General features: G+C 39.9%; 5 protein-coding genes, 1 long non-coding RNA gene, 5 other non-coding genes and 5 pseudogenes across 38 annotated transcripts; 10 read left to right on the forward strand and 6 right to left on the reverse strand.

Moving 5' to 3' along the window:
- The first annotated feature begins 344 nt into the window (after positions 1-344).
- On the forward strand, positions 345-61,023 carry IPO7 (importin 7). 3 transcript variants are annotated; one of them, XM_054242049.2, is made up of 26 exons: positions 345-540; positions 8,640-8,757; positions 18,107-18,188; positions 22,378-22,531; positions 24,058-24,216; positions 27,848-28,004; positions 30,345-30,434; positions 35,559-35,653; positions 35,764-35,848; positions 38,051-38,185; positions 38,786-38,885; positions 40,374-40,450; positions 40,605-40,721; positions 43,757-43,846; positions 44,248-44,413; positions 45,162-45,322; positions 46,480-46,608; positions 48,835-48,901; positions 48,982-49,107; positions 49,888-49,985; positions 50,852-50,947; positions 51,719-51,939; positions 52,037-52,242; positions 54,386-54,592; positions 56,531-56,647; positions 58,881-61,023. In XM_054242049.2, exons 3-26 carry the CDS (start codon positions 18,152-18,154, stop codon positions 58,976-58,978), a joined length of 2,988 nt encoding a protein of 995 aa, XP_054098024.1. In that variant the 5' UTR covers positions 345-540; positions 8,640-8,757; positions 18,107-18,151; the 3' UTR covers positions 58,979-61,023. The 3 variants fall into 3 exon arrangements, with proteins under 3 accessions (XP_054098024.1, XP_002755075.1, XP_009005897.1); XM_002755029.7 differs by lacking the exon at positions 8,640-8,757; XM_009007649.5 differs by lacking the exons at positions 8,640-8,757; positions 18,107-18,188.
- On the forward strand, positions 43,990-44,171 carry LOC118145996 (small nucleolar RNA SNORA23). The gene has a single exon (XR_004731466.1). It is a non-coding gene; the product is annotated as a small nucleolar RNA SNORA23 (small nucleolar RNA).
- Positions 61,024-67,233: 6,210 nt separating the features above from the next.
- ZNF143 (zinc finger protein 143) lies at positions 67,234-144,625 on the forward strand. 19 transcript variants are annotated; one of them, XM_002755031.6, is made up of 16 exons: positions 67,234-67,298; positions 85,996-86,114; positions 86,740-86,832; positions 88,011-88,094; positions 88,921-89,004; positions 92,024-92,220; positions 93,545-93,619; positions 106,945-107,064; positions 109,221-109,296; positions 110,864-110,989; positions 114,260-114,439; positions 121,550-121,777; positions 125,028-125,176; positions 127,230-127,391; positions 141,480-141,626; positions 143,637-144,625. In XM_002755031.6, exons 2-16 carry the CDS (start codon positions 86,003-86,005, stop codon positions 143,718-143,720), a joined length of 1,917 nt encoding a protein of 638 aa, XP_002755077.2. In that variant the 5' UTR covers positions 67,234-67,298; positions 85,996-86,002; the 3' UTR covers positions 143,721-144,625. The 19 variants fall into 19 exon arrangements, with proteins under 19 accessions (XP_002755077.2, XP_078196599.1, XP_054098025.1 ...); XM_078340473.1 differs by having other exon boundaries at positions 88,924-89,004; XM_054242050.2 differs by having other exon boundaries at positions 86,000-86,114.
- Positions 70,235-70,613, reverse strand: LOC118145815 (M-phase phosphoprotein 6 pseudogene; annotated as a pseudogene).
- Positions 84,156-85,149, reverse strand: LOC103796213 (mortality factor 4-like protein 2; annotated as a pseudogene).
- On the reverse strand, positions 129,175-129,289 carry LOC118145903 (U6 spliceosomal RNA; annotated as a pseudogene).
- Positions 144,626-154,255: 9,630 nt separating the features above from the next.
- LOC118145909 (U6 spliceosomal RNA) lies at positions 154,256-154,364 on the forward strand. The gene has a single exon (XR_004731394.1). It is a non-coding gene; the product is annotated as a U6 spliceosomal RNA (small nuclear RNA).
- On the forward strand, positions 162,251-163,710 carry LOC100414195 (tyrosyl-DNA phosphodiesterase 2 pseudogene; annotated as a pseudogene).
- On the forward strand, positions 183,025-200,876 carry WEE1 (WEE1 G2 checkpoint kinase). 2 transcript variants are annotated; one of them, XM_035265746.3, is made up of 11 exons: positions 183,025-183,850; positions 185,709-185,914; positions 186,053-186,116; positions 186,308-186,480; positions 187,279-187,400; positions 191,888-192,034; positions 194,603-194,698; positions 194,785-194,870; positions 196,164-196,334; positions 196,426-196,571; positions 199,591-200,876. In XM_035265746.3, exons 1-11 carry the CDS (start codon positions 183,287-183,289, stop codon positions 199,742-199,744), a joined length of 1,929 nt encoding a protein of 642 aa, XP_035121637.1. In that variant the 5' UTR covers positions 183,025-183,286; the 3' UTR covers positions 199,745-200,876. The 2 variants fall into 2 exon arrangements, with proteins under 2 accessions (XP_035121637.1, XP_078196607.1); XM_078340481.1 differs by lacking the exon at positions 183,025-183,850 and adding an exon at positions 184,058-184,267.
- LOC118146032 (small nucleolar RNA U13) lies at positions 188,174-188,277 on the forward strand. Its single transcript, XR_004731501.1, has one exon. It is a non-coding gene; the product is annotated as a small nucleolar RNA U13 (small nucleolar RNA).
- Positions 200,877-262,288: 61,412 nt separating the features above from the next.
- On the forward strand, positions 262,289-262,437 carry LOC118145993 (small nucleolar RNA SNORA57). The gene has a single exon (XR_004731463.1). It is a non-coding gene; the product is annotated as a small nucleolar RNA SNORA57 (small nucleolar RNA).
- Positions 262,438-286,970: 24,533 nt separating this feature from the next.
- Positions 286,971-386,313, forward strand: SWAP70 (switching B cell complex subunit SWAP70). 2 transcript variants are annotated; one of them, XM_002755036.6, is made up of 12 exons: positions 286,971-287,152; positions 314,517-314,657; positions 345,868-346,041; positions 356,843-357,070; positions 359,852-359,998; positions 361,139-361,247; positions 364,976-365,157; positions 371,906-372,013; positions 374,143-374,309; positions 381,594-381,792; positions 382,780-382,876; positions 383,215-386,313. In XM_002755036.6, the coding sequence occupies exons 1-12, from the start codon at positions 287,054-287,056 to the stop codon at positions 383,319-383,321; spliced, it is 1,758 nt and encodes a 585-aa protein (XP_002755082.4). In that variant the 5' UTR covers positions 286,971-287,053; the 3' UTR covers positions 383,322-386,313. The 2 variants fall into 2 exon arrangements, with proteins under 2 accessions (XP_002755082.4, XP_035121638.3); XM_035265747.3 differs by lacking the exon at positions 314,517-314,657.
- A 5,692-nt stretch (positions 386,314-392,005) lies between these two features.
- On the forward strand, positions 392,006-559,328 carry LOC118145816 (uncharacterized). 2 transcript variants are annotated; one of them, XR_008475178.2, is made up of 4 exons: positions 392,006-392,209; positions 544,628-544,788; positions 558,354-558,389; positions 559,191-559,328. It is a non-coding gene; the product is annotated as an uncharacterized LOC118145816 (long non-coding RNA). The 2 variants fall into 2 exon arrangements; XR_013523296.1 differs by lacking the exons at positions 544,628-544,788; positions 558,354-558,389; positions 559,191-559,328 and adding an exon at positions 488,008-491,629.
- SBF2 (SET binding factor 2) lies at positions 414,605-910,295 on the reverse strand. Of its 4 annotated transcripts, XM_017977899.4 has the most exons (41): positions 910,103-910,295; positions 816,952-817,037; positions 687,684-687,821; positions 676,739-676,861; positions 675,473-675,583; positions 674,152-674,257; positions 650,321-650,453; positions 648,996-649,104; positions 646,403-646,516; positions 642,673-642,750; positions 641,692-641,805; positions 641,102-641,230; positions 637,236-637,334; positions 602,743-602,947; positions 598,120-598,229; positions 596,006-596,155; positions 542,296-542,364; positions 495,932-496,102; positions 494,434-494,696; positions 491,542-491,714; positions 490,666-490,739; positions 488,203-488,398; positions 486,461-486,588; positions 484,812-484,987; positions 481,569-481,714; positions 478,339-478,537; positions 472,045-472,241; positions 469,550-469,690; positions 468,410-468,505; positions 456,383-456,567; positions 453,185-453,361; positions 449,777-449,878; positions 448,872-449,057; positions 432,692-432,818; positions 427,182-427,309; positions 425,472-425,705; positions 424,289-424,393; positions 421,978-422,171; positions 421,257-421,344; positions 417,450-417,581; positions 414,605-416,496 (listed from the first exon to the last, which is right to left on the reverse strand). In XM_017977899.4, the coding sequence occupies exons 1-41, from the start codon at positions 910,155-910,157 to the stop codon at positions 416,398-416,400; spliced, it is 5,646 nt and encodes a 1,881-aa protein (XP_017833388.1). In that variant the 5' UTR covers positions 910,158-910,295; the 3' UTR covers positions 414,605-416,397. The 4 variants fall into 4 exon arrangements, with proteins under 4 accessions (XP_017833388.1, XP_054098034.1, XP_002755085.1 ...); XM_054242059.2 differs by lacking the exon at positions 687,684-687,821; XM_002755039.7 differs by lacking the exon at positions 468,410-468,505.
- Positions 483,067-483,128, reverse strand: LOC118145963 (U7 small nuclear RNA). The gene has a single exon (XR_004731437.1). It is a non-coding gene; the product is annotated as a U7 small nuclear RNA (small nuclear RNA).
- On the reverse strand, positions 517,076-520,706 carry LOC103796214 (replication protein A 32 kDa subunit pseudogene; annotated as a pseudogene). Its single transcript, XR_013523295.1, has one exon. The product of XR_013523295.1 is annotated as a replication protein A 32 kDa subunit pseudogene (transcript).
- Positions 910,296-915,102: the final 4,807 nt, after the last annotated feature.

Genomic DNA, 915,102 nt, shown 5'->3' on the forward strand with positions numbered 1-915,102 from the left:
AAATTGCTTTTCAATTTCCTTCAATTATGCACCATTAGCAATGGATTGCACCACACGCTGTATCTGATTCCATTTATGATAATTATGAATATATTATGTGAAACCTTTTTTAGCTGATTGTTTTACTTTTCTTTCTGTGGAATTTGAACATTTTTCGTTTTTGAGTAGAAAGACCTGTCTGTAGGAACGATAGACAGCTCAGACAGCCACGTGGGCTGCTGCTGTGTTTGTGGACTACATCTCCCAAAGTGCTCCGCGGGCGCGTCCACAGGAAGTCGCTGGAGCATCTCCCGCCTCCACGCCAAGGCGAAGAGGTTCTATCCGGGACCTTGGCGCTTCTCTTTCCTTTCGCGCCGGTTGCCGCTGCGGAGCGCGGCTTGTCCATGTGCGCAGTGAGTGGCGCTATTACTGGCCCAGTAGCACCCGAGCCCCGGGTTTGACCGAGTCTGCGCTGCGATGGACCCCAACACCATAATCGAGGCCCTGCGGGGCACCATGGATCCAGCCCTGCGTGAGGCCGCGGAGCGCCAGCTCAATGAAGTAAGGACGCCCGGCTAGCGGTGGCGGCGGGCAGGCGGGCAGACAGAGGTGGCAGGCCGAGCCCTCGGGGCCTGGCCGGAGGCGCAGACGGAGTCGTTGAGGGCCCCAGAAGGAGGGTGGGGCGGACATCTGACGGGGAGTTCCACGCTGGGGCGCCTCGGTGTGGTGTGGTGGTTGTGGCTGCCGCCAGGGCTGCCTTTGCTTCGGATCCTGAGCTGGGCCTCTGGCTGCGGTCTAGGCATGAGAAGCCGGCTGAGGCGAGGCGGGCGTGACGGGTTGGACACATGGCCGGCTCGGGTGGCCAGCCGCCCTCTGGCTCATTCCCAGCTCGTTCCTTAGATTCAGGAGGGGGCGAAACTTAATGGGAGGTTTTTCAGACGTTTCCGAGACCAGTCTTCGTCGTCGCCGGGTTTGGAGGGGCTCCTGGGATTGCCGACTGGCTCATTAGGGGCTGCGCCTGTCATCCTTGTCACTTCGCCGGGCTGATCAGTGGTCTGCCCCTCGGGCACAACTTCCTCCTCTCTGGCGGAGTTGCTAGGGAAGGCTTTCAAAGGCAAACCCGCGCCTCCTTGGCAGGACAGGGTAGTGCGGGATACTCACAGAATCTGATCCCTGCTCTTCTACTGTTATAATGCTTCAGTCGGGGAGCTGGCTTATGTAGTTGAAAGGATCAGGTGAAGTGCACCCTTCTAGGTATAGCTGCACCACTGATTTCTTGAGTGACCTTGAGCCAGTCACTTAACCTCTTGATCCTGAGTTTTTTCTCATTCATTAAATTACGCTGTAGAGTTGCTGTGACAGTCAGGTGAGATAATGTTAAGCGTGAGTGCCTTACCAGTTCAGACATTGCATTCTTTGAAGGTTGGTTTTTTTTTTAACCCCCATATTTGGGGGAGACCGCCCCTTGGAAAACAGCTTCATCGCATGGATATTTATTGTACTATCTCGTTCTTTGTTTGTAAACTTTTGCAATTTTATGTATTAATGGTCAGTATTTTAAAGCCTTCTTAAAAGGGCTGCTGTTAACTTTTCTGCCAGTTAGTAACTGTCTTTTTGGCATACCGCTGAATCTGTCAGCTTTTCTGAACTTTAGTATACTTTTTTTTTTTCTTTTAAGACGGAGTTCCGCTCTTGTTGCCCAGGCTGGAGTGCAATGGTGCGATCTCGGCTCACTGCAGCCTCTGCCTCCCGGGTTCAAGAGGTTCTCCTGCTTCGGTCTCCCGAGTAGCTGGGATTACAAGCATGCGCCACCACACCCGGCTAATTTCTGTATTTTTAGTAGAGACGGGGTTTTTACCATGTTGATCAGGCTGGATGGTCTTGAACTCCTGACCTCAGGTGATCCACCCACCTCAGCCTCCCAAAGTGCTGGGATTACAGGCGTAAGTCACTGCTCCATTAACTGAAAAAGAAATCACACTTTAAATTTGAAATTCAACTATTTTAGGGTTCTCTTAGCTGGTAAGTAAATAATTTAAAAAACATTGTTTATATTGAATGACCAGAAACAGCAGGAATATTACTAATATTACTAATTAAACTTTTTCAATGTAAAGGGCTACAGTAGAGATTCCTGTCCTCATAGAACTTACAGTTCAAGATTATCCACAGTTTAGACAAATAAAATGTAAATTTACATTAACATTTCAGAATGTTAAATCTATTGGCCGGCGGCAGTGACTCATGCCTGTAATCCTAGCACTTTGGGAGTCTGAGGTGGGGGGATCAAGAGGTGAGGAGTTCAAGACCAGCCTGGCCAACATAATGAAACCCCCTCTATACTAAAAATACAGGCACCTGTAATCCCACCTACTGGGGAGGCTGAGGCAGGAGAATGGCTTGAACCTGGAAGTCGGAGGTTGCAGTGAGCTGAGATCGTGCCACTGCACACCAGCCTGGGTGACAGAGTATTATTTACATATACATATAAATCTATTTTATATGTAAATGAGATCATTATTATACCATACTAAATGATGATTACATGTTCAAATTTTTAGACTCAGAGTCACCTTGGGAGGAGCTTAGATTTTTTTTTGGATATAAAATAGTGAGTTGAAACAAATTCCCATTTTGAACCATTACAAAACTATGGAAGGAGTAATGGATCACTTTTTGTTTTGATTTGCTTTGTGGTAGACATGGGTTAAGGTGAACATTATTTTGCTTATGAAATAGTAATGCATTTACAAGCCTAGAAAAGCTAAAGGTTTAGTCATGGTCATTTATATCATAACTTTGCTCTAATTAGGTATTATTTTGGCTAAATATACTTGTGTGTAATTATTAATTTTAAAAATTAGTACTTGAAAGAGTTGGTTCGCCTCTACAAAAATTGGAGAAATACTTCCTGAAAATCTAAAATTCATTTATTCCTCAAATAGACATTGCATGTCTAGTTATATACACTGACATCTTGTAATAGAGACCTGGGGTATTTCACAAGTTAGTTTTTGGAAGATAAATGATCAAAATAGTCTTCAAAGCCCCCCTTTTTTTTGAGACAGAGTCTAGCTCTGTTGCCCAGGCTGGAGTGCAGTGGCTTGATCTTGGCGCACTGCAACCTCATCCTCCCAGATACAAGTGATTCTCCTGCCTCAGCCTTCTGAGTAGGTGGAACTACAGATGTGTACCACCACACCCGGCTATAAAGCCTTTTTTTTTTTTTTTTGAGACGGAGTTTCGCTCTTGTTACCCAGGCTGAAGTGCCATGGCCCGATCTCGGCTCACCGCAACCTCCGCCGCCTGGATTCAAGCAATTCTCCTGCCTCAGCCTCCCGAGTAGCTGGGACTACAGGCGTGTGCCACCATGCCCAGCTAATTTTTGTATTTTTTGTAGAGACGGGGTTTCACCATGTTGACCAGGATGGTCTTGATCTCTTGACCTCGTGATCCACCCGCCTTGGCCTCCCAAAGTACTGGAATTATAGGCATGAGCCACTGCGCCCGGCGCCTTTTTTTACTTGACCATTAAACTGCTGTTTTGGAATTCTGTCAAACAGCAAACACTGCTAATCTGTCCAAGAAAATTTGTTACATGGCCTTTATTTCTGTAATCCTTAGCTGTTTATATTTCATACATTTCTTTAAATTGTAACACCTAGATTTTTAAATATTCTTCCTAAGGTAAATTTTCTATTAATATGTTTACTTTCATTCCATTTTAATACATTGCTTACCCCTCTCCCATTTAAATATTTTTTGCTTTGACTTTCTTGTGGCAGAATATTGATTTCAGAGACAGATCTCAGATAAGTCTTGAATATAGTAAGAATGAGGAGGTAACATTTCTGAAAGGCTCTTGCTTTGGAGAAGATAGAAGAAAGAATTATTCTCTGATGTTTCTCATTCCACTGAACCTGTGTTTTGGTTCATTTAGAACCAAAGAAAAGGTTTATTGACATTTGGGTGAATCTTTTCACTAAGTGAAATAATCACTGACTCAGTGTAAAATTTGTAAGTGTTATTAAAGTATTTATAGATAGTTTCAAAACAAAATAGCACTTCTGTCTCGAGTCTTTGCACTTAACTGTTACACTGCTTGGAACTCTTTTCAATAGTTATCCTTTCCTGCAACTTGTTCTCTCATTTCCTTCCATCTCAGTTCAAATGTCTCCTTATCACTGAGGAGTTTCTTGACCACCATACTCCCTATCTCCCTTCACTTGCTTTTCTCTATAGCACTGATTTGTCCTACATATTTTGCTCTTTTTTAAAATTAATTTTATTTGGCTGGGTTGCACCTATAATCCCAACACTTTGGGAGGCCGAAGCAGGCAGATCACCTAAGGTTTGGAGTTCGAGACCAGCCTGATCAACATGGAGAAACCTCATCTCTACTAAAAATACAAAATTAGCTGGGCATGGTGCCGCATGCCTGTAATCCCAGCTACTCAGGAGGCTGAGGCAGGAGGATTGCTTGAACTCAGGAGGCAGAGTATGCAGTGAGCCGAGATCATGGCACTGCAGTCCAGCCTGGGCAACAGAGCGAGACTCTGCCTTAAATAAATAAATAAATAAATAAATAAACAAACAAACAAACAATTTATTTATTTAATTATTCAAGCAGGTTCAAGTGATTCTTCTTTCTCAGCCTCCCGAGTAGCTGGGATTACAGGCGTCTGCCACCATGCCCGTGTAATTTTTTTATATTTTTAGTAGAGATGGGGTTTCACCATGTTGACCAGGTTGGTCTCAAACTCTTGACCTTGTGATCTGCCCTCCTCAGCCTCTCAAAGCGCTGGAATTTCAGGCGTGAGCCACTGCTCCTGGCCTGTTTATTTTTGAGACAGGGTCTTGCTCTGTCACCCAGGCTCGAATGCATTGGCGCCATCTTGGCTCACTGCAGCCTCTCCCTCCTGGGCTCAAGCAGTACTCTCACCACAGCCTCCCATTAGGATGTACCACCAGGCCCAACTAATATTTGTATTTTTTGTGGAGACAAGGTTTTATCATGTTGTCCAGGCTTATTTTTAATTTTTTTAGAGCCAAGGCCTTGCTACATTGCCCAGGCTGGAGTGAGTGCACTGGCAGGTCTTGAACTCCTGGGCTCAGGCAGCCCTCCTGCCTGACCTCCCACAGTCCTGCGATTACTGGTGTTAACCAGCACAACCAACCTAGATGTGGAATTTTTTTTTTTTTTTTTTTTTGAGATGGAGTCTCACTCTGTTGCCCAGGCTAGAGTGCAATGGTGCATTCTTGGCTCACTGCAACCTCCGCCTCCAGGATTCAAGCAGTTCTCCTGCCTCAGCCTCCTGAGTAGTTGGGATTACAGGTGCCCACCACCACGCATGGCTAATTTTTATATTTTTAGTAGAGACAGGATTTCACCATGTTTGCCCAGCTGGTCTCAAACACCTGACTGCAGGTGACCACCTGACTCAGCCTCCCAAAGTGCTGGGATTACAAGCATGAGCCACCATGCTCGGCCAGAGTGGAATTTTAATTTTTATTTTTATTTGGCGGAGCCTTACTTTGTCACCCAGCCTGGAGTACAGTGACGCAATCTCAGCTCACTGCAACCTTTGCCTCCCAGGTTCAAGAGATTTTCCTGCCTCAGCCTCCTGAGGCAGGAACAACAGGTGAGTGCTACCACACCCAGCTAATTTTTTGTATTTTTAGTTGAGATGGGGTTTCAGAGTGTCAGGATGGCCTCCGTCTCCTGACCTTATGATCCGCCAGCCTCAGCCTCCCAAAGTGCTGGTATTACAGGTGTGAGCCACCACACCCAAGCTAAGAAGTGGAATTTTTAAAGCATTTTTGTTTAAAAGATGTAACATTTGGTATTCATTCACACAATAAACAATTGAGTGTTTATTATGTTCCAGAGACTATTTGGTCTTGGGGATATAAAGACTGCCCTTTCCTACACATGTGTGAACACACACGCGCGCACGCACACTTCATTTCTAAAATAAAAACCACACATTAAAATTTGGAATAGATTATCATATTTGACAACAATCTCTTGGATTTCTTCCTGCTTTAGCTGCCAGTGTTCTGCTATGGAAACCTTTCTGTATGCAAACCTTTATTCATGCTGCTTAAACTCTGTTAAGCTCCTATTACCTGTAACTAAAATTTTCCTATCCTTAACTTTCATGAAGCTCATCTTAAATGCCATTTTAAATCAGGAAACATTTCTTTATACTCCTGCTTTACATTGACCTTTCCCTGCACTAACCTTCTGTGGTACTACTATGTCAAATTAAAACTCATCTTCTTAGCACCTAATCTTATATTTTTCCCTATATTTTAATTGTTTAATTTCATTTGAACTAAATGATTGCTTACTCTCCTTCCTACTCTAAAAGTTCACTAATCTTGAACTTGTTTAGCTCTAGTGGGACAGTGGAAATAAAATCTTTAAATCAGAATATAAATAAAAAAGCATATATATATATATATATATATACTTTTTTTAGTCTGGCTCTGTCACCCTGAGGGCAGTGGTACAGTCTCGGCTCACTGCAACCTCTGTCTGCCAGGCTCAAGTTATCCTCCCACCTCAGCATCCTGAGTAGCCGGGACTACCCAGGTACATGCCACCATATCTGGCTAAATTTTTTTTTTTTTTGAGACAGATTTTTGCTCTTTTTACACAAGCTGGAGTGCAATGACATCATCTCACTGCAGCCTCTGTCTCCTGGGTTCAAGTGATTCTCCTGCCTCAGTAGGAGTTTATAAGTAGCTGAGTTTACAGGTGCGCACCACCATGCTTGGCTAATATTTGTTATTCAGGCTGGTCTTGAACTTCTGACCTCAGGTGATCCATCTGCCTCAGCCTCCCAAAGTGCTGGGATTACAGGTGTGAGCCACCGCATCTGGTCAATTTTTGTATTTTTTGTGGAGATAGGGTCTTGCCATGTTTTCCAGACTGGAATCGGAATCAAACTCCTGAGCTCAAGCAATATTCCCGCCTTGGTCTCTCAAACTGCTGAGCTTACAGGCATAAGCCACTGTGCCCAGCCAAGATCCATCTTTTAAAAAAACCCTTGGAGTACTAGCTGTAAGTAGCAACTCAGCAATCATTTCTGTTACAAAAATATTTGAAAAAAATATTGTTTCTGTCAGGAGGCAGATAGCATCCCTGATGCTGGAGATCCAACACTGTACACGAGAGAAAGTCCTGGTTCTAGTGAAGTTTGCAATTGAATTGAAGTTTTTCTTTATTATTTTTAAAATTTATTTACTTTTTTTTTCTTGAGATGGAGTTTCACTCTTATTGCCCGGGCTGGAGTCAATGCATGATCTTGGCTCACCACAACCTCCACCTCCTAGGTTCAAGTGACTCTCCTGCCTCGGCCTCCCAAGTAGCTGGGATTACAGGCATGTGCCACCAGACCCAGCTAATTTTGTGTATTTTTTTTTCTTTTTTTTGAGATGGAGTCTCGCTCTGTCACCTAGGCTGTATTGCAGTGGCATGATTCTGGCTCACTGCAACCTCCACCTCCCAAGTTCAAGCAGTTCTCCTACCTCAGCCTCCTGAGTAGCTGGGGTTTTACCATGTTGGTCAGGCTGGTCTCAAACTCCTGACATTGCGATCCTCCTGCCTTGGCCTCCCAAAGTGCTGGGATTACAGGTGTGAGCCACCATGCCCTGCCATTTACTTTTCCTTTTAATTTTTTTTTTAGACAGAGCCTCACTTTGTTGCCCAGGCTGGAGTGCAGTGGCGTGGTCTTGGCTCGCTGCAACCTCTGCCTCCCGGGTTCAAGCAAAAAATCTCCTGCCTCAGCCACCTAGGGAGCTGGGACTCTAGGCCCCCCCGACCATGCCTGGCTAATTTTTTGTATTTTTAGTAGAGATGGGGTTTCACCATGTTAGCCAGGCTGATCTCAAACTCCTGACTTCAAGTGATTTGCCTGCCTCAGCCTCCCAAAGTGCTGGGGTTACAAGACGTGAGCCACTGCGCTCAGCCTATTTATTTATTTCTGAGATAGGGTCTCGCTTCAGTTGCCCAGGCTGGGGTACAGTGGTGCAATCACAGCTCAGTGCAGTATCGACTTCCCACATTAGCCTCCCAAGTAGCTGGCACTACCAGCACGTGCTACCAAATCTGGTGAAATTTTTGTATTTTTACTAGAGATGGGATTTCACCATGTTGCCCAGGCTGTTCTAGAACTTGTGGACTCAAGCAACTACCTGACTCGGTCTCCCAAAGTACTGGGATTACAGGTGTGAGCTACCACACTGGCTAGGATTTTTAAATGTATTGCCAGGAAGATTTTTATGAAATACTCATTCTGAAGGATAATTCCCAGTCTGGTTTATTTAACAGCAAATGTCCGTGTGCTAGGCACTGAGCCTAAGTAGTTAGGCAATTCGTGATCACTACTGGTTTTTACAATACATGTGGTCAGTATTATAATAAAGCTACATGTAAGTTTTGGATGAGGAAACCATTGAGTCTGGCTAAGGTAGATATGATCTGGGCATCAATAGTCTCCTCCTTGTTATATTTGCAGTCAAGAAAAATACGGTAAGTGGAATTAGGGGGTTTACTCAGGAGCCATTTAAACTCTTAGTTCCTAAGCTCAAAATAGTATATAATGGTCACATATATATATTTTTTTGAGTGGAGTTTCGCTCTTTTTGCCCAGGCTGGAGTGCAGCGGTGTGATCTCGGCTCACTGCAACCTCTGCCTCCCGGCTTCAAGTGATTCTCTTCCCTCAGCCTCCTGAGTAGCTGGGATTACAGATGTGCACCACCATGCCTGGGTAATTTTGTATTTTTAGTACAGATGGGGTTTCACCATGCTGGCCAGGCTGGTCTCTAACTCCTGATCTCAGGAGTTTGGCCCACCTCGGCCTCCCAAAGTGCTGGGATTATAGGCCTAAGCCACTGTGCCTGGTCTAATGGTTTTATATATATATAGGTAGCAGTGCTACTTTCTCATTGCATTTGATAAGTTTCTTGATATATTGTGGGTTTTTTTTTTTTTAAGCTCACACTATCCTGGATCACTTTTAGGATTGTCACAGATGGTTAACTATTACTGCTATATGTGCTGTACCTTACTGATAAATGGTTCATTTGATTTAATTTTATTAAACGTATTTCATTAATGAAAATATTAGGTCTGGAAAAGTGTAAAAGAATGGCATATTTGTAGGATAATTTGGAATGTCTACAAATTAAGCAAAATATTTTAGGAAGACCAGAGTAGCCTGTAGTTTAGATACAATTTCTTCACCAGGAGTATTTCGAAGTACTGTTCTGAATTTTGGAGGAAAGTCCCTTGGTACTTTGGTTCTTAGACAGGAAGTAGTGCAATGACATAGCTTGTTAAAGATCTGAAAGAGGCTTGGTGTGGTGGCTAACACTTGAATTCCCAGTACTTTGGGAGGTCAAAGCAGGAGGAGGATCACTTGAACCCAGGAGTTCAAGAACAGCCTGGGCAACATAGGGAGACTCTGTCATTACAAAAAAAAGTTCCCTCTTTTTTTTTTAGCTGGAGTCTCGCTCTGTTTCCAGGCTAGAGTGCAGTGGTGCGATCTCAGCTTACTGCAGCCTCCACCTTCCGGGTTCAAGCAGTTCTCCTGCTTCAGCCTCCGGGTAGCTGGGATTACAGGCATGCACCACCATGCCCAGCTAATTTTTGTATTTTTTGGTAGAGACAGGGTTTCACCGTATTGGACTAGCTGGTCTTGATCTCCTGACCTTGTGATCCACCTGCCTTGGCCTCCCAGAGTGCTGAGTGCTGGATTACAGGTGTGATCCACCATACCCGGCCTAGTGTACATTTTTCTTTTTCTTTTTTTTAAAGTTGAGCTTATTTTGGGGGACAGAAAAAAGCATTGGGGAAGCTGCCTGTGGTTTTTGAGGTCTATTGGTACAATGTATTGTACTAAAGTTTTTCATTTATGTTTTATAGTTAGTCATCAATTCCTGAATTACATTCTTCATAGTGCTTCAAGACCTCATCTTCTTATAGCATAGATCTGATCATGTAAAAACCTTAACAGAAAGTTCACACGCCTTAAATGTGTTGGACACAACCTACCAGTTCATTTTTGTCTTTCACTATTTTTAATTCTGTTAATAATCTCCTTAACATACTCCATACTACTTTTCCCATTTAAAGTCTTTTCTTCCATTTCTGGGTTTATGTCCCTTAGGTTCTAACTTGAAATTGTACTAATTAGTCCAACTGGAATTAAACTCTCAAAATAATTTCATACTGATCTTTTTACTCTATAGTGTCTGGCACATTGTCAGTAGTAGTAAGAAGAAGGGAGTTGGGTTTGTTGAAGAATTTTGATGAGATGAATTAAGGGTGACTATTGAAATTATCTGATGACAGATAAAGAGAAGGTTGAAAGATGTCTAGCAAGGTGGGTTTTTTTGTATTATGGTTACGAGCTTTTAAAACTAGAGTATTAGGAGTTTTAGCCTTAATTAATGATGTGTAATGACTCATTTGTTGATTCAGTTCCTTGCTAGAATCCAGGAGCTTGAGGAGGGAACTGGGCATATAATTAGGGCCAGCATCCAGAAGTTACATTTATATTTTGACTGATATAAAAGATCTATTTTAGCATATTCTGAGGCCTGTATTGATGTTTGCCAAACTGTTGACAATGATACCATAAAAATTTTCAAGGGTTTTTGTGATAAAGTTTGATGCTAGTTATATTTTTACTTAAGTTTAATTTATTTATTTATTGTTTTTTGAGATGGAGTTTTGTTCTTTCGCCCAGGCTGGAGTGCAGTGGCATGATCTTGGCTCACTGAAACCTCCACCTTCTGGTCTCAAGTGATGTTCCTGCCTTAGGCTCACAAGTAGCTGGGATTACAGGAGCCCGCCACCACGCCCTGCTAATTTTTGTAGTTTTAGTAGAGACTAAGTTTCACCACGTTGGCCAGGCTGGTTTCCAACTCCTGACCTCAAGTGATCTGCCAGCCTCTGCCTCCCAAAGTGCTGGGATTACAAGTGCAAGTCACCACTCCCAGCCCCTTTATTTTTTAAATTACCATAAAAATTTGACGCGTTCTTTTTAATGTGTGATAATGTGCTACAGGTATGCCAGAAAGTTGTTAAAGATCAGCCAGTGCCTAAACGAATTTTTTTTCCCTGATTTGAAGAGTTAACGCGTGTCTTTTATTTGTTTTATAATTATACAGCTGGATCTTTTTTCCTTCATCTTAAAATTTTCTTTTTTCTTTTTTTTGGAACCCAGACTGACCAATAAACTTTAAGTATAATTTACGTACCATAAAGTTCGTCTATTTTAAGTGACAATCAGTGGTTTTTAGTAGATTTATCTAGTTGTACAACTGTCTAGTTTTGGAACATTTCCATCACCACAGTGAAATCCCTCATACCAGTTTACAGTTTATCCCCCGCATTCAACCTCCAGCCTAATATACTCTCTGTCTCAGTTTTTTTCATGAGACTTTCCTGTCTGCTATCTATTAGGATTGCTCTAAATTCATTTGTTACCTTCTTTCTTTTTGTTTTTCTTCAGAGTCTCACTGTGTCCCCCAGGCTGGAGTGCAGTGGTGCAAACTCAGCTCACTGCAACCTCTCCCAGATTCAAGCAGTTATCCTGCCTCGCCTCCCGAGTAGTTGAGATTACAGGCATGTACCACCATGCCTGGCTAATTTTTGAATTCTTAGTAGAGATGGGGTTTTACTGTGTTGACCAGACTGGTCTCGAACTCGTAACCTCAAGTGATCCGCCCGTGTCGGCCTCCCAAAGTGCTGGGATTACCGGGATGAGCCACCACTCCCATCCCTCATTTGTTACCTTCTTTTGGAGAATACAAGACTTCTTGTCTTAGGGATTTCAGGTAGGTAGAAATTTGTATGGCGCAGTTAGATAGATGTCTCTGGTTGAGTTTTCCTGCTCTACTCCCGCAAACAGAAATATCCTCTCTTTCTTATTCTTATTCTAGCTCAGTTGTCTAAAAGTTATGCTTTTTTTTTTTGAGAGTCTTGCTCTGTCCCCCAGGCTGGAGTGCAATGGTGTGATCTTGGCTCACTGCAACCTCTGCCTCCCAGGTTTTGGTAGTGATTCTCCTGCTCCAGCCTCCCAAGTAGCTGGGATTATAGATGCCTGCCACCACGTCTGGCTGATTTTTGTATTATTATTATAATTTTTTTTAGTAGAGATGAGGTTTCACCAAGTTGGTCAAGCCAGTGTCGAACTCCTGACCTCAGGTGATCTGCCCACCTCAGCCTCCCAAAGTGCTGGGATTACAGGTGTGAGCCACCATGCCCGGCTGAAAGTTTTGCTTTTTTTCATTAATCACACTTTTAAAATCTATACTTACATGTTTTTGAAGATAATTAATAAGGTTAATAAAGTGGTGAGTGATGGCTGGGCATGGTGGCTGACCCCTGTAATCCAAGCACTTTGGGAGGTTGAGGTGGGCAGATCACTTGAGGTCAGGAGTTCAAGACCAGCCTGGCCAACATGGTGAAACCACATCTCTACTAAAAATACAAAAATTAGCTGGGTGTAGCAGCATATGCCCCTGTAATTCTAGCTACTCAGGAAGCTGAGGTAGGAGAATCACTTCAACCTGCGAGGCTGAGGTTGCAGTGAGCCGAGATGACGCCACTTTACTCCAGCCTTGGCGATAAAAGGAGATTCCATCTCAAAAAAAAAAAAAAGTGATGAGTGCTTATTTTCATAGTTCAGTGTTGTTGATTTAATTATTCACACATTTCAAGTATTATAATACAATGGCTTTTAGTATGTTCACAGTTGAGCATTCATCACCCAATCATCACCCCAGGAAGAAAATTCATATCTTAGCAATCACTCCCCATTTCACCCTAACCCCCATCCCAGACCCAGGCCACAATCCTATCTTTGTGTCTATATAGATTTGTCTATTCCAGATAGTTCATGTAATTGGAACCATACAATATGTATTCTTTTGTGACTGGCTTCTTTCATATAGCATAATGTTTTCAAAGTTTATGCATGTTGTAACAGGTATCAGTACTTTTCTTTTTTGAGGTGGAGTTTCACTCTTGCTGCCCAGACTGGAGTGCAATGGCATGATCTTGACTCACTGCAACTTCTACCTCCCAGGTTCAAGCAATTCTCCTGCCTCAGCCTCCTAAGTAGCTGGGATTATAGGCATGTGCCACCATGCCCGTATAATTTTGTATTTTTAGTAGAGATGGGGTTTCTCAGTGTTGGTCAGGCTGGTTTCAAACTCTCGACCTCAGGTGGTCCGCCAGCTTCGGCCTCCCAAAGTGTTGAGATTACAGGTGTGAGCCACCGCAACTGGCCTAGTACTTCAGTTTTTTAGTTGCTGCATAGCATTCTATTGTGTGCATCAATAAGATACATTTTACTTTCATTAGTTGAAGGGCATACAGGTTGTTTCCACTTTGAGACTATTAAGAGTAATGCTGCTGTGAAAGTTGGGGTAAAAATAGTCTCGATTTTGTTTTTTTATGTTAAATCCGGGTAACCAACACCCAGACCAAGACACATATAACGTTTTCATTGGCCTAGAAAGTTTCCTTGATACTCTTACTATTCAGTACTATTTCTCCTCCAAGTTACTGTTTTTCTGACTTCTTTTACTACAGATTAGATTTGCCTGCCCTAATTGGTATAATGTGGCTATACATCTGTGCAGCCAACAAAAACGGTGGTGGTTTTTGTTATTTAAAGTTGAGATTTTGCTTTGTTTCCCAGGCAGGAGTAGAGTGGTGTGATCAGAGCTCACTGCAGCCTCGAACTCCTGGGTCCAAGCAATCCTCTTGCCTCAGCCTCCTGGGTAGCTAAAACTACAAATGCATCCTTCCACTCCCAGCTATTATAATTTTTAAATTTTCTGTAGTGGTGGTATCTTGCTTGTTGTCCAGGCTGGTCTTGAACTTGTGACCTCGGGTGATCCTCCTGCATCAGCCTTCCAAAGCACTGGAATCACAGGTGTGAGCCACTTTGCTGCAGTTTTTGTTGTTCTAACATAATCCCAAACCTAAGGGCTCTAATCACTTAAAGTAGTCTGTTTTAAATTAAGGAAAAGTTTCAGTGTTGGGACGTCAGGAGAGATTGTATACACAAAACCATACATATGTGCTTTATGGGCGATTGAAGGAACTATAGGGTAACTTGGCTGTACATCTGTTTATACATTACTTATGTTAGAGCATACTCTGAGAAAGGGAGATTCTATTGAATATGGATATATAAAGGATATAAAGTTTTTATGTCTTGATATTTGTTAAGATATTTTCTGTGTTGTTTTATATACTCCTTATAGCCATCCTGTGAGGTAGATTTTATTATTCTTATTTTGTAATTGAGACTTAGATTTACTGAATCAACTTGTTGAAGGCTTAGCATTCCAGGAAGTGGCATCACCTAGACTTACAACCAAGACTATCCGATTGCAGCAGTTCATTCCAGGAATTTATGATTTGTTGCAGGAGATCAGATACATACTGTAATGTAAGGTCTGAAAAGTGCCCTAGTAGTATGGATGATAGTGTCTTTTGTGGGCTCATCTATCTGTCTTAAATATAAAAACCTTTCTCACTCTACTCTACCCCTAGGCAATCACATTGGCATTTATTTGTTGGCTCTTCCAATTCATTCAGTGGATTTTTTGAATAGCTTAAATGCCAAGTGTCATATGAAGAACTGGGTATATAAACAGTACAGTCCTTACTCGGTAGGGGCTTAGAGTCTAATTAATAGGAGAAACAGGCATAAGACCCATCTGCAAATATAGTAAACAAATATGTAATAAGTGTTATGAAGAAAAATAATGGTTATGAGAGTAGTAGGGAACCCTACTTTAGCTTGAGTGATCAGGCAGAAAAAGCTTCTCTAGGCTGGGCGTGGTGGCTCATGCTCAAAGTAATCTCAGCACTTTGGGAGGCTGAGGCAGGCGGATCACCTGAGGTCAGGAGTTCAAGACCAGCCTGGCCAACATGGTGAAAACCTGTCTTAAAAAAAAAAGCTTCTCTAAGGAAATACTGTTTAAACTGAGACCCAAAGAACGTGAAGGTGTGAACAGTTAACTGGTGGAGCATGCAAGAGAAGGATGATTGTCACAGAAAGACACAGCATGTACAAAGATTCTGAAATGAAGTAATGTGTTTCTTTTTGCTTTTATTATTATTTTTGATTGACACATGATAATTGTATAATACATATCTGTGGGGTACAGTGGTATTTCAGTACATGTATATAACAATGTAATGATCAAATTAGGGTAATGAGCATATTCATCATCTCATGTGTATCATTTCTTTGGGCTAGAACATCAAAATCTGCTCTGCTAGCTATTTGAAAATATACAATACATTGTTGTTCATTATAGTTATTCTACAGTGCTACAGAACACTAGAACTTACTCCTACTATCTAGCTGTAATTTTGTATCTGTTAAATATATTTCTTTCTTATCAAAACCTAAAGACTTGTAGCTAGGGAAGTCGGATTGTGTTGAGAGAAGTTTTAAAAATGAGGCAAGGACGGCCAGGTGTGGTGCCCTTTGCCTGTAATCCCAGTACTTTGGGAGGCCAAGGCAGGCCGATCACCTGAAGTCAGGAGTTTGAAACCAGCCTGGCCAACATGGTGAAAGCCCGACTCCACTAAAAATACAAAAAAAGTTAGCCCAGTGTGATGGCGGGTGCCTGTAATCCCAGCTACTTGGGAGCCTGAGGCAGGAGAATCTCTTGAACCCAGGAGGCGGAGTTTGCAGTGAGCCTAGATTGCACCATTGTACTCCAGCCTGGGGGACAAAAGTGAGACTCCTCCTGAAGAAAAAAAAATGGCAGGTATAAGATATCTTCATGTAGGGCCTTAGAAGGTGCAGTAGAAAGCTTGTTAAAAGGTTTGCTTAAATGAGATTGATTTATAATTTTAAAAGATCTTTGGCTGCTAAATGGAGAATGATTGGGGACACAAATAGTTACATTAAGAGGGATGATAGTCAATTGAACTAGGTTGGTGTTCATAGGAATGGAGAAAGTAGATGCATTTTTAAAAAGGATTCTGGATTTAGAATTGACAGGACTTGATATATAAAATTGGATTGATGAAAGTGAAGATAGTGATGAGAGGTTGCGAGAAGTGTACAGGGAAATAGAGTAATAACTTTGAGGGGAAAATGATGCTTTGTAAAGATAATAATTGGATGAGATCAGCTGGGGAGAAGAAGGATGGCCTGTGACCAAGTCCTGGTGAATTCTAGCATTTATAGATTAAACAGGATGAGAAATTAGTAATGGAGCCTGAGAAGGAGACAGACTAGAAAGAAATGGTATGCAGAATGGCATAGGTGGAAGGGTTTTTAAATAAAGTAATAGTGGTTTGCAGTGTTTACATCTAGAGTTGTGGAAAGGGGCATTACCTCCCTTTCATCCACCTAAATCCTTCTGATCAGGTCTTCTCTGTTAGGAAATCCTCCTTTTGATTCTTCCACACTGCTCTCTACTTCTTCCATTACACACTTGTCCCTTGGAATCTATGAGGGGTTGTTGGTTCTAGGACCCCCACGGATAGCAAAATTCATGGATGCTGAAGTTTCTTTTATAATAAGGTGTAATAATTGCTGTGCCCGTCCCCCTGAACACTTCAAATCATTTCTAGATTTTTAATACTCCGTACAATGTAAATGCTGTGTAAATAGTTGCTGTACTTGTATTTTTTAAGTATTTGTCTTGTATTTCTTGACAACACTATAAGTTGCCATGAGGTCATAGAGCCTGGTTGTCATATTCAACCGTGTAGTCTTAGCTCCTGCCATGATGTCTTGTACCCACAAACACGTAAATAAGTAATTTTTGGAGTGATTGAAAGAATAAAGTTTCACTCTAGATTCTAATGTGAATTTTTTTTTTCTTTCTTTTTTTTTGAGACAGAGTCTTGCTCTGTTGCCAGTCTGGAGTGCAGTGGTGGGATCTCAGCTCACTGCAACCTCTGCCTGCTGGGTTCAAGTGATCCTGCCTCAGCCTCCCAAGTAGCTGGGACTACAGGCGTGCACCACTACGCCCAGCTAATTTTTGTATTTTTAGTAGACGGAGTTTCACCATGTTGGGCAGGATGGTCTCGATTTCTTGATCTCTCGATCCACTCGCCTCAGCCTCCCAAAGTGCTGGGATTACAGGCACGAGCCTCTGTGCCCAGACTAATTTTTGTATTTTTAGTAGAGATGAGGTTTCACCATGTTAGCCAGGCTGGTCTCGAACTCCTGACTTCAAGTGATCCAGCCACCTCAGCCTTTCAAAGTGCTGTAATTTCAGACATGAGCCACTGCACCCAGCCTTTGTGTTTTCTTTTTTTTTTTTTTTTTTTTCCTTGAAACAGTCTTACTGTAGCACACAGGCTAGATAGAGTACAGTGGCCTGGTCTCGGCTCAGTGCAGCCTCTGGCTTCTGGGTTCAAGCCAGTCTCATACCTCAGCCTCCCATGTAGTTGCGATTACAGGCATGCGCCGCCACACCTGGCTAATTTTTGTCTTTTTAGTAGAGATGGGGTTTTACCATGTTGGCCAGGCTGGTTTCAAACTGCTAGACTCAAGTGATCTGCCCGCCTCAGGCTCCCAAAGTGCTGGAATTACAGGGGTGAGCCACTGCACCCAGCTGGAAAATTCTCTATAAGAATGTGTTTGCAGATTGGGGAAAAGTCTGTAAGAAGATACTAAAATAGCCAGGCAGGTGGCCTATAAAAACTAGCTGGGAGTGGTGGTGCGCGCCTGTAATCCCAGCTACTCGGGAGGCTGAGGCAGGAGAATCGCTTAAACCCTGGAGGTGGAGGTTGCAGTGAGCTGAGATTGGGCCACTACACTCCAGCCTGGGCGACAGAGCTAGACTCCATCCCAAAACAGGAGAAAAAGTGCTAGTTGGGATAAATGGGTAGTATAGTGGTATACAGGCAAATGCAAACATCCAAAAGTTTTAGAATTTAAGTCATCATATTCCTTAAACTTCAGTATAAGGGAGCAGTGAGAAAAACAGCTGGAACCAGTTATGAAGAGCCTTTTGTGTGAGCCAAGCAGTGGAAAGGTATTGAAGCCCCTTTGATCTGTTATCTTAAAGTATATTTATTTGCAGAAATTTAAAATATACTTTTTTTGTTTGTAGGCACACAAGTCTCTGAATTTTGTCTCAACACTGCTCCAGATTACTATGTCAGAACAGCTGGATTTACCTGTGAGACAGGCAGGCAAGTTTCCTAAATTATTTTGAGTGTATGTAATCTATTGTTTGAAAGGTTCATGATCAAATAGCATAATTGTCTTAGGATGGCCCTTTGATTCCCCCCACTCCCCAGGTAATTTGTTTACCTTCAGAGTTTATAGCTTACGTCAGGTACCTTGATATTTGGTGGCAGAATTTAAAAGAATAATTTGTTATTTAGTTGAATTAAAAGAGAAGCTTGTTCTATGTATTTTTAGAGTCCTTCCTTGATGGGTGATTATAAGACTCAAACATGTTTGTTTATGTTGTCATCTCTTACACCTTTTTGCTTTTATCATTGTTTTTTAACAGTTTTAAATTATTATACTGTTTTTAGTTCCTGTTCAACATATTGAGCCACTTTCCTCAGTATCAAATAGTCTGAAAATGTGGCATGCTACTTTTCTGGTTATTATGTTAGTCTGCAAAAAATAATAGTGTTTACATTTTTTAATTTCTTTTTTACATTTTTTTTTTTTTCTGAGACAGAGTCTTGCTTTGTTGTCCAGGCTGGAGTTCAGTGGTGTGATCTCAGCCCACTGCAACCTCTGCCTCCTGGGTTCAAGCAATTCTTCTGCTGTTGCCTCCCAAGTAGCTGGGATTATAGGTGTGAGCCACCGCACCCAGCCTCTTAATTTCTTCTTAATTTATTTGCAGATGTAATAATTTTGTTATGGGAAATATAAAGACCAGTAATTTCATCATTCTAGAATAACAGATTACATTTTTGTTTTATTTCTTGCTTTTCTTTTCCCCTGTACATATTTTGCTAAAAATTTTGTTTTTCTCACTTTACTTAATGTTATATAGTAAGCATTTCCCTTTTGTTTACATAGTTTTGGTCTTCAGATTCATATTTTAATGGCTAAATAATTTGTCATAATATGCCATATGCAGTAAACTGTTTCAATTTTTAGAAATAGAATTTAGTCTCTGGTCTGTTTAGTTAATAGTGTGTTTATTTTCAGTGCCTAAAATGTTGCCTAGTACACTATAGGTACTCAGGAATAAATGAATTTAAATTGTTTATCACTTTAAATAAATTAAATAACCTGGACTCTAGTAAGCAGATAGGGTTTTTGTTGTTGTTTTGTTTTGTTTTGTTTTTGAGACAAACTGTCTCTGTTGCCCAGGCGATAATGCAGTAGCACCTTCTCGACTCACTGCAACCTCTGCCTCCCTGGCTCAAGCCATCCTCCCACTTCAGCCTCCTGTATAGTTGGGACTATGGCACACACCACCATGCCCCACTAATGATTGTATTTTTTGTTTCTTCAGACGGAGTCTCGCTCCATTGCCCAGGCTGGAGTGCAATGGTGCGATCTCGACTCACTGCAGCTTCCACTTCCTGGATTCAAGCAATTCTCTTGTCTCAGCCTTTCAAGTAGCTGGGATTACAGGCATCCACCACCATGCCCAGCTAATTTTTTATATTTTTAGTAGAGCTGAGGTTTCACCATGTTGGTCAGATTGGTTTTGAACTGCTGACCTCAAGTGATCCACCTGCCTCTGCTTCCCAAAGTGCTAGGATTACAGGAGTTAGCTACCATGCCCAGCCTAATTGCTGTATTTTTTGTAGAGATGGGGCCTCGCCATATTGTCCAGGTTGGTGTCAAACTTGTGAGCTCAAGCAGTCTACCTGCCTGGGCCGTCCAGAGTGCTGGGATTACAGGCGTGAGCCACGGTGCCTGGCCATGAATTTTTTTGAAAGCAAACAATTTTATATAAATGACTGAACTCGATGGTCAGCAGTAAATCTTTTTGAAAAAATTTCTAATTTAATGGAAAATCGTAATTTTTATTGTCTCCTTTCCCTCCCTTTTCTGCCTTTCTTCCCTTCCTCTGTGCCTCCCTCCCTTTCCCTGTTCCTTCCTTCCCTTTTTCTTTTCCACGGGATCTTGATCCTTGCCCAGGCTAGGGTGCAGTGACACAGTTATAGCTTACTGAATCTTTAACTCCTGGGATCAAGTAATCTTTCTGCTTTAGCCTCCCAAGTATCTGGGGCTATAGGAATGTGTCACCACACCCACCTAATTATTTTGTTTAGTAGAGATGGAGTCTCACTGTGTTGCTGAGGCTAGTCTTTTTTTTTTTTTTTTGGTAGGGATGGGCTCTCACTGTCTTGCCCAGGTTGGTTTCAGCTTCCAAAGTATTGAGATTACAGGTTTAGCCACCACTCCTAGCCTCCAGGCTGGTCTTGAATTCTTGGCCTCAAGTGATCCTCTTGTCTCAGCCTCTCAAAGTGCAGGGATCAAAGACATCAGCCACTGTGCCTGTTCTTGTTTCTTTTTAATATATATTCAAGTCCCAGTTATCTTTTACTAGTGAAGTTTACATTTTCCCATTTTAGATAAGAATCTGCCTTTCAATCTAAATTTTTACCTAAGAAGTTAAGTGTTTGGCATTTAGGAGTGATAACTAACAAATTCTAGAGACTTGGTTATGTGTATTAGAAAAATTAATTACATTAGGAAATTGTTTTAGTATGCACGGAATTGGAAGCAGTTAAACTATGGAATTGGTCAAAAATTTAAAATATCATTAATTTAAAAATTATATCCTTGGGGCCGGACACGGTGACTCACACCTGTAATCCCAGCACTTTGGGAGGCTGAGGCTTATGGATCATTTGAAGTCAGGAGTTCAAGACCAGCCTGGCCAACATGGTGAAACCCTGTCTCTACTAAAAATACAAAAGAATTAGTCGGGTGTGGTGGCAGACACTTGTAATCCCATCTACTCAGGAGGCTGAGGCAGGAGAATCGCTTGAGCTTGGGAGGTGGAAGTTGTTGTGAACCAAGATTGTGCTGTTGTACTGCAGTATGGAATAGAGTGAGACCTAGTCTCCAAACAAAAAAAAAGAAAGAAAAAGAAAAATTATGTTTATGGAATAATTGAATGAGATTCTGTAGTGCATGGCATATGGTGGTTTCATCTGCTAGATTTTGAATGATTAGTTCATTCTATCTTTGTAGTAGAGCTCAAGCATTCTGGCTAGAGTAGACTGAATCATGAGATCCTTACAGTGCAGTTCCAAGGACTGTTTTGTTGGGGCAAAAAATGTTTAAAAGTACAGATCACATAAGCATATATCTTATTCCTTTACTTAGAATGGAAATACTCAGAGCCTGCATTCAGAGACATTGGGACTGTTATGTGGTCTTAATATTGGTCTCTGTTCTGTTTTGGAGATAAAGAACCAAATTCTGCAGAAGTATTAACCTGGATTTTGTTGGTCCTATATGCTGAGTCAATATTCTTTATTGTAGATGTAGTTTGTCTGAAAACCTTGTTGAGGGGTATTTTAGTAATACAGCCTTAATCCATTTGAAATACTGTAAGATGGAATATTTAATTCCTAAATTAAAGCAAACTAGAGTTAGTTATTCTTGTTCAAATAAGTACAGGACTCGAGATAAGAATTGCTAATTAGAGAAGATCCAGTGTTTTGCAGAATTTAGGAATTAATTTTGGACAGTTTCCCTTTACAGTAATCTTACATATTTGTGACTCTCTTCTCTCCCTCTCTGAAAATGCTGCCTAAAAAGCATTGCTAGCAACCTAGATTCTGCCACTTCATCAGTTTGTTAACTTTTGTCAAATAGCAATGTGCAAAGGTAGCAGTATGATAACTGACAGAAAAATAGTAATCTGTAATTTGCGAACATAGTAAATTCTTCCATAACATAATTTGAATTTGAAGTGGTATGGTATTGAAATACTTAAATTTATAGATTTAAGAACCTTTATATGCTATGATTTTCCTGTGATAAGAATTGGTGTTTTATGACTTCCATGTGATTAGTTGTAGAAGCTATGTTGGGATGTTTATGGTGGTTTTGTCTTTAGAGGCTTCATTTAGAAAACTGATTCGATTTAACTCTTCTATGGAGAAAACAGGGTAAAAAGTATTGTGAATAAACAGTTAAAAAAAAGAAACCGTTTTCTCTGGGGTTGTTTGCAGAGTTTTCTCATGATATGTGATTTGTAATAACTTTGTGTGTCGTTACTGTAACTGAGTGTTCAATCTGTGTGTTTTCAACTTTAAAAATAATTGTAACATTTTGTTTATAAAAGCATAGCTTACAAACTGGTCTGAAAGAAATGCTTGGGGTGTGGACACTTATGGGATTTTCACAGTAAACATTCTTTTGTCAAACTGATCTGTATTTTAGGTGTTATCTATTTGAAAAATATGATAACACAGTATTGGCCTGATCGAGAAACAGCACCAGGGGATATATCCCCTTATACTATTCCAGAAGAAGATCGCCACTGTATTCGAGAAAATATTGTAGAAGCCATCATCCATTCTCCTGAGCTCATCAGGTATGTGTTTTTAAAATTTACCCATTCTGCAGTTATGTATCTTTCCTGTGTTTTGTTTTCTTGCGGGGGTGGTTTGAGGATCTTTTTCAGAATATATTAGGCCTATTATTTTTGTAGCAGAAAACTTATCCAACAAATGCTATTATAGGAGAATGCCTTTGTAATCTTTTTTTTTTTTTTTTTGAGATTCAGTCTTGCTCTGTTGGCCAGACTGGAGTGCAGTGGCACAGTCTTGGTTCACTGCAACCTCCACCTCCCAAGTTCAAAAGATTCTCCTACCTCAGCCTCCTGAGTAGCTGGAATTACAGGCGTGCACTACCACGCCTAGCTAATTTTTGTATTTTTAGTGTTTTTGTTTTTGTTTTTTTCTAAGACAGAGTCTCACTCTGTTGCTCAGGCTAGAGTGTAATGGCAAGATCTCAGCTCACTGCAACCTCTGCCTCCCGGGATCAAGCAGTTCTCCTGCCTCAGCCTCCCAAGTAGCTGGGATTACAGGCATGTACCATCATACCTGCCTATTTATTTTCAGTAGAGACGAGGCATTACCATGTTGGCCACACTGTTCTGAAACTTCTAACCTCAAGTGATCCACCTGATTTGGCCTCCCAAATTATCTGGGATTACAGGCTTGAGCCCCAACGCCTGGAGTCTTACTCTGTCATCCAGGCTGGAGTACAGTGGCGCGATCTCGGCTCACTGCAACCTCTGCCTCCCACGTTCAAGAGATTTTCTTGCCTCAGCTTCCTGAGTAGCTGGGATTACAGGCACCTGCCACCATGCCTGGCTAATTTTTGTATTTTTAATAGAGATGGGGTTTCACCGTGTTGGCTAGGCTGTTCTTGAACCCCTGACCTCAGGTGATCTACCTGCCTTCGCCTCACAGAGTGCTGGGGTTACAGGCACCTGCCACTGTGCCCGACCAGGATTTTGCAGAATTTGAAATGAGTACAATGGATTTTTTTTTTTTTTTTGAGATGGAGTCTTGTTCTGTCACCAGGCTGGAGTGCAGTGGCACGATCTCAGCTCACTGCACCCTCCACCTCCCGGGTTCAGATGATTCTCCAGCCTCAGCTTCCTGAGTTGCTGCAACTATAAGCATGCACCACCACACCCAGCTAATTTTTGTATTTTTAGTAGAGATGGTGTTTCAACCCGTTGGCCAGGATGGTCTTGCTCTCTTGTCATCCTGATCTGCTCACCTTGGCGTCCCAAAGTGCTGGGATTACAGGCGTTAGCCACCGTGCCTGGCCTAATTGATATTCTTAAATGAAACTTGTTTGTTGATGATGGCAATAAAAGTAAAACCACTTACATTTGTAGCATTTGTTGGGTTTCTTTCAAATCAGTAGGCACACATTGCTTTTGCTCAGTGACTTATTCTGAATTATATGTTTTCTGCGTACATCTAAAATCACATGGGTTATTTGAAATTAGATTTTGTCTAAACAGCTATTTTCTTTCTGTGAGTCAGCAAAATCTTATCTAGGTTGGATTTTATCCTCAGTGTTTTTTTTTTTGGCTTTCAGGGTACAGCTTACTACATGCATTCATCACATCATCAAACATGATTATCCAAGCCGCTGGACTGCCATTGTGGACAAAATTGGCTTTTATCTTCAGTCCGATAACAGTGCTTGTTGGCTAGGAATTCTTCTTTGCCTTTATCAGCTTGTGAAAAATTATGAGTAAGTGTTTCTTTCAATTCCTATAGATCTTTGGAAGTAGGAAAAATTGGGAATATTTATGCTAATTTGAACATGTAAAAGTATATTGGGCATAGATACCAAAATTAGTGAATTATGGCAATTTCAATTTATTCTTTTATTTTTGAAGTAGGATTCTAACTGCAGTTTCTTTTCTTGATTCTAGAAAACTCCTTGTGTTCTGTTTTCTTAATCATTGCCTCTTTACCTCTTTAAAACCTAAGTTATATCTGAAGCTGGGCTCCTCAGTATGTGCTGATAAAAGTCCTTCAGAAAAGTTTTTCTAAAATGTGAATGTGGTCAGAATACATTGAGCATTAGAGCTCCTTATTACTTGTGGCTTTTCTTCTGTGAATTTTTATCTTAACTTGGGTTCTTGATTAACTTTCAGAACCTCACTCTGATTCTTTAAGAAGAATTCATTGGAATTTCATGTGATCTTTTTTAATGAGTGTGTTTTGGGAGATTTACACTCACCTATTTCATTGTTGGCATATTTAAGCAAATTATAGTTCATATAAGTGATTAGTATTAGGAAAAAAGATTTTAGGCCAAGTGATTATTTTAGATCTGGCTTTAGGGATCAGGAAAAAAAGATCTAACCTGGAAAGTTCAGGTACAGCACTGAGAGTAGTAAGCTACATGTTGAAGGAGTTTTTTAAGTCTGTGGTGAAAGTAACAAAATTGATAGGCACATGAAAAGTTTGATGTGGGGATATTATGAGGAAGGCATAAGGAAGATTTTTATAGCTTGATGGTGACTTTATAACCAGTCCTAACAGCTACACAGATGCCATTGTGAGCCCTCTAATTCTGGGACTTGTAGTTAGCCTCCGATACCCTCTTTGTGTCCCATCTCAAAGTGGCTGATGAACTGCTGCTTTTGTTCTCTGAGCCAGATAGAAACATACCATTTACAGCATTGGTACTGGTGTTTTCTTGTGTTCCCACCAGCTACCCATCTTCCTCCTAAGGAATGTTCCAGCTGTTGCTCCAACCTCTGTCAGAGTGCCAGTTTTTGTAGTTCTGGTAAGTGAGTGACTGAAATTAGAGAGAATAAAAACAATACGCTGTCAGTATCATTGAGGAGGTTCAAGTCCCTCCAGTCCCATAATCTTAGTAGGAGGGAATACGACAGGGATTTTTAAATGGGAGATACAGGAGGCTGCTACATCATTGGAATTCAGTTCATTTTCAGCCAGTGTTTTGTTGTGAAGCACAAGGTGTTCACAAGGGATCTGTGTGGACTGAAGCAGTTCTAAGAAAATTCATGGATAAATTGGAATTTGTGGTGGTCTTCAGGAGCATAGATCCTCAGGAAATGCTTATCAGTTGAAGAAACACAAAGAACATTTTAAGAGGAAGGCATGTCACACCATATGGAGTGGTATGAACAAATAATTTTATTAGTGTCATATTTTTATACTTTCAGGAACTTTCAGGTCTTACAGGGATTAAGTTTGGTACCATAATTACTTTTATACTCATTATCTTAGCTTAACAACTATATTACCACTCAACTCCCAGTCCACTGTTCAGTGTATTGAGGGAGGTAGGAGAGAATACTTGACACAGAACAAGTATTTAAACTCTCTTAGGGAGGATGATGGACCTATAATGCATAGAGAAAGCTGCATAATATTAGTTCTCACTTTCAGGGTTTAAAGGGAATTTTGTGTATAAATGTATAATCAGATTGGAGAGTGCAAATGGCTTTCTTTTGTGAATTCTTATCAACTCAAAGTTATAGATAACTTTTTAAAATGTATACTAAGTATAATTTCTTAGCACATTGAAGTAATATTTGAAATAATTTGTCAGTTGATTGTGTTAATAGCTTTAGCAGTCATTGTTAATGTGAAATTCCTTTTTGTGTTTTTCCTTGGTGATTTACTTTGTTACTCATTTCACCTGGTAGGAAACAAAGAAACAAAATCTAACTTATAAAAAGTCTCTTGTTATCATTTTTAAATGTACTCAGATACTCAATTCTCGAATATACTCTCAAGGAAGAGGGATACCAATAAATAAAACTGGGATGTGCTATGGAAAACCAATTTAAAGCTGTTTTTATAATCATCTATTCCAAAAAGATAAGCTGTGGCTCTTAGAATAATGATTTCTATAGTCAATAATCTGTATTTTGCAAATTTAGTCTGCCTATTGACTTTTTAATAATGGAAGTTGGGGCTGGGAGCAGTGGCTCAGCCTGTGATCCCAACACTTTGGGAAGCTGAGGCAGGCAAATCACTTGAGCCCAGGAGTTTGAGACCATCCTGGGCAACATAGTGGAACTGCATCTCTACCCCTCTCCCTGCAAAAAAAAAAAGAAAATAATTAGCCGGGCATGATGGTACATTCCTATAGTCACAGCTACTACTCAAGAGGCTGAGGTGCGAGGATAGTTTGAGCCTGGGAGGTTGAGGCTGAGGTGAGCCATGATCACCACTGCACTCCAACCTGGATGACAGAGTAAGGCACTTTCTCAAAAAAAAAAAAAAAGAAGAAGAAGAAACTGAAATTGTTTTTGTGTAGTTATAACTTATAAATTAGATTGTTTGATTTTTTTTTTTTTTGAGATGGAGTCTCTGTCACCCAGGCTGGAGTGTAGTGGCATGATCTTGGCTCATAGTTGATAGCTTGTTGGTCACATTTTGTTGCCCTATGGGTTAATAGAAGAACTTCTGGTTTATGATGCTTTTTGAAATAAAATATTTTCTGCTTTATACATGCCACTTCTGCCTTTATGCTCTTGGTATGTAAATTACTTAAGGATGGTAATATATAATCAGTTTTATTTCTTTATCATCTGCTACTGTTTATACAAATATAATCAAATACTTCCTAACCAGTTTAGAAAAAGAAAAATATTAGAACAAAACTGTAAAAAGAAAGCATCTTGGATAAAACCTTGAGTAAAGATTATCCAGTTTTTTCCTGAACATTTATTATGAGATCAGCAACCTTGGATTTCAGTTGCCCAGGTTCATGACTAACTATAATACTGAGAAAGATAGTTAATTTCTGTGCCTCAGTTTCCTCAACTATAAAAGTGAGGATACTCATGTGGGCCTTGAAGATTATTGACCTCATTATACATGTTCAGAAAATACTGGATAATCTTACTCAAGGTTTTATTCAAGATGCTTTCTTTTTCTTTTTCTTTTTTTTTTTTTTTTTGAGATGGAGTTTCAGGCTGGAGTGCAATGGTGTGGTCTCAGCTCACCGCAACCTCCACCTCCTGGGTTCAAGCAGTTCTCCTGCCTCAGCCTCCCAAGTAGCTGGGATTACAGGCATACACCACCACACCCGGCTAATTTTTATATTTTTAGTAGAGACGGGGTTTCTCTGTGTTGGTCAGTCTGGTCTCGAGCTCCTGACTTCAAGTGAACCACCAGCCTCAGCCTCCCACAGTGCTGGGATTACAGGCATGAGCCACTGCACCCGGCCAAGATGCTTTCTTTTTATGATTTTGTTCTAGATATTTTTCCTTTTTCTAAATTGGGTGGGAAGTATTTGATTATATTTGTGTAAATAAATGCATAGTTTAATATATATATATAAAGTTGTGGAAATAAATTCTTACAGAATTAGTTTGTATTCCTACTCAAAGGTATAAAAAGCCAGAGGAGCGGAGTCCATTGGTAGCAGCAATGCAGCATTTTCTGCCAGTTCTAAAGGATCGTTTTATCCAGCTTCTTTCTGACCAGTCTGATCAGTCTGTCCTCATCCAGAAACAAATATTCAAGATCTTCTATGCTCTTGTTCAGGTAATTTTATATAGAGCAGTTTTTATATATAAAAAGTTAGTCTGCTCTTTACCATATTAAACATTAACAAGAATTTCAGCATTTGAATAATAGTTACAGTTGAAAATCTACATTAAATGGATGATTTTCCAGCAAAATATAAATTGCCAAAATAGTAAGTCTAAACAAGCATACGTCCCCAAATACGTAGGTAACTGTAATACATTTTAAACTGCAAATGAGCAACGTCAGATTCTCTTAAGCTATTTACTACAACCAAATTAGTCATTTTAGGAAGTATCTTTCACCTTACAAGAATTAACGAATCTAGGCCAGGCAGAGTGGCTCACGCCTGTAATCCCAGTACTTTGGGAGACTGAGGCAGGCGGATCACCTGAAGTCAGGCGTTCAAGACTAACCTGACCAACATGGAGAAAACCCCATCTCTACTAAAAATTCAGAAAAATTAGCCAGGCAAGGTGGCACATGCCTATAACCCTGCCTGCTTGGGAGACAGAGGCAGGAGAATAGCTTGAACCCGGGAGGCGGAGGCTGCGGTGAGCCAAGATCGCACCATTGCACTCCAGCCTGGGCAAACAGAGCAAAACTCTGTCTCAAAAAAAAAGGAAAGAAAGAAAGGAAAAGAAAAGAATTTTTGAATTTGAAAACCCATTACTTGATTACAGTTGAAATCTAACACATGCTCTGATATGCAAGTTATACATAGATTGTCTCAATAAATACAAAACCTATTCCTAAACTTGTCACAAAAACACTATATCTGTGGGCTTTACTGGCACACAGTAATAGGTTTTATTATTTCTGTATGTTGCTCTGAATTTTTCTAGGATAAAAGATAGCCACTAAAGAAATGGTTGGGTTAGTATTTGCAGTGAAATGTAATTACTTGTAAGGGAGATTTTTAAAAATCAGGTAAATTCTGGTTCTTTTTGTACCATGTACCATAGAAGGGTTTATCTCATCTACCAAGACCTTTGGTCCAAGTCATACCATTACATTTAAAAATCTCATTTAAATGGATCAGAACCAGGCACAGTAGCTCACACCTGTAAGCCTGTAACCCAGTTACTCTGGAGGCTGAGGTGGGAGGATTGCTTGAAGCCAAGAGTTCAAGGCTATAGTCCATCCTGACAGAGCGAGACCTGGTCCCTAAAAAAAAATGAAAGAAAGAGATAGGATTTCACCTCCACTGAGATTATACTTGCCTATATTATTGTTGCTTGGTTGGATTTTTCATGTCTTTGCTAGATCTTTAAAGACATTCAAGTATCTCCTACTCTGAATCTAAGGGTACCTTAATGCCATTCTATTGGACTCTTACGTGATTCTTTCAAGTAATATGAATCAACACTAGTCTTTTCAATATTTTTTCTAACTGGTAGGATCATTACTTTTGGATTAAATAATAGGTCTTTTTGAAAACTATCATAGGGCATATGGAATAAGACAAAATAGTTTATCAACTCATTCTTTGAAACTAGCATGCCCTATTATAATAATATAGCCTTGTCTCTCTTGTGAAAATAGATGTCCTAAAATCCCAAATTGGATATCTATTTTATTGGCCTACTGAGAGAGGATTTATTCCAGGAATACAAGAATGGATTAATAGGGCCGGGCGCAGTGGCTCAAGCCTGTAATCCCAGCCCTTTGGGAGGCCGAGGCGGGTGGATGATGAGGTCAACAGATTGAGACAATCCTGGTCAACATGGTGAAACCCCGTCTCTACTAAAAATACAAAAAATTAACTGGGCATGGTGGCGCGTGCCTGTAATCCCAGCTACTCAGGAGGCTGAGGCAGGAGAATTGTCTGAATGCAGGAGGCAAAGGTTGCGGTGAGCCGAGATCACGCCATTGCACTCCAGCCTGGGTAACAAAAGCGAAATTCCATCACAAAAAAAAAAAAAATTAATAGTAAGAATTTAATTTTTGTAATTAATCCTTACATCACATTAAAATAGAGACCTGTAACCATCTTTATGGATGCCAGATAAAGCATTTTATAAAAGTAAATAACCATGTTTGCTTTGAAGAAAACAAACAACTGTTAGAATCCTAGATTAGAATCTTTTTTAACTTACTGAAATGTGTTCATTAGAAGTCTGCAATAGATATCATACCTCACAGTGAAAATAAGATACCCCAGTAAAATGGGTATATGGCAGGGATGCCCACATACCGTTTACCATTATAGATAACAAGCAAAGAAATGTGTCTATGTACTAAAAGCAGAAAATGTGGATTGAATGAAATACTTTTGGTAGGTATTGTGAAGAGTAAAAAGAAGTGGGATTTTCTTTAGCAAAGATTTTGAAATTTTAATTCTTGACTTTTATTTAGTATACACTACCACTGGAACTGATAAATCAACAGAACCTGACAGAATGGATAGAAATTTTAAAGACTGTTGTGAACAGGGATGTACCTAATGTAAGTTTCTGTATATTCTCTTTTATTACTAAATATATTTAATGGTCTTTTGAAGACTTTAACTGGTGTTTCCTGTAACATTCTCTATGAACTTTTATAATTAGTGATGTATTTTTTCCAATATTAGAGATAGCTTTTCATTTGTTTACATATGCATTACATATGTACATTTACTTAGTTTAAAAAGTTGTAAATGGTAATTTTTTTATATATTAGAGGTTAAGCACTTCTGTTATCCTTTTATTTCATCCTAAATCTGCTTTTTCTTCTCAGTTCTTTAATTAAGAGCTCATAGCTAGCTTTTAGCCTAGTTAATTTGTCAGGTGCCCACATACAGAGGAAGAACGTGATTTACAAGTTGGCCAAACTTTATAGTTATGTTATTTTTTCTGAGTAACTTTATTGAGAAATAACTCACCATAAAATTTACTCTTTTGAAGTATGACTTGGTAGTTTTTAATACATTTAGAATTGTCCAGTTGTGTTATTTTTATAATCAAATTTTAAAAAATTATTATTTTTCTTTATAATCTAGTTTTCTAGAGAAATAGGGGAATTTGCAGATTACTGAATACCTCGTGTTTTGTTTTTTTTTTTTTTTTTAAGATGTAGTCTCTCCCTGTGTCACCCAGGCTATAGTGCAGTGTTACAATCTTGGCTCACTGCAACCTCTGCCTCCTGGATTCAAGCAATTCTCTGCCTCAGCCTCTGAGTAGCTGGGATTACAGGCACCTGCCACAATGCCTGGCTAATTTTTGTATTTTTAGTAGAGACAGGATTTCACCATCTTGGCCAGGCTGGTCTTGAACTCCTGACCTCATGAGCCATTGCCTCTGGCTGACCCAGTGTATTTCAGTAACAATTAATATGTACTTATTTAATCCTCAAAATTCCTTCTGGGAAAGTTATGTAATTTGTTCAATATAATATTGTTAATTACATAAGCGAGACCAAAGTCCTATTTTGTAGTTTAATTTTTCTTTTAAATATTTGTTTCAAAAAGATTTATAAACAATGCAAAAGAAACATTTCTACACACTCCACAGCAAACTAGTTTGGTGTATATTTTTCTGTGTACTTTTTTTTTTTTTTTTGAGACGGAGTTTCGCTCTTCTTACCGAGGCTGGAGTGCAGTGGCGCGATCTCGGCTCACCGCAACCTCTGCCTCCTGAGTTCAGGCAATTCTCCTGCCTCAGCCTCCTGAGTAGCTGGGATTACAGGCACGCGCTACCATGCCCAGCTAATTTTTTGTATTTTTAGTAGAGACGGGGTTTCACCATGTTGACCAGGATGGTCTCGATCTCTTGACCTCATTATCTACCCACCTCGGCCTCCCAAAGTGCTGGGATTATAGGCTTGAGCCACCGTGCCCTGCTGTGTACATTTAATACATATAAAATACAACTTTTTTTTCTTTTATCCATAGCATGAAATAAAATACAACTTTTAAAAGTCTCACATACATATTCTGCACCTTTTTGTGGTATAATTTATAATCTGTGCACCAATTATAAATAAGCAATTCAGTGAGTTATCACAATTATATGTACCCATGTAACCATCACCTCAGAATGTTTGCTTCATGGCTGGTTCTAGTCATCTCTGCTATCATCTCATTTCCTGCACAATAGATTTCATCTATTTTAGAACTTAATAAGTAATCTTTTGTTTCTGGCTTCTTTCACTTAATATGTTTATAAGATTCTTTCATGTTGTATAGTAGTAGTTTATTCTTTTTTATTGCTAAGCCCATTGTATAGATATATCACAATATCTAGATGCTGATGCACATCCACATAGTTTTACTTTTTCGGTATTATAGATAAAGCTATGGACATTCTTATGTGTCTTTTTATGGTTACATGTTTTTTACACTCTTGTATAAATGTCAAAGAAAGGAATTGGGTCATAAAGAAGGTGTATGTTTAATTTTGCAAGTAACTTCCAAAGTAGCCCGTAGTATTGCTCTCACTAGAGATGTATGAGAGTATTCAATTGCTCTGTATATTCACTCCCTTATCCTACTTTAAAAATAGGTCATGGATGTCTTAGGTCAATATATAATGATCCAGTTCCTTCTTTCAGTGATTGTATAGTAGTCTTTTACGGATGTTACATAATTAAACATTTTTCTTTTCTTTTTTTTTTTTTTTTTTTTTTTTTTTGGCGGGGGGAGGAAGGCAGGAAGGGAGGGAAGAAGGACGGTAGGGAGGAAGGAAGGGATGAAGGAAGGAAGGGAGGAAGCGGGGAGGGAGGGAGGGAGGGAGGGAGGGAAGGAAGGAAGGAAGGAAGGAAGGAAGGAAGGAAGGAAGGAAATCAAGCAATGAGAGAGACATTGCCGACCTGGATCTAGAGGTTTACAAGTTGATTTCTTTTTTTTTTTGAGAGAAGAAAAGAAAAAAAAAATAAGTAAATGAGAGGAAGAAAGAGGGAGAGTAAATGGAAATATTGCTTTATTTTGAAAAAAATTGGGTATTAATAATGGCCAATCAATGTTTCATTTAAACTTATGGGTAGGTGTGATGTGGTGTTGACAAGATTGTATATTTTGTGTATTTGAAATGGAGAGCTCTATAAATATTTATTAAGTTTACTTGTTCCGGATCTGAGTTCGAGTCCTCGATATCCTTATTAATTTTCTGTCTCATTGAATCTAAGTCTCGTATCTGGGTGTTAGGATCGTTAGCTCTTGTTGTTGCATTGATCCTTTTACCACTATATCTTTGTTGCTTTAAAATCTATTTTGTCCGATACGAGAATTGCAACTCCTGCTTTTTATTTATTATTTATTTTTGCTGTCCATTTGGTTGGTAAATCTTTCTCCATCCCTTTGTTTTGAGTCTTTGTGTATCCTTGCATGTGAAACAGGTCTGGATGTAACATGCCATTGGGTTTTGGCTGTGTCTTTTGATTGGGGGATTTAGTCAATTTAAATTTAGGGTTACTGCCATTTGATGTTGACTGGCTGTTTTATCCATTCGTTGGTGTAAATTCTTCTTTATGTTGGTGCTCTTTACTTTTTGGTGTATTTTTAGAAAGGCTAATACTGGTTGTTTCTTTCTGTGTGTAATGCTTCTTTCAGAAGCTCTTGTAAAGCAGGCCTGGTGGTAATAAAATCTCTGAGTTCTTGCTTGTTCATAAAAGATTTTATTTTTCCTTCAGTTGTGAAGCTTAGTTTGGCTGGATATGAAATTCTGGGCTGAAGGTTCTGTTCTTTGAGGATGTTGAATATTGGCCCCCACTCTCTTCTGGCTTGTAGAGTTTCTGCTAAGAGATCTGCTCTAAGTCTGATAAGCTTGCCTTTATGGGTAACCTGACCTTTCTCTCTGGCTGCCCTTAGTATTTTCTCCTTCATTTCAACCCTGGTGAATCTAACGATTATGTGCCTTGGGGTTGCTCTTTTTGAGGAATATCTTTGTGGTGTTCTCCATATTACCTGGGGTTGAATGTTGACCTGCTTTGCTAGTTTAGGAAAATTTTCCTGAATAATATCCTGAAGGGTATTTTCCAGCTTGGATTCATTCTCTCTGTCGCATTCAGGTACACCTATCAAACGTAAATTTGGTCTTTTCACGTAGTCCCACATTTCTTGGAGACTTTGCTCATTCCTTTTTATCCTTTTTTCTCTAATCTTTTCTTCACGTTTTATTTCATTAAGTTGGACTTTGACCTCTGATATCCCTTCTTCTGCTTGAACAATTCGAGTGTTTAAACCTGTGCATACTTCTCGGAGTTCCTGTATTGTATTCTTCAGTTCCATTAATTCACTCATACTCCTCTCTAAGTTGTCTATTCTCAATAGGATTTCATCAAACCTTTTTTCAAAGTTCCTAGTTTCTTTACGTTGGGCTACATGATCTTTTAACTCACCGAAGTTTGTTATTACCCATTGCTTGAAGAGTGATTCTGTCATCAGGATGCGCTCGTTCTCCATCAAGCCTCGTTCCATTGTTGATGTGGAACTGTGATCATCTTTAGAGGGAGAGGCGTTCTGATTTTGAGTATTCTCAGCTTTTTTACGCTGGTTTCTTCCCGTCATTATAAATTTATCCTCCTGTCGTCTTTGAAATTACCAACTTTCAGATTAGGTCTCTTGAGTGGGCGTCCAGGTTGTTAGTTCCCAGGGCCAGAGCAGCGGCGTTAAAACTGATGGTGCTTTTCTGCCCAAGATTCTCCTGTCTGGCTTCCTTCTTGTGTCCGTAGTAGGCGACTCTGCCTTCCTGGGGCTCCAAACCTCGGTCAGAAGGGAAACCGGTCCTGTTTACTCTGCGCCGAGCGCTGCCACACCGAGGTGCCGTCACAGCCGCTGCGCGGGGCTCTGGTGTCGTGCTGAGGGCCCGTGTGGGTCCTCCGAACCTGTTTACTCTGCTCCAAGAGCTGCCGCGCCAAGGTGCCAGCGGAATCGCTGTGCCGGCCACGAGAGTCGCGCTGGCCACCCGTGTGTTTCCTCCACTGGGGGATCTTCTGCTCCGTGAGCGACCAGAATTTGTCTGAAAGTGTGGCGTCCTCTAGTTCTTTGCGCCTTCCCTGAGAGCTGCAGTCCTGGGATGTTAGCGATCGGCCATCTTGGATCGTTCCCTAAACATTTTCTTATTAATGAATGTTCAGGTTCTTGCCAGTTTTTTTACCATTACAGATAGTATTGTAATTAATATTCTCATACACACATTCTTGTGCATTTATACTTACATATCTGAAACTAGATTTCTGAAATGATGTTTCTCATGCTCTTTTTATTATAAAATATACTGACTTTGATTAAGCTATAATTGTCATGGCCTTGACTATACTATTTAGATCTTGACTAAAATGTTTGGTTTTAAGCTTGTAGAAGAATTTTAAGAAGCATGTCTTTTATAACCAACTAGTGAAGCAGTGAGGATGTCTCTTGGATTTAACTAGGGTTAACACTTTTAACACTTTTTGAAGGTTAACACAAGTCTACCCTTCTATTATGAAAGGCCAACATTAGAGAAGCATTCATATTTTTGTCAATCTGTTTTCTTCTCATGCTGTTCCTCCTATGTTGTATTATCTCTATCATTAAATAAGGATCTTTTTTTTTTTCTTTATTTGACATCCCTGAGACTGTGTAATTTACAATAAATAAGTATCTTTTCAAAGGAAACACTTCAAGTTGAAGAAGATGATCGGCCTGAGTTACCATGGTGGAAATGTAAGAAGTGGGCCTTACATATTTTAGCAAGGCTTTTTGAAAGGTAATCTTATCCATATATGGTGATTTAAATTAATTTTTTAAGGTTTTGCTTTTATAAGTGCTGGCATAAAACATTATAAAGAAACAATGGGCATTTTGATGTTCTTTTAGATATGGAAGCCCTGGCAATGTTTCCAAGGAGTATAATGAATTTGCTGAAGTATTTCTGAAGGCATTTGCTGTTGGTGTCCAGCAAGTAAGTCTGTTACTGGTTTTTCTAAGTAGAAACATGGCATCTTTAAGTTAATTTCTGTCTTGTTTATTTCTGGTTTCTTTGATATCTGAAGAGTTCACGTTTGGACCCTACAGCAGGTCTCAAACATTTTTGGTCTCGGGATCTCTTAATGTTTAAATTACTAAAGATACCATTGGGTTCTTATGTGAGTTATACTCAGTGATATTTATCACATTAGAAGTTAAAACAAAATTAAGCAGTTCATTAAAAAATAATAACAGGCTCGTTACATATTAACAGTTTTTTTTTTTTGAGACAGTTTTGCTCTTGTTGCCCAGGCTGGAGTGCAATGGTGCAATCTTGGGTCACCACAGCCTCTGCTCCTGGGTTTAAGTGATTCTCCTGCCTCAGCCTCCCGAGCAGCCGGGATTGCAGGCATGTGACACCATGCCTGGCTAATTTTGCATTGCATTTTTAGTAGAGATGGGGTTTCTCTATGTTGGTCAGGCTGGTATAGCCCGCCTTGGCCTCCCAAAGTGCTGGTATTACAGGCGTGAGTCACCACTGCCTTCAGTCTAGTTACAGAATTCTCATTTTTTTTTTTGAGATGGAGTCTTGCTCTGTTCTCTGGGCTGGAGTGCAGTGATGCTACCTTGGCTTACTGCAACCTCCGCCCACTGGGTTCAAGTAATTTTCATGTCTAAGCCGCCTGAGTAGTGGGATTACAGGTGCCCACCACCATACCCAGCTCATTTTGTATTTTTAGTAGAGATGGGATTTTATCATGTTGGCCAGGCTGGTTTCAAACTCCTAACCTCAAGTGATCTGTGCACTTTGGACTCCTAAAGTGCTGGAATTATAGCTGTGACCTGCCACGCTCAGCCCACAATTCAAATTTTTGCTAGAAACCTCAAATTTAACACTGGTAACATATTGTCAGCAATTTTCCTTAAAATGATGGATTCATTTTATTCATTTTTTTGAGAAAAAATCTGCCATATTCATAGTCTAAATTACTATTGTCTATCAGTTGTTCTTTCAAGCCTAAAATAGTGTTTTGTGGAATCAGTGACTATTTTAGCCTTCAACTCAATCTCTTACCAAGTGTTTAACCATTGTACTTTGATATGTAGTAGAATGGCTATCTGTATACTTCTTACTGAATAATCATAGTTTTTCTTCTCATCAAAGTTATTCTTAAGGAAAACTTATTCTGTAAGAATGTGGGTGTAAAGAGGCCAGTGGCTCACACCTGTAATTCCAGCACTTTGCAAGGCCAAGGCAGGTGGATTACCTGTGATCAGGAGTTCGAGACCAACCTGGCCAACATAGCAAAACTCTGTCTCTACTGAAAATACAAATATTAACTGGGCCTGGTGGTGCTCACCCGTAGTCCCAGCTACTAGGGAGGCTGAGGCAGGAGAATTGGTTTAACCCAGGAGGCAGAGGTTGCAGTGAGCTGAGATTGCACCACTGCACTCCAGCCTGGGCAGCAAGGCGAGGTGCTGTCTCAAAAAAAAAAAAAAAAAAAAGAAAGAATACAGAGACTTTAATATCATACTGTCATTATACAAATAAGGCACCACAACATTTAACACCGTGGTTTTGTGCCATTGATACAAATACTTACTTACTCAAAACCCAGCATTTTTAAAGAAAGCCAACAACATCATTATGAAAGTAGCTTTAACCTAGTAGATCCTCTGAAATAGTCTTGGGGACCACTAGAGGTTTGTGGACTATAAGTACCAGTGTTCTGAAACATGAATTAGAATTAGAACTATTGACAGATGCTGAATAGGCAGTTAACTGCTTTGAGTGAGGTGTTTTTTTTTACAAGATGGCTTTAACAAGATAGGGCTTTCTCTCAATACTTTAGTTTTTCAATAGGTAGCATATGGGCCAGGTGTGGTGGCTTAAACCTACCTGTAATCCCAGCACTTAGGGAGGCTGAGACAGGAGGATTACCTGAGGCTAGGTGTTCAAGACCAGCCTGGCAACATAGTGAGCCACTGTCTTTAGCAAAGAAAAAAAAAAAAAAAAAAAGATAGCATGTACTTTTCTTTTTATTCTTAATCAGAAATGGGTTGAATTATTTTTAACAGAATGCGGTTTTCTTGATGACCAGGGCATTAAGATATATGTTAACTGTTTTGACTGGTTTGTAAGTGATTGAAATTTCTCTTTGGACATTGATTTTTGATTGAAAATTTTTTTCCCAAGGTTTTATTGAAGGTGTTATATCAGTACAAGGAGAAGCAATATATGGCTCCTCGAGTTTTACAACAGACATTAAATTATATCAATCAAGGAGTTTCTCATGCTCTCACCTGGAAGAATCTGAAGCCCCATATACAAGTAATAATTTATCTGAAATGTTTTATTTGAAAACTTGCATGTTTGTTAAGTTGTGTTAGTTTACTTCTGGTGGTTGTTTTGAGAGTATAGCAGAAAAAGGAGACAGACACTCTGACATAAAGTTATGAGAGGTATTTTGTGACTATTCAACTTACCTTTTAATCCAAAACTGTTATCTTCAAACTTGATTTAAGTTCTTACTCTTGGTCTATGATTACATTTTATCATGTAATTTGGAGTAACCAAGGGACTTTATTTCACCAGATTAGTTTCTAGCATAAGTGGCTTATCTCCTGTTTCTATGAATAATTAATTTGGTTTATTTAGAGCTGTAGAATTTTGTAGACTTACATATGTGTATATTTTTAGGATACTTATTTGCAGCATACGTACACTTATATCTTATAATTACTTGTTACAGAGAGGGGAAGTACATGTAGTTAGATAGTTGATCTTAGAACACATTAAATGCATTACTAAAGTTTGATATTAAGCTTTAAAATATATCATAGTGTTACTTGAGTTTTAATACTTAGAGGAAATTTGAAGGTTTAAATTTGAAAACTGATGGCTACTGTTTTCTTAACTTTTAAATTGCAGGGCATTATCCAAGATGTTATTTTTCCATTGATGTGCTATACAGATGCTGATGAAGAACTTTGGCAAGAAGACCCTTATGAATATATACGCATGAAGTTTGGTAAGAAATATGCACCTTTGGGAGAAATGCCAAATGTGGGTGAAGGGGAGAAAGGAAGCAAAACACACTGCCATGTGTGTACCTATGCAACTGTCTTGCATGTTCTGCACATGTACCCCAAAACCTAAAATGCAATAAAAAATAAAAAATAAAAAAAAAAAAAAGAAATATATACCTTTTTAGAAACAAAAAAAGTCAGTAATTAAGATTAGAGTGATTGTGTGTAGCCAACCTATGGGGTATTGGTATCTTCTTTATTTTTTATTTTTTAAGACGAGTTTCACTCTTGTCACCCAGGCTTGAGTGCAGTGGCCCAATCTTGGCTCACTGCATCCTCTGCCTCCCAGGTTCAAGCGATTCTCCTGCCTCAGTCTCCCAAGTAACTGGGATTACAGGCGCCTGCCATCACGCGCAGCTGAGTTTTTGTGTTTTTAGTAGAGATGGGGTTTCATCATGTTGGCCAGGCTGGTATCAAATTCCTAACCTCAGGTGATCCACCTGTCTTGGCCTCCCAAAGTGCTGGGATTACAGGTGTGAGCCACCACACCACGCCTAGCCCTTCTTTGTTGTTTTAATATAATTGATCCCTTGTGGAGTCCTTTTTGGGGCTATTCATTTTAGGGACCATTCATTATTGATAATCATCTTATTTTTAGCAGACACAAATTCAATACTGTTAAGCTTTTATTACTGAATGCCAAAACGGTTAGATATTCAAGATTACACCTCAACACTAAATGTCTCAAGTATACTTTTGGATTTTATGTTGGTCGTCATATGTGTGGGAAATGAGAAAATACATTGGAAGCTGGAGTCACATGAAGTCCCTGCACAGAACTAAAGAATTGTAATTTGGCTAATAATGTGAAGGCCTTCTTACCAGATCATCTGTGCTTTTTGCAGCTTGTACTTTTGTGACGCTATTGTGAAAATTCTCATGTTGGTAGTGTTTCATACATATAATTGAAACTGCTAAGTTCTGGGTTAAAAAAGAAAAATGAAAAACTATTCAGAAGAATTCATGGATTAACATTTAATTTGTACAGGTCAGGTGTGGTGACTATTGCCTATAATCCCAACACATTGGGAGGCCAAGGTGGGCAGGTCAGGAGTTCGAGTCCAGTCTGACCAGTATGGTGAAACCCCATCTCTACTAAAAGTACCAAAATTAGCTGGGTGTGGTGGCAGACACCTGTAATCCAGCTACATGAGAGGCTGAGGCAAGAGAACCACTTGAATCTAGTAGTTGGAGGTTACAGTGAGCCGAGATTGTCCCACTGTACTCCAGCCTAGGTGACACAGTGAGATTTCATCTCCAAACAAACAAAAACACTTAATTTGTATGGAAAAGGCATGGAATTCTGCTTTTGCAAAATTATACGGGAATCTGGGATCATTTTCATACCTTAGGTAAAGATTAAGCATGGTTTTTAATGCTTTTGTGAAGAAATTAATGTTTATTGTCTTAATTTAAAACTTGTTCTCTAGATGTGTTTGAAGATTTCATTTCTCCTACCACTGCTGCCCAGACACTTTTGTTTACAGCCTGTAGTAAGAGGAAAGAGGTAGGCTTATTTAATATTGAGTTAACTTTTCCTATATTATTTAAAATTTATTCAACTATGCACTCAGTTTTAAATGTCATGTGAGTCATTTTGTTAGTGTTTTTTAAGTACTGTTGGCCTAATTCAATAATGGTGCTTTTCTCTTTTAATCTAGGTACTGCAAAAGACTATGGGATTTTGTTACCAGATTCTTACAGAACCAAATGCTGACCCACGGAAAAAAGATGGAGCCCTGCATATGATTGGCTCTTTAGCTGAAATACTTCTGAAGGTATTCTTTAGTGTATTTGTATGTGCATGAGTGTACAAGTAGTTTTTTTGTTTATTATTTATTTTTGTTTTTTAGTTTTTTTGTGTGTGCAAGTAGTTTTAAAAAATAAACAGCCAGCCAGGCACAGTGGCTCAATTCTGTAATCTGAGCACTTCGGGATGCTAAGGTGGGCAGATTGCTTACGCCTAGGAGTTTGAGACCAGCCTGGGCAACATACTGAGACCGCCCCCACCCCCATTCTTTATAAAAATAAAAAATACACTCGGTGTGTTGGCTCATGCCTGTAATCCCAGCACTTTGGGAGGCCGAAGAGGGCAGATTGCTTGAGGTCAGGAATTTGAGACCAGCCTGGCCAACATGGCAAAACCCCATCTATACTAAAAATACAAAAATTAGCTGGCCATGGTGGCACATGCCTGTAATCCCAGCTACTTGGGAGGCTGAGGCAGGAGAATCACTTGAACCTGGGAGGTGTAGGCTGCACTGAGCCAAGGTCATGCCACTGCACTCCACATTCCAGCCCAAGCTACGGAGACTTGGTCTCAATAAAAAAAATTAGCAGCCTTATGGGGTGTACAACTCAGTAGTTTTTATTATTCACAGTTGTATAACTATCACCCTCAGAAGAAATTCTGTATACATTGGCAGTCACTCTACATTTCACCCCATATCTCCCAGCGCTAGGCCACATTTGTTTATGGATTTGTTTATTCTGGACATGTTATATGAATAGAGTCATAATGTATAGTCCTTTGTGGGTCACTTCTTTCATTTAGCATAATGTTTCCAAGGATTACCCATGTTGTAGCATGTTTCAGTACTTTTTCTGTTTCGTTGCCAAATTATATTTCATTATATTAATAAACCAGATTTTATTCATTCATTAGTTGCTTCTATTTTCTGGCTACTACAAATGTTGCTGTGAATATTCATGTTTAAGTTTTTTTGTTTGTTTTTGAGACAGAGTCTTGCTCTGTTGCCCAGGCTGGAGTACAGTGGTGCAATGTCGACTCATGCAACTACGCCTCCTGGGTTCCCTGCCTTAGCCTCCGGAGTGGCTGGAATTAGAGGCACCTGCCACCACGCCTGGCTAATTTTTGTAATTTTGGTAGAGATGGGGTTTCACCATATTGGCCAGGTTGGTCTTGAACTCCTGACCTTGTGATCCGCCTGCCTTGGTCTTCCAAAGTGCTGAGATTACAGGTGTGAGCCAATAGGCCTGGCCCATGTTTAAGTTTTGTGTTTTTTTTGAGATGGAGTTTTGCTCTTGTTATCCAGGCTGGAGTGCAATGGCGCGATCTCGGCTCACCGCAACCTCTGCCTCCTGGGTTCAGGCAGTTCTCCTGCCTCCGTGTCCTGAGTATCTGGGATTACAGGCACGCACCGCCATGCCCAGCTAATTTTTTGTATTTTTAGTAGAGACAGTGTTTCACCATGTTGACCAGGATGGTCTCGATCTCTTGACCTTGTGATCCACCCGCCTTGGCCTCCCAAAGTGCTGGGATTACAGGCTTGAGCCACTGTGCCTGGCCTGTTTTTTGTTTTTTTAAAGACAGGGTTTCACCATGTTGGCCAGGCTGGTCTTGAACTCCTGACCTCAGGTGATTCACCTGCCTCAGCCTCCCAAAGTGCTGAGATTAAAGGTGTGAGCCACCGTGCCCAGCCCATGTTTAAGTTTTTATGTGGACTTAGTTTTCATTTTTCATGGGTATACACCTATGAGTATGAATTGCTGGTCATAATTTGAGAAACCACAGGACCATTTTCCAGTGTCACTGTACCATTTATATTTCTGCCAGCAGTATATTTTGATTATAGCCATCCTGGTAAACATGAATTAGTATCTCTTTGTGGCTTTGAAAGTTTTCATGTGTTTATTGTCCATTTGTATATTTTTAGAGAATATTGATTCAAACTGCTTATTCCCATCCCACCCTGCCACTTTTTTTGTTTTGAAATGGAGTCTTGCTCTGTTGCCCAGGCTGGAATGCAGTGGCGAGATCTCGGCTCAGTGCAGCTTCTGGTCTCCTGGGTTCAAGCAATTCTCCTACTTCGGCCTCCCAAGTAGCAGCATTTTTTTTTTTCCACCAAGGCTGGAGTGCAGTGGCGTGATCTCGGCTCACTGCAACCTCCGCCTCCCGGGTTCAAGTGATTCTTGTGCTTCAGGCGCCTGCCACTAAACTTGAATATTGAGAGTGCCTTTTTAGAGAAACACTTGAACCCAGGAGGCGGAGGTTGCAGTGAGCCGAGATTGTGCCACTTCATTCCAGCCTGGGTGAGAGTGAGAGACTGTCTCAAAAAAAAAAAAAAAAGTAGCACCTTTGAAGATAGCCAGTTTTTTTTTTTTTGTTTTTTTTTTGGGACGGAGTTTCGCTGTTGTTACCCAGACTGGAGTGCAATGGCATGATCTCGGCTCACTGCAACCTCCGTCTCCTGGGTTCAAGCAATTCTCCTGCCTCAGCCTCCTGAGTAGCTGGGACTACAGGGGCACACCACCAGGCCCAGCTAATTTTTGTATTTTTAGTAGAGACAGGGTTTCACTTTGTTGACCGGGATGGTCTTGATCTCTTGACCTTGTGATCCACCCGCCTCAGCCCCCCAAAGTGCTGGGATTATAGGCGTGAGCCACCGCACCCGGCAATAGCCAGTTTATTAGTTTCAAAGCAGGATTTTTTTTCACATCATGTTAGCTAGAAACTTTACCAGAGAGGTTTTTTTCCTTCTAAAAGTTTCATAAAAAATAAAATTCGTAAGGTGGCAAAATTAAGCAAACTTAAATCAGTCAGACACTATTATTGCTTTTAAGATTTGGCATTATGGCTTTCTAATCAAGGAATGTGAAAACATGTCGAAATGTATTCAGTGGTTTTTAGTGGTGAAGTTCTGGAATAAGAAAATTGGTTGTGGATCCTGGGATTCAAAAAATGAGAATACGATGTGGCGTTAATAGTCATTTTTAACAGTATTAATCTATTTGGAAATTGTGATGATTGTATTTGGAACTGTATCAAAATAATTCTTGTTTGTATTTACAGAAAAAGATCTATAAAGATCAGATGGAATACATGTTGCAGAATCATGTATTCCCTCTCTTCAGCAGTGAACTAGGCTACATGAGAGCAAGGGTATGTTTTAAAGCTGCATTATTTATATACTTCTGTCTTGTAATGAATGACTCTGTGGACTTTTATATTGAAACTTTTAAATGCTGACTTTGAAGGCTGTGTTTTATTTTAGGTTTCTGTTTAATGTACATGATTACATGGCTGCTGTAATGTGTGCATAGCTTTCATCTGTGTCTGGTAGCAGCGTCTGTCTGTGTTTTGCATTCGGATCTTGCTATCCACACAAATGTTATGCAGCCAAAGAGTAACTTGGGATCATAGTACTGGTCTAGTGTTGTCTCTGGACACATCTACCACTGGCCAGCCTCCAAAGTCCCATACACAGAACTCGGGGATTAGAGATTAGCTTGGGGGAATTTAAGGCAAGGTATTTACACTAACTCTCTGTATTTTTACAAAAGGCTTGCTGGGTGCTTCACTATTTTTGTGAAGTGAAGTTCAAAAGTGATCAGAACCTTCAAACAGCCTTAGAGCTAACAAGAAGATGTCTGATTGATGATAGAGAAATGCCTGTGAAAGTGGAAGCTGCCATTGCCCTTCAAGTATTGATCAGCAATCAAGAAAAAGGTAAAGGATTTGTATGTCAAGAAAAGTGAATGTTGGCCAGGTATGGTGGGTCACGCCTGTAATCTTACCATTTTGGTAGGCTGAGGCAGGAAGAATGCTTGAAGCCAGGTGTTCAAGACCAGCCTGGGCAACATTGCTACAAAAAATTTTTTCAAAATTAACTGGACATTGTGGCATGTACCTGTAGGCCCGGCTACTTGGGAGTCTGAGGCAGCAGGATCACTTGAGCCCAGCAGTTCAAGGCTGCAGTGTTCTGTGATTGCCACTGCCCTCCAGCCTGGGCAACAGAGCAAACCCCTGCCTCTTATTTAAAAAAAATAGTAATGAGTGTCTTTATGCCTGATTATAAAAAGGCATAATCCTAGAAACTTGGCATACTTCCTTTTTTATGTGAAAGTACCTTTTTTTTTTTTTTTTTGAGACCGAGTTTCGCTGTTGTTACCCAGACTGGAGTGCAATGGCACGATCTTGGCTCACCACAACCTCCGCCTCCTGGGTTCAAGCAGTTCTCCTGCCTCAGCCTCCTGAGTATCTGCGACTACAGGCACGCACCACCATGCCCAGCTAATTTTTGTATTTTTAGTAGAGACGGGGTTTCACTTTGTTGACCAGGATGGTCTCGATCTCTTGACCTCGTGATCCACCCGCCTCGGCCTCCCAAAGTGCTGGGATTATAGGCGTGAGCCACTGCGCCTGGCCGTGAAAGTACCTTTTAAAAAAGCTCATTAATATACTCTTTCTCTTACAGCTAAAGAATATATCACACCATTCATCAGACCTGTAATGCAGGCTCTTCTTCATATTATAAGAGAAACAGAAAATGATGACCTTACCAATGTAATTCAGAAAATGATCTGTGAATATAGTGAAGAAGTTACTCCTATTGCTGTGGAAATGACACAACATTTGGTATGTTGTTTGAACCTATCATTTTTGCAAGCATTTTAATTTAGCTCTCAGTATGTTCCAGATTGTGTCACAAGTGGCTTGCCTTACCTTATAGCAGCGGTCCCCAACCTTTTTGGCACCTGGGACCGGTTCTGTGGAAGATAATTTTTCCACAGATGGTCCGGGGAGATGTCTTTGGGATGAAACTGTTCCCCCTCTTATCAGGCAGTGGTTTCTCATGAGGAATGTGCAACCTAGATCCTCTAATGCACATTTCACAGTAGAGTTTGTGCTCCTATGAGAATCTCTGGCAATAATACTCACCTGCCATTTACCTACAGGTCCTAACAGGCCATGGACCGGTACCAGTCTGCGGCCTGGGGATTGGGGATCCTTGCCTTATAGCAGATACTTGATAGACATTACTGTATAGCACATAAAGCCCTTGACAGACACTTAACTTACTTAATTCTAACACAATTGTGTGTGAGAATTATTCTTGTTCTACAGAGAAAATGTGAGATACACAATGGTTAATTACCTAAGCTAGACAGGGTGGGGGTAGGATTCATACATGAACCTTCATAGTAGTTGTTTTTTTTTAAAAAATAAATAGAGATGGGGTGTCACCATGTTGGCCAGGCTGGTCTCGAACTCCTGCCCTCAGGTGATCCACCCAAAGTTCTGGGATTACAGGCGTGAGCCACCGTGCCCGGCTCATAGTAGTTAGATGGCTCAGGCATGACCATCTGTGAAGAGGCCTGGAATGCTCAAAATAATCAATTGAATATTACAGAAGATCAATCAGTAATCCCCTTGATGATTAAATATACTTTCATTTGGGCGTTGTCAAGTGCTAATGAGCAATATTAATGAAAACTATTCAAAATATTAAGTACTTTTTATACCTTGCCTCACTTAGTCCTCACGCGTTGTCTATGAAGTCCCTGAAGTAGCATGCAGAAAAGGTCAAGAGAGGTCAAGTAACTTGTTTAAGGTCACCCAATGAGTAGACCATTTGATTACAAAGCCTAAGCTCTTTATTATCATTAGTCAATTTGGAGACATTGATTTGTTGTGGTATCCCAGTGAGAACATTCTAAAAATTAAAAGTCTTAGACCAAAACATATTTATAATGTCTCAATGACAAACTTGAGTTATATTCTCTGTAATCTAGGCAATGACATTTAACCAAGTAATCCAGACCGGGCCAGATGAAGAAGGTAGTGATGACAAAGCAGTTACTGCTATGGGAATTCTGAATACAATTGACACACTTCTTAGTGTAGTTGAAGATCATAAAGAGGTAAGAAGATTATCCAATGTTGCAGTTTTTCAAGCCATTTTATGCTTTTTGGAGGGCTGTAATATCTCTCTGGCTGTCTCATGTACCTTGTTAACCATTTTCCCTTTTATAAAGATAAGATTGGTGCCTTATACTTTAAGTTCTAAAGCATTAATAGAAGGAATAGGAAGCAAGTGTTTGTTTTACTGTCTTAGGGCCCAGGATTTTGGCTCCTCATTATGTTTTCTCATATCCAGAAGGATGGTGGTTCCCAGGAAAAAAATATTTTTCTTAGTTTTCTTTTTATTTGTTTGAAAAATTTTGGTGAAATATACATAACATAATATTGACAATCCTAATCATTTCTAAGTATATACAGTTCACTGATATTAAGTATATTCACATTGTTATGCAGCCATCTCTACCATCTTCGTAGTTTTCTTCTCTTCCAGTTGTCTTTTGGAAAAGTAACTTGTAATAATGGAATTTGTGTGTGTGTGTGTGAGTCTCACTGTTTCGTAGGCTGGAGCACAGTGGCGCGATATCAGCCCACAACTTCTGCCTCCTGGGTTCAAGCAGTTTCTCCTGCCTCAGCCTCCTGAGCAGCTGGGATTACAGGCATCTGCCACCTGCCTGGCTGATTTTTGTATTTTTAGTAGAGATGGGGTTTCATCATGTTGGCCAGGCTGGTCTTGAACACCTGACCTCAGGTGATCCACCTGCTTTGTTGGCCTCCCAAAGTGCTGGGATTACAGGTATTAGGCCCAGCTGCCTAATAATGGATTTTTTAAAATGGAATTATTTAAAACATACAGAAAAGAGTAAAGAACAAGAAAACTATAACCAATACTTTACCTTTATTACATTTTTAACACTTAAAATGTTTCTTTTATGTTAAGAAAAACTATTTCGGGGTGGGCGCAGTGGCTCATGGCTGTAATCCCAGTACTTTGGGACGCCATGTTGGGTGGATCACTGGAAGCCAGGAGTTTGAGACCAGCCTGGCCAACATGGTGAAACCTCATTTCTACTAAAAATACAAAAATTAGCCAGGTGTGCTGACAGGCACCTGTAGTCCCAGCTACTGAGGAGGTTGAGGCAGAAGAATCGCCTTTATCTAGGAGGTGGAGGTTGCAGTGAGCCAAGATTGCATTACTGCACTCCAGCCTGGGTGAAAGAGCGAGAGAAAGAGAGACAAAAACAATTTCAGATACATTCTTCCCATAGAAGTAATACTGCCATGAACTTGGTGTTTATAATTCCAGTGCAGATGCTTGTAATGTAATATATGTGTTATGTATAAATTATGTTTTCAGCAAGTTGCCTTTTGCAGCATCAAGTTTTTTTACTTAACTTACTGTGTTTTGAGACAGACTCTTCCTTTGTCACCCAGATAGGAGGGCAGTGGCACCATTTCGGCTCACTGCAAATTTTGCCTCCCAGGCTCAAGCCTCAGGCTCCCAAATAGCTGGGAGTCCAGGCACCCACCACCAATACCCGGCAATTTTTTGTATTTTTAGTAGAGATGGGGTTTCACCATGTTGGCCAAGCTGGCTACAAAGTCCTGACCTCAGGTGATCCACCTGCCTTGGCCTCCCAAAGTGCTGGGATTATAGGCATGAGCCACTGCGTGTGACCGACTCCTGCATTTTCATAATTGTTTTCGTTTCTTGAGAATGTTGTTTTTTCCTATTTAGGTAAATTAAGGTGGCCATTCCTCGTGTTTTTCTCATTGTAATGGTATTTCATTACCTTTTTTTTTTTTTTTTGAGGTGGAATCTGGCCCAGGCCGGAGTACAATGACACGGTCTCTGCTTACTGCAACCTCCACCTCCCAGGTTCAAGCCATTCTCCTGCCTCAGCCTCCTGAGTAGCTGAGATTACAGGCACCCACCACTGTGCCTTGCTAATTTTTGTATTTTTAGTAGAGACGGGGTTTTACCTCGTTGGTCAGGTTCGTGTCAAACTCCTGACCTCAGGTGAGCTGCCCACTTCGGCCTCCCAAAGTGCTGGGATTACAGGAGTCAGCCACCACACCAGCCTTCATTACATTCTTATCTGAGATCACAGTTTCATAATGTCTAAGTCATTTTAAAACAATGAACTTTCACAATATTGTGTGAAAATTTCACAATATTTCTTCACAATATTGACTATATTTAAGTGTACTGAATTATAGTATGCATTATCTTACTAAGTCATTCAGTGGGCTGTAGTTGCATATGATTTTTTTTTCTTCTCTTTTAGATAACTCAACAGCTTGAGGGAATCTGCTTACAAGTCATTGGTACTGTTTTACAACAGCATGTCTTAGGTATTATATTTCTGATTGTGCTAAGAATCTAGTGCTATTTCACATAAGCGTTTTACTAATGGCTCAGTTTTCTCTTTTAGAATTCTATGAGGAGATCTTCTCTTTAGCGCATAGTTTGACATGTCAACAAGTATCTCCACAGATGTGGCAGCTACTACCCCTTGTATTTGAAGTCTTTCAGCAAGATGGCTTTGATTACTTTACAGGTGAGTCAAATCAGCATGGAAATACTGAGGGTTTTCCCTGCTTTATTTGTAGCTTATCATTTGAACGTCCACTTTTGAATGTTCGGGACTGCTTCATTGTTCAGAAAAGTTATCAGCAAAAGTTAATGCTCACTGGTGATGCATGGTATTGATTTCTCTTATAAAATTTAGTTATAATTTTAGGTTTATTATTTGTAAACACACATAGATACCCACACACCCCCTTGTAATCTTCATATAAATTTAAATAAATGTGTATAATTTTTATGTTTAAATACAAAGAAAATCACTTTAATAATAGGTTCATTTCTGCATTTAATTATAAATGAATATATTTTAATTAAAAGTGAATGTTAAGGTCAGGCATAGTGTGTCACGCCTGTAATGCCAGCACTTTGGGAAGGCGAGAGATCACTTCAGTCCAGTAATTCTCGACCAATCTGGGCTATTGGTCAGACCCTGTTTCTAAAAAAACTTATAAAAATTAATTGGGCGTGGTGGGGTGTGCCCATAGTCCCAGCTACCTGGGAGGCTGGGGTTGGAGGATCACCTGAGTCCAGGATTTTTGGGTTACAGTGAGCTTTAACCTCAACCACTGCACTCCATCCTGGGCAACAGAGTGAGAGTGTCCCCCCACCCCCAAAAAAATAAAAATAAAAAGTGAATGTCAGAGACAAAATGGTCTCATAGATTTGCCTTTTTCTAAGGAAATTTTTCAAAAACAAAGATAAAGCATTTGTATTAGTAAAGATGTGTAACTGATGTTTTTTATTAATATAGATATGATGCCCCTCCTTCATAATTATGTAACAGTTGATACAGACACACTTCTGTCTGATACCAAGTATCTTGAAATGATATACAGTATGTGCAAAAAGGTAGGTCATTTTTATATATCAGATTTCATGAGGCTTCTGCTATAAAATGTATGAAATTGTGAAGACTCATGTGCTACCACACTGTAGTAAACATGGATCTGACAGAATTAAGGGCTTTAAAAATTAAAAGTCATTGGTCCCTAGATGCCACAGTTTTGATAATTTTGTGTGCCCTCTGACACGGAATTCGTTTTTGAATTTTAGAGTGCCCGGAGTTTAACTAACAGTCTTTTGGAATCAAAAGCAGGAAAGAATCAAGAATTCAAGGGATTTTTGAACAGTTTAGGAATGGATAGAGATGTTTTATAAAGGAAAAGCTTAGTGACTATGGGTTTATAAGAAATAGGGGATGAATGTCCCCTTCAGTTTTGGTTGGGGAAACAGTTAAACTGGGTTCCATCAATATCAAAGTCAGTGTCATTGGTCGCATTTGAATTTCTAGCAATATATCTGTTTCAGGTCATTAGAAAATGATTTGCTCCATGAAGTTTTTAGATTTCTTTCACTCATTTCTTTCCCCTCTGAACAGGAAGTCACACATAATTATCTAGTTATATTAGTCATTGTTTACTGCCAATTATATTGTTTATATTAATATTCTGGGAATAGAGATATACTATTTACATTTCATTTCCTGAACACTTAATCATTTACACTCATCTAGAGTTCACTAGCCTTCAAGTCCACGTTTATTTCTGTCTGGAGTTTGTAGGGCAACATTTGCTCTCAACAGGCTGCCTCTTCCTCCCTCCATATTAATTAAGATACTTCAAGTGATATTTGGTGGGAAATTGTTTATTTGATTCAGATATCTGATTTAAAGATTTCATGAAGCCTTACTGCAATTTATATTCTATGTTGATCAGGTTCTTACAGGAGTTGCAGGAGAAGATGCAGAATGTCATGCAGCAAAATTGTTAGAGGTCATCATTCTGCAGTGCAAAGGTCGTGGCATTGACCAGGTCAGTGAGGCTAATAATGATTCATAGTTGAGGCTTCATAGGGTAATCTTTTCCTTCCACTCTCTTTCCTCCTTTTTTGGCATTTGTTGCATATTCTGTATGTTTTTGTTTATTATGCCATCTAGACAACTAATATTTTTAGTTAAAAATATTTTATGGCTTCTTTGTTATCATGAAAAGTAAACTTTGGCTTAAGATTTTTTTAAATAGCTTTAGTAATTTCCATGGTCAGTTTTTGTTTGTTTGTTTTTTGAGTCAGAGTCTTGCTCTATTGCCCAGGCTGGAGTACAGTGGCACAATCTCTGCTCACTGCAGCTAGGTTCCTGCCTCAGCCTCCCAAGTAGCTGGGATTACAGGCATGCACTACCACACCGGGCTAATTTTTTCATATTTTTAGTAGAGTAGTAAAATATAAAAAAAAATATATTTTTAATATTTTATATTTTTAGCTTCGCTATTTTGGCCATGCTGGTCTCGAACTCCTGACTTCAAGTGATCTGCCCGCTTTAGACTCCCAAAATGTTGGGAGTAGAGGTGTGAGCCACGACACCCGGCCAGTTTTAATAGGAACATTGTGAAGCCATGATTGATATCATCATGAGCTTTTAGTAGCTCTAAAATTAGATTTCCCCATGCAGTGCCTTAGCAATAAATATTGGCCATCTGATGCTACAATAGGGTTAATATTGGCAACAAAGAAGCTTTTATTTTTAGAATAGTTTGTATACTATTAACTACAGTCTTAGAATATTTTGCTGTCTTTTTTTGTAGTGCATTCCCTTATTCGTGGAAGCAGCCTTAGAAAGACTGACAAGAGAGGTTAAGACAAGTGAACTTCGAACTATGTGTCTGCAAGTTGCAATTGCAGCTTTGTATTATAATCCACACCTACTACTTAATACCTTAGAAAATCTTCGCTTCCCTAATAATGTTGAACCAGTTACAAATCATTTTATTACACAGTGGCTTAATGATGTTGACTGTTTCTTGGGGTAAGTGACACACATTGCAATTTTATTAAATTTGCTTTGGGACGAACTCTGCTTATTTAAGGAAAGAAAACGGACAATCTCTTTTTTTTTCCCTTAGGCTTCATGACAGAAAGATGTGTGTTCTTGGACTTTGTGCTCTGATTGATATGGAACAGATACCCCAAGTTTTAAATCAGGTTTCTGGACAGATTTTGCCAGCTTTTATCCTTTTATTTAATGGATTAAAAAGAGCATATGCCTGCCATGCAGAACACGAGAATGACAGTGATGATGATGATGAAGCTGAAGATGATGATGAAACTGGTAAGTGATTTTCAACTGAAGAGGACAAAACTTGTTCCCTAGCCCTTCTCCCAAATAAATGTGGGATCATACCCAAATGCTTTCACTCACAGAAAGACTTACTATCTTCTCACTACAGTGATGAAGGCAGGAACTTGAGCTGTATCACCAACATGTAGAGCAGTTCAGATCATTTTAGTATGCAATCAACAATGGTTTGTTCATTTTACACATTCTTAGCACTATAGATACAAAGATGAATGAGATGTCATGCATTTCTTCAAAAGTTTTTTCTCTACTGTGGGAAAGGATTACAAAGCCAAATAATTCTGTATATAATAATATATTTGATATAGAGTGCTGAGTCCATTTAAGAGCTAGAGATTATAGGTCCTTTTAAGAGTTGAGGAAGTTTGGCCCGGCACGGTGGCTCACGCCTATAATCCCAGCACTTTGGGAGGCCGAGGCGGGTGGATCACGAGGTCAAGAGATCGAGACCATCCTGGTCAACAAGGTGAAACCCCATCTCTACTAAAAATACAAAAATTAGCTGGGCATGGTGGGCGCGCCTGTAGTTGTAGCTACTCGGGAGGCTGAGGCAGGAGAATTGCTTGAACCCAGAAGGCGGGGGTTGCGGTGAGCCGAGATCGTGCCACTGCACTCCAGTCTGGGTAACAACAGCGAAACTTCATCTCAAAAAAAAAAAAAAAAAAAAAGAGTCGAGGAAGTTTGTAAGGTGGCATGCATGCACCTGTAGTTCCAGCTACTTTGGAGTCACTTGAGCCCAGGAGTTCAAGTCCAGCTTAGGCAACATAGTGAACCCCCTCTTTTTTTTTTTTTTTTTTTTAAGAGTTTTGCTCCCATTGCCAAGGCTGGAGTGCAGTGGCGCGATCTGGGCTCACTGCAACCTCTGCCTCCCTGGTTCAAGCAGTCCTGCCTCAGCCTCCCAAGTAGTTGGGGCAGCAGGAACATGCCACAACACCTAGCTAATTTTTGCATTTTTAGTAGAGATGGGTTCACCATGTTGGCCAGGCTGGTTTTGAACTCCTGACCTTGTGATCCTCTCGCCTCAGCTTCCCAAAGTGCTGGGATTACAGGCATAAGCCACAGCACCCAGCCTAAACCCCATTTCTTTAAAAAAAAAAAAAAAAAAATATTGTGGGAATTACATGAGGGAGTTTTTTTTTTTTTTTTTTTTTTTTTTTTTTTTTTGAGACGGAGTTTTGCTCTTGTTACCCAGGCTGGAGTGCAATGGCGCAATCTCGGCTCACCGCAACCTCCGCCCCCTGGGTTCAGGCAATTCTCCTGCCTCAGCCTCCTGAGTAGCTGGGATTACAGGCACGCGCCACCGTGCCCAGCTAATTTTTTGTAATTTTTTTAGTAGAGACGGGGTTTCACCATGTTGACCAGAATGGTCTCGATCTGTTGACCTCGTGATCCACCCGCCTCGGCCTCCCAAAGTGCTGGGATTACAGGCTTGAGCTACCGCGCCCGGCCTTGAGGGAGTTTTTAACACTTAACATAGTCTTTGGCAGATGGTACTCAGTTAATACATAATGGAATTAACAGCCTTAACAAAGGTACACATATCATTATAGTTACTATTACAAGATTTATGGGGTTTTTGTTTTTAAACTGCTAATGATTTATGGTATTAATGTTGACTAAATTTATTGCAGACATCCATCCTCTCTATTCCTAAACCTAAGCATTAACTGCACTATAAAATTAAGTTAATTAAATGTGGAGAAGTACATTTTATCTATAAGACACTATATACTATCAGTGTATAAATTCATAAAATATTAAGAGAAATTATTAGAAGGGTTTCAACATAGATAGCTATTGCCATTTTTGTCTTTTATCATCCAGCCTTTAAAAAAAAATCTTACAAAAAGTTTGGTGGGTTTAACAGTAGTATGTTCATAATATGCAGTCCTTTTACAGATGTCTAGTATTAAGAATATATTAAATCATGGTTGGTTTTCTTGGACTCCTACGGGAATTTTCGTTTCTATTTATTGTTGAACATGTATTTAAACACCAATTCTCGGAGCTCTCTTGTCAGTTGTGACTTGTAATCTACTGACAGTGATTGAGATGACTCACTTTGTTCAGTAAAATATCTCATTGTTATAAAAGTACTTATATTATGACTTGGCAGAGGAACTGGGAAGTGATGAAGATGATATTGATGAAGATGGGCAAGAATATTTGGAGATTCTGGCTAAGCAGGCAGGTGAAGATGGAGATGATGAAGATTGGGAAGAAGACGATGCTGAAGAGACTGCTCTGGAAGGCTATTCCACAATCATTGATGACGAAGATAACCCTGTTGATGAGTATCAGATATTTAAAGCTATCTTTCAAAGTAAGTTAACTTGTTACATGTGGATCCATTTCATTGAACAAATCTGTTCTAGTCTCTATCTGCCCTTTAAAGGAGGAGGAGTTTGGAGGATATCAAACCTAGACTAGAAAAGGCTTGTTAGGCAATGTAACCAAAATTATTTCTAAGGTTGCCATAGTTTCTGAGTATTCTTTCTTCATCCTGTTACTTTACATTTAGATTGTAATATTGAAAGATTATAGGAAAATAATGTAGTTCAAACAGGTATACAGTGACAGTGCCTCTTTACTACTTCTCGGCCTCCCAGCTTTCCTTACAAGCAACCACTCTTACATGATCTTATAATTATTTTTTTCCTATGTTGTATGGTATGTTAACTAGTTTAATCTGTTGTTACTAAATTAGTACCTTTTGGCATAATCAAATTTTTAGCCTTAAAGGACTAATTTAATCCTCAGATTTTAGGATTATATATGCCTAGTATTCTGGAGCCACATAACAATCATTTACTTGATTTTTTTTTTTAAGACGGAGTTTCACCATGTTGGTCAGGCTGGTCTTGAAAACCCGACCTCAGGTGATCCTCCCGCCTTGACCTCCAAAGTGCTTGGATTACAGGCATGAGCCACCACGCCTGGCCTTCATTTACTTGGATTTCAACAAGGTATAACATCTGTCCGTGTTTTACCATTCACATTAAGAAATTAAATTGCCACTGTATTTAAAAGATCCTTTCCTCTCAGAGTTAATTACTGTTATATATATATCATTTCCTATGCATCGGGAACTGATGAATACATTCTCTGATAACCAAGGGTTTGAATCTTTTTTTTTTTTTTTTTTTTTTTTGAGACAGAGTCTCACACTGTTGACAGGCTAGAGTACAGTGGTATGATCTCAGCTCACTGCAACCTCTGCCTCCTGGGTTCAAGCGATTCTTTCTGCCTCAGCCTCCCGAGTAGCTGGGACTACAGGCGTGTACCACCACACCCATCTATTTTTTGTATTTTTAGTAGAGATGGGGTTTCACCATGTTGGCCAGGATGGTCTTTATCTCTTGACCTCATGATCCACTTGCCTCGAACTCCCAAAGTGCTGGGATTATAGGCATGAGCCACCGCACCCGACTGGGTTTTGAGTCTTCTAAGCTCATGATGAGGCAGTTTTGATGCAAGGTTGCAGAAGCACAAAGTGTTTCTGAGCTACATGGCAGCAAGAACTGACTGATATGCCTAACTTGCTTTGTCTGTCCCTTGTACTTTGTAGACAAACACCACATGTCAGTTCCTAAAGGATGGAGTACAGTGGTACTATTTTGGCTCATTTCAACCTTCGTCTCCTTATGCCTCAGCCTTCTGAGTAGCTGGGATTATGGGTATTTGCCACCATGCCCGGCTAATTTTGGTATTTTTAGTAGAGATGGGGTTTCGCCATGTTGGCCAGGCTGGTCTTGAACTCTTGGCCTCAAGTGATCTGCTTGCCTCAGCCTCCCAAAGTGCTGGAATTACAGGGATGAGCCACCTTGTCTGGCCTACTTAATGCTTCCCATTTTTCTTTTTAAATTTAGTGATTTGAGAATTCTAACCAAAGTAGCCTTGATCATTTTCAAGTTGCTTTAGCTCTGAGTTTTTTAAGATTGTTGGGTTAGCTTTATTCCTGAAGTCTCCCTAGTTTGTTGCTTACTATGTAAGAACTAGTTAGGCTCTGAATCCTTATTTGCTAGAGAGATGGCTCATAAGAATGATTAGCATTTTTGGAGGTATAAAGATAAGCTGTAATTAATTTTTATTCCGGTATATGTTGTTTCATAAATAAGATAATTTTAACAATTATTGGAGAATATAAAATAGATCAGAATTTCAGTGTCGGGTTGGGATAGAGTAGTAGGAATGGAATAGAAAAGAGCTACCAAGCTTCTCTTATTCATATTGTTTTCCCCTTGTTTTTGTTTTTTGATAGCTATTCAAAATCGTAATCCTGTATGGTATCAGGCTCTGACTCATGGTCTTAATGAAGAACAAAGAAAACAGTTACAAGACATAGCAACTCTGGCCGATCAAAGAAGAGCAGCCCATGGTATGTTAGTTAAACATAACTTCTATTTAATTAGTGACTTTTATACCTTTTTAAATTTTATAGGTTTTAAATTTTATATGATTTAAGATTATATAAAAGGTATAGTTGTTGCAGGTGATAGGAATTAACTAATCTGAGAGATTTAATACAAGAGAACTTAATTTTGGCTTTGGCTATAGTTTGCTTACTTTTTTTTTTTTTTTTTTTTTTTTTTTTTTTTGAGACGGAGTTTCGCTCTTGTTACCCAGGCTGGAGTGCAATGGCGCGATCTCGGCTCACCGCAACCTCCGCCTCCTGGGCTCAGGCAATTCTCCTGCCTCAGCCTCCTGAGTAGCTGGGATTACAGGCATGCGCCACCATGCCCAGCTAATTTTTTGTATTTTTAGTAGAGACGGGGTTTCACCATGTTGACCAGGATGGTCTCGATCTCTTGACCTCGTGATCCACCCGCCTCGGCCTCCCAAAGTGCTGGGATTACAGGCGTGAGCCACTGCGCCCGACCAGTTTGCTTACTTTTAAGTATAGTTGGGCCAGGCATGATGGCTCATGCCTATAATCCCAGTACTTCAGAAGGCCAAGGTGGGCAGATTGCCTGAGCTCAGGAATTTGACACCAGCTTCAGCAACGTGGTGAAACCCCATCTCTACTAAAATACAAAAAATTAGCTAGGCATGGTGCACATGCCTTTAGTCCCAGCTACTCAGGAGGCTGAGGCTGCAGTGAGTTGAGATTGCACCATTGTACTACAGACTGGGCGACAGAACAAGACTCCATCTCCAAGAAAACTAAAACAAAAAAACTAAATTAACCAGCCAGTCATGGTAGTGGTGCTTATAATCCCAGCTACTTGAGAGGCCAGGACAAGCAAATCCTTGAACCTGGGAGGCAGAGATTGCAGTAAGCCGAGGTCGAGCCATTGTACTCCAGCCTGGGTGACAAGAGTAAAACTCCATCTCAAAAAAGAAAAAGTACAGTTGAAGACTACTTTCAGTATGTGATAACTTTAGCTCGTGAGGATGGTTAGAAATTGCTATTAAAAATGTAAAATCTTGGTCAGGCATGGTGGCTCATGCCTATAATCCCAGCATTTTGGGAGGCCAAGGCAGGAGGGTTGCTTGAGTTCAAAAGCTCAAGACCAGCCTCGGCAACATAGTGAGACCTCATCTCTACAAACAACCAAACAAAATTATCCAGGCAGGTGGTGCATGCCTGTAGTCCCAGCTACTTGGGAGGCTGAGGCTGGAGGATCGCTTGAACCTAGGAGGTATAGGTTGCAGTGAGCCATTATTGCACCAGGCTACTCTGGCCTGGATGCTAGACTGAGACCAGATCCTGTCTCAAAAAAAAAAAGGAAAAACTTACTTTATGATGTTAATTAGCTCCCAGATATGACTTTTCATCTTTAAATGTTTCAGTATGCATTTTTTAAAGTACATTTTAGGTTATACACCACTGTTAATGCACAACAGTTATCTATAGACCTTATTTTTTAATAAATTTTTAAAGATCATTTTATTTTTTGAGACAAACCCTTGCTTTTGTCACTCAGGCTGGAATGCAGTGGCGCAATCTCAGTTTACCTGCCACCTCCATCTCCTGGTTTCAAGTGATTCTCCTGCCTCAGCTTCCCAAGTAACTATGATTACACATGTGCACCACCACACCCAACTAGTTTTTATATTTTTAGTAGAGACAGGGTTTCACTGTGTTGGCCAGGATGCTCTCAAACTCCTGAGCTCAGGAGATCTGCCCGCTTCAGCCTCCCAAAGTGCTGGGATTATAGGTGTGAACCACTGTGTGCCTGGCCAATTGTCTATACCATTAGCCAAACTAGCTTTATAGTCATAGTCAAAGAAGAGTTACTTTTATAAACAAGGCATAGCATTCTGAAGTATTTCATATTTTGAATTTGCCTGCATTTGACTTATGTGATTTTCTTCCTTTTAGAGATGGCCCTTACTGGTGTTTTTGACTCAAAATGGGGTTTTTAAATATTTTCTTCTTAACATGGGGAAGTGAAAATTGGTTAAGAAGTCTACAGCATACAGTAAAAGGGATTATATTCTCTACATAATGCATGCTCCCTCGCCCCTATACATTGGAGAAAACATGGACTTTGGAACTTCCTGGCCACTGATGATGGTTAAGCTATTGGCTTGTTTAATGTTTTATCAATATCTCCCCAAGTTAGTAGATGATTGAATGCCCTACTAAAATTCTATTTGTTTTCTAGAATCCAAAATGATTGAGAAGCATGGAGGATACAAATTCAGTGCTCCAGTTGTGCCAAGTTCATTCAATTTTGGAGGCCCAGCACCAGGGATGAATTGAGTTATCTCTTTCTCTCCGGCTGTGTGATTGTAGTGAAGAGCTTGTGTTCCTCCTAGTAGTGGTTCCAGAACTGGTTCATGTTATCTATTCTAAACTAATGATCAATAGATGGACAGAAAAAGCCAACAACCCCAGGAGATGGGACCTGATCATGCAACCTGGCACTGGAAAAGAAACCAGTGGGATTTTGTGGGTGGGAGGGGATGGGAAGTACCTTAGGGGGCGTATTTTCTTTATTTTTTGAAGAAAGTAAGATCCTGACTCTGAAGCTTCAAAGTGACACTGTGGAAATCTGAAACGAGGGGAGGTCAAGAAGGCAGCTTTTCTTTTTCTGAGGAAAAAATAGGCATGGGCTACAGGACTATTTAAAATGTCTCATTTACAGTATAAAGCTCAAAGGTAGATGTAATTTTTACACCTATGAGTATTTGTCCAATTTCTGTCTCTTCCTCACCATTGGGTATCTATTCTTTATATGTAAATAAGATAAGGTAATCTGATAGCCTTATTCAATTCTTCACTTTTCATTCATCATTGTTCCTATGTAGATTATTGGACATTTATTGTAGCACTACATAACTGATTATAAAAATCTGTAAATGAATTAGCACTTTCATATTGAAACAAGCCTGCTAGCCTATGTATAAAATAGCAAAATGTTTGCTGTTTATAAAAAGATGTAATGGGGTGGGGGGCAAGGGTAATTTCAAGTTATTAATTTAAAAATGAATTAGCAATTTTGTACCTGGTGACTTTGTGGTGCACTCACCTCTGATAGTGACTTGAATTCGGTATGTAAAAAGGGGTTAGTGGTATTTCATTGCTGCTAAAAATGACAACTCCCTCTGTGTGTCCTGTTTTTCTTAAAGCTGTCAGTGTACCAGTGGGTATTTGAATACCAGACCTTAGTGTAAAAAATAAGAAAGGTGGAATCTAGAGCATGTAAATTGGATACAAAGTTCTACTCTTAAAGAGTTGATCTAAGAGTATGGCTAAACATCTATATATGCAGTCTATTAAAAGAGCTTAATTCGGCTATTATGTCTTGATTTGATTGCAGTTTTTTCCTAATTATAACTATTTTTTCCTCACTGGCCTATTTTTAATACTCTACCTAGAAAGAGTACAAAATCACACTTTAAAAAATTGATATTTAACACTTACCCACTCCCCCTTCCCCATCTCTTCTACCCCTCTTGTTGATTGTGGTATCTGATCTTAACTAGGTAGGCTGAAGGCACATGGTTCCCTCCAAAACCACTAATGATACCACTGGAAAAACAAGCCAGCAAAAAGACAGTGTAGAGAGAGGTTGGCTTGCTTCCCTCTCTTCCTAACTGCATGTTGAAAAATAAGCCTTTATTGATCTTAAACATTTGTCAGATGAGTCATATATTGGGTTATTTTTTTATATACATGTATACACAAAATGTTTCAAATTGAAAAGCAACATCCTAATGGATCCAAAACTATTACAAGCTGTTGTCTAAAACAGATGAGAAAATTTATAACTGTAAAAACAAATGCACATACTGTTATTTAAAATGCATAATTAAGAAAACCCATTGGTGTTATGTTTTTCTTGTATACCAATAATTAAGCCACTATTGTTGGCACTGTTTGGTTTTCTATTTTAACACTGAAGGAGTGAAAGTACTTCCTATATTTATGAATTTACTACTAAAATCTTGGCAAAAAAAGAAAAAAAATTATCTAAAATGTGTGGGTGAAAACTGTTAATCAAGTGTTTCTACTCCCCCCTCCCGCGAAAGTTGGACACCAACTGTATACCCTAGGTTGCTTAAGGGGATTTCACTATTATATAAAATCGATAAAAATGAAGTAGTTGTATATATGCAACATTGTGTACAGAGGGGAGATAATGAATATTAAAGAAACATTCTCGTCTTCCTTTACCTTTTGTCCCCTAATACCTAGTCTACTTTTTAAACTTTCAGACTTCACTGCTTTTTGAATTCATAATTCTAATTTTCACTTTATTGTTAATGAAAAATCATATCTAATAAAGGTTTTAGTTATTCCCATGCACAGTATGAAAATTTTTGTTTGCTAAGGTTTTGTTTCAAGAAAATGTATTGCAATGTCTTTGAGAACATTTTTTATTGTCTCCTGTGTCATATAATCCAAACTAATCTCCATTTACATACCTTAACTTGGAATTAGACCTATACTTAAACTATTTAAATAGTGTTCAAATGATATTTTCTAATGCATCAAATATGTACCTTAGCTTGCACGATTTCCTTAACACTATAGTTTGCTATAGATCATGAATCTTAACATGTATCAGTTTCTAGATGAAATTGCAGGATTTTTGAAAAACTTTTTGAATGTATTTACAATATTCTCTTGTAATTAGCTGCATAGGGACTTTTTTTTTTTTTTTTTTTTTTGAGATGGAGTTTCACTGTTTTTGCCCAGGCTCACCAAAACCTCCAGCTCCCAGGTTCCAGCGATTCTCCTGCCTCAGCTTCCTGAGTAGCTGGGATTACAGGCATGTGCCACTGCACCTGGCTAATTTTTTTTTAGAAGAGGTGGGGTTTCTACATGTACGTCAGGCTGGTCTCAAACCCCAACCTCAGGTTATCTGCCCGCCTTGAACTCCCAAAGTGCTGGGATTACAGGCATGAGCCACCGTATCCGGCCTATTTTACCACAGCTTTTCCCACAATTTTATTACCTTATAATTTTTTAAGATTTATAGTACTTCTGATTTTGTGTGGATTTCAGTATTTTCTTAGTTAATGGCAGATATTAGCATAATCACTTTTTCATAAATGTAAGATATCTTTTTTTTTTTTTTTTGCTTTTTCAAAAAGCCTTTCTATTTATCAGTATTAAATAAAGGAAGTTAATCTGTTTCTCTGCAGGAAATAAAATGGTGACACACTGTATTAAGATAGTGACTGCTATACTCAACTCTGGAAGAGCTTAGAATACAGAGCATGAGTAGCAAAACCACAGCCTTTGGGCCATATGCTGCTGTTCAGTCCCAGATTTAGCCCCTGAAGCAAGCATAAAGAAAAGTTAATTAAAAATTACATTAATATGGAAAGTTAAAGGAAAAAATGAATTACATTAATATGACTAAACCATGTCTTTGGCAAAGATCTAACAATGTCTTAGTAGTCTGTAAAATAAATGACAAATTTAAAACATCAGTTATAAAACTGTCAGTTTTGTTCTTTGTAATTTAAATTTTGGTAAAGATTTTCTATGACCATTTATCAGTGCCTACTGAATTCCAGCTTTTATCCTTGGTGAGTTGGCCATTTTTGTAATAGCCACTTCACACTTTGGCTTACGGTAAACAAAACTTTCATGGAAAGTGCTACTGGAGATAGTATGATCATGTCTCAATTGGGGAAGTTATCTAAATCAGACCTCCAAGTTAGAGAAGGCTAGGAGAATAGATTCTTTATAGCATAAATTTTCAAGTTGATCTAACAATCCAAAAACTAGCATTAGCAGAAGCAGTATGCTCCTCCAAAGTTCTAAACCCAGGCTGTAACTGAGCTAACTAAAATGATTCAGTACTGCTCTAGGACCTCATCCTTTGTATGTAGTCTACCACTTAATAAATTTTTATGTAGTATTACAACTGAATAAAACAGAAGAAATAAATTTGTAGTATTACGACTGAATAAAAGAAGCAATGAGGGCAGATACAACTCTTTAGGGACCAATAACAGCAAGCTGTACTCATTGTTGCCTCTTAAAGGGTCAAAATAAATTCTTATGACCATGCCTATCAAAAGAAGCTGGACAACGTGGATCTGAAAAGTGGGAGCTAGGCAAAATACTTGATTTTAGTACCTGGGAGGAATAAACATCTTAAGTATTTGCATGTGTGTGTGTGAGAGCAAGAGGTAGTCATCCTTGCTCCAGGGTTTTTTGTTTTTTTTTTTTTTTGGAGACGGAGTTTCGATGTTGTTACCCAGACAGGAGTGCAATGGCACGATCTCGGCTCACTGCAACCTCCGCCTTCTGGGTTCAAGCAATTCTTCTGCCTCAGCCTCCCGAGTAGCTGGGACTACAGGCGCGCACCACCATGCCCAGCTAATTTTTGTATTTTTAGTAGAGGCGGGGTTTCACCTTGTCGACCAGGATGGTCTTGATCTCTTGACCTCATGATCCACCCACCTCCCAAAGTGATGGGATTATAGGTGTGAGCCACCGCACCCGGCCGTGATACAATTTAAGAAGTTTTACTTAAAGTTATGCAGCTGTCCCCACCTTAGAGGAAAAAGAAGTCTTAAAGAACATATTCTATTTTGTTTTGCTATTAGTTGTTGTTTTTTTTTTTTTTTTGAGACGGGGTCTTGCTCTGTCTCCAAGCTGGAGCGCAGTGGCATGATCTCGGCTCACTGCAACCTCCGCCTCCCAGTTTCAAGCTATTCTCCTACCTCAGCCTCCTGAGTAGCTGGGACTACAGGCATGTACCGCCATGCATGGCTAATTTTTGTACTTCTTTAGTAGAGACAGAGTTTCACCATATTGGCCAGGCTGGTCTGGAACTCTGACCTCAGGTGATCCACCTGCCTTGGCCTCCCGAAGTACTGGCATTACAGGCATGCAAACCAGCCTGCGAACTTTTTTGGGGGGTAATGGAATCTCACTCTTTGACCCAACCTGGTATGAAATGGCAAGATCTCAGCTCACTGCAACCTCCGCCCCCCGAGGTTCAAGCAATTCTCCTGACTCAGCCTCCTGAGTAGCTGAGATTACAGGTGCCCACCACAAGGTGTGGCCAATTTTTGTATTTTTAGTAGTCAGGCTGGTCTTGAACTCCCGACCTTAGGTAATCCACTGGCATAAGCCACCCAAAGTGCTGGGGCATGAGCCACCAAGCCTCAGAAGATTTTTAACCAATCGAAATATTTGTATGCAGTTCCACTAAATCCCATCCCTGTGGGCTACTCTTTAAAGCACTGTAGGCAGTGGCTCACAGTGCTTTAAAGAGCCTGAGCTAGTACTGATTGACAGGGAAACATTTTTAAGCCATTATATATTTCCATACCATATATTTATATAAACATATTATAGAAATAAACGTATCTCATGCTGTGCGCGGTGGCTCAAGCCTGTAATCCCAGCACTTTGGGAGGCCGAGGTGGGTGGATCACAAGGTCAAGAGATCGAGACCATCCTGGTCAACATGGTGAAACACCGTCTCTACTAAAAATACAAAAAATTAGCTGGGCATGGTGGTCCGTGCCTATAATCCCAGCTACTCAGGAGGCTGAGGCAGGAGAATTGCCTGAACCCAGGAGTCGGAGGTTGCGGTGAGCCGAGATGGAGCCATTGCACTCCAGCCTGGGTAACAAGAGTGAAACTCTGTCTCAAAAAAAAAAAAAAAAAAAAAAAAAAAAAAAAAAACGGGATTAGATGCAGGCACCGTAGTAGTTTAGGCCTGTAATCCCAGCACTTTGGGAAACCGAGAGGGGTGTATCACCTGAGGTTAGAAGTTTGAGACCACTCTGACCTAACATGGAGAAACCTCATCTCTACTAAAAATACAAAATTAACCACGCCTGGTGGCACATGCCTATAATTCCAGCTACCGGGGAGGCTGAAGCAGGAGAATCGCCTGAACCCGGGAGGCAGAGGTTGCGATGCGCCAAGATTGCGCCATTGCAATCTCCAGCCTGGGCAACAAGAGTGAAAAGAAGTCTCAAAAAAAAGCCCTCTGATTACAAAATAGATACATGTGGAAGGAACAGAAAGTATACATTAAAACGGTTTGTTTTTTCAGCTGAGCTCTCTACTTCTCTGTAACCGAAAACGTATTCATTGGGTAGGAGACTGATTTAACTGAGCAAAATTCTACGGTTAAAAGTAACCTCCGCCGGGCGCAGTGGCTCACGCCTGTAATCCCAGCACTTTGGGAGGCCGAGGCGGGTGGATCACGAGGTCAAGAGATCAAGATCATCCTGGTCAACATGGTGAAACCCCGTCTCCACCAAAAATACAAAAAAATTAGCTGGGCATGGTGGCCTGTGCCTGTAATCCCAGCTACTCAGGAGGCTGAGGCAGGAGAATTGCCTGAACCCAGGAGGCGGAGGTTGCGGTGAGCCAAGATCGTGCCATTGCACTCCAGCCTGGGTAACGAGCGAAACTCCGTCTAAAAAAAAAAAAGTAACCTCCGTTAGGCGTGGTGGCTGACGCCTGTAATCCCAGCACTTTGGGAGGCTGAGGCGGGCGGAGCAGCTTGACCAATATGATGAAACCCACTCTCTACTAAAAATACAAAAATTAGCCGGGCGTGGTGGCGCGTGGCTGTAATCCCAGCTACTTGGGAAGGTGAGACAGGAGAATCGCTTGAACCGGGGCGGCGGAAGTGGCAGTGAGCCTAGATCAGGTAACTGCACTCCGGCGTGAGCAACAAAGAGCAAAACTCCATCTCAGAAAAAAAAAAAAAAAAAAAAAAATGGCTGGGCAGTGGTGGCTCACACCTGTAATCCCAGCACTTTGGGAGGCCGAAGCAGGCAGATCACCTGAGGTCAGGAGTTCAAGACCAGCCTGATCAACATGGAGAAACCCCGTCTCTACTAAGAATACAAAATTAGCCAAGCGTGATGGCATATGCCTGTAGTCCCAGCTACTCAAGAGGCTGAGGCAGTAGAATCGCTTGAACCCGGGAGGCAGAGGTTGCGATGAGTCCAGATCGGCCACTGCATTCCAGAATGGGCAACAAAAGCGAAACTCCGTCTCAAAAAACAAATAATAATAAAAGTAATTAATCCATTTTTTATGTGTGACATTTTTCTTTCCAGGCTTAAAAGTAATCTGGACTGATTTAAACTTCATTTCTTCATTAACATGTGTTCAAACAAAGCTTAAAGTCCTATTTTCTTTCGAATGGCGTCTAGGCACCTGTTATTCAACTATCTGTTGGTTAGGGTCCGTACCTCAAAGATTTAATTGTAAATCAAAACATTTAGTATCCACACTTAAAGGGCTATCTTTAACATGTTTTTTATTTATCCCCGTCCATTTGATAACTGTATGCAATGCAAGACATTAAGTTGAACATCATCCAGCTCTCTCCTCGTTTTTCTAAGCAGGATCCAAATCTGTCATAATAGGGTAGCCCCTCATTCTCTTGGTAACTCATTTCTACCCCTGGCCTGGCCGACTTAAGACCTAAGTCTAATACACCCTACGTCATCTTTACTAGGCCTAGCGGCAAAACAAATTTGTACTGAATACCTTCGGAACTGAATAGTATATAGAAAGGTTTAGAAAGGGATGGGTTGAGGGCAACAAGGATTACCACAACGGCCACTACTAATTTGTACCCATTCTTAACTTTAGGGAACCAGACCGAATGCTCTTCCCACCCTTTTGACCTTCCTTTAGTTAGCGACACAAGAACACACAAAAGACCATAGCGACACCATTTCTGACGGCTTCAAATTTTGAACCGAAACTACGTCAAAGCACAAAAGCATCCGCGGTGTCTCCCAGCGGAATCCAAGACCCCCGGCCGGATGCCAAGCCGCTGGAGTTTCAGCAGGAGAGAAAGGCTCACCCTGCCACCGCATGGCGACGCCCCGGCGACTGGAGAAGCTCAGGCAAGCTTGGAAGCCAATCACCAGCATACAGCGGCTCTCGGGAATGCAGAGCCCTAGCCCAAGACCAAGGGGCCTCGGCCGGCACTGAGAGCCTCCAGGGAGAGGTCAAGTCTCTCATCCTGTCCTATTCCTCCCTTCGACTTCCCTCCCAAAGGGCTGCTATTCAGCATTCAACAATCGCTACGCAAAGGCCTTCTGGTCTGCAGAACGCACTCCAGCAAGCCCATCAGGAGAATCAAGGGCGCCTCCTCGCCCCTGTGGGGAAGATGGCGCCTGTCACCCCTTCTCCCTCCCGGGTAATCACAAGGACCAGCCTCCCTCCCTCGCTACAAAATGGCGCCTCCCGCTGGAGCCCCAGAATCGGTATAACTCATTTGTCAGTGAGGCGGTGTCGGTCCGGGATGAGCAGTTTTGTCAACCAGTCAAACACAGGAGCTTTGATTCTGCCTTTCGCGCGAGCCACTCAGGGGCGGGCTGTATAGCCAGGCTTGGCAAACGTAAGATGAGGGGACGCCACTAGGGAGGTTTTCTTTCACGTTGACGAAACTTGGGCCAATGGAAAGCATGAAGCCTCCCTTGAGTGATGTAATTACAGCCCAATGGAAGCTGGGGGCGGGCCTCAGACAGACTATGCGGGTTGCGGGGCCTGGGGGCCGGACGGCTGTTTCCTGTCCTGGTGCATGGTGGTCGGACGAAGGAATTGTTGGAAAATTTTCTCGGAGGTTCGTATATAAATGTGTTTTTACCCAGTGTGCATTATTCTCCGCCAGGCCGCCGCCCTCAGCGCGGCGGCGCGGGCCCGCTTGGGCCCGGGCTCCTGCTCCCACTGCTTAGCGTTCGCTGCCGGTCTTGCCGATTTTGCGGGCCGGCCGCTGTAGCGGCGCCTGGGCAGAAGCGGAGTTTATTAATAACCCACGGCCGCCACTCTGGGCGGCGGAGCTTTTCTCGCTGAGGACTCAACCCCCCCCCCCACCAACTTGTCTCTGAGCGGGGCGCCCCGCCTTTTTCCCTCTGGGGACCGCCAAGGGGAGGGAGTGAAAAGGGAGGGTGGAGCCCCCGGGAACCTGGCCGTGTTTCTCGGCCTGATCTCCGCGCGAAGCGAGTCCCCAGGCGCCGCCGAGGCAGAGTTCCGCCGCCTGGGACGCCGGGCCCACGGGCCGCAGCGGGGGTGCCGGCGGCTGGGCTGGCCCAGGACCCCGCCTGCCGATCCCACCTAGGGCTACCCTCCCACCCGTATCGTGGGCAGATTTGTTCTTTCTTTCATTAAAAAAAGTTACTGAGGCCTAACATAGAATATTAGAAATTTACAATTTATCATCCTCCTTTTTCTCCAGTTTTGGCAAAAGAGTAAACAAATCCTTTTAAGTCACTTTGAAACATTGTGGAACGTGAACCAGTTTTTATTCCTTCCCCTTTTGCTTTTTGACATTTGTTTTTTCCACATAATAACGAAGTTAAACAGAAGAAAGAATACCATTGCCAGCCCATTATTTGTTTAAAATCAGCTCCAGCCTTTGATTTGGAAGTGTCTAAATCAGCTGGTGTAATCAAGGGGGAAGTGGGGGGAAATGTAGGTTCGAGGTTGTTGTGGTCAGTTTTGTCCTGAATCTTACTAGAAAATACTTTCGTTTTGCTGTAGTTGACTAAAAGGTATTGATTTTTCTTGCTGAGTTTGTAAAGCCAAGTTTGCGTTTAATAAGAAAATACGTGATAAGGAGATCATCCAAAAGCACCCATAAGATGCATAGCTGATTTTGACTGGCATATTTTGACTGTTTGGAAATCCTTTTTTTTTTTCCTTAATTACCAGTGTCCACTATTTGGAAATTCTGTGATCAGTCAGCTGTCTACAGATATTTGAGTGCTTTTTTTTCCTTCGCGGATACCCCCGTTTATTTTTTAAAATAGCTTTATTGATGTAATTCACATACCTTACAGTTCACCCATTTAAAATGTGTAATTTGGTTTGAGCAACCTACGGAGACAGCCCTCCCCAGTTTCTACAAAAAAAAAATTTTTTTTTTAATTGAAATCAGCATGTGCCTGTAGTTCAGGTACTTGGATGCAGAGGTGAGAGGATCACTTGAGCCCAGGAGTTCCAGGCTACAGTGAGCCATGATTGTACTACAGCACTCTGGTCTGGGTGACAGAGAGAGACCTGTCTAAAAAAAAAGTATAATTAGTTGAATTTTAGGCCGGATGTGGTGGCTCACTCCTGTAACCCCAGCACTTTGGGCTGCTGAGGTGGGTGGATCACATGAAGTCAGGAGTTTGAGACCAGCCTGGCCAACATAATGAAGCCTGGTATCTACTAAATATACAAAAATTAGCCGGGTGTGGTGGTGTGCCTCTGTAACCCCAGCTACTCGGGAAGCTGAGGCAGGAGAATTGCTTGAACCAGGGAGGTGGAGGTTGCAGAGAGCCAAGATTGTGCCATTGCACTCCAGCCTGGGCAACAAAAAGGAGACTCCATCTCAAAAAAAAAAAAAAAAAGAAAGAAAAACTGAATTTTAATGTCTTCAGAGCTGTGCAACCATCACTACAATCAATTATTTTACAACTTACTTATCACCTCAAAAATAAACTATTTCCATTAGCAATTACAATCGATTTCCTCGGTTCTCCCGTCCACCCCGGTACTAGTTTGCACATTTGTCTATTCTGGACGTTTCACATAAATGGAATCATATAGTATGTAGCCTTATCCAGGGTCATTTCGTTGTAACATATACCAATACTTTATTGCCCTATAATATTTAATTGTATGAACATAGCACATTTTACTTATCCATTCATCTGTTGATGGACATTTGGGTTGTTTCTGCCCTTTGCCTACTATGCATAATGCTGTGAACATTTTTTTTTTAAGGCTGGAGAGGCATGTTTATTGATAAATTTACATAGTAAATTCTTTTTGTTTTTGTTTTTTTTTTTGAGACAGAGATTCATTCTTGTTACCCAGGCTGGAGTGCAATGGCGTGATCTCAGCTCACTGAAACCTCCGCCTCTTGGGTTCAGGCAATTCTCCTGCCTCAGCCTCCTGAGTAGCTGGGATTACAGGCACACGCCACCATGCCCAGCTAAGTTTTTGTATTTTTAGTAGAGACGGGGTTTCATCATGTTGACCAGGATGGTCTTGATCTCTTGACCTTGTGATTCACCCGCTTTGGCCTCCCCAAGTTCTGGGATTACAGGCTTGAGCCACTGCGCCTGACCTACACAGTAAATTTTTACATTTGATTCCAAATTGTATGTATGAATTGGCTTGCCATATAATTTAAATATAAATATAAGGGCAGTTTAAACACTGGCATTAATTTACATGAGTCAATTCAAGGTCAGTGACTGGAGAACTGTATTAAGGGAAACCTGAGGTCAGAAAAGCTCTTCAGGAAGCAGTCCTGTAACAATGTATATTTGAAGATGGGGGTGTGTCGGGGCACTAAAAATCCACTATGAGTGAATACCATTAAGCAAAGGATGTATAACATCCATCAACATCTGTTTCAAAAACAACCCGTTTCTAAAATGATACATCTCTTTACAAAGTAAACATTACAGTATTAATAACTATAAAGACACACACCATCGGGATGAGCTCCAGATACACTGCTGACTTCCATGAAGCACCCCTGGGCCATGGCTTAAGTCATCCATCTTAATCCTGTGGCTTTAAGAACATCTTTGCTTTAATCAGTTGTGTCTCTCCATTTTCATCTTCTTCATAATTGGCATGGTCTCTCTTTCTGGCAAACTTTTTCCCAGTTGCCCCCACCAATGTCTCATATCTTCTAGCCTTCTCTTCATCTGACACATCGAGCTCCACTGTTTCATCTTCAGCTTCTACTGCTTTGTGCTTAGCATTCATCTGAAGCATTAATTTTCTTTCTCTGCTCTGGCAAATCCAAGTACCAGTGCTCTTCACTAATAATTTTCTTCCTCTTCTAGTTGTTTCTTGGTTTCTGAGTCCGGTCCCATTTGCATAAACTTCATCCGCAGTGATTCTTGGACAACTTTGTCTTGCGCTCGGCCACCATGGTGGCCCCTGCCCCTGCTGTGAACATTTGTACAAAAGTTTTTATAAGGACACAGGTTTTCATTTCTCTTAGGAGTAGAATACCTAGGAATAGAATGATGGGTCATGTGGTAACTATGTTCAACCTTTTGAGGTACTCTAAAACTTCTTGAGTGTGGCTGCACCATCTTTACATTCCTACCAGCAGGGTGTGAAGGGTTTTAGTTTCTCCACATTCTTGTCAACACTTGTTATCATGAGACTTTTTGATTATAGGTTTCCTAGTGTTGATAAAATGGTGTCTCTTATAGGTTTGATTTTCATTTCTCTGATGGTTAATAATGTTGAGCATTTTTTCTGTGCCTAGTTATCATTTATAATCTTTGGAGAAATGTCTATTTGGATCCTTTACCCATTTTAAAGTTGGATTATTTGTCTTATTATGATTAGGTTGTAAGAGTACATTATATGCTCTAGATAGAAGTCCGTTACCAGATGCATGGTTTGCAAAATATCCATAGTCCTTTGCTGTGTGTTGGGTTGTTGCTGTGAAGTAAGGGTTCATTGTGTTCTTAATAGAAAGATGGCATGGATGGATTGAACTGTCCCTCTACTACCTGGTTTCATTTTTGAAATAAATAAAGAACCACTCCACCCTCATAACATAGTTGCATTTCTGGAAGGTAAGCTTTGAATTTTTTAATGTTCATACAAGCATATACAGATATCTATATAAATTTTTTAAAACATGAATGCAATCATATGGTATCTTCTGCAACTTGCTTTTTCCCACTTACAATATATCTTGGACGTGTTTCCCACTGTTTCAAATAGATTGATCTAATTCTTTTAAATACCTACATGTTTCATTTAGGGATGTCCTATACAGATGTGTGTGTGTGTGTGTATATGTGTATATAGACACATTTTTAAAATCCTTTGGCTTTTTTTTTTCTTTTTTTGAGGTGGAGTTTCGCTCTTGTTACCCAGGCTGGAGTGCAATGGTGCAATCTCGGCTCACCGCAACCTCCGCCTCCTGGGTTCAGGCAATTCTCCTGCCTCAGCCTCCTGAGTAGCTGGGATTACAGGCACACGCCACCATGCCCAGCTAATTTTTTTAATTTTTATTTTTAGTAGAGACGGGGTTTCACCATGTTGACCAGGATGGTCTTCATCTCTTGACCTCGTGATCCACCTGCCTCGGCCTCCCAAAGTCCTGGGATTACAGGCTTGAGCCACCGCGCCCAGCCATCCTTTGGCTTTTTTTTTTTTGAGACCGAGTTTTGCTGCTGTTACCCAGACTGGAGTGCAATGGCACGATCTCAGCTCACCGCAACCTCTGCCTCCCGAGTAGCTGGGACTACAGGCGCGCACCACCATGCCCAGCTAATTTTTGTATTTTTAGTAGAGACGGGGTTTCACCTTGTTGACCAGGATGGTCTCGATCTCTTGACCTCGTGATCCACCCACCTCGGCCTCCCAAAGTGCTGGGATTATAGGCGTGAGCCACCGCGCCTGGCCCTCCTTTGCCTTTTTAACAAGACTGGGTTTCAATCTTGTCACCCAGGCTGGAGTGCAGTGGCATGATCTCAGCTCACTACAACCTCAACTTCCCAGGTGCAGGCGATCCTCCCACCTCAGCCTCCTGAGTAGCTAGGACTACAGGTGCACATCATCATGCCCAGCTAATTTTTAAAAAACAATCTTTGTAGGCCAGGCAGAGTGGCTCACGCCTGTAATCTGAGCACTTTTCAAGGCCAGGCCGGTGGATCACCTGAGGTCAGGAGTTTGAGAACAGCTTGGCCAACATGGCGAAACCCTGTCTCTACTGAAAATGCAAAAATTAGCCAGGAGTGGTGGTGCATGCCTGTAATCCCAGCTACTCTGGGGGCTGAGGCAGGAGAATTCCTTGAACCTGGGAGGCAGAGACTGCAGTGAGCTGAGATTGTTCTGTTGCACTCCAGCCTGGGCAACAAGAGAGAAACTCTGTCTCAAAAAAAAAAAAAAGTCCAGGTATGGTGGCTCACGCCTGTAATCCTAGCACTTTGGGAGGCCAAGGTGGGTGGATCCCCTGAGGTCAGGAGTTCAAACCCAGCCTGGCCATCATGGTGAAACCCCATCTTTTTTTTTGAAAAAAAAATTAGGGCCAGGCGCAGTGACTCACACCTATAATCCCAGCACTTTGGGTCAACAAGGTGAAACCCTGTCTCTACTAAAAATACAGAAATTAGCTGGGCACGGTGGTGTGCACCTGTAGTCCCAGCTACTCGGGAGGCTGAGGCAGGAGAATTGCTTGAACCCAGGAGGCGGAGGCTGCGGTGAGTTGAAGTTGTGCCATTGCACTCCAGTCTGAGTAACAACAGCAAAACTCCATCTCAAAAAAAAAAAAAAAAAAATGTTTGTAAAGGTAGTAGTATCACTATGTTGCCCAGGATGTGGATGTCCAATACTTAACTTGTCCTTATTGATGGACAAATAGGTTGTTGATTATTTTTCCTGTTATAAATAATACCTTAGCGAACCTTGCGCACTTTCATGAGTGATTGTTTAATAAATTCCAAGAATTATCTGATTGAAGATTTGCATTTAAAGTTTTGATTGGAGGGCTGGGCGTGGTGGCTCAAGCCTGTAATCCCAGCACTTTGGGAGGCCGAGGCAGGTGGATCACGAGGTCAACAGATCGAGACCATCCTGGTCAAAATGGTGAAACCCCGTCTCTACTAAAGATACAAAAAATTAGCTGGGCATGGTGGCGCGTGCCTGTAGTCCCAGCTACTCAGGAGGCTGAGGCAGGAGAATTGCCTGAACCCAGGAGGCGGAGGTTGCGGTGAGCCGAGATCACGCCATTGCACTCCAGCCTGGGTAACAAGAGCGAAACTCCATCTCAAAATAAATAAATAAATAAAGTTTTGATTGGTAGTGCCAATTTGTCCTGTTCAGAGCGTGAATTTTTATTTTCACAACACTGTTTTAATGACCTGTTTTCAGTTTCTAATCATGGAATGAGTTTCTTAAAAGGAAAGACAACTTCTTTTTTTACCTCTCAATATTCCTGAAAAGGAAAAAAAAAAGGAAATATTCCTGACAGCATGCACATTTGTGTGTGTGTGTGTGTATTTAGGAGTTTGACCATGGTGAAGGTAAGGACCTAAGGAAAATAGAAGATGAAATTAGAAAGGAGGGTAGGAGCCAGGCTGGTGAGTAGCCTTAATGTCAGATTAAAGAATTGAACTTGGCCAGCACGGTGGCTCACGCCCATAATCCCAGCAATTTGGGAGGCGGGAGCAGGTGGATAACTTGAGGTCACAAGTTCAAGACCAGCCTGGCCAACATGGTGAAACCCCTGTCTCTACTAAAAATACAAAAATTAGTCTGTCATGGTGGTGGGTGCCTGTAGTCCACGTTACTCGGGAGGCTGAGGCAGGAGGCAGAAGTTGCAGTGAGCGGAGATCACAGCATTGCACTCCAGCCTGGGCAGCAGAGCAAGACTCTGTCTTAAAAACAAAAGCAACCTCTCCGCCCCCCAAAAAATTGAAGTTAATGCTACAAGCAGTATGACTATAAAAGAAAGATTAAAGGCAGTGGCTCACGCCTATAATCCCAGCATTTTGGGAGGCTGAGGCGGGTGGATCATGAGGTCAAGAGATCGAGACCATCCTGGTCAACAAGGTGAAACCCCGTCTCTACTAAAAATACAAAAATTAGCTGGGCACGGTGCGCACCTGTAGTCCCAGCTGCTCGGAAGGCTGAGGCAGGAGAATTGCTTGAACCCAGGAGGCGGAGGTTGCGGTGAGCCGAGATTGTGCCATTGCATTCCAGTCTGGGTAACAACAGCAAAACTCCGTCTAAAAAAAAAAAAAAAAAAAAAGATTAAAGGGAAGGCCAGGCATGGTGTCTCATGCCTGTAATCCCAGAACTTTGGAAGGCCAAGGTGGGCAGATCACTTGAGGTCAAGAGTTCAAGACCAGCCTGAGGAACATGGTGAAACCTTATCTCTGCTAAAAATACAAAAATTAGCCAAGTGTAGCGGTGGGCACCTGTAATCACAGTTACTCAGAAGGCTAAGGCAAGAGAATCGCTTGAACCCAGGAGGGAGAGGTTGCAGTCAGCCGAGATTGTGCCATTGTGCTTCAGCCTGGGGGACAGAACAAGACCCTGTCTCAAAAAAAAAAAAAAGTACGTATTTATTACATAATAAGAATAATGCTTAATGGCCTAAAAGGAAAATTTGTTAAATGTGAATTAAAAATGATAATTGTGAAGAATTTTTGACAACTTTGGAAAAGTTATAAAAATGAAAAAAGCTGAATACAAAATGTCTGTGATCATACAATGCTATAAAAATTATGTATGTATATGGATAGCAAGGGTTAGAGAATAAAACCAGGAAAACTGAAAATATTTGATTTGTTAAGCTATTGGGACTTATTTTGTTTATTTATTTTCAAGACGGAGTCTTGCTTTGTTGCCCAGGCTGGAGTGTGGTGGCGCGATCTTGGCTCACTGCAACCTCCGCCTCCCAGGTCCCTATAGGAAGTCTCCTACCTCAGCCTCCCAAGTAGCTGGGATTACAGGCACAAGCCACCATGTCCAGCTAATTTTTGTAATTTGTTTAGTAGAGATGGGGTTTTGCCATTTTGGCCAGTCTAGTCTTGAACTCCTGACCTCGTGATCCACCTGCCTCAGCCTCCCAAAGTGCTGGGATTAGAGGTGTGAGCCACCGCACGCAGCGTTTTGTTTTGTTTTTTTTTTAAGATGCCTCGCTGTGTCGCCAGGCCAGAGTGCAGTGGCGTCATCTCGCCTCACTGCAACCTCTGTCTCCCAGGTTTAAGCAATTCTCCTGCCTCAGTCTCCCTAGTAGCAGGAATTACAGACATGTGCCACCATGCCCAGCTAATTTTTTTATATTTTTAGTAGAGACAGGATTTTACCATGTTGGCCAGGATAGTCTTGATCTCCTGATGCTGTGATCTGCTTGCCTCGGCCTCCAGAAGTACTGGGATTACAGGCGTGAGCCACCACGCCTGGGCTTGGTATGATATTTTTGAGAATCATAGTTACTGTGTGTATAGTAGTCCATTTCTCTTTTTTGCTACGTAATATTCTGTTGAATGGATTTGTTAAAACTTGTTTATTATTTATTTAATATTTTTGAGATGGAATTTTTCTCTGTTGCCCAGGGCTGGAGTGCAGTGGAACAATCTCGGCTCACTGCAGCCTTCATCTCCCGGGTTCAAGTGATTCTCCTCCCTCAGTCTCCTAAGTGGCTGGGATTATAGACGCATGGCACCACACCTGGCTAACTTTTTTTTTTGAGACTGAGTTTTGCTCTTGTTACCCAGGCTGGAGTGCAATGGCGCCATCTCGGCTCACTGCAACCTCTGCCTCCTGGGTTCAGGCAATTCTCCTGCCTCAGCCTCCCGAGTAGCTGGGATTACAGGCACACGCCACCATGCCCAGCTAATTTTTGATATTTTTAGTAGAGACGGGGTTTCACCATGTTGACCAGGATGGTCTCGATCTCTTGACCTCGTGATCCACCTGCCTCGGCCTCCCCAAGTTCTGGGATTACAGGCTTGAGCCACCGCACCCGGCAAACTTTTATATTTTTTAGTAGAGATGGGGATTTCACCATGTTGGCCAGGATGGTCTCAATCTCTTGACCTCGTGATCCACCTGCCTCGGCCTCCCAAAGTGCTGGGATTATAGACGTAAGCCACCTCACCCTGACAACTTGTTTATTCTTTTACCGATGGATTCTTTCCAGTGGGACCTATTAACATCTGTGAACATTGTTGTACAAATCTTTTTATGGAAGTATATTTTTATTTCTTTTAGGTACATAGCAAGAGGAGTAGCCATTAAATTTTATGTAAAAGTGGCAGTTTCTTTTTGTTTTTTTTTTTGAGATGGAGTTTCGCTGTTGTTACCCAGACTGGAGTGCAATGGCATGATCTCGGCTCACCGCAACCTCTGCCTTCTGAGTTCAAGCAATTCTCCTGCCTCAGCCTCCCGAGTAGCTGGGACTACAGGCGCACACCACCATGCCCAGCTAATTTTTGTATTTTTAGTGGAGATGGGGTTTCACCTTGTTGACCCAGGATGGTCTCGATCTCTTGACCTCGTGATCCACCCACCTCAGCCTCTCAAAGTGCTGGGATTATAGGCGTGAGCCACTGCGAAAAGTGGCAGTTTCAGTAGAGTTAAGGACAGAAACCAGATGGTAGTGGGAAATCATGAAGTATTCTTAGCAACAACTTTTAAAGAAATCTAGCTGTGATAAGGAGGAAAGAGAGACTAGTAGCTGAGTGAGAAGTGAGATTTTGCTTCCTTTTGGCTCCTTGTGCTGCCAGGCTGTAGTGCAATAGCATGATTTCAGCTCACTGCAACCTCCGCCTCCTGGGTTCAAGCGATTCTCCTGCCTCAGTCTGCCAAGTAGCTGGGATTACAGGTGCCTACCACCATGCCTGGCTAATTTTTGTATTTTTAGTAGAGAAGGGTTTTCACCATGTTGGCCAGGCTTATCTTGAACTGCTGACCTCAGATAATACCCCCATATTGGCCTTCCAAAATTCTAGGATTACAGGTGTGAGCCACTGTGCACTGCCAGAATTTTGCTTCTTTAACTTTACTTTTGTGTTTTGTTTTTTATTTTTAGATAGAGTTTGGCTTTTATTGCCCAGGCTGGAGTACAGTGGCGTGATCTCGGCTCACTACAACCTCTGCCTCCCAGGTTCAAGCGATTCTCCTGCCTCAGCCTCCAGAGTAGCTAGGATTACAGGCATGTACCACCACACCCTGCTAATTTTGTTAGAGATGGGATTTCTCCATGTTGGTCATGCCGGTCTCGAATTCCCAACTTCAGGTGATCTGCCCACCTCGGCCTCCCAAAGTGCTGGGATTACAGATGTGAGCCACCACACCTGGCCACTTTGTGCGTGTGTGTGTGTATGTGTTTGATTCGGTTCCAATGCAACACTTTTGTTTTTTAAGTTATTGATGAGAAGGAACTAGGAGAAATAGTGGGGAATCGTTTGCAGAAGATGTCTCTGGGAACCCTAAAGAGAAAAGACAAATGAAATGCAGAGAGCAGTTTGGAGGCATTAATCTTCCCTTGTAGGAAGGTAATATGGTAGGAGAAAAGGAAGAAATAATGTAAACAGATGATAGGTTTGTTTGCAGGGAATTCCTCTCTGATTTCTTCTATATTTGCTGTGAAGTTGAGATGGGGTACTGACTAATTGGCTGAAAGTGAGGTGGAGGTTGAGGCTTAAGGAGGAGTAGGATATGTGAGACAAGTATTTTTAACACTATCAAAGAAGTTGTTAAATCTAAAAAGTACTTTATACATATGAGACTTACACAGTTACTTCTGAGTAGTGGTATATGTTTTAACTATCCATGTTTCGTGCCCTATTTCAAGGTACTTTTAGGACAAGATCTACTTTATTAGAGGTGTTAAGAGTTGTGTGTTGGGGCCGAGTGCAATGGGGAGGCCGAGGCAGGCAGATCACAAGGTCAGGAGTTTGAGACTATCCTGGCTAGTGTGGTGAAACTCCCTCTCTACTAAAAATACAAAAAATAAGGTGGGCATGGTGGTGTATGCCTGTAATCCCAGCTGCTTGGGAGGCTGAGGAAGGAGAATTTCTTGAACCTGGGAGGTGGAAGTTGCAGTGAGCTGAGATCATGCCACTGCACTCTGGCCTGGGTGACAAGAGTAAACTCCATCTCAAAAAAAAAAAAAGACTTGTGGGCCCGGCGTGGTGGCTCACACCTGTAATTTCAACACTTTGGGAGGCCGAAGTGGGCGGATTGCCTAAGGTTGGGAGTTTGAGACCAGCCTGACCGACATGGAGGAACCCCTTCTCTACTAAAAATACAAAATTAGCTGGGCATGGTGGTTCATGCCTGTACTCCCAGCTACCTGGGAGGCTGAGGCGGGAGAATAGCTTGAACCTGGGAGGCAGAGGTTGCGGTGAGCTGAGATTATGTCATTGCACTCCAGCCTACATAACAGGAGCAAAACTTCAACTCAAAAAGAAAAGAAGAAAAGAGTTATGTGTCAGGAATTCCTTCTATAATTTTCATAATTGTCTATGCTTTACTTTCCTTACCTATGACAAGATGAGCAATTTGGGTGATAAAAGAGTAGCATATACAGTGTTCATCTTGGGGGTAGTAAAGTACAATCTAGCATCATAATTTTGAAACAACATGCTTTTTAATAGAGCAGCATCAGAAATGATGTTTGGAATATGTCAGAACCTCTTTCTTTTCACAGCTACATCTATTCCTCATATTCCCTAGTCTTGCTGAGAGCAAACCAGGACATGCTTACCAAACTACTCTGTGCATGGGGTTCCCTTATTAAGCCATGTTCATTAGTGCTGTTTTATTGAAGTTTAAGAGGGATGTTTTTAGTTTTTATTCACATGAATAGTTCAGTTGAGATCAAACTATCACCAAAATATACCTGATGGACCTAGATGTTCATTTCCAACATCTTGTCTCTGCTCTCAGCTCTTTTTTGACAAGTATTTTTAGCCTTAAGCCTGGTAGGTCCTATCTCACTTGTCACTTCGAAGGTATCAGGCTGTACCTGCCTGCCAGTCAGTTTCATATATTCAGTTTCTGAATAGTCCTGGAACTGCACAAAGCCTTCAGGTTTCAACATTTCACCCATCCAATAGGATATTCTACTGGGCCAATTAAAATTTGCAGTATAAATTCTTTCCTCATAGTTTAACTTTTAGCATCTTACGGAGTCTGTGAGAACTCTACCTCATTTGCCAACACATTCTAATTACTCTTTACTTCACTGAATTATTTTTTTTTTTAAAGAGAGGGGGTTTCACCATGTTGTTGAGACTGGTTGCAAACTCCTGACCTCATGATCCGCCCACCTTGGCCTCCCAAAGTGCTGGGATTACAGGTGTGAGCCACCGTGCCTGGCCACTGAATGATTTTTAATTAATGGAGCATGCTTAGATTCTGGTTATATTTAAATATAACTCAAGCCTGGCTGTGGCTTGTGCCTATAATCCCACCTACTCAGGAGGTGAAGGCAGGAGGATCACATGAGCCAAAGAGTTTGAGGTTGCAGGGTCTGGCCACTGTAGTCCAGCCTGGGTGACAGAGTGAGACTTGACTCTCAAATATATATTTGCTGGGTGCAGAGGCTCACACCTGTAATCCCGGCAGTTTGGGAGGCCGAGGTGGGTGTATTACCTGAGGTCAGGAGTTCAAGACCACCCTGGTCAACATGGTGAAACCCTGTCTCTACTAAAAATACAAAAATTAGCCAGGCATGGTGGCAGGGCACCTGTAATCCCAGTTACTGGGGGAACTGAGGCAGGAGAATTGCTTGAATGCAGGAGGCAGAGGTTGCAGTGAGCCTAGATCGCGCCATTATACTCCAGCCTGGGCCACAAGAGTGAGACTCTCTTTCAAAAAAAAGTATATATACATATGTACACACACACACACACACAAATACACAAATATACACACACATATATATATACATATATACACATACATATAACATGTTTATAATATAAAATGTTATAAAATATATTTATAGATATATTTTTGCATTAATAGTTCAGTTAATAGTTTTATAATGTAAAATACATTTATAAATATATACAGATAACATATACTTTAGAGTCGAGTCTCACTCTGTTTTATATACAGATATTGTTTTCTTCTTTTTTTTTTTTTTATAAAACAGGGTTTCATTGTGTTGGCCAGGCTGGTCTTGAACTCCTGACCTCAGGTGATCCGCCTGCCTCAGCCTCCCAAAGTGCTGAGATTACAGGCATGAGCCACCATGCCTGGCCTCATGTACGTATAAAACAAATTTTGAAAGGCGGTTTTGCGCCAAAACTAGTCAAAGCAGTGTGAGTGACCCAGCTAAAATCAAGAACTATTTATAGTACGTAGTAAATGTGTAATGAAAATTTAGAATAGAGAGAAGGTAATAGAAAGATACTGCTTCTCTATTAAATATTTAGGTGAAACCAACCTGAGGTTAGAATCTGACCCTGGCAGTTTCTGAAGACCTGATTCATGTGTCTCCGTGCAACAAGGCATCTAAGTTTTTTTTTTTTTTTTTCCTCCTTTTAAGACGCAGTCTTGCTCTTGTTGCCCAGGCTGGAGTGGAGTGGCGCAATCTCAACCCACTGCAACCTTCACCTCCCGGGTAGAAGTGATTCTTCTGCCTAGCTGGGACCACAGCTGCCTGCCACCACACCCAGCTAATTTTTTGTATTTTTATTAGAGAGAGTGTTTCATCGTGTTAGCCAGGATAGTCTCAATCTCTTGACCTTGTGATCTACCCACCTGAGCCTCCCAAAGTGCTGGGATTACAGGTGTGAGCCACTGCTCCTGGCCAGATTTTTTTTTTTTTTGAGACGGGGTTTTGCTGTTGTTACCCAGACTGGAGTGCAATGGCACGATCTCGGCTCACTGCAACCTCCGCCTTCTGGGTGCAAGCAATTCTCCTGCCTCAGCCTCCCGAGTAGCTGGGACTACAGGCACGCACCACCGTGCCCAGCTAATTTTTGTATTTTTAGTAGAGACGGGGTTTCACCTTGTTAACCAGGATGGTCTCGATCTCTTGACCTCGTGATCCACCTGCCTTGGCCTCCCAAAGTGCTGGGATTATAGGTGTGAGCCACCGTGCCTGGCTGGATTTTTTTTTTTTTAAGAGATAGGATCTTGCTCTATCACCCATGCTAGAATGCAGTGGCATGACACTGCTGCCTCCAACTCGCGGGCTCAAGTGATCCTCCTGCCTCAGTCTCCAAAGTAGCTGGGAGCACAGGTATATGCCACCATACCCTGCTAAATTTCTTTCTTTCTTTTTTTTTTGTTTTGTTTTGGTAATCTGGGTCTTGTTATGTTGCCCAAGTTTGTCTTGAACTCCTGGCCGTAAGCAGTACTTCTGCCTTGGCCTCCCAGAGTGCTGGGATTACAGGTGTTGAGCCACCATGCCTGGCTGATAGCTAAGATTTTTTAATCTAGATTTTTTTTTGTATCATTACTTATCACAGTAAAGATTATTTGTAGTAGGATTTCTTGCTTTTATACCTGGACCATGGGATTTATGTTGTCGTAATACGTTTTGTGGTAATTTATGCTAACAAGTTAGACCAAACTTGAAATGTCTAAGGGCTTCACATTTAAAAAATCTGAATTTTACTTAGAAACTATGGAGTATACCAGAAATGGTTTCTTTAAACCATGAAGAAACACTCTTTTTTTTTTTTTTATCTTTTATCTTTTTGTCTTTTAAGGGACAAAGAGATGAATTCTGTAGTATTTTGTTACTACTTTTAGCTGTCAATTTTCAGATGTACTTCTTTGGGTATTTTTCACTTTTTAAATTATGAAATCTGGGTCAGGCACGGGGCTCATGCCTGTAGTCCTAGCACTTTGGGAGGCTGAGGCAGGCCAATCACTTGAGGTCAGAAGTTTGAGACCAGTCTGGCCAACATGGTGAAACCCTGTCTCTACTAAAAAAAAGATAGAAAAAAAAATTAATCAGGTGTGTTGGTGGATGCCTGTAATCCCAGCTACTCAGGAGGCTGAGGCAGGAGAATCGTTTGAACCTGGGAGGCAGAGGTTGCAGTGAGCCAAGATCACACCACTGCACTCCAGCCTGGGTGACAGAGTAAGACTCCGTCTCAAATAGATAAATAATGAAATCTATCACACATACAGGGAAATATAAGTAATTGAATGAACACTCATGTAGCGTAGCAACTCAGCTTTAACAAATCTACATTTTGTCATGTGTTCAGAATTTTTTTTTTTTTTTTTTTTTTGAGACGGAGTCTTGCTCTGTTACGCAGGCTGGAGTGCAGTGGTGCAGTTTTGGCTAGCTGCAACCTTTGCCTCTCAGGTTCAAGCAGTTCTCCTGCCTCAGCCTCCTGAGTAGCTGGGATTACAGGCGTGTGCCACCATGCCCAGCTAATTTTTTGTGTTTGTAGTAGAGACTGGGTTTCACCATGTTGGTCAGGCTGGTCTTGAACTCCTGAACTTGTGATCTGCCCACCTTGGCCTCTCAGAGTTCTGGGATTACAGGCATGAGCACCCCATTTGTTTTTTTTGTTGTTGTTGTTGCTTTGTGTTTTTTTTGAGATGGAGTTTCGCTGTTGTTACCCAGACTGGAGTGCAATGGCACGATCTTGGCTCACCACAACCTCTGCCTTCTGAGTTCCTGCCTCAGCCTCCCGAGTAGCTGGGACTACAGGCGCGCACCACCATGCCCAGCTAATTTTTGTATTTTTAGTAGAGACGGGGTTTCACCATGTTGACCAGGATGGTCTCGATCTCTTGACCTCATGATTCACCCACCTTGGCCTCCCAAAGTGCTGGGATTACAGGCTTGAGCCACCGCGCCTGGCAATTACCTGTTTTTTCCTAACCTCTGGCAACCACCACTCTCCTTAGTTTCTAAGAGTTTGACTACTTTAGATGCCTCATAAAAGTTGAATCATGACTGAGTGTAGTGGATCACACCTGTAATCCCAGCACTTTGGGAGGCTAAGATGGGTGTCTCACTTGAAGTCAGGAGTTTCAGACCAGCCTGGCCAACATGGTGAAACCCCACCTCTACTAAAAATACAAAACAAGCCAGGTGTGGTGCTCATCAGAAGGTTTGAGCAGAAGAAATACATGAGCTAACTTTTCCCTTCAAAAGGCACTGACTGTTGTGTCAAAAGGAGAGTGTAGGGGGCTAATGAAGAAGCGGGGAAGTAAGTTAGGATGCTGTTACATTAATGCAGATGAGAGACTGGTTATGGCTTGGATCAGAGAAGTGATGGTGAAGGTTGTGAGAGAGCCAGATTCAGGATAGATTTCTGAAGATTAAGTCAACAAAATATGCTGACACATTGTAAGTGAAAGTCCTCAACAATGCCAAACCCAAAGGACTCTAATTATGAGAATTTTAGAGATCATATGAAACTTTTTTTTTTTTTGAAATTTGGAAACAAATTTTATTTAAGATCTGAAATACAATTCCTAAAATATCAACTTGTCCAGAAAACCGTGGCTATCATGTTAGAACATGCATTAGACTCAGCTACAAAAACCATGAAACAAATCACCCTCCTTCAACAATTTGAGCAAAGATAGAATGCCTAAGAACAACATAGATGGACTTGCAGAGGATGGGCTGTTTTACTTCAAGCACCATAAAAAAAAAAAAAAAAGAGCACAAATGCATGGGTTTTCAGGTATATACATTAAGTTGAACCTTTGGCACTAGGAATCAGGGCGTTTTTTCACGTAGCATTAACACATATTAGAAAATGGTGTAGTGTCAAAGGGATGGGAACCACCAGCATTCAAGCAATGTTGTCAACTAGGCAATAAAATGTTCTATTGAATGTTTCTTCTTTGTTCTAATTACTGCATACACTGGTTGCAACTTTGAAATGAGAAAAGGAGCTTACACTCCTTTTATTTTCTGTTTAAAACAGAACAGAAAACAAACAAACATAAGCCCTGTGAAACATTAACGATTTTAAAGAACATCAGTTTTACAAGAAAAAGACTAAGAACAGAAAGTGTTTACAGATACAGAACAAAAATGGTGAGCTGTCTGTAGACGCTCACAGGGCTTTGCGTTGGTACTTAGCAGAAGCCACTTTGTAATCACTGGCAGTAAAGAGAGATGCAGAAATCTTTGCCAGATGTTTTAGGAAAGCATGCAAATAGCCTAACAATAACGCAAGGCTTTTCTCATCAAGGGGTGTATAGGCCAACATTGCTCCAATTCTTACAAATAATCTCAGTAGGTGTGGTGCTCCATAAACCTGGGACATTGGAACATCAGGGTGAGCCAAAAGGATTTCAGCATACTGGGGCCTCTCAAATTTGTACAGCAGCTGAGTGCCCAACATCACATTGAAATATTCTTTTATTCCTGCTACAACTTCATTAACTGCATATTCCTTTATTATCAACATTTCCCTGCGATTTCTTGCAATTTGCATACTCCTCCAGAATTGCATCTACATTTTTCTTAGCAGGGTGTTAGAACAGCTGCTTCTGCCTGGTAACTAAGTCCCAATCCTCAACAAGCCATGGTTTTAATTCTTCAGGAATCTTCACTTTAACTTCCATTCTATTCTTAAATGCCTCCTTGCTTTCAACAGTGGGGTCAGCCCGGGCCCTTTTCTTCCAAGGGGGCTGAGGTGCTTCACTGGTACTGCCACCGTCTCTGTTTCCAGGAGTCTTCTGTTTGTTCTTTCTGGTCTTCCTCACGGATCCTAAAGGGGGGTTCTCTGCAGAGTGACACCCCCATCTTCCTGGGAGAGCTGGTTCTAGATTTTTCTGCTGGGGACCAGCTGTCTTTCCTGAAGAGGCCCCTCTCATCTTACTTCTCTGCATGTTTCTTCTAGTTGGTTTTTTAAAGTTGTCTTCTTCTGCAGATTGTTGTCCACGAGGTTGATAACCCTGCTTTTTGGAACTCATTCAACCCTGTTTTTATTCCAACCATCAATCTTCCTTCTTTCCCTTCCAAGAACTCCTAGTGATTTCCCAGATGAAATAAATCTTATAATCTTCTGGGATGGTCTAGAAGGGTGAAGTGGGAGATACAACATGTGCCATGCACTGGCCTGGTACTTTACATGTAATCCTCTCAACAATCCCAAGATTCTGTAATCAGGGAAGGTTCTGCAATCAGGATCAGATCTCCTGATCCTTACTATACAGCAAATTTAGCTTTTCGGATAGTGACCTGAAACGAGAATTCAGATCTTCCCAGCAGCTGATGTGTGATCACTGCCATTCCTCCAACCGCCATAGTCTCATATGAAACTTCTAAGTTGCTTCTAAGAAAGCTTCTAAGTTGCCAAGCACACTGATGAATTGTGCCCATGTGTTTGAATTGTTAAATTATGAGAAGCATGCCTTGGACTTTGGGCTAATATTCTTTTTTTTTTTGAGATGAAGTTTTGCTCTTGTTGCCCAGGCTGGTATGCAGTGGCACGATCTTGGCTCACTACAACCTTTGCCTCCCAGGTTCAAGTGATTCTCCTGCCTCAGCCTCCTGAGTAGCTGGGATTACAGGCATGTACCACCATGCTCAGCTAATTTTGTATTTTAAGTAAAGATGGGGTTTCTCCATGTTGGACAGGCTGGTTTCGAACTCCTGACCTCAAGTGATCCAACCACGTTGGCTTCCCAAAGTGTTGGGATTACAGGCGTGAGCCATTGTGCCTGGCCATGGGCAAATATTCTTACCCTACATATTGAGTGAAATTTCATCTTATTTCCAACACCATTACATCCTCAGCAGTTTTTTGTGGTTCATAAATATTCTTTGTAACTTTTATTTCATATGTATCATTCTCTATTCTCAAGTGTCTTTATTTTTCTTCAAGGTAGAAGATGTTGTTAGCCCAAATAAATCGAGATTCTCAGGGAATGACAGAGTTTCCTGGAGGAGGGATGGAGGCTCAACATGTTACCCTGTGCTTGACAGAGGCAGTTACTGTGGCAGGTGAGCAATTGTGTTTGAAGGGATGGGTTTGGAAAGATCATTTATCTTAAGGGAAAATGAAAATTTATAACTTCCTAGTTCCTGATATAGCAGAAAACTATAAATTTAGGCCTTTCTGTGAGTATTTTTACCTTGGTGTGGGTACAGTAGGGCAGGGAATTTTTGTTTTTCTTTCTTTCTTTTTTTTTTGAGGCAAGGTCTCTCTTTGTCACCCAGGCTGGAATGCAGTACTACTATGATCATGGTTATCATGGCTTACTGCAACCTCACCCTCCTGGGCTTAAGAGATCCTCTCACTTCAGCCTTCTGAGTAGCTGAGACTACAGACATGCACCAATGTGCTCAGCTAATGATTTTATTTTTAGTAGAGATGGGGTTTCACCATGTTGCCCAGGCTGGTCTTGAACTCCTGGGCTCAAGCCATACACCTACCTCAGCCTCCCAAAGTGCTGGGATTACAGGCATGACCCATTGTTCCCAGCCTATTTTTTTGGTAAATACTAAATCTCATTTTGATTCTAAGTTAAGCAATCTACCTTTTGTCTGATCCTTATTTTTTAAAAAATTAATCGTCATGTCCATATGCTAGCTGTCTAAAGAAAATATTGATTTTTTTTTGTAATAGATGGTGACAACTTAGAAAATATGGAAGGTGTAAGCTTGCAAGCAGTAACACTTGCAGATGGTTCTACTGCTTACATACAACACAATGCTAAAGGTATGTGCCTCCCATATGGCTGATTGGTTAATACCAGTGATTTACAACTTCTGAGTTGGAGCACCTAGAAGCTATACCACCTTTCCTATCTCTCCTAAAGATGCTGCATTGCATATGATAATTTTAAGTCATTTCTGTTTAACTCACCTTTTTTTTTTTTTTTTTTTTTTTAACAATTTGGGGTTGTCCTTTGAGATATTTGGAAGATACCCTGGAGTATCAAAATTAGTGGGAGAGAGGAGAGCAGGGAGTGTCTCTGACCTATTTTCTAGTAAGATCTTTCTTGCTTTTTTACTTCAGGTCATTATTTCATATTTTTACCAAATATGTATAAGAGTAAAGACATCTGGGGCTGGGCGTGGTGGCTCACGCCTGTAATGCCAACACTTTGGGAGGCTGAGGTGGGCGGATCACCTGAGGTCAGGAGTTCTAGACCAGCCTGACTAACATGGAGAAACCCCATCTCTACTGAAAATACAAAATTAGCTGGGCTTGGTAGTGCATGCCTGTAATCCCAGCTGCTTGGGAGGCTGAGACAGGGGAATCGCTTGAACCTGGGAGGCAGAGGTTGCGGTGAGCCCACATCGTGCAGTTGCACTCCAGTCTGGACAACAAGAATGAAACTCCATCTGAAAAGAAAAAAAAGGACATTTGGTTTTGCTTATATCCCATTGTCTCTGGTTAGTGTTTGCTTTGTTTCAGAAAACAGCCCAGTCCTCAAACTCTTTGTTTTTATGGAAACCTACTGAGCACATGTATACATAAACAAGGTTCTTAGAGCCCTCAGGGATGAGAATGACAACTGACCTCATGTACACTGAGGTACCTGTCTGTCTTCCCAGCTTCAGCTTCCCCCTTGTCAGGGTCACTGATCCCCTAAGTGACTCTGAAAGGTATATAGCAGTCCAACTCATGTAGCCCGCTGTGATGAGCCACTCTTCCTCTTGACCTCATCTAATTGAAAATTGCAGAGGAGGAAGGATGGCTGAGGGAGGATTTTCTGCTTTCTGTAGGATCACTGGATGTGTTATTGAATTGCCTCAGAACATTTGAGGGAAGAATCAAGATGAACACGAGCTTAAGTTGTGTATGTTTTTATAGTTGATATCATTTTGAAATTGTATCAAGTTTAAAATTTTTGTTTGTGCTAATTTATTGTCTTGAATCTTTTTTTCTAGATGGAAAACTCATAGATGGCCAGGTTATTCAGTTGGAAGATGGTTCTGCTGCCTATGTTCAACATGTACCCATACCTAAAAGTAGTAAGTATTTAAGACAACAGCACAGGAAACCCTTCTGATTCTCAGCATTTAGTAATTTGCTGCCTGCAGCTCCCTCTTACTACCTAAACTTGGTCTTGATCTCAAGTCATCCTTCTGTAAAGGGAGATTATAGATGCCACAAAGTGGATCTTAACCAAGACTTTCTCTTAAAGTTAATGGAAAAGAAGTTATTGGATGGACTGCATTGTGTAGATAAATAAGTAACAGTCCTAAGTGATTGCTTCTATTATTTGAGCTGAATCTTAGATATCTCTCATTTTCTTCATTTTTTCCCCTCTTTAAACTCTCTTTAACACTGGTATATATTCCTAAAACCAATATTTTAATGTCTTTTTACTTTTCAACACTGACTCAGAGAAGCTTTGCTGAATTTACTTAAATGTTCAAAGACTCATGAAGCAAGTATAGATTTTTTTTTGGAGACAGAGTTTCGCTCTTGTTACCCAGGCCGGAGTGCAATGGCGCAATCTTCACTCACCGCAACCTCTACCTTCTGGGTTCAGGCAATTCTCCTGCCTCAGCCTCCTGAGTAGCTGGGATTACAGGCACGTGCCACCATGCCCAGCTAATTTTTGTATTTTTAGTAGAGACGGGGTTTTACCATGTTGACCAGGATGGTTTGATCTCTTGACCTCCTGATCCACCTGCCTCAGCCTCCCAAAGTGCTGTGATTACAGGCTTGAGCCACCACGCCCAGCCGAGTATAGATTGTTATAATGTGGTTAATGGTTTATTGACTTGTTGTTGTGAGTTAATTGGAATGTGCTAGAAAACATGAGATCTAAATGTAAGCCTTGTTCTTGAGCAGGGGACAGTTTGCGTCTAGAGGATGGTCAAGCAGTGCAGTTAGAAGATGGTACCACAGCGTTTATTCATCATACCTCCAAAGGTAAAAGAACTTTGAAAGTATGAATAAAATAAGGGAGAAGTGGAACTCTGCGGGGAAAGAAGACCTACGTTTAGCTACTGAAGTGTTGTCATGGGAAAGAACTGTATTTGTTCATTGAAGTACAGATTTAAGCATGACAGATTTAAGCATTTTTTTTATTTTTATTTTTTGAGACGGAGTCTTGCTCTGTTGCCCAGGCTGGAATTCAGTGGCGCAATCTTGGCTCTCTGCAACCTCTGCCTCCTGGATTTAAACAGTTCTCTGTCTCAGCCTCCCGAGTAACTGGGATTACAAATGTGTGCCACCATGCCCGGCTAATTTTTTGTATTTTTAGAAGAGATTTAGTTTCACCATCTTGGCCAGGCTGGTCTTGAACTTCTGACCTCATGATCCACCCGTCTCGGCCTCCCACAGTGCTGGGATTACAGGCGTGAGCCACCGTGCCTGGCCCTCAAGCATGATTTAAGGAAAAATTTTCCTACAATTTGAGCTGTCCGGTGACAAGTTGTAACAACAAACCAAATGACTGGTCCCTGGAAGACTTAAAGTAGAGGCCACTTTTTTTTTTTTGGTTGGCTTTTGTTTTTTTTGAGACGGTGTTTTGCTGTTGTTACCCAGACTGGAGTGCAATGGCATGATCTCGGCTCACCGCAACCTCCGCCTTCTGGGTTCAAGCAATTCTCCTGCCTCAGCCTCCCGAGTAGCTGGGACTACAGGTGCACACCACCATGCCCAGCTAATTTTTGTATTTTTAGTAGAGACAGGATTTCACCTTGTTGACCAGGATGGTCTCGATCTCTTGACCTCGTGATCCACTCACCTTGGCCTCCCAAAGTGCTGGGATTACAGGCTTGAGCCATCGTGCCCGGCTGGTTGGTTTTTGTTTTAAGAGACAGGATCTCACTCTGTTGCCAGGCTGGAGTGCTGTGGCACAATCACACCTCACTGCAGCCTCAGACTTTTGGGCTTAGGGATCTTCCCACCTCAGCCTACAGAATAACTGGGACAACAGGTGCACACTGTCATTCCCAGCTAATTTTTTCATTTTTTTGTAGAGACAGGGTCTCACTGTGTTGCTTGTGTAATCTCTTTAACTCCTGTCCTTCAACCAGCCTCCCAAAGTGCTGGGATTATAGGCATTAGCTACCACACCCAACCTTAATTTCATATTTTAAAAACAGTCTTGCTACTTTTTAAAAAGACTAAGAAATAAAATCACAATGTAATATTGAAATGGTTAACTTCATATTTTACTTATTACTATATTTTAGAGATAGGATCTCACTCAGTCAGGCTACAGTGCAGTGGCACAATCATAGCTCACTGCAGCCTTGAATTTCTGGGCTCAAGAGACTCTCCTGCCTCAGCCGTCTGAGAAGCTAGGACTACATGTGTATGTCACCACAGCCAGCTAATTTTTTAATTTTTAAATTTCTGATTTTTTTTTTTTTTGTTAAATATAGGCTCTTGTTGTCCAGCCTTGTCTTGAACTCCCGGCCTCAAGCAATCCTCCTGCTCCGGCCTTCCAAAGCGCTGGGGTCACAGGCATTAGCTACTGTGCGTAACCTATTTCTTCCTTTTAAATACAATCTTCAGGCCAGGCACCATGGCTCATGCCTGCAATTCTAGCACTTTGGGAAGCTGACGCAGGCAGATCACCTGAGGGTCAGGGGTTTGAGATCAGCCTGGCTATCATGGCGAAACCCCGTCTCTACGTAAAAATACAAAAATTAGCTGGGTATGGTGGTGCATGCCTGTAATCCTGGCTATTCGGGAGGCTGAGGCAGGAGAATTGCTTGAACCCAGGAGGTGGAGGTTGCAGTGTAGCTGAGATCATGCCACTGCACTCAAGCCTGGGCAACAGAGTGAGACTCTATCTTAAAAATAAGAAAGGCTGGGCGTGGTATAATCCCAGCACTGTGGGAGGCTGAGGCGGGCAGATCACCTGAGGTCAGGAGTTCAAGACCAGCCTGACCAACATGGAGAAAACCTGTCTCTACTAAAAATACAAAAATTAGCTGGGTGTGGTGGCACATGCCTGTAATCCCAGCTACTTGTGAGGCTGAGGCAGGAGAATCACTTGAACCTGGGAGGCATAGGTTTCAGTGAGCTGAGATTACGCCATTGCACTCTAGCCTGGGCAACAAGAGTGAAATTCTGTCTCAAAAAAATATATATATGTATATATACACACACACACACACATATATGTTGTATATAATATATAATTTGTATATATTTATGTAATTTTATTTTACATATAATATGTATTTGTATATATAATTTATTATATATAATAGATAATTTATAAATTTGTGAATAAATTTGTTTACAGTTGAAAAAAATAAAGTCTGTACTTTTTTCTTTATCAGTAAGAGTCACAGGTTCATTGTAACTGGCTAGATTTATTATTTCACTATATATCTATATATTGATTTAAAATCACAGTTTTATATTGATACCAATATAGACACAGATATATCTTGGTGAGGATATTTAGAAGGAAAAAAACACTATAGAGGGAGTGTGGGGTCAAACTGACATGAGTTCAAATCCTGATTTATCTACATACTGATTTTGACTGTTAATTGTTAGTGTTTTTGTTTTGTTTTAAATTATATTTTCTTAAGTTTTTAAAGTAGGGATAGGGTCTTACCATGTTGCCCAGGCTGGTTTCAAACTCTTGTGCTCAAGTGATCCACCTGCCTCAGCCTCCCAAAGTGCTGGGATTACAGGCTTGAACCACTGCACCAGCCTTTTAGTGTTTTTTAAATTTTTTGATGCCTAAGGAAAGTGATGTTACTTCTCCAGACCTGAGTTCCCACTTATACAATGAGGGTGGTAAATATACCTGCCTTGCAGAATTGTTGAGAGGATTTAGTGAAATAACACATATAAAGTACATGGTCCAATGGTTACTCAAAGTAACCACTCAGTGAAAGCTTGTTTCTCTCTTCTTTAAATATGTAAATGTCAGATTTTACCTTTAATTTAATGCCATTCTCTTCCACTCTCTCAGATAGTTATGACCAGAGTGCATTACAGGCGGTTCAGCTGGAAGATGGCACCACAGCTTATATCCACCACGCAGTGCAAGTCCCACAGTCTGACACCATCTTGGCAATTCAGGCAGATGGGACAGTAGCAGGTCTGCACACTGGGGATGCTACAATTGACCCCGACACCATCAGTGCTTTGGAACAGTATGCAGCAAAGGTATAGCATTTCACAGTGTTAAGAATATCCCAGATATAGCTTCTTTATTTTTCATGAAAAGAAAACAAAAACACCTCATCAGAAAAAAACTGGTCAGTTTTAGCCAGGCATGGCACAGTGGCTCATGCCTATAATCCCAGCACTTTGGGAGGATTGTTTGAACACAGATCCCTGTCTCAATTTCAAAAATTAAAAAAAAACTAGCAATTCAAAGTCAAAATCAGTATCCAAAGAGATCATCATTTATCTTAAAATAAGTGAAGTATAGAAAGAAATATTGGAAAAAAAATAAGGGAATGGGTTGAGGTGAAGGCTTATGGAAGAGAGATGAGTGGCAGGTAATTCACCAAAAGATATGCAAGGATGAAGGGCTATAAAAGAAGTAATCAAATATAAATGGAACTGCTTATGAGTTAAAAAGTGGGAACTATAGGCCAGGCATGGTGGCTCATGCCTGTAATCCTAGCACTTTGGGAGGCTGAGGTGGGTGGATCAACTGAGTTCAAGACCAGCCTGGCCATCATGGTGAAACTCCATCTTTATATTAAAAAAATATATTTAAAAAAAAAAAGTGGGAACTGTAGGAAAAGTAAAGTCTCAATTAACTTTTATATCAAAAGGGTTAATTTTTTTCCCCCTGCACTGAACATGTATCTCTCATATAACTGAAAAGGTTTTTTGTTTCTTTTTTTGTTTGTTTTAAGGTTTTTTATTTCACTTTTATTATTTTCTTTTTTTTCTTTACAAACAAAATAAATAGAAATGGGTCTCGCTCTTTTGCCCAGGCTAGTCTTGAACTCCTGAGCTCAAATTATCCTCCTGCCTGAGCCTCCCAAAGTGCTAGGATTACTCGTGTGAGTCACCATGCCAAGCCTATTATGGAAATTTTCAAATATACACAAAAGTAGATGATAATGAAACCCCATGTACTTTTTTTCCTTTTATTCTTTTTGCAAGCTTCTCCCTGAACCATGTACTTTCCCAGCCTAAGCCGTTATCAAAACGTAAAACTTTTTTTTTCTTTTTGAGATGGAGCCTTGCTCTGTTGCCAGGCTGGAGTGCAGTGGCACAGTCTCGACTCACTGCAGCCTGTACTTCCTGGGTTCAAGCATTTCTTCTCCCTCAGCCTCCAGAGTAGCTGGTACTACAGGCACACACCACCGTGTCCAGCTAATTGTAGAGATGGGTTTCACTTTGTTGGCCAGGATGGTCTCAATCTCATGATCCTCCTGCCTCAGCCTCTCAAAGTGCTGGGATTACAGGCATGATCCACCGTGCCTGGCTAAAATGTAAAACTTTTTAAAGCTTTATTTTATTCCTTTAGGTGTCCATTGATGGAAGTGAAAGTGTAACAGGTACTGGAATGATTGGAGAAAATGAGCAAGAGAAAAAAATGCAGGTATGTAAAGCTACTTATTAATATAAAAATCTACCTTAGCATTTCTGTGCTCTTCTGTGGATGAATGCAAGAATAGGTAACTCACTACCTCTCTAGGAAAATCTCACCAATTCAGAAAAACAATGTATGTATTAGATAGCAGCTTTCTCAAACTGCCTGAGGTCCCAGTGTTCATTGGTGGATGCAGAATTACACTAAAGAAATGGAAATAATCACAGAAATCCAGGTGGAGCTTGTGTCCTGGATTCAAAGGCAGTTTTCTGGACAAGGTAGTTGTGGAGACCAGGTGATTTCCTGACTGCCCCCATCCATGGCAGTTTGTGGATACTTTTTCTGGGACTTCATCATGACTGTTTCTAAATAACCTTCACTGCTTTGCTTTATATTTTTAAATTTCTTCTCCTTCCAACTGATTTCCTCCATATTTTCCTTTTCAACTTCTGAAGGGGAAGTCCAGACTAGCTAATTATCATTATTCTTCCTGGACAAATTTGTTGATACTTTTTCTACCAGATGGTTTCCTGGTCAGCAGGTGGCCTATGGGCTGGCTTCTCATGGTTCAGATGTTTACCCTGGGTCCAGTCATTGGCCGCCTCTTACCTAAGTAACAGCCTAGACCACCAGTGCTTCTAAAAGTTTTGTAGTAAGTACGTAGTAGTCACAGGTGCATTCTTGAATATCTTCAAAACTTACATTATTCAAGAATTGTTGTTTTGTGTTTGGGGGAATGTTTGTGTGAAGGGTATTCTTGGAGCTTATATAGTCATTGTAGTACATTCCTGCTCTACTGCTGCTTTTTATTTTCTTAGCAGTTATCTCTATTTTTTTTTTTTTTTTGAGACGAAGTTTCACTGTTTTTATCCTGACTGGAGTGCAATGGCACGATCTCGGCTCACCGCAACCTCCACCTTCTGGGTTCAGGCAATTCTCCTGCCTCAGCCTTCCGATAGGCGCGCAGCACCATGCCCAGCTAATTTTTGTATTTTTAGTAGAGACGGGATTTCACCTTGTTGACCAGGATGTCTCGATCTCTTGACCTCGTGATCCACCTGCCTTTGCCTCCCAAAGTGCTGGGATTATAGGTATGAGCCACCGTGCCTGGCCTTATTAATGTTTTTTGAGACAGAGTTTCACTCTTATTGCCCAGGCTGAAGTGCAATGGCACCCGACCTTATCTCTAATATTTTGTTGTCTTCCTTTATGGTAATTTTTTCTTTAATTCTTCAGTTTTTTGTTTTGTTTTGTTTAAGAGATGGGGTTCCACCATGTTGGTCAGGCTAGTCTTGAACTCCAGACCTTGTGATCCACCCATCTCGGCCTCCCAAAGTGCTGGGATTACAGGCACATTCTTCAGAGTTTTATTATATTTAGCTCCTAAAGTTACTACTTCAGGGTCACATTTATTACCTCAAGCATTAACATGACCACTTAATGACATTGAGTGATATTTTTAGGGGTTATCAAGAAGATTTTACATTTATCCTAATAGTAAGTGAAAATAACAGGAATCAGTGAAATCACTTGTAGAAATATGATCCTCCTGGCTGGGCGTGGTTCCTCATACCTGTAATCCTAGCACTTTGGGAGGTCAAGGCAGGTGGCTCACCTGAGATCAGGAGTTCAAGACCAGCCTGGCCACATGGTAAAACCCTGCCACTAATAAAATACAAAAAAATTAGCCTGGCTTGATGGTGAGTGCCTATAATCCCAGCTACTCAGGAGGCTGAGGCAGGAGGATCACTTAAACCCAGGAGGCGGAGGTTGCAGGGAGCTGAGATTGTACCCTTGCACTACAGCCTGGGCAACAACAAGGAGACTTTCTCAAAAAAAAAAAAGAAAAGAAAAGAAAAAAGAAATAGAAATAATGCTTCTAAACATTGCTGAATAGCTAATATTTCTGTTTCCCAGCTGAAGTGATGCCACAAAATGGCAGTAAAACACAGTTTGCGGTTCACTAAGCCCATCAGTTTTGATGGTATGTGATTCTTAGCCAGATTTTCAGGTTTCAATTTATATTCATATTTGATGAATGAAATCAGACTTTAAGGCAGGTATGATGGCTCTGCCTGTAATCTCAGTACTTTGAAAGGCTGACGTAGGAGAATTGCTTGAACCCAGAAGTTTGAGACCAGTCAGAGGAACAAAGTGAGACCCTGTCTTTACAAAAAATTAAAAAATTAGCAAGACGTGGTGGCACACATTTGTTGTCCCAGCTATTTGGGAGGCTGGGCCAGTAGGATCCCTTGAGCCCGGAAGTTTGAAGTTACAGTGAGCTGATTGCATCACTTCACTCCAGCCTGGGCAATAGAGCAAGATTCTATTCCCCCTGACTTTAATATTTTTTATACAGTTCTATGTCAAATGTAGCTAAGTCAAATTCTACTAAGATGCAAACACAGGGTAAATATATGCAGGAGATATAGATCAGTGACTTGGAGTATTGAAGTGGTTCAGTAAGTTCTCTGTCTTATTGGTAACTGACAAACTACATTTTTAAATAATAGAATATTTTAAAGAAAAGCAGTTGTAGGCTGGGTGCAGTGACTCACACCTGTAATCCCAGCACTTTGGGAGGCTGAGGCAGGCAGATTATCTGAGGTTGGGAGTTCAAGACCAGCCTGGCCAACATGGCAAAACCCTGTCTCTACTAAAAATACAAAAATTAGCTGGGCATGGTGGCACACACCTGTAATCCCAGCTACTTGGGAGGCTGAGGCAGGAGGTTTGCTTGAGCTGGGAGGTGGGGGTTGCAGTGAGCCAAGATCGTGCCTCTGCACCCCAGCCTTGGCAACAGAGCAAGACTCCCGTCTCAGAAAAATATATATCATAACTAGGTATTCAGAACTGTTGAGGCAAATGTCATAAAAAGCCCCACTACTCTTTGTCTGTAGACATATTCCATTTGGTATTGGTACCAATAGACAAATAGAGACAGTTGAATAGGATTCATTTTTTTTTTTTTTTGACTGTAGCTTTTTCTTCTTTGTTTTTTGTGCCTATTCCTTACAGACTAGATCTGCAATGTCCAATGCAATTGCCACTAGCCACATGTGACTGTTGAGCACTTGAAATGTGGCTAGTCCAAATTGAGATGTGCTATAAGTGGATTTTGAAGACATAGTATGAAAAAAAGAATGTAAAATATCAATTATTTATATTGATAATACATTGAAATAATATTTTGGACATATGGTATTAAATAAAACAAATTACTAAAATTAATTTCACCTGTTTTTTTTTACATTGTCAATTGGTTACTAGAAAATTTTTGTGTTTTATTTATTTATGTGTTTTGAGATAGAATCTTGCTCTGTTGCCCAGGCTGGAGTGCTGTAGCATGATGCCAGCTCACTGCAACCTCCACCTCCTGGGATCAAACGATTCTCTTGCCTCAGCCTCCCAAGTATGCACCACCACACCTAGCTACTTTTTTTTTTTTTTTTTTTTTTTGGAGTGTATTTTCTCATACCCTCCTACTTTTTGTATTTTTAGTAGAGACAGGGTTTCGCCATGTTGGCCAGGCTGGTCTCAAACTCTTGACCTCCAGCAGTTCACCCACCTCGGCCTTCCAGAATGCTGGGATTACAGGTGTGAGCCACCACACCTGGCCTATTTTATTTATTTATTTATTTTTTGAGATAGGGTCTTGCTCTGTCGCTCGGGCTGGAGTGCATGGTGCGGTGGGTGTTGGCTCATTGCACCTATGATCTCCTACATTTTTTTTTTTTAAGGGATGGGGTCTCACTTTCTTGCCCAGGCTAGTCTCAAACTCATGGGTTCAAGAGATCCTTCTGGCTTGATCTCCCAAAGTCCTGGAGTTACAGATGTGAGCTACCTTGCCTGGCCAGATAATTTTTTTTTTGAGATGGAGTTTCACTCTTGTTGCCCAGGCTGGAGTGCAGTGGCATGATCTCTGTTCACCACAACCTCCGCCTCCTGGGTTCAAGCCTTTCTTCTGCCTCAGTCTCCTGAGTAGCTGGGATTACAGGCATGTGCCACAATACCCGGTTAATTTTGTATTTTTAGTAGAGATGGGGTTTCTCCATGTTGGTCAGCTGGTCTCAAACTCCTGACCTCAAGTGATCAGCCTCCCAAAGTGCTGGGATTACAGGCCTGAGCCATTGTGCCCAGCCAGAAAATTTGTAATTACGTATGTGGCCTGCATTTGTGACTCGTTATATTTCTCTTTATTAGTGCTTGATCAGTTATGACTTCACCATTCTCTAAAACAATTAAGTACCATATTTGAGGTTTAGAACCCAATACTTGGTTTTTTGTTGCTTTTGTTTTAGGAGACAGGGTCTTGCTTTGTTGTCCAGGCTGGAGTGCGATGGTGTGATCTCGGCTCACTGAAACCTCCACCTCCTAGGTTCAAGCGATTCTCCTGCCTCAGCCTCCTGAGTAGCTGGGATCACAGACGGGTGCCACTAATTGTTTATATTTTTGGTAGAGACAGGCCTTCACCATGTAGGCCAGGCTGATCTTGAACTTCTGACCTCAAGGGATCTGCCTGCCTTAGCCTCCCAAAGTGCTGGGATTACAGGTGTGAGCCACTGTTCCCAGCCTGAACCTTGCTTTTCTAAGTCTCCTTTTTCACCTCTAAAAGAAGGGTATTAACTAGATCCATGATTATTATCTTAGTGACAAAAGAGTTTTTTTTTTTTTTCTTTCTTTGAGATGGAGTCTTACTCTGCCACCCGGGCTGGAGTGCAGTAAACTGATCTCAGCTCACTGTAACCTCCACCTCCTGGGCTGAACTCCTGAACTCCAGTGATCCACCCACCTCAGCCCCCGAAGTGCTAGGATTGCAGGTGTGAGCCACTGTACCCAGCGAAAAGATTTTTTTAAATAAGATTTTTAGTAGGCTTTTGTATTTTGAGATGGAGTCTTGCTTTCTTGCCCAGGCTGGAGTGCAGTGGCACAATCTCGGCTCACCACAACCTCTGCCACCTGGGTTCAAGCGATTCTCTCCTGCCTTAGCCTCCTGAGTTGCTGGGACTACAGACTCAGCACATGCCACCATGCCTGGCTGATTTTTGTGTTTTTAGTAGAGACCTTGTTTCACTATGTTAGCCAGGCTTGTCTTGAACTCTTGACCTCGTGATTCACCCACCTTGACCTGCCAAAGTGCTGGGATTACAGGCTTGAGCCATCCTGCCTGGCCTAGTAGTTTCTTTAATTCAGAGAAAGTACAAAGAAGAAAACCCAAAATTACCCATAATCTTTACATATATCTATTTTATACATTTTTAAAGATAAAAGTAATCATGTTTATGTTTAGAAAATTCAAATAATATAGATTAGTAAAAATAAAAAATGAGGGATCTAGTGCTTGATAAAAATTATTGTTAGAAATCTGCTTTGTTTTTGTTTCCCTCTTTTTTTTTTTTTTTTTTTTTGAGATGGAGTCTTGCTCTGTCGCCAGGCTGGAGTGCAGTGGCGCAATTTCAGCTCACTGGAACCTCTGCCTCCTGGGTTCAAATGATTCTCATGCCTCAGCCTCCTGAGCAGCTGGGATTACAGGCACACCCTACCATGCCCAGTTAATTTTTGTATTTTTAGTAGAGATGGGGTTTTGCCATGTTGGCCAGGCTGGTCTGAATTCCTGGTCTTAAGTGATCTGCCTGGCTCGGCCTCCTAAAGATCATAGGCAGGAGGGCTACTGTGCCTGGGCTTGTTTTTGTTTTTTAATCTTCCTGGCAGTGCTGATGTGTCTTATGGTTCCTTAAAAGTCCCTCTGGTGCCACACTTCAAGGATTGTTTCCTTTCTTCAGAGAGAACACAGTTTTAAAAATTCAAGTTGTTTTTATTTCATCCTCCCCCAAGAGAGTATAGATTGTTTTTTTTTTTTTTTTTTGAGACGGAGTTTCACTCTTGTTACCGAGGCTGGTGTGCAATGGTACGATCTCCGCTCACTGCAACCTCCGCCTCCTGGGTTCAGGCAGTTCTCCTGCCTCAGCCTCCTGAGTAGCTGGGATTACAGGTACGCGCCACTGTGCCCAGCTTATTTTTTGTATTTTTAGTAAAGACGGGGTTTCACCATGTTGACCAGGATGGTCTCAATCTTTTGACCTCGTGATCCACCCGCCTCGGCCTCCCAAAGTGCTGGGATTACAGGCGTGAGGGACTGCATCCGGCTTGTTTTTTATTTTCTAGGAGTATAGATTATTTACATCATAGGTGTTAATAGGCACCAAATTATATAAATTATATCTGCCATGTGCATTAGGCCATTATAGTAAGTGGGATTATAAGTACCAAACCAGACAATACAATGCAATGTTTATCCTCAGCCCTACCAAGTCTTTCGCTTTATAACTACAGAAGCTCTGCCAGTTAAGTCCCACTGGACTACAGCGTCCTGAAACCCAGTGGGCTAATAGCTTGAGCTCTAGACCCAATTTCCTTCCAATCTCACTTCCCAGCTTTGACCATGGGCAAGTTACATTATATAATGTACTCTGAGTCTAATTTTTTCTATTTGTGAATCATATATAATATTGAGTTCATTGGGGGTAGCCATGGGAGCCAACTAGATAGCATAAGTAAAGCAGCCACCACAGTACATCACATAAATGCAACTGCTCTGTTATTGAGGTACCTGGGAATTTAATCTTAGATCCAGTCCTGTATCTACCTCTGGGATTTGTACCTCCTTTGAATATAATGGTCCTGTATTTACCAGTGGGGTTAGCCCCTCCTACAATATTTAAGCCTGAGAGGACTTAGGTTATCTGTCTAGTATGGGATTTTCAAACTGTGTTTTGAGGTATTAGGATTTTCGAGGTTTCAGGAGTCCTGTCCGGGACTAGCAGGGCTCTGGTCCACCCTCATCTGCCAAGGCCTGCAGCATTAGTTCCTTTGTCTGTTTTACACAGTAGAATGCTGTGTAAGATTTTATCTGCCAACTCAGAACATACATTAAGCTTAAATAGCTGTGAAGTCATTTTCTGTACATGGTTTTGGAAGCTGATTAGTATTTCTCTGGTGTTAGCTTCAAAATTGCCCTTGAGAGTTTTCCCTTGTGATGATATCAGGTTGCTGTTTCTTTGACAGAGATTGTACATATCTGATGCTGCATAACTCTGAAGTAGCTATTATAGTTTTGGCCTTTTAATTTAGGTTTTGAGTTTTGGATTCTGTCCATTTTTGCCTCTAAAACATCTGTAGAATCAGCTATTGCTTTCTATTCTACAGTGATTATCTTAGGCTTGTTTTCATCACTTCTTTCCTGAATATTTATCATTATACAGACTTGGGAATTCTACATTGTTTCATTCGCTTAACTAAATTAGACACCAAATTCCTGGTATATGTTTCATACCAGAATCAAAGCTCCTAATAAATTGGCCTAGGAGGACGTAATACAAGAACAGATTCAGGTATGGGTCTCTCTGGAATTATTTGCTACCACTGCCTAGTCTGAAGATGTGAGCAGCCAGGCTTAGTTTGGCAGATGTGGAAAGGTGGTAAGCACTTTGATTTCATAGTGCTTTTAGAGAGGAGGGGTAGAGAATAGCACGAAGAGTTCTTTTCTCTTAATTTGGAGTCTGTAGTCAATTGAGATCTACCTTTACAAATCATATAAAATCTGATGCCAATTCTACTAGCATAAAGCTCTACACTTACATGTATATTTAAAAAACACTGGGCTGGGCATGGTGGCTCACACCTGTAATCGCAGCACTTTGGGAGGCCAAGGTAGGAGGACTGCTTGAGGCCAGGAGTTCAAGAACAACCTAGACAACGCGACAAGACTCCATCTCTACAAATTTTTTGTTAAAAACTAGCTGAGTGTGGTGGTACTCCCACTTGTTTTAACTACTTGGGAGGCTGAGGCAAGAGGATCTCTTGAGCCCTGGAGTTGGAGGGTGCAGTGAGCTATGATGTTATGCTACTATACTCTAGCCTCAGTGACAAACTAAGACCTTGTCTCTAAAATAAATAAAAATAAAAAATACTGAATGGTAGTACACCAAGAAGTTAACTAGTTTTTCCTGGATGGTGGAATGATAGCACACTTGAACTTTTTTTTTTTCTTTTTGAGACAGGTCTCATTTGTTACCTAGGCTGGAGCGCAATGGCACAATCTTGGCTCACTGCAGCCTCAACCTCCTGAGTTCATGTAATCCTCCTGCCTCAGCCCCTCAAGTAGATGGGATTACAGGCATGTACCACCATGCCTAACTAACTTTTATATTTTTTGTAGAGATGGGGTTTTGCCATGTTGTCCAGGCCGGTCTCCAACTCCTGGGCTCAAGTGATCCACCTGCCTCAGACTCTCAAAGTGCTGGGATTATAGGTGTGAGCCACTATGCCTGGCTGAACTTTTTATTCTTCACTGTGGTATCCAGATTCCTTCAGTATGCATTTGTTGCTGTTATAATACATGAAAAAAAAATCAAGTTATTAAAATAATAGCTGATTTTTTTTTTTTGAGTCGGAGTTTTGCTCTTGTTACCCAGGCTGGAGTGCAATGGCACGATCTCGACTCACCGCAACCTCCGCCTCCTGGGTTCAGGCAATTCTCCTGCCTTAGCCTCCCGAGTTGCTGGGATTCCAGGCACGGGCCACCATGCCCAGCTAATTTTTTTTTTTTTGTATTTTTAGTAGAGACGGGGTTTCACCATGTGGACCAGGATGGTCTCGATCTCTTGACTTCGTGATCCACCCACCTTGGCCTCCCAAAGTGCTGGGATTACAGGTGTGAGCCACCGCGCCCAGCAATAGCTGATTTTTAAAGGGTTCATAGAGGCTTTTCTGTTTTCTTGAGAAATAATTAGAAACTGGTTTTTTTGAGACAGGGTCTCATTCTGACACCCAAGCTGGAGTGCAGTGGGGTGATCATAGCTTACTGCAGCCTTGACCTCCCAGGCTCAGGTGGTCCTCCTGACCTCAGCCTCCCAAGTAGCTGGGACCACAGGTACACACCACCACACCTAGCTAGGTTTTTAAAAATTTTTTATAGAAATAGGGGTCCCCCCCATGTTTCCCATGCTGGTCTCAAACTCCTGAGGCTCAAGTGATCCTCCCATTTTGCTGTCCCAAAGTGTTGGAATTATAGGTATGAACCACTGCATTTGGACTAAAGAAACTTTTTATTTCAATTATTTTTTTTTCCATTTCTTACAGTTTTATTAAGATATATTTCACATACTAGGTGGGCACAGTGGTGCATGCCTGTAGTCCCAGCTGTTCGAGAAGCTGAGGCAGGAGTAATCCTTGAGCCCAAGAACTTGAGTCTAGTGTGGACAACATAGCAAGGCGCCAGTCTCTTTAAAAAAAAAAAAGGCCAGGCACAGTGGCTCACGCCTATAATCCCAGCACTTTGGGAGGCTGAGGCGGGTGGATCACGAGGTCAAGAGATCGAGACCATCCTGGTCAATAAGGTGAAACCCCATCTCTACTAAAAAAATACAAAAATTAGCTGGGCGTGGTGGTGCGCGCCTGTAGTCCCAGCTACTCAGGAGGCTGAGGCAGGAGACTTGCTTGAACCCAGGAGGCGGAGGTTGCAGTGAGCCAAGATCATGCCATTGCACTCCAGTCTGGGTAACAATAGTGAAACTCCGCCTCAAAAAAAAAAAAAAAAAAAAAAAAAAAAGGCCAGCGTGGTGGCTCACGCCTGTAATCCCAGCATTTGGGAGGCTGAGGCAGGTGAATCATGAGGTCAGGAGATGGAGACCATCCTGGCCAACATGGTGAAATCCTGTCTCTACTAAAAATACAAAAATTAGCTATGCATGGTGGCACCTGCCTATAATCCCGGATACTCAGGAGGTTGAGGGAGGAGAATCATTTGAACCTGGGAGGCAGAGGTTGCAGTGAGCCAAGATTATGCCACTGCACTCCAGCCTAGGGGACAGAGCAAGACTCTCTTTCTAAAAAAAAAAAAAAAAAAAAAAAATTTTACATACTTTTTTTTTTTTGAGATAGGGTCTCACTTTGTCACCACAATTTTGTTTATTTTATTTCTGTAATGTTTATTTATTTATTTATTGAGACATGTGTTTCATTCTGACCCAGGCTGGAGTTCAGTGGCACAAACACAGCTTGCTGCAGCCTAACCTCCTGAACTCAAGCAATCCTCTCACCTCAGTCCCCCGAATAGATGGAACTATAGGCAGGTGCCACCATACACAGCTAACTTTTTTGCATTTTTTTTGTAGAGATGGGGTTTCACCATTTGCCCAGGTTAGTCTTGAACTCCTGAGCTGAAATGATCTGCCTTCCTCGGCCTCCAGAAGTGCTGGGATTATAAACTTGAGCCACTGTGTCCAGCCTACATGCTATTTATTTTTTTATTTATTCATTTTGAGATGGTATTTCACTCTTGTTGCCCAGGCTGCAGTGCAATGGTGTGATCTTGGCTCACTGCAACCTCCACCTTCTGGGTTCAAGCCATTCTCCTGGCTCAGCCTCCCAAGTAGTTGGGATTACAGGCATGAGCCACCATGACTGGCCAATTTTGTGTGGTTTTTTTTGTTTGCTTTGAGACAGAGTCTTGCTATGTTGCCCAGGTTAGAGGTGCAGTGGTGTGATCTCAGCTCACTGCAACCTCCATCTCCCGGGTTCAAGCGATTCTCCTGCCTCAGCGCCCCTAGTAGCTGGGATTACAAGCACACGCCACAACGCCTGGCTAATTTTTGTATTTTTAGTAGATGGAATTTTGCTATGTTGGCCAGGCTGGTTTCAAACTCCTGACCTCTGATGATCCACCCACCTCGGCCTCCCAAAGTGCTGGGATTACAGGCATGAACCACTGCTCCCAGCCCTAATTTTGTATTTTTAGTAGAGATGGGGTTTCACTATGTTTGTCAGGCTGGTCTCAAACTCTTGACCTTAGGTGATCCACCCACATCAGCCTCCCAAAGTACTGGGGTTACAGGCCCGAGTCACCACGCCTGGCACAACCTATGTAGTTTAAACATTTAGAGTGTACAGCTAAGTGGTTTTTAGTAAATTCAAAAAGTTGAACAATTATCACCATCTTAGTTTTAGAACTTTAAAAATACCCCTAAAAAGAAAAATTCCTTGTGATCCTGTTCATATATTTTAGTGGTATGAATTCTTTTATAAATCTTGTGACATTTTCAGGGTGAACCTAGCACTGTGAGTTATGAAGGCATATAAGACACAGTCCTTGATTTCCAGTAGCTGATAGACTAATAGTGAAGAGAAGGAAATATAAATATCTTTACGATAGTTGTTTCAAGTTTCACGCTAGTGATATAAGCTAAATATTACAGGTATGCTGAGGAATTGAAGAATCATCTGTGTTTTGAATGGTGAGAACAGGCCTTATGGAAGTAGGGAGATGGAATCTCCTAAGCAGAGAAGATGTGGAATTATATCATTCTTTGTATAGGCACTTTTCAGTTTATAATAAACATTTTCCTTTTGCCCACTGGGAATTATGCAGACTTTTATACAAATATTTTATCAACACAGATCTACCTCGATTAAGAAAATTATGGTCTGCAATATTTAATGGGCATACCACAGTATAAGCATGACAAAATAAATAGCTTGTGATTTAATGATTATATTGAGATCTCTACTGCTTGTTATTTAGTTGATTTATATTACAAGGGAAAGTCAAAGTTTTCTGTACTCTTGTCATCTAATGCAGGGTACTTTTTAATTCCCACACTGTTATTCTAGCCTCTGTAACTCCTCCTTTCTCCTCCCTTACCATTCTGGCATGTGTGTAATTGTAGTAGGCCATTACCCAGAATTATGTGCCATGTGTGACAATCTGAAGAGATAGGATATTACAACACTATCACCACATGGCCCACAGAATAGAAAGTCATTCTTCAATTTTTATGATATCTTGATTTCTATTTTAAAAAGCCTTTAAAAATCAGTGTTTGGCCAGGCGCGGTGGATCACGAGGTCAAGAGATCGAGGCTGTAATCCCAGCACTTTGGGAGGCCGAGGCGGGTGGATCACGAGGTCAAGAGATCGAGACCATCCTGGTCCACATGGTGAAACCCCGTCACTACTAAAAATACAAAAAATTAGCTGGGCATGGTGGCGCGTGCCTGTAATCCCAGCTACTTAGGAGGCTGAGGCAGGAGAATTGCCTGAACCCAGGAGGCAGAGGTTGCGGTGAGCTGAGATGGCGCCATTGCACTCCAGCCTGGGTGACGGGAGTGAAACTCCATCTCAAAAAAAATAAAAAAAATAAAAAAATAAAAATCAGTGTTTGGATTTTTATGATATTATATCCCAGAGAAATGGTCTTCTATTGAATATAAGTACAGACTAGTATCATATGGATTGTAATGTTTCCTATAGGTGACTCAAATGACCTAATCCCCTCTTTCTCATTGCTTTTGAAATTGAAAACGCTTTTAACAGTGTTTTTAGGAGATGGGTTCTAAAAAAAAGCAGGCAGATAGATTACTTGAGTATATCAAGGAAAACCTGCATACAATGGAGATGCTACTTAGGTTGATTTTCTAGAGTAGGAACAGATCTGTGAGCTCCAGCTGTGCATTTTTGTAACTCTCCTTTTGACTACTGTACTTTCAGAGCCACTAACTTCAACCATGCAGTGGAATTAACCTGACTGACTCAGGGTCAGAGAGTCCTAGTAAAGTAATGACCTGAGATTGGAAACCCACATAACAGTTTTATCTTTTTTATTCTGAAAATCATAATTTATCTATTTTATTTCTGTATTATTATTTTTTATTCTATTTAATTTTTTTGAGACTGAGTCTCGCTCTGTTGTCCAGGCTGCAGTGCAGTGGCATGATCTTGGCTCACTGCAACCTCTGTCTCCCAGGTTCAAGCAATTCTCTTGTCTCTGCCTCCCAAGTAGCTGGAATTATAGGCACACGCCACCATGCGCAGCTAGTTTTTATATTTTTAGTAGAGATGGGGTTTCGCTTGTTTCTTGACCTCAGGTGATCCACCCTCTTCAGCCTCACAAAGTGCTGGGATTACTGGTGTGAGTGACAGTGCCTAGCTTGTATTTTTTGTTTATTTATTGAGACAGGTCTTACTCTATCACCCAGGCTGGAATGCAGTGGTGCAATCACAGCTCACTGCAGCCTTGACCTCGACCTCCCCAGGCTCAGGTGATCCTCCCACCTCAGCTTCCCAAGTACCTGGGACCACAGATGCACCACCACACCCAGCTAAGTTTTTAATATTTTTTTGTATAGAGACAGGGTTTTGCCATGTTGCCCAGGCTAGTCTTGAACTCCTGGGCTCAAACAATCTGCCTACCTCTGCTTCCGAAACTGCTAGGATTACTGGCATGAGCCACTGTGCCTGGCTTAAGTAATTTAAATAATGCTATTTATTTTATTTAGATTGTTTTACAAGGACATGCAACAAGAGTAACTGCTAAATCTCAGCAGAGTGGAGAGAAGGCATTTCGATGTGAATATGATGGATGTGGAAAATTATATACAACAGCTCATCATCTTAAGGTATATATAAAAGAAATCTTCTATCTAGTTATGAGAATACCTAGGATATTAAATACTAAGATCATATTTTTGTGTAATTCAAATGCCACTGTTTTCTCCCACTTATCAAGATATTGACACTTGGTCACACTCATCACAGATAAGTAAAAACCTATGTAGACTTTAGAGACTGCCAGTTTTTGGAGGGTTTGGACTATGTTTTTTTCATCTCTGTATTCCTAATGTCCAGCATACTACCTGGTACATAGTAGGTACTCCACATATTTGAATATATGTTGTCAAGTGTGAAATTTATATAATTATATTGGAGATATGTGTGTAATCACACATCTCTGTTAATTCTCTGAAATCTAGCAAAAGTTGGTATTAATTTGTGTTTTAAATAATTGGGCTAAGGCTGGGCCTGGTGGCTCGGACCTGTAATATCAGCACTTTGGGAGGCCAAGATGGGTGGATCACCTGAGATCAAGAGTTCAAGACCAGCCTGGCCAACATGATGAAACCCCATCTCTACTAAAAATACAAAAATTAGCGGGGCGTGGTGACAGGTGCCTGTAATCCCAGCCACTCCAGAGGCTGAGACAGGAGAGGCAGAGGTTACAGTGAACCAAGATCGCGCCACTGTACTCCAGCCTGGGCAACAGAGGGAAACTCCATCTCAAAATAAAATAAATAAATAAATAGATAGATAGATAATTATTTAGGCTAAGTATTTTTATTTTACTTGCTGCTATACATAACAGAACATACCATGACTCAATAATAGCTAAGATTTGTTTTTTTTGGTGTTTTTTTTTTTTTTTTTTGAGAAGGAGTCCTGCTCTGTCACTCAGGCTGGAGATCAGTGCCATGATCTTGGCTCACTGCAACCTTTGCCTCCCAGGTTCAAGCAATTCTCCTGCCTCAGCCTCCTGAGCAGCTGGGATTACAGACATGCACCATCATGCCCAGCTAATTTTTGTATTTTTAGTAGAGACAGGGTTTCGTCATGTTGGCCAGGCTGGTCTTGAACTCCTGACCTTCGTGACCCACCCGCTTCAGCCTCCCAAAGTGCTGGTATTACAGGCGTGAGCCACTGCGCCTGGCAGAGTTGTTAAATAACTTTCAATGTGTCAGGAAGTGTGTGCTTAACATATTTGGAGTAGTGGCCCTAGGGCCTATCTTCACTATCAGTAACCTTGGCATGTTAGTTGACCTTAGTACCTCATTTTCCTCATCTATAAAATTAGATTCTAAGAGTTATCTCCCTCAGAGTGGTTGTAAAAATTAAATAAGTTTATACGGTACACATAAAGTACTAAAGAGAGTGGCCTGATATAGTAAATGTTTAGTAAATGTTAGCCATTGTCATTGTTACTCATTTGTCATGGCAACCCTCTATGGTTGATACTATTGTGTCCCCACTTTTTAGAGAGACCTTTCAGGCTTAGAGAAGGCAAGTGCCCATGACCACACCACTAGGCAGTTGGTGGATCCTTGCCTCAGATCCAGGCCCTTCTAGCAGCAGCCTCCACACTTTTAACCTTATATTGTGTAGCCTCTCCCAGCCTCCTGCTTCTGGTTTCTCATCATGTGCATGTTTCATGCAAATACCTTTGACCACTCTAGAAAGCTCAGACCTCGAACATTGCTATTCCCTACTTAAAATATTAGTAACTCTTAATATTTATTATTTAGGTCTGTATGGAGAACTATTGGGCTATCGTTTTTGTGAAGTTTTTTTTTTTTTTTGAAGGTTGTTATTTTTTTGAGATGAAGTCTCACGGTGTTGCCCAGGCTGGAGTACAAGGGCTTGATCTCAGCTCACTGCAACCTCCACCTCCCAGGTTCAAGCGATTCTCCTGCCTCAGCCTCCTGAGTAACTGGGATTACAGGTGCCTGCCACCACACCCGGCTAATTTTTTATATTTTTAGTAGAGACAGGGTTTCACTGTGTTGGCCAGGCTGGTCTTGAACTCCTGACCCCATGATCTGCATGCCTCGGCCTCCCAAAGTGCTGGGATTACAGGCGTGAGCCACCGCATCTGGCCTTTTTTTTTTAATAAAGCGTACAGCACAATCATTTAGCAGTGTGGGAAAAAAATAGGTCTATGTTGCAACCATCTTCCTGAGGAATACGTAAAGGAAATAGAATTATGCCTGCATTTTAATCACAGGTCCATGAGAGGTCACACACAGGAGATCGGCCTTATCAGTGTGAGCATGCAGGCTGTGGGAAGGCATTTGCAACAGGTAAAAATATGAATTTTGTTCTTTTCTTGGTTCTAATTAGGGGTCAAGTAGAGACAGCCTAGTGGAAGGAACTGACCCTTTGGCTGTGTCTGAATCTGTGGAAGCACATGATCAGTTTTTCAGTCTCTCTCATAACTGCCTTTTGTCCTGCTTGCTCTACACCCCTCTTTGTTCTTTTCTCCACTGACCTGTCTCTGCCTGCTGTATGTTTCTTTTTCTTTCTTTCTTTTTTTTTTTTGAGACATTTTCACTTTGTCACTCAGGTTGGAGTATAGTGGCAGGATCTTGGCTCAGTGTAAACACCGCCTCCCAGGTTCAAGCACTTCTAGTGCCACAGTCTCCTGAGTAGCTGGGCTAATATTTTTTATTTTTAGTCAAGGTGATGTTTTGCTATGTTGGCCAGGCTGGTCTCAAACTCCTGGCCTCAAGTGATCCATCCACCTCAGCCTACCAAAGTGCTGGGATTACAGGTGTGAGCTACCGCTCACCCGGCCTGTCTGCTGTGTTTGATACTTTTCATTCCACGTTCTGTTTATATTTAGCGGGAAAATAAAAGCCAAGCTTTTTTGTTCATTTGTTTTTTGTATTTTAGATGGAGTTTCACTCTTGTCGCCCAGTCCAGGGTGCAATGATGCAATCTTGACTCACTGCAATCTCTGCCTCCCAGACTCAGGCGATTCTCTGCTTCAACCTCCAGAGTAGCTGGGATTATAGGCATGTGCCACAACACCCAACTAATTTTTTTATTTTTGGTAGAGTTAGTTTTACTCCTTGGTCAGGCTCAGGTGATCCACCTGCCTCAGCCTCCCAAAGTGCTGGGATTACAAGCATGAGCCACTGTGCCTAGCCAAAAGCTAAGCTTTAAAGGCTGCCAGAGACTCTAACATTAGGACAGACCTAAGTAATGGGATGGGGCCTCTCCAGAGATGTATCCAGCAGGGCCGGGACTGGTACCAGGCCTCCTGATTTCCATTCTTCATTCCATGTCTTAATTCCACTTTGAGCTTTTGGGTATGAGAACATCTAATAAAATTGAGGCACTTTAAAGAAGAAACACACAACCTCTTCTAGACGGAGATGAAGCTATTCAATTTTCAGCATGGTAGTCCTGAGCTATGATACATTTTTACTGTTTTTTTTTTTTTGAGATGAAGTCTCACTTTGTTGCCCAGACTGGAGTGCAATTGTGTGATATCAGCTCACCGCAACCTCCACCTCCTGGGTTCAAGCAATTCTCCTGTCTCAGTCTCCCGAGTAGCCAGGACTACAGGCGCAGGCCACCATACCGGGATTATTTTTTGTATTTTTAGTAGAAATGGGTTTCACCATGTTGGCCAGGCTGGTCTTAAACTCCTGACTTCAGGTGATCCACCCGCCTCTGCCTCCCAAAGTGCTGGGGTTACAGGTATGAGCCACCACACCCAGCCCTTTTGTACATTTTAAGTATTCTGTGTATATGCCTAATATTTTATACTTGGTATTGACTGTATTTTTCAGTAGCTTAATCTCAATGTGCATATTTAGAGGAATATTGTGTAATTAAATTTCTTTTAATTTTTTCTTAAAGGTTATGGATTAAAAAGTCATGTCAGAACTCATACAGGAGAAAAGCCATATCGGTGTTCAGAAGATAATTGTACTAAATCTTTCAAAACTTCAGGAGATCTACAGAAACATATCAGAACTCATACAGGTACTAGTAGAAACCGAGTCATATTTAGGCCAGAAATTCTTAATCGGCAGGGAGGGGACTTGAGGAAGCAGTCTCTGGAAGAGTTTCAGGGAATCACTATCAATGTCTTCTCTTAAACCTCTGAAATTCCATATGACTTGCTGTTTGTGCATGTCTGCTGCTTTTCAGGATGAGGGCCCATAGCTGTGGTAGATTCTCAAAGGGTCCATGTCCCAGAAAAGATGAACAATGTCTCTAGACCACCAGCTCTCTCAGATTTTAGGAGTTGTCTGGGCAACAAGCTTATTTACTTAGGATTACACATCTAATTAGTAGCCAAGCTGAGACAGAACTTAAGGCATTCAATTGCTTCTCCTTTATTGAGCAGCTACTAAAGAAACTATGTGAACCCCAACAGCTCCACAGACAAAAAGACTCATTTCTTTTTGTGATAATTTCTTCTTCTCTTTAAATTTTATCTTCTTTTCCTAAATAATACTTTATTCTTATCTCCCTATCTCCTCTCCTCCTTATACTTGATTACTTGTGGAATTGGTATTAATAAGGTAAATATTTTCTTTGGATTGGAGCTAGAAAAAGTTCAGAAGCTGTTGATAAGAGATGCTCTTATAAACTGTTGACTAAATAATACAGTATAAGATAATTTAATTTGGGATTTTAGTATAGATGTTTTAAACATGGTATAATAACTGTATGCCCATGTGCAGAAATAGCTGAAATAGTTTAGCTAATTGCCATGTAGGATTCTCAAAGCTGTTAATGTTTAACCTGCAGCTCAAGTATGACCCCAAATTGACTTTACAACATTCAGGAACAGAGCTGTAGGTCTCTGCTTCCATCTAATTCATGCACTTTTTATTTATTGTTTCAGAGGCAAGTATTTCCAAGCCCCTGTAAATTCTATATGGATTTACAAATAAAACCAACTTGTCATATAAAAGTTATATAAAACCAAATAGTCTAATTTTATAAATATTGATTTTAAAATGTCAGGATTATATTTTCTTTCATAGTATTCATTTGTTGAACCACATATTCATATAACAGCTTTAAAATCATGATATTTTCATTGGTATAGTGTTGGATTGAGTAAGGAGCATAGGGACTTCTGTAACAAACACAGAAGATTTCAGTGCAAAAACAAAACACGATGTTACAGAATAAGAGTAGTAATACGGTGAAAATTATCCTAGAACAGTTGATTCCCTATCATAGCATGTCAGAGCTGGGAAGACTTTAGAGGTCATCCAGATCCAAGAGAAGAGACTTACCCAAGATAAACTCTTTGTTCTCCTTACGCTGACATAGTGAATAAAACTTACTAAAGATAGGATTAAAGATTCCTGCTCCTTTTAAAATGATTTCATACTTAACAGGAAGAAATCTTTTGGAATGGTTCCACCAATAGAGAAATCATAATTTCATTTGACAAAAATAAAAATAAACTAGTCAGGCATGGTGGCATACGCCTGTGGTCCCAGCTACCCAGGAGGCTGAGGTGGGAGGATTGCTTGAGAGCAGGAGTTTGAGGCAGCAGTGAGTAACCATCGTGCCTGTGAAGAGCCACTGCATTCCAGCCTGAGCAACATAGTGAGGCTCCGTGTCAAAAAGTTTAACAAACTTACTATATATGGATAAATACCTGTATCTGTCTACATAGAGAGAGTTTTTTTTTCTTCCTCAGAAGTTGTTTGTGTAATTTGAGCTCATCCTAGAAAAGGGTACATGGGAATTAAAAGCAAAGGCTACCTCTTACTTGACAGTTTAAAGACTTTTCCTGTTCCAAGATTGTATAAAGCAAATATGAAGGAAAGGGACATAATTGGTAAAGCAGTTTTTTTTTTTTTGAAACAGTGTCTTACTTCGATGCCCAGGCTGATGTACAATGGCACAATCATGGCTCACTACGGCCTCAACTTCTTGGGCTCAGGTGATCCCCCCCATCTCACCCTCTGGAGTAGCTGGGACTACCAGTGTGCACCACCATGCCTGGCTAATTTTTTGTAAAGCTGGGGTTTTGCCATGTTGCCCAGGCTGGTGTTGAACTCCTGGGCTCAAGTGATCCACTTGTCTTACCTCTCAAAGTGCTGGTAATACAGGCATGCACTGCTGTACCTGGCCAGACATTTTCATAAACTTAGATTATGAGAAGAGGAGGAGTATGTCCAGCAGGTATTTTTGACATATATTATATGCTAGACTCTAGATTTTCTTTTTTTTTTTTCTTTTGGTCCAGCAAGAAGTATTTGTTGAACCTACTATTTCCTAATATAGTTAATGTTAGGCATTATCTTGCTGAATATTCGTTAAAACACCATTTTTTTCCCTTAAGATGGAGTCTCATTCTGATGCGCACGTTGGAGTGCAGTGGCACGATCTTGGCTCGCTGCAAGCTCCGCCTCCCAGGTTCAAGCTGTTCTCCTGCCTCAACTTCCCAAGTAGCTGGGATTATAGATGTGTGCCACCATGCCTGGCTAATTTTTTGTATTTTTAGTAGAGACAGGGTTTCACCATGTTGGCCAGGCCGGTCAAAACACCTTTTTGTTGTTGTTGTTTTGGAGATGGAGTCTCACTCTGTCGCCCACGCTGGAGTGCCGTGGTGCAATATCAGCTCACTGCAACCTCCTTCTCCTGGGTTCAAGCGATTCTTCTGCCTCAGCCTCCTGAGGAGCTGGGATTACAGATGTGCACCACCATGCCCAGCTAATTTTTGTATTATTAGTAGAGATAATGTTTCACCATGTTGGTCAGGATGGTCTCAAATTCCTGACCTTGTGATCTGCCCGTCTTGGTCTCTCAAAGTGCTGGGATTACAGGCATGAGCCACTGTGCCTGGCTGCAAAACACCATATTTTTAAAGAGCAAAAATTATTTTTCTACAAGATATTATAGAATAAATCAAGTAGCAGATAAGCTTTTAGGGAACTCTGTGTTCTAATTTAATCCATGTTCTTGGCTGTTGTTTTTCTTGTGTATTTCCTATGTTTTCTTCTTGCTTTTTATAGCTCATTTTTTGCCTACCTGGATAATTCTGTCTTGGAGAGCCATGTAATCAGTGATTAGTTTTGAATACCATTCCTGGTTTCTTATGTAAATTTAAGTTTGGAGTGAAAGATGCAGTTTCCCCCCAAAAAAGAAATGCTCGAAAGGGAAGCTCAGCACAAGAAGGCTAGAGTCTTGAGCATGATCTTAGGGAGGATTGAAGGATAAGATGTTTCAATCTTCTATATATTTTTGCACTATTTAATGTATTACCCTTTATATTTTCAGGAGAAAGGCCCTTTAAGTGTCCCTTTGAAGGCTGCGGTCGGTCCTTTACAACATCAAATATCAGAAAAGTACACGTTAGGACACACACAGGAGAAAGACCTTACTACTGCACAGAGCCAGGATGTGGGAGGGCATTTGCCAGTGCAACCAATTATAAAAACCATGTGAGGATACACACAGGTAACAATCTCTGATCTTTTTTCTTTTTTTTTTTTAATCTTCCAAGGCTCAGTTTAACTCCTGAAACCATTTCCAACTAATCTCTTCCCTCCTTTCTATCACTTGGCATGGTGGAAAGATATTAAGCAACTTAAAAAAGTTTCACCTTAACATTCATACATTCATTTGTTCAAGAGACAGTTATTGAGTATCTCCTGCCAGGCATCGAATAGAGAGAGATAAGACATTATCAACGGCAACCTACTTGGGAAGAGAGAGTAGATTTACAGTTGCTGCAGAGTGTCTCCCATTATATGAACAAGATTCTATCGGAGCAGAGCAGGGAGCAGTCACTTCTGTGGAAATGAGAGAAGCATTCTGGGGATGCTTTTCAGGGAAATTTGACATACAGACTTAATCCTGAAGTTTGCCACATACGAGAGAAGGGTATTCCTGGCAGGGAAAATGTCGTGGGAAAGGCACAAAGGTATGAAAAAGCATGATACTCAGTGGTTCCATATGACAGAAACATCAGTGCATGTAGAAGATTTCTACAAAGTGAGTTCTGAGAGGTAGCCAGAGGCTTTGTGTGTTGTGTTGTCCTAGTTAAAGTGTTTCTTAGACTGGACTTTGAGAAGCTTGAGAGGTGGAAGGGTGGTTTATGGATATATTCTTTTTTTTTTTTTTTATAAACTGCTTTATTGAAATATAATTCATGTACTATGTAATTCATCCCTTTAAAGTATATGATTCAGTGTTTTTTAGTATATTCACAAGGTTGTGCAACCATCATCACAATTCAATTTTAGAATATTTTCATTTCCCCTCAAACTCCATACTTAGGAGGAATCCTTTCCCCACTCCACCTGCCAGCTGTAAGCAGTCATGAATCTACTTTCCCTCCTATGGGTTTTCCCATTCTGGACATGGTCATATAAATGGAATCATGCAATATGTGGGGTTTTTGTCCGACTTTGTTCTATTAGCATAATGTTTTTGAAGTTCAGCCATATTGTAGCATCTTTTAAATTCTTTCCTTTTTCCGTAATTTAATAGTATTTCATTAAATGGATATACCACATTTTGTTTATTCATTCATCAGCTGTTTTTACTTTCTGGCTATTATGAATAATATCAGATTACATATATCTTATGCATTCTTTATAGGCTATGAACATTCATGTACAAGTTTTTATGTGGACATGTTTTCATTTCTCTTGGGTGTGCTTAGGAGTGGACTTGCTGGGTCATATGCTAACTCAGTGCTTGACATTTTAGGAACTTCCAAACTGTTCTCTGAAGTGGCTGTACCATTTTACAATCTTACCAGCAACGTATACAGGTTCCAGTTTCCCCACATTCCAGCTAACAGTTGTTATTATCTGTCTTTTTCGATTATAGCCATCTTAGTAGTTATGAATTGGTATCTCATTCTGACTTTTTTTTTTTTTTTGGCATTTCTGGGTGGGCACAAACCATTCTGACTTTTGATTTGCATTTTCCTGATGCTGATGATGTGAAGCATTTTTTTTCCCCCAAGACGGAGTCTTGCTCTGTCACCCAGGCTGGAGTGCAGTGGTGTGATCTCGGCTTACTGCAAACTGTGCCTCCCGGGTTCAAGCAATTCTCCTGCCTCAGCCTCCTAAGTAGCTGGGTTTGCAGGCGCCTGCCACTGCCTGGATGAATTTTGCATTTTTAATAAAGACGGGGTTTCACCATGTTGGCCAGGCTGGTCTCAAACTCATGACTTTGTGATCCTCCCACCTTGGCCTCCCAAAGTGCTGGGATTATAGGAGTGAGCCACCACACCTGGCTGAAACATTTTTTAAATGTATTTATTAGCCATGTGTGTATCTTCTTTGGGGAAATGTCTGTTCAGATCCTTTGCCCATTTTTAAAATTGGGTTGTCTCTATTACTGAGTTGTATGACTTTCTAATTCTAGATCCAAGTCTCTTATCAGATGTATAATTTACAAATATTTTCTTCCATTAATTCTCTTGATACTGTTTGCAGTATAGAAACTTTTAACTTTGATGCTCCATTTTGTGGATGTATTTTTGGTGGATGGGAATGGAAAGGCGAATGTGAGAGTAGAACAGGATGTGCATTAGTTTTATTTTAAAAATTCTTTTTTTTTTTTTTTGAGACAGAGTCTCACTCTGCCACCCAGGCTGTAGGGCAGTGGCACAATCTTGGCTCACTGCAACCTCCGCCTCCTGGGTTCAAGCAGCTCTCCTGCCTCAGCCTCCTGAGTAGCTGGGACTACAGGCACCCAATACCATGGCCGGCTAATTTTTGCATTTTTAGTAGAGATGGGGTTTCACCATATTGGCCAGGCTGGTCTCAAACTCTTGACCTTGTGATCCGCCCACCTCAGCCTCCCAAAGTGCTGGGATTATAGGTGTGAGCCACTGTACCTGACCAGAAAAATTTTAATATAGTTTTATTACTGGTATTAAGGGTAATCTTATCTTGTGTTAATTCAAAATTAAAAGTTTTTTTTTTTTTTTGAGACAGAGTCTCCATCTGTTGTTCAGACTGGAGTACAGTGTTGTGATCTCGGCTCACTGCAACCTCCGCCTCCCGGGTTCAAGCGATTCTCCTGCCTCAGCCTCCTGAAGCTGGAATTACAGGTGTGTGCCATCACACCTGGCTGATTTTTTATTTTTAGTAGAGACAGGGTTTCACCATATTGGCCAGGCTGATCTCGAACTCCTAACCTCAGGTGATCCACCCGCCTCTACCTCCCAAACTGGGATTATAGGCATCAGCCATCACGTCCAGCCTTGATACTCAATTGTTGGATACTACACATAAACATGTACCTACAAATGAGTTCACTTACCATTAAATAATTATGGCCAGTCATGCTGGCTCACACCTGTAATTCCAGCACTTTGGTAGGCCAAGGCGGGCAGATCACCTGAGGTCAGGGGTTTATGAACAGCCTGGCCAATATGGTGAAACCCCATCTCTACTAAAAAATATAAAAATTAGGTGTGGTGGTGGGCACCTATAATCCCAGCTACTTGGGAAACTGAGGCAGGAGAATCGCTTGAACCCAGGAGGTAGAGTTTGCAATGATCTGAGATAACGCCACTGCACTCCAGCCTGGGAAACAAGAGCAAAACTCCATCTCAAAAAAATAAATTAGCTGGGCGCAATGGCTCGTCTGTAATCCCAGCACTTTTGGGGAGGCTGAGGCATGCGGATCACAAGGTCAAGAGATCGAGACCATCTTGGCCAACATGGTGAAACCCCGTCTCTACTAAAAAGACAAAAAAATTAGCTGGGTGTGGTGGCATGCACCCGTAGTCCTAGCTACTCAGGAGGCTGAGGCAGAAGAATTGCTTTAACCCAGGAGGGGGAGGTTGCAGTGAGCTGAGATTGCGCCACTGCAGTCCAGCCTGGCAACAGAGTGAGACTCTGTCCTAAATAAATAAATAATTGATGTTTTCAGTGCTTCTTATTATAATATAGGTGCTTAAGAGCCTTACTGTGATAATTGGATAAAATGGCAGGGGTTTTTGGATGGGCTGGGAAAACATTATTTTTCCCATTTAAAGTAATGGAATATAGAGCTGGGCTCAGTAGCTCATGCCTGCAATCCCAGCTCTTTGGGAGGCCGAGGCTGGTGAATTGCCAGAGCTCAGGAGTTCAAGACCAGCCTGGGCAACACTGTGTAACCCCGTCTCTAAAATACAAAAAATTAGCTGGACGTGGTAGTGTGTGCCTGGTTAGCCCAGCTACTCGGAGGGCTGAGGCAGAAGAATGGTTTCAACCTGGGAAGCAGAGGTTGCAGTGAGCTGACATCATGCCATTGCACTCCAGTCTGGGCGACAGAGCAAGATTCCATCTCAAAAAGAAATAAAAGTAATAGAATACAGACTAATTATCTCAAAGCCATTCAGCACATTTTATAGGCAAAATAAGAGAGATGCCTACATTAAATTTGGCCATATCGATATCCTTGGAACATTTAGATAGAGCAGTGCTCTCAAATGAGGCTGCATATTAGATATATCTCTTTATTTATTTTTTATTTTTTATTTTTTTTGAGACGAAGTTTCGCTCTTGTTACCCAGGCTGGAGTGCAATGGCACGATCTCGGCTCACCACAACCTCCGCCTCCTGGGTTCAGGCAGTTCTCCTGCCTCAGCCTCCGGAGTAGCTGAGATTACAGGCACGCGCCACCATGCCCACCTAATTTTTTGTATTTTCAGTAGAGACGGGGTTTCATCATGTTGACCAGGATGGTCTCCATCTTTTGACCTCGTGATCCACCCGCCTCAGCCTCCCAAAGTGCTGGGATTACAGGCTTGAGCCACCGCGCCTGACCTCTCTTTAAAATAGACTGATTTCCCAGATCCTGTCTGCAAAGATTCTGACATAATTGCACTGGGGTGAGTCCCAGGCATCGGGATACATTTAAAGCTCCCCAGGTCTTCGGAAGAAATGATTAGCTCATAATCAAGTAACTGCTACAATAAATGCCCACACTATCCAGCAGAGTGTAAAGATTCAGTTCTGTGAAATGCACTACTTTTTTTCTTTTCTTTTTTTTTGCAAGGCTAGTCAGATGAGGCTATGCAACTAGCCAGTAAGGGAGTGCAAAAGCACGATCCAAATCCATTCGTCTCTTGGCATTGATTTGGTGCCACCTAGTGGCAATTTCTGCTCTAGCCTAAATAGCAACTGGGCTGATTTTTCCTCAGGTGATCTGTCTGCCTAGGCCTCCCAAAGGCATTAATTAGCCTGCCTGTTTTGAGAATGGGAACTGGGCAGACGACAGGAAGCAATCACCAATTACTGTATGTATTAGACTTCTGTTATAGTACGTTACTGTGATATCTTGTTATTTTTAGATTCGTTTACTATGTTTAGAATCACTGGGAACAGTGCAGTTACTCAAGGAATGTGTTGAATGAGAATAAACCAGGACATGTATTATGTACACATACTTTGATAAGTTTGAGTTCATACCAATGCCTTCAATTCCATTTCACCACAGGGTTCTTTTTTTCCCTTGCCTTATTCCATATTTGTAGTCTCCTTTTTCCACAGCAGTGACCCTGACTTCCAGCAGCATTTGAAATATTTACTCATTTGCTCAGTCTTTTATTCCATCTAAAATAGTTTCAGAATCACTTAACCCTTACAGTACAGTGAACAGACCTACTAAAAAAGAGCTGAATATTTGTTTAAAATTCTTCCCCTCACCTTTGCCACTGAGCCCAAGACTGAGGGCATAAGTCAAATACTGTATAAATGAGTTACTTTAATTAATTTATTTGTTCCCCCACCTTCAGGGTAGTAGTCACTTAGACAATTAGGTTAATTTGTTCCAGTTTACTTTCAGTTCTAGGTCCCCACACCACTATATGTTAGCACTGTTTGGATAGTTTGTGATATTAAGTAATTATTACTAGTTTTGTTTACATATTTTTTTTAACTGGGACCCATCTTTTAGATATACAGTCTGAAAGAAAAGGCATGTTATCTGGAACTATTTCAGAATAGTCCTGGTGAGGAAGAATGGGGGAAATGGGTAGTAAATATAAGAAACAATATTAGTCATGAATTGATAGTTGAAGCTGGATGATTGGTATATGGGGGTTATTACACTGTTTCTCTATACTTTTTTGTATATTTCAAATTTCCTATAATAAAAAGTTCTAAAAATATATGTACTGCCTATAATGTTCTCAAGCTTTTTCATAGAACAAAAATGACTTACTTACCTGTGTATTGCCGGCTTGCTATTAGAATACTCAGTAGCTTTTGATTGGATGCAAGAAGTCAGGTTCAGTTAAATGAAACATGTTTGTCTTTGTAGGTGTGCTGATATATCTAACATTGTTTAATAGACTTTTTTTTTTTTTGAGTTGGAGTTTTGCTCTTGTTGCCCAGGCTGATGCAGTGATGCAATCTCGGCTCACTGCAACTTCCTACACCTCCTGGGTTCAAGCAGTTCCCCTGCCTCAGCCTCCCAAGTAGCTGGGATTACAGGCATGCACCACCATGTCTGCCTGATTTTGCATTTTTAGTAGAGACAGGGTTTCTTCATGTTGGTCAGGCTGGTCTCGAACTCTTGACCTCAGCTGATCTGCCCGCCTCAGCCTTCAAAATTGCTGGGAGTATAGGTGTGAGCCCCTGTGCCTGGCCAAATGTTTAATAGACTTTTTAAGAAAATCCTTTTTTATTATCTTTATAAAATTCTTAGGATAAGCTGTATAAGTTACAATAATATTTGCATTTATTATTGTCATTATTAGTAGAGTATCACTAACAGTATCTAGATTATCTAGTTATGGGAAACAAGAAATTACAATTTCATCACGGTTAGAGTTAAACTGGGTAACATCTCCGTCCTTTTCCCATTCCTTGAGATAAAGGGGAACGTGGTGTTGATACATGGGGACAACACTAAGGATGCATGCTACCTTTTGAGTCAAGCTAAAACCATAGTTAGGAAATCTTTTCTTGTGTGCTGCCTCATGGTGGGATGAGGAGGGATTTGGCAACTATTTATTTTTAGAGGTATTTTACCCCCTGCGGGGGAAGTGTGGAATAATCATGCCTACATATGTAAAAGTTGACCTTTTTATTTATTTATTTATTCATTTTTATTGAGACAGAGTCTCACTTTGTCACCCAGGCTGGAGTGCAATGGCTCTATCTCGGCTCACTGCAACCTCTGCCTCCTGAGTTCAAGTGATTCTCTGGCCTCAGCCTCCTGAGTAGCTGGGACTATAGGCGCGTGCCACCACGCCTGGCTAATTTCTTTTCTTTTCTTTTTTTTTTTTTTTTAAGACGGAGTTTCGCTCCTGTTACCCAGGCTGGAGTGCAATGGCACGATCTCGGCTCACCGCAACCTCCGCCTCCTGGGTTCAGGCAATTCCCTTGCCTCAGCCTCCTGAGTAGCTGGGATTACAGGCATGCGCCACCATGCCCAGCTAATGTTTTGTTTATTTTTTTTTAGTAGAGACAGGGATTCACCATGTTGACCAGGATGGTCTCGATCTCTTGACCTCGTGATCCACCCACCTCGGCCTCCCAAAGTGCTGGGATTACAGGCATGAGCCACCGCACCTGGCAAGTTGACCTCTTTTTTGGTTCTGTTCTTTAGGGGAAAAGCCTTATGTTTGTACAGTTCCTGGCTGTGACAAAAGGTTTACAGAATATTCCAGTTTGTACAAACATCATGTTGTCCACACTCATTCTAAACCTTACAACTGTAACCACTGTGGGAAGACATACAAGCAGATCTCCACGCTGGCCATGCACAAACGGACGGCCCACAATGACACTGAGCCCATCGAGGAGGAGCAGGAAGCCTTCTTTGAGCCGCCCCCAGGTGAGAGTTTTGTCTACTATATTTTGTGTCTGAGTTTGAAAATCAGCAGTTATGAACATAAATTATGATTCATAGCATTTTCTCAAATTATAAATGTTTCATTCGTATAATCACACAAACATAATTTACAACTGCAGTAAGTGTTATTGAGAAAAGTATGTGGTGCTCTCGGATATATAGAAGGGAATGTTAGTCTGGGAGGTCACGGAAGGGATTTTTGGAGCGATCTAGAGGTTGAATAGGGGTTAACTGGGTGAGGAAGCCGGGGTTGCGGGGAAGGGAAGCAGGGAGCAAAGGCAGGTGAATGTTCCAAACAGAGAGAATGGCACATGCAGAAAGCTGGGAGGTTGGAGAGATCAAAGTAAATTGTAGATGCTGAATGAATCCTGGCCAGTAGGGCACTTCTGCCTGGGAAGGTGGTGTGAAGCAAGGCTGGAGAGCAAGGCAGGGGTAGCCAGATGTTTGGGTCCATTAAGAATGTTGGTCTTAATCTTAATAGTAGAGAAGTACTCCCAAATAACTTCATTGATGCAGGTGCCATTAAGTATGTTATTGTAAGAGACAAAAATATTCATTTCAATAAACCCTTGGAAAAATATTTTGGAGAATTACACTGAATTATTTCAGGTAAATTATTAAGCATAGGTAAGTAGGTAAAAGAGGTAAAAGGAAGAAGGTTTTTCTTTCTTTCTTCCTTACTTTCTTTTTTTTTTTTCAGATGAAGTTTTGCTCTTGTTGCCCAGGCTGGAGTGCAGTGGTACCCTCTCGGCTCACCACAAGAGTCGAGATTCTCCACAACCTCCGCCTCCCAGTTTTAAGTGATTCTCCTGCGTTAGCTTCCCAAGTAGCTGGGATTACAGACATGCGCCACCATGCCCGGCTAATTTTGTATTTTTAGTAGAGACAGAGTTGGCCAGGCTGGTCTCAAACTCCTGACCTTAAATAATCTGCCTGCCTCAGCCTGCCAAAGTGCTGGGATTACAGGTATGAGCCACCACGCCCAGCTGGAGGTAGGTTTTTCTGAAACACAAAACATGGGTGGGCTTGGTGGCTCACTTCTGTAATCCCAGCACTTTGGGAGGCTGAGGCGGATGGATCACTTGAGGTCAGGAGTTCCAGACCAGCTTGGCCAACATGGTGAAACCCCATCTCTACTAAAAATACAAAAATTAGCTGGGCATGGTGTATACGCCTGTAATCTCAACTACTTGGGAGGCTGAGGCAGGAGAATCACTTGAACCCGGGACGTGGAGGTTGTGGTGAGCCAAGATCGCACCACTGCGCTCCAGCCTGTATGACAGGAGTGAGACTCCATCTCAAAAAAAAAAAAAAATCACAGAACAAAGCAGGTTTCTTACTGTTTCATTGAGTACCTCCTAAATGAAGTAAATTTGAAAATTAAGAGAAGACATCTTTTCTTCTTTTTAACAACTGATATTGAAGCACTGAAAAGCATTCAGGTGGAGACAGTTTGTTGGAGAATAAGGGGAAGAACAGGTCATCTGTTCAGATGATTCCTTGTAGTCCTGATTTGTCTTTTCAGGTATTTGTTAGGTGATAGTACGAGAATAGCAATTCCATCAGTCTTGATGGTGATTATTTTCTAGCCAAAACACTATTAAGTGTGCGTGGTTAGATATTACATCAACTGGGGAGATACTGGTCAAAGAGGAGAGTTTCAGTTAGGAGGAATAAGTTCTGAAGATTTGTACAGTTTATGATTACAGTTAATAATAATTTACCATATATTTGACAATTGCTGAGAGAAAGGAAGTAAATAAGATACTACAACTGTTGAATCTTTTCAGTTAGAAAGTGGGTTTTAATGACATCAAACTTAAGTTTGCAAGACACTTCTTTTTTTAAGCTTCCTCAAATCTATTCCTTAAATGTTGATATTTCAGATTATCAGAAGTTCTTATATTCTTGAAAATAGTCTATAATATAATAACACATATTTTATTTAAAAAAAATGAAACTAAGACTGTTTTTCCAAGAATAGGGATAGATTTTTGTTTTCTCTCATGATCCCCTGGGTTTTGTAACCTATTGAAATAATGGTATATAAATAGCTGTGGAACAGAACAAAAAGAAATGAAGTAATGGTCTGTCATGGAAATTACACCTTGATGACTGATGACTGTAGCCATATGAGTGCATGCATTAACCACTGACTTGAGAAGTACTCTTAATATGTCAAGTCCTTTGAGGTAGAAACTTTTTTTTCCCTCTTTCTGACTTCATGGGAGATGGAAAGTGATGAAAGAAAGGAGGATGAGGAATCTTCCCGGTTGACAATTATAGCAGTAATGGACTATTGAAATTGCTGTTTATTTGCTGGTTCTTTATGAAATAAAGATGGAGGTTCCTTTTATGTCACTAAATTACTAACCACACATAACTCAGATAACAGACCATACATTGTCTTTACACAGTGAGGTCATTGTGTACTTATGCCTTTCAATCAATCACTTGTGCTAAAGACCAAATTTAGTATCAGTAGGTGTGTTTACAAACCATTCTGGTTTTGTGGTTAATGTTTATGAAAATAGTCTTAAACCACTTTTAACAGCTTCTTTTTTTTTTTTGAGATGGAGTTTTGCTCTTGTTGCCCAGGCTGGAGTGCAATGGTGCGATCTCAGCTCACCACAACCTCTGCCTCCCAGGTTCAAGTGATTCTCATGCCTCAGCCTCCCAGGTAGCTGGGATTACAGGCATATATCACCATGCCTGTAATTTTGTATTTTTAGTAGGGACAGGGTTTCTCCATGTTGGTCAGGCTGGTCTCCAACTCCCGACCTCAGGTGATCCACCCACCTCCACCTCCCAGAGTGCTGGGATTACAGACGTGAACCACCGCACCCTGCCTTTAACAGCTTCTTAAGTGAATTCAAGAACTTCGTGCATACTTGAAGGGTTATTTGCTAGTTTTTCTGTGCAGTTCTTCACCTCCCTGCCACCAGTATCAAGTAATTACTCCATCTAAGAGGATAAAATAGGTCCCTTAAAATCAGAACACTTACTTTGATGCAGAAAGGTTTTTTGTTTGGTCTGCTTTGATGTGGTTTGCCTTTGCAAAAGTGGAGATGGAGGAATTGGAAGGAGGTCCTAGGAGGAAGCCATGTTTGTGACTTAGAATATAACGCATGTACGTTTTAATTTATGTAATTTTCTTTTTAATGTTTAAAATGTCCTGTTTCCTAATAAATTGATTAGTTGGCCAAATAAATGAATCATTTGTTTTAAACAGGTCAAGGTGAAGATGTTCTTAAAGGGTCCCAGATTACGTATGTTACGGGTGTAGAAGGGGATGACGTTGTTTCTACACAAGTAGCCACAGTAACTCAATCTGGGCTAAGTCAACAAGTTACACTCATATCCCAAGATGGGACTCAGCATGTAAGTATCCACCAAAAGCCAAACAAATGAAATCTTTCCATGAACCTGGACTTGAAAGGCAGGCTGGGTCCTCATTGAGGAAAGCTTTGAAATACCAGAGCGCAAAGTTTGGAAACCCTGAAGGTTTTTCAGTAGTCTGCTTAAAGAGACTCCGTGCAGCGAGATTAGGAGAGAGAGAATGTTTGTGACTGTAGAATCCAAATGGTGTTACTGGTGTAGCTTAAAAGTGAGATGATAAAAGTCAGCCACACAGAGATTGAGTGCTTGAAAGGTACTGGATCCGTGTGAAACACAGCTCAGAAAAGGGATAGGATTTGGTGGCTGATTAGATCCAGGAGGTGAGACTGAGAAAACAGAGATTTATTTGGCTGAGATGATCAGCATGTTATGGTACCATTAAGAGATGAGGAATCATGAGAGTTCATTCAGCTAGCTTCACAGAGTCTATAGAATAGGTATCTCCCAGGCAAAGCACAGTATAATGGTTGTTCTCTGTTAGCCAAACATTTTATTATTTTCTAGATGCCATTAGCCTAAAATAATTCCACCTTGATTCCATTTTTAAGCTCTAGCTAAGGCTGTTTTAATACCTGGTAGAAATATACACAATGTGGTTCTTTACCCTTCTGTGTCTGCCTCTTTCATGGAGAATGCTCTCCTTACCTATCTCTCTTAGAGCTTAATGATTCATTTGCCCTGTTTTGATACTCAGGATTAGAAAGTAGAAAGCTCTTCTGCCATCTCATTTTTCTCCCTCCTTACTTTGATGTTACTGATTTCACACTCTACTCTTTGTCCTCTGACTGGCATGCAAGATTATTAACCAAGTTTTAATTCTGCATCACCATTAACACTTTTTCTTGAATTAGATCATCATATACAGAGGTCCTCTGGAGGTTTGTTTCATATAACCTCCCACTTCCCTATACAGGAAAAATTCCCACTACAGTTCAAAATAGCTACTACTGAGAAACCCCCAGTGATTAGGCAGTTTCTGTCTTAGGCATTCTGGGGCTGGGCGTGGTGGCTCACACCTGTAATCCCAGCACTTTGGAAGGCTGAGGCAGGCAGATGACCTAAGGTCGGGAGTTCCAGACCAGCCTGACCAACATAGAGAAACCCCGTCTCTACTAAAAATATAAAATTACCTGGGCATGGTAGCACATGCCTGTAATCCCAGCTACTTGGGAGGCTGAGGCAGGAGAATCACTTGAACCCAGGAGGTTGAGGTTTTGGTGAGCCAAGATTGTGCCATTGCACTCCAGCCTGGGCAACAAGAGTGAAACTCCATCTGAAAAAAAAAAAAAAGTTGTCTGAACTGTAGGTGATGGGGAGTCACAGGGGATTTCAGCTAAGAGCATAAGATTTTGTTTTGTTTTGGAAAGATGTCAGCGTAGAGAATGGTTAGGGAAGGGTTAGACTGGGTACCTGGAGAGAGTTGGATTATTGTAGAAATTCAGATGGGAGAAAAATAAGGATCTTAGTTAGCAATAGGAATGGAGAGAAGGAACTGCAAATAAGAAATACTGTGTTGCCGGGCACAGTGGCTCACACCTGTAATTCCAGCACTTTGGGAGGCTGAGATGGGAGGATCACTTGAGGCCAGGAGTCTGACACCAGCCTGGGCAACATGGTGAGACCCCATCTCTGCAAAAAAAAAAATAATAAAAAATTAGCCTGGAGCAATGGCTTACGCCTGTAGTCCCAGCTACTCAGGAGGATGAGGCTGGAGAATCACTTGAACCCCAGGAGTTTTAGGCTCTGCACTCCAGCCTGGGCAACAGAGCAAGGCCTAATGATATTATTATTTTTATTATTCTTTTTAGAAGAATACAAATAATGTTATTCTTCTAAAAAGAATAACAATAAAATAAGAATTTTAAAAATAAATATTGTATTGCTTATTCTGATGACTGAATGTGTTTATTTCATTCCAAAAGGCTTATTTACATTCACAGGGCAAACTTATACAAAGATTAGTCCCAGTCCTTATGTAAGATTGTCAGCTATAAGAAGAAACATTGACAGCTTTGTAAAATTCACTGTATTGCAGGTCAACATATCTCAAGCTGACATGCAGGCCATTGGCAACACCATCACAATGGTAACGCAGGATGGCACGCCCATCACAGTCCCTGCCCATGATGCAGTCATTTCCTCAGCAGGAACACACTCTGTTGCTATGGTTACTGCTGAGGGTACAGAAGGGCAACAGGTAATTACTTTTTTCTGTTATATCAATCAGTACATACATCAGTACCAAAACTGTCACACGAATATACAATGTGGTACAGCAGTTAAACACAAACTTCGGAGTGAATAATATTTTGCAACTTCTTAGCTACTTAACTCTCAGAGCCTGTTTTTCCTCATTTGTAATATAGGGTGTTAGTTGCATCTGCCCCATAAGGTTGATACAAGGATTGAATGAGGTAAAGCATATAAGTTACTCAGCCCACATATATATTAAGTGTTCATTAGTGGTAGCTATTCCTGTTACCATCATTATCAGATACTTAGGAAATAATTGCAAAATTTACTATTTAATTTTTTGAATATGTTATATATGCACATGGTTCAGAACTCAAAAAAATATATATAGTTATGTAATGAAACGTATTCATCCCACCCCTGCCTTCATCGGTTCAGTTCTTGCCTCCACAGATAATCAACTTTTATCAGTTTTTTGTGTATTCTGCCAGTCATTAAGCATATACAAACAAATAAATAGTCTTCTCCCCCTACCTTTTTTGTTAACTAGCACACAGCTAACATAATGGCTCTCTTTTTGTTTTTGAGACAGGCTAGAGTGCAGTGGCACGATCACAGCTCACTGCAGCCTCAACCTCCAAGGCTCAAGTATCCTCCCACCTCAGCCTCTGAAGTAGCTGGGACTACAGGTGTGCACCACCATGCCTGGTTATTTATTTATTTATTTTTTTAGAGATAAGGTCTCACTATGTTGCCTAGGCCTTGGCCTCCCAAAGTGCTGGGATTACAGGCATGAGCCACCATGCCCACCCTCCTTTTTTTTAATGGTAGTAAACTAGTCTGTTCTATATCTTGTTGTCTTTTAAACTTAACAATACATTTTCAAAATCTTTCTATGTCATTATATAGAGAGCTTTCTCCTGCCTCTTTTTTAAAGCTGCGTTGTACTCCACTGTATGGCTATGCTGTAATTTATTTAAAGTCTTTTGCTCTTTCATACAGCACATTACCTGGTGCACATGTGGTTTTGCACATGTGTGAGTAGATATGCTAGATAAATTCCTAGAGCAGGATTGCTGGTGCAAAGATACATGCATTGTTAATTATTATCAATGTTGCCAAACTTCCCTTCTAAGGTTGTGCCAGTCTCCATTCCCACCTGCAGGGTTTGAGAGTGCCTGTTCTCCTTCAGCATGGTCACCATGGTAGGATCAAACTTTTGGATTTTTTCCAATCTGATGTATTTTTTGTAGTTTTAATTTTCATTTCCACCAATCTGATTTTTTTTGTGGTTTTAATTTTCGTATCAAATAAATAACGTAATATATTTAAAAACTGTTCTTGGCTGGGCATGGTGGCTCACGCCTATATTCCCAGCACTTTGGGAGGCCGACGTGGGTGGATCGCCTGAGGTCGGGAGTTCGAGACCAGCCTGATAACATGGAGAAACCCCGTCTCTACTAAAAATACAAAATTAGCTGGGCATGGTGACGCATGCCTGTAATCCCAGCTACTCAGGAGGATGAGGCAGGAGAATTGCTTGAACCCAGGAGGCGGAGGTTGGGGTGAGCCGAGATTGTGCCATTGCACTCCACCATGGGCAACAAGAGCGAATCTCTGTCTCAAAAAAAGAAAAAAAATGTTCTTGTACTGTGCTAAAGGCAACATTGAGTCTCACTCTTGAAAAATAAATGAAGTTGGTAGTCTTATACACCCTGAAATGTAGAACTCAGAATCATAAAGCTTCTAGAAGAAAAGAGAGGCAAATAGTTTTTCAGCCTTAGGGTAAAGATTTCTTGGACTGTGTTCTTCATGAATTTGCAAGTCATCCTTGTGCAGGGGCCATGCTAATCTTCTCTGTATCGTTCACAATTTTAGTATATGTGCTGCCGAAGCAAGCACTCTTGGACTGTATTCAAAATGTACTAACAATGAAAGAAAGAAAACTGATAAATTGGACTTCATCAAAATTAATTCTGCTCACCAAAAGGCACTGTTAAGAAAAACATCAGACAACCCCCAGACTGGGGAAAAGATATTCATACTATATACACACACTATATTGACACAGTACAAGTCTAAAAGTGGACTTGTATTATGAATATGTAACAGGCTGGGCACAGTGGCTCATGCCTGTAATCCCAGCACTTTGAGAGACCGAGCTGGGTGGATCACAAGGTCAGGAGTTCAAGACCAGCCTGGCCAAGATGGTGAAACCCCATCTCTACTAAAAATACAAAAACTAGCTGGTATGGTGGTGTATGCTTGTAATCCTAGCTACTCAGGAGGTTGAGGCAGAAGAATCTCTTGAACCCAGGAGGCAGAAGTTGCAATGAGCTGAGAGATCTGGCCACCACACTCCTGCCTGGGTGACAGAGGGAGACTCCGTCTCAAAAAAAAGAAAGTAAAGCATATGTAACAGGTTTCTACAAATCAACAATAAAGAGATGAACAGCTATTAAAAATGAGCCAAAAAAAGTGTTTTAAAATGTACAAATCATTTAGTTTCTCATTAAACAGACCTCCTACAAAAGATACATAACACAAAAAGTGCACATCTTTTATCATCGAAGAAATGCATGTTAACATCACAATGAGAGAACATTTCAGACGCAAGAAAATGACTAAAATCAAAGACTAACAAAACCAAATGTTGATTTCTCCTGAGAAACTAGTGAGGAAACAACCACTACCACCACCTCCAAATGCTGGCAAAGATGTGGAGCAACTGCAACATTCATATACTGCTAGTGGGAGTTTAAAATGATGTAAATGGCCAATAGGCACATGAAAAGATGTTCAACATCATTAGTCATTAAGAAAATGCAAACCGGCTGGGCGTGGTGGCTCACGCCTATAATTCCAGCACTTTGGGAGGCCGAGGCCACTTTGGGATCATGAGGTCAAGAGATCGAGACCATCCTGGTCAACAAGATGAGACCACTTCTCTACTAAAAATACAAAAATTAGCTGGGCATGGTGGTGTGCGCCTGTAGTCCCAAGCTATTTGGGAGGCTGAGGCAGGAGAATTGCTTGAACCCAGGAGGCGGAGGTTGCGGTGAGCCGAGATTGTGCCATTGCACTCCAGTCTGGGTAACAACAGCAAAACTCCACCTCAAAAAAAAAAAAAAATGCAAACCAAAACTATAATGAGATACCACTTTAAACCCACAAGGATGGCTATTATTAAAAATCAAGTATTGGTAAACGTGGAAAAATTATCTTGAACATTGCAGGTTAGAATGTCAAATGGTACAGCCAGTGTGGAAAGCAGTATGTTCCTCAAAAAATAGAACACAGAATTACATGTGATCCAGCAATTCTCCTCCTAGGTATACACCCAAAAGAATTGATAATATAGACTCAAACAGGTACTTGTACACCAATGTTTGTGGCAGCATTACTCACAATAGCTTAAATGTGTAAATAACCCAGGTGTCCATTAACAGATGAGTGGCTAGACAAAATGTAGTCTATCTATACAATGGAATATTGTTCAGCCATAAAAAAGAATAAAGTATTGATAATATGGTATAACATGGATGAACCTTGAAAACATGCTAATTCAAAGCAGCCTGACACAAAAGGACTGTCGTACATTGTAAAATTCTGCTTATATGAGTTACCTTGAGTAGGCAAATTCATAGAAACAGAAAATAGAATAGAGGTTACTAAAGGCTCTGGTGGCCAGGCATGGTGGCTCACACCTGTAATCCCAGCACTTTGGGAGTCTGAGGTGGGCGGATCATGAGGTCAAGCAATTGAGACTATCTGGCCAACATGGTGAAACCTCATCTCTACGAAAAATACAAAAATGAGGGGGGCGTGGTGGTGCACGCCTGTGGTCCCAGCTACTTGGGAGGCTGGGGCAGGAGCACTGCTTGAACCTTGGACGCAGAGGTTGCCGAGATCCGAGATCTCGCAACTGCACTCCAGCCTGGCGACAGAGCAAAACTCTTGTCTCAAAAAAAAAAAAAAAAAAGGCTGTGGTAAAGAAGTGATAGGGAGTTATTGTTTAATAGATAGTTTATTAATGAGATGATGCAAAAGTTCTAGAAAATATCTAGTGATGATGGTTACACAGCATCGTGAAGGTATTTAATACTACTGAATTGTACACTTAAAAATGATTAAATGAGGCCAGACATGGTGGTTCACGCCTGTAATACCAGCACTTTGGGAGGCCAAGGTGAGCGGATCAGTTGGGGCCAGGAGTTTCAGACAGGCCTGGCCAACATGGTGAAACCCCATCTCTACTAAAAATACAAAAATTAGCTAGGTGTGGTGGCACACGCCTGTAGTCCCAGCTACTCAGGCTGAAGTGGTACAATTACTTGAACCCGGGAGGTGGAGGTTGAAGTGAGCTGAGATCGTGCCACTGCACTCGAGCCTGGGCAACAGAGCGAGAATCTGTCTCAAAAAAAAAAAAGGTTAAACGGTATATTTATATTTTATATAAATAAATATATATGTAATATATATTTATATATTTTTTTACCACAATAAAAAATAAATAACTGGGCCAGGTGCAGTAGGTCACGCCTGTAATCCTAGCACTTTGGGAGGCAGTGGTGGGTAGATCATGAGGTCAAGAGATCGAGGCCATCTTGGCCAATATGCTGAAATCCTGTCCCTACTAAAAAAAAAAAAAATACAAAAATTAGCTAGGTGTGGTGGTGCACGCCTGTAATTCCGGCTACTCGGGAGGCTGAGGCAGGAGGATCACTTGAACCTGGGAGGCGGAGGTTTCAGTGAGCTGAGGTCGTATCACTGCATTCCAGCCTGACGACAGAGCAAGACTCTGTCTCAAAAATAAATAGCTAGGCATGGTGGCTTATACCTGCAAGACCAGGCCAACATGGTGAAACTCCATCTCTACTAAAAATACAAAAATTAGCTGTGCCTGGTGGCAGGCACCTGTAATCCCAGCTACTAGAGAGGCTGAGGCAGAATTGCATGAACCCAGGGGGCAGAGGTTACAGTCAGTCAACATTGTGCCTCTGCACTCCAACCTGGGTAACAGAGTGAGACTCTGTCTCAAATAAATAAATAACTTTTAAAAATTTAGCTACAAATGTTTTTTTCATCCAGCCCAAAATGTCATATATATGCTTCTTAATGGAAAATTTGGAAAATTTAAAAATTATAAATGAATGTATTAACATGCTATTACATAGATGACCTTTTTTTTTTTTTTTGAGATAAAATCTCGTTCTGTCACCCAGGCTGGAGTGCAGAGGTGAGATCTCGGCTCACTGCATCCTCTGCCTCCCAGGTTCAAGCAAATCTCCTGCTTCAGCCTCCTGAGTATCTGGGATTACAGGTGCCTGCCATCACACCTGGCTAATTTTTGTATTTTTAGTAGAGATGGGGTTTCACCCTGCTGGCCAGGCTGGTCTTGAACTCCGGACCTCAGGTGATCTGCACATCTCAGCCTCCCAGAGTGCTTGGATTACTGGTGTGAGCCACCATGCCCAGCCAAACTTTTAAAACTTTATGCTTATTTATATGAAATGTCCAGGAAAGGCAATTTTATGGAGACAGAAAAACAAATTAGTGGTTTCCTGGGATTAATTTCAGATGGACACAACGGATCTTTTTGGGGTGATGGAAATATTGTTCTAAATCTGGATTGTAGTAATGATTGAACAACTGTAAGTTTACTAAAAACTATATGCATAAAATAGGTTAATTTTATGGTACATAAATTATATACCTCAATAGTTTTTTTGAAGTATTTTTTTTAGAAGTAAAAACTATAATCCCTTGAAATTAAAATAACTAGTATCAAAATTTAGCACTACCTAATTTCATCTTTTTTGTATGTAAATGTATGCAAAATTAGGATTATAATACAGTTTTTTATGCTCAGCTTCCACCTAACACACTTTCTCATATCAAATATTCTTTTGAAACAGTTTTTTTCCCTTTCACTGCAAGGGTTTCGGGGAGGGAAGGGAAACAGATCTAAAATGATTTTTAATATTTATAAAATGGTCCACCAAGTAGATATACCAAAACTTACTAATTTGTTCCACCTATACAAATTATTGTAAAAGTTTCTGCTTATTTTGAAACAAATTCTTGTATTAATGGTTTAAGGTATTTTAAGCTGCTTGTTTACATATTGCCAAATTATTTTTCAGAAAGGTTTAATAATCATGGATCTAAAAGCTTTCTTTTTCACTGTACTCTTACTATCATTGAGGATTTTTATTTTGTATTTACAGAATTAACAGGCAAAAGTTAAATTCTATTTATTTTCATTTGACCAGTATTGAAGTTAAACCTGTTTTTCCATATTTGCCTGCAGTCTTTTTTTTTCTTAATTGAGGTCAAATTTACATGACAATGAAATGCACAGGCCTTAAATTTACAATTCAGTGAGTTATGTTAAATATCCACTTATATAGCTAACATCCTAAACAAATGTAGAACATTTTTATCACCCCAGAAAGTTCCCTTGTGACTCCTTTCTAGTCATTCCTCACCCCCCCTTAGGCAAAAACTGTTCTGATTGAATTAGTTTTGGGTATTCCTTTTTTTTTTTTTTTTTTTTAGGCAGAGTCTCATCTCACTCTGTCACCCTGGCTGGCGTGCAGTGGCACGTTCTCAGCTCACTGCAACCTCCCCCGCCTGGCTAATTTTTTTGTATTTTTAGTAGAGACGGGGTTCCACCATGTTGGCCAGGCTGATCTTGAACTCCGTACCTCAAGTGATCTGCCCAACTCGGCCTCCCAAATTGCTGGGATTACAGGTGTGAGTCACTGCTCCCAGCTGAATTTTGCCTTTTTTTTTTTTTTTTTGAGGCAGAGTTTCCCTCTGTCACCCAGGCTGGAGGGCAATGGCGAAATCTTGGCTCACTGCAACCTCCCCCTCCTGGGTTCAAGCGATTCTCCTGCCTCAGCCTCCCGAGTAGCTGGGATTACAGGCACCCACCACCACACCTGGCTAATTTTTGTATATTTAGTACAGACAGGGTTTCACCATGTTGACCAAGCTGGTCTTGAACTCCTGACCTCAGGTGGTCCACCCGTCTCAGCCTGCCAAAGTGTTGGGATTACAGGTGTGAGCCACTGCACTGGGTGCTTATTCTTGAACATTACATAAATGGAAGCACAGCATGAACTTTTTGTGTCTGGGTTTTTCTTTTATTGAGACGGAATTTTGCTATCGTTGCCCAGGCTAGAGTGCAATGGTGCTATGTCAGCTCACCACAACCTTCGCCTCCTGGGTTCAAGCAATTCTTCTGCCTCACCCTCCCAAGTAGCTGGAATTACAGGCATGTGCCAACCACCCGACTAATTTTGTATTTTTAGTAGAGACAGGTTTTCTCTATGTTGGTCAGGCTGGTCGAACTCCCCACCTCGGCCTTCCAAAGTGCTGGGATTACAGGTGTGAGCTACCTTGCCCGGCCTGTGTCTGGGTTTTTCTGCTTAACATTTTAGATATTTATTCATATTGTTGGCGTGTAATAACAGTTTATTCTTTTTTTTATTGCTGGGCAGTATTCTATTGTAAGAATATACCACAGTTTGTTGATCTATTCTCTCCTTGGTGAGCATTTGAAATGCTTCCAAATTTTTATTATTATTAATAGGATGGCAATAAAAATTCTATTAAAAATGTGCTTGTAGACATATACTGTCATGTCTTGGATAATTGCCTATTTGTGGAATTGCTGGGTCATAGAATAGAGGCATATTTACCTTTCTGTGATAGTACCAAACATTTTTCAAAAGTGGTTGGGCTGTCATACACTCAACTAGCAATGTATAAGAGTTCCATTTGTTCAGTGCTGCTTCTTGTGGTTAAAAAAATTTTTTTTAAATAGGCTGGGCACAGTGGCTCACACCTGTACTTTGGGAGGCCAACGTATTCTTGAAGCTGAGGTGGGAGGATCACTTGAGCCCAGGAGGTTGAGGCTTCAGTGAGCCATGTTCATTATACTATATCCTGGGTGACAGCAAAACCCTGTCTTCTAAAAAAATAAAGAAGAGTAGGCCGGGTGCGGTGGCGCACGCCTGTAATCCTAGCACTTTGTGAGGCCGAGGTGGGTTGATCACCTGAGGTCAGGAGTTCAAGACCAGCCTGGCCATCATGGTGAAACCCCATCTTTAAAGAAATAAATAAATAAAAGGAAAAAAAAATTTTTTTTTAATAAAAATGAAGAGTTCTGTTTGTTTCATTTTATCACCAACATTTGGAGTTCTTAAAGTTTTAGTCATTCTACTGGATGTGAAATGGTCTATCATTGTGGTTTTAATTTACATTTTAAAAGCTAACGTATCACTTGGTTATGATTTATTTACCTTTTTGTATTTTGCTGGATTCAGTTCACTAATACATTTTTTAAAGACAGGTTTTTTTAGAGCAGTTACAGGTTCACCACAAAATTGACAGGTAGGTACAGAATTCCCTTACACTCCCTGCATAGCCTCCTGGATAATCAACACTCCCACCGGAGGAGCACATTTGTTACAGCTGATGAGCCTGCACTGACACATCACAGTGTCATCAGGATTCACTGTTACTGTTGTACATTCTATAGGTTTGGACAAAAGTATGACATACATTTATCAATAGAGCATCATACTCTATCAGTATTTTTACTGCCTTTAAAATACTCTGTGATGGTTTGCTAATAGCTTGTTAAAGATTTTGGTGTCAGTGTTTATGAACCATATTGATCTATAATTTATTTCTTATGAAATTATAAGAAAAAGTTTCATCTCAAGTTTCAAATCAGCATTGGGCTTGCCCCATAAAACAAGTTGGGAAGTGTTCTTTCTTTTTTTTCTTTTTTTTGGATTTGAACACAGGATGAGAAGTGTTCTCTTCTGTACTATTTTCTGATAGTTGTGTAAGACTGGTATTATTTCTCCATAAAAGCTTGGTAGAATTAATCAGGTCACCATCATCTAGACCCAGAGTTTTCTTTTTGGGGAGGCTTTTTTTTGTTTTTTTGTTTTAAACTATGGATTCAAGTTTTTAAGTAGATCTATACTATTCAGGTTATCTATATTTTTTTGTATCCATTTTGCTAAGTTTTGTTTTTGGAAGTTTGTTTCATCCAAGTTTTTATATTTATTGATATAAAGTTGTTAATACAATTTTCTTATCCCTTTAATAAACATAGGATCACCTGAGGTCAGGAGTTCAAGACCAGGCTGGCCAACATGGTGAAATCCCATCTCTACTACAAATACAAAATTAGCCAGCCTGCTTGCCTTGGTCTCCCAAAGTACTCAGATTATAGGTGTGAGCCACTGTGCCTGGCCCTTATTTCCTTCCATTTACTTTTTGTTTAATTCTTCTTCTTAAGGTAGAAACTAAGATCATTGAATTTAAACCTTCTTTTCCGATATAAGCATTTTTTTTTGAAACGGAGTCTCACTCTGTCACCAGGCTGGAGTGCAGCTACTTGGGAGGCTGAGGCAGGAGAATCACTTGAACCCAAAAGGAAGAGGTTGCAATGAGCCAAGATCGCACCATTGCATTCCAGCATGGGCAACAAGAGCAAGACTCTGTCTAAAAAAAAAAAATCCATAGGATCTGAAGTAATGTCCCTTTTGTTCTTGATCTCTTTCTAGGGCTTTATGAATTGTATTAATTTTTCACAGGACAAGCTTTTACCCTTTTTTTGGCTAGTTTTCCTATTTTTTGGTAGAGATGGAGTTTTACTGGCCAGGTTGGTCTCCAGCTCCTGGCTTCAAGTGATCTGCTTGCCTTGGTCTCCCAAAGTACTCAGATTATAGGTGTGAGCCACTGTGCCTGGCCCTTATTTCCTTCCATTTACTTTTTGTTTAATTATTCTTCTTAAGGTAGAAACTAAGATCACTGAATTTAAACCTTCTTTTCCGATATAAGCATTTTTTTTTGAAACGGAGTCTCACTCTGTCACCAGGCTGGAGTGCAGTGGCACGATCTTGGCTGACTGCAACCTCCGCCTCCCAGGTGCAACGATTCTCCTGCCTCAGCCTCCTGAGCATACATATATATAAATAGGGACATCTCATCAGAAACAATGAAGGACATAGACAATTTAAAGTGCTGAAAGGAAAAATAATTGGCAACCAAAAATTCTATATCTAGGCCAGGTGTGGTGGCTTACGCCTGTAATCCTAGCACTTTGGGAGGCTAAGGCAGGTGGATCACCTGAGGTCAGGAGTTTGAGACCAGCCTGGGCAACATGGTGAAACCCCATCTCTACTGAAAATACAAATATATATATACACATAGATACATACATACACACACACACACACACAGAAGATATATATTTATATAAATATATATACACAGAAAAAATATATAGAGGGATACATTGTGAAACAATGTACACATATTTTGTTTGTTTTTTATTTTTCTTGTGTCCCTGTATACAGTACATCATTTTTTTTGTTTTTCTTCTTAAACAGGTTGAGCATTTTTCCTTACACAGGTTGAGCATTCCTAATCCGAAGTCTAAAATGGTCCAAAATTGGAAACTTTTTTTTTTTTTGAGACAGAGTCTTGCTCTTGTTGCCCAAGCCGGAGTGCAATGGCACGATCTTGGCTCACTGCAACCTCTGGCTTCTGGGTTCAAGCGATTCTCCTGCCTCAGCCTTCCGAGTAGCTGGGATTACAAGCACCCACCACCATACCCAGCTACTTTTTGAATTTTTAGTAGCAACAGGTTTTCTACATGTTGGTCAGGCTGGTCTCTAACTCCTGACTTCAGGTGATCCGCCCACCCCAGCCTCCCAAAGTGTTGGGATTACAGGCGTGAGCCACTACTCCCAGCCTATTTGGGGTTTCAGGGTTCTTCAGATGGAGAATGTATATTAATTTGTCTTTGAGTTAATTTACTCACTTTTTTTTTTTTTTTTGAGACAGAGTCTTGCTCTGTTGCCAGGTGCCAGGCTGGAGTGTAGTGGCTCAATCTCGACTCACTGCAACCTTTGCCTCCCAGGTTCAAGCAGTTCTCCCGCCTCAGCCTCCTGAGTAGCTGGGATTACAGGCGCGTGCCACCACACCCAGCTAATTTTTGTATTTTTAGTAGAGACGGGGTTTCACCGTGTTGGCCAGGATGGTCTCAATCTCTTGATCTTATGATCTGCCAACCTCTGCCTCCCGAAGTGCTGGGATTACAGGTGTGAGCCACCGCGCCCAGCCAATTTACCCATTCTTTTGCCATCATTGCCTTCTGTTTCGCCCATTCAGATAGTTGTTTGTTTTTTTAAGAGACAGGGGTCTCACTATGTTGCCCAAGCTGATCTCAAATTCCTGGGATCAAACAATCCTCCTACTTCAGCCCCCTAAGTAGCTGAAACTACAGGTGCAAGCCATTATGACTGGGTCAGATAATTTTTATTTTTGATACCGTAATTTTCTATTGTAGAATATCTTTTTCTTATAGTTTTCATTTGTCTGCAGACATCTCTCTTGTATTCATTCATTATGACCATCTCTTCCTTTTAGCCCTTCAACATATTTATAATAGCTTCTGTAAAGTCATTGTCCACTAATTCCAGCATATTGGTAATCTCAAGGTCTGTTTCTGCTGATGTCATTTTCTCTTGTCTCTGAGTCACATTTTTCTCTTCTTACATTTTGTAATTTTTAATTAAAATTTTTTTTCTTCAAATCTTCTCTTGTGAGAAGCAATTGTAATTTTTTTTTTCCAGATGGAATCTTGTTCTGTCGCTCAGGTTGGAGTGCCGTGGTGCAATCTCAACTCGCTGCAACCTCTGCTTCCCAGGTTCAAGAAATTTTCCTGTTTCAGCCTCTGGAGTAGCTGGGACTGCAGGTGCCAGCCACTATGCCCAGCTAATTTTTGTATTAGTTTTTAGTAAAGGTGGGGTTTCACCATGTTGGTCAGGCTGGTCTTGAACTCCTGACCTCAGGTGACCTGCCCAGCCCGATTTGGCCTCCCAAAGTGCTAGGATTACAGGCATGAGCCACTATGCCTGGCTAAGCAATTGTAATTTTAAAATTATATTCTGGACTTGTGAATGACACATTATGGAGATTCTGAATTTTGTTATCTTTCTCTGGAGAATATTGATTTTTTTTTTCCCTATTAGCTAGTTAAGTTACATGTTATAGCTGGGTTTTGAACTTTGTTAAGGCAGGTCTGTTTCAGTGTTGCCATTAGGTCTTAGGGTGAATCTTTAGCCCTGGGACATAATCTTACCTCCTAACTTGGTAAGATTGAAATTTCAAATTCCGTCTCTTTTTGGTGAGTTGCACTGAAGATTCTTAGCTTCTCAGCCTTCTAGATGTTGCTTGCTGCTAGTCTTATTGGAACATTATTGGACACTACAAATATTGTGTTTAGGCGTCTTAAGGACTTGAGGACAGTTTATATAATTGGGGGGCTCCCCACTCATATTTTGTGCTTTCTGGGCTATCCTTCTCAATGTACTGCTATTCTGTCAACCCTGGACTCCATAACTGTAAGTTGCCCCATGCTGCTCAAACTGGTTAGTACCCTCAATGGGAAATCTGTTTAAACACAGAAGTAACACAGTGTGACTCTCTTCTTTCAAGAATCCCCTCTAGTTTCTTCCTGCTTTTCATTGCTCTTCAAAACCTTCAAATAGTTGCTTTTTCATATTTTTGTCAAGGGTTTATAGTTGTTACCTGCAGGAAGGTTAGCACAATATAAGCTATTTAGACATTGCTGGACTGAAATCTGTTTTTCTTATAGAATTAGAGAACATTACTCGGAATGATTCAAGCTAAATATCTATTAGCTTAAAATGTAGCCTTTTTTTGGCCGGGCACAGTGGCTCACACCTATAATCCCAGCACTTTGGGAGGCTGAGGTGGGTGGATCACAAGGTCAAGAGATCGAAACCTTCCTGATCAACGTGGTGAAACCCCGTCTCTGCTAAAAATACAAAAATTAGCTGGGCATGGTGGCGCATGCCTGTAGTCCCAGCTACTCAGGAGGCTGAGGCAAGAGAATTGCTTGAACCCAGGAGGCGGAGGTTGCGATGAGCCAAGATCACGCCATTGCGCTCCAGCCTAGGTAACAAGAGCGAAACTCCGTCTCAAAAGAAAAAAAAATGTAGCATTTTTAGTGGATTAATAGCCAAGTAAAACAGCAGTTTTCATTTTTATTTTTCTCTGAATTTGGCTGAGTAAAATTTTAGAATATCATCTAACAGAAGTAGTTAATGGCCATTTTCCATGTTATCTGCATTTTTAAAAAGTTGTATTTATAATGTAAGAGCCACAAGAGCACTTTTTTTTTTTTTGAGATGGAGTTTTGCTGTTGTTACCCAGACTGGAGTGCAATGGCACAATCTCGGCTCACTGCAACCTCCGCCTTCTGGGTTCAAGCAATTCTCCTGCCTCAGCCTCCAGAGTAGCTGGGACTACAGGCGCACACCACCATGCCCAGCTAATTTTTGTATTTTTAGTAGAGACAGGGTTTCACCTTGTTAACCAGGATGGTCTTGATCTCTTGACCTTGTGATCACCCGCCTCGGCCTCCCAAAGTGCTGGGATTATAGGCATGAGCCACCACGCCCGGCCATCCACAAAAGCACTTTTAATCCCTTGGCTGGATGCTGCAGGAAGAATATGGAAAGATTCCATGGAGTCAAAATGGGAAATGAGAATGAGATGAGATGTTGTTGTTTGTCAGTAATACCACTGGTCCTTTCAATTTTCCTAGTTAAATGGAAATTAATTTTAAATGTGACAAGTAAACAGGAAAAATTATTTTCTCCTGTGATCCAATCTCAGGGAAAAAAAAGGACATTTGAGGTGCAAATTAGTCCACATGCATAGCTTCCCAGGCAGCCACTTAGGGGTAATAGAACCTAGGTACAGCCATATCTCCCTGGCTCATGGGGCCTGGCATAGCAGATCCATTTCTCCAGTGTCCTCTACCTTATTTTGCCATTGGCTCAGTTCATAACCTTAAATAATGAGCCTCAACGTCCTCAAACTTCCTTTCTGTGTTAGGCTTTGAAAGTCTATGGTCAGAAGAGTTTTTTGTTTTCAGTTTGAAGACAAATTGTATTAAGTAGACCTCAACCTATTTAAAACGCAGATTTAATTCTTCATGTGCATGGTTTGTTTTGTTTCACTTAAGGTTGCAATTGTAGCTCAAGACTTGGCAGCATTCCATACTGCCTCATCAGAAATGGGGCACCAGCAGCATAGCCATCACTTAGTAACCACAGAAACCAGACCTCTGACCTTAGTAGCAACATCCAATGGCACCCAGATTGCAGTTCAGGTGAGTACAAGGGCAGGCTGTCCTCAGTTGACAGCAATGCTGCTCATAGCTTTTAACTTTGTACCCTGTACTTTGTGTATAACCTTCACAGGAGGCGAGGTGCAGAATAATCTCTATCACCTAGCCTACTTTTAGAAAATTGCTGTTATTTGAGGTGGACTCAAAGAGACCAGCACTTTGTTCTCTATCTGTCTTTTGCATATTCTAGGGGAATTTATAGCAAGGAAAAAAACCTTCCAGGTATATATTCATGTCTGCCTTCAGCCAGACATCTTTACTTTCAAAATGAAAGTTTAATGAGGCAGGAGACTATAAAGCACTTAAGAGATATTCCTTAGAGAGAAACCTGGTGGAAACAAACCCTAAATAAGTCCTCTGAGAATCCCTGCACAACCCCCATTTTAAAGTGGGGAATGTCAGAAGATTTAGAAGGAATCATTCTCTGGGAAGCACAGAATTTAGAATCTTGGGTGCAGCCAGGCACGGTGGCTCATCCCTATAATCCCAGTATTTTGGGTGGCTAAAGTAGGGAGGTGGCTTAAGCTCAGGAGTTTGAGATGAGCCTGGACAACATGATGAAAACCCATCTCTATAAAAAGCACAAAAATTAGCCAGTTGTGGTGGTGGGTGTCTGTAGTGCCCAGCTACTTGGGGAGGCTGAGGCAGGAGGATTGCTTGTACCAGGAGGTTGAGGCTGCAGTGAGCCAAGATCATGCCACTGCACTCCAGCCTGGGTAATAAATGAGACCCCATCTCAAAAAATAAGAGAGACCAGTCTGGGCAGCATGATGAAATCCCATCTCTACATAAATACAAAAATTAGCCAGGTGTGGTGGTGTGCACCTGTAGTCCCAGCTACTCAGGTGGCTGAGGGAGGATTGCTTGAGCCAGGGAAGTTGAGACTACAGTGAGCCTAGGATCACACCACTGTACCCCAGCCTGGGCGACAGAGTGAGACCCTGTCTCAAAAGTGTAAGAATTTAAAATAAAATAGAATCCTAGGGGCTAGGTGCAGATTACCTGTCCTTAGGGAGAGTTTTTTTTTCCCCCATGTGTTTACTTGATGAGTTAGAACACACTCCAGAAAATTTTGGCTGTTGTTTTATATAATTTATGGATATAGAAGGAGCTAAAGGCTGAGGAAGCCCTCTGTCTTTCTTGACTGAGTTAAGCATCTTTTGTCTCTTGCATGTATGAAGATTTTTTTTTTTTTTTTTTTAGTTTTTATTTATTTAAAAAGAAATAGAGATAGGGTCTCACTGTGTTACTCAGACTGGTCTTGAACTCCTGGGCTCTAGTGATCCTCCCACCTCAGCCTCCCAAAGTGCTAAGATTACAGTCATGAGCCACCGTGACTGGACTGTATGAAGAGTTTATCAAAATCCAAAATAAATTTTAGGCTGGGCATGGCAGCCCGGGGGCTGAGGTGATTCTCCCACCTGAGCCTCCCCAAAAGCTGGGAATACAGGTTCATGCGGCCATGCCAATTTTTGTATTCTTTTTCTTAGTAGAGATGGGGTCTCACCATGTTGCTCAGGCTGGTCTCGAACTCCTGGGCTCAAGCAATCTGCCTGCCTCCACCTCCCAAAATGTTGGATTACAGGCATGGGCCACCATGCCCTGACAAGACTTCTTCATATCACCAGGCTCAGCTGCACCTAGGATTCTAAATTCAAAAAAGAAAAATAAATTGCATTGTATTATCATCCCCTTCAGGAAATTGTTTTGAGCTTTTAATGATTGGGTTAGCAGTAGTATCTTAATAATCCCAAGTGTCAGAATTACAAAGAGAAGTTTTACTGCTCTCATAACATTTCTTTTTTTTGTTGTTGTTGTTGTTAATCAATGAGAGCTTGTAACGTTGCTCAGGTTGGCTTTGAACTCATGGCCTCACCTCCTCAAGCGCCAGGACAAATGCCCACCTTGGCCCCCTCTCATAACATTTCTTTGGCATTTTCTTGAATGTGGCTTTTGAATTGTTAGCATTTGATGTTTGTGTTCCTGTTTTAGCTTGGAGAACAGCCATCTCTGGAAGAAGCCATCAGAATAGCATCTAGAATCCAACAAGGAGAAACACCAGGGTTGGATGATTAATCCCTAGAACAATGGAGCAATAAAGCAGGAGTCTCTCATTTTCTGGCAACAGAAATCCATGAAGCCCGGGCCAAGGAAAATTAGAAGTTTTCCATTCCTGATACACTGTACACATTTTTATGCAAAAGTGGAGAAGATTTTATTCTTGACACTTTTGTGTATATAACCCTTGGAATAGATTCTCAAAGTGATTCATTGTGTACAAGGAAGTATGAAATTAGGGCAATACAGTAAATTTTCATGTTACTCTCTTATCAGATCACAAACTCCTAGAGTCTACATGCAAGAGTAGTAAAGTCTTATGGGAGTCTTATGATGGATTTTTAACTTCCCATGAAAAAAATAAAGGCTGTATCTAAAATGTGAAAGGGTCTATATGTCACACAATCATAATTCCAAAAGCCATTATGGATAATAAAGGATGTAAAGCCTTCAGATATTTCCCCAGTTAGTAGAGTGTCTGCGGATTTTGTTCTATATATTTGTCCATTTTTATTTGTATCTTCTGGTTTGCAGACTTTGAATAATTTATAGCTTCCCATCCTTGTTAAAAACCAGCTCTTGAAGCTGAAATGCTAATTATATTGGCATTACATTGGATTATGTATAAAATCATAAAATTTGGTTATTTAAAATTAAGAAGTTAAATCCAGTGGTTTTATTAAAAGATTTTGCTTAGTATTAAGTTTTTGTAACTGTTTAAAAAAAAAAAAAAAGAATTCTCAAAGTTTAACCACATGCTGGTGCCCAGGATAACAGTGTTGTAATTGGAAATGGCTTTACTCTGAAAATTAGGTTAGCGGGTTGGTGTAAATTATTTATTTTTGCTTATGTACTTTTGTTTTAAAGCTTACTTACCCCAAAGTTTATTATTAATTTTCAATACAGTGATTTTTAAAATGTTACTTTTATATTTATTTGTTAAATAGGTGGGGGTTATGAGGGGAATGGTGCAGAAAATACCACAAGTGTAATGGGGTGTGACCTAATACACATATTGAGAGTATGTTGTATGTCAAGTACAGAATAAGTGCTTTTCCATATACTTTTATATATTCACAACAATTTTGTAAGACATGGATTTACTACTCTGTTTTATATATGAGGAAACTGAGAGTCCCGGAAGGCTGACAGTCAACCAGCCCTTGAGAGGCAGGACCTAAGCGAGAACCTAGACTTTCTGGCTCCGAATCCAATGTGTTTTCACTGCACTGCAGTTACCTCCTTAGATGCTCATTTGTGGCAGAGATTATTAAGATCTTTGGTGAACTTTGGTGATTTCTGATTGCCTAATGAACTGAGCAGTGGAAAAAACCAATGTTGGAAATTCACCATTCACAAAGGTCAAAAAAAAAAATGAAGGTCTGTTCTGCAGCAGCCCCTCCTGTACTGTCATTCACCTTGCTTTGTTTGCAGAGAGCTGAAATGTGGCCTTTTCTTTTCAAGCTTTACAGTAGAAAGGGGGAAACATTGTGCTGTTTTATTTACCATAAATGTTATCTTTGATCAGGTTCTTTGAACTCTTGCTAAAAAGGATCATGATTTAGTCATCTGAAATAGGAAACCCTTCAGGGCTGGACAGAGCTTTTCCTTCAAAACCCTTTATAGATATATAACATCAGCAAAAGCCCTAGTCACCCACAGATCCAGTCTTCATTCTTGACAGAGACACTTAGACACACACAGAACTTCCCCCTGAGGCCCACTGAGACTCAGAAAGGGGTTGGTGGGCTGGGATAAAAGACCAGAATCTTCTAAATCGCAGGGTGGTGTCCAGCTTCCCAGTATTGGTCCTGGCTAATGGCCAGGAGCTCCTACCCACTGGACACATCCAGGCTGCTGTCCCAGGACCAAAAACCAAGCTGTCCGCCTCCCATGGGCCCTTAGATCTGACTTTGCTCACATTCCAGGGTGTTTCTCTTTACTCCCAGCACTTTTGCCAGTTGGATTGGGCAGGGCTCAACCTGGACTGTGGTGAGCCTGATTATCCCTCAGCTCAAAAGGAAGTGACTTCCTACTGGTACCTAGAGAAAGGGCCCAGGGGCACTGCTGGTTTTCCCTGACCTGCCTTCTTGGGAATGGCCTCAGGAGCCTAGTGAGGTGGCCTGCCTCCTCTGGAGGAAGGCTGCAGTTCGTGTGCTGACAGTTGTTAGGAAAGCTGCTGTGGGGTCTCTCCAGAGTACAGGTCGCAGAAACATCCAAGGTTGAAAAATCCCAAAAAGGCACTTGAAATAAGAGTAAACACTGGCAAACAGAGCCAGGTGGGGCATAAATCTATGCAATTTGATCCAGACAGTGCTCAAGGAAAACCTCTCCAACCAAAAAAAACCCACCCTACTTTGCCCCAGACACAGCTACTACAAAGGTCACTACAAAGAAAATGTTCATTGCCTGCAGTCTGCACTCCTTGTAAGAACTTAACAATTAGAGTAAGGGAGGAACGTGGCTTTCTTAATTCTCTACAGGTGGCAGCTGCCCAGAGAGCCAGCTCTCTCCTTCCTCTCCTACCCACCCCCAGGCCTTCAGGGGCAAACTAACTTTGTACAGTGTCCTGTGCTTGCTGCCTGCCTTCCCACAGGACAGCCCTGAGACTAGGGAAGCAACTTGGGAAATGGTGGACTCAGTGCTGAAACTGACAGCTCCATTTATCAACCCGCAGCATTTACTATCTGGTACTTCTGGCTCAGGTAAGATTATAGACTAGTCAATTATTGGGAGATCTCAGCAGTGATCGGGAGTGGGATGTGAAAAGGAAGGGGGCAGAGCTGAAGTGTTGAAGAGGAAAAGGGAGCATGTGGGAAGTGGAGAAAAGCTGCCTCAGCCTCCTCCATGATAAGCACTTTCTATACCTAGGTTTCCTTTGGATGAGGACTTTTAAGGAATACTCCAGCCAAATAGTCTCTCTTCTTTTGCCTGAGGAATGGGACTGGCTTCATGGGCATGGGACTAGTACAGCTTGAACAAGAACCTCCACTCAGAATGGCTCTGCATTTGGGGTTCAGTGCAACATGATTGCAGTCTTGAAATTCTTTTTATTAGTTATTTTTGAGACAGGGTCTTGCTCTGTCACCTAGGCTGGAGTGCAGTGGTGCGATCAGGGATCACTGCAACCTCCTTCTGGGTTCCAGTGATCCTCCTACTTTAGCCTCCCAAGTAGCTGGGACCACAGGCGCTCTCCACCACACCCATCTAATTTTTGTATTTTTGGTAGAGCTGGTGTTTCACCATGTTAACCAGGCTGGTCTCAAATTCCTGACCCCAGGAGATCTTCCCGCCCCGGCTTCCCAAAGGGCTGGAATTACAGGCATGAGCCACTGTGCCCAGCTGCAGTCTTGATGTCTATCTTTGTGTGTGTTTTGTAAGTGAAGTCCCTTGTATCAATATGTGCTGGGGGCTTAGCACCTGAGCTTACACACAGCTCTACCTGCTCCTGCCTCCCTGGAAGTGCTCTCACCACCAGTTCCCCACCTGGCCTCTCCCTCCTCGCCCTCACCCTGCAACTGCTGCCACCCTCTACCCTTGGAGGGAGTCTGATCCCAATGCAGGGAGGGTTGGGGCATGGTGGTGGCCATCCCCACTCCAGGCTGGCAGCACCACAGTGCTCTCGGTGGACAGCCAGCCTTAGTTGAGCCTTGAAAGGGGCAAGCCTCTCGCCCAGCCCTTTACTGACAACGTCCCAGCTCTGAGTTTTAAAGACACTGGTAGCCCATTTGCTGTAGGCTGCGGTGGCAGGCCTATGGGAAGGGGAGACACCTGGAGGAAAGGGAACCTGGAAGCTGTCAGACTCAAGAGAGCACCTGCCCACAGGCATCTGTGAGGTCCCATGCCCTGGAGGGCTCTCTCTACCCGCTCTGGGACTGGAGGAATCTTCTCTTCCTCCTTCCAACTTTCCTGAGTCTGGCTTGTGTTTGTTGTGCCTTGGAGCCAGCAGGAGATAACCCTCCTGGGATGAGCCACAAAATTCGAATTGTGTAATTTTAGTGATTCCAAATATGAGATAAATATTCTGATATTTGCATTTAAAATTGGGATTGTATAATATAAAAGTGGAGAGTAAAATTCATGACAAAAATTTTAGTAGTTTTTCTTTTTTTGAGACAGAGTCTAACTCCGTTGCCCAGGCTTGAGTGCAATGGCACAATGGTGCAATCTCGGCTCACTGCAACCTTTACCTCCCGGGTTCAAGCGATTCTCCTGCCTCAGCCTCCCGCCATCATGCACGGTTAATTTTTTTAATTTTGTAGAAACAGGGTTTCACCATGTTGGCCAGGCTGGTCTCGAACTCCTGACTTCAGGTGATCCACCTGCCTCAGCCTCCCAAAGTGCTGGGATTACAGGCGTGAACCACTGTGCCCGGCCACCATTCTATTTTCTGTCTCTACAAATTTGACTATTGTAGGCACCTCATATTATATTTGTCTTTTTGTGTCTGGCTTTATATGTACCCTTAAAATATGTTTTTCCTGTGTTTTGACCAAGAGGTCACACATTTTCATTTTGCACAGAGCCCCACAGATGATGTAGCCTGTCCTGCTGAGGAATGCACTTCTATTAATCCTTCTATTTTTGCTGCAGATGTGTGACCTGTGTTTTGGGAATATATTATCTCTTGTTAGACGATGGGCCCATCCAGGAGTTAACACTTAAAGGAGCCCATCATCTAACAAGATGGGCTCCTTTAAGTGGTAACTCTTGTTAGATGATGGGCTCCTTTAAATGGTAACTCCTGGAGGCCTTGCAGAGAAGCAGGGTGCCTCTAGCTGTTCCCTCCAGCTCCAAACTCATGTGGCTTGAGATATACAGAGAGATTCCTCAGTTCTCCATCCAGGAGTTTCATTTTGCTCCTAGAGCATGGCTAAAATGGAAGGACAGAAAGTCTTGCTCAGAATGAAGAATGCTCAAAATTCAGGATAATTGCATGAATAGTTAAAATTGCCTGGCAAAAGCTTTTTCTGCTCAAGTTTCTGCATTCAGATTGTGAAAGAGAAACTGAATCTTGGGACTTAAATTTACTATGCCAAAGGGAAGATTAAGCTTGGGAACTGAGTCATGCAAGCAAACAAACAAACCCAAAACAAAACAAAAATGGTCTTTCTTTTCTTACCAAACAGCTGTAATTTCACATGCTTACCATATCGTACAAAAAGTGTAGATTGACTGAGCATGAGACTAATGCATAATTGACTTTTCCTCTACCCCCTTCTTTTCATATGTGAAAGGTAGACTCACTGAACTCTAGGCAGAGCCTCACAAGAATGTAACTATTTGCCTCACTGTTACCCACCCTCCTTTTTTTTTTCCTCCCCTCATGCTTGCCCTTTCCTCTGTGAAAGGAAAATAAAAACTTGGGACCCTAATTTCAATATGCCAAAAGAAAAATATTAAGCTGAAAGCTGAATTATCCAAGAGGCTGCTTTTCCTTTTGTTGCTAAGCCAGTGGCTACAGATAAAAAGTTAAATATCTCTTCAGGTAGCTACTCTATGTTCACCTTAGCTTCTGTAAAGATGAATATATGATTGACTCTTCCCCTACCTGCTCCTTTTCTCTTGCTGCATGTGGATTTGGTCATGTGACCATACCCTGTGTCTTTCCCCTCCAGCCTGCTTTTCCCTTTTAAATATCGAAGCTCTCAAAACCATCTTTGGAGAAAGGCACAAACCTGTCTTCTAAGTGCCCGTCCTTATTGTTGGCAACATAAGTTTCTAAATTAACTGTGACCTATCTCAGATACTTTTTGGTTTACAACTCTTGAAATATTGAAGTTCCCCAAATCCTCTTTGGAAAAAGCACAGGTCACAGATCCTACTGTGACTTGGGTTTCTTTTTCCTCAGCCTTGGCAAAATAAATCTCTAATCAATTGAGATCTGCCATGGTCACATTTTGGTTTCCAAGACGAAAGAAAATGGGATTTCAGCTCTAATGCCAATTCCAAATTTCTTCCTGCTTCATCTCACTGCTGCAGGGTCACTGGCACTGACAGGTCACAGCACACAAAAGCTCCCCGAAAGCCTAAGCACCTTCGCTAATCTGCCCCAAAGCCTCCCAGCCTAGGATAGTGATATGGGAAACAGCTGTAATCTGGACTGCAGACTTAGTACCAATGTCCTCCACACAAATTCTGCAAATTCTAAAGAAAACACAAAGGTAAAATCTCTGCTGCCCCAAGGGGCTTGGCTTATCTTTTTAAATAGGAAACCATTACTCCAAGTTAGTGACAGGGTTTTCATGCTGATGAGGGCCCTGGGAGGGCAGTAGGTCCCGCTTGAGGGCAGCTCCCGCACTCACCTGATGTTTTATCAGATAAAACTGATTAGGCAAGTTTCCCTAATGTCTTAGGGCTTTTCTAATATCCTGAAATCGCTTCATGTTCTTTTAACCGAAAAAGCCAAAGCGACAGAAAAATGGGAGCACTTTTTTTTTTCTACAAAGGTGGGCTTCACTATTGAGAAGCTGGTGGAAACTTGGGTATTTCAAAGCCAAAAAGAAAGGAGCTGGTTAATGAATGAAAGGCAGGATGATGGGCCCTGGGGTCGACCACCAGCAGGAGGCACTGTGGAGGTTCAGGGAGCAATCCATCTGCTTGCTTCACCATTTCTTTCTGGGACATATGAGACAGCCTTGAGAGGGGCTGTCAAAACAAGTCAAGTGATGAGAAGAACCCTGACTGCCTCAGGTTACTGGAATGTCACTCAGGAGGAAATGCCCTCACTAGACCTGGAAGACAAGTTTTGTCTCCTTGCACAATCTTGACAGTCACTTTTGGCTTTATAGCCAGTGCTGACCAAGATAATACTTCCAGGAGTAGCTCTGATTCGGCCTCCTGAGATGCCAGTTGCAATCCTGTGACAAGAAGGTGCTGAGAACTGAATATCATTCTTACACAGGCACTTCCAGGGCAAATCTATGCCAGGCCCAAGGAGTCTCTGGCCCCAGCCACTCATTCCTACCAACATCCCACACTCTTTTGTTTTTGAGACAGGGTCTCGCTGTGTTGCCCAGGACAGAGTGCAGTGGCACGATCTTGGCTCACTGTAACCTCCGCCTCCATTTCCAGCAATCTTCCTGCTTCAGCCTCCTGAGTAGCTGTGATTACAGGCAAGTGCCACCATGCCCGGCTAATTTTTGTATTATTCATAGAGATGGAGCTTCACTATGTTGGCCAGACTTGTCTTGAACTTTCCTGACCTCAGGTGATCCACCCACCTCAGCCAATCAAGGTGCTGGCATTACAGGCATGAGCCACTGTGCCTGAGTTTTTGTTTTTGTTTTTTTTTAGATGGAGTTTTGCTCTTGTTGACCAAGCTGGAGTGCAGTGGCACAATCTTGGCTCACTGCAACCTCCCCCTCCCAGGTTCAAGCCATTCTCCTGCCTCAGCCTTCTGAGTAGATGGTACTACAGGCTCAGGCCATCATGCCCAGATAATTTTTTTTTTTTTAGTAGAGACAGAGTTTCACCATGTTGGCCAGGCTGGTCTCAAACTCCTGACCTCAGGTGATCCACCCACCTTGGCCTCCCAAAATGCCTGGGATTACAGGCATGAGGCACTGTGCCTGGCCCATTCCACACTGTTAAACCCAGGCCTGAGGTGAGGCCAGGCTGCTGTAGTATTTGCCATTCTGCATGGCTTTCTACAGTCTCAAGAGAAGGTCCATCTGAATGCCCTTTCTGTGGAAAAAAGAGAGAGAGAGAGAGGTTTACAGGGTCCCAGGTTCTTGGACAGGAAGGTTTGGAATAAATGCCAAATTCCTGTTCAAGAACTTGGGATAGAAGTCCCATTGCTGCCCTGCCCTTGGACCCGAGTCTAGTAAGTAGGCTCTGACCTTGTTCTTGAGGATTGACTCTGCCTTGATCATCTTTCCTGGTCCGCAGACTTGCTAAACTGTAGCTATTTTTATTCCAGCAAAACTCCAAAGGACCCAGAGTTATTGAAATCCAGCCTGGTAGCTGGGGGTTTTATTACTAACCTGACTCCTCTCTTCTGCTTCTGAATTCTCTACCCTTCAGAGGAACTTTAAAAAAAAAAAATCCAATGACACTACTTTTTTGCCTAATTGCCACTGTTTATTTTTATTTGAAACAGGCTAGAGTGCAGTGGTACAATCTCTGCTCACTGCAACCTCTGCCTCCCAGGTTCAAGTGATTCTCATGCCTCAACCTCCCAAGTAGCTGGAACCATAGGTGTGTGGCACCATGATCAGTTAGTTTTTGTATATTTAGCAGAGATGGGGTTTTGCCACGTTGGCCAGGCTGGCCTCAAACTCCTGGCCTCAAGTGATCTGCCTGCTTCGGCCTCTCAAAGTGTTGGGATTACAAGCATGAGCCACCATGCCTGGCCTGCCACTGTTGACTGTACTTTCAGATACATGGTTTTGCATGAGGGACTAATAAATCACAGGAAAGAAATAGAAATGGCAGTTTTTAAACATATGAAAAAATGTATAACCTCACTTATAATAAGATAAATTAACATTAAAAATATACCAAAATTATTTCAATAAGTTTTTTAAAGCTTAAAAACCCTATACTGAAATCCCACTTTTCACTCATAAAATTGGTAAATATCAAAAAAGTTGATAGTGTTCTTGGCAAAGATGCAGGAAAATAGGTTTTGTTTTTGTTTTGTTTTGTTTGAGACAGTCTACTGTTCAGGTTGGAGTGCAGTGGTGCGATCACCGCTCCCTGCAGCCTCAACCTCCCAAGTTCAAATGATTTTCCCACCTTGTCCTCCTGAGTGGCTGGGACTATAGGCGCACACAACCACATCCAGCTAATTTTTAAATTTTCTTTTCTTTTTTTTTTGAGACTAAGTTTCTCTCTTGTTACCCAGGCTGGAGTGCAATGGTGCGATCTCGGTTCACCGCAACCTCCACCTCCTGGGTTCAAGCAATTCTCCTGCCTTAGCCTCCCGAGTAGCTGGGACTACAGGCGCACACCACCATGCCCAGCTAATTTTTGTATTTTTAGTAGAGACGGTGTTTCCCCTTGTTGACCAGGATGGTCTCGATCTCTTGACCTCGTACCTGTCTCGGCCTCCCAAAGTGCTGGGATTATAGGCGTGAACCACCGCGCCCAGCCTATTTTCTTGTCTTTTCTTTTTTTGAGACAGAATCTCACTTTGTTGCCCAGGAGTACAGTGACATGATCCCTACTCACTGCAACCTCCACCTCCCAGGTTCAAGCAATTCTGCCTCGGCCTCCCAGGTAGCTGGAATTACAGGCGTTTGCCATCATGCCTAGCTAATTTTGTATTTGTTTTTAGTAGAGATGGGGTTTCACCATGTTGACCAGGTTGGTCTTGAACTCCTGGGCTCAAGCCTTCCTCCTGCCTCAGCTTCCCAAAGTGCTAGGATCAAGGCTTGAGCCACTATGCCTGACCAGGAAAATGATTGTTTTGTTTTTTGTTTTTTTGAGGCAGGGTCAGGCTCTGTTGCCCAGGCTGCAGTGTAATGATGTGATCTGGGCTCACTGCAACCTCTGCCTCCTGGGCTCAAACCATCCAACCATCTCAGCCTCCTGAGTAGCTGGGACTATTGGCATATGCCACCATGCTCTGCTAATTTTGTTGTTGTTGTTTTAAGAGGTGGGCATGTCAGTATGTTGCCCAGGCTGGACTCCAACTCCTGGGCTCCAGTGAACCTCCTGCCTCAGCCTCCCAAGTAGCAAGGACTACAGGGGTATGCTCCTATGCCCAGCTAACACCTGACTTCAATCCAGTGCAACTAATTTCTGATTTCAGAGCTCCGGAACTGTAATAATTTTTTGTTTTAAACTGCAAATTTGTGGTAATTTTTTGCAACAGCAATAGGAAACTAAGGCACAGGTATCCTAGCCTTGAGAGCCCAGAGTCCCTGGCCCAGCCCAGGTTGGCACAGGGACAAGGAAGACCTCTGAAGGGGAAATCCAGTCTCTTTTCTGGCTCTCCACACCCCCATACATTCACTGGTGTTAGAGTTTGATCTCCTTCAAGGCAAAGGCAATCTTCAGAAAAGTCACACCATAGACATGCAGGCCCCTGGGAAACAGTGGTCAGGCTCTTCTCAGAGATGAGTTCATGGAAAGACACCCAGAGCCCTCCCTTCACATGGCACCTCTAGCAAGGGCATCTGTATCCAATGGCCCATTGCTGTTTCAAACTTCTACAGAGATTTCACCTGGCTCCTCTTCTTTCTGGCCCTTAAGTTTAAATTTCTGAGCAGATAGATGTGCTAGCTAGACAGTCATCTCCTCTCTGCAAGTTGAGTCACAGGAGTCCTTCCCGGCAGGAGGGGGGCAACCCCTCAGCGAGAACTTGGTATGACCAGGCAGTGACTTCCTTGTGCAGATACATTTTTCCCCTGAACAGACGGGTTGTGTCTGATACAACTGCTAGGAGCCAGGACCAGGGAAAGCAAGTGAGCCCTTCCTCCATCCTGCCCTAGAGCCCTGTTTTGATCATGCAATCTGCTCTCCTCTCTTTCCTCTTGAGATAGAAGGGAACAGCATTCATCTACTTAATCTTTGATTGGAGAATTACTCATTTGGAAGGTAAAACTGTGCTCACTTCAGCAGCACATATAGTAAAAAATTGAAATGATATAGAGAAGATTAGCATGGTCCCTGTGCAAGGATGACATGCAAATCTGTGAAGCCTTCCATATTAAAAAAAAAAAATGAAGAAAATAAACATAAATCAGGCGGTAGATTAATAGGGAATAACTGTAGGTGCGCACCACCATGCACCTATAGTTATGTCTCTAACAGGTAGGTATGTAACTCTGCTATTAGAACTGAGGAGAAAAAATGGACTGAGAAAAACAAAGTCCTAATTTTGGAAGAACAAGACCGGAGAAAATAATTTTTATTCACCCCGTATATTTATTTTAGTGTGATATTTCCTGTTCTGGAGTACTAACTGTGGACAACGTTATATCTGAGGCAAGAAAGTAGTGAGTAGAACTGAGAGCCCATTCAAAGAATTGCAAAAACCACAGCAATGGACAATATTAATGTATTTCACATTCTAGACCATGTGATGGCACTGCTACCACCTATTCCCCTGCGGGTATGTCTCCTGTGCCCCTATTCCATTGCAGGTCTGTACGCTGGCCATAGGCTAGGGAGTCACACGTACTCTATCATTAGCCTTGGGGTAATCTGCCAAAGGAAGGGTAAGCGCCTGTCCAAGATGGGGTACTAGAAAATTTGGGAAGGTCACTTGCCTCTGCTTCTCAAGGGAAGTCTGTAGCTATTGTAACTTAGCTAATGCTTATCACAATCAGCCATCTTCTGGAAGGAGCCTGAAAATAGACATTCGTCCATCTTCTCCAACCTGTCTCTCATTTAAAGACTCTCCTTACCTTGATTATCATAGTATGCAGAGCAAAAGAAGGAGGGAGAGCAAGCAGCTCCCTAGCAGAATGTTCAGGATCTGCTATACCTCAATCTGTAAATGTGTAGCAACTTTGAATGAAAAGAACAATAGTTACTGTTTAATAGAGAGGCTCAGCACTGTATGAGGTTTGAGGTGCTCTCCTGACACATCTCTACCACTCCAAAATCTACCTAATGTTACAAAACAAAGAATCTTGACCTTAGAAAATTTTTTTCTGGAAAGGAAAAACAGAGTTTGATTAAATGATTAAAAGATACATTATGGGAAGAAGAAAACTGGGGTGAGAGCAGTGTTCTAAAACTTGATTGTGGGCCAGGCGCGGTGGCTCACGCCTATAATCCCAGCACTTTGGGAGGCCAAGGCGGGTGGATCACGAGGTCAAGAGATCGAGACCATGCTGGTCAACAAGGTGAAACCCCGTCTCTACTAAAAATACAAAAATTAGCTGGGCATGGTGGTGCCTGCCTGCAGTCCCAGCTACTTGGGAGGCTGAGGCAGGAGAATTGCTTGAACCCAGAAGGCAGAGGTTGCGGTGAGCCGAGATTGTGCCATTGCACTCCAGTCTGGGTAACAACAGCGAAACTCTGTCTCAAAAAAAAAAAAAAAACTTGATTGTGGTGATGGCTGCATAATTATCAATTCACTAAAATTCAATGAACTGTATATTTTCAGTAGATGAATTTTATGGTATGTAAATTTACCTCTAAAAGGCTGTTAAAAGAAAAACCTTTTTTTAAAAAGTATGGTTCATCATCCAGACTATGAATATTATGCAGCCTTTCAAAAGAATGAGGCAGTTCTGGCTGGGCCCTGTGGCTTACACCTGTAATCCCAGAACTTTGGGAGGCGGAGGAGGGTGGATTATGAGGTCAAAAGTTCAAGACAAACCTAGCCAACATAGTGAAACCCTAGCTCTACTAAAAATACAAAAAATTAGCCAGGTATGGGGGTGGGCATCTGTAATCCCAGCTACTTGGGAGGCTGAGGCAAGAGAATTGCCTGAACCTGGGAGGCAGAGGTTGCAGTGAGCCAAAATCATGCCACTGCATTCCAGCTTGGTGACAGAGCGAGACTCAGTCTCAAAAAAAAGAATGAGGCAGTTCTATATGTATTAATATGAAACAGTCTCCAAGACATATTAAGTGGAAAAGAAGGGAGCAGAACAGTATGCATAATATGCTATAATTTCTGATAAAAGCATGTGAAAGATTACTCATATTTACACAGATTATTTCTGAAAGGATATACAAGAAGCCTGGGATTGTCTCTGGGGAATAGGGTAGGAGCTAGGAGTGAGAGGGAGATTTACTTTTTACCTCTATACTTTTTTATGCCATTTGGGTTCTGTGTTGTAAGCTTTTTATGATCTATTTTTACTTATTTTATTTTATTTATTTTTGAGACGGAGTTTCACTCTTGTTACCCAGGCTGGAGTGCAATGGCACGATCTCGGCTCACTGTAACCTCTGCTTCCTGGGTTCAGGCAATTCTCCTGCCTCAGCCTCCTGAGTAGCTGGGATTACAGGCACGTGCCACCATGCCCAGCTAAGTTTTTGTATTTTTAGTAGAGATGGGGTTTCACCATGTTGACCAGGATGGTCTCGATCTCTTGACCTCGTGATCCACCCATCCACCCGCCTTGGCCTCCCAAAGTGCTGGGATTACAGGCTTGAGCCACCGCACCTGGCTACTTATTTTATTTTTTGACACAGGGTCTCACTTTGTCACCCAGGCTGAAGTGCAGTGGCGAAAACATGGCTCACTGCAGCCTTAACCTCCTGGGCTCAAGTGATTCTTCCCCAGCCTCCCAAATAGCTGGGACCACAGGTACATGCCACCATGCCAGGTACGTTTTAAAATTTTTTGTGCTACAAGGTCTTACCATGTTGCTCAGACTGGTTTCGAACTCCTGGGTCCAAATGATCCTCCCATCTTAGCCTTCCAAATTGTTGGAACTACAGGTGTGAGCCACTGCATCTGGTCTGATCTATTTTTGAATAAACAAAACTATTATTTGGTTTAAAGAAACAAATAAAATGACAGGCCTTCCACCTCAAGCAAATAACACTTTGAAAAAGATTTTCTATCTTTTGGTCATCAAATTTGAACTACAGATCTTAAATAAGACTCACATAAGTTGATGATAATGAATTAGTTTGAATTTAGGCTCCAATCTTAGGTTTGAAGTGGAAAAGTATGATTGGTACACACACACACACACACACACACACACACATATGTATGAATATATATATATATATATTTTGAGTCAGAGTCTCACTCTGCAGCAATATATTATTTAAGGATGGATGGACTACTTGTTTGGGCTACTTATCGTCTTTATCCTCTGAATATCCAACTATTCTCAATGTCTGGACTCCACCCAGCTGCCCCCATAAACAGAAAGGACACACTGGCCACTTCTCCAGGACAGCGAGGTAATGGACATGCACAAGGACCTTGCCCCTGTACAGATCCATGACAGAAGTGCTGTGCATCCCTTGACTTGATAATGAAGGAGCCAATTTCTTCCCAGCTTCCTTGAGACCTCACAGGCTGACAAAACAGCTTCAGCCCCCATGTCCGCAGTCAGCATGTGCTATTACACTTTGCCTGGAGAGGAAAAACCTGTTACTCTTAACTACCCTCACTGGTTCTTTTCTTCCTCATTGAGTATCAGACGATCATGAGGAGAAAATAAAGCTTAGCTCGTTTCTTACTCATACTGTATATTCTATGAGTAAAGACCCACTCATTCAGAGAAAACCAATCTGTTTCTAGCTCCACCCCTGAAACTAGGAAGTTGGTCCTTAGCCTGATGAAGTCAACCTCTTGGAGAAAATTTTAAGTTCTTCTAAACAACTCTTTAATCAGTGACAAACTAAAACTGAATTACAGACTTTTTTTTTTTTTTTTTTTAAACAGAACAGAGTCTCACTCTGTGGCCTAGGCTGGAGTACAATGGTGTGATCTCAGCTCACTGCACCCTCCGCCTCCCAGGCTCTGTCTCAGCCTCACAACTAGCTGGGACTACAGAAGTATGCCACCATGGCCGGCGAATTTTGTATTTTTTTGTTTGTTTATTTCTTTTTATTTTTTTTGAGACGGAGTTTTTGCTCTTGTTACCCAGGCTGGAGTGCAATGGCACGATCTCAGCTCACCACAACCTCCGCCTCCTGGGTTCAAGCAATTCTCCCACCTCAGCCTCCTGAGTAGTTGGTATTACAGGCACGCGCCACCATGCCCAGCTAATTTTTTGTATTTTTAGTAGAGACAGGGTTTCACCATGTTGACCAGGATGGTCTCGATCTCTTGACCTCGTGATCCACCCACCTCGGCCTCCCAAAGTGCTGGGATTACAGGCTTGAGCCACCGTGCCCTGCCTTAATTTTGTATTTTTAGCAGAGACGGGGTTTCACCCTATTGGCCAGGCTGCTCTTGAACTCCTGACCTCAAGCAGTCTGCCCATCTCTTCCTCTCAAAGTGCTGGGATTACAGGCATGAGCGACTGCAACCGGCTGGACTATTTTAAACTATATAGCAATGAGAATGTTTGTTCTTCAACTCCACATAAAAGTATGAATGATCCTCACAAACATAATACTGAGCAAAGAAACTAGACACAAGGGTACAGACTAAACATCTCTGCCATTTGAAGTCAGGTAGTGGTTACACTTGGTAGGGAGGCCAAGTCAGGAATTAGGAGGAAGTCCAAGGGTAAATTGCCAGGGCCAGCCAGCTTCCTGAGCATGCGCAGAAGGCCCTGCATGTAGACTTGGAGCTTAGCTAATGCTCCGCTGTCACCATTTCAAAGTTCTTTTTTTTTTCTTTTGAGATAGGGTCTCACTCCGTTGCCCAAACTGGAGTGCAGTGGCACAATCTTGGCTCAGAAAAATCTGAAAACAGCAGAGGTTGGTTCATGAGGTTTAAGAAAAGAAGCTCTTTCTGTCACATAAAAGTGCAAGGTGATGCAATAAGGGCTGAAAGAGAAGCTAGAGCAAGTCATCCAGAAGACCCAGCTAAGATAACTAATGAAGGTGGCTACACTAAACAATGATTTTTCGATGTAGGCAGAACAGTCTTCTGTTGGAAAAAAAATGCTATGCAGGACTTTCATAGATGGGGGAGAAGTCAATGCTTGGCTTTAAACCTTCAAAGAACAGGCTGACTCTCATTAGGGGCTAACGCAGCTGGTGACTTTAAGTTGAAACCAATGTTCATTTACCATTTCAAAAAATCCCAGGACCCTTAAGAATTATGCTAAATTGGCTGGGCACCAGTTTAGCTCAATTGGCTCACGCCTGTAACCCCAGCACTTTAGGAAGCCGAGGCGGGTAGATCACGAGGTCAAGAGATCGAGACCATCCTGGTCAACATGGTGAAACCCCGTGTCTACTGAAAATACAAAAATTAGCCAGGCGTTTGGCACGCGCCTGTAATCCCAGCTACTCTGGAGGCTGAGGCAGGAGAATTGCCTGAACCCAGGAGGCGGAGGTTGCGGTGAGCCGAGATCACGTCATTGCACTCCAGCCTGGGTAACAACAGCGAAACTCCGTCTCAAAAAAAAAAAAAGAGCCACCATCTTCTTTGAGAGCTTTAGGCCGGCCGGCTGCGCTGGGGAGTCGAATCGTTGCTGTTGCTGTTTGTGAGCCTGTGGCGCGGCTCTGTGGGATCAGAACCTTAAAGATAGCCACAATGGCTGAAAATGGTGATAATGAAAAGACGGCTGCCCTGGGGGCCAAAATCTGTCATCAAATTGAGAACAAAAAGTTTTTTTGTTGTTTAACTTGTCTTTTTTTTTTGAGACGGAGTTTCGCTCGTTACCCAGGCTGGAGTGCAATGGCACAATCTCGGCTCACCACAACCTCCGCCTCCTGGGTTCAGGCAATTCTCCTGCCTCAGCCTCCTGAGTAGCTGGGATTACAGGCACGTGCCACCATGCCCAGCTAATTTTTTATATTTTTAGTAGAGACAGGTCACCATGTTGACCAGGATGGTCTTGATCTCTTGACCTCGTGATCCACCCGCCTCGGCCTACCAAAGTGCTGGGATTACAGGCGTGAGCCACAGTGCCCGGCCTTAACTTGTCTTTTTTTCTTAACCAAATGAAAAATTTTTTGAATGTATAGTTCTATTTGTGTTATTTCAGATGATTCAAATACCAGAAGGAAGGTTTTTCCACTAAATTGCCTTTGTAATAGGAGAATGTATTAGTACAAACTAATAAAATACATACTATAAAAGAAAAGAATTATGCTAAATCTACTCTGCCTGTGCTATACGAATGGAACAACAAAGCCTGGATGATATCACATCTGTTTACAACATGGTTTATTGAATATTTTAAGCCCACCGTTTGTGACCTACTGCTCAGGAAAAAAGAAATTTTTTTTTTCATAATATTACTGCTGATTGACAATGCACCTAGTCACTCAGGAGCTCTGATGGAGACGTACAAGGAGATTTCTGAGTTTTCATGCCTGCCAGCACAACGTCCATTCTGCAGCCCATGCATCAAAGAGATATTTTGACTTTCAAGTCTTCTTAATTATGAAATATGTTTCAGTAAGCTATAGCTGTTATAAAGAGTGATTCCTCTGATGGATCTGGACAAAGTAAACTAAAAATCTACTGAAAAGGATTCATCATTCTAGATGTCATTAAGAACACTTATGGGCCGGGTGCAGTGGCTCACCCCTGTAATCCCAACACTTTGGGAGGCTGAGGCGGGTAGATCATCTGAGGTCAGGAGTTTGGGACCAGCCTCCAACATGGTAAAACCCTGTCTCTACTAAAAACTACAAAAATTAGCCAGGTGTGGTGGGCACCTGTAATCCCAGCTACCCAGGAGACTGAGGCAGGAGAATCGCTTGAATCTGGGAAGTAGAGGTTGCAGTGAGCCAAGATCATGCCACTGCACTCCAGCCTGGGCAACACTGAGACTCTGTCTTGCTAAATAAAGAGTTGCCACAAAACAAAAACAAAAACAAACAAAAAAAACCCACAGTTCGTGGGAGGAGAAAAAAATATCGACATTAACAGAAGTAGGAGAGAAGTTGATTCAAATCCTCAAGGATGACTTTAAAGGGTTCAAAACTTCGGTGGGGAACATAATTACTGATGTAGAAATAGCAGGAGAACTAGAAGTGGAGCCTGAAGATGGGACTGACTTGCTACAATCTCATGATAAAACAGTAATGGATGTGGAGTTGCTTCTTATGGATGAGCAAAGAAAGCAGTTTTTTGAGATAAAATCCATTCCTGGTGAAGATGCTGTGAACATTGTTGAAATGATAACAAAGGATTCGAATAGTACATAAACTTAGTTCATAAAGCAGTAAAGAGTTTGAGAGGACTACTCCAGTTTTGAAAGAAGTTCTTTTTTTTTTTTTTTTTGAGATGGAGTTTCGCTTGTTACCCAGGCTGGAGTGCAATGGTGCGATCTCGGCTCACTGCAACCTCTGCCTCCTGGGTTTAGGCAATTCTCCTGCCTCAGCCTCCTGAGACGCTGGGATTACAGGCACACACCACCATGCCCAGCTGATTTTTTGTATTTTTAGTAGAGACGGGGTTTCACCATGTTGACCAGGATGGTCTCAATCTCTTGACCTTGTGATCCACCTGCCTCGGCCTCCCAAAGTGCTGGGATTACAGGCATGAGCCACCATGACCGGCCCAGGTTCTTTTTTTTTTTTTAAGACGGGATTTCACCATGTTGATCAGGCTGGTCTTGAACTCCCGACCTCAGGTGATCCACCTGCCTTGGTATCCTAAGTGCTTGGATTACAGGTGGAGCCATCACGCCTGGCCTCAGTTTTGAAAGAAGTTCTGAAGCAAGTTCTGAAGCAAGACCCTTCACCAGCAAAAAGATGACAACTCGCTGAAGGTTCAGATGATAGTTAGCATTTTTAGCAATAAAGTATTGTGTAATTGTAAGGTTTATTGCTGAGTTTAAAATGAGGAAACTGAGGCCAGTATAAGAAAATGAAAATCCAATTTATTCAGTTCCCGGGTGAAGTTCCATGGTCCTGGGGAAAGGGACCAGGGAAGTCGCGCCAACTTCCTGGGGCGTGGGGTTTTTATGGCTAGAAGGAACGAGCAACAGCTGGGTGCTCTGATTAACTTCAGGGGAGCGGGATTAAGATGGGGCAGGCTGGATGGAGCTCGGCGGCTGCCTGGAGAGCGGGACAGAGGCGGCGGGGGAAGAGGGCGAGCCCGCGGTGAAGAAGCGGCGACTTCTGTGTTTGGAGTTTGCCTCGGTCGCGAACTGCGATTCCGCTGTGGCTCAGTGCTACCTGGCCGAGAACGACTGGGAGATGGAAAGGGCACTGAACTCCTACTTCGAGCCTCCGGTGGAGGAGAGCGCCTTGGAACGCGGTCCTGAAACCACCGCCGAGCCCAGGATCTATGTTGACCTAACCAATGAAGACACAACGGATTCTACCAGTTCTAAAATCAGCCCATCTGAAGATACTCAGCAAGAAAATGGCAGCATGTTCTCTCTCATGACCTGGAATGTTGATGGATTAGATCTAAACAATCTGGCAGAGAAGGCTCGAGGGGTGTGTTCCTATTTAGTTTTGTACAGCCCAGATGTGGTCTTCCTACAGGAAGTTATTCCCCCATATTGTAGCTACCTAAAGAAGAGAGCAAAAAATTATGAGATTATTACAGGTCATGAAGAAGGATATTTCACAGCTATAATGTTGAAGAAATCAAGAGTGAAATTAAAAAGCCAAGAGATTATTCCTTTTCCAAGTACCAATATGATGAGAAACCTTTTGTGTGTGCATGTGAATGTGTCAGGAAATGAGCTTTGTCTTATGACATCCCATTTGGAGAGCACCAAAGGGCATGCTAAGGAACGAATGAATCAGTTAAAAATAGTTTTAAAGAAAATGCAAGAGGCTCCAGAGTCAGCAACAGTTATATTTGCAGGAGATACAAATCTAAGGGATCAAGAGATTACCAAATGTGGTGGTTTACCCAGCAACATCGTGGATGTCTGGGAGTTGTTGGGCAAACCTAAACATTGCCAGTATACATGGGATACACAGATGAACTCTAATCTTGGAATAACTGCTGCTTGTAAGCTTCGTTTTGATCGAATATTTTTCAGAGCAGCAGCAGAAGAGGGACACATTATTCCCCGAAGTTTGGACCTTCTTGGATTGGAAAAACTGGACTGTGGTAGATTTCCTAGTGATCACTGGGGTCTTCTGTGCAACTTAGATATAATACTGTAAAATGCTTTTCAAATGTGATTTTTGCAGATACAGTTCCACCTTCTGGAAAGGTAGGTTTACTGTGGAGGAAATAATGTACTAGATCATTGTTGTAGAACAACCAACTATGATTTGTGTTTGTGTTTTCAGAATTCAACGTTAAAGATTAATGTTTATTTAAATGAATGCATTCCTGTGTTCAGGATGTGAGGTCATTTAATAAATAAGAGCACAGAGCCTGTTAGAATTTTTAACAGTGCTTGTAGCTGCCAGCTAGATTCCAAACAAGGACCACATTGTCTCTGGGCTAATGTTGATATTTTTCCATCCAGGCACTGACATTGTTAATATTTAAAATACGTCTTCAAAAGAAAACATAAGGTATTATTGAGTTCTTGGGACTGGATCCTTTATTTCATAAGTTGGATCATCTTAAATGAAAAAGCTATGATAGTCTGCAGTTAAGTAGATGACAGCTATTCTACATCAGACCTGATTTTTTGTTAGCTAACTACATAATTGGCAAGCTATAATTGAAACGTATGGCTTAAAATCCCTTAATACTTCCTGATTCATGTTTCTAGTCATGTTGCCAGCGGAGGCAAAGTTAGGCTTGGTGATGGTTAAAATCAGTTCGATAGCACCACGGAACATTTTTCTAACAGAAAAATAAATGCATAAAGAGATATAGCCTTTTAGTGTGGCTAATTGTAAAATGGAAATGTTTTACAGGAAGTAAATGCAAATTACTTTTAAGTGTGCTTTCAAGAAAAGTATTTTCCCCACAAGAGAAATTTAAATAAAGAATTTTATTTGTTTATAAAAAAAAAAAAAAAAAAAAAAAAAGATGGGGCAGGCTGCTGTTGGTTAGCGGGTTGTTGGGCAGGTTTTCTGGTGGGAGAGCCAGTCAGGAGCCTTGCATCAGCTGGAGACTTCCAGGGGAGCCATGTGGGAGAGCTAGGTGCCAAGTGCATAGCCTGGTGCCAGGTGCAGAGGTGGGTGTGTCCAACCTCCCGGCGAGGCAACTGGCCTTACAGTAACTAAGGCATGTACACTGGATTTTTTAGACATAATGTTATTGTACACTTAATAGACCACAATATGGTATAAACATAACTTTTACATATTCTGGGAAACCAAAACATTCATGTGACTTGCTTTATTGTGATATTTGCTTTATTGTGATGGTCTTGAATTGAACCCACAATATCTCCAAGGTATGCTTGTATATGAACATAATTTTGCAATATAATATTTTGAAAGCAACGAGTAGATACCATTTACTTCAGGAAGGAATCAATGGCATAAGAAAATCCATCATTTGATTTCACCATATAAATAAGAAAAATGAGGAAAAAGCAGAATAATCAAGAGAAATGCTAAACAATTTGACACAATTTAATGTAAATTCCTCATAGATATTCTGAGGGATAAAGGAATAGAATACTCCTTTAACATAATACAGATGTAAATTCTGCTTATTTACAAATGCACACACACTCATATATGCAGCTCATCAATCAATATTATTATTATTTTATTTTTGAGATAACGTCTTGCTCTGTTCCCCAGGCTAGAGCGCAGTGGCACAATCTCAGCTCATTGCAATCTCTGCCTCATGGGTTCAAGTGATTCTCCTGCCTCAGGCTCCTGAGTAGCTGGGATTACAGGCGCCTGCCACTGCACCCGGCTACATTTTATATTTTTAGAAGAGAAGAGAGTTCACCATCTTGGCCAGGCTGGTCTCAAACTCTTGACCTCAGGTGATCCACCCACCTCGGCCTCCCAAAGTGCTGTGATCACAGGTGTGAGGCATTGTGCCAGGCCCAATCAATATTATTCTTAATATCCCCATTAAAGTCAGGAGTTAGACAAAGATGCTCACCATCTGTATTTTATGTTGTTCTGGAAGTGCTAGTTAATGCAATTAGAAATAGAATAAGAGTCAAAATACTAAGGTGGGTAAGATAATTATTATCAATTACCTGATTATCTGCCTAGAAATCCAAAATGATCAAATGAATAGTTGTTAGAAATAATATGAGAGCACAGAATATTCTTTCTGTATTTATTTTATATGTATTTATTTTATACTGGCTATGTTTCTGTGTTGTGTTGTTTCTAACAATTGGCTGACAAGCATACTGACAGAGCCAATTGTTTCTAACTGTTGGTTCAAGCACACAGGACCTTGAAAGTCAGCAGAGCTTGGTAGTGGAGGCTGAGAGTGGGGATGGGATGGGCAGAAACGGTTACAGCTTGGATCCCTCAAAAACTTGAAATGACGTTGGGTGTGGTGGCTCCTGCCTGTAATCCCAGAACTTTGGGTGGCCAAGGTGGGAGGATTACTTGAGGCCTAGAGTTTGAGATCAGTCTCTACTAAAAATACCAACATTAGTTGGGTGTGGTGGCTGTGCCTTCTGAGGCAGGAGGTGGAGGCACGAGAATCACTTGAACCTAGGAGGTAGTAGAGGCTGCAGTGAGCCAAGATCATGCCACTGCACTCCAACCTGGGTGACAGAGTAAGACCCTGTCTCAGAAAAAAAAAACAAAACAAAAACCTTAAAGGGAAGGTAGGCAATGCAGTCAACATCAGCCAGAGTGTGTGTGAACAATCCTAACGTTCTGAGGCTGGAACGGGGTTGGCCAGGAATACATGACAGAGCCTTTGACACTGCTCTTGATACTGCACTGCACCACATCGTAGTGAGGCTACAATGAACCAGAGGGATCCAGGAAGCCCTCTTCCTTATCAGCACCTCTCCACCGAATGCAGTCAGAGCACAAAGCTGTTTGTCTGAGGTTGGCGGGAAGGCCAGTCCAGATGAAGGAACCAGATTAAAAAACAGAAGCACAGTCCCCTTTCCCAAGAGCAAAGCTAGAGGAGGGACAAAGCCATGTGAGGAAATGAGGAAGGGTCAGGCATATGTAGCTTGAAAGAGAGGAGAGCGCTAAGTATGCCAGAAAAGGCAAGGGGATGGATCTTCAGGACTCGTCATAATTCTGTCTGCCCTATCCTGTTTTAGAGATGACAAGGCCTTCCTCCTGGCCCTGTCTTCAGTAGGCACCTGGCACTTGGACTTATTGTTCTCTCATTTAACCTATACAACAACTCTTAAAAGTCAGATTTTTTGACAATGTTTTCATTTACTTATAAAAATTTAATTTTTAATTTTTGAGGGCATATAGTAGGCATGTATGTTTATGGGGCATATGGGATATTTTGATACAGACATACAATGTGTAATAATCACATCAGGGGAAATGAGGCATCCATCCCCTCAAGCATTTATTCTTTGTGTTATAAATAATCCAATTATACTCTTTTAGTTTAGTTTTTTTTAGACAGAGTTTTGCTCTTGTTACCCAGGCTGGAGTGCAATGGCGTGATCTCGGCTCACTGCAACCTCCGCCTTCTGGGTCAGGCAATTCTCCTGCCTCAGCCTCCTGAGTAGCTGGGATTACAGGCACGCACCACCACGCCCAGCTAATTTTTTGTATTTTTAGTAGATACAGGGTTTCACCATGTTGACCAGGATGGTCTCGATCTCTTGACCTCGTGATCCACCCGCCTTGGCCTCCCAAAGTGCTGGGATTACAGGCGTGAGCCACCAAGCCCAGCCCTTTTTTTTTTTTTTTTTTTTAGGGACAGAGTCCTGCTCTGTTTCCCAGGCTGGAGTGCAGAGGCGCAATCTTGGCTTACTGAAAACTCCGCCTCCCAGGTTCAAGTGATTCTCCTGCCTTAGCTTCCCAAGTAGCTAGGACTACAGGCATGCACCACCATGCCCAGCTAATTTTTGTATTTTTTAACAGAGACAGGGTTTCACAATATGTTGGCCAGGCTGGTCTTGAACTCCTGACCTCAGGTGATCTGCCAGCCTTGGCCTCCCAAAGTGCTGGGGTTACAGACATAAGCCGCTGCACCTGGCCACTTTTAGGTATTTTTAAATGTACAATTAAGTTATTATTGACTGCAGTCACCCTATTGTGCTATCGAATACCAGATCTTATTTATTCTTTCTATTTTTTTGGACCTATTAACCATCCCCTCTTCCCCCTCCCCACCTCAATCATCCTTCCCAGCCTGTGGTAACCATTCTTCTACTCTCTATCTCCATGAATTCAATTGTTTTATTTATTTATTTATTTTTGAGACAGAGTCTTGCTCTGTTGCCAGGCGCCAGTCTGGAGTGCAGTGACGCCATCTCGGTTTACTGCAACCTCTGCCTCCCGGGTTCAAGCAATTCTTGAACCTCAGCCTCCCGAGTAGCTGGGACTACAGGTGTGCGCCACCACGACCAGCTAATTTTTGTATTTTTTTAGTAGAGACGGGAGTTTCACCATGTTGGCCAGGATGGTCTTGATTTCTTGACCTTGTCGTGATCTGCCCGCGTCGGCCTCCCACAGTGCTGGGATTATAGGAATGAGCCACCATGCCCAGCTGTTTTGGTTTTTTTTGAGATGGAGTCTTGCTGTGTTGCCCAGGCTGAAATGCAGTGTCATGATCTTGGCTCACTGCAACCTCCGCCTCCTAGTTCAAGTGATTCTCTTGCCTCAGCCTCCGAAGTAGCTGGGATTACAGGCATGTACCACCACGACCGGCTAATTTTTGTACTTTTAGTAGAGACGGGGTTTCACCATGTTGGCCAGATTTGTCTTGAACTCCTCAAGTGATCCACCTGCTTCAACCTCCCAAAGTGCTGGGATTACAGGCGTGAGCCACCGCACCCAGCAATTGTTTTAATTGTTAGCTCCCACAAATAAGTAAGAAGATGTGAAGTTTGTCTTTCTGTGCCTGGCTTAGTTTACCTAACATAATGACCTCCAGTTCCATCCAGATTGTTGCAAATGACAGGATCTCATTTTTTAAAAGGCTGAAAAGTACTCCACTGTGTATAAGTACCACATTTTCTTTATTCATTCATCTGTTGACAGACATTTGAGTTGCTTTTAAATCTTGGCTATTGTGGATAGTGCTGTGATAAACACTGGAGTACAGACATGTCTTTGATATATTGATTTCCATTCTTTAGGGTACATACTAGCATTGGGACTGCTGGATGGCATGGTAGCTCTATTTTTAGTTTTTTGAGGAACCTCCAAACTGTTCTTCATGGTGGCTGTACTATTTTACATTTCCACCAACAGCGGACGAGGGTTCCCTTTACTCCACATCCTCACCAGCCTTTGAATTATTGCCTTTTAGGTAAAGGCTTTTTTTTTTTAAGAGATAAGGTCTCACCGTGTTGCCCAGGCTGGTCTCTAACTCCTGTGCTCAAGTGATCCTTCCGCCTTGGCATCTCAAAGTGCTGGGATTACCGGAGTGAGCCACTACACCTGGCCTTTTTGTTTGTTTGTTTGAGACAAAGTCTCACTCCAGTCACCCAGGGTGGAGTGCAGTGGTGCAATCTTGACTCACTGCAACCTCTGCCTCCCGGGTTCAAGCAATTTCATGCCTTAGGCGCCTGAGTAGTTGGGATTATAGGCATGTGCCACCACACCCAGCTAATTTTTGTATTTTTAGCAGAGATGGGTTTTTGCTATGTTGCTCAGGCTAGATTTAAACTCCTGGCCTCAAGCGATTCACCTGCCTCAGCCTCCCAAAGTGCTGAGATTACAGGTATGAGCCACTGCACCTGGCCCCATACTTTCTCCCAAACAAACAGCATCCCTCTCTGTGCTGAGCTGCCTGGAGATGGGGGAGAGGTTAAACAAACACCCCTGTGGCTACCACCCCTCCGCCTGTGGTGGGTCAGACTGGAAGCCAGCACAGTACTGGGTTTTGCCCAAGGCCTGCTGTAACCACTACCTGGCTACTATCCATGTTCACTCAAGACCATAGGGTTCTACAATCAGCAGGTGGTGAAGCCAGCCAGGCTTGTATCCTTTTCTTAAGGGCAGTGAGTTCCCCTGGGCACTAAGTGGATCCAAAGATGCTGCCTGGGAGCCAGGGCCTGTAGTTGGAAAACTTAGAATTCTACCTAGTGCTCTATTCTACTGCAACTATGCTGGTACCAAAACCACCAAAGTCCTTATCCCCTTTTCCCAGGCAGAGGAGTCTCTCCCCAAGTCCACCATCACCACAGGCCCATGAACAGTACTTCTAGTGTACTGCTGATGTTCACTTAGGGGTCAAGGGCTCTTCAGTCAGCTTGTGGAGAATGCTGCCAGGCCTGAGACTCACCCCTTAGGGCAGTGGGCTCCCCTCTGGCCCAGGGTAGGTCCAGAGATGCTGCTCAAGAGCCAAGGCCTGGAACTGGGGACCCCAAGAGCCCACTTTGTGCTCTTACCCACTGTGGCTGAGCTGGTACCTAAGCTCAAGACAAAGCCCCCTCATTTTCCTTCTGCTTTTCTCAAGTAGAAGGGGTCTCACCTAGTAGCCTCCACAGCTGTGAATGTGATGGGTCACACCTGAAGTCAGCATATCTCAGTCTCACCTAAGGCCCACAGTGTGTACTATCTGGTCACCACTGCTGCTTATATAGGGCCCAAGGGTTCTTTAGTCAGCAGGTGATGAATCTTGCCAGGACTGGGTCCTTCCCTTCAAGGCAGCAGGTTCCCTTCTGGCCCAGGTTGTGTCTAGAAATGTCATCTAGAAGCTAGGTCCTAGAATGGGGGCTTCACAGCTCTTCCCAGCGCCCTCTCCTGCTATGGCTGAGTTGGTATCCAAGTTGCAAGAAAAAGTTCTCTTCACTCTTTTCTCTCCTCAAGTGGAAGGAAGGGGTCTCTTTTGGATTTGCAAACTGCGCTGCCTGAACTTGAAGGAGGGGTAGCACAAGCATGCCCTTGGCTGCCCCATCTGGTGGCTCACTGGGTTGTGTGGCTCCCAAGTCCACTGGCTCTGAGCCCAGCACAGCACTAAGCCTTGCCTAAAAGTTGCAGTCCCTGTGGCCTAGACAGGCTTCCAAGTTTATTTAGGATTCCAGAGAACGTTAGCCCATGGTGGTGAGGCTTGCCAAAACTCAAGTCCTGACCACTGGGATGAGTGATTTCCCTCTGGGTAAGGCTGGTCTAATGCTGCCTCTATGGGCACTGGCTGAGTTCCGCCCAGTGTTGGCAGCACTGCATTCCAATGAAAATCCCACAATGGCTGCACTCACCCTCCGTGAAGCACACAGATTCTCTCTGTGCCACGCAGCAGCTGCTGGGCATGGGGGAATACTGTCAAGACTACAATTTAAGACTGCATTTCTGCCAGGCATGGTGGCTCACGCCTGTAATTTCAGCACTTTGGGAGTCCAAGGCGGGCGGATCACCTGAGGTGAGGAGTTCAAGACCAGCCTGGCCAACGTGGTGAAACCCTGTCTTAAAAAAAAAAAAGGCCTGGCGCGGTGGCTCAAGCCTGTAATCCCAGCACTTTGGGAGGCCAAGGCGGGTGGATCACAAGGCAAGAGATCGAGACCATCCTGGTCAACATGGTGAAACCCCATCTCTATTAAAAATACAAAAAATTAGCTGGGCATGGTGGCACACGCCTGTAATCCCAGCTACTCAGGAGGCTGAGGCAGGAGAATTGCCTGAACCCAGGAGGCAGAGGTTGCGTTGAGCCGAGATTGTGCCATTGCACTCCAGCCTGGGTGACAACAGTGAAACTCTGTCTCCGGAAAAGAAAGAAAGAAAAAAAAGACTGCATTTCCTACCCTCTTCCATGGCTCCTTCAGTGATATGAAGTTAAAACCAGGTACTATGATCGCTTACCTGATTTTTGGTTCTTGTGAAGGTGTTTTTATTTTCTTCTTTTTTTTTTTTTTTTTTGAGATGAAGTTTTGCTCTTGTTGCCCAGGCTAGAGTGCAATGGCGCAATCTTGGCTCACCACAACCTCCGCCTCCCAGGTTCAAATGATTCTCCTGCCTCAGCCTCTCCCATTGCTGGGATTACAGGCATGCGCCACCATACTCAGCTAATTTTGTATTTTAGTAAAGACAGGTTTCTCCATGTGGGTCAGGCTAGTCTTGAACTCCTGACCTCTGGTGATCTGCCCACCTTGGCCTCCCAAAATGCTGGGATTACAGGCATCAGCCACCCCGCCAGGCCTGAAGGTGCTTTTTTGTATAGATAATTATTCAATCTGGTGTTCCTGCAGGGAAGATGATCGATGGAGGCTTCTATTTGGCCATCTTGCTTCCAACCATCTGATTTTCTTTTCTTTTCTTTTTTTTTTTTGAGACGGAGTCTTGCTCTGTTGCCCAGACTGGAGTACAGTGGCATAATCTTGGCTCACTACAACCTTTACCTCCCCAATTCAAGCAATTCTTGTGTCTCGGCCTCTTAAGTAGCTAGCTGGGATTACAGGTGTGCTCCACCACACCCAGCTAATTTTTGTATTTTTGGTAAAGGCAGGGTTTCACCATGTTGGTGAGGCTGGTCTCAAACTCCTGACCTCAAGTGATCCACCTGCCTTGGTTTCCCAAAGTACTGGCATTACAGATGTGAGCCACTGTGCCTGGCCCAATTTTCAACTTTTTGTATTTCTCCAGATGATTTCCCTGTGATAATTATGTTGGTGTTAGGTGAATTTTCTTGTTTGTTTTTAATTGAATTATTATCCAGTTTTGCAACTTTTCTCCATTATATGGTTTTGTTTGTTTGTTTTGAGACGGAGTTTCGCTCTTGTTACTCAGGCTGGAGTGCAATGGTGTGATCTCGGCTCACCTCAACCTCCGCCTCCTGGGTTCAAGCAATCCTCCTGCCTTAGCCTCCCAAGTAGCTGGGACTACAGGCACGTGCCACCATGCCCAGCTAATTTTTATATTTTTAGTAGAGACTGTGTTTCAGCTTGTTGACCAGGATGGTCTCGATCTCTTGACTTCGTGATCCACCTGCCTCGGCCTCCCAAAATGCTAGGATTATAGGTGTGAGCCACCGCGCCCGGCCTGTTTGTTTGTTTTTTGAGACACAGTCTCACTCTGTCACCCAGGCTGCAGTGCAGTGGTACAATCTCATCTCACTGCAACCTCCGCCTCCAGGGTTCAAGTGACTCTCTCACCTCAGCCTCCCGAGTAACTGGGATTACAGGCACACACACCACACCTAGCTAATTTTTGTATTTTTAGTACGGTCTGGGTTTCACCATGTTGATCGGACTGGTCTTGAACTCCTGACCTAAAGTGATCCACCTGCCTTGGTCTCCCAAAGTGCTGGGATGACAGGCATGAGCCACTGCACCTGGCCCTTTTCTCCATTATCTTGTAGACATCTTCTCATTTTGTACATATAGTTGTAGCTCATTATTTTGTAAACTATAGTTACTTAGTATTTAATGGAAATTTGGGTGGCTTCCAATATGGGGTATTATAAACAATGCCAATTTTGGTATTGTAAACTTTCCCCCAGATCTCCATGTGGCTGATTTTCTCACTCCATTCAGGTTCCTGCTCAAATGCCACCTCCTCAGAAAAGCATTCCTTGATTTCACTGTTTAAACTAGCACTTCCCTCCAACCCTCTACACTTTTTCATCCCTTACTCTACTTTTTTATATCAATCTTTGTAATCTTTCCTCTTGATTTTAGAGTTCAAAATACATTTGGGTTTTATGCTGAAACAAAAAAAAAAGTAAAGGTACAAGTCTGACTCCCTCTGGATCCCAAGGTCCACATTCACACCATCAAGTTATGAGCCGGGCTACCAGGAAGGATGACTCTAGACATCACACTGCCCAACTAGCCTGGCCTACCAGCTGGGTCCAGTGTGACCCTGCCTTCATCAGATCTCCCTGTTTCACCCTTCACCTTACCCGCTTCTTACTCGGGTAGGAAGAACCAGGCTTTAAGTCAGTAGTAATAAAGTCTCAGAAGGCTGGGCATGGTGGCTCACACCTGTAATTCCCACACTTTGAGAGGCTGAGGTGGGAGGATCCCTTGGAGTTTGAGACTGGTCTGGACAACATAGTGAGACCAAGTTTCTATACATTTTTTTTTTAATTAGCCAGGTATGGTGGCATGTGCCTCTAGTCCCAGCTACTCAGAAAGCCGAGGTGGGAGGATTGCTTGGTCCCAGGAGTTTCAGGCTGCACTGAGCCATGATTGTGCCACTGCACTCCAGCCTGGGTGATGAAGACCCTGTCTCAAAAAAAAAAACTGAAATAAAAAATATTGGTAGGTCATTGGATGGGTAAATAAAAAATGTTTTTTTAATTTTAAAATTAAAAATAAAGTCTCAGAAATATAGTCTCGGCTGGCGCAGTAGCTCATGCCTGTAATCCCAGCACTTTGGGAAGCCAAGGCGGGTGGATCACAAGGTCAGGAGTTTGAGACCAGCCTGGCCAATATTGTGAAACCTCATCTCTACTAAAAATCCAAAAAAATTAGCTGGGCGTGGTGGTGAACAACTGTAATCCCAGCTACTTGGGAGGCTGAGGCAGGAGAATCGCCTGAACCCGGGAGGTGGAGGTTGCAGTGAGCCGAGATCGCACCACTGCACTCCAGCCTGGGTGACAGAGTAAGACTCTGTCTCAAAAAAAAAAAAAAAAAAAAGCTGGGCACGGTGGCTCATGCCTGTAATCCTAGCACTTTGGGAGGCTGAGGTGGGTGGATCACCTGAGGTCAGGAGTTCAAAGCCAGCCTGGCCATCATGGTGAAACCCCATCTTTAAAAAATATATATATTAAAAAAAAAGAAAAAAGAAAAAAAAATTTTTAAAAGAAAAAATATAGTCTCAGTAATACTAGTTCTATGATTGTATGAGGAAGGCATTTTTTTTTTTTTTTGAGATGGAGTTTCACTCTGTCACCCAGGCTGGAGTGCGATGGTGTGATCTCAGCTCACTGCAACCTCTGCCTCCTGGGTTCAAGTGATTCTCCTGCCTCAGCCTCCTGAGCAGCTGGGATTACAGGCACCCACCATCATACCCGGCTACTTTTTGTATTATTAGTAGAGACAGGGTTTCACCATGTTGGTCAGGCTGGTCTTGAACTCCTGATCTTGTGATCCTCCTGCCTTGGCCTCCCAAAGTGCTGGGATTACAGGCGTGAGCCACCGTGCCCAGCCTGATGAAGGTATTTTTTAACCTGTATCTCATTTTCATCTGTAAAATGCAAATTAAAAAACTCTCTTATAGAGTTCCTGTAAAGATTAAATAAGTAAATAAGTATGTAAAGCATCTGACTCAGTGCCAATCATATAGTTGGCACCAAAATGTTCTTCCCTCTCCCAGCTCCTGCAAAGGCACCCTAGCACTTTGTAGCACTAGGACATTTCTCATATTCTGACCTGTATTAATTAAGCAATTAATTAATGTGCAGTTGGAAGGATAAGGTGGTTGAACATAGTAGACACACTAATAGAGGACTGCCAAGCAGAGTTGATTTCTGCAGTTAGAAACTAGTTCACCCTCACCAGTATTTTTTTTTCTTGTACATACTCCCAATCGGCTTATGTCACACACAACTGGTTACTCTCTACCCAACTAGATGCAGGATGAGGTCATCTCTCAATCCTGTCTGAGCTGAACAAGGCCTTTTACAGAACTTTAAAGTTGACTCACCAGTGAGTCATCAAAACATAGCAATACCTAAACACACTTCTGTTGCTAACAAAAGACCAGCATGGGATGTCTGTCTTACCTCCTTTCCCTCCCCTAATGAGACAGGGCCCCTTGACTCACTGGAGAAGAGTCATCACATCTTTTGTGCTGCAGTAATCTGAACAAAGCCAGTTTAAATAATCACAATGTGGCCAGCAAACAACTGACAGTCCTTGTGGTCATTCAGGTCATTTCCTGTGTATGTCACTAACCCAAAAGGATAGGCAATTAATCAATTACCTGAATATTTAATGAGTGCCTGCATTCTGTTGGGCACTCAAGGTTCTCTCTGTTTATGACACTTCTGTGAAGTGACCTTTTCAGTTATTGAAACTCATTAAAAATATAAAGAACAGCAACCCTTTGTGCCTCTGTAAAGGAAATAAAAAAAGGAATATTTGAGAAAATGGGGCCATACCATTTTCAGTTCCATTCCAATAGAAAGGAATTATAAAATAGCAATAGGAAGGGGTTATTTGCTAATGTTTTGGCTAAATGCTTCAGAGAACTCTGATTTTAAAATATCTTGGTTGAGAACTGTTCTCTTATCTAGGAATGGTCAGTGGTATTTTCCCTTGGGAAAAGTCTTGCATTAGTACCACTGTCTGACCTATTGCAGTGGACTATGAAGTGTTTCAAGATTAGGGGGCCTGTGTAAGGCTGAGAACTGCTGAGATAAGTAGGAGTAGGCCTAAGGGCTCTTTTCACTAACAAGGCTGGTTACAGCTGTTTCATACTTGCACGGACACAACCTTTAAGTAGGTCTCTCCTAGCTGAAGATCCCAAGCAAAACCTGAATGAGAATCTTAGATTTTCAGACATTTTGCATAGAATCTATACAACTGTTATACCCATATCCAAAGTATATAATGATCTGCCCTTGATCTATCTTAAATAAATATCAGAATGATGCATGGAAATTGTATGTTAGTAGTCCTTAAAGATTAATTCGACATGACAAGAAATGCTATTTTATTAAAATACAAGCTCTTAACTGGTTGTTTTTCCTGAGTTATGCTTCTCAAGTTCTTATTACATAGGTACTGTGTTCTGATTCGATCTTCCTAGCTATTGTACATAAACTCAAGCCCATCCATATTAAGTAAACTTATTTTGGGGACATCACGAGTAACATATTGCAATTACTGATTATAAAGCCATTAATAACTATGATTTTTTTTTCTCAAACAACATTGCTATAATTGAAAGAATACTTATAACCTCTTTCATCCCCACCCCACCCCCACAGGGTGTTGCTCTGATCGCATCACTGCAGTAATCAAGTCACTGCTCACTGCATCCTCTACCTCTTGGGCCTAAGCAATCCTCCCACCTCAGCCTCCAGAGTAGTTGAGACCACAAGCGCACACCACCATGCCTGGCTAAGTTTTAAAGTTTTCTGTAGGTGGTAGTGTCTCCCTATGTTGCCCAGGCTCGTCTCGAACACCTGGGCTCAAGGACCCCTCCTATCTCGTCCTCCCAAAGTGCTGAGATTACAGGTGTGAGCCACTATACTCAGCCAGAAAGCATGCTTATATTTATTGAACACTATTTGCAAGAGACAATGCTGGTCTCACATCTAATAAACTGAACTAGGGAAGAATTGACTTTGTACTGTACTCTCAGGGTGTGCTGATGAATATGCAGTGAAATGGTCAAATAATCATACCCATCAGAGACTATGAAGGCAAGTTACAAAGTAGAGACATCTAATCTGTACCTGGGAAGTCAAACAGGAGCAGTCTAGGAGTTACAACATTCTAGCCTGAGATCTGTATTCTGAGGCCAATAGGCAGTTGGATAACAAGGCAGAAAATTGAGCTCTGTAAGCATATCATTTGTCTCTTAAGTGAAAAACTGACATCTGACTAATGTGTCTTTTTTTAAAGTTAGAAATCTATCAGAACAGGATCTTTAGAGAAACTGATTATTTCTCCAGAATAAAGAGCATATTAATAGAAAGGATTCAGCTTTCAGTAACGGCTGACTGTTACAGAACGTCTTACGAAACATTCCTAAAGGCTTTACATCACTGAGAAAAGTTAGTTCCTAGTTCTGAAGGATTTCATTCAAAGTGCAAGGCTCATGTTAATAGGAATATGCTTGCATATTCATGTGTTATCTGTATTAAAAATACTTGAGAAGATGATTTGGAAATCTCAGTTTTAAATCTTCAAGGCAAGAATCTTGCTTGTTTTGTTGCTAAGGAAGATGAATGGGTTGAAAATAGTTTTAAAGTCCTTTACGGGCTGTCATGAGTCTAAAGAGGGTAAACAGGTTAGGTTTGTTATCCCAGAAGCTAGAGGCAAGATTTTTACTCAGTTCTTACAACATTGCCACAAACATGTGGATTCTGCAAAAGTTGCCTAGCAACATTAGTTAGAAACAAGGTTGGGTGGAGGAAGGAACTGGAAATTTGAATTAGATATGGCCTGGGGCAGGCGGGTGTGACCCATCTCTCCAGTACAGTATGTGCTGTACTCAGAGGAGTGTGAAATTTAAAAAATCAGAACAGTCACTAAAAGTTTCAGTTAGGATGTTGCTGCAGTTAAATCATAATATTGTGCCATGTTCTCAGCCTGAAGAGGCAGGGCCCGAGTTTCTCACACATTTTGGCACTTTCGTTTTAAAGATCACTGAATTTTCATTTAATTATTGCAGAAACATTTATTAAGCACTTTCTCAGGGGCCAAGGCACAGTGTTGGTTGCTGGAGCTCTGAAGACAAATATAATTTGGACCCAATCCTGGCAGTAGGAAAACCAGACAAATAAACAAAGTATGAGTGTTACAGAGTCCAGGCTGGGTGCGGTAGAAAGTCTGGAGTAGGGAATGGAGAGAGTCAGGAAAGACTTCACAGAGGAAACGGCTGTAGCACTGAGTCTTGTTTTCAACTTAAAAAAAAAAAATTCCGCCGGGCGCGGTGGCTCAAGCCTGTAATCCCAGCACTTTGGGAGGCCGAGGCGGGTGGATTACGAGGTCAACAGATCGAGACCATCCTGGTCAACATGGTGAAACCCCGTCTCTACTAAAAAATACCAAAAAAATGAGCTGGGCATGGTGGCGCATGCCTGTAATCCCAGCTACTCAGGAGGCTGAGGCAGGAGAACTGCCTGAACCCAGGGGGCGGAGGTTGCGGTGAGCCGAGATCGCGCCATTGCACTCCAGCCTGGGTAACAAGAGCGAAACTCCGTCTCAAAAAAAAAAAATTCCTTCAGCCAGGTGCAGTGGCTCATGCCTATCTCCCAACACTTTGGGAGGCTGAGGCAGGTGGATCACTTGAGTCTAGGAGTTCAAGACCAGCCTGAGCAACATGGTGAGATGTGGTCTCTACAAAAAATACAAAAATTCGCCAGGCATAATGGCACTCTCCTGTAGTCCTGGCTACTCAAGAGGCTGAGGTGGGAGAATCGCTGGAGCCCAGGAGGGGAGGTTGCCGTGAGCCATGATCACACCACTGCATTCCAGCCTATACAATAGGGCAAGAGCAAGACCGTTGTCTTAAAAAAAAAAAAAAAAAATCTTTCTTTCCCCCAGTCATTCTACACATTTGTCGTGAACTTACCTCTTCTATTCTGTGTGAGGACTTCAAAGTCCTGGGTCTGTGGACCAAGAACTCTTCCCTTGCTGGGCGCAGTGGCTCACACCTATAATCCCAGCACTTTGGGAGGCTGAGGCGGATGGATCACGAGGTCAAGAGATGGAGACCATTAGCTGGGCATGGTGACACGTGCCTGTAATCCCAGCTACTCAGGAGGCTGAGGCAGGAGAGTTGCCTGAACCCAGGAGGCGGAGGTTGTGGCGAGCTGAGATAGTGCCATTGCACTCCAGCCTGGGTAACAAGAGCTAAACTCCATCTCAAAAAAAAAAAAAAAAGAGATCGAGACCATCCTGGTCAACAAGGTGAAACCCTGTCTCTACTAAAATACAAAAATTAGCTGGGCATGGTGGTGCGTGCCTGTAGTCCCAGCTACTCGGGAGGCTGAGGCAGGAGAATTGCTTGAACCCAGGAGGCGGCGGTTGCGGTGAGCCGAGATCGTGCCATTGCACTCCAGTCTGGGTAACAGCAGCAAAACTCTGTCTGGGGGGGTGGGGGGGGGGAGGAAGAACTCTTCCCTTTCCATTGAAAACCCAAACCCTTCTGCCTTAGCCTGCTTCAAAGACCTCCCAGTTTAGGGAAGCAGGCAGTTGGCAAAGTAGGAGTTGACAAAACAAAACATTGTTAAGAGTGTTTACCTTCAGAAAGGGGAATTGGGCTGGGAATTGAAAGGATAGGTGGGAGAATTTTGTACCATTTAAATTTTTGTTATTACCTCTACAATCTTGCATTGAATAGAATAACAGAGTGGTAATCTCTGTTCAATTTATTTTTTTTCCTGAGATACTTCTCACTCTGCTGCCCAGGCTAGAGTAGTACAGTGGCACAATCATGGCTCACTGCAGCCTCCCTCTTCCAGGCCCAAATGATTCTTCCACTTCAGCCTCCTGAATAGCTGGGACTACAGGCATGTGCCACCACGCCCAGCTAATTTTTAAACTTTTAGTAGAGATGAGGTCTCACTATGTTGCTCAGGCTGGTCTTGAACTCCTGGCCTCAAGTGATCCTCCTATCGACCTGTTGGGATTATAGGTGTGAACTACCATGCCCAGCTCAAAATATTAAATAGGCAAACTTATCTACAAATATGCCAATTTAGGAAGCAAATAAACTAACAATTATTTAATTCAGGGCTCTTTTATGACTCACAAGGGAGTTAGCACCTAATCCAAATTAGAATACTGCAATGAACAAGGAACAGAAGGTCCCTACCCGCAGGTTCCTTCTTTTTCTAGAAGGAGATAGTAATAAATTAACAACATACTTTGAGATAGAAATAAGCCTGCTAAGGAAATAAAGCCAGGTGTTGTGAAAGGGCAAAGGGTGAGGGAAGGGTCGTGAAACAGATATATAGAATTCTTACATAGGAGGAGTTTAGGAGCATCAATCTAGTTGTGGAGAGGTGTCTAAGGGGCTTTAAAGTCCCATTTACTTGGAAAGCACACTATTTTCACATGCAGTTTATGTTACAGATAGATAAAAGTAGTAGTTTTCTAGTTTTTTAAATTTATGCTTCATATTGAGAAAATGTCAATTATATTAAATAATTATGTTTGTCATCAGGAGTGGCAGGAGGGGGCCCACAGCCTGGGCAGCATGGTGGCTCATGCCTGTAATCCCAGCATTTTGGGAGACCCACAGGCGGATTGCTTGAGTTCTAGACCAGCCTGGGCAACATGGTGACACAGTCTCTATTAAAAATACAAAAATTAGCTGGGCACTGTGGCACACCTGTAATTCCAGCTCTTAGGGAGGCAGAGGTGGGAGGCTAGCTTGAGCCCAGGAGTTTGAGATCTGCCTGGACAATATAGCGAGACCCTGTTCTCCACAAAAAAAAGGAAAAAATAAAATAAAAAATTAGCTGGGCATGATAGCACATGTCCTTAGTCTTAGCTATTCAGGAGGAATAGGAATAGCTATTCAGGAGGGATAGGAATAGCTATCCCTATTCCTGAGGTGGAAGGATCTCTTGAGCCTGGGGAGATCGAGGCAGTGAGTCATGACTGCACCACTGTACTCCACTTTGAGACAGGGTGGACAGAGTGAGACCCTGTCTCAAAACATAATGTTTTAGACTTTTTTTCTTTTCTATGTTTACAGAAAGATTTTTTTTTTTTTTTGAGACAGTCTTGCTTTGTCACCAGGCTGGAGTGCAGGAGTGCAGTGGTGGCATCTTGGCTCACTGCAACCTCCACCTCCCGGATTCAAGCGATTCTTCTGCCTCAGTGAGTAGCTGGGACTACAGGTCCGAGCCACCACACCCAGCTAATTTTTGTATTTTCAGTAGAGATGGGGTTTCACCATGTTGGCCAGGATGGTCTCGATCTCTTGACCTCATGATCTGCCCACCTTGGCCTCCCAAAGTGCTGGGGTTACAGGTGTGATCCACTGTGCCCGGCCAAAAAATTATTTTTTAAAAAGGAGTGGCAGGAGGGGAGGTGTTGTAGGGAGGGTTCTGAAAACCACTAGTTGGCTTTGGCCACTGTGGATCACAGAATAACTTTCTTTATACAAGTCTAGAGTTGTTGTTCTCCAAGAGCTTAAAATTAAGTTTGCATGAACATATAAAAAATACATTTATATGTGCCTACAGCCCAGAAAAAAAAAAATTACATTTATATACCAGTTAGCAAATGTTAGGAGAAAAGACAGCTGTTGATCCTCCTTCACTGTGTCTTCAGTTGTGTGATCTCAGAAAATTCCTGATTTGATGTGTTAAATACTACCGTGTGTTTTCATGAAAAAATCAGCTTGAGTTTATTTAGCCTTTGAAAAGCATTATAACAACATATATGACAGTGTTAACATCTATAAAGAGCTAACAATAAGAAAAATAGGCAGTAGAAATAAATGAAAATCATTATTAAACCCACGACAGCTGTCCAACAATATGAATCAAAACAACAAAAACACATTAACAAACATTAAATAACAATTGATATCCAGAATTCACAGCGTGTGCTCTAATCCACTGCTAGTGAGAATGTAAATTGTGTTTTTGGAAGGCAGTTTGCCAGTTTATATATATATCCTTTGACTCAGCAATTCTTACTCCAGGGATGTAGCCAAAAGAACATTTTTAAAAGGCCAGGCACAGTGGCTCACGCTTAGCGCTTTGTGAGGCCGAGGCAGGCAGATCACCTGAGGTCAGGAGTTCAAGACCAGCCTGGCCAACATGGTAAACCCCGACTCTACTAGAAATACAAAAATTAGCCAGATGTGGTGGCAGATGCCTGCAATCCCAGCTACACCCAGCTGAACCCTGAAGGAGGAGAGGTTGCAGGTTGCAGTGAGCCGAGATCATGCCACTGCACTGCAGCCTCGGTGACACACCGAGACCTTGTCTCAGAAAAAAAAAAAAAAAAGAAAACTGCAAGAAACTTGTATGTGCATTAAGGGACGGATTAAATCGGTTTAACGGAGCACTAGCGAAATTTTTTTTTTTTTTTTGAGACGGAGTTTCGCTCTTGTGACCCAGGCTGGAGTGCAATGGCACCATCTTGGCTCACCGCAACCTCCGCCTCCTGGGTTCAGGCAATTCTCCTGCCTCAACCTCCCGAGTAGCTAGGATTACAGGCACGCGCCACCATGTCCAGCTAATTTTTTATATTTTTAGTAGAGACGGGGTCTCATCATGTTGACCAAGATGGTCTCGAGCTCTTGACCTCGTGATCCACCCGCCTCGGCCTCCCAAAGTGAGCCACCGCGCCCGGCCGGGAATTTTTTTTTTTTTTAATTGCATTTAAGTTTGCAGCGAGCCGGGCCAATCGGTTTTGCCAACGCATGCCCACGTGCTGGCAAACAAATGTAAACACTGAGGTCCTGTGCTGGTTTCGTGATGGGCAACTGTGCTGCTGTTTCTTTCCGCCGCGGACAAGGTCGGCTGCAAAGGTGGCCCCCGGCTAGGGAGAGCTCTTCTGGCTGTGGAGACACCCGCCCACCCAGGGGAAATACTGGGGCTCAGAGGCCGCCCCCCAGCTAGTGTCCGGCCTAAACACATCGGCTCCCACAGTTGAGAAAGGTCCTGGGGCCTGAGTCGCCATTTCCGGCTCAGACCTCGACCCGGGAACGTGGGCTGCCCAATGCCACGCCCACTACGTCCCAGTGGTCCGCCCTGAGGGACAAGGGGCAAGAAGTGGTTTTCGGAGAAAGCGGCCGAAGGCTATTAGGTCCCTGGTTCTTCCCAGCTAGCAGAGATCCTGAGACGCTACCCGGCCGCCTGGCCCCCGGCTTCCAGGCCGACGTTCATGTTAGCTTCGGCGAGTCCACCTCTCTTTTGCTCCTCCCAGAAGACCGCCTCGGGTCCCGGGCACAGCCTTGTCCTGGGGGTGTTCAGGCGGCGCCTGGCCGGGTTCCCAGACGCCTGGGCTCGCTCATAGGCCCAGAGCGCCACGGCCCGCCCAGGTCAGGCCGGCGCGGAGCCGGAGGCGGAGCCAGCGGGTTCGCGCCAAAATAGCGTAGCTGGTCCTTCCCCCGCGGGCTACGTCGCGCCCTCTTTTTTTTTTCAAACCCGGAGCTGGACGGGGATTGGTGGACTAGGAACTCACGTGGTTAACGGTCGCGGGAAGCCGCGGAGCCCGAACCTGAGACTGGATCTGAGGAGCCCTCAGCTTCGGTGCTTCCACAGTTCGCTGCTCCCACTGGGCCCCTCTCAGCCGGACAGTCCGCGTCGCAGTCGCCGCCACCGCCCGCAGTCCGAGTGCCCGGGAGCCGCGGCTACCCGCCGCGAAGAGACGCCGCGACCGGGCGCGCCCAGCTGCACGTGGCGGACCCGCCCCCTGTCCCGCAGTATCCTGGACCCCGCGGGCCTCCGCTCTCCAGTCCTCGGCCCCGGCCCCAGGGCCACGATGAGCTTCCTGAGCCGGCAGCAGCCGCCGCCGCCCCGCCGCGCCGGGGCCGCCTGCACCTTGCGACAGAAGCTGATCTTCTCGCCTTGCAGCGACTTTGAGGAAGAAGAGGAAGAGGAGGAGGAGGGCAGCGGCCACAGCACCGGGGAGGACTCGGCCTTTCAGGAGCCCGACTCGCCGCTGCCGCCTGCGCGGAGCCCCATGGAGCCTGGGCCCGAGCGCCGCCGCTCGCCCGGGCCGGCCCCCGGGAGCCCTAGCGAGCTGGAGGAGGACCTGCTGCTGCCCGGCGCCTGCCGGGGCGCGAACGAGGCGGGCGGCGGGGCGGAGGGCGACTCGTGGGAGGAGGAGGGTTTCGGCTCCTCGTCGCCCGTCAAGTCGCCGGCAGCCCCCTACTTCCTGGGCAACTCGTTCTCGCCTGTGCTCTGCGGTGGCCCGGGGGATGGGTCGCCGCGGAGCTGCGGGGCGCGCCAGGGCCCCTGCTCGCCGCGGCCCGACCACCCGGGCACCCCGCCGCACAAGACCTTCCGCAAGCTGCGGCTCTTCGACACCCCGCACACGCCCAAGGTGAGCGCGGCGGGCGCGGGCACCCAGCGGCCGGGGCCGTCCCGGGCCCGCGCCGGCCCACCCTTTTAAAAAGGCCGCGGTGCCGGAGCCCAGCGCGCCGCTGCTCGGGTTCGGTTACATAAGCGGCGGACCGCACCCCCGCTCGCTTTCCTGCGCCGCCCCCCAAAGTTGGCAGCCCTTGTTTTTGGCCCTGCCCCGAGGTTGTCCGTTGAGATTATGTAACTGAACAATGGGCCTCGTCTGGAACTTCTTCGTCTTACAAAGGGGCCGATCGGCCCGTCCAGGTGGCCGAAAATTTGCAGCCTCTTGAGTCCCGGCCGCCCGGAGCATGTCAGTCCCGAGTGCGGCGCCAATAACGCGGTTTGCAAGGATGATGGAGGGTGCTGGCCCGGCCACCTGACACTCCTGAACCATATGGTGCCTTTTAAACGCGGTGATCAGGCCTGTAATTTGGGCGGCGCGGGCAGAAGGAGTTCGGTTTAAAAAAAAAAAAGTCCTGCACTGATGTGTATGGCGTTGATGGGGCGGGGGAAACCAGGGGCGTGCAGGGAGAAACTGCGCTTGTACTTGGGAGTAAAGGCTGGCTGGCCTTCCAAGCATTTACAGTCCCACCGAGGCATCCGTAAGTCAAGGTAACACTAAAGCCTCTTTCTGGACACGGTCTTGGCTTAGCGTTTGTTTATATCGTTGGGTTTGCCGTGCCCAAAGTTTGGTCCGCCTCATTGTGATTAGGGACGTCCCACTGTTGATAAGGTATCTTAAAGAAAGAGGTGTTTAGCGCCTGTGTTTTGAATGGCCTTCCAGTACTGTGCAGATTACTTCTTTTTATTATTTTATAAAGACGGGGCTTCATCATTTGGTCAGGTTGGTCTTGAACTCGTGACCTCAGGTGATCCTCCCGCCTTGGCCTCCAAAGAGCTTCGATCATAGACGTCAGCCAGATTACCACTTTTAAAACAGCAGGTTTTAAAGCTGGTATCCCCAGAGTAAGACAAGCCTCGCATTTGTAAGATTAATATGGCAAAATGTACCTTTTTTTTTTTTTTTTTGAGAGAGACTCGGTCTGTTGCCACGCGCCAGGCTGGAGTGCAGTGGCACAATCTCGTCTCACTGCAACTTCCACCTCCCGGGTTCAAGCAGTTCTCCTGCCTCAGCCTCCGGAGTAGCTGGGACTACAGGCGCACGCCACCACACCCAGCTAATTTTTGTATTTTTAGTAGAGACGGGGTTTCACCATGTTGGCCAGGATGGCCTCGATCTCTTGACCTGGTGATCCGCCCGCCTCGGTCTCCCAAAGTGCTGGGATTACAGGCTTGAACCACCTCCCCCGGCCGGAAAAATGTACCATTTAAAGTGAGTTTGTTTTGTTTTCAATGTACTGTTTTCAGCAGCCTCAAGAATATGTGCTTTTGAGCTTTTCTGTTTCTTGGCCAACTTGTTCAAGGCAAACTCCCTCTGGAAGTGAGGGGAGGAGTCCAGCGAAGTTGGTTATCAAAGCCCTATTTAGATGGGGGAGGGGAGCTTTTATGGGGCTCTCAGACTGCTTTCTATTTTTGGATGGGTTGAAAGAATTTGCTGACTTTTAGCCACTAGAATGAACTTAGTATTAGGTAGCATTCATATTGTTTTTAGGGTTAGAGACAGATTTTACTTGGCTATTTTTTTTTCCAGAAAATGTGATTAATATCCAGCTTCACACTTCCTAAATTAGCCACAATTTATTTTGCTTGAACTCTAACAAAGGCTTGTGTGTTGCTTTGACCTAGGCATTCAGCCTTGTGAAAGGCTCGTTGAAGGTTAGGTTGAGAAGGCTGACTATAGTACTTGGATCCTAAAAATTGTATTTTTTCTTCCCTAGAGTTTGCTCTCCAAAGCTCGAGGAATTGATTCTAGCTCTGTTAAACTCCGGGGTACTTCTCTCTTCACGGATCCAGAAAAATCAGGAAAAAGGGAATTTGATGTGCGACAGACTCCTCAAGTGAATATTAATCCTTTTACTCCAGATTCTGTGTTGCTTCATTCCTCAGGACAGTGTCGTCGTAGAAAGAGAACATACTGGAATGAGTAAGTCATTTATTTAACAGTGTGCTTCTCTAAATAACCTAAGATTGGCTTGGTATTCTTAACCAAAATTTAGTTTCTATTTAGTGGCATGGATGTATCTGTCAGATCTATTGATAGAAAAATACATATTTTTTTCAGTTCCTGTGGTGAAGACATGGAAGCCAGTGATTATGAGCTTGAAGATGAAACAAGACCTGCTAAGGTAAATAGCTTTTTAGTTTCTTTTTTTTTTTTTTAAATTTACTTTTCTACCACTTAAAGTATGCTATGAACATGTTAAGCATTAAAACATAAGGTAGAATGGTTTCTAAATTTCACATAGGCCTATCACCATAGCTAAAAATAATCGTTTTTGTATTATATATATATATATGGAAATGCTTTTCATTACAGAGAATTACAATTACTGAAAGCAATATGAAGTCCCGGTATACAACAGAATTTCATGAGCTAGAGAAAATTGGCTCTGGAGAATTTGGTTCTGTATTTAAGTGTGTGAAGAGGCTGGATGGATGCATTTATGCCATTAAGCGATCAAAAAAGCCACTGGCTGGCTCTGTTGATGAGTATGTATTAAACATTTGTCTTTTGCTCTTTTGTCCCCCATGGTGTTACTAACAAGGTTTTAGGTAATCAAACATTGAATTCTGTCTTTCACTTTTAAGAAGTTGTAATGATTTAATCAGGTCCTTTTCACTTTGTACTATCAGTTCTTAATGGACTTGTTGAATAATACCAGTAGTCTGATTTTGGAACCTAACTTAAATTTCTTATTTCTAGTCAGCATCCATTAATTCACAGTGAAATGGAGTTTATTCTTACCTGAGTCCTAGGGCAAATAACATTTCTTCTTTCTTCTTTTTTTTTTTTTTGAGACAGAGTCTCATTCTGTCACCAGGCACTAGGCTGAGTGCAGTGGCACAATGTCAGCTCACTGCAACCTCCACCTCCCAGGTTCAAGCAATTTTCCTGCCTCAGCCTCCTGAGTAGCTGGGACTACAGCCGCATGCCACCACACCCAGCTAATTTTTGTATTTTTGGTAGAGACGGGGTTTCACTATGTTGGCCAGTGTGGTCTCAATCTCTTGACCTCGTGATCCACCCACCTCGGCCTCCCAAAGTGCTGGGATTACAGGCTTGAGCCACTGCGCCCGGCCTCTTTCTGATAAATCTTTCATGGACTCCTCCTTTGGAAAAATCTCATACCAGTCCAAACCCCTTCTCTCTTAAGCAAGTTGCTTTTTAGCATAGCAGTAGTTACAAAAGTCAAGTTTATTGTATGAAGTTTCAGATAAATTAATTCAATTTAAGCTTGAATTTAAACTATTTACCATTCTATTTACCAAATCTCAATTTTCTCCTAGGCAGAACGCTTTGAGAGAAGTATATGCTCATGCAGTTCTTGGACAGCATTCTCACGTAGTTCGGTATTTCTCTGCATGGGCAGAAGATGATCATATGCTTATACAGAATGAATATTGTAATGGTGAGTGATACAATGGTTCTCTTGTGAGCTTGGGAAAATGAATATCGAGGAAATATCTAAAATCTTGCTCCATTTCTGTCACTTTAATCTTTTAAAAATTTAAATATCAGAGGCCTAACATAAATTTCAAGTACAAGATTAAAAACCTTGTCCCCTCTGAAGCAGCTTGTACATACCTCAGTAGTAGAAGTTTGCATACTATTATGTGCTTGTCACTCCAACAGAACTTTTTGAGAAGACCTTGCCACATATATTTTGGTGACTTTAGTACCTAGCATAGTGTGTGGGGCATATAGTAGTTATGAAATGTTACAGTTAACATTTCTCAAAAAAAAAAAAAAAAAGATGTTATGTTGAATGGATTCTTCCTGTTTCTACTCTTTTATTTCCATTTTATTTGGTGTGCTGCTAAAACTGATGTTTGTCGGTCAGTCTTCATTGATCTAAATTCAGCTGTTTAAGCATTCTGTAGTCCTGCCCTGCTTCCATCTATCCAACCTAGTCTACCACTAGGGTCCACTAAGTTTATTATGTTAAATTCTTTTAGTTCTCTGTTTTGTCTTCTCTCCCTCAAGAACGAAACAAAACAGGCATATATAGATTCAACTTTGGATGTCTTTATAGCTTTCAGTTTCTGTAAGTCCTTCAAGGGCTGATTTACGTCTCTCCTTTTTCCGTAAAAACCTTTACCAAAGTCCTGGTCAGAATTCTGATTCTTAAGGACGTCTATCATTATTATACCCAAATCTTTATATATAATAGATTATTTCTCAACATTTTTGTAGTTTATACGCATGATGATTGGGTTTTCATACTCAAGTGTGAAATGTGCCTCCCTCAAACCTTGTTATGACATTAGCACATTACCAGTCTGAAATGAAAAATATCTATAGATTGTTTTTATTTCCATATGTCTTCTGTGAATAAAGGGAATTTAGAGTTTAGTGAACACTTGAAAGGATATAACTAAGGTTTATTTTTGTTGATTCTCATTATTCCTTAAATAAGAGCAGTTAACTCATAACTTGTAAATAAATAAGTGGTTTGGGTATAGATTCAGATTCTCCATATTTAAAAACAGTGAACAAAACAGAAGTAAAAGATCCATTGTTCAAACCTGATTAAGTTATTTTATTAATTCTCCACACTTGAAAGAACTTGAGTGTCTAGTATACAGCATTGCTGCTAGTTTTTTTCACACAGCTCTTGAAATGTTTCTGTTCATACCATCAGAATACTTATGTATCTCCCATGACCTTATTTTTAGCCTTCATTTTTTAGGTATTGCATTTAACCTACAACAACTTGACCGTAATGTCATCTCCATTCCGTATTTGCTAGACACCGTCTCTTTTCAGTTTCCTTCTTTCTCTCTCACCTTATTGATGTGAATAGTTCTCTTAACAGAATAGTTCAGTAGTAGTCCAGGAATGACAAATAATGTAGCAACCTACCAGTCAACCTACCAGATGATTTTGAGAAAACTCAACTGGGTCTGAGAGATAGGAAAGAGTGAGTAGTCTTGCTACCCTCTCAGATTACAAAAACATTGTCCTGTAATAATGTTAGATTGTAAAATAATCTATTGAAAATAAGTTATTTTAAAACAATAAAAACACTTGAAGAAAATAAATAGTCCTGAGTGAAACAGGACTGCCTCTTTGTGTGGCTGTTTGTCCTACTTAGATAAAAGAAATTAAGACTGTCTGGATGCATTTGTGATCTCTTCTTTTTAATTCCTGTGTCCACCATTCCTCTTTCCACATAAAGCTTTGAATATACTAATAGGGCTCATCTTCACATCTTTTCCAGTTTCACAGGAAAAGGATTGTGTTATTTGTTTGTACTTGAGTAATCTATTGCCTTTATTGTGATTTAATTTCCTTATTATCTTACTTATTTGCATTATAAGACTTTTATCTTGGTTTGGTGATAGATGGGAATTAACCTGTGCAAACAAGTGTAGAAAAATGCTGATGGATAGGGTAAGAGAACCCGAAATGTCAGAACTTGTTTTGTTCTTCTCACCTTTCTTGCCCTTCTAGCAATAAGAGAAGAAATTGGTACATCTGTGGTTGCTGGACTTGCTAAAAAGAGAATTAGCCCTATTTTTTCTTAGCAAATTTGATCTAGGACTCAGCCTGTCTTGTCTGACAGTATTATTGGTCTGCTCCCTTCTAGAGCCCTCTTCCCCGCCCCCCCAGTTCAAGATTTGTACAAGTAAGGAGAATGTATACTCAAGAATAAGATACTGAGATATGTAATTTATTTTTATTTTTAAAAGCCATTTGACCTTGTGTTATTCAGTCTTAATTAAATTGTAGGACCTCCTTTTCTGACTAATACACCATTGACCTGCCTAATTATATTACCCAGCTCTGACTTTTTTATTCCTAAGCCTTGAACAGAAGTTTTTTCTTTCTTTTAGAGAGATGGAATCTTGCTCTGTCACTCAGGCTGGAGTGCAGTGGCAAGGTCTTGGCTCACTGCAACCTCTGTGTCCAGAGAGAGTTCAAGCAATTCTCCTGCCACAGCCTCCCAAGTAGATGGGACTATAGGTGCATGCTGCCACGCCTGGCTAATTTTTTTTGTATTTTAGTAGAGATGAGGTTTCACCATGTTGCTCGTCTTAAACTCCTGAGCTCAGGCAATCTGCCTGCCGCAGCCTCCCAAAGTGCTAGGATTACAGGCATGAGCTACCACGCCCGGCCAACAGAAGATTTTTAAAACAATTCTTCATTACCTTTGAGATAAAATACAGTCTTTTACAGATTTTTATTTTTTTGAGATGGGTTTCACTCTTGTTGCTGAGGCTAGAGTGTAATGGCACGATCTCGGCTCACCACAATCTCTGCCTCCCTGGTTCAAGTGATTCTCCTGCCTTAGCCTCCCGAGTAGCTGGGACTACAGGCATGTGCCACCATGACCGGCTAATTTTGTATTTTTAGTAGAGACAGAGTTTCTCCATGTTGCTCAGGCTGATCTCGAACTCCTGACCTCAGGTGATCCCCCGACCTTGGCCTCCCAAAGTGCTGGGATTACAGGTATGAGCCACTGTGCCCAAACTTTAAAAATTAAAAAAGATATAAACAAATTAACTGATTGGTTTAATTAATTCTATAAAAGCAGGTTATGGTATCAATCACAGAGTAGTATAAAATAAAACTATACTAAAATACTGACATTTATTTATTTTATTTTTTACTTTTTTAAGAGACAGGGTTTCAACATGTTGGCCAGGCTGGTCTTGAACTTCTGACCTTGTGATTCACCCACCTCGCCCTCCCAAAGTGCTGGGATTACAGGTGTGCGCCACTGCACCTGGCAATACTGACTTTTTAGTATTGTCAAGGGTATGGAGAAACAGGTATTCTCATACGTTGATAATGGGCATATAAATTGATACAGCCTTCTATGGAGAAGAGTGTCTGTGTAAAACACAATCTCCATATATTACAAATGTGCATATCCTTTAACCCAGCAATTTGACTTCTAGGTGATATACTAAATGTGTGTGAAATAACCAATGTACAAGGTTATTTATTAGGCCATAGTATACAATAGCAAAGGCTTGGAAATAATTTTAAAATGTCCAGCAATTGGGTGACTGATAAATGCATTACCATTCAATTATACAATGGAATTCTATAGAGAGAGGAAGAAATGGGTTGTCTTTGTATATTGGTATAGAATGATCATTAAGATAATGAACATGGCCGGGCCCGGTGGCTCACATCTGTAATTCTAGCACCTTGGGAGGCTGAGGTGAGCAGAATATCTGAGGTCAGGAGTTCAAGACCAGCCTGGCCCACATGGTGAAACCCTGTCTCTATTTAAAAAAACAAACAAAAGAGATAATGAACCATATGCTGTTACTTATGCAAAAAGTTGAAAAGATACATAGAACTGATATGGGCATGGTGGCAATGCCTGTAGTCCCAGCTGCTTGGGAGGCTGAAGCAGGAAGATCACTTGGGTTTGGGAATTCTAGGCTGTAGTGCGCTATGCCTATCTAAGTTCAGCATCAGTATGGTGACCTCTCTGGAGTGGAGCACCACCAGGTCGCCTAAAAAGAGGTAAAATGGCCTAGGTCAGAAACAGAACAGGTCAAAACTCCTGTGCTGATAAGTACTGGGATCAAGCCTGTGAATAGGCATCGCATTCCAGCTGGGCAACATAAATAGACCTTATCTCTTAAAAATTAAAAAAGAAGAAAAAAACCTGATAATGTTGGTTTACTCGGGGAATGAAAGAGGTGGGTTGTTGAGGTGTATGAGTGAGAGAGACTACATTTTATTTTGTACCCATGCATATGTATTACCTATTGAAAAAACAATAACATTTTGATTTCACAAGCAGGTTGAAGGGAGAATGTCATATAAAATTACACTTTCTTGGCTGAGGTTGGTTGGTTGAGAACTCGTTCAGTAAAGTTGGAAGAAAGAAGAAAGAAAGAAGAAAATGCTAATATTTTCTATCTTTGTTAGGTGGAAGTTTAGCCGATGCTATAAGTGAAAACTACAGAATCATGAGTTACTTTAAAGAAGCAGAGTTGAAGGATCTCCTTTTGCAAGTTGGCCGGGGTTTGAGGTATATTCATTCAATGTCTTTGGTTCACATGGATATAAAACCTAGTAAGTATTGCAGATCGTTTGACCTGTGTTCTTTGGGGTTATAGAGAATAAATTACTTTATTATGACAATATTGAAAACATATATCTTTTGTTTTTTTATTGTTAGTTTTAAAAGGCCTTGGATCCACTTACCAATATTGTTTTACGATTTCTGTTTACCTCTTCCCTTGTCAACCCCCAAAATTTGAGATGATAAACTTTTTTTTTGAGACTGCGTTTCACTCTGTTGCCCAGGTCGGAATGCAGTGGCGCCATCTCTGTTCACTGCAACCTACTCATTCCGTGCTCAAACAATCATCCCACCTCATTCTTCCCATTAGCTGGGACTACAGGCATGTGCCACCATGCCTAGTTAAATTCATTTTTATTAAAAGCCGAAAATTTTTGCTGCATCTTATAGGAACTGCTGTGGGATACTTACGAGGGCACTAAAAATGTGTTTAAAGCCCCACTCTCCACTAGGCCAGACCATATTAAAATTTTCCCCAGTTGACTCAAGTCCTTAATAGTTGATTTGTTCAAATTAGTATGTACTTAAGGATCATGCATTGCATATGGTTATATCAGTTTTTTTCAGAACCCATCCCCTACTTTGTAAAAATGATGCTTATCTTTCAAGCTATCCCTTTTTCTGGATTTGACTAGTTGCTTCTTGCATATCATTTAGCTTGTTCCTTTTTCTGTATTTCCTATAAATGGGAAGTTATAACTAAGGGATATGGATTCAAGTTAAGCATTTTAGGCTAGATGAATTTAATGAGGTTTTTATTAATCTTTGGAAATGTGTTGATTTGTGAGAAGTCATTTTGTACAACTTTGTGAGTTATATGCTAGAATTTCTTATGTGTATGTTAAGTCATTAACTTTTATTTTCAAAAGAAATATATTTGGACTTAAGGCAGTAAATGTGAATTTGTAAGGAATGACTGTACTCACTCATCTCTTATATAAAGTGTTAGACAAATATAATAGACCCTTATAAGGTATAAAAGTTGAAAATGTTAGGGATATGAAGTTTAAAAATCTTCAAGTTTACAAATACCACCACAAAATAAGTTGTCCTAAAAATAAAGTAAAACTGTATAGATTACTCCAGTAAATGCAACATAAATTCCATGCTGTATATTTGTGTGTGTGTGTGTGTGTGTGTGTGTGTGTATGTGTGTGTGTATGTATGTATTTGAGACAGAGTCTTGCTCTGTTGCCCAGGCTGAAGTGCTGCAGTGGTGTGATCTCAGCTCCCTACAACCTCTGCCCTCCTGGATTCAAGCCATTCTCCTGCCTCAGCTTCCTGAGTAGCTGGGATTACAGGTGCATGTATCCACACAGGCTAATTTTTGTGTTTTTAGTAGTGACAGGGTTTCACCATGTTGGTCAGGGTGGTCTCAAACTCCTGACCTTGTGATCCTTTTACCTAGGCCTCCCAAAGTCATGGAATTACAGGTGTGAGCCACTGTGTCAGGCCCACGCCTTATTTTTTACAGAGATAGTCTCTCTCAGTCGCCCAGGTTAGAATGCAGTGGTGCAATCATAGCTCACTGCAGCTTTGAATTCCTGGGCTCAAATGAACCTTCTGCCTCAGCCTCCCAAGTAGTTGGGACTACAGGCATGCACAACCATTCCCAGCTATTTTTATTTTTATTTTTTCTTTTTGTAGAGACAGGGTCTCACTGTCTTGCCCAGGCTTGTCTCAAATTCCAAATCTTAGGCAATCTTCCTACCTCAGCCTCTCAAAGCACTGGGATTACAGGCATGAGCCACCATACCTAGGCAGTACTATACTGATAAAACTATTAAAATCTGCCACTAACAGCTCATGGTAATCATGATCTCACCTGAATTTGAAGAAAAAGATATATAGTAGGAAATAGTGAATCGCAAAGCCATATTGCAAGCTAGATGCTGTATTGTTAGCCAGACTCACTGGCTAAATGACTCATTCTGCTCACGCCAGCCTCATAGCACTACATTAAAATTTGTGCTTTCACGGAGTTTCACAAACTACAGTTACTACCTTTTTTGCTGAAGAGTAATGTGTGGATGACAAGGGCCTCATGCAGTTTGAAGTGTTTAGGGATCAGTGCTAGGCTGGAAAATAAATACTCAGGCCCAGAGTGGTGGCTCATCCCTGTAATCTCAGCACTTTGGGAGGCTGAGGCGGGAGATCACTTGAGGCCAGGTGCTTGATCAGCCTGGCCAATGTAGCGAAACCCAATCTGTACCAAATAAAAGTTAGCTAGACATGGTGGCATGTGCCTCTCATCCCAGCTACTCAGGAGGCTGAGTAAGAATTGCTTAAACCTTGTTGCAGAGAGCCAAGATGATGCCACTGCACTGTAACTTAGGAGACAGAGCAAGACTGTCTCAAACAAAAAGCAAACAAACAAAAAAAATCCCAGAAAATATAACCCTAGTCTGTATCTCCTGAGATTCTTATTCTTCATGGGTTTGGGATAGAACTTGAGAATTGGCATTTTTGAAAGCATGCTGGATGATTTTGGTGTATGATTTTGTTTATAAACTCTGGTTTTATTATTAGTTTGGCTTACATACTTAACTGTTTGACAGGTAATATTTTCATATCTCGAACCTCAATCCCAAATGCTGCCTCTGAAGAAGGAGATGAAGATGACTGGGTATCCAACAAAGTTATATTTAAAATAGGTAAAAAAGATAACCAGATTATTACCTTAAAATAAAGAGAAGGCTGTTTTGTTTTTGCTCTTGACTATTTTTTTGAATACTTCTAGGTGATCTTGGGCATGTAACAAGGATCTCCAGTCCACAAGTTGAAGAGGGTGATAGTCGTTTTCTTGCAAATGAAGTTTTACAGGAGGTAATTTTCCTTCTCCCTTAATTATAGTTTGCTTTGTAACACTTAGCAGTTGATAGAAGAATATAAATTCAGATGTATTAAACTTTTACGTTAACTAATAGAACAGAAATAAAATCTAAACCATGAGCTGAGGGCATTTAATTTGCAAAAAGTCATGAAGACAAAGATTTATAATGGAATTGTGGTAAAAAAAAAAAAAAGATGTTCTCGTACACCAGTGGTGGAACATTAAAATGGCATATCCTTTTTGGAGATCAAAGTATTATTATTGCATTAATATTTAAAAATCATGTACCCCTTGACTCATAATTTTCACTTCTAGGAGTTTTTCCTATAGAAATATTTATATATAAACAGGTTGAAAACAATGTAAATAGTGTTTACTAATAAGATAATTATTATTATTATTATTATTATTTTTTTTTTTTTTGAGACGGAGTTTCACTCTTGTTACCCAGGCTGGAGTGCAATGGCGCGATCTCGGCTCACTGCAACCTCCGCCTCCTGGGTTCAGGCAATTCTCCTGCCTCAGCCTCCTGAGTAGCTGGGATTACAGGCACACGCCACCATGCCCAGCTAATTTTTTGTATTTTTAGTAGAGACGTGGCTTCACCATGTTGACCAGGATGTTCTCGATCTCTTGACCTCTTGATCCACCTGCCTTGGCCTCCCAAAATGCTGGGATTACAGGCTTGAGCCACGGTGCCCGGCCTAAGAGAATTATTAAGTAAATAATGGCACATAATTATTAGTGTGGCACATAGTTTCAAGAATGTGACAAAGTATTTCTTGATAAAAATTTTCAATGAAAATAGAATAAGAAAAATACAAAGTGTAATTATGATCCCATTGCTCTTTGTAAATATGTGTATATATATGTTTGGTTTATCACATATATGTGTATTTGTAACTTAACAAGTGTGTTTCTTTTTTTCCCCTCTTCTGATTAGAGAAGATGGAGTTGAATCAGTGTGTTTCTATGTGTTTTGAGTTTGCATATGAATCCCTAGAGGTAGAGGGGTTTCTTTTGAGAGTTAAATTTGATAAAGAAGAGGCATTTACTTTTATATATGTATGTGTTTGCATTTTTCCCCTTAGAGTGTATGTTACTTTGTAATTTAAAAAATAAACCTCCCCAAAATTAGCAGTTTATTCTCTAAATAGGTCCTAAACTTGAATGTGACATTAGACATTTTGATTTAGTCCTGTTTTTCACTTAATCATCTTCGAAGTGTAATCTTGTTTTATTTTGACCAGTTTTACATTACTTAAATATTTTTTTTAATTTTACAGAATTATACCCATCTACCAAAAGCAGATATTTTTGCGCTTGCCCTCACAGTGGTATGTGCTGCTGGTGCTGAACCTCTTCCCAGAAATGGAGATCAATGGCATGAAATCAGACAGGGTAGATTACCTCGGATACCACAAGTGCTTTCCCAAGAATTTACAGAGTTGCTGAAAGTGAGCATTTTATATATGAAGCTCTTTATTGACATGGTTCTATATTTTATTAAGAGCATGTCTTTACCTTAATTTTACTTTTCTTTTTAAGGTTATGATTCATCCAGATCCAGAGAGAAGACCTTCAGCAATGGCACTGGTAAAACATTCAGTGTTGCTATCTGCTTCTAGAAAGAGTGCAGAACAGTTACGCATAGAATTGAATGCCGAAAAGTTCAAAAATTCACTTTTACAAAAGTAAGTGAGGGTTTTTTGTTTTCTTTTTACTTTCTCATTCTCTTTAGTTTTCAAATTTTAATGAGAGATGATTTAAGCTTTGTGTCGACAAAGGATTTTAGAGGGGTGTGTGTGTGTGTATGTGTGTGTGTGTGTGTGTGTGTGTGTGTGTGTGTGTTTGATCATTATGCAAAACAAGTTTTTGTGTTTTGAGACACAAATGATCTGGTCTAATTGTGGCCAGGCTGAAGTACACTGGTACTATCATGGCTCATTGCAACCTCCACTTCCCAGGCTCAAGCTATTCTCTCACCTCAACCTTCTGAGTAGCTTACCCACAAAGCTTAGCTAATTTTTATATTTTTTGTAGAGATGGGGTTTTGCCATGTTGCCCAGGCTGGTCTTGAAGTCCTGGGCTCAAGCCATCCACCTACCTTGGCCTCCCAAAGTGCTGGGATTATAAACGTGAGCCACCTCACCCAGCTCCAGTAGTTCGATATGTTATACAGTGACAGCTTAGGGACTTCTGTCATAAATATTAAATTTGTGTTGTTTCTAAACTTTGATATTATAAACTTTAAAAATGTTGAGACTCTGTGTGGTGTCTAAAAAGAAAAAAAGAAAAAATTATTTAAAAAAAAAAATGTGAGACTAACATATTTGCAAGTGGTGATAGTCTCCAATCCATACATGATAATAAACGCTAAGTGAGCCTATACCGATTTTTTCTTCCCAGACTCACTAAGAATTAATATTTCCTTGAAACATTCTGTTCTTATTTTATGAAATTAATGTCAATTTGGTTAGTAGATGATTCCCATATATGTTTTTAATTTCTGTCTAAATCTTTATGTGCTGAATGAAGATTCTCATATTTGACTTAATGACTTGATATTTTTGAAAAGCTGGTTGCAGTGGTAAAGGTTATTAAGAGAATATTCAGCCGGGTGCTGTGGCTCACACCTGTATTCCCAGCACTTTGGGAGGCCGAGGCAGGCAGATCACCTGAGGTCAGGAGTTCAAGACCAGCCTGACCAACATGGAGAAACCTTGTCTTGACTAAAAATACAAAATTAGCAGGGTGTGTGGCACCCTCCTGTAATCCCAGCTACTTGGGTGGCTGAGGCAGGAGAATCGCTTGAACCTGAGAGGCGGAGGTTGCAGTGAGCCTAGATCGCACCATTGCACTCCAGCCTGGGCAACAAGAGCAAAACGCTGTTTCAAAAATTTAAAAAAGAGGCCAGGCACGGTGGTTCAGGCTTGTAATCCCAGCACTTTGGGAGGCCGAGGTGGGCGGATCATGAGGTCAAGAGATTGAGACCATCCTGGCCAACATAGTGAAACCCTGTCTCTACTAAAAAAATACAAAAATTAGTTGGGTGTGGTGGTGCACACCTGTAGTCCCAGCTACTCGAGAGGCTGAGGCAGGAGAATTGCTTGAACCTGGGAGGCAGTGGTTGCAGTGAGTGGAGATCACACCACTGCCCTCCAGCCTGGCGACAGAATGAGACTCTGTCTCAAAAAATAAAAAAATTACAGAGTATCAAGTTACCACAGATCACATTTTTAATTCCTCTTCTGATGTATTGCAACCATTTTGATTTTCATCTAATAAAACTGACTTGAAAGGTTACGTTAAGTATTAAAATTTAATATTTAAATTATAAAAATTGTATATTAAAGGCCGGATGCAGTGGCTCACGCCTGTAATCCAAGCACTTTGGAGGCCAAGGCGGGCAGATCACCTGAGGTTGGGAGTTGAAGACCAGCCTAACCAACATGGCGAAACCCCGTCTTTATTTAAAAAAAAATTGTGGGCCCTGCGTGGTGACTCAAGTCTGTAATCCCAGCACTTTGGGAGGTCAAGGTGGGTGGATCACGAGGTCAAGAGATCGAGACCATCCTGGTCAACATGGTGAAACCCCATCTCTACTAAAAATACAAAAAATTAGCTGGGCATGGTGGCATATGCCTATAATCCCAGCTACTCAGAAGGCTGAGGCATGAGGCAGGAGAATTGCCTGAACCCAGGAGGCGGAGGTTGCGGTGAGCTGCGATAGCACCATTGCACTCCAGCCTGGGTAACAAGAGGGAAACTCCATCTCAAAAAAAAAAATTGTATATTTAAATGTTTACTGGCCTAGTTTGATATCCATCATAGTTCATACAACTAGGAAATAAAGTTTTCTTTTTGTCTCTGTTATGTAAGGATAGATTCACAATATAAATTGGAATTTTATTTCAAATTATTTCTAATTTTTTTTACTGGGGATAGGTTTGTCTGGAAATTTTTTTTTTTTTTTTTTTTTTTTTGAGACGGAGTTTCGCCCTTGTTACCCAGGCTGGAGTGCAATGGCGCGATCCACCGCAACCTCCGCCACCTGGGTTTAGGCAATTCTCCTCCCTCAGCCTCCTGAGTAGCTGGGACTACAGGCATGTGCCACCATGCCCAGCTATTTTTTGTATTTTTAGTAGAGACGGGGTTTCACCATGTTGACCAGGATTGTCTCGATCTCTTGACCTCGTGATCCACCCGCCTCAGCTTCCCAAAGTGCTGGGATTACAGGCGTGAGCCACCGCTCCCGGCCTTGTCTGGAAATTCATTATTATTATTTATTTAAAAAGATGGAGTCTTGCTCTGTTACCTGGGCTGGAGTACAGTAGCACTATCATAGCTCACCATAGCCTTGAACTCTTGAGGCTCAAGTGATCCCCCAATCTCAGCTTCCAGAGTAGCTGAGACTACAGTTGTGAGTCACCACATCCAGCTCAAATTATTTTATAAGACCCAAAGTCATTACTAGTATCTTTTATTATTTGTTTCCAAGTGTGTGATATTTTAATTTAAAAAGCACAAAATCATTTCATAAATTTAAGTTGTTTTAATAGAAGATTCAGTTACATGTTAAATTCTTTTCTTCAGTTATATCTTGGAATAATGATGGCATGCAATTATCTCCCAGTCGATAATATAGTTTGTGTTTAGCTTCTTAGGATCTCTTCCTAGGATTATTTATCTTGTTTTCTATTTTTATGCCAGAGAACTCAAGAAAGCACAGATGGCAAAAGCTGCAGCTGAGGAAAGAGCGCTCTTCACTGACCGGATGGCCACTAGGTCCACCACCCAGAGTAATAGAACATCTCGACTTATTGGAAAGAAAATGAACCGCTCTGTCAGCCTTACTATATACTGAGCTACTCATTTCCCACCTCCCCCTATAAACTGTGATGAGAGGAAGCTAGGTTGGAATCAGTTTGCAATTACTTTTCTCAATTGGTGTCAGTAGTTTTACTGATTAGGCCTTTTATTGTGAATTACAGTTGAAAGCTGTATTTTGACCATTGCTGTGTCAGGCTTTCATCTAATCTTACCAGTGTGTCTTCTGTAGGATGTGTCACTGTTGGATGTTACACCAGCCTTTCCAGGGTTAACCACTGTGGTGGTGTGCTGCTTATAGTTTGCTGTTGCATTGTAATAAAAGGTGTCTTTCCCTGTAGTGACCTGTAAAAAGAACTCAAGGGCTTTATTACAGACATACTATCCCTTTGAAAAGGGACGTGCTAAAAGACTCATTACTACTCAGCCTTCAATGTACCTATGTGTCCCTCTTATATTTCTTTTTTTTTAAATTGTGAATTATACTTGTATATCCCACTGGGAGCACTTTGTAGGCATTGCATGAACCATGGGATGATAATTCTGTGGAAGTATTGCCTTGTGAATTTGCTGCTATTTTAGTTTTGTCTTTGCTGTAAACTTGTAGCATTAAACAATCATTGTTGTGAATAAGTTTTCGAAACAATTATGTGAAATGTATGGCTGGTTTTGATGAAAAGCAGCCATTTGCCTTTTTTTTTTTTCCTTTGAACTTTGAAGCTAGTGCATTGGAAAAATGCACCCCTACCCCCCTTTGGAATGCTGTATTAATATAGTATAATAATTACTGGTTTTGTAAGGTTTTCTGGTAATGTCCTTCCCTGACTCCTCTAAAATGTCTTCCCCCAAGTTTTGTACTTGATTGTATTGTTAGTCTGTTTTTAAATGTTTCGCCTGGTTTCTCTTCAATTATTTGTGTATATAAACTGATCTTGATGTTACTGTACATAGCTGTTTGAAATGCCAGAATGACTTCTGACATTCCAAGTTTTTCACAAAATATATTTTATCTGTGATTAGCCATTTGACTAATAATACTGGCTAACAGATGTTGAAAAAAAATTGTCTATTGTTTGTCTCATTAATTTTGGTCTAAAACATGTTTGCACTTGTCTTTGACTTGTGTTTTATTAACATGGATTGGCATATTAAAAGTCACTCTGAGCTTACCTTAATTGTCTAAATCCTTGTTATGCCTATTTTCTAATATTTTATCTACATTACCACTATGTTGTTAAATGTATAGTGTGTATAATATACTATCATAAAAGCAGAGGGCATTTTTGATTGAATATAAAATTTACTGACTTTCATGATGGGCTTTAGAACAAAGCTGCATTTTGCTATTTAAGAAAAATTTACCCATCAACTTTGAATATGTTTTTCATAAATGGTTAATATTTTCATATCACATTGCATGTTATGCATGTGACTTGCTAAGAATGTAGCATGATGTAATTTAAAATACCTTAAGATTATTAAGTAAATGTATGATTCATAACTGATTTGGACTGAGTCACAGAAGAAAACTAAAATGGGAAGGTTTTTTTGTTTGTTTTTTAAAAAGATGGGGTTTCACCATGTTGGTCAGGCTGGTCTTGAACTTCCGACCTCAGGTGATCCGCCTACCTTGGCCTCCAAAGTGCTTGGATTACAAGCGTGAGCTACCACGCCCGGCCTTTTTGTTTGTTTTTTTAAGATGGAGTCTCTGTTACTCAGGCTGGAGTGCAGTGGTGCAGTCTCGGCTCATTGCAACCTCTGCCTCCCAAATAGCTGGGACTACGGGCATGCACCACCACACCCAGCTAATTTTTTGTATTTTTAGTAGAGATGGGGTTTCATCATGTTGGCCAGGCTGGTCTCGAGCTCCTGACCTCAGGTGATCTGCCCTCCTCAGCCTCTCAAAGTCCTGGGATTACAGGTGCCCAGCCCTTAAAGTGGAGAGGGTTTTAATTCTTACTAAACTAGGCTGGGTTTTAAGATTTGAGGCCAGGTGTCTTGGCTCATGCCTATAATCCCCACCACTGTGGGAGGCCAAGGCAGGAGGATTGCTTGAGGCCAGGAATTCGAGACCAACCTGGGTAGCACAGTGAAACCCTACCCCTACAAAAAAAAGTTGAGTGCAAATTGAAGTGATAGTGTTACTTCTGTGGCATCTTTTTCTGATGTTGATTAGAACCAGAGCTGGTCTCACTGTTGCTTAGGCTGGTCTTAAATCCCTGAGCCCAAGGGATCCTCTTGCCTCTGGAGTAATTGGGACTTCGAGTGTGTGTAATCATGATCAACCTTTGATATAAATATTTCTAACAAGCTTGATTATATTAGCTTTCTAGTCTATGGAATCTTAAAATTTAGAAGTGAGATGAATTGGTGCAGGCAGAATTAGATATAAAAGCTGGTGGCTATGGGTGATAAAACCTAAAAAGCTACAGGAACTGGAGCAGGCAACTCACATCTTTTAGTAGCTACTAATGACAAAGCTATAAAAAGATTATGATAATTGGGCTGGGTGCTGTGGCTTGCACCTATAATCTCAGTGAGCTACGATACCACCATTGCATCCCAGCCTGGGTGCAGAGTGAGAGCCTGTCTCATATATATGATCACTTTAAGTCACTAAAGTGCATTTTTCCAGTGCACTAGCTTCAAAGAAAAATTCAGGTGTTTTTCATCAATATTTGCAGTAAAATTTTCACATAAGAATATTGGATTAAGAAGGAAAACTGCTATCTGGTGTTCAAAGAGGGAATTCTTAGGCCATCTAAAAGCTAATATGAGAGTTGGATTCATATTTAACTAAAGGTGCTTTTGTAGAGTGCTATGTGATGACTATGCAGTAGACCAAAGACCAGTAAGAATTAGTCTTTGCCCACTAGGAAATCAAGATAAAATAGAGGAGATTTCTGTAAATATATAATGACAACAAAATGTGATAAATGCTAATGCTGGAGGGATTGTGCAAGGTTGAATGAAGGTTCAAAAGACCATACATATCTTTTTTTTTTTTTAGAGACAGGGTTTCACCATAGTGGTCAGACCGGTCTCGAACTCCTGACCTCAGGTGATCCACCTGCCTTGGCCTCCCAAAGTGCTGGGATTGCAGGTGTGAGCCACCACACCTGCCTGACCATACATATCTTAAAAAGATACTAGTGGTACATTGGAGAAAAGATCTAGAGAATTATGTTAGACTGGTTTCAAGGTTATTGTATAATAATGACTGTAAAAGAAAGGAGGGCCTGAACTAGGACCCTGCTATGGATAGAAAATAAGAGGATAGGCATTTTCTTTGAACAGTTTGAAACTATGAGCAGTTTATGTTTGTTGCTAATATTGAAGCATTGAAGATTTTTGCAGAAAACTTAACTAAAATGCAGGGGTCTGCTACTGTTTGAGGCAGGTAGTTACCATTGATAAAACTTTTTTTTTTTTTTAAGAAAGCTGACTTTGGTAAGGAAGAAAATTTTTAAATATTGACTCTGTGATTGGGTAGGAGGTATTGCATATTGCAATTGAATGCAAATTGAAATTGTTGCCTTAACTTCATCCTGCCAGGCATACACGAGCAGTAGGCTTTAATTAATGAACTGAAGTATTTTGAAGAGTCCATTCTCAAGCTTTGATCTTCACTCCACTTTGTTCCAGAAGTCAAGAAACTATGGCATTTTTAAAAAATTTCATAACAACTAGGTTTAATGCTGGCTGTACTGGGTTGCTCCAGGCTGTCTCCCAATTCATGAGCAGCAGCATCCTGACACTAGTTTTCCTTCCTCCCCATATGATCTTCACAAAGCATCTCACTGACTTTAACCAATAGAGCAAATAAGTTGTTGCATTTTTTTTTCTGAGTTGGCTTGCTACAGAATTTGCTGCATTCTCTCTCTTTTTTTTTTTTTTTTTTTTTTTTTTTTGAGACAGAGCCTTGCTCTTTCGCCAGGCTGGAGTGCAGAGGCACGATCTCAGCTCAAACTTCTGTCTCCCAGATAATTCCCCTGCCTCAGCCTCCTGGGTAGCTGGGACTACAGGTGCGCACCACCACACCCGGCTAATTTTTTTTGCTTTAGTAGAGACGGGGTTTCACCATGGCCAGGATGGTCTCAATATCCTGACCTCATGATCCGCCCGCCTCGGCCTCCCTCCCAAAGTGCTGGTATTACAGGCGTGAGCCACTGTGCCCGGCCCACTCTTTTTTTTTTTTTTTTTTTTTTCTTTTCTCTTTTTTTGTTTTTACTCTGCTTTCGGCTTTGTTTTTACTGTAAGACCATTCTTTTTTTTTTTTTGAGACGGAGTTTCTCTCTTGTTACCCAGGCTGGAGTGCAATGGCCCGATCTCGGCTCACGCAACCTCCGCCTCCTGGGTTCAGGCAATTCTTCTGCCTCAGCCTCCTGAGTAGCTGGGATTACAGGCAGGCGCCACCATGCCCAGCTAATTTTTTTTTTGTATTTTTAGTAGAGACGGGGTTTCGCCGTGTTGACCAGGATGGTCTCGATCTCTTGACCTCGTGATCCACCCGCCTCGGCCTCCCAAAGTGCTGGGATTACAGGCTTGAGCCATCGCGCCCTGCCCCTCATTGAGTATTTTTTAAGGTATTCGTATAACTGTAAAAAATAACACTGAAACTGACAGGCACTGCAGAGTGAATCTAGAAATTTCTCTTGCAAACTGGTAGTATTGCTAGATATTTCTCAGACGCTCAGCAAAGTAGATTTTTATGAAAATGGAAGAATAAGACATCACTGAAACTGTCTCTCTTTCAACATTTAGCATTCAAAAACTTTTGGGAGGCATTCATCTGAACATTATTGAATTCTTTTTTTTCTTTGTGGCAGATGACCCTAATTTTCAATGCAATTCAATGGTCTCTGGAGTAAGGAAAAATATCTATGTATGCTCCAGGAAGATTCACCAAGAAAAGATGGCATGTTGTGTCCAAACTTCATTAAACTAAGAGTCAAAAAAACTTTGGCCAGTCCAGCCCATGAAGAAAAATACCTCAAAGGAACATTTACATCACAGTTCATATTGTTCAGTTTTACATGGCTAATAAACATTTGAAGAGCTTATATGTGTTCTGATTTTTGACATTGTTATGGTATGAAATAAGTTTCCAGGCCTGGAATTCCAATTTATGCTTACTAATTCATTATGCCAATGGGAAATACAGGTGTTTGTTTTGTTTTGTTTTGTTTTGTTTTTGAGATGGAGTCTCTCTCTGTTGCCTAGGCTGGAGTGCGGTGGTGCAATCTCGGCTCACCACAGCCTCTGCCTCCCAGGTTCAAGCGGTTCTCCTGCCTCAGTCTCCCAAGAAGCTGAGGCTACAGGCATGTGCCACCATGCCCGGCTAATTTTTGTATTTTTAGTAGAGATGGGGCTTTCACTATGTTGGCCAGGCTGGTCTCGAACTTCTGACCTCATGATCCACTAGCCTCGGCCTCCCAAAGTGCTGGGATTACAGGCATGAGCCACTGCCCCTGGCCTGGAAATACAGGTTTGGTATACAATTCAATTTAGGATGACTATCTAGGAGAGGAGGAACTTTTTTGCAAGTGAGAGTATGAAGTCTCAAGGGAGTAAAATAATTTAGGAAATCAATTTAGTAGGTAGCAGAGTCAGAATTTCAACTCAGATCTCATAGCAAAGAATCATGCTTTTTCTAGACATATGAAAGTTGAAAACAAATACTAATTAAAGTAGTGATTTCCAACCTTTTGGGCACCAGGAACTGGTTTTGTGGAAGACAATTTTTCCAGAACCATGTGGGGATGGGGAAGGTGGTTTTGGGATGATTCAAGCACATTACATTTATTATGCACTTTATTTCTATTATTATTACATTGTAATATATAATGAACTAATTATACAACTCACCGCAATGTAAATCAGTGGGAGCCCTGACCTTGTTTTACTACAAATAGATGGTCCCATTTTGGGGCAATGGGATACAGTGACAGATCACCAGGGATTAGGTTCTTATAAGAAGCATACAGCCAGGCCGGGTGCGGTTGCTCAAGCCTGTAATCCCAGCAGTTTGGGAGACCGAGGCAGGTGGATCACGAGGTCAAGAGATCGAGACCATCCTGGTCAACATGGTGAAACCCCGTCTCTACTAAAAATACAAAAAATTAGCTGGGCATGGTGGCATGTGCCTGTAATCCCAGCTACTGGGGGGGCTGAGGCAGGAGAATTGCCTGAACCCAGGAGGCGGAGGTTGCGGTGAGCCAAGATCGCGCCATTGCACTCCGGCCTGGGTAACAAGAGCGAAATTCCGTCTCAAAAAAAAAAAAAAAAAAAGCATACAGCCTAGATCCCTCACACATGCCATTCACAGTAGAGTTTGTGCTCCTGTGAAAATTTAATGCCTCAGCCAATCTGATGGGAGGTGGAGCTCAGGTGGTAATGCAAGCAATCAGGAACAGCTGTAAATATAGAGGAAGCTTCTCTGGCTTGCCCACCGCTCACCTCCTGTTGCACAGCTCTGTTCCTAACAGGCCACAAACTGGTACCATGGGGGGTTCACTATTAATTCAGGGGTTGAGGACCCCTGACTTAAAAGACAGAGTTCAGGCTAGGCATGGTGGCTCATGCCTATAATCCCAGCACTTTGAGAGGCCGAGGCAGGTGGATCACGAGGTCAAGAGTTTGAGACCGCCTGGCCAACATGGTGAAACCCCATCTCTACTAAAAATACAAAAATTAGCTGGGCTTGGTGGTACATGCCTGTAATCCCAGCTACTTGGGAGGCTGAGGCAGGAGAATCGCTTAACCTGGGAGATGGAGGTTGCACTGAGCCGAGATGGTGCCACTGCACTCTGGCCTGGCAACAGAGCGAGACTCTGTCTCAGAAAAAAAAAAAAAAAGAATTCAGGCAGCAAAGGAGAAAAAGAAGGTGCAGACTGAGAATTAGGAAAACCAGATGGAATCTGACAGAGAACAAGAGAACTTTGAAGGACAAATTGATTAAGTGTGACTAATACAGAAAAATTGAGCAGTGACTCAAAGCTCTGTGAAGGAATCTAGAGTTCATTAAGAGATACTTGGTGAGTAGTGTCAGTACAGGGGAAACAGCCAGATTACAATGAGTTCAGATATAAACAAGAGATGAGGAAATAGAGACAGCAAGCACAGATCATTTGCAAGAAGCATGACTGAAAGAGAAGGGGAAGGGAGGAGAGGGCTATAATTAGAGGGGAATCTTGTTTGGGTTTTGCTGGGGTGTTTTGTTTTGTTGAGATAGGGTCTCACTTTGTAGTCCAGGCTGGAGTGCAGTGGCCTGATATCAGCTCACCACAGGCTCGACCTCCTGGGCTCTGATGATCCTCCTACCTCAGTCTTTCAAGTAGCTGGGGACACAAGTGTACACCATCATGCCTGGCTAATGTGTGTATTTTTGGTAGAGACAGAGTTTTGCCATGTTGCCCAGGCTGGTCTCAAACTCCCGGGCTCAAGTGATCCGAATGCCTAGGCCTTCCAAAGTGCTGGGATTACAGGTGTGAGCTACCGCACCTGGCCTGGGTTTTGCTGGTTTTGCTATTATTTATCATCTATGTGCTAAGTGTTTCACATGCATAATGACATTTAATCCTCATGAGAACTCTGTGACAAAATCCCCATTTTACAAATGGTTTTTGGAGAGGTGAAATGTTTCCCCAATTACAAAGCTATAGCATCAGGATTCAAACCTAAAGAGTGTTTGGCTGAACCACTACCCAAATTTGTAGCAAGTTCTCTGAGTCTGTATAGGGGAAGAATGAGTGTAAATGAGACAAGTTTTGGGAAATGCAGGAAATGGGGAGGGGAGATTCCAGTGTAATGCCCTCTCCTCTGAAGTTGGAACTGTGTTCCAGGAACTGAAAGTGCCTCAGGGGACTGAGGACAGAGGCACGTATACAGAAGGAATGCCTCCTCACTCTGCTGCCACTGCCTGCTTTCCTTCTGAATGAAGTGGTTAAAAGTCTTCAGTGCACCAGCCATGATGGCTCATGCCTGTAATACCAGCACTTTGGGAGGCCGAGGTGGGGGGATCATTTGAGGTCAGGAGTTCAAGACCAGCCTGGTTAACATGGTGAAACCTTCCTCTACTAACAATACAAAAATTAGGCAGATGTTGTGGTGGGTGCTGTAATCCCGGCTACTTGGGAGGGTGAGGCAGGAGAATCATCTGAATCTGGGAGCTGGAGGTTCCGGTGAGCTGAGAACGTGCCACTGCACCCCAGCCTGGGTGAGTCTTCAGAGTATATTATATAGCTATTTAAAGCAGCATTTCAAGAAGTTTTTATGATTAGAGAAATGTATGTGTTATAATAAAGTAAAAAAAAATAAGCAAACCAAATTGTATACATAGAATTATTGTCAAAGCATTAAAAGAATAAAGGCCAACAATGGCGGTCATTTATGTGAGTGGTGCGATTACCAAAGCTTTCCCACTCCGTTTTCCTTTTAAAACATATTTGAGGCCAGGCATGGTGGCTCACACCTGTAATATTCCGAGAATTTTGGGAAGCTGAGGCAGGCAGATTGCTTCAGTCCAAGAGTTCGTCGGGACCAGCTTAGGTAACATAATGAAACCCTATCTCTACTAAAAACACAAAAATTAACCAGGCGTGATCAAGTGCACCTGTAGTCCCAGCTACTCGAGAGGCCGACGTGGGAGGATCACCTGAGCCCAGGAGGCAGAGATTGCAGTGAGCTGACATCTGCATTCCAGCCTGGGTGTCAGAGGGAGACTCTGTCTCAGAAAAAAAAAAAAAAAAAAAAAAAAAATGCAGTCAATAGAAATTGGGCAAGTCACCGGACTTGCAGAGATTTGTTCAATAATCATCCTCTACTCCCCCTGCAAATTTCTGATTTGCAGCACCACTCCCTTGAATACAGGGGCACCTATATGTGGGTTGGGCCAAATGGAATTTTTCCTGGAACCTTGCAGATGCTCGAGTTGTTGGCAGAGATAGCCAAGCTGCTTAGCAAAAGCCGATTTGCCGGAGAAGTGAATGAACCAACACAGAAGCAGAATTGAGACATAAGGAAGGCAAGATCTGAGAGCGTCTAAGTCCCTGATGCCAATCTTGGTTTGGTTCCATGAGACTATGCATATTCCTCTTTTGGTCTAAGCTATTTTAAGATGAGTCAGTTGCTTGAAATGAAAAGAGCTTGCCTAATTCAACATATTTCTCTAAACTCGTAGCCATGAGTTAAATCATTTAGATACTGTATTGTTGCCAGAAAAATAGGTCTTGATCCAGACCCCAAGAGGTTTCTTGGGTCTTGTGCAGAAAGGAATTCAAAGTGAGTCTCAGAGTGCAGTGAGAAGAGACAGTTTATTGAAAGCTACTGTTTCAGAGTATAACATCCTCAGAAGGCAAGAGGAGGAACACCTCATCTTTGTTTTAAGTTTTTCTTATGTAGGGGTCTTGTCTACATGAAAGCTAAGCTAAGATGTGTCTACATGAGAGTAGGCTGAAAGCAACACAAAATTTATTATTCTGTTAATTTAAAGAAAGTTAGCCGGGCTTGGTGGCTCACGGCTGTAATCCCAGCACTTTGCGAGGCCGAGGCAGGTGGATCACGAGGTTAAGAGATCGAGACCATCCTGGCCAACATAGTGAAACCCCGTCTTTAAAAAAAAATAATAATAAAATAAATAAATTGAAAGAAAGCTATCCTTTTTTTAAAAATCAAAAATCAAAAATCAGATGTCAAGTGGATATGTTTTTTAAAATAAAATAAAGAAAGCTATCCTTGACATTATACTGTGTAAGTACCTCAAAGTATAACTATAATTCTATATTTTTTGTTTTGTTTTGTTTTTGAGACAGGGTCTCACTCTCTTTCTTACTCAGGCTGGAACGTAGTGGTACAATCTCAGCTCACTGCAACCTTCACCTCCTGGGCACAAGTGATCCACACATTTCGGCCTCCTGGGTAGCTGGGACCACAGGTGCACACACCATGCCTGGCTAATTTGTTTTTACTTTTGTAGAGATGGTGTCTCGCTATGTTGCCCAGACTGGTCTCAAACTCCTGCATTCAAGGAATCCTCCTGGCTTGGCCTCCCAAAATGCTGGGATTACAGGCATGAGCCATTGCATCTGGCCATTGTAATTGTCTTGAAAGCATATATTACTACGGGTGTTGGGAAATCTGGACTTTCAGTTGTTGTAGGACTATGTCCTTGCAGGTATTTTTAAGCTGTTTCCTCAACTAAACATCATATGACCATGGGTCATGAGTGGCAAGGAATGTGCCTTGGGTAGTTTTAAAATGGAGTTGAGGTCAGGCGCTGTGACTCATGCCTGTAATCCCAGCACTTTGGGAGGCCGAGGGGAGTGGATCACCTGAGGTCGGGGGTTCAAGACCAGCCTGGCCAACATGGTGAAACCCCATTACTACTAAAAATACAAAAATTAGCCGGGTGTGGTGGCACACACCTGTAATCCCAGCTGCTTGGGAGGCTGAGACTGGAGAATCGCTTGAACCCGGGAGGTGGAGTTTGCAGTAAACCGAGATTGTGCCACTGTACTCCAGCCTGGGTGACAGAGCAAGACTCTGTCTCAAAAAAAAAAAAAAAAAAAAAAATGGAGGGCCGGGTGCTGTGGCTCACGCCTGTAATCCCAGCACTTTGGGAGGCCAAGGCGGGTGGATAACGAGGTCAGGAGTTCAAGATCAGCCTAGTCATCATAGTGAAACCCCGTCTCTACTAAAAATACAAAAATTAGCCGGGTGTGGTGGCACGTGCCTGTAATCTCAGCTTCTCAGGAGGCTGAGGCAGGAGAATCACTTCAACCCGGGAGGCAGAGGTTGCCGTGAGCAGAGACCGCCATTGCACTCAAGCCTGGGTAACAGAGTAAGACTCTGTCTCAAAAAAAAAAAATGGAGTTGATTTTAAAATGATGTCACTCTGACTCTCCCAGGCTGTGACTTCCTAACAGCCTGACTGAGAATTGCATGCCTAAGATCTGAGGGTCCTGGGTTCATCCCTTGGTTGAGGTTCCTGCTGCGTCAAGAATGGTGTGTGATAGCAGAGCCCACACCATCTCCTCCTGGCCTGCCTCACTTTCATGGCTACATGTAGTTATAGCATCAATTTTCTAGTGGCTACTTTGTGCAAAGCACCAGGCACAGCAGTTCCAGAAAGAATTTTACTGCTAGGCCCTGACTTGAACAGGACTAGACATCCTCTAGTTCCACTAACAGCTAAAGAGACCTATGCAGCCAGCTGATTTGGACAATAAAATGTGCAGTTTGTTTTTCTGTCTGTCACACACTATTGCTACTAGTATCGAAGAAGCTATTCTTGGAGAATGAAAATGGAGATAAAAGCCCATGAGGAGTCTTTTTTTTTTTTTGAGACGGAGTTTTGCTCTTGTTATCCAGGCTGGAGTGCAATGGCGCCATCTCGGCTCACCGCAACCTCCGCCTCCTGGGTTCAAGCAATTCTCCTGCCTCAGCCTCCTGAGTAGCTGGGATTACAGGCACGTGACACTATGCCCAGCTAATTTTTTGTATTTTTAGTAGAGACGGGGTTTCACCATGTTGACCAGGATGGTCTCAATCTCTTGACCTTGTGATCCACCCCCTCGGCCTCCCAAAGTGCTGGGATTACAGGCTTGAGCCACCACGCCCGGCCTAAAAGCCCATGAGGAGTCTTAAATTTGTATTTGAAATTGGGAAAAGGTTGTACTTCAAGCCTCCTCATTCTTTATTATTATTATTAATTTTTGGAGGTAGGGTCTCACTCTGTCATTCAGGCTGGAGTGCAGTGGCACAGTCATGGCTCACTGCAGCCTCAAATGCCTAGGCTCAAGTTATCCTCCTGCCTCAGCCTCCAGAGTAGTAGGACTACAGGCATGCACCACCATGCCTAGCTAATTTTTAAATTTTTTGTAGAGATGGGGTCTTGCTATATTGCCCAGGCTGGCCTCAAATTCCTAACCTCAAACAATCCTCCTGCCTCGCCCTCCCAAAGTGCTGGGATTACAGGCATGATCCTCCATGCCCGGCCTTAAGCCTCCTTGTTAAGAGATGGAGCAAAATACTGAAGCTGGGGAAGACAGAGGATCTGGCTCTATGACCTGCTTCCCAATTAGATTCCTGGCTCTGACATCGAATGGACCAAAGCATACAGTGAAATGGCTCTTATGTTTATTTTGTTGATTGAATTTTTTTTGGTTCATTTATTTCAATCATCATTTAAAAAAATTTATTTCTATATTTTGAGACAGCCTCACTCTGTTGCCCAGGCTAGAATGCAGTGCCGTGATCCTGGCTTACTGCTGTCTCAATCACTCAGGCTCAAGCCATCGTCACACCTCAGCCTCTTGAGTAGTTGGGACTACAGGCTCCTGCCACCATGCTTGGCTAATTTTTATTTGTTTTTTGAAATGGGATTTTGACATGCTGTCCAGGTTGGTCTCAAAGCTCTGTGCTTAAGCCATCAGCCCACCTTGGTCTCCCAAAGTGCTGGGATCGCAGGTGTGAGTGAGCCATCATGTGCAGCATTTATTTTAAGGATTTGCACTGTGCTAGTCCTTGCACCCTCATGTCTCCTGTGCCATCCTCCTTCTCCCAGTGTTCCTGGTGCTGTCTCCTCTATGCCCAGGCCTCTGTGGCTGAGACTTGAGCAATGTCAACCCCAGGTCTCTCTCTAACTCCTGGTACCTGAATGCTGAGCAGTTACTAGCAAGTGCTAGTACACAGATACAAATACAGACAAGATAATCCTTCCTCCTTCTCCATTGTACACAGTTTAGTGGCGGTATTAAGCAGAAACAACTAACCATGTAAAATAAAATAATATTTTGTGGCAAACACAGGTCCTTATGAGGGCCAAATGGTAAGCAATTAATCCATGGGATACAGAGGTGGGTGTTGCTGTTCCCAGGAGCGGTGACACCTGACTTAGGGCTTGAAAGATGGATAAGAGTTTGCCAAGTGGATGAGGCAGAAGGGTTTCCTAGGCAGTGGGATCCATCATCATGAACAAGACCCAGAGGAATCCAACTGTGCCGGGTACTAGGGTAGCAAGAGCATAGCGTGTTTCATTTCAGTGAAGCCGGTTTCACTGCCAGGTTCACGTTTTCCGTTTCTAGGTTTCAATTCTGCAATAAGCAAACTTCTGAGAAATACGAATTTCTGTTTATTCTTGTTCAGACAAAAGCTGAAAATATTGATGAATGAGCAGATGAAAGGAATGTATATAAGAGATCCTAGGCTTTGTCAATCAAGGAATGAGTCACAACAACGCTGGGAAGAAAAGAAGACAAGGACTTGTGACACTATGGCAACGTTGTCCTCTTTGGAGCCCTATCTTCTCCTGGCAAGGGCCTGGAGCAGCTGTTCTTGCTACAACACTAGCTCTGCTGTCTGCTCCTTTAGCAGGCCAGATCTAGGCACTGTCCCTCATGTCCCCTGCACCATCCTCCTGTCCCCAGTTTTCCTGGTGCTACCTTCTGTGTGTCCAGGCCCTTGTGCCTGAGACTTGAGCATTACTACCGGCAGGTGCCCTTAGGTCCCTTCCTATCTCCTAATCCCCAAATGCTGAGTGGCCCCCGCGGAGACAGAGCTGGAGGCTGGTGGTGGAGGGCAGAGCTACTTCGGAGCTGAGCATCTCTTCCTCTTTGGCAGGGAAGCTTCTTCTCTATCTTTCTCACTCCTTGGTGCCCAGACAGGACCAGGAAGAATCTAGCTCCCTTCCCAACAGAAGTAGTATGCATATTTGCGGCAGAGCCCCAAGGGTGTTGCTGGTGTGAGGTTGACTGGAGGACTTGCCAAGAAGGCTGAGTTTGGGGTTTAACGTGAAAGCTGAAACTGGAGAAGGAGATGCTAACCGAATTGTCCAGAGGGTAAACAAAAGCTCAAACCTTAAGGATTAGCAAGGGCCAGTGCAGACATCAAATTCAATTGCAAGTCGTAGGCAGAAGGCTTGGAATCTGGCTTGGACCTGCAGCGAGTGGGAAGGGCCCAGGGCAATCACTGCCCACTCTCAGCTGCTCACTTGTCAGTTGTATGCAACTGGTCTGTCACACAGTGTTAGAAACAAATGCTTGTTCCTTGGTGCTGCAAAGAAGAACTAGCAGTTAGACAAAGAGTTTTGTTAGAAAGGCAATTTTACTTTCTGCAGAAAGGGTGCTTCTCACAAGTCACAAGAGCACTTAGAACAAAGGAGAGTAGACGTTTTTATTTCTAATGTGACTCCTGCCCCTGTGTCCTTTCTTCATTGGCTGGGGTCAGACTGCACCAGACCTGATTGGTTTAAACTAGACCTGATTGGCTAAACATTTAAATTAGACCTGATTGGCTAAATATTTAAACTTTCTTAGATAAGGTGGACATCTAACAAAAGAGAGGAGAGAGGAGGAAGGGGTCGTCTGCAGCGAACTAGAGAGCCAGTCTTTTCTTAAATTAGGAAGGGAATGTGAGCTGGAGCTGACAGCACCGCTGGTGCTGTGGCATGCCCGGGCATGTAGCAAAGTCAGAAAGAAGAAAAGGAGAAGAAAGGGTGTGGGCACTGGGAATTAAAGAATAAAAGGTTGAGCAGGCTCTTTGAAGAGAAACTTTGCCATATCTCACAACTTCTTCCTTCAACTTTTTTTTAAATTAACTTTTTCTTTCCAAACTTTTTTTTAGCATATTCTGACTGTCCTGTTTTTTATTGTTTTTGCTGGCTTGATTTTCTAGAAATAAAAGTCTATTTGAATAGAGTGGGGGAGAGTTGAGGAAAGTTTTGGTGAGAGGTTTTCTTTTTTGAGACGGAGTTTCACTCTTGTTGCCCAGGCTGGAGTGCAATGGCCTAATCTCCGCTCACCGCAACCTCCACCTCCTGGGTTCAAGCGATTCTCCTGACTCAGCCTCCTGAGTAGCTGGGATTACAGGCATACACCATCACGGCCGGCTAATTTTTTTTTTTTTTTTTTTTTTAGTAGAGATGGGGTTTCTCCATGTTGGTCAGGCTGGTCTTGAACTCCCGATCTCAGGTGATCTGCCCGCCTTGGCCTCCTAAACTACTGCAATTACAGACGTGAGCCACTGCGCCCCGCCAAGGGTTGTTTTAATAAATTTTTATACTAACCCACAAGCACGGGGTATGCGGCAGCATTTAACAAGGATTAGTGCAGTACACCTGTGACAATTGTGAGAGGGGTGAGTATTGAAGTTATTAACTTTTTCCATCCACTGAACTACTTGTCTGTGAGGCCTGTTAAGGAATCAGATATCTCTGAGTTGTTAGCTAATTCCTCTGATAGAGAGGTAAGGCCTTGTAAGGCCTTTGTAATTGTTCTGTCAGGGGCTGTGTTATTAGGAATGAAAATGCAACATTGGGTTCTAATCATGACACAAACTCCACCTTTTTTTGCTGGCATCATGTTTAATGCTATTCTGTTTTCCTAGGCCATTTGACTGGTGGGCATTAATTGTTCAGCTATTCCTCTCATGGCATCTCTGGTATATATAACAAAACGTTGCTGGTTATAGAAAATGCAGTTTATTTAATCTACATTTTAATTGATAGTTACTTACTAGAACAATTCGGATTCAAACCTTGCAGCTATTTGGTTTCGGGCTTTGAATTCATTTGGCAAACCTGGTGGAACTTTTGATGGCATCTGTATAAGCTTGAGGATCAAAGGACTCATAAGGAGCTTCTCTTGGTTTGCAGCTTTTTGCTTTTACTTTCTCAGGTTGGTGAAATGCCAAGGTGAAAGGGATGGCCAGTTGGACTGGAGCACAAGTTCTGCTCCAGTTACTTGGCAGAGTGTCTAGTAAAAGTCTGCCACAATACTACTATACATCTGCTTGGGGATGGCTAAGGGCAGACTGCTAGCTAAGCTCTTGGAAGGGCTTAAGCTTTTTGCATCCTTTTAAGTTTCAGAGGAATGCTAAATTTTCCTCTTGTCATGAGAGACACTAGGTAAACTTGATATTGGGAGGCGGAGACTGTGGCCTTTGGGGGCTGACCACCGGGTGCTGAACTTCTGGGAACAGCAGAAAGAGAGCTTGCTACTATTTATTATTTTAGGCTGTGGGATTTCTGAAAAGAGCCACCATACAGCTCATGTCCGGTTGACAGAGAGACTAAGTGGAAAGGGGACAGTCTGTGCCTCTGGCCTACTGTGCGCACAAGAGTAACAGTTGCTTTTGTCTAGGGTGCAAACCTATTATTTAGTCTATTTCAACCAGGCATTTGAATGGTTGCTGTTCTGTCTTAATTGCTAAGGTTTGTTTTAGATCATTTACTTTTACAAAAGACACCTTGGTCCTATCATTAAGTAGAGGAATAACAGGTGTCTGCTCTAAAGCTGAAACTCTTGGGGTAGGGAAGGAGGAGGAGGAATGATGTGTATTTAAAAAAATACGTATAGAATCTTTCTTATTGACATTGGCCCCTACACTATAGAATTGACTGAGGGCAGGCCTAGGGTCAGTGGAGGGAGAGGTAGTAATAGAAATAAGGCTGGGTCCAGTGGAATGCCTGGAATCCCAGCACGTAGGGAGGCCGAGGCGGGTGGATCACGAGGTCAGGAGATCGAGACCATCCTGGCCAACATGGTGAAACTCTGTCTTTACTAAAATACAAAAAAAATCACCGGGCATGGTGGTGCATGCTTGTAGTCCCAACTACTCGGGAGGCTGAGGTAGGGGAATCCCTTGAACCTGGAAGGTGGAGGTTGCGGTAGCCGAGATTGAGCCACTGCACTCCAGTCTGGCAACAAAGCAAGATTCTGTTTTAAAAAGAAAAAAAATAAGGATAGGGTTGCATTGGTGAGATTGGCAATCAGGGAGAGTAGTTCCTTTGGTAAAATGGAGGAGGGGCTTTAGATTGATGCAACCCCCCCCCAGTAGAAGTGTAACCTTGGTACTGGGTGGTCTGCGGATGTAGTTCTGATTACTATAAGGTTGCTAGGCTGTGGGAGTAAAGGAATGGCATCTTGGTTGTAGTCACAACAGTGAGAACTTGGGGTAACTGTAGAGATTAGAGGGCCAGGGCAGAGATACTTATCTGAAGAAGCTAGTTGTCTTTGGTCCTTCAAATCCTTAGAAGGTATAACAAGACAAGCATTAAAAACAATGGTTTGGCCTGAGTCAGACTTAGTTACATTAATAACAAAGTAGCTAGCAACAGAGTGAGGAAAGAGGGAGAGACAATATATAAAAGGTATAGAAGAATTAAGCTTTTCTTAGCTTTAATTTGGTAGGGCTTGACCTTGGAACAATGGCGGGTGATTCTGAGGGTGGGGGAGCACCAGATAAGGTCCTTCTTAAGCTGGGTTGAGTTTTCTTTCCTTCTACCTTTTGATGAGGGTGCGATCGCTACGTTGATGTTGATGTGCTGGAAACTTTAGGGGAGGTACCTGTGCCAGGAGACCTTTTGTTTTAAGAGAAGAGAAAGTAGAAGATAGACCAAGTATATAGTTTCTGAAGAACTGATTTTTTGGTTTCAGATGTAGGGACATCAGTAGTCAAATGTAAATAAGGGGATAAACATCCTTTCAAGGGGCAGTTCTGATTCTTAACAAGACAATGGGGAGGCATTTAGTCCAGAGTAACTGGGTTTCTAGGACTAATTTGGTTAGGTGACTCCTTAGAGTTTGATTCATCCCCTCCTGAAGAGGATGGATGCTAAGGGATATGGTATTCTTTATGTCTGGCACCTGGGCTAATTCTCTAATAATGTTTTCCTTGAAATGTTTTCTACTAGTCTAAATCTGGGTATGATGTTTTCAGTGAATGCTTTAACTATATTACTAGCGATTGTGTTTGAGAAGGGGATAGCCTCTACTCAGTAAAGTGGTCTACTGTTACTAGCAAATACTTCAGGCAACCGATCGGCGGCACTTTAGTGTAATTGAACACTTTGGGATGGTCTTAGCCTTGGATCTCTTCCTTTGAGGAGTGATTTTCTTTCTTTTTCTTTCTTTCTCTTTTTTTTTTTTGAGACGGAGTCTCTGTCCCCAGGCTGGAGTGCTGTGGTGCAATCTAAGCTCACTGCAGCCTCCGCTGCCCGGGTTCAAGCAATTCTCCTGCCTTAGCTTCCTGAGTACCTAGGACTACAGACACACGCTGCCATGCCCGGCTAATTTTTGGTATATTTAGTAGAGAGGGAGTTTTACCACGTTGGCCAGGTTGGTCTTGATCTTCTGACCTTGTGATCTGCCCGCCTCGGCCTCCCAGAGTGCTGGGATTACAGGGATGAGCCACTGCACCTGGCAGGGGGGTGATTTTCTTAGGGCTTGTTTATTAGTTTTCCTGCATATTAGGCAACTATCTGTGACCTGTTTGGCTAGGGTATAAATTCTAATACACTTTTAAAAAATTTTTTATTTTTTTTACAACATGGGGTTTCACCATGATGGCCAAGCTGGACTTGAACTTTTGACCTCAGGTGATCCACCCACCTCGGCCTCCCAAAGTGCTAGGATTACAGGCGTGAGCCACCATGCCCTGCTCTAATACACTTCTAAACTCTCAGAACTGCATTACACATAGCTTGGGGTCCTCAATGGGTTTTTTGATGTAGTTGAGTCAAGACCTCCCTCATGAGAGGTTTGGGTAACATCTTTTCATCTGGTAATATTCATTTTCCTTCTGTGTTCTCTTCAGCACCTATTTTTATTAACTTTTCCTTTGCAGTGGAAGAGAAGATGGGGCCTGCAGTAGGGGAAGCAAGGCAAGGCGTTAAGTGAAAGACAGGCATTTCAGAAGGAAATAGCTCGTTTGGCTATCTGATCTGCAAGGTTATTTCCCTGACTTGTGAAAGAAAAGTCTTTTTGATGCTCTGGGACATGTGCAATAGCTATCTCTCTGGCACCTGGAGATTGTCTAGGGCACGAACAATTAGTTGTTTGTGGACTAGACCTTGGCCTTTATTGTTAGTAAGAACCCTCTCAGTCCAAATGTTTCCAAATGTATGAGCCCCTCCAAAGGCATACTTAGAATCAGTATAGATAGTTCCTTCTTGGCTCTGTAAAGGTTTCAAAGCTTGGATGAGTGCAAACAGTTCGCGGGTTTGGGCAGACTAATTATTGGGTAGTCTTCCTGATTTGACTTCTTCAAGAGTTTCTCCATTAATTACTAAATACTTAATATATCTGTTCCCTTCAATTACTTAAGTCTGGCCAGACCTTCATATGATAATTAATTAAATCTAAACATGTGTGCCTCCTTTATAGGTTTGGATTCCTTGTTAAGAAATCTGCCGGGTTGAGTGAATTATCAGTAGTTAATGTTAAATTATTTTTTTCTAGCAGAATAGCCTCACTCTTTAAAATGTTTCAGTCAGTGATCCACCTCCTTGCTTGTTGATTTAAGATAGTTCTAACTTGGTGGGGCTTGCTTACTATAATGTTCCTTCAAAGGTTAATTTTCTACTTTCTTTAATACTGCTGTAGCCACAATGGATTGAATGCGTTGAGGCCATCCACAGGTGACTGGCCTCGTGGTAAGCACTGTGCTCTTGGGTAAGCACTCTTAAAGCTACCCTGTCATTCACGTTAACGAAAAGGTGAAATGGCTTTTCTAGGAAGGGTAGGGCTAGAACAGGGGCAGTTGTGAGCATCTCTTTTAATTCCTCAGCTTGATGGATTTCCTCAGAAGTCTACAAGAGACAGTCAGGTTTCCACTGGGTAAGTTTTTCATATAAAAGTTTACTTTTTAGTGCACAGCTGCCTGAAGGGAGTGTCGGGGAAACTGAAGGGAAGAAGATGATCTAGAGGATCCCATGTGTTGGTGGGTGCAGGTTGTTTAGAAACAGGGACTTTTTCTCTTTCAGAGGAATTGGTTTCTGGCTTGTTCATTCTGGTTTTTAAGGGGTAAAGGAGGACAGGTCCTTGTCTCTAACAAAGAGCATAGTCTATCTCCTCCTGGGAGACAGGGCTTTTATCATTAACATGTTCCATTAAGAGCTGACAAATCCACTGCTCATCAGGCCTAAATTTTGGCCACAAGACTGAGGGTGTAAGGATGGGCCCTCCAAATAAAACAACAATATTTTATTATTTGCTGCTTTCTTTTATGTTTGGTTCTTTCATTATCTTTCTAATAGTTTAACATAAGCCTTAGGGGACTATCAGGAGGAATTTCATTATCTTGAAGGTTTGGGGTGATGCCTAAGTAGAACAGGCCTTTTCCTTGGAACTTTCAACACCCCCTTGCTGGAGGTTTCTAGCACTCCTAGGTGCAGGGCGTTGGGGGAGTGCAGGGGCAGTGTGGGGGCGCCTCAACCTGCGATGTTTCTTACCTTGGTCTGTGCAGTTACGGGGTTGCCATGGTGTTGTAAACTGCTTCTTCCTGTGTTGCTGAAAGCCTGGATTTATTCATCACAACAGGTAGGTCTTGATCTCCTGTCCCTGAGGCCACTGCAATGGGACAGTGGGACATGTCTCCCCTTGGGTGGGGTGACCGAAGACCCCCTCCTGAAGGAGAATGGGAACCTCAGATGAGCCCCCAAAATTGTTAGAAACAAATGCTTGTTCCTCAGTGCCGCAAAGAAGAACTAGCACTTAGACAAAGTTTTCCTAGCAAGGCAATTTTACTTTCTGCAGAAAGTGTGCTTCTCACAGGGCTGGCCATCATGAGAGCACCCAGAACAAAGGAGAGTTGAAGTTTTTATTTCTAATATGACTCCTGCCCCAATGTCCTTCCCCCTTGGCTGGGGTCAGACTACATAATTTAGACTAGACCTGACTGGCTAAACATTTAAACTTTCTTAGATAAGGTGGACACCTAACGAGAGAGAGGGGAGAGGAGGAAAGGGTCCTCTGCAGTGAACTAGAGAGCCAGTCTTCTTAAATTAGGAAAGGAATGTGAGCTGGAGCTGACAGCACCACTGGTGCTGTGGCATGCCCAGGCATGTAGCAAAGTCAGAAAGAAGAAAAGGAGAAGAAAGGGTGGGGGTACTCGGAATTAAAGAATGAAAGGTTGGGCAGGCTGTTTGATGAGAAACTTTGCCGTAACTCACACACTTGGTGGGGCTTGCTTACTATTAATTTTCCTTCAAAGGTTAACTTTCTACTTTCTTTAACTAATACTGCTGTAGCCACAATGGATTGAATGCATTGAGGCCATCCACAGATGACTGGGTTTAAAACCTTTGACAGGAAGGCTCATGCATGATCTCTCTCTCTCTCTCTCTCTCTCTCTCTCTCTCTCTCTCTCTCACACACACACACACACACACACACACACACACACACACACTGGCTCACACAGCTAGCAGAGCAAAAAATACCCTCACCTGTGGAGAGACCCAGACCCATTTGGGGAGTCTGCAACACAAACTCCCCTTCCCCTTACCTGTTCTTCTGCACCAGGTTTTTTGGTTTTTTTGTTTGTTTGTTTTTGAGATGGAGTCTCACTCTGTCACCAGGCTGGAGGGCAGGGGCATGATCTCAGCTCACTCTAACCTGTGCCTCTCAGGTTCAAGCGATTCTCCTGCCTCAGCCTCCTGAGTAGCTGGGACTGCAGGCATATGCCACCATGCCCAACTAATTTTTGTATTTTTAGTAGAGATGCGGTTTCACCATGTTGGCCAGGATGGTCTCCATCTCTTGACCTTGTGATCCACCCACCTAAGTCTCCTAAAATGCTGGTATTACAGGTGTGAGCCACTGTGCCTGCCCTGTTTTTTTTTTTTTGGGGGGCGGGGGGACAGGGTTTTACTCCAGTGGCCCAGGCTGGAGTGTAGTGGTGTGGTCTTGACCCACTGCAACCTCTGCCTCCTGGGTTTAAGCAATTCTCCTGCCTCAGCCTCCCAAGAAGCTGAGATTACTACTAGTGCTACTGTGCCCAGAAAATTTTTGTATTTTTGTAGAGATAAGGTTTCACCACATTGCCCAGGCTGGTCTTGAACTCCTGGGCTCAAGCAATCCACCTGCCTTGGCCTCCCAACATGCTGGGATTACAGGCATGAGCCACCCTGCCTGGCTGTACCAGGTCTTAAAAGGAAATCCTTCCTCAACCACCAGTCTTCCTATGGAGCTTAAGCAGATTTGCATCTGTAGATGTTTCCCTTCTGGGAGATTTCAAGGCTCTCCCTTTGGGCATAATAAGAAAAGAGAGCAACTCAGAGGAAGGGAACATAAAGGGCAGGGTTTGAGTAGACACTTTTGCAGACAGCTTGGGAGAGGGGCTGAGGCTTTGGAAGCCAGGAGAAGGAGGACAGCCAAGGGGCCCAAGGGACTGACAGAGCAAGGAGAAACGGCTCGGTCGTGTTCTTTGGTGCTTTGGCACATGACCTCATTATCGTGGGCAACAGGCTGAGGCTGTTTGATTGTGTTTGGGGGAAAGGATTGAAAAATAGTGCCAGGCATGGTGGCTCATGCCTGTAATCCCGGCACTTTGGGAGGCCAAGGCAGGCAGATGGCTTGAGCCCAGGGGTTTGAGACCAGTCTGGGCAACATGGTGAAACCCCGTTTCTACTAAAAATACAGAAATAAGCCAGATGTGGTGGCACATTCCTGTAATCCCAGCTACTTGGGAGGCTGAGGCAGGAGAATTGCTTGAACCCAGGAGGTAGAGGTTGCAGTGAGCCAAGATTGTGCTATTGTACTCCAGCCTGGGCAATAGACCGAGACTCTGTCTCAAGAAAAAAAGAAAATAATTCCTTAGCAATGATGTAGTAATCCCCACTAGGGGTGCTGCCCATATTCTAATTGCAATCTGAATTCTCATATTCTTGTACATCCTTCTACTCTGGAAATTGTCCTTGTTACACAGGCTGGGTGCCCAATGACCAGGTCCGTACTATGCAACCCTGTCCTCATGGCATATAGCTAATTGGTCCAGTGGTGGACTTGAATCAAGAGGTCTCATCAGATCTGTGCATAACTAAACCACCAATAGTTTGGGGGTCTGCCCCCGAGCCAAGCCAGGCCAGAGACCCTTCTCACAGCAGAGTGAGAATAGATTAGTCCCTCTCTGCCAGTGGCAGGTAGGATGTGAATAAGGCCAGGGAGCTAGTGGCACTCAGTCACACTGAGGAGTTAAGGCTGGAGTGGGGAAAGTTGAAGGCAGCATGCAGAGAAAACCAGAGAACTAGACATCGAATCCTTGGTTCCAGCCATATCTGACCAAGGCCCTAAATCAGAGTTTCCCTTTTATTCTTCTGGTTTAGTTGCTACTTGAAACACTTAATTATCCTTCCAACAAGTTTCAACCCCCACTTTTCCTTCTTAAAGTAGTTGGTTGGGTTTTTTGTTCCTTGCACCACACACCAAGAAAACAGATGACGAGCTGAGTAGGTTAAATTAATGTTCTCCAAAGCTTTGTTCATCCTGAGACCTCAGATTACTTCGCATCCCTCAATCACAATGGCACCCAGAAGGCACTGAATCAATAGGGACTGCTTTTTCCCTAGCCAGTTTTGGAAGTTCCATTACCAGAGCTGGTGTCTCCCTTTCTAGAAAATTCTCAGTCCATTTACATAAGACCTGGAACTGCCTGGGAAGAGCCCACAGTTCAAAAGGTGATATGAGACCCTCTGGGAGTGTCCTTAGAGGACATGCTGGGTCTCATACCTATTTTCAATTTTACATGTGACTCAGCCGTTGCTGCTGCCACTGCCTCTTTCTTTTTTCTTTTCTTTTCTTTCTTTCTTTTCTCTCCTTCCTTCCTTCCTTCTTCTTTTTTTTTTTTTTTTTGAGATGGAATCTGGCTTTGTTGCCCAGGCTAGAGTGTAGTGGCGTAATCTCAGCTCACTGCAACCTCCACCTCCTAGGTTCAAAGTGATTCTCCTGCCTCAGCTTCCCAAGTAGCTGGGATTACAGGCACCGGCCACCATGCCTGGCTAATTTTTATTTTTGTATTTATTTATTTATTTATTTTTGAGACAGAGTCTTGCTCTGTCACCCAGGCTGGAGTGTAGTGGTGTGATCTCAACTCACTGCAACCTCCATCTGCTGGGTTCAAGTGATTCTCCTGCCTCAGTTTCCTGAGTATCTGGGACTACAGGCACCCGTGACCATGCCTGGCATGTTTTTGTATTTTTAGTAGAGATGGGGTTTCACCATGTTGTCCAGGCTAGTCTGGAACTCCTGACTTCATGTGATCTGCTTGCCTTCACCTTCCAAAGTGCTGGGATTACAGGCATGAGCCACCATGCCCGGCCAGCTAATTTTTATGTTTTTAGTATAGATAGGGTTTCACTGTGTTGGCCAGGGCTCATCTTGAACTCCTGACCTCAAGTGATCCACCTGCCTTGGCCTTCCAAAGTGCTGGGATTATAGATGTGAGCCACGATGCCTGGCCAGTCTCTTCTTAAAGTATGCATAATCAAGGCAAAATACATTTCTAAGCATGCAAACAAATCCACTGCACCCACTTACCAGACAGTTGCTCTCTACTCTGTGATTTGTGTCTAAGGCCAATGCAAGATGGGCGGATGGCCAAGGCACAGCCTGTTTCCTGAAATCATCTGTGGGAAGATAATTCACTGTTGAGCAACTCAGGACTTGAAGGAGAAAATAGGATTATAAATATTTTTACATTCATCAACTCGCTGAATAAAAGGGATATTTGGGACATTTTAATACATCTTAAATTAGTAATAATGAGTACTATTCAAATTTCCTTTCTATCTAGAGGGTGGTGACATGTTGGCATGTTGGCTTTTTTTTTTGAGATTGAGTTTTGCTCTGTCACCCAGGCTGGAGTGCTGCAGTGGCCCAATCTCAGCTCACTGCAACCTCTGCCTACTGGGTTCAAGTGATTCTCCTGCCTCAGCCTCCCGAGTAGGTGGGATTACGCCTGGCTAATTTTTGTATTTGTACTAGAGACGGGGTTTTACCTTGTTGGCCAGGCTGGTCTTGAACTCCTGACCTCAGTTGATCCACCCACCTCAGCCTCCCAAAGTGCTGGGATTACAGGCATGAGCCACCGTAGCTGGCCTGCTGGTCTTTATTATATTCTGCCATGTCCCACAGAGTTTAAGGTAGAGAATAGAAAGTTCAATTTGGGACATGCTAAAGTTAAGGACCCTGCAGGGCATGCTGGTGGCAATACCCAATGGGCATTCAAGACCCAGAATTTAGGTTTGGACATCATTGGCTTTTGGGTGGTTGTTGAAACCTTGGGTATGAGTGAGATAATCCAAGAAGCATTTGAAAGAAGAAGTAAACCAAGGCAGAGCCCTGGGAACAGAAACATTTATGGGGCTGACGGGAAGGAAAGGAATTAGTCAAGAAAGAAAACGCATTCAAAGAGATGGAAGAAAATGAGGGGTGACGGGCAATTTAGTGACTGCAGGAGAAAAGGATTTCAAGAATGAAGAACTGGTCAACATAGAGAAGAGGCCTAAAAAGATAAGTACTGAGAGGACAAAGAAGACAAGGCGTCCCTCTAGCATAGCAACAAGGAAGTTCCTGGTGACATTAGTGGCTTCGGTGGTATAGTAGAGAGAGAATCCAGATGTCAGAGGGTTGAGGACTCTGGCGCCAGTCCACAGGGGAATGAAGCTTTCCTTGCACTGCTCAGCACTACGTGATGACAAGAAGGTGGAGGGTTAAGGGGACATAGATGTAATGAGATAAGGGAGGGGGAGCTGCAAGAACAGACACTTATGTTTGGATAATCGAATTTTGTCAGAGTATTGCTTTCAGGTGATGACAGGCCTCAGAGTGTGACCAAGGGGATGAGTGGCCTGAGCAGTAAGAAGGGCTAAGGTCATTGGAGACAAGGGGGCCAGAGATTTTAAGATTAAGATATAGAAGGTGCTATCCACAGGGATACTAAATCACCCAGGATGATGGCAGTATTTCTCCTGGAAAGCCTGTGAGTCAAGGGCCAAAGTCCTCAGTGAATGTAGGGTAAGTGAGTAGATGGCCGTGCTGAGGAAGGGAGTCCAAAGAACAGTGATGATCTGAAAGAGGCAGTGAGGGCGGGGGATGCTGACCACCTTCCTTGTCACCTGGTAGGTGGGCTAGGGCATTAGTAAGGCCTCTTGCTATCCTCAGCCAGGTTTCAGTTAAAGCAGAAGGTGGAGGGAGGTCCCTTCTATAATGAACCAAGGTTCCAGATGATACAGGCTCAGGATGCTGTGGTAGGAGCAGGAAGCACAGAGGGCAGCAGCATCCCGAGAGCACAGGAGAGGCCCCTATCTGGATAAACCTGCATTTTGGGAGTCAGTCTAGGATGACAGGAAGAATCGGGACATCATGGGGCTGATTGAAGAGGCACTAAGAGAGATCAGAATTGACGTGGCTTCCATGCTGTGCAGACCAAGGCCTTAGGTGATGCCTGCAGCCTGGTATGCACCAGATTCCCAACAGAAATTTGGTGAGCCTCTGCAGGGCCTGGCCCTGGTGAGGAGAGGGATAACTAGATCCAAGTCAGAATACAAGTAGACAGTGGTCTCCTGCACCCTCTGGGTGGATATGTCTTTGTCATGGATTCTGTAGTGGGTCTCCCATCCATTCACACACTGTTCTCTATGGAGGAGCTCTTTAAGTAAGATTGGTTTCACTTCCAGCCTCAGTGGTGTGTCCTAAATCAGAAAAATCCCATCCCCAGGCCCAGTCTTTGGGTCAGGGAATGGCCCAAGCCAGCTCTACCCTCCGCTGTGTGTGGACTTTTCTCTGGTCGCAGGAGTTGCTTTAGAGGGAGTCTCTAAGTCTAGAGCAAAGATGTAAAATCTGTAAAAACCGCTGCCATTTCTGCCGCTATAAGGAGAAACAGCCTTGTCTGAATCCATTCTATGCTGCTGTAACAGATTACCACAGACTAAGTGTCTTAGTCTATTTGTGTTGCTATAAAGCAATACCTGAGGCTGGGCAATTTATAAAAGAGAACCATTTGGCTCATGGTTCTGAAGGTTGTACAAGAAGCATGACACCAGCATCTTCATCCAGTGAGGATCTCGAGCTGCTTTCCACTCATGCCAGAAGGTGAAGGGGAACCACTGTGTGCAGATGTCACATGGCAAGAAAGAAGGCAAGAAAGAGAAGGAAGGTGTCAGGCTCTTTTTAACAGCCAGCTCTCAGGGGAACTCTCATGGAAACTAATAGAGCAAGAACTCATTCATTACCATGAGGACAGGACAAGGACTGCACCAAGTCATTCATGAGGGATTTGCTCCCATGACCCAAACACTTCTCATTAGGTCCCACCTACAACACTGGGGATCAAATTTCAACATGAGGTTTAAAGGGTTAAATATTCAAACTATAGCACTGGGTAATTGACAATAAACAGAAATTTATTTGGCTTACAATTCTGGAGGCTGAGAAGTTCAATATCAAGGTCCAGCATCTGGCAAGGACCTTATTGCTGTATCATCCCATGATGGAAGGCATCACATGAGTGAGAAAGCATGTTTGTACATGAGAAAGTGAGAGTGACATGGGAGCAAACTCATCCTTTTGTCTGGATCCCACCCCTGAGATAACCCATGGCCACGGTAGCAGCATTAATCCATGCATGAGGGTGGATACTTCAGGACCTGATCACCTCTTAAAGGTCCCACTTCTCAACACTGTTGCACTAGAGATTACGTTTGCAACACATGGACTTTGGAGGACACATTCAAATCACAAAAAGTCTATATTACTATTCTTCAGAGAAACAGAGCCAATAGGATATATATTTATGAGGGGATATTTTATGAGAATTGACTCACTTTATTATGGAAGCCAAGAAGTCCCGTGATATGCTGCCTGTAAGCTGAAGACCCAGGAATGCTGGTGGTACAATTCAGTCCAAGTTTTAAGGCCTGAGAACTAGGAGCTCCTCCTCTAAAGGCAGTAGAAAATGAATGTCTCAGCTCAGAGAGAGCAAATTTGCCCTTCTTCCATCTTTTTGTTCTATTCAGGTTCATAATGGACTGGATAATGCCTATCCAACATTGGTGAGGGCAATCTTCCTTTTCCAGTCTACTGATTTAAATGATTACTTCCAGAAACACCCTCACAGACACACCCAGAAATAATGTTTTACCAACTATCTGGGCATCCCTTAACCCAGTCAAGTTGACACAGAAAATTAACCACACAACCCAAGGATAAAGCCAACACACACAGAGGAGGGAAGAGCTGGGCCAGTGCGGAGAAACAAAGCCCCTGAAGACGTTGAGACCCTCTGGATCAAAGCATTCTTCAAGTCCTCATTGCTTCTGGCCTTTTTTTCTGGAACAATATATGTTCTTTATTTTTATTTATTTATTTTTGAGATAGGGCCTTACTCTGTTGCCCAGGCTGGAGTGCAGTGATCTGATCATAGCTCACTGCAGCCTTGAATTCCTGGGCTCAGGCAATCCTCCCACCTCAGCCTCCCAACTAGCTGGGATTATAAGTGCATGCCACCATGCCTGGCTAATATTTTATGTTTTATTTTTTGTAGACACAGGGTCTTGCTTGTTTTCTCAGGCTGATCTTGAACTCCTAGGCTTGAGTGATCCTTCCACCTCAGCCTCCCAAATGTTCTTTATTATTGACACCAGTTTGAACTGGGTTTTCTGTTACCTTGCCTTACCTGAGAGCATCCCAGCTGAGAGGAACATACCTTAGACATACTTTGTCCTGTTAGCTCCTTACCCACCTTCCCCGGGCCAAGGTATATATGGGGGCTGGGCATGTGTAGACTCTGGAGTTCTCAGCCTTCAGGGGACTGTGATTCTGAAGATGGAGCTGGATGTAAACTATCAGTCAGGGAGGGAGTCAGCTTTCTCTGTCAGAGACTATTTGGCCCCCAACTCCTATCTTGGTGATCCAGACATTTAGTTCTGTTTTGTAGAATCTTTTGCATGACCACACCTGACTTTCGTAGTAATCTCCCTAAATTAGTTTTCTGCTAGTAAGAGTGTTCACTGTTGTGAACAGCTACTTTTTGTATTTTTGTTAGAGACAGAGTTTCACCATGTTGGCCAGGCTGGTCTTGAACTTCTGACCTCAGGTGAACCACATGGTTATTATCTGCTTTTCCTTCCCACTCTTACTCATTCAGTGAATGTTTATCAAGTGTCTACCAGGGGGCAGGCACCATTCTGGACACTGGGGATAAATCAGTGAACAAAGTAGACAATAATCCCTGCCCTTGGGGCTTATAGGATTACATTCTAATAGGGAGATACAGACAGTAAACAAAATAAACAAGTAAAAAATATATAACTTTAAACAGTGATAAAATGGGCCAGACATGGTGGCTCACTCCTGTAACCCTAGTGCTTTAGGAGGCTGAGGTGTAGGATTGTTCAGGGCTCAGAGTTTCAGACCAGCTTTGGGAATACAGTGAGAGCCCTGTCTCTATAAATAATAAAAATAAAAAATTACCCAGGCATGGTGGCACATGCTGTGGACCTGAGAGGATGGGGCAGGAGGAGTGCTTGAGCCCAGGAGTTCAAGGCTGCAGTGAGCTATGATCACGCCACGGGACTCCAGCCTGGGTGACAGAGTGAGACCCCGTCTCGAAGAAGCAATAAAATGTTAAAGCGGAAAATTCAAATCAGGGAGTTTTTGTGTGTTTTACATAGATTGTATAGGGAAGGCCTCACTGAGAAAGTTGCTTTGGATTTTGTGTAAAGAACTCAACTCAAACTGAGATATGGACTATGGATGAGTATGGAGGGGAAGATCACTCTCAGTAAAGTCCAAAGGCCTTGAGGTGGGCATGTGTCTGGTGTGTTTGAGGAACGGCAAGGAGGCTAATTTGACCCAGAGGGGTGATGGAAGGGGAGAGTAGGAGGTCACAGAGGTGATGGAGCTGGTCACACGGAGCCTTTAGGGCATAGTGAGCACATCAGTTTTTACATCTGATCAATGGGGGAACGTGGGATGGTTTTAAGCCAAGTACTGACAAGACCTGACTTACCTTTTAAAAGAAAGATGAGTCAAGGATGATCCCAAGTTTTTATCTGAACAGATGAAAGAATTGACTTGCTACTAGCTGGCTGAGTGCAGTGGCTCAGACCTGTAATCCCAACACTTTGGGAGGCTGAGGCAGGTGGATCACTTGAGGCCAGGAGTTCAAGATCAGATGGGGAACATGGTGAAACCCCATCTCTACTAAAAATACAAAAATTAGCCAGGTGTGCTGGCGCATGCCTGTAATCCCAGCTACTCAGGAGGCTGAGGCATGAGAATTGCTTGAACCTGGGAGATGGAGGTTGCAGTGAGCCGAGATGGCACCACTACACTCCAGCCTGAGTAATAGAGTAAGACTCTGTCTCAAAAAAAAAAAAAAAAAATTGACTTGCTATTAGTTGTTAGAAAAACTACATTTTGTGTGTGTGTTGGGGAGGGCGGATGGAGAATAAATGGTCAGTTTTGGGTATTTAATTTTTCTTTTTAAGACAGGGTCTTGCTTTGTTGCCCAGGCTGGCATGCAGAGGTATACTCATGGCTCTCTGCAGCCTTGACCTCCCTGGCTGAAGTGATCCTTCCGCCTTATCCTCCTGAGTAGCTGGGACTTACAGGTATGTCCCAACATGCTTGGCTAATTTTTATTTTTTATTTTATTTTATTTTTAAAGACGGGGTTTGACCATGTTGGTCAGGCTGGTCTTGAACTCCCGACCTCAGGTGATCCGCCCACCTTGGCCTCCAAAGTGCTTGAGCCACCATGCCTGGCCCGCTTGGCTAATTAAAAAAAATTTTTTTAAGAGATATGTTGCCCAGACTGGTCTTGAACTCCTAAACTCAAGTGATCTGCTTGCCTCTGCCTTCCATAGTGCTGAGATTACAGGTGTGAACCATGGCACCTGCCTGGACATTTAAATTTGCAGTGCCTATCAGACATCTAAGTAGAGAGGTCAAGTAGACAGATGGCTGTCTGAGTCTGGAGTTCAGGACTGAGGTTCAGGTCAGGGATTTATTTGAGGTTCACTATAAAAGTGATGGTATTTAAACTCCAAAACTGGCCGGGCGCTGTGGCTCACACTTGTAATCCCAACACTTTGGGAGGCTGAGGTAGGCAGATCACTTGAGGTCAGGAGTTTGAGACTAGCCTTGCCAACATGACGAAATCCTGTCTTTACTAAAAATACAAAATTACCCCTGTAATCCCAGCTACTTGGGAGGCTGAATTGCTTGAACCTGGGAGGTGGAGGGTTCAGGGAGCTGAGACCAAGCCACTGTTTTCTAGTCTGGGTGACAGAGTGAGACTCTGTCGCAGAAAAAAACAAAAAAACAAAAACAAAACACTACAAAACTGGATAAACCCACTCAAGACCTTTTGCCTTTACTTTGATGACCCATTTTCTGAGCTGTGACAGTACTTTAATTCACATTTAGATACTTATTTAGAAACGGACTGAGCATACTGCAAATGAAGACATAATGTTTCATGTCTGGCAGACTCTAGCTTTTTTTTTTTGACAGAGTTTTGCTCTTGTTGCCCAGGCTGGAGTGCAGAGACAGGATCTCGGCTCACTGCAACCTCCGCCTCCCGGGTTCAAGCAATTCTCCTGCCTCAGCCTCCTGAATAGCTGGGATTATAGGTGCCTGCCACGATGCCCAGCTAATTTTTGTATTTTTAGTAGAGACAGGGTTTCACCATGTCGGCCAGGCTGGTCTTGAACTCCTAGGAGGCTGAGGCAGGAGAATTGCTTGAACCCAGGAGGCAAAGACTGCAGTGAGCTGAGATTGTGCCACTGCACTACAGCCTGGGCAATAAGAGCAAGACTTTGTGTCAAAAGAAAAATTCTGTCCAGTTTTTATATTTTTGAATATAAATCTTCTTTTGTTTCTTCTGTTGTTTCAAAGCCTAGAGAATGCTGACATTTGTCCATAAATATAACTGCCTCATCCTATTAAATATATAGTTCCTATGGCTGTTCTTTAAAATAATTAGCACTTTAATCCACTTGGTGTTTATTTTTATATACTATGTGAAACTTACATTTTTGTCCTCCGAAGTTTCATTCATTTATCTGCGCATTCTTCTCATAGTTCATCCTTTCTTACTGCCGTGTTTGGGAATGTTATTTTAGTATGCGTCCTGTCAGGATTAATATATATGTTTGTTCAGTCTCATTCCTTTCCGTTGATCTCAGCTTCTATTTTTGTTTCTGCTCATAGTCACAGCCCAGCAGCACCAAAGGAACATCTCGCCCCCTGCAGGCAGCCGGTGTCCCCACAACCTGGGTCTGTCCTCGGAGCCCAGGTGGACGTGTAGCTCTCTCCCTGCGGGAGGATTCAGGGCCCCTTTGACAGGTCTCCTGTGCCGGTTTCCTCCCTTCCTCCCCCCCAAAAAAAAGAAAAAGAAAAAGAAAAGAAAAGTATACAGTCATTAAAAACACTAATTACCAAGCTCGAGCTGAGGCCTCGAGCTTCCTGGGTTCCACGTTTCTAGTAACTAGTAGAGACTGACTTTTACCCTGTCATCAGGTGGGGACCGTCACCTCCTGGGCTCTTCCTTTCAGGCCTTTGCACCTCCCCGATACCAGGGCACCTGTCCCACCACGCTGCCCGTGTGGTGCTGCTTCAAGGCCCGCGGTTCTGGCCATCAGTGCTGAATGCCATGGCACTGAGTAAATTGTGTCCTGATGAGTTCTGGGAGTTGATTTTCCAGCTCACTTGCAAGCTGCTCCCTGGGCCCGCCTGTTTCCCTTCACTTTCCCTCCATGACTCCCTTCCCTCGCAGTATACCACTCAGCCTACCCTTTCTAACAAGCGCCAAAGCGTTGTTGAAGCAGACACTGTTCAAACGCAAAAATTAAACTCCTCTTTATTTAACAGATGTGCACGAATCTATTGTGTGTTAGATACTGATAAGTGTCTGATGAGTCGTACTGAGCTGGCCCGGGTTCCTAGAACTGGGTTGATGTGCCAAAGTCTCAATCAGGTTAGGAGCGTCTGGGGAGAGGGCTCGGCGTAATAGAAGGAGGCGTAGGGGCAAGGAGGAGGATAGTTCTGGAGGCTCGAGTAATGGGGGGTGGGCTGTGCTGAGCCCCCTTCTCCTCGCTGTCTCCCCATTCCTTCACTGAGCCGGGGCCGCATGCGCAGTTCCTCTAGTCTTAGTTGTGCACCCGGATGGCGCCGAGACGCGCCCAGGCGAGGGAGCTCGCGGGTAGGGCATTCCGCGGGTACCCGCAGAGCAGGACGGCCACCCACTCCGGGGCCCCGGGGGCTCCACCCAGGGCGCTCACCCGGAGCGACCCAAGGCTACGTTTCATGCCTGGACGCACGCTGGTAACTGGGCAGGCGCTGACAACCCACGTCTGGAAAACCCGGTCCTAATTGAAGAATAAAACTTAAATACACGTGAACCAACCAGCCTCTGAACATTTCCGTGAGAAAACCCCGAAAAGCCTGTGCCAGCTGCGGTGGGGCCTCAGATTTTCAGAGCTCATGATCTGGAGCCCGGCGCCCTCCAACGCCTGGGCCCTGCAGAGCAACTGTCCCAATAGGATCCCTTTCCCGGGCTTGGAAGAAGGCTTTGTTGCAGGGATAGGAGATTCTTTTCACGTGTTCCTTGGCTTGCACAGGCATTTACTGGTCTTCTGGAGATCATATGTAACAAGAAATTTCTAAATTCAGTATTCTTTTAAATGAATTTATTCATCACAGTTCTATCAACAGACTTGAAAAATAATAGCATACACGTTGTATACCTTATGTGTAGGACATTGTATTTATCAGGTCCATCAGAGGTTCTTCATCTGGGGTACAGGGACAACTAGGGGTGGATAGGATTCAGGGAGCCCATGAAGCTCCTGAGATTGTTTCACATTTTAGGGCAAATGTGCAGTTTTTCTGAGAAGAAGTTTTGTTGTTTTAAGGATGACCAGGGTTCATAACCTTAGTTTGGTTAAGGATGCTGCTCTGAAGTCAATGCTCAGCCGGTTTATGGATTCAGAACTCTTTGCACTAGCAGTGAGGCCCCAGTGAGGGCCCGAAGCCCCCAATCTGGACCCCTGCAGGAGAGTTTGGTTCTGCAGTGAAGGTCACTAGAGCCTGGACTTGATTTTCTTTCCTCACAGGAGAGCCCCCCCAAAACTCCAAGGGGCACAGTTGTTTTTGTTTTAAAGCCATATTAGGTTCAAGTAGATTTACTTCTGCATTTCTCTTTTCTTAAATAGAAATAAGTCTCTGGTGGGTATTTTCCCCTGGGTTAGTCATGCAAACATTCTATGCCTCACTTACCACTAGTTTCAGCCTCTGGGACAGCCCTTTTGCACAGACCTGGCCCAAGACCCTTCTGCCACCCACACCTGGGAGTCTCTGGGGAACTTGAGTGTTGACTTCATTGGACTGGGATTTTCCTCAACCGATGTGCCTAGGGAGGTAAAACGTGTTCCTTTTATGGAAAAAAAGAGTATAATTTTCATGTGTGTGTGAAGAATAGAAGATTACAAAACCACCCATAACCCCCTTAATAGGTCTAACACAATAACTAATTTTGTTTTAAATCTTAGCTTTCCTAAGTGTACCTATTTTGCATTGCTGTGATTATAGCAGTACTGTATGTAATTATATGTTAAGAGCCAGTCTGTTTTACAATTGACTGTACTACTGTTCTATAACACACTATAAGCATTTTACTGTCTTTGGTAATTAGTGTTTTTAATGACTGTATGCTTTTCTTTTTTTTTGGGGAGGAAGGGAGGAAGGCAGGAAGGGAGGGAAGGAGGAAGGGAGGGAGGAAGGAAGGGATGAAGGAAGGAAGGAAGGGAAGAAGGGGGGAGGGAGGGAAGGGAAGGGAAGGAAGGAAATCAAGCAATGAGAGAGACATTCCCTACCTGGATCTAGAGGTTTACAAGTTGATTTCTTTTTTTTTTTTTTTTCTTTTTTTTGAGAGAAGGAAAGAAAAAAAAAATGAGTAAAGGAGAGGAAGAAAGAGGAAGAGAAAGAGGGAGGGTGAAAGGAAATATTGCTTTATTCTGAAAAAAAAATGGGTATTAATAATGGCCAATCAATGTTTCATTTAAACCTATGAGCAGGTGTGATGTGGTATTGACAAGAATGTATATTTTGTGTATTTGAAGTGGAGAGCTCTATAAATATTTATTAAGTTTACTTGTTCCGGATCTGAGTTCAAGTCCTTGATATCCTTATTAATTTTCTGTCTAATTGAATCTAAGTCTCTATGTATCTGGGTGTTAGGATCGTTAGCTCTTGTTGTTGCATTGATCCTTTTACCACTATATCTTTGTTGGTTAAAATCTATTTTATCCGCTACGAGAATTGCAACTCCTGCTTTTTATTTATTTATTATTTATTTTTGCTGTCCATTTGGTTGGTAAATCTTTCTCCATCCCTTTGTTTTGAGTCTTTGTGTATCCTTGCATGTGAAACAGGTCTGGATGTAACATGCCGTTGGGTTTTGGCTGTGTCTTTTAATTGGGGGATTTGGTCGATTTAAATTTAGGGTTACTGCCATTTGATGTTAACTGGCTGTTTTATCCATTCGTTGATGTAAATTCTTCTTTATGTTGGTGCTCTTTACTTTTTGGTATATTTTTAGAAAGGCTAATACTGGTTGTTTCTTTCTGTGTGTAATGCTTCTTTCAGAAGCTCTTGTAAAGCAGGCCTGGTGGTAATAAAATCTCTGCGTACTTGCTTGTTCATAAAAGATTTTATTTTTCCTTCAGTTGTGAAGCTTAGTTTGGCTGGATATGAAATTCTGGGCTGAAAGTTCTGTTCTTTAAGGATGTTGAATATTGGCCCCCACTCTCTTCTGGCTTGTAGAGTTTCTGCTGAGAGATCTGCTGTAAGTCTGATAGGCTTCCCTTTGTGGGTAATCTGACCTTTTTCTCTGGCTTCCCTTAGTATTTTCTCCTTTGTTTCAACGCTGGTGAATCTAATGATTATGTGCCTTGGGGTTGCTCTTCTTGAGGAATATCTTTGTGGTGTTCTCTGTATTACCTGGGGTTGAATATTGACCTGCTTTGCTAGTTTAGGAAAATTTTCCTGAATAATATCCTGAAGGGTATTTTCCAGCTTGGATTCATTCTCTCTGTCGCATTCAGGTACACCTATCAAACATAAATTTGGTCTTTTCACATAGTCCCACATTTCTTGGAGACTTTGCTCATTCCTTTTTATCCTTTTATCTCTACTCTTCTTGTTTTCTTTCATTAAGTTGGACTTTGACCTCTGTTATCCTTTCTTCTGCTTGAACAATTCGAGTGTTTAAACCTGTGCATACTTCTCGGAGTTCCTGTATTGTATTCTTCAGTTCCATTAATTCACTTATATTCCTCTCTAAGTTGTCTATTCTCAATAGGATTTCGTCAAACCTTTTTTCAAAGTTCTTAGTTTCTTTACGTTGGGCTACAACATGTTCTTTTAACTCACAGAAGTTTCTTATTATCCATTCCCTGAAGCGTGATTCTATTATTGGGATGCGCTCATTCTCCATCAAGCCTTGTTCCATTGTTGATGTGGAACTGTGATCATCTTTAGAGGGAGAGGCGTTCTGATTTTGAGTATTCTCAGCATTTTTACGCTGGTTTCTTCCCATCATTGTAAATCTATCCTCCTGTCTTCTTTGAAATTACCAACTTTCAGATTAGGTCTCTTGATTGGACGGCCAAGTTGTTAGTTCCCAGGGCCAGAACAGCAGCGTTAAGACTGATGGTGCTTTTCTGCCCAGGATTCTCCTGTCTGGCTTCCTTTTTGTGTCTGTAATAGGCGACTCTGCCTTCCCGGGACTCCAAACCTCGGTCAGAAGGGGAACCAGTCTCGTTTACTCTGCGCCGAGAGCTGCCGCGCCGAGGTGCCATCACAGCCGCTGTGCCGGCCTCAGGAGTCGTGCTGGGGACCCATGTGGGTCCTCCAAACCTCGATCAGAAGGGGAGCCAGCCCTGTTTACTCTGCTCCGAGAGCTGCCTTGCTGAGGTGCCGGAGAAACCACTGCGCTGGCCACAAGAGTTGTGCTGGCAACCCGTGTGACTCCTCCACTGGGGTTCTTCTGCTCCGTGAGCAACCAGAATTTGTCTAAAAGTGTGGCGTCCTCTAGTTCTCTGCGCTTCCACTGAGAGCTGCAATCCCGAGATGTTAGCAATCGGCCATCTTGGATCGTTCTCTCTTTTTCTTGAGATGGAGTCTCGCCTATTTCCCAGGCTGGAGTGCAGTGGTGCAATCTTGGCTCACTGCAACCTCTGCTTCCCAGGTTCAGGCCATTCTTCTGCCTCAGCCCCTGGAGTAGCTGAGACTACAGGCACCCACCACCACACCCAGCTAATTTTTGTATTTTTAGTAGAGATGGGTTTCACTATGTAGGCCAGGTTGTTCTCGAAATCTTGACCTCAGGTGATCTGCCTTGGCCTCCCAAAGTGTTGGGATTATAGGCATGAGTCACCGCATGCATCTGATAACTGTATACTTTTCTACCCCACAAGCACACTTTATCATTTTTCTTTGTTGTACATTTGCATTGGTTCCAGGTTATTCAATGTGCATGTGTGTGTGTGTGTGTGTGTGTGTGTGTGTATGGATATGTGTGGTAGTGGTGCTGTTGTGTCATAAATGTTGTGCTTATGCTGAGGTCTATTCTTTTTCCCTGGCCAGTTACTAGTGTCATGAGCTCTCAAGTTCCAGAGAAGCCATGCTTTCAACCTTCCAACATTGATTAATTAATTCATATGTGTATGTACATTTATATGTGTCAGGTACTGACACATATAACAGTGTCACAGAAAGAGATGTAGCAAGGTAAGGAAGATCAGATATACATCTCTTAAGTGTAACAGAAAGAGATGAAGCAAGGTAAGGAAGATCAGATATACATTTTTTTTTTTTTTTTGAGATGGAGTTTCGCTCTTGTTACCCAGGCTGGAGTGCAATGGCGCCATCTTGGCTCACCGCAACCTCCGCCTCCTGGGTTCAGGCAATTCTCCTGCCTCAGCCTCCTGAGTAGCTGGGATTACAGGCACACACCACCATGCCCAGCTAATTTTTGTATTTTTAGTAGAGACGGGGTTTCACCATGTTGACCTGGATGGTCTCGATCTCTTGACCTTGTGATCCACCCGCTTCGGCCTCCCAATGTGCTGGGATTACAGGCTTGAGCCACCGCACCCAGCCAGATGTACATTTTTTGTAGAGTAGAACCAGAACTTGACTTTCTCTATTTACAGACTGTCCCTCCCCCTAGATCCCAGAAAAATTCCAAGGGCATAGTTGGTTTCATTTTGTAGCCAAATTAAGTTCAGGTAGATTTACTTGATAAGTAGAACTTTTTGATAAGGTGACATTTGAGCAGAGACATAAAGAAAATGAAGAAGTAACCTTTTTGCAAATCTGGGAAAAGGGCGTTCTCTCTCTCTCTCTGTCTCTCTGACAGGGTCTTGCTCTTGCTCTGTTTCCTAGGCTACAGTGCAGTGGTGCTATCATGGTTCATTGCAGCCTTGACCTCTCAGGCTCCAGCCATTCTCTGCCCTCTTGGTGGAGCACACCTGTAGCTACAGGTGTGCTCCACCAAACGTAGCTATTTTTTTTTCTTTCTTTGTAGAGATGGGCATCTCATTATGTTGCCCAGGCTGGTCTCCAACTCATGAGCTCAAGGGATCCTCCTGCCTCAGCCTCCCAAAATGTTGGGATTACAGGTGTGAACCACTGTGCCTGGCTGGGGAAATGGCTGTCTAGGCAAAGGAAACGTGACTGCAAAGGCCCTGAGGTAGGAGTGTGCTTGGCATGTTGAAGAGGCCACATGGCAGGAGTGGAGTGGGCCGGGAGGAGTGAAACTGCTGTGGGTGGAGAGGAGAATGGGAGGTGGTGGGCCCACACCCTGTGAGGCCTATAGGCTTGCACTCTGAGATGAAGAGCTGTTAAAGGGTTTTGAGCAGAGGATTGAGAGGCTCTGATTTTAAAAGAATCAATTCGTCAGTTATGGAGAACACTTTCAGAGTTTGGAGATTGTTACAATAATCCAGGCAACAGCTCCCTTCTTTGGAGCAGGGCATGGTGGTGTGAGTGGTAGGGATAGCCTGGGGACAGTTTTAACAAGATTTGTTGATGGTTTGAATGTGAAGTCCAAAAGGAAAGAGTCAAAGATAACTTCAAAGTTTAGGAAGAATGGAACTGCTGTTGTGTTTCCTGAATTTTATTGTTGTTTGTTTATTTGTTTGTGTTTTGTGTAGGGAGACAGGGAATTAGGAATTTAGTTTGGACGTATTAAATTTGAGATGCCTGTTAGAAAGCTAAGTGAAGAAGTCAAGTAGGCAGTCAAATATAAGAACTTGAAGTTTGCGGGAGACGTCGGAGGTGATTTGGGGACATGAGTGAGAATATATTTAAAGCATGAGATAGCATGAGATCCAGCCCAAAGGTTTCTCCCAATCATTTATTCAGCTGTCCACTTGATATCACCACTTGGACATCTAAAAGATAACTCAACCTCAAAACGTCCAAAACAACATCTGATCTTAACTTCCCTAAATAATTCCACCTATAGCCTCCCCCATCTGTTAATGATAGAACCATTTTTTCATTACTCAGACAGAAACCTAGAGTGACTTGACTTTCTCTCATCTCCCACATTTAATTGGTTCGGAGGTTCTGTTGGCTCTACCTTGAAAATATATCCAGAATCCAAACACTTCTCACCACCTTCATTGCTACTGTCCGGATCAGACCTGCCATTAGTTGTTTCTTGCCTGGCTGACTCCTAACAATTCCTCTGCTTCTGCCACTGACCTTCCCCATCCCCGACTACTCTGTTCTCAACAGAGGGATTCTTTAAAACCTGTAAGATCACATCCCTCCTCTGCTCAAAACCATCCAAACAGCTTGCTACTTCACTCAGGTAAAAGACAAAGTCCTTATTTGACCTACCCTATCTGACCCAGAGCCTCCACCTATAACCCTACATCCTATTGTTCTCTCCATCACTCACTTGGCCCCAGCAATATAGCTTTCCTTGTTGTTCCTCAATCATGCCAGATACACTCCTGCCTCAGTTTCCTCTGCTTACAATGCTCTTCTCTCCACTAGCCCACTTGTCTCATTCATTACCTTCCTAAGATTTTGCTGAGACTCCTTCTGGACTGGGGGAAGGGCATAGGCAAAAAGTTACAGGGGCCTGGACCAAGGCAGAGAATGAAAGCATATTTTAAAACATCCTACAATGACAGTCTTAAAAAACAGGAAGTTAGAGAAACCATGTAGTCATTTGTTCATTCATTCATGCAATCATTTATCAAATGCCTTCTCTGTACCTCCAGCCTGGAAGATACTGGGAGTATCAATGCTATGTCCAGACAGAGCCTTAACTCAAAAGGTGAAGCACCCAGCCAGGCACGGTGGTTCATGCCAGTAATCTCAGTACTTTGGGAGGCAGATATGGGCAAATCACCTGAGATCAAGAATTCGAGACCAGCCTGGCCAACATGCTGAAACCCCATCTCACTAAAATACAAAAATTAGCCAGGCATTGTGGTGGGCACCTGTAATTTCAGCTACTTGGGAGGCTGAGGCAGGAGAATTGCTTGAACTCAGGAGGTGGAGGTTGCAGTGAGTTGAGATTGTGCCACTGCACTCCGGCCTGGATAACAGAGCAAAACTCCATTTAAAAAAAAAAAAAAGTGAAGCACACAAGTGGATGAAAGAGGTGGTATAATCTTTGAGCAGGACATTTGTCTCACTCTCATGGGGATACCAATGTGTTGCAGGAGCAGCCAAATATCTCAGAAGTGAGACAAGTGAAGTGAATTGGCTGGTACTCCTCCAGTGAATACTGTCCTTTTATTGCCCAGGGGCTCTGGACCTGCCTTGGGTCAAGAACAACCCAAAAGCCAGATCAGAGCACCAAAGCTTCCCAAGCAGCTGTGTAGGGCAGCTGTGCAGCTGAGACCTTGCTCAACCTTCACTTCCCTTCCCCATTCCCTGTGAATTCTCTGAGGCCAGTCAGGTCCTGGGGTAGGACATGCTGGTGGGTGGAAGGAGTGTGGAGAAGAGCTACCAGTTAGACCAATTAGAGATTCATCCAGGTTAACCAGCAGGCTTTTCAAACATGCAAGTCCCTGAAAGGACTGAAATATATGGGTATCAGAGTCAGCAGAGCCCCAGAAGGGGAATCTGCCTATAGGCCTATGCACAGAAGTTCGCTGGGCCCTGGGTCTCAGAGGCATCTGGAAACACATAGAGTGTGGCAGTGTCATTCCTTAGTATGCTCAGTGTGTGAGTGTACCCACAGCTGAGCACATTGAGTTAGGCCTTCAGGGCAGGCACAGATCCAGATCTAGACCAGGGTGACCCAGGAGTCAGGCCTCCTCACCTTTTGACTCCACTCCTCTCTAGCTAGTCTATGTTTTTTCCCATCTGAGGTCTGGTATTATAGAAATCATCTCATTTTGTAACTGCGATTGTTTTAAGAAAATGAGATGCGTGGAACAAAGGTTCTCATTTTTCACTTTTTTACATTTTGATGTTATATGAGTTCTTAAAATGAGCAGGGGTTATTTTTGTTATTTTATTTTATTATTTGACATGGGGTCTTACTCTGTCACCCAGGCTAGAGTGCAGTGGTGCAATCATGGCTCCATGCAGCCTCGACTTCCCCTGGCTCAGGTGATCCTCCCACCTCAGCCTCCTGAGAAGCTGGGACTATAGTTGTGTGCCACCATGTCTAGCTAATTTTGGTATTTTTTGTAAAGATGGGGTTTTGCCATGTTGTCCCTTGAACTCCTCAGCTCAAACAATCCTCCTGCTTTGGCCTCCCAAAGTGCTGAGATTACAGGTATGAGCCAATGCTCCTGGCTCCAAGAAAATTATTACCAAAACTTAACAAATTAATATTACTTATATGCTGTATTCTTTCACCTTATGTAGCCCAATATACTCAGAAAGAATTGGAAACATAAAAATATTAATTTTAGTAGGCCTTGCCAGTATAATTTTTTGTTTGTTTATTTGTTTTAGAGACCAGGTTTCGCCATGTTGTCCAGGCTGGTCTTGAACTCCTGGACTCAAGCAATCCACTAGTCTCAGCTACCCAAAGTACTAGGATTGCAGGTGTGAGCCACCATGCTTGGCAAAAATATAATTATTTAAAAATAAAATGCTTTATCTTACTTACTATGGGCTTTAATTTGTCAGAAACTTGGAACTACAGAATCAACTCATTCAACTTAGGAAAATATCTGTCATATAACCAAATTGACAAAACCAGTCTTATTATCAAATTAATAGCCAATTAGGCTTCAGTTTTCAATTTCGATAAAATGTGCGTTTCCCTATCTGTCATCTGAATTCTAGTTCTAAATTGAATAACTATTCAAGTCAGAGAACAAGTCCCTGAGTTTGTGCTAGGATGACGTAAGGTGCTGCCAGGCCAATTATTTTTTTTTTTGTGAGACGGAGGTTCACTCTTGTTACCCAGGCTGGAGTGCAATGGCACAATCTCGGCTCACCGCAACCTCCACCTCCTGGGTTCAGGCAATTCTCCTGCCCCAGCCTCCTGAGTAGCTGGGATTACAGGCACACGCCACCATGCCCAGCTAATTTTTATATTTTTAGTAGAGACGGGGTTTCACCATGTTGAGCAGGATGGTCTCGATCTCTTGACCTCGTGATCCACCTGCCTTGGCCTCCCAAAGTGTTGGGATTACAGGCGTGAGCCACCGCGGCCAGTCTGCCAATTCTTTTGGTAAGAGTTTTCAGCAGGTATTTCCTACTGAACTTCCATTTGTTTTGCCCTCATAGGATTCTGTCTTGGAAACAAGGTATTCTTTCTCAGCAGTCTAGAGATAGGTAAGGGAATAAAGCTTGTTATCATTCTTTGGTCAGTAGCTCTAACATCTCAACATGTACCAAGTCACACTGTTTCTACCATGATGCTTCAAACTTAACAGAAATATGTGTAAGACAGGGACAGACGTGAAGCCTCCTTTAGGTGTCCTGGGTTTTTGTTGTTGTTATTGTTGTTTGTTTGTTTGTTTTGAGACGAGTCTTACTCCGTCGCCAACCTGGAGTACACTGGCGTGATCTTGGCTCACTGCAACCTCCACCTCCCAGGTTCAAGTGATTCTCTTGCCTCATCCTCCCAAGTAGCTGGGATTACAGGCATGTGCCACCATGCCTGGCTAAGTTTTTATATTTTAGTAGAGATGGAGTTTCACCATGTTGGCCAGGATGGTCTTCACCTCTTAACCTCATGATCCACCCGCCTTGGCCTTCCAAAGTGCTGGATTACAGGTGTGAGCCACTGCGCTCGGCCTAGGCGTCCTGTTTAAAGAGATGAATTTGTAATATCCTGGGCCAATTTACAATGTAGGATTCAGGATGGGTAAGAGATGTACATTTCTTTTGCAAAGAGAAAGGGGTATTGTGAAAAGGGAAATGGAAAAGGACAACAGGCATGGTGGTGAACACTGAAGGTGGTGCATCCTTAGGTCAATTTTATGCAAAAGTACCTATGGGCCGGTATGGTGGCTCATGCCTGTAATACTAATGCTTTGGGAGGCCAAGACAGGAGGATTGCTTGAGCCCAGGAGTTCAAGACCAGCCTCGGTAACATAGCAAGACCTGGTTTCTACTAAAAATAATTTTTATTAAAAATTTAAAACAATTTTTTAAAATTAAGAAAGGTGCCTATGGAAGTCAAAGATCTTCTCAAACTGTGATTCTTGTGTAACCCTTGATATCCTGGGTAACCCTTGATATCCTGGAGACCAATATCTCAAAACATAGTTATAATCACTAACTTCCCAACCAAAGGCTTCAGCAGCTTCTGCTTGCCTGCAGTTGTAGCTCCTAATCTGATGATCATCAGAAGCATGATGATTCAGGCTATGATTATGATTCAAGATTGCTGGAGTGGGCTCCAAAACATGCATGTTTATGAAGCTCCCAAGTAATTCTGATGGTCAGTGAGACTGAAGCCGTCTGATGAGAACTTGAGTTCCTGCTTCATATTACAGGTTCCTTTCCCTCCACCCCTGCTGCATAACTATTGTCAATGACTCCAACATCCAAGTGGGTCAACTCCCAACACCCAGGCCTCTCAATACTTTGCCCTTCTAGCCATCAGTGATACTCCCTCTTCTCCTCTCACTCCTATGGATACAACCTGATGCTTACCACCAGACTCTTCCCACCTCTGAGTTCTGCACCTTCTGTTTCTCTAGCTCACTTGTTCTAGTCACTTCATGTTGTGGGAGGCAGAATAAAGGTCTCCCACGATGCTTACATCCTAATCCCAGGAACCTGTGAACATGTAGCTGTGCTTGGCAAAATGAACTTTGTACATATAATTAAGGTTATAGAACTTAAAATAGATTAGCCTAGGTTATCCAAGTGTGCCCAGTCTAATCACATGAGTTCCTAAAAGCAGAGAACTTTCTCTGGCTGGAATCAGAGAGGTGAAACAAAAGAGAAAAGCAGAAGAGATGTGGCTGGAAGGGACATCAGAGAGACCTGAGATGAAACAAGCGCTCCAGGCTGGGTGCAATGGTTCATGCCTGGAATCCCAGCACTTTGGGAGGAGGATGGCTGGGGGCCAGGAGTTTGACCCCAGTCTGGACAATATAGCAAGGCCCCATCTCGCAAAAATAATAATAATAAAAAAATAAACGAAGGATTCCAGTGCTGTTGCTGGTTGAAAGATGGAGGAGGCAATCTGACAAGGGATGCAGATGGTTTTAAGAAGCTGATAGAAGCTCCTGGCTGACAGTCAGAAACAAAATGGGAACCTCATTTCTACAACCACAAGAATCTGAATTCAGCCAGTAACCAAAATGAGCTTGGAAGCAGATTTATCCCTAGAATTGCCAGAAGAATGCAGTCACACCAATACACTGATCTGAGCCTTTATGAATCTCTAAACGGAGGAGTCACCTGAGGCATGCTGTACCTGGACTTCTTACCTCCAGAACTATAGGATAATAAACGGGTATTGTTTTAAGCCACTAAGTCTGTGGTATTTTATTCTGGCAGCAATAGAAGATAAATACACCATGCTACAAGTGTTTGACCTTATCACATTCCAGAACGTTGACTCATGACTTTATCACTATTGAGCAGCTCCCTCATGTCTTTCCTATCCTTCTTTTCCAATTTGGATTCTGTAGCCTGCCATTATAATCATCCCACATAAGCATCCTCGGCTCTCCTGTTCTTCTCTCTCTTTATTACAGTACTGCTCAGACTTGACTGGGCACAGCATGAGAATTGCCTGGAGGGCTTGTGGAAGCACATTCTGCTGGGCCCTGCCTCCAGAGTGTCTGATGCAGGAGTTTTGGGTGGGGTCTGGGAATGTGCATTTTTCTCCACTTTTCAAAGATTCTGATACTTCTGGTCCAGGGACCACAAATTGAGAACCACTGCTTTGCTACAGTCAGCCTGATCGCACTTGGCTCTGCAACCTTTTTCACAACTGCAACCAAGGAGTCTTGTGTTGCTCATGAAAAAAAAATCACCAAATTGGGCCTACTTGTTTCATTTAAATTCATGGTACAGCCCCTGATAACCCTCAATAACTGCCAAGTTGCCTGTCCTTTACCATTTCCCTAATAAAGCCCCTTTGTCTTTCTCATACACCATCCTCTCTTCTCAAACCTCCCATGTGCTTCCACTCCTCAGTTTCAGCAGATAATCTCACCGCCCACGCATTGAGAAAACAGAGGCCAGAAGATGGGAACTCCCTCATCTTCCTTCCCATGAAGCTGCAGTCCTGCCTGAGACTCTCCTTCTTCCCTCTTGTTACAGTGGAAGGACAGATCTCTGCCACTATCGGCCACTCTCTCCTCCTGTTCCTGCATCCCATTGTTCTCACTTCTCCAAGAACTTTGCTTCTCAAATTGCCTCCTCTTTTCTATGGTATTAACATATGTGTCCATTGGAATTACTCACTGGATCCTCATCTTCAGCCCTCCCTTGGTCCCACATCCACTCCCAGCCAGCATCCAATTTCTTTGCCCCCATTCATAGCAAAAATTATTGAAAAAGTTGTTGACTCACTATGTCTATCTCCTCCCTTCCCATTCGCTCTTTTAAAAGATGTATGGAATACGTAGTCATTGAATAAATATTACATTGGATACTTGATATTTGTTGAGTGTCATCCTGTGGTCCCCCCTTTCATGAAGTGGCATTTACAGCTACTGACAAGTACTGTGTAGAAAACAGATGTGATGGTTTTCATGACCCATAAGGGCATTCAAGAAATACATATTGAGCAGTCACTATGCACCAGGAACAGTTTATATTCTACTGGGAAAATATAGGGAAAAAAATAGCAATAAAAAGTAAAACATGTATGTTAGTGATATGTGATATGAAACAAAACAGAGTGAGGAGAGTAGTCAGGGGGATAATGATCCTCAATAGCGTCATCAGGTAAGCCTTCCCTGAGAAAGTGTTTTTAAGTGAGGACCCGAGGGAGAAGAAGTTAGCTGTGCGGCTATCTGGGGGGAGAAAATTCCCGGCAGAGAAAATGGTGGAAGTAAAGACCTCAGGGTGGAAACATACCTGGCCGGTTGGAATAACTGCAAGAAACTGGCAGCAATAGAAAATGAATACGTGAGCCAGGTGCGGTAGCTCAAGCCTGTAATCCCAGCACTTTGGGAGGCCAAGGCGGGTGGATCACCTGAGGTCAGGAGTTCAAGACTGGCTTGGCCAACATGGCAAAACCCCGTCTCTACTAAAAAGTTCAAAAATTAGTTGGGTGTGGTGGCACATGCCTGTAATCCCAGCTACTCGGGAGGCTGAAGCAAGAGAATCGTTTGAACCTGGGAGGCGGAGGTTGCAGTGAGCCGAGATCATGCTATTGTACTCCAGCCTGGACAACAGAGTGAAACTCTGAATCAAAAAAAAAAAAAAAATACACCACGGTACAATTATTTGACCTTATTACATTCTGAGACATTGACCCACAACTTTATCACTATGGAACAGCCCCCTCATGTCTTTCCTGTCCTCCTGTCCCTCATGCTGTTCCTGTCCTCCATGCTTTCCAGGAGGAAGCATGCCCGGCTGATTGGAAAAACTGCAAGGAACTGCAAGGAATGACAAGAAGGCCAGTCTGCCTGGAGCTCTGTGAGCAGAAAGAATGAGTCAGGCTAGGGGATGAACCCTGCCTCACAAAGGGGCCAAACTGTGTGGGGCAGAGGCTAGCAAATGTTTTCTGTAAAGTGCTAGATAGTAAATGTTTTTAGCTTTGCAAGCCACATATGGTTTGTGTTGCATTTTCTTTCTCTTTTTGAAAAAAGTGTGAAAGCCCTCTCTTCCCTCTGGCGGTACAAGGGTTTTGCTGACTGGCCCTTAGTTTGTCACGCTGTGGGACCTTGTAGGCTGTTGTAAAGATTTTAGCTTTTACCCTGAATCAGATGAGAAGCACTAGAGGATTCTGAGAAAAGGAGTAATAGGATCTCTCTTACATTTTGAGAGGATCTTTCAGTTGTTTTGTTTTACCATAGGCACACACCACCATGGCTGGCTAATTTCGGTGCTTTTCTGTAGAGATGGGGAGTCTCATTATGTTGCCCAGCCTGATCTTGAACTCTTAGGCTCAAACAATCCTCCTGCCTTGGCCTCCAAAAGTGCTAGGATTACAGACATGAGCCACCTTTAAATATGTGTTGGGAAACCTGGCCAACATGACAAAAACCGTCTTTACTAAAAACACAAAAATCAGCCAGCGGCAGTGGCACCTGCCTATAACCCCAGCTACTTGGGAGGCTGAGGCACGAGATCCACTTGAGCCCAGGAGGCAGAGGTTGCAGGGAGCTGAGATCACACCATTGCACTACAGCCTGAGAGAGCAAGACCCTATCTCAAAAAAAAAAAGTATATATATGTGTCTGTGTGTGAAATATGCATATGAAGCTTATTTCATAAGGTGCTTATAGTGTTAAGGATCTTTTTGTTTTTATATGCTGAACTTTTTTTTCTTCCCCCCAACACTCTTGGATGATAATTTGGCTAAGCATAAATTTTTTTCATTTCTAGGGTATTTTCTTCAATTCTAGGGGAAAAAAACTCAGTAATTTTCTGATCAAATATTGCTTTTTCCCATCCAATTATCTTTCTCTGGAACTCTTATTATTTTTATCAGTATTTGAACCTTGTAATCTGTTCTCCATGTTTTTTTTTTTAAGTTCATGTCTTTTATTAACTCAGTTACTTGTCTTCTGGTTTGTTGAAGCAGTAAGTCAGACATTTTCCACAATAATGTCTGTCAAAGTGGCTGCCATAAACACTCCAGCACCATTCATCAGAAGGGCACTCTCCACGAAGGGCACTCCATTCATCAGAAGGGCACTCTCCACGAAGGCGACTGATTTTGCCATTCTCATCCACCTTATAATATTTCAGGACAGCCAGCTTAACCTTCTTTCTCTTGTGCTTATTCTTCTTGGGAGTGGTGTAAGACTTCTTCTTTTTCTTGGCACCACCACGGTCTCAACACAAGATGAAGAGTAGACTCCTTCTGAATACTGTAGTCAGACAAAGTACGTCTATCTTCCAGTTGCTTGCCAGCAAAGATCAGTCCTTGCTGATCAGGAGGAATTCCTTCCTTATCCTGGATCTTGGCCTTTACATATTCTATCGTATCGGAGGGTTCAACCTTGAGGGTGATGGTCTTCCCCGTAAGAGTTTTCACGAAAATATGAATTTTGGTGGCAGCCCCACCTGAGGCGCAGATGGAGGATTGAAAAAGCAGTTCTCCATGTTTTTAATTGCTGTTTTTTGTTTAACTTGTGCTATATTCTGAATGAGTCCTCAGTTTTGTCTTCCACTTCTCTAATTTACTGTTTGAGTGTGTTCGATCTTGACTTTCTTCCACTTATAACCTTTAAAATTTCAATTAGGGTATTTTTTTATTTCAAGGATTTCCAGTTGGTTCTCTCTCATATTGTTTCATTTCTGCCTATTTTTGCTGAATAATTTCATTTTGAAATGAAAGTTATACATTCATCTCTGAACATTCTTAAAATCCCAAGGAAATTTGAGAACATTTCTGGTCTGATTGTTAACTTCAAAGGCTGTCTTTCTGTTTTGTAATTATGATTGAAAGCTCTTTTGGTTTGAAAAAGTATTAGTTTTTATTTGGTTTCTCTCTCTCTTACTCTCCCCTCATTCCTTTCCAGGATGGCTCCCTCTGGCCCTCTGGCCCTCTGGGTCTCAAACTAGAGTCAAAGTTTAGGATTATGATTTCTCTAGTCTTAGATGGTATGGATGTGGTACGTCTAGCTGTGAGTCCAGCAGACAGCTTGACAATTTCTGGTAACTAGGTGTTCTCTTTGCTCCTCACCTCCCTCGGCTCTAATAAAGTCTCAGTCCATAGATTAACAGCTATTATCTTCATCTTCTTTTCACAGGCGGTGGAGCCCACTTCAGCCTCTGGTATATAGCTGTAAGCTTCGGGGTCCCACCTTGTGGGGAGTGCTTTAGCTTCCCCCTCCCCTGCTAAACCCTCATCCAGCTGCCAGTGTCCAACTTCCAGACTTCCCTACAAGCTTGAGACTTCAGCCCCACTTCATGTGTTTCCAATCTATTTCTGGTTCATGGAGATATAGAAGAGTGCAACTGTATCTTTTTCTAAAAAATAATTTATATATTTTAAATGTCAACTCTGGGTATCTGAAGAAAAGGAGTTTTGGAGTTGACTTCTACCTCCTCATACCTGGCTTCGGTCCTCTCCCCCTCTACTGAAACCACCACAGTCAAGGTCACTGGTGATCTTTAGGATGCCAGATCCAATGGATGTTGCTTTGTCTTAATCTTACTTGATGTATCGTCAGCGTTTGACATAACTGACCACACTGTTCTTAAAACATCCCTCTCTGCTTGGCCACACACTCTCCTGAAACTCATTCTCATTGTCCTTTACAGCTCCTCTTCCTCTCCTTGAACTCCAAATATAGAAGTTCTGGCCAGCACAGTGGTTCACACTTCTAATCCCAGCATCTCTAGAGGCCAAGGTGAGAGGATCACTTGAGGCCAGAAGTTTAAGACCAGACCAGAAAACATAGTGAGGCCCTGTCTCTACAGAAAGCATTTAAAACTAAAAAACTAAAAATTAATATGGGAATTCTTTTTTTTTTTGAGACAGAGTCTCTTCTCTGTCACCCAGGCTGGTGTGCAGTGGCAAGATCTCAGCTCACTGCAGCCTCTACCTCCTGGGTTCAAGCAATTCTCTTGCCTCAACCTCCTGAGTAGCTGGGATTACAGGCGCACGCCACCATGCCTGGCTAATTTTTGTATTTTTAGTAGAGACAGGGTTTCACCATGTTGATCAGGCTGGTCTTGAACCCCTGACCTCAGATAATGTCCCCCTCCCGGCCTCCCAAAGTGCTGGGATTACAGGTGTGAGCCACCTGGACCCATCCTAATACGGAAATGCTCTTTTCTCTATCTACACCCTTCCCTTGAAAATATCCTCAATCCCATAATTTTAAATACCATTTATAGTCTGATAACTCTCAAATTTTTATCTCCAGACTAAATGTCCTGAGTTCCAGACTCAGTCTGCATAGTTACTTCACAATTCCAGCTGCATGTTTAATAAATATGTTAAACTTAACATGTTCAAAATAAAACTCTTTATTTTTTCCTCCAAACTTTCTCCTCTTTCAGTCTTTCCCACACATGGCAATATCATTTACAAAGTGGGAGCCATTTTTACTTTTTTGTGTTTAAGTTTTTTACTCTTCAAATGTAATACAATTGTTCAGCTAAAATAGAAATAATGAGACAAAATGGTTCTGAAAAGTACATTAGGAAAATAGTGTTCACTGGTTTATTTTTCCAAATGAGCAGCAGGCTATTTACAAATAAGCAGATTTCCAATGATGTGTCTTAAAATGGCAAGTCTATCACTGTTTGAAATCTAAATGAAAAATAAATTATTGTGGGCCATTTGATCTGAGACAATGAACTAACTTCCTGTTATAATGACAGATTCATTTCACTTTTGTCCCCAAAAAATGTGAGCACCAAAATTGTCAAGGAACACTTAATATTTAGTAAAACAGTAAGGAATGTGAAAATTAAGGTGGGGAACAAGCATTTTCAAAAGGAGATCTTTGGAGATCAGTTTACTGCAAATAAAACATACTAAACACACTTCTGGTACACATAAATAATAATAACTAATAGGTACTCAAGAAATGGCAGAGCTCTGAACAATGGATATTAAATAAACTAAAGATACTTCAGAAACAAAGAATAAGACAAAACAGTCATGAAAGAAAGAAAACCATCTCCACCCAAATAACACAGAGAGGATGAAGGGAACAAAACCAAATACATTTTCCCCAATGTTTTTATTAGGGTTTTTTTTTTGCTTATATACATCAGATTTATTACAATAGTTTATCTTTGGCATTCTAAACATTAATATTTTACTCTTTAAAGGGAAGAGTCAGGAAGAGAAAATGTCAAATCCTCCTTGAAATTTAATGCCAGGTCCAATCTAGGCCAAATGAACTACCACAAGAACAGCCACGAATCTCGCTGTGCTTTCCTCATACCCCTCTCTTTAAAACCCTACGTGGCCTCCTGTGTTAGTTCCTGTGAAAATTTTAAAAAGAAAAATAAGAGAAAAAAACCTATGTGGCCACAATGATCGGAGTATAGCTGAGGGGAAATGATCAACTTCGAAAAGCTCTCCTGAAGACAATGAAGAGAGAGTTATTATCACATTTCCTTATCTTACAACTGAAATATGAAATGGCTTTAAAAAAAAAAAAAGAAATGACTTTTAAAAAATTGTTTTTGGCCAGTTGTGGTGGCTCATGCTTGTAATCCCAGCACTTTGGGAGGCCAAGGCAGGTGGATCATGAGGTCAGGAGTTCGAGACCATCCTGGCCAACATGGCAAAACCCCGTTTCTACTGAAAATACAAAAATTAGCTGGGCATGGTGGCGCATGCCTGTAATCCCAGCTACTCCAGAGGCTGAGGCAGGAGAATTGCTTGAACCCGGGAGGTAGAAGTTGCAGCGAGCCAAGATTGTGCCACTGCATTCTAGCCTGGGTGACAAGAGTGAGACTCTGTCTAAAAACAAAAACAAAATCAAATTTTTCCCCCCTGAGATGGAGTTTTGCTCTTGTCACCCAGGCTGGAGTGCAGTGGTGTGATCTCAGCTCACTGCAGCCTCTGCCTCCCAGGTTCAAGTGATTCTCCTGCCTCAGCCTCCCGAGTAGCTGGGATTACAGGTGCCCACACAATACCAAGTTAATTTTTGTATTTTTACTAGAGATGAGGTTTCGCTGTGTTAGCCAGGCTGGTCTTGAACTCCTGACCTTAGGTGATCTGCCGACCTTGGCCTCCCAAGGTGTTGGGATTATGGGCGTGAGCCACTGCACCAGGCCAAAAAAATTGTTTAAAAAAAAAAAAAAGGTAGAATCTGTGCAATGTTAATAGTCACAATAGAACATTTACCAGAGTTACAGTGTTTTGTTACAATAATACTTTGCAGGAATGTTCATGTTTTCTGTTATAGGACTGTAGCAAAGGGGTCTCAAAAGAAAACATTTAAAAAAAACTTTTATTCATCAGGTTCATTTCAAGTCAAAATTAGGCAGGTCTTCTACGTAATGTTTAGCAAGAAGATGTGTTCAAAGGCAAATGTTGATCACATTCTTCTTCAGAAAGCTCACCCTTAGGGAGTCCTATGTAAGAAAACTGCTTGTAAAATATACCTTTGTATAGACTTCAATAACTGATCATACAAAAAATTTTTGGAAAATAAATTAGATAATTAAAAACATCTTTTCCAGCAAAGCTGGACATTAGGCTGTCCTCGCAGAGCCATTTTTAAAAATTCATTTATTTTTTAGATGGAGTTTCACTCCTGTTGCCCAGGCTAGAGTACAACGGCGTGATCTTGGCCCACCGCAACCTCTGCCTCCCAGGTTCAAGTGATTCTTCTGCCTCAGCCCTCTGAGCAGCTGGGATTACAGGTGTACACCACCACACCCAGCTAATTTTTGTATTTTTAGTAGAGATGGGGTGTCACCAAGTTTGCCAGGCTGGTCTTGAACTCCTGACCTTGTGAGCCACATGCCTTGTGGCTCCCAAAATGCTGGGATTACAGGCGTGAGTCACCACACACAACCTGGATCATTTTTTTCTAGCCACATCTCATCTAGCTGCTGTGTGGACCCCTAGATTGATGCTTTGGACCCCAAGTACATTCTGTACTGTTTGGGGTCAAGACTGGGATCACAAAAGACAGGATGGTGAACATGGACTACTCCTACTTCTTGGCTCCTAAACATCTTCAAACCTGCCTGGACAACCTTGTTGAAAAGATCCACATCCTCCAGCCCTGACCGAGACTTGGATGTAAATATCAAAGCCACCCACTTGGACAAGAGGTCCCTTACAAATATGAGCAATGCCAAACCCATAGTTACTCCAGAGGCCAGTTCTCTGAGTAAAGGCAAATGGTTTTCACCGGGAACTTTCCCACTGTAAACAATCTTTGGGCCACACTGGCTGAAGATAATTGGAAAATATATTTGTTGGCCCAGAACTGTATTTGCTTGACATTGCTGAGGGAATTCTGTAGTAAACACAATGTCAACATCACAGAACAAGAGCCAAGATTCATTATTAAACTGGGAAGATCCTACTTCCAGGTTTGGAGCTCTTGAAAATTCTTCAGACACAGGCAAAATCTGCAGGTCCACTTTAGGATACTTAATGCAATAATCTCTCATCAGTTCAACTTGTTTGACCTTGTCAGGGTTGGAGTCAGAATTGAAAAGCAGAACCACGAGCTTGATGTTCTGACTGGGGATAAGACATGTCTTAGGGTAACTATATATTTTTGTCTTTAGGGTCCAATGTGCTTCCTTTTTTCTTTTTCTTTTTTTTGCAATAGAGTCTTGCTCTGTCACCCAGGCGAGAGTGCAGTGGTACAATCTCAGCTCACCGCAACCTTTGCCTCCCAGGTTCAAGCGATTCTCCTGCCTCAGCCTCCCAGATAGCTGGGATTGCAGGCACCTGCCACTGTGCCCAGCTAATTTTTGTATTTTTAGTAGAGATGGGTTTTCACCATTTTGGCCAGGCTAGTCTTGAACTCCTATCCTCATGATCCACTTGCCTCAGCCTCCCAAAGTGCTGGGATTACAGGCATGAGCCACTGCGTTCGGCCCCTTCTTATAAAAAGCAAAAAACCCGGCAACATTATGTGCACACTTTTTTTCTGTTCGCTGATACGTTTATTAATGCACCAGTGCCTATTTGCTGTTATTACTTTAGGTATTTGGGGTTCGATTTTCTTTGTGCTGAGAAATATTTTTAATCATTATTTCAGAAAGAAACTGGATGGTCATCTCTCTTACTCTTTCTATGTTGGAAATCATCTGTATTTCCCTCTCCTTTAATGCTGGTTTAGTTGGGTAGAATTCTAGTTTGACAATTATTTTCCATTAGTACTTTAAAAGCTATGCCTTTGTCTTTGGGCATCTATTGTTGAAGAGTAGCTTTCCATGGTTTGTTATTCTTTTGTAAGAAGTCTGTCTTTTTCTAATAGTTATTTTTAAGATTTTGAGTTCTTATATTTGATGTTCTCCAAAGCTACCACTGACTAGACATGAATTTATTTGTATTTTGCTCAGTATCTGTGGCCTGCACCTGATAGATTATGTGAGTTCATATCCCATTGGTATAGAAACAGACTTGAGGTTCTAATTTTTCATAGCTGATTCTTTTCCTCCCTGTGGTTCAGGCCAATGGCAAGCTTTCTTGTTCCTTCCCCAAACTGGTAAGTAGAGTTTTTCTTTTCTCCTGTGAGGAGCAAATAAAACCTTTATTCCAACTTCAGATCTTGTCAGGGCTCAAGGCCTCATTTCCTGTTGCCACGTCAACACTGAAATCTCATCCTTAAACCCCAAGACCTATTCTGTCTTAGCTTCAGATTCTCTTTACTGTCATAGCTTTGGGTTCCCTTTTGATTTATGGCACCTGGGAACGTCTGTTTCTTGCTTTCAATCTCAGATATATCTTTACGAACTTTATCATGAAGAAATGTTGAATTTTATCAAGCTTTTTCAGTATTGGTTGAAATGTTCATATGAATTCATATGAATGAATAATCCTTCTTTCTGTTGATATGATGTATCATATTGATTGATTTGCATATGTTGAACCATCTTTGCATTCCATGGATAAATCCTAGTTGGTCATGATAAATAATCTTTCTAATCTATTGCTGAATTTGGGTTGCCAGTATTTTGTCGACAATTTTCGCATCAATATTCATCAGAGATATTGGCTTGTAATTTTCTTTTCTTAAAAAAATCTGAGGCAGGCAGATTGCTTGAGCCCAGGAGTTCAAGACTAGCCTGGGCAACATGGCGAAACCCTGACTCTACCAAAAAAATACGAAACTTAGTCAGATGTGGTGGCATGCACCTGTGGTCCCAGCTACTCAAGAGGCTGATACAGGAAGATCGCTTGTGCCCTGGAGGTAGAGGCTGTAGTGAGCTCTGATCATGCTACTGTACTCCAGCCTGGGTGACAGAGCTGTGTTTAAAAAAAAAAAAAGAAAGAAAGAAAGAAAAGAAGGCCGGGCATGGTGGCTCACACCTATAATCCCAGCACTTTGGGAGGCTGAGGCGGGTGGATCATGAGGTCAAGAGATCGAGACCATCCTGATCAACATGGTGAAACCCTGTCTCTACTAAAAATACAAAAATTAGCTGGGCATGGTGGTGCATGCCTGTAATCCCAGCTACTCGGGAGGCTGAGGCAGGAGAATTGCTTGAACCCAGGAGGTGGAGGTTGCTGTGAGCCAATAGCACACCATTGCACTCCAGCCTGGGTAATAAGAGCGACACTCCATCTCAAAAACAGAAAAAAGAAGAAAAGAAAAGAAGACACTATTTTGGAACTCAAAGCCAAGAATTTGTCTTTTTCTCCTGACTGGGTTCTTTTGAGTTCTCTTTCCTGGGTCAGTGGCCTCATCCCCAAGATATAGGACAACTAAGCTAGCCAAAATGGAGTGACAGTCACTTGCGGCCAATCTTTAATATAGTAGGGTTTCAGAATTTCTGGCCTTCAGGATAAAGTTCAAGTCCTCCAAACTTTCTGCCCTAAGTATGTTTCTAACTCACTTTCCTACTTTTCTCTCTTATCTACCCAGTGCTTTAGAGAAACCAAAGGTGCTTGTTATTTCGCGTGTACCTCTGAGCTTTCTCATATCCATGTCCTTGCATGTGATCTGCTCTTTACCCAGGCACTTGTTCTCCCCCTGGAGTTTGGGTCTCGTTCTGTCACCCAGGCGGGAGTGCAGTGGTGTGATCCTAACTCACTGCAGCCTCAAACTCCTGGTCTCACACAATCTTCCTGCCTCAGCCTCCCAAGTAGCTAACCATACACTTTTGCCACTACTGCAGGCCAAATCTAACCCGGTCTTTCAAAGTCCAGCTCAGTGGGTGCTGCTATGAAGTCTGGCTAATCTTCTCAGCTTAAAGTTTTGTGTGCTTCCTCTGTATTTCTGCGACTGAAGAAGTCCACTGCAGTTTAAAGAACTGAACCTGTGAATTGATACCAGGACTCAGGGGCTCAGGACCCGGCTCTGCTACTCCTTAGCTGCCTCTTTTTACCTATCTCAACTTCAATTATTATCTAAAACAGAGATGGAAATATTTCCCTCACAGAATTAAAGTCAGTTTTATGACTGTTCTGGTTTTGAGTGAAGGAAAACCCAACCTGAAAAGGGCATAGATTAGTTTATATAGATGAAAAGTCCATGGGTAGAGATGGCTTCAGGCAAGGGTGACTCAAAGTTCAAGTGCTGTCAGCAGGAGTCTGACTCTGTCTTCTCTCAGAGCTGCCTTTTGCTCTGTCACCTTTATGACCAGTTTCAAAGAGTAGCCTGATGGCTGGCAGCACTCCCAGAACCCAATCTTTCTGTTTCAAGTCCAACTGACTACCTTGAGAACATCTTTCTCAAGTCACAGCAAAGTTCTCATGGGCTCTCATTGGTCTTGTGCCCATCCCTGAGGTGGTCACTGTAGCCAGGAGAATTTGATGCTTGGATTGCCTAGGGTGCAGGGGATGTGTTCTACCTCAGACTCTGGGGTGCATTCCTGACAGCAACACATGGGATGTGTGTGGGTGGGTGGAAGTTCTGCAGTGAGAAGTCAGGCTGATTTCCAGCATGGTGAAAGGATGCTGGATGAGAATGACGGCAGAGGTCCACCACAGATGTGCTGGGGATCAAATGAGACAATATGAGGAAACTGAGTTCGGAAAGTCTTGATCAGGTCGGGCTATCCTAGCACTTTGGGAGGTCAAGACAGGGAGATTGCTTGAGGCCAGGAGTTCGAGACCAGCAACATATCAAGACCCTGTCTCCACCAAAAAAAAAAAAAAAAAAAATAGCCAGGTGTGGTGGCATGTGCCTATAGCCCTAGCTACTCGGGAGGCTGAGGTGGGAAGATTGCCTGGACCCAGGAGTTTGAGGTTGCAGTGAGCTAGGTTTGTGCCATTGCACTCCAGCCTGGGTGACAGAGAGAGATCCTATCTCAAAAAAAAAAAGTACTGTTCAAACATAAATGATGATTATTATTTGGATGATTATTTTTGGCTTATTTTGCAATAGAGACATTAACTCCTTTCAGCCACAAGGATTAAGTAGGAAAGGCAATGTGGCTTAACGTATAATATACTGACCAACTAGTTTTCAACTGCCTCATCTTATGTTGCAGCAATGATGCTATTCTAGGAAACTGGGCCTTACCAGGGCAGAAACAACAGAGCCATGCTTTAGAGAAGGAAAGTTCCGTGATTGCAGGTATCCGAGGAAGTTCATAAGCACATAATTGAATCAGTCTTTGTTGGAAACAGGGTTTCAGCTCTCAAAGACCAAAAACAATTGCTGATGGGTGGGGAGTGGGAATGAGAACAGTCCAAGGACATTGTTGGCAGACCAGGGGTCACCAAAGGAAACTCTGAGCTGGGCGAGTCAGCAGCACTCAGCTAGTGCTTGGCAGGCTCTGCAGCATGAGCTGGGTGTTGCTTAAAAGAACTCCGTGTACCACATCTTCCCTTCCTGGACGGTCCAAGTCACTCTCACTCACTTCTGGAAGGATGTCCCTTGACTTCCAGTTTCTGACCTTGCTTCCCCTTGGTGCCTTTCTCTGCCCCAGCTGGCATCTTATCTTTCTTCCTGACCCTGGCTTCCTATCTGGGCCTCAACAGTGCTCTGACAACTTCTTTGGGTAATGCTCCCTTTGCCTAACTGCCTTTTGGTCTCTCCCCACATGTAATCACAGGTGCTCTTCCCAGGGACCTGAGGCAGCATGGTCTGATGGAAGGAGCCTGGATTTTTGCCAAACAGCTGTGTGTGTTTGTGTGGTTTGTTTTGTTTTGTTTTTTGAGACAGTCTTGCTCTGTCACCCAGGCTGGAGTACAGTGGCACAATCTCAGCTCACTACAATGTCTGCCTCCTGGGTTCAAGCGATTCTCATGCCTCAGCTTTCAGAGTAGCTGGGATTACAGACACGTGTCACCATGCCCTGCTGATTTTTCTATTTTTAGTAGATATGGGGTTTTGCCATGTTGGCCAGGCTGGTCTTGAACTCCTAGCCTCAAGTGATCCACCCACATTGCTCTTCCAAAGTGCTAGTATTATAGGCGTGAATCACCACGCCCGGCCTGAAGCCAGACAGATGTGTGTTCTAATCCTGGCTCTTCCATTTGTTAACAGGGTGAACTTGAGCAAATTATTCTATTTATTTAACTGTAAAATGGGGATAATTTATCTTACTTGGTTTCTGTGGCAGCTCGATGAGATAAGGGACCTAGGACACTGAGCAGGTTGACCTTTTGAAAATGGTGGTTCTTACTAAGAGTGATGACAGGCAGGAGCACACACATTGCATAAACACCACCTTTCCGCCTCACCAGTGATAATATCTGACCAAGATATCAGGCATTTACTTTATGCAGAAAAGTCCTGCATAGATGGAGCTGCCATTTCCTCATTTGTAGCCTGCTGTCTAATATTTCACAATCTGCGTAGTTAGGAAATAGTTCTTCATATCTAACCTAAGTTCCTCCTGCTATAGTGTGTTGTAGCACATGTGTTTTAAAAATAACACACAGGCCAGACACAGTGGCTCACACCTGTAATCCCAGCACTTTGGGAGACTGAGGTGGGCAGATTACTTGAGGTCAGGAGTTCAAGACCAGCCTGGCCAACACGGTGAAACCCCATCTCTACTAAAAATACAACAACAAAAAAAAAGCTGGGCGTGGTGGTGGGCACCTGTAATCCCAGCTACTTGGGTAGCTGAGGCAGGAATATCACTCTAACCTGGAAGGAAGAGGTTGCAGTGAGCCAAAATCTCACCGTTGCCTGGGCCGACAGAGTGAGACTCTGTCTCAAAACAAACAAACAAACAAAACATACACACACAAACAGGCCCATGAAAATAAGCAGATTTTTCTATGAGTCAGGCATTCACTTTGCCTTGGGTTTACTCTTATGTTCAAGAAACCAGTGAATATTTGTTGTGTGGCCACTGCAGACAGGGACTGTGCTAGGCTGTGCTGGGGAGCTCCAAAAAGGCGTGAAAAGACTCCAGCTCCCTTGAGGTTCATGTCCTGCTGGGACCAGGAATCTCAGTCCTTCTCTCTTTAGTTTTCAATTGCAGGCGAATGACTGTGTCAGTTTACAAATTCTAGGAACACAGCAAAGGAGTTTAGTGGGACTGATCACGTTGGTAGCTAATCAATGACCGGATGTACAACTTGGCTCTGGCAAGTTTAAAATGAAAGTTGTGGGTCAATCTTCAACATTTAAGCAATGACACTAAGTGGTCCCAGACAACAGGTTATTTCATTCAGCTACTCAGGTGCATTTTGCAGCTAATCCTTCCTGCTGGGCTGTTAGAATGAACCACATCTTTTCAGCTACGTGTCACAGAATCCAAGTGTCTAAGAAGCTCCTGTTGAGGAAAATGTTTGCCCTGTGTGAAAGCAAGGGCAGACCTCTCAACTTCACACATGCCCACTCTGACCCTGTAAGCCTACGGGCTGAGAGGGTACACTGAGGACCACAGACAGCCTATAGATGTGTTTTGTTTGGTCTGATGGTGTTTTACTTTTGTTTTTTAAGTTGAATTGTTTGCCGAAATCTAAAAACTGATAGACTCACATGATCCAGGTTTCTGGCTTTTATTGAAAAATGGGAGCTCTGGAGATACTGAAGCTGCATTTCCTAATAGTAACATCACCTGGATCTGAGTGAAGACGCTGCCTTTAGGTGGGGCCACCATTTCCTATGCCTCACTTTGGTCATTTCATTCATCTATGGAACTTGCCTGGGCTCTGAAGGCATTTGAATTTTGGACTCTTGGCCTGTGAAGACCCCTTTGGTCATTGACAGAGAGCACAGCTGCCAGTAATCTGTTTCTTTGGGTTCTCTGCTCTCTCCTCTTCTATAAGAAATGAAACTGCCAGGCGCGGTGGCTCAAGCCTGTAATCCCAGCACTTTGGGAGGCCGAGGCGGGTAGATCACGAGGTCAAGAGATCGAGACCATCTTGGTCAACATGGTGAAACCCCGTCTCTACTAAAAATATCAAAAATTAGCTGGGCATGGTGGCACGTGCCTGTAATCCCAGCTACTCAGGAGGCTGAGGCAGGAGAATTGACTGAACCCAGGAGGCGGAGGTTGCAGTGAGCCGAGATCGCGCCATTGCACTCCAGCCTGGGTAACAAGAGTGAAACTCCGTCTCAAAATAAAAGAAAAAAAGAAAAAGAAATGAAACCTGCAGATATGTCTTCCCTAAGTTTACATTTAATGCCCACCATTGAAGAGATTTCACTACAGTTGAAAACATTTCTCATGTTACCTCTTGGTCCTTATATGAGGAGTGAGGGGATGAGTCTCCCTGCTTTTTTTTCTTTTGAGCCAGAGTCTCTCTCTGTTGCCCAGACTAGAGTGCAATGGGGCGATCTCGGCTCACTGAAACCTCCGCCTCCTGGGTTCCAGCGATTCTCATACTTCAGCCTCATGAGTAACTGGGATTACAGGCATGTACCACCATGCCTGGTTAATTTTTATATTTTTAGTAGAGATGGGGTTCCACCATGTTGGCCAGACTGGTCTCGAACTCCTGACCTCAGGTGATCTGCCCTCATTGGCCTCCCAAAGTGCCGGGATTACAGGCATGAACTACGGCACCCAGCCTGATAAATCCCTTTTGCAATTTGTCACTTTGCACTGTTTCCAGGTTCTTTATAGTCCAAGGGGCTTCTATGTGGGCAAAAGAACACCCTCTACAACTTTCCAGTATAACTGATGCTCAATGTATCAAATATTTATGCCTAGTAAACAAAATTCGGAAATAAAAATTTCTTTCTTTTTTCTTTTGAGACAGAGTCTTGCTCTGTCACCCAGGCTGGAGTGTAGAGGTGTAATCTTGGCTCACTGCAACCTCTGCCTCCTGGGTTCAAGTGATTCTCCTGCCTCAGCCTTCTGAGTAGCTGAGATTACAGGCACACACTATCACGCCCGTCTAATTTTCATAATTTTAATAGAGACAGGGTTTCACCATGTTGGTCAGGCTGGTCTAAAACTCCTGACCTCAAGTGATCTGCCTGTCTTGGCCTCCCAAAGTGCTGGGATTACTGACCAGAAGTAAACTTTTTTTTTTTTTTTTTTTTTTGAGACAGAGTTTTGCTCTTGTTACCCAGGCTGGAGTGCAATGGCACCATCTCGGCTCACCGTAACCTCCGCCTCCTGGGTTCAGGCAATTCTCCTGCCTCAACCTCCCGAGTAGCTGGGACTACAGGCACACGCCACCATGCCCAGCTAATTTTTGTATTTTTAGTACAGATGGTGTTTCACCTTGTTGACCAGGATGGTCTCGATCTCTTGACCTCGTAATCCACCCGCCTTGGCCTCCCAAAGTGCTGGGATTATAGGCGTGAGCCAGTGCGCTTGGCCCAGAAGTAAACATTTCTAAGCTACATTTTTACATTTAAGTCCTGATTACAAATTACAAACTCTATTTCTTTTGGGTGAAAATAATAGCAAAACTTGACTCAAAATGGCTTGCGCAAAAGGATTTTTTTTTTTTTTTGAGATAGGTTCTGATTATGTCACTCAGGCTAGCATGCGGTGGTGTGATCATGGCCCACTCCAGCCTTAACCTCCTGGGCTTCAAGTGATCCTCCTGCCTCAGCCTTCCATGTAGCTGGGACTAAAGGCAGACACTACCATGCCTGGACAGTATTTTTATTTTTATTTTTTGTAGAGATGGAGGTCTTGCTTTGTTGCCCAGGTTGGAAGGAAATTTATAATCTCCCATAACATGAAGCTAGGAGGTAGGGTGGACCTTGGGCACAGTACGTCTGGGCTTGGGCTCCATTTCCTGTGATTCTGTCAGCGATGCCCTTCTCAGTGTATTGATATCATTCTCAGCTAGCAATGTGGCTGGTGCAGTGACAATGTCATATTCAGACACAGTTGAGGAATTGGGATTCTCGCTATTTCCTTTTGAGGGGGGACTGTGGAGACCTCTGCTAGAAGCCTCACAGTGTACTTTTCCTGAAATCTCTTTGGCCAGAACTGTGTAACACACCTGTTCCTAAATGAACCACTGGCAAGAATGGGATTGCTGGTTGGCTTTTACTAATCATCCCAGAGTGGAAGGAATGTTGGGAGTCTATCATAAGGATCACTACATAAACTTAATTAAATTCCCTTAAAGAATCTAAATTACAGTAACAAATTCAATAAGACTAATCTCACCCTCCTTTTCTTGGTGGGGACTGGGCTTGTGGTCTGGCTCTCTGTAATGTACGGAGGAAGAGGGAAAGGGCTCTGGCCCCCTTGGCGTCATGTCTTCTGTGCTGATGGCTTCCCATTCGCTGGTTCTATCCTCAAGCGCTGAGACACTGGGAAGGAAAAAAAAAAAAAGAAAGAAAAAGGAAAAGAAGAAGAAGAAGAAGAAAAGACTAATCTCAAACATTGCAAACATCCTAACACTTCAAATAGTAGACAGAAACATGAAAATAAAGGATCCTGGTCTAGTGCCGGTTTTCAAAGGAAATGCTTCCAGTTTTTGCTCATTCAGTATGATATTAGCTGTGGGTTTGTTGTAAATAGCTTTTATTATTTTGAGATACATTCCATCAATACCTAGTTCATTGAGACTTTTTAGCATAAAGGGCTGTTGGATTTTGTCGAAGGCCTTCTCTATCTGTTGAGATGATCATGTGGTTTTGCAGACAAGAAAAAGAAATAAAGGGTATTCAACTAGGAAAAGAGGAAGTCAAATTGTCTCTGTTTGCAGATGACATGATTGTGTATTTGGAAGACCCCATAGTATCAGCCCAAAATCTTCTTAAGATGATAGGCAACTACAGCAACAAAGTCTCAGGGTACAAAATCAATGTGCAAAAGTCACAAGCATTCCAAACACCAATAACAGACAAACAGCCAAATCATGAGCAAACTCCGATTCACAATTGCTACAAAGAGAATAAAATACCTAGGAATACAACTAACAAAGGACGTGAAGGACTGCTTCAAGGAGAACTACAAACCACTGTTAAAGGAAATAAGAGAGGACACAAAGAGAGGGAAAACATTCCATGCTCATGGTTAGGAAAATCAATATCGTCAAAATGACTATATTGCCCAAAGAAATTTATAGATTCAACACTATCCCCATCAAGCTACCATTGACCTTCTTCACAGAACTGAAAAAAAAACCACCTTAAACTTCAACATGGAACCAAAAAGGAGCCCACATAGCCAAGACAGTCCTAAGCAAAAAGAACAAAGCTGGTGGCATCATGCTACTTGACTTCAAACTATACTGCAAGGCTACAGTAATCAAAACAGCATGGTATGGTACCAAAACAGATATAGACAAATGGGTCAGAACAGAGGCCTCGGAAGTAATGCCACACATCTACAACCATCTGATCTTTGACAAACCTGACAGAAACAAGCAATGGGGAAAATATTTCCTGTTTAATAAATGATGTTGGGAAAACTGGCTAGCTATGTGCAGAAAGCTGAAACTGGACAACTTGTCTATGCCTTATAAAAAAATTAACTCCATATGGATTAAAGATTTAAACATAAGACCTAACACCATAAAAATCCTAGAGGAAAACCTAGGCAATACCATTCAGGACATAGGCATAGGCAAGGACTTCGTTACTAAAACACCAAAAGCAATGGCAACAAAAGTCAAAATAAACAAATGGGATCTAAATAAACTTAAGAACTTCTGCGCAGCAAAAGAAACAATCACTAGAGTGAACTGGCAACCAACAGAATGGGAAAATTTTTTTGCAAGCTACCCATCTGTCAAAGGGCTAATATCTAGAATCTACAAAGAATGAAAACAAATTTACAAGAAAAAAACAAACAACCCCATCAAAAAGTGGGCAAAGGATATGAACAGACACTTTTCAAAAGAAGACATTTATGCAGCCAACAAACATATGAAAAAATGCTCATCATCATTGGTCATTAGAGAAATGCAAATCAAAACCACACTGAGATACCATCTCACTCCAGTTACAATGGCAATCATTAAAAAATCTGGAGACAACAGATGCTGGAGAGTATGTGGAGAAATAGGAATGCTTTTACACTGTTGGTGGGAGTGTAAATTAGTTCAACCATTGTGGAAGACAGTGTGGTGATTCCTCAAGGATCTATAAGTAGAAATACCATTTGACCCAGCAATCCCATTACTGGGTATATACCCAAAGGATTATAAATCATTCTGTTATAAAGACACATGCAAACCTATGTTCACTGCGGCACTGTTTACAATAGCAAAGACTTGGAACCAACCCAAATGCCCATCAAGGATAGACTGGGTAAATAAAATGTGGCACATATACACCATGGAATACTACGCAGCAATAAAAAAGGATGAGTTCATGTCCTTTGCAGGGACAGGGATGAATCTGGAAACCATCATTCTCAGCAAGCTGACACAAGAACAGAAAACCAAACACCAAATGTTCTCACTCATAAGTGGGTGTTGAACAATGAGAACACATGGACACAAGGAGGGGAACATCACACACTGGGGTCTGTTGGGGGATGGGGACTAAGGGATGGATAGCAGGGAGTGTGGAGACTGGGGAGGGATAACATTAGTAGAAATACCTAATGTAGGTGATAGGGTGACGGAGGCAGCAAACCACCATGGCATTTGTATACCTATGTGACAATCCTGAAAGATCTGCACATGTACCCCAGAACTTAAAGTACAATTAAAAAAAAAAATCACGAAAGGATAAAACTACACTTAAATCTAATTTTAAAACATTAAAATCATGAATTTATTTTTGTTGCCTCTACACTTATTCTTATAAGTAATATTTATTTTGATATTTTTCTAGGGTTACAATAATATTACTAGGCCACAAATTCAAATAAGAGCATTTCATACTGGCCAAGGTTGTTAGGTTGTTTATATTATTTATTTGAGATTGATTCTTGGCTGGAGCAGGGGACTTCGTGGTACCTTCTAAACATTAGTTGGCATGCATTAGGGTACTTCTTACATCCTTTTAATAACAGAATTGTATAAATTAATTTATGTACCATACAGTTCACCTATTTAATGTTTAAAATTCAATGGTTTTTAATATACTCAGAGTTATGCAACCATCACCACAATCAGTTTTACAACATTTCCATCACACCAGTAAGAAACCCCTTGGCCAGGCACAAGTGGCTCATGCTTGCAATTCCAGCACTTTGGTGGATCATGAGGTCAGGAGATCAAGACCATCCTGGCCAACATGGTGAAACCCTGTCTCTACTAAAATACAAAAAACTAGCCAGGCATGGTGGTGTGCACCTGCAGTCCCAGCTACTTGAAAGGCTGAGGCAGGGGAATCACTTGAACCTGGGAGGCAGAGACTGCAGTGAACTGAGATCACACCATTCATTGCACTCCAGCCTGGCAACAGAGCAAGACTCTGTCTCAAAAAAAGAAAAGAAAAGAAAAGAAAAAACAAATGCCTTAACAGTCACTCTCCAATTCCCCTATTCTCCTGGCCCTGGGCAACCACCAGTCTACTTTCTGTCCCTTTGAATGTGCCTTTTCTGGACAGTTCATATGAATAGAATCATACACTATGTGGCGGCTGGGTGCCTTTTAATCATTAAACTTAACTGGCTCTATCAATGGCACTTGCCATGTCTATACTCTTCATAGGGGCTTTCCTGAAATTACATATTAAAAAATGTTTTTTAAGGGACAAGCTCTTGCTCTGTTGCCCAGGCTAGAGTGCAGTGGTGCGATCACAGCCCACTGTAGCCTGGAACTCCTGGGCTCAAGGAATCCTTCCACTTCAGCCTCCCCAATAGCTGGGACTGTAAGCAAACACCACCACACCTGGTTAATATTTTTATTTTAATTTTTGGTAGAGACAGGGGGTCTCTATGTTGTCCAAGCTGGTCTCAAACTCCTGGCCTCAAATGAGTGATCCTCCTGCCTAGGCCTCCCAAAGTGCTGGGCTTACAGGCATTAGCCACAGCACCTAGCCTCTGTATTTTTAAAGTTTTGCTTGGTTAGTATTATATAATCGATTGTAATGTCTTTGTTATATATTGATCCACATGTTTGGAATGATTGGAAATATTAACATTTATATATTAGACATTCACTCCTTTCCTTTCTTCACTCATGTTTTCCTTCCTTCCTTTCCTCTTTCCTTTCTTCCTTCCACACATATGTATCGAGCATCTTCTCTGTATCAGGTATTGTGCCAGGCACTGGAGATCCCACAGTGGACATGCATGTACGGTCCTTTCCCTCATGGACAGTCCTGTCCCTTCTGCTGATGAGTTGAGGAGCCCATGCCATGTGAATGCTGCTGAGTTACTGCTCCAGACGATACAGCAGGCCTCACAGCAGCTTCCTCCTCCTTCCCATGTTTCCAATCTTTCCACATCTCTTCTGCTCTCTAACCCTTGACATACTATCTTCAGGCATAATTACATAATGTATGCAAACCTTTCTGTACATACATAACAGCATAACAACTCATAAATATATATCATATTTGCTTTGTTATCCAATTTTATTTAATTAAAATACTAAACTGTTCATTTATCTCATACTTAGATTTTTCCATAAAAGGATGAAATTGAAGCATAACACAGGTTATTTATAAATAGCCAAAGTATAGATGTGCAGAGCTAACTGGGAAATCTTACAGTGAGCACTAAATTTATTTTAGACTAAAAATGAATGCAAACAAATTTGCATCAGTGAAGAGAGTTCTGAATGAGAACACATTATTCAAATAAAGATTATAAAAAAGAAGAGATTACAATAATAAATTTGGTGACAGGTTAAAAATTAAGGAAGTATGTGGTAGAGAACATTACTGAAATTTCTATTTTAGAATAATATAGAGTTGGATAAAAATCAAACATTTTAATAAAAACCGATGGTCTTTTTTTTTTTTTTTGAAACAGAGTCTCACTCTGTCACCTGGGCTGGAGTGCAGTGGTGTGATCTCAGCTCACTGCAACCTCCGCCTCCCAGGTTCAAGCAGTTCTCCTGTCTCAGCCTCCTGAGTAGCTGGGACTACAGACACCGGCCACTATGCCCAGCTAATTTTTTGTATTTTTAGTAGAGACGGGTTTTACCATGTTGGCCAGGCTGGTCTCGAACTCCTGGCCTCATGATCCCCCCATCTCAACCTCCTAAAGTGCTAGGATTACAGGTGTGATCCTGTACTGGCCTGTGCCTGGCCTAGAACCATTGTTTCCAGGGGGTAAAACTGAAGAATATTTTTAAGAAATTAAAAAATTTTCTCTTTAAAGAAAAATATTCTTCAGTTTTATCCCCTGGAAACAATGCCCTTCTACTTATTATCAAATTGATTTACACACCCAACATCCAGATTTTGGATTCTACTATGTCTTAAAAATAAACAAGGTTTTTGAAACATAGACAATGTCTGGAGTAGGGGAAGATCAGGAGGGGTTTGTAGTATTCAAGAAAAAGATACAGCTAGGCTCAGTGGCTCACTCCTATAATCCCAGCATTTTGGGAGGCCAAGGCTGGAGGATTGCATGAGGCCAGGAGTTCAAGACCAGCCTGGGCAACATGGTGAAACCTCGTCTTTACTAAAAATATAAAAATTAGCTGGGCATGGCGGTGAGGGCCTATAAACCCAGGTATTCAGGAGGCTGAGGCAGGAGAATCACTTGAATCCAGGAGGTGGAGGTTGCAGTGAGCTGATATTTCTTTTCTTTTTTTTTTTTTAGGAAGGGAGGAAGGGAGGAAGGCAGGAAGGGAGGAAAGGAGGAAGGGAGGGACGGAGGAAGGAAGCGAGGGAGGAAGAGAAGGGAAGGAAGGAAATCAGGCAATGAGAGAGACATTGCCAACCTGGATCTAGAGGTCTACAAGTTGATTTCTTTTTTCTTTTTTTGAGAGAAGGAAAGAAAAAAAGGAGTGAAGGAGAGAAAGAAAGAGGAAGAAGAAGAAGGAGAGAGAACGGAAATGTTGCTTTATTCTTAAAAAAAATGGGTATTAATAATGGCCAATCAATATTTCATTTAAACCTATGAGTAGGTGTGATGTGGCATTGACAAGAATGTATATTTTGTGTATTTAAAGTGGAGAGCTCTATAAATATTTATTAAGTTTACTTGTTCCGGATCTGAGTTCGAGTCCTTGATATCCTTATTAATTTTCTGTCTCATTGAGTCTAAGTCTGTATGTATCTGGGTGTTAGGATCATTAGCTCTTGTTGTTGCATTGATCCTTTTACCACTGTATCTTTGTTGCTTTAAAATCTATGTTATCAGCTACGAGAATTGCAACTCCTGCTTTTTATTTATTTATTTATTTATTTTTGCTCTCCATTTGGTTGGTAAATCTTTCTTCATCCCTTTGTTTTGAGTCTTTGTGTATCCTTGCATGTGAAGTGGGTCTGGATGTAGCATACCGTTGGGTTTTGGCTGTATCTTTTGATTGCGGGATTTAGTCGATTTAAATTTAGGATTACTGCCATTTGATGTTAACTGGCTGTTTTATGCATTCATTGATGTAAATTCTTCTTTATGTTGATGCTCTTTACTTTTTGGTATATTTTTAGAAAGGCTAATACTGGTTGTTTCTTTCTATGTGTAATGCTTCTTTCAGAAGCTCTTGTAAAGCAGGCCTGGTGGTAATAAAATCTCTGAGTACTTGCTTGTTCATAAAAGATTTTATTTTTCCTTCAGTTGTGAAGCTTAGTTTGGCTGGATATGAAATTCTGGGCTGAAAGTTCTGTTCTTTAAGGATGTTGAATATCGGACCCCACTCTCTTCTGGCTTGTAGTGTTTCTGCTGAGAGATCTGCTGTAAGTCTGATAGGCTTCCCTTTGTAATTAACCTGACCTTTCTCTCTGGCTGCCCTTAGTATATTCTCCTTTGTTTCAACCCTGGTGAATCTAACGATTATGTGCCTTGGGGTTGCTCTTCTTGAGGAATCTTTGCGGTGTTCTCTGTATTACCTGGGGTTGAATATTATCCTGCGTTGCTAGTTTAGGAAAATTTTCCTGAATAACATCCTGAAAAATATATTCCAGCTTGGATTCATTCTCTCCGTCACATTCAGGTAAACCTATCAAACGTAAATTTGGTCTTTTCACGTAGTCCCACATTTCTTGGAGACTTTGCTCATTCCTTTTTATCCTTTTTTCTCTAATCTTGTCTTCTCATTTTATTTCATTAAGTTGGACTTCGACCTCTGTTATTCTTTCTTCTGCTTGAACAATTCGAGTGTTTAAACCTGTGCATACTTCTCAGAGTTCCTGTATTGTATTCCTCATTTCCAATAATTCACTTATATTCCTTTCTAAGTTGTCTATTCTCATTAGGATTTCGTCAAACCTTTTTTCAAAGTTCTTAGTTTCTTTACATTGGGCTACAACATGTTCTTTTAACTCACAGAAGTTTCTTATTATTCATCTTCTGAAGCCTGATTCTGTTAATGGGATGCGCTCGTTCTCCATCAAGCCTTGTTCCCTTGTTAATGAGGAACTGTGTGATTCTCTGTAGAGGGAGAGGCATTCTGATTTTGAGTATTCTCAGCCTTTTTACGCTGGTTTCTTCCCATCATAGTAAATTTATCCACCTATGGTCTTTGTAATTACTAACTTTCAAATTAGGTCTCTGAGTGGACGTCCAAGTTGTTAATTCCCAGGGCTGAAATATGAGCAACCCATGCACCAGCCAAAACAGCGGCGTTAAGACTGATGGTGCTTTTCTGCCTGGGAATCTACAGTCTGGCTTCCTTCTTGAGTCCATAATAGGTGACTCTGCCTTCCCGGAGCTCCAAATGTCAGTCAGAAGGGGAACCAGTCCTGTTTATTCTGCACCAAGAGCTGCAGTGCCAAGGTGCCGGCAAAACTGCTGCGCTGGCCACAGGAGTCGCGCTGGAGACCCGTGCAGCTCCTCCAAACCTCAGTCAGAAGGGGAACCAGTCCCGTGTACTATGCACCAAGAACTGCAGTGCCGAGGTGCCGGCAAAACTGCTGCGCTGGCCACAAGAGCCACGCTGGCGACCCATGCACTCCTCCACTGGGAATCTTCTGCTCCGTGAGTGACCAAAATTTGTCTGAAAGTGTGGCGTCCTCTTGTTCTCTGCACTTTCACTGGGAGCTGCAATCCCAAGATGTTAGTGATCAGCCATCTTGGATCATTCCCCGTGAGCTGATATTTCACTGCTACACTCCAGTCTGGGTGACAGAGTAAGACTGTGTCTCAAAAAAAAAAAAAAGTATTTGAAATAATGCTGATGGAGCCAAACAAAGAAGGTTCCCAATGGTCACATGGTGATTCTTCTGAGCATCAAAAAGGAATAATAATTACAGTTAATTATATCAGTTGTAAAAGTCTATGAGTCAAAGTGAGAAGGTTGCAAGACGTATATAAAAAGGTAATCATGATACAAAAGGAGGATAAATATAGAATTTATTTGTGTTCCTAATAATTTTGGCTGTTTTATTTCTTTTTTTTTTTTGAGACAGAGTCTTACTCTGTTGCTCAAGCTGGAGTGCAGTGGCATGATCTCTGCTTACTGCCACCTCCACCTCTTGAGTTCAAGCAATTCTCATACTTCAGCCTCCTGAATTGCTGGGATTACAGGTGCGTGCCACCATGCCAGGCTGATTTTTCTTTTCTTCAACAGAGATGGGGTTTTACCATGTTGGCCAGGCTGGTCTCAAACTTCTGGCCTCAAGTGATCTTTCTACCTCAGCCTCCCAAAATGCTAGGATTACAGGTGTGAATCATTGTGCCCAGCCTGTTTTATTTCTTTCATTAAGTTTATTTTGTGTATAAAATATATTTCTCTCTGGTAATGAGGGAAGAGTGTATTCAGGGCACTTGTGAGTAAGCCAAAGAGTTACGTAAAAAAGCAGGAATTATACCAAGAACAGGAAAAACTGAACAGCTTTCATGGTCGCTTAATAACCAGGTAAAAAGAAGGTCTGATAATGTGTTACAAAATGGTGCGTAAATCAGATGTTGTTAAAAAAAAATCTGACTTTGCAGATTCAATCCTTCCTTTCCTGGCTGTTAAAACGTCTGAATCATGCTATTAATAAAGATTAGATAATGGGGGACTGGAAACATGGGAAGGAGGAGGAAGCTGCTGTGAGGCCTGCTGTATCGTCTGGAGTAGTGACTCAGCAGCACCCACATGGCATGGCCTCCTCAAGTCATCAGCAGAAGGGTCAGGACTGCACCAAACCATAAGTCCATGAGGGAAAGGGCCTTACATTCACGTCCACTGTGGGATCTCCAGTGCCTAGTACAATATCTGATACACAGAAGATGCTCAATACATATGTGTGGATGAAAGAGAGGAAAGAGAAAAGGAAGTCATGGAGAAAAAAAGGGAGTGAAGAATGGAGGAAAAGATCTTCGATGCTTTCCCAGAGGGAGAGGATGAATGGAGAGTGATGACCTCTTCTCTACTACTCTCTCCCATCCGTTTCTTGTGGAGTCAGTGATTTGAGTTGTTCTGTCCTTACTGAGTCAATAATGGGGCAGAGGACAGGTGGATATTCAGCCTGAGGCTGAACTAGACCTTGGAGACCAGTATTTGCCCTGTCCTACTTGGATGCCAATAGTTGCCCACAATCTCTATGGATATATAGCTGTCAGTTAGAGGTTTGCCTCAGATTCAAACCATAGATGTCTTCATTAGAAGATGTTGGGAAGAGGAAACACGTGAGTATCCCAGAATTAGGACTTCAGTGGGGCTTCCGAGCTGCTTCCAGCTGTCTCCTCTGCTTCTCTCCCGCAAGCTGAAGTCAATGGCTAGAGTAGCCATAATTGAAGCTTTCTTTGCCACTCCTAGGTCAAATAGGCTAAAATGTCATCCAGTGGAGATTAATTTACAATTGTAGGTTAATACCCTAGATGACTAAACATTGGTCATTCACACCTCCATCAAAATCTTCTCCTAAGTGTGAGGAAGCAATCTATATTAAAGCAATTTATATTGCTTCCTCACACTTAGGAGATGATTTTGATGGAGGGGAGATTTTGGACCCCTCTGGTGGCATTCCTTCCTTCCATTCTCCCTCCTTTTCTCTCTCCCTCCCTCCCTTCTTTCCTCCTCTTTCTCTCTTTCTCTTTTCTTTTGAGACAGAGTCTTGCCCTGTCACCTTGACTGGAGTGTGGTAGTACACTCATAGCTCACTACAACCTTGAACTCTTGGGCTCAAAAGATCCTTCCACCTTGACCTCTTGAGTAGCATGTGCCACCATACCTAGGTAATTTTTGAAGCAATTTCGTAGAGATGAAGTCTCATAATGTTGCACAGGCTGGTCTCAAGCTCCTGACCTCAAGTGATCCTCCTGCCTTGGCCTCCACAAGTGTTGGCATTACAAGCATGAGCCATTGCACATTGCTGTGGCTGCACTTTCTCAATCTTAGTCTCTTTCATGGGCTTCCCTTTAAGCTACTCCTTAATTTTAGCTGACCCCTATCCTCACCCCATGTAGTTGAAAATTCTTGTATAACTTTTCACTTCCCCAAAACTTGACTACTAATAGCCTCCTGTTGGCCAGAAAAGGAAGAATAAACCTGGAGGCCTCACACTTCCTTGTTTCAAAAAGTACAATGCTATAGTAATCAAAACAGTATGGCATTGGCATAAAGACAGACATATAGACTAATGGAATAGAATAACAGTTAATAAACATAAACAGTTAACACATATTTTATATGTTATATTTATTATATACTGTATTCTTACAATAACACTATAGAAATAAAATATTAAGAAAACTCTAAGGAAGAGAAAATATATTAACTATTAAGTGGAAGTGGATCATCATAAATGTCTTCATGACGAGCAGGCTGAGGAGGAGGAAAAGGAGGGATTAACCCTACTGTCTCAGAGTGACAGAGGCGGAAGAAAATCCGCATATAAGTGGACCGGCACAGTTTAAACCTGTATTGTTCAAGCATCAACTGTACATGTATGTTGCACCTGAGCTGGGCATTACCCACAAATCCTCAGGCTATACTCTTGCCTTTGACCCTAGGAACCATGAGAAAATCTCAGGCATTTCTTCAGGCTCTGCCTCTTGCCCTTGGGCTTGGATCCTTGACTTGGCCTGTTCTTCCTTATTTCTGCACCTCTGGTTTTATACCAGATTCCCCTCCTCTCTGTCTTGTCCTGAGATTTCACTAATGGGCTTGCCTTTTTTCCTAATTTTTTTTTTAATTGTGGGAAAATACATATAACATAAAATTTACCGTCTTAAGTATTTTAAATATATACTCAGTAGTATTAAATACATTTGTAACATTGTGCAACCATCATCACCATTCATAATTCTTTGCATCTTGTAAAACTAAATCTATACCCATTAAGCAACAGCTCCGCATTCTCCTCTTCCCACATTCCCTGGCAACCACCATTCTACTTCTGTGTCTATGATTTAGATTACTCTGTAAGTACCTCATATAAGTGGAATCATATAACGCGGGTCTTGTGGTGACTGGCTTATTTTACTTGGCATAATGTCCTTGGGGTTCATCCACACAGCATGTATCACTATTTCTTTCCTTTTTAAAGCTGAATAATATTCCATTGTATGCACATGCCTCATTTTACTTATTCATTCATCCATCCATGGACACTGGTTACTTTTCCTTTTTAGCTATTGTGAATAATGCTGTTATGAAATGGATACACAAATATCCCTTTGAGATCCTATTTTCTTTTCTTCTTCTTCTTTTTTTTTTTTTTTTTTGAGACAGAATCTTGCTCTGTCACCAGGCTGGAGTGCAGTGGCACTATCTTAGCTCACTGCAACTTCTGGCTCCTGGATTCAAGTGATTCTCCTGCCTCAGCCTCCCAAGTAGCTGGGACTACAGGCATGCACCACCATGCCTGGCTAATTTTTGTATTTTTAGTAGAGACGGTGTTTCACCATGTTGGCCAGGATGGTCTCAATCTCTTGAGCTCGTGATCTGCCCGCCTTGGCCTCCCAAAGTGCTGGGATTACAGGTGTGAGCCACTGTACCCAGCCGAGACCGCATTTTAAATTCTTTTGGGTAATACCCAGAAGTGGAATTGCAGGATCATGTGGTAATCCAATTTTTAACATTTTGAGGAATCATCATATTGTTTTCAACAATGGTCATATCATTTCTACTATCAGTGCACAACGTTTCCAATTTCTTCACATCCTTGGCAACACTCGTTCTTTTCTTTTTTTGATAATAGGTATCCGAATGGGTGTGAAGTGATAGCTCATTGCAGTTTGGTTTTCATTTCCCTAATGATTAGTAAGATTGAGCATCTAATCAACGTTAGTTATGCTGAGCACTGGTTTTTTGCATATCTTCTTTGAATATTCAAGTCTTTTGCCCACTTTGAATTTTGTTGTTGTTGAGATTGAGGAGTTCTTTATATATTCTAAATATTAAACTCTTATGAGATACATGCCTTGCAAATATATATATATATATGAGACAGTTTCACTCTTGTTGCCCAGACTGCAGTGCAATGGCATAATCTTGGCTCACCACAACCTCCACTTCTCAGGTTCAAGTAATTCTCCTGCCTCAGCTTCCCGAGTATCTGGGATTACAGGCATGCACCACCATGCCCAGCTAATTTTGTATTTTTTAAGTAGAGATGGGGTTTCTCCATGTTGGTCAGGCTGGTCTCGAACTCCTGACTTGAGGTGATCTGCCCACTTTGGCCTCCCAAAGTGCTGGGATTACAGGCCTAAGCCACCTTGCCCGGCTGCCTTGCAAATATTTTTGCCCATTCTGTGAATTGTCTTCTTACCCTGTTGAGGTTGTCTTTTGATACACAACATTTAAAAACTTTCATGAGTTTTTAAGACAATAGACAAATCCACTTTGTCTATTTTTTCTTTTGTTGTCTGTGTCTTTGGTGTCAAAGCCAAGAACCCATTGCCAAATCTAATGTGAACATTTGTCCTATGTTTTCTGCTAAGAGTTTTAGGTCTTACCTTTGGGTCTTTGATCTATTTCAAGTTAATTTTGGTATATTATGTTAGGCAAGAATTCAACTTCATTATTTTGCCTGTGGACATCCATTTTTTTTCAATATTATTTGTTGAAAAGATTGTCTTTTCCCTATTGAAGGGGCTTGGCACCCTTGTCAAACATCACTTGACCATATATGCAAAGGTTTCTTTCTTTGCTCTTTATTCTATTCCATTGGTGTATATGTCTGTCTTTATGCTAGTACCACACTGTTTTGATTACTGTAGTTTTGTAATAGTCTTGAAATCAGGAAGTGTGAGGCCTCTGGCTTTATTATTCTTTTTCGAGATTGTTTTGGCTATTTGGGGTCCCTTGAAATTCCATATGAATTTTAGGATTTTTTTCTTTCTTTTTTTTTTCTTGAGACAGAGTTTTGCTCTTGTCACCCAGGCTGGAGTGCAATGGTGTGATATTGATTGGCTCATTGCAACCTCCACCAAGTGATCCTCCCACCTGAGCCTCTATAGCTATCTGTGAACTTCAACTAATTCTCAAGCCTCAAATGCCACATGTAGTAAGCTTCTCCTGACTGTACTCCTGCCCCTGTCCTCAGTGGGTCAGGCCGATATGGATTTTCATGCATTCAATGTGGCAGTAGATCTAGCCTTGGTCCCAGTGGAATTATCACTAAATTGGGATTTTTGCATAGAATCCTGGGCTTAGCCAAAACTCCAGTTTGTAATGTCTGAGAGGTCTTTCAAAGTTAGCCCTGTCACACAGTTCTTAGCATTAATAGATCATGTTTTGCTGCTTTTGTACCTTGAGCAAACCACTGAACCCCAAGGCATCAGAGGCTTTTGTCCTCTTTGGCATCAGAACTCTGTTATTATTGTTCTCCTTCCTCATGTTTGTCACTCACCCCTCCTGTTTGGATAGGCTATCGTGATTATGCCATGCTTTCACAGCTGTTATTATTTTATTCATTCTTTAAAATAACCCTGTGAGGCAGAGAGGGTTGTTGTTTTTGCCAGTTAAGGAGCCTACAACCTCACCTGACTGTGAAGATATGACAGAGGCCTAACTTCCTAAGGCTCTGCTTAAATCCCGGGGCTAGCTTACAAAACTTACCATGGAATCAGAAGTGACTTTCTTCTTCAGGAAATGGGAGTAATGAAGATGCTATCAGCTACTGCTGAACCCAGTGGCCAGGGGAACCCAATGGGCAGGGGCTGGATACCACTATCACATCTGCCAACTTCAGTCACAGACAGTCAACATTTCTGCTTCCTGTTGCCAGATTGTGTCCACTGATTACAGGGTATTTGGGGGAAGATAAGGGCTCTACTGAGGTAACTGACAGGACTGGTGCTCCTGGATTAACAGACTCAGATGCCAACCAGTTCCCTTCTCTCATCTCAGCATTCTTCCCAGTGTTCATCACACTCTAGCCATGCTGGCCTTCACTTGGATTTCTTGACTAAATCATTCTCCTTCAGGCTGATCTGTCTAAAAGCCTCTTCCTCATTTTTGCCCAGTTAATTGCAACTTATCCTTCAGAATCCAGACTCATAGTTAATTTTTCATTTGAAGCCTTCTCTGATCCCAACAGACCAGCATGTTCATCAGTGTATACTCTCATACATCAACCCCTACTTTACCTTTGTAGTATTTAGCAGGATAACTCTTAGAAAGCAATGACTAAGTGTCAGCCATGACTAAGCTAACCCTAAATAAAAGAACACAGTCCGTGCAGCCAGAACAAATTAAAAAATATTCCCCATACTTATTTGTACATTTTTAACACTATAGAAGCATTTCATCTCCCTGAGACTTCTTAGAATTCCCCCTTCATCCCTTTCCCATCCACCCCAAAACTTAGTGGCATAAAACAATACTATTTTTTTTTTTTAGATGGAGTCTCACTCTGTCACCCAGGCTGGAGTGTAGTGGGGTGATCTTGGCTCACTGTAACCTCTGCCTCCTGGGTTCAAGCAATTCTCTGCCTTAGCCTCCCAAATAGCTGGGATGGCAGGTGCCTGCCACCATGCCTGGCTAATCTTTGTATTTTTAGTAGAGATGGGGTTTCACCATCTTGGCTAGGCTGGTCTTGAACTCCTGACCTTGTGATCCACTTGTCTCAGCCTCCCAAAGTGCTGGGATTACAGGCGTGAGCCACTGTGCCTGGCCCTACTATTTTATTATACTTATGATCCAGTGGGTCAGAGTTTGGGCAGGGCCGAGCAGGAATGGCTTGTCTTTGTTTCCTGATGTTGGAGGTCTCAGCTGGGTTGCCTCAAATGGCTGGAGATGGCAAGAAGAGCTTGACTGAAGTCATATGTCTGGGATTCAGTTCTGCTCCATGTAGTGTCTGCTGGGTACAGAATGTCCCAGGTGGTTCCTTTCTTCCTTTCCTAACATATCTGATTTGTGGGCTTGTGTGGCTGAAACAGCTGGGGGTTGGCCAGCATTATTCTCTCTCTCCATGCAGCCCTTCCATGTGGCTTAGCTTCTTACAGCATGGCAGGAATTTTCCAAGCGGGAGCGACCCAAGAATGAAAATGTCAAGAAATCCAGGTGAAAACTTATATGGCTTTTTACAACCTAGCTTCAGAAGTCCCAGTTCTGCCATATTCTATTGCTGAAACAAGTCACGAAGTCTAGCCCATATTCCAGAGGAGGGGAATTAGACTTCCTTGATGTGTGTCTATAGGAAGGAATAGAATTAACCGCACAGGCCACCACAATTCATGTCCCTTTCATGGCATTGGCTTGAAGTTCAGGATCGCATATAAATTAGGTTCAGGTGTGAATGAGGCTCCTTGATTGCAATCTCTTGATCAGAAGAGCTATGAACTAGAGACAAGTTATTTGTGTCTCTTGCCTGAGTTAGGCATCCCCTACCTAAGGTTCAATGATTTGCTACAGTGACTCACAGGACTCAGTGTATAGTCGTATTCATGGTTAAGACTTACTACCACAAGAAGATACAGAGCCAAGTGGCCAGGTGTGGTGGTTCTTGCCTGTAATCCCAGCACTTTGGGAGGTTGGCATGGGTGGATCACTTGAACTCAGGAGTTCAAGACCAGGTGGGCAATATGGCAAAACCCTGTCCCTACAAAAAATGTAAAAATTAGCTGGGTGTGGTGGTACGTGCCTGTAGTCCCAGCTACTTGGGAGGCTAGGTGGGAGAATCACATGAACCTGGGAGTGGAGCTTGCACCACTGCATTCCAGTGTGGGAGACGGAGCACTCCAGCCTGGGCAACAGAGTGAGACTCTGTCTCACAAAACGAGACAAAACAAACAAAGGCTAAGCTTAGAAGCAGAATTTTCTGTCTTTTTTCTTTTTTAGAGACTGGGTCTTGGTTTATTGCTCAGGCTGTAGTGCAGTAGTGCAATTATGGCTCACTGTAGCTTCAAATTTCTGGGCTCAAGTGGTCCCTCTGCCTCAGCCTCTTATGTAGCTAGGGCTCCAGGCATGCATCCCATGCCTGGCTAGTTTTTTGCTTTTTTTTTTTTTTGAGGTAGGATCTCATTCTGTCACCCAGGCTGGAGTGCAGTGGTGCAATCACAGCTTACGGCAGCCTCGACCTCTTGGGCTCAAGTGATGCTCCCATCTCAGCCTCTTGAGTACTGGGGACCATAGGCATGCACCACCATGCTCAGCTAATTTTTTTTTTTTGTAGAGATGAGGTCTCATTATGTCACCCAGGTGGTCTCAAACTCCTGGGCTCAGGTGATCTTCTGACTTGGCCTCCCAAAGTGCTGTGATTACAGTCATGAAACACTGTGCCTGGCTTAAGCTGACCTTTCCTGCTCTGGTTAACTCTATTTTGCACACTGGCCAACATGTAACGATGATGTAAGGACAGTAACATTTTAGCAAATACTCCAGTTGAAAAAGGTGGATGATGGGCTGAATGCAGGGTCTTATGCCTGTAATCCCAGCACTTTGGGAGGCCAAGGTGGGTGAATTGCCTGAGCTCAGGAGTTTGAGACCAGGCAACACAGTGAAACCCCATCTCTACTAAAATATAAAAAATTGGCCAGTGTGGCAGCGTGTGCCTGTGATCCCAGCTACTCAGGAGGCTGAGACAGGAAAACTGCTTGAACCTGGGAGGTGGAGGTTGCAGTGAGCCGAGATTGTGCCATTGCACTCCAGCCTGGGTGACAGAGTGAAAAAAGAAAAGGAAAGAAAAGAAAAAGGTGGAGGGGCCAGGCAAGATGGCTCAGGCCTGGTAATTCTAGTATTTTGGGAGGCTGAGGAGGGTGAGTTGACCGGAGTTCGAGACCAGCCTGGGTAACATGGTGAAACCCCGTCTCTACTAAAAATACAAAATTTAGCCAGTCATGGTGGCGTGTGCCTATACTTCCAGCTACTTGGGAAACTGATGCAGGAGAATTGTTTGAACCCAGGAGACAGAGGTTGCAGTCAGCCAAGATCATGCCATTGCACTCCAGCCTGGGGGCACAAAGTGAGATGAGACTTGGTGTCAAAAAAAAAGAAAGAAAACCATGGAGGGAGGAAGAATGAGAGGCACAGAGTAGTTACTGGCCCATAGCAATTCTGAAACCCACTCAGGCATATATTTCTAGTTCCTTGACTAAGGCCTAGAACTGCTCCATGGGAGTTTTTCTCTGTGACTCTCAGCTCTTCCCTTTAGACTCTTGGCTTTGCATTTAGCGTTGCTTCCTTTTCCATAAGAAATAACCAACGTTTGCAAATAAGTTGTCTTTTTGGCCTGCTTTATCTCCGTGTAAAGTTTGGTGCCCTAAGGTCTCTTTTCATTTTGAACTATCCGTTCTTTTCAGTTTGTTTATGGTGCTTCTACCAATATAATTATCTTAAAAACATTGTGAGTTTTCTATTAACAGTATTGAGGTTCACTCTATTAGACAAAAGCCACACTCTAAAGTCTTTTAAGAGACAGGGTCTTACTCTGTCACCCAGGCTGGAGTGCAGTGGCAAGATCTTGCTGACTGCAGTCTTGACCTCCCAGGCTCAAGCAATCTTCCCACCACAGCCGCCAGAGTAGCTGGGACTACAGGTGTACACCAGCCTCTCCAGCTATTAAAAAATATTTTTTTTGGTAGAAGTGGGGGGTGGGGTCTCATTATGTTGGCCAGGCTGGTCTTGAACTCCTGAACTCAAGTGATCCACCCACCTCGGCCTCCAAAAGTGTTGAGATTACAGGCATGAGCCACCATGTCTGGCCCCCTAAAGTATTTAAAGACTATTTTCTCTCTTCCTTGGACTTAGAATCAAGATACTCTGAGATAATGCTTTTAAAATTCCTGAAGCCTTTTTTTCTAATTGGGAATGTCTATGAAGCATGCTCTTCAATCTTATAGCTGTTCCCTGAGCTGAAAAAAGCCCTTGAGATTATTATTTTTTATTTTTATAGAGATCAGGTCCCACTATGTTGCCCAGGCTGGTCTTGAACTCCTGACCTCAAGTGATTCTCCTGGCTTGGCCTCCCAGAGTGTAGGATTACAGGTGTAAGCCACCATGCACAGCCCTCTGAGGTTATTTTTACCCAGAGGCCATACTTTATTTGAAGTGTATTCAATTTAATCTTTGCTATTAGGCCACCTCCCACTGTGAAAGTCTTTTTGTTGGGAGATACTAGAGATTAGAAATAGGTTTGTTTTTGAATCTAGCAAGTCTTGACTTCTTAATATTCTCTCTAAGTGCTGCTTGAAAATTGAACAATTTCTTAGTTCAACTTTTTGTATTTCGTCTTAGACAAATAGAATACACCACTTGGCATTTTCAACATTCTGACTGGAAACTCCCTAGCAAAACCCATGAGATACAAGATCATTAACTGCTTTCTAGTTTTCATTAGATACCCTTTCTTTCTTTTTTTTTTTGTTGAGTTATGTCTCAATATGTTGCACAGGCTGGCCTTGAATTCCTGACCTCAAGTGATTCTCCTGGCTCAGCCTCCTCAGTAGCTGGGTCTGTAGGTGCACACCACATACTGGGCTACTCTGTTTTTTACATTACCTCAGACAACAGTGCTGGCAAACTTTCTGCCACTATAGACAGGGGTCGCCTTTTATCCAACTGTATTAGTTTGCTAAGGTTGCCGTAACAAGATACAGGGTGGCTTAAACAATAGAACTGGTGGCTTAGACTACAGAAATCTATCATCTCATAGTTCTGGTTTTTTTGTTTGTTTGTTTGAGACAGTGTCTCGCTCTGTCACCCAGGCTGGGGTACAGTGGCTCAATCTCAGCTCACTGTAACCTCCGCCTACCAGGTTCAAATAATTCTCATTCCTCAGCCTCCCAAATAGCTGAGATTACAGGTATGTGCCACCATGCCCAGCTAATTTTTTGTATTTTAGTAGAAACAGGGTTTTGTCATGTTGGCCAGGCTGGTCTTGAACTCCTGGCCTCAAGTGACCCACCTTCCTCGGACTCTCAAAGTGCTGGGATTACAGGCATGAGCTACTGCCCTGGCAGTCTCACAGTTCTAGAGACGAGACGTCCAAGATCAAGGTGTTGGTAGAGTTGGTCCTTCCTAAGAACTGTGAGCAAGGATCTGTCCCATGTTTTTCTCCTAGATTCTCATGGTTTGCTTGCTGGCAGAAATGTTTGGCATTCTTTGGCTTGTAGATCCATCACTCTGATCTGTCTTCAGGCTGACATGGTGTTCTCTCTGTGTGCATATTTGTGTCCAAAATTTGGATGCCAGTCATACTGGATTAGGACCCATTCTAATGACATCATTTTAAGTGAATTACCTCTGTAAAGACCCTATCTTCAAATATAATCACATTCTGGATGGGTGCGGTGGCTCATGTGAGTAATCCCAGTGCTTTGGGGGACTGAAGTGGGAGGATCCTCTGAGGCCAGAAGTTTGAGACCAGTGTGGACAACATAGCAAGACCCTATCTCTACAAAAAAAGTAAAAAAAATTAGCTGGGCATGCTGGTATGCACCTATCTGCTTGGGAGGTGGAGGCAGGAGGATCACTTGAGCCCAAGAGCCCAAGGTTACATGAGCTTGCACCACTGTACCCCAGCCTGGGTGACAGAGTGAGACCCTGTCACTAAAAAACCCCAAAACAAGAGCAAATAAAATCACCTTCTGAGGTACTGGGAGTTACAATTTCAATATGAATTTTGGTGGGGACACAAGTCAACTCAAAGCACGAACCTTCAATAAAGTTCCCTCACTGTCCTTCATGACTTCATCTGAGGCCCTTTTGGTTTCTGCCCATCCCTGTCTAAAGCCGATGACACATGTTTTTCATTGTTGCAGTATCTAACTTCACCAATTTCATTATCAGTTATGGGCTGATCAGGGAAGTGGCCACCACTGTGGAACCAGGCTTTATTCTAAGAATTGGATACAACAAAATTGCAGGAGAAGCTAGGGAAGAAAAGGTCTGAAAGAAGATGGCTGGACAATCAGAAAAGTCACCAATGGGAGATCACAAAGGAAAGCTGATGAATGGCCATGGAAGGCTGTTCCCTTTGTATCCAGCAATGGGCCTGAAGTTTATGATAGGTCATCAGGGCTAGCAATCGGGAAGAAAAGTTGGAATGCACTGAGGGAGAGGGAGGACAAACTACAATCCACAGGACAAACTGGAACCCATGAGGACAAAATGGAACTCACAGCTATCTTTCACACCGATGAGCATGTGATATGCAGCATAAACTAATGCCCTTACCACAGAACTACACATGGTGCCTTGCCCCAGGGCTTGTAGAAGCTGAAATAGAAAATCTGCTGGGAGCTGAAAGCACTGTGGCCCAGTTAATGCTCTGTGCCAACAAAGTATATTAGCAGATCAGTAACAACTCTATGGTCTGTGGCAGCATGTGATATTAACATCAACCTTCAGAATACAAGGGCTGCTGCTTCCAAATCTTAAACAAATCTTACTTGCTCCTTCCAAACTTACACAAAATTCTCTTGTGGACAATCCTATCCTGGAACCATATTGGGAAGAGACATTTGAAGAGCTAGATTTCAACTTATCTAATTGACAAAGTACAAGCATGAATCACTGTCAGATACCATGATACTGATGCTGGGTCTCACACATACTAGCTTCTCATTTAAACTTCATATCAGTCTTTCAGAATAGACCTCTGTAAAGATCTCATGAAAAAATAAAAATTAAGAAAAGAAAAAAAAGGCTTGCAAAATAAATATTAGCATCCCCATTTTACATATGAGGAAATGTAGCCTTATTTACTCATAGATGAGTAAACGGGGAAGCCTGAATTCTGCTCGACATCTGTGGGATAGTCATCTTCTAAGATGACCCCCATGATTCTTGCCTATGGGTACTCATACACTTTGGAAGTTTCCCTCCCAAATAAAATAGATTTGACCAGGGCTGTGCGCAGTGGCTCAAGCCTGTAATCCCAGCACTTTGGGAGGCTGAGGCGGGTGGATCACGAGGTCAAGAGATCGAGACCATCCTGGTCAACGTGGTGAAACCCCGTCTCTACTAAAAATACAAAAAATTAGCTGGGCATGGTGGCGCGTGCCTGTAATCCCAGCTACTTAGGAGGCTGAGGCAGGAGAATTGCCTGAACCCAGGAGGCAGAGGTTGCGGTGAGCCAAGATTGTGCCATTGCACTCCAGCCTGGATAACAAGAGCGAAACTCCGTCTCAAAAAAAAAAAATAGATTTGACCTAAGCAATTAGTAGAGCACTGCAGAAATGATGGTGAATGACTTGTGATGGTGGATCATAAGAAACATTGCAGGGGGCCGGGCGCGGTGGCTCAAGCCTGTAATCCCAGCACTTTGGGAGGCTGAGGCGGGTGGATCACGAGGTCAAGAGATCGAGACCATCCTGATCAACGTGGTGAAACCCCGTCTCTACTAAAAATACAAAAAATTAGCTGGGCATGGTGGCGCGTGCCTGTAATCCCAGCTACTTAGGAGGCTGAGGCAGGAGAATTGCCTGAACCCAGGAGGCAGAGGTTGCGGTGAGCCAAGATTGTGCCATTGCACTCCAGCCTGGATAACAAGAGCGAAACTCCGTCTCAAAAAAAAAAAAAATAGATTTGACCTAAGCAATCAGTAGAGCACTGCAGAAATGATGGTGAATGACTTGTGATGGTGGATCATAAGAAACATTGCAGGGGGCCGGGTGCGGTGGCTCAAGCCTGTAATCCCAGCACTTTGGGAGGCCGAGGCGGGTGGATCACGAGGTCAAGAGATTGAGACCATCCTGGTCAACATGGTGAAACACCGTCTCTACTAAAAATACAAAAAAATTAGCTGGGCGTGGTGGCGCGCGCCTGTAATCCCAGCTACTCGGGAGGCTAAGGCAGGAGAATTGCCTGAACCCAGGAGGCGGAGGTAGTGGTGAGCCAAGATGGCGCCATTGCACTCCAGCCTGGGTAACAAGAGGGAAACTCCGTCTCAAAAAAAAAAAAAAAACATTGCAGCTTCCATCTTTCTCTTTTTTGAATCAATTGAAAACCAGCTGACATGTTGTAAGGATACTCAAGCAGCCTGAGGACAGGCCCAAATAGAGAGGAAGTGAGGGCTTCTGTGAATGACCGGTCCGTGTGAGTGAACCACCTTGGAAGTAGATTTTCCTTCACCAGCCTAGCCTTCAAATGATTATAGCCCCATATTTTACTGCAACTTCCCAAGAAACTTCAAGTCAGAACTATATAGCGAAGTGGCTTCTAAATTCCTGACTTACAGAAAATACAAGATAATGTTTATTATGGTTTTAAAGCTGCTAAATTGTGGGTTAATTGGTTATATATACAACATTAGATTAATATAATCTGTTAGATTCTGAAGCACAACTCTTTATTTTTCTTTATTTCTTATTTTTAATTTTCTGTGGAGATGGGGTTTTGCTACATTGCCCAGGCTGTTTTTGAACTCCTGGCCTCAAGCAATCCTCCCACCCCAGCCTCCGAAAGTATTGGGATTACAGGTATTCCATTGCACCCAGGAAAAGCACAGTGCTTTCTATGACATCATGCTACTTTAAAATTTGTTTGGATAGGAAGGGTGTGGAGGCTGACGCCTGTAATCTCAGCACTTTAGGAGGCTGAGACAAGCAGATCACTTGAGGCCAGGACTTTGAGACCAACCTGGCCAACATGGCAAAAACCCGTCTCTACTAAAAATACAAACATTAGGTGGGTGTGGCAGTGGGCACCTATGATCCCAGCTACTTGGGAGGCTGAAGCAGGAGAATTACTTGAACCCGGGAGGCAGAGGTTGCAGTGAGCCAAGATTGTGCCACTGCACTCCAGCCCGGGCAACAGAGACTCCATCTTAAAAAAAAAAAAAAATTGTTGGATTATGTGAATGAAGATTATGGGTGAAGTAGAAATTTGGAAGTCCACAATGTCCTGGTCTTGTCATAAAAAAAGGCTTTGAAATATGTTCGGTGCTTCCAGATACTGCAAAAGAAGGAGTGTCATATAGTGGTTAAACTGAACCTTGAGAATAAGGAGTTTTAAACATTTTCTTTCTTTTTTCTTCTTCTTCCTTTTTTTTTTTTTTTGCCACTATTCAGGGTAAGCTGAGTTGGCATGAATAAATTAGAGGTTAAACCATGTGTTTTTGCTGACTGGCAGACTTGGGCTGGAATTGGGGAAGATAAGTGATAGAAACTGGATTCTGGCAGGGCAAGAAAAGTCCTGACAAATAGTGATGAAATGGGGTGGGACCTTCAGGACCAGCACAGTGAGGGGCTGGCAACCTTTTGCTCCCGCCCCTTCTTTCTTCAGTGGGGCCATCCTCTCCTCTTCCCCACCAGTTCCCTTTTGATCTCAAACTTACTGAAAAAGCTCCTTTTGTTCTGCTCTTTCCAAATATCTCTTTCTTATGAAGATCTTTTCTTAATAAGGCAAAAATGTGCGTTAAGGAACTTTTAGCAAAACAAAACCAAACTTTAAGAACCAGGTCATTTAAAAAACTCTTGGTGTTTATTGTTTTCTCCTAACTGTTCAGATTTGGTCTAGGATTGGAGAGAAGAGGCACTGAGCTTGGTGACTTAATCAGACCGTAGTTAGTTAGCAACAGTTATTATCCTAGGATGCCATTGCTGGAAGAACCCTTCCAGAACATCTGGCGCAACCGTACTCTTTTTATACAGGATAATGTGAAGCCCAAAGAGATCAAATGACCATTGTGAACAGATATTAATTCAACAGCTGCAATCAAGGGAACACATTTCTAGGCTTGACGTTCTTTTAAACGGTCCATCTATTCTGATTTGTAAAATGGGTGGAGTGATTTGCTGGAGTCGGCCCAAACCTCCTATTTTGCAAGCACAGAAACACTACAGAGAGGCATTACCCAGGTCAAACCCTTCCTAAGATGTGAACTGAACAACAGCTAGGGGTTAGGAAGAAAAATGCTGCCTGATCCTGATTTCTAAACTGCCCTTAAACCTCGTCTCTGTGTCCCTAGAGCCCAAGATAGAGTATGCATGAAAAAACTTTTGCGAAATGAACAAACTTCCCTTGAGGTCCTTCCCTGCCCCTTCCCGCCGCCTTGCATCTCCCCGACTTGGGATTGCGCTAGCGTTTGAGCCCGTCCGGGGACTTTCCCGGGTCTTCTTCGGCCTCCTCAGTGACAACGTACCCAGGACAGGAACAGGGCTCCCTTTTTCACTGCGGGGCGCTGGGAGGGGTCGGGTAAGCTGCTCACCTACTCTCTCGGGTTTTTCCCCAAGATAGGGGATCATTTGCGTGGGGCGTTGTACTCGAACACCCACAATGGTCCAAGCTGGTCTGGGAAACATTTGGGGGGATGTGTTTATCGTCCTGGCTGACACAGAGGGCCAGGCATTCCTGCCACCAGGGGAGACTTAACCCGCAGAATCCAAGCTTCGGCTGCGGTGTGCGCCCTCCAGATCCGCGCCGGCAGCAGGGCGGGGCCTGGCGGGGCGGGGCCTGGCGGGGGCGGGACCTGGCGGGTCAGGTGACTGCGCGGCGGGCGGTGGCTGTGGAGGCTAAGGGGTGTCCGAGGCGCGGAGGGGCTGGCTGGGCTGGAGGGGCTGGCGGGGCAGCAGGGCAGCAGGGCAGCGACCATGGGGAGCCTGAAGGACGAGCTGCTCAAAGCCATCTGGCACGCCTTCACTGCACTCGACCACGACCACAGCGGCAAAGTCTCCAAGTCGCAGCTCAAGGTGGGCGCCTCCTGTCCCGACCCCTCGCCCGATCCTCCCTGGCGCGCTCTGCACTTCCCTGGTGGAAGCCGGACCTGGCGGGCCTTGACCGCAGGGAGGGGCGGGCCGGAATGCTCCCCGGAGGCCCACTTGGGGCGGAGTGGGCTGAGACTGGGATTTGGTGTTTAATGCCTCCGCCTTGCCTTCGGGTCATGCCCTCGGCTGGAGGCGTTAGTTCCTGCTGGGTTCCCGGGGACTGGGATGGGTGGAGGGCCTAAGGCTGGGATGAAGTCTGTGAGGCGAAAGTGTGGTTCCTTGGCGCTGGAGAAGCGGGGGTAGGGGGGCAGAAAGTGGATTCTGAGGCGGCGATGGGAAGCTCCCTTACACAGCCTTCCCAGAATTTTCTTCTTACTCGCGGAGAAGTAGGGACTTGCCCAAGGTCGCTGGGCTGAACCTTCTGCAGCCCACAGCCCATCACCGGCACAGTCCTCAAAATGGTCAGCTGCCCCGGAAGCGCCTAGGCAGTCCGGAGACGGCAGAAATGCCCCAAAGTCCGGCCTCCAGCGTCCTCCTACTTTGGGAGGCTTTCGGACTTGGGAAGACCTCCCGCCCACCATCTTTAGGTCTGGAACTAGTGAACAGGGTGTGCTGTGTCCAATAGGGACCTTAGTTTCGGGTGAGGAGCGCTGATCTTTCTGGCACCCTGCAAAAGCAGTCACTTTTGCAGAGTCGTTATTGTGACCGCTGAGAGAGACTCCAGAGTATAAGCTATAAATAAAAGGATGTTTGTAAATTGAGTAACCCCAAGCAGGGAAATTGGCACTCAGCCAGGAGAAATTGGCAGCTTCTTCAAAGTAGAAAATACAGAAACAGACAAGAAGAGCCATTCATAGACATTTAAAAATATACACATTTTAGATCTAAATGTCCAGTTTTCTTAGCCCCTTCTCGGAATGAATTCTTAAGATTGGATTTGTTTTGTATATTTTTGTAGAGTAATCAGATTCTTGTGAGTAGTGGCTTTTATGCCAACAGGACTTAGCATTCTCTTTGTGTTCCTTTTTCTTCTCCTCTCTTTTTCTCACTGATAGAATCATAGTCTGGAAGGGTCCATGGAGATCATCCACTTAATTTTTATTTTACTTTATGTTAAATTAACATACAGTAAAATTGACTTTTGGTGTACAATTCTATGTATTTCAACACATGTATAGATTTATATAACTATCACCACAACCATGGCTTTCTCAGTTCTGTCATCCTAAAAATATCCATGTTGCTTTATCTCCACCCCTAACTGTTGGCAACCATTGCTCTCTTCTAATTGCTATGGTTTTACCTTCTCCTTTTCTGTAAATGAGTCATATAGTTTGTAACTGTTTGAGACTGATTTCTTTTACTCAGCATAATGCTTTAGAGATTAATCCATTTTGTTGTGCATGCCAATAATTTTTTAAATTGCTAAGTTATATTCCATTGTATGTATGTATGGTAGTTTTTAGCTATTCATCCTTGAGAATTTGTGTTATTTCCAGTTTGGGGGAATTATGTGTAGAGCTACATTTTACTTTTATTTTTACTTTTAACTTACCTATGCCATTTTATTTAAAGTAAGATTTTTTATTTTTTTTGAGACGGAGTTTTGCTGTTGTTACCCAGACTGTAGTGCAATGGCACAATCTCGGCTCACCGCAACCTCCGCCTCCTGTGTTCAAGCAATTCTCTTGCCTCAGCCTCCCGAGTAGCTGGGACTACAGGCGCGCGCACCACCATGCCCAGCTAATTTTTGTATTTTTTTAGTAGAGAAGGGGTTTCACCTTGTTGACCAGGATGGTCTCGATCTCTTGACTTCCTGATCCACCCGCCTCGGCCTCCCAAAGTGCTGGGATTATAGGCGCGAGCCACTGCGCCCGGCCCTAAAGTAAGATTTTAATAAATAGCATGTAGTTGGGTCTTTTTTTTTTTAATTGATTCTGACAATCTCTATCTTTTAATTAGCATATTTTAGGCCATTTACATTTAATATAATTATTAATATGGTTTATTATAATTTGGTTTCTGTGGGGTTTTTTTGGTCCTCTCCTTTTCTTCCATGTTTAGTTTTTTTTTTTTTTTTTTTTTTTTTGATACACAGTCTTGCTCCATTGCCCAGGCTGGAGTGCAGTGGTGTGATTTGGGCTCACTGCAACCTCTGCCTCCTGGGTTCAAGCAATTCTCACGCCTCCCAAGTAGCTGCAATTGCAGGTTTGTGTCACCATGCCTGGCTTTTTTTTTTTTTTTTTTTAGTAAAAGTGGAGTTTCACCTTGTTGGTCTGGCTGGTCTTAAACTCCTGGGCTTGGATGATCTGCCTGCGTTGGCCTCACATAGTGCTAGGATTACAAGTGTGACCCACTGTGTCCAGCCAGTATTCCATTTTAATAGTGAGTTTTTTACTATATTTCTTTGTGTAGGTTTTTTTTTAGTACTTGCTGTAGGAGTTAAAATATCCATCCTTAACTTTTCATAGTGTACTTAGAGTTCATATTTTACTACTTTAAGAAGAATATATAAAACTTATCACCATATAGGTCCCTTTACCCTCACTGCTTTATGTTGTAATTCTCATATTTATTAATCTACACACTGAAATCCCCATCAGACAATATTACATTTTTTGCTTTCAACCATCATTTTTCTTTTAAAGATCTTAAGAGGAGAATAAAAGTTTATTCCTTTTTTCCAGGTATTCCCAGATTACCTCTTGATTTTTTTTTTTTTTTTTTGAGATGAAGTCTCACACTGTCACCCAGGCTGGAGTGCAGTGGTGCAATCTCAGTTCACTGCAACCTCTGCCTCCCGGGTTCAAGGGATTCTTTGCCTCAGCCTCCTGAGTAGTTGGGACTACAGGCGTGTGCCACCACTCCCAGCTAATTTTTGTATCTTTAGTAGAGACTAGGTTTCACCATATTGGCCAGGCTGGTCTCAAACTGACCTTGTGATCTGCCCGCCTTGGCCTCCCAGAAGTGCTGGGATTACAGGCATGAGCCACCGCACCTGGCCTACCTCTTAATTTTATAGATATGATAGATGAGATATGTAGTGATTTGCCCAAAGTCATAGTTTTAAGTAGTAGCCAAAACTTTTTAGCTACTGCCAAGTGTGAGCCAAGATTTTCACACTTTTGTGTGTGTGTATGTGTGTGTGTAAGACAGGGTCTCACTCTGTCACCCAGGCTGGAGTGCACTGGTGCTATCTCAGCTCTCTGTAGCCTCTGCTTTTCAGCTCACGTGATCTTCCAGCCTCAGTCTCTCAAGTAGCTAGGCTCACAGGCGTGAACCATCACGCTCAGTTCATTTTTGTATTTTTTTGTAGAGATAGGATTTTGTCATGTTGCCCAGGTTGATGTTGAACTCCTGAGCTCAAAGCCAGCTGCCCACCTCGGTCTCCTAAAGTGCTAGGATTCAGATATGAGCCACCTCATCCAACTGACTCTTTATAATTCTTTTTTTTTAAAGACAAGATCTTTTTCTGTCACCAAGGCTGGAGTGCGGTGGTGTGTTCTTGGCTCAGTGCAACCACCTCGCCTCCCAGGTTCAAGCAATTCTCCGGCCTCAGCCTCCCAAGTAGCTGGGATTATAGGTGCCCTCTACCATGCCTGGCTAATATTTGTATTTTTAGTAGAAATGGGGTTTCACCATGTTGGCTGGGGTGGTCTTGAACTTCTGACATCAGGTGATCCATCTGCCTCGGCTTCTCAAAGTTCTGGGATTACAGCCGTGAGCCATGCCTGGCCTGTTTCCACACTTTAAAGCCAGTGGCTTCTTTATTTTCTTCTTTTTCAGTTGATGGCATAAAGGAGATTTTTTTGGATTACTTTGATTATGCTTTATTCACAATTGTTTTTATGGCTGCTTGTAGGAAAAGCGTCAGAGCATTCTTGACAGCAGGCTTGGCAGGAAGTTTTAAATCCCAGTTCATAGATTTCACCCATAATATGTTGATAATGCAACTGTGCAATTGTATTTTGTCTCTCTTGTCTATATGAGACTTTGGGGTTGGTTCGGTTCTGTTCATCTTGCCCGTGTTTGTAGAATTGAAAATATTTAAACATTTTTATTTAGGTCTCTTTTTGTGTTTGACCCCAGTTCTGTGTTCTGTTAGCTAGGAGTAGAGTTTTTGCCTTAATTTGTTGATTGATTGATTCATATGTAACCTGTATGTCTACTATGTGTAAGGTCCCATACTGATTTAATAAGAAGGTTGGTATTTTTAGGCTTTTAAGAGCTAATATCTCCTTGGAGCACCTATCAAATAATTGATTTGTTAAACAGCAGACTAATAATTATATATCCAAAATGATTAAAATGTATTGCTTTGGAAAGCTATTTGGGTGTTCTGAAATATTTTTGATACTTGCCTTTTTGAGTTACCTTCACAACTTTGGACACAGAAAATGGTTACATTCACTGGATGAGGGATATGATAGTGAAAGGCAAGGGAAAAGGAAACAAATATGAATCTTTGCCTTCAAAGAGTTTAAATTTTGGTCGGCAAATTAAGAGACTAAACAACCATTAAGGAAGGGACTCTCTCTACAGATAGAGATTATATTACTCAGACGATTACTGTATCCTTACAAAACATAAAGTCTGGTGGTGAAGATAAGAAACACAGAAATACTGGGTAGAAGATACCGAGTGTGACAGAAGATATGGGGCCATGAGATTTTAGAAAAGGCAATTTCTTCTCACTGGTGTGATTGCTTCATGAAAAAAGCTTCTTTGAAATGAACTCTGAAGGAAGCTAGGTTGTGATTATGTAGGAATGGGGGAAGATTAAGCCCCTTCTATTAATTAATTACTTAATTTTTTGAGATGGAGACTTGCTCTGTTGCCCAGGGTGGAGTGCAGTGGTTCTGCCTCCCTGGTTCAAGCAGTTTTTCTGTTTCAGCCTCCCAAGTGGCTGGGACTACAGGTGCACGCCACCATGTCGAGCTAATTTTTGTATTTTTAGTGGAGACAGAGTTTTACCACGTTGGCCAGGCTGGTCTCGAACTCCTGACCTCAAGTGATCCACCTGCCTCGGCCTCCCAAAATGCTGGGATTATAGGTGTGAGCCACACCGTGCTTGGCCTAATTTATTTATTTGTTTGATAGATATTTATTGATTGCTGTTATCCCTAGGGAACACTGTGAACTGCAAGAGATAGGAATGAATCAGGTATTTATGGGGACTTCTTCATAACTTATTTTGATTGGAGTGTAGAACATACATGTGTGTGTTCCTGTGTGAGTATGAGAGGGTTATTGATGGTGATAAAGCTGTAGATACGGGTTGGGGTTAATGCATAGAAAGCTTTGATTGCCAGAAAAATTAGGTGAATGCCAGGGGCCCTCCAAGTTTTCAGAGGGTGAAGAGTTGTGATCAGAATTGCACTTGAGAAAGTTACTTGCCAGGCATGGTGGCTCACGCCTGTAATCCCAGCACTTTGGGGAGGCCAAGGTGAGTGGATCACCTGAGGTCAGGAGTTTGAGACCAGCCTGGTCAAGATGGCGAAAGCCCATCTCTATTAAAAATATAAGAATTAGCTGCGTGTGGTAGTGCGCACCTGGAATCCCGGCTACTTGGGAGTTGAGGCAGGAGAATCACTTGAACCTGGGAGGTGGAGGTTGCAGTAAGCTGATGTCATGCTATTGCACTCCAGCCTGGGTGACATAGCTGGCTAGAGTGAATTGGGCCGATAAAAGTTAGCAATAGCCCAGATAAGAGTTAATAGGGGCTAGAGACAGTGAAGATGGACAAGAGGGAAATGGTGGGTTAAGGTATGAGACTTGACTCATGGTGGGTGGGAGGAGGGAGGACAAGAAAGGACAGATTCAGAAATGTCTCAAATGTTAACTACAGTTGACCAAATATATAGTAGTGGTTTTTATTTTTTTATAATGATTTTTAGTAGAAGTGGTTTTTAATAGAAATGGAAAAGCCATGAGATGGAGCTATTTATGAAATGATACAGTTTTGAACATTAAAAGTTTTGTTTTATTTTTTTTTGAGGTTCTTGATAGGTGTATGTTCAGCTGGAGATGATATTACTGGGAAGTGTGGGGCTGTCAGTAAGGAATTTGGTAGTTGAAGCTTGGAAAAAGGGGAGCAAAGAGCCATTGACAGTCTTGGGGAATGGCTATAGTAGATGATGAGAGGAACAAGTGAAGCAGAGGACCAGAAATCAGAGATAAGAATCCCTTTGGGGCAACTTTGGAGCTGAGGGAGAAGAGTTTTAAGGAAAACATAGTCTTTTATCTTTGAGAGTTAATTTATTATTATTTTTGTTTTTTGCATATATAGGAGATTGTAAAGTAATCAGATTGGTTCTTTCAATATCTCATAAACTACATATTTCTTCTCTAAAGAGAAGTTATAAAAAGTTTGGAATATTGACATCATCTTTGGAATAAATATGTTTTTTGCTTATTTCTTAAAATTTAATTAATTAATTTTGAGGCAGGATCTCATTCTGTTGCTCAGTCTGGAGTGCAGTGGCACTATCATAGCTCACCATACCCATGACGTCCTTGCTGAAGTGATTCTTTCACCTCAGCCTCTGGAGTAGCTGGGACTACAGGTGTACGCCGCCACAACTGGCTAATTTTTTTTTTTTAGTTTTGTAGACACAGGGTCAGTCTCACTATTACTGCTTAGGCTGGTCTCAAACTCCTGGCTTAAGCAATCCTCCCACCTACAAGCATTAGGATTACAGATGTGAGCCACCACATCTGGTGCATATTTTTCATTTTTAAGAAGATTACTTTGTAGAATGGTATTCATTTAGATAAGTGTGCTTGAGTCATTGCTATAATTAGTAAATATTGGCCTTGAGGACCCCCAGTATAGTACAGACAAAACTTATTTATATATGTAAGTTTTAACAAATAGCATATTATTAAGCAAATGAAAAATTATCCAAAAAATTTTGAAGCAAAATCCAAAGAAAAAGTGACAACATAATTAGATTTTTTTTTTTTTTTTGAGATGGAGTCTCACACTATCGCCTGGGCTGGAGTGTAGTGGCACAATCTTGGCTCACTGCAACCTCTGCCTCCCAGGTTCAAGGGATTTTCCTGCCTTAGCCTCCGAAGTAGCTAGGATTACAGGCACCCGCCACCACGCCCAGCTAATTTTTTGTGTTTTTGGTAGAGATGGGATTTGACTATGTCGGCCAGGCTGGTCTCAAAACTCCACACCTTGTGATACACCTGCCTCAAGCTCCCAAAGTGCTGGGATTACAGGCATGCGCCACTGGGCCTGGCCTAGATATCATTTTAATATTATGTGAGTGGAAACAACAAACAGTTTTTCCTGTGCTCTCACACCACAATAACAATCAACACAGAAGGTTTCTGGTGACCAGCTGTGTGGAAGTTTCTCCCCACACTCCAACTAAGCAATCAGTTCTGCAGTGGACACCAGCTGGGTATCCGCCAGTTCAATTGCACCGTTCTCTACCTAGAGACAGTGTCAGATCCCACAAGTTGAGGGCTCAGTCTGACAAGACTTCCCCTATCCTTCCTACCAGTTGCAGATCTGGGCCTCTGGAACTTCTGATGGACCCGCTTTAAGTTGGGGTCTCCATGACCCCATAACTGGGTTCAATTACTTTGTTAGAGTGGCTCATGGAACTCAGGGCGATGTGTTTACTGATTTATTATAGAAGATTTGTGTTTGTTTCTTTTCAGAGATGGGGTTTCACCATGTTGGTCAGGCTGGTCTCGAACTCCTGACCTTGTGATCCACCCGCCTCAGCCTCCCAAAGTGCTGGGATTGCAGGCGTGAGCCACTGTGTCCAGCTGTAGAAGATGTTTTAAAGGATACAAATAAACAGCCAGATGAAGAGAGACACAGAGTGAGGAACTGCTGTCCTCATAGAGTTGGGGTACACGGCCCTCCTGGTACATTAATGAGTTCTCATTAACCTTCCTGTAAGCTTCCACATGTTCAGCTCTCTGGAAGCTCCTCAAACCCTGTCCTCTTGGGCCTTTTATGGAGACTTCATTGGACAGTTATGATTAATGTACGAACAACCATGATTAGACAAAAAGGGTATGATCTAATATTAATAGACTGAGCGGGAAAATCATCAAAGGATTGTCTGTTCAGATTCTTCTTGGTCCCTCTGTGCAGCCTTCATTCCACCAGGGTATGAGGCAGGACCTCTTCTGAAATGAAGGTCTTGTGGCCTGTAATTAGACAAGGAAGGTCAGAGATTGTCTTTATGGCCAGCCCCAAGATAGAAAGGTTGGGGGAGATGATATTGTATTTTTAGTTTTTAAGGCCTGCCTTGGGGAGAAAAAGGAGCAGGCGAAAAAAGGGCAGAAGGTCAGAGAGAGAGAGAGAGAGAGAGAGAAATCTGTTTTCTTTTTTCTTTTTCTTTTCCTTTTTTTTGAGACAGAGTCTCATCTGTTGCCAGGCGCCAGGCTGGAGTGCAGTGGTGAGATCTCGGCTCACTGCAATCTCCCCACTCCTGGGTTCAAGCAGTTCTCCTGCCTCAGCCTCCTGAGTAGCTGGGACTACAGGCACATGCCACCATGCCCAGCTAATTTTTGTATTTTTTAGTAGAGATGGGGTTTCACCATGTTGGCCAGGATGGTCTCAATCTCTTGACCTCAGGATCCTCCTACTTTGGCCTACCAAAGTGCTGGGATTATAGGCGTGAGCCACTGTACTTGGCCTCTTTTTTCTTTTCTTGTTTTTGAGATGGAATCTCACTCTGTCACCTAGGCTGGTGTGCAATGGCATGATCTTGGCTCCCTACAAGCTCTGCCTTCTGGGTTCAAGTGATTCTCCTACCACAGCCTCCCAAGTAGCTGGTATTACAGTTGTGCACCACCACACCTGGCTAATTTTTGTATTTTTTAGTGGAGACGGGGTTTCACCATGTTGGCCAGGCTGGTCTCAAACTCCTGACCTCAGGTGATCCACGTACCTTGGCCTCCCAAAGTGCTGAGATTACAAGCGTGAGCCACCGTGCCTGGCCGAGATTCTGTTTTCTGTGACCTGCTTCTGAGGCCTAAAGCACCCCAGCATTATAACAAGGGCTATGGCGTTATGAGCCAGGGACCATGGATGTAAACCTATATATCTCTCTCTGTCATAATATCACATGTTGCAAATGTAGATTTTTGTCAAACTTATCAATAAAGTAGAACTATAGAACACATATTAAAAAAAAAAAGAACACTTGGGAAGCTGGGTGCAATGAATGGCTCATGACTATAATTCCAGAATTTTGGGAAGCTGAGACAGGAGGATTGCTTGAAGCCAGGAGTTTGAAACCAGCCTGGAAAATATAGTGAGACTTTGTCTCTACAAAAAATTTAAAAATTAGCTGGACGTGATGGTGGGCACATGTGGTCCCAGCTACTTGGGAGGAGGTTTCAGTAAGCTGAGATAGTGCCACTGTACTGTAGCCTTGGTGACAGAGCAAGACTTGGTTTCAAAAATAAATAAGTAAATTTGAAATAAAAAAATAGAAGCCACTTCTAGGCTGGGTGCAGTGGCTCAAGCCTGTAATACTAGCCCTTTTGGAGGTTGAGGCAAGTGGATCACTTGAGCCCAGGAGTTTGAGACCAACCTGTGCAAAATAGTGAAACCCTGTCTCTACACGAAATTTAAAAAGTTAGACAGGTATGGTGGCACATGCCTGTAGTCCAAGCTTCTCATGTAGCTGAGACAGGATATGGCTTGAGCCCAGAAGATAGAGGTTGCAGTGAACTATGATCGCGCTACTGTACTCCAGCCTGGGCAACAGAGCGAGACCTTGTATCTAAATAAATAAAAACCTCTTATGACTTACATAAGCTGCAATAGAAACAGATGTTTGGTGGTTGTCTAGTCACAGTAATGTTTTCTTGTTAAAACAACTAGCCATAAATAAGGTCATTGCAGGTCAGTAGTCTTCTTGAATCTTAATGCCCTCCTCCGAACACCACCCCCCTCCCACAAAAGGGAACCACTCCTGTCTGTTTCCCTTTCCTTAACTTGATTTTTTTCTCCCTCCTTCTCCCACATTCCCCATGGTCTCCTTGGGCATTTTCCTGGCAATCTGTGCACCTTCTGCAGGGGGAGCTCTGTCTCTCTGGCTCCAGTTGTAACATTTCTGACTCCCCACCTGAGTTGAGGTTACACAGGCTTTCAACCCTACACCCAGCCTGTGCACCTTCATAGAGTCATCAGCTCTGCTAACTTAATTTGCAATTGGATCGTTAGAAGGCAATTGATTGTTCTGTTGATTTGGTGTTACTTTTTCAGACTGTTGTTCAGACTGAACTACCAAAGAACCCTGACTGTTTTAAGCTTTTTCTTTCTTTTTCTTTTTTCTTTTTTTTTTTTTTGAAACGGAGTCTTGCTCTGTTACCCAGACTGGAGCACAATGGCAGGATCTCGGTTCACTACAACCTCTGCCTCCCGGATTCAAGCAATTCTCCTGCCTCAGCCTCCGGAGTAGCTGGGATTACAGGCGCCTGCCACCATGCCTGGCTAATTTTTGTATTTTTTAGTAGAGACAGGGTTTCACCATGTTGGTCAGGTTGGTATCGAACTCCTGACCTCAGGTGATCCACCTGCCTCTGCCTCCCAAAGTGCTGGGATTGAAAAGTGCTTGGCCTCCCAAAGTGCCACCATGCCCACCTGTTTTAAGCTTTTTCTAATTGTGTGGAGGTTTACTTGCTTTTCAGCTGCTGAAGTAGATAGCAGTAAGCTAATGGTGGGGAAACAGACTTCCAGAAACACATTTTCTACTTACTTTTAAACTTGTATTCATGAACAGTCCTTTCTTAGAACAAACCATATAGTTTAAGACTATTATTTGTTTTGATTGCAATTTTAGTATATTCTGTGTTAACTGATGGTAGACTGAAAACTGTATTGAGAGAGATGGAAACTTTTCTTTATATCTATAGGAAGGTGCTATGTGCATATAGGTAGCTGAGTAAATGTAGTTGAATTGAATGTTAGACATTTTTTCCACCATTTTTTCCCCTTGGTTTGGTTTTGGTGCTTTTCTTTTGTTTGTACAGTTTGTCCCTTGGTATCCTTGGGGGAGTGGTTCCAGGAATGCCTACAGATACCAAAATCCTAGGATGCTCAAGATTCTTATATAAAATGGCATAGTATTTGCATTTAACCTATGTATATCTTCCTGTATACTTTAAATTATCTCTGGATTACTTATAGTACCTAATGTAATATAAATGCTTTGTAAATAGTTAAGTTGTATTGTTTAGGGAATAATGACAGAAAGAAAAATTTGCCCCTGTTAAGTACAGATGCAATTTTTAGGGGGAATGTTTTCAGTCCACAGTTGCTTGAATACAGATGCAGAACCCAGGAATGTGGAGGACTTTCCCTCTTTCTTTCTTTCTCTTTCTTTCTCTCTCTCTCTCTTTCTTTCTTTCTCTCTCTCTCTCTCTTTTTTTAATGAGAGCTATTTGTATGTGGATTCTATACTCTAATAATAATATACCTTATTAATATGCCAGCTGAAGCAGACATTGTTACTTTTAAGTTATGATATAAATTTGCAGAAGTCATAATGGAAATAGGAATAGGGCGTATTATTTGAAGTAGGGGCAATAATTGTTTCTCCTCTACCGGCTAAAAAAAATTATCTTTAAATTATTATTATTATTATTATTTTTTTAAGATGGGGTTTCACCATGTTGGTCAAGCTGGTCTTGAACTCCCAACCTCAGGTGATCATCCACCTGCCCTGGCCTCCAAAGTGCTTGGATTACAGGCATGAGCCACCACGCCCGGCAATCTTTAAATTATTTAGAATTTCAGTGGTCTTGTTGAAAGATGCTAATTCCAGTGTTACTTAGAAATATGGTACATGCAATTCTAAGAAAATAAAAAAGGTTATTATTTAAACATTTATATTAAAAAGAAACTTTCTGAATATCTCATATACACACATATAAAATTTATAAAATTCAAAAGGGTATTTACAAAAGTGAAAAGTAAACCTCCCTCAACCCTTGGCCCACATTAGTTCCCTGCCCTGGAGGTAATCATTATTTCTAGTTTCTTCTATTCCTTTGAGAGATCAAAATGAAGTTTAAAATAATACCCTTATTGTTACAGCAAATGTTTTCCTCTTAAATATAGCAAAATCTAGTGATATTTTTGCAACCTCTGTTATAGCTTTACTTTGCAATTATGGTTACAGTGTGAATTACATGTCAGTGCTAGAAATGTCTTGAACACATTGGCTGTGCATTTTTATCCTGTTGTTTTTAGAAACACAGCCTTTTTTCTTTTTCTCTCTCTTTTTTTTTTTTTAAGACAGAGTCTTGCTCTGTTGCCTGACTGGAGTGCAGTAGCATGATCTTGGCTCACTGTAACCTCTGCTGCCCGGGTTCAAGCGATTCTCCTGCCTCAGCCTCCTGAGTAGCTGGAACTACAGGTGCATGCCACCACACCCAGCTAATTTTTTTGTATTTAGTAGAGATGGGGTTTTGCTATGTTGGCCAAGATGTCTTGATCTCCTGACCTCATGATCCTCCCATCTAGGCTTCCCAAAGTGCTGGGATTACAGGCGTGAGCCACTGCATCCAGCCTAGAAACACAGCTTTAAAAAAAAGTTTATTGTACATTTTTGAAGTAAAAGAACTTAAAACTCTGGTGTAGATCTAAATGAAAAAAATTTTAACAACTAACATTGGTAGTTTAAATCTTTATTATTTTCTCAATGATAAATTTTCTTTTTTTTAATTCGTTTTCTTTTTTTGTGTGTGTTTCAATGATAGATTTTCAACTAAAATCTTTGTTTAGTTTTTTTTATTTTTTGCCTCACATTGATTTAGATATCTTATGAATATTATCAGGTTTTCTGTTCCCATATAGACATTTAACCTAAAAAAAATTTTTTTCTTTTTCTCCTTTTTTTTTCTTAATAGCAAAATGCCGCTACACACATAACCTAAAAAATTTTAACCTTGCTAGTTACAAAGGTAATTCAGCCAGGCCAGTGGTCAGCTAAAAATATAAAGGAAGCAAATTACTGGATAGAGTTTTTATTGTGTGGAATACAGTATACAAACGTGGTTAATTCTTTTGTGACCTTGGCATGTATAGTATTCCTGCCCTAATCTTTTGTGTTACGGTTCTGTTAACCTCTATGGTGAAAGGTTCTGTTGAGGAACAGAAACAATCTAATTTTTAAAATGGGGTTGGAGATCAGAGTCTTGAGTGAGCCTGTTAAAGTGCTGGGATTATAGGCCTGAGCCACTGCACCCAGCCTAAAGTCTTTGTAAATATTTTTTATGTAGTATATCACCAAAATAGTAAAGACAGCTTTCTAAATAAAGACAAAATTACACATTTAGAAATCTTAAAATAGGATATTGAATGTTGGATTATTTCTAGTTTCTATTTCTTATTTGCTAGAAACTTTTCAGTGAGATAACCTGGACATTTTTGTGTTTGTTTTTATTTTTGGAAATACATGTACTTTTATCGAAAATAACATGCAAACTATGAAGTGCTTTTTTTTTTTTTTTTTTTTTTTTGGTATTTGACCTTCCGTCTTAATAGTCAGTACATTTCTGATATGACTCGGAGTTCTTAACCTCTGTGATCTCCATTTTGTATTTCCTTTGGGGTCTCACCATAGTCTCAGAGGTACATAGTAACAAAGCCAGAGACAGAAGAGGCTTTGGGCGACCTTCTCCCATGTACTCAGCTTGCCATCACTCAATAGGTATTTTTCATTCCTTCCCACTGTGAGAGTTATTATAAAATCTTAGTCCCCTGGGTGGTGATTATTAGCACATTAGCCTCCTTTGTCCCTCTTAGGGACGTCCCTGTTCCCATCCCACAACACAAGCCCAAGGTAGATCCTTGACTCAGCTTCCTTTTTCCTCCCCATGGCTGCATTTCATAAAACTGTTTTTCCTGCTCTACCTTCTGCTTTATTTCCTTCTTCTCATTCCACCTTTGTGTTCTTTTTTATTTTTAAACTCAAAATCTGTGTCTACTGGAAGCTGCAGTTCTCAGCGGTTGAAGGAGAGATATTTAAAAGGAAATCTGTATGTATACTTGAATTTCATATAAGAAGATCTTGTGGTTAGGGAGAGATTCTGCAATATTAGAAAAACTAATTTTTTCATCTTAAGACTCTTCTGTTTTCTATACCATTTGCTTCTTTAGGAATAATTAGCTTTACAACGTTTGATTTGAAGGAGGAGAATGGTATTATGTGGGCATGGTATAGCAGCCAGAAGTAACACTAGTTAGGATGAAAGTTGTTCTGGTCATATGGACAGTGTTGGAAGGTATTACATTCCACTGGATAGGCAGCTGTGAGAGGATGGGGCACTGTCTGCCTTGGCAGGCAGCACATCTCCATCAATTCTTTCAGTTCCTAGGGTGATGGATACTCAGCCAGGTGGCTGTAACCCTGAATTTGAGAACAGGAGTTGGTGGGCAGCTGACTCCAGTCTCAGTGATCATCTTTAGTGATGATTTGACAAACAGGGTTAGGTGATAGGATACCAGATGGTTAGGTTAGTATATCAGACTAGATTGGAATTATGAGGTCCTTTACCTGGGTGACTTTGGGAAGCTTCCTTTGCTTTTTATATTTTAAGATTATAATAGAGCTTACAACCTTTATCTGTGACACCAGAAATTCTGTCTTATTTTCTACCAAACACTGATGTTGAAGAAAATTAATTTATAAAACATGATACAAACTTGAAGGTTTCAGTCTACTGAGCACTTTTTGTTAGGCACCCTGGGGAAGAAAAAAATATGCAGCATTGTCCCTTACTGTGAGGACTGTGTGATGTAGTCAAGAAGATAATACATGAAATGAAGACAGCAATACAATATATAAGCAAGTTCTAGAGAGTGTGGAAGATAGGCACTCTAAGCTATGCCATTTAGTGTTGTGTTAGCCAATAGCCACATTAGGTTGTTGAGTGCTTCAAAAGTTGTAAGCCTGAGTTGAAATGTACTTGAAGTATAAAATATGCTTGGATTTTAAAGACTTAGTACCAAAACAAGAGTAACATGTCTCGTTATTTATTTTGAGATGGTGTTTCTCTCTTGTCACCCAGGCTGGACTGCAATGGCATGATCTCGGCTCACTGTAACCTCCATCTCCTGGGTTCAAGTGATTCTTCTGCCTCAGCCTCCCAAGTAGCTGGGATTATAGGCACCCGCCACCACACACAACTAATTTTTGTATTTTTAGTAGAGACAGGATTTCACCATGTTGGCCAGGCTGGTCTCGAACTCCTGACCTCCTGGTCTTGAACTCCTGGTCTCCAACTCCTCATCCGCCCACCTTGGCCTCCCAAAGTGCTGGGATAACAGATGTAATTTTTAAAAATACTGATTACCTGAATTGAACCTTAGAAAGACTGAAAAAAAAAAGGAGAGAGAAATACTGATTATATGTTTACATTATAATATTTTGGATATAGTATTAAAGTTAATATTACCTATTCCTTTTTACTTTTTGGAAATGTGGCTTTAAAAATTTTTAATTTCATAATATGGTTTGCAGTACATTTCCACTGGCCAGAACTGCTGTAGAAGTTCAGGGTAAATAGAGAAAAGGATATAGACAGTTGCAGACAAAGTTTCATGAAGGAGATAGAACTTCAGCTGTTTTTTGAAGGAATGGTGAATGTGAGGGTGATCTGGCTGTGACATCTGTCACCCCATTGATCACCAGGGTTGATTTGGCTGATCTGGCTGGCTAGGTGGGTGTCCCTTCCTCCCCCACCTCTCTGTGTTCATCCCTCCCAATGTGACCATCCTTGATACAGGGCATATGAGTAGCTGTTATCCCCCTGCTAGAACTTCCAAACAAGCTCTCAAGGTCATGAGAGAATGGGGCAGATCTTGTCCAGTATAGTTGCCGAAAGGTGACAAATATGGTGGTAGCATTGTATATTAAGAACAAGAACCTCAACTTGGAGTATTTGAGCAGAAAGGAAATACTGTGAGTGGAGTAGAAGGTTTGTTTTGATGCAAGGTGGAGAATTAGGATTTTAAGAGAGATAGGGCAACATTTTAGATCTTTGAATGTTTTTGCACAGAATAGATGGCTAATATATGTTTATTGACTGACAGTCTGTGTTAGAATGGTTAGTTCAGAATTGGCCCTATAAAAAGGGTAAGTCGTTTAAAGTCTTTAGGTAGATACATGGCAGAGATATAGTTTTAAAATTATTCTGATGATGTGGGTATGATGACAAAGTGAAAGGCTGGAGATTGGGGGACTGGTAAGACGGATGCGGTGAAATCTGGGTAAGTTGGTGAGTATGAAGCAGGAGTGGTGGCCATGGAAATAAAAACAGTTATATACCCTCCCCTATAGAGCTTAAAATCTTGTGAATGATACAGATGAGCAAACTGGCAATTCAAGTACAGTGAGATACAAAAGGCAGAATGTAGAGGAAGGAAACCTGCCTAGCTTGGGGCGAGGATTGGAGGAGTTAGGTCAGAGAATGCTTCCTAGAGGGGGAGACATTTGCCAGTAAGTTGAAAAGGAGGTGTGAAATTCCTCTGTAAGAAAACTATGATGAAAGATTCAGAAAGTAAAACCTTTAGAGGAACATGAAGAGTGTTGAGAGAGAGGAGTTGGGGAGTAAGGAGTTACCTGTACTCCATTACTTGTGTGGTCATGGGACGTTACTTCTTTTTGCTGGGCTTCAGTTTCCTCATTTGTAAAATGTAGCGTAGCAGACACACTCTTTGAGGTTTAGCCTTCTAACTGAACCTTGTAGCTTGATGTGTTTACCATGGTTATATTCTGAGGAGTGGTTGTTGTGCAGCATCTCTTTGTTGGGGCCTGAGAGGGAAGAATGGGACCTGGTACTGTGGGTGAGGGGAGGAGTCCTTGTTTCTCTAGCTTCACACACTCTGCCTCATTAGACTAAAGGTGACAGAGTGGCTCATGCAGTAGAGAGATGAGTTGGCATTGGCTGGGGCTGAATTAGATGCAGAAAGTGGGCAAACTATATGAGAAAGGGATACAAGAAGAAACCATAGTTTTGTTAAGGCTATGATACCAAACTCAGAATCAGGATGGCAAACCTATTTTGGGGAGAAAGGTGACGAGATCTCATTTGGATCTTTTGGATGTGAGGCAGATTTAGAATAGAAATCTCTAGTATTGTTTAGTGATATAAACCAGAGCTCAATGGAGAGGTCAAGATCAGAGATCTATCTATGAATCATTTGAATAGAGATGACTTACGGTTGTCAGAATAAAAGCACTTTCTTTTGTTCTTTTTATAAATCTTTAAATTTGTGAGATAAAATTAAAAAAAATTTAATTAAGTCTTTTGATTCATAAACACAGAATGTCTTTATTTATTTATTTTTGAGACGGAGTTTTGCTCTTGTTACCCAGGTTGGAGTGCAATGGCATGATCTCGGCTCACCGCAACCTCCGCCACCTGGGTTCAGGCAATTCTCCTGCCTCAGCCTCCTGAGTAGCTGGGATTACAGGCACGTGCCACCTTGCCCAGATAATTTTTTGTATTTTTAGTAGAGATGGGGTTTCACCATTTGACCAGGATGGTCTTGATCTCTTGACCTTGTGATCCACCGCCTCGACCTCCCAAAGTGCTGGGATTACAGGCGTAAGCCACCGCGCCCGGCTCTTTTTCTCTTTTTTTTTTTTGTTTGAGACGAAGTCTAGCTCTGTCACCTAGGCTGGGGTGCAATGGCGTGATCTCAGCTCACTGCAACCTCCGCCTCCCAGGTTCAAGCGATTCTCCTGCCTCAGCCCCACAAGTAGCTGGGATTACAGGCATCTGCCACCATGCCCAGCTAATTTTTGTATTTTTAGTAGAGATGGGGTTTCACTGTTTTGACCAGGCTGAACTCCTGACTTCATGATCCATCTGCCTCCGCCTCCCAAAGTGCTGGGATTACAAGCGTGAGCCACTGCTCCTGGCCTGATCTTTTAATTTTCTAATTTTACTGGTGCTTTCTAGCAGGGACCCTATTTTTGCCTTTTCCTGATACTGCAGCAAAATACCACAGACTAGGTAATTTATAAATAATAGAAAATTATTTATTACAGTTCTGGATACTGGAAAGTCTAAGATCAAGATGCTGGCAGATTGAGTGTCTGGTGATGGCTTACTGTCTGCTTCCAAGATGGTAGCCTCATGTGGCAGAAGGGCAAAAGAGACTAGGGAACTCCCTTTGACCTCTTTTATAAGGTCCCTAATCGCATTCATGAGAGTTCCTCTCTCTTGACTTAATTACCGCTTAAAGGCCTCACCTCTTAATACTGACATATTGGCAATTAAGTTTCAATATATGAATTTTGGGGGAGCCGTTCAGACCATAGCAAGTCCTCAGCCCTACTTAATTTTTAAATTTTTTATTTAAAATATTAAAATACAAAATATTCATTTTTTTCTGATTAAAAGGTAATACATAGAATACTCAAACAATGTATTAAAGTACAGAGTCCAAAGTAAAACACTCAAATTCTACCATCAAAGGCAGATGCAGTTAACTTTTCAGTGATTATCTTTCTTAATGTACCTCTCTTTCTCCTCCCTCTGTCATATACACACATGCATATATACATGTGCAAATACACAGACATATATGTCCTTTTGTATAAATAGGGTCATATTTCATATGCTTTTGTATTTTCTTTTCTTTCTTTCTTTCTTTCTTTTTTTGTGAGACAAGTCTCGCACAGTTGCCCGGGCTGAAGTACAGTGGTGCCATCACGGCTCACTGCAGCCTCAACCTCCTGGGCTCATTTGATTCCCCTACCTCAGCCTCCTAAGTAGCTGGGACCACAGGCACACACTATCCCCCACTTCAGCTAACTTTTGTATTTTTTGTAGAGATAGGGTCTTACTTTGTTGCCTAGGCTGGTCTTGAACTCCTGGGCTCAAGTGATCCTCCTGCCTTGGCCTCCCTAAATGCTGGGATTACAGGTATGAGCCACTGTGCCTTGCCTGTAGTCTCTTTTCTTAACCATTATGTTAGGGTCATCTTTTCTGTATCAATGAATATAGAAACAGACACCATCCTTTATAATGACTGTGAGGTATTTTATTGTGTTGATACATCATGCTTTATTTAACCATTTCCTATTCACAGATATTTGAGATGTTTTAACCCAGGATACTAGTATACATCGTACAATGCGTAGGTTACCTGCCCTGTCCCCCAAACAAATAATTATTCAGCCCAGAATGTCAGTACTACTGAGGTTGAGAAAACCTGCTCTGTACCTTCTGCAGTGCTGGACGTTGGCAGTCTTTTTTGTTTTGAAATGGAATTTTGCTCTTGTTGCCCAGGCTGGAATGCAATGGCATGATCTCTGCTTGGCATGATCTCTGCTCGGCGTGATCTCTGCTCACCACAATCTCTGCCTCCTGGGCTCAAGCAGTTCTCCTGCCTCAGCCTCCCAGATAGCTGGGATTACAGGCATGTGCCACCATGCCCAGCTAATATTGTATTTTTAGTAAAGACGGGCTTCTCCATGTTGGTCAGGCTCATCTCAAACTCCCTACCTCAGGTGATCTGCCCGCCTCAGCCTCCCAAAATACTAGGATTACAGGCATGAGCCACCACACCCAGCCAAGGATATTGGCAGTCTTTACTCCCTTATATCTGCTGAAACACCAGATATTAATTGCTTAGTCAAAAAGTAATAGTCCTTTTAATGTGCATTCTTTTAATTGCTAGCAAGAGTAAGCATCTCTTCCTTTATTTTATTTTATTTATCTGTTTTTGAAGTAAAAGGTGGGGTTTAATTTTTAGTTACATGATACTGCAAGCTATCAAATTCCATGTAGAAATAAGGAACCCATTCAGAGGACAAGCTTTATATAGTATGTACAATTTGGAACAGTTCCAATATAGTTTCCTTGTAAAAAGTATCACAATAGCAAACCACATTTAAAGAGAGTTCTTAGTAGAGAAACAGTAAGAAAAGTTATACCAAATATAGTACACAACAAACAACATTATGTCTTAGTCATATAATCTAAAAGTTAAAGGTCCCAGGAGTCCCACCTAAACTTGGAAGGTGTCCTCTATTTATTAGTGATTAATGTCTTTTGTGAATTTTCTATTCATGCCTACAAGAATGATTTGAATATTGGAGCCATTTGCCTTTTTCGATTGTTTATGGCTTCTTTCTTTTTTAAAAAAAACATAAGCATTTTTATGTGATCAAATTTACTGGCATTTTCTGTTTAGTTTCTGAAGAGGGCTAAGTTGGTAAGTTATCCAAAATAACTTTAAAAAGGTGGTTCAGTTAGACTGTAATCCAGTGCCATCCATGATGTAGTTTAGTGGCATATATATTCTGTGGACAGCATTGCAACAGATGACTTTGAGTTACTCTTCCTTAATCAGTCTGTAAGTGTTCTGCTCTTACTGAATCTTCTCTTAGCCCTATGCTAGTCACTGAAGGATGCAGAAGGAAAATATTTGTTTTCTCCCTTATTGGTCTACAGTTAGATATTTGCGATATCATTAGCATCTGAAACAGAACATAGTTGTATGCTGAATAGGAGTTCATGGGGCAGGGTGGTAATCAGTGAAGATTTCCTAGAATTTATGAATGACCCAATCTTGAAGGATGTGACTAGGCAGAAGGGAAATGTTTCCAGCACAGGGCATCACTGTGGGGCAGACAGCTAAGAGATTTGAGTTCTAGTCCCTACTTTGTTGCTAATTATTGTGTAACTTAGGCCAAATCTCAGGCCCCGGTCTTTTTGTCTGTGAAGTAAGGAGATAGAAATAGTATATTTTCGAAGATTGTTGTTAATATTAAAGTATCATAGCTTTAGTGTTAAGAGAATTTTCAGAAATAATTCACTTAGCAGTTATTAAAGGATTCTGGATTCTGGGCAGCATGCTAGGTGCTGTGGGCATGCAATGATGGGTAAGATATGGGCCTTTTAGAAATGTACAGTTTTACAGGAGAGAAAAATCATGTGTGGTAGTTGGCACAAGAGGTACTGCTTGGGAAACAGAGTGAGGAAGGATAATCTTGGTTTGGGTGATGAAGGCTTCAGAAAGAGATGGCATTTATGTTAGGGAGGAAAGGAGTTGGGGGTAAATTGAGCAAGGGCCCAGGGGAGAAAGGGGTGTGGTACAGGATTTGCCTGGGATACAGTTTGTAAGCTTATTTGGCTGGATTTGTCTGGTTGGTGCAGAGGAGTAGGAAGAAATAAGGAAGGTGAAGTGGGCTGACCTGTGGAGTGACTTAAATATGGAACTCACATATTTCCTTAGTTTTTACTTCTGTAATCTTCTGGTGATTTTTAGACAGGGGGATAACATGATGTTAGCGGTACTTGAAGATTAATTTGGTGTAAATGTCTAGGGTGGTAATTGATTGCATTTAGGGATTGTGAGCAATGTCAACAGTTACTTTGAGATTTTTGAGGCTGGATAGATTAAAGATAATGTAAGAGAAAGCAAGCAAGGCTTAAGCAGTGACAAGCAGGATGAAAAGACGTTTGGAAGGGGAAAATGAGTCCATGCGGTAACGGGCAGGACTTAGAGTAGACAATGCTCCTAAGGCAGGGCATAGCTGTGGGAGGAAGTTGGTCATGCTGGTTCATTGTTAGCAAGAATTTTCTGGTAATTTGCCATTAGCTTGAAATTTTATAAGTCAGACAGGAATTTTTATGTTTTAAAAAAAGATTGCCCATTATGAGTTACAGGTCTATAATTGTGTTGGTTCAGATAAGTCTTTTGGAATAGAAATCCCTATCTCACTTTTTTTTTCAATGTTGAATCTTGCCCATTATGCACATCCTGTAAAGGGAAACTGTGTTACTTGGGGGCACATTTTAAAGAACTTTTAAGAATCTCTGCATCTTTGGAGAAAGGAAGGTAAACATTACTCATTACTTACTTGTGTGTTAAAACACTGTTCACCATCCTTGATTTCATTTTCATGATTGCTGGAGCAAAATACTTAAAAGGGATAAATGGCAAGCAAACCACTGAAAACAGGAACAGACCACACGAGCAGGGCTCATGCACTTCATTAGTCATCTCATCAGCAGAGGCCCTGCAAAGGTAACTGCAGACAGCCATGAGGGAACTGGAGAGATGGGTTTTTGGCATGGATATGGTTCTGTTATTGTGGTAACAATAGTTTATTCTTCAAATCAGGGGAATGAGAACAAAGTTGCTTAGCAATTATGTGGGTGCTGAAAGAATGGCCTTTGGAGGAGCAGGCATTGGAAGTGGGCTAAATTCAGCTTTTTCAAGAAACTTGCAAACACCCTGATTAGAGTGATTTGGGGCAGTCCTTTTACAAATAAAGAACTTGTAGTCCTCTTTCTGATTGCTTTTGTCTTAATCTGCTTTTCAGCTTCCTCATCTGGAGAAAGGGTTAGTGCCTCTTAGAGCAGACTTCCCCAGAGGGTTAGGGTGCTGGGAGATAAGGGCTCCCAGAGAGAGAATGGTCCCAGACATCTAGGTACAGGGACTTCGTTGCCACTAGCTTGGCTCTGCTGAATAGTGCCAGTCATCTCTGTTGGGCTCTGTGGGGCTGGTGGGGCAGCACCAGCACATCACTGCAATTTAGAAACAACTTGTAGAAAAAGAAGAGAAAAAAACAAGGGAAAAAAAAGAAAAAAGAGAAAACAAACAAACAAAACAGAAACTTGTGGACATGTCCATCTTTGTATAGGCAGGGCCATCTGTTTTTCCAGAAACAGAGGGAAGGTAGCAAAGCATGGAAAGGACACCAGAGTGGGAGACTTGGGTCTAATGCCAGTTTCACCACACATAAAACTCTGTGATTTGGGACATATCTCCTAGTCTCTGACTCAGCCTCTTCAACTGTAAAATAGCAATAATATCTACTCTCCCTGTGGAAAGGCTAAAACAAATTAATAGGTGGTATGAATCTACTTGAATAAGGATAAATTACTGTGTAAGTTTATGGGGGAGCTTTTACTTTTTTAACTAGTTAATATTCCAACCATCAAAAATTTGATTTCTTGTATATTTTGTTTCTATAAAAAGAAAACCTTGACCAAGTATGGTAGATGGCTCACTTGAGGTCATAAGTTTGAGACAGTCTGGCCAACATGGTGAAACTTCATCTCTACTAAAAATACAAAAGTTAGCTGGGTGTGGTGGCGGGTGCCTGTAATCTCAGCTACTTGGGAGGCTGAGGTGGGAAGATTGCTTGAACCTGGGAGGCGGAGGTTGCTGAGATCATACCATTGCACTCCAGTCTGGGTGGCAGAGTGAGACTCTGCCTCAAAAAACAAAAACAAACAAACAAAACCTTTGAAGCTGCGCATAGGGGCTCATGTGTATAATCCTGGCACTTTGGGAGGCTGGGGTGGGAGGATCACTTGAGCCCAGGAGTTTTGAGACCAGCCTGGGCACACATAGTGAGACTTCCATCTCTATTTTAAAAAATAAAAATGAATCTTAGAAAAAAATCGGGCCGGGCGCAGTGGCTCACACCTATAAGCCCAGCACTTTGGGAGGCTGAGGCGGGTAGATCACGAGGTCAAGAGATTGAGACCATCCTGGTCAACAAGGTGAAACCCCATCTCTACTAAAAATACAAAAATTAGCTGGGCATGGTGGTGCGCGCCTGTAGTCTCAGCTACTCAGGAGGCTGAGGCAGGAGAATTGCTTGAACCCGGAAGGTGGAGGTTGCGGTGAGCCGAGATCATGCCATTGCACTCCAGTCTGGGTAACAACAGTGAAACTCCGTCTCAAAAAAAAAAGAAAAAAATCCTTGAGATATGGTGTAAGCTTTAAAGAAAGGTTGCTGACAAAAAGTTTTAAAGATAGAACACAGGTTTTTTCCTCTTTTAGAAACACTTTTTCATTGATGGTTTATTCAGTTTTGTTTTGTATATACATATAATTAATCAATTATTATAATTAATCAGTTTTTGAGATGGGATCCCCTCTGTTGCCATGTTTGGAGTCCCGTGGTATGATCATGGCTCAATGCAGCCTGCACTTCCCCAGGCTCAGGTAAATCTCCCACCTCAGCTTCCCATCTCAGCCTCCCAGGTAGCTGGGACTACAGGCATGTGCCCCCACACCCAGCTAGCTTTTGTATTTTTTTACAGAGATGGGGTTTTGCCATGTCATCCAGGTTGGTATTGAACTTCTGGGGTCTAGCTATCTAGACCTCAGCCTCAGCCTCCTCAAGTGCTAGGATTATAGTCATGAGCCACCATGCCCGGCCTGTTATATTTTCTGAAGAAGATTTCCCTTTTATAGACCTCACTAACAGTGAAAAAGCTGTCACAAAGCTGGACTTCTTATCCAAATTATGAAATGACTCTGGGTTGACAGTTAAGGGTTTTACAAACAAGTCCAACTCCTCATTTGAGATGAGGATGCAGAGACATTGGAGCGCAGTTCTCCTCCAGGTGCCTTGTATAATGTGCTGCCTTCCTCACAGTTTGCTTAACGAAGTAAATATGCTTAAGAAAAATACCACTGAATTTAGCCATCCCTGTGTTTAACAAGAGTGCTGTTTAATTGTCCAAGGCTGAAGTCTCGAGTTCAAATCTAAATCTTCTTCAGTGGGATCACTGAATCAAACTAAGCATCTGTATGTACAAAGAGCATGGTTGACTTTAGAGAACTGAAGACATAATGTTTATTACTAGAGAGTACGGGACCAGAGATTATAAAACCTGAGTTCTAGTCTCAGTTCTTCTCAGTAACTTTAGTCAAGAAAAACAAATTTAATATCTGTGAGTCTGTATTCACCATTTATAAGATGAGGATGGCAATATGACATCCAAGGCCCCTGCCAGGACTTTGGTTGGAGAGTCTATGAAACAGAAAGGTAGAGAACAGGGTGGGTATGGAAGAGATGGTTTTTGTTTCCTGAGGGCCTTGCATTAATCAACTACTTTTATCATGTTATTCCCCTATCTGGAAATTTTCCTATTTGCCTCTATTCCTATCCTAATTTATTGTGTAAGCCATAAGTTACATTTTACTTCCTCTGTGAAGTCACTGTAACACTATTTTTCCTTTTATGAACTCATTTATTGCCCTTACAGTGCACTCATCCATTAGTCATGCTACATTGCTGTGAAATATATCTTCCTTTTATACCTCATCTTTGGTGAGCAGGTTAATGTAGAAGAAAAAGTACAGACTATGAAGATAAATAGATTGATCTATGTGATGTTAGGCTGGCCACTTAAAAAATATATATATATATATTTAATTTTTAAAATATGTATTACATTTTTGAATAGGTTTTTAAATTTAACTTTATTATTATTTTTTAAATTTTTATTTATTTATTTATTTTTGAGATGGAGTTTCGCTCTTGTTACCCAGGCTGGAGTGCAATAGCACGATCTGGGCTCACCGCAACCTCCGCCTCCTGGGTTCAGGCAATTCTCCCGCCTCAGCCTCCTGAGTAGCTGGGATTACAGGCATGCACCACCATGCCCAGCTAATTTTTTGTATTTTTAGTAGAGACGGGGTTTCACCATGTTGACCAGGATGGTCTTGATCTCTTGACCTTGTGATCCACCCGCCTCAGCCTCCCAAAGTGCTGGGATTATAGGCGTGAAGTCTTTTTCTAACCTTGGTCTCATCAAGCTTGTCTTCCCTTCACAGTTATTAGTTCTTATGTACCTCTCCAGGATTTCTTTTCTTCCCCCTTTTTCTTTTACCCAAAAGAGGGCATACATATTCTTAGGTACCTTGTTTTTTTTCCACTTAATTTATGTTGGAGATCTTTTAATATCAGTACGTAGCAAGCTGTCTTATGGTTTTTATGTTTTATGGGTATACCGTGATTTAACCAGTAATTGGTAATTGTTACTTGGGTAAAGTTCCAAATGATTTTAAAATCTGAATGACATTTGCACTTGATCTGAGAAACATGCATTTCATTTCTTTAATACTTGTATTTCCATAGCACTTTATATTCTTGAAATTGGTCTTTAGTATATAGGTTTTACTAGGCTAATAGAAATAAAATATCTATTTAAAATTTTGCTGACTGTGGTGCAAGATTTTCCAATAAAAGCTCCACCATACTCTTTTCATGTGCTTTACTGGCAAACACAGGGTTTGCCTGAGAAACACAGCCTGATTTGTAGAGGCTCATAAAAGTCTTCATTACTGCATTTATAACCATTTGTGAATATACTTCCTTAACTTACTTCCTTAAAACCAGTAGAGTGTGTAGAAAAGGATCTTCACATAAATGAAGCTTTGAGAAACAAAACAATTTTAGAAAGAAGATATGCAAATTTTTAATAGATTAAATATTTTTAATCTTAAAAAAACTCCTCACTGAAATATGTGTATGCAGAAAAAGGGACTTGCTTAATGCAAATGAAAGTATTTTTTGAGATGAATGTGACTCCTTGAGGTTCAATGTTTAGGACTGAGAAAAATAAGGAATATTTTTACTTGGGGTTCAACTAGGAAGATTCTCTGTTGCAGAAAGTACAGCCTTAGCCGTGTAATTTGACCTGTTCAGAAAGCACAAATGAAACGGAAGGGGCTTAAGTTCTATTTTTAAATTTTCATTCACTGTAAAATAAGATTGGTACTAAAGTAGCTCAGATGGCTAATTCAAGTACTGTACCTAGACACTGAGTGAGCACTTAGGTTATTGCAAGATCAGTAGCCCCTTATATGTATTTATGCTATGGAATGCACGTTTTCTATAAAATATTTTTAACCATATTGGTGACTCCTATTTTTGCTATTTAATTTTTCCCTATTTTTAATCCAGGCCCTTGATTTCTTTTTCTTTTTGTATTTATGTTCTTTTATACACATGCTGAAATTTAGCCTAGTCATAGAATTTTAGAGATATTTAGATACTTAGAGATTCCTAATTAATATTTGGTATATTTGTGTAATAATTGGCCCTTTCTATTGAATAAATGAGAAAACTAAAGCCTGAAGAGCTTATGACTTGCCCAGATCAGCCTTCTTGTTCAGAACCCCTGGCTGCAGCCGCCCAGTACCAGGTTCTTTCTCTAAACAGCTTTAATTGGCTGACCCTGCTCTACTTGGCAAAAAGTTTAATTTTGAACACATTCTCTTACTCTTTCACCTACTTTTGTTTCTGATGTGGGCAGATTAGTAAAAGACCACAGATCTTGCTTGGAGCCTGGCTCATAGTAGGCATGTAATAGGGACTAGTTCTAAGTGAACCAAATCTGGGAGGGAATGAGAAAGGATAACAGGTGACAAGTAGAGGGTGACAGCTGAGCAGCCCTCACCCTGTTTTTGCTAGTTTATTTTCCATCTTTCTCTACCCGGGACAGCGAGCAGCATGTTGTGTTCATGGTGAAGGTGTCATATGCTGGTTAGTGGGAGCCTTTAAACGATTTTCTTTTCCCCCCACAGGTCCTTTCCCATAACCTGTGCACAGTGCTGAAGGTTCCTCATGACCCGGTTGCCCTTGAAGAACACTTCAGGGATGATGATGAGGGGCCAGTGTCCAACCAGGGCTACATGCCTTATTTAAACAAGTTCATTTTGGAAAAGGTATGATTCTAACCTTTTTTAGGGTGCAGCATTGTTTGGTTTGCATGTTTCAAGTGGGCCCAAAAACCCTCTGTTGATGAGTTCACTAAGGACTTGAGGTAGAAAGAATCATTAGATAAATAGGAAAGGAAGAAAGAATGAGAGACTAACAGTGCTTCCTATTCTTCTCTCCTCCACTGTCTTCTAAAATTTGGTTTAATATTTTTCCAAATTGGTTCATTCTTTGAAATTAAGAACTGTGTTTTGTGTTAATCTGTACCTGTGCTCTCTCAGGATGCTTTAAAAAAAAATCGGGTCTAGCCAGGTACAGTGGCTCATGCCTGTAATCCTAGCACTTTGGGAAGCCGAGGCGGGCGGATCATGAGGTCAGGAGATCAAGACCATCCTGGCTAACATGCCAAAACCCTTTCTCTACTAACAATACAAAAAAGAAAAAATCAGCCATGCGTGGTGGTGCGGCCTTTAGCTACTTGGGAGGCTGAAGCAGGAGAATTGCTTGAACCCAGGAGATGGAGGTTGCAGTGAGCCGAGATTATCCCACTGCACTCCAGCAGCCTGGATGACAGAGAGAGACTCTATCTCAAAAAAAAAAAAAACAAAACAAAACAAAACAAAAATTGCCAGGCATGGTGGCAGGTGCCTGTAATCCAGCTACTCAGGAGGCTGAGACAGAGAATTGCTTGATCCTGGAAGCTGGAGGTTGCAGTGAGCTGAAATTGCACCACTGCACTCCAGCCTGGGCAACAGAGGGAAAAAAAAATCTGGTCTAATATCCAGAATTTACAAGGAACTTAAACAAATTTACAAGAAAAAAGCAACCCCATCAAAAAGTAGGCAAAGGATGTGAACAGACACTTCTCAAAAGAAGACATTTACATGGTCGACAAACATAAAAAAAATCTGAAGATAACATCACTTATCTTCAGAGAAATATAAATCAAAACCACAATGAGATACCATCTCGTGTCAGTCAGAATGGTGATTATTAGAAAGCCATGAAGCAACAGATGCTGGCGAGACTGTGGAGAAATAGAAAAGTTTTTATACTGTTGGTGGGAATGTAGATTAGTTCAACCATTGTGGAAGACAGTATGGTGATTCCCCAAGGATCCAGAAATACCATTTGACCCAGCAATCCCATCACTGGGCATATACCCAAAGGGATATAAATCATTCTGCTATAAAGATACATGCACTTGTATGTTTATTGCCACACTATTTACAATAGCAAAGATATGGAAACAACCCAAATGCCCATCCATGATAGACTTGATAAAGAAAATGTGGTACATATACACCATGGAATACTATGCTGTTATAAAAAAAAGAATGAGATCATGTCCTTTGTAGGGACATGGATGAAGCTGAAAGCCATCATCCTCAGCAAACTTAGGAACAGAAAACCAAACCACATGTTGTCACTCTTAAGTGAGGCTTGAACAATGAGAACACATGGACACAGAGAGGGGAACAACACACATCAGGGCCTGTTGGAGGTGGGAGTGAGGGGAGGCAATTTAGAGGATGGATCAATAGGTCCAGCAAACCATCATGGCACAAGTATACCTATATAACAAACCTGTACATTCTGCACATTTATCCCATTTTATTTTTAAAGAAGAAGAAAAAAGTCTGGTTCCACATGTACTGACAATGTTTTTTTTTTTTTTCTTTTTTGAGGGGTCTCACCCTGTCACCCAGGCTGGAGTACAGTGGTGTGATCTCAGCTCACTGTAGCCTCTGATCTCGTTGGGCTCAGGTGATCCTCCTACCTCAGACTCCTGAGTTGTTGGGACTACAGACATATACCACCACGCCTGGCTCACTTTTCTATTTTTTGTAGAGATGGGGCTTTGCCATATTGCCCAGGCTGGGGCAATGGTTGTTAAAGCGTGGGAGTGGTCGAGTAATATGTGAATACTAAAAGTGATGATTATCTTTACTATATAGATATTATACAGCCAACTCTCATCCCAGACTTTTCAGGGTACCACTTAGATGCTTCCTCTCGGATATATTCTGAGTAAAGATGCTTTAACAAAAACTATGAGGTGTTTGGAAGCCAAATATAACCTATTAGTGTTTGGGGCCATGTTTGGTTTTCCCCTTGGGTTGGATAATTACAAATTGGTACACTAAAGTGTTGAATTTCAATTCACTAAAGTGTTGAATTTAATGCAAGAAAAGATGGTACATTTAGATAATTTTTAAAATTGGTGATGAAAAAGTTACAAAAGGTAGTATGTAGGCAATTAATACAGAAATATGTGAAATAAAAAGTAAACATTGCTTTAATTTTTTGTAGTTTGATTCTCCTGGAGTAACCACTGTTAATAATTTAGAGACTTTGTAGATTCAAAAATTAGATGCAAATATACACATACACATACACACACCCTCAAATCAATATATGGTATTTTATTTCAACATGAATAGGATCATATTATACATACACTTCTGCAACTTAAAAAAAATTTTTTCTTATGTGATCAATAGGGCATAAGCAACCTATTTTTTAAATTGAACAATATATTAGTGTCATTGTTTCATATCATGTACATTTAGTTTAGATGAAAGTAATCATTTATTTATACCAAAAGTTTGTGACTTCCTCCTTATGCCTATTTATATCACCAAGCATGAGATTTCTTTGTATACTTCTAATTTTTAAATTTTTTTTAATTTTTAGCTCAGACCATTCTTCATAAGGAATATATTTCAATAATGCCTTTCAAAAAATGATAATGACAGTACTTTCTAATTAAAAGTAAAATATTTGAAGCTGGCTCATGTCTGTAATACCAGCATTTTGTGAGGCCGAGGTGGGGGGATTGTTTGAAGTCAGGAGTTCAAGGCTAGCCTGAGCAACATAGTGAGACCTTGTCTCAAAAAGACATATAAATTAAAAACTTTTTAAACTCAATTTTTGCATCAAACCTAAATACACAACTATATACATGGTTCTCTGTGGCTTCAGATTTTTATTACTATTTATGTGTATAATCTTAAAAATAGTTTAGTGCCTTTTTACAATAGTAAAGTATAGTAATTAACATTTATAATAATAATAGTTTGGAAAAGGCCAAAATGTTGATCAGGATTCTTCTTTTTTAAAGATGGGGTTTCACCATGTTGGTCAGGCTGGTCTTGAACTCCCGACCTCAGGTGATCCACCCGCCTTGGCCTCCAAAGTGCTTGGATTACAGGCGTGAGCCACTGCTCCCAGCCTTTTTTTTTTTTTTTTTTTGAGATGGAGTATCGCTCTTGGTGTCCAGGCTGGAGGGCAATAGTGCAATCGTGGCTCACTGCAACATCGACCTCCTGGGCTCAAGAAATTCTCCTACCTCAGCCTCCCAAGTAGCTGGGATTACAGATAGGCATGCACCATGACGCCCAGCTATTTTTTGTATTTTAGAGATGGGTGAAACCCCATCTCTACTAAAGAGTTGACCAGACTGGTCTCGAATGCCTGACCTCAGGTGATCCTCCCGTCTCAGTCTCCCAGAGTGCTAGGATTACAGGCGTGAACCACCAGCCTGGCCAGGATTCCTTATAGAAACCCGGAGAGACATTTTTCAAGAATTTTGCAGCAAAGATTCTAAAAATTACAATGTTCATTTGTGTGGTAATCTTTGTACCTGTATCTGTTATTCCATTTCAGCCTCACAATACAATTTCCTGATCTTTCTTTGTGTGTTTGTATGCGTATATATATATGTGTGTGTGTGTGTGTGTGTGTATGTATGTGTGTGTGTATTTGATGTGTCATATATGTTTTTTGAGACAGTGTCTTGCTCTGTCTCATAGGCTGGGGTGCAGTAATGACATCATAGCTCATTGCAGACTTGAACTTCTGTGCTAAAGTAGTCCTCTTGCCTCAGCCTCTTGAGTAGTAAGGACTACAGTTGTGTGCCACCACACCTGGATAAGTTTTAACATTTTTTATAGAGACGGGGTCTCACTACGTTGCCCAGAGTGGTTTTACACTCCTGCCCTCAAGCAATCCTCCCACCTGGGCTTACCACAGTACTGGGATTACAGATGTGAGCCCCCATCCCTGGCCAATGCATGGTTTTGTTTTTTGTTGTTGTTTTTGAGACTGGGTCTCGCTCTGTTATCCAGGCTGGAGTACAGTGGCATGATCTCTGCTCACTGCATTCTCTGCCTCCTGAGTTCAAGTGATTCTCTTGCCCCAGCCTCCTCAGTAGCTGGGATCATAGTTGTATGCCACCACTCCTGGCTAATTTTTGCATTTTTTGTAGAGATGGGTTTTACCTTGTTGGCCAGGCTGGTCTTAAACTCCTGACCTCAGGTGATCTGCCTGAGTTGGCCTCCCAAAGTTCTGGGATTATAGGCGTGAGCCATTGCACCCTGTTTTTTTTTTTTTGAAATGGAGTTTCTATGATCTTGGCTTATTGCAGTCTCTGCCTCCCAGGCGCAAACCATCCTCCTTCCTGAGCAGCTGGGACTACGGGCGTGTGCCACCACACCTGGCTAATTTTTGTATTTTTAGTAGAGATGGAGTCTCACTGTGTTGGCCAGGCTAGTCTCAAACTCCTGACCTCAGGTGATCTGCCTGCCCCAGCATCCCAAAGTGTTGGGATTATAGGCATGAACCGTTGTGCCCAACCTCAATGAATGTTTTTAAAGAATTTCCCTTGCAGAGATGATAACATTGTCCTGATCATGCTTTTTTCTCTTCTTTGTATTTGTTTCAATTCACAAAAAAATATATTTATGGCATACAACATGATGCTTTGAAATATGTGTATATTATGGAATGGTGAAGTGAAATTAGGTAATGTACATTACTACACATCCTTATCATTTATTTGTAGTGGGAATACTTAAGATCTCTCTTAACAATTTTTAGGTATTTAATACATTGTTATTAGCTATAGTTACCGTGTGGTACATGACCATGCTTTAATTAGGAAGAAAAGAAGGAAGAAAAGCCACATGATAATAAAAGATAAGATTTAGTTAAATTCACAAAATCCATATAGGGTATGATTCTATTTATATGAAATGTCTAAAATAGGCAAATAAATAGAGATACTAGGTAGATTAGTGGTTTCTTGGGGAGAGGGGTAGTTAGGAATGGTGAGTGACTACTAATGGTTTTGGGTTTCTTTTTGGGATGATGAAAATGTTCTAGAATTAACTAGTGAAAAAGTCTTATGAATATATTGAAAACCACTGAGTTGTATACTTTAAAAGGGTGAATTTTATGGTATGTGAATTATATCTCAATAACAAATAATTAAATTGTACAGAAATTGATGTGAAAAGTCTCAGCACTTTACAGTTTGATGCCTATTTTTTGCTGCCGTTCTGTTTATTGGTTGGGTATTTTATTTGTGTCCTACAGTTCTATTATATGTAAATATAAATGTGAAATATTTGCTGAATATATTTCATATATACTTATAATAAAACTATAGAACACAAATATTTGATGACCTGTTTGTATGTGCATAATGTTAAAAATTATAGACACTGGTTGGGCACAGTGGCTCATGCCTATAATCCCAGTGCTTTGGGAGGCTGAGGTAGGAGTATCATTTGAGCCCAGGAGTTCAAGACCAGCCTGGGTTACATAGTGAGATACTGTCTCTGTAAAACAATTTAAAAATTAGCCAGGTGTAGTGGCACATGCCTGTAGTCCCAACTACTCAAGAGACTGAAGTGGGAGGATCACTTGAGCCTAGGAGTTTGAGGTGATAGTGAGCTATGATTGTGCCACTGTAGTGCAGTCTGGGTGACACAGTGAGGCCATATATGTATGGTTTCTCTATAGACAGTAAACAGAATTATGTCTGTTATTAAAATAGTACAGAACATACTGGGAAGTTCTCAGAAATCCAGAATTTGTTTTTCTTATTTCAGTGCTAGAATTTGTGTGGGGCTGGGCCGGTGGATAGAGAAACATGGTTTAATATCTTGAAGTTCTGTACCCTACTACTGCGTTTTGTTCTCCTTGGTGTGACATTCTTTAAACTTCTTGAAATTTATTTAGTTTTAAAATGTTCTTTGTTTTAGTATTTCAGTGTTTTAAAAGTTTATAACTGAGGAAGGAAATATAGTAGTATTTAAAAAGTCCAAAATGAGCCACTAAATGGTAACTTATTCACGGAGGGAGTGAGGATGTGATGAAACAGTGAGCCCTTGTTTATTATTGCTTAGCCACCTGGAGTGGAATTTTGCCAGTCCTGAAATCCAAGTAAAGCAGCCAAGGTTTCCATGGTTTGAGTTTAAATTGAGCAAAGATTAGTGCCTTGTTTTGAAACTTCGTTGAAAAAAGACATGCCAACAGTGACTGAAGAATATTAATGTAAAACTTAGAGATTATAATCAGTTATGCAGAGAAAATATGAAACAGTTATTAAACAGTTGCAAGGTATGCTGTCATGTATACATACTGTCTCATTTGTTCTGCATGTTAATCCTGTGAGGTAGAACTGGAATTATCACCATTAACTAAAGAGGAAACAGCTTAAGGTAGCCTAGCTAATAAAGGGTAGGTAGATTTTTGAACCTAACCTGTTTAACTTCACCACCAACATTTCTTTAACTGTACTATTAGGGGATTAATTACTGTCTTTAGGAATTAAGTTTTTTCCAGTGTCTAATATTTGGATACATAGGGGAAATATTGGTTGAAGGCACGGAGGGGTATAGTTGCTTAAAAGCAATTCTGATTACCTTAAACTAGCTCAGCTTTCATCCAGTTTTCTTCTGTTCTGTCTCAAGTGTTTTAAGGTGATTCTCTTCTCTTAGTGTGTGGTGCTCCTTAATGTTCATTTTGGTCAGTTTTTTCAGTTTTTTTCCCAGGTCAATTTAGGGATTTTCTGCCTTTGCCTGGGAGAATTATTCTGAGGAGGTTGGGACCAAGAGCTAAATTATATTGAAACTTTCTGAAAAGTAATTTTTACAGTTGGTTTTTGTATTTGCTTTGTTCTTTTACATCGATAGAATTAATTTTCAGCTTTCCTAAGACTTCAAATGATTACCTGTCTGTTGTTCCTTTTCCAAGTATTTTTTCCTTCCGAGTGTTAACTTTTAAAATTCCTTCTTGGCTAGGTATCGTAGGTTATGCCCCTAATATCCTCACTTTGGGATGCTGAGGTAGGAGGATCACCTGAGCCCAGGAGTTCTAGAGCAGCCTGAACAATAAAATAAGACCTTGTGTGTAAGAAAAAAAAATTCCTTGTTTAGTAAAGGAATGGAATTATTTAAACATCTAGGAAAAAATTTTATTATCTATTGCTGGATTATTTGACAGTGAATAATTGAAGAAAGTGGTATATACTACCTTCTACTATTTAGTACCAATAAAGTATATCAAAAACTAGTTTTGCTTCAGCATATTTTTAAGGCAGTCTAATTCTTTCATGAGATTTAATGGCTGATTAGGCTGGCTAGTCCAAATCATTGTCATTTCTTTTCTCTGATTCTCCTATTAAGGCTAGGTCTGGGCTATATGATTAAAATTATTAATCCATTGGCAGTATGCCAGGTTCCAGTTGGGGAATCTGGTGCTTTCTAACAGAAGTCTTTTTGTTTCTGGTTTTTTTGGAAACATACACGGAAGAAAAACAGACTAACATTTCAGTTTGGTATATTTCTCTCCACTAGTGTCTGGCAGCTTGTGCATTCAGTTTTTCTAGTCTAACATTTATATGCTTTTTCCCTTTGGTGTACTTTCTTGTTGTTCATATGTCACTTATAATTCTTGTGTAAAGTGTAGTCTCAAGTTCCTTCTTTTAATTAAATGACTATCCTGTCAGTGTTCAAAGCACTTCAGATGTGTGCCAACATCATTTAATAGGAAGTGGTACTGCTTTTAAACACCCAAACCTGGGCTCTTATGTGGTCTTTTTTTATTGCCCTTTAGCCTGTGTTATTTTTTCTTTCATTGTTGTTTGAAAGTTATATAGTGTGGGTTTTGTTTTGTTTTTGTTTTCTGAGATAGGGTCTTGCTCTGTTGCCCAGGCTGGAGTGCAGTGACATGATCATGGTTCATTACAACCTTGCCCTGCTAGTCTCAAGAGATCCTCCCACCTTAGTTTCCCAAGTAGCTTGGGTAGTAGCTGGAATTACAGGTGTGTACCACCATGCCTGGCTAATTTTTAACTTTTTTTTGTAGAGGTCTCACCATATTGTCCAGGCTAGTCCTGATCTCCTGGGCTCAAGTGATCCTTTTGCCTTGTCCTTCCAAAGTGCTGGGATTGTAGGTGTAAGCCACTACACCTGAATGAAAGTAATGTAGTTTTAATTTGCTGCAATGGCCAAGTTGGACTCTATGTTTTCATTATATTTGTGAAGCTATAGAGGACTATAAACTTTTGAGTAAATAAAGGGGTATCATGCTGAGAAACATGAATGACTTTATACTGCTGAATACTTTGGCCAACAATATGAGTCATGTACTGTATAGATATATTGTTTTTTGAAATAGCAGTTTTATTGAGATATAAATTACATACCATACAATTAGTCTGTTTAACATGTACCATTTAGTGGTTTTTTTTTTTTTTGAGATGGAGTTTCGCTCTTGTTACCCAGGCTGGAGTGCAATGGCACGATCTCGGCTCACCACAACCTCCGCCTCCTGGGTTCAGGCAATTCTCCTGCCTCAGCCTCCTGAGTAGTTGGGATTACAGGCACGCACCACTATGCCCAGCTAATTTTTTGTATTTTTAGTAGAGACGGGGTTTCACCATGTTGACCAGGATGGTCTCGATCTCTTGACCTTGTGATCCACCCACCTCGGCCTCCCAAAGTGCTGGGATTACAGGTGTGAGCCACTGCGCCCGGCCCCCTAGTGGTTTGTTTATTCACAGTAACCATTACTGTAAGGGTTATTGTCTTGTGAGGTTTATTGCCGAGTTTAAAATGAGGAAACTGAGGCCAGCACAAGAAAATTAAATGCCAATTTATTTAACTCCTGGACGAGGTCCTGTGGTCCTGGGGAAAGGGGCCAGGGAAGTCTCGCGGGTTTTATAGGGCGGGAAGGCGTTCTGATCGGCTGTTGAGAAACAGGATGTGGATGGGGCGAGCTGCTATTGGTAGGTAGGTGGGATTTCCAGTGAGTGGGCTGTGCTATTGGGCAGGTTTTGGCGGGACTTCTTTTAAATTTTGGCAGGTTTTCCAACAGCTGGCTAGGTGCCGAGTGCAGAGTTTAGTGTTGAGTGCAGATCCTGGTGTGGAGTGCAGAGGTGGGCATTGGTGCCGAGTGCAGAGTTTAGTGCGGAGTGCAGAGGTGGGTGTGGCAGGGCTAGATGCTGAGTGCAGAGTTCAGTGAGGAGTGGAGAGGGATGGGCATGTCCAAGCTCCCGGTGAGGCAACCTGCCTTACATTCCGACCCTTTTGATGATATAGGATGCCGCTTCTTTCTGGCTACTTCCTGCTGAATAGGGACGGAGTGGGGGAAGGGGTCAGTTGGCTTGTGCCTTGGTTGGGAGTCAGACATAGGGGTGAAGTAGCATCTGGTTTACAGCCACCCTGGAAATTTCCCTCATGTGTGCCTGTAAAAATCTGAGGAAAAAAGGGGCTAGCATTAGTAGAAGACACACAACGATAATGGGGGTGATAATGGGAGCTAGCCCGGTAAGCATGGGGGAGTGCCACCAGTTGAGAGACGAGGCTGGTGCACTCCGCTTCTTGCGGAGGTTCTCTAGGAGGCGATAGAGAGTGTTGACATTTTCCTCCACAAGACCTGTTTCATTGATGTAATAGCGGCACTGCTCCTGGAGAAACAAACAGGTACCTCCTTTTTCTGCCGTTAGTTGGTCTAGGGCCCGTCGGTTTTGGAGTTACCTGAGCTAGCAACGTGATTTGTCGCTGGAGGGAGGCTAAAGAGGCGCTGACGCTTCAATAGCCACATGGAGCTTGTCTTCCAGTTGAGTGGCTGAAGTGATGCTATAGCCCATGGCGCCACTTCCTAATCCAGCTGCTGCTAGAGAAGATGCTAAAGAGAGGCCAGCTACTATTGGGAGGAAGACAGCTTGTTTGCTCTGGTGATTAGGGGACAGTGCGATGAGGGATAGGAACTCGGCTTGTCCGTACACTTCTAACTGTGGGCTAGTGTGACGGGCGCACAGGGGAAGGGGAGGGAGGCATCAATAACTTTGGCTAGGGTTCCATTACACCAAAAGTATCCTCCTGGAGGCATGTAAAGGGAGGTTTTTACTTCTATCATGCTGTTGCACCTGAGGCTGGGGCTGCTGGCTGTCCCATAGCAGAGAGAGAGATTTTGAGAACGTACTTTGAACAGCAGGATACCCGTTAAGGTGGTGTCAGGCCCCATGGGTGATTGTGACAGGTTGAACCCGGCCCAGAGGGGAATGGTTTGAGTTCTCGGAGGAGAACGCTGGTCGCCTGGTTGGAGAGGCGTTGCTGGGTGGGAGTCCTCTGGTCCTGGAACAACTGGGAGGGTGCAGTCTGTGTGCTTCTTGAGTAAGTGGTGGAGGAGAGAGAGATAGGGGAGGTAGGAGGCTAGGGGAGGTGGCCATACTGGGAGATTATGGGAGACTAGGAAGGGCCGGCCATACAGCAATTCAAAGGGGCTGAGGCCCGTAGGCCCCTGTGGGGTGGCCCGGACTCAGGCTAGAACAAGAGGCAGGAGTGTGGGCCAGGAGAGTTTTACCTTGATGGTAAGTTTGGCCAAATGGTCTTTGAGGATGCCGTGAGCCCGTTCAACTTTACCCAACAACTGAGGGTGTTAGGGGATGTGCAGTTTCCAGGAGATGTTGAGAAACTTGGTGACCAGCTGGACCACCTGAGCTGTAAACGCTGGACCGTTGTCTGACTGGATGTTTGCAGGTAAGCTGAAACGAGGGATGATTTCTTGAATTAAGAGGGAGGCCACCGTGTCTGTGGTTTCCCTGGAGATTGGAAAGGCTTCAATTCATCCAGAAAAGGTATCTACAAAGGTTAGAAGGTAGCAGAGTTTTTTGTGAGTGGGCATATGGGTAAAATCAATCTGCCAGTCGGGCTGGCAGGTGGCCACACATTTGGTGGGTAGGAAACTGTGGCCTTAAGCCTCCCTGAGAGGAGACCTTAGAGCAAGTAACGCATGCCCTGTGTACTTGCTCTATCGTCTGTCATAGGCCCGTTGAGAAAAAGAGGGGCTGCATGAAGCGGTGTAACGCTTTGGGCCATATGTGTAAGGATTGGTGGATTTCAGTAATAATTTCTGTGGCCTGTTCCCGGAAAAGGGGTTTTTTGTTGTCTAGGAAGATCCAGCCCTGATCAGACACGGTCCTCGCTTTTAATATGAGGGCCTGTTTCTCTGATGGCGAGTAAATCGGTGGCATGGCTGTGGTGAGGAAAAGGACTGGAGTGTGGGCTGGCCTGGTATTGGTTAAGGATTTTGTTGCTGCATCTGTCCTTGCATTGCCCCAGGAAACAGCATTCTGCTGGGCTTGGTGCCCTCAGCAGTGAATGACAGCAACTTCTTTGGGCAGTGACAGGGCCTATAGGAGATTAGAGATTTGGGTAGCATTGATCATGGGGGACCCCTTTGTGATGAGGAATCCTCACTCTTTCCAGAGGACAGAATGACAGTGGATAATAAGGAAAGCATATTTTGAATCAGTATAGATATTTGCTCGCTTTCCCTGTGCTAGTGTGAGAGCTCGGGTTATGGCAATGAGCTCTGCCTTTTGTGATGTGGTTCCATCAGGGAGGCGGCGTGCCTCGAGGGTGGCTCAATCTGTAACAACTGCATAGGCTGCTTTTCGCAGCCCCTTGGCTGTCACTATTGAACTGCCATCTACATAAAAGGTTAGGTCTGGGTTTGATAAGGGAAGGTCAGACAGGCCCTCCTGAGGTTTAGCAAATGCATCTATTAGCTCAGGGCAGGAATGGGCTGGGGAGGAGGAATGGGATGGAAGGGGAAGCAAAGTAGCTGGGTTGACTAGAGAAGTGGGATGAAGGCTGACTGACAGATTTTCAATAAAGAGTAGATGAAACTCCTGTAGGCGAGAGGGTCCTAGGTGAGCAAGAGATTTGTGAGAGAGAAGGTCGGTCAGTCGATGAGGAGAAAACACTGAAATGGGCTGGCCTAGGATAAGTTTTAGGGATTCCTTGGTAAGTTCTGTTGCCGCTCCCAGGGCCCATAGGCAAGGCTGCCATCCCCTGACTGTGGGATCAAGTTGTTTTGATAAGTATGCTACAGGACAATATATAGGACTTAGGGTTGGGTTAGGACTCCAACTGCAACACCTTGTTTCTCATCAGTAAACAAGTGGAAGGGATGGTTAAGGTCTGGCAGTTGAAGTGGAGATGCCATGGGCAGAGCAGTTTGTAGGGTTCTGAAAGCTTGTTTTACAACTCTGGGATGAGAGAGGGGTCCTGTGGGTGTGTCCTTAGCCACCACATACAGAGGTTTAGCTAGAGCGGCAAAGTTAGGTACCCAGTGATGGAAGAATCCTACACATCCTAAGAAGGAAAGAATCTGGTCTACAGTCTCCGGGGGTTGCAATGAAAGAAGTGTCTGCCGGTGGTCAGTTGTTAGGCTTTTAGTTTTGGGAGTGAGGCAAATCCCCAAGTAGACTACTGAGGTGACTGACAACTGTGCTTTAGAGGGAGATACCCAGTACCTCTGGGATCCAAGAAAGTTAAGGAGAGTGGCAGTATGCTGTTGAGACAGGGAGAGAGAGGGGCTACAAAGTAATAGGTCATCCACATACTGGAGAAGGAGACTGGGTTGGAGGGAGCAGGAGCTAAGGTCAGCTGCTAAGCCTTGTCCAAAAATGTGGGGGCTGTCTCTGAATCCCTGGGGCAGGACCGTCCAGGTAAGCTGCTCTGACAGGTTGGTGTCAGGATCGGTCCAGGTGAAGGCAAAGAGAAACTAAGACTCTGGGTGAAGGGGAATAATAAAGAAGGCATCCTTGAGGTCAAGAACAGTAAAATGAGAGGTAGTGGAGGGAATGTTGGATAATAGGGTGTATGGGTTGGGGACCACTGGGTGGAGGGGTACCACTGCCTCGTTGATGAGGTGCAGGTCCTGAGCTAGGCAGTAGTCACTGGTCGACTTTTGGGCCAGTAAGATAGGAGTATTACAAGGGGAACTGGTGGGGATAAGGAGTCCCTGGACCAGAAGTTGGGTGATGATAGGCTTTAGGCCCTGGCAGTGGGTTTTTGAGATGGGAAACTGAGGACGTGAGGGAAAGTGGGTAGGGTTTTTGAGAAGTATTTTAGCTGGCATGTGATGTCTGGCCACCACAGGCTTGGAGGTTAATTTCATACTGAGGGATTACCTACATCAGGAGGGATGGGGGTTGAGGTGAGGGGTCAAGACAGGGTGTGGTACCAGTTAGGAGTAGCAATAGGAGGTGGGCGGAGGATGGGCTTGAATGTGGGGGGCCAGTGAGTTGGAAGGTGGCCCCTACAGTCTGGAGAATATCTTGTCCTAAAAGGGGAACTGGGCATGAGGGTATGATTAAAAAGGAGTGGGAGAAGGAGTGTCCATCGAGGACACAGGCTAGGAGATAGGTTTGATTAGGACAGGAAGGCTTCCCGTCAATTCCCATGACTGAAACCCAGGAAGTTATACTAGGCCCTGAGTAGGAAGGCAGTACAGAATAGGTAGCCCCTGTATCCATTAAAAAGGAAATGGACTTAGCTGCTACCTGCAGCGTTACCCTGGGCTTGGCAAGGGTGATGGGGGTCCTCAAGTCCGGGCTGCGTCAGTCATCCAGAAGGCTGAGAAGTTCAAGTGAAGGGACTGCTTCCTGCAGACCGGCCTGCCCTCCACATAGAGGTGTGGGGGGTGAGCCTGCAGCCCGGTACGGGCAGGCAACCTTCCAATGTCCAGTCTGTTTGCAGCTTGGGCAGGGTCCAGGAGGTGGATGAGGACAGGGGCACTGCCGTGCCCAGTGTCCCTCCTGGCCACATTTGAAACAGGGCCCAGGCGGGGCTTTTGAGGGTTTTGATGGACCCCTCCACCAGATGTTTGGTGGGTTGCCGGCCATAGGGCTGCTACAAGAGCTCGGGTTTGGAGGCTTACGTTTTTCTGTAAACGGGCCTGGTGGGTGGTCTCAGCCTTTTCCTCTCAGCCATTGAAAACTTTAAATGCCCTGTTCACTGGGTCCTGTATGGGAGTTTAGGGGCCCTCTTCAGCTTTTTAAGTTTCCGCCTTATATCGGCTGCCGACTGGGAGATGAAGAGGGTAACTAGGACTGTAGCCCCTGCTAAGGAGGCTGGATCCAGCCGGGTATAGAGGATCATAGCATTAGTTAATTGGTCTAGGAAGGCAGCTGGGTTTTCATCAGGACCCTGAGTTATTTCCCTTAACTTGTCATAATTAACTACCTTTTGAGCTGTGCTTTGCATGCCCGCTAGGAGGCACTGTAGCATTTGGTCTCGGTGGTGGCGGCCATCTTGGCCAGTTTGATAGTCCCAATTAGGGTCTGCCTCAGGGACCGCCACTGCGCCTACTGGCATTTGATTGTTTGTGAGATGTACCTGATCAGCGTGCACTCGGGCCGCTGTAAGAATGCGGTCATGCTCATCGTAAGAGTGGAGGACAGGATCACATAGGTGTCATGCCAGGTTAGGTCGTATGCCTGGATAAGGTAATGAAATTCTTTGGTATAAGCAGTAGGATTGGTAGAGAATGACCCTAGGCATTTTTCAATGGCTGATAGATCAGAGAGAGAAGGGAAGGTGTACTCAGACAACACCTTCTGTCCCAGCTACCTCATGCAAAGGGCAGAGGAGTGGGGGGTTGTGAGAACGGGTACAAGCACTAACAGGAGAAGTCATATTTGGGCTTTGGGGAGGAGAAGGAGAAGAAGGAGGAGGGAGTTGAGGCCTCACATAAGGAGGGGGGTTGGTAAAGCAGGCAGGGCAGGACAGGTCTTCCGGGTTTTTGGAGAGTGTGGAGCTGGCAGGGCTGAGGGCAAAGGCGGGGTTTTGGCTAACAGGACCTGGATGGTAGTACAGGAGGAGCAGAGGGCGTGGCAGGAACGAAGGTACCAGAAAGCCTGTACTTAGGGGACCTCTGACCAATTACTGTTCTTTTGGCAAAAGCTGTCTAAATCTGTCAGGACATTGAAGTCAAGTGTGCCTTCTGGAGGCCACTTAGATTGGATGTCTAGAGGGTACTGTGGCCAGGCCACAGTAGAGAGGAAAAGCAGCCTTTTCTTTTTAATGGAAAGACACAGTTTGGGTAGATTTTGGACTAGGCATCCTAATGGTGATTTAGGGTCTGGGCGGGACCTCTGATTGCCCATGGTTCACTTTCTTGGGGGTAGTTAGGGGTAAGAAAGGAATATGGAAAGGTATTATACCCAACACAGGCAGAAGTACTCCTTTCCTGGAGGGGGTGGCTGAGAGAACTTACAGGCTGCAACAATTATAATGAGAAAGAAAATAAAAAGAGACAGGGCTAGGGCTATCTGCCACATGGCAGGATTGACGGACAAAGGGTGGGTGCCCCCCAGATGGGAGACCAGTCTGATGCCTTGTCTCAGAGGGATGTTTCAGGGTGTCTTGGCTAAGGTGTACCCATATAACCCCTGGACCTGGTCACCTCAGAACTTTCAGTCCTGAGGTGAATCACTGTTATGCTTTATGACATTCCTGCGGAACTTGAGGCCCACACAAGCCCGGTAGCTGTTAGGCCGTGGGACTACACATAAACTCACTCGCTCAGGATTAGGAAGAGAAACTGAAAGTACAGTTACTTAATTAACAGGAGTTTATATGCCAAAAGGGCTGATTTGAGATAGACGTTTTAGTACTGTAAGCCGGGGATTTGGTCCTGCTGTTAGGCAAGACCAAATGGGTAAACGGGGCTTCTGAATACCTAAACCTCAGCTGCCGCTGCAGAAATGTTTGGAAGGTGTCCTGGACTCCACTACCGAACACTGGAGAGGGTTCAGGAAGATGGGGATGTCTCCCTCAAATTCCTGACCCCCGGAAACCCCTCACGGGGAGAAGACAAGAGTGTAGGGACGTCTTCTCTATGCTCAGGTCCTCAAGATGAGGCTGGGGCCCTGGGCCCACAGCAAGAAATGAGAAGGAGTCCCTGACGCAGCCGCAATTATGAGCAGGGAGTCCACGAGAATACGAGAATATGAGAGGGTTCAGGAAGGTGGGGATGTCTCCCTCAGAATCCTGACCCTGAGAAACCCTTCATGGGGAGAAGACAAGAGCGTAGGGATGTCTCCTCTATGCTCAGGTCCTTGAGATGAAGCCAAGGCCCCAGGCCCACGGCGAGAAACAAGAAGGCATCCCTGACGCAGCTGCGGTTACGAGCAGGGAGTCCACGAGGCAGGCAGCGGGAGAGGCTGTGGATAACAGAAGTCTTACCTTGTGATGGATCTGTTCCCTGGTCCGTCTTCGGGTGGAGAAGTCAGTTTCCCCCAGGAGGGGTCCTACAACTCCTCCCGGGTTTCGGCACCACTTGTAAGGTTTATTGTCTTGTGAGGTTTATTGCCGAGTTTAAAATGAGGAAACTGAGACCAGCACAGGAAAATTAAATGCCAATTTATTTAACTCCTGGATGAGGTTCCGTGGTCCTGGGGAAAGGGGCCAGGGAAGTCATGCCCAACTCCTCTCAGGCATGGGGTTTTATGGGGAGGGTGGGCATTCTGATTGGCTGTGGAGACACAGGACGTGGATGGGGTGAGCTGCTATTGGTAGGTAGGCAGGATTTCTGGTGAGCGGGCTGTGCTATTGGGCAGGTTTTGGTGGGACTTCTTTTAAATTTTGGTGGATTTTCCAATGGCTGGCTAGGTGCCGAGTGCAGAGTTTACTGTTGAGTGCAGATCCTGGTGCAGAGTGCAGAGGTGGGTGGGCATTGGTGCCGAGTGCAGAGTTTAGTGCAGAATGCAGAGGTGGGCGTGGCGGGGCTAGATGCTGAGTGCAGAGTTTAGTGCGGAGTGCAGAGGTGGATGTGGAGAGGGATGGGTGTGTCGAAGCTCCCAGTGAGGCAACCGGCCTTACAATTACCACAATTGATTTTAGAATATTTTCATCTCACTGCCTCCCCCAAAATCTCATACCCATTTAGCAATCACCCCCTCTTTCCTATAGCTCTAGGCAAGTGAAAAATCTACTTTCTGTTTGTATGTATTTGTCTATTCTGGACATATAATATTAATGGAATCATACAATAGCCAGCCTTTTGTATCTGGCTTCTTTCACTTAGCATAATGTTTTCAAGGTTTATCCATGTTGTATCATATAACACTGCATCCCATTTATGGCTGAATAACATTCCATTATGGATGTACCATGTTTTGTTTACATAATCAGTTCATCAGTTGTTGGACATGTCAGTTGTTCACTTTAATGCAACCACGCCCTTGTCTCTGTTCCTCAGATTACCAAGACCCTTCCTGCCTCAGAGCCTTCAGACATGCTGCTTCCTGTGCTGTAAGGCCAACTCTGTCCATAAAATGCAGCAAATTTTTGTTCATCCTTTAGCTCTAAACTTGATTGTCACTTCCTCAGGGCAGTTTCACTGGTAGCACCCACTCTTCTCTGAGCTAACCAGCTCTCCTATAATGTGTTTTCCACAGCAGCCTTGCTTCTCCTTTATAGCACTTACTAGTGGTTGGGTTGTTGCTGAATTGTTTGGTATCTGATTCCCTCTCCAGAGTATAAGTTCTGTGATGACAAGGACTAGTTCACTGTTATTTGGCATAGTAATTAGCAATTGGCATAGTAACTCGTACCTGATAAACACTCAGTGATTTGAATGGATGAATGAGCAAATGAACACTGCAAACCAGACAGAGGGGATGCAAAGCTGAATAAGATATGGCCTTCGATTTTAAAGAATTCATGATTTCATGTGAGCTGTAATAAAATACAGAACTGGGACTCAGGAAAGAGTTTGCAGTTAGAAATGCATATGTGGTTATATGAGAAGAGCCTACCATTTTACTTTCTCCATTTTCTTGGCTCTTGGACTTTTGCTCTGGTTTAAATGGTTTTATGGAACTATAAAACCATTGAGATATAATTAACACAACATAAAACCTACCTTTTTTTTTTTTTTGAGACGGAGTTTCACGCTTGTTACCCAGGCTGGAGTGCAATGGCACGATCTCGGCTCACGGCAACCTCCGCCTCCTGGGTTCAGGCAATTCTCCTGCCTCAGCCTCCTGAGTAGCTGGGATTACAGGTATGCGCCACCATGCCCAGCTAATTTTTTGTATATTTTTTTGGTAGAGACAGGGTTTTACCATGTTGACCAGGATGGTCTCGATCTCTTGACCTTGTGATCCACCCATCTCGGCCTCCCAAAAACCTACCATTTTAAAGTGTACAGTAAGATGGTTATGAGTGTATTTGCTATGTTGTGTGGCCATCATCCCTATCCAATTTTATTATCCCCAAATGAAATTCCATACCTATTAGCAGTCAGTGTCAGTTTTCCCTCCCCATAATCCCCTGACAACCCCTAATCTACTTTCTGTCTTAACAGGTTTGCCTATTCCAATCCTATTAATGGAGTCCTACGATATGTGGCCTTTTATGTCTGGCTTCTTTCACTTAATGCAATGTTTTCAAGGTTCATCTGTGTTGTAGCATGTGTCAGTACTTCATTCTTTTTCTTATTGCTGCATAATTTTCCATTGTATTGATATACTACATTTTGTTTACCAATTCATTGGTTGATGGACATGTCTTCCTTTTTTTTTTTTTTAACTAATTCCAGTGGATGTGAAGCACTATTATTTTTAAGCCTTTTAAAAATTAGCAAACAGTAAATGATAGATTGGTGTAAGAAACAGTCCCGTGCACTTTGTTTTCTGTCTTCCTAAAACAACCCCTAATTAACCAGCCCTTTGACATCCCTATTCTGCACCTGGGTGTAGAGCACTGACAGAGCAAAATCCTAGATCCTGACTCTCTTCTATCTTTACCTCTGGATAATTTTTATTTTCTCTGTAGAATTAGGCATAATTTTTATCCAGCCTCCATCTGCACCATCTGAATTGGATCCTTTTTTTTTTTGCTATTAATCATGCCACATTATTTTTAATTACATACAAAGATCTAACATGTCACCCAGGAACCATTTCACCCGCTGCTCTGTTTGGCTGCCGGTCTTTTCTCTCTCTCTTCAGCAATGGTGAGGCAGGTACTCTTTCCTCAGGGAAGAGAAATCCATGGTTTGTTGCCCTTGAGCAAAAACAAAAATGTTGGAAAGTCGAGTGGGAAGCTGTTGCCATTGGTATCTTTCATGTGAGCTGCATCAAAAGATTAGGGAGCCTCTCTCTGTTGGTGATCACACCAATTCTTCCCAGGTTAGCACCTCCAGTCACCATATACAGGCTACCAGTGTTGAACTTGATGAAACCAATAATCTTGCCAGTCTCAAAATCAATCTGAATGGTATCATTCACCTTGATGAGGGGATCAGGGTAGTGGATGATGTGAGGATCATGAGTCACCAGATGAGGGATTCCTTTTGTGCCCACAAAGATTTTTCTCACTTTGCACTTTGCAACTTGTACTTGGCCTCTTCAGGTATAGTATAATGTACAGCAAAGCGACCCTTGGTGTCATAGATCAGATGGAAATTCTCTCCCATCCTGTCAATGCTGATGACATCCATGAATCCAGCAGGGTAGGTTATATCAGTTCAGACCTTGCTATCGATCTTAATTAACGGCTGCGTGCAAATCTTCTTTACTTCATTTCCTGTCAGGCCATACTGAAGTCTGTTCCTTAGGAAAACGATGAAGGGGAGACGCTCTCTCAACTTATGGGGACTAGTGGATGGACAACGAGCAAACACACCGGGCAATTTATCCAGCATCCAATGCTTTAGAGCTGCTACCCACTTCAGATGCTTCTTGGGACCATGAGCCATGGCTGCGTTAGGCAAGGAAAGAGGACCTCCATCTTCTCTCTCTCTCTCTCTCTCTGTCTTTTTTTTTTTTTTGAGATGGAGTTTTGCTCTTGATACCCAGGCCGGAGTGCAATGGCATGATCTCAGCTCACCACAACCTCAGCCTCCTGGGTTCAAGCAATTCTCTTGCCTCAGCCTCATGAGTAGCTGGGACTATAGGCGTAAGCCACCATGCCCAGCTAATTTTTATATTTTTAGTAGAGATGGGGTTTCACCATGTTGACCAGGATGGTCTTGATGTCTTGACCTCGTAATCCATCCACCTCGGCCTCCCAAAGTGCTGGATTATAGGCATGAGCCAACGTGCCCGGCCTTCTCTCTTTTTTTAACAAAATTTTTCTTCCTTCTTTTTTTTTGAGACAGTCTCTCTGTGTTACCCAGGCTAGAGTGCAATGGTGTGATCTCAGCTCTCTACAACCTCCACCTCCTGGGTTCAGGTGATTCTCATGCCTCAGCCTCCTGAATAGCTGAGATTACAGGTGCGAGATTATAGGTACAAGATTCCACACATGGCTAATTTTTGTGTTTTTAGTAGAGACAGGGTTTCACCATGTTGGCCAGGCTGGTCTCGAAGTCCTGGCCTCAAGTCATCTGCCTGCCTTAGCCTCCTAAAGTGCTAAGATTACAGATGTGAACCACTATGCCCTGCTGAATTAGATCCTAGAGTTCCCTGTACTTCCCTTTATTGGAGCATTTGTACATAACTGTTAGTCTGTCTTCCTCCTTGCACTAGAAGCTCCTTAGAGACTATGTATGTCTCATTTTATGTGGGACACCCCCTCTCCCATATCAGATGCTGAATTACCTGGATAGTAAAAGACAGGATCTAGAATAAGAGTCTTGAGCAGCAGTTCAGCTCAAAGACACATTAATGCGGACGTTGCTACACTTTATACAAACAGCAGAGATGATCTCTTCCTTCGATTTTGTACACAAATGGTTGCATTCTGTATACACTGATAAGCATTTGTTTTTCCCTTCAGTTTGTTTTTTTGTTTATTTTATAATATGATATATACAAAAGAATATATGTAGGATATTTGACAATCACAAAGCATAACAAAACGAACTTCCATGAACCTACCACTCATCCTGGGAAACACATCACTAATATTGTTGCCTCAACCTCTTTGCTCTTCTCTTTTTTCATTTCCCTGCCTTCTCCCAAGAGGAAGCCACTATCCTGAATTTTATGTGCATTTTCCTCTCACACTAGAACAAAGTTTTATGTATATCTAATGTATGATTAATTTTTGCTCTGGAGACATAAAAATAGGATCATGCTTTATATAGTCTTTTGTGACTTGTGTTTTTCACTGGTTATTGTATAATTCTTCCATGTTGTGTACCTTCATGTCATATCTTGGTGATTGTTTCACATTAGCATGTAAAGAACTCATGCTGTTTTTATTTTTTATTTTTACTCATGCTGTTTCTTTTTTTTCTTTTATTTTTACTCATGCTGGTTTTTTCTTGTTACAGCTGTGTATGGTCAGTGCATCATATAATTTAATAAATACTTTGCAGCATTTTTTCTTTTTTTTTTAGCTATCTCCTACAGGAAGGAAGGAGTTTTTTTTCTTTTTGTTTATTTTTTATTTTTCTATACACCAATTGATGCTAGAGCAAGGAAGTATTTTTTTCTTTAGCAAGATTCTTTCACATGTATTTCTTTATTCTTGTTCTTAGAACTTTGAAAACCATTTGGTATAGTATATGGTATATGAAATTCTAGAAACCCAAGATTGAATTTCCTTATTTTGTTTGACATTATACCTTGTGTGAAAGCACTTGAATACTAATGCTTTGTGCACTATTTTCTATGAAAACTATGAATTTTGTACTTAAAAAAACTGGTAAAATATTTAATGTACATTTATCCTCAACAGTTTTTAAGAGTATAGTACAGTATTTTTATTTATTTTTATTATTTTATTTTATTTTTTTTCTAGAATTATCACAGTTATCCAAGTAGTAGTACAGTATTTTTAATTGTATGCACATTGTTGTACAACATATCTTTAGAACTTTTTTTATTTTGCGTAACTAAAATTCTATCCCCTTTGAACAATACCTTTTTTCCTTCTCTCCTGGCCCTGGCAATCACCATTCTACTATTTTTTAAAAATGTGTTTGATTACCTTAGATACCTCATATTATATGTAGAATCATGCTGTATATGACTTTTTTTGACTGGTATATTTCACTTAACATAGTGTCCTCAAGGTTCTTCCCTATTGTAATGTATGACAGGATTTCCTTCTTTTTTTTAAAGGCTGAATAATACTCCATTGTATGTATATATCACATTTTCTTTTTTTTTCTTCTTTTTTTTTTTTTGAGACAGAGTCTAACTCTGTTGCCCAGGCTGGAGTACAGTGGCATGATCTTGGCTCACTGCAGCCTCCACCTTCTGGGTTCAAGCGACTCTCCTGCCTCAGCCTCCTGAGGAGCTGCGGATTACAGGTGCCTGCCACCATGCCAGGCTAGTTTTTATATTTTCTGTAGAGACAAGGTTTCACCATGTTGACCATGCTGGTCTCGAACTCCTGACCTCAAGTGATACAGCTGCCTTGGCCTCCCAAAGTTCTGGGATTACAGGTGTGAGCCACAGCGCCAAACCCTCATTTTCTTAAAAAAAAAAAAAAATTCTAATTTAAAAAATTTCAATAGTTTTGGGCAAACAGGTGGTTTTTTTGTTATATAGATAAGTTATTTAGTGGTAACTTCTGAGATTTTAGTGCACCTGTCATCCAAGAAGTGTACATTGCACCCAATGTATATTACATTTTCTTTGTCCATTCGTCCTTTGATGGAAATTTAGGTTGCTTCCACATCTTGGCTATTGTGAATAATTTTATAGCGGATGTAGGTGTGTGCAAATGTCTCATTAAGGTCCTGTTTTCAATTCTTTTGGATATATATCCAGAAGTGGGATTGCTAGATCATATGGTAGGTCTATTTTTAACTTTTTGAGGAACTGCCACACTGTTTTCCATAGCAGCTGCCTCATTTGACAATCCCACCAACAATGTACAAGGGTTCGGACTTCTCCACATCCTAACAATAACACTTGTTTTTTTGATAGTGACCATCATGCTAACAGGTGTGAGGTGATATCACATTGTGTTTTGATTTGTATTTCCCTGATCATAAGTGACGTTGAGCATCTTCTCATATGCTTGTTGGCCATTTGTATATCTTCTTTGGAGACATGTCGAATAATTCCTTTGCCCATTTTAAAATTCACTTATTTGTTTTTTTTGTTGTGGAACCGTAGGAGTTCTTTATGTATTCTGTTCTAAAATTCTTGAACTGTTTTCCTACAGGCTATTTCTTAAAATCATGAAGCCCTTTGTAATTTGGACTTTGTTTGCTTTTCCAGCTGTATATCTAGCCACTTCCCCTCAGGGACCCTATGATTCACCACACGATCTACATAGAATCACTTCTTGTTCTCAGAGCAAGGCTATCTGCTTTTGTGCACATGTCATTTCCCCTGTGTGGCATATCTTCCACTTAGTGTTTTGTGGGGTGTGGATAGCTAGAGTTGTTGGTGGTGGCCTTGGAAATGTTCTGCATAGATGGCATTCATCCCATTGATGGTCTCCACCTACTGAGTTCTACAAGCAGTTTAGCATGTAGTGGGAAGAGCTGGCATTTGAGCTTGCTTTGTTTGTTAATTAATTAATTTATTTATTTGAGACAGAGTTATGCTCTGTCACCCAGACTAGCATGTGGAGTGTAGATTGTACAGTGGCATGATCACAGCTCACGACAGCCTTGAATTTCTGGGCTCAAATCATCCTCCCACAGCCTCCTGACAAGCTAGGACTATAGGTGCAAACCACTATACTCCATTAATTATAAAAAGTTTTTCCTTAGAGACAGGGTCTCACTATGTTGCCCAGACTGGTCTTTTTTTTTTTTCCAGAGTCTCACTCTGTCCAGGCTGGAGTGCAGTGGCACGGTCTTGCCTTCATTGCAGCCTCCACCTCCCAGAATCAAGTGATCCTTTTGCCTCAGTCTTCCGAGTAGCTGGGGCTACAGGCACGTGCCAACATGCTCGGCAAATTAAAAAAAATTTTTTTTTTGTAGAAATAAGATGTCACTATAGGCCGGGCGCGGTGGCTCACACCTGTAATCCCAGCCCTTTGGGAGGCCGAGGCGAGTGGATCATTAGGTCAAGAGATCGAGACCATCCTGGTCAACATGGTGAAACCCCGTCTCCACTAAAAATACAAAAAATGAGCTGGGCATGGTGGCGTGTGCCTGTAATCCCAGCTACTCAGGAGGCTGAGGCAGGAGAATTGCCTGAACCCAGGAGGCGGAGGTTGCGGTGAGCCGAGATGGCGCCATTGCACTCCAGCCTGGGTAACAGGAGCGAAACTCCGTCTCAAAAAATAAATAAATAAATAAATAAATAAGATGTCACTATATTGCCCAGATTGGTCTTGAGCTCCTGGACTCAAGCAGTCCTCCCACCTTAACCTCCCAAAGCACTGGAATTATAGGTGTGAGCCACCGCACCCTGCTGAGCTTGAGTTACTTTGGTTTTGATATTTACTAGCAGTGTGAACTTTGTACATGTATAGTTCACCCTTGAACCCACACAGTCGAAAATCCAAGTATAACTTGGGTTTTTTTTTTGAGACAGAGTCTCTCACTTTGTCACCTAGGCTGGAGTGTAGTGATGTTATCTCCTCCCACCTCAGCCTCCTGGGTAGCTAGGACCACAAATGCATGCCACCATGCATGGCTGATTTTTTGAATTTTTGGTAGAGACTGGGTTTCACCATGTTGCTCAGGCTGATCTCGAACTCCTGAGTTCAAGTGATCCACCCGCCTTGGCCTCCCAAAATGCTGGGATTACAGGCGTGAGCCACCTTGCCTAGCCTCCAAGGATAGCTTTTGACTCCCCCAAAACTTAATTCCTAATAGCTCATTGTTGACTGAAAGGCTTACCAAAAACATAAACAGCTGATTAACACATTTTTTTTAAAGAGAGAAAAAAAGAAAAAGAAAGAAAAAAATAAGAGAGAAAGAAAGAAAAAAAGAATTAAAAAAACAGAATGAAAGAGAGAAAGAAAGACGAAGAGAAAGAGGGAGAGAGAATGGGAGTGTTGCTTTATTGCCCAGGCTAGAATGCAGTCTAAAAATGGGAATTGAAAACCTCTTTTATGCCAATAATTGTGCTTAACAATGGAGACAGGAAGGAATAAGAGAGGAAAATATGAAAGAAGAAGCCAACCAATATTTCATTTAAACCTGTGAAATGCTATGCAATTACTGAGGAGTGATTTACTTCCAATTATGTGGTCACTTTTAAAATAGGTGTGATGTGGTACTGATAAGAATGTATGTTTTGTGTATTTGGGGTGGAAAGTTCTATAAATGTTTATTAAGTTTACCTGTTCCGGGTCTGAGTTCAAGTCCTGGATATCCTTGTTAATTTTCTGTCTTGTTGATCTGTATGATATTGACAAGGTGATGTTAAAGTCTCCCACTGTTATTGTGTGGGAGTCTAAGTCTCTTTATGAGTCATTAAAAACTTGTCTTATGTATCTGGGTGCTCCTGTATTGGGTGCATATATATTTAGGATCATTAGCTCTTCTTGTTGCATTGATCCTTTTACCATTATGTAATGTCCTTCTTTGCCTCTTTTGATCTTTGTTGCTTTAAAGTCTATTTTATCAGAGGTGAGAATTGCAACTCCTGCTTTTTATTTATTTATTTTTGCTCTCCATTTGGTTGGTAAATCTTCTTCCATCCCTTTGTTTTGAGTCTTTGTGTATCCTTGCATGTGAGATGGGTCTGGATGCAGCATACCGATGGGTTTTGGCTTTCTATCCAATTTGCCTGTTTGCGTCTTTTGATTGGGGGATTTAGTCAGTTTAAATTTAGGATTAATAATAATATATGTGAGTTTAATACTGCCATTTGATGCTAGCTGGTTATCCTGCCCATTAGTTCATGTAAATTCTTCATTATGTTAATGCTCTTTACTTTTTGGTGTATTTTTGGAAAGGCTGATACTGGTTGTTCCTTTCTATATGTAGTGCTTCTTTCTGAAGCTCTTGTAAAGCAGGCCTGGTGGTGATGAAATCTCTAAGTACTTGCTTGTTCACAAAAGATTTTATTTTTCCTTCCTTTGTGAAGCTTAGTTTGGCTGGATATGAAATTCTGGGTTGAAAGTTATTTTCTTTAAGGATGTTGAATATTGGCCCCCACTCTCTTCTGGCTTGTAGGGTTTCTGCTGAGACATCTGCTGTGACTCTGATAGACTTCCCTTTGTGGGTAACCTGACCTTTCCCTCTGGCTGCCCTTAACATTTTTTCCTTCATTTGAACGCTGGTGAATCTGACGATTATGTGCCTTGGGGTTGCTCTTCTTGAGGAATATCTTTGTGGTGTTCTCTTTATTACCTGGAGTTGAATATTGTCCTGCCTTGCTAGGTTGGGAAAGTTTTCCTGAATAATATCCTGAAGAGTATTTTCCAGCTTGGATTCATTCTCTTTGCCACATTCAGGTACACCTATCAAATGTAGATTAGTTCTTTTCACATAGTCCTATATTTCTTGAAGACTTTGCTCATTCCTTTTTATCCTTTTTTCTCTAATCTTGTCTTCTTGTTTTATTTCATTGAGTTGGTCTTCAAACTCTGATATCCTTTTTTCTGCTTGATCAATTTGACTGTTAAAACTTGTGCATACTTCACGAAGTTCTCGTGTTATGTTTTTCAGCTCCGTTAATTCATTTATATTCCTCTCTAAATTGTCTATTCTTGTTAGCATTTCGTCAAACCTTTTTTCAAGGTTCTTAGTTTCTTTGCATTGGATTAGAACATGTTCTTTTAGCTCACAGAAGTTTCTTATTATCCACCTTCTGAAGCCTGATTCTGACAATTGATCACACTCATTCTCCATCAGGCCTTGTTCCCTTGCTGATGAGGAGCTATGATCCCCTGAAGGAGGAGTGGCATTCTGATTTTGGATCTTTTCAGCCTTTTTGTGCTGGTTTCTTCCCATCTTTGTGGATTTATCCACCTGTCGTCTTTGTAATTGCTGACTTTCAGATTGGGTCTCTGAGCGGACCTCCAGTTTGTTGGTGATGTTATTTCTGTTTCTTTGTTTTCCTTCGGCGGATGCCCCTCCCCTACAGAGCTGGACCTTCCCGGGTTCAGCTGTGCTTGCTGTGAAACTCTCAACTGTCAGCATTTCCAATTGCTGTTTCCTTGTGGGGGTTGGACCAGCCGACCCTGATCACCTGGCTCCCTGACTTGGAGCCCCCTTGCCCTCTTTTCCTAATTGAACAGTCGATTCTCTCCCAGGTGCCCCAGTTGCCTGCCAAAAAGGTGCCGGGATCTATGCAATTTTCCATGCGGCAACCACGCCGGCTGAAACAGCAGCACTGAGATTCGTGGCACTTTTCTGCCTGGGAATCTCCCGGTCTGGCTCCCAGCTTCAGTCCCCCTCCCAGTCAGCTGAATGGGTGACTTTGCCTTCTCAGAGCTCCAAACACCAACCAAAAGGGCACCCAGTCCAGCACACTCCTCACTGAGAACCGCTGCACTGGGACGCCGGCAAAACAGCTGCGCCAGCCAAAAGAGTCCCGCTGGTGACCGGTGGCGCTCCTCCGCTGGGAATCTCCTGGTCTGTAAGCAACAAAAATTCATCTGGAAGTCTGGCGTCCACCCACTCCCTGCACCTTCACTGGGAGCTGCAACCCTGAGCTGCTGCTAGACAGCCATCTTGTATCTCTCTCCAATTAACACATTTTTTTAATGTAATATGTATTATATACAGTTATTTTTATGATAAGGTAAGCTAGAGAAAAGAAAATGTTATTAAGAAGATCATAAGAGAAAATATAGTTACTATTCAGTGGAAGTGCATCATCATAAAGGTCGTTATCCTCATTGTCTTCATGTTGAGTAGGCTGAGGAAGAGGCAGAAGTTGTTGGTCTAGTGCTGTCTCAGTGGTGGTAAAGGCAGAAGAAAATCCAATCCACATTTAAATGTGTCCTCAAAGTTCAAACGTATGTTCAAGGGTGTTCAGTTTTTTGAAACTTGTATTTTCTGATCTGTAAAATAGGGACAATAATTAACCTTGTAGGGCTAATACAAAATTTAAATAAGAAATGACATATAAAATGCCTAGCATATAGTAAGCCTTCAAGGTGATAGTGATAAGGCAAAAAAGAAAAGCAGCAACAGCAATTGCTGCTGTTGCTGCTGCTGCTTTCTCTCCATGGGATCAATTGTGTTTGATGAGGAGATGTGAAATGGTGTTAGACTGAGGCAAGGTGCTGAAAGCAGAACACAAAGGAACTCTTTCTACTCCTGGAAGATCAGTTTGCCAACCAGAAATTATAGTTAGAGATCAGGTGAAACTTCTCCCTGCAGACAGCTGGTGATTTCTTTCATATAGTAAACAAAATGCTTTGTTTATATCTTTCTAAAGAGAAATGTTTTGCTCATATTTATTCTGCTGCCCATGCCTGCCTCCTCCTTCCAGTACATCTTCCATATTATTCCAGCATATGGCTTTCTTTTTTTTTAAATTTTTTTGGTGAGGGGGATGGAGGCTTGCTCTTGTTGCCCAGGCTGGAATACAATGGCATGTCTCAGCTCACGGCAACCTCCACTTCCCAGAGTCAAGTGATTCTCCTGCCTCAGCCTCCCAAGTAGCTGAGATTATAGGCATGTGCCAACATGCCTGGCTAATTTTTGTATTTTTAGTAGAAACGAGGTTTTACCATGTTGATCAGGCTGGTCTCTAACTCCTCACCTCAAGTTATCCTCCTGTTTCGGCCTCCCAAAGTGCTGGGATTACAGGCGTGAGCCACCGCACTCGGCCTTTTTTGTTGTTGTTGTTGGAGAAAGCATTGTGCCCTGTCTCCAAGGTTGGAGTGCAGTGGTGTGATCATGGTTCACTGCAGCCTTGACCTCATGGGCATAAGCAATCCCCCTGCCTCAGCTTCCTGGGTAGCTAGGATCACAGGCATGCACTACCATGCTCAGCTAATTTTTAAAGTTGCATTTGTAGAGATGGGGTCTCTCTATGTTGCCCAGGCTGGTCTCAAACTCTTGGGCTCAAGTAGTCTTTATGCTTTGGCCTCCCAAAGTCCTGAGATTACATAATCATGAGCTACTCTATCTGGCCTATTTTTTATTTTTTTTAAAAAAGTTTATATTTTCAAAAATAAATAGAGATGGGGTCTTGCTGTATTGTACAGGCTGGTCTCAAACTCCTAGCCTTAAGCAGTTGTCTTGCATCAGCCTCCCAAAGTGCTGGGACTACAGGAGTGAGGCACTGCACTGGTGTACAACATGGCTTTTAAAATTAGGAGTGTATCTGTTACTCCCTTTAACTCTTACAGTACAGGTAAAGCCCTAACTCCTTAACATTAATGATAACTCTCTTAATGATCCAGTCTTTACCTACTTCACTGGCTTCTCTTTCACTGTGTCCCATGCAGTGGAAATTTGCCGTGTGTGTGTGTGTGTGTGTGTGTATCTAGCATGTGTCTAGCATCTGAACTTTTTTTTTTTACATTTGGGAAAGTTCAGGTACTCATTTTCCCCTGCTCCTTGATAGCTAGAGCACAGGAATGTGACCCAGGCTCAGCCAACGGAACATCAAATCTGCAGTGAGTGATACAGAAGATTATGGACAGGGGCAGTGGTAGCAGTGGTAATAGTGAGGGAGCTCTCATGTTATACAGGCAGTGGTGTCTCCACCAGACTGTTCCTGTGAGTGGTTTGGCTGCAGTTCTGGCTGCCTACCCTATCTTGATACCAGCCGAATTTCAGATCCTAAGTTTTTCTAGCGCTTGCACTGGATCTGTGAGTTTACACATTGTTTTTCTAATAAATTCCTTTTCTGTTTAAAGGAACCCAAGGTGGTTTTTTTTACTTGCACTTATAAAGAGCCTTGATTATACCACCCTCCAGCACCAGGTGCCCCATTCACATTCAATACCCACAGTTCTTCCAAACTGACTATGCTTGTCTCCACTTTGGGGCTTTCTCACATTCTCTTCTACCTGGAATACTCTTTATCCCATTCTTGGTCTGTTTGACTCTTCATGTTCCTTGAGAACTCAGCTCTGTTGTCCCATCATTCTTTCTGTGAATATTTCCCCAGATCTCAAGATTGGGTTAGCTCCTCAGTGCTCCCAAAAATCCTCTGCTTATTTATATTACAGTACTTATCATACTCTGCTGTAATTGTCTTTATATTCCTTGGAAACATAGGCCAGTATTATGTTGAGTACGTTTGTACTGTCTCTGGCAAATAATAATTATGATCTAAATTTTATTTGTCAAATGAGTGAACAGTTCCCTTGAGTTATTATACACTGTTACATTAAATTGTACACAGTTATATTGAAATTTATTTGCATGTCTGTTTTCCCTAATAAACTATGAATATATATATATATATATATATATATATATTTTTTTTTTTTTTTTTTTTTGAGACGGAGTTTCGCTCTTGTTACCCAGGCTGGAGTGCAATGGCGCGATCTTGGCTCACTGCAACCTCCGCCTCCTGGGTTCAGGCAATTCTCCTGCCTCAGCCTCCTGAGTAGCTGGGATTATAGGCACACGCCACCATGCCCAGCTAATTTTTTGTATCTTTAGTAAAGACGGGGTTTCACCATTTTGACCAGGATGGTCTTGATCTCTTGACCTTATGATCCACCCACCTTGGCCTCCCAAAGTGCTGGGATTACAGGCTTGAGCCACTGCACCCAGCTCCTAAACTATGAATATTTTAAGAGCACAGACCAAGTTCTTCATCTTTATATTCTTAATTTATAGCATAGTACTTGTCTTATAGTAGATGCTGAGGAAACATTGAATTCATGAACAAATGAATGAATGGCAGGACTTTCCTTTTAGAATTTCAGTTAAATAGTTTTCCCCAAAAGAAGGCATCTTTTTTGACTATATAGGTAAAGATAAGATATTCGTACTTGGCTCATACTGAGTAACTGACATTCTCAGTTTCTTCTATGTACTAGGATTGGTAGTCTGTTTATTAATAGGAAGATAGTATATACACATGAAACAGTAACTGAGAGGACAGTATTTTATGTGCCAAGGGAGTGATACGGACAGATGTTGGTCCAGTCTCATGATAAATGTAACATCTTAATTGAGCCATTGAAAGTGTAATACCTAAAGCATATATGGCTGTTGGTTAATTGGATTGATTAAAATGGGAGCCCAAAGGAGGCTTTGTCTTTCTATTTTACTTGCCTTATATGTTGCTTATTTCGGACTGATTTAAAGTTTTTCCCTATTCCTTTTTAGGTCCAAGACAACTTTGACAAGATTGAATTCAATAGAATGTGTTGGACCCTCTGTGTCAAAAAAAACCTCACAAAGAATCCCCTGCTCATTACAGAAGAAGATGCATTTAAAGTATGGGTTATTTTCAACTTTTTATCTGAGGACAAGTATCCATTAATTATTGTGACAGAAGAGGTAAGGTGTGGCATGGGGAGTTTTTACTTGGCCATTTTAGCGTTTAATAGACCTGGCTTGGTATTTTTTTCTGTAAAGTTAGCATAGATATAGAAGGAGATGCATATCTCCTAGTGTTTTTGGATCAAAGGCAAAGAGCCTGAATTTAGAAAAGCTCCAAATACAGTAATTTGGGGCATGTAATACACCTGGAAATTTGCAGGGAAAATGGATCTCTTCTTCTCTAACTGACTATGATGATAAATGAATCTATCCTCGTGTCCAAAGACTATCCTGTACAAGTCGTAACAAAATTCTCATACTACTTGCATATTGACAAAACATAGGAACTGGCTGAGTGGTGGTACATGGGAAACACATAGGATCCAGAATGTAGTTTTCAGCGCTGTTTTATGTGAGTAAATACTATCCTTGTTTCATAGTCCAGGATGATGACTTTCCATACGTTTCAAAATAAAAGAAAAAGAATGCTTATTTTATTCTGGGTTCCCTAAACTTCCAAAGGAAAAAATAATAGGAATAAGGTTTCTGAAATATCTTAGTGCCCTAAAAAGTGACACATGTTAATACATGGTTTTTACAGTAGAAAATTTAGAAAAGATTAATATGCAAAATTAAAATCAGCTGTAGTCCTCACACTTAAAAAAAGGCATCTATAATCCCTTAACCTTGGACAAATGACTTAACCTGCAGAGGTTAAGAAAAGTTTTCATTTTCTTCTCTGTGAAATAAAGCTAATTACAACGTTTATTCTAAGGGTTGTGAAGTTCTGCATTTAAAGGATTTAATTTAATGCCTGGCACATAATATGTACTCTAACTCTGAGCGTTAACTCTTATGACTACTCTTATTACATGCATTGTTGCATACTAATCTGCTTATTTTCTTTGGATCATCTTCCAACAGTGAAATTCTGAGTCCCAAGAAATGCACACTTTCAGGGTATTAGATGAACAAGGGAAAGTTGCCCTTCAGAAAGGGTGTACCAAGGCATTAAAGGTTGGAAAGGATTTTGACCAATAATAAAGGCAGAGGAGAATTCTGGATGGAAGCAACAGTGAGCAGTGTTATATGTCTCAGGAAAGCAAAGGGCATGTTCTAAAAGGAGCGAAGTAGGTATCCAGCTTGATCGAGTTGCCAGTCAGGATGCTTACTTAGAAACAGCCGATTCAAGCCAAAAGGGAAATTTTTTTTTTTGAGATGGAGTTTCAGTCTTATTGCCCAGACTGGAGTGCAATGGAATCTCGGCTCACTGCAACCTCTGCCTCCCAGGTTCAAAAGATTCTCCTGCGTTACCCTCTTGAGTAGGTGTGATTGCAGTTGCCTGCCACCATGCCCGGCATTTTTTTTTTTTATAAGACAGCATTTTACTCTGTTGCCTTGGCTGGAGTGCAGTGGTTCAATCACAGCTCACAGTAGCCTCAACCTCCTGGGCTTAGGGTATCCTCCTGCCTCAGCCTACTGAGTAGCTGGGACTACAGGCATGCACCACCACACTCAACTAATTAAAAGAATTTTTTTTGTAGTGATAGGGTCTTGCCATGTTGCCCAGGCTAGTATCAGACTCCCTTTATCTCAGCCTCCCAAAGTGCTGGCCTCAAGTGATCCCTTTACCTCAGCCTCCCAAAGTACTGGGTTTACAGCCATGAGCTACTGTGTAGGGCCTGAGAAGGGACTTTTTTAGAAGGATGCTGGATAGCTTACAGAATCATTATGATGGCTTAAAAAGCAGGTATGGAGGCTATGCAGTTTTGTCTGTCCTGGCCACTTCAGTGAGGAACCACAAGGAAAATGCTGCTGCCATCAGATGATGGGTGTTGTACTTATACCATGGAACACATCTGGTCCTGGACACTGATTGCTACCTGAATTAATCCATTTTCATGCTACTAATAAAACATACCCAAGACTGGGCAATTTATAAAAGAAAGAGGTTTAAAGGACTTCCAGTTCCACATGACTGGGGAATGCCACAATCATGGCAGAAGGTGAAAAGCACGTCTCACATGGCAGCAGACAAGAGAAGAGAGCTTGTGCGGGAAACCCCTTTATAAAACCATCAGATCTCACGAGACTTATTAGTTATTATGAGAACAGCATAGGAAAGACCTGCCTCCATGTTTCAATTACTTCCCACTGGGTCCCTCTCACAACACGTGGGAATTCAAGATGAGATTTGGGTGGGGACACAGCCAAACCATATCACTGCCTCAGAACTCAAATCTTCCTGCAACTGTTCTTCCTATGAGGGAGAGTTCTCCATACTGCTCACTTCCCAATTCATCATCAAGGTGTGATTTATGTAATTGGCATGGCCTAGGTCAGGTACCATGCACTACTTGCAAAGGAGTTTGGAAAGGATACATTTGCATTTTCAGCTTCTACACTGGAAAGTAGGGATTTCCCCAGACATAAGAAAAGGGTTAGATGCTGAGCAGTCAAAAATGAATGATACATATCCTTTCTCACTGGAACATGATCATTGTGAAGAAGACGGGTGGTAGATGAAGCTGGAGCGTTTTGACTTTATCCTGTAGGCAGTGGGGAAGGATAAACCACTGGTGATTTTTGAGCAAGAGAATGATGGGTGAATAGATGAAATATGGAGACATGGGAGGTGAGAAGTTGAGAGAAGCCCAGTGGCATCGAGGACTAAAATACAGTGAGAATAGAAAAGAAGAACAGATGGGAAGAACCTAGAGGTCATGGGACTAAGCATATAGTGCCTCACTTTGGGGAAGTACAGGCAAGTTTCAAGCCTGGGCAACTGGGGAGTAATGTAGTGTATTTGTTTAAGGCATAGTACCTGAAATCAGACTTACCGGTTTGAAACCCAACTCTATCACTTATTAGCTGTGTGACAAATTACTCACTCTCTGTTTGGGGTTCCCCTTCTGTAAGATGGGGATAGCTACTTCCTTCACTGGTCTCTGTGAGGGCTGAAAAAGTTGATATATGTGGAACGTTTAATAAAGTGCCTGGACACATGGTAGTTGCTCACTAAAATGGGTGTGTGTGAATGAATGGTAGGATGATGAACAAATTTGGGAGGTATTGCATGATGGTGGGTTTGATATATTTGGGGTTTTAGGTGGAACATCCCTGTGGAACTGTGCACTGGAAGTGTTTATCTAGAGCTTGCCAGAGGCCAGGGCTGGAGACAGAGATGGGGAAACACTAGAAGTAGGTTAGATCAGGGAGGAAGACTGTAGTTGGAGGCATGAGTGCCAAGGATAGAACCTTGGGACTATTTCTGTAGCACAAAGAGGAAGTAGATTTGGTAAAGGAAGCTGAATTGAACAGGCTATGAGGTAGGAGAACTGGGGGAGTGTTGAGTCATAGATGTCTAAGAAATGAAAAGTTTTAAGAAGCACAAAAGTAGTTACTGGCATTAGATGCCTTGGAAAAATTGGATGATGATAAGTGAGTAGTTGCCCTTGGATTTAACAATTAGGTGCTCATTGGTAATCAAGGAGAAGGACATTTTACTGTAGTGGTGGGAACAGTTTCTTACTGCTTAATAACTATAATGATGTAATTGTGTATTTATGTTAAAAAGGAAATGAAAAATATGCTATGAAATTTTTGTCCAAGGAAATTGTCTAGCTTAATACAGAGATGTGCGGAAGAGAATGTCTGCAGACAAAGATATACCAGTGGTAGTTTTAAAATCTAGCTGCTGCTTGAAAGAATTGTGCAAATAAAATTTACAGTATTTTAGGCTAGGTGTGGTGGCTCAGGCCGATAATCCCAGCACTTTGGGAGGCTGAGGTGGGCATATTGCTTGAGCTTATAATTTCACAACTAGCCTGGGCAACATGGTGAAACCCCGTGTCTACAAAAAATACAAAAAATTAGCTGGGCTTGATAGTATGCACCTGTTGTCCCAGCTACTCAGGAGGCTGAAGTGGGAGGATGGCTTGAGCCTGCGAGGATGGTTTGAACCTGGGAGGCGGAGCTTGCAGTGAGCCTACATTGTGCCACTGCACTCTAGCTTGGGCAATAGAGCCAGATCTTGTCTTAAAAAAAAAATTACAGTATTTTAAAACATTTTGTAGTTATACTGTGTTACACATTTAATTGTGTTTTTGAAAAACTGGACGTGGGATGGGTCTCTTACCCTTGATGTTTTTTTTTTTTTCATCACTAAAGAATTTGAGGACTTGAAAGTGACCTTGTCTTGATTTCAGAATTAGAAATTAGTGAGTGTTTTTATTGCCTAGGCAGCACTTGCTTAATATGGATGACTTGTCAATGGCTTTAAATCATCATTGATCCACAGGCTGTGAAGGGAGCCAGTCAGCATCAGTTTTCTAACTACTTTGCCTAAGAAACTCAAAAGATTTTTGCTGCAGGCAGCTGGAAGAATTGGGACCCACATGGGCCTTGATGTGCCCAAGGCTCCTAGGCATGTTTATCTTCAAAACCTTTGCAGACTAACTGGAATGTCTTGATTCTCTTTCAAAACAAGTTAATGTCATTTGAGAAGGGAGCAACCTTTCTTTGATTTGTTAGAATAGCCAGGCAGCATACATTGTCATGTTATTGTTTGGACTTACTCTGTGATTTGACAGCTTTTCTTCTGGTTAGAAGTAGAATTAGTTTTAGAGATTTTCCTGTAGGGCCAGGAGTGCTTGTGTGGGGAAAGAAGGGATCACTGGAGCAGATTTATGTCAGATTGCTTTGTCTAGCTGCTGAACTAGCTGATTTGTGTTTATGGAGCTCTTAGCCTATCACCTGGCCTTTGACCAAGCACTGCAAACTCAAGGTCATGCTGTATTATGAAAAATACATTCTCTGTTAGCTTTTGCTTTCTTTCTGAATAATAACACTTAAAAAACTATATTTGGACTAATTTTAGATTCACAGATTTTAATGAAATTTAATATAAAAACATATTTAAAAATAAATTTTGAGATATAATGTTATCTTGTCAGTACTTTTTAGGCTTTATAAATTTAAAGTAATACTTGTTTCCGATAATCCACTCACCATAATGATCATTTGCATTTTAAGTCCAGAGTGCTTTTTAAGAAAGATTTTTTTAAGCCTTAATTAATACAACGTAAGATATAACCAGCCTGGCTCAGTGGCTCATGCCTGCAATCTCACCACTGAGGTGAGATGAGGAGGCTGAAGTGGGAGGGTTGTTTGAGCTCAGGAGTTTGAGACCAGCCTGGACAACATGGTGAAACCCTGTCTTTACAAAAAATACAAAAATTAGCTGGGCACAGTGGCACATGCCTGAAGTCTCAGTTACTCGGGAGGCAGACACCATAGTTAGTTGTGATTGTGGCACTGCACTCCAGCCTGGTTGTCAGAGCAAAACACTGACTCAAAAGAAAAAAAGAAAAGAAAAGAAAAAGATATAATTGTCGGTCGGGTGCAGTGGTGCACACCTATAATCCCAGCAGTTTGGGAGGCTGAGGCAGGCTGAGGCAGGCTGATCACTTGAGCTCAGGAATTTGAGACCAGCCTGGGTAACATGGTGAAACCCTGTCTCTACTAAAAACACAAAAATTAGCCAGGCCTAGTGGCATATGCCTGTAATCCCAGCTACTTGGGAGGCTGAGACAGGAGAATTGCTTGAACCCAGGAGGTGGAGGTTGCAGTGAGCCAAGATTGTACCACTGGGCAACAGAACAAGACTCCGTCTCAAAAAATAAATAAATAAATAATGTTTGCTTTTGATTCAATTTTCTGTTACCCAGAAAGTAGTTTCAAGAATGTTAAATCAATATTTAATTAACTTACACAGTGAAGTTAAGATGTTTCTGTCACATAGATGTAAGAAATAGTGTGTCCCTATTTGAGTTGGATTCCGTAATTTTTGTTAGAATATCTTCCTGGAAATATGTGCCTATAAAGTATAATTTTTGTTTAGTATTCATTTCTCACACAGGCAGGAACAAAACAGGATGTGTCTCTTATGTACTTATTTGGAAGAATTACCTTGATATAGTTAAAACTTGAACTGGACATAGTTTTAAGAGACTCTAAATAAAATAAAACCTGTTAAGCCAATAAAATGCCCCTTATTAATGATGATAAAGAATTTTTAATAAAATAAATTTTGAAACTGAAGGCATTGAAAATCACTTGCATCTGGAGAGTTTATTCTTTGTTATTTTTGGTGAAACTTGCTTGGAAGGAGGAAGTAAGCTGCTTCCTGAAACTGAATGAGCTCTTAGAATTGATGCAGACCACTCGAGACTAACACGGCAACACGTGATTTATTATTTAGTATAATTCAATAGTGGAGAATGGGAATGTTTGTTTCTCCTTGGCTCAATATAATGAATTAAAAGGCCCTTATGTTATTTGGTTATGGTAAGTATGTGATTGTGTTGAAAGTCAGCAGGAAATGAATCTAGATTAGTTGTCTGGCACAGTCACTGGGAATGCTGAGCAGATCGAAGCTGGGTGCTAATGACAACATCACAAGGCTTGGGAGGGCACCTTCAGAAAGGTTCATGATGAACCTGGCAAGCTACTTCTAAAGCCGAGTTTGCTACTAATAGGCGCTTTCTGAGTTACAAACATAAAAAGTCATCTGATATTGAAGAGGAAACTGAAGCTTGGAGTGTGAATGGCTTGGGTTCAGTAATAGGTAGGTGAGGAAGAGCTAAGGCTGATTCTTGACTTGTGTAAGGACATGGTCAGTTGGCTCCACTATCTTGTCTCACCCACGTGTAGTCATCCTCCACACATGTGCTCATACACAGGTGCTTCCTTTGCCTTGCTACTGAAACTTCTACTTGGACCTGTACTCCCTTTACCCCAAGTTGTAAGCTGCCAGCCTGGGCCCTTCTTTTTGCTGCTTTAGAGAGATTGAATTTCTGTACCTGTTAATGCCACTGATTATTTTACCTTGAGCAATTGTTTATCTTAATGTCCTTTTTGACTCTCTTTTTCTTGCTTTTATCTCTTTAATCTCTCTCTTTTTTTTTTTAAGATGGAGTCTTACTCTGTCACCCAGGCTAGAATGCAGTGGCATGATCTCTGCTCACTGCAACTTCTACCTCCCTGGTTCAAGCAATTCTCCTACCTCAGCCTCCCAAGTAGCTGGGATTACAGGTGCGTGCCACCACACAACCAGATAATTTTTGTGTTTTTAGTAGAAACCGGGTTTCACCATCTTGGTCAGGCTGGTCTGAAAGTCCTGGCCTCAGGTGATCTGACGGCATCAGCCTCCCAAAGTTCTGGGATTACAGGTGTGAACCACTGCACCCCGCCTTCAATCTCTTCTTTACTTTAATCTTTTTATACCTTTCTCTTTTCTGTCTCCTTTTCTCCTTCCCTCTTCCCTTTCCCTCTTTTTCTTAACATTTTCATTTTTTCTCTTTCTCTGTCTGTCTCTGTTACTTCTCTTTAAAGAGCCAAGGAACTACCTGATAATACCTGGTAAGTTTAATAGTAGATGACATCTCTCCAGCAGGAGAAAGGAAAGATCTAAGTGTGTTTTTCTCCAACAGGTAAATTTTGGTGAACACTTACCATGTGCTATTGTTAGGGTCTAAGATAAATCTTTGTCCTAGAAGAGCTTACAGCATCTCATCATATTAAATCAATATAACTTCTAATATATTTTTTCATTTTTCTCTCTTTTTGTTTTAAATGAGGTAGGGTCTTGCTCTATTGCCCAAGCTCAAGTGCAGTGTTGTGATCATAGCTCACTGTAACTGCAAACTTCTTGGCTCAAGTGATCTTCCCTCTTTAGCTTCCTGAGTAGCTGGGACTACAGGCATGTCCCACCACACCTGGCTAACTTTTTAATTTTTCTGTAAACGTGAGATCTTGCCGTGTTGCCCAGACTGATCTTGAATTCCTGACCTTAAGTGGTCCTCCTGTCTCAGTTTCCCAAAAAAACAGGCGTGAGCCACACACCTGGCTTCTCTTGATATTTTTTCAACTTGTGATATTTTGTGAATGTACATGCCTTTGCAAACATGCATGTCTATTTTTCTGTTAAATATATTATTTTACAAAAGGTATTATAACCAAATTATCGGAAATACAAAGAAGAGAAAGGAAAAAAAATTAACTCATGATCCTATTGTTTCAAATTAAACTTACTATTTCTGACAAATATTTGTCAAAATAATTACATAATCTTTGTGCAGTAGAATTCATAGGAAAGTTTAGTTTCATATTCTTCTTCACTTTCTCTTGTTTCATAAATGCCTTCTCAAATGAAATTTTGAATGGTTGAATAGTATTCCCCTCAGTGCAGAAGGGAAGCAACATTAGTAGGGTATCTACTATGTGATGGGCATTGTGCAAATTGCTCCATATTTGTCTCATTTTGCCCCACAGCATTTCTATAAGTATTGTTATGCCCATTTCATAGATTAGAAAATTGAGGCTTAGCTTAGTTAATTTCAGTTTAGCAAACATTTGTTGAGCTCTGAGGTACCATGATGAACTTTGGGGATTAAGGATGAGTGGGACATGGTTTCTTCTACAAGGAATGCAGAAAATGGTCGAAAAGCAAGTAAGTGAAAATACACTAAGTGCAGTGACATAGAAGAGGAACACATGACCTGGGTTCGGGTTGGTCAGAGCAGGTTTGCTAAAGCAGCAATGCTTTTCAAAACTTTAGGGGTTTTTGTTAAAATACAGACTCTGATTTTTGGGCTTTGGTTGGTCTGACAGTCTTCATTTCTAACAAGCTTCTAGGTGGTGCCAATGTTGCTGGTCTGCATATGTCATTTTGAGTAGGAATATTCTAGAGGATATAGGACTTGAATAAATACCAGTTAGCTTGGTTGAGAGATGGGAAAAGATATTCTAGACAGAGAAGACAGAATAGGGAATGACATAAAGCCTAAGGAAAGTATGGTAGGAGGGTAAACTACTTATAATCTATGGCAAGTGGTGGCAAACTACAGCCTGCTGGCTAAATCCAATCCGCAGCCTATATTTGCACGGCACATGTGCTAAGAATAGTTTTTATATTTCTAATGGGTTGTAAAAAAAACAAAATCAAGGAAGAACACATGATAGAGAGACACCAAGCTTAAATATTTACTGTTCAACCCCTTACAGTAAAAGTTAAACACCCCCTGATCTATGATATTAATGGTATTGGTGGAGTGTAAAGTCTGAGGTGGGTCATATTTGAGGAAGTAGGCTGGGAGATGATCACCAAGGGATGCAGAGGAGCTTGGCCTCTTTGAGGTGATAGGGAGCCAGGACAGGGCTTAAAGAGAGGAGTGTCAGGCTCTGGCTTTTGTTTTAGAAAAATCCCTTTTGGCAGAATATATATATAAAAGGGAGGGGGTCCCTGGAGGTAAGGATACCAACCAGGAGGCTTGACCAAAAGCAGATTAAGTAGGAGTGACAGAGTTCAGAGCTGTCTGGGACAAAGCTTTAACATTTCTTTTCTAAACCCTTAGAAAGTGGAAAGAAAAATAAAATAAAATAAAATTTCTTTTCACTGTAACCCATAGAAAGATAAATGTTTTTTTTATCATGACCCAGCACACATAGACACATGCATACACAAAGCAAAACTTGTCACAAAATACCATTTCTTTATTGTGGATGGATTCACATGTTTTTTTGTTCCATTCAAAAAAATGCTGGTTGCTATCCACTAAGTTGACTTTACAGTGGGCCATAACCCACAGTTTGAAAACACTCATTTAGGGAAATAAAACAGCAGGATTATGTCATTGGTTTGATGTGGAGTGTGGGGAACAAGAATCCTAAAAGGGATGTGTGAATGGTGTTATTCCTAATGGAAATCAATAGTAGAGGGGGAAGCCATTTGGAAGGTAGAGAAGATTCATTAGTTTTTGGACATAATGTTGAATTTGAGAGCACTGTAGGGTATTTGGGCTTTCCAGAAAATAAGAGGTATCAATTCTTACTCAGTTTTATTGCCTTATTGTTTGTTTAACTGCTGTTCTTTCTTTGTTTTTGAGACAGAGTCTCGCTCAGTTGCCCAGGTTGGAGTGCAGTGGCATGATCTCCACTCACTGCCTTCAAGGTTCAAGCAATTCTCATGCTTCAGCCCCCAGAGTAGCTGGGATTACAGGTGTGTAATCCCAGCATGAAGCATGAAAATTAGCCTGGCTAATTCTTTTCTATTTTTAGTAGAGACAGTGTTTTGCCATGTTGGCCAGGATGGTCTCGAACTCCTGGCCTCAAGTAGTCCTCCTGCTTTGGCCTCCCAAAGTGTTGGGATTATAGGCGTGAGCCACCACTCCCAGCTTAACTGCTGTTATTTCAATAACAGTATTTTCTACACAAAGTATGATGTTTTAGAATTTAGTAAGCTTTTCCTGCTCAGGCTAGGTATTCCACCATTATTTACAACATTGTAATGTTCCAGTAGGAAGAAGCAGCATGAATTTTAAATAGTTGGCTTATGTGGAAAATTTGTAAATTGGTCAATAACTTGTACATATTACTTTGAGATGTTTAATTTAGCGCTTGTGTATTTGGTAAGATTAATGTAGTGGTACATTAAAATATTTAACAGTGTAATCAGAGTACATTAATTAGTTTGTATATTGTTATACATGTGCTGTTTGTTTTAGTTCTGTATACAAATATACTACACTATTAGAGCGTTATCAGTTTTTTATTCCTTTACTTATTCTGCACTAATACAGACCAGTAGCATTTATTTATATTCCTCTCCCTATGTAGTAGGAGACTCTTTAAAGATAGGCATTTTTGAAACTATAAAGAGTATTTCCTAGGTTCAACAAATCAGTGTTTATAACATAAATACATAACTATGTTAAGTTTTTTTTAACTAGGAAATAATTGTTTCATATTCTTTATATAGATCGAATACCTGCTTAAGAAGCTTACAGAAGCTATGGGAGGAGGTTGGCAGCAAGAACAATTTGAACATTATAAAGTCAACTTTGATGACAGTAAAGATGGTCTTTCTGCATGGGAACTTATCGAGCTTATTGGAAATGGACAGTTTAGCAAAGGCATGGATCGGCAGACTGTGTCTATGGCAATTAATGAAGTCTTTAATGAACTTATATTAGATGTATTAAAACAGGTAAGAATTCTCTTACCGTATTTTTTCTCATCTTTAGAATTTGACATTTAAAATTAGTATTTTTATTACAAAGATGAGTGTAAGTCACTTATTTTCTTACACTGATTTTGTTTTTTTGTGTTTTGAGACAGTCTTGCTCTCTCGCCCAGGCTGGAATGTAGTGATATGATCTTAGTTCAGCAACTTCCGTCTCCTGGGTCCAAGGGATTCTCGTGTTTCAGCCACCCAAGTAGCTGGGATTACAGGCGTGTACCACCATGCACAGCTACATTTTGTATTTTTAGTAGACATGGGATTTTACCATGTTGGCCAAGCTGGTCTTGAATGTTTGACCTCAAGTGATCCACCCACCTCGGCCTCCCAAAGTGCTGGGATTACAGGTGTGAGCCACTGTGCCTGGCCTGATTTTGAATAGGAATAAAATTTCTTTTTTTTCCAGTCATAGGCTTTCACTTAAAAAAAATTACTGGTGCGATTTTAAAGTGTAGTTAAGGAAAGGTGCTATTTGAAATAACTGTTTAGATAATCACATTTCCAATTTTTTTTTTTTTTAATTGAGACAGAGTCTCACTCTGTCACCAGGCTGGAGTGCAGTGGTGCGATCTCGGCTCACTGCAACCTCTGTCTCTTAGGGTCAAGAGATTCTCCTGCTTCAGCCTCCCTAGTAGCTGGGACTACAAGCATGCACCATCATGCCCAGCTAAGTTTTATATTTTTAGTAGAGATGAGGTTTCACCATGTTGGCCAGGATGGTCTCGATCTCTTGACCTCGTGATCTACCCGCCTCAGCCTCCCAAAGTGATGGTATTACAGGTGTGAGCCACTGTGCCCAGCCCATTTCCAAAATATTTTTAAAGTATCTTCCTGTCATGTGCACATTCATAACTGTTGATCCAGAAATATCTCCATGGTATAATGTTGAGTGAAAAAAAACACATTGCTTAACAGGAGATATCTTGTAATCCCCTTTAGGTAATGTGATGTGTGTGTGTAGAGCTGTCAGGAAGGTGCTTGCCAAAATGTTTACAGTGATCAACTCTGGATTGTGGGATGTTGGTGAATTTTTTTCTTCTTTATCCTTTCTGTATTATTGGACTTTCTACATGATTTTATATTATTTTTATAAAATCAGAAAAACACCCCTACTTATGGGAAAAAAATGGCTATGTAGCAAAGTTGCTACATAAAGCCATTTTTTTGTTTTAGACTGTCATCTTTTTCCCAGCACCCAGCGTAGTATATGAAGCTCCATGCTTATTAAATAGAATTTATATTTTTTGGTGACTCTTTGGAACTTCTTATATTATTATATTGAATAATAACTCTGATTTAGGATTTCCTTACTTTGATTCTTTCTTTGTTTCATAGATAATAGTGTTGTCTTTGTTCTTTTTCTCCTAATGGAGCACATCATAAACATTGAGGCTGAATTTATATAGATTTTTGGTGCTACAAAGGGTTACGAGACGTGGTCTCTATCTGAAGCGGAATTCTCAGCCTCTTAGGATGGCAGGATATGACTATAGTAGAATTGCAGTATGAGATAGCTTTTGCTTGAATGTCCAAAGATTAGGAAACTGAATATGTAATATGATTAGAACTTAGTATAATAACCATATGAAACTTACAATCAAGTTAATATTATATATATTTAATGATATGTATAATCTATCATATGCTATCAGTACCTGTAGATTTAATACTAAAAATATCAGGTATTCTCAAACAAGCCTGAAGGACTTTGGCCTATAGTAATGTATAATTTTGCTTAAGTAAAAATTTGAGACACACCTTTGAGGCCGGTCTGTGGGAAGGAAGTACAGAGCTAGTGAGTGTGAGCTTAGAAGCCACATTTAGAAGCCAGTATTCCTAAAGAAAAAAAAAAGCAGAAGCCAGTATTTTAGTATTTTCCTGCTGGTCTGGAGCAGAGTTCCTTCTTCACAATACTGAGAGATCAGGCAGAAAGGTTGGTTGGTACCGGAGGTAGAAGTCCTTGAATATTTGCTTGAGAAGATATATGCGGCCAAGCTTTAGCGTTTTCATTGATTGAGTGAGGTTTAATTACCTCAGTCATTTAGCATTTTCATTGATTGAGATTTGCTTATTGTTTAAAATTTATTTTTGTAGAGATGAGGTCTCAGTATGTTGCCCAGGCTGATCTTGAACTCCTGGCCTCAAGTGATCCTCCTGCCTTGGCCTCTCAAAGTGCTGGGATTACAGGTGTGAGCCACTACATCTGGCCTGATTGAGGTTTTAATTTACAGAGAATCAGTTAGGGGTTTATTCTTCCTTTTTAAGTGAAATAGACCAGTATAATGAACTCCTACATACCCATCAACAGCTCCAGTAACCACCAACATGTGGAAAAAAATCCTACCCCACCTACTTTTACTTTTCCTGTGTTTTGAAGCAAATTTCAGGTATTTTATTTTGTTTATAAAAATTTCAATAGGTATCTCTAAAAGATAATGATTTTAAAAAAAATCTCAAATGCTATTTAACATGGGGAGGTTCTAAGTCTATTATCTGCATATCACTTTGGGGAGGGGTTGTCTCTGAAGTATCTGAAATTATATGCAAATTTTTGTCTGGATATGCTTGCATGAGTGGACGTAATTCCCCTGGCCTTCATAGGTTCTCAGAGGGTCCAAGAACAGTTGGTGTTTATGTATTCAGGATCATATTATCAAATAATGGAGTAGGCATACGTATATCAAGGAAGAGATGTCAGCTCTTACAAATAAAAGGACGAGAATTTATATCGCATTTAATCTTTCACAGGGTTACATGATGAAAAAGGGCCACAGACGGAAAAACTGGACTGAACGATGGTTTGTACTAAAACCCAACATAATTTCTTACTATGTGAGTGAGGATCTGAATGATAAGAAAGGAGACATTCTCTTGGATGAAAATTGCTGTGTAGAGGTGAGTCTATTGTTACTTCTTTGCATGATTACCCCATGCTGCCCCCTGCTGCTGAAGTAGCTTCTCACCTTCTTCCACCTAGACTCTAGAGCCTTAAAATAATCCCCAAATTTACATTTCCAAAATAATATAGACATATAGTTGCCATGGTTTCTGAACCAAAAATTAGAGATAGCCGACAAAATTTTTTTCTTATGTGAATTTATTTTCAATCTTATACTCATGAACAAAGTATAAGGATTAAATCATTTATTGGAACATTGAAGGAATCATCTATTGAATAAAAGGGAATAAAAAGAGATAATAAAGTAAAAAGAAAAGTTCAGTAAGACAATATTTAGAATCATGAATATGCCAGAAAATCTGGGACATTTTGAGTGCAAGAAATAAAGGAAGATGTAAGCATTGTCTTGGAATACTTTGGGTGACTTTCAGGACACTTTATTCACAGGTACTAATTCTTTAAAGAAGTGAAATTCTCAAGAACATAAATTTTTGAGTTTTATTTCTGTATGAATTGTCCCCATGTCTGTATGTGTTGAAGAATATCTGAATACCTGAAATCTCATGCATAAACTATAATGTATTTTAATGAATAATAATGTCTTGAGATGTCGAATGCTCGTGAAGGGGTCTTCTTATATTTAACTAAACATGGAGATCCACAAGGCCTCCAAAGGTCAGTTTACTCATAAAGATATAGGACAGTAACCACAGGTTGCCAGCCATTACATTCCAAGTGCAAGGAGAGAAAGCCACATTAGGCAGATGTAGGAATCACCCTGGCTTAGTGCTTCATATTCCTTAGGAGTTAATACCTTTTGTAACATCATCACAGATGTACTTTCCAGGATTCCTGCAAGGGAGGTGCTCAGGATAAGAGTTGCTATGCTCAGGAAATCCCAATGCATGGCACCCTATCAGGTGTTTATAGTTTTCACAGTCTAAATGTAGTATCCCAATCAGGGGTTATTGTTACCGTAAGTAAAGTGCTTAGGGAGCAGCATTAGTAAATCAGTAATATGCATTTATAGGTATTTTTCATTGACATTAAGTTTCAGCTGATTTTACAAATAATTAAGATTGAATTTCATTTAAATACTTAAAATTTTGGAGAACTAATTTTGCTTTCTGTTTTAGTCCTTGCCTGACAAAGATGGAAAGAAATGCCTTTTTCTCGTAAAATGTTTTGATAAGACTTTTGAAATCAGTGCTTCAGATAAGAAGAAGAAACAGGAGTGGATTCAAGGTAAGGTGATTTTGATTATTTGCCATGACATAACTTGAGAGCTCTGACTTTCTAGTTTTGAATCTCAGGAAGGATGCTAAGGCATTATTTCCTCATTGTTTGTAGTTATTTCTGCATGTGATATAGTAGCTGAGAGAAAAATTATGATGAGCTCTTAAAGTTTTCATTAGTTTTACTTGTGTGATGAACTGTGGGTAAATTACAAATGGGAGATTTACTTTTTAAATAGATTTTGGGGTTGCAAGTATAGTTTTGCTACAGTGATACATTGTGTAGTGGTGAAATCTGGGCTTTTAGCGTAACCATCACTCAAATAGTAGCTGGTATGTAATTTCTCATCTCTTGCCAGCCTCCTGCCTTCCCATATTTCTGAGTCTCCAATGTCTATTAGTCCATACTCTATGTTCATATGTATACATATTTTAGTTCACTTTATAAGTAAGAACATGTAGTATTTGATGTTCTGTTTATGGGTTATTTCAAGAAATACTTCAAGATAATAGCCTCCAGTTCTATCCATATTACTGCAAAAGACATTATTTCATTCTTTCTTTATGGCTGAGTAGTATTCCAAGGTATATGTGTGTATGCGCATATAAGTTGTTGGTGGACACTTAGGTTGATTTCATATCTTAGAGATTTTAGGTTTTACTTACTCTTATTATTTAAAGAGTATAGAATTTCTCCTTTTAAGGACTGTGAAGAATTTTACAGTGGCCATCTTGAGCTTGAGATAATATGTAAAAGAAACAAGGAATTATGCAATAGTTTTTGAATACTTCAAGTGATTTTCAAGATCCATTACTTTTACAAGCAATCACTAGTTTTGGGTAACTCAGGAACACAAACTTTTGAATTAATAACCTTTTAAACAATAATTTCAACTTTTATTTTAGATGTAGGGGTACATGTGCAGGTTTGTTACATGGGTATATTGTGTAATGCGGAAGTTTGGGGTACGATTGAATCTATCACCCAGGAAGTGAGCACTGTACCTAAAAGTTAAGAGTTTGTGAACCTCTTCCTCACTACCTCCCATCCCAGTCCTTAATGCTTGTTGTTGCCACTTTTATGTCCATGAGTACCCAGTGTTTAGCTCCCACTGATTAGTGAGAACATTTCATTGTTTGGTTTTGTGTTCTGCGTTAATTTTCTTAGGATAATGGCCTCTAGCTGCATCCATGTTGTTGCAAAAGATAAGATTTTGTTCTTTTTTTATGGCCCTATAGTGAATGGATAACTTCTAAGTGTTCTGTTGTTGGGTACCAGCCCCAACCTTGTATGTGGGTGCTCTTAGTCCTGGTGGTGACAAGAGATTGAGAAAAGGAAATAAAGACAGACACACAAGAGTAGAATTTACAGCATGGGTTCAGGGGACCAGCGCAAGTGAGGGAACGCAAGTGAGGGAACCGTTGGCCCCGAGCTCTGGGCTCCAAACACTTTGATTATGTGGATTATCTCTTTGATCTTATGGGTGTGGAAGGGGAGGGTGAAGGGGTAAGTAAGATGTTGAGGGGAGGGCACTTGAGATCCTTCTAAGACATGCTAAACTAGTGCTCTGAGCATTCAACAGCACTTGAGATCCTTCTAGGACATGCTAAACTAGTACTCTGACCACACCCAATGCATCAAGGGGCTTTTATCTCCCGAGCCTTGAGAACATAGAGCAATTAAAATCACTCCATGAACCTAGGCAGAGCCTGAGGTGTTCCATGATCTCTGCCCTGTAAGGCTTTTCTCTTCTTTGCCAGCTTCCATCTGCAAAGACCCTCCCAGATCTTGTGAGCAGAGGTCGACTTCCTTTCTCAGAGATCTTTGCATAAGCCCTCTTTATGAGACCCTCATGCAGTCTCCATCTTGAGAAGGCGTTCGTGGGACCAGAGCAATATAGCCTGCTCTGCAATCATCCTGAGGTGTTCCCCGGTGTTACTGCACTCTTTGATGGTCTTTACCTTAGGCATCCTGTTGCCACTTGGTTTCTAATTAACTGCACCAATAATATAGTTTAGTTTGGTGTATAAACTTCAATGTACTATGAGCCAAGCAAGCTTATAATTATTTAGCTAGAATTAACATAGGTATCCCCTGGCCATCTTGACCCACATTCCATTACTCCAAAATTAGTAAAGAATGAAACAATATAAGAACGCTTTTTTTTTTAATCCTGAAAGGAGATTCTGAATATTTTTAGACATAGATAAAATTGTTATGTTAGCGAATGTAGTCATTTTTGATGTTGTTTAAGAGTTGGAGGTGGCCGGGCAGGGTGGCTCATGTCTGTAATCCCAGCACTTTGGGAGGCCGAGGCTGGCAGATCACAAGGTCAGGAGATTGAGACCATCCTGCCCAACATGGTGAAATCCTGTCTCTCCTAAAAATACAAAAAATTAGCTGAGCATGGTGGCGTGTGCCTGTAGTCTCAGCTACTCAAGAGGCTGAGGCAGGAGAATCGCTTGAACTCAGGAGGCAGAGGTTGTTGTGAGTCGAGATTGCGCCACTGCACTGCAGCCTGGTGTCAGAACAAGACTGTCTTAAAAAAAAAGTAGTTCGAGGCAAATGCACCTTATTTGAATGCTCTTTCCTGTGTCTCTTGGATTGAGTTATAAATTCTGTTACTGCTTTTCTGTTATGTGGAGTGGGGATAATAATAGTACCTACTTCCCAGGGTTGTGGTGACTGTTAGAAAATAGATAATGACAGACATACTCACACGTTTTCAAAATGACATAGATTGCAAACAATCTAGCTGTCTCTTAGTTGGGAAATGGTTGAAGAAATTATGGTTTAGCTGCACAATGGTGTAACATGCAGTACTTTATGTATAGTACTTTATGTATTGATACTAAGAACTCTGAGACAGATTAAATGAAAAAAACCGAGGGTCAGAAGAGTGTGTTGTGCCATCATTTGTGTTAAAAGAAGGTGGAAGACATATGTGCATATTTATTTGCATAGGCTTATAATATCTCAGGAGAGATGCACAAGAAACTATTAGCATGAGTTGCTAGTGGGGAGGGGAATCCAGTACTTGAGGGATAGGAGTAGGAGGGAGACTTTTCCTGTGTGTCTTTTGAATTTGAACAATGTGAGTGAAAGCATTAGCTATTCAAGAAATTACATTTAGTAATTAAAAATGTCAAAAGAAAAACCAGATTTTGTATAAAAGTTAGATAATGCATGTAAAGGATATATTTATTTTATTTTTAAAAGAAAAGACAGCTGCTGTTACCTGTTATCATCTCAGGAAGGGGTTGCATAAGGCATAGATGATAGGCAACAAATCACAGTAGGTTGCAAATCAGATATCGGAAACTTGAATCTTTGCCCTTACTATGTCTTATTCTTGTTTGGCTTTTTGAGAAGTATAGAGAAAGGAGTTGAAAGTATTGTCATTAGTTCTTAAAAATGTGTGCAGTATTCCCAAATCAAGTGTTTCTGAGCACAGATCAGTTACATGATTCTGGTGCTGGAAAGGACTTTATAGATCATCTCTCTCATTTTAGAGATGGGCAAACTGATGCTGCACGAGGTTATTTCTTGAGGGGAGCTCTGAAAAAAAAAAAAAAAAAAGAGGTTAAATGACTGCTCAGGGTCATATAGTGGCAAAATCAGAATCTACACTGGGCTTTCTGGCTCCCTGTCTCGTTTTCTTCCCGCTGTGCCACTTGCATAGTAGGCGTACAAAGAATAAATAATATTTCCCATTTTTTCTCATATACCTTTTGCAGCCATTCATTCTACTATTCATCTGTTGAAGCTGAGCAGCCCTCCACCACACAAAGAAGCTCGACAGCGTCGGAAAGAACTCCGGAAGAAGCAACTGGCTGAACAAGAGGAACTGGAGCGACAAATGAAGGAGCTCCAGGCCGCCAACGAGAGCAAACAGCTGGAGTTGGAGGCCGTGAGGAAGGTGGGAATGGGCGCTGGGTTGGGAAAGGGCTCTTCATTCCCTTGCTTAGGGGCTTTGGTTCTATCAAGACGAATGTAGTGCAGTTTTAGGGAGATATTTATGGTGAACTGTTCTCAGAAGTGTTACCAGACCATCAAGTGAGACACACTGGTTTTCCTAGCCCTGGAACTATGCAAAAACATTTCATTGGCTAGGAAGGTATATTTATAGTAATAATGAGCGCAGTTGAATTTTTTCAGAAGAAGGTGGGAAATTTCTTTCCCTTGAGGATGTCAAGACTGTTTTTAGTGACCTGGGCAAGGGGTGTTGCTTTTTAGTTTTTCCTTAGCTCCCATCTTCACTCATGAGTAACTTGGAAGACCCTTACTTTAGAATTGTTAGTTTTACTTACTCTTTGGAGTTAAAGATACAGTCTGGGTCAGCTTTTCCTTCCATCTCAAGGCTAGGTGGTCAAGTACCATATGCTGTTTGAGATAGTTGATGTTCATTGGGAACAGTTCCTTGGTTATGTTATGATCCCAGGGGTGGTAGTGAGTCCCTGGTATGTGGGTCTGGTCTTTATTTGAGACACTTTTGGGCTGAGTCTGTCTGCCTTGAATCACTGAGCACCTGCTAACCACTAGCCCAAGGACTCTCGTGCACTTCTGTGCACAAACTTTGTTCTGGGAGAGGGGTGTGGCTCATAATCTATGACCCCACATTCCTAGTGGGCCTCTCCTTTGGTTACCCATAGAAAGGCCATATTGTGTGCTGGACTTCCTCTGAGTAGAGTAGACTCATGAAGATTTTTAAGAATACTTTGATAATCTTAGAAGCCACGTAAGCATATATATAATCTTAGAAGCAGTTACTACTATCACACACTTATTTTCTAAAAGCAGCTCCTTGGCTGGGCGCGGTAGCTCAAGCCTGTAATCCCAGCACTTTGGGAGGCCGAGGCGGGTGGATCATGAGTTCGGCAGATCGAGACCATCCTGGTCAACATGGTGAGACCCCGTCTCTACTAAAAATGACAAAAAATTAGCTGGGCACAGTGGCGTGTGCCTGTAATCCCAGCTACTCAGGAGGCTGAGGCAGGAGAATTGCCTGAACCCAGGGGGCGGAGGTTGCGGTGAGCCGAGATCGCGCCATTGCACTCCAGCCTGGGTAACAAGAGCGAAATTCCGTCTCAAAAAAAAAATAAAATAAAAAATAAATAAAAGCAGTTCCTCATTTCTTACTGCCCTCCTCCCACCCCCAAACACTCTTGCAGCTTACCTTTTTCTGCTGCAATATATTTTCTGTAAAAATTCTCTTTAAAGGTTATGCTGAGCACCTGTCATATATAATTACTCCTGCTTCCTTCCACTGTGCACACATCAAAAGTGGGTGTTGTGAGGTCATCGTGGGGAGCCAGGGCTTGGTGTCCTTTTTTATAATTTTAAAATTATAAAATAGCTCATATCTGCAGAGAAGAATATGAAATATATATATATACAAGCAATCATACAGTGAATAACCACGAAACTACTTCCTGGGTTAAGACAGATTATTGCCAATACAGGTTGAGTATCCCTTATCCGGAATGCTTAGGACCCGAAGTGTTTCAGATTTGGGATTTTTTTTTTATTTTGGAATGTCTACATTATATACTGTAATTACCAACTGAGATCCTCTTGCCTCAGCCTCCCAAATTCAAAAATCTGAAATTTGAAATGCTTCAATGAGCATTTCCTTTGAGCATTATGTCAGAGCTCAAAAAGTCTCAGATTTTGGAGCATTTCGTATTCATTTGTATTTTTTATTCAGATCATTCCCTCATCACTAACCTCTGGAAATCACTGATCAATTCTCTGTTCTTGTATTTTTGCCTTTTCCAAATTGTCATATAAATGGAATCATACAGAATGTACATTTTAAGAGTGGACTGGATTATTTGACTTAGCATTGTACATTTGAGATTCATCTATCAATGCCCTTTTGAACTTTTTTTTTGAGATGGAGTCTTGCTCTTGTTGCCCAGGCTGGAGTACAGTGGCACAATCTTGGCTCACCACAACTTCTACCTCCTGAGTTCAAGTGATTCTCCTGCCTCAGTCTCTCAAGTAGCTGGCATTACAGGCATGTGCCACCATGCCTGGCTAATTTTGTGTTTTTAGTAGAGATGGGGTTTCTCCATGTTGATAGGCTGGTCTCAAACTCCCAACCTCAGGTGATCCGCCTGCCTCGGCCTCCCAAAATGCTGGGGAAACAGATGTGAGCCACCGTGCCTGGCCGCCCTTTTAAACTTTAAACTCTGCCTCCCAGGAGCATGTAGTGTCTGCTCTGAGTAATGTGAAGAAGGCATGCCTGGTGTTAGCAAGCTGTAGACCTCTGTAGACAGCTTTCCCACTAACTAGGTTCATAGAGTTATTTAAATGACTGATTTAGGATTCTTGGATAAGTGCTGAAAATTCTTATAATTCTTAATAATCTTTGATTTTCTTGTCGGTAAACAAAATTCTCTGATATTTTCATGGAGGCAGTCTTAGGAAAACATAGCTTAGTTGAATATTTAATTAAATTTATTTATTTTGAGACAGGGTCTTGCTCTGTTGTTCAGGCTGAAGTGCAGTGGCTCAATGACTGCTCATTCTCTGGCTCGAGATCTTGCCTCAGCCTCCCAAGTAGCTGGGACTACAGGTGCACATCATCATACCTGGCTAATTTTTTGTATTTTTTATAGAGATGGGGTTTTGCCATGTTGCCCAGACTGGTCTCGAACTCCTGGGCTCAAGTGATCAACTCACCTCAGACTCCCAGCCATAAATTGCTGGGATTACAGGAATGAGGCACCATGCTCAGCTGAATCTTTTAATCATCTGGAATTAGGTTATGTATCTGTGGGTTTCTTAAAACTTTACAGGCCTCATTTTAATTAGAAGAAGGAATAAGAAATTATGGTAGTTTTTATGAATAGATTTATTTAAAGGGTTTCCTCAAATAATTTTTATTTCTACTTTTGTTTCTTAAAAAATATGATCATTTGGGTAGGTTCAAAAATATACAAATATAAAAAGGCATATGTGAAAGATTTACTCCCAGTCTTACACTTACGAATTTCTACCCCTTGCCAAGGTAAGGAAATACAAATATACATTCTTTTTTTTTCTATTTATTTATTTTTTTGAGACTGAGTCTCTCTGTGTCACCCAGGCTGGAGTGCAGTGGCTCAATCTCGGCTCACCGCAACCTTTGCCTCGCGGGTTCAAGTGATTCTCCTGCCTCAGCCTCCTGAGTAGCTGGGATTACAGGCGCGCACCACCACACCCAGCTAATTTTTGTATTATTATTATTTTTTTTAGTAGAGACAGTGTTTCACCATGTTGGTCAGACTGGTGTTGAGCTCCTGACCTCGTGATCCACCCACCTTGGCCTCCCAAAGTGTTGGGATTACAGGCGTGAGCCACCACACCTGGCCATTCTTTTCCCATTTTTTTAAACACAAAAAAGTATATACCAGTGTTACTGTTCTGCCTCTTGTTTATTTCACTTAATATATTTTTTAGATCTTTCTATATTAGTATAAAGAGAATTTCCTCATTCTTTTTTATGGCTGTAGGGTATTCTCTTATATAACTGTGTCATTATTTACTTAATCATACCTAGTTAGTGAGCATTTCGGTTGTTTTAATCGGTAATGCTGTAGGGAATTATCTTGTACCTGTGTCATCGTATATGTGTTCATATATGTTCTGATGTCTCTGAGGAATGAATTCTCAGAAGTGGTAATGCTGGGTCAAAGTGTGTACACCTGTAATTATGAAATCCAGGCTGATGGAACAGCCGCCATCTTGAGTGTTGCTGTTCATTGGCCAGAGGAAAAAGTGTTCTAGGGTTTAGCCATGTAGTGCTCCATCCCAGAACTGTCACACTATACTTCTATTTATAATATTTTGGTCAGAACTAGTCAGAACTTTCTGATGAGAAGTTAGCTGTCAAGCTTGCAGGAGTTCCTTTGTGTGTGGTAAATCATTTTTCTTTTTTTTTGTTTTGCTTTTAAGATTATTTTTTGGTCTTTGTCTTTCAACAGTTTTACTGTGGTGTATGTAGTTGTAGTTCTCTTTGTGTTTATCCTATTTAGAGTATATTGAACTTAAATATGTATAGTGTTTTCCCTAAAGCTGAGTAAGTTTTCAACCATTATTTCCTTAAATATTTTTTCTACTTTTTTTTTGGTATACATAATGGTGTCTCACATTTCTCTAAGGCTGTGTTCGTTTTTCTTCTTCTTTTTCTCTGTTTTCCAACTGCATAATTTCTGTAGATCTATCTTCAATTGATTTTTCTTGCAGATCATATATACTGTTGAGTCCCTGTAGTGAATTTTTCATTTCAGTTATGGCACTTTTTACTTTCAGAATTTCCATTTGGTTCTTTCTGTAACTTATTATCTCTTTATTATTCTCTATTTGATGGGATATCCTCTTACTTCTCTAAGTATGGTTCCTTTTAGTTATTGGAGCATACAGTATTTATAATAACTACTTTGAAGTCTTCACGTGCTAAATCCACCATCTGGGTGTCTTCAAAGACAGTTTCTATTGCCTGCTTTTTTACTGTATATGAGCCATACTTTCCTCTTTCTTTGCATGTCTCATAATTTTTTATAGAAAACTAGACATTTTAGGGCTGGTACAGTGGCTCACGCCTGTAATCCCAGCACTTTGGGAGGCCGAGGTGGGTGGATCATGAGGTCAGGAGTTTGAGACCAGCCTGGCCAATATGGTGAAACCCCATCTCTATTAAAAATACAAAAATTAGCCGGGCGTGGTGGTGTGCACCTGTAGTCCCAGCTACTCAGGAGGCTGAGGTGGGAGAATTGCTTGAACCTGGGAGGCGGAGGTTGCAGTGAGCCAAGATCATGCCACTAGACAACAGAGAAAAAAAACCGAGACATTTTATATAATGTGCGGTAGCAACTCTGGATACTGATCCTACCCCTCTCCCCAGGGGCCTTTTATTGTTTGATCCTTTATTTGTTTAGTGACCTAGCTGGACTATTTCAGTGAGGTTTCTTTTCCTCACAGTGTGAAGCTCCTGACTGTTGCTCCTCAGAGGCGCAGGCTTGGACAGGAACACAGTCACCCTGCAAAGACCCTGATTTTTGCAGGGTTCTCTTTGAGTGTCTTTCTCTGATCTCTCATTTAAACTTTCCACCTCTGTTGGTATCACACCAACAGCTATTAGAGTTCACTAATTTTGTTCTGTTGCTTTCCGCAATGCCCTGGAATCTAAATTGTCTCACAGTCTCAGACCATTTAAATTCAGACCTGCATTTGGTCTTCAAGGTCAGTCTTTTATACTTTTTCCTACTACATGAGACCCCTTCTTAGCTATATCTTTTCTCTGGTTCTCTCTGTCAGACATTTGACTGGTTTGGCAAGAGCAGTGGCTCACGGCTGTTAATCCCAGCCCTTTGAGGGGACAGGGTGGGAAGATCACTTGAGGCCAGGAATTTGAGACCAGCCTGGATAACATAGCAAGACCTCATATCAGTCAACCAACTAACCAACCAACCAACAGCACTTATAGTTGGTCTGTAGGTTAGTGTGTTGTTCTCATGAAGCTACTAGCCTCCTCTTAATTCCTTGCCATCAAAATTTCCATTGGTTTTGAGAGTGCCCTTAGGCTTATACTGCCTCCCACTTTCAAATAAAGTCAGTCCTTTTGGGGCGAACATCAGAGCTTGCTTTTATCCCTGGGCCAAACCTCTGTGCAGTGTTCTGGAGCTGGGGGTGGAGACAGTAGTTGGCTTCTCTTGGAGTGATAATCCTGCTTTATGAGAATATCACTAGATGGAGGTGGTAGCCCTTGCCACTTGCCTCTCCTTATGTGGAACTTCTGCCCCACAAGTGATTGGGACAAGAGTGCTCAGTCCCTGTATTCTCAGCCTGTCATACCTGGGGTCAAACTTCCTCCTTGTGAGTGGGGGCTGGTGGAGAAAGGGAGCCCCAAACCTCTCAGCCTCTCTTGGCTGGAATAGAGTTTCTGCAACATGCAGCTGGGGACAAAGAGAAATTCTGGCAGCTGTGCCCCTGCCAGTGAGATATCATAGCCCTTGACTGTGAGCAGAGGGGAGGGGAACCCTTGTTTCGGGTTCCATCTGCTGGGAGTAGTGCTTCCTTCTCACTGATACTGTGGGGGAGGGGGAGGAGTGCATCATATGCCACAGACCTTCACTGTTCTTACTGAGAGTTGGTAGATTTTCTTAGATAAATGTTCTCCATTTTAGAATGTTCTTAGAATAATTTCTAGAGACTTTTAAAGGTTTTGTTTTTTAACAATAATTTTCACCAGTTATGGATGTTTTGTTGGGGAAAGGGTCTGTAGATCTCTTCATGCCACCCTTCAGAAATTGAGTTCTGGTAAAAGTTATAAGGAATAATGTTTAAGATGACAAAGCTGTACAGAAAGAGCTCAAGAAATAGCTCTCAAATCTCATGAATGCAATTGCAAGTGAATTTAATTCAATGACTATACTAAAACTTTCTTTGCAAAATGTTGTTCAGGCTTATCAGTAGTCTTTCATTTACCTAACTTACTTTGTATGTTGACTCAGCTAATTGTTGGACTGGAATTCTAATGGAGCTACAAGTTTTTATTCTATTATCTTAATTGAAAATTATGAACATTTGGCTTTTCCCATGCTTAAGTGTGACTATCTTTCTCTTTAATGTACTTCTACTCTAACATCTGCTGTTCTGTGGATGGGATTTTGATTGGCTAGAAACTGGAGGAAGCAGCATCTCGTGCAGCAGAAGAGGAAAAGAAACGCCTTCAGACTCAAGTGGAACTTCAGGCCAGGTTCAGCACAGAGCTGGAAAGAGAGAAGCTTGTGAGTATCATGTGGCTGGAGGAAGCAGCTACAGTCGATCAGCCTGGGTCAGTGGGAAGGAGAAAGGGCTGGAGGCTAGAGTGAGGCCATGTCATTGGCTTGGCTCTGCTACTGACTTGGATTGAGCTGTAGGGGAAGTTGTGTGTTTGTTCATTCATTCGTTACTGTTTATTGAGCACCTTCTATGTGCCAGGCAGTGTGCAAAAGATGTACTGGTAAAAAATATAAACCTTATTTTCAAGACTCCTAAGTGGATATTTATGGAGCCAGGCATGGTGGCCCATTCCTGTAATCCCAGCACTTCGGAAGGCCAAGGCATGAGGATTGCTCAAGTCCAGGAGTTCAAGACTAGCCTGGGCAATATCTACAACAACAACAAAAAAAAGGAATTAGCCAGGCCTGTTGGTTCATGCCTGTAGTTCCAGCTACTCAGGAGGCTGAGGTAGAAGGATTGCTTGAGTCAGCCCAGGAGTTTGAGGCTACAGTGAGCTGTGATTGTGCTACTGCACTCCAGCCTGGGTGACAGAGCAAGGCCTTCTCTCCAAAAAAAAAGTGATGATGTGATAAATGCTTGTTTAGGGTGACTATATATTCTGGTTTGCCTGGGAGAGTCCCTGCCATTCTGATATAATTATTAATAACATTCCTTTTTATTCTCCAAAGAGTTATGATTTGGAAAATAAATAGTGATGGAAAAAGCATAGGTTCCATGGCATTCTCCTCTGTAATAAGCAAGGATGGCAGGGATGAGATCCTGAAATTGTGAGAACATCTAGATTCTGATTTGTTGCTCTTGGCAGCTCTTATTCATCTTAGAGGTTCCATGCCCAAGAGACCCAAGATACAGGTTGCTGGTAGTTCTGGTAAAAGTTACAAGGAATAATGTGTAAGATTACAAAGGTCAAGAAACAGAAAGAGCTCAAGAAATAGCTCTGGAATCTCATGAATGCAATTGCAAGTGAATTTAGTTCAATGACTATACTAAAGCTTTCTTTGCAAAATGTTGTTCAGGCTTATCGATAGTCTTTCATTTACCTAATTTATTTTGTATGTATGTGTTTCTTGGCAGCTCTGATTAATCATGTTGCTTGAGTTCCCCTAGGGCTGGAGGTGTCCCAGGGAGTGGAGGCAGCCAGGGAAGTATGGGAAGAATCCCTGGGAGTTAGCTGGTTAGCTGGAACACAGGTCTTCTCACAATGAGTGGTACTCTGTGGGAGAGTGCTGAGCCCACTGCCTAAATAGATGTATGTGACATTTCCTTTAGTCACTTTTTGTTACTTAGAGTTGAAAGAGTTGTGTTTGTGGTTTGAAAGAAAAGAGGAAGGTAGATGTCATGTAGAGAAACAGCCAGAAGTTTTGGTCTTGTTTCCTTTCTGGTCCTTCTTACTGAACACTGGCTTTCTCTTCTTTAAGTGCAGGATTATCACATGATCTCTCATGACTCTGAGGAGGACAAAGCGAGCTAATGCAAGTGAAAATATTTTATCAACTACAGAGACATAGGCTAATGTGTTTGTTATATTTAGGATGTTCTTGTTTTTTAATTTTTAAGGCAGGGATTCAAAACTCTGTAATCCAGAAGGGAAAAATCATCAACTTATAAAGACTAACTCAAATGCTTGAATTCCCCTCAGGCTGGAGGTGCCCCAGGGAGTGGAGGCAGCCGGGGTAGTGCGGGAGGAATCCCATGCTGGCTGACCTTTCCTTCCACTTTAGTGTAAGACTCCACTACTCTGACTGGGAAAAGGTTTGTTCCTTTTAGAGAAGACTCTATAGGTAAAAAAAAAATTGTGACTTTAAGACAGAAAGGAATTTAGAGATAAATTATACAGGGAAACATTTTTTCTTGACTTAAGTCTTAAAATGTGGAGTGGAAGGGATGGAAAATAGAGCAGAGCAGAACATAATTTGGGTTATAATTTGTTCTTCCCAGACTTTTTCACTATTGGGATTGGGTGTGGTAACCTCATTGCCTCCATCTTTAAGTTCAAGGATTGAAGGACACAGTCCTGCCACCCTGAAAGGCTGAAGCTGCAGCTGTGGGCAAATCCCTCAGGTGGAGGGGGAGGCTTTCCCTGAGAGAGAAGTCAACCTGCATTTAAACATGACTGACTGTTTTATACCATCAGATCAGACAGCAGATGGAAGAGCAGGTTGCCCAAAAGTCCTCTGAACTGGAACAGTATTTACTGCGAGTACGGGAGCTGGAAGACATGTACCTAAGGCTGCAAGAGGCTCTTGAGGATGAGAGACAGGCCCGGCAAGATGAAGAGACGGTGCGGAAGCTTCAGGCCAGGTGCCAGATTGGTTTGCAGACTTTGCCTTTATGTACTTTACCTGAGCTAATACAATTTCTTGGAATGGCTAACACTCTGTGGAGAGGGAGAAGTGTCTCAGCTCTGGCTGTGACTGAGCTCGAGTTTTCCAGATTAGAGAGACCATGGAGACTTTACTGGCTGGGGTGTTTCTTTTCATTCTGGAGTGCTAGGAAACCCTTGCTTCTAAGGCTAAAGAAGGGCCTATTTTAGAGCAGTCTGGTAGGTATGTTTGATGGGGTACCCTTAGTCATATTCAAGAATATCCACAAACCCAGAATTAGCTCTGATGACAGCTTGGGTTCTTTAATATGTTCCAGACCAGAGTCGGCTGTTGGTGTGCAGGCAGGGGCTTGTTCAGGCCTAATTTGCAGTCAGGTTTTGGGGAATAAGGAGGAAATATGCAGTGTCTACTTGGTCATTCACGATTGGTAACATTCCTTCAGTAATTGCTACTTGAAATCCTAATTTTAAAAGTATTTGAAATCTAGATTTTTTTTCCCCTCAGAGCTTTTAACGTCAGGTTTACTATTTATGATAGTCATGTTCTCAGATGAAAATTCTCAATTTTGGGCCTTCATAGCAGCAGGAAGGACAAAATAAAATGAAGACTCCCAAAGGGAAAAATTGAGCCTATTCTCTGTCCGTTTCTACATCTTAAGATGTCTGGGATGGGAGACAACACTAAAAGGTATTTACTACCCCTGTTTTGGGGAGCATTTATGAGATGAGCTGGGGTAGATTTTCCATGGCTGCCGTTGTACATGTGGAGCAGCAAAAGATTAAAAATGTTTCTTTAATCTTTAGATAGGAAGAGAAAGAAGTCTTCTTTAGTTGTGTATTTTGCCAAAAGTGGCTTCAAAAACAAATTGTTTTGGAAACTTAGATTTTAAATTTAACGTTTTTTAAGGAAAAATTATTTTCTAAACAGAAAATTAAGCATGTAGCATATTGCCTGGCATTTATAGGCCCCGCAGGTACATATTCACTGCATTGAGGGGTTGGCCAGGTTCTCAGAATTCCCTTCCAGTGCCATTGGGTGGTGATTTTAGCAGACGATTCACTTTATGGGAATGTTTGAGTGTCGCGTGACGTCCAGAGTGACATTTTACATGACATTCAACATTTTATGAGCCACATCATAATTTGAGCTGTGTTGAGAGTTTATAGATCTTTTTTGTTTAGATAATTCACAGTGAGATAAGCTGTATGTATTACGGCAGTGTTGTGGGAGGTTGATTATGACATAGCAGAGATTAGAATACAGAGGGAACCAGATAACTCTAGAAATACTAGTGTTAGTTATTGAGTGTTTATAGAATGAGTGATGATTTGAATAATGGATAATTTTGGATAACTGAAGCCAGTGGTTTTTTAACCAGTTATATATAAAAATCACCTTACGAAACTTCTGAAAAATACACATGTAGGCCTCACTCTAGATTTACTGAATCAAAAAATATATATGGATAGGAGCCAGACATGAGTGTTGTTATTTAAAAAGGTCTGCCTAGGCTGGGTGTGGTGGCTTATGCCTGTAATCCCAGCACTTCGGAAGGCCAAGGCAGGAGGATCACTTGAACCCAGCAGTTTATGTCTAGCCTGGGCAACATGATGAAACTTCATCTAAAAAAACAAAATGCTACTTGGGAGGCTGAGGCAGGAAGATCACTTGAGTCCAGGAGGTTGAGGCTTCATTGAGCTGTGTTCTCACTACAGCCTGGGGGACACAGAGAGACCCTATCTCAAAAACAACAACAACAACAAAAAACTCCCGCTAATTATTTTGCACACTGTGATTTAAGCAATAGCAGAATGACTTCAACCTTTTGAGTGCAGATATAACTTCTACATACAGCTCTGATCTAATATGCTGAAAGCACTGCACACAAATTTGACTTTTTCTTGATGTGCAAAGGCCATTTTAGGAATATCATTCTAAAATATTTTTGTTTCTTAGTTTTTGGAACTTGAAATGGACAAATTTGCTCCCTCTAGTGGTCTTTTATTTTTTTTTGAGATGGTGTCTTGCTCTGTCCCCAGGCTGGAGTACAGTGGCCCTATCTCGGCTCACTGCAACCTCCACCTCCCAGCTTCAAGTGATTCCCCTGCCTCAGCCTGCCGCGTAGATGAGACTACAGGCGAGTCGCATGCCACCACGCCCAACTAATTTTTTATATTTTGGTAGAGACGCGGTTTCACCATGTTGGCCAGGATGATCTCAATCTCCTGACGTCAAGATCCACCTGCCTTGGCTTCCCAAAGTGCTGAGATTATAGATGTAAGCCACTACACCCAGCCTAGTGGTCATTTTTAAGTGAAGTGTGTTTCTCTTTCCTGAAGTCACTGAACGCTCTGTCTGATTTAGAGGGAAATTCTGTCAGATTGGCAGAGAGGGTTTGTTCTTTGCTCCTCAGGATAAACCTTTCTGGATAGAAAAAACAAGGGAAGTCATCATGGAGTTGGGTTAGAAACATTGGCACTAATAAAATGAACATAATCTTACACCAAGGGCCTGTGTAAAAGGCTGCTTAGTTAACTCTTCTCACTCATTTCTTAAAGCAATAGCTAATCATTCATGGAATATTTGGAATCTCATTATTCTTCTAATGGATAGTTTTTTTTCTCTGTCAGTGTCTTAAGTTTACCCAGAGAAACTTTTTATAGTAAATTTTTTTTTTTTTTTTTTGAGACAGAGTCTCGCTCTGTCGCCAGGTGCCAGGCTGGAGTGCAGTGGCATGATCTCGGCTCACTGCAACCTCTGCCTCCTGGGTTCAAGCAATTCTCCTGCCTCAGCCTCCCGAGTAGCTGGGACTACAGACACATGCCACCACGCCCAGCAAATTTTTATATTTTAGTAGAGATGGGGTTTCACTATGTTGGCCAGGATGGTCTCAATCTCTTGACCTTGTGATCCGCCCGCCTTGGCCTCCCAAAGTATTGGGATTACAGGCGTGAGCCACCGCGCCCGGCCCTATAGTAAATTGTTTAAATAAAAGACAAGAACTTTAGCTTGAAACATCTAGATCTTGTAATTGTTAAAATTACAACTGATGTCATTTTTTTAAGTTAATTTTTGTGGGTACCTAGTAGGTGTTCATATTTGTGGGGTACATGATATATTATGATACAGTCATACAGTGTGTAATAATCACATTAGGGTAGATGGGGTATCCATCACCTCAAGCATTTATCCTTAGTCTTATAAACAGTCTACTGTACTCTTCGTTATTTTTAAATGTACAATCAAATTATGATCGACTATAGTCACCCTTTGTGCTATGAAGTTTATTTTTTTATCTGTAATCCTGAAGGTGATCTAGCCTCTTCTGAATGATAACTCAGAAGAAAACTGTTCATTTAATATTTAGGAAACTCAAGTTATTGGCCAGACATGATGGCTTAAACCTGTAATCCCAGTACTTTGGGAAGCTGAGGTGGACCAATCCCTTGAGGCTTAGAGTTTCAGACCAGACTGGCCAACATGGCAAAACCTTTCTTTACTAAAAATATAAAAATTAGCTGGGCGTGGTGGCACGCACCTATAATTTCAGCTACTCGGTAAGCTGAGATGCAAGAATCACTTGAACCCAAGAGTCGGAGGTTGCAGTGAGCTGAGATTGCAGCAGTACACTCCATCCTGGGCAACAGAGCAAGACCCATTTCAAAAAAGAAAAAGAAGAAAAATCAAGTTATTGGGAAGTTCTTGAGGCTGAGCCATAATCTGTCCTATTATACCTTTGGATCTGTAAGGCCCAGGAGTATACCTTAGTCATATCTGTATTCCCAGCAACTAGTACCTGGCACACAAGAATATTTTTTGAATGAATGAATGGATCCAAGTTCTACCCAATGGGGCCACATGAAACAACAGTCTCTCTTCCATGTGATATAGTATTTTTGATATATTTGAAGGTTAGGGACTGGGTTCTGGAATAAGGCCATGGTCTTATTCCCAGTTCTGGTACATTTAGCCATGTAGCTTTAGAGAATTGCCAGCTTTGTAGGGTTGCTGTGAAGTTGAAATGAGATGGTGCATGCACAGTGTTTTAGAGTAATGCCTAGCATGTGGGAGTCACTCAGAGTCTGTTGCTTTCTGCTCCTTTATCTCATTTGCAGATGGGGAAGATATAGAATGTATAGAATATAAAAATAAGCAATCAAAAAAAAGATGTTGACAGGCTAGAATGGTGATTTTAAACCAAGAAGATAATTTAACGTATCAAGAATAACTACAGGATCCAGGAGACTTTGCTTTATAGAAATTCATTTGAAAAGTTCTGCAGTTTATTTCCCTCAAATGTGTTTGCCAAAACCCTATACATTCTTAGGCAGCCTTAATGAGATGATGCATGCACAGTGTTTTAGAGTAATGCCTAGCATTTGGGAGTCACTCAGAGTCTGTTGCTTTCTGCTCCTTTATCTCATTTGCAGATGGACAAGATATAGAATGTGTAGAATGTAAAAATAAGCATTCAAAAAAAGATGTTGATGGGCTAGAATAGTGATTTTAGACCAAGAAGATAATTTAATGTATCAAAAGAACAACTACAGGATCCAGGAGACTTGACTTTGTAGAAATTCATTTGAAAAGTTCTACACTTTCATTTCCCTCAAATGTGTTTGCCAAAACCCTATACACTGTTAGGCAGCCTGAATGAATCTGAAGTGTCCAGAGCAAATGAGACAATTGTCCCTCTGTAATATGAGCTGTTATCTACTAGTACTTGCTGGGTAGTAGGATACCTGCTGTGCATTATCACATTTAATACACTGGTAAACCTTTGATGGTAGGTGTACTTTCTGTTCCTTGTTTGGTAAATGAGGAAGCTGATACACAGAAGAAGAGTGAGGCACTAAAGTCTTTGGTCAGGAGTCTTGTTTGCAAACCACAGAAACCAACTCGTATTTGCTAAAGCAATAAAGTAATATGTTGGAAGTTTCTTAAATGGTTTGCCATTTCCACAGAAAGGCAGGTGACCAGGCCTTGAACACAGGCAGGAACCACAGGGGGATAAGCAGCCCCAACCGCAGCCCAGGTCAGACCATGGGAAGAATCCAGTGAGGATACTGCTGGTGCCCATGTTGGTACCAGGTGTCAGCAGTGCCATCACTCCTGCTGTCACTCAACATTGGATGTTACTGCCACCAGCAAGATGAATTGTCTACTGGCTCTGCTGCTTTGTGCCAGTTGCTTCAAAGTTCCAGAAGGAACATCTGCTTAGCCAAGCCCAGCTTGTGCCTCCACCATACCCTGGCTGCCAAGAGGTGGGAGGGCAGGTGTCTGGCCTGTGGATTCTATCATGGGAGATGAGCCCTACCTTCCATCAAGACTCCTACTGTGACAGTTCCCCTAGATACATGAGGGACTTCAGAGGCTGGGCAGCCTAAGCACCTGCAAATGTCCATTCTCCCTCTATACTTTTACCACTAGAATAAAAAAACAGGCCCATTCAGTCTCATTCATTCTTATATCCCCAGTGCCTAGAAATGCATATAGAAGGCACATAATAAATATACATCAGCTGAGTGAATAAACTCTGCACTGGTCAGACCACATCTGTAGTGTTGTGTTCTGTTATGTACATCAAACTCCAAGAAACAGCTAAGGAGGCCAAGTATAGAGGCTCCCACCTGTATTCCCAGCACTTTGGGAGGCTGAGGCAGGTGGATCATGAGGTCAGGGGTTCAAGAACAGCCTGGCCAAGATGTTGAAACCCCATCTCTACTAAAAATGCAAAAAAATTAGCTGGGCCTGTTGGCGGCCACCTGTAATCCCAGCTACTTGGGAAGCTGAGGCAGAGAACTGCTTGAACCTGGGAGGTGGATGTTGCAGTGAGCTTATAACATGCCACTTTTACTCCAGCCTGGGCAACAGAGAAGACTCTGTCTCAAAAAAAAAAAAAAAAAAAAGAAAAGAAAAAAAAAGACATCTAAGGAGACCCCAGTGTCTCCAAAGAAGGATATTGAGTCTGGAAGCTAGGTACCAACAGTTAAGGCTGGAGGTGGTCTTCTTAGAGAAGGATGTTCTCAGCAGGCAGCAAAACTGCCTTCCAATTGCTGAAGGGCTATCACAGGGAAGAGGGAGCAGATACTTCCTTTGTGGAACTAGGGTAGTGGATGGGAGAGCTCATCTTAGTATAAGGAAGAACTTCGTAAGAATTGAGGCTGCCCATAAATAAACTGGCCCAATTTGTGAGGCAGTGAGTAGCCCATCACCTAGAGTATTGGAGCTGAGTTGAACAACCACTCTGCTGGAAGTTGGGAATTCAGAAATTGGTGTTGGTATAGTCTGTTACTTTATTTCCTTTTAGTTTTATAAGAGCAGATGCTGACAGATAGTAGTGACTGATGTATCCATCAACTCAGTTTATGTATATTTATTATGTGCCAGCCATGTAACTTTACTTTGTTACCATAATATTAGTGTTCAAGCCACTAGATATGTGTCCTGTCCTGGGCTGGCATCGAATGGCACTATATACACTTTAATGCAGGTTTTGGCTATAGTTTATTTAAACAACTACATAGCTGGGTATTCCCAGATACGTATTCTATTATTGAAAGATAACATTTTGGAGTCACGGATCTGGGTTAAAATCCATTATAACCTATGCAACAAACTTTTAAACCCTTTGGTTCTTCATTGCTTCATCTGTAATGCAGGGATAATACCTTTCAGGATTGTTAAGGGATTCAGAATAATGAAGGCAAAGGCCTGGCATGTAGTAATTGTTCAATAAATAGTATCTCTTTTATTCTGTGTTAACTCCTGCTTCCTTCATCTTCATTATCAGTTTTTTTCCATGATAATGGGTTTTTACTAGATGAAAATGTTTTCATGTTGTAGCAACTAGACAGATTTCAAAACTTGGCCCTGCCACCTGGCAGGTGGATGATCCTAGTACAGGCCACTGAACCTTTGTGCCTCACTTGCATCATCTCTAAAATATGAGTAACAGCACCTAAGTATACTATGAGGATTGATTGAGAAAATACACTTGACTATTAGGCCATTTCCTGGCACACATTAAGCTCTGCATCAGTGTTATTCTTTATTTTGCAAAAGGGTGAAACTAAGAGAGCTTAAAGCAGGACACATAGGCTTCTTTACCAAGTTCTCTGCCTTCTGCTTTCCTCCTGGTAAAATGAGAGGGGGATTAGACGAACTGAAATATTCTCTTGTCTAAAATGCCTCCCTCATCTGCTGGGTCAGGGTGGTGACCTGGGCAGGGTTTGATCTGGAGCTCTCCTCCACATTGTAGGTTGTTGGAGGAAGAGTCTTCCAAGAGGGCTGAACTAGAAAAGTGGCACTTGGAGCAGCAGCAGGCCATTCAGATGACTGAGGCAGAGAAGCAGGAGTTGGAGAATCAGCGTGTCCTGAAGGAACAGGCTCTGCAGGAGGCCATGGAACAGCTGGAGCAGCTGGAGTTGGAACGGAAACAAGCACTTGAGCAGTACGAGGTAATGAGACTCAGCCCTGCAAACTTGTGTGTTTGAATTTTTGAAAAACATTTCTCAATAATAGAATTATTTGCTTAGTCGCCAATATGAAGCTGTGGTAAGAATCTTGCTTAGCTATAAGAAAGAAGAAAGAGGGAGTTTTTATAGGATATGTCCACCAGAGACAGAAACTGCACAGTAATTTGAACAGGGAAGGCTTAATATAAAACAATATTAACTGTAACAGGGGATTACCGACTGTGTTGTAAAGAAGACTTTGAGGATGCAGGAATGGCAGACATAGCGAGCAGCCACTTTCTGGAAGACTGAGGCAGAGCACCAGGGAGGGAACAGTTCTGGAAGAGGATGCCTTGCTCCTTGCCCCTTAACCCCAGTACTGTGATCCAGACCTCTGTGGAGAGGGTGCATGGATGGCCAAAAAGCTTGCTGAGGTGCTGTGCCAGCAAAGCCCACAGGGAAGTGCTACAGAAACTCACTAGTGGTGAGCACTATGGGTCTTTTGAGTGCCACAGGAGCCGCTGAGTGGAATCTAGAAGAAAAGTCCCTCCCTCCTCGTGTCCCTTCAGCACCCTCTACTGACAAAGCTTTGTGCTGCCAGCTAGTGAGGGAGAATTATTTTAGTATCACCGGCAGGACAGTTCAGGGTGGGTTTGGAGTGAAAGGCAGTAAACTGTAACTGGCACACAGGGTCATACACCCATTGTAATTAGTGTGCATGTGGTAGAAGAATAGGTTTTGGAATCAGACAGCCTGGGTTCTATTTCTAGCTTCATTGTTTCCTCGTGGGTGACCCTAGGCAGGTTACTGACCTTCTCTGAACCCGTTTCACTCTGTACAATTGGGTAATAGTAGTTCCCACCTCTTAGAGTGGGCTATGAGAGGATTTAATGATACAATGTACAATTATGTAGTAAGGGCCCAATAGTTGTGATTTGATTCTTAAACTACCTGTGTGTCTGCATAGTCCACAATCCACTTTTGTTTCAGGAAGTTAAAAAGAAGCTGGAGATGGCTACTAATAAGACCAAGAGCTGGAAGGACAAAGTGGCCCATCATGAAGGATTAATTCGACTGATAGAACCAGGTAACAAACTCTTTGAAGTAATCATATATTAATTTTTAAATTTATTTTTCTGTTTGACTTGTGTATATGAATTGTACTAGACACTTTTTTAGCCCAAATGGAAAAGAAAAAAACCTGCTTAGGGTAAATTTCTCTCAAAAACCTTACCCTTAATAGGTAAGAGGGACCAGTTAATCCCCTTGGTATACATCTTCTAGTTGTTTTAGCTGGTAAGACATTTAAGGATGTTCCTCAGAGAAGAAATAAAGTAGAAAAGTTACTATTTTATCTGTAGAGAAATGATGGGGTACCCTGAAGAATATAATACTTCCTGTATTTAAAGCATGTTTGTCTCTTAGGTTCAAAGAACCCTCACCTGATCACTAACTGGGGACCTGCAGCTTTCACTGAGGCGGAACTTGAAGAGAGAGAGAAGAACTGGAAGGAGAAGAAGACCACAGAATGACTGAGCTTGCTGGCAATCACATCAGTTATGTAGCTATTACATGGCGGGAGAGCTTTATGCTAAAGACAAAAGAAACAGCTGTGGGGGCCGGGCGCGGTGGCTCATGCCTGTAATCCCAGCACTTTGGGAGGCCGAGGCGGGTGGATCACCTGAGGTCAGAAGTTCAAGACCAGCCTGGCCAACCTGGTGAAACCCTGTCTCTACTAAAAATCGAAAAAAAAAATTAGCTGGGCGTGGTGGCAGGCGCCTGTAATTCCAGCTACTTGGGAGGCTGAGGTGGGAGAATCACTTGAACCTGGGAGGTGGAGGTTGCAGTGAGCCCAGATCATGCCACTGCACTCCAGCCTGGGTGAGAGTGAGACTCCATCTCTAAATAAACAAACAAACAAACAAACAAATAAATAAATAAATAAAATGGCTTTGCAGCTTTTAACTCTTCTTCCTTCTGTGCCTCTCTAAGTGGGTCAATATCCTAAGGAAGCCTTCTTATTTATCTTTCTGCAAATAAGGGCTACCTGAAAAGGGGGAAAAAGTCAGTATTGTCAAGCTATTTATTTACTCTTTCTTTGAAAACTTCACCTTCTGAAAGTTACCTTTTAGCTCTCTCAGATTCTTCCCCAAATGAGGCAGGGTGCAGACAGCACAGTCAGCTCTACAGAGTTTGGAGGGGCTCACTGCCACGGGGTAGTCAGAACCTCTGTGGACTGTGTGTTAGCTTTTTCCTTTGGCAACATGTTTCCTTCTCTGAGTATGTGCTGTTAAACTAGATTGGGCAGTTTGCTTTCCATTCCCTGATACTTGACATGGAATGCCTTTGACAGTTGGTGCTCTGACAGAGAAGTCATGGAGTCACTGCCATTTCCTGGTTGCCCTTTTGGAATGTGATCCTGTTAGTAGGGGTTTTCTAGCTTCTACTAACCATCATACACTTGACATGTTTCATTCCTGTCTCCTTTTCCCTCACCTTAAAGGAGACTACCCCTTTGCTCCATATTCTCAACCTAATTTTCTCTTGTACTCACTCTCTCTAGTCAATGATGTGCTACTAAGTATATGCCAGGCTGTGAGAGGATTATGCTGAGTAGTAGAAAGAAGCTAATTTGAAATAAAAATTATTTGGATAATTAAGAAAGCAAATTATATGCACATGGCCAATAGGAAGTTGACTGTATGTCTGCTAGATTGAAAACATCATAAAGATTATAGCATGTCAGTATATTAGCCTAGTCATGATGTTAGCCTTTGTTCGATGGGCAGCTTTTCTGCTTTTTCCCTTCCTCTGTGATGACAGTGGAGGAAATATCCAATAGAAATAAGTTTAACAGGGAAATTAGGATCATAGTTTATATGTATCTGATTTCAAAGGAGTATTAAGGAAGGTTTTCATATATGACCTCTCTTTGGACTAAGAAGAACATTTATGAAATCAAGCCTTCCAACACTAGTTATAATTGAGAAGCAGCAGTAACTCCATGGACAGCAATCAAGCTTAAAATTGTACATAAATATGGGGATAATTCAGTTGTTGCAAAAAGGGGGGGCAGAATTCAGTAGAATAGTTAAAGTCCTTTTCTCTTTACAAGCATTAAATGAGGACAGAGAACCTCAGGTGTTCTTATGCTAGTGCTTGCTGAGTGCATATTAAGAAAGAAATTTCAAAGAGATATATACATCTAGAGAGAGTGTTATTAGAGGTTTCAGTGTATGTATTTGGAAACTGGAATATAATCCCATAAATTATCACCTTTTATGACTAGAAAATATTTGCCAATGAAGAAGTGGTCTTTAGGTCTTAAGACTTTTAGCTGTTTAATAAAAATGTAACTTTATTCAATGATTTCTTGTAGTTACCTTTATAAAGTTTTGCTATTGTCTAAAATATTTTTGTATCATGTGTCTTTGAAATTTGACAGCTGATTTGGGTGTTGAATTTCTGCCCAGCCATTTATCAGTATTATCATTTTATTCAGTAGTGGCAGGTGTATTAGACCAATGAGACCTAGGCAAGGCATGGAAACTTTCCTGTGGTTTGATTACACATTACACCAGAAAACTTCAGTATCTCATTCCAGAATGAGGAAAAAATATTTTACAAAGAAGCTAATTACCTATGTGAAATCTATGGGGTGGAAAAAGTGTGGCTCTGGGGAGTTTCTGCATGGTGGGGAGGGTGATGATAGAATATGTGAATTTCTACTTCTAGAAGTTGTGAAATAGCCCTGCACTTTTGCAGAATGTCCTTCCTTAAACCTGGCTTAATCCACAGCTGTAGCTGAAAACATGACCTGGGGCTTAGCTGCTCTATCCCTGGCTTCTTGAAGACCTCACTGTCTGGCTCCCAGACATCGGCCTAAGGACTGCCTGCTTTCTGGTCACAGGAGGACCTTGATATGACCAAGCAGTTTTATATGTGGTTGTGCAAAACGTTTCTGTTTAATGCACAGTGTTACCGATTTATATCTTGGTTTCAGTGGCACTATGTCTAGGGGAGGCAAAATCTTTTTAAACAGTGCTTTGGCTTAGATACTTGTGAATCAAAGATAGCACAGAAATGAACTAAGTAAATACCATTTGGAATTATATTTTGATACTAACTGAATTTTTCCTAGTATTTAAAATGGGTTTACTTGTCAAAGGGCCAACAGAACTCTTGGTTTTACTTTTGTAATTATTGTACAGAAAATTTCAGGAGTGTTTGAGTGCTTGTCATAATCAGGCGTTTTCCTTAATAAGTAGGGATATGATCATTTACAGGAATTAAGCATGAAAAAAGTTTTTAAAATGTATTTTTGTGATGTGCTATGTTGAGAGGAAACCAAATATTTATGATTTAAAAACATTCATATCAAAACATTGTACAATGTAATTAATATGCTCAACTTCCACAATTTTTTGCTAATTTTTATAAGATATATTAAAAATATTTTGTATGTCTTTTTAAGTAAAATGGACCCAATAAGAAAATTAAAAATACCAGAACATGCATTTTAAACTGTCTGATTTAATAAAACAGTGGGGGTAAAGTTGGGTATATCTATGTGTATTTTCATATAATGAGATGGACTTTGGTTTAGGGACACTTCCTGAAAACACTGGGTTTGGAGTTTAGACCCCAAGAAGTTAGCTATGGCCTCATGTTTGGTGTTTGAGTCACCAATGTGGGCAAGCCATGGCTGATGTGTCAGCTCACAAACGGGAACTTACAAAGATGATTTCTTACTCACTGTTGCTGTTACCTCCACATTTTCTTACCTTTGTTTTCCTTAGTTTTCTTTTTATGCCTTGCAGTTTTTCTTTCACCAGAGTAAACCATGTGGTTGCTGGTTTGTTTTGATTTACATTGTTGCCAAGATAAAATGCCTGTTGTGGACTGAAGCCACTCAGTCCAGCTTGATTGTGTATTGGAAAGCTGATCTTTCCCTCTTCGAGGGAAGGAGAGGACACTAGTTGGTGTGTTTAAGAACTGTTCTTTCTTTATTGCAGTGGTTCTCAACTGGTGGTGATTTTGCCCTCCAGGGGACATTTGACAATGTTTGGAGACATTTTTGGTTGTCACAACTGGAGGGAGTGTTGCTGGCATCAAGTGGGTAGAGGTTAGGGATGCTGCAAAACATCCTACAATGCCCAGGACAGCACCTAGTAACAGAATTATCTGGACTAAAATGTCAGTAGTGGTAAGGTTGAGAAAACCTGCTCTGCAGAAAGACAAGTTATATTATCCAGAACACAGTACAACCCTTGGGGTTCAGGTTTCCCATTCACATGTCCCAGGAGTTGACTGATCTCTTTGGTGTAAATGAGGAGCACCTGGAAGGGAGAATGCCTGTTTCTCTGTAAGCTGGCAGAGAGCAGAGGGCAGGGACCTCTGACACACCCAGAGCCTCTGGAGGAAGTTGCTTTACATATATTTTAAAGACTGTGGGGCCGGGTGTGGTGGCTCACGCCTATAATCCTAGCACTTTGGGAGGCCGAGGCGGGTGGATCACGAGGTCAAGAGATTGAGACCATCCTGGTCAACATGGTGAAACCCCGTCTCTACTAAAAATACAAAAAATTAGCTGGGCATGATGGCACGCGCCTGTAGTCCCAGCTACTAGGGAGGCTGAGGCGGGAGAGTTGCTTGAGCCTGGGAGGCGGAGGTTGTCGTGAGCCGAGATTGCGCCATTGCACTCCAGCTTGGGTAACAAAAGTGAAACTCCATCTCAAAAAACAAAAAAAGACTGTGATGATGCAGGTTGTCGAGGCATGAAGTATAAAAGCTGCCTTAACCCTGATTTCTTTCCAGGTGCTGAAACAGGGTGGGTCTGTCAGCACCATTTAGCAGTTTGTGAGGAATGCATTTTCAGATTTGCCAGTCAGGTAGTGATGTGTCCTGCACAGCACTTGTGTTTGTTCTAACTGGCCAAGCCTTAATTGCAACCTCCTGGGAAGTTCTAGCAAGGCACAGAGCAAGGCCCTCGTGGGGTGAGGATCAGGTGAGTAAAGTCAAGCCATATGAAAGCGTGGGAGGAGGCACGCCACAGCTTTTACAGTGCAGAGGAGGTGCTCCAGATTTGTTAAAGAATCAGACCTGGGAGTAGTTTATGGAAGCTTTCTTTCCTCTCTTTCCCCATCTACTCCTTTCTTTATATATTAGATACTGTAATAATCACCTCCCAACTTCCTAATTGGCAATATCCACTAATGCTAAATAAAACATCTACCCTCTGACCCAGCAGTTTCCACTCATTCCAGAGAAATGAGGCTGATTTCCACCAAGAGACTTGTATAAGAAGATGCACAACAGTTTTGCTTATAATGCTCCAAACCTGAGACACCCAACTATTCACCAGTAGAGAATAGACAAATGAATTGTATATTCAGACAAAGGATACTACACTTAACATATTACAGAGAGATGCAACAACGCCGCTGAATCTCATGGACATCATGTTGAGCAAAAAAGCCAAATGCAAAAGAGCATATACACCCATTCATATTAACTGCCAAGACACACTGTTAATCGGTGGATTTAGAAGTGAGGGGGCCGGGCGCGGTGGCTCAAGCCTGTAATCCCAGCACTTTGGGAGGCCGAGGTGGGCGGATCACGAGGTCAACAGGTCTAGACCATCCTGGCCAACATGGTGAAACCCCGTCTTTACTAAAAATGACAAAAAATTAGCTGGGCACGGTGGCGTGTGCCTGTAATCCCAGCTACTCAGGAGGCTGAGGCAGGAGAATTGCCTGAACCCAGGGGGCGGAGGTTGCGGTGAGCCAAGATCGCGCCATTGCACTCCAGCCTGGGTAACAAGAGCGAAACTCCATCTCAAAAAAAAAAAAAAAAGAAGTGAGGGTATCAGGCAGGTGGCTGTAGACTAGGAAGGGACGCAAGTGAACTTTCTGGGATGCTGTCAATGGGCAGTGGTTATGTAGGTAAAAGGCAATCAACTTTATACCCAGGATTTGTGCAGTTTACTGTCTATAAATGTATTGCTTCTAGAATGCCTGAACTGGCTCACCTTGCAATTTTGTTTTTTAGATGGGGTCTCAGTCTGATGCCAAGGCTAGAGTGCAGTGGCGTGATCTCAGCTCACTGCAGCCTCCACCTCCCAGGTTCAAGTGATTCTCCTGCCTCCGTCTTCCAAGTAGCTAGGACGTCAGGTGTGCACCACCACACCCAGCTAATTTTTATATTTTTAGTAGGCATGGAGTTTCACTAGGTTGGCCAGGCTGGTCTCGAACTCCTGACCTCAAGTGATCTGCCTACCTCAGCCTTCCAAAGTGCTGGGATTACAGGCATGAGCCACCTCCCCTGGCCTCACCTTTCAATTTGCAGAGAAGGAACTAGAAGGGGACACGCGAAATCTGAACTGGACTTCTAGGATGTTCATTATACCACCCACCTCCTCTCGGGTCCTCATTACATTTTTATGTCAAACATTTAATTTTTTTGTGCCCCATTACCCAGCTAGTTGCCATGTGTCATCCCTCCATGCAGAGAGATGACCCTTTCTAGTCCTGTGCTCAGCTTCCATGGAAACTTCCGAGGCTGCCGAGTCTTTGGCCCTGGGTAGTGGATATATCTGTGGTGGACACTAAATTCCAAGCAGGGCTACACTCAGCCTCCTTTTCCTGTTCCCACCACACAGACACAGTCCATGGTCTCTTAGGGTTGTGCACCCACAGGAATGCAGGCCTTCCTGTGTTTATATCCTCCTCAACAGCAGTTCAAAGGGGCCAGCTGAGGGCCAGCGGGACTTTTGGAGTGGGTAGAGGGAAGCTCTGTCTAGCAAACTCCATTCTGTTCGGTCCCCAAGACCCACAGCCCACTGCCCCCTCCTCCTCATCGGAAGTCCTCATTTCCTGTCCCATTTCACCCTACCTCTCCCCCTCCGGCAACACTTTCGGCTTGGACCAGCAGCCCACGGCTGTTTCAGGGAGCAGCCTCCCTGCCCCACTTTCTGCATTTTCCCTCTGCTCTTAGGTTTCCTTTTCTTCCTGATGCATTGGCCAGGACCATCCTGAGGAGGTTCCCTGGGAAGACTGTCCTCCCACAGTCTGGTTTCAGGGGATACCAGGACTGCTGCACCTCCACACTCATCGGTCTTCCACTCCCCTCAAAGTTCAGGCTGATAAGAGAGCAGCGTTACTGTCCAACTCTGCCAAATGTGGGTTTCTGTTCCCATTCGGAGGGTGGGTCTGGAATACTTGTTTACAAGGTGTAGAGGTGGAAGACTTCATCCAAGAGCCCCAAGGCCTTGTACACCTCAGTGCAGTTAGCTGGAAGATGGCTAAAGCTGTGAATGGCTTTTTTCTAGAGGTGTTGCCCTCCCAGCCTGGGCTACAAACGGTCAGCGCTTGAACCTTCCTCCCCACCCCCACCCCAATCAGGCCTCCTTCCCATTTAGGGCACTAAGTTGGAAAGGAGCCTGGACTTCAGAGTCAAACAGACCTGGGCTCTACTGTGGTTTCACCTTATGGTGTCATATTGGGTGGGTGATGTGTTCTCAGGATGTCACACCTGAGGCATACGGTGACCACCTGTCCCTCATCGGTGAGGCACATGCATATCCTGTTCAGGTTTCTCCACATTGCAGGGACTCACTTCCCTGCCCTGGTGTTTTGTCTTCATGAATGTTCTTTAGAAAGTCACATGGAGAGGGGTTTTCCATCTGGGCTTGGCCAGGCCACTTAATGGCCATGTTGCTGGTGGGCTGGCCTGTTCTGAGAAGATCTGGCAGGTGACTGCGGTAGGTCAGCCATTCAAGGCTACTACTGGAGAGTTTGCGAGATACCTCAGGTGCTCCTTGCATTTCCACAGGCAGGTCCATAACTTCTGAGGTATCCAGCAAAGGCAGGTAGCTGGCAAATCTGTAAATGGATGAGTGAACAGATGTGGTTCTGGGTGAGGGCAGCAGCCCAGCAACACGCTTCCCTAGTCACACCTTTTCTTTGAAAGGCCCAAGGCTGTGGAGAGGACCCAAGGGCCTGTGACTGCCACCTCCCAGTAGACCCCAAGGACCTCCAGCCTCTGCTCTCCCCTTAAGGGTCCTGTGGCTTCCTTGGTGGCCATTAGCGGTGGTGGCCAGAGCTGTTCTCCACTCTACCTCCCAGGGCCTTGCCCAGCAGCTGATGCTTCCTGCACTTGGGATACTCCTGCTGATCTGCCTCACTCACTCACTGCCCGTCACCCAGATGAACTTTCCCAAAAGCCAGCCCAGAGCTCCTTAAGGGCAGGGGCAGCCTTGTTGTGGTAGTTTCAGCACCCTGTACCAAGCAGGTGTTTAGTAAATGCTGGCTTTTGAGTGGTCCCTTTCTGAAATAAATTCCTCGTTCTAAAATATATCCTGCATCTGGTCCCCTTGGGCCCAAACAGAGCTTGAACTAGACAGCAGAGACTGACCACCTCAACTCTCAAGTTTCTGGTCTGTTTGGAGCCTCTACCCTACTCTACCCTAAGGCTGGGAACCCTTTTTCCTTCCTTTTTTTTCTTAAAGGAAGTTAATCCCAGCTTATGTGAAAGATAGGACAATCAACCTCAATGCCTCAAATCCTGGGCTTCATTTCTCCGTTTCTCCCAGGGAATCCTGGGAGTCCACATGCAAACAGATACTAGAAAGGCAAAAACTTCTGGAATCCCCTTGATAGGCCAATTCAGCCCCCTTTCTCTCTCCCAATGTGATTTTTTTTCAAAAAATAACTTTTGTAGTTTTTTTTTCTTGTCACCAATACATACCCAATGTGGAAGATTGAGAAAAAGCAGATATGTAAAGAGAGTAAAATGCTTCGACATAATCTCACTCTGCAGACAACCTATAGTGACAAAAACCGCAATTACTTTTGCACCAACTAGGATTTCAGTGCACAGCCTTCCAGGCCTACATTTAGGTTTGTCTGAAACAGGAACACTCGGTTCAGCCGCCAGCCTGCCCCGGTGCTCCATTAAGGACCAATCCCACCATCCTGAGCCTCCTTTGCAGGTCCTGAAATAACCCCAGCTCCTGGGGTGACAAAATGCACGCGCTTTCTCGGGGAAGGAGGGGAAGAAAAGACCTAGTGGCGCAGGTCTGCGTGGCCTAGGGGGTTCCCTGGGCTGGGGGAGGGGGATCCTTGGGCGGGGAAGGCGGGGCGCGGCAGGATCTTGGTGCAGGCCTGCGCATGCGCGCGGCCGTGGGCGGGACGCACTACCAGGTGGTTTGTCCGCCAGATGGCAGGCGTGCGCCGTGCCCGCAGGTCTCAGCCCCTACATGGGCGCGCGGGGCCGGGCCAGGGTATAGTCCGGTAAGCCATGACCGCTTCGCTCCCCCTGCCTCGGGGTTCGACCCACCGGGGAGGAAAGCCACAGGCACTGAGCGCCTCCTGAGAGCCAGCCCTGACGTGAACTCATTTTATCTGCAACGACCCGAAAGGTGGGCGCAATTTTCCTATGTTCCAGATGTGGAAAGTGAGGCTCAGGGAACTTGGTACTTGCCCAAGGGGACACAGCAGTGACGACTCTGGGACGAAGCCCAGGTGTCCTGACGCGAGGGCCTCTTCCCGCGTTCCCCCCGGGTATGGCGTGCCGCTTGCCTGCAGCCTGCGGGGAGGTGGTCGGTGGCCGCCCCGGCTCCTCCTCAGGCCCCTGAGGATTTACGCCCGGGTCCCTGAGGAGGGCCCCGTGGCCTTGTGGCATCAGTGGTCACGATGCCAGCCCCACACGGCCTCCCATCGGTTCCCGCGAGTGCTCAAAACAGGGCCGCTCCTCCCCTTCTCCTCCCCCTCCTCTCCCCTCCCCGGCGTCTCCCATGGAGGGCGCTGCGGGCGGCCTGATTGGGACGAGGGCGGGCTGGCAGCCCACTAGCAGGGGCCTGTTTCCTGACTCGTTTGACCCTGGCTGTCCCTGCAGAGGCCCCAGCAGACCCAGCAAGGTCATCTAGGGCGAAATTCCAGCCTGAGCCCTGAGCAGTGACTTCAGTTTTCCCGATAAGGCTCAAGAAGGGACACAGAGTGTCCTCCCCACACCCCCACTCTGTCAGCACCTCCACTCTGGTGAAGCCTCTGCTGCAGACAGCCCGGCTGGAGAAGAGACAAAGATAGACTCGGGACAGATAAGGACAGAGACAGCCAGGGAGAGAGGGGCAAGGAGCTCAGAGGTGAAGATGGGGCCGCACCGATGGGGAGGCAGCGGGTCTGCGGCCGCCGAGATGGGAAGTGGGCCCTGGAGCGCGCTTGCCGAGGCTACACCGGAGCGGGGCTGGGATGTTGGAGGAAGGCGCCGTTCTGAGGGCTGGAACAGAAGGGGATTGGGCTGGACACTTGAAGGCCACAGCCCTGTACCTCTGGGCCTAGTCTCGTGTGTGCACCTGAGATCGGTGGGTGAGGGATGACGGTGGAGTCTTTGAGGGATGCGCTTGCTGAGCCTCCAGGAGGCAGGAGTGGAGAGGGCAAGGGAGGGAGGGTAGGACCTGCGGTGGAGGAGGCCGGCAGGGGTGGGGGGGGGCGGTGGCACAGGAGGCAGATGCCTCCTGCCCTAGACTGTTGAGTCTCTCCTGCCTGCTGGAGGTGGAGGTCCCTGCCAGGCTTACGACTTACTCCATGCACACTCTGATAGAATATTTGCACCCAATACTGACTGTTTGGCTTGGCAAATAAGCAAAGCCATAAAGTTACAGCCGGCCTGTAGGCTCCTAGTCACCATGTGCAGCTGAGTCACAACCACTTACCCCACCCCCTGGAAAGCAAGCGCCTGTGCTCATGCCTGAACTCAGACACATATCCATACAGGTAGCCACAGATGCCGCATGCCACTGAGTCATAGCTGTCTCCTCAGAGAGCACGTGCCTGCATGCACTTGCACACAGGTCCCCACAGATGCCGTATACACCTGAGCGTGAGTCATCATCATCATTGAACCCTGAGGGAGGGCACCCAGAGTATGTTCTGCCATCCCTGCTTAGAGATATCCATATATATACATATACGATATGTGCCCACCACACATCCTGTTGTACCTGCTGTATCATAGTAGCAGATCAATAAATGTTTGTGGCATGAATAAGTAAATGAATGAACTACCAAGTGAAAAGTGAGTGACCCCCACACTGCGTGGATACTCAGTAAAATTGGTTGGGGCAACTCTGCAGGGTGGGTCCCAAGCTCTGTGTCTAAAGGGAGTTGTCTTGCTCCAAATATAGCCTCCGTGGGCGGGCAGGGAGCCAGGGCTGCCTCCCAGACCCTGACTTCACTGGGACAGAGGCCCAACCTCTGAAGAGTTGAAGAAAATTAACAGAGAACAGGCCCTGGCTTTCTGTGGCCAGGGCTGAGCTGTGAGACCAGTTGACAGAGGACTGTGTACTCTGGAAATATCACTTACTCAGAGACTTGAGCTGTAGGATAGAGCGCTCTGCTGAAGATCCCAGAGGACTGGTTCTGGATTGGTCTTTTGGGGAACTCTGCCCCAAATGTGCAGAATGTGCAGGAAGCCTGGTCCTACTTAAGATCTGGGACAAATACAGTGCCTGGGCTGGCCTGGTGATTTCAAAACTGAGGGCCCCTGTTAGACAGTTTTTCGTCTAGGCCTGCCCTTCTGGCTTGGGTTTGTTCCCAGAGCTGCTTCCCTGTCTCTCCCTTGAATCTTCTTTTCTGAAGCCCCTGTGCTTCTGCCCTAATTCATCATCTGGAATATTTTAATATTACCCCAACTGGTCTTCCTGCTTTTAGATGGGAAGAACTATCTATCTTGTTCATAGCTGTCAGAGTTATTTTTCTAAAATACAGATCTGACTATGTAACTTTTCTGTTCAAAATCCTTCCTTAGCTCCCCACTTTTCAGCATTAAAGTTGGATGGCCTTATCCCTGTGATGAGATCCTTCATGACCTGGCTCCACTCTTCCTGGAGGTTATGAAAGGGTAACATGTGGATGGACAGTTGTCGTTTATATGGATCGATGGGTGGTGGGTGGATTCTAGGATAATGGATGCTGATAGGGATTAATGGACTAGCAGACTGATTTGTAGACAGATGATTAGAAATATAAATGATTAGAAGGGCATGTGGGGATGGAGAGATGGGTAGATGGATGGTTGGAAGGATACTGCTCAAGTCAAGGTTGTTTTTGTTGCAAGGAACAGAAAAAAAAAACAAAATTTTCAAGAATGAGGGGAACAATTGTGAGAATACAGTGGACAACCTTGCAGAGAGCACTAACATTCAGGCCTCTGCCTCGTGAAGATTGGAACTGGAAAGTCACGAATAGTGGCTCTTCTTTCCATCTCCCAAGGACATCAAGGTTCCTCTCTTTCCTGCATTTCTCTGTGTACTCATTCCGTCTCAACAGGCTCCCTCTGCTTGATTTTCTTCCTCATGGTCTACTGTCAGCCACTCTTACTCATTCCTTCCACAAGTTTTTACAAAGTGCTTATTTATGTGATTGCTCGTACCTCAACAAAGCTCCTATGTGTTGAAAAATAGCAAGCAAAACAAAGTTGCTGCATTTATGAAGCATACTTTCTAATGAGGAGAGACAGTAGGCAGTTATATGTGTGCTGACAATAAGTGCTATGAAAAAATAAAGCAGGGTAAGAAGTGTGGGAGCAGTTTGGGGAGGGGTTGGGTTTCTGCGGCATATAGGACACTCAGAGAGGGTATCCCTGATATGGTCATATTTGAGCAGAGATCTGAAGAAAGTGAGGTGAGCTGTGAAGATATCTGGGAGAAGAATGCTCTAGGAAGAGGGCATGGCAAGTGCAGTGGTCCTGAGGTGGGAACTCTGTGGCACTGTGTGAGGAACATCAGTGAGGCCAATGTGGCTGACATTGTGTGAACACTGGGAGGATGGTGGAAGATGAGGTCAGAAGGGTAGCAGAGGATGGATCATGAAGTGTGTTACAAGCCATTGTGAGGACTTAGACTTTTACTCCAAAAAGGAGGGAAGGCAATAGAGGATATTCAACAGAGAAGTGATATGATCTTAGATTTTAAAAAGGACCTCTCGGGCTACTGTGATGAGAATAGACTGAAAGGGACAAGGCAGGAATGGGAAGCAAACAAGAAGACCACTTACAAGGCTACCATAGAAATCCAGGTAAGAGAGGTTGGTGGCTTGGACCAGGGTGGCAGTGGTGAGGGTAGTGATAAGTGGTCCAGTTTAGGATGTATTTTGAAGGTAATCAGGATTTGCTGATGGATGGGATATGGGTGCAACTTCCCTCCAGTGAGGTGGCAACTGCTCAAATCAGCTGTGAATAAGGAGGATATGAGATATAGTGTGGCCATCTAACTCCACTCTCCAGCAGAGGCAGCTTGACATTTGTCTTGGATAATGAGGACTAAATGCAGGGTTGCACAGTCACGCCCAGCAGCACAGTTGTCTCTGTCTGAGCTGTAGGTTCACTCTGAATCCCACTCTTTCAAGGCAGACATATTCAGCAGGCTTAATTGAAAACTGGAACATAGCTTACCATTGTTAGGATAGAACTAGAGCTTGAAGCGACCATGACTTCTCAATGATATTGAGCATACACACTCTCCAAGGGAGAGAATGAAGGAAGAGAATGTTTCATGATTGGCTAAGTCTATCACCATCCAGTACAGACAGCCTCGTTTGGGCAGAGTTTTATGGCAAGGTATTGAAGTTAAATATGTATGGATGTCTGTGACAGATCTATATAGAATATATTGTATCCATATGTAATACACACATAAGCTACTATATATAATCTTTATATATTTATGTATAATATATCACATATTCTACACATACAAACACAGTTGCCTTTAGTTGAGGAATTCCAAGACCCTTGTCCAGTCAGGGTTGCTGCCCAGAGAAGTAAAACTGATTTCACTTAATATGCATGATACAAGCCTGAAACTTTAAACAGAAGGAAATGTTTGTGTCCATTTTCCTTAGAAAGGGGAGGTGGGTGTGGTGGGTACCAGAGCTTAAATATTCTTTTGTATTATAAATGAATTGTGAGGATAGTGAATAGATGTATGTAACATAAATAAAGGACTATTTAGGATGCTGACTATTTAGGCTGATGATAGACTAGATTACATCAGATTAGATGGCACAGGAGGCTGGACAGAATGTGAACGTGGATTGTTGATAGCTAGTTTTCTGTGAGCCAGGAAGCAAGCCCTCCCCAGACACCGAATCTGCTAGTGCCTTGATCTTGGACTTTCCAACCTTCAGAACTGCAAGAAATACATTTTTGTTGTTTATAAGCCACCTAGTCTGTGGATGTCCTGTTACAGCAGTCCAGACTACCTAAGACAGTTGGTGGAATTGCACTGAGAATTGAACAGCTCGATGATGGCTGTTTAGATTGGTGGATGTGTGAATTTTAGGTTACTAGATAGACAGCAAATGGAGGGATGAATGGCTTGATACCCTTAAAAGTGGTGCCTCAAAGTCACTTGGAAACTTTGTTAAACATAGACTGTTGGACTCTAACTCCAGAGTTTTTGATTTGATAGATCTGTGGTGGGGCCTCAGAGTTTGCATTTCCAACAAGTTTCCAGGTAATGCTGATACTCCTAGTCTAGAGACCGTCCTCTGAGAACCACTGTTCTGTGGTATGCCTGGGATTGTCCCATGCCAGTAGAGCCAACATGGCATCGCCAAGCTGGAATGGAGGAATCTGGGGACTCTGGACTTAAGGATGTCATCCAGGAGGGCTCTAGGCATCCTGTCACTGGCAATGGGCTTTATGTCCACAATAGGCCTAGAGGCCCATGGCTCTTCTCCCAGGGATGTGGGGAATGTGGCACCTTTGTTTAGGACATCATGGCCCATCATGGTCTGTCTGGTCATCTCTAACCCCTGTCATCCTCAACTAGGGTTGAATAGGGTCCATAAGGTACAGGTACTTGGCCATCCAAGGGTGCTGGTCTTGGCTGTGGGGCATATAGAGCACTCAGAGGCAGTGCCACAGCCAGCCTAGTGCCCAGGAGCCAGCTTCAAAGGATTGTAGATGTTCACTCTGAACCCCACCCTGCTGAGGGGACCTGGCATGCCCTTTTGGTTTCTTAAAAACACTTTTCTGTTTGTTGTCCCTCTTTTCTCAGGCATTGTCAACCTCTCATCTGAACAAGATTCTGCTCATCAACATTTAAACACACTTGAGTCTCCCTTACCTTAAAAAACAAACAGAAGCTTCTTCCTTTGACTCCATGTCTTCCAGCAGCTACTGCCCCACTCTCCTCTCAAACCACAGTCAAGTGTCTCCAGAGCACTCTCTGTTTCCTCACACCTCACATGCCTCCTGTCCATGACAGCCTGGCTTCTACCTGCCTCACTTCACCGAAACAGCACTCCCTAAAATCACTGGTGAGGTGACCTTCAGGACACTAAATCCAAAGTGCATTTTTTTTTTTTTTTGGTAGTATCCTGGAATTCAAGCATTTTTCATTCTCCTTATTTTTTAGATTTTCCAGCAGCATCCAAACATTCTCTTGCTTCTTGAGTCTTCTCCATTCCTTGCAAGGCACAGCATTCTTCTGGCTCTTCCTTTATCTTTGTCTGCTCTTTCTCTGTTTACCCTCTATTCCAGGTTTATTCTCCTTTACCTGGCCGTTGAACATTAGTGTCCTTAAGGCACATGCTGGGTTCTTTTTTTACTTAATACTTTTCCTTCTTGGCAGTTTTATCCATGTCCTCAGGTACCATCTATTTTTCTCCCTCCCAAATAAGTATCTCCAGCTTATTCCCCTCTGGATATCCAAGCACTCAGCCTCTTCGTTGGGACATCTCAAAGGCACCTCAGCCTCTAACTATCTAAGGCCAAACATAGGATATTTTCGCCTCCTCAACCCAGTCCTGGTCATCCTTTGTGTTCCTCATCTCAGGGAAAGGTACCACCATCCATTCAGCTGAGCAACTCAGAAAGCTAGCAGGCCCTTTGACACCTGTGTCCCTCAGCCTTCATGAGCAAACCATTACCAGTATCTCTCCATCTTTCTTCTAAATATCTCTTGACTCTGCAGTTTTTGTCATCTTCACCATCCTATCCTAGTCAAAACCATCTCTTCCCTGAACCATTGCAGTTGCCTCTGAAGTGGTCTTTCCACTGGCTTTCTTGCGTCCCTCCAACCCATTCTCCACGTTGCAGACATTCTGCACGTAGGTTCTGTCTTGTAGCTCAGAGATGGGGAGATAAATTGCCTGGAGGGGTAGGCCCTGCTCCGGGTCACAGCAGGGGCTGGGCCTCAGGCTTCCCTGCCCTACTCTCAGCCATGGCCCTTTCCAGGACAGGAAGGCAGGCCCACACATAGGCTCGAGGCCCCACTAGACATGTGGCTCAGCCAGGCCTCCCTGGGAATAGAGAAGAGGCTTTGAAATTTGCAGTATCAAGTTTCGGAAAACACAGGGTCAGGGTCAGCAGAGCAGCTGGTAGTGGGGAAGGCCAGGCCCAGCTAATTTCCTGTCAGAAGGGCCCAGAGGCTCCAGCCCTCTCTGGGCTGGCCACAGGGGAGGAGATGCCGGGAATGGTTCACATTCTTCTGGCTGGGGCTGCCCTGAACCTCGGGGGACCTGTGGGGAGTGAGGAGGTGGATCTGCTGAGGCCAGAGTTAGGGGCTCTCCGTAGGGACCAGGCATCTGTTGTTCAACTCTTAGGCTTGGATGAGGCCAGGGACTGCAAAGGAGATGCAAAAAGACCATTGCAGCTGTGGGAGCTGTAGGATAAATAAGCCTAACTTCACATTTTACAGATGAGGAAATAGGCTCAGACAGGGCCAAATTCTTAGCAGGATTCTGCAGAGTGTCTCATATTAAGCCCAGAGCTCCCTGTTTCTAATTGCCCAGGTCTGGATTTCCTGGAAGGCCCAGCAATGGCTGAGCTGTGTGATGATGGGGGATACGGTGAGCTGGGCTGGGCCTGGGCTCCTCCTGCTCACCTCCAGACTAGGAGATGCACTTCTTAGGTGCTCTATCTGTGGGGTAGGTGGCCATGGTGTGGAGTGTGTATGAGAGGGCGAAGTTAGCTGTGGCCCCATCCCTCCTCTCCTTGGAGGGCCCAACCTCATCCTACCCACAAGGAGAACTTTATGTCCTGGTGCAATCTTCTAAGGGGTGAGGCAATCCTGGCTTTGAATGGCACCCTAAGTGGCCCAGCCAGGCTGAGTGTGATGTAGGGGTCAGAGGTCCTCTGTATTCCTAATTCTTTGGTGCCAAGACTGGCCTGGTTGACCTGTCAGAATTGGGGAGAAGAGCACAGGATGCAGTCAGACAAGCTTGGGTTCAAATCCCAGCTCCATCAAGCACTGCTGTGTGGCCTTGGACAAGGTCATTTAACCTCATGAAATCATGGACTCCTCAGCTGTTAAAATGGGGAGTGACTATTTAACTTCTTTCTCTAAGCCAAGATGTGTGATGGGGGTGGGTGTGTGACTTCAGGAACCCCTCCCAGATCCTGGAAGTGCTGCGCATACGCTCTCTACCAGCTGCCCCCTCCCCAAGGAAGCATATGCCTGCTCCTGATGTCAGTACCAGGGCCTGGCTGCCTCCCGCCTGGCCGTCCCTTCTCTACTCCTGGCACTTGACTCTGAGGCTTGGGCCATTCTTAGATGTCCCAGGCATCAACCTGACAGTCTTCAGCTGCCCCTCTCTCCCTTTATCCCCTCTGTCCCATCAGTGAGGCCATAAATCCTAGAGATGCCACCTCAGGCATGTCTCTGGAGCTCCCATGTCTATTCAGCCCAACTCCCTTCTTAGGTTGGGATAATTACAGCAGCTCCTCACTGGCCTGCCTTCCTCCCAGCCCTCTTTTGCCATCCTCACCAGGGAGATCTTCTAAAATACATGTCACAAACCTGACTTAACTTCTTTTCTTTGCTCCTCCTTGATTTCACCTTTGCCCAGCAGCGATCTTATCCTTTAATACTCCGCCTAAATGTTATTTACTCAGGAAGTCCTCTCTTACCCCAAGGCTGGGCTATGAACTCTTCCCATCTTTCTGCAGGCTCCTACCTGCTCTCACCCGATCATAGCTCTGGTTACACCAGAAATCATATCTTGGATAGTAGCTTATTTTATCTGGGGTCCAAAGTATCCAGGAGCAGGCATTAGCACAGAGGAAGGATCAATAACTGCATGTTGAATGAATGAAAATGGACAAACAAATGCATGTGAAGATGGACACATTGGTTTTGGGTGACCAGCTCATTCATTATAGGTTCATTCATACAGTTGTGGGAGGACATGTGCATGGTCAGGGTTTGCCCTGATACCGCATATACTAAAATGCTGGGCAGGTAAGTGATTTTCAGTTGCCCCCCAACTGGTAAGTCTCAGGCTCCCAGTGTATGTCCTGTTCAGGTAAAGGCCAGTGATGGAGCCGTGGTAGACAAGTCCTATCCTCATCTGCTAAATTCAGCTTCCCTCAGTAAATATGGTGTTAAGAGATTATATGGTTTGGCTGTGTCTCCACCCAAATCTCATCTTGAACTGTAGTTCCCATAATCCCCACATGTCGTGCGAGGGACCCAGTTGGAGGTAATTGAATCATAGGGGCAGTTAACTTCATGCTGTTCTTGTGATAGTGACTGAGATCTGATGGTTTTTGTTGTTGTTTTTGATGGAGTTACTCTTGTGCCTAGGCTGTAGTACAGTGGCGCAATCTTGACTCACTGCAACCTCTGCCTCCCAGGTTCAAGAGATTCTCCTGCCTCAGCCTCCCAAGTAGTTGGGACTACAGGCACGTGCCACCATGCTCAGCTAATTTTTTGTATTTTTAGTAGAGATGGGGTTTCACCATATTAGCCAGGATGGTCTCAATCTGCTGACCTCGTGATCTGCCTACCTTAGACTACTTGCAAACTGCTGGGATTACAGGCATGAGCCACTGTGCCCAGCTGATCTGATGGTTTTATAAGGGGCTTTCCCCTCTTTTGCTCAGCACTACTTCTTGCTGCCACCATGTGAAGAGGACATGTTTGCTTCCCCTTCTGCCATAATTGTAAGTTTCCTGAGGCCTCCCAAGCCATGCTGAACTGTGAGTCAATTAAACTTCTTTCCTTTATAAATTACCCAGTCTTGGCTATGTCTTAATTAGCAACGGACTAATACAAGAGAGGTCACCAAAAACAGGTGGAATCCAGGCAGTGGGTGGGCCTATGTCAGAAAGAGTCTGTATGCATAAGTGCCAGTATCACTAGGGTGTGGTATATGTGTGAACATGTATGCCTTTCTTTGTGTTGCATGTGTGAGTGTCCCCCTCGGCCTTGCAGCAGCTTCCTCTGCATATCACATTGCACCTCTGCCCCTCTGCCTCATTCTTACTTCTCCCTAGGCCATTCCCCATCCAATTTCCTTATTCTGAGCTCCTGCCCCCTGTACACAGATATTGCATGAGTACAATGTGATTGCACGAATCACTGTGGTTCATTATATAGCCCTATTAGTTTCCTATTGCTGTTGTAACACATTACTACAAATTTAGCAGCTTAAAACAATACAGATTTATTCTTACTCTTCTAGAGACCAGAAGTCCACAATGGGCGTTACTTGGCTAAAATCAAGGTGTTGGCAGGGCTATGTTCATTTCCGAGGCTCTGAGGAAGAATCCATTTTCTTGCTTTTACTAGCTTCTAGAGGTTGCCACATTCCTTGGCTTACATCCTCCTTCCATCTTCAAGGCCAGAAATGGCTCATTAAGTCCTTCTCCTATTGAGATTCCCATTGGGTCTTTCTCCGACATTTGCTTCTGCCTCCCACTTCCACTTATAAAGACTTGTGATGACATTGGACCCATCCAGGATAATGTCTTGAGGTCAGCTGATCAGCAACCTTAATTTCACCTGTAACCTTAATTCCTCTTTGCCATGTAACATGACATTTTCATAAGTTTCAGGGATTACAACATGGACATCTTCTGGAAGCAGGGGATTATTCTGCTTACAACAAATAGTCTGTGTCTACTTTAGGTTGTGAGTTCTTTGGGACCTGAACTGTACTGTACTTATCCAGAGATTCCTTAGTGTCCAGTATGCACTAGATGTTTCAACCAACAATTTATTGAGAGTACATTTTTTTGCTGGATACTTTCACATATATCATTTCTGTTTTTATCCTCATTTACAGATGAAGAAAATGAGATTCAGAGGAGTTAGGAACCACCCAAGGCCAGAAAGCTGGTGGCAGAACCAGAAATTTCAGTGTATACCGACTTCAAGTAGAAAATGCTGACACCTTTGTTCCCATAGATATAGAGCTCCAAAAGAGATAAATCCCTGGGCCCTTGATATTAATCATGAAAATCCACCTATTTCAGACTGTGGGGATCATTATAATCCAGTGATCCCAGCTTCTCTGATATCTATCGCTATTTGTATTGAGGCTAATGACTTCCAGCCCATGACTAAAGCAGGTCCATTCTTGGGATATGCAAAACTCCCTTGGCAGACTTTTTTTTTTGAGACGGAGTCTTGCTCTGTCGCCCAGCCTGGAGTGCAATGGTGTGATCTCTGCTCATCACAATCTCTGCCTCGTGGGTTCAAGCGGTTCTACTGCCTCAGCCTCCTGAATAGCTGGGATTACAGGCATGTGCCAACATGCCTGGCTAATTTTTTTGTATTTTTAGTAGAGACGGCTTTTCACCATGTTGGCCAGACTGGCCTCGAACTCCTGACCTTGTGATTTGCCCACCTCCGCCTCCCAAAGTGCTGGGATTACAGGCATGAGCCACTGCACCCAGCCTTTTGTTTGTTTTTTTTTGAGGTGGAGTCACTCTGTCGCCTAGGCTGGAGTGCAGTGGCACAATCTCAGCTCACTGCAACTGCTCTCTCCTTGGTTCATGGGATTCTCCTACCTCAGCCTCCTGAGTAGCTAGGATTACAGGCATGTGCCACCATACCCAGCTAATTTTTATATATTAGTAAAGATGAGTTTTCATCATGTTGACCACACTGGTCTCAAACTCCTGACCTCTGGTGATCCATCTGCCTCAGCCTCCCAACGTACTGGGATTACAAGTGAGAGCCACCATGCCTGGCCTGACAGCCAGTTTTAGCACCAGAACTCCCCAGTGACCTTGCCACTCTCTTAAATGTGTACTACAGCCTAAGACTTTGCCATCTAACCTTCCTTCCCTCTCTCTTTCCTAGTGGTCCACCCCCATCATGGTCTGATAGCCTTCCCAACCTCTCTGGCCTCCCTGCCCACTGTTCCTGACAGTGCTTCCCTTAGAAATGAATGATTCCATATCTGAAAATTAGCTTAGATTTGGGAACCATTTACTAAAGAGGTGGCCAGGTCTCTAAGAAGAAGGGCCTTGCAGAATTGCAGCAAGTATATATCATGATGATTCCTTCATTCCCACCCCCCCCCACCAAAGGGACCTATGGCCATTTAGGTGATGATTCACTAGAGAAATGGGGATAACAAGACGTTCTGAGGTGTAGTAGATGCAGAGTTTGAGTTGACACATTAATACTTGGAGCTCAAAGCATCATCATGGCCCCTCTTTAAGAGGCCTTTTGGAGATGACTGTGATGTGATATGGCAGAAGAGTCTAGGGGCCTTTGAATGTCCCCTAGACTCTTCTCAGAGACCAATGCTGAGCCCCTGAAATGGCACTATTCCTTGAGACCAACTCATCACTTGGGGCAAGTCAACTGCATCAGGCCCTTTCCATTCTGGAAGGGACAATGGTTCATTTTTACAGGGATAGAAACTTATTCTGGGCATGGGATTGCCTTTCCTCACCACAGAGCCTTACTTAGCATCACTTTCCAGAGACTTACAGAATGCCTGATCCAAAGGCATGGAATTCCACACAGCATAGCACTTAACTGGGGGACACTATAATAGGAAGGGTCCTATTGAACTATGGTTTGTGGTTGCCACAGACACTTGGGATTCTTTATGATCAGAAACCAGCAGACAAGAAGAATAGTCATCATACTGGCAGGGATAACTGACCCTGATCAACAGGAAGGGGCAAGGCTGCTTCTGCATAATGGGGGTAGGAGGAATGTGTGTGGAGCCCATGTGATCCACTGGGCACCTCCAGGTACCCCCACTGTAATTGTGAAAGGATGTGCAGCAACCCTGAGAAGGGTTTGATTATTTAGCATTTATCCCTTTCCCTTCTCTCCCCTCCCCTCACCCCTAGAATAAAGGTTTGGGTCACACCACCAGGTAAGCAACCAACATCTGAGGAGGTTGTTGAGGGTGAGGGGAATTCAGAATAGATAGTTGAAGAGGGAGAGGATGAATGCCAGTTATGGCTCCAAGATTAACTTCATTGATAGGGGCTGTAGTTAGTCCACAGACCTCCTGCTTTATTCTGAGTTCTCCTTGGGAATAGAAGCCCAAGGGAAATGGGGAGCAACTTTTCCTTGAACCTGGTGGAGAGTAAAGATCTGTGTGGCACAAGGGGGTAGACTGTGGTAACACTATAGTGTTAACATACAACTATACTATGTTAACATTATAGTTGTAGTGTATTTCAGAGAGTTCAAATCATGAATCTTATTTTTTTATTTTTTATTTTTATTTTTTTGAGACAGAATCTCAGTCTGTTACCCAGGCTGGGGGTACAGTGTCATGAACGCAGCTCACTGCAAACTCCACCTCCTAGGTTCAAGTGATTCTTGTGCCTTGCCCTCCCAAGTAGTTGGGATTACAGGCATGCACCGCTACGCCCAGCTAATTTTGGCAGAGATCGGATTTTACCATGTTGGCCAGGCTGTTCTAGAACTCCTGGCCTCAAGCAATCCAACTACCTTGGTCTCCCAAAGTGCTGGGATTACAGGTGTGAGCCCCCACGCTCAGCCCTCTTTTTTAGAGAGTTCAAATAATGACCAGTTAAGCTCTGAATTTTCCTTGATATGATCTTTCCATTAGTATTTGTTGTTATTTTTGAGACAGGGTCTTGCTCTGTTGCCCGGGCCAGAGTATAGTGGTGTGATCATGGCTCACTGCAACTCCAACCTCCTGGGCTCAATTGATCTTCCTGCCTCAGCCTCCCAAGTAGCTGGGATGACAGGTGCATGCCATCATGCCTACCTAATTTTTATATTTTTTGTAGAGATGGGGCTTTGCCATGTTGCCCAGGCTGGTCTCAAACCCCTGGGCTCAAGTGATCCATCTGTTTTCGCCTCTCAAAGTGCTGGGATTACAGGCTTTAGCCACAGCACCTGGCCCGTTAGTTTAAATATATTCATGACAATAGGCCATAATATGTAGCTGGCTGGAGTCTCACAAAACCTTGGTATTCCATTGAGAGCAAACAAAATCCTATAAATCCTGTCAGAGAATGTCAAGAGTTTGGACCCATGTTTTAGATAGTGGTGACTGTCCTAGTGGCTTTTAAATAGCCTTCCTGAATCTGCCATTTAGAATATTTATTTTTGCTCTCAGAATATTTTTAGAAAAAAGCAAGGGAAAGGAGCCAAATCTTTTACAGATTCATGTAACCAAACCAAAATGAAACCAAAAAGAAGAGCATTCACAAAAATTTTAACCCAGGAATGTAGAAAAAAAATTACACATACATGTATTAGTCAGGGTTTTCTAGGGGAACAGAACTAATAGGATAGACAGATATATATATAAAGGGGAGTTTATTAAGTACTAACTCACATGATCACAAGGTCCCACAATAGGCCATCTGCAAGCTGATGAGCAAGGAAAGCCAGTCTGAGTCCCAAAACTGAAGAACTTGGAGTCTGATGTTCGAGGGCAGGAAGTGTCCAGCACAGGAGAAAGATGTAGCTGGGAGGCCAGGCCAGTCTCTGCACATTTTACTGCCTGCTTTTTATCTATCTAGCTGCGCTGGCAGCTGATTCGATGGTGCCCACCCAGATTAAGGGTGGGTCTGCCTTCCCCAGCCCATTGACTCAAATGCTAATCTCCTTTGGCAACACCCTCACAGACACATCCAGGATCAATACTTTGATTCTTCAATACAGTCAAGTTGACATTCAGTATTATCACAATGCAGAAAGAAACAAAAGTAAATTTACCAGAGAAGACATGTCTTGCAGACAACATAGATTCTGGAGAAACCAGAGTAGTCAATCCAGAAAAGACACTTGTCTTTAAACCAAAAAAGATAAAAAACCTTTTTATCATTCCAGGAGGATGTACAGTCCTTTATTAAAGGTGGCTTTATAACTAAACCACATCCTGAATAAAGCTGATATAAGAGTTAAGAAGACATTATTGGCCGGGCGCAGTGGCTCAAGCCTGTAATCCCAGCACTTTGGGAGGCCGAGACGGGTGGATCACGAGGTCAAGAGATCGAGACCATCTTGGTCAACATGGTGAAACCCCATCTCTACTAAAATTACAAAAAATTAGCTGGGCACGGTGGTGCGTGCCTGTAATCCCAGCTGCTCGGGAGCCTGAGGCAGGAGAATTGCCTGAACCCAGGAGGCGGAGATTGCGGTGAGCCGAGATCGTGCCATTGCACTCCAGCCTGGGTAGCAAGAGCGAAACTCCGTCTCAAAAAAAAAAAAAAAAAAAAAAGAAGACATTATTTAGGCAGATAGTGAGAGTAAGAAAGTCTTCGGTAAAGTTTTTCTTTTCTTTTTCTTTTTTTTTTTTTTTAGACGGAGTTTCGCTCTTGTCCCCTAGGCTGGAGTGCAATGGCGTGTTCTCCGCTCACTGCAACCTCCACCTCCTGGCTTCAAGCGATTCTCTTACCTCAGCCTCCCGAGTAGCTAGGATTACTGGAGCCTGCCACCACACCTGGCTCATTTTTGTATTTTTAGTAGAGACAGCATTTCACCATGTTGGCCAGAATGGTCTCCATCTCATGACCTCATGATCTGCTCACCTTGGCTTCCCAATGTGCTGGGATTACAGGTGTGAGCTACCGTGCCCAGCCTCCTACCTTTCATTACAAGGAAAACCTGGCCGGGTGCGGTGGCTCATGCCTGTAATCTTAGCACTTTGGAAGGCCAAGACGGGGGATCACGAGGTCAGGAGTTCAAGACCAGCCTGGCTAAGATGGTGAAACCCTGTCTCTACTAAAAATACAAAAATTAGCTGGGTATGGTGGTGCATACCTGTCATTCCAGCTACTTAGGAGGCTGAGGCAGGAGAATCACTTGAACCCGGGAAGCGGAGGTTGCAGTGAGCTGAGATGGCACCACTGCACTCCTAGCCTGGGTGACAGAGCAAGACTTCATCTAAAAAAAAAAGTAGCCCCCAAATCATTTTCTTTTCTAAGAAAAAGCATCCTGCAAAATTGAGCTGCACACACACACAAGCAAGGTAGAAGCTTGGATGGGTGAATGCCAGCAGCTGTGTCAATAGGAAAAGGCTACCTGGGGCTAGGCATGTCCAACATGGCAGTTCCATCATTCCTTCTCTTTGCCAGCCACATGTACAGTAAGGAGCAGACAAGATGGAGCCAGCCACGAGAAGACCTCATTTGTGTAGTAAGATTAGAGTGGGGTGGCCAGATTCCCTGGACACTATGTAATATCACACGTGGGCCAACCAATCTTTGGGCCCTGTGTAATGAGACACCACCTCCTCAAGCCTGTCTATAAAATCTGGTGCAGCATGGGCTGGCAGTCCCATTTGGGTGCCCCTCTCTCTCAAAGGACAGAGCTGTTTTTCTCTTTCTTTTACCGGGTAAACCTCTGCTCTTAAACTCACTCCTTGTGTGTGTCCCTGTCCTTAATTTTTCTGGCATGAGGCAACGAACCTCAGATATCACCCCAGACAACAACTCTGCTTCAAAGTCAAGAGTTTCTACCGAAAAGTGGGAGGGTTGGCTTGAGAGAAAATGTACCGGGGCAGAAAATAGGTTTTCTTTTTAGAAATGCATGAGGGCAGAAAAAGTGAGCCATAGAAACAGAGTGCTCAGAGGGCTCAGGTGAGTATTGCACGCTGGTTCCAAGAATCAGTAATTCCTTCTGATATTCTTTTTTAGGTCCTGCTTCTGGACACCATTTATGTCACCCTAAATAATAGAAAGGCTCTCTGAAAGAAAATGACGTTTATTTAATAGGGCTGTATTCATCTGTTCTTGTATTGCTATAAAGAAACACCTGAGACCAGGTGCGGTGGCTCATGCCTGGAATCCTAGCACTTTGGGAGGCCAAGTTGAGAGGAGTGTTCGAACCCATGAGTTTAAGGCCATCTTGGGCAATATAGTGAGACCTTGTCTCTATAAAAGAATCAAAATAGGCCGGGTGTGGTGGCTCACACCTGTAATCCCAGCACTTTGGGAGGCTGAGGCAGGTGGATCACGAAGTCAGGAGTTCAAGACCAGCCTAACCAACATGGTGAAACTTCGTCTCTCTCTCTCTCTCTCTTTTTTTTTTTTTTTTTTTGAGATGGAGTTTTGCTCTTGTTACCCAGGCTGGAGTGCAATGGCGTGATCTCGGCTTACCGCAACCTCCGCCTCCTGGGTTCAGGCAATTCTCCTGCCTCAGCCTCCTGAGTAGCTGGGATTACAGGCACGCGCCACCATGCCCAGCCAATTTTTTGTATTTTTAGTAGAGACGGGGTTTCGCCATGTTGACCAGGCTGGTCTCAATCTCTTGACCTCGTGATCCACCAGCCTCGGCCTCCCAAAGTGCTGGGATTACAGGCTTGAGTCACCGCGCCTGGTGAAACCTCGTCTCTAATAAAAAAAAAATACAAAAATTAGCTGGGCATGGTGGCACATGCCTGTAATCTCAACTACTCAGGAGGCTGAGACAGGAGAATTGCCTGAACCCAGGAGGCGGAGGTTGCCGTGAGCCAAGATCGTGCCACTGCACTCCAGCCTAGGCGACAGAGTGAGACTTTGTCTAAAAAAAAAAAAAAAAAAATCAAAATATTAGCTGGGCATGGTAGTGCACACCTGTAGTCCCAGCTACTCAGGAGGCTGAGCTGGGAGGATTGCTTAAGCCCAGGAGGTCAAGGCTGCAGTGAGCTGTCATTGTGCCACTGCAGTACACCCTGGGTGTCATAGCAAGACCTTGTCTCAAAACAACAACAACAACAACAAACACCTTTAAGAGGCTGAATTGGTTCATGGTTTGCAGGCTGTATGGGAAGCACAGTGGCATCTACTTCTGGAGAGGCCTCTGGAAGCTTACAATCATGGTAGAAGGCCAAGCAGGAGCTTGCATGTCACATGGCCAGAGCAGGAGCAAGAGAGTGAGGGGGAACATGCCACACACTTTTAAACCTCATGAGAACTGACTCACTGTCATGAGAATAGTACCAAGTTGATGGTACTAAACCATTCATGAGAAAGCCAACCCCATGATCCAATCAGTTCCCACCAGGCCCCACCTCCAGTTGGGGATTACGTTTCAACGTGAGATTTGGGTGAGGACACACATCCAAACTATATCAAGGGCATTGCAATGGGAATACATATATAACACGGTAGTAAACTATGTGTATATTTAGGGAGGTAAAGGAACACAAAGGTTTTTAAAGGAAAAATGATGATCATTACATAATTGTTTTGAGATAATTATCCTGGCTACAAGGATCAGTACAAGGGTGACACTAATCCAAGACTGGACAGGCAGTTGCTGGACAGATGCCTTCACAGGAGTATTTTTGTGTAAGGTTGCAATTTTTTGCAGCTTTTTTTGTGATAGTTTTTGTTATCAGGCATTTATGCATGAGAACTTTCTCTTCATAGCTTTCCCTGGCTCAATTTTTCAGTTTTTTTTTTTTTTTTTGCCAATCAGTTTGAGTTTATGAGGTTGCTCAGGTTAGCCTTGAACTCATGACCTCGCCTTCACAAGTGCCACGACCTCCGGCAGGAGCCACTTTGGCCCCCAGTTTTTTTTTTTTTTAAGTGAATCCATTTTTGATTCTGATAACTTTAACATTGACAACCATGAAAAGAATTCTCAGATCTCTGACTGCAGGGACTGTCATTGACTATTGGCCTCAGCTGGTATATTCTGAAATCTATTACATGTTTGCAAGACCATGCTTCCCATGGACTGCTCCTAGCTAATGACTGAGCATGGCAGGGATCCTAGGAAGGCCCATTCTTGGAAACTGTGGGATTCTCCTGATGGCTTAAGGATGAACTTCCTCAGAACTGCACTGAAACCAAGTCTCCTCCACTCAGCTTTCCTTTCTTCCCTTTCTTTTCACAAGGATCACACCTGCATCATGGTCTCTTGGCTCTTCCAGCCTCCCTGTTTCTGCCTATCTGACATCTGCTTCTCAGAGGACTGAGACACGTATCTGTTACTCCAAGTAACTGGCCTCATTAGAAATGCAGATTGTCAAGCCCCACTTCAAACCTACTGAATCAGAATCACATTTTAACAAGATGATTCACATATGCATTATAATTTGAGAAGCTCGGATTTAGATGATTTGGATTTTTCAGCAAATCCTTTAAATCTCAGTTTGGAAATTGAGTCCTTGCCAAGATAAATATTTGGAATCACAAAGTAACAGATCATCTGGGTCCTGCATGAGTCAAAGCCCAGCAGTTAAGGGACTAGTTCAAGGTCATAGATTAGCTTAGAAGAGAACAGCACTAGAACCCAGGTCTCTTGTCACCCAGCTCTTTCCACCCCAGGCTGTACTGTGAGCAGGCTATTTGCTGTAAATATGCATTGTTTAGTGTGGTAGCAGTGGAAATAAGGCTAGTTATGGTCTAGTACAAAATATATTTATTTGTTCTTTGTTCTGTGTTCCAGGCACACAGTTTTCTAAAACCCTAGAAATTTCCTAAGTGATATTTTGTTATTCCTAACATACCCCACCCTTTGGGAGTATCTTTTGTTATTCATCACTGCCCTTCAACACCTGACTTTATGCTAACAAGGTGATCCAGAGTGGGGTCCCTAGATAGGTTAAGGATGTGGGCTGATCATCTGAAAGACTAAACAAGTGAACTTTCCAGGCCATCGCCAACCTCAGGGGAGGGAGGGTAACTGGAGACTGGGTTGTAAAAACTCTTGAATAATGAGATAAGGCGTGCCTCTAGGTTGAGATCACATCAGGTGCTGGGAAGGTGGTGTGCTGCCTCCCTCCATACTGAGCATCTCTTCCCTTTGGCTGGTCCTGAGGTGTACCCCTTAGAAGTAAGCTGTAAATCTAAGTAAAGTGTTTTTCTAAGTTCTGTGATTTGTTCTGGCAAATTACTGAATCTGAGGATGGGGGTGGAAACCTTCATATTTATAGCTGGTTGGTCAGAAGTTCTGGTGGCTCTTGGAACTTGCAGCTAGTGTTTGAAGTGGGGGCAGTCTTGAGGACAGACCTGAACTTGTGGAGTCTATGCTAAATCTGGGCAGTTAGTGTCAAACTTGAACTGAATTGTTGGATGTCCAGTTGATGTTGGAGAACTGGTATAAACCATGACATGCATTTATTTTATCACAAGTGGCTTGTGAAAAAAACATATTAGTCCAAACTCAGATGTGCTGTAAGTATAAAATACACACTGGATTTTGAGGACTTAGTAGGAACAAGGAATATATTTCATTGTAGTTTTGGTATTGTTTACTCATTAAAATGACATTTTTGACATATTGGATTAAATATATGATGAAGAAGAAATATATTAAAATTAATGTCATTTTTTTTTCCTTAGAGGATACCTATGCGGCCTGCATTCTACATGTTTGATTGTGCTGTCTCTCTGTCAATACTGCTTTATTCATTGCTTAATTAATAGCTTTGGCTGGCATTGCTGAGGACACTTCCCTGTTATCAGCTTGGGATCTTTCAGAAATTCTTCATGGGATGATAGGATTACTTAACTCTTATAAAAACCCTGATTAAACACCCAAAAATGTCAATTTCCCTTGAGAAGCAGATCTGCCATGTTATTTGCAGTTTAAGCTCTGGCTCTGGGGTGGAGATAGTAGAGTGAAGGGGTTTGTGAGGTGGGAATAAAGGATTTGGGTCAAAGGGGTTGGGAAGTGACCCATGCTAATACGTTCCTTTGAGTTTCCATCTTTCTTTCTTTTTTTCAGAGACAGGGTTTCACCATGTTGGCCAGGATGGACTTGATCTCTTGACCTCATGATCTGCCTGCCTCAGCCTCCTAAAGTGCTGGGATTATGGGTGTGAGCCACCACGCCCGGCTGAGTTTCCACCTTTCAAGAGCCCAGATTAGAAGGGTTTTGTCACTGGGACCACAGAAGGAAGGGCCCTGTTAAGGCTCTTGCAGGTTGCCAGGCCCTGATCGTTCTCCCTTGGAACTGTAAACCAAAAAAGTATATGAGAGAGGTCTCAATCAATTAAGAGATTTATTTTTCCAAGGTTAAGGATCATGACCCAGGACACAGTCTCAGGAGGTCCTGAGAATACAAGCCCAAGGTAGTTGGGTTTTTATGTTTTAGGGAGACATAAGACATCAATCGACCAATATGTGAAGTACCAATATGTACTTCACAATCAATATGTGAAGTACACATTGGTTTGGCCTGGAAAGGACGAAGCTTATAGGTCATAGGTGGATTCAAAAATTTTCTGATTGGCAATTAGTTGAAAGAGTTATTATCTAAAAGCCTGAAATCAATTGAAAGGAGTGTCTGGGTTAAGATAAGGGGTTGATGAAGTCTCAAGGTGGCTGCCCTTAGAGGCAAAAAGGTACTAGACTCTTAGCTAATCTCTTCAGGATCAGAATAAGACTTGGGAAGGGAAAGGGATTCTCTACAGAATATAAACCACCCCCAGGATATAGCTCGGTGGGTCCATTTCAAAATATGTAAAAGAAATGTATTTTGTGTATTTTGGGATGAAAAAAACTTTGGTTTCTTTTAGTGCTTGCTATCTGTTATGTGATGCTATATTATAGTCAGGTTGGAATTTGGTATCTTACAGTGACAGTCTATTTCTTTAGTCTTCAGATCCGTTTTAATATTAATGCTCATCAGTTGTGTCTAAACCCCAAAAGGGAGTGGGTATAATGAGGCCTGTCCACCTGCTTGCCCCAGCATCATGGCTGGAACTGGTTTTTCAGGTTTCTTTGGAATCCTGTTGGCTGATAGGGTCCATTTAGTCATCTGGGGGGCTTAGAATTTTATTTTTGGCTTACAGAACACAGTATCCTTCTCCCTGTTCACAGATAAGACCTGAGGAATGAAGGGCAGGCATCCAGACACTGACACTGTGAACACAGCTTCTACTCAACCCCTAATCCCAGTTGTTTCCCTCCTCACTGAATCTCAGGGACATAGCAAAGCATAATGGTAGCTGTTGAGAGGCCTAGGACCAAGGAAAGGCTTGAGGGCCCTTGGCTAGATCAGCATGCTTTTGAGACTGAGGAGAACCGAAAGCTCAAGAAGGATATGTCACTGTCTCACCTTGAGCCTCAGTGGCTCTTTGGGGCCCTCTTGCTTACATCAGAGGCCTCTGGATGTCAAAGGACTTAAAGGCTCAGCCTTGAGATGAAAACTTGCATTCTCTGTTGGCTACATGAGGTAAACTCATGGGCTTAACAAAGAAAGTATTGTCTAGAATGAAATCATTGATCATTTGAAACTTCAGTGTCTCATGCCTAAAATTTTCACAGATTATTAGCATATACTGTAGGTGGTGGAATGTACCCAGAATAGGTAAGGGACTTAACCAATTTCAAACAGCTTATTAGAGGCAGTGGTAGTAGTGGCAGCATATGTGAGAATCTTGGCCTCAAGTCTCTTACCTAAACTCTGCAGAAGTGTGTCTGGGACCCAGAAGCTCATGCTAGCATGTCTAATAAATATCCTGGTTACTTCTTGAGCAAAGGGCAGTGATAGCATTAGGAGAATTAAGGTACAAAGTGGGTCATGCTTTGTTTTATTCTTGAACCTTTAGTCCCATGTATGAATCCTGAGTGTTACTCTCTTGAGTGCTGTGCATTGCAGAATGAACTTTATTTCACAGTAAAGCAGGGATGCTTTTTCTTAAGAAATAAATTTAATTCAAGGTGGTTAGTGAATGTAAGGCAATGTAATGCCTTCATGAAAGTTAAAATCATCCAGTTAAAAAAGCAGCGCTGTGTATAGTCTCAAATAGCTTGAAGGTACAATGGGCTCCATATTTTACAAAGTACAAAAAATTTTTTCATATACAAAGAAAAATACAAATAATGTGCAAAAACCATTTTCACTGGTGGCAATTTATAAAATGGAAATGATAGAAAAGTCCTTCATTCTTATCTCCAAATTTCTTATATATTAACACAGTTCTATTTCCTAGTGTGTAGACAATTTTAAATTTGAAAATCCGATTTTTTAAATTATTTTTTTTTAATATAAAGACGGGGTTTCACCATGTTGGTCAGGCTGGTCTTGAACTCCCAACCTCAGGTGATCTGCCGCCCTTCTTGGCCTCCAAAGTGCTTGGATTACAGGTGTGAGCCACCACACCCAGCCTCTGATTTATTTTTAACCTACAAAGAAAGTATTTTTTATTTTTTAAAAAGGGAACCATTTCATTATTAAAATCTTATGAATGAATCAGTTAATTTATATTAAATTATAAGCAGGCTATCTGAAAAACAAGGATATAGAAATCATATATACACGTTTTTGAAATATTAGTTTAGTATTTAACATATTAACATTTCAAAACAAATGCAATGATGTAGCTACCTATGACGCCAGCTGGTGCCAGTGGTTGTAGCAAAGACGCTGTTTCTGTTTACCATGAGCAAACAGCATTTCTTGGGTCTTAAGCTAAACAAACACAAGATCTCAAAGTAAAGAAAATCTAAAAACAGTTCTTACTTTCATGTGTAGAAGTGTAGTTTGGGTATCCAGTCATGCCACAGTGTGACTGTGATCTACACAAGCCCTTGTCACAGGTGTGTGTGGTCCTACATAGCTGGTCTCTGTCTTTCCAACATCTTCACTTCATTAGGAGTTCAGTGCCAGTGTCTGTTTTGTAAGTTAGTGCATTCAGTTTTTTTGCATGTTATTTTGGAAAAAAAAAAAAAAAAAAAAACTGTCAGGAAGAAGAAAATACATAAGAACACAAGGCCCTGGATCCTCAGAGCATCTCTGGTCTAGAGAATTCAGTGTTTTGGAAGTAGTGTTTTCCTCTATTGGGCTGGTCATTGTTGCACTATTCCCTGGATAATCATTTTCCATGAGAATAATGATGTGTGCTCCCTCTTTGCCTGGTACTGAACAATGATGTCTCTTGTTGTGAACCCCAGTGGCAAAGCAGGGACCACAGAAGCACCTCTTGGGAGCACCAGAGAACTGAGCATCTCAAAGGTCAGGCAGTACAAGTAGATTCCTCTGATAGGAAACCTAAGTCTATGTAGAATATGAGACAATCTTGGAGTGTTTTGATTTTTGCTTGTTAGACAGCTCTCCAAGGAAATTATAACCTTGGAGAACAAAAAAGGATCTATAGCTTTCATGAAGAAGGACCCAAGTAGGTAGAAGCCATTTTGTCTGGGTGAGGTTCACAGTTGGCTCAGGAGACATCTGATCACTAACCACTAGACCCTGTTAGAAAAATTTAGTGCAAGATACAGGGAGTGCATGGGGCTCTTGACCAGACCTGTGTGAAACAACTATCCAGGTTAAGTAGAGATTGCAACTGCTGCAAGAGGGGACTGGGCAGAAGAACCTCAGGCCTTGGAATAACTTGTCAGCTCCTCAAGGAACATGCTTGTTTTCTAACTGGCAGCATACGTTCCTCTATTTCTTCTGTGTGGGTTGACCATGGGCATCAGGCATCAGGCATCAGAGATACAGCTCTGGATCCTGTCCATCCATTGCTGGGCACTCTGTCCATCCTGGGCACAGAAGTTATACACACGTTTGCTGGTCTTGAGCTACAAAACCAAATGACAGAGAACCAGCGATGAAGGGCAGGGCCGTTTTATGGCTTTGGGTAAGTGGTAAATCGATCCCTGTGACCTTCCCTTTTCCATACTGTCCCAGAACCTCTATGAATTCTTCTTCCTCAACTACCATACTGTCATTGCCTTTACTTTTCTGGTCTCTAGAGTCATAGGGGTTGCTGACAGAAGGGTATTGGCAGAAAAAGAAGGCACACTGGGAGTGCCTTACTTTGCATTTTCTTGGTGTCTTCTTTGACTAAGGAGGAAGAGTCAGCAATGAATGGTGCCTTTAACCTCTCCCATGCACTGCACCAATGCATTAAAGGTGAGGGAGCTCCTTGTGCTCCAGGGGGATGCCTGAGATTCATCCACACCATAAAGTTGGCCTTTGTGTCCCCTTTCTTCAGTTGGAGCCATATTGGAAGCCCACTGTCAGGGTCCCTGAGCAAGGCCCTAGAGGATGACCTATCCTCTTTATGAAACCCAGCTTGACTCCCAGGACTACATAAGTCTCCTATTATGTGGCCTATAAATGCCCCATGGCCCCCTAAGGGCTGCTGAAGATGTTAGGGTAGATAGTTATCATATGTGACTAAGGACAGTCTTTTATGGATGGTCAAGCATGAAGACCACTGAATACATTTGCTCTTGAAAGTAGGTGGTGACCGAAATAACGAACAACATTTAACGAGTTCATCTGTTTCCATGTGCGGCTGGACTCCTTTTGCACAAAGCAGTATGCGGCTTTTCTGAGACACACAGACAGCAAGAGAGGATAGCCTTGGGGTCAGTAGTGCTGAGTTCAAGCTCTGGAATAATTCCCATAGCCAAGGGGGTCTGTCATCCATTTGTAGTCACCATCAATTCCTCTGAGGGCCCCATAATTCTTGGAGACAGAAAGATGTGCAGGCAGAGCCAGGAAAAGTGAAGTAAGATCAACTTACATCAAAGAAAGCCTTGTCACTTGTGTGCTTTGGGGCTCCCATGCTGGGGCCAGCAGGGATGACCATTTCTACTTCAGCCAGATCAATGTGGCCTTTACAGCTCGTGTCCTCACCTGAGTCATAGTATCTCAGCTGGAACCAAAAGGATACAAAAATGAGATATAAGAGATACAGAAACAGAAAATGACATGGCTTTTCAAACTGTATTTGAAAACCTTCTACCTTGGTTACATATGTGCTCAACTATGCCCGGAAGAATATGCAAAAAATTAATAATACTTATTGCTTCTAGGAAGAACTAGGTGGCTTGGAGAAAGCATTTGGGGAAAAGACTTATGTACTGTTTGAAAATCAAACAAATAAATGCATTATATCTTAAAAAATAGAATTAAGACTGGGTGCGGTGGTTTATCCCTGTGATCCCAGCACTTTGGGAGGCCAAGGTGGGCAGATCACTTAAGAGTTCGAGACCAGCCTGGGCAACATGGTGAAACCCTGTCTCTACAAAAAATACAAATATTAGCCAATCATGGTGGTGTACACCTGTAGTTCCAGCTACTCAGGAGGCTGAGGTGGGAGGATTGTTTGAGCCTGGGAGGTCAAGTGCTGAGATCGTGCACTCCAGCCTGAGTAAGACCCTGTCTCAAAAAATAGTAAGGTCAACTAGCAACTGTAAAAAGTAAATGTAACATATAAATAGGGGGCTAATGTTTAGTAATATACAGAACTCCAGAAATTGATAAGAAAAAAGACAATCTAGTAGAAAAATGATCAAAATATCTCAACAGGCAAGTCACAGAGAAATACAAATGACCTATAAACATCTGAAAAGATGATCAACCTCATTAATCAAAGACAAGTAAAGGACAATAAATGAGATTTTACTTTTGGAATAAGAAATATTAAAAATGGCTGATATTATCTGGTAAGTTACTAGATAATCTCAAATACTACCAGTGTGAATATAATTGGTTAGAAATTTTTTGGGGAACACTTTGGCAATGTCAACTAAAATTTAGAAGGTTTATGCCTATGCCTATTGAAATACCTTTCTCACCTTTAAAAAGTAGTCTTACAGAAATTCTTTCCCACAAGCATGCAAAGAAACATGTATGGAGAGGTTTCCTCTAGCTTTATCAGCTAAACATTGGAAAAGACATATTTATCTTTCATGCTGCAGTGAATACATTAAATGAAAATTCATCAATAAAATGGAATACTATACAGCTTTTCAAAAAGAATACAGAGGATCTTTATGAGTTTATATAGAACTCATAGAGGAAAACTGTTCAAGACATTTAAAAAAATCAAGTTCCAAACAGCATATAGATATAAAATGATTTTTAAAGAACACAATAAATAGCCTGACTACACAGGGGACTTGTAGATCTGTATGAAATGTTTGAATGTGGCATAATAAGCATGTATTGGCTTTTGGAATAAGAAAAAAGAAAAAAGTCAAACTGCTAAGGAATAAGCCTTATTGGGCTATAATCTGTGGATTTTAATCCCTAGCATACATGGCAGGAAGATGTCTGGTGCTTCTGACACTGTGGTTCTGGCCTGAGACTTTTCTCTGTTTCTCTTCATGGTATGAGCAGGGCTAAGTGGAAAAACTGTATCTTTCATGTTAAAGAAGTCCAGAAGAGGGCCGGGCACAGTGGCTCACGCCTGTAATCCCAGCACATTGGGAGGAAGAGGTGGGTAGATCACGAGGTCAAGGGATCGAGACCATCCTGGGCAACATGGTGAAACCCCATCTCTATTAAAAATACAAAAATTAGCTAGGCATGGTGGTGGGTGCCTGTAGTCCCAGCTACTCAGGAAGCTGAGGCAGGAGAATTGCTTTAACCCAGAAGGCAAGAGATTGCAGTGAGCTGAGACTGCACCACTGAACTCCAGCCTGGCGACAGAGTGAGACTCCATGTCAAAAAAAAAAAAAAAAAGTCCAGAAGACTGGTAAGAATACAGGTATAATTTGATGTAATTGTAAATTATAGAAAAATTATGACATTCTCCTATGTTATATTTAGAAGTTCAATGGAACTTTTTTTTTACATAGTATAGGCTCTATGATTTCAGAGTGTGGCTCCCTAAAAGGATTTCCATTTGTATATTTGAACATAAATTCTCTATATTGTCTCACAAAGACTCTGTAATTTTTTTTTTTTTGAGACAAGGTTTTGCTTTTGTTGCCCAGGCTGGAGTGCAATGGCACTATTTCAGCTCACTGCAATCTCTGTCTCCCAGATTCAAGTGATTCTCCTGCCTCAGCCTCCCCAGTATCTGGGATTACAAGCATGTGCCACCACACCTGGCTAATTTTTTGTATTTTTAGTACAGATGGGGTTTCACTATGTTGGCCAGGCTGGTCTCGAACTCCTGACCTCAGGTGATCTGCCCTCCTTGGCCTGCCAAAGTGCTGGAATTACAGGCATGAGCTACCACACCCAGCCTTACTCTGTAATCTTTATGAAACTCCCTGAACAGAGGAAAAGCTAGTCCCCAAATACAGTCTTCATTTGGAAGGAATCTTCTAGATGCAGGTCTGACCAAAGCACTGTATAGGAGTAACAGTTCGGGTCTTTCCTAACAGACTCCATTTTATAGATAAACGCATTAAGAATCAAAATGTGTAAGCCTCAGCCTCAAGGCTAACTGGTCAGTTCCAAGGCAGAGTAAGGCCTGTGGTCAGAAAACAGGAGACAATGTAGCTTTCAGTAATGCAGGGTGCAGAGTTGCTGGAGGTGTGGGTAGGAATCCTATCCCTTGAAATCACTGGAGTAAAGACTATGATGCTAAGGACTGCAGAGACTGCTACAGGAATAGCCAAGAACCTAACAATAGGCAAAAGATTTCTTGAGGTAGTCAGCAAGGTCCAATCTAATATTTGCCCACAGTGACTTCCAAGTTTGGGTGGGCACATCCCCTTCTGCCTCTTTTGGGGCCCTGTTACTTCTCTGTTGCCGCAATCTTTGAAGGGTAACAGTGCCTTCTTTAGTAACCAGTACAGAAATGGGCACAGAGGTGGTGTTCAATGTTTGTAGAATAAATTAATGCCCTCTGTTTTGAATGGATGCTTTCTGCTTCAAGGATGAAAGTAACCTGTGTTCTGGGGATTATTCATAGGCACAGGCTTATATGTGCATATGGTATGCATGCAACAGGCTGAAAACCTCAGGAATCCCCTCCCCTGGGTTTTAAGAGCAGGCAACAAGAGATATTTGAGCATTAAAAAAAAAAAAAGTTGCCGGGCGTGGTGGCTCACGCTTGTAATCCCAGCACTTTGGGAGGCCGAGGTGGGTGGATTACCTGAGGTCAGCAGTTCAAGACCAACCTGGCCAACATGGTGAAACCCCATCTCATTAAAAAAAAAAAAGTTATTGCTGTATGCTCTGGGCTCAACTGTTGCTGCCTCTGCCTGCATGTACCAGGCCAAGCTACTTGGGACACTTCCTCAGAAAGCTATTGTCCTTACTCAGGGACATCTACTAAAAATACAAAAAATTAGCTGGGTGCCGTGGTGCATGCCTATAATCCCAGCTACTTGGGAGGCTGAGGCAGGAGATTCACTTGAAACTGGGAGGCAGAGATTGCAGTGAGCCGAGATTGTGCCATTGCACTACAGCCTGGGCAACAAAAGTGAAACTCTGTCTCCAGACAAAAAACGCCTCCAGACTGCATATGAGAGGCACTAAGAGAGCAGTGTGTACATGAGGAATATCTCTCTCTGCTAGAGCCTCATAATAGCCAGGGACTGGGACTAGCCTAGACAGAAGTAATTTCTTTTGGCTTTAAGAGTATTACCTGATGTTTTGTTACATCCAAAACAAACCAACGGGGCTTCCAACCTTTCAGCAAAGCCCCTCTTTTATAAAGCGTTCCCTCAAAGGACCTAGAAGAAATGACGACAGGAGAGTTAATTTTGATTTACACTTAAAAAATGCCGTTAAGGGGAGGGGATGTCGTTTTTGTCAGTCTCTATTTCCCCTAGATGATCCAAAAAAGGCCAATAAGAGTTCTGCTGCTTTCTGCTGGGATTACCACATTTGTGAGGCTTGGAATGATTAGTAGCCATCTTTCATGCCATGTTGGGACTGATGTAACAGAGAGAGAGGGAAAAGCAGAGCCAGGAAATGGACAGAAGATACTGTGTGAGAAGCTAGCATACTCTTGGCTGTCCTAGTTTATGTGGGTAAATTCCTTTTTGCTTCGGCTAGCATAAGCTGGATTTCTGATGTCTGCCACTGACAAAGTGCTGGCTAACACATATTCCCTCAAATACTCTGGCAGACATGAGATAAGAGCCATCAGGACTCAACTACAAATAACTACAACCTCTTGGCATTATTTTAAGTTGTAATTTTTTTTTTTCTTTTCAAAGAAACCTCTAAAACATTTAAAGCAAATCCACTTAAAGTTTATAAAAGGCTGTACTGCACAGGCCTAGCTTATTGAGGGACCTGTGGTTTAGCCTCAAGTGGTGTGGGGAAGTCTTCAGCACACCAAGCAGTGTTCAGCATGTCACCTGTTTTCGTCATTCTTGGATGTATACTGGCTATAGAGTGTGGCTGCTCTTCGCTCAACTCCATTGGATGGGGAGATGCTGGAATTCTGTTCCTCCCCCATGCTGCTATCTGGGAGATGTAGCAGAGACCTCTTCTGATAGGAAGGCAGGTTGGTAGACACAATTCCTGGGGACCTCCACAGGTATCTTTGGGACTGAAAAAGACAGGACAGGAACTTGGAAAGCTTTACAGATACTTAAGCCATCCACTAGAAAATTTCACTTACAAATATTTATCTCAAGGAAAAAAATTGGACCAATGAGCAAAGATAATGTACAAAGATATCAATCCTAGAGTTAGTCATTTATCATTTATCATGGTAAAAAAACTGGAAACAATCTACACATCCATTATTCGGGACATTAAACAAATTATGGCATTTCCATACAATGGAATTCTAGACAGCCATTAAAAAATGATGCTGCTATGGCCGGTGGTGGCTCACAGCTGTAATCTCAGCACTTTGGGAGGCAGAGATGAGTAGATCACTTGAGTCCAGGAGCATGAGACCAGCCTGGGCAACATGGCAAAACCCTGTCTCTACAAAAACTACAAAAAAGTGAGCAGGTATGATATGTGCCTGTAGTCCCAGCTACTCGGGAGGATCACGAGAACCTGGGAGGTTGAGGCTGTAGTGAGCTGTGATCATGCTACTGGACTCCAGCCTGGGCAACAAAGTGAGACTATCTCAAAAAAAATAAAGATGATGCTGGTTTAGGCCGGGCATGGTGGCTCACGCCTGTATTCCAAGCACTTTGGAGGGCAAGGTGGGCAGATCACCTGAGGTCGGGAGTTCATGACCAGCCCGACCAACATGGTGAAACCCCATCTATTAAAAAAAAAAAAAAAAGACACTGGTTTATACACAGTAACAGATGGAAGGACATGTATGCCAACGTGGAGTGAAAAAGCAGGTTTAAAATAGTATGTCTAGTACATCTCTTTTATTTGTGGGTTTATAAGAATAAAATAAGTTTGACAGCATAGTGGTTTACTTCTAAGTTATAAATTGTGAGTAATTCTCATCTTCTGTAACTTTGTGTTCTTTCAAAAAAAATGAACATACCTTTCATTATCAGAAAAAAATAAGCTATTATTATTTTTCTCAAAAGCATTAAAACATCACCTACCTGTTGTCCGTCTGATAACAGCTCCTGAATTGCTATTTGAGGGTAAGAGACAGAGCCCCAGGTGGTCTCTTTTTACCACAAAGGTTTTCTTCCACCTTCCATTCTTCCTGACCTTTCTATAACAACATCTAGCCTACTGACCTCTTCTTCCCGAACTGTTCTTCAGAACACTCATCTGTCCTAATTTTCCTTTTGTTGCATTTGGAGGCAGTCTGATGTGCGTTTGGTCGTTGCAGCTGTATGATCTCTGTGCCTGTTCCTCATGTAGGAGAGGGAACATCCCTCACAGTGGATAAATAAGATGGGAATGTGTGTATGGTACTAAGCACAGACCCTTCCACATATATTATGTACTTGGTAAGTTTCTTAAATCAGAAGTAGGAAATGGAGTGTAAGAAGCAGAAAACAAGAATATTTGGTTTTAAAATATTTTTATGATAAAAGTTTTTTTGTTTGAGACAGAGTCTTGCTCTGTTGCCCAGGCTGGAGTGCAGTGGTGAGGTCTCTGCTTACTGCAACCTCCACCTCCCAGGTTCAAGTGATTCTCTTGCCTTAGCCTCCCAAGTAGCTGGGATTACAGGCATGTGCCACCACACTTAGCTAATTTTTGTGTTTTTAGTAGAGATGGGGTTTCACCATCTTGGCCAGGCTGATCTTGAACTCCTGACCTCATGATCCACTCGCCTCAGCCTCCCAAAGTGCTGGGGTTACAGGTGTGAGCCACTGCACCCGACAATAAATGTTTAAGTGAGAAACAGAAAAGGGATTGTGAACAATAGAAGGTAGCATATTTTGTTGTTTTAAAATACTTTCTCTGCAGCAAACATGGTCTTGGCATTCCCTCCTCCCTCATGTGGAGGAAGATCAGCTGAAACCACAGAGGCACTGAGATAGAAAAGAATCCACTAATTTCCCTTGGATTCAGGGTGCTGAGGCATAAGTATTATGTCACTGTGGTGAAGTGAGACACTCAGAAAGTATTCAGTCATTTGGAACTTTCTGCCTTGGACCCCCAGGGCATGACCCTTCCCCTTCTGGACATAAACCTAGCTGGGTCTTGTCACCTGTGGCAGTGGGCTCCACCTGATTTAACACCCTCAGAAAGCTCAGAAGTAGCTCTCAAGGGGCACTGCCAACTCACGTGATCTGTTCTTGGTTCTTCTTTAAGGTCCACGGTTACCCTTTCCCACAGCTGCTGCCACTTCTCAGGGACTTGATTTAATTTGTGTTCCAGTTTTTCAATTTCCTGCCAAGAAATTAAAAGTTTTTTGATAGATCAGTATCTCATGGAAATCAGGATGTGCCCCAAAGCCACACTGCTTCTGTACTAGGCCCAGATGAGCAGCATGGTCAGAGGGCAGTTGAGGAAAGTGGTGGACCTGGGCCTCAGAGGTCTCCCAGCCAGGAATAGTGGTGACAGCTCTAGCTGGTATGCCACACTGTGGCAAAGATAGTTTATTAGGACCTACAACTAGGCCTTTTGGTACAGGATAGCTTACATACTAGGATGTGAAATATATATCTCAGACATCTGCACTGTTGGGCAGCCCATGGGAAATCTGATAGCCAAAGCAAGAGGTCAAGCACTGGGCCTGTGGCCCAGCCCTAAAAGCTGAGGTAGATGAGAAGTCTGTCCTTGACAGGAGGAACCCCTCAACTCTGATGATTCAAACCAGATGTGGAAAGAATGAACCAAGAAATGCCCAAGGAAACAGATATCCCTTCTGACAGGGATGCTGGAGATCAGAGCAGCTGCCTCTGTGACAGTATGACACTGAAGTATACTCTTCCTGGTCAGGAAACCAGAGGGGAAAGACTCTTCAGGAACTGTCTGGCCCCTATCAAGGCTCAAAGCTACTCCTCAGGCTGGCTACTGCCAAGATGGGTTTGTTCTGGAACACTCCTTGCAGAAGATGGTTGGTAGCACTCCCATCAGGCCACTGAAACTACCCACACTTTTGACTAGAGGAAGTAAAGCACCCACAAAAGCCACAGCCAAGGCCTGACTAAGGCTCTTCGGGCAACTAAAACAGCTGGGAAGCTGCCGGAAAGAGTAAATTGCTCCATTTGCTTGATTGCTTCCTTGTAATGCTGGAAAATCACTTTTATTGAGACTCTTTTCCAGTAGTGAAGCCTGGTCCCCCACAATGACGGGGAGCAAATCTGTTTTCTTCATACCGGGAGGGTGCTACCATAACCTTAGCCCAAAGTAAGGAAAGCCATGTTCTGAAGTTTATAAACCATTCTTAGCTTAGCCTGGTTTCTTTGGCCTTATGCCTCTGGTGCCCATGGTGCCCCTAGGTGTGTATCTACAGTTGACTTACACTGAAAAGGCTGGTGAAAGCATCGGGCTGAGTACAGCTCACATTATCGTAGCATGGCCACACTGTTCTCCTCTGGCTCCGGGGCCCAGCTTCTCCAGCCAGGTCAGTGTCTTCGGAGGGGAAGTGCTTGGGGGTTAGCATCATCCAGTCATAGGAAGGGCCTGTGGACAGGGTCTCTTCTATGTAGTAATCCCACTTCTTAAGGCTGGAGACATTTACACTGGGCTTCAGGGCCTGTTAAAGAAAACAGAAATACAGTTTCATCTTGAACCCAAAGCTCACTGTCAGGCGAGCCCCTAACATCTGTAGAGTCCAGGGGAGGAAGAGTGTGAATGGAGGTTCAAATCCATATGTCTAACTATTTAAAAGTCATACATCAAAATAAATTATTAAAACAATTTTCAATCCATTAGGAAATATAACTTCCTAATGACCCAGAAGGTCAAGTTCAATAGAGGATTCTTGGATTCCTTAGAACTTTATATTAGCAAGTGGTGGCACTAGGTTAGCTGGCCCCAGGTCCCAGTCCTTGGCCTAACTCTTCTTCTCCCACCCGTAACTTATATTCTAAGAGTCTTACATGAATGTTTATGTATACCCCAGCCCATAAAGTCAAACTCTGTCCACTATCAAACCTGCCACTTTTTACCATTCTTTGGGCCTTGAGGTCCATGCACTGACTTAGTAGACCGACTTGGAGAAGTAGTCTGGTGGGCAGCCTGAATTTGGGCAAAAATTCTGAAGTACCCAGAACATGGTTTAGATGAAAGAGGGGCATCTAGGCATGTACCATTGGTTTCTTGTACTCCTCACTTCATGAGGATGCAGCTAGAAGAAGGCCAGACTAGGGTTCTATGATTGGGGCCTGGGAGAGGGGACTCTCTTGGCCCTAAGTAATGGTGGAACTGCTTATCGGACCAGTCTGTTCCATTCCGGAGCATGTGTTATGTAGATGTGCATGGTGGGGAGATATGTTATCCTTCTTGGGCTCGGCTCCAAACATTTCTGCTTCCTACAGGGGTCCTTCCACGGCGGCTTTGGTACTGATGGACTTAAACAAACTTTTTCTAAGGTATTTTAAGGTTTTTCAGCTTAGAACACCTGTTGATATTTCAAATTTTGTTAGTTCCTTTTTTTTTTTTTTTTTTTTTTTGAGGTGGAGTTTTCACTCTTGTCGCCCAGGCTGGAGTGCAATGGCATGATACTGGCTTACTGCAACCTCCACCTCCTGGGTTCAAGCAATTCTCTGACCTCAGCCTCCCTAGTAGCTGGGATTACAAGCATTTGCCACCACACCCAACTAATTTTTATATTTTTAGTAGAGACAGGGTTTCACCACATTAGCCAGGCTAATCTTGAGCTCCTGACCTTGTGATCTACCTGCCTCAGCCTCCCAAAGTGCTGGGATTACAGGTGTGAGTCACCACGCTCAGCCAAATTTTGTTAGTTCTTTCTTCCTGGGGAAAGTTGCCTTGCTTTGATTCTCTAGAAGTTTTCCCTTCTAGGTTTTGGGGGCCAGTTCCTCATTTTTGTGGCATTATCACAACCCAAACGTATAGTGTCTCAAACTTTGAAATAGCTTTTTCAAAGGTATTAAACAGCTTATATATACTAAGCTAAGAAAGGTATTAAACAGCTTATATATACTAAGCTAAGAAAAACTCAACACAAAATTTCAGAAAATGAAACATAAATGATTTCTTACTCTACCTCTATTTCCAGTGGTGAATATAAATAATTAAAGAAAATGGGACTCCTCTTGTGCATCCTGTCAATGCACTCCCAAATACAGATTCCTTTTTTGGCATGCTTTTCTCCTTTATCATCAAATAAAGTTCCTGTAAATTAAAAAAAATCCAACAAAACAAAATTAAATAAATTAACACTTTGCCTAAACAAGTATGATGCATGTAGCAGATAAAAAATTGGAAATTGTTTTCATGGCTCTAAAAATAGCAACATTTGTGTGAAAACCTTAGAAAATAACTGCAAAGCTAAAGACGTAATGAATTTCATAGCTATATAGGGAAACAAATCCAGATGGAGGAAGCATCTGATAAAGTTTGCCTCAGCAGCGAGCAGTCCATCATGACTCTTCCAACCCTCATCCTGCATCTCTATCTAGATTCAAAGGAGTCCATGCAGGAGGCATTCTACAGCTGTCAAGAGAAAATGGAAGGACTTCAGAGTTGATTTGATGAAACTCAGTAAAAAACATAATTTTATGTTTCTGTTTTAAGTTGTTGGCCATTTATCAGGAAGCCATTTAGAGTGTTCTCTTGTTTAGCAGTTTATATATACCACAGATCATGGTCACTGACACTCTAGATGACAGAGGGGCGTAGTCTGTGTCCTTGGTTGACTTAAAAATAAAAGCAGAACTTTTATACCTTTTTCAAATAGTCAATCTATTACTGACATGAGCCCACTTTGTTTTTAATAGGGAGGAAAATGTGTCGGGGTGAGACAAAAAATATTTCTTTAAAGACCAGGAATGGTGTCTCAGCAGTGCTGTCTTGTTTGGAATGAAGTGACTCAGTCAAAATCAACATGCATTTTACCAGTTTATCAGAAAAAAATGTCTCAAGCCCAAGATGGCATAAAATTCTATAATATATGGGGCCCCTAAGACTAATGAACAGTTTCTTCTCTACCTTTTAACTGCAGAGTCCAGTGCAGTAGTTCTCAACCTTGGTCATACATTCAAAAAACCAAGGGCTTTAAAAAAATCCCAATGCCCAGGTCTCATCTCAGACCAATTAAATCAGAATATCTGGGGATGGCCCCAGATATTAGTTATTTTAAAAGCTCAAGTGACTCCAGGCTCGGCACAGTGGCTGACGCCTGTAATTCCAGCACTTTGGGAGGCTGAGGTGGGTGGATCACAAGGTCAGGAGTTCAAGACCAGCCTGACCAACATGGTGAAATCCCGTTTCCACTAAAAATACAAAAATCAGCCAGGTGTAGTGGCACATGCCTGTAATCCCAGCTACTCAGGAGGCTGAGGCAGGAGAATTGCTTGAATGCAGGAGGCAGAGGTTGCAGTGAGCGAAGATCGTGCCACTTCACTGTAGCCTGGGTGACAGAGTGAGAATCTGTCTCAAAAAATAAAAAAAAAGTTCAAGTGACTCCAATGTCCAAAGTTGCAACTACTCTAGGGGTTGCAGTAAGATTTTGAAAGCCGCCTTGTGTATTGTTCCATTTGGTGCCTTGAGGCATGGATTAGACTGAAGGGCTGTGTGGTAGTCAGCTCCAGTTGAAATAGGCTTTAGGCACCTTTGTAGACAGTAAGCTGAAACCAGAAGAGGAGATGCAATACCTGGCCCTCTGTTCCTTATAGCTATTGTAACAACTTGTAACTGGAAGAAAGTCCAATGGACTTTTTTTTACAATATCCATATGGCTGTCTTAGGGCAACATGTATATATACAAGGAATACCTTAAAAACAGTACAAATCATCAGACAGCTAGTGCCAAATCCTATCAAATTATAACCCTATAATCCAGTATGTAATAATCAACATATTAAACTTTTAGGGCACAGGAGAATTCATTGTGTTTAAGCTTTTCTGATAAAATCTTAAAAACTATGACTCAGCAGGGTGTGGTGGCTCACGCCTGAAATCCCAGCACTTTAGGAGGCCGAGGCAGGAGGATCACTTGAGATCAGGAGTTTGAGACCAACCTGGCTTACATGGTTAAAACCAGTCTCTACTAAAAATACAAAAATCCGCCAGGCCTGGTGGTGGGCACCTGTAATCCCAGCTACTTGGGGGGCTGGGACAGGAGAATCACTTGAACCCAGGAGGTGGAGATTGCAGTGAGCTGAGATCGAGCCATTGCACTCCAGCCTGGGTGACAGTGTGAGACTCCATCTCAAAAAAAAAAAAAAAAAAAAAAATTACTGATGAATTCTAACAGCAGTTATTGAGATTACTTACTCTCCATTTCATCGTCTTGGCAGATAAAGGGTAGTTACCACAGCTGTTCCTAAACAAGGTTTCACCGTAGGCTTGATAACTAGTGCATCCACCAGAACACAAAAAGGAACAGACCTTAAATAGGCAACCTAGTCTGGACTAGGGACACAAAACTAGGCTTCTTTGATGTTAATTAGGTAGGTGGCCTAACATCCAGAGAGGGGGCAGGGTAGATGATTTCTACTAAGGCTTCAGCATTGACATTCCAGCATTTGAAATCCATGTTTATGTGTTGTTGTTTTTGAGACAGGGTCTCACCCTGTCACCCTGGCTGGAATGCAGTGGCATGATCTCAGCTCACTGTAGCCATGATCTCCTGGACTCAAGTGATCTTCCACCGCAGCCTCCTGAATAGCTGGGACTACAGGAGTGTGCCACCACACCCAGTTAATTTTTGTTTTTTGTAGAGATGGGGTTTCGCCACGTTGCCCAGGCTAGTCTTGAACTCCTGGGGCTCAAGCAATCTGCCCACCTCAGCCTCTCAAAGTGCTAGGATTATACGTGTGAGCCACTGCACCAGCCTGTGTTCATGAGATTTAAGAGGAAACATGTTTCATAGGATGTAAATGCTTACGTTTTCAAATAATCATGATAATCTTTCAATATATACCAAATCCCTGTATTCACATCATTTTATTTAATCCTTTCAACAGCCCTGTGTGATAGGCACGGCCACTATCTTTGTTTAGTTTTTCAGATGAGGAAACAGACTCAGAGATGAAGTAATTTACCCAAAGTTACTGACATTTTCTGACCCTTGATCCATGGCTCTATATGTGGAACCAGTGGTGGGTCCCAGACTTGGCAGCATAATGGCCTTACCTGGGGAGTTTTTATCTTTTATTCTTTATTTTTGAGTCAGGGTCTCACTCTATCGCCCAGGCTGGAGTACAGTGGTGCAATCTGAGCTCACTACAACCTCTGCCTCCTGGTGTCAAGAAATTCTTGTGCTTCAGCCTCCCGAATAGCTAGGATTATAGATGTGCACCACCATGCCTGGCTAATTTTTGTATTTTTAGTTGATATGGGGTTTCGCCATATTGGCCAGACTGGTCTCGAATTCCTGGCCTCAAACAATTCACCCACCTTGGCTTTCCAAAGTGCTGGGATTACAGGTGTGAGCTATCATGCCTGGCCTCACCAGGGGAGTTTTAAAAGCTGCTGATGCCTGGGCCTTACTATCACAGATTCTGATTTAAGTGGCTGGGGATGTTGCCTGGACCTTGGAAGTTTTAAAAGCTCCTCAGGTGACTCTAATGTTCAGTCAGGTCTGAGAACCACTGCACTAGACCTTATTGTTTCTCTAATGAAGAGAACCATCATCTGCTATGGGAGAAGCCTTGATCTTTGGCCACATATGCACACTGCTAAGGTAATCTGCTGATCAGCTTAATTTAGCAAAACAAACTGCTTTATTGAAAAACCAAAAACCTAGCCTGGGCAACATGGCAGAACCCTATCTCTACAAAAAATATAAAAATTAGGTGGGCGTGGGAGCATATGCCTGTGGTTCCAGCTACTCAGGAGGCTGTGATGGGAGGATCACTTGAGTCCCAGAGATGGAGGTTGCAGTAAGCCAATATCCTGCCACTGCATTCCAGGCTGGGAGATAGAGCGAGATGCTGCCTCAAAAAAACAAAACAAAACCACAAACCACTGCCCCCCCCAACAAAAAAACCACACAACTACTCCAAAAAGGCAAAAACCTGCATTTTACTCCCACCAGTGTTTGCACATGTTGTTCCTTTCAGTGATAAAGTTGAGTGACATGGTGACCCCCACAGGTCAGGTCAGTCCACTTAAGACCAGGCCTGGCCAGGTATGGTGGCTTATACCTGTAACCCCAGCACTTTGGGAGGCTGAGGCAGGCTGACTGCTTGAGACCAGGAGTTCAAGACCAGCCTGGCCAACATGGTGAAACCCTCTCTACTAAAAATACAAAAATTCCCCAGGGATGATGGCATGGGCCTGTAATCCCAGCTACTTGGGAGGCTGTGGCAAGAGAATCACTCGAACCTGGGAGACAGAGGCTGCAGTGAACCAAGATCACGCCACTGCACTCCAGCCTCAGAGACAGAGTGAGTGAGACTCTGTCAAAAGAAAAAAAGACCAGGCCTGGGGCAGCTGTGACCAGCTATACTTGATATCTTCCCAATACATGGTATAAAGATGCTTAAGAAATTAAAGTTTCTGATTGTGATGTGAAGAATAAAAATTCCATGAGTCAACAAAAGTCTGGAAGTATAAACAGGATGGGAAATTGTCTCACCAGTACTGTTTCCCTTATCAAAAGTAGGAACTATCATACTAGACAATTTCAGCGGCATGCCCTGAAAAGCAGTATTTCCTGATTTCAGATTGTAAACTGAGAACATCAGTAAATATTTTCTCGGAATTAAGAGTCCTCTTTATGATACCGAATACATATAATGTATTGAACAGAGCTGATTTTTGTTTGCTTAACAAAAATAGTCATGCATATCCTCTCTTCCTCTCCCCCGTAACAGTAACAAAAGAAAGAATATAAAATCCCCTTGGGAAATGTTTTTACAGGGGCTGACTTTCAGAATCTACTAATTATAATTATCATTGCTATTAAAAATAATAGTTCATCACTATCATTAGTAATGATAGTGATGTCTAAAATTTATTGAGTGCTTACTATGTGCTAGTGACTATACTAAGAGGCTAAGTGACTATGTGAAGAGTTTACAACTATTTCCTCATGTGATCATCATGGCCCTGACACGTTGGGTACTATTACTGTCCTCATTTTAAAGATGAAACTGATGCTCAGAGAGGTACTTAACCCCTCTCCAAAATATTCAGTTGGTAACTGCCAATGCTGGGATTTTACGCTTGTCTATTTGCTCCTGAGCACAGGGCCTTAACTGCTATTCAAGCTGCCTCCGACGGCCAGGCACCCTTCCTACTAGAGTGCATCAGGGTTGGAAAAACTATGAGTCAAATGTTTCTTCTCAAACAGTGTGATCACTTTGAGGTATTAAAATAGTAAATGTATTTAATCGTACCAAGGTGCTATAGGAATGATCACCTGCCAAGAGCTAACATGGTACATAATTTCAGAATTTGGCCACTTATTCACTCCCCTACATTCATAGGTCATAGTTAAGCCCTAACTCAGCTTGTCACTCTTTAGGGTAGTTACATTATTAGAATTTTCATTAAAAACATGCAGAGCTAACAAAAAAGATAAAACAAGGGCATACAAACACATACCGTGCTCTAATCTTTCATAGTCTGAATCCAGGAGAAATGTTTTAAAGCGATTAGATACATAGTGGAAAGCCAAGAACTTTAAGTAATAGAGATTGAATTCAAACTCAGTTGGATACTGGTTGTGAACCTGAAACACACAAGGCAAAGAAAAGAGTAAGAATTAAATAGAACACAAAGTGGAGGCTTAACTGAAACATGCAGGAAACCATTCAGTCATTCACTCCACAAATATCTGAATCCCTACCATGAGTAGAGATGGGAAGGGAACCAGCTTTTCCGAGCACCTACTGTGTGCCAGACACCAGATGAGGGTTTTTAAAGAAACATAATCTCATTTAATCTCTACGACATAGCAAGAGAGGCATTATTATTATCTCCACTTTACAATTGAGAAAGCGTAGGATCAGCAAGATTAAGACATTTACCCAATGACATTAAACCATAATTAGTGAGTCCCAATTTTTTTTTAACCTTAAAAAACATTAAATTTACATAAGCATAGTGAGCCCAAATTTAACCCTGGCTTATTAGGCTCCAAAGTCTCTACCCCACTCACTACATTATACTGTGTTTGACATGTGATATAAATATAAGTATGGTTCTTGATTTCCAGGCACCTGTGGTGTAACAGTGTGACATATAACAAGAAGAATTGTTCTTACAGAAGTTTGGCAATGAAAAGGACTGAGAAGAGAAGGTGGTGGCTTAAGGGGACAGCAAGAGATGTTTTCTGGTCAAAAGAAATGTGTGCATGTCTGAAGGCAATCCAGACAGTTGGTACCTGGCAATGCTGGGATTTTGCCCTGGTCTGTTTGCTCCAGAGCACAGGGTCTTAACTGTTATTCAGGCAATCCAGAAGGAGCCAATAGAGAGAACAAACTTTAGAAAAATTTGTTAGCTAATAACTAAGAGAGTAAGATCCTGGAAAAGCAAGAATCAATGAGGCTCAGGGCTAGATTTAGGGAACAGCTTTGGAAACAAGGATGGATGAAAGGTAGGCAAGAGAATGGTAGTTCAAGTGCCAAGGGAAAGGGCAGGAGCTAATGTCTTTTAACCCTAATCATCAGTAAATTAGGCAGTGAGGTCACTGGGCACAGGAATAGGAATGAGGGAATGACATGGGAGGCAGAAGGCTGGGCAAAGGTTGGAATGGTCGTTGAGCTATAGCATGCTTTAGGCAAACTGTATACAGACTGGAGCCATCTCACATTGGCAGAGGGTAGGCTGATGACCCTGTGACACTCCCCACTCCACCTTGCAATCTCACCTCTATATTTCTTAAACAATCTCTCATGACCAGCTAGAAAATTGTTTGGTTGAAATAAGTTCCAGTCATAATTATACTTGCTTAAAAGCTGGTTCAAATTAACACTACAGGCAAGCTGTCTAAAAGTCAGCATTCCCCTCCATGTTTAATTTGGCAATATGGATCTGTACTTAGTCAGCTGGCTCGGCCAAAGTGAGCAGGCATGTGTGTAGTATCTTGACTGTCCAGTGGACAAATAGGAATTAGGTCATGATCTGGATATCACTGATTTATCAAAATTTATCATCTGGTTTAAGAACCTGGTTTTCTGTGATGATTAAAGGGCTTTTTTCTACATTTTCTTACTGGCTTTTTAATTGAACTCAAATTTTAGCTTATAAGTAATGCAAAATAAAATGGATTTTAGGAAGATGCATTAAAAGAGAGTTTGGGCCGGGTGCGGTGGCTCAAGCCTGTAATCCCAGCACTTTGGGAGGCCAAGGCGGGTGGATCACGAAGTCAAGAGATTGAGACCATCCTGGTCAACATGATGAAACCCCTTCTCTACTAAAATACAGGAAATTAGCTGGGCATGGTGGTGCGTGTCTGTAATCCCAACTACTCAGGAGGCTGAGGCAGAAGAATTGCCTGAACCCAGGAGGCGGAGGTTGCGGTGAGCCGAGATCACACCATTGCACTCCAGCCTGGATACAGAGCGAAACTCCATCTCAAAAAAAAAAAAAGAGTGTTTGACTCCTGTGCAGTGAGCCTGCAAACCATGGAACTGCTTCCTTGATGTGAGCCAATGCCTTCCTGTTGCATCATATCTCCGAAGGACAGCAGAGCTTTCCATGGGACCTGGCTCTGAATAGCTAGGTAGTGTGCCATACTCCAGGTTTTTAGAACTATAAGCATTTGTACTAAGTATGAGTTTTCTCATCAGTGAAAATGAAGGGATAAGATATCATGGGTTTCCTATGATCATGCAGTGTGAGCAACTAATTACAAAGGCTGGCTGGGTGCAGTGGCTCACGACTGTAATCTCAGCACCTTTGGGAGGCCAAAGTAGACGGACTGCTTGAGGCCAGGAGTTTGAGACCAACCTGGGCAACATAGTGAGACCTTCCTCTACAAAAATTAAAACAATTAGCCAGGTGTGGTGGCATGAGCCTGTAGCTCCAGCTACTCAGGAGGCTGAGGAGGATGATCACTTGAGTCCAGGAGTTCACAGCTGCAGTGGAGCCATAATTGTGCCAATGTACCCCCGCCTGGGTGACAGAGTGAGACCCTATCTCTGAATGAATGATAAAGGCTAACCTTGAAGAGTTTATAGTTATAATAAAACAAGCATATCTGACATAATTAAGGATCAACATTTAAAAATACCTTTTATTTCCTTGTTTTGTTAGCCCTCTATGTGTATCTCAGTAGTTAACCATATCCCTTAATAAGACAATTCTCATTCAAATGCTTGCCCCTACTGATACTTACGCACAGCAAAGGTGGCCCTGGGTTTGACTCTCCAGTAGGCCTGGTTCTCTGGCCTTCCTGCCTCTTTTCTTAAGCCTAGCTCAGACCTTAAGTTTCCCCCTCAACCTGTCCTTGTAATGCCATACAGAGCTCTCCAGTCTAAGCTGTTGCTTTGGAATCAATAGTCCCACCCCAAAGGAGCCAGTAATGGAGAGAGGGGTGACTCAGACTGTGGGTGGTGGAACATAAGAAGGGGACAGGGAAACTAAGGATGGAACTTGGTTCCCTACCATCTGAGTCTTGGGGAGAAATCCGCAGTGTGCTCAGGCAGGGTGAGCTCCAAGGACAACTGCTCCAGCAGCCCTTGGAATGAACTTTCAGGAGTCACAGGCCTGCCCCTCACTCACTGTTTCCAGGGGAGGAAGAGTTCTACTGATCTAGTTCACAGTATGTTCTAAAATCGCTTTTAAAAATCTTTGTTAAAGAAAGCCTCAAAATAAAAATTCTCTCAATGACTATTCTCCATAGAAACGACATGCCTCACACATACTTGTATCTTTTCTTGATTATTCTGATATTTAATCTATCAGGAATACAATTTTGAAGACCCACTTCTGAGGTAAAAGTAGAATGGAAATAATAAATATGATCTTAAGTTGAACTTACATGCATTTCAAGGAGTTCATGTGCTCAGATTAAAAGTGAAACTTCTTTACAAGTGAAAAAATGTTTTCATAGCCCAGTATACTGGCCTCACCACAAGCCTTCTACAATTATGCTAGAAAGGTTAGACAATTTTCCAAGGCATCTTTCACTCACTCCACTGGAATTGGTGCCTGGAGACAGCATCATGGTGTACATGCTTGGGGCACAGTAACACCTGCACTTGTTGTTTGGGGTTGAAAAATAATCTGCCTCCAAACTGGGGTCAATGATCAGGTCTACTGGAAGCAGAAGAGAATATGCAGAGCAATTTGTTTTTTACTGTTCAGCAACACTTAAAGTAACAAGCATGTAAACATTTCTTTGGTGGAAAAAGAAAAGTCAGATAGACCTTAAGGCTGGGTTGATTAGTACCTAGATACCAATTTTGGAATCTGACATTAAGAAACAAAAGGAATTTTCTGAGATGTCTTTCTTCCATAATGTATGAAGAAATTATGACATGGCTGAATTCTTACTGGTGCCTAGATTTCCGGAAGAAAAATCATACTTTCTCCATTGAGTCCTGCACCTCAGTGACTCAATTTGTCCAGTTCATTGGCTTCTTTTCCTTTGTCAATGGAACTCACCTAGACTCTTGTGATTTTAATTTGCATTTTTAAATGAAGAATGACATCAAATATCTTTTCATGTGCTTATTTGTATATCTTTGGTGAAGTCAGTACAAATGTTTTGCCCCCTAAAAAAATAAGTTGTTGGCTGGGCACAGTGGCTCATGCCTGTAATTCCAGCACTTTGGGAGGCTGAGGCAGGTGGATCACTTGAGGTCAGGCGTTTGAGATCACCCTGATCAATATGGTGAAACACCATCTCTAATAAAAATACAAAAATTAGTCAGGTGTAGTGGTGCACACTTGTAATCCGAGCTATTTGGGAGGCTTAGGTGAAAGGATTGCTTGAACCTGGGAGGCGGGGTTGCAGTGAGCTGAGATTTTGCCACTGCACTCCAGCCTGGGTGAAAGAGCAAGACTTCATCTCAAAAATAAAAAAATTAAAAAATGGTTTCTTATTGTTGAATTTTAAGGTTTCTTTATGTATTCCAGATGAGTCCTTCCGCAAATATATGGTTTATACATATTTTCTCCCACTGTGTGATTTGTCTTTTCATTTGCTTAACAGGGATTTAAAAAAATTATTTATTATGTTTTTTAGAGGTGGGATCTTGCTATTTGCCCAGGCTGGTCTTGAAATCTGGGCTAAAGTGATCCCACCTTGGCCTCCCAAAATGCTGGGATTATAGGCGTGAGCCACCATGCCCAGTATTAGCCTTATAATATTTGTAGAAGCTGTAGTGATATCATCTTTCTCATTTCTAATAGTGGTAATTTATGTCTTTTTTTCCTCAAGCAGTCTTGCTAGAGGGTTATCAACTTTATTGATATTCTCAAAGAACAGCTTTTGGTTTCAATAGTTTTCTTTATTGGCCACAAGATTTTGGGGGCCTAAAGGCAAGTGTGCTTCAAATAAATTTAGCCTTACTATATTATGTAGAATTGGGAATGATAGGTATTTCAGCTAATAAATTAATTCTATGTCAGCATTTCCCTAAGTATGCTGACGAACAGAGTTTTAGACTTCTCTCAGGCATCATCTGGATTTTGTTGTTCAGTAATTTTGTATTTATTTAGCTGCAGGTTAAAAAGCATACACACTTAAAAGACTAAACTGCATGAAACATTTTAGTTTTGTTTTTCCATTATGGGGTGAAACCTGCCAACTTCACTTATTTATAAGAAGAGAATCTGAAATGGAATTTGTAGAAACATGAATTTATAGGGTCTTATTTTTTGCCCATGTGCCATTAAGTACTTTGTAAAATTTAAAGGCCCATAAAAATAAGCTATGACTCAAATCCCTGGAAAGGTCAACATTTTGGAAGTAAAGTTCAATACATTAAAACTGGATTCTGCTTTCAGAATTATAAATATTGAGCTACAAGAGACACTATATATCAACATGTGAAAAACTGTGGATATGGTTAAACAGATCCTAGAAGAGTATGTAGCTAACAGTAATTTTTGTTGTTTCACAAATTAAGATTTAACAAACATTAATTGTATACTTTATGTTACATCCTTCCATATTATATGGCCTCAAATATTAAAAGCTTTGATGCAAAACTGCCTTGTTATAAAACAGATTGGATTATGTTCAGTCTTGCAGTTTGCAACTGAATAGGAAGCAGATATCAGAAACTCTTGACTATACCAAGAATCCATCAACTACTGCTGTTTTGCCAACATTATTGGATAAATTTTAGAATAACCAACCTGTGTGGGGGCAGCTTAGCTGCTCACATATGTGGTCACAAGGAAGGCTCATATCTTCAAAAGGCAAATAGCTTTTCTCTTTGGGGTAGGACCTAGCATAGTGCTGGCTTAAGGTAACCATGAGGAGAATCACATCATAAAGCCAGACCAGAATGAATCAATTTACAATTTGAATAAACTTTGAAATCCAAGTCAGTTGTTTTTCTCAAAGTAGTAAATAGTGAAAATGTTCTAAGATGCCCTCAAAGATTTACTCTAATGCTGAAATAAACGAGATGCTTTCTTTATGTTTTCATTAATACTATTCATATGTTTTTCTCCTGGTATTATTTAATCTTTTTTTTTTTTAATTTGGCTCAGCTATTTTAAGAAAAGGAAGTCCTGTAATGATATCATTTGAGCTAAGCCAATTTCTTTTAGAAGCAAAAAATCTGCCAGATGTTGCTATTATGAAACAGTGAGCTAGCATTTATAATTCATTTGACACCTGGATATACTGGCGTAAACAATGGCTTTTTATATGATGAGGGAGTTCTAATTTAAGATCAGTGCTTCATCTGTTTTTTTGTAACTTTATTAGTACTAATGGACAAATCTAGGCATATGTCCATGGACTGCCTTTTGGAATTCAGCATGTTAGAAATGGTTAATAAGAAGGGAACACATTCCATCTGGGAAAGCTTCACTTGCTGCTGTGTAATTTTGAACTTATTTTTTTAATGTTCTTGGGTCTACCTCTGTTGTGTGTCCCTGAGAGACAGAGGGCGGCACTAATTCGAGTTATCTGGTAAAAGCCAGCGTCATTTAAAGCACTAGTGTTCACTTGAAAGGCATTCAAAGAAAGCATTTTTCTAATGCCTAAAACCAGTATGTCAAGGATGATGAAACACTACCTTATAATTAAGTCAGCAAGAGTTAGAAAAACTATTTGCTAACTATATAGTCTTCTTAGATTCCTCTGTTTTTGAGTTAATAAACAATCCCCTTTCAGCACAAAATAATTTGCATCACCAAAGCTGATACCTATGGGAGCCAACATCTTTTATTCACTGCAATTAATGTCATATGCTTGCTTTGCTATGACTTGTCTGCATTTAGGTTATTATGTATGTGGTATTAAGTCAAAGGAGGAATCAGGTAAATTCTTATAAATTTATGTTTTAAGGGGCTGGGCACAGTGGCTCAGGCCTGTAATACTAGCATTTTGGAAGGCCAGGGCAGGTTGATCATGAGGTCAGGAGTTCGAGACCAGCGTGGCCAACATAGTGAAACCCTATCTCTACCAAAAAAAATATGAAAATTAGCCAGGCATGGTGGCATGCGCCTGTAGTTCCAGCTACTCAGGAGGCTGAGGCAGGAGAATCGCTTGAACTCAGGAGGAGGAGGTTGCAGTGAGCCAAGATCACGCCACTGCACTCCAGCTTGGGTGACAGAGTGAGGCTTCGTTTAAAAAAAAAAATGGCAAGCCGATTGCAACAGCACATCAAAAAGCTTATCCATCATGATCAAGTAGGATTCATCCCAGGGATGCAAGGCTGGTTCAACATACGCAAGTCTATAAACGTAATTCACCACATAAACAGAACCAAAGACAAAAATCACATGATTATCTCAACTGATGCAGAGAAGGCTTTTGACAAAATTCAACAGACCTTTACGGTAAAAAGCCTCAATAAACTAGGTATTGATGGAACGTATCTCAAAATAATAAAAGCTATTTATGACAAACCAACAGCCAATATCATACTGAATGGGCAAAAACTGGAAGCATTCCCTTTGAAATCTGGCACTAGACAAGGATGCCCCCTCTCACCACTCCTATTCAATATAGTACTGGAAATTCTAGCCAGAGCAATCAGGCAAAAAAAAGAAATAAAGGGTTTCAAATAGGAAAGGAGGAAGTCGAATTGTCTCTATTTGCAGACAACGTGACTGTATATCTAGAAGACCCCATCATCTCAGCCCCAAATCTCCTGAATCTGATAAGCAACTTCAGCAGTCTCAGGATACAAAAATCAATGTGCAAAAATCACAAGCATTCCTATACACCAATAACAGACTTAAATCAAGAGAGCCAAATCAAGAACAAACTGCCATTCACAATTGCTACAAAGGGAATAAAATACCTAGGAATACAACTTACAAGGAACATAAAGGACCTCTTCAAGGAGAACTACAAACCACTGCTCAACGAAAAAAGAGAGGACAAAAACAGATGGAGAAACATTCCATGTTTGTGGTTAGGAAGAATCAATATCGTGAAAATGGCCATACTGCCCAAAGTAATTTACAGATTCAACGCTATCCTAATCAAGCTACCAATGACCTTCTTCACAGAACTGGAAAAAACCACCTTAAACTGCATATGGAACCAAAAGAGAGCCCGCATAGCCAAGTCAATTCTAAGCAAAAAGAACACAGTGGGAGGCATCACACTACCGGACTTCAACCTATACTACAAGGCTACAGTAATCAAAACAGCATGGTACTGGTACCAAAACAGAGATATAGACCAATGGAACAGAATAGAGGCCTCAGAGGCAACACAACATATCTACAACCAGATGATCTTTGATAAACCAGACAAAAACAATGGGGAAAGGATTCCTTGTTTAATAAATGGTGTTGGGAAAACTGGCTAGCCATGTGCAGAAAGCAGAAACTGGACCCCTTCCTGACCTTACACTAAAATTAACTCCATATGGAAAGACTTAAACATAAGACAAAACACCATAAAAACCCTAGAAGAAAATCTAGGCAAAGCTATTCAGGACATAGGTGTAGGCAAGGATTTTATGACCAAAACACCAAAAGCATTGGCAACAAAACCCAAAATAGACAAATGGGACCTAATCAAACTCCACAGCTTCTGCATGGCAAAAGAAACAGTCATTAGGGTGAATTGGCAACCAACAGAATGGGAAAAAATTTTTGCAGTTTACCCATCTGACAAAGGGCTGATATCCAGAATTTACAAAGAACTAAAATAGATTTACAAGAAAAAACCAAACAAGCCCATTCAAAAGTGGGCGAAGGATATGAACAGACACTTTACAAAAGAAGACATACATGAGGCCAACAAACGTATGAAAAAATGCTCATCATCACTGGTCATTAGAGAAATGCAAATCAAAACTACACTGAGATACCATCTCACGCCAGATGCTGGAGAGGATGTAAAGAAATAGGAACACTTTTACATTGTTGGTGGGAGTGTAAATTAGTTCAACCATTGTGGAAGACAGTGTGGCGATTCCTCAAGGACCTAGAAATAGAAATTCCATTTGACCCAGCAATCCCATTACTGGGTATACATCCAAAGGATTATAAATTGTTCTACTATAAGGACACATGCACATGAATGTTCATTGCAGCACAGTTTACAATAGCAAAGACCTGGATCCAACCCAAATGCCCATCGATGATAGACTGGACTGGGAAAATGTGGCACATATACACCATGGAATATTATGCAGCCATGAAAAACAAGGAGTTCGTGTCCTTTGTAGGGACATGGATGAACCTGGAAACCATCATTCTCAGCAAACTGACACAAGAACAGAAAATCAAACACCTCATGTTCTCGCTCATAGGCGGGTGTTGAACAATGAGAACACATGGACACAGGGAGGGGAGCACTACACACTGGGGAGTGTTGGGGGGAAATAGGGGAGGGACAGCAGGGGGTGGGGAGTTGGGGAGAGATAGCATGGGGAGAAATGCCAGATATAGGTGAAGGGGAGGAAGGCAGCAAATCACATTGCCACATGTGTATCTATGCAACAATCTTGCATGTTCTTCACATGTACCCCAAAACCTAAAATACAATAAAAAAATTATGTTTTCATTAAAAAAAATGTAATATAGCACAGCCAGATTGGAAATCATACTAATGAGGTCTTTAGACCCTGAACAATATTACTTTTTATGTTTGTGAAGCATTTACCTACAAATAATCAAACTTTAATTAAAAGTGAACTTTGGTTTTTGATTTCAGAACCAACCAGTTTATATAGAACATTTGAATTTTAACTCTCTATTCTAAAAAAAATAAGATGAATCTTAAATTTAGCTGATTAGTAAAGAAATCAGCATAAATTAAACATATACCCCAAATTGTTTTAATTAAGTTAGCATTTTGGAGTTTTAGCATCTATTGTACTGTATTCTAAATATAATAGGAATGTAATTTATGCTACATCTTTGCATATGTTAAATTGCTTTAATCATACCACTGAAGAGGAACTAACAAAATATAGGTTACCTTCCAACATCTAGAGCTCTCCTGCTCCCACCTACGCAGCCCCACCCCCAACAGTAAAATATAAGAATTTCATTCCAAGTAAGGATTATTATACTTGGGAGACAATGATGTTCCCATCTTTGAGGACAGTATGTCTTACATGAGAACCTCCTATCTCTTACTGATTGTGAGTGGATTATTTTGCTGACTCTAATGTTTAGGTGTGCAGAATTCTGCGAGGTGAACGTAGAGATTTAACACATTAAGTAGTACTTTTAACTTAAGCCAAATTCAACTGCACAAGCTCATTCCCCTGGAATCCTCTCCCATTAAAGGAATTCTTAAGAGGTAAAAAACCCAAAAGGGAGTGGGGAGAATGGGAGGAAACACAGTATCAGGCCAAAGCAATTCAGCAATTTTTGAAAGATGGAAAATAGAAGGAAAAATAGCAGTAAATGATAGAAGAGGAGAAGCTACATTGGGATTCCTGCCAGGTGGAAAATGATTTCAGAAGGTAACAATTTGCTGTGTAAACCCAGAAAGGCTCAGGGCACAGAGGCCCAAGTACTGAGTAATGCAGAGGTGAAAAGGAGGCTATAATGGGACTAGTTGGAAGTCTATGGAGGTAGTTGTTAGACCCCAAGTTCTTCCCTATCCATGCAGTCATATGATTACCCTTTTCAGAGCAACAGATCAGAGGTTTATTTTCTGAAAAACAAAAAACAAAAAAACAAAACAAACCTGATAAGCTCTAGACTTAGGAACACCAGGCACAACTGGGTTAGTGATGGGACTTGAGAGACACTGAAAACAGCATGAAGAAAACAAAGTCTGCATACTGACCTGGGATTTCCCTGGACCTACTTCCTGCCCTGCTTCCAGAAAGCAGGAAGCCAGACCTACAAGCACCTTCTGGGCCCCAGACAGACAAATTCTTCTCCATGGAAACCAGATGGCTGCTGTTTTCTTTTTCTGGAACTCTAGTTTACTGAGATGTTGGTCTTACTAATTAAAGACTGTTATTTTTTTCCTTCAGATTTATTGAAGTATAATTTAAATATAATAAAATTTCCCTTCTTTAAGTATACAGTTTTATAGTTTTAGTCACTGTACACAGTTGTGTAACCATCACCACAATCAGGATACAGAACAGTTTCCTGATGCTGAAAAGTTTGCTTATGCCCTTTGCATGATGATTGCTCCCCTCCCTTGGTCACTGGTCCCAGGCAATCACTGATTTGCTTTCAGTTACTGTGGTTTTGCCCTTTTTAGAATGTCATATAAATAAACTTATGTGGTAGATAAGTCTTTTCTGCTTGGCTTCTTTCACTGAACATAATGATCAAAAGATGGGTCATGTTGTTATAATATTAATATTTCATTCCCTTTGTGTGCTGGGTGGTATTCCACTGAATTCATACACCAGAATTTGTTAATCTCTTTTTTCTCTGATCTTGCCTTCTCATTTTATTTCATTGAGTTGATCTTCAACCTCTGATATCCTTTCTTCTGCTTGGTCAATTCGGCTGTTGAAACTTGTGCATGCTTTGCGAAGTTCTCGTGTTGTGTTTTTCAGCTCCATCAATTCACTTATATTCCTCTCTAAGTTGTCCATTCTTGTTAGCATTTCGTCAAATCTTTTTTCAAGGTTCTTAGTTTCTTTGCATTGGGTTACAACATGTTCTTTTAGCTCACAGAAGTTTCTCATTACCCAGCTTCTGAAGCCTGATTCTGTCATTTCATCACACTCATTCTCCATCCAGCCTTGTTCCCTTGCTGGTGAGGAGTTGTGATCCCTTGTAGGAGGAGAGGTGTTCTGGTTTCAGGTGTTTTCATCCTTTTTGCGCTGGTTTCTTCCCATCTTTGTGGATTTATCCACCGGTTGTCTTTGTAGTTGTTGACTTTCAGATTGGGTCTCTGAGTGGACATCTAGTTTGTTGATGATGAAGTTATTTCTGTTTCTTAGTTTTCCTTCTAACAGTCTGGCCCCTCTGCTGTAGGACTGCTGAGGTCCACTCCAGGCCCTGCTTGCCTGGGGATCACCTGCAGCAGCTGTAGAACAGTAAGGGTTGCTGCCAGTTTCTTCTTCTGCTATCTTTGTCCCAGAAGAATACCCGCCAAATGTCAGTCTGATCTCTCCTTTATGAGGTGGCCTCTTTGGATATATGAGGGTCAGGGAGCTGCTTGAGGAGACAGTCTGTCCTTTATAGGAGTTCAGGTGCTGAGCTGTGAGCTCTGTTGTTCATTCAGGGCTGCTGGGCAGGTACGTTTAAGTCTGCTGCGGCAGAACTCATAAACCCCTTTTTTTCCCCAGGTGCTCTATCTGGGGGATTTATGGCTTTATTTATGAGTTTCTGCTGTGCTGCTTTTTTTGTTCAGGGCTGCCCTGCCTAGCAAGGAGACAGCCTAATCACTGTCTGCCTACAGAGGCTTTGCTGAGCTGCTGTGGGCTCCGCTCAGCTGCTGTGTGAACTTCCCTGCAGTCCTGTTTATATGGGTATAGTTGGAACTGCCTTGGCAATGGTGGCCCACCTCTGTAATGGCGGACTCTTTCTGTAATGGTGGGTTGCCTTGGCAATGGCGGGCTGCCTCAGCAATGGCGGACTACCTCCATAGTGGTAGAGTGCCCCGGTAATGGTGGATGCCCCTCCCCGACAGAGCTGGACCATCTCGGGTTCAGCTGTGCTTGCTGTGAGACTCTCAACTCAGAGCGTTTCCAATTGCTGTTTTTTTGTGTGTGGGGGTGGGACCAGCTGAGCCTGATCACCTGGCTCCCTGCCTCACAGCCTTTTTTTTTTTTAGTTGAACGGTCAACTCTCTCTCAGGTGTTCCAGTCGCCTGTTGAAAAGGTGCTGGGATCTGTGTGATTTCCCGTGTGGTGACCCACTATGCCAGTTGAAATAGTGGCACTGAGATTTGTGGTGCTTTTTTGCCTGGGAATCTCCTGGCCTGGCTCCCTGTTTCAGTCCCCCTTTTAATCAGATGAATGGGTGACTCTGCCTTCCCGGAGCTCCAATTGCCAGCTAAAAGGGCACCCAGACCAGTGTATTTTGTATGGAGAACCGCTGTGCCGGCCAAAACAGCCCCGCTGGTGACCCATGGGGCTCCTCCGCCTGGGAATCTCCTGGTCTGTGGGCAATAAAAATCCGTCTGGAAATGCGGTGTCCACTCACCCTCTGCACTTTCACTGGGAGCTGCAATCCTGAGCTGCTCCTAATCGGCCATCTTAGATCGTCCTTCGAATTTGTTAATCTCTTCATTGGTTGATGGACATCTGTTTTTCATGCTACCCCTTTACAGTTGCACTTATTTTCTTCTTCCCTCCCATCTTGAATCTGCAACCAGTAATTTATGATCTTGTCATTTTGAAAATATTAGCTGGGCACAGTGGCTCATGCCTATAATCCCAGCACTTTGGGAGGCTGAGGCATATGGATTGCCTGAGCTCAGGAGTTTGACACTGTCCTGGACAACATGGTGAAACCCTGTCTCTACCAGAAATACAAAAAATTAACCAGGTGTAGTAGTGTGTACCTGTGGTCCCAGCCACTTGGGAGGCCAAGGTGACAGGATCGTGTGAGCCTGGGAGGTGGAGGTGAGCTGAGATCATACCAGCTATACTCCAACTGAGGGGAGAGAGTGAGACTCTGTCTCAAAAAAAAATTATATACATGGAATCATACCCAACTGGATCCTTTGAGATTGCTTTTTTTTCTCATTCAATATAATGTCCTTGAGATCCCTTTAAGTTGTTGCATGTGTCAGTAATTAATTCCTTTTTATTGTTGAGTAGTAGTCCACAGTATGGATGTATCCCAGTTTGTATAGCCATTCACCTGTTGTAGGACCTTTTAGTTTCCCCCACTTACATTCAAATTGGATATGTGGAAGGGTAATTCTTTATGAGATGTGGAGCCATTGAAGGTTTTTGTTTGTTTGCCTTGAAGACTTCTGTGGAGGGGAATAACAGCATCGCATCTGAGCTTTTGGAAGATTATGCCAGCAGTTCTACATAGGATATTCTAGATGGTCTTGATGAAGGATGAGCATGAACAAGACCTGTGGTCTTTCAAATTCTTATTCATTGATATTATCTATATATTGTCTATTATATTCCAGGGATTGAATCTGTAATTGTGTTAGATACTAGGGATATGAAGACTAGTATGACATAGTCCCTGTTCCCAGGAATTCTCAGACTAAGTACAGGGCAATAGTTACATACAAATCAATATACCTTAGTGTTATAGATGCTATCAAAAAAGTCTATACATGACACATTAGAAATATAAATGAAGTAGGAGGGTGAGGGTTAGCAAAAGATTCAAATAATTATGAACTAAAATAACATGTATAGTGCTCAGAACAGTGCCTAGCACATAGTAAGCAGTCAACACATATTAGTCATCATTGTTAATAATGGTGGTTGGTATATGGAGGCAGGAAACAGCCCCGTCCATTTGGTAAGCATAATAAAAGGATAAGCACAATAAGAAGTGCTTTCATGAGGAACTCATATGCTTTCACCTGCCTAGAAGTGAGAAGAGATGCTTGCTCCTCTCCTTTCGACTCAGGTAAGCTTTCTGTTTCAGAGACAATGGTCTCCAAACTTCTCCCTCATCTATTTGCCAAAAGGAGTATGAATAAAAGGGCCAATATTCAAACAGAAAACAAATATAGTATACTTGCTGCAAAGAGTTTAAAGGTACACACGTAACCTTGTGACCAGCAGCTCCAGTCACTGCTGGGACAGATCAATTAAAATTCTTCAATAGGTTTCATAAATAAGTAAATTAGAGCAGTAAAAAACATAGCCTCAGGCTGGGCGCGGTGGCTCACGCCTGTAATCCTAGCATTTGGGAGGCCAAGGTGGGTGGATCACCTGAGGTCAGGAGTTCGAGACCAGCCTGGCCATCATGGTAAAGCCCCATCTCTTTAAAAAAAAACAAAAAAACAAAAAAACCATAGCCTCCTGTGTGTGGGGTGGAATGTTGGGAAGTCACTGCTCATGAGTATGGAGTTTCTTTCTGGAGTGATAAGATGCTCTAAAATTGACTGTGGTAATTGTTACACAACTTTGTGAATAGATTCAAAACTACTGAACACTTTAAATAGGAGAAGAGTATGATACATAGTTCAACAAAGCTGTTATTTACAAAAATTATGTAGTGATTTAGAAAGTTAATGAAGTGATTACTAGAATAAAAACAAAACATAACTACATACTAACTCGGTGTCATCAGAAGACTTAGTTGCATCTCTGGTTCCTGAAAACATAGTTCTACCTTACTTTCCAATCGGTATTAGAGGCCACTGTGTTTTAACGAGGCTCACCATTCCCACAAATATGTTTGACATGCCAGAACCCATTCATCCAACCCTGGGATTGTGGTCAAATGAAACAAAGCTGGAAATAGGCCTGCTTTTCCTAGGCCAATTCAGTCTTCAACTTGCAAGCTCAGTGCCATCAAATTCTCAAACCAAATCCTGACCAAGGCCCCATCCAGAGGTCTGCATCTGATGTGCCTGGGATGAAGGCAGGAGGGAGCCTGGAATACTCCCATCTCCCCTACTTTCACTGCATTTGAATGGATATACTTGAGCTCCCACTTATAAGTGAGAATATGAAATATTTGATTTTCTGCTTCTTCATTAATTTGCTTAGGATAATTGCCTCCAGCTACATACATGTCATTGCAAAAGACATGATTTCATTCTTTTTTATGGTTGCGTAGTATTCCATGGTGTTATGTAACACATTTTCTCAATGTGGTAGAAATGACCAGTGTTCTCAAACCTGTATGCTTGTCTGACTGGACCCTGATTATTTCTCCAGGGGTTAGACTTTACCTCTTATGTTCCCAGGCACAAACTAGGGTCCTCCCAAACTGGGCAGACCATGTGCTGGATTTCAGGACCCCCATTACCTAGAGATTTTGTTCTTAGGTAATAAGCCCAAGTTTGCTCATCTTCTTTGAAGACGGTAATTTAGAGTGCTGGCTACTTCACTTGGGGCAAGCCCAATAGCCAGCTTATCTGTTCCAGTTTCAGAAACCAACCAGTTTTTTTTCTTTTCCATTCCTAGGACAAGATTTCAGCATGTCCTATGGCTGAGTTAATTAGAATTCTGACAGGAAGGTATCTGGCATACCATCACAATGCTCCATCAATGCCAATATGTTGTATTCTTTCCTTCACATCAAGTCAACTCAGTCTCTCTCTACTTACCTGGTGTACACAGTCTAAGAACTGTAAGAATACTGGAGCAAAACCACTCCCCTGACAGTTGAGGGTCAAGCTGCTCCGCTGACTGAATTTGTGACCAAAAGAGAGCCACTCTTTTTCAACCAACATCCGGAAGCCTTCAAGTGTCCTATAAAAGGGATCACTGAGTAACTGAACCAGGGATGTCACCTAGGGCACAAGCAGGATGGATTTGTCATTAATTTTAGTTCTGAAAAAGTCCTATTACTAAGATAAAAGCACTTCCGTCTGATGCTAGCTAAATCACAGTTACCTGGACAGCAAATTTGTTCACTAACCATTCCAGGATGGCCAATAAAATGAATTCTGTAAACTTTCCAGTAAAAACTAAAACTCAAATTTATTATGGCTACAAGTTTACGTTCAGGGAATTAAGACTTTAATCCTTAACTGGCCAGTTTGCTGATGGCAACCTTTTCCTAAGTTAATCAGAGGTCAGGGGATCAGTTCAAATTGATTCTACTTTTTGGCAGATTAATGTCTTAATGTAGCCTGAACTCACACTTTTTCTTTTCACTCTGGAGTGACTTAAGGGGGGGCTTATAGAGAGCCAGGGGACGGACTGACAAAACCCAGAAAGGTTGGTCCACCCCTTATACTGCTGGTCTAGGGCTCCATCTGCAAGCCTGCAGGGTACATCTGTGGGTGGAAGAGCTTGATGCCTGGAGTCAGAGCTCCAGGCTGTGCAGGGGCTGAGAGCTCATGGTACAGAGTTTTCTGATGAATACCAGGTGATGTTAAATACAGGACTTTCTCTGTCCATAAACATATTAGTCATTATACAAAAGATTCATCTGAAGAATTTAGAAACAACCAAATGGAAATATAAATATAAAATGAACTACCCAAAAATATGTCTAATAATTTACTTGTGCAGTGATGTCCCAGCCTTCCTCCAAACAGACCAAAACTGAGGAACCATTCTCAAGTACTTCTGATACAACCACAGCCAGCTGCATTATCCTGTGAAGCTAAGAGATAGTAAAGAACACAATTAGACCAAGTACTTTCTGAGTACACAAGTCAGAGTTGCTTTCAACCCTGGATAATCAAACAAGTTAGGGATAAAACGCTTGGACAAAAGAACCAGTTCCTTCCATGGGTACTGCAAAACCAAATACTTGAAAGTTCTTTTAAAGCCACTTCATGGAAAAAAAAAAAAATTAAAGGAAAAAACATACATACTTAAAAGTTCTTCCATATCGAGATTAAACAATGACACTTTTGTCTGTGTGTAGTGACTCATGCCCATAATCACAGCACTTGGGGAGGCCAAGGCGGGCAGGTCATTTGAGGTTAGGAGTTCAAAACCAGCCTGGGCAACATAGTGAGACCCCATCTCAATAAAACAACAAAATGATACTTTAAAAAAGTAGACACATTTTAAAACAATACATTCTAGTAATACATAATGAAATAAAATGACCTTACATGATTTCCTTAAAAGTAGGTGAGCTATAATTCCATAGAGTACAAAAGATAGAGCTTCTATGTGGATTTCCCAACAAAGAAAGAAAATTCAGATGAATTTTATTGGATTTAAAATTTGTTTTTCCATGATGCAAAAAGTTCTATTTCAGATACTCCTAATTTTTTGGGAATTAGATAGTGGTGATAGTTACACAACGTTGTGGTTATACCAGAAAGCACTGGGTTGTATGCTTTTATCATAAGGGTAAATTTCATGGTAAGTGAATTACATGTTAAAAAAAGATACTCCTGGTGGGCATGGTGGCTCAACACCTGTAATCCTGGCACTTTGAGTTGGGAGGCTGAGGCAGGAGGACTGCTTGAACTCAGGAGTTCGAGACCACCTGGGCAACATGGTGAAACGACATTTCTACAAAACATAAAAAAATCAGCCAGGCATGGCAGCACGTGCCTGTAGTCCCAGCTACTCAGGAGGCTGAGGTGGGAGGATTGAACCTGGGAGATCAAGGCTACGGTAAGCCATGATCATGCTACTGCACTCTAGCCTGGGTAAAAGAGCAAGACCCTGTCTCAAAAAAAAAAGTAAAAATAAAAATAAATAAGATAGTCTTATTTGTCTGTACTGTGTACTAAATGAGAAGAAAACTTTTATATTTGTGCTAAGTTTTTAAAGCTGTACCAATTGGCTCAAAGTCCTTAATAAATAAGGTATGAGAATAGCATATAGATTTTATTATTTATTTATTTTTTACTTCCTCTAACATGGATCTGTAAAGCATGTATATTTTAAAACCAAATGTACAACATTCTAGTTTTAAAAATATTTTAATTATCATCAGATATAATTTGCAATTTGAATCCAACTCAGAACAAAAACAAAAATGAAAAAAACCATATCTTAAACAAAGCGAGGCTACTAAAACACAGGAATAAGGCAAATGTCCTACTCAGTAAAGAGGAGCTGCTCACACAACTGTTTCTACAGCATAGCTATCACCCGGCTGGAATTCTGGGCTCAGAATTTATTCTAAGAAATGTTATTAAAAAGCCAAAACATAATAGATGCCAGCGAGCCTGTGGAGAAAAGGGAACACTTATAACAAGGCCAATGGGAATGTAAATTAGTTCAGCCACTGTGGAAACTAGTTGGCCCATTTGATCTAGCAATCCCATTGCTAAGTATATACCCAAAGGAATATAAATTGTTCTACCATAAAGACACATGCACACATATGTTCAGTGTAGCACTATTCACAATAGCAAAGACATGGAGTCACCTATATGCCCGTCAATGGTAGACTGGATAAAGAAAATATGGTATATATACCCCATGGGATACTACATAGCCATAAAAAGAATAAGCTCATGTCCTCTGCAGTAACACAGCTGAAGTGAACTAACATAGGAACAGAAAACCAAATACTGCATGTTCTCACTTATAAGTGGGAGCTAAACATTGAGTACACATGGACACAAAGAAGGGAAGAGACATGTGGAGTGTACTTAAGGTTGGAGGTGAGAGGAGGGTGAGGATAAAAAAACTACCTATCAGGTACTATGCTTATTACCTCGGTGATGAAACAATCTGTACACCAAACTCCGAAGACATGCAATTTACCTATATAACAAACCTATATATGTACCCCTGAACCCAAAATAAAACTTGAAAAAAGAATTTGCTCTAAGAGTTAACTTTTAAAATGTCAATATCCTAAGTGGGCAATTATTTTCCACTGTCTTTAGTCCCTAACTTTTGGTACAGGTCCACTTTCTAGCAAAAAGCAGAGCACAGAATGTATCAGAAACATGGATGGGTAAGTTCGGTGGTGGGGTCCGTTTGGAGTTGGGGCTCACAGCCTAGGGACAGAAAGGAGTATGATCAGTTCCTTCCATGGGTATGCAAAGCACCCTATATTGCCTTAATAATAATGAGCACGGCATGATACATTTATAGCCAATTGTGTGTGTGGCAGCATTTCTCTTTGGTTTAAGCATCTTGAGAACAGTCACTGACCTGGGTACTGACATAATTTCCTTTTTTTTTTTTTTTTTTGCCTTTTAGTCCAGTGTGCTGTGGGAAACAACCTCTTTTCCTCTTCCAGAGAGGCAGGATGCTTAGAAGTAGATGGAGGCAGGGGACTGGGAATTTCTGCAAGGTGGTAAGAAATAATGGGGGCCAGGCGTGGCAGCTCATGCCTGTAATTATAGCACTTTGGGAGGTCAAGATGGGAGGATCACTTGAGGCCAGGAGTTCAAGACCAGCCTGGGTAACATAAGAAATAAAGGGGCCTACAGACAAGGCCCTCTAATTTCTCAATAAAAGTTCAATTAAGAATATCCTAAGGTTGAATGAACTGAAAGACAGACATTTTTCTCAAGCCTTAGGTAGGTTTGGGGGCATCCAGTGTGCCTTTGGTGGCTGGTTTGGGGGTGAATCTAAAATCTAGAGACCTTGAACAGGCAGACAAATGAAAGGTGAGAGCTCTTTAAGTCATGCAGAAATTGCCATCTGCCCTGGATCCTTACTGTATTGACAACTAGGCAAGAGCCCTGTAAATACACGCTGACTAAATCTACTGAACATAAAAAATTTCCATTGAAAATAGTGTCCTACAGACACGAAACTTTGACTTACACAGAGATAAAAACCCAGTGATCAAGATTACTGCTCCCTCACCTCCTATACCAGATGACTTCCTGAAACTGAAAGGCCTTTACAGATGGTACACAATAAAGGAGGAGAATGTTGGGTAGTGGGGGAACAAAGTATTTTTTTCTCAAATACAGTTCTGTATATATGCTTGGCCTCTGTTTCTTTGAGATAAAGAAGCAGTTGCAGGCATTACCTGTGGGAACCACTCAGAATCTCCCAGCGCTTTCAAGAAGGTCACTTCTGAGTCAGTCGGGATGGTGCTTGGGATACAGGCCCTCATCAGCTTCTTAAAACTGGCTTTCACTTGTCGGATTTCATGAAATTCAACAGGAACAAACTCACAATTTAAAGCAAATTCTACCTTGAAGTTCTGTGGATGAAGATTCAGAGAATTAGGAGATGAAGTACTATAGGTAAGACAGTGATGTTTTCAATGGAGCAGTGCATTGAAATAGTTAGGTGGGGCCAAACAGCTGCAGAGGCTGCCAATGAGTTTGTAAAAAAAAAAAAACAAAAAAAACCCATGAAAGGTTTTATTCATTTCTATCTTTGGGATAGTATTTTTTCACTTAATATGACATGTGTATCAACCTATATGTATTTGAGTACTTTTTCATTTACATCTTTAATCCATATTTAATTCATTTTGTGTGGGTGTGAGTGTTGTATTATAATCAAAGAATGCTATATGATGGCCTACTGGTATACTTCATTTTAATAATCTGGTTGGCTAGCTCTGAAGAAGATTTAAAAGTCCTCTAACTTTTCATGCCAAAGAATGAATTAATATTCTCAAAATCTTTCCCCTTTCTTTTCATTTTGCCCAAATTACTCTTGCTGGACCATCTGCTTTTCTAAGAGCAAAACTGCTTTCTGGAGATTGGTTGCACAGCAACGCGAATGTACTTAATAATACTGAGTCCTACACTTACAAATGGTTAAGATGATAAATCTTGTTATGTGGATTTTACAATTTTTCCTTTGTCTTAATAATTCCATTTTAAGGAAGCTACTCTAAGGAAATAATGTAATAGGAAAAAAAAACCCCAGGGAATGGTATCTCAATTAAAAAAAACAAAACAAAATGTATATGCTTAGAATTGTGACTATAATTTTATATACAGAAGACAAAGAAACCTAAACAACCAACAATATGGGATGAATAGTGACTAACGTAGTTATGAAGACTACTATCTGACATGACATGCAAACATGATGTTAAGGCTTAAGATAAAGAACCTAGCAATATACATGAGTGCCTCTCTATTATTTTTAAAAACTTGTAATAGACAAAAAACAGTTTACTTCTCTGGAAAATAGATTCCTATTTCCCAGCTATACATGAGCTAGGTATGCCTATCCTACAAACCAGGAGTTACCCATCAAAGTATTGAGACCCTCCATTAGGCTGTAAGGAATTTGTTCCTACTAATAAAGTATTCAAGTATGTGAATTTACCTAGGTAAAGAAGGCCAAATTCAAAAATATTTTCAGAATAAGTCACTGGAATTTATTGGCTTTCCTTTATGCTTCTTTGTTGGGAGAAAAAGGTGTGGAATTATAAATGGACAGCACTGTGTTAGCTAGAATGTGGCACATATCAGATAGATAGAGAGCCATATTCTACACACAAAACTGAATGAAAGATAAAACCTGAATGGAATATGTAAAATTGCTAACAACTATTGTGCCAGAATGGCGGGATTACATTTTTAAAAATAGTCATACTTGGCCAGGCATTGTGGCTCACCCCTGTAATCCCAGCTCTTTGGGAGGCTGAGGCAGGCAGATCATGAGGTCAACAGATCAAGACCATCCTGGCCAATGTGGTGAAACTCCTTCTTCACTAAAAATACAAAAAAAAAAAAAAATTAGCTGGGTGTGGTGGCACGTGCCTGTAGTCCCAACTACTTGGAAGGCTGAGGCAGGAGAATCGCTTGAACCCGGGAGGTGGAGGTTGTAGTGAGCTGAGATAGCGCCACCGCGCTCCAGCCTGGTGACAGAGCGAGAACCTGCCTCAACAACAAAATACACACACACACACACACACACACTCTTTATTGAGGAAGGACAGAAAGAAAAAGAAAAGAGGGCTGGAGGAAGAGAGGGAAGGAAAAAATCTGCATCTCAAGTCTTTCTTACTCCAATATGTATGGTCACACAGTGAATCTGAGAAATGATGTGCAAAGAGAATGGCAGAGGTGAGTATTCAGGAGCTAAACTTTGGAGAGTGATTCGTATCATGAGTAAGTGGTGTGTGGAACATGGAAAGTCTATGCTCTGGAAAAGACACTAGTACCAGCAACCCTGGATTGCTGTTGAAAAGTGTATTTTCTGGATATAAAATTATCTACTATATCAGAAGATACATATGCAGATTTAAAAATTAAGCATTACCCAGCAACCTAAAGATTGCAGACTAAGTGGTTGCAGCAGTCCAGGCAGTGGGAGAAGAGCTAGCAAAGCCAGCCTGCTACAGAAGAGATGACTAAGTCACTGGTGTCTTAAGGGCCAAGCATGTGGTATCTTGCTAAGGGCACCCTGCTCACAGTTTCTGTTCCACGGTTCAGCCAGAGGTCTAGGTTGTCCAATGCCAACTGGAGCACTGAACTGAATGTTGAGGAGATTTCTTTCATGTCCTATACACCTATTGATAGTAATGAAATTTATTTTGTAATGTGTGACTTGCAAAACATTAAACTCAAGGAATTATCGTTTTTGGAGGAAAAGACCATCTTTACAATGTATGGGCCCTCATCATAGTGAAGCTCTTCAGCACAACAATTTAACAGTAAGAATAAAGGTCATTAGCATCTAGTATTTTGAATTGTCTAACATGTCTTAGGACATGTGTCTCTACCTTCATAGCCTTGCAAAGTTTTAACAAGTGTTACCTATAAAACCTACCCTTGGCCTTGCCTTGCCTCCATACATGGTATCACAGTCTTCCTCTCCCCGTTCCTCTATCTTTCTATAGACTTTTTTTATCAATAGGTTTACAACAACAGAACTATCTGTTTTGCCTTGGGCAGACTCCTGTGGAAACTGAGTCAAAGCTGTGGAAACAGCCTGATTGAGCCTTATTTCTTTTCTGTATGTATACTTCCTAATATTCCTGATGTTTACATTGATTTTTTATGATTATGAATAAATATTTATTTTCATGGCTAATAAATATGCATATGTATTTATGTGTATGCATCTATATTAATATTAGTATGTGTATAAATAAATATAAAAGGAGAGCTCATTCTTTTGAGACTGATTATTAACTTCAGGTTAAGAATCATGCTGTAAGAAAAAATTCTAGGAAAGCTGGTTTGTGACACAGGTTTTATAAACAGATTGAGTGTATCCATAAAGTTTCTAAGTGAGAAAAAAGAAATCTTACCCTTAGTTGTGACTTTTCACCAAATATGTAAAGGGCTGCTTGCCGTTTCAAGAGCTGGTTTTGTAGGTAGGTGCTGTTACTGAAGGAGGCCGAGTGATCCTTGCCTGCCAGCCGGGCGCCAACATCAATGAAGGATGTTGGAGAGCTGATCAAGCGAGTGCTAGAGCGGAGACTTGCCCACACACCTTCACAAAAGTCAAAATAATGGAGTGAGACCATCGAATGTGGGACTGCTACTGACTAAGGAAAAAGCTGTCTGCTCTGGAGCTACCGTTTTAGAGGCCATCGCAAGTTAATTAATCTAAAAATCATAAGTCACATGGTCATTTGCTACTTACTTTTGTAACATAAACATTATTCAATATAGCATTTCAAAATCATTCAATCTTAGCCTCAGAAGGACCCACATAATCACCCAAATCAATCCTATTTTATATTTGGATGTAAATTCAGGATTTAAAAGTAAATACTAAGATCATAAGTAGAAGCAGTGCATTGATACTGGAAACAAAAATTGTTGGCAAGAGATACAAATAAAGTCTAGGAAGGCGAATGCTGAGTTACTCAATTTCTCAGGGCTTCATGAAAAAAGTAAGGAATATTCTTTTGCTTAGTTGATCAATTTGACAAGACATTTAAAGATATAAAATAGAAACTTAGTAAGTCTACTCAAATCTGAAGCTGGATTTGGAATTAATGTTTGTATATCATGCCAAAACACTGTAACTCTAAACAAGATTATATTATACATTTTTTTCCAGTATCCATGAAGAATCAGAAATTATAGATTTAGTAATGGGCACGGTGGCTCACACCTGTGATACCAGCACTCTGGGAGGCCAAGGTGGGCAGATCACTTGAGCCCAGGAGTTTGAGGCTAGCCTGGGCAACATGATGAAACCCCATCTCTACCATAAAAAAATACAAAAATTAGCCGGGTATTGCATGCCTGTAGTCCCACTTACTTGCGAGGCTGAGATGGGCGGATCACTTGACCCCAGGAGGTGGAGGGTACAGTGAATTGAGATAGCACCATTGCACTACAGACCGGGCAACAAAACGAGACACCGTCTCAAAAATAAATCATAAATAAAATAAAATGTACAGTAAGAAAGAGATACCTTTTTTTTTTTTGAGATGGAGTTTCACTCCTGTTGCCCAGGCTGGAGTGCAATGGTGCGATCTGGGCTTCCTACTACCTCTGCCTCCCAGGTTTAAGCAATTCTCCTGCCTCAGCCTCCCGAGTAGCTGGGATTACAGGCATGCGCCACCATGCCTGGCTAACTTTATATTTTTAGTAGAGCTGGGTTTCCCCATGTTGGTCAGGCAGGTTTCAAACTCGGCCTCAGGTGATCGTCCCACCGCGGCATCCCAAAGTGCTGGGATTATAGGCATGAGCCACTGTGCCCGGCCAGAAGCAGATATCTTCTAAGAGAAAGGGCAAGCTAACATGCTAGAAGAGTCTCAATGAGATAACCTGATCTTGGTTATATTAATTAGAAAAATCAAGATCTCTACATGCAAGTGAGACTATTATATATCAAACATCCAGACACAAAGGCATGTACTAATTCTCAAATTTGACTAGCACTGTATCACCTTAAAAGCAAGAAGCCCTCATAAATCCCTGTAGAACTGTGGTGTTCATCTCATTGATGGCATCACAGGGATACAGGACTTTCCTACTGCCTCCCTAAAGTGGGTTTCTTCTTCAGATCTAGAAAGGCTGATTGAGAAGCTTGTCTTCTCCCAGTATTAAATCAAAGTCATGTTTCTAGGTGACCAGAAGTCACCATGACAATGTCACATCTGCTTATCTTTCTAAGAATTTGTGGGGTCAGGAGACCAGTTCCCAAGAAAAGTTTTCACTGGTGATTTCAGCTTGACATGCATGATTTTTTTTTTTTTTGACAGAGTCTCGCTTTTGTGCCCAGGCTGGAGCACAGTGGCGTGATCTCGGCTCACTGCAACCTCTGCCTCCCAGGTTCAAGCGATTCTCCTGCCTCAGCCTCCCGAGTAGCTGGGATTACAGACGTGCACCACCACGCCTGGCTCATTTTTGTACTTTTATTTAGAGGCAGGGTTTCACCACGTTGGTCAGGATGGTCTCAAACTTCCGACCTCAGATGATCCACCTGCCTTGACCTCCCAAAGTGCTGGGATTACAGGCGTGAGCCACCATGCCCAGCCACATGAATCTTTCTGTGTAGTCTATGAGTTTTTCTTAGACATTATGGCAAGTATCACTTTTTCTGTAAATGGAATCACAGGAAATTCAGAATGCAGATGAGAAGAAAGGATACAATTTTACAAACGCAAAAAAATTTACATATGCAGTTGCATATGAAGATGGTTTAAACGAGTGATATATCAGGACACATAATACAGTACCTTGATTATGAACTCTTCCCTTAGCTGAAGATTTGGAATTTGACTGAGTAAAACATTTATCTCTGTACCCATGCACTGGTAGGTAAGATTAAAGACAGAAAGAGAAATAAAATGTATATAGCAGCAAATGTCAGAGCAGACTGAGTAAGAGAAGAATAGGCTATTTAATTTTTTAAATTAACAGGGGAAAAATATAAATATAATAAAAGTAGAAGATTTAATTAACAAACAAAAAGCTGCACAGTCACAAAAAAAGATGCACGGAGTACCTGTTAAATGAAATTTCAGCACCTGTGTATAAACACTATAAGCACAATGAAATGGACAGCACACAGCAGAAGGTGCCACCAAAAAATTATACCAAATGGAATAAGCTTTTGAAGACTGTCATTCAGTCAGAAACAAATTTATACAATAAAATTAAGGAATTTGGGGAGTTTATGTGTAAATGGTAGAAATCCATTGGTCCTAATATTGAAGGAGACTGATTGGCGAATGCTCCGTGTTGTACAACACATTTGTTCTTTGAGCAAGGTCATCACACCAGGAAAAAATGAAGCTCTAGCAACCATTTGGAATAACTAAGGGCATGTTTTTGCAGTAGAGCATTAAGCATTGCCACGCTATCTTCCTTCTTCTCTTTTCATTTGGAAATTACATTATTTTCCATAGTTATGAGCAGCAAAAAGTCATAATCCTGTGACAATACCCAATACCACTAATAATATAGCTTGTGATGATTGAAGTAATAACTTCTCTTAAAATCCCTACTTGCACAAAAATAACAGGCAGTATTAGAGATAATAGTTTTGTAATTTGAGTAATTTTTTTTTCCATCAGAAAGAAAGAGGTTTATGATAATGGCAAACTTTACCTGGTAATAACAAGAATTGTGAGCAGTTTTAGCACTTTCCAAGCAAACAACTTGCTCAAGTCAATTAGAGGAAATGATTTTGTATTTATTCAGGATCGCAATCTTGAATAGTAGTAGTACTGTTATACAATGCAAAATCATATAAAATATAACATAATAAAAATAACTAGGGCCGGGCACGGTGGCTCATGCCTATAATCCCAGCACTTTGGGAGGCCGAGGCGGGCGGATCATGAGGTCAAGAGATCAAGACCATCCTGGCCAACATGGTGAAACCTCATCTCTACTAAAAATACAAAAATTAGCTGGGTGTGGTGGTGTGCGCCTGTGGTCCCAGCTACCCGGGAGGCTGAGGTAGGAGAATTGCTTGAACCTGGGAGGCAGAGGTTGCAGTGAGCTGAAATTGTGCACTTCAGCCTGGCGCCTGGCGACAGAGTGAGACTCTGTCTCAAAAAAAAAAAATCATTAGAAGTGATTTTTCATTCCCACTTCACTCCTTTGCAAGTAGAAAATGAAGGGCACTGATGGCTTTGGTAGCCAAAGGAAGTCAGAAAGTAAGGGCTGCAGAAGTGCTGGCTGACGGCATACAGAGAATGTGACTGCAAGACAGAACGAAGACTTGGGAGGACATGGCCCAGGCACACTGTGTGGCTGGCTCTGTGTTGGCTGACTGCTCTCCTTCCTGCTAAAATTTTGAAATTTTCTATTGAATATGGGACACTAAGATGATTATAGTGACGTTGTAGTAGTTCCTGATTCTGAGATACTGTTCCCCTAAACATCACGCTTTCTTATGCTAGTCTCATTGCCTGGAATGGTTTCTCCCATTTCCCTACCTGATACGTTCCTACTTAACCCCTAAGATCTAGGTGCAATGTTAGCACGTCTAAAAGGCATTCTGACTGCTCCCAAGCTGAGGAGCAATATTTGAACTTTGATCATTGCATCATTATTATTTGCATATTCTTTTACTCTACAAGGTTGTGTATGTGAAAGAAAAACAAAATCTCAAGACTCCAGTTCACTATGCCAAAAGGAAAAAATTAAGCTGAAAGCTGAGACATACAGGAAGCTGCCTTTCCTTTTATTTTTAAGCAAACAGCTCTAGTTAAAAAGTTAAATTTCTCAGCAGGTAGCTACTCTATGTTCACTTTATCTTATAAACGAACACGTAACTGACTCTTCCCCTACCTGCTCCTTGTCTCTTGCAACATGTGGATTACCATACCCTCCCTCTTTCCCATTTAAATATTAAAGCCCTCAAAATCATTGCTGGAGAAAGGCACAGACCTGTCTCCAGGGTGTGTCCTTAACCTTGGCAAAATAAACTTCTAAATTTATTGAGAGCTGCCTCAGATACTTTTTGGTTTACATGTGCTTGCAAGGGCAGGAACCTAATCATGTCTGTTCTTGTATCTATGCTGAAAGCCTGAAATATAGGCACTCAAAGAATTTGTATGATTATTTACTTTTTGCAGACCAATCCATTGTGAGCTGTTGTGACTCATTATTATATCTTGAATCCTATTATTTGCAAGAGCGAAAACAGGGATATTAAATGAAAAACATTAAGGACTTCCCCCAGATAGAGGCTCATCAATGAAAAACTGCTGAGTTTTGGCCAATTAGTAGAAAATCAGCAGTGATAAAATGGCCAGTACTGATATGGGGCCAGAAGGGGGCTTTGAGAATTATAATCCCATCTGGAAGTCATTTTAACCAAAGGAATTAGACTACTGCATTGGTTGTTGGTGGTGAGGTCTACTTAGATTTCCTGAATGATCTGTAGATGTTCTGGGCACTTAACACCAGCAAAGCGTCTCAAGCAGTGTTTTTCCAAACTGCAGTATCCTCCTTGTGGCTTGGGAAATCACTTTAGTAGGTCAAATCAGTATCTTTTTAAAAAGTGAAACATTACAGTTGAAAATACTAATGAGCACTGCATGTGGTACAGATGAATACTGTTTCACAAAACTTTGGTTTCAGTATATACATGATACATTTTGCATGTGCCTTAGTACTACCTGAATTGTGATATAAAATGAATAGGCATATATACAAACAGGTATAAAATGCATTTCTTACTGAAAGTCATGATAAAAAAAGTTTGAAAGTCACTGGCTAGACCTAGGGCATAGCCTTCCATCTCCTGCCTTAGGTCAGTAAGGCTCAGAGCAATTCAAATGCGAATACCGACTTTCTGCAGAGTATTAGGCAATGGCAATGACAACAGTAACTATAATAATGACAACTAACATTTATTAAAATGCTACTAGGGGCTAGTTACTAAGTTAAATGTTTTACATATATTATTGTTCATTCCTCATAACTACTTGAAAGATCTATATTATTTATTCCTTAATTTTAAAGATGAAGACAGAGAATTAAGAGTTTCCCTAATTTGCACATTGCAAGTAGTGGGACTTTGGTTTGAATCAGAATGTAACTAAACTCTTAATGTACTGCTACCTGAGGAACCATGTGACCTTGGGCCCAATCAGTAGGAACTGGCTAAGGGGACTGACTGCTTCACGGATGATACAGCGCCATTCATTTTCCCCATAGGAATGCATTATTATTTAGAGAACCAGTGTTTCCTTTGCACTGGTATAATTTCCCCTCCACTATGTTCAGACCAAAGAGGAGAAGGAAAAGAGATGCTTAGGTCACATGTGGGTCCTTATTCATCACTGTGATCTTATACCTGGCCCAGTGCATGGAGACCCAGATATATTCACTAAATATATCTGCACTGATAAGATGCAACACTCAACTAATTCTAGTCCCAATTATATTAATATTTGCTGTGTGGCCTTAGCCAGGTCACTTAATCTCCCTGGACCTCTTTATATACCTATCTTGGAGGTTATTTCAATGATAAAATTATACATGTAGAGAAACTTAAAATGTAAGGGATGAAAAATTAAAAAGCTGCCTCCATGTGGTTACTTCTCAAATATACCTGACTATTATATTTTGGTATTTGAGAGGCAGTACTGATTTTTCTCAAGGCATTTCTCTACTAAATAAAGACATTTATCTAAGTTGTAAGTATATGTGCTTCACCCATTGGGCTTAAATGTTGTTTTAATTTTAAATGAAAAACAATGTGATCTATTCACTTCTTACTTTTAAAGTGGTTCTTGTGTGAAAAAGGATGCATCCCCTGCATTAGGAACTCACCAACATGCATGCTGAATGCAAAGTGATTGTCCTGACTGAAGAAAGGGTGAAGGTCAATTTTAACCCTGGCTCGTCAGACCAGGAGAGGCACACGGTGAAAATAACGTAAGAAAACTAGGAACTAAGACTGTATGACAATGAAAGGACTGAAAAGTATTGTGAAAACAGAGAAGAAAAAACAAAAAGGTTAGGGAGAAGAACTGGGGGTAGGGTAAAAATAAATAAAAAGAAGAAGAAAAAGAATTAAATGATAGGAGGCTCCTCCCACAGCGGTACGTAACTCTGGAAGAATGAAGAGACTGTACTGTGAGTAGGTACAAGGAAATGCATTGCTTGCAGGGCATGGGTGTGTTTATACCTAGTCTTGCCCTGGCCAATCTGAATGTGTGTCTGCCTGGCATGTTCATGTTAACAGAGAATCTTTTGAGACTTCCTTAACTTGCTTGTCCCAGTCCATTCCTCCTACTTTGAGGAGGAATGACACTATCAGAAGAAACACAGAAAGCAGGTCTACAGATCACAGAGAACGTTGAAGGTGTCAGGAGACAGCAGTATCTCTTTGTCCAATTCATCACTGGGACTTCAGAAGGTTTCGGAGGCTTTGGGAGTGAAAAGTTAAGAGATGGAGTAAAAGAGTGAGATTTGCATTTCTGGATTTTAGCTTAAGATGCCAAAATGACAAGTACCTGGTTAGGAGTAAAAACTGTCATAAGGAAACAAGCCAAATGCACAGTAATTTTCAGCAGAAAGTACTTGAGAAGGGTGTCAGAAATAATAATTATAGCCTCGGATATGCATATAGTGGTCATAAGTTAAATAGGAGATTTTAAACTGAAAAGTTAAATACAGCCTTCTGGTGACTTTAGGCATCTTCAGGATTAGCAAAGAATGGAGTCATGATAAGAATATAACCACTACGGGGAATACCCTTGTATAAAAGAAGCCAAGAGTTGGAGGCCGACATTAAAAAAAGAGATGGTAATGTAATTGAAAAAGATTGTTGAGGCTGGGTGCAGTGGCTCACACCTGTAATAACAGCACTTTGGGAGGCTGGGGTGAGGGGATCATGAGGTCAGGAGATCGAGACGATCCTGACCAACATGGTGAAACCCGTCTCTATTAAAAATGCAAAAATTAGCTGGGTATGGTGGTGCGTGCCTGTACTCCCAGCTACTTGGGAGGCTGAGGCAGGAGAATCACTTGAACCTGGGAGTTGGAGGTTGCCGCAAGCTAAGATCGTGTCACTGCACTCCAGCCTGGCGACAGAGCAAGTCTCTGTCTAAAAAAAAAAAAAAAAAAAAGAAAAAGACTGTTGAAAATCCATGAGCCTTAGGTGCCAACAGAAAAGGAGAGACAATTTTGCAGCTACAATTTATACTACAGGCCACTCGGCCAAATGCTGGCATAGATAACATGGTGATGTGTACAATGGCAAAATACAAGATCGGGTTGCAGGGTGGGAGGGCTTCATTTAACTAGACATCTGCTGAAAGTTGCATTCTCTACAAGTTGAGTGGAAAAATTACTGACTTGCCTTGCTGACAGTACAAACTTTCACATAAATAAAGCAGTAAGGGCAAAGGCATCTCAAACCAAATTCTGACAAGCAAGAGTGCTTAGCAACTGAAATACCAGGAACCTTAGAGAAAGTCACTGTTCTATATTTTAGTTCGAATCCACCGAGAAAGAAATGATGAGAAGAATGAAGTCTGTATCTTAAACTTTAAAATTATAGTACTCTAAAAATTCATAAAAATGATACATATGACTGTAATGGGTTGAACTGTGTCCCCCTCCCAAAATTTATAGTAGGTCCTAACCCCCAGTACCTCAGAATATATATAATTAGTTAAGATGAGGTCATACTGGAGTAGAATGAGCCCCTAATTCAGTATGACTGGTGTGCTTATAAAAGGAGAAATTGGAGCGAGACACAGAGGGAGAATGCCATGTGAAGATAAAGGCGGAGATTTAGGTGTGATGCTTCCAGAAGCCAAGCAATGCCAAAGATGGCCAGCAAACCTTCAGAAGCTAGGAGGAAGGCATGGAACAGATTCCTCCTCACAGCCCTCAGAGGGAACCAACCCTCCGGACACCTTGATCTTGGACTTTCAGCTTCCAGAACCGTGAGACTATAGTTGTTTAAGCCACCAGTTTGTGGCACTTTGTTATGGTAGCCCTAGGAAACCAATACAACTTCAAGGACTGACACATTAATGGGAGTGATGACTGAAGAAGGTGGAAAGCTCTTAGGAAATCCTGCAGTTACAGAAAGTTCTGATGAGGCAGGAAAAGAAAGTATCCAAGAAACCAATATGACTACTAGGAGATGTGTATGGTTTTCAAAACGGAAAAAAGTCGATTTTGTAAAGTAGAACCTTTATGTTGATGCTGACCCAAATTCTAGGAATGGATTATCAATGGACTATTTATAATTACTTAAGAAAAAGTGGCCGGGGTGGTGGCTCACGTCTGTAATCCCAGCACTTTGGGAGGCCGAGGCAGGTGGATCAGGAGATCAGGAGTGCAAGACCAGCCTGGCCAAGATGGTGAAATCCCATCTCTACTAAAAATACAGAAATTAGCTGGGTGTGGTGGCGGGTGCCTGTAATCCCAGCTACTTGGGAGGCTGAGGCAGGAGGAGAATCCCTTGACCCCAGGAGGCAGAGCTTACAGTGAGCTGAGATCGCACCACGGCACTCTAGCCTGGGTGACAGACCAAGACTCCATCTCAAAAAGAAAAAGCACTGACTCCTATAATAAGTCATGGCAAAATAACCGTAAAAACCCTTTGTGATGCAGTTAATTGTTTGAAAGACTGGCAAATATTGGATTAAAAGGATTGACAAAGATTTAGAAATATGGGCCTGGTGAGTTTTAGGGAGAAGACCCATAACTAGTACAGATGAACAGATTGATCTTTTTCTTCAGAGAGGTATATATTATTTTGCTGTAGGTCTTTGCCCTTAGCTCTGGCTTGTTCAACATATTTTTAAACAAAGAATCACATGACAACAATGATCAAATCTATGGATGATAAAAAGCCTGCAAAAACAGCAAATGCACTGGTACACAGAATCAGGATCGAAAGGTCTAAAATATCCACATCCAAAACCATGACATTTTCTACTTATAGCACTGCTAGTAGGTCCAAAAAGCAAACATCAAGACCAGTATATTTTTAAGAACAGCACATGTGAAGCAGACAGTGATTTAAAATGATACTAATCTCCACATGGGTTAACCTAGTGATGGGGCTCTGCCCATTGCCAATGCAGTTTTAGGCTCTGTGAGCACCTAGAGTTCTGGGTTCAATTCTGTGGAGTGTTCAGGGTGATAAGGTTGGTGAGTGGACTACAACCATTTGAACTGGGGATATTTAGAGTTAACTAAAGGCAGGAAAAGAAAGCATCCAATGGACCAATATGACTACTAGGAGATATGTATGGTTTTCAAAAGGGGAAAAAGTGAATTTTGTAGAAAGCCTGGTACGAGTTTTTTTTTTTTTTTTTTTTTTTGAGACAGAGTTTTGCTCTGTTACCCAGGCTGGAGTGCAATGGCGTGATCTCGGCTCACTGCAACCTCCGCCTCCTGGGTTCAGGCAATTCTCCTGTCTCAGCCTCCTGAGTAGCTGGGATTACAGGCACGCGCCACCGTGCCCAGCTAATTTTTTGTATTTTTAGTAGCGACGGGGTTTCACCATGTTGACCAGGACGGTCTTGATCTCTTAACCTCGTGATCCACCCGCCTCGGCTTCCCAAAGTGCTGGGATTACAGGCTTCAGCCACCGTGCCCAGCCAAGAGGTTTTTGTGAAGATATTCGTGTAGGAGATTAGACTTACTTTCTAACCTCAGAGGACAGAACTAGGGCCAATATGTAAAAGTGGTAGTCAATATGAGAAAGCAACACGTAGAGTTGCTCACAAATGCAAGGGATTCTTTTGGGGGAAGAAATGAGTTTCCCATTACTGATGACATTCAAGAGAAACAAGATTACCTACTTAGTGTGTGTGATTGATTGATAGACAGTTCTGCTCTTGTTGCCCAGGGTGAAATGCAATGGTGTGATCTTGGCTCACTACAACATCCGCCTCCAGGGTTCAAGCGATTCTCCTGCCTCAGTCTCCTGAGTAGCTGGGACAACAGGTGCACACCACCACACCTGGCTAATTTTAGTACTTTTAGTAGAGACGAGGTTTTACCACATTGGCCAGGCTGGTCTCGAACTCCTGACCTCAGATGATCCACTCGCCTCAGCCTCCCAAATTGCTGGGATTACAGGCATGTACCACCGCACCCAGTCTACTTACTACGTTTTTAAGGGAGTTCAGCATTATATAGGGGTGAGAGGAAGAGTCTAAGATTCTGTGACTCCATTGTGAGACAGTGGGACTTTACAGTTGAGATATCTGGGGCCAGGTGCTTTCTCACACCTATAATCCCAACACTCTGGGAAGCCCAGGTGGGAGGACTGCTTCAGGCCAGGAGTTTAAGACCAGCTTGGGCAACATAGTGAGCATCATACTGTCTCAAAAAGTATTTTAAAAATTTAGCTGGGTGTGGTGGCATACACCTGTAGTCATAGCTCTTTGGGAACTTGAGGCAGGAGGATTGCTCAAGCCCAGGAGTTTGAGGCTGCAGTTAGCTATGATACTTCCACTGCACTCCACCCTGGGCAACAAAGTGAGACCCTGTCTTAAAAAAAAAAAATCTTGCCAGGTGCAGTGGCTCACGCCTGTAATCCCAGCACTTTGGGAGGCTGAGGCAGGCAGCTCACAAGGTTAGGAATTTGAGTCCAGCCTGACCAACATGGTGAAACCCCGTCTCTACTAAAAATACAAAAATTATCTGGGCATAGTGGCATGTGCCTGTAATGCCAGCTACTCAGGAGGCTGAGGCAGGAGAATTGCTTGAACCCAGGATGCAGAGTTTGGGGTGAGCTGAGATCGTGCCACTGCGCTCCAGCCTGGGTGACAGAGCAAGACTCCACCTCAAAAAAAAAAAAAAAATCTGGTCTGTAATTTCCTCTGCAAAGTGAAACAATTTCACAAAAACTTCCAGAGAACTAAGTGGATGACCTTTGGAGCTTAAAAGAACAAAAACTCAGCCTTTCTCTATTTCTTCATGCCAGCAGCTACCTGGATATCATGATGTCTTATCCTCCAAGCCAGTGTTTCAGAGGACAGTAGCAAAATAAAAGGCCCTGGAATTCCTTGGGTCTGGAATCCCTTTCCTTAACTATCTATACTTCTGTGATTGATTGATCTTTCTGACCTGCAAATCTGGAGTATCATGGAATACTATCAGGGCTGACTCATCATTTAGACATGCTTTCCTTACCTCCTAATGGTCCCAAACTTATCAACGTATATGACATCAGCAATTATTATACTTCTTGTCCCAGGAGACTAAGCTCATCTGTTATCATGCTAGTAGCAAGTTTGACCATTCATTCAGAAGAGGGTAATCGACAACAATTCAAACCATAATTAGTTGATTTAAAATATCAGCTATCTAGAAAAATGTTTTCTGCTTTTAAGCTTGCATCAGTGCTCAGTTATAAAATCAATCTTACTGACCTCCTCGAGCAAAGCTATTGGATGGGTTTACATCCAAATGTCCTGGCACTACCTGCTTAAGCACAGTGGACATTCTTGCAGTCCTCCTTTCAGTCCCTAAAGTCAGCCAAAAAGAAGAACAAAAACCATGTTGTTTGGGTTAACATTACTCAAATGACAAAAAGTTATCTTCATGTGTAGCACGTTTAATTGCTGCCAAACACTGTACTTTTAAGTACCAAAAGCTTTATTAGAGATAACAAGGCAATGTTGTTATTAATCAGAGATAACATAACACACATTTGCAAGATTATAGAGTTAGGTTTGGCAAGTGCAATCAGAATTTAATGATAAATGGAGCAAGGCATGCATGGTGTTACTTTACAAGAAAAGCCACTTTCTGCTTATGTTGAGCTAATTCAAATAGCTGATTAAGCCAAAGAGTCCAACTTCTCAAGTCACATGCTCCTGTGTCTAACACATTAGGGTTACCTCTACATGAACCCTTTGGGGTTCCATCACATGATAACTGAAACAGAATATTAGTACAAGTCTTAATGGCTTCATCCAAATCCAGTGAAAACAAATTGTACTGAAAATTTTAATAGGCTGCAGAAATTTTGCGAATTTCAAGCTTATCCATGATGATTTTAATAAATACACATTTAACAAACATGTTCAACTTACATATTTCACATCATAATATTTTAAAGTCTATGAAAGACAAATATGGGGAAAAAAGGGTGACTTTATTTAAATTCCCCACATCCTCTCTTATTACACTTTTAAAAAGGAAATAACTGGGCTGGGTGTGGTGGCTCACACCTGTAATCCCAATACTTTGGGAGGCTGGGTGGGAAGACTGCTTGAGCCCAGGAGTTTGAGACCAGACTGGGCAACATAGTGAGATCCCATCTCTAAAAATACAAAAAAAGAAATAACCGCGTCTCTAAACTTAGTTACTATTTACTAGACATTAATAGTGGCATATTTCTAAGTAAAAGGAGCTAAACTTAAAACCCTTTAGGGTAAAACTTTTAAGTCTCAAGTCTTGGTGAAGATAGAGTATAACAAATAACAAATAATGGGACAAATAACCCTAGGAACAGAACTGACCTTTCATTAGTAGCTGTCAAGAAGGGAAGCATTATCAAATCTTACCTGGAGACAGAACAAGGGCTGGCCTGACAGTAAGAGTGTTGTTGCCTCTGAGTTTCTGATGGACAGAAACAGCATTCAGTAAGGCCTGCAAGTATTTCTCTTGTTCTATGCTACTGGAAGATTCTAAAGAGGAGGTAGGAGCTATAAAAGGAAAATATATTGAATAAAATAAATTGTCTCTGTGTTAAAAAAAAAAAAAGTATCTATCCTATCTATCTATCTATGCTTATTTTTCTCTATACAGTCTTCAAGTTACCACACCCAAATATAGAAACCAGCCCCACTTAAATTGCCAGTCTATTAAATGGCTAATCCTTCACTGTAATGCTGATTTTACCATACCAACTTCTTGATTGCCATTATCCTTCCAGAAAGAGCCCAGGTCTGGAAAACAGCACAGGGCTATCCTTCCAAGCATAGGTTAGGCTTGGAAGCACAGGGCATAGCTTCTCATTGTCCAAGCAACTCAAAATGAAGATTCACAAACAACAACATCTCCTCGATGACATCCCCCAACCATCCTGACCAGGTTATTGTTTGAGAGTAGGTTCCCTTGACATCCTAGAATGGGTAGAGGTCAGAACTTTCCAATACCACTAACTTTATTTCAATTCTGCCACACAGACCCACAGGGGACATGAGCCTATAAGGATTTGTAGAGGGAAGAGTGGAAGAAGATGGGGAGAAGACAGGAGTAACTACTGCCAGATTCCCTGGGCCTTCTAAAAAAGGAGCAAAAAGTATACACAGATGGAAACAACTGTGAGAGCAATTCTGGGTTGATGGGCATATGAGCCTGGTTTGCCTCAAACAAAACAGAATCACTGAAATCAGCCCAGATGCTTTAAAGAGGCATAGGGATGGACTCACTACAAGGACAATAGATATTTATACAATTTCTTACAAACTGAATAGAAAATAATTAGCATTATTGTATTTTATCAACTCTAATATGTCATCAATTCTAAGATTCACTGTTATTTTATTGCCTAACAATAAAAATTGCCTATCAATACAAAATGTTGCCATTTAAACTATGACACTATTCTTTCTGATCACATGAATTTTAAGATGCACTGCAATTTCAAAGATATTAGTTGTGAGCAAATGTGTGAATTGAATATGAAATATAATAAATTTAGATTTTAAAAATCAGCAACCAGTGGAATAAGTATCAATTTTTTTGCAACTAAAAGCTCAGCGATATGCTTATTGATGTTCCTAAAAGGATTCACTAATTTTACATAACTTACATATTTTATTATTATTTCACTTATTTGAGACAAGGTCTCATTCTTTCACTCAGGCTGGAGTGCAGTGGCGTGATCATGACTCAATACAGCCTTTACCTCATGGGCTCAGGCAATCCTCCCACCTCAGCTTCCTGAATAGCTAGGACTACAGGAGTGTGCTACCATGCCCAGTTAAGTTTTGTATTTTTCTGTAGAGGTGGGGTTTTGCCACGTTGCCGAGGCTGGTCTTGAACTCCTGGGCTTAAGCAATCCTCCCACCTTGGCCTTACAAGTAGCTGGGACTACAGGCATTAGCCATTGCACCTGGCCTCTTCTTAAGTTCCAATATACCCACCAAGTGGCTTGGGAGCACACAGGGTTTCAGAGGAGAAACAGTTAAAAGCCAATTGCCTTCAATTACACCAATAGTGAGACTCCAAGGCAGGTGGAACACTACAGCATTATATATGTGCTGTCCTGAGTCAACCTAATGATCAAAGACATTGGCTGACTTTCAAAAAGGACATGGTTCTACCTGCTAAACCACAGATTCTGAGTTTACCACATTTCCAAAGGTGAAAGAATGCAGCCATCCCTAAACTAGATCTGACATCTTAGTGGCCCACTGTTTAATTTTTTTTTTGAGCATCTATTATGAGGCAGAAGTGATGAGAGAGGTCAGCAAAAATAGCTCCTGAGTTCAAGACCTCAAACATGGTATTCGCAAGTATCCTCAGAAAATGGGACAGCTGTACTTATTATTTCACCAGCCTCCTAAAAACCTCTTTGCTTGAAAGTTCCTGAAGCGGCATTTGGGGTCATTAGTTTGCTGCCTTATGTGTGCGTATGACTTGTAAGAATGAGGATGTATATTTTAGATTACATGGCACAGAATCTCTTCTTGCCTCTGAAGCTGTTAAATGTATTTGGATGCTTCCCAAGAGAAAGAAAAAAGATTTGTATAATCTAGTTTCCATCTGTGGATACTCTGGTTTGCTGGAACGAAAATCGCCTAGAACCAAACTTTATTAATTTCTGTTAAAATCCAAGTACAGACCAGACATATTAAGATGTCAAATTCAATGTGGAGCCTCACACTACCAAATATAGTTCTTGTTTAAGCTGTACATGTTGTATGTAGCAAAGTGGAAAAGTTTGTGTGTGAGACAAGACTTGATGAAAAGGCACCATTCCCAGATGTTACTTCATTTTTAGTAATACCCTTAAGTGAACGGGTGGTAACTGCTGTAGAGAGATGCTTACCGGCCTGAGGAGAGTTCTGAGATTTGAAAAGACCAACGACTCCCTTCCCATGGAATCCTCCAGATCGGAGGAGCAGAGTACCACTTCTTGAGTTCTTCCAACATACAACAGGCAGGCGATTGTGTCGATAGCAGCGGGCTACTCTCGGTAAACTACTGTCCTGTACAGCTTGAGGTACGACTAAAAGGCCAGGATAGCTTCAGAGACACAGAAGGGAGAAGGGAATGATTGGGGGAAGGAACAGAGGGGAAGAGAAGGAGAAAGAAATGAGAGAAGAGGGAGAGAGAATATAAGAATATGAATATTAATATCATAATTTTCTAAGATTCAGAAACATATTAGTTAAAGGATAAGATATATTTATTTATTTTTAAATTTTATTTTCATTTTTGTAGTGACAGGGTCTCATTTTGTTGCCCAGGCTGGTCTCAAACTCCTGGGCTCAAGTGGGAAGCGTCCCAACGTGCTGGGATTCCAGGCATGAGCCATTGTGCCTGGCCAACATATTTCAAATACGGAACTTAGTTTCAGCTCCTGAATTCTTCAGGGATTGAGAAGAAAATCCCTAGATGGTGAAAATAGCTAACTCATCCACTGATCTGTAGTCTTTTTTGAAGAGTCCCTTTCAGTGATATTGCAGACTTCTGCTGAATAAGCTTAGAAAATAAAAGTACTATGTAGAATTATTTAAAAGTCCTCTGTTGAACTATTTCCCTTGCCTTACAATAAGATTAGCAGATTAATATCAACTTTATGAGAATGACAATCAAACTGGCAACAAATCATAGATCACTGAGATGACAGCAGAGGATAGAGCATGCCAATATTAGACTACCTGAGGTGGTGAAAGGCCTAAAAAACCAAACCAAATTATTTTTGGCATAAGAACATATGTTCAAATATCAAATGAGTTTAATTAGTTAATAACACTACATGTTGATACTTATTTTAAAAGATTAGCTTATAAAGATACGGGATATGATGTTAGGAAAACAACATATAAAAGTACATATAGATTAATAAATGCAAGAAGATAGGTGGGTTTCAGAGTCACTTGTTTTTTTTTTGTTTACTTAGAAATATTACACTAAACAGATTTTAAATTTATAACCTCCTAACCACTAATCCTGTATCTTGTTTTTGGTGATTTTTAAATTTTGGTAAAATATGCATAATATAAAATTTACCATGCTATCCTTTTTTAAGTATACGAACCAGTGGCAATTAGTACTTTCACAGTGATGTGCAACTACCACCACTATCCAATTCCAGAACTTCTTTTCCCTTTTCTTGATAAGAACCAGAGCTGAGAAGAGGGAGAGGAAATCCAGTTTATGGTCACATAAATCATAACCTTCAGCTGCCTTACTGAATGCCAAATTAACTTTCCATATTGGAAGCATTCTGAAAGTCTAAGGCTATGGTGTGCTAGGAAGCTGTGGCCTGAATTTTTCTAATACCACAAACTGATGAAAAGACAAAGCTACGGACATAATTAATCACTCATGAAGACTGACAAGGCAGTTCCATAATTAGGACCCTCTATCTGCACTTGAATAAGGGTTTTTCCCAACTTGCTTCCAGATACAATGTGTATTAGATAAGGGAGTCATGTTTAATGTCTCCAGGAGCTGCTTCAATGACTCCTTCCCTCCCTGCCCCCTGTAGTGGCCCATCTCCTCCTCCCACTGTGAATGAGCACCACACACAGACTATGCTCTGTTACATACAAGATCTATGGCTCTCTCCTGCTACCAGACACTGGCTTTCCTAACAACTGGATAGCCCTAGTGCTGGGGCAAATAGTGTTGAGCCTAAAGACCAATAGAAGCGACTCTCAGTACCAGTCTCATTTTGTAATGAAAGATATCAATTTCCCTGCCACCCATTCTAACCCACTACTCAGAGCCTTCAGTTCTGGGCTCCACAGTTAACTCTCAAGAGTTAGACTAGGCTTCAGAAGCTTCTGTGGAAACTTTAATTCAAGCATAATTCACATACAAATGCTCAAAACCTAGGTGATGTCACTACCACCTAGGTCAAGAAATGGACCACTACAAGCATCCAAGAACTTGTATTTCCTCCCAGTCACTATTATCCCCTCTTCCTTAAGGATTACCACTATCCTGCCTGGCACAGTGGCTTACACCTGCAATCCCAGCATGCCGGGAGGCCAAGCTGGGAGGACTGCTAGAGTCTAGGAGTTCGAGACCAGCCTGGGCAACATAGTGAGACCTCTTCTCTACATACATACATACATACATACATAAAAGAAGAAGAAAACCAGCCAGGTTTGGCGGCATGTGCCTAGTCCAAGCTACTTGGGAAGCTGAGGTGGAAGGATCTCCTGAGCCAGGGAGGTTGAGGCTGCAGTAATTTGAAATTGCATCACTGCACTCTGGCCTGGGAGACAGACCAACACCTTGTCTCAAAAAAAAAAAAAAAAAAAAAAAAAAAAATTACTACTATCCTGACTGCTAACAATGTGGGCGAGTTTTGCTTCTTTTTGAATTCTAGATAAAGGGAATCAACAGAATTTATTATTTCATGTTTGGCCTCTTTTGCTCAATATTCTGTTTATGAGATCCATCGTGTTACTGTACTGACCTGTAGTTTGTTTGTTTTCATTACTGTACAGTATTTCATTGTGTGAGTATAATGCCATTTATTTATCTATTCTCTTGTTGATTTTGAGTAGTTTCTAGTTTTTTAATGTTAATAATGTTGCCATGAATATTTTTGTAGATGTCTTTTGGAGCACATATGTATTTCTGTTAGAAATTCTACTCCACATAAGAGGAGAATTTCTAGGTAATAGGTTAAGAATATGTTTAGCAGAAGTTTAAATGTTCAGACACCAATAGACAACTTTCCAAAGTCATTTAACCAATTTACAGTCCTACTAGGGGCGAATAAGAATCCACTTGCTCAGCGTCCTTCCTAGCACTTTGTACTGCTGGTCTATTTTAAACAGTAATCATTTTGGAAGGTATATAGTAGTTTCATTGAAACTTAAATTTTTATTTATGTGAAAACTAATAAGTTGAGCATCTTTTTTCCTCCCATGATATCCTCTTTTGTGAGGTGCCTGTTCAAGTCTCCAGCCATTTTTTATTGCCTTTTTACTCTCTTGATGGTATCTCCTCATGTACCGAAGTTCTACATTTATCAATTAACAACCAACCTATTGTTTTATTGTTCTAACCTTTCACATATAGATCTATAGGCCAATGGAAATTAACTTTTGTAAATGGTATAAGGTAGGGGTCAAGATTAATTTTTCCCAGCATCCTTTATTGAAAAAAATCTATGCACTGCTCTTAAGTGTTACTTTTATCTTAAATCAACTGTCCACATATGTTGGGCTCTTTCTGTTTAATATATTTCCTATTTTGCTCCATTGGTCTGTTTGTCCATCCTTGTGTCAATCCTATACTGTCTTAATTACTGTAGCTTTACAAAAAGCCTTGACATCCTATAGTATTGTTCTGTAAGACTATCTTGACTACTCTTTGCCGTCTGCATTTTTAGGTAACTTTTGGAATTATCCTTTCAATTTCCATTAATATTCTGCTGAGATTGGAACTTTGTTGATTCTATAGAACAAATACAGGAAAATTCAGTTTTAGAATATTCAATATTCTAAGAACTTGAAATATGTACTTATTTAGCTCATTGATGATCTTCAATACTGTTTTAAGTATTCCATGTAGAGGTCTTGCACAGGTTGTTAGATTCATTCCTAAGTAATGTTTTTTAGTGCTACTGTAAATAGTAGAAATAGTACCAAAACAGCATCAGTTTTTGAAAATTTCATTTTGTAACAATTTGTTTTTAGCATATATGACAAATTATTGTAAATGACCTTGTACTAGTGACCTTATAAAATCCACTTAATAATTTTAAAAGTTTATCTGTAGATTCCTTCAGATTTTCTAATGTGCATTTCGGTCATCTGTGAGTAATGGCAGTTTTCTTTCTTTCTTTTCAATCTTTATACCTTTGTTTACTTTTTTAGCCTCTTTGCACTGCCTAACACCTATAGTACAACACTGAATAGAAATGGTGATAATGGGCATCTGGATTTCAGAGAAAAAACTTTTAATATTTTATTTATTTTTAAAGTAAGTAATTTCTTATGTAGAATTTTTAAGACAGAAGATTAAGGAGCTACTAACTGTTCCACTGTGGACTTCTCTGAGGCGTCTGGGGTGCTACTTGTGGGGAACTCATTCTTATTCTATTTTGCTGAGAGCTTTTTTCTAAAAATCATAAATGTGACAAAGAATAAAGAATTTACAGAAATACAAATTTAAAAATAATACTCAAAAGTGTATTTTGCATTTGCAAAACTGCTTTTCTTTATATAATGAAGTTCTTTTTAATTCTGTTAATGTGGTAAATTACACTGACTGATTTTCAGATATCAGGCCAGTACTCTATTCCTGTAATAAGCTCCACTTGGTCTTAATAAACTGCTGTGTGAAAAATAAACCTTTTGTCATTATGAACCATCCTTCCTTATTGCTTTTACTTTAAAGTCTACTTTGATATTCATATAGTGACAACAACTTTTTTTTAAAGGTAGTTCTGCATGGTATATTTTATTTTTTCTAAACTTTCACTTTCTATCTTTTTGTATACTTGTATATTAGATATGTCCCTTAAATGCAGTAGAAAGCTTTTCTCCCTTTTTTTCTCCTTTTTTTGGGACGAAGTTTTGCTCTGTTGCCAGGCTGGACTGCAGTGGCATGACCTCTGCTCACTGCAACCTCTGCCTCCTGGGTTCAGGCAATTCTCCTGCCTCAGCCTCCCGAGTAGTTGGGACTACAGGTGCCTGCCACCATGCTCGGCGAAAGCAAACGCTATTCTCTTTCTTTGGAGCATTCAGTCACAAATTAATGCAATTATGGATATATTTGAACTTAAATCTACCATCTTACTACTTGTTATTTATTCCATTTGTTCTATGTCCCCTTTTCTCCTTTCTTGCCTTCCTTTGGATTATTTTTTATTATTCCATTTCTTTCCTTCCAATAACTTAATAGATATGTATTTTTAACCACCATAAATGCTTTATAACAAGTGTTCTATTAAGTCACCTATTAAAATTTGATTTTACTTCTGACAGATTGGAATGATAAATGAGTTTGTTTTCTCAATGGCTGGCATAATTTTGATAGCAAACTTCCCAAACAGCAGGACATCACACCCCAACAACATGACTTATCTTCAGAGAAAATCTAGTTAGAATGACAGAATTCCAGAGAAATTACTGCATACTCAGAGTCCCAGTTTTTCAGCACTTCATGCAAAATGTTTATCTGGCCACAGTCTCTAACTATATTCCCAACTTGTTTCTCAAGTTTCACATTAGTATTTGTAAACTTAAATTGTCATTTAAAATGTCATATCTATCTTTAATGGCAACAGCGTTGAAAACAACAGTAACATGAAGAGAACTTTCTAAAATATGTACAAAGCTTACATTTACAAAGTGCTTTCAGAGCTGTTTAATTAAAACAGGAATTTATAAATGCAAAGAAAACAACTTACCTGGAGATGAAAATGACTAAATTTACAGATGGTGAAAATGTAGTTTTAGAAAATATATATTTACATATAGTAAAGCATGGAATAGGGCTTCACGTATTTGAAAAACAGTGAGAGATGACAAGAACAGAAAAAAAAGTCTCTTCATTTACATCCTTTAAGTAATATTTCCTTGGAAATAATCTAATTAGACCACATAAGAAAGCCTTGTCTACACCTGGGTCAGCAAATTATAGCCTGTGGGCCAAAACTGGCCATCCCCACTCATTTCCTTACTGTCTGTGGTTGCTTTTGTGGCACAGCTGAATAGCAGCAACAAGAGACTATGGCTCACAAAATGAAAATATTTACCAAATGACCCTTTATAGAAAGAGTTTGTTGCTCCCCAGCCTACAAAAGACTTTCCCGCCCTCTATCGGCCTGGGTAAATCCTATTCTTACTTCAAATTACCTTTAGTCATGCTAAAAGATGCAAACTGGGAAGAGAAAGACAAGAGAAATTCATAAAGGGAGCAAGTATTTTACCTTTTACCTTTCACCTTTTCACCTACTAGAGGTACTTCTCAGTAAGGTAATTGTTCTGAGAATGCCAGTGAGATGCTTGCTCATATCCTGGAGACACTGTTCTTATTTTCAGGCATTTTTATCTATCTCTGGGCTATGGATGCAAATGGCCTATTAAAGATTCAAATGAGAAGAAAGAAAAGAAGACCTCTCTTTGGAGCCCACAGACACACTTACCTTCGGCAGAGTGAATACATTCTGTTAGAGGCAGTAATTCGAAAATACTCTGGTCTTGAACGGGAAGAGCTGCCACTAATGGTTCCTAAACCTAAACGCTGATAGTCTCTGAAACAAGCTTTTTCTACCAACTGTTCCATTGTAGACTTCTCTGAGGCCTTCAGGGTGGTACTTGTGGGGAGCTCACTCTCATCTGAAACTGGGATGATAGAGACAGATATTGAAGAAATGATTAGCTCAAAGCAAAGGATTAAAAACTTCCTTTTGGGCCAGGTGCGGTGACTCAGGCCTATAATCCCAGAGCTATGGGAGGCTGAGGCGGTTGGATCACGAGATTAGGAGTTCGAGATCAGCCTGGCCAACATGGTAAAATGCCATCTACTAAAAATTCAAAAGATTAGCTGGGTGTGGTAGCAAGCCCCTATAATTCCAGCTACTCGGGAGGCTGAGGCAGGAGAACTGCTTGAACCCGGGAGGTGGAGGTTGCAATAAGCCAAGACCACAACACTGCACTCCAGCCTGGACAACAGAGCGAGACTCCGTCTCAAAACAACAACAACAACAAACTTCCTTTTGGAGAAGACCCACCAAGACAGGTTTATATTAGGATGACAAGTATTATGTATATCACAAATTAAATCACGTAACTTCTGTGAGGAATCACACTTAAATAAACATAAATGAAACTATAATGAATAGTCAAGAAATAAAATAACACTAATTCAACTAAAAATGTCAGGAAAATAATACCATTTAAATAATTTCTAAAAACAATATAATTTTGAATTCATTACCTACACTTTCTGTTTCATTCAGGCTAACTTGTCAGTAAAGTTTATCTTTTACATAATCACTATACAAACTCATCACCCAGATTTCAGTTTACCTTTCAGACCATAAACTTTTATTAGAAATTTCTGGATTAATCAGAAGTTAACTAGAGGGAAAAAGAATCTATTTCCTCAGAGAGGGATAAATAAGTTATACTTTTTTCCTGGAAATATTTTTGTTAGAGGATGTGGTATACATGGGAAACCCCCTTACAGTTTTGCAATCACAGGTTACAAATGAGAAGAAAGGAAAGAAGACATCTCTTTGGAGCCCTTTATGATTTTAAGTGGGAAGAATTTACTCGATAATCAAGTATTTTAGGGAGACTTTTTTTTTAGGGAGGTTTTTTTTTTTTTTTAAAGGACATTCCTAATTGGTACTGCATGTTCTAACTGAAAAAAAAATTTCATGTTAAAAACTGTCCTAATTTACTTCCCTATTTATTCTGAAAGTAAGAGACATCAAATCACGTTTTCAAAGTTTTTGAAAATTACTCATATACTCTTATGCCCTAAGTGCATGCAAAAAAATAAATAAATAAATAAAAAGAAAAAAAAGAAAATTACTCAAAGTACTAATGTGCAGGCAAAGATATGGCCTTCTTTCATTAAAAATATATTTTTAAAAAGCAAAAAATCAACAATTTTTTTGAAGTTCAATTTGTGAACTTCAATTTGTGTTTCAATTTGTGAATTTCACAATACAGTATAATCAGGTATCAATTATATGTGTTGGCCTTTTATTTTCAGAGGAGCAAAGAACATTGTATAATTTGGTCTTTTAGTAGAATAATCGTCATAGAATAATAGGTTTTGTTCCATGAAATAATAAAAAAATTGAGTTAGAGGAGTCAATAGTGATGGGTAGCAATAATATTTTTATGGTTTGACATGACTGTGAAAAGACCAGTGTTTCAATAAATGCTTATTTCAGTAATGCAATGGTGGGTATTTTCTTTGCCCCAAGCTTTTGTATATATATTCTCACCCAGGGCATGCATACACATATACAAAATCACATAGGTTCTTTTCTTTCTTTTTTTGAGACAGTCTCGCTCTGTCACCCAGGCTGGAGTGCAGTGGTATGATCTTGGCTCACTGCAACCTTCTTTTCCCAGGTTCAAGCAATTCTCATGCCTCAGTCTCCTCAGCAGCTGGGACTACAGGCGCTCACCATCACGTCTGGCTAATTTTTTGTATTTTTAGTAGAGAAAGGGTTTTGCCATGTTGGCCAGGTTAGCCCTGAACTCCTGGCCTCAAGTGATCTGCTTGCCTCAGCCTCCCAAAGTGCTGGGCTTATAGGCATGAATCACTGTGCCCAGCCCACATAGGTTCTTTATCCCAGCAACTGAAATGGAGACCTGTTAGCTAGTGCTCTCTCTAAAGATGAGGTTTCTTTCTTTCTTTCTTTTTTTGGAGACTGAGTTTTGCTCTTGTTGCCCAGGCTGGAGTGCAATGGCATGATCTTGGCTAACATAACCTCCGCCTCCCATGTTCAAATGATTCTCCTGCCTCAGCCTCCCAAGTAGCTGGGATTACAGGCATGCACCACTATACCCGGCTCATTTTTTGTATTTTCAGTAGAGATGGGGTTTTTCCATGTTGGTCAGTCTGGTCTCAAACTCCCAACCTCAGGTGATCTGCCAGCCTCAGTCTCCCAAAGTGCTGAGATTACAGGCATGAGCCACCAGGCCCAGAGAGGTTTCTTTCTTAACATGTTGTTGTTGTCAGCAGTAGTTCTTGAATAACTACTGGTGACTGATTCTAAGATCATGAGGCGGGGAAAAAGGGTGTCATGGCATTTTGCCTCCCATTATATTAGCTTCTCCATAGTGCTGATTTGATACTGAGTTAAGAATGGGAAACAGTTTGCACTAATTTTCTGCCTCTGTTTTCCCCACTGAGAGGTATTGTAGCTGTTCTTTCAAATATTTAGCAAGTATTTTTTCTTATGACCGAAGTATTCCTTCATCTTGGGTCCTCCATTTTGATGAAGAGAACCAACAGTGTTCTTACCAAAAACTGAAATCTTCAGCTTGAAATGTTCAACGCCCTTATGTTAAATTCTTGTTCTAGAAGAATAAGACAGAGGGGACTACCCTACATGGAAATTTCCTAGGCAGTGAGGTTTCCTTCTTTCTTCTTTTAATGAGACCCACTTAAAACTGGCTGATTAGCTATACGGATTTAGTGAAGAAGTACAATTTAACAAAATGTTACCTGAACAATGGGATACTGGGAAAATAATTTTTCCCCAGTTCTAAGAAGCTGGTAAGTGCTTCTGTCTTCTCATGAGATCTAGGCTTTTGTGAATCAAGATTTAAGTGCAACTACATCTTACTGTCTTATTCATATAAGAAATAAAATTGAATAATGAAGGAAATTCGAGTTCTCACATACCAGATACATCATCATCTTCATTCCATCCGGGACGATTTACTCTTTCTTCCACAATTGTCCCTGTCTTCTTCTTCAGTAAATATTGTCGCCCAATTGTCATTTTCCCTGCCCTTTTGGCACCTTTCACAATTGTTTTTGAGAAGGTGCTACAAGTCATAAAACCAAAAAGAATGTCAACTTAATATAAAAACACTACTTGTATTGTTGACACCTACATAGCTCAAATTGTTTTTTCTCCTTTCTCACAGCCACTACTGGTCTAGACTTTTGTTAAGCCTCTCCTTCTTTAGGTTACTTTTAATATGGCAGTAGACGAATTTCCTAAAAGGTACCATTGTCATCAGGATACTGTTTTAGGCAAAACGTGCAGGAAAACATAAAGTGACACACAAACTATTTATCACCCCAAATCTAAACTCCTTGGTTTGGCTTTTTGATCAAGCTTCCCCTGAACGCAGTCTGGTTATCCCCATGCCACTGTCCCCACCACAGTTCCCGCAAAGCATGCTTGCTGGAGTCCTCCTACATGGAAAGCCAGTCCGCGCCCTTCTCTACTCACTCAAACTCTCTTTCTACCAACTCACAGGACTTTCTCTGAGATTATATGACCTTTATAGTTGGCAACACATTTGCTTATTTCTTTACTGTTTTAAGTGTGTATATGTGATTTCCTGCCTCTAATTAGTTGTAAACCTTCTGAAGCATAAAAAATATATAATTCCCCTTTTTTAAGAGGAGAAAAGTAAGAAATCAGAAATTTGAGTGCCCTTTTGAGAATCAACTTTAATGAAAGGGAAACTAGGATGTAAATCACTTGGACCTAAAAGTACGTTATTTATTCAATTTACAACCTTCTTGCTGATGGAAAAATATAGGCAATCCAGAGAATTAAACAGAGAACCTATCTCCTGACTAATCAGATGAAGGTGAAGATTCTGAAGACTGTCCTTGATTATATTCTTCTCTATGACAAAGAACTCTGTTGGTGTTTTCTTGCGATTCAGTAAAAAGTGATAAGGCCTCTTTCATTGTCAAATAGTTTCACCAGACTCTGTCTTTAGTTGTCGGCAATGTAAAGCTGAAGGTTATAAAACAAGTTTGAGATAACTGCTAGGAATCATAAGATACTGATATTTCCTTTTTTTTTTTTTTTGAGATGGAGTTTCACTCTTGTTACCCAGGCTGGAGTGCAATGGCGTAATCTCGGCTCACCACAACCTCTGCCTCCTGAGTTCAAGCAATTCTCCTGCCCCAGCCTCCCGAGTAGCTGGGACTACAGGCGCGTGCCACCATGCCCAGCTAATTTTTGTACTTTTAGTAGAGACGGGGTTTCACCATGTTGACCAGGATGGTTTTGATCTCTTGACCTCGTGATCCACCCGCCTCAGCCTCCCAAAGTGCTGGGATTATAGGCGTGAGCCACTGCGCCCGGCCACGATACTGATATTTCCTAAATTAAACCTACTGTAAATCACTTGTGTAACTTTTATTTTTATTAGTAGGCTTTCTGGCAAAAACTGGAAAGCCTGCTAGACAAATTCTAAAAGAGCTGTAACACTAGGTGTAACTTAAGCTCAATGGGATTTTTGAAATTTTTTTCCCAGAAGCTATATCTTTTGTTTCATATACCCAGGCAACTCTTAAACTTTTTAAATTGCTGTATCTCTGTTGCAACTGATAAAACAGGCTTGATACAGATATATATTTCTAAAATGAATATAAATATACGTGTTTCTGATAGTTTCTAAATGTAATATACCACACGAAGCTTTGTTTCTTCCATTGAAGGCTGGGGCTGGGATAACAAACATCAGAGGCTACTCTGTGACCCTATGGTGCTAAGACAAGATGCTTGGCCCACTGCTATAAATCCCTAGGAATCTGCTCATACTTCGGCACCCCATATCTCGATATTCCTGGTCTCCCTTGCTTACCAAGTAATATAGGTAGCTAGCTGTTAACTGAGGAATGATATACTGTCTGGAACCTCAATTCTGCTATAATCCCCAATCTACCCTACTTTCAGGCAAAGGAAAGGCCTCTTCTCCAAAGTCTGCAAAGTTCGCAGATGTCCAAATTCTACATGGTTAACAGTGAATGAATGAACTGAAATTTTATCCCTTATATTTTATCACTAATGGAAGATAATTTAAAACGATTGTTATTTGTAATAACTGAAGTTTAAAATTTTCAACATAAATTTCTAAAAACTTTAATCAGAAAATAAGGGTTCATACTAAAGAAATATGACAACTAAATGCAATGCGTGATCCTGGATTAGATCCTGGACCAGGAATAAAAAAGTACCTAAAAAGGATCATTAACACAAAGTGAATACAGACTCCGGTTAGGTAAGAGTTTTATATTAATTAAATTTTCTGGTTTTGATTACTGTACTGTGCTTATATAAGATAATGTCGGGCAAAGGGAGGGAGTGCCTTAGGATATAGCTAACGCATGCAGGGCTTAAAACCTCGATGACAGGTTGACGGGTGCAGCAAACTACCATGGCACTTGTATACCTATGTAACCAACCTGCACGTTCTGCACATGTATCCCAGAACTTATAGTATAATAAATAAATTTTTAAAATAAAATTTAAAAGTAAAAAAAAAAAAGATAATGTCTTTGTTCTTAGGAAATGTATCATGATGTACTTAAGGATAAAGGGACATCTTATATACAAAACTCAAATGGCTCAAAAAAATATGTGTATATACGAGAGAGATAATGATAAACAAATGGACCCAATTAGAAACTATTGGTGAATCTGGGAAAAGTATATACAGGAATTCTTTGTACTACTGCTTTAAATTTTCTGTAAGTTTGAAATGTTCTAAATAAATAGTTACTAAAAAAAGAAAAAGAAAATAAAGCCTCCTATCTCTAGATCAAAGCAAATCTGTCCACTGGGCCTGGATATTAATAAAAGCTGAAGGGACTGGTCAAAAGCATTTAGAAAATGATCAATATGGAAAAAAGAGAAAATAGAATTTCACATTATAATAATGCAATGTGAGCAATGGACATGACAGTCAAAGCCTCTGGTGGCTTTCGTTTTTGAAACTTGCTACATTTATCAATGCTGCTCCATAACTTTATGATCTTGGCCCAATGGGCTTGACAGAAACAGAACAGTGAATGAAAACAGCGAGCGCTTACACCTGGACATAAAGGATAGGTCATTTCTTTTGCAATCATTTATGGGAGGGCTGAAATTAAGAGACTTGTCTTTCTTCTTACCGAAAAGAAGTGTTCTTTTCCTTCTGTTTTGGTAAAATTATTTGTGGGGTGGTTTGTCCAGCAGCAAAAGCAAAGGTATTGAAAATGGACTGAGGATAACGAAACTTCATCAGCTGTTTCTTAAAGATCTCTACTACTTCTGGACTGACTTCTTCATCAAATGCTACCTTAATCAACTAGAAGCAAAAGAGATTAAACATAAGAAGCATTAAGGATTTCTAGGCAACTTTCCCCCAAATAACAGAATGTAATAATACACAATGGCAAGACATTGGAGGCTGAAGGGACTTTGGATAACATACAATTTTTAAATTAAAATAATAATAATAATAAAAACCTTAAAAAGGTTTACTTGCCATACATGTCTAGTTAGTAAGGAAAATCATGTATCTTCAAGCTGGTTTCTTTAAGACTATTTCATCTACAATGGGATAGGGAACTGTACTAGCAAACATGCTCTTCTCATTTTTCAACTGGTTGGTTCCAGATAGGGAATTTGGCCTAATAAAGTCTCTTCCTACCCAGATACAACAGATGTAGGAAGAAAAAAAATCCATTTGACTAGAATTGTAATCGGTACAGCTAGGGAATATTCGAGTGTGGAGTTCTTTGGTAGTTGGAACAGTGAGGAAATCGCTAGGCAGCCAATGGTTTCAGGTGATGGGAGGCCTGGGGTCTAAAGGTCAGCAGCCTTACATTTCACACAATTAGCGCAGGAGCCAGTAGGGGAGATCCTTGACTAGAAGGAATGAGGCAGGAAGTGGCATTCTTAAAAATCTGAGAAGTCATCAAGAATAGGAAAAGCAAAATATTACAAACTGAGAGTTTAAAAAAATGAAAAACTAAGAAAAGGCCACTTCTTCCAGGGTCTGGTTTGCGTCAGTAACTCTACAGGTCCTGATATAGGCAGAAACCCCTTGCTTCATCAGGGGTATGCAACTAGTACCAACAGAACTTTAGCCCTAGCTGGCCAGGCACGGCGGCTCACGCCTGTAATCCCAGCACTTTGGGAGGCCGAGGCGGAGAGATCACAAGGCCAAGAGATTAAGACCATCCTGGGCAACATGGTGAAACCCTGTCTCTAATAAAAAATACAAAAATTAGCTGGGCGTGGTGGTGCGTACCCGTAGTCCCAACTACTCAGGAAGCTGAGGCAGGAGAATTGCATGTACCCCACAAGGCGGAGGTTGCAGTGAGCCAGGATCAAGCCACTGCACTCCAGCCTGCCAACAGAGTGAGACTCCGTCTCAAAACAAAAAAACAAAAACAAAAAAGAAGTTTAGCTCTAGCTATACTTTATATTTTCCACAGAACAGCCATAAAGAGATTCCTTCTGAAATAGATGCTAAGACAAATGCTTTTTATCTGAAGGCTACATCAAACAGGTATTGAGCCATAACTTGGCAGAGAATGAGAACCACCTGTATGTATCTACGTTTCTAAGATCACTTAGAAATGGCAGAGGGGCTCCAGGGATTAAATCCAAGACTATTCACGAGTTTACTTAGTTAATGATTGCCCTCTCAGATCCTCTGAGCTTCCCCATCCTCATTCTCTTAACTTCTGAGCACACGATCACAGAAAATGGCCATATCATTCGATTTTTGAAAATGTTTGAATAGTAAAAGAATGGCTTCCTTTTTTAATACCTGAAAAGATGCTGATGTGATCTGCAGTCCTTCTTGCATGTTCTGCTGCACCTGGTTCTGCATGGTAATCTTCTTCTCCTTGGTGATGGAGGCAATGGGAAAGCTCCGCACAACTGTCTGCTCACCCACTGGAAACAGGACACAGTTTCAGCAACAACACTTCATAGCTCAATTCTAGAGTGTCTACTGCTCACTTAATCAGTCTCTGCTGGAGAAATGTATTTGAAGAGGACACTACACAGGGATGCAGTGAAGGAAAGTGCCCTTCACTCCAGAAAAGAATCGTGTCTCAAGAGTGGCAAGTGACTTACATTTCACACAATTAGCATAGGAGGCAATAGAAGGGATCCTTGACTAGAAGGAATGAGGCAAGAACTGGAATTCTTGGAAATTTGAGAAGTTAGAGACAAGTGACTTGCCATTCCTGAGACATAATCCTTTCCTGGAGTGAAGGAACTGTCACAGCCTGCCTTCATTCTTTCTGGCTCCCCAACCTATTGTGTGCCACACAAGATTTAAGTGCCACACTGGTTTAAGGGAATTTTATAGGAAGAGAGGTCTTATACAAAAGAAAAAAAAAGAAAGAAGTACCCCTCAAGTTCTGAAAACACATCCATTATATTTAATGTAAGGATAAAGCAACAGAGAACAAGTTTTTAAAGTTTGTTTCCGTCTATGGTAAGAGGTGTTATACTTATGTATACAAGCCTTACCTATACAAGCCTGGACCTAGGTCCAAGATTTTTAGGAGTTTAACTATTAAAGCAAATGTGGGAAAATATAAATAATTATTTATCAGGTACCTGAGGTTATGAAGATGAGAGTCTAGAAAAAAAGTGGCACACTCAAAACCTCCCTTGAACAGCTTCCAGTTTCCCGTGGGAGGAAAGTCACATGCAGAATATAATAATATGTGGTTAGCTCCTATGTTTGAGGGAACAGACTACAGGGATTTAAATATTGCAGAGAAGGATTTCTGCATGCTAGATGGATAGAAAATGATTTCTGAAAGAAGTGAGGGGGAAGGTAGGCTTTAAAAGAAGTGTAGAATCTGGATTTGCAGAAGGGAAAGGAAGAGCATTTTAGGCAGTGGTAGAGGAACATAACAGGAGTGGCAAAAAACAAGGCCTCTCAGCTAGTAAGCCAGGGTGGGGAGAGGGTGGGAAGATGTGAACTAGGTTCATCTTATTTAACAGTCCATACATTTCTTCATTTATTATAATCAGAATCCTAATTCCCTGGATCTGTCCATCTGTAATCTAGAATAATTCTGACTATTTTTTTACATCAAGCTCATATCCAGAGGCTAAGCAAAGTCAGGATGTACATAGGATTTAAGTTTTAGGATTAAATTAAACACCTACGTTTCTATAACATATAAAATTATAAGATGTCTATGTGTCATTAAAGGAGATATTTTAAATTTGAAAAGGAAATAAGCAAATAAGATTTTCTTTGATAAAAATAATTTTCCTAATAAGTGAAATTAACCCAAAATTTGAAAGGAAAAAGTGAGATATGATATTTCTTTTTTTTTTTTGAGATAGAGTCTCACTCTGTCTCCCAGACTGGAGTGCACTGGTGTGACGTCAGCTCATTGCAAACTCTGCCTCCTGGATTCAAGTGACTCTCCTGCCTGAGCCTCCCAAGTAGCTGGGATTACAAGTGCATGGCAAATCACTGTGCACAGATGGAATCGAAACCTCATGTACCACGCAGATATCCATGTTCTGATGGCATACCTAACTGATCATGGGGAGTTCCTCTGAAGAGAATTCTGTATGTGGTGAGGAACAAGGCTCCTTCTGCTGGCAAGAGTTGAGGGCCTCCAAGAAGACCTCCAGTAGCTTCTTCTCTTCCATCAGGATCCAGCAAGACTCGAAGACCCTCACAGATAATTTCTTCTCCTGGCAGCAGAGCAGGTCTAAGAATCTTGGGCTTACAACAGAAAAAGGTTGACTGATTGATTGACTGACTGATTTTTGGAGACAGGGTCTTGTTCTGTTGCCCAGCCTAGAATACAGTAGTGCAATCATAGCTCACTGCAGCCTCAAACTTCTGGGCTCAAAAGATCCTCTGACCTCAGTCTTCTAAGAAGCTGGGACTACAGGCATGCACCAATATGCCTGGCTGATTTTTAAATTTTTTTGTACACACGGGGTCCTGCTACACTGCCCAGCCTGGTCTCAAACTCCTGGCCTCAAGCAATCCTCCTGCCCTGGACTCCCAATGTGTTAGGATTACAGGCATGAGCCACCATACCTGACTAGAGAAAGTATTTTAAACACAACTTTTGTGGAGTTTCTAATACTTAGACCACAGTTATCTTTTCAGATATAGACCTAAAAAACTTGAGCCAGACTTCCCAGATAGTCACATGAGAAAGCTGATTTGGTAAGAGGCAGAAATGAAGTTTATACATCCAAATGTGGAAGGGTTCTTTGCAGAACTGTGTAGAAGTAAAATCATTGGGAAATAGGTTAAATATCTGAAATATCCATTCAATGAAACCTTTTGTAACCTTTAAAAAATGACATAAATCTATATGTGTTAACATAGAAAAGCATCTGGAATACATTGGTAAGTGAAAAAAGTTAGAAACCAGTATGTACATGATAATCTCATTTTTGGAGAAAGAAAAGGAATTTTAAGACTATGAACCAAACTGTTAAAGGCCATGGTATCATGGTAAACGGTGGAGGCTGGAATAGTATAGGGAGGACTGCGGGGACTTTCATTTTGTACAACGTGTATTTCTTTTATGCTCAAACTTATACAAAGAACATTATTACTTTTGTTTTTGAAAAAACAAAAAATATGGATGGGCTTTTAACAAGACCTGTCATTCTTGGCCACATAATGAACATTTACACAACTTAGGAAATCTTGACTCAGTAACCACATAATACATTCCTCTGAAGAGTTTAGGGCTGGAGGAAAAAAAAAAAAAAACCTCTCCTGAAAGTTTAATATGCTTATTTTTTACTAAGCAATAAAAACTATATAAATCCTGTATATCCTTTTTGCTGGCTCTAGGCAGTTTAGAGCTAAATGTAAAGCCAAAGTATAATGATCACTGTATCAGGTTTCTGACAGAATTATATTTCCTACCTATCTAGCTTCTTCTTACTCCTTTTAATGAATTAACTAATTAATTTATTTATTTACAAGACTGGGTCTTGTTCTGTCACGCAGGCTGGAGTGCAATGACCACCTCAACCTGCAGCCTCAACCTCTGATCCTCCCACCTCAGCCTCGTGAGTATCTAGGACACAGCACCACAGTTGGCTAACTTTTAAATTATTTTTTATAGAGATGGGGTTTCACCTTGTTGCCCAGGCTGGTCTCAAACTCCTGGCTCAAGTCATCTGCCTGCCTCCGACTCCCAGAATGGGATTATAGGCATGAGCCTTGGCTAAGATTCCCAGGCCATGTCCTGGGGTACTCCAATTCAGGAGGCTGGGGTTGTGTCCAGTACTCTGAATTGTTAATAGATTTTCCAGCTGCTTGGGATGTATAGTTGGATTCAGGAACTTGGGGTTTTTATGATAATTGCCTTAAATCCTTTTTTGGGGGGGGTGAAAGGTGGGGGAAGTAGGCACAGTATAAAATCTTGGGTTGGGCTTAGAGGTTAGAAATGTTCCTAATTTATGCCCTGCCTATAAAAGTAGACTCAACGAGAGGTTATCATTGCTCCTTTGTTGAATCCAAGGAAAGATTCTGTTCCTATTTCAGTATCCTTTTTATAAGGTTCTATGTGACAAACTCCTCTGAAACTTTCATGTATCATTAAAACTGGAGCTGATGCCTGTAAAACTTTAGGTGAACATACTTTCCTGGAACACGGCAGTCTATTTTTTTTTTAGATAGAGTCTCACTCTTGTTGCCCAGGCTAGAGTGCAATGGCACAATCTTGGCTCACCACAACCTCCGCCTCTCAGGTTCAAGCGATTCTCCTGCCTCAGCCTCCCGAGTAGCTGAGATTACAGGCATACACTACGACACCCAGCTAATTTTGTATTTTTAGTGGCGATGGGATTTCTCCATGTTGGTTAGGCTGGTGTCGAACTCCCGATCTCAGGTGATCCACCCACTTTGGCCTCCCAAAGTGCTGGGATTACAGGCATGAGCCACTGTGCCCACTCTATTGTTTGTTTTTAAGAAGAGATGCTATACCCTGAAAGCATGGAGTTTGAAATTATTACCTTCTGTATAGGTGGAAGTCTTCTGCTTTCTCGATGTACTGCTTCTAGGGTCTCAATGTGCATAGCTACAATTCCTAGGATGAGTCAGAGTATTCATAATGAAAGAACACAGACAAGCAGAATAAAAACAAATTCTAGGTATTTTAGAATTAAAAATTAATTAAAGTTTAGTGGTTCCTCAGAGAAGTTATACAGAATTACCATTATGATCCATCAACTCCACTTCTACGTATGTGCCCAAAAGAAATGAAAATAAGGACTCAAACAGATATTTATATGTGAATATTTATGTATTATTACTTATTATAGCCAAAAGGGAGGGAGAAACAACTCAAATGTCCATTAACAGATGAATGGATAAAATGTGAGATAGCTATACTATGGAAAATTATTCAGCCATAAAAAGGAATTTAATTCTGATACATGCCACAACATGTATGAACCCTGAAAACATTATGCTATGTGAAATAAGCCAAACACAAAAGTACAAATATTATCTAAATTAACTCATACGAAATATCTAGAAAAGGCAATTTTATAGAGACAGAAAATTAGAAGTTACCAGGGGCTGGAGGGTGGGGAAACAGGAGTTACTGCTTAATGGGCAGAGTGTTTGGGATGATAAAAAAGTTTTAGAAATAGATAATAGTGATGGCTGCACAACACTGAATGTAATTAATGCCACTGAATTGTACACTTAGATTATTTTATGTTATATATATAAATTTTACTACAGTTTAAAAACATTTTAAAAATAAATCAGAAAATAAGTAAATAGCATGGCTGAACTATATAGAAGACATGTATTGCCAGGTTTTATGCTGAAACTAAATAATCTCCAACATTCTGATTCTCTAATATCTGCAAATTGATTACCTGGTATCATACAATGAAGGCTCTTGATGTGATCCTGAGTAACTCCACTCTCTGTACAAACTTTGTCAATAAATCGGGTAATGAACCGCACAACGGAATTGGCAATGTCATTGTTCTCTGAATCTTCAAACCCACTCTCTGTATCATAGCTCTCAGCTACACTTCCTGCAATACTAATTCAAGGAAAGAAATCATGGTCAGTACTCAAATGCAACAAATGACTACTATCTAGTAATCAATTTACATAGTGATAGAAACATGCTCAAAGAGGTACATACTCAAGTAGAAGGCTCACTTAACTCCATGATTCCTTGGTAAGTGACAGTGATAAAACACAATGTTCTACTTGTCTACATTTGGAAACTACTGTCAGACATTACCCTTTGGATCCAGAGTTCCTTCTGTAAGGAATACCTTTTGTCATTCTCCCAAAAGGAACTCAGGAACCACAGAAAATAAAGCAAAAGAAGACTCATTTATTATCGACTATCTGGGCCTTCTAAAGCAACCTGTCCTCACTAGTTAATTACTACATGGAGACAAAGTAATATGGCCATCTTTGGCAACTTGGCAACTGAGGAACATGTTCCCTGGAAGGCAAAGTAAGAGAATTTTTCTCAGCAACAAGCATATTCTTCCATATGTAAGGACCAAATTGTCCTATGAACCCTTCTCTTGCCAGGATTTATCACTCCCTGAGTAAACTGCAACCCATTTGGCCACTTTGAAGCCAGCATTCTTCTGTAGGTGATAAAATCATGCAAGAGAAGGGAACGTATTTGAAATGGAACAGATGTAAAAAGTCATTCTCTTCCCTTGTTGCTTATTCAGCTCTTACTATTCAACACATCAGATTGCTAATCAGGGTAAAGATGCATTTGTCTGTTCCGACTCACTTCTCTTTCCTGCAAAGCCAACCACTTTAGCTGAATCAACGTTAGAGACTGTTAAAGCAAAGCTAAGCAAAGAATATGGCCACCAATATGCAGACTTTGAAATAGCATCGTCATCTATATTGATTATTATTTGTTTTTATTTATTTATTTTAGAGTCAGGGTTTCACTCGGTCACCCAGGGTAGGGTGCAGTGACACTACCTGTAACCTCAAACTCCTGGGCTCAAGAAATCCTCTTGCAGCAGTGATTCTCCAGCCTCAGCCTCCCAAGTGGCTCAGGTGTGTGACTACAGGTGTGTGCCACCACACCTGGCTAATTTTTTTTTTGGAGAGATGGGGTGTCACTATGTTGCCCAGGTTGGTCTTGAATTTCTGGCCTCAAGCAATCCTCCCACTTTGGCCTCTTAAAGTGCTGGGATTATAAGACAATCAGCCCCATGCCTAGCCTGATGACAACTTTAAAAGAAATATAAAATACAGTTATTGCTTGTTATAATGGAGATGAACTTCACTGGTAATAGAGATAAAGCTGGGACAGCTAAGGAACATCTTACAAATCAAGCAGTAAGTCTTGTATTGATTAAGCAAAGTGTTGTGGAATTATGAGTAGAGAAAGAATGGGAAAGCACCATTACAGGAAGATTCTTTTGGCAGTAGAAAAAGGGATAAAAATGAAACAACAAAGAGACTGTTAAAATTAGGGCTTGAAGTGATAAGGGCCAGACTATGTTGTTCCCATTAAGTAACCAGAGGATGAACTAGAAACTCTACATGGGCAGAGGTAAGAGATCTGTGCAGTTGACTGTATGGTATGAAATGCTGATTCCAAGTTGTCCAGCCTGGAAGACCAGAAACTCTGAGGTGTTCCTGACAAAAATGAAGTGCCTAGGATAACAAGATTAAAAGGTTGGGGCTAGAAATTTAGGCTTGCAGATGAGTTTTCCATAGAGTAAGAAGAGCTTGGCAGAGGAATTGAGAAGGAAAAGAGGAGCTGCCTGAAGGAGTACGAGAAGAAGAATTTACGGGAGCTAGAAGAACTCCCAGGATGTTGCAGCACCCATCACTGAAGTCCTAAAAAGGATAGAATTTTCACAATTTACTGTTGATCAGTTCATTTATTCACTCATTTCATCATTTGTTCAATCAAATATTTATTATCTACAACATGCAAAGACACTAGTAATACAGCAAAACTGACAAAAGGAGACATAACAAGCAAGCACATGAAAACAAATCAGGTTGTAAAAAATGACATGAAAGAAAAATAATGCAAAGTAAGACAGGGAGAGGTATTATTAAGATGCAGAAGTCAGGAGGGCTTCTCGAGGCAAGTTGCATTTGAGCAGAAACCTAAATAAAGTGAGGTAGTGATTCTTGGACTGTTTGGGTAAGAATATTCCGGAATGAAAATATAAGTACAAAGTATCTGAGGCAGGAATATGCTTGGAGTGTCTGAGGATTAGCATGAGCAGGGAGACCAGTTTGGTTGATAGAAAAGTGACAGGAAATAGGAGTGTCAGAGCAGTAGCCACAGGACAGACCCTGTTAGGCCTTGTAGGCCATGGTAATCACTGGGTTTTAGTTTCAGTGGTATGAGAACTGGAGGGTAGAGAGGAAAGCATAGTTGAGGATATGACTATAAGATTGAGGAAAAGAAGGGCTGAGAAACAAACTGCCACTTTGGCAAGAAGGTGCTCACTCATTTTTTTGGAGTGATTTCTGTAAATTGTTTTGGCAGATAGTAACTGAAGGGCTGAATTAGTAATGGGTGAGACATTTGGAGAATTAGGTCATAAAAAAGAAGAGACTGGGAAGTGGTAAAGAATGTTATGATGAAGTAAATCTTTTATAGAGAAGAGCTGAGCAAGTCCAAAGGCGAGGAAAAATGGTTAACTTTTGAAATATGTATAGCAGTATTGTCCAAAATGCTTAATATTATCTGTCAAGCCAAGACTGGCTCCAAGAAGAGACAGAGGAGGGTCTGTGCATTTTGATACCTGTTTGTGACAATGCTGTTGCTTCCACTTTCCCAGTCACCTGGTGCTGATGTTCTTAGGAGCTTGTTTTTACTTGTGTCAAGTGGAACTAGCAGATTCACCATGAGGTTTGCAAAGTGAATGGCCTGACTGAAGACAGTGCTTTCCTCATGTTGCACTAGCTCTTGCTGAGTTGACTTGCTCAGGGTAGGCCAAAGGCGTAGTTGCTCAGCTGCCAGGTCCATCGCTGTCTTCTCTTGATATTGGTCATCGGGAAGCTTATCCTAAAAAATAAAGCAACACAATCCAAAAGAAAACCATCACTTCAGATAAGCTTAACAAACATAGATGTTTTAAATAATTATTCTGTTAAATACTTGTATCAGCAAAAAGGAAAACATTAAAAAACATAACAATTACAAACAAAATCTAGTCTTTTTTCCCTGATCCAACAGGCCTTGAGTGGAACTATATGACAAACCTCAGGAAGCAGCAGCAAAGCACCTTGTAGCCTGTGAAGAGCTGGTATGTCTTATGATCTCACTTATATCTAACCTAGGGCTGGCTCAGGGATAGACTTCTTTAGAATGGCTGCTGAAGAAGCAGTGACATGTGTTTGCTCTGTGAATGCTTCTGACATCTATTAATATTAACATTACAGCTGCTTAAAAAACTATCAAAAGCACCCCGAAAGCCCAACAATTTCTGGAGTGCAATGAGAATTAGCCTTTAAGCCTGCTTTAAGTTCAATTCATGAGGATGATAATTTCTAACACGTATTACTACATGCCAGGTACTCTTCAATGTACTTTATATTAGACACTAAAATCTCATAATAATCATATCCATTTTACCATTAAGGAAATAAGGCACAATGAAGTAACATGACTTGCTTCAAACCAGAGAGCTGGTAAATGATGTTTCAAAATTTCAGAGTATTTAAAACTACTCTTTTTTTTTTCTTGCCAAAAATAGAAATCTGAATACTCTTTCAAATTAAAATACTTTTTCTTGATTTTTAAATTTTTTTGAAATTTTTCATAAAAATATTTTATGCTGATAAAACATAAAAAAACATATAGAATATTCCTAGAAGACCTAGCTTCATTACTGGCATATTTTTGAATAGAACTACTAAGTTTTACATTTATAATTTATTTTGGAGTCAATTAACTTTAATTTGACATTCCTCCAGGGAAGTTAGTTGCATAGAGAAATATGCCTGGTATTTTAGGCTTGTTCTTTCTATTCAACTTCCTATAATCATTTCCAGGAAATTCTTATTTATTAAACTAGATTAAAACAATCCTAGTGCTGAAGAACTGTGTTAAGATTGTTATTATGGAAAAACATAATGTCTGAAATCATCAGAAGAAAGATATCACAGGGCTCTCTCTAAATAAAACCCAAATACACTGGTAGGAAGTAGTCAGATTTTTTTTTTTCCTTGGGAACATCTGTTTTCCTTAAAGTCAGAATCCTAACCCCACACAATTAGCGTTCTTTTCTTCTCGCTTACCTTTTGCTTCAGGTGCGGGGCATGATTGTCTTCCTTGGCTGAAAGATAAAGGGAGCGAACCTGTTCTTGCACTGCATTGTAAAAGGTTGTCTCCCAAAACTGCTGATTTGTCCAAATGGGGTGGTCTTGCACACATGTGTAAGCAAATTGGCTGACTCCAGGGGCAAGTTTCTGTGAGAACACACAAAATACATCACCACAGGGCTGGCAGAATTATAACAGTTCATAAGGTCATAGTGGCCACAGTTAATCATAGATGTGATCAAAGGATTTCTCTAAAGAATATCTTTTGGTAGTACAGGCTTAGCAATCAGCAACTTACTCCTGTTAACTGTGGGCAACTGTGGGCTTGCTATTGAATCCCTGAAAGTCTCAGTCACTTAATCAAAATGGGTATTTTAATAACAGCTAAAAATCAAAGCTGTTATTATATCAGAGAATATAGGAAAAGAAGGCACTGTAGATTTAGTTAATACTATTACAATTAGGGCATAGAATAAAATCCATCACAATGTAAACATAAAACTCCACATAATTTAAAAGTTCTTCTACTTGGGTTTAGGGTACTCTTTTTAAAGAGATAGCAATTGAAATATGAGTGAACCTACAGCTTGGCCTTATACATAGAATGACGATATATCAAGAATTAGGGACTCAGGAGAACTGCACTCTTCCTGCTGCTCATTCCAGCTCATTACCTCCCCACCAAAGCTGCTGCCTGGCCCACACACTCTCTAGAAGACTGCCTTGGGCTTCAAGGGCATTTTCTGGTAACCAAATTTGTGCAGGGGAAGATAAACACAAACCAAACCTTCTTCCTTCCTAGACTTCCTGCTGGGCCTCAGAGTAAGAGTAAACTTAAGAGATGACTAACAACAGGGGGAAGGAAAATGAACTCTTCAGGCATTCAGAAGACCCTTCATACATATTTAAGTTTGTTAAGTTCCAAAGTCCCTGCACTTTTTACAACACCAAATTGTCTTCCAAAAGAACTGAAAGTAAATCAAAATAAATTAAATGCCACATTAACTGCCAAAGGGCACTTCTGTTTTCCCCTCACTTTATGGTTTTGTTTCCCAAAGTAATATTCTGCCTTGAAACCTCTGAAAAAAGCCTATATAATATTGCATTTTAAATTCTAAAGATAATTTACATTGCCAAATTTCAGCTGATGACTTGAGTTATCTTTCCATAACCACTGCTCACCTCTAAGGTTAAGAACGTTTCAAATTTTTAAAAATTCCTTATTTTTGAAGAGTAAGTACCATTTTCAATAAACATTTTTGGCCCATTTTATTCTTTGGAATTGAGTTCATCTATTTTCTGTGAGTAGAACTAAAGTTTCTGATAAGTTTTCTTTTGAAGCAATTTAATAAGGTGAGTCTCTTCTCCTGAAATGTTGGACACTGAAGATGATTACTAAGGTTATATATGTAACAATTACACAACAAAAATTGGTTCATTTCTTAGTGACACATACCATCTGATAAAAACTATATGCTTAATACATGCTAATCTCCTTTTTGGTTTAGAGCCGGAATAGGTACCATGCATATCATGAAATGTAGTACTTGTGTAGTTAGAAGCCAAATGGTTGTGATTTTTGCCTTGAAGAGTCTCTGTGTACCACATGCCACGTGTAAGACCCTTTCAAGACAGGACTGTGTTACTGCTGCTGAGGTAATTGGCTATAACCTCAATTCTCCCTATTAAGTGGCTGTAAGTTGTGGCTGACTGTGAAGCAAAAATCAAGAGTTCTCTGAGGGAAAGGTGCACAGGGATCATTGTTGGATTTCATGATGCCTATCTGGTTATTTAAGAAACAATTACTGTCCACCTATGGGAAATCATGAACAAAATGTGTGTGGTTTTGAGAATGCGTAAGCAGAAGCCACACACACTGAATCACAAGATCCTTCTATACTCTGCAGGAAGACACTTGGGACATGGATTGCACACTTTTTCCTCCTGTAAGGACTAACAATTATTTTAGTAGCAGTGCACAAACCTATTTTGAGTTTTTGTTTTTTTTTTTTTTTGAGACAGGGTCTGGCTTTGTCACCCAGGCTGGAGTGCAGTGGCACGATCATGGCTCACTGCAGCCTCAACCTCCCAGGCTCAAGTAATCCTCCCACCTCAGCCTTCCTAGTAGCTGGGACCACAGGTGTATGCCACCATACCCAGCTAACTTTTGTACTTCTTTGTAGAGATGGGGTTTCATCATATTTCCAGGCTGGCCTTAAACTCCTGGGCTCAAGCGATCTACCTGCCTCAGCCTCCCAAAGTGCTAGGATTATAGGTGTGAGCCACCATGATCAGCCTGAAAGAGATTTTAAAGGCACTAAATTCAAATGAGATAAAACTATAATTCTCAACTGCCTTTACCATGAGTACAGTCAGGACAGTACCATTTCTTACAAATGAAGCATAACATAATTAATAGCAGCTCTAAAAATTTTGGAGTCTTGAAATTATATTAATATAGATAAGCTCCAAAAAACTGAACTCTTAACAAATCCTTATCAGATTCTCACAAACTACTTTTAGGATAATCAACACACCAAAAAATTTATTAATTATAAATCTTTTATTAAAATTAACAGAAAAAAAAACTTAACAGAGATATACAGTAATCTGAGGGTGTAATGAAACCCCACCTTTCTCCTTCAGCATTTTTCTCACTAATAGGGTATATATTTGCTTCCCTTGGCACATCTGAGTTGACATTACAGGCTGAGCGCCCATTCCGATACCCGAAATACTTGGGACCAGAAGTGTTTCAGATTTTGGAATATATGCATTGTATTTACTGGTTGAGCATGCTAAATCCAAAAGTCTGACATCTGAAATGCTCCAGTGAACATTTCTTCTGAGTATCATGCCAGCCTGCTAGAAGTTAAGAATTTCAGAGCATTTGAATTTTCTTTTTTCTTTTCTTTTTCTTTTTATTTTTTTGAGACAGAGTCTTGCTCTGTCACCAGGCTCCAGGCTGGAGTACAGTGGCGCGATCTCGGCTCACTGCAACCTCCGCCTCCCGGGTTCAAGCAATTCTCCTGCCTCAGCCTCCTGGGTAGCTGGGATTACAGGAGCGCACCACCAGGCCCAGCTAATTTTTTTTTTGTATTTTTAGTAGAGACAGGATTTCACCATGTTGGCCAGGATAGTCTTGATCTCTTGACCTCGTGATCCGCCCGCCTCGGCCTCCCAAAGTTCTGGGATTACAGGCTTGAGCCACTGCGCCTGGCCTTGAATTTTCTTTTTTCTTTTTGAAGACACAGTCTCACTCTGTCACCCAGGCTAATGACAATCATGGATCACTGCAGCCTAGAACTCCTGGGCTCAAGTGATCCTCCCACCTTAACCTCCTGAGTAGCTGGTACTATAGGCATGTACTGCCACGCCTGGCTGATTTTTAAAAATGTTTTTTGAGGCCAGGCGCAGTGGTGCACGCCTATGATCTCTGCACTTTGGGAGGCTGAGATGGCCAGATCATGAAAGCAAGGAGCTCGAGATCAGCCTGGCCAACATAGTGAAACCCTGTCTCTACTAAAAATACAAAAATTAGCTGGGTGTGGTGGCAGGTGCCTGTAATCCCAGCTACTTGGGAGGCTGAGGCAGGAGAGTTGCTTGAACCAAGGAGGCAGAGGTTGTGGTGAGCTGAGATCGTGCCACTGCACTCCAGCCTGGGTGACAGAGTGAGACTCAAAAAAAAAAAAAATGCCTTTTGAGATAGAGGTTCACTCTGTTGTCCAGGCTGGTCTTAAACTCCTGACCTCAAGCTATTCTCCCACCTTGGTCTTCCAAAACACTGGGATATTATAGGAGTAAGTCACCAAGTGTGGGCCAAATTTTTGACTTAGAGATACTCAGCCTGTATCTTCCTGTTTATTCACAAACTAAAAGTTGAATATGCAAAATCTAATCTAAATATTTTGAACAAAAGTGGGACTGTTGATGTTCCAAGTAAGAAAAATGGTGCAAGACAGAGTGATAGTGGCCCAAAGGGTCAGCACAGCCTCTTTACTAGGTAAGAATTACGGCAGGGTGAAGTGACTAAAGTACAAACATTTGGTGGCAAGACAGACACAAACGGCTATGGTATCTGTGATAGTGGCAGTGGTCTTACTAAACAGAAAAAATAAGTGCCTGTAGATAAAACGATCTCCTAATATGTGCATTGGAAATAATTAATCCCAAAATACTTAAAACATTGTTATTTTTCTAGACATGCAATTTGTCTTTTTTCTTTGTGGTTTCTTGCTTTTTTGGTAAATCACAAGCAAGACCCACTGTGTCCCCTCAGTGAGGATGGGCAGTGCCACTCCACTGATAGGCGCTCTCAGGACCAGCAGAGGGCAGTATCACTTTTTTCTGCCTAGACTGCATCATGTCTCATTGTCTAAACTGCTAGAGATTTCCTCTCTAGTTCTGGTCCCCGGAGTATAAGTGTACCTAACTAACTGCACAATTCAGGGATGGTGCTAGCAAGTCCTTCTGTGATGCTGCTCCAGTCTGACCAAGTCCAAATATTAAATCACTTTCATAATTAATTTTAGAGCATTTTCTGATGAAATTTGGAGTCTTTGTTTTGTTTAATCTTAGAGACAAATAAAAAGGAAGACAGGAACAGGAAAAATGTATATTGAAACCCTGGCTTTATCAAATCTTAAACATATGTGCTTTGTCCCTCCCTCTCTCTTTTTTTAAACAAAGGACATACAATACAGATTTGAAGTCCACTGTATACCTCTCCTGATTCTATTTCTTTCCTATCCTAGAGGTGATTGCTATCATGAATTAGGTATTATCATTCTCATTTTGTTTTTACCTGTATATGTCCATGAAAAATGTGTAAGTTACACTGCAGGTTTTACTCTATCCTTTATTGATGCTTTTCATGTATATAACTATTTATGTGATATCTAACAAAACTATAGAACTAATCAGGACAAAACACAACTGGCTTTTGTAAACATACAACTCTGTTAGCAAGAGCAGAAAGAAAGGCCTATAAGCAATGAGTATTTAGGATATTATGTTCATTAGGCAGTGGGATTTACAGAATAGTGAGTAATCCATTTAGTTAAAAGGGGTGACTATTAGCATCTTGTACAGTTTTTCCTCTTTTACTACCTGATACTCAGAGATTGAACAGTGCTAGTATCCTTAAACTCAGAAAGGTCTATACGTCTTCTGGATTGCTCAGAAAACTGAGGCATACAATTTTTGCATAAGAGGTATATTCATCTTCCATCACTGCTCAGTGTTCACTTGATGTGCCAGGTTCTATAAATGTCAGTAGTTGAGATAACAGGACTGAAGTTATCTGAAGTTATCTGTATCTTGCCTCATTTCCCAGGATGGAGTGCAGTGGCACAAACAAGGCTCAGTGTAGTCTCGACTTCATTGGCTCAGGCAATCCTTTTGCTTCAGCCTCCTGTGTAACTGGGACCACAGGCACATGCCACCATGCCTGGCTAATTTTCTGTATTTTTTGCAGAGATGGGGCCTCACTTTATTGCCTAGGCTGGTATCAAACTCCTGGGCTCAAGTGATCCTCCAGTTTTAGCCACCCAAAGTTCTGGGATTAAAGCCATGAGCCACCAGGCCCGGCTGAACTCTGTTTTGAGATGCAGTCTGGCTCTGTCACCCAGGCTGGAGTGCAGTGGCATGATCTTAGCTCACTGCAACCTCTGCCTTCCAGGTTCAAGCGATTCTCCTGCCTCAGCCTTCTGAGCAGCTGGGATTACAGGTGTGGACAATCATGCCCAGCTAATTTTTGTATTTTTAGTAGAGATGGGGTTTTACCATGTTGGCCAGGCTGGTCTCGAACTCCTGATCTCGTGATCTCCCTGCCTCGGCCACCCAAAGTGCTGGGATTACAAGCTTAACTCTGTTTTTAAACCACTTAGCCTTCTAATGATTCTCTGTCTTAAGTAGTTCAGTAAATATTAAGAATTCAGAGGATAAGTCAATTTTTTTCCTTTGTGGTCCAGAAATTCGTAGGCATCAAATGCAAGACTGTTGTCAAGTCCTTTGCCTGGGTTTAGTAGTCTCAAAAATATAAGATCTGATTTAAATTCTCCCATTTTTGGCAGGTTTTAATTTTTTTTCTTACTTTTTTTTTTTTTTAAGGCAGGGTCTCATTCTGTTGCCCAGGTTACAGTGCAGTTGGCATGATCATGGTTCACTGCAGTCTCATCCTCTGGGGCTCAAGTGATCCCCCCCACCTGAGCCTCCTGAGTGGCTGAGACTACAGGCATGCACTAACATGCCTGGCTAATTATTAAACAAAGTTTTTGCAGAGATGGGGGTCTCACTATGATGTCTAAGCTGGACAACTTTATACAAGTAGTAAATGTGGTCTTTTGTTCTGCAACTTAGTTTTTCATGCATTCTGTTGTTATATTTATTCAGGTAATGAGAATTATCTGACAACTAGAAATATCTCTGCAAAAAAATCTTTAAAAAAAGAAAAAATTATAATAACCAACCTGTACTGAGTATAATACATTCTCAGTATAAATATTTATTTATGCTGAACATGGTGGCTCACTCCTGTAATCCCAGCACTTTGGAAGGCCGAGATGGAGGGATCATAAGGTCAGGAGTTCAAGACCAGCCTGGCCAAGATGGTGAAACCCTGTCCCTACTAAAAATATAAAAATTAGCCAGGCATGGTGGTGAGCGTCTGTAATACCAGCTACTTGGGAGGCTGAGGCAGAGAACTGCTTAAACCCAAGAGGTGGAGGGTGCAGTGAGCTGAGATCATGCCACTGCATTCCAGCCTGGGCGACAGAGCAAGCCTCCATCTCTAAATAAATAAATATTGACTCAGTTAATCCTCACAATCTTATGACTCACCGAGATAAGTTCTATTATTTCCCCTGTTTAAAAATGAGAAAATTGAGGCAAAAAGAAGTTAAATAGCTTGCTTGAGGGAACACTGACAGGAAGTGATAGAGCCAGAGATGGGATTTGAACCCAGCCAGTTTGGCTTATAGAGTTTAGTTTTTCAACTATTGCACAATTTAACTATTGTATAAAATTCCACAGAACAAATATACAGCATTTTATTCTTCCTGTTAATAGACATTTGTATTATTTCCAACTATTTGCTATTATAAGTAATGGTGTGTAAACGTTATCATATATATCAACTGCCAACTATTGGTTATTGGTTTCAGTACTATTTAGTATGGCCTGGAAGTACCTAACACGGGTCCCAATAAATGTGGTAATTCTCATTGTTATCTGTACCAATAAGCATTTTGGGATTATTGCATACTGGTTATTTTTCTAATAAGAAATTATTTCATGTAGGTATTTTGTATTCTACTATTTTAAAAAAAACAATAATTCTTTAATATCAGGAAGTCCTATCCTAAACAATCTTAAAATTCATATGGAATCACATAAGACCCTGAGTAGCCAAAGCAATACTAAACAAAACAAAAAACAAAAAAGAACAACAACCAAAAAACCAAAAAAACAAACAAAAAAACAAAGCTGGAAGCATCACACTATCTGATTTCAAAATATACTATAAGGCCAAAACAGCATGGCACTGGCATAAAAACAGACTCATTAATTAAGAAAACAGAATTGAGAACCCAGAAATAAATCATGTATGCACAGCCAACTGATTTTCCATAAAGGTGCCAAGAACAGATACTAGGGAAATAACAGTCTCTTCAATAAATGGTGTTGGGAAAACTGGATCTCCCTATGTAGGAAAATGAGAGTAGATCCCCATCTTTCACCATATATAAAAATCAACAAAAACGAATTAAAGACTTCCATGTAAGACCTGAAACTATGAAACTACTAGAAGAAAATATTGGACAAATGCTGCAGGACATTGGTTTGGGCAAACATTTCTTGGGCAAGACTTCAAAAGCACAGGCAACAAAAGCAAAAATAGACATATGAGATTACATCAAGCTAAAAAGTTTCTGCATAGCAAAAGAAACAATCAGCAAACTAAAGAAACAACCTACAAAACGGGAGAAAATATTTACAAACTATCCATCCAACAAGGGATTAATAACCAGAGTATACAAGGAATGCAAGCAACTCAACAGAAAAAAAAAAATTGACTAAAAAATAGGGGCAAATGATTGAACAGACATTTCTTAAAAGAAGACATAAAAACAGGTCAACAGGCATATTAAAAAATGCTCAGCATCACTAAACATCAGGGAAATGTAAATCAAAACCACAATGAGATAGGTACAAAAAATAGAGTAAGACTAGTATTTGAAAGCACAACAGGGTGGCTGTAGTAAATAATGGTTTAATAGTATATTGTAAAAATAACTAAAAGAGTGTAATTGGAAGGCTGGGCGTGGTGGCTCAGCCTGTGATCCCAGTGCTTTGGGAGGCCGAGGCGGGCAGATCACCTGAGGGCGGGAGTTCTAGACCAGCCTGACCAACATGGAGAAACCCTGTCTCTACTAAAAATACAAAATTAGCTGGGCGTGGTGGCTCATGCCTGTAATTCTAGCTACCTGAACCTGGGAGGCAGAGGCTGTGGTGAGCCGAGATTGCCCCACTGCACTACAGCCTGGGCAACAAGAGTGAAACTCCATCTCAAAAAGAATAAAAAAAAGAATGTAACTGGATTGTTTGCAACACAAAGGATAAATGCTTGCAGGGATGGATACCCCATTTTCCATAAAGTGATTATTACACAGTACATGCTTGTATTAAAACATTTCATGTACCCCATAAATATATGTACCTACTATGTACCCCCAAAAATTAAAAAACAGAAAGAGATATCACTTTGTCCCAGTTAAAGTGGCTTTTATCAAAAAAAAAAAAAGAAAAAGTAACAGATGTCAGTAAGGACACAGAAAGTAGAGAATGCTTGTCCACTGTTGATGGGAATGTAAATGAGTATAGCCATTACACAAAAACAGTAGTGAGATTCCTCAAAAAACTAACAATAGATCTACCATACCACTGCTGGATATATATTCAAAAGGAAGAAACCTATTATACTGAAGAGATTACATTTATTATAGCGCTATCCACAATAGCCACAAGAAGGAATAAACCTAAATGCCCATCAACAGATGAGTGGATTAAAAAAAAACCACGGTATATATACGTAGTGAAATAATATTCAGCCATAAAAAAGAATGAAATCCTGTCATTTGCAGCAACATGGATGGAACTGACGGTCATTATGTTAAGTGAAATAAGTCAGGCACAGAATAATAAATATCACATTTTCACGCATATGTGGAAGGAAAAAAAGTTCATCTAGTGGAAGAATAGAATGATGGTTCCAAGGAGCTGGAAAGGGTAACTGGAGAGGGGGAATAAAGAGAGGTTGGTTAATGGGTACAGAAATACAGTTAGAAGGAATAAGTTCTAGTGTTTGATAGCACAGTAGGTGGTTACAATTAACAATAATTTTTTGCATATTTCAGAATACCTAGATTTCAAATGTTCCCAACGCAAAAAAAATGACAAATGTTTGAGGTGATGGATATTCCAATTACCCTGATTTGATCATTACACACTGTATACATGTATCAAAACATCACATGTACCCAATAAAATGTATAGTTATGTATCAATAAAAATGATTATTTAATATCAAATATCTAGTCATTGCTCAAATTTATGACAGTTTTTTAAATGTAAAAAATTTTTGTTTTTCTGGTTATTTTTAGAATCAGTCTGCTTAACTCAAGTAGGAGTCAAATAAGGTCTATATGTTACCATTAGTTTGTATATTGCTAGCATCAATTTTATTCTAGTTTCTTTTTCCACTTGCAATTTGTTTGTTGAAGAAACTGGATCATTTGTTCTATAAAGTTTCCATCAGTCTGACTGCACTCCAGTGGTGTCATCTGACACATTTCTTTTGTCCTCTGTGTTTTCCTACGTATTAGTAGTTGAATCTAGACATTTGATCAGATTCAGGCTCCTTTGGCAAGAATACTTCAGACACTACTAGGAGGGGTAGGACTCACAGGCACATCTGTTTATCTTTCCTTTTGTTATGTTAGAGGATGCTGATTGCCAAAGCCCAGATTTGTTAATACTTAGAAGTTGTAAAATTGAGATATTCTAATTCTAGCATTACTTCCTCACTTATTAGAGTATTTCTATAAAGAGAAACCTTATCAACTGTTGGTGAACCACATCCATGGTCTGTATTAGAAAAGCAGGATAAATACTTGAGTCTATCCCTTCACTTAACTCTATTAAAAACAATGAGTTGTTTTTCTAGTGTCTACCACAGGTAACCAATTAGTTTGGTTTTTAAAAATTAGTAGCTTCAGCTGGGCGCGGTGGCTCACGCCTATAATCCCAGGACTTTGGGAGGCTGAGGCAGGTGTATCACGAGGTCAAGAGATCGAGACCATCCTGGTCAACATGGTGAAACCTCATCTCTACTAAAAATACAAAAATTAGCTGGACATGGTGGCGTGTGCCTGTAGTCCCAGCCACTCGGGAGGCTGAGGCAGGAGAATTGCTTGAACCTAGGAGGCGAAGGCTGCAGTGAGCAGAGATCGTGTCATTGCACTCCAGCCTGGGTAACAAGAGTGAAACTCCGTCTCAAAAAAAAAAAAATTAGTATCTTTATAAATTTTAAAACATAATTCATTCACTATTAAATTATTCTTAAATCTAAGTTTAGAAACAAACAAACAAAATTTATCCATAGAGTTTACTGAAAATTTACCTGAAAAATTTACTAAAAAATTACCTCCACCTCCTGGGTTCAAGTGGTTCTTGCTCAGCCTCCCAAGTAGCTGGGATTACAGGTGCATCCCACCATGCTTGACTAATTTTTGTATTTTTAGTAGAGACAGGGTTTTGCCATGTTGGCCAAGCCAGTCTTGGTTCAGCATATGCAGATCAATAAATGCAATTTATCACATAAACAGAACTAAAGACAAAAACCATATGATTATCTCAATAGATGCAGAAAAGGTCTTTGATAAAATTCAACATCACTTCATGTTAAAAACTGTCAAAAAAAAACTAGGTATTGAAGGAACATACCTCATAATAATGAGAGCCATATATGACAATCCCACAGCCAATATTATACTGAATAGGCAAAAGCTGGAAGCATCCCCCTTGAATACCAGAACAAGACAACGGTGGCCTTGTCTTGTAAGAAAGAGCTCACTGCTCCTGCTCAACATAGTATTGGACATTCTGGCCCAGGGCAACGAGGCAAGAGAAAGAAATAAAGGATATTCAAACAGAAAGAGAGGAAGTCAAATTATCTTTGTTTGCTGATGGCATGGTCCTATATCTAGAAAACCCCACTGTCTTGGCCTAAAAGCTTTTTAGGCTGATAAGCAACTTCAGCAAAGTCTCAGGATACAAAATTAGCATGCAAAAATCACTAGCATTCCTATATACCAACAATGGGCAAGCAGAGAGCCAAATCATAAATGAACTCCCATTCACAATTGCTACAAAACAATAAAATACCTAAGAATAAAGCTAACAAGGTAAGTGAAAGACCTCTCCAAGAAGAACTACAAACCACTGCTCAAAGAAATCAGAGAGAACCACAAATGGAAAAACATTCCGTGCTCATGTATTGGAAGAATCAATACTGTGAAAATGGCCATACTGCCCGAAGTAATTTACAGATTAAATGCTATTCCCATTAAACTACAATTGACATTCTTCACAGAATTAGAAAACAACTATTTTAAAATTCACATGGGACCAAAAAAGAGCCTGAATAGCCAAGACAATCCTAAGCAAAAACAACAAAGCTGGATAGGCATCATGCTACCTGACTTCAAACTATACTACAAGGCTACAGAAACCAAAACAGCATGGGATTGGTACAAAAACAAATACATAGACCAATGGAACAGAATATAGAACTCAGAAATAAGACTGCACACCTACAACCATCTGATCATTGACAAACCTTGCAGAACAAGCAATGGTGAAAGGATTCCCTATTAATAAATGGTGCTAGGAGAACTGGCTAGCCATATGCAAAAAACTGAAATTGGATCTCTTCCTTATACCTTATACAAAAATTAACTTGAGATGAATTAAAAACTTAAATGTAAAATGCAAAACTATAAAAAAACCCTAGAAGAAAATCTATCTAGGCAATACTTATCGGGATATAGGCATGGGCAAAGATTTCATAATCAAAACACCAAAAGCAATTGCAACAAAAGCAAAAACTGACAAATGGGATCTAATTAAACTATAGAGCTTCTGTCCAGTAAAAGCAACTATCATCAGAGTGAACAGACAACCTACAGAATGGGAGAAAATTTTTGCAATCTATCCATCTGATGAAGGTCTAATATCCGAGTTTACAAGGAACTTAAATATTAATTTACAAGAAAACAATCCCAATAAAAAGTAGGCAAAGGACATGAACAGACATTTCTCAAAAGAAGACATACCTGTGGCCAACAAGCATATGAAAAAAAAGCTCAACATCACTCATCATTAGAGAAATGCAAATCAAAACCACAATGAGGTGCACATCACGCGAATCAGGATGGCAATTATTAAAGTCAAAACACAACAGATACTGGTGAGGTTGCACAGTAAAGGAACACTTTTACACTGTCAGTGGGAGTGTAAATGAGTTCAACCCTTGTGGAAAACAGTATGGTGACTCCTCAAAGTTCCAGAGGCAGAAATACCATTTGACCCAGCAATTCCTTACTGAGTATATACCAAAAGGAATGTAAATCATTCTATTATAAAGATACATGCATGTATATGTTCATCACAGCACTATTAACCATGGAATCAACCCAAATACTCATCAATGGGAGACTGGATAAAGAACGTGTGGAATATATACACCATGGAAACTATGTAGCCATGAAAAGGAATGAGATCATGATCTTCAGAGGGCATGGATGAAGCTGGAAGCTATTATCCTCAGCAAACTAACACAGAAACAGTAAACCAAACACTGCATGTTCTTACTTACAGGTCGGAGCTGAATGATGAGGACACATGGACATATAGGAGAGAATAACACACCTTGGGGCCTGTCAGAGGTGGGTGGGAGGAGGGAGAGCATCAGGAAGAATAGAATGCTAATGGATGCTGGGCTTAATACCTAAGTGATGGCATAATCTGTGCAGTAAACTACCATGGCATATATTTACCTATGTAACAAACCTGTGTACATCCTGCATGCAATCCTGAACTTAAAATAAAGGTTAAAGAAAAAAATTTTAAAATAAATAAAAAATCTAAATATGTGAATAGGCATTTCATCAGAGATTATATATTGATAGCAAATATGAACATGCAGAGATACTCAATATTATTAGTCATTAGAGAAATGAAAATGAAAATCACAATAATGTACTATGTCATATCTATTAGAATAGTTAAAATGAAAAACGCTGACATGAGGATATGGAGGAACTGGAACTCTCATGCACTGCTGGAAAGAATATAAAATGACAGGTTAGGTGCGGTGGCTCCTGCGTGTAATCCTAGCACTCTGGGAGGCCAGGGCGGGCAGATTACCTGAGTTTGGGAGTTCGAGACTAGCCTGACCAACATGAAGAAACCCCATCTCTATTAAAAAATACAAAATTAGTTGGGTGTGGTGGTGCATGCCTATAATCCCAGCTACTCAGGAAGCTGTGGCAGGAGAATCACTTGAACCTAGGAGGCAGAGGTTGCACTGAATTGAGATCGCACCATTGCACTCCAGTGTGGGCAACAAGAGTGAAACTCCATCTCAAAAAAACAAAAAACAAAAGAAAAAACACAAAATGGCAGCACTATGGGAAAAAGGTATTTTTGGCTGGGTGTGATGGCTTATGCCTATAATCCCAGCACTTTGGGAGGCTGAGGCGGGTGGATCACTTGAGGTCAGGAGTTCAAGACCAGCCTGGCCACATAGTGAAACCTTGTCTCTACTTAAAATATAAAAGTTGGCCAGCTGTGGTGGCACATGCCTGTAGTCTCAGCTACTTGGAAGGCTGAGGCAGGACAATGGCTTGAATCCAGGAGGCAGAAGTTGCTGTGAGACAAGATCATGCCATGGCACTCCAGCCTGGGTGACAGATTGAGACCCCGTCTCAAAAAAAAAAAAGTGTTTTTTAAGCTTTCTTTACTTCTTAAAGAGTTAAACATATACTTACTATATGATCTAGCCATTTCATTCCCGGGTATTTGCCCAAGAAAAAATGAAATATATATCCATATAAAGCTTGCATACAACTATTCATACTAGCTTTATCTGTATAGTCAAAATCTGGAAACAACCAAAATTTTTGCCAACAGGTTAGTGGATTAACAAATTGTGGTATATTTATATCACAGAATACTACTTAGCAATAAAAAGAAATTAACGTTTTTTTTGAGACAGAGTCTTGGCTCACTGCAACCTCTGCCTCCTGGGTTCAAGTGATTCTCCTGCCTCAGACTCCCAAGCAGCTGGGACTACAGGTGCATGGCACCACACCAAGCTAATATTAGTATTCTTAGTAGAGATGGGGTTTCACCATATTGGCCAGGCTGGTCTTGAACTCCTAACCTCATAATCCACCCACCTCGGCCTCCCAAAGTGCTGGGATTACAAGTGTGAGCCACCGCACCTGGCAAGAAATGAACTATTGATATGTTCAACATAAATGAATCAGAAAATTATTATGCTGAGTGAAAAACTACAACAAAAAGATCACGATAATGTATAATTACATCTATATATAACTCTAGTAAATGCTAACTAATCTGTAGTGACAGCAGATCAATGGGGCTAGGGTGAGGTGCAAACTGGAGATGGGTAGAATAGAAGAATACAACAGGACATGAGGGAATTTTGGGGGTGACAGATACATTTACTATATTGATTGTGGTAATGGCTCCCTGGTTGTACACATACGTCAAAACTCATCAGACTGTCAAGTTAAACATGTATAGTTTACTGTATGTCAATTATACCTTAAAAAAGCTACTAAAAAACTTAATAAAATGCACACATAAGATTTATACATTTCACTGCATGTAAATTTCATCTCAAAAGAAGAAAATGTAAAATCTAGCTACAATTCTAGGTACAAACTCTAGTAAATTATATGGACACTGGAATAATGAAATTACATAATGACTATAATTTACTTGAAATATATAAAAATTAAAATGGATTAAGAAACGAATAGGTATATATAAAGAAAAGACAGAAAAAAATGTTAATGCTAGACTCCAGATAGCAGGTTGATGAATGTTCACTGTGAAATTTTTTTCAATTTTTCTGTATGCTTGAAAAGTTTTACAACAAAATGTTTGGAAAAAATTGGAGTATTAGTTCTATTAGTATCCAGCTAGTAGGAGTTCAAGAAAGATAAACAAAAAATAAATTGAGAAGAAAAAATAATCAAATACATAAGAATATTTTAATATTTTCCAGAACCAGAGTGCACAGATTTTCAAAATGAAAGAGCCATCTAATGCCTAGCACAATGCATGAAAAAGACCTACATCAAGGCACATCATTAAAAATACTTAATCCATAAAGGGAAATCATATAAGGATGCACAGACATAAAGATGGCAACATACAAAGGATTATAAATCAGAATGGCATTGGACTTCTCAATATGTGGGGCATGTGTGTGCATGGAAAGGAATAAAGGAGAAATTTATAAGAGGGTGGGTAGTGGTAAGAGACCTAAATCTTCATATTCCAAGTCAATTCATAATGTCTAACATTGTAAAATTAAGAAACAGCAGTAAAAGTATATTACTTAGAAATGCTAAGCCAAATACCAAAAGAAACCTCTAAAGAGTTCAACATAATTATCTGAAAAGTACATCATAAAAGAACAGAAAGCTGTTTTTGTAATAAACTGTAATCTTTACATTTCTGAAATGTATATCTATATTATCTAAAAAGGCTTAAATTAGAAAACATTTTAAAATGTGGTTATTACATATCAAATAAAAATTAAATAGAAAATAACTTCTTTATTTACCTTTCAAAGAAGCATATTCTTTCAAAATTTGTTTTACAAGTGAAGTGAGATGAAAAAAATAAATTTAGATTAAGTTGGTGGATAGGTTAATAACTATTACAATGACCTGGAAGCCGGTGTTAAAAGTTCCTTCACCATCTTAGAATTCTATTCTTACACAGTATGCGAGCTCTTGAGTGACTTAGAAACATCTCTGTTAAGTCATGCAGAGCTCTTCACTGCCTAGCAGCCATAGCTATAGTATTTACTCCCAAGGAGAGCAGGAGGAGGCAGCCAAATGCTGAGGCAGACATGGGCAGGTTCCTGGTGAAACCCCACCTTCAAGCCAAAGTAGCCTGAAACCTGCAGCCCAAAGTGAAAACTTCTATTCCTGTTTGCCTGCTCTCTCCTGATCAGTTCTTTGAGTAATTTCTTTTTTTTTTTTTGGGGGGGGAGGGGAGGAAGGCAGGAAGGGAGGGAAGAAGGATGGTAGGGAGGAAGGAAGGGATGAAGGAAGGAAGGAAAGAAGGGAGGAAGCGGGGAGGGAGGGAGGGAGGGAGGGAGGGAGGGAGGGAAGGGAAGGAAGGAAATCAAGCAATGAGAGAGACATTGCCGACCTGGATCTAGAGGTTTACAAGTTGATTTCTTTTTTTTTTGAGAGAAGGAAAGAAAAAAAAAATAAGTAAAGGAGAGGAAGAAAGAGGAAGAGAAAGAGGGAGAGTAAATGGAAATATTGCTTAATTTTGAAAAAGATTGAGTATTAATAATGGCCAATCAATGTTTCATTTAAACTTATGGGTAGGTGTGATGTGGTATTGACAAGAATATATATTTTGTGTATTTGAAGTGGAGAGCTCTATGAATATTTATTAAGTTTACTTGTTCCGGATCTGAGTTCGAGTCCTTGATATCCTTATTAATTTTCTGTCTCATTGAATCTAAGTCTTTATGTATCTGGGTGTTAGGATCTTTAGCTCTTGTTGCTGCATTGATCCTTTTACCACTATATCTTTGTTGCTTTAAAATCTATTTTCTCCGATACGAGAATTGCAACTCCTGCTTTTTATTTATTTATTATTTATTTTTGCTCTCCATTTGGTTGGTAAATCTTTCTCCATCCCTTTGTTTTGAGTCTTTGTGTATCCTTGCATGTGAAACAGGTCTGGATGTAACATGCCATTGGGTTTTGGCTGTGTCTTTTGATTGGGGGATTTAGTCAATTTAAATTTAGGGTTACTGCCATTTGATGTTGACTGGCTGTTTTATCCATTCGTTGGTGTAAATTCTTCTTTATGTTGGTGCTCTTTACTTTTTAGTGTATTTTTAGAAAGGCTAATACTGGTTGTTTCTTTCTGTGTGTAATGCTTCTTTCAGAAGCTCTTGTAAAGCAGGCCTGGTGGTAATAAAATCTCTGAGTTCTTGCTCGTTCATAAAAGATTTTATTTTTCCTTCAGTTGTGAAGCTTAGTTTGGCTGGATATGAAATTCTGGGCTGAAGGTTCTGTTCTTTGAAAATGTTGAATATTGGCCCCCACTCTCTTCTGGCTTGTAGAGTTTCTGCTGAGAGATCTGCTGTAAGTCTGATAAGCTTGCCTTTGTGGGTAACATGACCTTTCTCTCTGGCTGCCCTTAGTATTTTCTCCTTCGTTTCAACCCTGGTGAATCTAACGATTATGTGCCTTGGGGTTGCTCTTCTTGAGGAATATCTTTGTGGTGTTCTCTGTATTACCTGGGGTTGAATGTTGACCTGCTTTGCTAGTTTAGGAAAATTTTCCTGAATAATATCCTGAAGGGTATTTTCCAGCTTGGATTCATTCTCTCCGTCAGTCGCATTCAGGTACACCTATCAAACGTAAATTTGGTCTTTTCACATAGTCCCACATTTCTTGGAGACTTTGCTCATTCCTTTTTATCCTTTTTTCTCTAATCTTTTCTTCACGTTTTATTTCATTAAGTTGGACTTTGACCTCTGATATCCCTTCTTCTGCTTGAACAATTCGAGTGTTTAAACCTGTGCATACTTCTCGGAGTTCCTGTATTGTATTCTTTAGTTCCATTAATTCACTCATACTCTGCTCTAAGTTGTCTATTCTCAATAGGATTTCATCAAACCTTTTTTCAAAGTTCCTAGTTTCTTTACGTTGGGCTACAACATGTTCTTTTAACTCACCGAAGTTTCTTATTATCCATTCCTTGAAGAGTGATTCTGTCATCAGGATGCGCTCGTTCTCCATCAAGCCTTGTTCCATTGTTGATGTGGAACTGTGATCATCTTTAGAGGGAGAGGCGTTCTGACTTTGAGTATTCTCAGCTTTTTTACGCTGGTTTCTTCCCGTCATTGTAAATTTATCCTCCTGTCTCTTTGAAATTACCAACTTTCAGATTAGGTCTCTTGAGTGGGCATCCAGGTTGTTAGTTCCCAGGGCCAGAGCAGCCGCGTTAAAACTGATGGTGCTTTTCTGCCCAGGATTCTCCTGTCGGGCTTCCTTCTTGTGTCGGCGACTCTGCCTTCCCGGGGCTCCAAACCTCGGTCAGAAGGGAAACTGGTCCTGTTTACTCTGCGCCGAGCGCTCTCGTGCCGAGGTGCCATCTCAGCAGTGGCGCCGGGCTCTGGTGTCCTGCTGCAGACCCGTGCAAGTCCTCCGAACCTGTTTACTTTGCTCCGAGAGCTGCGCGCAGAGGTGCTGGAGGAACCGCTGCACCGGCCACGAGAGTCGCGCTGGCCACCCGTGTGTTTCCTCCACTGGGGGATCTCCTGCTCCGTGAGCGACCAGAATTTGTCTGAAAGTGTGGCGTCCGCGCCTTCCCTGAGAGCTGCAATCCCGGGATGTTTGCGATCGGCCATCTTGGATCCGTCTTCTCGAGTAATTTCTTTTTACCAATCTAATGTTGCCTTTTTCAAAATGAACTTCAGGGCACCCCGCCCCATGCTGTGCCTATAAAGACCCCAGACTCAGTTGGTAGAGAGGAGAGATGGCCAGACTCAGGGGAAGAGATAGCTTGACTTTGGGGAATAGATGGCTGGATTTCAGGGAGAAGACAATCTGACTTTGGAGAAGGCTACCTGCCCTTCCCATCCCCTCTCCAGCTCCCCTCTCTGCTGACAGCCATTTCCACCACTCAATAAAATTCTCTGCTTCACCATCCTTCAAATGACTGTATGACCTCTTTCTTCTTGCATGCTGGACGAGAGCGCTCAGGACCCACCGAATACGGGTACCCAAAAAGGCTGTTGCACCCTTTGCCCTTGCCTGCAGAGGGCAGCTGCCCCATGTAATTAGGCAAGAGACCAACTGAGCTGTTAACACCCATCCGGCAGAACTAAAGGAACATTGTAACATCCCCTCTGGGGCTTCAAGGTCACAAGGACCCACCACCTGGGTGCTGCTGCATGTAGCTTGCTCCTGATGATGCCTGGAGCAGCCAGCCAGATCCTGCACTTGCTTGCTCACACCTGATCTGGCTGTGCTCCTGCCCACACCCGGAGCAGCCAGGTGGAGCCTACTACACTTGTTTGCTCACGTGCTGCCACCTGCAAGGGGCTGAGCACGGAAGGCAGAATAAATGTTTGCCCTTGTCATGAGTCTGAAAAAGGGGCCGAGAAAACTCCTACATCACCAATACTTTGGAGATTTCAGAAAACTAACAAATTTAAACTCCAAATCTTCCAGAATATGTAGGTTGAAGTAAGATTCAACACAGTCTATTGAATCTTTACTGCTTGAATCTTTGTTCCTAGGTGAGAACTTATGAATCCAAAGTCCTACAAAACCCTCAAATAAAAGCTGATTGTGTTTATTTTTACTATATTTACCATGGCAGGGAAATGACAAAAATAAGATTTGCAACTTGAAATGTCTAGGTTTTAACCCTAGATGAAATTGAAAATTAACAGTGATACTGTAAAGTTTTGCTGATATTGAAAGTCTTCGATTTGGCCTCAATCTCTTATGCTTTTACCTCTGCCATTAGGATATTTTTCTGTAAATATAGCCATTAACTGAAATCTAACTCAAAAGAGGCTGTTCCCTGCGCTTTTACCACGCAAAGTAGATGATCTACACTATCTCTTTCTGCTAGTTCATTAGTACTGGCACAATTTCTCCTGAAGCAAAGGCATTATTCTAAGCAAATTGTTTTAAAATTAGACATAGAGTGAGTGAATTGCAAATTTATAACAAGGTATAACAAGTGAGGATGGAAGAGGAACCGACAATTACTGGTGCCAAGTCCAAGCCCCAATGGCTTGGGAGATTTCAGAGATGGAGGAACAAACACAAAGAGGCTATATGTTTGCTCAAAACAGCATATGTCCTCTGCTGATGGAACAGAATAAAAATAACAGATTAGGCACTCTAAAAATGTGTTTTTATGATGTTAAGGAGTCTTGGATTCCATTATATCAGAGGTGCCTTTCTAGGACTTGGTGAGTTTTCTCAGGGAGTTCAAAACAATTACTAAAAAATGCTCTATGTAGTTCGTTACAAAGGTTTAAAGTGAAATGGATTAGTACAGTATAAAAGTATTGGTTCACAACCGCAAATGGTGGTTACAGTCATTCACCACAGTCTGACAATTCAGAAGATATATTATGGAAACGAAGCTAAGAAGATTATGATGTATGGTCCTAACTTCATTTCAGGGTAGCTCTACCATGTGAAGGTGAGAAGATCCACTTAATATGTATTTAGTAAACAAAAGCGGCAGCCAGGGAGGGGCTCAAGGGATAGCGGGGGCAGCAGCACAGCTGCACAAGGTCATGGTACAACAGTAGAAAGCCCAGGTAGGCAGTCATAGATAACTCTCCAAAATAGAAGCACCGACCTGGGTAGAGGAACAGTGAGCAGTTTTAGGGATCTGCATGGGCAGTGAGGTCGCATATACCTAGAAAGCTGGCTATCATTTAGCTCCAAAGGTCTTTCATTAAGTAGGTCAGCACTATATTAGGATTTAAAGAAAAGACAAAGGCAAGCCCCTCGAAAGAGCATATTTCTTTCCTTGTGTGACTGAACTTTAGAGTTTAAATCCTCCAATTAAATCTAGATAATGTTATCACTATCTTAGAGACTACTCTAATGACAAAGAGAATCTAGAGGAAAAACACAATTAGGAAGCTCTAATTCTAAGTGATTTTTAATTTGAATTTTTATTGCCAAGTACATAATAGTGACTCTAAGTAAAAACTTATTCCTTATACTATTTTCTTTTTTTTTTTACAAGTTACTACAATAGAACTTGTTTATTAAACATGTGAATGTATTTATTTTGTACAAAACACAGTAACACGTCCTTTCCTCTGCCCCTGGAGGCACCACCACAGAACTTCAGGTTCACAGAAACATATCGTCATGACAAGCAGCAGTCATGACAAGCAGGAAAGTGCAATTCAGAAAGCAATGTCACATAACCAAACTGGGAAACAAAAACAGGCAGAGGCCAGCAGGTTACTTGGTTAGGGCTTTGCCTACAAGGCCCTGGTTCTGCTCATCTTCTTTCAGCAGGAAATATTTTAAAAACAGAAACTCCTGAGCACTATGTAAGTACTCTCTTGGTAGCATCCTTCCAATTCCATCTATCTCGATGTTGTAACAAGCTTATTTGTAACTTCCTCAAGAAATCCCACCCTGGATTGCATTCCCGTCAACTGTCCATCTCCCTTTGAACTTCAAACAAAACAAAATAAAACAGAAGAGCAGTATGTTTCAAAAGGACGTCAGTAGAGACCTTTTATACATGAAACCTACTTCCTAGAAGCCACCTGACCAAACATACGCAGAGCTGCAGACAAGAGACTGTGAAACTACGTCCAGCTGTAAAATATCTCAGGCATCCCGTTAGATCCAGTTATTCTGCATCTGTGGATTTAAAATGATCATCATCCACAGTAGAATAGATAGGCCCCTCTATGCTCAGAAAAGCCACAGCTTGCTTGATTGAGGATACAGATATGTGTTTCAGCTGGTTCTTGAGATCTTGAAAGTTCAACCCTTCAAGTCCTGAATAAGCCTTAATCAAATTCAACACCTGGTTCTGGGCCACAGTGAGGCCATTTGCTGACATAAAGCTATTCCCACCAAAGTTCCCTGCTTCACTCATTCCTAGATTGCTGATAGGTGCTCTCCCTACTGAGGGCTGGCTATTAGCTTTGCTTACTATCATGTGTGCATTAGTCACTTCTAGAATACGTGTGGTGAACTCATTCATATCCACTGGGGGCATGATCTTAAAGGCTACCGGGCTCTTTTTATTCTGAAAAGATCTCAGGTGGCCTGCCACTTTCGCATATGTTTCTGGAGGAACCACAGTGTTTTCACCGCTGGTGTGTTCTGTGTCAACCCACTGGCAAACGTCCATGGGTGGAGCTATCATGTCATCTATTTTGTAAACAATGCTGGTTGGAGCCTTCTCTGCCTGTCTGATGATCCCCACAATAGTGATGTGTGAAATCTCAACATTCCCAATTCTGAACACTTCATCAACCAAAGTGGCAGAAAGTGCTGGGCACAATGTGCTGGGCTGAGGCTCTTGGTTTCTTTTTGGCCTGAGAAGGTCTGGATGATCCAAACTCCCATGGGAACTGTGTGTAGCCACTGGCTCCCCCATAGTTGGAGCTGCCATAGCTTTCAAATCCACTGTTTCACGTCTTAGTCTTGATTCTCTGCAAAGAGGCCAAGAAGGTTCGGATCTCCTTATACTACTTTCCACTTCTTACTACATGAAGGCAGAAACCACAGTACAGTTTTACAATACATCTCTTCCTTCCTTAGTTTCTACCTACTCAACTCTTCCAGAGTTATCAAAGATAACTTACTGAATATTATCAGATGAGTCAGCTAAGCTCCTAGTCTAAGTTTATTATTAAAATAACAACTCTTGACTTGCATATGCATTTGATAAAAGTAGACTAACCTATCAAGCTTGATGAGCCAATGGTACAAAAAGTAAAAATACTGTATGAAAAAAAGGAGACCAATCTATTATTGGAAGAAAAACTAAGTATTGTAAGGTGATCATAAGAACATTTATTTATTGAGGAGAAATATGCCTCTGTTTCTGAGGAAAACAGCTCTTCCACTTTAATTCTAGAGCTTATTTATTTTGGAAAGATTCATTAAGACTGAACCTCAAGAATGAGAGACAAGCTGTTTACCTAGTGACCATTTCCAAGGAGGAAGAATTATCTATCAAATTATATGGACTGGGTCAAAGTTCTCCAAGTATTTGTAGTGGTAAATCAATAATTATGCCTAGAATTCTAGAAAATGAGTAAAGAGCAGTAACTGTCTGGCTAAAAATAACCAAGACAGGTCCAGTGCTAAGAATAAATAGATATGAAGTTACATTAAACGGTTCTGGGACTGGAGATGGTTTTTAAGCTCCACTTCTAAGGCTTTTAGGAACATCATAAAATCCCCCTTCTCCTACCTACTAGCTTCTCTATTTATTAATGTCTAGAAGTTTGCTATTTATGTTTCATTTGTATAGTTTAAGGCCTACTTCGTAATAAAAAGCAAATGTTACTGCAGGCTTAAGGAGACCTTTACCCAACTGTCTATAACTGAATATGAAAGAAGGCTTCGGGATTAAGTTCCCATAACAGGGTAGAAAGACCAGGTATGAGGGAAATGAAGTCAAAAGCAGGAGAAAGTAACAGGGCCAGTGAAGTCAAAAAAGGGTGTGGAACAAGGCAGGGGAAGCCATGTATCTTCTGTATTTGCCTAATCTATCCTCCCTGCAAGGTCCAGTTTGGGTGCTTGAAATACGCTGAATAAGGTTCCCAATTCATGGAGGGGTGGGAGAAATTGAAATTCAACTTAGAAAGCCAAAATAGATTTTTCTACCTATTATCAAACATTTGCAGAAACTACACATCTGCTGGTATGAGACACAAATGTGAAAGTATGCAGGCACACACAAACACGTAACACTCATTAAACTTAAATCACTTACTTGTTATTAAGTGTAGACTCACTGAGTTAGAACAAACCTCAGAGATTTTTTTCTACTAATACATGGGGACACTGAGATAAACAGAAGTAAAGAAACACAAGGGTCATACGGCTAGATAGATGAGTGCTGAAGCCAGCAACGGATGTTTTACAAGGTATTCAACAATCTAGTTACAGCTTCCCTTTCTCAACTTCCTGAATACTATTCACTCCTAGAGGTGTATCCCGCAGGTGAGTTAGCTGAGTGCTCTGTGTACTGAACATACTCTTTCCTTTCTCCCTGCTATGACATTGGTCAAGCTGTTTCATCTATTTGGAATCCCTCCTTATAATCTCTAATGGTTAAAATCCATTCTCCTAAGAGCCTAGTCAGATCCTACCTCTTTCAAATGCCCTCCCTGGTTGCTCCCTCTTTATTTACCATCTGTTATAAACTGAATGTTTATGTCCCCCTCAAACTCATATGTTGAAACCCTAATCTTCAGTGTAGTCATATTTGCAGTAAAGAAGTAATTAAGATTGTATGAGATCATAAGGGTGAGGCCCTGATCCAACAGGATTAGTATCCTGAGATAGAGAGCTTGTTCTTGCTCACTTGCTTGCTCTCTCCTATCTCCCCCTCTCCCCACATACTGAAGAAAGACTGCATGACATAGTGATAAGGCAGCCATCTGCAACCGAGAAAGAGAGCCTTCCCCAGAAAGTGAGCTGGCTGGAATCTAGATCTTGAGAAAATAAATTTCTGCTGTTAAATCACCCATTCTGTGCAGCCTGGGCAGACTACAACACTATCTTTTTTTTTTTTTTTTTTTTTTCCAAGACAGAGTCTTGATCTGTTACCCAGGCTGGAGTGCAGTGATGTACTCTCAGCTTACTGCAACCTCTGCCTCCCAGGTTCCAGCAATTCTCCTGCCTTGGCCTCCCCAGTAGCTGGGATTACAGGCACGCACCATCACACCCGGCTAATTTTTGTATTCTTAGTAGGGACGGGGTTTCACCATGTTGGCCAGGCTAGTCTTGAACTCTTGATTTAGTGATCTGTCCACCTTGGCCTCCCAAAGTGTTGGGATTACAGGTGTGAGCCACCGTGCCCTGCCCTATGATGCTATCTTATGTAGAACTTTGTTGTTGATACTGTTGACACCGTGCCCTGCCCTATGATGCTATCTTATGTAGAACTTTGTTGTTGATACTGTTGAGGCTGAGTCTTGCTCTGTCACCCAGGCTGGCGTGCAGTGGGGCGACCTGGGCTCCTTGCAACCTCTGCCTCCTTGGTTCAAGCAATTCTCCTGTCTCAGCCTCCTGAGTGGCTGAGAATAAAGGTGCCCACCACCATGCCTGGCTAATTTTTGTATTTTTAATAGAGACAGCGTTTCACCATGTTGGCCAGGCTGGTTTCAAACTACTGACCTCAAGCAATCCACCCACCCACCTAGGCCTTCCAAAGTGCTGCAATTACAGATGTGAGCCACTGTCCTCGCCTAGAACATTGTTTATACTTCTTTAACATTTATTTCATTCTACTTTGTATTATACTTAGGACTATTTTTTTGCTCTAGAATGTGCTGAAATGCTATACTAGAACCTTTCTTAGGCTTATACAAGATAAAATAGCAGCCACAATAACAATATAAAGTGTTAGTATTTCTATGACAACAAAGATGATCAAGGTATTTATTTATTTATGAGACAGAGTCTTGCTCTGTCACCTAGGCTGGAGTGCAATAGTGCAATCTCAGCTCAATGCAACCTCTGCCTCCTGGGTTCAAGTGATTCTCCTGCTTTTACAGGCTCCTGCCACCACGCCTGGCTAATTTTTTGTATTTTTAGTAGAGAAGGGGTTTCACTATGTTGGCCAGGCTGGTCTTAAACTCCTGACCTTGTGATCAGCCCGCTTCAGCCTCCCAAAGTGCTGGGATTACAGGCATGAGCCACTGTGCCCAGCCTAAGGTAGATTAAAAAAAAAAAAAACAAAAAACTCTACTATTTTATAAGGGAAAGTATTAGGTTAAATAAGTTCCTATGTTGTTATTATTTTTGTATGCTCATTAAGAGATAATAAATATTTTTAAAATGCCAAAAATTAGGTTTTAAAAACCAAACAATAAACTATTAATTAAACCTAAATAATTTTTTAAAATCTGTGTACATATAGTTTCTCTCTTAATAGCCTTTAAGGGCAGAGACCATGTCTTGCACATCTTGGCATCAATTCAAATGCCAGGTTAAAGCACCTTAAATATAGGTATTGGAGTTACATACAATGCTTGTAAAATTCCAAAAGGTTAACTACATATTTCTCAGAGGCTCTCTTCTGAGATTATAATTTTATTTCTAATTTTATTAGCTGGAAATGTCACTCAAGAGTATAATAAAACCAGCTATCTCCACAGTCATTCCAGATTTTTCTCTGTTCTTCCAGGTAATCTCCTGCTATCAACACTGAAACATGACATGCCTATCACTGAGGGTCATCCCCATGCTTTCATCTCCCCAACACTTAAAACTCCCTCTGAAAGTGACCTCTCTTTATGTCTCTCTTATCATGTAAAACTCTATCAGTGGCAAAGTGGAACAACGGCAAAGCTGAAGAAATTAAAAACAGACCTTTTGAGTTAAGTACAAAATGTTTGCACTCTGGACATAAAGGGAATTTGCTGAGTTACCAAATCAAGTATTTATAGCACCACATAATTGATTTTCTGCCATAATAATTTCTTCTGTAATTCAGCAGCTCCTCCACAAATCCTCATCAAATCTATGACTTCTCAAAAATGCTAACAATGCTGGCTAATACAAAGGAAACAGTACCATCTAAGCAAAATTAAACTAGAATAATAATCTATTTATAAAGGTCTTTTTAGGGACACATAGTTAATAACGTCTTTGCTTTTGTTATTCACAATGAGTCATGAGTTTTGTATTTTCCATTCTTTTCTCAATTACGTTATTAGGCTGTATCTTACCAAAAGTATTCTAATTCCTATCTTCAGGCTACAAAGCACTTGCCCTAAATGAAAATATTAGGGTCCACTGAAAAACAACATAATCAAGTATGCCCTGTGACTTCCAACCCCGAAGGTGGAGGATGCTGACATGCATTACTATGGGTTTTGCCATATACCAGCTGGAGGACCTGGACTAAGCTTGGTGAGCACAGGGATTCTGTCTGTTTTATCTGTCAATGTACATCCAGTGACTGATGAAGCAGACATTCAATTTATAGTTGAATTCATGTCCTGTCTTTCATTCAACAAATATTCGCTGTGCACTTACTATATGCCAGGCACTATGTTAGGTGCTTTATATGAATACTTTCATCTTTAGTTATCACCAGTTTAGCATAGAAAAATAAAAATCCAGACAGTTAAACATTCATTTAAGATCTCAGGATGAGGCCGGGCTTGGTGGTTAGCAGCCGTAATACTAGTACTTTGGGAGGCCGAGGAGGGTGGATCATTTAAGGTCAGGAGTTTGAGACTGACCTGGCCAACATGGCGAAACCCTGTCTCTACTAAAACTACAAAAATTAGCCAGCTGTAGTGGTGCATGCCTGTATTCCCAGATACTGGGGAGGCTGAGGCAGAAGAATCTCTGGAACCTGGGAGGCAGAGGTTGCAGTGAGCTGAGATCATGCCATTGCTCTCCAGCCTGGGCAATAAGAGTGCAAAACTCCATCACCCCCAAAAAAAAAAAAAAAAAAAAAAAAGAAATCTCAGGATGAGCCAAGATTCAAATCCAGATATTTCAAGCCTCAGAGTTCAGGCATTTTCCTTACTATACCATAGAACTAGAATTCACAACCAGAAGCTAAAAGCTAGAGGTTGTAAAGCTCGGCATCTTATTAACTACATCTGGCTGCATATGTGTTTTATTTTGGCTGTCTAGGATTTTTGAAAAATGAAGCCAACATTTTAAAATAAAGAAGTTTTACATATAATCTAAATTTCTTGCTTATTTTGAAAAGCCTAAAGATGGGATAGCAATGTTCCTACATCCCTGTATGGCAACAGCTGCTGAAGCTGAGCAGTGGCTGCCCCTTAGACGGGACATGTGCTCTTCATGTGGCCTGCTAACTTATTTGCATTATTTCTTTGGCCCTGTAGATTGGGTTTGTAACTTTTTCTGCCTCTATGTGGATCTCTTTCTAAGTACCCTGATCAGTACTTCTCTGTTATATAGCCTACTAAGTGGCCTCTGTTGCTGTAACCTCTCATCTTGCTATCTTCTTCAGTGCTCTAGTTTGTTTCTGAAACAATCATGTCATTACCCTACTCAAGAGTATGGTATTATGTACTCCTCAGTGACCAGAGAATAATATTAGTCTAAACTCCTTAACATGACATTCTAGACATTCTGTGATTTGATTCCAAATTACTTTTCCTGTCATATTTTCCATGTCTAATTATTGCATGGGTTGCAGCAATCCTAGAAGGAGGTGTCAAGCAGCCTGCTATAAAATTCTGCTCCATCAGCATTTTAATCAATGGCTTGGATCACAAGAAGTATGCTTTTCAAATTTAAGAAGAAGGAAAAGGAAATCTATACCTTATTTATATTCAGCCTCAGAGATGTATGCCTTAATCTTTTTACTGCCTATAGAAGACTTTGGCAAGTGCTTAACAAAAAGATCTGGAGTCAATGGTGGTTTTAAGATTACATGCAAGCCAATCACAGAGATACCAGTGCTCCTTTGCCTTTTTTTTTCCTTTGCCTTTTTATAGCATAGTTTGCACTCCTAAGGCATTTTTGGTTACAGAATCTCATTTTTTCAAGTCCAACAAAACAAACAGGGTGACAGATAAAATATTTAAATGAACTGAATGAATGATTAAATAAGGTAAGATTTGTATTTGGACAGAATGCTCTTGGCACGACGCTGGTACCTAAAGATAAATTATAACTACGAACATTTTTCAGAGTTCCAAAGATGTGTTTAGTACTCTGCTGGGGGATGGGCTAGTGATTCTAAAATTTAATATCACATACAAGGTGTAAAACACTAGGAAGACAATGAAACTGATAATACAGTTGTTTTAGGAAGAATGAGTAACTGTTAATTGTTACACAGCATCTCATCTCTCATAACTACAGAGAGTTATGCTGTAAAAACTTAGTTTATTAATTCCAAATAAGGGGATACTGTCTGGATACTTTTCCCCTGCCTTAATCCTTCTAGAGGATTCAAATCCCACTCCTGTTGGACTGATTTCTCATGATAACACTTTGGCATGAAGCATGCCCAGAGGATCAACTGCAAGGCACTTCCCAGAAGTCAGGTCAGCTTCAGTTAGCATTCTTGGATGGAAAAGAGAACAGATTTTAGCTTTGGTCAAGTGGAGCCTCTACAAGTCTCCCCATCTCTCCCAGTTACACAAATAAACTTGATTTTATAAACAATAAAAGCCTGGGCAACTTAGTAAGACCCCATTTCTAAAAATAAATAAACACATAAATAAATAAACAGGTTTGGTGTGGTAGTGCACACCTGTGATCCCAGCTACTCAAGAGGCTGAGGTGGGAGGATCCCTTGAGCCCAGGAGTTTGAGGCTGCAGTGAGCCATGATGATGCCACTGCACTTCAGTCTGGGTGACAGAGTGAGACCGTTTGTTTAAAAACAGTAAAGCACAAATGTGCTGTTTTTCCATAGCTCTCCTTGTTATACCACAGATCTTTACACAACATAATGAGTCGGGTTATCAAATATGCAATTCAAAAATCAGTTACTTAGTAAAGAGACAAAAATTCCAGACAAATACAAGTATCACCTTAACTTGGAAGACAGCAAAAATGCAAGTGGTAGTCAGATAACATTTCAGAAAAAGTATTCTAGGGCTTGCTTGAGTGAAAACAGACCTCTTCATAATTTTTTAACCTTGAGAACTTTGAATTTGTACTTTTGTTATTTTTAGAAAATTTCCTACGAAATTCACAAGATCAGGATGAAGCCAGTAAAATTTTGATTGTTACCACAAGGAAGATGAATTGTGAGGAAGATGAATTGTTAATGGTAACACAATATCCTAAATCACAGAAGTTATACAATTATATAACTTCAGCAGATATCTATATGTAGATTAGTGTTGAACCCCTGGCTTGTACTTCCATACAGTTCTGTTTCTGTGAAACTTCTAATACAGTGCTTAAACATATCTTCTCTTGCACTAATCAATATTTCTTTTAAGCTTCATTACAAAGTTAATAAGAGATTGTTTAATTCACATTGCTACCCTTGCCCAAGCACCTAAAATTAGCTCCCTATTAGCCTGGGCAACATGGTGAAACTCGTCTCTACAAAAAATACAAAAATTAGCTGGGTGTGGTGGCATACTCCTGTAGTTACAGCTACTAGGGAAGCTGAGGTAGGAGGATCGCTTGAACTTAGGAGGCAGAGGTTGCAGTGAGCCTCTGCACTCCAGCCTGGGCAACAGAGCATGACTACATCATAAAAAAATGAACAAAACAAACAAACAAAAAAACCCCCCAAAGCTCCCTATTGATCATATCTGGACTTCACAACCTGGCATCAAATATCTACATAGTAATGGCGATATTAGCTCAGATCCATAGTACTTACTATGTACCAGTATTTCTACCATCTACTGCTGTGTGGAAAAAAACCTCACAAACCTGAAAAAAAAAAAAGGGCCCCAAGTTATTTTTTTGGGAGGCTAGAACCCCCAAGTATTCCCCTGTGCCAGCCTGGAGAGTACTATCTTTACAACCAGTGTCTACTGGTGAAGTATGTCATTAAGCTATACTAGACATCCTCAGCATTTACACAAAAGTGAATGACAGACACTAAGGGTTTCTGAGACCCTTGAATACTTTTGGAATTTTTAAGACACTGATGGCTTCAGCCCCAGGGATTCTGTTTTCAACTACTCTTTGATGGGGGCTTTGCATCTGTTGGCTTTAAAAGCACTCTAGGTGATTCTAATGTGCAGCAGAGTTAAGAGGCACGGGTCCAGGCCAAAGGATTAGAGCCCATATTGAGCAATAAATGATCTGAAACCAGGAGACCTAGGCTATTGTACTGAATAATTCTATCACCAATTCAATTGGACAAACTTTTTTGTGAAATGCTCTATGCTAGATACCATAACATGAAGAATGAAGAGTCAATAATTCGGACGTTAGTTTTTGAGTCTGATCATTTAAAGATGGAAGTGGGTTTCGTACTTTAAAAAAAAATGTGGTTTTAGCTTTTAAAAATAAAATCTTTTATGTATGTTCAATATATATAAAAGAAACAAAAGGAAAGTAGACAGGCATTTGGAACTCCTACCATACTCCAATTAGCCTTCCCACTGCTTTTCTCAGTTGGAAGTTGACTCTTAACTGCATTTTCCTCCAACAGTTTTGACGGCTTACTTGTTCCCTATCCTACAGTTGCAAATTTCACTGTTCTTGGAGCACAAAAGAAGAGAAGTCAAGCATTTGCCACAGAGCTGTAGGTGCACAAAATACTCATGCTAACTAGAACCCCGGCTCAGAAGAGTCCCTATCTGTTCAAGTCCTATGGGAAGCACCGTAGTTTGTGCCATTTCTGACTTTCTGCTTAGACTCTTCCATGTGTTTTCTGGGCTAAATAAAAAAGTAGCCACTCTTCTCCAATTGCTCAAAGTAATATTCTGGGAAAGGAAAACCTAACAAAACAACTTAAATATTCAATCATGAAAGATATTCTCAACATTTCAGGAAACAATCAAAGGCAGTAAATCCATAAACCAAAGCTTTTTGGGACCTAGACATTCAAATAGTCTAATTATGGCCAGGTGGCTCATGCCTGTAATCCCAGCACTTTGGGAGGCTGAGGAAGGCAGATCACTTGAGGTTAGGAGTTCAAGTCCAGCATGGCCAACATGGTGAAACCCCCATCTCTACTAAAAATATAAAAATTAACTGGGCATGATGGTAGGCGCCTGTAATCCCAGCTACTCAGGAGGCTGAGGCAGGAGAATCGCTTGAACGCAGGAGGCGGAGGTGCAGTGAGCTGAGGTCACACCACCGTAGTCCAGTCTGGGGGAAAGAGCAGGACTTTGCCTCCAAAAAAAAATTGTAATTACTTCCCATCATTGAACATGATGCCAATTCTCTTAAGTGGCTCACGAACTTTTAAATGTATTATTTGAAAATTTTAAAATATTAGTAAAATTTAAACCTATATTGTCTAATATTTTCTTGCAACTCTCATGTTGCCCATGAATAAAATCCTTTCAAGTCTAGGTCTGTGTACTTCACAACTTTTTTCTTCTAGTTTTACAGTATATAAGACAGTATGTAGAAAAATCACAGTAGACATTAAAGCTTGCTAGTTCCTTTTTCAATTTAGTGGGAACAAACATTTTATACTATATTCTATACATGGTGATAGCAAAGTAAGAATAGGTATATAAATCCATTTATTTTGTAAGATAAAAAATTTCAATAAAATTTTCATGTTTTTATTTTAAGTTATTCTGTTGTGAAAATTTTATTTTTAAATGTGTATGTCAGGAATTATTTGACAGTCCTGAAATCCTCTTGTAATAAGATCCAAGATGATTGGGGAACTAAGGCTGAGGCAGAATCAGAAATGAAACAGACTCTCAACACAGGACGACCTCTGTAGCCTTGCCCCCAGTCTTCCGACATGACTTTGTAGGAGATGAGATGCCTCCTTCTTCAGTCCTACTTTTGCCTTCACCTACTGACTCAGAATTAGAGGAGAGGGCATTGTTCCTTGTCCCTTTATCTGTCTGTTGGAGGTTCACAATCTTCTAAAAAAGAAAATTTACTTGGTGGGGCCAATAGAAATAATCAAATTCCATGCTCCTTTAGAATAAATTAGAGCTTGACTCAATCATAATTATGTTCCCTTTCTCACTGTTTTCTTGTAAAATAAATAATCAGTTGATTTTTTTTTTTTTTGGAGATGGAGTCTCACTGTGTCGCCCAGGCTGGAGTGCAGTGGCGAGATCTTGGCTCACTGCAACCTCCACCTCCTGGGTTCAAGCGATTCTCCTGCCTCTGCCTCCCGAGTAGCTGGGATTACAGGCGCACACTACCACACCCAGCTATTTTTTTTATCTTTAGTAGAGACACTGTTTCACCATGGTCAGGCTGGTCTCAAACTCCTGACCTCGTGATCCATCAGCCTTGGCCTCCCAAAGGGCTGGGATCATAGGCGTGAGCCACTGCATCGGCTGATCAGTTGATTTTTTTTTTTTTTTTTTAATTTTTTATTTGATTATAGGTTTTGGGGTACATGAGCAGAGCATGCGAGACAATTGCGTAGGTACACACATGGCAGTGTGCTTTGCTTTTCTTCTCCCCTTCACCCACATTTGGCATTTCTCCCCAGGCTATCCCTCCCCACCTCCCCCTCCCACTGGCCCTCCCCTTTTCCCCCCAATAGACCCCAATGTTTAGTACTCCCCTTTCTGTGTCCATATTCTCACTCATAGGTGGGTGATGAAAAATGATCAGTTGATTTTTAATGGCACTACATAATCTACTAAAGATTGCTCAAATTAGCAACTTTAACTTCTATTACAAAATAGGTTCTGCAACTTCACCTAATCTAATCTTCATGTGATTGTCTTGTGCTGTGTTTCATTCTTCAGCTTTTCTTCCTTTTGTTATTCCCTAGATTTATTCCCATGTTTCTGACCTCGATTCTTTTTTCTTCTCTCTTCTTACAACAGACCTCTGTAATCATCTCTCTGTAGAAACCTCTTGAATTTATATATATATATATATATATATATTTTTTTTTTTTTTTTTTTTTTTTTTTTGAGATGGAGTTTCGCTCTTGTTACCCGGGCTGGAGTGCAATGGCGCGATCTCGGCTCACCGCAACCTCTGCCTCCTGGGTTCGGGCAATTCTCCTGCCTCAGCCTCCTGAGTAGCTGGGATTACAGGCAGCGCCACCATGCCCAGCTGATTTTTTGTATGTTTAGTAGAGACGGGGTTTCACCATGTTGACCAGGATGGTCTCAATCTCTTGACCTCATGATCCACCCGCCTCGGCCTCCCAAAGTGCTGGGATTACAGGCTTGAGCCACCGCGCCCGGCCAGATGTGTTCTTTAAACATGGAACAGGCATTTTCTAGTTCTGTACAATTTCCACTTTAGCCATTTACATTACTTTTCTGGCTTCTTTAAGCATTTGAAGTTGCAATTCTGTTGAAGAGAACAGGAAGGATAGATAACAGGCTTGACTACACCTTTCAGATTCCTTTTGCCCCAAAGTGTCAAATGTTTAGTGATGGCTCACTTCTAAACAGTATATTGGCCATGATACCTTTTGGGAGTTAAATATTTTGTTTTCAGTTCAAGTAATCAGAATATGGTCTTTCAGTGGAGAGTCAGAGCCTGGAAAGTAGAGTGGTATGTGTGCCTGTGAGTGTCTGTGTGGGGGGGATGCACAGGGAGGATGGGGAGGGGTAGGTAGGGTTGTTCTTACAGAGCCACTGGAGAGTTATCCCAAAGTTCTCTTGACCTAAGAGCAATACACAAATCGCATTCATTCTTACACAACTGAACCTCTCCCATTATTGATCTGTCATTACTATAAAAACTCAGCACACAGTGGATAAGAATTAACTGGACAGTTGGTTTGAGTACTGATTCTTGTGCCAGACAACAAGTACGTCCACCTATAGGGCTTCTGATTAGTTTTTACCATATTCATAGCACTTTGTGGGGAACTGTGGTAAGCTTCACAAGAGTAAGAGGAAGAGGACAAATTACCATAACAACAAAAAAGCAGGAGTCATGAGCATTTAATGAAGGCTGCTTATATGCTGGGCAGTAACTCTTACACAGCGGAACCTCTCCCATTATTGATCTGTCATTACTATAAAAAAAAGTAAGCACTTTACATGTTCTATCACATTTAATCCTCAAAACAATTCTATAGGTAGATACTATTATGGTACTTTTTTATGGTTAAAGACACTGTGGCAGAGAGAAGTAAAACAATATGCTCAAAGTCACAGAGCTATTAAGTCCCAGGCAGTGTGACTCTACTGTCCACTCAATAGGACTTGTGAAGGCAGAAGGAAGCTGTGCACTATATGGTGGTAAAAGGGATGGGTCCTGGAATTAGAAAACACTGGAGAGTGAAGTCTAGTTATTATTGTCTTCAAAAAAGAACTTTTGGCTTTGTTAATCTTCTGTACTAGATTTTTGTTATATTTCATTAATTTCTTCCATTCATTATTAAGCACTGATTATGTACCAGGCACAATCTAGGAGAATGGAATATATCAGTGAACAAATGAAAACTTTTTGCCTTCATGTTGCCACTAGTCGCGAGACACAGAAAATAAGTTGTCTCTCTCTCACACACACACACACACATATGCATGCACACACACACGTATGCATGCACACACACATGCACACACATGCATGCAGGGAAAAGGAAGTAGGAGTGCTAGAGAGTAGTGATAAATACAGTTATCAGGATAGCCCTCACTGAGAAAGTGACATTTATGTAAAGACATTAGGGAACTGAGGTATACAATTATGGAGTTAATTTAGGAAAGTGCCTCTGAGTAAAATGAGAAGGAATTGGAGGGTTTGGAGCAGAGGCATGATGTGATTTAGGTTGTTTCTTTTTTTTTTTTTTGAGACAGAGTTTCACTCTTGTTACCCAGGCTGGAGTGCAATGGCACGATCTCAGCTCACCGCAACCTCCACCTCCTGGGTTCAGGCAATTCTCCTGCCTCAGCCTCCCGAGTAGCAGGGATTACAGGCACCCACACCATGCCCAGCTAATTTTTTGTATTTTTAGTAGAGACAGGGTTTCACCATGTTGACCAGGATGGTCTTGATCTCTTGACCTCATGATCCACCCGCCTCGGCCTCCCAAAGTGCTGGGATTACAGGCGTGAGCCACCGCGCCTGGCCTGATTTAGGTTGTTTCTAAAGGGTTACTCTGGCAGCTGTGTTGATAACAGAATGTAAAGAAGCAAAGGTGAAAGCAGAGAGACCATTAAGCTAATAATCCAGGCAAGAAAGTTACTGTGAGTTAGAAATTGTTTCTTTTTTCTTTTCAGAGGGAGTTTCACTCTTGTTGCCCAGGCTGGTGTGCAATGGCGTGATCTCGGATCACTTCAACCTCTGCCTCCCATGTTCAAGTGACTCTTCTGTCTCAGTCTCCCAAGTAGCTGAGATTACAGGCATGTATCACCATGCATGGCTAATTTTGTATTGTTAGTACAGATGGGGTTTCTCCATGTTGGTCAGGCTGGTCTCAAACTCCTGACCTCAGGTGATCTGCCCACCTCGGCCTCTCAAAGTGCTAGGATTACAGGTGTGAGCCACTGTGCCCAGCCAGAAATTGTTTCTTGAATTTATGAATATAGTATATTTATAAATTTCCATCTCCTCACCCAGTATCCAATAGATTCTTGGTTCCAGGTATTGCTAGATGTTTTCAGGTTAGCTGCAACTTTTTACAGCACCAGAATACCACCTTAGGATCTTGCCTCTTCTCATTTTTTTCACCCTTAAAATTTTACCTTATTTTCTTGGGCTTAACTATGCATTTAATAAAATATTATATTTTATCCTACCTTTTTAGTGTTTTGGTGATGGTAGGGGTGACTGCGGGAGTGGTGTTCCAGAATATCCAGTATGCTATATTGACAAAGTAGAAGTCCTTAGGTTTGAATTCTTCCTTTTCCTATTTACTATTGTATAATCTTGGCAGATTACTTAAGTTTATCTATACTGTTTCCTCAAATGTGAATGGAGATAATGATAATCTAGATTATAGGGTTGTGAGGATTACAATCTAATGCATACAAAGTGCTTAGACACAATGACTGGCACATAGGAAATGCTGAATATATGTTAACTATCGCCACCATCATGATCATTTCTATCCTTGCTGCATCATACATAGCAGGTACTCAACAGATGATTGAAGTGATCTGTTGAAAATGAGTTGCAAATAGCAGTATGCTCATATACTGAGAACTGCCTGAACCCAGGAGGCTGAGGTTGCAGTGAGCCAAGATCGTGCCGTTGCACTCCAGCCTGGGAAAGATACATAGCTAGTTCATCTCTAAGTGTATCTCATGACCAGAACCAACACAAAAATGTTACAAGGAGAAGTCTTGCCATTTAAAAAAAAAAATCAATAGATTAATCTCCTTAATCACGGGCATACTCCTACTGAGTACAACATTTCACTTTGTTTCCTCCTATTTTGCTTACTGTTAGTTATTTTCATGCCTGTCTATTCCACTAATCAACTAATGAATATCAGAAACCATGTCTCAACACTCCTGTGACCCACACAATGCCTACCAAGTACAGAGTTTTACAGAAGGGAGACACTCAGAGACTGCTGATACATTTTTCTACCAAGGTGGTTAAAGTAAATTTATAAATAATCTATAAGTAACCATGTTCCTTCAAATCTTGTGTTGATTTATTTAAACCTTTTAAAAAAAGTCATGGGAGCACAGAAGTAAGATATTTGTTTTACTTCTTTGTTTAATGTTTATACAACATTAAAATTCCTTAACATGGTCCTTCATAGTCTGGCCACAGACTACCTGTTCCTTCTGCCTCCATTTCCAGTCACTGCTCCCAGTAAGTGATTCACGTGTTTTCTTTGCCTGTAATATTTATATCTTGTCATATTTCACCCACTCTTTCTCATTCCCACCTATAAGAATAATAATTACCCTGGTTTCCTTCTATCGCTAGCTTAAATAGTACATATAAACTCATCTTAATAAAGAACATTAGTTCTAAACTAATTATAATAATTCACAGTTTCTCAGAAGCAGAGGTTTTCCAGGAACAGCAGGATAAAGGAGCAGTCTTTCAAAACTAGAAAGAAAAAGTGGGAGAAGCAAGGAGAGGTTGTGCTGAAAGAGAAGAGGAGGAGGAAGGAATGTTAAAGTGTCTTAAAGAACAAGTAGAAAATGAAGGGAGGAAATAAAAGCAAGATACTAATTCTCTGGCCATTCAAAAATTCTGCTGTGCTGGAAGGATGTGCTGTAATAAACACATTCATATCTTTTCCAGGCCAAATTTGGATTCAGCCAGCACTAATGCTTGTCTTCACTCTCAAACATTTTTCTACTAATTTATTTTTAAGATTAATATTTGGTTTACAGCAGGAAAAAAAGATGAAAAAAGACTCTTCATCACCCATTCCCTCCCTGCTTTTTTTTTTGGCAAAAATATATAATACTTTGAGACCTATTGTAGGAAATGCAATGTATCCAGATCATAAAGTCTGAGAAAAAAATTCTTTTCCTATTTTGTAGATTTTAAGAACCTCTTATCATTTACCATTAAAAGTGATGACATGAAATATCTATTTTTTTATATTTCTTTTTTTTTTTTTTTTTTTGAGATGGAGTTCCGCCGTTGTTACCCAGACTGGAGTGCAATGGCGTGATCTCTCAGCTCACCACAACCTCTGCCTTCTGGGTTCAAGCAATTCTCCTGCCTCAGCCTCCCGAATAGCTGGGACTACAGGCATGCACCACCATGCCCAGCTAATTTTTGTATTTTTATTAGAGACAGGGTTTCACCTTGTTGATCAGGATGGTCTCGATCTCTTGACCTTGTGATCCACCCGCCTCAGCCTCCCAAAGTGCTGGGATTATAGGCGTTAGCCACCGTGCCCGGCCTATTTTTTATATTTCTATAAGATTTTTCTTGTAGTCATAATCTTAATACTATGAAAGTGGGTTTATTTGGATTTCATCAGAATTACCTACAAACCCTCATATCTATAGTAGAACAATCAGGATCCATATTAACTACGAAGGCAAAGCCAGTATTCAAGAACTTCTGAATTATCAGTGAAATATAAAAGTATATTTAGTGTAATTCTGAGAACTGGGTTTTCTATTAGAAATATGTGGAAATGTCCAGGCATGGTGGCTCATTCCTATAATCCCAACACTTTGGGAGGGCAAGGGGGAGGATCACTTGAGCCCAGGAGTTTGAGACCAGCCCCGGCAATATAGTGAAGCGTCATTTCTACAAAAGAAAAATACTTTTTAAAATTAGCTGAGTGTGGTGGTGGATACTTGCAGTCCTACTACTTAGGAGGCTGAGGTGGGAGAACTGCTTGAGGCAGAGGTTGCAGTGCGCCTAGATGGCGCACTCCAGCTCGGACAACAGAGCTAAAAACCCACCCCCCCAAAAAAGAGAAAAGAAAAAGAAATACATGAATATTTGAAACTTATAAATAATACTATGTAATAATTAATTAAACCGTAACATATTGACTTTGCCCTTTCAAGCCAAAACTTAATAAAGTATCTTTCCTGGATATATGTGTAAAAATGGCTGAAGAAATTAGAGGTTAGGAGTAGTGCCAATTCAGTTTCTCTAAGCAAAAATATTTTTAAAAGTTCCTAGAGATATGCTTTATAAATTGGGACTCCTTTTGAAGAACTCTATTATAGTTAAAGAATGTGAGCTTTGAAATCAGACACAATTGAGAGAGTCCTATCCTGACATTTACCAGCTAGGTAGCATAGATTCTTTCCAAGTCATATTTCCTTCACCTTAAAATGGAATAAAATTCCACAGGGTTAGATTAGGTACTGCAAGTCAAATGTAGCATCTTGTATTGTATATAGTAAAAGTCCAATAAACATTAGCTCTCTTTATTATTTCTATCACCTTCCTCTGGACTCCGTTCTTTATTGTGTTCTGTTAGGCAACTGGACTTACACGAGAAATACCAGGCTTTGACATGAAAAACACAGATTTTACTTTATTCAAGTTAGGGGGTAACAGCTGGGGAAAGAACTAGTGCTAGAGTCTGAGGGTGGCAGGAAGGTCACCACTTAGGAGCTAGCTCAGGAAATGCTGTTGACTATGCTTTAACGTCACTAACTAATTAGGTCAGTTTACACAAGTGACACATGTGACTTTTCTTTTTTTGAGACAGAGTTTCGCTGTTGTTACCCAGGCTGGAGTGCAATGGCATGATCTCGGCTCACCGCAACCTCCGCCTCCTGGGTTCAAGCAACTCTCCTGCCTCAGCCTCCCGAGTAGCTGGGACTACAGGCGCGCACCACCATGCCCGGCTGATTTTTTATTTTTAGTAGAGACGGGGTTTCCCCTTGTTGACCAGGATGGTCTCGATCTTTTGACCTCATGATCAACCTGCCTTGGCCTCCCAAAGTGCTGGGATTATAGGCGTGAGCCACCGTACCCGGCCACATGTGACTTTTCTAACTGCTTCTCTGATGAGGTAGTTAGATTTATACAAATGATACAGATTACTTTTTTCAGGCAGACTTTCCTGTTACCCTATCCTGAATTTACTTGCCATGGGTTTTTATATTTTGAAATGGAAATAATAACTAGGTCCAAGATTTTTATTCACAACCAGATAAACTAGTGGGTCTTTATGTAGAATGTATAAGCCGAAGTTAAAATTCAGCAATAAAGAAATTAAATAAGTATAAAATCAGGTAGAAATGTAAATGTATATTTCTTTAGACTGAGAAATCGTGTTATACATCTCACATTTTTTTCTAATATATTAATAAGAAAATTAGTTTAATTATATACTATATACTGAATTAGACATATTTTGAAATAATACAGGTCACCTAAACACTCCAGGTATGGAAAATTCTTAATAATTAGCAGTCTTAAATTTTCTAACAACAAGGATGAACCCCAGAACCATTATATTCAGTGAGAGAAGCAACACACAAAAGAACATATATTATATGATTCCCTTTAAATGAAATGTCTGGAAAAGACAAATTTATAGAGACTGAAGGGAGATTAGTGGTTGCCTGGCAATGGGGAATGACTGTGAATGGGCATAAGGCTTCTTTTTGGGGTGACAAAAATGTTCTATCTATCTATTTATTTCTATTTTTATTTTTGAGACAGAGTCTCACTCTGTTGCCCACACTGGAGTGCAATGGTGCCATCTTGGCTCAACGCAACCTCTACCTCCCAAGTTCAAGCGATTCTCCTACCTTGGCCTCCCAAGTAGCTGGGACTCCAGGAGCATGACACCATGCCCAGCTAATTTTTGTATTTTTAATAGAGATAGGGGTTTTGTCATGTTGGCCAGGCTGGACTTAAACTCCTGACCTCAGCTGATCCACCACCTCGGCCTCCCAAAGTGCCTGGATTACAGGCATAAGCCATCACTCCGGCCTATTTATGTATTTACTTACTTATTTTTGTTTTTGAGAAATGTTCTATAATTAGACTATGGTGATGGTTCTACCACTCTGTAAAACACTAAAACTACTAAAATAGGTGAATTTTATGATAAACTATACTTCAATAAGTTTCTTCAAACAAATAAATATTTTGAATGGTTAGATACTAGAAAATAAACTTTTACATGTTGAATAAAGAATTGTCAAGAAAAAACACGTTTCTACTGAGAATGGGTGTCTAAATAATACTCTTATTCTGAAGTGAGACCTAACTCAATCAATAAAACTTCCTGAAATGCCATGTACATGTGGGAGATCTTTAGACTCTGGAAAGGCTTCACTTCAGGGTGATGGCATTTAAAGTGAATAGAGTATTTATTTTTCCGCCCAGGGTAAACATAGGCTATAATGGGTACCAAAATGAGAAAGTGTTAGCTCTCCTGGGAGTCATTTTGAGTCTCAATAACCAACAGATATGCCTCAAAGAAGTAATGGGAGGGATATGCCATATTTTGACAGATTCCAGAAACCCCCCCCAGAATACCTGGGTTATTAAGAACTACAACAGGGTGACCTTGAGGTGCATGGGTCACTGGAGATAAGGCATTAAATTAAATGGTGGCAGCCAGGCATGGTGGCTCATGCCTGTAATCCCAGTACTTTGGGAGGTGAAGAGGGGTGGCTCACCTGAGTTCAGGAGTTCGAGACCAGCCTGGTCAACGTGGTGAAACCCCATCTCTACTAAAAATATAAAAATTAGCCAGGCATGGTGGTGGGCGCCTGTAATCCCAGTTACTCAGGAGGCTGAGGCAGGACAACAGCTTGAACCTGGGAGGCAGAGGTTGCAGTGAGCCAATATTGCACCACTGCACTCCAGCTGGGCGAAAAGAGTGAAATGCTATCTCAAAAAAAAGTTAAACAGTGGCTTGTGGTGAAGGGGCCATGACTTTCATTGTTACTCACTGCTATTGTTGGGAAAAAATAATACCAAAGTATCCCATTGTGGTTCTATTTCTGCTCTATTGGGTTTTACTTTCTTCTTATTTTCCTTCTAAAAAAGTAACCTTTAGACAGGAACCCCTGCTTTACATATTCTCAGCATATACTCTGGCTCTTAATTTAACAAACATAATCTTTAAATAAAAAGAGCATAAGCAAACCAATGAAGAACCCAATGTTATTATTCATTAACTTTGAAATGATTCCTCTACTGTCAACAGCTGATCAATGGATATGAAAGGCCATTAGACAGTAAGTGTCTTGAGGGTAAGGATTATGTGTTAGTAATCTGTGATTACTCTACAACAGACATAAACACAGGGCTTGGCATATGTAATAAACTGAAAGAGAAAATGAAAGTACCATATAAACAATAAACATAAGTATAAAAGATTACATTATTTTCACAGTAAAAGTAATCCTAAGAATTTAAACCTGGCTGTTAAGGTACCACCTTCAAAGAAGGCTTCCATAAGAGTTAATTTAGTAAATTAACTTTAAATTAACTTTAAACTAAATTACTAAAATTAAATTTAGTAATTTAGTAAATTACTACATGTAATTTAGTAAAAGTGGAAAGAAGTAAGAAGGAACCATAGGCTTACAATCTAGGGGAAAAAATAATTTGTGGTGGCTGTTGGGGATGACAAATCCCGAAGGTTAGAAGATAGGTGATGTTAGAAGATAGGTGATGTTACAAGTGGGAAATCTTGATCACTTTGACACTAAGTAAAACTCTAAAAGATAAACATAACTTTTTTTTTTTTTTTGAGACGGAGTTTCGCTCTTGTTACCCAGGCTGGAGTGCAATGGTGCAATCTCTGCTCACCGCAATCTCCGCCTCCTGGGTTCAGGCAATTCTCCTGCCTCAGCCTCCTGAGTAGCTGGGACTACAGGCGCACACCACCATGCCCAGCTAATTTTTTGTATTTTTAGTAGAGATGGGGTTTCACCATGTTGACCAGGATGGTCTCGATCTCTTGACCTCATGATCCACCCGCCTTGGCCTCCCAAAGTGCTGGGATTACAGGCTTGAGCCACCGCACCTGGCCGCCAAACATAACCTTTCATCTGGGCTAACGAAATATCCTGCTTATATGAGAATAGAAGGGACATATACACCATCTTTTCATTAGAATTATAAATTAAATAATTAAAAATATTAGGTATATATGCTATTATGAGAGGATAATTAAGATGTACTACTAAGGGAAAAAATCAAGGTGTGTAACAGTGTAAATGGTTTGATGCTTTTTGTTAAAAAAAGATAATTTTTAAAAAAATTATTTTTATTTTTATTTTGAGACATAGTCTCATTTGGTCAACTAGGCTGGAGTGCAGTAGTACAATCTTGGCTCACTGCAAACTCTGCTTCCTTGGTTCAAGTGATTCTCCTGTCTCAGCCTCCTGAGTATTTGGGACTACAGGCACACTCCACCATGCCTGGCTAATTTTTGCATTTTTAGTAAAGATGGGGTTTCACCATGTTGGCCAGGCTGGTCTCAAACTCCTGACCTCAAGTGATCTGCCCCCCCAAAAAGATAATTTTTATCTGAATATTCTGGCAATAATGCATGGCTCTTCCTTGGCCCCTCACCCTCACTCCCACCCCTTTCTCCAGGAAGGAAACCAATGGTTCAGAAGAAATGGGGTGAAGGTGGGAAAGGGAACTTTTACTTTGCATTTTGTTCCTTTCTGTACTATCTGGATTTTCTACCTATATACACATATCTCTTTTACTTAAGATAATGTCCAACTGGTTGGTGGCATTGTGGACCAGTTTAATTTTTAAAAATTATCTGCAGTATTAGAAAGACTATTAATATAAATTCCTAAGGACCATGTCAATGTTTTATTAATGTTGCTGCCCATGATGTTGCCTGTTATAGCAGGTTTTTATATTGAGATACTCAATAAACTTTTGTTCCACTGAAAAAAATTAATATATGTTATTTAAAATATTTTAAAAGTAAATTTAAACAAGACAAGGAGCTGAGTCAATTCTCTGAAGCAATGCTGGCAAGACCCAGGAGTTTATACTGGCTGAACAGTATGAAGATGGCTAATCTGCGATTTGTGCCAAGGATAATGCAATTTACATCTACTATCTGAATTAACAAATCCAGTACACACTAGAAATAATTTTCTAAAAGATACAGATTTAGAAATATCTAAGAATCAGTGTGATCTACCTTACCTAATCACTCTGTTATCAATGCAGTACTTCTTCCAAATCTATCTTTCTTTATCTTGCTTTGTGATACTGGAACTGGCCCTTATAAACATTTCCCCTTTGCCAAAATGCAGAATATTAAGGTTTGCCAGTAAAGGTGCTGAAGGAACACTGCAGTAGGAAGTGGATTCTCTTCCTGGTTCTGGTGTACTTTCTCCTTGCTTCCTGTGGTAGGTAGCTGCTGATGGTGTCTGGGAATACAGTGGCAGTGCTCACTATCTATAAAGTTTCAGTGGTACCCCAGCTGGTAGCTTCCCATCAAGTTTCACTGGCACCCTAGAAGTTTCAAGGCCATTCTAGTGGGTGGCTTCCTAGCACGTCTTGCCAGCACTCCAGCAGGCAGTTTACTGCTTGACAGTCCTGGTCTGGTGAAATTCTGTGCCATCCATTGGCCATAATAACACCTCTCTCACATGATCTGAATCAGCCTAGATCTGGGGAGGGGCTCTCTTCCAAGTTTGCTACTTCGTTAGGTACTACACCTGAGCCCTAGAGGTAGTAGCTACTCCCTATATTGTATTCCTGTATTCTTTAGAATTCCCTCTACCTCTTAGTAGTTAATCCCCTGTTACTACTTAATAACTCCTTATATTAAAGTTTCTGGTCAGGCGTGGTAGTACACTTCTGTAATCCCAGCACTTTGGGAGGCCGAGATGGACACATAGCATGAGTCTAGGAATTTAAGACCAGCCTGGGTGACATGAAAAACTCTGTCTCTACAAAAAAATACAAAACTTGTCTGGGCATGGTGGCTCATGCCTATAATCCCAGCACTTTGGAAGGCCAAGACAAGCAGATCACAAGCAGATCTCCTGACGGAAATCGAGACCATCCTGGCCAACATGGTGAAACTCCTGTGATCCCAGCACTTTGGAAGGCCAAGGAGGGTGGATCACGAGGTCAGAAGATCGAGACCATCCTGGCTAACACAGTGAAACTCCACCTCTACTAAAAATACAAAAAAAAAGAAAAATTAGCTAGGTGTGGTGGCACACACCTGTAGTCCCAGCTACTCGAAAGGCTGAGGCAGGAGAATTGCTTTGCAACAAGAGCAAAAATTCTGTCTCAAAAAAATAAATAAAAATAAAATAAAATTTATCTGCTCAAATTACTGGTATAATTTTGGGCTCCTGATTGGACCTTGACTAATTCACCCCTAAATCAAAACAATCCAAAACAAACTCATCCAACAACAAACCATGCCAACCACAAAACATCAAATCCAAGCCTACCACTAAAATATAAGTATGTACGATTAACACTGGAAACAGCACGGCAGATACCAAACTTACTAACTTATTGTCTCCTGAAGCTGACTGTGCATGTGGCTGAATAGTAAGCTGGCTGCCATCACAGATTTATTGTTTATTATTGCATATTTCAGAAGGATGTATTAAATGCATTATTCCAAGTATGGCTGGTTATCTAATTCTTGTTTTTTCTTTTTTTAAAAAAATTTTTGGTTATATAATTCTTTACAAGTCCTTCATGGGAAAAGAAATTTGCTGATTTTGTCTGCCATAAGAACGAATCTATTTATGAAAAAGCATAGATAGGAGAACTGTAATAAGTGACAGAATTTTAAAAAATAACTTTGAACATTCCAGAAAATTCTCAGAACGTTCACAGAAATTACCAGTGAAGTTAAATTTTAATTTCTGGCTTCAATTATGTCATTCATTCATTCAATAAATATTTACTAAGTGGCACTGGGATACAGCAGAAAAGAGGACAGATCATATCCCAGCCTCACGAATCTACTTTCTGTGATGGAGAAAAAACATGTAAACAAACCAATACATAACATAAATTCAGGTATTATAAAGTGCTGTAAAAAAAATTAAGGCAGGCATGTAATGGGTGTGGGTGTTAGTTTAGGAGATGATTTAGTGTTCTATATTAAATTTTCTATACATAGCATGCAATAAATGTTACAACAAATAAAACCACAAATACATCTTAGGCATACTACTAAGAGGATAGGATTCATGTAGCTCCATAATAAACCAGACTGAATACATTTATGTAAATCACAACGAGGTTATATATGGACCAATGAAACTTACCCTATAGAACGCACTGGTCAAAGGGAGTAATGCTGCGGCAATGTTATATTCTTCTAAACTTGAACAATCCTTTAAGCAAAACAAAGACAAATGAGCATTAGGATATTTACCAGAAATCACAAATATATGGGAACCAACATCTGGGATACATTGTTTACTGTCCTATGGGGTTTTACCTTTTACCTTTTTATTTTTATTTTGCAGAGGATTCAACGGGAGGGGTTTTTACTTTTATTCTAGATTGCCCAGCTAGGTAAGGCACAGCTAGGTAAGTTTTCGGGGAAAAAACGGTCCGTGAAGCCCTTGTTTTATAAATAAGGTAAAAGGGCCGGGTGCGGTGGCTCACGCCTGTAATCCCAGTGCTTTGGGAGGCCGAGGCGGGCGGATCACGAGGTCAAGAGATTGAGACCATCCTGGTCAATATGGTGAAACCCCGTCTCTACTAAAAACACAAAAATTAGCTGGGCGTGGTGGCGTGTGCCTGTAGTCCCAGATACTCAGGAGGCTGAGGCAGGAGAATTGCTTGAACCTGGGAGGCAGAGGTTGCAGTGAGCGGAGATCTTGCCATTGCACTCCAGCCTGGGCAACAAGAACAAACTCAATCTCAAAAATAAATCAAATAAATGAATAAATAAGGTAAAAGTACATTTGAGACAGTATTTGCATACACTATTGCTGAGTAGCTACCTTTACTTTCCTGCTCTACAAAGATTGTGTTAAGTTGTATAACTTACACAAAATATTTTTTGGAGGGGGTTTTAGTATATTTACCAACTGTATTCCACTGAGTCTAAGATACATTTTTTGCTTATTTTAACATTTCTGAGATTGGGATCATCTTATAATTGACTGGAGGTATTTTTTCTTTCATATTGTTATATAGAAAGGGTATCCTGCAGGCCAGGCATGGTGGCTCATGCCTGTAATCCCAGCACTTTGGGAGGCCAAGGCAGGCAGATTGTCCGAGGTCAGGAGTTCGAGACCAGCCTGGCCAACATGGTGAAACCCTGTTTCTACTAATTAGCTGGGCATGGTGGTGGACACCTGTAATCCCAGCTACTTGGGAGGCTCAGGCAGGAAAATTTTTTGAACCTGGGAGGTGGAGGTTGCAGTGAGCCGAGATCATGCCACCACACTCCAGCCTGGGCGACAGAGCGAGACTCCATCTCAAAAAAAAAAAAAAAAAATCAGATAAGATATATCACTGATTCTGATTCTAAAACCCACTGAGTGAAATGCTGATGAATAAGAAGGGTCAAGAAATCTCAGTGGGAATGTAAAATGGCACAGTGACTGTGGAAAACAGTATAGCAATTCCCCACATGCAAAAAAAGAAAGAAATATAGAATTACTGTATATTACTATTCTTTTTCTGGGCATATATCCAAAAGAATGGAAAGCAAGAACTCAAACAGGTTTTTGTATATTCATGTTCACAGAAGCATTCTTCACAATAGGCAAAAGGTAAAAGCAACCCAAGTGTCTTGTCGACAGATAAGTGAATAAACAAAACATGGAATACAAGCACACACACATAGATGCAAGGAATAGTCAGCCTTAAAAAGAAATTCTGACACATGCTACAACATAGATCAACCGCGAGGACATTATGCTAGATAATTTTTTTTTTTGAGATGGAGTCTTGCTCTGCCACCCAGGCTGGAGTGTAGTGGCATGAACTTGGCACACTGCAACCTCCACCTCCTGGGTTCAAACAATTCTCATGCATCAGCCTCCCAAGTAGCTGGTAGGACAGGCATCTGCCACTATACTCGGCCAATTTCTGTACTTTTAGTATAGACAGAGTTTCACAATGTTGGCCTGGCTGGTCTTGAACTCTTGACCTCAAGTGATCCACCTGCCTCAGCCTCCCAAAGTGCTGGGATTACAGGTGTGAGCCACTGTGCCAGGTGGATAGATACTTTCATATAGTTATATTAACCAGGCTTTCCTCTATCTGGCAGTGGGGTCCAATGTAGCTAGAATCCAGAACAGGGTTCACAATGGTTCAAAAGCTGAAATTGATTTCCTTAAAGGGCCAAGAATAGTGATTAAAGCCCTAACCTTAGACAATGTAGCTATCTCTATCAAAACTCCTCATCCATCAGTTATGTTACATGTTTGCATGAATTGATTTTAAACTTATAGAGCTTGGACCTTAGACATCAATTATTCCAGTGTAATTCCTCCACTTTCCAGATAAAAGAGGCATAGATGTCAGGCATATAGCCACAACTGGAATCTAGATTTATCTACCTATCATCATCAGTGTAGTGTTTTTTCCTTTAGACACTGCCTTTTTGTACTTGATTGCTTTCCTTTTATTCTCTAGGTAGAAAATATGGATTATCTGAACTTCCAGCACCAATTTGGAGTGTGAGAGTGGTGAGAAGAGACCTGACCAGGAGAGCAGCAGAAGGTTTAGAGCTGCCAAAGTACACTAGTGCCAGAGACAAGCACTCTAGAAAACAGGAGGAAGAGTCAGAAGAGAAAGTGAGAATACACCACAGATAATCTTTGCCTATTTCAAAATATTGCTGTGGATGGGGAGGGTGTAGTATTGACCTGAGGAAAAAGGAAAAAACTTTCTTGCACTAGTACTTTTGGTACTAGGATCAACTAAAAGACTTTTCAATTGAATTTCATGTGCTGTCAATTCTGAAAAACAGTTTGGAATTTACTGCGTGTTCTATTGCAATGACTACTGAAACAATAATGGATTATAAGGCTGGGCACAGTAGTTCATGCCTGTAATCCCAGCACTTTGGGAGGCCAAGGCAGGTGATCACCTGAGCTCAGGAGTTCGAGACTGGCCTGGGCAACATGGTGAAGCCCTGTCTTTACAAAAAATACAAAAATTAGCCAGGCATGGTGGCCTGCACCTGTAGTCCCAGCTACTCAGGAGGCTGAGGCAGCAGAATCACTCGAACCTGGGAGACAGAGGTTGCAGTGAACCAAGATGGCACCATTGCACTCCAGCCTGGGCAACAGAGCGAGACCTGTCTTTAAAAAAAAAAAAAAAAAAGGATTATAAGGTAAATCCTTGCAGTAAAAAGTCATTCTCAAATGGATCATATTCTGGGACCCAATTAAAAATAAAAAAGTAAAAGAATGGCCAGGTGCGGTGGCTCACGCCTATAATCCCAGCCCTTTGGGTGGATCACAAGGTCAAGAGATCGAGACCATCCTGGTCAACATGGTGAAACCCCGTCTCTCCTAAAAATACAAAAATTAGCTGGGCATGGTGGTGTGTGCCTGTAGTCCCAGCTATTCGGGAGGCTGAGGCAGGAGAATTGCTTGAACCCAGGAGGCGGAGGTTGCGGTGAGCCGAGATCGTGCCATTGCACTCCAGTCTGGGTAACAACAGTGAAACTCCATCTCAAAAAAAAAAAAGTAAAAGATAGGTTCAAGCTTCCTATATTATGCTAAAAATAATACTTTTTACTAACTCATCATTTTGACTAAATGTTTATTGAAGAAATGTGTAAGTGAATAAATAAAGGAATAAACCTAAGGAGAATAATGAGAAAAAGGAGCTAAGGCAGAAATCTGGGAAAGATATATATTTATGTAAAGGGAGTGAGGGAAAATCAAGATGTGGAAAAAGAACTGGAGAAAATGGTATCATTGATGTTAAGAGGTAATGACCAATAGTGTTACATGCTTTAGAGGAAGTTTAGTAAAATGAATATTGGAAAACAAAGACAAAAACACACACAAAAAAAACCATGAGAAACTGGTGAATATAAGAGGTCACTGACAACTTCTGACATTATTAGGGACAAGGTGAGTAGAACAAAAGTCCCTGACTATAAATCTTCAAGGTTGGAAAGGAGAGCAATAAAATATCCACTTGGGCTGGGTGTGCAGGCTCATGCTTATAATCTCAGTACTTTGGGAGTCCAACGCAGGAGGAATGCTTAAGCCCAGGAGTTTAAGATCAGCCTGGGCAATATAGAGAGACTCTGCTTCTACAAAAAATAAAAAAAATGAAAAGCCAGGCATGACAGTACATGCCTGTAGTCCCAGCTACTTGGAAGGCTGAGATGGGAGGATCGCTTGAGCTTGGGAGTTTGAGGTTGCAGTGAACTATGATCACACCATGACACTCCAGCCTGGGTGATACAGAAAGAAGAGACACTGTCTCAAAAAAAAAAAAAAAAAAAAAAAAGCCACTTAAAGAGTTATTGTCTAAATGTATTGTTTAATTAATCTCAATAGGGCTTGACTAGATGAATGGTGAGATTTTACCCAATACTTTGATTCTTGAGAATTAGAAGGGTCCGGAGTACACTGAAAGGGAAAATCAGTGGAGGAGAGAGAGGAAAAAGAAAGATCACTAGTAGACTGAGGACTTTGAGATACATCTGGTAGTCAATATGGTCCCCATTTCTAAGGCAGAGTTAGACCCTGAAAACATCATAAAAAGCAAATATCTAAAAGGTATATTAAACAGCAAGATCCCTGATGATATCATCAGATAAAACATATGAGGAAAAAGAAGCTTGGTTCTGCAAGGAAGACTCAGGACTTCCTGAGTATTTTTATGATGTCGGGGGAGGGTGAGTGGAGAGAGCTCTTTAAACTATTCTGCAAAATACTAGCTCTGTAGAGTACTGATAGCTGTTGCTTGGGGGGAATTGGGGAAATGCTGGGTAAACAAAATTAAACAAAGTTTTCCTTTCTTTTTTTAAAAAAAACAAAAACAAAATGCAGGATCTTGCAGGGTTTTAAACTGTGACTCTACGAAGATAATTTGGTATGTAGCATGTTATAGTGAACCCCAAGTTTCTCTTCAAAGAATCAGTATGTCAGTATGTTTGGCTCTCTTATTTTTTAATTCTCTGTTTTAAAGTTTAACTTCCTTGTGATTCCAGTAAACAACCTTCACCACCAGTTCTAATCAGTAGTTTCCATCTGTTCCCTCAGCCCCCTGGCTCCATCCTGAATCATCCCAGTCACCTGTTGCAGTCACCTTCTCTGACCTAGGTCATCCCTGGCTACTTGCTCTGACCTGCCAGTAACCGTAACTTTCCTGCCAAAATACCCACCCTGCCACTACAGCTGGACCCCTGCTGTCTTTAAAATAGCCAATTGGGATTAGTCTAGCTTGTCCTGTCTAACCCTAGCCAACAGGGGAATAACACAGCAGTAGGGACGACCTCCATCAGGCATAAGTACCCCTTCCCTCCTTGTGCAAGCTTGCAGCCACCATTGCTTCATCCATGAGCTGCACCTTTCTATAGAAGTAAACTGCCTTGCTGAGAGGATTTATCTTCAAGTGCTATTTCCTTTGCGGCATTAAACTTTTACTTATAACATGCCTTTGTAAACTCAATTTCACTAAGTATTTTTTTAAAAAGCAGTTGTAGAATATATTTTGGAAAATGATGATTCAAGGTTGCCAAAAATCCCATGAGAGAATTCCAACCAAAAGATCATTAAACAAAATTAAAAAAAAAATTACTTAGAGACAGGATCCTGCTCTGTCACCTAGGCTGGAGTGCAGTGGCACAATCATAGTTTACTGCAGCCCTGAACTCCTGGGCTCAAGCAATCCTCCCACCTCAGCCTTCTGAGTAGCTGGGACTACAGGCACATACCACCACACCCAACTAATTTTTAATTTTTTTTGTAGAGACAGGGTCTCACTATGTTGTCCAAGCTGGTCTTGAACTCCTGCTTCAAGGATCCTTCTGCCTCTGCCTGCCTAAATGCTGGGATTACAGGCATGAGCCACATCACCCAGCCCTAAAGATCACTTTAAAATTTAGTTATGGATTTTTACTTCTTGACTTATGGTTGTTTTCATATTCTAATAGGCAATTTCTCTAAAAATAATTTTGAATGATAAAGTATTTTAAAATCTTTAATACAAAGCAATGAATTGGCAAGAAAGCAAAGAACATGCAGATCAAAATGTAAGCAAAAACTTGGAAAGATAGAGCACTGAAGCTAAATTTTAACTTTGGAACTGCTGGTGAGCAAATTTTAGTATTAGTTTTGAACTCAAGAGACTCAAGGGATAGGACATAAAGACTAGCACTTGCTGAAGGTAGGAAGTCCATTAGGAGAATATAAACCAAAAATGAAATCCTGAGCCCCACAACCAGTTGAATAGACCGCTGGCCAAAGGGATCCCAGGGACACCTACAGAACTGAATTCCTGGCCATAAGAGGAAGGGAGGTCAGACATGCCTCATTATGCCCCTCCCTTTTGGTGTTTAGGTAAAAATACAGATCTGACAAAACAGACTCTTTATTGCAATAAAATAACAGATTATAAACACAAGGTCATGCGAGCCAGGGGTTAAGTCACACCCCACAAACCATAAAATCTCATTAAATGGGGTATTATTTATTTTTTATTTTTATTTTTTGAGACCAGGTCTCACTCTGGAGGCTGAAGTGTTGTGGTGCAATGTGGGCTCACTGCAACCATGACCTCCTGGGCTCAGGTGATCTCCCACCTCAGCCTCCTGAGTAGCTGGGAAGACAGGCATGAGCCATCATGCCAGGCTAATTTTGGTATTTTTGTAGAGATGGGGTTTCACCATGTTGGCCAGGCTGGTCTCAAACTCCTGAACTCAAGTGATTCTCCCACCCTTAGACTCCCAAAGTGATGGGATCATAGGCATAAAAACAGGTTTTTAAAATTATCCCAGCATAAAGCGGCTTCCTTTCCAACCTGACTTTGATACAGCATCACATGACAGATAGGAGACCCTGAAGGAAATCAGAATATTTTTCTTTGACATGTTTTGAAATGGCCCTGCAAAGTAATCTGTTGAGGGGGAAATTTGCATCTGTACAGAATCTCCATTAATGCAGCCAGGCCTTCCCTTTCTAGGACTTTCTCACTGGGTTGGAGAGATTAGCTGGGAGTCTGACACTTTTATGGTCTCAAAAGAGACATTTACCACATATTCTCTCTGAGGGATAAGACCTCTGAGGCTTCATCTACATAATAAGCGCTTTGACCTCCACAAACCCCTTATCTTGACTCAAGCATTCCTTTCTACTGACATCAAGTCTTTTTACAAAACTTAACTCTTTCAATCAGTAGCTCATCAGAAAATCTTTGAATCCACCTATGACCTGTAAGCCACACCCCCCCAAGATATCCCACCTCTTTAGGATGAATCAAGGTACACCTTCCATGTATTGATTTATGATTTTACCTACAATTTCTGTCTTCCTAAAATATATAAAACTAAACTGCGACCCAACTGCTGGGCTGTGGTCACTCCTGTTGGGTCAGAGTAAGCCTCTTTAAAATATTTTATAGATTTGGTTTTCTATTAACAAGAATGACAATAATCCTGTGATCTCTAAAGCCACCTGTGATACCAGATAGAAAGTCTGAGATGTAGGAAAATAACTGAGCCAAAAGAGAGATAAATATGTAGGTAAATCTAAACACACACTGACTATATAAAACCATGACAATACTGTCTTTTGATAGCAAAGAAAATTAACATAAACTAACCTATACAACCATGGTAGCACAGATTTTATAAGAGAGTGGACTGGAGTTAGATTTCAATAAATTAAGTAAGCATTTAAAAATTTCTATATTATCACCAAAGAAATAGAAATAGGGTGGGTTGCAACTTCCAAAGTAGGAGGAAAAAATGGAATAGTAGGAAAAAAAAAAACCCAACAAACCTGAACCCAAGGGAAAACAGAGAAGAAGAAGAAAAAGAAACTCAGAAAAGAGAAACAATCAGAAAAGTAAAAAATAAGATGGGACCAAGTGCGGTGGCTCACACTTTGGGAGGCTGAGGCGGGCAAATCACGAGGTCAAGAGATCCAGACCATCCTGGCCAATATGGTGAAACCCTCTCTGCCAAAAATACAAAAATTAGCTGGGTGCGGTGGCGCACACTTGTAATCCCAGCTACTTGGGAGGCTAAGGCAGGAGAATCACTTGAACCTAGGAGGCAGAAGTTGTGGTAAACTGAGATCACACCACTGCACTCAAGGCTGGCGAAAGAGTGAGACTCCATCTCAAAAAAAAAAAAAAAAAAAGATGATAGGAATAAATAGGTTAGTGGTGGCAAATATCTGAGTCTCACAGCACCAAGTATTATGTTACCAGTCAAGGCATCCAAGTTCCCGATGGTGAATCCATATGGGTCTGCAGCAACCTTAGTTCTTGCCTCCTCAGAAGAAACAACTGGACTGAGGGGCGTAAGGCAGAAAAAGAATCTGAGGCAAGTTTCAGAGCAGGAGTGGAAGTTTATTTTAAAAGCCTTTAGAGTAGGAAAGAAATGAAATATTGCTAGGAAGAGACCCAAGCAGGCACGTGAAGGTCAAGTGCCAGGTTTAACCTTGATCCTAGGACTTGATACACTGGCCCCTTTCCCATGATTCTTCCCTTGGCTAAGCTCCTCATACGTGCAGTGCCTTCCTTATACATGGGAGGTAAGGAAGTCAAATGCATGCCCATATGTTGCTTTCTTCCCTTTTTGTGTGGTGTGCCCCTGGAAGGTCATACTCTGCCACTTTGTCTCTTAATGCACATGCCCAGGAAGTTGCCTCTCCCTGATGCCTGCATTCAATTAACACTTTAGTGCACCAAGTGTGAACAATCAGGAAATGGCCTCTCCCTAGTGCCAGCTGACAATTTATCACTTTGAGAGAGGCAATGTGATAACTGCCCAACAATCAACTGACATTCCCAGTGGGTGGGGGACAGCCCTCTCCTGCCCCATTCATGCCTGTGTAACTACTTGAAACAAATACAAAAGCACAAATGGACCAAATGTTCTGGGTAAAAAACAAAGATTGACACTGAATCTAAAAACCAGAATCTAAAGGATGAAAAAATATGAACCAGGCAAATACCATAAGAAGTTGGGGTAGCTATATTAACAATCAGACTATAGGCCAGGTGTGGTGGCTCACGCCTGCAATCCCAGCACTTTGGGAGGCCCAGGTGGGTGGATCACCAGGTCAGGAGATCCAGACCATTTTGGCCAACACTGTGAAGCCCTGCCTCTATTAAAAATACAAAAATAAGCTGAGTGTGGTGGCACGCGCCTATAAATCCAGCTACTCAGGAGGCTGAGGCAGGAGAATCTTTTGAACCAGGGAGGCAGAGGTTGCAGTGAGCTGAGATTGTGCCTCTGCACTCCTTAAAAAAAAAAAAAAAAAAAAAAAAAAAAAAAAAAAGACTCAAGTCAAAATAAATAAATAAATACATAAATGAATAAATAAATTCAGACTATAAAATACTCTTCAAGGCAAAATGCGTTACTAGGGATAAAATGAAGCATTACATAATAATAAATAGCTCAATCTACCAGAAAGCTATAATAATTTAAATGTGTATAAACCTAGTAACTTAGCCTTAAAACAGACAAAGCAAAAACTGACAGATGTAAAATGAAAAACAGATAAATTTACAATCACTTTAAAATATTTTAATATACCTCTCTCAGTAATTGATAGGTCAGGCAGGTAGAAAAATCAGTCATCATACAGTAGATTGAAAGAAATACTTCAAAAGTTAGGGCTAATCGATATGTATAGAATACTGTATATAAAAACTTGCTTGCTGTAATAGACACTGTACTCCAAAATTGCACCCAGAACTGTTCACATGGATTTTTAAAAAATTACCTCATACTGGTCTATAAAATAAGTATCATGGCTGAGTGCAATGGTGCACACCTGTAATCACAGAACTGTGGAAGGCTGAGGTGAGAGGATTGCTTGAGCTCAGGAGTTCAAGACCAGCCTGAGTGATAGTAAGACCTCATCTCTACAAATAATTAAAAATTAGTTGGGTGTGGTGGCATGTGCTTGTACTCTCAGATACTTGGGAGGCTAAGGTGGGAGAATCACTTGAGCCCAGCAGGTGGAGGAAAGTGAGCCATGACTGCATCACTGCACTCTGGCCTGGGTGACAAAACAAGACTCCATCTCAAGAACAAAACAAAACAAAAACTATCAGTAAATTTCAAAATGTTTTGAATCATATAGATACAACTGTCAGATCACAATGCAATTAAGTTAAAAATCATTAATACATGTAAAATACTTAAAATTGTACCTAGTACATAGTAAGTACTCAATAAATGTTATTATCACTGAGGCTAGGAAATGCTTAGCATATCGCACTCTACTGTGATTACCTATTTACTTGTCTGTCTTTTTACTAGACTATAGCAATTTAACGGCATTTTTATAGCAGCGAATACGAGGCAGTTATCAATATTTATGGCAAGTTGTTGAATGAGTGATAAGCCTTTCTGAATGTCATATAAAGCTGAAAGAAGAGTAGTACAAATGATCTTACTAGGTCTCGGACTTCCAGAACAAGCATTGAGAGTAATTAGGATTTTCCTTTGAATAACAATTTTCATTTATTCAACGAATATTTATTGAGTATCTACTGTGTGCTAGGCATGCTGTAGCTCCTGAACTCAAGAATCTCTTTATCCAAAGAGGGAATAGGGATGACAAATATGAATGCATTTTAAAGGGATGAGATCAATTCATGACTGAGTAAGATACATCCTTAAATTAGAGGGACAATGCTGTTCTTTCATGACGTCTCTGTGGGGACCTTTGTTGGAGCCCAGTTACTGGTTAGAGAGATTTTAAGTTAGACCAAGTAATCTTTTGTTTTAAATTCAAGAGCATAGTTTTAGATATAAAAAAGAGTGACTGTTAAAACTGAGTAACATCTCTCCATCATCAAACCTCTGGAAATGAATGTCTCTGAGAAAGGAGAGAGAGAAAAGAAATATGAATCAATGAGAACCTCCATCAAAGAGAATATTAAAATCAACTGAAATATTACTCTGAAGGCAGTCATTACCTTGGAGTCATGTTTAGGTTTTTATTTTAAAATACAGTCAGACCTGTGTCCTGGTTGAGGGTCTTCAGGGTTCTTTGGGGCCTGAGGATTCCTGAAATCATGAAGCATCCACATATGCTTTGAGACATACTTTATTATTATTATTTTTTTCTGGAGGCCCTGCGACTTCCCTAAAAATTGAACAAATTATAGAACAGATCTACAGAGCCAATGGGTGATGTTTCGTTAGAAGGTGATAATCTATAGAATTCTACAGATTCTAGGTGCTACAGACCTATTCCATATGGATTAATAAGAGGACAAATCTTTAAGATTTGGTCTCTGAGTGATTTTGGATTTTTATGTGCCAGTCCTAATGGCCACAGATTTTCTGATGATTAGTAAGCATTTATTCTTTTGAATTAATTATTGTCTCCTGGTCATGTGAATTTATTATTCATGTTGAAACCATGTGCACACCAATAAACTATTTGCTATTCAAAAATAAAATAAAATAAAATATAGTCAGGCCATGCAGGAAAACACCACACCTTTTTCCTCTGTGGTATCACTGCAAGGTCTCCATCTTCTTCGTGGATTTTATATATAATTCCAGAATGCAGCAAAAAGTGTGAATGATCTTTTTCTTCCTGACTTATTCCTCACCCCCTTAGGACACCGTTATGCACAAGAATGTCATCTGTGTCCTAGCACATCTGAATTTCTTTAACAGAAATGCCTTGCATGTTTCTGATGACTGTCATGAGGCCCAAGGCAATAAAGTTCAACAGACTTGAGCTGTAATCTTCTCCCAAGGAAATGGTTGGGATGCCAAGATGCCTTTTGACTTTAATTTCACAGCAGGGTTTCATTTGTAATGACATTGTCCAAACTTTAAATGACAACAGCTGTGATATGAAGCCCTACACACTCATTTATAATAATTTCCGACAAATTAAAAAAATTAAACAATGGGGAATTTCAATCCATTACCAATTAGCAGGGAGTAGGCAGTCATAAAACATTTAGACTAGTAGGCGCTATTTATTATCTTGCAAAATGTTTACACATTGTAGCGCATGTCTCAAACCTGTGCGCCAGTCAAATGCTAATTGCAAAATATAAATATAAAATTCTTTGGAAATCACATTAGAGACATTTTAAGTTAATTAGGTTGGAAGGGAAAAGTTTTAGAACATAAGTCTACAATTATTGACACAGCAACAGCATTCCAGAATTGTGCAGTTATCTGTTGGGGAATCAGTCCATAAATATACATCCTGAAGACCCCTGTGCTTTGGCCAAATATTAGCACTGTAGCAATAAACATACCAGGCATTTTATAAACTTGCAAGGTCATGAATACTTAAACATGTTGTATTCTGAACTTTGCTTTGTAATTTACCTTTAATTTTCCTGCTATGATTGAAGAGTGAACCCAGCAATCTTAATTTCCCATTATCCTCAATTACTTCATATTTTAACCTATATATCTTTGAACTGTTGTGGTCAACATTCTGGTTTGATAACACTCTGGAATCTCTAAAAAATGCTATATTTAAATATTAAAGAAAAAATTAGGCCGGGCGCGGTGGCTCAAGCCTGTAATCCCAGCACTTTGGGAGGCCGAGGCGGGTGGATCACGAGGTCAAGAGATCAAGACCATCCTGGTCAACATGGTGAAACCCCGTCTCTACTAAAAATACAAAAAATTAGCTGGGCATGGTGGCGCGTGCCTGTAATCCCAGCTACTCTGGAGGCTGAGGCAGGAGAATTGCTTGAACCCAGGAGGCAGAGGTTGTGGTGAGCCGAGATTGCACCATTGCACTCCAGCCTGGGTAACAAGAGAGAAACTCCATCTCAAAAAAAAAAAAAAGAAAAAAAGGAAAGGAAAAAATTAGATGGAAAGGAACAATGTGTTACAGAACTGACTTTCCTTTAGAGTTTAGTTTAGACACAGCTCAGAAAAAAAGATATTTTCAGTTGCCCAAAACATTGAAAACATTTGCATCTTCTACATAAGGACAAAAATTAAAAGCACGAATTCCTCTTTATATCGTATTATTCTCCTGTTCAAAAATACAGCTATTTTCTAACCATTACAGAATAATGACCAAACTCTTCTGTCAGGCTTACTAGGCCTCCATGGTACGGATACACCTCTATACACACCCAATCATATGGGCCCCTACTACAAGCTGCAGGTCTAGTCGACCTATTTAGTTTATCATCTTCTAATCTGCACCATACTTCTTATTCTACATCATACGTCTATTCTACACCAACCATATCTAATATGGCTGAATAAGCCCTTCCATGCTTTGTTTTGTCATTTACATGCTTTCTCCTTGGTACCTTCATATGCCTGCCCCCATATTTCTCCATTCTTTCCAAGTACAATGTTAAGCAAAAAATAGGCAAAAGGATTTTATTACAGCTTCAGCCTCAGGTTATATTTTATCACTAAATAAACCTATAAAACCATAAAGGAGGACAGGCACAGTGGCTCACATCTTGTAATCCTAGCACTTTGGGAGGCGGAGGCGGGCAGATCAACTAGGTTGGGAGTTCAAGACCAGCCTGACCAACATGGAGAAACCCTGTCTGTAGTAAAAAGAAATTACAAAATTAGCCAGGCTTGGTGGTGCATGCCTGTAATCCTAGCTACTCAGGTGGCTAGGACAGGAGAATTGCTTGAACCCGGGAGGCAGAGGTTGTGGTAAGCCAAGATTGTGCCATTACATTCCAGGCCAGGCAACGAGACCGAAACTCCATCTCAAAAAGCAAAAAGACTAGGCAAGGTGGCTCACACCTGTAATCCCAGCACTTTGGGAAGCCAAGGTGGGCAGATCACCTGAAGTTGGGAGTTTGAGATCAGCCTGACCAACATAAAGAAATTCCACCTCTACTAAAAAAAAAAAAAGAACAAAATTAGCCAGATGTGGTAACGGTGCATGCCTGTAATCCCAGCTACTAGGGAGGCTGAGGCCGGAGAATCGCTTGAACCGGGAGGTGGAGGTTGTGGTGAGCTGAGATTGTGCCATTATACTCCAGCCTGGGACACAAAAGCAAAACTCTGTCTCAAAAAAATACAAAAACCAAAACAAACAAAAAAACAAAACAGGCTGGGTGGTGGCTCACACCTGTAATCCCAGCATTTTGGGAGGTCAAGACGGACAGATCATGAGGTCAGGAGTTCTAGACCAGCCTGGCCAACATGGTGAAACCCCGTCTCTACTAAAAATACAAAAATTAGCTGAGTGTGGTGCTGCATGCCTGTAATCCCAACTACCCAGGAAGCTGAGGCAGGAGAATTGCTTGAACCCAGGAGGCAGAGGTTGCAGTGAGCCGAGATCATGCCACTGCATTCCAGCCTGGGAGACTCCATCTCAAAAAACAAAACAAAACAAAAAAAACCATAAAGGATGTATCACAGTTTTGAATATCACTGTTATTTATATGTATAATGACTCCCATTGAGATAGAAGGTGAATGCTAGGCTTGACAAACAATAGCAAGCTTTATTTTAAGTTCTTTGAATGGACCAAGTCAGTTTCAACTTTATTTGCCTGGAAACTAGAACACTGCATCTGGCTTATGGTAATAATAGCTAACATTTATTAAGTGTTTATTAAGTATCACACATATTCTAAGTATGAATTTACAGATAATATTTCATTTAATCTTTACAATGTCTCAATTAGATAAGATACTGAAATTATGTCCTTTTTGTTGATGAAGAAACTAAGCCTCTCAGAGGTTTAATTATTTGCCTGAAATTACATGATCACAAATGGCAGAGCCAGAATTTGAATCTGGGTAGTCTTACTCCAGTATTTGTGCTTGAAATCCCAATGTTCTCTCACCTCGTAAGTGCAATAAGATATTGCACTGAATATAAAAATGGTGTCTGTGGAAACATAATTCAGGAAAAAGAAACTCTCTAATAAGTTATAAATAATATCCTCAAGAGAGTTTAAAACAGCTATGAAAAACCAATTAAAAACATAATTGTTACAATTAAAATGCACTGGAAGGGCTTGAAGAAAATTTTCTGTGTTCTTTTATTTTACTTCTATATTTAGGAATTTTAAAAAATTATGAAATATAGAGGATGAAGTTAAAGCTTCTAAAATATACCTAACAGGAGTACTGGAAACAGTGAATAGATAAGGCACATGGGACAAAGTAAAAGAAATAATTAAAAAAATTTAATCTTCAGAGGCAGACAGTCTACATAAAACAAATGAAAGAGAACTAAACTGAGACATATTGTGGTGCAATTTCATTACACCAGTGACAAAGAAAAGATTCTAAAAGCTGTGTGTGTGTGTGTGTGTGTGTGTGAGAGAGAGAGAGAGAGAGAGAGAGAGAGACGGAGAGAGAGAGAGAGAGACAGAGAGAGAGAGAGAGAAAGCAGTTCATCTACAAAGAAACAAGAATTGGGGGAGAAAAACAGCTCAACAAGGTTAGATGATAGAAAATCACACCGCGCATTACCGAGGTGGTGGGAAAGGAAGGGGGCAAGAGTTGAAAAACTGTTGGGTACTATGCTAACTACCTGGGTGATGGGATCAATTTGTACCCAAACCTCAGCATCATGCAATATACTTGTGTAACAAACCTGCACATGTACCCCCGAATCCAAAAGCTGAAATTACTTAGAAAAAGAAAATCACAAACAGCAATGTTTTCAGAGTACTGAGAAAAAATACTTAACATTTTCTTTTATTTTTTTAAAAAATAATATATACTAAAGTGGACTTATTTTCTGGCTACATAGTTCTATGGATTCTAGCATATAACCACATTAGATCATATAATCACAGCCAAGATTCAGAATATAGAACAGTCTTATCACTCCCCACATTTCTCACTGCTATCTGTTTATGGTCATGTTGTCCTGCTACCCCTAGTCCCTGGTAACTACTGGTCTCTTCCCTGACATTATGGTTTTGTCTTTTTGAGAATGTTATGTAAATGAAATTGCACTATTTATAACCTTTTGAGAGTGGCTTTTTTCACTCATGACAACATCTTTGAGATTCATCCACATTATATTATATAACAGTTCATTTTTATTGCTGAGTAGTACTCCATTGTATACATGTGCCTGTTTGTCTATCCATGCATCTGTTGAAGGACATATGGGTTGTTTCCAGATTTTGGGAATTACAAATAGAGCTGCTATTAATATTCACATACAGGTTTTTGTGTTAATGTAAGTCTTCATTTTTTTTCCTTCCAGGGTAAATCCCTAGGAATGAGATGGCTGGGTCACATGGTAAGAATATGTTTTAACTTTATGATAAACTGCCACTGTTTTCCAGATAGGTTGTACTATTTTATTTGACAGTTCTGGCATCTCTGCTTCCTTGTCAGCACTTGGTATTTTCAGTGTTTTTATTTTAGCCATTCTAGTATGTGTAGTGGCATCTTTAAGGTTTAATTTGCATTCCCCTAATGGCTAAGATATTGAACCAATTTTTATGTGCTTATATACATCTATATATCCTCTATGATAAACTGTCTGCTCAACTTTTATCTTTAATAAAAATCCAGTGGCTTGTTTTAATATTTTGTAAGAATTCTTTAGATATTTAAAAATATAAGACCTTTGACAGATATGTTTTGCCAATATTTCCTCCTAGTGTGTGGTTTGCATTTTCATTTTCAACAGTATATTTTGTAAAAAAGGTTTAAATTCTGATAAAATACAATTTATCATTTTTTTTCTTTTATGGTTTGGGCTTTTTGTGTTTTAAGAAATCCCTGCTTTACCCCAAGGTCAAAATTAGTTCCCCTATGTTTTCTTCTGAAGTTGTATAGCATAAGCGCTTATATTTAGGTCTACAACTTAATTTTTATAAATGATATTAGCTAAGAGTTGAATTTCACTTCTCCCACGTGGATGTCCTGTTCCAGTACCATCTGTTGAAAAGACTATGCTTTCCCCTTGAATTATCATGCCTTTGTTAAAAATAAATTATCTATATATATGTAGGTCTATTTCTGGCCTCCCATTTTGTTCTATGTATCTATTTAGCTATTCTTTAGTTTTATTTTGTTTTTGTTTGTTTTTCAGATGTTGTTTACTCTGTCACCCAGGCTGAAGTGCAGTGGCTTTATCTTGGCTCACTGCAACTTCTGTCTCCCGGGTTCAAGCAATTCTCCTGCTTCAGCCTCCTGAGTAGCTGAGATTACAGGTGCCTGCCACAATGTCTAGCGAATTTTTGTATTTTTAGTAGAAACAGGGTTTCATCATGTTGGCCAGGCTGGTCTTGAACTCATAACCTCAAGCGATCCACCTGCCTCAGCCTCCCTAAGTGCTGGGGTTACAAGTGTGAGCCACTGTGCCCAGCCTCTTTAGCTATTCTTAGTTTAATCTATGACTATAACTTATATATAGCTTTTACACATATATCTGCATTAAAAATGAGGTCTACTGATTTTCACTTTAAGCATTATGTTTTGTCTCAATAGAATTTTACCAAATTAAACTAGTTTATCATTATTTATATGAATACAAAATTTTTTTTTCTTTCAAACAAATTTAAAGAAATGTTATATGGTTATAGGCCAAACACCATTATAATTTAAAGACCATCTGTAGTATAGTGAAAAAACTAAAGGACTTGCTTTGAAACATATCCTTGTAACTGAGCACCCCCATTTTTCTGAGAGAGAATGAGCTATTTTTTTCTTTTCTCCATTTCTCCCTCTTTTCCTCTTCCTACTTAGCCCTTTAGAAATGCAATTATAACCTTTTACCTCCCCTTCACCAGACACTCCCTACAGAGTAAGTTCATTTAACTACGTGCTTAGAAGCTCCAGAATGGAGCTCTCACCAACCAGGAGGCTGCCTCGAGAGACAACAGTCAGTCTGAAACCCAAACTATGCCCACTAGGAAACTTTCTCCTACCTGGAGAGTTTCTGCTACCTTTACAACCTAGTTCTGCCTACAAAGACACCAGTGGTCACCAGCTCAAATGCCGGGTAGATAGGATACTGAAGCAAGTCATGTGGATCCCCTCCTCTTGCTTTCTCCCCTGCATGCCATTCATGCCAAACCCCCTTTTAAAAGCACCTGCTTTCTGCTCCAAAAGTGAAGCAGTACCCTTAAGGCAGGAAGCCTGTACTTCTTCCTCTAAGCTAGCTTTGGAATAAAAAGTCATTTTCTTTATGCTATATCTCTCTCATTAGTTGGACTCTGCACCTGGCAAGCAACTAAACCTACATTTTGGTTACATCCTATTTAAAAACAACAACAAAACAGGCAAGGTATGCTGAGCTCTACAATGGAGGGACTAAGCAATTTAAATCCAGTGGCAGGATTTTACCTACAGTGAGACAGACTTTAGTGATGGATGAGACTCTCAAAAAATGTGGCTATAATGGTTTCAGTCTAAATGTAGTTCTTAGAAACATAATGGCCACAGTTTACTATCGTTGTGAAATTTTGAATTTGTCAAAAGTTGTTTGAGTAAGTAACCTTAAAGAATGAAAAGCTATTTACAATGGGACATATTTTCTTGCCTCTAAAGCAATACTCGGTTCTAAGTCACCATTTCCTAGCCAGGCTCCTCCTGGCACATGGAGATCATGCTGTGAATTGCAGGAGAAAGGGTTTAGCAGTACACTTTGGAATGTAACCCCTTACTAGCAAAGTATCTGTACCAAACTGATTTTCTTTACCCTTTAAAAAAAGAATCTCTAGTTCCTGGCTCCAAACAGCCACCTAAATTTCAATCAAATATTGCAATAAAATCCAAACTAAGTGTATTTCACTGAAGTATAAAGTGTGAGGCAGAGAATTAGAGACCAGATTTGTTAGCTTAGGTCGAATTTCATGCTAGTTCCATTAATTAAAAAGCAATTTTTCCTAAATCTCTGTAATGGCTTTGATGCTCTCAATTGTTCTTACTTACATCCACCACCATTCCAGGAGCTTCTATCATCAGGATCAAAGGAAAATGAATGATAGTAAAGTAAAGCAAGACTAGTGTCTTAAGCTAAAGTTTGAGCATGGGTTTCTACAGCAATGATGTCTGACTGAAATACAGATGGTCCCAGACTTACGATGGTTTGACTTAACAATTTTTTGAGTTTAAGATGATGTGAAAGTGATATGCATTCAGTACAGAGTATACTTGGAGTTCCACACAATATTCTATTTTCTACTTTTAGTATAGTATTCAATAAATTACAGGAGATATTTGACACTTTATTATAAAACAGGCTTTGTATTAGATGATTCTGCCCAACTGTAGGCTAATGTGTTTTGAGCATGTTTAAAGTAGGCTAGGCGAAGCTATGATGTTCAGTAGCCTAGGTGTATTAAATGCATTTTCTTATTTTTATTGATTGACTGATTGAGACAGGCTCTTGTTCTGTCACTCAGGCTGGAATGCAGTGGCATGATCACAGCTCACTGCAGCCTCCACCTTCCAGGCTCAGGCAATCCTCTCGCCTCAGTCTCCCAAGTAGCTGGGACACAGGTACACATCATCATTTCCAGCTATTTTTTGAATGTTTCATAGAGATGAGGTCTCACTATGTTGTTCAGGTTGGTCTTAAACTCCTGGGCTCAAGCAGTCCTCCCTCCTCAGTCTCCCAAAGTGTTGGAATTATAGGCATGAGTTACAGCACCCGGCCTAAGTGCACTTTCAACTTATGATATTTTCAACTTACGAAGAGTTTATCAGGATGTAACCCTACTCTAAGTCAAGCAGGATCTGTATGATGTGAGCCATATGTGTAATTTAATATTTTCTAGTATCCTCATTCAAAATAGTAAAAGGAAACAGTAATTAAATGTCTTTTATCTAACCCAACACATCTAAAATATGATAATTCAACTTAAAACTAATATAAAAATCACTAATCAGATATTTTACACTCCTTTTTTGGACTAAGTCCTCAACATCCAGTGTGTATTTCATACTAACAGCACACGTCAGTTTGGACTAGACATATTTCCCCTCGTCGTATCTAGTTCCACATGTGTCACACATTACACTGTAATACCGTTAATATATAGATCTTGGAATCCTAAAGTTATAGAAAGTATGATCTTCTATCTCTTTTCTTCCCACAACTGCCCTTTCCTTAGGCTTTTGGCTGCTATTTTTGGAATACTGGTTAGAAAATTATGGCAGGGGACATCAAATCAGGGTTCTGAACTTGTTATAGGGCTACTAAAAGATGTCAGTTTCTGCAGGCTAAAAAATAAGGAGGTTTGGAATCACGTAGTAACATGTTTTCCATGAAATTAGTTACAGATAAAAGAGAGAATAGTTTGAACTTCAAAGGCTATCAAAGTCAGATAGCCTCAAAGACTGATATGTGGATCTTTCCCCCTTTGACCTTGTTATGAAACTAGGCTGTTTCCATTGCAGACTATCTATAATCTGGCTTAAGCTGTACTTATAAAAATATTTTAGTCTCCTTGTTTAATTTTTTATTTTCACACTGAGTTTTGGTGATTTCTGCATGAATAAGTAGAAAAATATTTGGGGTAGACTGTATTTGATTTTCCTGTAGCTATTAGCAACTTGCAAACCTTTTTATCACTGGTGACAATTCAAAATTGAAGTTTAGCCTTAAGAATTAAAAAAAAAACTGTCTTTTTTTTTTTTTTTTAACAAACTATCATTGGAAAGACTGAAAATCTTAAGCAGGGAAAAAAACCCAAAAGGATGGCCCCTACCTTAAATTTCATAATGCTATATCTATCAAAATTCTTATATTAGGACACACATTCTTTTCAAGTGCACAAGAAATAGCTGCCAGTATAGACCATATACTGGACCATAAAACATCTTACAATAAATTTAGAAGCATGTTACCTGAACAAGATAGAAGTTACAAAGTATTAAGAGAAAAACCTTTGAAAGATCCACACAAAGATTATAATATAAACTATATAACGTAATTCTAAATAACCTAAGGGTTCAAAGAAAATCAAAAGGGAAATGAGAAAGTATTTAAAAATGAGTAAAAATGAGCCGGGTGTGGTGGCTCACGCTTGTAATCCCAGCACTTTGGGAGGCTGAGGCAGGCAGATCATCTGAGGGCGGGAGTTCAAGACCAGCTTGACCAACATGGAGAAACCCCATCTCTACTAAAAATACAAAATTAGCTGGGTGTGGTGGCACATGCCTGTAATCCCAACTAATTGGGAGGCTGAGGTAGGAAAATCACTGGAACCCAGGAGGTGGAGGTTGCAATGAGCCGAGATTGCACCACTGCACCCCAAACTGGGCAACAAGAGTGAAACTCCGTCTTAAAAAAAAAAAAAGAATAAAAATGAAAACATATTATATAAAAATTGGTTGGCTGCTGGTAAGGCAGTACTTAGTGAGAAATTTATAGCACTACATACCTCTGTTAGAAAAGAAGAAAGGTTTTGAATCAATTATTTTAGCATCTACCTTAAGAAAACAGACAAATAACCAGTTAAATATAAAGTAAGTAGAAGAAAGGAAATAAAACTTCATGTAGAAATCAGTAACAGAAAACACAAAAAAACAATAGTGAGAGAATCAATAAAACCCAAAACTGATTCTCTGAGAAGTTTAATATATCACTCCCTAGCTTGACTGAACACAATAAAAAGGGGAGACAACAAATTATAGCCATGAGAAATGACAGAGATAACATTACTGTAGATTCTATAGATATTAAAAAGATAATGAACTAGGATTAACATGTTATGTCTATACATTGGACGACTTAGACAAAATGAATAAATTCCTTTTAAGATATCAATTGGTAAAGACCTCTTACAAAATAAATAACCCTAATATACCATGTCTATAAAATAATTAAACTTGAAGTAAAACCTTCTCATAAAGAAAAATCCAGGCCTGGATGGCTTTATTTGTGAATTCCACCAAATATGTAAGGAAGCAATAATACCAATTCTAGACAAACTCTACTGGAAAATCGAGCTGGAGTATACACTTACCAACTCATTTTATGAGGTCATATTTAAAAAGTTAAACTAGATACAGTAATATGTGCCTATAGTTCCAGCTATTTGAGAGGCTGACGCAAGACGATCACTGGAGCCAGTCTGGGCAAGATAGCAAGTCCTCTGTCTCTAATAAAATAAAAAAGTTAAATAATAAAATAAAAAGTACATCATGATCTAGTGGAATGGAAAGCTGGTTTCACATTAGAAAATCAACCAATGTAATTCACCCTGTTAAAAAACTAAAGAGAAAAACCATCTGATCACCTTAAAAGATACAGAAAAAAACAGCTGACGAAAAACCACATCAATTTTTTGATTCCTCAATATTCTAGGAATCAAAGGACACTTCCATAAACAAATAAGAAAGCATCTACAAAAAACCCCTATAGCCAATGTCTGCACTTAAATCTGTACTTTTTTTTTTTGAGATGAAGTTTTGTTCTTGCTGCCCAGGATGGAGTGCAATGGCACTATCTCGGCTCACTGCAACCTCGCCTCCCGGGTTCAAGCGATTCTCCTGTCTCAGCCTCCCCAGTAGCTGGGATTACAGGGAAGTACCAACACACCAGGCTAATTTTTGTATATTTAGTAGAGACAGGGTTTCTCCATGTTGGCCAGGTCTTGAACTCCTGACCTCAGGTGATCCATCCGTCTCAGCTTCCCAAATAAATATATACTATTTTTCACAAAAGGGCAAAGCCAATTCTTTTAGGAAATGAATGATGCCACAACAACTGTATACCTGTTTGTAAAAGAAATGAACTTGGTCCCATACCTTGTACCAACTTCAAAAAAACTCAAAACAGCTGAGACCTAAATATGAAACCTAAATGTTTGGCATTTTTAGAAGAAAACAGGAGACAATTTTTGTCACTTGGGTTTAGAAAAGACTTCTTAGATATGATACCAAGTGCATATCTATCCATAAAGAACAAATTGATAAACTGGACTTCATCAAAATAAAAAGCTTCTGATCTTTGAAAGACACTGCTCAGAGAATAAAAATATAAGACAATAATTGAAAATCATATATTTGAGAAAGGACTTGTATTCAGAATAAAGATTTTTCCAAACTTAGTAATAGGGAAACAACCCAATTTAAAAAGGGCAAAATATTTGAATAGATATATCAACAAAGATATACAGATGATAAATAAGTATATTTTTCTTTGTTTTTTTTTTCTTTGATAAATAAGTATAAATCAAGATGTCCTATATCATTAGTCATCAGGAAAGGGCATATTAAAATTACATGAGATACCACTACACACCTCTTAGGATGGCTTCAAATGGAAAGACTGACCACAAGAAGTGTTAAGAGGGTGTGGAAATACTGGAATTCTCATATACTCATGGTGGGAATGTAAAATGATACAGCTGCTTGAAATACAGCTTAGACATTTCTTAAAAAGTTAAAACTACACTTACTATAGGCTCCAGCCAATCTACTCCTGTGATTTTAAACAAGATAAATAAATGCGTATGTCCATCAAAGACTTAGGCATGAATGTTCGGAGCAGGTTTACTTTTACCAGCCCCTAGCTGAAAATGAATCAAGTATTCATTAACATGTGAATGGATAAGTAAAAGTAATTGAGGTTTTTGCATTGCTGGAATTTGCTGTTTGATACAAGAATATGTTCTTAAATAAATGTGGTGATATTATACATCATTTTAATGGGCATTTCTCGCTTTTTCTTTTGTTAATGGCTTATTTCTTGATTTTTTTAATGTTTATTTTAGACTATGAAAATGATGTTAGACAAAAAGCAAATTCGAGCAATTTTCTTATTCAAGTTCAAAATGGGTTGTAAAGCAGCAGAGACAACTTGGAATATCAACAACACATTTGGCCCAGGAACTGCTAACAAATGTTCAGTGCAGTAGTGTTCAAGAAGTTTTGCAAACGAGGATGATGAGGAGTGTAGTAGCCAGTCATCCGAAGTTGGCAATGACCAACTGAGAGCAATCATCAAAGCTCATCCTTTTTTTTTTTTCTTTTACTGTATTTTAGGTTTTGGGGTACATGTGAAGAACATGCAAGATAGTTGCATAGGTACACACGTGGCAGTGTGATTTGCTGCCTTCCTGCCCTTCACCTATATCTGGCATTTCTCCCCATGCTATCTCTCCCCAACTCCCCACTCCTCGCTGTCCCTCCCCTATTTCCCCCCAACAGACCCCAGTGTGTAGTTCTCCCCTCCCTGTGTCCATGTGTTCTCATCGTTCAACACCCACCTATGAGTGAGAACATGCGAAGCTCATCCTTTTACAAATACACGAGAAGTTGCTGAAGAACTCAGTAACAACCATTCTATGGTCATTCAACATTTGAAGCAAATTGGAACGGTGAAAAAGCTTAAGTGGGTGCCTCATGAGCTGAGCCAAAAAAAGAAGAAAAAAAACCACATCATTTTGAAGTGTCATCTTTTCTTATTCTATGCAACAAGAAAACATATCTCAATCGGATGGTGATGTGCCACAAATGTGTATTATATATGACAACCAGTGATGACTCAGTGGTTGGACTGAGAAGAAGCTCCAAAGTGCTTCCCAAAGCCAAATTTGCACCTAAAATAGGTCATGGTCACTGTTTGGTGGTTTGCTGCCAGTTTGATCCATGACAGCTTTCTGAATCCTGGTGAAATCATTATATCTGAGAACGATAGTCAGCAAAGCAATGAGATGCACTGAAAATGGCAAGGCCTGCAGCTGGCACTGGTTAATGGAAAGGGCCCAATTATTCTCCATGACAATGCTTGACCACATGTCACACAACCAACACTTCAAAAGTTAAACAAATTGGGCTACAAAGTGTTGCCTCACCATATGCACCCAACCCTCTTGTCAACTGACTACCACTTCTTCAAGCATCTCAACAACTTGTTGCAGGGAAAACATTTCCACAACCAGCAGGATGCAGCAGATGCTTTCTAGGAGTTTGTCAAATCCTGAAGCACAGATACTTATGCTACAGGAATAAAGGAACTTATTTCTCATTGGCAAAATGTGTTGACTGTAATGGTTCCTACTTTGGTAAATAAAGATGTTTTCATTATTCAACTCCCATGGACAGAGGGAGGGAAACAACACTTACTAGGGCCTGTTGGGAGATGGTGGTGGTGGGAGAGCATCAGGGAAAAGAGCTGATGCACGCTGGGCTTAATACTAGGGTGATGGGTTGATAGGTGCAGTAAACCACCAAGGCACAAGTTTACCTATGTAACAAACCTGAACATCCTGCACATGTATCCCAAAACTTAATAAAAAAAATTTTTAAAAAGCAAAAACAGGTGGGAAAAAAAGATGTGTTTGAGCCTAGTTATAATGATTTAAAATCCACTGTCCAAAACCGCATTGACTTTTGCACCAATCTACTATTTGTACAATGTATGACACTACTATTCACCATTAAAAAGAAACGAACTATCGATGCATGCTACATACATCAAAATGGTGACGGCGAATAAAAGAATCCAGACCAAAAAAGTTACATATTTGATTCCACTTACATAAAATTTAGAAAATGCAAACTAATCTACAGTTTCAGAGAAAAGATCAGCAGTTGCCTAGGAATGGGTATAGAGGCAGGGTGTTGAGAAGAGGGGATAGTATCCTTTGTATCCCCTTTTCTTTCTTGCACAAAAGGGTAAAATAAACTTTTGGGGATAATGAATTTGTTCATTATTTTGTGGTGATAGTTTCATAGATGTCTATACATGTTAAAAAGTTATTAACTTGTACACTTAAAATATACTGTTTACATGTCAAGATTTCTGTTTATTATGTTAAAAATGTTGCAGGTATCAGTGCTATGGTAAGAGTGCAGGAGAGATGACAATAGTGGCTATTTCAATCTGGTTATGACGTGAAAGATGAAACCTGAGCCGAGGCTTAGATCAAATATTCACCAGATTTGGAGGGATGTGTAAGGGTACAAAGGTAAAACACAGTTTGGTCACTATACTGTAAAAAAGGTGGATGAATGAAATTGAAAGTAGTAGGAAAAGATGCAGTGATAAACATAAGGCTAAAGAAGAAGGCATGGATTTATACGACATTTATGGATATTTTACCTTTACTTTCTAGGTTAGTAAAGATGGCAGATTAACAACAAACATTCCCATTGACTTTCTTCCCCAACCCCACTTAAATTACAATATACCATTTTCATTAAAAAAGGCATATGGTATAAATACATACTTATAAGGATGGGAAGAAATAGCTGAAATGTACAGGAACAAATGGCAGAAATGAGAGTGTTAAATGCAAAACTAGCAATGAGGAAAATTAAGAACAATCCAATTTACACATAAGAATCTTCAAAGACTCAAGAACTGGCAGCATCATATGCTTCTCAAATTGAGTAAAGGCAGTATTACAGAAGGAGAACTATTTCAAATCTGGTTTTTAAAAAAGTTGGACCACCCAACTATCTTATCCACTCCACATAATTGGAATACTGTCCCTTGCCTAACCTAGCTAATGACTAGGGACAGCACAACAGAGGATCGCTGGGTTTCAGGACATCAGATACAGCTAGAGGTAGGTATATCATGCTGAAAATAAGAGAAATTCAGTAAAATATTACAGACTGAGTGTTAGGATATCCAGCCCTCTTATTCTACTGGGCTCCTAGAACTCTGGAAGCCAATTCTTCACACTCAGGCAGAACACTAGAAGATTACTTTCTGGGACCACATGAAGAACACCTAACTCGCACCCAAAAGAAAAGAACAAAGAACTAAAGATAACGTATTGAGGGCTCCCTTAGACACAAACAACCAAAGATCACTAGACACCTGAGCAAAAGTTCTATACAAAAACCAAAAACAAAAAGAAAAAAATTTAAAAAGACACTTTGGGAAAACAGAAACCATGCAGATAGAAAACTTCTCTGTCTCTCTATCTCAAACATACACAAAGAGAGAGACATACATATACCAACACACACACACACACACACACACACACACACTATCCTAAGAGATATATGTGCAATTATTACACTCATGAAACAAAATCAGAATACTAATAAAAAGGGGAATATATGGAAAATAAAAAGAGTTCCCACATATTAAAAATATAATAACTGAAATGTAAAACTCAATGGAAGGTGTGGAAGAAAACATGGAGATAATCTTTTAGAAGGTAAAGCAAATAGTAGAATAAAGAAAAGAAAATTAGAGGTCTGGTCTGGGAGGGCTATCTTTGTTTGTTTTCTGTTGCTACAACAGAATGCCATGGACTGGGTAATTTATAAAGAACGGAGGTTTATTTAGTTCACAGCTCTGAAACTGGGAAGTCCAAGAGCATGGCAACAGCATATGGTGAGAGCCTCACTGTGTCATAACATGGCAGAGAGGGGAAGGGGAAGCAGGCAGTGCAAAAGGGGCACTAGGGACAGCTTCATTTTATTACAACCTGCTCTTGTGGGAACTAATGCAATCCCATGAGAGCGAGAACGCTTTCACTCCCTTGAGGATTAACTCAGTTATGAAAGAGGGCATTAAATCCCTTTAAATGACCTCATCATCTCTTAAAGGTCTTATATCAAGGGCCAAATTCCTACACATTAATTCTGAGGAATGCACTCAAACTATAGCAAGGGCCAACATATTAATAGTATAAATCCCAGAAGAGCAAAATAAGAAAAAGAAAAAAGGAAGATCAAAGATAATTGCCCAAAATTTAAGGACAGAAGCTTCCAGATTTAAAGGGCTTGTCATGTATTCAACACAATATATGCAAATACCCCAATGATAACAGGGGATATCACTATAACATTTCAGAAGACGGGGTCAAAGAGAAGATTCTACAAGCTTCCACAGAGAAAAGACAAATTTCTGTGGGAAGTGTAAACGAATGCAATCATGGGTCAATGAAGAAAATTTATCAATTTCATCTATTAAATCAGGACATTAAGGAAGAGAAAAACATATTATCATAATAAGTGCTGAAAAGCAACTGAAAAACATCAGCCACTATAAATAATAAAATGGGAACAAAAGAAAGCTAGTTCAATATAATAAAAATTATTCACTAAAGGCAAATAAAAAATAATTATCCTAGGCCAGGCATAGTGGCTCACAACTGTAATCCCAGCACTTTGGGAGGCTGAGGGGGATCATCAGGTCAGGAGTTTGAGACCAGCCTGGACAACATGGTGAAACCCTGTCTCTACTAAAAATACAAAAATTAGCTGGGCATGGTGTCCCGTGCCTGTAATTCCAGCTACTCAGGAGGCTGAGGCAGGAGAGTTGCTTGAACCTGAGGGGTAGAGGTTTGGTGAGCTAAGATGGCGCCACTGCACTCCAGCCTGGGCAACAGAGCAAAACACCATCTCAAAAAAAAAAAAAATCCTAAATTACAAAACACTAACCATTTTGATTAGGATTAAGACAGTGATAACTTTATCAGACTTTTATTTAACGTTGTCTTGGAGGTTCTGGCAAATACAATACAACAAGAAAACGAACTGCATAAAAATGGACAAAAAAGAGATAAAACTTCTTTTGATTTGGTATTATTGCATGCCTGGAAAGCCCAAGACACTCTAATAGAAAACTGAAATTAATAAGAGAATTTGGTAAAATTGATAGATATTACATAAATATGTAAAAGCAATAGTTTTGATTTATTATAGCAAAATAGCTACTGAAAATGGAAACAGAAAAAATGCTTCACTCACAATATCAGTATAAACTGTAACAAGATAAAGAATACATCTAACAGAGCAAAAACCTTATATGAAAACTTTAAAATCTTACTGAAAGGCACAAAGAAAAATTGGAAAATGGATGTTATTAGATAGGAAGACAAGTATAAGAAAATATTAATTTTTCAAAATTAACATACAAATTGAATGCAATTCCTAATTCTACTCTCAATTCCAATGAATTTTTTTGGGGGGCACTGAACAGTATTGTCTTAATGTTTATATAAAACAATCAATGCCTAGGAATGATTTAAAAAGTAAACACATACAAAATCAATGTAGAATGATTTGTTTTTGGAACATAATGTCCTTTTATCAAATAAATATGGTATTAGTTTAGAAATAGAGAAATATCCATGGATTAGAACAACAATCCAGAAATAAATCCCAATATGTATAAAAATACAATATATGACAAATATAATAGCTCAATTCAGTAGGAAAATGACAAATTATTTAATAAATTGTGCCAGAATAACTAGCTGTTCTTTCTGAGGAAAATAAAACTAGATATTTGTAATACACTATATGGTCATAGATTCCAGCTGTAATAAGAATTTTGCAAGAAAATTTAGATAACATATATATCTTGATGAAGAAAATGTTCTAAACAGACTGAAAATATAGAGGCTATTTAAAAAAAAGCTAGCCAAAATGAGCAAATATAATTAAAAGTTTTTCTATGGCAAAAGATAAAATAATACAAAGTCAACAGATAAATAATGTATTTGGGAAAAAACTGAAAAGGGTAATATCTAAACTAAAGAAAGTGCCCTTACAAAATGGCAATACAAAGTTAAACAACCCAAAAGAAAAAAAGGCAAAAGGTATTCATAAGCAAGGGAAAGAAAAACCATTACAAATGGCCAAACAAGTATCTATCTATCTATCTATCTATCTATCTATCTATCTATCTATCTATCTATCTATCTTGAGACGGAGTCTCGCACTGTCACCTGGGCTGGAGTGCAGTGGTGCAATCTCACTGTAATCTCGGGTTCAAGCAATTCTCCTGCCTCAGCCTCTCAAGTAGCCGGGATTATGGGCACCCACCACCACGCCTGGCTAATTTTTTTTGTAGTTTTAGTAGAGTTGGTATTTTACCATGTTGGCCAAATCAGTCTTGAACTCCTGACCTCGTGATCCTCCTGCCTTGGCCTCCCAAAATGCTGTGATTACAGGCGTGAGCCACTGCACCAGTCTAAACAAGCATTTAAAATGATGCTCAAATTCAATTAATACTCCAGGGACTACAAATTGAAGTAACAATAACCTAAGTTAGTTGACTGATTCCTGCATCCATTCACTGAACAAATATTTACTGAAACTTCATGGGTTATGCACTATTTTAGGTGCTAGGTATCAGAAGCAAACCCAACAAGTTCTTTATAAGTACTTTTACATATCTTTTTTGCCCATACAGCAAACAACATTTACAAGAGCAATTGAACCTATTGTTGGTAAAGATGTGGGAAAGACTATACTCTGAAAAAGAGCTGGTGGAGACATGAAACATAGCCTTTTGGACAGAAACCTGTCAATACTTATTAATTACAGGTATCAGTAAGTAAAGACATATGTATAAGGATGTTTGTTGAAATTTTGTTCAAAGAGAGAAAAATCTGGCCCACACAATGAAATATTATGCAATAATTAAAAAGAATGTCTGAAAGCTTAGCTCCTAAACTGTGGAGTGAGTCATCCAAGTTGCTACATGGAAAAGTCAAGAGTGATGTGACAGAGTTTTAATTTTCAGGGGAATCACAGCATTTCTGAATGTGTATTGACACAGAATCTCTTGAAATTATATGCTTGAGGTAATTCAGTTTCAACATTAGATCATGCCACCTTACTATTATCATTAATATATATTATTATCACTAATAATTATATCATTTCTACATAAATATGTTAATAATATTAATATAATAATAATGATATAATTATAATTATACAATCAATTATCAATAATTAATATGGCATTAATTACTATTAATAGTAATGTAGCATGATCTAATATTGAAACTGAATTACTTCAAGCATATAATGTTAAGAGATTCTGTGTCAAAATACACGTCAATATACAGTGTCACTATCACTGTCACTAATTGTGCCTTTGTAAAGCTGGGTATTGAGTGGTTGCTGTGATTAAAAAGTATATAGCATGCTAAAAGGTAGACATTTTCGAGGTACAGCCAGTCTAATACCAAAGTCTGAGCAGCTGCACAGTACCCAACAGGAACACATATACCATTAGTAAGCAAATGTAGTTATTTTTAAACGAAATAAAAATTTCATTTTCAAAAAATTTAAGTGTATAATTTTTCCTAAATGGCTTTTAAATTATAGGAATATAAAACATATTACTTGGCCTGAAAGATTTACTAAATGAAGCTGTTAGGTATTTGGTTTGGCCCAGGGGACACCATGAAAATATTGCTGAGATATTAAGGACTCACTGTGAACTCAGAAAATTTGGGACTTTCTTAAACCTGCAGCCCAAGAAGTAAAAAATAACAGAACGAGTAAAAAACTTAGATGAATGGAAATACTATAGAAAAGAAATTAATCAGACAGAAAGCAAAGATAGAAAGGCAAAGTGTTTATAGACTAAATGGACAAAACTAATTCTAAAAAAGAAAAAAGACACTAATCAATAGATATATTCATAGGAAATAATTACCAAAATGAACGCAAGAAAAATGAAAATCTGAATAGACTATAATTATAAATTTAAAATATTCTCCCAAAGGTTGGATGTGGTGGCTCATACCTACAATATCAAAACTTTGGGAGGCTGAGGTGGGAGGGTTGCTTGAGAATTCAAAACCAGCCTGGGCAACAAAGCGAGACCCTGTCTCTTCAAAAAAAAAAAATTAAAAATATATTAGCTGTGCATGGTGGCACATGCCTGTGGTCCCAGCTACTCAGGAGACTGAGGTGGGAGGATCACTTGAGCCCATTAGTTTGAGACTGCAGTGAGTTACGATTCCCACCACTGCATTCCAACCCCAGCCTGGGCAATGGAGCAAGACCCTGTCTCTTTAATAAAAACACAGTTTAAAAAATTCTCCCAAAGAAAATATTAGGTTAAGGTGGCTTTACTGGTGAGTTTTAACAAATTTTCAAGGAAGACACTATTTCACTCTAACATAAAAGTGTTTTAGAGAAGAGATACAGAGGACCACTCCCTATTTCATTTCTTGATGTTAATATAACTTAGCTCCAATACCAGTCAAGGAGAGTATGAGAAATTATAAACTGATTTTAATCATGAAAATAATTGTACACTAAGACTGAGATAGAGCTGTAGAAAAAGCATTTTATAAAATTGACATCTATTATGACAAAAACAAACTAGGAATAGAAATGGACTTAATAACCTGATAGTGAATATCTACCAAAACTTTTAGCACAGTTAAAGCCTAATCATTAAAGTTTAAAAGAAAGGCACTTATTATCACTTCCACTTAATGTTACACTACAGGTACTTGCCAGATAATAGAAAAAATAAAATAAAATATATAATGTTTAGAAAGTGAAGTAAAAACCATTCCTATCACTAGATATGACTGCCAAACACAGAAAACAGAAAAGAATACATGGCAAATTGCTAGGATTAAGCAACTTTGCATATTAATAGATAAGATTACCTATATATCAAAAAAGCAGTTAGAAAATGCAATGTTAAAAGACAGCATTAACAATAACAAAATAGGGCAGCTAGCAATTAATTTAACAAAATATGTATAAGACCTTCACCAAGAAAAATCATATATATATTTTTTTGAGACAGGGTCTCACACTGTCACTTGAGCTGGAGTGTGGTGGCACAATCACGGCTCACTGCAGCCTCCAGTGGGCTCCAGTGATTCTCCCACCTCAGCCTCTGATGTAGCTGGGACTACAGGTATGTACTACCATGGCTGGCTAATTTTTGTATTTTTTGTAGAGACAAAGTTTCACCATGTTGTCCAAGCTGTTCTTAAACTCCTGGGCTCAAGCAATCCATCCGCCCAGGCCTCCCAAAGTGCTAGGACTTAGGCATGAGCCACTGTGCCCAGCTCATACAATGTTATAAAAGACAATAAAGATCTAGATGTACAATACTGTGTTTACACATAGGAAGACTTGCAAAAATGTCAGTTCTTCCTACATTAATCTATGGATTCAAAGTAATTTTAATTCAAGTTCCAACAGAGGTTCTCATGGGAGTGAATAAGGTTATTCTAAAATTATATGGAAGAGCAAAGGGGAAAGAATAGACAAGACATTTCTTAGGAAAATACAGCATGGGGGCTTGCCCTGACAGATTCTGCTATTAAGATTTATTATCAAACTTTAATTAAGATTATGTGATGAGCAACACAGTGAAATCCTGTCTCTACTAAAAATACAAAAAACTAGCCAGGGTTGATGGTGTGCACCCGTAGACCCAGCTACCATGGAGGTTGAGATAGGAGTATCTCCAGGAGGCAGAGGCTGCAGTGAGCCATAATCACATCATTGTACTCCAGTCTGGGTGACAGAGTAAGACTCAAAAAAATTACATATTTATAGAAATCTGATGTATAAAAAAAGGGTCACTGCAAATTTGTGGTAAAAAGACACAGTATGAAATAAATTGTTCTGGGGCAATTGGTTATTCATTTGCAAAATATTAACTGGATCTCTACCTCGCACAATGCATAAAAATCAATTTCAGATAAAGGCCTTAAATAGGAAAGGCAAAATAACTAAACATTTTAAGAGTATGAGAATATTTTTATGGCTTCATGATAGCGAAGGGTTTCTTACACAAGACACACAAAGTATCAAAACATTGAGGAAATGATTAATGAAGTTCATGACATTAAAATTACAAACATACTCACCAAAAGACACCAGGAAGACAGAGAAAAGACAACCACAAACTAGGAAGAGATACCAGCTACATGTATTAGTATCAAAGGACTGGTATTCAGAACATACTAAAAACTCCCATAAATCAATGAGAAAAAAAAAGAAACATTGCAAAAAATAAAAGGGCAAAAGAAGCAAAAGGCATTTCCTCATATAGAAAACATGTAAAGCCAATGAATACAAAAAATTGTTCCATTTATTAGTCATCAGGAAAATGCAAATGATAATTACAATGACATGTCCTTTTATTATCACTGGACTGGTAGAATTTAAGAATTCAGAATTTTTAATACTAAAAGTTGGCAAAGATGTGAGGCAACAGAAACTCTCATATATTGCTATCAGAGTATAAATTTGTAATGCCATTTTGCAAACTAATTTGTTATAATCTAATATAGCTGAAGTTGCACATACTCTTGACTCTGATTTCATTCCTATGTATTTATCCAAGAGAAACTCTTGCACAAGTGCATCAGAAGATTTCTATTAGGAATGGTCATTACAACACTGTGTTTAGTTACAACACTGTTTTCATTGCCAGGGCAATGAAATATCCTTCAATAGCAGAATGGACTCAAACATCAGTGCAAATAAATAAGCCATAACTACATGAACCAACTTGTATGAATATCATAAGCAGTTGCTCAATGAATATTTATTGTAGCAGTGAATAAAGAGGATGATTCCAATCATAAGAAGGTCAAAATCAGGTAAAACTGAACTAAATTATATTTTAAGAGTACATCCTTATTGGGTAAAACTGTGGGAAAAAGCAAAGAAATGATTAAACCAAATTCAGGACAGTAGGGGAAGGAGAGAAGAGGTGAAAGCAGTTGTAGTATAGCTCTGAAGGACTACAAAGTTAATGTTCTGTTTCTTAAACTGGGTTTTGGGTACACAGATATATTTTATTATTATCGTTTAAACAAAACATATATCAATAAATACTAGATACTTCATTTCATAGGTCACGCGATGACTACCAGAAAACAATGTCAACTTGAGATGCGGAATGGGTAGTGATTAGCAAGGTTTACATGCTAGTTTCACTAGCAGATACTGGCATTACATGTATAACCCACATTTCTGCCTCAGCAAAAACACAAATCACTACATGTTATGGATATTCTCAAATAGTAAAATACACAGAATATAAAATTTTCACAAACTAGTGAAATACCTAGGAATACAGATAACCAGGGAGGTGAAAGATCTCTGCAATGAGAATTATACAACACTGTTCAAAGAAATCAGAGATAGCACAAATAAATGGAAAAATGGAAATGTTCAAGGATTTGAAGAATATCATTAAAATAGCAATACTACCCAAAGCATTTATGGATTCAATGTTATTCCTATCAAACTACCAATGTTCTTTTTCTTTTTCTTTTTTTTTTCTGAGATGGAGTCTCACTCTGTTGCCCCAGCTGGAGTGCAGTGGTGTGATCTCAGCTCACTGCCAACTCTGCCTCCCAGGTTCAAGTGATTCTTCTACCTCAGCCCCCTGAGAAGCTGGGATTAAAGGCAGGTGCCACCACATCTGGCTAAGTTTTGTATTTTTAGTAGAGATGGGGTTTTACCATGTTGGTCAGGCTGGTCTTGAATTCCTGACCTCGTGATTTGCCCACCTCAGCCTCCCCAAGTGCTAGGATTACAGGCATGAGCCACACGCCCAGCCTCCAATGTTATTTTTCATAGAATTAGAAAAAAGATCCTAAAATTCATATGGGGCCAGGCACAGGAGCTCATGCCTATAATTCTACCACTTTAGGAAGAATGCTTGAGGCCGGGAGTTTGAGACCAACCTGCGAAACAAAGTGAGACCCGTCTCTACAAAAAATAAAAAATTAGCCAAGTGTGGTGGCACATGCTTGTGGTTCCAGCTACATGGGAGGCTGAAGCAGGAGGATCACACTTGAACCCACAAGGCAGAGGATGCAGTGAGCCATGTTCACACCACTGTACTCCAGCCAGCCTGAGTGACAGAGCCAAGATTCTATCTCAAAAGAAAAAAACAAAAACAAAAACAAAAAAAGTATACGGAACCAAGAAAAAGCCCGAAAAGCCAAAGCAAGCATAGCCGGAGGCACTGTACACTACTGAACTTCAAACTATACTACAAAGTTACAGTAACCAAAACCAGGATGGTACTGGTACAAAAACAAACACAAAGGCCAATGGGACAGGTTAGAGAACCCAAAAATAAAGCCACACATCTACCACCATCTGATCTTCAATAAAGTAGGCAATATCAAACAATGGAGAAAGGACTTCCTATTCAATAAACAGTGCTAGGACAACTGGCTAGCCATTTGCAGAAGACTGAAATTGGACTTTTTTCTTTCACTATATACAAAAATAAACTCAAAATGCATTAATAACTTAAATATAAGACTTAAAACTATAAAAACTCTAGAAGAAAATCTAGGAAATACTATTCTGGACACAAGCTTTGGCAGAAGTCTGAAAAGCAATTGCAACAAAATAAAAAACAGATGAGTGGGATCTAATTAAAGAGCTTTGACACAGCAAAAGAAGCTATCAACAGAGGAAACAGACAACCTAAAGAATGGGAAAAAATATTTAAAAACTATGCATCTGACAAAGGCCTAACATCCAGAATCTAAAAAAGACTTAAACCAATAAGCAAACCCAAATAACTCCATTAAAAAATGGGCAAAAGACATGAAAAGACACTCCTCAAATGAAGACATATATGTGGCCAACAAGTATTTAAAAACAAGCATATAAAAAATGTTCAACATCACTAATCATTAGAGAAATGCAAATCAAAACCACAATGAGATACCATCTCGTGCAAGTCAGAATGGCTATTATGAAAAAGTAAAAAACAAAACAAAACAAACAAAAAACATGTTGTGAGGTTGTGAAGAAAAGGAAATACTTATACATTGCTAGTAGGAATATAAATCAGCTCAGCCACTGTGGAAAGCAGTATGGAGATTTCTCAAAAAACTTAGAACCATCATTCAAACCAGTAATTCCATTACTGGGTACAGACCCAAAGGAATATAAACGTTCTACCAAAAAGACAAGTGTACTTGTATGTTCACTGAAGTACTATTTACAATAGTAAAGACATGGAATCAACCTAGATGCCCACCAATGGTTGACTGGATAAAGAAACTGTGTTACACACACACCATGGAACACTAAGCAGCCATACAAAAATTAAATCACATCCGTTGCAGCAACATGGATGGAACTGGAGGCTATTATCCTAAGCAAATTAATGCAGGATCAGAAAGCCAAATACTACACATTTTCACTTATAAGTGGTGGTTAAACGTTGAGTACACATGGACAGAAAGATGCAAACAGTAGACACTTGGGCCTACTTTAGAGGAGAGGGTAAGGATTGAAAAACTACCTATCAGGTCCTATCCTCACTACCTGGGTAACAAAATCATTTTTATACAAAATCTAGCAACACACAATTTACCCACATAACAAGACTGCACATGCACCCCTCAAACCTGAAATAAAAGTTGAGGAAAAAAAGCCAAATCTACAACTGCTGAGAGGCTGTTAGATTTCTTTTCTATTCTTTTTTTTGAGGAGGAGTTTCACTCTTGTTGTCCAGGCTGGACTGCAATGGCATGATCTCCACTCACCACAACCTCTGCCTCCCAGGTTCAAGTGATTCTCCTGCCTCAGCCTCCCAAGTAGCTGGGATTACAGGCATGTGCCACCATGCCTGGCTAATTTTGTATTTTTAGTAGAGATGGGGTTTTTCCATGTTGGTCAGGCTTGTCTTGAATTCCCAACCTCAGGTGATCCACTTGCTTTGGCTTCCCAAAGTGCTGGGTTTACAGGCGTGAGCCACCACGCCCAGCCTATATTTCTATTAAATGATATATGTATAACAAACACTTCATATAATTTGATATACCTAGGTAAGATACTATTTTAAATTCTATTTTTAAAAGCAATTATCAATATTTGGAAATTACTGTGGGTCTTTTCTATACACTTAGACAGATATAACCAAGATAAGTATGATATGATATAGACTTGCAGAAAATAGTGTTACTTAAGCAATTTCCTAACCTGTAAGAAAAATTATTTTAGGAGAAATGAAACTTAAGGATATGAATCTAGAATTGGTTCTTTGATCTAATTCAATTCAAAAGCATTAATAAGTCTTCTGCCAGTAGTTAATGAGAAACTGCTAGTCCATGGCATGCAATGGCAAAACTTAGATTTTTTTTTTTTGAGATAGAGTCTCACAGTGTCACCCAGGCTGGAGTGCAATGGCACAATCTTGGCTCACCACAACCTCTGCCTCCCAGGTTCAATTGATTCTCTTGTCTCAGCCTCCCAAGTAGCTGGGATTACAGGCACCTGCCACCACCACAACTGGCTAATTTTTTATATTTTTAGTAGAGACAGGGTTTCACTATGTTGGCCAAGCTGGTCTCAAACTCCTGACCTCCTGATCCACCCGCCTCAGTGTTCCAAAGTGCTGGGATTACAGGCATGAGCTACTTTGCCTGGCCAAAAAAATTAATTAAAGCAAATTATCACGTATGGACAACTATAATCAAGTGCCTATGGATAACCAAATAGCTACTGCCATAAAATGTTTTAGTTCAAATAAGAACAATGGGGTTAGTCCATTGTTTTAAAGTATGCTAGAGAATTTGGAGAAAGATTACAATGAGTTCAGGCTTTAAATTCCTATCACAAGTTTCAGGTAAGGGAACAGAAAAATGTCTATGACTGCTCTAAAACATAAATCAAGCTGCAGTGTTAAGATGTCTAAATGTAATAAACGAAGTCTAATATTTTAGCTGACTCAGCTAACAAGATACACTGAGTTCACAACCTCACAGGTCTTTTAGGTTAAATTAGATACTGATGGAGAAGAAGAGTGTGGTAACTATGTACTGTAAATTTAGGTAAGCTGGTACTACATTACCTTAAATTCCTTTCTGCGTATGGTGCTGTTAGTGTCACTGTGATTGGAAGATGGAAGTGATGCAGCATCTATGCTTATGCTCAGAGGTCAATGTAGGGTCAGGTGCCCTTGCAGCTTGTTCACACTGTCACTAATCAAAAAGATGCTCAACACTTCCATTAGGGAGATGCAAATCAAAACCACAACGCAATACCGACTTCACATACATTAGGATGGCTACTATTAAAAATATATATATCAAACATTGGTGAGGATGCGGAGAAACTGAAACACTTGTGCTGCTGGGAATGTAAAATGATGCAGCTACTATGCAGAACAGTATGACAGTTCCTCAAAAAATTAAAAGGAGAGGCCAGGCACGGTGGCTCACACCTGTAGACCCAGCACTTTGGGAGGCCAAGGTGGGCGGATCACGAGGTCAAGAGACTGAGACCATCCTGGCCAACATGATGAAATCCCATCTCTACTAAAATACAAAAATTAGCTGGGCGTGGTGGCACACACCTGTAGTCCCAGCTGCTCGGGAAGGCTGAGGTAGGAGAACTGCTTGAACCCGGGAGGCGGAGGTTGCAGTGAGCCGAGATTGCATCACTGCACTCCAGCCTGGTGCCTGGTGACAGAGCAAGATTCTGTCTCCAAAAACAACATTAAAAGGAGAATTACCATATGATCTAGCAATTCTACCTTTGGTTATATACTCAGAATAATTGAAAGGAGGAGCTTGAAGAGATGTTTGTATATTCATGTTCATAACAGCATTATTTACAATAAACAAAAGGTGATATCAACCTAAAGTATCCACTGACAGATGAATAGGTAAACAAAACATGATATATACATAAAATGGAATATTATTTAGCCTTAAAAAGGAAGGAAATTCTGACACATGCTACAATATTATGCTAAATCAGCCAGTCACAAAAGAACAAATGCATGATTTCATTTATATAAAGTACTTAGTGTACCCAAATTCATAGATACAAAAAGTAGCATGGTGGCTGCCACGAGCTGGGGGCAGGGGAAATGGGAGTTATTGCTTCATAGATAGGAAGTTTCAGTTTGGGAAGATGGAAAAAGTTCTGGAGATGTATGGTGGTGACATTTGCACAACAATATAAATATACTTAATGCCACCAAGCTGTACATTTAAGGATGGTTAAAATAGTAAGTTTTTTTTTTTCTTTTTTCTGAGACGGAGTTTCGCTCTTGTTACCCAGGCTGGAGTGTAATAGCGCGATCTTGGCTCACCGCAACCTCCGCCTCCTGGGTTCATGCAATTCTCCTGCCTCAGCCTCCTGAGTAGCTGGGATTACAGGCATGCGCCACCATGCCCAGCTATAAAATAGTAAGTTTAACGTTACATATATTTAACCACAGTTTTAAAAAATCCAACTAGAGTTCACTGAGTCCTTAAGCACTTTCATACTTTTTGGAATAAAAACATGTTCAAGTCCTTCTTATATTTTCCTTGTCCTATCCTACTGCTAGCCCTTTCTTCAAGGAGCTCTAATTCCTTTTAGTAGACTTATATTTAGAAACCAAGATCTGGACACTAGACATGCTCACTGCTATAGGGTGGCTCTACTGCCAGACTCTCTCAGTGAACAGAGCCAGGAAATATATACATGCATTCCTAACTCTTCCCCTCATATACACACACAGACATATACCCACATTTCCACCTGTATTTATTTATATGTAGATAAGCATCATTTAGCTTGAATTCATCTAAAACCATATGATTTATTCTAGCTCTCTCCTTTTCCATGTTTGTACTCACTTCTCTAGCTGTGAAAAACTTCACTACCATTACCCTCAATAGATTTACTTATTTGCTCAGTCTTCTGGCTATAAACCATATCCTGATTTCACTAGGCCACCTATACTACCTCATTTAAACTCAATGTTTCTAAGCATAAGGTCCAGATTCTATTTGGCTGTCATTACTTCTATCCCTGAGCCTGTTTAATGGTGCTTGGACAAGAAAAGAAAGAAGGGAGGGAAGGAGAAAGGCAAGGAGGGAGAGAAGAAGATGGAATGGGAGGGGGAGAGGAAAGGTAGAAAGTATAATTTCTAAAAAATTTTAATTCTTAGTTGGTTTTTGCTGATGTAAAGAAATGCTATTGATTTTTATAGACCAATCTTACATTTGAAAACTGAATCATCTTATTAGTAAAAATAGTTTGTTCTATCTGATACATTTTCTAGGTAGAGGATCAGAAATCTGATTTTCTACCTAAAAATAATGACAGCTACCGACACACTAATAACATTGTGAATAGTATGATAATAGTAAGCATCTTTGTCTTGCTCCAATTTTAAAGGAATGCATATAAAGTTTCTTCATTAACTACAAGGCTTGCTGTAGGTTTTACCAAACATGGAAGCTCTTTTCTATTAACATCTTCTAAGAACTTTAAACAAATAGGATTGAACTTTATTAAATGCCTTTTCTTAACTGACTGAGAAAACCATAATTCTTTTCTTTTAATCTGTTAATGGGTGCATTACACTGAAGGAATCCTAGGTTTAACTCCACTATACTATGACTTTTTACTTTTTTAAAGTACTGCTGGATTCAATTAGCCAGTATTTTACTTAAAAGTTCTGCATTTACATTCATAAGAAAAAAGGGGCTTTTTTTAACCATTATTTTTATTGTATTATCTGATTTTGGAAACAGATTTACTTGAGCTTTACATTTTATTAAAAACATAATGCTGCCTGACAAAAGACATAAATAGAATGAAATATATAACACACCATTTACATAATTTAAAATACACATGTACTAAACAATATACATTTTTCAAGGACAACTGCATAGAAAATAATATATTCAAAACATTAAAATATCCACAGTATATACATACTTTGAAACATCATGTTGCATATGATAAATATACAACTTTATCTGTCAATTAAAATAACATTTAAATGCTTGAGGGAGACTGGGAGCATAATGCTGATAAAAATAAACAAATAAATAAACGAAGGGAACTGGCAGGGACCAAAGATTATAATGTGTTATGAACTGGAGAGTGCCAAGATTGCTTCTCATAAGCAGGGATTTAAAAAAAAAGTGTCCCGAGATCATGAAATTCAGAGGAGGAGACACATTAGAGGGCAATTAGTCCAATCTCCCTGAAAATGTAGAAATCCTTTTCAGCTTTCCTGACAAATGACTGTAAGAGTGTTTGATGGCACAGTTTATGAGATGGGAATGCATTTCTACAAAGCTGCCCATTTCACTGTTGAAAAGTTTCAAATGTTAGCTCTGATCTACCCCTTCCCAAACTTACCAATCAGAACATCTGATGATAGGGCTCAGGAATTGAACATGAAAAGTTTTAAAAATGACTACTCCAGGTAATAGGATACTGATATTTCAACTCTAGGTATATATCAAATTTACTTGTGGAACATTAAAAAAATACAGATGTGTAAGCTTCTTCTATGGTGATTGTGAATTGGCAGGTATGAACATTTGCCCTTTAAATATATCAATGACACAACTGTCCACTGGCCAGCTGTATGTAAACTTTAAGTTTTACTTTCAAGCTAGGCCACAAATTATCAACATGTCTATCAACATTCTCTAATCTAGAGATAGCTGTGCACAGAGATACAAAGGTGAACAGAGCCTGGCTTGGGTTGATAATTAGATTATAGTCAAGAAAGGGGCAAAAGCTACTGGCCTGTGAAGGGACAGAAATTCAGTATAGGGACTAAAATTCTAACCAGCTGAGGTAAGCAGCTACTTACAACGAATTCATTTACTCGTTTACTAATTATTCAAATGTTTAGTGAGAGACTACTTCATGACAGACAAAATGGGAAATACAGAGGTCAACAGGCAATATCATTATATGTGGTAAGTGCCACTGCAGGATCATGGTGGATAGTGTGGGGGAAGTGCAAGATGAAATAGAAGCAGCCCCCAATCCATGCTTCATGGGCTGAGGAAGGCTTCTAGGAAGAAAGGACATCTAAGCTGAAATTAAATGATGAGCAGCAGTTGGCCACGGGAAAGGAAAGACTGAGGGAGCAGGAAGGAGAAAGGAGAGAGGGAAGAAACAGTGTTCCAAATGAAGGCAACAAATGTGTAAGGCCTGGGGACCGACAGCAGTGAATGATTAGACTCTAGGTATAGGCAGGGGCCAAGATCAGATCAGAATTTACTCTGAAGGCAGAGGATTTTAAATTGTGAAGTGACAAGATACAACTTGAAATATACAAATATCACTTTGGTGAAATGGAGAACAGTTATAGGAATGGGTCAGGGTGGAGGTAGGGTGACCAGTTAAGAAGTTGGTGCAGGCTGGGCAAGGTGACTCACACCTGTAATCCCAGCACTTGGGGAGGCCAAGGCCGACAGATCATGAGGTCAGGAGTTAGGGACCTGCCTGATCAACATGGTGAAATCCGTCTCTACTAAAAATGTAAAAATTAGTGAGGTGTGGTGGCACACGCCTATAATCCAGTCAGAGGCTGAGGCAAGAGAATCGCTTGAACCCAGGAGGTGGAGGTTATAGTGAGCCAAGATTGTGCCACTGCACTCCAGCCTGGGTGACAGAGTGAGACTCCAACGAAAAAAAAAAAAAGAAGTTGATGCAGTAACACAGTAATTTAGGAGATTAATTTAGGCTTGAGATTTGAAAGGCAGAAGCAAGAGATGGTAATACAAATGAGTAAGATTGCCTAGAGAGAATTTTAGACTGAGAGAAGTGTAAGGCCTGACCACGCCATGGACGGCATGGAAACCTCTGTGACCTGCACGTACACCTCTGGATGGCCTTCCGGAATTAGAAAACCTGAAGTAGCTGAAAAATCATGAAAAGCAGACCAATCAAACCCTTGTGGTGCCTAACTAACTTGAGACATTCTTCTATTGTTTCTTATTCCAGCCTCAATTGACAAGGCCACTGGACTTTGTAACTGACCTTGGCCAACCTAGTGACTCCATACCCTACAACCCCTTTCCAACTTGCTGCGACCCCCTCCCAGGTTGCAAAAAACTGCCTTAAACTGCAACTTCTGTAACTTTCCACTGTTTATCAAAAACCTATAAAATCAACTCCTATTCTCCACCTTCTGCTGACTCTTTTTTTCAGACTCAGCCCGCCATGTTGCTCACACAAAGCCTGTTCGAGGAGTCTCTTCATTCAGAGTGCGTGTTTTAGCAAGAAGATCTAAAGATGGATCTACAGAGCCAAACACAATTACAAGACTTTCATTTGGAATGCATTGCTTTAATTTACCAGTTATGAGATTTTGAAAAAGCACTTAATTTCTTTCAGTCTATTTCCAGAGGGCAATGTGATTGTGGCTTACCCAGTTTTGTGGACAAATGAAAGCTGAGATTATCTGAGGGAGTCCAGAGTGATATAGGCACCCAAGAAGGAAGAGGATAGGACAATTATAGATGCTGACTGGATGATTTTTTTACAAAGAAAAGTGGAAAATGAAAGCAGACTTGGGGAACAATGGTGGGGGCAGGAACTGACATCGTTTGATGGTCCCTTCTGTTTAGGTCATTCCCTGAAAGGAGAAGTAAACCAAAGAATGACAAAAGAAAATAATGTCCACATGGATGAAGCTTGTTGAGTGACAACTTCATTATAGCATGGCCTGGGAGAGCTGTTCTATGAAAAACATCAATCTCTGCATCTTTAATAAAGTGTTTTTCTTTTTGTCTGATTACATTTCTCAGAGAACAGTTTTACAATCTCTTACCTTGAGGGTAGCCTGCCAGGATTCTGGAGGCTAAAGGGAGAAAACCCACTGGCATTCTCAATATTTGGCATTCACGTAACCTCCTTGTTTGGAGGAAAACAGAACTTCCCTCAACCAGACCCAGTATTTCCCAGGCCAATGACAGCCTCTCTCTCATAAAAATAAACAAATAAACAAACAAACATCTAATCTTCTGCCACAGTAAAGGAGAGGCAGCTGGCTGTTTATACCAAATTAGGAAAGGATCTGGGAGGGGGATCCAACAGAATCTTAAATCGCTTTCAACCAATCCTCTATTTTTATGTTTTAGCCTCACCTTGTCATACTGCTTGAAGAGATACATGATATTACTAATTCCTGAGCCTTTTGGGGTTTTGTAAACTGGGCTGCTTCAAGGCTTTTCCTGCCGCTACTTGGGAAAAGGTTTTCTTGGGTCTGCTAAGTAAAGATGACTCATCTATCAGCTTTCTAGTTTCTAAGATATTGCTGTTGTCTTCTCTCCTGCTTTGCCTGTGGGTTTACGCATTTTTTTAAGTGGTTTACTTTTGCTTTAATGGGGGTTTTGGTGGTGGCAGAGGTTAATGTGCATATGCAATCTACTTACTTTAACCAGAGGTTACTCTATCTACTGTTCTCTTCTCCAACCACATTTCTATACTATACTCACTAATATGGAAATATTCTTCAGTTTTTAAAAACACAGGCTGTTTCCTGCATATCAAAACCATAATGTGATACCACCTTATTCCTGCAAGAATGGCCATAATCAAAAAATGAAAAAAAAAAATAGATGTTGGTGTGGATGCAGTGAAAAGAGAACACGTCTACACTGCCGGTGGGAATGTATACTAGACAACCACTACAGAAAACAGTCCGAAGATTCCTTAAAGAACTAAAACTAGAACTACCATTTGATCCAGCAATGTCACTACTGTGTATTTACCCAGAGGAAAAGAAGTCATACAAAAAAGATTCTTGCACACTCATGTTTATAGCAGCATAATTCACAATTGTAAAAATGTAGAGCCAACCCAAATGCCCATCAATCAATGAGTGGATAAAGAAACGGTGGCACATATATATATGATGGAATACTACTCAGCCATAAAAAGGAATGAATTAACAGCATTCACAGCAACCTGGATGAGATTGGAGACTATTATTCTAAGTGAAGTAACTCAGGGATGGAAAACCAAACATCGTATGTTTTCACTCATAACTGGGAGCTAAGCTATGAAGTTGCAAAGGCATAAGAATGACACAATGAACTTTGGGGACTCAGAGGGAAAGGGTGGGAAAAGGGTGAGGGATAAAAGACTACAAATTGGGTATAGTGTATACTGCTTGGGTGATGAATGTGCCAAAATCTAACAAATCACTGCTAAATAAATTACTGATGTAACAAACACCACCTGTTCCCCAATAACTTATGGAAATAAAAACAAAACAAACAAACAAACAAACAAACAAACAAAAAACACAGGCCCTTTCCTAATTCTTTTTCTTTTCTAGCAATTTCTCCTAGAAGATCCCTCCAGATCTCTGATAAATGCCTTCTGTAACCACCTCCTTCCCACTCCAAATCCAGTAACCCTGTAAGAGTTTTCATAGTACTTTTCCACACATTTCTTATCAGTGCTTATCTTACTCAGCCTGTGAGTCTTTCCTTTTAGACTGTGCACTCTTTGAGAACCAAGATTATATCTTAATCATCTTAGTATGTCCAGTAACTAGTACCCAGACTAATATATGATAGAAATCAGTAAATGTTCAGAAGAAGAAAAAATGAGTAAATAACACCCTGATTAAGCAGGATGTATTCTACTGATTTATACATTCTTAATAATACCCCCAAATCTCCTACCTCATACGTACAGACTAGTTATCAACACTGCTTGAGTAAGCAAAGCTCTTGTGGGGTTACTTAAAAACTTTGAAATTGTGAAGTCAATCTGATATGAAAAGTTTGGCCTTCCAGAAGCCTTTTTTCTCATACTTTTAAACCTCTATATGGTTTCCTATACTATTCAGAGCCCTTGTCCTATGAAGCCCAACGTAAGAAATTATAAGCAACCAATTAAATTTTATAAAAATTTTGTAAGCAATTGGAATTTTCAGCCTTGACAATATCTGATACTTGACTTTGAAGCCTCTCCTCTTTAATAAGGTAGGATACTAGGTTACTTTTAGAGATATTAGCCTTTGGCCACTGTCAGCTGAAGTCACGCTAAACCCAGTGTTTAGTGTAGCTTACCTTTTTTAAAAAAAGTCTATAGTAATACTTTCTCCATGGAGAAAATAGTACATCGACTTTCATTCTGGCAAAATCCCCAGACTAGCGCTTTGAATAGTACTGTGTTAAATCATTTCACTATTTCAATCATTTCATTCATTATGTCCTTATATCTTAACTTCTGTTCCACATTTTCCGTTTTTTATCTCTCTCTGCTCCACTAATTTTTGTGTTTGATATAGTCACAGGACTATGTTTTATGGATATCCAGTTCTCTGAGTACTATTTTCAGAAAAAACTTTCCTTTCCCTATTGCATTGCTTTGGTGCCTCTCTTGAAAATACCAGATATGTGGGTCCATTTCTAATGCTCTTTTTCTTTGGTCTGTTTGTTGATGCTATGTCAGTACCACGGTTTTATTGTAGATTGATATAAAGTCTTGAAATCAAGTAGTGTAAGTCCTCCCATTTTGTTCCTTTCAAAGAGTGTTTTGCCAATTCAAAGTTCTCTGCATTTCCACATAAATTTGAGAACCAACTTGTCAATTTCTAGAAAAAAAATCTGCTGCAATTTTAATTTGGATTCTATTCCATCTATAGATCAATCAACAGAGAATTCTTAACAATATTGTATCATCCACATCTTTTAAGTTTCTTTTTTTTTAAAGACAGAGTCTTGTTCTATCTCCCAAGATGGAGTGCAGTGGTGCAATATTGACTCACTGAAACCTCTGTGTCCTGGGTTCAAATGATTCTCATGCCTCAGCCTCCTGAGTAGCTGGGATTACAGATTGAGTTTTTTACTTTTAATAATTATGTAACTTATCTGGCCATTTTTGTTAGTCTCTTGTTATTTGCTTATTTCGTATTCGATCTTTAACTTTTAAAATATTTAAATTATTATATATTTGAATTGGATGATTTCAATATATATAATAATTTTGGGGCTTGGTCTAAATCTGGGGGTTATTGGTTGTTTCTGTTGGCAGTAATTCATACTGGCTCATTTCTTTGATTTAGAATCCATTTCAAATTGTGAGGTCATGTTTTATCGGATTTTCTCTGTAGGAATCCTGACTGGGAATGCATTATTCCAACAAAGGATTTACAATAGTTTGTTATGGAGGCAAAGGTAGAGAGCATGCTACCTGAATAAGGATTACTTTCTTTTTATTCCAGTGTTCCAGCCTGACACAAAACTTTCAGGTTCAACCAGATGGCAACACTCAGAGAGGCCAAGGATGTACTCACAAATCTGACTGTCCCAACTGCTAATTGCTCAGGGTTTGGCTTTCTCTATTTGCCCTTTTTTTCAGAGTATAAGGTATACATTAGAGATTTTCTTTTATTCTTGGGAGAAGCAATGTATCAAAATCATAGTTTATATTTGTAATTTTCTGAGATCTATTTCTATGTTAGTGAGAGGGTTCCTCATAGTATGCAATTTAACGTGATGCTGGAAATAGAAGACTTCACTGGGTTTTCAAACTAAAATTTATTCTTAAAAGATCTTAGCTAGGATCTAGACACATATTTAACTGTATATTTGATAAAATAGAAAGTTAAGGCCATGATATTTTTGGAGAGATTTTTAGTAATCTCAGTTTCAAAAAATACTAAAATATGATCAGTTCTTTGAAATGAAATGATAAACAGGAATAGTCTATAACCTCTATGAAACAGTGCTGTAAAAAATTACATTAGCATTGAAATAAGCTCATAAACAGTCTTCTGGCAGTAATCATGTTCCACTTAATTTTCCCTTGTGGACAGGAAAGACAGAAGAGTAACTTCTAGGTCATGAAAAGCAAAAATTACCAAAGTTTTTGAATCACTACCTAAAAATTAGTTCATTTAGTTAATATTTCTTTCTTAAAACATCAACACAGATGTTTGGCCACTCTGCCTTGAAACTCTAGGCTTTTGTTAAAAAATGTTCAGAATGTCATGTTAAATCCCTGTTGATAAATACGTTGTTGCATGAAGAATATAAATACTAACAAATCCCAAGTGGGTAACACATTAAAGCAGTAACACATTAAACTAAGAACATCACACATAAGCCCATTCATAACTGAGAAGGGCCTCTATATAACGTTCAACAATAGCATGTGCTTGATGAAGCACAGGATCTATTTTTATGTATACATAAAATAGTGGATTATAAAATATTAAGTGCTCCTCAATCCATTTTTTTTTTTTTTTGAGACGGAGTTTCACTGTTGTTACCCAGACTGGAGTGTAATGGCGCGATCTCGGCTCACCGCAACCTCCGCCTCCTGGGTTCAAGCAATTCTCCTGCCTCAGCCTCCCGAGTAGCTGGGACTACAGGCACACACCACCATGCCCAGCTAATTTCTGTATTTTTAGTAGAGACGGGGTTTCACCTTGTTGACCAGGATGGTCTCAATCTCTTGACCTCGTGATCCACCCGCCTCAGCCTCCCAAAGTGCTGGGATTATATAGGCGTGAGCCCCCACGCCCGGCGCAATCCAATTTTTTTTTCTTCAAACAACTCCTGAGTGAATCAATTGTATTAGAAAGCTGCAAAAAACTTCAGGTCTTTTTGTTTCTAGAAATATAATTATTCAAATGAAAAATATTTGTAGCCTAAGTGTATCTGCTATTCTACAAGTGTCATAATTGTACATGCTAAAATTAAGTTCAGAGAAAGCCTTAAAAGTTCATTCTTCAGTTAATAATCAGCACAGAAAGTACTAATAGCAAAAAGTTCCAAAATGGTTTTTGTAATTTTAATACCAATTATTGGAGAATCAGAAAATTACTTGACTTTAAGACTTCTAGAGACCTTAATCTGTTAATTCTGTTCCTTTATTCTCTATCATAATGGTAACAAACTAACTGTAATAAAGTAACAAAAGATGTGGCCTCTTAAGGGCAAGTTCTTCTCACAGGATACTAAAATTTCCTTTCTAAAAAACTGAGGACTTTTTCAAATTATAAAAGTAATATATGCTTGTTTTATATCTTATATAATGCAGTTATGTGTGTATGTTTCAAGCAGAGAAGGGTTTAAAATGGAAATCAAACTCTTCTAATCTATATCCCACAAATAAACATTGGTATCTGTCTCATCAGAATAATCTTAACAGGGTTGTGTAAATATTCTTCCAGATTTTTACTATCATATACATATATACACACATACAATTTTAGATTAAAGATAGATTCATATCTACTTTATGTAACTTCCTTTTCACCTACCTAGCAATATATAATAGAAGTTTTTGCATATCAGTACATATATAGATCTACTTGTTTGTATTTAGTAGCTGAACAGTATTCTAAAGAAGAGTTGTACCATATTTAATCAATATCCAAAGGGTAAGCATTTAGGTTGTTTTTGATTTTTGCTATTATAGTCTTACATCTACTCTCTCATACACTAAAGAATGTATAGCCAGTAAAAGTGAATAATCTCCTAAATTGTCAATTAACTTAAACAAACTACAAAGCATTTGAAATGAGTTTGAGAAGATAAATATTCCTTGAGAAAAATCTAACTGCAGTACTCTAAGACATAAAATATGCCTAAGCTATAGGCATATACAAGCTAAAGTTATGAAGAATGATAAAATGAACACCCATGTACCTAAATAGAAAATTACCATTACACTGGAAGATCCCCATGTTCACTGCCCTTCCTCTCTGTCCCCAAGAGGTAATTTTCTTAAATATTTTGTTTCTTAATGACTTAGTTTTAAAGCATATTTTTACCAAGTATGTTTCTATCACTAGATTAAATATCCTTAAATAATATATAACGTGTGTTTGAATTTTATATAAGTAGAACCATATTATAGTTGAATTGTTCTTTTTTCATTTTTATGTAACTCAGGACAGTGCTGACGAATTTTCTTTTTGTATATAATAATCTCCTTTAAGATTCATCTACATTATACCTTGTGACTGCAGTTTATTTCTTTTCCTGTTTTCTTTGAGACAGAGTCTTGCTCTGTTGCCCAGGCTGGAGTGCATTGGCGCAATCTCAGCTCACTGTAGTCTCTGCTTCCTGGGTTCAAGGGATTCTCTTGCTTCAGCCTCCTGAGTAGCTGGGACTACATGTGTGTGCCACCACATCCAGCTAATTTTTGTATTTTTTTTTTACTAGAGATGGGATTTCACCATGTTGGCCAGGATGGTCTCCTGACCACATGACCTGCCAGCCTCAGTCTCCAAAAGTGCTGGGATTACAGGTGTGAGCCACTGTACCTGGCCCAGTTTATTTATTTCCTCTGATAAAAATATTCTAGTGTAAGAAGATATTATAAATTATCCATTCTAATGCTGGTTGGCACATGAGTCATTTCAAGTTTTCTGCTATTTTGAACAATGTTGCCATTAACTTTTTGTAGGTATCTCTTGATGTATGTGAGCCAGAGCTCCTCTAGGAATGAAAATAGAATATGCTTCACATGCAGCTTTATAAGATAATGACAAATAATCTTATTTCTTCTTTTCTATCTTATTAAATTTTCTAAAGTAGCTATACCAACTTACACGTTCACTGGCAGAGTTTATATGTTCTATTTGTTACATAAATTTGTTTGATATTATCAGATTTTTTAATTCTTGCCAAATAGAGTGTAAAAGGCTCCCCTTGTAGTTTCAATTTGCATTTCTTCAATTATTGACACAGATCATCTTGTTACACACTCATCATCCAAGTGGGTTTCCTGATATCCTTTTTTGTTTGTTGGTTTTGAGATCTTATGTTAGGCTGATTTATAAGTGCTGCTCTGGACAGTTATACAGTTTATTTACATTGAGGAGTTGTCTGACTTGAACATACTGTACATGGCAATTAGAAGTCATCATGGCAAGAGAAAAACCACAGCTGGCCCCTGCAGCCAACACAAAAACCAGAGAATGGTAGGGGAAATGTAGAGATAAAGGTGGGGTTTGTTTCTTATTACAAAAGAAAATAAATAACTTCTCAGTAGTAACAAAGGAATGGAATATTTCACACTGGGAGAAAAAGACATCGGGATACAAAATTACAAGTGTTTTGACTCTAGCCCTCTCCCCCTATCCTTCAAGAGCAGAGGTAGGAGAGAGTTAAAGCAAACAAGTAATTCTGTAAAAATTACTTAGAAACCCTACAGATTTGATTAAAATCTAAACTTCTATTTTGTTTTTTAAAAATTTAATATACCAAACGGCCTGCTTTAGAGACGTGTTATTCCCACCAGAAGATAACCCCAATATCCCCTCTGTCAAATAACATGTTCAAGTTGACTAGCCAACTCTTGACCTCTCAGCTAACTGAGTAGCTGGGATTATAGGCACACACCACCATGCCTGGCTTATACTTCTTATAATCTGAGCACTAACCTCTCACTCTGGGGTTTATGTTTTCACTCTCTTTATGGTGTCTTTTAATGAATGGAAGTTCTTAATTTTAATTTTGTCAAATTTATCTATCTTTCCTTTTAAGATTGGCACTAGTGACTTAACAGATCTTTCCCTACCCCAATGTCGTAAGGATATTTCCTATATTACATTTGAAAAATTTTAGGCTTTATAAATTGGCTTTTTTTGGCTCTTCATATTTAAGTCTTTAATACATGTGGAATTGATTCTTGTGTACTATGGGAAGTACATGTGGATTTTTTGTATCAGTGGTATATTATGTATACATGTCCCAGCACTATTAATTTAACTGCTCATCTTTTCTTTCTTTTTTTTTTTTTTGAGACTGAGTTTCACTCTTGTTACCCAGGCTGGAGTGCAATGGCGTGATCTTGGCTCACCGCAACCTCTGCCTCCTGGGTTCAGGCAATTCTCCTGCCTCAGCCTCCTGAGTAGCTTGGACTACAGGCACGCACCACCATGCCCAGCTAATTTTTTGTATTTTTAGTAGAGATGGGGTTTCACCATATTGACCAGGATGGTCTCAATCTCTGGACCTCGTGATCCACCTGCCTCGGCCTCCTAAAGTGCTGAGATTAGGAGGCTTGAGCCACCGCGCCCGGCCAACTGCTCATCTTTTCACTGCTGGTGCCAATTTTGTCATAAATCATGTTTCCATATATGTGTGCATCTGTTTCTGGGCTTTCTATTTTATTCTATTGGTCAATTTGTTTATGAATGGGCCAATTCTACATTGTTTTAAATAATATAATCTTTTTTTTTGAGATGGAGTTTCACTCTTTTGCCCAGGCTGGTGTGCAATGGTGCGATCTCAGCTCATTGCAACCTCTGCTTTCTGATTTCAAGTGATTCTCCTGTCTCAGCCTCCCAAAAGTAGCTGAAATGACAGGCACCTGCCACCACACACAGCTAATTTTGTATTTTTAATAGAGACTAGGTTTCACCATGTTGGCCAGGTTCAAAGTCCTGACTTCATGATCCTCCCCACTCGGCCTCCCAAAGTGCTCGTACAGGCATTAGCCACCGTACCAGGCCAAATAATATAACATTAAACTAAATTTTTTATATCTGACAAGGTAAATTGTTATGCTTTGTTATTTTTCTTTAGGAGTATATTGGTAATTTTAAGGCTTTCATTATTCTATTTAAGGTTCTCATAGGAATTGCACTACCTCTGTAAATTGTTTTGGGGAGAACTGGTATCTTTAACATACTGAATCTTCTAATCCATGTACATGGCGTATTTTCTCATTTATTTAGGTGTTGTTTCATTCATAAATTTGATTAATTTTATTCTATAATTATTGCTTTCCAATATACCAATATTTAACATGCATTTATTACTCTGGAGTCCCACAGAGGATCTTTGAAATCTTAATATTTAATTACATTTCCACCTTGTGCAAAATGTTTGAGAAAGGAACTCTGTATTACATTGGAACAGAATGCCAATGTCATAGGCTATCTAACGAGGGACATAGAATGAGGAAACAAGATGCTTAACTTCTCCTAAATTGTCTTCACTGCTTTGTGGAAAGTTTATTTCTGAAAGATCATACATGTATTTTGAAGCCAAGTGGAAATTTTGTTGTTGGGCTTTACAAACACTAAGTACTTAAATACTTGATTGAGTAATTCATTTATCATTTGGATTACCCACCATTCATTGTCCTCTGCCTGAAGAGTACAACTGAAAATTGACTGAAAAAGGCTGATATAACTATAAACATTAAGTAGTATATAACAGAATGCTTTAAAGATTACTTTTCATTTTCAAAGAACTAGTAAAATAATCTAGCATTTTTGAAGAGAAAAGAACAAAAAACATTCAATATTTATGCCAAGTAATAAATAAGTATTTCTGACAGAAATGATACAGATACTGACTCTTCATCATATTAGTTGTGGTAGGCTCAAGAACTGATACATTGGTAATTACTAAATACTATGGAAAAATGAAAAGTATTCTCAAATTTGTAGAAAAAGCTACAAATTACCTGTAGAGTACAATTCATCATCCTTATTATGTAGTCAAACTGTTGATGGTCTAATATTGCCCGGTTTTGCTGGACATGCAAACCCAATTCATCAGTAAGACATTGTCTTGCTGCCTTTCCTTTAAGGGCTCTGAGTGCAGCAGGAAGGGTCTGCGGACAAGAGAGGTACAAATGACCAAATGGTACTACTGGAGAAAGTAACTTTCTTTTGGCATATCTTTTTTTTTTTTGAGACAGAGTTTCACTCTTGTTACCCAGGCTGGAGTGCAATGGCGTGATCTCAGCTCACCGCAACCTCTGCCTCCTGGGTTCAGGCAATTCTCCTGCCTCAGCCTCCTGAGTAGCTGGGAGTACAGGCATGCACCACCATGCCCAGCTAATTTTTTGTATTTTTAGTAGAGTCGGGGTTTCACCATGTTGACCAGGATGGTCTCGATCTCTTAACCTCGTGATCCACCCGCCTCCGCCTCCCAAAGTGCTGTGATTACAGGCATGAGCCACCGCGCCTGGCAGCGGAAACAGTAACTTTCAAACAATCATCCTGAAAATTCAAACACAACCCGTAATTTATTTCACACAGTTATTAGTAAAATTAAACTCCTGGGGAAGAGGTGAGTACTAAGACCAATGATAAAATAGATTTGTAGTTATTTTATTTATAAACCAGCAAGAAATATAAGATAATTGCATGATAAATTGAAAAACATTTAATTTCACTTTTTTTCTGCCACTTAAAACTGGTTACCAAATTGTTGCTTCAGATCATGAGTGAAGGCATAGATATGTAAGACATCTTCTTTCTATAACTAGTCAATTTTCCATGGCAAGAACAGAAAGAAAAATTAAAACAATAAGAAATACAAGTGATTTTATATTTTTAAACTGGTTGGCTGGCTGCTTAATTACTATTCAGCTTTAATTTCCAACTGGAAAGTTCTATAATCTCTTCTTATTTAAATATCATAAAAAGGAAAGAAAAAGGACTCGGAGTTGCAAAAATAGGTATCTCTAGGTGTGTGCATTAAAATTCTTTTCACTTTACTATAAGAATATCCATAAAGATGTCTCCTTCAGTCCACAATGTAGGACCTAATTTACTTCACACACAATAATAATAAGCTTAAAAACCTAAAAAGTCAGAACAAAGTAGAAAGTAAGAAGGAAGTAGGAGGGCATAGTATCACTATAGGCAGGTGTAAGAAATAGGATGTGAAAGTTGAAAGCAAGAGAAGTGAAGGACTCCAACTATAAGAAAAAACAGAAACCAAAAAGCACAAAATATAAAGAATACTGGGTCAGTTAGTGTAAAGGCGAACATTTTTATATACTTTACCAGTCCCCGAAAAGAGATATTCAGAACTATGACAATGAATCAGTAAGAAAAGGTTATACTATATCCAGCATGTTTTCACTGAAGAAGGCAAGAAAACATGCTCTAAGGAGGCACATTTAAGTTGAATACCATAATTCCTGTAATTCATTACATATTCTAAAGAGTCTTTGCAATAAATAAAATTATATTTAAAATGTTAAGTTTTGGTCAAGGGTATTGGCTCATACCTATAATCTCAGCATTTTGGGAGGCTGAGGCAGCTGAATCACTTGAGGCCAAGAGTTTGAGACCAGTCTGGCCAACATGGTGAAACCCAGCTCTACTAAAAATACAAAAATGAGGTGAGCATGGTGGAGCGGGCCTGTAGTCCCAGCTACTCAAGAGGCTGAGGCAGGAGAATCACTTCAACCTGGGAGGTTGGAGTGAGCCAAAATCACGCCACTGTACTCCAGCCTGGGAGACAGAGCGAGACTCTGTCTCCAAAAATAAAAAATAAAATAAATAAAATGTTAAGTTCCTAAGTAACATGCCAAAATAGGGTTTTATGAACAATGTTTCAAAGTCGGAGAGAAAAAATTACTACAGATATTTTCCTGGTGGTCAAGCTTGGCCTAACAGCTTTAAATCTTACACATTATTCATTTAAAATGATCCAAACAATGAGAGGATACTTTATTAGGAAAAGGGATAGAATTAAAGAAGAGATCAGCTGGTAACCTCGGCATGTAAATCTGAAAGGGAAATGGTAAATGCTTATTTGGGAAAGATGGTATTTTATTACCTTTTCAGTCTCCAAAATTTTATTTTCAAATATGAATGAGATGCAGTTTCGGACAACTTCTAGTCTCTGTGCACTGTTGAAAACTGTCGTCACCTTGTCCATTATCGAAACTAGTAAAAGAATATAAAGAAAGCACAAACAAATTAAACTCCTTTGGTTGTTACAAAAGCAAAGAGACTATCACCTTGTCCATTAGCAAAACTAGTAAAAGAATATACTTTGGGAGGCCGAGACGGGTGGATCACGAGGTCAAGAGATCAAGACCATCCTGGTCAACATGGTGAAACTCCGTCTCTACTAAAAACACAAAAAATTAGCTGGGCATGGTGGCGTGTGCCTGTAATTCCAGCTACTCAGGAGGCTGAGGCAGGAGAATTGCCTGAACCCAGGAGGCGGAGGTTGCGGTGAGCCGAGATCGCGCCATTGCACTCCAGCCTGGGTAATGCGAGCGAAACTCTGTCTCAAAAAAAAAGAATATAAAGAAAGCACAAATAAATTAAACTCCTTTGGTAATTACAAAAGCACAAAGACCGTTACTTTAAGATTGTAGGGTGGGTGTGGAGGCTCGCGCTGGTAATCCCAGCACTTTGGGAGGCTGAGGTGGGATGATCCCTTGAGTCCAGCTGTTTGAGACAAGCCTTGGCAACATAGCAAGACCCTTCTCTACAAAAAATACAAAATTAGCCATTATGGTGGCTTGGCTTGCACTGTAATCCCAGGGACTTGGGAGGCTGAGGTGGGAGGATCACTTGAGCCCAGGAGTCCAAGGTTGCAGTGAGCTAGTATAGTACTACCAAACTACAGCTCAGTGACAGAGTGAGACTGCATTTCTTATTAGGAAACAAATAGCTGGGCATGGTGGCGTGTGTCTGTAGTCCCAGCTACTTGGGAGGCTGAGGCCAGAGGATCTCTTGAGTCCAGGAGTTCTGGGCTGTAGTGTGCTATGCCGATCGGGTGTCCACACTAAGTTCGGCATCAATATGGTGACCTCCTGGGAGTGGGGGACCACCAGGTTGCCTAAGGAGGGGTGAACCGGCCCAGGTCGGAAACAGACCAGGTCAAAACTCCTGTGCCTATTAGTAGAGGGATCACGCCTGTGAATAGCCACTGTACTCCAGCCTGGGCAACATAGCAAGAACCCATCTCTTAAAAAACAAACAAACAAAAAGAAACAAACAAATAAAAACTGTTTATATGACCTATACTTTATTTTTTCCCTTATTACAGAGCACTGAAGGTATTCCATATCATTATTTTGATTACATGTTGAAGTGTCAGGCTAGTTAATTAATAATTTCACAGGACAGATTCTAATGAGACACTTAACTCTTTTGCAAATTAATTCACACTGCAAAGCAAAATTATATTAAAAAAGTAAACATCTATTTTAAACTTTGTTTATAACTAGTAATATTGTTAATATTTCTAAGATATTACCAAAGAAAAACTACATTCCAAAAATTATTACATGTTGCAAATTTGAATAGAGAGAACTTGAAGGAAACAAGTAGTGTAAAAAAAGATAAATGATCATGATCAATTATCTGCTATACTGTCTTAGGAAAGTCACTTTTTAGTCATGCAAACTTATCACCTTTCACATTTTACCATAGGGTTAGAAAATTCTAGTGTATTACTGAGACTACTAAGCTAGTTACCTAAATAAATTTAACTTATTAATATTAGAAGGATATAAATGAAAGTAGTATTTATACAAAATTTATACTTTCACAAAGAACTATACTATGCCATTTGTTTAAATGGTAGTAACAATAATTCTTTTTTTATATAAATTTAAGGAGTACAAGTACAGTCTTGTCACATGGACAAAATGCACAGCAGTAAAGTTTGGGCTTTTAGTGCATCCATCACCCAGAATAGTGTATATTGTAGCCGTTAAGTAATTTCTCATCCCGCACCCCTTTCCCACCCTCCTAGCCTTCTAAGTTTCCAATATCTTATTATTCCACACTTGATGTCCATGTGTACACATTATTTTAGCTCCCATTTATAAGTGAGAACAGTATTCATAATTCTCAAGCCAAAAAGACTGCTTGTATTTTAAGGCTACTCTTTGGAATCTAGAGGCACAATCCCTTCACCTTCTTCCATACCTAAGAAGAAAGACTATCATATTTTACTCGTTAGTATTCCTTTCATCTCATCTATAAAAACTTGTATTCTTCAAATAATGTTCTAAACTTTTTTTTTTTTTGAGACAGAGTTTCGCTCTTGTTGCCCAGGCTGGAGTGCAACGGCACAATCTCAGCTCACTGCAACTTCTGCCTCCCAGGTTCAAGCGATTCTCCTGTCTCAGCTTCCTGAGTAGCTGGGACTACAGGCATGTGCCACCACACCCGGCTAATTTTGTATTTTTAGTAGAGACGGGATTTCTCCATGTTAGTCAGGCTGGTCTTGAACTCTCGACGTCAGGCGATCCAACCGATGTGGCCTCCCAAAGTTCTAGGATTACAGGCATGAGCCATCACACTCAGCCTTAAATTTTTGTTTTTTTAAATCAAAATGACTATAGGTTCATAATAAGCTGCAAAAGTAATACAAAGAAGATCCTTTTACTCATCACCCAGCTTCCTCCCATGGTGACATCTTTCATAACTATGTTTTATCGGAATAAGGAAAACACCTGGCACAATACAACGAACTAGACTATAGACCTTACTTGAATTTTACCAGTTTTCTTCAAATCATTTTTAATCATGTAACATTAATTTTCTGGTTAAACTGATTATTTCACACAACTTTTCTCTTTGGAATGCTCATTAATAATTGTGGGCTCTGGTGCTTCCCACATAGGTTGGTGGCATAAACTGAATATCTATATTAGAACAGAAAACTTACAATCTCCAATTAATATAACATACTTCATTGAAAGAGCATACTTAAACATCTTTAAGTTATGTTTATAAACTTTTAATTCTAAAATATCTTTAGCAGTATTTTAAATTTTCTTTAGGCTGAGTTATTAGAAAACATATTTTCTTTTTTTTTTTTTTTGAGGTGGAGTCTTGCTCTGTCACTGAGGCTGGAGTGCATGGTGCAATCTTGTCTCATTGCAATCTCTGCCTCCTGGGTTCAAGTGATTCTCCAGGAGGAGAATCACTTAACCTGCCAAGTAGCTGGGACCACAGGCACATGTCACCATGCCTGGCTAATTTTTTGTATTTTTAGTTAGAGGTGGAGTGTCACCATGTTGGCCAGGCTGGTTTTGAACTCCTGATCTCAAGTGATCAGCCCAAGTCGGCTTCCCAAAGTGTGGGGATTACAGGCGCGAGCTGCTGTGCCCAGTCAGAAAACATTTTCTTATAATAAATATGTTTATATCTGGAAATTTTCCCTTTGGAGAATCCAACCTAATTCACATTTCATAATGTGAAGAGATCAGTCACCAGATGCTATACACTTGTAAATATACATGCATCTAATTAACCAACTTCAAAATATATCAAGAAAAACAGGAAAAACTGAGAAATGGGCAGTTCTACTACTATAATGGGAGACTTTAATATATCTTCTTCAATAGCTGGAAAAAAGAGATAAAAGTCAGTAAAGAAAGACAACTCACAAAATGGGGAAAAATTTGCAAATCATGTATCTGGTAGAGGACTTACATATAGGATATACAGAGTATGCTTACAACTCAATTCTAAAAAGACAGCCCAATTTCAAAATGGGCAAAGAGACACTGAAATGGCCAATAGCACATGAAAAGATGCTCAGTATCAGTGGCTGAAATTAGAACTTTTATACACTGCCAGCAGAAATGTAAAATGGCACAACTGCTTTGGGAAATGGTTTGGCAGCTCCTCAAAACATTAAACATAGAATTACCATATGACCCAACAATTCCAATCCTAAGTACACACCCAAGAGAACTGAAAACATGTCTATACAAATCTTGCACATAAATGTTCATAGCAGCATTATTCATAACAGCCAAAATGTAGAACCAACTCAAATATCCATCAACTGATAGATAAATAACCAATGTGATACATTTCCAAACAATGGAGTATTATTCAGACATTTAAAAAGAAATGAAATACTGATACATGCGACAACACAGATGTACCTTGGAAATATTATGCTAAATGAAAGAAGCTAGTCACAAAGGATTGCATATTGTATAATTGTATTTACATAAAATGCCTGGAATAGGCAAAGCTATGAAGACAGAAAGATTACTGTATAAAGCTGGGAAGGAGGTGTTTGGGGAGGAAATGGGGAGTGACTGCTAATAGGTATAGGTTTCTATTTAGGTTATAAAAATAGTCTCAAATTAAATAGTGCTAATGGCTGAAAGAGTCTGTGAATATACTAAAAATTATGGAATTGCACATTTTACACTGGTGAATCACGGTATGTAACTTATACCTCAATAAAGCTGTTATTTAAAAAAAAAGATTCTATAGTGGCAACGTTGGGGTTATGATTACCTTTGTGGGAGGTAGTAAATAAAACAGGGTTTCTGAGTATTGATAATGCTCTGATTCTAGCTATAGGAGTTTGTTCACTTTGTGAAACTTCATCAAACTGCACACTTTTTCTTTTTGTCTTATATCTTTAAAAAAGGTTTACTTTTAAAACAGACAGACAAATACATACCAACAGGTGGACCTGCTGGCACAACACATTTCTTTTCTACTCGTGTAGCAGGAGGTGCATTCTGGTTCTTAGCAAGATTTTCCTGTATTAATTCCTGAACCCGGGCTTCATTAATCTTTGGGAAAGGAAGAATATGAACTCGCAAATGGGATCCTTCTGTTGGGCGTGGAACTTTCTGGAATGCCATATGAGGGTTTGGATTCTCCTGTAATATCAGACATAGGTAAAATTATTCAAAAGTTAAAGTAACAATGGTAGGTCACCAGGAAGGGAGTGGGAGCTTACAGGGACACGAGCTGAGTGGTTATACATACATTCATATATATGCCATAAAATATGAAGTACCAAAATCTTACTACTTCTTACATGATCTGTCAGCAGTAGCTGATACAGCTGGCATCTGTCTTCCTCTTCCATGAACACTTTCTTTACTTGGTTTCTAGGTCTTCTTGCTATATCTTTGTCTATTTCTCAACTATTTCTCGTCTCTCTAATCTCTTAACAATGTGAATACCTCAGGGCTCAGTCCTTGGGTCTTTTTTCTAGTAACACTTATTCCTTGGTGATCACTTCCAGTCTCCTATCTTTAAACCATAAAAACACCAATAAGTCACACATTTTTTTCTTCAAGCAAGCTTTCTCCTAAACTCCATACCCACGTTTAACTTTCTATACAGTATTTTCACTTGGATTTTAAAAAAAAATTCTAAACTTATATCCAGAATGGAGCCCTTAATCTTCACCAACCTCTAACCCTGCTTTTTTCAGTCTTCCTCACATCAGTATATGGCACGTTTATTTTTTCCAATCACTTAGGCAAAAATCTTAGCGTTATCTTTAATGCCATTCTCTAATACCCAATTCTCCATTTCTCTGCAGATCTTGTGGACTTTACCTTTAAAATGTTTACAACCTGGCCAGTTTCACAACACTTTGGTTCAAGCCAATACCGCACATTACAGCTACAGCTGTACAACAGTCTCCCAGTCTCCCTGCTTCTGCCTGTACTCCTTCATTCAACACTGCAGACCACGTGATCTAGTTAAGAGAATGTCAATTCATTACATAACCATTCTGTTCATTCCAATAGCTCTTCATCTTACAGTAAAACCCGAAGTTCTTAAAACAACTTACAAGGCCCTACAAGATCTGGCCTTTCTATCTGATCTGTCCTACCATGGTTTCTATCATTTCGTCTAATCTAGACACACAAAACTTCATGTTCCTAACTCAAAGCCTTTGCACTTTACTGTTCTCTCTGCCTGGAATGCCTGTGCTCCATGAATCTGTACAGCATCCTCCTTCCTCTCTTGCATTCTTACCTCAAAAGCCACCTTTCCCAATCACCTTATCTAAAATTATACTCTCTCCCCCAAAACGCTCCTTATCCCCATTATATTTTTCTCTATATCACTTACCACTCTCTCATATATTTCACATTTTATTTAACTTGTTTATTGTCTATCCTTCTCTCTATAAAACAAAGCTCCATGATGGTAGATGTACACCTACTACATCTAGAAACTGCCTAGCACACAGCAGTCACTCTAAATCTCTTCCTACGGCATCTTAATGAGGGGGACACAATGTTGAACACACATCAGGATTACAAGAATTGAATTAAAAGTGTCAGCTAATATTTTTAAAGACTATTGGGGTTGGCATAAACTTTTTTTTTTGAGACGAAGTTTCACTCGTTACCCAGGCTGGAGTGGCGCGATCTTGGCTCACCGCAACCTCCGCCTCCTGGGTTCAGGCAATTCTCCTGCCTCAGCCTCCTGAGTAGCTGGGATTACAGGCACACGCCACCATGCCCAGTTAATTTTTTGTATTTTGAGTAGAGACGGGGTTTCACCATGTTGACCAGGATGGTCTTGATCTCTTGACCTCGTGATCCACCTGCCTCGGCCTCCCAAATGCTGGGATTACAGGCATGAGTCACCGTGCCTGGCCGGCATGAACTTTTATCTAGTCGTCTAGTTAAGCAGGATTAGATCTCAAAGACTGCAGGTAGAATGGAATCCATTCTTTTATAAACATCTCTAGGGAAGGCTGCTTTACAATTATTCTTGACTAATTCTAGCACTTATCCTTTGCAACCAGAAAATTCCTTATTCCCACTGAACTTATGTTATTGATGCTGTAGATTAAATTCAATACTTTCCCATACATCCTCTTGACAGTTAAAAATGTCCAACTGCCATCACGTTTTAGGGTTGCTTCCCACAATTCTTTTTGGTTATATGGCCCAAAAGAAAAGGTTGGGCTAAGCCAAATGATATAATTAGCATGTCTCAGCAATATAATAGAAATAATACTGTTTTAAGTGTCAAAATGCATGAGTTTCCATCCTTGCTCTACTCCTTCTTATCTGATGCAGGACAAACAACTTTGCCTTAAGTTATATATTTAAGCTTATCTTACATAAGGCTCCTTAGGAGGTGAAATCAGATTTAAAATCTGTTCTTGTCAAAGCAGCCCTCATACATGCTCTGTATTTCCCATCTAGCAAAGACAGGGAAAAATAAGTAAGTAAATCCTTACTCCAACTCTTAGTAATCACTCTTTCTAAACCAAATGTTGAAAAACTGTGCTATAATTTTGTCTGAAATTAACACCAATGACACTGGCCTGTAGTGTCTAAAACTGCCCTTTTCAAAAAGTAGTATTTCTGTTCTTTAGGATTGACTTTTACACTTATCTTGTCTTCTCAAAAATAATAAATATCAATTCTCTAAAACATATTGGGTAGATGTCTTTTTTCAGGCTGGTCAGGTAATTCATGTAGATCTTGAGATCTGAATTTTTTAAAGTATATTCATTACTTTGGTTTCTATTTATACTTTCTTTATAATAAGAATTAAAACTTTAAATACATTTCCAATGAAGTAAATATTTCTTATAATAAAATTTAAAACATGGAAATATAAAAGTAGAAATAATTTTAGTAATCCCAGTATTTTTTTCTAGTCATATATATATGTTTTTCTCTATCACTATATATCAGCCTTCTGTCTTGTTCCAAAAATGACTTAGGGTGGTTTAGAAAGAGCAGGATGCATTGGAAAGGCACAGTGTCTTATGCTTATGTAATCTTAGCACTTTGGAAGGTCAAAGTAGGTGAATCACTTCAGACCAGGAGTTCAAGACCAGCTTGCACAACACAGTGAGACCTCATTTCTACAAAAAAATTAAAAATTAGCCAGGTATGGTGGTGCCTGCCTGTAGTCCCAGCTACTCAGGGGACTGAGGGAGGAAGAGAGTTTAAGCCTGGGAGATGGAGGCTGCGACAAGCCGTGATTGCACCACCACACTCCAGCCTGGGTTACAGAGTGAGACCTTGTCTCAAGAAAAGAAAAAGAAGAATGCACATATCACTTCTAGTCAAAATTTCTAAAAAGTCTGTCCTGTAATTTGGCAAGTTCACCCTAAACTTTATACGGACAAAGACCAAAAAACAGTCAAGGAAATTCTGAAAAACAGTTAAGTGAGAGAGTTAAAATTTCCAGATATCAAAACTTACATAAACATTTAATAATATAGTACAACAACCGTTATTAGTGAAGAGTTAAAAGGACAAATGGAATAGAATAGAGAGCCCCAAAACAGGATTATATGAGAAAATATGATAGAGACAGGTGGCATGACAATTCAGGGAGAAAGGTAAGACAACTCAATGAGAAAGGTAGTATAACAATGTATTTTTGGAGGGAGGACTCAAGATGGCGCTGTGAGAACAACCCAGGATTGGAGCTCTCGTTGAATCCGCGAAGAGGTGAGTCGGAGCTGCATTTCCAGACTGATCTTCGTTGCCCACAGAACGGGGAAACTCCCAAGTATAAAAAAGACACGGGACGCCAGGCAGTAGGTCTGCCTGGCGAAGCCGGCAGCCGGGGTGGCGGCGGCCGGCCCTACCCAGCAATCCCCACAGGGCGCACTTGTCAGGGTGCCCTGTTGAACCGGCAACCTGAGACGGAGAGGGCTAGACTTGAGACTGAACGAGACTTGGACAGTAGGCCAGCCCAGGGGATTGCAGGGACAGAGCGTTCGGGGTACCCAGTGGGACGAACAAAACCGCGATTTCAAACTATCCCGGGCAGACGGTCCGAGACGCTCGGTGGGGGAGGGGCGTCCACCACTACCGAGGCAACCCGCCCCAACTGAGATACACGCCCACTGCAGACGCAGCCAGCCGTTGCCGAGGCAACCCGTCCCTACTGAGATACATGCCCACTGCTGACGCAGCCTCCCATTGCCGAGGCAACCCGTCCCTACTGAGATACACGCCCACTGCTGACGCAGCCTGCCGTTGCCGAGGCAACACGCTACAACGAAGAGACTCCACTGCAGGGCGTGGCAGAGACCACAGCAGAGCCTGCAGGAACAGGGCGAATCACACAACGGCAGGGCGGAGACTCAGCAGGCAAACAGAGGCTAGTCTGCCTCCTAGCTGGGCAGGACACCTCAATGGACATCGAAAAATAAAGCCCGAACCCCCCAACACAGAGCATTTGAGAAAAAAGCTCTGTTGCAGCAGAATCAAACATAGCAGCCTAACAGCCCTGAATGAACAACAGAGCTCACAGCTCAGAAATTGAGCTCCTTAAAAGTACAGACTGTCTCCTCAAGCAGCTCCCTGACCCCTCTATATCCAAAAGACTGACATTTGGCAGGCATCATCCTGGGACAAAGATAGCAGAAAAAGAAACGGGTAGCATCCCTCACTGTGCCACAGCTGCTAGAGGTGCACCCCAGACAAGCAGGGCCTGGAGTGGACCTCAGCAGTCGTACAGCGAAGGGGCTAGGCTGGTAGAAGGAAAACCAAGTAACAGAAATACTTCATCATCAACAATCTGGGTGTCCACTCAGAGACCCAATCGAAAAGTCAGCAACTACGCTGACGACAAGCGGATAAACCCACAAAGATGGGAAGAAACCAGCGAAAAAAGGAGGAAAACACCCGAAACCAGAACACCTCGCCTCCTAGAAAGGACCAAAACTCCTCACCAGCAAAGGAGCAAAGCTGGACAGAGAATGACTGTGACGAAATGATGGAATTAGACGTCAGAAGGTGGATAATGAGAAACTTTTGTGAGCTAAAAGAACATGTATTAAATCAATGCAAAGAAACTAAGGAACTTAAAAAAAGATATGAGGAAATGATAACAAGAATGGATAACTTAGAGAAGAATATGAATGAATTAAAGGAGCTGAAAAACACAATACGAGAACTTCGTGAAGCATGCACAAGTTTCAATAGCCGAATTGACCAAGCAGAAGAAAGAATATCTGAAGTCGAAGACCAACTCAATGAAATTAAACGAGAAACCAAGATCAGAGAAAAAAGCGCAAAAAGGAATGAACAAAGTCTCCAAGAAATGTGGGACTATGTGAAAAGACCTAACCTACGTTTGATAGGTGTACCAGAAGGGGGCGAAGAGAATGAATCCAAGCTGGAAAATACTCTTCAGGACATCATCCAGGAAAATTTCCCCCACCTAGCAAGACAGGCCAACACTCAAATGCAGGAAATACAGAGAACACCACAAAGATATTCCGCAAGAAGAGCAACCCCAAGGCACATAATCGTCAGATTCAACAAGGTTGAAATAAAGGAGAAAATACTAAGGGCAGCCAGAGAGAAAGGTCAAGTTACCCACAAAGGGAAGCCCATCAGACTCACAGCAGATCTCTCGGCAGAAACACTACAAGCCAGAAGAGAGTGGGGGCCAATATTCAACATTCTTAAAGAAAAGAACTTTCAACCCAGAATTTCATATCCAGCCAAACTGAGCTTCAGAAGTGAAGGAAAAATAAAATCCTTTGCGAACAAGCAAGTACTCAGAGATTTTGTCACCACCAGGTCTGCTTTACAAGAGCTCCTAAAAGAGGCACTACACATAGAAAGGAACAACCAATACCAGCCATTCCAAAATCACACTAAATGCTAAAGAGCATCAACATAATGAAGAATCTACAACAACTAACAGGCAAAACAGCCACTTAGCATCAAAATGGCAGTATCAAATTCACACATAACAATATTAACCCTAAATGTAAATGGACTAAATGCACCAGTCAAAAGACACAGACTGGCAAATTGGATAAAAAACCACAACCCATCAGTGTGCTGTATCCAGGAAACCCATCTCACATGCAAGGATACACAAAGGCTCAAAATAAAGGGATGGAGGAAGATTTACCAAGCAAATGGAGAGCAAAAAAAAGCAGGAGTTGCAATTCTCATCTCTGATAAAATAGACTTTAAAGCAACAAAGATCAAAAGAGACAAAGAAGGCCATTACATAATGGTAAAAGGATCGATAAAACAAGAAGAGCTAACGATCCTAAACATATATGGACCCAATACAGGAGCACCCAGATACATAAGGCAAGTTCTTAACAACTTACAAAGAGACTTAGACTCCCACACAATAATAGTGGGAGACTTTAACACTCCACTGTCAATATTAGACAGATCAACCAGACAGAAAATCAACAAGGATATCCAGGGCTTGAACTCAGACCTGGAGCAAGCAAACCTGATAGACATTTACAGAACTCTCCACCCCAAATCCACAGAATACACATTCTTCTCAGCACCACATCACACCTACTCTAAAATTGACCACATAATTGGAAGTAAAGCACTGCTCACCAAATGCAAAACAACTGAAATCATAACAAACAGCCTCTCAGACCATAGTGCAATCAAGTTAGAACTCAGAATACAGAAACCAACCCAGAACCGCACAGCTTCATGGAAACTGAACAACTGGCTCTTGAATGTTTACTGGGTAAACAATGAAATGAAGTCAGAAACAAAGAAGTTCTTCGAAACCAATGAGAACAAAGACACAACATGCCAGAACCTCTGGGACACATTTAAAGCAGTCTCTAGAGGAAAGTATATAGCAATAAGTGCCCATATGAGGAGAATGGAGAGATCCAAAATTGACACCCTATCGTCAAAATGGAAAGAGCTAGAGGAGCAAGATCAAAAAAACTCAAAACCCAGCAGAAGACAAGAAATAACTAAGATCAGAGCTGAACTGAAGGAGATTGAGACACGAAAACCCCTTCAAAAAATCAATAAATCCAAGAGCTGGTTTTTTGAAAAGATCAACAAAATAGACAGACCACTAGCCAGATTGATTAAAAAGAAAAGAGAGAACAACCAAATAGATGCAATAAAAAATGATAAAGGGGAAATCACCACAGATTCCACAGAAATTCAAACCATCATCAGAGAATATTACAAACAACTCTATGCACATAAACTAGTAAACCTGGAAGAAATGGATAAATTCCTGGACTCCTGCATCCTCCCAAGCCTAAACCAGGAGGAAGCTGAAACTATGAATAGACCAATAACAAGGTCAGAAGTTGAGGCAGCAATTAAGAGCCTACCACACAAAAAAAGCCCAGATCCAGACGGGTTCACAGCCGAATTCTACCAGACACACAAAGATGAGCTGGTACCATTCCTTCTAAAACTATTTCAAACAATCCAAAAAGAGGGAATCCTTCCCAAATCATTTTACGAGACCAACATCATTCTGATACCAAAACCCGGCAGAGACCCAACTAGAAAAGAAAACTTCAGGCCAATATCCATGATGAACATAGATGCAAAAATCTTCAATAAAATAATGGCAAGCCGAATGCAACAGCAAATCAAAAAACTTATTCACCATGATCAAGTAGGATTCATCCCGGGGATGCAAGGCTGGTTCAACATACGCAAGTCTATAAACGTAATTCACCACATAAACAGAACCAAAAACAAAAACCACATGATTATCTCAATTGACGCAGAGAAGGCATTTGACAAAATTCAACAGCCCTTTATGCTAAAAACCCTCAATAAACTCGGTATCGATGGAACGTATCTCAAAGTAATAAAAGCTATTTATGGCAAACCAACAGCCAATATCATACTGAATGGGCAAAAACTGGAAGTATTCCCTTTGAAATCTGGCACTAGACAAGGATGCCCTCTTTCACCACTCCTATTCAATATAGTTCTGGAAGTTCTAGCCAGAGCAATCAGGCAAGAAAAAGAAATAAAGGGTATTCAAATAGGAAAGGTGGAAGCCAAATTGTCTCTATTTGCAGACGACATGATAGTATACCTAGAAGACCCCATCACCTCAGCCCAAAAACTCCTGAAACTGATAAGCAACTTCAGCAAAGTTTCAGGATATAAAATCAATGTGCAAAAATCACAAGCATTCGTCTACACCAATAACAGACTTAAAGAAAGCCAAATCAAGAACGAACTGCCATTCACAATTGCTACAAAAAGAATAAAATACCTTGGAATACAACTCACAAGGAACGTAAGGGACCTCTTCAAGGAGAACTACAAACCACTGCTCAACGAAATCAGAGAGGACACAAACAGATGGAGAAACATTCCATGTTCATGGTTAGGAAGAATTAACATCTTGAAAATGGCTATACTGCCCAAAGTAATTTACAGAATCAACGCTATCCCCATCAAGCTACCATTGACTTTCTTCACAGAACTGGAAAAAACCACCATGAACTTCATATGGAACCAAAAGAGAGCCCGCATAGCCAAGTCAATTCTAAGCAAAAAGAGCACAGTGGGGAGCATCACACTACCGGATTTCAAACTATACTACAAGGCTACAGTAATCAAAACAGCATGGTACTGGTACCAAAACAGAGATATAGACCAATGGAACAAAACAGAGGCACCGGAGGCAACACAACATACATACAACTATACAATCTTTGATAAACCTGACAAAAACAAGCAAGGGGGAAAGGATTCCATGTTTAACAAATGGTGTTGGGAAAACTGGCTAGCCATGTGCAGAAAGCAGAAACTGGACCCCTTCCTGACACCTTACACTAAAATTAACTCCAGATGGATTAAAGACTTAAACATAAGACCTGGCACCATAAAAACCCTAGAAGGAAATCTAGGCAAAACTATCCAGGACATAGGAGTAGGCAAGGACTTCATGAACAAAACACCAAAAGCATTGGCAACAAAAGCCAAAATAGACAAATGGGACCTAATCAAACTCCACAGCTTCTGCATGGCAAAAGAAACAGTCACTAGAGTGGATCGGCAACCAACAGAATGGGAAAAAATTTTTGCAGTTTACCCATCTGACAAAGGGCTGATATCCAGAATTTACAAAGAACTCAAACGAATTTACAGGAAAAAAACAAACAAGCCCATTCAAAAGTGGGCAAAGGATATGAACAGACACTTTACGAAAGAAGACATATATGAGGCCAACAATCATATGAAAAAATGCTCATCGTCACTGGTCATCAGAGAGATGCAAATCAAAACCACATTGAGATACCATCTCACGCCAGTTAGAATGGCGATCATTAAAAAATCTGGAGACAACAGATGCTGGAGAGGATGTGGAGAAATAGGAACACTTTTACACTGTTGGTGGGAGTGTAAATTAGTTCAACCATTGTGGAAGACAGTGTGGCGATTCCTCAAGGCCTTAGAAATAGAAATTCCATTTGACCCAGCAATCCCATTACTGGGTATATATCCAAAAGACTATAAATCGTTCTACTATAAGGACACATGTACAGGAATGTTCATTGCAGCACTGTTTACAATAGCAAAGACCTGGAATCAACCCAAATGCCCATTGTTAATAGACTGGATTGGAAAAATGTGGCACATATACACCATGGAATATTATGCAGCAATCAGAAATGATGAGTTCGTGTCGTTTGTAGGGACATGGATGAATCTGGAGAACATCATCCTCAGCAAACTGACACAAGAACAGAAAATGAAACACCGCATATTCTCACTCATAGGTGGGTGATGAAAAATGAGAACACATGGACACAGAAAGGGGAGTACTAAACACTGGGGTCTATTGGGGGGAAAAGGGGAGGCCCAGAGGGAGGGGGAGGTGGGGAGGGATAGCCTGGGGAGAAATGCCAAATGTGGGTGAAGGGGAGAAGGAAAGAAAAGCACACTGCCATGTGTGTTCCTACGCAACTGTCTTGCATGCTGTGCTCATGTACCCCAAGACCTAAAATCCAATAAAAAATTAAAAACAAAAACAAAAACAAAAAACAATGTATTTTTACTTTATGATCTCTGATTTTAGAACGCCTAGTTTCAAACCCTAGCTTGGCCACTTACTAGAGTGTGATCTGGTGCAGTGTCAGTTCACTTACCCCTGTGTTTTAGTGTCAACATCTGTAAGGAAGATAATACAGCACCTACTTCATAAGGTTCTTATGAGTATTGAATGAGCTATAACAGTAAAGCTTTTAGAACACACACACACACACACACACACACACACACACACACACTCCCCACCCCATAATGAATCTAAAGTCTGTTTTCTAAAAGTTTAGGCTACATTCATTTAAAAAATATTTATTCTCTTTTTTTTTTTTTTTTTGAGACAGTGTTTCGCTCTTGTTGCCCAGGCTAGAGTGCAATGGCGCAATCTTGGCTCATTGTAACCTCTGCCTCCTGGGTTCAAGAGATTCTCCTGCCTCAGGCCCCCAAGTAGCTGGGATGACAGGCATGCATCACCACACCCACTTAATTTTGTATTTTTAGTAGAGATGGGGTTTCACCATGTTGGCCAGGTTGGTCTCGAACTCCTGACCTCAGGTGATCTGCCCACCTTAGCTTCCCAAAGTGCTGGGATTACAGGTGTAAGCCACCGTGCCTGGCCAAAAAATATTTATTCTCTTATTCTCTGCATATTCTATGGCATGGTACCACACTTGTATAACTAAAACCATCTCTTTATCCCAAGATTTCCATCACATTACCAATTATTTATATTTTAATAATTACAGTAGTATCCGATAGGTTTTAAATAGATACCATTTATGTAAAAAAGATGTTGCTATTAGTTATTAACAGTCTTCCCAGAAGCAATTAGAAATATTGTAAACCAAATCCATACTCAATTTAGAATTACAAGCATTTAAAAAACCATGTTAAAACAAAGTTCAAAGTTGAATATCTGTAGTTGTATAGATATTCTACACCAAAAGGCAGATTAGGGGTTAATTTTGTTAAATTATGATATATTTATCTGTGTTTAGAAGATTCGAAAAAGACTCATGCCCCAGAATGTAGTGGTATTTGGTTTTCTGGCTCCCGAGTCTGTGTACTGCTGCCCTCTAATGGGCAGCATGATAAATGTGAAGGACCTCATTTGATACCTTGAACTAACTTGGTCACATAATGACTTTTGAGAAGACAGCAGCAATGAGAGGAGGTTAAGGGTAGGGCTCCCTGTACTCTGCATATTCTTAAAAACATCTGCTCTTACTCAAAATATGTTTGGACTGGTCCCTTGAAGGTCACCAACCTCATTAAAAGCTACAGCCCTGTTTGTGTTGAATCTCCTTGTTGAAATAAGGAAATCCGTTATTTTCTGACAGTACAAAGCAGCAGCCAAATTTTCATCTTTGATTCCAGAGAAATGCAAATATAAAGTAGTAAAGGTTTAGACAACTAAACGCAGCAAATCTGGCAACAATTTTTCCCAAAGTAATAAAAAAAACTACTGAAGAAAGTTTGGCAGAATGTACTGTCTTAAAATTTTGAACTTAGATAATGATTTTCAAGGAATAGTCGCTATAATCCTGCTTTAAGAGTATACTTTAGTAATTCGAGGTACAATGATTTTTCTCAGGTGTGAAAAAATGACATATTCACACATCATCTGGTCTGGAACACCCTCCCAACCTCCCCCCCCCCCCCACCCAGTTTGGTAGGCAAAGTAAGAATACGCCTAGGGGTTACAGAATACAAGGCTTAGAACTAATTTCAAATAAAAGCAAAGCAAAGCAAAACAAAAGCCCCAAACCCCACTGGAAATTCAAAGTAGGCAACAGCCACCTTGGGAAAAAGAAAATTTTTCCTACACATTGGTGAATGACAAATCAATATGATATTGTTAGAGCTTACCAAGTTTCCCAGATTAATTCAAGTATCTGAAATTATTAAATGTGCACCAATTACACTTAGAGCTATATGGGACAGCAAACTATACAAATTTTTTTTTCAAATACAGTTGATGAGAATATTGTCACTGGAGTAAATTGTTAAACATTGTCAAAATGTAACTGGACTCTTTAGAGTTGCCTGGCAGTGCACATGACATTGATGGAGCCACTCATCCTCAATTTTCCAACTTCATAGGATCACATCCTTGTGAGATGATTGAGACATTCAATTGAATGTCTTATCCTTAATACAAATAAATTTGGTGGATGACTTTAATATCTGATATGCTGGTTGCCGTAATCCAGGGTTTCTCAATCTAAGCAGCACATTTGGATTTGATAATTATTTGGGGTGAAGAGTGGGTGTCTTGTGTATTGTAAGGCATTTAGAAGCATCCTTGGCCTTTATCCTCTAGAAGACAGCAGCACAGTACCTCCAACTGTGATAACCAAATATGTCTTCAGACCAATTTAACGCAGTAGGGTGGGAGGGCTGCTCCTGTTGAGAACCACTGCTCTAATTCATGACTCCAGATGGAGATTTAGCATTCTAAGACAAGTACTCTTGTTACAAGTATGAACACAACATACAGTGACCAGTTAAGAGTTCTATACTCTCACTCACCTGCTGAAATACGAATTAGAATCACAATGAGATACTGCCACATACCTGTTGGAAAGGCTAAAACAAAACAAAAACAAAAAACCAACTGACAATACCAAGTTCTAGTAAGGATGTGGCACAAATGGAACTCTAATATACTGCTGGTAAGAATGCAAAGTAATATAGACACTTGGAAAAACAGCTTGGCAGTTTCCTATACAGATAAATACTGTATTTCCACATATTCTGGTATCCCAACTCCTAGGTATTCATACAAGAGAAATGAAAACTTATATTCACACAAAAACCTATTCAAATGTTTGGGGTGGTTTTATTCATTATTGCTAAAATCACCTTTCAGCTGGTCAACAGATAAATAAAACTTTAGTCCATCCATAAAATGGATTGCCACTCAGAAAAAGGAATAAACAATTGTATGAAGCAACATGATTGAATCTGAAATGCACTGTGCTAAGTGAATGGAGCCAAACTCAAAGAACTATATGATGACATTATGAAAAAAGCAAAACTACAGAGACAAAAAAAACAGATCAGTAGTTGCCAAGTATTTGAGGTGGTGGGAAGATGTGTCTATAAAGGAGCATTAGAAAACCCTGGGAGTGATAGAAATACTCTATATCCTTATTGTGGTGCTGGTGGTTGTATGACTTCATGCATTTGTCCAAACTCATAACTGTAGATTAAATATACATTTTGCTGTATATAACAATTATACCATGATAAACCTGTCTTATAAGTGAAATAACAAAGAAGTAGGATAGAATGGGAGAGGGGGTTCAATTGGAATGAAGCCCTACCCCTATGCTTTGGGGTAAGGCTTCATTTCATCATCATAATCTATATAAGTTATGTCTATATCTTGACTCTCTAAGACTAAAGATAATCACAAAATCTTAATTTCTTCCTATAATTAAAAATTCCTTTATTCAGAGTTGGTAAACAATATAAATATTATCAGTGTAGATTACAATTGTGTGGTAGTGAAATTAATTTTCTGCAGAAATGTAAAGGGTGTAGATTTTATTTGATTTGGACTAATTATTTCTTGTATTTGAGTTTCATTCTCCCATTAGGATTCTAACACCTATTTGGTTCAATGCTAGTCAATGAAATATCTCTAACACATGATTAGAAATCTCATATTATTTTACAAGGAAATTTAGGTTTTTTAATACTTTTGAACTTTTACTAAAACTGTCAGACAAAGCCAGGTATAGTAATGTGTGTCTGTAGTCCCAGCTACTTGGGAGCATGAGGTGGGAGGATCGCTTGAGCCCAGAAGTTTGAGGCTGTAGTGCACTATGTTTGTGCCTGTGAACAGCCACTGCACTTCAGCCTGGGCAACAAAGTGAGATGCTATCTCTAAAATAAAAAACAAAAAACAACAAAACAAAAATTGTCAGACAAATTACACAGTCTAGTAAATATTTTTAAACTATTGCAGATGCAAAACAAATTAGAAAAACTATACTATGTAAAACAGTAAAACATGTCCAACTGATTTCTTAATGCCCTGAAGTGGAGGTTTTATGAAGTTCTTGTCTTGGCCTATCTTTCTGTCTTGGCCTATCTCAATATTCTCACTTTGTAAAAACATTTGTTAGTGGTCCTTTATATATGCATATCAAGAATCACAGAGGTCGGGGGCACTGGCTCACCCCTGTAATTCCAACACTTTAGGAAGCTGAGGTGGGAAGACTGTTTGAGGCTAGGAGTTCAAGACCATCCAGGGCAACATAATGAGACTCTATTTCTACAAAAAAATTACAAAATATTAGCTAGGCATGGTGGTGTGTGCCTATAGTCTCAGCTACTAGGGAGGCTGTAGCAGGAGGACTGCTTGAATCTAGGGGGTCAAGGTTGCAATGTGCTATGATCAAGCCACCGCACTCCTGCCTGGGTGACCGGGCATGACTTTGTCTCTTTAAGGAAAAAAAAATGTGTTCTCACGCAGACACTGAAGATTCTGAAAGCCAAAAAAGTAGGCCAACCCCTACATTATCAATCGGGAATAGAAAGAAAAGCTGCATAGATGCGTTGCCAATAATCTTCACGGTATAAACTCTGCCAATGCTTACAGTTTGTCTCTAATGTATTTAGTTGTTTCCTTCTCCTTCCTTCCACCTAACCCACCAAAGTCACCAAATGCTTTTTCTTAATTATTTGGGAAGCTCCATAAAGCTAAAAGAGCAGCTAAGCTCAGTGACATTCTACTCACACACATCCTTTCACATTCCTCACACCTCACTAAAAATCAATATAAAGGAGTGGTGAAAAGAGACTGGAAAATTACGGTATATTTTTGAGGTGCTTCAAAGGGAAATGAAAAGAGGGCCTAGATATACATATCAGACTTCAGTGCAATAAAGTATTTACAAACATCTGAATGGAATTACCAGGTCTCAATTCCAACCCAATAATAAGGAAAGAGTCAAATTATATGGTTGGTTCTTCCTTACCAAAAGGGAATTTTAGAAATGTGATTAAAAAAAAAAACTGGTTAAAAATAGAACCATGTGGATTACTTTCTTTGCATTGACACCATCCTGCCTCCCTCCCCACAATTTCCTGCATAACCCAAGAAAGCAACGTTACTGTCATGTTCTGCTTTTTAACTTTGTAAAGTGTTTGCTTCATGAATGATTTTATCATCATGGACTTCACAATCTTAGCACTAGAAGGAATCTCAGACAATCTAATGACAATCCACTGGGATAGTCACAAATTCTTACTTGTCATGACTGTGTATCCTTTTCTGAAGGATATTAGGAGAATTATGTATCTAGAAAATGCTTGGCACTAAGTACTTAAAGAATATAATTTATTACATTAAATGAAATATAATTAGATTGTGAAAAAAATTCGACTGTGAAAAAAATTTCCAATAAGACCATGAAATGTAGAAGACATTTGAAGGACGCTTACCTAGTAGTACAGTCTCTCAATAATATCTCATGATGATCACTTTTAAAGGATAGGGATTGTGTGTGTGTGTGTGTGTGTGTGTGTGTGTGTGTGTGTGTGTTTGAGACAGGGTCTCACTTTATTGCCCAGGCTGGAGTGTGGTAGCAGGACCTTGGCTCACTGCAGCCTCAACCTCATGGGCCAAGGTGGGTAGATCCCTTGAGCCCAGGAGTTCCAGATCAGTCTGGGCAACATGGTGAAACTCCATCTCTACCAAAAATACAAAACAAAAAAATTAGCTGAGTGTGTTGGCATATGCCTATAGTTCCAGCTACTTCAGAGGCTGAGGCTGGAGGATTGCTTGAGCCCAGGAGTTCGAGGCTGCAGTGAGCTACAACTGTGCCACTGTACACAACAGAGCAAGACCTTGTCTAAAAAAAAGAACATGTAAAGTCAACGACTGGAAACATCACTGTTTTTTCCAATTGGAAATGATTCAGCCTTATAGTGAAAGAACATAGACTAAGGAAATGAATAGATAAAAATTCCCAATTTAAAATCTGGATTTTATCACTTAAGAGCCATATAATTCTAAGTCAATTATCCCCACTAAAATGGGGATAATGACACCTGCCTTACACTGTTGTTATGAGGATGAGAGCTAATGTATGTAAAGTGCTTAATCCCATGCCTGGCACATTGTAGCTAAATGTGCTCTCATGCAGACACTGAAGATTCTGAAAGCCAAAGTGGGCCAATTCCTGCATTATCAACAGGGCATGAGAAGAAAAGCTGTATATTTATATATGAACTCAATATTTACTATCATTATAATAGGTCAACAGAAATTTCTCATATGATCATGCCGTAACTACTTCTACGCAGCCATAATAAGTGACAAAGACTATCACACAACACAAGCTTTCCTTCTGACAGAATTCTAACAGATTTAAAAGTTTCAGTATACTAATCAAGAAACACATTTATTGGCTGGGTGCCGTGGCTCAAGCCTGTAATCCCAGCACTTTGGGAGGCCGAGGCTGGTGGATCATGAGGTCAAGAGATCGAGACCATCCTGGTCAACATGGTAAAACCCCACCTCTATTAAAAATACAAAAAATTAGCTGGGCATGGTGGCGCGTGCCTGTAATCCCAGCTACTCAGGAGGCTGAGGCAGGAGAATTGCCTGAACCCAGGAGGCGGAGGTTGCAGTGAGCCGAGATTGCGTCACTGCACTCCAGCCTGGGTAACAAGAGTGAAACTGCGTCTCAAAAAAAAAAAAAAGAAACACATTTATTATATTGGGCATAGTTATAAACAACTAAATTCAAGTAACAGATCCTGGCATGCCAGTTGCTAGGAAAATAATTTATTTATACTTTTACTAAACCAATGTTATGACATAAAGTGTGATGTTTAGAAATCTGAAAGTATTACTTCTTATAAAGAAGCTAATAATCTACAAGTAACAGTCAATTAAAGTACTTCTGTGTTAAGTAATTTAAAATAGAAATTAAATTCATATTTTTTGTTTTAGAGACAGGGTCTTGCTCTGTTGCCCAGGCTGGAGTACAGGGGCTCAATCATAGCTTACTGCAGCTGCAAACTCCTGTGCTGAACTCCTGGGCTCAAGCAAGCCTCCCACCTCAGTTTCCTGAACAGGCGGACTCTACAGGTGTCCATCATCACACCTAATTTTTTTTTTTTTTTGAGATTGAGTCTTGCTCTGTTTGCCTATGCTGGATGCAGTGGTGTGATTTTGGTTCACTGCAATCTTGCCTCCCAGGTTCAAGCAATTCTCCTGCCTCAACCTCCTAAGTAGCTGGGATTGCAAGCATGCGTCACCATGCTCGGCTAATTTTTGCATTTTTTAGTAGAGATGGGGTTTTATCATGTTGAACAGGCTGGTCTCAAACTCCTGACCCCCAGTGATCTGCCTGCCTTAGCCTCTGAAAGTGCTGGGATTACAGGTGTAAGCCACCATGCCTGATCTCTTGTAATTTTTTTTTTTTTTAATTTTGTTAAGATGGAGTCTAACTATGTTCCCCAGGCTGGTCGTGAACTCCTAGCCTCAAGGGAGGAGTTGGCCTCCCAAAGTGCTGAGATCACAGACATGAGCCACCACACTCAGCCTAAATTCATCTTTTAACAGGCACAAGAATGTTATCTCTGCATGTGTTAGTAATATTACTGTTCCCTTAATATTACAGGCAGATCATACATATTTCCAGAATTTATAATGAACCACTAGCAATTGATAAAACCGAATTTAATAATTTTCTAACTATTTACCAAAACTTAGATAAGTGTAATTCATAAAAGATGAATTTTTTGTTTTAATATGAAACCTCTGAACTTTACTTTGTTCTCTTTCAAAAAAGTGTTTACTCCCTGAAAGAAAGGTCACATACTAAATGGAGAACTTAAAACTCCGAAACAACGGAATAACTTTACTTTGTTCTCTTTCAAAAAAAGTCTTTATTCCCTGAAAGAAAGGTCACATTCTAAATGGAGAACTTGAAACTCTGAAATAATGGAATAACATAAAGAAATACATTTTTTAGTATCCCTGCTTTTATCCAATTGGTTCTCACATTTCAAATGAATGTGATAAAGCACTGACTAATAATCCAATGTCCAAAAAGGTCCATCTAATCAAATCACTAAATTAAACAATACCTGTTGTGGGTCAGGATACTGACCCTGAATTCTTCTTAATGATTTCCTTAAAAATACATCTTCCCCAGAAGGTAAGTAAGTGGTACTCATTAAAGCTGGCAACAGTAGACACTGAGGACTACTAGACAGGGGAAGAAGGAGCGGGGAAAGAGGGGAAAAGTAGTGACTACTGGGTACTATGCTCAGTACCTGGGTTATGGCAACAATCACACCCTAAACCTCAGGATCACATACTAAACCCAGCTAACAAATCTGCCCATGTGCTCCCTAAATCTAAAATAAAAGTTGAAATTATTTAAAAAACGTTTAAAATAGGCAAAAACAAAAGTTGACTTGATTTATAATTTAATTTCTCTTGTTTTTTCAAGAGATATACAACCAATAACCACTACCTTATTGGTAAAATTTTAATGTTCATTTTTCCCTTATGAAAAGACTAATGAGAAAATGTATAACCATTATATTTTAATCTTTGGATACCAATATTCTATTTAAATCAATGATATGGCTCTAATTTTAGGTCTACTGAGTTGTCTTTGCAGAAGTTATTTGCTATGCAGATAAAGTATATGTTAGAACCACAAATTAAAAGAAAATTTCTGCTTTGACAATGTTTAGATTAGAAACAGTATAGAATGTTACATTTCTGTCTTCTAGAATTTTTTTTTGTTTATTAAAGTCAGGATTTAATCACAATGAAAAAAATTACATCTTCCCTCAACTTCTCCCTGGAGGATTATAGTTCCCACTTACTTTACTTTTTTAAGTAAAAGGACTCAAAGCATCACAGCAGGAGAAATAAACAACACTCATTAGCTCAAATCCATTTTTCCATATGCATATAATCTCTGTCATTTTAGGCTCTTTTCTTTCCTGGTATTCAAACAGTTATTTCACACTTTACCACATCTGAATCATTTTAACTTATTGTATGTCCTCCATCCATGGAATATTTTCATCCCTGTGTTTCTGTGGTCACTTGTCAATTTGCTTTTTTTCTTTCAAGTTTTTGCTCGCTCTCTGTTCAAAACAATGTAACTCCTGATCCAACTGACAACCACTGTACCAAGCCAAAGCAGAGTACATTGGTCAATTCTGTCTGAGGTGGTTCTGGTCTCCAGTGAGTCTAATCTTTATGTCTTACAAGAGACCAAATGAAAACCACAATGAGAGCAAATGACAAACTGAAATAACTGTGACTAAGATGTTTTCATAACACACTGATTGACAGGAAAATTACTTTGAAAAATGTGGTCTATTTTGATATACAGTACCAACTGTAGTATCTTGTAATTTACAATCCAAGGCAAAAAAACTATCACAGAACGAGGAAGCTTTCTAGTTCTGTGAACAAAATATTTAATAGCATATTTTTAAAATTAATGAATTCTCTGGTTGAACTTTGTAACAATTTGAACAGGGCAAGAAGGCTCCTGGCCAGAATTCGGGGGAGGGCACAAATCCAGCTTTCAGACTTCACAGGCGCCTCAACCTGATGGTCTTTCCCTATCAACTCTGGTAGCGTAGCAGAAGACAAAGGGCATATAATATTGGGAGTTCTAGGGCCCTGCCCACCACTGGTCTCTTTCTACACTACCTACAGCTGATGCTTTCTGGAAAGCGCCACCTCCTGGCAGGAGGCCAACCAGCACAAAAATAGAGTATTAAGCCACCAAAGCCAAGGGCCCTCATGGAGTCCACCGCATGCTCCACCACCTCCACCGGAATATGTGCTGGTATTCACAGCTGAAAAACCCATAGATTGTTCACATCATAGAACTCTATGCAGATAATACCCAGTACCAGCCTGGAGCCGGGTAGACTTCCTGGGTGGCTAGACCCAGAAGAAAGGCAACAATTACTGCAATTTAGTTCATAGGAAGCCAAATCCATAGCAAAAGAGGGAGAGTACTACATTAGGAGAACACCCCATGTGGCAAAAGAATCTGAACAACAGCTTTCAGCACTAGACCTTCCCTCTGATGAAGCCTACCGAAATGAGAAGGAATCAGAAAATCAACCCTGGTAATATGACAAAACAAGGCTCTTCAACAACCCCTCAACCCCCCAAAAAATCACACTAGTTCACTAGCAATGGATACAAACCAAGAAGAAATCCTTGATTACCTGAAAAAAAATTTAGGTTAGTTATTAAGCTAATCAGGGAGTGAGCAGAGAAAGGCAATGCCCGATGCAAGGCAATCCAAAAAATGATACAAAAAGTGAAGGGAGAAATATTCGTAGAAATAGATCGCTTAAAGAAAACACAATAAAAAATTCAGGAAACTTTGGACACACTTTTAGAAATGGGCAATGCTCTGGAAAGTCTCAGCAATAAAGAAATTAAGAAGCAAGTAGAAGAAAGAAATTCAGAACTGGAAGATAAGCTCTTCGAAGTAACCCAAACCAACAAACACAAAGAAAAAATAATAAGAAAATATGAGCAAAGCCTCCAAGAAGTCTGGGATTATGTTAGATGACCAAACCTAAGAATAATCGGTGTACTTGAGCAAGAAGAGAATTCTAAAAGCTTAGAAAACATATTTGGGAGAATAATTGAGGAAAACTTCCCACCCTTGCAAGAAACCTAGACATCCAAATACAAGAAGCACAAAGAACACCTGGAAAATTCATTGCAAGATCTTCACCTAGGTACACTGTCATCCGGTTATTCAAAGTTAAGATGAAGGAAGAATCTTAAAAGCTATGAGACAGAAGCAACAGGAAACCTATAAAGAAAACCTATCAGATTAACAGCAGATTTCTCAGCAGAAACCCTACAAGCTAGAAGGGATTGGGGCCCTATCTTCAGCCTCCTCACCTCAAACAAAACAATTATCAGCCAACAATTTCATATCCAGCGAAACTAAGCATCATATACGAAGGAAAGATGCAGTCATTTCTCAGACAAACAAATGCTGAGAGCATTCACCATTACCAAACCACCACCACAAGAACTGCTAAAAGGAGCTCTAAATCTTGAAACAAATCCTGGAAACACATCAAAACAGAACTTCTTTAAAGCATAAATCACACAGGACCTATAAAACAAAAATAGAAGTTAAAAAGCAAAAATAGGGCCGGGCGCGGTGGCTCATGCCTGTAATCCCAGCACTTTGGGAGGCCGAGACGGGTGGATCACAAGGTCAAGAGATTGAGACCATCCAGGTCAACATGGTGAAACCCCGTCTCTACTAAAAATACAAAAAATTAGCTGGGCATGGTGGTGTGTGCCTGTAATCCCAGCTACTCCGGAGGCTGAGGCAGGAGAATTGCCTGAGCCCAGGAGGCGGAGGTTGCGGTGAGCCGAGATTGCGCCATTGCACTCCAGCCTGGGTAACAAGAACGAAACTCCGTCTCAAAAAAAAAAAAAAAAGCAAAAACAAAAAACAAAACCAAAGAACACAGTCAATGAAGAGCATGATGAAAGCAATGGTACCTCACATTTCAATACTAACATTGAATGTAAATGGCCTGAACGCTACACTTAAAAGATACAGAATTGGATCAGTTATAACGCTGTTGTTCTGGCCCTGGGAACTAACAACCTGGACGTCCACTCAAGAGACCTAATCTGAAAGTTGATAAATTCAAAGACAACAGGAGGATAAATTTACAATGACGGGAAGAAACCAGCGTAAAAAAGCTGAGAATACTCAAAGTCAGAACGCCTCTCCCTCTAAAGATGATCACAGTTCCACATCGACAATGAAACAAGGCTTGATGGAGAACGAGTGCATCCCGATGACAGAATCACTCTTCAAGGAATGGATAATAAGAAACTTCGGTGAGTTAAAAGAACATGTTGTAGCCCAATGTAAAGAAACTAGGAACTTTGAAAAAAGGTTTGATGAAATCCTATTGAGAATAGACAACTTAGAGAGGAGTATGAGTGAATTAATGGAACTGAAGAATACAATACAGGAACTCCGAGAAGTATGCACAGGTTTAAACACTCGAATTGTTCAAGCAGAAGAAGGGATATCAGAGGTCAAAGTCCAACTTAATGAAATAAAACGTGAAGAAAAGATTAGAGAAAAAAGGATAAAAAGGAATAAGCAAAGTCTCCAAGAAATGTGGGACTATGTGAAAAGACCAAATTTACGTTTGATAGGTGTACCTGAATGCGACCGACGGAGGGAGAATGAATCCAAGCTGGAAAATACCCTTCAGGATATTATTCAGGAAAATTTTCCTAAACTAGCAAAGCAGGTCAACATTCAAGCCCAGGTAATACACCACAAAGATATTCCTCAAGAAGAGCAACCCCAAGCACATAATCGTTAGATTCACCAGGGTTGAAACAAAGGAGAAAATACTAAGGGCAGCCAGAGAGAAAGGTCAGATTACCCACAAAGGCAAGCCTATCAGACTTAACAGCAGATCTCTCAGCAGAAACTCTACAAGCCAGAAGAGAGTGGGGGCCAATATTCAACATCCTCAAAGAACAGAACCTTTAGCCCAGAATTTCATATCCAGTCAAACTAAGCTTCGCAACTGAAGGAAAAATAAAATCTTTTATGAACAAGCAAGAACTTAGAGATTTTATTACCACCAGGCCTGCTTTACAAGAGCTTCTGAAAGAAGCATTACACACAGAAAGAAACAACCAGTATTAGCCTTTCTAAAAATACACCAAAAAGTAAAGAGCACCAACATAAAGAAGAATTTACATCAACAAATGGATAAGCCAGTCAACATCAAATGGCAGTAACCCTAAATTTAAATCGACTAAATCCCCCAATCAAAAGACACAGCCAAAACCCAACGGCATGTTACATCCAGACCTGTTTCACATGCAAGGATACACAAAGACTCAAAACAAAGGGATGGAGAAAGATTTACCAACCAAATGGAGAGCAAAAATAAATAATAAATAAATAAAAAGCAGGAGTTGCAATTCTCGTATTGGATAAAATAGATTTTAAAGCAACAAAGATATAGTGGTAAAAGGATCAATGCAACAAGAGCTAACGATCCTAACACCCAGATACATAAAGACTTAGACTCAATGAGACAGAAAATTAATAAGCATATCAAGGACTCGAACTCAGATCCGGAACAAGTAAACTTAATAAATATTTATAGAGCTCTGCACTTCAAATACACAAAATATACATTCTTGTCAATACCACATCACACCTACCCATAAGTTTAAATGAAACATTGATTGGCCATTATTAATACCCAATTTTTTTTCAGAATAAAGCAATATTTCCATTTACTCTCCCTCTTTCTCTTCCTCTTTCTTCCTCTCCTTTACTTATTATTTTTTTTTCTTTCCTTCTCTCAAAAAAAAAAAAAGATACAGAACTGAAGAATGGATAAGAACTCACCAACCATCTGCTGCCTTCAGGATACTCACCTAATACATAAGGACTCACATAAACTTAAGGTAAAGGGGTGGAAAAAGGCATTTCATGCAAATAGACACCAAAAGTGAGCAGGGGTAGCTATTCTTTTTTTTTTTTTTTTTAATTTTTTATTGAATTATAGGTTTTGGGGTACATGAGCAGAGCATGCAAGACAGTTGCGTAGGTACACACATGGCAGTGTGCTTTGCTTTTCTTCTCCCCTTCACCCACATTTGGCATTTCTCCCCAGGCTATCCCTCCCCACCTCCCCCTCCCACTGGCCCTCCCCTTTTCCCCCCAATAGACCCCAGTGTTTAGTACTCCCCTCCCTGTGTCCATGTGTTCTCATTTTTCATCACCCACCTATGAGTGAGAATATGCGGTGTTTCATTTTCTGTTCTTGTGTCAGTTTGCTGAGGATGATGTTTTCCAGATTCATCCATGTCCCTACAAACGACACGAACTCATCATTTCTGATTGCTGCATAATATTCCATGGTGTATATGTGCCACATTTTTCCAATCCAGTCTATTATCAATGGGCATTTGGGTTGATTCCAGGTCTTTGCTATTGTAAACAGTGCTGCAATGAACATTCGTGTACATGTGTCCTTATAGTAGAACGATTTATAGTCTTTTGGATATATACCCAGTAATGGGATTGCTGGGTCAAATGGAATTTCTATTTCTAAGGCCTTGAGGAATCGCCACACTGTCTTCCACAATGGTTGAACTAATTTACACTCCCACCAACAGTGTAAAAGTGTTCCTTTTTCTCCACATCCTCTCCAGCATCTGTTGTCTCCAGATTTTTTAATGATCGCCATTCTAACTGGCGTGAGATGGTATCTCAATGTGGTTTTGATTTGCATCTCTCTGATGACCAGTGACGATGAGCATTTTTTCATATGATTGTTGGCTTCATATACGTCTTCTTTCGTAAATTATCTGTTCATATCCTTTGCCCACTTTTGAATGGGCTTGTTTGTTTTTTTCCTGTAAATCTGCTTGAGTTGTTTGTAAATTCTGGATATCAGCCCTTTGTCAGATGGGTAGACTGCGAAAATTTTTTCCCATTCTGTTGGTTGCCGATCCACTCTAGTGACTGTTTCTTTTGCCGTGCAGAAGCTGTGGAGTTTCATTAGGTCCCATTTTTCTATTTTGGCTTTTGTTGCCAATGCTCTTGGTGTTTTGTTCATGAAGTCCTTGCCTACTCCTATGTCCTGGATAGTTTTGCCTAGATTTCCTTCTAGGGTTTTTATGGTGCCAGGTCTTATGTTTAAGTCTTTAATCCATCTGGAGTTAATTTTAGTGTAAGGTGTCAGGAAGGGGTCCAGTTTCTGCTTTCTGCACATGGCTAGCCAGTTTTCCCAACACCATTTGTTAAACATGGAATCCTTGCCCCATTGCTTGTTTTTGTCAGGTTTATCAAAGATTGTATAGTTGTATGTATGTTGTGTTGCCTCCGGTGCCTCTGTTTTGTTCCATTGGTCTATATCTCTGTTTTGGTACCAGTACCATGCTGTTTTGATTACTGTAGCCTTGTAGTATAGTTTGAAATCCGGTAGTGTGATGCCCCCCGCTGTGTTCTTTTTGCTTAGAATTGACTTGGCTATGGGGGCTCTCTTTTGGTTCCATATGAAGTTCATGGTGGTTTTTTCCAGTTCTGTGAAGAAAGTCAATGGTAGCTTGATGGGGATAGCGTTGATTCTGTAAATTACTTTGGGCAGTATAGCCATTTTCACAATATTAATTCTTCCTAACCATGAACATGGAATGTTTCTCCATCTGTTTGTGTCCTCTCTGATTTCGTTGAGCAGTGGTTTGTAGTTCTCCTTGAAGAGGTCCCTTACGTTCCTTGTGAGTTGTATTCCAAGGTATTTTATTCTTTTTGTAGCAATTGCGAATGGCAGTTCGCTCTTGATTTGGCTTTCTTTAAGTCTGTTATTGGTGTAGACGAATGCTTGTGATTTTTGCACATTGATTTTATATCCTGAGACTTTGCTGAAGTTGTTTATCAGTTTCAGGAGCTTTTGGGCTGAGGCGATGGGGTCTTCTAGGTATACTATCATGTCGTCTGCAAATAGAGACAATTTGGCTTCCACCTTTCCTATTTGAATACCCTTTATTTCTTTTTCTTGCCTGATTGCTCTGGCTAGAACTTCCAGTACTATATTGAATAGGAGTGGTGAGAGAGGGCATCCTTGTCTAGTACCAGATTTCAAAGGGAATGCTTCCAGTTTTTGCCCATTCAGTATGATATTGGCTGTTGGTTTGTCATAAATAGCTTTTATTACTTTGAGATACGTTCCATCGATACCGAGTTTATTGAGGGTTTTTAGCATAAAGGGCTGTTGAATTTTGTCAAATGCCTTCTCTGCGTCAATTGAGAGAATCATGTGGTTTTTGTTTTTGGTTCTGTTTATGTGGTGAATTACGTTTATAGACTTGCGTATGTTGAACCAGCCTTGCATCCCTGGGATGAATCCTACTTGATCATGATGAATAAGTTTTTTGATTTGCTGTTGCATTCGGCTTGCCAGTATTTTATTGAAGATTTTTGCATCTATGTTCATCATGGATATTGGCCTGAAGTTTTCTTTTCTCGTTGGGTCTCTGCTGGGTTTTGGTATCAGGATGATGTTGGTCTCATAAAATGATTTGGGAAGGATTCCCTCTTTTTGGATTGTTTGAAATAGTTTTAGAAGGAATGGTACCAGCTCCTCCTTGTGTGTCTGGTAGAATTCGGCTGTGAACCCATCTGGACCTGGGCTTTTTTTGTGAGGTAGGCTCTTAATTGCTGCCTCAACTTCAGACCTTGTTATTGGTCTATTCATAGTTTCAGCTTCCTCCTGGTTTAGGCTTGGGAGGATGCAGGAGTCCAGGAATTTATCCATTTCTTCCAGGTTTACTAGTTTATGTGCATAGAGTTGTTTGTAATATTCTCTGATGATGGTTTGAATTTCTGTGGAATCTGTGGTGATTTCCCCTTTATCATTTTTTATTGCATCTATTTGGTTGTTCTCTCTTTTCTTTTTAATCAATCTGGCTAGTGGTCTGTCTATTTTGTTGATCTTTTCAAAAAACCAGCTCTTGGATTTATTGATTTTTTGAAGGGTTTTTCGTGTCTCAATCTCCTTCAGCTCAGCTCTGATCTTAGTAATTTCTTGTCTTCTGCTGGGTTTTGAGTTTTTTTGATCTTGCTCCTCTAGCTCTTTCCATTTTGACGATAGGGTGTCAATTTTGGATCTCTCCATTCTCCTCATATGGGCACTTATTGCTATATACTTTCCTCTAGAGACTGCTTTAAATGTGTCCCAGAGGTTCTGGCACGTTGTGTCTTCATTCTCATTGGTTTTGAAGAACTTCTTTATTTCTGCCTTCATTTCGTTGTTTACCCAGTCAACATTCAAGAGCCAGTTGTTCAGTTTCCATGAAGCTGTGCGGTTCTGGGTCGGTTTCTGAATTCTGAGTTCTAACTTGATTGCACTATGGTCTGAGAGGCTGTTTGTTATGATTTCAGTTGTTTTGCATTTGTTGAGCAGTGCTTTACTTCCAATTATGTGGTCAATTTTAGAGTAGGTGTGATGTGGTGCTGAGAAGAATGTGTATTCTGTGGATTTGGGGTGGAGAGTTCTGTAAATGTCCACCAGGTTTGCTTGCTCCAGGTCTGAGTTCAAGCCCTGGGTATCCTTGTTGATTTTCTGTCTGGTTGATCTGTCTAGTATTGACAGTGGAGTCTTAAAGTCTCCCACTATTATTGTGTGGGAGTCTAAGTCCTTCTGTAAGTCATTAAGAACTTGCCTTATGTATCTGGGTGCTCCTGTGTTGGGTCCATATATGTTTAGGATCGTTAGCTCTTCTTGTTATATCGATCCTTTTACCATTATGTAATGGCCTTCTTTGTCTCTTTTGATCTTTGTTGCTTTAAAGTCTATTTTATCAGAGATGAGAATTGCAACTCCTGCTTTTTTTTGCTTTCCATTAGCTTGGTAAATCTTCCTCCATCCCTTTATTTTGAGCCTTTGTGTATCCTTGCATGTGAGATGGGTTTCCTGGATACAGCACACTGATGGGTTGTGGTTTTTTATCCAATTTGCCAGTCTGTGTCTTTTGATTGGTGCATTTAGTCCATTTACATTTAGGGTTAATATTGTTATGTGTGAATTTGATACTGCCATTTTGATTCTAAGTGGCTGTTTTGCCTGTTAGTTGTTGTAGATTCTTCATTATGTTGAAGCTCTTTAGCATTCAGTGTGATTTTGGAATGGCTGGTACTGATTGATCCTTTCTATGTGTAGTGCCTCTTTTAGGAGCTCTTGTAAAGCAGGCCTGGTGGTGACAAAATCTCTGAGTACTTGCTTGTTCGCAAAGGATTTTATTCTTCCTTCACTTCTGAAGCTCAGTTTGGCTGGATATGAAATTCTGGGTTGAAAGTTCTTTTCTTTAAGAATGTTGAATATTGGCCCCCACTCTCTTCTGGCTTGTAGTGTTTCTGCCGAGAGATCTGCTGTGAGTCTGATGGGCTTCCCTTTGTGGGTGACCCGACCTTTCTCTCTGGCTGCCCTTAGTATTCTCTCCTTTATTTCAACCCTGTTGAATCTGACGATTATGTGCCTTGGGGTTGCTCTTCTTGCGGAATATCTTTGTGGTGTTCTCTGTATTTCCTGCAATTGAGTGTTGGCTTGTCTTGCTAGGTGGGGGAAATTTTCCTGGATGATGTCCTGAAGAGTATTTTCCAGCTTGGATTCATTCTCTTCGTCCCCTTCTGGTACACCTATCAAACGTAGGTTAGGTCTTTTCACATAGTCCCACATTTCTTGGAGACTTTGTTCATTCCTTTTTGCGCTTTTTTCTCTGATCTTGGTTTCTCGTTTTATTTCATTGAGTTGGTCTTCGACTTCAGATATTCTTTCTTCTGCTTGGTCAATTCGGCTATTGAAACTTGCGTTTGCTTCGCGAAGTTCTCGTATTGTGTTTTTCAGCTCCTTTAATTCATTCATATTCCTCTCTAAGGTATCCATTCTTGCTATCATTTCCTCGAATCTTTTTTCAAATCTTTTTTCAAGGTTCTTAGTTTCTTTGCATTGATTTAATACATGATCTTTTAGCTCACAAAAGTTTCTCATTATCCATCTTCTGAAGTCTAATTCCGTCATTTCGTCACAGTCATTCTCCGTCCAGCTTTGTTCCCTTGCTGGTGAGGATTTTTGGTCCTTTCTAGGAGGCGATGTGTTCTGGTTTCAGGTGTTTTCCTCCTTTTTGCGCTGGTTTCTTCCCATCTTTGTGGATTTGTCCGCTGGTCGTCTGCGTAGTTGCTGACTTTTCGTTTGGGTCTCTGAGTGGACACCCAGAATGTTGATGATGAAGTATTTTTGTTGCTTGGTTTTCCTTCTACCAGTCTAGCCCCTTCGCTGTACGACTGTTGAGGTCCGCTCCAGACCCTGCTTGTCTGGGGTGCACCTCTAGTAGCCGTGGCACAGCGAGGGATGCTACCAGTTTCTTTTTCTGCTCTCTTTGTCCCAGGATGATGCCTGCCTAATGACAGTCTTTTGGATATAGAGGGGTCAGGGAGCTGCTTGAGGAGACAGTTTGTACTTTATAGGGGTTTAATTGCTGAGCTGTGCACTCTGTTGTTCATTCAGGGCTGTTAGGCTGCTATGTTTGATTCTGCTGCAACACAGCTCATTAAACAACCCTTTTTTTCTTCTCAAATGCTCTGTGTTGAGGGGTTTGGGCTTTATTTTTGGATGTCCGATCAGGTGTCCTGCCCAGCTCAAAGGCAGACTAGCCACTGTTTGGCTGCCGAGGCTCCGCCCTGCTGTTGTGTGATTCGTGCTGTTCCTGCCGGCTCTGCTGTGGTCTCCGCCACGCCCTGCGGCGGAGTCTCTTTTGTTGTAGCGTGTTGCCTCGGCAACGGCAGGCTGCGTCAGCAGTGGGCGTGTATCTCAGTAGGGACGGGTTGCCTCAGCAACGGCTGGCTGCGTCAGCAGTGGGTGTGTATCTCAGTTGGGGCGGGTTGCCTCGGCAACGGCTGGCTGCCTCAGCAGTGGGCGTGTATATCAGTTGGGGCAGGTTGCCTCCGTATTGGTGGACGCCCCTCCCCCACAGAGCATCTGGGACCGTCTGCCCGGGATAGTTTGAAATCGCGGTTTTGTTCGTCCCACTGGGTATCCCAAGCGATCTGTCCCTGCAATCCCCTGGGCTGGGCTACTGTGCAAGTCTCGTTCAGTCTCAAGTCCAGCCCTCTCAAGTCTCAGGTTGCCGGTTCAACAGGGCACCCGGACAAGCGCGCCCTGTGGGGATTGCTGGGTAGGGCCGGCCACCGCCGCCCCGGCTGCCGGCTTCGCCAGGCAGACCTACTGCCTGGCGTCCCGTGTCTTTTTATACTTGGGTGTTTCCCCGTTCTGTGGGCAACAAAGATCAGTCTGGAAATGCAGCACTGACTCACCGTTTGCGAATTCAACGCGGGCTCCAATCCTGGGTTGTTCTCACAGCGCCATCTTGAGTCCCCTCCCTCTCGGAAGAAGACTTTCATACTTTTTTTTTTTTTTTATATAGAGTCTCGCTCTGTCACCCAGGCTGGAGTGTAGTGGTGTGATCTTGGCTCACTGCAACCTCTGCCTCTCAGGTTCAAGCAATTTTCCTGCCTCAGCCTCCTGAGAAGCTGGGATTACATGCACCTGCCACCACATGTGGCTAATTTTTACATCTTTAATAGAGACAGGGTTTCATCATGTTGGCAAGGCTGGCCTCAAACTCCTGACCTCAGGTGATCTTCCTGCCTTGGCCTCCTAAAGTGCTGAGATTACAGGCATGAACCATCACGGCCAGTTGGGTAGTTAGTCTTAGATCAGACAAAACAAACTTTAAGGCAACAGTGGTTTAAAAAGACAAAGAGGGACAGTATATAATGGTAAAAGGCCTTGTCTAACAGGAAAATATCACAGTCCTCAACATATATGCACCTAACACTGGATATCCTAAATTTATAAAACAATTACTAATAGACCTAAGAAATGAGATAGACAGCAACACAGTAATAGTGGAAGACTTCAGTACTCCACTGACAGCATTAGACAGGTCATCGAGACAGAAAGTCAACAAAGAAATGATGGATTTAAACCATATCTTGGAACAAATGGACTTATGGATACATACAGAACATTTCCTCTAACCACCACAGAGTACACACTCTATTTGACAATGCATGGAACTTTCTCCAAGGTAGACCATGATAGGCCATAAAATGAGCCTCAATAAATTTAAGAAAATTGAAATTATATCAAGCAGTCTCTCAGACCACAGTGGAATAAAACTGGAAATCAACTCCAAAAGGAACATTCAAAACCATGCAAATAACCTGCTCCTGAATGAGAATTAGGTCAAAAAGGAAATCAAGATGGAAATTAAAAAATTCTTCGAACTGAATGACAATAATGACACAACCTATCAAAACCTCTGGGATGCAAAGGCAGTGGTAAGAAGAAAGTTCCTAGTCCTAAATGCCTACATCAAAAAGTGTGAAAGAGCATGAACAGAAAATCTAAGGTCATACCTCAAAGAAATAGAGAAAAAAGAACAATCCAAATGTAAATCCAGCAGAAGAAAGAAAATAACCTAGATCAGAGAAAACTAAATGAAACTGAAACAAAAAAATTACAAAAATAAATGAAACAAAAACTGGTTCTTTGAAAAGATAAATAAAATTGACAGACCATTAGCAAGATTAACCAAGAAAAGAAGAGAGAAAATCCAAATAACCTCACTAAGAAATGAAATAGGAGACATTACAACTGACACCACTGAAACACAAAAGATCACTCAAGGCTACTATGAACACCTTTATAAACATGAACTAGAAAACCTAGAAGAGAATGGCAAATTCCTGGAAAAACACAACCCTCATAGCTTAAATCAGGAAGAATTAGATACCCTGAACAGACAGTAACAAGCAACGAGATTGAAATGGTAATTTAAAAATTACCAACAAAGAAAGGTCCAGGATCGTATGAATTCACAGCAGAATTCTACAAGACATTCAGTGAAAAATTGGTACCAATCTTTTTGACACTATTCCACGAGACAGAGAAAGAAGGAACCCTCTCTAATTTATTCTATGAAGCCAGCATCACTCTAATACCCAAACCAGGAAAGGACATAACCAAAAAAGAAAACTACGACTGATACCCTCGATCAACACAGATGCTAAAATTCTTAACAAAATACTAGCTAACCAAATCCAACAACATATCCAAAGACAATCCACCATGATCAAGTGGTTTCATACCAGGGATGCAGGGATTGTTTAATATACATAAGTCAATATATGTGATATACCATATAAACAGAATTAAAAAACCACAAATCACAGATCATCTCAATAGATGCAGGCAAAGCACTGGATAAAATCTAGAACCCATTTATAATTAAAACTCTCAGCCAGGCTGGGCACAGTAGCTCACGCCTGGAATCCCAGCACTTTGAGAGGCTAAGGCAAGCGGATCATGAGGTTGAGAGTTCGAGACTAGCCTGACCCACATGTTGAAACCCTGTCTCTACAAAAAAATACAAAAATTAGCCAGGCATGGTGGCATGTGCCTGTAATCCCAGCTACTTTGCAGGATGAGGCAGGAGAATTGCTTGAACCCAGGAAGCAGTGAAGGTTGTGGTGAACCAAGATCATGCCACTGCACTCTAGCCTGGGCAACAAGAGCAAAAGTGTCTCAAAACAACAACGACAACAAAAACTTTCGGCTAAATTAACATGCAAACATAATACTGAATGGGAAAAGATGAAAGCATTCCCTCTGAGAACTGCAACAAGGATGCCCACTCTTACCACTCCTCTTCAATATAGCACTGGAAGTCCTAGCCACAACAATCAGACAAGAGAAAGAAATAAAGGGCATCCAAATAGTAAAGAAGAAGTCAAACTGTCACTGTTTGCTGATGATATGATTGTTTACCTTGAAAATCCTAAGGACTCCTCTGGAAAGCTCCTAAAACTTATAAAAGAATTCAGCAAATTTCCAGATATGAAATTAATGTACACAAATCAGAAGCTTTTCTATACACCAATAGCAACCAAGCGGAGAATCAAATCAAGGACTCAACCCTTTTACAATAGCTGCTAAAAATTAAAATACCTAGTAATATACCTAACAAAGGAGTTTAAAGATCTCTACAAGGAAAACCTCAAAATACTGCTGAAAGAAATCATAAATGATGCAAACAAATGGAAACACATCCCATGCTGATGGATGGATAGAATCAATATTGTGAAAATAATCATACCACTAAAAGCAATGTACAAATTCAATGTAATTCCCATCAGAATACCATCATTATTCTTCACAGAATTAGAAAAAACAATTCTAAAATTCATATGGCAGCAAAAAAGAGCCTGCATAACCAAAGCAAGACTAAGCAAAAAGAACAAATCTGGAGGCATCACACTACCTGATTTCAAACTACACTATAAGGCCATAGTCACCAAAACAGCATGGTACTGGTATAAAAATAGGCACAGAGACCAATGGAACAGAACAGAAAATGCAGAAATAAATCCAAATACTTATAGCTAACTGGTCTTCGATAAAGCAAACAAAAACATAAAGTGGGGAAAGGACATACTTTTCAACAAATGGTGCTGGGATAATTGGCTAGCCACATGGAGGAGAATAAAACTGGATCCTCATCTCTCACCTTATATAAAAACTCAAGATGGATTAAGGACTTAAACCCAAGACCTGAAACTATAAAAATTCTAGAACAATGGAAAATCCCTTCTAGATACTGGCTTAGGCAAGGATTTCATGACCAAGAACCCAAAAGCAAGTGCAATAAAAACAAAGATAAATAACTGGGACCTAATTAAACTAAAGAGCTTTTACACAGCAAAAGGAACAGTCAGCAGAGTAAACAGACAACTCACAGGGCAGGAGAAAATCTTCACAATCTACATCTGACAAAGGACTAATACGCAGAATCTATAAAAAACTCAAACAAATCAGTAAGGAAAAATCCCATTTAGAAGCAGGCTAAGGACATGAATAGAAAATTCTCAAAAGAAGATATACAAATGGCCAACAAATATATGAAAAAATGCTCAACATCACTAATGATCAGGGAAATGCAAATCAAAACCACAATGCAATACCACCTAACTCCTAGAAGAATAGCCATAATCAAAAAATCAAAAAACAGGAGACACCAGCGTGGATGCAGTGAACAGGGTACACTGATGGGAATGTAAACTAGTAAAGCTACTATGGAAGACAATATGGAGATTCCTTAAAGAACTAAAAGTAGAACTACTGTTTGATCCAGCAATCACACTACTGGGTATTTATCCAGAGAAAAAGAAGTCATTATTCAAAACAGATACTTGCACATGTATGTTTACAGCAGCACAATTCACAATTGCAAAATCATGGAACTAACCCAAATGCCCATCAACTGTTTGTTTATCCACTCATTGATTGAGATATATATATATATATATATATATATATATATATATATGATGGAATACTATGCAGCCAGGAAAAGGAATGAATTAATAGCATTTGTAGTGACTTGGATGAGATTGGAGACTATTACTCTAAGTGACGTAACTCAGGAATGGAAAATCAAACATGTATGTTCTCACTGATATGTGGGAACTAAACTATGAGGATGCAAAGACGTAAGAATGATACAGTGGACTCTGGGGACTTGGGGGAAAGAGTGGGAAGGAGGCAAGGGATAAAAGACTACAAATATGGTGCAATACATACTTCTCGGGTATTGGGTACACCAAAATGTCACAAATCACCACGAAAGAACTTACTCATGTAACCATGTACCACCTGTATCCCAATAATTTATGGCAAAATAAATAAATAAATAAAATTAATGACTGTCTAAATAAATATACTTACTTACATTTTTGAATAGTTGCTCAGCAAGTTCTCTGACATGCTTTATCATCTTCATTGGGTTATTTTCTTCAACTTTAATTCTCTCTACTTCAAAGGCTACCAACTAGGAAAAAGAATCAAATGGCAAAACATCAATTCTAAAATATGCCAAATTCAAAAACTGTGATAATTTCATATAATTTGCAAACCAAAAAAATCCAACATATACATTATTTTAAAAACTAAATATTTTAGGTTTTGGGGTTTCACCTCTATTCTGGGGTTAGTCAATCAAACCCTTGAATTGTCTAGTGGTCTCTCCCTGAGGATTTGGGGCCCTATTTCTTCTAGGGAAAAGTCATTTCTGGAACTCAGAAAGACCCTGTCATTCCTCAGGCCTCAGTCTGAGAAATTCAGACAGTCATAAAGTGTCTAAACACTTCCTTAACTCACAAAACATGAACCAAATGTTCAAGTCAGGATGCTCAGACTGTAGTCCTAGCTGTTAGGTGCTAACGATGTGATCTGGGACTAGTCACTTAAACTCCTGAGCTTCAGTTTTCTCATCTCTAAACTAAAAAGAACAAATGACCTTTAGATACCTTCTAGTTCTCAAATTATATACATTCTAGCACATCTCTCTATTAACTAATTTATTGGGAGAACTGTGTGAGTCTGTATACTTAGGGTAAAGAAAAGAAGGCTGACAGGAAAAAATATCATGGGAGGATAAATAAATGGATGATAAAAATAAAAAGGTACAATACAGAATTCTTTTAGGAACTAACAGATTCACTGCATAGGCATATAAAACTACGACTTACCTATTCTAGGCTAGGATTCAGAAAGATTGTCAAAGGCAAACATTCTTTTCATTCTAAGACGTCTAGTTGATAGGAGTGTGAGGACAAGGCCATGCACAATGCAAATTGCCTCTCAAAGCCCCCGTAACACCCCATTGTGGTAGGCTGCCCTAGGCTAAGTGAAAACAAGAATCAATTTCCCTGGAGCAAATGTTATTTTCCTACCAAAGCATTCCCATGCAAATGACCAAAGTAGGTAGGATGAGAAATTATTTAGTTCTGATGCCTCATTTTTCTTAGGCTCTTGACCGATATATACATATGATTAACTTGCTGTCAAGTAACATCAGTGAGGTCACTGTAGGCTCAACAGAGAACTGGATGAACACTAAGGGGTGACCCAGTAGGAACTTTAGACAGAGTTCTTGCCTTATCATCGTTTCCAATCTAGAGTATATATATATATATATATATATATATATATATATATATATAAAATAAATTAAAAATAAGTAACCATATAGAGACATAAAATGAAGCCTAATGCAGTTGAGTGACTCTCAGAGTCAACTACTTTGGGAGAGTCTGGAAGAGGTGTAAGATAAGAGCAGAGTATGAAGAACAGAGGGGGCACCCCAAGCAAGGGAAAGACCTACAAAAATAGAGGCTGTGGCAAGCAAGTTTTCTGCAAGTAATTAATCTCACTTTTTAGTTGCGATGAAGATGCCAGGGGGAGTAAGAGAAATTTGAATAGAAAAGAAAGGGTATATAAACCAATGTTACTATTCATAAAGCTTCAAAGACTAATAAAATGTAGGAGCTAGAAAAGACCTCGGAGAGTATCTATTTAATCCCATAAAATATTATGCTATGAATTAGTACAGAATCTAAAGGCCAATATATGTTAGTAGAATCAATAATCAATCATATTATATGGTTGTATTAGAGAATCAATGACCAATAATTTTTTTTTTTTTTTTTTTTTTTTTTGAGACAGAGTTTCACTCCTTACCCAGGCTGGAGTGCAATGGCGCGATCTCGGCTCACCGCAACCTCCGCCTCCTGGGTTCAGGCAATTCTCCTGCCTCAGCTTCCTGAGTAGCTGGGATTACAGGCACACGCCACCATGCCCAGCTAATTTTTTGTATTTTTTTTTAGTAGAGACGGGGTTTCACCATGTTGACTAGGATGGTCTCGATCTCTTGACCTCGTGATCCGCCTGTCTCTGCCTCCCAAAGTGCTGGGATTACAGGCTTGAGCCACCGCGCCCGGCCTAATGACCAATAAGGTCATTAGAAAAAATTGTCCACCTCTATCGGGCACGGTGGCTCATGCCTGTAATCCCAGCACTTTGGGAGGCAGAGACAGGCGGATCACGAGGTCAGGAGATCGAGACCATCCTGATCAACATGGTGAAACCCCATCACTACTAAAACAATAAAAAAAAATTAGCTGGGCGTGCTGGTGCATGCCTGTAGTCCCAGCTACTCAGGAGGCTGAAGCAGGAAAATTGCTTGAACCTGGGAGGGGGAGGCTGCAGCGAGTCAAGATTGTCCCACTGTACTCCAACCTGGTGACAGAGTAAGACACCATCTCAAAAAAAAAAAGGAAAAATTGTCCACCTCAGAATGTCTCCTAAATCCTCATATGCGTTGTGTTATCAATGAAAGCATCTGATGCAGTGAACATATTCTACACAGAACTAAAACATGTGCCTCTTCTTTAATTCTTATCTGTGAATACTTTACTATCTTTACAAAAAATAAAAGATCTTTCTCCTCTGAACCAAAGATATTTAAGATAAAAAGAAAAGCACCAGAAGCAAAACACGACCACTATTACTGTTCTCCATTATCTTGGGTTCTAGGAGTGTTTGTTCTTTTATAGACTTCAAGGAACTTTTTAGATTTTTGGTTCCATACAGTACTCTTTAAAAAATTGAAATGAGCATAATATTCTTGTTCTATCCACCAGAATGGGCTGCTGTGAATATTGAGTTAAATGATAAAGGAAAAGATGCCTAAAAAAAAAAGAATAATAAATGCAAAACAGCATCCTTATTTTGAGTCATATCTGCCCTATTTCTCCCTCTCTATGGCTAATTAATTCCTTGAAGATAGAGACAAAATCTGTTTTCCATATATTTGATGTCTCCTAAGAGAGGTAGAGAAATGCTGACAATTGCTTAGTAAGAATGCCAAGAGGCTGGGGGCAGTGGCTCATGCCTGTAATCCCAGGACTTTGGGAGGCCAAGGCGGGCGGATCACAAGGTCAAGTGATTGACACCCATCCTGGTCAACATGGTGAAAACCCCGTCTTTACTAAAAATACAAAAAAAAAAAATTAGCTGGGTGTGGTGGTGTACGCCTGTAGTCCCAGCTACTTGGGAGTCTGAAGTAGGAGAACTGCTTGAACCCGGGAGACAGAGGTTATAGTGAGCCAAGATCATACCACTGCACTGCAGCCTGGTGCCTGGTGACAGAGTAAGACTGTCTCAAAAAAAAAAAAAAAAAAAAAAAAAAGCCAAGAAGTTAAACTATGGCTCTATGACTCTGACAGACCAAATATAACTCCAATTTAAGTAATTTCAGCTATCTTAGCTTCAAATTAGACCTTTCTCCCTCTAAGACTAACAAAAGAACTACTGCATTAGTGCCTTTAAAAACGAGAATTCTGTTTACACAATCACTGTGAAATAAAAAAGATTTTAATCGATTCTTTAAAAAAATTTAATATTTTTTAATATGAATACCATTTGGAGTATGAGTGGTTTTCAGTTACATGGATGAATTATATAGTGGTGAATTCTGAGATCTTGGTGTACCCATCACCTGAGTGGTATACATTGTTCAATTATTTAAAATTTAGTCGTTCAAAAATTATATGTATTTCCAAGGCATCTTATAATTATTTTTTCTAATTTTTATAATCCACATTAAAATATTGAGATTTGATAAGCATAATATTGGGATTATTTAATACTTAATTTATATTTGACTATGTAAATATGAAAAATATTACTTTTTTACTTTTAACTACTAGTCTAACTATGGATATAAATAATGCCTTCATTTAATAAGAACTATACCTCATCAAAGAGATCACAAGATCTATAAGGAGGACCTCTTTCTGAAACAAAACCTGCAAATGCCATTCCATTGAGTACTTTAGTGAGGAAATCATTCTCGATCAAACCACGCTGCCCCAAGAATGCTGTCTGTAAAGAAAAAAAAAAAAAGAAAATGTGAAATAATAATTTATCACTTGGCAATGGACAAATGGTCAAAACAAAAATATAATAAAAACATCAAAGCCTATATAAATTCCTTCATGTATAAATATGTATTGTCATAAACATATTTCTCTCAAAGAGATTTATTCTGAAATATTACATGTACTGAAAAGAATAAAAATAAATCTGTCTACAAGGAAGAAAAATCAGAAATTGACATTTAATTTTAAAAGAAAAACTGATTTAAAGTTAACATATTCTAAAGGAAGACATTATGTGAGTTCCATATTATTATTAAGAACTGATATCTAACCACACAAAGCAGAAATTTTAAATAATCACATTTGATAAATCAAGGTCAATTAAATGGCCAGGAAGAAAAACAAGTAGTTTTATTAAATTAGAATATATTTTTTGGACAGATACAATACAGCACTCTATCTTACTTTGTGGAAATGTATTACTGGCTCTGCATGAATTCTTATAAGTTGCAGGCAGGATCTATATCCTTGGAAGAGTTGTGCAAATAATCTAAGGAAAACTGCTCGCACTTCTTTATCCTAAAAATGTAAGAAGAAATGTTAGGTAATTTAACTTTTTAAAAACAAATGAAATATCATTGAGTCAAAAAGGTGAAAGGGCATATATCCTCTGATTCTTATATCCACCAAAACAATTACAGTCACAACCAAATAAAAGACAAAGAAGAAAAAACTCTCATGATTGTATTTTGAAAGCTTATGAAATTTTTTCAAAGTTTATCAAACTTATAAATATCTATTCTTATATGAATAAGGTATGACTTTGAAGTAATTTCAGCTTGAACTATCTGTTTTGATAATCCAGCTTTTACTGGAATCACAGTCTAGAACTATAAGGAAACTCGTTAGTCAATTCCTTACTTAGAAATGAAGGTAAATAATTAAGTATTTGTGTTTAGCACCCTGAGGTCCTTAAAAGCACACTGCTAAGAAATGTTCTAAGCAAAATAAACAGGGGGCCTCTGTTACAGCTTCTAATTTGAACTATTTTCATCCACACACTCCTCAAACTTGATTTTCTCCTATTACCAGCATTCTTTGTATCCATTTTTGTAAGCATCTCCTATGTATTTAATCCTTGTCTGATCTTTTCAATTTGATGCTTGGCACAGTTTTCCAGGCTATAATCTAGGTTCTGATTTTCTGTCCTACAGTTATTCATCCCCCCGCAGGGCAGCAGTTTAATCCCTAGAGGCCACTTGCCCAGTGCTCTTCCCTGTGGCTCCTCTTGAACAGGACATAAGGACAATCTCCTAATTTCTAATTTGGGGCACTTTTTACTCTGCTGTTCATCTAACTCTAACTTCACTTAGCTTCTTTAATAACCCTACAAATAAAAGTACAGCTTTCTTAAACAGCATTGAATTTAAATATTTAACTTCTTACCAGCATTTTTGAATGGGATAAAGCTGTTCGTGGAGGAGGAAAAGCATGATCTGCTACTTCCAAATCTGGGTGTAAAATCTAAAGCAAAGAAGTTTCGTTACGTAAAATGTCATAATATTAATGAAATCTATTATTGGGGCATTAAGATGAAAATGTCAGCATATGAAGTATAATATATTCCTTCCATGAATACAATTCAATTAGCTTGGATAGCTCTATATGTACTATTGTAGAAACATACTTAGTTGAAAAGACGACATATTCAGTTGAAAACATGTTCTAGAAAAACATACGTAGTATGGCCTAATTTATTTGAAAATAAAATAAACCCTAAATCTATATATGTACATACACTGATGTATATATATAAATGAGAATGAAAAGTTTTGAAAAAAAATACACTGAACTATAAAATAGTAGTCATCTCTGGGAAGGGAATAATCTAGGTCAGAGCTATTTGTTTATACAGTTGAATTTTTAAAAAACAGCTATTTGTTTTTATGTTTCTAAGTGTAATTTAAAATTACTGAGCAGAGGCAAGGTGTGGTGGCTTAGGCCTGTAATCCCAGCACTTTGGAAGGCTGAGGTGGGTGGATCACAAGGTCAGGAGTTTGAGTCCAGCCTGGCCAATACGATGAAACCCCAACTCTACTAAAACTACAAAAATTAGCTGGGCGTGGTGGCGGGTGCTTGTAGTCTCAGCTACTCAGGAGGCTGAATCAGGAGATTCACTTGAACCTGGGAGGCAGAGGTTGCAGTGAGCCAATATCATGCCACTGCACTCCAGGCTGGGCAACAGAGCAAGACTCCACCTCAAAAAAAAAAAAATTAGCGAGGAGAAAGAAAATACAAAATAATATTTTGAACTTTGCATTCAGACAGAAAAAAGTATAAAACTATGTCACAAAACTGCTATAAATATATGAAGTATAATATATGAAATATAAAGTATAATTAATCCAATTTAGGGAAAACTAAAAAATAAAATAACATTTGAGTTAGGGTTTGAAGGAAATTAGGTTGGGGAGCAGCTGGGAAAGAAGGGCCTGTATAGGACTTGCACAGAGAAAATGAAATTGTATACATATGTAGCCAATTTTTGTCTTTGCAGAATCATTTTCAAATACTAAGGTTTTTGATGGTAAGCTGAGAATAGACCAAAAGACTCAAAACAACACTTAAAAACAACACTAAAATATTGGCAGTCCAAGTCACTGAATCACTACCACAGTATAAAATATCTTGGTGTCTATAAAGTAATCCATAGTTATTACACAGTTTAAGTACTGTGTTGCCATTTGATTATAATTATTTACTAGTGAAACAAAGCTTATATACTTGTGTGTCAATGCTTCCCATCATCCATAAAATCTAGTCTCTTTTTGGTCCTTGTTTGACAGTACATTATGCTATTTCTTATCCACAGAGCTATAAATAGTACCTAATCCACCACTGTGCTTAATAAATATAACAATATGTATACTTAGGTTTAGCAAAAAAGGAATTTTACACATTGATCAAATTTGTTGGCACAGGTGTTGCAGGTTTAGGTACACAAGTATGGAGGAGAACCCTTACCAGGAGCCACTGGCTTAAGAACTAAAATCTTAACCTTTGTTAATTTTGGTACTTAACCCCTAAATAACTATTCATATCAGTAGTAAGTAACCACACATAAGATTTAATCACTATATGAATTCTAGAAACATTAAACTTTCTTCAGTCATTCAAATACTACCTTCACAGCTTTTGCTATATCTATATACCATCTATTCAATTATAGAGTTAATATTTTTCTTTAAATTGTCTTTAAATCAATTCACCTTTTTTTTTTTTTTTTTTTTTTTTTTTGAGAGGGAGTCTTTTTCGCCCAGGCTGGAGTGCAGTGGCATGATCTCGGCTCATTGCAACCTCCACCTCCTGGGTTCAAGCAGTTCTTCTGCCTCAGCCTCCTGAGTAGCTGGGATTACAAGCATGTACCACCACACCTAGCTAATTTTTTTTTGTATTTTTAGAAGAGATGGAGTTTTACCATATTGGTCAGGCTAGTCTTGAACTCCTGACCTTGTGACCTGCCCACTGTGGCCTCCCAAAGCAATGGGATTACAGGTGTGAACCACTGCACCCAGCCCAATCAACTCACCTTTTTAAACCTAGTATTTTCTTAAATGATATCTGAGAAATCACAGGTTCTATATGCCATTTTAAGTACATTATATAAAAACACAATCATTACAATAAAAAAAGTTGACCACATATTATCCCAAATCATGCTTCACTTTGGCAAACAATCACTTAGTCATCACTGTAAAAACATTCATACTATAGGTAATGACCAGGAAACAGCCTAGAGACAAAATGTGATTCTCAATAATACCAGTGGCAGAACACAGACTGGAGTTCAAGTATCCTGTATCCTACTCTAGTGTCTTTTCCACTCTATCACATCTTGTATTTCAGATTACAAATTATATCAGGAAAAGTCTGTCTTCTCTAACCGTTCCCATTTCATAGATACCACTATGACAGTAAAAGGACTAACAGAAATCTGAAAGTTTTCTGAGAATAAAATCCCTCCTGGTAATCCTAGGCTTCTAAGTTTCTATTTAAGAGGGAAAAAATGGGCCGGGCGCGGTGGCTCAAGCCTGTAATCCCAGCACTTTGGGAGGCCGAGGCGGGTGGATCACGAGGTCGGCAGATCGAGACCAACCTGGTCAACATGGTGAAACCCCGTCTCTACTTAAAATTACAAAAAAAATTAGCTGGGCACAGTAGCGCGTGCCTGTAATCCCAGCTACTCAGGAGGCTGAGGCAGGAGAATTGCCTGAACCCAGGGGGCGGAGGTTGCGGTGAGCCGAGATCGTGCCATTGCACTCCAGCCTGGGTAACAAGAGCGAAACTCCGTCTCAAAAAAAAAAAAAAAAAAAAAAAAAAAAGAGGGAAAAAATGTTTTAAACAGCCCAGAATAAAATATTCTTAAAGTAGAATATGAAGGCCTTAGTTCTAGTAAAGTCTTCAAAAGGAATGCAGAATTTCTATAGTTCAACTTTCTGATGATAAGCACCTAAAGGGCTTTCAGTAAAACAAAATACTCTGTTTTCAAAAATAAGCTAAAGTAAAATAACTACAAAAAAATTAAATTTGTTTCAGTGAGAAAAACCCAAACCACAAGATTTTTAAAAAACTTCACTTGGCTTGAATGTAGAGTATACTTTTCCTTCTTTGATATTTCTATTCATATAGCATTAATAATGGAATGTTGGACATTTAATGCATCAATAAGACACATCTTTCTGTAATAACCTGAAAGTATCAGCAAGACAATATAGTAGTGTTTTGTAGGTACCAAAGAGGAATGAGACGCCAATAGGGAGGTTAGAGAAAGAAGCCAACATCTAATAGGGGTTCTTACAGGAATCAGGGGTTTCAAGGCAGAGTCTTGTTTTCAAAGGTGCATTTCCCATACCTAGAACAGTACTAAACAAATAAGCTGAATGAAGAAATAAATGTGGAACAAATATTCAGTTAGGATCCAAAATATATTCTTTAGATGACTAAATAGTAAATGAAGAATTCTATTCTAAATACTATGTGAGAATATGTTCATGTTTTAAACATAGCTCTTTTTAAACTAAATTAACAAACTGCATTGACAAATATTTTAAATTTCGGCTACCTTAGCTTCAGATTTAAATCATGAGAAAGCTACTATTACAAAAACATGTCATACCAAAGAAAGAGCTGATTGAGTCTGATGTAGAAGTGGTTCTGGGAGGGAAGAGAGGTGAATACATTCAGGAATTTTAATAGTGCCTCCATCCAAATCTGCTATGATTACATCTAACTGAAAGAGATAAAAAAAATTAACCTATAATGACCAAAATACATTTGTTGTTAAGCAAATTATTTTTCCCTTGACTAATTCAGAATGAGAAGATTCAGGTGTGGAAGAGACTCTTGTTTGTCCACAGTAGCAGAATTCTGGGCTAACAAATTCCCAGCTGCCCATATTTCCAGCTTGCTGTAAAATTACGTGTGGCATGTGGCTAAGATTCTGCCAATAAAACATGAGAAGTGACACGTGTCTTTCTGTCCTTCAAGACAGGGGATATGTAAAGCTCTCCTATGCAGTCTTTTCTTTTCCCTTAGACTGAAATTATAAACTGGCATCAAACCAGCCTTCAGCATACATATCATGACAATGCCTGGGAGGATTCTGTTGGAGAAACAAGGATGGAAGCTTGGATCTTGAATAACTTCATGGAGCAAACTGTTCTGGCATAATGGAACATCTCTCTGGACTGCTGCATGAGTGTTCAGTAACACTTTATTTTGTTTGAGTCATTGCATTTTGTTCTGAATTTTACTATATGTGCTGCTGCAGCAAGTATAGAGTCACTACATTTTTGACACTTTATTCAAGTAGTTTAGTAGTACCCTAAACAAATTAGTATTTATTACAAGAATTAACAAACAAAACAGTTAGTATACATAAAAAGGGTGTTTTTTTAGCGGCTTAGAAAAATCTGATCTTTAGCATTTTACGAAAGTCTATTTAAAAATAACTCACACAAAAATTTAAGAGAAAACAGCCAAGATGAGTGAAGTTGTTATACTGACAATTTCATAATTCATTCTAATTTATTCACTACAATTTTAAGAAATTTACATTTGGCAACACTTGGTTTGTCCTAACTCCAGTGACTGTTTATTTTTATTTATTTATTTATTTTTGAGAGGGAGTCTCATTCTTGCTCAGGCTGGAGTGTAGTGGCGCAGTCTTGGCTCACTGCAACCTCCGCCTCCCAGGTTCAAGCGATTCTCCTGCTTCAGCCTCTGAGTAGCTGGGATTACAGGCGTGCACCACCATGCCCAGCTAATTTTTTGTATTTTTAGTAGAGACAGGGCTTCTCCATGTTGGCCAGGATGGTCTCGAACTCCTGACCTCAGGTGATCTACTTGCCTTGGCCTCCCAAAGTGCTGGGATTACAGGTGTGAGCCACACCACTGTGCCCGGCCTCTAGTGACTGTTTATATTTAGCAGAAAAAAAATTATCTACAAACCAGATGGGTATGCTTCTAATAAGTACTAATTAGGTTTTACTGCATGTTTATTAATTTACACATAGTTTTATATGGTGATACCAAAATTAAATAGAAACTAAGTATCAGTGTATAAAGTTAGAAAGAATGATGACTATCTGAATAAAAGTCCTGCTTATAATTATAATGTTGAATAATATTTTGTTAGTTTAAATGATACCTCTGATTTGGTTATAACTGTAATTACTTCTTTGCTGGCATTTAAAACTAAAACAGAAGTACAATTACAATATTGGGGATCTGTGGATCACAGATGTTATGTAGCCTAACTTTACAGTAGAGTTTTTCTCATACTACCTGAAAGATGTCATGCTATCTGTCCTTACATTCTACTTACAGTGCTTGAGGGTAGACTCTTCATCTCAAATAGGGAAATCCATTCTATAACTGGGTAGTTCTAATTGTTGGAAACACTTTTATTGGGCAGAAATCTTTTACTATGGCCACTGTACCCACTGATTCTATTTTAGCTTTTTAGAGTTACAAAAAATGAATCTTAACCCTTCTTCTATGACAGTAACTTAAATATTTATCTTTACCCATCACACAGTATTAAATTATTTCCTGAGAAAATTTCCTTAGGCCCTTACAGAATATAGTTCTAAATTCTTGATAATCCTGGATGTCCTTTTCTGATGTGTTTTATTTTGTTATATCCCTCATAAAGTGTGATACACAGAACTAAATGAATTATTCCAGAACTGGCTTGAATGTAGAGTATACTTTTCCTTATTTGGTATTTCTATTCAATGGCATTAAGAATACAAATATTTGGTGGACACTTATACCAAATTTGTGTTCCACTAAAACTCTTCACTCTTTTTCATATACTTTCTGCTTTGTTAATTTTAAGCAATTTGGTATCAAGATAGGTCTCACTTCAAAATATAAATCAATTATGCAGTGATATCAAAAGTCTAAATAGAATATTAATAGATTAATTTATCTTTTGTCATATATAAGATGAATAATAAAGATAAACAATGCATCAAAAGAGGGATATTTAAATCATTAATGAATTCCTTTTTAAAACCGCCTATACTTACTATATGGCAAAAGTATTATACAGACTTTTCAATGATATTTTTCTTCTATCCAATCTTTTCTATTGGAAATGCTACAGATCTGAAAACAGTGATTAATTGAAATGTTATAGGACCCAAAGAAATATGATAAACTTCTAGACTCAATAACTGGAAACTTTAAAGATGAATACTTACAAGTTCATGGATATCAGTTTTAAAGACAGAATGTACTCCAATAATGAAAGGTGTTGGGGAACTTAGAACTTCCAGTAGCTGAGCCGGGAGAATAGGAATATAAGGATAACTGGAAATAATAAAAATATGTGTCAAATATATTTTTCTTTAACATAAACATATTTCCTTCCATTTTTATGCTGTATAAGTTTTATATTACCTATGTTTAGAAACTGCCAATAATGTTTTCATGATTTTTAATACTAAAATTTTGGAAAAAATTATTTAAAAATCTTCATGTGAAAGATACGATCAGATATAGTAAGATATAAAGTAAATAGAATCCAAGGCTACTTCCTTAACCTTTGTTTCTTCTAGGCAAGCAGTCTCTTTAGGTCCTCTAATACTGTTTGAAAGCATTTTTCCTGACATAGAAACCCAACATTAGACAGCAACATTGACTCTCTGATAGGGCCTCCTCTCTCAATATGAGGCAATGATTTGTCTATACAAAACAAGCATTCAAATTCCACTTTCTATGCTTGATTTTTGCATTCAGTAAGAATGGCCAAAAAAAAAAAGGCCAAGAATTCTCTATCTTATCTAAAAAGTTAAGAAAAGCACCTAGATTTAAAAAAAAAATTTTTAAAGAAATTCTAGGGTCTAAAATTTTATATAGTTTTATGAACTAATTTACTAGATGTTAGGATTATCAATTGACGAAACAGTATATTAGAGGTATAATATTCTACTTACGGCACTATTAGGCATCACTGTTTAGATTTGTTTTGTTTTTTATTTTTTTTAGGAAAAAATGTTTAATATATCCCCTAAAAAATCACAGGGAAAAATAATAATGAAGCCCCACTAATTGTCAACTTTGACAACTACCAATGCATGGCTAATATATGTACTTCTACCCACTTTTTTTTCTCTTCTCTACTGTATCACTTTGAAGCAAATCCCAGATGTCATATTGTTTACATATAAATACTTCAGTGGGTATTTAAGAAAGATAAGAGCTTTTTATTAATAGAATCTCTACCATTATAACTTTAAAAAATTAATAATCCTTTAATATCAAATAGCACTGACAAAATATTTATGCCAATTGTATTAAAATTGCTGAAAATGCTATTCAAATTAAATATTTTTATACTAATCAACATTCAGCAATGGAAAACTTGGAAAGTCTCTAATTATAGACTACTATGACTCATTTAACAGCATGACTTTGTAAAATATCCCCACATGGTTCAAAACCATTGTACCGTAACATTTTGATTCATCAACAATAAGTGATACGTACTTTAAGAATAAATAAAATTAACAAATGAAAACCTCACCTATATTTAAGAGGAAACATTAAAGATTCCAGCGCTCTACAAGCATCGCTAAGTCTCTGGAAACTTGCTGAATGGAAGAGAACCTTATTTTCTGTGAGGACTGCACAAAAGAGGCTGAGGACATTTTGAATTCCTGAAAAGAGCAAGAGGTTATCAAATGCATTTAATTTTATATGTGTTGTCAACAATTATAGACAGTATACACACACACAAAAAAGCCAGTATTTTTGGACTCTCTGAAGGAAAATACTTGGTTAAACTGTAAATTCCATATAACCTATGAGTACTTGTTTTCCCAAACTTTCAGTTTTGTCTTTATTCTTCAAATCAGGTAATACGCATTGAACATATTAGTTGTTTGGAAATAGACTATTACCTTCTTTTCAACTTCATCTTAAGGCCTGTATTTAGGTTCCTGTTTTAGAATGCTAGCATTGTTCTAAACACCAACCCCTGCAGAGTCTATTTGTCTGATGTTAATACTGCACCAGCTTTGTTGTTGTTGAAATTTGCCTATATCTTTTCTCATCTTTTAATTTCAACCTTTCTCTACTTCTTGTAAACAGCATAACAAATGCTCCGCAATTTAATGATGGGGATACATCCTAATAAACCCATTGTAAAGTTGAAAAACCTTAAATTGAACATAAATCAGAGACTGTCTGTAAGTGAAGTCTTTTAATCCAGTCTGACAACTTTTGTGTTTTAGCTAGTTCACTTAATCCACCTATACTTATTGTAATTATTGAGCTAGACACTATACATACATACATATATATATGGTGTCTTATTTTACACCTTTAATTTTTCTATCTCTTTTTTCTTTCTTTTTGATTTCTCCTGTCTCTTCTTTCATTCCCTCTGTTACTATGGTATTTATAAACTTTTTCTATTTTTTTAGTGACAACTCTAAAAAATACATCATACTTATCAAATTGAAGTTAAATAAACATATCATTTCTTATTTTCTCCTATTACTAAACCAAATCAACTTTCTTTATATCACTTCAACTTTAATTATATGGACCCCATAAAGCAAGAGTCCCCATTTGCTTTCTCAAGGTAAAATACTTACTATATTTTCCCTTTACCGTAGCTTATTTCTTAATGTAACATGCAAATTTCCTTAGTCTATTAATTGCTATTCCCTTATCATTTCCAACTTTTCCCAAGTGATACATCAGAACCTTTAGTTCAGATTTTAATCTTCTCTCATGTTGACTAATGTAATAGTTTCATAACTGAGTTTCCTAATCCAGTCCCTATTCCCTGCAAATTTACCCTCCAGATAGTTGTTAGAATAATGGACATAAAATAAAAATCTGATGATGTCACTGTTGTTTCTCAAACCATTTGATATTATCCTTCTGGGCATGATTTTCTTTTCTTTTCTTTTTTTTTTGAGATGGAGTCTCACTCTGTTGCCCAGGTTGGAATGCAATGGCGCAGTCTCGGCTCACTGCAACCTCTGCCCCCCAGGTTCAAGAGAGTCTCCTGCCTCAGCCTCTCGAGTAGCTAGGATTATAGGCGCCTGCCACCATGCCTGGTTAATTTTTGTATTTTTAGTAGAGACGGGGTTTTACCATGTTGGCCAGGCTGGTCTCAAACTCCTGACCTCGTGATCTATCCACCTCAGACTCCCAAAAGTGCTGGGATTCCAGGCGTGAGCCACCACGCCCAGCTTCTGGGCATGATTTTCAAATATATTTTGTTCCACAAAAGCAATTTAGCTAGAGAAGCCTTTTTATATATTCATAATTGTTTTTATATTAATCTCTCTGAGTTTCAATGAAAAAACAACACCTATTTAGGATTGTTAAGAAGAAGAAATGAGATAATAAGGAGTTCTCAGCACAGTACCATGGTAAATAATGATATTATTTACCATATTAGTGGATAGATACTATGATTATTATTGTAATTGTTGTGGTTGTTAGCATTAATTTTCCCTGAACTTAGGGTTCTGATGCTATAAAAGGTTTGAAAATATGTAACCTACAAAATTAAGTCTGAACTCCAAACCAAAATGCCTCCATGGACTTATGCTCATCTTTAAAATCCTGTTGCCACCTTCTACCATATGTGATCACAATCTATATTGAACTTATCTAGCTCTCAGGACACTTCTTTGACATTTTAGTTTCTATTTGTTTTGCTCATGTTCTCTCTGCCTGATGTGTAAGTCATTAGAATGATAATTCCTCAAAGATGACACTGAGCCTTGTACACTACCATATCATCCCTCCTAGCATGGTACCTAGTTTATGGCCGGCACTCAAGAATGTTTCATATAACTGACATATAACTAATGAAGCTGTCTGAATGGTGACACAAGTCACTATGAAAAGACTTTAAAAATTTCAGTGAGGCTAGGAGTGGTGGCTCATGCCTGTAATCCCAGCACTTTGGGATCATATCAGTCAGGAGTTCAAGACCAGCCTGGCTAACGTAGTGAAACCCACATCTCTACTAAAAATACAAAAATTAGCTGGGTGTGGACTGAGTTCCTGTAGTCCCAGCTACTCAGGAGGCTGAGGCAGGAGAATCACTTGAACGTGGGAGGTGGAGGGTGCAGTGAGACAAGATTGCACCATTATACTCCAGTCTGGGTGACAGAGCAAGACTCCATCTCCAAAAAAAAAAAGTTCAATGAAAGGTGTCAAATTCCACACATAAGTGAGGTTGTGTAATATTTGTCTTTTTGTGCCTGACTCTTTCATTCATCAAAATATCCTTCAGGTTCAACTGAATCATAGGAAATGGCATAATTTCCTTCTTTTTAATGGCTAGGATGGAAAGAGGGAATGGGGAATTGTTGATCAAAGGGTGAAAAGTTTTAATTAAACAGGAGGAATAAGTTTTTGAGATCTATTGCATAGGAGGGTGAGTACAGTCAATAAAAATGTATTATATATTTCAAAATAGCTAACAGAATTAATTTCAAAGGTCTCAACACACAAAATGGTGAGGTGGTGAATATGTTAATTAGCTTGATTTAACCATGCCACATTGTATTTATAAATCAAAACATTACATTGTACTCCATAGATGTACACAATTATAACCTGTCAATTAAAAATATTAATGAAAGAAGATGTCAAGTATCTCTATAAATTAAAATACAGAAAGTGTAAAATGTATAAGTCATTAACAAAAAGATCAATATATTCAATTATTTTAAATTAAAAATTTATGTGTCAGAAAATAATATTAGGCTGGGCACAGTGGCTTACACCTGGAACCTCAGCACCTTGGGAGGCCAACACAGGAGGATTGCTTGAGCTCAGGAGTTCAAAACCAGCCTGGGCAACAGAGCAAGATACTGCTTCTCTAAACAAAGAAAGACAAAGAAGGGAAGGAGGGAAGGAGGGAGGGAGAAAGGCAGAAAGGAAGGAAGGAACATTAAAAATGTAAAGACAAGTCTCAGACTGAGAAATCACCTACAAAGTATATAAATGAAAAAAAGATGTGTCCAAAATATGTTTTTTAAAAAACTCTACTAAAATCAACAAGAAAAAGCATCATATTATGAACTCACAATTCACAAAGGAGAAATCCAAAATGGTTGATAATATATGAAAAGATGCTCGATTATCTCTAGTAATCAGAAAAATTCACCAGGCATGGTGGCTCATGCCTGTAATCCCAGCACTTTGGGAGGTAGAGGTGGGAGGATTCCTTGAGCCCAGGAGTTCAAGATCAGAATGGGCAACATAGTGAGATCTTACCTCTACAAATAATAAAAAAAATTAGCTGGTGTGGTGGCACATATCTGCGGTGCCAGTTATTTGGGAGACTGAAGTGGGGAATCACTTGAGCCCAGGGAGTGGGGGCTAAGCCATGATTGCACTACTGCACTCCAGCCTGGGATAAAGAATAACACCCTGTCTCAAAAAAAACAAAAAACAAAACACCTATCACAATAGCCAAAATTTAAGCCTAGTAATTCTAAATTTTTATGAGGATGGGGAGGAAAAGGAACTACCACATATACTGCTGTGAGAAGTATGCATAAAGCAAAGTTAAGATGCACATACCTTACGACCTATTACAGCAATTTTAGTAATTCCATTCTTATTTACCATAGAAACTCTCTCACAAGCACCCAAGAAGACAAGCAGAAAGTGGTACATTGTAGTAGTATTTGAAATAATGAAAAATGTGGACACATGCTAAATGTGAGAATGAATGAACTGTGGTAAAATCCTACTATGAAATTGTTTACTCCAACTGAAAATGGCAGATGTTGACTGAAACAAAAAATTAAACTATAAATGTATTATTCAAAATTCACAAAACTAAATAAAGAAATTTAAATTAAAAAAATCTTTTTTTTTTTGTAAAACTTGTGGATTTAATATGAACTTTAAAAACCCACTAAGGTTTTGGTATACTTGAACAGTGGAAATGAATGAGATAGCATAATATGTATCATTATGAATAACTCTCCCAAATATAATACTGAGTGAGGGTAGTAGGTACACAATGATTATACAGTTGTGAAAAGAAAATAAATCTCAGGGGGAGAAATGCCAAATGATGGTGAAGGGGAGAAGGAAAGAAAAGCACACTGCCATGTGTGTTCCTACGCAACTGTCTTGCATGCTCTGCTCATGTACCCTAAAACCTAAAATCCAATAAAAAATTAAAATAAATAAATAAATAAATAAATCTCAGAACCCCAAAACCACCAAGCCAAAGGGAAGTCTGGCTAGGAACTGCATCAGGAAAACCTATATCCCATTTTATTCCTAAATAAGATGGCTACAAAGACTTAAAAAAAAACAAACAAAAAAAAAAAAACAAAAAAAGCTACATATCTCCCTCACAATTTGCTCACAAGGAAATTCCATGTGGACAAAGGACAGAAAAACTCAGTCATCCCTGTACTAATGTGAGACAAATGCATATCTGATTGCTTCCTCCGCCCTATTGTTTCATTAAGCTAGACTAAGTCACTATTCCTCTTTCTCGCACATGTAAATTGTGTATTCAGTAAAAGGCTGATCAGAGACTCGGAAGAGTACAACCTTTTGTCTCCTATATACCTCCCCTGCTTCGAGTTGTCCTGAATTTCCAGACCAAACCAATACACATCTTATGCATATTGACTGGCATCTCATTGTTATAGTAGGTAGCTAGTTAGATATGGGCAGGGAAGGAGAGGACCCTCCTCTCCACTCACCACCAGGAATGTCAGGCAACCATCAGGTGATAGTCAGGTGGTTATTAAAATGTCTCTCGAAAATAATAATTGGTTACAGCTGATGCCAGGGAAAGGCAGTCTTCAATAGATAGAAACATCTGAAACTGGTGATTAACAGCTTCCTGATAAAATCTCAAGAGCTGGGTAAGTGGGCTCATGCCTGTGCACTAAGAGGCAAAATGGCAGAGTTTTACTGGCATATGACCCTCTAGGAATACTTGGATTGGTAAGGGAAGAACGCCTCAAGTGAGCATGCATACTCCTGTAAACACACTGCACATGTGACCCCTACCAAGTGCTGACAGGTCTTTGTGCATGTGGAGTGCCCACCTCAAGGGAAGGATCAGGTGAGGAGAGATGCAAGACCCTGGACACATGACAACATATAAAACCTGAGTCACAGAAGACCCCATCGCCTCAGCCCAAAAACTCCTGAAACTGATAAGCAACTTCAGCAAAGTGTCAGGATATAAAATCAATGTGCAAAAATCACAAGCATTCCTATACACCAATAACAGACTTAAAGAGAGCCAAATCAAGAACGAACTGCCATTCACAATTGCTACAAAAAGAATAAAATACCTAGGAATACAACTAACAAGGAACGTAAGGGACCTCTTCAAGGAAAACTACAAACAACTGCTCAACGAAATAAGAGAGGACACAAACAGATGGAGAAACATTCCATGTTCATAGTTAGGAAGAATTAATATCGTGAAAATGGCTATACTGCCCAAAGTAATTTACAGAATCAACACTATCCCCATCAAGCTACCATCGACTTTCTTCACAGAACTGGAAAAAACCACCATGAACTTCATATGGAACCAAAAGAGAGCCCGCATAGCCAAGACAATTCTAAGCAAAAAGAACACAGCGGGAGGCATCACACTAACTGACAAGGCTACAGTAATCAAAAACAGCATGGTACTGGTACCAAAACAGAGATATAGACTAATGGAACAGAACAGAGGCATCAGAGGCAACACAACATATCTACAACCATACAATCTTTGATAAACCTGACAAAAACAAGCAAGGGGGAAAGGATTCCATGTTTAACAAATGGTGTTGGGAAAACTGGCTAGCCATGTGCAGAAAGCAGAAACTGGACCCCTTCCTGACACCTTACACCAAAATTAACTCCAGATGGATTAAAGACTTAAACATAAGACCTGGCACCATAAAAACCCTAGAAGAAAATCTAGGCAAAACTATTCAGGACATAGGCATAGGCAAGGACTTCATGACCAAAACACCAAAAGCATTGGCAACAAAAGCCAAAATAGACAAATGGGACCTAATCAAACTCCACAGCTTCTGCACGGCAAAGGAAACAGTCACTAGAGTGACTCGGCAACCAACAGAATGGGAAAAAATTTTTGCAGTTTACCCATCTGACAAAGGGTTGATATCCAGAATTTACAAAGAACTCAGACAGATTTACAGGAAAAAAACAAACAAGGCCATTCAAAAATGGGCAAAGGATATGAACAGACACTTTACAAAAGAAGACATACATGAGGCCAACAAACGTGAAAAAATGCTCATCATCACTGGTCATTACAGAGATGCAAATCAAAACCACACTGAGATACCATCTCACGCCAGTTAGAATGGCGATCATTAAAAAATCTGGAGACAACAGATGCTGGAGAGGATGTGGAGAAATAGGAACACTTTTACACTGTTGGTGGGAGTGTAAATTAGTTCAACCATTGTGGAAGACAGTGTGGCGATTCCTCAAGGCCTTAGGAATAGAAATTCCATTTGACCCAGCAATCCCATTACTGGGTATATATCCAAAGGAGTATAAATCGTTCTACTATAAGGACACATGCACAGGAATGTTCATTGCAGCACTGTTTACAATAGCAAAGACCTGGAACCAACCCAAATGTCCATTGATGATAGACTGGGAAAATGTGGCACATATACACCATGGAATATTATGCAGCAATCAAAAATGATCAGTTTGTGTCCTTTGTAGGGTCATGGATGAATCTGGAGAACATCATTCTCAGCAAACTGACACATGAACAGAAAATGAAATACCACATATTCTCACTCATAGGCGGGTGAGGAAAAATGAGAACACATGGACACGGGGAAGGCGGTACTACACACTGGGGTCTATTGCGGGGAATAGGGGAGAGACAGCAGCGGGGGAGATGGGGAGGGATAGCCTGGGGAGAAATGCCAAATGTGGGTGAAGGGGAGGAAGGCAGCAAAACACACTGCCGTGTGTGTACCTATGCAACTATCTTGCATGTTCTGCACATGTACCCCAAAACCTAAAATGTAATAAAAAAACAAAACAAAACAAAAAACAAACCTGAGTCAAAGGTCAAACAGTGTACTTGGTCTCTCAAGTCACCTGCTTGGCCTTCTTCCAAGTGTACTTTACTGCCTTTTGTTCCTGCTCTAATGCTTTTAAATAAACTTTCACTCCTGCTCTAAAACTTGCCTTGGTCTCTCTGCCTTATGCTCCTTGGTCGAATTTTTTCTTCTGAGGAAGCAGGAATTGAGGTTACTGCAGACCCGTATGGATTTGCTGCCAGTAAAATGCTTTGGTGCTGTGACGTGGATACGTTCCCTAATGTTAACATACTTTGGTGCCACGTGACTCAAATATGCTTCCTCAGTGGTAAGACATCTCTATGCCTCACCTTCTTTGGCTGGAGGTGTTTAACCCCTGTACACAGTTTCGTTTGTTCTTTTCATTCTCCGAATTACTAACCAAACCCCGGAACAATTCTTCTCAGCCACAGTGGCTCTGTTCCCCAAGTTGATCTCTCAGCTCCTGCTGACGGGTAGCTCACAAGGATAGGAAGTCCTTCCCAGGTCAGATCCTTGACCTGAGACACAATGGCTCTCCTAGACAAAAGGCCCAGACATTGCATGGACCTCCTAGACAAGAGGCCCATGCAATGTCTGGGGTTTCCTCTGCTTTTTCAACTAAAATTGGTTCTTTCCCAAAAACCCACACCACTTATTCTCCTGTTTTCTCTGTGTGACTTCTGAAATGGCCTTGTGCACCCTCGGGACTCCACCTTGAGGCAAGTCTGCCTCTTTTGCTTTCACACTCTGCATGCCATGTAACTGTTATTCATACACCCACAACTCTTACTGAATTTGTGCAGCAGCAGTTGTGCACCCACAACTCTTACTGAATTTGTGCAAGCAGACACAGGCTTCCTTGTGGATATCTTGAGACTTATACTAGTTTCACCCTACCAACTCAGATGACCCCTGACCCCGCCTCTGTCTGTTGGCACACTGCCAGGACAGACACTAATTGGAACCCCAGTCAGCTCCTGATGACTTACCATATGTATTTTGTTCCTATCACGCTCCAGGGCTGTTTTTCCGGAGGCTTTTGAAGTAGTTTTTCCACTCACATAGGGCCTCCTGGCCCTTTAAGGACCCCACCTACTTGCAGTTTTTTGAGTTAGCACCCCTTTGGGAGAAGGGGAAATTCTTCCTTTGCCATTTGTGAGTTTTCATACCAAGCCGTAAGTCCTCCAGAAATTACTACTTTATGTTAAGAAGGCAAATAAACATTGACCTCTCAAATCCAAGGGCTGCTGTTTTTGCAAGCACATGGAGGCTTTCCATGACTATTCTTCTGGCTTCTTCCCACTTTCTCCTGTAGCTTCCATTTTTCGAATCACTTCCATGCCCTTCTCAATATTCATCAAAACCTTCAAGGCCATAGTTGAAGGGAGGGAAGTTGGGCCCCCCTGCAGCAGTTAGCTGAAAAATAGGCTTCGTGACTACTTAAAGAACAGGGGAAATGGGAATCTAAGAAAAAGGCTAATCATTTTGGTCACGGAGGCAAGAATACAGGTTGGCCCAAAGCTGTTAGGGCAAGAGACCCATAGGACAGAGTCAAAGGCTGGTCCATGCTAACAAATTACCATTAGAACAGAGATGAAGGCAAGGTTAGGAGTATATGCTAAGACCAGTTCATTCTGGAACCCCAAGGATGAACAGGAGAGGGCTCTCTGTTCACTCTGGTATCTCCTCTGTGAAAACAGGATACTGAAGCTAAGGGTACATAGTAAGATTGGTTCATTCAAGAGCCCTAAGGACGAATGTGGGATGTCCTATTCAACATAGTAGGAAGAGGAGATGCCTTGTTTTTTCTTCTCGTCTGTTCTCTCTTCACAGATGGGGAATTGAATATTCATACCATGACCCTCAAATGCATTCTCAAGAACTGGAAAAAGTTTGATCCCAAAACTCCAAAAAGGAAAAGGCTAGTATTTTTCTATAACACAGCCTGAGTTGAATACAAGCTCTGGGATCAGGAATCTTAGTTGGAAAACCTAAATTTTAATATGATCTATTAGCCAGATTTACTCTGCTGCCAGCAGGGAATATGGATAGAAATCCCCTATGTACAGGCCTTCACGCCCCTATGAAACAACCCTGACCTTTGCTGGGCTTGTAAAATGAATCTAGTGATGATAGCTGCCATAGTCAGGCAGCCCCCTCTGGTTGGTTTGGGACACCCCTTATTTGGTTTACCCTGATCTCAAGCACCAGAGGTACCAAAGATGGAGCTTAGCTCAAACCCCACTGCCCTTTCTACCTCATTATATTCAAGTCTCCCGGGCCTAGAGCCCCACCTTATCCAGGGCTACACTCTGGACACCACCACCCCTAGGTTATACCCCCTTCGAGAGGTCAGTAGCTCCAGTGAACCCACCAGAGTCCAGACGCCATTCACTATGTAAGGCCTGAGCCAAGTTAAAACAGAACTAGGGGAGTCTGTGGAGGACCCTGACAAATACATCAAAGGGTTCTGTAAACTTGGCTTAACATCTGAACTCATTTGGGGGAATTTCTCAGTCATACTAGGGCAGATTCTGTCTAAGAGAGAAAGTAATTCCATTATGGAGGTGGCCCAACAATTTGCAAATGCAATGCATATGACTGACCCTGGTGGCTACCCTGTAGGAGCCATCACAGTTCCCCAGGCTGACTCCAACTGGGATTACCATACCCCAGGGGATAAATGAGGAAGAAACCACATGTTCCTCTGTCTGTCATGAGGGATAAAAGCTAGCAGAACAAAGGCTGCTAACTATAATAAACTGGCCTTAATAGATCAAGGCCCTCTTGAAAACCCCATCACTTTCCTAGAGAGGCTATATGAGGTCCCAGTGAAACATACTAACCTAGACTCAGAGACACTAAAGGACTGTTTCCTAACTTAGGCAGCCCGAGATATTCAGAAGAAACTCCAAAAGCTAGCACTGGGCCCCAATACCCCTATATACGACATTCTCGAAACAAGTTTCCTTGGTCTTTTACAACTGGGACAAGGAGGAAGAAGAAATGGCTGAGGAAAAGAAGAGGCAAAAGGAAAACTGGTAGCTCCAACTACTGGCTGCCTTACAAATCCACCAGCTCCCTCCAATTTGCCCTAGGAGTATCTTCCCAGATAATTGTCATTGGTGTGAGAAGCCAGGCTACTGGAAGGTCAACTGCATCAATGGGACAGATGGGAAAAATCCTTGCATGGCTTGCCCCCTCTACCACAAGCCTGGCCACTGGAAATAGGACTGCGCTGAGGACTGGAGGGCTCCTGGGAGAGAATCCCAGTCCTTGATGGCCTTGAGCTGAAGGGGGGCCTACACTCCAGCTGGCTCCTAGATCGAACATCACTATTTCAAGGACAGAGCCAAGGAATGCTTTGGATGTGGCAGGTAGAACTATAAGTTTTCTTTTGGACGCTAGAGCAGACTACTCAATGCTTACCTCTTTTTCTTGGGCAATTATCTTCCAAATCCTGCCAAATAATGGGGATAAACATGGTGCCCATAACCAGGAGGTTTACTCCTCCTTTGTGCTCCCTTATCCGGGGTAACTGTCTTTTCTCACTTATTTTTAGTGATGCTAGATTGTCCTACACCCTTTTGGGCAGAGATATTTTATTCAGACTAGGGGTTCAGCTAACCTTTCCTCTAGGGTAGACATCCCCTTTTCAAAATGCAATCTTATGCCTCAAGGAAACCACATACAAGGATAAACTGTCCATGGACTGTCCCATTACTTTAGAGGTCTGGATATGTTCCTATAGTCTTATATAACATTTAAATATGTTACAATTGCAGAAACGGTTCTAATTATTGCTTTCTATATTTTTATGCTTCTTTAAAAACTTAAAGAATAAAAAAATACACATATAGTCTTTTATACTTACCCTCAGATTTGCCATTTCTAGTGTTACTTGTCTGTATGAAATTGAGTTATTAACTGATCTCTTTTTCCTTCAATCTGAATTATTTCCTTTTGTATTTATTTTTTATTTTTGTTGTTGTTTTTCTCACTCTATCACCAGGCTGGAGTATAGTGGTGCAATCTTGGCTCACTGCAACCTCTGTCCCCCAGGTTTAAATGATCCTTCCACCTTAGCCTCTCAAGTAGCTGGGACCATAGGTGTATGCCACCATATCTGGATAATTTTTGTATTTTTTTGTTAGGATAGAGTTTCACCATGTTTCTCAAATGTGCTGTTAAAAGCTCAGCTAATTAATTTTTTGTTTCAGTTATTTATTTTGAGAAATGGTCTAACTCTGTTGCTCAAGCTGGAGTGCAATGGTATAATCACAGCTCACTGCAGCCCTGGCTTTCTGGGCTCAAGCGATCCTCCTATCTCAGCTTCCTGCATAGCTGAGACTGCAGGGGTGCACCACCACACCCAGCTAATTTTTTATTTTGTAGAGATGGGGTCTTACTATGCTTCTCAGGATGGTCCTGAGCTCCTGGGCTTAAGATATCCTCCTGTCTCAGCCTCCCAAAGTGCTGGGATTACAGGTATGAGCTACAATGCCTGGCTTGTTTCAGTTACTGTACTTTTCAATCTATAATGTCTATTTGGATCCTTTTCAGTTTTTACTTCACTACTGAGATTGCCTCGGTGTTTAGTCACTCTTACTATATTTTGTCTGAATTCTTTCAATATGGCTACTGTTAATTCTTTTAGCATATTTGTAATAGCTGATTTAAGGTCCTTATCTGCTAAATCCAGCATCTGGGCTCACTCAAAGTCAGTCTATACTATTATTTTTCCCCCTGACTATGGGTTACACATTACTTTTTCTTTGAATGCCTCTCACTTTTGGTAAAAATTGGACATTATAAATAATATACTGCATTAAATTTGAATTTTTTTTTTTTCCTGAAAGCTTTTTTTGGGGGCGGGGTGGGAGGGTGGTCACTGCTTTAAGCTGTAAAATCTGCTTAACTTGTGACGTTGGGCTGCTGATGTCTGGTTTGTTTAAAAATTTTTATTTTTATTGTTTAGCTTGGCTTTCTAGGTGTAGCCCAAGTGTTTGCTTGGTTCACTTGGTCAGTCCATATTTTGGGCAGAGGTTGTGCTCAAATACCTTGAGCCAGTAAAGCTTCTATGTATTGCTGATCTGTTTTGCTGAGTTTTCTTGGGTCTTCCTACATATGTGCATAGGTTCCCGGGTAGCCAGGGATGTATAGAGACATTGTCTAGTCCTTCTAAGACCTTCTCCTTTCCACAATTTCTCTGTTAAATTTCTGGCTAATGTTCCACTAGCCCCAACTATGACTGTAATTTAGACAGGCATTTAATGTTTTTCTCTTTTCATCTCCTACTGGGTTCAATACTTTTACTGATAATGATGCCATGTTTAGCTCTCCACCCCAAATAAATTCCACTCCATCTAGCTGCAAAGCTGGCTTTCTACCCAGCCCTACTCTACCATTACCACTCTCACAGACAAAGCTGGGATGTAGGGGCAACGCAGGAACCACCAGGTAAGAATGCTGCAGACTCCGGCTGTTTTTACACAAGGTTCTAGCATAAATATATGTTTCTAAATTTGTCATTTGCTTTTGGTCAGTTTCCAGACCCCTGAAACAGTTCTATTCAACAATTTTGTCTAGTTTTATACTGGTTCTTTGGAGGAAAGGATTTGTTAAACTTTTCATATTGTCTTTGGTGATGTTAATTTTGTTCTCCAAAATTTTGTCCAACGCTGTCCAATTCATCCAATGAATACTTACTATTTTTCCTGCAACTAAAAAGCAACCTGTAGCAAGACACATAAGACCATGTAAATATCTCATCCCTCACCAAAATGCCTGGCTAGATTTAGCATCTATTGATGATTTCTGCCTGAATACCATTCTAGTTAGAATCGTGATCACTGGAAAAATCAGGAAACCAGAAGCTGGAGAGGATGTGGAGAAATAAGAACACATTTCCACTGTTGGTGAGAGCATAAATTAATTCAACCATTGTGGAAGACAGTGTGGCGATTCCTCAAGGATCTAGAAATAGAAATAGCATTTGACCCAGCCATCCCATTACTGGGTATATACCCAAAGGATTATAAATCAGTATATTATAAATCATATATTATAAAGATACATGCACACATGTTTATTGTGGCACTGTTCGCAATAGCAAAGACTTGGAACCAACCCACATGTCCATCAATGATAGAGTGGATAAAGAAAATGTGGCACATATATACCATGGAATACTATGCAGCCATAAAAAAGGATACATTTATGTCCTTTGCAGGGACATGGATGAAGCTGGAAACCATCATTCTCAGCAAACTGACACAAGAACAGAAAACCAAACACTGCATGTTTTCACTCATAAATAGGTGTTTAATAATGAGAACACATGGACACAGGGAGGGGAACATCACATACCGGGCCCTGTCAAGGCCCCTTCATTTTTTTCCCCTATAAGTGAGAATAAGACTAAAACAAGTAATAATGCTATATGAATAAGCTGAGAAAACTAAGTGAAGACAGAAACATGAGCCAAGGTCCTAGGTGTCAAGGGTTGGGGGACTAGGGGAGGGATAGCTGGGGGTGGAGAGATAGGGGAGGGATAGCATTAGGAGAAATATCAAATGTGGATGACGGGGGTGATGGATGCAGCAAACCACCATGGCACGTGTATACCTATGTAACAAACCTGCATGTTCTGCACATGTACCCCAGAACTTAAAGTATAATAAATAAATAAATGAAAGAAAGAAAGAAAGGAAAGAAAGAAAGAAAGAAAGAAAGAAAGAAAGAAAGAAAGAAAGAAAGAAAGAAAGAAAGAGATCCTTAGGCCTCTGAAGGTAAGCACATGGTAAACGGGGTAAGCAGTTTCCTCAGAAAAGTGCTCCAGAATGAACTAGCAAGGAGATTTAATTTGCTTCAAAACTCCAAAGAACATAGCTCATATTCACCTATCAAAAAAATAATTAATCATAGATATATATAGTAAAATAGGGCATAAGATGCCATTATTAGTAATAGTTTAAACTCTTATGTACTCAAATTTGCACACTATCGTTTTAAGATAGTAGGAGAGAAAATATATTTTCTTTAAATATTTTTTAACCCTTGTAAGTTTGTTGTTGGGACAGACCCTTATAACAAAAGACAGATTAACATGAGAAAAATAAGCAAGCTTCCTTCAAAGTCATACACTGAAAAAAAAAAAAGACTTCATTTTTTCCCCTATAAGTGAGAATAAGACTAAAACAAGTAATAATGCTGTATGAATAAGCTGAGAAAACTAAGTGAAGACAGAAACATGAGCCAAGGCCCTAGGTGTTGATCATTTAAGGAAAAAGGACAAAAAATCATTCTATAATTGATGCATTAATTGGGTGGTTCATCAATTTATCAATCAGTATCTTCTTTTTTAAGAAAGTATTTCTACTCATCCTAAGCCTTCATTTTTACCTCTGGCATCTTTTCATCTTTATGTTTTAGGAATGTAAGTTATTTTTAAGGCTCCTACAAATGTTCTTATTGTTATAGCAAGTATTCAGGCAGACATGAGCAGAGCAGGAGAACCCCTTCTCCTGCCCAACCCCAACCAGGAATGTCAGGCAACCATCAGGTGATGGTCAGGCAGTAGTTAAACTGTCTTTCTAAAATAATAATTATTCACAGTGGTGCCAGGGAAGGGCAGTTTCCCAGTAGACAGAAACACCTAAAATTGGTGATCAGCAGCTTCCTGATAGGAGCTCAGGAATTTGGTGAGTGGGCTCACACAAGCACAGTAAGAGGCAAAATGGCAGCGTTTAACTGCTATATGACCTTCCTCTAGGAACACTGGACTGGTAAAGGAAAAATGCCTCAAGTGAGCATGTGTACAACTCCAGTAAACACACTGCACGTGAAGCCCCTCCCAGATGCCAGCAGGCTACTGTGTATCTGCAGAGCTCACCTCAAGGGAAGAATCAGGGGAGGAGAAATGCAACTGCCTGGAAGCATGCCGACCTATAAAACCCCAAGTCAAAAGGTCAAACTCTGCACTTGCTCTCTCAAGTTGCCTGCTTAGCCCAATTCCAAGTGTACTTTGCTTCCTTTTGTTCTAGCTCTAAAGCTATTTAATAAACTTTCACTCCTGCTCTAAAACTTGCCTCTCTCTCACTCTGCCTTATGCCCCTTGGCTGATTTTTTTCTTCTGAGGAGGCAAGAATTGTTGCTGCAGATCTCTATGGGTTTGCTGCCAGTAACATTATCACTTCAAAAATAATCACATAGTATTATAGACAGAAGTTTTCCAGGGAAAGACAAAAGTGAGACTACCAAAGGTTTTCCATTAAAACATTTTAAAACTAAAATAACTTTCTGAATAGCAAGGAATGGCAAGAGTCAACATTTTAATAACTTTTATGTACAGAGTAAAAACAATATTTGTTAAGATAAGCAGAACAAAAATTTTAAGAATTTTTTAAAAATCCATATTTAGTATCAGAGAGAATCAATGGAAACATACTGACCCACTAATAGCTAACAAAAACTGGCCAAAGTTAAATATGGACAGGCAAAAAGAAAGTATGCATATAAAAAGGAACAAACATATGTGATATGCAAGATTAATGTGGTTAAACTATGGAAACAGAGTGTTGATAACTGATGACTCAGGATCATTTTAGTCGGTTTTCAGAAATGTCCATTTAACTGTGAAAACTAGAGGATACACATCCTAAAGCTAGTACATGTGCTAGTAAAATCCAAATTACAGATGAACAGACACAACAAAAGATGTCAAGAGCATTTACAAGACTATTTGGGGCAGGGAGGGAAATCCAAATTTAAACAGGTATGGATTGGATTAAAATATCAGAGGGTCTATAAAAACCAGTTCCTATAAAATCCCAGCATTGCTAATGCTCTTAAGACGTGAATCTTCAGGTAAACAAAAACAGTTCACATAGACTGCAAAAAGAAAAAAACAAACAAAAAAGACAGTAAGCAACAGATGAAGGCAATTAACAGGAAATTGTAGGGAGTGCTTAGAATAGCAGAGTCCATATAATTATTTCAGAAAAACACAGACCTTTTAAACTGTGAAAAACAAATTCATTATCATAACAATTCTTAGAGAGAAGAACAAAGGAAATGCTATCATTACATTTAGACCTTTCACAGGAAAACTAGTCAAGGCTACAAAAGGATCTTATAGTCTTATCTGCTTCCTGTCTGTGCTTTGTAAAATCCGCTACCACCACTACCCCCAATCCAGCTTGTGAACTCTGATAATGGCCTAATATTGGTCTTTGACAAAGTCCAAACAAAATGACTTGTGATAAGAGAATGCCTTTACACAGAATTATCACCACCATACGCTTTGGAAATGACAACTCTGCACACTGCACTGCATCCTTCTTTCTGCTTTCCTTCCTTATCTTTTCCCTATTCTTTCCCGGAAAAAAGTGAACTTACAACATGCAAGCGAAAGATAATGAAGCTGAAAATACTAGAGAGTAAAATCAAATAACAAAATTTGATCTTCAAATGACCATTTATTATATATTCTGGCATACTTCATCAGTACACAGAAAAACCTTCTACAATATGATTACCACTTCTTCATAGCTAGTTCATTCTTTCATTTATTCGATAAACATTGATGCCCTGTGTACCTGAGGCACTTTGCCAGATATAGAGTACAGAGGAATAATAAGACATGTAAGTTTTAGGAAAAACTTCTTATAAACAAACAGGGAAAAAAGCATAGGATAGAATTTCTGTAACATCCCTGAAGATATTCCAGAACTAATACACATCAGCCCTGGACTGCCTACCTGTATGTGGACTTTTTATTAAGTGAGAAGAATAAAATCTGTACTTTGCTTAAATATATATTTTTAAGGTTTTTTTTTTTTTAAATATTAGGTATGCACATAAAGGACATAAATAATTTTACAAGTTTAAAAAATCTTTTTATCATAAAACACTGATATAGAAAACCACACAAATCAAATGTATGACTTAATATAGTATCTTAAAAATACCACTCACATCAAGAAGGAGAACTGTGCCAGCAACCTTAAAAGCCCCCAGAAGCCTCTTTTCTGTGCCCCCCAATCATAATCTCCTCTCTACTACCAAGAGTAACCATGCTGACTTTTATTTAATGTTATCCACTTTCCTGATTTTTTCTATAGGCAGTTTTTATCAGCCAAAAGTACATCCCTAGACACTATAGTTTAGTCTCACTCTATTAAAAAGTTGGATGCCTTTTATTTATTTTTTATTATACTTTAAGTTCTGAGATACATGCGCAGAACGTGCAGATTTGTTACATAGTCATGCCATGCTGGTTTGCTGCACCCACCAAATGGTCATCTACATTAGGTATTTCTGCTAATGCTATCTATCCCTCCCATAGCTCCTCACCCCTCAATAGGCCCCAGTGTGTGATGTTCCTCTCCCTGTGTCCATGTATTCTCATTGTTCAACTCCCACTTATGAGTGAGAACATATAGTGTTTGGTTTCCTGTTCCTGTGTTTGTCTGCTGAGAAGGATAGTTTCTTGCCTCATCCATGTCCCTGCAATAACATAAACTCATCCTTTTTATGGCTGCATAGTATTCCATGGTGTATACGTGCCACATTTTCTTTAAAAAGCTGGGTGTCTTTTAAATCTCTTTCAGTCTAGAGGTTCCTCTTTCATTCTTCTCCTTTCCTTATAATTTATTTGTTAAAGAATATGGGACATTTGAGTAAGAGAATTTCCAACAGCCTGGATTTTGGTAATTACAATCTCCTGGTACAGTTTAATGTGTTCCTCTATTTTCTACATTTTCGAGGTTCAGACTCAGGTTTAATCCCTCTGGCAAAACAGTAAGTAGCGTCCGGTAAGGATAGGCACATAGTAGTTGCTTGTTTTTCTTTTTGTGCTAACAGCTGTTGATACTTAGATCTTGGCTTCTTGAGGATTGCAAAATGATATATTTCTATAATTTCTTTTACATGTATTAATTAGAAGACTTTTTTTTTTAAAAAAAGAAAATTGCCCTCAACTACTATTGGTTATCATGATTTTTTTTCTTTTTTAATAAGTTTTCAAGATAAATTGTTCTTTATCATATTCTGAGGTAGGGTACAATTCCTTTTTAATATTATGAATTCATGAATCTTAAAATATTTGCTGGGTTTCAACCAACTGCAATTATTGTAATTTTTGAAGCTCATATTCTCTCATCTTAGATCAGTTGTACGCCTCTTCAAGATGGCTCCTGAGTTCTTTTAAGAAAGCTCTACCAGTAATGTTTTTTCTTTAGTGAGAAATAATTCTCATACCATAAATTCACCATTGTAAAGTACACAACTCAGTGGTTTTTAGTGTAGTCACGAGGTTGTAAACACATCATTACTATCCAATTGTAGAACAATTTTGTTCCTCAATAGAAACTCCACACCCATTGGCAGTTACTTCTCATGGTCCCATCCCTCAAGCCCTCATAATCTCTAATCTGCAGTGTCTCTATGTGTTTGCCTATTCTGGACATTCCACATAAACAGAATCAGAGAATATATGGTTTTTGTGTCTGGTTTCTTTCACTTTACATGTTTTCAAGATTCACCCAGGTTGTAGCATGTATCGATATGTCATTCCATTTTATGGCTGAGTAATTTTCCATTGTGTAGATATATCACAATTTGCTTATCCATTCATCAGCTCTGACAGACATTTGGATTGCTTCCACTTTTTGCCTTTCATAATGCTGAACATTTGTGTACAAGTTTTGGTGTGAGTATGTTTTTCATTTCTTTAAGAATCTGATACATGTTGACATATGTACATACTTATAAAACCATTACCACAATCAAGACTGTATATACAAGTATCACCCAGAAAGTTTCCTTATGTCCCTTTGTAATCTTGCTCTTCCTGTCCACAAAGCAACCAGTGACCTGTTTCCATCACCACAGATTAGACTACATTTTTTAGAACTTTAGAGAAACCGAATCATACCATACATAATTTTTCTGACATTTTTCATTCAAAATAATTATTTTCAGGTTAATCTATGCTGTGTGTATCAGCCACTCCATTCATTTTTCATATAGCTCAGTAGCACTGCATTGTTTGAATATACCACAGATGCTTTATCTACTTCCATAATCAATTATCCCTTACCACTGATGGACACTGGATTTGTCTCTAGTTTTTCACTACCACAAATAAAATGGCTATGATATTCACATACAAATATTTTTATGAACATTTTTAAGCTTTTTAAAAATAGTCAAACCATGTTCCAAGATAGTGGTACCATTTCATATTCCTATTAGCCATGAATAAGAGGTCTAATTCATTCACATCTTCACCAGCACTCAGGGAAGCACTCTGAAGTCTCAACACAAAATGCTCGTCCCTATTCTTGCCAAGAGATAAGCCTCAAGTTGTGTGACGTTTTTCAGTCACACCAAGCTGTGCAGGTCAGAGCAAGCATCTCCCCAAACTTTTTTGTTCTCCACCACCCCAGACATCCAAACTATGTAAGCTCTTGCTTGTGTTTCCAATGAGGCAACACAGAAACAAGTCCCTTAAGCAGCTTGGTTCAACAGCCAGAATTTGGGATCCAACCTCCACTATTCCCTCCTCCCTGTATCCCCAAGCCTGAGAGAGTCGAGGAAGGGGCTGATACAGGTAACATAATGTTTACTCATTTCAATGCTGCTGTTCTCTGCTTTGTGCAAGTCTGAGGTACTATAATTTCTTAACTAGATTTTGGAATTGTCATGTAAGGATTTTTGTCAGTATATCTTTGTTAAATCAGTGTTTCTGTCAGGAAGGGAGGGCTGGAATTTCCAATTCCTCTGTCTGGTTAATGTCACTCCCAAAATTCTTAGCCTTGACTATTTATTTCCTTCACTATTTTAAACAGTTGTTTTAATAACTGCATCTGATAACTCTATTTGCTAGAGCCCCTGTGGGTCTTTTATATTGTCTATGCTTCTTTTGCATTCCTCTCATATAGTTTTGGTCCTCACATTCCAGGTTATTTTTTATTGAGTACAGGGCAGGTATATAAAAATTTATAGACAACTTGGAGGTCTAGAATGTAGTTATCTTGTTTCAGAGAGGATATACTTTTACTTCTCTGAGATGGATAGAGACAGTAGCATCAAGGATTACCTTAATCCAACTCAAGAAACTGAAGTGATTTCAAGCTGTATTGTAGTTCCCAAGGGAGGCAATCTAATTCTGATTTACCCACTCCTATGCTGTGAGCTTTTATGGTCTCAACCCAAATTATGACAGCTTCATAAAGGAATCTACCTTGGTAAAACCTGAATTCCAATTTTCCCTCTTCCCTGTAAAATGTCGATAGTACTGATCAGCTTCTCAGTCATTTCCTCCAAAATCAACAAGTGCCCTTAGTAAAAAAAACAGACCTAGATGTCTGGCTCACTTCATTTTCTCCTGGATCATAGCTTGACTATTATTTACTGCCTCTGATGCCTTCAAGCAGATGCTATTTTTATTTTATTTATTTTTAGACAGGGTTTCACTCTGCCACCCAAGCTGGAGTACGGTGGCATGATCTCAGCTCACTACAACCTCTGCTCCTGGGTTAAAGCGATTCTCATGCTTCAGCTTCCTGAGTAGTTGGGACTACACATACCCACCACCATGCCTGGCTAATTTTTTCTATTTTTAGTAGAGACGGGGTTTCAGCACATTGGCCTGGCTGGTCTTGAACACTGGATTCAAGTGATCCCCCTGTCTTAACCTCCCAAAGTACAGGAATTGCAGGCGTGAGCCGCTGTGCCTGGTCTAGCAGATGTTGTTTACATTTGTGTATCTTTTCAAGTTGTCATTGTTAAGAGGGTTAATCTGAATTACACAAGCCCCCATTACTGGAAGAGAGGTTCAGTCTTTATAAATGTATACTTTATCTACAATAGTTTCCCTACCCCCCAGTGGGAATGCTAATGGCATTGAGGGTAAAAATTCTTCTAAACATCGCACAAATTACAGGATGTTTAATATCCCTGGTCCTTGACACTAAATGCCGGTTACAACCTCCTCCTCTCCTCCCCCCTCAAAACTCATTGTAAAACTAAGACCATAAGAGTTTTATTAGGTTCAAGAAAAATGGTAGCATTTGGAAATGTGAAATAATTTCATTTGTCATATTCTGTCATTCCTCTTCTTAGTAAACCTCTGCTTTCATTGAGGTTTAGAGGTACACAGCCCTTTTTAAAGTAAAAACATAAGGTGAATGGTGCTTGGCTAAAAACAAGCCAATGGTTAGTAGGGACCACGGACAAGCTGCAGGTAGTCATGAATCTACTAAACTTACTTCCTGGCTGGGCGCAGTGGCTCATGCCTATAATCCCAGAACTTTGAGAGGCCAAAGTAGGAGTACTGCTTGAACCCAGGAGTTTGAGAACAGCCTGGACAACATGAAAAGACCCTGTCTCTATAAAATTAAAAAAAATTAGCTGGGCATGGTTCCACGTGCCATGATCCTGGCTACTTGAGAGGCTAAGGAGGGAAGATTGCTTGAGCCCAGGGGTTTGGGGGCTGTAGTGAGCTGTGTTCAATGCCACTGCCTTCCAGCCTGGGTGACAACTAAGACCCGTCTCCAAAAAAATTTCTTTTTTGATTTCCAAAACTTTGTGGAGGGAGAATGTAATCAACATTCTTTGGAGAAGTGCCACCAGAAAGGCATTATGTAGTTCACATTAAACAGATATAAGTTAAATATCTATTTAATATGGAATTGATTAATTTAAAAAATAGCTTTAAATATATTAAGGCTTAACTATGATGACTCCAGGAGTAAAAACTTGCACTAGTAGAGAAGGGAGATGTAATTTTTTTAATTGACAAAAACTATATATTTACAGTGTACAACGTGATGTTTTGAAATATGTATACACTCTAGATAGGCTAAATTGAACTAATTAACATATGCATTACTTCACATACTTTTTTGTGGTAAGAACACTTAAAATATACTCAGAATGATTTTCAAGTACACAATACATTGTTATTAACTGTAGTCATTGGTTGCATAGTAGATATCTTGAACTTATTTCTAATTGAAATTTTGTATCCTTTGACCAAAGGGAGATATTATTTTAGAGTTGGACCTCCTGAGAGGAGGCAAATGTAACTGGAAAGAATTGCTTTGAAACTGATATCACCATTCATTTTAATTCAGATACTAGAAGACTCTATTTATATTTATACTTCCTCTAAGGCTTTCTAACTTTCACTGATTGAAGTTAAAGCAGAAGACTACGGATGGGGACAATGATGAAAAGAGTTGTAAGTTACAGAGCTGAGCTAAGAGCAAAATTCAACAAGAGACAGGAGGGAAGAAAGAGGGCAGAATTTTTGTGCAAGGAATTAAGAATTCCATGAAGAGGCAGAGTATGGACCTTAGGGAAGGGAGGATTTCAGCAAAACTAGAAAAAGACAAACGCAGATGGAGAACAATGACAAAGACTGAATCAGAGTGGGACACTTGTAGGCAGGTGTATATAAAGGACAAGTCAGAGGTAATGTAAATGGGGATCTTTGGGCAGCCCTGGTCTGAAACATCCTCATTTTTAAGTTATATTTTTCTTAATGTAAAAGCTGTCCAATGTACAGTGGACAATTTCTAGAATCCTCCCAATCTTTCATCCTAGTCACTGCTGAATAATTGGTGATAAAGTCCTCATACAGATGGTGGGATGAGAAGGGTGAGACTCATAGTCCCATCTGACAAGGTTTCTACAAAAGAAGTTCATCTAAGGAAAAGCAAAATATACCATCTATTCATCTTTTAGCACAAAGAAAATATGTCCACTTTCCTTTTTTCTATGTTAGAGTACAATGGCACCATTATAGCTCACTGCAGTCTTTAATTCTTGGGCTCAAGTGATACTGTTGCCTCAGCCTCCCTGGTTGTTGAGACTACAGGTGTGCATCAACATGCCTAGCTAATGTTTAAAAATTTTTTTGTAGATATGAGGTCTCACTATGTTGTCCAGGTTGGTCTCAAACTCCTGGGCTCAAACAATCCTCCTGCCTAGGCCTCCCCAAGTACTGGGATTACAGGCGTGAGCTACCACACCCATCCCATCCACTTTCTAAAAGTCTAACTGACCTAAGAAAAAAAGGAGCCTGGGTTAACATTTTTTAAAAGAATAAACACTAGGTAAGATTAGGACACAGAAAATTATGTATCCTATATGTAAAATATTTAATGATTTAAAAAATATTTTCTTGATTCATGTCAGGTGATGTCAACTTAAAATAAATCCTTTAATCATAGGCTTCTACAAGATGACATTGAAAATGGGAAAAAAGACATACCCAATTGCTGGAACAGGAGAGCCACACTAGTGCCTGTGACAGGAAGACTATCATGTAAAGGAGTCTGGATCAGCTGTCTATCTCCTGCACCCAAAGAAAACAGCTTCTGCAGAATGGGAGAAACACACACACACACACACACACACACACAAATTTCAGACATTTTTTAAAAAAATAAAAATACCTTTGACGTTCAATTTTAAAGCAAATGACCATATAAGATACAATTAATAGATACTAAGGGCAACAATGGATACCCCAAAACATTTAAGTTATTTGTATACTTAAGTAGCTCAAGAAAATTCAGTGGTCAAAAACTGAAACTCTAATAGAGATAAGACACAAATATCACTGATAATCATAACTGGCTAAAAATAATAAAATATTAAAGTCAACAACTTTATTAAAGGCTCATAAAGTAATTCAAGTTTAGACCCATCTGTGACCAAACTCACAATTAATTTTCTGCCCTTTGAGCAGAGGTGGAATGAAGGAGGAGAGAGAGAGAGAGAGAGAGAGAGAGAGAGAGAAGAAAAAAAAGATAAAATTTCAAGACAAAGGACACTGAGAAAGATAGAAGTAAAAAGGTAAAGGGCAAGAAAAAGGAATGCCAATCTCACTATAAGCAGGATCTTTGCCAGACTGATGACAATGTGATTTTTGGAAGGCTGTCCTCTTCCACAATATTAAATAAGAATAAGTGAAATAAATTATCAACTATTCATTTTTGGGGTTTAAGGACAAAATCTATTCTTTTTAAAATGGTTGACCATGAAACAACACATAAATCATAGCAGCTGAGATTCTTATTTTTCTACTTTAGAGACAAATACAAAAATCTCAAGACATACAGAGTAAATGAATCTATTAACAAGTAGTTACAATGTAACGAAGAACTGTGTTGAGAGTTTTCCTAATGCTATCTTCTAATTTTTATCACTCAAACATTTTTCAATTTAGGTTAATAAAAATGAGGCATAACTATATACAGGAGTAAGAAAGGTAAAAGAGCACATTTAAAAGTTCAACTTAATGTATTTCCAAGAAAATATAAACTATAGTTCAAGTTACACAAAATATGACTTCTAATTATGCTATGTGAAAGATGAACCCTGTGATAAAATTAACCTCATGACCTAAGAAAAGAATGGAATCTTGGGTGTCTAGAAGGCAGACCATGGGGACAATGCTGAACTAAACTAGGATTTTCCTTAAAACAAAAATATTTTTAAAATGCTTTCTTTTTCTCCATAAATTAAATTAACTGGAGGAGAGGGGAAGAGGAACCATTCTTCTCCATCTCTCTTTCTATTCTATTTACCTGAGACCCTCCAGCCGCTGGGACAAGGCAGGCACAAAGGTTTGCAATTAGACTTTCCAAGGAGACATTCAGGCTGTCCACATATACGGTATAAATCAAACCCAGGCAAGCCTGCAAAGAAATAGATGCATATAATTATTTCATGGAAAAAGCATTAAAAATAAATTGTTATGACATCTGCTCTAGGACAATTTCTCTTTGAACCTAGTAAAGTATATTATACAGTGAACATGGAATATATTTTAAGCAGCAAAAATTAGGTTGATTAAATTTTCATTAGAAACAGAACCTCCAAATGAGCTTCTGAGATGAGTTTATAGAAAGCAGAAATCCATAATTCATAAAACAGGTGTTTGTGCTCTGATAACTACTCTAGCAAATCTGTAGGGCTAAAATTGTTTTTGCCTCAACTTAGTTTGTTCAACTCTAACTCTCAAGATAAAAACTTAGAAATTTTATCTTGTTTTGTGGTTCTTACAAATCTGGAATGCTTATTCTACAGAAAAATATAACATGTGAATTATAAGAAAGGAATGCAAAACAGAGACAAGATTATAAGATTAACACTGAGTTCGGAAGAAGGTCGGTGGTTAAACAGACATAATGCAATCTTTATGAATCTTTCAGTATAGCAAAATTTTTGACTCTGAAAATTTAGTATTTGCTTGGAGTTACCCATTGTCATTGAAATACTGACACTAAATTAATTATTTTAGCAATCTCAATTTCTAGAAAAGTTTTACAGAAATTATATGTTAGTACAAATATTTACAAATGAATAAAAATTTCCTCTTGTGTTTGAAAACGCTGTGTTTGTAAAACAAGGAAATATCTGGAAGCAATATTTTAAGACTATTTTGACAGAAGTATGATCAGAATTATTTGAAATCTCAAACACCTATCCTATTTACTTGAACCTGATTCCTCATAAGGGGAATAAACACACAAAGTTGTTAAATCACTCATGCATTTTACATTTACTACAGGTAATCAAATTCTTTATTCAAGATTTATATATTCTGGATTCAACAAATGTGGGACCTATTTTAAAACAAACACTATATCCTTAGAAGTTTGAGTAGTCACGTTAACTTATTCAAGTATTTATTTCATCCAACATGAAAATATTTCTTCTGTTCATGCTAACTGTATTCCATGGATGAATTCCTAAATCAATCAAACAATATTTTCAACCTAAACAACCTGCACCATTGTTCACTCCAGAGACTTATACAATATCACAAATTAATAACTATGTGTTCTTACCCTAAAAATTTCTGGATAATCTAATCTGGATACCAACACTAGGCTTTTGGGAGCAAACACTTCTGCAGGCTGAATTAAACCAGACACTTCTGCTTCTCCTTCAATCTCTTCCTTCTTTGTTCCCTAGAAAAAGAGACACTGAAATCAACAAACAGAAGGAATTTCCTAGGTTCATAATTCACAAAAGATGAATATCACCTTAAATATAACTTATAAAAATTCAAAAAATATATATAATGAAAAAATCAAACTACAAATTAGACTTTAAGAGCCATCTAAAAGGAAAGTAAACAATTATGAAGCAGGGAATACTTATTTCATTTTTGAAAAGCTACTTAAGCTCCAGATATATAGCACACCTATATTTTGTTATATATTAAGCTCCAGATATGTAAACTCCAGATATATAGCACAACTATATTTTGTTAAATATTAAGTTCCAGATATATAGCAGAACTATATATTTCATTTTGGTTTTTCTACTTGTCTCAATCTTTCAAACAAGGATTCTAAGGCTTACAGAATGCTCAGGCTCAATGCTCTTGGCAGTAAAGCACAAACAGCTCTAAATTGCTTTTGTTCATAAGCGACAATGCTGGTATTTTGAGAAAAGAGAACTTTGGTTGTGTTTTTGAAACAAGGTCTTCTCTGTTGCCCAGGCTGGAGGGCAGTGGCACAATCACAGTTCAGTGCAGCCTCAACCTTCTGGGCTTAAGGGATCCTCCCCCCTCAGCCTCCCAAGTGGCTGGAACCAAAGGCCAACACGACAATGCTAGGTTATTTTATTTTAATTTTTTGTAGAGACAGGGTCTCCCTATGTTACCCAGCTGGTTTCAAACTCCTTAGCTCAAGTGATGTTCCTGCCTTCCCCTTCCCAAGTGCTGGATTACAGGGGTGAGCCATCATGCTTGACTGAGAGAACATTTTTTAATACAAAACTAAATTTCAGAATGTACTTAATGTCACTAAACTGAATACTTAAAAAGGGCTAAAATGGCACATCTTATATATTTTTTGCCACAATAAAAAAGGCTTAAAACAATATACTAGTTTCAATGACTAAACACTGGTTAATAAACTTGAAAAAATATGATTCTCCCACTTAACAAACCACAAATCCTGATTCCCCTCTTTTTAATAACCTATATCCCACTGTCAACAAATTCTGATTTCTCACCACCTCTACTGCTACCATAACACTGTGAGCTGCTATAATCTCTTGTACGGATTGTTCTAACAGCCTCCCTTCATCTCCTTTATTCTTCTTCAGCCCCACTTTGCTTCCTTGCTGCTCGTTAAACAAGAGCTACTATAATCTCTTGTATGGATTATTCTACAGCCTCCCTTCATCTCCTTTATTCTTCTTCAGCCCCACTTTGCTTCCTTGCTGCTCGTTAAACACACAAGGCATGGCCCTATCTACTGCTCTATGCACTTCGTGCTATTCCTTTGCCTAAATACTCTTTCCACAGATAGATACCCTAATGACTCAGTTCCTCATCTCTTTTAGGTTTTCATTTAAGCAGCTTCTGCTCTAATAAGGCTTTGCTGACAACGTTATTTAAAACTGCAATGCCCTAACATTCTCTACCTGCTTTCTCTGCTTTAGTTTTCTCCATGGCACTTGTCACTCTGTCCAACATGTTGGATATCCATTGTACATAACTTGTTTTTCAGTTTGTCTGTCAACCCCACTAGCACATGCTCCATAAGAGGCCAAGATTTCCATTTTGTTCAATGGTAATTTCCCAGTTCCTAAAATAAGGGCTGGGCCCATAGTTGATACTTACTATTTATTCATTGTATACATGCATAAATATATTTTCTTGGCATAGTTTTTTGAGCACTTTATCAAGGAAGTCTTTTCCCCACTATTCATAGAGGTCAAGAATTATATTTTCTATTTCCTTTAGAGCTCATTTAGTTTCTAGGACAATGCAATATAATCAAGTATTAGATGTCTGTGGACTGCACCCATCCAAAGGGAACTATCTGTTTACTTTTTGTATGTATGATAAAGTCCATATGCTCTTGAAAGAGTTTCATTTATTACAAAGCAAAAACTAAAATTAGGTTGGTTGGTTTCTGGAATCCTTAGAAATAATAAAAATGTGATGAATATAAATTTACCAAAGATTTCCACACTTAATGAATCATATTCTTCATGGATTACTAACAGATTCAAAATGACAAAAGAATGATTAAAAATCCTGGAAAAGATAAAGCTATCCACATTTTTATGAGATTGTGATAAATGCCCTAGAGTACCATTAGAAGTCAGCAAGAATAAATAGATAACATTTCAAATACATGACCATTAACTTACTTTGACCAAAACACAAAATAGAATGCATTGGTAATTTCTTAAAGCTGCTCTTCAATTAAACACTCACCACAAGGAACAGTTGTTAACAAGAAAGAAAAAGGTCCAATAGAGTGAAAATCAGTATTAAGTAAAAATAATTTCATTTTTATTTATATCACTTTTTATTATAGATGCTGATTTTACTCTGTAAATGTGCTGCAAATCCAAAAATATTATTGTTCTTAATTCCAATAACTCTCCTGTAAGAATGCACTATCCCAAGTTTAGAGAAAAATTCATGTGAATGTTTTCAAAGCAAAATGTACTGCCGTGATTTTAAAAAACCACACACCCAAGAAATAAACCCAAAATTTGTTAGGTAAAATAAGGTTTGCTCTAGAATGGTAATGTGATTATTTTTGATAAAATTTTTCTAGAAATAATTTATCATGTAAGAGGAATACTCCCTCTTCTATACAACCGCTAGATATACTCTGTGTGATAATTATACAATGACACCAGTTTTATTTGGTATGTGTTTTACAATAACAGATTTTTACCCATTGAAAAGATGTGACAAACTTAAAAATAAGCAGGAAATTCAAAACATAGTCTATGAGTGTGAGATATTCTAATAATGCTTCTAAATTTAATGTTTTACAGTATAAAAGTTACACATATTTTATCCAGCTGAACAATATTTTAAAGGGTTCACTAATTTAAGATTATTTCTTCTCATTAAATTGGCCTTTTAAAGATTATTCCTTATTTTTAGTAAGTCTCATTAAAGATACAAATTTATCTTAAATCTAAATTATCTCACACTGACTTACAAGGTCAACACATTTCATAACCACATGCTACAACTTGCCCATTTGTAGGTATCTCTGCCTGCCAATTACTGCTATGAATTATTTCTGCTAGTGAGATTTCCAGCTTCTGTGTAGCTTATATTATATGTAGTTCATAGTCTCTATGCTACAATAATATGGAATAAATTTGTACTCACCATTATCAATCTGGCCCCAAAGTGCTACTGCTCTTAAAACATATCCTGAGACAAAACGTATTAGATTGCTGATTGTATGCAATAACTTCATGTAGCAGATCAGCAAAAGCTTTAGGAATTTTATCCTATCATTCAGGTCGAACACCTCAGCCTCATGTTTGTTGTATCTTGATGCTTGATTTTAATATCAAAATAACTGTCAAGTCCTGACCCTTCTATGCTTAAAGGAACCGTTGCATCCAACATCTCTGTGATATGTTCATTTTTAACAATACCGTATCACACTAAAAACGTTCCCATGGCATTTCTTTAAATAATCAGTTTTAAAAGGAGGATACGAGGAATTCCACAAGTAAAACGTTTTCAGTCCTAAATTTTCTTTCTGAAATGTAATATATAGCAAGTGTACCATTATACAGAGTTGTCTCAGTAAAGCAATATAAGGACTTTAAAAATTTCCAGAATTGAAATAGTGGAGCCTAAGTAGTTGCAAAATTCTGTAAGTTCTAAAACTGCCCCCAAAACCCTTCATTCCTTGCCAAATAATCTTTTACTTATGTAATCATGTTGACATGTCCACATAATCAAACCTGGTTTACCCTTTCATTGGTCTGGAAAGTAATGAATACATAAGAAATATATATTTTAGGATAATACGCCTTCAAATAAACCAGGCTACTAGTCTTTAGTTCAGAATCAGGTTTACCTCTAGCAAAGAAAATAACCTGCAGATTTTCCCCTTCAATAGCAGAGCTCTGAAGCTGTATGGTATTCGGAAGGCAGAACAAATTCAAGTAATGGCCACAATATATTCACTCACAATGAATTCCGGTTTTAGTGGCACTAAAATAGGAAATGCTTCTCCTGGAACCTAACAGACATTATGTAGCCAAAGGGTCTTCTAATCAAAGAATGTTGAAATCAATACAGTGAAGGGTTTCTTCACTGCAGGATTTCTCAAACTTCGATATGCAAATATTGTTTGTTCAATTCCAAGCAAAGGAAATATAATATACAGTATTCATCAAAATTATCGGACCTCTTCTTTATAGTACATCTAGAAGACCTAGTACCCTATGGAACACATATTGGGAAATGTTGTCATAAAGTATTCTAGAATACAAAATGTTAAAACTTTGTTTAATGACTATTAACATGGCATATTCAAACACTGCATAAAGAAATTGAACGTGGTTATAAACAAGTATCATGCAATAAATTCTACAACACGCATTCATCTAAAAAGTACACTTTATTCAAAAGATGACTTGCAATAGTACTCTGCAAGTATATCTGCTATGAACAACATTAAAATATATCTTTAAAATCAGATACAGTTAACATGACAAAATAAGAAAAATAATATAGTAGTGGAAGATAGTTTAAATCTACACTACCTACTTCATTTTATAAATCAGTAATTACATGCCAAGAGAGATGAAATAACTTGCCACGGTTATGTAGATCATTAGAGGCATAATTGCGATCAACAAGCCAAGTCTTCTAACTCTTAAGCTACTTCTCTTTCCACTATCCTATACTCTTATATGTAACCTTTATAAGAAATAACGTATTAGTTCAAAAAAGCTGTTTAAGAAAGATAACATCTGAGAAGCCAAACTGTCAATCTGAAAAATTGTTCAGATTTGTTTTCCTTTAATTATATTTAAATGTAATAGTCTTTGTTTTAAAAAAAAAAAATAGTAACAATACATAGTTCTCACTGCAGCCCTTCCTAGCCTGAAATTGTTGTCAAAATTTAAGAAAAAATAATTGATGTTGAAGGATTCTGGAAACTTATTATCAAAAGTTTCTCCTGTTGTTTTAATGTCTTATATCCTTTTAAGCATGCAGCATTAATTAATTGTATTTAATTCCATGATAGTTTTTCCCTATAAAATACATCTGTGAGGGGCATAAAGAGAATTGTTAAGATTCAGCATTCTGTTCATCTGCCAATTCTCATTTCAAAATGGAGGAGAAGACAGACACTTCGGTAAAAAGCATAATCTTACTATCTATCCTCTAAGGAGAATCCCATGTAGATACTTGCAAATGTTGTAAATTATCAAACTATAGAATGAACTCAGAATATACAAGTCTCCCAGTTTTTTCTGTATGTGGATTATGTTACACATGCTAGTTTTCAATAGACTCTAACAAAGTCTAGTCCTGTTAAATAAAATCTAAGAATTGGTCTCTAGAATGCTATCAAGTGTGAAGTTCATTAAAATATCAGCAAGCCCAATTCCCAAACGCTGCTATTTCTAATGTTTAGTTCAATGAGGTGGATTACCATGGACTAAACACTTCTTGAAGAAACCAAGATATTTCCAAAGAAAATAACTTCATTGAAGTTATTCATAATATTGACAAAACAGGAAATACCCGTCCATCAGGATATTAATTAAACCCACCCATGGTCAATTAGATTATTGGAAGAAAATATGTCAAAAATTTTTTTTCTGTTCTCTCAAATTTTTTCCTGTATATTCTATGTTTTCTACAATGAGCATAGTTTACTATGTTAAAGAGCAGGGGGGGAAGTACCAAAAATTATTGGGTTGGAGTACTTCAGGTAAACCTATCCAAGGTTTTGTATGTGATTTTCTCCACTGTTTTACCACCTAGAGATGAATTTATAAATCCCTTTTTATTACTCCATTTTTCAGGTAATTCCTTAGTTGCTTGGAATTAACTGTATGATATTACATTTAAATTTTTTTGTTTTCTCAAATAGCTCATCAACTGTTTAAATAATATTTGTTGAAATACACACATTCCATTGATTTATAAAGCTTCTATTGTCAGACACTGATTTCCTATACCCAATAGGGTTTGCTTCTGGACTGTCGTTTCTGTTCCCATAACTGTTTTTATCCTTGACCTTAATTCTTGAACCAATAACACACTGATATAGTTTTTGCAGCTTTGTAGTATATGTTTTATTATTTGGTCCTTGGAGACAGAATCAAGCACTTCAACTTGGCATTGTATGTCCCTAGGTAAGCCTCATCTGTAAAATGGAAATGCTAAAATCTACCAAATGGTGTTGTGTGAAAGTAAACTATGTGTGAGTTAAATAAAATAGAATAAAATAAAGTGTAAAACTTTTAGCACAGTACCCAGAACATATGACAACTTCAATTTATCATAAGCACTAAATCTTGTTTCCTTTTCACAAGCTTTTTGTTTGAATTGTCCTTTTTTCTTTCCCGTATTCTAGGTGTTAGCTGTTATTAAAAAGTCCACTGAGTCTTTTAAACTCTGCATAATTTATTCCAGTTGCCCAGTCTGCAATTATTATCTGTTTCACTGAGTGGTACTTAGCATAGGGTACTTTGGAATGTTTTTGTACTTAACTCTTGGTTTTGCTTCTTAGGCTAGATTTGAAGCCCTCTGAGATGTGAGAAAGATTATTTTATGCCTTCTATGTCTCTCCCACTTTATTCCTTATTTCTCGAAATTACAAAATTAATTCCCTCTCTTTCTTTGATGACAATTTGCTGACAAACCAAATATCCTCACTGAGAACTGCATAATTATCACTGATTCAGAGACAAGTATATAAACATATGCAATATTTTAAAAAGATACAGAATTTTAAATTTTAGATATTTAAAATTTTATATTTTTAAAATCATATTTTAAAATAAAGTATGATTACTCTTTAGATATGTCATAAAAGCCAATGTAAATCTATCAGACTTTACTGATTACTTAAAAAAATTTAGGATCACGTTACCTAGTTGAGTAATATTGGGAACATATTATCAAAAGTTTAATGCCAAAGTTTTGCTTATGATTACTGACAGTGTTACTGTATCTTGGAAAGATAACAGAGCCAACATTTTTTAAGTTGCACAATCATATTTTGGATGGTGTATGTCCCTAAGTTCCCCGTCTTTAGGCTTCCAAATAATGTGTCATAGTATATTTAGTATGAAGTAATTCATACCAAACAAGAATTAAAAGATCTATTTTGAACTGATGATATGATCCAAAAAGAGAATAAAAACACATTTGTAAAAGGACGTAAACAGTTCATGCCAAAAAAGAGAACAACCTTACCGATGACTGGAAAAGAAACATCTTCTGGGTTCTATTTTTGTTTTTTAATTCTGCTTCATTGTTTGTCCCTCTTTTGAACCAAGCCCAAAAGACATTAACTTGTGTTTCCAGAAAAGTGGTCTTACAATTCTGACTAGTACTTAAGTAAAAGTATATAGAATCTAGCATTCTTGCAACCTATCTACATTTTCAGAATCTTGGAAAAAACTCATATGAAACAGACTGTAATCTTTTATAAGGTGATCATAAAAAATAAATGATGACTTCTGGGTCCACTTAAAATGACAAGTGAGAAAATATCCGACTTAAAGAGAGAAATAACTTCTTGAAATACAAATTCAAACTAGACAAGAACCCAGATCTCAGTTTCTAATATTATTCCCTACTCAAAGGAGCCAAGGCTCCTTGAAGAAATGGCTGATTTCAAGGCAGAGGTCAGGAAGGACTAAAATGATCCTGGATCAACTTATTAGGATGGAAAGTTAAAAAGTACTTTTTAAAAAAGAAAATCCGAAAAGAATACAGGAATCTAATCTGTCTGAGTGGTGCACACTGGTCAAATATGGGATAATTTGTGCATTAAAATGATAAAAAAGCATTAATGATTTATATATTATTGAAAAAAAATCCTGAATCTATGAGTCTGTAGTTAAAAAAGATAGGAAGGAAGAATTCTCACTTATAGTAAAAGGTCGACTGCTGACTGCTAAAAATAGAGGGAGAGTGGGGTTGACATGTTTTGTTATCAGAATCAAAATTGGTATAGGAAAAATCATTAATAAATGCTGACATCTGGGGAACAGGACTGATGGACAGTAGGATTTTGCACAGTCTTAGAGTGTCTTCCAGTAGACTGATTATTAGTTGCAAACACAAAAATAATGACTATAAAGTAGAGAAATCCGACAATCATCTGACCATGTTATCAAAATTAACACAATCAGTGAGGAACAGATAGACATTGTATACTTCCAGATGTGTACTCTTAGAAGGACATCCTTAGAAGGAACACAGTTAATATTCGAACTGTTGATGCAGAGCCTGAAACTAACAACGAGAGACACTGCAAAACAGAAAATAAGAAACATTCTATTAAAAATGGGGTGAGAAGTTAAAATGTCAACCTTATAGACAAAGAAAGGCTGAACAACTATTGCAGATGAAAAGAGACAAAAGAGAAATGACAATTAAATACAATGTATGTTAGTATGTACTGGATCCTGTACTGGAAGAAAAAAGGGAGGGGTGTACTATAAAGTACATTATTAGGTCAAATGATAAAACTGGAATGTAGATAGAAGGTTTTATTATATTGACATTAAATTTCCTGAGGTTGACAAGTGTACTGTTTTATGTACTGTTCATATACCTCTGAAACATATACTAGAGAATTTAGGGTAAGGGGAAATGATACATGCAACTTTCTTTCATATGGTTCAGAAAAATAAACCCTGTGTGTGTGTATGGGGGAGAGGGGAGCGGGAGGAAAAAAGGGAGAAAGGAAGGGAAGGAAAGAAAGACCTCAAAATAAATCAATAGGGCAAAATATTAACAATAGGTGAATATTAGTAAAGGCTATATACATGTTTGCACTACTGCAACTTTTCTATAAGCTTAAAATTATTTCTAAATTAAAAGTTTGAAAAATACCCAAGAATTTCTAGAACCTCTTTATAAACACCTGCTATTAATATAACGTCAATATATTGCCTTTCTGTCAGTTTGTCTAGAAGAAGAGGGGTGGGTAGTGAAGAAAAGAGGGAGAATTTAAATAATTATAGTTTCATCAGATAATTCAAGGGAGTTATGAAGCAATACCCATAAGAATGTGTAAATAACAGAAAATGCTGAATTCTCAGCATTAACTTAAATGCTAAAGACCAACAGAAAAATGAAAAGCTAAGTAAAAGATAGTGGTGCTTAGACTAGAGAACCTCTCTACCTGATTCAGATTGAATTGACCAAAATGAGAATCTGATTAGCTATTTGGTGGCAACATACATATAAACAGAGGAGAGGAGACTAAGTCAGAGACTTAAAGATTTCTGTCTTCATTGATAACATACAGCAATCTCGAATTTCAAATACAAGCAGTAGGCTATGTTAGTCTGATAGTCTTTTTTTCATTTTGTTTTAATCATATACTTGATGTTTGGGAATAGATCAAGATAGTCTTTAAGCATTTCACATCAAATATTCCTTAGCCTGATTCCATAATCAAAATTCCAGGCTTTGATATGGCTTTCTACTAAGATCCAATGACAGGAAGACAATGTGCTGATAATGCATATTTTGTTCTACATGCATTATCAGCACTTTTAACATTTCCTGTAAATTAGTAACCTAGCATGTTGGTTTTAATACACCAGTCTAACAAACTTGAATAATGAGTCTTCATCGTGAAAGGTAATTTGTCTCCTCTTGTACTGAAAAAAAATTTCTGCATCCAGAAAATTCAGATCTTAGAGTTTAATAAAAATAATCAAAACTAACAAATGCTCCTTTGTTAGGTCATTTCAGAAAACAAGCCAATCTTTTCCCCCCAGTAGTGAAACTGTATACGTAGCAGAAACTACAGCAGATTATGCAAACTGGCTTACTTAATATCCTCCAAACCCCTTTATAGTTTCCTTCTTATATTATAGAGCCTGGGAAGAAAAATCACCAACACAAACACCAACACCAACAACAAAAAACTACACTTTTTGGGGCAAGATGGGCTCTGTATGTAATCTTACTTCTACCAAATAAACAACTCATGTGAAACTTAAAAGCAGAAGTCAGCAGTGTGAATATCTGCAGAATGGATAGTCTAGCACAACTGTGGTGAAGGTTATAATGTCTGATATATATCCAGCACCATAAGTGCTATTTGTAAAAGGTGGAAGGAATATGTTTTCTATGTGAATAGCGCCAACCTGGGCTGTTCCTAGAACCCAGAATTGGTTCCCTGATTGTGTACCTCACCCCTAAAATTTCATAAATTGCCCAATACTCTGTTATGACTCCTTTTCTGCTTAGAGAAATACATCCAGTAGTGTGACACTAAGAACTTCAACCAATAGCCTGAAAGAGCAATTATTTTATATGTCTTCATAGTTCTAGCTTATAAATTTCTGCCTGATCATGTTGATAATACTACCACTAAGAAGAATGAGTTAACATTTGGGGGCTTAAACAGTAATGTCAAGCATTGTAATAATGACTTGCAAACACTGTGAGTAAATGTTCCACATTCTATGAAAGACCTCCCAGGAGAAGGGCTGGCAAGGAAAATCACAGGTTCACCAAGAGAAAAAATTAATATTCTTAATAAACCAATTCAAGAATACCCTTTTTTAGAAATACTCAGATTATGATCAATGTCTTGAAAAAGGACAATTAAACCTGGAAAGTAATTTAAACATGCTGCTCTCCTCTCCAACCTTAAACATAAAAATTTCCTCATGCTTCTTAAGCCAGTGCATAAAACTGAAACTTGCAGTTTTAACAAAAATATGGCATATGAAAACATTCCTAAATGTTGTACCTTTGTACTTTAGCTAGAAAGGTTTTCATACCTGAAGATTGATCTCTGCCTCATAGAAGGTTAGGCATGAGCAGTAATGTCGATCTGAGTCAATATCTGTCAGGACAACCACAAAGAATGTTGGCTGCTTCCTCTCTCTGGACAGCTGCCACCCACCAGGCTGACAAAACTAAATGAAACAGAAAAAAAACAAAACTGTAACATTTAAAAATAATAAAAATTCATTATTAATCTCTGAGAAATGTTAAATGTTTGCCCATTTAAAAAAATTTCTACCTGATGTATGTCTCTAAAGCCAACATTTAAAAAAAGTTAATATACAGATTCATAATGTTGAAAACTTTCACCAATGTGCATATATATTTTATTAAGACAGCCTAGATTTCCCACAGATGCCACTGTGGGGTACCATTTTCGAGATCTAGTTTGGCATATGTAGGAACACCGTATCAAAATGAAGACTTACCCCTAACTATGAGAACAAATCATGGAATAAATTAGAAATCAAGTGTAAAATATGTATCACTGAGGGAAAACAGAATTATTTTAAAATTTCAATATGAATCTAAGGGTCTTCAATTCATTACAAAAAAAGAGAGATATCTTGTTCAGCAAGACAGACCACATTCCTATCCATAAAACATAGTTTAACAAATTTAAAGAAGAAAAATCATACAACGTCTGCTGTTAGAGCACAATAGAAAAACTAAAAATCAATAACAGAAAGATAGCTGCAAATCCAACAATACCAATACTTTTTTTTTTTTTTTTTTTTTTTTTTTGAGATAGGGTCTTGTTCTGTCACCCAGGCTGGAGGGCAGTGGCATGATCACAGCTTACCTTAACCTCAACCTCCTGGGCTCAAGGGATTCTCTCATCTTAGCCTTCTGAGTAGCTGGACTACAGGCACCTCCTAGCATATCTGCCTAATATTTTTTAAATTTTTTGTAGAGAAAGGGTCTTTCCATGATGTTCAGGCTGGTCTCGAACTCCTGGGCTCAAGCAATTCTCTTGCCTCAGCCTCCCACAGTGCCAAGATTATGGGCATGAGCTACTGCACCCAGCCAAACAACACTTTTTAAATAACACGAGTCAAAAGATGAAAACGCAATAGAAATTTAAAAGATATTTTGAGCTAACTGAAAATGAAAATCCAATATCAGAATTTGTGGGATGTGGTGGGAAAGCAGTGCTTATAGAAAAATTTGCATCGTTTAATGCACATATTACAAGAGAATAAAGATCTAAAGTCAGTAATCTAGGCTTTGACCTTTGGAAACCAGAAAAGAGCAAATTACATCTAGAGTAAGCAGATAAAGAAAATAAGTTAGAATTGAAATCAGTGATACTGAAAACAGAAAATTGGAAGAGAAAAATCAATAAAATAAAAAGCTGCTTCTTTGAAAAGCTCAGTAAGCCTCTAGCCAGTTTAATTAAGAAAAAGAAAGGTACAAATTACTAACATATAAAATGAGAGGGGACATCAGTACAGATTGTTCTGAGGGGGAGACGTGCAAAGGGAGAAGAAAAGGCACACACACAATAGATACCTTTAAGGGTAAACAAGCTTTATTCCATGTAAATGGCAATGTAGATATAATAAGCAAATTGATAAAACAAGCAAATGATATAATAAGCAAACTGCAATGGGAAGGGGAGAAGGGAAAATAGATACATATATATTTACACTCACCAGACTAAGGAGGATTCACCACCAAACTGGCAAGCAAGAGCTTGGGCTCCAAAGTTGGATACTGCACTCACCAGACTATAGAGGATTCACCACCAGACTGTGAAGCAACAGCCTGGGCTCCAGAGTCAGCCACTCATCCGTGCACAGACAAGGAGAGGTCTCATGAAGCTTTGGTGTAGTCTGGGACCCTAGTTCTTTTTGTAACGACTTGTTTGGTATGAGGTCCAGTCACGAGGGCCCTTTGTGACTGAGCTCAAGAAACACAAAAAGGTCAACTTGTTTTTGCAATTGTTCATTGCTTTTATTTTTTATTTTTTTATTCCTTTTTTGAGACAAGTCTTGCTCTGTTGCCCTGGCTGGAGTACAGTAGCGCGATCTTGGCTCACTGCAAACCCTTACCTCCTGGGTTCAAGTGATTCTCCTGCCTCAGCCTCCTGAGTAGCTGGGATTACTGGTGTCCATCACCACACCCAGCTAATTTTTGTATTTTTAGTAGAGATGGAGTTTCACAATGTTGATCAGGCTGCTCTTGAACTCCTAACCTCTCAAGTGATCTGCCTGCCTGGGCCTCCCAAAGTGTTTGTATTACAGGCTCAAGCCACCAGGCCCGGCCTATTGTTTTTCAATAACTAAGGAATAGGAATAGATTGAAATAAAGATTTCTCCGAAACTGTACTGGATGATGCCTCAAAGGGCTCACATAACCTGTTCCAAGATTTGGTGACCATTGTTTGTGCCCATGTTCAATTGAGTTCAAATTTAATATTTAACATTTCCTCCACACAGATCCCATGAACTTTTAAAAGGTAATCAATGTATTTTATGGACAACTTTATACCTACAGCTTTGATAATGTAGATGAAATGTACCAATTTCTTGAAAGACATAATCTGCAAAAACTCACATAAATGAACAATCCGAATAGTTCCATGTTGTTACAGAAACTGAACCAATAATTAATGACTTTCCAAAACAGAAAGCACCAAGCCCAGATGGATTCACTGGTGAATTCTTTTAAACGTTTGAGGAAGAAGTCACAGTTAGCCCTCTGTATCTGTGGGTTCTACATCTGTGGATTCAACCAACCATGAATCAAAAATATATATTAAAAGAAAGAAAAATAACAATACAACAATCAAAACGGTATATATAAAAATCCAGTATAGTAGCTATTTACATAACATTGTCTTAGGTATAAGTAATCTAGAGATGATTTAAAATATACAGGAGGATAAGCATGAGTTATATGCATATACCATACTATTTAATATAAGACATTTGAGCATCCTCAGATTTTGGTATGTGTCAGGGGATCCTGGAATCAATCCCCTGCAGATACCAAAGGACAACTGTATACCAATTATCTGCAACCTCTTTCAAAAAACAGAAGCAAAGGGAATACTTTCTCATTCTATGATGCCATCACTACACTAATACCAAAACCAGACAAACACATTAACAGAAATAAAAAACTGACCAATATTCACTCATAAGCATACAAGCAAAAATATTCCACAAAATATCATTGAGTTGAATTCAACAATGTATAAAAAGAACATCATGACCAAGTGGAATTCATCCAAGGCAGGCAAGGCTGGTTAACCATTCAAAAACCAATTAAAGCCTGTATCAATAGGCTAAAGAAGAATACTCATTTGGTCATACCAATAGATGTAGAGAATGCATTTGACACAATCCAACACCTACTGATGACAAGCAGTCTCAGTAAACTAGAAGTAGAGAGAAACTTCCTCAACTTCAAAAAGAATGTCTTTAAAAAAGAAAAAAATCTCCCATGGCTTATATCATACTTAAAGATGAAAAACTCAGAGCTTTCCAAGTATGATCAGGGGAATAAAGTAAGGATGCCCCTCTCACTACTGCTTCTCAGTATTATCCTAGAAGTCCTAGTTAATGCAATAAAATGAAAAGGAAATAAAAGTATTCATATCGGGAGGAAAGAAACAAAATTGTTTTTGTTCACAGACACATGATTATGTACACAGAAAATCTGAAAGAAAGGACAAAAAAAGGCCAGGTATGGTGGCTCATGCCTGTAATCCCAGTACTTTGGGAGGTCGAGGTGGGTGGATCATGAGGTCAAGAGAGCCAGACCATCCTGGCCACCATGGTAAAACCCCATCTCTACTAAAAATACAAAAATTAGCTGGGCACGGTGGCATGCGCCTGTAGTTCCAGCTACTCCAGAGGCTGAGGCAGGAGAATTGCTTGAATCCAGGAGGTGGAGGTTGCAGTGAGCCAAGATCGTGCCACTGCACTCCAGCCTGGCACCTGGTAACAGAGCAAGACTCTGTCTCAAAAAAAAAAAAAAAAAAAAAAAAAAGAAAGGCCAAAACAAAAAAAACCCAACACTCCTGGAACTAATAAGAAATTAAAGGAAAGCTCCAGGATACAAAGTTAATATACAAAACTCAATCACTTCTCCTATATGCCAGCAATAAACAAGTGGAATCTGAGGCAAAAACATAAAACCATTTACATCAGCACGCCACTAAATGAATTAATTAGGTATACATTGAATAAAATATGCAAAAGATCTTTATGAGGAAAACTATAAAACTCTGATGAAAGAAATCAAAGAACTAAATAAATGAAGAGAGATTCCATGTTCATAGATAGGAAGACTCAATACTGACAGATTGTCAGTTTGTCCCACTTTGACCCACAGATTCAATGTAATTCCAATCAAAATCCCAGCAAGTTATTTTATGGATATTAACCAGATGATCCTAAAGTTTATAAAGAGAGGCAAAAGATCCAAGATTACCAACACAATATTGAAGGAGAAAAATAGTTGGAGGACTGAAACTAACAAACTTTGAGACTTACCAGGAAGCTATAGTAAACAGGACAGTGTGATACTGGCAAAAGAATAGTCAAAGAGATCAATGAAACAGAATAAAGAGCCCAGAAGTAGACTCACATAAATACATTCAACTGACCTTACATACACATGCAAAGTGCTCAGAGGAGCCCCTGGCATATAATCCAAATGATGTAAATGTTAGTTCTTATGATCATTACCTGCTTTGATTCAACCCATATTAATATCACCATCTCTTTGACATTTTCCTCTTTTGTACAGCCTTTTTCCAAAACTGGCTTCTCCTTTCACTGTCTCACTGCCCACCTTGTATGAGTCTAGAGACATCAGAAAAGATCTACCTGATTTCCTACATTTGCAGAGGGATGTTAATCATGTTCAGTTTCTCTAGAGAAAGGCTTAACCATACCTTAATTAGCAAATCAGTAAAAATATTTCTAACACATATTTAATTTAAAATAGCACTTTATTCAAAATATTATTGATCACTTAAGAATCATTTATTCTATGAGGTCTTCTTTGAAATTTCCTAGCTTCTCTAGTCCTCTCAAACCAAAGAATCAGGCCAGGTTTTCCTCTATTATAATCCTAAACCATCTTTATTATGAATAACAACAGTAATAATAACTTATCCTTCTCTATATTCCCCTAGAACTTATCTATTAATACTAATCTGGTAGAGAAAAGTCTACATTATTGTCTTTAATTTTATATGTCCCTTGGTATCTGTGGGGGATTGACTCTAGGTCCCCTCACTAATATCAAAACGTACAGATGATAATCAAGTCCCACAGTCAGCCCTTAGGAACCTGTGGATATGAAAAGTTGGCCCTTGATATCCATATATTTTTCTCTCAATAACCCATCTATACTAAATTCCTTCTTGTAATGATGTGAGATGATTAATGCCTTCATGATGAGATGAAAGGTGAATGACATAAACACTGTGATGTAGCTATAGGCTACTATTGACCTTCTGATGGTAAATCAAGTAAGGTGGCTACTAAGTAACTAATGGGTGCATAGTGTATACAGTGTACATATGCTGGACAAAGGGATGATGCACACCCCAGGTGGGATGGTGTGAAATTTCATAATACTACTCAGATGGTGCACAATTTAAAACCAATGAGTTGTTTCTGGAATTTTCCATTTAATATTTTTAGACCTCAGTTTACCATGGGTAAATAACCACAGAAAGCAAAACTATGGATAAGCGGGGAACTACAGTAGATCTATTACTTAAATGAGCAGTCAGATATTTTGCTGCCTAAAGCTAAAAAAAAAATAACTATTAATGTGCCCACTTTCCTCAAATGCTTTACACATACAGGCAATATAAGAAAAATATAACAGAATCACAAAACATGTACATAGCATTATTTGACTAAATTTAATGATCTATTGAAGGTGAAATATTATAGAAGATTCTCAATATTTCCCAAGACCTTCATCTGCATCCATATTATAGATTACTGAGCCATGTTTTATTGTATATCCCTTAAATTAAAAAATGTGTCTCTTTTTTAAAAGCCTATAAGAAAATTCCCTCTTCTAACAGAAAATAATAAACACATGACATCCAGAAAAATAACATGAGAGTTTAGGTAGTAAGACCGCTTTGGTTACTTAAATAGCCTCATAAATATGTTAGTTTACACTATAAGGGGAATTCTGTGATTTAAAAAAGTATTAACCTTAAAAGTTTTGGGAAATTCCAAGGAACAATTTTCAGATCCAATAGACTTCTTCAAAACTCAGCTTAATGTAACCACAACTCAAATAATATAGTGATTAATGATTGACCTGGTCAGATTTTCTAAATTTTACTATATTTTTGACAAAGATAGTTAACTAGACACTAGTTACATATGAGATCCTCTATTTCACACACACATGACATTCAATACACTGTGCATTTAAAATACTATTAAAATCATACTTTATAGAAAGTTTTGAATTCTATATTCCCAAATAAAATACACTAACATAGAAATAGAAAAAAAGCAATAATTCACACAATTGAGCTTACAAAAATGTCTTCTCAAAGGATGAAAAGAAATGACCCTAACCTGCAGTTAAATGTCTCTTTTTCAAATTCACTGTATCATAAGATTATGAAATAATAGATTTTGGAGCATCAGAATACGAGCCCACATTTTAACGAGAAGTACTCCTCACAGAATTTGGATTTGAAATGTCATAATGCTAGATGGTTTAGTCATTTCCATTCGTAACTAAAAATGTGTTGAAGAAATAAACAATGAGGATGTGGACATTACAATTCTTGAACCTGGGTTTAAGTCACACTTCTGACAGGAATGTGAGAAAATGTTTAGACAGCTGGAAATAGAGTAGTCACTAAAAGATAGTAAGCAGAATGATAAGCATTAAACAAACAGGATAAAAATCAGAATTTTTCACTCCCCAGTGTCTTTATAGGCAAACAGGAAAAATAAAAAAAGCTATCACAGGTGCAAAACCCAAAATGTTTAGAATTGACTGTCATAACAGACTGACCCAACACTGTGCCCTCCTTTTTTCAAGTTACTGAGAAAACACATATATTTGTAGTAACAAAACATATCACATAGGCTGACAAATACTATTTTCACACATGCATGAGCGTATGAGCAATGATGTATGTTTTCGACAACTCCCTTCTACCTTGACCTCATCATTTCACACATGCCATGCCCATCAAAATTTTATAACATATCTGGGAACAGGCAATGGGGAAATCCTTTTCAGGATGTTATTCTGTCTTGGTTCCTCTCTAGTTTTCTTTAGGAACTTGGTATACTTCAAGGTTGCAAAGTTGGAATTGTCAGACGTTGCTAAATTCCATATGCTAATGCATTACAAACACCCACTTTGTTTACTTGCTTGTTTGTTCAATTGCTCACATGTATGAAGTAGATAATTTGCAAATAGGCCACCCATCTGAAGATAGAAGGTACATGCTAATGTAATAATCCCAACAGTTTGCAAGATACTTTATATATAACTATATCTCACAGGAGTTATTTTACAAACAATAAAACCAAGACTATTGGACATTAAGGTCATAAAGAGTTTGTGACACTGGCAGGATGTGAATTCAAGTCTCTCCATCTCTACAAACCATGTTCTTTTACTTCTAAATTATCTTCATAAATCACCTTATGCATATTATTTTATGCTAATATAAATACATGGCAGAAAAACTTAAGAAGTAAAATGAAAGTGAAATAAATTTTGTAACATGTAACATTTCCTAGCAACCAGAAGGGGGTGTGTGTGTGTGTGTGTGTGTGTGTGTGTGTGTATGCAAAAGGGGACATATCGTATATATAGTTATGAATCCTGTTTTTCTCCACTTCCTACAACATGTATTTTTCCTAGGTATTTATATATTTTTAACATATTTATTTTTAATAACTGAATATTATACTGTCATGTAGATATACATAAAATACCATAACTTAACCGATTCCCTATTGTTGGTTAAGATGTTTTTATATTTTATAATTAATGCTGAAATAAGCATAGTATTATATAAATATTTCCAGACATGTTTTTTTTATTTTCTCAGGGAAATAGAACTAGTTTTGTACAGCATGTACAAGTTGAGCACAAAAATGTTTAATTACCCTTGAATTCCTTTTTAAAGGCTAAGCAACCCCAAAGTTGTTTTGTTTTTGCTGATACATTTCTAAAGAGGATAGAAAAGAAGTGATAACAAAGAACTGGTTTTATAAACTATATTCTCACTAAAGAAGGACTCATTTGTGAATAAAGAGAAGCCTTAGGCGACTGAAGCCTGTGCCAAGCCAGGCCAGGGCTTTGTGTGCCCTGTACATTATACAGATATTATTCAAAAGTTTGAAAAAAATCCAGCGTGGTGGCTCATGCCTGTAATCCTGGATCACTTGAGCCCATGAGTAAGAGGCTCCAATGAACGGAGATCGCACCACTACACTTTGGCCTTGGTGATGGAGTGAGACCTTGTCTTGAAAAAAAAAAAATTAGCCAAACCTAGTGGCATGCACCTGTAGTCCCAACTACTCAGGATGCTGAGGTAGGAGGATTAATTGAGCCCACGGGGTTGAGGCTACAGAGAGCTGTGATCATGCCACTACACAAGCCTGAGTGACAGAGCAAGATTCTGTCTTTCTACCAAAAAAAAAGTTCAGAGAAAACATAGTGGGCATAAGACTTTGGTAGAGAAGTCAATGTTAGAGTTTGTGAAATGTCAAACATAACGTTTTACAGAATAATGCATGTCACATATGCGCCCAATTTTAATAAGTAGCTTTTGATAGAGTATATATTTAAAAGGGACTATTGAACATTATTTGCTTAAAACGGAAACTTAACTGAAATGGGTCACCTATATTGCTTTTGGTAAAAATATATCCAGATAGTTGATCTGCACATGTACCCCAGAACCTAAAGTACAATTTAAAAAAAAAATATATATATATATCCAGATAATTTATTACTACTATGCAACATTTGCATTGTCCTCATCACTATAATAAATTTTTCACTGTGTGTAAGATAATATGATTGTCTGCCTAAAGAATACCTACAAACTGACTAAACACTGTTTGAATTAGTAAGAGTTTAATTTGGAAGGCAGAAATACAAACATACACAAATCAAAAGTTTTCTTTGACATCAGCAATAAGCAATTAGGAAAAAGATCCTGTTCATAATTTTAATATGTTCTCAAAGACACAGGATAAGCTAACCTAACTTCTAAGTTTTGAATATTCTGGTATTATCAGTCTCACAAACAGATTAAGGCTTTAAATATAAAAGTTTCATAACTAAGACCCCAAAAATAAATGCAACAAAAACAAAAATAAATGAAGGGGGCCTAATTGAACTAAAAAAGCTTCTGCATTAGCAAAAGAGTGAGCAGAAAACTTACAAAATGGGAGAAAAATATTTTTAAACTATGGATATGACAAAGACTAATATCCACAATCTATAAGAAACTTAACACAAATCAACAAGAAGAAAACAAATAATCATATTAAAAAGTGGGCAAATGACATGAACAGATATTTTTTGAAAGAAGATATACAAATGGCCATCTAACATAAAAAATGCTCAACATTACTAATCATCAGGGAAATGCAAACTAAAACCACAATGAGATACCACCTTATCCCAATCAGAATGCCCATTATTTTTGTTTGTTTGTTTGTTTTTGAGATGGAGTCTTGCTCTGTCACCCAGGCTGGAGTGTAGTGGCAAGATCTCAGCTCACTCCAAGCTCTACCTGCCAGTTTCAAGAGATTCTCCTGCCTCAGCCTCCTGGGTAGCTGGGACTACAGGCATGCACCACATGCCTGGCTAATTTTTGTATTTTTAGTAGAGACATGGTTTTGCCATGTTGGCAAGGCTGGTCTCAAACTCCTGACCTCAGTTGATCCACCCAACCTGGGCCTCCCCAAGTGCTGGGATTACAGGCAATGAGCCACCACACCTGGCCAGAATGGCTATAATTAAAAAATCAAAAAACAAAATATGTTCACACGAATGTGGTGAAAAGGGAACACGTACATGCTGCTGCTGCTGGGAATGTAAATTAGAATAGCCTCTACAGAAAACAGTGAAGAGATTTCTCTAAGAACTAAAAGTAGATCTACCATTTGATCCAGCAATCCCAAGATTGGGTATCTTACCAAAAGGAAAATAGTTCATTATATGAAAAAGACACCTGCATGAATTATGTTTATCACAGCCCAATTCACATTAGCAAAGATAAAGAATCAACCTAAGATCCCACCAATAGATGAGTGAATAAAGAACATGTGATACACACACATACACATAAATACACATACCATGGAATACTACTAACTCATAAAAAAAGAAAAAAATAATGTCTTCTGCAGCAACTTGGATGAAACTGGAGATTATTACCATAAGGGAAACGACTCAGGAATGGAAGAGCAAATACTGCATTTTTTACTTTTAACTTAGAGCTAAACTATGAGTATGCAAGGGCATACAGTGGTATAAATGGACAATTGAGTCCCAGAAGTGGGGATCTGGGGAAAATAGGTGGGATAAGAAATGAAAAATCACCTATTGGGTAAATATTACACTATTTGCATAATGGGTATACTAAAATCCCAGACTCCACCATGATACAATCTATCCATGTAACCAAAAACCACTTATATCCCACTAAGGCTATTGAAATAAATAAAATAAAAAAATAAAAAATGAAGTAAATACAAAAATTTCAAGAAGGAAATTAAAGAGAAAAATAAACATTTAAAATAGTTTTGAACATTTAGGTTCTGAAAAAACAGAACTAAAAAAAAAAAAAACCTGTAAACTAATTATAAGTTTAAAATAATTCTAAGATGAAGACCACAAAAGAAAAGTTTTTGTGCCAATACCATGCTGTTTTGGTCGCTGTAGGCGTATAGTATAGTCTGAAGTCAGGTAATGTGATTTCTCCAGCTTTGCTCTTTCTGCTGAGGTCTGCCTTGGCTCTTCAGGCTCTTTTTTCATTCTATATACATTTAAAAATAATTTTTTCTAACCTTGTGAAGAATGTTGTTGGTAGTTTGATAGGAACAGCATTGAATCTATAAATTGCTTTGGGCAGTGTAGCCATTTTAATGATATTGATTCTTCCTATACATAAGCATGGGATGTTTTTTTCCACTTGTTTGTGTCTTCTCTGATTTCTTTGAGCAGTGTTTTGTAATTCTTATTGTAGAGATTTTTCACCTAACTGGTTACCTGTATTCCTAGGTATATTATTTTTGTGTGTGGCAGTTGTGAATCAGCTTGCCTTTCTAATTGGACTTTCAGTTTGGTGAGTTTTGTATAAGAATACTAGAAACTTTTGTACATTGATTTTGTATCCTGTACCTTTGCTCAAGTTGTTTATTAGCTGAAGTAGCAGTTCTAACAATACATGGCCACACTGCTGCTTTATGTGGGTGGCTGATCCTGTTTCTCATCACTGGTCAGGACCACCCAACCAGGGCTCTCAGCCCCCTTCCTGAGCTCTCCAGTCAACAGAGATCTGAATTTCCCCTCGGATGGTGCTCCAGAGGGAGGGGTGGGCCACCATCTTTGCTGTTTGGGTGACTTAACTGTTCCAGCCTTTGGCTTTGGAGTGTCTGAGGCAATCAGGGCTGAAGTGGACCCCAGCACAGCACAACTGCTCTACTAAAATGTGGCCAGAGTATTTTTTTAAGCAGTCCTAATCCCGTTTTTCCTTACTAGGTGGGACCTCCCAAAAATGGTCTCCAGTCAATTTTCTACAGGTGCTTTTGGGCTGACAACCGGTCTGTACATCCCTGGGACAAAGCTCCCAGAGGAAGAAACAGGCTGTCATCTTCACTGTTTTGCAGCCTTTGCTGGTGACACTTCCAGGTTCTGGAAAATCTGAGGTGACTGGAAACTGGAGCAGGCCCCAAGCATACTGTAGCAGCCCTACAGAAAAGTCACCAGACTGTTACATGGGTACCTGTTCCTATATCTCCTTACCAGGCAGGTCCTCTAGGCCTGGGCCTCCAGCAACCCCCTGCCAGAACTATCGAGCCAGTACCAACTCAGCAACTTCCTGGACACAGCCTCTCTGGCACTGCCTCTGCAATGTAACTGCCCTTGCCGCCCTTGGACTAATGAAGGAGCAAAGACCCTAAGTACCTTATCCACACCTCCAATAAATGGACAGGAGGCCAGTCTATCTCCCATGGGTCCCACAAACCCCCATATCTTGTCATCAGACAGGGAACGCCTGGCTTAGGTCCACAGAACAAACTCTCCATCCTGGGATGATTGTAATGAATGATTGCTGACCTGTATCTCTCTTTACTCCTGGAGCCTCCAGGAAGTAAAGCAAATGACCCTTGGCCTCAACCACTACTAGTATCTCTTCCTCTGCTGCCTCTAAGCTGTAGAAGAAACATAAACACAGAGATCACCCCAGAGTTCCAGTGGGCAGCCCAGGAGTACCAAGTCATAAACTATAGCCAGCATTCAAGTGGGAGAAGAACCCATATTTTCAAAGCACTGAGAGGGAACATGGCTACAACTGTGAGGAAACATGGGAAGCCACACAACAGAGCAAGAATCAACCAACTGACCAATAAGTGTAAGTGTCACTTGCTGGATCATACCCCAAAGCTTCAATACCAAAAATACCTGACTAACAGACCCCACTCTGAAACCAGAGACAAGAAGTCAGCTTCAAATAAAAAGCCTACACACAGCCTTGGCCCAGTGAAAACATCCAGAAAAGAAGTCTATTGAGTATACTCAATCTGCACTGCAATTAAAGGAACACCCACACACACCAGTGAGAAAGAACCAATGTGAGAAATTTGGTAACTCCAATGGTCAGAGTGTCATATGTCCTCAAAATGACTGCACCAGTTCTCCAACAAGAGTTCTTAACCAGGCCAAACTGGATCAAATGACAGGAACAGAATTCAGAATACTGACAGGAACAAAGATCATCAAGATTCAGAATGGAAAAACCCAATCCAAGGAAAATAAGAATCACAATAAAGTGATACAGGAGCTGAAGGACAAAATAGCTGGTATGAAAAAGAACCTAACAGGTCTGATAGAGCTGAATAACACAATACAAGAATTTGACAATGCAATCACAAGTATTAAGAGCAGATTAAATCAAACTGAGGAAAAAAAATCTCAGAACTTGAAGACTGGTTCTCTGAAATAAGACAGTCAGACAAAAATAAAGAAAAAAGAATAAAAAGGAACAAAACCTCCAAGAAGCATGAGATTATGTAAAGAGGCCAAATCTAAGAATCAGTGGCATCTCTGAAAGGGAAAGGGAGAAAGCAAACAACTTGGAAAACGTATTTCAGGATATTGTCCATGAAAACTTTTCCAACCTTGTTAGAGAAGCCAACCAATCAAATTAAGGAAATACAAAGAACTGCTGCAAGATTCTACATAAGATCATCCCCAAGACATATAATCATCAGATTTTTGAAATGATAGAAAGAATCTTAAGGCAGCTAGAGAGAAAGAGCAGGTCACCTATAAAGGGAACTCCATCAGGCTGACAGTAGACCACTCAGCTGAAACCCTACAAGCCAGAAGAGATTGGGGGCTAATATTCAACATTAATAAAGAAAAAAATCTTCAACTAAGAATTTCATATCCAGTCAAACTAAGCTTCCTATGTGATGGAGAAATAAGATCCTTTTCAGATAAGCAAATATTGAGGGACTCCATTACCATCAGACCCTGCCTTACAAGAGACCTTGAAAGGAACACTAAATATAGAAAGACTTCTGCTAGTTAATGCAAAAACACACTTAAACACACAGACCAGTGTCACTGTAAAGCAACCACACAAAAATGCCAACATAATAACCAGTTAACAGTACAATGACAGGATCAAATCCACACATACCAATATTAACCTTGAATGTAAACAGGCTAAATGACCTACTTAAAAAGCACAAAGTAGCAAGGTTCAGATAAAAAACAAGACTCAATGATATTCTGTCCTCAAAAGAACCATTTCACACATAATGATACTCATAAGCTAAAAATAAAAGGATAAAGAAAGATCTCCCAAACAAATAAAAAAAAGAAAAAAGCAGGGGTTGCAATACTAATTTGGGATATAACAGATTTCAAACAAAGATCAAAAAACACAGGAAATGGCAAGACATAATGATAAAGGGTTCAATTCAACAAGAAGACCTAACTATCCTACATTAAACAAGAAAATTAACCAAAATATTCAGGACCTAAACTCAGCATTGGCTCAAATAGACCTCATAGAGCTTTACAGAAGTTTCTACCACAAAACAACAGAATATACATTCTTCTCATCAGCACATGGCACATACTCTAAAATTGACCACATAATTGGACATAAAACAATCCTCAACAAATGTAAAAGAACCAACATACAGCAAACACACTAATGGACCACAGTGCAATAAAAATAGAAGTCAACATAATGAAAATCGCTCAAAACAAGACAATTATTTGGAAAATAAACAAGATGCTCCTGAATTATTTTGGGATAAATAATGAAATTAAGGCAGAAATGAAGTTCTTTTAAAAAAAAAAGCCAACAATGATAAACCATACCAGAATCTCTGGGACACAGCTAAGGCAGTGTTAAGAGAAGAATACATGGTATTAAAGCCCACATCAAAAAGTTAGAAATATCTCAAATTAGCAACCTAACTCACAAAATAAAAGAATCAGAGAAGCAAGAGCAAATCAACCCCAAAGCCAGAAGAAGACAAGAAATAACAGAAATCAGAGCTAAATGGAAGGAAATTGAGACACAAAAAGCCATTCAGATAAATAATCCAGGAATTGGCTTTTTGAAAAAACTAATAGACCACCAGCTAGACTAATTAAAAAGAAAGAGAGAAAACCCAAATAAACGTAATTAGAAATGGCAAAGGGAAGGTTACTACTGAAGCCACAGAAACAAAAATAACCATCAGAAAGCAATATGAACACCTCTATGCACACAAACTTGAAAACCTTGAAGAGATAAATAAATTTCTGGACACATATGCCCTCCCAAGACTAAGCCAGGAAGAAACTGAATCTCTAAACAGACCACTAACAAGCTCTGAAATTGAATCAGTAATAAATAGCCTACCAACCAAAGAAAAGCCCAGGAAGTGATGGATTCACAGTCGAATTCTACCAGTGTACAAAGAAGAGCTGATAATACTCTATAGAAACTATTCCCAAAAACTGAGGAGGAAGGACTTCTTCCTAACTCATTCTATGAGGCCAGCATCATCCTGATACTTAAACTTGGCAGGGACACACAGAAAAGGAAAACCTCAAGCCTATACCCTTGATGAACATCAGTACAAAAATCCTCAACAAAATACTTGCAAACTGAACCCAGCAGTACATCAAAAAGCTAATACACCATGACCAAGTAGGCTTCATCCTTGGGATGCAAAGCTGGTTCAACATATAAAAATCTCCAAATGTGATTCATCACATAAACAGTACTAAAGACAAAAACCACATAATTATAACATTAGATGCAGAAAGGGCTTCTGATAAAATTAAACATCCTTTCATGTTAAGAAATCTTAACAAATATGTATTGAAGGAACATACTTCAAAATGGTAAGAGCCATCTAAGACAAACCCACAGCCAACATTATACTGAATGGGCAAAACCTGGAAGCATTCTCCTTGAAAACTGGCAAAGACAAGGAAGCCCTCTCTCGCCACTTCTATTCAACACAGTATTGGAACTCTAGCAAGAGCAATCAGGCAAGAGAAAGAAAGAAAGGGCATCCAAAGAGGATGAGCGGAAGTCAAACTATCTCTGTTTGCAGATGACATGATTCTGTATCTAGAAAACCCCATAATCTCAGCCCCAAAAATCCTTCAGCTGATAAACAGCTTCAGTGATGTTGCAGGATACAAAATCAGTGTATAAAAACCACTAGCAGTCCTATACACCAACAACAATCAAACTGAGAGCCAAATCAGAAAGGCAACTCATTCACAATTCCGACACACAGAATAATAAAATATGTAGGAATACAACTAACCAGGAAGGTGAAAGATTTCTACAATGACAATTACAAAATACTGCTCAAAGAAATCAGAGAAGACCCAAACAAGTTGAAAAACATCCCAAGCTCATGTATAGAAGAATCACTATCATTAAAATGGCTACACTGCAGAAAGCAATTTACAGATTCAATGCTATTCCTATCAAACCACCAATAACATTCTTCACAGGACTAGAAAAAATTATTTTAAAATGTATATGGAACCAAAAAAGAGCCTGAATAGCCAAAGCAAATCTCAGCAAAAAGAGCCAAGCTGGAGGAATCATGTTTCCCAATTTCAAACTATACTACAAGACCACAGTCATCAAAAATAGCATGGTACTGGTACAAACACAGGCATAGAGACCAACAGAAGAGAACAGAAACAAGGCTACACATTCATGACCATTTGATCTTTGACAAAGCTGACAAAAACAAGCAATGGAGAAAATACTCCCTAACTGGTACTGGGATAACTGGCTAGCCATATGCAGAATACTGAAGCTGGACCCCTTCCTTACACCATATACAAAAATCAACTCAAGATAGATTAAAAACTTAAATGCAAAACCCAAAACTAAAAATCCTGGAAGACAATGTAGGTAATACCCTCCTGGATCTAGAAACACACACAGATTTCATAAGAAAGACATGAGAATCAAAAACTGACAAATGGTATCTAATTAAACTTAAGAGCTTCTGCACAGCAAAAGAAACTATCAACAGAGTAAACAGAAATCTACAGATTGGGAGAAAAATTTTTTCAAACTATGCATCTGACAAAGGTCTAATATCTAGAATGTATAAGGAACTTAAACAATTTATAAGGGAAAAACAAACACCTCATTAAAAAGTGGGCAAAGGACATGAATAGACCACTTTTTAAAAAAAGAAAAAGATGTAGCCAATAAGCATATGGGGAAAATCTCAATATCACTGATCATTGGAGAAATGCAAATCAAAACCACAATGAGATACCATTACACACCAGTCAGAACAGCTATATTAAAAATTCAAAAAATAACAGTGGTGAGGTTGCATAGAAAAGAGAACCCTTATACACTGTTGGTGGGAGTGCAAATTAGTTCAATCATTGTGGAAAGCAGTATGATGAGTCCTCAGAGAGCTAACAGGAGAACTACCATTCGAATCAGCAATCCCATTACTGGGTATATACTCAAAGGAATATAAAGCATTCTACCATAAAGGTAGAGACATGCATGTGAATGTTCACTGCAGCACTGTTCACAACAGCAAAGACATGGAATCAACCTAAATGCCCATCAATGACAGACTGGATAAAGAAAATGTGGTACATATACACATGGAATATTGTGCAGTCATAAAAGAGAATGAGATCATGTCTTTTGCAGGAACATGGATGGAACTGCAGGCTATCATTCTTAGCAAACTAATGCAGGAACAGAAAGGCAAATATTGCATGTTCTCACTTATAAGAATCTATGAACAAAAAGAAGGAAACAATAGACAGTGGAGTCTACTTGATGGGGGAGGGTAGAAGGAGGGAGAAGAACAGAAAAGATAACTATTGGGTACTGAGCTTAATACCTGGGTGATATAATAATATGCATGACAAACCCATGACACGTTTATCAATGTAACAAACCCTCACATGTACCCTCTAATCTAAAATAATTTTTTTAAAAGTTAGAAACAATATAAAAAGACTCAAACTTCTAAAGACAAAAACTATGTCTGAGATAAAAGACAAATCAAATGGTATTCACAACAGATTAGATGCTATGGAAGAAAAGATTAGTAAACTTTAGTTTACACCAATAAAAATAATCTAAAATGAAGCAGAGAGAGAGGAAAAAAAAAAAAAAAGAGCATAGGTGGGCTGTGAGAAAACTTCAAGTGGCCTAAAATATAATAGGAATTAAGGTGTCTTAATTTTTAATATTTGAAGAAATAATGGCAAAAACTAATACCAGATGAAAATATGACTCTACACAAAACAAGAATACCAGAAGGGGTAACTACATGGGTAAATGCATAAGATTTGTTTCTTATTATTAAATCCTTTAAAGATGATTGACCATATGAATAAAAGTAACATTGCAGTATGGGGTTTATAGCATATATAAAACTAAAATATATCAACAATAGCACAAAATTTGGGGAGGGAGAAATAAAAGAGTATTCCTGCTGTATGGTTCTTACACTACAGGAAAAGTGATACACTATCATGTGAAAATAGAATATAAAAGTTAAAGACTACATAAGTTAAACATGTATTGTGTAAGTCCAAAAGTAACCACTAAAATGAAAAAAACAGTAAGTTGCAACAGCAACTTACTGTTTAGATTAGTTGCAAAAAAGAACTAATCTAAAAGAAGGCTGAAAAATAAAGGGTAGAAAGGACCAACAGAATGAACAAGAAACAATAACATAATAGATTCAATACTTAACCTTAAGAATCATCATATTAAATAGTAGAGATTTTAAGACTGCACAAAAAAGCAAGATCCAACTACATGCTATGTACAAGAAACACTTTAAATACAAAAACTCAAAGAGGTTAAAAGAAAAAGGAGGGGAAACAGATAAACTATGCTAGCATTAAATAAATGAAAGCTAGAGTGGCTATATTAATATCAATGTAGATTTCAGAAAAAATTTTTTTAACAGGAATAAAGAAGACATTTTATGATATATGGGCCAGGTAATCAAGGGAATATAAAACCCTAAATATTTTTGTACATAATAAAGATCTTATAACTATATGAAACAAATGTGATAGAACAGCAAGAGGAAAGAGGCAAATATCCTCTATTTTAGTCAAAAATACTATCAATCGACTTGACCTATTTGATGCTTATAGAGTACTCCACATAGGAGCAGCAATATATATATATTGTGTATATATATATATGTATAAATTTTATTGCACTTTAGGTTCTGGGGTACATGTGCAGAACATGCAGGATGGTTGCATAGATACACACATGGCAATGTGGTTTGCTGCCTCCATTCCCCTGTCACCTATACCTGGCATTTCTCTGGATGTTATCCCTCCCCAACCTCCCTAACCCCTGCTGTCCCTCCCCTATCCCCTAACAACAGACCCCAGGGTGAGATGCTCCCCTTCCTCTGCCCATGTGTTCTCACTGTTCAACACCCACCTATGAGTGAGAATATGTGGTGTCTGATTTTCTGTTCTTGTGTCAGTTTGCTGAGAATGATGGTTTCCAGATTCATCCATGTCCCTACATAGAGCATGAACTCACCATTTTTCACGGCTGCATAGTATACCATGGTGTATATGTGCCACATTTTCCTTGTCCAGTCTATCATCGATGGGCATTTGGGTTGGTTCCAGGTCTTTGCTATTATAAACAGTGCCGCAGTGAACACACATGTGCATGTGACCTTATAATAGAACGAATTATAATCCTTTGTATACATACCCAGTAATGGGATTGCTGGGTCAAATGGAATTTCTATTTCTAGGTCCTTGAGGAATTGCCACACTGTCTTCCACAATGGTTGAACTAATTTACACTCTCACCAACAGTGTAAAACCTTTCCTATTTTTCCACATCCTCTCCAGCATCTATTATCTCCAGAAATTTTAATGATCATCATTCTAACTGGTGTGAGATGGTATCTCAATGTGGTTTTGATGTGCATTTCTCTAATGGCCAATGATGATGAGCATTTTTTCATATGCTTGTTGGCCTCATATATGTTTTCTTTTGAAAAGTGTCTGTTCATGTCCTTCACCCACTTTTGAATGGGTATGTTTGTTTTCTTGTAAATCTGCTTTAGTTCTTTGTCAGATGGGTAGATTGCAAAATTTTTTTTTCCCATTCTGTTGATTGCTGGTTCACATTAATGATTGTTTGTTTTGTTGTACAGAAGCTCTGGAGTTTAATTAGATCCCATTTGGCTATTTTGGCTTTTGTTGCCAATGCTTTTGGTGTTTTAGTCATGAAGTCCTATGTCCTGAACGGTTTTTGCCTAGGCTTTCTTCTAGGGTTTTTATGCTGTTAGGTCTTATGTTTAAGTCTTTAATCCATCTGGAGTTCATTTTAGTGTAAGGTGTCAGGAAGGGGTCCAATTTCTGCTTTCTGCACATGGCTACCTAGTTCTCCCAACACCATCTATTAAATAGGAAATCCTTTTCCCATTGCTTGTTTTTGTTAGGTTTGTCAAAGATCAAATGGTTGTAGATGTGTGGCATTGCCTCCGAGGCCTCTGTTCTGTTCCATTGGTCTATAGCTCTGTTTTTGTATCAGTACCATGCTGTTTTGATTACTGTAGCCTTGTAGCATAGTTTGAGGTCAGGTAGCTGATGCCTCCAGCTTTGTTCTTTTTGCTTAGGATTGTATTGGCTATGTGAGCTCTCTTTTGGTTCCATATGAAGTTAAAGGCGGTTTTTTCCAGTTCTGTGAAGAGGGGCATAGGTAGCTTGATGGGGACAGTGCTGAATCTATAAATTACTTTGGGCAGTATGGCCATTTTCACATTGATTCTTCCTAACCATGAGCATGGAATGCTTTTCTATCTGTTTGTGTCCTCTCTTATTTTGTTGAGCAGTGGTTTGTAGTTCTCCTTGAAGAGGTCCTTTACATTCCTTGTTAGTTGTATTCCTAGGTATTTTGTTCTCTTTGTAGCAATTGTGAATGGCAGTTCACTCTTGATTTGGCTCCCTTTTCGTCTGTTATTGGTGTATAGGAATGTTTGTGATTTCTGCACATTCATTTTTGTATCCTGAGACTTTGCTGAAGTTGCTTATCAGTTTCAAGAGATTTTGGGCTGAGACGATGGGGTCTTGTAGATATACAATCATGTCGTCTGCAAATAGAGACAATTTGACTTCCTCCTTTCCTATTTGAATACCCTTTATTTCTTTTTCTTGCCTGATTGCTCTGGCTAGAATTTCCAATACTGTAGGAGTGGTGAGAGAGGGCATCCTTGTCTAGTGCCAGATTTCAAAAAGAATGCTTCCAGTTTTTGCCCATTCAGTATGATATTGGCTGTTGGTTTGTCATAAATAGGTTTTATTATTTTGAGATATGTTCTGTCAATACCTAGTTTATTGAGAGTTTTTAACATAAAGGGCTGTTGAATTTTGTCAAAGGCCTTCTCTGCATCAATTGAGATAATCATGTAGTTTTTGTCTTTGGTTCTGTTTATGTGGTGAATTATGTTTATAGACTTGCATATGTTGAACCAGCCTTACATCCCCAGGATGAATCTTACTTGATCATGTGGATAAGCTTTTTGATGTGCTGTTGCAATCTGTTTGCCATTATTTTATTGAAGATTTTTGCACCTATGTTTATCATGGATATTGGCCTGAAGTTTTCTTTTCTTGCTGAGTCTCTGCTGGGTTTTGGTATCAGGATGATGCAGGTCTCATAAAATGATTCGGGAAGGATTCCCTCTTTTTGGATTATTTGGAATAGTTTCAGAAGGAATGGTACCAGCTCCTCTTTGTATGTCTGGTAGAATTCGGCTGTGAACCCATCTGGACCTGGGCTATTTTTGGGTGGTAGGCTCTTACTTGCTGCATCAACTTCAGACCTTGTTATTGGTGTATTCAGGGTTCAACTATTACCTGGTTTAGGCTTGGGAGTATGCAAGTGTCCAGGAATTTATCCATTTTTTCCAAGTTTACTAGTTTATGTGCATAGAGTTGTTTGTAATAATCTGTGATAATGGTTTGAATTTCTGTGGAATCTGTGGTGATATCCCCTTTATTGTTTTTTATTGCATCTATTTGATTATTCTCTCTTTTCTTTTTTATTAATCTGGCCAGTGGTCTATTTTGTTGATCTTTTCGAAAAAACAGCTCCTGGATTTACTGATTTTTTGAAGGGTTTTTTGTGTCTCTATCTCCTTCAGTTCTGCTCTGATCTTAGTTATTTCTTCTGCTAGGTTTTGAGTTATTTTGATCTTGCTCCTCTTGCTCTTTCAATTTTGATAATAGGGTGTCAATTTTAGATCTTTTTCTTGCTTCTCATGTGGGCATTTATTGCATAAATTTCCCTCTCGACATTGCTTTAAATGCGTCCCAGAGATTCTGGTATGTTGTGCCTTCAGTCTCATTGGTTTCAAAGAACATCTTTATTTCTGCCTTCATTTCTTGTTTATCCAGTCAACATTCAAAAGCCAGTTGTACAGTTTCCATGAAGTTGTGCAGTTCTGAGTTTGTATTTAATCCTGAGTTCTAATTTGATTGCACTGTGGTCTGAGAGACTGTTATGATTTCTGTTCTTTTGCATTTGCTGAGGAGTGACTTACTTCCAACTATGTGGTCAATTTTAGAGTACGTGTGATGTGGTGCTGAGAAAAATGTATATTCTGTGGATTTGGGGTATAGAGTTCTGTAGATGTCTATTAGGTCCACTTGGTCCAGATCTGAGTTCAAGTCCTGGATATCCTTGTTAATTTTCTGTCTCATTAATCTGTCTAATATTGACAGTGGAGTGTTAAAGTCTCCCACTATTATTATGTGGGAGTCTAAGTCTCTTTGTAGGTCGTTAAGAACTTGCTTTATGTATCTGGGTGCTCCTGTACTGGGTGGGTATATATTTAGGATTGTTAGCTCTTCTTGTTGCATTGATCCTTTTACCATTATGTAATGCCCATCTTTGTCTCTTTTGATCTTTGTTTGTTTAAAGTCTATTTTATCAGAGACTAGGATTGCAACTCCTGCTTTTTTTTTTTCTCTCCATTTGCTTGGTAAATCTTCCTCCATCCCTTTATTTTGAGCCTATGTGTGTCCTTGCAGATTACATGGGTTTCCTGGATACAGCACACTGAAGGCATTTTACTTTTTATCCAATTTGCCAGTCTGTGTCTTTTGATTGGAGCATTTAGCCTATTTACATTTAAGGTTAATATTATGTGTGAATTTGATCCTGCCATTTTGATGCCAGCTGGTTGTTTTGTCTGTTAGTTGATGCAGTTTCTTGTGTCGATGCTCTTTACCATTTGGTACATTTTTGGAGTAGCTGATACTGGTCCTTTCTATGTTTAGTGCTTCTTTCAGGAGCTCTTGTAAGGCAGGCCTGGTGGTGACAAAATCTCTCAGCAACTGATTGTTCATAAAGGAGTTTATTTCTCCTTCATTTATGAAGCTTAGTTTGGCTGGATATGAAATTCTAGGTTGAAAGTTGTTTTCTTTAAGGATGTTGACTATTGGCCCCACTCTCTTCTGGCTTATAGGGTTTCTGCCAAGAGATCTGCTGTGAGTCTGATGGGCTTCCTTTTGTGGGTAACCTGACCTTTCTCTCTGGCTGCCCTTAGCATTTTTCCTTCATTTCAAACCTGGTGAATTTGACGATTATGTGCCTTGGGGTTGCTCTTCTTGAGGAATATCTTTGTGGTATTCTCTGCATTTCCTTGCCTTGAATGTTGACTGGCCTTACTAGGTTGGGGAAGTTCTCCTGGATAATATCCTGAAGAGTGTTTTCCAGCTTGGATTCATTCTCTCCATCACATTCAGGTATACCTATCAAACATAGGTCTTTTCACATAATCCCTATTTCTTGGAGGCTTTGTTCATTTCTTTTCACTCTTTTTTTCTCTAATCTTGCCTTCTCATTTTATTTCATTGAGTTGCTCTTTAATCTCTGATATCCAATCTTCTGCTTGGTCCATACAGCTATTGAAACTTGTGTATGCTTCACGAAGTTCTCGTGTTGTGTTTTTGAGCTCCATCAAGTCATTTATATTCTTCTCTAAGCTGTTTATTCTTGTTGGCATTTCATCAAACCTTTTCTCAGGGTTCTTAGTTTCTTTGCATTGGGTTAGAACAGGTTCTTTTAGCTCAGAGAAGTTTGTTATTACTCACCTTCTGAAGACTGTTTCTGTCAATTCATCAGACTCATTCTCCATTCAGTCCTGTTCCCTTGCTTGTGAGGAGTTGTGATCCCCCTTGGAGGAGGAGAGGTGTTCTGGTTTGGGTGTTTTTATCCTTTTTGCACTGGTTTCTTCCCATCTTTGTGGATTTATCTACCTGTGGTCTTTGTAGTTGGTGACTTTTGGATGGGTTCTCTGAGTGGATGTCCTTTTTGTTGATGTTAAAGTTATTTCTTTCTGTTTTTTAGTTTTCCTTCTAACAGTCAGGCCCCTCTGCTGTAGGACTGCTGGAGGTCTACTCCAGACCCTACTTGCCTGGGGATCACCTGCGGTGGCTGCAAAACAATAAGCATTGCTGCCAGTTTCTTCTGTTATCTTTGTCCCAGAAGGATACCTGCCAGATGTCAGGCTGAGCTCTCCTTTATGAGGTGTCTCTTTGGATATACAGCAGTCAGGGAGCTGCTTGAGGAGACAGTATTTCCCTTAGAGGAGCTCAAGTGCTGTGCTGGGAGCTCCATTGTTCCACTCAGAGCTGCTGGGCAGGTATGTTTAAGTGTGCTTCAGCGGAAATCATAACTGCCTTTTTTCCCCAGTGCTTTGTCCTGGGAAGGTGGGGCTTCATTTATAAGTTTCTGACGTGCTGCTGCCTTTTTTCGGAGATGCCCTGCCCAGCAAGGAGGCAGCCTAGTCACAGTCTGCCAGCAGAGGTGTTGCTGAGCTGCTGTGGGCTCTGCCCAGCTGCTGTGTGAACATCCTTGTGATTTTGTTTACAGGGGTATAGTTATATCTGCCTTGGTAATGGCGGTCTGCCTTAGTAATGGCAGACTGCCTTGGCAGTAGTGGCGGACACCCTTGCCAACACAGAGCTGAACCATCACAGGTCCAGCAAAACTCTTAATGCAGAACGTTTCAGATTGCTGGTCTTTGTGGGGGTGGGGCCCACAAAGCCAGATCACCTGGCTCCCTGTTTCAGCCAGCTTTTATTCAGTTGAATGGGTGGCTCTATCTCCCAGGCGTTCCAGGTGCCAGTTGAAATGGCTGCCCAGATTGGTGGGAGTTTTTGTGTGGAGACTTGCTGTGCTGGCTGAAACAGCCATGCTGGAAACTCATGGCACTTTTCAGCCTGAGAATCTTCTGGTCTGTGGGAAGTAAAAACTCGTTTGGAAATTCGGTGATCACCCACCCTCTGTGTTGTTCCTCTCTGGGAACTGCACTCCAGAGCTGTTCCTATTTGGCCATCTTGGATCCCTTGGATTCCTCTTTTGTTTTTTTGAGATGGAGTCTCATTCTGTCACCCAGGCTGGAGCGCAGTGGTGTGATCTTGGCTTAGTGTAATTTCTGCCTCCTGGGTTCAAGCGATTGTCCTGCCTCAGCCTCCCGAGTAGCTGGGACTACAGGCACATGCCACCATGCCCGGCTAATTTTTTGTATTTTTAGTAGAGACGGGGTTTCACCATGTTAGCCAGGATGGTCTCGATCTCCTCATCTTGTGATCTGCCTAGCTTGGCCTCCCAAAGTGCTGGGATTACAGGCGTGAGCCACCACGCCTGGTCAGAATTTCTGTTACTATTAAAAGGATCATAAGGGAATATTATGAAATACTTCCTATAAATAAACTTGACAACTTAGATGAAATAAAGAAATTCTCTAAAAGACAAAAACTACTGGCTGGGCATGGTGGCTCAAGCCTATAATCCCAGCACTCTGGGAGGTCGAGGCTGCTGGATCACTTGAGGTCCAGAGTTTGAGACCAGCCTGGCTAACATGGTGAAACCCTGTCTCTACTAAAAAAAAAAAAAACCAACTCTACAAAAATGCTAAAAATACAAAAATTAGTTGGGTATGGTGGCACATGCCTGTAATCCCAGCTACTCGGGAGGCTGAGGCAGAAGAATCCTTGAACCCAGGAGGCAGAGGATGCAGTGAGTGAGAGGCGCCACTGCACTCCAACCTGGGCAAAGAGCAAAATTCCATCTCAAAAAACTTAAAAAAAAGACACAAGCTACCAAAACTCACTCGTGAAGACATAATCTAAATAACCTTCTATCAACTGAAGAAACAAAAAAATATAGTTAAAAAGGTTTCCACAAAAACAAACAAAAATCCCTACAGTTCCAGATGGCTTCACTGGTAAATTCTAGTAAACATTTAAGGAAAAAATAATAGCAATTCTACACAAACTCTTCTAAAAAAACCAGAAAACTATCGAATACTTTCCAACTCATTCTATAAGGCCAGCATTACCCTGATACCAAAATGTGATAAAGACATTATAAGAAAACTTCAGTCCAACATCCCTCAGAAACACAGTTGTAAAAATACTTTTAAAAAAAAAAGCCATGCTTTTTTTCTTTTTTTTTTTTGGAAATTGAATCCAATCGTGTAATAAAAGCCTAAGATAGACTACATCATAACCAAGTGGGGTTAACACAGGAATACAGGGTTGATTTATATTTGAAAAGCAATCAACAGGATTCATTTTAACATGTTTACATAAAAAAGTAACAAACTAAGAAAAATGACATGATCATTTCAATACAAACAGAAAAAGCATTTGACAAAAATGAGCATACACTTCTGTTAAAAACTCTGAGTACACTAAAAGAAAAAACAGATTTCCTTAATCTGATAAAGAGCACTGATGTGAAACCTACAGTTAACATCATACTGAATCTTGAAAAACCGAATGCTTTTGTACTAAGATCAGAAATAAGACAGATAGGCACGCCCTCTATCACCACTTGTATTCAACTTTGTGTTCCAGGTTTTAGCCTGTGCAATCAAGAAAAAAAAAAAAAAAAAGTAACCTGATTGCTGAAAATCTACAGAGAAAATCTACAAAGAGTAGAATCTCCAAAGAGTGTCTAGAACAAATAAGTTTAGCAAGGTAGTAGAACACAGTGTCAATATGCAAAAATCAACTACATTGCTTCCTACTAGCAATGAGCAAACCAGAAACTTAGATAAAAAATGTCATTTATAATAGTATCAGGAATATGAACTAGGTTAGGTATGGTGGCTCACACCTGTAATCCCAGCATTTTGGGAGTCTGAGATGGGAGGACTGCTTGAGGCCAGGAGTTTGACATCAGCCTAGGCAACAGAATGGGACCATGTCTCTATTTTTAAAAAAACAAATTACTTAGGAATACATATGTCAAAAGATGTGAAACACCTGGACAATAAAAATTACAAAACATTGCTGAGGAAAACTAAATAAACTTCCTCCTAAACAAATAGGGAGATGTATGTTGTTCAAAGGTTAGCCAACTTGATATTGTCAAGATGTCAATTCTCCTACAAGTTAATCTATGTTTGAATAAATCTACAGATGTGCTACAATCCCAATCTAAATGTCACCAGGTTTTTTTGTTTGTATGTTCATTTTTTTTGGCAGGGAGGGGGAAAGTGAGGATAGTAGAAGTTGTAAAACTGAGTTTAAAATTCCAGTGAAAATGTAAAGAAGCTAAAATGCCAAAACAACTCTGAAAAAGACTAAATTGGAGAAGCAACACTAATTGATTCCAATAATTGTGGTAAAGCAACAGTAACAAACAAAAAAACAAAACAAAAACAAAAAACAACAACAAAAAAGAACCTGGCACAGTACTAGAGTAAAGAAATGCAAGGCCGGGCATGGTGGCTCATGCCTGTAATCCAAGCACTTTGGAGGCCAAGGTGGGAGGATCACCTGAGGTCGGGAGTTCAAGACCAGCCTGACCAACATGGTGAAACCCTGTCTTAAAAAAAAAAAAAGAAATGCAAATAAGGTCTGGTGTAGTGGCTCACACCTGTAATCTCAGCAGTTTGGGAGGCCAAGGCAGAAGGATTGCTTGAGTCCAGTAGTTTGAGACCAGTCTGGGCAACGTAGGGAGACCCTATATTTATTTAAACACACACACACACACACACACACACACACCAAAAACAAACAAAAACTTAGCAGCCTGTACATCCAGCTTGAGAGGTTGAGGTGGGAGGATCAACCAAAAGGTTGAGGCTGCGGTAGACTATTATCATGCAAGTGCACTCCAGCCTGGGCAACAGCATAATACCCCTCCCTACAGTAAAAAAAAAAAAAAAGAAATGCAAACAAATAAAACAAACACAGAAAGAAATTAACAGATATAAGGACAACTGATCCCTTTTCATTAATGAGAAACTTTAACACTTGCTCAAGAAAAGTATAACTATTGTTAGATGTTTTTAAAGCAGAGTGCAATGAATTGATTAATTGAAGCAAGATATTAATAGAGAAGGTCCCTTAGCAGCAGAAATTCTCCCTGCAAATTGGATTACCTGATCTATTGCTGCTTGCAAACTGTCAACTGCAACCCCAGCATAGCATCCACATGGTTAAATTTTACTTTACATGTATCTATACAGTATTAAGGGCTTCCTTAAGTGACATTTCAGGATAAACCCTAGGCAATTGAGTTCTGATTACAACTCACCCTTTCCTGAATCCTCATTTTGGTCAGTTTGAGAAACAAGGTCCTTTTCTGTTTGAATCTAAGGTCCAACCCTCTGGCTAAGGCCCTACATACCACCGACCCAACCAACCTGACCATTTTAACCCCTTTCAGAGCTATGACTTTAGAAAAACTGTTTTCCTATTTCTTTCCCATTCTCATTATTCACATTCTAGCCCTGTGGTTTAAGACTTGGGATTCTATAATAAAACAGACATATTCAAATTTTAGCACTTCTATTTATTTAGCTGTGTAGGCTCCCCACAACCCTTTAATTAATAAAATCTAAGATATTCCTCAAGAAGAGCAACCCCAAGGCACATAATCATCAAATTCACCAGAGTCAAAATGAAGGAAAAAATGGTAAGGGCAGCCAGAGAGAAAAGTCAGGTCACCCACAGAGGGAAGCCAATCAAACTCACAGCAGATCTCTCAGCAGAAACTCTATAAGCCAGAAGAGAGTGAGGGCCAATATGCAACATCCTTAAAGAAAAGAACTTTCAACCGAGAATCTCATATCCAGCCAAACTAAGCTTCATAAGTGAAGGAGAAATAAAATCCTTTACGGACAAGCAATTATTGAGAGATCTTGTCACCACCAGACCTGCCCTACAAGAGCTCCTGAAAGAAACACTAAGCATGGAAAGGAACAAGTACCAGTCACTGCAAAGGCAAACCAGATGGAAAAGACCAAAAGTGCAATGAAGAAAATGAGCCAACTAATGAGAAAGAAAACCAGCCAGTAACAAAATGGAAGGATCAAATTTACACATAACAATATTAACATTGAATGTAAATGGCCTAAACGCCCCAATGAAAAGACACAGACTGGCAAACTGGATAAAAAGTCAGAACCCATTGGTGTGCTGTATTCAAGAAAGCCATCTCACATACAAAAACACATATAGATTCAAAATAAAGGGATGTAAGAAGATTTACCAAGCAAATGGAGAACAAAAAAAAGCAGGGGTTGCAATCCTAGTCTCTGATAAAATGGACTTCAAACCAACAAAGATCAAAGGAGACAAAGAAGGACATTACATAATGGTAAAAGGATCAATCCAACAGGAAGAACTAACTATCCTAAATATATACACCCCCAACACAGGAGCACCCAGATACATAAAGCAAATTCTTAACGACCTAAAACGTGATTTAGACTCCCACACAATAATATTGAGAGACTTCAATACTCCACTGTCAATATTACACAGATCAATAAGACAGAAAATTAACAAGGATATCCAGGACTTGAATGCAGAGCTGGACCAAGCGGATCTAATAGACATACAGAACGCTCCACCCCAAATCTACAGAATGTACATTTTTCTCAGCACCACATTGCACTTTTTCTAAAATTGACCATATCAATGGAAGTAAATTACTCCTCAGCAAATGCAAAAGAACAGAAATCATAACAAACAGTCTATCAGATTACAGTGCAATCAGACTAGAACTCAGGATCAAGAAACACACTCAAACTCGCACAACCACTTGGAAACTAAACAACTTGCTTCTGAATGTTGACTGGATAAACAATGAAATGAAGGCAGAAATAAAGATGTTCTGTGAAACCAACCAGAATGAAGACACAACTTACCAGAATCGCTGGGATACCTTTAAAGCAGTATCGAGAGGGAAATTTATAGCAATAAATGCCCACCAGAGAAGAGAAGAAAGATCTAAAATTGACACCCTATTATCAAAATTGAAAGAACTAGAGGAGCAAGATAAAAAAAAAAAAAAAACCCAAAAGCTGGCAGAAGACAAGAGATAACTAAGATCAGAGCAGAACTGAAGGAGATAGAGACACAAAAAACCCTTCAAAAAATCAATAAAGCCAAGAGCTGGTTTTTTAAAAAGATCAACAAAATAGACAGACCGCCAGCCAGATTAATAAAAAAGAAAAGGGTGAAGAATCAAATAGATGCAATAAACAACGATAAAGGGGATATCACCACTGATCCCACAGAAATACAAACTACCATCAGAGATTGCTACAAACAGTTCTAGTCACATAAACCAGTAAACCAGGAAGAAATGGATAAATTCCTAGATACTTGTACTCTAACAAAACTAAACCAGGAGGAAGCTGAAACCCTGAATAGACCAATAACAAGGGCTGAAGTAGAGACAGCAAACAATAGCCTACCAACCAAAAAAGGTTCAGACAGGTTCACAGCTGAATTCTACCAGATGTACAACGAGGAGCTGGTTTCATTCCTTATGAAACTGTATCAAACAATATAAAAGGAGAGAATCCTCCCAAACTCATTTTATGAGACCAACATCATCCTGACAGCAAAACCAGGCAGAGACTCAACTAAAAAACAAACCTTCAGGCCAATATCCATGATGAATATTGGTGCAAAATCTTCAGTAAAATGCTGGCAAACAGATTGCAGCAACATCACATCAAGAAGCTTATCCATCACAACCAAGTAGGCTTCATCTCAAGGATGCAAGTCTGGTCCAACATATGCAAATCCATAAATGTAATCCATCACATAAATGGAAACAAAGACAAAAACCACATGATTATCTCAATACATGCAGAGAAGGCCTTTGATAAAATTCAACAGTGCTTCATGCTAAAAACTCTCAATAACCTAGGTATTGATGGAACGTATCATAAAATGATAAAAGCTATATATGACAAACCTACAGCCAACATCATACTGAATGGGCAAAAGCTGAGAGAATTCCCTTTGAAATCAGGCACTAGACAAGGATGCCCTCTCCCACCACTCCTATTCAATATAGTATTAGAAGTTCTAGCCAGAGGAATCAGGCAAGAAAAAGAAATAAAGGGTATTCAATTAGGAAAGGAGGAAGTCAAACTGTCTCTATTTGCAGATGACGTGACTGTATATCTAGAAGACCCCATCCTCTCAGCCCAAAATCCTCTCAAACTGATAAGCAAATTCAGCAAAGTCTCAGGATACAAAATCAATGTGAAAAAATCACAAGCACTCCTATATATCAATAACAGAAAAACAGAGAGCCAACACCCATTCACAAGTGCTACAAAGATAATAAAATACCTAGGAATACAACTAACAAAGGATGTAAAGGACCTCTTCAAGGAGAACTACAAACCACTGCTCAATAAAATAAGAGAGGACACAAACAGATGGAGAAACATTCCATGCTCATGGTTAGGAAGAATCAGTATCGTGAAAATGGCCATACTGCCCAAAGTGATCTATAGATTCAATGCTATCCCTATCAAGCTACCAATGATCTTCTTCACAGAACTGGAAAAAACCACTTTAAACTTCATATGGAATTACAAGAGACCCTGCATAGCCAAGACAATCCTAAGCAAAAAGAACAAAGCCAGAGGCATCACACTGCCAGACTTCAAAGTATACTACACGGCTACAGTAATCAAAACAGTATGGTACTGGTACCAAAACAGAGACATAGACCGATTGAACAGAACAGAGACTCCAGAAGAAACACCACACGTCTACAACCATCTGATCTTTGACAAACCCAGAAAAAAACAAGGAATAAGGAAAGGATTCCATGTTTAATAAATTGTGTTGGAAAAACCGGCTAGCAACGTGCAGAAAGCAGAAACTGGACTCCTTCCTGTCACCGAACACTAAAATTAACTCCAGATGGATCAAAGATTTAAACATAAAACCTAACACCATAAAAACACTAGAAGAAAATGTAGGCAAAACCATCCAGGACATAGGCATAGGCAAGGACTTCATGACTAAAACAGCAAAAGCAATGGCAGTAAAAGCCAGGATAGACAAATGAGATCTAATTAAAATTCAGAGCTTCTGTACAGCAAAAGAAACCATCACTCAAGTGAATCGGCAACCAACAGAATGGGAAAAAAATTTTGCAATCTACCCATCTGACAAAGGGCTAATATCCAGAACCAACAAAGAACTAAAACAGATTTACAAGAAAAAAACAAACATCCCCATTCAAAAGTGGGCAAAGGATATGAACTGACATTTGACAAAAGAAGACATCCATGAGGCCAACAAACATATGAAAAAATGCTCATCATCACTGGTCATTAGAGAGATGCAAATCAAAACCACACTGAGATATTATCACACGCCAGTTAGAATGGTGATCATTAAAAATCTGGGAGACAACAGATGCTGGCGAGGATGTGGAGAAACAGGAATACTCTTACACAGTTGGTAGTGTAAATCAGTTTAACCACTGTGGAAGACAATGTGGTGATTTATCAAGGATCTAGAAATAGAAATTCCATTTGATCCAGCAATCCCACTATTGGGTATATACCCAAAGAACTATAAATCGTTCTACTATAAAGATACATGCACACGTATGTTCACTGCAGCCCTGTGTACAATAGCAAAGACCTGGAATCAACCCAAATGCCCATCAATAATAGACTGGACAAAGAAAATGTGGTACATGTACACCATGGAATACTACGCAGCCATAAAAAACGATGAGTTTGTGTCCTTTGTAGGGACTTGGATGACTCTGAAAACCATCATTCTCAGCAAACTGACCAAAGAACAGAAAGCCAAGCACCATATGTTCTCACTCATAGGTGGGTGTTGAACAATGAGAACATGTGAACTCAGGGAGAGGAGCATCACACACAGGGGACAGTTGGGGGGTGGGGTAGGGGAGAGACAATGAGGGGTGGGGAGGGAGGGATAACATGGGGAGAAATGCCAGATATAGTATGCACCTAAAGTAAAATAAATAAATTAAAAAATAAAATAAAATCTTTAGAATGAAAATACTGTGATATACCTTATGTGGTTTTTTTATAAAAACAATTTTATGCACCTAAAATGTTTAATATAGTACCTAGCAAAGAGTAAATATTTAATAGTAGCTGTTATATTATCATTATTACTAATATTATTACTGACTCACCCCCAGTCACTCCCTTCAAAATAATTTCAACTAGATTCTTCTGTACCTTAAAACTTGAATCATTTCACAGCATTGTTGCCTTCAAGGAGCTGATGAATGTAAATACATATTGGTTATTTTGAATCTTTTAAACAACTAAATATAAAAACCCAAACAGGGCAGGCGCAGTGGCTGATGCCTGTACTGCCAGCACTTTGGGAGGCCAAGGCAGGTGGATCATGAGGTCAAGAGATCGAGATTATCCTGGCCAACATGGTGAAACCGAATCTCTACTAAAAATACAAAAATTAGCTGGGTGTGGTGGCACCTGCCTGTAGTCCCAGCTACTCAGGAGGCTGAAAAAGGAGAATTGCTTGAACCTGGGAGGGGGAGGCTGCAGTGAGTTGAGATTGCGCCACTGTGCTCCAGCCTGGCACCTGGTGACTCTGTCTAAAAAGAAAAACAAAAAACAAAACAAAACAAAAACCCCAAACAATACAGAAATTGGTAGGGAAAACATTCAAGTTCTTGCCGCCCAATCCAATTATGAGGCACTCTACCCTCCACTTCCAGCCATATTAATCACTTTATGTTTTCTTCCAAATATTTTGTATGCATTTACATACACATGTATGTGTGCATGTAAATATTCAGGTATAATCTGAATAGTACAATGAAACCCATTTACCCTTACTGAGATTCACTAATTGTCAATAATTCACCATACAAAAATATCTAATTTTGATTTTTAACCAAAATATCTTTTATATCTTATATAGCCTTTAATGTCTATATTAAGACTATAGTTCCTAAAGCCAAATCTTTTCTAAGAAAAGATGAATCATATCATCGTGGATTTGTATATTTTAAAGGAAATTTGAGATTCTCGTCACTACAAAGTGTTGACATTCCAAACTCTCTCAGGCCTAACAACCTACTCACTTTTTGAAGCTCACTGCCTTTTAAGAGTCAGAAATCTATACATAATGACTCAGCAAACAGTTGAAGATATACTTTTAATTTAAAAAAAATCAAAACTGATAGCAATAAGAATTGTTTGATTTTTAAGAATAAATTTAAAATGCAGTACTTAAATAGAGGAAATAAGGTGAGTTCCATTTCAATTCCTTTTCCTTTCTCATAAATTATAAACGTTGGAATTTTACTAATTTCCTGGACAACAAATAGAAGAAATGCTATCATTTGGGGCTTTTCCACTAATTGCTACATTACTGTGTTCTCAAAAAAACAAAACACCCCAGTGGAATCTTTTTCTTCTTTTGGAGACAGGGTCTCCTTCTGTTGCCCAGGCTGGAGTGCAGTGGCATGATCTCAGCTCACTGCAGCCTCGTCCTCCCGGGGTCAAGCAATCCAGCCAAGTAGTTGTTACTACAAATATGCGCCACCACATATGGCTTTTTTGGGGGGGAGGGTAGAGACGGGTTTCACCATTTTGCCCAGTCTGGTCTTGAATTCCTGGGCTCAATCGATCTGCTTGCCTTGGCCTCCCAAAGTGCTGAGATTACAGGTGTGAGTCACTGCACCCAGTGGGAACCTTGCTTTCAACTGACTCCTTCAAAAGGCCAATACGTTATGTGATCTGTGTAATGTGGTGTTTTGCAATATGGGGTCTACAGAGTTGCTATGAATATGAAAGTACTTAGAATGGTGCCTAGCAGGTAAGTAATCAACAAAGGTTATCTTAAGAGAAATAAAGTGAGCTTTTACTTAAGATGAGTTATATTTGTGTTTCCTATACCCTTTGTAAAGCTGAAATGAAAATTATTAAAATTATTTTCACTTTAAAATCATTAGAATTTTCAAATTCCTTGAAAATTCTAAATTGAAATTAAGGAAGAGCAATTTCCTTAACAAATTACATGGAAGAAAATCCAAGAAATAAGAAGCTATAGATTAAGAAAAATTTAAGTGGTCAGGAGTGGTGGCTTTCACCTGTGATCTCAGCACTTTGGAAGGCCCAGGCAGGGGGATCACTTGAGTTCAGGAGTTTGAGGCCAGCCTGGCCTACATGGTGAAACCCCTGTCTACTAAAAATACAAAAATTGGCTGGTGTGGTGGCGTGTGCCTGTAGTCCCAGCTACCTGGGAGGCTGAGGCATGAGAATTGCTTGAAACTGGAAGGCAAAGGTTGCAGTGAGCCGAGATCACACCACTTAGCCTGGGTGACAGAGTGTGACTCCATCTCAAAAAAAAAAAAGAGACCTATCAACCAAATGCATACCTAGACCTTGTCTGGGTGTGAATTCAAACAAACTAACTGTGAAAAGATAGTAAATGAGCAATACACACACACACATACTTCAAGTGGGGAAATATAAAGACTGCAGATGGTGATATTATTAGTTACCATTTTTTAGGTATGATAAATGACACTGTGGTTAAGAAAAAAACAGCTCTTATCTTTTAGAAATACTCTAATATTTATGAACAAAATGATATGAAGTTGAATCTTATGTAATTATCATTTTGTCGGTCAAATGAATGGATACAGACAATTTCATAGGATTCAATTAATATATCTCTAGTTTGCTACAGAATAATCAAATTAGAAGGGTTGGATGCCAGTGTATAATAGAGGGGGAAAGAAAGAGTGACCCAGAGTTAATGATTGTTGTAGTTGTATGATGAGTACAAGGGAGTTCATTGTTCTCTATTTTGATAGTTTAATTTTTCTATGTTTTTAACAAGAAAACGAAGAGAACCTTACCTTATACAATTGTGCCTTGCCTAATGCTTCCTGGCCCTATATTTGATAAATAATAAATACCAAAAACATAGATGTTGAACATGTTTAAATCAATATTCTTACAAAGGTCCATCTATAAGAAATGATGAATTCACAAAAACACAGACTGGCACAGGAAGATTAAATGGAAAGACAAAAATTAGAAACAAAAAGTTCTTCAAATTTTATAGAACTCTCACATGTGACTAACTTTTAATTCTGCAGATTTTATTATATCTCAAAGTTATCTCTCCAAATTTGTGATCGCTATATATTCCTCATGCTACTATCCCTTTTACTTAAGTATTTTATATTATTTTACTTAGGCTGATTAAGGAACATTTGTACTTAACTCCATTACCTATCTCTATTTATTGAGTTCAGATATAGGTACAGACTAGAGAGAATAAAGAAAATTGAAAATGTCAATATTAAGCAACTCAGAGTCATTTTGCTTTTGGTTTTTACATGAGACACATATAATTTTAAATATACATTTATCCAGCTGAAAAGTGACTTCTTGTTTATAGCCAGGCCAATTTTGTTTATATATATATTTTAAATGCAATTTGATAATATAGCCAACATTAATAAGAATAGAGTCATTCTACCCTGTGTATACCTGAAAGGGTTTATTAAGATATAATAGTTTAAAAGTTACAGAAAAATATATTAATGCTTCCTTAATATTAGGGAGAATCTGTTAACGTTTAAAGCTGTCAAACAAAGAAAGAAACTATGTCCTGGAGAATGAGAACCCCTTACTTGACATATTAAACCAGAAGTCGGATGAAAATTTATCAGATATACTGAAGAAAGATTCACAAAGAAGGCTAAAACTTGATAATCTCATGGCCTGTGCCACCAGACAGATAAGAATCTCGATCTGACCCTTAACTTAGGTTATGATTTTGGCAAGTTACCTAATTTCTCTAAACTTTAGCTTTTATTCAACACAAAATATATCATTATTGTCAAGATTAAATGATATCATGCATGTAAACTGGTTAGCATACTGCCTCAAACATTATAAGTAATTAATAAACACTGTTACAGAATTCTCACCAGTCACACAATCAGTACTCAAGTAATCAGTAACATCTTCACTATTACTGCTAGTGCTATATCAGAGAATAGTAGGTAGTTGACATGTTTTGGTTCTGTGTCCCCACCCAAATCATATGTTGAATTGTGATCCCAAGAGTTGGAGGTGGGGCTTGGTGAAAGGTGATTGGATCATGGGGGAAGATTTTCCCCTTGCTGTTTTTATGATAGTGAATGAGTTATCACAAGATCTGGTAGTTTAAAAGCGTGTAGCATTTTCCCCTTAATTTGCTGTCTCTCCTGCTGCCATGTAAAAACATACTTGCTTCCCCTTCACCCTTCTGCCATGATTGTAGTTTCCTGAGGTCTCTCCACCATGCCTCCTGTACAGCCAGCCTGTGGAAATGTGAGTCAATCAAACCTCTTTTCTTTATAAATTACCAGTCTCAGGTAGTTCTTTATAGCAGTGTGAGAAACAGTAATTGATGAATGGAACAGAGGAAACCTCTAGCCTGAGACAGAAAGGATGGGATAGTAGAAGACACAGAAGACCATTTCTAGCAGGTTTTTTTTTTCTGTGAAATGGCAAGCTAGAAGCTTTGTTACCATAACTTACCCACTTAGAAATAGCAAAACAGTGTGTATAGATTCACATGGTGAACTTTTATCCAAGGAGGAACATGGGAGCTCAACATAAAAGCAAAAAAACTTTGAATAGTTTGAAAAATAGAGTGGGTAGTAACCTGCACTGTGGATATGGTGAACAACTATGAGTGAATCTCCCATATATGATGGGGGAGAGAGTATCTCACAATACATATTTCCACTGAGGAACCAGGCAATCTAGGCCATCGGGGAGCTCTGTGACCCTACCAAGAGCTGGATTTGACTTGAAAAACAATAGAGAGACTGTGAGAAGGAACAGCAGTGGGAAGTGCTCCATATGCATTCCCATCTCCTGGCACTGATAGAAGGCCATTCTTGATCCTAAGGGGGCTGCATAAAAACCAGCCAGCCAGCACAGGTGGCAGACACTGGTTTGGACAATCTCCAGACCAGAATTTGTGAACCAGTCTCTAGCAGGACAGGAGCCCCATGGCCAGAACTGAGAGGTGAGCATATCCACATATGCTCCAGCTATGGGTACAGGAGTTGGGCACCACCCCTCTGCAGGATGAGAACAGGAAGGGTATATGGCCTGGGGGCCATGTTTTTGTCTCAGGCAGGGAGCTTTGAGACCTAGTCATCAAAACGTCTACGGTTAACATTAAGGAGGAAAAAATCCTAAAACCAGCAAGAGAAAAGCATCTAGTCACCTATAAAGGAAACCTCAACACACTAACAGCAGTATTCTCAGCAGAAACCTTACAAGCCAGGAGATTGAGATTCTATTTTCAAAGTGTTTAAAGAAAAAAAAATGTCAACCCAAAATTTTATATCCTGCTAGAATAAGCCAAGGAGTAATAAAGTCTTTCCCAGATAAGGAAATGCTGATGGAATTCATTACCACTACACCAGTCCTATAAGAAACACTCAAAGAAGTTTTTATTTTTATTTATTTATTTATTTTTTTTCATGTATAGGGCATGATGTCACAGGAAGGCCAAAGTATCATGCCATCTGTGAGGAGTACGCCCAGATTCCTGTTGGGTGTGTTGTCAAAGAAGTTTTTAACATGGAAACAAAAGGTTGACACTCTCTATCCTAATAACACACAAAAGTATAAATCTCACAGGTCATATAAAACAAATACACGGAGGACCCAAGATGGCGCTGTGAGAACAACACAGGATTGGAGCTCTCGTTGTGTCTGTGGAAAGGTGAGTCTGAGCTGCACTTCCAGACTAATCTTTGTTGCCCACGGAACGGGGAAATTCCCAAGTGAAGAGGAGACGCGGGACGCCAGGCAGAACCTCCACCTGGCGAAGCTGGCAGCCGGGGTGGCGGCGGCCGGCCCTACCCAGCGCTCCCCACAGGGCACGCTTGTCCGGGTGCCCCGTTGAACTGGCAACCGGAGACGTGAGAGGGCTGGACTTGAGACTGAGCTAGACTTGGACAGTGGGCCAGCCAGGGGATCGCAGGGACAGGCGTTAGGGTTGGCCCAGTGGGACGAACAAAACCGCGATTTCAAACAAGCCCCCGGCAGACGGCCCTAGACGCTCTGAGGGGGAGGGGCGTCCACCATCACCGAGGCAACCCGCCCCAACTGAGATACACGCCCATTGCTGACGCAGCCAGCCGTTGCCGAGGCAACCCGTCCCTACTGAGATACACGCCCACTGCTGACGAGGCAACCCGCTACAACAGAGAGACTCCGCCGCAGGGTGTGGCGGAGACCACAGCAGAGCCTGCAGGAACAGGGCGAATCACACAACAGCAGGGCGGAGCCTCGGCAGCCAAACAGTGGCTAGTCTGTGTCCTAGCTGGGCAGGACCTCAATGGACATCCAAAAATAAAGCCCAAACCCTTCAACACAGAGCATTTGAGAAAAAAAAAGGGTTTTTTAATGAGCTCTGTTGCTGCAGAATCAGACATAGCAGCCTAACAGCCCTGAATGAACAACAGAGCTCACAGCTCAGAAATTAAGCCCTTATAAAGTACAAACTGTCTCCTCAAGCAGCTCCCTGACCCCTCTATATCCAAAAGACTGACATTAGGCAGGCATCATCCTGGGACAAAGATAGCAGAAAAAGAAACTGGTAGCATCCCTCGCTGTGCCACAGCTGCTAGAGGTGCACCCCAGACAAGCAGGGTCTGGAGCGGACCTCAACAGTCGTACAGTGAAGGGGCTAGACTGGTAGAAGGAAAACCAAGCAACAGAAATACTTCATCATCAACATTCTGGGTGTCCACTCAGAGACCCAATCGAAAAGTCAGCAACTACGCAGACGACCAGCGGACAAATCCACAAAGATGGGAAGAAACCAGCGCAAAAAGGAGGAAAACACCCGAAACCAGAACACCTCGCCTCCTAGAAAGGACCAAAACTCCTCACCAGCAAGGGAGCAAAGCTGGATGGAGAATGACTGTGAGGAAATGACGGAATTAGACTTCAGAAGATGGATAATGAGAAACTTTTGTGAGCTAAAAGATCATGTATTAAATCAATGCAAAGAAACTAAGAACCTTGAAAAAAGATTTGAAAAAAGATTCAAGGAAATGATAACAAGAATGGATAATTTAGAGAGGAATATAAATGAATTAAAGGAGCTGAAAAACACAATACGAGAACTTTGCGAAGCAAACACAAGTTTCAATAGCCGAATTGACCAAGCAGAAGAAAGAATATCTGAAGTCGAAGACCAACTCAATGAAATAAAACGAGAAACCAAGATTAGAGAAAAAAGCGCAAAAAGGAATGAACAAAGTCTCCAAGAAATGTGGGACTATGTGAAAAGACCTAACCTACGTTTGATAGGTGTACCAGAAGGGGACGAAGAGAATGAATCCAAGCTGGAAAATACTCTTCAGGACATCATCCAGGAAAATTTCCCCCACCTAGCAAGACAGGCCAACACTCAATTGCAGGAAATACAGAGAACACCACAAAGATATTCCGCAAGAAGAGCAACCCCAAGGCACATAATCGTCAGATTCAACAGGGTTGAAATAAAGGAGAGAATACTAAGGGCAGCCAGAGAGAAAGGTCGGGTCACCCACAAAGGGAAGCCCATCAGACTCACAGCAGATCTCTCAGCAGAAACACTACAAGCCAGAAGAGAGTGGGGGCCAATATTCAACATTCTTAGAAAAGAACTTTCAACCCAGAATTTCATATCCAGCCAAACTGAGCTTCAGAAGTGAAGGAAAAATAAAATCCTTTGCGAACAAGCAAGTACTCAGAGATTTTGTCACCACCAGGTCTGCTTTACAAGAGCTCCTAAAAGAGGCACTACACATAGAAAGGATCAACCAGTACCAGCCATTCCAAAATCACACTGAATGCTAAAGAGCATCAACAGAATGAAGAATCTACAACAACTAACAGGCAAAATAGCCACTTAGAATCAAAATGGCAGTATCAAATTCACACATAACAATATTAACCCTAAATGTAAATGGACTAAATGCACCAATCAAAAGACACAGACTGGCAAATTGGATAAAAATCCAAAACCCATCAGTGTGCTGTATCCAGGAAACCCATCTCACATGCAAGGATACACAAAGGCTCAAAATAAAGGGATGGAGGAAGATTTACCAAGCTAATGGACAGCAAAAAAAAGGAGGAGTTGCAATTCTCATCTCTGATAAAATAGACTTTAAAGCAACAAAGATCAAAAGAGACAAAGAAGGCCATTACATAATGGTAAAAGGATCGATACAACAAGAAGAGCTAACGATCCTAAACATATATGGACCCAATGCAGGAGCACCCAGATACATAAGGCAAGTTCTTAATGACTTACAGAAGGACTTAGACTCCCACACAATAATAGTGGGAGACTTTAAGACTCCACTGTCAATACTAGACAGATCAACCAGACAGAAAATCAACAAGGATATCCAGGGCTTGAACTCAGACCTGGAGCAAGCAAACCTGATAGACATTTACAGAACTCTCCACCCCAAATCCACAGAATACACACTCTTCTCAGCACCACATCACACCTACTCTAAAATTGACCACATAATTGGAAGTAAAGCACTGCTCAACAAATGCAAAACAACTGAAATCATAACAAACAGCCTCTCAGACCATAGTGCAATCAAGTTAGAACTCAGAATTCAGAAACCGACCCAGAACCGCACAGCTTCATGGAAACTGAACAACTAGCTCTTGAATGTTGACTGGGTAAACAATGAAACGAAGGCAGAAATAAAGAAGTTCTTCAAAACCAATGAGAACGAAGACACAACGTGCCAGAACCTCTGGGACACATTTAAAGCAGTCTCTAGAGGAAAGTATATAGCAATAAGTGCCCATATGAGGAGAATGGAGAGATCCAAAATTGACACCCTATCGTCAAAATTGAAAGAGCTAGAGGAGCAAGATCAAAAAAACTCAAAACTCAGCAGAAGAGAAGAAATAACTAAGATCAGAGCTGAGCTGAAGGAGATTGAGACACGAAAAACCCTTCAAAAAATCAATAAATCCAAGAGCTGGTTTTTTGAAAAGATCAACAAAATAGACAGACCACTAGCCAGATTGATTAAAAAGAAAAGAGAGAACAACCAAATAGATGCAATAAAAAATGATAAAGGGGAAATCACCACAGATTCCACAGAAATTCAAACCATCATCAGAGAATATTACAAACAACTCTATGCGCATAAACTAGTAAACCTGGAAGAAATGGATAAATTCCTGGACTCCTGTGTCCTCCCAAGCCTAAACCAGGAGGAAGCTGAAACTATGAATAGACCAATAACAAGGTCTGAAGTTTAGGCAGCAATTAAGAGCCTACCACACAAAAGAAGCCCAGGTCCAGACGGGTTCACAGCCGAATTCTACCAGACACACAAGGAGGAGCTGGTACCATTCCTTCTAAAACTATTTCAAACAATCCAAAAAGAGGGAATCCTTCCCAAATCATTTTATGAGACCAACATCATCCTGATACCAAAACCCGGCAGAGACCCAACTAGAAAAGAAAACTTCAGGCCAATATCCATGATGAACATAAATGCAAAAATCTTAAATAAAATATTGGCAAACCGATTGCAACAGCAAATCAAAAAACTTATTCATCATGATCAAGTAGGATTCATCCCGGGGATGCAAGGCTGGTTCAACATACGCAAGTCTATAAACGTAATTCACCACATAAACAGAACCAAAAACAAAACCACATGATTGTCTCAATTGATGCAGAGAAGGCATTTGACAAAATTCAACAGCCCTTTATGCTAAAAACCCTCAATAAACTCGGTATCGATGGAACGTATCTCAAAGTAATAAAAGCTATTTACGACAAACCAACAGCCAATATCATACTGAATGGGCAAAAACTGGAAGCATTCCCTTTGAAATCTGGCACTAGACAAGGATGCCCTCTCTCACCACTCCTATTCAATATAGTACTGGAAGTTCTAGCCAGAGCAATCAGGCAAGAAAAAGAAATAAAGGGTATTCAAATAGGAAAGGTGGAAGCCAAATTGTCTCTATTTGCAGACGATATGATAGTATACCTAGAAGACCCCATTGCCTCAGCCCCAAAACTCCTGAAACTGATAAGCAACTTCAGCAAAGTCTCAGGATATAAAATCAATGTGCAAAAATCACAAGCATTCGTCTACACCAATAACAGACTTAAAGAAAGCCAAATCAAGAACGAACTGCCATTCACAATTGCTACAAAAAGAATAAAATACCTTGGAATACAACTCACAAGGAACGTAAGAGACCTCTTCAAGGAGAACTACAAACCACTGCTCAACGAAATCAGAGAGGACACAAACAGATGGAGAAACATTCCATGTTCATGGTTAGGAAGAATTAATATCGTGAAAATGGCTATACTGCCCAAAGTAATTTACAGAATCAACGCTATCCCCATCAAGCTACCATCGACTTTCTTCACAGAACTGGAAAAAACCACCATGAACTTCATATGGAACCAAAAGAGAGCCCGCATAGCCAAGTCAATTCTAAGCAAAAAGAACACAGCGGGGGGCATCACACTACCGGATTTCAAATTATACTACAAGGCTACAGTAATCAAAACAGCATGGTACTGGTACCAAAACAGAGATATAGACCAATGGAACAGAACAGAGGCACCGGAGGCAACACAACATACATACAACTATACAATCTTTGATAAACCTGACAAAAACAAGCAATGGGGCAAGGATTCCATGTTTAACAAATGGTGTTGGGAAAACTGGCTAGCCATGTGCAGAAAGCAGAAACTGGACCCCTTCCTGACACCTTACACTAAAATTAACTCCAGATGGATTAAAGACTTAAACATAAGACCTGGCACCATAAAAACTCTAGAAGGAAATCTAGGCAAAACTATCCAGGACATAGGAGTAGGCAAGGACTTCATGAACAAAACACCAAAAGCATTGGCAACAAAAGCCAAAATAGACAAATGGGACCTAATGAAACTCCACAGCTTCTGCACGGCAAAAGAAACAGTCACTAGAGTGGATCGGCAACCAACAGAATGGGAAAAAATTTTCGCAGTCTACCCATCTGAGAAAGGGCTGATATCCAGAATTTACAAAGAACTCAAACAGATTTACAGGAAAAAAACAAACAAGCCCATTCAAAAGTGGGCAAAGGATATGAACAGACACTTTACGAAAGAAGACATATATGAGGCCAACAATCATATGAAAAAATGCTCATCGTCACTGGTCATCAGAGAGATGCAAATCAAAACCACATTGAGATACCATCTCACGCCAGTTAGAATGGCGATCATTAAAAAATCTGGAGACAACAGATGCTGGAGAGGATGTGGAGAAAAAGGAACACTTTTACACTGTTGGTGGGAGTGTGTATTAGTTCAACCATTGTGGAAGACAGTGTGGCGATTCCTCAAGGCCTTAGAAATAGAAATTCCATTTGACCCAGCAATCCCATTACTGGGCATATATTCAAAAGTCTGTAAATCGTTCTACTATAAGGACACATGTACACGAATGTTCATTGCAGCACTGTTTACAATAGCAAAGACCTGGAATCAACCCAAATGCCCATTGATAATAGACTGGATTGGAAAAATGTGGCACATATACACCATGGAATATTATGCAGCAATCAGAAATGATGAGTTTGTGTCGTTTGTAGGGACATGGATGAATCTGGAGAACATCATCCTCAGCAAACTGACACAAGAACAGAAAATGAAACACCGCATATTCTCACTCATAGGTGGGTGATGAAAAATGAGAACACATGGACACAGAAAGGGGAGTACTAAACACTGGGGTCTATTGGGGGGAAAAGGGGAGGGCCAGTGGGAGGGGGAAGTGGGGAGGGATAGCCTGGGGAGAAATGCCAAATGTGGGTGAAGGGGAGAAGAAAAGCAAAGCACACTGCCATGTGTGTACCTACGCAACTGTCTTGCATGCTCTGCTCATGTACCCCAAAACCTAAAATCCAATAAAAATTAAAAAAAAAAAACAAAAAAAAAACAAATACACATATGAGAAAGACAAATAAAGCATATGGCAATGTGCCAAAACCCTACTAAACCTAAAAAGAGAAAACAAGAATCCTAAAGGCAGGTAGAGAATAATTAACATTATGACAGAAACAAAACCTTACATATCAGTATGACTCTTTCACATAAATTGATTAAATGCTCCACTTAAAAAATAAAGATTGGTGGAATGAATTTAAAAACAGATCCAACTATATTCCAACTATAAGAAACTTGCCTTACTCATAAAGACACATATAGGCTGAAAGTAAAGGATTAAAAAACCATATTTTATGCAAATAAAAATCAAAAGCAAGCAGAAATAACTATACTCATATCAGATAAAACAGACATCAGTAACAGTCAAAAAAAGGTCTTTATATAATAAAACAATCAATTCACCAAGAAAATGTAACAATCCTAAATATGTATGTACCTAACACAGGAGCACCCAGATTCATAAAACAAATATTACTAAGCCTAAGAAGAAAATATAGATAGAAATACAATACTAGTGAGGGACTTCAGTACCCCACTGACAGCATTAGACAGATCATGACAGAAAATTAAAGTGGATTTTAGACCAAACGGACCTAATAGACATTTATAGAACATTCTATACAAGGAATATATCATTACATGGAGCATTGTCCAAGACAGTACACGTGTTACGTCATAAAAGAAGTCTCAGTAAATTAAAAAAAAAAAGCACCTCAAAATTATACCAAGTAGCTTCTTGTAATCAGACTAGAAATAAATTCTGAGAGGAACTTTCAAAACTATACAAACATATGGAAATTAAGGAACATGCTCCTGAATAATCTTATGGAGTCAACAATGAAATTAAGGCAGAAATTAAAAACAAAAATTGAAAAGAATGAAAACAGACACAACATATCAAAAACCTCTGGGATACAGCAAAAGCAGTGCCAGGAGAGAATTTTATAACATTAAATACCTCCACTAAAAGATAGAAATATTGCAAATTAACAACCTAATGCTGTATCTCAAGGAACTAGAAAATCGAGAACAAATCAAACTCAAAGCTAGAAGAAGAAAAGAAATAACAAAGATTCAAGCAAATACAAACAAATTGAGACCAAAAAATACAACACAAAGGATCAACCAAAAATAAAATAGTTGATACTTGGAAAATATAAACAAAATTGATAGAACACTAGACTAACCAAGAAAAGAGGAGAGAAGATTCAAATAAACACAATCGGAAAAGAAAAAGGAGACAGTACAATGGATACCACAGAAACACAAAAGAATATATCAGATACTACTATGAGCAGCTCTACACTCACAAACTAGAAAACCAAGAGGAAATGGCTAAGTTCCTGGAAACATACAAATTCCCAAGACTGAACCAGAAAGAAATAGAAATTATGAAAAGACTAATAATGAGTAGTGAGACTGAACTAGTAATAAAAAAATCAACCATCAACCAAAAAGTTCAGGACCAGATGAATTCACAGCCAAATTCTACCAGTTGTACAAAGAATAGCTGGTACCAGTCCTACTAAAACTGTTCCAAAAATTAATGCGGAGAGAAACTTCCCTAACTCATTCTATGATGCCACTATTACCTGTTATTAAAGCACAGCAAATACACAACAACGACAAAAAAGAAAATCCTTGATAGAATACCAGAAAACTGAATTCAACAGCATGTCAAAAACATAATGCATCATGATCCAAGTAGGTTTTTTCAGGGATGCAAGAATGGCTCAACATATGCAAATCAATAAATATGATTCAATAAACATAATTAAAAACAAAAATCATATGATCATCTCAATAGATGTAAAAAAGTCATTTGATAAAATTCAGCATCGCTTTATATTAAAAATCTTCAACAAAATAGGTACAGAAGGAACATATTTCAACATAATGAAAGGCATATAAAACAAATCTGTGGTCAACATAACACTGAAGGGGAAAAAAGATAAAAATATTTCCTCTAAGAGCTGGGACAATACAAGGATGCCCACTATCACTACTCCTATTCCACACAGTACTAGAAGTCCTAGCCAGAGTAACCAGGCAAGAGAAATATATAAAAGGCATCCAAATTGGAAAATAATAATTCAAATGATCTCTGCTGACAATATGATCTTATACCTAGAAAATCCTAAAGACTCCTCCAAAAGACTCCTGTATTTGATAAATGAATTCATTAAAGTTTCAGCATACAAATCAACATACAAAAATCAGCACCATTTCTATACACCAATAACTACCAAACTGAGAGCCAAATCAAGAAGTCAATCACATTTACAACAGCTATTTAAACCAAAACAACAACAAAATCCTAGGAATAAAGTTGACCAAAGAGGTGAAAGATCTCTACAAGGACAACTATAAAACACTAATTTAAAAAAAATGCAGATGACACAAACAAATGTCAAAACATCCCACATCATGGATTGGAAGAATCAATATCATTAAAACAATGATGCTGATGAAAGCAGTCTATAGATTCAGTGCAATTCCTATCTAAATACCAACATCATTTTTTCACAGAATTAGAAAAAAATAATCCTAAAATTCATATGGAATGAAGGGAGAGCCAAAACAGCCAAAGCAATCCTGATAAAAAGAAAAAAGTTGGAGGCCCCATAGTAGGTGACTTCAAATTACAGAAGGCTATAATAATCAAAACAGCACAGTACTAATGTAAAAATAGACACGCAGATAAATGGAACATAACAAGAACAAAATAAAGCCACATGCCTACAGACAACTTATTTCTGACAAAGTCAACAAATACATACAATGGGAAAAGGACACCTTAATCAGTAAATGGTGCTAGGAAAATTGGAGTGCCATATGCAAAACAAAATTGAACCTATATCTCTCACTATATACAAAAATTAACTCAAGATGGATTAAAGATTTAAATGTAAGACCTGATACTAGAAAAAATATCAGAAGAAAACCTAGGAAAAACTCTTCTGGACATGCACCCAGGCAAAGAATTCATGACTAAACCCTCAAAAGCAAATGCAACAAAGGCAAAAATGGCTGGCCATGGTGGCTCACACCTGGAATCCCAGCATCTCTGGAAGTCAATGCTGTAGGACTCCTTGAGGCCACGAGTTCAAGACTAGCCCAGGCAACATAGTGAAACCATATCTCTATAAAACACATACAGACAAATAATTGTGAGTTAATTTAACTAAAAAGCTTATGCACAGCAAAAGAAGCCATCAACAAAGTGATCAATCTGTAAAATGGCAGAAAATATTTGCAAAGTGTGCATCCAACAAGGGACTAATATACAGAATCTATAGGGAATTCAAACTAAGAACAAAACAAAAAATTAATCCTATTAAAAAGTATGCAAAGATGTTTCTTTGCCTATGTAATAAACCTGCACATCCTGCACATGTACCCTGGAACTTTTGAAAAAAAAATGGTGCAAAGGACATGAATAGACATTATTCAGAAGAAGACATACAAATGACCAACAAGCATAGGAAAAATGCTCAAGATTAGTAAAAATCAGAAACTCAAGCTAAAACCACAATTAGGTATCATCATATACCAGTCTGAATGGCTACTATTAAAAAGTCAAAAAATTACAGATGTTGGTGAGGATGCAAAGAAAAGAGAATGCTTATACACTATTCATGGGAATGTAAATTGGCACAACCTCTATGGAAAACAGTATGAAGATATCTCAAAGAACTAAAAATGGAACTACCATTAGATCCAGCAGTCGTACTACTGGGTATCTACCAAAAGGAAAATAAGTTATGACATCAAAAAGACACCTGCACTTGTGTATGTTTATTGTAGCACTATTCACAATAGTAAAGATATGAAACCAAACTAAGTGCCCATCAACATATGACTGGATAAAGAAAATGTGGTAGGTATATACAATGGAATGCTATTCAGCAATAAAAAAGAATGAAATGTATTTTGCAGCAACATGGATGGAACTGGAGGCTGTTATGTTAAGTGAAATAACTCAGAAACAGAATCAAATGACATACGTACTCACTTACAAGTGGGTGCTAAAAATGTGTTCACATGAATGAGAGAGTGGAATGATATACGTAGTGGAGACTCAGACAGGTGACATGGTATGGTCGGGATAGCATGGTAAAAATTTGGTTAATGGGTACAATATATATTAGTTGGATGATGGGTACCCTAAAAGCCCTGACATGACTTCATAATCTATGCATATAAAATAAAATCATACATGTATTCCACAAATCTGTAAAAAACAAAACAGAAAAGACTAGTAGGATGATGAGGTAGAGACAAATATCTATAGGAAATTCCCAGATTAAGAAACAATTTGAAAATACTGTCTCTTCATGCTGACTTCAAATGTCCAGTTTCTTGATTCATTTTTCTTTTGTTCTCAAAAACTTTTAGCAATTATTGTTTCTTCACTGTTTCTTTTAGTTCCTTTCTCTCAAACTCATATTGCATGAATATTAGAGCTTTTCAATCTACCTTATATGTCTTTTAGCTGTGGTAAATTACATTTTTTTTTCTAACTCTGTACTGAGTTTCTGGTAAATGTATCACAACCATCTGGAATTCTCTCTTCAACTCTATCTAGAGAAGAGTTTATTTCAATGTACTAATTTATATTTACTTCGATGACTATATTTTTTAAGTTTTTTGATTGGGTTCTCTTCATACATACATTTATCTCCTGCTTTTGTTTTTATAGTTCATTTTTATTTGATGTTTTGTCTGCATTTGTCTTTTTGAACATTTGGTATGAACATATTTTAAGGTTTTTGTTATTTCTATAAATTAATTTCATATTCAGTAAATTTACATTCTGACTTTTCTTCTTCTGGCTGTAATTTTTAGCAGGTTCCTCCATATGATTTTGAATATTGTTTTACTGGCTCATTTTGAGTGGAAGATGTTTTTCTGCTGTTATTTTCTCTCACTTCCGTCTCCCTGCTCATACCTGTCTGTCCTTATCTTATATCTTGACCTTTCCATCCCCAGCCAAAAATAATTCTTCTAGAATTCAGTAATTCTATCACAAGTTATATTGTACATATGGAATACTCTTTCATAGACACATTTGATACTTTGGTTGCATTTCTAACAGATTAATAGGTATGTCAGCTGTCCTCCCCTCACACACCCTCTCCCTGTATCCTCAGGCAAGCAGTTAAAAGATGTAAGCAGAGGTTGGCACATATGTGCACATGTGCATGCATGTGTGTGTGCATTCTAACCTGCCTTCTTAGAGACAAGTGCTGGTGTGCCACCCAGGCTGGAGTGCAATGGCGCAATCTCGGCTCACCGCAACCTCCGCCTCCTGGGTTCAGACAATTCTCCTGCCTCAGCCTCCTGAGTAGCTGGGATTACAGGCACGCGCCACCATGCCCAGCTAATTTTTTATATTTTTAGTAGAGACGGGGTTTCACTGTGTTGACCAGGATGGTCTCGATCTCTTGACCTTGTGATCCATCTGCCTCGGCCTCCCAAAGTGCTGGGATTACAGGCTTGAGCCACCGCTGGGTAACAAGAGCAAAACTCCATCTCAAAAAAAACAAAAAACCAACAAACAAAAAAACACTGTCATTTCTGTTTAAGATCTATCATCAACAGGCCTGGGTATTTAACTAAGTTCCTTTTTCTTCTTCAAACCATTTACATTTAATTATTGGCAATTAAGCTGTTTATCTTGCTTTTGAACTTGGTTCTGCCTTTTTTTTTTAATCTTTTCATATGTTTTATATGTCCTGGCCATGTTTTTGGTGTACAATCAGTGATTGATGGTTCACTATCATGCCATCCTGATTTGAAGACAGGTTCCTACGTCAGTAGATTTTAGAATAAATATACCTGGCATAACTCTTACTGATTCTAAGTGGACAAGGAAAGGCAAGGAAAAGTCAGGATTATAAGTCTAATGTAATTCACTTACTGGTCCCCTGAAGTAAATAATATATAAGTGATTGATAGAATTTGCTTGGCTTCATTCTGACTATTGTAAGTTCTCCATGAATTTCTGCCCCCAAGTTTTCTAAGCACTACAGTACAATCAGAGGAGCACTATTAGCCCAGAAGTCTAAAGTCCTGGGGCCTAGGTGGGTGAATCTGAGCACTTCGTATTTCAATTTCCTCCTTTATAAAAGAGGTATAATGTCTACGTTCACCTTATCATGGAGTTGTTGTGGACACTGCAGAGACAACAGAGTGAAATTCAACAGTTTTACTTAGCTTCTGTTTGGAGAGAGATATATTGCTAGGTCTAGGGAAATAAAAATTGAAGCATAGCCCTTTGGTTATTTATAATACTGTGTTCCAGATCACCTGTTTTATTCTCAGTTGTAACAATGCGATGTGGACTGTGATAAACACTAAACTCTAGGTATAAAGAATGAATTAAGACCACCCTCCAAAAAGAGCAATTTACACTGAGGAAATGAGAAAACCTCCCTTAATAACCAATCTTTAATCTAAAGCCCTGTGAAAATGCCAAGATGCTATGTAAATCTAAGATGTGCTATTATTTTATTTTATATATCAGAGTTTTCTTTTTTTTTTTTTGAGACGGAGTTTTGCTCTTGTTACCCAGGCTGGAGTGCAATGGCACGATCTCGGCTCACCGCAACCACCGCCTCCTGGGTTCAGGCAATTCTCTGCCTCAGCCTCCTAAGTAGCTGGGATTACAGGCACGCGCCACCATGCCCAGCTAATTTTTTGTATTTTTAGTAGAGACGAGGTTTCACCACGTTGACCAGGATGGTCTCGATCTCTCACCTTGTGTTCCACCCATCTCGGCCTCCCAAAGTGCTGGGATTACAGATATCCAAGTTTTCTCGTGAGTGAATCTGACTGGAGACATTTGGTCATTGTGTCTTGCCTTTTTTGTTCGCTGTGTAGGTTGGACCTTGTACTTAAATCTTCCTTCTTCTGGGTCCTGATGCTTGGCACACTCTTGCAGTATGGCAGACAATCATTCTTTCATCTGTGATGGCTAATTTTGATGTGGATTTTCAAAAGAAAAGTTTGTCATTGTATGTTTTACTTTTTACAATGTAATTATTGAAAATTTTCTCCTCCAGGCTACTTTTCAATCTGAAGTTCCAAGGAAACACCCATTTTGCTATTATCCAGATACATTTAAGACAGAGCCACTGCAGTAGAACATTGTGTTCTATTTGCTTTAATTTTTTTTCAAGAGACAAAGATAAACAGCTTAAACAGATAACTATCTCTAGTTGCTGATTCTAACAATAATATTTAGCAGCCAGTGAATATTCTGCAAGTGCCTTTCTCAGAAAGGCTGCATTAAGTAAACAAGCAGTAAATATTCCAAATGACTGATAGATAATAGAAGTTAAATTTAGTGAGCTAACTGCCCATATCAGACTAAAACATTGTTTTTCTGTTATGGTAAATAATACTCATCTTGTTTAGACAGGTCTTATCAAAAACTGTGTTAGTATTTCATACCAAACATATTTTTTATAAAGCTCATGAGGACTAAAACGAACAAATTTTGAGCTGCTTGAGTCATATTTCGTTAGTTTTCTTTAGATGTATTTTTTGATTTATTTCCAAATCACAAGTTACACTGTGTCCTGTGTTTTAAAGAACAATAGTGAGTGTGGCATATTCCACAGTTGGCATTTTCGGTAAAATCTGGGTTGTTTTTGCCATTGAAATCTCAGCCATGAATTGAATTGGTATTTTGAAACTTATTTTCATTTGATTCCTGGCTGCCAAAGAATGATTTTGTTACAGGTGTTTTTGAGATTTATGTACTTAACGTGGTAGGTTGTGTATCAGATATGACTATAATTTGAAGCATCAAAGTGTCATTTCCTTTGCAAACTTTAAAAAAATTTTTTTTGGGTTTTTCTCCAGTCTCACTCCATTGCCCAGGCTGGAGTGCAGTGGCGTGATCTTGGCTCACTGCAGCCTTGACCTCCTGTGCTCAGGTGATCCTCCCACCTCTGCCTCCTGAGTAGCTGGGACTACAGGCGCTCACCAACATTCCCAGCTAACGTTTTTGTATTTTTAGTAACGATGAGATTTTGCCATGTTGCCGGGGCTGGTCTCGAACTCCTGGACTCAAGGATCCACCCACCTCAGCCTCCCAAAGTGTTTGGATTACAGGCAAGTGCCACTGTGCCCAGCCCTTTGCAAACTTTATAGCATGAGTAGTTTAAGAGATGTAGCCATTTCACAAAAAAGACAGTTACTATACACTCTATCCACAGCATCTTCAACTGTTTATTATTGCTATAAAGGAACATCTGATGCTAAGATATTTATAAAGAAAAGAGATTTATTTAGCTCATGGTTCTGCAGGCTGGAATGTTCAAGAGCAGCCATCTGGCAAGGGCTTCACACTGCTTCTACTCAAGGTAGGGGAAGGGAAGCCAACATGTACAGAGTCTACATCGTGAGAGGGAAAGCAGAAAAGTGAAGGGGTGGTGCCTGACTCTTTGTAACAACCAGCTCTCGCTGGAACTTACAGAGTGAAAACTCACTCACCTCCCCACCCCCCACAGAAAGGCATTCATCTATTTTTGAGGAGGTGTGCCCCATGATCCAAACATTTTCCATTAGGCCCTCACCTTCGACATTGGGATCAAATTTCAGCATGAGGCTTGGGTGGGCAAAACATCCAAACTATGGCAGTCAGAATAATAACAAACACCAAAAAGTAAACTTCCACAGTGCAAGGATTTTATCTGTCTCACTGTATTTTCAGATCCTTAAACAGGGCTTAGCACATAGTGGTTGTTCAATAAACTAACTGAAATAATTATTATCAGCCCCTAGATCATAATCAGTATTCCCATTGCTTATATAAATACTGGCACATAGAAGCTGGGTCCTGCTCTCCTTCAAAAGAGTTGACAGGTCACACCCAAACAATGACCCAGGTACAGATGACCCATGTCCACTTAATAGATATAACTTTACTGTGAAAAATGAGCACATAAAACTGTTAGAACCTGGTACAACTAAACAATAAAAAAAAATGCCCTTCCTAAGTTCCAGGTGTTAGGCCAGTATGCTCAATAAAATGCAATTCCTTTTTTATTCTTCAATTTCCAGCTGCAGAGGCTATGAACAAGGAGCTTCTACCATAAAACCTAACTTGTAATATTGCAATTCTCACACATCAAAATCCGAGAAAATGGTATATGAGAAAGAATTATTGAAAACTCATCAGCACAGCTTCTTAGGTATTGATATAGCTATGAAGTATCACAGAATACCTGCTATACTCAAGATTCTATGTTAACAAATTAAGTACAATGAAATAGAATGCTATCCTTGCTGTCTGGGAATACAATGCAGTTTGGGACTAGATAGGTAAGCATTAAAAGGTATATACAATACAAAGCAATATATACAAGGTTCAAAATGAGTGGCACAAACAACAGATCTTAAAAGACCTAAGACAAGAAAGAAACCTCCAGAACAGACATGATACAAACTTTCCTATAAACTTGCCTATAGATTTCAAGAAATATCAGTTCTCTACTTGGTTACTGTCCTTCTCCACAGGATGTCTTCCCTAATTATTCTAGCCTCTATATGTAATTTGCTGTACTCTATCCAGTAATCTGTATTCAATTTCTTATAAGTCGGCTTGTCACCATAACAACTGAGCTAACAGAAAGTATCTACATTAGTAAGTATAATTCTGTACATAAAGAATGTGCTACATAAAGACTCAATGAACTGAAATGAATGCTTCTGTTATAAGATCTCAGGAGTGTTGCCCCATGTACATAATAAAGCAAACAATTACTAGTTAATGTTTGCAATACAGATAATTTTGGGGATGAAGAGGTTACACAGAGTAGGAACTATATATCTCATGATTTATCCCACTCCAAAAAGTATTAGCATTATGGATATGGCAGGCATTCAACAATTACTAGCTGCCTTGATTTTGGGACAATTCTATACTTTCTAGGTAACCCAGTACATACTTTTGTGGTTTTCTGCACAAGGAGATATATTAAAAAAGCATGAAATGATCTAAAACCAAGATAATTGTCAGTTACAATGAAATGTTAGTTCTTGGTAGACTTCTAGGGAGTTTTTGGGTTTTGCTTCCCTGATTTCTCTTACTTGGAAGAGGTCCAGGAGATATCAGTACAATATGGATTATCAAGTAAAAGTTTAGCTGAATTTATTTGTACCATAAAATGTAATAACTGTAATCGGATTTTTAAGAAATTTAAAATAATTAAACACTTCGACTACCAAAGATAATCAAACTCACCTACAAAGGAAAAATAATGCAAAATATGATCTGAAGACAATATTTAGAGAAAATAACACCTCCAATTACTTATAAAGGCAGAGCAAAAGGAAAGTCAGTAATTTTGAGAAACAGAAATTAAAGAAAGTCCCAAAAAAAGAGTAAGGGTTTAAGGACCTAGAAGGATCCCTCATTTGGCAATCAAAATGATTACTAATACCCTCATTTTTTTCTCTTTTTTGCCCTAATTTTTTCTTGGAGATAATGTACACATGATTTTAATTTTTCCTAGAAAATGGGTAATTTTTATTGCTATTGTTTTAAAACATTTTACTCTAAAAAAGAGGACTGTAATCTAAGGCCTAAGTTGTTATTTTTGCAGTTTATATATGGCTGTGTTTAGCTGAAGAATGAAATGACAAGTGAAAAACTTTGACTACCTAAGACAGAATCTGATTTTCCCATGCAATTATCAGAAAGGAGTATATCATTAATCATTTCTGCTACCACGTAATCGTATAACTCCACTAAACCATTTATCACAGATCTGTTTTCTCTAATACTCTAGAACTAGAAATTAATTCTGGCAGATCTGAGTCAACTTGCTATCTGCACAGAAGCCATAATTTCTATTAGTGATAGGAATAAAGGAGGGTACAATTTAGGGGAAAAGAACATCCATTAATGTTTAAAATAAAGGGATGACACATACAAATGCATTTAAAAACTAACAGAGCTTGACCAATACCAACGTGAGAGAGACAGAGAACATCATGAATGTAGTATAAGCAATTTTACTTGATATTCCTCTAAGATTATATCCGAGAATGAGCATTAAGATTCAAAATAAAAGCATACTATCCACACTGTATCTCAATTTAGGAATGCCTTTTAGGAAAGAAAAAAGAATACATTTACACTGTGTATGATTCAAGTATCGAAGATACAATTCCTAATTTTCTTTTTCTTTCTTTCTTTCTCTTTCTTTGTTTTTTTGAGACAGGGTCTTGCTCTGTTACCCAGGCTGGAGTGCAGCGGTATGATCCCTGCTTACTGCAACCTCCTCTTCCTGGGTTCAAGCAATTCTCCTGCCTCAGCCTCCTGAGCAGCTGAGACTGCAAGTGAATGCCACCATGTCTGGCTAATTTTTGTATTTCAGTAGAGATGCTTTTGCCATGTTGGCCCGGCTGGTCTCGAACTCCTGGCCTCAAGTGATCTGCCCACCTAGTCCTCCCAAAGTGCTGGGATTACAGGTATGAGCCAGTGTGCCTGGCCTACAATTCATAATTTTTAATAAACATAAACTCCAAATATACTAATAGCTTCACCCGTCAGCTGGAAAAAAACCTATTTCTTCCAGCATTGAAACAGTAAGCTGCTTTAGATATAAGATTTAATTTCATATAACCTCTGTAATTATGCCGATAATTGACCAATTTCTTAAGACAACCTTAGTACAAGATTTTTTTCCTTATGTATTAACTTTAGAACCCAGTTACATATATGATGCTCACATATGTACTAAAAACTATCCCTGATACTTGACATATGCTAAATACTTATCTAGTTTTATTTCTCAAAGCAATAAATCATAGATATGTCACTTTTACTCTCCCACTAAGTTGTGACTGTTTGTTTGAAAAATAGTAACTTTTAAAGTATGCTCTCTTTTCCTAAATAGAGAAAGGTTATCCCCAAATAGTTTTGTGTACAGTAAATACCAACTTGGGATATTTTGTAGTAGAGTGAAATCTTGAAAAACTGTAGGAAGATAAGCAAATAATACCAATAGCCTTGTCACAAATAAATCACAAACTACAAAGAGCAGTTAAATAGACACAATAAAGTTTAGACAGTGCTATTCAGTAATGGTCAGATGGCATAAATATTAAAAAGCATTAAAAGATACAAACAAGGACATTTGGTCAAGAATAAAATCTGGAAGGTACGTCTCAGAATTTCCTAAAAGTTCCTATATTAACTTTTTATTCAAAATAAGGCCTAGAATTTCCCACTTTCATTTGTAATCATTTTCAACATAAAGGCATTTATTTTTAACAATTAAACTCAACTGCCTAAAAAGGTTGTGTATGAGTCTATGTGTGTAACTACACACATTAAAAATTTTTTTTTTCCATACTACGAATACATACAGTTTTTTCTTTTTCTTTTCTTTTTTTTTAGAGACGGAGTTTCACTCTTGTAGCCCAGGTTGGAGTGCAATGGTGTGATCTCAGCTCACTGCAACCTCCGCCTCCCTGGTTCAAGTTATTATCCTGCCTCAGCCTCTCAAGTAGTTGGGTTTACAGGCACCTGCCATGACACCTGGCTAATTTTGTATTTTTTTTTTTAGTAGAGATGGGGTTTCACCATGTTGGCCAGGTCTTGAATTCCCGACCTCAGGTGATCTGCCCGCGTTGGCCTCCCCAAAGTGCTGGGATTACAGGCGTAAGCCACCGCGCCCGGCCCAAATACATACGGATCGTATCTGTATGAATACCATATGATTTTTGGATTGTACTAACGGGGAGTGGGTATCATTGACAAGCCTTCTTAGACTCATGGACCATTAAAAAAAAAAAAGGAATCCTGCACAATCACATTTTTAAACAACATAGCTTATGGCCAGCTGAGAAAAAAAGAGAAAAAGAACCATCAAAACCATTAAGTATATATAAATACACACACACACACACACACATTTTAAGAGACAGGGACTTGCTGTATGCCTCCTGGGCTGGAGTGCAGTGATATAATCAATCACAGCTAACTATAACCTCAAACTCCTACCTTGGCTCTCTGAGTAGCTGAGACTATACAGGCATGCACCACCATACCCAGCTAATTTTTTTTTTTTGTACAGACGGGGTCTTGCTATGTTACCCAGGCTGGTCTCTAGCTGCTGGCCTCAAACAATCCTCACACTTCGGCCTCCCAAAGTGCTGGGTCTTTTAGAGACATAAGCCACAGTGTCCAGCCTATGTTTGGTTTTTAAGTAGTACAATAATATCACCCTCAAGTTACTGTAAGCATTTAAATGGTAAGAAAGTATTATTAACAATGAAGTAACAGGATTTAGTCTGACTCAGCAATAAAATGACAATTCCTGACTTAAGACTGGAGGGCTAAACATCTGCAGAGAATGTAAGATATCACCTGCACACAAACTTAAGATACACAACATAGAAACAGTTTAATGAGAACAGATTTAAACACACAATTCAGCACTTTCAACAGCCAACTATGATAGTATTATACATTTCTTCCCCAAATAAAAAGAAATATCATTGAATTCCACAAGCTTATTGTTTTAAAAAATCAGCTGCTGCTAGATGTAATATGGCACAGAATCAGAAAATCAAAGCATGGGATATGTTTGATGAGTTGTGTTCCAAAGAAAACAGTCAATTTTTTAAAGGTTTAAAAGAAAGTTGCATGAAGATAAGAAGAGGATTCAAGTTCTTGTCTCAGAAAACAAACTAATGACCACACATGTTGATTTTACTCACACATTATCTGATTCTAGACTTAAGGAACCCTGTATTACACAGTTCAGCGAAATGTCCCAAATAAAACAGCCATATAGAGTCTCAGAGCGGGGTGGGGGAGGAAGTATGCTAACATCAGAAGCACATACCTAAACAAATAAACGTTATATTTAACCTGCCATTGCCATTGCTTAGTTACTTTAACTAAGTGATTATTCAAAAGTAAACTGAACCAGGAGTCATAAAATGTCCTAACAGCTAGTAAATACAAATAAACCATGCCACACTGACTCAACACAAAGGAGACCTTCATAAACAAATCTCTCCATATTTTAAAAATATTTGGCTAAATAGATGTTGGCAGTTTTCTAAAACAAGATAATTGTATTTTTCTGCATGTCAGCTAGTTTATCATCAAGTTTTAGGTATAGTTTACAAAGATTTAAAACAAAAACCACTTACATATTAATATACAATAAAGGCAATTCAAGATTTTGCTCTGATTGATATATAAGATTCTGTATATTACAAAATAAAATATTTTCCCTAGAAATACATATTTTTAACTATCTGATTAGCCTTGTAAGTCAACGTTCTGAAAAAAAAAACAAAAAATGCAATGAAAGAGCCAAAAGGTCTTTTTTACCTCTATTACTTTATCAGGAACCAGTTATTTAAATCTAAATTCCTTGCTCTTTGTTACACAAGGCATTAAACAATATTGTTATCATAACAGTACTTTTAAAAAGCCTTATGAAACGGAGAACAAAGTAATTATGCAAGTAAAGATAACAGAACTGCTCAAGATCTGGAACAAAGCATTCACAAAATTTCAAACAAGGGATAAGTCTTTTAAAAGTATTACTTTTCTGCTAATGTCAAAAAGCATGTCAATAGTACATTTGTGACAATAATAATGAACTTTTTTTATCACCTTGCAATGAATCATTACTTTTTCTCATAAAAAGGGAAAAAATTATTTTATAAAGTACAAAATAATTTGCTTTCCAAAATATAGTGTTAATGATTCATTTTTTTTCTGACACCACTATGGGCAGTAACAACAGAAAATAAGAGAAAGCTGGACATGTATATAAAGGATCAATAAAGAAGAAATAAACCAACACATTTACCGTATTCAGTCACTATGGCTGTCTCTAGAACCTACTATTTTGATTGCTATACTCTAAGTGTCCCCTAAAATTCATATGTTAAAATCCGGTGGCTCAAGCCTGTAATCCCAGCACTTTGGGAGGCCGAGGCGGGTGGATCACGAGGTCAAGAGATCGAGACCATCTTGGTCAACATGGTGAAACCCCGTCTCTACTAAAAATACAAAAAATTAACTGAGCATGGTGGCGCGTGCCTGTAATCCCAGCTACTCAGGAGGCTGAGGCAGGAGAATTGCCTGAACCCAGGAGGCGAAGGTTGCGGTGAGCCGAGATCGTGCCATTGCACTCCAGCCTGGGTAACAAGAGCGAAACTCCGTCTCAAAAAAAAAAAAAAAAAAAAAAATTATCAACAGTGTAATAGTATTAAGACGTAGGGCCTTTAGTATATGATTAAGTCATGAGAACAGAACCCTGATGAATGGAATTAGCAACCTTAAAAAGGGGCTTGAGGAAATGAGTTCACCCCATCCGTCGCTTTCGCCATTTGAGAACACAGCATTCTCTCCTCCAGAGGATGCAGCAACAAGGAACTATCTTGAAAACAGAGAATAAGCCATCACCAGACAACAAACTTTCTGGAACCTTTAAGCGTGGACTTGCCAGCTTTGAGAACTGTGAAGAAATAAATATCCATTCTTTATAAATTATTGTCGGTAGTATTTTGTTATAAAAGCACAAAAGGGCCGACACATTGACCCAATTTGGTTCTAGATTAAACAGGTAAAAACGAGGCAGTAAAACAGTATCACTTTCCAGGCAAGTGCCTGTTTATTCAGGCAGAGACCACAAAACAAAATAAACAAACAAAAAAATTTAAAATGTTCCAAAACACATTTTTTTAAGAAAAAGTTATTAGAAAGGAAATCCTCAAAAATCTGGCATCAAGATGTAGAAATAGAAAATTTCAGCCATCATCCTCCTACAGAAACAATTTTGTCAACCACCCACGGGTGGGAGTAGCTTTATGGGAGCCCAAAAGTCCAGCAGATATGGTCAGCACCCCATTAGGAAAAAAACTTAAACAGATGCATTAAAAAGGGTAAGAACAATTTGACTGTACCTATTTCTTCATCCCTCCCCTAAAGCAGTACAGCCCAGTGCCAAGAGAGATCCAGTCAGCCTTGGATCTGTCTCACAAAGGAAACTTTGACGATTGTGACATTAGAACAAAGGGAAATAACTTTCAGGACTCTCACGGACAGCTGAAATGATCATGAATGTCAAGCAGAATAGGGGCTAACTGAATGGACTGAACTAACAGAAAATGGAAGTAATCTTTTTTTTTACTTTTTGTTTAAAACATTTGTGATCCTTTTTGTTTTCCAGAGCCAAGAAAACTTTTCTTTTGAGCTATTTAAAACTTTTAACCATTGAGTAAAACATACTCCAGTGAACAAAATTTGGAGCACATTTGCTTCTCTCTACCTGATTTCTCCAGAATATGGAAACTATCTGAGTATTCTCAACTTATGGCAGCATAGTTACTTGCATAGTACAACAAGAATGTGTTTTCTTTTGTAACAGGATGCCACTAGAGAAATTAGTTGTTTTACCAAGGCTTTGACTGGAATAGAGTGCTTTCGTTTAAGGAATCAAACTTGACTTACAGCACCAATCAAAGCCCCTTGGAAAAACTGGTCTCATACCTTGTCTACACAGTCCCTGTGCAGCGTTCCTGACCTGTGGTAAAGAATGTCACTTTCTGACAGGCCCAGGAGCCCGAAGTTACCTGGGAACCTCAAGAGGAGAGGAATTTATCCAGCTCACAGGTATTTGAGGGTACAAATCCATGGTTGGGCATGGCTTTTAAAAAGTCTTGTCTGAGATTCCCTAGGGAACAGGGTTCCATCAAAATCTATGCGTTTTATGCAAAGAATAAGGCCAAGTATAACAAGACTCGTTTGTTTTGCAAACAATTCAGTCCTATCATGATTTATGTTTAATAAAAATGGGTACTAGAAAGAGAACAATTATGCTTAAAAAAGTAGTATACCTGTTTTTAGCTGTTCTTGAGTTCCTTGAGTGTTCCTGCAGTTTGGACTAAATCCTAAATTCTTGGCAGGTTACCAATCCCCAAACTAATTCTTTCAAATCTACTTTTAAAACTGAGAATTGCATCTCTTATCCTAGCACTCATTATTTACCTTATAGTACACTGTTCCCTTAAATGCAGTACTAAAACTATAGATAACAATACTAACTCCTTTGTCATGCAAGCCTTGGAACCCCAGCCAGGCCTGTGTGAATACACTCAGACAGTGGCAAAGCAGCTCCATTCCTCTGGCCTTGGGTTAACACCTACCCCCATTATGCCCCTGGTCAGCAGGAAGAAGTTAGAGCAGTATTCACCCTTTTGCCATTTTCATTAACCAACACCTTAGGTTAAGGTGATACAAACCCCAGAGGTAGGAATTGAAACCACCACTGCAAAATAATATAACAGACAGTGAAAGAGATCTGACTTAACCAACTCCGTCTTGTTTCTAACCTCTAAGCTGTCCTTGTTTATTCCTGAGCATAGGCTGAACTAACTTTGGGAGGAACTTAGTTTATAGTTTAAAACAAAGGCGAGAAACAGCCCTTTCCTAAAACAAACCCTTTCTGCTGGGGGACTAGACTGCTTTTGTAGAAGTAACAAATCAGTCAAAATATTACAAATTATGGTTTAGGATTCATGCAGCTGGAGGCTACAAGATTCTGACCTTCTACAAATTTCTCTTGGGGATAAAACCACTATTGTAAAACCTATCAGTGCTTGAGATATTTTGTAGACCCTACACTCAATGGATCCACTGGCACCACCCAAATAGATAAACTGGGTCATCTGATCTTGTGGTCCCCACCCAGGAACTGACTCAGTGCAAGAAGACAGCTTCTATTTCCTATAACTTCATCTCTGACCTGACCAATCAGCACTCCTGGCTCACTGGCTTCCCCCTACCCACCAAGCTGTCCTTTAAAACTCTGATCCCTGAATGTCTGGGGGACTGATTTGAGAAACAATAAAACTTCAGACTCCTGGAGAAAAAAAAAAAAAGGAAACTGAAAGAGTAGACACTGCAATACTTACAACTGACAAAATAGACATTAAGTCAAAAACTTTAACAATAAAAAAAGAAATTCACTACCTAATAATAAAGGTCAATTCATCAAGAGAATATAACAATTTAAAAGATATATGCGGCCAGGTGCAGTGGCTCACACCTCTAATCCCAGCACTTTGGGGAGGTAAGGTGGGCAAATCACTTGAGGTCAGCAGTTCAGAACCAGCTTGGCCAACATGAGAAACCCTGTCTCTACTAAAACTACAAAAATCGGCCAGGTGTGGTAGCTGGCACTAGTAATCCCAGCTACTCCAGAGCCTGAGGCAGGAGAATCACCTGAACCCAGGAGGCGGAGGTTGTGATGAGCTGAGATTGTGCCACTGCACTCCAGCCTAGGCGACAGAGTAAGACTCCATCTCAAAAAAAAAAAAATTTATATATATATATATATATATATATGCACCTAACACCAAAGCACCTAAATATAAAGCAAATATTAACAAATTTGAAGAAAGAAATAGAAAGCAACACTATAATATCAGGAGACTTCAATAGCCCTTTTTTCAATAATGAATATATCATTCAGACAAAATGTCAACAGGCAAATAATGATCTTGAACTACACTTTCGACCAAACAGACCCAAAGATACATATAGAACATTCTATCCAATAGCACCAGAATATACATTCTCCTCAAGAATACATGGAACTTTCTCTGGGATATATCATATGTTGGCTCATAAAAATAAGTCTTAACAAATTCCAAAGACTGAAATCATATCAAGTGTCTTTTATAACCACAATGGTTTGTTAAGTGTGTGTGTGTTTTTTTTTTTTTGAGATGCAGTCTCGATTTGTCTCCTAGAGTGCAGTTACATGATGTCAGCTCACTGCAACCTCTGCCTCCTGTTCAAGCAATTCTCCGCCTCAGTCTCCCTAGTAGCTGGAATTACAGGTGTGCACCACCACACCTGGCTAGTTTTTGTATTTTCAGTAGAGATGGGGGCTTCACTATGTTGGCCAGGAGGTTGGTCTCAAAATCCTGACCTCAATTGATCCACCTGCCTCAGCCTCCCAAAGTGCAGAGATTACAGGCGTGAGCCATCGCACCTGGCTTGTTGAGTGTTTTTATCATGAAAGGGTGTGGGGTTTTGTGAAAAGCTTTTTCTGTATTACTTGGGATGAGCATGTATTTTTTTCCTTTATTCATTCAATATGGTGTATTACATGATCAATTTTTTCTAATGTTGAACCATCCTTATATTATAGGACTAAATACCACTTGGTTGTGGCATACAATCTTTTAACATACATCTAAATTTGATTTGCTAGTATTTTCTTGGATATTTTTACATCCATGTTCATAAAGGATATTGGTATATAGTTTTCTTATCCTATAGTGTCTTTGTCTGGCGTTGGTATCACAGTAATGTCAGCATCATAGAAAGAGTTAGGAAATGTTCCTTTTTCTTCAATATAGGCATGATTCACTTAACAAAGGGGATACATTCTGAAAAATGCATTGTGCAAACATCACAGGGTGTACTTATACAAACCTAGTGGAGAAAGCCCACCATACAATCCTAGGCTATGATATAGCCTATTGCTCCGAGACTATAAATCTCTACAGCATGTTATTGTACTGAATACTATATGCAACTGAATAAAATAAGTATTTGTGTATCTAAGCATACTTAAACATATTAAAGGTAATGTATTATGCTATAACATTATGACAGCCATGACATCACTAGGCAATAGGAATTTTTCAGCTCCAGTATTACCTTATGAAACTACCATCATATAAATGGTCCATCATTGACTGAAAAGCATTATGTAGTGTATGACTGCATTCTGAAAAAGTCTGACAAGGATTGTGATATGGTTTGGCTGTGTCCCCACCCAAATCCCATCTTGAATTGTAGCTCCCATAATTCCCAGGTGTTGTGAGTGGGACCTGGTGGGAGATACTTGAATCATGGGGGCCGTTTTCCCCATACTGTTCTTGTGTTACTGAATAAGTCTCATGAGATCTGATGGTTTTATAAGAGAAAACTCCTTTCACTTGGCTCTCATTCACTCTTTGCCTGCCACCACAAAAGATGTGCCTTTCACCTTCCACTATGATTGTGAGGCCTTGCCAGCCATGCGGAAATGTGAGACCACTGAAACTCTTTTTCTTTGTAAATTACCCAGTGTCACATATGTCTTTATCAGCAGCATAAAAACAGTCTGGTGTACAGATTGGTATTAATTCTTCTTCAAATGTTTGGTAGATTTTACCAGTTAAGTCTTTTAACTTCAGGGCTTTTTGTTGTCACAAGATTTTTTTAATTATAATCCCTTACTACTTATAAATGTTTTCAAATTTTCTATTTCTTCATGATTTAGTCTTGGTAGGTTGTCTTTCTAGAACTTTGTATATTTCATCTAAGTTACCCAATTTGTTGGTGTATAATCGTCCATAGTATTCTCTTATGATCTTTTTTATTTCTGCCGAATTCAGAAGTAATGTTCCCACTTCCATTTCAGATTTTAGTAATTTGAGTCTTGTCTCTTTTTTTCTTAATCGATCTAACTAAAACTTGGTCAATTTTTAAGAAACTTAAAGAAACTTCTGGTTTCTTAGATTTTGTTGATTTTTTTTTTTTAGATTGAGTCTTGCTCTATCTCTAGGCTGGAGTTCAGTGGTGTGATCTCAACTCACTGCAACCTCCGCCTCCCGGTTCAAGTGATTCTCCTGCCTCAGCCTCCTGAGTAGCTGGGACTACAGGCGGATGCCACCACACCCAGCTAATTTTTGTATTTTTAGTAGAGATGAGGTTTCACCATGTTGGCCAGGATGGTCTCAATCTCTTGACCTCGTGATCCACCTGCCTTGGCCTCCCAAAATCCTGGAATTACAGGCATGAGCCACCATACCTGGTCAAGAGCTTTCTTGTTGTTTTTTAAGATAAGTGTCTAAAGCTATTAATTTTCACCTCAGCATTGCTTTTACTGCATCCTGTAAATTTTGGTAAAACATATCTACCCCGGGAAATGTTCCATGTGAATCTGAGAAGAATTTGAAAATAAAAAAAGAAAAAGGAAACAGTACCAGTCCTTTAAATCCTGTGGAAGTCACTTGTCAAAAGAAGAGCAGTTTGAAACAATGGTGGAAGGTACAACAACAATGGCTGCCCACTTCTTTGTCTGAAAATCTGTGATTAGAAGCAGCAATCAGCAATCAGAGCATAGATCCCCAATATTTGAAGAATAGGTTCCTTTTTGATCATTCTATCTTCTGCAACCTGGGTGCAAACTGCTCCAGGAATACGTACATGGCTGCCTCTCATGGGGTTCAATGTGAGAGAGAGAGAGCAGCTACTGCGCTAAGAGCGGAAACTGACCAAGTTAACTACAACTTATTGCCTAAGCCTTTTCCTGGAAATTGTAAGCATTAAACAGTCCCCAGCATTCCAAAATAGTCACATCAGATTCTGCCATTGCAATTGTTGTCTAGGTGAGGAGACAGATTCTTATTGCTTCCTACTCAGACTCTTCCCACAATCCTCTCTTCTAAGGATATTTGACATTGGATTTAGGGCCCACCCTAATACCTCAATTACATTTACCAAGATGTTTTTTCCAAATAAGGTAACATTCACAGGTTATAGGTAGACATATCTTTTTCTGGGGTGGGGCATCATTCAACCCACTATAAAGCTCTAGTGACAGAAAGCAAATCAGTGGTTATCTGGAGATGGGGTGGGATTAGAGGAAAGAACTACAGAGACATGAGAAAACTTCTAAGATGATGGATATATCCATTACCATAATTGTGGTAGTGACTTCATGGACATAAATGTGTATTAAAAGTTATCAAAGCATACACTTTGTGACAAGAACCTCATAATTTCATGTCTGAGTCTCCAAATACAACCATCAAATATAACCTACGTAAGTAACCATAAATTCAAAACACAATAGAATAAATAGAGTTTTAAAAAGATGTGAAATTGAGAAAGCATAGTAGGACACTGAGCTGTAAATTAACAAATGACAGAAGCTAAGGAAGAATGAGTTCTGCTACCCCAAAAGGGAAGACAGGTAAATCAGACAGTTTAAAATTAGTTCCCTGACCATTATCTTCTACACAGACCCTAAACAAACACTGGCAGAGTGAGTCAATGGATCAATGAAGCACTAATTCAGAGTTCCCTGTGTTAACTATGAAGTGGTATTTGTAGATCCAGGGCAGTGTGGTTGCTTATTGGAACAAAGTTAGGCACACAGAACCTCAAAGGCGGCTGCAAAAACAAACAGTACTAGGTAACTTTTTAAGGGGGCTGTATGTACCAATACAGCAAACCAGATTTTCTGTAGTAACCTTAATATAACATAAAATCAAATAAATTAAAGTTTCCACATAACTCTCATTTGCCAAGAACAAAATTTTACATGGTGCAGACTAAAGGAGGAGGAAGCTAGAAGAAAGAATAAGAGGAAAAAAGTAGGAACCTCTGAAGGCTGGCTCCTTCCAAGCCTCTTATAACACCTACAATTTGGTGATGCATTGGAAAATACACTGAACATAAAAATTCCTGCCATATTGTTTAGAAACCACCAAATTAGATACATACGCAAAATACATTTTTTTCTACTCCACAGAAAGTTCAAAGTTATATATATATATATACACAAATAGCTGTAGATTTATCTACGAATAAACTTTATGATGTTATTATATAGAAAATACATTACATGTTAAAGGACCAAAAAATAATCCTTCAGAAACATCAAACAACCTCTTTAATGTGGGAGATTTACTAAGCAACAACCATTTGTTCTAGTGTATCGAGTTTAATTCACATGACTAGCCGCTTGACTTGGCAGTCTCAATGCATAAGACCAATAATTCATAAAAGTTTGACAATACTGTTTTTAGCTCACATGCTTCTTAGATTCAGCCCACAAATGCTTCTGCTTTATGCTACTCTAGGGACTCCATTCAGATACAAATACATTTGTTAGAGACTGGGAGACTGAGGGAGGCACTGTATGCACACATGATATTATAAAAATCCAAATTTATCATCTCATTGGGCAGATACTAAGAATAATTAAAAACTGACTGTTGTTGCTTCTACATGGACTTAACAAATATGATATAATTCAGACCACACATTATATACTAGAAGTATGTTTCTAGTAAGGGTTATGGTTACCAGTGATCATTACCTAATAAGTTTAACAATTTAATTGATCTCTTTCATAAAACAATGTTCGAGAATGGTCACCTAAAACATCTTGTTAAATGTAAACACTGTTTTCACATACCTTGATTATATTATGAAGCACAAAACATTTTCATTTTTCATGAGGGAGAAATATATCTAAAATTAGAACTTAACACAAACATGTGAATCAATAGTTTCCCAAACTACTTCCAAACAAAATATTTCAAATTCCACACAAGATTTTGCAAACCCATGAGTACAAGCTCTAATCTTGACACTGAATTTGGATCATCTCCATGGAGGAAATCCATGAACCAGATGTGATTTTATTCTTCCAGATGTATTTCACATGTATGAGGAAAAATAAAACATTTCTTCACTGCCTTTATTTGAGGCCACTTAAAAATACATTGGATAAAAATAGCAAAAATGAAATTCTGCCAATCTTGAATCTTCCACTATTCTAAAAAAATTATTTATTGAATTATTACTAAATTAACCAAACTACATATAAAGTAGTTGCCATATTATCAATGAACATTAAAGTTACTAGTAAATCAGAATCAACTTAACATTTATAATCTACCATTTTTCTCGGTATTCAGTAGTGATACTAATTAAAACAGAAATTTTTAAAACAATTTTTGTTTTCACATTATATGCAAATTAAAGAGAGGTATTCCTTCAGTTTTAACTAAAATGTCATGACTTCAAGATCTAGGATAAACTTCTATACACAAAGAAAACATGGATCTACAATGGCAAATTAAAGATAACAGCAAAATTTAATAAAATTAGTAATACACCTGGATCTAACTGCATGCTCTCAAAATTTCAAATTAATCTATAACCCCGATAGCATGAGTTTTAAAAAGTATAAATTTAATATCATAAAACCAACCCCCATCATGTTTAGAGTTCAACTAGTTAGAAACAAACAAAAATGGTTCTTGTGGCACATATATTTCCTTTGCCCTCTTCCAGAGATCCTTCAAATGCTTAACAACTCTGTTTAAATGTTAAAGAAAGTCAAATCAAGAAAACGGGTGATTTTGTTGAGATGCTTAATTTTACCCAGGAAAAAAATGTAAACATATACTATGTAGTTTTAATAGTTGTAAACAGGCATAACTATACTTATTTTATATGAAAATTGCTTAATTTACCAAGAAACAGTAGCTAGTCATATCAATGCAAATTACAGTAGTACAAATATAGACAAACAACCACATTAAACTGAATTAACTTTTGTGCAGCTTAGGCTGTCAAGGATTTAATAAGAATATTATCATTATATGCTGGCATAAAAATATTTTAAATTTAGTAACCCATTTTAATAAAAATATGATTTTAAATGACTTCACAGAAACAGTTTATGCTTACTCCAAAAATTAAAATTCTAAACTAAAAGAAGAAACTTTTCCAGTTAAGAAATATTTTATAAAAAATTACTTTTAAGTTTATGGAAGGGGGATGGCTTCCTATATGCATCAGAAATAAACGTGAAGTAGTCAGCAAGATTATATGTTTTAGGCTTCAGTAAATTATAGCAAACCAAATCATAGCAGCAGTATTTCATTTCCAATACTATAAAGAACCAGAAGTAGATCATTTTCATAAACACATACTTATTTAATGCATAATTTTGGTGTGTGTCAATAACTCTAGAGCTAATTTTCCTCTAGAAATAAGAAACTGTAGTTGGATTTTAAATACAAATAAATTAGGAACAAAAATTTTACTTGGCTGGGTGCAGTGCTTCATGCCTGTAATCCCAGCACTTTGGGAGGCCAAGGTGGGCAGATCACTTAAGGTCAGGAGTTTAAAACTAGCCTGGTCAACATGATAAAACCCCATCCCCACTAAAAATATGAAAAATCAGCTGGGCATGGTGGCGCACGTCTGTAATCCCAGTTTGTAATCCCAGCTTGAACCCAGGAGACGGAGGTTGCAGTGAGCCGAGATCACACCACTGCACTCCAGCCTAGGCGACAACATGAGAGTCCATCTTAAAAAAAAAAAAAAAAAAAAAATTACCTTAGAGTTCTGTTAGAGTTGTTTTGTTTTACTATTTAAAAAATTCTATCAAGGGTAAAATCTTCTATTTCAAAGAATACCAGTTATAAACTGTTTTTAGACACCAAATTTGTATGACATAAGTTAATCTGAATCACAGACAGATGTAGTCTCTAATTCAAAGAATCAAAGTAAGAATAAGACCAGCCATGAACTAAACTTCACATTCTACACATGATAAAGTCTGAACACCTGATTTCTAAAACACACCTCACCTTTCTTTTAGATTCTTGAAAGCAAAAGAAAAAAACCTGAGTAAAGAGGGCATTTACCACCTGATATGGTTCGGCTATGTCCCTACTGAAATCTCATCCTGAATTGTAACTCCCACAATTTCCATGTGTCATGGGAGGAACCCAGGTGATTGAGTTATGGGGGCAGGTCTTTCCTGCACCGTTCTCCTGATAGTGAATGAGTCTCATGAGATCTGATGGTTTTAAAAGTGGGAGTTTCCTTGCACAAGCTCTCTTTGCCTGCCTCCATCCACGTAAGATGTGACTTGCTTATCCTTGCCTTCTGGCATGAGGCCTCCCCAGCCATGTAGAACTGTAAGTCCATTAAACTTCTTTCCTGTATAAATTACCCAGGATCTTTATCAGCATCGTGAAAATGGACTAATACACCACCAGATAAGGATAATGCAAACGTTAATAAGTCAGTTAGCAAACACATTTTTGGGAAAAATAAAATTTGTAAGCCTCAAGAAACAGAACACATAAGCAAAATGAATAAACAGAAGAGGTAAGATCAGGGAAAGCAAAATCATGTAAATCTGACTCTGACATAGCTCTTTAAATAGAAGGTGCATTAAAGAAAATAATATGAAAATGCCCCTTATTTAAAGAAAAACCTGCTGAAGTATGTTGAAAACAATAAAAAATAAATAGGAAAGAACTGCATTACACGTGTACTTATGATGAAGAACAGAATATAATTTTTCTATCTTCTCTCCCGAATTTTCTAAAAAGTAACAAAACACAAAAGATTTTTTGTATCTCATAGAGATTATTCTCTTTTTTTTGTTTGCTTATTTGTTGTTGCTGTTTTTGAGACAGGTTCTCAGTCTGTTGCCCAGGCTGTAGTGCAATGGCTCAATCTTGGCTCACTGCAACCTCTACCTACTAGGCTTAAGCGATCCTCCCACCTCAGCCTCCCGAGTAGCTGGAACCAGAGGTGCACACCACCACATCTGGCTGATTTTTAAAATTTTTTTGCAGAGACAGGCTCTCACTATGTTGCCCATGCTTATCTCAACCCACTCTGGGCTCAAGCAATCTTCCCAGTTCAGCCTCCTTAAGTGCTGGGATTACAGGTGTGAGACACCACAACTGGCTGAGACCATTTTCTAATAACAACATACATGTTTTAAAATGGCACACATTAAAAATTTTAAGTATTTAAACCTGAAATATCTGCAGAGAATAAATAATAAAATATAAAAATATAAACAAACTTATTTCATCTGATATTTTTCTATAGGAATTATGTTAGTTCAAATAATGAGAGCAAATATAATTATCAAAGACTTCTAAACACTTTTTAAACATTAAGATATTGCTACATTTATTTTTCAGTCAAATATTTATTGAGAGCCTAACACATGCCAGCTATTTCACTATAAAGACTAAAGATGTAGCTGGCAAATAAATAAAACGTGATCCTTGCCACTATAAAGGTAACTTTTTAGTGTGGCAGTGAAACATAAATTAAGTAGAGATATGTGGTAAATGCTACTCAGAAAAATTATTCCATTTTTCATTTTCTGGAAATACCAATAGAAGTATCAGGAAAATTCACAAATAAAATGTATGAGACTGGTGTTTGTCTTACCTGCAATTGAAAAAAAAAATGAGTCAATTTCTTTAATGGTTAGAGTTCTTAAAGATTTTCTATTTCCTTTTACATTTTTCCAGAAAATTAAAAATTCTTAAATTTGTTCAAAATTTTCATAATTTTAGAATAAATTTGCTGAAAGCTGCTATTATAATTTTTTAAATCTCAACATGTGCCTTTTACATTCCTAATACTGTTAGTGTGTACTTCTTTGTTGATCAATGGCAGGAAGACTGCCCAGTTTCAAATGCTCCACCATTTACCATTTGTATGGCCTTAGGTAGGTTACTTCTCTGGGCCTCAGTCTCCTCAATTTTAAAAAAGGACTAAAAGCAGTACTTTCTCCCAAAGCATTACTGAAGGAATTAAATAAGATAACACATGTATTTAGAACATGCCTGGGATGTAACATAATAAGTGCTCAATAAATGTTAACTGTTATTTTTAAGTGTAGATTTATTTGTATATACTTTATTTGGAACTCAGTATCCATCTTAAATCCGACATCTCGTGTTTTTCTTTAATTTTGGAAAATATATATGCTTTATTTTCCTTTCAGATGGCATCTCTTATTCTTCATATTCTCTGGTTCTAAAACTCCTATCAGGCATAAGCTGAATCTTCTCATTCTGTCTTCTGTGTTCTTAACATTTTTCTTTCTTTCCTCTTTCTTTATATCTACATGCTGTTTTCTAGGTGACATCCTCAAATCTTTATTCAAATTATATAAGTCTGTCTTTGCATGATTATAAAATACTATAGAAAGAACTACACAATAGCACATAGAAAGAACTCAAAAGTTTGTTGAATGAAAATCAATGACATTTTAATTTCTATTACTGCATGCTTTCATTTCCAAGTACTGTTTAACCTCTTTCACATCCTCCCATTCCTTTTATATTGCACAGGTTTTCCATTATGATCCTATTGCCCCCTCTTTTGTGTATAATAATTTCAAACAAATTGGTTTCACAGTCTCTTTGAGGTTCTTCTATTATCTCCAGTTCTTGTTTGTTTGTTATCTTACTTATGTTTGCACATTCTTCTACATTACGGTTTGTTTTCTCCTGTGGATTACAATGTCTATAACGGTCAGCAAAGGTCACTTTATTCTGTGTGCCTAGAGCTATGAAAACCCATCTACAGGGCAGTTGCATTTGCACATTTGCTCTGCCAGGCTCCAGGAGCTCTCACTAGTTCCAGACCAGGGATATAAGAAAGAGGTTCACATGCAACTCAAGTTTGTATGAATTGTTTACTTATGTGTATTTTTTTGCTTATTTTACAGTATTTTGATTTTGATATGAATGACTTCATCATTGTTAATGAAATTCCTGGCCTCAGTGAACAACTTAACCTTCCTTTAGATGTTTTTCTCTGAACAATATATTCAAATCATACCAGATACGTATACTACTATCCCAAGTACTGACAATTCTAACCTTTTCTATAAATCATCTTTTTAGCAAAGGACTACAATATATTGCTGTGTGTTTTTAGAAGTGATAGTGATAAAAATGATATTAAATACATTCAAGTTGTATGTTAAGAGTTTACATAATCCTTTAAGTAAATTAAAAAAATAATGTCTTCTACTTATTCCTTACAACCACCCTGGGAAGAAAGGTTAGAGCAGTTTAGTGTTCCCATTTGAGACATGAAGAACTGAGATTCAAACCGATTGGCTCATGTGCATACATAGAAATACACTACATTCTCACTTACTGTTCATTTGGAGTACACACATTTGATATTCTCATACTGGTAACTATTCTTTCTTTTTTTCTGCTAAATTCTAGATATCACATCCTGCAACTTTTCCTACCTATTTTACTTCTTCAATTGCTAACATATAACACTAATAGGCACTCCTAATTTACAAGACTCATAATGCTATAGGCATTATGAAAACACTATATAACCTCAAACCTAAAACGTATCTTTCACACTTTAATATTTCCACAATCAGGATGTATCTTTCAATTAATGTCAAAAGAAACTTTCTGGTGATCACGTAGAAAAGTAATACTTTTTTTATGATACTACTATAAACACAATTGTGCACATAAAGTATTTGTTCAGCTGAATATTACTTTGGTTGATGCATTTGCATTTGTACGTCATTTTTATAATACTACTACAAACACAATTGTGCACATAAAATATTTGTTCAGCTGAATATTACTTGGTTGATGTATTTGCATTTGTACGTCACTGTGACTGAATTTTAATTCATTAATCCCTGGTTGTCTAATTTTCTAAAAAGATTATACTGTGATACTGTTCTGAAACAGAAAGTAAGACTATCCATATAAAGTTGACTGTCACATACCAGGTAAGGCATTTCATTAAATACAGTGAAAAACGTGAAATCTTTAGGAACTGGTTGCTCAATTACAATGCCAGGAGAGGGTTTATGTATCAGAAAAAACTCAAGATATGCTCTTCTAAATTTTTCAAAAATAACGAATATATTATTTTACTAAGACATAGCTTTTGTCACATTATTTCCCTGTTCAAGAATCTATAATGGTTTCTCCTTGCTTCCTAATTCAAATATAAACTTCTACACAACTTTCAAGGCCCTCTATTATCTGGCTTCATTAGTTTATTCAACTGTAATTGCCTTTTTTTCCTCCACAATTCCCCATGAGTTCTCTGCTTTGGTCAGATCAGTCTCTTTATATAAGTCCCCATGTTTCTTACAGCTCTGTGGTGGTCCTCACTTCCTGTGTCATCCTCTTACTAGGAGGAAAAACCCTGCCCAGCCTTCAGGCCCAATTCAAGTCTTAATCTACTTCATTTTGAGCTCCTATTTACAACTAAAGACCCTACTGTGTAAGTTACCAATGGCATTTGTCTATTCTTTGTTTCAAAAGTATTACTTTTTCCAAATTATGTTGAATATCAAAAACAATATTTATCATTTCTCTTTTTCATTAGAGGAAATTCTATTGAAAAGAGATTTAAATACAGAAAACTAAACCTCAGAGAAATTAAGTGAAGTGCCCAGATCAAAGAGTTAAATATTTCAAGTTAGAAAAAACCCAAGTTAGTGATTTTTTCCTTTCAAAGTACTGATATATGAAGTAAGGAGCAAAACAAAAGATATGTATCAAACCTCGTATCCTATTTTGCTTTTCAGCTAGCTTAATATAAAAATTAAAATCACAAACGGGGCCCATTATACATTTCTATTTATTGCATGTTAATCCACTGACATTCCTCTTTCCTGATCAAAATGAAAGTTTATGAACTTTCAAGTTAAAACTCACATCAATACAAATTAGGTGTGATTATTGGGAGCAGGGGAGATGGGGAGGATTGGTTATAGATTTGCTTAGAGACACAAAGACATATTTGAACTTGGTAAAGCAGCCTTAAGAGTCTCTCTTGGGTGCTATTTCTATGTTGTTGGGTTGTTTTTTTTCTGATTATACCCATGCAATATGACTCCATTCGGGATTTCAAGTAAAGCTGGAATGCGGTATTCCCTAAAGAATTAATACTGTTTAGTTTTTTGTTAAAACAAAGAATGTGATACTTCTGGTCAAAAGTTCTTTTTCTGGAATTTATGATAAATGAAAAGAATTTTGGCAGTTTCTATAATGTCATTCTGCATCTCACAAGCAACGTGCAATTCTTCATGTCACTACAACTTGGTTATTCACTGTAACAACTGATCTTATTACAAAACAAGTTAAAGAAACAAACAAAGCCTCCTTCAGTTCCTGCCTTGATTCATTATTAGAATTCACCTTTCCTTTCACCTCACCCACAATCTCAGACATTGAAGGCCAAATGTTGTTCTCTCTGAATGACAGGACATTAGACAATTTAAACATCAGCAAATTGAGTTCAGCTATCCTTAGTCACTGACTGATGACTCTATTCCTATTTGTACATTTTTGAAGTAATAGTATGTCCTTCCCGGAAGTTCCTTTTGCATTCCAGATTACGACAGGGAGTAAAGTACAACAAAGAAAACATGCAAAAAGTCAAGTGTCAGGCAGAGTAAGACCCATAAGCATACATATATGTAGGTAAGTCTGGGTCAAATTCAACAGGGTATTAATCTTTATTTTAAAATTATAAAGAAATATTATCAAATTAGCCCAAAGAAATTTAATTCTGGCTTAGTATCAAATCTTAAAATATGACCAGAAGGTATATATTTCTAACATATATAAACAGAAAACATTTTAAAAGAATTTAAATTCTATAATAAATAATATTTGGTTGTACCATATATCATCTTTCTAATGTCATGTGATAATCAGATATAAAAATTGTTACCATCAATTTTCCATCTCTAATTTTATAAGATGGATTAAATGTACCTGCTCCCCCACCAAATCAGGGATGACATAATTGAACAAGTAAAAATTTATTTCTAAAATTTCCCTAGAGGAATTTCAAAGAAAATAAGCAATTTAAAAAGAACACTAGACAATCACAAATATTTTAAAATGTTATCCACCTTCTATCTCTAAATTAACTAGGGTTCATTCAGCAAATAACTACTGTCTTTACTTCTGATTACCTGCTAAAGCACCAAAAAAAAAAAAACAACAAAACTAAACAAACAAACAAACAAAAAATCACTCAGCATCTTCCTCTGTTAAAGTCACATCTGCAGGAAAAAGGCTATTAAAAAAAGAACAATCTGCTGTTCCAAGTTCATATCCTGCCAGTAGATATTTTGCAATGCTCAGGGTAGAACAGTGTTTGAAAAAAATATTTTATAGGATCACATATTTAAGACAGAAACTCCAGATTGAAAATACTTAAATGGTAGTTGTATTATTAATTAATATATTTTACTAAGTCTGCCACTTTATCTAAGTCTCCAATTTGTACCGTGTAATCTAAAACTTTACATTAAAAGAATTGTCTCAGTACTCCCTGTTCTGCTTGTTTTTTCCATTGACTATATTCACCATTTATGATTCTCATATGTAAATAAATACTAACTAGTATGAATAACAAAGTAGAGACAAATTTCATTTAGAAAAATCCAGAAAAAATTTAAAGATATATACAGCTAAAAACAATAAAGGCATAAGCAACAAATACTATTCTAGTTGAACTGTACTTACTCTCTCAACTAAAGCAAAAGTTTATGTTAAACATTCATTTAACTGTACATAGGCCACTGCAAGGCCAAAATAGGTTCAAAAGTTCTTTACCAAGTGATATGGTGTTTTCCTGTATACACTGGTCAAAATCATTGATAAGAGAACCTGACATGTCTGTTTTCATATATTTCTTCATTTTTATTAAAAGGATTCTCTGATTTAAACTCTGATGGCTAAAATAAATAATTGCTTAGCAAATTGAAGTCTGACAGTATGTGAGCCAAATAATAATCTCCTAGAATAAAATTATTTATAGGGTCATATAAAAATCACCTATGTAGTACCTTGTGGTTACAATTACTTATGTTTTTGTGTTTATTTTAGTGTTTCTCAACTCTGGGCTGTAGAATCATCAGGGAGAGTTATTAAATTTTGCAATACCAGGACTCCATCTCAAATTGTATAAATCTTGGCAGTTGGGCCTTAGAATCGGTATTTAAAATTTTTTAATTGTGGTAAGAACATAAAATTTACCATCTTATCTATTTGTAAATGGACAGTTCAGTAGTGCTCACTATATGCACATTGTTGTGCAACAGATCTCTAGAGCTTTTTCATCCTGCAAAACTGCAACTCTATACGCACTGAACACCTCTCCATTTTCCTTTCCCCAACCCCTGGCAATCCCATTCTACTTCCTGATTCTTTGAGTTTGACTACTTTAGATACCTATTATAAATGAAATTAAGTATTTGTTTTTTCATGACTAGCTTGTTTCACACAGCATAATGTTCTCAAGGTTTATCCACGTTATAGCATGTAACAGGATTTTCTTCTTTTTTTAAGGCTGGATAATATCCTATTGAATGTATATACCACATTTTCTTTATCATTAATCTACTGATAGACAACTGAGTTGCTTCTACTTCTTGGCTACAGTGAAAAACGCTGCAATGAATATGGATGTGCAAATATCTTTGCAATCCTGCTTTAAGTTCTTCTGGAAGTACACCCAAAAGTGAAATTTTTGGATCATATGATAAATATAATTTTTTTAATTCTATTTTTAATTTTTTAAGGACCCTTCATACTGTTTCCCACATAGCTGTACCATTTTACATTCCCACTAATAGGACAAATGGGGTCTAACTTAATCCACATCCTCACTAATACTTGCTATTTTCTGTTTTTTTTTGTTTTTTTTTTTTGTTGTTGTTGTTTGTTTTTCCTGTTTTTGTGAGACAGAGTCTTGCTCTGTCACCCAGGCTAGAGTGCATGATCTCAGCTCACTGCAACCTCCACCTCCCTGGTTCAAGTGATTCTCCTGTGTCAGCCTCTCAAGTAGCTGGGACTACAAGGCATGCACCACCATGCCCAACTAATTTTTTATATTTTTGGTAGAGATGGAGTTTCACCATGCTGGCCAGGTTGGTCTTGAACTCCTGACCTCAAGTAATCCACCTGCCTCAGCCTCAAAAAGTGCTGGGATTACAGGCATGAGCCACCATGCCCAGCCTTTTTTTTTTTTAATAGTATCCAAACTAATGGTGTGGGGTGGCATTTAACTGTGGTTTTAATTTGCATTTCTCTAATGATTAGTGATGTTAAGCAATATCCACATAACATCCAGTCAGAAATATGAAATCAGCACTTAGAAGATAATGCATAGAGAAACAATGGTTGAAATACAATTAGATAGCCAAAACTTTCAAGTAAGACTGGTTTGCTTCTTCCATCTAAGACTCAGCCTGCTTCCCTCTTTGAAATCTCTCCAATCTCTCCTTCCTATATTCTGTCAATCCAATTCTATTCTTAAGAAAGGATTTAATATGACTTGAGGAACATTTTTTATTTCTCCTAGGGACATTTATGTATGAAGGCTTAACACTGTTAAAGAAAAGATACATCCCCCTCTCACCACCACATGGTAAGGAGGAGGAGATAAAGCCTTAAGACTTAGCTACAAGGCAGAGGTACACAGGGCTGGTATTCTCACAGCCAATTCCACATGTGACTATCAGCTGATCCCCTATTTCACCTAAGCTTTTTAGAAACAAAAACAACCGACGTTGATATAAAAATATACTTTTGTACAAGCTAAGCATTTACTTGGGAACCTGTAGAATAAATTACTGTTATCCTCTTTTAGCCACAGTTTCACTTTTTCTGGCTTCAGATCTGAAAATATTAAATAGAAAATTCTAGAAATAAATAATTCATAAGTTTTAAATTTCATGCCATCCTGCATAGCGTGATGAAATCTATCACCACTCTATCCAGCTTGGGGCATAAACCACCCTTTGTCCAGTAAATCTACAATGTGTATGCTATCTGCCCACCTGTTAGTCAGTTAGTACTCTCTTGGTTATAAAGACTGCTATAGTTTCACACAGGGTTTGTGTTCAAGTAACCCCTATTTCACTTAATGATGGCCCCAAAGTACAAGAGTAGTGATGCTGGCAATTCAGATATGCCAAAGAGAAGCCAATATGCCAAAGAGAAGCCATAAAGTGCTTCCTTTAAGTGTAAAAGTGAAAATTCTCAAGTGAATAAGGGAAGAAAAAAATTCTATGCTTAGGTTGCTATGACCTATGGTAAGAATAAATCTTCTACCCTGAAATTGTGAAGAGGAAAAAGAAATTCATGCTAGTTTTGCTGTCACACCTCAGCCAAAGCATATGGCAAGTGTTTAGTTAAGATGAAAAAAGGCATTAAATTTGTGGGTGGAAGACAGGAACAAAAATGTATTCCAACCAATAGTGATCGATTGGGTACTGTCCACATTTTCAGACTGGGAGTCTTGGAATATACATCCCTCAGATAAGGGGGGACTACTGTATATTTATTTATTTTAGAGTGTAGAGCTAGAACTCAGAACAGGCCCTAAAAACTTGGTTAATATTTGAATTATGAGACTTTTCCAACATCTCACTTGTTCAACACCCTCAATTATGTGGCATACAGCCAAGGTGCTAAAAGTTGGCCAAACAAGCAAACTGTAAAAAAGTAAAATTAGATATCACAAATCTTCACTAAAAGGCACTTGATTTTCCTCATGGAATCCTTTGACACTCACTGACTTATTAGATACTATTAGCTTACATATAATTCTAGCAAATTCAACTAAGTGGTTTTCCAATTTATAACAAATGCATTTATATTGGAGGTGAAGATGGAGACATGGGAGTCTCAGCATGCACAGTAGGCTAGGTCAGCTCTTCATACCTACACTCTTACATATTACTTGTATGAATCATTTATTATAGTAGATTACAAGAATTGAAACTCTACAGAATAGCCTTAGTCATCAAAGGTTAAATTATATTAGTATCTGCTCTCAGAAATATGCATAGCTGTACAGCATCCAGTTATACACACACACACACACACACACACACACACACACACACACACCATACCTTGGCTTCATTTTTCTTATGCTTTCTGCCAAAAGCTATTCCAACCTCAACCATTTCATGAGTCACCACATAGGCAGCTCTTACTTTGGCTTTACCTCTCCCTGCTTGGTTTCACCACTCCAATCACCTGGCTCAACTATAGAAAACCCTTCTGATAAAACCCTTCTGTTTTTCCCTACTGAAGGAAACATCACAGTTAGTGTGTCGCCAAACACCACAAAACCAAATGAATATATGAATGCTTACCTCTGAAAGAGAAAGTCAGGAAAAGTGCAACAAACAGAAACCAGAATAAGAAGGGAAACATAAGGCTCAGCTCACGAATACTTGCAATTTATTTGAGTACAAAATATTCAATCCTTCTCTCTAAGTAGTTTATTTATGACAGACACTTTGTACTGTATACTCTAATTACTTGTTCTACTTTATCTGTCTTTAACATTATTAGGAAAAACTGAAGGATTTCCCTGTTATCTGGATAGTTTTATAAATCCCCACAAAAAGAAATCTACCAAGAGAATGTGATATTTAAGTTTTTGTATTCACATGTTTAAAATTATGTTTTAAAACACAAAAATTAAAATCACTTATCCCTATTTGGAAAAAGAGAGAAGAGTCTACTTCCTAACAGTGCCTAACGGTTATAGATCTCCAGTAGTTCCCATTGTATTCAGAGTCGAGTTTAATCTCTCTACTCGAGTCTTGACTATAAAGTCTTCCTTACAAAAAAAAAAAAAAACAAGGGAAAGAAAAATATTTTCCTTACCTCCACTAACATAAATAAGCTTATGTATTATCTACACTACTCAGACCTAGGTATAAATATACACATGTAATAGCTTTTTAAAATAAAAATGTATATTTGTCCACATCTTGTTTTACTCACTTAACAATCTCATTCTTCTCTACACTAAAACACAGTGTGTATTTACCTAACACCAAGACTACTGAGAAGGTTTTCAGTATTTTGCTACTGCAAGAAATACCACTGAATATACTTATAACAAGTAAGTATAACACTACTGAAGTGTGCATATGACCAGCCTAACACTGCTACTAATAGTTAGTTATATAAGCATTCTTTAGTTTGACCAATCTGATAGCCAAAAATCTTCATTCACTTTTATTTTCGATTGTCTTTTAAAAATTATGACTAAGGTTGGAGGCAGCTTCTCATGGTTTTTGGCAATATGTATTTCTTCAGAGAACTGAGAGTTTGTAATTTTTTTTTGTTTTTGTTTTACTATTAAGTTGTAGGGTGCTTTTTGACCAAGGTAATCAACCTTTTTATCTTTTAACTTGGTTGACGATATCTACCACAGTACACTCATATTAAGAAAATTTATCCTTTCAGTGGCATACTATGAAACTGTTTTAAGAAGCCCACCAAAGGATTATTTATTCCTAAAGAAAATATACCTGTATTTAACCTTCCTACTTACTATCTGATTAGAATCTAAACGCTAAGAAGTTCCACATAACTTGTACATTTCTGTCCTAGAGAAAGCTTAAACCCAAAGGTTACAAGTTTCATAACTTTTTAGAAAATCAACCAAATTTGTATCTAATCAATATTATTCTCAAGCATCATTTTTCAATTGTACTGGAAAGGTGGACTATATAAGAGAGACTATGTAAGAGAGATTAATAATACAGACTGTGTAAGTCTCTATTATTCAAATTCTCTAACGTCAAGTTTTATTATCTTGCTGGTCCTAGTTCAGTTAAAATGTTGAATGAGTTTTTGACACATGTTCATTCTATATTTTTATGAGAGTCATTTTTCTAATGTGTGAAAATTACCTGACAGTTAATTTATTTGTAGATAGATCCATCAATGTTATTCCTTTAAAGCACCTGGGCTTTCTCATTAACTGAGGAAGGTCACCTCCATCTCTGCATTGTAAAAACAAAAAAGTACATACTCATCTATTTTCCATAGATTAAAAAAAATTCTACTTAAAATTTTACCATGAATAGTATGATTATGCAGTTTTACTCTTTCAATATGCAATGAGTTATATTGATTCATTTCATTATAATGAAACACATCTCGAATAAAAACTACATAGCATATTACTCTCTCAACAGACTATGAGATTCAATTTTCTAATACTTCACTTAGAATTTTTGCATCCATATTTTCTCTTTCTTTAGTATCTTCATTAAGTTTTTTTGTACTAAAGTAATGCTGCCTTCATATAACACAGTGAGATGCTTTCTATATTTTTAATATTTTGAAATAGTTTTCATAGTAATTTAAGAATTTTCAGTTACTTGTTAAAAAAACTACATGAGAAGGGCAGTAAGTCTATAAAACGACATGACCTGCTGCCTTTTTGTGTGTGGCAGATCTTTAACAACTCTAGATTTAAAGAAAAGTGGTAAATAGAGTATAGAGTTCCCATATATCCTTCATCCAGCTTCCTCTTATGTTAACATCTTAGAGACACGGTACAGTTGTCTGAACTAAGAAGTTAGCATTAGTATAATACTATTAACTAAGCTATGGATTCTATCCAGATTTCCCCAGTCCACTAATGTCCTTTTCTGTTCCAGGACACCATACTGCATTTAGTGCTATGACTCTTGAGTTGTACTCCTCTGGTCTGTGAAAATTTCTCAATCTTTTTTTTCTTTTTTTCCCATAAACTTGACAATTTTGAAAAATATGAGTCAGAAATTTTGTAGAATGTTCCAAAAGTTGGGTTTATTTTCTGTGTTCTCATGCCTAGACTGTGTTAAGGATTTAGGGGAAGTGTACTACAGAGGTGAAGTGACCTTCCCACTGTATCATATTAGAAGGTACATTCTATCCACATGACTTATTACTGGTGATGTTAATCTTGGTCACTTGATTATCAATAGTCTTTTTCACTTCATCAATTGTTATCAGTTTGTTTAGTTTTCTCTCTCAAGTTTCATTCTGATACTTTATATTTTATTTTAAAATGTATTTGTCTCACCTAGATTTAATAACTGTGTATGTTTAAAACTGCACAAAATGTTTTCTTTATTATTTTTGGTGTTGTCTAAATCTGTGGTTATACTGCTTTGCTTAACCCCAGTGCTATATATTATTGTTTTCTCTTTTTTCTTAGTCTTTGTTAGGGTATACCTAATTTGTTAATCTTTTGTTTTGAGTTTCATGTTCAATTATATTTTGATTTTCTAATTTGCTGTCACTGTTTAACTCCATTATGTACCAAAGGAACAGTATTTAGATTCTGATAAATGGTCCATGTGCTGACAGATCAAGGAGCAAAGGGGAAGGCAAAGGGAACAAGCCAGATGACTATATCAACAGAAGGCTGGAAAATATGGGGCATATGATCTGTAATCTGGTCTACCTATAATATATAATGAATGCAGGAATGAAAAAGAATAGATGGAAGCAACATTAAACAGGTGGGAATAAAATATTATATTTAGTAAATACTGAAAAATTAAACACAAAATTTCATACAATCCAACAATTTTACTTCTGGGTATATACCCAAAAGAACTGATGTCAGAAATTCAGACAGATATTTGTACATACATGCTTATGGCAGTACTATTGACAACAGCCAAAAAGTGAAAGTAATTCACTGTCTATCAACAGATGAACAGATTAAACAAAATGTACTACAATCATACACTGGGATATTATTCATCTTTAAAAAGGAAAGAAATTCTGTTACTTGCTATATCATGGATGACCCTTGAAATTAATACACTTAAGTGAAATAAGTTAGACACAAGCGGTCAAATCATGATTTCACTTATAAGGGGTACCTAAAATAGGTAAATTTATAGAGACACACAAAGGAACAGAGATTACCAGGAATTGGGGGCAAATGAAATGGGGAGTTTTTTTTTTTTTTTTTTTTTTTTAATAAATACAGTGGTTTAGTTTCAGATGATGAAAAAGTTCTGGAGATGAATAGCAATAATGGTTGCACGAGAATGTGAATGTACTTAATGCCTCTGAATGATATATTTAAAACAGTTAAAATGGTAACTTTTATGTGAATGTATATTTTATTTTACCATAATTTAAAAATTAAATATAGAGTCCTTACTAGCTGGAATTGAAGATTCTACATAATTAGTTTGAAGTGTTTTTCACATATTATGCTTTACTATTTACTGACAAAGTATCTGGCTCTCAAAAGAAAGTTCAAATAATGAATGGGCAAAACTATTTCCTCTGTTAGGCTGGTCTTATCTCCACAATCTTCTAAAGGAGCCATGCTAATTCCTACAGCGTATCCTTTTCTACTGTTGTTATCTCATCAACATCCCTCCATTGCCTCCAAAGTCCACGTCCCATCTATATCTTAACCATCTTCTTAAGGGTCAGTTCTCCTCCATGAAGTCTTTCCCAATAGTTCTACCTGACAGTTTCTCTATTTTCTATCCAAAAAATCCTTTTGTGCCAAAGTATGTCATTTGACTACACTTTTAGAATTTTATCTATTAACATCATCTACTAGCTAAATATATACTCTTTATCTACTGGAATAAGACTGAAAGCACCTTAGGAGATAGGGATTTTTGGTCATGTTTCTTTTATATCCCTACATGGCCCAACACAGTGCTAAATAATACAGAACAGAATATGAAAGTGGTTAAGGGCTCAAGATCTGCTGTTACTAACTCAATACAAAAACCGGTTCTACCACTAGATAGGTCATACAAATTATGAGGCTAAGCAAGTTACAAGGTTAGGCAAGTTACTTAAGCTCTGAGCCTCTTTTTTCTCACTTGCAAAATGGCAAGAATAAAAGTATACTTTATAACATTATATTTACATTAAATAAAATAATGTTAAAAGAACATAAGCACTCAATAAAGGTTAGCATTCAGTATTACTATTAGAAGTGTCTGATACTATTTGGTATAAATGGTGTTTAGCAAATTTCTAAGAAGTTGAATTCTAAATGAGACTCAATTTTGGTGACTCTACAGCACACTGGTGACAAACTTTAGAAAATAATCTGATTAAACACACACTTGTTTGTTTGCCAGTTCTTTAGCTATCTTCCTAACTCGACTACCGTCATGAAAGTCAGGCATTATATCAATTTTACTTACTACCATGTAGAGAGCACCCAATACAGAAGTTGGGAGAAATACACTGCACACAAATTTGGCATTCGAATAACTGCTAGATAAATTAATCAAAAAGCTAACATTTCGTAAAATTCAAACACAGATGCTAACATCACTAACAACAACCCCTCTTCCTCTCTTCCCTACAAGAGAAGATGATTCTGCCTTCTTGAACAGCAAAAGCAGACATCACATTTTTTACAAAAGTCACCACAGAATATCAATCCGTTTCAGTCCCTGCCTGTTTTACAACACGTTCTAATCCCAAGAACACGTGCTAAAGAAAAATAATCTGTAGTGGTACATCACACACTGGTTAAAAACTCTGATGACCCTGGAGTTAGATGAAACTACAGGACTAACCTCCAAATTCCTAAAGAAAATACTGTTGTTTAGACTGAAAATGAGAAACAGTACATTTTGGCAGTTTTATTAATTTATAAACTTGATTTGTAGAAAAAGGAATGCTCAACAAAATAAAAGATAGTAAATTTAGAGTTACAAACATTTCATCTATTTAAAACATGTAGGGGAAATAACTTAGTTTCAAACTATATTTGCTAATAATTTTATATGAATACATGTTTATTTTCCTGCTTGTTTTCTTACCTAGTTTAATTCAGCTATCCAAACAGGAATTCCTTTCCACCTGCACAATGCAGATAGTATCCAAACAAGTTGCCCATGGGCTGAAAGAGTTATGTTTCCCATGGAATACTGTTTCTTGCTCCTTTGTTGTTACTACTTTCTTGGTGGTAAGAAGCATTCAGAAAAATGGTTTTGTTGTTAACTGCATGCAATTTTCTCTCCCTTCTTCAAAGGAATCAACAGCTATATTTCAAACACATAGCCATGAGCTGTGCTTAGGAAGTGAGAAAACAAAAAAATAAATTGAGTAAGGCAGGTGCTCTTTTATATCAGCTCACACCTAATTAGATCTTCCTTTAATTTTGTTGAAAGCAATTAATCGGGAATCATCTAACTTCTAATATGAATTGTACACAGACATAAGAATTATTTAGTTTCTAATCTTCTGGGAAGGAAACCAAAATGGTTTGTCCAAAAATTATCTTATGAATATTAATTATACCTCTAACACTAATTACTATTATATCTATATTGAAACAGTAAATGGAGACAAATTCTGGCTTCACAGACCGGTAGATCAGTATCATTAAGATGTCATGTCTCCCTAAATTGATCGACAGGTTCAGTGCAATCTTAATCAAATTTGTGGCAGACATTTTTGTAGATATTAACAAATGAGGTTTGACAAATGCATAGAGATATATATCCTCACTAAATAAAATTTCCTGATATTGATTTCACCTTCAAGCCTTTTCTACTGCATTTATGCTCTGCACATTCAATACAATTACTTAGTATTTGCACACAGCCAAAATAATTTTTAGTGCCCTATTTAGAAATAAAAATAACATAATAGATCAGGTATGGTGGCTCATTCCTGTAATCCCAGCACTTTGGGAGGCACAAGGGGGCATATAGATTGAGCCCAGGAATTTGAGACCAGCCTGGGCAACATGGTAAAACCTTGTCTCTACAAAAAAAAAAAACAAAAATGCAAAAACTAGCCAAGCTGGTGGTGTGCACCTGTGGTCCCTGGTACCTGCAAGGCTAAGGTGGGAGGATTGCTTGAGCCGGAAAAGTGGAGGTTACAGTGAACCGAGGCTGTACAACTGTACTCCAGCCTGGGTGACAAAGTGAGACACTATCTCAAAATAAAATAAAATGGAAAAGAAAGAAAATTAACAAGATGGCTGGCTTCCTTATTAGAAATAATTTCATGAAGAAAACAATAAATATTTTCACTTTACAAGAACTATGCTTCTGACAGAATGTATGTGTCTGACAAATGTTTGCTGAGTGAACATATATAAGTATAAATAAACTTTAAACATATTCCAGGAGGTTGAGATGATGTAAAAGAAAGCAAGAACATTCCATAGTCATTTTCTACATGTTCTTCTGTGCTCAAAAAATCTTTATGGCCCATCGCACAAAGGAAGATGTTTAGACCTATTAATGAAATATTAGTAGCCATAAACAATTGGCCCCAATGCCTTTCCAGAATTCTCTTCTCTTACAACCTAACATCCTTCCAAATCCAAAATAAATACTAAGTGTCAAGCAACTAAACACACTACTTCAGGACTTTTGCTGAAGCAGTGCAAACGCCTTTTCTCTTTAGCACGGGTTCAAGCTCCACTTGTGTTCCAGTTACTGTTGCTACATAATAAATTAACCCCAAACACAGCCTAAATTAAGGACCATCTTACCACGGTCATGGAGTCTGGGGATTAGGAATTCAGACAGCACAAAGAAGGAATGGCTTGTCTTTGCTCTACAATGTCTGGGGCCTTAGGACAACCTGGAGACTGAAGATAATACAACAGTTGGAGGCTGGAATCATCTGAAGTCTTGTCTACTCATACGCCTGGCACCTGGGCTAGGAGACTCAAAAGGATATGTCTGCCAAACAGTACCAACCTTTAGCCTTTTCAAATTGCTTGATTTCTTCAAAGAATGAAGACCTCAGAATAGTCAGACTTCTTATATTGCAGACTCAGAGATCTAAGTGCAAGTATTCCAAGAAAAAGAAATACACCTGGATCACCAGTTATGACCCAGCCTCAGAAGTATGTATTCTTTTGTTCCAAACAGTTACGAGACCACCCAGATTTAAGGAAAGAAGAAAAGGGTATACATCTTGATAGGAGGGGTATAAAATAACTTTAGGGCTGTGTTTAAAAACTAGCACAGCTGTTATAATCATGCAAAATTTTTACCTCCAAGAAAATCTTTACAAACTCTTCCTAGGCAAACTTAAATTCTCCCAATATATTCTTAGTATTTTATAGTTATTATAATCATAGGACTTAATATAACCTTCCATTTAATTGGGGGTTCCTCGAGAGATGAGCTTCATAATTTGTATATCCCATTATAGCACCTGGTATAGTACTCTATACTAATGTCACAAACACATTTATTCAATATTTATTCTATAGTCAAACTATCCCTGTTTGCAGATAACACGACTCTACATCTAGAAAATGCCATGCTTTTGGCCCAAAAGTTTCTTCAGCTGATAAACAACTTCAGCTAAGTTTCAGGATACAATATCAATGTACAGAACCACCAGCACTCCTATACACCAGCAACAGCCAAGCTGTGCGCCAAATCAGGAATGCAATTCCTTTCACAATTCCCCCCCCAGAGCATAAAATACCCAGGAATACAGCTAACCAGGGAGGTTAAAGAACTGTACAATGACAATTACAAAACACTGCTCAAAGAAATCAGAGATGACACAAACAAATGGAAACACATTCCATGCTCATCAGAGGAAGAATCAATATTGTTAAAATAGTCATACTGCCCAAAGCAATTTATAGATTCTATGCTATTCCTATCAGACTATCAATGACATTCTTCAAAAACCAGAAAAAATAATTTTGTAATTGTATAATTCATACAGAACAAAAAAGAGCTAAAATAACCCAGGCAAATCTAAGCAAAAAGAACAAAGCTAGAAGCATCATGGTACCCAATTTTAAACTATATTATAGGGCCATAGTAAGCAAAACAGCATGGGGCTGCCACAAAATCAGACACATAGACCAAATGAACAGAATAAATAACCCAGAAGTAAGGCTGCATAACTACAATTATCTGATCTTGCACAAAGCCGACAAAAACAAGCACTGGGGAAAGGATTCCCTATTTAACAAATAGGGTTGCAATAACTGCCTAGCCATATGCAGAAAACTGAAACTGGACCCATTTCTTACACCATATACAAAAATTTACTCAAGATAGAATAAAAACTTAAATGTAAAACCCAAAATGATAAAAACCTGGAAGACAACCTAGGCAATGCCATTCTAAATATAGGAACTGGCAAAGAATCCATGACCAAGATGTCAAAAGCAATTGCAACAAAAGAAAAATTGACAAATGGGATCTAATTAAACTAAAGAGCTTCTGCACAGCAAAAGAAACTATCAGTGGGAGAAAATTTTTGCAAACTATTCATTGATGGTCTAATATCCAGCATCTATAGAGAACTTAAACAAATTTGCACCCAATTTAAAAGTAGGCAAAGGACATGAACAGACATCTTTCAAAAGAAGACATACATGTAGCCAACAAGCATATGAAAAAGCTCAGTTTCACTTATCATTAGGGAAATGCGAACCAAAATCACAATGAGATACCATCTCACACCAGTCAGAATGGCTAATATTGAAAAGTCAAAAAATAACAGATGCTGGCAAGGTTGTGGAGAAAAGGGAACACTTACATACTCTTGGTGGAAGTGTAAATTAGTTCAGCCATTGTGGAAAGCAGTGTGGCAATTCCTCAAAGAGCTAAAAACAGAACCACCATTTAACCCAGAGACCCCATTACTGGGTATATACCCAAAGGAATATAATTCATGCTATCATAAAGACACATCACCCATATGTTTACTGCAGCACTATCCACAATAGCAAAGAGATGGAGTTAACCTAAATGTCCATCAGTGATAGACTGGATAAAGAAAATATGGTACAGATACACCATGGAATACTATGCAGCCATAAAAAAGAATGTTCCTTTGCAGGAACATGGATGGAGCTGGAGGCCATTATCCTTAGGCAAACTAACAAAGAAACTGAAAACCAGATACTGGATGTTCTTACTTTAAGAGGGAGCTAAATGAGGAGAACCTATGGACACAAAGAGGGCAACAACAGACAGTGGGGCCTACTTGAGGGTAGAGGATGGAAGAAGAGAGAGAATCAGAAAAAATAACTACTAGGTACTAGGCTTAGTACCTGGGTGATGAAATAATGTGTATTTAATTTATTATTTACATTAATCTACCTATTAAATAACCTGCACGTTCCCCTGAACTATAACGAAAGTTTAAAATATATGTATTTCACAACTACTACAAATTCTATAACCTACCAGTGATAAATGGCAGTGAATAAAGCAGACTTTGTGTCTGGTTCTTAAAACACTGTCTATCAGAATGAAATTAAATAAGTAATTATGGTAAAATACAAATCCAATAAGTAGCAGCTACTAGAACAAGTTACCTATAAATGTTCTCAACTTCAGACTCCTAAATCTCTAAAATAGGAATAACATTTACCACCCATAAGTAACTGTAAAGAGCAAATAAGATGACAATATGCTAAATGCTTACCATGGTGCCTAAAACATTGTAAATAATCAAGAAATGTTATCTTCTAAAAGTAGCCAAAACATTATAAATGTAAAATATTGATTTTTATATTTGTGCTTTACTGTATAAAACAGAGTAAGTTTACTGCTATAACAAATAACCCAAATCTCAATGCGTTAATACAATGAAAGCCTAATATTCATTAAATAATAATTTAGGGGTGGAGTTGAGGAGAAATATCACAGTAGAGAAGGAACACTGGTACATGGTCATTTAGGAAACTACGTTCCAAAAATCTTGTGAGATCTATTTTTGAGGACATAATTGAAAGGGAAAAGAAAGTAAACTCTACCTTTACCTCAAAACGACTTCTGCTCATATTCCATTGACAAGGAATAATCACATAGCCTCCATACATGGGGTCTACCTGAGTCTATCTATGTCCCAGAAGGGCAAAGAGAGAATCTAATTAGTTTCTGCCATAATCCCTTATTTAAGTCATTAAATACTTATTTTTTAAATTCTTCCTCCCAGATACAGAATGCACTCAAGCTCTCCACTAGAAAGGTTACCAAAGGTCCCAGCCAGGACAAAATCCAGGATCTCCAGTTCATACATAATCTTCATCAGATGCAGATGTGGCTCTCCATGTTCCCACAACATGTGCCTTAAAGATAAGATATCTGTCCCCTCTCCCCCTGGACAAAACACTTACCATGGGAAAACAGAAAGATAACCACGTTTAGAAAGGAAAAAAATGAAAAATATTCAGTGGTTGCTAATCTGTAGCATTCTGAAATCCCACTGGATGTATGGACATTGTGAAAGAAGAAATTCCTTGTTAAGGCCCTAATTTTGTTCTCTGGGAGTAACTCCCTAATCCTTTGTTGTTCTCCATGACTCCTGGCTTCATCCTCTATAGGTCTTCCTTGCCTATTATCTCCCTTGGCCACATATGAAGTGGTGTTGAGAAGTATGCCACTTGAGGATAGCTTTTAGGGCTCAATAGTCACATGCCTTCTAAGGCCAAGTTCACAGTTTCTCTAGCAACAAAATTCCATCAGAATCATAGCAGCTTCCAGTTAGATCAATACGCCAATAATCAAACACAAAATTCTCTTTTCTCATTCTCAAATCTACTTTATTTGCTTCTTTTCCCAATGCCTTGTCTCTCCCTTAATTTCCCGGTGGCTACTTTGACTTTTCAGGCTCAAGAAGAAAGCCACATATCTTAATCTGACCATTACATCAATGTATAGCCACTTGGCTCAACTAGAAGTCTTATGGGGTCTTTTTTGCTCAAGGCCTTCTTAAAACTCATCTTTTATTTTGGGGAGTTCAAAAACAGTCATTTTTTTTCCAGTTCAGAATTTCTGGTTCTTATATTCTTTCACTCCTGGAAACCAAACAATACTTTTCTAAACTCATGTCTTCTTTGACTACATTTGGCAAGGTAATACAATTACAATGACCACACACTACAACAACTTTTCTTTTCTTTTTTTTTTTTTTTTTTTTTGAGATGGAGTCTTACTCTGTTGCCAGGCTGGAGTGCAGTGGTGTGATCTTGGCTCACTGCAACCTCTGACTCCCTGGTTCAAGTGATTCTCCTGTCAGCCTCTGGAGTAACTGTGATTACAGGCACACATCACCACACCCAGCTAATTTTTGTTTTTTTGTTTTTTTAGTAGAGATAGGGTTTCACCATGTTGGTCAAGATGGTCTCAATCTCCTGACCTTGTGATCCGCCCCGCCTTGGCCTCCCAAAGTGCTGGAATTACAGGCATGAGCCACTGCACCCGGCCTAACAACTTGTTTTCTTAAACCTTAAATCTTGGTAGAAACATGGAATGGCCTCCAAGTTGCCAAAGGTAAGAGTCTTACAAATATTCATCACATGACATAGATTTCCAGCCATCTCAATATGATACATGTGTTCCTCACTGCCTAACCCTTAGGCCAATGTCTTATACCTTGGAATCTTGTTACAGTAGCAACCCAATTCAAAATGTCAATTTATATGTTGATCAAGGTAACTCACTCTACTATAACAACCAACTCCAAAGTTTTAGTGGCTTACACGACAAAGTTCTCTCTCACGTCAAAATTGATTTGGGACAGGGAAAGATGGTCTTCGACCATATGATTCAATGACATTTTGTCTACTAGCATCTATCGTAGGGCTTGGAAACTCCCACTAAATATTCTTCAATAAAGAATATAAAAATTTTTGCAGGAAATTTTAGGGTTAGGTCTAAATGTCATGTTCATTGTTTTCATTTACATTCCACTTTCAAGAGCTAGTACCATGGCCCCACCTAATACAAGAGAAAGTACAGTCTAATAGCATGCCACAGAAAAGAGAAAATGGTTATAATAGAATAACTATCCAGTATCTGCCATATCTCTATCCTTGAACAAAAATTGCATACTCTTATCTATGCCAAAATCTAAAACTATCATTTCAAGCAGACCCTTCTCAGCCCACAGATGGGGAATACTAAATAAATGTATTCAATAGATTCATTTAGTTACTCTAGTATATATTTAAAGTATAGTTCTGACATAACCATATGAACTTAATCATACTCCAAATCAAATATTTTATCATCATTCTTTTTAAGATAGATTATCTCAATCATGACTGGATAAAATTTATGACAGAAAACTCATCACTTTTTCAGGGGTGAAACACCATTTTCATTCCTGACCAAATATCAACATAAAGGATTAAGATGAACAAATCAAGATCAATTATTTCTGGAGAATGGGATTACTGATGGAAGAGGGGGTACTTAAATGGAAATATATATAAATATAATTATATATATAATTGAAAACATTCTGTAAGTTGACTGGAGTGTTTTCAAGTCTACTTCAAAGAAAAAATTTAAGTTTTGTTACACTAATCTGTCTTGTTTAAATAATTACAAATATTTTATTGAATGGAAATCAACCCCAAAAGCTAGTTTTTAAGCTGTTCAGATGAAAACTCTTTATCCAGAAATAGTTGATCATCTGTTGTAGTTCTACCTTAATACAAATGTCCCACATGTTGCACTTGGATAAAACACTTAAACACTTGAAGACTTAAATACTTCAAAGGAAAACATTCTTTAAGCATGAATGGAGGCATTTAGTTATTGTTTTTTTCCCCTCATGTCTGTATAAAAAGATCAACTGCTAAGTAAAAACAAGAATAGGCATGAAATGGGAGGATAAATGACCAAATAAGGACAAAGGTAGAACTGGAGCAATTACCTAATACATTAAATTATTAATCACATATGATTTAAACCTTCTGGAATTGGAGTGAAACCATTATAGAAACACCAGTCAGCATTTCTCGTAAGACTCCTAGATCAGTAAAGGGTTCTTCCCAACTTTCTATGCTAAAGGTTGACATATATTTCCCTTGGAGAACATGTCTATATGTTATCAAATCTTATATTCCAAAATACATGGTCTCTAGCCTTCAGGGACTCAATAACATCTGAAAACATCTATGCATACATACATAATACTTTATATCTCTAAAGACATCCAGTCATCCAGTTCTAAAGAAGTTCTATATTGCTGATCAGAAAATCCCTTGCCATCTCTTTGCTCACTTAGCCATCTGGATCCCTCTTCTTTCACTGATTAGGGAGGAAGAGAACAAGATTCCATACATCCATTGATATCTTTAAATAGGATTCCTTTTCTCCCAAAGTTGTTGAAAGTCAAAGAAACAGCACACCTAAAATATCTTTGAAAACGGTAGAGCAGTATTCAAATTTACTACACAGAGCTTATTTGCTTGGATATAAGAATAACTCCCATTCACACAATTCTTTCTTTTTTTTCCTTTGGAGGCAGTTTCACTCTATCCTCCAGGCTGGAGTGCAGTGGCGCAATCTCAGCTCACTGCAACCTCCGCCTCCTGGGTTCAAGTGATTCTTCTGCCTCAGCCTCCTGAGTACCTGGGATTACAGGTGCCTGCCAACATGCCTGGCTGTATTTTTAGTAGAGACAGGATTTCACATGTCGGCTAGGCTGGTCTCAAACTCCTGACCTCGAGTGATCCGCACACCTCAGCCTCCCAAACGCTGGGATTACAGGCATGAGCCACCACACACAGCCCACACAATTCTCTATAGATCACAAAGTATACAGCAGGTTAATCTGATTACTCAACCTAGTTGACAAAAGCAGGAAATCATAAAAAATGATAAACATCTCTTCATTTTAACTTAAAACATAAATGTACAACTTTTACTACAATAAGACACTTTTAGGTTTAGAAGAAATGTGATGATTTACTAAATAACCTTCCTATAGTTTCATCATAACTTAAACTAATTTATTGAGTATAACATAAAACTATGGACTGGGCAACTTTAGCTACCAAAGAAAGAAATTTCTAGCTTTGCAGGTAATTTCTACCCCTCTTCCACTTTATATTTAAATAGGTCTATTGCTGTCACTATCCGTATGATTTCTACATCACCCATAATTTCATTTTCCAGTGAATAATCAACATTAATCAACTATTACTGTCATCTTCAGTAAACTTACAGGAACACATAGTTTTATAGCTATCAGTCTATAAACTAGATTTTTGGTTCTTTTTTAATTCATTATTTTCTGTAGCATTGTCAATAAAAGTTATTTCTTGTTTTTCTCTAAGATTTACTAAAAATTAGGCTGGGAACTCTGCTGTACCTGTGGAACTAAACTGGGAATTCTGTTCTATTTGTAAAAACTATCCATAATGCTGATAATTTGCAAAAGATGTATAGAATCTATGATTCTGAATCCAATTTATCTTAAAACGTAGCTTAAAAATTTTCATCATGCCAGAACCCCTTGAACCATGTGCTGAATTAAGGACGGCATATTTATTCATTAGAAAATATCCCATATATTGTCCTAATTTCCTCACAACTGAGATACAGTGAATGCCTACTGTATTTCGTTATTAAAATACTAGCAGAAAAATGACATCTACTCAAAGGTGAGAACAATGACACAAAAAGTGTCACCCAAAGTCAAAATATACCATAAGAAACATATAAATGATAACCAAAGGTAAAGCAGATTCTGACTGAGGGAATCGAAAATGTTCCACATGTGCTGCACAATCAGCCATGGGTATTAAATGAAAAGCAAGAAGGCAAGAGAAGGGGAATTCCAGGAGAAAGGAATAGCTTGATCAAAGGCACAGAAGTCTGAAAATTCGTAATACATTTTTTTGGGGGGGAAAAAGCAGTTAAAGATGGCTAAAATACAGAATGTTTGGGAAGAAGCAGAAAAGGATGATAGTACTAGATGAGGCTTTCACAGAAAAATCACTTATAAGGTAAATAATGAAAGACATTGCTACAATGGTAAACAGGATGAATTTTATTCCATAGACAATGGGATGTTCCTGGCACTTTTGGAGAAAGGTAAAAGTGACAAAATCAAATTGGAGTTTAGGAATAATAGCTCTGGCAACAGTGAAATGTAAACTAGAGGAAGACTGGATAAGAAATTTTTTTTTTTTTTTTGAGACAGAGTTTCACGCTTGTTACCCAGGCTGGAGTGCAATGGCGCAATCTCGGCTCACCGCAACCGCTACCTCCTGGGTTCAGGCAATTCTCTGTCTCAGCCTCCTGAGTAGCTGGGATTACAGGCACGCGCCACCATGCCCAGCTAATTTTTTGTATTTTTAGTAGAGACGGGGTTTCACCATGTTGACCAGGATAGTCTCGATCTCTTGGCCTTGTGATCCACCCACCTCGGACTCCCAAAGTGCTGGGATTACAGGCTTGAGCCACCACGCCCGGCCAAGAAATTTTTATAATTACCAAGAAGAAAAATAATGAGAGCCTTAAACATAAGTAGTCAAGGCCAAGATGAACCATATTTGAGGCCACAAAAATAGCATTCATAAAATTTAAAATAATTTGAATCATACAAATCTGTATCTTTTGACCACCAGGATATTAAAGTCAAAACCAATTTATTTTATATACAAAATATCACAATATTAGGAAATACAATTCTAACACAGTGCTAAATAACCCATGGGTCAAGAATAACTCCAAAGAAAAATTTTAAAATATTTTAACTGAATAAAATAAAAGACAATTTAATAAAGTTTGTAAGATGCAGTTAAAGCAGTAAAGATTAATTTATAGCACTGAACACCTTTACTAGAAAGGAATAAAGGTCTCAATCAATGACTTCAGCTTCCACCCTAAAAACCTGAAAATGTAATGCAAATTAACCCAAAAGTAAGCAGAAGGAGGAGAATAATAAAAGGAGAATGAAAATCAATGAAAATGGTAACAAAAGTAACAGAAAAAAAATAAATGAAAGCTGGTTTTGAAAAGATCAATAAAATTTATAGATTGGTTAGAGAAAAAAGAGAGAAAAGTTTTATAATTTTAGAGTTTATATTTAGGTCTATGACTTACTTGGATAATTTTTATAATACTGTGAGATATGGATTAAAGATCATTTGTTAATATGGTTATTCAGTTATTTCAACACATTTGTTGAAAAGAATATCCTTTCTCCACAGAATAATCTTTATACATCTTTCAAAAAAATCAGTTGTCCATATACATGTGGGTCTATGTTTGTATTCTCTTTTAAGTTCTACTGCTTAAATTGGTATTGTTCGTTGTCTATCTTGTCTACAGTATTAAACTATTTTAATCATTATAATGTGCCTTCAAGTTAATTAGTGTAAGCCCTCAAACTTTGTTCTTACTTTTCAAAGTTGTTTTGCCTAGTCTAGGTCTTTTGCATTTACATATGAATTTGAATTCCAATAGATTACTGCTATCCTATACAAAAATAATTTTTATAAATTGATCTTGTATCTTGCAACTTCTCAGAACTCATTAATTAGTTTTAGTAGTGTTTGGAGATTCTGCAAAGTATTCTACATACAGGATGATTTTATCAACTCTTTTCTGTATTTTCTATATTTTTAAGAAAATCACCATGAAATACTTTTGTTATTTTCTTCTGACCTATATTTCAGTTAATTAATTTTCTTCAACAATGCTCCATGTGCTGCTAAATCAATCCTGAGATACAATTTCAGTTATCATACTTTTTCAGTTCTCATATTTGATGTAATTCTTTTATTAGTTTCTAGTTCTCTGCCAAAATACTTTTTTCCCTCTTAAACATATTAAGCACAGCCATGTCTGATAGTGCCATTAGCTAAATCCCGTGTGTCTGTTTCTACTAATATTTCTCTTAGTTTTTTAATCACATTGTCTTACCTCCTTGAATGTCTGATTACCTTTGATTGAATGCTAAATGCTGTACATTTTGTTTTAATGTGGCTATAACTTGGGACTCTCGATGGTGCTACCTTCATCCAAATTAAACTTACGTGTTCTTTTAGCAGGTAGCTAGCCTAAAGGCCCTAGAAATAACAAATCACCTTAATCCAATCAGAGGATAAAATTATTCAAGGCTAGGATTCAGTCCCAGTGAGAGCTGATCTATTTCTAGTTCACCAATACATATACAATATAGTTTATTTTGACAAGCTAAATCCAGAAACTGATTTAAGTTAAAAGAATGAAAGTTACCCAGTTTCTGACTCCATTAAAGTCAGAAAATTCTGACTACCTATTTTAGTACTGAAAGCTCTCCCAAAAATTAAATGCTCTCTCTCATCTGTTTTTGTGTTAAACTGTATCCAGACTTATTTCTTAATTGTAATAGACAAACCAATTGCAGTGAGCTATAATGTTAGTCACATGGAAAACATGTTAGGCAACAATACTTTCTGCATATAGTTGTAATTCAGTAATTGTGTCACTACTACTCAGAAGAGAATTGTTTTATGTACTGGTTGCATTTAATCCAAAATTTAAATTATTTCCCCTCATTAGAGAACATTCAAATGTAAGAGAAATATGAAAGTCATTTCGCAAAACATTAAATTTTGTAGCACTGTTGCCATGTTCTGTTGACAGATATATTAGAAGAAGGTGAAACATACTCATACAGTATGAGGCCTCCTTAGTTCAAGGAAAGCAAAACCAGAACACTCAAATATATATTATCTCCATTTATTTGTTTTTTAAAGGAGGATTCTGGGGTAATGCCAAAAGATAATATTTCTATTTATAGCCTAGAACTTTATGTATTCTTTTGTTGAAATTTCCCACCAATTTTATTCTCATTTCAGAGGGGAAAGTCATACATATTTTAAAACTTCACATATATAAAGGATTAAATAGCTAAATAATGTTTGTATTTCTGACAGTTTTCAAGTCTACCTTATTCTAAAATAGAGTAACATTTTAAATGTCTTCATAATTTTATTTTTCCATGCCTACTGGTGTTTTCACATTATTGAAACAGTTACAAAAGGGGAAAATTACTGTGCACTTTAAACTGTTTGTATGTTTTGAAGGACACAACTTATCAAGCTATCAGATCATTTACTTTACTGAAAGAATGAGTACACATTGATGGTGGCAGTGACCAGTCTGGAGCAGCTACTGCAGGGACGCCAGTGGCAGTGGGGGAGATATGGCTGGGGCTGTGCACTCCATGGAGCCCACAGGGCTACCAAGTCCCATGCTCCCAGGCACAGCTGCAGCCACCCAGCTGCAGCTCTGGAACTGGGCATCCCCTGTGCTCTCAGAAGCCCAGAAATCCTCCCTGCCACTGATCACCAAAGGCTTGGAAGTGCCTGCTCCTGTTCCCTGGCCTCTCCTCCCTCCCAGTGCCCACTCCAATTTTGGAGTTGTGGCCAAGCCCAGGTGCTATAGTAACCTGGCCAGGCATGTACACGTGGGCTGGTGCTGACATGTCAGCCCCCTGCTGCTCCCCCACTTCCAGACTTTGGGAACCAGTGAGCATGGGAGGGAGGCTGGGGGAGGTGCTGATGACATCTGGGTGCAGGCCTGCAGCTGTCCCTTGGCATGAACAGCCTGGGCACCATGGACAACATGTTGATGGCAGTAGGAGGTTGGCAGGTCCCTGGTGAAACCCCACCTTCAGGCCAGAGATGGCCTGAAGTCTGGGGTCTGGGCTGCCAGTTCTGGATGAAGTCTGGGTGCCAATTCTGGTGAAGTCCCAGGCTGAGTGTGAGAAAGTCACTGATGACTGTTCAGCCAATCCTTGGATGGCGCTTTTTCCAGGCCCGCCCATGGCCACACGTGGACCAATCAGCATGCAATTCCTCCATTCAGAGCACATAAAAACCCCAGATTCAATGACATTTAGATACTTGTTGGAAGGATCTGCCTGTGGAAAGGAGCTACCAACTATGGGTCTCCTCTTGTGGTGAGCTGGATACTCGTCATTTGACCTGCCTGTGGAAATGAGCTACCCAATATAGATCTCCTCTTTGCTGAGAGCTGGACACTCGTTGGGATGACCTGCTTATGGAATCAAGCTACCAACTTTGGGTCTCCTGAGAGGTGTTCTTTCACTCAAGGAAGCTCCTCTCCTCCTTGCTCACCCTCCCATTGTCTGCCTCCTCATTCTTCCTGGATGTGGGACAAAGACTCAGGACCCACCGAATGGCAGGATGGAAAGAGGTATAACACCAACAGGGCTGAAACACACCCTCTGCTCATGACATTGCAGGCAACAAGAAGGAAAGAAGAGCTGCAGCCCTTCTGGGAGCCTAGACCTCGGACTCCCTGAGCCAGGGCTGTGACATGCTACTACACTCTCTTTGGGGCTTTGCAGTTTTGCAACAGAAGCCACTTGCAGTATGTCTGGTCCAGCCACAGCCTCGCATGAAGCCAGTGCCTATGCTGGTGTCTGGAGCTGCCCATTCCACTGCAGCCAGCACATGTGGCTGTGCGCAGTGCCCAGATCCCACAACTGCTCACTGACATACCCCCATCACTCCACAACAGGCTCACTCTTGGTAGGTATGGGATCCAGGCTGATAGCAGAAGCCAAGCAAAGCCTGTTGGGCTGAATGGGCAGAATGGGCCCACCAGGCACAAGTAAAACCTAAGCAGAGACACCACTGGCCACAGAGGTTTCCAGCTGGTGAAACAACACCCTAAGGATCCCATGACAATATTTGGTTAGATAAAAACCATTTCTATAAAGCGTTCACCCTTCCAAGTTCCCAAACTAAAGAAAAAAATGCTTAATTATGATAATTGGAAGGCAGGCTTTCCTAATGTTAAAAAAAATTACTTCTTACAAAAAATGGTATTTTCTCATTATCCATACAAATATTTTTAGATATAATATACCATACTTAGATTTTATCATGGATAAATCCAAGTTCTTGAAGTATAACTGCAAGTCACTACCCATCCACAATTATACCCATACTCCTTGTATAAAGATAAACAATAATTTTTAAAAAGCAATATACCCATAAATTCTTCTATCTTATTTCTTTGGCTTTCCTTGCAAGTAAAACTCATTTAAATGATCTTCTCATGTTTCATATTTTGGCTTTCTTCTTCATTTAGCCATTCTTTGAAGTTGTATTCATCTGTTTTCTCCTGCTATAGTAGAATGCCACAGACTGGGTAATTTTAAAAAAAGGAGGCTGGGTGTGATGGCTCACACTTGTAATCCCGGCACTTTGGGAGGTGGAGGTGGGCAGATCACATGTGGTCAGGAATTCAAGACCAGCCTGGCCAACATGGTAAAACCCCATCTCTACTAAAAATACAAAAATCAGCCAGGTGTAGTGGTGGTTTCCTATAATCCCAGCTCTTCAGGAGGGTGAGGCAGGAGAATCCCCTGAACCTGAGTCAGAGGTTGCAGTTATCCAAGACTGCACCACTGCACTCCAGTCTGGGCGAAAGAGGGAGAATCCATCTCAAAACAAAAATAAAAACAAACAGAAAAAAGATTTATTTGACTCATGGTTCTGGAGGCTGGGAAGTCCTTCATCTGGGAAAAACCTTTGTGCTGTGCCACAACATGGTGGAAAGCATCATATGGCAAGAGACTGTATTAATCCATTCTTGTATTGCTATAAAAAATACTTGAGACTGGGTAATTTATAAAGTAGGTTTAATTGGCTCACAGTTCCACAGGCTGTACAGAAAAATGCTGGCATCTGCTCAGCTTGTAGGGAGGTCTCAGGAAACTTGCAATCATGGCAGAAAGCAAAGGAAAAGCAGGCCAAACTTACATGGCCAGAGTGGTAGAGAGAGAGAGAGAGAGGAGGGAAGGTGGTACACGTTGTTAAAACATCCAGATCTCATTCATGGGATACAAAGTTGGTTCAACATACACAAATCAATAAATGTGATTCATCACAGAAACAGAACTAAAGACAAAATCTACATAACCATCTCAATAGATGCAGAAAGGCTTTTGATAAGATTCAATGTCCATTCATGTTAAAAACTCTCAATAAACTAGATACTGAATGAACATACCGCAAAACAAGAGCCATATATGACAACCCCACAGACAATATCATACTGAATGAACAAAAGCCAGAAGCATTCCCTTTGAAAACTGGTTATAAGACAAGGATTTCCTCTCTCAGCACTTCTATTCGACATAGTATTGGAAATTCCAGCCAGGGCAATCAGGCAAGAGAAAGAAAGAAAGGGCATTCAAGTAGGAAAAGAGTAAGTCAAACTATACTTGTTTGCAGATGACATGATCCTGTATCTAGAAAACCCCCAGTCTCAGCCAAAAGCTCCTTAAGCTGATAAGCAACTTTCGCAAAGTCTCCGAATACAAAATCAATGTGCAAAAATCACTAGCATTCCTATACGCCAACAACAGCCAAGCCAAGAGCCAAATCAGGAATGAACTCCCATTCACAATGCCACAAAAAGAATAAAACACCTAGGAATACCATTAACCAGAGAGGTAAAGGAGCTCTACAAAGAGAACTACAAACCATGGTTCAAAGAAATCAGAGATGATACAAACAAATGGAAACACATTTCACACTCATCAGAGGAAGAATCAACATTGTTAAAATGGCCATACTGCCCAAAGTAATTTATAGATTCAACGCTATGTGTATTAAACTACCATTGATATTCTTCACAGAACTATAAAAAACTATTTTGAAATTCATATGGAACCAAAACAGAGCCCAAATAGCTAAGGCAATCCTAAGCAAAAAGAACAAAGCTGAGGCATCATGCTACTCAACTTCAAACTATAATACAGGGCTACAGTAACCAAAACAGCATGGGACTGCCACAAAATCAGACACATAGATCAATGGAACAGAATAGGGAACCCAGAAATAAGACTGCACACCTACAACTAACTGATCTTCAACAAATGTGACAAAACAAGCACTGGGGAAAGGATTCCCTATTCAATAAATGGTGCTGGGATAACTGGCTAGCCTTATGCAGATGGCTGAAACTGAACCCCTTCATTTTACCATATGCAAAAATTAACTCAAGATGGATTGAAGAGTTAAATGCAAAACCCAAAACCATAAAAACCCTGGAAGACAACCTAGGCAATACCATTCTGAACACAGGAACTGGCAAAGAGTTCATAATGAAGATGCCAAAAGGAATTGCAACGAAAGCACAAGTTGACAAATGGACTCTAATTAAACTAAAGAGCTTCTGCACAGGAAAAGAAACTATCAACAGAGTAAACAGACAACCTACCGAATGGGAGAGAATTTTTGCAAACTATGCATTCGACAAGGTCTAATATTCAGCATTTATAAGGAACTTAAATGTACAAGAACAAAACAAACAACCCTGTAACAAGATGGGATCTTCTAGTTGCAAGAAAACAAGCTCAGGGCTCCCACTGATTCTACATTATGGTGAGGTTTATAATTATTTCATTACATATTACAATGTAATAATAATAGAAATAAAGTGCACAATAAATGTAATGCACTTAAATCATCCTGAAAGCATACCCCTGCCCACAGTCCGTGAAAAAACTGTCTTCCATGAAATTGGTCCCTGATGCCAAAAAGGTTGAGACCACTGCTCTGGAACAATACAGAACATTCTGGACATATACAGAACATTCCACCCAACAGCAGAAGGATAAACATTTTCCTAAGTACACATTAAACATTCTCCAGGATAGATCAAGTTAGGTCACAAAACAAGTCCTAACGAATTTAAGAAAACTGAAATCATACTGAGAATATTTTCTAAACAAATTGATATGAAATTAGAAATCAGTAACAGGAGGAAAACTGGAAAATTCAAAAATCAGTGGAAATTAACACACTCTTAAGCAACCAATGGATCAAAGAATAAACTAAAAGAGAAGTCAAAAAATATCTTGAGAAAAGGAAAAATGAAAAAATAATATATCAAAACTTATGAGATGCAGCAAAAGCAGTTCTGAGAGGGAAGTAGGCATTTAGTAATAAACGCCTACATAAGAAAAAAAACAAAGATCTCAAACAACTTCACTTTATACCTCAAGGAACTAGAAACAAAAAAGAGCAAACTAAGCCCAAGCCAGCAGAAGAAAAGAAACTAATAAAGATTAGAGTAGAAATAAATGAAATATAAACAGGGAAAGCAAAAGCAAAAAAAAAAAAAAAAAAAAAAATCAACAAAACTAAGAGGGTTTTTTTTTAAAAAAAGATAAACAGAACTGAAAAGCCTTTAGCCAGACTAGGAAAAGAGAAGACTTAAATAAATAAAATAAAAAATAAAACAGCAGACTCTACAACTGTTATCACATAAACAGAATCATAAGAGACTACTATGAACAATCATATGCAAACAAATTAAATAACCTAGAAGAAATGTATAAATGTCCAGAAACATACAGCCTACTAACACTGATCATGAAGAAATAGGAAATCTGAGCAGATGAATAAAAATCGAGGAGACTAAATGATGCAAATCACAAAAAGCCATATAAAGACAACAGAAAAAGAAAATTACAAGCTAACATCCCTGATGAATACAAACTCAAAAATATTCAACACACAGAATTCAGCAGCACACTACAAACATCCTATATCATGATCCAGCAGGACTTATTCCTGGAATGCAAGAATGGTTCAATATATGCAAATCCAAAAATTCAGCATACCACATTAACAAAATTATAAATACCACATGATCATCTCATTAGATCACAAACAGCTTTTGATAAAATCCAATATATTTCAATGATTAAAAACTCTCAACAAATTAGGTAAGAAGGATGTACTCCCAAAATAATAATGTCTATGTATGTCAAGTCCACCACTAACATCATATTCAACGACAGCTTTTCCTCTGAAAAGTTTTCCTCTAACATAAGAGACAAGCAATAATGAAACCACCTTTGCAAAATTATGACTGAGACAGTGAGAGAGATCTAACTTAACCAACTTCATCTTGCTTCTAACTTCCAAACTGTCTTTGTTTGTTCCTGGGCATAGGCTGAACTAGCTTTGGGAGAAATGTAGTTTATAGTTTAAACAAAGATGCTAACAGCCCTTTCCCAAAGCAGATCTCCTGGCCTGGGGACTAGATTGCCTTTGTAAGACTAACATTAGCCACAAGATTAGAAGTTATGGTTTAGGAGTCATACAGCTGGAAGCTACAAGATTCTGATACTCCTTAAATTGCTCCTAAGATCAGTGCTTGAGATATTTTGCAGATCCTGCACTTGATGGATCAGTTGGCACCACCCAGATCAATAAACTGGCTCATCTGATCTTGTGCCCCCCACCCAGGAACTGACTCAACACAAGAAGGTAGCTTTGACTGCCTATGATTTCATCCCTGACCAATCCCCACTCCTGGCTTACTGGCTTCCCCCCACCCACAAGTTATCCTTAAAAACTCTGCCCCCCAAATGCTGGAGGGCAGGGGAGAGACTGATTTGAGTAAAAATAAAACTCTGGTCTCCCACACAGCGGGCTCTGTGTGAATTACTCTTTATTACAATTCTCCTGTCTTGAATTGCCTCTGGGTACACAGCGGGCAAGGTGAATCCCTTGCGCAGTTACAATAAAAGACATCCAAAATGTAGAAGAATTAAAAGCGTCTTTGCACATGACATGATCTTATGTATACATAGAGAGAAAACCCTGAATACTCTACCAAATATCTGTTAGAACTAATAAACAAGTTCAGTAAAGTTGTTGGATACAAAATCCACATGTAAAAATCAGTTGTGGGCCAGATGTAGTGGCTCATGCCTGTAATCCCAGCATGTTGGGAGGCTGAGGCAGGTGGATCACCTGATGTCAGGAGTTCGAGACCAGTCTGACCAACACGGTGAAACCCCATCTCTACTAAAAATACAAAAACTAATCAGGCGTGGTGGCATAAGCCTGTAATCTCAGCTACTCAGGAGGCTGAGGCAGGAGAATTGCTTGAACCTAGGAGGCGAAGTCTGCCGTAAGCTGAGATCATGCCACTGCACTCCAGCCTGGGCACCAAGAGTGAAACTCCATCTCAAAAAAAAAAAAAAAATCAGTTGTATTTCTACATATTAATGAGGAACTATTCAAAAAGTAAATTAAGCAAAAAGTAAATTAAGAAAACAATCCCATGTATGATAGCATCAAAAAAAATAAAATACTTAGAAACTGAATTTACCCAAGGAGGTGAAAGATCTATACCTAGAAATCTATAAAACATTGATGAAAGAAACTGAAGTAGACACAAATAAATGGAAGATTTCTCATGCTCATAGACTAGATACATTAATATCATTGAAATGTCCATACCACCCAAAATGTACAGATATACTGCAATCCCTATGAAAGTTTCAATGGCAGTTTTCACAGAAGTAGAAAAAACAATTCTAACATTCATATGAAACCTTAAAGACACTGAATAGCTAAACCAATCTTGAGAAAGAAGAACAAGGCTGGAGGTATCACACTTTCTGATTTCAAATTGTATTACAAAGCTACAGTAATCAAAACAGCACAGTACTGCAGTAAAAACGAACACATATGCAAAAAGAACAGAATAGAGAGCCCAGAAATAAACTCACACATACAGTTAACTAACTTTTGACAAAGGTACCAAGAATATACAATGGGCAAAGGATAGTCTCTTCCATTAATGGTGGTGGGAAAACTGAATATCCACATGCAAAAGAATAAAATTTGACCCTTTTCTTACATCATACACAAAAACCAAATCAAATTATCTTAAATATAAGACCTGAAACTGCAAAACTCCTAGATAAAAACAGAGGGCAAAAGCTCCTTGACGTTGGTCTTGGCAACAATTTTTTAGGTACGATAACAAAAGCATAAGCAATAAAAGCAAAAATAAACAAGTAGAATTAAAAATTAGACAAATTCAATTTTTTCTGCACAGCAAAGAAAACAATCAACAAAATGAAATAGCAATCTACAGAAGGGAGAAAATACTTGCAAACCATACAGTGATAAGGGGTTAAGATCCAAAATGCATAATGCAAGTAACTCAAACAACTCAATAGCAAAAAGAAAAAAAAAAAAGAAAAAAGAAAAAAGAAAACAAAGAAAGAAAACAAAAACCTGAATAGACATCTTTCTAAAGAAGAACTATAAATTGCTTCCAAATCTGTATCCCTAGACCTAACCTGTCCCTGGATTTCAAATGGATAATTTGCATGCCTGTTGAATAACTTTCCTTGACTATTTCACATATATTTTGGCCTCATTCTAAGAGGTAGCATAGTATAGTTATAAAGAGCTATAACTATACTATGGAGCCAGAATTGCCCTGGTTTAAATCTAGAGCATGGTTTTCAGTCTCTGCGGTTACTAGCCTTGTTAACTTTAAACAAATTACTAGACCTATTTGTATCTCGATTTCCTCACCTATAAAATGGGAATAATAATACAGTTTAAACATCCCTAATATGAAAATCCAAAATCCCAAATCTGTAATGCTCCAAGATCTGAAACTTTTTGAGCACTGAGATAACACTTATTGCAGCCTTGCAGACTTTGGATATTTGGATGGTCAACTGGTTAGTATCTGCAAATATTCCAAAATCTGAAAAAACCCAAATTCTAAAACACTTCTGCTCCCAAGCATCTCAGATAAGGGCTAGTCAACCTGTTCTTATCTTGCTAGTCATCATAAGGTTTAAATATGTAATTTTTAAAACCCTTAAAATAGAAGTGGACACATATTACATGTTACATAAGTGTTGGTGAAATAAAAACATGTCTAATGACCAATTCTAACTCTCCATTCCCAAAACTATACATTTTTCTATAATATTTATTTCAGAAAATGACTCTAAGGCAAAAACCTTGCCTCTTTCCATCTCTAATCTCTATTTTCAGGGAATGCTTCAAATTTTTGCCATAAGGTTCAAAAATATCTGGCCAGAGAAGATGGAAAGAGATGAGAAAAGGAAGAAGGAAAAAAGGAAAGGCAGAAGGAAAAAGAGAGGGAAAAAAGTAAAGAATTTATGGCAGAACAAACACCAAAACATTAACAGTGGTTATCTCTGGTTGAATAGATTACAGGTCATCTTCATATTTTTCTTTACATACCTTTCTGTATTTCTGAGATTGTCCTTAAAAACTGTGCTTCCTTTTTTCATCAGAGAGAGGGGGAAAAAGCTGTTTTGAAAATGTCTTTAATGATATTGTGAAAGAACTCTAAGCCCCTCATTATCTGGTTCATATACCTTCTGCCACTCCTCGTATCCTTGCATCTTTCCATATCTGTACCTCTGCATAAGCAGCTATCTCTTCCTAGAACATTATCCCCATTTACCTGCACCTGGCTAATTCCTATTCATCCTTCAAAACTACACATATGTACAACTTCCTCCATAAAATCTTGTACTACAACCCTGCTATTTCCATACTCACTGTTCCAAAGCCTTGTTTAAATAGCCCTTTTAGGTGCATCTTTAGGACCCACTGTACACAGGTAGCATTTATTACAGTAATTTCATGAAAGTCCTCTTCTTACCTTGATAAAAGGAAACACATTTTGTTTTCCTATCTCCAGCACCTAACACAGTACCTGACACATCATAGGGGGATCAAAAAAACATTTGTTATGCAAATGACTCCAAAGTAATATTATTTGAACCATACTGTTTTGCCTTTCTGGAGTTGCATAAGAGTTAAAAGACAATTTCCTAAAATAACAGATTCCCAATTAGTAAGGAGTGTTCAAAGTGAAACAGAACACTACCATTTTTTTTTAAGAGATGACATCTCACTCTGTCACCAGGCTGGAGTGCAGTGGTGCAATCATAACTCACTGTAGCCTTAAACTCCTAGGCTAATGCAATTCTCAGCCTTCCGAGTAGCTGGGAATACTGGGGGTGGCGGGCTGGGGGCTGGTATGCTACAATGTCCAGCTAACTTTTTTAACTTTTTAGAGATAAGATCTCACTAGGTTGCTCAAGTTTGTTTCCAACTTCCGACCTCAAGCGATCCTTCCATCTCAGCCTCCTTGAGTAGCTGGGATGACATGTGCATGCCATTGCAGCTGACAGAATGCTACCATTCTTGTTCCTTTGGTCAATTATTAACTCATCAAACATGTATTTACTACACATCATAGATTCCTGGCATTAGGATACAAGGATGAGTAACAAAATACAGGATTCTTCTCTCATTATACTTTGAGGTAGGCAGAGGAGAGGAGAGATATTGATTAAATTCTCAAAGCTACTAAACAAACACTAGTGAATTGCTTTTAAAGTTAAAAAGTACATTTCTATTAAAACATAGAACAAAATACATCATCACGCCTGGAAAGATCAGAGATTCTAAATTAGAAATAAGATTCGGCCACATGAGGCCAGGCTCAGTGGCTCATGCCTATAATCCCAGCACTTTGGTAGACCAAGGCAAGCAGATAACTTGAGGTCAGAAGTTTGAGACCAGCATAGCCAACATGGCAAAACACCATCTCTACTAAAAATACAAAAATTAGCTGGGCATGGTGGTATATACCTGTAATCCAAGCTACTAAGGAGGCTAAGGCAGGAGAATTGCTTGAGCCTGGAAGATTTTGATCACATGAAAATAGCAGTTTTCAATCACTTTTTTTTCTGGATGCACATCCAAAGTTACACATTCTTCCCACAAGAAGCTAAATAACTGACTCTACTTCTAATGAATAGGGTATGACACCTCATAGTTTTTGCCAGTTATTCCACCTCTTCGTTAAAAACAGTTTGTCATAATTTATGAAGCCAAAGCCATTTGTAAATTATAACAAATTAAAATGGCCAAAGCAGTTTATTATAACTTACAAAGCCAAGAATGACAAGATAAACCAATCTTAATTTCCCAACCACAACTGATTAGCATAGGAATGACTAGCTGAAATATGAAGCCTGCACTGTAAGAACTCTCCATATTGGATAATGTGGGAGAGACTGCTGGCTGTCCACCAATATCCATTTTTCCATACTGTAGATGGCAATATGCCTAACTCAAATACACACTAAATTTATCTTTCTCCTTTGTAGTCAGATATGGTTACAAATCAGTTCTGGCCAAAGAGATACCAGTGGAAGTCACCTGGTACACTTTCGGGAAAATTCTTTTTAAAAGGAGGAAGAGGGTGAATGTGGTGGCTCATGCCAGTAATCCTAACACTCTGAAACACCCACGCAGGAGGACTGCTTGAGGCTAGGAGTTCAACACCAGCCTGGGCAACATAGCAAGACCCCCATCTCTACAAAACAATAAAAAAATAAGGATTAGCCAGGCCTGGTGGCACACATCTCTCTAGTCCTAGCTACTCTGGAGACTGAAGCAGGAAGATTTTTTGAGCCCGGAAGTTCAAGCCTGTGGTGACCTGTGACTGTGCCACTACACTTCTGGCTGGGCAATAGAGTGAGACCCTGCCTCAAAAATAAATAAATAAATAAAAATAGGAAGAAGACTCAGTTGAACTGTCCCTTTCCTCTTCCTTCTATGTAGGATGAGAACATGAAGATAAGGGTGATATCCTATATAGGAGGGAACAGAAAGCTGGACAGAGCATGAGTCTTTGACAACATCACAAAGTTACAACAGCCCCAGTCACCTACTTTGTCTTTTTTTGTTCCAAACATGGAAGAAAAGTCCATCCCTACCTCATTTATACCACTATAGTTTGAGTATTCTGTTGCAGACACTTAAGCCTAGTGAAGGATGAAGATAACTAGTGGATCTAATTGACATCTCCATCCTTGGGGCAAAGGAGTAATATAATTAAACATGATAAATACAGCCAAGAGTGAAAAGTCAACCTCTAATGCTGAGCACCCAAAGAAGAGTTTCTGTTATGGCTTTGAAATAAGAACTCAAGGTTTCATGTTGTCTGAGCTTCGTTGCAACTGGCCAGAGAAGTAACTAAAATAGCATTGCTTTCTCTTCCATTCAAAAAGATATCAGAATGCAGATTAAGTGAGAAAATCCTTATTTTATAAATACCCTTAAATGCACTTTTTTTTTTTTTTTTTTTACTTTTAATAAAACAGTCACAAGTTTTGGCAATCAAATTATCAGAACCAAATTACCAGTACTCTACCCACTCCATATTCTAACATCCTTATCTGGCATGCAGTTAAATAGACAGCCTCTATTTAAAACAGTAAATGAATAGAAATAGATATGTGTAATTTATTTAAATAGTGATAGAAAAAGGGAAATCAGAGAGAAGAAACATCCAAAACTATACAACCAATATAGATCCAAGAGTAACTACAACAGTCCTACTTATATGTGGGGCTTCCTCCAGTTTGATAGCTTTCCTCAGACTGTCCATTTCATCTGGAAACTTCAAAACACACACACACACACACACACACACACACACACACACACACACACACAAAACCACCCCAGCTTTTTCAGCTGAGTCTTTAAGACTAGTTTTAGTTCCTCTAAGAAAGCAAATTGCTTCCTATTTGTTTCATGAAAATATCAGGGAATGTATGAGGATCAAAGAGAGCATAAAACAGGAAGGACAGTCCAAAGGACTAGATAAATTCATTCAAGAACAAAACTAATGTTATTAAGTGAGGTCTAGTAGAAAAAAATAAAACCTAAAATCAGAATTCTGAGCTTAAGCTAAACACAGTGTCCAGATGAGAATGACAAAAAGTGGCAAATAAACATTTTCAATATGGTGCTTTAAAATTCAAAAAGAGAGAATGATCCAAGATGGCTGATTGCTAACATCTCGGGATTGCAGCTCCCAGTGAAAGCGCAGAGAACGAGAGGACACCACACTTTCAGACAAATTTTTGTTGCTCATGGAGCAGAAGATTTCCAGTGGAGGAGCCCCATGAGTGGCCAGCACGACTCTTGTGGCCGGCGCGGTGGTTTTGCCAGCACCTCGGCGCAGCAGCTCTTGGTGCAGAGTAAACGGGACTGGTTCCCTTTCTGACCGACGTTTGGAGCTCCGGGAAGGCAGAGTCACCTATTATGGACTCAAGAAGGAAGCCAGACTGGAGATTCCTGGGCAGAAAAGCACCATCAGTCTTAACACTGCTGTTTTGGCCAGTGCAGTGGGTTGCTCATATTTCGGCCCTGGGAATTAACAACTTGGACATCCACTCAGAGACCTAATTTGAAAGTTGGTAATTACAAAGATGACAGGTGGATAAATTTACAATGATGGGAAGAAACCAGCGTAAAAAGGCTGAGAACACTCAAAATCAGAACGCCTCTCCCTCTAAAGAGGATCGCAGTTCCTCATCAACAAGGGAACAAGGCTTGATGGAGAATGAGTGCATCCTATTAACAGAATCAGGCTTCAGAAGATGGATAATAAGAAATTTCTGTGAGTTAAAAGAACATGTAGTCCAATGTAAAGAAACTAAGAACTTTGAAAAAAGGTTTGAGGAAATCCTAATGAGAATAGACAATTTAGAGAGGAATATAAGTGAATTAATAAAATTGAAGAATACAATATGGGAACTCCAAGAAGTATGTATAGGTTTAAACACTCGAATTGATTGAGCAGAAGAAAGGATATCAGAGGTCGAAGACCAACTTAATGAAATAAAACCAGAAGACAAGATTAGAGAAAAAAGGATAAAAAGGAATGAGCAGGCCGGGCGCGGTGGCTCAAGCCTGTAATCCCAGCACTTTGGGAGGCCGAGGTGGGTAGATCATGAGGTCCAGAGATCGAGACCATCCTGGTCAACATGGTGAAACCCCGTCTCTACTAAAAATTAAAAAAAAAATTAGCTGGGCACGATGGCGTGTGCCTGTAATCCCAGCTGCTCAGGAGGCTGAGGCAGGAGAATTGCCTGAACCCAGGAGGTGGAGGTTGCGGTGAGCCGAGGTCACGCCATTGCACTCCAGCCTGGGTAACAAGAGTGAAACTCCGTCTCAAAAAAAAAAAAAAAAGGAATGAGCAAATTCTCCAGGAAATGTGAGACTATGTGAAAAGACCTAATTTACGTTTGATAGGTGTACCTGAATACGACAGAGAGAATGAATCCAAGCTGGAAAATATTCTTCAGGATATTATTCAGGAAAATTTTCCTAAAGTAGCAAAGCAGGACAATATTCAACCCTAGGTAATACAGAGAACACCACAAAGATATTCCTCAAGAAGAGCAACCCCAAGGCACATAATCATTAGATTCACCAGGGTTGAAACAAAGGAGAAAATACTAAGGGCAACCAGAGAGAAAGGTCAGGTTACCCACAAAGGGAAGCCTATCAGACTTACAGCAGATCTCTCAGCAGAAACTCTACAAGCCAGAAGAGAGTGGGGGCCAATATTCAACATCCTTAAAGAACAGAACTTTCAGCCCAGAATTTCATATCCAGCCAAACTAAGCTTCACAACTGAAGGAAAAATAAAATCTTTTATGAACAAGCAAGTACTCAGAGATTTTATTACCACCAGGCCTGCTTTACGAGAGCTTCTGAAAGAAGCATTACACACAGAAAGAAACAACCAGTATTAGCCTTTCTAAAAATATACCAAAAAGTAAAGAGCACCAACATAAAGAAGAATTTACATCAACAAATGGATAAAACAGCCAGTTAACATCAAATGGCAGTAATCCTAAATTTAAATCGACCAAATCCCCCAATCAAAAGACGCAGCCAAAACCCAACGGTATGCTACATCCAGACCCATTTCACATGCAAGGATACACAAAGACTGAAAACAAAGGGATGGAGAAAGATTTACCAACCAAATGGAAAGCAAAAATAAATAAATAAATAAAAAGCAGGAGTTGCAATTCTCGCATCTGATAAAATAGATTTTAAAGCAACAAAGATATAGTGGTAAAAGGATCAATGCAACAGTAAGAGCTAACGATCCTAACACCCAGATACATAGAGACTTAGACTCCATGAGACAGAAAATTAATAAGGATATCCAGGACTCGAACTCAGATCCAGAACAAGTAAGCTTAATAAATATCTATAGAGCTCTCCACTTTAAATACACAAAATATACATTCTTGTCAATACCACATCACACCTACTCAGAGGTTTAAATGAAATATTGATTGGCCATTATTAATACCCATTTTTTAGAATAAAGCAACATTTCTGTTCTCTCTCCCTCTTTTTCTTCCTCTTTCTTCCTCTCCTTCACCCCTTTTTTTCTTTCCCTCTCTAAAAAAAATAAAATAAAATAAAATTCAAAAAAAATTGTAATTACAGCAAAAAAAATTCAAAGACTCTCTCACTTCCCTAAAATACAAAATAAAAACAAGATTTAATAATTAAAATTGCACAACTAATTTTCCACACCTTGGATCTACAAATTTGAGAAGGCAGAGGTGGCAAGTAAGGAAACAAAATGGTTTCCTAGAACTGATCCTAATGAAAGAAATCCTTTTGATAGTATTAGGTTTTACACTGAAACCACAGCATTATTTTGGAAAATGTAACCTAATAATGACAGTAAGAGTGGCAACAGCTTATACTTTTATGCTTACTATATACCAGGAAGCATTTTAAGCACTTTATGGGTATTAAGTCATTTGATCCATATATCTTTCCTTTCTATATATGTACCAAACAGAAATGGGATAAGCAACACTTCAAAGTAAACTAAAATAAATCAATCACATTTCCGATTCAAATGAAACACAAAGCCTGCCTTTAAGATTTTAGCACTGGAAATATTTAATAGATATATAAAGATCAAATGACTTAATATACACAGAGTGCTTAAAATGGTTCCTGGTACATAGTATATGAAGTTTATCCCCATTAGACTGACAAAAACAGGCACACAGCCTTTAAATAATTTGCCCAAGGTTACAGTATTACCAACTGGAGAACAAAAACTCAAGAAGACTGGTCTAGAGTTCATGATATTGACCACTTTACCAAATTACTTTTTAAGTGTTATATCTTAAGTTCAAGTTATATCTTAAGGGTCAAGCTGGACAAAGCTGAAATTACTTCTACCTTCTTACTACTCTTTCAAGGTACTGCTTCTCTCCCAGTTATCCAAATTTAAATCAGTGAGATAACTTATGGTCCCTCAGTGCATTCCATATTCGATTAGTCATCCAACCAAACCCTGTCAATTAAATACTCCATTGCCATGCCTATTGTCACTATGTTGGATATTCCACAGCCAAAACTGCATCAGCTTTTCTAGAAGCTAATTGCTCATGCCAACCTTATTAGTAAAACATCTAGGTTTTTTTCACATGAACTTCAGGTCTTACATCACAGTTTTACAAGACATAATTGTAAAAAAATACTTTACATTTCCTCATATTCACTTTTATTAACTTCAGTCCATTATTCCAGCCTATATACTAACTCTCTCTTCCAAATATATACCAAACACAAATTGGATAAGCAAAACTTTAAAGTAAACTAAAAGAAATCAATCACATTTCCTATTCAAATGAAGCACACAGCCTTTAAGACTCTAGCACTGGAAATATTTAATAGAATCTATAGAAAAGGAGAATAGCTGAATCAAGTGACCTTTAACATGTAAGTTACACTTTGGAGTGGGGTGCTCTTAGTTCAATTACCAAAATCCTAATTTATATAACTTTCACGAGAGCACAGTGCTTCCTTTAATCTATCTTGGTTCCACTGAGTATAACTGAGACAGTCTGAAGAGTAAAAACACTACCAAACGGAAACAACCGATCAGGTAAAAACAGCCCATAACAAACAATAACTCACAGTGCTCTCCCACCTTTTTTCACTTCATGCAACATAGAAGGTGTTATCTACACAGAATATTACGTCTACTCACAAGACTGCTCACAGTCAGAGATCTTAGTATCTCAACACACTTAGGACTGAGCCAAGTGCCTCAGGGCATCTCTTAGCAAGTCTCACACTAAACTACCACAGTTTATTTGCTCACACATTAATAAATCCTCATCTATTCCAAACAAGATAGTCATCCAAAACCTTGGAACAACTTTGAATGTCCCCCATATAGATTCCTTGCTTCCCAGCTCCCTTTACACCAGGATGTGGAAAGTGCTATTTTTCTGCACTTTCTCTTGAGAGGCAGAAAGAAAGAAACAATGGCTAATTCTGACCTATACCTTGGGCCCTCCTATTTTCTATTTTTAATCTGGAGAAAATACCTCTTCTAGTAGCTTGAGTTACTTACTATATAAATGATTTTGGTCTTTAACTGAGCTCTTGCCTCCACAGACAAGGGGCAGCTACATAATCCAAAGGCTAAGGTGATGTGAGATTATAAGATATAATACATTGCTATTGGTATTTGAAGCTTGCCACAGATATTAATCCAGTGTGAGATGTATTAAATCAACTTTACATTATCCAATGCCTTGCCATGTTTTCATGCCCTTACAGCACTACAGTTAACATCCCTAAAAATGACTGCCAGAATAATAGCAAGAGCTCATGCCTCCATTAGCAATAGTTGGCACTAGTTTCCAGGTTCCAATATGATCTGTTGCAAAATTAGCTAAAAATAATGTCCAAATATTTGCCAGAGTAGAATTTCTTTTTTGAAATGCAGAGGACAACTTCATTAAGATTCGACCAGTACACAGTTATAGTATAACATCCTGCACTAAACAGAACCAAATCTCCATCTCAGTCACTTCAACTAGATAGTATCTAAAATCTATAAATGAGATGGAAAGACTCTACTTTCTGCCCTAAATTCTAGAAATTTTTATTAGGTTAAGAGTTCTATATTTATAACTTAATGATACATCCAAACATATTGGGACCTTCAACTCCTGCAAAAGGAATTTGGATATGTATTTTAATACAAATTTGGCAAATTGGCTTTAGAGAAGAAAAAGATCCAGACAAGAGAGAGAGACTCCGTCTCAAAAAAAAAAAAAAAAAAATTATACCTTAACTTTGTTCCCCCACTTTTTATTGTTTCTGTTTGTATCATATTGTTCTGTATGTTTTGAAAAGTCCTTGTTATTATTTTTTATTGGTTCATATTTTAGTCTTTCTATTTAAGAGAAGTTTACACATGACAGCTGCAGTATTATAATATTATGTTTTTTCAGGGGTACTTAGTATTTTGGTGTACTTAGTGAGTTTTGTTGCTTATTAATTTTTGTTCTTTCTGATGGAGCTATTCCCTTTAACATTTCTTGTAAGACGGGTCTGGTGTTGATGAAATCCCTAAACTTTTGTTTGTCTGGGAAAGTAGTCCTCCCTCATGTTTGAAGAATATTTTTCGTAGATATACTGTTCTAGGATAAAAGCTTCTTTCCTTCAGCACTTTAAGTATCTCAGGCCACTCACTACTGGCCTGTACAGTTTCCATGGAATAATCAGCTGTCAGACATACTGAAGCTCCAGTGTATGTTATTTGTTTCTTTTCTCTTGTTGCTTTCAAGATCCTTTCTTTATCCTTGACCTTTGGAAGTCTGATATTACATGCCTTATGCTTCTCTGGATTAAATCTGCTAGCTGTTCTATAATCTTGTATGTCATTAATATCTTTCTCTAGTTTGGGGAAATTTTCTGTTATTATCACTTTGAGTAAACTTTCTACCCTTATCTTCTCTACCTCCTCTTTAAGGCCAATAACGCTTAGATTTGCCCCACTGAGGCTATTTTCTAGATCTTGTAGGTGTGCTTCATTCTTTTTTCTTTTTCTTTGGTGTCCTCTGACTTTGTATTTTTAAATAGCATCTCTTCAAGCTCACAAATTCTTTCTTCTGCTTGATCAGTTCTGCTGCTGTTAAGAGACTCTGATGTGTTCCTCAGCTTTAATGAATCTTTCACTTGGTTTTGAATCCAATAGTAAAATCTAACTTTTTCATTAGAACACTGTGGCTGTCACAACCAAAGCTATTCCTTATTCCTAAGTTCACAGATACTAGAGGTATTTCTTGTAAATATGGTCTATCTATCTTTGGAAAAAATAAGAGCTGACAACTCTTTAAGCATCAAGGATTCATGTCATTACACTCTTCTGATTTTAATGTTAAAATGCTTTTTCTCTAAGTGTCTTTCTAATGCCACTTAAATCATCCTAATTAGAATCTAAGGTTTAGTCTATTAATTTTTTAAGTATCAGAAATAAACTTTTAAAAAATCAGCTTACCCATATGATAAAACTAGAAGAGTAGTTTTAAAAATGCTTTAAAAGAGAATCAAAAGATGAGGGTTTTATTATCATCTCAGCAATTAGTAAGTAGCTATATAACACTGAGCAAGCTACAAAATCTCCTGAGATTTCAATTTCTCCTTTTTTTTTAAATGAATGAATTTTAGCACTTAAATAAATTCAACTTACCTAAAACTGTCACTTTTCTCTTTGGTTTTCTAAAGCTTCACTTTATACAGATTTTCCCAATTTTTGAAATGATCTTTCTAAATTTCCACATGCAGTTCAGATTCTGGATAATTTTTGGCCTGACTTCAAGTATCTTTAAGAGTTAGCCAGAATTAACTATTTTAAAAAGTACATTTTACTAAGGACTTTTATCTTCATAATTAATCTATGAAATGGTCACTCCTTTTTTAGTTTGCCTTATATTTCAAAAGAGGTCAGAAATATTCCTACCATCCTCCTTCATGGACACATCTCAATACAATGCAACAGTAAACTATTTCTGAATGTCAAGTACAAGTTACATAGAAATTCTTCTAATTAAGATATATGTGTATAATTCCAAGGCATTTCTTGAAAGCAAGTCTAGAGGTAATAATTTGATATAAGAATAGATACAGCCAAATCATTAAATTTATATTTCATTAATGAGCTTTTAGTTCTCAAAGACTAAAAAACTTTTCTCCAATAAATATATATATTTGTTTATTTTGTCATCTTAGTAACTCTCTCACCCTAAAATTTTGTACATTGGTGACTTTTTATAGACCTGTAAGTACCACTAGAGGCCACCAAATACTTCTTTTTATTAAACTGACATATTTGCAAGTTATTCTGGCTAGCTTAAAGGTACTTTAAGTTAAGCTAATTACAAGGAGATGACCATGCATGATAATATCCGTAATGGGGAAAGTTCCACCTGACCTTTCAAAGAATTATACAAGCTCAAGCAAAAAGATGTAAACATATTTCATACAGTAAATAGGATGTACAATTTGACAAAAAGCTTTATGAGATCAAAATGGGGGGGTAGGTAGTATAAAAATTCATTCCCTATATACCTTTGAAAATAGATTATATGACTTAGAGATATGGTGTCCTCTCAAATTGCTGTTGTCCTTCACAAGCAAATTATTTATATAAAAACATACACCTCTCTATATATAAATAAACATAAACATACAGATACATAACATCCTAGAGTTCAGTATTCTTTCCCACATATCACAGTCTTTCACACATAATGTTTTCAATATCTAAAGTTGGCTACCATATACAGCAATCAAAATGTTAAGAAAGAAGTCTTATTGTCAAAGTCACCTGACCTTTTTTTTTTTTTAAAGACAGTCTTCCTCGGTCACCCAGGCTGAAGTGCAGTCGTGTAATCTCGGCTCACTGCAATCTGCATCCTGGGCTCAAGTTGACCCTCCCACCTCAGCTTCCCAAGTAGCTGAAACTACAAGCATGCATGCGCCACCATGTCCAGCTAATTTTTCCTTTTTTTCTGAGACAGAGTCTTACTCTGTAACCAGGCTGGAGTGCAATGCACGATCTCAGCTCACTGCAACCTCCGTGTCCCAGGTTTAAGTGATTCTCCTGCCTCAGCCTCCCGAATAGCTGAGACTATAGGTGTGTGCCAATTTTTGTATTTTTAGTAGAGACAGGGTTTCACTATGCTGGCCAGGATGGTCTCAATCTCTTGACCTCATGATCTGCCTGCCTCAGCCTCCCAAAATGTTGGGATTATAGGCATGAGCCACCGTGCCCAGCCAATTTTTCTATGTTTTGTAGAAAAGGGTTTCGCCATGTTGCCCAGGCTGGTCATCACCCCACATTTTTTAATATAGTCAAAATTCTGGCTTGAAGAAGCAAACCTGGCATCTGGCAAAATAAACTGGCACCTGAGTAAATAAACCCTTCTGTGCCTTTCTAGGTGAAAGTGCTGCTTAGGGTATCCCACATCCCCTCACTTCTTCCAGTATCTTCCTCCTTTCCAATGGTAAATAGCAAAAACTAGAAGGCCCAAGTAGCATTCGAAGATTCTGTAGATCCAAGGGAAACTTCCAAAACAAAATGGGGCTTATTGCTATCGTACTATCTACCTTCTCTGCATATATACTATTTTTCAAGGGTTTCAAGGGTTTTCAGAAAATCCAGAAAAACTAATTAGTCATGGTTTTGATGTTCTGTCTAAAAAATCTTGGCTTAACTAAAGGTCTCGAAGTCCTAAGTTTTCTTTAAAAAACTTTATAGTGTTAGCTTTTACATTTAGTCTATGATTCATTTCAAGTTACTTTTTGTGTATGGTTTAAGGTCAAGGCTCATTTTTTTTCCAAATGGGTATCTTCTTGTTCTGGCACCATTTGGGCTATCTTTTCTGCAACTGAATTACATTAGCAACTCTGTCAAAAAATCAGTTTATGAAGTCAGGCACAGAAAGATAACTACTGTTTTTTCTCACTCATATGTAGAAGCTAAACACACACAAAAAATTTTGAGCTCATAGGAGCAGAGAGTAGAAATGTGGTTATTAGAGGCTGGGAAGGATATGGGGAGGGGAAGAAAGGAAGAGATTGGTTAACAGATACAGAGTAACAGCTAGATGGGAAAAATAAGTTCTAGGGTTCTGTAGCATCATAAGGTGAACAGAGCTAACAATAATTTAGTGTATATTTTCAAAAAGTTAGAAGATTTTGAATGTTCACAACAATAAGAAATGATAAGTATTTGAGGTGATAGTTACACTAATTACTCTGATTTGATACATATATCGAAATATCACTCTGTTTCCCATAAATATGTAGAATTATTACATATCAACTAAAAATAAAAGGAAAAAACAAAAAAGATAACACACGATTTTCTTACAATATAGTGGAACATTTCAGAAAAATTAATTTATGATATATATCTTAGTTTGCTTCTAGACTGTACCATGGATCTACATGTCTATTCCTTAAACCAATACCATACTGTCTTGATTACTGAGCCTTGTGATATGTCTTTAAACCAGGTAGTGTAAGTCTTCCAACTTTGTACTTTTCTTTCCCAGATAGCTTTTGGCTACTTGATATAAAATAGGCCTTAGAGATTTATTCATTTCAGTTCCTAAAGCTTTGTTTCATACTGTTTTAAAAGTTAACTATAGTAAAATACATGTAACATAAAATTTATCGTCTTAACAATTTTAAGTGGACAGTTCAGATAGTGTTAAATACACTCACAGTGTTGCGCAACTAAACTCTTTACATCTTGCAAAATTCACAATCTATGCCCATTAAACAACTTGCCATTCCTCCTTTTCCCCAGCCCCTGGCAACCACAATTCTCCTTCCTGTCTACATGAATTTGACAACTCTAGGTAACTCATATTAGTGAAATCACATAGTATTTTTGTGTGTGTGTGACTGGCTTATTTCCCTTAACATAATGTCCTCAAGGTTCATCCTCCAGGTTGAACCTTGCACAACACAGTAAATGTTGGCACATGTTGTGACGTGTCAGAATTTTCTTCCTTTTTAAGGCTTAATAATATTCTGGGGTGGGTGGGTGCATGCATGCGTGCACGTGTGTATCACATCTCACTTGTCTATTCATCTATGGACACTTAGGTTGCTTCCACCATTTGACTATTGTGAACAATGCTACTATAAACATGTATGAATATTTGTTTGAATCCCAGCTTTCAGTTCTTTTAGGTATATACTCAGAAGTGAAATTGCTAGATCATACAATAATTTTATTTTCCATTTTTTTTTAAGACTCTCAATATCATTTTCCGCAGTGGCTGCACCATTTTGCTTTCCCACCAACTGTGCAGAAGGATTCTAGTTTCTCCCTAATCTTGCCAACATTTGTTATTTTCTGGGATTTTTGTTTTGATGTTTTTTTTTTTTGTTTTTTTTTTTAAAGTTGGAATCTCACTCTATCACCCAAGCTGGAGTTGCAATGGTGCAATCATAGTTCACTGCTGCCTCCAACTTCTGGGCTCAGGTAATCCTTCCACCTCAGCTTTCCTAGTTGCTGGGATTGCAAATGTGAGCCACTGTGCTTGGCTTTTTTTTTCCTCCATAGCAATAATAATGGGCATGCAATGGTATCTTATGGTGGTTTTAATATGCATTTCCTTAATAATTGGTGATGTTAGCATCTTTTCACATGCTTGTATATCTCTTTATCTCATATTTTTAACAATTGTACTGTGTTCTAATGAGTGGGTGTGGTACCATAAATCCAACCAGTTCCCTACTAATGGTCACTTAGATAGTTTCAATCTTTTGCATATAGGTAATTCATACAAACATATGTATATGAATAACCATACAAATCAGTTGGTTATAGATAGCCCTAGTTTATGCATGTTTTTCATTCACTCCTTTTCACTCTCAAAAGCATTCTGGTTTGAATAAGATACAGTTACCCTAGTTTCAGATTAAGGATAAGACAAATTGCTATAAGTGAAACTGGGCAAGAACTAGCTTTGATTTAATCTTCCAGGCTATTTGTTACCCAAAACTCACCCTATATTAAAAATCTAGTAATAGAAAATGATATTTATATTTACCACTTTATTATAAAGGATAAGACTAACAAACAGAGAAGTGGAAGAGACATACAGGGTACGGTATGGCAGGGAGGAGGTGACAGAGCCTCCGTACCCTCTCTCAGGTGTACCACTTTCATAGGCCATTAGTGTGTTCACTGGCCAGGCACAGTGGCTCATGCCTGTAATCCCAGTGCTTTGGGAGGCCAGGGTAAGAGGATTACTTGAGGCCAGGAGTTTGAGACAAGCCTCCAGAAGACAGACTCTGTATCTATGAAAAATAAAAAAAATAGCTAGGCATGGTGGCACACATCTGTAGTCCTAGCTATTCTGAAAACTGTGGCAGGAGACTGCTTGAGTCCAGGAGTTTGTGGTTACAATGAACTATGATCACACCACTACACTCCAGCCTGGGTGACAGAGTAAGATCCTGTCTCTTTAAAAAAAAAAATCTGTTCATCAACCCAGAAGCTATCAGAATCCTGTCATCTACAGGTTTTAATGGAGGTTTTATTAAGTAGGTATGACTGGTGAAATCACTGCCATTGGTGACTGAACTCTATCTCTAGTCCTTCTTTCTTCCTACTGGGGCTGAAAGTTCTAACCCACTAAATGCATAGTTGTTTCCTCTGGTGACCAGCCCCCATCCTGCAACTATTTAGGGCCCCTTAACCCAAGAGCCATCTCACTGGCATACAAAACACAGTAAATCATAAAGGTTTCAGGAGCTCTGTGCCAGAAACTGCAGACGAAGACCAAACATTTATTTTTTCATTATACCACAAAGACCGAATTAATGATGTCAAAAAATAAAATGGTCAAGGAATATTAAGATAAGGGAAACATTCTCTGGATTAAGCATGAACAGTGTGGCAGCGGAGAGCTATTTGTTCACTAAATCTTTTTCCTTCTTGTCTTAAGCACACATCTAGGCTTGCCAACCTCCTATTACAGCTAACTGGCTTTGTGACTGACTTCTGATCAACAGAATATAGATAAGATATATTGCCTCCAGACAAATCCCATAAAACTAACTTTTACTATCCTCCATGTTTTCTCTTACTACTCTGCCCACGGACTACTGATGCCCAAAAAGATCCTGAGTAGTATAACCAAGCAACCCCATTTTTCTGGAGGTGATTTAATTATTCTTTTTTTCACTCTCTCTTCTCTCTCTCTCTCCCGAGTCTCCCCTCTCCACCTCCCTCAGAATTTACACCTACTAGGAGGGCTTGCTGAAAGCATGCCCACTTGGCCACTTTTATAACTTACTTTTGCAAGGGAGGTGCCAACCGAAATGCCTAGCAGATAACTGCCTGGTAGCAGGAGGGCCCCTGCCTTTGCTCATCTCCTCCCTGCCTTATAAAAATGCCTGCTTTCTGCTCCAAAGGTGGAGTGGCACATTTAAAGGAAGAATGCTTTGTGCCTCTTCCCCGAAGCTAGCTTTGAAAAAAATTCACATTTTTGTATCAGACATCACTCTTGTTAATTGAACTCTACATGCAGTGAGCATCTAACTTGCTTTTTGGTTACAGGACCACATTTTGAAAACGGCAAACACCACTCCCATCTACCCTACTGCCACTAATGAGCCTTTATGTAAGTAGGGGGAAAAAAAACCCAAAAACTTCTATTATGTTAAGCCACTAAGATTTCCAAGTTTATCTATTACAAAAGCTAGCATTAGCTTAACCAATTCAGAAAAAATTAACTTCAACTTTGTGATTTCAGGACAGAGAGGACATAAACTATACTTTAGAATAAATCCCCAAAATGTGAGTGAGACAGATGTATGAAATGAGGTAAATAATAAGAAATTATAACATTACAATTATTAAAATATTAATAGATGATCACCTAATAACAGCCCTGTAGGAAAAGTATTATTATCACAGAGAGTAAATTAACTTTGCTCAAGGCTTTAAAATTTCAGATCCCATATTATTTCTACTGAACCACATTAGTCTCTTAGAGAAATTGGGATAGTAAATAAAGAACCATTAAAAGCATTTTATGATGAAGGAGAAACAGGATAGTAGCTAAAAGATGAAGTCAAGAAAAGTTTTTTTGGTAAAATTATAGATACAATGGAAATGGATGAATGGAAATAGAAGAGTAGCAAAAAGGAACTGGAATTTAAGAAGTACACAACAAGCCATAAGGTGATATGACCGACAAGCACATGAGAGACGAGTTGCAGTAGGGTACCATGGAATGAAGGCAGGGCTGCCTGCAACAACACAAAGATGTAGTGGGTCAGGCCTACGTAGTTCTACATCTTCCTCAGGAAGTTCTCTTTGGTCTTACAACATCAGTTAGAACAGAACTCCAGCATGACAAGCAAACTTTGTCTAAAGTGGTTTTGAGAGAAGTAGTGAAGTACGTGCCTGTAGGGGAAAGATTTTCTAGCATAACTGAGGGTAGTAATGCACTAGAAAAATAAACAAAATTGAGAGGCATGAGAATTCTAGCACAGGATAAACAAAGCATTGTAGTGAGTATGGAGGAGTATATTAGAACCATAACACCAGGATTAACTAATCTCTTCCTCAGAGATGATAAAAGGACCTACTACCTCAACATGCACCTTCCAGACTTCATCAGGTTACCTACCATGTGGTTCCAAACAGTCTGGAAGTGAGTACCAAAAATATGAGCTCAAACCACCATTTTCCAGCTTAAACCCCATTTATATCCACTTGCTTTGTTGTGAACATAACTTTTAAAATCCTTTTTTTAGTTCTTAGTATGTTTTAAAAGCCATGTCTTCATACTTCATAGCAGTATTCTTAAGTTTTCAGCTTCAACTCTATGCTAAATCAAGAGTCCTTCCACACACCCTTTATACCAAGCTCTGGAACACGTTTAAAACTGAATATTTTTCCTTGCACCCTACCTCAGCACTGAGGCTTTAGATGCTATCTATAGAGTCTACCACACATGGCTTTTACAAACTTTTTAAAAGCTGTCTTCTTGTACTTCCGAAACCTCTCTAGCTGGATAGTATCTGCCTATCTTTATTCTAAGTAATTATGTATACATCCAGCTTTATATATTCACATGAAAGAACTTAAATTTTTACTTATTATATTTCGTTTTCTTAAACATCCCGTAACTCCTTCCTTTTAAAATGTTTGTAACGCTGATTCTGTCATCTCATTCTCTTTTCAAGCATATTCTTCTATAAAAAGGAGAAAAAGGTTTCTTCCATCCTTTTTACATTCAGTTTCCTAACCAAACAGTATTTACATCTATGTTAGATGGTATGTACATCTATGCCATTTATTGTGTTTACTGCGTTCTAAACAGCTTAAAGAATTAAAGCATTACATGGTACTTATACTTACCACTCTGCTCTCAAATAACATCCAATGTTAAAGTTACTCTCCCCATGTTACACCTGTACAATGTGGAATACAAGCTCTTTTTCCTCTCTTCTCCTCAATCTACATTTACAGAAGACTGAATTGATATGGCAGGTAGACAAATCACTAGTGTATAATTTAAATAACAGAACTAATTTCTTAAGAACATTAAAGTTAGAAATTCTAACTGAATTCTTCTCTTTTTCAAGCCACATAATTTACTTATCACAGTACTTTGGTCTCCTAAGAAAATCAGGTACTTCTAACAAAAGCCTTAGTAAAGGCATGTACTACTAAGATTGTGGCATATTTTCTGAATCATGATATAAAAAGATTCACTCCCGAGACAGGGGATCTTAAAAATGAGCTAAGGGCGCTCGGGCATAGTGGCTCACACCCGTACTCCCAGCATTTTGGGTGGCCAAGGCAGGCAGATCACCTGAGGTCAGGAGTTTGAGACCAGCCTGAGAAACATGGTGAAACCCTGTCTCTACTAAAAATACAAAACTAGCCAGGTGTGGTGGTATGAATCTGTAGCCCCAGCTACTTGGAGGCTGAGGCAGGAGAAACTGCTTGAACCCAGAAGACTGAGGCTACAGTGAGCCAAGATGCCACCATTGTACTCCAGCCTGGGCAACAAGAGTGAACTCTGTCTCGAAAAAAAAAACCTAAACAAACAAACAAACAAACAAAAAAAAAAAGAAACTAAGGTCAAAAATACTATTTGGCTTTAATTCTTTAAGCTGTTTAGATGTCCATGACATAGCCAATAAAAATATTGTTCCTATAATCAGGAATAGATTGTTAACCATAGAATGCCTCTAAAAAAACAATTTAATTTTCTTTGAAATGCTGTCACTAAAATTAACTGCAACTTTATTTATATGACCGTCTGTGGTTTTCATGTATGCCTAAAAAGCACAAGAGAAAGATAAAAATATCCGAGAATTGGAAAAGTAGTCATTTTGTTTGGTTTAGCTTACTTTCATATTTTTATTTTTAAAATCCATCTGAATTAAAGTTCACCATTTTTCAAAAAAAAAAAGAAGGCAATTTCTTTATGTAATAATGCAAAGAATAAATTCAGCATCCTCTAAATTAATTTTGGAATTTAATTAATTAGTGAATGAATGACTAAAATCCTTTTCCACCAGTTGTAAGGCTGAACGTGTCTGTTTTTCATTTAGAACTCCAATACATCAAGTATGTGTTCCCTGGGAAGGATAAGTGGCAATAGAAAATAATTTGAATATAATATTATGTTCTGAACCCATATGTGTTCTCAGATAAAATAATAAAGTTGGTCCCTATTCAATAACACTTCTCAACCTTCTCTTAACATTTCTCAACCTTAGTTCTTTCAAATCATAGAATTGTTTTCAGATTCTGCATTTACACTAAAATACTAACTATAGCTAATACCAATCTGCATTTACACTAAAATACTAAACATTTACACTCAATCACACTAAAAGGGACACTGAAACAGGTTTTCAAAACTTTTATAAACAAATGCCTGGTTCTTCACACTGTAAGGCCAATTACTGGTATTTACAGGCATATAGGGAAAAAGAGAAAGGAATGCAAAGGGTTCTCCAAAAAGCCATTTTCCTTGGATCCTCACATTCCTTCCCCATTTTTAAATGCCAAAATTCAGGATTTACCCTCTCTACGGGGCTACAGAACTCTCAGCTTTCTTTACATGGCTCAGTTTTAACAATCAAAACTAAGCACTTAGCAACGTATCTCTAATTTTCAGTGAAACAAAACTGGACAGTCATTAGCTAGAATGAGAAAATTTACAATTTTCAATACAAAATATCTAATAGATATTTCTGATCCATGCTAACAAGAGAATGAACAATCGTTCCTGTGGGTGAGGTGCTGAGCCATGTTGAACAAACAGTAACAATACTAATTAAACAACCAGACAACTCATTTATGAGAGACATTGTTCTAAGCATTTTATGAGTATTTTTTCCACTTTATCTTTACAACAACCTATGAGCTTAATATAACCATTATCCTCATTTTATAGGTAAGTATCTGCTGCTCAAAGTAGTTGAGTGACTTGTCAAAAGTCATACTATGCAGCTGAGATTTCAACCTAGGCACTCTGTTACAGAGCCTACACTCTTAACTATCATATTATTTCAAATGTCTTCTCAACAGGACTGCTTTGAAGAACACTGCTTCTATGTCTGTATGTATGTGTGAATCCATAAACACAACGTAAATAGGAACACACACACCCCCAAGTAAATTTGAAGATCCAGACTTCATAGACATATTACAAAGTACTTTAGTACTCACCTTTCCAGTCCCTCATTTTACCAGCATGGATCCACCACCAGATAGAATATCTTGGGCAGCATAAATTATGTTCAACCAATAAATTCCTCTAAAATGACTAACAACAACAACAAAAGGAGCTGACCTGCACTATTATAAGATAACTTTCAGACCCTGTAGCTAAAAAAAAAAATCTACTTTATGATTTCAAGACCAAGTTCAAACCATGACAGGTCATCATTAAACAAACTTTTGGTTTTTTATTTATCTGTGTTTTTTGTTTGTTTGTTTGTTTGTTTTTACTAAGACAATACCCTGGTCATTTTCAGGAAAAAAAAATATATAATGTATATCCCTGAAGCTACTAGGCTAAGAATTTTACTAAAGAATCAGAGGAATTTTTCTGCTTCTGAATATATGGAAATCATCAATTTCATCTTTAATATTAGAAGTTTAAATGAGAAAAAGAAGAACAAAATACAAATTCTAGAATCAATATATTCAAAGATAACTGTACTTGGGGGACTAGGAAGGAAGATAATTATTTCTGGTACTGTAATATGTTACAATTAAATTATCAAATTATGTAATACCAAATGTAACATAAATTTAAAAATCAATGTGACAAAAAAGAAAAATAACATTATAAACATGCAATAATACAACAACCACTTACCAACTCAATTCCCTGTGGAAAAGGTGTATCATCCCAGTCCTTCTGTGGAAATCTCTGGATGATTTTCCCCAGACCTTCTCCTGACCCTGTTAATAAAATCAAAGTAAATCAGTTATAGGATACTAAAAAATACAAATATTCATTCTACTCTTATTTCTAAATGAATATTTGATAAATACGTTAATAAACTGATTAAACATTTTCAAGTTTTAAAAAACATGTAAGTATTCACCATCTAAACATTATACAGTTGGACCTCCGTATCCATGGGTTTTGCATCTGCAGGAGTCACCCAACCATGAATTGAAAATATTTGGGAGGAAAAAAACAATCAAATTAACAACACAACAATTCAACAATACAAATCTTAAAAATACAGTATAACAAATATTTCCATGCCATTTTCACTGTATTAGGCATCATAAGTAATCAAGAAATTATTTAGAGTATATAGGAAAATATGCATAGATTATATGCAAATATAAGGAATTTGAGGATCCATGGATTTTGGTATCTGTGACAGTTCTGGAACAAATCCCCTGCAAACACCCAGGGATGACTGTACTGAAATAACGGGCAATCTCTACCCTATAAACTCTTTCTTCTTCTTCTTCTTCTTTTTTTTTTTTTTTTTTTGAGATAGAGTCTTGCTCTGGTGCCTGGCCTGGAGTACAGTTGTATGATCTTGGCTCACTGCAACCTCTGCCTCCTGGGTTAAGCGATTCTCCTGCCTCAGCCTCCCAAATAGTTAGGATTACAGGCACCCACCACCAGGTCTGGCTAATTTTTGTATTTTTAGTAGAGACAGGGTTTCTCCATGTTGGCCAGGCTGGTCTTAAACTCCTGACCTCAAGTGATCCGCCTGCCTTGGCCTCCCAAAGTGCTGAGATTACACGCTCCAGCTCCCAGCCCAGCCACTACTCTTACAAACTCTTAAAAGACTGACTGATATATGTGAAAATCTAAATAACACTAGTCAGAGGCATTGAAATCTAGAGTCTCTACCACATTATGGGAGTAACTGCCCTTTGTGCCCCAATAAGGAATTCATCCCAAGTTGAAATTTAAGAACTTTGCTATGGAGATGAAGTAATTTTAAGTGACAAAGGAAATGGCACCATTAGCGTACAGTTATGGATTGTAAGTACTGTTACTGGTTAAAGATTTTTAGGCTGCCCTGGGAAACTGACCATTGTTTAGGCAGGATTTCCCAACATCAGCACTACTGACGTTTGGGGATGGATGCTTCTTTGGGGTAATGGAGGTTGTCCTGTGGACTGGAGAATGTTTAGCAGTATCCCTAGCCTCAACTGCAAGATTCCAGTAGCATTCCCTACCACCAGCAAGTTGTTTCAACCAAATATGTTTCCAGACATTGACAAATGTCCCCTGGGTTGAAAACCACGGATCTCTATCACTGTTGTTATAAAATTATCCTGTGACACCAAAGAATGAATCAACTTATAGTTGAACTTTAGGGATGTAATCTGTGAGTAAATTAGGGATGGAAGGTACATGTTAAATCTAAACTACTTGTTGCTATACTTTTTAAAGATCTTCATGTTGCTTGCATATTCTGCATGTTGTCCTACTTCATATGAAATGAAGGCAACAGTATTCTGATTATTTGTTTTGTATACTTAACTTGAGGAAGTCTTTATGACAGTTTGATTTTGTTAATATACTTTAAAAAAATCATCCACTATGACTTCTCAACCTCATCCCTATGAATTCAAGTTCTCCCTTGCCCCTAACCTAAAATGCAAACAATTTATGGCCAAATTTTTATGTTTAAAATATAAATGGAGGCTGGGCGCAGTGGCTCACGCCTATAATCCCAGCACTTTGGGAGGCTGAGGCGGGTGGATCACGAGGTCAAGAGATTGAGACCATCCTGGTCAACATGGTGAAACCCCGTCTCTACTAAAAATACAAAAAATTAGCTGGGCATGGTGGCGTGTGCCTGTAATCCCGGCTACTCAGGAGGCTGAGGCAGGAGAAGTGCCTGAACCCAGGAGGCGGAGATTGCGGTGAGCCGAGATCGCGCCATTGCACTCCAGCCCGGGTAACAAGAGTGAAACTCCGTCTCAAAAAATATATATATATGGAAAGTTACATTCACTTTACTGACCAACTCAAAACTATTCTGAAACAAGGGCAACCAAAATCCATTTGAAAAAGACAAAAATATTCTCAATTAAAATTAACAATTGCTGCAGTACAGTAACTTATCTCATGTTTCAGAGGAATGAAGACTTTCGTTCAAAGTAAATTAACTTTTCATCACAGGCACTCTTTCTTCAAAATCCACCTCAAGCATCACCACTTATGACATACCAAGCAGGGCTAATGAAACAAATTGCTAGGTGCTGGAGGTACACAAATGAAAAAGACACAGTCCCTGTCCTAAATGAACTCATAATCCATTTGGGGAAACAAACAAATAAACTGATAATTTCAGTTATGTTATGGTAAGCTCAATGATAGAAGGGAAGACAATACAAAACTTTCAGGAAGAAATGACAGCAAGCTTGCTTTCTTTCAGTAACCAACTTATAACCCCAAGCACCTGACATACTGAATTCCTGGCATACAGTCTACACCAAGTAAAATGTTTACTTTAATAAATTCTTTGGTACTGGCTGAAATTGTTTTAAGTTTATTCCTTCCTTCTTTTTTTTTTTTTTTTTTTTGAGACGGAGTTTCGCTCTTTTCACCCAGGCTAGAGTGCAATGGCACGATCTCGGCTCACCGCAACCTCCTCCTCCTGGGTTCAGGCAATTCTCCTGCCTCAGCCTCCTGAGTAGCTGGGATTACAGGCACGCGCCACCATGTCCAGCTAATTTTTTGTATTTTTAATAGAGACGGGGTTTCACCATGTTGACCAGAATGGTCTCGATCTCTTGACCTCGTGATCCACCTGCCTCGGCCTCCCAAAGTCCTCCCTTCTTTTTAAAGAGATAATGTACTTATTGTATCATGTTTAACCAGGTGTCCCTACATTGTTTATTCAGTTCTGAAAGCCATATCTAATATATTTTAGGTTCAAGAAATATTTATCATATTAATTTTCTTTTAGACAGAGTCTCACTCTGTTGCCCAGGCTGGAGTACAGTGGCACAATCATGGCTCACTGCAGCCTTGACCTCCCAGAGTCAGTGATCCTCCTACCTCAGTCTCCAAGTATCTGGGATTACAGGTGCAGACCACCCCAGCTAATTTTCCTATTTTTTTTTAGAGATGGGGTTTCCTCACATTGTCCACATTGGTCTTGAACTTCTAGACTCAAGCAATCCACCCACCTTGGCCTCCCAAAGTGCTAGGATTATAGCGTAAGCCACCACACTGCGCCCAGCCCAATCATATTAATTTTTACTAATTATAAAAGTAATGGTAATTATAAAAGTAACTGCAGAAGAATTTTAAATACATAAAAACATAAAGAAATCACCCATAATCCCACACCTGGAGACAATTATTATTAATATTTGGACTATCCATTTATTCCTAGGTTTTATTTCATAAATGTCATTTTTTTCTATAGAATGAATACCACACTGAACCTAACTTTACACACTGGTTTATTACTTAATAAATTTAAAAGGGGCTTTGATGTTGTTGAACAGAATTTTTCTAGTTTCTCACTATTATAAATAATACAACAAACATCTTTATTTACACTACTTTGTAAATAAAGATTTACAAATCTTTATCCTCATCTCACTTTATCCTCCTCCCACTTTTCCTCAAAAAAATACTCTTTTCCAGATTCTACCTCTAGTAAGCTGCGGCAGCACTGTAGCATCTGTTAGCAAATGTCTGACGCATTCTGACAATATTTCTTCCTTTTACTGAAGCTAGAATTGGTGTGTATATCCTTATAAGAACCTAAACGAGACCACACTACTGTAAGAGGCACTTTGATAGATCAAGTTCTTTCAAACTAGAAGAGGATCTGGAAACAATTACAGTCATACTTGGGAGATATTGCAGGTTTAGTTCCAGTCCACAGCAATAAAGTGAATATTGCAGTAATGTGAGTCACACAAATTTTTTGGTTTCTCAGTGCATTTAAAAGTTATGTTTATACTATACTGTAGTCTGCTAAGTGTGCAACAGCATTATGTCTAAAACACGTACATGTTTTAATTTAAAAATGCTTTATTGCTAAAAAAAAAATGCTAACACTCATCTGAGGCTTTAGCAAGTTGTAATCGTTTTGCTGGTAGAATGTCTTGCTTCGATGTTCATGGCTGCTAACTAATCAGAGTGGTGGCTCTGGCAATTACTGTAAGTAAGACAAAAGTGAAGTTTGCCGTATTGATTGACTCTTCCTTTCATAAAAAATTTATCCATAGCAGGCAATGCTGTTTGATGGCATTTTACCCATGGCACAACTTCTCTCAAAAATTTAAATTATTCTTCTTGAACCCTGCTGCTGCTTTATCAACTAAATTGATGTAATATCCTAAATCCTTTGCTGTCATTTCAAAAAATTCACAGCATCTTCTCCAAAAAAGATTCCATTTCAAGAAACCACTTTCTTTACTCATCCATAAAAAGCAAATCCTCATCTGTTAAAAGTTTTATCATGAGATTTCAGTAATTCAGTCACATCTTCAGCCTCCACTTCTAATGCTAGTTCTCTTGCTATTTTTACCACAACTGCAGTTCCTTTCCCTACTGAAGTCTTGAACTCCTCAAGGTCATCCATAAGGATTGGAATCAACTTTTTCTAAGTTAACAGGTTCATATTTTTGCCTCCTCCCATGAATTATGAATGTTATAATGGCATCTATAATGGCAAATCATTTCCACAAGGCTTTCAATTTACTTTGCCCATATTCAAACAGAGGATTCACTATCTATGGCAGCTATAGGTTTATGAAATATATTTCTTAAATAGTAAAACTTGGGAGTCAAAATGACTCTTGATCCATGGGCTGCAGAATGGATAGTGTGTTAGGAGGCATGAAAACAACATTAATCTCCTTTCACATGTCCATCAGAGTTTTCATGTTACCAGGTGCACTGTCAATGAGCAGTAATATTTTGAGAAGAATCCTTTTATGAGAAGTAGGTCTCAACAGTGGGCTTAAAATATTCAGTAAACCATGCTATAAACAGATGTGCTGTCATCAAAGCATTGTTCCATTTACAGAGCAGACAGTGTAGATTTAGCATAATTCTTAAAGGCACTAGAATTTTCAGAATAGTAAATGAGAAATAATTTCAATTTGAAATCACCAGCAGCATTAGCTGCTAAAAAGACATATAAGCCTGTTCTTTGAAGCTTTGAAGCCAAGCATTTACTTCTGCTCTCTACCTCTGAAACTCCTAGATGGCATCTTCTTCCAGTAGAGCCTGTTTAATCTACAATGAAAATCGGCTGTTTAAGGTGCCTGCCCTCACCATAATCTTAGCTAGATCTTGCATAACTTGCAGCAGCTTCTACATAAGCACCTGCTGCTTTACCTTGCACTTTCATATTACAGAGACAGCTTCTTTCCTTAAATCTCATGAACCAATCTCCAGCTTCAAATTTTCTTGTTCAGCTTCCTAAATTTTCTCAGTCTACATAGAATTGAAGAGAGTTAGGGCATTGTGCTCAGGATTAGGCTTTGTCTTAAGAAAATGTTGTGGCTAATTTCATCTATCCAAACCACTCAGGCTCCATATCAGTAATAAGGCTGTCTCATTTTCTTATCATTTGGATTCACAACGTCGCTGATGGTACAAGAGGCCTAGTGTTTGGCTTATCTTGGCTTTTGACAGGTCTTTTGGCTTATCTTGGCTTTTGACACATCTTCCTCACTAAACTTAATCATTTCTAGCTTTTGATTTGAAGTGAGAGCCAGGCAACTCTTCCTTTCACTTGAACTCTTAAAGGTCACTGTAGAGTCATCAACTAACCTAGTTTCAAGATTGGCATGCCTCAGGGAATAGATAGGATTTAGGAGAGGGATAAAGATGATGAAATGGCTGGTCAATAGTGCAGTCAGAACACATAAAACATGTATGTATTGAATTTGCCACCTTTCATGGGTGTAGTTTGTGCTATGCCAAAACAAAACAGTAATATCAAAGATCACTGACTGCATATTACCAAAACACATATAATGAAAAATCTTGAGACACTGCGAGAATTACCAAAATGCAACAAAGACACACAAAGTAAGCCCAAGCTGTTGGCAAAATGGAGCTGATAGACTTGTTCAATACAGGGTTGCCACAAATTTTTTATTTAAAAAAAAAAAATCCACTAGATCTATAAAGCACAATAAGCAAATCTTAATAAATAAAAAGCAAAGAACAATAAAACAAAGTATGTTTATATATAAAAAGAAGATTTAGTCAGAACATTTTAGGAAAATAGTAAGGCCAGGCATACTGGTTGCCACGTGTAATCCCAGGAATTTAGGAGGCCCAGGAGGGAGGAGGCCAGAAGCTTGAGACCAGCCTGGGCAACATATTAAGACCCCATCTCTACAAAAATTAGCCAGTAATGGTGGTGCAAACCTGTAATCCCAGCTACTCGAGACTCAATTGGAACCCTTTTGCATTGTTGGTGGGAATGTCAAATGGTATGCCTATGGAAAATATGAAATATGGAGGTATGGAGTATGAAGGCTTCTCAAAAAATTAAAAATAGAACTACCATATGTTCAACAATTCCACTTCCGGGTATATTTCCAAAGGAATTAAAAGTAGGATGTTAGTCAGGCATAGAGGCATGCTATTGTAATCCCAGTAATTTGGATGACTTAGGCAGGAGGACTGCCTGAGGGCAGGAGTTGTCAAAATTGAGTCGGCATTTTGATTGTGACCTGTCACTTAAGGTTATATATATACATGAAACAGGGTTAAGAACATGGACTCAGGATCCAGGTTACCTATACTCTATTCCAGTTCTACCATTTCTTGACCCTGAGAAAATTACATTACTTCTCTGTGCTTAATTTCCTCCATACAAAAAAGGAAGACACCATTACCTCTTAGAGTTCTTGTGAAGAAGAATTTAAGTTAATGCACATATAAAAATATATAACAGTATGAGTATGCACATGTTTGTCAGAATAGTCCTCCAACCTAAACATAATAGTTGATATTACTGAGCCATTGAATATAGTTGAGATTACTGAGCCGTTGTAGATAATATAGAGAAGAAAACTATTATTGTTCTAGACAACTATGCTATTAACAATGAAGACTGGTGTTATATGAGGTCTTCTGGTAGCCATAAGACTCCTGATTTACTGGAGTTACTTTTGACTGAAATATGTAAATCTCTTTTTAAAACATGTTTAATGCTGTTCTGTACCTGTACAAAAGATGTTTCAGACTTAAGTTTTATCTTTGTTAAATTTTTTTAGTCAGCTTAGTACAGGCATTTTTTAGATCCTATGTCTGTTACCTAGTGTATTTATATCATCTTTTATTTAACTTACTTTAGTTACAGACACATACTATCAAATGCAACCATTTTAAATTAACAGTCTGATATATACCGACAAACTCTCAACAAAAACAATTGCAGGCCAGACGCTGTGGCTCACACCTGTAATCCCAGCACTTTGGGAGGCCAAGGTGGGCAGATCATGGGGTCAAGAGATCAAGACCATCCTGGCCAACATAATGAAACCTCGTCTCTACTAAAAAATACAAAAATTAGTTGGGCACGGTGACACATGGTTGTAGTCCCAGCTACTCGGAAGGCTGAGGCGGGAGAATTGCTTGAACCCGGGAGGTGAAGGTTGCAGTGAGCCGAGATGGTGTCACCTCACTCCAGTCTGGCGCCTGGCAACAGGGCGAGACTCCCTCTCAAAAAAAAAAAAAATTACAGTACAATAAAAACAAAATTGAGGATGTTACATTAAAATACTGCTCAAGGAATTCCTCCAGAAAATATTTTCCCCAAAAAATTCATCAATATTGGCCTAAGTCTCATTATAATTTCCCAACTATAATCAAAATTTCCTCAGGATAAAAGTCTTGGTAAAAACATGCTACATACACATTACTGACATTGGCACCAGTCCTTCTATTCCATTCTATCTCAAAACAATCTGCTTGGAACTTTAGCACTGTACCAGCTCCTGTTCTTCTCTCCTTCATTGAAAATATCACCTCAGAAGAAATGGCTAAAGCAAAGCGTAACACTAGAAAATCTGACATTTGGGTACATGTATTGATTTACTCATTTTAATAGACTAGAAGCTGATTTAAAGAAATTGGTGCAAAGACAGAACTAAGATGAAGGCCATATTCAACTTGCAAGCCCCAAGTTTCCCATTTGTGACTTGGAAAACCTGCTTGTGAGCATATTTTTTTTTAATGTTATTTTCTTGTTCACTAAAAGACCTGTGTTACAATACCAAGACAGCCAGAAAATCAAAGTTCACCAAAATAAGTAGATCTAATTGTGCCAGTATAGACCAACTTTTAAAAGATAAGGAAAATAAAAACTGTTTGTTCACTGAAAAGAAAGCATGCAGGAAATCATTCTACAAAAGGCTTTCATATTTAATCCATTTACCATTTAATGAGAGAAGTCTGTTTATTTCAACTGAAATAAGCCTTTCTGCGGTTATTTAAAAAATTTAGGTAATGTGATTTTCTGATTTCCCAGTACAATCTTCTATTATTCAAAAGGTTTATTTGGAACACACAAGCTATTTTTCCGAGACTTACACTTAGTAAAGAGCCCATAGGCTTTTACAGAAGTGAAAAAAAATGCATTTTTACTGGCTCACGCCTGTAATCCCAACACTCTGGGAGGTCAAGGTGGGGATATCACTTGAGGTCAGGAGTTCGAGAACAGCCTGGACAACATGGTGAAACTCTGTCTCTACTAAAAATACAATCACTGAGCAACAGAACGAGACTTCTTCTCAAAAAAAAATGCATTTTTAAAGTTGATGAGAATACATAAAGAACAAGGTATATCATTAAAAATAATAAACAGCAGCTACACTTTAATCCTTATAAACTTACAATTCATTGAGAATTTATAAATCCAGCAATTCAGAGAATGTCAAGATTAAGAAAAAGAAATGAATACAGACTGAAATTAAAACTAAACATGATCTAACATTTTGATGAAATTTTTCAGATTGCATCATTTTACTCAATTAAAATGTCTTCTTTAACAGCAATGAAGAAAGAATGGCTGGCAGTCTGGAATGCTGTGAAAACTATATGGTTGTATATCAACATTTAAGAAACAAAGTCTCATCAAGTCCCTTCTCCAAATATTCACTGAATGTATTTCCACCCCCAGCATCATTCACAATCACTCTAGTAGTTCAAACTCTCTTCATCTTCACCTGGATAACAGCAGCAGCCTCATCATCTCCCTGCTTCCTGTTTCACTTCACATCCGAGTCTCAAGTTTCTGGCAGTCTAGAAATAAGCCCTGCAAAATCAAGTTCTTTACACTAACTTCTATGATCAAAATAATTCAGTAATTCTCCCACTCGCTACATAATAAAATAGTCCAAAATCACTACCATGGGGACTTCTACCTCACCCAAGATGGAGTAACGAGGTCTGAATTTACCCTCCAACCTGCGACAAATTAAAAAACCACAAAATCTACAAAACAATGGTTTTCAGATACCTGAAGTCAGGCGTTAGAGGACAGTGAACCCAGAGAGAAAGAAAACAAATTATGTGAGCCCTATAATTTCCCCAGCTTATTTTTTGGTAAGAGTTTCTATACAAGATCTAGATTCTTGGGGTGGTGGGGAGGCGGGGATAGTGGGGGACGGTTTCCAGACTGCAGTCCAATCAAGGAAAATCCAGGTGGAATACTGGTGAAACTGAAGCAATTGAGTTGGGAGCCCAGGGAATCCAAAGAAGTTAGAGTTCACAGAGTACCGAAGAGAAGAGAGATTAACAGAGAGAAAGAAATTCTCAGAGACCTGCAGAAGGCTGAATGAATCACTTGAAAGGGACAGAAAGAAAAATCTCTAGAAGTTACACAAGGCCAGGGACTGTTATTTTTCCCAACAGCCAAAAAGAAAAAACAAAAAAACTTGCATAATTCGCTAGGCATCAGTCAGAGAACCCAGAGGGTATATTGCCTCAGTGTGAAAAATTAACCCGAGATAAAATCCTCTGTAGACCTAACAAAGGTGGAAAATGAGCCTCAAGGTTCAAATTATTTCCAAGTGACTTAATTATATCTCAGAACAAAGTTCATAAATATTTATAGGAACACACAATTATCCAGCAATCAAGAGAGTACAATTCAAAACATCTAACATACAAACAAAAATCACTAGGCATGAAAAGCAGAAAAGTATGGGCCATAAGGAGGACAAAAATCAATCAACTGAAATAGAATCCAAATTGATCCAGGTATTAATTAGTAGATAAATGCATACTAAATTATCATTATCATTATATTGCATATTTTCAAGAATATAAAAGTAGAAAATATATTGGATATAGCTTATGAATTAGATACTACCAGGAAAAAAAGGTTAATGAAGTCATAGAAACTTCCAAAATGAAGCAGAGACAAACAGACTGGGAAAAAGGAAAAAAAAAAAAAAAAAAACAGAGCTGTGGAACAACTTCTAATGGCCTAATATGCATGCTTGTAATAGGAGTCAGCAGTCCCAGGATGGAGGGGAGGGGATGGAGATATCTGAAGCAATAATGGCCAAATTTGATGAAATCTTACTTCCAAATATGATGAAAACTATAAATACACTGATCAAAGAAGCTAATCAAATTCCAAAGAACACACAGAACTCAAAAAGGTATATCATAATAAATTACTTAGATATGAAGATGAATATCTAAAAACAGCTGGAGAAAATTTTTGTTACTCTGCATACATTATGCAGAGAAACAAAGATAAGAAGGACAGCAGACTTCTCACTATAAACAGTGTAAGTTAGAAGACAGTGGAGCCACATCTTTAAATACTGAAAGGAAAAATGTCAACCCAATATTTTATACCCAGAGAAAATACCTTTCAAGAAAAAAGCTGAGTATATCTATACAATCAAATATTATTTGAACATAAAAAGGAATGAATGCCGGGCATGGTGGCTCACATCTATAATCCCAGCACTTTGGGAGGCCAAGGCAGGTGGATCATAAGGTCAATAGATAGAGACCATCCTGGCCAACAGAGTGAAACCCCGTCTCTACTAAAAATACAAAAATTAGCTGGGCATGGTGGCTTGCGCCTGTAGTACCAGCTACTCAGGAGGCTGAGGCAGGAGAATCACCTGAACCCAGGACATGGAGTTTGTAGTGAGCAGAGATCACACCACTGCATTCCAGCCTAGGCAACAGAGCAAGATTCCATCTCAAAAAAAGAGGAATGAAGTACTGATACATGCTACATATCATGGATAATCCTTGAAAACCATATGCTAAGTAAAAGAAACCAAACACAAAAGGCCACATATTGTATGAGTCCATTTATAGGAAATGCCCAGAAAAGTCAAATTCAAAGAGACAGAAAGTAAATTCAGGTTGACAAGGGCTTAAGGGGGTAAGGGAAGTGACTGCTAATGGATATAGGGTTTCATTGGGGAGATGAAATCTTTTAAGTAAATAGTGGTGATGGCACTTGTTCTCACTTGCATGTGGAAGCCTAACAATGAGAACACATGGACACAGGGAAGGGAATAACACATAACACACACTGGGGCCTGTTGTGGGGAGGGGGTCAGGGGAAGGGAGAACATTAGGATAAATAGCTAATGCATGTGGGGTTTAATATGTAGGTGATGGGATGACAGGTGCAGCAAACCACCACAGCACATGTTTACCTATGTAATAAACCTACATGTCCTGCATATGTATCCCAGAACTTAAAGTTTAAAATTAATAGTGGTAATGGCTACACAACTCTTTGAATATACTAAAACCATTGCATTTTACATTTTAAAAGGATGAACTTCATGGTATGTAAATTATATCTTGATAAAGGATTTTTTTAATGAATCTCTGATCAGACACAGGGGTATAGACTCATTTCTTCTTGCTCTTCCCCACTAAGTATAAGCCTATAAATCACACATGAGGCAACCAAAGGAGAACTATGAAAGGTGGTAAGAGGAAAGTAAACTGGTTTATAACCCTAAGGATGGAGGAACAACACAATGGCAGGACATCTTATGTATCTCTACCAAACGGAAGAAGGCAACCCGGGCCTAGCATGTCCCAATCCCCAAGCTAACAACAGAAGGCAGCCAAGGTAGGCTCACTCAACTCTCAGATCAAACAGAAGTTCCACTAACAACACAGGGAAAGCCCAGAACCATGAGCAAGGAAGAGATGGCCACAATGATAATCAGCAGCCAGAGAAAGCACTTTCCTTCACTCCTGGCCCTGACTTCCTTCCCCTAAAAAGAAATACCAGTGTAAGTAGGCATCACCAGCAAGAGATCCCATCACAATAAAGCAGGCTGGCCTGGGAAGCCTTTGTCCCCACAAGCCTGAGGCTCTCCTACACAACCAAGATATATTGAGGTGTCCAGCTAGCACCAGCAAGAGGTATCTCACTGGATCAAGTTACCTCAGCAGACATTTTGTTTCTATGAGCTTGAGAATTCCCTCCCCAATCCAGAAACACTAGGGTAGTCAGAGGACACCAGTAAGAGGAACGAGGAACTCCACTGTAACAAGCAGTCTGGCCCAGGGAGCCTCTTTGTCCTCATGGGTCAGAATCTCTCATGTACTCCCCAGTGACATCAGGGCAGTGAAATGGCACCAGTAATGAACATCGTGCCACAAAAAGTAGCCTGGTCCAGCAAAACCTCTTTGTCCCTGTAACCTGAAAGTCCCCTCCCCCCACCAAGAGACAATAACCTCAGGCAGCACCAATGGGAGTTCTAGTGCTGCCTCAGGTGACAGAAAGGGCCATATTCAATGGCCCTGGCAATAAAGAAAACCAAACAACCAAGAAAATCAAAATAACACTGCAAAGGCTCTGAAAATTAAACTGTCATTGGAACAACAGCCTACAAAATTAGACTATGGTCTACACGCTAACTCTAAACACAAAAACTAACATGAAAAGCCAAAATGTCCAGAATAAAGTAAAAAAGCACCCATCATACCAAGAACCAGAAAAGATCACAACTTGAATGACAAAAAGACAATAACTGATGCCAACAAAGACATAAATCAGATGTCAGAATGATGTGCAAAGATTCTAAAGCAGCTACCTTAAAGTACAGCAAATCATAAATTCTCTTAAAACAAATGAAAAATAGAAATATCAGCAAAGAAATGTATTATAAATCAAACAGAAATTACAAAACTAAAAAATAAAATATTCAAAATTAAAATCTGCATGGATGGTTTCAATAGTAGAGTGAAAATGGCATAGCACAGAATCAGTGAACTTGAGGTGAAATCAGTAGAATTTACACAATCTGAACAACAGAGAGAAAGTAAATTAAAATATAAAGAACAGAACACTGGAGACCCATGGGAGATCCAAGAAAACAAAAGATCTACTATTCATATCACTGGAGTCCCAGAAAAGAGAAGAGAAAGAGGGAACTGAAAGAATATTCAAAGAAATAATGGGTAAAACACTCCCAAATTTGGTGAAACACCAAACTACATATTCAAAAAGTTGAGTGAATCTCAAATAAATCTACACTAAGACACATCATTATTAAACTTGTGAAATTAAAAACAAAGAAGTCTTAAAAGAAGGCAGAGAGAAACATTTTACCTACAGGATAACATCAATTCAAACAACAGCAAATTTCTCATTAGAAACCATGAAGGACAGAAGAAAATGGCACACATTTCAAGTGCTGAAAGTAAGAACTAACAACTATGAATTCTATTTCCAGCAAAACGACCCTTAAGGAATGAAAGGAAAATCCAGACATTCTTGGACAACAAACAAACAATCCTAAATTAACATTGAAGATTGGCTGAAGGAAGTTGTTTATACAGAATTGAAATAACAAAAGAAGCAATACTGGAGCATCAGTGGTAGACCAGAAACACAAAACCAAGTCATGCTAAATCTAGTTCTCAAATACTTCTCCAGTCCAATAGCTGATGTCAACTGACTCTAAACTTCTTCCCAGGGCAATATTCTTCATCCTTATTCCAAAAACCTTTAAGATTGCTTAAAACTTCTCTGTCCTTGAAATTTACTGCTTGCCTGACTTGCAACCTTTAGCTCCTATACTATCGCAGCGGTGGGGAAAGGAGGGACCAGAGGGCACTGTCAGAATTAAATATTTTTTCAACACAAAACTTCGTCGCAGTATGACCATAACAGATAAGTTTAGCCCTAGGGCCCTCTCCTAATATTTCCTTTTCTATGGAAAAAAAAAAACTAGACCACAAAATAACAAGCCCAAAGACATAATAATTCATATTTGTTCTCACTATAACAAATGGAAAACAAGCTCAACCCTCTCTCACACGCAGTTATTTACTTAAAGACAACGACTGTGTCTTATCAAAGGTAAATATAATATCTATTTCCCTTATATTCTGAGCACAAGGGCCTATTAAAACACCACTATATTAAAGCTATCAATGGTAAGTATGAATAAACAGAAATAACCTAAAATATAAATATCTTCCCATGGTTGATATCCTCAAACTAATCTAAGAAAGTCCTCAAGAAAAACAGTGTAATGTTTTGAAAAGAATACTACATTGGTAATCAGGAGATTTGAGGCTTATCTTAGCTCTGTCACTAACTGGTGACCTTAAGCAAATCCTCTAACTTCTCGGAGTCTTGGTCTCCCATCTGTAAAGTGATCTTAGGTCCCTCCTGGCTCAAAACTTCTAGGCATGGTCAACCAACAGAAAATGTGAAATAAACACATCTACCACTAGATGGCATAAAACTATGATTGTTGATTCAAAGCAGACCAAAATCTCCTCCAGATAGATTACCTTGTTAGGAAAACTACCAGTTTAAGTTATGCCAATTTAAACTAAGTCTCAATAACTTGTCTGCTGGCAAAGAACTCCTAGCTACTTCATAAACACTTTCATTTTGTATGATGTACAATAAGAAACCTCTTTCTCAACTGGTTGCAGTTATCATGAACCAAATGGAAAATTTACAAACACATGCTTATTATGTAATTCTGAGAAAATAACTTTACAACAAAGGAGAAGGTAAAGGAGGTGGTGAAGACGTGGGGCAGGAAAGAATATAGGTAGAGAAACAGACGGGAGAATAAAAAAGGGTTTTTTTGGCAATTTCTGCAGTATTATCATAGATCTATGCCTATCAAGGTATAAAAATGTAATACCATTGTACCACAGAATATTTAGCCTCCCTTGATAATTCAGCAAAGAAAACATTCCCACATTTAAATTTCAGACACAATTCTCTGTTGTGACTTAACTGTATCACTTTCACTATGTTTAAGTTAAATTTAAGCTTTCCTCAAGCTGAAGATAAGACTAGTACAAAGCAAGTACTTACTTTTAGCACAGATTTTTAAAATACAACATTTTTTACCTAGGGAGAAAAGTTATTGATTGAAAAAAGGCAAAGGCCATCATATTAATCTTCCTTAAACAAGAAATTCATATCTGTGGCATAATGCAGCTGGACACAATACACATAAATTTCACATTGAAATTCATTCTACACGTCCCTATCAAAGTATTCCCGAACCCTAAGTCAATAAAGGAGAAGATACAAAAATCCTTAGTTCTCCAGCAACCTGTGCCTTCCAAATCAATTAGGCCTTTCCGATTACAGAAATACAGGAAGCAAATTTCTTCTTTTCAAATACAGTTTAAACATGTCCCCTGCCTACAATGCTCTCCTCTCCACAAATTTTTTTTTTTTCCATCTCTAACTTCCTATCTGCAACTCAAGGTTCACCCTGGAGCAACTACAGCACAGATAATCCAAGCCTTATGTTTTCTGCTCAGCTCTTCTCAAACTCAAACTTCCTATCCTGCAAAAAGAATTACAGATCGTTTATGTGTTCAAACAAGTTATGAGGCTGGTTATAATATACTTTACTACCAGATGTTTTCCTTAATGTTTCACTCTTCTGAAGACAATCATTTCCTTCTCCTAAAACATAAAACAGATTATTTCTCAAGCTCCCAATGATATTTGTACCCCCCATTAAGCATTTCCATAAACACAACAAATTAATCATGACCAAAGTTAGATTTTCGATCATTTCTACAAAACCTGCATCTTCTCCCCCTCCATTCTCTATCTCAGAGAATGGCATCTTATTCATCTAAGCATTCAGTGTCCCCATTAGGATTATGTTTAGCTGCATATGACGGAAAAACTAATATATTAACAGCTTAAGCAAGATAAAAGTTTATTTCCTCACATAAAAAAGGTGTCTCAAAGACAACATTCAGGATCAATGTCAGATCTATGGTCTCAAAGATCCAGCTTCTTCAGGTTCATCACTCCACTATCTACAGGTTTAGACCCTCATTCTAATTGTTTCATATGTATACTAGAGCTCCAAACATCACATCCATGTTTCATGTAGAAATCAAGAAGGAAGGAAGGAAGCTGGATATAGTGGCTCATGCCTGTAATCCCAACCACTTTGGGAGGCAGAGGTGGGAGAATCACTTTAGCCCAGGAGTTCTAGTCCAGCCCAGGCAACATGGTGAAAGCCGATCTCTACAAAAAGAACACAAAAATTAGCCAGGTGTGGTGGCGCACACCTGTGGTCCCAGCTACTTGGGAGGCTGAGGTGGGAGAATTGCTTGAGTCTATGAAATCAAGGCTGCAATAAGCCAAGATTGCTCCACTGCACTCCAGCTTGGGCAACAGAACAATACCCTATCCTGCCTCCCCCTACCACCGCCACACACTCACAAAGAAGAAGAAAAGAAAGAAGAGAAGAGGAAGAAAGGAGGATGAGGGAGACAAGAAGGAGAAAGGGGGAAGGAATAGAATATTTTAAAGAGAATTTCTGGAAGAACAATTTCACTTACATATCACTTGCCAAAGCCTTGTCACATGGTTACACCCAATAGCAAGGGAGTCTCTTAGTTAAGTGACAATTGCCCTGCTAAAAAACAAGAGTTTTATTTCTAAAGAAGGAGGAAAAAAATAGGTATTAGGGGGCAATGGCGGTTTCTACAAGAGTCTGCTCTTAGTCTGACAGGTGCCAAAACATCATGTAGAACCATCCGCTAACCAGGAACAGAGCAAACTCCCCAGGAATAAAGCCATGGGGTTGTGAGAGGAATCTCAATATAGAAAAAACCTCTTGTGGCCAGGTAGGGTGGCTCACACGTGTAATCCCAGACCCTCAGGAGCCTGAGGCAGGTGGATAACCTGAGGTCAGGAGTTCGAGGCCAGTCTGGCCAACATGGTGAAACCCCATCTCTGAGAAAAGCATAAAAATTAGCTGGATATAGTGGCATGTGCCTGTAATCCCAGCTACCTGGGAGGCTGAAGCAGGAGAATCATTTGAACCCAGGAGGCAGAGGTGGCAGTGAGCCAAGATCACACCACTGCACTCCAGCCTAGGCAATAAGAGCGAGACTCCATCTCAAAAAAAAAAAGAACCTCCTCCTTGCTCAATGTACATGTACTTTCAGCACTTGCATTTTGCCCAATCCCAGGTATAATACTTCTATTTGATGATGTAACACTGCTATGCATCCTCATGTCACTCAGATCCAGTGTTCAGGAATTTGTTCTCTGTGACATATTACAAGTCAGTAGCTTTTTTAGAGAAGATATAGTTAGCTCTAAAATGAAGGAGCCTTCACTGTGATTCTCCTGTTAGAGCCTGCCACAAATTCCACATAGCAACCAAATTGCAGTTTTATGGATTGTTGAGTAAAGAGGCTGGAGCAGTACACTTAAAATTTAGTATATCCTGACTTCAAACCCAGAGAGACCCACCAGTTACTGTGCTTCTTTGAGGTGGCAGTGAATACAAGATGCAGTTGCTTATCTTCTACTTCAGAAAGGACATTCCAATATATCCCAAAACACCTCAGAAATTTCACTAAGGTGTCATATCCTCAAATTTTTTATGGACTTCATGTCCTATCATCAGCTGTGTCTTTACAAAGGATCTAAGATGCCTGTTAGTTCTCTATCACAATGTCCTGTCAATCAGCATGATGTCATCACTGTAGGAGACCAGGATGATGTACTGAGGAACAGTGAGATGAACAAAATCCCTACAGACTAAATGATGGCACAGAGCTAAAATGCTGACCTAACCATGGAGGCAGTATGATGACAGTGTACTGCATTGCTGGGTATTCCTGATGTTCTCTGTTAATTAGATTCAGTAAGGCATTTGATAAATCAATAGCTAACTACCAAGTGCCATGTTCTGTTTCTAGCAAAGAGACCACATGTGGAACAGAAGATACAACTGGAGTAGTATAAGAAGCTTATGATAATACATCATCACTCTCCAAAATCTTCTGCATAGGTAAAACAAGAGTTAATGAAGGCTGATTAATATGGCACTAATCTCTGAGATTCAGGATATGAGGCTGCTTTGGTAAAAAGAACTTCAGGGGGTTACACTGGCTCTTCCTACCATAAAGTCCATTAACTCATGAATATGGGAACTAATTTGGGGATTCTTCCACTTGTTGAACATATTTATTCCAAACATGCAGTAAGAAACAAGATATAACCACAGTACAAATTCATGGACTATCAGGTCCACTATTAAATAATTTCAAGTCAACGCTCCATTCCATACTTGATTTCCATAAACTCCCATCTGCCTCATGGAACACAATGGTGTCCTGAGTCACTGGGATTTATCATTTGCACAGGTTCCAACAACCCCTGAAAGTTTTGAGGATTTGCCTTCTGATGAACAGTTATGCTCATAAATAACCAAAGATCCCTTTCTTTAGGGAAGGCTATGAAGAAAATTAATTGTGCCTACCCGTGATATTATCACGAAGTCCTTCCTCAAAGGAAGGTACCCTGCCTCTTTTTTTTTTTTAAGGAGTTCTAGATCTGTGAAGTGATAAAGCTATGGGTAGTAGACATTATGGAGACCTAAAATCAATCCTATATCCATTAGACCTAAAGTGTTCTGTTTTTGTTTGTTTGTTTAGTTTCCGCATCTAGAGCAAGAACCTTAGTGAGCTGCCCTTCCATGTAAGTCCTAGGAACTCCTTGATCAATTTGCATACTATATTAACCATGCCTACCTTGAGTCCGATGGTTAAGTTCTGTTACTTGCCTCTGACATTCCAGGAGTCCACTGAATTCAGAAAGCTCATTTTGTAGCAGCATCTCTTACATTCATACCAAGGTCAGAGAAGACAGTCACTACAGTACTTTTTAAGCATTCCAGCATTTCTCTCACTGTTGTATTTCCTTAAAGGTAGTAGAGAACATCTATCTTGGGGTAGGTACTTAGTTAGAGAGTAAGGAAGCCAGCTGCACAAAATAAATCCACCCAACATTCCTAATTCCCCAAGTTTCGCATCTCAACTTTACTCAATGTAGGTCACTACTGAATCCACATTTCAGACAAGCAAACAAGCAATTAGAACCAGTCCCAGCTGCTTGAGCAAGAACCAAATCTAAAATCTCTCATAGATGAATCTACATTAAATAGATTCAGCCCAAACTAAAATTAGATTCCTCCTTTCCTGGTAGAGCACCTCTTTGAATTTGATTTCATATCTATTGCATAAGTTTTTGCTAACATGAACTAGTAAAATTTTTGCAATTCTTTTGATGCATAAAACTTGTCTTTCATCATCAGGTTGGCCCCTTAAACTTCCTGGGATCTGACTCTAGCTATCGTTCTAGAGGTCAAAAGGTGGTGGGAATGGGAATTTAAAAAGCTATCACTCAACAAGCTGAAGTCATTACAGCATCTTTAAGCATCACTCAAAGGAGGAGAAGCTACTTCTGCTGTCAAGGGAGGTTCAGTACACACCACAGGTTAAGAATACCTGGAGTCATTCAAATGGTTCCATGTCATGATTCTAATCCCTAGAACCTCACTCTTTCCCAGTCAATAACCCAACTCACACCTATGAAATACAATGAAGCTCTGAGTTCGGTCTACACTGAACACAGTTAAATAACTTGTTGGATCAGAGTCTGTACCTGATTTAGGCTACGACAGCCCTGGAGTTATAAGACATAAAAGACTCTTTTAAGTCAATCACCAAATTCCTTAGTACTCTAACCATAACTTCAGCCAAGATTTAAAAATTTAACCCTGTGGTTTAAATTTTCTTTAAACCAGAATTTCTCAAACTAAACACTATTGACATTTTGGGCCAGGTAATTCCTTGTTGTTGCAGTGAGGAGATGACAATCCCGTGCAGCAGGATTCTTGGTCTCTACTCACTAGATACCAGTAGCACTCCCCTACCACAGTTCTGATAACTAAAAATGTCACCAGACATTTCCAAGTATTCCTTGGAGAGCAAAATCACCCCAGGCTGAGAACCACTGATTTAAACTCTACAGTAGAGTTAAAAACAGCCAATTCTCTCATATCTTTATATTCTTTTGCCTCCTAAAATATATAATCGGTTTAGCAAGGCTTTGCTTTCACAGGTACTTCATCCCAGGCAAGCACAGATGAACATTCGGTGCCACAAACTGGTTACCAGTGACCCTTGTATATTCCTTGAGGATCTGTTGCCCAAAACAGTTTTATGCCAATTTAATGGTCCAGGATCAGAATCCACTGCAGGTAGTTTAAGCAAAAAAAGGGGGTTTAAGATAAGAATCAGATGCTCACAAAAATCAATGGAAATATTAGAGAGGCAGAGTCTAGAGTGACTGAGCTCCTAGAAATAACTCCTAGCCCACAGAACCACTTTGCCTCAGCCACAATCACAGAGGCTGGTACCATCACTGCAGGAAGCTGGCAAGCAAGGAAGCTCCCGTAGAAGTTGCAGAATTAGAAAGCTACTGCTAAATGAGAAGGCTGCCATACAACTACTAGCTCAGAACCATTCTATTTTTCTCATAAGCTAAGCCCACATCTTCTCTCTCTCTCCCCATGTGGTTCACTTCCAAATCAAAGTGAAGTGAACTTTGATTTGGAAGTTGAAGGGTGGAACCTAAATCATGTCCAGAAAACAAAGCAGCCTATAGGGGAAGAAAATTTACTGGCCAAGAAGACTATTAGGCACTTTCATTCTGAAAGCTACGTTTCTCACTGTCATCTTAAAAACTGGTATTTTCCAAGAGATATAACCTATCAATTATTGCATTCCTGCATTTTTAACCTATCAATAATGCAGTTTCCTTAATTATATTGCAATAATGCAATTCCTGAATTGCTGAAATACAGATTCCAGACTAAGGTAAATGTCACCTTGTAAGAACTTCTTTGTGTAATTATCTCAAGTTCCAAAAAGGAAAATCCTCTGCATCAATAATAACCAAGGTGGGAGGATCACTTGAGCCCAGGAAGTCAAGGCTACAGTGAGCCATGACCGTACCACTGCACTTCAGCCTGGGTGACAGAGCAAGAACTTCACTCAAACAAACAAACAAACAAAAAAACATATACCTCTTAGGATTTTAAACTGCAACTTTCTCCCACCCTTACTACAATGAATTATCATTTCTTGCACAGACTACTGCAATACCTTCATAACTGCTCTCCCTGACTTCACTTGTCCACTTCAAATCACTTTCCCCAATGTACCAGAATTTATATACCAGGTTACTCCACTTAACTGACTTCTCATCACATTCAGAATAATGGCTGAATTTCCATCTGACTTACCAAATGCTCATCTATGTCCTTAACAGTACTCTAGTTTCAACAACCTATTTATAGCTCCTCAAATAAGTCAGGTCCATTCAAACTCATTTATCTGCTTTTGAGTATACTGTCCCTTCTGTAGACTTTCTCCTCTGTGATCTCACCTCCATCTCTCCTATTACCAGGTTAATATTTACACATATTAAAGTGACATCTCCTTTTAGGAATGTTTCCTGACACCCTGTGCCCCTAAACTGAGTGGTCCTTCCCTATGCTTCCATAATATCTTACTCAAAATCTTTAAGGGGGTAAAGGCAAACAGTTATGTAATCTTCTACAATAGGACTTAACTCTAAGACATAAAAGAAAAAAATTAAAATGATGCTAAGAGAAGGCTGAGGGATTATAGATCTCAATCATTTAAAAACTTCCTTTTTCCTTACACTGAGTCAAAATCTTCTTGAAGTACTCTTACCAACTGATGTCACCTGGAATAAGAAAAAATATATCTATTCATTCTTTAACATGATAGCTTCTCAGCTGTTTGAAGGCCATAATCATAATTCTCCAATCCTCTCTAATAGAACTAGTTTTCCCACCATAGACTGCTTTAATCCTTAACAGATAGTGTTCAACTAAGGTAGAACAATTTAAGGAATGTAGAATTGGTTCAGAGTAAGAACTTGTAAAAGGATTAAAAAGTAGAAAAAAATAAAAAATCGAACTCATCTTAGAAAAATGCAAAGATTTAAATAATACAAATAAATGCTTAAAGGAGAATTTTTTTTAAATCACTACAAATAATACAGGAGCTAAAAATAGAAAGCATAAGTATACCACTTTCCTTGTCTTTCACAGAAGGTAATCAATGGACACTATACATTTGCTAATTCAAAAAATAGAGGTTTAATGATATTATTTATTGTAATAAAGTATCCTCTAGACTGACAATATTAACACAGCTAACAGATAGATATAGGGAGGTAGAAGAAGATTGTTATTAAATATATGAAATTCTCCATCCTTCATATTGGAGAACTAATAGATGCTGTTTAAAGTTGTCCAGTATATTTATTGCTTGATAAAGCATCCACCAACAGAACAAAAACTGACTGAAAAGAGGTCTTATTTTGAGAAAGTAGGACTGAGTGTGCAAAAACATTATTCTTTTTTTCTTGGAAAGGATACTTTTTACTTTATATTCTTCTGTTTAATGACTGTTTTGTTTACAAAAGACAAACCGAAGCACACACACACAAGTAGCTTAATAAAACGGTTACTAATGCTATAACATGGTAGAAAATAAGGAGCAAATCTGTGATTACAAAAGATAATAAAAAGCAAATAACCCCTGACAACTTTAAGTAGTTTCTTCTATTTATTAGTTCTAAAGTATCATTGCCATAAAATTAAAAAAAACTGCTATAAGTCAGAGATGATGAGATGCCTCTACCAGAGGCCAAAATGTGCTGCTACTTCCTGATCATTTTTATGAGAGAAAAAACAGTAAGCTCTGTATTACTCTATTTTATATTAATCTGTGAAGGGAAGGATAACCTCTGTATTAGTCTGTTCACACTGCTAATAAGACATAACCAAGACTGGTTAATTTATAAAGGACAGAAGTTTAATGGACTCACAGTTCCACACAGCTGGGAAGGCCACACAATCATGGTGGAAAGCAAATGAGGAGCAAAGTCACATCTTATACAGCAAAAGGCAAGCAAGCATTTGCAGAGGAACCCCTGCTTTATAAAACCAGCAGCTCTCATAAGACTTACTCACTACCACAAGAACAACATGAGAAAGATGCTCCACCCACCCCATGATTCAATTACTACCAGATCCCTCCCACGACGTGGGAATTATGGGAGCTAAAATTCAAAGCTAAGATTTGGATGGTGACACAGCTAAACTATATCATTCCACCCCTGGCCCTCTGAAATCTCATGTCCTTACATTTCTAAACCAATCATGAAACAGTTCCCCAAAGAATTAACTCATCTCAGCATTAACTCAAAAGTCCACAGTCTGAAGTCTCATCTGAGACAAGTCCCTTCTGCCTATGAGCCCATAAAATCAAAAGTAAGTTAGTTACTTCCTAGATACAATAGAGGTACAGACATTAGGTTAATAAACCCATTCTAAATGTGAGAAATCGGCCAAAACAAAGGAGTTACAGGCCCCATGCAAGTCTGACATATGATAGGGCAGTCATTAAACCTTAAAGTTCCAAAATGATCCCCTTTGACTTCATGTTTCACATCCAGGTCATGGTGATGCAAGAGGTGAGTTCCCAAAGCCCTGGGAGGCTCCATCCCTGTGGCTTTGCAGGGTATAGCCCTGCTCCTGGCTGCTTTCATGGGCTGCTATTATCTGTGGCTTTTCCAGGTACATGATGCAAGCTGTCAGTGGATCTACCATTCTGGAGTCTGGAGGACAGTGGCCCTCTTCTCACAGCTCCACTAGGCAGTGCCCCAGTGGGGACTGTGTATAAGGGCTATGACTCACATTTCCCTTCTGCACTGCGCTAGCACAGGTTATCCATGAGGATTCTACCCCCGCAGCAAACTTCTACCTGGACATCCAGGAGTTTCCATACATCCTCTGAAATCTAGGTAGAGGTTGCCAAACCTTAATTTTTGACTTCTATGCACCTGTAGGCTCAACACCACATGGAAGCTGCCAAGGGTGGAGGTTTGCACCCCTGAAGTCATGGCCCGAGCTGTACCTTGGCCAATTTTCGCCATGGCTAGAGTGGCTGGGATGCAGGACATCAATTCCCTAGGCTGCACACAGCAGGGGCCCTGGGCCTGGCTCAGGAAACCATTTTTTCCTCCTAGGCCTCTGAATCTGTGATGGGAGGGCCTGCCTGGAAGTTCTCTGACATGCCCTGGAGACATTTTCCCCATTGTCTTGGTGATTTACATTTGGCCCCTTGTTACTTATGCAAATTTCACAGTCAGCTTGAATTTCTCCCCAGAAAATGGGGTTTTCTTTTCTACTGCATTGTCAGTCTGCAAATTTTCCAAACTTCTATGTTCTGCTTTTTCTTGAATGCTCTGTTGCTTAGAAATTTCTTCCACCAGATACCCTAAATTACCTCTCTCAAGTTCAAAGTTCCATAGACTTCTAGGCCAGGGACAAAATGCTGCCAGTCTCTGCATAGTAAGAGTGACCTTTACTCCAGTTCCCAACAAGTTCTTCACTGCCATCTGAGACCACCCTAAGCCTGGATTTTATTGTCCCTATCACCTTCAGCATTTTGGTCAAAGCTATTCAACAAGTCTATAGGAAGTTCAAAACTTTCCCACATTTTCCTGTCTTCTTCTGAGCCCTCTAAACTGTTCCAACCTCTGCCTGTTACCCAGACCCAAAGATGCTTCCACATTTTTAGGTATCTTTACAGCAGAGCCCCACTACCTCAGTACCAATTTACTGTTTTAGTCTGTTTTGACACTGCTAATAAAAACATGCCCAGCACTGGGTAATTTATAAAGGAAAGAAGTTTAATGGACTCACAGTTCCACATGGCTCAGGAGGCCTCACAATTATGGTAGAAGGCAAAGAAGATGCAAAGAAACATCTTATGTGGTGGCAGGCAAGAGAGCTTGTGCAGGGGTACTCCCCTTTATAAAACCATCACATCTCATAAGGCTTACCATCATGAGAACAGCAGGGGAAAGAAATGCCCCACCCCATAATTCAATTACCTCCCACTGGGTCCCTCTGCTGACACATGGGAATTATGGGAGCTACAATTCAAGATGAGATTTAGGTGGGGTCACAGCCAAACCATACTTCCAATCATTCTAGACTTCTTGTTCATTAACATTTACAGCACATACAACAAATATATTACCAAGACCTATAGCTTCTAATTGCTAAATTCTCATGTGAGTTCATCCCTCCTTTCTACCATCATTCCCTTAGGCTTTCATAATTTCTTGCCTGACTTGGCATCCCTACCTCCCGTTTCTTACCCTGTACATTGCTACCAAAATAATCATTCTAACATGCAAATTTGAAATCATACTCACATTTAAAATGCATCAATGGCTTCCCACTATCTATGATTTAAAGTTCAAAGTCCTTGACATGACATTTAAGGCCTTTAATCATCAGGCTCCAGTTTAACTTCTCTGGCCTCATATTTTGACAGTTCCCCCTGTCCCCATATATACCCTATATTGTGGCACACCAAAACTACTTGCAATTCTTCCAACAGATCATTTGCTCTTAGGCCCCCACATACATATTTGTGTTCTTCTCTCTTCTTCCTAGAAAGCCCTTTATTCATTTCTCACCTGGCATCTCCTATTTCTCATACATAGATAAAACACAGAAATCACCTCTTCTAGAAAGACTTCTTTCATCTCTTCTCTTTCCTGTCAGACTGGATTAAGCTTCCATTCCTCTGTGTTTTTCATAGTATATATCTCTTATCAAGGTTTTTTTCACTTTTACTACTATCTTCTATTTACCTGTCTTCCTTACTAGACTGTTACTTCCTTTTTTTTTTTCAAATTGAGATGGAGTCTCACTCTGTTGCCCAGGCTGGAGTACAATGACATGATATCGGCTCACTGCACCCTCTGCTTCCTGAGTTTGAGTGATTTCCTGTCTCAGCCTCCCAAGTGGCTTGGATTACAAGTGTGAGCCACCATGCCCAGCTAATTTTTGTATTTTTAGCAGAGACAGTGTTTTGTCATGTTGGCTAGGCTAGTCTTGAACTCCTGACCTTAAGTGTCTGCCTGCCTCAGCCTCCCAAACTGCTGGGATTACAGGCATGAGCCACTGTGCCCAGCCAAGACTGTTACTTCTTAAGAGGTATAGCTTTTCTCACAAGTCAAGCACTTTACAATAGTGATATTCAAAATGACAATTTCTCAACTAATTTATGTATAATACAGATACAAAGCTAGTATCTACATTAGGAAGCACAATCATGAAGGGAAGTTCCCCACACAAAAAGGAACAAGAGAGAATTCTGCTTCTGCTATGGCTGAGTAAATACCTACCAGGTTAACCTTCCCACAGGTAACAACTATAAATTCTGAAGAAAAAATAAAAATCAGCTACCTGTTGGCCCTGAAGACTGACCAAAAGCAGGTAAAAATTAGAGAGCAGTCAATACTTGGAAGAGTGTGGTGTTAGGTAAATTTCCCGTCTACAACTTTTGGCCTGAGAGCAGTTCCAGTCAGCACCACACCAAGTGCCTAAAACTCTAAGCTAAACCCCATTGTTTTACTATCTTGAAGAATCAAAGGACAGAGTTCAGAGTTGCTAGAAAGTGAGAGACATACCCTAGAAAGAAGAGACCCAGAAAGGGAGAGACACAAAATCTAGGTACAAACTCTGTACAAATTTCTGGCTGACCCCTGAACTAAACATGCAAAGAATAGATTGCAAGTAGTCCAGGTAGAGATAAAAGAACTGAACTAAGAACTACTGCTCAAGAGACAGAGCTTGCAATTTGTGTCCAATCATGTTAATGAACTGTTCAACAAAAGCATTAACACTCTTTGGAGGAATATAATGGAACTCAGAGGCTCCACAACTTCATATTCACAATATCCAAAACAAAATCTAAAATTCCCGACATATAAAAAAAATCAGAAAAAGTGGTCAATTTTCAAGAGAAAAGAAAACCAATATACACTAACTCCAGGATGATCCAGATGTTGGAATCAGCACAGCTTTTCAAGCAACTATTATTCTTGAATCAGCAACTATGATTCTGCTTAATGATGCAGAGAAAAACACAATCATAGCAAGTTAAAAAAAAAACTTTAACAAAGCAACAGAAACATAAAAAATAACAAAGTAGAAATTCTAGAACTAAAAAATACAATATCTAAAATAAAAACATTCACTGATGGCTTAACTGCAGAATGAAGATGACAAAGAAAAAAATACACTTGAAAACAGATCAATAAAATCACTGAATTTGAAGAACTGAGAAAAAGCGAATTGGGGGGAAAAAGGAACAGAGCCTCATGGCTGGTCTGCACATAAAATGCTAAAAGATTTCTGAAGGCTGATGGAAAATTATACTAGATGGAAACTCAAGTCTTCAGAAAGAAAGAGAGCAACAGATATGTCTTAAAATACACTCATTAATTCAACAAACATTTATTAACCCATTTATGTTGGAAGGTTGCAAATTTCTTTTGTGAAAAACCAGACCTTGGTGATGACCTTCAGCAGTAGGATATAAATAACTCCCACAAACTTAGCCTTCCAGTAATGGGACACTAGGCATAAATGGGTTAATTACCTAGGACAGATAATGTCCTTTAGGCAATAAATTTCAAGAACCTTATGCATAAATTGTTTTTATTAATTTATGCTACATCTTCAGAGATGTTTTCTTTATCAGTAGATCTTTATATTTACACTATCAGTCTGTTTACCTCTCAAACTCTATTTACAAGTTGTATTCATTTTATAAAACCAAGAATACAAATAAAAAGTAACTCAGTAGATGCATCATTTGTTAATACTTTTATGTACTCACTGACTATATAAAATTTAATAAACTAAATACCGAAGTATGTTTCCCTCCTGTCCCATATTTAAATCCTCAATGAGTCCTGTCATTTTTATCTCCTAAATATTCAGTTGACCCTTGAACAACTAAGGTGTTAGGAACCCTGAACCCCAGAGCAGTCAAAATCTGTGCATAACTGTTAACTCTTCAACAACTTAACTACTAATAGCCTAATACTGACCAGAAGCCTTACCGATAAAAAATTAACACATATTTTGCATCTTATATGTGATACACTGTATTCTTACAATAAAGTAAGCTAGAGAAAGAAATATTTTAAAACTATAAGGGAGAGAAAACACATTTGTAGTATTGTACTGTATTTATCAATACTGAAAGTTTATGTCATGTTTATAAATGAATCTCTGTCTGAAAGGGTGAGCAACTAAAGCTGCAGACCTCAATCTACGCCACATATCAAGCAATTAAACTTTTTCTTATACTGGCATGACTTTTGCCTGTTTCTCAGTAACACTTCCAGCGTTGCTAGTGGCACTTTGTATGAGTTCCATAGTGCTATTCAACTAAACATGATGAAAAATAATCAAGAGAGATCATTTTTAACTACTATACCAAATTTACTGGAAAGATGAACTGTTCAGTTGGAGATGATTAGCATCACATGGTGTTTTAAGCAGGTATTCACAAGACTTGAGCTCACTGCAGTAGCAACAGGAGGTAGCTACAAAAGTATTACAGTACTACAGCATATACTACGTACCTTTTATGCAGTTTTAATACTGCATCTTTACATTTCTTTACACTTCTTAACTTAATGGTGTCATGTATAGTCTACAGTGTTTGTACCATCAGTTTTGATGAATTTTAACTTTTTTATAAGAAATTTGTATATATTTGATGGTAAGATAGACAAGTATCTACTAATATTTTATGTATTCAAGCTATACCTTTTTCTTATTTTTTCCAATATTTCTAGGCTATGCAATTTGTCTGCAAGTTTTTTCAAATTGTCACACATCACCAAATAATTTCCCAAAGTATTTATTGAAAAAAATCATGTATAAGTAGACCCATGTTGCCTCAGCTCATGTTGTTAGTCAACTATACTTTGAATGCATACATTTCCCTCAATCTCCATTGCTTTTACACTAAATCCAGCCTACCATCACTTATTAGTCTCCCCACTCCCCATCCATAATTCTTACAACAGCCAAAATAAATTATATCATGTCACTTTCCTTCATTGGCTTCCCATTATACTTTTAATAAAATCTTAGCTCCTTACTAAGCTTACAAGATCTGCATAATCTACCTCCACAACCTCATTCATCCAGTTCTAGTCTCAATGTCACCCACTATTCCAGCCACAGACATCTCCTTTCAATTCCTTCAACACACCAAGTTCTTTCATACCTAAAGTTTTTTTAATAGACTGTCCCCTCAAGTTGGTTTACTCCCCCTTCTGCATACATGGCTCATTCCTTCAAATCCTTCACGTTAGTTTGTATGTCACCTCTTCAGAATACCTATCCTGACCAGCTGGTTGAAAATAGGCTTTCCCATTATTAGCTAACACTACAGTTTCCCTTCATACTACTTGTCACAAATTGTAATTACAGTGTTTTTGTTTTGTTTTGTTGTGCTTTTATTTTCTAAGACCGCTACAGGCCTACAGTTCCATGAGAACAGGGAACATACCTGTATGATTTACCAGGATGCTCAATGGCTAATAAAATAAGAGTAAGTGATGGTGCTTATAAATTTTATTAACTGAAAGCTCAAGATAAACTCAAATTTTCACACATTTCAAATAGTGTTTCATTTTAAATAGGTTTGCCATCTTGAAGATAGAAAGGTATGAGGAGAATGACTTAATAAATAAATGCTCATAGTGTATTTTTATTAAAAATAAAGTGAGCATAAAAACATTCCCTTCATTGTCGCTAAGAATCTATCTTCTCAGAATCAGGATGAAAACAACTTAACATATAAATTAAAATGCTCAACAAATCACTGGCAAACTTCCAAATGAACTCATATCTTAAAAAATACCAATTTGAGAATATTATTGATAATATTAACAGTTTCAACAAACAAAAATAAAAAGGCTTCTACTTCCGTAAAAAAAAGATACAAATGGAACATAAAATTATGCAAATGAAAAAGATATTTTTAATAGAGGCAGCATTTTGAAAACCCAACTCCCTATCAAGAAAAAAAAAACCAGTCATCTAAGTGGTATAAGAATGTTCTTGCTCTCTCTCTCTCTCTCTGCCTAATAAATTGCTATCTGCAAAAAAAAAAAAAAAGAATGTTCTTAAGAAATAGTAAACATCTAAATCCTAGACAAGAAGTACTCTCTGTCCCTAAAGGTTAGTCATATTAGTTGCAATTGTGCTATTATAAATAGAAATTTATTTCCTAATAAATGTTCTATTTTTGTGTCTTTTATTATCTTTACATAAGTTCTAGATGACATATCATTTTAAACAGAAAAAAAGTGCTGGGTTTTTTGCCTTCATTTATTTAATTCTATCAAAAGCATGCATCCATTCTGCCATAAAAGTTCTTAAAATAACATTTGTGCAGTTTACTTCTAACTATCTCAAGGGAAATTATTTTGACTTCTTCCCAAGAACATTTCATCATTTTAGACTCAAGTATTTGTAATAAGGTTGGCAAAAGTTAAATTAACTGATAATGCTCACAGCTGATGGGATCTTTTTAAAAAGGAAAAAAAGCATTCATAAACTCCATTGCTTGAAATAAAATGTACAGGAGTCGATTACTAGTATGTTTTGAAAGTCTTTAAAAAATTCATGTCTTTCAAACCAGGATTTTCATTACTAAAATTTTATCCAACAGAAGTAAGCAGCCAGAAGAGACTTACAAGCCTGTTTACTATAAAACTGAAAACACTGAAAAAATTTAAATGACATATGTGTCATGTGCATATTTAACACTGGCAATTTTTAAAAATAAATTATGGTATATTTATGGTCATAATCTAGTCACAATAAAGACTATCATTTTTTAAGACAGAACATAGCTATTAAAAATGGCATATATATTTATTAGCTTAGAAAGATGTCCCAAAAAAAACAAGAAATGAAAAAATGGGGTTGCAAAACAGCATTATACTATGAAGTAACATTTAAGAAACAAAACATGTTTTTTGCATGTGGTACAGATGTATTTTTTAAAAATCAGTAAAGACATATACCAAAATGATAGCAGAATTACATGAAAGTAGTAAGGTTTCTTTTTCATATTTTTATTTTGTCTGAAGTTTTGAGGTTTTTTTGTGTGTGTGTGTTTTGTTTTGTAAGGGACAAGGTCTTGCTCTGTCATCAAGGGTGGAGTACACTGGTGAGATCATAGCTCACTGCAGTCTTGAACTCCTGGGCTCAACCAATCTGCCTGCCTCAGTCTCCTGAGCAGCTGGGACCCACAATTGTACCCAGTTTAGAACTTTTAAAATGAGCATCTTCTACTTTTATGACAAGGGAAAAGATGCTTTCATTTGGGAAAAGTTTATTTCCTAAATATCAAGTCTATCTTTAAGCTTCCCCAAACTAAACTCTGTTACTTATATAACAATAAGGAGTCCTTCAGACAAGTCATCTACTTTGTATTTAGAATTAGATGTTGTTATCTCTGATAGGGAGTGATGAATTTGTAGTGTTTTACTCACACTCTCTTCTCTAGCTCTAGGGAAACCAAGAGTACAAATTTGCCATCTGGGTAACCCCAGTTGTCTGGGGTCACAAATGCAGTCTATAAAACCCTGAAAACATAAATGGTCTATACCACCCTTTTAAGCAAATATTTTCAGCCACAGAAGCTAATCAGCCATATATGAAGATCTATTTTTAGTACTAATTTTCATTTTCATGTCTTTTCATTTACTCCATCATATCTTCCCTTTGAAAGTTTCATATTGATATACAAATTGAGCTCTTTAATTTTTCCTTACAAAGTAGTTACCTTGTTATTTCTATCAATTCTCTCCCTTTTTATAATATTTTGACAAGATTTCTTCACATGTATCATAAATATTATGTTCTAATCATCATCACAACTGTATAGGAAGAATTCTATTCCTGTCTTAAAGTGTGAGAACTATGTAGTCCTCTCCTCCACCTCATTCTACTGCTGGGTGTTCCTATTATGAATAACCCCTATTTCATCATCTTCTTCATATATCACTGATTTTTAAGTTCTCTAAGCTAAAAAGTATCCATTTATTTTCTTCTTAACCTCTTGGTGTATACCTTTATCAAAAAATGTATGTGTGTGTGTGTGTGTGTGTGTACAAAACAAAAAATCTGTATGATTTTAAACAACCTGTAATAATTCTCCAAAAAAAAAAGGTTTTGATTAGAAAGTCAGCCAAAGACAGAAACACTCATATCTCCTTTCAAGAAAGAATTTATGATTCAGCTGCAAGGAGGGTAATTAGCTGTTACAGCCTTCAGGTTCTGCATCAGCTTTCCAGTCAAAACCATTATCTTCCCAAGTATCTCCCAACCAATGACTAAGCACTGCTGTAGTACTAGGGCCTGGTCATTTCTGCCTAACATGGGACTCCTTCAATATGCAATCCTTACTCTTGGCCTCCCTATTGGGCTGGCTAAGACTGTCAACTCTGCATCATGGTGAGGAGACTCCCCTGGCACTATGTTGTTTTCATTAATCCTTCACAGACATTGTTTTTCAATCAACTTCTTGCACTTCTAACTCCACCACAGCATCTTCTTCCCAAAGCACCCAACAGGCATAATGACTTTATATTGACACATCAATATTATTAATCAAAGATGCAGATTTAAAATTGTAATTCTAGTACAAACATCTATTTCTCTCATTTATATGCCCCCTTAGATTCTGCCATACCTATCAAATAAAATTTATAAAATATGAGTATATTAAGCTATTTAAAACAGGTATGCAGAGGATTTGAGACATTGGTTGAGGTAATCGTTTTCACCCCTCAGTTTGATCTTGTAAATGTTTTCACCCTGACATCAAGGATGTCTCTCTTTTTTGCCTGAGCCTACCTGACTGAGCCAATATCCTATCTTGATTTTGTATAGCATAGTTAGACCATTACTTCTATTTAAAAATATTCATTTCACTGAATTGCTAGAGTAATCCCTCAACATGTACATTTTATAATAACAATTTAAATGTGTTTTATAATCATATCTTTTTTTTAAATGTTAGCTTGTATCACAGTGAAATTTGGGTGGGTGGCTCAATTTCTGCCTTTCCCTAACCAAGTCTATTTTTCCAAGGTCAAATATTACAGATCTAAATTTCGTCAAGATGATAGTGTTTCTATCAGATTTTAGTCAACAGTAAAATTTTCCATGTGCAGCTATGCCAGTGAGCTTTTATTTGTGTTACTTCTACCCTATCAAATAAATGGTGGGATCAAAGATTCTCTGGACTTAAACCCTCTACTTCAAAATTATCTTCAAATTCAGGTCACAACTTAATGTCATCTTTTCAAAGGAATAATCCTCCTTCTCTATGATGAAAAGAGAAAGATGGAAGAACAAGGGGAAAAAGCTTACTGTGTTGGCTGGACAAAAGACAATCAGGGTGGCTACAGCTTGATAAAAAAGGCACATGGGTGGCCAGGTGGTACAGTATCTCTTATATGCCTTAGCCCAGACATAGCACATTCCCTTCTTAAAATTTAATTGTCTAAAATTAGTTACATGGTGTTTCCTATGTGCAAAGAGAACTACATAGGGTTCTTTGTGCCAAGGAAGGAGAAACAAGTATGAGTAAGCACTGGTAGCCTCAAATACAAACACCTTCCTTATGGTACTTATAAAGACTGAAATGAGATAATAACAAGTTCAGAGCTCATGGCTAACATTGTTGAGTATTTAATAAATAAAAACAAATTTACATTTTATTGTTTTTCAAGAATACATCTAATTATACTTCCTCTTTTAAGTGAACTTTAAGTATTTTTTAAAAGTCAATTGAGGCCAGGTACAGTGACTCACGCCTATAATCCCAGCCCTATGGAAGGCCAAGACAGGCAGATCATCTGAGTTCAGGAGTTCGAGACCAGACTGGTCAACATGGAGAAAACCCCATCTCTACTAAAAATACAAAATTAGCCAGATATGGTGGCACATGCCTATAATCCTAGCTACTTGGGAGGCTGAGGCAGGAGAATGACTTGAACCCAGGAGGCTGAGGTTGTGGTGAGCGAAGATTGCGCCACTGTACTCCATCCCGGGCAATAAGAGTGAGGCTATGTCTCAAAAAAAAAGAAAAGAAAAAGGCAATTGAGAACTGAGAACCTTGACAACACTAACAGGAAGCCTATTTACATAAACTTCTCTTTTTTGAAAAATTAGAAAATACTTTCACATCAACAATCCTTCTAACATTTCTACAGTTCATACTGTAATTTCTCGATGACTATAACTGACCAGATCCTAGGACTATCACTAAAATTGTACTAGAACTTGTTAATCCATAACAGGAAAACTGATATTCACCATCCAAAAGAGGTGGCAAATTTGCTTTTTAAAAATGTAGTCCAGGCTGAGGCAGGAGGATCACATAAGCCTAGGAGTTCGATATCAGCCTAAGCAACACAGTGAGACCCCCATCTCCACAAATAATAGGAAAAATTAGCCAGGATTTGTGCCTGTAGTCCCAGCTACTCAGGAGGCTGAGGTGGGACAATCATTTGAGCCCAGAAAGTCAAGTCAAGGCTGCAGTGAGCTGTGATCATACATCACACTCTAGCCTGGGCAACAGAGCAAGACCTTGTCTCAAAAAAAGAAAAGAAAAGAAAGAAAGGAGTCCTCATATAACCAGAAAGTGTATAAATAAACAAAAATTAACAAAGAATACTTGAAATAATATTCAATTTAGGTCTAACATGGTGGCTTATGCTTGTAATCCCAACAAATTGGGACGTCCAAGCAGGAGGACTGCTTGAGGCCAAGATTTTGAGACTAGCCTGCATAACACAGGAAGAGTCCATCTCTATTAAACAATTTTTTATAATAAAAAAACTAGTTGGGCATAGTGGTATACATCTGCAATCCCAGCTACTCAAGAGGTTGAGGTGCGAGAACCACCTGGCCCTAAAGGGGTTCAAGCCTGCTGTGAGCTATTGCACCACTGTACTCCAGCCTAGATAACAGAGTGAGAGTACCTGTCTCCAGGAAAAAAAAAAAAAGAGTTTAAAGACTGTTCAATGTAAACAAATTACTTTCATTTCTAGTAATGTATATTCAGTAATTTGGACTAATTTCCGATGGAAACAATTAGAAAAGCTGGATAAATCTGATTAAAGGCATTAATGAGTCAAGAAAACAGAAAATAAATTACAGGACACAGATCTGGAAAGAAAAAAGAAAACCCAGGGGTAAAGTCAGCATTTGGGGGTATTTTTCCCCTAGGGTATCTGCCAATCTTAAATCCAGATGAAAGTTTAGAAGCTAAGCCGGGCTTTGGACAGGCACAAAGGAATATGGAACAAAAACTGAAGCCACACTTTGGGAGGCTGAGGCGGGCAGATCACCTGAGGCCAGGATTTTGAGACCAGCCTGGACAACGTGACAAAACCCCATCTCTACTAAGAATATAAAAATTAGTTGTGTGTGGTGTCGTACACCTGTTACCCCAGCTATTTGGGAGGCTGAGGCATAAGAATCACTTGAGCCTGGGAGGCAGAGGTTGCAGTGAGCCAAGATTGTGCCACTGCACTCCAGCTTGAGCAACAGAGGGAGACTCTGTCTCAAAAAAAAAAAAAAATTGGAGCCCAGTTAGGGAATGTTGTTAAATACCTGATGCTTGGAGACCACACACTGAACGCTACCCTAGGAAACCTAAAATAAACTGACTATCCCTGGAACACTGCCCAGTCTCAAATCATCTCAGTACTTAAAACTGGATTAAGGTGATAACAGAATTACTAATGTCCCTATCTTGTCTTTTATTTCTTTGAACATATTGAGCAAGGTTTTTTCTTCAGGTTTACTGTGGTATATAATTAATGTTAAATAAACTGCACATATTTAAATGCACAATTAAATGAGGTCTGATGTGTATACACACTGGTGAAACCATCATCACAGTCAACATAATTAACACAGCCATAATCCCCAAAAGATTCTTCATGCATCTTTGTAATCCCTGCCTCTACCTGTTCCTAACCTAGTACTCCACATTCCTAAACCACCAATGATCTGCTTTCTGTCACTGTAGACTAGTTTGTATAATTAGTTTCAAATTTCCTGTAAATAAATGGTATGTACTTTGGGAGGGGGTCACTTCTACTGTGTAAGTACACCTGAAGTTGTTGATTTGTTAATCCACTGAAAGACATTTGGGCCGTTTCTGGGTTTTGGCTATTACAAATAAAGCTACTAAGAACATCCTTATATAAGTCTATGTATGGGCATAAGGTATGAGTTTGAAGCCTGTTTCTGATAACATTCCCATCAGATTCTACAGTACAAGAATACAGAAAAAATAAAAGGATCAAAAACTATAACGTGGAGGCTGATATGTGGTGGCTCATACTTGTAATCCCAGCACTTTGAGGGCTGAAGCAGGAAGACTGCTTGACTCCAGGAGCTCAAGATCAGCCTGGGAAACATGGTGAAACTCTATCTCTACAAAGAAAAGAAAAACCAGCTGGGTGTGGTGGTGCACAACTGCAATCCTAGCTATTTGGGAGGCTGTGTGAGGACTGCCTGAGCCTGGGGTGCTCAAGGCTGCGGTGAGACATGATCGTGCCATTGCACTCCAGTCTGGGCAACAGAGTAAGGCCGTGTCTCAAAAATTAAAAAAAAAATGACATGAAAACACTAACCAAAAGAAGGCTGGTGTAGTACTATTAACTTCAAAGTAGGCTTTTAAGAATACTTCATATTGAAAAAAGCTTCAATTCCACAAGAAGATTAACATTTTCTTATGTACCTAATGGTATAACCTTAAAAGATATAAGGCAAAATTGAGAAACACAAAGAGAAAAAGACAAATCCAAAATAACATGGCTGGGTGCAGTGCCTCACACCTGTCATCCCAGCACTTTGAGAGGCCAAGGCAGGTGGATTACCTGAGATCAGGAGTTTGAGACCAGCCTGCCCAACATGGTGAAACCCCGTCTCTATTAAAAATACAAAAATTAGCCAGGCACGGTGGCACACATCAGTAATCCCAGCTACTCAGGAGGCTGAGGCAAGAGAATCACTTGAACCTGGGCTGAGATTGCCCCAGTGCACTCTAGTGTGGGTGACAGAATGAGATTCCATCTCAAAAAAATATATAAATAAATAAATAACAGTGTAAGATTTTAACATAACTCTTATAGCAAGAGGAGAATATGCAAACAAAGCAGGAATACAAAAGAAACAAAACTGACCTGAATTATACATATATACACACATAATTGTTTATGTGTGTACACATGTATATGTATGTATATTCACATAAACATGTATATATGTATATGTATATGTGCACATGTATGCACGTGTGTGTGTATAAACACTGCACCAACTGCAGAATAAAATTCTTTTCAAGGTCATACAACATTTTTACCAAAATTAAGCTTGTTTGCAACATAAAGCAAGTTTCACCATATTTAAAAGGACTGAAATCACACAGTTTCTTCTCTAGTGAACTGCAGTTAACCTAATATCAATAGCATTAAGATAAGCAGAAAACTACCACGTAACCATAATTTTAAAATATGCTCCTAAATAATCCATGGGTTAAAAAGTAAATTTAAATAAAAACTGGAAAATATGTTAAACAAAATAATTAAAAAACAGTATCAAAACTTGTGAGATGCTTCCTTAGCATTCATATTTTGGTGCCTAATACTCTACCAGTAAACGAACCACAATATAATGGAGTAGGAGAAAAAATTAGAATGTGTCTGTAACATCCTGTCGTAAATGGAAAACAATTTGACTTTCAAGAACATCATAGCTATCATTTTAAAAAGGAGGAAAAGGGAAGTAGGGGATTATACTAACTACATTTTGAAAACTTGCACATAAAATAAAAATACCAACTAATGATCATTGAAGTTTTTTATTTTATAAAAAACCATGACATCACAACAATGCTCAAGTAAAAACATAAACTACACTAAATAAACCTAAAGGTAAATACAGTAGCCTGTTTTTATAATGTATAGAAAAGTATTGATATATATGTATATTTTGGGTTTTAAAATTTTGAGTATGTGTTCATTTATGAAACACATAAATGTGTTTGTTTTTATCTATGTAAGAAGAGAGTGAATAAAATTGGTAGTGAGCCAAACAGCACTAGCCAAAAGAAAATATTATATTACAAAAAAGAAGATCCAATCAAGCACTGAAGGTGTCCTAAGTAAGTATAAGGGAAGTCCCACAGCTGATCAGCATTGGTAGTCATACTCGAAAACCAATTAAAAGAAAGACTACAATCTGTACCAAGAGAATATATTAGACACAAGTCCCCAAAAGTAAGCTAACCATACAGACTTAAAACTTTATCCCAGGACATGAAACCCTAGATGAACATATTAATTTTAATGAGGTGTTGCTAATCATTTTAGGAGATAAGCATACAATTAAAAGAACAAAAAAAAAAAACCAAAAAACAGGATAATCTGTTAAGTTTGTCTGGCCGAACAAAATTTAAAGATTTCCTTATTTCTGAGAAAGAGAACAATTTTTCAAAATAAATTTATAGAAAAGATGGGAATTTAAAAGTACCATGATATAACACATAAAACTCAGATTAAATGGAGACTTGGCCTAGAGAACAAATAGATTAAATCCGAATCAACGTGGACTAAGAAATCAGTTTTTATGTCCAACACAAAAATCAACTGGTCAGTGACACAGAATCAGTATCTTTGCTGGTCTGAGAATACATGCTCTTTACCTTTGAGTTTGGTGATATCACTAAAACCCAGAGAAGATAAAAGCAAAATATAATTGCACCTGGTTGAAATACCTATACCTACAAAAACAGAAAAATTAGAACAGGAGGAATATATTATGATCAGGGTAAGAAACAGTTAAATTCATGGTATTTACTGATCTAACTGGTTTGCAGTAATAATTTAGATATGTGGTTTGTTTTTTCTGCTTCTTAATGTGTTTAGTCATTTTAAAAAACTCTTACGAAATTTTATGACTCCAATCAATAAAAGTATTTAAGTTTGCAATAAGTGTTTAAATATCCAGGATTTGTTTTATCAAAAAGTTTGATTATCTGCATAAGGAATACAAAAATACTTAGAGAAATATTAGTGTGTAATATCTAAAGATATACCAATTGTTTGACAAATTAATATTAACAGATTAAACAAATTTGTGTCACAGACTAGAGTGCTTAAAAAAATTTACAGCTTTAGGGGTCCAAAGTGGCTCCCGCCGGAGGTCATGGCGCTCGCGAAGGCGAGGTCATCAGTTCAAGGCTAACCTGAGCAACCTCATAAGCTCAAACTGATTGGCAAAAAAAAAAAAAAAAAAAAATTTACAGCTTTAAATGCATATATGAGAAAGAAAGTGATCAGGCGTGGTGGCTCATGTCTGTAATCCCATCACTTTGGGATGCAGAGGAGAGGAGATCACTTGAGGTCAGAAGTTTGAGACCACCCTGGCCAACATAGTGAAATCCCATCTCTACTAAAAATACAAAAAAAATTAGCCAGGTATAGTGGCAGGTGCCTGTACTCCCAGCTTATTGAGGGGCTGAGGCAGGAGAATCACTTAAACCCAGGAGGCAGAGGTTGCAGTGAGCTAAGATCATGCCACTGCACTCCAGCCTGGATGACAGAATGAAACTCTGTCTCAAAAAAAAAAAATAAAAAAGATAGAAAGCAATGCTAGAAATCAATTATTTAAAAATTCATCCAAGGAACTTTGAAAATGGACAGCAGATTAAATCCAATGAAGTAAATAAAGATGAGAACGGAATTTTTAAAAGAAAAAAATTATACAATAGAGAAAAATGACAAAGCTAATGGCTGTTAATTTGATAAGCTCCCAGCAATACAAAACAAAAAAAGAAGGCAATAGTAATCAAAACCAGGCATCACTACAGATCCTACTGACTTCAAAAAGATAATAAGAGTATATTTATGAACCATGTTATGGTAACAAATATAAAAATTTAGTTGAAATGAACAAATTCTTAGACAACTTCTCAAAACTGGTTCAAGAAATTGAAAATCTGAGAAGCAGATATTTATGACGCAATAGGAGGTTCCAAAATTCATCTCTCTAGAGAAACACAAAATTAACAACCATCTAAATACAAAAATATCTTAAGAGAACTCCAGAATCCAGCCTCCAGCACACAGAAAGATTCCCTTGGCCCACAAGTTCTCCCGTGGGAGAAAGAAAAAGATGAGTGTCTACCTGCACCACAAATCCTAGCACCTGTCCTGTCCACCTGCAGACCACACCACCAGGCTGACCCTACTCCCTGCAGACCCACTTGCCCATAGACTCTAGGACCTAACATGCCTACCCACAGACACTGGGTCTATGGGCAAGTTAGATCCACTGGTGTCTATGGGCAGTGGTAGGTACTAGGACTGGTCTTAGCACCAAAGTATTAAAAAAATAAAAACTACCCACAAAAATTTGCTGATAGATACACAACATAAAGAGTTATTCTGACATAAATAACAGTGTGTGTGGCAAGGGCAATATAAGTGTCGAGTTTCTACATGCAGTTAAAGTTAAGACTATATCAGCTTCAAATAGACTGTCATAAGTACTAAGTTTTATGCAAGACTCATAACTATGAGGAAAGCACCGATAGTAGGTATAAAATAAAAAACTAAAACAAGTATATTATTGCCAAAAAATCATCAAAGAGAAGACAGCAATAGAGAACAAAAAGAACAAAAAAATATAAAACAGAAAAAAAAAAAAATGGCAATAGTTCTTATCTATCAATCATGTTAAATGTAAATGGATTAAATTCACCAGTCAAAAGAGGTAAAGTAGTGAAATGGTTTAAAAAAACAAGATCCGACTATATGCTGTCTGCAACAGATAAACCTTAAATTTAAGGACACACACAAGCTGAAACAAAAGGAATGAAAAAGGGCATTTCATACAAATGGAAACCAAAAGAGAGCAAGGATGACTGTAGTTGTATCGGACAAAACAGACTTTAAGTCAAAAACTGTAACAAGAGACAAAGAAGGTCATTATGTAATAATAAAAGGGAAAATTGGACACAGGAAAATCAAATTATAAATATATATGCATACAATATAAAAGATGCTAAATATATAAAGATTGACAGACCTGCAGGAGAAATATATAGCAACAGCAAATACTAGGATATTTCAATCACCACTTAAAATAATGAACAAATTGTCCAGACAAAAAAATCGAAAGAATATATCAAACTTCAACAACACTATAGGTCAAAGAGACCTAACAGACATATATAAAACCACCCAAAAGTAGCAGAATACACAATCTTCTCAAGTGAAAATGGAACACTCTCCAGGGTTGATCACGTGCTAGGTCACAAAACAAGTCTTAACAAACATAAGAAGTTTGAGGCTGGGCGCAGTGGCTCATGCCTGTAATCCCAGCACTTTGGGAGGCTGAGGCGGGTGGATCATGAGGTCAAGAGATGGAGACCATCCTGGTCAACATGGTGAAACCTTGTCTCTACTAAAAATACAAAAATTAGCCAGGTGTGATGGTGCGCACCTGTAGTCCCAGCTACTTGGGAGGCTTAGGCAGGAGAATAGCATGAACCAGGGAGGCAGAAATTGCAGTGAGCTGAGACTGCACCACTGCACTCCAGCCTGGTGACAGAGCAAGAGTCCATCGCAAAAAAAAAAAAAAAAACAGTAAGTTTCAAATAATTTCAAGCATCTTTTCCAGCCACAATGGCCTGAAACTAAATCAAAATCAAAAAGAAAAAAATTCAAAAATACATGAAAATTTAATGATATATTTTGGAATAACTAATGGGTCAAAGAAAAAACCAAAATGGAAAATTAGAAAATATCTTGAGACAAATTAAAACAGAAACATATCTCAAAACTTATGGGATGCAGCAAAAGCAGTACTAAGATTGAAGTTTATGATGATAAATGTCTACATTAAAAAAAGAAGAAAGATCTCAAATAAAAACCTAATATTATGCCTTAAGGGTCTAGGAAAAAAAGAACACACAAAGCCTAAAGTTAACAAAAGGAATTAAATAATAAATATTAGAGTTAAAATACATGAAAAAGATGCAAAAAAATAAAAAATGACAAAATTAAGTTTCTTTTTTGAAAAAATAAAATTGGAAAACTCTTAGCTAGACTAAGAGCAAAAAATGAAAGAAGACTCAAAATCAGAAATGGAAGAAGAGACAGTACAACTGATGCCACAGAAATAAAAAGCATCATAAAAAACTATTGTGAACAATTACATGTCAACAAATTGAACAACCTAGAATAAACAGATAAATTCCTAGAAATGTATAATCTATCAAGACTGAATTAAGAAATGAAAAGGCCAAAAAGACCAGTAACAAATCGAAAGATTGAATCAATAATCAAAAACCAACCAACAAAGAAAAGCTCAAGACCAGATAACTTCAGGGATAAATTCTATCAAACATTTAAAAAAGAATTATTACAAATTCTTAAATTATTTCAAAAAAATGAAAACAAGGAAATTTTTAATCTCCTTTTATAAGGACAGCATCAACCTGATATCAAAGACACAAGAAAACTACAAGCCAAAATCCCTGATAATAGATGCAAAAATCCTCAACAAAATATTAGCAAACCAAATTCAACAGCATGTTAAGAAGATCATAAACCATGACCACGTGGGACTTCCCTCCTGGGATGTAAGCAGGGATAAATATACATAACTAAAGATAGGTGATTTTTTTTGTCTTTCTTGCCTGTGATTTTAGTGTCATACCCAAGAAATCATTGCAAAAGCTGATGTCAAGAAGCTTCTTCCTTATATTATCTTCTAGGAGTTTTATGGTTTCAGGTCTTACATTTAAGTCTTTGAGTTGATTTTTGTTTATGGTGTAAGGTAAGGGTCTAATTTCATTGTTTTGCATATGGATATCCAGTTTTCACAATACCATCTGTGAACAGACTGTTCTTTCCTTATTGTGTATTCTTGGCACCCTTGTAAAAGATCAGTTGACCATTTTCATGAGTTTGTTTCTAGGTACTCTATTCTGTTCTATCGGTCTATAAATCTGTTTGATGCCAGTGCCATACTGTTTTGATTGCTGCACCTTTGTAATATATTTTGAAACCAGGAAGTGTGATGCCTCTAGCTTTGTTGTTATTGCTAAAACTGCTTTGGGTATTTGGGTCTTTTGTGGTACCATACAAATTTTAGGCATGTTTATCTTGTTTTTGTAAAAAAATGCCAATGGGATTTTGACAGGAACTACACCAAAACCAAAAAACTTCTGAACATCCAAGGAAACAATAAACAAAATGCAAAGACAACATATGGAAGAGAGAAAATATCTGCAGCATATATAACTGATAAAAGATTAATATCTAAAATATATAAGGAATCCCTATAACTCAATAGCAAACAATAGTAATAACATAATTAAAAATGGGCAGGCCAGCAGTGGTGGTGCATGCCCGTAATCCCAAAACTTTGGGAGGCCGAGGTGGGTACACTGCTTGAGTTCAGAAGCTGAAGACAAGCCTGGACAACACAGTGAAACCTTGTCTTTACAAACACAAAAAAATTAGCTGGGTGTGGTGACACATCCCTGTAGTCCTAGCCACTCAGGAGACTGAGGTGGAAGGGCTGTTTGCAACCAGAAGGTCATGGCCACAATGAGCCAAGATTATGCCACTGTACTCCAGTATGGGTGACAGAGTAAGAGCCAGTCTCAAAAAATATTTTTTTAATAGGCAAACTAATTAGATATATTTATCCAAAGAAGAATTACAAATAGCCAACAGGTATATGAAAAGGTGGAAAACATTACTCATCAAAATCAAAACCACATGGAGGCCTGGTGTGAGAGTACATGCCTGTAATCCCATCTACTCAGGAGCCTGAGTCAGGACAATACTGCTTGATTCTGGGAGTTCCAGACTATAGTGCACAAAGATTTTGTCAGTGAACAGCCACTGTACACCAGCCTGGGTAACACAGCAGGACCCTATCTATAAAAATTTAAAAGCAAACATAATGAGATATCACCTATATTAGAATGTCTATTACTAAAAAAAAAGAAAAAGATAAGTAATGTTGGCAAGGATGTGAAGAAAAGTGACCCTTTGTATACTGTTGGTGGGAATACAAATTGGTGCAGCCACTATAAAAGAAAGTATGGAGGTATCTCAAAAAATTAAAAACAGAACAACAATATGAGCTAGCAATCTCACTTCCAGATATATATACCCAAAAGAACTGAAATCAAGATCTCAAAAGGTATCTGTAGTCCCATGCTCACTGCAGCATTGATCACAATACTGAAGACGCAGAAACAACCTAAATGTCCACTGATAAATGGATTCTAAAAAATGTGGCATATACATACAATAAAGTGTTATTTAGCCTTCAAAAAGAAAGGTATCTTGCCATTTGTGACAACATAGGTGAATCTAGAAAACACTACGCTAAGTGAAATAAGTCTGACCCAGAAGGACAAATACCCTTTATAGGGGGTATCTATAATAGTCAAACTCACAAAATAACAGTAGAATGGTGGTTACCATGAGTTGAGGGGTAGAGAACTGGGGAAGTATTAGTCAAAGGGTTCAAAGTTGCAGTTATATGTATGAATAAATCCTACAATCTATTGTCCCACATACTACCTATAGTTAACATTATTGTATACTTTAAAATATACAAAGAGACTAGATCTTATGCTGTGTTCTTATCAAACACGCACAAAAAAAGAGATTTGGGGGAAGCTTTTGAAAGTCCTGGATATGTTTATGGCATATATTGTAGTGTGCGTTAAAAGGTGTATACTTATCACCAAACTCATCAAGTTGTATATGTTAAATATGCACAAGTTTCCTTTTATTTATTTATTTATTTATTTATTTTTGAGACTGAGTTTCGTTCTTGTCACCGAGGCTGGAGTGCAATAGCGCAATCTTGGATCACTGCAACCACCACCTCCCAGGTTTAAGCGATTCTCCTGCCTCAGCCTCCCGATTAGCTGGGGTTACAAGAGTATGCCACCATGCCCAGCTCATTTTTGTGTTTTTAATAGAGACCAGGTTTTATCATGTTGGCCAGGCTGCTCTTGAACTCCTGACATCAGATGATCCACCTGCCTTGGCCTCTTAAAGTGCTGGGATTACAGACGTGAGCCACTATGCCTGGCTGATATGCACAGGTTTCTGTCAATAAAAAGACAATCATATGTCAATAAAGAAAAATCTGAAAAATACTATAACCATTTAAAACACTGAATCTAAGATCTTTCCACAAATAGAACTCCAAATCCAGATGGATTCACCAATGAATTATAACAAACATTTAAGAAAGAAATAACACTGGGCTTGCATGGTGGCTCATCCTGTAATTCCACCACTTTGGGAGGCTGAAGGGGGAAAATTGCTTGAGTCCAGATGTTCAAGACCAGCCTGGGCGACATAGTGAGAGAGCCTGTCTCTATAAAAAATTTACAAAATTAGCCCAGCATGGTGGTGGACATGGGGCATATACATATAGTCTCAGCTACTTGGGAGGTTGACGCAGGAGGATCACTTGAGCCCAGATGTTCAAGGTAAAAGTGTGCTACAATTACACTACTGCACTAGGTGACATAGCAAGACTCTGTCTTATTTAAAAAAAAAAAAAAAAAAAAAAAGGGGGGAAGAAAGAAATCACGCTGGCCACAGTGGCTCATGCCTGTAATCCCAGCATTTTGGGAGGCCAAGCCAGGCAGATTATGAGGTCAGGAGATTGAGACCAGCCTGGCCAATATGGCCAAACCCCATCTCCACTAAAAATACAAAAAAATCAGCTGGGCATGATGGTGCGCACATGTAATCCCAGCTACCCAGGAGGTTGAGGCAGAAGAACTGCTTGAACCTGAGAAGCGTAGATTGCAGTAAACCAAGATCGCGACACTGTACTCCAGCCTGGGTGACAGAGCAAGACTCCATCTCAAAAAAAAAAAAAAAAAAGACAGTAATTGGACTAATTTTACATTAACTTTCAGTGAAAGAAAAGGGGGTGGAATATAACACTTTCCCAGCCAGCACAACATTATTACCAAAAAATGACATGGAAAACACAAGAAAAGTTACAATGTGACTCATAAACACACATGCAAAACTCCTAAACAAAACATTAGCAAACAAAATCAAGCAAACTACACAAAGGATAACACAGCAAAGTTTAAGTTGTATTTACTTCAAAAATGTAAAATAGGCTTAACATTTGAAAATCAGTCTCTGTCATTCACTACAACTTACAAATTTAAAACAACAATCAAGCTGGCCATGGTGGTTCACGCCTATATTCCCAGCACTTTGGGAGGTCGAGGTGGGAAGATCACCTGAGGTCAAGAGTTCGAGAATCGCCTGGCCAACAGTTGAAACCCCCTCTCCACTAAAAGTACAAAAAATTAGCTAATCGTGGTGGCAGGCACCTGTAATCCCAGCTACTCAGAGAGGCTGAGGCAGGAGAAATACTTGAACCTGGGAGGCAGAGACTGCAATGAGCCAAGCTCATGCCACTGTACTCCAGTCTGGGTGACAGAGCAAGACTCTGTCTCAAAAAAATAAAATAACACAATAATCAAAACAGGAAGCAGAGTAAGATGGCTACATAGAAGCCTACAACAATCATCCTCCTCACAGGAACACCAAATTGAACAACTATCCACATAAGAAAACACCTTCGTAAAAAGCAAAAATCAAGTGAGCCCTCACAGTAACTGGTTTTAACCTCATATCGTTTAAAGAGGCACTAAAGAGGGTAGGATGAACAGTCTTGAATTGTGGACATCGCCTTTTCCCAGTTTTAAAGATTATTGGTAAAATTAAAATGCCTTCAAAAGTGTAAACATTTGGTCTAAACTATGCAGGTCAGATATAAAGTTTGTTAAATGGTTTAAGCTCATAAACTCCTTCTCTGACTTTTAAAAACTGTCCAATTTATTTTGGAACATTAGATTATAGATAAGGCCTGGGACATGTGAAATTACCCATGCCCCGCTAGCTAGGCAAAGAAGATATTAAAGGAAACAGATTTCATGTAAGAAAGAATCTTGTATATAAATGCTTTTTCTAAAGCTAAAGTAGGCCGGGCGCGGTGGCTCAAGCCTGTAATCCCAGCACTTTGGGAGGCCGAGGTGGGTGGATCATGAGGTCAACAGACCGAGACCATCCTGGTCAACATGGTGAAACCCCGTCTCTACTAAAAATTACAAAAAATTAGGTGGGCACAGTGGCGCGTGCCTGTAATCCCAGCTACTCAGGAGGCTGAGGCAGGAGAATTGCCTGAACCCAGGAGGCGGAGGTTGCGGTGAGCCGAGATCGCGCCATTGCACTCCAGCCTGGGTAATAAGAGCGAAACTCAGTCTCAAAGAAAAAAAAAAAAAAGCTAAAGTAAAATGACTTGTTTAAAAAGAAGGATGTTTAGGACAAGTCAAAAAGTCTAAGCATGTTATAGGTGGTCTGTGTAAGTCACGAAAGAATTCATGAAAGGGAATTTACGCAAGAAATGCTGTACATTTTAAAGGTAATTAAGCCTCCTAAGTGCTTTATAAAATACACTATGAGTCTTAACTGTACAACTTGCCTGCTTTACAGTTAGGTAAGGCTTGGGATTTGTGGAGTGAGATGCTGGAATAAGTCAGAACTTATCTGCATTTCTGTCTGGGTCCTAGGCTCCACACCTACTACATAATTAAAATGCTGAACTTACCAAGTTTTGTACCAAAAGTAAACACTGCATGTTTTTGAAACTACTGAAGAAAACAGTTTTACATGCAAGGTGTGTAACGAAAGTTAAATGTTTTTGAAACTACTGAAAAAAAACAGTTTTACATGCAAGGTGTGTAAAGAAAGTTAAATGTTTTTGAAACTACTGAAAAAAACAGTTTTACATGCAAGGTGTGTAAAGAAAGTTAAATGTGATTTTGGTAAAAGAGTATTAAAAGTCATGGGAATGTGAATTTTTAACTTTAGAGAGTTAAAGGATTGTTTTAAGTGAAGTAGGAAAACTAAACGTTTAAACAAGTTGTGGAAGGTTTGCAAAAATTAACCTTGTAAAAGAAATGATACATGTGAAAATATTGATTAAATTTAAAGGAGTATTATCCAGTTTTTCTGTAAACTGAACATCAAAATAAAAGCACAACAGAATTTTCTTAAAGTGCTAATCTGCTCTTTAACAAAATATTGTAAAGGGTTATAAAAGTTTTATAAAAATCTCTCCTTAAGGTCAAACTGATTAAGATTGGACAGATTTCTCTATGAGGTTTTATTAAAAATTGGGGTTGACATTAATAGCCTACTAATGCAAGAGTGAAATTTGACTTTCTCTCTTGAACAAGATTTTCATGTAATGTTAAAAGATCATGAAAAATTTTTGTTTGCATTTAAATACACTACCAAAGAAAAAAGGAAAAGAAAAAGAAGGGAAAGACAAAAGACAGACTGTTTGCAAAGCTAAGTCTTCCCTCTATCAATGAGTAAACATTTTTGCCTTTTAAAAAAAATTTGACTTATCGTTTGGCTAAATAAATGACTTATAGTAACCTGAAATTCTAGTTCATAATATCAGTGTTTTAAACCTTTAACATATTTAATAAACTTCCCAAAATCAAGTTTCAGCTTCCAAATAGTCTCTTCTGACTTCCAACTTTGGAATGCTACAGAGGGCCCCTCTTTAAAGCATCCAAAAGAGAGGTAAAGAGAATTATTTAACATGTTAAGTTACATGGGAAGCATTATCAAAGTAAAAATAATGTTTAGTCTTCAGGTTATATCTTAGTGAATATTAATATATGCTCCAAAAATGGATGGAATTTAAAAAATTACAATATCTCTGAATATATGCTATCAATAATTATGGTTATTATGTTATTGTGCACCACAGAAATAACCAAATTTCCTTGTATAAAACTGCTAACCCAAGTAGAACAAAAAAAATTAAATACCAAGAAAATACTTCGCCAGATTTTCATGTTAAACTAGCTGATACTGGGCTGAGTACAGTGGCTCACGCCAGTAATCCCAGCACTTTGGGAGGCCAAGGCAGGTGGATCACAAGGTCAGGAGTTCAAGACCAGCCTGGCCAAGATGGTGAAATCCCATCTTTACTAAAAATACAAAAAAATTAGCCAGGCATGATGGCACATGCCTGTAATCCCAGCTAATCAGGAGGCTGAGGCAAAGAATTGCTTAAACCTGGGAGGAAGAGGTTGCAGTGAGCTGAGATCGTGCCACTGCACTCTAGCCCAGGTGACAAAACGATACTCCATCTCCAAAAAAAAAAAAAAAGTGAACTAGATGATACTAAAATTGTTTAGATATACAATTTGAACTCCATGGTCTAAGTCAAACTACCTATGACAACTGATTAGTTATCTGTGCTATGCACCTAAATTGTAGAAACAACTGATATTCTAGATAACATAAGTCCAATATTAAGCATGGACTAATGGAGAACCAGGATGGCTGCCTTGTCCTGAATCCTTAAAGATCTTGCTATTAAAGGGTCTACATTCCATGACTCATCATGGAAAAGAGAAAATGATCCAAATGGAATACATAGATATGGTGACTTATAAATTATGAAAATAGTTTAAAACCAATGTTTGGTTCCATATTCCTGGGAAGACAATCGAAACTTCAGGTACATTTGGCTATCTCATGGGTTGTGTAAACATTTATAAAGGGATTTCACTCAACTGTCATTTTCAATGCATATTTCATAACAATTATTATGCCACAGTATATTTTCACCAGGTAAAGAAAGTTTTTATGGTTCACTATGGACAATCCACCCCTTCACAATCTAGAAGCTGAAGATTGGATTTTATGAGAACATCAGAGAAAGACTGCCCTTGCCATTCACACTGCAACAAAATTTGGGAAGCTTGAACCTTGGGTTAATAATCTCACAACTGAAAAGGGTCCCTCTACAGTCTTGGAAACTGAACACCCATTAGAACCCTTAAGGTAAAACTAACCAGGTAAGTTTCTCCCCAGAAGAAAATGGCATCTTTAATGTGAACAGCTTTTCCCAAGATCATGGATCAACACTTCTCCTATCATGAGACTCTTATATTTGAATACTTTTTCCTTGTTTATGCCTCCATGAGCAATAGAAATGTAAAGGGGATCTATTATGTGCACTTATAGGGTATACTTTCATTTGGAGAGAATTTTGCAGCCAGCCCTATATATGAATAACCTTATACTATGGAAGATAAAAGATGCAGGCCCAATGTAGATGAGAAACATTACATTGCCTTAACGCATGAGGTACATATATGTTGCCTCATAATCAGTCAAAACTCCTCTTAACCCACATCACAGATAAAGAGAATACTGTCAGGAAGCCCTCACTCTTCTAGAAGGACATCATTTGTTATATCCTTTTTCCATGGTTTAGAATAAAAAAGGCAATAATTAAAAATGTATCCTTCATAATAGGCTCTATAGCAGATTCTACTGTAAAGGCTGTCGTTAAACAACAGACTTTAAATTTTTTTGTGAAAGACATGCTAAATAATAGAACTGGCTACACAGAAAAGTATGTGTGCAATTACTAACATTTGTGGCCTATGAAGAAATACATCAAATGCAGATTATAAAACTTCAGTTGTAGGGAATTAATGAAAAGACTACTTAGGTAAGCAAGTAGACTTTTCATCTAGCTCATTCTTTAATCTATTTAATTTTAGGTGGTTTGGTTTGTGAAAATCCTGGGTAAGAAGCATACTCCAAATTCTTGGTATTATCTTCCCAACAGTCATAATAGTCTCCCTGGTGCACTGTATTCTCTGAAAGCATTTAATTGTTTGCATGCAGCCATCTCTAGAATGTCAAATGATCTCCCTTCAACTGGCATAACAAAAGTTGAAAGAAATATGTGACTGTGAGGACACCATAACCTAGGAATGATGTGCTGAGACTGGAAATTCAAAATGATGGAAACAGAGAGTGGCACTAAGGACCTAAGTTTTGGTCACTCTCTCACCTAATTGAGAACCTGACCAAAATGGGGAAATTTTTAAAAACAAAGTTATGAGAGGCTATTGTTTTGGACTAAGCTCATGCACTAGGCTCCAATAGGCCAAACCAAACTAAAATGAAGTCACTGATGCTAAATGTGACATAATCAAACTTAAGACTTTAAGGAAACACAAAGATCCTAGAACAGACCAGGCTTTGTTATTCTCCTGTTTTTCTCCTGTTTCATTTCTGGAACAGGATGCTCCAGAATAAGGAGGTACTCCCTACTCAGTTCTTGTTCCTACCTTTGCAAAACTCACTGTTCTACCGTTTCCCAGTGGATTTCAAGACCAAATAAGTACATTTGGCGATAATGACATCAACAACTAAAGTTTTGGTCAATCTCTCAAAATTGAGAACATGGCCAAAAGTGGGGAATTGTTAAAGCAAAGTAAATATGGCCTGAGAAGGACTCTGTACTTCTAGATTTGAGTCTTTGTGGATAAATTGCCACCCAGCTTAATAGGTAGACAAGATGGAAAACCTAACTTAGGAGTATGCATCTGTAACAACAGCTACGTCTTGGCCAATCCCAGCAGCCATACTTCAACCATTCATACACTGCTGAGTGTTAAAACTGTGTTCAAGTAAGGCAAACACCAAGCTGTAACCAATCCAACAGTTCTATATCTCAGTTCTGATTTCTTTATGTTGTTTCTCTTTTTTGTCTATAAATCTTCTTCCACCACATGGCTGCACTGGAGTCTCTGTGAATCTGCTGTGATTTCGGGTACTGCCCAATTCGCGAGCTGTTCATTGTGCAATTAAAATCCTTTAGATTTAATTCTGTTAAAGTTTTTCTTTTAACAGCGGAAAAATATACTGGCAGACGACTAGCAACCTCCACACAGGAGGTAAATTAAAAAAAAAAAACACCTTTAGAAGTTTCCAGAATTTGCCTCTAGATAAAAGATAGCAGAAATTAGAGTACAGTGGTAAGGAATACCAGTTTCTATAATATGCTTTTATAGAACTATCTGACTTTTTTAAACTGTGTGCATATTTAATATAATGAAAATAAAAATAATTATGAGACAAAGGAAAGCAGAAATGAGCTGCAACTTGTTTCTGAAAGCCTGTCTTTTTCTTTCTGGGAAGGAGACGCAAGAGACTGTAAGAGTAAGAACTGTATAAAATCAAAAGTAAACCCTGTCTGCACATTAGTACATGATCTTTAAGACAGTGATTTTAACTGCTTAGAAACTCTTTCCTTAATTTCTTTTTGTTCCTAGATATATCCCTGATTCTGTGGAGAAACAGCATATTATGGCAAAGAATCTCTAAATCATAGATTCTACAAACACAAAACAATGATTACTTTTGGGAAGTCTGCACTAGTTTTTGCTAAAAGGGGCACTTTTTCTCAAAAAGGACAAATGATTATTGCCCTGAAATGCTACTATACTGAATCACAGTATAATTTGTCAGCTATTTATCATAATTCACACATTACGAATCTCCAAATCTCAAAAAGGAAAAAAAAAATCTTCTTTGGTCTTCTGCCCCCTTATCAGGTTGATCCCAGATAAAAAGCCTAGGTAAGCATGGAGTAAAAAGCAAACCTGGCCAAAAGATACATGAAAAAAGATTCAACGTCACTAATAGTATGGGAAATGCAAATTAAAACCACAGTGAAATATCACCTCACAACTGTTAAACAGTTATTATCAAAAAGATAAAAAATAACAAGTGTTGGTGAGGATATAGAGAAAAGGGAACCCTTACATGCTCTTGGTAGGAATGTAAATTAGTACAGTTATTATGGAATACAGCACGGAGGTTGCTCAAAAAATTAAAAATACTCAGGTATGGTGGCTCATGCCTGTAATCTTCACACTTTGGGAGGCCCAGGAAGGAGGATCACTTGACCCAGGAGTTTGACACCAGCCTGGGCAACATAGTAACACTCCTATCTCTACAGAAAATAAAAACATTTTAAAAATTACTTGGGCATGGTGCTATGTGCCTGTGGTCTCAGCTACTCAAGAGGCTGAGGCAGTAGGATTGCTTGAAACCAGGAGGTCGAGGCTGTAGCCTGGGCAACAGAGAGAGACCCCCGTCTCAAAAGAAAAAAAAAAAAAAAGAACTACTTATGATCCAACGATCCTACTACTAGGTATATATCCAAAGAAAACGAAATCAGTATCTCAAAGCAATATATGTGCTGACATGTTCATTGCAACATTATTCACAGTAGCCAAAGATATGGAATCAACTTAAGTGTCTACCAATAGACGAATAAAGAAAATATGGTATACATACACAACTGAATACTATTCAGCCTTTTTTTAAAAAAAAAAAAAAAAAAAAAAAAAAGAGGGTGGGCACAGTGGCTCATATCTATTATCCCAGCACTTTGGGAGGCCGAGGAGGGTGAATCACTTGAGGTCAGGAGTTCAAGACCAGCCTGACCAACATGATAAAATCCCATCTCTACTAAAAGAAAAAAAAAAAATTAGCCAGGTATGGTGGTGCATGCCTGTAGTCCCAGCTACTCAGGAGGCTGAGGCAGGCAAATTGCTTGAACCTGGGAGGTGGAGATTGCAGTGAGCCAAGATCACACCATTGCACTCCAGCCCAAGCAACAGAGACAAAAAAGAAAGAAATGAAAGAAAGAAAGAAAGAAATCCTATTTTCAAAAATATTAATGAACCTAGAGGACATGCTATTAAAATAAATAAGCCAGGAACAGAATGATCTCACTTATACGTGGAATCTTAAAAAGTTGAACTCACAGAAGTAGAGGGTAAAATGGTGGTTTATCAGGGACCACGGGGTGAGAAGGATTGAGGAGATACTCAAAGGACATAAAACTTCAATTAGCCAAGAAAAAAGTTCAAGAGATCTACTGTATATCATGGTGACTATAGTTAAAAATAATATACTCTGTTCTTGAAAAGCACTAAAAGAGTAGATTTTAAGAGTTCTCAGTATAAAAAAGTGAGTTAATATATATGTTAATCAGCTATAGATATTTCATGTACACATATCTCAAAACTATGTTGTACATGACAAATATACATAACTTTTATTTGTCAAAAATAAAAATTTTTAAACAAAAGAAAAACAAATCTATTGGTTGTCAAGTTCTTTGGGGGAAATGGTTATAAATATTTGAAATATAAATAAGGGAGAAAAAACATACACATGGTAACAAAAGTAAATAAGTCACTGTCACTTCTGTGAAGATACATTATCCTCCAGACGTTCCTTTTATATCAACAAAAGTGATAGAGTAACACTGAATTTTATTAGGCTTTCCTAGTGCAGCTGCATCAATATTTCAATGTTTACTTAAATTGACCATAATATTTCCTCTTTTTCTAATTTTTTTAGATTTGTTATCTCTGACCATTTCTAAATACTTACGAGCAATGACATAAAAAAGCATTTTTTTTTTCTGAACCAAAAAGTCAGTTTGACTAATTCAAATTATAGAAAGAAAATGATGGTCCACAAAATTAAGAGTTACCTAAGATCATACATAGCAAATGCATGGCAGAGACCTAAAACCAGGTCTCTTTACCCCATTACTAAGGAAACTATGTCAAAACAGGAAAGAAGCACAACTTTAGTCATGTTTCCCTGTTCAATAGTGCCACAAGTAAAGTCCTTGTTGCTCCCACCTGCCAAATCAGTCAACATCATTCACGCAAATTAAGTAAATTATTTTGTTTTACTTACAAGATGTGTTATACAAAATGGGCTCTTTCCAACTGCCAAAGTATACACAGACTCATCTGAGTTACTTCATAAAGAAAATTTAGTACAAGAAAATGTGGGGGAATATGAAAATATAAGAAAAATCTCCACAATCAGGTTTCACTGACTGAAACACTGGCCAGGATAAAATAAAATTGGTATCCCAATAGAAAGGAATTCTGGTTGATTACTGTCATAATTTAGCTTCCCAACTCCGCCCCTATTATTATTATAGTCATGTTTTACTCTCCACAATGACTTACTCTCTTTCTACATCATTTCTACTGTCCTGCAGCTTCTGATTACTGCATTCTCTGACATCTCACATTGAAATTCCCTAAGAAAGATAAGATTAAGTTAATTCATCATTTACAGAGCTATTGGAGAGAGTTCTTGGGTTAGACCAAGCTATAAGCCACTGGCCTACCTATATATCACTGATGCTAATTCCTGGCCCAGGTAATTGTGGCAAAGAATGGCCTCATTACAAAGCATAACTGATAAAAGCCTTCGAAGCTGCATTAGTCAGAAATGAGCTATGGTTGTAGCTTCCACTAACAGCACTGTTTGCCCATATACATTTGGATTATAAACTAAAACCTCTTTAGATAAATTCAGACTTAAAAATCTGGTCCACCCTCTCCAGGGTGTAGCCTCATATTGTCAACTCCTATACATAACATTCATTTCACAGCAGATCCAAAACAGCAATCTCATCTCACATCAGCCCCCTTAATTTCTACTCCTGATCTGGAAAACATAATAGCCTCTCTCCCATCAAAATCTTTTCTCTAAGCTGAAATTTTCCTTTGATCTAGTATTTATCTCATATTTATCCTATAATGAAGTCTGGCACAAGAATTATGCTAGACAAAACTACTCAGATAAAAGATAATATTTTTTTGAGATGGAGTCTTGCTCTGTTGCCCAGGCTGGAGTGCAGTGGCATGGTCTCGGCTCACTGCAACCTCCGCCTCCTGAGTTCAAGCAATTCTCCTGCCTCAGCCTCCTGAGTAGCTGGGACTACCGGCATGCACTACCACATTCAGCTTATTTTTGTATTTTTTTAGTAGAGATGGGGTTTCACCATGTTGGCCACGATGGTCTCGATCTCCTAACCTTGTAATTTGCCTGCCTCAGCCTCCCAAAGTGGGATTACAGGCATGAGCCACCCTGCTCAGCCAAAAGATAATTATTTCTTATTATAGAAGAACGATTGCAATAATTGGTACATCCAAGCATTTTCTAGGAAAAACACAGGTAAATTTTACAGATCACCATTTATTAATTATTTTAGCATATCAGGCACTGAGCTAAGCACTTGACAGGAAACATCATGAATTAGCAAACCGAGGCCCAGAAAGGTTAAGTTCTTATTCAAGATCATATCTAATAAACAGCACAGGTGAAATTCAAACTCTATCTCTGTGACGCCAAAGTTCATGTTTGTAGCAATTATCCCATACTATCAATAACTGCAAAGTAGAATCATCGATAGTATTTTATAACATTGACTAATCCTACCTCTTTCCCCATAAAAAAAATCCTCCATTATGCTCTAATGCAATGATTCCCAAAACACTATACAGTGAGATATCATACAATAAAAAAGTTATATGACCAAACAGGCATAAGAGATGTTACAGGCCAGGCTCAGTGACTTACGCCTGCCTTCCCAACACTTAGAGAGGCCTAGGCAGGAGGATCACTTGAGCTCAGGAGTTCAGGATCAGCCTATAATCAGTAGAAACCTTGTCTATACTAAAAATTAAAATTAAAAAAATAGGTATGGTTGTGTGTACCTCCAGTCTCAGCTACTCAGGAAGCTAAGGTGGGAAGATCACTTGAGCCCAAGAAGTGGAGGCTGCAGTGAAATACGATAGTGCCACCGCACTCCAGCCTGGGTGACAGAGTCCTCTTTGGAGGCCTTGTCTCAAGAAAAAAAGAAGAAGAAGAAATGCTGTACTAAAAAGAGCTTAGCCAGGCACAGTGGCTCACACCTATAATCCTAGCATTTTGGGAGGTGGAGGTGAGTGGATCACTTGAGCCCAGGAATGAGACCAACCTGGGCATATGGTGAAATTCTGTCTCTTTAAAAACTAGAAAAATTAGTCAGGAATGGTGGGGCACACCTGTACCTCCAGCTACTTCCAAGGCTGAGGCAGGAGGACCACTTGAGCCCAGGAGTCAGAGGTTGCAGTGAGCCAAGATCATGCCACTACACTCCCAGCCTGGGAGACAGTGCAAGACTGTCTCGAACAAATAAAAATGAACAAAAATAAATTTTAAAAAGAGCTTATCAAACTTCTATACTGTAAGACATTATCAGAATTTTTAATATGCCAATCCAAACTGTGAATCTCTAAGAGGTAAATACACACACACACACACACACACACACATATATATATATATTTACCTTTTTTTTTTTTTGGAGACAGGACCTTCCTCTGTCACCTGGGCTAGAGAAGTGAGTGGCACAATCAAAGCTCCTTGCATCCTCAAACTCCTGGGCTTAAGCAATCCTCTTGCCTCAGCCTCCGGAGTAGCTAGAACTACAGGTATGCACCACCACATCTAGCTAATCTTCTAATTTCTATTTTTTAAAGATAGGGTCTCTCTATGTTGCCCACTGGGTCTGAAACTCCTGGCCTCAAACAATTCTCCCACTTTGGCTTTCCAAAGTGCTGGAATCTACAGACAGAAGCCACTGTGCCCAGCCAAGTAAGTAAGTAAAGATATTAAGCAGAGTTCCTCATAATATTTAGCCAAAGTTACCACTCTTCACAGGCCATTGCCTGGAACTCATGTTTTGTGAAATGCACTTTAGAAAATGCTTATCTAGTAAAAAAAAAAAAAAAAATCACCTGACCATCTTTTTCTTTGATAATTTCAATGAAACTAGGTCAGTTACTAATCAGTAAATCTTATGAATACTGCTGATCCATATACCACTTCTAAGTGAAAATGTCATGGCCATGCTGAGGCCACTGACCATGTTTTGGATCATGTAACTTTTCTCCTATTCTGAGATAATTGGACAGAATAGGCACCAAAGGGATATAGCCCATTCACTTACTTAGTCTGCCTCAAAAGACTAGTTGGACAAGTAAGATTTATCTTTAAAAATGGGAAACAAACAGTACAGCAGAAGGTCCAGAAGAGCCATAGAGTGACAACACAACATCAAGTGGAAATCACAAAGGAACAAGAAACTACTAATAAGCAAAGGAACAGAGCAAAGGCCAATAGAAAAAAGGAGGGGCAGGGAACAGAGAAAGCACAGAGAAAAGTAAGAGATGGACTCTGTTCACATTTGGAGCTAGTTCTAGCTCCTGAAAACCTAGTCCTTAGACTTCTACAAGATCTTTGTTGTGCCCTTATAATATTGTAACCCTTTCGATTTAACTACCTTGAGAAGTTGTCTTTTCCTTGCAATCAACATTATTTAAATTCAAACAAGGAGAGTTTAATTTCACTGAAATAAAGCAGTATGAGTCAGGTGTTAAGAGCACAGGTTGTACTCTTAATTAAGCACATATCTTTTATTGTTAAGATGGAAAATTGGGGGCATATTAACTAAAGCCTCCAATACCCGTATGTAAAATGGAAATAATGAAAGTATCGCTACCTCAGTAAGCCTGCAAGGATTAAATGACATGTCTGTAAAGTGTTCTGTACATAGAAAGCACTGAATAAATGTTAGCTATTATTACTATTAATTTGCATGATTTCTTTTCTGTCACTCAACAGGAATACCTTAGAACATAACTAAGAAAAAAGAAAAACCTTATTTCTAAATGTAAACATCTGATAAATAATGCTTTTCAAAAAATGTATTAGTACACTGTAGCCACAAGGACTTAGCCCTAGGGAATCTTTCACCCTTTGTAGGTTTTATACAACTAATAATATTAAATACTCTGAAAGTATGTTTCATCTTAACAAAATAATTCTTCCATAACAGGATAAAAACATTGTATCAATACCAGATACACCTTATCTAAAGTATCAACATTTTTGAAGACTCCAAAACATAACAAATTTTAAAGGACAACAAAATAAGCCTATTTTATAAAATAAAAAACATTTTTTATGCTATGATTATATTTAGAATAAATATGCAGACCTACAATAACCAAAAAAAAAAAACAGTAGCTTATCTTGAAGCCGTTAAATAACAAAAAATTTCAAATCCAAAAACAAGTGATCTCATTACCATTTGTTAGCTGATTTTAACCCAACTAACGCCTGAATCATATTAAATTCACTCCATATATTCAAATAGCTCTTTGCTTGCTAGGAACAATTTAGTTATCTTAAGAAATTTATCTACATCATTTTCCTCTTATTTAGATAGTCTGGGTTCTCCTGCCTCATTAATTTGCCCCACCACCCACAATGTGTTAATAGAAATAGAAGTCTGCATTATTTTTATTTCAGTAAGACTGTTATTCGTCTTTCACAAGTAATTATGTCCACTAAGGGCATATTTTGGCATATGGGGAAAAAAAGCCAATATTTGCAAAGCATAATGCTACACATCTTTAAGCCCAGCACTTTGGGAGGCCAGGGCAGGAGGATCACTTGAGGACAAAGGTTCAAGACAAGCCTGAGCAACATAGCAAGACCCCATCTCTAAAAGAAAAAAAAAAAAGTTTAATTAGATGGGCAGGGTGGTGCACACCTGTAGTCCTAGCTACTCGGGAGATTAAGACAGGAGGATTGCTTGAGCCCAGGAGTCCGACACTGCAGTGAGCTGTGACTGTACCACTGCACTCCAGCCTAGACAACAGCCTAGACAGAGAGACCCTGTCTCAAAAAAGAAAGAAGGGGAGGAGAGAGATAAAAGAAAAAAATAGCCAATATTTAAACACTACTACATGTACAGTAACAACTCAGTAATAAAAGGACAATCCAATTATAAAATAGGCAAATGACCTGAATAGACCCTTTATCAAAAAGCACAAGAAAAGAATTGATCATCATTAATCAGTAGAGAAATGTAGAAATTAAAATCACAATGAGATACTAGTACATACATCTCAGAATGGCTAAAATGAAAAAAACTGACAATGCCAAATACTAATGAGATTATACAGCAGCTGCAATTCTCTTTTTGTTGTGTTTGTTTTTGTTTTGAAACAGGATCTCACTTTGTCACCCAGGCTGGAGTGCAGTGGTACCACCTCTGCTCACTGCAACCTCTACCTCCGGAGCTCAAGCGATCCTCCCACCTCAACTTCCCAGGTAGTGGGAACTACAGGCACATGCCACCATGCTTAACTTCTTTTTGTATTTTTTGTGGCAAGTGGGTTTTGCCATGTTGCCTAGGCTAGTCTCAAACCTGCGGGCTCAGGCAATTGCCTACCTTGGCCCCCCAAAGTGTTGGCATTACAGGCATGAGTCACTGCGCCCAGCCAACTGAAATTCTCATACATCGTCAATGAGGACATAAGATGGTATACCACTCTGGGAAAATATGTGGTCATTTCTTACAAAACTAAGCATACACACACAGCTATAACCCAACAATTCAATGCTAAATATTTACCCAAAAGAAATGAAAAACTACACTCACAAAAAGACTTAAGAATATTCATAGCAGTTATATTCATTACTGCCAACCACTGGAAACAGTCCAGGTATTCATCAATAGAATGCATATGCAAACTTGTTGATTCACATAATGGAATATCTTTCAGCAAAAGGGAACAAACTTCTGACAGACATAATAATATCGATATACTTCAAAAACATGCTGAGTAAAAGAAGCCTTACATATAGAAATATATGTTGTATGATTCCATTTATATGATGTTCTAGAATAGGAAAAATTAACCTGTGGCAGAAAAAAAAATCAGAACAATGACTGCCTCTGGGAGGACAGGGGCAGGAAGTGACTCAGAAGGGGCATAATGTACTATATCTTAATAAATGTTTAAATTACAAAGATGTGTGAAATTCCAAGAATGTAAATTTAGGATCTTATATGTGAATACTGCATCAAAAGAAAAAAAAAGTCCCCAAAATTGCATTATGGTTAATTAAATGCATGCCAAACTAGTTTGGGGGAAGATACTGGTATCAACAATTTACTGTGAAACACATCCAAAAAGAGAGAAATCAGTGGATGACATAGGAATCAACAGATGGATTAATATATGATAAAACAAATATAATAAAATGTTAATTGTACAAAGTCTAGGTAGTATATATGGAGGTGTTCAGTATAAATTCTTTCAACTTTGTTGTATTTGAAATTTTTCATAATCAAATGTTGTAGGGGAAAAAAAACCTCATCCAATCCTTCTAAGTGCAACTCAAAATCAACTACTTCTGTAAACCCTTTCCTGTCACCCTCAGCCTTCTGAACCATAGTCTTACTGCCTAGAGCACTCATTTGGCAATATGATAATTATCTTTCCACATACATCTCATCCTTATAAAATAGACCATAAGCCCCTCAGGGGCTGCTCTCTGATGAGAGGGTACAAAAGAGATTAGTAATCTGTTTATTATGTTTTCTATGTATGTATACATTATTTTATAAACCATAACTTCCAAATGACAGCTGTCAGTCAACTAAAATGTAAATACATGGATGTATATGCATATGCTACACACATGCATTGAAAGCTAAAAACTTTTAACCAAGCATCCTTGATTTTTTGAGTCCTTGATTAATGAAATACCCTGTACTTACTGAATTCAACTTAATAGTTCGCCTATGCAAAAAAAATTGGTTGATGCTTTCTTTAAATATTCTGCGAAGAGCTATAAGACCAGAGGTCTCACATTCTTTATCTGAGGATAAAAGGATTTTGGGGGAGTCTATAATTGTGTTACCATATAAGATGGAAAAAAAACCTTACATAGCAAGTAATGACATTCTTTAAAATTTATATATTTTCTCAGTGTTCAGTACAACATTTAACTAACCCTAAAGAAATTGTACTATTCCCCTGTTTCAAAAATTATACACAATATACATTTGGAATCTTCAAATCTCCTCTTTATAGATACCTTCTTTCTATATCTATTGAAGGCCAATTAATAAATCATTAAAGAATATTCTGTTATCTTCTTTTAAATAAAAAATAAGCATAATAAATCAACACTTAAGGACAAAAGAAAATAAGCACATTATTTATATTTTATATGATTTTAATAATAATTGCAAATTTTTATTCCCCAAAGAAAAATTATGAAGCTGAAAGTATCAGATACAGTAAAAATTCAAGTTTTTAAAAAAATGTATGTGAATTATAATGACATAATGCTGGAAGAAACTACACTTTACTTTCTGTTTAGAGAGGTTGCCCTGACTTCCATGTATGAATGAACAAGAGAATGAATTACAGTCTTCTTAAAACATTAATAATAACTATGATTAATTCAAGCTACAATAGGTTAATTACTAGTATCAGGAGACATGAAGTAACTTCTATTAGAATAAACTCTGACCTTTAAATAAGTGAGAGACTCTTACTACTAATTTAAACTGGAATAAGTACCTAATTAAACATTAGGTTCCTCATTTATAAAGTGAACGGTTTGTATAAAATCTCTGTGGTACTTAAGAATATAAACTCTTGACTATATTAGAGAATACTCAACTCCATTCACCTGGAAAAATGACATAGAAGAATATATGCCACATCAAATGAAAACTTTATCTTGGCTGAAATTAAACTCTCTGGAACACATTAAACATATTTCAATATCCTTAATGGAAAAAATGAGGAAACACTTGAACTGTTTAAATTTATCCACTTAAAAAGCAATAAAGGACTTAATATCCAAAAATCATATCATTCAAGCATTATCTGAGGAAAATTATCCAAACAGGTCTTAAAACAACAATAATCTAATAACTACAAAAATACTCATGATTTATAAAGTTAATATCAAAAAATAAGAACAAGATAATACAAGGTGCTTATGTGAATGTGCTTCCATCTTAGGTAAGGCTTACTGAAGGATATTTGTCAATAGCAGGTAGCCTGGAGATTTTTAAGCTTTAAATCATCAGATTCCAAGATGGTTTTACTGCCAAACTGCCCTCGTTAGCTCTTGAGTATTCCTTACAATGGGAAAGGAATGCTCAGCAACCATAATCTTGATCCCACTCCTATCAGTAACTTGTACAGTGATACTTGATCACTTTCTTCTCTAATCCTAATAATCGTAATAATTCAGAGAAATTAAGCTCAGCTTCTCATTAGAAAAAAAATTTGAGAATAACTGATTTACAATCATAATAACGATCTCACCTATTAATCCTAAAAATTCTTTTTTTAGGGAAGATGATATAGGGAGATGCATGCTTGAAAAGAAAATGGGAGAAGGATAGCATCTAGGCTGCCATCCCACCTTAGTCAATTGTTCATTCAATATTCATTCAATATGTATTTACCAAGGGTCTTCTATGTGCCAGGTATTTAGCTAGGAGGCAGGAAAATAAAAATGAGCAGAAAACAGTTCCTATCTTTGAAAACTGACAGTCAAGTGCAGAAATGGGGGGCAGGGGATCAACGGAGGGTATCATTTTTAAACTATGTCAATGAATATACAAACAGTCAATATAAAAACATCTAGAGAACTCAATGAAAACCACACAAAGCTGAAATTTTGTAAAACATGCCTAAATATTATGGATTTATATGAAGAACATATACACACATATGTAAAAATAATAACTGCCCTCTTTTTGAAACAGGGTCGTGCTCTGTCACCCAGGTTGGAGTACAAGTGGTGCAATCACAGCTAACTGCAGCCTCAACCTCGAAGACTCAAGCACTCCTTCCTCCTGCCTCACCCTCCCAAGCAGCTGGAATCACAGGTGTGTACCACCATGCCAGGCTCTGTGTGTGTGTGTGTGTGTGTGTGTGTGTGTGTGTGTGTGTGTGTATGCAGGCATACACATGTGTTTCTTTTAGAGTTGGGGGTCTCACTTTGTTGCGCAGGCTGATCTTGAACTTCTAGCCTCGAGTGATCCTCTCGTCTCAGGGTCTCCCAAAGTGCCGGGATTACAGGCATGAGCCGCCGTGCCTGGCAGCCCAAGTTGCCATATTTTTAGTACTTTTTCTGCTAGGCAGAAGACCTTGCTTATCACTTCATTTAATCCTCATAACAATCTTATGAGGCAGGTACTACTGGTACTTTTATCCCAGATTTACAGAGGATAAACTGAGCTAGGTAGTTAAGTGATTTGTCCACAGCCACACTCCAATGAGTGGCTAAGCACAAACTCAGGTTGTTGACGCTAGAACTTATGCTACTTGTGACCAACCAAACAGCTATGCTACCTCTTACAGACCCTCACTGCAGAATCACAGAGGAGATGATACTATTTGTGCAGTTAAAGATCTCTTAGTCAAGGACAGAACACTGAAACTGTAAGGGACTAGGAGACAACAATCACTGTGGGAAGGAGGGGATATCCCTGCTAGGCAGGACAACAGCACCCGGGCTAGATACAGGTAGAGGAAGATTTCCTCTGTTACTGTTTAGATAATGTGAGACATTCTGAGTATGAATTTGAAGCTAGCAGCAAACTACTGAAAGATTAAATACAAAGTGACATAAACATTCTTTTAAAAAAATTACTCTGGTGGCAATATGGAATAAGCTAAAGAAGAATTTAACTGGAAGCAAGGGAAGAAAGAGATGTCTACACCTGATTAGATTATTTCCTAATAGCTATGATGATGATTACAATGATAACAATGGTGATGACAGAAGCCCCAATTTTAACATGAGGGATATGGACCACAATTCCCAGGATACGTTTTGGCCTAAGGAAAGGTAGTTGATCTGGGTCTTTAAAGGGAAGGGGGTCGAAGCGTGGTGGCTGACACCTGTGATCCCAGTACTTTGGGAAGCCAAAGCTGGCAAATGATTTGCGGTCAGGAATTTGAAACCAGCCTCGCCAATAGAGTGAAACCCCGTCTCTACTGAAAATGGAATACAAAAATGAGCTGCGTAGGCCGGGCGCGGTGGCTCAAACCTGTCATCCCAGCACTTTGGGAGGCCGAGGCAGGTGGATCACAAGGTTGAGAGATCGAACCATCCTGGTCAACACAGTGAAACCCCGTCTCTACTAAAAAAACAAAAAATAAGCTGGGCATGGTGGCGTGTGCCTGAAATCCCAGCTACTCAGGAGGCTGAGTCAGGTGAATTGCCTGAACCCAGGAGGCGGAGGTTGCGGTGAGCCAAGATGGCGCCATTGCACTCCAGTCTCAGTAACAAGACCGAAACTCTGTCTCAAAAAAAAAAAAAAATTAGCTGCGTATAGTGGCATATGCCTTTAATCCCAGCTACTCGGAAGGTGAGACAAGAGAACTGCTTGAACCTGGGAGGCTGAGGCTGCACTCCAGCCTGGGTGACAATGAGACTCCATCTCAAAAATAAATAAAATAAAATAAAGGGAAGGGGGCTATCTCTTCCTCCCTACTTCCTCCATCCTCCTACTTGGAATATAGATGGGATGGAGCTGCAATGCTAAATACAAAGCTAGAAGCAGTTTGGTCCAGATGGCTATACAAACTCCAAACTATCTACACCCAGACTTTAACTTTTAAAGAAGTTTCTATATTAAGACACTTAAGTCCCTATTTGCTGGTAGCCAAACCTCTATCCTAATAGAGTGCACTTTATTGTAATCTGAGTAAGAACTGATAAGGGGCTCAACTATAGCAGTGACTGTGAAAACAGAGAGAAAAATTTGAGGAAAAAAGAACACTTTGAAGTGAAGGTGGGAGAAAATGGAAAGAGTGTGGCAAGTTTCTAACTTGAGTGAATGGGAAAGGGCAAGAGGTTTGAATGAGCCAAATATGAATGAACATGCTGAATTTTTCTTTTTTTGAGGCAGGGTCTCACTCTGTCACACAGGCTGAAATACAGCGGTGTGATCACGGCTCACTGCAGCCTCGAACTCCTGGGCTCAAGCAATCCTCCTGCCTCAGTCACCCAAGTAGCTGGGACTACAGGTGCACACCACCACACCAGCTAATTTATTTTTTTTCTAGTGATGGGGTCTCCCTATGTCGTCCAGGCTGGGGTTGAACTCTAAGCCTCAAGCAATCCTCCCACTTCGGCCTCCCAAAGTGCTGCAATTACAGGTGTGAGCCAATGTGCCCAGCCTGAATTTTCCATTCTTATGAGATATCTAGGTGAATTTTTTTTCTGTAGGTAGTTCCACCTCCTACTCCCTACCTACATTTCCTTGCTAGTTCCTCCTGATGCCTCACAGCTACCCAAAACCATCTGATTGTTACAAATTTAGCAGATTTAATACCAGTAATAAAAATGTGAGCTTCGGGTTTTTGTTTTTTCGTTTGTTTTTTTTTTTTTTGAGACAGTCTTGTTGTCCAGGCTGCAGTGCAGTGGCATAATCTCACAACCTCTGCCTCCTGGACTCAAACCATCCTCTTACCCCAGCCTCCTGAATAGCTGAGACCAGTGGTGCACACCACCACACCTGACTAATTTTTGTGTATTTTTGTAGAGATGGAGTTTCGCCATGTTGCCTAGGCTGGTCTCAAACTCCTGAGCTAAAATGGTCTGCCCATCGTGGCCTCCCAAAGTGTTGGGATTACAGGCATCACCACATCAAGCCGATGTGAGACTTTAAAAAAAATTTTTTTTCATTTCTCTGCTAATGAAGTTGATTAAATCTAGCAAAACTGGATAAATTCCTTAAGAACAAAGCCAATATCCCCATCACTCAATAGATGATTGACTGAATGGCTAACAGGAAGTCATTTGGCACTCCACTTATGGAAGGCTGCTAACTCTTTCTGAAAGGAGAAAAGCCTTGCTTTTTCATAAATGCTCTACTTCTGTTTAATCTAATCTGCAAGAGGGCACATTCAGTATCTGACTTGCTTTATTTTTGTGGCATCATGCCATGCACATTATGGTCAATAAACATTTCCCAAATAAACAAATAACTAAATAATAATTGGGGATTCCCCCAATGTCAACAGAGACTTTGTGCATAGTGTTAAGAGCATGAGTCCTGAACTGAGAAAAAGAAAAAAGACTTAACTTAGTTACCAATACCACCAGTACCAGCTGTATAACCTTCAACAAATTACTTAATGTCTCCAAATCACAGTAACTTCACCTATCTTATTAGCTTGTTGTGAGAAATTAACACAATTAGATAAATTCTGTAATATAGTAGAAATTATGTGTTCCATCATTCACACAATTAAAAAAAGGCCAAAGACTGTCACCATATAATCCTCTCCTAATTCATACTGTAATAACTTTATCAGGTGCTATGCTCTTAGAATTTTATTTATTCTTCTACAACCAAATTTGTCAACCACACAATCTGAACAGTAGCAATAAAAGGGAGTGTAAGGTGTGGGGAGAGAGAAGGGAGTAATACAGGTTTTTGCTAATATAGTTAATTTATGTTTTCAAAAATCTTCAGCGTTTCACTATCCTAAATGAATATTTATTCTGTTGCTGCCTTTCATTTCTTTCCTCCTGTTAAAAAGTGAGTTTAATTAACTCCAATCTTATGAATTTGGGTTTACTCAGGCTAAGATTATTTGGTAAAACATCTGTCTCAAAAGAAAAACAAGTGACATTCTTTTCAAATTCCCCCAGAAGACCGCGTAGGACAATTATATGAAGCATTTATAAAATTCACTCTAGTCCCAACTGCTACTTTCCATTGCAAATTAATTTTCATACTACTATTGTCCAAGTTTGTTCTGACACTTGATTTCTCTCTGTGAATGTTACTAGAATTAACTTAAGCTAGGAAAACAAAGAACATATTTATACCTACAAGCAGATGTCATTAACTATACATTTTTTTCCACTTAAAAACTTGCCCCAAAATTAGTTTTCTTTAACAAGAATCTTCCATGTCAAGTTCTTAAATATATATATTTTAAATTACTTGAAGGATAGAATATTTGCTTCTAGAAAAAAAAATAGAGAGATATCAAGCTCCCGAACAATTTGTTTTCTTCAAATCATGGTACTAGTGAAACTTGTAAGTTATTAACACAGTATACAAAAAGCTACAATGGATCAAGGAAAAAGATGACATTTATAGAATGTTTTCATCAGTGGAAAACAGGTCTTCCCAGAAATAACACGAATTCTTTCTCGTAACTTAGTCTGTTAGAAACTTGTTGAAAGCCCTTCAACTGTCTACGCAATAAACAATCAGTAAATAATTGTTTACCTCCCAGTATATAAAGCATTCTGCTAAAACAGTAGTATCTCTTTGAAAAGACTTTTTTTTTTCTAGTTTCAAAAGTTTCTCTACCGATAGCATACTGGGATATATTTGAACCATGCTCTCAAAGAACTCTTTTTCAGTCTAGAAAAATTAGACAAATATAAAAGGAAAGACCTTGAAATTTTCAGAACTCCAATTGCTTGTTTCCGACATTCTTAGGACACAATAAAGACCAAAGACAAGTAGTAAAGTGTTTCAGAGATATAATCTGAAGGTCTGATCTCTCTGAACCAGCCCCTTAGCATCTTCATCTTCATGAAACTATGCAGTTTCCTCTGTTGTTTCTTAAGCAATACCTCATTAAGTGATTTTTTTCCCTAATTAAAATCTCCCTGAAGGAAGTTGGTATACTCCTATACTGCTAATGAGAGTATAAACTGACTCATCTTTCTGAAAGATATTTTAGCAATATACCTCAAAACAATTCAAAATGTTCTTGTGGCTTTCAGAAACAGCTGGAACCAGAAGTTTAGATAATGTTTCCAAAGCTATGTCTCTCTTTTCATTTTTTAACTATCCTCGCCTCAGCTTATGTTCAATACTCAGAGACTCTTTAAATACAGTAAGAAAAACACACACTGGCAGCCTCGATTTAATCACAGCATCTTATCTTAGTCATCCCAGTGGGAAAAGATAGGCTTGCCAGTTTGTTCCAAAAGAAAACACCCAAGCTCTAACTGGCACAGCTTAAAGTAGAGGGTAGGGTAACTAGGATTGGAACTTTCCCTGGACCATAGGGAATAGAAAGCATGGTTCCCAAAGAAAGGCATGCTGGGAAGAAAATTCACATACCTCCATATAAACATTCATATCCTTTGACCCAGCAGTTTCATTTCTATGACGAAAACAGTAGTACTATTATTGTGTACCAGACACTGTTTTACATGAAATAACCCATTTAATCTTTATAACATCTCTGTGAGATAGATACTACTATTTACTATTATCCAATTTTATGAATGCAGAAACTGAGACAGAAAAATTAAGCAACCTGTCTAAGGCCAGAACTACTAAAAGGCAAAACCAAGAATAAAGCCCAGACTATGCGGTGCCATCCAACACTTTATTTTTTTTTGTAGAAATGGGGTCCCACTCTGTCACCCAGGCTAGAGTACAGTAGCTCACTGGAACCTCATATTCCTCGTTTGAAATGATCCTCCCACCTCAGCCTCCCAACTTTCTGGGATTACAGGAGTGAGCCACCACATCTAGCTCATCCCACACTTTCAACTTTTCTACTACTAAACTTTACTGCCTCTCTATTGATCCTGAGAAATTAAAAGTTCATGCAAAAATCTGGCTAGAACAATCATCACAGCACTATTTATAACAGCCAAAATTTGGAAACAACAGAATTGTCTAATCATAAGAGATTCACTGATAAGTTTATTATGTACTTTATATATTAAAATGATAAAACACTTTGTAGTTAATAAAAATTTATGTTATGTTTTATATATACAAAGTTGGCCCTGGAACAACTAAAGGATTATGTGCACTAACTCCTATGCAGTCAAAAATCTATATACAACTTTTGACTTCCCAAAAAACTGTATTACTAATATTCTTGACCAGAAGCCTTACAGATAACATAAACAGTAGATTAATGCATATTGCTAATGTTATATGTATTATATATTGTATTCTACAATAAGGTAGATTAAAGAAAATGTTATTAATAAAATCATAAGAAAACACATTTACTATTCATTAAGTGGAAGTAGATCATCATAAAGGTCTTCATCCTTATTGTCTTCATGTTGAGTAGGCTGAGAAGAAGGAAGAGGAAGGGTTGTTCTTGCTGTCTCAGAAAAAACTGTGTATAGGTGGACCCATGCAGTTCAAATCCAAGTTGTTGAAGGGTCAACTGTATATAGAATATGGAAAGCTTCTAATAACATGCAGTTAAGTTTTAAAAACACAGTTTATATAAATGAATAGATGCTATAAACATGTTTTTAAGATGTAAAATTAGTGGTACATATATATGTCTGTGAATACACACAGAAATTTCTGGAAATACAGATGTTAAAATGTAAGCAGTATACTTATACTTCTTACCCACTGGGGTGGTTATGATTAAAAAGACAGAACTGGCTAGGCACAGTGCCTCACGCTTGTAATCCCAGAACATTGGGAGGCCGAGGCAGGGGGATTATGAGATCAGGAGTTCAAGACCAGTCTGGCCAATATGGTGAAACCCCATTTCTTAAAAAAAAAAAAAAAAAAAAAAAAAAAAGAATAACAAGGGAGCAGCAATTGCAAAATCAAGGACAGCAATCTTGATTCTTTAGGAGAATGACGAGTAGTTCACTATAGCGAAGGCTTACTTATCTGCCATTTACCAGCTACTCACACAATTTCCTTAAGTCTTGCAACAGTTTCTTCAATCACTTCAAACTTCATGAGCCACAAGTACAATTTCTTTAAAATTATTCATTAAAAATAAAAAATACCAGGCTCACTGGCTCACACCAGTAATCCCAGCACTACCAAAGTGCGAATTCATGTGTTCAAGACTAGCCTGGGCAACATGGCAAAACCCCATCTCTACTAAAAATATAAAAATTATCCAGGCATGGGGGCATGTGCCTATAGTCCCAGCTACTTGGGAGGCTGAAGTTGGCTTGAGCCTGGGAAGTGGAGGCTGCAGTGGGCTGTGAAAGTACCACTGTACTCCAGCGTGGACAATAGAGCCAGACTTTGTCTTAAAAAAACAATAATAAATAAATCCCTGGAGTGAGCTTTTATGTAATATGTAAATAGAAGAAAAGACCATTTTTAGTTTTTGAATAAGATTAATTGATAACTAATTAAACAGAATATACAAAAGGGAGTTAAATGAAAGGGATAGGACGGCTTTCAGAAATCATTAATTCAACTTAATTGTACAAGTTAAATCAGTCCAGGATCTAGATGTTTTCGAACGTTAACTATTGTTTTTTAAAAAGCTGCTTCAACTAACATTCATGCTTATTAAGTAATAAAAATTGTATCATTATTTGTTCAGATTAAAATCAAACAGGAAAGACTGCAATGAATCAATTAAATATGAGCACATCCTTCTAGAGAACTTATTTTTCTTTTAAAATAAACAGAAAATATAAAGCTTATTTAGCTGTGCTTTGATTTGTACGTGAATGTCATAACCATGTTTCTAGGTAACATTAAAAGTTTTGTCAATGCTAGGACCATGGGTGGCAAACAGGTACAAAAACAAGCACATCCCTTCCCACACTGCTGTATGTGTGTATCTCTTTTTCTTGTGCTAAATTATAATGCAGCAGACCAGTTAGTGCTGTAATTTAACGCCTTGGATAAAAACTTGAGTATCTCCTGAAGCATAGTCCTGGTATCAGTCACACAGAAAAGAAACAGACCTTTGGGTAGAAAACTAGAACCAGGAAAATGGACCTCATTAGATAGACCTGAAAGGAATGGATTGTCTGTCTGGCCACCATCTAGGGCCTAGACTTAAGGAGACCTGTTGAAAGGCAAAATGACTTTCACCATATGATGGCAGAACACAAACTAGGCAGGATGGAATCCCTTTAGGAGACTATACAGACTGAAAAGGAGGAAACTATACCTTGCAAACCAGACAACTGACTTAAAAGATATTCTCTGGTTTCATTACCTTTTTGGTTTTAACCTTTAGAAAAGTTTTATTTCACTGTTGCAGCTGTGCCTCAGCAAATAAAGGGATGGATGATTTGGTAGTGGGAGTTAGGCCAGAAGTGAAAAAGTGGCACTCCATGAGATCACTGGAGAAATAGAAGAATTGGAACTTTGAGTTCAAGCCATGTGGAGACAGGTGCTTCTTTCACTGCCAACCTTGGAGGACTAGGGTTTCATTTTATTGAGAATTTAAGTTTCTGTTCAGGTACCTACAACCAAATTCATTCTGACAAGATCTGAAGAAATATGTACTACATTCAAGAGTCAGCAGGCTTCTGTAGTGTTTAATATTATAGGGTTTTATTTTATTCAGGGTTTCGTTTTATTAAGAGAATTAGAAAGTTTTGGCCGGGTGCAGTGACTCATGCCTGTAATCCCAGCACTTCGAGAGGCAGAGGCGGGTGGATCATCTGAGGTCAGGAGTTTGAGACCAGCCTGGCCAACATGCTGAAACCCATCTCTACTAATACCGAAAAATGATTACACCTGTAATCCCAGCTACTCGGGAGGCTGAGGCAGGAGAATCACTTGAACCCAGGAGGCAGAGGTTGCAGTGAGCTAAGATCGTGCCACTGTACTCTAGCCAGGGTGACAGAGCGAGATTCCTTCTCAAAAAAAAAAAAAGAATTAGAAAGTTTCTGTTCAGGTACCTAGAACCAAATTCATTGTGACGAGATCTGAAGAGATATGTACTACATTCAAGAGTCAGCAAGTTTCTGTAATGTTTAAAATTTTTTAACAAGTATGTATTACTACAGTAAGCAAAACAGTTTAGCACAGTCAGGTCAGTGGAAGCAATATGCAAATGCATATGCAGGAGTGTGTAGCAAAATCACCACCATCCTGGTTATGAGTTACAAGTCATGAGTTATGAGTCAAAGCTGGGTAGAAAAGTAGATGAGCAGAGTTTCCAAATCACATGGATACATAACTCAATAGCCAGAGAGAAAGGATCAGTCAGAAACTAAATCTACAAGGAGGTAAAGTCAAAATGTAAGTAAAACAAAACACACAGTTAGTAGAGAAAGGAGACCAAGAAAAGAGAGAGAAGGAAAAAAAGAGAGAAGAGCAGACAACCAATCTGAAATCAAAGGCAATTAACATGGTTCCTTTGAAAACCAGTACTTTTCCCAATGTGTTGCCCCCATTTGTGCTTGTAGCTATAAAAGCACAATATGGCTTCAAAAGTCTCTAGTGGCAAAACTCTAAATTCTAAGATCAAAAAATATGTGATTCTCTGTTGGAGCATCTTGATGGGTATCACTCCCATCTCTCCATGATTTCCTACTTACACAAGATAAAACTAAAATATTTTAAGTTATTTGTAGGATGTACTGAATATTGTTTTACTTTTTGTATTCTTAGTTTCTAAGGTAAAATACATGTATACCTTATAAAACTAAAATTTACTTACATGACTTTTTATTAACATATTCTATGGTATAACATTCTTTCATTAATTAAAAAAAAAAAGTATTCCAATCCTCCTCATTTCCAAGGCTGTAACAGAATCATAGAACAAAACAAATAAAAAAACAATACTTTAGAAGGGGTAAAACAAAAATTGCTTCTTGGGGAAACATATCATACTTTAATAATTCATTGTTTCAAAATAAATATTTTAACATAAAATTCTATAGGCTCTATTCATTTTTAATCATATGTAACAGTGAGAGTCTACTAGGTGACTTCGTTCTTTCTTTTTTTTTTTGGAGACAAAGTCTTACTCTGTTGACCAGGCTGGAGTGCAGTGGTGTGATCTTGGCCCACTGCAACCTTCGCCTCCCAGGTTCAAGTGATTCTCCTGCCTCAGCCTCCAGAGAAGCTGGGATTACTGGAGCACATTACCACCCCCAGCTAATTTCTGCATTTTTAGTAGAGATGGGGTTTCACCACGTTGGCCAGGCTGGTCTCCTCAGGTGACCCACTCTCCTCGGCCTCCCAAAGTGCTAGGATTACAGGCATGAGCCACTGTGCCCAGCCAACTTCTTAAGTCAACATTTAAGAGTGAGGAAAAAAATGTAATGTTTCATTGCTATCTCTAAATTTATGTGATATTTGTAATACTACAGATTACAATATGCTATACAGGTTTCAACATTTGAAAATTCTCTGGAGTTGTTTGTAATCATAGTTAAAAGCAAAGTATTAAATTTAAGGAGCTTGAAAAAAAGCAACTTTTTCTGAGAATGATCTTTTAACAGTGGTTAATGTATAGTTTTTTGCTTTCTACAAAAATACTTTACTGATAAGGAGAAAAATTATATTTTACCATAATTAGGAATCTGGACTCACCTGTTATGCCAAAAACATCAACCATATTTTGCAACCAAAAAAATACATTTTTGAAAGCGTTTTCATCTTTCTGACTACCAAAGTTTCCACTAACAAAGGTAAAAACACTTTTTAAACCTTCCTGTGTAACAAGTTTTAAATTTTCCTTTATTTATTTGTATCGATTTTCTCATGCATGGCTACCAAATATCAAGAATTTCAACTCTAGAGAAGAAGGACAGAAAACCACAATGTAAAATAGCTGGCCTAGTAAAACAGTTGGGGGGAAAAAGCCTGTTTGGGTTGCTCTAATATAATCTTCATTTATTACTTATTAGTTTTCCTCTTCTGATCTCAATATTCCAGCCAAATTGAGAATCTACTCAGTGTTTATCATTTCAGTGCCTTTGCCATTACTCATCTCCACCTCCCAGTCCCCACAATGTATTTATAAACAAAGTTTTTATTTAAAGCCAGGAAACTGGTTTTAAGTTCCATTTGATCCCTTTTCATTCCATTCATGATCAGTATGAACAAGGGCAAATCATTTAACCTTTACGCATCTTCAAGGATAACTGAGTGTAACTATGAGGAGTCAATGTGATATGAAGACACTCAATTTTTTTCTCTTCCTTTTTTTTTATTTTTTTTTTTTAATGAATGAAGATTCAATCTGATAGTCTCTGCTTATAAAGCAAGTATATAAAGAAATAAATGTACGCTGTGACACTAAATCCAAAGAAAGTATCTACTGGATGTATCAATATAATAATACAGAGAAAACAGGTGGCACTAGAAATTTAAAGTTAGAACAAATAACACAATACAAATTTAAGTCTTTCTTAAACTGTGTAAGCAGCCTCAGCACAATGGCTCATGCCTGTAATACCAGCATTCTGGGAGGCAAAGGCAGAAGGATCTCTTAAGGCCAGGGGTTCAAGACCAGCCTGGGCAACATAGGGAGACCCCATCTCTACAAAAAAATTTAAAAAGATAGTACCATTGCACTCCCGCCTGGGCAACACAGTGAGACCCTGTCCCCCTGAAAAAATAAAGGCCTGCAATCCAAGCACTTTGGGAGGCCAAGGTAGGCAGAGCGCTTGAGCTCGGGAGTTTGAGACCAGCCTTGGCATCACAAAGAGACTCTGTCTCTAAAAAAAAAAAAACAAGACAAAGAAAACCCAAAAAAATTTATGCAAAGCTACGTATCTGTCTTCCAAGGAATTCTGAATTCTCTACAGTATATTAAGTATTTAGAGTGGATATTGATATAACTTGTAATGTTGTGAGAATGATTTCTATTTCATATATTTGCTTTTTGAATAATTTTCTAACAAAATAATGTTACAAAATTGTTTTTAAAAAATTAAGCCTATTAAGCACTGTTCTATCCAGATAAATTTCCTGATATTTACAAACAACTACGATTATAAAAACTGCAAGAACCATTGTATTTGTAGTTAGTTGAATAGCGTTCTCCAAAAATTCACATCCAGCAGAATCTCATAATGTGACTTTATTTAGAAACAGCGTCTTTGCAGATATAAATAGTTAAGGATTTTCAGATGAAAATTATCATGTATTTAGGGTGAACCCTAAATCCAATGACTAGTGTCTTTATAAAAAGAAAGGCGAGGGAGATTTGGACACGGTAACAGAGAAGAATGCCATGTGATGAGAGAGAGAGATCAGAGTCATGCTACTACAAGTCAAGAGACACTTGGGGCCACTAGATGCTGGAAGAAGGAAAGGAAGGATCCTTCCCTAAATCCATCAGAGGAACTATGGCCCTTCTGTCACCTTAATTTCAGACTTCTAGCTTCCAGAACTAGGAGAGAATGGTGTTTGTTATTTTAAACCAAAGTTTGTAACAATTTGTTAAGGCACTAGCACAGTGTTGGATCATTAACTAAGTACTATTGTTAAAACATTTTAAAGTGGGCCAGGCGCGGTGGCTCAAACCTGTAATCCTGGCACTTTAGGAGGCCAAGGAGGGTGGATCACGAGGTCAAGAGAGCTAGACCATCCTGGTCAACAAGGTGAAACCCCATCTCTACTAAAAATACAGAAATTAGTTGGGCACGCGCCTGTAGTCCCAGCTACTTGGGAGGCTGAGGCAGGAGAATTGCCTGAACCTAGGAGGCGGAGGCTGCAGTGAGCCGAGATCGCGCCATTGCACTCCAGCCTGGGTAACAAGAGCAAAATTCCGTCTCAAAAAAAAATGTTAAAGTGAGAATTATTTCTCTGGTACTTCCCTGCAATAGTGTTAATTTTCCTTAAGACACAAACTTTTTTTTTAAAATCTTCTCAGTTAACAATCTTTCTGTTTCTATACTCTAGAGCAATCAATCTAGACTATTTAAAATTTATTTAAACTTAAGCAGTTATGTGAAATATTTCCTTAGGCAAAATTAGTTTTTCCGTTTTTTTTTTTTCAAGTAAACAGTGAAACCTACAGATGTAACTAAAAAAAAAATGATAAATTTTATGATGAAGACATTAAGTATACAGAAAAATAAAATTGTGAACTTATAAAGTTATCTTTTCCTTCACAATGTAAATCATGGTAATAATTTTATATAAATAATTAACTCAGTAAGAAATTACGTAACCAATCCCCAAAATTTCAAGAGTTCAGCAATAATAGGATATTAAATCTTATAATATTTAATAATCTCAATTCTGACCATAATAATGTTTTAAAATTAAGGAATACTGGCAGGGTGCGGTGGCTCACGTCTGTAATCCCAGCATTTTGGTAGCCAAGGCAGGTGAATCATCTGAGGTCAAGAGTTTGAGACGAGCCTGGCCAACATAGTGAAAACCTGTTTCTACCAAAAATACAAAAGAATTAGCCAGGTGTGGTGGCAAGTGCCCCAGCTACTTGGGAGGTGGAGGCAGAATAGCTTGAATCCAGAAGGTGGAGGTTGCAGTGAGCCAAGATCTCACCATAGCACTCCAACCTGGGCAACAAGAACGAAACTCGAAGAAAAAAAAAAAAAGAAGAAATACTATTCCAGCAACACGATGATTTAAAATTAATGTTTTATTTTCCTAACAGTTTTTAATAAAAGTGATCTTTATCATATTGGGCATAACAACCTATAATATACAAATTAACCTACAACTGGGAAATAAAACTACCCAAAAAGTCAATTCAAGGCTGGGCACCGTGTCTTTGGCACACCCTTGTAATCTCAAACTTTGGGTGGCCAAGGTGAAAGAACTGCTGAAGCCATGAGTTTGAGGCTGCAGTGAGCTATGATCACACCTCTTGCAGGTATTCCAGCCTGGGCAAACAGAACAAGACCCAATCTCTTAAGGAAAAAAAAAAAGTTATTTCAAGAGGTTAGGTCTCTTGGAATTTATTATTTACATACTAGTGCCTAGAATTTAAAAGCTTACCCTGAAATTTCTTGGCACACATCACCACTATCTTTTCCTACTACCTTCCTATGTGACTTGTCACCTCCCACAATGTCCTTACAGCTGATCAGTGATATGTTTTAGTGTAAATCATTATAGAATACAGTTTTCAGTATCCTTTAATGGAAATGTTTGGGACCAGAAGTGTTTCAGAATTCTTTTGGATTTTTAAATATTTGCATTATACTTACTGGTTGAGTATCCCTAACGAAAATATCCGAAATCCAAAATGCTCCAATGAGCATTTCCTTTGAGTGTCATGTCAGTGCTCAGAAAGTTTCAGATTTTGGAGTTTTTCAGATCAGGGATACTCAACCTGAATCTCCAAGATTAATGAAATGATCATTTTATTTTCCAAAGTACACACTCTTTAGAGAGGATGACTAAAAGCTGGACTGATACATTTGTATCCCAAATACATGTGCTTGAGACCCCCACGTCCTAAGGAACTTTATTCCTGTACATAGTATCCCCACTTTCTCCAGCATCAACTCTTCTCATTCCATTGATTTCTACTCTTCTGCCTTTAAAATGGTCACATCTATTCTATACACTTTTTAAAACTCTCATTGGATCTTATTAAGTATTTAATTTAATTCAACAAACATGTTACTGAGTAATACTAAGCCAGGTGACTCTGGGATACAAAAAATAGTCTTTTTACCCTGAAGAAAAAGCAAAGTTTTCTAACCAGATACTCTTACCTCTCAAAATCAGATTACTGAAACAAATTATCTTAATATGCTGCCTCTACTTCCTAGTCTTTATCCTGTTAAAATTCTGCATATCCGTTTACAAAACATTCCAGCTGAAACAATTTAGGGGTAAAACTACCCTTGATACAGCATGATGTACTGGAGTATGGGCATGAGAAAACTTCTAGTACATGATTTGCCACTCAATAGCTGTGTAATTAGTCACAAGTAACAACTGGGGATTGGGGGTGGGGGAGGTGGGCAGCCTTCACTGGTTTATCCTTATCCAAAAACTGGACAAAAAATGGATTATGTGTACAGTTCACTTTTGACCCTAAAGTATTATGAATTGCAAAGCTTTTCATTAACTCCTCATCTCACTGATCTCTATCTGCTACACTTGACACTAAGAAATATTCCTTCATTTTCTATGATTCTTCTGATCTTGCCTTCCTCTGTGTATCTGGATTTAGATTAGCCATATGAAACAATAAACTCAGATTTACAGTGGTTTAAACATACAAGATTATAGCCTTTCATGTTAAAATAAACAATTTTAAAATTCATAGTAAAATAATAAATCCAGAGGGTAGCTATCCAGATCTGCTATGACAATCCCACTGTAAGTCATTAGGGACGCAGGTTCTTTCTAGCTTTTTGCTTTGATATACCTAGGGTTTGGGCCTTACCTACTTGGCCCAAGATGGCTGCTGGGGCTGCAGCCTTTATATGAGAATCTCAGTCTCAGGAAAAAGAAAAGATAGGAAGGCATACCCTCATCCTTTAAGAACACTTATGGGATACTGCACTCCTCATTTCCACTTACATCCAACTGACCACATGTTTATAGCTGCCAGAAACTTGAAAACAGTCTCTCTTCTGCATGTCCATGATTAGTCAAAACCACCAAGGAGAAAAATCACCATTGAGGAGAACCAAATGCCTCTTCCAAACTCTCCAAGCCCTTCTGTGGTCCCTTTTCTTTTACATCCTTTTATCAGTAGTGTTTCCCAAAGCTTGGTTCTTGGTACTCTATTCTTCCATCTCTACGCCAACTTCTTGGGAGCACCTAAACAATTTTATAAATCTATATACTCTAATGACTCTAAAGTCTTTCTACCCAGTCCCCACCTGTCCCATCTTTTGAAGTCTCCACTTGGAGAGCTATAAAATAAACCCATTCTATGTCAAGCCCACAAAGACAAATAAGTAATTTTAAAAGAAAAACATTCTCAATCTTCCAATTTAAGTCATAACATCACAAGAACCCCCAGACCTCCAGGTTTGGAATTTTAAAACTGTCTCTGACTCCTCTTTCCATTTTCAACAAGCCATGAGTTGCAGGTCATATTGAGCTTCTAAAAAGAAATGAAACAAACTGTTCTACATGAGGTTTATACAGCATATGACTTGGGACATACATTCATCAAAATAACTATGGCCCCTACAATTCTACTATAATGTTCCAGAGTTATCTTAATTATTAAATCCATAAGCCTATTTTTAGTCCTAATTATACATGACATTTTCAGCACATTTGGCATTATTTCCTTCTCCTCAATATTCTCTATATCCAGAGTTTCCATATCATATCATGTCATCTTGGTTCTTTCACAATATCTCTGACTACTCTTATTTAGTTTCCTGGCTGCCACTCCTTTATCTACCTTTTGAGTATTGATTTTTCTCTGAGTACAATTCCGAAGCCACTCTTGTTTTCACTCTATTCACATTTCCTACACAATCGCATGTTTTTCTTCATATTTGACAATCAGCTGGCTACTAACAATTACCAAGTTAAGTCTCTAACTTCACTTTTCTACTTACCTCCTGACATAAATCTAAACACCTAAATGACACCTCTACCTTGATTACAGACCATCACTATTCACTCAGCATTCCCTCCCTCATCCAAGTTCATTTCTTCCCCTGAATTCTCTATTTGTATTCACAGCATCATCCCTCACCTTATTACCCAAGCTACAAACATCGTTAGCCTCATCCACTCTTTGTACTTTACCCCTCACATTCATTCATTACTAAGTTTTACTAAATCTGAACTTTCAAATTTCTCAAACTTCCTTGCCATTTCCACTATAAAAATGCTTGAGCTTTCTCATACTGGTCTTTCTCCCTCCAGTTCACTGCCATTTGAGTCACATTTCTCTGTTGTTTCTTGCTTTTTAAAAGCTACCATTTTTTCAACAGACCCTACCATCTACAGAGTCACAGCTAAACTCTATAGCATGATAAACAGAGCTTTTCACATCTGACCTCAAGCATCAAAGCATACCTCAGTTTCCACCTACATGCACTTCTCTCCACTCCTGTAACAAGACATTCACATACGGGCCGGGCGCAGTGGCTCAAGCCTGTAATCCCAGCACTTTGGGAGGCCGAGGCGGGTCGATCACGAGGTCAAGAGATTGAGACCATCTTGGTCAACATGGTGAAACCCCGTCTCTACTAAAAATACAAAAAATTAGCTGGGCATGGTGGCACGTGCCTGTAATCCCAGCTACTCAGGAGGCTGAGGCAGGAGAATTGCCTGAACCCAGGAGGCAGAGGTTACAGTGAGCTGAGATCACGCCATTGCACAGCCTGGGTAACAAGAGTGAAAATCCATCTCAAAAAAAAAAGAAATTCACATACACACATTTTTTCTCTTTTCCATATAGCAAATGTTTCTGCATCCTGTACAACTTGGTTTAAATATCATCTCTCATAAGAAATCTCCTCTTTCTCCCTCAGTAAAGTGAGTCCATCCTCTTGAAATAAGTAATGATAATTAAGTAATGATAAATTACTTGAAATAAGTAATGAAAATTACTTAATTTTCATTAAGTAAAAAATTTCATTAAGTAAAAAATTACTTAATTTTCATTACTTATTTATCATTACTTATTTCAAGTAATTTATCATTACTTATTTCAAAACATTGTCCATAATGACTAGGTTAGGGATAGAGTTTTACTCTTTACTCATTTGTACCTAACCTAGCACTTAGTACAATGCCTGGAAAGCAATAAATAATCATCAAATCAGTGAATCCCAAATAGTTCTTGACAGATGGCAACAAACAGCAACTAGAAAATCGCAACTACTTCAGGGGAGAAAACTCAGGCTATGTGTTAAAATGGTTTAATAATAATCAATTATCAATTTTTATAATGTCTCAAAATGTGATATTTCAGCTATTATACATACATTTACATTTTATCTTATCTCACTTATACTGCTTAAATACAATCGAATGCCTAAAAACACATGTCAATATTCTTTAACATACTTAAGCAGATTGAGATGAAAAAAAAAAAACAAGAACTTCAAACGATTAACATAATTGACTCCAGATTAAATACCACCAAGATAAATGGATTAATTATAAATGTATTAATGGACAGCAGAAAAACAAAAAAAAAAGGTAAAGGCATGTAAAATGATAAACCAGGTAGTCATTATCAATTTTTCTTGGACAAATCTCAGTGAAAGTAAAAACAGTAAGAAAAACATAGTTGGCTAAACTAATGATACTTCTTAATTATTCTGCCATAGTACATAGGCAAAGTCAGAAAAATTAAGTCTTAATATCAAATTATCAAAATCAAACTGTCATAAAAATCAGTGGTTTTCAAGCTATGTTTTCCTCAGCATAACAGCATTATAAGAACACGAAACTGGGCTGGGCACAGTGGCTCAGGCCTGTAATCCCAGCACTTTGGGAGGCTGAGGTGGACGAATCACAAGGTCAAGAGTTCAAGACCAGCCTGGCCAACACAGTGAAACCCTGTCTCTACTAAAAATACAAAAATTAGCCATGTGTGGTAATTTTTATAGGCACATTGCCTATAGTCCCAGCTACTTGGGAGGTTGAGGCAGGAGAATCGCTTGAACCTGGGAGGCAGAGGTTTCAATGAGCTGAGACCACACCATTGCACTCCAACCTGAGCAAGAGAACAGGACTCCAGCTCAAAAAACAAAATTTTTTTTTGCACACACACACACACACACACACACACAACTGGAAACAACGGTACAACAGTAAAGTGCCTAAGTTAAAATGACACATGGACACAGGGAGGGGAACATCACAAACTGGGGTCTGTCAGGGGGAAACAGGGGAGGGAAAGCGGGGGGTAGGAAGTTGGGGAGAGAGAGCATGGGGAGAAATGCCAGATATAGGTTATGGGGAGGAAGACAGCAAATCAGACCACCATGTGTGTACCTATGCAACAATCTTGCATGTTCTTCACATGTACCCCAAAACCTAAAATGCAATTTTTAAAAATGACATACAAAAATGATATAATAATCCAGCCACTGGAGTTTGGATTTTTCTATAATTTTATAAAATAACCTTTCCTTATGTCATTAAGAGTTAAAGACAGTAAAGGTATCTTTCTATCTTCCTTATAGCTTTTTAACTTAACCTTTTAATTTTGAGATAGTTGCAGATTTATACACAGTTGTAAGAATTCATACAGAAACCATACACTCTTTACCCAGTTCCTCTCAATGGTGACACCTTGCAAAATTATATCACAAAATCACCACCAGGATATCACACAATCCACCAGTCTCATTCACATTTCCTCCTTTTTTACCTATACTCATTTGTGGTTGTACATGTGTATTTAGTTCTATGCAATTTTATCACACATGTAGATATGTATCCACCACCCAGTCAAAATATAAAAGTTTTATCACCACAAAAATTCCTCTCAATTACCCTTTTATAACCATATCTGCTTCCTACCCTCCTTTTTTATAGCTTTTTCCCCATATTTCAATAACTGTGTGTTCATTCTCCTGTGTCATTGCTTCTGTGTATCTTCGTTAACTACCTATGATGTACCAGGTACTCTTTTTTCTATATAATTCAAATAGCATGCATTAACATGCTATTGTTTCCAGTTTGTAAAAGGCATTTTTCAAAAGGCAAGGGGTTTTGCTTTTGTTTTTTAGACAGGTTCTTGTTCTGTTACCCAGGCTAGAGTGCAGTGGCACAAACACAGCTCACTGCAGCCTCGACCTCCTGGGCTCAAGTAATGCTCCCACCTCAATCCCTCAAGTAGCTGGGACTACAGGTGGGCATCACCACACCTGGCTAATTCATTTTTATGATTTTTAATTTTCAGTAGAGACAAGGTCTCGCTACGTTGCCCAGGCTGGTCTTGAATTCCTGGGCACAAGTGATTGTCCTGCCTCAGCCTCCCAAAGTGTTGGGATTGCAGGTGTGAGCCAACTGCACCCAGCTGACAAGAGTTGGTTTTTTAAAATCCAATTATCAAATAGAAATATTTAAAAATTCAACTGTAAGTATTGTTAATTGCAAAGACACTTTAGGAACAAAAATAAAGAGTTTATCATTTAGCCAGTGAGGTGGCTCATGGCTGTAATCTCAGTGCTTTGAAAAATTGAGGCAAAAGGACTGCTTGAGGCCAGGAGTTCAAGACCAACCTGGGTAACATGGTAAAATCCCATCTTTACTAAAAGTACAAAAAATTAGCCGGGTATCATGGCATGCAACTGTAGTCCCAGCTACTCAGGAAGCTGAAGTAGGAAGATGAATTCAGCCTCAGGAGGTCAAGGCTTCAGTAAACTGTGATTGTGCCATTGCCCTCCCGCCTGGGCAACAGAGTGAGACGAAAGGAAAGGAAAAAGAAAAACGCAAGGAACGCAAGGAAGAAGAGGAGAGGGGAGGGGACAGAGAATAGGGGAGGGGAGGAGAAGGGGAAAAAAAGGGGAGGGATGGACAGACTTGTAACTACAATTAGAAAAAAAAATCTCAATAATACTGAGGCAGGAGAATAGGGTTTGCAGGCAGGGAACCTAAGGACATCCTAGAACTAAACCAAACATAAAAACCCCAACTTTCTACATGCAAGTAAATAATTGTTTAACTTCAGTTATGTCAGGAAACATCCTCTTTATTTGTATAGAGTGTACACCAACCAACTAACTTTGTAACTTCACTTCATCCTCTTCATTTACATAGGGTTTACACCACATAACCAATGGGAAACCTCTAGAGGGTATTTAAACCCCAGAAAATTCTGTAACCAGCACTTTCAAGCCACTTGCTCAAGCCAACTCCCACTCTGTGGAATGTACTTCCATTTCAATAAATCTGTGCTTTTCTGTCATTGCTTTGTTTGTGCATTTTGTCTAATTCTTTATTCAAAACACCAAGAACCTGGACACTCTCCACCAGTAACAATAAGAAGTCAAATAACCCAGTAAAAAAGAGAACACAAATTTGATTAGATACTTCACAAAAAATATACAAATGGCAAAAAGCACCTGAAAAGGTGTTCAACATCATTAGTCACCAGAAAAATGCAAACTTAAACCATAAATGAGATATGTTAAGACAGTAGATTTTTCTTTTTTTTTTTTGGAGAGACAGGGTTACACCATGTTGCCCAGGCTGGTCTCAAACTCCTGGACTCAAGCAATCCACCCGACTCAGCCTCCCAAAGTGCTGAGATTACAGGTGTGAGCCACCATGCCCAGCCAAGAGAGATTTTAAATTTCTTCATCATAAAAGCATACAAATACATACAAACACACACATACACAGTAACTATGTGAAGTGATGGATATGTTAATTACCTTGTGATAATCATTTCGCTATGTATACATATATCAAAACATCACACTGCACACCATAAATATATATGATTTTTATTTGTAAATTACATCTCTATAGAGCTAGGGGAAGTTGTTTGTTTTTTAGTGAAAGCAAGTTTAGGCCTGGCACAGTGGCTCACTCCTGTAATCCCAGCAATTTGGGAGTCCGAGGTGGGTGGATCACGAGGTCAAGAGATCGAGACCATCCTGGTCAACATGGTGAAACCCCATCTCTAATAAAAATACAAAAAAAAAAAAAAATTAGCTGGACATGGTGGCATGTGCCTGTAATCCCAGCTACTCAGGAGGCTGAGGCAGGAGAATTGCCTGAACCCAGGAGGCGGAGGTTGCGGTGAGCCGAGATGGCGCCATTGCACTCCAGCCTGGGTAACAAGAATGAAACTCTGTCTCAAAAAAAAAAAGAAAGAAAGTTTATTAGAGAAGAAACAAAAAAATGGCTACTCCACAGGCAGAGCAACCAAAGATGTTTTTAAGTAATAAATTTAAAATAACTGGAACTCTCATACAGTGCTAGTGAAAATATAAAATGGTACAGCCAATTAGGAAAGTTTGTCAGTTTCATACAGACACTTAGGACCCAGCAATTCTTCTCATATGTATTTACCCAAGAGAAATGAAAAGATGAACATAAAAACATTCAAAGATCTGTATGCAAATGTTCAGAACAACTATGTTCGCCATAGCTAAAAACTAGAAACTTGAGTGTCCCTCAACTAGTGAATGAACGAATCATATCATACTCAGCAATAAAAAGGAAAAACTGCCAATAAATACAACATGGATAAATCTTAACTATGATCCTAAGTGAAAAAAAACACACAAAAAACTGTATACAATTTGTATGACATTCTAGAAAAGACAAAAACAGATCAGTGACTGCCAGATGCTAGAAAGGGAACTGACTACAAAGCGGCATGAGAGAACTTTTTGGAAGCATGAACATGTTCTGTATCTTTATCTATCTATCTATTTTTAACAAGAGTTTCACTATGTCACCCAGGCTGGAATACAGTGGAGTGATCATGGCTCACTGCGGCCTCTAACTCCTGGGTTCAAGCAATCCTCCCATCTTAGCATCCTGAGTAGCCGGAACTACAGAGATGTGCCTGCCGCCACGCCATGCTTTTTTTTTTTTTGGCAGAGATAGGGTCTTACCGTGTTGTACAGGCTGGTTTCAAACACCTGGCTTAAGGCAATCCTCCAGCCTCAGCCTCCCAAAGCACTGCCATTACAGGTGTGAGCTAGAGCGCCAGCCCTGTATATCTTGATTGCAGTAGTGGCTACATTAATATATGCATTTGTCAAAACTCATTGAAATGTTCACCTAAAATAGTAAATTTTATTGCATGTAATTGATATTTTATTAGACATTGTTACAGGATCTTTAGGGTGTCACTTTTTTGGCCAGAAACCTGTGGCTGATGGCACCTCTGCCCAAGTTTTGCTCAGGCCCGCTAAGCTCATTCCACCCACTCAGCCTGATACGCTACGCTCAGCTCACACTACCAGCCTGGATCCCACACATCAAAGGGAGACTGGAGTTAGGCATAGAATGGTAAGGGGTGTGTGAGCAAGCGTATAGTCTGGCCATACACAGTTAGACATGCCAGCTGCTGCCACAGGGTGGGCAGCTCCAGGTGCTGGCATGAGTGCCAGCTCTCTGCAAGGCTGTGGCTGGACCAGGTGTACCACAAGCAGCTTCCCCAGCTGGCACCAGGTTATGCAGTGGCACCCAGAAGCTTGGAGATGCCAGGAACCACAGGGCCCCAAAGATGGAGTCATAGCCCTAGCTCAGGGAGCTCTAAGGTCTGGGATCCCTGAAGGGCCACAGCTCCTCTCCCTTCCTTCACTTCAACACGGTGAGCAATGGACACATTTCAGCCCCGTTTGTGTTACGGCTTTTACCCTCGCCATTCACAGGACCCGATTTCTCATCCTGAGTGCTCAGCCCCCAGCAGAGAGGGTAGCTCCTTTATGCAGGCAGGTCATCCCAGCAAGTATTCAGTTTTCCACAGAGAGAGTGGTTCCTCTCTGCAGCTGGTCATCCCAACAGATATTCAGCCATCAGCGGAGAGGGCAGCTCCTCTCTGCAGCTGGTTGTCCTGCTGTCTGCAGCTGTCAGCAGAGAGGAGGTCCTAGCCTAGAGTGGGTGGCTTCTCTCTGCAGGCAGGCTATCCCATCTCTGCAGCTCTCAGCAGAGAGGCTCTACAGTGGAAGCTCCTCTCTTTAGGGAGGTTGTCCCCTAGTCTCTGCAGCTTTCAGCAGAGAGGGCAGCTCCTCTCTGTAGCTGGCCAACTCGACGTCTCTCCATCCTCTGCTCTGCTCTCGCAGAGCCTGGGGCTTTTACAAGCCCCAGAGGGGAGAAAGTACAAACTGATTGTCCATAGGTGAGCCCAGAAAAAGGCACCACAAGTCCCCACTCCAGTCCATAACACTGGCAGCCCAGCCCCTACCCTTCAGGCCCTTCCTGGCCTGAAGCTGGGGCCTCACCAGGGTCTACCCACTACTGCCCAGAAGCCTGTCTGCTTCCTGCCGACATCCATGATACCTAGGATGCTCACATCAAGGGGCACCTGCAGGCCAGTGCCAAGCCACCCTCAACCCCCTCCCACGGTGCTTATCAGGGCCCAAAGTCCAGAGGGAGCCAAGGAGGCAGAGGCCTGGTGTGTCAGCACTGACTTAAGTGTGTACACACCAGGCTGGGCTTGACAGCACCCTGGCTTGGCTCCAACTCCGCTCCGAGACTGGTGCAGGCTCTAGAAGCAGGGAGATACAAAGCAGCAGGAGCAGGCACCTCTGAGCCTGCAAGGGCAAAGGAGAAGATTTCCCAGGCCCCAAGAGTGCAGAGAGGCCTGGGTCCACAGCCCCAACTGGGGCAGCTGCAGTTGTGTTGGGTAGGGGGGGCTCCTAGTCATGGCCCCCAAGAACACAGGGAGGCCCTGGGTCCACAGCCCTGACCTGGGTGGCTGCAGCACACCCAGGAGGGTGGGGCTGCTACCTGCTCTAGCTTCTGCCAGCTCCGTTGAGTGTGCAGCCCCAGTTATGCCCCTTCATGGCCTGAAGCAGGGGCTCCAGGCCAGCATCCAGGGCAGGGGCAATGTCTTCTCGAGCTTTCTTTCATCCGGCTTGTGGACCTGCCAGAAACAGATTGTGGATCCTGGACCAGCCCTTGGGAGTGTCAGGCCTGGCAATTACCCGATGCATGGCAGACCCCAGGGATACAGCCCTGGGTGGCCCTGCTCAGAGCTTCCCCCGAGGCACAGGAACCTAGAGCCCTTGGCAGGGTGCGTACAGTTACCACGCTGATGGCTAGGTCCCAAAGCAGGCACTGCTCCCATTTCCCACCCCAGATCCCCAAACCACAGCTCCAGCTCTGCCTCCTACTCATATCCTCCCCGCAGCACTGTCGGGGCAAGAGTGGTGACAGAGGGCCAGGGTCAGGACCCCAGGAGGCTTGGGGCCTAAGGGCAGGTCCTGCTCAGCAGCACAAGGGTGGCAGGGGTGCAGTCGACTGCCTCGGGGACACAGGGCACAGGGGACCCACCAGCGTCATTGCTGCTCCCACCGCCACTGCCCGCACCTCCCCACTGCCATCAACATAACTAAAGAATTTTCCCAAGTTAAAAAGTTACGCATTTCACTGTTGACATTCTACAACTTATACAAGCTTCTGGGCTGTGTTACTTAAAAAAATTAATCCTCCTTTTCCTTCCCTTTTCCTGCTGTGAGAAGGGCAGTTCATGGTACCCTTGGGGTGGAAGTGGATTCCTGGGGTGGAGCTTGTCATATTGTCATAGATCAAGAGAGTTAAGGAGGGAGTCCATGTGGTAAGGGAAGAGCCAAACGTTTTGCATCAAAGCCCAAGCATTAAGGCAGGAGGGGGAAACTGGCAAAGGGCACTGGAGTACAGACAGAGCGAGAAGGATGTCTTCCAATGGAAGCAGCCCACTGCGGGATGTCAGAGTCTAAGTGGGGTAAGAAGTGTGTCCACCGACAGTGGGAAGACCAACATGGGGAGTCAGAGCCAGAGCGCTGGGAAGGGTGTCCCTGTATTGAAGCATACTGATATGGACTCTTAGATCCAGACTGAGGTAGGGGGATGGAGAAGATGGAATGAAGAATCCAAGTCCCAGCAGGGAGAGGAGTGGATGGTAATGAAGATGGGAGACTGAACAATAAGTAAATACATTAAGGATAATGAAAGCCAGATTTCTTACTGTCAGAGACGAACATTACAATATGAAAAAGGAGAAAACTAGAATAGAATCTGGAATATTTGACTGAAACTGGAGGTATCAGTATGAATTCATAGTTTTCAATATACAGAAATAAGAAATAAATACAGATGCAAATGTATATGTGTGCTTATGCATAAATACCTATACTTCCCATCCTGACCATTAAGAGGACCTGGAAGAAGTAACAGCCCAACAGCAGTAAACACATAAGCCTTGAGATTTTAGCTTCTAAATGTTATTCTCCACTAAAAGGAACCAGGGATCCCTAAATGGCTGATTCCAGAACCAAGGCAGGGAAAGTACATGATTAACCAGGAACAGGTTCTGTGCCAAGAAGTAAAAAGATGTTCTCAAAGAGTGATGGGGACGTACCATAAGAAAACAGAAGCCAGCTTGAACAGCTCTCATTGCCCAACTGAAGAACAATTTTGACCATCAAAATAAATGATGCTATAATCCGCACGTTTATGTTGCCTCCCAAAATTCATATGTTAAAATCCTGACACCCAAGGTAATGATACTATGAGGTGAGGCCTTTGGGAGGTGATCAGTTCATGAGGGTGGAGTCCCTGTGAATGGGATTAGTTCCCTTTTTAAAGAGACCCAGAGAGCTCATTTGACCCTTAGGCCATGTGTGGTTAAAGTGAGAACATGGTTATGAGGAATCAGGTCCTCACCAGACACTGAATCTGTTAGATTCTTAATCTTCGATTTCTCCACCTACAGACTGTGAAAAACAAATTTCTATTTTTTATAAGTCACCCAGTTTGAGGTGTTTTTGTTATAACATCCCGGATGGACTAAGGCAAATAGTAACCAAATATAATCCACTAAATGCTTGTGCACAGGCACGAGCACACACACACACACACAGAAAAACCACGAATCCATGTAGATGTCAATGAACAAACGATTAAGAGTTTAGTGAGGAACAAGATATTTACATAGTTTCAAAGTACCTCACAAAAACAATTAACTATTAACTTTATAGTGGAGAAGCTTGGCAGATACTACTTATATCAAGCAATCAAAGTAAAAATAACCAACATTGGGAGGCCGAGGCGGGTGGATCACGAGGTTAAGAGATCGAGACCATACCGGTCAACATGGTGAAGCCCCGTCTCTACTAAAAATACAAAAAATTAGCTGGGCATGGTGGCGCGTGCCTGTAATCCCAGCTACTCAGGAGGCTGAGGCAGGAGAATTGCCTGAACTCAGGAGGCGGAAGTTGCGGTGAGCCGAGATCGCGCCATTGCACTCCAGCCTGGGTAAACAAGAGCGAAACTCCGCCTCAAAAAAAAAACAACAATGAAACAAAGTGAAATTGTGCACCACCTGACAGGACGCAGGACGCAGTGGGAATCACTTCTGGGATATACTTCCCAAGCCTGTATCTGCATGTATCTAATCATGAAGGAACAGACAATCTGAAATTGAGGGGCAGCCTACAAAATAACTGACCTGTAATTGTTAAATATGTCAAGGTCATTAAAGCCAAGAGAAGATAAAGGAAATATTCCAGATTGAAGGAGACAAAAGAGACATAACATGAATGCAACACCTATTGCTAAACTGGATCCTTTTGCCAATAAAGAGATTAACAGCATGATCAACAAAACTTGAACCAGTCTGATAACTAGATGGAGTACTGTATCACCATTCATTTCCTGTTTTAGTTATTGCACTGTGATCATGTAGGAGAATATTGTTGTTTGTAGAAAATGCACAGTAAAGTATTCTGGATGACAGGGCATCAGATCAACAGCTTCCTCTCAAATTGCTCAGGGGAAATTTTTTGTACCATTCTTGCAACTTTTTTGCAAGTCTGTTATTGTTTCAAAAACGTTTAAAAGGCGGGGGCAGCCGGGCAGGGCGGCTTAGGCCTGTAACCGCAGCACTTCGGGAGGCCCAGGAGGTGGATTATCTGAGGTCAGGAGTTCAGGACCATCCTGGCCAACACAGTGAAACCCAATCTCTATTAAAAAATACAAAAATGGGGCCGGGCGCGGTGGCTCAAGCCTGTAATCCCAGCACTTTGGGAGGCCGAGGCGGGTGGATCACGAGGTCAAGAGATCGAGACCATCCTGGTCAACATGGTGAAACCCCGTCTCTACTAAAAATACAAAAAAAATTAGCTGGGTATGGTGGCGCGTGCCTGTAATCCCAGCTACTCGGGAGGCTGAGGCAGGAGAATTGCCTGAATCCGGGAGGCGGAGGTTGCGGTGAGCCGAGATGGCGCCATTGCACTCCAGCCTGGGTAACAAGAGCGAAACGCCGTCTCAAAAAAAAAAAAAAAAAAAAAAAAAAAAAAAAAAATTAGCCAGGTGTAGTGGCAGGCGCTTGTAATCTCAGCTATTCAGGAGGCTGAGACGGGAGAACTGCTTGAATCCAGGAGACGGAAGTTGCAGTGAGCCAAGATTGCACCATTGCACTCCAATCTGGGCGACAAGAGTGAAACTCCATCTCAAAAAAGGGGGGGGGGGGAGGGGTGGAACAATGTCACTAAAAACTAAACAAGGTTAAAAACTGATTTTCCACACTTAATCTTGGTAGAAAAGAAACATCAGACTATGCAAACTTACTAGGAAATAAAATTTTGAAGCCAGATTATTAAAAATTTAATCTTTCTTTTTAACAATTGATCTCAGTCAGATCATGACTGGTGAGAGAGAAAAGAACATGAAAGGTTCCCGCTAAAGGAGAGGAAGCTCTTAAGGGAGAAACAATGAAAGAGACAGTGGACCAAGAGTGGGTGGAACAATGGTATTCTGGGCTACCAATGGCTGTAACCATCAGGAAAACACAATCTCAGCATCTCTGAAAAATGAAAGGGCTGTAGAGCTGCTATCTAAAATTCCTTGCAAATGTGGGACTAGAATTGCCCCGAAATAGAAGTGGTTCCCCATCTCAATCTGTTATTACATTATGCTTAGCTACATAGTAACACAAAAGAATGCAAATACAGAAATAAACATGCATGAACCCTTAATTCTCTTAAGTTGTGGAAGTCCATCAACTGAAGTGTAAAATACATTTGCCTAATTATTCCTTACGAAGAAAATTGTGACAAAAAGAACAATGAAAACACATTAAAGAGAAACAAGATCACCTTCAGCGGTCAGCTGGCTGTCCTTAGTTAAAAGACAAGTCATGTCATTGTCTCATTTGTCCTGAAATAATAGGGAGCATTTCCTAGAAAGGTGTAAAAGTGCAAAGAATCCTTTCCCCTTCCCTGGTACCATGTGTTCCCTGGAACGATCACAAGGCCCCCAACAGCACAGTGGTGAGGTAGCACTGGACTCTGGGCACTTCCTTTCGGAGAGGACAGCCCCCTTCGTCACGGGTTACTCATTCAGGATGCAGGACAGAAGTTTATCCCCGAGGAACTTAGCACAGTTGGCTCCCGCCCTCCCGCCCTCCCAGCCTTGCTGTCCTGGGCCCACTCCCACGGTTCTGCCCCGGGTACCCAGCTGCCTCGAGGGTGAGGGTCGCGCGACCCCGACTCGCCTCTGGCAGGCCCAGCTAGTACGCCCAAGGGCTGGGCAGACGCGGCATCTTCCCTCCCCCTCCCGTCGTGCCGGCCCCCCACGCCCACCGCCAGGCTCGGCCCCGCGGAGAAGGCCGGACGCCGACCTCCCGCTCCTCCGAGACCTGGCTTGGCCCTCCCCAACGCCCGGCCCCGATGCCCGGCCCCGCGGAGCCCACTGGACAGCGGCCGGGGGCGGAGGCGGGGAGGCCCGGGGGCGGCACCGCCCCACACCCTTACCTGGCTTCTCATGGTCGTAGCCTACCACGATGAAGTAGTCCGCCAGCCGGGCCATGGCCTCCCCCGCCGCGGTCGGGAAGTGGGTTCCCGTCGCCGCCCTCGCCGCCGTCGCCCAGCCGGCCCGGGAGGGCTCAGCATTTTCCCTGCAGCGGCAGTAGAGGCAGCGGCAGCGTTTCAGCCATGTTTGACAACCGAGGGGCGCTTTGCGCTTGCGCGGCGCCTCGTGCCCGCTCCTCCCCCGCCCCCACCCCTTACTAGCTTGGCTGCCCCAAGCCCGGGCGGCGAGCCCACCCCCACTCTCGGCTGGCCTCGCAGACTGCAGCGCCAGGGGAGTGGGCGGCCGGGCGTGTTCCCGCCACGCGCCGCTACCGCGGCCCCTGGAGATGGTTCACGGCCCTCTCCCCCTCCCTATTTTTCCTAAAGCCGGGGGTCCTTCCTTCCGCCTTCTCTATTCTGTTTGGATTTGGAGGAAGGTACACGGAGAGTTGAGGGGTCACTTGGAAAGTTGGCTGCTTCCGCTGCTCCCCACCACCACCAAAGATGAAATTCTCCCGCCCTCGGTTGGAAGCAAAGAATTTGCACCGACAGGACTTTTGCTGCACGTTTCCTGTTTATGTTGTGTAGATGGGAATTTTAGAAACTTGCTACCCAGCAGACGGGGGAGTGAGAGGCTTTTGCGCAATCCTCCTAGGCGCCTCGGGTTTCAAAGCCGGGTGGGCCGGGGGTGGTCGGCCTGGGCTTCCCCCGGAGCGCCCGAGGGAGCCAGATTTCACCGAGGAACGCGGCATCCCCGGCATCCTCCCGAACTGTGCTGGCGTTTCCCTGGGGAGCTTCCCTTGCAGCGGTCCCAGGGCTTTTGCAGCCCGAACAGGTGGTGACTTCCAACTCCCCTGCTCAAACACACACAAAAATGAATAAATGGTCCCGTCCTTCCATGTCAGGATTATCCAAGTCGCTTTTTTGAACCTATTGACCATTTCGAACTTGTCTGGTGCGACAGTCAGGTGAACTCACTTTGTCATTTGTTAGTATCTCATGAAGTTTTAGTAGAATTTGTACAAGTGGTAGAACAAAGTTTTGGAAATCTCTGTGGTTTAGAAGTTGTCTTTGTGATTGCTTATCACTGCTCACTGTTAATTGAGGGTTTGATCTTTCATATTTACATAGAAGACAAGACCTCTTAGCAAAATGTCTAGTATGTAGTAGGTGCCTACCAAATATTTTCAATGAGTAAATGTGCGATTTTCCTCAACTAGCAGCAGGAAACTGCCATGGCTCCAACGCTGAACTAGGAGACTAGAGCTGACATCTCAGCTCCTGAAAAGTTACTCTGCTGTAATTGACTATTTCCCCTTTCTCTGCCACACTTGCTTCATCTACAAATTGGAAGAGTTGGGCTGCACTAGAACTGAAACTGAAGTAATACTTTAACTCCAGGACATCTGTGTAAATTGCTATTGATAAAACTGAATCAGCTGAATTTCCAAACGTGGAGGGAAGATTGCTTGATCCTGAAAATAATTAAACAAAAAAAAAACACAAAACCTCAGTTATACCTCATGTAGTAATCCTAACTTCCCTGAGAACTCTTCATCCAACTTGATCACTTTCAGTAGAGTTATCTTACTTCCTTGGGAGGCAGTCCATTCCACTGTTTAACAGCCCCATTGTTAGAAAGTTCTTCCTTATTATTTCAGAGTTGCTCTCCAGAACTATCTAGAAAATCTATTGTCAGCTATCATATTCCTTCCCGACTTTATTTTTTCTAAACAAGGGTAAAATTCACATATCGTAAAATTAGCCATTTTAAAATGTAGAATTCAGTAGCATTAAGTAGATTCCCAATGTTGTACAACTACCATGTCTATCGAGTTACAAAACATTTTCATCACCCAAAAGAAAACTTCACAACCGTTAAGCAGTCATTCCCATTCCCCCTCCCACAGCCCCTGGCAATCACTAATTTGCTTTCTGTCTTTATGGTTTTACCTATTACGAACATTTCATATAAATGGAATCATACAATATGTGACTTTTTGTATCTGTGTTTTTCTCATTTAGTATATTGTTCTCAGCTTTTATATACGCAGATTCAGTACAAGGTTGTGTCACATTGAAGTATCAATATGCCATTATTTTTTAGGACTCAATATTCCATTGTATGTTGTATTAGTCTGTTCTTACACTGCTAATAACGACATACCCAAGACTGGGTAATTTATAAAGAAAGTTTAATTGACTCACAGTTCCATATAGCAGAAGCTAAGGAGGAGCAAGGCGGCAGACGAGAGATTATGCAGGAGAACTTCCCTTTATAAACCCATCAGATCTCATCAGACTTATTCACTATCACCAGAACGGCACGGGAAACACCCCCCTCATTATTCAATCACCTTCCACTGGCTCTCTCCCATGACAGGTGGAAATCATGGAACACAATTCAAGATGAAATTTGGGTGGGGACACAGCCAAACCACATCATATGTATATACCATATTTTCTTTATTGATGGGTTATTTCCACACTTTTGACATTGTGAATAGTGCTGCTGCAAACATGCATGTACATGGATTTGCATACCTGATTTCAATTTTCAGGGATATATTCTTGGGATTATGTTACTGCTGTTTTCTACAGTGGCTGCATCATTTTACATTTTCACCAGCAATGTACTAGGGTTCTAATTTCTTTGCATTTTGTCAACTCTTGTTTCCCTGTTGTTTTTGTTTTGTTATAGCCATCTTAGTGGGAAGTAGTATCCCTTTGTGGTCCTGGTTTGCCTTTCTCTGAAGACTAATGACGTTGAGCATCTCTTCATGTGTTTATTGGCCATTGCTAAATTTTCTTTGGAGAAGTATCTATTCAAGTCCTTTGCCCATTTTTAATTGATTCTTTGTCTTTTTGTTGTTGAGTTATAAGAGTTCTTTATACATTCTGGATACTAGTCCTTGTCAGATATGTAATTTGCAGATATTTTCCTATTTTGTATGTTGTCTATTTTCTTTTTAAATTTTCTATGCCCTATTCCCCCCAAACATTTCCTATTTCTATTTTGTTTTTCATTTTATTTTTATGTAGCGATGATGTATCATGATGTTGCCCAGGCTGGTCTTAAACTCCTGTTCTCAGGAAATCCTCCCACCTAGCCCTCCCAAAGTTCTAGGATTGAACTACCACACCAGGACTTCATTTTCTTGATAATGTCCTTGGGCTCAAAATTTTTTAATTTTGATGAAGTCCAATATTTAGTTTGTTTCTATGCTTTTAGTGTTATATCTAAAAATATATTGCCATATTAAAGGTGAGATGAAGATTTACTCCTATTTCCTTCCCAGTTTTAGCTCTTCTGTTTAGTACTTTGACCCATTTTGAGTTAATTTTATAGTGGTAAGGGGCCTCATTTTACCTTTAAATGTCTTGGCTTTTATTTCATTTGCAGTTATTCATTTAAATTATTTTATTTTTTTAAAATCAAATTTTAGTTGTCTTTAAGCCTAGAATCAAATGCTATATGCTTTTAGGCATATTTTGTCTGTTACTGTTATAAGTAGACTTCCAGTCCACTTGCAAATGCTCATTTTGTCACATAGAGATTTTAACATATCCTAGGTATAATGTAGAAAGGCACTGTGTTTGTATATATATATATATGAATATATTTTGTATACACTAAAGCTGTGCTTCTCAGCCAACAGCTGCCAGCCTGCTAAAACTGATAAGTCCTGACAAGGCAGCCTGATTACTGAAGCTGGCTGAAAGCCAGACCATCCCCTACGATAACCACCATCACCTTTCACCAAAGAGAGAGAGAATAAAGCAAGCCCGGATTTGTTTTCCTGAAGGCTGGTGGGAGCAGGAAGGGAGGAAGGGTATGTGACACTATCTTGATATGTACCTAGCAGATGCCTTTCTTTTTTGCTTTAGAAGACAAAATAGGCAGGGAGTGGTGGCTTATGCCTGTAATCCCAGCACTTTGGGAGGCCGAGGCAGGCGGATCACCTGAGGTCAGCAGTTCGAGACCAGCCTGACCAACATGGTGAAACCCTGTCTCTACTAAAAATACAAAAATTAGTTAGATATGGTAGCAGTTTCCTGTAATCCCAGCTACTCAGGAGGCTGAGGCAAGAGAATCGTTTGACCCAGGAGGCAGAGGCTGCAGTGAGCCAAGATTGTGCCCTTGCACTCCAGCCTGGGCAACAAGAGTGAAAGTCCAGCTCAAAAAAAAAAAAAAAAAAAGAAAAAAGACGAAATAGAGCTGATTATCAGTGAGCAAGGCGTATAAGCCCATTGCCCCTAGTGGTCTATTGTGGAGTAAGTGGTTTGATCTGTACAGTCATCTCAAGTTCTTGCTGTGGTTAGCCACAGTAGTTCAAGGAGGCATTATGAGGGTTAGACCACCAAACGTCAGCAAGCAGAGCTGGGGCCTCTTCAGATTGTCTTTACTAAAGCATAACAAAGGAGACTGTGCAGCTGTAGTGGAAAATTCCCTGACCCATTGCTACATCTTCAACTATTCAGTTCTCTAAGCAAGAAATATAATGAATGTTACCCTTGACAGCTGCCTCTCAGCTCCACATTCATCACTCAGTCCTATTGTTCCTACTTCCCAAATATGTCCACTTCTCTCCACCCTCACTGCCACCCTGCTAGTTTGAGCTCTTACCACCTTCTACCTTTATTATTGCAATAGGTTCTTAACTGTTTTCCCAGCTTCACTGATGGCTCCACACTTTATAGGTAAAAGTTAAGGACAGTAAGCAGATTATTGAACCTGTCTCAAAATTAAATGTTCATAGCAAACACATCATTTCTACCTTGAGTATGTGTTTGGAGGGCAAAGAAGAAGCTTCAAAGATGACTTATAGAAAGTGTCCTGCAGTTGCTTTCACATGTGTAACAAGATGAATGGTTGAAAGTTAACATTCATTTGAAGTACCCCTGACATTCACAGCTGCAGTATAAATAGGCACTGTAAAAGTGTGCAGGCTGCTTTTACTTAG

Source organism: Callithrix jacchus, chromosome 10 (genome assembly GCF_049354715.1).
Source record: "Callithrix jacchus isolate 240 chromosome 10, calJac240_pri, whole genome shotgun sequence".
Classification (NCBI taxonomy): domain Eukaryota; kingdom Metazoa; phylum Chordata; class Mammalia; order Primates; family Cebidae; genus Callithrix; species Callithrix jacchus.

What these genes read in the sequence shown, in the direction of transcription:
- SWAP70 (XM_002755036.6), top strand. Translation starts at nt 287,054, where the DNA reads ATGGGGAGCCTGAAGGACGAGCTGCTCAAAGCCATCTGGCACGCCTTC. An exon ending in TCTCCAAGTCGCAGCTCAAG is followed by an intron (nt 287,153 to 314,516) that starts GTGGGCGCCTCC and finishes TTCCCCCCACAG; the next exon opens with GTCCTTTCCCATAACCTGTG. An exon ending in ATGAAAATTGCTGTGTAGAG is followed by an intron (nt 359,999 to 361,138) that starts GTGAGTCTATTG and finishes TTTCTGTTTTAG; the next exon opens with TCCTTGCCTGACAAAGATGG.
- ZNF143 (XM_054242050.2), top strand. Translation starts at nt 67,257, where the DNA reads ATGGTGGTCGGACGAAGGAATTGTTGGAAAATTTTCTCGGAG. An exon ending in CAACAGCTCATCATCTTAAG is followed by an intron (nt 107,065 to 109,220) that starts GTATATATAAAA and finishes TTTTAATCACAG; the next exon opens with GTCCATGAGAGGTCACACAC. An exon ending in GCACCCAGATTGCAGTTCAG is followed by an intron (nt 141,627 to 143,636) that starts GTGAGTACAAGG and finishes TTCCTGTTTTAG; the next exon opens with CTTGGAGAACAGCCATCTCT.
- WEE1 (XM_035265746.3), top strand. Translation starts at nt 183,287, where the DNA reads ATGAGCTTCCTGAGCCGGCAGCAGCCGCCGCCGCCCCGCCGCGCCGGG. An exon ending in CTGGCTGGCTCTGTTGATGA is followed by an intron (nt 186,481 to 187,278) that starts GTATGTATTAAA and finishes ATTTTCTCCTAG; the next exon opens with GCAGAACGCTTTGAGAGAAG. An exon ending in ACAGAATGAATATTGTAATG is followed by an intron (nt 187,401 to 191,887) that starts GTGAGTGATACA and finishes TATCTTTGTTAG; the next exon opens with GTGGAAGTTTAGCCGATGCT.
- SBF2 (XM_017977899.4), bottom strand. Translation starts at nt 910,157, where the DNA reads ATGGCCCGGCTGGCGGACTACTTCATCGTGGTAGGCTACGACCATGAG. An exon ending in CTGAGCAACTATTCAAAAAT is followed by an intron (nt 602,948 to 637,235) that starts GTAAGTAAGTAT and finishes CTGATATTACAG; the next exon opens with GAGAATCCAAACCCTCATAT. An exon ending in GTGAAAAGTCACAACTAAGG is followed by an intron (nt 453,362 to 456,382) that starts GTAAGATTTCTT and finishes CTTCATCCACAG; the next exon opens with AACTTCAAGGTAGAATTTGC.
- IPO7 (XM_002755029.7), top strand. Translation starts at nt 457, where the DNA reads ATGGACCCCAACACCATAATCGAGGCCCTGCGGGGCACCATGGATCCA. An exon ending in CATTCTCCTGAGCTCATCAG is followed by an intron (nt 22,532 to 24,057) that starts GTATGTGTTTTT and finishes TTTGGCTTTCAG; the next exon opens with GGTACAGCTTACTACATGCA. An exon ending in CCTGTAGTAAGAGGAAAGAG is followed by an intron (nt 40,451 to 40,604) that starts GTAGGCTTATTT and finishes CTTTTAATCTAG; the next exon opens with GTACTGCAAAAGACTATGGG.